This window comes from Candoia aspera, chromosome 1, assembly GCF_035149785.1.
Source record: "Candoia aspera isolate rCanAsp1 chromosome 1, rCanAsp1.hap2, whole genome shotgun sequence".
Lineage (NCBI taxonomy): Eukaryota > Metazoa > Chordata > Lepidosauria > Squamata > Boidae > Candoia > Candoia aspera.
In genome coordinates, this window is record NC_086153.1 from 280,416,945 (window position 1) to 281,530,510 (window position 1,113,566).

The following is a 1,113,566-nucleotide window of genomic DNA, read 5'->3' on the forward strand; positions in this document are numbered from 1 at the left end:
AGAAAGAGGGATGCATTGAGGATCTGTCGCTGTATTCTAGAGTTAAAAGGCGAGATCCAATGTCTCTCTGCTGAGAGAGTAGAAAGGCTTTCAAGTTTGTTGTCAATCAAGGTAGGCAAGGTCAGGAAAAAGGAGTTGCTAGGAGTCTTTAAATGTACTTTAAAGCGATTAGGGTATTGTAACAGAATCCTGAAAGCCTGCCAAAACCCCTCTCTACTTCAATTTATGCTTCCTACTTTCCCAGGACTCATATCTTTTCTGTAATTGCTTGGCATTCCCCTCCCTCTTCTCTGAGTCAAACCCACATTTCATCACAAGTTATTGCATTGGTTACTACTTTGCTTCTAGCTCCAATTAAATATGCTGGTTGCCCCCTTTAAACTTTCACACAAGGGGACCATCTTTGCCACTCAGATTCAGGCCACCCCATCAAGCTTTGAAGGAAGCTGTGCTGAGGGTCCTCATCGCATGAGGGGTGAGTGGCTGGAGGGTCAACAATATACCCTCTCATTGGCTGCACCTGCTCTTTGGACCAAGCTGCCTACTGTGATAAAGAAGCCCCCAACCTCCTGGCCTTCCAAAAGGCCTTGTTATTATATGGGTGCTGAAGGTATAAGAGCTGCCTTGGATTAATTAGATTGGCTCAGTTGCACTATTGTTTGTATTGGCTTGTTATATTTTTTATTATAACCCACCTCAAGTCCTCAGGAAGTGGGTGGACTATAAATAATTCTATAAATAAACAAACAAATAAATAAATTGTCCTGTTTAAGAATTTAAGAAAGAAATGAAACAGATATGTTTTCTTGTAAATAAGCCATTCTTGTATTATTATTTTCAAGTCACTCATCATAACTCCAGGAACTTTAGTCATGCCAATATTATCGCTCCATATACTCACCGAAATCTTTGGTACCTTTTAATTTTTGTTTTTGTACTGTTGTTCTCTGTTGCAGTTGTTGCTGCCTCCACTAAATCAGATGAAAAAGACCCCCCTTTCCCCTATGTACCTCCAGATAGGAACTGGATTCTTTCTTCTGGTCGTTCTTCCCATCCAGGTACTTTACTCTTTCTCCTTTAAAACTTTTCCATCAATCTGAGCAGCTTGCTTTTCTTTTGGCCCCCATGCAGTTCTTTTACTGGTATTGACCTTCTGTTACCATTCGGATTCTTGCCCACTTTTATTCTTATTAGGGGATCTATTATTTTTTAGGATTTCAATAATTTTAAACCACCTCTCATCTGCAGTAAGAATTCTAAGAAGATATACAAGGGCTGTTGTCATAGGCCTGAAGGGCTAAAGGAACAGGGGAATGAACAACTAGTGAACTGAATAAATATTTTGAGCCAGTGCTGACTTTCAGTGCACCTACATCTGGTGGGGATATACTGTAGATTTTGTATGTAGGATTCAAGCAATACATACTAAATCTAGCCTGAGGATGATAAGAGATATAAGCTGTGTTACAGTTAGGTAGTTGATGCATTCCTTCCCACTAAACCAAGCCTTCCGAAAGAATGATATTTATTTCATACATGAATAATTTAAAGTGCAGAGATGTGGAAAAAATGTGTCAAGCTTCAAATAGACATTTTCAAGCACTCTGAGCTTGAAACAAAACATGTGTGTTTCAAGACTTTGTTCAAGATTGGAACAAAACTTGGCTGTTTTGTTGTCCCAGGAAACTCTGGGTTCGTTGAACCTGGTGTGCACGCCAATTAACACACAGGGCAGAAATCTCTTTTAATGGCTCTATTCTGCAGAAAAAAGGGCACTTGGTTTCCAAATCAAGCGCCAGTGCTCCATCTAAGGCATTGGAATTGAAACAGCTACAATCAGAAAATCATTACAGCATAAATGAGTACAATTTCATTGGTAAACTTAGTTAAAACACTCCTAAAAGGTGGGTACTATTGCCTGAAAAAGGTGAGCATTGTTGTTGTTAAGGGAAATATGAGCCCACCAGCTCCTTATCTATCTCAGTTACAAGCACTTCCCGCTGCCCCGAAGGGAGCACATTACTGTTTTCTACAAGTTGCTTTTACTTCTCACCCTGGCTGATAAGGCACAGGGGAATTTGGATTCAGTCTGCAACTTAATTATCTGCTCTGTTCCCAGCAGCTAGTGAAGGTCAGTTCTGGGGCCATACTGCTGCCTTCTTCACGTTAACCCTAAAAGCATCATTCTGTAAGTTCTGAGCAGTCATAGAAAATTATCTTGAAATAGTCCATTCAAACCATGAAACCATTCTGATCTCAAAATGGACCATTTTAAATGCTCCCAAGGTTAAAACAGAATGTTGGTGTTGAAAGGGTTTTGTTCTGAAGTTAGAACAAAACGCCGAGCCATTCTAAGTGTTGTTGCAATGGAACACAGCCAACTTGGTGTTTCAAGGAAGTATTTTTAGCAGACCTGTTTTGTTCCAAGCACAAAACAAAACACCTTTTCTCTTTTACGCACAGCCCTATTAAGCAGTCCTGCTGGATCGGTTCAGTTTGGGGCCCATCTTGTCTGACATCCTCTTTCCAGATGTAGCAAGCCGGATACTTCTGGGAACCCACAAGCATGACAAGAAAGCAGTGTTTTCTCTCTATTTGCTCCACAGCAATTGGGTATTTTCACTGAATCTTAAATAGTCTTTTCCAGACACATATGACAGCATGTTCCATAAATAAATTACAAAGTGTATAAAGAAGTATTTGTAACTAAGTTTGCTAGAACTGTAGAAAAGCATATTTTGTTCTCAACCATCCTTGATCCTAAGCAGTGATGTACCAGTGTTAATCTTTAGATCAAATTGTTCAATAAATATTTTATCCCAATAAAGTCTTATTTATTTTCTGCAGCAACTGTCACTCAGGAAAGGAACTGGACAAGACAAGCAGGTAAATAGTAGCAATAGTAATATTACTAATCTTGCAATAATTTCTCTTTAGTCAGTATATTCTCTGTGCTTTCCCTCTGCTGTTCTTGTATTACTATAAAGAATCTGATGAATTCAACCAGGCAGCTTTAAAAAATCTTTTCTTACCCCATATATTTGTTCCTCCAGATTAGTTCAGCTGAATGGAACACACATCCTATGTAATAGAAAACATTTTTTTAAAAAATCAAGAATTATTAGAAGGTTTGTTTTTGTTTCAAGCCAGGATCCGTATGACATGCATTCTTCATATAGCATGCAATACATACTGATGAGAAGGCCCACAGTTATTTAATGCCCACATGTCATTGAGACATGAAATGCTTCAGAAGAAAGGAGATTTGGGAGGTGGAATGTGAATGATCAATCTGCAAATACAGCTAATTCCTCAAGCTCCCCTCTTCTTCAGGGTATTTCTCCCTCATGTCACAATCTGGATATGGTTGGAATAATTCAGACATAATTGTGAGATGTGTGTTTTAAACTATTGAAAGATATCTAGATATAAAAATAACGGGAATGATACAGATATGCCCTTTTTGCTTAGGGCTAACGATGCTTAGATAAGTTCTTTTCTTCCTCTGGGGTCTATAGTTCTGTCCCGCAAGTGACTGCAATCAAGAAAATAAGCTTATGTCATGTGCCATGTTGCAAAGACTACTTTTGTTAGTATGTCTGAAAATACATTTTTGAAAAGGAAATATGTCCTAGTTGCAAGAAAAATATCCAGCGTCTTTTACTCAAAATGTCTAATTCAGTAGTTCTTAGACTGTGGAGCATTTAGGGGCCATCAATTTTTGCTTTGTTCAGTTTTTGCAGACTCACATATAATGAAAGCATTATCTAAGTGTTGACAGTTATGAAAAGGTCTCCCAACTTGAAAATTCAGTGCAGCTGTTGAGTGGAAGTATAGTGGGTGGATCAATGTGTGGAAGCTAGGGACTGGAAATCGTACTAAGTTCTTGGCAGTTTTGCTGTTTGTGTGACATTGAATGTAGTGGTTTTTAATGAAAGAAATGGTGAAGAGACACACATTTTAATTGATAAATATTTCAGTAGTAGAGGAATGCTCAAACATATTCAGTGGCTGATTATTTGTATGCAGAGGCATAGAATTTCAGACTGGTGCTCATTATCATTTCTGTTGTAAAAGGGCTTTCAGAATTTTGCTTTGTTAACATTTTTAATTACACAAAAAGCCATCACCTCTGAAGGCTGTTAGGTGGAGCAAACTGTTCTGCTAGTTTTACTGGAGTACACAATGTAGCCTGAAGTCAGAATAATATAAGAGTGGACGTACTGCCAGATAAAAAGAGCACTTAAATTGCTCCTGTGTGTCAGGCTAAACCAAATTTATAAGTGAAGTAACAAGTAAATATGCTAGCACATTGAATATTGGCTCAGCCATCATTCTTCTCCCTCTGATAGGTTTCATGCAAATTAGGCAGAAATGTATGTATAAATTAGTGTATGTTATTTTCTTATTAAAGGAGACATTCTGAAAAGCATAGCTGAAGATGAGAAAGTTTTGATATGGTAGCCAATCAGCACCACAGACAGCCCGCTTCTTCAGGCTTGCAAAACTTTATTTCCTGCATTCCTGAAATTGACATTAAAGGGAAACACTGCATCTGGAGAATGCTGAAATGAATGGAGTGCTTTTACAGCAGCCCCATACGACATGTCTGTCTTTTTCTTTAAGTCAGTGGCCGACAACCAAAATGCATCCAGGAAAGTATGAGTTCGTATCCTCTGCAGATATTTCAGGCATGCTTTCATCCAATCATAGAAGTCAGAACTTTGTCAGTAACAGCAATGTAATAGTTAATTTTCCACGACTGCTTTAAAATATAGTGCTAAATAATCTGGGACAAAGATTTTCCTCTATCTTATGTTTGCATATTGCCAGACAATTTGTGGCATGTCTGGTAAAAAAGAAATGTAACTCATTTGTTAAAGTTGGTATCATCAATTATAATAATACCTTGATTGATTGATTGCCTTAATGATTCTTTTGTATTTCTTATAATAGAAACCCCATGTAATTTTGGATGGAACTGTTCCTGGATTATGTCTTCTAATAGCTTTGGAAAACCTGACTGGATACTATCTTCAGTTGTTGCTTTGACTTCTCAAGAAGATCAACACGTTACAGACATAGTCTCATCCAACAGAGATCTGGAAGGTTATAAATTTGTGCTCCAACTTTATATTTATGGTTAATTATCTGTCTGCCTAGAGAACTTCCTTTCCCAGTTGGATTTACTACTGTATGGTATCCAACACTGCTGAAGAAAAAAGTATGGATCTCGTCTCCCCTTCATATACTGTGTATTTGTTTTTAATTGATTTTATTTATTTATTTATTTATTTATTCCATTCATTCGTGTCCGATTCTCAGAGACTGCCTGGACAAGCCCCAGCAATTTCCTTGGCAAGGTTTTTCAGAAGTGGTTTGCCATTGCCTTCTTCCTAGGTCTGAGAGAAAGTGACTGGTCCAAGGTCACCCAGTGGGCTTTGTGCCTAAGGTGGAACTAGAACTCACGGTCTCCCGGTTTCTAGCTTGGTGCCTTAACCACTACACCAAACTGGCTCTCTAATTGATATAATAGTATTAATATATAAAATATTTCTCAAATGAACATTCTCTATTTATTGCACTCCATGCTTAAATGCTGCTTATCTGTAAGAATCATTAAAATGAATACAGACAACACACTTTATATATTATAGGGAACCCTAGTTACAGAAAATTGGCTCTTCTTTTCTTTACTGGAATCCAATATGTTTTCTCTCACAGAAAATAAAAACCAGAAAATGCTAACAGCGAATTCATATGTTAACAACAATAGCATGCCACAGCTATTCTTGCTCGGTTCCATTAATTATGCCATCAGTCAAGGCAAGTTTCCAGTTACTATCCTTTCTTCTGCAACAAACTATACTATAGGTCCCATCCATATTGAAATGTTTGAAACTTAGTATATCAGCCATTATTTCTGCTTGCTCCTAACCCTCCACAGGAGCGCCACAGCTCACTGGCAGAGCATTTGTGTTAAATATTATTGGGCACCAGCCAGGACTGGTACTCTGTTTGAAAGTCTAGAGAGCTGCTGTCAATCAAACTAAACTACTCTTCCCTGACCTGACAACCTTTAGAACTGCTATTCTCCTCCATCTGATGTCCACCAGGCCCCATCATTGCAGACTCAATGACACCTGGTTAGGAGATGACAGATTACATTCGTGTTGAACTAGATGGATGAATGAACTCAGTATAAAGCAATCTCCTTTGTTTCCCTGCATTCCAGAGGACTGGGAAGTGAAAAAAGACACTCTAATGGTGTGTGTCTTCATGCAGCCAGAAGCTATGTGAAGACTAGCTTCTTAGAGAATGGTTACTTATCCCTCTACTGTGTGGAAAAGCAAAGGAGGAAAGGAAAATTAATGTTGCTGTATTGCAGAAATGAGGTTGGGAATGTTTTTACTCCATATTCTCTGAACTTCAGTGTGACAAAACAGATACCCTCCAGGCATTTGAAAAGATCTTATGAAGGATTTACACTAAACCAATAGGGGAGGACATCTGTTGGTCTAGGGTCCAGTATCATCAATATGGGGATGATACCCAGCTTTATATCTTGACCCCTGGCCAGCCAAGGGATGTCGTCAACATCCTGTCCCAGTGTCTGGAAGCTGCGCAGGTCTGAATGGGGAGGAACAGACTCAGTCTCAATCCTGCCAAGACCAAGTGGCTTTGGATATTTGGGCCCCCTAGATCTAGGGACTTTCCATCTTTAGTCTTAGATGGAATTTGACTTCTCCATTTAAATCTTGTGTGCACTCTGGGGTTTGTCTTGGTCTGATAGTTCCTACACATGCCCTAGTCACTTCACAGTTGGATTATTACAATGTGCTCCACATGGGGCTGCCCTTGAAGACTACTTAGAAGCTATAGCTGGTCCAGAAGGCAGCAATGCAGGCAATGCCGGGTATGTTTTGGTGTACCCATGTGAGCCCACTGCTTCATGAGCTATAGTGGGCTTCCAGGTGCAGTTCAAGGTGCTGGTTATCGCCTATAAAGCTTTTCATGGCATATGACCAGGTTACTTGAGGGACCATCTATTTCCCATGGTTCCTGTCCAGCACAGTGTGTGCACTTTGGTTCCCATCAATCAAACAATGCCACCTATTGGGACCTGAAACTGTGCCTTCTCTACCGTATTGTGATAATATCCCTCCAGAGATGCATGTGATGATGTTCTACAAATCTTTAAAAATGTGGTTCTACTTCTAGGCCTTGGGTAGAGAGGTTGTGGATCCCCTGCAGGTTGTAGTTTTGGGTATATGGAATGTGATCTGTCATACATAATCTTTTTTTTTCTTATGCTTTCCATCCTTTTTTTTAAAGTATAAGTTGCTGAGAGTAATTCTGGTCTCAGGCAGCCTCTAAATTCAGTCAATCAATCAATCAATCAATCAATCAAAGTCCTGTGCAGATATAGGTTTGGGGGGGGGCAGTGTATGTATTTATAACTTTTGTCCTTGTTTCATTTGTTACATATGATGATCATGAAGTCTCAATCTAAATTAAGTTAAATTATTTATTTCAACTATCTTCTGTGAAAAGGCAGATAGTTCCTTGTAGGGACAGCCATTCCCTTCTGATTCCACCACATCAATATTTTGTCAAGGCCAGAAAATCCTCCTTCGAACAATCACAAAATCTGTCTTTGTTTTCGAAAACCAATCATCATTATCCAACCGGATAAACTTTTTCGTTCCTGCAGGAATTACTCCCATTTCATGTAGCCTTCTATTTAGTTTAAATGTGTTTGTACCAAGGATTTACAGTACATAGAAATGAGACTTAATAAATAAATATATCTCTTGATTTTTTTGCTTCATTTTAGTCATGGAAGCAGAATCCTTGAACAGTTAGTTTCCCAATTTAAGGAAGTTCACAACAGTTAAGCCTGAAACCCTATGGTCACAAACATGGAGATAAGACCCACTGGACTTAATGGGAGTTATTTTTTAATCAGCATGGATAAAATCACACGGTGTCTTTGAGAACGTCTGCCACAGACCATGGAGATCTTCACAGAAGTTTCCATTTATGATTTAATTCTATTTTTCCTATTTATTTTCAGCTTCTTCATTCTTCTCTTCAGCAACTTAATTCGTATTTTTATTATAGCTATTTTCTCTACTTCTCCTGATTTCTCTATAAATTTCTCTTTTCCGTCTTCTTTACTCCTTGGTTTTCTTTTAATGTCTTTTCTCCCCAACCTTTTCTTTCTCTAGGGGATATTCTCCTTCTGAACCCTAGCAGGATCTTGGATAGATGCAAGTTCAGCCTCCGCAGTCCAGTCCTGCCATGGAGCTCCAGTTCATGTCTGTTGGAGCTTGCAGTATATTCACAGGGCCTCAGTCTTACAGGGCTCTCTGCGGAAGTGCACTATGTGGACACGAATCAGAGTAAAGTGGTTCATCTGCAAGAAGGACACGAGGAGGATGCCTGGTGAGTTTTGCTCTTGATCAGGCACTTGGCATTTTCCCCCAGGGGGGCTAGCACTAACCAAGAAACTACTTGCAGTCTGAGCCACAGATAATTTGGGGAAAACCTATGAATTATAGAGCAGGTTGCTTATCTTGAAAGCCTTTTATTCTAGCAGGCAATGCTAAGAACTGGGGCATTAAGAGGATTATTTTTTTTAAAAGTCTCTGAATGGAGGATCACAACTGAACCAAAATTAAGAAATACTCCCAAATCTAGGACACACACCTGAGTTGGCGACTGTAAACCTAATGACGCTTGCTCTTTTACTAAGCATCCAAATCCTTTGGATCTTTAGAATTATTTTTCTCTGAAATGTTATTGGTATTGAAATAACATTATCTAGCTGCTAAGGCCTTTCTTTAGCATATGCTATGAGTACATGGTTGACACACAAGCCAGAATTCTTGAGGAGCAGCTAACGGTGTAATTTACTGTTTTGCATCCTTGATATGGTTCTAATGATTCTTTTAAACACATGTGTGGGAAACTGTTTCATTAGAAGAAAATTCTCTAATCCTGGGATGGACAACCTTTTTTTATTTTCTACTGAGGGGCGTATTCCCACAAAAGTAAACTGTTAAAGACACTTCCAGGGAAGGAATGGTGAACTGAAGATGGCTCTGCTAAAAGCGGAGCCAACAGCCATGGCAGAATGAAGAGCTGGTGAGTAGACTGGCTCTTCATAATTCATCTCCAGAGAAGGAGAGGTCTTGTGTTGCCCACAAGTGCTCCAGACAGTTTCTCCTCATGAGGAGACCACAAGACAGTGGGTTTAGAACTCTGGGAGACGAGGGAATAGCCATCTTGCTCAAACCATGGTTGGCGCCTTTAAAAGGACACTGGTTTCGCATACTTCCTTTTCTAATCACTTTCAGAAATTGCTTGTTAACTGCTTTTCAACTATTAAGAACTCTTGGATTGACAAGTCTGAAAATGCTGGGTGAATTTCCTTCAATCCTTAGTGAAAGAAGTTTTAAATACAAGTTTAAGGGCATCGTTGTTTTTTTAATAAGCAGCAAAAGGGTGATTAAAACTTTGATTTTGGAAAGTTACAAATGGACTAAGGGTCCAGATGGATTTGAAATAAGATTTTGGAATTAATTATAAGTATCCTTCCTGTGAGAAAATGCTTTTGTTTTTAACTCTTTTTAAAATACATGACAGGATGAGACTTTGAAACACTTAGAAGGAACTAAAGATTACAATCAAAGGAGAACACTTAAGTTCGACTTACTAATACAGAATGGAGCAAGATATTTTAACATTGGACATATTGAAGGATATTTTTGAACAATGCAGCTAGAGGTTAATTTTACAAGTGTCTACTTCAATAGATACTGCGTTTCAAAGATGTTATGGAAGAGGAACAAGTTTTACTGGACAAGACTGAGACTGATCTGAAAATGGATTTAATAATGACAGACTACAAGAATGATATGGAAAAAGATGCTACACTGGATATACAAAAGAAACTGGCTGATTTCTTAATAATTTAAAGGGATATACAAATAACAAACCAAGAGAGTGACCTGGATAATTTTCCTATATTGGATTTACAAAAGAGGCTTGTTAAGGCCTTGAAGAATTTTTTGAGAAGGGACAAAGAAAAAATGAAAAGAAATCAAGTTCTAGGACACTATTTGAAGGGACTAAAGATCAAGATTGTTAAAAGTAAAAGGAAGGAATATTAAGTTGGTTTATTTGATCAAGGTTAAAATAGGTATGTTGTTATCTCTGGTAAGCCTTAATGGACTTTTGCTGATACCAGGGCTGAAACAACGAGGCTTTAAGGATTTGTTTATAGATAAGAGATCAGATATAGGAAAAAGATCATTTGTTTTACTTTAAGAGAAGGTAATAAGTTACTAAAATTGTTTATATTTGTTGTGATGAAGGGGGTAGTCATTTCTTTATATATTTATTTTCTTTTTCTTTACTATATTCTTATTTATTCATTTTCTATTTTTCTTTTTTTTTCTGCACTTTCTATTTCTTTATTCTTTTGTTTTAGTTGTATTAATTTTTATCTTTTTAAATGTAATTTTTAATGAAATTACTATTTAAAAAATGATTATAGTGGATGGGACAAAGCCAACATGGGAACAGAAGTGGCAGCCATTCTCTACCTAAAGCCTTTCTGTCTCATTCTTCCTGATACCTTTCTCTCTCTTTTTCTTCCCAAACAGCAGTAGGGGAAGAGATTTAAACTGTTTACTTGCAAATAGCTTTTGAAATTAGGTTAATGTAAATTAGATCAAAAGATGCAGGCTGCTATTCCTGCTATAACCTGAGCCTTGATTCGTGGAAATCCAGCACTACAGGGAATCACCCATCAACAAGCTGCTTTGGTTATGTATTCTGACAAAGGCAGGACTATACATGTCCTCTCAGTGAAGGATTGTGGGCACTTCTAAAGCTTATTGGGGGGAATGAATAAGCCTCCCTTAAGCCCCTGTGATGGACTGGCTAAGGGCTATTCTCCCTTTGTGCATATACTACCACAAATAACAGTCAGAAGGACAGGTGCATGGTATGTATTTAATGTACCATGTAATTTAGCTCTAAGGCAAATAATTTTTCTTTAGTACTTATTCATTTCAAATTCAGGAGTTGTCTTTGATAGAACAAGGAGGATGTGGATTTATTCAGTTTTGATAAACTGTAGGAGATAAAGAAATTGCTAACACTCCAGATATTAAGTAATCCACAAAGAAAACCTAGATCAGCCCAGTAGAGTCTGGTTCCCAATGGGGCAGAGTTAAGCAGACCAAACAGATGGTGCCAAATACGTGAACTTTTTTATCCACCTGTGAGGATTCTTTGCTTTCCAAGGACTGGACACACCACAGTGTTGCAAATCTGTACACAATGCTTTTTTGCAGCACACCCCTTCCTCAACAGGCTATTGCTCTGGGTCAGTTCCACCCATTTGGGACTTGCAAGTTGCTATTGCCACATAAATACGTATTTAATACTCAGTCCTTTATACTTAGTCTTTTAATACTCAGTTCAAACAAAAGTCTCAGAGGCTATAAAGTAGCACACAACCTTTGCCTTTTCCCAAAAGTTCTTGCACTAGTTGGGATGAGGTGCTGCCTCAATGTGATTGTTCCTTTTCTAGTTACCACTGAGCTCCAGGCCAAGCTCCAAGCTCTGCTCTTAAGCAATGTTGCTTTTGAGCACACCAGCTGAGCTCCCAAGCCAAGCTCCAGGCAGGAATCCCACCAGGATATGCTGTTTACCATAGCTTGTAGTCCTGATAGTTGACTGATAGTCCTCTTGCCTGCCTGTAATAGCTGTCAATCTCCAAACGTCGCCTCCTGCTTTCTCACCTGCTTGCCATTTTCCTATCCCCTTTTCTACACACCCACCTTCCCACTCTGTCTCAGCATTTGTTTTTGTAAGCTAAGAGCCTGGGTAGGGTGAGGCTGCCTCTGGATGCATCCTTGAAAACACTGAGATGTGGCTCAATTATTATAGGCAACTGGAACACTGGCTTGGATGCTTGTGAGTAAAGTTGTGAGTTAATGAATGTTTGAAGGAAATGGGGTGAGAAGTCTTTCTGTCTGGCTGCAGCTACTTTTCCCAACTTCATTCCCTCACACCACTCATCTCCCCCAAACTCCAAAGACACTGAATTCATTACAAATATATTCCATCAAAGTTAAATGAAGAAAAAAAGATGTCTGGATTTTTTTTTAAAAGCTCAATTTATCAATTTTCATCAAAGGTTGAAACTTGGTTGGAAACACATGTTCACACACAAAAACCCAAGGCTTTGGCTACCTTGCGTACAAGCTACCTTTTTTACATGATTGCTTGTTATCTCTTGCAACACACAAACACACACATAAGTAACAGATGCACACTGAAAATGAGTGAGTCTTTTACTCTCTCACTCATTGTAGTTTAAAAAAAAGTGAGATGAATATTCTCTACCATTCACACATCACTGCATTGTTGAAAGAGTCAATGTGTTTTTCCCCCCCACACATAGAAAGAGACTCCATGTAGACATACATTCAGGAATACTTAAAAACAAAATATTGGCTCTAGGCATACCCAATGTGCACGATGACTTCTCGTGGATTGCTTTGTGTAGAAACCTAACTATAACTATATCTGAGAGCCACAGAGAGGAGTTATGGAAGCATCTTGTATGCTGCTGGTTGGGGAATTCTGGGAGCTGAAGTGCACACATCTTCAAGTTGCCAAGATTGAGAAACACTGCTCTAGATTCATGCCTAGCTAAACAAGTTAAAGGAAACAATGCTGCAAAACACTTGGACGAAGGGGAGGAAGTAGGACACACTCACTAATCTTTTTGAAGTTAGAATCATGATAAAAGGGATGGGTATAAGTTCAACCTTTTTGCACCATCTTGCACAATGCACCATGATGCATCAGAAAATGTGCTGATTTTTTTCCTTAAAAAAATGATCTAAATGCAGATTTACCTAAACAGACCTCTCCTCCAGAGCTCAGCAATAAATCTTCTGTCTCAGACCCTTAATCCCTACCTCAGGAGGAGGCTTTCTCAGCAGAAAACTCTCAGACACAACTCAGATGGATAAGACTCTTCATTGCAGACAAGAATGAAGCAAACAGATTATCAGCCCTCTGCACTGTAAAGAAGTCAAAGCTTTCGTATAGGTCTGTGCTCCAGAGTTGAAACTCCAGTCTTCTTCCTCCCAACTGACTAATGGATACATGGCAGTTGACTTGGTGGCCATGGGCAGATCAGACATAATGGTTACATTATGGTTCTCTCTAGCTTGGAAACCACCCATTACTATACCTGATCAGAACAAACTATTCCTTCCCTTCCCTTCCTTTCCCTTCCCTTCCTTCCCATAACCATTGCCCAGAGATGTGTTGACCTCCACTTTGAGTTTATACCTATATTTCAGCATGGAGCACTGTTAGCTAATTTAACAAGATGTGTCCTTTTGACATAAAATCAACAATATTGCCATGCTGAGTTTATCTGAATTACTGCTGCAACAATCCATCTTCTACTGAGTATACCCAAGGCTTCATTCTGAATTCCATTAAATAAATTAAATTGGCTCAAAAAGTCCCTTTCTTGGCTCAAGCAGAAAAGGGTCCTTATTGATACCTCTGGAAAGAAACTGCTTTTTTTCAGACCTTGCAGTTTGGGATCTGCCAGAATCTACTACACAAGTGAATGGCTCCAGAGCATTCTGATAGCTCCCACAAGAATCTTATTGAAATTCAAAGCAACCTTACACATTCATTCTGAAAGCCCTGATTAATTTTTAAAAATGTAGAGAAAAATGCACTTGTGGCTGCTTCTAGTACTAACTAGATATAGCCTTGTTTTTAAATTTTATTTTTTTAATTGATTATTACACTGTTGTACTTTTGATGCTATTTGTATTGTGTGGTTTTTTTTACTGTTTTGCTTGTATTACACTTAAATGTAAAAACAATACTCAGAGTTAGTGGCTTTTGTCCATTGTGACACACTGCAGTGCTAGTGACACAATGATCATTCAGAGTTGAAGGCTGAACATGCAGAAAACAACTATTGGTACTGGTATTTCAGTACTGAAAGATCTAATGTAATTATGTAAATTGTTCAAAGGGCAAAAACTGAGCAACATCAAAAATATATAATGAGTATGTACAGTGTGTATGTGTGCATGTATTTATATTTATATTTTCCGTTCAGTCGTGTCAAATTCTTGGAGACTGCCTGGACAAGTCTCTGCAGTTTTCTTGGCAAGGTTTTTCAGAAGTGGTCTGCCATTGCCATTCTTCCTAGGCTGAGGGACAGTGATTGGCCCAAATCACCCAGCTGGCTTCATGCCTAAGGCGGAACTAGAACTCCCGGTCTCTAGCCTGATGCCTTAACAATTAGACCAAACTGGCTCTCATATTTTGGTACTGTACAGTAAAGTCTCGTTATTTGTGGTAGATATGTTCTGTGAAATAATTTCGAATACTGAATTAGCGAACACTGAACCATTGCTCTTAGGGGAAATACAGTGTTAGGTTCCTGCGAGCCCCTGGTCACATTTTCATCAACTGATCAATACATAACCTTGTTTTTATGTGTGTTTCCATTTAAAGGCACCTCTCAACCTTGGCTTGCCCCATGAAAACCAAGGGAGAGGTTGGTGGAACTTTTTTTTTTTTTTGAGAAGAGGAAGACATCAATGAGGGTGCCATGTTAACATCTGGCAGTTCTACCTCAGGAGTTTGGCTCTCATGACTTATTGATGGCACTGGCAATTTTTCCTCCCAAGCTGGCTTGGAAAACTGTGTCAGCCTTGTCTGCCGGACTTTTCCTCTCAAATCTTTAAGTGTCTCAGCATAAGGGGTGAATGCAGCGATGATTAGACACTTAAATCTGAGGCTACGTTCAAGCATGGGATCACATTCTTCCATGTCATTTAAATGTTTTTCCAAGGCAGAATTCCATTCCAATATTTTGGCCACTGTAAGAGGGACAATTCTTGGAGGCTTAGGCTGACTTTCATTACCATCCCCATCATCGCTGACTCTGATGCCTTGTTTTGCCATCTCGTCCAGGTCTTCATTGGTGGATTCTACTACCTCCTCTGCCAAAATTTCCTCCACATCTTCTTCCTTCATGTCATTGAATCCTTCCCCACTGATTTGTCATGCAATACTCATTATGCTTTTGACACTGTTCTTCGTATTTTCTGTCACACCTTCAAAGCCTTTAAAATTTTTCACACAGTGCAGCCAAACATTTTTCCAACAGATATTGATAGTAGCCTGCATGATGCTATCCCAGGCTGGGCCAGCATAATCAATAACATTGCATATAGCGACTGACTTCCAGTAGTCGATCATGGTGATTTCCTTGTTGGCGTCAAGAGACTCGCAAGCCTTTCTATAAAGCTCCCTTGTATAGTGTGCCTTGAAAGCTTTTATTATGCCCTGATTGAGAGGTTGGATGAGAGACATAGTGTTTGGTGGTATAAAATGACATCTTCTTTGAGGTGGACATTTTCAAGTTCCTCACGGCAATTCCAAAATTAATAAAACCTTGAAGGCAAGGTTTTTGCCCTGAAGATAGCGTTCAGCTTCTGGGCTGAAGCAGTTGTGGAATCAATCAGAGATTATTTCAGATGTCATCCATGCTTTTTTGTTCCACCTCCAGTGGACTGGCATACGGTTCAGATTTTTCCCTTTGCATGCTGATGAGTTTGGGGCTCTGTACACCATTAGGGATTTGCACTTAAAGTCGGCCTTGGCACTGGTGCACAATAGCAAGATTGCACAATCTTTGCATGATTTAAAGCCAGGAGCTTTGGGGGCCATTTGCATTATATAGGTTTGTTTTGCCAACATCCTTGGAAAACAAGCTGGTCTCATCAGCACAGAAAACCTGTTCTTCCGCATAACCCTTTTCCTACATAGCACTTACCACGTATTCTTTAAATTCTCCTGCAGCATCCTGATCAGCAGAACCTGTCTCACGTGCAAGTTTAACATTTTGTATGCTGTATCACCTTTTGAAATGTGCAAGCCAGCCAGCACTTGCTGAGAAGAGTTTAACATTTTCCTGACCCTGGGTAATGTGACCAAAAATTTCTTTGGCTTTCAGCCTCACAGCAATGCTGTCCACTATGCTTTTTTCATTTGTCGTCAGCTCACAAATCCACAAATTTAGCTGCTTTTCCATCTTTTCCATAGATTCATCACACACCATAGATGTTATTTTGGTGTTTTCCAAAGAGGCCTCACATACAGATGGGCGAATTTCGTCTTCCTTTTTCTGGATTCATTAACATTGAACTCATGGCCAGCAGCGCTATAACTCTTGCCTGAACAAACCTTATCTAGCACACGTATTTTCTCTGTAAGGCACATCACAGACTTCTTGTGCTTTGGAACACTAGGCTTGGGGGCCATTTTAACCAGCAGGATCACCAGCATGAGAGAAAACATGCACAGAGCAGGGACTCAAAATTTTCACGTGACTGTGAATAACCACAAATGCGTCGCAAGTATTGGTTTTGGGGTTCCAAATTAATTTTAGCGGGTAGGCAAATTTAGCAACTAAGCAAAACCGCCCAGAGTTGCTTGCCGGGATGGGCAGTGAAGAAATGTGAAAAATAAATAAATAAATAAATAAATTCACAAGTACAGAACCTGCAAATAATGAGGATTGCCTGTATATAGTACCTACGGTTTGCTTTTTAAGCTTCTCCTGTTGAAACTTGAGCAATACAACAAAATGTAATTCGATGTCCTTTCCTTGATGAAAAAATCTGATCTCGCTGTACCTTCGGAGAACGAAAGCCTGGGGCAGCTGCACTTTTTTTGGATTTTCCTTTCACTCCCACGAGTGAAGATGCAGCATTGGATACTACCCTTTGATATTCAGTTGTGCTGCTCAGAGATAAATGAATACTAACCTTTCCAAGAAACTGAGATACAAGCTGGCCATTCCTTCCTACAGGCTGAACTCCTGATTTCTAATACCTCCAGCTACAGGATTTCACCTTCCCATCTATCTTCTGATCCCTAAATCTCTTGGAAATTCATGCTGTGGCTGCCAGAGAGACTGGGCACCTCTCTCGTGCCATTATTTTTTCAGGGGCATGTGTGTTCACTAGGCTTTCCAGTGTTCCAATATTCCAGTTGGTTGGAGCATACAAGGGATGGGAGATGAAGGAGCAGGGAGTGCCTGGAGTGCTCTGCCACATGTTCAAGTAGGCAGTTGGTGGTTGGTTTTCTTACTGGTAAGGAGTGGGGGTGCTGGTAGGAGAAAGACTGGCAGGGAAGCCACCAATCACTACCGTAAAACTACTCTGCATTAGAAGGCAATAACACCACTGGCCTCATTCAGTGACATTAGTATGTGCTGTAATTCTAGTGAAGAAACATCCTAGAATTTCTAGCTCAACTGTCTATGCCAGTTGGGAATTCTGAAAGTTATATCCAACACATTGGAGGGCACTAGATGAGGGAAATTGCTTCAGATGATTGGAGAGCTGTCTGGTTTCTTTTTGTTTTCTCACTTCTCCCTTATAACTTCATTCTTGATCTTAATAAAAATTGCACACCTAAAAAAACCATTACTGTATTCCGCACTGCAGATTACAAGAGGGAAGAAAATATTAATGTGATGTTGAGCTATATTCTTAGAATGTGGAATTTGTCACCTCATGACGAGTTTTGGCTTTATCGAGCCTGGGGCATGACAAAGAAGATAATTTTAATAAATGGAAAGAAACTTACTCTCCTGATTTTAAGGACTGGATCCAGGATAGGAGTATGTTATCTAACTTTGAAAATACTGTGGTCTAAAAATGAGAAGATGAAGCAATATGTTTTAACATGGTCTATATTTAATGATAAGCTTAAGAATTGTATTAATTTTATATCACCATCAATAGTTATTCAGTCTCTCCTTTTTTTCTATACATTTCCTCCCTCCCTCCCTCCCTCCCCATTTAGTTTATTTTAATCACCATAATATATCTAGGTGTTTTTCTTCAGTGTACCGCTATTCATCTTTTTTTTTTCCTGCTGGTCCTGTGGTTTCCTGTTTTCACTACTAAAAATAAGTAGGAACAAATTAAAAACAAAGTAATTAAATCAGTTTTAATTAATGCTTGCTTTATTTGATAGGGTCTCACAATGTGTGCTACTATAATTAGTCAAGCAAAATAAAAGTAGCGAGTCCCATGTACTTGATAAAACCTGACAATATAGTTTGGTGGCATAACAGTTTGTAAGCTGTATGCAAGGGCATCTCACGTTCAGATCACAGTGAGACATCATTACTAACATGTAAACTTTTTCTACATAATTGACCAAAGCTGCACAGTTGTTGTAAAAATATGAAATACTTTGGATACACTTATATTCTTTATAAATATACCCATTTATTAACATGACAACTGTTTTGATTTTCAGGGTGAAATGGAAAGTTCTTATAGGCTCAGTTGGACAAATGGAAAGGCCTTTTGAGATCACTTTGCTGTATTCAAGTTGTGAGGAAAAGAATTCTGGATTTTTGGCATTCGGCTCATTGCAACTTCAAAACTGCCTTCATGGTATGTCTTAATATAGTAATTCAACTTTGAAAAAACTGTTCTTCATGATCATTGGACAAGATAAATCTTAGGCTGACAATGTTTCTAGCATGAGACTCAGCAACAAGCTGTGAAATAAATGACTTTAAAAACAATGATTATAAATTTGAGTTTTATTGTTTTATGTCTTAACCAGAGTAAGCAAACTGTGGCCTTCAAGCCACATATGGCCCCTTAACCCTATTTTGAGGCCTCCAGAAGCACCCCCAGGATTATGCAGCCCACACTGCTGAAAATTAGTAGCACAATTCCCACCAGTTTCCAATGGAAAATTAAACCAAGTGTGCTAAGCCTTCATGGAAGGGACGGAGGGAGGGAGGGATTTTTTCCCCCTAAACCTGAAAATTGGGCCCACTCCCTTTACTACTTACAACTTCAGATGACCTTGGCCTAATGGTTGCATATATCCAATGCAATTCAGTTTGGGTTTCAATCCATTGCACAACTGGTGCAGATCCAGAGGATGACAAAAACATTTTTAAAAAATCTTAATGTTTACTTGTCTTGAATGTGAGTGTGCCTGGTATTATTATGGCTATTACAGAACAATTTGTTAGAGATGAAATTCTGAAACCATGCACAAAAGATACATCTTATCTGTGATTTGTTTTACCAGCTACACAGCTATTTACTCATGAACGTATTAAATGCAATTTCTTCCTGTGGGTGTGCCTAATTCGCAGACTTCCCCCAGACTGATAGTCATCCTAGAAGGCTTGCAACCACAGATTCCAGGACAGCTGTGGTACTTTTTTAAAGTGCATATACTAAATTAGAAAAACCCTGAATAACAAACAAACAAACAAACCAGCTACTAGGATTCAAGTCCTGTATAAAGCAGGCCAAAGTTGCAAATCCTACATCTCTTTCTCCTTCCCTTTTGTTGTAAGGACTGAAAGCTGCTTGTTTTCAGAGTAAGGAGTGATTGGCACATCCACGCTTTGTTATTGTAATGGACCAGTCTGGCTTCAAGCTCTTTGCTTCTGACCTTGCCAGCTCTTGTTCTCATGCTATCCTTACATACCTAGGAATATTGCTTTCAAGGTAGCAGTGCTGAGTATGTCTCATTCCCTTGCTCTTTGGAATCCTCGTTCACTGCCATATGAACATGGAGGAAAGTTGATCATAGCTGTTCTTCATTAGCATGGTGCCAAAATGGTCTTCTACATTTTAACTATTTTCATTCACTTTGATAAGGGAATTCTGATTTTTTTTTAAAGAACATTTTGGAAAAAAATGATTTTTTCAAACTTTCATTGAAATTCCCATAAATGTGGTGTGCTGTTATAGTCCTCTGAAACCAAGCGCCATCAAAAGAGATTCTGATGAAATTCTAAATCATCTTGGGAGAGCCCTTGCTCTGGAAAAGAAAACCTTGGGTGTTTGTAGGATGGATTTTGACATAGTATTAGTTTTGATCAAGGTTAGCTTTCCCCAAACTGGAAATCTCCAGGTGCTGACTGGGAATTCTAAAAATTGGACCGGAAAGTATTTTAATATTTTAAGGCTAATGTGTATATCTTTACTGAACTGTATCTTGTACTGGTCAGTGACCATAATAAAATTGAACTGAACTGAACTGAACCCTCTAACCCATATCAAGTCAGAGAAGGCTGACTTAGGTGTTGAGATTTTTGTTTGTTTGTTTGTTTTCCCTTCAGATAAAGCTCTTTTCAGCTATGATAAGGCATCCCCTACCCCCTGCCCACATGAAGGATGTGTCAGCCACCTTGAGGTCTGCAGTTTCAGTTCTGATTGTCCAGCCAAAGAAGAAGATGAACCCTTTTGTGGTAAATATGAATCTACCTGCCTCTTTCTTTCAGGGAGCTCTTACTTGTAAGAAATAAAATATTATTGTAAGAAATAAATTATTAAGCCCAAACTTTTGTTCTTTATCAATCCTTCAAAAGCTTCAGCAAGAAAGGGACAGAAATTACTGATTGTTCCCTCAGCCTGCCAGGTGTATAAGTTCACAAACAGCTATTCTTTCCAGTGCCAGCAATATTTCCTAGGTCAGAAAATACCCTGCTTCTTGGGTCTTGACGCTTTGACGGATACTGGTTCCTGGGCAGCTGAAATTTTTCAATGTATATATTTAATATTAAAAATAGTAAGAAGAAAAATATTAAATAATCCTCTTGTTAGAAATGTAAACTCTCTGTACTGCTGAGTTTCTGCACAAAATTAACCACAGTACAGTTCACAATGTACTGTACTGATTTTGTTGTTGTTGTTCCTTATTAAAATCACTCTTACTGCTTTTTTCCAAATAGACAGTCTAACAGAGGGGGCACATTGTTCTTTTGAGGAAGGTGCCTGTGGCTGGACAATGGATGGAAATGTAAATTCTTCCTGGTCTATTAGTGGTTTTTCAAGGATGCATGAAAACCTGTTTGGAGGATCTGCCTTACAAGCCACTGGAGGTATATTCCTTATTCTACATCTTCCATTTTAGCTGGAAGGGCATCTCCATTTTGGATTTTTTTGTTTGTTTGTTTAGTGGAACGTTGAGTAACTTGTATGCTTCTGGGCTACATCTGTTGTAGAGGGACATTCATAGTGCTGCCTTGAGAGTATACAGCTGTGAAGGGAGACATACACAGTCTCATTATGTGTGAAATCACAACATGGCCTGAGAGGAAATATGAAGTAGCTTGTGTTTTTCAGGAGAATATTATACTGTAAGACAGTCTATAAAATCTGTTTGGAAACTGAAGTTATAAAATCTGTAAGCAACTGATATTAAAGTTGGATTCTTAGCCATGGATTAGTAGGTGAAGATCCATATGAAAAACTGTTACTTTGAAACACATTAGGAGCCTGCAAGGCTTCCTTAGGAATCATTGTAAAGAACGAAATGGTAGTGATGGAGAGTGGGAATGCTCCCAACCCAAAGGATTTTCCACCCTTATTTCTAAGCCCTTTGGGAGAATTGCTTCACCTTTGTTAAGAGTTGCTGTAGACTTAATGTTAGGTCTCTTTTGAAAGGCAGCCAAGGGAAATGGACCTCTATGGTTTCTTCCCTTGTTCTGATCAGGACTTTTCCCCCAAATGCTTTATCTGGAAGAGAATTTGTGCAGTTCAAGTCCCATCAGGAAGTCCACAGGGATGGGATTGCTCCATTCCCTTTTCCTCAACCTTTTTAACAAGACCATGTTTTTCTACATATCTGCAAGGTTCCCTGAGTATGTAGCAACCCTTCTCTTAGCCTGTTTGGCTTGCCTGACTAGGGAACCAGAGCAGTCCAACAAGGAAAGAGTATAGCAATTAGTTTTTTTTAGCTTAGAGCAAAAGCAGGTAAGGGGAAACTGGAATATATAAAATCATGCATGATATGGAAATATGTATCAAGATAAGTTTTTCTCCTGCTTCCAGATGTTAAATTCTGACCTCATCCATCAGAAATAAATGTGTGAATGCATCTGTTTGGCCATGTACAATATAGAATGTTGGGTTAGATGGGACATAGACCTGAACCTCCAGAACACGCTTCTTGTGCTTTTATGACACTGTTTGTAATAGCCAAGCAAAGAGCCATGGAAAAGATTAAACTAACATTAAAATTTCCAAAATATCATAGCATAATACCCTAGGCTAAGCATTTTATGGTACATGTTTGTTCTAATGTATTGTGAATTCTACTATAGCATAATCCCAAATGCACCACTGAAATCTGGTTCCAACTTTCCCACCCACCCCCAGGTCATTTTCTGTATCTGCATGTCAATAGTGAACACACAGATGGTCTTGCCCGAACATACAGCACTGGCCTCCCAGCCTTTCTTTCCAATGGATCCTATAAGGTACTTTTACCTCTTCCTTAGGCAATTAAACTTCACTTCGTGGAGTTTTTAGTGTGATTCTAGTGATATGCAGGCTATTTGTCTTGTCTTTTTTCATACTTTGTTCATTTAAAATGGTCAAGAGTAAAAAATGATTCTGCACAAAAGATCTGTAATAACAATTTTAAGCCTAACAAGAACCATTGTACATGCCATATAAACAGGGCATATAATCAGCTCCAATCCAATTTGGAATCTGATCCAATTCAGCAGTCCAAGTTGATTTTAAAAAACAAGCATATCATTCTGTCTCACAGTTGGATTCAGTTTTCTGATTTGATAAGAAAAATCAAACTGATTTTGAGATTTGATTGAACTTCTCACAACTTAAAGAGCAAGACTGTCTTGAGGATACTGGAGAATATAGCAGGAAATGTTCCCTTGGTCCCATCCCAACCCAACCATCAGTGCACAAGGAAAGAATGATAACATGCATTGATTCCATCTCAACTAGACCAAAAGTCTGGGTGAAGTGCAAGCTTATTTTAGCAGTCTCAATACATCAGCAAAAATATAGGAAAGGTGACCCTTGCCTGCTAAAGGTAGCATGCTATCAACATTTTACCTAAAAGACTTATATGGCCACCCATCTTTTGTGCATATCCCTGGGCAGCTCACAAAACAACAGTAAAATCTTACAAAACCCATAAAACCATAACAAAAACTCCCAGTGCCCTACTCTTCCAAACATCAACACTCAAATTTGCTGGGTTCCAGATCCACCCTACCCCAATGCTTGCAAGAAGAGGCCTTTCAGAAGGCTAGGAGGCCTTTCAGGAGGCTAGGAGGCTAGGATCTCAGCAGGAAAGGTGCTATAAGAAGGTACACTTCCTGGATCCCACCAGATGACAACATTTAAGGGAAGGGTCCTGAATTGCACCCACCCTATGTAACAGGGTGGAATGGGCAGATATCCTCAGGGTTAGGACAATAGCTTGCCCTGTGCCATTCAGGGCTTTAAAGGTGATAACCAGCACCTTGAAATGTACTCAGAAAGAAATTGGAAGCCACTGCAGCTCACAATGTAGATGTCATGAGTACTGATGGTGAGCAGGAGGGGGCCCCTATCCAGGGGGGAAAACGCATGCGTAGTACTGAGGAGTTAAGCAGCCATTCAAAGAGACACAGATCAGACCCGCCTTAACTTTTGGGGTTCATCTGTCTGGGTTTTCCCACGCTTCTTCAGTTTGTTAGGATTTTCTGTCTGATGTAGCAGTAATAAACACTAGAGACCTATTCCTTGTCTCAGCATGGTTCCTGACTGTTAGGACAGTAGCACTGTAATACGGGCAAGCTGTGGAGCGCCCAGAACTTGTGTGCTGCCACATCCTGGACCAGTTGTAACTTCTGGATGGTCTTCAAGGGCAGCCCAATGTACAGCATGTTACAGTAATCCAACCAAAAGGGACCAGGGTGTGAGTGACTGTGAGCAAGGCCTCTTAGTCCAGGAAGGGACATAATTGGTGCACAAAATGAATCTGTTCAAAGCCCCCTAATAGCTACAGCTGCCACCTACTCCTCGAGCAGGAGCTATGAGTCCAGGGGGACCCCCAAATCATGTACCAACTCTGTCCAAGGGAGTGCTACCCTGGCAAGAGTCATTGGGGGCAACCTGCTAAGAGGTGGTGCTGGAATCCAGCCATCATCCTGAAGGGCTGAACATCCAAAGGTGTCTTCACATCAGATCTGATGCCTTTTTGACATTTGCCTACTGATGACTGCTTCACTTTCTAAATAGGCACTTTACTCTGCTTAAGTGTAGCAGCCTTGCCACACGTTGAGTTTCCCATACCAGCTGAGCAGGTGATTCAGCATTCCGGCATTAAAATATGTTTTATGCCCTTGCCTCTGCTGACTCATTTCTTGCAGTGGATGAAGACCCATGTGTGAATGTTTGTCACCACTTTCCTTCCTGTTAACTGCTTTTAAACCTAAATTAAAGCAAAACAGATGGCACATGGCTCCTAAGATGGGAAAGGGGTGGCCTGAGACAGCCAGCCAGGTTAACCAGTTCCGGGCACAGCAGTCCGGCTCTCGCTCTCGCTTTAGAAGAATCAGATCCAGAATGGCTTTCTCTGTTGAAACGTGTGTTCTTAAATGCCTGCTGCTTAGGCCCCCAGTTCTGCTCTATGCCCCACATTGTTCCATCTAGCCTAAGCCAGCAGGGGCAGGACCATGGAAAAGGTTTGGAAGAAACCAAGCCACAAAATAACAGCCTTACCACAGCCCTCAAAACAGCTGGAACACCTGAAAGGATGCTGTGGGAAAAAACAATGTTTGGTTCTGCAAATTGTGATCCAAGGTTGTGGACATTTGAAACAAAACTCCTGGAATAATTGGAACAGCCTCTTTGAGGCTGAAATGTTTCAAGGTCAAAACATTTTGCATACCTCTACTCTACTCTTTTCTGTGGCCCACAAGAGTATATCATGAATTATATGAAATAAAGAAATAGTTGCAGGTATCACAATCAAACTTCTCTTCATACAAGCTCTGGGCTACCTTTTGTACAGATCAAAGCCGGGGAGATGTTCATGCAGCTGAAATACAGAGGCGGGATGACTGAGTAACAGCAGAATCAGCTCTGATATGAAAAAGACTTTTTTTTCTGAACACTTTATCCCAGAGTGAGCAGACAAAATAGGCTCCTGTTTCACTTGAATTAGGAAGCTCTGATTAAGAAGCATAGAAATAGCAGGATATTAGGTCAGCTTTAAATTAGGGCATAATACTCTGATTTGTTCTAAAGCTGGTTACCATAGTTTCTCAACTCGGATGTAACGGATAACTGCGATAAGAGATGTCTGGGTTTCTTTGCTGTTGCACTGAAGGAAGACACAACCAGAGGGAGGACAAGTACAGACAAAAAGCTTATTCATAGATCGGCTCATTAAGCCATTGCCTACTTCAGCCATACAAAAGCAATATGAGGAATCAGAAGCAGGAGCTTTCTCTCACTCCAGCAATTTAACTGAGCTCCCCCCATGTATCAGCCCAGTCATTCAGCTCTCTCACCTTGTTTATTTCATCCTTCTCTGGAACAGAAAGAGTTACCAAAAAGTTGGACAAGTAAATAAAGTAAAAACATTGATTTGTCACTACTTGATGTGGAAAACTTAATGTCATTTTTAACGCATTTCTCTCCTGAGTGTTTTGGCTATTGTTGTTTATTCGTTTAGTCACCTCCGACTCTTCGTGACTTCATGGACCAGCCCACGCCAGAGCTTCCTGTCGGTCGTCGCCACCCCCAGCTCCCCCAGGGACTAGTCCGTCACCTCTAGAATATCATCCATCCACCTTGCCCTTGGTCGCCCCCTCTTCCTTTTGCCCTCTACTCTCCCTAGCATCAGCATCTTCTCCAGGGTGTCCTGTCTTCTCATGATGTGGCCAAAGTATTTCAGTTTTGCCTTTAATATCATTCCCTCAAGTGAGCAGTCTGGCTTTATTTCCTGGAGGATGGACTGGTTTGATCTTCTTGCAGTCCAAGGCACTCCCAGAATTTTCCTCCAACACCACAGTTCAAAAGCATCGATCTTCCTTCTCTCACCCTTCCTTATGGTCCAGCTCTCGCAGCCATATGTTACTACGGGGAACACCATTGCTTTAACTATGCAGACCTTTGTTGTCAGTGTGATGTCTCTGCTCTTAACTATTTTATCCAGATTTGTCATTGCTCTTCTCCCAAGGATTAAGCGTCTTCTGATTTCCTGACTGCAGTCAGCATCTGCAGTAATCTTCACACCTAGAAATACGAAGTCTTTCACTGCTTCTACATTTTCTCCCTCTATTTGCCAGTTATCAATCAAGCTGGTTGCCATAATCTTGGTTTTTTTGAGGTTTAGCTGCGAACCAGCTTTTGCACTTTCTTCTTTCACCTTCATCATAAGGCTCCTCAGTTCCTCTTCGCTTTCAGCCATCAAACTGGTATCATCTGCATATCTGAGATTGTTAATGTTTCTTCCAGCAATTTTAACTCCAGCCTTGGATTCCTCAAGCCCAGCATGTCGCATGATGTGTTCTGCGTACAAGTTGAATAGGTAGGGTGAGAGTATATAGCCCTGCCATACTCCTTTCCCAATCTTAAACCAGTCCGTTGTTCCATGGTCTGTTCTTACTGTTGCTACTTGGTTGTTATACAGATTCTTCAGGAGGCATACAAGATGACTTGGTATCCCCATACCACTAAGAACTTGCCACAATTTGTTATGGTCCACACAGTCAAAGGCTTTAGAATAGTCAATAAAACAGAAATAGATGTTTTTCTGAAACTCCCTGGCTTTTTCCATTATCCAGCAGATATTGGCAATTTGGTCCCTAGTTCCTCTGCCTTTTCTAAACCCAGCTTGTACATCTGGCAATTCTCGCTCCATGAATTGCTGAAGTCTACCTTGCAGGATCTTGAGCATTACCTTACTGGCATGTGAAATGAGTGCCACTGTGCGATAGTTTGAACATTCTTTAGTGTTTCCCTTTTTTGGTATGGGGATATAAGTTGATTTTTTCCAGTCTGATGGCCATTCTTGTGTTTTCCAAATTTGCTGGCATATAGCATGCATTACCTTGACAGCATCATCTTGCAAGATTTTGAACAGTTCAGCTGGGATGCCGTCGTCTCCTGCTGCCTTGTTATTAGCAATGCTTCTTAAGGCCCATTCAACCTCACTCTTCAGGATGTCTGGCTCTAGCTCACTGACCACACCGTCAAAGCTATCCCCGATATTGTTATCCTTCCTATACAGGTCTTCTGTATATTCTTGCCACCTTTTCTTGATCTCTTCTTCTTCTGTTAGGTCCTTGCCATCTTTGTTTTTGATCATACCCATTTTGGCCTGGAATTTACCTCCAATGTTTCTAATTTTCTTGAAGAGGTCTCTTGTCCTTCCTATTCTATTGTCTTCTTCCACTTCCACGCATTGCTTGTTTAAAAATAATTCCTTATCTCTTCTGGCTAACCTCTGGAAGTTTGCATTTAATTGGGCATATCTCCCCCTATCACTGTTGCCTTTTGCTTTCCTTCTTTCTTGGGCTACTTCTAGTGCCTCAGCAGACAGCCATTTTGCCTTCTTGGTTTTCTCTTTCTTTGGGATGTATTTTGTTGCCGCCTCCTAAACAATGTTGCGAACTTCTGTCCATAGTTCTTCCAGGACCCTATCTACTAAGTCCGGTCCCTTAAATCAATTCTTCACCTCCACTGCATATTCCTTAGAAATATTAGTGAGCTCATATCTAGCTGATCTGTGGGTCATCCCCAATCTCTTTAGTCTGATCCTAAATTGTGCAAGAAGAAGTTCGTGATCTGAACTACAGTCAGCTCCAGGTCTTGTTTTTACTGACTGTATAGATGTCCGCCACCTTTGGCTGCAAAGGATGTAGTCAATCTGATTTCGGTGTTGTCCATCTGGGGAAGTCCATGTATAAAGCCGTCTCTTAGGTTGTTGGAAGAGAGTGTTTGTTATGCACATTGAGTTGTCTTGGCAAAATTCTATCAGCCTATGTCCTGGTTTGTTTTGTTCTCCCAGGCCATGTTTACCAGGTGTCATTTGACTGCCCACCTTAGCATTCCAGTCTCCCGTGATGAATATAACATCTCTTTTAGGCGTGTTGTCCAGTAGGTGCTGCAGATCCTCATAGAACTGCTCTACTTCAGCTTCTTCAGCATCTGTGGTTGGGGCGTATATTTGGATCACTGTGATGTTAGATGGCTTGCCCTGAATTCGAATTGAGATCATACTATCATTTTTTGGATTGTATCCGAGCACTGCTTTAGCCACTTTACGATTAATTATGAAGGCTACTCCATTTCTTCTGTGGTCCTCTTGTCCACAGTAGTAGATCTGGTGGTCATTTGATGTGAAGTGGCCCATTCCAGTCCATTTCAGTTCACTGACGCCCAAAATGTCTATCATTAATCTTGACATCTCACCAATAACCACATCCAGTTTGCCCTGGCTCATGGCTATAGGGTAACTTAAAAATGGAAAGAATAAAGAAATGTGGCATAAATAGCAGACAGGCTGCAGTAGGACTGGCCATTTGGAAAATCCAGAAAGGGAAAGAAAATGGTGATGGGAATTCCATTTCAAACCACTGACATAAGGATGTGATGTTGTTGTGTTATAGGATTTTTTTTGTAAGAATAAGCAACAGTTTATTAATTCATATCCTGATTAGTTCAGCCAGTCTCCCATTTCTCCTGGCCAGAGAAGAGAAAATATATACATGAAGATTTAAAGGCAAACCCTTTTTGTCTCTTGAACCCACGTATAACTATAATGATTACTGCATTGATCAGCTGAGGATAATGCTTCATGCATCTGAGCTGATGAATTAGAATTTAGTCTGTGGAAGTTAAAACCATAATAAAATGTGTTAGCCTTCTTTCAACTTTTGCTGGTACAAATTAACGGAGCAAACTGTGTACGTTATTGATTCAGGTGGCATGCAGGATGCTGTATGATAAGCTTTAATGTGATTGATAATTCTGACTGCCTTTGCTCACTATAACTGATACAGGCATTTGTGGCCTGCAGAAATGCCAATGAAGGAAAAGTTTATGTGTAGAAAGTTTGGCCCACTGACCTTAAGTGGTTCTAGCATAGCTCCAATGTGAAGTTTGATTCAGTTTTGGCTTGTCTTCAGCTTTAGCTGGCTATAATGTTACACACTTCCATTAAGTTCTTCTCTTCGATCCATGATGGTGACAGTGTTGCCTTCACTCTGGATCAAAAATTGCAATTACTGCCTGGTAAATAAATACCATTTTTCCCAGGGCTTTTCATTTTTGCCCCCATTAGCAGAAGCAGAGCATAAACTGAGATCTCACAGCTTCCTGGTACATATATCAGCTCATTCACTGCTTCCTCCACGTGGCTGCAGCAATGGATGTCCTTTCTGGCTAGTTTTAACTTTTGTAAGGCTTCATTCCAAAACCAGAAAATTTGGTTCCAGTGTATGTGTGATAAAAATCATAAAGGCAGAGGTACAAGTGCTTAGGTCAAGATTTTTTTGTATTTCTCATCGTCATGTGATTCATTCCCAGGATGCTGTGTGATATTATTTTTATTAAGCTCTTAATAGGTTCTCTCTGAATATGGAACTTTAATATGTATGATCCAAGGTCATAGTCCTCAGGTATGATACTTAGAAAAGACCTCATACACAGTTTTTCTCCGTCTCACTACTTTACCTTCACTTTAGGTCCAATTCTCAGCATATGTTTTTGGCAATTACAATGGCACCATTTCATTCATTGTACAAGAAGATGAAGGGGCAACCAGCGGCAGTCTGACCCCACCGGTATGGGAAAAATCAGGGAGCTGGAGTGATCACTGGTTTATCGTAACTTTGGAAATGCCAAGCCTTCAGAACAGGTTTGCATAGCACCAGGAATATTCATTATTACTATTATTACCTCTGCATTTCTCATTGTGTGGGCTGTGACCTTCAGGGAAGATTGTGAGACAATGGATGGAGGGTTGCTAGACAGTGCCTTCCTTGCAAGTCCTCCAGGCAAGCTTGCTAGTTTGATGCAAAAGTGTGCTGGTGCACAGCCCTACGTGAAGCTCAAGTGTTCTTTGGCTGTTGTTTTTTAAAGGTACTATATTTGCCTTTCAAAGGACAAATAATCATAAGCATCTGTGCAAAGTTCTGCCCCTCCCTGTCATGAGTAAGGATGGCGAGCAGGGGGCTCCCATCCAGACTGTCAAGCGCATGCGTAGCACTGAGGAATTGGTCAGCCATTCAAAGAGACACAGATCGGGACCGCCTTAACCCTTGGGGGTTATATGTCTGGGTTTTTCCCACGCTTCTTCAGTTTGTTAGGATTCTTGTTAAGTACTAGTAATAAATATTAGAGACCAGTTCATTGTCTCAGTGTGTTTCCTGGTTGTTAGGACACTCCCTCTGCAGAGGGAAGGAGAAGGGAGGAAAGGCTGGGAGGAAGCACAGAGGAGGAAATTGCAAGTGGGGTGGGTGGGTGGGTGGGATTTACAAGGGCCGGGCTGGAAGGGAAAGAGAAGGTGGGCTGTGACCGTAGAGCACCTATGCTAGCAGAGAAAGCACCAGAAGTAACTTGCAGCCTGCCAGCGTTTTGCGACCTGCAGAATGTTAAGAACCATTTAAAAGTGTCTATTTAAGGCAAGGAAACACTTTTTCGTCTTCTGCCTTTCCACCCCCCACCCCCTCTTGATTTTGGTGAAAGAGAGTGGTTGTCTTCAAAATGAAATCCAGATTTCAAGAATTATCCAAAAGTAAGCAAGGGCATCGTTCCCATAAAAAGTATGGTTTCCAATTGTGTTGTTTTTTGCTCATTTCCATTGAAAAGGTTTTATTTTATCAAGGTATAAAGTCCTATTGTAGTTGTATTTGATATATAGATGAAATTTAAATTATTAAAGTTAAGCAGTATGTTTATTCCTGGTCCATCCTTTCCCCTACCGGAATCTTTAATTTTATTCATGGCGAAGGCACATAAATTCATGTTACCATTTTAGCGGGTCAAGTTATTGCAAACTTTGAAAACCTCTGTCCTGTGTTGTGTCATCAATGTGCAAGATACTTTCCCAAAGGAATATACCTTGCTTTAAGAATTTCACCATGTAAAATTTGACATAAAAACAGGATGATGAAGGACATTGTATAAGAATATATCTGTTGTTCAATACACATTCTTAGGCCATTTTCACACAAGGATACCGCCCCAAACTTGAAAGTATTCCTAGACTTCTGTGTCCTACAATGTGAGCAATTTATTTCTCACTTGGCTGTGGTGAGGTTTTAACCTGTTGCTAAGCTGGGGTTTGGGGAGTTCATGGAGGGGTAGTAAAGGTAAAGGTTTCCCTTGACGTAAAGTCCAGTCGTGTCCGACTCTAGGGGGCGGTGCTCATCTCCGTTTCTAAGCCTTGGAGCCGGCGTTGTCATAGACACTTCCGGGTCATGTGGGTCATGACTCACGGAACGCCGTTACCTTCCCGCCGAAGCGGTACCAATTAATCTACTCACATTTGCATGTTTTCGAACTGCTTGGTGTGCAGAAGTCATGGAGGGGGGCTGTGCTAAATTTCCCCACAGGAAGGAATTCTTGCCTCACACCTTCTCCCAGCTGCTGGACTTCAAGTCCTAGGAGGGAAATGCTAACTTGACACATACACACACCAACAGCCCAGACAAAGCAAGCAAGGGTGACCATTATTTCTCTTTAGCACTGGAAGAACCTGGCTGCAAAGTACCTGGCTGCTGGGGAGTTGTTTTCTTTGTCTGTCTTTTGTCTGCAGTGGAGGTGAGGGACCTTTTGCTGCAGAACTTCAGTACAGTGATTTTCATTCCTTAGCAAATCAAGTCAGCAGAAGTGAAGACGACCATGGACCATCTTTAACTGCTTCTGAAAGTTTGGTGAATGACGATAGTAGTAATGTGGAAGTGCTCTTAGACTTAGTGAGGACTGAAGAGATACACACACACAACCCAAAATGAAGTGCAATGGCTTTAGGGTAGTTTCAAGCATAAGGAACAACAAAGAAGAAAGGAGGGGTTGCAGACAAGCTTGACAGAGAGAACTTTACAAACAGGGCCAAGCATTTCTCACTGATCCCACAGTCTTGCAGCATGAGAAGACCCCTTTCTGAAGAGAATACTAGGTGTTTATGGGAGGAGGCAGGGGTTGAAGAAGGGGCAGCAGTTTGTTTTTTTTTACTTGTGTCCATGAAAGATAGGATAGTAACTGAGAGATGCAATCCAGAAAACAGGCAAAGTGGGAGATGCAGCTGTCAACCAATCATCATAGATTAACCACTGAGTAAGATACAGCTTCCTTCAAGTTGTACTTGGCTCTTGGGGATTTCCATGTCCATGTAGTTTTCTAGGCAGCAGCATGGAAGTGCATTGTCATTGCCTTCATTAAATATGCTATGAGTCACAATAGGCACAATCTTGTAGAAAATGGGTGGTGATGGTGACAGATATCTTTGGAAAAATTGGACAATAGAGTTAGAGTAATATAGAAATGTACATAATGTTCTCCTGAGCCAGGCTTGCACGTAAACTTTGAGACTTCTAAAAGTCCTCCTCAAATAGAAAATAACCTTTTAAAGCTCCTGGAATTCTTCTCTATCCCAGTCCAAACTCTGAACCTTTAAAGAAGTCCTGCCTTCTGCTAACTGTTGCTGATGGATCTCTATCTGCAGAAATATATACAGACATCAAGCACTTTTATGTTTGTCTGTGACTGTGTGCAATCATCTGTTCTTTCTGCTTATTCAGTTTCCTTTTAAAAGAATTTGTACCACCATTATTGTAACTAATTGGAGATCATGGGTTGCGTGTGAGAGAGAAGGAATGCCATGACGCTATGTAGCCAACAAAATGTGACTCCACAGTGACAAGCAAGACCCTGTTGTAATAATTATTGTCCTATTCTGACATTGACAGAAGTGGTGAAGGAACATATTGCTATAGCAACAAGACCTACTCTGTGTTTTTCCTGCTGCTACACTCATTGGATATATAGTGATGTTGCTGGAGACAAAATGTTGTCATTGTTCTCTTGTTTAATGAGGGGAGAAAAGAGTAACATGTCCTTTGCAAAGGATGTTATCTCCCCCTATTCACATATCACTATATTTATCTTTTTTGGGAGCCTATACTACAAGGGTTACATAACTTTTTCATGTTCAAAAGCCTCACTCGGGATTCCAGGTGAGGAAAAATGGCAAACAAGACATCTCCAAAAGAGCAAAGATGCCACAGCAATGACTGATGAGCTGTCAGCAAGCTCAGTCCAACGGAACCCCTATGGACAAGGAGAAGATGAGATTGCCCACCTGTGCTCTGGACAGTTGCTCTTCACGAGGAAACCGCAGGATAGCGGTTATCCCGAGGGCCTGAGCACTGGGAGATGTGGGAAGCCATCAAGCTGCCAACCATGGTAGAGCCTTTAAGGACACTGGGTATGACCACCTCACTTTCTAATCAGCTTTGGATTTACAATTATTTTACAGCTAAAAGAGATCTTCCAAACAACAAGTTTGAAAAACTACCTGGTGAGTAAAACTTCATCCCAAAATAGAAGAAAAGCTAACTAGCATTTTAAAGAACTTAAAGAATATAAAATAAATGGGAAAAAGCTAAATAATAATTTAATTTAAGAAAGTTTTAAACAGATTAAGGAATGAGACAAATTTGGAATATTAGGACTTTTGTTAAAATCTTTTAAAAATTGAGTAAACAAAACAGCAGTTCCATGGGAACACAGATTGTTTAATCTATCAAGAAAGAGATTATTGGCTGAAAGTTGAAAACAAAGCAAATGAAACCTGAGACTTCATGAATATAGAAATGGGCCACTCGTGGGGGCTAAAGTTCCAGGCAAGAAAAATGACAGTTTAAATATATGACACTTGAGACATTTCAAAGGATTTTTGAAGAATTGGCAGAGAAACTAACTTGACAGCAATAATTTCTGCACCTGTAAATGTATTTTTTGAAGAAAATTATAAAGAAGTGAATGATGTGACAGATAACAATATGGAAGAATTTATGTATAGACAGGATGAAGAGGAGATACAAATTCTAGCTGATGGAGAAATATTGGAAAATAAAGAAATTGAGAATTATAAGACAGAGATGACAGTCAGGGTGAAAATACAAATGACAAATCAAGAGATGCAAAAGGACCTGGGCAAGGACTTATTTTTGGATTTACAAAAGAGGCTTTCTAAAGCCTTGAAGAAATCTTTGACGTGGGAGAAAGAAGTCTGAATGGAGATTCAATCCTACGTCATCAAAGATTGTGAGAAGCAAAAAAAAAAAGGAATATAAAGTTGACTTGTTTGACCAGGGCTAAAATAAGAAATACTTTTATAAAATTCTGGAAACCCTTTATGGGCTTTCTGCTGACATTTGGATAGAAATGACAATGATTTTTGGATTTATGAATGGAATGGGGGCTGTAATGGGAAGAAGTGAACTACATATGTAATTTCATAGGGGGTAGGGAATTATTAATTTGCCTGTACCTGTTGCAAGGAAGATTAGGAATAGCTTCTTTAAATATTATTTTTTTTTCTATCTCTCATCTCATCTCTTTTCTTTTTTCTTTTCTTTTTTGCACTTTCTATTTCTTTCTATTCTTTTCTTCTCTTTTTCTGATATCAGTTTGTATTATCTTTTAGTATTGTAAAACTCTTTAATAAAAAGGTTTTTTAAAAAAAGCCTCACTTGGCCTTTGAGGGGCAAGCTGGGAATGGTGCTCCAAAAGTATTGTTGAGGGGTCCAGGACAAAAAAGTAATGTAATCTGATTTAAATCTATATAGAATGTAATGCAATTAATATGCTTACTTTCTAGTCGTATTTATTTATTTATTTTCCATCCCGCCTTTATTATTTTTATAAATAACTCAAGGTGGCGAACATACCTAATAAGATACATTTCTGCTTCTATTAAACATTACAGTTTGGAAACAATAATATCACTGCAGGTTTGTGGGAGCTGTGTGCAGTTACTGGGGCTTGAGGTTTGCACTTGTGCTCTACCACATTGTAGCAGCAGGGCTGAGCCCATAGAATAGAAGAGAGGAGATCTCAAAAATACCCTCACAGAAGCTGCCTGGGTGTTCACACCTTGGCCTTGCCCCCTGTCCCCAGGAATTGTCATGCAATGTTGGAAAAGATAGAGTTGTTCCCAACTGGGGATTCTGCAACTGCAAAAGAATGGAATCAAAAAACAAAAAAGGATTGAACAGATTATATAAAAGTAAATATAAATTTTTTCAGAGATCACAAGAGAGAGTTAATCTGCTACGTACCAATGGCTTTGTAAAATGGGTGATGCCCCAATTTAGATTTCAAAAACAAGAATTTTCAAAGCAAATTATTGTCTTCATGCATGGATGAAAGGAGCTAACATTAAATATTCTTTCCAATTTGGTCCAAAGACAAACAGGGTTAGTTAGCAGCACCCAGGCAAAGCAAATTAAAGGATTTTAACACAGTTCTAAGTTAAAAACTATCCCCTATACCTGTAGAGAATAATCTCTGGAAATAGATGCTTCTCCTATTCTAATGGTCACTTAGAAATTCCTTCTTTCTGGAAATCCCACTATAAATAGGGGCTGGAGGAGAGTAGTTTCATCTCTTTCTGCCCTAGCATGCACCTTCTTGTTTCTCTCTGTTCCCCAAGATACGTGCTGCAATCATCCTATCCAGGAGGAGAGGGGTTGGGGGATTTGACCCTGCCTGTATGGGACAAAGTCCAGATCACCTCTGAGTTCATGTTAATTAAAACTCAGATGTTATGTCACTGTCATTTAAGTCGGTCAGCTGGGACACCAGGCTTGGGGCCTGCCTTTCATAGCACAATTCAACTAAAAGGGAGGCTGATTTTTATATGGAAAACTTGGTTTTATAGCCAGAGCAGCTAAATAAATCCAAACCAGGAGACCATGAGTTCTAGTCCCACCTGAGGCATGAAAGCCAGCCGGGTAACCTTGGGCCAGTCACTCTCTCTCAGCCCAACTCACCTCACAGGGTGGTTGTTGTGGGAAAAATAGGAGGAGGAAGGAGTGCTAGGTGTGTTCCCCACCTTGAGTTATTTGTGAAACTAATAAAGGTGGGATAAAAAATAAAATAAAAAAATAAAAATATTTAAGGGAAAGTGCTAGCTGTTAATTCTAATATATGCAACCTGACACAGATTACCATCATCTGCAATAATAATTGTGTTAGTCTTTAAAATGCCACACAACTCTTAATTTGTTGTGCTGTAACAGGTAACTTTGGCAGCCCTCTTGAATAAAGTAGTTTATTTCAAAACCTTGGTATATTTGTTTTCATGGAACCTATGAAATGCAAAAAAGTGAGGAGCACCCTTATATTTTTCCAGGTGGTATTGCTGATTTATAGCTTCCATGTCAGCTATTGTCCTTATGCATTTTTATGAAATTGTTCTTTTCATATTAATTCATTCACTTCTTTTCTGTAGGTTGATTTTAAAAATATTTCTTTTTTTGCCTCTCCCAATATGTTTTGTTAAAAAGCTTTCATCTAGAGTTCCTTGCTAACTGGGGCTGGAATTCACAAGCTGATATTGCTGTGGACAACATTACATTTGGTCTGGACTGCTTCTCTAATGGTGAGTTTTTTCTAATTAAGGAAGTGTTACGTTCTGAGGGTACAAGGACAAGCAATTTAGCCACTTGTATGTAGCACTTTTTCCTGGTAACCCTTTTCTAAATCTAACATATGTGAAATGACTTTTGAGATAATTGCCACAATGAAGCAAATTAAATGGCAACCCACTTTTTTCCTTGAAATCAGAAAGTCTCTTCTATGGGTACAATTTTAGTTATAAAAATAATGTATATTCATAGCCAGCAGCCAGTACATACCACTGAAATTTGGCAGCAAACTTCTGAATGATAATTTGGTGGAAAATCAAAAATTTGCTGTATTACTGTCAGATAGGTTTAAAAATGGAAGCGGGGAGAGGAAATCCCCTATACCATGAAAAATGGGCTCCAAGTCCCTGCCCTCACTGGAGACATCACTTGATTACTGCCTTACTGCTGAAGCACTTGATCCTTCTGCATGCAAGACGTGCCTGAATTTCCATCCTGTTGTGTTTGCACAGCACAGGAAGCTAAATTTTGAGCCAAGGAAATACTGCAAAGATCATTTTGCAGAGTTTCCTCTGGAATTGTAGGGTGGACAGGATCTCCAACTCTTCGCAGCAACTGGAGTTTCTCCCCTCTCCCTGTAGATGAAACAATTCATTACCAGCTGCTTCTCCTTTGCACATGCTCCAAAGAGTGGCTTTGGTGCACCCCACCCCTTTTGATTAGGTTCCTCCCCCCCCCTTTTTTTTTTCACAGTGGAAGAAAAGAAAGAGGAGTGGGATATAAGCAGGCTGTTGCTTTTGACATCCTCCCATTGGCTGGCTCTGTAGAAGGGGGGTGCTAACATGGGGCTCTTCCTCACAGCCACATTAATACGTATTCTTCCAGTTGCTGAGGCAGCAGAAAGCAATGCAGAGATAATTCACACTTCCCAGTTGCCCAAGCTTTAATCTGCCCAATAATGAGGCTTGCTACTAAATTGCAGGACAATTATGAGTATTGATTGATGATTCCTTTAGGTTTGTTTCTCTCTCAGCCAGCATCACCAGTTAGTGGGAAAAATTACCACCAGTCACTGTCCTTATATTGTGGTGAAGCAGCCTGGGGAAGTGTGGGTTCATGATTGGATGGAGGCTTTAGCCACCTTTCAAGGTCCCCAAGCTGGTAACAAACCAGTGTGGAGATGCTCCATATCAGTAACCTGTCAGGCTATTTCCAAATACAGGTCTACTTGTCTGCTTGTCACTTAGATTAAAAGGGGAAACTGGCAGAACTTGATCAATGTTGCCCCAGCTTCCAAACTGCTGGAAGGGAACAGCTCCAGTGAATGGTTGCAGTCGATGGCATCTGAAGTACCTCATAGAGTGCACAAAATGATACTGGAATAGAAAAATGAAGACATTGGAGTAGAAAATGAAGCCACATGAAAGGCAGAAACAGCAGAAAACCTGCAGTGAACTCATCTGGGACAGAATTAGTGGCATATCTTTCTCAGTTGAAGGCAACCAGCAGCCATTTTTATACAGATAGATCTTTTCAAAGATCGCTATACCAAGTGCAGAGAAAGAGCTTAAGTTATTCCTGAATGACACTTTGTGAAATGCAGGTCAAGCATTACATGGGTAAGTTTTCTTGGACTTCCAGTGGGAATATGGCGGTCTGAACAGTTGTGCTCGCGGGCTCCACGGGCAGAACTGACAATGTGGCAGATTTTTTGGGGCTCAGGCAGGTTTTTCCTGAAGCCCAGGAGCATTTTCACAGACAAGAAAACACTCGGAATCATTCCATCTGTCCTCCAGAACAGTGACATGCAGCCAGAGGATTGTAAACAGCATTTGCGCTAATCTGGTAAGAGCTGCCAGGAGGCTGGGATGTCATCATTTCCAAGCCACGCTGTAGCCTTAGTGGGACACTAAGACCAGCCACCTCATTTCTCAACCACCCAATTTATATTTTTTTTAAGTTTATGTACCCTAAGAGAGGCTTTCTACAGCAAGGAGAAGCGAGCTGTCCTGGTGCTTATTGTTATTTTTGGGATTAATTTTTTTTAAAATTCTTTCTAAGTTTTGGATTTTACTTTCTATCCAAATATTAAGGAGAGTTGAGAAAACGTAATCGTCTCCCTGCTATTATTTTTGCATTAAATTTGAAGATTTTGCTATTTTCCTCCATGTTGAATTTGCTGTTCTGAGCTTTTAGTTTTCTCCTGCTACTTTCCCTGGGACTGCCTATTACTGTACTTTCACTGTAAACATCTTTTGGAAATTTTCCATTACCTCCTACTTTCACTAGTTAAGTACCAGGGGATGCCATAATCTACTGCGTGAAATGTGGAGGATTTCAAGCAGAACCTCTTGGATTTCCATTGTGAGCTTAAACAGATTCTTTTTGATTCTTGTCAAGCTATTATGCAAGATATTCAGGACATTGCAGAGAATATCAGTTCCAAAATGTGACATCTGGCTGGGGATGTTTGTTTGTTTTATCTTGCCTTAATTGTTTTTTATAAATAACTCAAGGCAGCAAACATACCTCATACTCCTTCCTCCTCCTATTTTCCCCACAACAACAACAACCCTGTGAGGTGAGTTGGGCTGAGAGAGAGTGACTGGCCCAAAGTCACCCAGCTGGCTTTCATGCCTAAGGCAGGACTAGAACTCAGTCTCCTGGTTTCTAGCCCAGCATGTTAACCACTTGTGGAGGAAACTGAAGAGCTTAACAACAATAGAAATATTTCTACTAACAGCAGACTAAGGCTTTTGCTGAAACGTCAGATGACGATTGGGCAGTTGAGCTGAAGAATTAAAGGGACAGAATGAATTGTAAGCCATGAGTGAGATTGACTTTTGATGGAACATTATGGAAAAGGGATTGTTAATAGTATAAGGGGAAGGAGCAAATATATTTAGTGATTTTTATAATGTGCTAATGGAATGATTTATAGAAATAATGTGATTTTGGTTTAATATAGAGTAAAGGATTGACTATGGAAAATTGTTGTATATTCTTGCTGTTAAAAGTTGGAAGTCACCTCTTTATGTAATCTTTAAAAAACTTTTTCTCTTTTTGTGTTTTCACAGTTTTAGTTTTTCTTTTTTCTTTTTGTAGTTTTTTGCTTTTTTGTAGTTTTTATCTTTGTTCTAAATCTAATAAAAACTCATACAAAAAAAGCATTACATGGATACATACCTCCACAGAAATTAGGTGTCCAGATTCTCCTGTAGTTTCAGAGCAGTTCAAAGGTGTTGAATTTTTAGAAGGGGGTAGTAACTTCACATGAACCTCCACACAGCACTAAAATCAGCATGGCATCTATTGGTTCCCCAGATCATCTGAATTATCTTAACTAATAAACTGCAGTTCTCAAGGCTGCCATTACCAAAATAGTATTGTGGAGTAGAAACAACCAGGTAGCAATTGCTCCACCTATACATTGCCTCAGTGTAACTGGAGACTTTCCCCATTTGTATCTTTCTTCTGCCATGTTTCCATCCCAATCTATACGTAAGGCAGTCTTAAGTCATCCTTAGTTCTTACAGTGACATTTCTGCCCTTAAGCTGAAAGCAACTCTTGTCAATTTCAAAGTCTATTTCAACCCAACTGATATGGGTATCAGCAGTGAAGACAGGTGGACCACTTCAGACTGATTTCAGGCACCTCCGTCCTCCAGGACCATTCTGTTTGGGGAAGTCAGAGAGTCTGGCTGTTCCACACCAACTTCTCTAGCTGTATTTGCCACCTCCCAGAATCTGGTGGGATTTAGCAGGGAGTGCTAGGTTGGGAAGAGTCCCCAAATTAGCTGTCCAGTGGGCTGTGGAAGACAAGGCACTAAACTTTCATTCAAAACAAGCCCACAGGACATCTGGTCTATGGGGTGCGGAGGGCTTTGTATTAAAATAGGAAAACACCAAGCCCACTATCGAATGAGACAGACATCTGATCTACAACTGAGGGAGCTGTTTAATGAAGCACTTTACTACGCTGTTCCAACAATCAGCTAAATTCACACTCATGACAAGCCCACCAAACAGGTGATTTGGGCACTCCCCTCCACCCAGTAAAGGGGGAAAGAATCTTCTGCTTTGTCCATCAGCCCTCCCACTCCCTGGATTAACAGTCCTCAGGCTTGGGGAAGTACCAGGTTTTGACAGATAGCTGAGCCTGTGGATTTAACCATCTGTCAAAACTATCTCCCAAACATGTTTGGGATTCACAGTTGATTTTCCACTGGCTGGTGATGTTCAGAAAGAAGAGGACAACAAACCCAGAAGGTTTACCAAAACTACACTTAACATGCCCTGCTTACCTAAAATCGGAATAAGCACCATCTAGTGGCAAGACAGAACAGAGGCAGTAGAAGAAGGATAGAGATTGGGAGTGGTGACAATAAATGTTATCCTTCCATTCTTTTCTGCCACACCCAAGTCCTGCATTCTTTGTAATACAAAAAGGGACCAGAGTTTAACAGCAAAGCATATGCAAGGCATACAAATAGTCTGAACTACTCTAAGAATATTTTCTGTGAAGTCTGCATTCACTTTCACTGGCAGTTTATAAGTTGGATAGCAAATTACATATGCAAGTTAACCAAAGTTTTAAGAAATCATAAACAATGTTTCCTCTTAAGTTAAAGAGGAAACAAGAACTTTCCAGGACAGATACCATAAAATAGAGAATGTCCTTGGTGATTGCTAAGGTCTGTTCTACATTTCTGGCATACTGTTCAGCCCATTTCTCTAATCTGGTTCTCTCCAAAATTGTTGGGACTACAACTTCTAGAATTCTTAGCCAGAACAGCCAACAGAGGACATCAGATTAGAAAAGGCTGTTGTACAACCAAGGTAGCATGTTTATTTTAAAAATAAGAATACATCAATAAGATGGTATTTTAAAAAAATACTCAGGTTCATTGCTGCTATTTGAATTCCTGTAAGCTGCCATTGTTTTCTTTCTGAGTACAAGCCTTTTCATCCATCCTCTTCTAATTCAATTACATTTTGGAGAAACCCAGCAGCTTTCAGTAATAAAATTACATCCTTCTTTGCCAAGAGGGACTTTGGATATCACTGACAGTTCCAATTAATTGACAGGCAAAGAATTTTAAGTCTGAAGATTTGCAGAAGGGAGGTGGGAGGAAGAGGAAGAAAGGAAGCAGAGCAGGAAGAAAGCTTAATTTTCTTCTTGCTAAGATGGAAATGTACTCATTTCCTTATATGTTCCAGATATTTAATTCATCTCCTTTCATTACAGAATGTAATGTGGAAATGGTTTGTGGTCTTTATGAATCAGAAGGCGTGGCTGAGTAGTTGAATTATATTTCCCTGCTACATCTTATGAAAATCAGTTTTGATTAGCTGGCCCTCTTCTTCATTGATAATGAATGCTTTTTCTACTGCTTACTGTAGTTCCCATTCTCTGATTAACATTCTGGGACCAGAATCTGTTGGCTAGAAAATGCACTGGTTGCTCTTGCCACTTCAACCTTTAATACTACGTTATTACTAACTCTTTATTTTGTAAGCTTGGCCTTGGTAGCCTGCTGCTGAAAATCTCCTCTGTAGGAATTGTGCATGAGGGGCAAGCAGTTGCTACAGTTAGGCATAATTTCTTCTGTTAACAGATGCTATACACCAAGGCAGCCATAATGTGCCATAGATAACCACTGCAGAGGTTACCATCAATGCTTTTTTTTTCTGAGTAGCTACTCATATGATCAGAAACTAGGGAACAGTCTGGAAAGAGATGTCTTTATCTCTTTCCAGCAGCATCCATATTTTGACACAGATAGTCTTCAACTTGGTGGTGGGATTTTATCCTGCTTGAGTATATCAACCCATAGCTTGTATAAAGGTGGGGCAGCAATTTGGCCCATCTCCAGCAACTTCTAAACTTAATCAGGTGAGGTCAAGAGCAGAGCTGGTGACCATCCTTTGAACCAACCAGTAAGATGTTATAGAAACACAGTGAAACACAGCAGCACATTTAGATTTAGATTCTTTAATTTGGGTTAAATATAATTGTTGAACAGTAACAGTAAATTAGAAGTAAAAATGATGGAGAGTAAGTGGGAACTTAGGTATATGGAGGTTAGGGAGATAAAAATACACAAAGAAATGTGGGTAAAGCTCTATCAAATTCTCTGTTACTGTTCAGATTAAAAAAATAAAGAGGCTATGCCTTGCCTTGTGTATGAAAGAATTAGTTGGTAGAAGCAACTCAAATTCAAATTGGCCCTCAAATTCAAAAGACAGACCCTACTAAAATATTGCAGACCAGAGCTCTTATCCTGTGATACAGATTAGGTATAATGGGATGAATTAACATGATATATTGATATATTACTCCAGCCATATGGAGGAAGCAATGAATGAGCTGATATGTGTACCAGGTAGCGGTGTGATCTCAGTTTATGCTCTGCTTCCTCTACTGTGGGCAAAAATGGATCCCAGAAGTACAAGAATACACATGATTAAACAATTACCAGTGAGACTAGGAATATGGTTGTCTGTTTTATGGCTGAGATAGAGATAGTGCCCTTAAAATTTGAATTTTTTTCAGAAGAGGAGGAAAAGTTGTATGAACATGGAGAACTGCATGAGGACAGTTGGTTGGGATGCTTCTCCATTAAAGACTGAATCAGACATACAAATCGAGGCAGTGTTCCAAAGAGTGATTTACATCCTGCGACAGTGACTAAGTTGACTGTCTATCTCTGGATGTCAGCAGTTGAGCTGGGAAATGCTCATGATTTTTAGCTTCCTAAAATATTTAACTGAAGGCCAAGGAGTCCAATATCCCCTTTGTGCTCGGTTGCAAGTACCACTATTTGGTTTTTCTTTAATCTAAATAGTTTATTTTACATTAATTTCAGTTTTGTCACAGCTGGTGGTACGATAGCTATACTTCCTGATACAGTATGAAAATTGTGCAGCACAAGTCAGTTCCACTGTCGCCCCCTGGGCTTTCACAAACTGAGCAACACTGCCCCCAAGTCTGTATCTGTACTGGACATTTTTGGGCATGCAAAAAGGAGCAATTGTAGAGACATCTCCCACAATCCATCCTACTCATTTTTCATTTTGTTTTTAATCTAGAAGAGTGCATGAAAAAAATATCATCTGCTGGCAGTTGTTTCTAGCATCCTTCTTCCAGGATGATACCCAAGAAATCTTCTGGGGCTCACTGAAGGAATTGTTCATAGCTTTCTTGACAAGGAGAAGGGAGGGGAAATTTAATTATTTCTGAGTGTGTTCAGCATCTGTCAAGAACAGAAATACTGTATAAAGTAAAAATTTTCAAATAACTAGTATAAGGTTATGTAGCAGTGGCTAAAACGTTGTACTGTGGTTTCTCTCCTTACAATACTGCCATAGACTGAACCCAATAAATTGGGAAAAACAAAAATGGGAAATATTATGTTGTAAGTATGTCATATCAAGAATTTTCATCCTGAGTAACCACCATAAGTAGAATTTAGTTGACAGTATGATACTCCATCTATCTCTGTAGCTAATTCTCTCCACCCACCCCCAAACATACACCAAGGACTAAAAAACCCTAATGTTTTTAACCAATGATCAAGGCTCCAAAGTGGAACGTTATTAACAGTGGTAAAACTGCACTTAACAATCTCTTTGTGCAATTTGTTTTCATTACTGTTGTCAGTTGTATTCAGTTGGTAATTGTCTAAAACATTCATGCATGACTCTCACCTCTGAAGTTAGGGCTACCACATCATCTTCTTATAATACTGTGTCCTATCTCAGGTTGGCCATCATCCATGCTATTTGTTCTTTTAAGGATTCTGTACTAATTTTCAGCCATTGATGATTTTCCTGGGGAAACATAATGTGGTAGTTTTCCAACGCTTTCTACTATATTGTTGTATGAATTCGTTTTATCCCCATTACTGTAGCTGCCATTACAATTGTTCTAGAATTTGCTCTGCTACTGTTGTTGCTACTGATAGAACACCTGCCTTCTCTGGAGGGGATGGTTATTTACTGGCAAAATTAGTCACCAGGCCACAACACTGTCCTTAGATATAGGTAGCATTTTTTTCAACTCTAACAATTCCTGCTACTAACTACAAACCAGTTTAGAGAATGTAAAATCAGTCAACATTCTGATAAGCCAAATGCAGAAAATTACTGTGGGGTTGCATAAAGTTTTGGAAGAGAGGCAAAACCAGCGTCTCTACATTACAATCTAAACTGGGCCCATAAACCCAGAAGAAAATGCAAAAGGATTTGTGCTCCACACTGATCAGTTTAGTCTCAGAATTTGGAGAGCTGCAGAGATGGGTGGAAAGAGATGAATGGAAAGAGATGGCAAATAATTTTTCTATGCCATTTTTGCAGGTTTCTGGGCTCCACTTGTACAAGAAAGTTAACATGGGCTTTTTTTTAAAGTTTCTTCAGTCCTGAAGTCTTGCAGATAGGATTTCTTGATTTTAAGCAAAAATTTCTCTGAAAAAAATTCCTGATTTTTTAAAAAAAAATCCAAACTCTTTCTTCTTCTGTCTTTTCATTTCACCCATTCTCAAAATCTGGCAGGAAGAAAACAAAGTCAACCTGATGGAAAACAGCACCACTCATTGGAAACTGATAGATTGGACGAGCGTCTTTTTAATCCTTTGGAAGAGCCCCTTCTTTTAGGTGACTATCCACTGTGTATCCATTCACAGCATTCATTTAGAACTCATTTGTTGCTAAGATTTCTTTCCATAGCAAACTTATTTATTTATTTATTTATTTATTTATTTATCACCTCCCATCTCCCAAAAGGGACTCTGGGCAGTTTACAATAAAACATAAATATAAAACTATAGAACACTATACTACATAATACAATACAGATAATAAAAACCTCAATGGCTAAAAAATTATTATTCTCATGATGTTAATCTGACATAATTACTGGCATAATGCTAAATCTAGGCATCTGAAATAAAGCAGCTTTTGAACAACACATTCACAGAAAGTTACAGGAACTATTTCAATCCTTCTGGACAGAAAGAATGGGATAATTCTTAAATTAATAATTTTTAATTTTCAGCCATATTTCCTGTATTTCCTGATTTCCTTAGCATAAACAGTTTGGTGGATAATATGTGGGTAAAACTGGAACGAATATGCCTACTGTAATTCTAATTCACCCCTAGAATCTCCAACTTTTTGCACTGGAGCAATAACGTTATGACTTTTTAATTTTTTTTTTTACAAATGTGAGCAGCAGACAATTTTGCAGAGTCTGAATGTGGTTCCTGAATTGGGACCATAACACAGGGCAAAAAAATTAAGTGCTCTTTGCCTCCTGCTTGAGTTTCAGTCTGGATCAGTGCTCCCACCCCCATCTGTTCTTTCCTTTTCCAAAATCATTCCCTCGAATGCTACTTGCATGAACTGAACCATGTCAGTCTTGAATCTATGCTTATTGCTTACATTTTTATGTAGATGGCTTTATTTTGTTAAAAAGAAGTGGTGTGAACCTAAATCCAGTTCATAGATACATCCTGCCAAGGGGGTGGTTACTGAAATACATATGCTTCTTGAAGTAGCCCCAGTTCAAGGGTTCCAGTCATTTTGATTACCACCACCACCACCACCACACACACACACACAGAGTTTTTACTTGATCTGCTAAACAGAGCTGCCACCACAAAATCGCTTTTGCTGGGGGGTTTTGCATTTGGTTCAAGTTGGAATCAAACTGTGAGGACCTGAAGATCCAAAACAACATTTGCTCTGAAAATTTTGTTTTTTAACCAGTTTGCACATCTGCAAATTCAGAATTTTACATGGTATTCAGCCTTGCTCAATCCAATGCCCTCTCAAGGTGGCCATTCTGGCTAAAATTTCATTGGAAAAGGAGGCAAAAATAAAATAGAGCAAGAAAGGAAGTCATTCTAATCCAAAGTCCACCACAATATTCAGTGCTACTGCATTGCCATAAGTGACAGAGCCATTAAATCAACTGAAGTACTGTATCTTGTGATCTGGAAGTTGCTGAGAACCTTTGGGCAGGAAAAGAGGAGAAATGGGAATTGCACAGTGATGTATGTGGTTCACTGGAAAGGCATTCTTACACTGAAGATTTTCCTGATAGCCTTCAAAAGAGAAGGATTTATAATCTTTCTGTGTCTGTTACAGAAAGGCTACAGTAATGCATAAAAATTTACACAACATGTGTCACTGAGATAGCTGATGCTGGGGGTGCAAAGCTATTAGTAACACATTCCCCATGGGGGAAAGGAATTTGTAGGCAAATGTGGCTGTTGCTATATCCTCTAGAAAAGCTAGTGAGAAATCAGAAGCAGGAGCTGGCCAGACAATGCTGCTTTTCCTTTTTATTATGGACAGGTTGTGTGAATATGGTCTGGGAAAGAAAGTGAAGTTGACATGTTAGTCACAGCTCTGAATCTTTTTCTAATACCAGAGGAAACACCTGTTAATCTCTGGTGGTTTACATCCTGTGGGGCCAGTGGACCTCGAGGACCAACTCAAGCACAGTGCGATAGTGCTTATCACAACACCAATGTATCAGTGACTGTGGAGAAAGAGGGAAAACTACGAGGGGTACAAGTTTGGAAAGTGCCAGCATCAGACCGATATATGTGAGTATCAGTGTGATGAGGAGAGGAAATAAGAATACCTACTGTTTATGTTGTAACTTTTAAGCCAAGAAACCTAATGGCACCTCCCATCAGTCCCATTCAATATGGCCAGTGGTCCAAGATGTGGTGAGAGGTATAGTCCAGAAACATCTGGAATTCCCCCCTCCTTTATTTCGGTACATTAGCAGTGTAATTCTTACATCAGGATAGGTCAGTATTCTTATTCCTACATTAAAGATTTTATATTTTCTGTCCATGTGGTTTTAAAATAAAAAATAAAAACTTTAATGTAGGAATAACAGATTTTAAAGGTTTTATTTAATAAAGAACAGTGGAAGGAAAGAGAAGAAGAGGACAGCCAGCAGCTAGGTGAATAGACTCAGTTGGTGCATGAGTGCACCGCTGGAAGACCCGAAAGCCCAGGTTACGGACAGATCATCATGGAGAAAATCTATCTATGCAGTCGCTAAGAGTTGACAACAACTTAATGGCACATAATCAATCACTTTAAAGATGGGCTTGATATTGAGCTGAACATCACCAGAATCTCTTTGAAGACAGGGTTGTGGCTGTGAAGAGTTCATGGTTGCAGACAGTTTGGAACCTCGTTCTGAGCTGTAGAGTTTCTTCCTAATTGCTTTACTTTTCTCCAGGATTTCAGCCTATGGAGCAGCTGGAGGGAAAGGAGCCAAGAACCACAACAAGCGATCCCATGGTATTTTTATCTCAGCTAACTTCCAGCTGGAAAAAGATGAGCTCCTCTATATGTTGGTGGGGCAACAAGGGGAAGACGCCTGCCTAAGGGTGAGGCGCGCACACTTTCCACATCAAGTACTTGATGCACTTGTAGATTGTGACAAAAGGTTGATTAGGGCATTTCAGGAGGCAGTCTTCTCAATAATGATAGCTCCAAAATGGGACATAGGGCACAAAGGATTGCAAAGGAGGTGTGTTTTTTTTTTTTACTAGCCTGAAGTTTGGCATTCTTTTTGCTGTGTTTCCAAGCAGTGTCTTCTCGGCTGAACCTTTTGGACAAACAACAAATAGCATGTGGTATAGAATGTTTTCCTTTTGGATCTGTAAGTGTCCTGCTTTTACCTGTTTCATCTTGCTCTCCTAAGAGGTCATGATCTACAGTACAAATCCTTGGTTTTTTATCACTCTGTTTAAATTCCTACAGAGGATTGTGAAAGTTTCAATTGGATGAATTTCTGTTGATTATCTTTAGCTATGTAAGCACACAAGGGTTTACCCTCTAGTGCACAGACAGAAAGAGAGAAAACTTCCAGTTCATTTTCAGGAACTGTGGAGAAATAGAAGCTGCATCAAATTATTTGGAAAAGATAGTAAGACATGCTTTAAAAAAAAAAGGGGTGGGGAGGAAGAAAAGAAAAATATTACATAGGCAAGGAATGACAAGGGCAGAAATAATTTATAACACTTTTTCTGCACTGTTAGCACTTTCAAGCTGTAGGTGAAAGACTGTATGTTTAATAGCAGTTCAGAAGGAAGGTGCAGCCAAGCTTTGAGGTTTATCTGTATTCAGGGAGAGCGTTTATCTGGGCAGAAAGAACACTTGCCAGAACGGTATTGTCCAGTACTGTAGAATCTTTATTACTTGACGTTGCTGTGTGTATAAATTGTCAATAAGCTTGTACAAGAATTGCAAAAAAAAAGTGTTGATTTAGTTTCTTCTATTATTTGCTTTACTGAAGCTACCACATGTGGTCTTTCATATGCAAACCATATTGCTCTCCAGATTGGGCTTTATTGTACCTTCTGTCAAGGAAATTACTATTTTTACTATTGCTTACATGGGAATGTTGAAAGGTGGTCATCCAGATCATATCTCCTTGTTGTAAAGTTTTCTCCATTCTCACTTACTTAATGAAACAATTACAACCAGTGATGATTTGTGACTTAAATATTAGTCTTCAGGCAAAACACATTTCTTCCCAGATCGTTGCTGGTCTGGTTGGTTTGTGTATTTTTTATGCAGAAGGTGGCAGGTAGCATCTACAATGAAAAGGATTAAGACAGCAGGGAATGCAAAAGGCATCTGTGTTACTGCTTAGATTGCAGCTGCCCATCAGACTGTCAGAATAGTTGATAGAGGACAAATAGTCTGTTGTGGCATAAGAAAGTGTCCTATGAACAGGAAGCAGTTAAGAGCAAATCTTCCAAGTGATGTTGGTTGTCTGATCTGAGCAACCCTGGAGTTTTACTAATGGAAATTGTTTAGAAAAATTGTTTCCTATCCAACCTAGAGATAAATTGCTATTTATGATTCAGTTTCTATGGCCTTCTTTCCAAACCTGGGAATTCCAAGTTAGAATGCTGACAATGTTCCAAGGGTAAATTGAAATCTAACATTGATCAGCTTGGAATTTATTTTAAACCACTGTTACATTTGGGAGGAAAAAAATCCTAGATTATAGACAAAAGAGAGAAAATGTTAAAAGTGGCCTTTTCTGCTAATGTGGAGAATAAGTGATCCCAGTTTTTGTTCAGGATTTTCAAAAAGGCAGAAGCTCTCTGCAGTAGTAAATATATGCCATCTATGATTCATTGATCATGAATAATGAATAGATTAGTATAATCTTAGAAGAATTCAGTTAGCATGTTGGATTAGTTCTGGTGAAACCTAGGTTCAGGTCCATCTACAGTCACTGAAGCTCATTGGTTGATTTGGGTCAGGTGGTATGCTCAGTCTTCCAGCCAGCCATGCCATTTGCAAGTAATTCCTAGACAAAACCCAGTCTGGGATTTCCCCCACTTTATCCTCACCATCTGCAGATGTCTACCATAGCTTTCAAATCTGAAGGGAGTGTCTTCACTTAATCACTGCTCAGCATGAACTAACCAATAGTCAACAAGCTCTGAGGACACCAGCCAATCAGCCCTCATTCCCCATGCTTCAGATTTGTCAGTCACTGAGTTGATACCCCACTCAGAGCTTCCAGCAATCTCTGAATTAACCAATGCCTGCTTCTTCCTCTTCCTTCACAAAAAAAGAAGCAAAAAGCCTTTGGTTCACCATGGAGCTACTCTAGCAAACCCTGTGAAGCATGATAGTAGTAGTTTTTACTACTAAGCAGGTAGCAAGCCAGCCAAACTGTATTTGAGATCTTTTCCCTAAGATGGGCTGATGAAATAGAATGTGAGGGAGAAGAAAAAGAATCCTTGGTTGTCAAAGGATACCAAGATATCCAGTGTTTGGGGACTTTGTAGTGCAGTAATGCTGTCTTGAGGTCAGTGTTGAATATGGAGCCAGGCATGGTCAGCAGCAGAGTTGGAGAAACCATCTCTGGTGGGTCTGATTATCTATCCCTCTACTTAATCTACCTCACAGGACTGACGTTGGGATACAATTTAAAAAGAGACTTCTGAAACCACTGCAAGGGCAGAATATAAATCTATCAACCAAATACATCTAAGACAAAATATTTTCAGTTGTCTATCTATTTAAATAAAAAAAAATCTTCTCCAGATTTTAATTCTTTTTCTCCCCTCTGCTCTTTCAGATTAATTATCACACTAAACAGATTTGCCTGGGAGAATCATCAGAAATTGAAGAAGAGTACAAGAGATTAAAGGGATCGACCGAATGGGGCGGAGGAGGGGGAGGGGGCGGAGGAGCCACCTATGTGTTTCGAGTAAGTTTTTATGTTCTTCTGCAAGCAATTACTAAGGAGTATCCAGTTAGCAGTATTTAAGGGCCAGTTGCAGCAGCTTCCCATATGGAAAATATTTAAACAGAGATACAAGCATAATTCATGATGGAGCTGTAAGGCAATGGAGAGAGTCATTGCAACAGGGAGATATCAGGATGTTCCTTGCTGATCTGCTTAGCAGCTGATAAACAATACAACCTCCACCATGCAGTCCTAAAACAGCCCAAGACAATTTGAATTATGAATTACCCCTAAGTTAACAGGACGTGCATTCCTGCCCTTTTTCTTTTTGTCCTTCTCCACACTGATGGGTTTGAATTGTTACCCATGTTCTCTGAAAGAATAGAGGCCATTGATAGCATACCAATTTCATTGGCAATGTCTCCTTCAAAAGTTCCTGGGAACTGTGGTTTCTGAAAATGCTGAGAATTGTTCAGTACGGAACTTTAGTGTCTTTAATGCAGATAGAGTTCTTCGGGCAGAGAGAATATTTTAAGCCATTTCAATCAGCCCAGACAATTTTTGGTCCTGCAACCGCTGAATGGCCATTGCTTTTCCTTACCCTTCCTAGACCTTGCTCTAGAAAGCTTAAAATTATGTGACCTGGCATTACTGGTTTTAGAGTCAGGCGTAAGATTGTTCAAGAGTTACTGTGCTACGCTGCTTGCCGCTGAGGCCAAATAATGTCAGCCATTCCAGCCGGAGTTTTTATTTCTGTTTGGGGTTTTGTTTTGTTTGGTGCTTGACTTCGAAACTACTATGTTCCCTTAATGTTTCCTTGTGTTTGTGTGTGTGTGTGTGTGTGATTTCTTGAGCAGCAGAAGGATGGAGCTTTTGAACCTTTGCTTGTTGCGGCAGGGGGTGGAGGAAAGGCTTATCTGAAGGCGCAGGAGAGCTCCCTGGACGATGCGTTCTTGGAACAGTATGTGAACAGTTCGGCAATACCTGGGGTCAGTGGGAGAACTGGAGCAGCAGGTGAGAATCTGCTCTGGATAAGGGGCCAGCAGCTGAGCAAACAACATCTGCTGAGATTATATACACTTAAGGTTCTTCACAGGAAATGGATTTGCGTGACACTTATATACGCTGATTTTATATTTGCAGATGCAAACTTAGACCAGTCAGAGCTTATTTTCACCTTGGGGCCTTTCTTGAAAAACTATTCTTGAAAGAATACGAAGATATCATACTGAATGTTAAGCATTTGAAGTATGCTGTATAAAGGCTAAGATTTATTGTGGTTTACAGTATGTGCAACAATGCATGCGGTATCAATATTTTTAATAACCTAAAAGCGTTTGCAAGAATAGGTATGCTAATTAGTCTTTAAGATTAGCCACAGGACTTGGGAGCAGTTTTAAGTGTCATGGTCCTTTCTCTATCACTCTGAAATTCCCTCTTGGTATTATTTCCAGTTCCCTTTTCCCAGATTGGTTGCCAACTTTGTATTTGTGTGTGCCCGAGAAGGCTTTCCGTAGCTTCCAGTTTACCATTCTTCGTGAAAATCCTGGTATCTTAGCTGTTTTTAGCTGAGAATATATCCTGCCTTTTCTATAGGAACCCAAGGTGGCATCCAAGGGGGTCTCCCCTAATTTTTGCCCCACAGCAAGACCCCACTGAAGTAGATTGGGTCAAGAAAGAATGACTGGCTCAGTTACTCCCTGAGTACCATGGATAAGAGATGATTTTCCAGATAAAGTCCAATGCATTAACTATTCTCTGTGTGTAAAATCCTTTTTCAGAGCATTAATATACTCACCCAAGTTGTCTCCTCTTCACCATTCTCCTGGAAATTTTCCTTCTCACTGGGCAATTAAACTTAGAAAAAAGCTTCCATCAGCACCAAAGAAAGCATTTATTTAGCCTTTGTGTGAGAAAGAAAATATTTAGCGGCCATCACAGCACACAGGGAGCCAAAGATAAGTTCTTCCCTCTCTCTCTGAAAATTCCTCATACCACATTGCAAGGAAACTTAGAAAAATAACTTCTTAAAGTTATGTTTATTTCCCTATGCTTTACAATATTACCCTTGGTAATGTGCAATTTAGCTTGCTGCATTGGAATTTTCTGAGGCTTGTTGCACTGGGGAAAGATGGTTGATCCTGACCTATATAACAGCAGTTGTCCAAAAAGGGGAATTAAGCTTTAAAAAATGTTCTTGGACTCTTGGAAGTAGATCCAAGGAATAGGCCCTTTGGACTCATAGTTAGCAACCTTCATGGTTATTGGTGTTTGGCACTAGGAATTGCAGGAACAACTAGGCCCACAGTCCAGATGATTGTGAAATGATAGCAGACAGATATAGATATAGATATAGATACAGATACAGATATGTAGTTATAAAAATTTAAACTCTTTGTTGCCCCTTAGTGGTCCTTCCGATATTTACAGCCCAGATATGGTAGCCCTAAGGAACAATAGCTTTTGAAAATAGCCCCAAATTTTAGAGGTAATCCATGGAAGTTTTAGGCATGGAAAGGAAAAAGTTGGGTAAGATTTGGAAAACTAAGTTAGAAGTAAACCATAATGAGATTTAACTTTTGTAAGAGGAAGATCTCAACAGGAAAATGCCTAACTGGTGGAATGTAATCCATTCTTCAAAATGTGCTCAAACAGGGTTAGCAATCAGATTTTAAACACATGGCAATACATTTGAATGTATATTCAAAACAGAGGCAGTATTATAGAAATATACACATTATATATATATAGAGAGAGAATAGTTTATATAGAAATATAAACTATATATATTTTTTCATTCCTTTAATGGGTCCAGCTAGGTAACCTTGGGCCTATCACTTTCTCTCAGCCCTAGGAAGGAGGCAATGGCAAACCACTTCTGAAAAACTTTGCCAAGAAAACTGCAGGGACTTGCCCAGGCAGTCTCTGAGAATTAGACATGATTGAACGGTTAAAAAAATGGGTCCCCATAATTTGTGTCATTGGCACAGAAATGTATGATGTTGCCAATATACTGTACAATAGCAAAATATCGGAAATGGGTTGTAGATGTTTAATGTTTATTAGTTTGTTGTTTGAAGTGTGTGTTACCTATTTTTGCCCTCTAACTGATGTGCAATTTCAGCCTGCTATATTTTAAAAAAATGAAATCAAATACCAGCATCTATCTGTGAATGTCATTATCTTCCTCTTCATACTGTACAGGTGGAGGTGGTGGTTGGGAAAGTATCACCCAGTTTCCCAGGGCCGGGAAATCACTTCTGGAGGGTGGAGAAGGTGGTGAAGCCTGCCACCAAGCATTAGAGAAGCTCCAGTGGGCCACATCTGGTGGTTTTGGTGGTGGAGGAGGAGCTTGTACATCTGGTGGAGGAGGAGGAGGCTACAAAGGTATAAAGTTTAAAGCTTAGTATATATCAGGTTGAGTCTTCATTTTGGTCTAAAATTATTGTGCTGCCCCATGTCCAGGACCTCCATAGTAAAAAGCAATGGAGAATGGAATGCTGCATCCACAAAACATGATTTCGTATTATTTTATCAAACCTGCATAACATTATCAATCTCTACAAGTTTAGTTCTCATTATTGCTACTGTCCAAGTAAACAGTGCATACCTGCATTCACAGCAGTATATTTTCCATTTCTGATAAGCAAGCAAGGAAGGTATTCCCAGCAGTGTCTCATCATTTGAGAAAATCAGATCCATAGAAATTTGAGGGTGTAGCCAAGCATTTAAAGACGTGTCTTTAAAGATTTGTCCAGGAACTGAAATAATGCATTTAAAATGAAGCTGTGATGTTGAACTAAATGCTATTCTGAACCACAGAATTAAATCCATTTCCAGCAAATTTCAGGAAAAAAACCCAGCATTGTGACCTCAGTACAAAAATTTTCTGTTAGTTCCAGATTCCTTAAGTTTGGATCAGCTGGCATCTAGATAACCTATGGATCTCTGTAGTCCTGTTAAATATATCCCTCTGTTCTTTTTGTAGGTGGACATGCTTCAGAAACAGATGACATTACTGCTGATGGGCAGCATGGTGTTTCCTTTGTGAATCCAATTGGGGAGATCTTCTTGAGCCCTCTGGCAGGTCAGATATAGTCCCACAGTGGGATGTACCTTATCATTTATCTTGTCCCTCAAGTATATTGATCTACTCACTCGTTCCTTTTGTACCTCAGTCTTAGGACTCACAAGTTCCTTTTTGTACCCCACCTAATCACTCTTAGGAGAATTAGGTGTCAAAAATGGGGATTCAACACAACATAAGAACTATGCCATTCATCTGTGAACTCTGCTACATCAATATAGTGGAATAATTTTTGATGGCATAATCCAAACAGATTTAAAAATGCTTTCAGTACTTCTGACACATTAACTTGTTGCAGCATGTTTGAAGTTCAAAGTCAGTCTCCCCATAAGCTGCTTATGTGACCTGCCCTATGTAATTTCTTTATGTCAGTATGGCAGGTCTGGTGGCAGCAGGTGCTGGCATGCATGAATACTCCAGAATTGGAACAACTTTCCATAGTAAATATGTTTTCACTGGGCTGGCAAAATACACTTTTTGATCCAGCAAAAATAAGGTAGAATTCTATTGTACCTTAAAGACTAACAGGTTTATTTATGGTATAAACTTTTGTGCATTAGAATCCACTGTGCTGTAGAATACATCTTCAGTTAATGAAACTTTTTGCTGTAATTAATATATTTATACTTAAGGGGCCACAAGCTTTTGTTTTTTCCCTGTTGGAATCATGGAAGGGGTCATAGAGGCACCCTCCAAAGTGCAGGATCTACTAAAGCAGTGTATCTCAATCTCAGCAACGTTAAGATGTGTGGACATCAGCTTCCAGAATTCCCCAGCCCCCAGCCAGTGTGCTGGCTTGGCAATTCTGGGTGCTAAAATCCACACATCTTAATATTGCTGAGGTTGAAAAACACTGTGCTAAAGCATCTCTGACAGATGACCACCCACTCCCTGTTTGAAAACCTTTAACAAAGAGAACTCACCCCATCATGTGGCAGCCTTTTCTACTGATTGATAACTTGTATAGATAGTAATCAAAGCAAATGTATCTGCCTACCACATTATGTTCTGCCTTGAAAAGATATTCTTCTGTAGCCTCCAAGATTTCTCCCCAGTGGTTATATTTATCAGATTTTGGGCAAAACAGTACTGTAGCCAATTCAGATACTTATGATTGGAAAATGTATATGGATAAAAGATCTACTGAGGAAATATCAGTTCTTCCTTAGCAGTTTACAACTGTACCCCTTGTTAGAGATGTGCTTTTCATAAACCTTTGAAGTATAATTTCCATCCCTTCCTTCCTTCCTCCTTTAGTTATGGAGATTCACGGTGAAGTGGTCATTGAAGTCTATGTGAATTGCAGCCATTGCCAATCAGGTATCTGCAGACAACAGCCTGGCAGTCACCTACCCATCTGTATTTGTGCAGGTGCAGCCGTCTTGGCTAGCGACAATGTTTCGTGCACAGGTAAAATATGAAAAATGCTTTGCAAATAAAATGACGTTCTATTGTTTGCACTCTCCAAGCTTCACCGGGATCAGATCAAAGAAGCAATGAGCTGGTTTAACAATCATCTCTTTTCCCCAAGGGACACCTCTAAAATTATGCACTAAGTCTGTTCATTTTGTTTTACTTATGTTTTTATTGTACTTATTTATTATTTATTAATTCAGTTTATATGGCTGCTCATTTCAACAAGTGACTCTGTATTGCTGCAGTTCTAGTTATTGTAAGGTACTTATGGCTTTGGAGGGGTAGCATCTAAGTTTTTGAAGTAGCAAGTATTAATAGCAAACAAACACTTAATATATTTCTTTTTAAATGGTGTGGTAAAACTTTGTAGTTTAAAGATCCCTTGGCAACCTCATTAATCTACACTTCCCAGGATTTGGGCGTGAACAGTGAGGTTAACTATGGGCTTTTCGTAGAGTCGGCATTAATGTGCTTTCCTCCAGTCCATGAAGCAACATGAAAGTATACTGCTATACTTCTCACTGTTCTATTGCTAATGTTTTGTCCCAGCAAAAAGGACAGCTATTGGTGCTGTCCTCACAGCTTTAATCTGGAACAGCTTAAGGAAAGCAATTGGTGGACTTCTGTGGTGTCACCTGCCAGCAGGGAAAAGGGCAACCAATCACTGTCTTTAAGGGAGGAGGCAAGTTTTGAAACATGGCTGGACCAACAGCACCTGGAAGCTCACCTGCTTTACTGGGCAGCACTCACCAGGAGATGCCCCTCTGTAATGCTGCCTGCCCTCTTTCCCCCACTTCCCACCCCCTTCTCTTGCCAGCCCTCCTCCCTGACCATTTGCCACAGCTCAAGAGAGGTGGCAGGTGAAGCAAAGGAAACAAGAGAAGCAGATGGTAAGGGATTCTATAGTACTGGGGAACCCTAATTCTCTTCCACCCTACTATTCTTTCCGCCCCTCACTGCTGCCAAGGTTCAGAGGGGTGGAAAGAGACAAAGGGGGAAGAAGCAGTTGTTGAGTTCTCCAGTGCCACAGATCACCTCATGGCTAGCAGGATCAGCCTTGGGATAACAGATTGTTGGGTACAAATGATGTTTCTAAAGGGGTTGTTTAGAAATTGTTTAGAAAAGTTGTGAAGACCTGGCTTTTCACCAGGCCTTTGGCAAGGGAGTGTGAGACCCCTCTCTTCGTCACACTTGTCATCTTTTATCTTTATCTTTTATGTTTTATTGATTTTATTGTAATTTCTTTGTTTGGTTGTTGTGAGCCACCCAGAGTCATTGAGACATACAGAGGGGCATCTCCAGGCAATGTACAAGATGATGATGATGATGATGATGATGATGATGATGATGATGATGATGATGATTTCTCACTTATAAAACCATGCCATCCTATTGTTGGTACTTCATCTCATCTCTTGGTTTCTCCCATATTTTTACTAACAGGCTGAGAAATCTGGGAACTCATCTTGTACATTTCTACAGCCCTTTGTTAATTGCAGTAACACCCATCATTTGAAAGCAAGCCCAATATTTTATAGTCCTGTTAGTTCATCCACAACTCCTCCCTTTCCTCTGCATTATATCTTGTATTTGGGGACACATTTTTGCCCCAGTGCTTCTTCTTTCAGCTTGCTATGAACAAGGAACTGGCCACATTCTGTTTATGAACTTCTTAGAGTCTGGGGTGGAAACAAAATGCTGGACTAGAAGGATTCTTTCTCTACTCCAGTGCTTGGGCTTTTTAAGAAACCCTGCTTAGGGTCCTAAGCTGAAATATAAGTGCTTATATATTATGTCTTGCATAGTCATCCGGGAACCCATTCCAGAAGAGTACTTGCCTCTCCCATTCCTCTTGACAGTGGTAGCTGTGATTGTGGTGCTTGTTATGATTCTCACTTGTGGCAGCCTATCAATTGGTAAGTTGTGCACATCTGAACCTGTGCGTTCACATCTCTGGCCCTTTTCAAGGGTTTGTCAAGGGTCTTGGGAAGGAATGTTTGAAAACTACAGACGGCCTGTAAAACAGAAGTTTGGATCCAGATTTGTGCTTTGTGATGTTTTGTTTATGTTAGAGGATGAGAGCAGGGGGGCAATTTTGCAGATTTCTCCTTCCTCTGCTGACTGCTGTGCTCCCTGAAAAGTTTCTCCAGAGGGCCAGAGGACCATCAAAAACAGAATGGGAGATGGTGTGGGAAACTGCAGAGAAAGCAGTAGAATGGGCATATCTGTCCCCTTGTGTCTCCACTGGGGTGATCCCAGTTCTTTTCATGTTTGAAAGCAAGTCTGGATCCACCCAATATGATTGTGAGAGAATAAGGTGAACACCTCAAATGAGCAAGATCACCTTGCTTTCACACAGAGCTGCAATCTCATTAAACTATTTGATAAAAAAAAGTAATCATGAACAAAGGATTCCTAAAAATACTAGACTGATGAAACAAAGACATACATAGGCTCATATCTGAAACATTTTCTTTAAAACAAGGGAATGGGATAATTGAAAGCATGTGAAGTTTGCTGATTCATGGACAGCTTGTTAATGTGATCAGGACAGCTGTAACGTTGGCCAAGTGAGTTGGCTACCTGAGCCAGCTATGTTAAGTATCATGAAAGAACAGAAAATGGCTAGTTATTTACTTTGTAATTTCCACATTTTTATTACAAGAGATGATTCTACAAGAGATGATTCTAGTAGGATTTCCTGTCTTATATGCCAAAATTGTTTGTTTGGCTTTGGATACTATGCATTTTGATTTGGATAAAGGAGGTGTTGTTCATTGCTTCATGCAGGGGGTGGTAAAGAATTGCATCTCTTTTTTAAAAAAAATTTTACAAAATGTCCAGCGAATCAAGGACATCATTGCTCCCTTTGGGATGAATGTCATTCAGAAACATGTGGGGGAAGAGTCAAAGCATGGCTTGATTTGCCAGCTGGTCCAAAGCAAAGAGACTCAACATTTCAGTGGCCATAGATGTCAGTAAGACAACAGCTGTGGTATATATTTGTTTCTGCATCTGTGTGTGTGTGTGTGTGTGTTTCATACTGATGAGTTTTTCATCTTACATCTTTTTTTTTATGAGTAAAGGAAATAATTCAGTCCATCTGTAGTTAAAAACTCATCTTGGGCTTGGGCCTAGGCAAATGTTTTAAAAGAGCTTTCTGATTAAATAAGCAAACATAGTTTTCTTCTAAAAGGAGCTACTTAATGCCTAAATGCATTTGTAGCCATGTATGTATTTGTGTGTGGTATATTTAATCCACCATCTGCACTGTAGTCCCCTTTCAAGTCACCACTGAGGGTTGTGTTAGCCACAGCAAGTGTGCAATATATTTTGATCTTCCTGAATTCTTTTGTTCATCTGGAGAGGGAAAGGCTTGTATTTTTAAAACTGCCATTGTACCATATTACACCTACACAACTTCTTAAGCAATCATGAATCCACAGCTTGCTGAAGGTTTTGCATGAGAACCTCAGTAAAAAGCACATTATTTCAGAAGTTGTGGTTATTCCTTTCACCAATATGACTGTAACTGCTCTTGACCAGGGCACATTCTGAAAGTGTTTGTATGGGTGCTTGATGAGTTAAAAAGGCTGAATTGCAACACTGTGATTCTGCAAAAATATAACAAAATTTAAAAATACTAAGATGAGTAAGTCCAAAAATGTTGAGATAGAGATTCTGGAATGTTACTATATCCATTATTTACATGGCTTAATTTCTTGTCTGTTCTTCTCAGATTCTTATTTATGCTCTTCCTTTTCAGTTTATCATCGAAAGAAGAAGCAGCTAGAAGGAACCAGAGCCCATCTGCAGAGTCCAGAGTATAACCTAAGCAAAATCCGTACTTCTACCATCATGACAGATTATAACCCCAACTACAGCTTTGCAGGAAAAGTGGCCACACTCAGTGAACTTAAAGAGATTCCACAAAAAAATATTTCTCTACTTCAGTAAGACTTAGCTGCAGTGTGTTCTTGCTAATTTAGAAAGAGGAATTATATCTTGAGTCAGCAGGGCTCGAAAATTGCACTGATTCTGATTCTGACAGTTTTAAATCTCAGTATTTTAATGGGAAGGCGTAGAATTCTGCAAAAATTACTGTAGTTATTTATTATTGATACAAAATAATCTATAATTGGCCTCTGGTATGCCTAAATTGTACTCTCCCATATAGACTACTGCAATGTGCTCTACCTGGGCTACCCTTGAAGAGTGTCCAGAAGCTACAGCTGGTTCAGAATGCGGTCGCACGGGCAGTCTTGGGTGCCCCAAGGACGGCACACATAACGCCTTTGCTGCGAGAGCTGCATAGGCTGCCCGTTTGCTTCCGGATCCAATTCAAGGTGTTGGTTTTCACCTTTAAAGCCCTACATGGCATGGGCCCAGGTTACCTGAGGGACCGCCTCACCCCCATTACATTGACCCATCCCATCTGGTCAGGCAGAGAGGGCATGTTATGGACCTATCCATGAGAGACTGTTGATTGGCGGGGCCCAGGAAGAGAGCCACCTCTGCCATGGCCCCCGCCCTTTGGAACACTCTTCCCCCCGAGGTGAGGCAGGCCCCCTCTCTCCTGGCCTTCTGGAGAAAGTTAAAGACCTGGCTCTGCCATCTCACTTGGGGCAGAAAAGGGTGTAGTCAATCCTGGGGGTGGCTAGTGCCTTAAAGTGGTCCCCATGTATTTATAAATCTGAGTTAGAACTTTTAACTGCCATCTTGTATACTATTTTATGTTTTATATTTATATTTATACGGTATATAATATATCTGGTTTTATTGTATTTTAATCTTTTTAGCTTTATTGTAAACCACACAGAGTTCCTCTTCTGGGGGAGATGGGCAGTGATGAAATTTGATAAATAAATAAAAATAAATTAGGACTCTGTATATCCAATTGCCCAGAGTTGCTAGGATTTGGGCAACATATAAATTTAATAAATTATTATTAGTATTATTAATATTATTATTAGTGTAGTATGTATATGTCTTCTAATTGTACAAATTATTTTGATTTGAATATCCTTTTTCTGAATTTGGGAGACAGTCAATAGGAATTAAAAGTTCTATGCCCAGCACTGAACAGATAGCCAAGTAAATCCAAGACAAGATTTGGAGAGGGTAGACTATGCTTTGTTGAATATCTTCTTGTTGCTAAAAAAGCTAATTCTTGATCAGCAAGATCTGCTGCAAGTACCACATGTGATACTTTCTAGAATGGCTCACAAATCAAACACTGCTTCTTACAATCACCATTCCACCATCCATCCCCATGGATATTCTTCATAGCCATATAGACCTCATCCCAAAGACTTGATTGATTGATTGATTGATTGATTATGTGCCATAAAGTCATTTTTGACTCCTAGAGACCAAATAGATGGATTTTCTCCATGACAATCAATCCCTAACTTTTTCTTGTAAGTCTCCCAATGGTGGATTCATCACTACTGTAACTGAGTCCATCCACCTTGCTGCTGGTTGTCTTCTTCTTCTTTAAGCCCAAGCATAGTTTTAAGAAAATACTGGATTTGGGGCATACAGTCATTTCTCTTGTTGACCAGAACTCTAGTAGTAAAAAACTTCTTTTACATTTATTCAAGAATAAATGTATCACATGTGGTACTTGCAGCAGATCTTGCTGATCAAGAATTAGCTTTTTTCCACAAAAATACCATTACTTATTTGTAATAATATTTCTTTTCCCCATTGCCTCTTCTCATCACAATCTTCTGCCGAACAAATAAAATGACACCATAAGCTTGGGGTTACTGCACCCAACAACCTTTCATATGTCGGGGTGATGCTGGCATGGAAAAGAATCATACCAGCTGCCTTGGTTGTCCTATGTGTTTTTCTGTCAAATGTTTCCAGAGACGCCTGATATTTAGCCCTATGGAAGGATTTCTATACAACAGTATTCCTATTATTCCTATTACTCCTATTTCATTGGCTAATCCACTAATTGGTTCAGAATTGTAGTATACAGAAATAGTTTTTGTCAGCTGGAACATAAGCCCTCCTAAAGAGTGGCTTTCCAAATGTTGAACACTTGGTGGGGTGGGGGGAGCAAGTTGTAAGAAACACACATGCTGTCCAGATTGATGCTCAAGTAAAAAGGAAACTATACTGGAATGGGGGGAGGAGGTTGAATCAGCCTTGACTCCTGTTGACTACATGGTCAAGTCCATACAGTTTTCTTGGCAGCATTTTCAGAAGTGGTTTGCCCTTGCCTTCTTCCCAGGGCTGAGAGGTTCATGCCTATGGCAGAACTAGAACTCATGGTCTTCTGATTACTGGGCCAGTGCCTTTAACCACTACAACAAACTACCTCTAAGCACTCACTAAAATTGTAGCATGTTAGTATTCTGCTGTAATGTCACAAGCACTGGCAAGAATAGCTTGGCTATTTTTGCCTCCTTTGTTTGAGATGTGTTCCTGAACCTACTGTAACAGGAATGCCGTTGAGTTCTGTCAAATGAAGAAATGGTTGCAGTTATAAAATGCTCACTTCTTCACGGATGCTGATATTTCTAAACTTGGCTAAGGGCAAGAAGGGCCACTTTCTAAGAATTTCTGAGCCCACCCCCCCACCAGGTGGAATGCATGCTTAACATTTGGACACATACTCATAATTGTAGTGCAGAGAGAAAGCCTGAATGTAGTTGGAGGGCTCTAAGTGCATGCAATTTGCTTTTGGGGCAAATGTTAATGAAAATCTACTGCTATCTGCATGTTTGTTTCCTGACTTAATTTGTATATAAGCAGCCTCAGATAATGGACATTTCCAACAGTCCCTGGATCTTCCAACTTTTTGGAGTATAGAAGTGTTTGCTTGGTGTCGATACAGGAAATACACAAAGTAATGAATGCATGTGTTTGTTTTCTCCCTCCCTTTAGGGCACTTGGACATGGGGCATTTGGTGAAGTTTACAAAGGAACAGTGGTAGGAATCACAGGGGATCCCAGTCCTCTTCAGGTAGCTATTAAGGTTAGTGTCTTCAGCTAATATTAGCTGAGTTTGATTCTTGATGACTTCATTGACATATCCATGTTGTTGGGTACCCATTGCCTTCTTCTGGGATTTTTCAAAACTTTCCAGTCTAGTCTGCAGTTCTGAGATTTCATGGAGGGCCTCTCATCCAAGAACTAACCATATCTCATGCTGCTTAGCTTTTTCAAGATCAGTCAGGATTGGCTAGGTACTTTTTTTTTTAATCATATGGCATAGCAGTTCAGTGTTCATGCTGCTTTTTCTTGCTGGACCTTGTGAGGTCCAGCGGCCAGATGTGTAGACTATTTAGCCATGACAAGTCACGTTGCCCGGGGTGCACCACGAGGAGGCTAGTCTACATTGCATCGAGTTGGGCTGAGAGAGAGTGACTGGCCCAAGGCCACCCAGCCGGCTTTCATGCCTAAGACAGGACTAGAACTCACAGCCTCCTGGTTTCTAGCCCAGAACCTTAACCACTAGACCAAACTGGCTGTCGGCTAGGTACTACTACCTATCATCACAACTAATGGCCAAACTTAATGGTGTCTTTTACATTCTTTTTGTTTTCTTTTTTTCTGAAATTTTATCTGGTGTTTTCACTATAATAGACATCCAGGCAGCTTACAAATAAATAACCATAGCTATAAATAACAGTGCACCAAAAAACAATAAGCCACTTCCCAGACTGTAAAAGGAACAGAGGCAATTGAAATCGGTGAGTATTTTTGATAAGAAAAAGTACGGGTAAGCAGGGCATCAAAAATGCCCTAGCCTGACATCAAAAAGATAGTGAAAAATAATGCCAATGGATTGTTTACAGATGGCACCACCAAGAAGGCTGTCTCTATTCCTACTCTACTCTGTCTCTCCCCTTTAATTACTCAAACAGCCTCCTGTGTCTATACTACTGTACTCTGAATTGGAGGGTAGATGGTGGCAGATAATGGGCATCTCTGCATGTCATATCTTCTGCATCAGAGGCATTTGGATGACATCAATGCTATAATCATGTTGTTTTCAGGATTTGCTTTAGAATGGTTTGCTATTTTGTTGGGTTTCAATTCTGTTAGCTTTTCAGGCTGAGAAGCAGTATAAAAAGGAAACACAACCAAAGAATCTAATAAACAATTTCCCATTTTCTCCTGCCAGTAATCTTCCTTTGCAATGGATTTAACTTTTTCCTTTTCTTTCAACAGACATTGCCAGAAATCTGTTCAGAACAGGATGAGATGGATTTCCTAATGGAAGCCCTGATAATCAGGTGCATTTTAAGGCTTTCTTCTTAGACAGGATTATAGGTTAACAAGGTCAACAAGACATAACTAGAAATCTGTCTCAAGAGATTTTATTTGAACTTGGATTGATTTCAGCAGCACCAACTTAAAAAGACAGTAATAAGGTATACATTATATAAGCCACATGTTTCCAGTTCTCTTTCCTTCCATTCTCCAGAAACTGCCAGTTGGTAGTAGAGCTTTTAAGAGTGCTGCTACACAAATTCTAACTTTACAGTGTCCGGAAAGAAGCTAGTAAGCAAAAGGTTGCAGGCTGTTGAAATCTGGTCTTACATATTGCCAGGGTTATTCAGGCATCCACTCATTCAAAATATGTACATGCCATCCTTTATCTCCAGGCAGTATATAATGTATATGTACGTGCATACATGCCAGTACTCATATACATGAACAGCAGAACCAGTACATCATGAGATACCAAATATCAAGGTGAATAAAATGTTTTCTGTATTCCTCTTTCTCTCTACCATCCATATTCAGCAGTATCATTGTCTTCAACTATAAAAGGCAAGCTGTGTGCTTGGAGTCATGCCCGCTATTGCTTTCAAGTGAGGATACCAATGAAGACTTAGTATCATTACTGGGAACTGAGGAGCACATTTAGCCAGGCTCCAGCTATCTTTTCCTCTACCTGAAGTTCCGATAGTAAAACTATATCATCGTGGTGATCAGGATCATCGCCATTCTTGATCTTAGCCAAAAAGGCCAAGAAGCAATCATCACCATCATCTAGGCCTTTCTCAGAGTCAGAGGTATCCTCATTTAAAATAACATGACAGCCAGGCTGTTGTGGGAGAACAGTTTGGCTGTGTTTAGAATCAAAGAACAATAGGGCTCTCGATCATGGAGAAAATCCATCTATGTGGTCGCTAGGAGTCAAAAACAACTTGATGGCAGATAAAGTGGACCATTTTGCAAAGAACATTAAGCACTGTAGCTTCCCCTTCCCCAAAGCCAGATGACTCTTGATTCTCTTTCTTCATGAATATGACCGATATGACCATTACCAATATATTTCTTCAGAAAAGTCTAATGACCATCCAGTGGGAACTTCAGCCAGCCTTAGCAGAGGCCCAGCTAAGATGTTTCCTAACCACCTAAGTATCTAGTTGGCCATCTTCTTCCTGTCCTTTTGAAGTCAATTTAATATAAAAGTCTGTTACTTTAATGTATATAATGTATCATCACAAGGGGAAGGAGTACATAGTTGATTTCATTCCTGAGGTTCAGGGCTTCATTGAGCTAATCCTTTTAGTAGCCTATAAAGAGGTGTCTACATAAGAGTTGCAAGGTAAACATTAATGCTCACACAGTACATTGCCAGAATATGAGTTACTCCCACATAGGTGCCACATGGCAGAGAACCATGCTGAACATGCCTATGTAAAAAGGATTGGACTGGGTCAGTACTGAACACCTTCCTCATCTCTATGTGCTATTAGTTACATATTCTAATAGTGTGCTAGTTGCTATTTAATCCTTTTAATTGAGCTCAGTGCTCAGTAACTGTCCATATAGTTTTCTTGGCAATATGAAGTGTTTTGCCACTGCTTTCTTCTACTCCCCAATCTAGCCTACAGCCCTGGTTGTCTTGTATTCAGATACTATCCGTATGTGACTTTGCTTAGCTTTTCAAGATCAGTCCTGGTGAGATACCTGCTTCTCCACCTAGTGAGCATTATTTCTGTGCTGCTTATGACATGAAGGAAGAACCAGAAAATAGGATATAAATGCTACAGTTATCCAGGTCTCCTGATTGCCACACTGATTGGGAATTGTTGGAACTGTAGATCAACACATCTTCAGGATCTGGTTATAGTATTCCCAATTAAAATTGGATAATAGTGAAAAAAGTGGTACTTCAGAATCCCAGGAGAGTCTAAAGGCTGAGATGACTCTTCTTGATAGATAGTTTCAACAACGTGTTGAAACACCTTAGGGCACACCTTAGGAAAAATTCCAGCAGGTTTTTGCACATCAGAAAAGTACTTTGTTTTTGCAGATTGCATGATTAATGGCTAGACCAATAAGCTTTAATTGCTATCTGCCTCTCCCTAAATGCTTGGCATGAAAAACATTCTTGGAGGCATTTGTAGGAGGTTACATCCCCCTTCAGCTCCAACAAGTGGCTGAGGCCCAAGCAGTGATGAGTGCATCCCTCCTAAACTGAAGGACTTCTGAGTGACAACTCTGGGCAAAGGGGCACTTGCGCATGTTTGTATTTTTTGAACATCTGCCCAATGGATATTTTCAAATATGTTCTTGTCGTTAGCTCTTTCCACCTATCAAGAAAATGAGAGCTTACCCAATCAAGCAGTCTAATTATTACATGCCAAGAAGGTATAGGGTATGTTATAAAAAATTAATACTTTTTGAAGTTCCTGAGCTTGAAGTACAAATTTGTAAGCCTGATATATACAGGATGCATTTATTCAAGACAGGCCATGCCAGTTGTAAGGACAAGGGGATGCATCACAAATCACAGGATTAGAAAATGAGTTCCTTCCTTACAATTTTTTGCCATTTTTCTCAGGACTCTTCTCCCAACATGTTTCTCACTGTTTTCTTTTCCCTTCTTCACCATCTCTCCAAATAGTACTGATGTATTACTAGAAGGAATATCTAAGAGCCCATCTAGACAGCTGGTTTCATGTGATGCCCTTCACTCCACAAGGTAGCACAAAGTATCCCAGCATAAATTTGATCTGTCCCCATAGCCTGTCTCAACTCTACTTTGTGAATGAAGGTGTGAGCGCTGCTGTGTTAACAGTTTACTGAAGGGGAGGTGAAGGTGCAATGATTGCTGTTACCCTGTTGGCAAGAAAACCTTCCCCAATACCTCCTCAGTGTGGGCTGGACCTGATGAGGAGTCAAGTTTTGCCAGAGGGCTAGAGCGTTGGGTTTAGCAATCTATTAGAACCTGATCTGGGGGGGGGGGAATATCTGCTTTTGCCTACCTATCCCCGGATTACCTGCAGTCCTGCCTGATCCACAAGAGTGGGGTGATGGAGACTGACACACCAATGCTGGTTGAGAGTATGACTTCAATCATACACTGTCGTCTCAGATCCCCCATGTAACAAGCTAACACACTGCACTGGGGGTGGTACTGGCTAAAGCAGGAGGATATTTTCGTATCAGCAAGCATTGCTCCTCTGTGCAGCCTGCCAACACGTTGTTGTTTATTCGTTTAGTCGCTTCCGACTCTTCGTGACTTCATGGACCAGCCCACGCCAGAGCTTCCTGTCGGTCGTCAGCACCCCCAGCTCCCCCAGGGATGGGTCCGTCACCTCTAGAATATCATCCGTCCACCTTGCCCTTGGTCAGCCCCTCTTCCTTTTGCCCTCCACTCTCCCGAGCATCAGCATCTTCTCCAGGGTGTCCTGTCTTCTCATTATGTGGCCAAAGTATTTCAGTTTTGCCTTTAATACCATTCCCTCAAGTGAGCAGTCTGGCTTTATTTCCCAGAGGATGGACTGGTTTGATCTTCTTGCAGTCCAAGGCACTCTCAGAATTTTCCTCCAGCACCACAGATCCAAAGCTTCTATCTTCCTTCTCTCAGCCTTCCTTATGGTCCAGCTCTCGCAGCCGTATGTAAAGCAATGGGGAACACCATTGCTTTAACTATGCGGACCTTTGTTGTCAGTGTGATGTCTCTGCTCTTAACTATTTTATCCTGATTTGTCATTGCTCTTCTCCCAAGGATTAAGCGTCTTCTGATTTCCTGACTGCAGTCAGCATCTGCAGTAATCTTCACACCTAGAAATACGAAGTCTTTCACTGCTTCTACATTTTCTCCCTCTATTTGCCAGTTATCAATCAAGCTGGTTGCCATAATCGTGGTTTTTTTGAGGTTTAGCTGCAAGCCAGCTTTTGCACTTTCTTCTTTCACCTTCATCATAAGGCTCCTCAGTTCCTCTTCGCTTTCAGCCATCAAAGTGGTATCTTCTGCATATCTGAGATTGTTAATGTTTCTTCCAGCAATTTTAACTCCAGCTTTGGATTCCTCAAGCCCAGCATGTCACATGATGTGTTCTGCATACAAGTTGAATAGGTAGGGTGAGAGTATACAGCCCTGCCGTACTCCTTTCCCAATCTTAAACCAGTCCGTTGTTCCGTGATCTGTTCTTACTGTTGCTACTTGGTCGTTATACAGATTCCTCAGGAGGCAGACAAGATGACTTGGTATCCCCATACCACTAAGAACTTGCCACAATTTGTTATGGTCCACACAGTCAAACGCTTTAGAATAGTCAATAAAACAGAAATAGATGTTTTTCTGAAACTCCCTGGCTTTTTCCATTATCCAGCAGATATTGGCAATTTGGTCCCTAGTTCCTCTGCCTTTTCTAAACCCAGCTTGTACATCTGGCAATTCTCGCTCCATGAATTGCTGAAGTCTACCTTGCAGGATCTTGAGCATTACCTTACTGGCATGTGAAATGAGTGCCACTGTTCGATAGTTTGAACATTCTTTATTGTTTCCCTTTTTTGGTATGGGGATATAAGTTGATTTTTTCCAGTCTGATTGCCATTCTTGTGTTTTCCAAATTTGCTGGCATATAGCATGCATTACCTTGACAGCATCATCTCGCAAGATTTTGAACAGTTCAGCTGGGATGCCGTCGTCTCCTGCTGCCTTGTTATTAGCAATGCTTCTTAAGGCCCATTCAACCTCACTCTTCAGGATGTCTGGCTCTAGCTCACTGACCACACCATCAAAGCTATCCCCGATATTGTTATCCTTCCTATACAGGTCTTCTGTATATTCTTGCCACCTTTTCTTGATCTCTTCTTCTTCTGTTAGGTCCTTGCCATCTTTGTTTTTGATCATACCCATTTTGGCCTGGAATTTACCTTCAATGTTTCTAATTTTCTGGAAGAGGTCTCTTGTCCTTCCTATTCTATTGTCTTCTTCCACTTCTGCGCATTGCTTGTTTAAAAATAATTCCTTATCTCTTCTGGCTAACCTTTGGAATTTTGCATTTAATTGGGCATATCTCCCCCTATCACTGTTGCCTTTTGCTTTCCTTCTTTCTTGGGCTACTTCTAGTGTCTCAGCAGACAGCCATTTTGCCTTCTTGGTTTTCTCTTTCTTTGGGATGTATTTTGTTGCCGCCTCTTGAACAATGTTGCGGACTTCTGTCCATAGTTCTTCCGGGACGCTATCTACTAAGTCCAGTCCCTTAAATCTATTCTTCACCTCCACTGCATATTCCTTAGGAATATTAGTGAGCTCATATCTAGCTGATCTGTGGGTCTTCCCTAATCTCTTTAGTCTGATCCTAAATTGTGCAAGAAGAAGTTCGTGATCTGAACTACAGTCAGCTCCAGGTCTTGTTTTTACTGACTGTATAGATGTCTGCCACCTTTGGCTGCAAAGGATGTAGTCAATCTGATTTCGGTGTTGTCCATCTGGGGAAGTCCATGTATAAAGCCGTCTCTTAGGTTGCTGGAAGAGAGTGTTTGTTATGCACATTGAGTTGTCTTGGCAAAATTCTATCAGCCTACGTCCTGCTTCGTTTTGTTCTCCCAGGCCATGCTTACCTGTAATTCCAGGTGTCATTTGACTGCCCACCTTAGCATTCCAGTCTCCCGTGATGAAAATAACATCTCTTTTAGGCCTGTTGTCCAGTAGGTGCTGCAGATCCTCATAGAACTGCTCTACTTCAGCTTCTTCAGCATCTGTGGTTGGGGCGTATATTTGGATCACTGTGATGTTAGATGGCTTGCCCTGAATTTGAATTGAGATCATTCTGTCGTTTTTTGGATTGTATCCAAGCACTGCTTTAGCCACTTTACTATTAATTATGAAGGCTACTCCATTTCTTCTGTGGTCCTCTTGTCCACAGTAGTAGATCTGGTGGTCATTTGATGTGAAGTGGCCCATTCCAGTCCATTTCAGTTCACTGACGCCCAGAATGTCTATCTTTAATCTTGACATCTCACCAATAACCACATCCAATTTGCCCTGGCTCATAGATCTTACATTCCAGGTTCCAATGGTGTGTTGATCCTTAGAACATCGGATTCGCCGTTCACCACCAGCACCGTCGGCGGCTAGCCGTCCTTTCGGCTTTGAGCTAGCTGCGTCATCACGTCTGGGGCTAGTTGAACTCATCCTCTGTTCCTCCCCAGTAGCATTTTGACCATCTTCCGACCTGGGGGTCTCATCTTCCGATGGTATACCGACATATCTCTGGTTGTACTGATCCATTTAGTTTTCACGGCAAGAATACTGGGGTGGGTTGCCATTACCTTCCCCAGGGATCGCATTTAGTCTGACCTCTCTGTCATGACCTTCCCATCTTGGGTGGCCCTTCACGGTTTAGCTCATGGCATCATTGAGGTGCTCAAGCTCCAGCACCACGACAAGGTAACGATCCTTTGCTGAAGGCCAACACATTGCATGGAGGATATGTGAGGAAAGAATAAATATGACTTCAAAGGGTCATATAACCAGGCATCCTGCTTGTCAGTCACTACCCACTGTGCATGGGGTGTGTCCATAGCAGCTGAAAACAGCTAATAGGACCTGGGCAGATCCCACTTGTTGTTATATTGTCAGCTTAGTTGCAGCTGAAGCACCACATATCATGCAGATAACAAGGCTTCATTTTCAGGAAAACACATTAGCTAAAGGCTAGGGATGAGAAAAGGCTGCATCATATGGAGGTATCTTTCAAGAATGCCAGGCAACGTCAAGCTTAGGTAATGGGGTGGGTGTACAAGCCTTAAGAGGAAACTCAGTCAACCCTAAGGTTTCTCCAACAATTAGTTAAACCATACTCTCCTGAAGTCCTTTTTAGCTAAGTCCTTCAGTTAAAAACACAATTATAGTTGGCAGGTAAGCTGACCTCCTATAACCTTGAAAAGCTCTAAGGGTTGGATACAGTAAAAAGCTGGTATGGTTGAGAGGGCTCCTTCCATCAAGAGGCAACTTCTGTCACTGGGATGCATTTCCATTGCCTGAATTGGGGAGGAGGCAGTAACATTTGCCATTCCTACCTCCTGGAATGCTTCTACCAGCAGTATTCCAAAAAGATCTTTGCCAGAGATGCTCCCAAGAGGAGATGAAAAATCTGGACTCAACCCCAACATGGGTTGCATATTGGGCTGCATGTAACTCTTCAAGTCAGAAAATTCAAATATGAGTAAATAACTAATAAAACAGTTCAGTTGAGTCACAGTTCCAATTATTGATAAATATATAAGATTTTTATATATTCAGGGACATCCTTTTAATTCGGTAACTATTGCCTGTTTGTAGAAGAGAACTTCAGAAAAAGAATGCAATCCTTCTGGGACAAGCCAATGAGAGTGCAGGCAGCAGGGAGAATTAATTGTTTTGTTTAATTATTAATTATATTTTAATTATTTAAATAATTTAATTATAAGTATTTTTCAAGCCTCACTTGAGGGAGACTTTATTTTTCCTTTTTACAACAAAGGAAAAGCAATCAATGCTTTCCTCACCCAGAATTCAGAAGAATCCTGGTCTGAAGGCCAAAACAAACAGAAGATTAAATACATTGATTGTCCTAACAGCAATAATGATTTGGTTGCCCAGGACTGTCTGTTTATGTGTGTCATTTAATGTCATGAAATGACTGTTTTGCCATGGATAAGTTAAATATACTATGGAAGATCTGATGTGGTTCCATCTGCGAATTTATTTATACAAAAGGAAAGGGCTATCTCTACAAACTTGTTTTAAAGTTTGGTTAAATTTCAAAGAGTTCTAAGTCCTGTTCTTTCCCCAGTGATATCATTTCTATATAATGGATTTACTAACAGTTTAACACTGACTTTGGGGACTGTTATGAGAGAACACATAACATCAACAGTTCATGCTTCACATACCCACAACGGCATTACTTCACAGGGAAACCTGAGTGTACGCATGTACAGATGGCATCCATCTTGAGATCATTATTTTTACAAATGTGATGATATAAACTTTTTCCATCTAAGTATGGATAGCATGTCTGCTTTATCAACAGCAGCCCTGGGACCTGGGAAGCTGGGAGTGGGCTAACAAGGTATCAGGATCATGGCAATTGGGAGAAGCTTAAATCTAGTAGTTTTGGCAGAGATCGTTCCATTTCAATTTCAGTGATATTACTTTTTTGTTCCCAGTTAGTTATTGTATTCATAGTAACCTTTTCTTTGAGAGGTCAAAGTGATTTACATATTTATCAATAATTGGAACTGTGATTCAACTGAACTGTTTTATTGGTTATTCACTCATATTTGAGTAAGGTGAGCTGAGAGAATATGATTGGCACAAAGTCAACCAGTGAGGTCCATGTTTGAGGGGGGTTTAACCTGAGTCCCCCTTAGTCCAAGTCCAAAGATATAATTGCTATACCACTCTGCAGGGAGGACAAAGGTTTTTAGCCAAGTTATATCCCTCAAGCACATAGATAAGATCAGTCACCTATTTTTGTGCCTGATACTTACCATATGTTCTCCCATTTGCCATCCTAAGACAGAGAGGGAACTATGAAGAAAGAGTTTTCCATAATAGCTAAGAACACGATAAGGCAATATTTTTACCCCTAGTGGTTGGGTGTTTTTACCTGGTCACTGAACAGCATAGAGGACATGTCAAGGGTGCAGAATGGGCAGGCTACAACTTTAGTCTCCCTTTTTGAAGGCTAGGATTTTATTTTAGTAAATTGGTGTGCTAAGTTTATCACAGCTTTAAAAAACTATTTGACTGATTATGTTTTTGAAAAAAGTCAAAACCTGTACTGCCATAATTAGTTTGTTTATTGTCAGATTTTAAGAATAGAATGTTGGTGGGCTCCATGGATCACAAGAAAAGAGCTGGGACACTTAACATATGCATGAATCAATGTGGGAAGTGGTAACAAGGAGCTACCCTACTCAAAATTAATCCTCCAATAAAATTAATCATTGTTTATAGGCCATTGTTTATAGTCAATAGTGGACATCTCAGATCTAAAATCACTCACTGCACAGAATTGCAATTAACCAGAGATTAAATTGGTAGCTATCTAACACCGACATCATTTTTTTCCTCCTCTGCTTTGCTGATGTGTGGTGGCTAATCCGAAGTAAGTTCAATCACCAGAACATAGTGCAGTGCATTGGGGTAAGCCTCCAAACCTTGCCTCGTTTCATCCTTTTGGAGCTTATGACTGGAGGAGACATGAAGAGCTTCCTACGGCAGAATCGGCCTCGGGAGGTGAGTCAGTTCTTCTTTTTCCCAACCTTCTCTTGCTCTGGCATCTAATAAGTTGTTGAAACTGGATGTTATGAGTACAGATGGTGAGCAGGAGGGGGCCCCTATCCAGGGGGGGAAACGCATGCGTAGTTTAGAGGCTCTGAACTGTCATTCAAAGAAACCCAGAACAGACCCGCCTTGAGTTTGGGGGTTTATCTGTCCAGGTTTTCCCACGCTCCTTCAGTTTGGTAGGATTTTCTGTCTACTATAGCAGTATAATAAACACTAGAGACATTCTCCTCATCTCAGCATGGTCTTTGCTTAAGCCAGGACACTGGATTTATTTTTACACTATTACACAGCTTGAATAAACTAGCTACCATATATACAAGTAGTCTCGTTTAGTGCCTGCCTTGTTTAGCTACCATTTGCAGTTACGATGAAGATGAAAAAATAACTTTACAACCAATCCTCATATTTTTGATGTAAATCAAAACTGTAAATCAAAGGAAAGCTGAAGTAAGATATAAGCACAGCCGCAGTTTCACTTAGCGACCACTTTGCTTAACAACCAATTTGCCAGTCCCAACTGTGGTCGCTAAACGAGGGCTACCTGCACTGTGGAGTCCTTGGTGCTCTCTGAGCTTGGTTGTTTATTTGCAGACATTTGCAGGAACTGCAAAAGAGAAAACCACACCCCCACCAACACTGGCAGGGCAGGCTACTGTATATAAACAGGGAGCAAACCCCACACTCACGCGCACTGATGACGTTACCAAGTTGGGTAACGAAATGTCTGCAAGCAAACAGCCAAGCTCAGAGAGCACCAAGGACTCCACAGTTCAACCCTGAGCTATATACAGTATATTCTCTTCTATTGGAACTACCTGTACTCATGGATAAGCCAAGAAATTTAGGTGCCAGAATACACCCAAAAAACTGGGTTCAGCCTATCCACAGATGGGCTTATCCACATGTATATATGGCATTTAGTCCATATTACTCTACTAAAGACTAGATCACTCTATTCCAACTTCATTGCTGGCTGGACATTCTGGGAGTCGCAGCCTCACACATCTGGAGAGTGCTGGTTGAGGAAAGTTGAACAAACTTAGCCAAGCTCTAAATCTCATTTCTGTCTTTAATCAAACCAGCCTTAGCAGCCAGAAGCTGTCATAATTTAAGCAAATGATTTGCCTCACCTTTGCTACATGTAACCCCTATAATGAATTGGGCAACTGGAATGCACTGCTACTATATAAAGTTCCAGAAATATTTATTAGATATGTTAAGACATAGCTGAATCATATCCAAAAAGTGAAAGGGAATTCCCATATCCTGTTAACCGGCTTCCGTAACAAAAGCCAGACATTGCAGGGCAACATTGTGTTTTGCTTCATCCAGCTTTGTCACCTTATCCTAATCCTTATGGAATCTTGCTGGGTCACAGGGCTTTTTGGATCACAGTCCAAATACCTGCACATTTTGTCAGCAGGCAAGAAGTACAGGATGAAACAGCAATGCTGAGGTTATAGCACTCTATGATGCCCGGTGAACATACTGTTCAGACAATTGTCCAAGTGAAAGAAAACATCTGTAAACTTGGATGAAGTGGTAGATGAAGGCATGGAGAAACAGAAAAGGTTGTGAGGTAGTTAAAGGATGATTTTCTAGAACATCTCTAATGAAGAGGTGCTTCAGTTCTATGCTTGTCTTTTTTTTAGTATTTGCATCCTTCACCCTGTATCTTATCTAGGAAGATTGACATGTTGCTCTCAAACCATCTCATGCCATGGGCTGGCATGCTGCATGAACCCAGCTGGGGTTTCTACATGCATAACACAATTTGTGGGATTGGCATGAGGCATTCTGAGCCAAAAGAGGAAAGGATAACATTTCCCAGTGACTTCTGAAACACGCACCCCAGGATATGGTGCAGTGAGCACTGAATATAATTAGTGCTTCAGAAAAATAACAGAAGTGATGTTTATTTTTGCTGGAAATCACCATCTTTCTTGGCTTGAGCTGGCAGGGCAGAAGGCGTGGGGAGGGAAAGAGAGCTTTTTCACTTTTAATTTGGCTGCTTTCCCTCTATTTTTACTTGTTCCTTCAACTGGGAGAGAAACAAACTATGCTTCCATCTGGAAGGAGCATCAGTTCAGATTTGAAATAGATCAATGTACTTGACATTTGCAAGGAAGGTCAATATTTCCCTGTCTCCGTTCAAGTTGTGTTAATGGCTTTAGTTCTGAAGCAGGATAGGGCAGCCACTTCAAACAGCTCATGGGCACAATTAAACAATCTAAATAGTTTTCTCTCACTCCCACACTGTGGCTATAGAGGTAGTCCTCATTCAGCAACCACAATTGGGACCAGCAATTCAGGGATTAAATGAAGTGGTGGCTAAGTGAAACTGCAACTGGGCTCATGATCTTACTTCAAATTTCCTTTGCTTTACAGACCTGCAAAGGTCATAAATGCAAGGATTGCTCGTAAAGTTACTTTTTCATCACCATTGTAACTGCAAATGGTTGCTAAATGAGGCAGTCACTAGACAAGGACTACCTGCATTTAATTTTCTTTGTTTTCCTCTCTCTCAATGGCATGCCATACAGAATCAGCCATCTGCTTTGATGATGCTGGACTTGCTAAATATTGCCAGGGACATTGCTTGTGGTTGCAAATATCTGGAAGAAAACCATTTCATTCATAGGTAAGAGAAGCCCTTCCATATAATGATTGGTATGTGCTTTTTCTGTGTTGGATAGCTTTTTTTTATCAGTGGTCCTACATAAGGTTACTTTTCCCAAGTTGCGTCACCTGAAAAAAAAACCTTGTGCTTCCAATTTCTTATGACAGAACTATGAAAAACTGTGACTTAGAGCACTCACTGATCATGCTTGTATTGTGCCCCCCTTTCACTGAGAGGGTCCTTCATTTGTAATCATCCAGTGTCTTCCTACTGTTCATTACAAAAATCCAGGAAGGATGATAAGATGGAATAGCTGTATAATGTCTAATGAGGATGAGTACTTTTCAAGGCATCCATAGTGTTCTCGGACAGACCTGCTTTAAAACAGATTAAAACTCGTTCCATGTATATTGGGAAGAATCATGACTTTCTAAAAATCTCAGACAGAATACTCACTGAGACCTATAGCAACTAGTCTCACTTGGTACTATTTCAAGTAATTTATATAATCACAGTGTGATCTATATTTATTTATTTACTTTCCAAGAGGAATATTTAAAAGAATGCACTATTACAACACATCAAATATAAAACAATGACAAATATAGATCACTGTGTGTTTTTTAAGTGGGGTCATAGTCCTGTTTATTCCACGTCAGCACCTGGGGCTCATTTCCCCACAAAATCAAAGGAAACTCTACAAAGCAATTGTACAATTGCATGTTGTCTGAATTAACAACTTCACATTTTCAAAGAGGAATATATGACATGGGCGATGTATTGCTGGATTGTATAGCTGAAAATATTCCTCCTCTTTTGTACTTCCATTTTTTTTTTCAAAGAGGAGCTGTGCATCATCCTCTCCAATAAAAGATTCAGACTTCTGACTTTGGTTAGAGACTCAGGCAAGTACCTGACAGTGCGACAATATACAGGGAAAGCAATTGTCTTCCTCACTGTAAGGCATCATTATACTGTATGTTATATACATGTAAATATCCAATTAGATGCTGCCTTCAATACTCCAATGCCCACTAGATGGCAGTGTTGCATCAGAAGACTAAGATGGCATCTCTCCCTTCCCCCTGGCCTGTTTGCAAACATCTCAGCAATGCAGCTGTAAAAGGGTTGTCTATAAATGTGATCAAGATGCTATTACTGAATAGACAACACTCCTGTATTTGGAGATGCCAGCTTTCTGCAATCTTGTGCCTTACAGAAGATTTTAGTCTCCCAAAATTTACAACTAGCAAGGCGTGTTTAGAAATATTGTTCTATAATTCATATCCTTCTTCAGCATCATGCATGCTGGGTGGGGCTGATATGAGTTGGAATTCCATAGTATCTGGAGAAGTACATGTTGCCCAGCCCTGCTCTAAATTAAAGAATCTGTACTGGCCACATATTGGCTGTTTTATCACAAGGCTGCAAAGGAGAACCGGCCGCTTCTCCCCACTACCTGAGGCATCTCTCATAAGCAGAGGCCGGACTTGTGACGAAGTGAAGCAATTTCATATAATTGTTGTCTAACTTCCTTCCAACTTCCATTTCAATATAGCATTAAAAATGAGCATTTATCAAGCTTTTCCAAAAAAAATGCTTAAGGTGAAACTTGTATTTTCTATTAAATCTGACTTATGAGACCATAATCGATGGGATCAGATGAATAGATAATCCAAGGAGGGAAGGAAGATTCTGAATGATTCAGAACTTCTTTTTTAACTGATCCAAACCTGGGTTGGTGCATTACACCATCTGACTGGCAATTCCAGTTGTACTATCCAAATTCTTTCACGTATAGCAAATTAAATGCTAGCTAAATTAAGTAGTTAAATTAAATTTATTTGTTTTATTTTTTATTCTGCCTTTATTAGTTTTACAAATAACTCAAGGCAGGGAACATATCCAATATTCCTTCCTCCTCCTATTTTCCCCACAACAGGAACCCTGTGAGGTGGGTTGGGCTGAGAGAGAGCGACTGGCCCAAGGCCACCCAGCCGGCTTTCATGCCTAAGGTGGGACTAGAACTCAGTCTCCTGGTTTCTAGCCCGTTGCCTTAACCACTAGACCAAACCGGCCCCAGACATCAAGGAATGTTCCAGGCTCTGTTCTCTGACCTTCTTCTAGCCTTCTCAAGGTGATATGGGAATGTTGCAAATGGTAAGGGACCAGAATATTTCCATGTACTTAAAGCAGTGACTGAGTTAACAATTAAAGTACTAAAAGTGCACATAGGCAACTGGATCACTTGTTTAAAGAGAGGGATGTGCCTCTTGAAAGCTAAAAGTGAGTCTTCAAACCTGTAGGTGCCAAGACCCTCTAAAAACCTTCAGAAACATTTTGCACATTTCTGGTGTTTAATAATTTCCCTCAGATATCACACTAAAAACATTTCCCTTGGGTTGAGCTCAGCAGCATGTAGTTTTCTCAGCAACAATGTGGAAGTGGTTTGCCTTGCATTAAGTCCAATCCTGCTCAGCTTTTTTGGTGCCAAGCAAGGTCGTATAGGTGCTGAGTCTTGTCACATTGCAAACTATATTTCTGTGGCTGGATTTTACCCCATATGAAACAGGTGCTATTCAGGGGAAACAGTATTTGAGTGAGAAAATGTAATAAGGTGTTAGCAGTGCAACAGAGCTGTCCTTGTAGAAGTGAGCAATTTATTTAATACTTAATTGTTTTAAAATTACTAGCTTCCATCTTGTGCACTTGTGATTTTTTTTTTAAAGGGATATAGCTGCAAGGAATTGCCTTTTGACCTGTACTGGGCCTGGGCGAGTAGCCAAAATTGGTGATTTTGGAATGGCCCGAGATATCTACAGGTAAGGAGAAGGGAAGAGAGATCACTAAAAGTTTATTTCAATGTGTGGAAAATGGATGCATGTCTAAAAATATTAAATTGGGAGTGCAATCCTCTGCAGGTTTTCTTTTTTACTCACCTCCTTTCCTGCAATGTATCTTGATTACGCTGCAGTAGAGATAGCAGCACTTTCTAAGAGCAATCCCTGGAGTAAGAAGGAAGGTGGAATGATGGGCAATTTCTGTATTGATGCTAGTGAATGTTTAATTTTAGGAACAGATGTTCAGACTTAGTTGTGTGAAATGCAGCCTTGCAGTGAAAATGCACGGAAGGAGGAAAGGGCAGTTTCTTTTGCTGCCTTACAAAGCATCTTCTTCTCTTTTTACCTGGCCAGGGCAAGCTATTATCGCAAAGGTGGGCGAGCCATGCTTCCGGTCAAGTGGATGCCTCCAGAAGCTTTCCTGGAAGGCATCTTCACTTCCAAGACAGACACCTGGTAAATACTTACCTTTAATTTTGTCCTATGAAAGTGACTTCATAAATGCTCAGAAGTCAGTTCAGGGCATTCAGGAGACTTACTCCCAGCTAACTGCGGATAGGATTACAGCCTAAATCACTTTTTCAAGATGAACAGAAGTGGCAGAGACTGTTGTTGAGGAAACAGTATTTTGCCAGCTCTTTGTCCATAAATAATGGGAGGAAGGTTGGAAAGCAATGGAAGAGACCACAGACTAGGATAGAAAGCATCGATGGTGCTACCCAGAGGATAATAGACTGAATTCATTCATATTAGGTCCTTCGGAGTGCTGCTTTGGGAGATTTTCTCCTTGGGCTATATGCCTTATCCATGCAAAACCAACCAGGAAGTATTAGAGTTTGTTACCAGTGGAGGAAGAATGGACCCTCCCAAGAACTGCCCTGGACCTGTGTGAGTATGACTGCTTTCTTAAATAAAAAGGGAAGAATCCAGGAAACAGTTTCAGATTATTATTTTTTTACATGGCTGACCATAGTTTAAAGTTTAGGATTACCATTGTACTTACTACCTACCCACATTGGCGAATATGCAGCACACATACACACACCAGCTTTATCTTTTCCTTAGAAGTATTAGGATCTTCTAAATGAGCAAGGAGAGAGTATGAGAAGGAAGACTGTTCCTGGTCTCCTACTGAAGTTGTTTGGAAAGCTTTCTGCACCACTTTTTGTTTTAAAATTATGAACATGGCCCCTCTTTTACCAGGTGAACATTTGTTTATTATATGGGTGCATGTGAATCACCTCAGAGAGAGATCTCCTCAGAATCTGGATGTGATCAGAATTACTTCACAGGAACCTTATTTAAAGGCCCTGCTGGTGGTGAAACCTCGGCTCTCTAATAAAGGGGAAACCTTCCTCTCCTCGCTTGTCTGAGGTGGATTATTCTTTTTTCAATTTCTTCCCCAAGTTATCGGATCATGACACAGTGCTGGCAGCACAGTCCTGAATACCGACCAAATTTCTCCACTATCCTGGAAAGAATCAAGTACTGCACACAGGTAAGTGGTGTGGCCTTCTTATGAAAAATTGCTGGCTTATTCCTGCTTTACACTTTATGCAGTGCTTCACTTTTCAGGACCCTCTCTCTCTTGTGAACATACGACCCTGATTATTGGCCAATCAAGTTTGTGATTGTCTTCTGAACTCACTGCTCCTCTTCCTCACTCCCACCCATCCTCAACCCCACAGTTCCTTACATCCTGAAGAGGTTTTCTTAAGAATCAGAGATTTTTTTCATATTAAGAGGCACAAGTGATTATAATCAGAAATTAATGATACTTTCTCCACTTCTGGGAAATGCTAAGAAGGGAAAGAGTTGGGCACACATACACATGATGCCTCACCATCTCCAATCACCATCTCTCTTCCAGAGCATCTTTTCTAAGTTAAGAAAGGCCACACATCTATGGATTTTGTTTAGTTTGGTCTTGTACAACTCTGTGAGAGAGTGTCAGCTAAGTGCTTTAACAAACAGTAGCACAAGAAATCCAACATGTTGGTTTGTCTTTTAGGACCCTGATGTGATCAATACAGAGTTGCCCATTGAATGCAGCCCCACACCAGAGGATGAAGGAAGCACTGTGCTACATCCAAATAGCAACACAGGGATGGTTCCTTTGCTTGGGAACCAGTCCCTTACACTTCAGATAAGCCACAAAACATTTGAAGACCATGATTCAGGGAACAAATATGGACAATGTCCCCAAGAGCTACTAGTGGAGAACCTTAGTAACTGGAGAGCAAGAGGACCAAGCATGCCATGTTTCAATTATTCCAGCAGTGAGGCTTGGGCTCAGCCAGTCTTAAACCAGAAACTGGATTCCACAAGTCACCCAGCACACAAGTTGAAGAATAAAACCAAAAACCTTTGGAACCCAACATATGGATCCTGGGTCATGGAGAATAATTGCCAATCCAGTCCCAGCTCCAAACTCAACACAATGCAAGAGCGAGAAGATTCAGGATTTGATGGGAATTACAGTCCCTCCCCTAGTTCTCAGGCATCACCATCATCTCCAAGTCAGAACCATTCTCCTCACATTGATATTGGTGGGATTGAACTGGTGAAGCTGCAGAATTTCCCTTGTGGCAATGTAAATTATGCTTATGATGACCTCTGCTATGAAATAGGTCGCCCTTCACCTTTGGCTGTAGAGCCAGCCACAGTCTTGAGGAGTGGAAGTCTGCACAGGGATGGCAATCTTGTCTTTAAGCCAGAGAAAACCTCAAGGGAGAGAGACTCTGGTCTCTCCTTGTCTGATGATCTGAATGTTACTCCTATATAACATGAGATGATGAAGAATCAGACCTTCAACTATGAATGGCTGCAAGAGCAATTAAAATGTCCTCCACCCCTCTTCTCAAATTAGGTGGATTAATATCTCATCTGGCCTCCTTTCCTATGAATGCCCAATGACACATTTCAAAATGTAACATTGGTTCCAATCTATTAAGTTCATACCTCTGGTTATAGGAAGAAATGATATCCTTGTTACAATGGTTCAGGGTTTAGTTGGAAGTGGTCATACCCAATCACCTCTAATAAAAATTATCTCTATCATAGAATAGAATATGTAAAAAATGGCAAAACCAATCATTGCTGGTTTAGACCAGTGGCCTGTAAAATACTGTACTTTCCAACTGATTCATCATAATACTGTATAGGAACTTAAATATGCCAAGTTTATTTAAGACACTATGGCCAAAAATGAATAGTAACAACAATGCCAACATTAAAGGAGGACAAAAATTACCTGTGTTCTGCAGAAAAAGCACAGAAAACAAATAAAAGGAGTGTAAAGGAACAAATAGAACTGATACCTTCCTTTTCATGACTGAAAATGGTTTTGTACCAGAGTCCAGCTTAGGTCTCCAGACCCCATCTTAAAACTATTCCTCATTATCTATAGTGCAGTGGACATTTGCTTTTAATGGACCTCACAAGGAACCCCTATTGTACAAGCTTTCTGTGTTCAACAGTAGTAACTCATTCTTCAGTAGAGATTTTTTTTGTAGGAATACACATATAGTAATGTAAACTCTTTTAAGGGGAAATGTAGCCAAGTCAGTTGTTTAACACAGTATCAACAAAAAAGCATTTTAATTTTCAGGACAATCTTGCCTTAATAAGTAAAACTGACATTTGGTCTCCAATTTTATCCTCTAATAGCTGTTGGTGCTATTAAGGAATAAAATTCCAGACCAAGTGCCAGCATTGTCCTTGAAAATTAAGGAGCTATGATCTATGCTCACTACTGGCAAGTTGAATACAGGGTTGGGGGACAAAAAAGGATACTTAGAAACAGCATGGATTTATTAGGCAATGTAACTACTTAAATCATAAATCATAAATTGTTGCAAAAAAAAACATTTTAGCCCAAGTCATTTCATGGATACATTTCTATTTTACACAAGGCAGCTTATATCCTGAGTGTTTTTCACTGCAGGGAATTATTACAGAGTTTAGAGCTGTCAATGGATTCAGAGGACTGTGTACAGTATCTTCATGTATCTCATGTACAAACTATTTTTTGTAAGGATAGATGTTCAAGAGACATATACAAGACTACATACTCTATTTTTTATTTTTTTTTAGAATCAGCTTTGCTGTATCTATTTTATCTTATAGTTCTCCTGGTCAAAGGTAGAGTCTTCAGAAAATGTCCAGTATTGTTCTCAGTTAACAGTTCTTGAGCTTAGCTAAGCTCTTCTCTTACAGGGCAGAGTTGGGCTTCAGGGTTTAGTGATCATGATCTAGACAACAGATTTCCTGATGTTTTGCTGGCAACTGTGGCTGGCATCTTCAGAGGGTATGCAGACCACCTTGCCTCTGAAGATGCCAGCCACAGTTGCAGGTGAAACATCAGGAAATCTGTTGTCTAGACTGTGGTTACTAAAGCTTGAAGCCCAACACTGCTCAACAGATACTGGCTGTAGAAGCCTACACCCATATATTTTTCTCTTACATTTGGTGTAATATGCACATAATAGGTATACATATGTTTGTATGCCATTTTAATCACAATATAATCATCTACCTTATTGACAGTAATGGGCTTCTTTCCATTAACTCTCAGAGCTGTTTAACCCCTTAATACATCAAAATCATCATGTAACATCTAATTTATTGGTTTGGCACAGCAAGAGCAGAAAGCTTTCTTAAAGACCAATGTTAGAACTTTCCTTGAGCCAAGTTCAATGATTAAGAAATGTTCCCCGATGTTCTTTAATACCACTGTGTCATGAGTAAGGATGGCGAGCAGGGGGCTCCCACCCAGACTGTCAAGCGCATGTGTAGCACTGAGGAACTGTTCAGCCATTCAAAGAGACACAGATCGGGACCGCCTTAACCTTTGGGGTTTATATGGCTGGGTTTTTCCCACGCTTCCTCAGTTTGTTAGGATTCTTGTTAAGTACTAGTAATAAATATTAGAGACCAAGTCATTGTCTCAGTGTGTTTCCTGGTAGTCAGGACACACAGTTTTAGAAAAATAAAGCCCTTATTGTTAGCACACTATGCTTTTATTTTGTATCTCTGTAATCTATATGGTTATACAGTTTCTTACTGGATCCCAAGATCCTGGTTGCACTTCTCACCCCCCCCCCCCCACTCCTTGTTATGGTTCGCACTACTGTCTTAATGGTTTATTTTAATTCAGGCATGATTTGATCCACCATCCTGTTCTGTCTTTCCTTTTCTGCAGTAGCCTAGAGAAGAATTGCTTACTATTTCATACTCTTCACTTTTGTACTTAGGATCTGGGATTACCTTTAAGGATGGCGGCACTGTTTGCCATCTTACCCTTTATGGTCACTCTTCTTTGCAATTTCAGATCAGATCGGTCTATACACCTACATTTGCAACAAAAATATAAAGACAGCCTAATACAGCTCTTCAGGCTTTACTATACACAAGTATTTTTCCATGGATGCTAATGGATAAAATACTCCCCCCCCCCCGAAAATTGCACAGCAGATGTAGGGCCAATTCCAATTTCAGGTCTATTGAGGCATCTGTGCAATTCTTCTGTCTCCCTCCAGCTCTGAACAGTTCTTTGGAAGAAAAATGATGGTAAAAGTATGTGAAAAGATCGGAGGATTATAAATGGAGATTGACTCCTCATAAAATTCCATGCCAAGGCAAGACTATTGTGTAATAAAAGCCTCATCTAGAATAACCTCATCATATTTAGAACAGAGCAACTGCGTTAACGGTGGCATTAAGCTTACATTATGTTAATTCAAATGAGACTTCTCTGGAATAAACCTAATCATATAGTAATTTGGAAATACAGATACCAATCCCCCTACAATGCCTGGAATGGTGTTACATGCTTCCTTTGCTTTTTACTGATACAATAAAAGTAACTGTAAAGAGATAAATCCTTCTAGTTGCAACACTAGAATATGAACTTTCAGAGTGCATCTCAGCAATATATTACAACTGAAGAAATGAAGTATCTCTGGTATAAATGGGAATGCTCAATCACAAATATTTACTACTTCATCATTTAAGAAAAATAATGTCCTTCCATTATGAAGGGTTTACACAACACTAACAGATGTTCCCATCCTTAAAAAGAAAAAAGTATTATTGAACTGGTCTTATTAGCCATGCCTACTTTTCAATCAAGACAAGTTAACGAGAACTTAGTTCATCAATGTTTGATAGATCTGTCACCCTTGCAACATAGCAGTTTGCATTTTAGAAAATATGGGTGATGCTGTCAGCCCCGTTAGGTAGACAAGACCACGAAGTCAACTCCACAGGCAGGCTAAAACTACTTTGATTGAGACTGGCTATAATACCAGAATCTTGCAAGAAAATTGTTCTGTACCTCCTCCTCCTCCTCCTCATAGTTCAGTGAATTTGGAAGGCATCTGCCTAAGCTGCTTCTGGACGTCATCTCATTGTGGACTTGAAAAACGCTTCAGGCCCTTTTATCTAGAACAGTCTTTCTTAAACACTCTCAGGTCCCCTTCCCACTTTTAAAAATTGTGGAGGACCCCAAAAGAGCTTATGTTTGTATGGGTTATATTTATTGGTATTTACCATATTAAAAATTAGAGATGATGCATTCGCTGCCACTACTGCTTCTCCCAACTGAGGGGATTTTAATACTGTATTATTTTTCAGCATAGGTTGGCAAATAATTTTGATCTTGTGGACCCCTGAGGTCTTCAGGGACCCTCAGGGGACCTAGGACTTCACTTTAAGGAGCTGTGGCCTAGGCAATGGATCCTGCATATCTCCATCAGGGATATTTTCCTTACTCCCTACCAATGTTTCAGGGTACCATTTTTAACAATGCCAGAAGGGGAGAAAATTCTTTCAGTTCTGATTATTGAGGAGATACACTGATACGCTGAGTCTGCTCCTGCCTTCCCACCTCATTCCAAGAGCGGGAAGTCCCAACCTCAGCCCAAAGGCAGAGAGTGATAGAACATGTGGAGTTTTGGCCCTAACAGCTCCAGCACCCTTCTCAAGACCCCCAACCACCACAATCCTTGGGGCGGGGGCGGGGGGAGAGAAGAGGTTATATCAACTAATAGGCTGGTCTCAATACATGTTTTTCCCCTGTAAGCATAAGGAGTGTTGTTTTCAAGGAAAAAAAGCAAGCAAAACAGAAAGTCTCTCTTCTGCTTCTGGTAGGAGTTTTGGAACTTTTGGAGCATTATGTCATCTCCCATTAGGGTTCCTCTTCCCACTGCTTAAGCCAATGGCTTCCATCTTAGAAAAATCTTGTAAAATAGTATCCACTGCTAATTAATAAGATAATCCCTTCCCTACTCTGGGTCTGAGGGAAATATTATGACTCCCATAGATCCTTTGTCTTCTAAATAATACAATTATGCATGCATTAATCTAATTTGACATTCATCTGTCACCAGTAAAGAAAGAGAATACCAAAGACAGGAGGACATCTCAGATAAAAATGTAATGAATATGTTTTCAGTTATATTTATTTGTTATAGCACATCTTGAACTACTCAGGTTCTTAAACCCATACAATTAGGATATACCCAAACTGGAATACTGTTCACACTGTAGTGTTTGGTGCAACATTCTCTACAAATGAAAAACTTTCTTGTATGCCTGTAGTAATAAAAGTGGAGTTGTAGTTAAAGTTAACCTTGCTATATGAAAGCATAATTTCTCATGATTAACAATTCATAGAATTCAACAGGAGAGGATCACGCTTGAATATACAAGTTGCACCTTTTCTATTTAGATCCAGAATTCTACTTTCTCCAGGGGATTGTAAAACCCTCTTTAGTTACAAAGTTATTTGCAATTCTCTATATTGCACTTTTCAACCCTAAATAAATGCATTAAAGCAACCTATGGAGCCTCACAACTCCTCTGTGAGGTAAGCATGTCTCAGTTACATTTTAAAGAATTGGGAAAAGAAATATTTCCTGGAGGATGTGGGGAGAGAACAAAGTTTGGGGCACTGAATTTGAAGTAATTTTGAGTGTGCCTTTTTCCTCACTGAAACTTATGGCAGCCGTTTCTTTTAAAGGGGGATGGGAAACCAAAACTAGGAATCATCTGTTCCTACTCGATAGTCCCAAAGAGCATATCTGAATCAAACATTGGTGTCAACAAAAAAGGTAAAAGGCACCAGAGAACAATTATGTTCAAATATGGGAGGCCAATCCTACCAAGAGAACTTGGAAAGATTAAGATACAAAAGAGAAATTAGGCAAGACAAAAACTGCCCTTTGTGTGTTATCTTATGTCTGTAGCCTAACCAGTAATAGCTTGTCGTAAACTACAGATTGGATATCAGATCTAAGATGGAGAGGCAGACTAGCATGATGATGAAAAAAGTAGCAGAAGGCAACAGTGAAACTCAGTGAGCCATTGAATAGACAACAGCAAGTAAGGGCTGTGTTTCTCAACCTTGGCAACTTTAAGATGAGTGGACTTCAACTCCCAGAATTCCCCAGCCAGCATGGGTAAAAGATCACCAGATGCAAAATTTGCCTGTATAATATCTTAGGAAGAGATGGAGAGTATCTATTCATACTCCTAAACTGCTCTAAGTCTCTCATTCCCAGGACAAGAGTTGAGCATCAGCTCATGATAGAAGAAACTGGGGAAGATGTTTTGGGGAAAGGATGTGCTTGGAATGCTTTTAAAGTGGAATGGATGGTCAGTGGCAAAGTTCATTATAAAACTTTCTGGTACTCTAGCCTCTTTCTCAACATACGTATAAGCAGCAGCAATGTATAAATGAGTAGTTTTCATTTAAAAAGCCAAAGAACTTTCAGGATGAAATATGTTTTAAAGAGTTCTGTTCCAAATCATAATTTCCAACCCTGTGTCTAATTATTAGACAAAATTCTACATCCAGCTAATCCAGTATCAACTTTGCTAGATCTATTTTTTAAAAAATATATACTTAAAATATATATAATATTTAATAGCCATTTTTAAAAATTCTGGCCAATTACAAGTTTAATCCAAAATTAGTTATTTTAGAATGTTCCCACATTACACTCAGGGGTTGCTATGAAATTTTGAAAATCCTTCAACAAAATGGTAGTGGTGTTGCCTAGATGACTTCAACTTACTGATCAAGAATTTATCTACAACTTAAGTGAGAATTTCTCAAAGCCTTTTAGTGCACATCAGAGCCTTCTAGGTTTTTACACCATGAAATAGCAAAATGTTCACATCACCCCACCCACTCTGCAATCAGAACAAAAGAGACAGTGGAGTTGAAAGAAGTAAAGGGCTGCTGAAACTGATTTCTGACATCTGCTGAAACTGACAACAAGCAATTGGCAGGTCAGTTTTGTTATTAATGCTCATCAGGTCGTCTACAGAAGGAGTGAAAACACTGTGCTCTAGCACTTGATTTGTAGTCCCCAGAACCCCCCAAAGTGTGTGAGGCTGAATTCTTAGCCTGTTTTTAATTTGATTTTACCCCTTAATATCTTGTCCTGCACCAACCAAAAAATCAGGAAAAAAAGACTTGTTCCTGCTCTTGGGACTTTAAGGGGCAAAGTAGATACCATTTCACTCCAAAATCTGAAAAGCGGGCTCTATTTTCAGTCTTGCCTATTTCAGTGAAGTCAAAGTGCCACCTTAAGGATGAGAAAGGTTCTCCACTACTGTTCCATGGACAGAAGGTAAGTAAATACTATGCAAACAAAAATTAGCCTCGGTGTAAATATTTGAAAAGCTGAAAGGTATTTTGGCAGCTCTGGCCATCAAGTTTAATGTACGATGACACTAACATGCTATGGAATTGCAGAGTAGGAACATACTATAGGCCACAGAAAAGGAGCCACAGAGCCATGAAGGTCACTCAACTGGCACATAATGACTACTCTTGTCTTCCCTTATTGAAGAGAGGATATATTCAGTTTTGCTATATGGCCTAGGAAAACTCCAGGCAAGCACACACACACAGCCTTGGATCATAATAGTATAGGGCAAATGTTAGTGTCAGATAATAACTGAATTTATATGGCTGGGCTGTTAAACACAGAAGAATATAATCTACAAAATCAGCCCATCTTAATTTTTGATCAGTGTGACTTCAAGCCTATCTCAAATCACAAGAATCAGGAATTACTATTACAAGGTTTCTTTTTTGTTACCTTCACTTCCTAAGCCTTTACCTAAACAATCAGTTAAAGATACCACATTCAACTGATCTACTGAGTGGATCTTTAATACAAGGCCTAGGCATCAAAGACTTACAAGCCTCCCCCACAGGCAACTCTTTAGATCAAGGTATTTTTTTCCCTTATACCTTGCAAAAACCTGCTAGTAGACGCAAGCAGAAGTACAAAGTGTGGAGGCCACATGTGATTAAACTGTTTTATCACTGGGTAAGAAGGCTGAAGATTTGATCCCTGGATGTGAAACAAGTCTGTGTCAACTAGATAAATTAATAGTTGTTTCATTTTATAAACTGAGTCATTAAAGTATGATCCCACAAACATTCAAATGCATAGTGATTGATTAGGTGTCACTTCTGAATTATCATCAAAGCCACTGAATTTATCCTGAAGCTACCTCAAAATGTATCGGTGTTTTCTTCCTGGACTCTACAATCTCTTGGATTACAAGAATCTTAAATTTAGAAGTCTTAAGATCAGTGTCAGGCTATCTTTAGAAAATATTAACAGTCATAGAGACATTAATGCAAAATTAGATGGGAACCAAAATCTTTACTTTTTAGCCTTTCCGACTGTGAGGTATCTCTAACAGGGAGAGTCAGATGGAGATGGACACTCACTCGAGCCAAATTCTGAAACAAATAAACATGGCAATTCATGCCCTTTGCACAAATTCATTTGATTTCAATCATACCCAGAGCTCTTTATATGTGACCATTTAAAAATCTATCTATACATACTTGTGAGCAAGGCAACAGGTTCATTTGGTATGCAATATTTAGAGGGGGTAGTGATATTGACAAAGTGCATAACATTTTTGAAGGTACTGGAATGAAAAAACCAATACAAAGAAAACATGGCCTGGCAAAGGAAGTTAGACGGAGTATGGATAGGATCAAGAATGAACCCTTGCATTGTCTACTAGATGCCATTTGGTTTCTGAAGCTTCAGCAGCATTCTGTGCATATTTTCATTTTTTTTTCTGTACAAGAATAGAATCTAGAGTATTTATTTTAAAAAAGGAAAACTATGAATCTATATATTCTGCACCAAGTTCCAAGCTGCGCTGCACATATGTGAACACAGGGAATATTTATAGTGTAAACACAGAGAAAGGAAGGAAGCCTGCTTGTTGGGTTTGAAGATGTCTTCTTTGAAGGAGAGCTCTGATATCTTTTTACTCTAAGCCCAAGGTCAGTAAACAGCAATACTGAATGAGTTGGTTCACATGTAAGCAATTGTCCTGATCATCATCCAAATGTTCACAATCATCCTATTTTTTCCATAAATCTTATTTTTGCTTGGTGCATTCAAGATGAGCCTCTGAACTGCTTAGGTTTCATTGGCTGGTTAGGAATTTCCATATTTTTTTGCTGGAGTCTTCCATGTTCTGGACTTCCCAGAGTCTTGGAAGAATTTTAAAAGGCTTCTGAGGGAGCAATTATAGAAAAGTTAGCAACTTCAAGTCAGTATTTCTCATCTCTCTAATATACTTTCTAAGATATCAATTAAATTGTCCAGTCCAAATAAATAGCCATCTTCCCGGTTCCCTTCTTGCCAAGCAATCCTGTGATCCAAAATTTGCCCATCTGGAAGAAAGGTAGTCTTTCCAAAATCAATGAGCCATACATTGGCATGTTCACCTTCATCATGCACAAATAATAGTGAACTTCCAATTACCTGCAAAGAATAGAAAGAGACCGAGATGAAGACCAAAACCTATTTCATAAAACTCCCTGAAACCTGCTTATTACATGTAAATATTGGTGATTTCATTCTCCATATACTTAGAACCAACACACCAACAGTTTATAAAGAAATTGTATGCATTTACAATCCCCTCTGGCTAACAAAACCCACGAATGTTCTGCATGTTTCTGTCCAACAAAGAATTACCTCAACAGATCACTGGACTTTGGGGGATTTATTTGTTTATCCAATTTTCGAGGCTGCCCAACTTGTTAGTGACTCTGGGCAGCTTACAAATGAAAAAAACTGTACATATAAAAAGATATCATAGCCAACTGGAAGAACAATACAACCAACTATAGAACCAAACTTAACTAATGGGGACTCCACAACCATCCTATTTTTGCGATATTAGGTAGGTAGCTTATTCAGGCATGCAATTCAGTTTCTGAAGGTCATCAAAAGAGATTCTTGAATTGGCCCACAAAGTTGGGTTCCTTCCGTATCTATAAGACTTCTTTTGTAACAAGCAGCAGGACTTGGTCACACACAGTTTCAGCAGTGCCATTCCAGCTTTCTTCTGGGCTGCATCATAATTTGGTTTCAGGCTGATTCTCAGAAAGTTTAGGTAAGAGAGATCGTGTATTGGAGAAAGGCACTGGAACTAGATGACCTTCCTGTTACATTTTGGCACACTGTATACTTTATAATTTCTTGTGACTACTGAATAGAAGGCAGATAATGTACAGCACGAGGATGTTCAATTCAGTATACTATTAGATACCACAGCAATCATTCACAACTCACCTCATGTTGCTTAAAGAAGTCAGAAGACTCAAGGATGCCACGAATTTCATACAGACGCTTTAAATATTTTTTCTGTCCAAAAGAGAAGGGAAGCAGTGAATCATTTTAAAATATTACTGTCACAGAGGCAAAAGGAAGATTAACACAATGGTGGAAAAAGCACCAGAAGGTATATTGTCACTGAGCAATCTGAGATACGGTCTATCAGCAATCTCACAGAAACCGTAATTCTTCACCGCTGAGTTGAAGTGTTTGCTACCCATCCATAAGTTGGCAGAAAACTGTAACAGAATGAAATTGGGGTCCACCCTGCCAATCGCTATTCTATCTCTATCACCTCTTTTCTCACCTTTGAGAAAAGGTTTCACTGCTTAACCTGCTATCCTCAGTTAGCAGGCAGGTCCTACACTTGGACAAGTTGAGTGTAATCAATATACGGGTGACACTTCACTTCAAATCTCTATAAACAATCTGATCTAGTAGTCTCCTATATAACAAGAGCCGCCAAGAGTCACTTGTTGAGATGGGCGGCTATAGAAATTGAATAAATAAATACAATAAAATTAAATTAAATAAATAAAAAAGAGGGAATCTGCAGGGCTTTAGTGGCCAACAGCCAAGGTGACAAACAGCAGTTCCACAGCATCATCTTCTTCATCTGCTTTTCACATAATACTAGATCTTGTACAAAGGAGGATCAGGTAGCCAAGAAATATACAATAGTTGATCAAAAGCTGATGAAAATTACCACAGAATTCAAGCAAGCATTTTCGTTCAGCCAGGCCAGAAATCCAAATGTTGCTTTTCAGAAGTGCTGGATTACACTTCTTCACTGTTTTGTCATTGGCTAGCTTGACTGAGAGTGATGAAAACTGAAAACAACAATCGTATTGTCAAAGAAAGCTTGGACTTTCTTTGACTAGGAGCTAACAACTAATTTGAACAATGGCGTACCTAATATATTTGACACCCAGAAGAGATTATTTTTTAACACGCCCTTCCTCCGTCACTGAGAGCCAGTTTGGTGCAGCGGTTAAGGCATCAGGCTACAAACCGGGAGACCCTGAGTTCTAGTCCCACCTTGGGCACAAAGCCAGCTGGGTGACCTTGGGACAGTCACTCTCAGCCCTAGGAAGGAGGCAGTGGCAAGCCAGTTCTGAAAAATGCTGCCAAGAAAAAATGGAAGTAAAAGTGATCAGGAGTTAAAACTGACTTGAAGGCACACATTTTTTTTCTCTGCCACTGCTGCACCACACCATGACCACCAAACAGCATGCTGGCAGCAGTGATCACACTCTACTCCTGCTGCCGGTCTCCTCCTCATCTTTGGCAGCACCCCTCTCATTGCTTGCACCTGAGGCAGACCACCACCTCCCCGCCTGGTACAGCACTGAGAGAGGTTTTTTTTAAATTTTAAGATCTCTTTGGATAGTAGTAATGGCATCCTGGCTTCATGTAAGAAATCATCCACAAACTGAGCAATTCCTCTCTGTCAACAAGCCCTAATCAAGAATGAGAACTGTCATTCCAAACTTTCCAAGCTTAGCTTACCAATATAGCTGTACTTCCTTTAATGAATTCCACAAAAACCTGGAAAACTTGTTCTCGTGTCTTTGTTGTCTTGAAGTTGGTATTACAAGTCCCATCAGCCTTCTGTAAATATTAAAAAGGTGGGGGGAGTCATTCTGCAGGCAGTGGAAAGAAGAAACCAGGAAAAAGACTAAAGAAAGGAGGAAGCCTCAAGCAATGTACTCAAACAGTGTACCCAGTACATACCCAGGCTCTTCTTTCCTGCAACTGAGCAGCTCCACTGGCATGGTAAAACCAGTTTTGTATATTATCCACTAAAATCTACATCTTACAACATAACTGATTAGTAGTCCTCCCTACTAAAAAGAGAGCCAGTCTGGTGTAGTGGTTAAGGCCCCAGGCTAGAAACCAGAGGACTGTGAGTTCTAGTCCCGCCTTAGGCACAAAGCCAGCTGGGCAACCTTGGGCCAGTCACTCTCTCTCAGCCCTAGGAAGGAGGCAATGGCAAACAGCTTCCAAAATCTTGCCAAGAAAAATGCAGGGATTTGTCCAGGCACTTGCCAGGAGCCAAGATTTATTTGAAGGCACGCACACGTGTGCACACACACACACACACACACACAGAGTCCTCCCTAGCCTAGCATCCCCCTAATGCATATGCCGACAGATCCGGTTGCAATTCAGTTCCAGTCTAGAGGAGATGAGGCTAAACTGTTGCACTGGAGACCTCAAGTTCAAATTCATGCTACATGAAACTTCCTGGAAGACCCTGGGCCACTCACAATCTAATCTCTCAGGGCTGTTGCAAAAGTGGGGACAGAGATGGGTGGGGTTAAGACCCTGAGAGGAGAGACAGGAGAGAAATGTAGCAAGATAAATAAGCAAAAACTATCTTTCTGTGATAGAATATATATTCTGGAACATAATTTATACTGAGTCATGGTTAAGAGTTGATTCACTGAAATAATTGGGAATTCTAATAGCCTGAACTTTTTAAAGTCCCATTTATTTCAATCAGTTTCCCTTAAGTGTGAGGTACTCTGCATCCAGCTCATTAGAAACCTGTGTGTGTGTGTGACTGTTAGCATTTGCAGAAAGAATACTGCATTTTAAAACCATGTTTCTGTCTTTTAAATATACAAAGTGGAAAAAAAATCATGCATCTGGATATATTTAGCTTTTTCTGTAGATGAATGCCCAGTGAAATCTGACCTTCTAAGCAAAATCTATGCTACATGGCAGGCTTGCATCTAATACCCTCCCATTTAATAGTTTCTCCTCCTTCAGAATAAACAACTTCTTCTCCAAGACGTTGAGTCTGGCATAGACCCAAATGCATGTGCTGACAAGACACAAGAACATTATGCAATTGCTGGGCACATCGTGGGCAGAGAAATCTAGCAGAACTCCGATAAACTCAGTGAGTACAGTGGAAGAATCCATTCTGCCTATTGCCAGATGGCACACTAGCTGTTACATACCAGCATAAAATTCCTAGTGGAGAAAAGCTGACAGTACCCTCCAAATATTCAGCAAAGGATCATTACCTTGTCATGGTGCTGAAGCGTGAGCACCTCAATGATGCCATGAGCTAAATCATGAAGGGCCACCCAAGACAGGAAGGTCATGACAGAGAGGTCAGACTAAATGCGATCCCTGGGGAAGGTAATGGCAACCCACCCCAGTATTCTTGCCGTGAAAACTAAATGGATCAGTACAACCAGAGATATGTCGGTATACCATCGGAAGATGAGACCCCCAGGTCGGAAGATGGTCAAAATGCTACTGGGGAGGAACAGAGGATGAGTTCAACTAGCCCCAGACGTGATGACTCAGCAAGCTCAAAGCCGAAAGGACGGCTAGCGGCCGACGGTGCTGGTGGTGAACAGCGAATCCAATGTTCTAAGGATCAACACACCATTGGAACCTGGAATGTAAGATCTATGAGCCAGGGCAAATTGGATGTGGTTATTGGTGAGATGTCAAGATTAAAGATAGACATTCTGGGCGTCAGTGAACTGAAATGGACTGGAATGGGCCACTTCACATCAAATGACCACCAGATCTACTACTGTGGACAAGAGGACCACAGAAGAAATGGAGTAGCCTTCATAATTAATAGTAAAGTGGCTAAAGCACTAAAGACCTAACAGAAGAAGAAGAGATCAAGAAAAGGTAGCAAGAATATACAGAAGACCTGTATAGGAAGGATAACAATATCGGGGATAGCTTTGATGGTGTGGTCAGTGAGCTAGAGCCAGACATCCTGAAGAGTGAGGTTGAATGGGCCTTAAGAAGCATTGCTAATAACAAGGCAGCAGGAGACGACGGCATCCCAGCTGAACTGTTCAAAATCCTGCGAGATGATGCTGTCAAGGTAATGCATGCTATATGCCAGCAAATTTGGAAAACACAAGAATGGCCATCAGACTGGAAAAAATCAACTTATATGCCCATACCAAAAAAGGGAAACACTAAAGAATGTTCAAACTATCGAACAGTGGCACTCATTTCACATGCCAGTAAGGTAATGCTCAAGATCCTGCAAGGTAGACTTCAGCAATTCATGGAGCGAGAATTGCCAGATGTACAAGCTGGGTTTAGAAAAGGCAGAGGAACTAGGGACCAAATTGCCAATATCTGCTGGATAATGGAAAAAGCCAGGGAGTTTCAGAAAAACATCTATTTCTGTTTTATTGACTATTCTAAAGCCTTTGACTGTGTGGACCATAACAAATTGTGGCAAGTTCTTAGTGGTATGGGGATACCAAGTCATCTTGTCTGCCTCCTGAGGAATCTGTATAACGACCAAGTAGCAACAGTAAGAACAGATCACGGAACAACGGACTGGTTTAAGATTGGGAAAGGAGTACAGCAGGGCTGTATACTCTCACCCTACCTATTCACCTTGTACGCAGAACACATCATGTGACGTGCTGGGCTTGAGGAATCCAAGGCTGGAGTTAAAATTGCGGGAAGAAACATTAAGAATCTCAGATATGCAGAAGATACCACTTTGATGGCTGAAAGCGAAGAGGAACTGAGGAGCCTTATGATGAAGGTGAAAGAAGAAAGTGCAAAAGCTGGCTTGCAGCTAAACCTCAAAAAAACCATGATTATGGCAACCAGCTTGATTGATAAATGGCAAATAGAGGGAGAAAATGTAGAAGCAGTGAAAGACTTTGTGCTTCTAGGTGTGAAGATTACTGCAGATGCTGACTGCAGTCAGGAAATCAGAAGACGCTTAATCCTTGGGAGAAGAGCAATGACAAATCTGGATAAAATAGTTAAGAGCAGAGACATCACACTGACAACAAAGGTCCGCATAGTTAAAGCAATGGTGTTCCCCGTAGTAACAGATGGCTGCGAGAGCTGGACCATAAGGAAGGCTGAGAGAAGGAAGATCGATGCTTTGGAACTGTGGTGTTGGAGGAAAATTCTGAGAGTGCCTTGGACTGCAAGAAGATCAAACCAGTCCATCCTCCAGGAAATCAAGCCAGACTGCTCACTTGAGGGAACAATATTAAAGGCAAAACTGAAATACTTTGGACACATAATGAGAAGACAGGACACCCTGGAGAAGATGCTGATGCTCGGGAGGGTGGAGGGCAAAAGGAAGAGGGGCCGACCAAGGGCAAGGTGGATGGATGATATTCTAGAGGTGACGGACTAGTCCCTGGGGGAGCTGGGGGTGTTGACGACCGACAGGAAGCTCTGGCGTGGGCTGGTCCATGAAGTCATGAAGAGTCGGAAGTGACTAAACGAATAAACAACAACAACCCGCCAAATGTTTTCACTAACATTAAAGTCTGATATGCTGGGAAAATACACACACACAGAGAACCTTTCAGAATTCTAAACCCACTCAACAGCATGACACCAATGCAGTGAGAGCCAGTGTGATGTAGCAGTCAAGATGCTGGACTGGCCCCAGAGAGACCTGAGTTCAGGTTCTTCCTGCCCACCAGTAGCACAGGAGTATCTACATATAGTGTGATATGGAAATCTATTAACATCAAAGTTCACATTTTTAACCCTACTTTCTAACACAGATGACTATTTCCCAGGCCAGAAACAATTACATCAATTTCCCATTTGCTTCCCTTTTGTTGTTTGTTTCGTTGTTGTTGTTTTCCTTGGTAAACCTAATTCAGCTAGTTAATCTGTTGCTCTACAAACTGTACGGAATACAACTTTCATCAGCTGCAGTTAATATAGCCAATGGCAAGTGACTGTAAAAACTGTAGTCCACACCAGCTGAAGACGCTAGTTGGCTAACCTGCTCTTATGCATTTCTGTGTCTGATGGGGTTTTATGTCTCAAGCAACTTGCCCTGAGAGCACTGATATCAATTACAGATGCCTTCAAGTCAAGTACAAGTCCTGGTGACTACATGAATACAATAGTGCAGCTTTCTTGGTAGCATTATAGAAGTAGCTTGCCATTGCCACCTTTTGTTTTTCCTTTCCAGTCTAATTACATACTTCTATTTTCTGCTGGCTTCCCATCCAATTATAAACCAGGCTCAATCCTGCTTAGCTTCTGAGACCAGACAATGTCACCCGAGGTGTAGCCATGAATTACACATTACAGAAGCTTCTATAAAGCTCACCAGAATGAATGCCTTAAATAGGAAAGGCTAAAGAAGATATCTTACCTTTATCCCTTCAATCCTGAAACCCAGGTTAGCACTGGAACTGATGGTCTCCCTCCACTGCATGTACCGAGGTTTGGTCACTGCATGCTGGGTGTTCTCTTCAGCAGTGGGTGCCAAAGGGTCCACATCTATCATTTTCTTATACATATCTTTACGGAGCTTCGGTTTTTCTCGTGCTTTAGTCAATTCCTCCTCCAAGTATGTCCTACAAAAACAGTCTGACATTGAGCATCTCTCTAACACTAGCAACTACAACAAAAACAAGTATTTATTTCATGTTGTCTGTCCCATATAATGCACCATCTCTGTTACAGGCAAAGAGAACCAACAACCCAAGTAGAATTATTTTTTCAAGATTATTTGGATTAAGATCAGGGCAGCTACAGTATGGGAAAGAGAGAAAGGGTGTAACCAACAGGATTTTAGTTTTTCTTCGAATCCAGTATAAGGCTGCATGAATAAGATACCTTTAAATCAAAAGCACCAGAATGGTTTAAGGTTTTATGTCCCAGATTGGATAATGGTTTTTATTATTGTGGATTTTCTACTGTAGATTGTAAACTGCTTTGAGATATTTCTAGACAAAATTTTGTAAATATATATTGAGTAATCACAATAACATTGCATTGGCTTCTTAGTGTAGCCAACCAATCTCGTTCAGAATGGAAGACCTTCCTTGATATCTTATGACAACCTATCACTTTGTCAGAATAAGTCTTCCTCAAATATGTAGGACTCAGGCCACAACAAACACACTGAAAGGAAGACTGATTCCACACAGATTTTTTCCAAATATATGAGACTACCCAGCTCTAGAAGTATAAAACCAGGAGAAAAGTCAGTTATTTAACTGAGAAATGTGCACAAGGCACTTTTTAAAAGTCTTTTGATTAATGGTTTTTTAAAAACTCTACTTCAAAAGAAAAGAAAAGAAGTCTTCACTATCAACTTTTAGTCCTGCTCTTAAGTTTGAAGACTATTTCTGGGGGAAAACAGTTTGATGAGGAATATTCAAATATATTTCAAAGAATTGTATAACTTTTCCAACATTTTCAGACAACATTCTGCTGAACAGCAGCATAATATTTTGGACAGAGCAACTCTGTAGAAAAAAAAAGATATTATTTAGTATACGGCTGGAATGAACAAGGCAACAATACATTTTCAACAGGACAATGTAAATACTTATTTTAGGTTCAAAACTTGCTTTCATAAAATTTGAGTGACTTTTTTATGGTAGAGACAATGGCAAATAATAATTGCATTTCACAATGCAAGATGGACATATCTCTAAAGGTTTTATGAGATATGCAAATATGGTATTTTACTTAGAGATTTAATTGAATATAATTCTGCTTCAAGTATATTCTAAAGCCACAATCTGTCCATACTGTTGCTTATCCCAATAAGAAACAGTGTGATGTGTCTGTATGTTGAACAAGGAGCCATGGCTCCATCTCCAGAAACACAGAGGGACAAGTTGTGACAATTCAGTTCTGTTCTTAGTATCACTACACACATACACTCAATTCATGAGTGCATAGAATAATAGTTCATACAGGTAGTCCTTGACTTATGACCACAATTGGGAGTGGAACTTTGGTCGCTAAGTGATGCGGTCATTAAGTGAGGCATCACATGACCATGCCCAATTTTACCTTTTTTGCCATGGTCATTAAGCGAATCACACAGTCATTGAGCAAATCAGGCTTCCCCTGTTGATTCGTTTGTCAGAAGCCTGCTGGGAGGGTTGCAAATGGCAATCATGTGACCCGGGGGTGCTGCAACCATCATAAATACATGCCGGTTGCCAAGTGCCAGAATTTTGATCATGTGACTGCAGGGATGCTGCAACAGTCATAAGTGCAAGGACTGGTCATAAGTCACTTTTTTCAATGCTGTTGTAACTTTGAATGGTCACTAAATGAGTAGTCATAAATCGAGGACTACCTGTAATCTGATTGTGAGGCCTGATATCAAGCTCAGAGATAATTCAGCTGCAGCTTGACCAAAAAAAAAACAATGACATCAATTCTTCTATTATTCTTGCTATGGAAGTGTCTAAGCCTAATGAGTCTTGATAGAAGGTGCCACTCACTTCCATGAGTGAGTCCTATATGCGGTCTCAGTTTCTCAAAATGATAAGGGGTTTAGAAAGTGGTGTTCTATGTAAAGAAAATATTGGCCCTTAACAAGTATGTTAAATAGTTTAAACTAGAGTTTTACAGATGAGTGGAACTGATTTTAGAAATACATATTTGGGTATATGCATTTACATTCGTATGTTGGACAGTTTGCCTTATAGCAGGTAGTCCACATTTAGCGACCACAACTGGGACTGGCAACTTAAGTCATTAAGCAAAGCAGACACTAAGTGAAACCACAACTGTGCTTATGATCTTACTTCAACTTTTATTTGATTTACAGACCTGCAAAGAGGACTTACCTGTACTGTTGTTTGATTAGCTAAAGACTACAGAAGTTTTATCAGGTTGACATTTTGTAAGAATGCTTGAAATTTTTAGATTTTTCCAAGGAACACTAAACCAAATTAAAGTCTATCCTAATTACTTTATGATGTATTACATTAAAATGATAAAACTCCCTTTAGCTCCCAAGAACTCTAGGAGGAAATAAACATTACCACTCTTTTCTAGCAGACATTCAGAAATTTGAATTCTCAAGGCTTGGGATCAACAATCGTATGCTAGAAATTATGAAATCAGCCTCTGCTAAGAATACGAGTGACCATACCAGATCTGACCCAGGATTGGATTTAAAAACTTAGCTTTCTGTTAGTTCTTGAACTTCAACAGAGAGCTCTTCAGGGAATATATAAGGGAAAAATCCTGGGCCCATCCTGTGATGTCTGTGAAGTTTAGACAAACTTTCATTCCTGAAACAGAACTTTTCCCTTCTCTGATACTTCCTGCAGTTTTCCATGCACAGGCACACCAATCTGTTCTGACAGGTCTCCTAATTCTCCAAAGCAGTTTTCTCTCAGTGGGACAGTTATAATCCATTCAGATAGATAAACAGAAGCCCTGGATACAAACTTGTTTCAGGATTGTTTTTAGCAATAACAATACAAAACTTAAACATTAAAACTAAATCAATAAACTAAGAGGGACAAGCAAACAGCATACAGGAAGCTTAAATTATAAATGCTGATTCTTAGATAGTTAATTTTCAAAAATGTCCATGACTCAGACAAGATAGTAGCAGGGGATCTGCCATGAAGTTCTGTTGTTGACCTTCCACGAGAGTCCTAAGGACATCTAGCTTCCAAATCCTCTAAATATCACAGATATCAAGCAAATTATCTACAAAAAGATGGGAAGCTGTTGTTTTAAGATCCCCCACCTGATTCCCATTTTGCAATCCATCACGCAAGGCCCTTCAAAATTAGCTAGAAGATCATCCAACTGTAAATAGGACTCGCCATCTCTCTCCACCACACCATGGAAGACAGGGACACAGGAACGCAGTGGATCTTTCATCAGCAGTTCAAAGCACTTCTCCTCATTCTCACAGTGGCGTTTCAGAATCGTCCCACCATCAGCTGCCTTGAAACTTCCTGGAGAAACAGAACTACAATGTTATGAAAGTTTTCAAAGGCAATTCACAATTCAGTTGCAATACCCCCACTGTCTAGTTCTGCTCTAGTTTAGTGGAAACATAAGCATCCTGTAAAAGGAATAACCCAAGAGAAACAAACCCTGGCAATAAATCCTATGAAAAAATATCTACCTGAAATATTAAAATATATTTAAGCCTAGATACACCAGACTGCACAAAAACTTCACAGAACCAACCATGTAATGACTCTGGAGCCAGATTTAGTGATTAAAAATACAGTCCTACTGCTATGATCTGATCTGAGCTCATGCTGTACCTGCTCTCAGTGTCCAAGAGGCAAGCAAACAGTCACTGACCATTAAGCACAAACCTAGTCTAGAGGCTTAGCCATATATTTCTGAGGACACACCCCTGCCCTTTTCTGGGTACAGAAATATACCTGGAACCCTGCAAGTCCCACTCTGATGTTCAGAAGGCATAAGCCACACAAGAAGCAAAATGGAGATTTGAGCCAAGTACAGGCCTAGAGAAACTTACTTTATGACTGTAGAGAATATTGTAATATTAGAGAGGAATCACTTTTCAATTGAAAAAACAAGGCTAAACCCGAATCTTCCATCAAACTTGTCCCCCTCAGCTACAGTCCCCAAATTCTATGCAGGCAGAATCAGGAAATGGAAATGTCTTAACTGAAACAGTGGACAACTGTATTGTTGTATATGAATCCAAGGTAAAGATACAGGAACAAGCTTATGTTAATGGGACATATGCTGAAAACTGATCTTTGGAATACAGCGTATATTTTGAATCAATGCAATGAGAAAAGGTAGCCATCATGTTAGCATGTGTGCCAAATCCCCCAACTCCTACCTGAGAAGCTGGCAAAAACAACTCTGTAATCTTTAAAAATTTTAAATTCAAAGCATGAGTCATCTTTGGATAATCAAAAGATGGACTAGAATAAAATATATTATGTTTTTAAATCACATGCCAATTAAATCATGGTGAATTTGGAGAGTGTTTTTATTGTTGCTTTTGCATTAATAAAGGCAAGAAGACATGGTGTTTGGAGATCTGACATTTCAAGGTTCTCATTGGATTTCAGAGTCACACTGGAACGCCTCCATAATCCCAAATAGCCCATAATCCAACTGCAGCGTTTACTGACATATCTAATCACTTAATAAGGTCCCATCTTTGTTTATATTATTATTTAAATGTGCATGGTTGTTAACTCTCAAAATCCGATACAGATCTTTAAAAATTGGAAATAATGTGAAACACTCTCTTTTCCTGCTCACTGTCCTGTTCAGACTACGCAACCAGGCAGAGTAATATCAAAAATACTCTTTATTAATTAACTATTTACAATAAATAAGTCTTTGATATACGAAGAATTGGGTTCAACAAGCCCAACTGGGCCACAACAAGGCAGCATAACAGGACTTCTAACTGGAACTGAGATGCTGGAGGAGACTGGAGCGCGAAGTGCTTCTACAGCTGAAAATGCAGGTCTCAAACTGGGAGACCTGAAGTCTCAAAGCAAGGCTATGAACTGGAAACAAGGCTGGACTTGACTGGAAACTCTGGACTAGGCTGGAGGCTAGGAGCAAGACTGGAACTTGGAGCAAGGCTAGACTCGGCTGGATACCCGGGACTAGGCTGGGTTCTCTGGACTGAAGACTTGGAGCAAGGCTGGGAACTCTGATCAAGACTGGACTCAGCTGGAAGCCCTGGACTGGGCTGAATTCTCTGAACTAGAGACTTGGAGCAAGGCTGGAAACTTGGAGCATGGCTAGACTTGGCTGGAAGCCCTGGACTGGGCTGGATTCTCTGGACTGGAGACTTGGAACAAGGCTGGAAACTCAGAGCAAGGCTAGACTCAGCTGGAAGCCCTGGATCAGGCTGGTTTCTATGGACTGGAGACTTGAAGCACGGCTGGAAACTTGGAACAAGACTGGACTTGGCTGGAAGCCCTGGACTGGGCTGGATTCTCTGGACTGGAGACCTGGAGCACGACTGGAAACTCGGAGCAAGACTAGACTCAGTTGGAAACCCTGGACTAGACTGGAACGTGGATCCAGAACAAGATAGGTGTGAAGCACCTGAACCCAGCTGAGCACACGAAGCATGGTTGAATGGAACCGAAGACTCACAGCAGCGCTGGAGTTTCAAGGCACAAAGAAGCTGCTTGGAAGGTCACGGAGTTTCAAGCCTGGAAGCTAGACTGAGACTGCTGGGCTTGGTGAGCAAAGGATCCTCGATGGCAGCAGAAGCAGGATGCAAGTCCTCTTCAGAGCGGAGCAAAGGCGCTGATTCCTCTTTGGCAACAGGCGCTGTCTCCGATGCAGGTAGGGACTCTTCTGTGGAAGCTGGAGGCTTGGAGGATCAGTTGTCTCCGGCAGCTCACTCTTCGCGCATCTGCCTTTTATCCTTGGCACGCTTGGACCCTTCTGCAGCCAATCAGGCTGCCTTCTCTTTCGGGCACTTTTCTGCTAGTCATTGGTGCGCGCTGATTGGTAGATTCGAATCCTCCCGAATCCTGGCCAATCAGCGCCTTGGACTCTTCCTGTGCTGCTGACTCATCCTGGAGTTTCATTTTCCTGGTTTCAGCCCGGTAAGTTTCTGTTTCCTCCTCTGACTCAGAAGGGGTTTTCGCTTTCCGAGTCAGAGACAGGCTTGACTCTGACACTCTGTCATGAGTGCCGTTGAGCTGAAGTCATCAGCGCAATGGCACACATGACAATAGCAAGGAAATAGGAGAAGGGGCTCAAGATAAGTAGCCATCAACTCACAACGACTAACGGCCAACAAACAATAACTAAACGGATCACGGAGCACACCCAAGCCATCAGCGCCAATACAACGGAGATCGCCCAGCTGACAGCAATCACCGGATGAATAGAAAACCCGATGATGGGCGATCCCGGAACGCCAGCGGGGCCTCACAACCCCTCACCCACCGGCAGGGCAACGTATTGGACAAAGGGGGGTGACGTGACCGCGAGTGAGGGGGCGCTGACCGGCGCGGGGTATTTAAACCCCGCACCGGCGCGCTCCTGTCACTCTCAGCTTTTTTCTTCCGACGCTGTAACTGCGCTGTGAATAAACCAGAGCCTGATCCATCGAACCAGTGTCTGTGCATTATTCAGAGGCAGGCAGCGCATGACACACTCACTGTCCTAAAATAACCTGAGTATTTAGAGATAAATGACTGCCTCAGATCATGGGCATTTTTTCGAGCATGGGGTTCTATAGGCAGATTCAAAGCTTTGTAATTTATTCATAATTTTAAATTACATTCTACTGTAATAGGCCAATAAAAGAAAGAAGGTTCTCACCGGTGTGACCAGCCAGCTGCACCCAAGAATACCGCTTTTTGAAGGGACCGATGACTGGCAAACTGACAATTGTTTTTATTGTCTGCCATGCCTTTTTCTGAAACACACAAAAAAAAAGTTGAAAGAATAATTGAATATCAAACAGCTGGACACTTGTACAAAGAGGTGTAGTGTTTATGTACTGTTACAAATCTCCATCAACTTCCAAAATAGGCCCCCCATTAGATCAACCAGATCCCCATTAGAGATACTGACAATCCCCGTAAATTTAGAAGGCATGCTAGTTAAAGGCTATCAGAGGCTTAGGACTTACTCATGTAATCTAAGATTCACTGCTATAAAGCTTGTTAACAAAATCCTGTTGTAGTGAAACTCAGACATGCTGCTGTATGTCCATACGTAGTTCTGCCTTGTATTTTTCTGGATCACATTATCCTGACGCCTTGGCTCAGTAATCTTTTTTTTTCCCTCAAAAAGAAGCAAGCCACAAGTCCAGGCACTTCAGGGGCCACATGAAATGAAAAGAATGCCTTGAAGGACTGCAGAGGGATCAAGTCTAGTTTTGAACACGTTCCCTTTCCTGATCAAATTCAGAGTTATGTGCTCTCTCCACTGAGTAAATAAAAGCTAGTTATCCATACAGCATCTAGACTTAAGTCTTTTTTGTCCAAGATCTTTTTTCCCCCCATGGTGAATAAACAAATACACACGCGTGCGCACAGACAAACATATCAGATCTTTCAGCTACATCAAACATAAAATGACTAGGTGAGAAAAAAGTCTTTCTAAGCACAGAAAGTTATCTCTGTTTAGGTTTAAGTCTATTTCATTGCTCAAATCAGGCTGCTGCCCTAAGTTCCTCCAATGGAAAATTCATATAGCTTCTGCATGGATTATCCAGGTAAATGTTCTTCCCTTTCTCCACCCTACTCTTGGCAAAAAATCTGCTGAACTTCCATCATGTGCTGAAATCTATTTCCATGCTGAGATTGCTTCTCATGGCTATGTGCATTCTCACAGAAAAACCCCTGTGTACCATTCAACTCCTTTACCCTGTCTAGAAGATCAGCTAATATATTCTGAAGTATCACTGAATGGAAAAAAAGGTACATTTTTCTATCACTAATTAGATTCACTAATTGCATATTTTATTTAAAATAATTTTTGGTTAGAACGTGTAAGAAAAATGGTATGAGGCTGATGGACAAGCTTTAAATATTGAGGTGTTTTTTAAAAAACAATTAATTACTATTAGGAGGGGAAGAATCCTATTGCTTAGCCATCCTACACTGCTTAATTTTCATGATCCCTGGGATATTTCTTTTTTTTTTTCTCAGAGAAAAATTCAGCTTGTTCTTCTTTTTAAACAAAATCATGCTGGCATTTTTTTCTACCTCCCTGAATTTTCATACTCAACAGTACAAGCCTACACAAGCCCATAAAAAGCTTTTATGATAGTGAGAAACAAAAGAGGTAAGACTAATTACCAGTTATCCTTCTCTCTTTTTTTCACTTTTTCACACCCTTAGGGAGGAGCTGATAATTCTAAGGTTCACTGTGTTTCAGCGAAATATGTGCAGAATATGCCACATGTTGGATCAAGTCGTATTTTATCAGGTATTTCAACAACAGCCCATCAGATGCCCCTGAGAAGCCAAAAGGAAGGTGTGATTGTAGCTGTCCTACTTAGAGCCATAATACTAGCCTTCCACAAACTGGTGCCATTCTGATGTAAAGAACTAAAACTTCGACCATACCCTCCAAGTCATCATGCTGCCTAGGGATAATGCAAATTGTAGAAACATACTAGAAGGTACCAAATTGGGAAAATTGCACTATACTATTCATCAGACATAGAGAGTCCAGTCACACGAGACTTATCTGCTTAAAATGTCTCCGCAGCTCAGCCTTTAGAAGCTGGAGAGAAAATTACAAGAACTGTTCTTGTGCAATCTCAAGATTGATCAGACAAGATACAACATGCAAGCTTGTTTCCTGTGAACCATTCCAATTTCTTTTCTTTATTCTGAGCATATCAAGAGTAGGAAGACATTAGTTTCTCTGACATACTTGACTTTTCAATTCAGATATTTAAACAAGCAGAATTCAGCTAATGTATAAAAATACGGCTACAGTCCCCCCGCCTTCTGTGTCTACCTTCAGAGAAAGTTGGAATGTAGTAAATTATGACTTAACTGTTCTATAATCATTTCAGAGATTAACTATCTTTTTGCCAGCAACAGTACTGAATGTAGGTAAAGGTAAAGGTTTCCCTTGACATTAAGTCCAGTCGTGTCCGACTCCAGGGGGTGGTGCTCATCTCCGTTTCAAAGCCGAAGAGCTGGCGTTTGTCCGTAGACACTTCCGTGGTTATGTGGCCAGCATGACTGCACGGAACACCGTTACCTGCCCACCGAAGCGGTACCTATTAATCTACTCACATTTGCATGTTTTCGAACTGCTAGGTTGGCAGGAGCTGGGACTAGCAACGGGAGCTCACCCCGTCACGCGGATTCGAATCGCCGACCTTCCGATCGGCAAGCTCAGCGGCTCAGCGCTGCTACTAAATTCCCCAAAGAATTAATTAAAAACTCCTGTAAAAACTTAGTTGGCAATCTTGTATGCCTAGCAAAACCTGGGTTGTCTTTCTTATGTCTTCTTTTCTTTCTGCATATTTCACAGAATAGACAAATCCCATGCTGTGAGGTCTTCCTTGCATAGTGGCACTTACATCAATTTCTCTTTGGTGGTCTTGAATCCCTCTGCAACCTGGACCTTTTCAGCACCCTAAGACTGCCTAATTTCAGATCTCCTCCTCCTCCTCCTCTCTCCAGTTTCAACTCTCCTTCAACTTGTCAGCTTCTTAGTCCATTTCAACTCCCCCCTCCCCTTTTCATGTGACCCGTCTCTTTGTGACCCATCTCATCTGGGAGGTAAAGTGGCAGATTGTCTTTACTTCCTCCATTCTGTCACAGTTCTGTTAGCATAGAAAAGAATAGCATTAAGAGAGTCAGGTCACTGACTACACAACTAGGTAATGAGATAAACTGATGACTGAATTAACCCAGCTTCTGTGTTTGCATAATACAGTGAACCATAAACTAATTAAATAGGCTTGATGCACGTATCATGCAAAACTACAAAAAAAATCCTCTAAGCAATCTTAATTCTAATCAAGCTTAAGCATTGTAAAAATGCAGCTGCTAGGAATTCAACTGATTTTGTTAAGCATATTGTTTGTACACAATATCTTACAGAAATATATCAGTGTGATTAGATTTGAGACCCAGTTTTCCATATCTATATACAATTTATTATCGTGTTCTTATATTTCCCTGTATTTACCACTTCATTTTGCAGATTAATTCAAATGCCATACTTTTTGAAAGAATCAGAGAAAGGACTTCAAAGTGCCATTCATTTTGAATATGTTACTATGTTCTGTATATAATCATATTAGAAACAATACCACTGAAATAGTAAGGTTCAGCTTTAATTCAGTTTCATTGGTGCTTCTCCCAACAATATTACCACTTTTAAGGATCCCAGACTTAAGGATCCCAGACTTGCTAAACACAGATAGAGGAATTTCCAGTGGCCTACTTATAAGTAGGAAAACAATACTCTTTTTTCCATGTGTCTATGTATTTGTTTACATACAGGGATTGTACTGTACAGGGATTTTGCAACAGGCAATGAATGCCTGAGATATACAATCTAGACAGGGCTGTGCCATTGTTGAACAAAGCTGGGTGTTGGCACATGCCAAAGGAGGTGGCATGTTAAATGTTGACAGCTAAGTTAAAACAGGGCATTTTCATTACAAAGAAAAAAGCTTTTTTTTCATTTATTGAAATATCTGTTGGAGGAAAAGGTATCTCATAACTTAAGAACAAAAACACCAATTATAAATGCTATATTCAGGTGTTCTCATAAGGCACCTCCTTGCCAGCATCCTTCAAATAGGACATCTCCTTCTGAACATCTACATTCATGTCCACAAAGGCTTTGGGGATGCCATTGTTCATGATCCTCACAAAAGCAAGGACAGTGCAGAGTTCTTCTTTGAATGGAAGCCATACAAGTACAGTGTCCCATACAACTGCATGCAGTGATGCCAAGAGGAAAATAATATAATTTAAGCAACATGGGTGGGGGTAGCTTATTAGTTTGTAAGGAGCCTTCCTCCTTTCTGAATAATTGTACTGGACTTTAACTCTACTGCAGATCCCTCTGAAGAAAAATCAACTTCCAGTTTCACATCTGACAATCAGGTATCCATACTTGTTTAGGTGCCGTATGTATTAACATCTCATTTTAAAGCTCTTAAGCAATTGTGTCTTCAATATCTGGCTGAGGTGTCTAAATTCTAAGTTCAGTTGATAACCATCTCATCAAAGAATGTGCTCATATTTCAGTTTTAGAATTCTATCTTTTTATCAACTGACAAGAACAGGAGAAGTTGGATAAAAAAGTTTCTTCCATTTGTATAATCCATTAACATCATTACTGGCATATTTAGCTCTAGGGACAAAGGTTACAGCAGGTGGCATCATTGCAAGCCAATCCTGTCTGGGCTTAAAAGCTAAATAGGGCCTGTTTAGTACTTGAATGGGAAACCACCAGGAAAACCCAGGTCTGCAGACTAGACTGGGATGTAAAAAAGTCTCAGAAGACAGTAACAGAAAACCACTTCCATATAATTAAGAAAATAACAATAAACTAGGATTACTAGATCTCAATTTTATTTGTTTGTTTCTCAAATTTTTGCTACCACCCATCTCCCCCCAAAGAGGGACTCTGATCTATGCTGTAAACAGCTGGGTAACCTCTAGATGGCAGCAAAGAGTTAAGGTTTCCTGCATCTCTTTGCAGCCATTTAGTGGTCACCTGGGTGTTTACAGCCCAGATCTGGTAGCCCTAATATGGATGTGTCCATGAAGTCATTAGAAACCAAACTTGGTTCCAGGGAGAGTTTACCAGGAACAAGACCTTCAGAGTTTTCAGGCATATTGCAAAATAGCTATTTCAGTTTGTTCTGCTTTAATATATTGATCAATCTGGCTATTCCATTCTTGCATTACCAAAAAGCTAAGGCAGCATCAGGCCCACAACTAGGGTCTGTGTCACCCGGGGCAAACATGGATTCCGTGCCCATTTTGGTGCCCCCCCCAGTGCTCATTTTGGTGCCCCTCCCCAGCCTAACACCCAGGGCACATGCCCCACTTGCCCCCCCTGCCCCAGTTGAGGTCCTGGGCAGCATAATATGTATTAAGACTTAAACGACTTAACCACAATGTACTGAACCACAAATTACCCAACCTTTTTTAGCCTAATTTAGAATGTTGTACAAACAAACACATTTGGTCACTTTCATAGAATGAGGCACCTTTGGTAATGGTGATCCTTTGTTCCAGTGAGGTAGGAAATCTTTAGCTGGCTCCCAACACCAGTGGGTGAAACAGTCATGCAATGATATCATAAGAGGTGGCAGAGAGAAAATATTCAAACCCTTTCTCCCTTTCTGGACTTGTTTTTTTTTTTAATTCATTCCTATCTAGGCTTAAGCCATTACTACTCCAGTTTCTCCCCCAGACTGGCCACTTTCCACCCATGACAGCCCTGTGAAATAAAGTTAGAGTCAAATCTTAAACTTGATTTGAAACCCCAAATCTCTGTGTTTCCCCATTAATTATAACTGAAAAACACTAAGTATAATTGGCTTTTTCCCCCGTGTAATATTTTTAAAATTAATGTTTGGCCTGCTTTTTATTAAAAGGAATCTGAAACTGACCAAAATTTGCAGAAATTATAGCTTATTATGAGGTTCTCATATCCAACTGAAGACAAAATCTGACCTTTTTTCCTTTGAAGAGAACTGCCAGTATCATCTTTATTTCTTGGCAGAACTGGAAATAATTTTCAGTCACAGTTGCTTCTCCTGAGAGGACAAATCCTCCAAATTTCAGAAAATGAGGTTCAAGAGTTTTATGTTGCGATTCCACAACAGCCCCATCAATATTGGCATTCAGGTTAATGAAAAAGACTGCCAAATCAGTGAGCAAACAAAAATGGTTTACATTTACGTTTATGTTTAATAGCATACTGTTATATTCCTCATTTTCTTAATTTCTGACTCACCAGAGACATTTATATGAAAAGGCTTCAGTACTGCAAGCCTTGGGTTAATGAACAAGTCTTCATGCAACCCTTGTGATGACTTGAGTCTAAGATCTCAAGTTTTTCAAGGTTTTTAAGAAAAGATTAGACAACTATTTGACTGAGATGGTATGAGGATTCCTGCCTTGGGCAGGGGGGTGGACTAGAAGACCTCCAAGGTCCCTTCCAACCCTATGATTCTATGATCTCTGATCTTGTCTGGAGGTCAGTAACCTTAAACACATCAATGAAAATCAAATTAAAGAGCCTCATACTTTCATCTTTTAGAAACATATCATCCCACCTGGTGGGCATCTATGCTAGCCCCTCTCTTCACTGCTATAAATAACTCTTTCCAGATTCCAAAAGAGTGGCTGAATTTCATCATTCTTCCCATATACAAAAAAGGGGACATGTCTGATCCCACAGTCTATCACCCTATCAGACTTTTTATCTGTAATTCATAAATTATATGCCAGGCTTTTATATCATAAACTTCTTGACTGGGTGCTTTGCGAGAACATCCTGGCCCCAGAGCAGGCAGGGTTTAGACCTGGTCATTCAACGATGGACCTCTGCACAGTATTACACCATCTAGCCAAAAACATATTATAGCCTTCCCAAAAGTGGCAATAATTCCAGATTATACCACATGAGAGACTCTGGAAAAAACCAGCCACGACACTGATTGATTGTTGCCTTCTTAAATTGGTAATATCCCTTCATTCAGATATCACCATGCAAGTTGAGGTAAGTTGTAAAGGAGATCTAACGGAATCTATCCCTACCCTAAAAGTGTAAAACAAGGCTGCATTCTAGCTCCATTATTAATTTATAGATTAATGATATGCTCTTTGTTAAACCAGAATCTCTTGCCCACCGCCCTGTTCCCATTCTTCTCTATGCCTATGATGTAGTTATTCTCTCTACAAACCACGTGGGCCTGCGTAGATGCCCTCAAGCATTATTGTCATAGGAACACCCTGAGATCGACTTCTGGGGAAGAAATGGCAGACTGAAGATGGCTCTGTGAAAAGCAGAGCCAACGATTGTGGCTATAGAGTTCTCTATACAATAAAAGGAGGCCAGAATTCATAATACCATTTGTTAGAAATCTTAATTGCTCATCTGAGCAGGAAATTATCGTTTTTCTCCTAAAAGATCAAACTTCAGTTGTTTTCAATAAAGTTGCAAAATTTTTAACAATAGCCAGGTCTTGCAGAACTTACCCAGTACCTCCCTTTTACTACTAATTGCTTTGGGTTTTTTTAAGTTTTAGGTTTTATTTTTTATTTCATATTGTTATTCAATATGTTGTAATATTGTCTTCTTTTAAATTTGGTCTTGGACCGTAAATAAATAAATAATGTGTCCCCATTTGAAAGTTGAGTGTTTTGGAATGGGACATCTCTACCCATTCTAACAAAATGAAAGTATAGTTCAAAAAGAGGAAGGAATTTAAATTATGCTCAAATTAGGAATAAACAGCATTCTTTTGATAAAGATTGATGCAAAGTCTACTTTTCTTGAAGCCTTTGTCTTCCCCTTGAGACAGATCACAATTCAAATCTTAATGAAATTAAAATCATATCATAGAGAGTTATTTCCACACAAATCTAGCTTCTTGGGGTAGACAACATATACTTTCAAAAACCTTGGGTATAATCTTCAGAACCAATCCAAAAGTTGCCTCTGAATTGTAATTTTTAATGTGACAAAAAGGAAAAATTATTAAAGTCACATAAAGTAATTATTTGGACTATATTGACCTAGTTTAATTGCAATTCAATATTTACATTTAGATTTTATCATGGTCCTGCTCAGTTCTTTGTCCTGGAGTCACATAATTTTTGGAACGTAGCCTTAAGCAGACTACTTAAAACCCAACTGCAGTCCTCAGCTCCACAAAAGTTGCATTAACTCTGTAGACCAGTGTTTTTCAAACTTGGCAACTTTAAGATGTGTGGACCTCAACTCCCAAAATTCCTCAGTCCACACATCTTGAAGTTGCCAAGTTTGAAAAACACTGCTGTAGACTAATTTCTAGCTGAAAATCAGGATGACTGTGTTGATGGCTATAAAAAGACCTGTGCATGTCTACCTTAGTTGCCCAGAGTCACTGGTTTGAGATGGGTGGCTATATAAATTGAATGAATAAATGAATGAATGAATGAATGAATGAATGAATGAATGAATGAATAAATAAATAAATAAATAAATACGACCACGTAAAAAACTGGAGAGCTGACATGACAGAAGAATAGGCTGTTTGCAAAGAAAGGCTATTCCAGCATATACATAAGGAAGAATAAGTATATAAAAAGAGATGCCAATAACATGATGTTTAACTCAGACTTTCCTACTTGTCTTCATGAGGTGCTGCCTCTTTTCTTAGAATATGCAAGAGCAGGGTTCCTTAAGACTTAAACCACAAACCAGGCACTCATTTGGCCTGAGACAAATACAAACCAGTATCTGTGACTCAAAAACCTGATGGGGCAATTTACGATGGGGAAGGTACCCTGGTGAAAAATGTTCCTTAAACCCCTCCAATGTTATCTTAACCAGGAAGCATATCCTCCAAGGTAAATAGTCTCTCCTACCCAATTTAAATGTGACTCACCTCTTGTCAACAAAATTTTTCTGGGTAGGATGAGATAAGAGCAGAAACAGCCCCAGAACAAACAAGACCTAACATGACGGAACAACTACACTCACATAACTTGAGGTGAAGTGCGTGGGAAGAGGATCTGAATCTAAGAACACTATTCTTCAAGAGATAACCTGGCCCTGCCCTTTTCTCTTCCACATACTTTAGGAACAACACCATCTACTGATGGTAACAAACGCCCTCCTTGCTAGTAAAGACAGCATGTATACAGATCCACTACAAATATCATGAAAAAGTTGAAAAAAAGTGGGGCAGTCACTTTTTACTTGATTAGCCATCAAGTAAGCGGAAAAAATAGACACATCCAAGTTGTTTTCTTGGCCACAATACATAGGTGGTTTATCATTTTCTTCTTTAAAGCTCAGGGATTTCCTGATAGTCTCCAATCCAAGTACTAACCAGGGCCAACATGACTTAGCTTTTTCAAGGTTGGTTAAGACTGGTAAGGTGCTGTGACCTGAATGGAAAAAAAAAGAGACATAAACTGAAAAAGCTCCAAGAATGGAGGATGTATATTGGTTCTACAGAACTGCAGTCACTACAGTTCTATGTCTGCTTGAATTGATTCAATCCAGACAAGACAAAATGGCAGTTCTGTTACTAGATGGTTTGTCTTTCCAACTGAGTAATGTCAAACCTTTCCTGGAGAAGTCTGAAGTATCAAACTTGCACTCTGTGAGTCCACCTGAATCTAGAATCATCACAAGTGACATTAGTAGTCTTTGTAGCAGGGAGCACATTTTATTAATTTCACTTAGGGGTTCTCAAACTGTGGAGCATGACCCCTGGGGTCCATGAGCAAATTTGAGAGGGGTCAGAAATGTTTGGGTGCCTGCATGTTTATAGCAGGGATGCTGCCAGAATTTGCTCTAACTCTACCTAGACTGGCATTTGTCTGGGCAGAATAGAAGCACATTCTGGTAGGTCTCCAACATCAGGCATACATGGTATGCATGCCCAGGGATGAATTGTCCACAGTTAGAGTAAGGGAAGATCCAGAGCATAGTGATGCACCTGTGGAAATTTAAATATAATTATTTGGTTTCTTTGTCTTTAGCAGTCTCTTTTCACATTCATCATTAACAACTTACTTGATTTCATTCCAGTGTTCATCTAGTTCTTTATCAATGAGATTCATGACTTCAAAGTGATTCCTGAGGTTCTCTTTGAAAATGGTGGGTATATGGACAAGATCATATTGTGGAAACTGGTTGGTTTTGTTCTTCCACTTGGAAGACTTTGAACTTGCGCATAAGCAGTTCATGATCTGTTCCACGGTCAGCTCCTACCTAAACTTTTTTCTGTTGTTACTAAGCTTTTCCACCTCCTTATACCAATAATATAGTCAATCTGATTTTTGTGTATTCCATCTGGTGATGTCCATGTACACATATGTCATTTTGGTTGTTTGAATACTGTACCAGCAATGACAAAATAATTGGTTTGGCAGAAACTGATCAGTCATTCTCCTGCTTCCTAGACTATATAGTCCAACTTAAGTTTTCCTCCTCCTACTTCCAACTTCAGCTTTCCAGTCTCCAACCACAAACAATACATTGTGTTTGCATGTTCTGTTCCTTTTAAATTGAATTTGACCATAAGACTCATCAACCTCTTCTTCTGTATCAGACGTTGGAGCATTAACCTGGATAACCATCATATTAAAGGGTTGTCCATGAAATCTAACTGACATTATTCAGTCACTGACGGCATTGTATCCAAGCATTATCTTTGCTATGTCCTTCCTAAGAAAGCAATGTCTTTCCTTCTTTGTTTTTGTGTACCCTGAGTAGTAAACAGTGTGGTCTTCTGACTGAAAGTGTCCAATTCCTGTCTATTTCAATTTGCTGATGCCTAAGATGTCAATTTGTAGTGGTTTCATTTCATGTTTCACTGTGTTGAGCTCTTCCACGTTCATGCTTCTTATGTTCCATGTTCCCACTGTAATTCTGTCCTTGCAGTTTTGGATTTTCCTTTCCTATGTGGCAACATCACAACTAGAAGTCCCAAAGACTTTAATCTAGCTATGCCACAAATATCATTACTATTTCAAAAGATCCTCAGTTTTCCTTAGTAGCATGCTGAGTGACACCCAGCAAGGGCTCATCATTCAGCATTATATTGTCAATCACTTTATCTTGTCTATCCATGTGGTTTTCTTGGAGTGATTTATCATTGCTACACAGTGTGAAATAAGGACTTTGCTGTTGTCACTAAGGTGATCATCCACCTCCAGCATCTTCCTATACCACTGCTGTCCACTAGAGGTACCTGCTTGCTTTAACTGGCCAACTGGGATGACTTTCACACATTGGGTCATCCTGCTGGGAGTATATTCTCTCCTGGTGTAGAGGTAATCCTCGACTTACAACCACAACACGGACCGTAAAATTCATCGTTAAGTGGTGCGGTGGTTAAGTGAAGCATCATGTGACCACACCTGATTTTACAACTAGCTTGTCACGGTCATTAAGTGAATCACCACAGTCATAAAGGGAGACATCACATGACTGTGACTTGCAACCTTCCCTGCTGGTTTCCCCACTGACTTTGCTTGTCGGAAGCCATCTGGGAAGGTTGCAAATGGTGATTGCATGACTACCGGACACTGCAACTATCATAAATGCACGATGGTTGCCAAGCACCCAAATCATGATCACATGGCTGTGGGGACACTATGATGGTCATAAATGTGAGGCCTGATCATACGTCACTTTTTCCAGCACTGTCATAACTTCGAACGGTTGTTAAACGAATGGTTGTAAGTTGAGGACTACCTGCAAAGTCCTGATATTCTTTGCTCATTCCTCCCTGGAACACTACCACCCAGTCACCATGAGGCAGCACAGCAGGACATGAGGGGGTGCCCAGCCTTAGCCTCTATAAAATCATTGGCTTTGCTCATAGGGTAGGTAGATACATGGGTTCATTTGTCATTAAGGAGAAGATTGCAGCAGTGCAAAATAAGAGAAACCCTGGTTTATACCTATTGATATATTAACTGAACAAACTGTCCAAAGATAGTTTTATTATAGTTATCCATTGTCCTCTTACTGACCTGCATTTTTCAATTAATACCTGGAAGAGAGGCTGTTTAGACAACCTAGCTCTTCCTATTTACTTTCGCAAGTTGTGAGATAACAAGCTTCCTGCTCTAACCCCAATTAGATAATTATTTCCCTCTTTTGTGTTAGCAGGCACCCAATAACTGCTAGACACTTAATCCTCATTAATATATAACCCTCCCTTGATGGTGCCTAAACTAAGCAAAATGGGGAGAGAGGTTGTAGGGCTATAATACTTGCCCAACAAAAGCAACCCTTTTTGAGTTGATTCCATGGAATGTCCTCCACTCTGGCTCACTGAGTGAGTTGCAGGAACAATCCCTCCAATGCTGAAGGTACTGGGTTTTCATTAATAAACTCTTATTACTAATTGTAATTCTCCTGTGTCCACTCTCTTTGATATCTGAACTGCAAATTCTAAATTAGTCACCAACACCCATGTTCTGGTAAATCCTTGGTTAAACTACTGCAAATAATTACATGTATGATTGATTTCAAAGTTCAGAAGCTTTAGATTACGATAAAACAAGATAATAGAGATAGGGACTGGAAATTATGAACACATGCTGCATACATACACCGTAGTTACACCGTATAGTAAGCCATCCTGACCATTTCTGTTTGTGGGCTGCACAAAAAGGCAAACCACTTCCAATAATCATAGGGGCTTTTTTGTTTATTCTGTGTTTATAATTAAGCGCAGAATAAAATAATAATTGATACAATAAGGATAATAAATAATAATAATGTTCAGAAACATCATCTAAGTAATAAGATTTAAGGATGGAAATCTATTTACATCTTTTGGATTGAATATCCTTAATATTATTAATGTTTTTAATATTTTTACTTGTTTTCACCTGGAGAACACAGATAGCATCAAATTAAGGATTCAACACAGAACTACATGTTTCTTTCAAAACAACACCTGAAAAACAAAACAGCTAGACTGGTTTCAGGTTTGAGACAATCCTTGGCAAGCATCCTGGTGAGATTTCTTCTCTCTTGAGAAGTCAAAACTATACTCTTACAGGTCATTTTAATTTCCCATGGTATCTCAGGGTAGCATCATCCAGGGGTATTTTACAATACAAAAAAAGCAGGTACATGCCACTGTTCTGTGGTGAAATATTTATTAATGAGAGGTGGCTACAGAAAGCATCAGCACTAAGCACTGCCATACCGTAATGATGGGGCGTTTCGCAGCTGTCCATGGTTGCTACATGTTGACCCCAGGCTCAAACCATAGGCCAACACAATAGATGGACATCCCAAAGGGTGCCACTGCCTCATATCTTTCCACACCTCAGCTCCCACAGAAAACAGTGATGTAATGTCTTTCTGCAATAGACCAAAAATTGTATTTATTTATGGAACTGATATACTATCTGTTTTAATATTACAAAGAAATAATTAAGTAGCGAACTAAATTCACAAATGCATGCTGTTCATTCAGTCCTGAAACAAAGCAGTGATACATTATGGATTTGGAACTCAGTTAGCAACTTAAATTATATAATACTATACCACCACAAATCTAGTGGCAAATGGTTCATTTTCAAGGCTACCATTGCCATTTTAATTGCAAGGTTTACAGCATTACTGTGCTCAGATTTGAGATTTAATTTATTGCCAGCTTAACTGAATCCTCAAAGCATGCAAAGTATTAGACTTCTCAGGTTTCGTGCCAGATGAGCAGCTGCCAACTCTAAACCTGAGTGTGCAAGTTTAGGGAAACACTGCAACATGTTTCCTTAAACAAGTCAAATTGATTGTGCAGGTTACAACTTGTAAGAAAGAAAAAGAACAAAAGAAAGCCAAGGAATGACCAATTACAATATCTGAAAGCAGCCCAAAGTTACCAAGACAGGTCACATAAATTCATAGCTAAGATGACCCCATGAATGATCCTGAGCAAAACAAAAAACAAAAACTCTGCAAAATCTTCTGCAAATAATGTATATAAATGGATCCAAATAAGGAGTTGAGGAGAGCTGGTAGCAACCACAAAAAATAGTTATACTATTAGGCCAAAACAATATTTTGGCATTCCATTCTTTCATTCTGAGTTTATCAAAATCATGTGATGATGGTTTTCCCTGATCCTACTGAGATATGCTTATGAAGACAAGTGGAAACATACCTAAACATATCAGCCACTAAACCTCCAATTATTCTAAAAATGTGAGAGCTTTAGCATGACCAGCCCATTTCTATTCAGCCATTACAGGCCAGTAAGCCACACACTAATACTTTCTCATAGTGGTTTTCAATCTTTTTCACCTCATGGTGCACTGACAAGGCGGTAATTTGCATGGTCAGCCATCTCATAGGCAGGACTTTGGGTTGCAAAACCCGAAGTCCTGTGATGTCACAGGTTGCTGGGACTTGTGAGGAGAAATGGAGGCAGTCCACCCCTGGTCATGTCACGGAGGCAGGTTCTGGTGGTACCTGAAGTGCAGCACTTCTGGTGGTACCTATGCAGCACTTCTCATCGTTTACTTGTGGCTCACTGATGCAGCAGACCTGCTTTATCATCTGCCAGGCTAAGAAGGAAAGAAGAAGCCTTATGACTCATTGGATGTCCCTGACAAGGCCTGGTCTTTTTCTTTTTAACTCTATTCCTTATGAAAGGCTGAAAAAAAGATAACCACTGGACAATCTAGAAGCATGGACAGGCACCAATACCAGCCAATCTTCATCAGCCAAGTGTGGAGAGAAAAATATGCCTAATACACATATGGCAAAGATCAATTATACGTTGCCAGAATAATGGCAAAGAAGTATCTCACTGGTTCATCTAGGAAATACGAACAGCACTGGAGATTTGTGAAAGTCCTCTGTCTATAAGATGGGTGTCAAAACTGTACTAGCTCTCAACTGCTGCCCCACCTGTTCATAGGGCCTTTTTCCAGTTGCAACTAACTATTGTACCATCATGCCCTGGCAATATCCTTTTCTCTGCTGTGCCCCTACAACACTGCCTTCATCTCATCCCCAGACCAGGAGTAAGACTTAGCTGTACTGGGGTTAATAGAGCACTTTCTCTTTTAAATTAGCAGTACTTAATGACAAGCACAATGTAAAAATTGTTATTCTTCACATCCTGTGACACTGATACCAGTTCAAATTAGGTTTATTGGCCGTTTCATGCTGATGTGAGCATGCATCTTCCCCTTTGATCCTGACCAACCTTGTCTGTCCTCATTCTGCTGTTGTCTCCCTAAACAGCTGGACACAGCAGTGTCATACTAGTGGCCTGTCTAGATTGTCCAGCCAACTCTTCTGTAAGAGCTTTAATTCTATGGGCCTTACCAGTTTAGCACAAGGCTGAAACACTCAAACAGTGAAATATAAAATAGTACAATGGGGGCTGAAATTGCATAACAGGCTAAAATTATGAGATGAATCTCCTGTCCCACAACACAGCACAGTGGAATCTAGAACTCAGCATTTGTTGCCTATACAAAGAAAGGAAAGGGGCAAAACAAGCTAAGTTAAACTTGCTTCTTGTGACCGAGCTCACTTTGTAACTCTAATGTCCTTTTGTGTGTGTATTCTAATTTTATTCCTTCTGGGTTATGACTGAATGTGGTATAGGAGAAGGGGCACAGGAAGTAGCTTAGAAATTATGGATTGCGTCCTATAGCCAGGCCTGCCCCATCCCTACTGCAGTGCTGTGATTGGTGGGAGAGATCACAGCTGCTGACATGCTGAAAAGGGGAGAGCAACAAAACTGGAGGATTCAACCGATCACTTTGCTTAATATGTGCTGTTCACACACAATGAAGACAGCAACATTTGGCAATAACAAAGAACAAACGCAATAGAGGAAGTGTGGAAATGCTTATAGTGACTTTGTATATTTTACAAAGCTAGTTATTGTCATGCCACCCTGCCCTGAAATGCATTGCAAGGCATTTCACAAAGGGGAAATCTGGGATGATGAGGTTTGCATCTTGCCACCTTTCCTTTTTTACCAACAAATATCTCTCACCTCTCTGGCAGCTTAACTCAGCCTGTCCTCTGACATAAACAGGAAATGAGTGCCCCACAGAGGATACACCTGCTGAGCTTTCAGAAAACAGCAGCAGTAACCTTTAGCCGTGTCTTTAACGTAGAAACCAGAATCACCCCAAGGTGGTTTTACTCAAAGCACATGACCTATCAACATATTCATCACAGTGAGTAAACACAGACTAAGGATACTACTCAGAGCATACAAAACTGGATCTATTTTGACCTCTCCACACTGAATCTCTTTGTAAATAACAGACTTATTTGAGAACAGAGGTGCTCCTGGGATTGCCTGCTGGAAGAGCAACGGCAGGGGATCACAGCAGGTAACTAAGTAAAACTGGTTAAGGAAGCATAAAAACAGAGGACGTGCCAGGATTCTTCCACACACAGCACCATGCAATGCTGAATTTTGTTTACCATCGACACCTTTAGGAAGAAAATCATATATGAGGTGTAAGATCTATGGCGTTTATCAGCAGGAGGAGGAGGAGGAAGAGGTAGCTGCAGGGAAGGGCAGATATTTGGAACACCAAGATAATAATAGCAATAGTTAACCATCCATCCATATTCCAAATGTAATCTCTCTCAGCTGCTTTCAGCCTTATGCTACTGTACAAAATCCAGTTCAGCTATTTCCTTTCTTCCTTTGTTTAATTTGGAAAATCAAATCGCAGATGTCCTGCGTTATGTCTGATATAGTGGAAGAAGAGAAGGGCTTCAAGAATAAACATTAAAAACAAGGCATGACAAATTAATCATTAGAGAGAAATTATTTTAACATGCACCTGAAATTCATAGGAGTAGAATTCTAGGAAACTGCTGGGTTACCTATTAAGTTTCATTTGGTCCACAGACATATTGGGATAAAGCAAGCACTTTATGATTCATATACATAATACAAAAGACACAACATCAGTCAAATACTACCAGCGTTATGGTTTCTGATCTTTGTAGTAACATAATGGTAGGATAGGGATAATCTGAAGGCTTTCACAGAGAGGCATTTAAAGTTCAGAGATACACTAATGGCCCCCTAGCCAATGCACTAGTTGGCTATACCTTTTATCAAAGGATGTTGGCAAACTACACACCTCATCATAGAACACAAAGATATGCCCAAATCCCTACAAAACTAGTTTCTTAAGGTAGCAGCAAATTGATACTGAAGGGAAAAGGGAGAAATATTGTGTGGAACTTTTTGCACTGGATACTGTCCTAACAGGCAGGAACCACGCTGAGGCGAGGAATAAGTCTCAAGTGTTTTATTACTGCTGCGTAAGATAGAAAATCCTAACAAACTGAAGAAGCGTGGGAAAACCCAGACAGATAAACCCCAAAAGCCAAGGCGGGTCTGTTCTGTGTCTCTTTGAATGGCTGCTCAACTCCTCGCTACTCCGCATGCGTTTTCCCCCCTGGATAGAGGCCCCCTCCTGCTCACCATCAGTGCTCATGACAGATACAGTCCTAAGCTAATTAAATCTATTTATCTATTCCCTAATTTCCACAAAACTACTCCAATCTATTAGCCTCCATATACTGTATGTTGAGAGTATAACTTCTATATAATTTCTAGCCTGTGTGGACTACATTGGTGTAGTCGGCTCCAGTTTCCTATTACATTTGAATTGTTTCCTAATAGACTAACAACTGATTAGGTATCATATCAATACAAGCATCATCTAGTGACAGCCTTCTTAGCCAAAGAACTTGTCTTACGTATCTTCGGAACTAACCAACCCAGAAAACCAACTCTGATTACACATGTTGCCTTATGGGTCAAGTACACAACTGAGCAGACAGATCAGACCAAATGCCGAGTCATCTGCAGATAAGTGGTACAGCTTAGTTACAGCTGCAACAAATCCAAATATATACTTAATCATATAACCAAACAGCTACATATATGCATAATAATGCTTGCCTTAATATTTCTACAGAATGAGTGTTTTTATTGCTTTATTATACAGAAAAAAGAATACTGAAACATAAAAGAAAAAAAAAAAAGATACAAACATTAAGAAGAAAAAATGATATAATGGAATAAAGATCTAAGAAAAAGCACTGCTTTTAAACAATGAATTAAACTTGACCACATATTGGTCAATCTTCCTTCTTTATCAATACAGATCAAGTTCAAGGTAGAAAGTGAACACTTTTGTAAATCCACAATTTTAGATGAAGCATGGCTGAGTTTTTCTGTCAAAGTACAACCATTCTTTTAGTGACTGTCCAAACATGGTAAATTCAGATTTTTCATGAACTGATACATTCCAAATCTTTGGTATATGGTTCTGCATCACATTTACATCTTTAAACCTTTAACCTTCAAGTTAACATAAACATTAAACCAAAATAGGACAAGTGTATTTTATACACAGAGTGAAAAGTGACATTATACTTGACAGGAATAGAAAACTGGGGAAAAAATATGTAAGAGGCCTTTAACACTACTAGCAATGTAGGAACACAGTTATGAGCTAATTATTGGTAAACATTTCTTAAAATACCAACAGAGGTCAAATACATGTGTAGAAATACAAACAACAAGGAAGAAGTACTAATTTTTTCTGTGTGGAAACATGTCAGTGATCTTCAGGAAATCAAATAACTTCAGCCCAGTCCTATCCCCAGCTTTCATTACTTAAACAACAGATAATGCCGTCATAGAGAGGATTACGTGTTCTGATTCATTCATTCTCAGAAAAGACTTAGAGTGTTTGGCAGGCAGAATTAAGTCTTGAAATATCAAAACAGGGACAAGAACGAACAGGCAGCAACAGGAGACTTATTCTACCTGTCTTCCTAATTTTTGGAAAGCCAGACCCCATATCTCACCCTTCACCTTAAATCTCCTTCATTTCAGTAATTCACACCCCCTGAAAGATTTTGAACTTATATGGCATCATACTTCCAATATAGTAAGTAATAAATGGGTGTTTTTACAAATAGGAGCCCACTCTGTAAGTATGTAAGTCAGAGTATATGTTATCTAATAGGGAGTGGTGTTTACCTACAGGAAAAACCACATCCTTCAGCAATTACTTTGCTTAATACCTCAGCACTTTCTCATTGTCATCATACAGTTCTCCCTAAGCTCTGTATCAAAGGGGGATTTAGTCATATCAAAATCATTGGTTTCAATGCAGGTAAGAGCCGAAGCTTCTAGTGATTGCTAGCAGCAAAGTTTGAAGAGCCAGAATGTCCCAGTGGCAGTCTCAAAGAGAGCACTTATAAAACTGGAACTACGTGCTTCATTTGTTTAAGCAGGCAAGCAATTCATGCCTATTTCTAAGCTGTTCACATAAATATTCAGCCATTTTTAATAGAACCTTGCCACAGAATATTCTGGAAAGGTGAAACTACACAGGAGCTATTTATCCTCCAAAGAGCTAACATATTTTTGCTAATTCATCTTTAGCGCATAAAGTGTATAAAGGCAGATTTTTTTTAAAACCTATGAAATGTGTGTTCCTTTTAATCAGATATGGGAATAGTAAGTGGTTTTAGGATGATTTGTACAAAATCAGCATATGTGATAGCCTACAAAATATACACACAAAAGGCACAGCTGGGTCTAGTGTCTACAATCTGATTTTTCTGAATTCATCAGGAGGTCATTTCCCATTATTTCAGGTGATTACCGCACTTAGTTGTATCCATGCTGTGTTTCAGAGATATAGTTCTATTACTATATTGTATCTTTACTTTTACCTACAAGTACCTATTACACTATATTGCACCTCTACTCCTACTCATTAGATTTAGTCCTGCTTTTTTAATTTTTTGCTAGATGCTCAAGGGAATCATCTTTCTTTTAATCTCCACAGCAATAATCTTTTGAGGTATATTGAGAAGCACTATTACCCAAATTCACCCAGTGAGTTTCTGAGTCTCTCCAGATCTAGTCTGGTACAAGTCAGACACATAAAAATTTAATAAATAAAGCACACAACACTGGCTGAATTTCAGCATCCTGATCCATTGAGCTCTTGGTCTTTAAGAGGTTTATAAAGAGTGTCTATAATACTACTAAGGAAATACATGCAGCATACTATACACTTACTTACTTACTAAATTTGTCACCGCCCATCTCCTTCCACTGGAGGAGTATATGTATGCATGTACAATGAGTTAACATTACAACCAAATTTTATCAACAGAAACTAAGCACTTGCAGACACTGGACGATTTCTGTTACGACTCCCTGTCACAAACCACACTTTGTGAACTGATGTAAGAAAGCCTTTAGAAACCACCAGTAACCTCTGAGTGATCCTTGACAGTGCCACCAAAGACACTGCTAATAAAGGCAACCTGACTGAAGCAATGTATCAGTAGAATATCTCACAAGTAAAGTATTATTTCAGGTAGAGGATTCCTAATGCTATCAGAAGCACCCGCTCACTAAGTATTCTGCCATGGCTAAGCGCACATGCATGATCTCTCTCTCTCATATAGTTAAAAGTAGAGCTCTCTGCCCAGTAATAGCCATAGTTCATTTTGTAAATGCAACATTTGTGTTTCTTAAAATTGTGGTCCACACATCTTTCAAGCACTGATCACAGATCCAGTCTCATGGCAGCAATATAAAGTAAGTTGGGCTGAGAAAGGTTAGGTCATTCACACATCACAACCATGGTTTATTGAATACGGTTGGGTTTACACAACACATTAAGCCAAAATCAAGCAAACCATATTGGACCAAAATATTGGGATAAAACCATTACAGTGGACGCCAAAAAAGAACAAACAAAATACCATTAAGAGAGAAAGACTAAATGAAAAAAATATTTCACTCTAACCCCAGGACCAACAGCACAGATTCCCCCTTCTCCTTCATTATAGTATCCTTTTTTCATAGCTTTGCCCAGGTGTAATTTCTTCTCCACACACAAGTATAAAAAGAAAATAGCACATTTTTTTTTGCACTGATAATATTACATTATTTTCTATGATTACTCACTATTCCCCGTAAATGACAATGGCAAAACATTTGCATATAACATTTACAGGAAAAATCCTGTTCCTCCTCTGGTTCAGCTGACAGATTGTAAGATGTAGACTACCCTATGTAGTGTACTTGGTGCCAAAGAGCATTTAGGGAATTCACAGAATGCTAAGCTTTTGCAGGATGGGAAAGACTTTGTTCCAATGAAGCACTGGTTTGTATGTCAGTTACAATGGAGAACAGGCACACACTTTTGCATGAAGCTGCTGATACCTCAATATGGTTTCTTAGATCCATGGAATGTATAATATGTTCCTGCTGCACTTCGAGTTGTGTAGCTGTAACACACAATGGAAATCCTGTAACCTCTCTTTCAAGAAAGAGAACCTTATTTAGCAATGAGATATACTGAGCCATACTATACATTTAGCCCCAGATTAAACCGTTATTAAAATCTAAGGCCATCTCAAGAGTCAAGAAAGTACTGCTTTATCTTTCATTTTCAGAATACTAACAGAAAGAAGCATGGAACTAGCATGAATAGCATGTATAATTGAGATGGGGAAATAAACATGTTAGTCAATGCAATAAAGTAGACCATTAAACTAACCAACTTTATTAGAGCATAAGCTTTCATGAGCTAAGCTTTATTAGCGCATAAGCCAAATTTGGTTAGTTTTGAAGGTGCTACCAGGCTCAAGCAGTACTAACTTTTTCTTTTTTCTTTATTCTGAGAATTTAATATCAGGAGAAACTATAAATGTTCTCACATACAACTACACTTCTTCAGTGCCAAAACACATCATTGAAAAGTTTTGACTACAACAAGCAAAATAATGAAAACAAAATACAAGCAGCACAACAAGCCCTAACACAATGGTCAAAAACACTTCTAGTGCAGCAAGTTGAAAAATTCACACTGCTGTGTTGCCAAGGGGACTGAACTAGAAGATCTCCAAGCTCCAAGCCTTCCATTCTATTGTTTTATTATTCTGTTAGCTAAAGGTAGAAATTACAAGGGCTTGTAGGGCAAAGAGGAGCAGAAACAGGGAATTGGACCCTGTGATTCATATCCATAACTCTTAAAAAAAAAAAGAGGAAATAGTATAATTGCATGCAATCATCCTCTGCATAGCAGAGAACAATTCAGTTGAATAATGAAGACATCCTTTGCAAGAAACCTGAGAACCTTCTTCGTTAAACAAGTTGTTCCCTAAATAAAGGATTTACAACTTTCCATATATGACTCTTTCCTGAGTGTATTTCTGTTGCTCTTTTCAAGGATTGTCATTGTAAAGCAAACTGCAGTACTTATACAATCGTAGTTTACAAATCAAACATGACTTTTCTTCCTAAGTATATATTCATGTTGGAAATCAAGCTAAAGAAAAAAGAAAAGAAAATGTTGAGCTTGGAAGCCATTGCCACAGGCAATTATCCATTGCCAGCTCTTACAACTGAATCTTATTTATTTTCCTGGAATATTTAAGTCCCTCTTAATGCCAAAATAGCCAAGCTGTTCCAGGATGTCAGGCAAGCAGAAAATGCATATTCAGAGGCCCTTCCACATGTGCATAACCATGGCACAAACATGCCTGAGCCACCTCTTTTTTTCTGACACATCTTCATAATGTTGACTTCATCTCATCCCCAACTCCAATTTGAGTCATCCTTAGCTTTTCCAGTGTTAAAGTAGCGTTCTCCCTTTAAGCAGGCAATAAACCAAAGCAGTTTGGTCATGGGTGCAATATGACATGTTTCACCAGTGTCACATATAGATGTCCTCTGGTGTGGGATAACCTTGCCCCTGCTGGTTAGTTTAGTCTGCGGCAGGTATGCCCCCTGCCCTCCAATCCTTGGGCACTGCTTCCCATGGCCATTCTGCTTCGGGGAGCAGGATGATTTGGTTCTTTCTGCTATGGGCTACAGGTAGCAGGAGAACTTGGTTCTTTCAAACTGGGTTCTCCTCCTGTACTTGCCAGGTCTCCCATCCAACTCCCAGCTGAGAAACTTGGATCAGCCCAAAGAGCAGCTGACAAATGGGAGCAGGTAGAAGGGATCCCCGATAAACCAGGAGAGAGCCAGCTTTTCTTATCTGCCACTACAGGATAAAAACCCACCCATGCTTGCCAGTTGCTGTTCATTTTATTTATTTGTTTATTATCCCGCCTTTATTATTTTATAAATTATTTCTACTTCAGAAGACCAGTAAACCCATGTTTAAAAATAGCCTAAAAAACAGCTGATAGGCCCTAGGAGGGTGTGTAGCAAAGCAGGATCTCTCCTTCAGCATGCAAAGCCACCAGGGCCTATCCCCTTTTTCAGGCTACCTAACAAGTACTGGAGAGTCAGCTCCTGGGGATCAGCTGCTGGGGCTGGGAGGATGGCAGGAGAAACAAGAAGACATGGTTACAGTACCTGGCTGGCAGCTCAGTGGAATTGGAGATCTGATGGGTAAAAAGTTGGCTCCTCCTGGCTGCCTAAATTAATAATGGGAGGGAGGACTGCTTAGTGAAGCAGGGTGGCCTCTCCTGTTTTGCCACTCTTTAGACTAGCAGCAAGCCCAGCATTGATCGGCCAGATTGGGGAGGGTGACTCAAAACATCAGGAGAGCCTGTCTTGCTCTGCAAGGCATCCCCCACCCAGAAGGTCAATGCCTTGGTCCCAGCTGAATTGCTAAACCTGTAAGTCCAGTCATCTGTAGAAACTTACCTCCTCTCCATCCTTATGTAAGGCAACTGATTGGTGGATATTTTCCCAATGGCTCCTCTGTGGGAGGAGAAGAAGACAAAGCCAGGAGGTGCCACTTAACTTTCCAATATGTAGCAAATAAAAACAACATTTGGTAATAGTGTTAGTGTGGCAGAATAGTTGCATTTTCTGGGGACCTATTGCAAGCAGACAGCTCAGTATTGCCATCAAAAAAAAAATCTTCCTTTTAACAGCAACCAGTTCCCTGACTAATTATGCAGAAAACTCCTCCTCATCTTTTCAGAAACTCATGGAGATTAATGAGGGCATCTACTGTATTTACCAGAAAGGAAGTTTCCCTTGAATTGAAGATGATCCTTCCCAAAAGGAAGGGATGACTTTATCAATACAGATGTCAATGCCCACCTTCTCAACATAGGATTGCCAACTCCAGATGAAACCGCTCTCAGCAACCACTCACTCCTAACTTTATTACGCTGTGCATGTAACATACCGGTATACGTATGTGCGTACATATACATGTGCATATACAGATGTATATATACAAAAGCACAAGACTTATACTCCACAAAAGGCAGGACAGGGACAAAGTAAAGAATTTATATTAATTGAGTAACAGTTCATTAAAATTAATTGCCAATAAAATTGGACCTTATTCTAATTCCTTTGTCTCTTATTGAATACATGTATTCATTCAGTGCTTTAGAAAATGGAGAAATGCAGCAGGGAAGCTACACATTAAGTGTATACTTGACTTCTGGTGCACTGTTAGTGTAGGGAAGCTAGCCTGAGATTCCTACAAAGAATTCACAGTACTGTATTGGCCATATTAATTACAGATGCAGCATAATTCACCCACAGCAGTTGCTTTGTATAAAGCAGAAAACTGGGTGGTTTCCTGGCTTCTCCCAATAGGACCAGCATTCCCCTGAATAGAATAAGAGCATTGTAACAGCAAGAAGTGTTGCCTTCCAAAATTAGTAAGTGACTTCGAAAGACAGTCAAGATTGTGCTAGATCATGAAGCAATGGCTCACTGTGAACAGAAAACCAAGCAAAGCTATTCACCCCACTCAATACCCAGGGAGGGGATGTCAAACCAAGGACTCCTGTAAGCAAAACAGCTAATTTACATGCCGAGAGGTTGTTTCCTCATACAAATACTGTCCTTTTCAAGCAATCATTAGAAGTGCACTAATAAAAGGGGAAGGTTTCAAATCAGGTTTTATCAGCAACCCAGTATTACAGATCCACTGTTTAGATTGCTCCATTTAACATGCACAAAACTGTTGTGGTTTTGTTCCCAGAAAAATGGAAAATCTGTTTTCTTTCACGAGTGTGGAAAATGGAAAGAGACTGGTTTTAGCCATTATGAATGTTCAAGAACAGAACTGTATAAGGTTTTCTGCAATACAAGGAAGATATCTCTAATTACTTCAGAGCAAGAGAAGATAATGTGGTGCTCAAAAGGACCCCTGCCCTGACTGGAACCTCTTGATGTCACCACAAAGTACCCTACTGAAACTTGTATTTAATAAAATAATTCATCTTAACAAATTCAAATAGCTATCTGGATTCAAAAGCATTCTTGGAACGTTAAGTTAGTGGACATGGATAGGTCTAAGCTATCTTGGGGGCGGGGGGGAAGGAAAGAGGAATGAGTCTTTATTGGTTTCCTCTTTCATCCAAATATGGTAAATATGGGGCTGCCCTTTCAAAAACCGTAATTGTCAGCAAATCAATATTCCAAATCAAGTTTCTAATTTGATAAGGATAGTTTGTACAAAGCATAGTTTCTAGTATTCACATGGAAAAGGAAACATGGTTTGTTAGATCTGATTGCTGCCAGGTGTTAAATCCTGGGTTCATTCTGAAAAATAATTTTACAATTTTCTTTTCAAAAATATTCACTCTTTTGCACTAATTCAAAGATGTCACTTTACATATTTAATCTTTCTTCGGCACTTATTCATCAACTGATCACAGTAAAAGTCAGAATGTAAAATGAGAGAGATCTAAAATCTGAGGAGAGTTATTATAGAAGCAAAGAATGACATACGGCAGAAACCTGTGCATACGTACTCTACAGAAAACCCTACACTTAGACTTACTCCCAGGTCATTGTGGATATTTATTTATTTATCTGTTTATTTATTTTCTATCCCACCTTTATTATTTTTATAAATAACTCAAGGCGGCCAACATAGCTAATATCACAAACGTACCTGCTCTGAATGACAGAGTTCACTCCAAAATAACTGCTCTTTTCAGTTCCTTGTAGAAGTGGCCCAAGTTGTGCATGAGTGTATCTGTGTATGAGTGTGTGTGTGTGTGTGTGTATACATATATACATATGCATACATACACACACACCTAGGTTTATGTTTATATGGATGAGATGGAGTGAGTTAGGAAAAGATCACTGAACCGTACGCACAAGGGCTTCACAAAGGTCCTCTAAAGCTTTGCTCATTCTGTGCCTTTCCCAGGAGCATTGCCAAATGCCACAGAAAGATTCCAGACTGTATCAACTATGCAAAGTATTAACACATTATTCAGAAAGCTGCTTATTTTACACCATTTTTGCTTGGCTTCATGAGGCATTTGTTTTAACCACTGTTTCGTTTCTTGCGGGTTTCAGCTCATTTTTTCCTGTATTTTACAAGGCTGTATTTTTATCACACTGGCTTTGTTTTTTGTCAGGATGATTTTACTATTGGGCTTTTTAATTTGCATTATGCTGTTTATGTAGGGCATATCTAGATTTTTTTATCTACAACTTATAAATACAAACAACAACTTTGGTGGGGGGAACGTTCTGTACTTTATTTCTGCTAGGGTTTGTTTGCTTAAAATATGCAACAATCCATGCCTTTCATTCTGAACGCAAGATTCCCAGTGAACGTGATGACCCCATCAAGCCAGAGTTCTGCCTAGGACTTCTGATGCAACCAAAAATCAGTACGGAATAAAAGAACAACCAATTATATTATACGTTATAAATGTCGATAAAGTACTGTGAAGTTTCTGAACGTTTCAGTTTCAGACAGAGAAGGGACAAGCTCACATGAAAAAAATATCAACCTGTAAGGCATTAGAGAGCTCCTTAGGCAAAGATAATAGTAGGAACTTCACTTTTTGTAGAAGAACAGAACTTGTTCTTTCTATCCTCTCTGAAGTGGAAAATTCCTCGCTGAAAGCCTGAGCTTGGCTACATTACTACTCATTCCATTTCACTGGCAAATAATGTTTAACGAACTTCAAATCCAAACCGCAATCGCCCGACTTCACCCTCACTATCTACAATTCCAAAACACATTGAACGTGAACTGGAGCTCATAGGGACCCCTTTCAGCCAATCACTGGATAGGCCATGCCACTTGGAAGCTACGCTCTGACAACTTCAGCCAGTCGGCACCCTTCTCTCTCCCTTAAACTCGGAGATGGCTGACGTATACTCCCACCCCTTCCCTGAGAAATAACAAGGTACATCTTTGGCAACCGGTTTCCAGGATACGTATTCAGCATGTCCTGGAAACAGTATCCAAATTGCTAAATGTCACAGAGCATTCAGATGATAACCAGTCAGAACTTGGCAGTTTCATTGTGGCCAAGATCTCTGGCCTAAGGACTGTAATACTTAGTCCATAAGAGAACCCCTACAAACTGCTGGCTAAGGAGCTCTGCAACAGTAATAATACCCAGTTCAGCCACACGACAAATAAAAAACCCCAATCTGTCCAAAGGTTCTTCTCACAAGGCAACCATGAGGATGAATAAAACAGGAACGGCTGTCGTGCACTTTGCCCAACTATATAATCAAATCAGAACTTAGGCTTGGATCTGGATTCCTGCCTTTTTTGCAATGGGCTGTGAAGTTCACATCCTGATCAGTAAACAAACCTGAGCTAAAATCTGGGATCCAAGCACACATTGTTGAAAAAAATCTGTGAATGCTGGACTCTGCACCCTGACTCATATCCATCTTGTGCCTTCTCATCTAAAGGAAGGCACTTTTGGCAAAACATCACAACACTCCTTAATTAAACCCAGCAACATCATTCCAAAATAAGTTACAAATGCTGATATTATATGCTTTGCTTTATTATGCAGCTTGCCTCCAAAGGAGTATTGAATAAGCCAGTGTAACAATTATAATCACCTTTTTAATTATTTAGCTGGGGAGGAGGCTCTTTAATAGAAGAGTGGTTTGCCTTTCTTCCTATTTTGTACAATTTACCACTGATCAAAATAATATCCAGTATTTTCTAAAGTATCTAGGTTACATATTTTAAAAAATTAAATCAAGCAGTCTGGGTATTCACAAGAAGTTTCCAAATTACTTCAGTGTATTTAGGCTGAGCTTGATAGTAAGAATAAGTATTTTTCCTTTCCTCTTTTTTTTTAAGACAAGTATTCATGGCTGTCTTTACTCCTTTTCAACTCCCCACATTGTGGGAAATTCTCGGGTAGTCATTTATGTCAGGTCTACATACACTGCAATATATTTAGGGCACTATGGTATTCTTTATTCAATATATTCCAGAGCTGTTCACAAGCCAATTAATAATAAAATGCAACATTAAAAATCCGTAAAACTTTAATGGTTAAAACCATTCAACAGCACAGCACACAGATCAACAGCAGTGTTAACATATTTTTACTGATTCTGGTAAAACACTCTTCACTCAGATCCCAAAATCCTAGACTTTAGTCATGATTGGTGTGGTGATATTTTCCAAAACAGAAAAGTATGGCTATCATGTCTTCTTCTAAAGCCACAGTTTGAGCTACTAATGTAGAACCAAGCCCTAAATTAATATTTGTAGGATTTTAGAAAAAGATCAAAAGTTATGAAAACAGTGAAGAACCTCATTGCACCTCAAACATTGTGTGGATTACAGTCCTCTGCATTAGATGCTTGGAGTAGAACTCCACTGCTGGAAATGGAACTTTATAAAAATTTATAAAATTAGGGTTGCAATAAATACATTCATTATCACGTAGCTAGAAATCGTATTTTTTATCATTTGAATGGATTATCTTTTAAGAAATTCCTATACTTTAATCAGGTCCAGCTCTAAAAGTTTCCAACATACACAAGGGGCAGACAGGTAACAAATGAAGAACATCCTAGCTTATCGCAATATAGCTCCTTTTTCCAACGGTGGACATCTGAGCTGAGAGAAAAGCTCTTGAAAAAAGTGAGGCTGCAGGAATGATAATCATGCTACAGAAAGGATTCACTCAGCATTTTGGCTTTTAAAATAGGAGTGGGATGGGATAGGACAGTTTTGTTCAGCAGATGGCAGACCTGGCAACCTTGGCTGATTCCAAAAAAATGCTAAGCAGGATTAGATCTGGTTAAGACTTGGAAGGAAGACTCCCAGAAACACCTAAGATTGCAGGCTAGACAGAGCTGTTGAAAAAACATGCTGAGAGGGCTACATGGACCAGGAACTAAGTTCATCTTGGGGAATCCTTTACTTTTTTAATGGAAGCCCACAAGAAGGACATGGGTATAATAGTATTATCCTGCTCGCATTCAGAGGCATGCGGATTTCAATTCAGGTAGAGAATTCAGTCTTCACATTTAGCAGCCACTGACACAAATGTGGCTTGCCTTCTTATATTATGCTACTCTGTTACCAGGATCTGGACTTTTTAATGTTTTTTTTATATATATAAATTGTGGCAATATAAATCTTCCCCATTACATCAACCCGCCCCACCCGATCTTGCAAAGAGGGCATGCTGAGGACCCCATCAGTAAGAGAATTCCATCTGGCGGGGTCCAGGAGGCAGGCCTTCTCTGCAGTAGTGCCCGCCCTTTGGAACATCTTGCCCTCGGAGGTGAGGCTAACCCCATCGCTCCTGGCCTTTTGGAGGAATTTGAAGACCTGGCTCTACCACCTGGCCTGGGGTAGGGAGCAGAACAGTCATGCCTGGGGTTGGCTAGTGCCTTGAAGTACCCCTTCCACACAAAGACTGAACGAGATCACAGCCATCTGGACTTTACTCTTATTTATATTATTAATGATACGTAATTTTATAAGGCATTTTATATATTTATTGTTTTAGTGAGTATTTTGTTGTAAACTGCCCAGAGTCCCTCCAGTGGGAGGAGATGGGTAGTGACAAATTTGATAAATAAATAAATAAAAATAAAATAAAAAAATAATGTCCTGAAAGCAAATACAGTCAGATTATCTTTAAATGTCATATTAGTTACTAGCATGAAATCAGACAAATGGTTTCTTTAAAATATTGGGCCTCTGAATAATCAGTGTTCTCTGTTAAATCTACAAACTGAACAGGACTATAATTCTTTTATCAGTTCATGCAAATGATAGGCTTAACTCATAGCTGTCTTAGTCTTTCTAAGCGTTCTTGGAGCATTCTGGAAGAAAGCTCATTTTCTTTTTTCCAAGACTTCTCTGATAAAAGTTCAGAAAAAACCCTAAAGGCATACCTTAAAGGTTACTTCTGTCAACTTATCTACTGCCATTCCACCCCTGCTCCAACTTATCTTATGGGAAGAAGGGAGCAGAAATATTATATAGTAACAACCTCCAAGCAAAAGATGCTTGCTAAAGCATGTTCAGATGTATCCATTAACAGCAGGAATAGAACTGTCAAATTCTCTGGTTCCAGTTTTTGAGCTGTAATGAACTGAAAATCAAAGCTCCTATATTTTCTTGTGCAAAAGTTTTTATAAAATAAATATTTATTTGCCTCACATTGCAAGGGAAGGCTTAGGTGACACCTAGTCAAATCCAGAATGAATCACATGTGATTCTCCCTCTGGGGAAGGGAAACTTTTGAGTTCAGCACTACAAAGTCCTGAATTACATGCCTAAATACCATCTCTGATTATTTGTCTACTCAGCCCTGATTTCAGTTCTTCCTTCTTCATTACAGTACAGAAAGAGTACATTTCTCTTCAAACCTGTTTGGGTTTCTGTGGGATTGAGAAGAGGTGATTCTTTCAGATTTAAAATAGGTACCACTTCACTTCAGGGAATTTAAGTAGTTCACTGTTTAAAGCCCTTAATAGTTGTTTCCTCAATTAGACTATGAAGTCATGGCATTTCCGTATCTAATTGTCATCATAAAATAAACAGGAACAGTACTTTGCATTTATACAGATCTCTTGATCAAGCAAGCTTTGAGGACTTTACAAACATTAACTAATCTGGAGCAGCTTCCCAAAAATAATTTCAAAGGAGAAATCGTTAAGAACGGTTTCAGATGTTATATTAAATAAGCCTCTCTTTTTCAGTATATAGCATGGAGCCTCATCCATGCTGGGGTCGAAGCAAATACAATACGTCTCTGGGGCCGAATCTATGCAAATGAACTGTTAGCATTATGAACTTAGCGCTGTCCTCCTCTGCCTTGTTTCCCAATCTCACTCTTAGCATCTTACAGTCAAACAAGAGATAAACAAGACTGCAATGTCATTTCTTTTACCAAGGCATGTAGAAAAAATGCATACCATGGATATTGTAATCATCAGGCCACGTGACTACTATTAATTGGTCCAAGACATCTATCAAATGTGCCTGCATTTTCTATTAACAAAGTGATCACTAGTTATTCTGTATTTTCTCTGTTTATATGTTTGTTAGACACACATGTCCATATGGTGTGTGGTTACAGAGGGGAAATGTAACTGAAATACTCTTCAGCCATAGATGGATGAGGCCTGATCTTTATTCTCCTTGGCTTTGTGTCCTGAAATAATACCTCCTGTTGATCAACATTTGTGGCTTTTTGTTGTTGTTGTTGTTACTTGCCATAATACAAAGTGAAACACATACTGTACAGAATTGCACAATCACACAGAGTACAACATTTGAAGAGAAAAGGCTGGAGGGGAAATGGGAAGAAACAAACAGAGGTATTAATTTTCTCCTAAAGGCAATTGTCACAGCCGCTCACACAAATGTTTCTCTCAATGAAAATTAAAGGAACACATTTTATTCACTGGCACTATATCTCCCAATAGCAAACACTCAGGACAAATGAACAGAAGAACCACCATAAGCTCAAAAAAGCCCAATTCAACAAACCTTAATCTGATCTCCCAATACAATGGTTGTTTTCACAGGATATATAGTCCAGGTTCATATATCACATTGTGGCATTACTTGTTTCATTATGGTTTGCGTAAACACAAGTCCTAAGTTGTAGTTTAAAAAACACAATGACTGGATTCACAAAACATGCTAAGGCAAACCATATTGTAATGTGGGAACTTACCCATATTGAAATAACAAACAAAATGTGGAACTGAAAAGTGAGCAAAGTACTGCAGTCATTCTTTAATGCAGTCATTCAAACATATAATAAAGACGGGATAGAAAATAAATAAATAAATAGATAGATAGATAAATAACAAAGCCTTCATGTAGACAAATATGCAAATATTGGACAGAAACAGCCCATCTCAGAAACTAAGCACAATATCCTTTTTCAAAGATGAAGATGCCATAATGCAATGAACCAAGTTTATTTTAAAAAAAAATAGATTAACCTGCTCCAATTTGATACCCCCATCCCCAATGTGTTCAGCTAAAATTCCTAGAATTTCCAGCAACTATAGCTAATTCTGGGAGCAGAGGTTTGGGAAGATTGCAATAGATACTACATGCCTTACAAACAGGTTTCACTGCATTATGTTCACCAAAAGGCATAGAATATACCTAATTCCACCTTTCTACAAAACTGCTGAGGAAAACTATACTGGTTCCTCCCAGTTAAATCTGTCTGGCTGCTGCCTCTATGAGGCATCCTTATTCTTTGAAGTATTTCCATCAAAAAAGGTTTCCTTTCACACTTACTTTGAAGGCAGTATAATAAGCTTAATAAGACTGACAAATAAAACATGAACTGGGTTCATTCAAGTTAGCTAGAAATTACAGGACTGAAATCCAACACATCTCAAGGCCACAAGGCTGAGGAATGTTGATAGGGTATACAGCAGTGTTTCTCAACCTTGGCAATTTGAAGACGAGTGGACTTCAACTTCCAGAATTCCCCAGCCAGCCATGCTGGCTAGGGAATTCTGCGAGTTGAAGTCCATACATCTTCAGTTGCCAAGGTTGAAAAACACTGGTATACTGACTTACGCTTTGGCAGTTTGTTTCTGATTACACTAAAAACAAATCACAAATAGAAGGTCACCAGTGATTTGCAGAGTTTGTCATGCTTTATTTCTATCAAAAGATCCCCTCCCCACTCTTATTTTTAAAAATATCTGCTTTTAAATGAAGCAGCCTTGGACTTTCTCTACCAACTTCCACCATTTATCTCTGTCTTTTTCACTCTGTCTCTTATGAGCAGTTGCGCATTCTTCCAAGCAAAACACTGATGCAGCCATCATCCAGTGTTTATGGGATTCAAAGGCATTCCTATAAATGAAATTTATGCTACAGAGGAACACTCTGCATTAGTTTTAAATGGAAAGAATGCAAAATAATAATAAAATGGCAGATGACACATTAACTATTGTGGTTTCTAATTAATCCTTTTTGTTTTTTATGGAATCAGCCTTTTTTGTGAGAAAAAGGCAGTAAGAAAGAACCACAAATAAGGAACTAGAATCTATGTTAACAGAATTCCAATGGAGAAAATATAGAGCACAAATTAGCTCTCAGTAGCAAGTGGCAACCAGAAAGAACCATATGGATCAAAACGATACTGAGTCTAGTGCAACCCCCACATATATATTCTGAAAGTACAAAATGAGAAATATGCATTATACATTATACAAGAGAGAACAACAGAGTTCAGAGGTATTTGTGCCAATCCAGCATGGAAAGTCAGTTCCTCACCCACCACTTAAAATTCCATTAGAAACCTTTCCCTGAAATTTCATTTTAAAATATACCTATTCTACATGGTTAGGTTACGTAACCTGCTTCTGTTTCTGAACTGAAATGACTGCTGCTTTTAGTTCACAGTTATGAAGTGTGGGTGCTGTAGTTTCAGGCAGGATGAGAAAGATGGAGACAGATAAAATGAAAAATCTGAAAAGTATTGCAATATTTTTTTTAATCTGGGCAGCCAAAAGCATAGTACAAATCAGATTAAGGATTTTTTTGGTTAACAGTAGCCAGATTCGTCCTACATACTTTTAGTCAGGGTTCTCTGGGCTTGGGGACATCAATAACGAAGTACAGATCACATTTTTTGAAGTGGTTTTGGCTTCGGTGACCTCTACTTCAGGACTGATCTCCCTAAGCTCAGAGGACCCCAACCAAAAGTATATAAAAACCATCTTGAAGACAAATAAAGATAAGCTTAAGGGAAGCCTCCCTCTCTCCCATTCTTCAAAAGGCCAGATATATCACCACAAATCTTATTGGTTATTTAGAAGATTTTTTTTAAAGTTGTATGGTTAGAGACAACTGTTTTCTGACATAGCATGCCATCCATTTTGAATCTAATTATTTACAGTATATTCAGTAGTCAAAGCAACATGTGCCTGCTGTGTTTTGGAAAACAGTCTGGTCCCTTATAAGATTCCCTTATTGCCAAGACTGATGCTGGCCAGTATCTCAGTAAAGGCCCATTTAGCCCATCTAGGGGTAACCAGCACAGTAACTAGATAGTTACCTGACGAATCTGCAGAGCCAAAAAACGGAAGGGAAAGAGTGAGCAGTGCTTCATTGTACCCAGTGTTGCTCAACCTTGGCAACTCTTAGCCAGCTATGCAACCTTAGCATAGCTGGCTGAGGAATTCTTGAAGTTGAAGTCCACACATCTTGCTAAGGTTGAGAAACACCGATTGTACTGACTGGACAGTTGATTGCCTCAATGAGTAAGAGAAAATAAATAAATAAATCCATCCATCCATCCATTTAATTATCTACCTTTCTTGGTGGGGATTATGGGAACTGAATACAGTACAATATAGTGGTTAGAATTTAGGACTAGAAATGAAGAGACCAAAGTTAAAATACTGACTCAACAAAGCAGCTCACTTGCTGACTCTGAGTCAGTCATTGTCTTTCAACTCAACCTATCTCCCTGAGATGCCATGATGGTAAAAAAAAGCATGGGGAAGAAAGATGTACCGTATGGACTCTGTTTTGGGGTACAAATTTACAAATAAAATAAATTTATGTAGGCAGTGTCATGTTAGGGATTTTATACAGTTGGCAAAATTCAACGATTTGCAAGCCACAATAACGTACTGTAGTTTGAAAGCTGATTTTCCAAACAAAAACAACCCAAAAGATCTCAGCTTGATTTGGACACAACAGGATGGTTTAACATGAGTTGCATGAGTTCAACCCTATTTGTGGACTCTCCCTTCTTTTTCCCAGATGTGATTGCAAGAAAGTGACAGCTTTCACTCTTTTTTTTCCAGCATACTAAGTTTGGCAGTATGTCTAAAACATAATTGGCAATCCAAACTGTGTCTTGAATCAGGGTTTTTCAAACTGGGTTCTGTGGAGCCCTAGGATTCTATACAAACTTGATAAAGGCATAAAAAAGAACCCTCACCCATAGCAATTTTTCCAAAGTACAGTGGAAAGTGTGATACTTGTCAGCTAACATTCTGAAGCCCCAAATCCCAGGGGCCATTTGTGCTCATGACAACTCATCCCTATGGCTTTTGATTAGGGCTTCTGGGAATTTTTTTTCTAACCAACAGGGTTTTGCAATTTTGAAAACCCACCTTAAGCAAGTCAATTCTGAGAAGTTGAAGTGTACATGTCTTAAAAGTTGCCAAGGTTGAGCAACACTGAGTACAATGAAGCACTGCTCACTCTTTCCCTTCTGTTGTGTAGCTCTGCAAATTCATCAAATAACTATCTAGGTACTGTGCTGGTTATCACTTCATATACCCCATAAATCAATAATAGTTCATCCAGTTTCAGACCTAATGCTAAACTTTCCCTGCAGTGAAATTTGCTAAGTATTCTATCAGCACTAGCTTTCAACTAATCTGGGCAGTTGTTGTTGTTGTTAGTTGCCGTCAAGCCATTTACGACTCATGGCGACCCTATGTATAACAGAACGAAATGCTGTTTGGTCTTGCGCCATATGCCTGACTGTTCTGATATTTGTATCCATTGTATTTTTTTAAGGTCATACAAACAAGTTGCAACTAGATCAAATGATTTGGCTTCCTTTCTTTGGGTTAATGAAGAGCTACCACTGAACTTCTCTTATCTATCACTCAGGGATTCTCAAATTGAGGATTACAGCCTCAGGAGGAGGGCATAAGCAATTTAGAGGGACTGTCACTTAATCCACACTTATACAAGGAAAAGAAGAGAATATGCATACCTCAGAGTTGAACTATGGAGTCCTTGGTGCTCCCTGAGCTTGGTTGTTTGCTTGCAGATGTTTCATTACCCAACTAGGTAACATCATCAGTGCTAGTGAGTGTGGGGTTTGCTCCCTGTTTATATACACTGGCTTGCCCTGCCAGTGTTGGTGGGGATGTGGTTTTCTCCTTGGTAGTTCCTTGATTAGGGTATTGTTTTCTGCTTGTTTGTCTGGAGTTAATCCCTGCTTATCAGGGTGTTGGCTGTTGGAGGAGATATGTTCTGGTCTTTTTCTTGACTTTTGAATTGTGTGTAAATATGGTTTATTTCTATGTGGCTATTGATGGCTGATTTGTCTGAAGGCCAAGCTCCAGGAATTTCCTACCTTTTTTGGATTTGGCTTGGTCTAGGATGCTCAGTTTCCCAGTTGAGCATCTGTGAGCATTCTAGACCAATCCTAGACAATCATGAAGAAAACAATACCCTAATCAAGGAACTGCCAAGGAGAAAACCACATCCCCACCAACACTGGCAGGGCAAGCCAGTGTATGTAAACAGGGGGCCAACCCCACACTCACTAGCACTGATGATGTTACCTAGTTGGGAAATGAAACGTCTGCAAGCAAACAACCAAACTCAGAGAGCACCAAGGACTCTGCTATCAAAACTCTCTCTCACTTTGCCTGGGCCCAACTGCCAATCACAGCAGCTTTATTACTGATTTCTATGCTATTCAGTTTAATTCATGAGTAAATTTGCCTATCATTTTAGGGATTGTGGTGTGGCAAAGTTTAATTAATTAATTAGATAATCGATAAATGCTGCACATATTGAGTATAGACTGAAGATTGCATTTTCTCACCAATGCTGAGACGGAAAGAAACACAGGAAACCTGAATGTTGATTTACTCTGGAATTAGTAAATTATTTCAAATGGGATTTATTTCAAGAGTAAATCTCACTTGAATTAATTATTGTTTTTAAGAATGAAAGCTGCTTACACCTGGGCCAAACTTAGTTGATTAACGAACAATATCTGCTATAGTTATTAAAGATTTAGATTAGGGTCCAAAGTCCTAGGGAAGTTTAACTCTTTCTCCTGTTTCACAGCTGCAATGAAAGTGGCTCTTCCTTTCCCTAAAGGTGCTATTTGCCTAAGAGGTACGGATGTGAAAGTCTCAAATACATTACACTATGAATTGGGCTTTCCTATTGCAACCTCTAAAAGAAGTTTTAAGAAAAAAAGAAAAGAAAAAAAAGAAATCCTATGGACAGCTCTCCCAAGTCACATCTCTTCCAGATCTTATATTCACCAGATGATCAGACTTTGCTGGTTTGTATGAAAGCAAACTTTTGCCTTCTGCTGAAAGAAAAAACTGAATGCATTCATCTCAAATTAGATTCATTGGGCGGGGACTAATTCTAATTTTGCCAGTGGCATAGCAAGATTCATTAATTTCACATGCTAGCAAAATTTTGCTGAAAATAATTCTACAACTTTTTCAGCCTTACATCGATAGAGAACTACCAGAAGTCCAGGCTGGATTTAGAAGAGGACACAGTATGAAAGATATCAGATGGATCTTGGCTGAATGTAAAGAATACCAGAAAGATGTTTACCTCTGTTTCATTGATTACGCAAAGGCGTTGACTGTGTGGACCATAACAAGTTATGGCTAATATTACGAAGAATGGGAATTCCAGAGCACTTGATTGTACTCATGTGGAACCTGTACACAGATCAAGAAACAGTCATTAGAACAGAAAATAGTGATACCAAGTGGTTCAAAACTGGAAAAGGTTTGCAGCAAGGCTGTATACTTTCACCCTACTTATTCAATGTGTATGCTGAACAAATAATTCGAGAAGCAGGAATGTACGAAGAAGAACAGGGTATCAGAATTGGTGGAAGACTTATTAACAACCTGCGATATGCAGATGATACGACTTTGCTTGCTGGAAATGAAGAAGACTTGAAGTACTTGCTGATGAAGATCAAAGATTGTAGTCAGCAATATGGACTATACCTGAATGTGAAGATGATGAAGATTGTCACAAACAGACCAATAAACAACGTCATAATAAATGGAGAAGAAATTGAAGTTGTCAATGATTTCATTCTACTCGGATCAATGCCAAGGGAAGTAGCAATCAAGAAATCAAACGATGTATCGCACTGGGAAAATCTGCCATCGAAGACCTATCTAAAGTTTTCAAAAGTAAAGATGTCAGTTTAAAAACAAAGGTGCGTCTGACTCACACCAGAGTCTTCTCAATTGCCACATATGCCTGTGAAAGTTGGACATTAAAAAAGGAAGATAGAAGAAGAATTGATGCATAAGAATTGTGGTGTTGGCAAAGATTACTGAAAATACCATGGACTGCCAGGAGAACAAACAAATCAGTTTTAGAAGAAATACAACCAGAATGTTCCCTAGAGGCAAAGATGACTAGGCTTAGGCTCACATACTTCGGGCACATTGTCAGGAAAGACCGATTGCTTGAAAAGGACATCATGTTTGGTAAAGTCGAGGGCCAGCGGAAAAGAGGAAGACCTTCAATGCGATGGATTGATACAATTACCGCAGCAATGCATGCAAACATTGGAACAGTCAGGCATATGGCGCAAGACTGAACAGCATTTCGTTCTGTTATACAAAGGGTCGCCATGAGTCATAAACAACTCGATGGCAACTAACAGCAACAGCATAGCAAGACACTTGAGATATAATCTCCATTTTTATGTGGTCACAGATAGATAAACAACATGCAAAGTAATTTTTATGATACCTTTGCTTTCTTACATCTATTCCAGTAGGCTTTCAGGCCATATATAAATAAACTGACACTATTATAGCTGATTCTTGTAGTTTTGTATTAGATAGTTATTTTTTTTCCCTGTTCCATTATGAATGTAGTGATTTTACCATTAATCGTATTTTATAATAAAGAACATAGTAAAGGTAAAGGTTTCCCTTGACGTAAAGTCCAGTCGAGTCCGACTCTAGGGGGCGGTGCTCATCTCCGTTTCTAAGCCTTGGAGCCGGCGTTGTCCATAGGACACTTCTGGGTCATGTGGCCAGCATGACGACTCGGAACGCCGTTACCTTCCCGCCGAAGCGGTACCTATTGATCTACTCACATTTGCATGTTTTCGAACTGCTAGGTGAGCAGGAGCTGGGATTAACAACGGGAGCTCACCCCGCCGCGCGGTTTCAAACCGCCGACCTTCCGATCGACAGCTCAGCGGTTTAACCCGCAGCGCCACCGCGTCCCTTAATAAAGAACATAAAGCACAAAAAAAATAAGATTATAATAAAGGAGGCAATTATAGTCCATTTAAAATATGCAGTGTTTAAGAGAATATGATTTTATGGCCTAAAACCAGACCAAAGTTCATAAAATGCCTAATCACTTGACTTCCCTTCCCATGCAGACCCTTCTTTTGCACATATTGGTCTCAATGTGCCAAAATTGAACAATGCTTCCCTTACTGTAAAAGCAAGGAATGATGCATGTGCACAACTATGACTGTGGCTCATAACCTGTCTATATCTTCTCCAAATACTGGGATCTGCTGGAGGCCATCTCGGGGTTGGCAGTGGAGTTCCACTGAGCGATTTTATCCTGCAGATGTCCCAGGAACTTGTCATCTTTAGTGCTGGATGGGGTCGCACTGCCCCAGTCAGATCCGGTCCGTAACTTGGGGGTCCTCTTGGACTCACGACTCCTGTTCGAAGAGCAGGTGGCAGTCGTGGCCAGGAGGGCCTTTGCGCAACTTTGTGTTGTGCACCAGTTACACCCTTTCCTGGACTGAGAGGCCCTCCGAACAGTCACTCATGCCTTGGTCATCTCCCATATAGATTACTGTAATGCGCTCTACATGGGGCTACCCTTGAAAAATATCCAGAAGCTACAGCTGGTCCAGAATGCAGCCGCCCGGACAATCTTGGGTGCTCCAAGATTTGCACACATAACACCTTTGTTGTGTGAGCTGCACTGGGTCCCAGTTTGCTTCTGGGTCCAATTCAAGGTGTTGGTTATCACCTTTAAAGTCCTACATGGCATGGGACCAGGGTACCTGAGGGACCATCTCATCCCTATTACATTGACCCGCCCCATCCGGTCATGCAGGGAGGGCATGTTACGGACCCCATCTATAAAAGAATTCCATCTAGTGGGGTCCAGGAGGTGAGCCTTCTCTGCTGTAGCTCCCGCCCTTTGGAACATCCTTCCCTCAGAGGTGAGACAAGCCCCCTCGCTCCTGGACTTCCGCAAAAGATTAAAGACCTGGTTTTGTAGGCAGACTTGGAATGGGAGGGCAAATAATTACACCTGGGGATGGCTAGCACCATGAAGTGATCCGGAGGGACCAACCACACTGAAGATCTGATTAAGATCTCTTCGCCATGTAGATTTTATTATGTTTATATTTTTATTGTATTTTGTAATTGTAATGGTTTTATATTTTAATCTTGTTTTATTGTAAGCCGCCCAGAGTCCCCCCTTTGGGGAGAGATGGGTGGTGAATAAATTTATAAAATAAATAAATACAATAAATACAATCACATAAATGAAGGCAGAAAATGCATAAAATAGTACTGTAGTATAAGCCCAGAATAGATGATCAGGTTTAAAACAAAGGGAGAAAAACATAACTTCTCCCCAAAACAAAGAAAAACTGAAAATCCCAGCCTAAATGTCCCCATCTACCCCTGGCCCTTTACCCTCCCCCCCCCAATCCAAAAATGTTAATTGCCGGCCCCAGCCATCAGAAGGCGGCCCAATCTTATTCCAATTCAACCTTGAGAATAATACAGCAGCTTGTGGCCTTCTATTAGCATATCTCAGTTCATCTCTCCTTAGCAGAACTATGGCAAACTCCCTAAAAAAAATTGTGTGCCAAATTTCTCAAATGACAGATTTGTCCACACCAGCCACTCTGTAAGCTCTCAATATGGCAGGTAAGAGGATTTGCTAAAGAAAACAGATTTCCATCTGAACTCCCTTGGAAAATTATTACCACATTAAATGGCTTCCACAAAATCTATGAATAACAGCTTGCTCTTCTTTTAAAAATTGACTTTATGCCTAAGAGCACCTGCTTGGCTGCAGAACAGATTTGCTAAGAACAGATTATCGCCAAAATGGGTAAAACACATCGGCTAACCTTTCCAACACCTTCCAAACAAGTCATACTCACAGCATGAAGCATTTTTAAAACTGATATCTTAAGACAAAACTTTATACACTAAAATACCAGCCATTAAATAAATTGTTAAAAATATACTTTAATCTAATAGTAATACTATATCAGATTCCAAATGCAACTCAAAAGATTATAAAGATTCAAGTGATGTCACAATTACAAAGAAATGGCTGGCAGCTGTTGTTGTTATAAAAGATTTATAAACTCCTAACTATTTTTATATCTAGGAACATAACTCAGCTTCTATCCCTAGATATACAAGATTAATTTTCAGAGGAAGCAACCTATTACGTAACAACCAATGCTGAACCTGATGCACTGGGTATGCACCCTAAGGCATCTACTATCTTCAAACTGGAAATGATAATATTAGAATATATGAAAACTGTTTTATTAATGTATTGTGTATTACTAGAAGTTTTGCCAATCATTCAGATGCTACTCTCTTTCAGACCATACAATAGGTTGGATGTACTGCTTTTACTTCTAAAGTTCAAGTCATGCCTGAGAGTAGACATCTGCTCAAGATGTAAGGCGGGTTCTGTATGGAAACATAAGCAATTACCTGGGGCAAGAAGGCTCCGTATTGACTCTACCAACCAGTGTTTTGATATATTGTAAGTAATTCTGCCCACCTATTTTCCAACTGTTGATAAATTATTGCCTTTTCTCAGATTCTGAGGAATAAGCAAGCACAATATGAAACTCTGTGTCTTTGTTTTCCCCCATTCCTGTTGATATTTGTTCTAAACATTTCCATGGAGGAATGGAGCTGCATCAAATTGCCTTGCTTCCATCTATAGATCTGAGCTGTGTAAGCTTCATCAGAAGTGCTCCTTTCTCCCCTTATTCAAAGCAGACCACTACTTACTGTTATGTTCCTGCCCTTCAAATCCAGTTAGGAAACTTGGTTTAATCAACCAAAAGAATCGCTTTTTAAATTAACCGATTCAATCAATTCCTACTACACCTTTTGTAAGAATACAAACATACCTTAAAGAAATGTTATAAGGCTTAGACCCTCAGGATTTGTTTCTGGGTTTGAGCTAAACAGGAAACTAAAGTTAATTAGCTCAGGAAGGATTCAGTCGTGGTATGCCAAAAAGGGAAGGGGAAGGGTCTGTATGAAAAGAACTCACAATGTGAACTGGACAACCATGGCTAAGCATTGGCAGCAGTCCCTGAGACTGTGACATTTGGGAAAAGCATGCAACTGAAAGTGCTGCCAAACTAAGCCAGGATTATCCCATTCACATGCTATGTTTCTCAAACGTGGCACATGAGGATCAGAACTGATTATATGAAAGATAAAACATAAACTAAAATGCCTTTAGGCATCACTAGCCCAGAGGTTTAGATTCAATTCCAAAAGCCAGCTTTGGAGTACACGCGGACGTGACTGTAGCTTAAAGAAGTTGGGCTTTTTTCCCCAAAACCATGCAGCTGCTTGCCTCTTGATCCTGAGATAAAGGATGGCTGCTTTAAGAAGTTGCAGACAGATGTTACATTAAGATGTTACACTCCAAAGCTCCTTTTTTGAAACTGAACCTGAAGCTCTGCTTTAATCCCTACACAGTCTCAAATCTTGCTATTCCTTTTTTTCCTTCTTCTGATAAAACAGAAAAATGCTGCTAAAAGACAAATTTTCTTAATAGCATTATAGCCTTCCTCTTGTTCTGGACTTAAAAACTGAAAGAATACTTAAAAGAATAACAAAAGCTAACCTTCTCAGATTCATAAATGTTATGCTAAATACTTCATATTTTAAGAAAGCAACTGTAGCACATGCCCATTCCTGCCTCAACATCGTAAAATATCCAGTTCCTAAAGTTGTTATGCAAACAATGACAACTGTTCAAGAGTTACTGGGTGAAGCAGGGCCGCAACTTGGGGGAGCAAGCGGGGCATGTACCCCAGGCACCACGCTGGGGGGGGCGCCAAAATGAGCATGGGGGGGTGCCAAAATGGGCGTGGAATCCATGTTTGCCCCGGGTGACACAGACCCTAGTTGCGGCCCTGGGGTGAAGTATCTGTTTCCATTATTAAAATAAATTTTTATTTTTGTTCATTACCTTACATAAGGGGAATGAACACATGTTTAATACCTTGCTGATAAAAAGTCTGAACTGAACCCTGTGGGTTGGCATTAAACCCACCTCTCTGGCTGTGAGGTTCTAAAGCTATTGCCTCTGGACCAATGATGCATTTGAATAGTTCATGGTAAGGCTGGTAAAGTCAAGCCTATCTCCTGCAATCACCTAATGTTCAGGGCTGCATTATTGAACAGGCAACCAAATTCCACCTAAAGCCTGTGACTGTAAAGTGTTGTATAACTGACAATTTTTCCCTTCAGATTTTCCAGTTAGAAACAGCCCTTTTTACAGACCATGATTTTTAGAATAATTTTTTCATGCTGAAGAAAATATGTTATTTTTCTTCACATTAATTTTAAAGCAACATTTCTGTCTGATTTACAATATTGTGTGTGTGTGTCTGTGTGTCTGTGTATTAAATGAAGCATCAAAACATCTAAAGTTTTCAAATGATCTAGAGCAGGGTTTCCCCAACTGAGGTGTACCTCCCTTGGGGAGGTGCAGACAGAGTTCAGGGAAGAAGGTGTGAAGAACCTTTTAGTAGTACATTGTTACAATAAATCCAACTTTCCCAAAATACTAGTTTCAAGTGAATAACATGGTGGTGGAGGAGGCAACAAAGTTTTTTTTTAGTTTCTTTATTAAAAAATAACCTTCCATTGTTCATTTGTGCTCATTTTGGTGTTTGGATTTTTAGGGGAGGTTTGTACATTAAGATTACTCTAAAGGGAGGTGTGATGGCAAAAAGTTTAGGAACCCCTGATCTAGAGAATAAAAAAAAGTTTTGAGACCTCCTATTTTAATAGAGTCAAGTAGCAGAGAAGTTACAGGTGAAACTACTGCAATGTCCATGGTTATCTCTATGATTTCTTATTTAGTTTCTTGAATGCAATTCTAGTTAATGGTATTTCAAGACCACAACTTTTAGAAGATATGACAACGGGTGAGTCTCTGCGGTAACATTATATATATTTCATATATATTTTCATTTTTAAAAAATTCCTAACATTTAAAAAAAATTCCTAACATTTAAAAAAAATTCCTAACATTTACTCGATGACCAGCTTATTTTCTAGCTACTACTGAAGACAGAAACTAGAATGAATCATTAGTCCATTCAGACGGCATGTTGTTTTTTTTAGGAAAGTACATGAAATGGGACAAATGTTGTGTTTCCAACTCAGAAATTCTGGAGGTTCTGCCAGACTGTTTCAGAGCAGCCACTGTTTGGCAGAACAAAAACCTGGACCACTTTCCTTGCTCTGTTTTGGACTAAGCAAAATCTGGATGGGCAAGTAGAGCAAGGATGGTGTCCGTTGCCTCCTCTCTTCCCTCAGGAGCCCCAGGGTTGAAAAGCCAGCACCCATCTTCCCAGCACCTTCCCTCCCTCAAACCACTGCCACCAACATTCCAGCATGATATATCACATCCGCCTGTCAGGCCCTCCTCTCCCAATAGCTTCCCTGTCTCTCTCTCTTCAGCTGCTGATGTTCTTGGTTTTCTTGCTCCCCTTCCAAACCCTTTTTCCCTGAATCAGAACAGCCACATTTTGTTCCAGGCACAGACCAAAAAGCACCTAAAACATCATGCTTTGATTTCTGCACAGAGTCCCTGAAGCCAGGTATTTCAGGCATGGGACAGTTCAAAACTGAAACCCCTGCTCTTTTTTTAGCATTCTCGCTTCTGAGAAATACCAGCAATTTATATTAGTAAGGTAAACCTCTGGGCTCCATCAAGTGCTTCAGGCTAAAATGAGGGGCAGAGAACATTTGCTAAATTTTCTATATAAATTGGATACATAAATAAATAAATAAATTTTAGGTTATAGATACAAAAGAAAAAAGAAAAGCAATAGGGACAGACCATGTGAACTATTTCTAAGAGAACAAATCTTACAGTAAATCAAAGTGATTTTATAGCCACCCCAGAAGTACTGTGTCCACCAGGGTCTCCTGTGAAACCATCCGCTTTGCCTACTGTACTTAACATTTAGGGAAACTGGTTTTCCTTAAGCAGTTGACATATAAAAAGTGAGACATCTGACAACTGCAGATGTGGTATTTCCCCTTGAGTCTACACACATTCCACACCGAGAGGAAAGCTGCATTCAAATTTTTCACCTTCTAGGTAATCTTTCTCCGACTTAGAATCTACCTGGCATTTCTTCCAAAACGCCTATTCGATGATTTCACCTGCAATCATAGGCACAGCTTCTCCAAAAGGGAACCCCTGAAACTGCCCGGGAAAGGCCTTCCTTTGGAGTAAGGGAGCCGCGCGCCCATTTGCAAAGCCAAGGCTCCTTCCTTCCTTCCCCGCCCAGCCAGCCCTTGATTAACCAGATTATTAGTTCAGCATTCCGAATCAGCTCGACTAACTCTTCGAAGGGCTTCCAAGGAGCCGCTGCTGGCAACGAGGCAGAGCCCACACGCGTCCCCCCTTACGGCAGAAGCCCCGCTCCGGCAACGGCCTCCCGGTTCTTCCCCGGTCGTCGGGTACCTGGTGCGTCTCCTCGCCGTGCTCCAAGTGAACGATCCCCTGGCTCCTGCCTTCCGTGTCGCTCAGCAGGTCGTCCTCGGAGTCCTCAAAGAGCGACGACGAGCCCGTGGAGGACAGCGACGACGTCGAGAGGCGCCTGGAGGAATGCAACAGGTGCAGCGAACTGTCCGTCGTCAGCCAGGCACCGTCCGGCGCCGTCGGGGGCAGCCCGGCGGGGCTGCGCTGCGCCTCTCCGCCATCCTCCTCGGAAGTTACTGTCAGCTGCGGGATAACTGATTGCAGCACCCCGTTGCGGGGCTGACAGGTCTTCCGGGCCGGCTCAGGCAGCTGCCCGCTAGCCATTGCGCAGCGAGCCTCGAAGAGCGAGCGCAGCTCCCCCACGCTCAGCTGCCTCCCCCGGCCCAGCTCCGGGCTGCTCCCGCCGCTGCTGTCCGGGGCTTCTCTGTGCTCCATGGGGAAAGCGAAGGCGCTAGGGACGCTGCTACTGTGGGCGCCCCGCGAGGGTCACGGGGCGCCGCGAAGGTTGCAGGCGGCCGGGCCGCCCAGGCGGAGAGTCCGGGGCGGCGGGGAGCGGCGGCGACTGCTCCTGCTGGCACCTCCGCACCGGTAAGTACGCGACCGAGGAGGTTCGGGCTGACGCCGCATGGCCGGCCTGCGCCCCGTCAGGCCGACCCCGCTGTCCTCTGACTCATCCCCGGGAAACTGCCCGAGTTCCCGAACCGCCCCTCAACCTGATCCATATGGGTAGCTCGCGCGGCTGCCCCACACCGCTGTCAGGCGGCGGCATACGCAACTGGGAGAAAGGAGGAGTCTGCAATGTGCGTAAAGGGTCCGCCCGCCCCGCTCGCTCGCTCCCACACGGAGCGTTTCGTCTGTTTACTTTGAATTAGCGTCGCCCCTCCTACCTTGCCTCCCTCCCTCCTCGTCCTCCTCTACTTTTTGGTTTCTCTTTCAATGAAACCTGCAAATTCCTCGCCAAATTCAGCCGCTGAAAAAGGAGAAGCGCCACCCCAGCAAGCCGCAGACCTGTGAAGGAAGCACGCTTCTCTCGGGTGTGCAACTGCTTGGCCCCGCCTTCCCGCGATCTCCTGGAACAGTGCGAAGTATGGCTGGTTCCTCTCGCATCTTGCGGGCGGCCGGTCCTATCTCGCAAACGTACACGCGCCAGGTGTGTTTTACAAATGCCAGGAATGGAAAGAGGCAGTTACTCTGAGCGAGCGAATCGTGAACGCCGTCCTTACCCGGTTCGAGTAGCTTCCCCTTCCGCGGCACTTCAGTTTTTTAAATCTAGAGCTCCGTCTATCGCGTCCTGGTGCCTTGCAGATAGTGCCGGATTAAACTCCCAATATGCCCTGGAAAAGCAGCCTTCGAAGTGGACGCGTGAAAAATGATACCATTATTTCTTCGGTGCAGGTAATTAAAATTACGGCATTTTATTGATAAACACAACATCAAATAAAGCACGAAAGCAATAATAAAAGAATGAAATACATAAGTATGTTTATTCTCACTCCTTTGGGAGCGCTTCGTTTTTTCCTTGGGAACACTGCAGTTTTTAATACTGTATATGCAATTGTACCAGGAGCTCTCACAGCCTTTCAAGTAAGCCAGGCCTTCTCCACCCCCCACCTCTGTTCCTTATGTCTGAATATACTGTCCCCCCCAAATGAAAGAGTTCCCCTTGGGGCAGGCAGTTAAACTGCCACCCTGTGTTCTTGAGTGGGGAGATGCCTCTTCCCCTATTTCTCTGGAATTTGGATGAAGCAAAACAGGAGATTCAGTTGTTCCCAAGACTAGATTTTTAAACAAATGGTTCCAGTTTTTCTCTTTAACCTGAGCACTGGTTTGCATGCATGATGCTAGCACAAACCTAAGATTGGATTAGGGCTACCAGATCTGGGCTGCAAATTCCCCCAGGACCCCTAAATGGCAGAAAAGAAGTACAGAACATGAGCTGCCATTTAGTGGTCTTGGGGAAAATTGAACTATGTGGTCTCTAGATGCTGACACCGACTTGATGGCACACTTAATCATCAATTTTCAATGGTCTTGAGTTTTGCAGTCCAGACGTGGTAGCCCTAAAGCGAGTAGAAATGAATAAAGGAGGGTTTTATTTTAATAAAGACAACATAGTGGGTATATGAGGAATAAGACAGCTGAACAGAATTATAGGAGATCTGGATCTAGATACAATTGCTGATAATCGTGAATCAGCAGACCAAAACATGGAGGAACAGAAAATGTGAGCTGAAGTAATACTACACTGAAAAGGAACTGTGACTCTGAAAAGAGATACTCCCCCACTCGCACACATACACACACACCGTGCTTCTGCCTGTTGTATACTTTCCTTGCCAACTTCACCATAATGGCTCCAGTTCTTTTAGAGCTGTAGAATACTTAATTAAGTACAGCCCCTTCCTTCATACCGTATAGCATCCTGAGGATTAGTATTTAAAAGTTGGTTTGTGATCTACCAAAGCTTAAAGTAAGGTGGTTCACAAGTGGGCAGAATGTTTTCTATTGAGAGCTGCATTCCCTTAAGGGAAATCTGTGGATGGTAGACAGGGAGTAAACAAGGATGTGTTTGGCCAAAACAGATATGGGCAAGGGAACCCTTTAGCCCTATTCCCACAAGTTCCTTAACTGGATCATGGGAGGAGGATAATGGTGTCATCCAAATCCCAAAACTGAGTGACTTGCCTGAGCCAATTAATCCTGATGTGCTAGATTTAGCTTCAAATAGACCATTTGTATTAGGGACTAAAATAATTTATTTCCCCCTGTGACAAAAAGGACAGAAAGGGGGGAGGTAGATATGACTCCCCTGATCCTGTCTGTGGTGCTGCTGCCATTGAACATGTCACTGCAGATCAAAAAGAAAAAAAGTCATTTTTACTTCTCCAGCCTCTACTGTGGCACCTTGGAGGACTAAAAACATGGCTACCGCATAACTGTCTGAGACATCCTGGATATGCGATGCTGGTGCGAGCAATTGGGCAACTGGCTGGGGAGGGAATTCTTGGCCAGCCATTCTCTTTTTGATTACATTTTTTCCCTTAATTCTCCTTCATTCCGTCATGACATCCTAACTCTTTCTCACGCCACCCTCTCCAATAAAGCAGGCTACCAGGGAAGGGTCAAGAGATTCAAACTGTTCACTTGAAATTACAAAAATATAATCTCTTTCCTTGATCTTAGTTTGTGCTCTCCAGCTACGTTGGATTAGTATTCCTATTTTCCTCAGTCACCATGGTATTGAAGCCATTTAGTGGCCTGCTAGAACCACTGAAATAGAGCAGAGCTTATAACACAACTGAGAAGCTGTACACAGAAAAAGAATATTATCTTGGGTAGCTTCAATGAACATGTTAGAGAAACACAGGTTATTGATCTTACACACTCAGCCCTCCCAAGCATAAAGAATCACACACTTAGACAGAGTAGGTTAAGAAGTAAAAAGAATATTTTATTGACTTTATTCTTGGTTCAGTTACATCCATGTTCAGTGGAAAAGATGAAATCTTTGTTCTTCTTTTGTCCCTAAACATAATTCACCCTTAGCCCTACAGCTGCTAAGTGCTGCGTGGAAGAAAGGGGCAGACTTCTCCATCAAGGCCTGAGCACATGGCCCTGATGAAGACAGCAGCATCCATGCTGCCTGTTCAGTCGGTGGAAGAAGGAGAAAGAGAGAGAAAGGAAGTGGGAGTGGCAACAAACAGCTTCCTCAGAGTTGCATTGTGGGACAAACTCAATTTACATGCTAATGCACATGCTAATGAGGCATGCTGGATTTGCCAGGACCTCCAATAGGTATGTGGCTAGTGGAAGTTGTCAGTTTCTTCTAGATGGTGTCAGAGGGCAAAAAGCTGCCTTATACTATTCTCTTGTTCAATGAAAGTAAAGAAACATTAGTCTGATTGGTACAGTGAAGTCAAAAGACCTTTCATCCCTCTTATTGTTGATTATATTTTAATTAAATGTATACTCTGAGTACTAAAAGAATAATGTTTTCATTTGTTGTTGTTCTCCACCCTAGTAGTGATGTTTTGTTTTGTTTTTTAATTTGGCCAAGATTTAGAAAGCCTTGGTAAGAAGAAGTTTATTGATGGAAGAGGAAAGTTTATTTACTGGTGCAGAAACTCTGTATAAAGAGGATTGCAGTCCATAGCTGAAGGTTAAATACAATTATCATAAGCAGCAACTGGAGTCTGTTTATCCATCTTTCTCTCAACCATTCAGAGTATCTGAACACAAAGGCCACAGTCTGTAGATAATATGTACAGGGCTTAATTTAATAAAACGGGGTCATTCAACTTGAAATTAATCTTCAGAAATGCTAAACCTGAGCTGTCAAGGACGGGGCTGCCTCTACACACAGAGTAGCTTTTGCTCATCCCCCACCCTCACCCCAAGCTATCAGAGCAATTTAGCAACTGCTGCCAAATGACTTTTAAAACTTGCAAGTTGGGAATTGGCAACTGCAATCTCCAAGATCAAATCTTTCCCCCACCCAAGGGTTTCCTGTGGCTTTCAACACAGCTGCTGTTCCCAACAACTATCACCACCACCTCCCAATAATCAATGTATTATTTAACTCCTCTGTATGCTGAAGCAGAGGAAAATACTATATATTATTTGTAATATTCATCATACCTAACAGACAGCTACATCTGTTCTTTTCCCTTCCTCAGAAGGATCATAGTTAACATGTCCAAACGCTGTAACCCAAGCAACCTAATCAGTTAACAAACACAAAGGGTATTAAATGCAGCCCCAAATACCCCTACTTTTCTTTGGGATTACAGTAACTCTGTTCCCCAATCAGGCATGTCGTAAAACAGGTTACTGTGGAGACATTGACCCTTTGCATATTGGTGAGACTAGCTCCTAGAGAGACTCTTTGAAAAATAGTACCTCTCTAGGCATTGTTTCTCAGTTGTCTCTGGTGCCCAGGTTGCCAGTGTGTGCAGCTCAGCTTTACAATCACACAGCAACTTAAAGTGCCCCCTGGAAGATTACCAAAAGTGTACTTTCAAAATAACACTTTAACAACTCTATGATTCAAAGAGTCTAATGGCAGTGGGAGGTAATTCCTAATATATGGCAGGGGCGGACAACCAAAAGCCCACAAAATACATATATTACATCCATACTCACCTCTTTATATATTCCTTTTTGTTCCTTAAACATCAGCTCTGTCTTTATGGGGATCTGATCAATCCATCCAAACATAACTTCAAGAAACTCAGGAACTCCTTTCTCTCATTCAATTCACACATCCTTCATTATCTGTCTATTAACTATCTATGTATCTTGCTGGAGACTCACTTTTATATTCCGTTTATCTTCATTCAATACCCATCCATTCATGACTCTTCCATATGACAAAGTGTGCAGAAGCATAGTCTTATACCCAGATATTTTCTATACTTCTGGCATTCAGCCAATACAACAGATCACATCTTTTACCAGCATTTGCACATCTTAAGACATCTCCATCTATTTTCTCATCTTTAATAAACGTTTTGCCAAGGTACGCTAATTCATCTGCTTGCTCTAATTTTTTGCTATTTATCCACTTGCTATTGTTCACTCCATTTTCCATCAAGAAACTTGGTCTTTGATACATTAATTTGCAGAGCCGTGGTCTTCACTGGATCATACAGTCTATTGACATTTGCTGAAAATCATTTCAGTTAACAGCATAGCATCTTCTGAAGACAAAAATACATGCATAGTTTCCTCCCAACTAAAAGACCTCCAAATGTCACTGTTAGCATTGCTTTTATGTTGATCCATAAATACATTAAACAACCAAGGAGAAATCACATATTGTTGTTATACTCTCTGCTTGGTGTCTAACCATTTGCTAAGCATGTCATTTATTCTCACATATGCTTTACTTCCATCACGTACCATTCTCATCAAACTTAAGAAACACCCTTCAACTCAATACTTTTGCAATGTCCAGGGGTGTCCATAGCATATGGTCAAAAAGTTAAGACAGTGGCTGCATATAAAAAACAGGCAGGGCTTCAATCCCACATCCTGGCTGCTATTTGACTTTTCTGACTATACCCTGTGGAACCCCCTGGCAATACCTAAAGCACTCATCTGTTTCCTTAAGCATTACACTGCCTACCTTCCATTACACTGTGCGGACATCTGCTGCATCCCCAGTGATTTAATGATATTTGATGCCCCCCACCCCTGCCCTCTTCTATTTCAGCATGCAGTTAGGTAAGTACAAAAGTTGTTGATTTTATGCATCAAAACTTTTGCAATGACCCAGTTACAATTTCTCAGCCAAATGTAAGACCATGCAAGGATAGGGAATAGAGTTACTAGATCTGATCTATAAAACTTTAGGGAACCAATAAATGGAAGCCAAGATTAAATTTTCTGGATCTCTTTGCTGCTATTTAGTGGTTGTCTTTGCACAATATGCAAAGCAAGCCAGGATCTTCCTGGTAACACATTATCCACTTCAGAAGTGGCTATGTACACGTATTACATGATGGCATCCTTTATAGAAACATGATTTATTAAATAAACTACATTAGTTGTTTTTTTTGTTGTTGTTTATTCGTTTAGTCGCTTCCGACTCTTCGTGACTTCATGGACCAGCCCACGCCAGAGCTTCCTGTCGGTCGTCAACATCCCCAGCTCCCCCAGGGACGAGTCCGTCACCTCTAGAATATCTAGTTGTTTTTTACAAGGCATTAAATCATGTATCATGATATACCAAGCACTATAGCTGGGATCGCACCACGCACTAAGTCAAAACCACACAAACCATGCTATATGTCAAAGCAATTACAGCCTTTAGTCTATGGTGGGCAGTGGGGGAAATATGCTCAGCCCAAATAGTAGCCTAAAGTTGCTAGCCACTTTCTTCATCCGTTTGGATTATGATACATTGGGGGTAGGTAGGAGAGAAATGAAATGGTATCCCTGTTATGGCTTGCATTTAGGGGTAGCATATCTGGGCTGCAAATAGTACTTCTTGGCTATCATTTAATGGTCAGCTGGAATTTGCAGCTGAGACACAGGAGTCCTGCTATGGTAAGATCACTGTTGCCAAGACCTTACTATCTAATTAACAGACTCGAAGTATTATACAATCCATAGCTTTGCTTTCCATCTGATTATAAGATGTCCAACAAAGAGCCTTACATATAATGAAGTGGACCATGATCCACAGAAGCTGATGCTATCACAAGTCTTTAAACTACCACATGATTGTGTTGTTTTCGTTGCAAGACTAACATGGATGCCCTTCTGGAAGCTGTACACATCCTTCGCAAGGTAGTAGTAATCCATAATTCCTTTTGAGTGGGTCCATTAAGCCATAGTTTGCTTAACCATGATTTGTTGAACAAATTGCAATAGTTGGTTTCACATAGTTGGTGAAGCCACAAACAAGCAGCCATATTATGTGAATTGAGCTATTCTTGCAATGATGCTGTGCCAGATAGGCTTTTTTTAAACAACCTTGGAGGATTGCATACCCTTTTCTAATTACTTTCCCCAAATGTTCTTTCTTCAGTAACCCATGTATATAAACAATAATTTATCCTGAAGTATAAAATTCCTGTCAAAATTCTGTATCATACTAATCTACTAATAAAACCTCTTTCAATAACTATTTGGATGTAGTATATACAGTTAATGTTGTTCCACAGGTTTAAGTCCAGTTCTGCTGCTACATTATAAATCTTACAATTTCTATTATGCATTTTTGTTTGTTGTGTTTGTAATGTTTTCTTTTTCATACCTGGTCTAGAACTAAAATAAAAATAAAATATTTATCTATCTGCATCACATCTGGAGGCACACAGAGAGAAATAATTTAATAGATTTTGGAGCAAGCGAAGACAAAATCAGATGCAAAACCCCCAGATCCTTTGCTAATATATTTCTCAGATTATTGCATCCAATTTCTACTCTATTGTTACTATCATAATGTTTCATTGTTAATATTGACATTACTGCTAGAATTTTTCAGATTTAATGAAACAAGAATGCATCATTTAAATTTAAGGAAAAACACATTAATCCTCTGTTTTCACTTCCCCTGAGATGCTAACTTTTGCTGCTTTAGGATGGTTGCTGTATTTTAGCTATTGAATATTTCTCCTACTCTACCCAGAACACGCATGCAAAAGCTCTTTAAAATATCTCATGACTATATTGCTGATTAATTAGCCACACTGCTAACACTGGGATCCAAAGAAGGAAACGTGCAAAAATGGGTATTAAGGAATATTACACTAGACAAAATTGAAAACAAAAATGCATGTTTGGAGAAATATACCCAAAAATACACACAAATGTTAGCACAAAATTATTAAATCTCAAATCCAACCAACCAACCAACATGAATTCTCAAAAATGAAAGACAATGAAAAGCCAAATTTGATAGATTTGCAAAACCGAGAAACTCACGTTGGCACATTCAGCCATCTTTAATCCTTATCTTTCCATAGTGGAGATTTGGCCAACAGAGAATATTTGAAGAGCAAAACACTTCCTGAAGACTGGATTAATACTTGGTTGTACTTAAAATTCTGTAGATTTCCCGGGTGATGATCTTCCTTCCTTTCCCTTCCCCTTTCTTTTATGAGGGAAAAAAAAAGCTGGAATGATAAATGCAAGGAATAACTTAGGTGCTTTGAGCAGCTCAGCTGAGTTCCTGGGACAGAACGATACAGGGGTCTTCTGCACAGCCAGCTAACCACAGCAGGAAGATGCCTTATTACCCATTTCAGGAAGATACAAATAGATTATGTGGTCTTCAGCTCCACCCTGAACACTCTGAAAGTAGCCTGCACTCATCTTTTCTGGTCTAGTTTTAAAGTGCCATTTCCCACTTTCTGCCAACACAAACCTACCAGTGTGGACAGTCTGCAGTGCCTCATATCAATGGGGATTGCCCATTTCCTATTGGCCATCTTAGGCTGCTGTAGACAGGCAACCCCACTCCACCGTGATTCCTGGCCACCATTTTTCCAAAAGCCCTTTTGCCAGCAACAAGGGTCTCCCACCGTGCACAAGAGCCAACCCTCCCACTTCTCTTGCCAACCTGGCTAGATCTGCCAGGCCTTGGAGGAATGGCATGAGAATTGACACTGTTCCACCATGAATCCTCCTGCCCCATGGAGGTGTTCCATGGCATCAGAGAACTATTGGGGGAAGGGCCTCTTCTATGGGGCTGGATGGGTTGACATGTCTTCCAGAAGACTTCTCAACATGTGCCAAAAACACACTTCCAAATATGGATTAGATACTAAGGTGGGGAGGAGAGAAGCTTTACTGGAGGAATGGGTCTGCTATCAGTTCCCTCCCCATGTGGGTTCAAAGAACTGGCACCAAAAGAGCCATCCTTTCCCTTCTGTCTCCTCTGGCAAGAGAAGCAGAGGAGGGAGAAGGAAGAACATGGATGTTTGGGGTGCCTTGACTCTTGGCATCAAAGAGAACCCCCTCTCCCATGACCTATGGCACAGAATTGGTGGTGAAAAGCTGCTTCCCCCCACCCCATGCACACACACACTTCCATTCACATGGGTCAAGGTAGAAGGGGCTCTTTAGCTGACCTCCCCCCCCACTCCACCCCCAGTAAAGCTGCCTCCCCCCATGGACTGGGCCTATTCCACAGGGAAGCGGCGGCTGAAATGTAGTTAAACACGGAGGGAACCCATGCTCGAGGCCAACCTTTCCTCTCCCCCTTTCCCCTTCTCCTGCTGTGGGTGGTGAGAGAAGCTCTTCAGCCACCAGGACCCACACCAAAAGACGTAGTTCTCACCCTCATTCCTTCCCCATGGTTCTGTTGCAGACAGAGTCCTATTCTGCCTCACTGCTGAAGTGCAGGGGTTGGAGGGCAGGCAGCAGCTTTTCAGGATGTTGTATTTTGCTGTCAGCTGGCATGCTGGAGAGCAGCACTTAAATACTGTCATGCAGAAGAGCCCAAGTACTGGTGCCAGGAGCTTTGGCAGGATGTGCAAAGATGGCCCTGGGTCTCCATGGGTCTCCTCAAGGTCACTGCCCATCTCCTTCCATTTTTCAGGAAGAAAATAGTCACGAAAAATTGGAGGAAGCTGTATCAAGTTTTGATTTAGCAAAGAGCACTGGGTAGTCTGTTGATTTAAGGTGGGTTTTTTTTTAATCTTCCAATTACAGAATGGTCTGATTCTGCCCTCTAGTGGCTCCTTACTAGAAAAGCCAGACATACATTCATGTGTTTTCAATATAATGGACTCTTCCTTATGGCATGTAATGAATTCCTCAGTTCCTTGACTCAGCAGAAAAGTATGCCTGCAAAATTTGCCCCTGCAGCCAAGCTCTATTCTGCCTCTGTAATGAGGTTTGTGATTGGTATTATCTTTCCAGAGGAAAGCAGGACAATTTAAGGGCAGTGAGTTCCCTGCATCATCTACCAGGGGCAAAAACAACCACCAATCGCTGTCCTTAACATCTGGTGGGCGGTGTTGGGAGTCAATGGTTGGGTGCCTAGGTTAGAAGTTGTCCAGTTGGCAGCTCACTGGTGCAGAGATTTTCCATGCGGTTGACCTGTCACCTGGGCTATTTCTGAATATCGGTGTTGCAGTTTTCTGGAAGAGCACTAGATGCAGATCCAAAAATAGACAGCTAAGAGGTCACACAGGCAGCAGGAGTACAGATCTAAGGGGAACATCTTCTGGGAGCTCTCGCCTGATTCATCCTGCATCCCTCTGCCATGAGTGCAACATGTTGGTCAATGTGGAGTAAAGTAGGAAGGAACAATCAATACATGCGCAAGAAAATGTCAGTAATATAGCCAGCAGAAAGTTTAGCCCCATAAAACTCCTTATGGACAGAAGCAGCAAAATCCCCATAACACGTTCATTTGGGGCAGAATTGACAACAAATTGTGAACAGAAACCAGCTCCTGTTCCTGGTTTAAACTGTCTCAATCAGTAGTGTCAAATTCAAACAGAAACAGGGCACTAAACTGTACATAAGGATCCCTGTGGGCCGCATATTGACTTAGAAAACTACACATGTTTATATATTTTTTAATTTATACTTCAACGCAACGATCAGGTAGGACTAGATATAACTAATACATAAAAGAATATTATTATTATGAATTTGACAATTGTTTTCAATATTTGTGTGTGTGTGTGTGTGTGTATTGGTTTTCATACAGTATACACACACATGCAAATATTAATACAAGACAAGACAATACAATACAATGTGTGTGTCCACCCCACCCCATTCTGAACTCATTTATTTATTTATTTATTTATTTATTTATTTATTTATTTAACAAATTTATATGGCCGCCCAACTTACACATGGTAACTCCAGGTGGCTTACAGAATTAAAAACCATAAAAACACAATACACACCCCAGGGCGGCAGCAAACACATTCAAATCAACCTCTTGATTGGCTCCGAAGCGACATGGAGTCTTCAGGGCCTTCTGGATTGGCTGTGAAGTGACCACATCTTCAGGGCCTGCTGGAAAAGGAGCGGGGGGGGCAATCTTATCTCTGGGGGGGATGAGATGGGCGGTGAATAAATTTATTAATAAATAAATAAATAAATAAATAAATAAATAAATAAATAAATAAATAAATAAATAAATGATGTTCCAAAGGAAGGGAGCCACCACTTTTAGAAGTGACTTGGCAGTTCTCCCTAGGGGTGAGAAAAATGACTGGCCCAAGGTCACCCTGCTGGCTTTGTGCCCAAGGCAGGCCTAGAACTCACCATCTCCTGGTTTCTAATCTGACACCTTAACCAGAGTACCAAACATACACACTTACAGATTGTAATATAAACTCACTAGTCACTGATAAGTGCAATCAATATTTTGTAAGACTTTAAATTTCTTTCCTTTTTTCTCTTAAAATTTGATATTGTAATGAAAGAAAAATTAAACGAAAAGAAAAGCGTTATACAAAAAGCATTTGAATCGCCCCCTCTCTTTCATTTTTTCCCCCATTCTTCTCTGGATGTATTCTGAACATACAGTATTTAAACTTTACTTATTAATAATATAAAATTTGAATTGTTTATAAAGTTAGCAATGATCATGGACCTCGTGCAGCCTGAAACTCAACAGATACTAATTCAGCCTTTTTTGAAGGGAGGAGAGAAATCAGTTCAACCTGTTTTGGGGAGAGGTGCTCCTTCGTGCACTGGAGGCGCTGAGGCCTGGCGCAGGGGGCTGCCTGTGGTCTGAGGAGAGGCCCAGGCTTGCCGCCTGAGCTTCACTGCAGCAGCCCAGGGCAGGCGAGGCTGCTGCAGCGCAGACTGAGCGGGAACTCCTGTCACGCGGTGCCCCTGCTCAGCCCACGCCGGGGCAGCACCAGGCAGTCTTGGCTGCTGCAATTAAGCTCAGGCAGCAAGTTTGTGCAGGACTCCTCGCGAGTCACAAGCCCAGAGTTTTGGTGGTTGGTGACTAAATGTGTTAGTTTACTTTTAAAATGTAATATATCTGTCAGACTCCACAATCAAATGATTGCTGAATTGTCTGATCGTGTTTGTCTGCCATGATGAGTCAACGTGTGTCAAGAACCTGATGGGAGGGGAAATGGCAGAGAGTGTGAATCTTTGTTGTTTGGGGGAACAGGGGGGGGGGGCTCAAGGTCGTACTACCATAGACATCTGTGCCTGGTATGCCTGTTAGATCTTAGGTGGGAAACTGATAGGAGGGGGGAGCAGGGTGTTGGAAAGTTTAACGAGTTAGTTTAGGCAGGAATTCTTCAATCGCAGCTTTTCTTTTGTTCTGGTCACTAAAGGTAAAGGTTTCCCTTGACGTAAAGTCCAGTCGAATCCGACTCTAGGGGGCGGTGCTCATCTCCGTTTCTAAGCCATGGAGCCGGCGTTGTCATAGACACTTCCGGGTCATGTGGCCAGCATGACGACTCGGAACGCCGTTACCTTCCCGCCGAAGCGGTACCTATTGATCTACTCACATTTGCATGTTTTCGAACTGCTAGGTGAGCAGGAGCTGGGACGAGCAACGGGAGCTCACCCCGCCGCGCGGTTTCGAACCGCCGACCTTCCGATCGACAGCTCAGCGGTTTAATCCGCAGCGCCACCGCGTCCCTTTTGTTCTGGTCACTACACCTCAATAAATCTGAATTCTGCATATTTCAAACGTGCATGAGTCAGACCATTATTGGGACTAACGGTGTCAGTTCTTACAATATCTATGCTTTGTTGCATTTTTATTTTATTTTCTTAAATATTACCTAATTCCATTTCAATCAAGTTTGGGCCATACTTGGGATTGTTGTGGGCTGTATGCAGTGCACAGGTCACATGTTCTTTATGCCTCTGGTCTAGATTACCAGTCAATTTTTTAAAAACGCTCTTTCAAAAGATCGCTAAACATGGGTTTAAAAGCAGGTCTAAACATTCTTCTGGAAGAGTGTTAAACCTATGTGTAGAAGGAGCCTCCATGATGCACTGTCAGGCATTACATGGGAAGATGCATCTGTGAAAGCCAGGTGCCTGGTTTCTCCTGCAGTCCAAGCAAAAAAAAAAGCTAGAGCATCAGGCCCAGTGACTGAGAGGGGACAGTAGGCCAAGGTTGGATACATCATCCCCATCCGCCAGATTGTTTCCTTTATGATGCAGGACAGAGGACAGATCACCTGATGTCCTGCTTTCCTTCTCTGTCCTGCGGCCTTTATGTACATAAAGAAGGGGGACTGAGTAGATTGAGCATAAGGATGTCATGTTCACTGTTTCAATGTGCACTGTACATCATAACCTTTCACATGCCATGGTGCTGACATGCATTTATGGTGGGAGGGAGCTGCTGTGAAACATTGTGCCAAGCTCTGTATCTATGGAATGTGTTTGGGTTATGTGGTCTACTCAAGGACTTTTCCCGCGGACCATCAGGAGCCGTTGGGAGCACCTGGGATTGCGAGCCTGGGAAGATTCTATGGGGGGAGGGATCTCATTTGTACCGAGGGCTTTTTAGTTTGCATTTGGTGCGCTTTTTCCATTCTCAGCTTTCTTTGTGATCCTGGATACTATTCTTTAATAAATCAGATATCTTTATGAACCTGTTCATGAGTCTGATGGTGTTTTAGGATAGGCAATCATTACATAAAGCTGAGAATCACCAAAGTTGTACTGTTAGCTCCTGCCAAGATTAGTTTCTTGTGAGGGAAAACAGTTAATGATGGCCAGAGCCAAAGCCACGACCAGGAGACTCGAGGAGCCGACTAGCTTGATGCCCGAGTCAACGGTCAGGAGCGAAGAACGGAGCCTCACCCCAGAACCTTCAGCTTCACGGCAGCATTTGAGTTCCAGCCCGGAGGGAGAGGGATCTGAAGAGGGGAGAGCACCAAAGCAACCGGCACCCAGCGAATTGGCCACAGAGTTAATCACCTGGGATGAAATGGGAGAACCCCAGCCAGGGACGTCTCAGGTGTCCTGGAAGGAGGTATCTCAAACCCCTGAAAGGCTAAGAGTGGTAGAGGTCAAATTAGAATCGATGGAGTTCATGCTAAAAGCCCTATCTTTGTCATGGGGGGGCAGTCGAGGCGCGAAGGAGATTCCAGCTCCACGCAATTGTCCTCCATCCCCTCACCTGGACCACCGGCGGAACGGGGCCAGAGATGAAGCCGGGATGAATCTCCACCCCGCAGAGCCCGTCCATCAGTGTCCCCACCCCGAGACAGGAGAACTACTGCAACCTGGGGCCCAACCACTCAAACAGCCGCTAATTCAGCTCCAACAGGAGCGGGGGTGAAAGACTTTTCTGTCAAGTTTGATGGGGATCCAACTAAGTTGTCTTTCTTCTTCACTAATGCAAAAAATTATATGAAACAGTTTGGACCCTGTTTCCCTTCCAAAGAGGCTAAAATAGCTACCATTGCCACCAAGCTGAAGGGACGAGTGGCTGATTGGTACGTTCAATTAAGCGAGGCTAGCTCCCCTGAGCTTGAGGATTTCGAGGAATTTATGTGGGCGTTAAAGCTGCACTTTGAAGATCCGCTAGCCAAAGCAAGAGCTAAAAGGGCACTGAAGGATCTTAGCTAGGGCCAATTGTCTGTAGCTGATTATGCCCTGGAGTTGAAGGCTTTAGCTGGGAAAATTACCGACTGGTCCCAGTCTACCTTAATAGAATGGTTTAAAGAGGGACTCAATAGGGACGTCCTGCGGTGGGCGTTGTGCAGAGATGACCCAGAGACATTGTATGAATGGATCTGTCTGGCCAGCAAGGCTGAGCATGCCCAGCATACCTACATGCAAACCAAGCAACCGGAAAGGCAACCAGCCACCATGAGGGGACCCCGAAGTGCCGCAACTGCTGCCCGGCCAGGCTACAGAGCCTGGGAAGAGGAGAGAGATCGGCGCTATGCGAAGGGTCAGTGTCTCTGATGCAGAAAGGAAGGACACTGAGCAGCTGATTGCCCAAAAGTCAAGGCTGGAGACCGAGTGGGCAAACTGCCGGCCAAATCGCCGCCCTCGTCGCGGTGGATGACGGCAGCCAAGGGGGCGGCCGATTCTGAAGAAGTACCCTACTTCTTGGGAGAGGTTGAAGATGACTCTAAGGAACCGGTCGGCAACGCCAGCCACCTGCCTTGAAAAGTGCCTGCAGGCAGGTGGAGGAGGATGGGCGCAAAAATGCTATGGTGAGTGCTGACTGTCCAACTCTAGCAGTAAAAGTGAAATTGGGCTCCTGCACAAAGACTACAGAGGTCTGGGCTTTAGTTGACTCTGGGTGTTCCAGGTCCTGATCTGGTTGCTGCTTTGGACCTGCCTAGCTTTCCCCTCCAGCAGCCTTTGATCTTCACACAGTTGGATGGTTCAATGGCGGGGGGGGGGGGGGCGGCGACCCATTTCACTGGAACTGTCGCAATGCAAATGGGCAGCCACCGTGAGACTTTAACATTTATAGTAGCACCCGTTGGCAACCCCTTAGTAATTCTGGGAATTCCCTGGTTGACTTACCGAAGCCCCCATATAAATTGAGAACACAGAACTCTGACTTTTAAGGATGGGTTTTACCAAGCCCCTACCGCGGAGAGGGCTTCAAGAGCAAGGGTTGGAAGGGCTGCAATTGCCATGCCACGCCCTAGTTTGGCACATTTAGAGGGCTTGCCTGATCAATACCAAGATTTTGCAGACGTTTTTGGAGAAATGGAAGCAGATCAGCTACCCCCTCATCGGAAAACTGATTGTGCCATAGAGTTGGTTCCTAACACTCAATTGCCCAAGCCAAAAATTTATCCAATGACTCAGGAGCTTGGGGCATTACGGGACTTTATTGACAAAAATCTGTCAAGGGGGTTTATTGAACCTGCAAATTCCCCAGTTGGGGCCCCTGTGCTTTTCCGGGAAAAGAAAGATGGCATGCTTCGACTCTGTACGGACTATCGGGGGTTAAATTCCATCTCGATCTGCAACAAATATCCTCTACCACTAATGAAAGACATGTTAGCCCATTTGTCCAAGGGCAGATTTTTTCCAAGCTCGACCTTCGTGAAGCCTATTTTCGCATCCGCATACGAGATGGAGACGAATGGAAAACTGCTTTTAATTGCCCATTGGGTTCATTTCAGTACAAAGTCCTCCCTTTTGGGTTAGCAGGGGCACCCAGGGTCTTCATGCAATTGATTAATGAAGTGTTACATGATCATTTGTTTAAAGGGGTCCTGGTTTATTTAGACGATGTTCTCATTTACACTGAAACTGAGGAGGAACACGAACGCCTCCTCAAACAGGTGTTAAGTAAGCTTAGAGATGCCAAACTCTATGCCAAGCTTTCCAAATGTGAATTTCACAAAACCCAACTTGACTATCTAGGCTATAGGGTATCTGACAAAGGCATTGAGATGGACCCTGAAAAAATTCAGGCGATTTTAAGTTGGGAACATCCCCGCACCTGGAGGCAATTACAAAGTTTTTTAGGGTTCAGTAATTACTATCGACAGTTTATCCAGGGATTTGCTGAGATTGCTTTGCCCCTTACTGACTTACTACGTACCAAGGGTTTGGGAGAGACACGCAAGGTGAAAAATCCTGGGGCAGTGCTGAATTGGACACCTGAATGCCAGGCAACGTTCGAAAAGTTAAAAACCCTTTTCACTGCTGAGCCTATTTTACAGCACCCCGATCCTGACTGCCCCTTTGTGGTCCAGGTTGATGCTTCTGACTTCTCAATTGGGGCTATATTGTTACAGAAAGATTCTGAAAATCGCTTAAAACCCTGTGCTTATCTGTCCAGAAAATTTTCTGAAACAGAACGCCGTTGGCATGTTTGGGAAAAGGAGGCTTTCACTGTAAAAGCCGCTTTGGAAGCCTGGTGTCACCTCCTGGAAGGCGCTAAATGCCCTTTCGAGGTTTGGACCGATCACAGGAATTTGGAAGCCCTCTGCACCCCCCGGCGTCTTAGTCCTAAACAAATTCGCTGGGCTCAATTTTTCAGTCACTTTGACTTCCAGTTAAAATTTATTCCAGGAAAGAAAAACTTTCTGGCCAATGCTTTGTCACGTTTGCCTCAGGACTCTGACCACGTGGCGGATATAGTTGGGACTGTTCTCACTGAACCACAACTGGGCTTGGTTGCCGTCACCCAGAGCCAGACCTGTGCACAGGCAACCCCGCCCCCAGCCCTGTCTGGGAGGCGAAAATGCAAGTTCCTTGTCAGTTACAAAAAAACTTTCTCCAGGCACTGAAATCTGACACTTGGTTGCTAGCTAATAGAGACAATGTTTCCTTTGAAAACGGTCTGGCGTGGGAGGAACACCACCTTTATGTGCCTGAAGCTTTGAGGGCTGATATCTTGCAACGTTCCCATGATGACAAACTTGCTGGACAAGGTTTTGTCAAAACCTTGCATTTGGTTCGCCGTCAATTTTGGTGGCCAACTTTAAGGCATGATGTAAAAGACTATGTTGCTTCCTGTCCTGTTTGTGCCATGTCAAAGCGGAAAGGGGGTAAGCCACAGGGGCTTCTGCAGCCAGTAGCCAGCCCATCCCATCCCTGGGAGGAGATTTCTATGGATTTTATTGTGGACCTGCCTCCCAGTCAGAAGAAAACTGTCATTTGGGTTGTAAATGACTTTTTCTCCAAACAAGCCCATTTCATTCTGTGTGCGTCCATCCTGTCGGCCCCACAATTGGCCCACCTCTTTCTCATCCACATCTACCATCTCCACAGTAGCCCCTCCTGTTTGGTCAGCGACCACGGGACACAGTTCACCTCCCAGTTTTGGAAATCATTTTTAAAATTGATTGGCACCAAACAGGCGTTGCCCACATCGTCGCATCCTGAGACTGACGGATCTACGGAGGTTTTGAACTCTACCCTTGAACAATTCCTAAGGGCATACATAAATTACCATCAGGACAACTGGGTTGACTTGTTACCCTTTGCTGAGGTGGCTTACAACAATGCTGTCCATCAGAACACTGGGCATACCCCTTTTTGTGTGGTTTCTGGTCATGACTTTGTTCCCATCCCTGAGCTGCCACAAACACCTCCCCAGTCCTGTTCTGCCTCTGACTGGGCTGCTCAGCTGGCTGATTCCTGGCCGGTGATTCAGCAGGCTTTGGCTGATGCCCAGTCTGCTTACAAATTCCAAGCTGATAAATTCCATTGCAGACTGCTCAAGCCTGTCCACCAGTCTTCCCAATGGCATCCCCAACCTCCTCCTCCTGCTCCAATCATGATTGACGGGCAGCAACACTTTGAAGTCAAGGAGGTCGTTGATTCTCCAAGCTTCGGGGCTCCCTCCAGTACCTGATTCGCTGGAAACACTTTCCTTATCCTGAATGGGTGCCTGCTCGCCACGTTAATGCTCCTGATTTAGTTAACCGTTTCCACGTAGCTTACCCTTTGAAGCCTGCCGCTTAGACTTTTCTTTCTTTTGGGGAAGCAGTATGTCATGTTCACTGTTTCAATGTGCACTGTACATCGTAACCTTTCACATGCCATGGTGCTGATGCACGTTTATGGTGGGAGGGAGCTGCTGTGAAACATTGTGCCAAGCTCTGTATCTGTGGAATGTGTTTGGGTTACGTGGTCTACTCAAGGACTTTTCCCGCGAACCATCAGGAGCCATTAGGAGCACCTGGGATTGTGAGCCTGGGAAGATTCTACGGGGGGAGGGATCTCGTTTGTACTGAGGGTTTTTTAGTTTGCATTTGGCGCGCTTTTTCCATTCTCAGCTTTCTTTGTGATCCTGGATACTATTCTTTAATAAATCAGATATCTTTATGAACCTGTTCATGAGTCTGATGGTGTTTTAGGATAGGCAATCATTACAAAGGAATAATGAGATGCACAAGCCATTTGCTTCTTCATATTTTGCCACATCAGATCTACTATTTTGATTTCTGATTTCAGCATTTTTTCATGATTATTTGTCTTGGATAAAGACTTGCTTGGTGGCATAAAAAAGCAGACCTTCAGTTAATATAAGCAGAACAAACAGCACTTCCTAGTTTGTGTAAGATGCTCAAGGGCTAGCGACTGAAAAAAATGTCAAATAACAAGGGTATGAAGTGGCCAGCTTGTTTATTCAACTGCTTTCTGAAGTTCCACCACCATCTAAATAGGTTTCTTTCCATTATCCCTAGGTATGCAGGTCCCAAGAGAGAAGAACTAGTTAAATGACATTTGTTCCAAACAAATATTGAGAAGTGCCACTTAAAGAGTAATTTCAATCAGTACTCATCATGATTTCAGGTAATATGGTGTTTGCTGTACCTGTATATTAAAAAAAAACAGTCCTTCAATCTGTTTGCTGTGATTGTGGAACAATTAGGCAGGACCAGTATAATGCCGAAGAAAATCAACACACAATTTCCTAATTTGGATATATTGCATAGTAAAGCTGCTTTGAGATTGATTGATTGATTATGTGTCATCAAGTCAGTGCTGATTCTTAGGAACTCCATGGATAGACCTTCTCTAAGAAGTTCCACCCTCAGCCTCCCCCTCAGGTCTTCTAAGGGTCACCCATCACTGTTATAATCAAGTCCATCTGCTGTGTTGCTGGTCATTCTCATTTTCCCCTTCCTTACACCTTTCCCAGCATTATGGACTTCTCCATGGAGCTAGGTCTTTATATAACAATATATAATAATTTGAGCCTGCTCATTTGGGCCTCAAATGAAAACTCTGGGTTGATTTGCTAGGTGATATATTTGTTTGTTTGCTTAGCTATCCATGGTATTCTTAGGAGGCTTTTCCAACACCAAAGTTCAAATACATCAAAACGTTCTTTCTATCCTACTTCTTCAGAGTCCAACCTCCACTTTCAATGAATGTCACAGGGGAAATCATTGCTGGAGAATTTTGATCTTTGTAAGTATAGACATGTCATGGCATCTGAGTATCTTTTCCATGCCCTTCATTGCTATCCTACCAAGTACTAGTTTATGGCATATTTCTTGACTGCTGGTTCCTTTACTATTGATTGTCAATCCTAAAAGGCAAAAGCTATCTACTACTTCAATACAGTACCTTCATTGTCAGTTCTAAGGCTGGTTGCTGTAGCTGTGGTCATCAATTTGGCCTTCTTTATACTTAATCTTAGTCCACTTTTTTCATTGTGTTCCTTGACTTTCATTACTAGAGCTTGCAGATTGCATTTCAGCTATCAGGGTAGTATCATCAGCATGGCAAAGGTTACTGATGTTTCTTCCTCCAGTTTTAAACTGGTTCTCATATTCTTCCAATCCAGCTTCTCTCAATATAAATAAATCGGATAAATAAGAAGAGACTACACAACCTTGTCTCACTAGTTTGCTGACCAGTCTGTTTTGCAATGTTCTCTCTGGTTGCTACAGGCTACAGAAGGGAAAAAGATACTGTAAGCAAACAGCCTTGCAAAAAGGAATCAGATAGGTTGCTCACATTTCTCTGTCATCAATCCTGCAAAAATCAAATGCTGCCATTTGGTGGTGCTTTTGAAAAAAAGAAAGAAAAGAACTATACAAAAAGCATTTAGATCAGCCTTTCTCAACTTTTTGACCCTGGAGGAACCCTTGAAATATTTTTCAGGCTTCAGGGAACCCCTGCGCATTCAGGCTCAAATTTAGACCAGAAGTTACAAAATTATTATATTTGTTTCATGTGTAGGCTTGTGTGATGGTTGCCTTATTCAAATAAAACACAGACTCACCAGCCAGGGCTAAGGATATCTGGTTTATTAGGAATAGAATGCAGACACGGAGAAAGACGGGAATGAGCACATGGCGTGCGAGGTAGCCGGTAAATACCCGCGGTGCAGACCTGATCCTTCCCCACCCCCATTGTCCCAAAGTCTTGACCGACAGTGAACCCAGAGTCTCGATGGGCGATCAGGGGGCGATTCCGGAGTCTTGATGGGCGATCAGGGGGATTAGCGCTGATTACCGCTGTCCTGTTCCTGTGTCCGGAGCAGGTGTGTCCCCCGTGGTAATGCAGAGATGTCAGGGAGATAGAATGATGGCTTCCCGGGTCAGGGCAAAGGTATGGCTCCTTTGTCCTTTGTCTGTTTTGTCTTTCAGTGCTTATGGGATTAGCACTGATTCTTTCCTTCCCCCTCCCCTTCATCGGAAAGGAATGTTCCCCGTTGTGATGTATGTATACATCGCAACGGGGGACATGACAGCTTGTATATTTGCATTAATAGTGTTCTTAAACTAAAAATAAACAATGAAATTTACCTGTTTAATGTGAAGCTGCCCGAATTTGAAATAATTTTTTAAATAAATCGTGATCTCCCAGGGAACCCCTAGTGACCTCTCATGGAACCCCAGGGTTCCACAGAACCCTGGTGGAGAAAACCTGATTTAGATAGTCCCTTCTCTTTCATTCCACCCCCTTCTTCCCTTCTCTGGGTATATTCTGAATTTATTTAAACTCTAGTTATAATACTCTGAAACACTGATTTTTTTTATACAGTTAACAATGATCATGGACCTTGTGTAGCCCAAACCTCAACAGATATTAAACCTTCTTGGGTAGGAGGAGGGAGGCACTCCTTCATGCTCAGGAGGCTCTGGGGTTGCGCTTGATGGGTGTCTAGCTGGGCCTGATCCAGAGCAGGTTGGTGGCACCTGCAAGCTTGAGAAAGGGCTGCCGGTCTGCTATCCTGGGCCAAAGGTGTCTCCCCCAGGAGCTACCACTCAGGCTGTATCACAGCAGTGCAGAGCAACTCTCACTGCTGCAGTTAAGCTGAGGCAGCAAGCTTGTGCAGGTCTCCTTGTGAGTCCAGAGTTCTATGGCACCCGAAACAATTTTTTATTATCTGGGAATGACTTAATCTGGTATGCAGTCAACTTTTTACTATGTGCCTGGGTTTGATGGGTAATACACATATCTTAGAGGGAACATTGTCTGGGAGGGAAGGAGTATCCAAGTCCAATTTGGAAAGATTCATGGCAAGCTGATTAGATAGATATAGATATTGATATAATTATCAAATGTATGATTCCATTTTCAGTTGATATTACTAGTAGAAAAAATTCCCCTCCCCTTGTAGCCTCAGATGTATCCTCTAAACCACTCCTGAAAGTTGGAGAGTCTGTTGTGGAAGATCAGGGGGACGTGTGGTGGATGAGAAGGGAGAAGAGCAAAGAGAAATATTTAATGGGATATTAAATATAGCTCTAACCATCATACCCTAAATGTGGACTTCTACATCTTCCATGCCAAAGTCCACTCACTATGCCAGGACACATCTTAAGGTGGGTTTATTTTTCAGAAACACAAAATTAATATACCAATAACAAAGATGTGAAAACAAAACATCAAATACATACAAAGATAGAGTCCAGTGAATGCTCATGAAAGCATATAAGCAATATGTTCTTGCATGCTGGTCACATACAATCTTCAAGTCATAAACTGGTAACAAGTTTCAAGTGCTCAATGTCAAGGTTCACACAGCTCATTAAACTGTGATGCAGTTTGCTTGTTTCTTACTTTTTTTTTTAATCGTATGGCATAGCAGTTCGGTATTCATGCTGCTTCTTTTTTTCTTTTCTTTTCTTGCTGGGAAATCCTTGTAAGGTCCAGCAGCCAGATGTGTAGACAATTTAGCTGTGACAAGTCACGTTGCCTGGGGTGCACCACAAGGAGGCTAGTCTACATTGCACCGAGTTGGGCTGAGAGAGAGGGACTGGCCCAAGGTCACCCAGCTGGCTTTCATGCCTCAGGCAGGACTAGAACTCACAGACTCCTGGTTTCTAGCCCAGCACCTTAGCCACTGGACCAAACTGGCTCTCCCTGTTTGTTACTTAGTGCAGTGGATAGACCCAGACACTTTGTTTTTTAGTATAGCATACTGTAGTGTATAGTGTGATCTGTAAAATAAACAGCAAAATATTGTATATTCAACAAACTAGGATTACCAAAATTATTTGTTTGTTTGTTTGTTTGTTTATTACATTTATGCATCACATGACTTCAAAACAACTCTGGGCTGCTCACAATATCAACAGGAAACAAAATAAAAATACAATATGGTGAACCTAGTGGTTGGAAATCTGGAAATCAGATGTAGGAAATCTTAATAATAAATGAAAACAATCATGCCTCTGTCAGCCAAGATTGGTACAGAATGAATATAGAGAGAGAATTGGTTTTTCTAACAAAATAGATTTTAAAAAATCATTTTAAGAAGAAAGGAGATGGTGACAACTGTTATTATAAATATGGTTCAGATTCATGTGAAATCTGAGTGTCATTATAAAGATACACCAAGTTCATTCACAGAAGAAACAGTAATTATCACAAGCTGTTTACAAGATTTCTGCAAAGCTTTTCAATCTTATTATATTGCATAACTGCAGTTTTTAAATCATTTGTGTGGTTTAAAGTAAGTGATTATGTGAAATAAGATTCTGTTGACTGCAGTTTTAAAATCCTCTCTCTCTCCATTTCCACCAATGAAGTTTTCAAGGAAGCTTACATCAAAATTAAAATTTATTTATGAGTACATCCAAAAGAAACTGTGCTGAAATAAAACAAGTTATCAATAAAATCAAATTTACAGAATTTACAGAATAATAAAATGTTTGACATCTAAATGAAATCAGTGAAAGTACCAAGTAAACATCTTTAAAGAGGCAGTTCAGGAACAGATTGCCACCTAAGGAAATGTATTTTTTTCTAGCAAATCCTTGTCTTACTCCCAAATGTAGGAATCCAGAAAACAGAGATATGACTAGCCCCTAAAATGACATTTCCATTCTAACAGTAAAAGAATAATTAAACAAAGAGAAATCCATCTGATAAAGTTTCATGAGTTTCTGTATTTGGTCCCAGTTCAGTTCTTTTAGATACTGGGTAGTGATGTCCTTGTTTGTCCTTTTCGTATAGAGCTTGCTGTCTGGATAACGGATGCTCTCTGGAACTCTGATTCTGCTGAGAACATGACTGACATCCTGATCCAGTGTCTCATACTTTCCCAGAATATCATAGTGAATGTTGCAGGGATCACACAGCTGGGACATTGGCTTCCAGTGTATATCCAAATACTTGGTATTGCGTGTCACAACAAAGTTTACAAACTCTTGGAAAGTCACATTCCCCGTAAGGTTTTTGTTCTTCCTAAACAAGGCTTTGATCTCATTGGCCACTGTGGTGCTATAGTAAGGTGCAAGGTGCAAGAACTTGTCTCTGTAAGCAGAGACCAGTCTTTCTAGAGGATGTCTGGTAAACATCACTTTAGTGAAGGAATTCAAAAGTTCTGCTTGTTGTTTGGATGGATAAGAACTCAACCGCTTTAGAAGTTCTGTTTTATGAACCTGGTCCTCGGTTACTTCAGAGACAGGCCTGCTCAGGTTGAGGGTGAGGAGCAAAACAATTTTCTTCCAGTTAGAACAGCCTACCTTTGGCACCTCACAATAGATAAATTTGTAGTTCTCATCCACAAAAAGCTGTCTAGCTACATCTCCATCTAGCTTTCTTTCTAAACTTGAGAAATTCTTGCTCAGGCAGATGGAATCCAAGCTGTCTCTACGATCCTTTTGCATTTTCAACCAATCTTTTTCGTGATCTGGAAGAAAAATTCAAACCTTGTTGTTGCAGAGTTTATACAGTTCCACTCATCTATCATAGTTACCTTGCTTTTTTTTTTTTTTTGGTATCTACTTCAGTGGAAATTAAATGTGATTCACCCCACATACTGGAATCTAGTTAACTCATGATCCAGTGACTTACCTGTCATTTCCGTGTGCCGATGAATGGAAAAAAGTATTTCAAGCAGTGCACCAAGCAGGAGGAAAATGAACAACTTTTCAAGCCAGTGATTCATTATTTTTTCCTAGCAGGCCAAGTGCTGTAATCTTTTTATGTTGGATTCTAAATAATCAGAAATATAATAGGCATGTTATAAAAAGAACTTCAAAAATGTAACGTCACACAAGACAAACTTTTCACAGTTCGTTGAAGGAAGTTTTCATGATTTCATATACATGTATCCACATAAACAGTATTTGTTATGATAAAATACATCAGGGAGCACAAATTTTGGGTTGCTGAGGGCTGCACTTGACCTCTCAGTGCAGTACCTTAGGCAGCACTCCAAAAAAGTAAGTGGAGTATAAAACAAAACAAAAAAAAGGAACAATCAAGACAAAAACTACATTTGATTTAAGCTAAATTAAATGTAAACTTCATTACAATTACATTGATTCAATGTTTTTAATAATTTTCTCCTTTAGTCATATTACATACTAAATTTTGTAGCAATCTCTGAGGTACTCTGGGACCACCCTAAGGTTTTGAGGGCTATCTACCTGTGTTCTACAGGCACAGGTTGTATATCTCTGCTCTGGATTCTGTTCAGAGCCAGGAGAAACAAGGCAAAATGGAATCTGCATCAGGGCATCACTTCTCAAATAAATATTGCATAATTAAAGTGACTCTCATCAGCCACTTGTTAGTTCCATCAATTGGGGATTATGCCACTTTGATTCAGCACACAATCCATCTGCTAAGTCAGGTCCTTTTCCATAAAGGATCTTCTTCCTCCAACAAGAAAATCAGAAACCTGTAGTCACATCAATTGCACGTGTAGAGCTATCACACTACCTATAGCTAAAAGCTCTAATTTGGTGCAAAAATTACAGGCAGCCCATCTACCTTGCATGGTGGCCCTCTTAAAAAGTGATGGAGGGAACATGATTTTAATACACAAATACTCCTTCAATCCCATCTATCCCCTATATTGCCTCTGGACAAAGCAAACTATGCCATCCCCTTGCTTCATTCATGGAATTTTACAGGGAGTCCAGACAACAATTTGCCCGTCATGCCCTTCTGATGTTTTCTTGCTGCTTCTGCTTTTTTACAGGGGAAATCTGTTAGGGAGAGAAAGAATTGCACATGGCATTCCAAAAAGTTTCAGTGCTTGCAATGGCTTGCCTGGCTGAAGAGATCAGTCAGCTTGCCAGCTTCAACAAGCTTTGTTTGCTCAGGCAATATCTGGTATTTCAAGATAAAATTCCAGGGAAGTAGCAAAGGAGAGTTGGCCTCTCTTCTTTTTTGTGGAGAGCTCCTTGAAAGGCTTCAAGGATGGAGTTATCTGAGTAAAGCAGTCTTTCTCAACCTGCTGACCCTGGAGGAACCCCTGAAATACTTTTCAGGCCTTGGGGAACCCCTGCACATTCAGGCTCACATATAGGCCAGAAGTTACAAAATTATTATATTCGTTTCATGTGTAGGCCTGTATATATACATTAACAGTGTTCTTAAACTGAAAATAAAGAATGAAATGTAGCTCTTCAATGTGAAGCTGCCTGAATGTGAAATAATTTTTTAAATAAATCATGATCTCCCTGGGAACCCCTAATGACCTCTCACAGAATCCTAGGGCTCCACGGAACGCTGGTTGAAAAACCCTGGAGTAAAGTGAAGACCAGTGAAGGAGGAGCTTCTGAATTTCACTTAAGCTCTTCATCATTTGAGTGGGAGTCAGGACCATTTAAATCTTTCCCCTGAGTTCCTCTAGGGTCTGGAGGCTCTTCCAAGTTCCTGATATTTATTTATTTAAAAAATTGTACCTTTTGTCTTCATGTTTCATTTGGGAAAAATAAATCAATTGCTAAAATCGTGTAATTCTACATGCATAAAAAGGGTAGATACGGGTTTATACTATTTTAGTATGGATTTGACCTGTTTAGAATTTTTTGAGGGTCAGAGTCCAACAGGACACATCATCTTCCTTAGAAGAAAAGCAGGGCAATGAATCTGTCAACCTAGAAACCAAGGAAATGAGCCCTCGTATCAGCAGAGAAAACAACAGATGCAGGCTGTAGCACTCCCAAACATGTCAGAGAGACTTTGCCCTGGAAGATCACTACCAGCAGCCCTTGGGAACGTTCACAATATGTGAAGAGCCAGAAGATAGGTGGATTAAGGTGTGGCTGTTTACCAAGAGAAGACATCAACCAGGAGCTGACAATCTGATCTAAATGTGGATTAACACCATTCTCTCCAAAATCTTTTTCATTCTTTTTATTGAACTATGATTAACAAACATTATCAAGTAACTAAATTAATATAAATCCAAGATGCAAAGAGGAAAAAAAAAGATATAGAAAATACAAAAAAATCTACTAAAAGTAAGTAAAGAGACAAGTACTGTACATATACAAATTTATCATATGTATTAAGTATTACCATATAAGGGTCTATTGCTATTGAGGTAAACCATAAAATCCATCCAAATTTGATAGAATTGTGGTTCCTGCCTCTGATGTCTCATTATTTTAACTTTGTGATTTTTTTCTAATGTAGCAATTGAAGAGACCTTGTTAATCCACATCTCAATTGTTATGTCATCTAGAGTTTTCCAATGTTGGGCAATTATTATTTTAGCTGCTAAAACTAAATAGATAATAAGTTTCTTATTTTTAAACTTGAGGTTTGATCCTGTTAATAAATGCAGTAAGCCTAACTCTGGGAGCATTCAATTCTTTGTTTAGTAATGGTACTTATCTCCCAAAAATATGACCACCACAAATGAAATAATGACCCTTTTTTTTGACAACCTCGCCAAGATTTGGAAGAATAATTTTGATATATATGGGTGAATCTGACAGGAGTCAAGTGCCAGCAGTGTATAATCTTCCACTGCAGTTCTTGCATTGAAGCTGAATCTACCCAGTTTCCATAATTCCTACCAATTTGTCTCCTGTATGGACTTACCAAGATCAATATCCCAAGCTTCCTTTAAACTATGGGGTGGATCTCCTATTTCTAATTGCGATTGATTGATTGATTGATTGATTTTGTGCCATCAAGTCATTGACTCCTAGCAACCACATGGATAGATTTTCTCCATTGCAATAACAACCTACAAATTTTTGAGATTTTTCCTTTTGGTTGTTCTAAGTAGTTAAGTATTAAATTTTCAAAACTGGTATAAGGCCATGTTGCTGAAACTCTAACATTTCTATTGCCCAAAAGAGATTTGAATTGATAGCAGAAGAACCATGGTAACTTATTACCTATTTGTTGCTCTATCTGATCTTCATTAAGAGGTTCCCTATTACTTTAAAAATCTTTCAGTCTATAAAGACTGTATTCTCTCAAAAATTTCATTTTAGCCAAACCATAATGATCATCCCGATCTACATATGTTATTAAAGGAGTTAAAGGAGAAGTATCCTTTATCCAAGCTATGTATTTACTCTTCCAAACTTGAAGCATCCCTTGAGTGAAAATATTTTCAATCTTTTTTATTCTGGAAAAATGTTTTGGTTGAAAAAACTATTGATTTATAAAATTATTTGGTTATAGTTTCAGTTTGGATCCATTGTTTAGAAGAGTTTTCCATAATGAATGGAATCATGTGCTCTAACTGTGCCACTTGATAATATATTATCAAATTGGTTATGTCCCAGCCTCCCTGTTTCTGAGGTCTTCATAACATCCTTTTATTTATCACCTCTGCTCTTTATTTTGGTGTTGGAAGTTTTTAACAGAGACATTAGAAGAGATGAACAAATAAAAGACTTAAAGATCAAACAAGAGGTTTTTAAATTGAGGACTTTTGCTGATGACTTGGTTTTGATATTACAGGACCCTTTGGATTCTGCTGAACATCTGATGAAGAAACTGAAGGAATTTGGATCGTTGGTGGGTCTTAAAGTAAATAAACGAAAAACAGAAATGTTAATTAAAAATATGACCCTGCCTAATCAAGAATTGTTGATGGGTAAGACGGGCTTCAAGATTGAAAAAAAGGTTAGATATCTGGGAGTGATTTTTTCAACTAAAAATAGTATGTTGTTTCAGAATAACTATGGTAAAATTTGGAATGCAGTGAAAAAAGATTTGGTAAGATGGGAAAAATTACAATTGTCTCTTGTGGGGAGAATTCCTTTGATTAAGATTAATCAAAGGAATTTTCCTAGGATGTTGTTTCTTTTTTCAGACTATACCGATTTTGTCAACAGATTTACCATTTAAACAATGGCAGAGAGATCTTTTGAAGTTCATTTGGCAAGGCAAAAAACCAAGAATTAAATATAAATTGTTACAAGTTGCCAAGGAACGAGGAGGTCTGGGTCTGCCTGATTTAAAATTGTATTTTGATGCCTGTTGTTTGCTTTGGATGAAGGAATGGATAACTTTGGAGAATAAAAAATTATTACAACTTGAAGGCCATGAATTAAGATTTCAGGTGGCATGCCAACTTGTGGTATGACAAAGTTAAAGTTAATAAGGATTTTAAAAACCATTATATCAGGAATGCCATTTTGCAGATCTGGAATAAATACAAGGTAAGATTCTCTCCTAATGTACCTTTGTAGTTATCACCTCAGGAAGCATTCGTTAGAAGAGAAAATGTGAGAGAAATAAAGTGGTTAAAGTACAAAGATTTGTTAAATTTTGAGGACAGTGAACCAAACTTTAAAACAAGAGAAAAGTTAGAGTTGGAAGGATTTACATGTCATTGGTTTACCTATATGCAATTGTTAGAACGTTTTAAGTTGAATAAAAAGAATTATAGATTTGTCAATGAAACAACTTATTTTGAGATTCAACTTTGTACGAATGATGAACATGTTATTACTAAGATGTATAAGATGTTGTTACAGATGAACTTGGAAGTTGAACAAGTCAAGGAATGTATGATTAAATGGGCTAAAAACTTTGGATACAATATTATGTTGGAGCAATGGAAAAATATGTGGACTAAAGGTTTGAAATTTACATTGAATTATAACTTAAAGGAAATTTTTTATAAAATGATGTATCATTGGTATCTAACTCCTGATAAGTTGTCAAAAATGTTTAATGGTATAACAAATGTTTGTTGGAAATGTTTGCAGGGTGAAAGAACCTTTTATCATCTTTGGTGGACCTGTGAAAGGGCTAAAAAATTTCAGGATCAGATATGTATTACTATTCAAAAGGTTCTTAAAGTGAATATACAAAAAAAACAGAACTGTTCTCATTGGGTTTGATGGAGAAGCAGCTTGAGAAACAACACGGGACTTTGCTTTTATATATGAATACCGCAGCAAGACTCTTATATGCACAATGATGGAAAGATCCACAAATACCTACAGTGGAAGAACGGATTATTAAATTAATGGACTTGGCTCAAATGGCAAAGTTAACAGCTTTAATAAGAGATAATACTGTTTCTAGACTTGTCTCTTTATGGCAACCTCTTTTAGACTACTTGCTTGTGTTGGAAAAAAATGAAGTTTTGATTGTGAGTTTTGATTATTAGATGGCTTGTTTTGATAGAAATAAAGTTAATATGGATTAATTAATGGTAAGAGATTATCTTTTTAATTGTACTTATATCTGTATTGGAAGTAATCGGAAGCCACCTTCTGCTTCTATTTTCTATCTATTTTCACTTTTATAGTTTTTGTTCTTTTTCTTTTAGTTCTACCTTCTATCTTTACTGTACTCTCTGTTTTTGTATTTTAATTATACTTTGAAATATAATATAATAAAATTCTTATTAAAAAATCTACAGAAATTTCCTTTTGAATTTAGGGAGGTGTGTGTAAAAACATCAGATGTAATTTGTGAAAATTAACTGACAGCCCTACTCCAAGTTTGGTTTCTGTCCAGGTGAGTAGGGCTGAGCTCTATTCTCCATTTAATCATGGTTTACTGAATAGAGCCCAACTGAAGATTTGCACAATGACCCAGGGTGGTACAGTGGTTAAGGTATTGCACTCAGACAGGGAGGACCCAGGCTCAAGGCTGCCATCAGCAATGGAATGTCACTTGAGTGACTTTGGTCACTCTCTATTAGCCTAACCCATCTCACAGGATGTCAGAGTCTATAGGAAGGCTGGCAAAATAACAGGAGAAACATAACAACCAAGAGGTGGGAGAGGAGTTTGGTCACTGCTTATCATAAATGGTAGAGCAGTCCAGGTTACAAAGAGCCCAGAAGGAAGAGATGGAGAATGTTTGAAGAGACTCTGCATTAATGAACTCATTAATAAATGAGAGCTGGAAATTCCTATCAGAGTTTTCTAGGTTGAGGTCCAGCTCTCCCAAAAGAGCAAGACCAAGGAAGCAGGAATGAACTAGACAGACCTCAATAAGTTGTTTTAATACAAGGAGTGGGTTAAAGGAGATAATCTTTCTATCTCTTCTTCCCAGGCTTCCTGAAGCCTAGAGTGAAGTTCTGTTTATGAGGTAAGTTACTTATTTCAGTTTATTTCATAAAAATGGCTATGTCTTGGTTGCTTGTGTCTAATATTCCTCCTGTTATTCCCAGCTTCCCCAGTGGGGAAAAATTGAAGGAGGGAGTTCTATGTAGGCCACCTTGAGCTCCTGAAGGAAAGGGAAGATACAGTAATTAATTAATTGATTTTATTACGGTCACTGACCAGTACAAGATACAATTCTATAAAAATATGCACATTAGCCATTAGCCATAAAATATGAGCCATCTAAATTAAAATAATTTTAAATTTGAGTTTACAAGTTCCAATTAAGTGTTAAAATACATTTGGATCACAATGTAAGTGAGCCCCTTAATCAAGTTTAAAAACAATCTTATTAATTTGCATTATCATGACTAATATTCTATCAGGTATAAGTGTCTATAAAAATATATGTAAAATATTAAAAGGAGTGATAAAAAGAGTAAAATATCATATATAAAATGTGTTATATAGACCACAAAGTTATTACAAGGGATACATTACTACATTTTTCCAATCATAATCTGATGTATCTTCATAGCGGCTGCGCAGAATCTGGCTACTTGTGCTGTGACAGTTGGATATTCATCTATAAGTAACATTTGCATACAATCTATATCTTTCCATCTAGGGCATTTACTAATCAAAGGTAATATTAGTTTACTCCTGAGCTCTTTATAAAAAGGACAATGGAGAAGCATGTGGTCTGTAGTTTCTATCTCTCCATTGTTACAAGGGCACTGCCTTGCAGCTATTGGGATTTTTTTGTATCTACCTTCCAAGACTGCAGAAGGGAGTGCTTGGCTTCAAGCTAGGGAGAAAGCTTTCCACTGGCTAGGAATTTCAAGTTGAGAAAGGTAGTTAGCAGTATTGACAATATATTTATTATGCTCTGAAGATAGGAAATGAGGGGCCTTCTGTAAGTCCATTTGTCTCTCTATATCCTTTATCCTTTGCTTCAGGGTCAATTTTGCCTGTTCGTAATCCATCCTAAGAATTGAATCTGTAGAAAATCCTAGCTTTGCGAGGCTAAATTCAATGTCCTTTAACCAAGAGGATTGGAAGTAATCTTGAAAAATGAGTGGTGCTAAACCTTGGGGATAATGCTTGAGTTTTAGCCAAAGGTTCAGGGAGGCTAGACACACTCTTGCCTCGACTTTTATCATGCCGACTTCCAATCGAAGTTGAGCGTTTGTCACACATTTGGGCATTTGGAGTACTGCTCTAATAAATTTGGACTGCACTCTTTCCAGAGGTGTAATGCTTGAAGTCGGAGCACCAATGCAGGACCCATAAAGGAGCTGGGCTAATGACTTCACCTGGAAGAGCTTAAGAGCTGCTGGAATATAGTGCCCGCCTTTGCTTCGGAAAAACTTTAGAATGGCATTGGCTGATTTTTGTCCAGAATCAGCTGCATACTCAAAGTGAGGTTTCCTAGATCCAGTGGCATGCACAACTACCTCTAGGTATTTGAAGCTCGTCAGTTGCTCTATTCTGTGCCGATTTATATGCCAGGAGCGAAGTTTCGGCCTTTTAGCAAAGGTCATTATCTTTGTTTTCTGATAATCTATTTCTAACTGATTATTAATACAATATTGGGCCAAGGATGTCAAAGCTCTCTTGAGACCTATAGGAGTCCTAGAGAGTATGACCGCATCGTCTGCATACAGCAGCAGGGCAGTACTTCGGTTCCCTAATTTAGGAGGATGAAAGTCTGGGTGACTTAGGCATCTTACCATATCATTAATGTAAAAATTAAAAAGTAGGGGAGACAAAATGCAATCCTGTTTCACCCCCTTTTGTACTTTAATCGGCTTGGACAGTGACCCAGATCTATTGCACCTGACCTTCAAGGCCGTATCTGAGTGTAGGGCACGTATTAAGTAGAGAAGCCTGCTATCTATTGAGGCGGCTTCCAGCTTCTCCCACAGCTTAGGCCTAGATATAGAATCAAAAGCTGCCTTTAAGTCTATGTAAGCAGCATACAATGTTATCTTGTTGGAACAATATTCTTCAATCAAGTGTTGAAGAATCAGACATTGTTCAATAGTTCCTCTGCCCTCTCTAAAGCCAGCCTGTTCGTCTGCTATAAGATTTCTCTGGTCCAGCCAGTCTTTGAGTTTTCCTTGCAAATGTCTAACATATAGCTTACTAATTATATTCAGTAGACTAATAGGTCGGTAATTGGCAGGATCATTTGTCTTCCCTGTTTTAAAAATCGGGACTATAATAGCCAGGCCCCAATCCTCTGGGATTCTCCCCGAATTATCAATATAGGTAAAAAGTGATGCTAAAATTGGGGACCACCATTCAACATTATTCTTTAATACTTCCGCTGAAATAAAATCCATTCCCGGAGCCTTCCCTTTTCTAAGTTGTCCAATAAGAAATTTGATTTCAGCCACCGAGACTGGGGGCCACTCAGTTAGACCTTTGTTCATTTGTGTCAACATCGTATTGTTAGGATCCTTATACATTTTCTGGAAATGGTATTCCCACACCTCTGGTGAAATGTGAGAGTCTAGAATAGTAGATGATCTGACAGTCTGATTGGATAATAGTTGCCAAAAAAGAGAGGCGTTCTTCAGTTTGGCAGCTTCAATAAGACATTTCCATGTGGTTTTCATATCCTGCTCCTTCTTATCAGCCACCAGTCTCTTATACTGTTTTTTGCTAGCAAGGAGGTGTTCAAGAGATTTTGTATTTGCGTTGTTAACAGACTCTGTCTTGGATTTATATAAGTGATAAGCTGCAGTGAGGGCTTTCTTAGCTTCAACACATTCTTTGTCAAACCATGTCTTAGAGAAAGTCACAACCTTTTTGCTGTCGGGGTTAGTAATGCGAGTCAATACCGGTTGTAATTTTTGTATTAAATTTTTATACAAAATCAATGGGTCTTGTGAGGTATTGGGAGACATAAACAATGATCAAATTGTTTGTAAATCATCCTCTGCCAATGTCTTCCTCACCCTTTGATCAAGATGTAAGGTCCATCTGGCATGACAACTTACTTGTCCTGCTGGTACAATGACAGGGGTAAAATATGTCTCCAGCTGCAGCTGACTAGTAGGTATCTTCAAATGTAGACATAAAGGAAGATGGTCATTTTCTAGATGCGGAAGCACCTTAAAGGACTCCACTGAATGTAATGAGTTAACAGAGACCAGAGTATAATCAATAGTACTTTTCCTAGTTCCAGCCATAAATGTATATTCTCCTGGGTGATCACTTTTCATGGAGCCATTTAGTATGTATAGATTAAGCTTGTTTGCAAACTTGGCCAGACAAATCCCAGCATAGTTAGATCTTTTATCTTTGAAGAAGCGTACAAGAGTGGCATCAGGTAAATTAGGAGCATGGGTTGGCAGGTACTGCTGAAATTTGGAGAACAGTGTTTGGTCATCAGGACCTAGCCTGGCATTAAAATCCCCCCCCCCCCGAGTAGTACCGAGGCACTAGGATATTCCAAAAGGAGGTTATCCATGTACTGCTCTAGATCTGACCACATTGCCTCTATTTCAGCTCTTCTTTGTATTGGCAGGAAATACACATTAATAATTAATGAAATATTTCCCAGATCTAAGAGTACAGCCATAGTTATTTGATTAAGTGGCTGGATGGATTCATGGCCTACTCTCAGAGCAGTAGAAATAAGAATTCCCAGTCCACCTTTCATCCGCCCTGGCCCTCTGCCAGCCGTTGCCTCCAACTTGTACGAATAATAGCCATTGAATACAAGATCATCGGCTGTCCAAGTTTCCTGGAGCAAAAGGACATCTGTATCTAACAAATGATCTAGATGGTTAAGGCCTTTGTTACAATACCATCCGGCTATATTCCACGAAATAATTTTCAGGGAATTTATCTTACACTGGTCTGCGTACCATCAGGCCATATGCGTTAATATCCTTGATCTAGACAAACCCTCTTTATGACCCAAATGGGTCCCATCCATATCCCCATCTTCTAAAGAGCCAAGGTTGGAAATTTCTAAGGGTTGCTCGTGAACTTGGGCCACTGTAATAATTTTTGCTTTAGTTGTTTCCACTTGCTTCTGTGTGATATTAATACTTGTAGTGAGAGCAAAAGGCTCCTCTATCTCAGATATTACATCTGGATTTTGTAGTTCATGATTCTCATTGACAGCTTTCTGCCTACAGCTAGTTTGCTCTCTCTTTTCAGTGCATTCATATTGTTGTCCCAAGTGAGGATTTTCTTCTTGCATTGTTTGAGGTATTAAATTTAATAGAGGGTTCGCTGTGTGGCAAGTTGCCATTAAAGCTCCTTTTAAGTCATTTAATTTCTTAAGTGTATCAATTTGTCTATTATCTGGTGGAACACTGGATAAGTTAAGTTCCGTTCTAAAGGAACAGGAGGCAACTGAGTTGTTATCGGGTGGAGAGAATGTTTACTATTATTGTTCCTTGGCATAGTCTCCATTAATGCGGTGTCCTTGGATTTATCTGCAGGAGTATTTCTACTATGAGTTAAATTTCTAACACTCCCTTGATTATGCTGAATTATAAGGGGACTAACTTCCTCTGAATGAAGAACTTGAATTGGGAATATTGAGAAAGTATTCAAAAAAGGTTTCATTTTTAGAAGCATACTTGGAATCACAGAAAGACCAAAAGTCAAGAGAATTCGTCTAAAGCTGCCTCTGGTGGTAGCCAGTCTATCTTTTGTAAATCCACAAATCATTTCTCACATCATAGTAACTGACTTAATGATTGCAGTATAGCTCTTTTCGACTCCCATTTGCCTCCATTGATTCTATTAGTTTGTATTTGAAGGGCTATCTTATTGGGTTGGAAGTAACATTTACCTAATACAGTTTTTTTACCCTTTTCATCCATTTCTATACATATGTTTGTCATTTTCTTATCTTCCCTTTTAGCTCCTAATATAGGGTTAACTTCAGAGGCTGAAACTTCCTTTCCTCTGCAGCCTGACTGGGAGGAGCGGTGCAGGTGTAAGCCCTTAGCTTTATCAGAGGCCTCAGTCTGATTTACAAGACTCGTGCCAATTTCAACCAGGGAGTTTCTTAAAGAATCAACTTGAGTTTTGATCATAGTCAGTAAATCAAAGATTGAGAGAACTGCTTGTGCTGTCAATAGACTGTGTCTGGTTATAAATTCCAATGAGTTTTGGACTTCCAAGCTTTTATGATCAAGGAGTCCTTCCTTATTTAATTGTTCAGCAGCTGTGCAGACAGCAACAGCCTCTGGGGAAGAAGCATTTTCTAGCAATGATGAAGAAAACTCCAACTATTCTGACTCTCTATCTCAGCCTGTAAGTCCCACTCCAAAGAATCCTTTCTATTCAATAAGTAAGCTGGGGAATCATAGTTTACTGATGAGGTTTGTTTACTTCTAACGAATCTGTCCACCTTCTGTTGTTTCAGCGGTTTAGAAGAGGGTTGCGTTGCCGAGGGAGTCCTTTGTCTCTTCCTCCTTTTCCCCATATCAAGAGATAAGTGGTATAAGTAAAATATAAATAAGCAAGGGAGGCTCCGTAGTAGGGTAAAAAACTGTCTGAAGTTGAATGGTGAGTTTAAAACGTGATAAAATAGAAATAAAAGGAACTTGTTAGAGGAGCTCATTACAAGATGTTGCAAGTGGGAGGCATTCAGCCGGAAGTCTCCTGGATTATGGGAAGATACAGTATAAATCTAACCAAAAATGAATAAATACAATAAAACAAACAGTAGCTGCATTTATACAAGAAGATAGGCCAAAAAAACAGGAAGAAAAGTGGTGTGTAAATCTAGCCTGCCCAAAAGAAAAAAAATGTATATCTAGCCTGCATAGGGCTCTTGGACTCTGATGATGCAGACATGATATGAATATTGCAAAAAATAAATCTCAAATTTGTGGCTAGTATCTCCAGCCACTTTTGTCAATAATGTGGGGAGCTGTAGTTAGCAATATCTGGCAGGCCACAAGGTCCCCACCTCTGGCCAAGGGGAAGTGTTTCTCGTTGTAAAGACAGCTTTTCTGCAGCTGCAGGAAATTTCATATCCTCAGCAAAATATCAAAAGTCAGGTATGCATAAGTCAGAAAAGCCTCCAAGAGAATATTAGAGAAGAAATCAGAATTGCCCCCCCCAAAAAACAGGGGGGGATATAATGTATAAACAATTACTGTAACTCTTTAATTGTATCTATGTAGTTCAGAAAGAGAGACAGGGCGGGGAAAAGAAGTGCTTAGAGAACGGGGTTGGATTGAGCAGCCGGGCTGTTTTATATTGGTTTCTGAGATGTAAGGGAGAAAGGACAAACATTGGCCAAAAGTGGAAAGAAGCCAAGGAGATTTATTGAAAGATAGTTTAAGAGATTATTACCAATCCTTCTTAACAGGGAGTGTCTAGTTTCCAGGAGGTGGAAAAATAAGCAGTAGCTAGTAGCTTGGTCAAGGAGGAGAGATTCAGGAAAAGAAACACCGAGGGCAGTTACGCCCTCCTAAGTCTCCAAAAATTTGTCCAAAGGAATGCAAAGGCAAATGATACTAAGAGAAAAAATGAGAATGAATGAATGAGGAATGGATTGGCACATTGCATTATTAAAGCAATGTTCAACCATAATTTATTGAATAGGCCATGATTGGTTGGGTTCACATAGCTTGCTGAGCCAAAATCAACAAATCACTATATATCTTAGCATGTTGGGAAAGCCAGTCCAATATGTTTTAATTTGACCTTCAGTCAATCTCCGTGCTTACTTACTGACTTCTTAAAACGGTTAGCTTTCAACCATTTCTGTAATTTTTTTTATTATTTGTTGGGGATTCTAGGCCCAGAAATGCTGGACATAATTTGATTTTAAAAGAAGTGTAGTAATTCCTTTGTCCTGGAGAGGGGAAGGAACTGCTGCTCAGCTACGTGGGAATCATTGTGTAAGGATTGCCTACCTTCATAGACTCAGACTCAAAAGCAGGAACTTAATGATATCTGATTTATTAAAGAATAGCATGCAAATACAGAGAAAGCTGAGAATGAGCAAAAGCGCACCAAATACAAACTAAAAACCCTCGGCTCAAACGTAATCCCTCCCCTCGCCCTGCCATTGCAAACTCCCCCGCCCCCCAGGTGCTGGTAACCGTTTCTGCTGATGTCCTGGGAAAGGAACCTTGAACACAAGAGATAACCCAAACACATTCCAATCCAGCTGCTAACATATAACAATCCCACAAGATGGAATCCTCCTCCCCTCCCAGACGAAACACGCATCAGCCAAATGACATGCAAAACGTTACGATGTAATGGTAACATTGGAACGGTGAACATGACACATTGCTTCTACTGCTATCTCTGCATGCTCAGTCTAATGGAGTAATTTGCACTGTCTGGAAAAAAATATCACTGGAATAATATCTAGATTTTTGCAGATAAACAAATGGAGCATGATCAGAAGCAAACAGCAGACCTGCTGCCTCATAAGCGATCACTAGAATGAGGTTTCCTGCACCTCAGAGTGTTCCTTCCGAGCCACTAATTCTCTCTCCTAAACACAGCTTTACCAACCCCAGATGGGGAAAGAGTAGCACATCTTGTTCCCCAGGGCCCGAGAGATCTTTCCTTCTAAAACAATCATGAAAACCATCTTCCATGCCACCCCCTAAACCATCCTTTGACCTATCTGGATCATTAAGAAATACTAACATTCTTTGATCAAATTCCAGGCAGCAATCAAATTTTACTTTGAGGCAAGCCCACAATAATAATAATGCTACCTTATTTGAACAGCAGCTTCACAAGTACCAAACCGTAGGTATAAAGTTCTCTTTCCTTCTTCTCCTTCTCCTTCTCCTTCTCCTTCTCCTTCTCCTTTCACAGAACCATTCCCTAGTCCAAAGTCTCCCTCTGCTATTAAATATGCTGTTCTCCAACTTCCACTATTTGTATTGGAATTGAAGTCTCTGAGTGTGTACAAATGTACAGTACATTTAAAAGGAGGAGTTACAGCAACTAAAACCTCTGCAAATCAAGACTGTGGCATATGGTTTTCCCCAAAGTTACATGTTCATTGGCAGCTGTTTTGTTAATTTTGTTAATTCAACCACTAATCTTATTCTTCCTCAACGTTCAGTGCATTTCTGTCTACAAACACACCCACGAACACACACATACACACCCCAAACATTTTTGAGGGTAAGCAACATTAGACACAGAGGAGAAAAGAAGTAATAAATAATAAGCCAAAGGAATTTAAGCATGAAAAAAAGAGAATCAATGCCATCCATTTTAAAAGGGATCTTAATTGCTTCCACTTTTGATAAGAGGGATTTGAGGTATTTCCAAAGTGAGGTGTTCATGTAGTTCAAAGCACTACAACTTGTTTTTCCAGATTTTGGCTCTGAAGAATTTTGATACTGAGAGAAAAAAAATATTCCTTGCATTTTGAGAAAAGGATTTGGCAGTAATCTAATGTAATCCTTATATTTGTATTGCAAACAAAAAGGAAGATTCAGCTCGAACCAGGTTCCTTCTCAAGCAGTTCATGTATTTTGGAAAGCCATCTTTGTGTATGGAAATATGTGAGAAAGCAGTTTTTGAAAGGACGGTAAAAGCTGCTCCCTTGCACCAGAACCAAAGCAGTGACCAAATTTGGAACAATAACAGCAGTAGACATGAAATGTATACATTTCAAGAATATACGACATAGTGCCATTTCCTATCTGTTGTAGGTAGGGGTTGGGTAAGCTAATTGTGAGAAGTAGAGGCAGTAGAAAAGCCCCAGAAAGAAGTGAAAAGCGTACACGTGCCTCAAACTCATAGCTAAAGGGGAAGTTAGACACAGATGGGTGAACGGACCCTGAACCCTGAACACCTGAGACTAAGGATATGGATGTCAGATAAAATTAGGCCAAGAATTTATAGCTGATTGTGTGTAGGATGGTTGGCGCCTATATATATATACATATATATGTTTGAATAAAGAAAGACTTTGAAACAAGGATGGGAAAGGGTCTGCGGAAATCATCCCACAGACCCATAAATCTAATAACTAGTTCAAAAATGTATAGGACAATGCAAAATGTCTGGGAAAACAGGAAGATTGTGAGCTGAGCCCTCGGAGGAGGGGGAGGACAGATAGGGTATATAAGCTTAAAGTTTTGGTTGTTCAGGGTTCTCTCTCTCAGGAGGGAACCCGCCTTTGCAAACGCGTACAATAAACCTTTCCTTTCTGAACCAACGAACCGAGTCAAGCTGAAATTCTTAACATGAATCTGACAATTTGGCGAGCAGCCAGGAGCCGTGACAGTGCCAGAATCGAGCAGAGGGATTTGGTAAGTGCGCACCCTCTCCCTTTGTTGAGAGGACCTCTCCCTTTGCGCCGGTCCCGACCCTCACGGCTCCGGCTTAACCCGACGGTTCAGAGGGACAAAGGACCAGGAAGGGCTGTTGCATCTGGGACATTCAACAGGTGAGTTGTTGCAAATCCGGAGGTCAGGAATGGGTGGAACCCGAGCGTTGGACGCTCTGAAGGACTCTCGTCTCTGGGAGGCGGAGAGTGGACGGGAAGTGTAGACTAAGAAAGGACTATGGGGACTGGACAGAGCAAGGTTAATAAGTCGAAGGGGAGTAAGAAAGGGCCAAGGATCCCGCCCGATTCCCCACTGGGCCAGCTGCTGCAGCAGTGGAATATGGTGCACCTGAGGAAATTTGTAGACGGGTTAGAAAAAGCCCAGATGATTTGTTTGTGTATGAAGGAATGGCCAAAGTATCCTCTTGTGGATCCAGGGGATCCCTACCATTGGAATCCGGAAGGGATGACCGATGTGTATTGGATTAATCAGGTAAAAATCTATATTGAGGATCATGGACTGACGAACCAGATCCCGTATATAGAAGTATGGTATCATGTGCAGTGGGAGGGACCCATGCCTCCTGCTGCCCAGTTTATAAGTAAGGGAGGAGAAAGCAGTGATGAGGACTGGTTGGCGAGATCCCCCGCATCAGCTCCTGCGCCCCCACCTCAGGCAGCGGAGGCGCCGGAGGCGGCGGCCGGGGCTCCCCCAGCCTATCCTGGCCTGCGAAGGGAACTGACCCAGCTCCAGAGGGATCTGGACAATTTGCCTTTGGGTGGGAGACCGGGCAATCCCGTCCCAGCCTTCCCAGTCAGAGAAGTCCCTAACGGGCTCACCGCTCAGGGAGCCCCTGTCACTGTTTTTGTGACAGTGCCAATTAAATCGTCAGAATTATGGGACCTGAAGAAAAGTCTTCCAAACCTACATGAGGACGCTCGTGCGGTATCGGAAGCTCTAGAGTTGTTCGTGGGACCCTCAGATTACACTTATGCTGAGTGGCAATATATTTTGGGACATCTGTTTACTCCGGAGGAAAGAGCTTTGATCCGGAGATCAGCTATGGGGGTGTGGGATCGCTGAGCAGGGGGGCAACCTAATCCGGTGGCGGCTGATGTGAAATATCCTGTAAATGATCCTGGATGGGATATAAACAATGAAGTTCATAGAACACATATGAGGGATCTAAAAAGCATCATTTTGGAAGGCATAAAGACAGCCGTGCCTCAGGGGAAGAATTTGACTAAGGCTTTTGAAATAACTCAAGGAAAGGATGAACCCCCAGGCGAGTTTTGTAACCGATTGAGGGAAGGATTGGCAAAATATTCTGGGATAGCACCGGATACTCAAGCCTTTGAAACTTTGTTAAAAATGCAGTTTGTGACTAAGGCCTGGCCCGATATTCAAAAGAAGATTCAGAAGGTGGAGGGGTGGACTGAGACCGGAATTACTGATTTATTAAGATTAGCCCAGCAAGTATATGTTAATAGGGACTCAGTTAAAACCAGACAAAAGACCCAGATGATGATGTCTGCAGTACAAGCTGCTAACAGAAATGAAACAAAAAAGAACTGGAACCATCAAGGGGGAAACTCAAACCGATTCATTCAACCAAAAACGCGGTATCCAGGAGGACCTCAAAGGCGTCCCAGATATTCGCAGCTGCAGCCTCGGGAGGGGCAAGGAATTGGCAGTAGGACATGCTTTAAGTGTGGAAAAGAGGGACACTTCGCTCGGGGATGCCCTGGGGAAAATCAGGAAAGGGAATATGCCCTATATGAATAGGGCGGTTCCGGCTCCCCAAGAGGGACCCACGGGGAGCTACTGGTAAATCTGTTAGTGGGTCCTGACTGCCACGAATGGACGTTTCTGGTAGACACGGGCACCAGTCGCACTTCCATCTGTGATCGAGTCCCAGGAAAAACGGAGCAACAAAGTAAAACAATAAAGGTGATAGGGGTCAGTGGAGAACCCCAGCAGGCTATACTGTTGAAGGGGGTTGAGTTGGAGCAAGAGGATACACAGGTATTAGTGGATCTATTATATTTGCCTCAGTCAGGAGTTAATTTGCTGGGGAGGGATTTGTTGCATGTGTTTGGGTTTGAGTTGTGGAATAGGAAAGGGGAAGTTCAGATGTGACTTTTGACTGAGGTAGAGGAGGACCAAATAGACCCAAATGTTTGGGCAGAACATGGGGGGATGAGTAAACTAGATATTTCCCCAATCCATGTTTCAGTCAAACCTGGAATAACTAAACTATGGACCCCTCAATATCCTCTTAGTAAGAAGGGGCGGGAGGGATTGAAGCCTGTTATAGACGCCCTATTGGATCAGGGGCTGGTGGAGCCAACCATGTCACCATTTAACTCCCCTATCCTGGCAGTACCAAAGAAGGATGGGAAGTACAGGTTGGTGCAGGACTTAAGGAAAATAAATGAAATTGTAGTACCTCGGTTTCCTACTGTCCCCGACCCCTATACCATCCTGGGGCAAATACCGCCTGAAGACAAATGGTTTACAGTGATTGATTTAAAGGATGCATTCTGGTCTTGCCCTTTGAATGAAGAAAGTAGACCCTTGTTTGCATTTGAGTGGCAAGACCCAGAAACGGGAAGAAAGCGACAGCTAAGGTGGACAGTGCTGCCCCAGGGATATACTGGAAGCCTGCTGCTGTTTGGGGCGGCATTGGAGGAAAAGCTCCAAGATTTCACCAAAAACAGTGGGGAGGGGGTTACTTTGATTCAGTATGTTGATGATCTATTGTTATCCAGAAAAAAGAAACATGAAGTATGCGAACAGTCGATTCAGCTATTGAATTGGCTGAATGAACAAGGGCTAAAGGTGTCAAAACAGAAGTTGCAGTTTGTGGAGCAAAAAGTAAAATATCTGGGACACTATATTTCTCAGGGTAAATGGTCCCTCGATCCGGAACGGATTCGGGGAATCATGAGTCTAGAACCCCCGCGTACTAAGACCGAGGTACGGAGGGCCCTAGGGTTGTTAGGGTATTGTAGAATTTGGATGGATCAGTTCTCGGTGTTGGCTCAGTTTTTGTATGAAAAATTGGGAGACAAGGAGACTGAAGAGATCAAATGGAATGAGGAGGACAGACGGCAGTGGGAGGTTTTAAATGCTCCCTGGCTGCTGCCCCAGTATTGGCACTGCCAAATCTGAAGCTTCCTTTCCATCTGTATGTGACTGTAGCCAAGGGAACCGCCATTGGAGTATTAACCCAGAAGAGGGGAGGATGCTACCGACCGGTGGCTTTCCTTAGTAAACAGCTGGATACTGTGGCCCGGGGATGGCCGGCGTGTGTGCAAGCAGTAGCAGCCGCTGCGGTGTTGGTAGTAGAAAGTAAAAAGTTGACTTTTGGGGGGGCACTTATAGTGCACTCTCCTCGTCAGATAACTTCAGTCTTAAGCCAGCTGGCCACCACTTGGATGACCGAAGGTCGGATGCTAAAATATGAAACTATTTTGAGAACAAGTCAGAATGTGATTATTGGGACAGACAAAAATCTGAATCCTGCAGAGTTCCTAATAGGTCAGCGAAAAGAATGGGAACCCGAGGATCATGATTGTTCCCTTTTGATGGATATGGAGACAAAGGTGAGAAGAGACCTAGAGGAAGTGCCCCTAGGAGAGGGAGAAGTTCGGTTTACAGACGGATCAAGTAGGGTGGAGGAAGGGAAAAGAAATTCAGGGTACGCTGTAGTGACAGGGGGAGGAGAGGTAATAGAAAAGGGGGGTCTACCATCACATTGGTCAGCTCAAAGGTGTGAACTATATGCAGTAAAAAGGGCTTTGGAATTGGCAGAGGGATTGCCGGTGACTATTTGGACAGATTCCAAATATGCGTGGGGTGTAGTACATACCTTTGGAAAAATATGGCAGGAAAGGGGGTATATCAAGGCAGATGGGAAACAAGTAGAACAGGTAGAGCTTGTGCAGCAAACGCTGGAAGCCCTTTGCCTGCCCTCGAGGGTGGCTATAGTACATGTAGCAGCTCATCAGAAGGGGAGTGCCCCTGAGGTAGTAGGAAATAAGTGGGCAGATAAATGGGCTAAAGAAGCCACAGGAATGGTAAAACTGCAAATGGTGGCAATTCCAATCTTGGAGCCGGAGGAACATGCCCCATGGGTCCCTGGCGACAAGGAAAAGGAGCTGCTGCTTCAGGAAGGGTGTGTGGAAATGGAGAAAGGGTGGAAAACCAGTCTGGGAGCGGAGGTAGTAGCTCCTGGGGTGATGAGAGGAATTTTGGAAAAGGTGCATGAGGGAGGTCATTGGGGAACTCAAGCTTTGGTGGATGCCATGGCACCAAACTATTGGTGCCCAGGGATGTGGACCATGGCACATGGGGTGTGTTGGAAATGTTTGGTATGTTTAAAAGTAAACAAGAAGGCAGCAAGAAAGAGGGAGATGGGTGGACGACAACCAGCGACATGGCCGTTCCAGAAAGTGCAAATTGATTACACCGAACTGCCAGTTCAGGGAGGCTGGAAGTATCTGCTGGTAATTAAGGACCACCTAACGGGGTGGGTTGAAGCTTTCCCCACTCGAAGGGCTACGGCAGCGGTAGTGGTTAAAGTATTGTTGGAACATATTATTCCTAGATATGGGATGATGGAAAGTGTGGACTCAGACAAAGGTACCCACTTTACTCCTACAGGGAGTAATGGCTGCCTTGCAGGTCAAGTGGGAACTGCATACCCCTTGGCATCCAGCTTCTAGTGGAAAAGTGGAAAGGGCGAATGGGGAATTGAAGAAACATCTGGCAAAGTTGCAGCTGGAAAATGGGCTGCCTTGGCCGAAGAACTTACCCCTAGCTCTTTTGAGACTTCGAACCTGCCCCCGAAAAGATATTGGGGTATCACCTTTTGAAATGTTGATGGGACGCCCATATCTGGCAAAATTGGGAAATCCCATTCCGGAGTATAAAGATTTGTTCCTCCGAAAATATTTGCAGACCCTGTCCCAGTCTTTGTGTTCTCTCCACAAACAGGGGCTGCTAGCTCAGCGACCACCATTGAGCGGAAGTCAGCATCCCTATGAAGTTGGAGGCTGGGTCCTGGTAAAAACTTGGAAAAGTGAGAAGTTGCTGCCTAGCTGGGAGGGACCTTTCCAGGTACTGCTCACCACTGAGTCAGCAATCCGTACCCGGGAAGGTGGTTGGACGCATTACAGCCGAGTGAAAGCGGCCCCGACACCATTGGATGATTCCTGGAAGGCAACCCCAGTGGAAGGACAACCATTGAAAATCACTTTTAAGAGAAATTAAGAGACTGATGCACTAACATGAGAGTGGGGGCATATTTGTTTGTATTATTGTTAACATGTTATTTACGGAGACAGGGTCATGCATATGAGGATTGGGCTGAGAATGGATGGTTACAGAGAATGGAACAGCATGCCCGATTACTGAATAAAAGTAACTGTTGGATCTGTTCACAATTGGCACCCACCACAATGAAAGGGATTCCCTGGGAAGTGTGGCCCTGCAACTCTAGTGAATGGACGCGAACTGTGACAACGAATCCGTCTGGGCTAAGTTATGCGGAAGAAGACAATACAGTAGCCCTGGTGGGGATCAGAGGATATGGGTTGGCACCCCTTTGTTTAAAAGGGATTAAAGGAAGTAATACTAGACCCGGTCTGAACCTGGGCAAATATCCCTGGTGTAACCAAATGTGGGAAGCAAATGTTATAGGAAATGGATTTCTTGATATATCCAAATGTAATAGAGAGTTTGGGAGTACTTACACTAATGTGACCGGCAGTATGCCGTGTCATATTTTAGGGTCCATGTCAGGCATACAGAATACCTCAGTCCAGGGTAACATGACGAATGGGGGGTACTTGTTCTTGCCCCGGGGTTTGTGGTATTTGTGTGGGAGGCAGGCTTATAAAGGCTTACCACCCAGATGGTTTGGAACTTGTACTATAGGAAGAATTACGCCAGCCATGGGAATTGGTTCTCACCCCCAGCTTTCCCAGGTGAGGATCCGAAACAAGAGGAAGGTGAAGAGCCCTCTGTCGGGAGGAGTAGGAGAAGCCATAGGGAGAGCGATTTGGGCTAATCTGGGTGTGGGCCTAAACTACCGAGACATCCTTCTATTAAGTAATTGGACTGAGGGAATGTTCAACTTATCTATCAAAAACTTTAAGCAATTGAACCAAGAATTGGGACAAATGAGAGAGGTTGTGTTGCAAAACCGGGAGGCTTTGGATTTACTTTTAGCCTCCAGTGGAGGGGTTTGCGCTCTAATAGGGGATTCTTGCTGTGTTTATATTTCTGATTTTCAAGCTAATATAACCCACACGATTGTAGCAATGGAGAAATCAGTACAAGAACATCACAAAGCCTGGAGCATGCAGGGTATTTCGGAGGGAGACTGGAACTGGCTGTGGAACTGGCTGCCAGGTTGGGGTTGGCTCAAACAACTTTTATTAATTGGGATTGGTTTTATTGTTTTGTTATTGATTATGTGTTGTTGTATCCAGTGTTTACCTGAATGTACAGCCTGGATAGGGAACCTTTGGAATAAAGGAAAGGAGGCTGAGGCCCGAATGATGTTACTTGAGTTTGAGACAAGGATGAAGAAGAAAAGGGGGGATTGTGAGAAGTAGAGGCAGTAGAAAAGCCCCAGAAAGAAGTGAAAAGCGTACACGTGCCTCAAACTCATAGCTAAAGGGGAAGTTAGACACAGATGGGTGAACGGACCCTGAACCCTGAACACCTGAGACTAAGGATATGGATGTCAGATAAAATTAGGCCAAGAATTTATAGCTGATTGTGTGTAGGATGGTTGGCGCCTATATATATATACATATATATGTTTGAATAAAGAAAGACTTTGAAACAAGGATGGGAAAGGGTCTGCGGAAATCATCCCACAGACCCATAAATCTAATAACTAGTTCAAAAATGTATAGGACAATGCAAAATGTCTGGGAAAACAGGAAGATTGTGAGCTGAGCCCTCGGAGGAGGGGGAGGACAGATAGGGTATATAAGCTTAAAGTTTTGGTTGTTCAGGGTTCTCTCTCTCAGGAGGGAACCCGCCTTTGCAAATGCGTACAATAAACCTTTCCTTTCTGAACCAACTAACCGAATCAAGCTGAAATTCTTAACATGAATCTGACATAATGATTCCGTATATGTGAATTTCTAGTCCCACCTTCAGCGTGAAAGCCAGCTGGGTGACTTTGGGAATCATTTTTATAAATTATTCAAGGTGGGGAACGTACCTGATACTCCTTCCTCCTCCTATTTTCCCCACAACAACAACCCTGTCAGGTGGGTTGGGCTGAGAGAGAGTGACTTGCCCAAGGTCACCCAGCCGGCTTTCATGCCTAAGGCGGGGCTAGAATGCACGGTCTCCTGGTTTCTAGCCCAGCACCTTAACTCCTAGACCAAACTGGCTAAATAATATATAATAAATAAATAATAATAAATAATAAAAGTGGTATAAAAAAATCTAAAAAAAAAGCGATTTAGATTTGTATGAAAAACTTCTTTCACTAAGGATTGAAGGAAACCCACCCAGTGCTATAAAACTTATCACTCCAAATGTTCTTAATAATTGAAAAGCAGTTAAGAAGCAATTTCCAAATGTGATTAAGAAACGAGGCTCAGAGAACCTTATATTCATATAGGCTTCATTTTGGCTGTGAGCTTGACTGAAATCCCTCAACTCCCAGCTGCTCAATTTACAAGTCGACCACAAAAACCTCAGTTCCTGCAGTCTACTCACGAGGAGCAGCTGTCCAGAGTACAAGTGGGTGATCTCACAATCTCTCCTTTTTTCTGGAGAGACTTCGCTGGCCAGAATTTGCCATCTGACTGTCGATCTCTGCTGTAATGCTGTCCCCACTCTTTCAGGGACATTTAGTTTGCCATGAATCCTCACCAGAAGTCCCCAATTTTCAATCTTGTAGCACGATTGGATTTTTGCAAATTAAAACTGCAGTGGATGAGTGAAACAAAATAATTTGGAGATGAAGCAGAGACTTGACTATGTAGATAAGAGGAAGTTAAAAACTTTAGTTATCAGTTCACTTGAAAAATGAATGCTTCAGTTTGAAAATTCTGATAGATAATGTGCTAAGACAGACTGGCAAACTTTTTCTGAAAAGGGCCAGATCCCACCCCTCCTCTTCCTCCATGAATGCACCTGGTAGGTCTGCAGGCCAAGGAGTACATCAGCCATTGAATAATGCTTGCCCACCAGCAAGATAGGCCACTGCCACCACCCAGGATGCCTAGCCTTTAGCCCCTCCCCTTATCTCAGGAGCTTGGCTGAGGTTCAGGTCTGGCAATTAGCCTCCTGCCTGGCTTTCCATTGTTAGCTTGTGGGCCATACAAAAAGAGGCAGCAGGCTAGGTTTGACCCGCAGGCCATAGTTTGCTGACCCATGTGCTAAGAATATTGAACCTAAATAAATAAATACCAGAATAAATAAATATGAAAATAAAGATGTTCAAGATGAAATGACCCTATGTCTGCTTTGTAGAAATAATTTATGATTTTACAATTTTCCTTTCAATGCTGAATTGCTTTAATGGAGAAATTCTTGTGTGAGACTTTTCCACTGCAATTAGAATACAGGTTGAAAATTGAATATTGTGTGAATTTCTGTTTTGATTCAGTACTGAAACCTAGCCCTTTTGTAGTTAGACTGTTAAAATCCACAAGATGGGATACTATTTTGCATTTATCTCAGCAGGTTGGATTTTGGAATCTCTGCTGAGATAATGACTTTTCTAGATTTGCCTCTATAGATAGTTCAGAAAACATGCTATGCAAGACAAAAAGGAATTATTATTTTTTCCTTTTTCCAGCTGTGGAATCAAAATGCAGGACTCAAAGCAAATAATCAAGGCTTACTGCAGTATTCATTAAACAGTACATACTGGAGAAGACCGCACCAAAGGATAATGAGAGACACCCCTGCAAACTAAAGAAATGCACTGATATTTGTACATTACAGAAAGGAAATGATGTAAGCATACATATTCATATGATGATGCAGGCATGCATACATATTCATAAGCAACAGATCTCAAGTTACTTCCTACCCTTCTTGTCTCCTTCAAAGAAAGCCATTGTCTTCGTGAGAAGAAACAGATTAAAGCAGGGTTTCTCAGCTAGGGTTCCGTGGAACCCTAGGGTTCCATGAGAGGTCACTAGGGGTTACCTGGGAGATCACAATTTATTTAAAATATTATTTCAAATTCGGGCAACTTCACATTAAAGAGGTAAATTTCATTCTTTATTTTTAGTTTAAGAACACCGTTAATGCATATATACAGCCCTACACATGAAACAAATGTAATAATTTTGTAACTTCTGGCTTATATTTGAGCTTGAATGTGCAAGGGTTCCCCAAGGCCTGAAAAATATTTCAAGGGTTTCTCCAGGTTCAGAAGGTTGAGAAAGGCTGGATTAAAGGGAGGGGGCAAGCTTCTTGAAGACAGATTCATGGGTTGCTATGAGAATGTTCTGATAAAAGTTACCAGAAGCTAGTGTGAGACAGCTCCATGGTTGTTGCCAAATTCCTTTATGTTTCAATATTATTTAGGCACTCCCATTCAACTGCAGTGGGGGCTCATTCTGTAACTCACTTTGCTAGATCCCTTAAATCTTGCACAGTAGCTTTTACTTGTAGGGAATTGTCAAATTAAAACGGCACATACCCGGGAATTTTTCACACCCATGTGCCATTTTGAGTAACATAAAGTCAATGGCCAGTCTGTTTTGCAAGATTGCTGTTCTTAGCTGTTCTTGCTCCTCATTGAGAAGAGCTATAGCTTTTGAAGTCTTATTTATACTTTTGATAACCAAACAAGCCAATTTTTTAACATCAAGGTAGGCACGGGTTGCTAAAGCTCGGTGTGCCAGTTATAGAGGTAGCAAGCCTATAACCACCTCTGGAATTTAACATCCCTCTGTGGTCATCACAGTCACTATCAAGTGGAGGGCTCTCAATTAAGTATTGGCGCCTACGCACACGCCTGGGTTTGTGATGAGTGTAATTCTGGACAAGTGGTACTGCATGAAAGGAAGTTAAATGCCCAATTGCACAGGTGCCTCCCAAGGAACGTGTTGGAAAGTATGAAAAGGCATAGTTGCCACACCTTTGGTAAGTGTCAGTGAGTTTGTACAGAGCCATGCTCTATTACCCCCATGCAAAGTTCAGGTGCCAGTAGAAAAAGACATGTTTTCTTGTCATACGAGCCAAACACTTGCACACAGTTGCACCCTGGTAAATTGCCCTTGGTTTCCACCCTATATAATACTTGGTTGGTCCACTGGTGCCTGGTGGGCATAGACTGAATATACAGAAGAAGTTGCCCTAAGTAATCGAGGCTGACGGCTTACGTGTTGGGGTCAGTTCAGAAATGGAGTACCTCCAAAAACTGCTCTGGTACTCCTACAAAGCATGTTTTGAACACAGAATCCCAATCTGTTCCTTCAATAAGCACAGAAAAGTTCCCCAGGTGGGATTATAGAATGGACTAAGGTTAAATAAGAGTTATTAGTAGGTAACCAGTTCAGTGACTGTTGATCCTACACCTTGGCAATTGCAAATAGACCACACTGATCAACATAAAGCAATTGTTAGCAGAGCCATTGCTTTGCTGTGAAGCAGGAAGTAAAGAAAGAAAAAAAAACAGTACAGTAAAAATGAGCTAAATATAGATGTTGCAGTAGCCTATTGTATGACTCTACCCTCAAAGTCCATTAGAATTTATCTTCAGAGCTCTTCAGGATTTTGTAATCAAAACTTCACCTTTCTTCTTTTCTCTGCTTGCTTCCTGGGAGCTTGGAATAACAATGTCTTTAGTAGTGCTTGCTTCTGGGGCTGGGGCTGAGGCTGGAGCACGCCTTAGATGACTGAGGTAAACCCACAAAGTCAGGCCTTCAAGCTTTGCACTGCTGTGGGCGACTACTAACACTCGGTACAGGCCTTTCCACAGTCTTTCCTTTGATGCGCTTTGCAATACACCCAATCTCCTGCTTGCAACTGGTCAAATGGTTCAGTTATCAGGCAGCCCATTGTGATTATGATGTTATCTGACTCACTCTTGGATCTGGCGCTGCTCCTGTTGAAAAGATTGCATACCATGTAAGTAACTTGACCATGGATCAGGATGATCCATGGGGTGGATCAGTCTGGGGTGGGGATCAGTCCAGGGCCTAAAGGCATTGGCCTCCCATATACAATTTCATAGGGAGACATCTTTAGTTCCTTTAAAGGTGAGCTTCTGATGGCCAGCAGTGCCATGGGAAGTACATCTCCCCATCCCCAACCAATTACTTCTACTAGTTTGACCAAGTGATTTTTCAATGTTCCCACCATCCTGTCTGCTAGAGAGGATGCCTGTGGCCTGTAAGCACAATGATATCTGAGCTCTATTCCCAGGGCAGTAGCCATTAATCGGATGACCCGATTCGCAAATTGTCTGCCTCTGCCTGAATGGAATTCATATTATCTGAAAAGGGTACCTCCCCTTAGGCAGTCTGGAGGGACGTGGCCTTAGTCCTCTTCCCTTAGAGTGGGCTAAACAGACTGTAGAGTTTCCAACGATCTCCTCTCTCTCTGTATGTATGTTTTTCCATAGCTGACCATACTCTTGAGCCATTCCCCAAGCATATCTTGAATCAGTATATATATTTGCTGATCTTGTCTCTATATAGGCTAGGACTTGATGCAAAGTTACCAGTTCTGCTACTGGGCGGAAATGTGGGGTGAGTGCTGTCAGCTTCTGTGGTGCCTTCCCCCTTACGTGATGAAACTAGTACCATCACAGTAAAGTTCAAAGTCTGCATTAAAACTGGGTTCGTCTTTGAAATTTTCCCTTGGCTTTGTTGCAGCTATTGTGAAAGATAAACAGTCTTTATGCTCTCTCAGGGGGAGCAGAAACATTCAGTAGATTTTCTAAATCCATCAGGGCTGCCCATTCTGCTGCCACATCTGCTCTTTGGTTCCCTCTGGAAATAGGATCGGTACATTTTGATGGGCTTTGCAGTCTATGACTGCCACCTGTATAGGAAAATATACAACTTCCAACACAGTAAATACGTTTGGGCAGATTTGATTTCAGTTCTAGCTACTGTCATCAGCAGAATAAAATGCAATCCAGTCTGGTGTCATCCAGTGGCTGTCTTTTGGTTGTCACTGAGTGCAGCACAAAAATCTGCAAGGGCTGAAACAAAGTTAATATTTGCAGCTTCGTTAACCCCCCCAAAAAAGTTGCTGTAGCAGCCTCTGTCTTCACCCCTCTTCCTCACAAGCTCTTGTTTTAACTGCCAAAAGGTGTCTGAGTCTTTCCCCTGGGTAGCCTCAGATGAGGAGGTGGCAATCACTCCAAACTCTAGAATCCAAAGGCAATAAAACTCAGGCATCTGGCAATCGACATCGGTTTGTGGTTGATGAGGGGTGTTACCCTGCAAAATAGCGTCTTGTTATTCCGGTAGCAACTCTCCTTGTGCTTGAAATGTTTAAAACACAGGTAAGTAACAGTCTCTTGGGTAAGCTGAGCCTTCTTGAGCCAAGAAATTTAACAGTGAAATGATGCACTCTGGGTATTGTCAACACATGACAATAAATCTTGAATCTCTATTCCTTTTGAGCCCTCAAGCCTGCAGCTAATGCATTTCCAAACAGAGAAGGGCTACTTTTGTTAGGGTTCTCCCATTCGAAAGCCAAAAATCTCATGGCTTTTAGGAGCCAAATATAAGTATGTATGCATGCTTGCATGCATGCAAAATGCTCTTTGAGTGAGATGGGCAGTGACTAGATTGAATGAATGAATGAATGAATAAATAAATAAATAAATAAATAAATAAATTCCTTTAAATCAAAGGGTTGTAAGTCAATGGAGCAGAAGGTGGAAGGGAGATGTTCACAACCACTTCATTAACTGCTCTTGAAGTGGTATTTTTCTAGCAGTCCATATTCTTAAAATCTTAATTAATGGCTGCAAGCCTCTTTCTGCTCTTAGTGGGAGAGGGTTCTGCTTCTCCCGTTTCCTGGGGTGGGGTGATTCCATCTTTCAATTCAACTTAACTGGAACTGCATTCTAGGTTAAAAGTGCAGCTTGCAGAGAAACTTAGCCCAACTTTTCACTCTCGTTTATACAGCAATTGTCTCCCAAAACACAATCCATTGATAATTTTTTTTTTAAAAATTCTAATTAGCCCCTTCCCTCGTTGCTCCAACAAGGGGGATGTTTTCAATGCTAAAACTGCCACAGAGAATCAAAAGTCTTTGTCTCGTACTGCCGTTTTAACCAGGGCCTCAGATGGGGTAAAAAGGAATTATTTTGTGGGTTGCCTCCCCCAGCCTCCCTTTCTGAATCACTTGTGTTCATTCCCGTCAATGGAGATTTTTCTCTCTTCCCTTGAAAACTCTTTCACCTTTGTTCCTTACCATTTGGGACTTCCCTTTGCTCCACTTCTGCAGTCCTTTCGTCCTGTCAGTACCTTCACTTTTCTGATTCTCTCTTATTACTGCCCCAAGCAGAGACGCCTGCAACTTAACTTTTTCTCTTCTGGGTACATGCTATTTCCATCAGTTGTGAAATAGGCATAGCACAGCCCATTCAATCCTCTGAGGCTGCTTTCTAACATCGGAGTACTCAGTCCCATAGAGAGCAAGTTAATCTTTTTTTTTTTAATTCTCGGGTGTCACACAAGGCAGATATTTCTACAACATTATAGCAGTAACAAATATTATCTCCACTATTAAGGATGCCCAGGCAAAGAATATAGTGAGTCTCATAGATCAGATTTTTAACGAATATCTTTATACTTGACTTTATAATACTGAATCAATGGTTATTGAGAACGAAATCAATATACAGGTAGTTCTTTCAAAGATTACTTGTGACCAAGCTGCACCTTTATTTCTGTGGAGTCCTTGGTGCTCTCTGAGCTTGATGGTTTGCTTGCAGATGTTTCATTACTCACCTAGGTAATATCATCAGTGCCACTGATGGTAACATCATCAGGAGCACTGGTGATGTTACCTAGTTGGGTAATGAAATGTCTGCAAGCAAACCACCAAGCTCAGAGAGCACCAGGACTCCACAGTTCAACCCAGAGCTACAGATATTCTCTTCTATTGGAATCTTTATTTCTTCAGGAAATAATAAACACTTAAAAAATTATGACAACTGGTAAAATTCCCAGCCCCAATAGATACCTTATGAATACTTCAAGAAAATAGATATCTTGGGGGGGGCTCTATATTTTTGGAGATTTATAATTATCCTTTTTTGAATAATTTTTTTTCAATTTCCTTTAGTTAGACATATATAATGAATCTGAAGATGGGAAAGATTGTACTGATTTTACAAGCTATTGCCCGATTTCCTATACAGATGGATGCCAATTTTTTTTCAATGACTTTTCATGAACATTGCAAATAAAATTACTTTTGATTATCCAGGCAGAGTAATCTGGTTTATAAAAAGGTGAGCAGCATTAGATAACATTAGATTACTAATTGATATTTTATATATACATTCAGAGACTTGTTCCAAAATATTGTGTTTCCTACAGTATTTTAAAAATCCTTCCTCTGGCATCACATAATTCCTTTCAGGGTATAACTGAACAGAAGAGAAGAAAAAATACAGAACAGATGTGGAATGGAGACAAACTGACCATATAACCAGGACTGTAACAAAAATCCCTCCTGAAATACCAATGCTTTCCATTCCCTTATATGTGGCTGATAGAGGTCTCAACCATGTATCACAAATTAACAAAGAAGATATTGTAATCTTGCCTGGATGTTAAATTTGTGCAATAATGTGCCTTATTAAAACATCACAGGTATTATTTATTATATTCTTCCTGACTGCATGGAATCCATGCATGGGTTTTTACAGAGCTACCAACCTTCTGACAATATCAGATTTTAAATTTTATTCTAAATCAAAATAGTTATGGGGAGGTCACTTTTGTATGGCAACAGGTTTTCACTCAAATTTTTATACCTTGGATTGTTATGAGTTCCTCAATTTCCCTAAATCACAGGTGCTTGTTAATGGTGTACCTCCTTAACTACACTTATTGCAGAGTACATAGAAGAGATGCCTTGTTTTCTTTCCCTTTTAAATTTGGCTTTATAGCCTCTTGCTTCTAAAATTAGAAATACTGAAAGCATTAATGGAAATGTATCAAGGGCATAAAAACCTATTACAGGCAGATGATACATTTTATAAGTAAATCAGAAATTGTTATTCTCAATCTCAACTCATTAATACATGCATTTTGCATCCAGTCTGATTACTTGAGTAAATCAGAGTTGACACTGAGTTATAGTAATTTTCTTGGTAAGCATGTGGATTAAGATTTTAGGTTGTATCTGTCTCCTTTGATAGACAGATTGCTAGGAAACTATCTCAAATGATAAATATGAACATCCTTTATTTTGATGCAAATGGTAGAAGATTTAGGCAGATTATCTAGAATTCCTTTGACTATTTGGAGTAAGATAAATGCAGTTCAGATGAACTGAACTCACAGACTGATTTATATTGAAAAAAAATATTTGGATTTTAGTTCTGTAAACTTTTAGAATTACCTATTGGTGAAGACAGATTTAACTTCTTACACTTTCAACCTTATTATTGACAAGTATTAGGATCCCTGTTTGTGCAGGAAATTATTTCAATACCTGCACAATAGCATAGAATATATATGAAAAATATTAGGATGCAGCTGTAAATTTGACCCTTTCACCCATAAAAATCTTACATTATAGGATAATTTTAGAATTTAAAAAATGTAGATCTTTTTGGGTGAAATGGGCCATTCATAATATTGCTATTTTTGATCCTTTATTTCTGAGCAAGTCATTTTAAAAATCTTTGCAGAATTAAAAGCAAACTTACTTGATTTACCCCAGAATACTTTCTGATAGTTTATCTCAGTGCAAGCTTTTGTTATTCGGTCTATTTGGTCCAGAAGCTGGTTTTGTTTCTGAAGTTCCACAGGTTATGATGGAACTAAGTACAGCTTCTAAGCCAGTAATCCTTTTTTATAAGAAATTGAAGGAAATTTCTGAAAATGGTATCAGTTACTTATATAACCTCTGGAATAAGGAGCTTGAGTTCTTGCTCTCATATAATTGTGGTGGTTTGCTTTAAATAATGCAAAATACACTTCCTGCGATCTGAAAACAAGGTTAATACACTGAAATATTCTGCATGTATATGGGCACTTCAGAGATGTTTTATTAAAGGTTGGTTGCCATCATCATGCTTCCTACTGGAGATGCAGTTTAGGAGTTAGAACATAGCTCATATTGTTTCGACTGTTGTTCTCATAGTTTGGACTGGAATCAGTAGGACTGTTAATGTAACCCTGAATTGACTGTGGGATGTTAAAGATGTGCATGTTCTTTTTGGCTATGATCCTGATATTTGGGGTCTATCAAGATATCAAAAACTAAGGATTTGGGGGTCATGGAGGCTGAGGATTGGCTAAAAGAATTATCAGATAATATTGGAAGGAGAGCTCTACATGTTATTTGAACAAAAGATTGTTAATATATGCTGCTTGGCAACATTTGAATTAGAGTTTTTTTCAACCCAGGAGCAAGGAAGTCTTCCAAGCAATATGGACAGATTTTTTTAGAGTTGTTCTGCTTGTAATTTAATTTCCCAGGCCTGTTTTTCTTGCCCTTTTTTATTATGATTATTAATTTGGAAATTACATTATATTGTTACTACTGTTGAGGTATTATTTTCTTAATTGGATATAATTTTCTGAAAAAGTAAAATGCAGAAAGTTTTATTGATACATATTACAATATTCAATTCCACATAGTGAAAATAAAAAATAATTACTTAAGGTTACTTAAAAGAGAGAAAAAACAACTCTCAGAAGTAATGATTTGGTACTACAATGATTCTGGGGGAGATTTGAAGCTCGCCATTAAAGAATCCAGCTAGAGGAATGTGACAGTGGCTTATGTTTGTGACTGCTGTGAAATGGCCAATGATATTATTAGTTTCATCTAAACAGAGGGGTACAAACACATCCCTGATATTGACTACACAACTCCAAAAATAAGATGGAGATGAAGGGAAAGTTGTAATTACATTCTAAAAGGAGGACTATATACTGAAGAAGAAACTTTATGAACATGGAAGATTCAATACCATTTGAAGCTGAGACATTTCCTGAAGTTTCATTCCCTGCAACAACTACTAAGGCAATTATACACTTTGGATTCTGCTGTTTTGTCTGATACTTAAATTAGAATGTATTGTTCTTCAATATCTAACTGAAACCACTAGGGCAGATCATATGTTGGTTTGGGGTGAGGTATACATTGCCATCCCAAGCTGGGCTGGAGAAGCCATATAGGTCCTGAATCAGTGTCTAGAGACTGTGAGGATCTGGATGAGGTGTAATAATGTCAGATCAAATCCTACAAAGGCAGAGCTGCTGCTCATCATCAATGAACAGCTGGATAAGCCAATACATTGGTCCCAGTAGTTACTCTTGATGAGATCATACTGTTCCTGAAAAAGGTCATTGTGACTTAGGGGTCCTCCTGGACTCTTAACTCCCATTAAAGTACAAGGGGGAAGCCATGCCAGGGGGACCTTCACTCAGTTTCAGGTGGTGAGTTAATTACCATATTTGAACTAGGATACACTAGCAATGAAATTTATCACCACTTAGCTGGACTACTGTTACATGTTCTTGTGATGGAATGTTTACCAGACCATGGGAACTTGGAGGAAGGAACAGGACTGTTTCAGAAAAAAATCCTTAGTCCAAAGGAAGGAATATGAGAAAGACACTCAGAGTAACTTTGCCTTAATTGTGCTAGGTATAAGTTGCTCTGGAGAATTGCTTTGGCAGGCTTTGAGCATAGTCTCATTACCCTACCAGCGATAAAGATCTTTCCAGGAATCCAAGTGGTTCTTGTTTCTTGAGTTTGCCTTGACAGTTCTAGATGGGGCTACCTTTGGAGATAACCCAGAAGCTATAGCTGCTGCAGAATATGGTGGCTAGATGTAAGGGTAGCAGTACCCTGACAGCACAGTACAGTATAACACCAATTCTTAACGTGTTGTTTACATGTATGTTTCCTGGCACAATTCAAGCTGCTGATTATTACTTTTAAAGCAGCTTCAGAGGATCCTGGATGAAGTGGATTATCTGGACTCCTTTCAATCAGGTTTCAGGCTTGGGTATAGGACTGAAACTGCATTGGTCACACGTTTTGATGATCTCTGGCGGCAGCGGAATCAGGGTAACGCATCCATCCTTGCTCTACTTGATGTTTCAGCAGCTTTCAACACCATTGACCATGATATCCTTCTGGACTGGTTGCAGGGGTTGGATGTGGGTGACATTGTAGCCATGGGGTGAGATATCATCAGTATGCTGATGATAACCAGCTGTCTATCTCCACCCCGGTGAAGTAAATGATGCTTTTGATGTCCTCAGTGCTTGGAGGCTGTTGGGGTTTTGATGGGGAATGGGCTTTGGCTCAACCCTGGCAAGACTGAGTGACTTTGGGGCCACCAGGATCTGGGAATTTACCATCTTTAGTTCTGGTTGGGGTTGCATTGCATCAGATAAACCAGGTGTGCAATCTGGGGGTTATTCTGGACTAACAACCCCTGCTTGAGGAGCAGGTGGCAGTTGTGGCTAGGAGGATCTTTGTACAACTTTGGGTTGTGCACCAGCTGTGCTTATTCCTGGATTGGGAGGCCCTGCACTCAGTCACTCATGCCCTAGTCACTTTCTGTATGGATTACTGTAATGCACTCTACATGGGGCTGCCCTTGAAGTGCATTCAGAAGCTTCAGCTGTGCAAAATGTGGCAGCACAGTTATGTGAGCGCCTAGATCAGCGCACATTACACCTCTCTCCACAAGCTGCATTGGCTGACAGTTTGCTTCTGGGTTCAATTCAAGGCGCTAATGACCTATAAAGCCCTATATGGCATGAGGCCAGGCTATTTAAGGGACCGCCTCTCCCCAGTCACATCTACCCATCCCATCAGGTATGGCAGAAGGGGCATGCTGTGGATCCCATCCATGAAGTCCACTTGCCATGAACCTCATGAGGAAGGGAGAGTCAACAGGTCTGTTGTAGATATGAGTAGATGGACAGATTCTATTCTAGGTGTTGGGAGCCAGGAGGAGAGCCTTTTCTGCCACATCACCCACCCTTTGGAACATCATTCCCCCTGTGGTCAGATTGGCCCTGACCTTGCTAGCATTCCAGAAGGGCTTGAAGACATGGCTTTGCCATCTGGCCTGGGGATCTGGTAGTGGTGGTGTGGAGCCTACAAAGTGGTTATATTGTTAGTGAATTGACCGCACTCTCCTGCTGATTGTATTTGTATGGTTTTTAATAATTTTTATGGTTTTAATGTTTTTGTGGTTATGCTGGGGAGGGGGCTTTTGGTTATTTTTGTATTGTTTTTGCTTTTAACTTTGTAAGCCACGCATCTCTCATATGAGAGATGGGCAGCTATATAAATTGAATGAATATGATATAGCATTGGAATAAAGCAACACCCAGGATAGAATCTGTCCATCTACTCATATTTACAACAGACTAGTTGACTCCCCTCCTCATGAGGTTCATGGCAAGTGGACTTTGTCTCCAATCATTGAAGATTCACTCTCAGGAGGTATGGATGGCCCCAACCCTGTTTTCATTTCACACACAAGTGAAAACCATCTTGTTCAATTATGTTTTTAGCCCTTATTTCTTGGTGTGTTGCCCTATTTTATTTATTGAGGTTTTGTATTCTGTATTTTATTCTGTTGCTAAGCACCCAGAGTCTGTCAGGACTGGGGGAGGATATAGATACTGGAAAATAAAATAACTTAAAATCCCAAATCTGATGTGGATTGGAGAAGTCACTGCAGAGTGCCACTTCCCATACTTAGTTCAGGAGCAACTAGAAAGGGTAGGCAATTTGGTCCGGCCTCAAATCAGAGTGAGTCTTCCAATTGATTGTGTGAATCACAGATATTTAGACACATGGCAGGTTGGAGGGGGAAGCTGACTGAGAATTATGCATATGGACACTTTAATATTGGTTTGTAAAGTACTGTAGTATAAATTTAAAAAAACCACTTGATTAAATGTCTGTGTAATTTGATGGGCTTTATCCATTCGTAAGGATACACTTATACTACAGATGTGCCATTTCTAAAACAAAAAACAAGAACTTTGCTTTTTCCATGCTAGATAATGAAAGGCAAGAGCTCTATTTTTGCCAAATAACCCTCCAGACTTGGGAATGAATTGGGATGAGCTATCCTTTCCCCCCAGCCAGCATAAGATTGTTTGGATTATCTTCCAAACCAAGATTCTGATACTTACAATATAGTTTTAAAATATGTTTGTGCTTCTTTTCCCAGCCACTTATTAAAATAATTGCAATGGTACTACCTGAGCATTCCAAATAGCTCAATTTCTGCAGCAACATCAGTGCACTTCTGGCCTAATTTCTGCAAATCAGGCAATGATGGTAATTGTTTACTTTGCAATCTAAAGACTGCATGATTTTGAATGTATTTGCTCTAGAATTAATTAAATTTCTAAAGAAGCAGATTCCCAAGTTAATTTTTTTAGTTGATTGTTTTGGTCTCTTAGTTGATTCCTTGATAAAAACCTGCTGGTTTGTTCATGTCTGATTCTGCCTGAAATATTCCTTTTGATATAGTCCTAACTCTAAGGGTGAGCCATTTTATTCCAGAAAAAGGAGAAAGGTAAAAGCCATTTTGAAAAGTCAATTTCCTCCACTGATTAATTCCAAGGAAGTTTTTTTTTCAATTATCAAAGTGTTACTCTCCCATAAAACTGTCAATACACTGTAATATTTACTTTACTACCAAGTCACAATGCAGCTAAATGAGGCAGGTATCTTGACCCATGATCATGAGCCGTAACCACCTCCAATAGACAAGACATGATTGAAATACCACTTGGGCACTTCTTGTATGGTGGAGAAAACCAAGTTCAGAAGTGGGTCTGCCATGGAGGCCATGGAAAAAAAAGATTTTCAGAAAAATTCTCCCACTGCATCCCAATGGGAGCAGCAGTTGGGAAGTTGCTCAGAAAGCTGCTGACCTCTTCATTCTAAGCCCCCTTCCTACTGGTCATGTGACTCATAAAAGTTAAGCAGTTATTAAGGGGTTGGAAAAACTTTAAAAGCCATGCTTTGAATGCTTTCCCTACTTTATTCTTTGTAACTGAATGGAATGTGGAAAAAAAATCCAAAAAAGCTTCCCCAATGCCTCCATATAGGAAAGGTAATGGCAGTAGCTCAGAATCCTTCTAATCCCTCCTTTCTCCCAATCATGTGACCCAGAGAGCATAGATAACCCACCCTCTGGGCACTATAGACAGAAAAACAGATGTAGCATAAAGGAAGCACAGAATCACACACCCACAGATATATTACTTTATATATAGATACAGGTACCTCCTATGGCTACTCTTGGTAAAAGCGTTGGAATGAATTCCAAAAGACATGATCTGCACGGGTTCCCCACCTTTAATCCTGAAATTACTTTTGAATCCAAACATTCCTTGATTTGCTTCCATATATTCTAAATACTTACGGGTTTTTATATCAAAATCTAATCTGCAACTTGCTTAATTTCCATGATGTTTTCAAGACCCATTCCTACCACTATCTCAGTTCTTCTCTGATGTCCCAATCAGATTTATTGAATCACCCCATTGTCTCATTTGTCTTACTACACTTTGAAATCAAACTTTAACCATAGTAATCCAATTTCAGTGTTGCATGGCATCATCAGCTGTACAATTTTTTTTCAGTGCCGTATCCTAAATATGAGCTGTTAGCCCTGAGGACAGTGATTATGGCAGTCATACCAGGAATTGAAATTATTTGGGGAAGCTGCTAACTGCTCTAGCTCAGCTTCCTATCTATTTTTATAATAAACTGTTGTAGATGTAGGATCCTGAAATAATGGTTAAACACCATTCAGCCTTCTGTTATTATGTGTATTTATGATATCCAAACTGATTGTGATATAGGAATTACTTTTGTGTTACTTAATGAGGTAATTATAGAGTCTGTTTTTATCTCCCCCCTCCAAATTTACTCCACAAAACAGCACACTATTTTCACTTGTATTATAATTCTCATGGCATATAGCAGCCAATGCTGCCTGTTATTCTTTAATTACATATTTATTTTGGGCTCTTTAAAACTGTTGTAGTTCATGGCTAAAGGTGGCATGTTAACCAAGTAGCTTTTCTCTTTTATGGGTGCTAATTATGTCCCACTTCAAAAATAACTATTCTTTATCACTGAAATTGCTTAACATTTTTGTGTGCAGCTGATTTTACATTTTGCTGCGCAGGTGTGCAACTAGACAGTATATGTGACTCGAAGAGCCTATCTAAAAATTGACTGAAAGTTATTTTTATGTGATAGAAGCAAAACACTGTTAAATACAAGGAGAGTAATCATATTATCCATATAAAATTAATGCTATTTCAATTAAGATAATTTTATTTATTTTGATCTATCCACTTCTATTTTTTGGAGGACTACCTCCTAGTGTCCCCAGAGTTGAAGAGCATCTCTCAGACTGAGAAAAAGTACATCTTTGCTCTCCCAATTTTAAATGACTGCTATATTTCAAAATGTAACAGAGTTCCCAACATATCTTTCAGCTAATTTTGATCTGTCCAGAACTGCCACAAATAGCATTAGAAACAATAATTTCTAAAATATTAACTGAAAAATAACTTTGAAACTTTGGGGACAACTCAATTTGAACTCAAAAATATGAATTGCATATTTTTGGTGACTGATATCCGAAGGATTGAACGTGAGCAGCTTTATTAAAACCAACCAGAGTTTATTTATAGAAGTCTATACATTGTAACGAATGCTGCTGAGACATCAATGAATTAAAGCAAATAAACCCATCCCTCCAAATGAGGCTGTGGTGTCATCACTCACTGTCACATGCACTTAAGAGGAGAAAACATTACACCTTCATACACAATTAGTTCCATAGCTATCTGGGAAAAAATACTCCCTCAATGTATTATTCTCACTGAAAAAGATGGTGTACAAGGGCTCAACTATTACCTCTGTGAAAAATAGAATCTCCTGTTTCTGAGTTTAGTACATAGGGGATACATGGGGACAGCTACCTCATTCGTTTCTTCAAATTCCCCCCCCCTTTTATTTGAGTAGCTCCTCTAACTCAGTGTTTCTCTCCCTCAGCAACATTAAGATGGGTGGACTTCAATTCCCAGAATTCCCCAGCTAGCATTCAATTCTGGGAATTGGTCCACACATCTTACCGTTGCAGAGGTTGAGAAACACTGCTCTAACACAACTGGAAGGGAGGAAGCCAATGCTTTATCTACAACTTAGAGAAGTCTTCTGCACTTTGATTATGAAGCCAATGTCATGAAGTCCACCTCTGGCTGCAAAGGCCTCCTGTGGACTGCCATGATATAATTAGGTGGAAACATAAGACGCTTAGCTAAATCTTTGCTTGCTCTTTTCTTTCTCCCATGTCACAGCTTTGTAGAAATTGGTGGGCAATCAAAAAACCTGCAAAAGTATTGCAAATCTATTTTTCTACATCAGAAATATTGGTATTGAGGAGACTGGCTACTACAGATGATGTTGCTAGGGGGGGAAAATCAAGTTATAAAATTGCTTATTTACACAGAATATCATGATGACTCCAAAACAGTTATACACTAGCATATTCTAGAAATCCACTTTAAAAAATAACAGCTCCAAGGGCTTAAGAAATGTAGCTTGAAAAAAAGAAAAACAAAACAAACCAGAATGATTACATATTTACACAACAGTCCATAAAGCTATGGACTATCAAGTAAATAAAGCCACATGCTTCACACAATGTGACAAGAATAATCTAAGGAGAAGTCGTGTCCCCCCTTTTATCAGGTTTTACACAGTTATGTGTATCCCTTGCATTAAATAAGCAATTAAAGAAAAAATAAGATTAAAGCATCAAGGATACTCACAGATCACAGCCATGAGATTCAAACCTCTATTTCGATGTAAGCAAAGATATTCCAGGCTTAAAAATGCTTTATGTATGTTAGGATAGGATTTCTCCTTCTGATTCTTGAGTCATGAAAATATTTGTTTAGGTTACTTTCCCAAACTGGCACTAGTGAAACCTGTCATTATTCATGTACTAAATTCAGTATAACCCACTGTAGTTCATTCTGACGAGTTTTTGATAAAATGTCATTTATTTACACTTCGATCTTTACACCTGAGTGATTATCAAGCAGTCATGTTTCCTACTCAAGCACTCCACATGTACAATCCTTGTGTTAGAGTTCTCAGCCACACATGTTGTACCTACCAATTTTACATAGGTCAAATAACTGCATTCTAAAATAGTCTCCCATTTCTACCATATCCTTCCCATTCGGCATTTTTTCCCAAAAGGTATGCAAATGAAAACAAGATACCTAGCCTAGAGAAGATGAGGCAACCATGAGGCTGAGCAAAAAAAGGGACGACCACACAGATTTTTGTTGGCTGAGGCGGTGGGGGGGATGAGAAGAGAAGATCTAAGTAGCAGCCAGAGAGGAAATAGTGCCCTACCTTCCTGTAACAGGTCATTCAAGAGCACATGTATTACTGTGTTACAAAGTCAGATACAGGAGGGAGAGAAGGGAGGAATTTTTATAAAAAAAAACAGAAAGTGTGAACTTACACAGTTATTGTCAGCCAGGCTTTTTGTTTGTTTGTTTTTTTAAAAAATCACATTTACTAAACTGCCCCTGCTGTGTCAGATGCTCAAATGTAGCTGGTAGAAATTCCAGACAGCTTTAAAGAACTGTGACAAATACAAATTTACTGCAGGTTAAAAATGATAAAAAAACATCTGGAAAAAGTTCACACAGCCCAGCCCACCCCACCCCCACAAAAATGTACACGTTCACCCTAAACCTGTTTGTAAATATGTCCCTCTCCAACGCTAGGAGCAAGGGGAAAGAGGAGGAGGAAAAGTGCAGGTGACCTTCACAAGAGGTCTTGTGCCACTCACGGGTTAATTCTCCTTGCCTGTACTGGTGGGAAAGCGAAGTGCTAACACTGCTCGGCCACCAACAGATTCCTGCAGAAATCCAGATTCCGTGTTAACACTGAATACATACAGCCAATTCCAAACAGCTGTACCTTCAAAAGGAAAAAAAAAAGAGAAAAGAAACCCCTCCCCCTCCCTAAAAACAGCATGGATCCATATTTGTGTGTGGCAGGAGGAAAGAGCAATAAGGGAAGTCTATACAGCAAAGAGTCAATGGTTTATATTACAAATGGCTGGCAATTTTAAAGAGTCTCTTCCTAGCTCTGCTGCTGCTCCAACCCAGAAGGGTAAACTGAAGTGGAAGGGAAGAAAATAAAGGGTAGGGGGAGATCGTGTCGCATGCAGGATCAGAAGCAGCAGAGAGTGGGAATGCTCAAATCAGCCCCCGCCTCTTCTTGTAGTCCTCTAGGTTCAGTGATCGCCGAGGGGCACCATCTTTTGCTGGGGGAGCCTTGGAGGTGATGGCCAGTGTTTTGGACTCTGTGGGGAGATAAGGTGCACACACACAAGTAACTCAGCTGGCTGAACAGAGCAGAAAGCTGCTGAGTTACAGGCAGCCAAGCCAAAACAATTCACTTTTCTTCATGTGCTTCAGAGAGCAGCCTTCCCTACCACAGTGCCCCAAATATGTTGGACTATAGTTCCCAGAGTTCCCACCCATCATCCCTTCTTCATTATATTTAATCATTAGTGAACTAAAAAGGATCCTGCCCCAATATATTTAAGCAGAAAGATTAAGTCTGGAAAGTAAACTGCATGGGATCAGGCCACCGGTCCATCTCCTTCAGCATTGTGTCACATAGTGGCCAACTGGCTACAGAACCTCACACATCTGGACTGGAGGGAAATCATGCCCTACCACCACTGCTTCTCATTCCTTAAGGCTTGCTGCCTGTCATTTGGGAAGTGGTAAATAGTCATTAATATTGTTAGCCACTAATCATCAAATTCTCCGTGCTGATAACCTATTCAATCCTCCTTTAAATCCATCCTAATTGCTCTCATTACAACTGCTGCCAGCAAATTCTACAGTTTAACAATATCTACTTCTCAGATGCAGATACAAATAAAGGCAGTTAAACTGCAAGGTTCTACTGCAGAGGTAAGAAAGGTGAAACCAGCATTTTCTTAGGCCATTAATAGTAACTTCTCCAATCTGGAGGCAGCTGCTATTTTCAAGATTAGAAAATACGAACAGATACTAATCAGATTAGCACAAGATGGTTGCTTACCCACAGCTTTGGGGTTCTGCTCAAATACTGCCATTTTGTGAGAGCTGTCAGCAAAACTTCAGGTAGGATAGCCTGCCCCTTTTCTCCCCATTCACTTTTTATCCCTTCAGAAGCAGCAGCACCTACCTGAGCTGGGAACCTGAAGGTCAATTTTCACATCAAAGTCGTGCACTTTGAAAAGATCCTCTGAGAGATCACTGGCTGATTTTGAATTCATATCTTTGTCTTTTCCCTGACTCTGAAAGAAAAGTAAGCTTTTGGTATTGTGGCACAGAACTTAAACCATGTGGAATTTATACTAAAGAGTAGGTAGAGTATCTAAATACTTCTGGAAGAGAATCTTCTTTTCATGCACCAAAAGAGGTCTTGTTCTATTCTTACAGAGAAAATGCAGTTTTCTTGCAGGGGTGGGAGATCCTTTTGAGCCAGGGGCACACTTGGAATGCTGCAAGTGTATCAGGATGCTGTCACAAAACAGTTGCCATGCCAGTCACAGAAAACCAATTCACCAACAGGCAAACCGAGGAACCTGCACCCAGCTATCTCTTTTACCCTTCCAATCAAAGCACTGGCCCATTCATCTAAGAAAGCTTAAGTGTGTAAACTAATGTGATCCTAATGGTGGCACTTCACAGTACTCCAGCTCCTTGTTTAGTATGTTAAATACAAAGAAGTTACAAACAATTAAAAGCAGATGGACCAGGAAGCCTGGCAGTCTCCAGGAAAAGTACTGGTGGACAGACTGGTGTTCATAGATTCACATTTTCCCATCCTTGATCTAAGATTTAAATCGCTGTTACCTTATATGATTAGAATTCTGCAGACTTAAGGTTAGGTGTTTAGAACTACCGGGCAGGATATAATGAACACTTGGAGGACTTACCTTGGTCATGTCCTTTGGAGCATCAGGTAACACACCAGATCCATATTTTGCATTTAGTTGAGCAAGGATAGCAGCCTGTACAGCAGGATCCCTGGACTGTGGAAAAGAAGATTTATTATTGGTTAGACCACTATTTAATATTTATTCAAATTCTTTGTATGTCTAATCACACTTGCCCAATAAAGTATCCTATTCTATTCTCTATCTTTAAAATGCTCTCTTCATTTAGGATGCACTGATCTTCCTGAATTCAATAACTATGTACAATTAGAACTGAATGTACTATCTTTTCAAATGCAATCAACTTTCAGTAATTTTTAAAAGGTTGGCATTGTCTACAAACAGGGATTTGCATGTTAATATACCCTATACCACCTTACTGTCATTTAGAAAGGTGATAAAAACAGTGTTCTTCCTCACTCAGTGACAACAGTGAATGGGATTGAAGGACATTGATTTTGATACTGTGTTTTTATGCTGTTATAATTGTAAGCCATCTAGAGTCTGATGAGTAAGCAACATACAAACAATTCTACATAAATGGAATCAAGTTAATTAAGCTGAAAAAAATGTATGCCTTTTTGCATCTGACTGTAGACCAGAGCACTGTATTAATCTTAGTTGGTATTCGTTAAGGCTTCAGTGTTATATGTGAGATATCTGAGTAGCAACTGATAACCAACTTCTCAGATATGAACAGCCAATCATATTCTCCATTGCTCTCAAACTCTGCCTTTTACTTACATTTGAGACTATTGTAGGTTTACATTGCCGTCTAGTGAAAGGATCCATTTGCTGATTTTTCATGCTGTGGCTTTCAGCCTACAAAAATTTAAAGTACAAAGATACATTTTTATGTTAAGCCTCCCTTTCTCAGCATTGCCTTAACAACACTAAAAGAGTAGTACTAGCTTTAGAATCAGACAGCAGGCTTCATTCCACTTGATAGGAAACCAGAGAGACTGATTAATTGATTGACTGATTGATTGACTGATATTTCAAATTTAGTCACCACCCATCTCACTCAAAGAGTGACTCTGGGAGCTTTACAATAAAAACAAGAATAAATACTAGTTAAAATACAATAAAACAATATTCTTAAATAAATAATAAAGTCCAAGGCATAGATGTTAAAAGGTTCTTAATTTATGGGAGCATCCTCAGGATGCTATTGCTCATGTTTGGCTTCTTAGCTTCCTAGAGGCCTCTGGTAGGTCAATATAGGAAAGAGAAAAGCTAAAGAAGCCTTTGGCCCAATTATCAAAGGTGTACTATGGTTCTTGGTGAGAAAAAAAATAATCGCTACAAGTTAATACTAATCGCTTGTATTTCTGATTCTTAAGTCAAAGAATAGGCTCTATGCATTCTGGATGTTAATTAGCATTTCTTAAATGACTGAAATGAATCCAACAGCAGAATAGATTCAAGAATTTTAAACAGAAGTAAAATAGCCCTACTTGCATTCTGCAAATGTTGTGCAATATGCAGTGCTGTAACAAGTGTGACTGAGAACATTTCTTATGCTTCACACAGGTATTTTGTAAATAGATTTTTGTGCCTGTATATGGTTATCAAGCACAAAAAAAGTAGTTTGCCTCCTACTCCTGCATACTTGAAGGCAAGGCACTTTTTCAAATGCTTGCCCAAATTCTGTAAAAACTCACTACATACAAATATTGGGATGGGCAAAAAAGTATTACCACTGCTAATGCAATCTCTTAGTTGAGATTTAAACAGCTTTCTGTGCAAGATCACTTAAGATCCAACCAACTTACTGGGACTTCAAAGCCATCCCCCATCCTTTACTAAGTGTAATTCTCAGAATCAGTGTTGGAATTAGGTGCAAGGAAAAAAAACCCTCTACTTTCAGGATCTTATTCTCCTCTAAAGCAGTGTTCCTCAACCTCAGCAACTTTAAGCTGTGTGGACTTCAACTCCCAGAATTCCCCAGGCAGCATGCTGGGTTCATTATCCACACAAGCATATTTTGCTTTTTGATCCTGATTTTGTAGATGGACCAGGTAATTTTTTTTTCTTTTGCGGACTGCCCTTTTTAAAATAAAAATAATGTTATCATTTTCACTCATCACAAGTTAGTACTTTTTAATCATTTTTATGGCTTAACACTTAACATTTTGGTATGGCTGTCCAGAAAATAGCATATAACTGAAAAAGCAGTAGCTTCCCCATATGTAGTCGTTAAATTCAGACAGCCACTTTTTTTTTTTTTAATAACAATGTGTTTTGGTTTTCCTTTGCTCCATAAACATTGCTTACCACTAAAGCTTTTTCAGATTCCACAATATTCCATTCTCTATTTCTCTGGTTGATGTAACTGAAAAAAGAAAGATAAACATTTATTTATCCCTGCATAGAAATGATTAACTTTCTCAAACTGCTACCATAAATAGTCTTCTTCTCTCTAGAAGCCACTTCCTAACACATATTCCTTTTTCCAATAATTGAAAGGAAGCATCACTTCTAAAAACGTAAAAAGAAGATTCTGCCTGATTAAAAAGCGTTACCATGATGTCTCTGAAATAATATCACCCTCCCCGCTGCCCCAAGATAATAAAGGGGCTACAGAAAAGGACTGTTGACTTTATTTTCTTTCCAAGCTCTGTTAGGTACCAACCTGATGGCTGAAATGTTTTTTGTTCTCTGACGATCTAAGGCTTCTGCTCTTTCCTCTAACTCATTAAGCTGGTCTTGAATCTGTTTTGCTCTGTCCTGATCTCCCATGTCTTCTGCCATGGCCTTCAACAAAGAATTATTTATTAGTGCTGAACCCTCTCCATTCTATTGGTTGGAATTGATTTAAAGTTATTCAACTTTCCATAGCCATGTTTTATTATATCAAGTAGATCTTGATTTAACATATGTTTCAATCAACATATTCTCTGAATAACTTATGTCTGGGAATCAATCTAAATCAGACTCATAGGAATCTGACTGACACATTTTTGCATGTTATATCCCTTAAAAGGGTAGTAATTTTAGCTGTTCCCTCACAGTGTAAGATGGATCCAACACGCCACCTAATGGCAGTGATGAAATTGTATGAAGGCTTATAGAAAAATGAAGGAAATTGTTTTCTTTCTTCATTTTCTGCAAAAATGAACCCCATAAAGTAGCAAATGTTAATAACTTGCATTATACGTAGGTAGGTAGGCAGACAGGCAGGCAGGCAGGCAGGCAGGCAGGCAAAACGTTAATGTGCAAGAGTTTGAGGGAGAACTCATAGAAGTTATTTGGGATATGCACAAAATAAAAAATACTTCGTTTTGAACAGTTTCTGATTACTCATGGCTTGGCACAAACCAAACTTGCAACGTCTCTACTGCCCCAGGTTTCAGTTGCAATAAAGCCTGGAGGGATCTTAGAATGATTTATGGGGTGAGTAGGGCAAAGCTAATTAACATGCCCCCCAAACAACTTTCAGAAACAAGGGGATATTTATTCTCCAGAGTGCTACCACTACATCCTCTGCATGGACCATGGACCTGTTCCTTACAGCAATAGTCTCAGCAGCTCCCAGCATTGCATATCCCACCAATCCACCCATTTCCCAGTCTTCCCAATACCTTCCCTCCTCTCCCTCCCCACAGCTGCCACTGCTGAGATCCATGTGGCAACTCCAGAAAGGATGGCAAGGCCTCCTCTGAATGCAGAGGTAACAGGAGCGGCCTCCCCACTATCCCAACAGCTAAGGGAAGGACTGTGCCCTCCCTTTTCCATCTGTCACTCCTTCACCCCATCACTATCAGCATCATAGACACATGCTATTGCGAAGGAAACCCCCGGTCTTGGTTTTTTTTCCCCCTTCTTTTCCCCCTACTGCAAACATTTCTGCTTGGAACAACTCTGTTTTGGTCTGAACCAAAACAAAACAAGCCACTTTCATTCTGAATCCAGAGCAAATCATCCAAAACATGCATTTTATGCATGAACCAGCTGAAAACAGCTGTTCCATGCACAGAACTGTTTATGTACAAGGCAACTGTATTTTTTTTCTCCCAGAAGCCCAAGAATTTACTGAAAATCTAGCACTTTAAGCAATACTATTTACCTTTTCTTTTAGTAGTTGAGTTTTCTTCATGGCATAGTTTGGTGGTGCTTTTCGGAATCTCTCCTTCTCCTTTACTATCTAAAAAATGGAAAATGAGAAACTCAATATTATATTTAACACAGATTTCATGATGGTGGGCCAACTGTCTCTGCTGATTATCCTTGTGGCAGTTTTTGTGTTATTAAAGCCTTATAAGACACATTATATCACTAATTTTATGGCCTTCTTAATCTTGTATTCCTAATCTATATTTATGAAGTGGGACAACAATAATAAAAACATTCTAGAACATAATCCAGTATGTTACATACTAGCTACAAGTCTACTGGCACACAAAAAGCTATGAAGAGTAAGTGCAGTTTAGGAATAGTGGAGAAATTTGTTCCTTGATGTTTATACTAATCAGCATAATTTATATGCTGACCTATGCACCATTTCAATTTTTGTGAGGCATTTCACGACTAAAAAAAGTAAAAATGTATGCTTTGGGAAATCTACCTGAACATTTTACAAATTTTCATGATTTAAAAAAAAATCACAAATGAAATGGAACAAACTAAATATCAGAACAGGACAATATTAAGCAATTTAGAATTTGAGAGTTGAAAATCCTGACTGCAGAATATCTTTAATACAGCTTTATTAGAATTGGAAATTAACTGGTGCAGAGATTAAATCTCTGCCTTTTTGTGTGTGTGTTTGGTGCCTTTGAGTCATTCTTGACTCCTGGTGACTTCCTGGACAAGTCCCTGCAGTTTTCCTGGCAAAGTTTTCCAGAAGTGGTTTGCCATTGCCTCCTACTTAGGGCTGAGAGTGACTGGCCCAAGGTCACCCAGCTGGCTTTGTGCCTAAGACAAGACTAGAACTCCCAGTCTCCCAGTTTCTAGCTGATGCCTTAACCACTACACCAAACTGGCTCTCCAAGTACAGAATCTCATTTTATTGTGATGTGCAAATCTGAAAGAAAAACTAACATCCAGAAAGGAACAGCAGAGTGTGGTCTAATCAAAAGTACTGACTATATCTTTTATACCATATAAATAAGGCTTTCAAAACCATCTTATTTTTATAGAACCGAAATATGGCACCCGAGAACATCTCTTTTATGACCTCACCTACCTTTCCATTATGAACCAACTGAATGGTTCCAGCTCAAAAGTACATTTTCTTCATTTACCTCCTCAATGTCCTGGTCATTGAATTTATAGTTGAGGGCTTCTTTGATGGACAGTTCTTTCTTGTTTATTTCATCAAGGGTGGGTAACTGCATCCCAGCAGAAAACATCTAATGTGACAAAAGAAAAAATATTATTAAATTTCATTAACTGCTCAGAACTAATTCTAGATAAAGCAATTGAAAAAGTGGAAATGTTCCAGTAAACTTACGGCTTCCTTCCACTTCATGAACTCACTCTCTGTGAATTCCTGATTGGAGACAAACTCTAAGCGGAACACACGCTGGTCATTACCATGCCTGTGGAAAGAAGCAAGACTAGCTATAGCTTCTATTTATCACCCAAACTTTGGAGAAGGGAACAGTGATGAATAGATATTGAAGCACTCTTAGACAGATTATCTTTCATCCTCAAATCAGACTGTATTAAGTCAGTTCAGTTCAACCTTTTCTACAAGAAGATATTAAAGGTAAACGTAACTAATATAAAAGTTAAATTAATTAACTGTACTATTACTGGTGAAAGTAAAACATTGGTTCCAATAGGACAGACACTCTTCACTCCAATATTCGTTGAATTTTTCATAACCCTAGAAACTTACCTTAAGAGGAAATGTATCAATTTTCTCTTGATTCAGGATAATTACGCACTTATTATGCAAGGATACCACACCCCCAAGACAATACGACTTTCAGATATCTCACCTTAATTGCAACCCTTTGTTTGTCCTGGTACCTCCAAGCTGATAAACTTTTGCTGTCTCTACAACACCAGTTATTTCCGCCACCTACGTATATGGCAATGAAACAAAAAAGATGACCTTTTCTATATACACATTTTCTCTGCAAAGTAGAAAAATCAAAGCAGATCCAGTAAGAAGAGAGTACAGAAGGATCTGAAGTAAAATCTCAAGCATACTAATTAATTTGCAATGATACTCTTAGTCTATCATGCACTTGACACAAGATTAGATAAGGGCTTCATTTAGTTTATTTTCTGATAAGAATTTACAATTTCTTCATAAATGGGATAGAAAGAATTTAAGATTAAAATATGTAAAGCTCAACAAATTTGTATATCCTTAATCTGAAACAATACAACACTCCATGTTAAATACTTAAAGATGGTTTGCATTCAGCGAATGGAATGGCTCCTTCCATCTGTGGAAGACCAATATCCAGCAGAATGACTATGCTGAGCGTCTTTTTTGTTAATTCTTCCCTTCTTTTAAAAAGCTAATGGATGGCTTGGGTTCTCTCTGGAATAGATTTGATATAAATCATTTCAGGGGAAGAAGCTGTAAATGTTTCTTTCCTTGCCTTCCATTTTTGAGAATTTAGTCTGGATCCACCCTGTGTATTTTTTTATTGAGCATGATTGCTCAAAAAATATTTTCATTGTTCAACAAGAAAATATCTATCTATCTATCTATCTATCTATCTATCTATCTATCTATCTCAAATATACCAGTAGGACAAATAAAGGAGGGTTCACAACCAATTCTTTATCCACCCTCTCCTCATTTAGTGACCGCAAACCATTCCCTAAATTGGAAGTGAAATGGTGGCTAAGCTAATATGTGACAGAGAGAGAGACAGACACTGCGAAGATTACTGGTTGCTGCCATCTCATTTACATATAGGTTCTCATGCAGCAACACCAGTGTTACTCTCACTCTGGCATGTGTTGTTGTCAGGCACAGACATTTGGTCATGAGTGTGCACATTGGTTAGAAAATGATTTTTAAAAAATTATTATTACTGTCGTATTTGCAAACAGTCGCTAAACAAGGTAACCGCTAAACAAGCAGTGGCTGTACTATTAATTACCAGCTTTCACTTCATCATATTTTGAAAAGGCTCCAAAATAGCTCATAAACAAACAGAAATAAGGAATACTTGCTGTTCTTATTATTAACAAGAATAAGGGAAAATATTCAAGGGTATACTTACTCTGTAAACTGGTTTGCTGTTGTGGTTTCCTATTCCAATGCGCACAAAGCAACCAGTGACTGTTTTGGCAAAGAAAGGCATGTGACACCATCGCTCCAGTTTGTGTCGAGATAATCGAACCCGATTCAGCTCTTCAGGCAGAGAAACTGGTTGTGATTTAGGAGGAATTTCTTCTTTCCTGGTTTGATGGAAAAGTAAAAACAACTATAAGGAAATAATTCATATCTTAAAACAGTCTGAAAGTACTACATTTGTATACTAGAAAAGCCAATATATTTATACAACAGGGTCAACAACCTTTTCAAGCAGTGGGCATGACTGTGATTCTTGACAACAATCTAAGTGCTTTATTTAAATTATTAAAAAAATAAAAATAACTAAATTCACAAAAGTGCAGGCATTTTAATAAAATAAATATATTTATTTTAAAATTCAGGGGTCATTAAGCAATCTCTAGAATGTTGTATGCACCATGGCTACCACCAAGTTGCTGACCATACTGTTCAACAGCATTAATGTGTTATTTAACTAGATAAGGAGCCATAAGTTCTATTATTTATTACATTTACATATTGCTTTTGTTCCAACCACAATTATCCAAGCTATGAAGACAGCAAATCATTAAGATCGCCAAGTAAATTTCAAGATCTAAAGGAATTATTAAACATGGGTCTCATATTCAGCTTTATCTGCTACATGAAATCAAAGTAGATACTGAATACTTACTCTTCTTCTTCATCAGAAGATGAAGATCTGGATGAATGATCAGTTTTCTCACTAGATTTATCATCTTCTTCCTCTTCTTCATCATCTGAATATACTTCACTTGTTTTTAATGGCTGCTTCTTTGCAAGTAACTCAGCTACAATGGAAAAAAGCACTCATTTTGGTGTATAAAGCTGTATCTGGTTTAAGCCTGTTCCAATACAATCTGCTCACACTCTTAGATCTTCAATGGAGCACTTTTGTGAATTCTGCCAAATGTACATCCAGCACTGACAGGAAATTCAATGAGGGGATGTGAGTGCCTGTGTGAAGTTGGGCTATAGGGACAAACTGAGGATCCTGCTCATATACCACCTGTCCTGCTGTTCTGCAGAATCTTTTCTTGAGTTCTGGTACCTTGTAGCACAAGGTAGGTATGTGTTAGACCTTTTGTTCGTTTCAAAGCATTGAGCATAATATGAAGATGGAAAGCATTACTCCGAGTCCTCTGCTGTGGCCAGATTACTTCCTAGTCCAGATGAGAACTGTCACCACCCAGAACATCCAAAGAGTGAGAGGTCCAATTAAGATGGACCCCAGGCTCTTTCGGATCCTGATGAGCACTTGCAGGTTTTTCACTAAACAAACAGTCTCACTGAGTGTCAAAATGAGCCATGGAGTCTGGAAACAACTAAAGTACTTGATACAATCACCCCCAAGTGGTCTTTCTCTGTCTGCCAACCCAGATTAATTTACTGGGGAACTCTGGAAGATGAAGCAACAGGAGCAATGCTTGGAGCATCAGTGGAGGAACACAGAAAGTAAACTTGACTGAGTAGGAGTTAGAGCTCATGTTCGAGCCTACATGGAGACAACGAAGCTGAAGCATCACCATTATTGTATCAGTGGGTTGTTGTTCAATGGCACAATTTAAAATGCCATGCCTTCTTTTGGGGAAAGATGGGTAAAATGATTTGCCATCAAGCTGCTGTGACCTGTTTGCACAACATTTTGCCAATAGAGTTGCTTAAATTTGAGTTTAGATTGATGGAACATGCCTTGCAATGTGATCTGAGATTTATCTCAACCTATGGACTTTGATGAAGTGGCCATGGAATCTCTGACTTCACTTATGGCTTGGATCCATGCCTTTTTTTGGCTCTTTTGGGTAACTGTGAAGGATGCAATTAGCTGCACTTTGAGAAATGGTCAACATCTTTCCAGGAGAGGAAGTCATACCAGATACCTGTGGGACAGCCTGTTGTGAAGAAGCTTTCCTTGGATCCAGGTATCTTGTACAATTACTGCCATGTTCTTGAGAAGGTGGTAGAGTTTCTGTTGCAGAATGCCCTAAAAGTAGTGTAAGTGGACTCCTTCCACTCTAAGTTTAGGCCTAGGCATGGGACAGAAACTGCATTTGTTGCTTGGGAGATGACAGTCAGGACCTGGATTGGGGAAATATTCTCCCCTTGTTCTACTTGACCAAGTAGGAGTATGTGCACAATATATTTCTTCTACATGTACCTACCTATGCAACAGAGTTTCAGTCTTCTCCAAAACAGAGTTTGGAACTAACAAGACACATCCAAAATAGCACCTGGCTTTTTTTTTAAAATACAACTTAAGGAAAATTAGCTTCACTGCGAGATAATTACATTCATAGAAAGATAATTTCATTCTAGTGTAAATATTATCAATTAGATATGAGAAATCTAAAATATATTTATGAATATTAAGGAAAAAGTGCCAGAAAAGTTATAGTTACTAATTCAGAAACCTGGAAAGGAATTTGACAAATTAATGGGAGATCAAGCTACCAACAATGGCCAGTCATGATGGTTATTGCACTATGTCCAAGATAGTACAATGCCTCTGAATATCACTACTGGGGGAGGAATTGCTAATGGACATCTCAAAAGCATCTGGTCAGTCACCATGAGAAAGAGGATGATGAACCAGATTAAGCTGTGCCTTCCTTCACAACTAGGAATGTTCAAAACAATCAAGGACCTCTTTCCATCTTATAAGTGATATACAAGGAGTTAGTAGTGAGCTCAATGGCATCTATATTGTATGGTTTATGTTTTTCATATCTTTTTTTTCTAACTTACCTGTTCTGTTCTTCCTTTTCTCCCTTTCCGCTTTTAGTTCTTCCATGGCTTGGGATTTCTTATCCAACTTTTCATCCCGCTTTGACCGTCTCTCTTTATTATGTGACATCACCTAAAGAAATATATAATCTCGACTATCTTAAAAGGTATATGGTGAGATTTTACCAGGGAATGAGCCTTTGCAGTGGTATTTTGCCTCACACTTACTCTTATGTTTTGCTATTTCTGATCTAAACAAAACAGTCCATACAATACTTGAATTCCACACAGAGGGAAGCAGCAGCTACCATGATGGCTGCTGGTCCAGGTGGCAGCCACAGGATGCACTCTGGTTCTCCTGCAGCACCACCACCCATTCAAGCTCCTGCAGCCAGCATCCACCCAGGCATCCACTCAGCCAGGACTCCTACTCCCAGGGCCATAGCCACAGTCACCCCAATGCAGAAAGCCAGCCAATTGCCATCCTGTTCCCAGAGTGGGCCACAAAATGGAGGATAGAAAACAGACTGCAGTCCACTGCACCTTCAGGGGCTGGCCAAACACTGCCAGTCAGCTGCAGCAGAAACACCTGATCTGTGACCCCACCAGGCTACACCAGCAGCTTGCCACACCATTCCGTGTTCCTGATGCCGAGATGTCGCCATCTGCAGCCAGCTTGCCAATCCACCACTCAGATGGGTCCAGGCAGGGCTCTGCTGTTCCTCCACTGCTGCTGCTGCTGCTACCACTTCTCATAATTGTTTGATGGGATTTTAATATTGCATTATTTTTCAACATAGGTTGGCAAATAATTTTGATTTCACAGACAACTGAGAGGGTCTTGGGGAACCCCAGGGTCCTTGGACCACACTTTGAGAAACACTGCTCTAGAGAAATTTATGGCATTATAGGGGAATACAAGACATAGAGAGGAGGGGAAAGGGCTTTCATTCATGTGGCACTGGATATAATTCATTACGAGACGTTTGCTTTTGCTGCAACAGCCGAAGCACAAATATATTACTGCAATTTGTTTTATCAAAGATTGCTACATAAATAAGAGGAACTCTATAAAAGGATCAGGCCTGAATATTTTATTTTACCAAAATACTTGGTTAGAGCATTAAGACCAGTTGTTTATCCAGTATAGTTAGGATTTAGGTACAAGATGAACAGTAATTTAAGCAACCTTACAAATATGTTTTTAAATAGTCTCAACTTGTAGTAAAGTGTGCTTTCTATGTTTCTTACCTGGGATTCCTGGATCTGTGTAAGTTTTTTCTTCTCCTGTTCTTCTTCTTGCTTTTTCCTTTTCTTTTTCTCTTTCTTTTCTTTCTTTTTTGCTGTCTTCAATTTTTTCTTTATTTCAAACCTGGGTTCAAACAAAGGAAAAAATAAGTAGGAATCTCCAAGTTATTCAGAAATCAGGAAGGAGCAAAATAGTACACTGAATTCAAACTAAATGTAAGATGTTATTTTCAAAAAGGCATAAATGATTAAACCTTTTGTAACAGTTGCAGTAAATGAAATAGTTTTTCTAGATTTTTGCACAAAACTATGCAAATTACTGGCAATATTAAGTACGAAATTGCTCAGTTCCAAAGCAGAAACCAGTATCAAGAATTATGAGGCATATTTTTTCAAAAGGAAGATTGCTTTAGTTATATTTGTTGTAGATAGCATTCAGACATACTGTATATTTTATTTATTTAAGAAATTTACTTACAGCTCTACAGCAGCTCTGGATAGTGTACAGTAAAAACATTTGAAACAAAGAACTCCCCAAAGAAAAGCAACTATTAAAAGACAAACACACAGAACCTGCCACCCACTCTAATGCAAGGCCTGGGGAAAAAGCCACATTTTCAGAGCTCTTTTGAACAGGGCCAGGGTGGGAGCCATATGTATCTTGAAAGAGTCAGACATTGAGCTAACTACTAAATTAAATTCATGACCTTCTGAACTTGTCCTGCAACTTTTTCCAACCTAGGCCTTCTCCAAATAGGCCGTACAGTTAAGGATTTGTTGCCCCAAACATCTGGAAGGCATCAGGTTGGAAAGGCTGACACACTGTTGACATTAGAAGTCCAAAAAGTCTTATAAGCAAATTTGGCAGGATCAGAACAAAACTATTGTTTTTAAAGATCTCCATTCACTGGGCTACAAATAAAATTATATAGAATTCTATAATTCATTATATTGTAAAAACATCTTCATCCTGCTTAAATTTCACAAAAAACTGCAGTTAAAAAAAAAAGTAACTACCCAATCCACCTACAGTAGGAACTCAAGAGCATGGCAGGGCAGCCTGCAACCTTCAACTGAAAAAGTTATGATCCACAGAGCTGTGAGGAATCTGCCCGCTCTTCCTTACTAGCCAGTTTAATGTCAGGAAGCCAAGCCATTCTATCAGCTGTCTGGTGTAGACTAGATTTCTGGTTTTCTGCTGCTAATGGTAGCGGGACACCAGTAATTTGCTGTGAGTTGTTGCACACACATGTACTTCTTCCTACTACAAAAGAATATAGCATTTCTAAAAGCTTTTAAATTTGGAGGTTTAACCACTTTTATTAAGAGACCGTCGAAGTTACATTTATCAGCACATTTTCTGCATTTATTTTGGCTGCAGAGAGGTACATTGCTATTTGTGCAACAGTTATTAACCTCTTAATTGTTACTAGTGTTGTGCAAAATGACTACAGTACTATTGTACAAAATGTTTTGTGCATGGAGTGGGCCATGGATGGATCAGGCAGGATTAAGAAGTGCTTTGTCTGTGCACAGCCTTGGAAAAGGCATGTTCCAGCACAGGTGCTTCAGGGTGGGAGATTGTGAAGGAGAGGGTGGCAGCACACAGCAGCAAAGAATTCAAATGAGTGTGAGGTAGTGATGGGGAAGAACATATAAGGAACAGCTGGTGGGCCACACAAGTAGATCAGACTGAATTCAGTTGTGAGTGGTAGCTAAGGGAAAGCAAGAGGAAGGTGGACACTGGGAAGATCATTGGGTGGACTAGGACACATATATCGTGTGGAGGAGAAGGGGCAAGGGACTAGATACACCCTCCTTTGTACTCATCCAAGTTTGTCTTGGCTGAAACCTGGATTTATGTAAGTGATCCAATTTTGCTTTGGATGGAGCATGACACACCTGGAATGGTCTGACTGAATTTCAGAGCAATAATAGTTTGGTCCATGCATGGGGCAAAACCACATTTCTCATTTTATGCAACCCCCTAACTGTACCCCATTATTTCTGTCAGGCTCAAGTAACTGTGTTGCCTTTTCTGAGAGCTCAACTATGAATCAATAAAAGTGAAATGAACAAGCAACAGATGCAGGTAACTTCTTACATTTTAATGATAATTATTTATGTATCTGCATTTCTTCGATGGCTATGCTTGTTTTTCACAGACAAAACCAAAGACTAACTAGGACCCAATTTTCTGATGTTTTCTTCAGAAGGCTGAAAAGTGATATGGAGCAAAAGGAAAAAAAAACATGGATCCTAGAAGTCTAAAATGAAAGGAATGTTGCAGACATACAGTAATATGAAAAGGCTGCACAAATTAACCTAACCAAAAGCTCACCTTTTCTTCAAAACTTCTCTCTTCTCTATCCGATTAAACAACTCCTGTTCTCTTTCTTTTTCTGTCATCTGTTCCAGGCGAGCTCTATCTTCTTCATCACCCATAAAATCCTCTCCGTAGCCATCAGTAAACTCATCTTCAGATGAAGTTTCAGAGTCTGAGCTGGTACAAGAACCATTGCTTTCAGAGTCAGATACTTCTCCTGAAAGAAAACAGAAAGAATCATCCGTTGGGGGGCAGCCAAGGAACTCGTAATTATGATAGGCTCACCACCATTTCTTCTTACTCTTGCGTCTCCATTCTGCTTCTGCATACCCAGCTGCATTTGGATTCTAAGCTTTTCAGGCATATGCCTATCTGTCGTTTAAGCTTTTTAGAAAACAACATATAGAATAATAACAGAATGCACACATACCTGTGAGGAAGACAGCAGGTACCACTGACAAACCTTGACTCTGCTAGAAATAAACTTTAATATACCCTTGTTAGCCCTTGCTGAACTGTGATTAATTAAATGGCCCAATTTTGTATAAAATTGAGTTACAAGACCGAAAAGAAATTACTTTAAAGCAAAATCTATAGGAATTCACCAAAGGTGCAAGAAACTCAAGAAGAATTCAAAATTAAGAATATCCCAAAATACATTTTTCAACCTACCTAAATTAGGTTACAGCAATAGCACATTTGAAGAGCATTCTGAAAAGTAAACAAAAGCCTCAAAATTTATTAAAAATAAAAATAGCTAAGAAATCATTTTCCTTATCATTTTCCTCATCCAACCTGTATTCTCTTTTTTCCCAGCTATATTCTTCCTACACTGAACACAAATTCACTATTTTTTGGCTTCTTCCCTCCAGAAATATTTTTCAAGTGCTCCTATTTGAATGTAACTTATAGTTAAGTATACAGCTACTAACAGCTTTTAGAATGCAAGGCACTGACATTCCATACATACTATTATACAGTCTTTGGTATCAGTCCTGAAGCCTGTACTGCTTGACAGAGTTGGACAAGAAAGACTGCAGTGAGCAGAAGTGCATTTTCTATACACTTATTGGTAGCATTTATTTATTCATCATTATTGTTTGCTATTACTAAGTATCAGAACCCAACAGTTCTGAATAGGTATCAGTGCTTCTGAGTGCACAACAGCATGTTGACTTGCAAGGTAGTCTCCAGATTAGAAATCTTAAATTGCATAGAAAAGCAAGAATATATTTGTAGGTAAAAGTGAGCTTTGGTTTTGCTTGTGGCCTACTTGCCAAATGTGCCAAAAGTGGCTGTTATTCTCCTTACCATTAGCAGAGAGTGCTCTATGTGGCATGACTAAATCTAATGACCTAATCTACTTCCCCTCTATATTATTATAAAGCATTATATGAAATCCAGGCCATGATGACTGGTGGAGGTCAATACCTATGAGCCCATTTGGTGACAACTATGGCATATGGAAAACTGCAATTTCAAACATAAGGGTAGTAAATAGCAAAGAGCATGAATTAGCAATTGATATGAAAGAAAGAAAAATTTTGAAAAATTTTGAATGTCTGTAGAAAAAGAAAAATGATGCCATATATCTGAATGAAGGCAGACTTATCCTGTAGAATGGAATTATTGAATACATACATGGAAGTGAAGGTACAGGCTTAATTATAAATGAACGGGTAAAACTGTATATCAGAAATCGGTATGAATTGGTAGCATACATTACTGTGAGTATGTATGAAAATAGGAATCCACAGACCAGTGACAACTGCATGTTACACTTCAATGAACAATGATAATGAAAGAACCAGAGATGGGTTTTGGGAAAAGCTGTGCAAGATTCTGAATGTGATTCTGGGGACTTTCTAACAATATGAATGGATGGGTGGCAACAAGACAAGAGGTAAGAGAAAAGTGACTGGGCCATCTGGAGAACCAGTATGAATGAGAATGATAACTGTATGGTGAGTATCTGCTTAGAAAAAGGTTTGCTTATTCTGATTATGTGATTTAAGGCTAAGCCTATCTATATGTACATATGGCAAAAGAATGAATATAAACAGAAAGCATGACTGAGTGGATTGTTTACAATGAAAGATTAAAAGAACTAGTGAAAGCAAGGGTCATACAAACCAAGAAAATTGGGCTGAGTTACCCATGGGTAAACATGCTATGTAAATTCAGCCCGTGTATAAATTCTTCCCATCACTCATATATGCATCCTTTTTTTGATACCTTCTTCAGGTGCTGAGCTCTCTGCAGAGGTATCTTTATCAGAGCTGCCTGATGAAGCTGCTTTGTTCATCTGTTTCTTCATGGCTCCCTTCTTCTCTACTTTTGCAGCTTTTCCTTTCTTTTTGTTTTTAGAACCTCCTACTGTCCACTATAGCATAAAAGGAAAGATAGGAGTTTTGAGAAAAGGCTGAAGCACCTTCAAAGATTTCATGAAGCTAAATACCCAGAAGAGTTCAGATGTGCATATAAATGCTGAAGCAGCCATGAACAAAATTTAATTTGGTGAGTTAACACAACCACAGCTATAAAATAATACAAATAATATTGTCTTATAATAATAAACAAGAAAAATAGCACAATTGAGAGTTTTATTACTTAGAAAAGGGAATGAAGAACTGAACAGGAAGTATTTTATAAGGTAGAAAACAGCTCCATTAAGATATAGTACTAAACCACTGTTTACCACTACAAGAGCAAAAGTAATTGCCTCCCCACAATTGGAAAACTCTACTTGAATTTCTGAATGTTACCAATTTAGTATGTCATTCAAAACTGTAACTACAGGTAATTTATCTATTAATAGTGAAAACAAGCCAACTTTATTAGTTGTAGTTTGCAACCAACATTACACACTTCTCTTAACCATTTCCCTTCAACCAGAATACAATCTGAATCTGTTTGCCAAAAAGCTGATCCTCTGCTAGACTGGTATCTGCCACAAGAACACCATTAATTACAGTGAGATAAAGTTAGCGTGTTTTCTACCAGCCACAGATAAAATTAACAAATTGTTTGATGGTGAAAATATAAGCTGTGAGTATTCAGAGAAATGAAAGCTGCTTCTTCCACAGCTCTACTCCAAGCATCTGAGTCTCGCATCTTTCTATCACTCTGAAACTTCTCTGGCTGCCCAGGTTTCCAATCTGAAAAATGCCCAATGGGTAAAGTTCCCTCACAATGTCTTTTGCTGGGGTTGCATGGAAACATGGGAAGCCAGGGAGGCTGCAATCTGTTGGAGAGGTGACAGAACAGTGAAAAACATGACATTAATATGCACAGCCTATGGCCACTCATAAGTAAATTAGGCCAAGCAGATTTCACTGATTTTTCTCTTCTCCTTAGAATGAAATTTTCTTCCATCTAAATAAATGAAAAACTAGGGAAACACATGGAGGATTTTTTGCGTAAGACACTAAACAGAAGTAATGTTTCTGAACAACTGTCATTGCTGAGCATGAGAGCACTGTCAAGGTCTGCTGTTAGGCCTCCTACAGGCATCTCTAGGAAGAAACATCATGGACTAGATAAGCCATTATTCCAATCCAACAAGACTTTCTTACAGGTACCAGGACATCATCAGTTTTGTCATCATGTGGCTATTCAGAAATCAGTCCAACTGAATTCAAATATACTTTAGATATACTTTAAATAATACTTTAGATAAGTATATTTAACCTGTAACTAGGGAACAGAAGTGTATATGAAACTGCAACTTTTATTAGGCTCTACTACTCTTGTAAAGTCCTAAACTTAAGGAGCCATCTGCTTCTAGGGAATGAATTCTGTGGATAAATAAGGTTTATAAATAAGAAACAGCTCTTCAAAATAACCGTAACTCCCTACAGCTCTACCAAGTACCACTCTATAAGCAAAGTCTAGAAAACAGTAGTAGTAGTAACAACAACAGAAATTATTTGGAGACCTTCTAAGCTCAGAGTTATTTTCATGGGAAACCACAGGTAATGGGGAACAAGAGATGTCACAACTTGACATCACCATACAAATTACATGAATCAAATCATTTGCATGAAGACGTAATGATGCATACAATGTCATTGCAGCTTGTACTGGATACTTATATTTATGATCTTTTTATTTTTATGCAGAATATTTATACTTCTAATTTATTCCATTTTACTTTGTTTGTATTGTTTATTGCTATTTTTAGCTGCTGATTACAGGATATTTTTGTTATTTAATTCCATGAATCAAAAGACAGCACATCCATTTCTTAATCCATAAATAAAATTCAGATGAAAATTATCTCTACATTGGAGATGATAGGACTGAACTTCCTGACAAGTTATAGAATCAATCATTTCATGCTGGAGTTTCCCTCTAAGACTTCTTTATTTAAGAACCATTTTGAGATAATTTCTCCATAGGAATCAAGGGAACATGAGCTACTTCCCAGTTCATGGCCCACACTATCACAAAGCCAAGCAGTATCACGTATATCTAGCCTTCACAGGTGTGTACTAATGTTTCATATTTGATGATAATCTCAGCACCAGAACGATCTAATTCACATTACTTTGTTTTATTCAATTCACAATTAAACACAGACTAACCTCAATATCACTGTCTGAAGTCTCAGAGTCTGAAGATGCTGTAGGCTTGCTAGCAGGTGTTTCCTTTTCTTCAGAGTCACCACGTTTCCGCTTGGCCAATGACAGGAGCTCCTGGAAGGAACACAAATACAGAGTTTGTTTAAACATGAACTCTCTCCAAAGTTAAAGAGAAAGAATTTCTACTCAAGTGTTCCTTCTCCCATATGAATCCTACCAGAATGTTAAATAGGATCTCAATTAAAATTTCTTTAAAATAATATGTCATGCTGAGGTCTGCCACACAAACTAAAATTTAAAATGTACATAGGAAGTATCCTTCCTTTTAGACTCCTACACCTTTGAACTTCTTTCTGAATAAAGTTCTTGGGAGCCTGATCTTTCTTAGTTAATAACATCGATTCTGCTAATTCTTATTATTTGAAGTATTCTATTTTTACTGTTTTGATTCTTATGAAGTAGGACTGCCCACCAGTTTCATGCAATGAGAGAACAAGGAAACACAGAATTAGAAAAGTACTAACACTATGTCATAACTAGTGTAATTCCACTACCTGGTAGTAAAACCATTTATTTCTCTTTTAAAAATCTGAACTTAAGCTGTTATCAGCAAAGAATTTTCAGATATTCAAAAATGCATTATTTAACTGAGTATTTGGGAAATTGGTATCATGGTCACTAAAGACTGTTTCACATATTTTGTCAAAATAAAGAGCAAAATCCAAGAATACACAAGGAATGGGAATTTCCCTCTTTGCACTCATGCAGTTCCTTAAATCTACTTTGGAAAATCCATTAAGCCTCTGGATAGGAGAGGGAGGCATACACAGAAAGCTACAGTCATGTGAAAAAGTCAGTAAAGGCATACCTTGGAGATACTGTGGGTTCAGTTCCAGACCACCACAATAAAGTGAGTCAAACGAATTTTTTGGTTTGTATATATAAAAGTTATGTTTACACTATATTGTAGTCTATTAAGTGTGCAATAGCATTATGTCTAAAAATGCAACATACAGTTGTGTGAAAAAGAAAGTACACCCTATTTGAGGTCATTTTACGTATCAGGACATGATAAAAATCATGTGGTCCTTAGCTGTTCAGATGCAACTTTGCAAACCTAAGCTGTGCTGCCATGTTTTTTTTTAGAGAGAAGAGGCTTTCTCCTGGCAGCACGTCCAAACAAACCATCCTTGTTCAGTCTTTTTCTAATTGTACTGTCATGAACTTTAACATTTAACATGCTGAGGCCTGTAGAGTCTGAGATGTAACTCTTGGATTTTTTGCAATTTCTCTGAGCATTGCATGGTCTGACCTTGGGGTGAATTTGCTGTGACATCCACTCCTGGGAAGATTGGCAACTGTCTTGAATGTTTCCCGCTTGTGAATAATCTTCCTCACTGTAGAATGATGGACTTTACATTATCTGGAAATGGCCTTATAACCCTTCCCGGACTGATGGGCAGCAACAATTGCTTCTCTAAGATCACTGCTGGTGTCTTTACTCTTTGGCATTGTGTTAACACACACCTGAATGCCCAAGACCAGCAAACTCCTAAAACTTTGGCTTTTATAGAGGTGGTCACACTTGCTGATGATCAATTAATCAAGGGCATTTGCTTAGCAGCACCTGGCTGCTACTTAGCCTCTTAATACCTATGGAGGCAGTAAGGGTGTATTCACTTTTTCGCAGATGGCTTCTCCATTTTGGCTTTATTTTTGTAAAATAAATAATGACATGGTGTAATATGTCATGTGTTGTTGTTCATCTGAGGTTGTATTTACCTAAGTTTAAGACCTGCTACGGACCAGATGATTTTTATTATGTCCTGATACATAAAACCATAGCACTCAAAGGGGGTGTACTTTCTTTTTCACACAGCTGTACATACCTTAATTAAAAACTACTTTATTGCTAAAAAATGCTAATCTGTTGGAAAAATGGCGCCAATACACTTGCTCAAAGCAGGGTTGCCACAAACCTTCAAACTGTAAAAAAAACTGCAATATCTGCGAAGCGCAATAAAGCAAAGCACAATAAAATGAGGTATGCCTGTACAGCTCACTGAAATTTTTGACTTTTTTCAACATATTTCAACATATTTCAACATACAGTATTTTATCTTCATTTCAGCAATATTGATAAATAAATGGGATATAACAAATAGCATGCATCATTTACATTTTGTAGTCTGTGGTGTAATTTAAATAAACATGAATGCAAATTTCACATGCAGAAAAAAGTACACCCCTACATTTATCCCCACCTCAAATACCTAAAATTACAAGGTGCAAATGATAAGAACACCATTAGAGAGGATGTGGAGAAACCTGTCTTATTTAAACCTGATGGAATGTGTTTCTGAAGGGGAGGGTGATGTTATGGAGATCACTGGTGAAGACAGAGGGAGTCCTTTCCAGGGGGGAAAATCCATGCGCAATGTAGAAAGCCTTGGGTTCCCAGCCAAGAAGATCAGAAAGGAACCACCTTAGAGTTCTGGAGTTTTTCCCTTAGAGTTTGCTAGTTCTGTTCAGTTTTGGCAAGATTCTGTCAATAGGGTAGAACAATAAAGACCAGAGCTTCATTCCTGACTCAGCGTTGCTCCTCTGCCTTATTCCTGACAGGTGCCACCAGGCCATCCCAGCAAGTTCAGCCTGAGATCAGAATGCAAGATGCTGAAGGAAGTCTCTAAGAACCCCAGAATTTCATTGTGTGACCTGAAGATAGCTCTCGCCATTAGTGATGTCAAAGTGCATGAGTCTACCATTAGAAAGAAGCTGCACAAATTAGATATACATGGGAAGTGTGCCAAGAGGAAACCTGTGCTGTCCAGAAAGAACATCAGGGCAAGACTAAAGTTTGCTCATGATCACCTAGGCAAAGACCAGCACTTCTGGAACAATGTGCTCTGGACAGACAAGGCAAAGACAGAGCTATCTGGCCACAATACCAGAAGACATGTTTGGTGAAAACAAAAGACAGCATTTCACCAGAAGAACCTGATATCAACTGTGGTGGAAATGTTATGGTTTGGGGCTTTGGGCTACTTGAGGTTGCTTCTCACTTTAAAACATCTTGCTCATAATTTAAAGTCTTTTAGAAGGTCTAAACGTATAAACATTTCAGAATAAGTTGAAATATAGTAATTTGAGATGATGCAGAGGCTGGATTCTCTGATTAAGAATATGGTACAGTGTTACTAAAGTTTTTGTTACTGAAACATGAAGGTGAAAAAGAATCACTCAACTTTAAAATTCTGTTAAACAACAAACCACAGATGCAGAAACAGTGTTGAAAGGAAATAAAGCTGTTCAAGGTGAAATGGCCCATATATGAGTTCTGCTTTGCAGAAATAATATATGATTTTTAAACATTCCTTACAAAACTGAGCAAGAACATTTGATAGCAGCCCATGGAAAAATTCAAACATGAAATTTCTCACTGCAGATGGAATATAAATTGGAGACAGAAACTGCTGATTCTGTGGGTTTCTGCTTTCATTCAGAAATCCGTCGTATTTTTAAGGTTTATAAGATGGCAGTATATTTTGCATTTATCGTAGCAACTGGGATCTTTAGTATGGAATGCTAAGATGTTTAGCACTTTTTCCAGAGTTGTCTCCACAGATAATTGATAAGTGCAAATTATTTAGTGGAGCTCCTCTGGCAGCAGGAGAAAGAGTATTAAACATTTTTTCCTTTCTCCAACAGTCTCCTTCCAGGAGACTTTTTTCAACCTGGAGGCTGCAAATAGACTGGGACCAGATGAAATTTAAAAAGCAGTAGTCTTTTATTATATAAAACATGCTTTTAAGGGAGATGGCTACCTTTGGCTGGGGTGGGTGGCAGCAAGGAGTTTATGCATTCTATAGTACCTACAGTACCTCCCTTCTGGTTTATTTTTCTCAATTTTATTTTAAAAGGTAATTGTATTGCATTTTCCCCCAAGTCTTTTATTATTTTTGTTTTCCTTGAGTATTTTTTTCATGACTTGTGTGTGTGTTTTGGGAAAAAAAGCTAATCTTGAACATTTAGTATTGAACTACAGCAATACTCTGAGTATTTTTATGTCATCTTTAGTAGTTTCATGGAATAATCAAGGCCTTAGTTGTCATTCTAAGAGGAGAATTACAGACTATACAACCTAGGTCCTGAAGGTTCTTTGTACAAGAAACTCATGTTCTTGCATGTGACAAAGATGTTCTATTTAGAATATGGGTTGTGAAAACATTTACTAGGGAAAACTCAAAATCTGCTTGGCGCACAGTGACTTTGATTCATAAGTCTTTGACACATGTACAAGCAGCAAGAAATTATTATCAGAAGGACATTTTTAATAATAATAAGCAGAATAGTTAATAATTACAGTGGAAGTTAAAAGTTTGTGAACCCTTTTGAATTTTCAGTATTTCTGCACAAATATGACCTAAAACATGATCTGTTCTCCAGTCAAGTTCTAAAACAGATAAAGAGAATCCAATTAAACAAATGAGTCAAAAACATTATACTTGTTCATTTATTTAAGAAAATGATCCAAAGCTACTTGAAACACTAAATCATACAAAGCAAAGATGCTGGTGGTAAGAGGAAAGATTACTGGCCTCTCCAATGAAAGAGCAACAAAGAAGGGTTTTTTTAAGAAAAAGATTCCACTTGAGTTTATAATACTGAGTCAAAGGAAGAAATTTTTAAAATAGCATTGTTTGAAAAATAACATCTGATCAAACTGTTTATTTAGCTGCAACTTTCTCTTCTTTCTCTTTTTTAGAGAATAGTAGCCACTATTAAATCTAAACAAGAGTTTGAGATTCCTGTAGGTTATCCTACTGCATGCTATTATGACATACACTGATTGTTTTTCCTCTTGTAGATTTATAATGATGTTTTTTAACAAAGTTTTTCAAATTTCCTTTAATGAGGCCTGTTTGGTTGTGATTGTGGAAGCTGGTAAAGACTACTGATTGTGCAAGTTATTGTCTAATTTTTGGTTAAACGTTGATGACATGTTGACAGTGACTCTGGTATATAGATTACAGATGATATTTATTTTTGGTTGCCCATCCTATGCAATCTGATTTCATAAAAGGATGAAAGCTTCACTGGATGGAAAAAAAGGTACTTGATAATAGTGCAGCTGATATTCTATTTATGGAGCAAGTTTTGGTCAAGTACAAATTCCCTTTTTTTAATAACTAGATTAAAATGTGGCACTCTGATACTTCGATCAAGATTGTGGTAAATTAAATTATCTTGTCAAGAATGTCCTTTATCTCCTTCTACATCTAACGATATTGAAACCACTGCCTTGCTTTAATCAGGCAATCAAATGACATCCTGTGCATAATAGCTGCTGGAGATTAACTATATGTTGATAGTATATAAAGTCTTATAGGTAATTATGTTCTTTACCAAAATGCATTGATACAGTACAGAAGTCTGATAAATTTTCAGGCAATCTGATTAATTAAACTAAGTCTGATATATTTCCTATTGGTTCAAGGGAAATTTTGTGAAAATTTGGGTTTTACTGAAGTCTTTTAAATACCTTACATTAAGATTTTTGTATATATAAATATTTTAAATTATTTACCTCAATGTAATATTGATGCAAACATGTAATATAGATTCAAACATGTTAAATTTTGGGGGAAAGGTGTTATAAAAATGAATATTATTTCAAAATTGAAAAGTATACTGAAGATTCTTAACCTAGTTGTTGTTGTTAGTTAATAGCCTTTAATCATTTTAAATAGATGTATAAGTTGTAAATAAAGTTTTTATAGGAAGGACAACCCTCTAGAGTTTCTTTATCCAAATTACAGCAACCTTATGAAGATGGTGGGGTTGAGAGAGACAAGGTACTTTTCATGATTTTCAGTCACTGGGATGTATTTTGATATTTTTATGGAATTCAAGCAATCAAGTTTCAAAACAACACTGGGAACAATTATACAGTTTTACGGCTGACCTTCCTTAAATCAAGTCAGGAACTTGATTTCTTTTAATCAAGATATGAATGTAATTTTTAACTATGCACCAAAGATTTTGATTGTATCAATACATGAAAAATTATAGGTTTATTGTGCAGGGCAGGGCTGTAAAAATTCTGCAACAACAGAAACATAAATTCATATACTCAATCTGGGACTGATGATATGTATTCATTCTTATTAACTAGCTCTCTATCCACTGATCTGTATTACTCTGTGTGGTCATGGTTTAATGTTGTATTTAAAAACAGAACTGTTTGTTATATGTATAATACTATTTTTTGTTCTATTTTGTTCTATTTCTTTCTTATTTTCCATTTCCCCCCTATATTCTATATATTTAAGCAGTTTTATTCTTTTCTCTAACTTTTTCCACAGCCACCAACTGTCTTTTCTGATGGAAGCATTTCACAGCTGCTTTCTCTTCTACAAATTAATGTAAAGAACCCCCCCACCAAATTTTAAAATTTACCAATTACTCTTAATAATGTGCATGACTGATACAAAACTTGGGATTTTTTTATTTGTACCCTCAAACTGTAAAACCTGACATTAATATTAAAGCAAATTAAAAGTAACTGTCTCATCAAGAATAGGTAAGCAACCATTCCTACTTGTCCAGCTTCCTAAATAACCTATCATGATACTAAAATGAACTATATGGGTCTAAACTGATTGGGGAAAGTCTTGGATTGTATCCATTAGTATCATTCTATGACAGCTCAGTGCAATGTAGACTAGCCTCCTCATGGTGCACCCCAGGCAACATGGCTTGTCATGGCTAAATAGTCTACACATCTGGCTGCTGGACCTCACAGGGATTTCCCAGCAAGAAAAAAGCAGCATGAACACCAAACTGCTAGGCCATACAATTAAAAAAAATATATTCTATGACAGAACACGTTTTTCCTTCACCCTCTATCCCCGGTGTACCAGCTTAGCTCCAAAGGACTGGAAGACTCTCTATAGCGTACCTGAGGCATACCTCAACAGATGGAGAGTGAAAGGAAGCACCAGCACATAGCACTTGATATAGCCTATTCATTTTATGAATAGGAGTTACTTCCACTGAATTCAGTAAAATCAGCTTCAAGTACATGTATTTAAAGAGAATGGCATTAATTCTGTTGATGTATGAATAGAGTATACATTTGGAAATCATCTATTGTTTCTCATAGAATCATATTTAACTTTCAGAGTAAAAGGAACTCATGCTGTAGTTGTGACTAAATAAGAATTAGCAGCAAGGTAAACCATGAAGTGTTCTCGTGGTCAACACATAATAACTTTGTTTTAATTTCTCTTTCATAAAAGATTGGATTAAACATTAGAAAAATGTAATAGTATTTCCCAAAATGACCCCTGCAAACAAGTTGTAGTACTTGAAGCATAGCATTAACCACTAGAAAAGCACTTACAAATAAATATAATCAGAAGAAAATGTAAGAAAAAATATGGGAACAAGAAGAAAACAATTTCAGTTGTGGAAATCTGTGGAAATGCATTCCTAAAGAACTGCTAAATACAGATACAACGGGAATAAGACTATCTGTTACTGACCAGAAACAGAAATATTCTCTATTCTTGATGAAAAGGAGCTGGAGCAGGCAATAAATTTATACCGAAAAGCAATAATTTCAGATATGAACACTTCTAATGCTTTTTGTTGCAGGGGAATATTTGCATCAACTGAATGGAAGTAGTGGTCCCACATACAAAATGGGCTCCAGTATCTGGCAGACAACCGTTAGTTAGGTGAAAGCAACATATGATCTGAAACCACCTGTTAACAGTAATTTGGATGCTACCTTTCCCTGTGCATCTTTTGACAAGCCATACACTATCAGATCATCTGAACTCCTCATAGTATTGCTAAAATATCCTAAGAGACCACACACACCAACCTTATGCCACTGCAGCATAGGCTGTAAAATGATAGCATAATAATCCAAATTCTATAGAACAAAATTTATCTTAAGATGAAACTGTGAATAATCCTATTAGAATGAACATATAGTTCTTTCCTAATTGAAAACATCCTAAGGTGCTTATCCATTTTGCCAAGGAATAGCACCACTAGGAAAATACTTTTCTACAGTAAATGATTCCTTGAGGTATGGTCAGCAGAAGCCAGAAAAATTCCAACAGAAACTAAATATGAGAAGACATAAATAGTGCTCCTATAGATACTGCATTACAGAAAAAAAATAATTGACCTTATCTTCTGGTACACCGTGTAAAGTTGCTATCAGCCTCTTGAAAATAAGGGCATTAGCTTCAATTCCAAACTAAACTGCTGGAAAGTAGCACTTGGACTTACCATAATGTGTCATTCTGGTTACATAAGAAGAGTTAGTTCCTAGGAGGTATCAGACTTGATACAGTGATGCTAACACCTCCTGCAGAACATCGCATATTTGATCCCTTTTTCTTTTCTTTTCTTTTGCCAGTAGAAGAATCATGGGAAATAGATGAACTCCTACACACAACTGTTAAAAATCCAGGAGCTATCAATCCAGGAGTGAAACTGCTATGGGTTCAAAAATATGTTGATGGAGGATTGAACCTTATGAGAGAGATCCAAATGGACCAGAATCCATCAGGATTGGAAAATCTTGAAATCCATGGAATCTGAGAAATATGCTCTATCTATTCTAGAACATGGCCAACAACTTGATCTGCTTGAATCTTGCACAGAGTTTTCATTAACAGTGAAAAAGCATACAAAAAATTCTGGGATTTCCAGACTGACAGGGCAACTGCAGACACTAGCTTGAGTCTTAAAATCTTGAGAAAGGGCTGGCCATTTTGGTACTGAGGTTACTTGTGAACAGATCAATACAAAGGCTTTTTCAGTAATTAGTTAACATTTGAAACTACTCCTGATCGAGGTTGTAGTTTCCTTCACCAATTTTAAATCCCTTATATTCTCCAATAACATAGTAATAGATCTCCATCCAATCTAAAAGGAGGTAGCTGCTGGAACAAGGGGTCCCTCACAGTTGGTGACCACACTGGCTGTCCAAATCAGCACACAAAAAAAACAAAAAAATAGGAACTGTTCATAAATACAATAAACTGAACAGGGTGGGAGGCTTCCACAGATATCCATCAGCTGGCCTCCTGCCACATCATGCCAACAGTATCTCTCCCATTCCAAACAGTTGGCATCTGTGAACATATAGATACAACAGGCATCTTCCTGTTGAAGCAGGCTGGGCTTAGTTATTCCCTGAAAGAAGTGTCATAAATTATGAAGAATGTTGAGCCTCCGTACCATCCACAAAATATGTGACACTGACTCAGTATAAGAAACCATTCTAACTTTGAAGATTGAAGGTAACAATAATGAAAACTTGCAATTGGGTTAAGGAGAGGCAGCCATAAAACCTCAGGAACATATGATCAATACACCTTCAAGAAAGAAATAGATTTGAAACCTTCATATTTTAAAGTAGATTAACATAATTTTTGAGAATTGCCTGGAAATGGAAGACAGGCTATATAGAAAAGCCTTATATGGACATGGCTTAATTCTATAGTAAAAGTACTTATGAACTTCTAAAATTGAGAACGGTTTGAAACGTAAGCATTAAAATCATGGAATACATGTTTTATATAAAAGAATGTAAACATCAATGGCTGTGGTGGGTGTGAGCAGTCACAAAATACCTATTATTGGGCATATGCATAGACTTCTACACACTAGCTAAGATTTTTATTTTCTAAAATTCCCCTTTCTTTTTGTTATTGCAAGAAAACCTCTTAAAATTAAAATAAACAGGCCTGGGAACTTTGTAGGCACAAGAGAAATGTTTGCAGGCAGAATGGTACCCATTATGATCCCTACCCTGTTCCCTATTCCCTGATGAATACCTTCTGCAAGAAACTGTATCTTCAGTTTCTCCACTATAAACTTCCTTTTCTTGATAGAACAACTAATGAGCTCAAGATTCAGAAAAGTTCATCAGTAACTATTTCTCTATTGCAGCCTTCTCCGATTCAGCGTCCATCAGATGTGTCAGACTGCATTGCCATTATCTGAAATCTATATAGCCATGCTGATGCTGACTAGTAGTAATAAGAGTGTGTTAAATTTAGAAGGCCCCAGACTCAGGAAAGCTGTTTTACAATACCACAATGAAGACAGAGAGAATACCAGGGAACTTTTCACATGATACAATCAGGTCTGATTCTATGGTTTCCTTGTTGAATAAATATTTATTACTCTCCACAATTTATACACATAAGGAGCAGCAATCATATCCTGCTTTTCAACCCAAGATCATCGCAAAATATCATTCCTTCACTACTGAGTTATTGTGCTTTCAACCCATCCTTGAAACAGGAGGAAACTCCTACTGGGACAAAATATGCTGTCCCTATTGCCAAACCCATTGTGCCTCTATTCCCAGTCATCTGAGTTCCCTCCTAGGGAAGCTTAACAGATTTTATGAACCTTGAGGCAGTCCTTGGATGGTGTCAGAATAAAAATGAAAATACTTTTACAGCACTGGTACAACCAAGGACAACTTAAGCCTGTCTCTCTCATAGGGTGAAGATGAGATGACAGTAATGTCATGGGGACACAGTACAAAAAACTGTGAGCATGTTTGTACCATGGTTAGATACAAGTGGAGACATGGATGTAGGCCATGATATTCCTCCTGTCCAAAAGGTATATTATCGTTTACTGGTTTTGGCCTAGTTTCTACAATAGTTGCTCACTGTTCTACAATTATATGGTTTTCATACACAAAGAACAACCCAGAAGAACAGGCATATTAATGGATAGGAACCAAACCAATCTTCCACAAAAAATCCATTTAAGATGTACTGACTAGAATTTAGAATCCTTTCATGCTGTCAAAGAAGTATAGTATCTGTATCCCACACTGGTGCCTTATTGAAAAAAGGCTGACCTAGAGACAAAACTAATCTCAGCACATAAAACTCAGCAACAATGAATGCACTGTAAAAAATCTACATGGGGGAATCTTCTTTGGTACAAACAGAGATTTAGTCCCTGATCCCTATGAATGCTGCAAAGACATTGAGAAACTAGCTAAGTTCAAGCAAGGGTTGCAAATTAAGAAATGGGTACAAAACCTAGGAGAATTTTAATATAAATGAAATAGAGTTTAGAAAGAGAAAGGAACGTCAGATAGAGAAAGTTGCTTTGTGCGAGATGGGCGGTGACGAAATTTGAAATATAAATATAAAAAATAAAAAAGTGGTTACAACGGTTTAAAACCCAACTAAGTTGGATATTCCTATTTCCCATCAGGGGAGAACGCACAACCATCAGGGGAGAGCAAGAGACTCAAAGAAGTCTTGTTCAAATAGATCTCAGCTTCACGGCTCTACAGAGTCACAACATACTCCATCCTGCCACCTGCCAAACTGCATCCTTTTCGCCTAACTCCCAGCTCTTATTCGTCTTCACTACATCAACACCACCGCGTTTCAAAAGCCCCTTTACTCCTTCTCCTCAACCACGTTTGTTGCGAATGCCGAGAGCCCTCTCTTCGCGACCCATATACACACACGCTCTCCCCTCCCACAGGAGCTGCAGGGACTCCTCTTCCGCGCTAGCCCGGGGAGAGAGAGACGAAAGGCGTTTGGATCCGAGGGGTACCCTAAGGCACCCACCAAGAGCCATCCAGGCAGAGGCGATGATGGAGCTCTGGGGCCCAGTTCGGCGGCGGTAGTGCCACTACTCACCTGGTCCAGGTTCTCCTCGCTGCCGCTGTCCTCGGTGTCTGAGTCAATGAGGACCCGGCCTTTCCGCTTCTTCACCATGGCGGAGCTCGCGCCGCCGCTCTTGTCCCCTCCTCACAGCGGGCCCAGCGGACGGTGCGGCACTCTGAGCGGCAGGCCTCTTCCAAGCCAGCCAGCCAGCCAGCCGCCCGCCCGCCAGCCAGCCCGGGACACAAAGGGCACCGAGCATGCGCCATGCGACGCCCCGCCTTCCAGGGCGGGGCAAAACCGCGGGCGCCGTATGTAGGCGTGGACGACGTAGAAAGCGCTACTGACCGTTAGGAACTTAGTTGGGGGCGGAGTTGGGTTAAGGTGCGTTCCCGCGTCAGTTGGGACCAGTCTCTAGTCCCAGTGGGGCCGTTTCGGGAGGAGAGGGTCGCTATGGGGTGGTCCCCTTGGAGAGGTGCATGTAGCTCTTTTTTTGTGACCAGTGAGAGCTTAAGACCCATTACAGGCAGTGTAAAAGCATTATTTGGGCAGGCCCATTGTTGAAGGAGAGGGCCTGCTGGGACTTTTGAAAGCCCCTTGTGTCCTGTTGCCATTTACGTGACTTAAGACAGCTTTGTAGAGCTCTTCGACCAGACGAAAACATCAGTAAATGAAACGCCACTCTTGCTCCACCTTTGAAAAAGCATTAAAACCCAAAGACTTTCTGGTTGGAAGAGAAAATGCTTTTGTTCTGCAGCCCTGACTTCCGGGAGGTAAACGGAACGGAACCTTCGTAATAGGCTGTCGTTTCCTTGACGAGGGGCACTTGGTGGACTCACTCTTTGAGGAGTCCGGACGACTTTCAGCATTGGACTCACTGGAGGAAAGGTCCGGCCTGAAGACGGCGGGGAATGCAAGGTGAGTGAAGGGTAACACAGGGGAACATAGTTGCAGAATCTAATGCAAGTATTCCCCGTGGGACTACAGTACCCATCATCTCCAGCCAGCATGGGTAGAATGGGTACACGTTGTCTGGGAAAGACAGTAACCTACTATATCGTGAACGGCAATTAAGTGAAACTATATAGATTGCAAGTCAGGGGTTAACTTACCACTTCTTTATAAGGAAGGGAGCAGAAAGCCAAGACGACGGAGAAAGACGGAAAGAGATAATCAGCGTGCATGTGAAAAATAAAGAAAAATATAGGTGGCTTTTGTGGAAAAGTAGGTAATAGTTCTATAAATAAACATGGAGTTTCCTTAGTGTATTTAGTTGAGGGACCACCTCTCCCCAATCACATCTACCTGTCCCTACCAGGTCTGGCAGAAAAAGCATGTTGCGAGTCCCGTCCACGAAGGAATGCCATCTGACGGAACCCAGGAGGAGAGCCTTTTCTGCTGCAGCACCCATCATTTCCCCAGAGGTCAGATTGGCTCTGACCTAGTTGGCGTTCCAAAAGGGCCTGAAGACATGGTTTTGTCATCTGGGCTGGGGATCTGGTAACCTGGGTGTGGAGCCTACAAAGTGACTGTATTGCTAGAGAAATTTGTTTGTTCGTTTGTTTATGTATATCCTGCCTTTATTATGAGTGCACTGTCCCATAGATTTTGGGGTTTTAAAAATGGTTTTTAATTATTTTTGTTATGTTTTTAGTTATTTTGTTGTATTGTTTTTGTGTTTGTAACTTTGTACACAGTTCAGGGTCATGTATGTGAGATGGACAGCTATATAAATTTACCCAATAAATAAATGTATCTTTAAACAGACTTATATTGTATACTAATTGTTTGTAGAAAGTTACTGTAAAACAAAACTTTAATTATTTGTAATCAAGTCTTCTGAATAAATCCCCCCTCCCATTCCTGAGATATTATGCTACCAGAAGAAGTAAAAAGACAAGAATGAAATGGATATTACTGAACGTCTTAGCATCAAGATTCATGCATCATGCTCTCTTTGCCTAATGGATAATTGCTTGCTGGTTTACTGGTTTGCAGCTATCTGGTCTTTCCTATTTAATGATAGAGTGTTCCTTAAGAGTGAATAAATATTGAAAAAAAATAGTTCAAGCCAGGCAGGAGATTCATCCATGGAAACTATTTTGAATCAGAGGCCCTAATTCTGGAATAGATGAAGATTAATAAACCAAACCCACAGCAAGTTGAAACACCTAGCCAATCTTAGCTGATGTCCCAGAAAGCCAGGCAGAACTGGATCTGGTTAATAGTTGGATAGGGGACCACCAGAAAATCCCAGGGTTGCAGGGTAGGCTGCAAAATCAAACGTATGGAAGAAGGCATTGTCACCAAAACTGAGCTTGACTCAGGAAAGCCTTCACCTAGCAAACAGAAACTTGACAAAAGCTGTCTTGAGAATTCTGAGTTATAATCCAACAATTTCAGATTTAGGAGAGCTGAACTAATTCTGGCTGCTTGAACAATTAACAGTAATCGATTAGAATGAATGAGGAGCAACAAATCTATTGCCTCATCCTAATCCCTTCCAGCTCACCCTGGCTTGGGCAGAAGGTAATGTTGGTGGCTTTTTTTTACAAACCTGTTTAATCCAGTATATCCAGGTATTTACAGTCCATCTGATTGTGCCCAGCAAGGGCTTGGGGTTGCAAGTTATATGTAAGACACATTTCAAGTACCTTATCAATTACCAGTTCTAATATATTAGAAATCCATTTGTTGAGACCTTCACAGATAGCCTGAAACTTTTTGATATGCTGTATGTGAGTTTATCAGTCTCTCATTAAATTCTCCTGGCAGTTTCTTTTTTCCAAGATTGCTAATTTAAGGTCTGTAATGGAGTGTCCTGGAAGGTTGCAATGCTTTGATATTACTTTAACCTTGTTTTGAGCCCTGATGTCATACTTGTGTCTATAAATTCTTTTGTACAAAGTTTGGCTTGTTTATCCTGAATAGAATTCAATGTGGCATACATGACATTGGAGGAAGAGAAAGTGAAGTTGTCCAATATTGTATGTGCAGTTGTCGGAGCTTGTATTGGTGCTGTTGGTATAAATGTGGAGGCAAAATAGACATCTGGATTTGTTGCAGGATCTGATTCCCATGTTAGCATCATTACTGTGTTCCTTGTTTCTTGTGAGAATCTGCTTCAAGTTGGATGGTTGTCTGTATGGGTTGTCTGTATGTCAGTATGGGCCTGCCACTCAGTGCCTGAGAAAGTGTAGTGTCATTGCCAAGTATGGGTTGTAGCTTATTAATAATGAATTTGAATGGCTTGAGCTGTAGGTGACAATTAGTAGAGTTCTGTTCTTCTGTTTGTGTGATCTGTTTTTAATAGAGCCACCTGAAGAATTGATCTGGTGCTATGGATTTCTCTGTTGAACTCATTGGGTGATTAGTTCAGTCTCCTGAATGCCTAGTTTAATTCCATCAGGTTTCCTAACATGGTGTTCTTGTGTCCATTGTGTAGTTTTACTGTGATAACAAGGAAGTAGACTTGTTCTGTTGACTGGCTGAGGCTTAGGTTGTTGATGGGGTAAAAGTGTTTGGGATCATGATGGGATTTGATGAGACATTATTTTCCATGGGTCCAGATTATGAAAATGTTATCAATGAATCTGAAATGAAGGATTTCAGGGGTAAGAGTTCAGAAAGCACTGTTCTTGGTTAGCCATGAAAATATTGGCATATTGTGGGGCTATGCATGTGCCCATGGCTGTGCCACTGATTTGCAGGTATATGTTATTGCCAAAGGTGAAGTATTTACTGTATGAGTGAGTTACAAAGTCTGCTGCAAGGCATGCTGTATTGTCATTAGTGATGATATTTTTGATGGCTTGAAGTCCTTGAAGTCTACAGTGTCTGCCCTCTAGGAGTCCTGTTCCAGGTATCCTATATTTATAGTAGATTTGTCAGTCAGCCATTCACTTTGGAAATGCCCCTCAGATTTACCACATTTAGAAGCTTGACCCATAAATCAGTTCTACCCTCCCAGATGATCTCTGCCAAGATTTCCTGAATCATGTACTCCATACATCAGGCTTGGTCACAGATTTTGAGTAAGCTCTGTGCATGAGGTTTAAGAATCTGATTAGGTTTCAATCTTTTGTTGTTTGTTTACCTAGCGTGATAAGTGATTAAAAATCAAGATCTAGAGTTTGATGAGTATTACTAACTTAAGCATCTAAAGTTTAGCAAGTGATTACAAAGTTCTGCATTCAAATCTAAGGGAAGGAGGACGAGAAAGAGGGAAGCAAGATGGTGGGAAGAAGTCTCAAGATTTTCACAATGTATTCAGGCTGTAGACTGAAGTTAAATTCTCACCATCCATTATAAAGTTGCTTAGAATTTCATCAGTGTCTCAGATATAGGGTCAGGTAGAGGAGAGGTGCCAAGGAAAATAGGAGCTAATAGGATAGGAAGTAAAGTCCATAATCATCATCATCACCACTTCTTCCTCCTCATCCTCTTTTTTTCTTTTTTTGCATCTCCCCTATTAAAAAAATTACATTTCCTCATACTTTGCATTAACCCTCTAATTGGTTCTGTATCCCACTTCTTCATATATGAGATCACCTTGCCCTCTTTTCCTAATTACTCTGCCTGCCTAAATATGTTGTTTGTAGTGAGCTTATATCAGCTTGTTCTTTGTGATTAGCTACTGGTGGTCTACTTCAAGGCCACATAATAATTTAACTGCAAAATCTAAAAAGTTATGAAGGAGTAAGAGAAAGTAGGTTGAAATGATGGGGTCCTTTATGCTGCTTAAAATTTATAATATGGCAAAACAAAGGTTCATGCTTAACCTATCTCTTTTGGCAAGACAAAGCCTCTTGTCATATTACATGCTAATTAACAACAATGGAGGAGAGATAAAAGGGAAATTAGTTACATGAGCTGCTATAAATGATGGGTGTAGATCAGGCACATCTTAGGGAACAGAATGACTTGGGACCTTGTCTTTCCTGGTACATCCATCAGAATTGCAGGCCAGTGACAGCTTTATATCAGCTCAGACGTAATAGAGGTCACTATATCCATTTCCTCCACCTGAACTGTCTTCTGTTGGTGGAGAGGCATCTATGCAACATCCTAATCCTCTCCAGCAATTCACATTAGGTCTTTGGATTGTAAACTGTACTTTACATGTATAAACTAAGGGCTAAAATATATCAAAAAGCTTTAAAATATTTTTAAAGTTGAGTATATCTTTAAGGAAACCTCTCATGTTGATTTTAATGTATAGACAGGTTCATATCAAGATAAGCAACTCCCTGGGTAGTCAGGAGTCAAGTCATTTAGGCTTCTTTTACTGTGTACCTGTTAGTGGACTGGCTGCTACATTTTTCCCCAATTTAAGTTTCTGGACAACCCTCAAGAATAGTCCCATGTAGAATACATTGAAACAATGAAAGTGGGATATAACCAAGCCTTGGCTGAAGCTGGCACATTAGACGTAATTTGTACTCCCTGTTAGTGTTAACTTTAGGGAATGCATAGACAGCTAGGGATCAAGGAGCATTTCAGACTAAAGGGGAAGTACAGTTCCATCTAGAACAGATTCCTACTGACTCACAGAAAATCCATCTTTCCTCAATTGCTTTTACCTTTTTCACCTTCATTCAGCACACAGCCAAATTTAGGCAGTGGTCAAGGGAAGCAACTGCTACTTTGGAACTGGATGGTACGGAATAGGAGATCCAGGTGTTGTCTGCATATTGATGGCATCTTATTCCAAAGCTCTGGATGAGCTTTCCCAGTGATTTGAAAAGTATAGGCATCAAGATGTAGCCCTGCAAAATGCCATTGAGCAATGGTCTGACTTCCCAGCACCACCTTCTGAACAGTTTGGCAGGAAAGACTGAGATTACTCTAAAAAAGAATGCCCAACATCCCACCCTACCAATCCATCACAAAAGATTATTATGGTTTCTGCTGTTGAAAGGCACCAAGAGCTTTGAGAGAACTGAAACAACTGTATTCCCTCCCTCCAATTTTGGGGGAAGGCTATCCAACAAAGTAACCTGGCCCCATATCATGGCCAAAAGAATAGTTAGAATAGGTTTACATAATTGGTATTCTCCAGACTGTGTTCACATTGCTGAGTTTATGTTTATGTGTGCAGTTCTCTTAAAAAACAAACAGGGTATCATCTTCTCATTACATATTTATTTTCTTTTATTTCCATAGCAGTAAAGGTATCACAACTGAACAGGCTTGGTTTATTGCTATTTATTTTTTGTTTTAAGAATATTGTGTATGTCGTATGGTATCTGTTTTGTTTATGCAGCTCTTATATTACTGATAGTGTTATTTATGATAATACATTTAACAAAGTATATACATCTAGGTATATTTGAGAAAGGAAATTAAGCTAAAACCTTTGTCGTAAAAATATTTTTGTATTATAACAGGTAGAAGTAAACAGCATTAATCAGAAATAGACACCAGTACTTTGGTTTGGATAAGGGAAGCTGCTCATCAATATTCATTTATGGCTTCATTTCTCAAGATGCTGGATTCTCTCTTTTTGCTAAACAAACCCCACTGGCAAAATAGCCTGTGTAGGACTTTTGCAGAAAGTTACTATCCAAAGTGGTATAGTAGCTATCAGAGACCAGGAACATCTATTGACAAAACTTCACCATGGAAGAAAATTGACGTCACTTTTAAAAAAGGAGTGGAAGAAATCAAAACACAGTGTGGACTCTTAAAGAAAGAAGTGGTTGATTTTTTTAAAGAGGTGAACCAAAATCAACTAGAAGATTATATGATGAATCAGACAAAAGTGATATGGGAATTTCGTAGTGAACAAGATTTAAATAAATGGGTGCTCAGTTCTGATGCAGAGATTGGAGGGAAAAGTGAAATCCATCTAAAACTAGATAAGAATAAACAGTCTGCTATCCTGTATGGGAACCTCAATACTACTGTACCTCGTGATGGAGTGACAAAATATAGTGGATATTGTGCCATGGTATCAAAACCAGAACTGGTGAGTACAATCATATTCATATTTAAAAGGGTGGTTTATGATTTAAGCCAAGAGTGAAATCGCTTCCAAAAAATATTCCCGTGTTAAAACTGTTTCTCAAAGTGGAGAACAATAGTACTGCTGCATTCTTAAATAAACGGGGCTGTATCCCTCCACAATTAGCTCTTACCCCTGTTGGAGTGGCTTTTAACAGCATAGTAGTCAAGAGATAATGTGTTTCAGATCAACTACATGTACCTCTGGCCTGCAGGGCTGAGAAATTATTAAAATGAGATTTGGGGCATTACAGGGATTGCAGGGGAGAAGAGGGGATGGGTAAGTCCTGCAGGATAAATAAAAGTATGCTTATACACAACAGGGTTTTAATCACTTCCTTGGAATTAAAGTAAACATCTATAGTTTCTGGTATTAAGGACCAGGAATAACTTAACCATACCATAAATGATTACATGCTTGGTTTGCTTAGCTCAGTGGTTCTTAAACTGTCTGACCCAATCACCCCTTTTCCTGGCCTTGAATGATATCATTACCCACCCACCCAAAAAATCCGGACTTTGTTGTTTATTGTAAACTGGATCCTTGACTCACAAAGGAGCAATTACAAATTGCTCTATTATCCCCACGATATGCCCAAATTACTCCCTTCTTTAAGAACAAGAACCATGTTAAGAACCACTGGGTTAGCTGGAGAAAATGTGCCACATTCCCTGATTAAGTATCCTTATGTATGCTAAGAGAGTGACATATCTCTGTAAAATAATGCTTGAAATAAAATTTCACCAGTTATAAATGCTGTACAGACTTTTTATTAGGTCTATATTGTATCAGTCTAAGACTCTCATAATGGTGAAATCATAATCTGATTGTGGAGTCCGTGGTGCTTTCTGAGCTTGGTTATTTGCTTGCAGACCTTTCATTACCTGATTAGGTAACATCATCAGTGCTAGTGAGTATGGGGTTTGCTCCCTGTTTATATATGGTAGCTTGCCCTGCCAGTGTTGGTGGGGCTGTGGTTTTCTTCTTGGTAGTGCCTTGATTAGGGAATTGTTTCCTGCTTGTTTATCTGATGCTAATCCCTCCTTATCTGGATGTTGGCTGCTGGAGAGGATGTGTTCTGGTCTTTTTGTTTCCTTCTTAGCTTTTTCATTGTATTTTTTGAATGGTGTGTAAATGTGGTTTATTTCTATGTGTCTACTGATAGCTGATTTATCTGAATGACAAGCTTCCAGGAATTCCCTAGCATTTTTGGATTTAGCTTGGTCTAGGATGCTCAGAGTTTCTCAGTTGAAAGTATGGTTGTCTGTCCATGTGTGTGAGATTAAGGAGTTTCATTGTGTCCTCTGACTGCTAGTTGGAGTTCATGGATGGGCTCTCTGCTAGTCTTCTGCCCGTCTGTCCTACATAGTGGCTGTTACAGTCCTTACACTGTATGTTATAGATGGCTCCTGTTTTTTCTTCTTGGGCTACTGGGCCTTTTGGGTTACTTAAGATGTTTTGAAGCTTTTTAGTTGGTTTATGCGCTACAGTGATGCCGTGTGGTTGTAATAGTTTGTTGGTTGTTTCTGAGATGTTTCTGATGTATGGCAGTGTTGCTTCTTCATTGATAGTGGTTAATAAGCAAATTGATGAGGCTTGTAAAATTAGACTGTCAGTTACCATCTGTTGTGAAGCAGTGATACAGTGTAACATGTCAAACATGTTGATCTAGATATTGTTTCGGGAACAAATGTCTCTAGAATGTTCTTGTCTGCTGCACTAATATTACCTTTTGTTACCCTCAAGTGTCACCTTCAAGCACAGGCACATTAGTCTAAGTGTGGGTGGAAACTGGCATTGCAACCACTATTTTACTAGCCCAGAAACTTGGATAGTTTCCGGTATCCTGTCCAGGAATAATTGAAAACACTTTTTTCAACCAGAGTGGGGCAGATACAAATTGTTTCAGCGCGGTGTTTTTTTGGTTGTGTTCAGTTGCTGATTAGGTCCTAAAGTTCTGATGAGATAAAGAATATTAATATTTATGAGATAGTCCACTTGTCATGACAATTATGTGAAAAGGATAGAGCAGATTAATAAAACAAGAAAAGCATCTCAGTAGCAAACAGAATACTGTTAATAAAGCCTCATATTAAGTGGGGTGGGGGAGGAATTTGCCAAATGTAATAATTGGTGAAATAATAAGAATAATATTATATATTTTGGTAGATTGCTTTTCATCGTACGAAATTATATGATTGGTCAAATTTTAATAGTCTATACCTGCGTGTCCGTGGTGATGGTAGACCATGGATGATAAACATCAGTCCAAACAAATACAACTCTACTCGGATGAAGGATGTTTACAACTACTTCATATTCCCCCGAGGGGGGCCATATTGGGAGGAAATCCAGGTAACGATGAGTTTTTTGATACCATTATAGAAAGTATGTGATTCTGATATTTGAAAAATAGGCAAACTGAGAATCTTTGGTTTGCCACTTACATTCTGAGAAAACACTAAGAAAAACTGCTAAAATAAATTGAAACTGCTTAAGTGAAATCAATATGTTTTATACAGGAACAGTTTGCTCAGAAGTTAGTTTTTGAAACATTAAAAAAAAAGATTATTTTCTAATGTGATTTTTTTCCCTAGTTTGGATTTTTTAAAGAGTTTGAGAATGGCAAATTGCCACCCACCCATGGTAGGTAACTGTTCCTTCTAGGCAAGTAGCTGGTTGTCATGAGTGCCGTTGAGCTGAAGTCATCAGCGCAATGGCACACATGACAATAGCAAGGAAACAGGGGAAGGGGCTCAAGATAAGTAGCCATCAACTCACAACGACTAACGGCCAACAAACAATAACTAAACGGATCACGGAGCACACCCGAGCCATCAGCGCCAATACAACGGGGATCGCCCAGCTGACAGCAATCACCGGATAAATAGAAAACCCGATGATGGGCGATCCCGGAACGCCAGCGGGGCCTCACAACCCCTCACCCACCGGCAGGGCAACGTATTGGACAAAGGGGGGTGACGTGACCGCGAGTGAGGGGGCGCTGACCGGCGCGGGGTATTTAAACCCCGCACCGCCGCGCTCCTGTCACTCTCAGCTTTTTTCCGATGCTGTACCTGCGCTGTGAATAAACCAGAGCCTGTTCCACCGAACCAGTGTCTGAGCATTATTCAGAGGTAGGCAGCGCATGACATAAAGCTGAGAGTCATAAACTCAGCCTCGCCGAGCCCCACCGGACGACAACGAGCCGTGGGAGGAATAGACGGCGAGAAGACCAGAAAGATGAAGCCGGAGCGACGCGGACAAGGAGGGCGAGCCGCACGGCGAGAAACAGAGGAGGACCGACCGAGGCCAGAGGCACCGCGGACTCCCGGAGCCATGGACGCCCACCCGACCCGACCCGAGCCTCAGCTCCAACCCCAAGGGGAGATGGCGACGGAGGCAACCCGACCGCGGGAGGGAGCAACATACCTTCCGAAACCAGCGGAGGACCCCGCGCCCCACATCGCACCCCAACAACGGGCGTGGAGCGACAGCCCAACGGCGGTCAGCACGGAGGACGATGGAGACACCCAGCAGACGGCGGAGGAAGCGGACCAACGGCAGAGGGAGATTGAACCCCGCCGGCAACCCACCCCCGCCGACACACCGACGGAACCGGCCCCAGCGGAGGCGTGGACCGTGGACGAGGAAGCACGAGCGGAACCCGCGGCCATGCGGGCCCAACTGGAGGAACTCCGGACCATGCTTCAGTCGGTCATGCCCCCCGCGCCGCCCAACGACGTCCCCGCACAGGCCCACACCCCGAGCGAAGCACCGAACCCCCACGGGCCAAATGAAGGTCAGCAGACGGCCCAGGCGGACGACACCACAGGCCGGGAAGCGAGAGGAAGGGCCGCGCAAAACGCCCGGGCCCCAAAGGACTTCCCCATCTTCTTTGATGGGAACCCCACGAAACTGTCGTTCTTTATAACGAACGCCAGGGAGTTCATGGGGAGGCACGGACACTCCTACGACTCCGAAGCGGACAAAATCGCCGCCGTGGCGATCAAATTACAAGACAGGGCGGCGGACTGGTACGTCCAACTGTACGAGTCCAGCTCCCCCGCCCTCGCCAACTTCCCCGCCTTCATCAATGAGATGAAAAACTACTTCGAAGACCCACTAGCCAAAGTGAGGGCGAAAAGCGCACTCCAAAGACTTAAACAGGGCACACGCACGGTCCCAGACTACGCCCTTGAGTTCAAAGCCCTCGCGGGGAAGGTCAGCGACTGGTCCGAGACCACCCTGCTGGAAATGTTCAAAAGGGGGCTCAACCGCGACGTACTCCAATGGGCCCTCTACCGCGACAACCCAGAAACGCTACACGGGTGGATCCACCTCGCGGGGAAAGCCGAACACGCGCACCGCACCTTCCTCATGACAACCATGGAAGACACGAACTATACCTGCAAAAAGGTACCCGCACCACACGTGGGGACGGCCGGCCCCACATACCCAAAGAAGAAATTCAATCGGGAGCCCTGCGGGAGGTGTGGCAAACTAGGGCACAAGACGGCGGATTGCTTCGCCAACCGACTGCCGACCAGTGCGCCTAAACCCACCCCGAAAATCAGCCCCAAACCACCTAACCCGGTGCCGCCCCCTCACCGCCGAATGACCGTAGCCACAGCGACACCAGAGGAAGGCTGGGACGCCTACTGGGTGGAAGAGGACAACGTAGACCCAGACCAGCCGGCGGGAAAAGCTCCCCGCCTGCCCTGAAACGCGTTGCGAGGCAGGCGGTGGGACAGCAGCGCGGACCACCTCGACGGAACGGCGAAAGCTCCGTAATAATGGCGGCAATTAAACTCTCTGCCGGCAACGGAGCCACCACGGCCGCGGCACTAGTGGACTCGGGGTGCTCAAAAAACCTCATCCACCCCGACTTAGTCGCCAAACTCGACCTCCGCTGCTTCCCCCTCCCCACGCCGCTGGCATTCCACCAGCTGGACGGCTCTACAGCGGGAGGGAAACCAGCTACGATGCAAACCGAGCCATTCACCCTGCAAATGGGCACTCACACCGAACGCACATCGTTCGTCGTCACTCACATCGGACGGCCCATTGCAGTCCTGGGAATGCCATGGCTCGCGACAAACAACCCGCGCATCAACTGGGAGACCCGCACCTTCACATTTGGTGACGGCGAGTATCGGGCACCAGTTCCAGCGGGCAGAACCAACCCACTGTGGGACGAGCGGAGGCGACTACACAGGACAACGCCGCTACCATAGCAGACCTACCGGAACAATACGCCGACTTCTCCGAGGTCTTCGGAGAGGCGGAAGCTGACCAACTACCCCCCCACCGCAAGACGGATTGCCGGATCGACCTGCTGCCCGACGTCCCCTTACCTAGACCGAAGATCTACTCGATGACCCCGAAGGAGATGGCAACCCTCCGGGAGTTCATCGATAAAAACCTAGACAGGGGATTCATAGAGCCAGCATGCTCACCGGTCAGAGCCCCCGTCTTATTCCGGGAGAAGAAAGACGGCACCCTACGGCTCTGCACTGACTACCGGGGCCTAAACGCGGCTTCCCTGTCCAACAAATACCCCTTACCCCTGGTGAAGGACATGCTCGCCCACCTGTCCACGGGCAAAGTCTTTTCCAAATTGGACCTTCGCGAGGCGTACTATCGCATCCGAATCAGGGAGGGGGACGAATGGAAGACTGCGTTCAACTGCCCCCTAGGCGCCTTCCAGTACAAAGTGCTGCCGTTCGGACTCGCGGGGGCCCCTGGGGTGTTTATGCAGCTCATCAATGAGGTACTGCATGAACACCTGTTCAAAGGGGTCCTTGTCTACATAGACGACGTCCTTATCTACACTAAAACGCACGAGGAACATGTGACCCTAGTCAGGCAAGTCCTCGACAAGCTCAGAAGGGCGCAGCTCTATGCCAAACCTACAAAGTGCGAATTTCATAAAGCGCGCCTAGACTACCTGGGGTACCGAATCTCCGGGGACGGCATAGAAATGTACCCCGCAAAAGTCGAGGCGGTGCTAAACTGGGAGCGCCCCCGCAACAGACGCCAACTCCAGAGCTTCCTCGGCTTCGCGAATTTTTACAGGTCATTCGCCCGGGGGTTCGCAGAGATAGCCCTCCCCCTAACGGACCTCCTCAAAACCAAAGGGGTGGGGGACACCCGACGCGCCAAGAACCCGGGCACAGTATTGAATTGGACTCCCGCGTGCCAGACCGCATTCAACAAGCTGAAAGCGCTGTTCACCACGGAGCCAATCCTCGCGCACCCGGACCCAGAACGGCCGTTCGTGGTCCAAGCCGACGCCTCAGACTTCTCCCTGGGGGCCATCCTACTCCAAAAGGACCCCACGGGACTCCTGAAACCATGCGCCTACCTGTCGAGGAAGTTTTCCGAGACAGAAAGGCGATGGCACGTCTGGGAGAAAGAAGCCTTCGCGGTAAAATCGGCACTAGAAACATGGCGACACCTACTCGAGGGAGCCACCCAACCATTCGAGGTCTGGACCGACCACCGGAACCTCGAGGCCCTCCGAACGCCCAGACGCCTCAGCCCAAAACAGGTCCGATGGGCCCAATTCTTCAGCCGCTTTAATTTCCAGCTGAAGTTCATGCCGGGCAAAAAGAACTTCCTGGCCGACGCCCTCTCCCGACTGCCCCAAGACGAAGAGCCCGCCCCAGACACCATTGGGACGGTCCTATCCGCCTCACAACTGGGGATGGCCGTGACCACCCGAAGCGGCGCTCGGAGACAACTCGACTCTACGGCGCAACCGACGGCGGGACAACCGGCGACCAGACAAAGCCAACCGCAACTACCAGGGGGAATACGCACGGACATCGCCGCCGCCCTCAAAACTGACCCCTGGTTCCTGGCAAACCCCGACAAGGTAACGATGGCACAGGACCTGGCATGGGGGGAAGGCAGAATCTATGTCCCGGACTCGCAACGCCAAGCGATCTTGCATAGGTCACACGACGCCAAGCAAGCGGGACACTTTGGGTTCCTCAAGACCCTACACCTAACACGGCGTCAATTCTGGTGGCCCGCACTCAGGCGAGACGTGAAAGCATACGTAGCGTCCTGCCCAACGTGCGCTAGGGCCAAACGGGCACCAGGCAAACCCGCGGGGCTATTACAACGGGTGGCAGAACCCTCCCGCCCATGGGAGGAAATCTCTATGGATTTTATAGTGGACCTCCCACCCAGCCAGAAGAAAACGGCCATCTGGGTGGTGAAGGATTACTTCTCAAAACAGGCCCACTTCATCCCCTGCACGTCGGTCCCGTCCGCACAACAACTAGCCAAACTCTTCCTCATCCACGTGTACAGGCTACACGGATGTCCCGCACGTGTGGTGACCGACAGGGGCACACAGTTCACCTCTAAATTCTGGCGGGCCTTCCTAAAGCTGACGGGGACCCAACAGGCCCTATCCACTGCCTGGCACCCCCAGACGGACGGAGCCACAGAGGTCCTCAATGCCACCCTAGAGCAATTCATACGCTCATATACCAACTATCACCAAGACGACTGGGCTGAACTGCTCCCGTTCGCCGAAGTCGCATACAACAACGCCGTCCACACGAGCACGGGGAAAACTCCGTTCGAGGTAGTCTCGGGGCGCGACTTCGTCCCCATACCGGAGCTACCTCAACCCCCGGAACCCCAGGTGGACGCTAGCGACTGGGGACGGAAGATCGCGGAATCATGGCCAATAATCACGGCGGCGCTGAAGGATGCACAGGCAGCCTACAAAGAGCAGGCCGACAAGCACCGGCGCCAACAACCGACGTTCCAGGCGGGGGATATGGTCTACCTATCCACCAAATTCCTAAAGTCACCCCAACCCTCGAAAAAACTGGGGCCTAAGTACATCGGGCCGTTCCGAGTCACGCAAATAGTGAACCCGGTGGCAATACGCTTGGACCTGCCACACAACCTACGGAGACTCCACCCGGTGTTTCACACCAGCCTCCTGAAACCGGCAACCACCTCTCGATGGCACCCAAGCACGCCACAGCCCTCACCGGTGATGATCGACGGCCAACATCACTTTGACGTAAGGGACATACTCGACTCCCGCAAGCAACAAGGAACTCTACACTATTTGGTCAGGTGGAAACACTTCCCCCACCCGGAATGGGTGGCGGCGCACAACGTTAACGCGCCTGACCTGACCCGGGCTTTTCACCGGGCATACCCCGACAAGCCAAAACCAAGGTTAGCAAGCCGTCCCCTGCAAAACCCCTCCCCCGCGGGCCCCCCCGCCTACCGTGCCCCAAGGGAAAGGGCCCCCCCAAGCCCGCGACTTGGGTGGACCTCCCCCCCCCCGGGACTCACTCCCCCCGCCCCGGGCCCACGAGGCAGTAACAAGCGTTCGCCAGCACCCTCCCCCCGCCCCGGGCCCACGGGGGAGTGGCAAGCAAGTCAACAGGGCAACCTGGGGGCAACGCCCAGGAGCACAAATAACAAAGGCGACGCACTTTGAATAAAAAAGAAGGGCCCTACCTGGAGCTGATAAGCACCCGACCAGCCACGCCTCTCTCCTCGCCGAACTGAGCCAAACAGGGTGTGGCCGGAGCATGCGCACGCCAGGGCGTGACCTGGGCATGCGTACTAAGGACACACCCTGGGAAGGCACGTGGTAGAGGGAGGAGCAAAGGGAGGGGCGAGAACTACTCCGGCGGGAAATTAAAAAAAAAAAGTTCCGGTTGACAGCTCCACGAAAAAAAAAAAAAAACCAGAAAACCGGGGGGGAGCACTATTCGGACAGGGGGCAGTATGTCATGAGTGCCGTTGAGCTGAAGTCATCAGCGCAATGGCACACATGACAATAGCAAGGAAACAGGGGAAGGGGCTCAAGATAAGTAGCCAACGACTGAAGGTCAAGAAACAATAGCTAAACGGATCGCGGAGCACACCCAAGCCATTAACGCTAATACAACGGAGATCGCCCAGCTGACAGCAATCACCGGAGGAATAGAGAAACCGATGATGGGCGATCCCGGAACGCCAGCGGGGTCTCGCAACCTCTCACCCACCGGCAAGTCAACGTATTGGACAAAGGGGGGTGACGTGACCGCGAGTGAGGGGGCGCTGACCGGCGCGGGGTATTTAAACCCCGCACCGGCGCGCTCCTGTCACTCTCAGCTTTTTTCCGATGCTGTACCTGCGCTGTGAATAAACCAGAGCCTGTTCCACCGAACCAGTGTCTGAGCATTATTCAGAGGTTGGCAGCGCATGACACTGGTAGTTCTGCTACTCCAGTTGCTTTAATACTTATGGCTTGAAAATGTTTTGCTTTCTTAAGAAAACTATTCTAGCATACAATTGTCTACACAACTCTAGTCAATTGAGACAATTTATTAGTCAAAAAGAAGTGAAAATGGCTATATATAAGAAAGTAAGAATTGGTTATGTCAGGAGAAACAAAAATGGGTTGAATGCTATAGAGGTAGATTACTTAAGAAATGTGTGTAGTAAAACAAGAGAATCAAGAACGAAAGGATGTCAAATGAATGCATATTGAATAGAAATGTGAGTGTTCATAACAAAGGATGTATGTTGAGGTGGTTTGGTCAAAAAACAAAAAAAATGTATGAAGGAAAAAATGTGTTGAAAGAGAGGAAGAAAAGAAAAAGTCTGATTTTTAGAACTGATGAAATCCTGAAAAAGAGCTATGAAGATGAATCTGTGTACAAAGTAAAAGCAAGATGATTTGTAAGGATAAAAATGTCTGGAGAGGTATAATGAATGGTGTAAATTATATTTAGTTAGGTTTCATTTTCTCATTTCTTACCTTGCAAGTAATAATTTCATTAATAACAATAAAAAAAATAAAGTTATTTGGCCTTTTAATCTGAATATGTAAATTAATGTTTGTAAGCTCTACAAACAAGATGAAAATGATGAACAAATATTGGCAAATACCTAAATACATTTGTTTTTAACTAAACTGTAAATCTTAACAACAGGTTCCATTTTCTAAGTTCTTTTTTTCAAGCCAAGGGAGAATCCAGGATGGCCAATATGAAATCTGGCCAGATAGGGTAAGTGTTTTTTAAACCTGCTATTTGAAAATGCAAATCTAAGCTTTATGATCAAAATCCAAAATTATTGTATTCATTAAATTTGATTTATATCCTGCCTTTTTGCTCTGGTAGGTGTCAAGGTAGCTAACAAAACTTTAAAATAAAAACAAGTTTTAAAAATGAATTAAAAATATGAATGATAATACCCACCCTATCAATTCCAGGAGGTTAACCACTTGGGGAAGAAATGTGGCTTTATAGATTTCCTAAATACTTCCAAGAGGGTATATTCCACAGCATAGCAACACAAGAAAAGGCCCTTTTCCACATGCAAGAAAACTGACTCCGACATTGAAAATATACTCAAGAGGGCCTCCCCTATTCTTAATAATGTGACAAGTTCATAATGAGAGACCCAGTCCGTTAGATAGTCTGGCCCTAAGCTGCTTAGAGTTTTAAAGGTCAATATCCACAGGTTAAATTTTGCCTAGTAAGCAATTCACAACCAGTTCGGGCATCAGATAATTCTGCATGAAAGTGAAAATGACTTCACTAAATTGTATACCAGTGATAATCAATTACTGACCACTGCCTTGAGAAGATCTGTCTTATTCTTTGCATGAACTGAATTGTAAACTATGATTTTAAATTTGTAGGGGGTTTACTTTGTAGATCCCAGCATTTAGTTGCTCAAGAAAGCAGATATGAGGTATCTCCAAGCTTCATGCTATTTTTTTCAATACTGTAGTTTGTTAGTAGGAGTAATTTTGGGGATGTTTCCACTTTACAATATTCAACCTTTCATTTTCAACGAGAAATATATTTATTTACTACTTGTGATAAACTTTTGGTGAAACTTCCTTGAAATCCTTTATTATATCTATTGAACATGAATCACTAAGTATGAATAAGCAAGTAGTATTAATGTCCTTTATGAATCTATTGATGTCCAGCAAAAGTAACCCTCTTGTGAAGGAACACTGCTATAGCTTAAGCCTTTTTTTTTAATCAACAGAGAATCTTAATATCCAAGTAATTAGGGTAGGGAACTGAAAACATAGCCTAAAAAGACTGAATAAAGTATACTCCTGTTTTAGAATGATTGAAAGCAATTTGTTTATTCTGATTGGAAGGGGCCATTTAGGTCAAGTCCAATTCTATGCAGGAATTCAAATTAAAGCATCCCAGAGAGATGACTATCTAGCCTCTGCTTGGATGCATACAATGAAGGGAATCCCAACAACTCTCTACTTGATTCCACTGTCAACTGCTTTTACTGTTAGGAAGTGTTTTCTTAACATTCATTCAGAATCTGCCTTCCTGTAACTTAAATCCATTATTTCATGTCCTGTACTCTGGAACAAGAGGAATCAAGTCTTGACCTTCTTTTAGGAATTGAACAGTGCTGTTATATCCCCATGCAGTCACACTTTTTTTAGAGTAATCATACTCAGCTCCTTCAGTCTCTTTACAGAAATTTGTTTCTAGTGCCCTGATCATCCTTGTTGCCCTTGTTGTGATTGTGTAAAGGCAACAGGGCTTAGAAGCATGTATCATATCACTATCCATTTGAGTCAGTTTGGTTTAATGGTTAAGGTGTTGAACTAGGAGTGGAAAACCTGAGTTCTAGTCCTGCTTTAGGTACAAAAGCCAGCTGGGTCACCTTGGGCCAGACATTCTCTCTCAACCCTAGGAAGAAGGCAATAGCAAATTTCCAAAAACACTGCCTACATAGTACAGGGATTTTCCTATGTAATCACCAGGAGTCAAGTTTGACTAAAAAAACAAAAAGTTCTTCCAATCATGTAAAAAACGAAGAACAGCAAAATGTTAATGCATAATCTATGTAGTAGTAAGTCTTCAATGCAGTCAGATTTGTTCTCAGGTGTATATTAGATTGCAGTCCAGATTTGGGTAGGCTTTCTCTCAGAGACTCTGCTCTTACTTTTAAACTGTTATGTATCTTAAATCCATTTCCACATATTTTAAGATTTTTTTTAATAATTAAAGCAATATGCATGTTTAAAATTTGACCCATTTTTATTGAAAGGTTTGTCTGAGATTTCTTTTAGCAGGTAGTATAAAAAGGGAGAAATTTTAAATACCTTCTTTGAGCTTTCATGAAATCGGGTCTTGTTACCTGGGAATTGAACAAAGACTCTAAGGCTTGGATCCAGGGATATATCAAATGAGTAGAAATGCCTTGCTGCTTACAAAAGACAGCCTTGCTGAATTCTTTTGATTCCTGGGCCACCACAGCTCCCTATACTCTACTGCACATTGTTTCAGAGGAGCTTTCAACCTTGAGGGTGCATAAATTCTTTGATGGGGCAAGAATGGCTGTTATAAATCCGTGTATTGAAGGAGGAGGAGGTTTGGAATATTTTTGAGTTCTCCAGAAATTCTGTTCCTGAATTGAGTTTTGCACATTGCTAATCAAGAACTATGTAGCTGAGGCCTCATCTCCTTTATGAATAAAAACATACAGTAGTTGTAAAAACGTATCAATTTAGGCTTAATCAGACTGAAGATAAATAAAAACTGCACCGCTTCAGACAAAACTATTTTTGTGAAAATAATACAAAGTGTTTTTTTTTTTTAACAGATCAGTACATTGGGATTAACCATTGCTGATAAAGTAGATGGTCCATTCCAGCTGGAAATAGACTTCATTGGATTGTTGAGTGACAGAGCACATACAGAATCATTTGCCTACGAGCTCTATGAAAAAAATCTGAAGAAATAGAACATGTGGAGGACTGTTGTTAAGATCAATTTAGAATATTTCTGCAATTATATACCATTCTATAGTAATCTGCAGTTGAGTAGTGAATTTATCAGTGAATATGAGCTATATATGCAATTAGCCATAGGAAAACAACAAAAATCAATACAGTAAAATAATATTGGAGCACTACAGTAGTGCCATCTAGCATGCAGCCATTTATCTACCACCTGCGTTTTAATGGTGGTGGGAAGTGGAACTAATGTGCACAGGCTCCCTTGGCCCCAATTAATAAAGAACATCTGTATCAGAACCAGAACTGAGTTTATCCTACTTTTAACATGTAGTCTTCTGAGTTACATTTTACACTGGCTAAAGCAAAATTACTGTATTCCTTTTAGCTGAAGAACAAATGATTTTGTTATTTTATGAATATCAAATACTGTTTTGTACATAATAGGATTGATTGATTGCCATCAAGTTTTTTTTCGATTCCTAGCAACTATAGTTATTCTCCATGACAATGTATCTGTAACCTGGTGTTTCAGGTCTTCCAGCATTGCACTCATTGGGTGCAAGTACCAATCCTTCAGTGCCACTGTAACTTCAAACAGTCACTGAACAAATGGTTGTTAAGCAAGGACTTCCTGTAGTTTGGTCTTCTTTATATTTAATTTTAGTCCCATTTTTTCACTTTGCTTAACTTTATTACTAGAGCTTGCAGATCCTTTGCATTTTCGGCTATCAGGGTAGCATCACTACTATAGCACAGGTTATTGACTTCTTCCTCCAAGTAATAGTATAGTAGTTCTGAATTACTACTACAGCCAACACTTTGGTTGCCCTTGGAGTTCAAATACTGAAGTGATTTATGCCAGGTAAATTAACATTTAAATAAAATATAAATATTTATATTTTAGTCATAACTGAAAGCATTTGTATGACAGGTAGAGAAAGATGAAGGGGGAAAAGTCTATCTCAAAATATTTCCTCTAGACAATGGTTGAAAAACCTGCTGTAAAAGCAAAAGGCCTTTTCATCAAGTTAGTTGAGATGCAAATTATTTTCTAAAACTAGAGTTTAAGTTAATGTGAGCAGGAACTTTGGTTTAGATGATGCCAGTGGAAAAACTGGGTATGAGCAGCCTATTTAAAAGACTGTCTACTGCTTGATCCAACTCTCCAAAATCTCTCTATTACCTCTGTTGTATAAGTGGCTTGGTCTCCTTTCCTAATTATTTTTCTCAGATGTGTACTAGAATACAAGAGAGTAGAAAAAGCACAATTGATGATTGAACATGCTAATCCATTATCACAGGTGTCAGTAATTAGTGGATAAATTTGTTTGGCTTGGAAACCAGCATTTTATGACTTTGGAACAAGAACTTAACAGTATTTAATCTTCTACGGTGGTGCTTCTTCAATAAATAAATGAACAGGTATAATGTTTTTGACTCATTTGTTTAATTAGGTTCTCTTTATCTAGTTTTCGGACTTGTTTGGAGAACAGATCATGTTTTAGGTTATATTTATGCAGAAACTGAAAATCCAAATGGGCTCACAAACTTTTAAGCACCACTATATAAGGAAAAAAAATGTTTAGGATAACTGTATATTTTGAAATCAGTTTAGAAACCTTTTTAGCAGCCTAGGAGCTGGCTTAATAGCTAAGAAATTGACCCATTTTGAGTAAGAAATACCTATTTTACATTTAAGTCATCTCAATATATGGTATCCCATTTTTCCCCAGTTAGAAATAAAAACCTATCTTGTATACCCTATCAACTTAGTTGTGCTACCTTTTCTTTTTGAAATGCTAATTGTCAATTTTACTTTAAAAAGAAAAATATCATTAGAGTACATATAGATATATATATACCCGCCCCACCCGGTCATGCAGTGAGGGCATGCTACGGACCCTGTCTGTAAGAGAATTCCATCTGGCGGGGTCCAGGAGGTGGGCCTTCTCTGCAGCAGCTCCCGCCCTTTGGAACATCCTCCACACAGAAGTGAGGCCCCCTCCCTCCTGGACTTCAGAAAACAGTTGAAGACCTAGTTTTGCCACCATGCTTGGAATGGGGAGAGGAAGAGCAATTCTTGGGGCTGGTTTGTTCCCTAGTCCTGCCGGGACCGGTCTTATCCCCTTATGGGTTGAATTAGATCTGCCATTACTTGGATTTCATTGTATTTTATATTTATTGATTGTTATTATTTATGATTTTATTGAATTTTAAATTGTTCTTATTGTGAACCACCCAGGGTCCCCCATGTGGGGGAGACGGGCGGTGATAAAAATATGATAGATAAATAAATAATGAAAAAGGGTTGATAGAGAACATTTGACAACACATGGCAAAGCTGTATAGTAGTAAAATAAAAATGAACTTTTATCTGTAAACACAATTATTTTAATTAGGAGTAAATTAAGACATTTTTATAAAAAGCAGTTTCTCATTAAGTGAATTTAAAACTTGCCATATATCCAGAAGATTGTATTGTCTAATACAATAAACTGTTGATCCAGTTATTGAGAAGTTTCCAGACAATCTAGGATGTAATTAAGGTATATACTAAGCAAAGATTTGAGAGAAGAAAAGATAGCTGCCCTTCTGAAAATGTTTCTAAGCCTTCTAAGACTGTAGCATCAGCTACTGAATAACTGAATTTAATAGCACTAATGTTCTATGCTCATTTTAAAATAAGATTACTCAGAATAGATAGCTTAAGTACAGTGCACAGACAAGAATTATTTACAAGAAAGTAAAGATTTTGGATATTAAGATTATCTGCAGAACAATTTGAGAGTTAGCTTTAAACAACTGTCAGCTGCCTCAGTGTGCTAAGCTTCTGGTCTTTTCTTTGTTTTCTTCCTTGTATGTGTTTCTCCCGTCTCTCATCTCTGTTAAGCAACAAATGACAAAATAATGTTAGCACTAATGCATGAATAAGTGAAATTAAGGCAAACTTCATTCAACTGTATGAAGCTGGATGATTGAATCCAGGACATAATGCTCAGACTTCTTAGGTAATCCATGCCATGTTTTTAGCTTAGGGCAGGGATGGGTAGCTCATAGGCCATGTGGAGCCTTCAGAACACCTACCCTAACCCTAGACTGTGTTGCTGAAATTTAACTGCAAACCTATCAGCAGCTTTTTCTTTCAAAATTAAGGAACAAGAATCTTAAAATTCATTTAGATCTCTTAAACACCCCACCAAAAAGCTGAACTTTCATCCGATTCGTTAACAGCACCGTGTTGGCAGCTATATCTCAGAGACCAAAGCAAACATTGGCTTATTCTAATGTGTTAATTCATCCCTTAGCATGTTATGTAACTCAAGGCAATTGTACTTTATTTATTACATCTGTATACCACTGATTCCATACAGACTCTTGGTGATTTTCATATAAAAAATTCAACAAGAAAAACCACATAAAACATAACAAATTAGGTAACTATTATTCATTCATTCATTCATTCATTTATATTTCAGATTTCATCACCCATCTCCCTCAAAAGACTATTAGTAAAACAATACATCTCCTTTGGTGTATAGAATCAGTACCATCAACTACATAACGCTCTAACAATTCCATTTAGACCACCCTTCTAAAAAAAAACGGGGACCAACCAAATTTTGTATTCCATATGGATAGAGAATATGCTATAAAGCATTGTTTTCTTTACCATGCATATTTTGAATATTATGTATATTCATGTTAATTGCAGGGAGTCAAATCTGAATTATGGCAGTATGCAAATGGAGTAAGATAAAGTTGTCTCCAAAAGGAGCACCATATAGAATGCACTGCATCCATCCTAGAGGATAAAGGCATAGGCATCTGTTGCTAAGTCATCTACACTCCAGGTAGCACTGGATTGTGGCATACAAAGCTGAATAAAACATCCCCTGTTTGGCCATGGCCTCCACCTGCCTATCCAGTGGTAGTATGAGTCTAGCATGACGGCCAAGTCACAGAGCTACTCCTTGGGGAAGTGCAACTTTGTCCAGAGTAATAACTGGATCCAAATAAGAATCAGAAGATAGCTGGACAAACAGGCTGGGATTTAATTTTAGTCAGTTTCTTTCCATCCAGTCCCTCAGCTCCCAAATACTGGATCAGGACCTCCACATTATCCCCACCCTGGCATGGCAATATATATCAACATATTGATGATACCTCATCTCAAAGCACCTGAAGATTTTACCCAGCAGTTTGTTATTCCCACAAGGGAATAACTGCCAGGATGACCTCTCCCTGACTGAAACCATCTGCTTAGATAGCGGAAGAAAAAGCAAAATGAATTACTGGTAAGGTAAGAAATTTTCTGGATCAGAACACAGGAGTTAACAGCAAGAACTAAAAAGCTGCAGCAATCTGAACTGGTTGCTGGGTTAGTAAGGAATCATTACAAAAATATGTCATACTCAGCTCATGGACAAGGCAAAAGAAGCAGTCAAAAGTTTTAGCACACACAAGTGCTGACGCAAAAGGGCATAAGAGGCAAAAAGTGATAGGAGTAGGACTGCCATTTGTGAGCAAATTTTATGTGTTCTGTCTCATCATATATCTTTGGGCTTACTACTATTGGCAAGTAAAAGTTTTTTTAAAAAAATAGGTAAAAAATTAGACTCTTTCCCCGTCTGAATTAATTGGGGGGATGTATTTTAAGTTCTTCAACCCCGTGCAGATATATGGGGTACAGAGATTTCAGCTCCAACCTAAAAGAAGACTGAAGGAGTAATTAAACTATTGGAGAGTTATTTCTAATTTAAGCTGTCAATTCCATATCTGGCTGCTTTGTTTATGAAAAATATTTATCTAATCTGTTTAAGATTACATTTTTTTTAAATGCAGGCAATACTTTTCACTACCTGCATTCCATGCTTGGCATAAACTAATTGATAGTCTAAGTATATTCTCCCATAATCCTCAGTGTCTCGTAACAGAATGGAAGTTCAACTGAACTTCCACAGATTTTAGGAGTATGGCAAACATACTGGGCCAGGATCACCCTTTGATAGAGAATTTGATGAGTCTTTCATGCATACCAGTGGCAGATGTCACTGTTTATTTCAAGAACCTTATATGCAGCCCTCAGAGGAAATTTTATCTTCATGCAGTAATTTCCCTAGCTACTTGGCAGAAATCCTTGCCTTTTCTCTATGTGATCTAATTTTTGGCACAGGGCCATCAAACTTCTTTTAAAGAATATATAGAATTTTAAGAAACTCTGCATTTGATCAAAGTTGTAGGATTCTAAAAGACAAAGATACAAGCTTCAGTGTTACCTGAATGTTCATTTAATAGGGCAACAGATGACACAATAATCACAGCTCTTGACGGGGACTTTAAAAACTGACATCATATACTTGCCTGGATTGAAGAAGTGGCTCTTTGTAGCATCTCCTGTGGGAATACAGCCTCTGGTGATTCTCGTTAGGGTTGCCCCATGGTTTCAGTTTTCCTATATTGATGTAAGGCAAATGTGTTAGTTTATTATCTGTCTCTTTCCTGTTCTCATCTGCTGCATCAAATAACAGCAAATATTTTCCATGTTTCTTTTGTGAGGAAAGGGGATTTTGCCTACATGAGGCAAGTTAATATATGGTCAAGAGACAAGATACTTTATTAGTCATAGACCAGCCTATCTATCTATCTATCTATCTATCTATCTATCTATCTATCTATCTATCTATCATTGCAAGTTTTTCCTATATGGTCAATTTCTTCTTTTGTTATGATAGGTAACAATCTGAATACTTTAACTTTCCTTTTATGAAATGGATATGTGCTTAATGAGTGCAGATATGTATGCTTGGTATTTGCGGTATTAGCCAATTTCCTTCCAATATCTCTATAAAATTACTTACCTGTTATGACTAGGCGGACCGTTACAGCAGTTATTTTGCCCTAGTTTCTACATTTATGTGTGTCCACGGACTCAATGTTGGAGACTGTTTTATTCTTGGGTAGGCTAAGAACAAACTCAAAAGGCCATGAAGAACTGACTTCAACTTAGTTTGCATTAAATAATATGCCAAATTACATATGATGGATTTAATTTAGTATTTATTAATGAAGTACATTAATTTAGTATGTGTATTACAAGTTACCTTTGGAAAAATCAAGGCATGTTGCAGGCAGCATGTGACTAAATTCTCAATTTGTTTGCAACTGTTGATATTTTAATGCTCCTTTTACATTGAGTTATTTTTAAAAAACTATGGCTACCTTTGTGTGGCTGATAATTAAGTGGTCTTGACAGACTTGCTTGTAGATCAAATACTGGTTTCTTGGTGCTTGTGGGTTCTACAGTCTGATTTATAAACTTGAAGGAAGTGACAGCTATAAGGAGAAAACCAACGTGTTGATAATCAGTAATCAACAGAGATAAAACTTATTTTACAACTCATTTCAATTTTGAACTTAAAAACGGGAAAAAACACTTGGGTGTTTTCCCAAATTTTAATACAGGGCTTTCCTAAACCAGGAACAGAAGATTAAGCAGAGGATAATCTTAGTGGTCTTACCGAACTGAAGAGGTCCAAGAAATAAATTAGGAAATGTAGTATAGGTAGTCAACGGTTAACAACCTCTCATTCAGTGACCATTCAAAGTTACAATGGCACTGAATGAGTGGTGGTTATGACTGGTCCTCAAAACTCCAGCTGTCCCAGCACCCCTGCAGTTACATGACTGTGATCTGGGCGTTTGGCAAGCAGCTTGCACTTACAACAGTTGCAACACCCTGCCATCACATGATCGCAATGTGCAGCCTTCCCTGCTGGCTTCCCACAAGCAAAGTCAATGGAGAAGCCAGCAGGGAAGGTTGCAAGTTGCTCAGGTAAGTCTCCCCCACCAGTGCAACCTCACTGTGCTCGTGCTGCACCTTCCCAGCCACTCATGCACCCTCCCTGACTTGGCAGCAGCCACCCCAAGCCCCGCCAGGCTTGGGCCACACCTTCCCACTTCCTGCACACCCTCTCCCACCCAGCAGCAGCCACCCCAAGCCCCACCACACTTGCACCACGCCTCCCCCGCCGCTCACAGACACCCTTGCTCCGTCTCCCACCCAGCCACTTACCTGCCTGCCGGCCTCCTTGCAAGCCACCTAGGACTTGCAACTTCCTGTCCTAACAGTCAGAAATCACGCTGAGACGAGGAGTAGGTCTCTAGTGTTTATTACTGCTACATAAAACAATCCTAACAAGCTGAAGAAGCGTGGGAAAAACCCAGACAGATAAACCCCAAAAGTTAAGGCGGGTCTGATCTGTGTCTCTTTGAATGGCTGCTTAATTCCTCAGTACTACGCATGCGTTTTCCCTCCTGGATAGAGGCTCCTTCCAGCTCGCCATCAGTACTCATGACATCACCCTCCCCTCCAGATTCACATTCCATTTCAGCCCCCTCCCTTCCAGAGGTTTGATAAGAGTCTATGTCTCCTAAGATCCCATGGGAACTGGGCAACGATGGAAAGTCTTCAAAGGAAAACTCCTGCTCGCCCCGATCTGCATCGGCTCCTCTGGTCCTGACTAAGGAAGTGCTGTGGAGAGGGCTGTAAATCCTGGAAGCGCCCTGAGGCCCCTGCCTCTCCCCGGCTGCATCTGTCTGAGCTCTTCTAGCCTGGCATCTATGACCACAGACAACTGATATAAGGCTTCTAGGGTAGCTGATGTTCCCTGACGCACTAATTCATTCTTAATTTCTTCATCCAGCCCATTTGAATTGGTCTTTCAAGGCACTCTCATTCCAGTCCAGATCTCCTGCTAACAGCTTGAAATCAGCAATGTAGATTCCCACTCTCTCGTTGCCTTGCTTGAGCTTCCAAATTTCCCGGCTGGCAGTGACCTCTCTGATCAGGTCGTCAAAGTGTGCTCGGAACCCTGCCAGAAAATTCTGGTAGTCGTTGAGAATTGGGTCGTTGTTCTCCACCATGGGAATAGCCCATTTGGCTGCTGGTCCCTTTAGCAGACTTAGAATGAAGGTGACTCTGGTTCTGTCTGTGGGAAACTCTGCTGGTCTGTCGTCGAAAAACATTGTGCACTGTGTGAGAATGGTTCTCAGCTGTCCTGCTTCTCCTTCAAACTTCTCTGGTAGACTGCCCTGGGATCTCAAGACTACTGGTGGAGCTGCTGCTGCTGCTGCTGGCACCAGTTGTGGGTTAATCAGAGCTGGTTGTTGTAACTGCTGTAGCATGGCTGCTTGTAACGTGTTGATCTGGAGATCTACTTGTTGTTGGTGTTGTTGCAGGGCTGCTGCCAATTGTTGGATGGCTTGCCGAATTTCCTGGTTTTCGGAAGACATTTTCCAAATGTCTCTCCTTTATTTTTCTTTGTTCCTCCCTCTTTCGATGGGAGTAGGAGTTTGTTAGGATTGATGTCCTAACAGCCAGGAAACACGCTGAGACAAGGAACTGGTCTCTAATGTTTTATTGCTTGTACATAACAGGAATCCTAACAAACTGAAGAAGCATGGGAAAAACCCAGACATATAAACCCCAAAGGTTAAGGTGGTCCCGATCTGTGTCTCTTTGAATGGCTGCCCAATTCCTCAGTGCTACGCATGCGCTTAACAGTCTGGATGGGAGCCCCCTGCTCGCCATCCTTACTCATGACACTAACAGTCAGAAATCACGCTGAGACGAGGAGTAGGTCTCTAGTGTTTATTACTGCTACATAAGACAGAATCCTAACAAACTGAAGAAGCGTGGGAAAAACCCAGACAGATAAACCCCAAAAGTTAAGGCGGGTCTGATCTGTGTCTCTTTGAATGGCTGCTTAACTCCTCAGTACTACGCATGCATTTTCCCCCCTGGATAGAGGCCCCTTCCAGCTCGCCATCAGTACTCATGACATTCCTGCTGGCTTCCCCACTGACTTTGGTTATTGGAAGCCAGCAGGAAGTTGCAAGGAGGTGCTCATTTAATGACCTAAGACCCTTACTTAACAACAGCAACAGGGACTGCAGGGATTGTCATTGCTAAGCGATGTGGTCATGTGACATTACACTTTACGACCACATCACTTAGGAATGGAAATTCTGGTCCTGATTGCCATCATAATTCAAGGATTACCTGTACTATGTTACATAGTTGTCTCTTTAGTTCTAGGGAACGCTCCCTTGAATAGTGCTTGGTTCCAGGAGACTCTATGTGATATGATCACAAACTAGTCCAACATATCAATAAGCAGTTGATGTTGTTACCGACTTTACTTTAGAGCTCATGTATATAGGTAAAAGGGTAAGAATTCCCTTGAACTGGGCTTGACTCCTGATGACTACAAGATTCTGCAAGGAATTTATGTTTTAGAATTTTCAGTCTATTCCACAGCCTTGGACTGTGGTCTTCCATTCAAGGACTAACCAGATCTGACCTGCTTAGTTTATTCAAAATCAGATAAGGTTGGTGTGGTGCTGCTACCTGTAGAGTATTAACTTTTTAAAATATAGGAATAATAGTACAGATTCGGTGTGAAAGCATCCACAGAGCTCTACTTATAAAGCCACATTGGAAGTACATATTATACCAAATTTATTCAAGTTTCATGCTAGAATACTGCCTTTTTGAACCCTTGGTGCCAGTTAGTATAGTATAAAATTAAACACTGAAAATGAAAGGAACTTCATCTTGACTGTGTATAATAGTCCAAATCTGCATCAATGACCTCCACAGCAATCATATATAAAAGAAGTGCATGTCACTACTCACGTAGTTCTTTGGAAAAGTTACCAGAATTTGTTTGAGCTCCTGTTGACTGACAGTTCATTGCTTTTCCTTTGAAGTCCTTCTCAGTTATACATTCACTGCTTTTCTGATTATCTGGGGTGCAGTTTTTCAGAAATGGAGATTTTCTAGATGGAGTCTTGATAAGGGAACGCTTGTCTTCATTGTCCTTTGTAGATTCAGAGAATCTAATAAAAACACTTATTTATAATATTTAGTGGTTCATCATAATTTTATATCTGCTTCATCCAAATACCTAGAAGCATATGTAAAATACTGAAATATTTGAATATCCTGTCAGAGGGAATAATAGGAATTAACTCAGAATGCTCTGTGCTTAAAACCTTTTGTGGATTCTACATAATCATTCTCTCAAATGCATACATCATTTTTACACTGAGAAAATGCAACAAAAATTTGATGAAGTCAAAACTATTTTAAGTATTTTTTATTAAAACATGTTTATTATACAAACTTGGATACTATAACATTAAATTTGGTAATTAACACATTTCTACATGTAACTATTCTTATTTCATCAGGGCTGATGCCACATATATTCTTACCTGACATTCATTTTAGTTGTAGAAAGACTGGTTGAACTAAAGGATGATTTTTGAGATAAAATGCTTTTGTTTGTAGTGCCAGGAGAATTGCGTGTTGAATGCCGCAGTTTTACTGGAGTGCCTGTGGCAGAAAGCCTATTCCTTTGAGTAGAGGAACTTAATAAAAGCCCTCTGGAACCGGAACGTACCTGCAAAGACGAGAGACATTTCCACATTTTAACGTGTGGTTTAGTTGAAAAAGTTTGAGGTCAAAAAAGATAATTTTTTTAAAGGAAGTTCTTAACTGAGAATTTTTCCTTACCTTGGAATTACTATTTAGATTTTCCTTCTGAGAAGTCTTCAGAGACTTATTCTTCTTAGCCAGCATCTGCAATTAGAGACCTAGGAGTTTTTTTCACTCATAACAGTGTTTCATAATAAAATATCAGAATGCTTTTTAAGACCACTGCTAGACATGGAGACAAACAAATTTCCAAACAGAAACACAATTTGTTAAAAAGTAGTACTGCTTTTCTTTTTCTTTCATCCAGCTTCTGTCACCACAAGGAATAATGGAAATACTTATACAATATTTGCTGTAAGATACAGGTTTCTTGTGATTGTCAGCCTGAGCTCAGTGTAGTCATTAGCTAGGTTCCTGTATTTTTCAGAAACGTTAAGTGGTACGTCAACAGCAACAAAAAAGTAACATGGTCCTAAGCCAGAATTTGAGCCAGTTCTAAATTCCTGCAAACTTAAACCAGTTGAAATTAAGAAAATGTAATTACTTTATGGTCAGTCCATAATGTAGCTTCCAAAGTTAATAGGTCTAACAAAAAAGCCCTATCATATCAATACTCTAACCAAAAAGTTTATATAAAGAGCCATGCTTTCACTTCCAGCTGAAAATCAGACAGGAGTTATGATAGATATCTTTCACCCAGAAGACAACTTTAAGTTTTACAGTAGTGCCTTGATTGAAAATGTCCCTCTCTCATTTCATCTACTCACCTCTGAAGCCAAGAAAATACAGAGCAAGCCCTTCAGTATGGTTAGGATTATTTTTATTTATCACAGACATTTTCATAACAGGATCTCCACAAAAGGGAAGTTATGATAGAGTGATAGATGGTAGCTAGACAAGGGTTAGCTAAACTGAGTGCGATAACCAGGACATAATTCCCACACTGCATTCTCCAGCTAACTCATTTAAAATCTGATCATATGTGGAATCAGTAATTGAAATGTTAAACAATATAGAGATAGTCCTTGACTTACAACCACAACTGGGACCAGAATTCACTAAGGGATGTGGTCATTAAGTGAGTCACAATTGATTTTACAACCTTTTTTGCCACAGTCGTTAAGCGAATCATGTTTGTTTGTTTGTTTATTAAATTTATATCACCGCCCATCTCCCCCAATTCTGGGTGGTTTACAATAAAATGACACTAAAAACATAACCACCTAAATTACCATTAAAATATAAATAAAATAAATGTAAAATCCAAGTGGAGATGGAACACAATCACTAAGAGGTGCTACGGCGCCAGCCATTCCCAGGTGGAGCTATCGCTCTCCTGCTCCCAAGCAAGGTGGCAGAACCAGGTCTTCAGTTTCTTCCGGAAGTCCGAGAGCGAGGAAACCCATCTCAACTCCAGGGGCAAGATATTCCAAAGGGCGGGCGCCACTGCAGAGAAGGCTCGCCTCCTGGACCCTGCTAGATGAAATTCTTTACTGATGGGGTCCGTAGCAAGCCCTCCCTGCCTGGCCGGGTCGATGTTATAGGGATGAGACGGTCCCTCAGGTACCCTGGTCCCATGCCATGTAAGGCTTTAAAGGTGATAACCAACACCTTGAATTGGACCCGGAAGCAGACTGGTACCCAATGCAGCTCATGTAACAGTGGTGTCACATGGGCTGATTTTACAGCACTGGTAACTGTCCGCGCAGCCGCATTCTGGACCAGTTGAAGCTTCCGAATGCTCTTCAAGGATAGCCCCATGTACAGCACATTGCAGTAGTCTATATGGGAGATGACAAGGGCATGAGTGACTGTTTGGAGGGCATCTCGGTCCAGGAATGGGTGTAGCTGACGCACCACCCGGAGATGTGCAAAGGCCCTCCTGGCCATGACTGCCACCTGCTCTTCGAGCAGGAGTCGCGAATCCAGGAGGACCCCCAGGTTCCACACTGGTTCCGAGTGGGGAAGTGCCACCCCATCCAGAACCAAAGACGACAACTTCCTGGAACCCAGGGGGCCACCAATCCACAGCCACTCTGCCTTACCAGGGTTCAGTTGAAGCCTGTTGTTCCCCATCCAGGCCCCCACAGCCCCCAGGCACCTGGAAAGGGTGGAGACCGCATCACTTACTTCACCCGGGATGGAGATATATAACTGGGTATCATCAGCATATTTATGATACCTCATCCCATGGTGACAGATGATCTCACCCAGCGGTTTCATGTAGATGTTGAATAGGAGAGGAGAGAGTACTGAACCCTGCGGCACCCCACAGTGGAGAGGTCGAGGACCGGATCTCTTCTCTCTTATCACCACTGATTGGGAATGGCCCTGGAGGAAGGAGGTGAACCAGCACAAGACTACCACCCACCCCCAACCCCCTGAGCCGCCCCAGAAGGATACCATGGTCGATGGTATTGAAAGCTGCTGAGAGGTCCAAGAGAGCCAGGATGGATGCACTCCCTCCATCCCACTCCCGCCAGAGATCATCCATACGTGCGACCAATGTGGTCTCCGTCCCATATCCTGGCCTGAAACCTGACTGAAAGGGGTCCAGATAATCCGTTTCCTCCAGAATTCTCTGGAGCTGCAACGCAACCACTTCTCAACCTTTCCCAAAAAGGGAAGGTGGGAGACAGGGCGAAAATTGCCCAGTATAGTAGGGTCCAAGGATGGCTTCTTGAAGAGGGGGTATACCAGGGCCTCCTTAAAGGCAACCGGAAATATCCCCTCCCTTAAGTATGCATTAACCATTGCCTGGACCCAACCACAAGTCATTCCCCAGGCTGATTTTATCAGCCAGGAAAGGCATGGGTCAAGCTGACATGTGGTTGCATTCACAGTCCGGAGAATCCTGTCCACTTCCTCAGGCCCAACAGGATCAAACCGTTCCCCGATAACAGGGTAAGTACATTCCCCTGGCATCTCCCCAGACTCCGCTTCACGCTTAGAATCCAACTTAGAATGGATCTGAACAATTTTATCCTGCAAATGCTGTGAAAACTCTTCTGAACGGCCCTGTAGGTGGGTCCCTCGATCTACCTGATCCAGAAGAGATCGAGTGATCTTGAACAGGGCCATCAGGAGGCATTCTGCAGATGCAATAATAGCGGAGAAATACTCCGTTTTGCCGCTCTTACCTCCACAAGGTAAGCCTTAATAGCGGCTCTAGCTTGTGTTTGGTCAGATTGTCTTCGTCTTCCTCCAGCGACGCTCCAGACGTCTCTTAACCCTCTTCAAAACCCTCAACTCCTCCGTAAACCACGGGGAGTGATGGGTCGAATGAGGCAAGAGAGGTTGCACAGACACGATCCTGTCCAAGGCCCCAGCCACGGCCCTATTCCAGGCCGTGGCTAGGACCTCTGCTGGACCATGCAGCAGGCCCTCGGGAATAACCCCCAGCTCCCTCTGAAACCCTGCTGGGTCCATCAGTCGCCGGGGCGGACCAATCGAATGGGTCCAGCCTCCCTGTGGAGCGAGGTGGCACAATAGAATCTCAGGGTCACCAGGGTGTGGTCTGACCATGACAATGGGGACAGATCTAACCCTCCCCTCAGATCACATTGCCACTGCTTCGACAAGAAAACCAAGTCTGGGGTGTGACCACTGTCTCGAATGATCTGGGACAGGCCCATAGCTGCCATGCTAGCTATGAACTCCCAGGCCGTCTCCGAGGCACGTCCCAGGGACGGCAGATTGAAGTCCCCCAGAACCATAAGCCTGGGGAACTCCACTGCCAACCCCGAAACAGCCTCTAGCAGCTCGGGCAGGGAGGTTGCTACACAGCAGGGAGGCTGGTACAGCAGCAACACCCCCAACTGTTCTCGGGATCCCAGCTTGAAAAACAGGGTCTCACAACCGGCCACTTACAGAGCAGGGCCCCTGAAGGCCACTAAAGATTCTCTGATGACAACTGCCACTCCTCCTCCCCTGTCCTGGTGTCTCGGCTGGTGCCACACTTGAAACCCGGCCGGGCACATCTCGGAGAGGGCTACTCCCCCTTCGGAGCCCAGCCAGTTCTGTGATACACACCAGATCTGCCCCCTCCTCTGTGATTAAATCACATGTGAGGGGGGCCTTGTTGTTCACTGACCTGGCATTAAGGAGCAGCAGCCGAAGACCAGGGCTCATGAGGATCTGCCGTCCAGGGCCTGGGTATGACCACGGAGGGCCGGAACACGCTACCTGTAATAAATACCGGGGGCGTCTTCCCCGAAGACGGCCTGCCCTCTGGGTCCCATCATAACATCCCCAGCCCTTAACATATGGTTGTTAAGAGAATCTGGCTTCCCCCATTGACTTTGCTTGCCAGCTGGGAAGGTCACAAATGGCAATCATGTGACCCTGGAACGCTGCAACCATCGTAAATAAATGCTGGTTGCCAAGTGCCCAAAGGGACACTGCAACAGTAGTAAGTGCGAGGACTGGTTGTAAGTCACTTTTTTCAGCACTGTCATAACTTCCAACGGTCATTAAATGAATGGTTGTAAGCCAAGGGCTACCTGTACTTGCCAGTTCTGTACAGTGCTTAATTTCTGGAGTAACTAGAAGTGAAATAGGAATGCTGCTATTCCTTCTTATTTGTCATCATTTTTCCTAACTGCCCAACTGTCTGAGCTGCTATCTTGAAGATAATAATGGCTTTTCCCTAAACCTATGGGGGGGGGTAGATTTTATACTTCCACAGCAAGTCCTCCTATCCAACACAATTCAAGGTTTCAGGGCTTTCACCCTGTTTTTGTTACCATCTAGTCATATACAGGAAGCACCACTTGGCATTTGCTAGTTGGGCAAAAAATATGAATTGTCATTGTTTTGGGGGAAGATGCAGGACTGAAAGAACTGATAAACAAATCTATACCTTAAACAGATCATTGGATTTAACCTTTGCAGGATGATGTCTTATTAAACTGGCCAGGGTTTGAACACTTCCAACATTCAATGGAAAATCTTTTAATTTTTTTGCTGCCCTACTTCAGTGAAATGGGAAGCTAGCCATGACTATAACCATGCCTTGCTTTTTTTGAAAGGCTGATAGAATGAATTGACGGAACTATCTCCCAAAAGAAGAATGGCTAAATTCTTTTTAAGAGGCATCTATACATCTTTTCTTGTAAATAAGACTGAATGAGAGACCTAATTTCATTCAGGATACTTTTCATATAATTGGGGTAGGAAAAAGATCACTTACCTTGATCTCATTAACTGAACTGCTGAAATTAAGCATCATTTTATTTTTCCTTTCAATATAATCATCAATAGATAACATTTTCTTGAACTGAGCCTCATGAAGTTTCCTAAAATCTACAATATTGAAAAGTTTATAGTCACATTTTTCTTGTGTTCATTTAACTTGCCAGTTCATTCAAATATGCAGCTTCTTAACATTAAGACTAAACATTTATCTGATATTAAAGCAAGAAAAGTCATTCAAGAACAAAGAATGTCTTAGAAGACATGCATTGTGGCAAATTAAATATTTTTTAACAAAGGAGTACATTTAATTTGGAATAAAGTTTATTTCAGCTCACTTACTCATTTAAATTTAAATGAAGTTATACAGATATACAAGGTGTACCAAAAGTTGGGCCCCATAGGCCAATCACAATGTTTTATTAAATTTTTTCATAGAAAATGTTGCTAATCGAAGAAAATATCTGTAGCTCAGAGTTTAACTGTGGAGTCCTTGATGCGCTCTGAGCCTTGTTGTTTTCTTGCAGACGTTTCATTGCCAGACTAGGCAGCATCTTCAGGCTCGCATTGAAATGTCTGCAAGAAAACAACAATGCTCACAGAGCACCAAGGACTCCACAAAATGTTACTGTGCTTAGGAATATTCAAAGGTCATGTGTTAAATGAGTAAGAAAGCATTTAGAAGGAAATAGCAACCAATCTGAACATTTAATGTAATTTATATAATAGTCTCTGGGTCCTGACTTTGATACTCCCTGTATATTGTCAAGATTCAATATGTATTTCCTTTCCCTCCATGTTCAGTTATTTCTTTTCTTCCTCTGATGCACATTCAGTGTTCTTTCCTTTTTTGATTCCTTCGCTATGAAGTTTTATTTTTACTGTTTCTTTTTCTTTTTTTTTGTTTCCACTGGAAGGATAGAGGACAGTGTACATGCATATGAACTTATACAGTTGTAATCAAAATTATTCAACCCCCATTGCAAATCAGACTTTCAGCTGTTTGCAATGAACAAATCAAACAAAAGCAATTGAAATAGCTCAACACAACGAATGCGTCAAGTGATGTCCCCAAAGTCAACTGAAAATGCAACTTATAATGACTTCCCCAGTCTCAAAATTATTCAACCCCTTCATGGCAAGCATCTTCAGTACTTAGTAGAGCACCCTTTTGCTGTTATGACCTGCTGCAAACCAGATGCATAGCCAGACACCAGCTTCTGGCAGCATTCCTGAGGAATCTTAGCCCATTCCTCTTGAGCAATGACCTCCAGTTCAGTAATCTTCTTGGGTTTGCGTGCTGCAACCTCCTTCTTCAAATCCCATCAGAGATTTTCTATGGGGTTCAAGTCAGATGACTTTGATAGCCACTGTAGAATCTTCCAGGACTACTTCTGCATCCAAGCCTTAGTGGAATTTGAGGTATGCTTGGGATCATTGTCCTGTTGGAAGGGCCAGCAATGCCCAAGCTTCAGCTTCCTTACAGACGGCATGACATTTTCTCCTGGGATTTCCTGATATTTCAATGAATCCATCTTGCAGTCCACACACTGCAGGTTTCCAGGGCCAGAGGATGCAAAGCAGCCCCAGAGCATCACCGAGCCACCACCATGCTTAACAGTAGGCAGTGTTCTTTTCAGCATAGGCTTCATTCTTCTTCCTCCAGACATACCGCTGATACATTGGGCCGAAAAGTTCCAGTTTTGTTTCATCACTCCACAGAACAGAATCCCAAAACTTCTGTGGCTTAATTATATGATTTTGAGCATCTTGGAGCCGACTCTTCTTGTGCTTTTGGGTCAGTCGTGGTGTACGTCTTGGAGTTCTGGCATGGAAACCTTCTGTGTTTAGTACACGTCTTACTGTGCTCACTGAAACCTCAGTGCCTGTTGCCACCAAGTCTTGCTGCAGGTCTTTTGCTGTCACCCGAGGGTTTCTTTCAACCTGCCTTCTCAGAAATCTGGTTGCAGCCATTGACAGCTTCCTTTTTCTGCCCGGTCCAGGTAGTGTCACCACTGTTCCTTTAACTTTGAACTTGCAAACTATGCTTCCAATGGTGTCTCTAGGAACATTCAGTCCCTTTGCTATCTTTTTGTATCCTGTTCCTTGTTTGTAAAGGGCGATGATCTCTTATCTTACCTTTTTGGACCATTCTTTTGACTTAGCCATACTGTATTTCTAACAGGCAGTCAAACGTGACACTCAATAAACCCCTAGCCACTTCAGGTATTTCATGTGTCCCAGCTCAACCACACCTGGTGCAACTAATGAAGCCCTTGATTAGTTGCATCAGGTGTGCTTGAGACAACACTTGTTTTGCATACTGTATGTGTGCTGTTGTGACGGATTCTATTCAGTGGGCTGAATAATTTTGAGACTGGAGAAGTCATTATAAGTTGCATTTTCAGTTGACTTTGGGGACATCACTTGAAGCATTCAATGTGTTGAGCTATTTCAATTGCTTTTGTTTGCTTTGTTCATTGCAAATAGCTGAAAGTCTGTACATTTTGACAATCAAGCTGATTTACAATGGGGGTTGAATAATTTCAATTAGAACTGTATGTTGATTGTTGCAGATAAGGATACATTTTTAAATAGGACACTGATTAAAAAGCCTGTAGAATAAAGGAACTATTGATTTAATACTTTTTTGGGGGGTGGGGTGTCCTGGCTGTTGCTGAAAAGTTTCCCATGTAGTAATATCTTTTCCCATTTTTTCATTGTATTTCATTTCTATTGATCCTTGCATAGAACAGTCCTTGATATAAACATCACAACTATCAATATAATCAAAGTTATCAAAACATCATATAAGTGTTTTAAGAAACAGTCATCTTTAAAAGCTTTCACAAAGAAATTTATAATCAGTATCCTAATTCCTCTGAACATGCTTCTATTTTTCCACATGCCAATTTCCTTCCCAATTTTCCAATATGCTTAAAATATATTAATCAGTTAAAAAGTGAAGACTTTGTTAAGCTCAGTGCTGGTGACTACACAAACACATTCATGTAGTTTTCTTGGCAACAATAGATGAGTGACTTGCCATTGTCTTCCTCTAGCACTGTCTACTAGAACCCAACAAGAGCTGTGTGAAAAGGTTAGGATGGGAAGCTTTTTCAGGGGTATGTGCCAAAGCTTGCTCCCCTGACTACTTGGTGAACTGCAGATGATTTTAGGGGGAGGAATGGGGCCAACTTTATTCTTGGTGTTTTTCAGATCTAAGAAAGGAAGAAATTCAAGGAGACAAATTGCTCCCATTTCCATATTAAATCTCCTCCAAAAATAACCCAAAATCATGTAAGCAAAACTGGACAAAATTTAGTGTTGTAAAACAGGGCTCTTTTGCCACCCTGAGGTTTCTGCTTTGATGTAATGGAATGTGAGGGTGACCTTGGAGAACAGAGGGAACTGCCTAGGGAACGATCAGTTAAAAGGAAAGGTCGTCCACAAGGGGATAACGGTCTAAAGAAGAAACTTGGGAAAGACCTGCCCTGACCACTCAAGCGATAAATAGGCAGGGCGGGAGATTTGTACTTTCAGGCTTGCAAGATTCTATTAACATAGCCTTACAATAAAGTAGAATTCGTTCATCTAGTCGTCTTTCCTGTCTGGTTTACCTGGAAGGGCTGACATTTCATTTCCAACCTTAATATGGAGGGGAAAAAACTCCATGCCAAAATCAACCGTTCGGCCAAATTTCAGTAGCAGAAGCTCAGGGTGCTGGGGAGCTGCATGGAGTCTACCCAATATCTATTCCTAGATATTATGTATCTTATGTAAGATACATAATTCCTAGATACTACGTATCTTATGTAAGAAAACACAAAGGATGCACACAAATGTCAGATAATTTGATTATCAATTAATGAAAAAGGTTTGAGCATTAAAACAGACTATAAATGTAATTACCAGAAATTGTATCAGAGATATGATTAAAGATTTCCTTTCAAACAGAAAATCTCTTGTATTTGAGTAATTCATGTCAGTATGAAAGAACCATCAGCTGAACATATTAAGGACTCACAAAATATATCTTCAAAAGTTTTGATTTATAAACAAGTAAACATTCTGTACATATTGTTATTACACTTAACCTGTAACTTACCTGGAGTGGTAGAAATTATGCCTATTTTTCCCAATTTAGACTTGCTTCCTGGGTAAGTAGTTCTCTTTCCAGAATGAGAATCTGGAAAAGTTTTAACTGATGTAAACAGATCAGATGCATTTCTATGAAACAGTCATAATTTCAAAAATATTCCTAAAGTTCTTAAGGTTCTAAGTTGGTCACATCTGGTTCTGCAAGTTTCCATCAAGCATAATAGTTCATGAGTTAATTCAGCAATAATTATGTTAAATAGATTATGTAATAGTGATATTCTAATTTCACTCAAATTGCTGAGGAAAAGATATAAAATACAAGACATTAGCTGAGGACCTCAGAGTTCTCCAGCCTCACAAAAGGCTAGCAGCTCCCTCGGCCAGGCATGCCTTGTCAGCAGGAGGAGGAGGAAGGCAATGAAGGTCACCTGGGGACAGCAGGGAGCAGCAGGAGTAGGTGGCGGTGGCAGAGTACAGGATGGCCAAAAGGGCAGAGATGGGGGGAGTTAAAGTGCATGCTGCAATCATAAATTGTCTTCACTATTTTTATTGTAAACCGACCAGAGTCCCTCTGGTGAGAGATGGGTGGTAACAAATTTGATAAATAAATAAATGTGGGCAGGCTGCCAAGTGCCAAAATTTTGATCACATGACCACAGGGCGCTGCAATGGCTGGTCGTAACTACCATTCATTCAGCAGTCATAACTTTGAATGGTCACTAAACAAATGGTTAAGTGAGGACCACCTGTAGTAGGAACTACCCTGCTTGAAATATAGGATATCTGGTCAGAGCAGCTAAGATACATCAGAAAATACTGCACGTTTATAGCATCCAAGCTTCCATCACATTAGGTTTATGGTTGGTTTGTTAGACAGGGCAACACTGAACACTATCGCTCTCAAATACTACTACCTCCAAACTATGTTCAGTTTTTGAGAATCCTATGTGGTTTTACAGACAAAAGGTAGTGACAAACACATCAAACAAGTTGCCCACACCTTTCCTAAGCTTCTAAGCAAAACAAGTATTCCATTTATAAATGCAAATTACTTTTAACTCCTTTTTGCTTAGAAGAATGTTTTTCTTTTTGTTGACCTGGAGTGAGAAAATCTTCTAAGTTTCCTGCTGTTCCAGTGTTTTGTGATTCATCAATTTGGTTTATCTTCAGTATCTTTCCAAATCCTGCATCCGGGCTCCCTTCACAATTTTTTCGCAATATCAGGACCTGCAGTTCAAAAATGTAGGTGAAACTCTCTCCCCCTTCTGTTATATATGCTTAATTTATATACAAGTAAATCTTTTGATGTTCATTAAATCCAAATGGGATTTTATACATGCATAAAATGGTGAATGGGATCTTACACACATGCAGAAGCATACAGTGTACAGGACAGATTTTATTGTTTCCATCTGAAGTTTTTAAAATTGCAGTCTGTTCAATTGAGGGTTTACTTGAATTTTCATATTTTGAGTATTCCTTTAATTGAATATAAATAGAAAACACAGAAAGCAGAAATATTGTCAAATGTAGCTATATACCATTTTTTACATGATAAAATTTACAACTTTTTATTTTTTTAAGCTACAAAGAATAAAAAAGCTATTTTCATACAGTATTCATGACTGCTTCAATTAAACCTAAAAGTTACACCACACTTTTCTCTGCCAGTTTTAATCACAAAATTAAATAACAAGTTTATGTAAGAATATACAAAATATTAATACTGTTCAGCACAACATAGTGTGGGAGATATAAAATACATTTGTAAAGAATAATAGTGCTGTTCTCTGTGTGTGTGTGTGTGTGTATAGATAAATACAGCTACAGTATATATGCAGGATGTATTGATTTCAACGAGTCATATACTGACTCAATATACCAGTAGCCCTCGGCTTACATCCATTTTTTCAACGACCGTTCAAAGTTAGGGCAGCACTGAAAAAATGGACATACAACCAGTCCTTGAAGTTCTGGCCATCGCAGTACACCACGTTCCCATGATTGCGATCCGGGCGCTCAGGTGCCCAGCTCACAATTATGAGGTCTCAGAGAGCCATGGTCCTGTGATCACCATTTGTGACCTTCCTTGCCAGCTTCCTACAAGCAAAGTCAATGGGCAAGCCAGCAGGAAAGGTCAGTTTGCTTCAGTAAGTCGCTCCTGCTTATTTTCCCGCCCACAGCACCCACTTGCACCAGCCCTCCCCTGGCCCATGTGCGGCCTGCAATGGCCCTTCCAAGGTCAGCACTGGCCTGAGCACAACTCGCTCCAAGGCCTCCCCCAACCACCCCCGCACTTCTTACCTGGGACTCTCTCTTCCCACTTAATGACCCGCACGGTCCTGGGGTTACAACTGGGATTGTCATCACTAAGCAATGTAGTCAGGTGACATTGCATTTTACAACCACATTGCTTAGCAACAGCAATCCCAGTCCCAAATGCCGTTGTAACCTGAGGACTACCTGTATACTCATATATACTCAGGAAAGCATATATTGCTTGGGAGGGGGAGAGTGATAGCTCCATCTGGGGATGGCTGGCGCCATAGCAACGCTTAGTGATTGTGTTCCATCTCCACTTGGATTTTACGTTTGTTTTTATGTACATTTTAATGTAATTTTAATGTGGCTATGTTTTTAATACTATTTATTGTAAACCGCCCAGAGTCCCCCATTGGGGGAGATGGGCAGTGATATAAATTTAATAAATAAATATTGGATTACAACATAAAATCTAAGCATGTTTTATTTGTGCTCAAAAATCTATAATATGTAAACAGAGGAATTAATGGAAGTATATAATGGGATTTCACCTCATGTTTCTTACATAGGCAGTGCATCTATATAGGTTTATTCATAAACAATTTCTATCACATTCAGTAAACTTCCTATCCCCATTAGTATAGTAGCTCTATATAATAATGTAGACATAAAAGGGACAGTATTCTCTAGTCAAGGCTAGTGAAAAGTTCCAGAAGCATACATAGGAACTTCCACTTCCTGGTAATTAACAGAATAAATGTTGCAAAATAAATTACATAGCACTGTGTAATTTATACAAACTGCAAAATTTCTGCTTCATTAAACAAGAATACAGCACATATTGAATTCATAAATTATTTATTATGAGATGTGTTATATTTCTGTCAGCTCTTGCTTTTCACAGAAAACCAACCAACCTTATAAACAGGGAACTTGCATATCTTACAAAGATTTCATATAAATAGTATCACCTCTTTCTCTGAATCCAGTTCTGTTTTCTCTTCATTAAGATTTTCTTCTTGTGTATTTCCCTGTGTATTACCATCTTTCTGTTTTTTACACCTTTTGGTGATTGTGGATGGATTTATGGAAATTTGACTGCCATTCTGTTCCTCAGTATCTGGAGATGTCCTTTTGTGACCCTACACAAAAGAAACTAAGCCATATTATCATCACCTTCACATTATTTGTTTCAGTGACAAAAACCATAAGGTACTGTTCCGTAGCAACAGCCAATAAGCTATTTGTTCATACTGGATTATGCCCTGAAAACTCTTATGCTAAAGAAAATCAGATAAACACAGATATGAATTCACTCCTACCAGACACATAGACAGGCAGCTAAATAATGTGTTTGAGGTTCGTCATTACATGGAAGGAAGTTACTTTATTTTAAGATACCATAGCTAGAGGAAAAAGATTTAATGAAATTGTCAAAATGTCGTGCACTTACCATATTTTTATTTTCTTCACGGAAGTGCTGCTTTAACACATTTAACAGCTTGGCTGCCTACAAGAAAATAATTTGAGAGCAAGATTCAAAAAGGACCATTATAAATCAAATTACTGCAGCTCAGGTGTAAAAACCTTTAAGAACCTTAATACACTTGTGATACATTTGCCTCCACTCCAGCTGCCCCAAGGATGGGCACCTTGCCCGTCAGCATATCTTTAGGTGCTTCCAGCCTATCTTCTGAGCACCACTCAAGCAATTCTAGCTCTTGAGTCTTGCTTAGCTGAAGGCACAGTATCTCTAACTCCAGCGGCATCCATGTCCTTCTGAAAAAGGTGGTAGGGATCACAGATGAATCTATCTTTGGGAAATTCTTTGAAAATACCAAACCATACTGGCTAGGGGAGACAGCTACACATTTTAACCGGACAAATGAAATCCCAGGTACCATGTCACCCAGATTTCCATCAACTGTTACGATGACAAGGGCAGGGAAGGAATCAGAGATTATACTAAATCAGTGTTTTTCAAACTTGGCAACGTCAAGACGTGTGAACTTCAACTCCCAGAATTCCCCAGCCATGCTTTAGTGAAGAGACTACCAACGTAATAAAATCCAAGCGGTCATACCGAAATCACAAAATCAGTCCACTAACTGCAATGGCGGGATTCACGACTCACGTTATGCCCACTCCCAAGGTTTAGTTCGAGGCGGGAACTTCGCGATGTCTAGCCTACAACAGAGGTATCGGGATGCCTCTTGCCCAAAAGAGCTGGTCGGGGGCCCACCAGCCCGGCTCGCGGCTTTCTACGCAGCTCCGCCAAACGCTTTGGCTTCCCCGCCCGCCTGGCCAGCCCAGGGCTCACCTTGAGGTTAGCCTTCAGCCCCGCCGACTTGGCCACGCACTGCAACTCGCTATACTTGAGCGCCTCCAATTGCGGCGAAGAGAGCGCCTCCATGACGGGTAGCTGAACGCCCAACAACCAACTGGCTCCTCTAAGAGTCGGTGAGATTCAACCGCCGCGCCTCTTCGGTCCCGCCTCCATTTTCAAACCTCCCACTCGCGGCGCGGCCTCGGCGGAGCCCTTACAGGCGGAGCCAATCAGATCCCAAGATGAAAATGCTTGTCTCCTATAAAAGGGGCGTTTTTGGTTTCCCAGAGACTTATTTGGAAGTTCTTGCGTCTCTTCGCCTGAGTTCTCGCAACTCGATTAGGGAAAAGCGAAGGGAGAACGGGCGTGCTGTCCAATGAACGGGGAGAGCGGGCTGCCCTTACTATCAGCCGCAAGAGCTTGAGGGGGCGCCAATGAGCGCAGCAGGAGGCGGGAACCGAGTTTGAATCTTTGGCGAAAGGCGGGATGGCTGTACGGAAGCAACTGCGGCTCCTGTTTGAGGAGCCCCAGGTGGGCGGTGCAATCACGGTAGAGCAGGCAGGACCCGGGACCGGGCCGGGCTGCCAAGTCCGGCGAAGCGCAGCAAAGCGGGAGCCCCGCGGGAAGCGGGTTCCGGGCGCTCGAGGGCTCAGGCTAGAGGACTGCGTTGTGTATCAGTGCCAGCGCTGCCGGGCCGTCTTAGGAGACTCGCTCCACTTGTGCGCCCAGGAGGAGAAGCTCCGCCTTTTCGTTTGTTTCAGTGAGTTGATGGGGTTTTTGACGCGGAGAAGGAGGGCATTAAGTCGAACTCGCAGTAGGCGTTGCTATCGGCGAGGTTTCGAGGTGCATCGAACATTAGTAGGGTAGTAGGAAAATGCGAATCGTCTCCCACGAAGGATGCTTGTGGGATTGTCCCTGGAGAGGACATACACGTGTTGTGCTGGTAAAGTGTGAAACGGTCCGTAACCAGTTGTTTCCAGAGAGCGGAGGGGGCTTTTTGGTGTCAGAGCAAACATTGTGCCTTATTTAGATATGTTTTACGCTTAATAAATCAGCATGGTGATTTGTTCGTCGCTTTTCACCCCTGTAGAATTTGGATGCGCATCATTAATGGCTGACCCTTGAAAGTATTGTTTCTCAGAAAATACTGTATGATGATGTTCAGGAATATGAACGGGTGTGTTGCATACTCATATCAAGATAAATGGCTCTCCCTGTATACTTTTTTTTTTTGGTACATTATTAAGCCTTATAAACACATATATATTTCTGTTGGTGTGGCCAAATTCTCTGCAAGATTATAAAGATCTAAAACTGGGCATTCCAAAATGCTTGTTCAGCTACTTGACCACTGCACAGTCAATGCAATTGATAGGAATTATTTCTTGTCTCACAATGATCAGACTAGTGATCTTATTCAGATCAGAACAATAGGTCCTTAAAGTGATAATCATGTAGCTCTCCCTAAATTATAACTACTAAATACTAATACTTGAATTAAAAACACTAATACGGATGGGGAACAAAAATTCTTGCTACCCTACTGTGATTGTTTAGACTGATTTAAATATTGGGCATCACTGCGGTTTCTAAGACAAATCCTTCTCTGTTTGGATAGATAGGCATGCGTGTTTTATTACATAAACTTGCCTGTTCTGAAGGAGACCCTTCAATAATTCAGTGTGATTAGTTGGGCAGTGTGTGACTGCACTGGCTCCTACAACTTAGAGATAATTTTAAATACAAATTTTTATCTTAGGTTGATACATGGTCCATTATACATTATGTCTGATGTGCAAGTGGCGTATAAATTACTTCAATAAGAGCAGGCTATTTTGTTTAGAGCTACAATAGAAATTGCAGGTTTATGGTGCTTTTCAAATGACTATCTCTTTTATTATGTGGTTACTCTCACTTTATTTTTTATTGAGAAAAGGGCTTTTCAGTACAACTTGGAAGGGAATGCTTATTCAGGAATGTGGATAATGTATGTGACATCTAAAGTTCATATTGGGACGGTTCTACCAATAGCTGTCTCTCTTCTTGCTCCTGGGAGGCTGGAAAGATTTTTTTTTTTTTGTAAAATCTGAAAGAAAATTGTATAGCTGCCTGAACTACATCAGAAAAATAATAAAAAGTAGTAAATAGTTTGGGGAAAGTATTTTTATTGCTAATATGTTGCTCTTATTTCCTGCAGAGGTCACAAAAGATGTTGTTGTGGAGGACAACTTGATGGTTTGTGTCGAGGGAGACCTCACTGGTTGGTGGGTATCTTTCTGAAAACCTTTCCAATGCTTGTGATTTAATTAACCATTTTGAATGGACGTAAGACAACAACGTAACATTAAAAACACATGCAGAATTTTTTTTAAAAAAAAATACAGGTAAGAGAAGAAGTTTTGCCTTTACACTTAGAAACGTTTCTACCTTTATCCTATTTAAAATAACATGCTTAAATTTAAAATGCTACATCTGATTCTACATGTGGAGCTTTTACCATAGGTCTTATCTAGCAGATTTCTAGGACAGCATGGTTGCTAATATTCTTAAAGATGGGATAGGCCTTGGTTAGTCAGCTATGGGCAGCTCCTTCTGCTCTGGGGCAGAGATCTGCCCTGCATGGCCAGTATGGCTGCAGGAGAGACAGAGGCACCGGCCTGCAGCAGTGCTTTCTGAAGCACTTGTCAGGTCTTACTTAGCTCCTTATAAATACAGGCTTAGTCTTCTATGTTATGTAAGTTTAATATGTGTTTTTAGATCTTAAACTGTTTACTATTTCTGTCGGGTTCCTGAAGGAATTCCACACCCCCAGGACCTGATGGGCAGTTCAATGGAGGTCTCAGTCAGTGCCTGGTATGGGCTCATAAGGGATCCCAATATGTATACATCAACTGTAAAAAACAAATTAATATAAAAATATAAAAGTCCCAAAAGAATAAAGGAACTGCTGATTGGTGTTCTGTGATTGCAAATTCATTATTTATGTTCGCAGAACCAAGAGGTATTGCTCATAAGGCTTGAGGTACACAGAACATTACCGTAAAGGTTTATGGAACAGTATCTGGAATGTTTAACTGATTTCACATGCTGTCGTTTTCTTCCAGCACCTACAACACATTGTATTGTCGGTCCTGTGAACTGCGTATTGGCTTTATCCTCTATAGTTCAAAATCACTGGCTTACCTGCGAGGCTTCTTCTGCCTTTTTAAGGACAGCATCACATGGTTAGTGTTTTCCAGATGCATACTGAACTGTGTTGGAATATAGTAATGTGAAAGGTAATCAACTGACTTATATAAAATATGCTCAAGTTTAGATACAGAATCGAAGTCTTTAATAAAAGGCATATAGAATGCTTAAGATTATTTGAAGCATTTCAGAAAGGCCACAGTCCTGCTTGTTTTGGCTTGTAGTATCTTACATGTGCAGTCTTTTGCCATTGTTACATCAAAATATTTGGTTATTCTATACCAAAATAATTTTTCTGAATGCTCATCTCACCAAGGGTTCATGCTGACCTGGTAACCATTGTTTGATGCCATTGTCTTCATGAAGTTGTCTTTGTCTCATATCCAGCCCCAAACAGATGTATCTAAAAGTTGTCTTTAACTGTTCGTTTTAAAGTCATGTTTTACATCTCCTTCAGACAGATATTGCCATAGGTCTTATCTGGCATACTTATCTAGCATGGTTACTAATACTGTTCGAGATGGGATAGGCCTTGGTTACTTTAGTCAGCTATGGGCAGCTCCCTCTGCTCTGGTGCAGAGATCTGCCCTGCATGGCCAGTATGGCTGCAGGAGAGACAGAGGCACTGGCCTGCAGCAGTGCTTTCTGAAGCACTTGTCAGGTCTTACTTAACTAAGCCTATATTTATAAGGAGCTTTCTTTTGAAAAACTGCTCAACTTCGTTTAGAAATAGGAGTAGCACACTCTTAAGAAAGTGCAATTCCTGTACTGCATAATTTAAATCATCACCTGATATATTGCCTACAGTTTTCTTCTGCTTCTATTAGCACAGGGTTTCACATCCCTGAGCTTCTGTTTTTATTACTTTCTGAATGGGGCAGCGCTGTTTTGGCTTTGTGGCTTCCTAGGCCTTTCACCAGCTACTTCTAAGTGCTGCCGTTCACAACGATAGAATTGGACTTGCTGCCAGCCTTTCCATTCCCTGAGAGTGCTAGAAAGGGATGGAGCTCACTTGTTATCAATTGCTCCTCTCGACTTTGTGTCCCTACTTCATGCCTGCAACCTGTCAGCTAACTATTTTGGATGCAGCATTAGTGCTCTCTCAAAAAAGCACTAGATTTGCATTGAGGATTAGTCTGCCTAACAGGTCACAAGCTCAGAGCACCTCCATGTCTGCAGCTTGTTAATCAGGTAACTTGAATGTGCCATTCCAAGAATTCCCTACAGTCACCTAACCCTGCTCCACATTTTAAGGGCAGCAGCTGCTGGTTTCCTTGCTACCAGTGGCTGCTTGGTAGAAGGAGCAGCAAAACTTGGGGAATTTACTAATCAGTGTCCTTAAAACAGTTAGGACAGCATCAACTGCTGCTTCTTTACTGTGACAGAATCAGCAAATGTTATGCCAATGTACTTTTCTGCTGGCTCTAGGAGTTGCAGGTAGCACTTTAACCATAGCCATCATGCTATGCCTTAATTTTCTAAACTAAATACAAGTTTAAGAAAACTGTTAAATTAATTTTTACCTTATACATGATTGGAACATGCCTTAACATTTTTTGCTTCTTGAAACTAAGCTCATTCTATTTCTATTCCCCACTTTATCCAAGAAACTCACTCTAGGAATCTGGCATGCCACCTTCCCTTAAGTAGTATTAGTAAGGCTGTAATAGTTTCAAGTCCAGAATCATCCTGAGAACTTAACACCTGAGCAGACACTTGAACTGGATCTATGAGATCCAAATCCCAAACTCTACCCATTTAGGGCAAGGATCCTGAAATGTCTGCAACATTATGCAGCAATTTCAAAAGCAGGGCTTTTGTTTCAGTTGGCATCAAAGTAAAGATGTATATAAAATAATTAGGACTTCAAAATATATGGTCATTTAAAGTGAAATCTGTTGCAGTATATTGTGGTAATAACTTCAGTACATTATATGGATAGAATAAACAAAAGTAAGATGTTGGCGAAGTATTACTGTATTGGTGAAGACCTGAATAGTAGTTTCAATAATAATACAGATATATCTTGCTAAATTTGATCAAACTAAGGAAACAAGCATTCAGTGAACAGTGAGGTTCTTGAAGTCTAATATTATGAAAGGTTTGCAACGGATGTTTCTATTCTTTGTCTACCTGCTGATAAACCATTCTGTGGCAGGCTGAGTTAAGCAGATTATCACCCAATGTGAACTGTTTTTCTTTTTGATGAGCCAGTATTACAATAGTGTTTAACATTGGTTTTAGTTACTTGCTGCAAACTAAAACTACAGTAGAAGCTTCAAAAGTAACCTGTCCTCTGGTGAGCCTGAAGGAACATGTACAGAGAGTAAGTGTTTTCTGGGTTTTGTTCTTTATCTATACATGTATAAATTGGAATTTATTTTTATTTATTTGATTTATATTTATACTATGCCCTATCATAAGGAGTAAAAAATTAATAGAAAACATACAAGGTACTCTGTCACCTATTTATTCTCTTTGGGATTTGGCATGGACTCTGACAGCATAATTTGTTCTATGTGTTGATATATTGGCATTACCAAAATAGTATGGGAAAAGATTGTGCTACAGTGGGTTTCAAACTGCATGGATTACGTTGAAAAAGACAAGGCTTGCTGAACAATTTGTGACTTCATGCCAAATTCTAACTATAATAGGTAACTGTTTACTTCTCCATGCTACTTCCTCTATCTAAATTAAAGGTTCTTCTGTAACTATAATATGAATCGTAACTTTCTTTCTCTTTTTCTTTCTTTGATTGATTGATTTCTATAGCCGCCATCTCAGCAAGTGACTTTAGTTCAGGATTGGAAAGCCTATGGGCCCATTTATGTTCTTTCAGCTGAAGTGTTATGGCAAATTTTTCACCAAATTTGGTGGCACAGTGTATTACCACCCCCATCCCCAAATTAAAGGCTGTTTGGGAGGGATTAAGGAAGGACAATAGAATGAATTGCTTCTGGAAGCTTCTCGTTTTCCAACATCAAAGCTTTGGCAGGAAAAACAGGCCCCGTCTAGCAACACTGCATCACTGAGTGATCTGTGTGACCCTTACAAAAGCAGATGGCTTAATTGCATTCCTCTCAGATGTTGCTCATTCCTGCTTTAGTTTAACAAATTAGTCTTTGACACTGATATTTGCATATTATGTTGCAGTTGAATACTGAAGGTGTTAAAAGAATTCAGTTTCTGCAGCACTGTCTATATGTATATTTTTAAGTTTCACCATAACATTGGTTATTTTAACAGTATTTGTAAGAAGTCAAATTACTTGATATTCCACACTACTTCATTCTATTTACTTAGTTTTTTGTTTGTAGTTAAAAGAAAGACTTGTACTAGTTCACATGCGCATGGAATTGCTAATTAAGAAACTAGAAGAATTCAGTCAACAAAGGACTCTGAGAAGCAGAGCTGTAAGGAAAGACCATGTGGATATACAAGGAAAAAGCTGAATTGTTAACTTTTTAGATTTGCCTATCTCAATTGTTTTCACTATTACTTGTGTTTATAATTGAAAATGGCAATTAATATGGCCTTAGACTGGAAAATTGGTGATACAAAATTGTTCCTTTTCCTGGCACACTCACGTGCATATAGTGTTTGAACATGAACAGGTATCCCAAATCATTTTAATTCCTACATACAAGTTTTTCTACCATACTTTCACAAAAACTTTAAACCATTGCATTACTGTTCTAAGATTGCATTGTGAACATATTGGAAACTGAAAGAAATAACCATTTACTTTGTACATTTCTTGCCTGTTTTTTACATTTAAGTTGAGAAAGATCTGTTGCCTCAGGACTCAGCTGTAAACTGTTCAGTAACATTAAAATTGGTCAAAAATTGAAAGTTGAAGTATCAGTGTAACATTTTATCAGAAACATTTTAAATCATTGCCCAAACTAGCAATGTTCGGAGGAAATTAAAAGTTTATAATTATAGGGAACCCTTAAGAAAGCTTCACTAATGTACATTGCAATATGTGTTTTTCCTTTTGTCAGAAGGCTTATGGCCAGAAAACTCAGTTGCCTCATTATGGTACTTTCAGGATTGAGATATAGGCTGCAATGGCTGTAATACAGTGTTTCTCAACCTTGGCAACTTTAAGGTGCGTGGACTTGAACTCCCAGAATTCCCCAGCCAGCATATCTGGGAGTTCAAGTCCACACATCTTAAAGTTGCCTAGGTTGAGAAACACTGCTGTAAGAGTTTTTTTTCAGCAAGTATAGACAGAATTTGTCTTTGAAATAAGTAAAATGTAAACAGTTGTCTCCCTTGAGTCAAACTGATCAATACCAACCAGCTTGGTCAGTAGAAAGGAATGCTTAGAGTTCTTCTGCAGAATCATATCATAATTCATTTCTTGCAGTCTAGTCTGGAAGTGGAGACTGTTACTCCAATGAACAAGAAGCTAGGAGCTCTGATTAATAATGATTACAACACAAGAATTCCAACAAGTACCTTCAAATGTAGCATCTTTATATCACCAATTTTTGGCAGCAAACTTGCCCATTTCCTCCTGCTTTTTCAAAGTGAACATCTAGAAGCTTGTCTCTCCTGTGAGGGTGGGGCAGTCTGTAGCTGTTCATGGTTTTGGTAACTACCAGTCTTTACTTCAGGTGGAGAAATAACTCTCACACACTAGAAGTAACATTTCTGGACCTTTTGTGCAGAGCATACACACAAGAACATCTAAGTTTTAAAATATACAACTTAATGATTCTTTAACTAAACATCTTCCTTTATATGCTGAAGTGAAACTGAAATGGTACAATAGCATTTTGTACATATAACTATTTTTAGAAAAAAATGACACATTTTAGTGCATTCTCAGCTCATGCTGCTTTATTGCTAAAAAATTATATACAGGTGCAGAGTTTCAAAGTTCATTTTTGAGCAATTATTGTTTACAGTGTCAAAAGAATACATTTAACACATTCCTCCCCTTCCCCAAATATGCATAGATATAAAAGCAAGCTGCCATCTGGAAAATATCAGGTATATACATGGGCAAATTGTTCGTATTGATACAAAGTGTATAGTGGAGTAGATGTAGATGTAGCCTATTCCTTGTCTCTACTAATCCAGATGAGTTTTTGTCAGTAACAGGCATACCAGTCTGCCAATTTTTTGTAGGTTATCTTCAAGACTTAACTTGCTACCCATTCTTCCCAATTTTCAAACACTTTAGAACAACATTGTTTTGAAAAAAGAAAATCCATTTAGTAGCAGTCTTAAATCCTACGGTTTAGTTGAAACACCTGCAAACGTAATCTACAAGAGAAGTAAACTTTGGAAGGGAAAATTTAGAAATGAGATACTGTTGCCTATTTCACTTGTTAAAAATGGTTTGCAAGACTTCAATCACAACTCCAATAGTCTAGCTATCTGGAAGTTACTGATTACTGGCAATGGTAGTGCAAAAATACAGTTGGAAATGTGTATGCCTAGGAAAGTTACAAAACACAAAAATGTATAAACATGCCTTAATGAATGTTCATAACCTAGAAAAAGGGTCTATCTTTGAGATACACTAGTATTCAGGTAAGCTAAGACTGCCTTTTTGCAAACTAGTATAGCCATAATCTAAGGATTTTAACTCGGGATTTCTTTTTAGCACATCTTAATAGGAAAAGAATGTGCCAATGCAGACTTTGCTACAACAGCTAGCCTGTTGTTTCTAGTATCCCTACGTTAACATGTTTTGCTGCACCAGTTTTTCAAAATTGAGTATTCACACCAACAATCCTCTAATAGATCAAAAGAGCCACCCCCTACTTAAATAAAGCTTGAATATATAATAAATAGCTCCAATTTTCATATTGTAAGGTATAATTATTGCTGGTCTGAAACCAGTTCATTTTAACCTAGCTGCCAAGGTGGTGGAAAAAAACCTGAAAAGCCACACCTGTCCTAGAAAGAATTAATACCTGAAAAGTATGGACAGCTTACTCATTTTATTTACTCATTGTTTTTTAACTGCAACAGGCTCTGGCTAAAGTTCACAATCTCAACTTAAAAATAACAACAAACCCTACACAGCTTAGATCATTTTTATTGCCCCATTTGGGATTTACCTATTGCCTTCTTGGTACTCTGAAACTCTGCACCTTTTTTGTTTGTACAACTGCAGCAACCCAAGAAACCCAACTTGCCATCAACCATGTTCATATTATATAGGCTCATGAGCTGCTATGAACTTGGTAAGAGGCCAAAAGGGCTCATTCTACTGATTCCTTTTTCTAATACACAGTTTTGGCGTCATGCTTCGTCCCTTCTTTGTACATTCTGCCCCTTTACTAAAGAGGCAGCATGTTGTCTAAAAAACTGAGAATCAAAGCAGTAAATTCAAGCTATTGGTATATTGGTTCCTATTGCTTCATAATGTATAAATGCATATATCAATTTACTGATAATAGCTATAACACTAAACATTTTAATCATGCATAATTAGAATACTATCTCTATAAAAGACGGTTTGTGAGTCTATGTGCTTGTGCCAGTGGTATTTTTCCCACACAAGTTTTCCATTCTGAGGGCTTTGTAACCCCACCTGCCTTCACCTGCATGGAACAGAAAAGAATTGCAACATGCAGTCCTTATGAAATATACTTTATGGAATGTTCGTTGTGCTGTGACTTAGAAAACTTGGAAATTCCATCTAAAACCAGCTAGGAAGTGCTCAGATTCAAAGCCTCTGTCATTCATTTCCCATGTTCCTAAAATGAAGTCAGTTCCTCTCTACACAACACCTTTCTTCTCTAGAAAGCAAGAAATAGGCACCCTAACCCTCCCATAGCCAATATACATTTATTCTTTAATCAATTTGATTCCAGTAACAAGTTTAAGTGCATGCATAGGTGTTCCTTCTCCCACTCTGTTAAGAGATATGCTAAAGTATTTATTCCGGCAATCTTCTTTGTATAAATCTATGCACTCTGCACAGCTACCATTTCTCTACATTCCTGGGAAAGTTAAAGTCATTGCCTCTCTCTCTATAGGCTCCTCTTATAACCCATCCCCAAGCATACAAACTGAATGCAAAAACTCAGTTCAGCTTAGGTTCTCTAAATCCTGATTGAAACATCAAAGAACTATTACTTGCAATCTACATTCCAGAAACCTGCTTGTGAGAGCTATTTTCTGGCATCTATGTGTCAATATTGTGCTTGAATTCTTGATTTACTGTTTTTCAAAGTGCAAAATAAATAAAAATTAAAAAATCTAAAAGGGAGGTCTATATTAAGAGGAATTTCACCATAAAATTTAGAAAGTAGGTGCTGATTAAAATAATAAAAAAATCAAACCACTAAAAATATTGACAGATGAAATGCAAGCTCTATGGAACCTTTCATCAAGAATAGTATTAATGTTTCAATGAAACTGATCTGCAATCAAAAATTAAGAGCTATCAAGAGAATTATTACAATCAAAGGAAGGGGAAAACCACACACAGAATAGGCAGGTTAAGTACCATGAAGAGCCACTTAAGAGTTTTCTCTCATCTGCATTTAGAACTATATTTCAATGTTAAATCTCCAGTAGTTTAAATATTATAGTCTCTTACCATTCAGATCAAGGCAGCATACACTCTAGGATGAGGCTGCAAGTCACATGTTTAAGCAAGCAATGAACAACAATCTAGTTCTTCCAGAGTAGCACCTCATTCAATTCTTGCATGCAGTTCTGAGCCCCTCCCCATTTGTGACCCAGATTATGAGACTAAAATTTTCTACCTTATTTTATAGGAGCAGTGTTATAATGTCAGCCTAGCACCAGTTTAACCAACAGTGAAAAAGGTGCAAATTAGCTGCTCAAACATGTGAGCAGTGAAAATTGTACTGATATAGATATAAGATACCTTTAGAATTCTGCCAACAAGTATTTAAACAATCATGTAGGCAACTACAGTAAGTGCAAATAATTTTCCAGGGTTAGAGAAATTGTTTGCAAGATTAATGAATACTTCCTATATATTTTGTGAGCAAAAGTTACCTAAGTATATCAACTATTTTTCTACATATATAGAACAACCAAATGCTTGATTCAACTCCTGAACATTTTAGAAACTTGTGCTAATTTTCACTGATCAGTATAAATATATACAGAGCAGAAATTTCTATAGAATGTGTATAAACATGCATGCATATGTGTATATGCATTTTATTTTAAAACTTCTGCCTCATCCATGTGGATAAATAATGAATACCATACAATGAAGAACAAAAATAAAAGTAAAGCTACTTCCTTTAAGTATATGTCCCAGCCTTGCAGATGAATCTGGTCAACTGAATCCTGCTTAAGGCAGAGTTCTTCATTAAATTTACAGTCTCCTTGGTCTTCAGTATGCACATGCATACAAGGTTAGTGCAACCGCATTTTAAAGAGGTATAAACTCTACTCTCTAGAGTGATGAGGGTAAGAGTTTGCCAGGCAGAGTGAACTGAAGCTTGCTCTCTACCTTCCAAGTCTCCAAGTAGCTTTATATAATTAAAAAAGAAGTGAAACCAGATTTGCTTGTAAAACAAAATGACCAAAACAATTATATATGCATACACTACTTTCAGAGAAATCCACAACTTGGTTCAGAAATCCGGATCCCCAAATCTCCTAAATTATATGTCTAGATAGAACCCAGCCTCAAGGATTCTTTGTCTCTTCAGAAATGATGAATTATCTACATTCTATGTAAGTTTTCATCAATTTCATAAACATTGTTCCTAATTATATCAATTTTGAAAAATAAAATTCTGGAATTTTTGTCAAGCCTTGCCCTGTAGCATTCAAGCACATAGTTCTGTGGTAGAGAGGAACTTTCTAACCTTTTAATGAGAAATTCAACTTCCTGCAACACAGAGCACCGCAAACCTATTTGGTTAATACCATTTATTCTACTATACAATTCTTGCCAGTGCAAGTTAGGTCCTATTACATGCAAACAGTTATTGCTACTAAAGTTCTATTTATTGTCATCTTATGGCTTTATTTGCATCAGGGATTCTTCCCCCTACATACTGTGCTATTTTGCATTCCAGTTTCAGAGGTATTTTTCCATCAATTCTCCCAATCATCACCATTTTGTTCAATTATACTGTTGTTCACAAGAGAACCATGACAGAGCTCAGGCCCTCACAACTCAACTCTAAATGACACACCTTGCCACTTTCATGAGAAAACCAAGAGAGATCTTTAAAAAGTAATTCTGCAGTTCTCTGGCTTAACAGTTAAATTACATGTTTTGTATTATGTTTTACCAATAAAGAAATACTGTGCAAAGTCAGAGACATCTCTTCCCTCATCAAGGTGGCCATTTATAGATAAGGGTTTTTTTAAAAAAAAGATGCAGTATCCCCTTTAAGCAAAAAGTAGCATTTAAACCATAAACATAAAGATCTACAAAGAACCAGATTCATAACTTAAAACTTGACTTGCTTGAACCAAAAATAAAAAGTTAAGTAGATGAATTACCTAACTGAAGCAGTATTTTCAGAAAAGGAAGGGGGGAAAACCTATTCAGATTACTGTAATGTAAGTATAGATATTTGGATGCAATAATTAAATGGGATCAAATAGATGAATTAGCAGAAAACTCCAACAAATGCTTTACCAAAATGGTAAAGGTAAAATTTTGAGATTTTAATAACAGTGCTAATAATTTAGGTGCATTCATAAATAGCTGTACAGTGATACCATTTCTAGTTCAGTCAATTTTGCAAGATGCTACTCTTGATTAAGAGATGCCATGATATATTGGCAGATATGTGCAAGCCCCAATCTATCATTCAGTTTCTGCAATCAACAGTTATACTGCAAAACGGTATCCATTCCTGTCTTAATGCGAGCACAGAAACAACCAATAAATCTGATTCAAAACATACCAAACCTTTTTTGTGGGAAATGCAATATACGGAAAAAAGCATGAGTGGGAAAGACTAGTCATATGCTTATTCTAGTCCCTAAAATTTAAGAATTTACATTATCAGTTATTTTTCTCAATATAGCAAAATATTTCATGATTCACAAAGGGTTTTGTTAAAGACTGTTACTTCTATTAAGGTTTCACATGCAGTTTCTTTAAGTGCACTCAAAATGTACCTGGCTGTTTAAAGATTATTTTCATGCAATCACTACAAAATCCACATCTCACTGATTCTATGCAGCAGTTTCTTCTACCATTGCCTAGAAAGGACACTGCATCTTTAGACCATGACCATAACCATGTCAGTTTCCTAGAAGTTACATCATCAGCTTCATTAATTTGTCACTCTGAAATTGTAAAAAAAAGTACTACTAGGCTCATGCACTGATCCTAACATGGCACTACAGTTTTGCTACAAAGCACTAATGCTTATGGAACTATACACATTTTAAAATGGAAGACATTGGTGATTTTGTTGTTCTCAAACAACTTGTAACGTTTTGTCCACAAGTATTAAAATATATTTATATGTATATATTATACTATTGCACATGCCCCATATTTGCTTCATCTGTCAGATGTGAAAGATTTCCTGCCAAGGTGGACAACAGATGAGTATGTAAAACCAAAAAATTAAGGCAATATTGCCTCTGGATAGTACTGTTAAGGAGATGCAACAGGATAAGTACGCTGCAAAATGATTTCCTGGGCATAGTTATCAGTTTTGTTGTTTCTCCAATACTAAGTATACTCTTAATGCAGATGTATTCAATAAAAATAGACAATGGGTTCAGTGGGAAAGGGGATAAAGACTGATTTTCTTCTTAAATGATATGGTCATTTTCTGATGATTTGGGGAAACTAAATTATATTCCCACTCTGTCCCAATGTATTTTCTTCCCCACAAAATACCTCTGAGGTATAAATAGCTAAAGCAACATCTAAAAACTGATTGAACAATTATCATGCTTTTTTTCTGATTTTCAGTAACAGAGTTGCAGAGGACAGCTTATACACCATTAGGTTAGACTTTACTTCTGAAGCCCTGATAATCCCAAAGGATATCCAACTTATTTTAAAATTTAGTATTCAAACAAGATTTCAGGGCTTCAGACCAATTTGAATATTAAATATTTCATTTTTGTCCTGTAGCTATAGATTTTAAGTCCTCTGAAAATGTTCTATTGAAACACTTTTTAAAAACAATTGTACAAGCAGTCCTCATTTAGTGACTGCCTTGTTTAGAGACCATTCACAGTTAAAATGGTAATGAAAAAGTAACTTTATGACCAACCCTCGCATTTAAGATCTTCACAGGTCTATAAAGCAAAGGAAAGCTCAAGTAAGATCATAAGCCCAGTCACGGTTTCACTTAGCGACTGCTTTGCTTAACAACTCAGTTGCCGCTTCCAATTGTGGCTGCTAAACGAGGACTACCCATACTTCATTTTTATTCAAAGAAAGCGACGGAATAAATGTTTGCTCTTTTATCATGGATAAGCTAAATACGACATTATGACAACCAAATACAAATGCTTTGCTAGGTATAATTCCCCTTATTAAAACTATTTAAAACATACGCATATCCCAAATGTTCTTCTGTCAGCCACTACTTTTCCTCAGAAAATAACATTTGCCATCAATCAGCCAAAAGCATTCAACATTCTTAGCTATGACTAACCATTATTAATTGTACTCCCTTTAACTCAGATTGAGGATATTGTTAAACTACTAGCAAATCTAAATTAAAATTTTAATAAAACTGAAATAAGGTGCACTACTAAGGGCTCCATGGCTCAGCAAGAAAAGAAGACATAGGCCTTTGCATCCATTCTGGCAAACTGGTTGAAGAGCAGCTTTTATCCCAGCTTGAAAGGAACTGTCCAGTATTAATAAACACAATGCAAAGAATTTTCTGTAAACATGTTTAGAACATAATTCCCACCTTAACTGTAGGTGACATAGTGAGAAATGATGAAGCAGCCCTTCCTGAGCATGTCTACCTTTTGTTCATCTAAGCAGTGGAAAGTTTTACATACAAGGTTATACCAGCATTGTTGTTCCTTTCAGGTAAAAGCCTGGATAGATAAAAGTCATTGTTCCTTTTGTTGTTGAATTCCTTAGGGAAGAATAGGGATACCAAGTAAATTCCACTGCCCCAAGGCTTACTTTCTATACTTTTAAGTCTTCCAACTTGGGACATGCTACTAATATCCCCACTTTCCAGCTTTTATGTAGATGCAAATGTACATAAAGATTTCTTTTATCTGTTTGCTTTAAAAAGTGAGGCTACACTTAAATGCAACAGATAAAATGATTATTAGCTGCTATGCAACAGCAGCTTTACATAGTTGCATCAAGATTGTTATCTACTTAAACTGACTCTTTTAAGAAGGAAAATTCTCAGTGGGAAATCTTTCAAACTATTTCTCTTTTTTCTTTTACAACACATGTACATCCTGGTTCTTCTGCCACAATTTTTCATCAAGGTTTATGAGACAGTATTTCAAGAACATATCAATTTGTTAGGTTCTCCAAATATTTTGTGATGAATTACCTTACTAAAATATATTGAAGGGAACAAAGTGTCAACAAGAATTGGCAACTGCCTATATTTGTATGCACAATCATTTCTAGAGGGCAAAAACCCTAAGCAAAGGCCTGGTTTACATAATTGTATGAAATTCTACATATCCATTTTAGTTCTTTTGCAAGGGCTGTGCTTTCCACCTCTATAATACAGGCTTCCGTGTGACAATTTTTTATGATAAGGAGCTGGAAAAGAATCAGAGCAGCATTTCTTCATTTTCTTTTAGAGAAATAAGGGAAAAGTTTTCTTCACAAGATGGATATTCATGAATAGCAATTCTTTAGAAACAGCCTCTCCTGGATCAAAAGGAAAAGACCTGGAATCAAACACACACAAATTAATATAATCTGAAAACAATGTTTCATTTCATAGTAACTGGGCACGTTAACACTGGAAAATAATCTGCAGATGAATTTTAGGGTAATGTCAACAACTGGAGTACTGTGCCATCCACAGTGTTAATCATGGCCACATTCTGCTCACTCTTGAGACTCATTAATTTCCCATACACAGCAAGACTACTGTATAATCCTAGAAACTGAAGACTGTTTGCCTCAAGACGTATAAATATCACTGGAAATCATTACATGAAAAGCAACTGAGTATGGAAAATAAATCTTACTTCTATTGTATATGAAAATATGAATTGTGCTAAATGTAAAACGTAAAGTAGTATAATGTTCTAAAGGAAACCACTGATAACAACTGAGTTGAGGTCCAAGAAGTTTATCATTTGAGATGCACAAGAAGCTTATTTTAGGAATTAATGCTATTTAATTGAAAGCTTGCCATGGAATAAACAGAAAACAACTTTTAATGAAAATGACAGGAGTCTGTAACCTCACAGCAATATCAAAGAATATTCGGTCATTTCAATAATACCTATACTGTCAGACTGTAGAGCAAAAAATGCATGAGAAGATATATTTTCAAATGAAGTTTAATAGCTATTAAAGTGTAACACTCCTTTCTGTACTTATTATTACTTAAGAATGCTGTAGTGATTTTACTTCCCTTTTCACTGAAACAAGAATATTTTTCTTTATATAAACAAAAAAAAATTAAAAAGTGCTTAAAGTTTATAGTCAACATATTGGGTCAAGCAAGACCATAAAACGCAAATGTTAAAACTTCATGTATGATGACTCTTTGTTGTGAAAGCTTATATCCAGTTAGTGTTTTAGGCCTACATGGTATAGAAATAAACTGATAACAGGAAACAGGGATTCTTAAAATTCACTTCACATATGGAAACAAAGTTAAACAATACCTTAAATGTTATTTTGCCCACTCCCTGCCAATGCTGGGAATCTACTACAATAGCATTCCTGACAAATTACCAACTAAGAGAGTGGACTCATTTAAGTGATTTAAAGAAGAAAAAGGACAGTTTAAATCAATGATATAAATCAAGTTTATTTCTAAATAAAGGTAAAAGCTTTTAAAACAATAAAAATTTAATCACCCAAATAAAGAGAACATTGTGGACAACTGATGGAAATCTTGCCAAAAATAAGGTACAATATATCAAAGGTATAGTCTTATCAATCAGATTAACTATTTTAAAAAAAGTATTAGTCTGGTGTAATTTGTCTTTGATTTAAAGGATGGAAATAGATTTTGCAAAGCGTCCTTTTCTCAATGCTAAGAGATCAAAGACCTGTTTGAGAATCTTTCTAATGATAATACATGCTATGATAATACCAGAGCTATTGATTAGACTGGGAGGTTTAAAAAGTGTCCTGGAAAAAGCTAATGGTGAACAACTTCCACATCATGCCAAGAAAATTACCAGTCCATGAAGTCACCAGTAGTCAAGCTTAGCTTGAAGGAGTTTTTACCTTTAGTGATGGATAATTCCTGCATTTTTCTCCCTGTTGGAAGATAGGGACATTTGCTTGCTTCTAGTCCCATTACAATTCCTCTGTGAACATAGAATTTTCATAAATTACAGAAAGGTTCTGATTAAGATATTCTAGGATTAATTTCTAAAGCCTGAGACATTCATATAGAGGAATGTGTTCACAGTCCACCTTTTAAGCTATCTTACTCTATAATTTCTCTTGTACTTTCTCCATTCTATATCTCTACATTTGGTTTATTTTTCCAGAATACACAACTGCATTTGTGTCTGTTAAATTTCATTGTTATTTTCACTCATTTCTCTAACATATCAAGATTGTTTTTAATTTGGCAGCGGGGAATTAGCTATCCTATCTAATGTTATGTCATTAGGAAATTTGATAGGCATTCTCTCTGCCTTCTTATTCAAGTCACCCCATTCAATACCTCATTCCAACTTGAATTACTAATTACTAATAAGTACTGTTTAAGTATGATTTTCAAGCCGGCTATGTATCCATTTAATTATCATGCCATCCAGCCCAAACCATACTAGTTTGCTAAATCAGAATCACACAGGGTACTTCACCTGACACTTTGCTGAAATCAAGGCATACTACGTTCATAGCGTTTTCCAGTCGATTAAGAAGTCACCCCATGAAAAAATGAGGTAAGATTAGTCTGACAAGATTTATTTTTGACAAATCCATTATGATTTCTGATAATTACTGCAATGTTTTTAACTTTTATGTAGATGTTTACAGTAGATCCCTTTCAGATCTGCTCCAGAATCTCCCCAGTCAACAACAGAAGATTTACCATTCTGTCATTCCCCCTTTCTTTCTTTGAAGATAGGAACAACTTTTATCCAGTTATCCAGCACTTCATAACTTTGCTAGAATTTCTCAAATATAAAACAAAGGTTTGACACACCATCAGCAAATTCCTCTAGCATTCTGGGATACAATACATCTGGTCCTAGAATCTTAGTGAGCTGTCAAATCATGAAGAAGCAGGCCAAACAATTCCATGGACAAAATACACTTACCTTTCATTTCAGGCTGCACTGATCATTTATCACCAAGAACTTTTGCCTGTAGCTTTCAGTTAATAGAAGTTTCTTGTTTTGACTGCCAATCACTATCGTATATGCATGGACCTGGAGGGGCAACACTGAGGGGAGGACAAGACATTAAAAGACATCTTAAGATATTGCGGTTTCCTGTCTCATAACCACTAAAGACCTCTATGGTATTCCTTAATAATGGAGGACATCTCCATAAATATACATTAAAATCTTAATACCAAATTCTGACTTTATACTGAACCTTTGAAATGCAGAGCCAACTAATTTAGCAAACAGTCAATGTTCCTGAAAGCTGATATGAACACCATCACCCAACCAGAAATACACAATGACATATCCTTATCCATGATGAGGATATGCAATTGGTAAATAATGGCTTGTTAAAGCCTCAGCATAGTCTGCACAAATAGATCTGGCCTGTATTTTCCTTTACCTTCTTCATCTCATGCAACAGTATCAGAACTTTCTAATCTCAGTGTTTGCATTTGTCTCTGAGATTGGACAAGTAATTAAGGAACTGTCCTAGGAAGGGGCGGGGGGTTCTAGTTCCCAGTGCACATACATCCTTGGTCTCTGAAGCCCACTGTGTAAGTTTAGGAAAAACTGGAGGAGGAAATGTTATATATGCCATATTGAGCTCCTGAATGAACAGTGGCATATAAATCTAACAAATACTTAAGTCACCACACTAAAATGTAAAGTATTTGGAAAAACAGACACACATCCCTAAGCCTTACATTTAGTAATACACTTACCATGACTATACCTCCCTACGTTAGTACACTTCTACTAAATGTTCGGAGACTTTTTCATTCCATACACAATTTCTTTGTAGCAAATAGGCTACATATAAGCATGAAACAGCTTCATCTTTATGAACATGTATTTTACTCAGGATATAATTAATGAAATTCACAAATGTCCAGCCCTTACTGAGCAGTTTTCAGATAAATGCGAATGTATGCGTACTCTCTGTATGTCTTTGATAGCCAATAATTCAGCCATCTTAAAATAAGATTATAATAGAGATACAGCAGCAACTGACAAAGTATCCAGATTAGTTTCCCCCACAAAAAGACTAATTAAATATCAATTCTTGACAAAATTATAAAATATGTTCAAAATGATACAGTTAGTATATCTGTTTAAGCTTACTGAAGTTAACAGTCATGTTTCAAGAATGCAAAGCTGACAAGTCTGGGAGTCGAATGATGGATCACCCATGAGCAGAACTACTTCATTATAAAGAGTGAACAGAATATCAAACAGAAAGATACCCATGACAAATACAAATAGAAACAGTCTTGTCCTTATTACCTCTTCCTGCAATGCAGAAAATGTAAAGAGGCAAGAAATATCTAGTTCTTCAAAGCAAAGCAGTCTCCTTTACTTATTGCAATTTCTAGTTAGCTTGTTTTAAGATTACAGGTAGTCCTCATTTAATAACCATTCATTTAGTGACAGTTCAAACTTACAACGGTGCTAGAAAAACTGACTTATGACCAGTACTGACACTTACAACCATCACATCCTGTATTAACAGGATGAAAGTAGCATTTCTATCAGGTCACTCTCTGTTCTGTGAGTACTTTGGAAAAGTCAGGCAAGGGAATGTTCCAACAACATTACTCAGAGGAGCTCAAGATGCTTTCAGGCACCCAGGCCCAACTGTGTTCCATGCTTGCCATATATTGGAGGAAAACAGCAAATTTGGAGATAAGTTCCATCTCTTAAAAGCATTCACGTATCTTCAAGAAATGGGCCCTAATCTAGAACACTCACTGATCTCATCTGATCTGATCTGCCAGAATGTGGAGTTTCGGGGAGGGGGGAAGATGGGGACTGGCAACTACAATTTTTAGTTTCATTAGTAAGGCTAGTAAAAAAAAACTTTGTATAAGTCCTCTGTTTCTCCACATCTGTCTCTTTATTCAATGATATTTCAGCAGCTGAATACACAAAACTCAGAAGCATTAAAAATATTTTGGCAATATCTACTTCAATAGATGCAGCTGCTTTCAGAGTACACACTGATGAATACAGTGCATATGAATTAATGCATTCAAAATGCAATTCCCAGCCATCTGCAGAATTCTCTAACAATTCTCTATTACATCCAACAAGACCTTCTCCCTGGATGTCTCAATGCATTTTCTAAAACTAGTCATTACTGACTTCATTACAGATAAGCTCATCATCCCTATCATTACTCTTTTATTCCTATTCTTTAAAGAAAATACTTTATCTGTTACTCTTTTGAGTATGCACATATCACTATATATTGAAAAGAAAACCAGAATTCAAAAAGGGAGAACACTAACATGACATTGAAATATCAATTGAACAGCACATGTCTGCCTGCATCTTGCCCTCCTGCCCATCCCCATCTTAAATTCCAATTCCAAGTCACAAAATACCTGAGGGCTGTAACAAAGTGTAATTCTGAATCTAAAGAAAACAAAAGAACCAACCACTAATCCGTTTCATAAAGATAAGGGGACAGCCCACTTTTAGAAATATTAAACTAGGAGATGGGTCACTATGCAAAATGCCATGAGCCAAAACACATCGGTTTGGCAAGAAAAAACGGGCATAAAAGAAAACTCTGGGACAGAAGAGAAAGTCTAAACTAAAGCCTTCCCGTGAACCTTGGATCCGCAGAGATGACAGCGGAAGCCGGAAAAAGTCTGGAGTTGAATTTATCGATTTGCTTATACCAACAGACCAATTATCAAGCCTGCCCAACCGGTCATGCTCGCGGTCCAACGGAAACTCCCCCCACGAGGACTCTGGCTTTCCATTAGCCATTCTAGTCGGAAAGGCTAGCGGTGCCTTCCTCGCAGTTGCAGAGCTCAGCGGCACCCGCGGAGCGCCGCGCTTAACCAATCTCCTTTTCTCTTTCCAGCTCCAACGGGACGCAGGCAAAAAGCTTCATCCTTCAGGATACTGTCCTGGCGCCCATTATGTTTGGCACCCTAATCCAGGGAGGAAAAGAGCAGGGAGCCCTTTGGAGCCTAGGTCGGAAGAAGAGCTAAAGCTCTGCTCGATAACCCTGGAACTTGTTCTAACCAAAGGGGCGACACCGAAGCGAGCTCACACTGGACACAAATCCCTGTTCATCTCGCGAACGGGCCGCGTCAAACCAACTCCTGCACCGAGTTGGGCTAATGACCAACAAGGCCTAGTGCTCCTAACCCTCTCAGCCGCAGCGCTTGGTTTTCCCCGATCTCTTACCACAGCTGGGGCCCCTGGGCCGCAGCCCGCAGCGGCTCTCGCTCCACTTCTTCCCCTCACTCCGCCATCTTCCCCTCCCTACTTCAAGTCACCCAATCGGCGTCCGCGCGAAACGATCGCGTTCCCGAAGGCTCTCTGCTTCTATTGAGCTAAGCTCCTATCGGTCACCTCCTGCTTTTGATTTTTATTGGACAGCCAGCCGAGCCTTGAGTCGTCTCCGCAACACGGAAAACCTATTGGCCAAGTGGAGGAGTGGGGCACGCCTCCCTTCTCCCGAATTGCAGTGCAACGTCGCTAAGGTGGGGGTCGGCGGTTTGCTGCGTTCGGCCATTCCGAGCGACTACTGGGAGGAAACGAACTGCGAGGCGGTGGCGGCCGAGATATATTGGAAGTGACTCGGAACAGAGCAGAAACGTCGTTCCATCGGGCCTGCTCTGTCCGCGGCTTCTTATGTCCGCACATACGCCTTCCCCCGTTTTGCGCTCAATCAACGGTCACCCGCATGCGTACAGCATATTCACACCAGTGGTCCCAGCTCTGGAATTTCAAAAGCCTGACCGGGATTTGGGGGGCGGCTGGAAATCAGGGGTTGCTTTGCTGTCGTCACACGCTAAATCGAAATGTGATTCATGGTTCAGCGTGTGAGGTGAAGATGCTCGTGGTTTTTAAAACCACAGATTATAGCATAATGTTTTTTACTAAATCAGATGGTTTACTGTGTTGTGAGAACATAGCGAGTATAAGCCAAGGCTTGCTGAATTAACCCAATTGCCTGTGTTTCTACCACCGTAACCTAGTTACACAAACGTAATCACACTAGTCCCTGCACAATATATTGAGCCACAAGGTAAATAAATTTGTGCCATCTCAGACTCAGTATAAAACTTAACTGAGGACATTACTATTGGGGTCGATTGCCTTCATTCCACTGCAAGGCAAATTTGCAGGAAGAACATAATACGTTTTAAAACTATTTATAGAAAAAAAAAAACACGGGTATCTATAGAAAGATAAACCAGCAGAATGGACCGGAAAAAATAAGCTGCTTATTTCTCTGAATGTATCATTTTAATTGTGACACAGTTCTGAATAGGACTGCAAAACATTCTAAGGAAATGCTTTGCAAAGTCTATTAGGGACGGCAAGTCATCATAAGTTTTAAAGCAGTCGTATCATTTGGCTTCTGTGGCTGCTTCCAAAAATTTCCCCAGTTGTTTGTGCACATTTGTGCACAAACGTTTGCACTGGGAGCACCTTCCAAATCTGTTCAGCAGATTCACTGCCCCCTGCCCCAACAGTTATTAATACCCTATTAGTCCATTAGACTTGCACTCCAGGCTCCCCTGTTAAGATTACTGTCAAGATGGTTTCATCTTCTCCAGTATGAGAGCTAAACCTTGGTTTCCTACTGACTGTATAAAAGCAAAACAAGCCATCTACCTTGAAGTAAACGCTTTCTATTGTAACAACACTTCCAGTGCACTTCAACTGCGTCTAAAACAAAAGATTTATAAAACCTAGGAAAAACAAAGAAAAGGTTAGCTAGAAGAAAAGAATAGGGGAACTTAATTGCAGCTGATACAACCTGTCCTTACTGAAATGTACAACTATTTTGGAACATTGGCATGGAAATTACTGGAATAAAACCTTTATTCTTTGATACCATGGAAATTAAGTTTTTGCTTGGGTAATTACCAATGAGATTATTTCCCCTGTAAATAAAATGTGTCCCATAATGTTCAGTTTGATGCTGGAGTCTTTGGCTATGTTTTTACATAGATATTTTAAACAAATAGTTATTATATTCCTATGGAATGGTCAAACACCAAGGACCTCCTTTTAAGAGCTACAGCTTCCATTTGAAAATGCAGGCTTTAATTTTCTTGGCTTTAAATTATATCACTGGATGTATTTGTTATCTTTTGTAATGTACTGGAATGAAAATGAACTTGAATATGTACTGTTATGAGCTGGATTGGAGAGTTTTTATCTGTCACCCTTGAAATCCTGGCAAGTGATTGGTTATAAATATAGTGGGAATATTTCCAATGTTGAAGATGCCTGGACATATTTTGGCAATTTTGGGTAAGAAAACATATTCTAGTTCTCATGTGAAATTGACTCTTTGCAATACTTATTTATAAAAAATAAGAAACCTTTTTTGAAACAAGGATATGAGTAGAACATGGAGCAGTTACGATCAATTAACGGCAATTTAAAATCTTTTAAAAGATTTCAAATGGAATAATATTTTACCAGAAACAACTGCATGGCAATACATTTAGTTAAAGAATTTGTTATTTTCCTTTTTTGGCCCAGATGCCGTGGCAGCCTCTGAAACCCCTTTTGTTTTTTAATATATTAAAGTTTCTTTAAGCCACCAATTCAATGTTACCAATTATTTTAAAAAAATACAAAAAATAAATGTTGATATATACAAAAAATCTGGTATGGAGAATTAGAGTTTCCCATATTATACAATTAATGTTTTCAGGTCTTAAGGAACATTGCCAATGATTGTAAAACAAAGTTAATTCAACAAAAATTATTTTTAGGAACCCCTTATGTTCCTAAAATATTCAAAAATGGCTGATGTTGGAGATGAATACATTTGAAGGTACCCTGTACTTATGCTATGGTCATGTCCATTAGTAGCTGCTTATTGGTGGGGTATTCTTACTATGATGAACAAGGTTCTTGGGAGTGTCAGAAAGATCAGACACCTTCTTTTCCTGCAGTTTGTGCCCAAGCCAGAAATCCAATAAAACACGCCAGATGATCAGCATGTGTTGGAAATGTTAACAAATCAGCATGCCTCAGTTAGCATGTAAATTGAGTTTGTTCCAAGGATGCAACTCTCCATGCTTGTTTGAGAAAGCTGTTTGTTGCCACTCCCACTTCCTCTCTCTCTCTCTCTCTTCCTCCTTCACCACCGGGAGCGAAGCACATGACTTTGTGCTGCTCCATCTTTCTGGGCGCCATGTGATGGCCCTGGAATTCCCCTTTCTACATGCAGCCCTTGGCAGCTATAGGGCTAAGGATGAACTAAGTATAGTTAAAGAACAGAAGAAACGAAGAGCATCATTTTTCCACCGAAGATGGATGTAACTGAACCTACAATAAAGTCAGTAAGAATATTTTTACTTATCTGAAACCTACTATGTCTAAGTGTATAATTCTTTATGCTTGGGAGGGCTAAGTATGTAAGATCAATAACCTGTGTTTCTCTGATGTGCTCATTCTTTTTCTGTGCACAGCTTCTCCACTGTGTTAAGCTCTGCTCCATTCTGTGGTTCTAGCAGGCCACTAATGGCTCTGTCTCCCTTCTTATAGGTTTTTAGTTTAAAGATTTAGCCAATCATTATCAATAGAATGGAATGCATTAGCTTATTTATTTATTTATTTATTTATTTATTTATTTATTTATTTAATCCAATTTGTCCCTGCCCATCTCCTCCCTTCAGGGGTCTCTGGGCAGTTTATAGTAATCAATTAAAACAACAATCATAAAATCCACAATATAAAATTACAATTATAAATCATATAAATAAGAGTTAAAAAGAGTCCAAGTGGCACAAGAATCTAAAGCAGTCCAAGTGTGGGAGGAGTGGTCTACAGCAGCCATCCCCATCTATTCCCCTCTCCGCCCCAAGCGAGGCAGCAGAACCAGGTCTTCAGATTCCTCCGAAAGGCCAGGAGCGATGGGGCCAATCTCACCTCCGGGGGCAGCATGTTCCATAGGGCAGGCACCACTGCAGAGAAGGCCCGCTTCCTGGACCCCACCAAACAAAGTTGTCTTAGAGATGGGGTCCACAGCATGCCCTCTCTGCACAATCGGGTGGGACGGGCTGATGTAATGGAGAAGAGGCGGTCCCTCAGGTAATCTGGCTCCATGCCATGTAGGTCTTTAAAGGTGATAACCAACACCTTGAATTGGACGCAGAAGCAAACTGGTACCCAATGCAGCTCGCACAGCAGTGGTGTTACATGTGCCCTTCTGGGGGCACCAAAAACAGCTTGCGTGGCTGCATTCTGGACCAGCTGAAGCTTCTGGATACTTTTCAAGGGTAGCCCTATGTAGAGTGCATTGCAATAGTCTATATGAGAGATAAGGGTATGAGTGACTGTTCGAAGCGCCTCCTGATCCAGGAAAGGGCATAACTGGTGCACAGCATGTAGCTGCGCAAAGGCTCCCCTGGCCAAGGCTGCCACTTGCTGTTCGAGCAGGAGCTGTGAGTGTCCTAACAGCCAGGAACCACGCTGAGACAAGGAATAGGTCTCTAGTGTTTTATTACTGCTACATAACAGAGAATCCTAACAAACTGAAGAAGCATGGGAAAAACCCAGACAGATAAACCCCAAAGACTAAGGCGGGCCCAATCTGTGTCTCTTTGAATGGCCACCTAATTCCTCAGTACTACGCATGCGCTTTACAGCCTGGATGGGAGCCCCCTGCTCGCCATCCTCACTCATGACAGTGAGTCCAGGAAGACCCCCAGATTACGCACCGGGTCTGTCTGGGGCAGTGCAACCCCAGAACCAGAGATGATAATGTCTCAGATACAGAAGAACCATTAACCCACAACCACTCCGTCTTACTAGGGTTCAGTTGAAGCCTGTTGTTCCCCATCCAGACCCCTACAGCCCCCAGACACCGCGAGAGGGCAGTCACAGCATCACTTACCTCACCCGGGATGGAGACGTACAATTGAGTATCATCAGCAAATTGATGATACCTCACCCTGTGGTGATGGATGATCTCACCCAGCAGTTTCATGTAGATGTTGAAAAGGAGAGGAGAGAGTACTGAACCCTGCAGCACCCCACAAAGGAGGGGCCGTGGGTCAGACCTCTCGCTCCCTATCACCACCGACTGGGACCGGCCCTGAAGGAAGGAGGTGAACCAGCACAAGACCACGCCGCCCACCCCCAACTCCCTGAGCTGCCCCAAAAGGATACCATGGTCAATGGTATCAAAGCCGCTGAGAGATCAAGGAGAGCAAGGATGGATGCACTGCCACCATCCCGCTCCTGCCAGAGATCATCCATAAGTGCGACCAATGCCATTTCTGTCCCATAACCGAGCCTGAAACCTGACTGAAAGTGGTCCAGATAATATTACAATAATTCCTGCTCTATCAGCATGAACATCTTCCTTCTGTGCAATCCTTCCTTCCTTTTATATTCTATTAATACAGATGTCTCCTTATTTATAGTTAACCTCAATGTCTATATAAATGGGTATTTTATCTTTCCTATACATATGCCTTCCTATGCATACATTTTGCTACGTGGAATGCTCATTTATTTATAATGGAAGGAGCCAGCCTTTTCCTTTTATAAAACGGCATTATTACTGCCTATACAATCTTTCATCAATCCTTAATTTAAACTTACTGTAAACATGTAAGGAAAATATTCAAAGAAGAGGAACTTAAGGTATAAAGGCATTCATGTGCTGTTAAATTATATTCCAAAGTCTGGAATTTGCTAATTTGTAAAAGCTGTGGATCTAGCATGCCTGAACAGTGGCCTCAAAAATGGACTCTTATGTACTAGTTATTAAACACTGGCTCAACTAAATCTATGAACCATCAGGCTTTGAATTAGCTCTTTATTGATGAAAAGAAAGGACTGGTCAATATGGTTCTGCATGGTCAAGGTTTAAGTAGCTTAAAAAATGAGTTATAGTAATTTTTATACAGGTGTAATTATATCTATATTGGGGGGGGGTTTCTCGTTATATTCATATGAATTTTATAAAGATTTGTTTATTTTGTTTGAATTGTATCAATATGTTTATTGTACTTGTAAGAAAACTTATATATACATAACAGTGGATGATGCCAAATTCTGGGCCTTTTCCACCCAATTGTCCTGACTATGTGATCATTTCATGCATCATCTTTAGAAGTGAAAAAAGGAAAATGTTTATGTATGTGCATCTGTATATATGAATTATACACATGACCTAATACTTATTTACTTACTTACAGTATGTGTGATTTTAAAAAGAAATACATCCATATTGTTGCTCAGAAAGGCATTTATACACAGAGACAATTTTTTAAAGGAGAAACTTTAATAATTAGAGGCCAGATTTCAATAAATGTATTGTTCATTGTAGTAAATTCTCCTTTGATCATACTCAAGTTGAAGTGACTTCATGGACATGTCCCTGAGGATTTTTTTGGCAATAATACACACTGCCTTGCCACTGCAGTTCTGGGATATTTTTCAACTTCTCAGTGCTGTGCCATGAAAGGCTTTATGGAAGGTAACTAGCACCATGAATTGCACCCAGAAGTCAACTGGGAGCCAGTGTAGCTCACAAAATAGTGGATATATTGTGATGCACACATGATTATCACTGATACTATATTCTGGACCAGTTGTAGTTTCTAGATGGTTTTCAGAGGCAGCCCCTTGTAGAACACATTGCAATACAGTAGTCCAAACTTGAAGTCACCATGGCATGAATGACCAGGTGTTGGACCTCCTGATCCAAGATACCTGTTTTTCAAGTTACTAATAAATGAATTAACACTATTAAAATCATGGGCTTTAAATTAGATATTTTGTAGTGAAAAGGCAATGCAATCAAGACATCTCATGAGTAACTCTTTGCAAGAGAAAAGTACTCTGTTTCTACCAAGTGTTTGCAGAAATCTGTAATAAAATAAAAGTGGTGCTTCCAAGCTACAGTAATGGAACTACAATAACAGTATCAGAACTCAAATGAAGCAGTACTGCTTTTATCATTGTATAATATAGACATTCCTGCAGAATACTAAAACTGGTGCAAGAGGAGAAGTAGAAAAAATTTGGTGGCACTAAATCAAATAAAACAAACAAACAAAGGGTTTATCTCATCAAATATGTAGATAAATTGAGGAAAGGAGCATTCTTCTTCTAAAATACACTTAAAAGCAGCCTTTTGCTTTAGGGAGAATTAAACTACAATCTAAATTATAAACATAAGGTGTAATTAAAACACTTAGTAAAGATTCCAGTCTAGTTTATTTAAAGCAAGTGTCTTTTGTTAATAGGCACTTATAATAATTATATAGAATTAACACAACAAAGTGGCTGCACTATGGAGGGATAACATTTTGGGTTAAGTATATAGTTTGCCCCCCAATTCAGCCTACAACTCAGTAGGTCATATAGTACCTTTAATTTAGTTATTAGGTCCATATGCTTCATTTAATTACCCTGCCTCTCATAGTAATAGGAATGATTAAAGGGACTGAGAGAACCACAGTTGGGATAATAGGGGAAAGGGGAGGGTTACCTCATTGAATAGGTTATCCAATTAAGTCAAACCTACTTTTTATTGCTTATCAATGGAATAAATGTTAAGCTTTGGGTACAGAAGGAAAACTCTATGAAGCCTATTATCTGTTTTGATGGCAGAGATACTTAGTGTAGTATCTTTAAGTGTTTAAAAGGCAATACTGTGAAAAGTGGAAGAATTACAAAATATTTCTGTGAGATCTGTCAGGATGAGCTAGACACTCCATTTTCTCAGAAAAGGACCAAACTGATACCAAGGACATAAGCACTGAAAGCCCAGATATAGGCTCTATTACTCCCCATCCTAATACAGAGGACCTGGAACTGGAAGCAAGGCCCTTGTGGCAACAAAGAAGAGTTGGATTGTTAAGCAAATATGCATGGAAGGCTTTTCAAGAGTTCTTCAACATTTTGATCACTTCCAAATGAAGCTATTGTCCTCTCCCAACCCCTGAATGGAACACACCCATGACTGATTGCATGTGCCAGAGGTATCGCTAACTGAAATAATATTTAAACAATTTATTGAGCACAGGTGGATTGTTCTGGGGCAAGGACTTTAACACTAAATACTGTAGACTTGAATTAGTTGATTTGCCTTTCTCTTGTCATGTACTCATCATTCTCTCTCTCTCTCTATTTGAATTAGTCTTATGATACCAGGGAATAAGAATAATCACTAAGTCTTGCTATGGGAAAACAGTCTTCAGTCTTGTTGAGCTCACAGTATTCTTTTAGGATCATAGTGTATGTGCATGCGTGGTGTGAGAGAGGGAAAGAGAGAAAGAAATTAGAAGATTTTAAACTGATGTTCTCAATGTCCTATCAAATGTGTATGCTCCAGCACATATGCAGTTACTCAAAAGTATGCAGGGTAGACTATACCAATTAAGGCCTTTTATGGAGTGTTTTCTTCAACTTGACAAAAACATTCCTCCCCTCTTCATCTCAAAGTCCACAAAGCATGGTGTTACAATTATCCCTGCAAATATTTCTGAAGCAACCATATTTTAAAGAACTTTGACAAGATAGGGGGAAATTGTTTCACCAGTCTCATTAGGTGTATCCTGAAGTTGTAAGAGTTGGTCTTCAGATCATGATTCCTGCACTCCTAATGCTGGATAAACATGGACATTTTTCATAGCACCACAATAGCTACTGTCTGTAGCCACTCCACAGAAAGTTCTGGAATTTTCTTCAAGTGCCTACAAGACAGTGTTGCATGTGGGACATGCAGAGTTCATAATATCATCTAGTATTTGGATACTAGAACATTTTCAGGTTATCTCAGAATCCAAAAATATTTTTCTCAACAAGACAGAGGCGCTACCATCCATTGAACTATAGTTGTGATACATAACTTTGTGAAATGTTAGTGCACCTTCTGCTTTGCTGCCTGATTTCACACACACACACACACACACACACACACAAAATCAGTTGGTTTTGCAAAATGGCTCCCTTGTCTGTGTTCTGGAGGAACAGAAGATAGCACATCTGTTAGTATAGAAAAATGTCTATGTCGTTCACAGAATTTGATGTATGGATCTCTTCCTGAAGTACAGAACAGAAGCTTGGCAGTTGTCTAAGCTAAAATGGGGTTGGATTCAGAATGTTGGGGGAACCAAGTAATTTTCCTAAGATAGTATGTTATGTGAAAGTGACAGAAGGTTCTGTTAATCTGGATTTAAGGCTAAGCATGTTGTATGAAGCTAGTCACAGTCACACCCAGTAATTCAATGCAAATGAATTTCACATGTAATAATTATAAAGCACAATAATGTGCAGCATTCCCCATGTGAGTATATTTTCTCTCAGTATTTGCTTCCCTTAAAGAAGTTTACAGTAATAAGATAAGACATTGCGTTTTGATCACAAATAGCATACGTTAGACTGATATTCTCACAAGGCATAGAGCCAGTGTGATGTAGTGGTTGTGTGTTGTAATGGCATTGGGGAGTCTCAGGCTCACATTCACTATCAGTCATAGAAGCTCACTGGGTGACTTTGGACCATTCTCTCATCCCAACCTACCTTTCAGGATTGTTATTGCATGGAAAATGGGGAGTACGACATGTGTCACCTTAAGCTCCTGAAGGAAAGGCAGGATACAGTTCTAACAAATAAACAAGTATGAAAACCTGTCTGATACTGATGCCAAAACAGAACCTATAACAAGTGCAATAGTTTGGTGGTCTTTGTTTCTATCCCCCAAATCCAAAATAACTTTTAAAATAAGCACATTTACAGGGTACGTCCAAAAGTTCTGGATAACACATTGAGGACAAAGTAAATGGTAGGTGAGAGACTTTGATTAGCAACCATGGATAGCTGGCAGCGAACCATTTCTGAAAACAGCACAGGCATTGCCAACCTGTCCAATCACGCTCTCATCCCTGTTCTTGTCTCATTCTTATTTACTCTCTCACCAGCCCAGCTCAAGATTCATTAGTGATCAGCAAAAATCCAATAAAAAAAGGAGCTCTTGTGAGAAATCTCTCCCTCCCCTTTTTCCTGCATTGGATGTTGGGAATTGAAGTTGGGAGACGTAGTTTAAGTTGGGGAGCAAGTAAAGCTTTCTGGGTGCCAAGGCAAATCTTTCAGATGCATTGTTCCACTTCAACATTAGTAACATTGTTCAGTCATTCATTTGCTTCTTAATCTTTGTGACATGATGATCATCAGTTTGCAAGTCTGTCTCTCTGACTGCGTCTTTGATTTCTTGTAAGCTCATGCTTGAGTTGTCATTGTCTTTTGTCCACCTACCTTTCAACTGCCTTTGATTTTTTTCCAGCCATCAAGATCTTTTTCAAGGACACTTGCCTTCACAATATTTATCAAACATATTTAAACGTTAGCTTCATTATTAGTGCTTCCAGTGAACACTCCACCAGTTTCACTTCATCTAGTATTGAATGATGTTCTTCTTGTGGTCTAAGAAATTCCCAGTAATTCCCAATGATTTTATCCAGCAAGTCATTGTCAACTCTTAGGGACCACATAGATTTTCTCCATGACAGTCTGTCCCTAATCTGATATTTCAGGTGTTCTAATGGTGTATTCATCACCACTGTAACTGAGCCTATGCGCCTTATTGCTGGTTATCCTCTTCTCTTTCCTTCTACCTTTCCCAGCATTGCAGCCTTCTCCAGAGAGCTAGGTCTTCACATAATGTGTCTAAAGTAGGATAGTTTGAGCTTATTTGTGTTTCAAGTGAGAACTCTGGGTTGATTTGTTCAATGATACATTTGTTTGTTTTCTTGGCTGGTCACAGCATTCTCAGGAGTCTTCTCCAACACCAAAGTTCAAACCTGTCAATATTGTTCCTATCCTGCTTCTTCAAAATCCAACTTTCACTTCCATAGAATATCACAAGAAATATCATTGCTTGCACTATTCTGATCTTTGTAGGTATAGACACGTCATATCTTTTCCAAGGCCTTCATGCCTGCTCTAGCAAGTACTGGTCTGTGGTGCATTTTTTGACTGTTGGTTCCTTTACTGTTGATGGTTGATCCTAAAAGGCAATAGCTATTCACCACTTCAGTGTAATCTTCAGTGTCAGTTCTAAGGCTGGTTGTTCTACCTATTGTCATTACTTCTTCTTTATATTTAATTTTAGTCCCATGTAGTAATTTTGTGAATGGCGAATCCCTCCCATAGCAAACTTTTGGGAAAACACACATGGCATAAACTGAAAATTCTAAATTTGCACACTAGTCCAAAAATATTGAGGAAGCGGGGATGACTTAGGTTGAGAATAAGTCTTCATCAAGATTGAATCTTGAAGCTGATGGATGGACCAAAGAGAGCTGAACCTGAGGAGAAAATACTATGAAAAGCTGTTCTATCAATCCACTCCTTAGAAAGTTGTCCTCTTGAAATGAGAATGTTAGGCTTTTGATCTGATATGATAGATTTTTCAGAATGTAGGTAAGATTTATTTTGAGATTAGGACATGGTGAAAAAAATTATCCCACAATCCTAATAAGAACAGATTGCTCAGAATGCCTGCTTTTGCAGAAGGTGGGGGAGGGAAGAAGTAGAAATTATCCACATTCCTTGTTGCAGATTTTATCTCTCTGAAATATTTTACATATTATTCTTTGCAAACATAACTGAGTATTTCAGTTAATAGTACATCCAATTAGAATATGGACACCTTTATAACACTACTTGAAATCAGTTGTAATACTTATGCACTTTTAGACACTAAATGTTTTCAATTAAAAACATTCTGCTGCAAGTTACTGTAACTCCTATACACAAATTGGACTACAATAATGGTAGTGAAAGATGTATTAGTCAAGAGTCACTCATTTTTCTTTAAAAGGCTTCTTCCATGCCAAGAAATCTGAATTTCTAAGATAACATTTCAGCCTTCCCCCTTCTTTCTGTTCTGAATTTCCTTACACCTTGTGAAATGGAGATAAACCCAAATGTGTTCACTTCCGTAACACTGATTAATAAGGTAATGGTATTGATGTTGGTACATAACAAAAACATACCCTAATCTAGTATAGAACTCAAATTCATATGCACTGCTGAGTGTTCTTTTAAAATGAAGATGATCTTAAGTTGTTAAGAAGGCATTGTATTCTATTGCTGCATCAGACTATCAGAGCCTTCCTCTCTACATTTTTAAAAGATGATTCTTTTAAAGGATAAATATTCAAATTCTCTTGAAATAAGAAAAAGGTGTTTTAAAAATCAAATAACAACATAACATATTCTGTCTTCAAAATCAGCTACTTACATTTGGAATAGGTGGACTCTAGGTTTAAGATTTTTATTTATGGATTGTTGATGAATACAATAGATTTTAAAAGGCACAACCATGGATTACAGGTACACAGACAATGGAAGAAAACTTATTTGAAAATCTGAACATTTCATCCATAAAATTTTATATCTTGGTATTATGTTTTCTTTATAAAATTATTGTGTTATATTAATCAAGATACTGTTCTTTGAAAGAAATTGCTGTTATTCTTGTTCCCTGGAATAACAGCAATAATTACTAAAATTATTGATCTGCAAAAGCATTAATTTCCCTTTGCAACATAAGATGTAAAATATGTGCATTTCTGAAAGATCAGTGAATTGTGCAAGATTAGGTAAATTAGATATAAATGCATTTGATATTACAGGAGACAGGAGCACTTGACCAGTCCTTCTTACTAGAATTTAGCAAACACTGTGCAAAGGTATATAACTAATTTTCTTTAGTCAAGGTATTTGATAATTAGTGCTATTGGTTTACTAATAGCAAAGACAACCTACCTAGAGAGTTCTTCTATGTATTGTGCTCATTGTATTATGTTCATTTTAATTCTCTGAATTTGCATTGAAATTTTGGAAACATGTTATTTAATCTATCTGTACAGGTACATAAAATAAAGTAGGTTTTCTCACAAACAGTAGTGTTGCTGCTGAATTCTCAATTCTGGGCTTTGACATGCATGTTGGAAAGCCATAAATTCAAATGGGCTCATGCAGCATAATCACTATGAAGAAAGACAGTAGTACAAAGATGACTTTCACTACAGTTATGCAGTAGAAGTGTATTGCAAATATTTCCTGAACAACAAATAATAAAAGCACAAGGAAGAAAGTATTTCAGACCGAATACATTCACAAGCAGCAGCTAAGAGAGGGACAACAATAAAGCTTTCTATTCAACAGTCTACACTAGTGAACCATGTTGCAAATTACACTCTTGGCAGATGTCCAACTTTCCTGTGGACAAATTAATAAGATTTGACACACTTGGGAGGCTAGAACCATTCGAGCCATTGGCCTTGTTATTCTTACTTTAAAAAGATTTAAAGAGACTGACAAACATCTACTTAAATGAAATCAAGGAGGGAGGAGAGGCAGTTTCTGCTACTCTGGCAAGACAAACAGAATGACATACAATACTACCAAATCAGATGTTTTTGTCTGAACAGTTCTGATCTCTTCAGTGGAACTTGCTCTCTTCTCTTTTTCATTAGAAGTTTGTAAAATGGTACAGATTACAGTACATGAGAAGAAATCAATTTATGGTCAGGAAATAATTCAAGAACTGAGGAAAAGGCCATGTCATTGCTCCATTTCCAAGCTGCACTGCAGCCACGTTCCTTTGTTCTGATGCAGAAGGAATGTTCTTGTTGATGGACAAACTGGGGAAAATTTGGAGACACACCTCACATGCACCAATAGCAATGCTCAGGAGAAAAGTGAGTAAAATAAACTATATTCTTTAAATATGAGGACAACATAAACTGGCCTCGATTCATCAGTGAAGAAATCGAATGCTCATTTTTTGTTCTACATCCACCTTCTCCAAAACCTGTAGAAGAGAATAGTTAAACACAGTTAGAATATTCCAGTTTCATTTCATTTTGTTTCGTCTTGCTATTATAGAGGGATCCTTGTATTTTTCTCACTGGAAATGTTTCTCATGCTCCAGATTTATGTATTTAGTAGTCTCAGTCAGAGGGAGAGGTAAGCAAAGCCTACAGACAGCTCCCTGGGTGGCTCCTATATCACATAACCCTTTCTAGATTAAAATAAAAGGGAAATTAGTATGTTATTGAGTAAAATGCCAGCCTCTACCATCTAACTGGGGAGGTTTAGAGTGTGCTAGTAGATTCTAGGTTGTGGTTGGAAGCCATTTCAGAAGCTTGTGTTCTGGTAAATGGACGTTGACAAATGGATTGTCATGGTAGAATGGCTAACCATTTTGTGAATATACTCCCTCCATGGCAGCCAATTTCAGTAAGTGTCCACAAGTGTGTCACATGCATATGCTGCTTTCACTCACTCATTGTCATATATATAATCCACTGTCACACACCCACACTCCTTTATGTCACTCTCCCTCTCCCCCCCACACCATTTCTCTTTTTTACTCCTATACCCTTCTCTAAGCAACCAAGTTGCTAGTCCCAATTGTGGTCATTAAACAAGGACTACCTGTAGAATAAAAATGGCTAGAAATGAGGAGAGGGGAAGGAGAAGGGAGCCCAATTGCCCTACAAGCATAAAGGGTGGATGTTTGTAATTAGGAAGTAGAGGAGAAAAAACTGTCCCCTATCACTGCTGTCTCACTGGCTTGAGAAAAATGCTTTGAATCCACAGATAGAAGCTATCCAACCATGGATTTCCATTTTTTTTCTAGAATACTCATTCTCGGTAAGGCAGAAGCTGTGGCTTCTTCCTTTCATGGAAATAGTCTCCCAGATTCACAGAAAAAGGAAGCATCCTTTCCATGAATTCCATACATTTTTCTTCAATCCTTTCTTTCAATGAGGCAGAAGCTAGGCTTCTCCCTTTCAAAAGCCTCTGTCTCTGTTTTGAAAATGTAAAATGGCAGTCCCACTTCAAAGGAAGACCCTTTGGGGTAAGTCTTCTTTCCTTTTGAATAGCTATGAGGAATGACAATAGGCAACACTTCACAGTTTCAGATTAAGCTGCAGGGACTGTGGGCTCAGCCTTTCTCAGTCACTGCTCTGCTACTTTGGAATAGCATTTCCCCAAAGATCAGCCCATTCCTGGCCCTTTTGAGCTTTCAAAAAGCAATTAAGACCTGGCTTAATGTGGCTCGCATACCTACAGAACTGAAACATAAATCAAACAGAACCCATATTTTCAAAACACCCACAAAGGCCAAAGAACAGCCCATCAAATTCATACAACCTCTCTACAGAAGAGTCTATTTCATACACTGGATCCCAAAGACTAGCTGGAAAAAAACAAGTCTTCATTGCTTTTTGAAGGCTCAGGAGGGTCAGGACTGGCCTGAACATTCAGGGAATTCTATTTTGAAGAAGTGGGGTAGTGACTGAGAAGGGCTGAGCCCATGGTCTCTGCCGATAGCACTCTCTATGGGTGGGGACCCAGAGTTCATAGTCAGTATCCCATCTAAGTACTGACCAAATTAAAATCACTTTCAAAAAGACTGCTACATTAAACGTTCTTGGTATAGAGAGATGCCTTAGTTAGCAGCTATGATTTCTTTATATGTTTATATCTTTTCTGTTTGCTGTGTTATTGTCATCCACCTTGAGTTATAGGAAATAGGAAGTGTATAAAAATAAGTAAATAGTAAATAAATGTGGACCTTCAAGAATTAAAAAACATATAAGAAAAAAAAACAATCTGGACAACCTTTAGATGAAAATTTTCTTTCAATGTTATAAAACAGAATGGCATGGTATACCCTAACACTTGAGTATACAAGTTTACTGTTTTGAAAGTTGTCACTAACTTTAACAAACTCTGCAAAGGAGATTGCACTGTCACCATCTTGATCAGCCTCCTGGATTGTTCTATCAGCAATACTACCAAGTTGTTCATCAGAGATATTTACACCAACCATCATCCGCAAGACCTGTAATGGGCAAAAGTTCAAGGAAAATGAGAGATCAGATTTTGTTTTAAATGCAAACTATAAAAAAAGAGTCTATCAAACTCATTGCTTGGAAAGCTGCCTACCACCTTTTTAAATATGTAGATTTAACTAGAATGTGGAATACTCATTCTAGATGAAGGGACATCAGCCCACATCTATTTGATACCATCAAGAGAATCTGGTATTTCAAAGATAAGTAATTTAAAGAGGTATTCTTACCTTGAAATTTCTATCAAAGTAATAAATAATATTTATAAAATATATTTTCCAATGTCTGGACACAATTTTCAAAAGTAGTTACTGTAGGCACAATGGACAAAGTGGACAACTTGCATCCCTCATTACTCACCATGTCAGTTATAGCGGATGGGGGTTAGAGTAACTGGAGGGTGGCACATTATAATATAGAGATATGGATTTCACCCAAAGACTGTTCCTTATCCACAAATAATAATTAGCAGAAGCCTTTCACCTAAGAACAGCTATGTGAAATCTTAGGAACAGTTTCATAAAAATGAAACAAAAGTTCAAAACCCCAGGGAACTACAAAGCCAAAATTATAAACATGACTTTACCAGAGTAGAAATGCGAGAAGGAATACCTGCAGAAACAAGCAGTAGGACAGAACCCAGCTATTATATGTACATGAAATGGTGTCTTTTTCTCCCATTAGCTCTACTATAATATGCAATACCACATTTAAAAACATTTACAGAAATGTACAGCTGGCAAATATTTTCTGTTTAGTTACCATTCAATCTCATTCTTTAAAAATCATCACTTACAAGGCACAAAAACTTTTTTAAAGGATAAAATAAGAAAGTAACTTGAATCAGATTAAAGTTATCTATAGATTATGCAATTGTCCCCTACCTGAAGCAGTTCATCCCGAGAAATTTTATCATCTTTATCCAAGTCATATAATCGAAAAGCAACTAGAAAATGAAATGAAATGAGATTAGCATCTTTCCCACTTCTGCCATATACAAACTATATCACATAAACACTGAGGATTCAGAGCAATATACAGGTCATAAGGTAAAGGCATTCTCTTAATCTTTCAGCATTGCTAATGCATCTTACATATATGTAAACTAGCCCTATTTATTTATTTACTTGATAAATTTATATGGCTGCCCAACTTATACACAGTGACTCTGGGCAGCTTATAAAATTCAAATCCACAGTGTAAAAAACCCATCGACCCCCCCACCCCCACCAATAATGAATATAGATCAATAGTTCACTAATATGAGAATTTATACATAATTTACATTGTTAAATGTCAGCATAAAACCTTTTTGTTACAAACATACATTTACAGAATGGTTATATAAATCTTCAAGTGGGAATCAAAGGAAGACTTCAGCTTTTAGAATAAATTAGGATTCTAAATTAAAAGTTTAATAAATGCACGTTCATTCATCTATTCTGATGAAATAGATAATAGCCATTACCTCTGCAATTTTGACATGGTTTTCAATTTGTTTACTATATAGTTTGATATCCGTCTATTGAAGAATATTACAAAAAGTTTGTTACTGAAACTTTACTGTATAGTAGAAATGACTATTCATAAATATCACATTTTATAGATCCCAAGCTTCTAATTGCTGAGATAATAATAATTAATAATAACAGCAGCATTCAAATTTAGAATTTACAATCTCAAATCGAACCTGGTAAAAAGTTGGAGACTTGGAAAAGCAAAAAAAAAAATTGCATTCATGAATACAGTAAAGCATGGCCTCTTTAACCATAGTCTACTGAATAAGCATAATCAGCTTGGCTCACACATAACTATGCACTATGGCATACAAATCTCAGGGACAGGATTCGCACAATGCACTAAGCCACAATGTGGTTTGTTTTGGATTCAGGGTAATGTCTGATTATGCCTGTTATATACACTTAATTTGCTTAATAACAGATTATATTACAGGAAAACTTAGATCTACAGAAGAATCTGTTGAAATAGTCTTCAGCACCTACAATGCTTCTCTTTCCACTTTCTTCAACAAATCATGTAAATTTCCACTTACCCTATAGGTGCCCAAAGCCAGAAATGTCCAAAAAAAGATTGGACATGATCACTATAACCATCAGTATTTATTATTTATTATTACCACTTATATGTGGCTCCATTTCTGGAAACTCTGAGTGGCTCACAGTATTAATATAACAAGATTAAAAAAAATAAATATAATTACAATCAATTGATCCAACGTATTAGTATTTGGGGGGAGCTTCATCTTACTTGTCCCAAAATGCCTTTCTGAAATGCCATGTTTTTACAGTCATGGAACCAGTTAAAGTTATGGAGCAATACAGAAATTGTTGTATGCTGGAAATTGATTTCAAGAACAGGTTTTCCTTCCTGTTCCTCTGCCCTCCCAGCATGCTTATTCTCCCTCCCTATCTGCTCTAGCACCACCTTTTATTTCCTGGTTTACAGCTCTGGTGGTAGAAGCAGTACTGAGCAGTTCCAGAGGAGAATATCTAAGCGCTAGGAAAAATTGTGAGAGAGATGGGATAGACTGCTTCTTTCCTTTTGGTCTGGGATATGTCATGCTAGAGAAAGGGACAGATGCTAGTGAATGGGATAAAAGAAATGTTACGTTTGATGTCAGAATTATATCAGAATTAAATCTTCCTACATTCAGTGAAATTTATCATGTAAGCATGAGAAGTGTTATGAATTTAGAAAGAAACAGAGGAGGGCAAGAATTGCTATGGGTATGAGAGAAAAGAAGAAATAAAAAGTAATAGATTATCTCTTAGCCTCACTGGAGATAGGGGCTCAGGCCTAACTTTCTGTTTTGCATTTACTTTCTTGGAAAGTTACTTGTTTTCTTTAAGACGCCATGCCCCACGACAACTAATTTGTGCAACACGACAGTTTCTCACATTTCCATGACCGTGAGCCCAAAAAGGGTTTGGATTTCTGCAGTGGAGTATGGGCACTAGGTAACGGTGCCAAAGATATCATGGTAAATAGGGATTTTGAAGATATATTTCCATAAAATAAGAAAAAGCAAAGTGACTTAATAAAAGGCAATAGAGGACAAACAGCAGAATCATATCAGCGAGTACTGTCCAAAACTGCCAGGGCTGAAAAATCAGAATTGTTAAGCAGGAACTGTGGAAGGAGGACAAGGTATTGGCAATCTCTGAAGGTAAGAACAAGCAACTTTTAATGGATCTAGGCACAAAGATGCAGCCAGAATAGAGGGAGGGAGTTCATGTGAGTACAGCAATAAGGTACAGGTAGTCCTTGGTTAACAATCATTTGTTCAGGGACTGTTCAAAGTTATGGCGGTGCTGAACAAATTGTAGTTGCGCTCAGCCCTCAAAGTTACAGCCGATGCAGCGCCCCCAGAGTCACACACAATCAAAATTCAGGTGCTTGGCAGCCCACCCACCCTTATGACTGCAGGGGTGCTTCAAAATCCCTCACCCACCTATCTCCCCGCTACCTCTGCCCTTTTGGCCACCCTGCATTCCGCTGTCTCTGCCGGCCCTGCGCTGTACTTGCCCTGCTGCCCCCAGCTGACCTTTGCTCTCTTTTTCCTCCCACTGCTGATGAGATCTGCCTGCCATGGCCCTTTGCAAGGCAGCTGCTGCTCGCACCAGGCCTTCTTCCCAAGGCCATGTATGCCTTTGTCCAAATCGCATGTGGCTTTGAAACCTTCCAAAGCCTCACGAGAAGGCTGCATGCGATTTAGACAAGGGCGCGCTCAGCCTCGGGAAGGCCTTGCGCAGCCAGCAGCTGCCTCACGAAGGGCCAGGCCAGGCACAGCTCATCAGTAGCAGGAGGAAGGCAGCAGTGAAGGTCAGCTGGGGGTGGCAGGGCTAGCAGAGCACCGGCCAGCAGGGCTGGCAGAGACAGGGGAGTGCAGCGTGGGCGAAAGGGCAGAGGTGGGGGGAGTTGAAGAGGAGGCAGTCCCTGAACTTACTGAGGCTCGGGGATGGGAGGGACCAAGCTGGGAATGGCTTGGATTGGGGTGGGTCCTTGCCTAATGACTGGGTGGGATTCAGTTAACAATGGCAACTGGGACTGCCGGGATTGCTGTCGCTAAGTGATGCAGTCATGTGACATCGTGCTTTATGACCACATTGCTTTGTGATGTAATTCCGGTCCCAATTACTGTTGTTAACCAAGGACCACCTGTTCAGTACTCAAAATAGGAGAAGGTCAAGGTAAGACAACTTAGGAGGGAGAAGTTTGTAGATCTACTGTATTTCTAATAGTAAAAGGTCAGCCCAATAATCAGAATATTTACACAAGAGCCCAGTTCCTTTGTAATCCTCTTTCCATTATGTCTGGACCAGTAAAAGTTCTGATAAAGTTATAGATTTTGGTTAGTATACTTTCCTCTCCTCTTTTACTATATCCCAGGTTAACACAGAGTTTCCTATTTTTTGCCAATTCCTTATAGCTTTGTGTTTGCCTTTTTCAGTTATGAGCCTGTGGTTGGAGACTTTTGCACAGACAGTGCAAATTTGGGATTATTTTTGAAGTAAGAAATGGAGGTAAACACTGGGAGAGAAGGTATAAATAGTGTCAGGAAGGAGGCATACTTACTCTCTTTAGATCCATTAATTTCCAGTATCAAATAAAAATATTACAATAGTAACATGTAAACTCAAATAAACATCAGAACTATAGATATTGTTTTGTCATAATGGAGATAAGAATAAGTTTAACTTTTACTTCTGTAAGACTTGGAGTCAACTTTAAAGAAAGGGGGGCAAATCTTAAAATGAAACACCATGAAGTAGAATACAAACAATGCAGTTAGGGTGAATAGATGTACCATTAAAAATGTCTTACAGTGCAATTTGTTGCTCCGGCTGTTAAGAGGTTCTGGCCCATTCTGGTCTCTGCTTTTTTCATTATCCTCAATGGGTCGGAAGTGGGCCAAAGTCCTCATGAATCCACGGAAATTCACTTGATCTTCTCTACACACATACAATCCTGATTGTTACATTATTTTAACAAATGCTTCAAATAAGTATGAACAATGAATTGCTGCTATTTTTTGTGTAACATTATTCTGTAATATTCTAGTTTCCTTTTCAGTTGCTAGAAATTAAAGGAAAGCTCTTGTTCAACCAAACAATATTGAATTGCCATAGCAAATCTCTTTCTCCCTCTCTCTAAATCAGGAGGATAGTCTCAGTTAGCAAGCAGTCAGGGTTTCATCTTCCAGCTACATGTTTCCTTCTCTGCAGCCTGCCACATGGATCCTCAAAAGCTGTTCCAAAATATCTCCCTAACTCTCTGGAATAGTTTTTTAGGGAACACAGGGAAGTCTTATAGTGCAACAATATATTATCAAACAGTGACAAAATGCTACAAAAATGCTACATTTTACAAATGCTACTGTAATTGTATTCTACAAGTTAGAATCTTAATAGAAACCTCAAGTATCAGAGGTACTTTTTTGCATATGCTTTTTTGAGTATATGCAATTGGTAGCAATTGAAGATTAAAGCCACTATTGATTCTAAGTTTATCCGGATAATCTTAAATCAAGTCTTTAATTTGAAATCTCACAGATTAGAATTTAAGAATATCCATCTAGATTTATTCAGCGAGAATGCTACTAGAATATAACTCAGACAACACATCATAGAACTTACCCTTCTGGAAAAAAGGCATTGATAATCCTATCCCCCAGTGGGTTAATAGCAAGTTCTGGAATGCGTTGAAAGTCTTCACGGCTACAATAACAAATAAATGAATGTCAGCTCTTAACAGAGGTAATTAAAGTATCCATTTAATCTGGTATATGTATAGTGTTTATAGCATTACATGTTAATAATCAGTGCTGTGGAATCATGAAATACTGAGCCAAGTTTGATAAAATACCTATGTATTTGTGCTGTTGTGACTCTGAACTGAGTAACAGGGTATTTTCTTTAATTTGGAATCTTTTAGCTTTCCCATTAGCTCACTATCAAATAAAAAATACATTTTTAACCAAGTAGTAAATCTATATTAAACACGAGCAATTTCTGCTAAAATAAAACTACAAGGAAAGCTTACCAGAAGACTGATCTTCAAAGAAGTGCCAGATGGTCATTTTTAAATTAACTTTCATGTTGCTACACTCTTTGGTACCCAATCACTTATCTACATCTTTGTTTTGAGCCCCATATCCGCTCTTAATCTTTCTTTTTCATTCAAATGCCACAAAAAGTGTAACCTCCCTAACACTTTTCAGTAAGAGCCAAGAGTGCATTAAGCAAAACTCAGCATGCTCAGTTACCTTTGCTTCAACTTTGCTACCATTTTTAAAAGCTTCAGGTCTTTGTTTATAGAGCTTTTTGCACTAGCTACATCTGCCCAAAATTGTTCTATGAAAAAGAAAGCTCTCTTTATCAAAATGTTTTTCAAAGGTGCCAAGACCCTAAAGGTAATCTACAGTATTCTAGTCTCTTATAATGTATAGTTCTGCAATTATATTGTTATATTTTTATTATACAATTTTAAAGATTATACCATTTAGAATCACAGAGAAAATCACCCGTTCAAATCTGAGTGCACTTGAAAGAGAAAAAAAAAATCTGCAGTTTGACCAACAGTATCATTTCCCAGTGTTGTACACTGTTATATGAAGGCTTGCTAATGAAAGATTGCAACCTAATAACTCAATTATTATGTACATTAAAAGTCCAAGTCAAGTGCTACTTTCCCTATCACTAAGGAAAGCGAGAGCATTATTTTAAGAATCCTTTTTTTACTTCTGTCCAATAAGGCCGTGCAGGGCTTTGGATGTGAATGCAGAAAGGCATTTCAAAGGGCACACCTCCCTCCAACTCCTTAAACCAAAAAGGATTTTTTCCTGGGCTGTTGCTGCAGCCGCAAAAAGCAGCATCATGATTTAGGAAAAGACATTATTGCTTTAAGGACTCCCACGTGGAGTCCACATGTCTACATGAGTGCCTTTGTGTGCTCTAAAGCACCTTTTAGTCTAGGAATCCAAAGTACTACATCCTGAATCCTATCCCAAAATAAAAGTCATACATACATACTTACATGAATAAAGTTGATGGATTTGTTTAACAGTGGCCACTAAATACTAGCCAGATAGGTTTTGCGGCTATTCTAGAAAATATTAAGGCTTCCCTTTGATCTGAATGTTCTCCCAGTGGATTTATGAATGGAAATTTAAACTGGAATGTCACTGTATAAGAATTTCCCATAGCACATCTCTAGCAATCTGAATCCCACTCTTTCAACCATATTTACCTGTGCAAAAGTAACTAATTTCATTTTATTTATTTGTTCAATTTATCCAGCCACCCATGTCACCCATGTGACTTTGGGCAGCTTACAAAATTAAAGACACAAAAACATTACAAAAATATTAGAACCTAATGTATTATACAGTATATTATTATATATTATAATATATAATGCAAAATATTAGAACCTAAACTCCTCTACTAATTCTTTATCCCTTTTTGCTCAGATTCAGCTTTTAAGATTTTAACAGAGGACATCTGTCTCTGTATTCTATGTTTTACGGCTGAGCTTTTGGTTGAACATTAACCTCATTTTAACTACACTTCAAAAAAATCTATTTTTGTCATTGTCAGTCACCTTTAAACACACCATTTTACTCATGAGGGGAATATTATTCACCAGGAACGTTAACTGAAAAATCTGCACAAGCCGTAAAAGTAAATGGATATTGGAATGCAAGTCTCATTTCAGTTAAATCTCCTTGCGCTGGTTTAGGCTGGAATTTACAGGAAATGTTTGCTTCCTCTGCTCGTACGGCACAGCAACACTATCAGGTACGGTCTATTCAAGCACAAGTGTCTTTTGAAACACTCTTGCAAATTTAGGTTGGATTGCTATCATTCAGGATAGATCATACACCATACATTTAACAAACCAGCCTGCCAGACTAAATCTGAACATTCCGTTCTTACTTTATTTGCAGAGGTATCAATCAACAGATTGATCTACCCTAATATGCGATTAGAAAAAGATGTGTTTTTATTTCAGGCCAGCATTCATTGTTCTGGTATTATTATCACCATGCTTTGCTTTTTTTTTACATATATGCTGTACTTTCTGAAAAGTGTGGCCACAGAATGAATAAAGCAAAAATACTGAATACTGCTACAACCATGAAGTCACATACAAACTTCCCAATTGCAGTGTGTAAAATAAGCATGTGGGGACTGAAGGAAAAAAAAAGCAGGGATAGAAACATGTCATAGTTGTGCATGGCAACAAGATTTCTATCTAACTTCAGAGACATTCATAGAGAAATCAACTAGATGTCTACAGTGGCTGGATGGGATTGTGCAAATTTTTTCTATATTGCTTTTATAATTAAGTAAATAATACATTCTTCCAAACCAAACAGGGAGAAAAGCAGAAATTAGGGATAATGCCAGGAAACATGAAGAGATGCTTACTGTACCAGTCTATAGCTATTTTCAGTAACATAATGGGCAAAACCAAGCTGGTGCAGACTTGTCCCTAGTCACAAGACAAATAGAAATTTCTTCAGGTAGAAGGAAAAGAGATATATACTATCTATTGTAATCAGAATGGAGAAGCAAAAAAAAGTGTGGTAGTTCATGACACTTGTCCCTAGTCACAAGACAAATAGAAATTTCTTCAGGTAGAAGGAAAAGAGATATATACTATCTATTGTAATCAGAATGGAGAAGCAAAAAAAAGTGTGGTAGTTTAAATTAGATATTTCATGGAAAAGAATGCTGAAGAAATAGATAAATAATAGACAAGTATCTCCTTTAATAAACCATTTCCCAATACATACTACACATAAAATATTTCAAAGCCAGCACCATTTTAAGTATTAAAATAGTAATATAATAAGGATTAGTAATAAATGCAATCTTAAAGATAAACTGGAAGTGCTACTGCACTTAACACATTCAACTCATATGCAAAGTTCCAAATGGAACTTATATAAGCTTTTTATATAAGCTTCTGCAACGTACTGCCTTACCTCACTTAATGGAATGAAAGAAGTATGAGATCAGGGTCATAAGAATTCAGATAATGATTGGTCCATCATTTGGCAAAAGAAAGTAACATTTATTCCAATGAACATCACAAAAATATTTCATCATAAAATTTATCTACAAACAGTAACTTGCATTCATCAGAATGGTGCACCACACAGGACTACATTCTAATAACTGCTACAGAGGATGCCAGATCCAAAATTTTGTTTTCATGTATATTACTTGGCATATACACATCTGAATTAGTAAAAACTAAAATCATGGTCATTATGAACTATTATTTTCAGTCCAAATATTAAATAGTAAGCTTCTTTATAGGTTACATCAAGGATCTCTTCCAGACTTTACATAACCAATAATTTGTAAAAATAGAAAAATTATCAATTATCTCTTGACCTAAAAGACTATGAGATATTGTGATAAAAACACTCAATTGATTAAGCTAGAGTACAGAATAACATTTTCAGCACAACCAGATATAACTATTGTTTTTCATAGGAAAAGTGTACATTATGCCACATCTTTCCATAGCTCTGTATGGAACAACCTGGTTAACTAAATAGCTAACCTTGAGCAATTAGTATGATAGAGACACTGTTATTTACATAATTTAATATAAATACATAAAATTAAATAGAGTTAATAATACATTAAAATAATCAGTGTACAGTAATACATATAAAAAAACCCCACTTAGGTGGCAGCATTGGCTAAGCTAGTCTGAGCAGATTTATACTTGGAAAGAATACTAGGAAATAACGTAATTGTAGGCTAGACTGGAAAAATATTCTAGAACAGTGTTTCTCAACCTCAGCAACTTTCTGATGTGTGGACTTCAACTCCCAGAATTCCCAAGCCAACATAATGGCTAGGGAATTCTGGGAGCTGAAGTCCACGCATTTTAAAAATGCTGAGGTTGAGAAACTCTGTTTTAGAACAAAGCAATGGCAAATAACTTCCGTGCTGATACTACGAAAACTACTTGGATATGTCAGCAGAATTTTTCCTTAAAGTAAATTTTACTTATTTATTTATTCATCAAATTTGTCACTGCCCATCTCCTCTCACTAGAGGGACTCTGGGAGGTTTACAACAAAATACTCAATAAAACAATAAATATATAAAATCCCTTATAAAATTATATATTAATAATATAAATAAAAGTAAAGTCCAGATGGCTGAGTCTTATTCAGTCTTCATGTGGGAGGGGTACTTCAAGGCACTAGCCAACCCCAGGAATAATTCTTCCCTTCCCTGCCCCAGGCCAGGTGGCAGAGCCAGGTCTTCATGTTTCTCCAAAAGGCCAGGAGTGATGGGCTAGCCTCGCCTCCAGGGGCAAGATGTTCCGAAGGGCAGGTGCTACTGCAGAGAAGGCCCGCCTCCTGGACCCCGCCAGATGGAATTCTCTTACTGACGGGGTCTGCAACATGCCCTCTCTGCATGATTGGGTGGGACAGGTTGACGTAACAGGGAAGAGGTGGTCCCTCAGGTAGCCTGGCCCCATGCCATGTAGGGCTTTAAAGGTAATAACCAACACCTTGAATTGGACCCGGAAGCAAACTGGTACCCAATGCAGCTCGAGAAGCAACGGTGTTATATGCGCCCTCATAGGGGCGCCACAAATAGCCCGCACGGCTGCATTCTGGACCAGCTGAAGCTTCCGGATACTCTTCAAGCCCCATGTACAGCGCATTGCAGTAGTCAATCTGGGAGATAACAAGGGCATGAGTGACCATTCGAAGGGCCTCCCGATCCAGGAAGGGGCATAACTGGTACACAACACGAAGCTGCGCTTAAGTAAATTATGTAAAGCCACCATATTTTATTATTTATTTATATTGAAATGGTATTCATTTGTAAACATGATCACCTCACAAACATTTTGAATAAAATAATCACATAGTACAATAGCTGAAATTTTGTACTCGATTGATCTTATCTAAACTGGCATTTAAAAATGTGGCTACATTTATGCTGTAATATGTTTATGGAATAATTATGGAAAATTATTATATTAAAAACTGTTTCCCTTTTGAGTCTTAGCAATGGTAGCAGTTTAAAAAAAATATGGAGATGTAAGGCACAGCCAACAAACCCACATACATCCAAAGTTCAGAGTTTTGAAGAATTTAAATTTATTTCAGAAATTATCTAACCCTCATTCTCTATAACCAATCTGTTGGTTGGACAGTCTATTAAGAGAGATGTGATGGCTTCTTGGGTTGTGATGGAAAGTCCCAAGACTCTTTAAGCACACTGACAAATATCCCTTTCTACTCATCTATAGGGAAACAAATGAGAAGCCAGATGCAGCCCCAAAGACAGTACAAGAGAATATGAAGTGCTGGGCAAGAGGGTGAAGGAGCTGGGACACAGGTACTGTTTCTTTCATTTTTTCTTGTCAGACATGGCCCAGGAAGACAGAGAACTGACTATGCAAATGGTGCCAATGTGGTGGACACAGTGTATCTTGACTTCTGCAAATTCAAAGACTTCCATAAGATTCTAATAGCAAATATGGCAAAATGTGAGCAAGACAATGCTATCATTTGGTGGATAGAGCTTGCTGAATAATCATATCCAAAAAGTGTGTATCAGTTAAGCTGTGGAAAACCCCATACCACAGGGTTCTGTTGTGCTGTTCATATTTTTGTAAGTGACCTGGATAAGGGATTTGAAAATATGATTATCAAAACTGCAGATGACAGAAAGACAGGGAAAAATAACAAATATCTCCGAGGACAGCATCAGATTTGGGATCATTCTGACAAGCTGGAATAATAGGAAGAACCCAGCAAGATCCCCCTTAACATAGATCTTGATGCAGATCTACTGTGCTAACACATTTTAGCACATATTTTTCCATCCGCTCTATCAGGATCTCATGGGATAGTTTTAGAATGCTTACTGAAGTCAAGGTACACTATGGCCATTACTTTTCTGTGGTCAACTAAATGGATCACTTTATCAAAAACAGTTTGCAGAATTTGCTGACTACTCCCAAGGAATTCAGCCTTCTCTAAATGTTCACAAACTGCTTAATAATCCAATCCAGAGTTTTGTCTAGTATCAGTGTCAAGTTAATTAGTCTATAGTTACCCAGGTCCTCTCCCCCGCCCCCTTTTAAAGATAGGAAAAACATTTGCCATTCTTCAGTCCTCTGGCAGTATTCCCATCCTCCATGATTTCTCTAAGATCATGAAAGGGGTTTTAAGATGACACCTGCAAGTTCCTTCAGTTCTCTCAGACATAATTGTTTGGCTCTTGGAGGCTTAATCACATTAAACTGCCCAGAGTCCCCTGATGAGGGGAGATGGGCGGGGACAAATTGGATAAATAAATAAATAAAATAATGGCAGCCATTCTGTATTCATCATTTTCCTTGAGTTGCCTATAAAGCTGCATAGTGAAGCAGGATTTGAACATTAACCACTACATTAGCAATTCTGAACTCCATATATAACACAAATATTAGGATATCTCATGTTTAAACTAGCAGATTTCACTATGATACAGTAGACTTTAGTCCACAAAAAATTAAGCCTAAGATTGGCAATTCAGTGGCATGAGATATCATTGCACCTCTGAGACCCATTGCACCTCCCAGGCCAAATTAAAACATTGTTTTTGCCTTTCCTCTACATAATTTTCAGGAAATGAAGATCTTTCTGTTTGTAAATGTCTATGGAGATTTCCTTACTCCTAGATTTTACCATAAATAAAGTCCCTTGTTGTCTACAGGCTGTGTGTATTAAGAATACAAATACCTTTTAAATATGCAAGCTATTTTAGAATGTTAGTTGTGGGGCAAGGAGGAGGAGGAAATGAGGCATTCAGAGAAGATTTGATGCAGAACATTTCACAAAAAATAGGAATTTTCTTGTTCCAATCAGTAGATTAAGTTTTCTTTTGAAATAGCTGTTTAGTTAATCTGTTTCAGCCTAAATGGTTTTGCTGACAGTAAGGTAAAAGCATCTGAAGTAAATATTAAGTATAGTTCTATGTAAAATGTACCTCATATTTCAAGTAATCAACAGTAAAGGAACAAGCAGTCAAGAAATACACTGCAAAGTAGCACTTGGTAGAGCAACCATGAAGGCCTTGGAAAAGCTATTCAGATGCTGTGATGTGTCTATACCTATAAAGACTAGAATACTGCAAACAATGGTATTCCCTGTGAAACTTTATGGAAGTGAAACGTTGGACTTTGAAGAAGCAGGATAGAAAGAGTACTGATGCTTTTGAACATTGGTGATGGAGAATACCACAGACAGCCAAGAAAACAAACAAATGGATCACTGAACAAATCACTTGAGGCACAAATAACAGGTTCAATTTGGACACATTATACAAAGACCTAGTTCTCTGGAGAAGGCTCTAATACTGGGAAAGGTGGAAGGAAAAAGAGCAGCAGCAAGGAAGATGGATTCTGTTATAGTGGTGATGGGTGTGAGGTTGGAAAACCTGAAGACCAGGTTAGGGATAGATCGTAATGGAGAAAATCTGAACCTGGGAGAAGAATTTGGGGGAAAATGGCAAAGACCATTTGCATAAATGGAAAGTTAAGAGAATAGTTGATTAAGAGTACATACCTTAGAGTGCCATTCTCTCCTTTGTCCAGGCTGGTAAACCGACTGTATAGACGAGTAATCTGACTATGAGAAACTGGGAAAAAAAGAAGTAAGACTTAAATTAAACAGAATACCAACAACAATTAATCCAATAAAGAATTATCTCACAGGAATTCAAAACCTGGATTTTGCAACATTCTTAATTTCAAAGAATCTAAAAATTGCTCTTGCAGAAGATAAACTTTCTGTTATCTATAGCATTGAAAGTTAATAAATGCCAGATGTTACCTTAAAAATATGTATGCAATCACGTTCTGAAGGCATGATTATCTGGACAGTTTGCAAGTTCTATGATTTCCTAGTATTTGCTTCATTCTCCTTTTTCAGAAAAACACATTCAAAATATATTCGTCCTTCCTTGGCTGCTATATTGATCTGACTGAAGGTTTGCTACTTGGGAATGGCTCCTTTGGCTTATTTCTATTCCTTATAAACGGAACTCTATTGAATATCTTGAGGCATACCACATTACTTTCTTTCAGGCAGCTTACACAAAAGGACTGTAGCCTTTCCTTAAATCAATTTCTGCTGCCAGGAAAGGAAATGATGTTCTTTGCTATGCATAAACATTGTTTATAAAGAAAATTATGGTGAAGAAACAATTCTTCAACAAGCTGAATGCTATTCACTTATTTTAGAAATTAAGAAAGTGCTTTAACCTACAAAGAGAAGGGGACCTTAACCATAAAGCCCTGGGTGGGAACTACCTATCAAGCTGATATACCAGAACAACAGGACTTTCTCCTATCTTCTGCAGTCCTTGCACATCTTTAAAATCCTTTCCTCGGGTTGGGTACCTTAGATTTTGATAGTACACTGTGGTAGCATGGAGGAAAAGAAAACTGTCAGGTGTGTGTGTGTATAAAGTTAAAATCAATATACACTTTAGATTTTAAATGTAGAATTGCAGAATATATTTGCTCCTCCTTCTCCTCACTCAGCTTCATTCCATCTTTTTGGTGTCTCTCCAAGGCTACCTTTAGGCAACTGGCATTTAAAGCAATTTGCTCTGCTAGAGATAGAGGAAGTCACTCTGTCTGGGACATGTGGCTTATACTGGTTTTTCACTTCACACGAATCTTTCACTCTTAGTCGAAGGGCCTCTTGATCACACTACTGGGTATTAATATAATCCTCATACCATTTATAGTTAGATTAGTTCTCTTTCCTCTGAACCTCCATCCAAGGTACTATTCTGACAATGATTCTCTAATCTAAATTATCAGAGAAGAGGTAACTGACATCAAAAAAAGCCTCATGTGGCGCAGAGTGGTAGGCAGCAGTATTGCAACCGAAACTCTCCCCATGAACCCAGTTCAATCCCAGCAGAAGCTGGATTCTTGGGTAGCCGGCTCAGGTTGACTCAGCCTTCCATCCTTCTGAGGTCGGTAAAATGAGTACCCAGCTTGCTGGGGAAGGTAGTGACTGGGGAAGGCAATGGCAAGAAAACGTTGCGAAAGTGGCATGTCTGACCCTTTGGGGGGATGCTGCTATAGTCTGCCAAGAAAACGTTGTGAAAGCGGCATCCCCCCAAAGGGTCAGACATGACTCGGTGCTTGCACAGGGGACCTTTCACCTCTCACACACACAACTGACATCAAATTATGTATTATGCATATAACAGTCAACTATTTAATGTTCTATTCTGTGTATCATAAAAACATGTGATAGATTCAAACGATTCTTTTCCTAAAGGAATAATATTATATTCATTCCATGAACACTCCATTCATCTTCTTCTCTATTCTGTCTTAATCAAAACATATTTTTTTAGAATTCAAAATATCTATGCATAACATAAAGCAAGTAGGCAATCATTATGTGCCAATTTGAAAAACCAATGCCATCTACATAGATACATGACAATAAAGAGTTAATGTGCATATCTTTGCAGACTGCCTGTGCTAAATCAACAGGAGCAGCTCTTACATTAACTAAATCATGATTTCCAGGAACTGGCAGCTTAGATACCTGTTAAATGATTATCTGGGTTCTTTATTTTAAATAGCAGAGGTCCTGACAATTCCAGAATGACAGTTTTAAAGATGTAAAAGTGACCAAAAGGGTGCTTATGGGAAATCCACAAGACATAAACACAACACCTTCCACTCATATTCCCAAGTAACTTGTACCAAGATATTGTTTCTGATCCTGGAGGCAATATATTTCCATCATGACATTGTCCTATCCTCTACGGATTTCCTAATCACCTTTTAAAACCAGCGGTATGTTCTGTGCTGACTTCCAAAGTTTGACTAAATACTGCATGAAATACTTCAGTAATTATAATTAACTTAATTTTAGTTTTATATCACACCTTTCTTCTAGGAGGTCAAAGAGATGTACATATGTAGAAGGAATAGAGAACGGCCTTAAAGGACAGGAAGAAGAGCCACTACCAAGGCAACAGCTAGGTAAGAGGGGCCTGAGCCCAGGGCAAGAAATAAGTTTGAGTAAATGTTCCAGGCAGGTCCCTCCCTAATTGACACGAAGATAAAGTGAGGGAAGGGGGAGCCCAATCAGACTTGCAAGTTTCAGTTACTGTAGCTGTTACAATAAAAGTAGTCCTGACCCATATGGCATTTTATTTTATTTTATTTTATTTAGCAAAGTTATATAGCCACCCACCTCACTGAATGTGACTCTGGGTGGCATATAACCAACAACAACAATGAAAACAATATAACAACCATTAAAACAATTAAACATACTGTAGATTAAAAAATAAAAACATAAAATTGTGGAGAATAACAGTCACCTAAACACCTCACAGGCTTCCCAAGGTTGTTGGAAAACCCACATTTTAAGGGCTTTCCATAAGGCTGGCAGGGATAGGGCTAACCTCACCTTGGGAGGAGTGATGTTCCAGAGAGTGGGAGCCACAGCCAAAAAGGCACATCTTCTGGGTCCCATACCATTGGTTTCTTAACCTGATCTAACTTAGTGAGCTGACAACTTAGTACTCCTTCCTCCAATTTTATTACCATAATAATCACCCTATAAGCACTGTGTGATGAACTCCTGTCCTAAACCATAATCTTTAACCTTGGATTCCATAACATAAATAATTCCTTTCCTAATGACTTTAAATATGGAATTAGTTATTTTTTAACGTAATAGTACTGATCAGTCAGCTATCAACCATAATGCCAAGATCCCTAGTCAATCACCTGTATCTCATTACTTATCCAATCCCTAGTTTCAGATTGTTAATGAAAAAACAGTATCTCAGCTCCTATAGTTTCTAGAGGGATCTTACTGATCATTTCCCGTGATTGTGAAAACTGCTAATCTATTATTTCTTCATCTTAATTTTTAAATAACAGTTACTTTGTAAAATCTTTTGAAAATCCAACTTCACAATGTTTCCTTACCTTACTGTTAATTTATCTGTACTGATACATTATCCATATGGTAACTAAAGTAGTTGCTTACATAAAGTAATTCTTGGAAACTATTTAGTATATTTTTAACTTTTTGCTTTAGTTAAGAATTGGAAAAAGGGATCCTAAGCATAGAAGCAGTTAATTGTTCACAGACTTATAACCTGCACCACCAGGAAGTTCAGCTTCTTAACTAAGAAATTTGAATGTCTTCTGTGAACTTTTGTACCCTAATGAGATTGTTTGGAGTACTTTATCCCAACAACGCCTATTGCAATGAGTCTCTGAGAGTTGCTTCAGAAGAGGAGTGAGGAGGAGGAAAAATTGGTTTGTGAGAGCAGGTGAGGCAGAAATGAAGACTAAAAAATGGAATGGTAGAGTCTAAGTAGTTGTTTTCAAACAAGATCAACTGTTGCTATACAAACTGACTCCATACAGAAATCCCTGAAAAAATTAGTCCTAACCTATCCCATTATTAATTAAGCAATAGATCTGTCTGCTTCAACAAACACCAAAGTGTTACATATTGATTCTAATTGTTTTTGATCTCCTAAGTACAGTAACTGAAAATCTTCCCTGTTTATATACCTCACTATCCACACAGAGGCTGGTAACAGTAAAACATCTTCACCGCTTACTTTCAGTCTTTATTATACAAGGACACTATTGACTTAAAAATTCATCACTTTGAGTTCTAATCTTTATAGCAAAGAAACCCTATACTACTCAGTGTCTATAAATTAGCTATCATCATTGATATTTAATAACCAAGGTAGTATTTCACTTAATTGTTGAGAGACTTCAACAGTTGAGGAATACAAGTAGGAAATGGTACAGCACTAATGTCTTGCAAGTGGACTTGTAGGTATCCAGTGAGCCACTGTGGAATAAAAATCTGGATTAAACAGACCTTTGTCTGATTCAGTATGGTGGTTCTTGTGTTACTTAATCAAAGCATTAGCTTGGTTTCTCTAACATAGAACTGTGTCAGACCAAACACACACTCATGCACAAAACACTGAACATCTATAACTAGCTTCAGCCTATCTAACCTGTTTTTCCTCTACTCTAAGATAACATTGCCTAATGGATCCTACTCCTTTTGATAACAGACAATCCACATTAGGATCCAACTCTTCCACAGAACCATTAGGAGGCCCTGGGCAACTTGTTCTTTTTGTTTCAACTCCTTAATTGTAAAAAGAAAATTACAGTGTTATCAGGCTATTCATCTTCATAAGATAAAAGCTTCATGTTTCAGATTGAAGGTATATTAAATTATTGAAACTAAGCTAAAATCTCTCATGGCACTCATACAATTAGGGGAGGGCAAGTAGAGGCAACAATACCAAATTATATTTTTTGCCAATTGTGCTTTAATTACTCCAGCACATGTCAAGGATAAATTATACTATGTATAAATAACATGCCACCAGCATGCATGTGTTTTACACATATAAAAAAATAGAGGTTCCTACACTAAAGTACTTGATAAAATTTATGGAGGAGAAACAGAAGCAGAAAGTAAAGAATATGTAGGATTAATATACTGTTGTGGTATGACTGAAATCCAATTAAATGTTATGGTATTTACTTCTGAGTAGGTACCCACAGAATTACTCTGTTAGACTTGGTTATAAGTTATTACAATATTGCATGCAATCTAATAAAAAACACTTCATATAAATATTGATTTTGCAGAGGCAGCTCTACACTTATTCATCATTTTTAAAAGATCAGGATATGACAATAACAAATAATGCTCTTAACAAAGGTTAAAATATTCACAAAACAGTAAGAAGAAGCAGAATCTATTCTGAATGATTAACTAATGAATCAATGAATAAGAGTACAGTGCATTATTTTCCTCCCAGGATACTCCATTATCACTACCAGCCACTACACGGAAATATTCTAAAAAGGTTTCTCAATGGTTATATCAAGCAGCATAAAAATCCTATACAATAAGTTAAAATAATAACCTTAGAATACTTATCCAAATGTTGCAGGCAAATGGGCACTGACATATGGTTCTTGAACAATTAAAAATCTTCAGGTGACAGTAATTCAGCAAAGGGAAAATGATTTACAGCTATGCTCATAGGTATCTATGTATTTTAAATAGGCTACTATTGTATGGAAAAAAACAAAACAGTAAAATTTTAAAAACCTTCTAGAATTGTTCCCAAGACTGCATTGTATCCCATTATTCTAAAATGATCAGGTCAGTAAACCGACTGCTATACTTGCTCTAATAACATAATAAAGAATTTGAAAATAAAACACCTAATCAAGAAAAACTTTCTTTTGTTGAACAAAAAGCAACATACCCTTTGGCTCCAAGTGAAAACTGTTTTTTCATAGTAGAAAGGGGTGCCCAAATACACATAGCTTGGCTTCTGTACAATGAAGGGCTCATCCTCATGTCCTCCTTACCACAGCACAAACATGTCCTGGTTAAAAAAAATTATCTGCTGTGTCCTCATGATATTGTCTTCCTCTCATCCCCAGTCCACAGCTGAGGCAGCTTAAGGTCATATTTAGCTATTCCAAATTTAAAATTGTGTTTTCTGCCTTTCCCCAAGCCAATTTTTGCTATGGGCACAATCTGGCACACTTCAGAGACAATGTGCTTGATGACATTGTCAAAAGGTAAGATCTGCCCAGTTCTTATTGGTTACCTAGGCCTGCTGCAGGCTTGCCCCCTCTCCTTTAGTCACTGGGTACTGCCCTCTATTGCCATTTTGGCTTGCAAAGAGACTGGACACCTGACTTCTGCAGAGGCATCTGCACATGTGATATCTGACAGATTCTTTCCAAAGCATTTGTGAGACCTCACAGAGGATCCTTATATACACAAGTTTAATCCTCTTTGAAAGGACACAAAACAGAACTTGCATTCTCTTGAGAACACAATGTCTGTGCTGCATAGAAAGTCATTTTAATTACAACTTTTTTGTTGTTGCTGTATCACCACAATCTCTATATGGGGAGGGTGGAAGAGTGGGAAGGTCTGGCATTTTCTCAGCAGCTTCCTATTTTCCAGCCCCTTCTGAGATCTAGGCACATCACATCAAAAGGAAAGAAGAATATGGAAGCACCATGTTACCAACCTGCTGCAGCACTCTTTTATGTTACTATTATTGTATCAGATCTTTCCCTTATTTGCTCTGGGATAAGGAGCCTTTTTTTCCTGTTGCTCTGAGCCAAGCCCAGGAATCCAAAGAATCACAAATGGAGATTGGTGGCTGTTTATGTTCTCATTGGCCACTCTTCTCTTCCCCTTTGCCCACCTTAACTTGTTGGAAATGCCTGATTTACAAAATCACCACAGCACCTTTATGCAGGGCATGTGTGAGATCCTTTTCTTTTCTCACAATATTTCTCTTTTTCTTTTAATATCAATTTGTCTTTGGCTTCCAGGCCATCCTCACACAATTCCCACATATATAACCTTCTCTCCTTCTTATGCTGCCTATAATCTTTTCCTGAGCAATACCAAACTTAATTCTTATGCTGTCTGTTCTGTCTCCAATCTCTTGGCGTGATCTTTCAGTGTCCCATCTTTAGAAATTGTCTGATGATAAGCCAGAGGTGCAGAGGAGAAACTGTTCTGAGCAGGAGCATCAGAAGAATTCCCTCCTGCTTTGCTGAGAGCCTCTCCTCTGCACCTGTGACCTGCCAACCAGGTTATTTTTGGACACAGGTTTAGTGCTCTTTCAAAAGGCTCATGTTTAGGAAGAGTTTGACTGAAACTTTACAGGCTCAAGATACTCCCATGCCTAGGACCCAGTACTTGGGCAACTTAATATGTGGTGAAACTTACTGTTCAAAGCACCCATCTATACTTGCGCAATCCTTCTCCTCTCCCTATTAAGGAAAGTGATTGGTGATTGTTTCTCCCACAGGCAGGTGACACCTGATAGGACAGGAAATGAAGCAAGAAGAATCCACCAATTGGTTTCCTTAACTTGTCCCAGATTAAAATGGTAAGGGCAGCCCCATTTACCAGCCTTATCACTAAAGCAAAATAGGGCTGGACCATCAAAGCCGCTAATTTCCTGTCAGCGTAAGTTTTCTGCCGAATCAAACACTGTGGGATATACTTTAACGTGGCCACCTAGCTGTCTCCTAAGTGTTGCAAAATAGGGTTATTTCCCCAAATGCCAAGCTCTCTCGGTGTCCTGTGACCGGATATAAGGCATACGAAGACATTTCGTTGATACATAGCTCCGAGGAGTCAGGCTTTTGGATGCTTTGGGTCGCGCCGTCACGGACAACCGATACTGACCCTTGTTGAGCAAAGCGCGCAAGCTGGGGAGCGGGAGAGAGATCTGGTGGTCCCGCATTAGCCAAGGTGACCCAGAGTCCCGTGGAAGGGCTTTAAGCGGTGTGACGGTCATGACAGGGATAAATCACAGCGCCTCCTCACTAAATCCAGCCCCCTTCGTCTGAGGAGGCGAAAACACGGAAGAGCTCGTTTGCCTCGCTCGTGTCGGAGCGGTGAAAGATATTCACCCACGACAGAAAGCAAATTCGCCTAGCCAGAGTCCGAAAGGCGAAGGTCAGCACGCCACAGCTGGCGCCGCAGCCACTAATGGCTTTTATCGGTACTCACAGCCCGTCTCCTTCTTGATCTCCTCAATCTCCTCGTCCCTAAGCAGCGTAGAAGCCCGAGAGCCCATCGCAGCCGCTTCACGACCCGTCAGGAAAGCACCAGTCGCTTGGCCTAGAGCCGGCGGTGGAACCAATCAGCTGCACAAACGTCGCACGAGCTCCCGCGATTGCAACTGACAGAACGCGCGACGCCCCCTCCTTATCATCCCAAGCTTCTCCTCCCACTTCCCGCCCCGCCGCCGCGCAGCACAAACCACCCCACCCCCCCAGCATTGCGTCTGCGCAGAGGGAGAGGTTCCCACTTCGGGCCGTCTGTCGTTTTCGCCCGCTAGCTCCATTCCGAGGTCAGCGCAGGCGGCTCTCACCCTTCTCCCCGAAAACTACAGAGTTCCGAGCAGAGTGCTGGTTATAGTTCCCTTATAGTTCCCTTATATGCTGGTCAAGTCGGCTTTCACCCCGTTATTATATTGGGCTTGTTGCTTGGCTCCTAATGTCATGACATACTTTCTCTTACTGTGTCTTTCTCGTTACAGTACAGAGTTAGTATTGTGAGGATTGAAGTCGGGAGCTCTAAAGCATTTTTGTGGTTCCCCGGTTTACTCCGGCTGCGTATTTATTGCCAGCAAATGCAGTGTAACAACCGATGAGATCCTGGGAGCTGTGACTAGCCACATAGGAGTTAGTCTCCACAATGGCTTGAGATCTGGTTGGTTGGAAGATAAGTCTTTCAGGCGTGAAGAAAAGATTTAGCTTTGGTTGTGTAATTTATGTCTAATTTCCTTTCTAAAAGAGCAGGCTAACAGTTTTCCTCTGTTAAGTATTTAAGGGAAATTACTTTCAACTTTAATAAGGAATGGCTATTCTAGTCTTGATAACCCCAAGCCCCATGCCACCCCCAGAATGTATAGAATATTGATCTGGGTGAGGAGCAAATCCTTCAATCCTATTTTCAAAGTATGTTAGGCCTTTCCATAGTAACTCCCATGCAGAGGAAATAGAAGCTGCTACCACTACATATAGATTAAGTAAAAACTTAACACTGAAAGGTGATTGTAATGTTAGCAGTCCTAAACATAATAGAAGATGGGAGTAGGCAATGCGATTTTCGTCCCTGAAATCCCTAAAGATTAATGTGTTCGTTTAAAAAAGCCACACAGAGATGGTGGGGAGCATTTCAAAGTAAAGTATGAATCTTTGGCAATCTGTTACCTTAATTGAGAGCCAGTTTGGTGTAGTGGTTAAGGCATCAGGCTAGAAACTGGGAGACTTTGAGTTCTAGTCCTGCCTGAGGCATGAAGCCAGCTGGGTGACCTTGGGCCAGTCACTCTCAGCCCTAGGAAGGAGGCAATGGCAAACCACTTTTGAAACCTTGCCAAGAAAACTGCAGGGACTCATCCAGGCAGTCTCCAGGAGTCAACACTGACTTGAAGGTACACATACAGTATAAAAAGTCTACACACCCCTGTTAAAATGCCAGGTTTTTGAGATGTAAAAAAATCAGACCAAGATAAATCACTTCAGAATTTTTTCCAACTTTAATAAAACATACAAGCTGTACAATTCAATTGAAAAACAAACTGAAATCTTTTAGAGGGAAGAATAAAAATAAAAAACTAGAATAATGTGGTTGCATAAGTGTGCACACCCTTAAACTAATACTTTGTTGAAGCACCTTATGATTTTATGACAGCATTCATAAAAATTCTGAAGTGATTTATCTTGGTCTGATTTTTTTACATCTCAAAAACCTGGCATTTTAACGGGTGTGTAGACTTTTTATATCTACTGTTGTTGTTTATAATGAATGCCATTTGGCCCCAGCAGTATTCTTAGCAGTGCCATTTGGTGGCTGCTCTTTTTCCCCTTGAAGTGGGACATGGGCAGACCACATTGGTTCATCTAGTAAAGTAGGGAGTTCTGCCCTGGTAGTAGGAAAACTGGTAGAGGTTTGTGTGACTTGATGGAGTGGGAACAGGCAGACAGGCTGGGTATGGACTGAGGACAATCTAGCATGGGTAGGAGACGGAGGAGAAAGAACAAATGAGATCAGGGATGAAACAGTCACCATTCAGGAAAAAAAATTGAGTAAGGCGGCAGAAAATAAAAAAAACCTTTGTTTTACATGGGCTGTGGTTAGACAATATGACTGCATGGCAGGGTTTGTATATTACATTAAGTGTTAAATGATTTGTGCAATACACCACAAGTAACTGAGTTCTGTCAACATGGTAAGCCATAAATCCCGGCTTATAAATTTCTATGCTAAAAGTGTGATGTTTCAATTCAGTGTGTGTGACAGAGTGAAATGGAAAAATAAGTTACAGGATTGAGTTGATCTTACGTGTTGAGGATATGAATCTTTGAAAGGAGAGATTATGAATGAACACTGAACTGTTGGGTTCTTGGTGTTCTCTGAGTTTGGTTGTTTTCCTGCAGATGTTTTGTTACCAGGTTAGGTAACAGCAAGGTATGGGGGAGTGAGGTTTGCTAGTAAGCTACAACTGTATATATAACCAACCAGCAAACTATTCTTCCATGTCCTGATGATGTTACCTAGCCTGGTAATGAAACATCTATAGGAAAACAGCCAAACTCAGAAAACACCAGGAACCTAACAGCTCAACCCTGAGTTATACATATTCTCTACTATTGGAAATGCAGAACTGTAGGTTCAAAGGAATAGGTTTTAGAATTTAGAATTTTTTATTAAGTTCTTAGACAATTTACTTGTCTTTTAGCATAAACATTTTGACTTTCTGCGAAATGTGAAGTAAATTTAATAGCAGCCATGGTACTTTTTAAAAATTCTGTGTCTTTTTTCCAAGAAGTTTTAGGAATGCTTGCATTAAATAGCAACTTCCATTAAGTTAACAGGATTGACTTCTGAGTAAATGTACTTAACAATAGTCCTGTACGTACCATGTTAAGGATCTAGGAATTCTTCTATATAGCTTGCTTTTACATACCTTTGAAAGCTTTGTCTACATGAATCTGTTTTTGTTGATTTTGGACACAAATAAATTAAATGTATCTTTTGTATGGCTTAACTATCACTGATTTGAATATCCTTTTTGCTGAAAATATTATTTAATATGGCTGTGTCTCTTTCTCTTGAGACAAGTAGTGAAAGGAAGATCTGTGGAACTGTCAGAAGTTTGTGATTCTCTAAGAGTATTGGAACTCATTTGCCTTAACTTTGTTTTAAAAATGAAATTGTGTTAAGAGATTGCATATATTAGGAATACAGTAAATTGAGTCCAGATGAAATACAGTTTATTTGTACTCTTTGTAGCTCAGTTTTACTCTGTAAAAACATCCCAGATTCTGTTTTGTTCCAGTGTCTTTAAATTTTCTACTGTTTCATTTTCTGGTTTCAGAGTGGCAGTTGTGTCCAGATAACCTACCATATAGATTGACCAGATTTCAAAGTCAAAAGAAAACACTGGGGGATCAATGACTTCTTGTTTTGAAAGAGGGTTTCTCATTGCTTACAGAACTGGTTTAAATGGAATGGCAAACCTTTCAAAAAAGAGATGATCCATAAAGTTAACTATCTTGCAGGCCTGCCTGAGGGTTCAAGTGACTGGACACACTGGTTGAATCAGATGCTCTGTGTTTATGTGTAAGCTTCTCTCTAGGGGGAGAGATTTAATTATGTATGCAAAAGTCAGAGATAATCATGATGCTGACTCACATGGTAATGGATTAGATGTGATAACATTGCCTAAATGTTTGACCCTATTAAATGGGGAGACTTGGTCTGACTTCCTGTAGATGATTTATCTTGTCATTTTAAGATTATACTGAAATTTTCTGTGTTTTCAATAATTTGATATTTTAGAGATTGTATTAGTGGCTTTAAATGAAGGGAACAAATTCATATTTTATTAACCAACATCAAATTGTAGATTAAGGATTGCCCCAAGAAGGCAATATCTATAATAGCTTTTATTATGTTGTCATCTACTTGGAACCTTAAAGCACCATGAATTTACAAAGAAAACTAGACACTAAAAGCAAAGTCCCTCTGGTGGGAAGAGATGGGTGGTGACAAATTTGATAAATAAACTGATTCTCTTATTTTATCAATTTTAGACTTGGGTCTTAGTGCTGTGGCCTAATTTAAGTCTTGAAAGTTGTGTTGCTATGTTGTTTCATGTCTGTGGTATTTAAATCTATAATAATAGTGGAATTTCTTGAAAATAAACATGTTTAATCCCAGTTTGTAATGTTTTATGTTAAATTTGAAAAGAAAGCTGTGAGAGCAGCTGATTGCCATACAGAAAACCCTTTAATTTTTAGAGGAAGAAACAAGGCTTTTCCTGGAAACAGAGATGGCAGGGGCAGTGTAAATAATAGAATTGGTGCCTTCAGCAACAAACAAGAACAACACTGTATGACAATTTCTTTTCACCTTTTCTTCAGCTGCAGGGATGATGAATGTCTGATCTTCATTTTAGTTTATGTGGACATGAGAACCCCCATATTTTGTTTCTCTGAATAAGCGGTAACAATGTCTATTAAGTAGTTTGCTCCTGCTTCATGGAATGTGAAACTAGACGCAGCAGCAGAATATTGAAAAGTGAAGAAAAGCAAAGCAGTAGAGAAGTGAACAGGGCAATGCTCACAGAGGAGGAGGATTCTGCCTGCTGCCTACTTTTCTCTTTGATGCGGGCCAGCAATAAGGCGGCACTGCCAGAAGCTATTTGGCACTATCAGGGCTTGTTTCTTCCTCAGGATATCAACAGAAAAATGAATATTCATGAGTAAATGAAATTGTGCAGTGGGCTTCACTTTCTCTATGTGCTCTACCCCAGTATGTGACAGTGGATAGATTTACAGGCCACAATGTCTTTACAGACTGAGCTCTCTCTCTGTTATTTCTACCGTATTGCACTTCCTTAAAAGTGTTGGTCTACTACAGTTTCTGCTGTGTAAAGCAGAGATGGATAACAATAGAATTAAATCTACTGGTAGATCTCTGGGTGATTTGCAGATGATGAACACATTTTTCTGACTTCTCATTAATTGCAACAAGTAAAAAAGCTCTTTGTTTATATCCTTTCTTTATATTAGGATGCTATTACTATATCAAAATATCAATAGATTTTTGTTAGAAAGAATTTGTGATTGTACATTACTGTTTGACCAAGCTGGTTTTTATTTCATAGTATACATCTGTCTATACCTTTGCCATTGACTGTGTTCCATATTGGCTATGGTTGGTGGACCTTGGCACTATAGTCACAATAAGTAGACTTTCCTGAAACTTTGAAGTTTGATGAACCATTTCTGTTAAAACTATCAGATGTTTAAAGCTGAATTTTTATGAGAGTTCAGTTCAGATTATTACTAGATACTTAGAGTTCCTCACTTTATCCTGAAAACAACTCAGGAAGTGTATGTTTGTGTATAAAAAGATGGCTATTGGGGGAGGGGGGAGGACTGGAAATTTATATCATGAATAAGACAACTTACAAAAATTGGATTGGATTGGTCAAATTCTCTCATCCCTGTTGAAAAGACTAGTTCAAATGTTAAACAATACATATCAGCAATCTACTTCCTCAAATCAGGTGTAGATAATTGTTTAATAATTATTTTATGCCTGGCCTCTTCTCTCCCTGCAGTGTGTAAAAGGGCTACAATTCTTAATGCTTTGATAATTTCCAGGTACTGGGGATATTGCAAGGAAAAAAAGTAAGAGAGAAAGAGCATTGCTGTATCATGCTAAGAAGCCCATGAATTTCAGCACAAATTATGGCAATAATAGAACAAAACTGTACTGGTTGTTTTCAGCTCAAAGCGCATGTCCATGTGCCCATAATTTTTCTTAAAAATGGAAGACGTTGGCTTTGCTTGAACAATCAAATTCTATTTTGTTTTGTTTTTTTCAGGTTGTCCTGGATTTATAATAATTATCATATGGACCTGGATTTTTGACTTTGACTGTGTCATTCATTGATGACTTATTTGAGTAGCCCTTTCTATCTCTATAATAAACATTACTTTATATGCAGGATAATTCTGCAAGTCACTTATTAATCTGCATTTCTGTGATGGTTTAATTATGTAGGATTGTGAGTAATTGGAAGCCAGACAATTTATAAAGATTTGTATTAGTATAGTTTCTTCATAAGAAATTAATCTTTAGATTTTGTATCACTGTTTGGAGAACAGTTTTCATTTTATCTCCCTAGTGTATTTTTATATACTGCTGTAACTAACAAAAGATTTATCTGTTTAGTTTCTTATTTAGGTTGAATTCCAGATTCTTTGGAGGAAAAAATCTATAATGGATCCTAGCAGTGATTACCACTTCCTTCATCATGTTTTGGGGAAAACTATACAAATCACGTTGAAATGTGGCACATTCCAGGGGATATTGCAACATGTGGATTCTGGTCAATGTATCTTTCTAAACAGAGGTCCTGCTCTTTTTTAATTCAGTGCATTTATACTGAAAATTGCATCTAAAATTGTATTGGGATTTGATGTATTTTCTCTATCAGGATGACTAATTTCTATACAATAAGGCTCCATTCTAGATTGTCTTTTATGGAATAGAAGCATAGTTTTGTCACAGGTTATCAAAAAGCTGAAGTATGTAAATAAATATTATATTTGAAATTACATCTCCCTACCCCACCATCCAATCCACAACATTAGTATAGAGCGTCTCATTTTTCAGAACATTTGATTTAGTATTATTTTCCTTACAGGTCAAGCTCCAAACTTTTTCTCCAGAGCTTGTTTAAAAGTTCAGATCTGGATTGATTGTGAAATTCAAAAATGCTGGACTGGGTTCCAACTTCTAGAGAGAACTGACATTTGAGAAGGAAATGAATAACTACAGAACTTGAAGCTATTGAACTTGAGGTGTGAGTTCTTGGCAGACAGAGTAGCAAAGCAGCATTCCTGTCTTCTCTTTACAATTTGTATGCTGTAATTTTTATGAACATTTGATTGAGGATGATCAGCAAAAGAGTTGGATAAACTGTGATCAAGCTTATCCTTCCTAGCAGAGGAGTTTAACTTATAATATTGGACATTCTTAAGCAGCGCCAAGCTGAAAAATTGTCCTTGTTAATCTTTTATAGTAGAACCCATCCAGAACCAACCAAAATATGTCTCATGAGAATTTGCTAAAACTTCTCGTCCTAGAAGTTCCTGTTATAACAAATAGTCTCCTAGTACTGTAGTCTAAATCATCAATACAAATTTATTTTTGTATATCAGCAATATTCCATCACTACAATTCATCCCCCTTGATGCTAACAGGGTGCTGTTAGCAATAATTACCCTTTGGGTCCATTGAAATTTTCTCCCAGCATCTGAGTGTCATCAGCCTGATTAGATTTGAACAGCTGCTTAATATTCATTCATACTTCATAATAATAGAATTTATTTCATTATTTAAAATATTCATAGCAGTCATCCTCAAGTTATGCTTTTTGAATTCACTATTATAAACTTATTAGTGGCACACTGGAGTGCAAATGGCTTGAGATTTCTTTCTATATTTAACATATAAATCTAACCCTTAGCTGATATTTATCTTGTGCAAGAGTAAGTAAATAAGTCATTAGTATGCTCACAGATTATATCTACACGTAAGACTGAGTTTCAACAGAACCTAAGGAACAAAATACACTCATATTTTAAACAGCAGAAAGAGGCTAATATCCATGCTGTCTAAATTACTCAATAACTGGCATCCATTGATAAATTCCAAAGTACTAACTTCACACATTGATAGGAGTGAATCATCGTGTACAATTATGTATATAAAAGGCTCCTCCTGCTGCACTTTGTGAACCAGCTTAACAGACAGTTCCTTTAACAGTGAAAATGTTAGTCATTTCAAGCAATTTATTTTTTACATGTATATCCTACTTTATAGCTAAACATTCAAAGTAGTTAATAATAGTAAGTATTGTAGGTATTTTTTAAAATGCATTAAAATATACAAAACCTAACAAATCTCAATTCCTCAGATCAAAAGACACAAATCTATAATTACTATATGTTAAATGCACTGTTAAATGCTTTTTAAAACTGAACCTTGATTTAATTTTTGTATCCTTGCTACCTTTTAGGTTTGTTGGCTTTATTTACACTTATTTTATTCTTAACTATTTTGAGGCTCTTAAGGAATTGTAGGAAGAGTAGTATAGAAATAAACAGTAAGTTTGAAACAACAGGATGGGTTTTTCTCACCAAGAACATAATAATTAAATGTGCTTGAAAATAAAATTTAGCAAGAAATGTTATAGTTTTAGGTTCAGGAGAAAAGAAGTTATTTTATCAATCAGTTCTCAGAGGCAAACAGAGAAGATCCCTTCCAAAGAAAATCCTAACAGATGAAGACTATTCATTCTGGAAGAAGGTGATCCTTCAGATAGTTTAATTTCATTCACATAAGCGGGAATACTTTCTGATTTATTTGGTGTGCAGGTTACAGCCTGATCTTCTGAAGCTTCAAGCATATTAGATTGCACTGATTCTGTGACAGCAAGAATAAACGCAAAAGACCAACATTCAAGTCAAGAGTTACACAGTACTGGCTTCCGGTGGGAGTGGCAGACTGAACGGCTGCACCTGCTGGATCAGTGGGCGGAGTGGACAACACCGTGGCTTTTTTTGGGCTCAGGAAGGCTTTCCTGAAGCCCAAAAACATTCTCCGGATTAAGGAGAATACTTGGAATTATCTCATTTGTCCTCATGATGGTTGTTTGTAGCCAGAAGAGCACAACGTTTCACGGTCAATGGTGTCCTGTTCAGACTATGAGGCAGCCAGACAGGGTTATTACCAAAAACCACTCTTTATTAATACAACTATTAATGAGATAGGCCGATTCTGATCAAGACCATCCAGGCAACAATGGGAGAACTGGCAAGGTTGCAGGAGGAGACTGTGGCAGAACAGCTAGGCAGGTTTCACTGACTGGAGCTGTGGAACTGGATGAGTCTAGGGCATGTGGCAAGACTCGATCTGGAAACTAGTGTCTGCGATCTGAAACACCGCCTGAACTGGGCTGACATGTGGAGGCTAGGCGAGACCGAACTGGAAGCACTGGGCAAGGCTTGGCTCTGGAGGCAAGACTGGACTTAACTGGATATTCCAGGCTAGACTGGGTACTGGAAGCCAGACTGCACTGGGCTGGAGACTTAAGACAAGGCTGAGAACTTGAAACAAGACTGGACTGGACTGGAGATTCCGGGCTAGACTGGGAGCTTGGCGCACGACTGGACTGGAGGCTCTAGACTAGGTTGGAAGCTTGGCGCATGACTGGACTGGACTGGAGACTCTGGACTAGACTGAGAGCTGGGAACATGACTGGACTGGACCGCAGGTCCTGGGCAAGGCTGAGAACCCGGAGCACGACAAGACTGGACTGTAGTTCCTAGGCGAAGCTGGGCACTTAAAGCATGACTAGACTGGACTGGAGATCCTGGGCAAGGCTGGAAGCTGGAAGCACGATGAAACTGGACTGGAGATCCTGGGCAAGGCTGGAAGCATGATGAAACTGGGCTGGAGATTCTGGATGAGGCTGGGAGCTTGGAGCATGACGAAACTGGACTGGAGATCCTGGACTAGGCTGAGAGCTAGGAACAAGGCCAGGAATGTGCTTGGAATGCTCTGAATGGTGACGGCGTGGTCCGGAACTGGATGCGAGGCTGAGGTTGCTAGAATCGGCAGGGAGAAGATCCTCTGTGGCAGTGTGTGCAGGATACAGGTTCTCCACAATAGGAAATGCAGGTGCTGATTCCCCTCCAGCTACAGATGAGATTTTTGATGCAGATAAGGACTATTCTGCTGGGGCTGCAAGCTCGGAAGGATCAGTTGCTCTTTGCGTGTCTGCCTTTTATGCCGATCCCTTGTGTGCCTGTTTCCCTCTGCAGCCAATTGGGCTGCCTTCTCCTTTGCACACTTTTCTGCGTGCCTTTCCTGCGCACTGATTGGAGGATTCAAATCCTCCTCCGAAGACTGGCCAATCAGCGTCTGTAACTTCTCCCACGCTGCTGAGTCACTTCTGGGTTTTGCTTGCCCAGTTTCTGCCTGGTAAGTTTCTGTTTCCCTTTCTGACTCAGAAGGAGTTTTGTTTTCTGAGTCAGAAGCCAGCTGAATAGACGGGTAAGAGCAGCCTGAAGGCAGGGATTTCATCACTTTCAAAGCTGTGCTGTAGCCTTAAAGAGACACTAAGACTGGCCACCCCATTTCTAAATCAATTTGCACTTTTTTAAAGTATATGTACCCCAAGAGAGGCTTTTTACAGTGGGGAGGAGCCGGCTGTCTTAGTGCTTAACGTTATTTTTGGGACTAAAATTCTTTTAAGTTTTGGATTTTCATTTTCCTACTCAATTCTAAAGATTGAGAATAAACAATTGTCTTCCTGTTATCATTTTTGTGTTAAATTTGAAGATATTGGCATTTTCCTACAAGTTGAATCGGCTGATTTGAACCTTCAACTTTCTGTTCACTTTCCCTTGAGAACAGTCTGCTATTCACTCTCACTTTAAGGAAATAACTTTCAAATATCTTCAACTTTCGCTGATTAAGCTCTTAAGGGGCACCATAATCTACTGCATGAGACATGGAGGAATTTAAACAGATACTTTCTGACCTTCACCAGGATGTTAAACAGATTTCTTCCGACTTCTATCAAACTTTTATGCAAGACATCCAGGATATTGTGGAAAATATGAGATTTAAAATGTGCCATCAGGTTGAGGATGTGGGGGATGAAATGAGGAATTTGGGAGTGATAGAAAGGCTTTTTCTAAAGACTGAGATTGAGATTTTTATTGAGATGCTGGATGAAGATTGGACAATGGAGTTGGAGAAATCCAAGGGAGAGAGTGATCTGCAAGGTATCAGTATTGATCTCCTGGTGGAATGCCATGAAAAGAACCTGGGATTTTTGAGGGGGGCAGTTGTGCTGTTTTATTTTCTCAGGAGGAAAACTCTGAATACATTGTGGGGGTATGTAACTGCTCTGGTTAATTTGAAGTGAGATAAGGGTTGAAGAATGTTTATTTGGTTTGCTTTAAGGATTTGACTGATGCTATTTGCCTTTAAAGATTTGGATTCACTGCTTTGAATATTGAGATTATTATAATTGTTGTATTATTAAGTATAATAGCAGACAATTTATGTGCTTTTTAAACTAATTCTTATTATAGCAGAAAGAAATGTATAGAATAATAGTAGGAAGGGAATAATTAAATATGTTTTATCTTTTGGAGGGGAGAAAGATGTTCAAGAGATTTGTATGAATTTTCTTTTTTCTTCATTTTAATATAAGGGGGAGGAGTAACTGTACTTAGTGATTTTTATTATATATTAAAGTGGAATGCTCAGCAAAGGATCGTTACCTTGTCGTGGTGCTGGAGCTTGAGCACCTCAATGATGCCATGAGCTAAACCGTGAAGGGCCACCCAAGACGGGAAGGTCATGACAGAGAGGTCAGACTACATGCGATCCCTGGGGAAGGTAATGGCAACCCACCCCAGTATTCTTGCCATGAAAACTAAATGGATCAGTACAACCAGAGATATGTCGGTATACCATCGGAATATGAGACCCCCAGGTCGGAAGATGGTCAAAATGCTACTGGGGAGGAACAGAGGATGAGCTCAACTAGCCCCAGACGTGATGACACAGCTAGCTCAAAGCCGAAAGGACGGCTAGCGGCCGACGGTGCTGGTGGTGAACGGAGAATCCGATGTTCTAAGGATCAACACACCATTGGAACCTGGAATGTCAGATCTATGAGCCAGGGCAAATTGGATGTGGTTATTGGTGAGATGTCAAGATTAAAGATAGACATTCTGGGCATCAGTGAACTGAAATGGACTGGAATGGGCCACTTCACATCAAATGACCACCAGATCTACTACTGTGGACAAGAGGACCACAGAAGAAATGGAGTAGCCTTCATAATTAATAGTAAAGTGGCTAAAGCAGTGCTTGGATACAATCCAAAAAACGACAGAATGATCTCAATTCAAATTCAGGGCAAGCCATCTAACATCACAGTGATCCAAATATACGCCCCAACCACAAATGCTGGAGAAGCTGAAGTAGAGCAGTTCTATGAGGATCTGCAGCACCTACTGGACAACACGCCTAAAAGAGATGTTATTTTCATCACGGGAGACTGGAATGCTAAGGTGGGCACTCAAATGACACCTCGAATTACAGGTAAGTATGGCCTGGGAGAACAAAACGAAGCAGGACATAGGCTGATAGAATTTTGCCAAGACAATTCACTCTGCATAACAAACACTCTCTTCCAACAACCTAAGAGACGGCTTTATACATGGACTTCACCAGATGGACAACACCGAAATCAGATTGATTACATCCTTTGCAGCCAAAGGTGGCGGACATCTGTACAGTCGGTAAAAACAAGGCCTGGAGCTGACTGTAGTTCAGATCACGAACTTCTTCTTGCACGATTTAGGATCAGACTAAAGAGATTAGGGAAGACCCACAGATCAGCTAGATATGAGCTCACTAATATTCCTAAGGAATATGCAGTGGAGGTGAAGAATAGATTTAAGGGACTGGACTTAGTAGATAGGGTCCCGGAAGAACTCTGGACAGAAGTTGGCAACATTGTTCAGGAGGCGGCAACAAAATACATCCCAAAGAAAGAGAAAACCAAGAAGGCAAAATGGCTGTCTGCTGAGACACTAGAAGTAGCCCAAGAAAGAAGGAAAGCAAAAGGCAACAGTGATAGGGGGAGATATGCCCAATTAAATGCAAAATTCCAGAGGTTAGCCAGAAGAGATAAGGAATTATTTTTAAACAAGAATGCACGGAAGTGGAAGAAGACAATAGAATAGGAAGGACAAGAGACCTCTTCCAGAAAATTAGAAACATTGGAGGTAAATTCCAGGCAAAAATGGGCATGATCAAAAACAAAGATGGCAAGGACCTAACAGAAGAAAAAGAGATCAAGAAAAGGTGGCAAGAATATACAGAAGACCTGTATAGGAAGGATAACAATATCGGGGATAGCTTTGACGGTGTGGTCAGTGAGCTAGAGCCAGACATCCTGAAGAGTGAGGTTGAGTGGGCCTTAAGAAGCATTGCTAATAACAAGGCAGCAGGAGACGACGGCATCCCAGCTGAACTGTTCAAAATCTTGCGAGATGATGCTGTCAAGGTAATGCATGCTATATGCCAGCAAATTTGGAAAACACAAGAATGGCCATCAGACTGGAAAAAAATCAACTTATATCCCCATACCAAAAAAGGGAAGCACTAAAGAATGTTCAAACTATCGAACAGTGGCACTCATTTCACACGCCAGTAAGGTAATGCTCAAGATCCTGCAAGGTAGACTTCAGCAGTTCATGGAGCGAGAATTGCCAGATGTACAAGCTGGGTTTAGAAAAGGCAGAGGAACTAGGGACCAAATTGCCAATATCCGCTGGATAATGGAAAAAGCCAGGGAGTTTCAGAAAAACATCTATTTCTGTTTTATTGACTATTCTAAAGCCTTTGACTGTGTGGACCATAAGAAATTGTGGCAAGTTCTTAGTGGTATGGGGATACCAAGTCATCTTGTATGCCTCCTGAAGAATCTGTATAACGACCAAGTAGCAACAGTAAGAACAGACCACGGAACAACGGACTGGTTTAAGATTGGGAAAGGAGTACGGCAGGGCTGTATACTCTCACCCTACCTATTCAACTTGTATGCAGGACACATCATGTGACAAGCTGGGCTTGAGGAATCCAAGGCTGGAGTTAAAATCTCTGGAAGAAACATTAAAAATCTCAGATATGCAGATGATACCACTTTGATGGCTGAAAGCGAAGAGGAACTGAGGAGCCTTATGATGAAGGTGAAAGAAGAAAGTGCAAAAGCTGGTTTGCAGCTAAACCTCAAAAAAACCAAGATTATGGCAACCAGCTTGATTGATAACTGGCAAATAGAGGGAGAAAATGTAGAAGCAGTGAAAGACTTTGTATTCCTAGGTGCAAAGATTACTGCAGATGCTGACTGCAGTCAGGAAATCAGAAGACGCTTAATCCTTGGGAGAAGAGCAATGACAAATCTCGATAAAATAGTTAAGAGCAGAGACATCACATTGACAACAAAGGCCCGCATAGTTAAAGCAATGGTGTTCCCTGCAGTAACATATGGCTGCGAGAGCTGGACCATAAGGAAGGCTGAGAGAAGGAAGATAGATGCTTTGGAACTGTGGTGTTGGAGGAAAATTCTGAGAGTGCCTTGGACTGCAAGAAGATCAAAGCAGTCCATCCTCCAGGAAATAAAGCCAGACTGCTCACTTGAGGGAATGATATTAAAGGCCAAACTGAAATACTTTGGCCACATAATGAGAAGACAGGACACCCTGGAGAAGATGCTGATGCTAGGGAGAGCGGAAGGCAAAAGGAAGAGGGGCCAACCAAGGGCAAGGTGGATGGATGATATTCTAGAGGTGACGGACTCGTCCCTGGGGGAGCTGGGGGTGTTGACGACCGACAGGAAGCTCTGGCGTGGGCTGGTCCATGAAGTCACGAAGAGTCGGAAGCGACTAAACAAATAAACAACAAACAAAGTGGAATGACCTATAGAAATAATGTGGTATTTTGGTTTAATATAGAGTAAGAGATTGATTATGGAAATTTTGTATATCCTTGCTGTTAAAAGTCAGAAGCCACACCTTTCTGTGAATTAAAAAAAAGAATTCTCTTGTGTTTCTGCACCTTTTCTTCTTTTTCTGTAGTTTTTTGTTTTTTGTAGTTTTTAGTCTTTTCTTGAAATTTAATAGAATTTTTTACAAGAGTCACAGTACTTACATGGTTTTTTGCAAGTATTTCTGGATTAATCTATGTTTTAAATTACCAGGAGGTCTGCAAGTGCTGTTTAGAACTTAGAAGTATTAAGGGTGGAGTTCAAATTATTCACTACTTTAACATAAAAGCCCCCCCCCAATATATGTACCCAGCAGGATCAAGCTAAAGTACCTTCTAATATAAAGTAGCAAATCAGGTCACTTTGGGAATATTTCAAGCAAAACAGTAATAGCATTTTACCACTGTTTCTGGTATTTAAGTTATGCTACCTATGATTTAGGAGATAGTATACATTGATGGCCCCTATTCTCCTTGAATTATCTAACCCTTCTTTAAAAGCCATCTAAATGGTGATGATGCAGTGAATTCTGATGCAGTGAATTCCTTAGATTAAGCCTGTTTTGAGTGAGGTCGTGCTACATCTTATTGGTCTAGAATCTCCACATGTTTAATTTCAATGGGTGATCCTGAGTTTCATCATTTAACAGAGGGAGAAAAACTTGTTCTTGACCACATTTTCTTCACCTCTGTCTCACCTTACAAATCTTTGCTCTAAGCTGAAAAGTACATTGTAAGGGAACTGCTCTAGCCTCCTTATAACATTAGTTATCCTTTTCTGCACCTTGATTTCAAAGTTCTACCAATGTATATTTATTATAATTTATTATAATATGTATTAATATTTTAGGATGGCAGCTTTAAGAAAAGATTGCTAACTGAAGAAGACAGCTTTATCAAAAGCAATTTTAGTGTATATTTAATTATATAAAGAGCAGAAGTTCATGTAAGGTGAGGAAAGAATGAACTATTTTTGAGCATTCCCACATCCCAATGCTACACTGTGTTATTCAAAGATATTTTATTCTTTTAGGTTCTAATCTAAATTTTAGTATTAAACCCAACTTTTTGTTTATTTAAAGAGAATGATGCTTATTTTGTTTACTTCAGTTAAGAATTTGGAAAATGGCAGAAATGTACCAGGTGTAAAGAAGTTCTTTGGCCATGAAATTGTTAATGGTGAGAATATTTTACAATTATATTCAGAAGAGATCTTTGCTTTTATTGTAAACTGCCCAGAGTAACTCTTTGAATGAGATGGGCGGTGATTAAATTTGAAAGGAAGGAAGGAAGGAAGGACGGACCTGCAGCAGCTGGGGGTGGGAGAGTGACTTATGCTGCTTGTTCAAGTCAGCAGGTAGGAAGACAGTTATGGATCACCTTCATATTGCACCTGAGGGTTTAGGGAACAAAAATGGTAGTGGTAGGAAGTGCCCTAAGGGTGCCTAAGATTGCAGTTGAGTTTTCACTGAAGAGTACACTGGAAGTCTTTTCCATCGCATTTTTAATCCTACCTGTGCTAATAAAGTAAGACGATTGGGAAAAATTGAATTTAGGACTGTGTTGAATATATAAACTGCATAAAACTGCACTGGAAGCTGTAAATTACCCGTATGTAGTTTCTCTGAACCACATTTGCTTTTCCTCCTCCCTCTCTGCTGTTTCTAATCTATCTCAAAACCTTGAGCACTTTCAAGGTGCCCTTCTCAACTTGCCGTCGTTGGTAGATCTTAAACAGCAAGCTGCTATTGCAAACATATGGATGGTGTAGTCTTAGCTCCTTTGACAACAGAGCCAAAATGGTTTTAAGAAAGTTGAATTAGAATAAACCATTGCAGCCTCTATTCTGTTTGCATAAAGCCTAAATGTAGAATTACGTAACCCTGCTGTGGTATGTAATATGTATATTTCATAGTCTGTTGCTACTTGATTAAGCCTATTTTCTATCATGCTCTAATCCTGGCAGGTTTACTTGTTACTATGTGTGTTTCACTGTTAGCTTATCTCATTTGATTATTAAGTGTAGTTCCTGGTTGAACTTTAAATCTGTAATAGGAGTTGCTGATCTATGTTTCAGTGAAATTCCTTGATGACCTAGAACAACTTGCTGCAGAAAGAAACACAACTCCTACTGGATCCAGGTACACATGAAGTTTTCGTTGTCAGAAATGACTGAGATCCTAGGTATTAGGAAAAGCTATTTCCAGTGGAAAATCTTACTTGTATACTAGTGAACTTCTGTTACCATTATTTCCAACCAACCTTGCAAGGGTAGTATGAACTTGGGAAATGTTATTATATACCATCATGTTATAAGCATGTATTTGTCATGAACCTGCTTTACTTTAATATCAGCAAGAGAGACTGCTCTAAATATCGTTGTGCTTTCAAGGACCTTACCCCAAAATTATGTAAATTACTGGCCAAGAAGTAGGACAATTTCCTAACGTCCCATTCTAGATCTCCTCTCCTTTCTGTCCTTGTCAGAAATAATGAAGTTAGCTGTAGAGATTCAGCCTAAATTCAGACATTGTGCTAAGCCATGTTTTACTTAATCATGACTGAATCCACAAATGTTGGATTCAGACAATATACATGCCTCAGTGCAGTATGTGAGCCTTGCTACACACACCCTTCCATGAAAGGCCAGAATAATCAAAATAGAGATATAAACATCTGTCCTTGAGCAAGTCAACACAGAAGGATAGTGTGGTCAATGGTACTAGTATCAAGAATGGCTGAGATATGTGCTCCTAAATCACCTATTCTTATTCATTGCAAAAATGGTATCACTAATTGAATATGTAAGGGCAAGTTAATATCAGTAGGCCCATTACTGTAAGGGAGCCTTTGAACTACGCGTCCCAGTAAATAAAGCAGTCCCAGGTACCCATGCTTAAACCAATTGATCCTCAATTCCATAATCTCTTAACACCAGGCTGATTGAGATATCATATAACTCAGCTTTAATTATTAATTGCAATTTATTTGCTGTTGTAATCCAAGCAAGGCTCTCAAACATAAGAATAAAAACAATAGTCAAACAAACAGCAAAACAAACGCTAACCCACCAAACCAAAACAGCAATGCCCTGAGGAACAAGTAACAGAAATCCAGCCCATAACAGGAAGGTCTGCAGGATAGGTACTATAAAATCTCACTAATGAAGCTCATCCACCCATGCAGAACTGTGGAGATAAAAGCAGTTCATCATGAACTCTTATATTATAACTTTTATAGGAATATTTGGAATACCTACATTTTAACCCTGCTGGGTCAGTACCCAGAAAGGATAGATAATCTATAAACTACCTCCTTGCAGATGTTAGATTATCTATGACCCCTCTGGTAGCTAAATTTTGTCTTACTGCAGTGAAAATGAGGCAAAACTTGATACAGGTCTGAACATTGTTTACTATTCTTTTTCCTTTTTAGTTATTTTAATATAATTTTCTGATCACTGATTAAAATTGATAGTAGGAGGTTCCCTCTCATTACAAGTCTACTCCCAGGACTTTCTGGAACCAGGGCCCCAACTGGGGGGCGGGGGCAAGTGGGGCATGTGCCCCGGGTCCCATGCTGGGGCAGCGCCAAAATGAGCACTGGGGGTGTGTGTGCCAAAATGGGTGCAGAATCCATGTTTGCCCCGGGTGACACAGACCCTAGTTGCAGGCCTGTCTGGAACAGCAGAACAAATAGCTTTCCAAAAAACCCCAATAGGATGGAAGCCAACCTGATCTTGGGAGGAGTGCTGTTCCAGAGAAGGAGGGGCTATGACTGTGAAGACTTGCTGTTGTTGGCAGCTTTTCAACTGATGTTGATTACCTGCTGTTTAGTTGCTGAATTTTATCTTTTTCAAAATATTGTGAAATATAAATCAGAAAATTATAGGTGGCCATTTATTTTACATTCCTTTGTCTTTGGGACAAAGTCTGTATACTAAGGCTGAATTCCTTAAATCAAATTTTTCTGCTCCATTACCCACTAGCCATGCCTCAGGTGCTGCCTTGATTTCATTATTTGACATATTAAAGTCCCTTCTGTATCATAATCTTTGTGACTGACCTTGCCTTTGGTAATGCATTCAGCTAAAGCTAGAGCGTTTTTGTCTTTTGAATGATTTTTGAATAATTAGCTGATAAAGCAAGATTTGAAGAACAGTTAAGCTCTGTAACCCTGAGAAAAAAACAGATTACTGTATGTAGAACAGTTTTATTGAGTTGGTGAAAATGTAACCAGTATCCTGTCAGCAATTTTGCTTTATTAAACATGCTTCTAATAATAATATCTTTTGCAGGGAATTTCCACCTACTAAGTTGTCTGCAACTGACCAAGGATCACCGCTGAAGCAAAGCACTCATGGAGCTAGTGTTTCCCCAGTGAGACAGCAGCTCTGTTTTGGTAACATTAAGTATAACTTTCCTGGTAATTATCAGATATTCAGTTGAATACTTAATTTGGAGATCATTTATATCCTGCATAATGCATGAGCATCCATGGGGTGAGGAAGCAAATGATAAAATGTGTGTGATTACATTGACATGCAATGCTGTAATTAACATACTTGAATCAGACATAGGGGCACAAATATGTAATGGCAGCATTTGTCTGAGGATATCACCTGCATTTTGTTAATTTGGCTTTATCATGGCTCACTGAGGACATTGCTGATACTAACTTATACCATCATCTTAGGGTAAAGTTGGTAGACCTTTTTTTTTTTTAATCTGTTCAATTATGTCCAATTCTTGGAGACTGCCTGGACTAGTCCCTGCAGTTTTCTTGGCAAGGTTTTTCAGAAGTGGTTTGCCTTCTTCCTAGGGCTGAGGGAAAGTGGCTGGCCCAAGGTCACCCAGCTGGCTTTGTGCCTAAGGCAGGACTAGAACTCACGGTCTCCCAGTTTCTAGCCTGATGCCTTAACCACCAAACTGGCTCTCTCTGTACAGGGTGCCTTTTTAAAACTCTGTTTAGAAACCCCTGGAACCATCCAAGATCACATTTATGAAATTTGGTGGCAAACTTCCATACAACAGAAATGAGATTTTCTACACATTTTCAGGAAAAACAGTTTTAGATGGACTTAAAAGGTCTCAACAGATAGCAGCACCTAGCCAACCCTGGCAAATCTTGAAAAAAAAGTTACTGTCAGACTTTACTCCAACCATTACTTGAAAGCTAGCAGGTGGAGATTCAAGGACACAGCTCTTTGATTAGCTAATTTTATTACAAATATTAGAAAAGTTGGTATTAGTGAAGAAACCCAGCAATGGATAGCTATATGCCTAAAGCCATTGGGCCCTCTTTCTCTTTCCAGTCCATCCCCAGGTAAAAAATCTTTCATCCCTTTTTTTCCTCTCTGTGTGCTGCTATAGGCCAGAATGAGACCTGGTTGTTTTTTCAGTGGAAGGAGTGATTGACATTTGTGCATTATTATTGTAGCGGACCTATGAAGTCTCAGGCTATTTGAGTCTGACTTGGTCCTCACAACTAAGTTGGGTCAGATCTGGTTCCATTTGATGGAAGAGCACCAGGAGATCCCAGGGCTGTAGGGCAGATTGGGAAGTTGAAAAAACATCCCAGAAGAAGACAAGAGTAAACCATTTTTGAATTGCTGCCAAGACACCACATTGATAAGGGTATATAGCCACCAAGTTGTTGATCTCAACTCAAGGGAGCCTTTATCTTTACTTTAGGCTTAATAAACCTAGAAAAAGTTAACACATTCAAGAAACTAGAAAAACCAGAAAAAAGGGAAAGTACAGCATTCCAATTATCATGCACTTGTCCATTTTTGTCTTAGTCATCTCATGAATATATAATCTTTTGGAGTTGGTTTCCTTTTTCTTCAATTGACATACATTGCACTCACATACTGCTCAAAGGGATACTGTGTTTTCCATTTTTTAAAATATCTATCTATACACATACATACATATGCATAAAAACTTCGTGTTGTGCGCCAGCTAGGCCCTTTCCTGGATTGGGAGTGCCTCCAAACGGTCACTCATGCCCTGGTCATCTCCTGCATGCACTGCACTGCGGCACGCTCTACATGGGGCTGCCCTTGAAGAGTATCCGGAAGCTACAGCTGGTGCAAAACGCGGTCATGCGAGCAGTCTTAGGAGCCCCCCATATAACAACGTTGCTGTGTGAGCTGCATTGGGTGCTGGTTTGCTTCTGGGTCCAATTCAAAGTGTTGGTTATTACCTATAAAGCCCTACATGGCATGGGTCCAGGTTACCTGAGGAACCACCTCACCCCCGCTACATCGACCTGTCCCACCTGGTCAGGCAGAGAGGGCATGTTATGGACCCTGTCCATGAGGGATTGCCGATTGGCAGGGTCCAGGAGGAGGGCCTTCTCTGCTGTGGCACCCGCCCTCTGGAACAAGCTACCCCTGGGGGTAAGATAGGCACCCACTCTCCCGGCCTTTCAAAAGGGAATAAAAACTTGGCTATGCTACCTGGCCTGGGATGGGAGGGTCGACAGCTCTTCATGGGGGTGGTTGGCTCCGTGAGGGTGCCAGGATAAGATCTCATTGTCCATTTTGAATTTTATATTTATATGTATTAATATTTTTATTCTTTGTAAGCCGCCCAGAGTCATCGTATACGAGATGGGTGGCAGAGAAATTTAATAATAAAATGAATAAATACTGCAATAATGTGCTTGGATTCCCAGAGTTTACAACAATAAACCAATATTTAAACCAAAACAACAATACCATAATGATACATTTCAGCAATACAGATGGTGCACGTGCATCATTCCCCAAACACTCTCTGGAAAAACTCTTATTTTTACTAGTTTCTGGAAGGCTATTAGGGGCAGGTACTCATCTGACCTCAGGGTGAAAGTTGTCCCTAACATAGGGGCTGCAACAGAAAAGCAGCATGAGGCCCTGCTGCCTTATCCTCTCACTACTGGGGACCATTAACATATTTTGTTGGGGAGTGAATTGATTGCTTGTGGAATGTCCAAATATTATAGTGAACTAGCATATCTAAGGGATGTTTTATAGTAAGATTTATCATGGGGTGGATTTTGGTAGCACAAACAGAAGTGGTTCTTGGACTAATATGGCATGGGGCCAGGTTATTTGAGGGACTGCCTCTTCCCAGTGATATCTACCCATCCCATCTGGTCCACCAGAAGAGTCTTGTTGCAGATTCTGTCCACTAGAGAATGTCACCTGGTGGGACCCAGGAGGAGGGCCTTTTCTCCTGCTGTACCCACCCTATGGAGCATCATTCCTTCTGAGGTCAGGCTGGCCCTGATCTTGCTGGCCTTCTGGAAGGGCTTTGCTATCTGGCCTGGGGATCAGAGAGAGGTGTGGACCCCATAAAATGGATGTACTGTTCTTGAATGGTTGTGCTCTCTCAGTGACTGTACTGTATGGCTTTTAATTGTTAATTGTTTTTTTAATGTTTGTATTGTTTGTATAGCTGTTTTATTTTTTTTATACTGTTTATGTTTTAATTGTAAGCTGCCCAGAGTCACAAATGTGAGATGGGCAGCTATATAAATTGAATAAATAAATAAATATCTCAGATATTGACTTTGTGCTAGCAGAAAATATATCCATTTGAGCAAAAGAGGACATTGATTTTCAACTACCATGCCCGTACAATATACTATTAAGTAAGTGTAGGATTGGAACCTAAAATAGTATTTTAAAAAAAATGAAAAAAGGAAAGATACGTTTTAATGCAGTTTATAAGCACAGGACTCCATTAGTAACAGAAAGAGAGATGGCATGCTCCTAAGCACCTACAATAGTTCAAATAGCAGAATGTAATTTAAAAAAAAAACATTTATAGATGTGTGGATTGAGTAATGGTGCCAAATGGAATCTTTGTGGACAAAAGCTTTTTAATAGTTTGAAAAAAACCATACACTAGTACTCTAAACTGGATGTGTAAAAGGCCTTTAATGATCAACACAAAATTATTAAGCAGTTATTTGATAGGCATAAGCAACAAGGAATTATATATAGGTGCGGCAACAGGAAGGTGGAGTTGGGATGGGGTGCTTCATCCTTCTTTTGAATCCAGATGAGCCGTTAGAAGAAGACAGCCATAGCATAGATATCTGCAAGCTGCTAGGGGAAGGGCCAAACTCTCAGCAGACGTTTTCTCAAGCACGTTTTGGATTTATTTACAAGGCTGAATTGTAAAGAATGTATAAAATCCTAGGAATAACAATAACAAACAATATTTTTATTTATTTTTTATTGCTTTTAAAATAGTAACAGTAAAAAAAAACACTAAGGTCATTATTATGTCAGTACATACATTTTCAAAGAAGAAAAAAAATACACATAAAAAGTGCTTCAAAAAAGTGAAAAAATACAACAGAAAAAAAAAAAAGGATTAACAGTTACAATTATACATACTTATCTAATTATATATATACTTATCTAATGTAAATAATATTCAAGAGAGTATATATTAATTTCTAATACATTTATATAAACCTATCATTTTTTTAACCTCCTGTATTTTGTATAAATGAGTTCCATATTTCATTACACTTGTCTATGCAAAACCTACCTCTATAGTCAATCTGCTCGTAGGTGTAATCAGGTCTTCAATCCATTGAGTGAACAGGGTCAAACATTTACCTTTCCAAAGTTGCAATATCAGTCTTTTAACCATAATAAGGGCACAGAGAATCCATTTATGTTATCCAGTTGTCAAATTCCATGTACTAGGTATGTGGTTTAAGAAAATATCCTCTGAAAATTTTAGCTTTTGTTGCACAGTCATATTTATATAGTCCACTACTTTCTCCCAAAATTTAGTAAGTATAGGACATTGTAAAAATGTTTGTTTTAAAGAAGCATTATCCTTATTACATCTCCAACAAAATGCTGTTTTTCTATACAAACGTAATAGACTCCAATAAATTCTAAATATTATTTTTTGTTGTAAAAATCGTAATTTGAGGTCCAGGGGCACTCTTGCTATAGAAGTTAAGACACTGTCCCATTGTCTAGGCAATATAGGAACCTCTAATTCTTTATTCCACTCACTTCTTAGCATCTGCATATTAAATTGATTTATTGATAACAAGTATCTATAAAAATAGGTTTTATAGTTTTGAAGGATTTAACAAGTTCTATCATCATCTATCAGTTGGTCCAAAGTCAATATCCCCACTTCCATCCAATTTTTCCATATCACAATCTTTTTCTCAATTTTTAAAGTTGGATTTCCCCATAAAGTTAATTTAGCATGGGAAAAAGTGTTGAATCTTTATTATTAGATATTACATTCCATAACGTTCTAACTGACGTAATTGTTTCCAGGGATACTAGGGTTTTAGTGCATTTAGATCCTAATGCTGTCCATCCAACTAAAGATGCTATATACAGTATGTATATTCCAAAGTTACCCAAATCGGAAAATTAACACAAATTGTTGAGTTCCAGTATTTAATACTTGACAATAGGTAAGCATGATGATGTAGCTCCAGATTTGGAAAACCAAATCCTCCCTCATTAATTGGTAATTGCATTTTCTGTAAAGATATTGTCCTGGCTTAAGCAAAGACCACACCGAGATGAGAAAGTCTTTAGTGTTTTATTTAACTGCTATTGTAGACAGAACATCCTACCAAACTGAAGGAGCGTGGGAAAACCCAGACAGATTAACCCCAAAACTCAAGGCAGGTCTGTTCTGGGTTTCTTTGAATGACAGCTCATAGTCTCTAAACTACGCATGCATTTTCCCCCCTGGATAGGGGCCTCCTCCTGCTCACCATCTGTACTCATGACAGATATACTGAGAATCAAACAACCCCATAGGAATTTTCTAAACTAAGAATTGATTTTCTGAAAATATTTTATGATAACATAAACAATCTTAACTTTTATTTAAATATGCAAGTTGAAGGCTATATCATTTTATATTATTCTACAGTACACAAGTCAATATGCAAGCAATTACAAATATTTTTTAGTTTCAGTTCTTTCTAGGCCACTAAGTATATAACATCACAGCAGGCAGCAGCAATTAGCTGACCTCAAAAAAATTAAGCAACCTTATCTCTGGTTAGTACTTGGATAGGAGGCTATCAGGAAATCCCAGGGCTGTAGGTTATACTAGGAAGTCAAAACTACTCAAGGGACCCATATAGGTGTTGGGTATATATTAGAAGTGAAATTCAACTGGAGGGATTCTTTACCTTTTTAGGTGGCTAGCAAAATACTGTCTACCAGAAATGCAATTGAATAATTTGGTCTTAGAGGCATGAGATGTGAGGATAATTTGAAGGAACACCTACTGTCTGAACCAGTTTTATCTTGATGTGTTTTGTTGGATTTGTTAATCATAGTTTATCTACTTTTGTAGAGGAAGAATTATTTGTATTTGTCAAGTACTTTAGGAGATTATACAGTGATTACAGGTAAAGTTAACACTTTCAGAGGCGGTTTTAATTTTATTACAGATGAAGATGGAGGGGAAGACATAGAATATATTGTTATTGATCAGTTCCAGAAGAAATTTGGTTCTGCTGTAAGTACGATGTTGCTGCTTCTTCTCAAGGGTGTTTTTATTATTTTGTTGTTATAGCCCAGTCATAAACTCAAATCATCACAAATGCCTCAAGAGGACTTGCTCTTTACCCTGAGGGCTGCAGTAGTGAAGCCCTTTTGTACAATGGTACAAAAATGTCGAGTAAGTAAAAAACGGAGAAGATAGCATCATAGTATGTTTTTTAAAAAGCAATTGTAACTTAGTGTTTTCCAGTTATAATTAATGAGGAAGCATGGTGGTTTGGGGTTTTGAATCAGGTTTGAGCCTAAGCGTGGTCACCAAATTGTTCCAGTGCTCCCTCTCCTCCAAGCCACCTAATCTCAAGTAATCCACTTTCTCAAAAAATTGTACTGGACTGGAAATTTTGATTTCTTGCTAATAAATTCCTTTGGTCAACTTGCCTTGTTGTAGACAAGAGAAAACCAAAGTGCCTTCAGAGATCTAAAATTAAAATTTAATGGAGACAAGGGAGGAAAAAGGACCTGCCATCTTGCTAGCAGCAGAGGCAATAGGAAATTCCTCACTCAATGCACACACAGCAGGGAAGTGACTGCCAGAAATAGGTCACAGCTTGCCAGTCTCACCAGGCACTATAGATCATTGGCTGAGAAGAAACAGGTCTGCTTCTGGGCAGGGCAGGCTAAGGAGCAGCTCTGTTCCTAGCCTCAGATAGAATATCATCACAGCTAAGGCATGGCCTGCTCCCAGAGCCACCACCCATCTTGGTTAAAGTGAAAAGTGTGGCTCTGCATCCAGGCGGGGCAAACTGAGGGGCGGCTGCAGTCTGAGTCCCACATTGAGACACTAGTGACAGCACCTTGATGTGGAGCTTGGAGTGCAGCTATCCTTTGACCTGTCACATTTGAGTGCAGAGCTGCATTTTCTTTTCAGCCTTAAGGAGGATCCATAGCACATGGTGAAATCAGCAAGCTGATGCTCTGCTTCTGGCCCTGACTCTTCTGCTCTGTGTGTGAGTGAGGCTTACAGTGTGAGATCCAGTTGCAACAACTATTTCAAAGGGTTGTGGAACTTCCCTGAACAGTGGCAAAAGGTGTATTGAGTGTCCCCATATTGCAACTTCTCCATTTCCAGCAGAAGAATCCTCCAGTGGATCAAAGTTTTCTGTGGACCCCCCATGCTCCCCACCCCCAAAAAGCTACCATTTTTATGGAGCTAAATTAAGATTAAGTTGATATAAGATGATCATGGACATAATTTATTTATAGCACACTTTTTCTTAATGGCCTATATTCTGAAGTATGGTAGAATCTGTGAGATTTAAAATAGATTTAAGTAGGTTTAACAAGCATTCCTCAATTCAGCAAACTGTACTTTAAGGAGAGACCAAGGTTCTCTTAATGGAATTCTCAGCACCTCATCAGATCATTATTACTGGGATTCCTTGGAGCTTGTAATATTTACCAGTCTAGCATTTGTGTCAAAAATAATGAAATTATTGAGATGTAATATTAATGGATAAATACATCCAATATCAAGTTGAGAACACTACTACTGGCCCCTACCCTCTAGAAGAGCATCCCCTCACAGATAGGGATGGCACCCACTCTCCTGGGGTTCTGGGAGGCCCTTATGACCTGCCTCTGTTCTCAGCCCTGGGGTTAGTGTGTGTCCTAACAGTCAGAAATCACGCTGAGACGAGGAGTAGGTCTCTAGTGTTTTATTACTGCTACATTAGACAGAAAATCCTAACAAACTGAAGAAGCGTGGGAAAACCCAGATAGATGAACCCCAAAAGTCAAGGCGGGTCTGATCTGTGTCTCTTTGAATGGCTGCTTAATTCCTCAGTACTACGCATGCGTTTCCCCCCCTGGATAGAGGCCCCTTCCTGCTCTCCATCAGTACTCATGACAGTGTGTGTCCTAACAGTCAGGAACCACGCTGAGATGAGGAATAGGTCTCTAGTGTTTTATTACTGCTACATTAGACAGAAAATCCTAACAAACTGAAGAAGCATGGGAAAAACCCAGACAGATGAACCCCAAAAGTCAAGGTGGGTCTGTTCTGTGTCTCTTTGAATGGCTGCTCAACTCACTACTACGCATGCATTTTCCCCCCTGGATAGGGGCCCCCTCCTGCTCACCATCAGTGCTCATGACAGTGTGTCTGTGGAGCCCCTGGGGTGTGGGAGGGTGGGTGAGTGGGTTGAACCAGTATGGCTACTGTTTTGACAGTACTATTACATCAAAAAACAAAAAAAATTGCACACTGGAGCAAAACAATTTCTACTAATATTGTAAATATACAGTATGACCACACTTGAAATACTGGATATAGTTCTGATGAACAGCATTCAAAAAGGACTATTGTAGGGGGTGGAACATTTCTCCTTCAAAGAATATTTGTAATATTAGGGGCTCTTTAAGAAAGTCAGGTTAAGGGCAGGGAATATATGTTATTACGTTTTTTCACTTGATTAATGTTTTTGCAGTTACGCTATAAAATACAATTTAAGTTTATTGAGGTTCTAGATAAAATATTTAAAAATTGAGGACAAGATTTATTATTGGGGTAATCCTAGTATAAATGGAATCAAATTAAAGGGAAAAAAAACTTCACTATTTATTTAGGAGAGGATTCTGTTGGGCTGAGTAGAATGCCTTGTCCTGAATGCAGTTGGCTTAGAAGACTTAAAAATGTTTTGCATAAATACAGGTTAACAATACCCAAGAGGGCATGAAACAATTCATTATTTACACTGTGCTGATCAACTGTATTCTCCTCCTACATTTAATGATGCATTTTAATTTTGTATGACAAAAACTAGTTCCATATTGTTTTACTTGTCTTCCATGTCCTGCTATATCTTTTTGTTTGTTTAGATGATGCATATCAAAAAGCAAAGTGTATGTAGTATTGCAGCAGAGGGTATCAACTTGTGTCGGCATGGAAAACTCTCTTGGTTACAGGTAAAAATTCACAGTATGCTTTGCAATTTGGAGTGTAAATGTAAAAAAATTTACATTTACATTTACAAAAAAAAACTTTTCTTATTAACAATAATGGTCTAAGAATCAAAAAAGGTATGCTGTATCTTTGCCTTTCAGTGTAATTCCTCTTTTTTGTTGTTTTTGTATTTTGCTCTATTCTTAGTTCCTCATACTTAATAGTCATAAATATGGGGCCCTTCATGGAATTCTCAATTTCTGTAGAGGGTTACTAGGTGTTCTGGTTGTAATTTGCTTTAAAAGATCAAGATGTTATGGGCGGTGTTAGAATCTATCCATAAGATTGCATTAATTTCATTAAACAAAAAGATTGAATTGCAGGAAAAGAAATAAAAAAGCTAATTCTTATACTTTACTAAACTAAATAGGTACAATAGTTCATAGTTTTTAAAATTAGTCAGTGATCAGAAATTAGATAATTGTAGTTTATCTTTTATATAATAGGATAACAAATTAATTTCTTAGAATATTCCTATTTGCAGTTAGATATTTGTTTAACTTAGGAAGCTGTGAACTTCACAGTCCAGTCTGAAATATGTCTTAAAAATAAGTGCCATTGACTTTAATGACATGTAATATATTTAGAATTAAGATAACAGTAAAAAAGATTGATTCTCTGAACATATTTTAGTATTAATATTTGAATTACAGATCATCTATAATTTTGCTCTTTTCTCTACATATTTACTATAGGTTGCAACAAAAAGTCACGTTTTCTTATTTGATATTATTCTTCTGGGAGCTCGAGTGTTCAAGAATGGACTACAAATGATACTGGAGGACCAGAATATTTTGAAAGTATGTAGCTATGTAGCACAGGAGATCCAATAACATATGGAGAGGAAACATGAAATTGTGTTTTAAAAAAAGCAAGAAAATGTGTTACTTTTATTATATTTCTTGATCAACATTATTATACTGCTTCTTCCAATTACATTTCTTAGGTTATCCATGATTGTCGTTGGCTTTCAGATTGTCTTTCTCATCAATATGGAATTATGCTCTCCAATGTCTTTGATACACAGGTAGCCTGTCCAATACTTTTGTATGTAACCAGATTTGAGGGGAAATAGCTTAATATGCTACATTATGAAGGAATATCTTAGCTCAAAGGTGTCCGTCCTTAATTAATGTGCATATAACTTTCCATACAATCTGGTACCTATCCTTAATTTATATTTTTTGAAAGTTTGTTTTAGTTTTCAAAGCCTAAGGAATGTTTCTTTCATGGCTATATAAATTGTTATGAAACATGCCAGTTGTGTTGCAGTATGCCCCCAGAGGTGAGACTGGCCCCATCACTCCTGGCCTTCAGGAGGAGTCTGAAGACCTGGTTCTGCCACCTCACTTGGGGTGGAGAGGGGAATAGACCTACACGGGGATGGCTGCTATAGACCACTCCTCCCACACTTGGACTGTTTGAGATTCTCCTGCCATTTGGACTTCTTTACTTTTTTATTTTTATTTATTCATTAGAGTAATTTTATATTTGTATATTTTATTTATTGTATGATTGTTGTTTTAATTAATTATTGTAAACTGCCTAGAGTCCCCTGATCACAAGAGATGGGCGGGGACTAAATAAATAAATAAATAGTGCTTCATGAACCATGACAAAAAAATCCAGATGAAAATCCCTAAGTTTCTCAGTCAAGATTTTTACAGCCAAACTTCTAACAGCCTTTTATTGCTCTTCTATTTCCTTCTAGCATTATATCATTGATTTGCTGAAAAATACTCTTAAATCTGCAAAAAGCTATTTATTGGATTAATACTAAAGTGATAATGACAGAAGAATGATCCTCTGTAGTCAGGTTTCTTTTGTTTGTGAACTGCAGAAGTGACTAATTGATCCCACACACCCACCCCTGCTTTCCCCCACAGATAGCTGATGTGTTGCAGTTCTCAATGGAAACAGGTGGCTACCTTCCACACAGGATCAGCACTTTACAAGAGTGTTTAATGCAGTATCTGGGGCTGCCCTACAAATGCATCTCCTTTTTGGAATACAGGCAGCAAGCAGTTGAGGTAAGATGGTTAGTTCAGATGGCATCATCATGTGAATTAAAGGAAATCAGATTTGCTTGTAGCCCATTATCTACTTTATACATTCTTGAGGTTGTAACAGAAATTGTGCCCCAAATAGCATATACTTAATACTTATCAAGATTTTTCTTTCATTTGGCACAGAGCTAGATATTGCAAATAACAAGGTAGAATTTATGTTGTGCAGTGCAAAATATTCTGTAGCTCATCCAAATGGAATAGTACAGGCATTATTTCTGCTGAACATATTCTACATACTTTTCTGGGAAGGCGACTATAAAGTTCCATTAAGAACTTGAGAGATTAGGAGGGGTTCAGGAATGTCATCAAAGCTTAATTGGGAGAAGTTCAAGAAAAGAAACGGGGAAAACATTACAAGTTCAAGGCATTTGAAAGCCTGAACGGGAAAGCCTATGATAAGAACCAATAGGAAGATATTAAAAGGCAGATAGCAAAGGCAAAGAAGTAATCAGATCTGGGAGCTCAACATAAAGGTAATACAGGTAGTCCTCAGTTAATGACAGTAACTGGGACCAGGAACTCCATCACTAAGCAATGTGGTCATAAAGCGCAACCTCATGTGACTGCGCCAACTTACGACAGCAGTTCTGGCTGTTCCAGTTGCGGTCATTAAGCAAATCCTGCATGGTTGTTAAGCACAATATCATGTGATTGCCATTTGTGACCTCCTGCCAGCTTCCCCATTGACTGCTTTTTTGGAAGCTGGCAGTGAAGGTCACAAATAGCAATCACGTGACCGCAGGAAACTGCAACCATCATAATTGTTAGCCGGTTGCAAAATTGATGTCAGCCTTACCAGGCAGACCAGACAGGAAATGCAACCAGATAATTTAATGCTAATTTATTATAAAGCTACATTAACAGAATCTTGCAAGCCTGAAAGTACAATTCTCCCGCCATCTCCTTTACAGCCTGAGAAACTAAGGAGGGTCCCTTCTGAACTTCTTGCCCCGCCCATTATGCAGCTGCAGGCTATGCTGTCTCTTATCTGACCATTCCCTAGGCGGCATCTCTTCACCCCATCTCCCAAAGTCTTTCCCACATACCATTACACCATTAGAGTGGGAGCCATCCAGATATCAGGGGAGACCTCTTTCCAGAGGGCAGGCACCACTAGTTTTACTGATTTTGATTTATTTATATAAAACGAATAAATAAATCAATAAATATTATTGACATGTAGGATAAAACTGAGAGTGAATGGCTCATCTAAGTAACCAATGAGTTGGGTTTCTGGTGAGGAGAAAATGGCGACGGGCTGCGTTTTAGCAGAGCTCTGCAAGCTAAAACTCTCAGCATGGTGTTAAAAGTCGCTCCAGATAATTAAAAGGGGTGAATAGCAACTTCAGGTGAAGAAGCAGCGAACGAAAGGCTAACGTGTCTTCTGGACAGCTGATTTATGAAGAGAGCGGTTGGCTCACGTTTTTAGTGAAGCAGGCAATCAGCTGGGAAGCGTTAGTTTCAAGCTGTAGGAGCCACGACTGAGCATCTTGATTTACAAGACAATACCATCGACCACCTCACCTCCTTAATGAATCATTTACAGAACTAAAGAGGAGAAGAGGCTAATCATAGCTATAGAGATACAGAGGCTCTTGGTGAGTTTCATTATTTTGAGACTAGAATTACGAAGGGTTTTAAAGGACTACTACAATAAACAGGGATTGGACTTATTTATTAATATAAAGAAGCCATTTTCTAGTGACTTGATTTGACTTTTTCCTTACATCGTGGAGGATATACAAAACATAAAAACTTGACTTAAATATTGTATGAACTTAAGGAAACATGAATACTAGAAAGCAAAATAGAAGAGGTTCGGGGTCAGGAGAAAACGACTGAATAAGTGCTATGTTCAAAGAATTTTCTTTGAAGACTTCCCAGACAATTCTTCAAAATGTGGATCTAATGTTGGAAAAAAGTTTTGAGGACTTTGAAAAGAAATTGGAACAAAAATTAGAAAAGATGAATGAGAAAATGGAGGGAGAAATTTAAAAAGTGACTGAAAGGGTGGAAGAATTAGAAATAGTAAGAAGATGAACTAGATAGAATAGCATTGTTAGAATTAAGAGATAAACAGTATAGCTTAAGATTTAGAGGCACACCAGAGGGGAAGGAGGAAGAAATGGAGGAAACAATAATACAAACATTAGCAAACTTAATAAATTGGGAAGAGGATTGGATGGCAGAAGAGATAGAAAAGATGTTCCGCATAAATTCAAAATATGCCCATATCCATCAAAAACCTAGAGATGTTCTAATTGAATTTTCCAGAAGAAAAATAAAAGATGATCTTGCAGGCACATTTTGAAAACAGGATTAGAATTAAAGGGAAAGATATAATTGTACTTAAGGAGATACCTATAAGGATATTGAGAAAAAGAAGTCTATGCAGGTCTGACAGAGATACTGAAAAAAAAATATTTGATTCCGTTGGGAAAAATTAGAGGGGGTGAGTTTTACCTTTCAAGAAAGAAGGTACAGATTAAATTCAATACATAAAGTAAAAGATTTCCTGGAAAAACATGGAAAGGAACTAGAACAAAATAAGAGAAAAAGATACAGAGAGAGGAGTTAGCTACGAATTCTAAGGAATATGAGGAGCTACTGGCGTGATGGTAATAAAATATACAACTTGGAATATAAATGGAGCTAATGCTCCACAAAAAAGTAAAAAAAATCATTATTTAAAAAAACAAAATCATGATGTTATTTGTTTGCAAGAAATGCATATGAAAAAAAAGGTAAAATATTTAGTGAACAAAAAATTAGGAAAAGAATTTGTAACAGCTAATGAGAAGAAAATAAATGGAATTGTATTATATGTGAAACCTTATTTGAAGCCAAATTTATTATTTTCAGACGAACAAGGAAGATATATAGGGATTGACTTAGAAATACAAGAGATCAAAACGATTGTAGTAGGTATATATGCTCCACATGAAAATAGAAATAATTTCTATGTGAAACTAATGGAGGAACTATCAATGTATACATACACAACCTGGATATTGATGGGGGATTGGAATGGGGTTACAATACCATTGTTAGATAGGAAATCAGAAAAACAAATTAAAAATAAACAAGGGAAAGTCCCAAAATCATTTTTTGAATTAATGGAAAATTTAACATTGGTGGATTCCTGGAGACATAAAAATGGATTAGCGAAGGATTATACATTCTATTCAGAAAGATTTAAATCTTTTTCAAGATTAGACATGATCTGGATTTCAAAGGATTTAGCAAATCAAATCTCTAAAGCTGAAATTTTACCAAAATCTTTTTCAGATCACAACCCAGTAAATATAATAATTAGGGAAAATTCCAGAAATATTAAATGGAGATTGAATTAAAATATCTTAAAAAAAGAGGAAGTAGTGGAAGAGTGTAAAAAGAAATTAAAGGAATTTTTTGAAATAAATTTGCATAATGAAGTGGACATTAGAACAGTTTGGGATGCCAGTAAGGCAGTAATAAGGGGACATTTTATATCTTTAAATCAAATGATTAAAAAACAATATCAACAAAAATTACAAACAATTATGAATCAGATTAAATTAAAGGAAAGAGAATTGCAGAAAAAACCCTCAGATGATAATTTATTATATCAAATAAAATTATTACAGCAACACATTTCACTGCTGACTACAAAGGAAATAGAAATGAAATTAAGATATGCAAAACAAAGACACTTTGAATTTGCTAATAAATGAGGAAAATGGCTGGCTTATAAAATAAAGAAAGATAGGGAGAAGAAAATGATTATTAAAATCAGGGAAAATAATGAAGACTTAGTTGATAATAAAAGAATCAAAAAAACATTTTATAATTTTTTTTCACATTTATATGAAAAACAAGAAATTTCATTAGATAAAATTGAGGAATATTTAAATAAGCAAAATCTTCCCAAACTCTCACAAACGCAACAAGTAATAATTAACAGTCCAATATCAGATCAGGAAATAATAGAAGCTATAAAGAAACTCAAAATAGGAAAAACACCGGGACCTGATGGTATATCGGCAGGATACTACAAACACTTTATAGAACAAATTATAAACCCATTTAGAGACTTATTGAATTTGATTATAGATGGATCAAAAATACCAGAGACATGGACTGAAACTAATATAACACTTATACCAAAAGAAGAACAAGACCCAACTCTAACCAAAAATTATAGACCAATATCAATGTTAAATAATGACTACAAAATTTTTATTTTAATATTAGCAGAAAGATTAAAAACAATCTTACAAGAAATTATTGATCAAGATCAAAGTAGTTTTTTACCAAAAAGACAATTGAAAGATAATATACGAACTGCGATCGATATTTTGGAATATGCACAACATCATAACGAATGCCAAATAGCTTTAATATTTTTAGATGCTGAAAAAGCGTCTGATAATTTGAATTGGTCTTTTATGATTAAAGTTTTAGAGAAAATGGAATTTGGGAAATCATTTGTGAAAGGGATTGAAGCAATATACTCAACACACAGAGCTAAGATTATAGTGAATGATGAATTGACAAGATAATTGCAAAATAGAAAAAGGAACGAGACAGGGATGCCCCCTATCACCTCTCTTATTTATTCTAGTCCTAGAAGTTCTTACTAGAGTTATAAGAGGGGATGGTCAAATAAAAGGAGTAAAAAATAAAAAACAAATTTATAAATTAAAAGCATTTGCAGATGACCTAGTATTTATATTACAAAATCCCCTAGATTCTATAGAACATCTAGAAAATGTTGAGTAAAACAAAAATGTTGAGTAAAAACATGACTCAAAAACAAGAAACTTTAATAACTAAATCAGGTTTTACAATAGAAAAAAAGATTAGACACTTAGGAGTAATATTATCAACAAATAATAATATATTATTTCAAAATAATTATGGGAAAATTTGGAAGGAAATAAAAATTGATATGGAAAGATGGGGAAAATTACAACTATCTTTGCTAGGAAGGATATCCATAATCAAAATGAATGTATTACTGAAGATGCTATTTCTTTTCCAAACATTACCAATTCTAATTAATGAAAAATTATTTAAAGTATGGCAAAAAGATACCTCAAATTTCATTTGGCAAGGAAAAAGACCAAGAATTAAATTTAAATTATTACAAGACGCTAAAGAAAGAGGAGGGTTGGGATTACCAGATCTTAAATTGTATTTTGAAACTTGTTGCTTTCTGTGGATAAGAGAATGGTTAACGTTAGAAAATCCAAAACTTTTACAATTAGAGGGACATGAACTTAGATTTGGGTGGCATGCATATATTTGGTATGAAAAAGTAAAAATGAACAAAGAATTTAGAAATCATACTATTAGAAAAGTATTATTGAGGGTTTGGGATAAATATAAAAGTAGATTATTATCAAATATACCAATGTGGATATCGCCACAAGAAGCTTTTGCAAGGACGGAAAGTTTAGATGATAAGATAAAATGGTTAAGATATAAAGATATAATGAAATATGAACAAGATACACCTATGCTAAAGACAAGAGAAGAAAGAGAAAGAGAAGGACACCGGTGTCATTGGTTCACATATATGCAGTTAAATGAACAATTTAAATTAGATTAAAAAAATTATCAATTTAAAAAAGAAAAAAGATTGAAAAACAGTTATATAAATAATGAGCATATTATTACAAAAATGTATAAAATGTTATTACAATTAAATCAAGATGAACAAGTCAAAGAGTGTATGATTAATTGGGCAAGAAATTTTGGATATAATATTTTATTAGAGAACTGGGAAAAATGTGGACAAAGGGATTAAAATTTACTTTGTGTTATAATTTAAAGGAAAACTTTTATTAAATGATGTACAGATGGTACCTAATCCCACGAAAATTAGCAAAAATGTATAAAAATGTTTCTAATGTACGTTGGAAATGTTCACAAAAGGAAAGAACATTTTACCATTTATGGTGGACCTGTAAAAAAGCAGAAAAATTCTGGGCACAAATACTTGAGATGATTCAGAAAATTCTTAAGATAGAAATTGTAAAAAAAACAATTATTTTTATTAGGTATAATGAAACAGGATTTAGAGAGAAAATATGGTAATTTATTATTATATATGATCACAGCAGCTAGGATTATATATGCGCAACATTGGAAAAAAGAAAACATACCAACAATAGAGGAGTGGGTGATGAAAGTATTGGAGCTAGCACAGATGGCGAAATTAACAATTTTAATAAAAGAAAAAAATATTACGAGATTTAAAGAAATATGGCAACCGATATTAGATTACCTGTATACAATCGAAAAAAGTGAAGAGATAATGGGATTTATATATAAAAGAAGTAAATAAATAGAAATAATAGTAACTTAAGGGAAAATAACAGTAGAGTTACAAAGATAACTACTTGTATATCTATAGCTATGAAAGTCAGAAACCATGTTTTAGTATGTTGTTATTGTTATTATTTTACTTGTTTATATGTGTATACGTGGTGTTAGGTGTATTCTAGAATGTTATGTATGTCGACAGTGTTGTATTTTATTTTATACGAATATGTTGTATTTTAACGAATAAAAAGTTTACTCCCATAAAGTAACCAATGAGTTCATACAGAGTGAAGATTCTACCGAGGATTCCTTTGATTCTTTGCTGTTAAGCTATACCAGCAATTCCATTAACCAACTCGATTTTGAGGAATACCAAAAAAACATGGTTTTGTATTTTTTCATCTAGAAAAATCCTGAGGTCTGGTTTGTGCGGCCCATTCCACCTGTATTGTTGAAGGTATTAGCTCTGGAAACATTGTACCTCCTCCCTCTCCGTCTACTGCTGCTTGATGGAATTATGTCTGATTTAACAACTTTAGTGGATAAATACTTGAATGCATTTCGATTAGGATCTGCAGACCCCCTGGGGAGCATAGAGGTAAGTTCAACCTCAGCTGCACACTATTGGGTAGGATCATCTAATTTATTAATGCTATTAACTACTAACTACTGAAGCACTTTACTGGCACTGAGTCAGTAAAATTAGTGAAGATTTTAAAAAAACCTGCATTCCTTTTGTTTTAACCATGTTGAAGAATTGCAGTTGAGCAACTTCAGTATATGCTCCACATTGTTATTGGGAGAGAGTACACAAAACTCATACTGAGTTGGATATTAATATTCATATTAATTCATTATTTCCATACAGCAGAAAAACATGTCTATTAAAAAAATTATTCTTGATTCATTCTTCTTCCTCTTCCTCTATATATTTAATCTTGAAAAGAATATTTCCCTAACCCTAACTATAACTTACTTTTTAGGACATTAGCAGAAGAGAAAATTCATAAACATTAAATATAAATGTAATAGTACATTAAATCAATAAAAACTCATGCCAGAAAATTTAAATAACCTAAAATATCAAATAAAACTGGAAGTATTCACCTCATATGAAAATAATAGTAGTGTAGGAACAGGTCCAACTCCTGTTTTCAATGTTCCTAATGATCACTGACTTAATATTTTTGGAAACGTATGTGAATTTCATATTGAAAAACATGCAGTAAATACTAAGTGTGTACAAGCATTCAAAAGAGGTAGTTTGCAAAGTGCAACAGCTTTGAACTTTGCTTATACGTGTGTATGCATGCAGACATAACTTTACTGCTGGACTGAAACCAAGTGGCTGTGTGTGCCCAAACACATGCCGATAATCATGTGTGAGGTTTTTCAAAGAACACAGCTGCTTTAATGCTTTGAAAATAGGGCTTCAGTCATGCTAACAAGCTTTGCAAATTATCTTTTTCAAATACCTTGCACAGCCCTAGTAAAACCCTTTCAAACACATATTCTTCAAACATTACAGAAAATAAAGAATTCACCATTAAAGAAAAAAGGGAGCTTGTTGTTTATTATAATTAAATACCATATGCTTACAGAGTTTGAAAAAATATACCTAATACTTCAGTTTTGGTTCAACAGAGAATATGGTATCTCATAGGAATCATGGATTCAGGTGGTTGCTGTTAAAATACCTGAAATCAATGCCAACTGTTGTGTTCTTCATGTTTACTTCATTTCATAGATTCAACAACAGTACTTTAAAGAAACAATAATAATGATAATTAAGTGCTACTCCCATCTGTTTGTGTTTCTGTGTTAATCAGATATCTTCTATGGAGTTACCAGAAGAGCTACGACAACTGGCAGATCTTTATAACATACGAAGGAAGATGGCAGTGCAAAAGTTCCAGCTCAATGAGGAAGGCTTCCTCATCAGAAAACAAGTGGAGCCAGTAAGAAGAAAAATGGCAGAGAAAGAAGCAGATCTTAAAACATTCTGTCCATCTCTGACTTCCTGGTAGTCAGGGCAGTTATAAAAAAGAAGAAATATATCACCATGATAACCAAGAGCCCATAGTTGGTAATGGTGAGATAGAATCTAAAATGGAAACGAAAGGAGACATTTCATGTAAACTGACATTGGAAGAGACTAAAATAAAGGGAAAAAAACTATCTCCAATATTCAAATCACAAACAAAGGTCAGTTTTACTTTAGAAAAATAAAGGTTTTGAAAGATGACAAGCATGAATAAATAGAAACTATTATGCCTGCCTTTTTAGCTAAAAAAATGAATAATACACCTCAGTTCTCATTTCAAGATAGAAGGTTGCCTTTGCCTTCTGTGGGGCTATCTGCCAATCTGTGTCTGACACTGTTGGAATCTCATTTATCTGGCAAGTCAGACTACTGTCCTCAGTTTCCCATAAGGGGAAGGAAAGTGGAGGTCTTCCAAATTTGCCAGCTAAGTGCATTAAGCTCTAGAGGCCAAGAGCAGAAATTATTTTCTTTAGGATTGGGGACTTCCATTGTGGAACAACAACAAACATGGGATTCAATACTCTTTGCTGCAATGCAGAACCATCTCTCATGTAACACACTTGACACCATTCTCTATTTGTTTGCTGGAGATTCAGGGTCCACTCTTTTCAGTTTCCAAATAATCAGAATAAATTGCCCATCTAAGACTAAACAGTTGCATGATAGGAAAAGACTTCCAACCTTGTTTGTTACATTCATTAACTTTATATCATTGGAAACTTATTTACTGACATACTAAGTATTAGCTCAGGGTAACTGTTTATTATTTTGTACAAGGTAGCTATAGATAACTGCAGTTTGGGGGTGAGATCCCCTCATGAAGGAATCAGCAAGCTTCTTTTTCTAGTAACTTATCTACACCCTGATCCATTTTGTTCTGAAGACAGTTACTATTGTTCATGTTATTAATATACCTAGAGTATGGAATATGTGATCAAAGTTTGAAAAAGTACCTTTTTAATTGAGATAGGAAAAGGCCCATAATTAAATAATATAGTACCATTGCAGCAGATTTATGTATTTGAAAATAGGTCAGATATTGCATGGGGTGCACTTGAACAAATGCAGATTTATTAATGTGAACGTATGGTTTCAAAGACAAACATGGCACTGTCTCTTTGAGATTTTTCCCCTTCCAGTTAAACAGTTGGAATATTCTGTTTAAAATAAAACTTTAGATTTCTCTTTATGGCCTTTGTGCAGAATGGATGTGGTAGAATGACACTGTTTACTTCCAGAGGGAATAATGCAATGGGTCTATATGTTATTGTGCGCTCGTGAATATAGGTTCAGGAACTGCAGTTTTAGAGGTGGAAATGCAGGGAGCTAGCACTTGTCTCTTAAATGGACAGAGTTTCCATTATATACACACCTTGAGGACAAAATAAACATATTGCCACTCCCTTTGCTTTCAACCACTGCCTAATGTTCATTGCAGAGACCATTATATTTCAGTTTTGGGAGATCTTTCTCAATCTATCTTTTATACTTTAGGAAAGAAAGTAAGCTAAGTATGCACCATCTTTTCTTTGCCCTTAGTGGTTATCAAATTCTTGATAGCATGGTCTATTTGATCCTATTTGGTACATATGGTAATATTCCATATGGGTAGAAAATATAAAATGATTGATGATATAGTGCCGGATGATGGACCCCCCAGGTCAGGTGGCACACAACATGGTACTGACAATCTTTTGGAGTACTAATGATGTTTATGACATGGCGAGATTAAAGCTTTTGGGATGTCTGATTGCTGATGTTGCTGCACAGGAAAAGAAAATCCCAAACTGCAAAGAGAGAATTACAGCAGGAACATGTAATGTAAGAAGTATGAACACCAGAAGGCTCAACACATTAAATGATGAAATGAATTGACTACAAATTGATATCTTAGGTATCTGCAAATTGAAATGGACTGAAATTGGACACTTTCACTAAAAGATCATACTGTTTACTATTCAGGACATGAGAAACAAAGAAGGAATGTATTGCTTTCACAGCCAGGAAGGAATACAGGTAGTCCTTATTTAGTGACTGCCTTGTTCAGCAACCATTTGCAGTTACAATGATGATGAAAAAATAACTTGGCAACCAATCCTCACATTTACGACCTCTGCAAGTCTGGAAAGCAAAGGAAAGCTGAAGTAAGATCATAAGCACAGTCGTGGTTTCAGTAAGCCACTACTTTGTTTAACAACTGTATTGCCAGTCCCAGTTGTGGTTGCTAAACGAGGACTACTTGTAGCAAGAACAGTTCTTAGCTACAATGTAATCAATGACCAAATAATCAATTAGACTTCACAGACAACCCTTTAATGTGACAATTATCTGTTTATGCTCTAGCCACTGAGGCAAAAGAAAAGAAATTCAATGAGTTTTATGGTCAAGTTCAATTTGAAATTGACAGGAGATGCAAGCAAGATGTGGAAAAAACATCAATAACCTGCTGTATGCTATTGAGTCTTCTCTGATACCTGAAACTGTAAATGATCTGCAGGATCTAGTAATGAAACTCAAAGGGCATGGTGAAAACATGGGACTACTGTAAGATTAAATATAAAGGAGATCAAAGTAATGACAAGAGGTACAGCAACCAGCCTTGACAATTAAGATATTGAAGTGGTGGATAGTTTCTGCCTTTTAGGATCAACTGTCAGCGGTAAAGGAATCAGCAGTCAAGAAATATACCAGACTAGTACTTGGCAAAGTAACAATGGTGGCCTTAGAAAATATATTCGGATGCCGCACTGTGTCTCTACCTACAAAGATCAGAATCATGCAGGCAATGGGTCTTACCTGTGTTGCACTACATAGGTGAAAGTCAGACTTTAAAGAAGCAGGATAGAAAGAGTATTGACACTTTTGAATGTTAAAGTTGGAGAAGACTCTCTAAAATACCATGGATAGCCAAGAAAACAAATGAATCATAGAAAAAATCAATCCAGTATTCTCACTTGAGGAACAAATATAAAATCTTACATTTTATTGTAAGCCACCCAGAGTCGCATATGTGAGATGGGTGGATATATAAACCCACTAAATCAATAAAATGACTAGGCTTCAATTAACTTATTTTGGACACATTATATGAAGACCTATTTCTCTTGAGAAATCCATAATGTTGTGAAAGGTAGAGGAAAAAAATCAAGGCAGATGAACCTGATTATAGAGGCAATGGGTGCATTGTCAGAAGACCTGAAGGGCCCTGTTGGAGACCAATCATCCTGGAGAAGGTCTATCTATTGACATTGCCTTTACGGCACATAATTAATCTGGGATTTATTCAAATCTTTCTTTCAATGATTAGTACCAGAGAGCCAGTTTGATGTAGTGGTTAAAGGCACCAGGCTAGAAACCAGGCGACTTTGAGCTCTAGTCCGACCTGGGTGGGTGAGTGACTTTGGGCCAGTTACTTTCTCTCAGACCAAAGACGACAATGGCAAATCACTTCTGAAAGTGTTGCCCAGAAAACTGCAGGGACTTATCCAAACAGATGCCAGGAATCAAGGCTTACTCGAAGGCATCTCCCCCCTCAAAAAAGCAAAAACTACTTTAGAGAGCTCTCCGCTGAAACCTTTTAAATGAAAATAATGATAGTGTAGCTATCTTTCACCTGTTCTAAAATAATCTTAATACTGAATTGGAACAAATGCAGGCAGAAAAAACAAATTTAAAGCACGCCAGGTATGTTTTCTGACAGAGTTATAGATTAAAGTAGTCATCCGAAGCCATTGGCAAACGGCAACGCGGGGAAAAGGTCCGATTTTAACGTGTCTGCGAGAATCGTGAAGATTTTTGGAGGCGTTCATAAACCTGTGCACATAACTGGAGAGTTAACCGAAAATTACCCTAAATAAACTTGAGGCCTAGTCGGGCCTGCAACCACCCTTTGCGCCAGGCTAAGATTAGTAGAAACAAAACGTCACTTCCAGGGCAATCCCGTTGGAACTTCAGTCTCGCGACTCTGTATTTAAGCCTCGCGCGAGAATTGCTAACTCACGCTAGTTTCTGGGAGCCGAAAGTACTCGGCAATTTCCGTCATTCTCAGACCCAACCAATCGAGCGATAAGCGAATCGTTTCTGGAGGACTTCTTTTGGGTTCTGTATGGGGACCGAGCACGGGCTATGAATTTACGGTCCGCATTAAGGTTGCGGCAAAGCCCATTGGGGAATGTTTGTGTGACTGTGCTCGAAGCACTAGCTGGGGGTGCCGCGTTCGATTGTTCTGGCCTGGCTATGGCGCCTCTCCTCCCCCCCGCCATGGCTCCCCGTGTCCCTGCTCCTCTCCTCTCAGTGAGCGAAAGTGGCCGCCGCCGCCGCCGTCCCAGCGCCCGCAGCCGCCGCCTCCTTCTCAGCAGCAATAGCGCGGCCGCCATCTTGTCGAAGCAGAAGTCGAGGGCGCCGCGGCAGGACACAAGCAGCGCCAACGCAGCACGGGGCGAGAGGCCGGGAAGGGAAAGCGGGGCGGACAACTCAGGAGCTACTCTCGGCCTAAGCCGAGCCACGCACGCAGGTGAGACGCCGTGGCTCGCGGGCCGGGGCAGGTGGCAGCAAAGCAGGGACCCGTTAGACCAGGCCGCGGGATCAGCTCCCAACCAACCACTCCTTCGCGGTCCCCCAGCAGTGGCCCCGGCAGCCGGGCCTTCTCTTAAAGGGACAGGACGTTTCCTTGCGGAGGGAACCCGCTAGTGGGGTGGGGCAGAACTCCAGGGGTCTCCTCTTTCCCTCCAAAGGCTTCAGCGGGGCGAGGGAGATTCCCCAGGCGAGCCTTCAGTACCTTCTGGCCTCGGGCAGCAGGCGGTGGGTGAGCGTGTGTTGGTCACACCCAGTCCATGGTCACACGTGCGCACCTTGCTCAGTGCCTGGCAGTGGAAAACGAGGAAACCGCCCGGCCTGATCAGCGTCCTTCTGAGATACAGGATTCCTAGCCGTGGGAATATTTGGGAGAGACTCATGTTGGTGTGTTGAATGAATCTGAGATCCAAGCATAGCCGTTTATCAAGGATAAAACCAAATAAAGAGCAGTGGCCATGGAGTGTCACTTGCATCCTGCGTTTGTCACCTTAATCAGAAAAATGTGTATGTATTTATGTACATTAAGCAGGTTACATTTAAAAGAACGCTTCATGGAATACATCAGAGGCATAGATGGTACTTTGGTAGCTATTGGCACTCATTGTGCAAAATGTCTGATCTTCAACGTTTGCTAGAAACTAATATACATTAATGGCTGGCAAGTTTACCTCTGGATTATAATTGACATTGTATAATTTATGATTCAATAGACGACTTGACCAAACTGTGCAGTGTAGCATACAGTAGTGTGATCACTTCTTTAACCCCTCTTATTGCATGCATGGTCTGCGTATCAGAGAAATTCTTGTGATAAGTTGATTTGTAGGACTTCAGTGTTTCTGCTCTTTAAACGAGCTTGAGTATATTTCTGATTAAGGTGACAAACGCAGGATGCAAGTGACGCTCCATGGCCACTGCTCTTTATTTGGTTTTATCCTTGATAAACGGCTATGCTTGGATCTCAGATTCATTCAACACACCAACACGAGTCTCTCCCAAATATTCCCACGGCTAGGAATCCTGTATCTCAGAAGGACGCTGATCAGGCCGGGCGGTTTCTTGTTTTCCACTGCCAGGCACTGACTTTGGAGTATAAGGTGGAATTAATAAAGCTGTGTAGCACTTGAGAAATTATTTGAAAAAGGTGATTCAGAAAGCCTGGAGTGCAAACTCAGCACTGTGATCCCAGGAAAAGATATGGCTGCACCACAGAATTACAGAAAGGTATTTAAGTTTTTGTTCCCATGTTCTCCAAAGCACATTTTCTGAATTATTTCCCAACTGTTCCACAGTCCTAATAAAGTATTTATTTGCTATAATGAAACCTTTCATCATTAATATTAAATCAGTTTTATTCTGATTAAGCAGTAAAGCACTTTATTCAGGTGGATTAGAAATGTTGTGTTTTGAGTGTGATGTTTTGTATTATAATCAGAAAATCTATGTGAAAGACATATTTATCACCAGCATGTTATCCCTTGGCTAGGCATTCTTGTACATGACTGAAATTTTATTCACATACCAATGCCTATACCAAGTATCTGTGATTATTTCTGACTACCCAACTACAGTAACAAAATACTCTAGTGTTTTTTCCTAGAAAATTGAATAACTTTTTGAAATACTGAAAAGAAGATGCATTAATTCATTCTTACGCTTTTCCTGTTTCTTTAATTCATACAGAATTATGTAATTCTGTTTTTACAGAATACAGTTATTCATACATAACTTTAATTTCCAGTTATATATAGGATTCTGGTTGAGTTATTCCTTGTTAAAATATGCTGTATTGCTTTTTTCTGAATACCAGAATTAGAGGTATGAAGGCTCAAAGGAAAAAAAGGTGTAAGTCATCCATGTGAGATGGGAGTCCATATAAATCATAAAAATTAATTTTAAAAATTGTTAATATTTTCATTCTGAATTATTCATAAAATGGTTAAATATGAAAGAAATTGAGCTGCATGAAAGGGTAGAGAAGTTGGCATGTTGCAAACAGAACTCCAATTTTCAGAAATTCATGAAAATGAAAGAAATTAAAGATCTGAAATAGTGGAAACCATTGGTAGTGCTAACATTTCATATGCAGAAAATGAAACTGATTATACGACTTTCCTTGCTGCAAAATGTGTTTCCAGAAGCCTTGTCCCTGTATCCTTTCTCAGTGTTCTGAAATTAACATATTTCATGCAGTGGAATAATATTTATTTTATTTTTATCCCGCCTTTATTTTTTTTATAAATAACTCAAGGTGGCGAACGTACCTAATACCCCTTCCTTCTCCTCTTTTCCCCACAACAACAATCCTGTGGGGTGGAGTGGGCTGAGAGAGAGTGACTAGCCCAAGGTCACCCAGCCGGCTTTTGTGTCTAAGGCGGGACTCGAGCTCACAGCTTCCTAGTTTCCAGCCTGTTGCCTCAACCACTAGACCAGACTGGCTCTCCAACATATCCAACATCCAGATTTTTCTTTGTTTTGTTATAACATTTTTATTTGCATTTTAAACTTTTTGCCTGCCTGCTTCTACTTAAAATGCAAAAATAAAAAGATGGCATATTCCTTAGAATTCAGCAACCATGCATATATTTTTATTTTTCCTAAATTTTCAGGTTCACCCCCCAAAATATATATTTTTAGCAGTATTATAATTCCTGGAAGTTTTAAAGATCCATAATTGAACACAACTGAATGCATTTCTGATCATGAATTAGGGTAGGAATTAACTGCTTTGCAACATTCTGTCTCTTGAGGTTTGCAGTTTTGCTTTCCTGAACCTGTGGTAGACTTATATAAAAAGTCACATAATCTTCCAAATAATATTTGTATAGAAATTCCACACATATATTAGAAACTTATCAATATTTTTGTAACCCAAGATGATAACAGTAGCCTACCATGATGTGTGAACATCACCTGAAGTATAGGTGGTTACAGATAGTTTGTGGTTCAGCGTATTGTGCAATCACACTTTAGACTAATATCTTGTACCATCATGAGACTCTTTTATGATTTAGTCTGTCATAAGAAACTAAAAAATTAAGTTCACTGAGTAAACTATGGTTGACATTTCTATGCAAACAGCCACAGTACACTTAAAATGAAAACAAATGGCTATGTGCTGCCATGGGCCATTGACATTAATGTAACTAAAATGCTATATACAGTTAGCAATAAATAGCTAAACATAACTTGTTTATTCGTTTAGTCGCTTCCGACTCTTCGTGACTTCATGGATCAGCCCACGCCAGAGCTTCCTGTCGGTCGTCAACACCCCCAGCTCCCCCAGGGACGAGTCCGTCACCTCTAGAATATCATCCATCCACCTTGCCCTTGGTCAGCCCCTGTTCCTTTTGCCTTCCACTCTCCCTAGCATCAGCATCTTCTCCAGGGTGTCCTGTCTTCTCATTATGTGTCCAAAGTATTTCAGTTTTGCCTTGAATATCATTCCCTCAAGTGAGCAGTCTGGCTTTATTTCCTGGAGGATGGACTGGTTTGATCTTCTTGCAGTCCAAGGCACTCTCAGAATTTTCCTCCAACACCACAGTTCAAAAGCATCGATCTTCCTTCTCTCAGCCTTCCTTATGGTCCAGCTCTCGCAGCCATATTTTACTACAGGGAACACCATTGCTTTAACTATGCAGGCCTTTGTTGTCAGTGTGATGTCTCTGCTCTTAACTATTTTATCGAGATTTGTCATTGCTCTTCTCCCAAGGATTAAGCGTCTTCTGATTTCCTGACTGCAGTCAGCATCTGCAGTAATCTTTGCACCTAGAAATACAAAGTCTTTCACTGCTTCTACATTTTCTCCCTCTATTTGCCAGTTATCAATCAAGCTGGTTGCCATAATCTTGTTTTTTTTGAGGTTTAGCTGCAAGCCAGCTTTTGCACTTTCTTCTTTCACCTTCCTCATAAGGCTCCTCAGTTCCTCTTCGCTTTCAGCCATCAAAGTGGTATCATCTGCATATCTGAGATTGTTAATGTTTTTTCCAGAGATTTTAACCCCAGCCTTGGATTCCTCAAGCCCAGCATGTCGCATGTTGTGTTCTGCGTACAAGTTGAATAGGTAGGGTGAGAGTATACAGCCTTGCCATACTCCTTTCCCAATCTTAAACCAGTCCGTTGTTCCGTGGTCTGTTCTTACTGTTGCTACTTGGTCGTTATACAGATTCTTCAGGAGGCATACAAGATGACTTGGTACCCCCATACCACTAAGAACTTGCCACAATTTGTTATGGTCCACACAGTCAAAGGCTTTAGAATAGTCAATAAAACAGAAATAGATGTTTTTCTGAAACTCCCTGGCTTTTTCCATTATCCAGCGGATATTGGCAATTTGGTCCCTAGTTCCTCTGCCTTTTCTAAACCCAGCTTGTACATCTGGCAATTCTCGCTCCATGAATTGCTGAAGTCTACCTTGCAGGATCTTGAGCATTACCTTACTGGCATGTGAAATGAGTGCCACTGTTCGATAGTTTGAACATTCTTTAGTGTTTCCCTTTTTTGGTATGGGGATATGAGTTGATTTTTTCCAATCTGATGGCCATTCTTGTGTTTTCCAAATTTGCTGGCATATAGCATGCATTACCTTGACAGCATCATCTCACAAGATTTTGAACAGTTCAGCTGGGATGCCGTCCTCTCCTGCTGCCTTGTTATTAGCAATGCTTCTTAAGGCCCATTCAACCTCACTCTTCAGGATGTCTGGCTCTAGCTCACTGACCACACCGTCAAAGCTATCCCCGATATTGTTATCCTTGCTATACAGGTCTTCCGTATATTCTTGCCACCTTTTCTTGATCTCTTCTTCTTCTGTTAGGTCCTTGCCATCTTTGTTTTTGATCATACCCATTTTGGCCTGGAATCTAGCTCCGATGTTTCTAATTTTCTGGAAGAGGTCTCTTGTCCTTCCTATTCTATTGTCTTCTTCCACTTCCGTGCATTGCTTGTTTAAAAATAATTCCTTATCTCTTCTGGCTAACCTCTGGAATTTTGCATTTAATTGGGCATATCTCCCCCTATCACTGTTGCCTTTTGCTTTCCTTCTTTCTTGGGCTACTTCTAGTGTCTCAGCAGACAGCCATTTTGCCTTCTTGGTTTTCTCTTTCTTTGGGATATATTTTGTTGCCGCCTCCTGAACAACGTTGTGAACTTCTGTCCAGAGTTCTTCCGGGACCCTATCTACTAAGTCCAGTCCCTTAAATCTATTCTTCACCTCCGCTGCATATTCCTTAGGAATATTAGTGAGCTCATATCTAGCTGATCTGTGGGTCTTCCCTAATCTCTTGAGTCTGATCCTAAATTGTGCAAGAAGTTTGTGATCGGAACTACAGTCAGCTCCAGGTCTTGTTTTTACCGACTGTATAGATGTCCACCACCTTTGGCTGCAAAGGATGTAGTCAATTTGATCTCGGTGTTGTCCATCTGGTGAAGTCCATGTATAAAGCCGTCTCTTAGGTTGTTGGAAGAGAGTGTTTGTTATGCAGAGTGAGTTGTCTTGGCAAAATTCTATCAGCCTATGTCCTGCTTCGTTTTGTTCTCCCAGGCCATGCTTACCTGTAATTCCAGGTGTCATGTGATGGCCCACCTTAGCATTCCAGTCTCCTGTGATGAAAATAACATCTCTTTTAGGCGTGTTGTCCAGTAGGTGCTGCAGATCCTCATAGAACTGCTCTACTTCAGCTTCTTCAGCATCTGTGGTTGGGGTGTATATTTGGATCACTGTGATGTTAGATGGCTTGCCCTGAATTCGAATTGAGATCATTCTATTGTTTTTTGGATTGTATCCAAGCACTGCTTTAGCCACTTTCCTATTAATTATGAAGGCTACTCCATTTCTTCTGTGGTCCTCTTGTCCACAGTAGAGATCTGGTGGTCATTTGATGTGAAGTGGCCCATTCCAGTCCATTTCAGTTCACTGACGCCCAAAATGTCTATCTTTAATCTTGACATCTCACCAATAACCACATCCAATTTGCCCTGGCTCATAGATCTTACATTCCAGGTTCCAATGGTGTGTTGATCCTTAGAACATCGGATTTGCCGTTCACCACCAGCACTGTCGGCGGCTAGCCGTCCTTTCGGCTTTGAGCTAGCTGCGTCATCACGTCTGGGGCTAGTTGAACTCATCCTCTGTTCCTCCCCAGTAGCATTTTGACCATCTTCCGACCTGGGGGTCTCATCTTCCGATGGTATACCGACATATCTCTGGTTGTACTGATCCATTTAGTTTTCATGGCAAGAATACTGGGGTGGGTTGCCATTACCTTCCCCAGGGATCGCATTTAGTCTGACCTCTCTGTCATGACCTTCCCGTCTTGGGTGGCCCTTCACGGTTTAGCTCATGGCATCATTGAGGTGCTCAAGCTCCAGCACCACAACAAGGTAACGATCCTTTGCTGAAGAAACATAACTACTTTAATTACAATAGCAACATTGACACATTTCCTTGGCAATACCACCAACATTAAACAGTTACTGTAGGTTCGTGGTATATCACCCACAGCAATAAGCTGCAATAAATCAGTCCATGTAGAATAATGATGGACTGCATTTGTCATGTCATCTATCTCTCCCCCTCTTCCCTGCCATAATGTACTCAACAGCAGCTACAGAGATCCAGTAGGGTCGTAAATAGTAATAACACACAAGTGCAGTAATTATGACTAGTGAACATGCATGCGCACCAGCATTCCTTACAGGTGGTTCAAATATTCTTGGATTAAAAACATGAATTGTTTATAAAAATGATTGAAAAGTAGATGCTCAGGGTATAGACATTTCAGTTAAAATAACTAGCCAACTCTGGTGCTCACTTCAGAAAGCATAACAGAAAATGCATTGGAGAAGAGTGGTTTGAGTACATTGTCGGGTATTGCTTATATTGAGATAAGTGCTTTTTGTCAGGGATGGGAAGAGGAATTGCTTAATGGAAGTTATAGCAAGCTCAGACGGAACAACTTTGTTAGTTGATTTCCATGTCAAGGAAAATGAATATTGTTATAATTCCCATAACCATTACCTGTTTGTCTTCTGTGTTTGGAATATATTAATTAACTGCCAGAATACAACAATAAAAATCCTACATTGACTATCAGTTATCTCCAGTGGGAAAAAAGAAGCAAATAATGTGTGTCTTTTAGAACTCAAGCCTTCTACTCCTCCCAGCAATTTATCAAACATCATTAGAAGAAATATATGTGACAAAGTCTGTAGAGGAGGTTTTATATAGGTTTTGCATATATGATTTATTTACCCATGGTTAACTTATGTATCATTTACCCATTTAACTGAGTTTACTTGGTTCTCATGAGCCATAAATTAACTACATGGACTGAGTTAGAACAACGCAGTAAACTAAGTTGTGGCTAAGTTGTAGTTCAGTGTGATGTGGGAACACAGCTGTAAAAGCACTGTCTTCTGACCTGGGATAACTTTGGTGCTCTCAGCATTCCGTAACATAGCTATGCTGGCTGAGAGTTATTCCATACATGTACAAGGGTCCAGATCCTTATATTCTATATAAAATTGATTGGGAACACACGTTTACTAGCTCTGGCAGACCTGGAATAGAGGTCTACAGTGTTTGACTTTTGTAGTAACCTATGCCCATAGTTTTAGCAACTGTGCAGACAAAGCGGTTCTCCCCATACCTGTAATAAAGAGTGAAGAGCACATGGATTTGATAGATGCATTGCTGAAGTGTTTGCCTCTCTTTGAGCTACAGGAAAGGCAATCCCACATAAGCATTTTCTGCTTCAGTGCAGAAAAGACTTTGGCGATTTGCCATATTGGTCCTGCCTAAGCAAGCTGTTCCAAGTCCTTTAAGCTGCTGGACTCTGAATCTTGGATCTGCAGTGGACTTTGGGGGGATTCTGGGAGTTAGACCCATACAACTGAAAGTTGCCAAGGTTCGGAAGTACTGGTTAAGAGAAATTCTGTTGTCTCATTATCCTAACTAAATGAAAGGTGGAAACTTCTAAGCAGTGTAGCTATGTCATAACCAGTCTGAGGTAGTGCTGCATGCTCCAAGAACCCTGTTTAACTAAGTGCCTACCCCATATTTATCTTGGGTTGTTTGCCATTGTGCTTAGTCTTCTTCATCCTATTCAACCATGACTCTTACAGGTTTATCTGGTCTGTTTTTACTGCCTCTTCACTGGTGCCTCAATGCTAATTATGCATCACCCTGACCTCCATTTCAGTGTCATCCTTATACTGTGAGCTGTTTTAAAGCTTCCCTTTTTTACACTTGCTGATATCCATGATGGCAAGGGGTAGATAAAACCCAGATTCGGCTCGCTTGTGTTGTGCAGTAGTGGTAAGCCTCCTAAGTGTACTGCCCACTGGTGGGTCCATTCTGTAAGGCAGCTGAGGTGAATAATCAGTTGGCGGAAGGATCCTGTTCTGCTAACCCTAACAGAGAAATAGTTGCAGCTGTTTTTATTAAACTGTCAAAGTGATTTTTGAAATTAAAGTGAACTGGATTGCCAGATTCTGCACTGAAAAGGCTCTTCTGCCTTTCAAAGTTGAGGGACGAATGGCTTTTAAACAGCTTCAATTTTTTTATATCACTGTATGCTAGGATTGGCTGCATTTATTATGTAACTGAAATTAAGAAATGTACATTCTTAGATAAGAACTGGATTCACTGAAGTTTGGTCCTGGTCAGGCTATATCTATTTGTTTGTTTGTTAAGGGGGATACAGAACACTACTGATGGCCAGTAGCTGCAATAATAGTGGGTTAAGTGTTTACAGTCAGGACCATAAATATTGGAACAAGGATAACTGTTTTGGCATTTGGCCTCTGTACACCACCACATTGAAGTTGAAAGGAAACACACCCAGATGGGAGCGAAGTCAGGACTTTCAGCTGTCATTCAAGGGGCTTGACAAAAGTGGGGCACTAACCATTCAGGAAGTACAGCCAGTGGCATACATACACCCCCATCGTTGTTGGCTCATAAGTAACAGAGCAAACCAACATCATTACAAGCATAAGGATCGCCTTTAATACCTGGATGACAATCCTTTGCGGTCAATGACTGCCTGAAGTCTGGAACCCACGGACATGACCAAATGCCGAGTTTCCTCCCTCGAGATGCTTTGCCGGGCCTTTACTGCAGCTGCCTTCAGCTGCTGCTTGTTTGTGGGTCTTTCTGCCTTCAGGCTTGTCTTGAGTAAGTGAAAAGCATGCTCTATTGGGCTGAGATCACGTGACTGACTTGGCCATTGAAGAACATCCCACTTCTTTGCCTTGAGAAACTCTTGGGTAGCTTTTGCTGTATGTTTTGGGTCATTATCCATCTGCAATACGAAGCGGCGTCCTATCAGTCTGGCAGCATGTGGCTGAATCTGAGCAGAAAGTATAGCCCTATATCCTTCAGAATTCATCCTGCTGCTTTTATCAGCAGTCAGGTCATCAAGAAACACCAGTGACCTGGTTCCATTGGCAGCCATAACACTGCCTCCACCATGTTTGACAGATGATGTGGTATGCTTTGGATCATGAGCTGTTCCTTTCCTTCTCCATACTTTCCTCTTCCCATCATTCTGGAGCAAGTTAATCTTGGTTTCATCAGTCCAAAGAATCTTATTCCAGAACTGGGCAGGCTTTTTTAGGTGTTTGCTGGCAAAGTCTAATCTGGCCTTTCTGTTCTTGAGCATTTCCACCTTGTTGTGAAGCCTCTGCATTTACATTCATAAAGCCGTCTCTAGACTGTAGATGTTGACAACGACACGCCTACCTCCTCAAGAGCGTTCTTGACCTGGCTAGATGATGTGAAAGGGTTCCTCTTCACCATGAGCAGAATTCTGTGGTCATCCACTTTAGTTGTCTTCCGTGGTCTTCCAGGCCTTTTGCTGTTGCTGAGCTTGCCAGTTAATTCCTTCTTTTTCAGGATGTTCCAGACTGTTGTATTGGCCACCCCCAATGTTTTTGCTATCCCTCTGATGGGTTTGTTTTCTCAGCCCAATGATGGCCTCCTTCACTCGCATGGACACCTCTTTGGACCTCATGTTGAGAGTTCCAGTGAACAGCTACCAAATGCAAATGTACCACTCAGAACCACCTCCAGGCCTTTTATCTGCGTGATTGGTCATGGGGTACCCAGGAAACAGGCCATACCTGGCCATGCAGCTGCTTGTCAGCCATTCGTTCCATTCTTATGAGCCACCAACGATGGGGGTGTGTGTATGCCACTGGCTGTACTTCCTGAATGGTTAGTGCCCCACTTTTGTCAAGCCCCTTGAATGACAGCTGAAAGTCCTGACTTCGCTCCCATCTGGGTGTGTTTCCTTTCAACTTCAGTGTGGTGGTGCACAGAGGCCAAATGCCAAAACAGTTATCCTTGTTCCAATATTTATGGTCCTGACTATGTAGGATGAATGAGCACACAATAAGAGAGTGTAATTTACAGTTATTTTTGATTTGGTTATAGATTAATTTGTACTTTGTAACTGAGAGAAAAGGAGTTGCTATCAGCATGACAGTATTGTAAAGTCTTGAGTCTTTTTACCTTAGGACAACATTTTAACTGTAGTGTTCTTTCTTTCTTTCTTTCCAAAGAAGAAATAGAACAGTTCTTTGCTAAATGTTTTTTCTTTAAGAAGGAGGAAATTAATTTTATACTGAAGGACATATAAAATTAAAAGCAGTCCAGTCTTCTCTGGTATTGAAATATTCATTTGGTTTTGTGTATATTTTGCAGTTGGATTACTGTCATTCACCCTGCATGGGCTGGAAGTCGGTACAAAATACAGCTGCCATTCACTGGTTGGTCAATAGTGGTATGACAGAATAACCAGTACTATGGAGGTTGTAGTAGTTGCTGGATCATTTCTGAGTCCAAGGTGCTATTTATAGCTCAGGTCCTTGCCACCTTCTGATCCAGGTAGAATCTGTCTGCGTACTATGCCTGGGTCAAGAGAATAGCCTATAACCTCTTTCCTTGAGATGTTGTGGGTAGGATGTTCAGAAGCAGCTCCTCTCTTCTGGAATAACCCGCTTCCTGAAGTGAGAGTGGTCCCTTCCCTGCTAAAAGTTTGAAAGGCACTAAGGCCTTCAGGATGCAAATTGCCATTTAATCAGAGGCAAATGCAATCAGAGTATGATGCATTAAATATTTGTATAAGAACATAGTGACTTCTCACAGTGGACAACCAACTGGGAAGTCCACTAGAGACCTGGTTTGCATTAGGGTTACCATATCTAGGCTATACAATTCTGAATGACTTATTAGATGGCAGCAAATATCAGAGCTTTCCATTTCTCTTTGCTGTTACCTAGATTTTTACAGCCAAATTTGGTATCTCTAGTTTACATATACTGTACCATAATGTGGTTTCCTTTATTTTGGCTTAGGTTTAGCATGTGGCACTGCGGGTTAAACCGCTTAGCTGCTGAGCTTGCCGATCAGAAGGTTGGCAGTTTGAATCCACGTGACAGGGTGAGCTCCCGTTGCTAGTCCCAGCTCCTGCCAACCTAGCAGTTCGAAAACATGCAAATGTGAGTAGATTAATAGGTACCGCTTTGGTGGGCAGGTAACGGTGTTCCATTTAGTCATGCCAGCCACATGACCACGGAACTGTCTATGGACAAACACCGGCTCTTTGGCTTTGAAACAGAGATGAGCACCGCCCCCTAGAGTTGGACACGACTGGACTTAATGTCAAGGGAAACCTTTACCTTTACTTTTTTAGCATGCTAGTGAATCCATGCATTATGATACGTAAGCATAGTTTCTGGGTTATTACACTTGTCAATTATGGTTTATTCACTGTGAGAACCCAGCTAGAAAGTCAGTATCTGGATTTACTTATTGTGCTAATGACTTGTTGATATACAATTTATGGAATAAATTGCATCTTGCTGTATTCATGAAATACATTAACTGAAAACCAAACAAATTACATTATGACTTAATATAACCAAGCCAGCCCCTAGCAAGGTCTTTCATGGGGAGGATCAGCAAAATCAAATGGCAGTTATGACTGCATGATTGATGCCTGGCCCCTTTTGTACCTGTATCAGGGTCACATGCAGGTAGAAAGGAATGGGGCTTTGATTGTGTGGTTGCAGCCACCATCTTCACTTTTCTGATTATCCATCCTTGTGTGCGCAGTGCTAGTTCCTAATATTTCAAAACTTTTTCCTTGCAGGATCCTTTTTAGCATATATCTTAGTTTGTCATAGAAACAAAGTTATGAAAGTTACGTGTTTTCAGTTCCCACTGAAAACGCACTGGCCAAGTCTGCTCAGTTGTCTGGAAACTGCAGCATTTGGTGCACATCTGTGTTTGGATTCTGCAGGATGAAGGCCTCTTCACTGACTGTTACAGACCATAGTCTACCACACTGGTTCAGTATGGGTTAGTAGATAGATGTTTTTCAATTTCTAGGGGAAACTCAAAATTACCTAGCCACTTCTGTGCCTAAGGAGGACTAGAACCTGGGTGACCTTGCTCCTAGTCCAGCACCTTAACCACTACATTGGCTGTCATATAGGTATGGAAAGTGCATACTGGTTATCTGTACTCTGGGGTATAATCTCTTCTTGTTGGTAGCCCATTTTCTTTTTATTAATGATAGCATTGGGAAACTTCCAAAGAGCCTTTGGTTTCCACAGGACTCTGTTGGAAAAATCATATCCCTTGTTCATAACAGTGATAGTCAGAGGAACAGTTTTATCCAAGTTCTATTATTTGCTCCTAGTGCAGTTACTCCTCGCTTAATGATGCTAATTGGGACTGGAAACTCTATTGTTAAGCGACACAATCATAAGTTGAAAAATCACTGCTCCGCTTAGCGATGGCAGTTCCAGCAGTCCTGATCGCTGTTTTTAAGTGAGGACCTCACATAACTGTGATTTGTAACTTCCTGCTGGCTTCCCACAAGCAAAATCTATGGGGAAAGGTCATAAGGTCAGAAATCGCGATCACGTGGTTGTGGGACGCTGCAACATAATCACAAGCTGGGTGCCTGGATTGCAATTACATGACCATGGGGACCTTGCGACGGCCATAAGTACAAGGACTGGTTATAACTACCACTCGTTCAGCACCGTCGTAAGTTTGAACGGTTGCTGAACGAGTGGTCATTAAATGAGGACCACCCATATGTTATATGTTTGCATTTTTAGACTAGTTTGTAATTCAACTAATATGGACAATAGCATATATTTAAGGAAAGGTTACACAACATATTAAAGCAAGGTATGTATAGAAATGCATTATACTGTAAAGAAATTGTTTGTAAAAATTCACATACAGAAAGTATATATCATGTATGAAGAAAAAAGGAACTGAAGGAACCATTTTGAAAACAAAATAGATTTGCCTTTTCCTTGTGTTGAAGGGAAGTAATCACAGACTGGCCTAGGATTCAGTAAAGAATCATAAAACTTGAAATAAATCTGTCTTATATCAAACTTCATCTCTACTTTTCTTGAAATGTTTACTTAATTTTTTTTTTTCATATCCTGTCTATGCTTTGGCATAAGGAATTGTTCTTAAAAACATTTTTAAAATTCCCTAAAGAAACCAGATTTTTTCAGGGAGGAGTTAGTTTGAACAGGTTTCTTAATTATATCCTATCATACCTTTCACTAGTCAGTCAGTTGTCTGGTTTTGTTTTTATTATATTACATTCAGTTGGTTAGGAAAAAAAACCCATGAAAGTAATATTTTTAGGAATGCACATCAGATCTTTTTGACTCCGAGTAGATGATGAGTTAGCTTATAGTTGGTCATCTTCTGACAGAGTGGAATATTATAGACTAACATTTGTTTTCTGTGCACACTCTCTGTCTGCTTTAGTTGTTCATTTTCATGTAATTATGTCCTTTCTTTTGTCATCAGCCTTAGCCCTAGCAACTGGATTCAGAAATTGGCTTGAGATCCACGTCAAGAGAATGCTGTCAGTGGCATGAGAAAGAGTGGGTATATAGGAGAATTTTTAGGAGTTCATTTGAACCAGAGGCTAGAACACAATCCCACTGAAGCACAAATTGACTTATTATGATACTAGAGGCAAAAGACAAACCTAAAGTAGACAGGATGCAACCCCTGTATATGGAGATATGCAAATTACACTATACATATAATTAATATAGCAAACAATTTTATTGGATTATGATGCATGTGTTGATGACGTCAGGATGGTAAGGTAATGGTGTGAATATAATGACTTTTTAAATTGAATAAAGGGTTCTAAGCATGTGTCTGTTGAGATGTAACGTGTTCCTAGGTGTTATCAAATGCCATCACTTCCCAGTGCTTCTACAATCTGAATCAGCATTCCTGTGTGTTTAAGTGTTTCATAGCTGAGCCAACACTTAATTTTTCTTTGGGAAAATGCAGATGGGGAGGGTGTAATTTACTTGCCTATTCTAGCACCATATCCATATTTTCTCCTTCAGAGAGAATTAACCATATGTAGAATAAGTACACAATTCTGCAACTTCTGATTTTTTAACTATTCTGTTTAGGCCTGCCATGTGTGAGATATGATTTAGTAAAATAATGTTTCTTATCCTATCACTGAAAAAAAAACCAGAAAATCGGTACGATGTGTTAAACTACTACATTCTGTTTTGAAACAGCTGTGCGTTAGGAGACACCTTTGCATGAAGAGAGACTTGTTCTATGGCCTCAGAGCTGGGTTCAGGAGAGGATGGCAACTGCACAGAGCTGGCAACGCCCCTCTATCTGCGGTATTTGGAGAAAGCTCTGCGCTTGGATCATTTTTTACGACAGACTTCTGCTGTCTTCAATAGGACTGCATCCAGGTATCAAAGCCATCTGTTGTTGATGTGGACTCAGTTAAAAAAGCAGTCATTTCATATTACAGCTATCTTAACTCCTAACATTAGTTTCAGTAATGGAGGTGAACGAGCTCATGTGGATGGGAACCTGCAGATAAGTCAGCAAATGTCAGCTTCAGGTTTTAATATTCAAAAGAGAGCAGAGTGTATACCCAAATATCCAGTCGTATATCCTGGTGCTGCTGTCAGTGCTTTTAAAGGCAATGGGAGATGTGGCCAGAGCTTGCGTGTTTTGTTTTTCATGTAGCTCTGAAAGGATAGGGTATTTAAAAAATACAATAAGTTTTGCCAAAGTCATAAGTTGTTTTCTAATGTGAAATGGAAATTTTGAAATCATAGAAGAAGAAAAAATGTTTCTAGAAAAATGGGAGAAAATTAAAAGTATACAAAACTTAAGTTCTTATAAAACATCAAGTTCCTGTACAACACTGAATGTGAAAAAATGCACCATATATCATAGCATTTTAAATTGTGCTCTGTTATATACTTATAAAATATACTTGATTTTACAGTTGTAATTGAAATTATTCAACCCCCATTGCAAATCAGGTTGATTGTCAAAATGTACAGACTTTCAGCTGTTTGCAATGAACAAATCAAACAAAAGCAATTGAAATAGCTCAACACAACAAATGCTTCAAGTGGTGTCCCCAAAGTCAACTGAAAATGCAACTTATAATGACTTCTCCAGTCTCAAAATTATTCAACCCCTTCATGGCAAGCATCTTCAGAACTTAGTAGAGCACCTTTTTGCTGTTATGACCCGCTGCAAATGAGATGCGTAGCCAGACAGCAACTTCTGGCAGCGTTCCTGAGGAGCCTTAACCCATTACTCATGAGCAATGACCTCCAATTCAGTAATCTTCTTGGGTTTGAGTACTGCAACTGCCTTCTTCAAATCCCACTAGAGATTTTCTATGGGGTTCAAGTCAGGCCACTGTAGGACTTCTTCTGCACCCAAGCCTTAGTGGAATTTGAGGTATGCTTGGGATCATTGTCCTGTTGGAAGGTCCAGTGACGCCCAAGCTTCAGCTTCCTTACAGATGGCATGACGTTTTCTCCTGGGATTTCCTGATACTTCAATGAATCCATCTTGGAGTCTACACACTGCAGGTTTCCAGGGCCAGAGGACACAAAGCAGCCCCAGCACATCACCGAGCCACCACCATGCTTAACTGTAGGCAGAGTGTTCTTTTCAGCATAGGCTTCATTCTTCTTCCTCCAGACACACCGCTGATACATTGGGCCAAAAAGTTCCAGTTTTGTTTCATCACTCCACAGAACAGAATCCCAAAACTTCTGTGGCTTATTTATATGATTTTCAGCATATTGGAGCCAACTTTTCTTGTCCTTTTGGGTCAGTCGTGGTGTACGTCTTGGAGTTCTGGCATGGAAACCTTCTGTGTTTAGTACACGTCTTACTGTGCTCACTGAAACCTCAGTGCCTGTTGCCACCAAGTCTTGCTGCAGGTCTTTTGTAGTCACTCGAGGGTTTCTTTCAACCTGCCTTCTCAGAAATCTGGTTGCAGCCATTGACAGCTTCCTTTTTCTGCCCCGTCCAGGTAGTATAACCACTGTTCCTTTAACTTTGAACTTGCAAACTATGCTTCCAATGGTGTCTCTAGGAACATTCAGTGCCCTTGCTATCTTTTTGTATCCTGTTCCTTATTTGTGAAGGGCGATGATCTCTTCTCTTACCTTTTTGGACCATTCTTTTGACTTAGCCATACTGTATTTCTAACAGGCAGTCAAACGTGACACTCAACAAACCCCTAGCCAGTTCAGGTATTTCATGTGTCCCAGCTCAACCACACCTGGTGCACCTAATGAAGCCCTTGATTAGTTGCATCAGGTGTGCTTGAGACAACACCTGTTTTGCATACTGTATGTGTGCTGTTGTGAGAGATTCTAATCGGGGTTGAACAATTTTGAGACTGGAGAAGTCATTATAAGTTGCATTTTCAGTTGACTTTGGGGACACCACTTGAAGCATTTGTTGTGTTGAGCTATTTCAATTGCTTTTGTTTGCTTTGTTCATTGCAAACAGCTGAAAGTCTGTCCATTTTGACAATCAACCTGATTTGCAATGGGGGTTGAATAATTTCGATTACAAGTGTATCTTATTGAGACACCTAATACATGATATCCATCTAGGGTTAGAGTCTCAGTAGCAACACTTGGCTAATCCTGTCTGAGCGTAGAAGGTAAACAAGGTCAGGCATAGTTAATACTTGGGGACCACAGAGAATATCAGGAACTTAGACTACACTGAGAAGTTGAAAAAACATCCAAAAAAGTGGCAGTGGCAAACCACTACATTTTGTTGACAAAAGTCCTACATGGGTGTATCCACAGGATTTGAAGTCAACTTTACATCTTTCTGTATTAGAGATGGGGGAAATGAAAGTTGCTTTGGAGCATAGCTATTTTTTACAGCATTATTCCTCTTATACTATGATAAATATATATTTTAACCTTTCTTGTAGTGATGAAAGTGAGGATGGACTGGATGACAATCCTTTGCTTCCTCAGCCTGGGAGTCCCTTGATGCAAGTGAAAGAAGAGCCTGCAACCTCATTGCTTGGAGAAACTTCTGGAGCAGGAAGTTCAGGAATGTTAAACACACATTCACTCAATGGAGTGTTACAATCTGGTAAGAGTGTTTTAAAAATAATTTTAGTTTGCATTTGATGATAAATATGTGAGCTAGTCTTGCAGATCACTTGGATCCAGGAGCAGTTGTGTTCTGATTAATAATTCGTCAAATATGCAATGTACTTACGGGCTAACAAACATAATCAGAAGATGCATTTTTGTAATTCAGGTTAGAGTAAATGCTTTTTCTGTTGAAAGCATCTTTTTTTTATAAAACTTTATTAATTTTTTCAACATATATATAAAATACATAAAAACTAAAAAGAATGAAATAGCATACTACAAGAAAAAAGAAAACTAAAAAAGTGCAAAAATACAGGGAAGACTTACATGGTGGCTTCCGACTTTCTACAACAAAGATATATATATAACTCATTATCAATTTCTTACTTTAATTTAAACTAAGATAAACATTATTTCTATAAAGCATTTCCATCTCTATATGACATTCTCCTCTAAAACAAACTTTCTCTCCCTCTTAAAAAAATAAATATTTTCTAACATAATTATTCACCTAATAAGCAAATACTCAAATATTATCCTACTTCACTAAAATTTTACTCCTCTCTGCCTACAAAAATAACAAAAAATAAATTATCTACATTTGGTTAATGTCCTTTTACCCAAGGTAAAATCATTATCACCAAAACAAAAACATCAGTCTAAACCTTTAAGAGACCATCCTGATAAACACATTTAAACAATTATCCAACTTCAAAATAGACTAAGGCATTTACATATCTCAGTATTACACACAAAGCTTTCCCCTTACAAGTCTCAAATTCAGCAGCCAGCCTTGATTCTTGATCTCAATTTTCCAGAAACACAGCCAACCGTATCTGTCCCTTTGCGCCCGAAACGCTTCTTTCTTCAGAATCAGAGTTAACTCTCCACAGACCAATTTTTCTCCCTTCACTTTTTGACTTGGAAACGTTAATCCTCATTTTCTTCTTTAAAGAAGGAGCACTACTCTCAAAGTAGTTTTCACTCTTCTCTTCTTTTTCAAGTTGTTGGTAGGCTTTAGACCCCACAGACAGGGCCGCAACTAGTGTCTGTGTCACCTGGGGCAAACATGGATTCCACTCCCATTTTGGCGCCCCCCGGCACTCATTTCGGCGCCCCCCCCCAGCTGCGGCCCTGCCCACAGGTTCTAGGAGACGATCCAGGGCTTGGGTGACGTCAAGACAGAGTTCTTTCAAGATCGCTTTCATTTCTTCCATGTCTCTGCACAGTTTGTTATCAGGAGAAAAAAGGTGTAAACAAAAGCCGTTCTCACAGGAAAGCAGAAGCAGATAGCTCAAAATTCAACTCCACAGATTCAGTGAAGTAGATAAATCTTTTATAATCCTCAAAGCACTAAGAAAATGGCAACAAAATAGCAAAAAACTTTAAACCCCAATATTAGAATTTAAATATTAAAAGGGCCAACATTCCAAATTAGTAAATTCCAAAAATAAGAAAATCACCAAGAGCTTTGCATTTCTTTGTTGCAAAAGGCCTCTCTTTGGTAACAAATCAACAACAACAAAAACCCTTGGTGTTTTAGAAATGGGGTGGCAAGACTTAGTGTCCGTTTTATGGCTTCAGCGCAGCCCTGAACTTGATGACATCTGTGCCACCCAGCGTTCTCAATCATGGATTGATCGCAGGGACTCCGTTCCGCGACACCACCACCCCCGCAAGGAAATGCTGTCCAGAGAACAAAAGGGATGATTTCCTGGATTCTCCTCACCCGGAGAATTCTTCAGGCTGCAGGGACCCATCCTGCGCCCAGAAAATGCTGCACTGTTGGCGCTGCTTAAAAAAACAGTACCGCTCAGTCTGCCATTCCCCACAGGAAGCCCTGCTGAAAGTATCTTTAAGTTGAACTGTTTGCATAATGTAAGTGTTTTCTCTTGATATGTTCTTGAAACAGAGCCAAAAACAGAAAAAGGGAGTCTATATAACTTTTCCAAATTGAAGAAAAGCAGAAAATGGCTAAAGGTGAGTTTTTTGTTAATTTGAAATCCAAATCTGCTCTTAATCATGCCAATGTATAGAAATGTCAACACCTTCTGAAAACACTAAAAATGCTGTCTCTTTTGATATATCCTACATTCTTTTAGCTTTATAGAATTGATGTGTGCGTGAAAAGTTACAGTTTTTTAATCCTCCATTAATTCTTCCCATGTTCTGATGGCTTGGAATGCACAGCATCAAGTTTTGATATCTTAGTTTCCTTCAGAACCACCACCACCCCCAGTTTTCTGTTGCCCATTTCCTTGTTTTGCTTTTCCATCTACCTGTATTCAGGCATGTCAAACCTGAGGTGAAAAATCCCCATCTCTTCCTTCCCCTTTTGCTGATCTAATGGGCTTACCAAGTGGCAGTGAGATGGTCTGTGACAGTGCTACTCCTTCAGCTTCATTGTTCCATATGCAGAAATTAACTGCTTAATTGCTCCCTATTTTCCATTCCTTTTCCATCCCAGCCCAGGTGATGTGCAGCTCATTCCAGCACTACTGCCTATCAAAGAAAGCAGAAGACAGCCAGCTGCTTCTCCACAATGTAGCCATAGCTCCTTGGCTTAAGTAAATGGCGGGGGGTTGAGGATGGGGGACAGCCTCATGATTATAGGGTAGATTGATCAGAGTTTGCCAACACCATACCCTAAACCAAATTTGCAGGAAAAAGTCCTGCACGCCAAAACATTGGGTCTCCCTTCTTCCAATGCGGCCAGAAAAAAAACTATACTTTTGTGATGTGTCATTGGACCAGGCATACGGATTATCACTAACTGTGTTTAATTTCAACAAATCAGCTTCGCAGCCCACTTTCCCTGAGCATATATGTAGAACAGGTCACTGTTAAAATATTGCAGGGAAATTTCCCACTCACTACTGATAACAACAAAAATGTGTAATCTTCCTTGCATTGGTGGAGTTAGGATGGAGGTTATAAGTCCTGGCAGTGGTTTTGGGGAAATGTATATATGAAAGCAATAGAGAAGAAAAGCAGAAATCGTGTCTATACACCATCCACTGGAGAAGCCCCAAAAGATTCCATGATGGTTAGTGTTACGGAGGAAGGTACAGTAGGAAATGCTAAAGAATAAAGGTGTTCTATTAGGGTTTCCCCCCCCTTTTCAGAAGCCTTAGCCCCATTGGCCTGTTTCAGAAATTCCTATTTCCTGCTCTAGTCATTTTGTTCACTGTTACTGAACTGAAATTATCTCATTATTGGCAGAGCATTCTCCTGAGTGATGACTCCAGTGACAGTGAATCAGTAACTGATGAAGATGGGGAAGAAGGAGATGAATTCACTCTTTCAAGAGAAGAACTTCACAATATGCTGCGATTGCACAAGTACAAAAAGCTTCATCAAAGTAAATACAGCAAAGATAAAGAGGTAAACAAGCTAGAAAGAAATTCATCCATTGCGAACTATACTGGAGAGTAGATCAGATTGGCTGAACTTGTTAATGTACATATATTCTTATATCCCACACTTTATTTAAGATACTCATAGCAGTATAGATGGGGTTACTCCTCACTTTTATCCTCATAGTAATCTTGTACAGTAAGTTGGGCTGAGAGGGTGACTGGCCCAATATTACAGTCAGGACCATAAATATTGGAACAAGGATAACTGTTTTGGCATTTGGCCTCTGTACACCACCACACTGAAGTTGAAAGGAAACACACCCAGATGGGAGCGAAGTCAGGACTTTCAGCTGTCATTCAAGGGGCTTGACAAAAGTGGGGCACTAACCATTCAGGAAGTACAGCCAGTGGCATACACACACCCCCATCATTGGTGGCTCATAAGAATGGAACGAATGGCTGACAAGCAGCTGCATGGCCAGGTATGGCCTGTTTCCTGGGTACCCCATGACTAACCACACAGATAAAAGGCCTGGAGGTGGTTCTGAGTGGTACATTTGCATTTGGTAGCTGTTCACTGGAACTCTCAACATGAGGTCCAAAGAGGTGTCCATGCGAGTGAAGGAGGCCATCATTGGGCTGAGAAAACAAACCCATCAGAGGGATAGCAAAAACATTGGGGGTGGCCAATACAACAGTCTGGAACATCCTGAAAAAGAAGGAATTAACTGGCAAGCTCAGCAACAGCAAAAGGCCTGGAAGACCACGGAAGACAACTAAAGTGGATGACCACAGAATTCTGCTCATGGTGAAGAGGAACCCTTTCACATCATCTAGCCAGGTCAAGAACGCTCTTGAGGAGGTAGGCGTGTCATTGTCAACATCTACAGTCTAGAGACGGCTTTATGAATGTAAATGCAGAGGCTTCACAACAAGGTGGAAATGCTCAAGAACAGAAAGGCCAGATTAGACTTTGCCAGCAAACACCTAAAAAAGCCTGCCCAGTTCTGGAATAAGATTCTTTGGACTGATGAAACCAAGATTAACTTGCTCCAGAATGATGGGAAGAGGAAAGTATGGAGAAGGAAAGGAACAGCTCATGATCCAAAGCATACCACATCATCTGTCAAACATGGTGGAGGCAGTGTTATGGCTGCCAATGGAACCAGGTCACTGGTGTTTCTTGATGACCTGACTGCTGATAAAAGCAGCAGGATGAATTCTGAAGGATATAGGGCTATACTTTCTGCTCAGATTCAGCCACATGCTGCCAGACTGATAGGACGCCGCTTCGTATTGCAGATGGATAATGACCCAAAACATACAGCAAAAGCTACCCAAGAGTTTCTCAAGGCAAAGAAGTGGGATGTTCTTCAATGGCCAAGTCAGTCACGTGATCTCAGCCCAATAGAGCATGCTTTTCACTTACTCAAGACAAGCCTGAAGGCAGAAAGACCCACAAACAAGCAGCAGCTGAAGGCAGCTGCAGTAAAGGCCCGGCAAAGCATCTCGAGGGAGGAAACTCGGCATTTGGTCATGTCCGTGGGTTCCAGACTTCAGGCAGTCATTGACTGCAAAGGATTGTCATCCAGGTATTAAAGGCGATCCTTATGCTTGTAATGATGTTGGTTTGCTCTGTTACTTATGAGCCAACAACGATGGGGGTGTATGTATGCCACTGGCTGTACTTCCTGAATGGTTAGTGCCCCACTTTTGTCAAGCCCCTTGAATGACAGCTGAAAGTCCTGACTTCGCTCCCATCTGGGTGTGTTTCCTTTCAACTTCAATGTGGTGGTGTACAGAGGCCAAATGCCAAAACAGTTATCCTTGTTCCAATATTTATGGTCCTGACTGTAAATAGTAACTGGTTTGCTTTGTTACAAAAGCCAGTTCTTTTACTGGAAAGAGGCATTGGTATTTCTTTCTTTCTATTCTTTTCCTCAGATTTTGTATTATATCTTACCATTTTATAGCTAAGGATATCATGCTAATATGCTTAGTCATTGCCAAACATGACAAATGTATATTTAAGTGACATGAATATACCCAGGTATATTTTTTACTTAATTAGGCCTTAATTAAAAAAAATATTATTATTTGTGTCTGCTTCAGTTACAGCAGTATCAGTATTACAGTGCAGGTTTGCTGTCTACATACGATCCTTATTATGAGCAACAGCGTCATCTCATAGGGCCGAAGAAAAAGAAGTTCAAAGAGGAAAAAAAATTAAAAGGTACATGTTTATATTGATTCCCTCTAGAGGTTTTCTGAGCATTAAGGTTTTTACAGCTGTATATATTATCAATAGTAATAAACAACTTCAGCCTCTTTGATGAAGGGAATGTTGCACTACTTCATCTGCACAAGAAGAGACTCAGGTCAAATGGCCTGTGTATCTAGGAAGTTGAATTTAGATATGTCCTTCAAGGAGTCAAAATAATTTATGTTCTTCACTACCCTTGATCTAAGGAGTGTTTTGTAAAAAGTTGGAATAAAGGGTCTTAAATCAGTTTTAAGCTTGGAGCAACTTTATTTAGAATGTTCTTCCCAGAGAGGCAAGCCTTAGTATATACTGCTTAGTCTTTTTAATGCCAGGCAGAGTGTAACTTTTGATTTTAATCTTAGTTTTTCTGTAGGTATCCTGCAACATAGTCTGTTAATCAGACTTATCTCTTCTGATAGTTTCTGCTGTTTTAGGGGGAAAAAATGTTTGTTACAATTGTGGGTTTGATGGTACTTTATTTTTTTAGCTGTTTTTGTTATGCAAGTTTCCCTTGCTTGATGCAAATTTGTGGTTATGCAACTGGTCATTTTTGCCCAAGAATTCGCTTTATGTGGAAAAAAAAATCACGGTTATCTAATTTGTGCCAGCATAGTCAATTGATGCTAAAGGTCTGATAAAAGCCAAGACTTCCAACAAAAATGTTTGAATATATTCCTGCCAAAACCCCTGCTTGCTTTCACTCATGCACTTGCCATCAGGCTGTGCAGTTTTACTAGTTGTACATCTGGTCTCCCGCTTCCATACCTGCTATAGCTCCTACTGTTACTGTGGTTATCAATATCCTGTTGAGACCCTGTACATATAGTGAAAAGGAACTTCCTAATGCTAGAAACAAAGTTGGGCATATTACATTGCACTGAAGGTGGTGAAAGATCCTCAGGCCTAGGATGACTATTTAATTTGGGGAAATGTACTATGCAAAGCATAATGAAGAATTCATAGTGCTGTGATGCAATTTGCCCAGTTGTCTGCCATAATAATAACGCACATTAGGAATCGAGTTGTATAAAAGATAGAGAAAATGCTTTCACTGTACATAGAACATGAGACAAGAAAGAAAACATGTATAAGTAATGTAGTGTTGGAGAATAAGGCTCTAAAACTTCATGAGCACGTTTGTCAGTGCAATTGGTTTACAAAATTTGATCCATACCACACAACCCCCTATTTCCTGGTTCAGCATCTCACATTATGTGAGGTTTTGGGGGTATGTAATCCTAGCATAAAATGATGGAAGCCAGTATTAACCTGGAAGTTGCTGCAGTACAGTGACTAATACATTTTCAAAATAAATTAGTAAATCAAGAAATCATGGAGTGATCTTTGTAGAACTGCTTTTCCAGATCTGACATGCTTTCTGTGAACCTGTTTTATACTTCCTCTTTTGCCATTTTTGTTAATCTATGCACTTCGTTTTGTTTCTATCTCACTCAGTGTGCTCTATATTTAATACTTACTGTCTGACTTTGTCAGTTGTGAGAACTTGAATCCTTATTAGATCTCATCCACATCTGTTACAGCTCAGGTTTATTTTTTATATTAATTATCTTCTCAAATATTTGAGTAGCATTTCATTTACAAGAAAATATAAATGTTGAGGTTTTGACATTTTGACATTTATTACTTACAGTCATTCTTTTTTTAATGATTTATTCTTTATAAACAAGCCCAGATTTTTTTCCTGCAGATTTATAGAGAATTGAGGAATTAGTTGCGACTCCAAATTGATCATAACAGTTCCTTTATTGGATGGGATGCATTCAGAAGCCATGAGTTAAGGATGTGGATTCAAATGATTATGGGAAAAAACTGATCATATTGCATGCTGTCCTCTTCCAGCAAAATTGAAAAAGGTGAAAAAAAAGAAGAGACGGGATGAAGACATTTCGTCTGAGGAGTCTCCACGACGCCATCACCACCAGATCAAAGTTTTTGCCAAGTTTTCTCACGATACCCCTCCACCAGGGTCCAAGAAAAAGCATTTATCCATTGAGCAATTAAATGCTCGCCGGAGGAAAGTATGGCTGAGCATTGCTAAAAAGGAGCTACCCAAGGTAAGCTCTGTAAACTAATATATATTACTAGTGGGAATGCAGAAATCATATAAGGTAAAATTACATTCGTTGGAAAATTATATAAAATTCTTTTTCTGAATCAATGTATTCTGTGTACTTAGGAAGGAGACTAGTAAACTGACAGAAGGAAAAGGAGAGGAAGGGAGAAAACATTTATATTGAGTTGTTAATTGTGATTTGATAAATTTATAAGTAACAAATTCAAATGAATATCGTTAAAGCTTTGAAGCAAGACTATCATATTTGACATTTCCAGTTGGAATTCTTAGATATATGAAAAATTAATTGTTATAGTATGATATAATAATATATCTGTTTTTTTTTTCCTTTTTAGGCATATAAACAAAAAGCTTCTGCCCGAAATTTGTTCTTGAGCAATAGCAGAAAGGTATACCATACAACATTTTCTACCCTAGTGGGACTGAAATGTATTGATTTTTAAATGTTGTTTTAATATTAAGAGAGTTTATATCCTGCCCTTCAGGTAAATTACCTGAGAGTTTTTTGGTACTAATGGTGCAATGATACACACATCTAGATAGAAGTAAAACCTATTGCATTGATAGGGTCTGCTATCAAGTTAGTTGGAATTGGAATGTGGCCTTACTTAAAAATGCAATTAAAACATTTTGAATCATCAGAATTTTAAAGATTAAAAATATTTTTTTTTATCAACAGATCTTAAAAATGTAAAATAAAATAATTCTCAACATAGGTGCTAGGAGAACTTTCTTGTAAGAACATTTCATAGCTGAGTATTACTATAGAGAGGGCTTTTTTCTCCTATAACAACCTGCCTCAGAAAGTCCAGAAATGGATTTTAATAATTACCTTAGTATACAAATAGTCTTATGCAGAGACAAAGAGAAATCATTTCTGGAATCACAGTTCTAGGGACAGTGGTCCTAAAAGGTCAAAAACAGCATTTGGAATTGGACCAGGAAGGAGAACAGGAGACAGGGATGTTGGCAAAGCAGTGATGTACTCTTAAAGCCTGATTTCTCTAAGCACTGATTTCTCTAAGCAGTTTTATAGCTGATGTTTTTAATCTTTCTAACCCAACATAACACTGAAAAAAATTATGTGAAGGGGCTGAGGACTCTGTCTGTCCATCAGCAGGACAACCTGAAAATTGAACAGAACAGGGCCAAATTTGGTTTGGAGGAGAAGCTAGCAAAATAATCAAGAATGAAAATAGGCTACTGTAGATCGGGCTGGAGACTATGGATAAAAACAGTCTAGAAAATAATTCCCATATGCGTTCCTGTGGGAGAGGCATTTGAACAGTGGCTCAGAATGTTGTCAGCTGTCCACTCCAAGCCCCATCCTCTTCCTTCTTGTCAGGTGACCCAGAGCAGAGCTATTGGGGATTGAAAAGAATTTCAGAAGCCACACCCTGCATGCTCCCCCTACTTTGTTTATTTGTTTCAACCCAAACAAATGTTGAAAGAAAATGGGTCATGTAGTGAGAAGTCTAACTGTCTATCAGTATAGCACAGGTAGTCCTTGCTTAAAGACTGTCCTGTTTAGCAACTGTTTGAAGTTAAGATGGCACTGAAAAAGTAACTTTATGATCAGTCCTCACACTTAAAGACCATTGCAGCGTGTGATCGAGATTTGGGTGCTTTGCAACCAGTGGGTGTTTACAATTGTCACAGCGTCCTGCGGTCATGTGATCGCCATTTTCATGCTTCACAGTTGGCTTCCAACAAGCAGAGTCAATGGAGGGGCTGGCAGTGAAATTGCAAGTTGCGATCACGTGATGTCTTGCTTAATGACTGCATCGCTTAGCAATGGAATTGCTGGTCCCAATTGTGGGCATTAAGCAAGGACTACCTCTAATTCTTTGAAAACTGAACAGAATGGGACCAATTCCTTTGGAGCTTAGGCAGTGAAAGATGAATTACACTGTCTTGTCTGGACTGAGTTTGAGGTTTTTTGGCACACATCATGTTTGTTCCCTTACCCAGTCATGAGCTCACTAAGAACCTATATTTGTGGTGATTGTTATTTTTAAATAGGAATAACAATAACAGTATTACTTGTATTCATAATTTTTCCCAATTTAACTTCCATAGTCTATTTCTAGTAAGAAGAAAGCATCATTTCCATCACAGGGACAGACTTCTGTTTTTATCTTATGTTTGATTTCATTTACAAGGAAATTATTTTAATATATAAGTCCACCTTGTTTTTCTCTGTTTGCATAATTCTAGTTTACAGAGACTTTTTTCTCTCTCTTTCCTGTCTTAGCTGGCTCACCAGTGTATGAGAGAGGTGCGTCGAGCAGCTATTCAAGCCCAAAAGAACTGCAAAGAAACTCTACCAAGGGCACGCCGTCTTACAAAGGAGATGCTTCTTTATTGGAAAAAATATGAGAAAGTGGAAAAAGAACATCGCAAAAGGGCAGAGAAAGAGGCATTGGAACAACGCAAATTGGATGAGGAGATGAGAGAAGTAAGAATAGTTCATTTGGGGAATCAAACCTAGATACTGACACCAGACATTGTAGCAGATAGTCCGAAGGAGTCTGGGAAGACCTTTTCCAACTGACAGATTCCATTAAAAGGCATAAGCTCTTTTGAGCTGCAGCTCACTTCATCAGATGCAACGGATGTGCACGCATCTGATGAAGCAAGCTGCAGCTTACAGAGCTTATGCCTTTTAATGGAATCTGTCAGTCGGAAAAGATGCTACAAGACATCTGATTTTTTGCCACTGTTGACTCTTGTCCTACAAAGTCATTGCAATATAGAATATCTGTTGGTTTTTTTGTTTTGGAGAATTATAATCTAATTTTTCTTTAATTCTGAATTTTGAAATTTGTAGTCTGCCTTTCCTTCCTCTAGAATAGTGATAAAACAATCTTCTGGGCTAGTAGACACACTTAGAATTCTGAGAGCTGGTCATGAATGCTGTCACAAACTGATTATTGTAGGGTTTTGTTTTTTATGGAACAGCCATTTACCATTAAGCAAACTGGTGAATTTTCCCCCTTCTAGTTCCCTGGGTTACTCTGAACCATTCTCACTTTTTTTTTTCCTGGACAGATGTAGCCGCCTAGGATTTTTATTCCTAAAGTGGTCTGTGTAAGAACTAGAGACATTTCTGTAAATAAAGATGATGCTAGAGGCCAGGGATTTAGTTTCTGGCATTTAGTTTCTGGCATGCCAGTTTCCCATTATTAGTTTCTTTTTTAATTAAATGAATCTAAAAATACATTAAGTCAGATGCAAGGTATCTGTGAATAGATACACCTGGGAAGGTGCGTGCAAATATATCACTTTGTTGACATCATGTTGACTATTCCAGATCTAGACTATAAACTTCAAGTTAATATTAATCCCAGTTCTTTTTAAAGTTTGCCTAATGAATTATATGCGTTTTTAGCCTGCATGACATAATTTTCCATGCTGAGCCTACGCTTAAAACACTAAGATTCTCCTTTAATTGAGAAACAGGATCTCCCTTTGCTCTCTCCGAGAGTGCAAAAAACAGATGCCTGGTTGTATGTTTTATTATCTATTAAAAATTGTTGTAATTTTTGTATGTGCTCTCCTCACATTTCTTCTTTTGATTTTTGTAAAGTCAGCCTGGTTTTTTTTATAATATTTATTTTAGTAAGTTATTTTCTTTGGATTAGGAATAACACGTTGGTTGGATCTTTCAGCTATTTGGATGTTTTGGGAGATGTATTTTTAACCAACAGCCATCAGTATCATTTTTTTTAAATTCAGGAATTCATTATTTTTATTTTATTATTTTCCTCAGTTGTGAAAGATAAATGCACTATTTTAAGTTCTTTAGATGTGAAATTATTTCTTTTATTTTCTTATAAATTACTTTAGGCTAAAAGACAGCAGAGAAAACTTAACTTCCTGATTACCCAAACTGAGTTGTATGCCCACTTCATGAGCCGCAAACGAGATACAGGACATGATGGAATTCAGGAGGAAATTCTGAGGAAACTTGAAGACAGTTCTATCCAGAGGCAGATTGATATTGGTGGGGGAGTTTTAGTCAACATTACTCAAGAGGATTATGGTAAGAAGTGAAACTAAATTTTGGCAAGATTTAGGGAAATCTAATCATTGCTATATTGCATGCTCATGCAGTCCTATGAACTGGGGCTGATGATTTAATGAGGGGCATTGCTTGCAGATGAAGTGCCTCTCTGAAGCCCTTAATTGAAGGCATGAAATAGTTGCAGCAGCAGCAAGCCTAAACACTTTCTAGGCATCAGTAGTGAAACAAAGAGGCACTTTTCTGAGTAAGTGAAGTACCTTATCAAACAATCTGCACAGGCCTATTTCTATCAGCCATAGCAGGTAGACCAGACAGAAAACACAACCAGCTAAGTTAATTCTACTTATTGTAAAGCTACATTGACAGAATCTTGCAAGTTTGAGAGTACAATTCTCCTGCCATCTCCTTTACAGCCCAAGAAACTAGGGAAGGTCCCTTATGAGTCTCTTGCCCTTCCCACTATCCAGCTGCGGGCTATGCTGTCTCTTATCTGACCATTCTCTAGGCAGCATCTGTTCACCCTGTCTCCCAAGGTCTTTCCCACATACCATTACAATTTCAAACTTTTCACTTTCAGATATTTATGAATAGCCTATATGTAGAGTTTTGTAATTTAATACATGTTTCATTTTTAAATTTTGTTTTATTATCAGATAGTAACTATTACAAGGTTCAGGCTTTGAAAAATGCTGAAGATGCTTTTCGAATTCATCAGGCCCAAGTAAGTGTCGAAAAAGAGTGTAATGTAAATTGGGAAGTATTCTAAATTTTAAAATGCCTGGAATTGGTATAGGAACTTTCAATATTTCTTGTAACTTACTAGTTTTACTCTAAAAAAAAAAAGATGTCCATAGTTAGGTAATATATTTTTTTAGGATTAACCAGAATGGCATAGATTTTGAGTGAATTTTATCCCATGGAATTGTACGAAAAGCAGCTATGATAAGGAAACAGGAACGTTCAGAAATTGAATCAAGAGTTGTAGTAAAACCTGATAGGAAGATTGCAGACTGAATTAGTTTCTGCTAGTTTAGTTCTATCCCTTTCATATTTATGAGACCATGTTAACAAATGAAAGAAAACGTATCTTGTCCTACATGTCTTTGTTCAGATGTAAGTTTGGGATTTGTTCTTAACAGTTTATTTTATATAGGGTTACCTCTCTAACCCATTTTCTCTCACTTTGTTTAGACCAGGTCTTTTGATGAAGATGCCAAGGAGAGCCGGGCAGCAGCACTTCGTGCTGCCAATAAATCTAGCACTGGCTTTGGAGAGAGCTACAGCCTTGCCAACCCTTCCATCCGGGCAGGAGAGGACATTCCACAGCCTACCATTTTCAATGGCAAATTGAAAGGTTACCAGTTGAAAGGCATGAACTGGCTAGCCAACCTTTATGAGCAGGTGTGCTTGTTTTTCTTGAAGCAAGATCTTAAAAACAAATTCCTTCTTGGCATGACTCCAAGAAGAGGGGTGAACTGTGGTTACTCATATTGTGTTCATAATCCTATAACTAAAATGTCATCTGTGGAACTGGATCCACATGTATTTTCAGAGATACCTGCTGGTATGTTTTTATGGGAAGGAGAATATTATGGAACTTTCCACAAATGTAATTTCCTGCTCTTTGAGGAGAAATGATAAGCTTCAATACTATATTGATTTTCAAGCTATTATATATGCTTATTTTTATGCCTCGCCTAGACTAAAGTTTTCAATTCCATTCTTGCAGGGCATCAATGGTATCCTAGCAGATGAAATGGGGCTGGGTAAAACGGTGCAGAGTATTGCCTTATTAGCGCATCTGGCTGAGGTAGGTAGATTCTTTGTGCTTCAAACCTCTGGCTAAAAGCAACCACTTATTACATGATTGAAATGAGGCCCATGTGTAATGCATCTGTGTGTATATACATAGTAACATTTCCTTTCAGTGTGTGCATTATTGAATTTAGGCTGTCTCTTTCTCTTTCATTAAAGTCTTTTCTGGACTTACATCCCTTATGCTTCCTGGTACTAATTGAGCCTCCCCAAACTTCATCTCTACTACAGCCTTACTCAAAAGTATTCTTCTTTTAGCTCTGTTTTGGCTGTCTTAAACTGCAAGCCCAGTTGCCCATGAAGGGATCTGCATCACACCTGTACTACATCAGGTATCCTGAATGAATAGAAATAGTAGTTCAACAGATAAGGAAGTGCACTGAGAGTTACGCAAATATCTGTTTGACCAAAAACAAACAAACAAAAATGGAGGTTGCTAGGGATGCATATTACATTAAAATCAATATAAATTGCATGAGTTACTTTGCTGGTTTGGCTTTACTACACTATGCCTGTCAGTAAACAATGTATATCTTGTGTCCCTAGTATGTGTGGTTCTGGTACAAAGCTGTTTTATAACCTGTATATTTTCTTTACTCATCATATTTGATATTAATTTAAAGATTGTATTAAATATTGTTCTTTAATTAAAGGTTTTTCTTTTCCAGAGAGAGAACATCTGGGGGCCCTTCTTAATTATTTCACCAGCTTCCACATTAAACAACTGGCATCAGGAGTTTGCCAGATTTGTTCCTAGATTTAAGGTAACTGGCAGACTTGATCATTCCATAAATTCAACTTTCTTAAAAGAAATATTGGATTTATATTACTTCCTACTCTCCTATTTCTGTTTCTGCCAAGTTCTGAAGCCTAACATAAAAGACAAGAAATCTGAATCTGTATGAACAAAGATTGGCAAAAATCTGAAAGAATTTCAAGACTTACGTAAAAAAAAGGTACTTATGTGGACTGTTTTCTATATATTGTAGGTGCTACCATATTGGGGAAATCCCAATGACCGAAAAGTGATCAGGAAATTCTGGAGTCAGGTACTATCACTCACATCCCTCTCATTTATTTAATGAATAAATGGATTCTTGTCCTTCTGTAATAGAATTTTGGAATATTTTTAATGATAAATAAGTCCATGCTAATTTTCTCATTTTTATCTTAATGTTTGTCTTCTCTTCAGTATTTGGCCTCTGCCTTTTTTTTCCTTATACTAATACTCCTATTTAAGGTCCTTAAAATTGTAACTCTTACCAGTCCCTATAAGCTCTTACCTTCACATGTACATAAAGTCTTCCCTTAACATGTGAGAATTTCATTGGAAATTTATTACAAGTTTGGCTATATTTAAATGTACTGTACTTTAGGGCTAATTAAGTGATTATCTGAATATAAATAGATTCCTTCCTTAGTGACTCAACCACATCTTGTGATGTAATCAGTATAATACAGAGGCCCCCAGTCAAGAGACATACATTTTTGAAAGAAGTATCTGCTGCTACAGTGGAAGCCTTGTAAATAGAACGACCATGAAGCAGTTGTACTTTTGCCATTGTAACCTTGTACTCTAATCAATATGCATATGAATCTGCCTGATCATGTAGAAATGTTAAATATAAAAGATAACAGAAGAATATGTCCAGATAGAAACAGGCTGCTCACTCAGCTTAGAAAACAGATTTTAAAATTATTGCATATATGGGATGGGATGATTTAGTTTATATAACTTCAGTGTTTTTTTCCTGATTGCAGAAGACTTTGTATACTCAGGATGCTTCTTTCCACGTGGTGATCACCAGTTATCAACTTGTAGTCCAAGACGTCAAATATTTTCAGCGAGTTAAATGGCAATATATGGTGCTGGATGAGGCACAGGCACTCAAGAGTAGCTCCAGGTATCTTAAGTAGTTGAAAGAGTTAAATGATTTGGCCAGTGACAGAAAGGAAGCTAAGATGCAGTAATTAAATGCAGTGTTAAAATGCTATGGGTTTAGTTACTTTTTAAAAAATATTTTTGCAGGTGTGTTTTACTCATTAGTTTTTCAGTCTGTCTTACCAAGATTCCATGATTTGTAATTTGGTTGTAAGCTGTTAGAAGTCAGCATAATCCCCAAGTATACTTAGGTTCCATGGGCCTCACAAGGACCATATCCAGTAACAAAGAAGTTAAAACAACAAGCTATCTGCTGTCTCCCATTGTCTGGGCAGTGGCTTTGGAAAGCTACCAGCTCCCCTTCTCTGGGGAAGCAGAGGTGGCCAAGGAAGTAGCAAGTGCAGGAGAGGATCAAGAGAGAAGAAGCAGCACCATCAGCTGTGCTGCTTAAGACTCTGCAGCTTGACTCTTTAAACAAATAGGATGCTGATTAAGATATCAGGAAAAAGAAAGTGCTATGTGCTGGGGGGGCAGAATAAGAAGAGTGGCACTCCCCCTGTACCCTTCCCCCAAATTCACCAGTGCTCAGTAAGTTATAAGGAGACATTTGGGAACAATGGAAAGCCAGAAGGTGGTGTCCTGATATGGGTTTAAGATACTGATAAGCCTCAAGCAAGTATGGGTAATATTTGGCTTTAAAATATTCATTCCCAGTAGATGAAAGAAAATTTATCCCCATTTTCAGTGGTGGTTATTTGAGAAATGATGAATAGCCTCTCCCCTCAAATTCCAGGTTGGCTTTATATTGAACAGGGAATTATGCTTTAATTGAAGTAAAATGCACTATGTGCACACGTACAACCCCCCCCCACAATTCACATAAACAATATTTGAGCACCTTATAATTTGTTCATGTCACATTGTAGAGGAGTTTAAAGAGAGCAATTAAGTGGCAATAAAATCCATGTATTTTATTTTTCCTAGAAGAAGTCTTATGAATTAATGTTCTGTAAACAAAAATAGCAATGAGTTCCTTTATTGCCACTTGTTAAATCAGTTTGTTCAAAATCTGTTGGTATTTTAGCGTCCGCTGGAAAATTTTACTTCAGTTCCAGTGTCGAAACCGACTATTGCTAACTGGGACACCCATCCAAAACACTATGGCTGAGGTAAGTATGTTTTGTTCTCATTGGTATGGATTGGTTATAAAAAGGAGTGGAAAGCTAATATTTTCACAAGTATTATTTGGGTGTAATCTCTGTATTCTTACAGTCTTGCCTGCTTCTTTCTGTTTACTTTGTGTCCAGAGATGCTCAGAAAAAGGCATTCCTCAGTCCGTTACCAGGTTTTGACATAGTCGTCTCTGTTATTGTTATTGAAAGGTTTTCTGAGTTGTCAGCCCAGTAGACCCATGAGTTTAGGATTCCATGCTGACAGTTTCTGGGAAGGAGATTTCCTTGATCCTGCTCAGTATATGTAAGAAAAGAGTTTTAAGATATATTAGTTAGTGGGATACTTATTACACTATCTTCTTTGCTTTTGCAGCTCTGGGCTTTGCTTCATTTCATTATGCCAACATTGTTTGACTCCCATGAAGAATTCAATGAGTGGTTTTCTAAAGATATTGAAAGCCATGCGGAAAATAAATCTGCCATCGATGAGAGTGAGTATGCAGGTTTCAGTATACTTTGCATTCAGATTCTACAACCTGAGCAGAACTACCCACATTTATTAGAACCAGTGGTTAATGATTGCTTAGAACACGAGAAGAACTGTATTGGATCAAACCAAAGGCTCAGGTAGCTCATCGTTCTGATCCCTCAATAGCCAACTAGATGCCCATGGAAAGACTACAACTGGGCTTTTGTATAATAGTACTCTTCCATTCATGTTCTGCAGCAATTGGTATTGAAAATATACTGCTTCCAATATTTAAGGTAATACTTAGTCATCATGACTCACATGACCCTTCATGACCCAATAGACATTATTTCATCAAGATTGTTATAGCTGCTGCTTTGAATTCTTAAAGTTTATGCTTTTGCCGTCAATGTGAATATCTATCCACTGACTGTCAGCCTCTCTTTCAACTACCTTTGATTTTTTCAAGTATCACAGTCTTCTCCAGTGTCTCTTGCCTTTCCTTTATGTGTCCAAAATACTTGAGCTTTTCCTTCATTGTTAGTGCTTTCTGTGATCAATCTTCCAGTTTTACTTGAGCTAGTATTGAATTATTTACCCTTCCTGTGTGTGGTATTTTCAACAATTTTCTCCAACACCACAATTCAGAGGCATCAGTTTTCCTTTGCTCAGCCTTTTGAATCATCCAGCTTTCACAATCGTATGTTACAGTTGGGAAAACCATGGACTTGATAACACATACCTTTACTGTCAGTGATATCTGCACTTTAATATTTTGACTAGATATGTTTTGACAAGATCTGCCCATTTTTAGCCCAAGCAGTGGATACCTCTTTATTTCATGGCTATGATCACCATCACTGTGAACTTTTGAGCCTAGGAAGATAAAGTTGTTAGTACCTCAGCTTCTTCCCCACAAGCATGCATTAGGTTGCCATTGTCTGTCAATGTAATCTTAGGAACTTTTTTTTTTAAACTACTGAGCAGCAGATGAGCTTTTGTGCCCTCTTCTTTCACCTTCAGTATGAGATTCCTTAAGTCTATCTCATCTTTGATGCTCTTGCAGGCATCAAAGTAGTATCCTCAACATATCTGACATTGTTGATGTTTCTTCCATCAATTTCAATTCCAATTGCTATTTGTTCTGATTTCTATTTTTCATGATATATTCTGTTTATAAGTTAAATTAAGTGCCAGTATACAACCATGGCAGATTCCTTTCCCAGTTTTGAATCATCAGTTATAAGGCTAACTGAAAATAGATATACTAGAGCATTTTTAACATTAGATAAATGATTATGGATTGTTTTTTTCTCCATCTCAGATCAACTGTCACGTTTGCATATGATCCTGAAACCTTTTATGTTGAGGAGAATCAAGAAAGATGTGGAAAATGAATTGTCAGACAAGGTGCCAATCAAAATTATCAATAAGAAACTCTGTTTCCTCTTAGTTTTTTTTTTTAAATTGTACATCACTGTGTAGTTTTTGTTAACTGATGTGAAATCAGCATTCTTAAATATGTTTTTTCAACATCTGTTCGGTTTGATGTAGACATCCCTTGAGCTAAATAACCTGCTCCCTTGAAAGAAGAATGGGAGGCTAATTTCACTGATTTTATATTTCCCCTGTACAAGTAGTCCTCGACTTATGACTGTTCATTCAGCGACCATTTGAAGTTACAGTGGTGCTGAAAATATGGACTTATGACTGGTCACCAAAGTTACAGCTGTTGTAGCACCCCCATGGTCATGTAATCAAAATTCACGTGCTTGGCAGCCTGCCCACACTTACAACCTCAGGGGCACTTCAACTTCCCTTCCACGCCTGTCTCCCCCCATCTCTGCCCATTTGGCTGCCCTGCACTCTGCCTTGCAGGGTGGCAAGCAGTCCCAGAACTGTGCAGCTCTGGGGCTTCTTGGCATTCCATGGCTCAGGGGCTTCTTGGTGCACTGCAGCTCTGGGGCTGCCAGAAGCCCAAGCCTCAGTGTGAAGCCATAGCCGCCCCAGCCCGTGCCAGCAAGCATTTGTTCACCCAGCTGCCTGCTCTCCCAGTTCCCCACACTGACCTTTCGCCTTTTGCTCCCAGCTGCCGAAGCAGAAGCGCCTCACTGCCTGGGGCGGCTGAGGCTTCCAGGGGCAGCTGTGGCTTCGCGCTGTGGCTCAGGCTTCTTGCAGCCCCAGATCCGTGGTGCTCCAAGAAGCCCCAGAGCGGCAGTGTAGTGAGGAGCCCCAGAGCCGCGTGGTTCTGGGGCTGCTTGCTGCCCCGCAAGGCAGGGTGCATGGCAGCCAAAAGGGCAAGGGTAGGGGGAGTTGGAGGCAGTCCCTTACCTTAAGGGGTTATTTTTATATCAGTTACACATCCCTAACGTTAGAATGAAGGTTTCTGGGAAAAAGCTCTTATTCTCCGAGATTATTTATGGATTGTGTTTGTGAACTGGGATTTAATATAATATTTTATTGGCAATAGTTTGATCTGTTTTCCTTTCTCTTAGATCGAGATTCTTATGTATTGCCAGCAGACCAGTCGACAGAAATTATTGTATCAAGCTCTGAAGAATAAGATTTCAATTGATGACCTTTTGCAATCCTCCATGGGCACTACTCAGCAAGCCCAGAACACTACCAGTAGCCTCATGAACCTTGTCATGCAGTTCAGGAAGGTGAGTTTAGGAAAACCTGTCATTCTGAAATGCTTGTCTCAAAAAGGAGTAGCTTTATACCCACATTCCTAAATGCATGATTAACAGGTTGCGTTTATTCCTCACTTATGCCCTTCCTCCTTTGTCTTATAATTTGGAATAGTAAATCTTGCCATTTTGTGTAATACAGTATAGTCTATTGGAAAACTGAGCATTTTGGCAATATACTGTATAAGTACAAAAAAGGCAGGTGTGCCTGTTCTAAAAGAATGTATGTTACAAATTATAGTCTACAAATTATTTACAGCAGTCAGGGTAGAATACTGTAGCGGTTAGATGTTGAATTATAACTGGAAAGACTCAGATTTAGATTTCAACTTGGTTGTGAAATTTTCTGAGTGACTGTGGCCCAATAACTGGACAGATTGCACTCCCTTGTTCTGAACTGGTTCATAATTGGGTATCCTCCTGGACTCACAGTTCTTTAAAGAGCAGGTAGCAGCTGTGGCCAAGAGGACTATTGATGTCCTAACAGTCAGGAACCACGCTGAGATGAGGAATAAGTCTCTAGTGTTTTATAACTGCTACATTAGATAGAAAATCCTAACAAACTGAAGAAGCGTGAGAAAACCCATACAGATAATCCCCAAAAGTCAAGGCGGGTCTGTTCTGTGTCTCTTTGAATGACTGCTCAACTCCTCACTAGTCCGCATGCGTTTTCCCCCCTGGATAGGGGCCCCCTCCTGCTCACCATCTATGCTCATGACAATTGCAAATCTTATTCTGGTGTATCAGTTACGACTGTTCCTGAACCAGGAGGCCCTGGTTACAGTTACTTATGCCTTTGGCACCCCTCAATTGGATTACTGCAATGCGCTCTATGTGAGGCTGCCCTTGAAAATCATTTGGAAGCTACAGTGTTCAGAAGCAGTTACTCAAGTACTTTTAGGAACTACTTGCTTCGAACAGGTAATACCACTACTCTGTGAGTCACACTGGCTGACAGTTAGCTTCCAGGTGCAATTTAAGGCACTGGTTGTCACTCCCAAGCCCTGCAAGGCTTGGGACCCTGATAACTTAGAGATTACCTGCTCACAGCAATATCTGCCCTTCCAGTAGGATCAGGAACAGAGGGCCCTCTTTGGGACCCTACTTTGAGGGAGTGCTTTCTTTAGGGCCACAAAGGTGAGCCGTCTCTGTTGCTGCCTCCTTCTCTGGAACAGCATTCCTCCCAGAATTAGAGCAGCTCCAACCTTACCAGGGTTTTGTAGGTTTTTATTGCTTTCTTTGAATTTACGATAGCCGCCCACCCCGTTATATCAGGTTGCTCCAGGAAGCGTTTGGGACTGGACATAAATGTGGGTCCCCTACAATAAGTGATCATTTATACCTTTGAGTTCCTTTGTGCAATAGGAATATATGATGTTGTTTTGTATATTGCTTTGCATTGTTTTAACCCTTTTTACTGATAAGGAATGTATGTCACTTAGAGTTATTTGTGACTGAAGTGACATATAAGACTGAGTAATGAAAAAATAACTGTTAGTTTAATCTGCTTTGCAGGATTACGATGAGGCTAGATAGGGAAGCAATCATGTGCTAATGTGTCTGGAGGAAAAGCAGGGTAAAATATTAAACCCTGAAAATTGTTCCTGTATTTTTCCAAACACGTAGAATAATTATTATTTTTCCAGTCCTTTCTGAGTTAATACATTTCCTTACAGGTCTGCAATCATCCAGAGCTCTTTGAGCGCCAAGAAACATGGTCTCCATTTCACCTTTCACTAAAGCCATATCAGATTTCAAAGTTTCTCTATCGCCATGGACAGATCAGGGTGTTTAACCATTCACGGGACAGGTAAGCAATATTGTATTCTGTTCAGTTTTCCCAGTGCAACCTATGCAGTCAGGGGGGACCTCTTCAGCTACTGCTCTTAGCAACAGATCAGTAGTTCCTTCAGCTCCTTCTAATGTTATGCTAAAGTGGCTCATGGCTTAGCTGTACAGGAGCACAGCTTGTACTTCTGGGCTTCTCCAGAAAATGAGTCTGACTAACAACCTAAGGGCAGCAATGTCCTACATTCCTTAGAGGAAGGGTTAGGTGACAAGGCAAGTTTGAATTCAATTTAACCACTATTTGCATACTCACATTTTGAATCTTTGTTAATTTTCAGGTGGTTGCAATTTTTACTTTCTCCTTTTGCACCAGACTACATCCAACAGTCTCTGTTCCATAGAAGGGGTAAGTTGAAGTACTGGGAGAACATTAGGATGCAATTAATTCATATCACTTTACATATATTGGTAATGACTTAGCTTTTTTCTCTCTACTTGTATTTAAAATTATAAAGACGATTATGTTATAAACATTTTAATTGGCTTATTTCACAGTTGAAATGACTTCTGTTTTAGCTTTTCTAATATTTAACTTAAATTACTTAAATATTAAAAAGCTGTTTATGTTTTTTTAATCTGTTCAGTTGTGTCCGATTCAAGACTGTTTCCTCATGCTGATTTTCCTTTCAATATTTATTTATTTCATCGATTTATTTTTTTAATTCGTTCAAGATATCAAAATTGTTCTTGAGATTATTTTTTGAGGAACTGAATATGGTAATGAAAAAATACCTAAAGCAATCACATACATCTCTTTTTGGATATGATAATTACTCCTAAACTGCATTCATACTCTTAACAGCATAGCTTCACATTGTTTGACGACTCTTCATTTGGTTATTAATGGTAACCTGTAATCCTTCTTAGCTGTGTTATGGTTTAATCCTCTGGTCCTCAGATTTTGTCGTCTTTAGTCTAATGGCTACACATTTTCCCTTACTTTTTACTGTATCCAAAACTTAATTAGAACATTTAGTTGTATGGAGAAACGGGAATGTTACGCAGTTATTGTCATCCTTGTTTCTTTCTCCTAGTGCTTCTTTGGCTCTGTTGTCTCTGGGATAGAAAAATGGGTGATTCTTCCACACACCTCATCCTTGCTCAGTGGCCCTCCTCTTCCTTCTTTACCCTTTTTCTATGGTTCCTTACCAATGAGCTTTGCCCATTTTATTCTCTGTATTAAATGTTCCTGCTGATCACAGGTCACCAGTATCACTGCTTTTCAGAAAACCTTAATTTTGGTAATAAATTCAGTCTCATGTGATTTTCTGCTTTAGAGAATAGGTGCGATACAGGCAGTCCTCATTTAATAACAATTGGGACCAGCAACTCAGTCTTTAAGCAAAGCAATCACTAAGTGAATCAGCAACTTCAGCATTCCTTTGCTTTACAGACCTGTGAAGGTCAAAAATGTGAGGAGCGGTTGCAAAGTTACTTTTTCATCACTGTCGTAACTGCAAACGGTCGCTGTATGAGTTAGTCACTAAACAAGGACTACCTGTAATTGAATGGGGCAATGTGATTGCTGTTCTTTCTTATGCCTTGTTTGTCTCTCAAGCCAACAAATTGTTTTAATGACCAAAGATAAAGAATGTGGGACAGGGGAGAGATGCACACATTCACACACAAGCCCAAATTGTGTTTTCTGCTTGTCAGTTTTTATACAGTCAACGTGGCACCAGTCCTCTGCAGGAGTTCATTTTAATCTTGTTATTTACATGTTATAGGTACTGAGGAAGAGAGTTGTTTCTCTTTCCTACGGTTTATCGATGTTTCTCCAGCAGAACTGGCAAATCTCATGCATAAAGGACACCTAGCCAGGTGAGAAATCTTGAACTAATAGCATATTTGGTTTAAGGAGCTATAAAAATAAATTTAAAAAACATTATGAATACAGTCTATTGCAAACATATTTGGGGGTGATATCCATTGCATGAACAATATTTGATTATTACAAATAGGTGGTTGCCGCTTGCACCCTCATTTCTTTGTACTTTAAAAAAATCTTATTTGAATGATTGATTCTTGAAGCTCAATAAATGTGTGAACAGTATGAATGCAGGTATTGAGATTATACCAGTGTGTGTGCTAATGTCCCTGTAGTAGAGCCTAGCAAAAAAGTAAGTTTTACGCATGCAAGAAACTGTTCTGCATAGCTTCTGTTTAATTTAATTTAATAAGTTTCAAGGCTTTTGCTTGTGTCATGCTAAACCATTCTGTGTCTATTTGTTTTCAAAGACTTACTGTTGGTTCTCCTCTGTGAAACTATTTTAGCTGAATGTTATTGATCATTCACTATCTGCTAGTCCTAAAAATCACATTTCTGCTTATAACAGATGCATATTACATTTCATATGTGTGGAATTGAACAGTGGAATTAAGAAGATTGAATGGCTAAAAGTTATGCAAAAACAGTTTTCATATTTTTTCAAAAACTAATGGTTCATTAAGTAATTCCCACATTTCTGCGTATTTACATTCCTGTTCAAGAGCTGTGAATGTGTACTCTGGTTTTTTCAGATGGTTAGCTCTTTTCCTGTCTCTGAAAGCCGCCTACAGGCTTCACCACTTTCGATTCTGGAAAGACCCTGAAAAAGATGACCAGCATCAGTCTCGGTGTCTGAAGAACCAAGATTTTGTGCTGGATGTCAACTTTCCACTCTCCCCACCCAACTTGCACAGCTGCACTTTGCTGCAGGTGAGTAACATTTTCATTTCTGTGCAAGGATAAATACCTTTAGTTCAACAAACCCTCAAGAATCCCTGCTAATAAGTGAATATCCTCCAACAGTCTTACTCATAAATTTAAGGCATTCCAACTATCTCAGAATTAAGTAATTTCATGTGCACTGGGAAACTTCAGTATCATAAAGAAAAAAAATCTGTAGCAGATAGTTCAGTTTTGTCATCTTATTTATTACATAAACTGGGTATATCTAAGTAATACTTGTGCTATTCTGTTATTTATTCTGTAAATTATGGTAAAAATCAATCCAATTTAATTAGTTACAGTGTGGAAGCTGGAATACTGTAGGCAAGGTCAGAATCAAAGGGCCTGAGACCAGAATGATCTATTAAAATAACAATACATGAATTAAGACATATGAGCAAGAGAAAAAGCCTTAAGATTTAAACCTTGGGTCATATTTATCTGGCTTATGCTATACAGTTTGCAGTAGCTGTTTTTCTGCATTATTAAGGGCTTTGCTAGCATCTGCAATAAACATATCTTATCAGGACAGTGTCTTTGAATCTCTGGCTGCAAGCCTTTTAATCTGATTATCAGTCAGGTTGAAACCTGACACATGGTATAACAATGGCAGTGAAACCAGATTTCCAGTTTCTGTTCAGTCTTTTTTTCCCTTGACCCTGTCCTGACCAGATTAGGTGGGGACACTTAATTGCAGACAGTTTGTCTTGTAACTCTTTTTTTTTAAGTTAAGGATGGGTATGTACAAAATTGGCATGAGATTTATTATTTGTAATTGTCTGTTCAATAAACTGTGAGTTACTGTCTGCTTTGTTTGCTCCCAAGCTTACTGATTTCTCTTGTGTAAATTGCAGTTGTACCACCAATAGCATAGTCATTAATTCCCAGGGTTTTAAAGCAGGCTATTCCCCCAATATGTAGCTTTACTTTTAAATAAGTAAAATAGGCAGCTATTTTATAAATCCTGGTACAATGGATTCATAAACTAACTACATCTAGATACTTGTTGATTTCCATATCTGGAAAAAAAAGATACTGTATTTTTCAAATAAAAATCAGAAAAATCTAGAAAAATGTTATGTTACTGTTTTTACCTTTACTATTTATATAAAAGTATTTACCTTTTCTTTAGGCTTTTCTTTAGGCTTTAAATAAATGAGTGTGCTATATCAATGTAGAAAGTAACATTTTTACATTGATATAGCACGCTCATTTATTTGGACTTTCTGGCAACTGGAATGTTCTGTTTTATGATCTTGTTTTATGGTCCCCTTTATCTAATCAGCCAATTAGTGCTTTACATGGTTTACCCAGTGTCCTTCTACCCTGTTTACAAGTGGCAAAAATCTGAAAGTACTCAGGAAAGTACTGGTATTAAATTCTTTCGATTTACTCATTAGCTAACTAACTATAGCTTTTTTTTTTTACCTAGACTTAGCATTTTCTAAATAATTAACTCGGTTTCATTTGCTTTCAACATGAGCTTTCAGGAAAAAGAAAATCACTTTTGCAATGTGGTTTGAGAGTAACTTAGAATAATTTCTGTTATTGAAAGGCATGAAAGAACAATATTCTTTTGCAATTTCCCATATTTTCTTTGTGAGTGTATAATGCCACTGGCAAGCTCACAATCCAGTTGAAATCAGATGAGGATGTTGATTAAATGAACCATAATCTTTGCTGTGATGTATAGATATAATCACAGTGGGGGACAATTTGTGGCAACCATATGTCAATTTACAACATCTACTGTTGTTTCTATATTCACCCTCTAGGTGTCATGCTCCCTAGCAGTATGGGACATGGGAGCCAAGGCACATGGAATGGCATAAGAACCACAACTCCCTACTGCCTGTTTTAATGCATATAAACGGAAAATATGTCTCTTAGTATTGCATTTAATTTCTGTGCATTTAATTTCTGTGTTCTATCAAAGAATCTTAATGTCTTTCCTAACTGGTTCTTTTATAGGGGTGTTATATTGTAATGTTGTTCCATTTCATGGAGCTCTTCATCAATTATAAATAAGAACATAAGCACAGGCCAGTGGCCTCAGAATGTCATATCAGGACAAAAGGTTCCTTCTTCAAATGGATATATTTGGTCATTGCTCATTTTTGTTATTTCTTAGAAGAGAATTGCTGTGGTAAAATATTGTCTTAAATCTTGGAAACCTTTTGAATTTTATTATTTTTAGGGCCTTGTATTCACAAGCCACTGTAAAGCAGTAATTGGCCACTCAGATTACATCATTCATCAACAGTCAGCTACCTCATGGAAACAGTATTGTCAAATCACAGAGCTGCCGTCCTTTCTGTCCGTTGTGAGCCCACGGGTAAGTCTTTGTTAATCCTTTCTACCCAGTTTGGAATATTTTAATGTAAGTAATTGTCTCTATATGCTCAGTATTTTTTAATCTCAGAATATAAACTTTATAACTGTTCTTCAAAAGACAGCTGCTTCATTCTTTTGATCATTTTGGTGGCCATTTTATGCTGCTCTTCCTGCTCTAAATATCCGTTTAGAGGGGCCATATACAAGTCACTACGTGCTTTTCTAAGGGCGCTCATAGCACAGATTTGTACTAAGTCATTCTGATACTGATACTCTTTTCTTTCTAGGCATTCTGTAATAGGTTAACTTTTTTCACAACAGTCTTACACACCCTTGATATTTTTGTTGAGCTACTCACCTCCGTTATAATTTGCTCATTTTTCAGCAGCAAATTGTGAAGTTAGCATTTGTAAAGACTATGGCTAGGATCGTGTTTTGTTTATGCAGGATTGCAAATAAGTATGAGAGAGAGAGTTTATTTAAATATCTTATGTTTTTAACTTCTGCAAAGTAGGAAAATAGTACACACAAACTTCCATAAGGTTCAGCATCTCTTTTAAGACTTTTGAAATTAGTTCATTCCATCTGTCCAGTCACCAGATCATGTTGTTTTTAATAATGTTTAAAATCTGAAGAGTATCTATTTGATTTATGTTTAATCTCTCTTTTCTTATCATGACAGTTTTAAAGCAATTTTTAAAATAATTTTAATGACTGAAACACCTGAGATTGTGCCTGGTTAGCTCCTTATGCCAAATACAATTGAAGTCCTTAATCTGCTCTGGAAGGATGGGTCCACTTAGAGGGGAGGCATGGATGGGATGGAATGGAGACTATAGTGAGGGAGGGAGGGAGGGAGGGAGGAAGATTAATTACATGAACAGCCTCTGCCTCCATGATGTTGACTTCTCCCTTTACAATTAAAATTTAGTGAGATTATTTATCATGTCCTCAAACATTTAATGAATATATTTTGAAGCATGATACTGTAGGTTAATTGGATTATAGGTAGTCCTTGTTTAACAATGGTAATTGGGACTGGAATTTTTCTTGTGAAGCTATGCAGTTGTAAAGCACAATGTTACATGACCACACTGCTTAGCAATGGCAATCCCTGTTGCTGTCGTTAAGCGAGGATCTTAAGCGAAGATCACAGGTCCTTAAGTGAATCCCAGGAGGCTTGCAAGCAGGCCAGCAGGCAGATAAGTGGCTGCTGCCAGGTGAGGGTCCGTGGGTAGCCTGTGAGGCAGTGGGCCTGGGAGTGGCTGCTGCCAGGTGTGGGTGGCTGTGTGAGTGGCCCATGAAGTGCAGCAGGCCAGGAATGGCTGCTGCTGGGCTGGGGAGGGTGTGAGCGACTTGCGACCTTCCCTGCCAGCTTCCCCATTGACTTTGATTGTGGGAAGCTGGAAGGGAAGGTCATAAATGGCGGTCATGTGACTGCAGGACACTGTAACCATCATAAGTGGGAGCTGGTTGCCAAGTGCCCAGATTGTGATCACATGACCACAGGGGTGCTGGGACGGCCGGAACTTCAAGGACTGGTCATACGTCCCTTTGTTCAGCGCTGTCGTAATTTCAAACGATCTCTGAATGAGTGGTTGTTAAACGAGGACTACCTGTGTATTGTCCTTTATGTCCTGTCTTTAGCAAACATTTGGGCAGTCCTGTTTCAAATATAATCTCTGTGAATTCAAATATATTGAAAAAACTGTGATGTTGAAGTGTTACTCTGATTCTTTTTTCATAGTGAGTAATTGGGTAGCATTGTGCAATTGGAAAATCATCAACTTAGAGCAATCTGTGAAACTTGCCCTTTGAATTTCTCATTTCTTAGCTGTAGATGGCAGTATTGTATTGCACCTCCAGATACTATGCAGTTCCTTCAGTTCTGAATAGGTTCAGAGTCAGCAATAAATATTTTTTCCAGCATTCTTTTAATTAAACTTCCATTTAAGATATTTCTTCTTTCCATAATATGCATAATTTCTTAGAAATTGCTTTAAAACTATCATAATGAGAAAATTGAGATAAAATGTGAACTATAATATTTATCTGTGCTTCTAAATTCAGAAAACTAAAACAAGCACATCAGTCCCGTAGATGACTTTGACTTCTTAGTATGTAAGATATGCTCACTGTACAGTTTGCCACGCTAAAATGTCTTTTTGTTTTTCCAAAATTAGAACAAATATTTTAAGAAATTATTTTTGGGACTATAAGACATGTAGTATGATAAATATAAAGAGTTGGGCATTTTACAGTAATAATTAACTTTAGTATTAATATCATGGATCCATAGTTGTTTTATTTATTTATTACTTTATTGTGTTGTATTATTTTAAGTTACGTTTTTAAATTTATATTTTTGTTATTCTTAGCTGCTTTGAACATTAGTTGCTGATGAAAAAGTAAAATTCTGCTTCCTAAGAATTTCTCTGTGAGGGGACTAAAGATGCAGGCCTAAAAGGAAGTTCAGTCAGACTCAGTCTATAAGTCAGAGGGATAAAGGGTCATGAACTACATTAAATCTAGGGTCATTATTTGCATCTAAGCTACCTCTGGGTCCCATCACTGTAGGAATACCTGTCCCTGCCTCCCCCGCCCCCGGACATTTTTAAGCATTCCGTAATTGTAGTTACCATATACTGTAAGTTAGATTTGAAGTCTCAGCAATTTACCCTTGTCCCACTTAGATTATTTTTGAGTCTCATGATACAATTATCACTGATTTAACCATTGATCTTATGTATCATTTGATCAAAGTATTAAAAAGGGCTTTCCTCTTAGGAGTAGAAGTATTCACAAAAGAGAAGGTGTTTTGTTTCAACCTCAGAACAAACACTTGAAATCTTGAAAGCTCTACTGAACTATTCTGGGTGGGCTACAGTTCAGCAGAACAAAATCCCAAAACATTTGGGTTGTTCCAGGCTTTGGCCAAGACAAAATCCAGAGAGATCATAATAAGACAAGGGTAGTATGTGTCAGTCTCTGTGCTCTATTCTGCATGGCCCATGTGTCAGCCCACTCACTAATATTCCCAGTTGTCAGCCCTTCAAGGTAGACAAGGTCAGAACACAGAAGTTACTAGGAGCCTTGGAATGTAAGGAATCAACAGAATCTTGAAAGTCTGTCAAAGCTCCTTTCAGCTTCAACTTGTACCTAATACAGTCAAATTATTTTGAGTTCCTTTCTCACACTTTTTACTTCCCAGGACTCAGATAGCTTTTTTGTAATGGCTCAGCATTCCTCTCCCCTTCTCTGAGTGAAACTCACATTTGTTTATACCAGCAACCTTTCCGTACATGCTGGGCATTGGTGGCAGTAACTAAGGGGAAGTAGAGAAAGGAAGTCTCTGGGAAAATCAAGAGTGGTCAGACCAGTTGGATATGCTGTGCTTGAAGACATCAATATAACCTTCCCAGAGCCTGCCTTTCTCTATTTTCCCTTAGATGCTGCTGCCAGTGTTCTTGGCATGACATATCCAACCTTCCTGCCACCTCTTTGGTCTTCCCAGCATTATATTTTCCCTACTTCCCATTAACTGCTATGAATTCCCCCAATGCAAAAACAAAACAAAACACAACTACTTCCGTCGTGAACATACAACATAGCATATATACAGTATTTCAGTCTGGACACATATCACCAGAAACTAGCTCTTCCATGTATGACATGTTTTGAACATCTCTGTTTGGGAGACTACTCTGGTTGAAATCTCTTCTTGTTTTTTTCCCCCACACCCATAATCATCCAGCTCCATTATAGGAAAACTAGTACAGATTTTAATTATAAACTGCCATTGGTATCCAGAGGTGTCAGATGTATCGAAGTGTAGTGATGCAAACTTTGCCCTTACATACTTAGTGTTACAATGCAAATATGAGAGTGCAGCATGATGTCATGACATACATGTTATTTTGGCATCATCATGGCTAGCTGTGACTGCTTATAATAGCTACTGATAGATAGTGATCACTTGGGGCTTATATTTGATTTCAGTGGAAGTATGTTTATATACTCTGCCTCATTGGTAGATACGGTATTATATTCCCTCAGGAAAATAAGGAGCATCTACTCAGTATTGCTCCTTGTACTAGTGTGGGGCTGGCAGTGCGGGTCAAGAGTATTGCCTTATTACTAGACAAGGATAGGGTAGGCACACTCCAGATCCCTTCCCTGAAATCCTGCCACCTAGTGGGACCTTAGAAGCATGCCTTTTCTGTGGCTGCCCATACCCTATGGAACATCCTCCCCCCTCCCCCGCCCTGAGATTCAGCAGGCCCTCACCCTTTTTAGCCTTTCGGAAGGTCCTGAAGACCTGACTTTTTACCGAGGCACGGGATAGGCTAGGCTAGGCAGAATGGAATGAGGGTAATTGGAACTTGCTGCAGGGCATCCTAAGGGGATGAAAAGGCGCAGGTTTTTTTTTTTTACTTGTTTGATCATTTTACTGTTCTATTGTTTTATGCTTAGGTTTTATAGTCACTGGATATATTGCTGTTGTTGAGCTGTCCAGAGTTGTTTAAGATGGGTGGCCATACAAATCTTTTAAATAAAAATAAATAAATTATGCTCTGTCAGTAGAATGAATTTCAGTAGTGGTTATACGTAGTGGACAGGACCACTTTGTCAATTGTTGATTTCATACGTATGCCCCTCTCTTCTGCATTCTGTTTTGATTCTCTTTGTCATACATTCTGTGAAATAGGGGAGAAAAATTTGCTTACCTAATTTTATCTTTCAACAAATGCTTGCCTCTTCTGTCTCCCTTCATAGCAGGTTTCAGTGAACTTAAAAAAGTATGGAAGTTCTGCTTCTTATCCAAAAACTGAATGACATGTGATAACTTTATTTAATTCTGGTTATGATAGCACTTCAGTTTCTTGTATACAAAATTGGAATAATTTATATAATGGCTATGGTGCATTATAAAATAGAACGTTTATATCCCTGTTCTGACATGTAAAGAAGAGAATTCTTTGCTGTTAGGGAACTTTTGATGAATAACAGTTTCATAAGAGAAATGTGCCCTGCATTTGCTTGGCCAATAGATAAATACAGATTATAAGTACTGATTCTAACTTCCGCTGTTCTCTTTATCACTGTCATTGCATCTTACATCCATCTTGTTGTTGTTTTGGCTTTTAGCTATGAAAATATATGTGTTTGGGAACAATTAACATGTTGTACAGGATGATATCACAGACCTGCTATTTAGCCTGTTAAAGAGAGATAAGGGAGTTTTGTGTGTGTGTGTGCTTGTGTGTGTGTGTGTGTGTGTTTTAAATAAAAGCAATCTTGTCTGCTGGAACGTATTCCTTATCTGGAGAGTGTTCAGCCACTTGGAGAGATTGTTGTTTGCTGCTATCTGGATGAAGCAGAATGTTAGCCAAAGATTAAAATGATGGAGATGGTCCAAGATGGCTAGCTTGATATAAAGTAAGATTCCTGTGTTGGCAATACATTTAGTTTGACTAAATAATTTACACTGAAGTTGTCAGTGAAGAAAGCTGTGGGCACAGGAAGATAAACTAGGATTCCAACATATTTATTTATCACAGAGATTTAAAGAACGACGGATTCCAACCAACTCTGGGCGCTTTACATAATAAGTCAGAACAATAAAATAGAGAAATAGATGATATGTGTCTGGAAAAAAAATATGAAATGGCATAAAAATTGTAAAGGGGCTCATCTACCACCCTACCCTGGGGCCTGGGAGGTTTTCAGTGCCTTTGGAAATTCATCAGAGTAGGAGCCATACAGATCGAATGAAACAGTATTGGCACAGTTGCAAGAGATAGATCAGTGCTTCCCAAAGATTCTATATCATGGAATGATCAATAATAATAGTGACAGTGTTACTGTTACAAAATATTTATTTATAAAAGTTTTATATTTATAAGATTGTTGGGCTTTAGAAAGTTCATTGCAGCCAAGATGAAGATTTCTTGCTGTTTATTGGCTGTTTCTAACTCAACTCAGATCACATTATATAAGATGCATTTCTGTAAACTGAATCAGTGATTATCATGCTGAGACTATGGACCCACTGAGAACTGACTAGAACTGACTAAATCCATTAAGTAATCTTTTTTGAATGACAAGATGCCCCTCGGGAAACAATGTGATTGATGTATGTCACTCTTGAAACCTTTTTTCTTCTCAGGCTCTATGCCATTTTACTCTATATTCCTATCACAATCTTCTTTTGTCTCCAAAATAATTTTCTTCTCTTTTTATTACATCTCTTTTTATGCTATAGTTTGCTATTTAACATGGTGCTGCTCCTTTCCATTGTTTTTCTCAAACTCTTTTCTCTGTTCTTTGGCTTTTAGTACAAGTGTTCATTTAATTGGATGCTAAAATCTCATAAGCATCAAATAATAAATAATTTCCATTAAAAAAGAAAATATCCTTATCTAGTGTTAGTCTAACATTTTGTAATGTCTCTTGCTTGAACCTCTCACTTGAATTAATCATCCTGAAAGATCTAGAGGACTTTCAATTACCTCATAACTACTTTGCTTCTGCATTCTATTTCTAAAGAAAGCTAATGTATTATTGGACCAGTCTCAGTTAATTCTTTCATAACATCTAGAATAACGTTAGTCTCTTGATTCACAGGTAACAGCTGTTCCGTTGGATTTCTACTGCAATGATCGCAGTGCAGAGTATGAGCGTAAAGCACTTAAAGAAGGAGGAACTCTTGAAGCAAAGCAGTGTGTATTTTATGGAGCCCCTGAGCTAGCAACTAGCTGGCTAAAACGATGCTCTCAGTTGTTTCCTGAATCTCCAGGAGGACTGTTGAGGCTTAGACCTCCAAACGGCTGGTCTTTCATCAGGATACCAGGTGGTTTGCAGTCTTGTAATTTGGTATACTGTTGTAGCTAAGAAGGAAAGAAACTCTTGCCTATACCATAACTATAAGTGAGTTAGGAAATAATTATGCTTTCTTTTGGGGGGGCTTCTTACAAGGATAGGCAAACTGTCAAACTGTGTGACGGAGCAAGAGACAAAAAAAGCAAGCAGGGTTTCCCTGATTGAGCCAAATTAGATTTGAATGTCCAGCCTCACAGGTTTTTACTCTCTACCAACATTACCATTATGAAACTATACCTTTCATTTTTTCCTTTTCACTCTTATGTGCTCCAGTTTTTCTGGTTTTGCTCTTGATGAATTGCCCCTGCCATTTCTATTTCTGTTCTTAAGTTCTGATTAATAAATACTTTGGTATAAAGTATTTAAAGCATTTATTAAAGTATTGACAAATACTTTGGTATAAAGTATACCAAAATCTTTAGCATATAACTGTAGAACAGACAAAGGTGCACCTTGTTTCTAACATTCACATACAGTATATCAGCATGTGCTCAAGAATCCTAAAGCAGCATGCACTGCGCTTCATGGCTTTTTATTTATTTTGCCATGTATTTTGTCTTTCTGTGCCAAAGCCTACCCAAAGCTGTATATGGAATAAAAAGTGTTTAAAAACAGACATTAGAATATAGTTCTCAAACCAGAAGCAATAAAATAGCACACCAGCAACAGGAGATAAGCTATGTGAGATGCTCTAAACTAAAACTACCTAGCTAAGCAATACAGTCTTTTTGTTCCATATGAAACCAAGTAGAGGACAGATGAACTCTGGGATGGGGGCTGTTTCATACTTAAGGCATCACAGCCTTTTCTCATTGCCATGAACTGCTGGTCAGGAAAATGCTGGATTCATAAACTGAGTAATGATCTGGAGTAGATATACAGTGTACTTGAGAAGAAACATTTCTTGATGTACATTCACACACCAGTGTTACTAAATCAAGGGTTGATATGTTGATAATACATTGTAAGTCAGTTATGTTTTTTGTAGTGTCAAATTACTCTTACAGCTTTTTAATCAGTGCAGACCTATGAATACATAGTTGTCAGCTGATAAAGATGAACTTTTAGCATTGGGTATAAGTGGGTTACAATAATGATTGTTGATGTGAAAACAGGCATGGAATAAATGTGTCCTAAAAAACAAAAAATCAAAAAGAAAACAGTGCATAGTATTATTTCCAGTTTGTTTTATTTCTGGCGCATTTCGGTTGGTAATGTTTTAACTGAGGCAAAAAAACAGCCATCTTTTCTGACTAACAAATTTAATTAAAAGGCATTAACACTTTAAAATATTGTACATTGGGTAGTCTTTATTTTTGTTTCACTGAGTAAAACAGAAACTTTTAATAAAATTTTCCAGTCTTATTTTCTCATAATATGTGAGAAATATTGTTGTAGTAAAACTGCAGTGAGAAAAAGAGCAGGGATACTAAGCTAGAATAAATTGATGGATGTTAAGAGAATTTATAGAAGTTTATTTTATTTATTTATTTATTAAATTTATATCACCACCCATCTCCCCCAATGGGGAAGCATCCCCCAAGTTTATTCAGAATTAGAAAGAATTGTTAAGGAAGAAATAGCACAGAATTAAATTCATATATCAGTTAGAGCATGCTTGGTTTAGAAACTGAATTAAAAAACAGTATAGATTTTTAACTCAAGCTGCAGAGTTGCAGTGATACGGCTATCCAAGTGAGCAGCAAAACAGCTGCTGATGCAGTTAACTCTGCCCTTCTCTCTCAATCACTGTTCCCTATTACGATCACTGTGGGAATCTCTTAAAGCTTTTCCTGTTCTTTGAAAGAAAAATGGTCTTAGATTAAATGGCAGGAAGTGTCTGAGTCCTTTTTGCATCGATAAAAAGCACCAACTTCACTGGCTGTTTACTATGAGAGCTAGCTAGCTCTTCACTGACCCCATTGTGCCCCACAGACCACTGTGAGAGGAAGGCAATTGCTGGAAGCCGGGTTTTAGCATTTTTGACTATCTATTTTTAAGTTATTCTTAGTGGTGTTTTTTGCACAAAGAATAACAGCCAAATTTCCCTCCAATTTCACAACCAAGTTTGATTAAGCCTAACTAAAGTAGTTCTTCCTTTGAATGAAGCCAGATTGAATCATTTCTTAATAATACAAATTTGTGTCAGAAGACGGATGGATTTTCTTTGTTAACTGTTACAAGTATTGTACAGAAAGCAAGAGGTCTTTGAAATATAATGCATATTTTTACATTGTAAAAGAAGTCATTTTTACTGGAGGAGATTAAGTAGAGAAAAAGGGATAAAGCCTTTCCTAGATAGATTTTCTACTCATCGAAGGCTACCTCCAGATTCAACACATTATATTAGTAAACCTAATTGAATTCTATACAACAGGACATAAATCATCTATTTATTTCCTTTCTTCCTTTAGACAAAGAGAGTTTGATCACAGACAGTGGAAAGCTTTATGCCCTTGATGTTCTATTGACAAGGCTGAAATCTCAAGGACACAGAGTCCTTATCTACTCTCAGATGACACGGATGATTGACTTGTTGGAGGTAGGAAATGTATCATCTCTACAGTGGGAATCTTAAACTTCATGACTAAGGAAAAGAAATAGTGATTTATGAGCCTAGATACCTTATTTTTAGGACAGAGTTAGTAGCCACGACAATGGGATTAATAGTCACTGTGTTTCTTATATTCAATCCTGGCTGTTTTCTTTCTACTAAAGAGCCAGTGGATCATGTTCTAAATGAATTGCTTTGATGTTGGTGGGTTGAATATTTAGGTAGTGTACGGATTTTATTTTGAAGCTTTGGCCATTCCCAGTGGATCAGAGGATGACTCAATGTTTTAGCTGCCTCAGTAAACAGTCCCCCCCACCCCACCACTTAGGATGGATTTTATTATTTCCCAGGATCAGTATTTCTGGTGTCACAGTGACCGCTTCAATTAAACAGGCTTAATGAAAAGATATTCAAGTGATTTTAATATAATCATTCCATTAATATTTTATCAGCATCTCGTTTTTCTACTTTTTTTTTAAACAGTACAGCCAAAAAGCTTTCTGACAAAAGTTCTTGAACCAGTGTAATTATTGTTTTCTTGTTAATATCCTGAATAGTTTTTTTAACATTTCAATAGCCTTAATGTCTCTTGTTCCAGATTTCAGTATTGGTATTAGCAGAAGAACTAACTTATTGCATTAAGCCCTAGTTAGCATCATCCCTTCTCTTTAATCCATGCCAGTGTATTCAGCTCACTTAAGACCAATTCTGAGGTATACCTCCTTTCCTCAGGGGAAGCTTAACATGTTTGCTGATACGCTATGAAATCTTTTAGGGCCTATAACATTAAACAGTGTCATGCAGACACTGTTTCTCTGGAGATCCATCTGGCCCCTGCCCTGACTCTGTTTAAAATATCTTTTAAAATCTGGCTTTTCCCCCAGATCTTGGTTTAGGGTGGGTAGTGAGCCGCTTACTTGATTCCACATGTTAATTTGAATGTTTTTTTTTTCTGTTCTAGACACACATCATTCTTTTCTTTGTTATACCGGTTCGTGCTGTTTTTAATGTTGTCTGCTGCCCAGAGACTTTATGTAGTCAGGCAGCCTTATAATTTTTATAAACTTACATTTGCTAAGTGATGTGCAAAGATCTGCAATAATTACCTAACCAGTATTTGGGGTCCTCTAGTAAACCAAGCCTTGTTTAGACATACCTTTCCTGCATTGGTTACAAGAAGTTGGCTACTTTTTATTCCAGTATTAGGATAAGAGCACACCAAGAGTACCTGATGTGGTTCTTGCTGATAGTAGCACTAAAATGCAGTTTGAACTAGCAGGGATTTGGGCCGGGAATGTCAGTGAAATTCTGTGTATTCTCCTATGTACTGTTTTATTCGTAGGCAAAGTTAATGATTAAAATGGATAATTTTAAAGCAAATCAACTTCTAGAAGGGAAGCATTATTTTCAGCCCAATATTGTGTTTTTGACTTTAAATAAGAATTTGTTTTTATTTTGGGTTTCTGGTTCCAATGTAGATAAGTGAAAAGATATTATCAGCATTTCATAATCTTGTCCTTAATAATTTGCTTAAAATGTATTTTATATTTATATAAGTTTTGTCATTGAAGGATTTTTTAATGAATACAACACGTTCACCTTCTATGATCATTCATTTAAAGTACATAAAATACAAAATAAAAAATTACTGTCCTCACCCTGTTCTTGGCAGTCTGGTTGTAATTCCAGAGATTGTTTTATAGGATGGGGGAAACTCCACCATTGCTTGGTACTTTGAATTAAAGGGAAGAATTAAAACATACATAGAAATAATGTCGGCTGGCTCTTCTTGAAATCACACATTTACATAAGATATTTATATGTAACATGCAAATAAAATAAATCTGAATAATTGATGCTCTTGCAAAATAGGGGGAGACTTTGAAATTCTGCTCTCTGTTTTCAGTCCTGCTTAGTTCCTCTCCTTCTTTTCACCTGACATACACATGTTTTTCACATGCTTTCAAGGCTGTTTGTATAAACTGAAACAGTATAGTTTTAATGAAGCAATATAATCTTGATCTGTTTCCAAGTTCTACATTTCTGCCAGACAATTACAGATCTCTGAAGAATACACCGTATTTTTCATTTTAGATATCCAGATGATCTCAAGTTCTAGATGAGCTAGATTAACCATGGTTCTATGCAAAATTTACAGAAATGTTTGTGTGACCATAACTAACAGGTCCTGTAGGTCAGAAATAGCTAAAAACACAGAAATTAATAAAGATTAACATGAAAATACTAATTGAACAATGAGTCACGACAAACTTTCTAAACATTTTGCTGGGCTACCTAACAAGTTTAGAACTAACACATTTTAGTAATACTGTATACATTTCATTTTGCATATTTTAAAAATAAATGTGTCATGAGTACTGATGGTGAGCAGGAGGGGGCCCCTATCCAGGGGGGAAAACGCATGTGTAGTACTGAGGAGTTAAGCAGCCATTCAAAGAGACACAGATCAGACCCACCTTAACTTTTGGGGTTTATCTGTCTGGGTTTTTCCCACGCTTCTTCAGTTTGTTAGGATTTTCTGTCTAATGTAGCAGTAATAAAACACTAGAGACCTATTCCTTGTCTCAGCGTGGTTCCTGACTGTTAGGACATAATGTTACTCTCTGGCACAGATACTCACAATATTTCATGCAACTCTGTTCTCTAGGAGCAAGTATAAGTACAACATGTTTAAGATGAATTTTTGTTGTTGTTTAGGAATATATGGTGTATAGGAAGCATACATACATGCGGCTAGATGGCTCTTCGAAAATCTCAGAAAGAAGAGATATGGTAGCTGACTTTCAGAACAGGTATGTTCCCCCTCCCACTACTTAAGTATAGTGATAATGTGCTGGTAAGTGCTTACCTAAATCCCAAGGAAGAAGCCTCCACCCCCTACATGAAATCTTGTCCTTGTGTTGAGACTTTTCCATTTCGCTGAATAGGCCAGAGCTCATTGTAGTATTTCATTTACATATAAGGGGCTTCTCTGGCTCCCCACTTTTACTACATTCTCAATCCTTCTAAATAGCAAACATGGATATTGTGGCTATTGAGAGCCTCTGAGAAAGGAGAGGAGAATGTAGGCTTGCTTAGGAAAAACTTGATTTACAGAAATAAAACTTCCTTTTCAAAAAAATTTGTGCAGCCAGAGCCCACAAAGCAATCCAATGAGGGTATCTGCATAACCACTATAGTAGTGGCATGTAGAACATTTTGATTTTGAGCTGCTGTGAATTTGAAATGCCCCATTTCAAGATTTGAACTTCTTGTTTTGAACTTGAAACAAGCCCCACAGGAGCATGCCATGAAAACTTGATGAAAATTCTTTTGGGTAGTGCATTCCCCCTCCCCATTCTTTGTTGCTGTTGAAATAATATGAAAATAAATGTGTTTTGCTCTGGCTTAGCATATCTACAGTATTTTGTGTCTTGAGTCTCCCCTCAGAACCACAGATAATGTGGAAAAACAGGAGCTGACATTTCTGGTCATCATCATCATCTCTGCAATATCACCATGCTCCCTGCAACCCTTAAAGGCCCCCCAAAAATTACATTTCACCATGGGAATCCAAATTATAAAGCAATTAATAAAAGAGACTACAGTAGTTGTTATTCCTTGTACTAGGATGTGCTTTCAGTCTGATGTAACAAAAATGTCTGAGCTCTTTTAACAAGGATGAAAAAATATAAGCAGCTCTTTATACATGACAGTCCCAAAATCTTTAAAGTTTTCCATATGATTTTTGTGCACAATGCAAAAAGTACATTTCCTACAATCATTTTCTGTTAAATAATGTCCATCCAATGTCATTCCTTTGTGTATGGTTATATAAAATACAGCGTGAACCTAAAATGTTACATTGATTTTCAGAAATATCTTCTATTGTACAGTTGGCAATAAAAATAAGAGTGAATTGGTGCTGCTGATTCTATATTAAAGTGGACTGTAAAAAAAAATTGGGAAAATTATGTGCAAATACCTCATTTTGATTGGGCTTTGTGTGGAACATCTTTACTTAGCTTGAGTTCCATTTTTCATTATTGTCTTAATCTGTTTGTGGCTCATGAATTAGGAGATTCATCTCTACCAGTGTTATTGCACAACATGGTATATTAGATCTAATGATGAAGAATGTAGGTATTTTCAGAAAGGAATGAAGCAAGCATGAGGACAGTTTGAAGGAAGAAACCTCCAGAAATATATATTTTTAGCAAAGGGAAATTGGGACAACTGTTATAACAGATCCCATGCTGCTTTCTGAGTTCTCTACATGTCTACCTATCCTTGTAGATGGTGGTAAAAGGACAAAAGAGAGAAAGTTCTTTTCAAAACATAAATGGGTTCAAGACCCAGGAGTTATTAGGGACCTCACTGTTAAACTTGAATACAAATCTAATAAAAATTGCAACTTTAACTGAATATTTTATTAATAAAAAATGAAAGCCATGCATTAATATTGAATTGGATCAAGAATATTGTATTCATGATATGTTCCCTAGTAATATAAAATTTGATTTTATATAGCCTGTACAATTTTCTTGGAGCAAGGTGCGGTTAAGTGGGGAAAATCAATTTTTGTTTTAGCTTTGAAACAAGTTGACATGGAGACAATGTAAGCAAAGATCAGAAGTAAGTTGGATGATGTGTGCTTCTGGGAAGAAAAAAAGAAATCTAGAAGTTTTAATAGCTATGTACTTAGAAATATTTATTAAATTCAACTCTGCAAGCCCAGTATTTTATTAAAGTTGTATTATATCTTCTCTTATGGCCTTTCATATTTACCCCTCCCTCAAAGAGCAGTTAATTTACAATGGATAGGGCTAGTCACATTTTAATCTCATTGCAACTAGGCAACAAGTTATTATCCAGGTTTAGCAGTCTCATTTAGGTGATATGAAGCTCTTGCCACAGGCAGTAGATCAGGAGGGATGTAGATCATGCTCACTCCTATCTACCACCCAGAATGCTGCCACATCTACTTTTCCCAACTGATTGTGTTTCCTTTACTATGTGTAGCAATACCTGCTGCCACTATCCTCTACCACAAAATACTCTGAATGCAGGCTACTGTCTTTCTTCCTAGTGAGATACTGCAGATGTGGAAGCTATGGGGACCATCAACCTGTGCTGCCATCACACAGCAGCTCATGTGGTCTCCGTTGGCTGGTTGCCTACCATACAGATCTCTCAGCATGACAGATAACTTGGCGAGATCACATGTTACCTTGTGAAGAGAGAAACAAAGGAAAAAAATGGGAAATAAAAGAGGGGAATCACATTTTCCAGATACAGGCAGCAAATATCATATGGTGGACTAGTATAGTTGTGGTGATTGCAGTGGAACAAAAGCAGATCTCTTCATAAGTTTCCACTGTACAGAGTGAGGAGCCTTTATTTATTTTGATGTCTAAGAACTGTGTGAAGTGTGACAGAATACCACAGGAGGAGTTGGACCTATAATTTTAAGCTGTTACTTGAGATGGAGGGAATGTTTGCTCAAAATAGGTGCATTCACTCTGCTGGATGCTTAACACCCCTGCTTCAGGTCATAATTGGTTTTTCGAAAGTTAAAGAATTACACTGTTGAAAACACTCATTTTGCTGCAGTGCAGTCTTAGAACAGTGGGCCTCTCAGAGCCACAGAAATGGATCTAGGAATCGTGTGTCCTGAGAACTGATAATTGCCTACCTTTGTTTTACATATTTATGCAGAAATGTGATACCGCATTAAGCGGAGCTTACTCCCTTTTTTTATATGTATTTAGAACTTTAGCACTGTGCTGCTTTATTAGAAGAATATATGTGATATTTTAATTCCTGACTATCATAATTAATGCTTGTGTAGCAAGGTGATTATTACAGATATGTTTCTTTTCTGTTTCTGTAGGAATGATATTTTTGTTTTCTTGTTAAGCACGAGAGCTGGTGGTTTAGGCATTAATCTTACAGCTGCTGATACAGTAAGTAAACAGATTGGTTTGATAATGTAACCTTAAAATTGCACTCAGTTGATATTAAAGTAGGAAATACCATTAATTAAGGCTGCAGACCTAGATCTTTCCAGATAAGAGCTGGAATTTGCCTCATACTGTAGCTGTATTGTTACTATTACAGTTTTATGTGAATTAGAGGATCATACTACACAAATACTGAAAATGGGAATTTTAATATGAAAGAACTGGCATGCAGAGAGTATCAGTGCATTCAGTTTACCCAGTTCTCAGTAATACCCTTCTTTCTCCAGCATCTCTGTTATACTATTACAAGCTACATTAAGACAAAGTGAGATTTTTTTGTTTGTGGTGAGAAAAGGAGCAACTTTTCAACTTTTTCTCCCAGAATCTGAAGAGGCCATGTAATGACAAAATGCTTAATATCCAAGACTCAGCTATAATAACTCCCTGTCTTCTGTTTATTCAAACTGTCAGTTCCAACCTGTGAGCCAGGCTGGACAGCAAGTGACCTCCACAGAAGTATTGTGGCCATATACTCTTCTCGCGTTCTTCCTTTCTCCCATCCTCCAAGTTTTTGAAGGGATAGAAGTTCTCTACCGACGATAACTGATCTGCCTTGATTTTGTTCTGAAGTGGCGCATGTGCCACAGTAGAAGAAATAAGAGATGGGTGGCATTTTGCATCTCTCATGTAACAACTTTAAGACAATAAAGTTTCATCCTGGAAACTTACAAAATGGGCCAGGATATAAGATCCTTGTGATTCATTTCAAAAAACTAAATTATAAACATAAACCCTATTTTATTTATTTATTTCTCAAATTTGTACTACTGCCCATCTCCCCCCAAAGTGGGACTCTGAGCAGTTTACAATAAATTAATCAATTAAACATTAAAAACAGCAATCATAATAAAGCTTAAAATACAATACAATATAAATTAAAAAGAAAAATCCAGATGGCTACAAAGATCGTAACTATGAGGGGAGCAATCTAAGGTGCCAGCCATCCCCAAAAATGGCTACCCCCTTCCCCACCCCAAGCACAGCGGTAGAGCCAGGTGTTCAGTGGCTTCCGAAAGGTCAGGAGGGACGGAGCTTGCCTGACCTCCAGTGGCAGAGTGTTCCAGAGGGTGGGTACCTCTTCAGAGAAGGCCCATTTCCTGGACCCCACCAAATGGAATTCTTTCACCGACGGGGTCCGCAACATGCCCCCTCTGCATGATCAGGTGGGACGGGTTGATGTCATGGGGAAGAGGTGGTCCCTCGGGTATCCTGGCTCCATGCCATGAAGGGCTTTAAAGGTGATAGCCAACACCTTGAATTAGACCCGGAAGCAAACTGGTACCCTATGCAGGTCTCGCAGCAAAGGTGTTACATGTGCCGATCTTGGGGCCCCAAGGATTGCCCACATGGCCGCATTCTGGACCAGCTGTAGCTTCTGGATACTCTTCAAGGATAGCCCCATGTAGAGCGCATACCATCAGTGAATGGTAACATTGAGTTATTTTTGTATATGTAACTTGTTCAAAAAAATGTCCTGACAGGTCATTTTCTACGATAGTGACTGGAATCCAACAGTGGATCAACAGGCTATGGATCGAGCTCACAGGCTGGGCCAGACGAAACAAGTCACTGTGTATCGATTGATTTGTAAAGGCACTATTGAAGAGCGTATCTTGCAAAGGGCTAAAGAAAAAAGTGAGGTAAGAGACCAGAAATATGGAATATTAGGTATATAAGAGGTAGCTGGGAAGTGGGATTGTGGCTATTGAAAAGGAAGGCATACGTCTTTGGAGAGAGGAGCCTCTATCTAAGGAAAGGATAATCACATTGGGAAGAAAAGTATAAGAGTTTAATTACATGTTCTGACTTAAGTAAACTCCCCTGCAGAGAGCTGTTGTTTGACACAATCTGCTGGCTTTTATATAGTTCTCATTAGAGTCAGTAGAGGTGGCATTTGCTGTTTGGAGGGTTCTCTCTGTATAAAACAGCAGATCACAAACTGCTGATTACAAGGTGCAGAACCTTGTGGGCATTCTCTTCTTCCCCAAGTCGTTCTTCCCATAATGGTCATCTGCCAGTGTGTGTGTTTGCTCCTCCTCCTTGCTCAGTTGTGGTAGATTTCACTGGGTCACCCAGGCTCTTCATGGGCTTTTCATGGCAGCTTAGCTTTTACAGAGCTGGCGATAGACGGAGCTACCTTCTCAGTTGCCAGCTCATGCTGGCATCTCTGCTATACGTGACTCTTCCACAGTCTTGGCCAAGGAGCCTCTTGTTTATGCTCTGGGAAACTGATGTTGCTTATAGACTCCTTGCAGCAGGTGTGAGATCTGCAGATAGTCTGCAGGCAGTACTATTGTCCAGCAGGGCTCTTCATCAGAGATGGCGGTAAGCAGTTTGTGGGTGGCACTGGTATCCAGTGGTATTACCAAGAGGCTTTTCTATAGAGATTGTGAAAGAATTGTGTGGAGTGCAGAAGGCAGCGGAAGCCACGTGGCAGAAACAGAACAACGCTCTCAATTACAACACGAGTGAGTCACTGAAGAAGGTGGCCAGTTACCGTGAGCTTTGCAACAAGGCTCACCCCACAAGGTCTGCTGTGACTAAGCAAGGAGGAGAAGCACTATGGGTACTTTGCATAGCCTTTTTTTTTTTTTTGGTGCCTTCAAGTCAGTCTTGACTCCTGGCAATTGCCTGGACAAATCCATGTAGTTTTCTTGGCAAGATTTTTGGAAGTGTTTTGCCACTGCCTTCCTACGGCTGAGAGAGAGTGACTCGCCCGAAGTCACCCAGCTGGGTGACTAAAACTCCCGGTCTCCCAGTTTCTAGCTCTGGGCCTTTAACCACTATACCAGCTTGGCTGTCTTGCATAGACTATCTAAGCCTTAAACAGTGTATGTTATACATGTGCAAAAACAGCCCTGTCATTTTGCATATATGTAAAGTAACAAAAAAAGACAAGCCCAGAACTGTAGAAACACAAACCAGGTCTGTTCTCCATCAGTAATAAGGACCAATTTTATCTCTATTATCTATGTTTATTAATATATCTCTACCCTATATATCTGTTAGAAAAGTTGAGTTGATAAACATATATAGCATTCCAAGTCTGAATTCCAATTTTGACACTGACCAGTTTGAAACATGCTTGATTTTAGCACTGTACCCTTCAGACTATTCCAAATTTCCCTCAGTCTGATGCTTTTCAGCTGTTTTGAACTACAGCCTTTGTTGCCTTCAGCCAGCACAACCAATGGGTGTGCTATTGGGAGATGGTGGTGGCTACAATCCAACATGTATAATGACTAGATTGTTCAGAACATCAAAGTCCCGTTGTTTTTGTGTTGTACACCTATTTTGCTTTAAAGTGGGATTCTTCATAAGACTAGAATGAATACAGACTCACATCACTGTTATTATAGGAATGTGGAGGAGATCTTGCCAACTACCAGAAGTTTTTTGTTTCTTACCAGTTTATTGGGTTCGTCACAATGGTTTCACAATTTTTACTGAGTTATCAATGCTCTGTCTCCTTTTATTTTTATTTTTATTTGAACCTGTATTTATCCATGGATGTTTATATGCTTATTGGATTAGGGGTTAATATGGTTTGAATCATATCATCAAGCTGCAGTTGATTTTAGTACGTAAAACATTTTATTTTTTAAAGTTTCAACATATAATCATAATAGTAATAATATTTTTATTTATTCCAAAGGATTTCTTAAATAGAAAAAAATCTATGTTCATAAATACCAGTCCAGTCTACATTTTTTTAAAGGTGCTTTGCTCTGTTCCTGGTCTCTATATCAAATACAGCCTTAAAATTCAAATGCTGTCTCCAGTATTAATATCCTGGGTTCTTTTCTTTAGATTCAGAGGATGGTGATTTCAGGTGGCAATTTCAAACCAGACACCTTAAAACCAAAGGAAGTTGTTAGTCTACTTCTGGATGATGAAGAACTTGAAAAAAAATGTATGTGAATTCCTCTTTCCTACCTAACCCATCACCTGTTGTGAACATTTTCAGCTATTTTTGCTTGGTGTTTTGAACAAGTAACTGGAAGTTGAGGTGGATTGATGTTACTTTAATTGGCTGCAGAATTAAATCTTAATTTGGCTTTTGATCATAATATACTCTGCATTAAAACACTACTATGGAAAATTTCCATGTTTGAAACAGAACATGAGATTTTTTTCCCTGTCTAAACTTCATATATTTCAAATACAGAAGAAGGAAGTTTGCTGCTCCTGCTATCTTGCTAAAACATAACAATGCAATACATCCAGCTTTTGTTGTTTATTCGTTTAGTCACTTCCGACGCTTCGTGACTTCATGGACCAGCCCACGCCAGAGCTTCCTGTCGGTTGTCAACACCCCCAGCTCCCCCAGGGACGAGTCTGTCACCTCTAGAATATCATCTATCCATCTTGCCCTTGGTCGGCCCCTCTTCCTTTTGCCTTCCACTCTCCCCAGCATCAGCATCTTCTCCAGGGTGTCCTGTCTTCTCATTATGTGGCCAAAGTATTTCAGTTTTGCCTTGAATATCATTCCCTCAAGTGAGCAGTCTGGCTTTATTTCCTGGAGGATGGACTGGTTTGATCTTCTTGCAGTCCAAGGCACTCTCAGAATTTTCCTCCAACGCCACAGTGCAAAAGCATCTATCTTCCTTCTCTCAGCCTTCCTTATGGTCCAGCTCTCGCAGCCATCTGTTACTACGGGAAACACCATTGCTTTAACTATGCGGACCTTTGTTGTCAGTGTGATGTCTCTGCTCTTAACTATTTTATCGAGATTTGTCATTGCTCTTCTCCCAAGGATTAAGCGTCTTCTGATTTCCTGACTGCAGTCAGCATCTGCAGTGATCTTCGCACCTAGAAATACAAAGTCTTTCACTGCCTCTGTGTTTTCTCCCTCTATTTGCCAGTTCTCAATCAAGCTGGTTGCCATAATCTTGGTTTTTTTGAGGTTTAGCTGCAAGCCAGCTTTTGCACTTTCTTCTTTCACCTTCATCATAAGGCTCCTCAGTTCCTCTTCGCTTTCAGCCATCAAAGTGGTATCATCTGCATATCTGAGATTGTTAATGTTTCTTCCAGCGATTTTAACCCCAGCCTTGGATTCCTCAAGCCCAGCAGGTTGCACAATGTGTTCTGCGTACAAGTTGAATAGGTAGGGTGAGAGTATACAGCCCTGCCATACTCCTTTCCCAATCTTAAACCAGTCCGTTGTTCCGTGGTCTGTTCTTACTGTTGCTACTTGGTCGTTATACAGATTCTTCAGGAGGCATACAAGATGGTACCCCCATACCACTAAGAACTTGCCACAATTTGTTATGGTCCACACAGTCAAAGGCTTTAGAATAGTCAATAAAACAGAAATAGATGTTTTTCTGAAACTCCATGGCTTTTTCCATTATCCAGCGGATATTGGCAGTTTGGTCCCTAGTTCCTCTGCCTTTTCTAAACCCAGCTTGTACATCTGGCAATTCTCGCTCCATGAATTGCTGAAGTCTACCTTGCAGGATCTTGAGCATTACCTTACTGGCATGTGAAATGAGTGCCCCTGTTCGATAGTTTGAACATTCTTTAGTGTTTCCCTTTTTTGGTATGGGGATATGAGTTGATTTTTTCCAATCTGATGGCCATTCTTGTGTTTTCCAAATTTGCTGGCATATAGCATGCATTACCTTGACAGCATCATCTTGCAAGATTTTGAACAGTTCAGCTGGGATGCCGTTGTCTCCTGCTGCCTTGTTATTAGCAATGCTTCTTAAGGCCCACTCAACCTCACTCTTCAGGATGTCTGGCTCTAGCTCACTGACCACACCGCCAAAGCTATCCCCGATATTGTTATCCTTGCTATACAGGTCTTCCGTATATTCTTGCCACCTTTTCTTGATCTCTTCTTCTTCTGTTAGGTCCTTGCCATCTTTGTTTTTGATCATACCCATTTTGGCCTGGAATTTAGCTCCGATGTTTCTAATTTTCTGGAAGAGGTCTCTTGTCCTTCCTATTCTATTGTCTTCTTCCACTTCCGTGCATTGCTTGTTTAAAAATAATTCCTTATCTCTTCTGGCTAACCTCTGGAATTCTGCATTTAATTGGGCATATCTCCCCCTATCACTGTTGCCTTTTGCTTTCCTTCTTTCTTGGGCTACTTCTAGTGTCTCAGCAGACAGCCATTTTGCCTTCTTGGTTTTCTCTTTCTTTGGGATGTATTTTGTTGCCGCCTCCTGAACAATGTTGCGAACTTCTGTCCATAGTTCTTCTGGGACCCTATCTACTAAGTCCAGTCCCTTAAATCTATTCTTCACCTCCGCTGCATATTCCTTAGGAATATTAGTGAGCTCATATCTAGCTGATCTGTGGGTCTTCCCTAATCTCTTGAGTCTGATCCTAAATTGTGCAAGAAGAAGTTTGTGATCGGAACAGTCAGCTCCAGGTCTTGTTTTTACCGACTGTATAGATGTCTGCCACCTTTGGCTGCAAAGGATGTAGTCAATCTGATCTCGGTGTTGTCCATCTGGTGAAGTCCATGTATAAAGCCGTCTCTTAGGTTGTTGGAAGAGAGTGTTTGTTATGCACATTGAGTTGTCTTGGCAAAATTCTATCAGCCTATGTCCTGTTTCGTTTTGTTCTCCCAGGCCATGCTTACCTGTAATTCCAGGTGTCATTTGAGTGCCCACCTTAGCATTCCAGTCTCCTGTGATGAAAATAACATCTCTTTTAGGCATGTTGTCCAGTAGGTGCTGCAGATCCTCATAGAACTGCTCTACTTCAGCTTCTTCAGCATCTGTGGTTGGGGCGTATATTTGGATCACTGTGATGTTAGATGGCTTGCCCTGAATTCGAATTGAGATCATTCTATCGTTTTTTGGATTGTATCCAAGCACTGCTTTAGCCACTTTCCTATTAATTATGAAGCTACTCCATTTCTTCTGTGGTCCTCTTGTCCACAGTAGAGATCTGGTGGTCATTTGATGTGAAGTGGCCCATTCCAGTCCATTTCAGTTCACTGACGCCCAAAATGTCTATCTTTAATCTTGACATCTCACCAATAACCACATCCAGTTTGCCCTGGCTCATAGATCTTACATTCCAGGTTCCAATGGTGTGTTGATCCTTAGAACATCGGATTTGCCGTTCACCACCAGCACCGTCGGCGGCTAGCCATCCTTTCGGCTTTGAGCTAGCTGCGTCATCACATCTGGGGCTAGTTGAACTCATCCTCTGTTCCTCCCCAGTAGCATTTTGACCATCTTCCGACCTGGGGGTCTCATGTTCCGATGGTATACCGACATATCTCTGGTTGTACTGATCCATTTAGTTTTCACGGCAAGAATACTGGGGTGGGTTGCCGTTACCTTCCCCAGGGATTGCATTTAGTCTGACTTCTCTGTCATGACCTTCCCATCTTGGGTGGCCCTTCACGGTTTAGCTCATGGCATCATTGAGGTGCTCAAGCTCCAGCACCACGACAAGGTAACGATCCTTTGCTGAAGAATACATCCAGCATCACTCCTAAATTAAAAGTTGCCATATTTTTTTCTCCTTTAAAAGATTAAAAAGTAGGGAAAAAATGACCGTTTTTCATTTAGAATGAAACCAAGATTATAGTAGCAAGGAAGAGAATGAGGCTGTGATATTTTCATTCTATCATTTGCCTGTTTGTAAATGTTAAATCAATATGAGAGGCATTTTGCAGCTCATAGGGCTAATTAAAACTTTATTTTCTTGGAGGAAGGGATGACCCATATTTGAAAGGGATGTAGTTAAAGATTGTAGGATAAAGGGATGTAGTTAAAGATTGTAGGATAAAGAATTGCAGTTAAAGATATAACACAGACCTGCTTTGCAAATGTTAAACTGTGTTCTAACATTTTACAACTGTATTTGCATTTGTGCTGTTCATTATCTTTCCCTATATTTCTTAACGCATAGTGCGTCAACGTCAGGAGGAGAAACGGCAACAGGAGGAAACAAATCGTGTCAAAGAGCGTAAACGTAAAAGAGAAAAGTATGCTGAAAAGGTATTTTGAGTATTCCGTTCTCCATCACTTATATTTATAGCTTTAAATGTGACTTTTGTCTTCAGAACCTTCTATCTTCTGTTCCATTCAGGTTCATTTTTGTTTGAGCATAAACTCAGTAGCTCAGCCAGAATATATTTTGATGTCATATCACCAGGGGGTATATGTATGCCCTTTTTTAAACTATTATTTGTCATGTATTGCATTTGCTGTCAAAGCCCAAAATTTATAAAAAGCTAAACTCCTTCACCAAAAGGGACAGGAGTCTGGTCATTGTAATTTCATTAATGCTGCAATCTAAAGACAGCAAGAGAGAATGAGGGAGAGAATTCTCAGTAAGGATCAGTTTTGCAATTTGAATTGAATTTTTCTAAAATAATATTTGCCCAACTTTAGGATTAACCAAGATTTCTACGTTGGCAAATGAAGTATCTAATTATAAAAATGCAGCTATTTTCATGCAAATATTTTTATAAAATTTTGTTTAATAATTTAATTTTAAATCATCATCATTTATATGATGATTAATTATCCTAGTGTAAGATGTGGGACTGGCCACCACAAGTAGTCCTTGCTTAACCATCCTAATCGGGACCAGAATTTCCATCTCTAACCTATGCGGTCATTAGGTGAAACATCATGTTACTGCACCACTTAGTGACGGCAGTTTTGGTAGTCCCAGTTGTGGGCATTAGGCCAGGACTGTGCCATTGTTAGGCCAGGACCTCATGCTTCTCCTGCTCTGCCACGCTGGCCTCTGCTTCAACTCCCTCCACCTGCCTATCTCCCCCCCATCTCTGCCCTTTTGCCCGCCCTGCACTCTGCCACCCCTGCTGCCCAGCAGCTGCCTTGCGGAGGGCCAGGCCAGATGCACCTTGACAACATTGGGAGGAAGAAGATAGTGAAGGTCAGCTGGGGGCAGCAGTGTGCCGGGTGGCAGGGGTGCAGGGTGGAGTGCATGATGGCCAAAAGGACAGAGATGCGGGGGAGACAGGCGGGTGGGGAAGTTGAAGCACATCCTGCAATCATAAATATGGGCAGGCTGCCAAGTGCCCCAATTTTGATCTCGTGACCTTGGGGGCACTGCAAAGGCTATAATGTTGAGGGCCGGGTGTAAATACCATTTGTTCAGTGCTGTCATAACTTTGAACAGTCATTGAATGAATGGTCATTAAGCGAGGATTATCTGTACCTATAAAAGGCGAATAACCATGATAGATGTTATTTCATGCTGAGAGGTTATATCCCTCTGAACGGCAGCTGCTGGGGATAAAGTTTGAGGTCTGTTTTTTTTCTTGCAGTATCAGGAAGATTTCTAGTAGTATCTCATCCCAGCATGGGATGTGGGACTTCATGGATTATTTGGTCTGATCTACCAGGACCTTTACGTTAATATGGAGGTCACATATCAGGCAATATTGGGGGTTTTTTCCGTACTACTTTGTATTGTATTGGTGAACTGGCATATTGTTACCTTAATTTCTAGGGCCTTGGTATATTTCCAAGCCTTATGATAATTTCTTTCTTTTTTTAAAAATTTAATTGCAGAAAAAGAAGGAAGATGAGTTAGATGGAAGAAAAAGGAAAGAAGGCATCAATCTTGTGGTCCCGTTTGTTCCATCTGCAGATAATTCCAACCTTTCAGCTGATGGAGATGATTCTTTTGTTAGTGTAGAGTCTGCAATGCCCAGCCCTTTCAGTGAGGTAAGGATCTCTTAGCAAAGAACTTGGCCATTTCATAAATGAAATAATTGCCATATAGAAGAATATATCTATTTGTGATAGAAAATACCTATATTTGACATATAGTGGAATAAACATTTATGCAACCAGGAAGGAACAAAAAGAAAACAAAAAACAAAAGCAAAGGTAAGCAGGAGTGATAGAACAGGTGAGGGGAAGCAAGCCCACTAGCTTGTCTTCTGGTGAATGGGTATTGTGTGATTTACCTTAAGTCACTGTCACTGGGTCTCCTCCCCCCCAAATCCCATGATAACCATTATAAAAGCACCAACATGGTCTCTTGGAATTCCAGAAGTGAATTTTCAAATTTATATCGCTTCCCATCTCATATATTTGGTCTAGTGGTTAAGGCAACAGGCTAGAAACCAGGAGACGGAGAGTTCTAGTCCTACCTTAGGCATAAAAGCCGGCTGGGTGACCTTGGGCCAGTCACTCTCTCTCAGCCCAACGCACCTCACAGAGTTGTTGTGGGGAATGGAGGAGGAAGGATTATTACTGTAGGTATGTTTCCTGCCTTGAGTTATTTATAAAAATAATAAAGGCGGGATAGAAAACAAGCAAGTAAATAAATAAAGTGAAATTCAGAGACAAAGCATATAAAATTAACTTAAGAAATAGCATATCTCTGTTTTTGAAAGTAGGAGGTAAAGCTCATTGAGGAGAAGATACAAGCAGTGGCTAAGGAAAGCAAAATTAGGCTAAAAACATTGATGCTCAGAGGGGTAGGTTTGGCAAGGAGGCATTACCAGTTGCAGCAAGAAACCTTAAGTCTTGTGTTGTCAGAAAGCACATTTCATTTACTAGTGTAATTTAAGCTAATGTAGAGGATTTTGTTTGTATATGATTTAGATTTCCATCAACAGTGAGTTGCACATGGGTTCCATCCCTCCTGATGAGAGCAGTAGTGACATGCTTGTGATTGTAGACGATCCAGCATCTTCTGCACCTCAGTCAAGAGCTACTAACTCCCCAGCTTCCGTCACTGGCTCTGTCTCTGACAACATGAATGGTTAGTATTTATCTGTAACCTTGGCCTGGGAATACATGCTGTGAATTCTGTACATTGCACAGTACTGAGATTTGCAAAACATTGGACAAGAGGCAATCCAGAATAGAATGTCCTGTTCAGATATGTTAGGTCAGTAAAATCGTATGTCCCGACTAATTCTCTGTATGCTTGAGATGTTTATTTTTTAATTAAATTCAGAAGTTTATATAATATCAGTGTCTACAGTGACTTACAAGTGGGAGTTGTGATCTGAATAATTCCTCAACTTGGCCATGAAAGTAGTTGGTGCCTTTTGTCAAATCACTGTTTTTCCTCATCCTCAGTGTCATATACATTAACGTGCATAATAACAGTGGCCTAGTAGAGTACAGTTGTAATCGAAAGTATTCAACCCCCATTACAAATCAGGTTGATTGTCAAAATGTACAGACTTTCAGCTGTTTGCAATGAATAGATCAAACAAAAGCAATTGAAATAGCTCAACACAACAAATGCTTCAAGTGGTGTCCCCAAAGTCAACTGAAAATGCAACTTATAATGACTTCTCCAGTCTCAAAATTATTCAACCCTTTCATGGCAAGCATCTTCAGTACTTAGTAGAGCATCTTTTTGCTGTTATGATCTGCTGCAAACGAGATGCATAGCCAGACACCAGTTTCTGGCAGCATTCCTGAGGAATCTTAGCCCATTACTCATGAGCAATGGCCTCCAGTTCAGTAATCTTCTTGGGTTTGCGTGCTGCAACCGCCTTCTTCAAATCCCACCAGAGATTTTTCTATGGGGTTCAAGTCAAGTGACTGTGATAGCCACTGTAGAATCTTCCAGAACTACTTCTTCATCCAAGCCTTAGTGGAATTTGAGGTATGCTTGGGATCATTGTCCTGTTGGAAGGTCCAGTGACACCCAAGCTTCAGTTTCCTTACAGATGGCATGACGTTTTCTCCTGGGATTTCCTGATACTTCAATGAATCCATCTTGGAGTCTACACGCTGCAGGTTTCCAGGGCCAGAGGACACAAAGCAGCCCCAGCACATCACCGAGCCACCACCATGCTTAACTGTAGGCAGAGTGTTCTTTTCAGCATAGGCTTCGTTCTTCTTCCTCCAGACATACCGCTGATACATTGGGCCAAAAAGTTCCAGTTTTGTTTCATCACTCCACAGAACAGAATCCCAAAACTTCTGTGGCTTATTTATATGATTTTGAGCATCTTGGAGCCGACTCTTCTTGTGCTTTTGGGTCAGTCGTGGTGTACGTCTTGGAGTTCTGGCATGGAAACCTTCTGTGTTTAGTACACGTCTTACTGTGCTCACTGAAACCTCAGTGCCTGTTGCCACCAAGTCTTGCTGCAGGTCTTTTGCAGTCACTCGAGGGTTCCTCTCAACCTGCCTCCTCAGAAATCTGGTTGCAGCCATTGACAGCTTCCTTTTTCTGCCCGGTCCAGGTAGTGTCACCACTGTTCCTTTAACTTTGAACTTGCAAACTACGCTTCCAAAGGTGTCTCTAGGAACATTCAGTGCCCTTGCTATCTTTTTGTATCCTGTTCCTTATTTGTGAAGGGCGATGATCTCTTCTCTTACCTTTTTGGACCATTCTTTTGACTTAGCCATACTGTATTTCTAACAGGCAGTCAAACGTGACACTCAACAAACCCCTAGCCAGTTCAGGTATTTCATGTGTCCCAGCTCAACCACACCTGGTGCACCTAATGAAGCCCTTGATTAGTTGCATCAGGTGTGCTTGAGACAACACCTGTTTTGCATACTGTATGTGTGCTGTTGTGAGAGATTCTAATCGGGGTTGAACAATTTTGAGACTGGAGAAGTCATAAGTTGCATTTTCAGTTGACTTTGGGGACACCACTTGAAGCATTTGTTGTGTTGAGCTATTTCAATTGCTTTTGTTTGCTTTGTTCATTGCAAACAGCTGAAAGTCTGTCCATTTTGACAATCAACCTGATTTGCAATGGGGGTTAAATAATTTCGATTACAACTGTACATATGAATGAAGATACTGTATTTGAGATACTGTTCGATATATTCCAGAAAATACATTGTGAAATATTACAAGCAGCTCTTCGTTTTCTGTTTTCGATTACAGTACCTTTCCTAACAGTAGGGATTGGGGGCAGGGGTTGGGGCAGGGGGGGAATAGCGATGCAGAAAAGAAAAAGAATCTTGCTCTTACCCTATAATTCCATTACCAATTTGTGGGTTCACACATGTTCGGAATTCAGGCGAAGTGGATTTAATCCCATTTCTGGGACTAATACTGTATTGCTCTACATCAATCTCTAAAATTTTACTTAATTATAGAGGTAATTATCTGTAGAATTTGTACCTCTGATTTCAGTCATCAGGATTCTGGGAAAGTGGATAACGTAATCTGAATTTAAAAGATTTATGATTTGGGGGTCGGGGGGAATGGAACATCCTTTTTGTCATAATCAACGTCAAGTCACACATTTTAAAAAATAATGAGACTGCTATAAAATGAAACTGTTGGTCAGTTTAAGGCCAGTTTTCTCACAGTGGCCAGCCAGATGCCTCAGAGGCTCTGAAGAGAAGACATCCCCCCCCCTTTTTCCCCTGCAGCTGGAATTTGGAGAGATGCTATCCCTAAGCTGGAAGTTGCATTGTATCAAGTCTAACAGCTTTTGATAAACCTGCCCTCCAAGACTCTTTTAAGCCATCCAAGGTAGTGGCCATGATCATGTTCTGTAATAATGAATTTCCCAAATTAATTATGGACTGTATGAGAAGCACTGTCTTCTGTTGGGTTCCTTGGATAATTTCTAGTCCAAATGTTTTGGATCAGGGGGGAGAAAAACTTCCTGTCCAGTTTCTCCATGCTGTGCATGATTTTATATACCTGTTATATGCCCAGCCATCTTTTTTTTTTCCTAGCCCCAACCATGCTAGCCTTTTCTCACCAAGAAGGAGTGTCAATTCCCTGATAATATTGGTTGCCCTCATCTGTCCTCCTGCCAGCAGTATTAGTTCCTTTTTCAAATTCAGCAACCAGAACCATGCATACAAATTTGTATTGTGGATTTGTATAAGGGCATGACATTTGTCTTTTTAGCTCTACAATGGTATTAATCAAGTAGAGTGAGCTAAGCTGCTTATGCACAGAATGAATTCATTCCGAATACAGATCTTAAGTAACTTCAAGGAAAGGTGGGATAGCTCATGAACTGCTGATACAAAAATGTTTATAGAATATTATGGGATATTAGCGTGATAACTTAGCAAAACTTTTTTTTCATTGTCCTATAAATTTAGTCACACAGGAATCAAGTGTGTCATTTAAAAGTATTGAAGCATTCATAATGGAAGCAAAGTGCAGGCATGAAGCACTCTTGTCAAAAGACATTTTCTTATTTAAGAATGTGGTAATATATATCTGTTAATATGTAGCTGGTTTGGAGAATAATAAATTGTACGTTCATCCATTTAAAAAGTCCATTTTTGCTTGTTAGAAACATCATTTCTGATGTACCGCTAGATGCTTCTACATTTTCTTTCTTCATTTGTTTTGTTAAGGAATTTCAGTACAGGATATGCCTGTCACAGGGAGAGGTCATTCAGGTAGAAGTCGAGGTCGCCCCAAAGGTTCAAACGGTGGATCCAAAAGCACAACGAAAGGTCGTAGCCGAAAATCAACTGCAGGAAGTGCAGCTGCCATGGCAGGCGCTAAAGCAGGAGCAGCTGCTGCCTCAGCAGCAGCATATGCAGCATATGGGTACAACGTGTCTAAAGGTAGGCTGTGCACGTGCAGAGTTATCAGGGAAGTCCCAAGTCTTCCTGAAGGAATCCTTAATATAGTATAAAATTCACATTTGATTCTAGAGACATAAGCAGTTGGGCACAACTGCCTAGTCCTCCAATCCAAATCTTTGTTTTTATCAGACTTTTAATTGGAAAGCCACCCACTTTATGGAGTCACCTTGCACTAATGCATTTTCTGTCACAAATTTAGATGATTGAACAGACAACATTTTGTTGTTTTGTAGTATTTTGTTAAAAAATTGCACTAAAACGAATGGGCTCAGATGCCTCGCACTTGCTATTCTTAAATCTGCTTGGGTTTTAAAAAAAAGTTAGATTTTTTTTTTTCATTGAAATCATAGTTAATTATTAACTGCAGTTTTAGTATTGTGTTCACTTAAAAAGTTATGTTTCAGGTCTAATCTCTTGAGGAAGTATTTACTATTACTGTTACTACTACTACTACTACATTGTCGGTGTTTTTTTTTTTGTTTTTTTTTGGCTAGGTATGCGTTCAGGCAGCCCTCTCCAGACTCCACTTATACGACCTGCTGGACTTTCAGATTTTGGATTATCAAGCGCCTCTTCCTCCTTGAGCAAAGGAAACAGTGTTTGTGGATCCTCTAGGACCTTAAGCCTAACCAGCTCCTTGGCACCAGAAACCCCCATTCGAAAACAATATAAAGGAGCCCATATCTCAGGTGGGCGGTAGTAATTTTGAATCCCTGGAACCTGTACGTGTTCATATTGGCTTTCAAAGTAGCCCACGCCTACCAGCAAAAGGGTATATAGATGATGCCTTGTTTTCATCCCATCTGTGGGTATGAAGATTACTGCACTACTTGGCAAGAGGTGTTTTATGTGCACTTTCATGCGTAGTCCAGATTTACTACCCTTTGCAGAATTGTGAGGAAGAGGGTCAGAGACACAGGGATGCTTGGGCTTAACTTTTCCATTGAGGATTTTTTTTTTGGTAGCATCCTACAAATCATGCAGGGAAAGAATCCAACTTCCATGTGAGACTGGCTGTAAGACCTCCCCCTTCATTCCTACTCATACCAGCACCCTCTCCCCTCATCTTTCAGGTTTCATGGAATTCAGCTTGTTTTTAAAATAAGAGATCAGCATCTAAACTTTGGGGGTGCTCTGTAGATTCAGAGGAGACTTCTGCTCTGCGCCTTTTGGAAGAAGCTGTGGAAAAATAATTGGATGGTTCTGATGTGATGAATAGTGAGATACCATAAAGAATAGATTTCAGGGAAAAGAAAAGTTTTGCACTGTGTCCTAAAAAGGATCTTTTTGTCAATATCATGCTTCTGGATTACTAGAATACTGTTTAATTAGTCAGCCCAACAGTAAAACAGGTTAGAGCTCTTTGCAATGGCATTGCTATCTCTGCAATCACAGAGTGGAAAAAACATTAAGATCATAACATCCAGGGGTCAGATGCATCAACATCTTTTAAGCTCCCCCACCCCCAAATTTGCTTATATGGGTTTAAAGGTTTTAAAATAGAATGACACTTTGTGAGTGACTTTCAACAAGAATAAATCAGAGAGAGAGAAAACATCACTATTTCTTCTCTCATTGTGCCATAGAAGAGCTTTTGGATGATGATATAGGTTCCACTGTTCTTTGTATTACACAAGATGAGCAATGCTGTTTTCTTTCCCTTATGGTCCCTAGTTAAGGTAAAACATCTTTCATTCCAATTCATTATCTGTGTATGCGCACATAGCTGGTCTTATTTGTCAGCAGTGTCCACACCCTTCAGTAGGGTTGGATTGTTCCACTGTGATGATCTGGCACTGTATTAAAGCTCTGTAAAGCTAGTGAAGTTGTGAGAGATTAATGGTGCCATTTGTGCAACTCTCTGCTCTGGTACTCCATTCTGAATGCACAAGAACCCTCTGCTTTAGCATGATATGTATACTGTCCTCATTGCACTGAGATGAAGAGGGGAGGCAGTTCTGCCTTCATATTGACAGTAAGTGGTTGTTTTTTCTGGGCATTTTCACCTTTCAAGGGAGAACCAGGTTACGAGGTGAAGATCTTAGCTAAGTCAGCAAAGGATTTTTCAGTCTCATGCACCTTGCCTGGCATCCCTCAGTGTAGAGCAAGTGCTTCCTGTTGACTTTGCTTCTGATTTGCACACCTGAAAATAGCAGAAATGAGTTCAGTTAGATTGATTTAAGAAAAAAAATTGGAGGGATTAATTGGGTGGGGAGGGGATATTTAAGTTAAATCATGAAGATTTTACCCCGCCATCCTCAGATTCACATGTGTATATACAGTGTTTAGAGGGAATCAGAAAAATGCCAAGCCTTTTTTTTCCTCTTTGAATGTGCTGTCTATTTTTATAACTGAACTTGTATATATGTATAAAAAGAGACACATCTTTCTTTTACTAACTGGAGAAAAGAATCTTAAATAAAATGGAGCAAGATAATTTTATGTAAATTCTGCTTCTGTGGTTTATTGTTTCCATGGGGAAAATGATCAGGTGATAGATATAACAGGATGTCTGTTGCTGACTGCTGCTCTCTTAAAATGTACCTAGATTTGTGCAATGTTTCAAACACTTTGCAGATGATAAATGTAGCTATGTTCTCTCTGAATATTTTCCTTTGTTTCTCGTTACTTGCTATCTGCCTTTTATCTATCTAAATAAATGACTGTGCAGAAGAATATTTTGGCCAAGCATAGGAGACCGTAGAATGTTTATTACTGCTGGTGAAATGGAGTGACCTGTGGCTACAGGCCTACTGGTGACTTTCTTTTCTGCTCATCCTTGTGTGGATAATGTTCAGTATGAGGTTTCCCCAGTTATAAAGCTTTAAAAGGGACATATTGGGCAAAGGAGAACTAGAAATATTTGCAATCATTATCAGACCTTTTAATGTGATTGCATACATTCTTGCTGCATGAGTGGCATTGTAAAATGCAATTTAAAGCATCCCTGAAAAATGCCTATCAGATCTCTGCTTAAACACATCCAGCAAAGAGAGGTTTTTTCCCTCCCTCCCTTGGTAATTAGCTTCACTGTTGAACTGCTTTTACTCCTAATAATTTTTATTAATATTCACTGGTGATACTCCATCAGATACTTGAGGAATCCTAACTTTTTCTCAAAGCTATTTATTTTATTATTTCATTGCTTTAAAACACAGAAAGAAATTTTAAAAGAATACAAAAAACCAAAAAGAAAACAAAATCAGTGTATTATAATACGTATTAGAAAAATATCAGACAAATTTTTAGAAAGGATTAAATCTTGGCCACACACAATAACGGTCAATATTTCCATTACATAACAGAGACTCAGTTCCAAAGCAGAAAGCAAATACTTCTATTGAACAGTTTACCATGCTCAGTGTCTATAATTTGTAATATATTTTGTTATACTCTGTTCATATTTATCCATAAGACACAATCAGAATCTAATAACAGTTTAAGGGGTTTTTTTGCTTTTATGACCCACATGACCTTTGATTGCTTCACTCTTGACAAGTTCTGTGACTCATCTTGAGGAGTGAAAAAATAATTCCATTTGTAATAACCCTGGCTGAAGAATACAAGTCAGCTTTTAAATCCAATGGATAAAGAATTCCATATTTGGCAAAAATGTGCTCCAGATGTTTCCACTGTACCATGCCTTTTCCACATCCAATGCCAATTGAAGATACTCTGAATGTATACCCATAATATCATTTAGTGGTCTAATATTGCCCAACGTTTGACGTGCTTTTATAAAGCCAGATTGCACAAAACAAACATCAAAGATGATGATGTCTGTAATCTACATGCCAAGGCAGTTCTCAGAATTTTTGAATCAATATTGAACAAAACAGACAATAACTTGTACATTCAACAGCATCTTTAACAACCTTCAACTTTACTGTTATATGAGCCTTATTTTTAAAAAGTTGGAAACACTGTTAAAAAGCATCATTAGCAACATCAAGAAATACAGGGGCAAAAAACTGAAATGGGTGTAGGATACTCATCAGCACCATGATCTTTCCCTATTTCATAGTTCTAATAGTATTTGTTTCTTTAAAAAATAAAGGTGAACTGAATAAATTGTTCACATGTAATATTTGGAAGATCAATATTATTTTTTAAATGATTAATTTCTTCCTCAATGGCCTTTAACTCAATATTGTACATTTTAAAAAATTATTATTGATTTATAAAATCAGAATCTACATCCTTACGCCCTTTTTCCTTCATGAACAGATCAATAATTTACCTGGCCTTTCTCCTTACTCCAAGTATCTTTGATGTGGCTCAATGAGTATTCCATATCAAGTGCATACAAATAATTAAGTTCCAGTGTAACAGACATGATGGCTTTGTATAATTCCATTAAGTTGTTTCATATAAGTACCTAAACGTTCTTTAATTTTATTTTTCCAAATTTTCTTGTTTAGGTATTTATCACATCAGATTTCCACAAAGCATATGTAATAATACAATTACAAATGTATGCCTTGAATGGATCTGAGATACCACTAATTCACAGAATTACATTTCAGAAAAATGCTTGAAAATATTGTTTTGTCTTATTAAAAAATTATTCCTTCAGTATTAATTTATTTAAATACCATCATTTTAAAAGGACAACTTTTATTTGTATTTGATAAAATTATTGGAGTGTGGTCAAATATTGCAGTAAAACCTTATTACTTTTATATATTCGTTCATCTAAGCACTGCAATTCTAAAAAATAAAATTGGGAACAAATCTAATGTGGAGTAGAAAATAATTTGTACTCTTGTGGTTAAAGATGTAAAAGTGGCTATATAGCCTTCACAGTAAATCGTAACATAGGTTGTAACACTTTCTGTGTGTGAGAATTAAATTACCTTGAACAGCATAATATTTTAACAAAGAATCTAAAGCTTGATTAAAATCTCCAATTATAAATACTTGATTAACTGTTGAGATAAAAACATACTCAAAACACTTATGTAGTAAGTCCATATAATAAATGTAGCACAATTTTTAGAAATTTAAATACCAAATTAAAAATATTCTGCTGGGTCACTTATTTCTTGCTCCACCATGAATTTTGAAGACTTGTTAGTCAATATTACCATACTGTTAATTTCCACTAATACCTGACTAACACATGTTCTAGATAGATTATGTTTTCCATGTAGGAGAATATGAGTTTCTTATAAAAAAACACCTTCAACTTTTTAATCTCCCAAATTAGTAAGTGTCTGTCTCCTCTTAGGAGAACCTCTAAGGCCTTTTACATTCCGTAAGACAAAGGTGTAATTGGTCAAAAAGCAATATATATGCCATTGAGTCAGTGTTGATTTTTAGCAAGCACATAGACCTTCTCCAGGATGATCTGTCCCTCATCCGGTCCCTCATATCTTCCAAGGGTGCACCCATCCCTAGTATAATCAAGTCAATCCATCTTGCTGTTAGTTACTATTTCCTTCTCTTTCTTTCCACCTTTCCCAGTAATACCATCTTTAGAGAGCTAGGTCTTCACTTAGTATGTCCACAACACAATAATTTGAGCCTGGTTATTTGTGCCTTGAGTGAGAATGCTGAGTTGATTTTTCTATGATCCATTGTGTTTTCTGGTTAAATACACTTTATTTTTCTTGTAGGTCAAGGAAAAGCCAAAAGAATTTTTATTCTTTCATTCATTTCAATTTTCAGTCAAGCCAAACTTTCTGAAAGCTAAGAAGAAAAACTTAAAGCTTCAAGCTTCACTTGAAGATATTCCTTTGAGTAGCACTCCTCAGTCCCCAGGTAGATCATCACCTTCCTTCTGGAGTCTGCACTCTGTCTTCAACTTCCACACAAAGTTTCTGTTTCAGCCACAAGAGGTTTATTTTATTAAGTCTAGTTTCCCAGTGGCTCTTCTTTTTAGATTCCTTCGTGTTGGCCAGAAGAATTTCAACAATTATCAGCATTCTCAAAGACCCTGTTAGAATTTCCTGGGAAGATACTTAGTATTCTCTTTTATCTTTCCTTCATCTCTAAAGTTCTTTTTCTCATACAACAGAAAAAATTGTTTTGCATCTGTCTATATTATGTCTTACCATCTGAGGAAGCATGGCATATAATTCCTTGTTTGTCTTTCAACTTCTCTAAGGGAGAAATGTCGTGTATTCCCTGGACCCAGATGACTTAAAACCTGCATTTTGCTGCCATAAGTCAACACTTATCCTAAGTATTCTCAAGTTATATCACATTCATCAGTGCTTCCTTAGGACAGCCATTTCATTACACAGTACAAATTAGATTTTTATGCCTCTCCATAGGCTGAATTTGGGAGGAAAGTGTCATTACAGTTTTTCCTGGCCCCTGATAATGAGCAGATTACTAACTTAAGTAGTGCTTAGTTTGTGCATGTCTTCATAGAGTAAAAAAACAGAACACTGATCAGCTACTATAAAGATTTCTTCCACTTAAGTGTTCTGGAGGCATCCAACACCACAATGCCCTAGAGTTAATACCAGAGTTAATTCCTATTATTTGAGGATTCCACTGTTTAGTTTATTGACATGTTTCACAGAGGGCTGAACAATGTTTTATTTCCTTCTTAATTTCTCTTCCAATATAATTCCAGGATTTTATTCTGCCTTTTGCCTGCCCACAGGATGAACCTGGAAGAGGTAGCCTAAAAGTACTATCATTACAATGAAAAGCACAGTTGTGGCACTTAAGATAAATCTGTTATCACATTAGATCTTAAATCACAATGATTTTCTCAGATCTTTTAAATATATGTTATCAGATCTGTGTAAAGTATCCTGGAGAAAGGAACACTAGAGCAAATTTATTAGACATGGAAGGCTTAACCCATTGCTGGATACCTGCATCCCTACAGGTAAGGAATCTTCACATCAAGGTGTTAGACTTTTCACTCTTCAGCTATTTTAAACATTTAGATTATTGTCTTCCTTTTAAACTGTTCAGATGTTTAAAGTTCATTATCTCTCTACCAAAGACCAAGTAAGACTTAAACATGAATTTTATTTGTAAATCTCTGAAGCTTAACTTCACTTTGACACCTGTTTTGGTACTTAGTACCCTTCAGGTCTCTGTTACTTTCTGATGTGACCTACTTTCAGTGAACTTTCCCCTCTTTGGTTGTCTGCCTAGTGTTTTCAGTAACTATTCCTGCTGGTATTCTATTTCTGTACTCCAGGAACAGGCAACTTTCATAGTAGGAGATTAGGCAACTAATCCGTTGGCTGTCTAAATTCTGTAGAGGGTCTGGCTAGTGATATATTGACATCACTACAGAGGCCAGAGCCAGCTTGTTCAGCTTTTGGAGGGGAGGGGAATTAAGGACCAAAAATAGTCATTTAACTCTCTGAATGGGTTAATATGTTCATTTTACTCATAATTCCCAACCCAATAAATTACAAAAAAGGGCCAACTTCTTTATCTCCACCTGTTCGTGGTGTGCTCTGGGGAACTCAAGTGGAGTGCTAGAGGCCACTTAGTGGCTGCAGGTTGCCTACCTCTGCTGAACCCTGTAAAGAGAAGTCTTTTTGCAAAACGTTTTTTCTGCTTCTGCAGATATTTCTTATAAGTATCTATTCTAATTGTTGCCCCCAGATGCATGTGTTAAAACTGAGAACTGGGATATTTTATAGGCATGAGAATAGATTAAGCACCTTTGTTTGATAGTTGTATCTTTTCAAAAAGAGATGTTTGTGTGAACATTTAAATATATAATATTAATATATATTAAGGCATAAACACAGGCAAAATCCCAGAATTTGCAAAGCCTGTTACTTTTTGGTTTATTGAATAATAGTCATTTACAGAAAGAGAATTTGCTGTATCTGGAAGAACTAGTCATTTTTAGGTTTCTTCTCTCCCTTCCTCTACTCATGCTTAATTCCAAAAGCATTAACAAGCTACATTTGTTAGAAATATGAAGGTATGTATCTGAGTAGCCACTTGTTTTATGCTACAGGATTTCAGGTTTCTACAAAGATAACTTGTTTGTAAATAAACTGAGGATAATAGCTAGTTGTTGTTTATTCATTTAGTCACTTCCAACTCTTCGTGACTTCATGGACCAGCCCACGCCAGAGCTTCCTGTCGGTCATCAACACCCCCAGTTCCCCCAGGGACGAGTCCGTCATCTCTAGAATGTCATCCATCCACCTTGCCCTTGGTCGGCCCCTCTTCCTTTTGCCCTCCACTCTCCCTAGCGTCAGCATCTTCTCCAGGGTGTCCTGTCTTCTCATTATGTGGCCAAAGTATTTCAGTTTTGCCTTTAATATCATTCCCTCAAGTGAGCAGTCTGGCTTTATTTCCTGGAAATGCTTAAATTTTGCCCAAATTCAACAGAAGTGTCTTGATGTGTTTCTGCAAGGGTAACCAAGATAGGAAGGAAAAGGGCAGTTTTTCTCACATGATAGCAATCGCATTTGATTGAACAAAAGAATTTTAAATCCAGTTTCTATCAGTATTATGCAGCTTCTGAGAAAGCAAGCAATTCCATGAAAAAATTTCTTTAGCATATTGGGGACTTCAGGTTTTCCTGAAGCCCAGGAGTGTTCTCTGGATAAAGGAAAACACCTGGAATCACCCCATCTGTCCTCCAGATGGCTGCTTGTAGCCAGGAGATCACAAACAGCATTTTGTGTTTGACTGGTAAGACCTATAGCTGGGAGGCGGGGTCGTCATTTTTCAAGCTGCGCTGTAGCCTTAAAGGGACACTAAGACCGGCCACCCCATTTCTAAATCACCAAATTTTTTTTTTTTTTTTAAGTATGCATACCCCAAGAGAGGCTTTCTACAGCAAGAAGAAGCTGCTCTCTTAGTGCTTATTGTTATTTTGGGGGTTACTTTTTTTTAAAGAAAAATCTTTTTTAAGTTTTGGAATTCGCTTTCCTTCCAAATATAAAGGAGGATTGAGAGTAAACAATTGTCTTCCTGTTACTATTTTTTTATTAAATTTGAAGATATTAGCATTTTGCTACACGTTGAATAGGCTGATTCAAACTTTCAGCTTTCTGTTTCTACTTTCCCTTGGGAACTGTCTGTTTATATCACTTTCACTTGTGTAAATACACTCCGGAACTTTTCCATCTCTTCAACTTTTGCTGGTTAAACTCCTAGGGGGTGCCATAACCTATTGCGTGAGACATGGAAGATTTTAAACAGATTTTTTTCTGACTCCTACCAAGCTTTTGTACAAGACATTCAGGACAACTTGAAAAATATGAGGTCTAAAATGTGTCATCTGGTTGGGGTGTAGTGGATGAAATTGAGGAATTCAACAATGATGGAAATGTTTCTTCTAAGGATGAGATCGGGATTTCTATTGAGATGCTGGATGAAGATTGGATAGTGGAGTTGGAGAAATTTAAGGGAAAGAGGAATCTGCAAGCAATAAGTGAAATTGACTTTCTGGTGAAATGCTATGAAAAAGAAGGGGTCATTATGTATGGGAGGTTCTCTGAAGAGAAGTTGGAATTTTTGAGGGGGCAGTTGGGCTGTTTGATTTTTTCAAGAGAAAAGCTCTGTGCACATTGTGGGGATATGTAACTGCTTTGGTTTATTCTGAAGTGGGATAAGGGTTAAAGAATGTTTACCTGGGCTGCTTTTAGGGCTTGACTAATGTTATTTGTTTTTAAGGATTTGGATTAAGATTATTAGGGTATTAAAAAAATGTTTATTTGGATGGTCTGAAGGGTTTGATTTAAGGTTACTGTTTAGAATTGTTTTTCTTTTGGGAGTTTATTAAGATTAAGTTATTAAAACTGCTGTACAATATAAGGGCAGACAATTTATGTGATTTTTAGTTTGATTTTTATTATAGTAGACAGAAATGTATAGAATAGTAGTAGGGAAGGGAATAATTTAATAAGTGTTACCTTTTGCGAGGGAAGTTATTTAGGAGGTTTTTATGATTTTTTTTCTTTATTTTAATATAAGGGGGAGGAGTAACTGCACTTAGTGATTTTTATAATGTGCTAAAGTGGAATGATTTATAGAAATAATGTGGTTTTGGTTTAATATAGAGTAAGGGATTGATTATGGAATTTGTTGTATATCCTTGCTGTTAAAAGTCAGAAGTCACATCTTCCTGTAATGTTGAAAAAAAAAATTCTCTTGTGTTTTCACACCTTTTTAGTTCTTTTTTCTTTTTTGTAGTTTTTTGTTTTCGTAGCTTTTATCTTTCTCTTGAAACTTAAAAAAATTCTTTAAAAATTACTTTAGCATATTCAACATTAGGGCATATTTACAAAAATTACAAACCACATTTTCTTGGCCATTATGCACCAAACTGCACTGAACAGTTTGTACAAGAGCTAACTCTTATCTTATTCCTTGAGAATACTAAACTCACAGAAATGGGATATTTGGAGTGTGGAAGAAGATTCAAAGAATTTGTTAAGAGTGATACTTCACTTTTTGGAGCTCTGTAAAGGGGTGAGCAAAATGCCTTTGCTTAAAAAAATGTTTCTGCTGAACAAAAATAGTGTATTTGAAGGTTTGTCATGTAGAAGATGGGGCAGAATTGTTCAGAATTTTTCCAGGAGATAGGACAAGAAAAAGTTTAAATTATAAGGAAGTCAATTTTGGTTGATCAGCAGAAAAAATTCCTAATGGTAAGTTCTATTGATGTTCCAATGAAGCTTAAATGCTCTTTTGTTTGGTCCAGTAGTATATACTTCTGGCAAAACTTGAGTTCACCCCTTCCATTTCCTTAAACTATAGAAATGTTTGTTCGGTATCAGTGTTGCCTTTCATGGCTTCTATGTATATAATGCAAAATTTGTATTTGCTGTGGGAATTGAGCTTCTTAAGTTTACTTTCTTATCATTGTAAGATTATAATATATGAGCATGCAGAATTTGCCATTATTTTAATCTTAGATAATCCAAGTTAACTAATGGAAATTAGTATAGATAGGGAAAGATTCATGAAAATAATTAGAAATAATTATAAAACATTTAGCTCTTGTGCAGTACTCTTGAGTTTCACTGCTTTTTTGGGTTCAACATAACTGGTGGTATATGCAGCAAACAAAACTGTACAGTATTTCCAGTCTTAGGACTGTTTTATGACTCTTTTCTGAGTCTGCAGCGGCCTTCCCCAAATGATTACTTTTCAGATGTATTTGATAACAATTCAAATCTGTTTATTTATGTGCAGTAAGACCAAAACTTTCAGGGTAACTAACAAGAATTGTAAACCAGTATCCCCACCAAAATTATCAAACCAGCAGCCCAACATCTCTATTTTAATCTCGGCAGTATACTAGAAAAATTGGATAAATAAAGCATGTCCTCGGTTAGTACCAAAAAGATGCTGTAGCCTCAGGCAGAGTTCTCTGGGTACAATATACTGCAGAAAATTGGTTTACAGCTATAGTAAATATAATTTCCCACGCAAATCAAGTTTGATATGTTGAGTGTCACATCCATGAGCCTGCCCCAAGAAAACGTAGGTGGTGGGCTTGAAAAGAATGCGTATGACCATTATAGCACTTGGATGCTTTAGACATCCCAGTCATTTCAATTGCAATCCTGTACCTACTTACCCTTTTGCACAATTACATCTGCTGTGTCAGTTGTGACCTTACGTAAGCAAGTCAGATTTGGTGACAGCATGTTTGGATTGATTGATTGATTTTCTATCCCGCCTTTATTCTTTTTATAAATAACCCAAGGCGGCGAATATACCTATTACCCCTTCCTCCTCCTATTTTCCCCACAACAACAACCCTGTGAGGTGAGTTTGGCTGAGAGAGAGAGTGAGTGGCCCAAGGTCACCCAGCCGGCTTTCATGCCTAAGGCGGGACTAGAACTCTCCGTCTCCTGGTTTCTAGCCCAGCACTTTAACCACTAGACCAAAATGACCAATCTTGAATATCACAATATACCTGTTTTGTGGGATAACCCTGAAAGCTGTAGTTGATGGAAAATACAAGAGATTGCCTGCTAACTATGCAAGGTTTAAGGGATAGTATTACAGTATGCCTGTCCTGAAAGATCTGCACTGCTAATCAAGCACAGTGTTAAAGTACTGATCTTTAGAGCCCTAAATTGCCTGGGACTTGACTATCTAAGGGTCTGCACTTCCATTGGGAATATTAAGGCCCTTTTGAAGACTCCCTGTCTGTCAGAGGCCCATTTTTCTGACACTTCAGTGTTGCTCCTAAGTTATTCAAGTCTTTGGAGCTATATTTTGTCTCCACCCTAGTATTTAGAAAATTTATAAAGATGCATCTTTTTCACCAGACTTTTAATTGTTAAATTATTTTACTGCCTCTTAATATTGTTTTTAAAATTTTATGTGCTGGGGGGGAGGGGCGGTTGTTAGCTGCCTAATAATTTTAACAATTTCTAATCATTAAAATTAAAATTGAATTGAAAGTTTAATTGTTAAGGTAAAAAGGCAAGATACAAAGTAAAATAAAATAGTTGGAGAATTAAGTTCCATTGAGCTAATGAGACTTATTTTTTAATAGACTTATCTAGGATTGCAGTAAAAAAAAATCCAAGGGAAGCATTAATATATTGGACTGTGTTTAGAAATAGTTGAGTGATGTATGGCTCACAGCCTGGTCATAAGCATGCCTATTTAAAACTTTGCTTCCAAATAAGTGTGCAGAAAGTTTAGGCTGTAGTCTTACACTTAATGGGAAGTAATCTCTATTAAAAAGAAATACCTCTGAGTACATACAGGATAGTACTGTCAGTCATTTCAGAAACAGGAGCAAATTTTTACTACAGCCAAGTAATAAAAGCCACTAGCTCTGATGTCCAATGTATACATTCTTTTAAAAAGATCCCTAGTTTGCTAATATATATGTGTGTGTGTGTGTGTGTGTGTGTGTGTATATATATATAAATAATTTAAACACTACTATGGTTGCCCTGTTCTCCTGTAAAGTTTTTGTTGAAGATGAAAGCACTGATAGGATTTGTGTTCCTTACTATTTATTGCTGGCCAAAATCATGAATGAAATGCCATCTTTGTGCTTCCTTGCTTATTTAATATAAATCAGATGTTCATATCACATGCTCCTCTTTTTATGCATATTATCACATTTCTGCCTAAGAGATCTTCTCTTGGTGTCCAATTACCATTTAAATTAGTAGTTGTCACTTTGGTGAGTCTTGGAATTCCTTTGAATTATTACTTTAAAAGGAACCATTGAGTGCCAGTGTTATGACTGTTCAGATCTCTCTGTTTGTAATTGCTTTAAAATGATACAAAACCTCTCACGTGACTGCAATTATTCCCTCATTAGTTGATGACTGGCATGGATTAATACATTAAATGGAATGCCTGGAGACGCACACCTTCCATTCTCACGCAGGTACCTGTGACATCAAGGCAAGGCTTCTAAGATAAACAGCCCAATGAATTGTCACAGAAAATTGGGCTTCCGAGTGAAAATATTCTAAGCTGAGGAAGAATGGGCAAGGCAACCATTTTGATGTCGAGGGGTCACATTTAACATGTTTTGGAAATGCAAAAATTGGTAATGCCACAAAGCAGGCAAGGATGACTGGAATGTTGTAAGGGATTATTTCAAGTTCTTGGGTTGGTGACTACGGATATTTGTTCGTTCTTTCACTGTTTAGCCTATTTTAAAATTGAAGCTCAACATCTACACATTCATATCTGCTGATTTTCAGCAATCACATCACCAAAATTTGATGGCATATTTGGGAATTTGCAAAAAAAGTGTTTGGGCCTGCACATTGCTCACCCCGAAGAAGCCCCAGTTCCTCTTAATTAACTGGCCCACCTCACTCCACCTTTAGCAGCGATTCCCCACTTTATGCCTTTGAGATGAGTGCAGATTACAACTCTACATTCTCAGACAAAATGGCCAGACTGATAATTCTGGGAAGTGTTGTTCCTGTACACCTGGAGGGTGGCAATTGTGGAGGGCTGATTTACATATAGGATTGTTAGGGCATGAAGCTCACATGTGAAAGGGCTCTGATGTCTAACCCCTGCCATCCCTCTCCTAACCCCCTTCTATTTTCTAGTTAGTCCACCTACCTGCATTTTTGTTTTTACCATTTGCTCAAGGAAGTGATGGGACCAAAAGATCTCCCCAGACATTTTTTTAAAAAGTTGATTGCCCTGCCCTTGCCATACTTCTTTGAATTTTGGCATAGCCTAAACCAAAAAAGGGCAACCAAATGAAACTGGGAAAGGGAGCACTTCTACATAGCTTAGACTATAAGTATTACAATGATAATTTACGATTTGTGTTGTTAGGATGTCATAGATTCTTGGAGAGCCCTTCAAAAGCAGGTTAGAAATAGCCTTTTCTTTGAAAGGATCTTTGTTGTTTCACTGGCTGTATCAGGCTTCACATCAAGACTCAGCAGTAAATCTCAGTTTTTCCACTTACTTAAAATCTTATTCAGAAATTGGATTACTCAGCAGAAGACTTTCAAGCCCTACTTGGCAAGATTAGATTCTTTATTTAATCCAAGAATGAAACCATATACACTCAGATTTACCCTTTGCAATGCAAAGAAATCAAAGTCTTCATATAGGTATGTGCTCCAGAGTTTCAGCTTTTTCCTCTCACCTTTCCAAATTAACAAATACTTAGTAATTCACTCAGTAGCCTTGGGGTGGCACAGATAAATTTTCATAATAGTCCTCTCTAGCCTCTAACCTAGGCAACTGCTTATTGCCACCTTGGCAGATTCAGCCTTTACAAATTCCCATCAACAAACCTGGGCTTCTACTCAACCCAAGTACACAATAAAGGATAAACATGGTGTAGGTATTTTCAAGCTGCTGTTTTGCTTCATTCCTTCCCCTTGGATAGCTGCTCTCTAATTTTAGAAATAGCATTATTAGAACACATGTTTTTCCCTGACCCAGTATATTCTGTGGACTTGTAATACCTTTTCTAGTTCGTGCTTGCAACAGCAACAGCTTTGTCTCTAAACTGTTTTGCACGCAGTTAAGTCAGACTCCCAGCAGGCCATGTAATAGATAATTATAGACAATAATGTATTGACTTCTTCAGTCAGCTTTAAATCCATGTTACTTTTGGTGTTGACAATTTGCAGGTATTTAATGTAGCTATAGTTAGTCATTAGTATTTAGTCAATATATTTTAATTATTTTATTCTCTTAGCTACGTTGTTGTTGTTATTTTCTGTTCCCTTTTGAATCCTTAGTTTGCACTACAGCTTTCTGAGATTGCAAGGTTCAGACGTCTTGAATCATTTTTATCTGGGAATGGTTCTGTGTTTTGTGTTGGATGGACAAACCTTAAACCTTGGGCAACTCTGCCAGGCAAATGCTAATGATCAGAAATACAGATGAATGCAGGAAATGGTATGCCTTTGGGGAATAAGCAATACCCTGAACATGTGTGATGGCCAAACTAAGGACATGGCAATAAGTCCATGTGATTAACCTACATATAAAACAAGAGCTGGGATGGAAAGCAATTTTATGAAGTCCTATCAGTGGCTTCTTTGTTCTCTATCATGCTTTCCTCCTTGGTTGAATTTCAGTGAGTTTAGTTCAGATAAATTGCTTGTGCAGAAAACTAGAGGGAAGAATGGCAAATGGGTTGGAAATGTCAGCTCAAATTGCAGGCTCATTCATTATAAAACTCAAAAGAACCGTCCTAACCTTACAGATGATAGTGGTAGATACGGGTTTAAACAAAGGGTGGGGATCTCTCCAAATCACCTCCATGGGATGATATTATTGTGGGAAGATCAAAGCTTTCTCTCATATGATTCCAGAGCAGAGCCTCATAGAGGCACTAGCATTTCTTTGAAGCAGCTCTTCTTTTGGACTCAGCAACCATAGGCTGCCAGCTTCAGGAAGGTGGTTCCACCTTTCTACATCTTTCGCAAATTGGAAAATGTACAAGGCAGCTAACAGTTCCCAAAAGGAAATATGCCAGGTAAAAATGCACCAGAGAAACATTTCTTTAAGGGATTCTTGGAATCCCTTAAATGCTTGGAAAGATAGTGTATAAAACGAAGTGGATGAATTAGAAAGAAGCATGAGGATAGAGGACAAAGATGTAGAAGAGACAAGCAAGGGAGAGAGATTGTCAGTCTTGAGATGCTACTACCCAAAGGTGAAAGTATAGTGGAGCATCAGGCACTTGACATACCAACCTGCAATTATAAATTGTCAGGCTGGAAAAGAGGAGGCAAGACAGTTGTATAGAAAAGAGCAGGGATGGGCAGCCCAAGGCCCACAACAACTTTTATTCTTGGCACACAAAGCCGTTGAGAGCCTCTCAGAAAGCTGATTGTTAGTTTCCCATTGCTGATAGTGAGTTGCCCTGAGCTTCAAAGATTTTAATTTGCTCCCTGTTTTAATATATGGTTAAGCAATCTTAATGCTGGTTTCAGTGCATGTTTTCCTCTACAGTATGGTTTCTGGACTGGTTTTGATACTGTACATAAGTGAAAGGCAGTCTATAAATATGTGAAGTGTTTATGTGAAATGTATATGTCACTCTTCCAAATAAATGTTTTTACAAAGCAGTTTACAAACACATACCACATTCTAAAAATATACTCAAAATAACAGGTAAAAATACAAATGCATACATGTAGTAATTTCTGAATAGCTAACAGGAAAACAGGAGAAATAAATTAAAAGCCTTCATTACAACTTAACAAAATGTTAAACATAGCATATTAATAACAACAATTTATTATTTAATAAATAATTAAGCTAATTTAATAATTAAATTTGTATTAATATAGCCTATTAACATATAACATGCAGGTGCATGTGTGTATACATGTATGTATGCACAGACACACACATATGTATAAAATTAGCATATTAATGCTTATGCTATGGAAGAATATAAGATAAAGTAGGTATCAGATGTCCCTCCCTGGGGAGGGCATTCCAGAGTGGACTGGAGGCATCACTGAGAAGGCCCACTCCCTTGCTGCTGAATGTCACTATTTTCCATCCCTAGAGTCAAGCCTGTGAAAAATGTAGTACCCTTCTAGGTCTAGGTAGCATTGATGTTTGGACCCTCCTCTCCTAGGCCTAGATGGAGCAACACAGGCCACTTACTGTACCAGCTCTTCCACTGAGCTGTGGTAATGTTGGGAAAGCTGGGGCAGTTGGAAACAGTCTCACCTGACGGGGTTGCTGACCCGGCTGCATCCAGATTGGTCTAGTTTGTTACTGCTCAAGTTACAAGATGCTGTGGGTCCTCTGTCTCTCTCTCTCCCCATTTTAATAAGATAATTTGATGGAGTAGAAAAATAACTCTGATTACTGAATTTATCTGTTAAAATATTGGCTGCAAACATCTAGTTGCTGCAATCCATAATCAGCTCATTAGAGTGGACAACATGTCCCCTCCAGATGTTTTGGGCTATTATTCACTTACTATCTAAGAGAAATGCTGGTTGAGGACATTGGAGATGTAGTCCAAATCATCTGGATGGTGCCTGGTTGTCTACTACTAATATTCAGTTATAGGCAGCAGCTCTCCAAGACTTCAAAAAAGGGTTCTTTCCTAGTCCTATCTGAAGAGGTCAGTTGTTGAAGCTTGAAGTTTCTCTATGGAAAGCACAGGATTCTCTCAACATAATATATCACTTTTTAAACCATAATTTGTTTAATAAGCCACAGTGGCTGTGTTCACATATGAATTCTAAGTCAGAATGACTTGGTTCATGCATTGTGATAGCACATATCTAAGGAAGCCACATAATGGTTTAGTACCAGTTGTGAACCCAGCCAAATAGTTTACCACCAAACAGGTCATAACAGTATTGCTGTATGCCAGTTTCCCTGATTTAATATATCTGTAGTGGCTCCCATCTCTTGTTACCCATCCCATCCGTGGCTCTCCCATTGTTTTGTATTACTATTCCAAAGAATCATGCACACACAAACCCCTTAATAGTGCAATATAAGTTATTTTTTTTTCCTACAGAAATATACACACGCTATTTCTCGTTTATTTAATACTGGCCCCAGTGTATAACTGTGTTTTGTTGAATAAGTGTAATGGCCTAATTCACACAACATTAAGCCGTAAGCCATACTTTACAAACCACGTTAACAGAGTTCACACATTACACTAATCCAAAACCAAACAAACTTCATTATAGTTTAACACAATGGGTGAAACTTATCAAAGTGCACTTTTGAAAGGACAACACTCTAGCTTACAGCATGTCAGAATGATTCCCAATCTGCTCAGTGGAGATTATATTGCAATGTGCAGGTCCTGCATAACCAACCACATTGCTAGGTTTTTAAAACAAGAGATTCCTCAAAGCAAAATGTAAATCATGCCCTCCCTGTCAACATACATAAATAAAATGGTTGGGAATTCAGTGGCAAAACCATGACTATTTTGACTAACTATGCGGGCAAGAAAGGCATGCTATTAAACAAGTAGAGGTTTTGCATCAATCACCCAACTGCTAAATAAATGAAGTCTGTGTCTCAGTGACCTGGAAAAATGTCCATCCTTAATTCCTGGTAAAAATACTCCCTGCCTGAGTGAAACTGCCTTTGGCATGTTCTCATCTTTAATTCCATCATATTTGCAAAGGCTGTGGATAGCATTTAGGAATTCAAAATGCTTAGAATCAACTCAGCCACGGTAATCTAATGGCTAAGGTACTAATTTAGGAAAAGACAGCTCCAAGTTCACATCCACCTTCAGCCACAGAAACTCATTGGGTGACTTAGAACCAGTCACTATTACTCAGCACAGCCTATATCTCAATGTTGTTGTGGGGATCATTTGGGGGAGGAAATACTATGTATGGCATTTTAGTATAAAAACATAGAATAGAGTTTAGCTAGAGATTGGAGTTTTGCAATGGTCTCCAGTAGGAATGGAATTAATTTTTGAAGTTGATCCATAAACATGTTCAAATAAGCTATCACAGATCTCTCATCACTATCAGTACTTTCTTACCTAACTATGTCTGTATTGTAATCCTCCCTGGGAGGATAATCATTTGTAAACAGTTATTTAAAATACACTAAATAAATGAGATTAAATATACCCTATTAAATGAAACTCAGCTGCTAGCTAGATTTCAGTAATCCAGAGACAAAATAAAGTAAAGTAAAGTAAAGTAAAATAAACGGCTGCATCTGTGTGATCCAACCCTTAGTATATTTATTAGGAATTGAGTGATGCTCAACTTTCAGGATGAAAATTATTGGCTTCTCAGATGAACTAATATTAAATTGTAACTGTGATTTTCTAATAATGGTACTTCAAAGATAGCATGATGAGTTTCACACTACAGTATTTATGTATTTCAAAAAACACTCAAGAATCAAAGTCCCCATCCTTCATTTCCAATATGAGTACTTTTTAAGTTAACACCTAACAGAGCAGGTTATCCTAAAGGTGCCTTTACAGAATATTCCACTGTATCTGCATTCTTATCAAGAACAAGAAAGCAGCCCAATATAAGAGAAAGAATAACAATCCCAACTGAAAGGCAGAAATGAACTAACATTCTTATTTAAATTAACTTCCTTGTTAGGGCTCTTTAGAGAGGAAGGAAGATGACCTTGCAAGAAAGCTCTCTTGCTGAAGCGACAAGAGATAAAAGGTTGTCTAGGTCCAGAAAGTCCAGGTATTGTTTGGAATGGGGTCAGACAAGCACTTTACTGAACTATAAGAAAGAGGAGGAGGTACACAATCAGAATTGCAAGATTCTGTTATTATAGTCAATCTCAATAAAAGTAGTTTTAGCCTTCCTGTGAGGTTGATTTCTTGGTCTGGTCTACCTAATGGGGCTGACAGATTCAACCACATGTTATAGAGCATGCATTCTCAATGGGGTGATATTACCCCCAATGGGGTGAGAATTGATTCTTGGGGGATGAAAAAACCTTAGATAATGCAGTGGTTTGTGGGCCTCCAAAGCTCAACCCTACCCAATAAAATCTTATTACTTACAGTGGATATAAAAAGTCTACACACCTGGGTTAAAATGCCAGGTTTTTGAGATATAAAAAAATCAGACCAAGATAAATCACTTCACAATTTTATCCACCTTTAATACAACATACAAGCTGTACAATTCAATTGAAAAACAAACTGAAATCTTTAGGGGGGAAAAATTAAAAACTAGAATAACGTGGTTGCTTAAGTGTGCACACCCTTAAGCTAATACTTCGTTGAAGCACCTTTTGATTTTATGACAGCATTCAGTCTTTTGGGGTAGGAGTCTTATCAGCATGGCACATCTTGCCTTGGGACTCTTTGCCCACTCTTCCTTGCAGAAGCACTCCAAATCTGTCAGATTGCGAGGTCATCTCCTGTGCACAGCCCTCTTCAGGTCACCCCACAGATTTTCAATTGGATTCAGGTCCAGGCTTTGGCTGGGCCATTCCAAAACTTGGATCATCTTTTGGTGAAGCCATTCTTTTGTTGATTTGGAGGTATGCTTTGGGTTGTTGTCATGTTGAAAGGCAAAATTCCTCTTCACCTTCAGCATTTCAGCATAGGCCTGAAGGTTTTGTGCCAAAATTGACTGATATTTGGAAATGTTCATAATTCCCTCCATCTTGACTGAAGCCCCAGTTCCAGCTGACGAAAGCAGCCCCAAAGCATAATGCTGCCACTACCGTGCTTCACTGTGGGTATGGTGTACTTTGGGCGATGCGCAGTGTTGTTTTTGTGTCAAACATACTTTTTGGAATTATGGCCAAAAAGTTCAACGTTGGTCTCATCAGACCATAATACATTTTCCCACATGCTTTTGTCAGACTTGGTGTAGGTTTTTGCAAAATGTAGCCCGGCTTGTTTTTCTTTGTAAGAAAAGGCTTCCATCTTGCCACCCTACCCCACAGCCCAGGCATATGAAGAATACGGGAGATTGTTGTCACATGTAGTACATAACCAGTACTTGCCAGAAATTCCTGCAGCAACTTTAATGTTTCTGTAGGCCTCTTGGCAGCCTCTTGGACCAGTTTTCTTGTTTTTTCATCAATTTTGGGGGGACATCCAGTTCCTGGTAATGTCACTGTTGTGCCATATTTCTTCCACTTGTTGATGACTGTCTTCACTGTGTTCCATGGAATATTTCGCCTTGGAATTTTTTTGTACCTTTCTCCTGACTGATACCTTCCAACAATGAGATCCCTTTGATTCTTTGTAAGCTCTGCAGACCATGGCTTTTGCTGTAAGAGGCAACTGAGCAAATGTCAGAAAAATCCTACTAGAACAGCTGAACTTTATATGGGCTTGATCAGAGTCACTTTAATTGATTGCAGGTGTGTACTGACTACTATTTAACATCAGTTTGAATGTGATTGGTTAATTCTGAACATAGCCACATCCCTACTTATAAGAGGGTATGTACATTTATGCAACCACATTCTAGTTTTGTTTTTATTTTTTTGCCCTAAAAGATTTCAGTTTGTTTTTCAGTTGAACAGTTTATATGTTATTTATTTATTTATTTATTTATCCAATTTGTCCCCGCCCATCTCCTCTTGTCGGGGGACTCTGGGAGGTTATATTAAACAGATTGGAGGATTGTTGCTAGTCCACAATTCCAAGTGTATACTATTGACCGTTCTGGTTGGAGCTGCTAGAAGATGAGTCCAGCAATATCTGCAGGGCCTCAAGTTCTTCCGCCTCTCTTACGGAGAGTGAAGGGAGGGTTCAAGGAAAGGTGCCAGTTTTTGCAGCAACTTTATGTTCTTTAAGCTATAGCTTTAGTCTTGAACACACAGTTTTATGCTCAGAAATTAATTCTTGAAAATTAATTTTTTTTTAACAGAGCAAGGGGTTATTGGGTTGACTCTAATGTGATTCAATTAAATGTAGCCTGCAATCCACAACAGACTTTCTGGAAAGTAAACTTCATTTAATTAGAACATTGAATAGACATGCTTTAAGATTGCACTGTTACTTTTAGCGGCTAGGTAAAATCTCTTAACACCGTACTGGTTCTGCCCAATGCTCACTTCAATAATATTGATGTGAAAAAGATTTCCTGCTTCTCCCAACTGTACTAATATACCTCTGTTGTGGGGTTTCCACCCCAGCTTCTGCAGGGGCTGTCTTTATCAATAGCACTTGTGAAATCTGTTTGTTTTTGTTTTCCTTTGTTATCTTGCAAGCGTAATAGTGAACTACTGATCAACAAACAGATGAATCCACTGTGTTCATGGAAAGTGCTGAATCCCTTTAAACAAGAACAGATGGATAAATCAAAGAACAAGGGGAGAAATGTCTTGTTTTGGTGTCCCCAGGAGAGGGTGAAAGTCTCAGATGCTCAGTAAACATCTCCCTGTCACTGAGTTTGTCTGACCTTTTATTTTAGTTCTCCCGAGTTCAAGGTACTGGCAGTACATTTTAGGAACTGAAGAGCATAAACATACAGCCATTCACTTGGCAGAATAGATGAGCAACTGGAGAAATGACAAGGGAGTGAAAGAAAGTACTCCCCAAACCTCAGTTCCACACTGGGGGACCTCCTGTCTGTATGCAGGAAAATGCCCCTTTAATCCTGACTTCTCATACAGCTCTCATTCTCAGACTCAGCGTTGTCTTGCTGCAGCAAATGAGAATATTTGGCTGTACTTCCTCTTGCAACCCCACGCAGTGCCCTTTTTTATGGCAAAGAGTTAATGGTAACAATTGAAGGAAGGTAGCTATTTTAGATTTAAAGGCTGCTGTAATTCATATTTTGCTTTGATATTAAGTTCTTTTGTAAGGTATTGTGTAAAGTCTTGCCTACCCAGGCTTAAGCTGAAGTACAAGAACAGATCATCTATTTTATGCATTTGTCACTCTTCTAAAATTGTATCTGGGGCTTTCCTCAGAGGGAGAGAGATCCTCCTGAAGGCCAAGGGTTTTTTTTTAGTATAATTTAAGGGCTTGCTGTTTAAAACAGATGTTCGTTTATTTTAACATCTATCACCTGCTTTGAAGAAGAATGCTTAGCTGATGACACTTCTACACAAGTTCTCTGCAACTTGACTGTTGGTTGTCCTTTCTGTTCAGGTCACTGTCTAATCAGGTAAATCAAGGTGACAGTGGAAGTGAGTCATACAGAATGAAAGTTTGGTTTTTCAGGGTCAAACCACTTGCTGGTAAACAAACATCTGTTATCCGGGATTTAATCCTGGATGAAAGTGCTGACTTGGTATGCCTTACAGAGATCTGACTGAGAGAGGGTGTAGATAAGCTTTGATCACAGTAAGCTAGGACTGGAGGGTGGAAAGATGACCTGGCTGTAGTCTTTAGGAACATCATCTCACTAAGCAGAAGTTTCAACTAGTAGTGTGCTGATTTTGAATATTACTGTGGCTGGGATAGTATAGAGATTCTATTAGTGTACAGTCCACCCATTCATTACACAAATATTTGTCTTCCTGAGCTAGTCAGAATGGCAGTAGACTACCCAATACTTCTTGTCCTTTGGGACTTAAGAGTCCATACTGAGCTTGCCAGTCAGGAGTGGCTTAGGATTTCACATTTCTCATGACGACCATGGACCTGTCCTAACTGGTATCTTGTCCCACACACACAGCAGGGCACATATACTAATTGGTATTCTGTTTGGCTGGAGCCAGTGCTCTGAAAGAGGAGGATCTCTCTAATTCTGGTGTCATAAACATCACAGTCTTAGATTGGCAGCTGCTCTAAACCTCTTTAGGGGCAGATGGCAAGTTAAATAGTCAAACCCAGGTTTCCTAATGCATTTGATGAATTTCCCACTTCATCTATTTGCAATGCTATGTAAGGCCTTGCCTTAGTGGATGACCAATGCTGGAAACTAGATGGAGAAAATGCAACTCTGTTAGTTCTCCTAAACCTCTTGGTGACTTTCAGTACCATCAGCCATGGTATCCTTTCATCAGCCATGGTATTCTTCTGGCTGTCTGGCGGGGGGGACCTTAAGGGCACTATTTTTCAGTGGTCCCACTCCTTCCATTTGGGATGTATCCAGAAGGTGATGCCAGAGAGCTACTGTTCAATATCTACTTTGTTCACCTATGGTGTCCCACAGAATTCTACCTTGTCCTCAGTGGTGTTTAAGTCTACCCGAACCTGCTGGGGGAGGCCATTCAGTGATCTGAAATGGAATGCCATCAGTATGCTGATGCTCCATACCATCTAACCTCAAGGAAGCAGTTAATACCTATGAACATTGCTGAATAATGAGCTGGATGATAAAGAACAAGCTGAAAGTAAACCCAAACAGAGGTGCTATGTTGTTGTTGCTGTTCAGTCTTTAAGTTCTTCCAGATCTTTGTGACCCAATGGATATTGTTTCATTAGAATTGTCTGTCATAACTGCTTCTTTGAGTTATTAAAAGCTCATGCTTGTGCCATTAATGCTAATACTTTCAGCATTTTGTCTTCCGTCAGCCGTTTTAAAAATTGCCTTTGTTTTTTCCAGGCATCACAGTCTTCTCCAATGACTCTGCCTTTGCATCATGTGTGCAATATATTTAAGCTTTAGCTTCATTATTAGTGCTTCCAATGAGCACTTCCAATTTTATTTCATTTAATATTGAATTATTTGTTCTTGTGATCCAAGTTATTTTCAACAATTTTCTTCAGCACCATAATTCAAAAGTATCATTTTTTTCTTCATTCGGTCTTTCTTTCAAAGGGTTTCATTCTGGTCCAGCTTTCAGAGCCATGTGTTGTATTTGGGAAATCTATGATATTGACAATACTGTAGACATCTTTGTTGTAAGTGGGATCTCTCTGTATTTTAATAGCTTGTCTACATCTCTCATAGTCTTTTTCCCAAGTAGCATACAACTCTTTATTTCATATCTATTATCACTGTATAAATTTTGGAGTCTAGAAAGACAAAGTCTAATATTATTTCAACTTCTTTAACTATTTGCACTGGGTTGGCATTGCCTGTTGACATAATCTTAGTTTTAGTAGCAGACCAGTTTTTTATATTCTCTCACCAGATTCCTAAAATCTTCTTCCCTTCCAAACATAATAGTAGAATCAACGTATTTGAGGTTCTTGTTTCTCTCAATATTTTAAATTCCAATTTCTAATTCTTGTAGCCCAGCATTTCTCATTATATACTCTGCATATAAATTAAATGAATAAGGGGGCAGTATTAGAATATATTGGTGCTCTCCTTTTGGAGTTTTGAAGCATTTGGTTGTTCCATATGCCTTTCTAATTATTGCTCCTTGGTTTTCATAGAAATTCTTTAATAGGCAGAAGAGGTGGCTCAATACACCCATATTTTTAAGAGTTATCTTCAACTTGTTTTGAGTTACAGAGTCAAGAGCAAGTGTTTTGGAACACCCTTGCCCTTTCCAATATCCATCGGATATTAGTAATGTGGTCTCAGGTGCCTCTGCCTATTTTGAATCCAGCTTTTACATCTGGAAGTTGTCATTCTATATATTTTGGCTGGATTGCAAAGGAGCATTATTCCGCCGGCATGAGAGATAAGGGGAAGTGTTCGGTAGCTTGAGCACTCTTTAGCACTATTGGAATTGGAATATAAATTGCTCCTGAATACTATCTAGAATCCCTGTGATTAGAGGGTTTATAAACCAGGGAGGAAAGGGTAGGGAAGGTAAAGAGGTAGACAGGCAGACAATTTCTATTTCCTTGGCCACTGCTATGTTTTCTGTACATGCTTACAAACTTTAAATAGCACTTTAATTGCATGATCTTGCAAGGTTTTAAACAGTTCAGCTGTATCAACTCCTGCAGCTTTATTGTTAGCAGTATTTCCTAGGGCCCTTTTCACTTCACTTCCCAGAATGCCTGGCTCTAGTTCAGTGATCACAGATGTCATGAGTACTGATGGCGAGCAGGAGGGGGCCTCTATCCAGGGGGGGAAACGCATGCGTAGTACTGAGGAATTAAGCAGCCATTCAAAGAGACACAGATCAGACCCACCTTAACTTTTGGGGTTCATCTGTCTGGGTTTTCCCACGCTTCTTCAGTTTGTTAGGATTTTCTGTCTAGCAGTAATAAACACTAGAGACCTATTCCTCGTCTCAGCGTGATTCTTGACTGTTAGGACAACACCTGTGGGCATGTCACTGATTTGGGGATCTTTTTTGTACATTTCTTCTGTATATTCACACCATTGCTTCATTAACAATGCCCTAGACCTGCTCCACAAAGCACAGCAAGGACCAGGCATATTCTCTTCCTCAACACAGGCATCCTAAAATGGCTATAGAGGACAGCAACCAGTGTGCAGAGGGAAGGGGATGTGGTGGTGATTATACAGTGTCTTGTTCAAATTAAAACACAGCAGTGCACCTTTTGCAAAGGAGCAGGAAGCACAACTACGGGATGCCTTTGTACTGAGATCCAGACAAGCCCAGGGTGTTGCTGTCCATTCACACCCTCTCACTGCTGAAGGGTTGCCTCCATGCAGTTAGCAGGTTGTGCAGAAAAGCCCTTTGTGTTGCAGTGAACTATATCATAATTTTGGCTGGGCAGCTAAGACACTTCACTGTGGCCCAAGAGGAACTGCTGCAAAAAACAGTTTGCTATTAGGAGCACTGAAGATCTGTGGAGCTTGAGGACAGGCCTGTATCCCACTGGTGGGAATTCTTGCCTCAGCCTGCCCCCGCCCCCGAACTCTTCCCCCAATCTGTAGAGGTAAAGCTGTCTTGGTGCCACACTGGTCGCTTGCTGAACAAGGAGCCAACCACTCAGGATTTTCCTGAGGGCATTATCTGGTTCCTGATTTCATGTCTTCCTACTGGTCAGCAAGAGTACTTGGAATTCCAAAATTGGCAGTGGGAAGTTTGAGAATAGTTCTGAGAATTACAAGACTATAAGGTTTTGTTATGCAAGGGGCTCTCTGTTAGAATCCTGCTAATCTTTTTCTTTCCTCAGGAAAAATGAGTGATTTCCTAATTTCCTCTCATAGAAATTTACTGATTTCCTCTCACGGATTGTTCTGATCACCATTCCAAAGAGAGGACACTTCCCGAGAGAAAAATCTAAGTGAGACTTCTCCAATTTGGCATGCAAGGAATTCTGGGAGGAGCAGCTTCAATGCATCTGTAGGGCAGTAGGAATGGAATGCTAATGCAAAACTGGGAAGTGCTCAGCTCCCATCAGTGATGGTGGCCACTGTTTTTTTAAAAAGTAAAGCAAATGTAGTTAGCTTTCTGAATCCACAGACAGGTTCTGGGCTGCCGCTGCAAATATTTGCTTCCCATTCCAAAGACAAGGGAACTTTCTTTGTCCCAGTGTGGTTATAAGTGTGAATAGAATCCTCTAGGCCAGTGTTTCTCATCCTCAGCAGCCTTAAGATTGTGGACTTCAACTCCCAGAATCCCCCCCATTCTGGCTGGGGAATTTTGGGAGTTGAAGTCCACACATCTTAAAGCTGTCAAGGTTGAGAAACACTGCTCTACGCTACAGTGCAGTTACTGGTTTCTTAATATTTTTCCCAACATCTTTGTGTGAATCAAGTTATCATCCTAAGTTGTGACTATGTGGTTCCCATTCTAATGACTTAATGGACATGCCTGTGTTGTTTCTTGGCAACAGTACAGATATAGTCTGGCACTGCCTTCTTCCAGGATGTTTTCTTGTTTGTTTGTTTTTGCAGTCTAGGCTACAGCCCTGGATATCCTGGTAGTCTCCCATCCAAGCATCAAACAGCTCCAATCCAGTTTAGCTTTCAAGACCAGCAAGACTGCTAGATGCTGTCACCTTAGGCATATTTTTATGGCAGTGTGATGGCACCAGTGGCCAGCCTGTAGCCAGAGGGTTCTGGGGTTCAAAGGTAATAGGCTCACACAAGTGTGAATGTCAAATGTTTTATTGAGTATAGATTAAGAGAATTACAGATGAAAAGAGAGAATATCTAGACTGTGTCCCTTCAACTTGTCAGAAAGCCCTGAAATGACACTGGACAGGCCCCTTGGACATTCTGTGTAGCACCTCCCTGGATCTTTAGCTCTATACTAGTGTTTTTCATCCTTGCTGGCTGGAGAATGCTGGGAGTTGAAGTCCACACATCTTAAAGTTGCTAAAGTTGAGAAACACCACTCTATACCAAGGTTCAAAATGTCCGGGGTCTCTATATGCTAACAAAGACATTGTCTTTAGCTTGCCTCTTCAGTTATCCAACTAGGCAGTATGTGTTGTTCTCTTTATCTTAACCATTACAAGCTATGATAAGAGGCTCAAAAGTGAAAGTGATTATGCAATAATCAGATCCAATCTGTAAAGCTTGCTAGTAACTCAAACATGGCTATGGAGAAATTTATGCTACATGTGCCAAAAGGGAAAAAGTGGAGCACATGCCTGCACCTCATGACCTTTTCTTCCTTGGTGACACTGCAGGAGGGAAGGAAAAAAGAGGTCTAGGAAGCGGGAAAGAAGTCTGCCCACTGTGGTCCAGAAACATGCAAGAATTACGATTATATGTTTAATATAATCTGCAATGGGAAAACTATTCCAAAAATATTTGGTTGGCTCATGGGATCTGCATCATTGGACATTCATAGTATTAAATATGGAAGAAGTGCCTGCTGTGGGTGGCAATTGGATGTGTCAATATGATTTTACAAGCTGAGTTAGGGTGGCACAGCAGCAGATAGGATTATTTTAACTTATATTTATTTATAAAAATATTTATAAAAATAATAAAGGTGGGATAAAAATAAATAAACAAACTTCCCTCTCATACTTCATAAACAGTTGTGAGCTGTACAGCCAATTCAAATATCTTTCAGCTGGCAGATTTAAATGAAAATATATTTTTTAGTGGATCATCAATGATAAATCCAGCAGTAGAACAACACCCAGCCAAAGCCAGCACGTGTAGTTAAGTGATGGATGGGAGATATGTTGTGAGAGCATCATGTCTGCAAGGTATTTTTGGTCAGTCATTTTACCGATTATGGCAGGCTCTGGATGTTTCAAGATGTCAACTGAGGGGCAGGGGAGTGGGTAAGAACTCTCCAGTGGCTCGCCTAGCATATGACTTGAAGGCACAACATTTTTCCTCCATTGTTGCTGTGCTACACCACTGATCACTGACCACTAATCAGCTAACCAACATGCCAGCAACAGACTCCATACCTGCTGCTAGCTGCCTCATCTTCAACAGCAGCCCCCCCCCTTATTGCTTCACTTGGGGTGGACAACCCCCCCCAATTTTCAAAAGTATATAGAAAATGTGGACACATAATGGAGATGACAATCTATTGGTAACTGAAAAGTGGTATTTTAAATGGGAGACTAAACCTGGAGTTGTTAATAATAGTGTTGAGAAATATTTAATAGGATTCAAACAAACTTGGAACAGTCTGTCTTCATATCTGCATGTTTCTTTTTCAACTGCACAAGAATGTAGGAAAATTTAAATTTTGTAAAACTCTTGAGTAGACATAGCTCAAGTTCTAGATTCAAAGCATTTCTAGGACATGGATCCCTTTACAATTAGTTCCCGGGGCTACTTATTCATTTAATCAGTTTGTGGGTCTAGAGCATTTCCTGTTATCCCAGATACATCTCCTTCATTGCAGTGTTGGGTTTACTGCTTTAGGGCATTTGTAGTTTTGGTAAATATTTATTTCCATCTTTGTTTATAGCAACAGTCTGTCATTGGGAAATTCTGTAAGAATACGTGGCCTTCCTTCCTACTCTGACACTTGGGACAAATATTGGTGCTGTCTTGACATATCAGCTTTTAGGATTGGTTACTGATCTCTCCCTCTTTTTAGGAATGTGATTTAATATATTTTGTGAAGGCCACTGCAGCACTTCAGTATTGAAGGAGTACTGATTATGGGGTCTTGGAGACATGTGGGCAATACCTCAGAAGGAAGTGGGCCAGGACAGAGGTACACAAGTTCTCACCTCTCATTCTATACTTCTAAAATAAAAGCAAAAGTGTGTCCTTAAAAACACCTGTCAGGCTTCTCTTGACAAACACTAGAACTAAAAGCAAGCAGAAGCATGCATTCAACAATGCAGTTCTCTGATAAGTAGGAAGAAGGAGAAGGAGAAGAAGCCATTAGTAAAGAATTCCAGAGATGCAAGCCCCTTTTATAGCAAATTCAAATTCTTGCACCTTTTTCTCATACTGCACAGTAGAAAAGTCTACTCTCTTTTTTGGGCAGGAGGAACAGTTTCCCTTCCCTCCCCCCCCCCCTTTATAGTAACCAGTTAGTCTGGTTTCAGGCTCTTTACTTCAGGTTTTGTTAGAATTAACTCTGAGTAGCAACTGATCAATCCTACTATTTCATACTTTGTTCCATTTGTGATCTGGTAAGGCTCCTTGCTCTTTTGCAACAATACTAGAGATCAAGCCACCTTGTTTTTCTTTATTGCAAAAAATGATGATACTGCAAAACATAAAAAATAACAACATAAAATACACACATCTAGAAATAAATATGAATGATTGGATTCAGAAAAGGACAGATATGTAAAAAAATGACTGCCCTGCCCATTGTTTGGCCAGTAGGCTGCCCTCGCTGTAGGGTCAGGAATTATATAGATGAATTTAGCACCATCTCTCTTTGCTCAAGTCATCTTCTTTGTATGAAAGATGCATGAGTGGGTCTTTTGCTCATGTTTTCCTTGTTGTCCACCTTCAGAAAGTGTGAATGGCTTTATATTGTTTTAATTCATTCAGTTATGTTATTGCATTTAACATTTTGCAGAATGCTTCAAGACCCGTTGCAGAGGAAATAATGGTATACAATACATTAAATACGTAAATACCATTGCCCCAAGCATAGATCTCCATTCTTTATCGTGCCAGAACTAGAGTCAAGCAAACTTTCATTGGGTTGAACAGGAACACTATAGCACGCCTGGTGTTGTGTTCATTTTCCTTCCCTATTCCCCGTGCTTAAGTTACAATGAAGACAAAGTGCCATGAATATCCCTATGATTCCCACTTTATATTTTCTTCAGTATGGAGTGGGGGAGTCAAGTATTACAATCCAGCAGTAAATTGGGTTGGAAAAAGTTACAAATCAGAGAGAGAGACTGAAGTTTCATGTATTATTTATTAGATTTATATCCCACCTTTTGCATACATAATACTCCCTCCCTACCACAAGAACCCTGTGAGGTAAGCTGGGTTGAGAATGAGTAACTGGACCAAAGTCACCCAGTAGGCTTCTGTGGATGAGGGCGTACTAGAACCTGAATCTCATTAAGGTGTTCACTTCTTAATCCCTACACCACACTGGCTCTCTGTATGGAAGAATACCGTAGCTTTGTCATTTTTCTAGCAACTTCTTACAAGGAGAGGTTTAGGAGCTTTTGCTTTGCTTGTACGGATACAAGTCTGTTTTTACCATTGTGGAAACGAGCCACTTCTTCATGTGCATATCATGAAAGAACAGGTGAAACTGCCTTCTAGTGTATCTCCTGCCAGCACTATTTTATAGATAGCTAAAGATGCAATACTGGTCAAGTTACTGGAAGACAATGGTTATACAAGGGTGGTGGCAAAAAGCATTCTGAGAATGCTTGAACGAATGAATGATTTGTACTTGGAAAGCACTAAAACCAAATGTACTTCAATGTTTCTGTTCCAACACAAAGCAAGTTTTTCTTGGCACTAGTTCTGGCACAAACAAAGAATGGAAAGTGTCTGCTCAGCAGCAGCTCTATTGGTTGAAATCAAAATTTTCAGATGAAAATAAGTTTCATAACCTACCCCAACCTATTATACCAAGAGAGCTGGCATCCAAGGAACCCTCCTCTCTTCCTTCTCTTCCCATGTTTCTTACCATAAATGGGTTGTCAAGAAGACAGGTGGCTTTTTGGCCCACTGGAAGAGCCAGAGTCTCTCCCTACCAAAAAGCGAATGGCCTTGAAAACTAGAGGGCAGGGACCAGAGAGGGGGTGGGGTGCCCACAGTAGCTTCAAGTGGCCAATAGGAGCAGGGTGAGCCTCCAACCTGCTTACCTAACAACCATTCACTATAGATTGACTATTTTGTACAATTTGTGCTGGCAGAAGCTGGAAAACTTTTTGGAGCAAGAAAAGATGGGCAGAAAGTGCCTTCACAGTAGACTGGGATGGGTTGAAGATGAGTTTGTGTGCTCATATCCTCAACAAATGGATAGTGGGACAGCTTTACACCAGAGTAAGCAGGATGTGTGGATGAGCCCTTGAAATGAAATGTTGTTATTGCAGCCAAAGGCCAGCCTGATAGAATGCTTAATGATTCTGAGCAATAATATAAAAACAATAAATTGCTTACTAAAGAATACAGCAGTATAATCAAGCTATATATATAGGCAGACACAAACATATTTATAGGCTAAAACCACTCTAAGACAGATAGGATAAAAATTAAATTGTAGTTAAACAGTCAACAGTCAAATGACCAATTCAAAAAGGTGGCTTAGATATTCTTGAGCTGGACTCTACATGCTATCACACAACATTTTGTGACATTGCATGTAATGAAGTAATTTTGTCTGATAATAGTAGGGAAACCTAAAACTGATTGGCCTGGAAGAAAAAATAGGAAAGGTGCAATGTACTTGATGTATACTTATGATCTCTGCAAAAGGTACGATAGAGTAAACCATGGGCAACATTTTCTGTCATTCTTAATCTATAAGGACATGTATGTTCCTTACATGGAATGACTCAAAATCTGCTCTGCACATAAAATATTATTTTTGCTCTTGAATGTTTAGGAAGTAGAAGAGATGAAAGATAGCTGGCTGGTTTTCCTCAGAGATCTGTAAACTGCTAACTTCCTCTGTTTGTGAGTCCCATTCTTGTTTATGAGCTACATCCTTGATTTGTTGCCTTAGTGGCACTTTGGCTTGGCCATGATCCAAGGGAAATAATAATCCTGGGGAGAAACCAAGGGAGCAGATCTTGAGAGGGATGGCTTGCTTCTCCCTGGAGGATGAGCCCTTAATCTAGTCAGTCACTAACCATGTTATAGCTCCTGACCATTTGCTTGGCAACATACAATCATGCTAACTAGATTAAGGGACACCATTTGAGGAAAGACAGGCCCACTTTTGACTTGTCTCCCATGAGTCAAGTTCCAGGAGACCATTAGCATTACCTCAGTGGCCTCTTCTCCATTAGCCAGGCAGGAAACTGCAGGGGTAAATAGGAGTATGTTAGCCCTTGTCAATGAATCTGTAATGGAACATCTTGCATCTCTTTTTCTTGGAATGGCTATTGGGCAGGGACTTCCAGGGAAGGTATGGCAAACAGAAGAAGGCTCTGTGAAAGTGGAGCCGATGACCGTGGCAAAGATCAAGGAAGTGGTAAGTAGACCAATTCCTTGGAACCTCTCAGGGTAAGGAGAGGACAGGAGATCACCCACATGTGCTCCGGATGGCTGTTCCTTGTGAGGAGACCATGGTTTTCTGTGAGTTTGAGTGCCGGGAGATGACGGGATTAGCCATCTTGCTTGCAACTGCGGCAGAGACATTTAAAGGACACTAAGTTCACAAACCTCACTTTCTAATGACTTTCAGAAATTGCTCATTAACTACTTCTAAGCTATTAGAGACTGAAGAGAATATCTGTAGCTCAGGGTTGAACCGTGGAGTCCTTGGTGGTCTCTGAGCTTGGTTGTTTTCTTGCAGATATTTCCTTGCCCGACTAGGCAACATCTGAAGGACATCTGAAGGACTCTGAAGATGTTGCCTTGTCGTTTCATTCTTGCAATGAAACATCTGCAAGAAAACAACCAGGTTCAGAGAGCACTAAGGACTCCACTATTAGAGACCCTTGGACTGACAAGTCTGAAACATGGGTGAGTCTCCCTTCAATCCTGAATGAAACAAAATTTTAATCATAAGCCTAAAAATTTAAAGAATCTGAAATAACAGCAAAAAGCTAAATAAGATTTTGATCTTAGAAACTTATAAACAGACTAAGAGTCCAGATAAAATTGGAATATTGAAACTTTTACATAAGATTTTGGAATAAATTATAAAGAACAAACAGCTTCTTGTGGGAAATAGTTGGTTTTTACAAGACAAAACAAAGATGTAACTTCATGATTTCAAAAACTGGACACTAGAGGGGACTAAAGTTTTTAGGTAGAGGAAAGATTTATAACTTGCCAAATGTTGCAAAACTTTCTAACAATGAAAATATTGAAGGAGACTTTTGGAGAATGGAATCAGAAAATAGTAGCCACAGTATCACCAATGTCAGTAATGATGTCTGCTTCTGTGGATAGAATACGTCCAAAAGATGTTATTGAAGAAATGGCAGATAAAGAACAAATTTTAGCTGACAAGATAGAGATGGTATCAGAAGTGGATTACAACTGACAGGCCAAAAGAATGACTTAGAAAACGATGTTTCACTGGGTCTACAAAAGAAATTGGCTGAGACTTTAAATTTAAAAGGGACAAACCAAGAGAGTGACCTGGATAATTTTTCCTACTGGATTTACAAAAGAAGCTTGTTAAGTCTTGAAGAACTCTGTGCAATGGGACAAAGAAGAAATGAAGAGAAATCAAATCCTACAATAATATTTGAATGAACTAAAGATTAAGACTGTTAGAAGTAAAAAAGGAATATAAAGTTGATTTATTTGATCAAGGTTAAAACAAGAAATGTTGTTACCTCTGGCAACCCTTTTATGACTTTCTGCTGATACCAGGACTGAGAAGATTATGTTTTATGGATTTGTTTATAGATAAGAGATGGGATATGGGATGAAGAGACAAATGTTTGTAACCTTAGAGGGGGTGAAGAGTCACTAAATGTGCTTATACTTGTGATGAAGTTTGGAAGTCACTTCTTTATATATTTTTCTCTTTCCTTATTATAGTCCTACTTTTCTCTTTTCTTTTTTCCTGTACTTTTTACTCCTTCTTTCTATTCTCTTTTCTTTCTTTAAGTTTACCTTATATTAGATTTTACTATTATAATCAAAATTCGTAATAAAAATTATATATTAAAAAAAGAATAGTTATTTGGCAGAGCTTGGTGGTTGTGTATGTGTGCGTGTGTTCTTTTTTCGTTCATACAACACAGCTGAAGAGAAGGAAGTTTGACTCACAATGATCCTGGTGCAGTTTTGGGTTAACGCTGCTCCAGCATCCACCCAGTTAAGTACGTTGTGTGAACCTGGCATGTACATTACTAGTGAGGATATCCTCTCAGACAGGTTGTTGACCATTTACTTAATTGCCTGCGATGGCTTTGCTGCTTTCAGTCCAGTCTGTCTCAGAAATAAATAGGATGGTGCCATTCAGCTTATTGCAAAGGGTGAATCCAGTTTCTGACTAGTGGTAGCTTTTCAGGGTTTCAGCAATAAACCTTTTCTAGCCCTAAAGCGGGATGCTGCCAATTGAATCTGAAATATTCTGCCTGTGTAGCATCTGTCCTGCAGCTAAGCTATGGCCATTCTGAATGTAAATACTTTGTGACCACAAATAGTTTCCTTAAACTAGCTGTACCCTTTCGCCTTCTCCTCTCACATACAGGGTTGTGCTGCCAACCTAACAACGCAATCCTAGATAGGCTTGTTCAGGACTAAATCCCATTTGGATAAGTCAGGCTTAATGCACTTAGAGTAAATGAGAAGTAGGTGTAGAATTGCAGCCTAAGGCTCAGAAATGTTAGTTAAGCACTTAATGGCAAGAAGCCCCCAGCATCAGAGACAGCAGAACCCCCAACACATTTCTGTTTTTTAAACCTAGGTCTAGGTCTATATCTAATGTCCCTTCCCTAGTTGGGCAGGTATTTTCTGCTCCAGCATCTTCATGGTAAATATTCTTTAATAGACTGACTAGCCGTTCATGTCAATGCTGAAGCTTGTGGATTGCATGCTTTTAATTCTTTTGTAAACCCTTTTAAGGACTCATTTTTTATCTATAACGTACAGTATAAAATAAATACTCTAAGGATTTTATAGGCAGTTTGTCCTAAAGTGATTTCAATTGCTCTTTGTGGGCCTACCACTTAGAGTTTGGGAAAACAGATGTATCACTTTTCACACAAGCAGGAAGATGCACAGCAAGGCACTTCCCTCCCCCAACCCTTGTTTCTGGGAAATTTCTTGTCTCCCTCCTGCAAGCCTTTCTTGGCATCCTTGTCAGGATAAAATTAAGTGATTGAACTTGACCTCTATCCTGAAATGACTGATTCCAGAAGCATTTGTTAGAATCCTGCACCAGAGAGTAGAGGGTGCAACTATGGTTGCATCTGAGATGTTTGGTATGAAAAACTAAAGCAAATAATCTATCAGGGAGTCATATTAAGTTTCTTTAGGCAGAGGCTCACAGAACACAACATTTGTGATGTGATCATTCCATTGAATTATAATTGACACAAATATAGTGGGTGGTGGTGGTGTTTAAATATTTTGAGGGGGAATTTGAGATTGCACACCAGTGACCCCCCCCCTTTTAAATGAATGCCAGCCAGGTTGAAGCAGGTCTGTCATGGGGCACTTAGGGACCAGCGTGAGCTGGTGAGTCAGGCCAGCGTTATTGTGATATGGGTCCCAGAGCATCACTTCTCTAGGCTCTCATTCTAAACTTGCAAAATGCTCAGAAAAAAAGCAGCTCCTCTCCCTGCCCTACCTCCAAAATTCAAAACGCTGTTGAAGACACTGCAAAGAAACCCAGCCCTTTATTCATGCTCCGAAAAAGGGAGGGGGCCCTTTTGATAGAACAAAAAAAGTTGTTACTAATGGTTCCATTTGGTTTACAGGGCTCCATGCCAGTTCTTACCAGTGCCAGCTCCCTTGAGTAAGATGCCCTTAGTGGGCCTGTTTGCTTTCCTTCTGGAAAGCTTCAGGTGAGGTTAGGTGGTGTGCAGCCTCAACTTCCATCATCGCTAGCCAGCATGGCCACTAGTTAACATTAAGAATGCGATGGTAGCTGGAAGTCCAAGTGGCACTTCAGCCACGTGAAGGAGGCAGCTTTGTTTCTTCTGCTTGCGCATTCGGAAAGGGCAGGTGATGGGCCAGCAGCAGCCCAGCCAAGGGCTTCTGAGGATTGGCTACAGTTCCAAGATTGAATGAGATAGAAGTTACTGTTGTATAGCAGCAATGTGGTTGTTTTACCAAAAGGCCATAGTGCATGTACAGGGAGTCTGTTTTCACCACTAGCACTGACCAGTCAGTCTTCCAGGCCTCTGTCTGGAAATTTCAGATGTAGTCTAAAGCATCTTGAGAGCACAAAGCTGGCATAAACAAGGTGTTTATGCTACTGCAGCACTGCCTATTGCAGGCCCGCAACTAGGGTCTGTGTCACCTGGGGCAAACATGGATTCCATGCCCATTTTGGCGCACCCCATGCTCATTTTGGTGCCTGGGGCACATGCCCCGCTTGTCCCCCCCCTAGTTGTGGCCCTGGCCTATTGCAACAAGAGCTGCACAGCCCTGGGGAAAAATGCAGCTGCTTTAAAGTTACAAAAGGGTGCTATTTAGGCTTGCACCTTCCAAACCACCTTTTTCAAATAATCTCCAGAGCACTGCATAGCCCTAATAGGCACATTGGTGAAGATGGAACTGGGAGCATGCTCAACCATGCTGCCTTTCAAAACCATTCAGGGTGATTCACTTACATCCTGTTCACAAAAAACTAAGTATTTCCGTTGCTTTTCATACAAAAATGACAGCATAGGAAGAACTTAGGGATAAATTGCAGAAGTTGCATCTAAGGGATTGGAAAGCTATGGCTTGGGTACTTCTGATGTAAAGTTTTGGCAACAGTTTCATAAGCATTGACAGTTACTCACTACCAAGGTATGGCAACAGCTGTAGTTAAACTAACTGGATTTCCTTTTCATACATTTACATGAAATCCCATGACAAATAATTTTAATACTGTTTAAATGCAAAAACAAAGAAAAATATTCTGTTCAAACAATGTAATTTCAGACTCATTTATTTCTAGGTAAAAGAGATACAATTCTCTTTTTAACAGCTAGTTGTCAAGTAATATTGTTCTAAGATCTGTTAACAACATAATTTCAGGATCAAGTCTCTCCCAAAGGCTGTATCAGGAAACAGTTATTATCTGCATTATTGAATCTTGTCTCTGAGACTACAATATTCAGCACAGATCTTTCTTCCATGAACACACTTAACATTCTCAGAAACTTTAAGCTGTTGTGATTTTTTGAGAAACAGACATTGAGTAAATGCCTGCTTCATTCATTATTTAAAATGCAGGCAGAACTGGAATATGGTATGCCAAGAGACATACAGCCTGCAGTTACATAAGCAGACACAAAATACTGTATATATTGTAGTGTAAAAGCATCTATATTGTGTGGTAGATGGTACAACAGTTCTATTTGCAGAAAACTGTCTCAAGTAAGTAACCCTGTAGCAGCTGCTGTGGTCAGATGCTCCCCTCTAAGGCAGAAAAAAAAAAATTCTAAAACCAGAAGACCCAATTTCCCCTGCCAACTTTAAAGCTAGCAATCTGCCCTGCTCTGCAGGACATTTGGACACTTCTCTCCATGAAATATTCATTATAATAAATACATTTTCAAGTTATAAAAAGAGTAGTACATTAACTGTCTAAGGAAGTTTGGCCCCACCAAAGCCTAAAATCAAGTTCATATCCCACTAAAAGCCCAGCATATGAGCAAAGGTGAGGATATGGTGACCGAGGCTGGAGGAAATGATTGATTCCTTTGACACAAGAACCTTCACAACTTCACACCTGCAGCATCACCAGCTTGTGAGGTAGAGCAAAGCTCATAGCATTACAGTCATGGCTCTGCTTTGGATGGAGAGGGCTTCAGAAACATGCAAAGGAAAACACATTGCATCTTCATCCCTTTTTCCCTTCAACAATTCAAAGAACACTTAATTTGGCTAAAAGTGCAAAGAGCAGCAGACTCATATGCATGAACTCAACAGGAAGCCCTACTGAACTCAGTAGGACTAATCTCTAGAGTGTGCAAATGAGACTAGGAAGTATTTTTCAACCAGCTTTGTATTCCCAGTAGCTGGTGGAACGGCAATGGGTCTCTCCAATCTCGACTCAAGGCAAGAAATTGGCTGGAGCCCAAAGCTATTTAAACTGTAGTTATATTACCATTGCTCCACTACGTTTCTCTCCCAGTTTCTACATCTACAGGTTTTTAAACCTGACTTCCATTGTATTGGATCATGCATTCAATCATGTTCTTGGTTAAAAAGTGTTCATCCAATCCTTTTGGCAAGTACTGTCAAATTCATTATTCTACCAAGGGCTCCTCAGCGTGATATACGCAGGGCAGGATAGAGATCAGGGCTTCCTCAATTGAGAACAAATGTTCATCCTCTACTTGAGGGCAACAGTAGCGCATGAAGTCTGCCAGTCGCAGAAGGTACTCAATGTTGTGGCCAGCACGGCCACTGGAGACTATTATTTGAGCTGCAATGTCCTCTTCAGATGCTGGGCCCAGATAGGAGGGATTCTGGGGTGTTGCAATGTAAACAAGGGCTAGGACAGGTTCATCTGCCTCTTGTTCCTGGGGATGGAACTTCACTAGCTTGGTGTCATAGCCTCCAAGCACTGCTTCCCGTATGTTCAAATACTTAAGAACAGCAGCAATTTGATCCCCATGAAGTTCAAAGCCAACACCCCACGTGCACCCCTGCAACCAGAAATCAAATTACAAGTTACTTACAGATGTCTGCTTCATTAAATAGAATTACTTGCCTCCTAACCTATACAGATAAGCAAATGCAAAACTGCAAAAGTTATCTGCCATGTTTCATCTCATTTAAAAATAGGTCAGTTACGCTAAAAGTCAGGTTTGTAATGAAAACACAGCTCTAAAATAGCTACTCATTCCTTCCAAATGAGTTGTCCACAAAGCAATTAATACAATTAACTTTTGCGAAAGCCCCTGGATGACTACAGTATCTTAGCCATGTGCCAAATTCTTTTTAGCAATGCTACCCTAATCATCTACAAAGTCATCAGGGCCTCAGTTTTCTTTCTCACTTTAAGTTACATTCACAAAAATTGGCTGACTCTTAGATAAGCAGTACTCTACTGACCAAATATTCACTCATCCAAATGATAATTGGATAATTACAGCTGCAGGTCAAGTAACAGATTACAGAAACTCTAGTTGCAATAATATAATCTACCCCACCTTTCCCCTACAGCAAAATAAGGTGGGTAGTTCAAATTACTTTGGTTTAATCCCCCCTGCAAACGAACTCTGATTAAGCCTTATGGTATAGGTGCTAACTGGTTAAGAATGCAGGCACAAAATACTTACATTATAATCTTCCTGAAGGGTGACCACTCTTCCAGGCTAAAGGAAAGGAGAGTAAGTGGCAGTTTTAATATAAAGCACTGTTCTGCAGACCAACATCAGAAGCACCAGTCAAGTCCTACTATCTCAAGGAAGCACCACTGGTGCAGTCCAGAAGTTTCCTACTACCCCAGCATTAAAAACTAATGTGGGAGGCACTAATCACACCTCCAAATTCTGCATGACACTGTCAAGCCAAGGGTAATCAATAGACTCCACATCTGTGGACTCAGAGCTGAAACCACGATTTCCCCCTAATTCCCTTATAACACCTAATTCTTGGTTTGTCTCTTATTTTCGAATCCCATAGCCCACCCAGCCATCCTTTCCACTATATGGCCACCCTCTCATCTCAGGAGAGAAGCACATCGTCCCTACCCCCCCCCTTTTTTTTTAAACTCAGGACCAGCCACTGTCCTTTTCCGCCCACTTAGTCCCACGTGGGAACTGTAACCCTTACCATCTTTTCGTTACCCCGGTGGAAGGTGTCTCCTTGCCAGAAGCGGCGGCTGTAGCCCCGGATATAGCCCACTTTGCGGGAAGTGAACTCAAAATCAGGTCTCCAAACCAGCGAACCGTAACCGAAGACCCAGAGTGGCGACTTTGGCGACCCTTCTTCTGCAACAGGGTGGTCCTCTTCTTCCTCCTCGTCTTTCTGAAGCCTGGACGGATGCTCCGTTCCGCACGAAAGATGCTGAGAATGCGGATCCTGCTTCATGGCTCCGCAGGAGGAGGTGCGCTGGTGGATCTGATGTCCGAGGCTGGACTGGACAGAAGGATAGGCTCGGACTGGTCTGGGATTTGACACAGTGAGGCCGATTAGCCACCCCGACACAAAACAAAAGCAAGAACTGCGCTACTCCGACTTCTCCAGAGTTTAAATATCAGCTCGCCGGCAAACCCCGCCCAGTTGTCACGGCATCCTCTCAGTTCCCGCCGTCTCTTTTCCAATCAGCGCTTTCAGAATCAGGGAAAAGCAAATAGTCCCGCCTGGAGAACGGCATACGAAGACTGGATTGGTCAAAACGGCCTGTCACACATAAAGAGAACGCACCCTCTGATTGGCTTCTTCCCTGTCCACTGCTCAAAATCAGATGATGCAACTTGCCTGGGAGCTTTCGAGCGAGACAGAGGACCGTGGTTGCGTCAGGCTACTCTCGCTTCGGGCGGAGCTTGATGGGAAGAACCGGGAGGGCTCAGGAGAAAGAACCAGGCTTTTGTGGGTAGGTCGTAAGGCATGCAAATACATTTATATTGGCTCTATCGGGCATTTCGAGGTTATAGTTTGCTCCAATTTCATAAAGGTGTGAAATAACGAACATAACATCTCATGAATGTCGGTATAGGTGCGTCTCTATGTGTGATGCGTACTCCGAAGTAGATCCCTTCCTAATCGTGAAAGCAGCACTGGAGAAGGGAACGATCTCATACCAAAAATCTTCATTTCAGACTCTACCAACGAAACCAGCAAGACATGAACGTGAGAAAGATCGTTGATGCTAGTTTTTTCTTCAATGTTTATTTATTTATTTTATTTGTCGTATTTCTCTACTGCCCATCTCACATACGACTCTGGGTGGCTTACAGATGATAAAAATGACAAATTGCTAAAAACAATGTTCTCTCCTAGAGGTGACATGTTTGTTCTGTCAGCTTCTATGCAATTCTATGCCTGCACATCCAAACAGAAAAATAGGTCTCCTGGAGTTAGCGGAAATAATGTGCTTGTGCAGGCAGCAATTACTCCACTACCCCCTTGCCCACACCCTCTTCTCTGGCTTATGCAAAGGATCAGGCCCATTTGACCTTGTCCTTGCCACCCACCTGCCAAGAGATTAAAGACAATGAGGGAGTTCAGCAGTTGCTCCTGAAGAAGTAGATTCTGCCTCCTGCTCTCCCACTTACGCAGTCAGGAAGATTGAACCAGGATTAGTCCATAAGGATAGGGAGAGACATGAAGCATATCCATCAGCAGCTGTTGTTTCTTCCCACATATTCTGTCTCTGGATAGCATAATGGAGCACCTAGGGCCTCTTGAGGAGAGTGAGGTAGAAAATAGAGGGTTTTGAAAAGGCGCATAGTGAACAGACCCTTTAGCCTGGACCCAGCCTACTATCCCTAAAGCATCATCATCTGCCTTCTGCTTTGTACCACCCTTCTTTCTTTTCCATTTCTGCTTTACAATTGATAGGGTGCAATTGGTAGGGTGCCAGTCTGGTATATTGGTTAAGGCATTAGGCTGGAAACCAGGGGACTGTGAGTTCTAGTCCCACCTTAGGCATAAACCCTGTGGGGTGACCTCAGGCCAATCACTCAGCCCTAGGAAGAAGGCAATGGCAAACCACTTCCAGACAAATCTTGCCAAGAATACTGCAGGGACTAATCCAGGCAGTCGCCAGGAATAAAAAACTGACTTGAAGGCATTAACAAAAAATTGCCTTGGTGAAAACATAATGGCAAATTCAGTGTCAAGCTCTGATCCTAGTAATAGTGGAATTTCTTGCATGTTGCTACTGTGGGACGCTTTTATCATTGGGAGGAATGAATTAATAAAACTTGCTTGGTGCACTGAAAAAAGGTGACAAAATGTTTACGGTAAACCAAGCTTACAACTGTTGCGCCATCAAGGAGTTGATAGACCCATTGGTACATATTCAGCATAGGAGTAATTTAAATTATAGAAGGAACTGCTGGGCCCCATGAACCCAAGTTTAGCAAAATTATAGTTCTGGAACAGAGTGAGATTGAATCATGGCAATACAGAGGTCCTGTGTGCAGAAGCCTTCGTGTACCAGGACATTCCATTCATAGCTGTTGACAAAGTTGTGCTTCCCTCAAAGGAGCAGATGTACAATTGGAGGTTCTGCTGGATTCCATCACTCCTGCTAGAGTCTATGGCCAAGAGAGCCTTTGGCTGACTTTGTCCTTTCTTGCACCAGGAGGTGTTGACAACAGCAACTCATGCCTTTGTCATTCCCCCTGGTTAGACTACTGCAATTCAGGTTACATGGAACTGCCCTTGAAGGTCATCTGAAAGCTGCAGCTGCTGCAGAATCCAACTGTCTACCTGTGGAAGGCAGAATAACCCTATGCTGAACTGCCAGTAGGCTTCTGGGTTCAATTTGAGGTGCTGGTTATCACCTATAAAGACCTTTATGGCTCATGTTGCCATTATCTGAATCTGCCTACCAGTACATATTAGCTGAGAGGCAGGGAATGCTGTAAATTGGCTTTCTTTTCACATGTATTTTGGACTACAACTCCCACAATCTCTTGCCATTGGTCATGCTGGCTGGACCTGATGGAAGTTGCAGCCCAAGATATCAAGGGCACCAGTATACCAAACCCTTTGTTAAACTTTCCTAAGCTAATTAGTCAAAATGTTATCCTTAAAAGTTCCATCTCAGGGGCCTGGCTTTGGTCTCCAAAATTGATGTAATGAGGATGTAACGTATGCTTCACATAATTCAGAGTCCATTAAATCAAATGGACTCTGAATCATTTTTGAAATGCGTCATTTTTTAAAAAGAATAATTAAGATATTTACGTAACCATTTAACAGTTATTTAACTGCAATTAAAACCACACAGACAATTTCAGAAGTTATACTGCCATTTCAAATTGGACCAAGAGTTTAATTTGGAAATTGCAGACCTACTTTCAAATCACTGATCTACCCAAAAGCTTCCAGCATGGCCTGAGATAAATCACTCTCTCTCAGGTTAATTACCTCACAGGGATGTTTATGAGAATTAAAGTAGAACTTGAATGTGTAAAGTTCCTGAACCAATTAAGTAAAGAGGGAACCTTTAAGGCACATTAAATCTTTATCCTGTGTAGGTAATTAAGGAAGAAATATGGTTTCATGTGTTCGCTTTCCCAGCTGTGATTGTGGTTTGGACTTCAGCATATTGACTTCATGTATCTCAACATTTTATATCATGCAAGGTAGGCAGAATGGGTATGGTCCAAATATTTGGTGTGCTGAGTGGCACCTTCAGGTTCCTGCCAAGCTCTCCTGCCCAAGTAAAGGACCATAGCCAATTCTGGGAGCTTGCTATTTCTCCTCCATGTTCTGCTGTCCACTGACTTTCTTCAAGTGAGCAGGCAGCCAAAGTAGCTGTGAGATGGAGGAGCAAACTCTGTATTACTTGATTCTAGTTGGGCTCAGAGAAAGAGTAGTAAATGGGCAATAGACAAGATCCCATGAGAAAAGAGCCTTCTCCAAGTCTAGGTCTGGTGGGAATGGCCAAAATGCTCATTAGTGTTGAAGTATTTTACCAGTCAACCTACAGCAGCTGTAGTATAAAACTTACTGGTTTTATACCACTTTAACTTCTGTTGATTCGTTCCTCAGATCCAGAGCACTGTGGGGGCAATCAGGGTGCTAGAAATTCCTTTGTCTCTCACAAAACTACAGTGTGCACATTTCTTGAGAAGAACTAATTATTCAACCAGTTTAAGTCTGTTGTATTGTGTGTGGAATTAGACCTTTTCATCAGTTTCCTTCCATGATGAAACTCTCTGTCCATCCTCAAAATATGTTCTGGAGAGTTGGGTGAATTTCTAGAGCAGATGTGGACAGAGAACTTGTTAAGATGTAAAAAGAGGACCAGAAAATCTTGTTCCGTAAAGCAGAAGTCTTTCTTAAGACAGTCTGATAGATTCAAAATATTAATCTCTCTACCCCTGTCTCTGTCTCTCTGACTCAGGGAACCTTGGAACAAAAGAAATATCATTTTTGCAATTTTTTAATCCCATTTTTCATATCACAGTTGATTTAATTCACTTTTTTCTATTTTTTGGCTCAATTTGACCATTGCCTTGTAAATGCTACCAAATGGTAGCAAAGATGGCAGCCAGAGTGGTGCAATTGAAGCTCCCTCTGTTTTTTATGTGCATTGCACATGCGGTGTACATGAAAAACAGGCAGTGCTTCACAATCGCACTGTCATGTCCAACATCTTGACTTTTTTGCCCACAGCTTGCAAACACCTCTGCTACTGAAGAAAAACAAAAACCTGCAGGTGTAAGCAAGAAAGCTTCAAGCAGGAAGAACAATGACAATTTGAAGAAGTACTAAGAATGAGGTGGGATTTGTTAATCAAAAAAAAAAGTTCTGTTTTTCTCCTTGCTCAGACTGATGCTTGTAAGGACCATCAATAAATGTTTTCCTTGGCTTCTGGATGAGGATCTATGGTGGACTAGATGTCCCTGAAGGAGCAGGGATGGCAATGTGGTGGAGACTGGCGGCCAGACAGCAAAAGGACATAAAATATTTAATTTATAAAAATTTGGGTGAAGAATTTATTTCAGAAGGAACTAAAAAAAAGAAAGAAAGAAATGGATTTGTTTTGTATATAAATCCCCAACTAAAACCAGAACTTGTATTGATTGAAGACCATGGTAAATTTGTTGGGGTATAAGTTAATTTGCATGGGACTAAGACTCTGATATTGGGAATTTATGCCCCAAATGAGGATGAAGTACTGTTCTATAAAGGACTTAAGGGGAGACTAATAGGTTTCTCTTATGAAAATTGTTTGATGGGAGATTGGAATGGAGTGATATCCCACAACTGATAGAACTTCTGAGAAAAATATTAAAAACACTGAAGGCAAATTACCAAAAGTTTTCTTTGATTTGATGGACAATTTAGGGCTTATAGATATTTGGAGACAGAAAAATGGCAATCCAAGAGAGTACGCATACTTTACTGAAAGACATAGATCCTTTTCAAGAATAGTTATGATATGGATTTCGAAGAATTTGGCTACTAAGGTTTCTAAAGTAGAGATATTACCAAAGACTTTTTTGGATCATAATCCTGTGACTTTGGTTTATCAAAGGAAATCCAGTTCTTTTAGATGGAGACTAAATGAAATGTTACAGAAAGAAGCAATAGTGGAGTATTATAAAAAATTAAAAGATTTTTTTGAAAATAATTTAAACAAAGGTACTGATTTAAGAATGCTTTGGGATGCAAGTAAAGTTTTTATTAGAGGCTATTTCATACAACCTAATTGTGAACTCAAAAAGAAGAGGCAAGAGAAAATGCAAGCTATTTTGGATGAGATAAAGAGAGAAGAAGAATTAAAGAAATTTCCAGAGAAGATAAGTATTTCTCAACAAATTAAGCTTTTACAATGACAGTTATCCATGCTAACAGTAAGAGAAATGGAAATAAAAATGAAGTATGTAAAGCAAAAACCTTTGAGTTTGCAAACAAACCAGGGAAATGGTTGGCATATAAATTAAAAGAAGAAAAAGAAAAGAAAATGATATTGAAACTACAAGAGGGAGTTACTGTATTAACAGATAGCGTGGCCATGCAAAAAGCATTTCACCAATATTATTCTAACTGGTATAAAGCAAGTGACATATCTCTGGAGAAAACAGATGAATACCTAAAGAAACAAAATTTACTGAGGATTACAGAGGAACAGAAACAGATTATGAATGGATCTGTAACAATAAGGGAAGTTTCTGAAGCTATAAAAAGATTAAACTCGGAAAGGTGCCTGGACCAGATGGATTATTAGGTGCTTATTATGTTTTGAGAATGAACTTTTACATACTTTACAAAATAGGATGAACACTATCTTACAGGAAGGAAAGATGCCAGAGAGTTGGAAAGAGGCCAGTATAGCACTAATACCTAAAGAGGGACAAGATTTTACTTTAACAAGAAACTACAGACTGATGTCATTATTGAATAATGACTGCAAGTTGTTCACAAGGATTCTGGCTGATAGACTGAAAATAATTTTGCAAGAATTTATTCATGAAGATCAATGTGGGTTTTTATCTAAAAGACAATTAAAGGACAATCTTAGAAATGTGTTGGATATTTTGGAATATTTGGAGCAATACAATGAAAAACAAGCTGCATTAATTTTCTTAGATGCAGAGAAAGCCTTTGACAATTTGAATTGGGTTTTTCTGTTCAAGGTTTTGGAAGATATGAACTTTGGAGAAAACTTTATAAAATGGGTAAGATCAATTTACACTTCACAGAAAGCACAAATAATTATTAATGGAGATTTAACAAAGCCTTGTGATTTACAAAAAAGGAACAAGACAGGGATGCCCATTGTCTCCTCTCTTGTTTATTTTGGTTCTTGAAACCCTGAATAGAGATATAAGACAAGATGAGAGGATTGTGGGAGTACAGATTAAAAAAGAAACTGGTAAATTAAAGGCTTTTGCAGACAACTTGGTGTTGGTTTTGGAAGATCCTTTAAAGAGAATTTATTTATCAAATTTTATCATCGCCCATCTCCCCCCAAAGGAGGGACTCTGGGCGGTTTACAATAACAGGAAAGTTTAAAATTCAATAGCATTATAAATACAAAAAATATGAATATAAATATAAATAAAAATATAAAATGTAATAAAATCCAGATGGCTAAAAATTGTATCTCAGTCCATGAGTATAGAGGACCATTCTAGGGCACTAGCCATCCCCAAGAATGACTGTTCCCCTTCCTGCTCCAGGCATGCTGGCAGAACCAGGTTTTTAGTTTTTTACAGAAGTCCAGGAGCGAGGGGGCTTGTCTCACCTCTGGGGGGAGAATGTTCCAGAGGGCAGGAGCTACTGCAGAGAAGGCCCATTTCCTGGACACCGCCAGATGGAATTCTTTTACAGATGGGGTCTGTAGCACGCCCTCTCTGCATGACCAGGTGGGACGGGTCAATGTAATTGGTTGTAATTGTAATTGGAACATTAATGGGAAAACTAAAAACATTAGCAGGTACATTAGCAGGTTTTAAGATCAACAAACAAGATGAAGATATTAACAAAAAATATGAAAATAGAAGATCAAACAGAATTGAGGAATAAAACGGGTTTTAAGATTGAGAAGAAAGTAAACTATCTGAGTATCACTATGACAAATATGAATTGTATGTTGTTTCAAAATAACTATGTTAAGATGTGGAATGAAGTTAAGGATATGTTAAGATGGGAGAAACTACAACTGTCATTGCTGGGGAGAATTCCTATGATAAAAATGAATGTCTTGCCTGGAATGATGTTTTTGTTCCAGACAATGCCTGTTTTGACAACTGATGCACCATTTAAACAGTGACAAAAGGCTACATCTAAATTTGTGTGGCGGAGGAAAAAAACGTGAGTTAAATATAAAGTGTTACAAGATAACAAAGAAAAGAGGAAGATTACTTGATTTGAAATTGTATTTTGCAGCTTGCTGTTTGGTTTCAATGAATACTAGTTGGCAGATTGTTTTCTGGCTTCCAAGTCCCTCTCTCCAAGTCGTCTATGCCATTTTATTTATTTGTCTATCAAGCATATTTCTGGGCTGCTGCGGTCAAAACAACTCTTGTCAGCTTACATAGAAAAAATGCAATAGAAAACATACCTAGTATAAATATAAAAACACAGCAGCACAAAGTGTGGGATTTGCCAGAGTTTCTCCCTGGGAAATCCAATCGGTTTGGCTGAATCCGACTGGGGAAGGTGGTCCTGTAGGTATCTAGGTGCCAGACCATGAAGGGTTTTAAAGGTGAAAAAACAAAGTGGATCTGCAAACCATTTGTCAACCAATGCAGGATCCGCAAAAGCAGTGGTATGTGCTGCCTGTGTTGGGAACCCAAAAGTATGTGGCCGACTGCATTTTGGGCCAGCTGCAGTGCCGGAATATTTAAGGGCAGCTTCACGTAGTGTGCACTGCAGTAGTCTAGGCGGGTGGTGATAAGGGCATGAGTTACCATTGCCAGTTCTGCCCCAGTAAGGCTGCATGTGGATGGACTTCTAGGGAATGGTTGCTATTGGTTGCTTTCTGGTTTCTTCACTTCGACTAAGAAATGTCTACAGCATTTTTTTCAACCTTGGCATGTATTTAAGACATGTGGACTTCAACTCCCAGAATTCCCCAGCCAGCATGATAACTGGTAATAGGTGATAACTGGCACCTTGAACTGCACCTGGAAGCCAACTGGTAACCAGTGCAGCTTGCAAAGCAGTGGTGTCACATGGGCATAGCATGCCCAACACTACCTGTGCCACTGCATTCTGGACCAGCTATAGCTTCCAAATGATCTTCAAGGACAGCCCCATGTAGAGTGCTTTGCAGTAGTCCATTTGTGAGGTGAGTAGGGCACGAGTGAGGCACCTTGTAAATAAGGGGCCACAGGCTTGATCTCTTCCCCTTGTCACCAACTGGAACCAGCTGAGAAGAAAGGAGAAGAATCCCTACAAGACAGGGCCCCCACTCCCAATCCCCACAGCCGCTCCAGAAGGATACCATGATCAGTGGCATCAAAAGCCACCGAGAGAGCACAGAGCACTAGGATGGATAATCTTATTTTACCTTGCTTAAAAAACAAAGACAAAAGCTAGTGACAGTGACACTACAATACTGTCCTCTGATGCTGATTGTCCCCACTTGTTGGGCTGATACATGCCAATGTGTGCTTTTAAGGCAGCCAACTGAGGCTGTAACTGCGCAACCCTTTCAACTGAAAATATTTTCTGAAGTCTGAGTATGACAGTGATCTGAGACCATAGTAGCAAAATAAGCAAATACTGCCTATTGGAGTATTACGGATTAAGGAGACTAGTTTTCTAGTTTTAAAAATGGCAACTGTACAGCAGCTTTGCAACATACAAACTTCAGTCTCCCCCCACCCCGTCCCCCTCTCTTCAGGACAAATGCAAAATTTGTCAGGAACTTTTCCAAATGTAATATTGTATTATAGGTTTCTGAAATAAGATAGATGATGGATAGGAAGCAAGGGAGGGAGGGCAGAAGGGCAGACAGAGGGAGGGATAGCAAAGAGTTATTCTTCCGGTCAGAAACTGTATGGAAAAATAACACCAGCACACTGGCTTAGTAAACAAGTGATCCCTCCAGGGTGACTATATTGTGTATTAGTCTCAGATGACCAGAGCGTATGGACAGGTATGGATTTGGTTTCTTTCAGGTCATGAGTCACGGTCAAAGCAGGTCATTTGCAAAGCAGAGGTGATACATGGGAACAGGCTGTAATAAAAGCGATGATCTCATTTCAACTTCTGGTGTCTTCTTAGCTATACAAGTGGGAAAATACGTCTTCTGGGTTGGAAGATGCTGCAGTCAAAGGACTAGAGATGAAAAAATAAGTAGAATCCCTGAAACGCGTACACCAAACACTGAATTCTGGGACAGGAGCAATGCCAGCTCAGCTTTCATTCTGATGTTCAATCCGTTTTAAGGAACTCTCCAGGTAAATACTTGGTTTGAAAACTATTTCCTTTGCTAAATTCCATTTTCTAAGTTGGCATTGTTTGGGCAATTGCAAAGAACTTTTTGGAGCCGGTCTGATCTAAATTAAGCCCACAAAGTCCATTATTTGTGTTGTAGTTACAGCAGTGCTAGCAGTGTTCATAAAACTTCACTTGCCATTTCTGAAAAATCCGAGAACTCTGTGTGTGTGTGTGTGTGCGTGTGTGTGTGTGCTGTTTGCAAGCTAGACAGGATTTCAGCAGACTCACCCAGGCCATTTGCAGTCTTCATGGTCTTAAGGGAAGGCTTCCAAAGATGCCAAAAACATACACCAATGATGGATACTCCATGAGATTATTTCAATTTGGGAAATTATCTTATACATTCAGACTTGTTGGGGCTAGCTCTGATTACATACTGTAGCACTGAGGCAAAATGCTTTCTCTCTCCTCAGAGTTACCATCTTCATATATTCCAGGACAGGCCTCTGATATTAAAAACAGAGTTCTTGGGCTGAATCTTGCCTCACATTAGTTTTCGTCTGCCCCTGATAGGTTCCGCCATGAAGAATGATAACTGTTCCCTCAGGAGCAGCACTCAGGTGGTCATCTGCCTGGTACCCACTGAGTAATGCAATAGGACTATCAGAGCCTCACATTTGCTTCAGCTGGAGCTCCTATGTGATTCTCTGGCTGTTGAACTGAATGACGAAAATGTCACTGTTTGTTCACTAATCTGCATATACAGGAATGGAGGAGTGCCACTGCAGATTTTGGACAAAGTGGTATGCAAAGGATTATGGTGAAAAGGCAAAGTTCAACAAGATTCATCTTGGAGAGGTAACATGTATAGGCTGCAAAATCCTGGATGACCACAGTATGGTTTTCTCTGTTTCTTTGCTGCATTCAGGGTTCATCTAGAGTTTTCCAGTTTAGATGTGGTAGACCTAATCTGGCGTATGGCCAAATGTAAACTGTGATGGAAAAGCAAAGGGTCTTCACTCCATATTGCCTCAGGAAACATCATAATTATAGCACAGTAATTAATGCCGACTCTTAACATTTTTATAGAGAGGTGCCTTTGGCATGCAAAGGATTATCATATTTTTCAGTTTTGAAAAAAGCAATACTCTGGAGAGGAGGATTGGTAATATGCTCTAAGTAGCTGTCAGCCCTTCAGGGTAGGCAGGCTCAACAAACAGGCACGGGGGTGGGGTTCTGGGAATGCTCTTTATCATTGTAGGGTGGAATAACAGCATCTTGAAAGCCTGTTGGAGTTTCTCTCTGTCCCATCTTAAACCAGACAAAATCAGAGCAGGGTTATTTTCAGTTTCTTTCCTCTTTTTTAGGACTTTCTCACAGTTTACTCATTCCTTCTCCATTTCCAAGGCCATATCTACATTCCTTCACAATAATATACAAACATCCTCTATCTTCAATTTTTCCCCCTCTCCCACTTTCTTTTATCAGATGGAAACTGCAAATGGCTGACTAAATCAGCTGTGGGACCAGAAACTGTGTTTCAGAATCAAAAGTCTCTGCCGCTTAAATCAGTCTTTGCAGTATCGAATCCCCAAGCACTTTGAAGTCTCTTTTTGTGGTGTGAAGTCACGAACCTCTCACTAAAGCAGTGTGCTTGAGGTTTGAAATTACAACTCTGCCAGCTAAACTATCTCTGCCACTGAAACCAATGTTTATCTCTCGTAAATCACCCTAAATCCCAGATCACGCCTCTGATCTCTCATAGCCAGCAGCACTCTTACTGATTTGCTGACCAGTCATTGGCGCTCTCCTTCGTGCCCACATCAGGAGAGGGCAGCAGCTGACAAGCCCGATTCCCATTTGCTCTGGAAGGTGTGGGAGACCTGTTGCTGCCACTCACTGCTCTGCCATCCTGGAATGGGAGGACTGGGAATGCCAGATCATGTTTTGTTCTGCCTCTCTGGGGTGCAGCCACAGGAGAAAAACAAGTCCCAGGAGGCCTGATAACTGTAAGGTTGCCGAAAAGCATGCATGGCTGGTTCACAAGTCTTGTTTGCTTGGAAAGCCCAGAATCTTACTTGTAATCGGGTCACTTGGATATTGCTGGAGATAAAGCCTCACATGGCTTGACATCTGCCATCCCAGTTTCTCTACACAGCATTTCTGTGCCTGTAAGAAATGGCCGGATTAGACTGTGACCAACACTGTGGATTGTGTTAGGGTGAAAACTTCCTCCCCCCCAGCCCCCCTCCCAGTTTGGCAGCAGCTGATCATATCTTGAATCAGAGGGGTATAACCTGACTCCCCAGGGCTGATGCCCCTGCCTCCAAAGGTTTCCACCAAATTGTTATTTGTAATGTGACTGAAAGAGTAGATAGTTAAATACATGGGAAGCAATCATTTTAATGGTATTTATGTTAACTTAATATAAAGTAAACCTAAATCAAGTTTAGTTTTTGTTTCAGCTCCACCCATTTTCAGAGTGCAGCCCTCAGCTAATTAACCAAAGGCTGAGTACCTGCCTTAAGGGAATTTTGCCCTGAGAGGAGGCTTTTGAGACTCAGAAAAGCTCCACATCACTTTTTTACCAATTGCTTTGGCTTTTGCATATTGTAGGACTAAGTAGGACTAAGGCTTGTTAATCATAATTTATTTATAATTTGTAATTTATTTTGTAATTTAATTATAATTTAACCCTAATGTGTTAAATAAATTATTAAATAAAACATATTTGTCTGGCATTGTATGTTGTGCAAAGACTTCAACAATGGTTTATAGTCGGGTTCAGACATTTCACTAAGCAAAAAAGCAAACAACTATGCTGTAGCTTAGTGTGGTATATTAATACAGTAATTAAACTCATATTCTTTCTCTCTTGCCTTTGGAGACTGCAAATTGTAAATATATTTGACTTCATACCATTTTTACAATAAATAGTGGTATTATTTTCCTTTCAAAGAGCCAGAGTTACAGCTTGTTGTATTTTCTTTTCCTCTGGGTGGTATTTGTGGTATCCTGCTAGTTTGCCAACCATTTTCTGAAATGATGATGATTAGTAAGTGAATCATGTTTTCTAAAGCAGTTCTGTGGTATCCAAACCACAGTACTGGACATAATAGAGCCTGCAGTGAGAAACATCCTACTTCTCTGCAAAGCACTGCAAATACTGGAATGTGTTCAAAATCAGCCTTTCTTTTGAGGTCTAATTGACAGAAAGGATCTATTTTAAAACCAAAGGTTGGGCTACAAAATGGGTCTGATAAATTTCTGAGATGCTCTTGTAATATAAATTTCTAGGCATTTTCTCATTTTTAAAAAAAAAAATTTATCTACCATGCCTGTATTGTCATGCTGTTAAATCAAAACATATAAAAACAATATTGGACTTGTAATTTTATCATTATTTTGTTGCCATCATTATTTCTTGAGCTACTTCTTCAAAACTTAATAATGGAATGCTCTTGCGCAGCTGTGAGAGCATAGGCCATTGCATAATGAGAATGGGAGTTATTGTTCTGGCATGTCACGTTTTCATGGCTCATTTTCATAAGTGGCACTAGTGACATGAATGACTTAAGGGTTGCATCAGTCTGGAAAACATGGGCCCAGCTCCTAGACAGCGAGAAAGATCGGACTAAATTAGAGGCATAAAGTACAGCTGAACAAGTTCTGCTTGTCATGTACTCCCCTCTAAAACAGGAGAACAGCATACCAAGGAAATACTACAGCCACAGTGAGGAAGTACTTTCGAATGTATTGTTAACCGAAGAAGGCCAGAAAATTGGCTGTACTTTCTGTTCAGTTCTGCCTGAACTTAGGCCAGGAAAAGGGCTCCCCAAAGTGGATGTGATATCACAAGATACAGAGATGGCCCACCAATGTTTTGAAAGAGTATCCACCAGCTTTGAAAGAGTATCAAGCAAGTTCATGGAGAAGAAGGCTGGTCACAGTTCTAATCATGATGTCAAGGAAACATGCTGCTACAAAATAAAAGAAGCTGAGTCCTGATCCTGAGTTTCTCATAGAGATCTGGTTGGCTTCTAGGGTAAAAAATGTTGGCCAAGATAGACCTTTGGCTGGATCTGGCAGGGCTACTCTGATGTTCTCATGACAATGGCTTTGCCTATTCTGCTGTTTCTCAGTCTCCTGGAGCCTGTGCCTTGGCTAGGTTTGGGACTCAAGAATTAAGGTGAATAAGGAGAGGGCTTTTGTGCTGTTGCCTACCTTGTAAGGAGGGGGTGCCTGAATTACACTGATTTTGCATTTCTACAACCCATCATTCATTCCTGTGTCACATCATGGCATGCAAAATCATAGTTCTCTGGGTATGTCCAAAGCTGGCATAACTGAGAGAGACCTCATTGACACTGGCATCTTCAGGATTCAGGTGTCCAAGATACCCTGGTGACTGCTTTTTAAAAAAGTTCCCCATGCAGAAGTGAAGTCTGGGATGAAGACTTTGTCAAGTCCTCAGTTGCTGGTCACACTAGCATAATGTGCTAGTGTGAAAAACCGTGCATTTTTTTACACATAATGCATAACAGAAGAATAAAAGGTTGTGCTGTTACCAGAAGGAAAACTCCTGAGCTTTGGACTAAGTTATGGATTGTCAATTAATAGTAGTAAAATCTCCCTGAGTTAAGCTAATTGTCTAGATAATGAAGAACTTTATTAATTTTCCAAATATAATTAAAATACAGAATATAGAACAGATAGAACAGATAGAATACAGAGCTAAAGAAAAAAGAAAAACTATAGAAGTACAGAACACAGAGAACAGAAGCAGAAAGTGACTTCTGACCTTCTCCAATACAGATATGAACACATTTACAAATATAATCTCTTACCATTAGTTAAACCTTAGTAACATTATTTCTATCAAACGAAACCATTTAATCATTAAAACCCAAAATCAAAACTTCATTTTTTTCTGACACAAGCAAGTAGTCTAAAAGTGGTTGCCACATAGAGACAAATTCAGAAACAGTATTTTCTCTTATCAACGCTGTTAACTTGGCCATTTGGGCCAGCTCCATCAGTTTAATAATCCAGTCCCCCACTGTAGGTATTTGTGGATCTTTCCATCTTTGTGTTTATAAAAGTCTTGCTGCTGTAATCATGTATAAAAGCAAAGTCCCGTGTTGTTTCTCAAGCTGCTGCTCCATCAGACCCAAGAGAAACAGGTCTGGGTTTTTTTGCAAGTCCACTTTAAGGACCTTTTGAATATCAGCACATATTTGGTCCCCATATTTTTTGGCCTTTTCACAAGTCAACCAAAGATGATAAAAAGCTCCTTCACCTAGAGAACATTTCCAAGAGTTAAGCTAATTGTCAGTGACAACACGGATATGTCCATGTTGTTTTCTTGACAGACGGAAAGACAGACAGGGAAATGGTTTGCCACTGCTTCCATCTGTGGAATGTCTTAGAGGTCTCCTGTCCAATTACTAATGAGACCCAACCCTGCTTAGCTTTTTTGCAATCAGCCAAGGTTGGCCAGGTGCTGCAATCTGCTGCAACTCATTGCCAATTGTGAAACCATTCCATTGTGCAAATATATTCTCAAATATTGCTGGGTCATAAAGTTTTTACTAAAGTTTTGAGTTTAGAAAATAATAATGTGAAAATTCAATAAAGAACAAACTCCTAATTTGATGACTTCTTGACTAATCACCTGGAGACAAGAGTTATCACCATGTGGTATATAAAGTGGCTATTTACAAATCTGCCTAACAATGCCAGGAGGGCAGTTAGAGCTGGACCTTGAGGTTGCCCAGGGCTCTGCAGTCTAGGGAGTTCCCAAATAACACCCCAAAGAATAATATTGGGCAATAGAAAGAATAAAATACTGTGGAGTCCTTGATTCAACCCAGGTGCTACTGTATATAAACAGGGAGCAAACCCCACACTCACTAGCACTGATGATGTTACCTAGTTGGGTAATGAAATGTCTGCAGGCAAACAACCAAGCTCAGAAAGCACCAAGGGCTCCACAATTCAACTCTGAGCTACATATATTCTTTTCTATTGGAAGAATAAAATAGTCAGCTCTGTGCTAAGGCCCACTAATGTTGGTGCTACTGTCCACAGCATTTTTTTTTCCTTATTTATTCACATTTGTGATGAGCCTGCTTTCAGCCATAGCTTCCTGCTGGCTCTTCAGATATTGATGCATCATGCAGATACCCAAACAAATCAGCTTGCACTTGTTTTGCTGATAAGAAATTGAGAGTAGGTGTTACTCTAGAGATTCTGTTAGGAAATATTTCTTACAGAAGAGGAAATGGAGATATAGAATGGCTGTATGCTGACTGAGAAGGACTTTGGGAAACAGCAGAGTTGAAATGGAGATGGTAACTGGCAGCTAAAATGGTTTACATGTACTTAGACAGCTTTAGTGGTTCTTGTAGGTGGACTACTGGTTTCAATCCAGAGCAAGGATGGCTAGTCATCCTAATATGGACTAGGTAATGTTTGCGCTGCTAAAGGCGCATAAGTGGTCTGAAGTCTAATGTTCAAGGGCCTGATCTGTGGAAAGAGTGCTGAAGAGGAGGAGGGTGGGTGGGGCTATTGTTGTTTGCAGGAGCTTTCTCTTTTGTCCGATTGCATCGCAAACTCTGCCCTCTTTGGGCATGGGTGCTACATTGTGACACACACAGAAATGGGGCAGGACTTGCATTGCAACATTATGATGCTGCTTTCCTCAAGCTGACTTCTTTCCTGAGTTCTTCCTGAGAGAGGTTTTGCTGTCAAAGCATCACCACTAAATTAAGCTGGAAGTTCAGAAAATCTTGCTGTTAATACAAGTAAGCCCTTCCTTAACTCTAGAATTAAGAAGAGTAGGTAGGGCTAGAATTAGGCACAGATATGTTAAGCTTCTGTAATCATTTGTACACGCATACTTTCTTAGAGTTGACTAAAGCTGAAAGTGGGAGTTCAGAAAAAAATGCTCTCACTTTACTTTAGAGACACTCTTATCAGCAGTAGAGGGACTACTGCTTACGCTGGTATGCAGAGCAGTAAGAAGTTGTGAATTGTACTTACAAAGCTTAGCTGGAAATGAAATTACGGCTATGTGTTTTATTAGTAGTTTAAATAAAAAGGGGTGAAAAAACTGACTTTTTGGTGTACTGTCTCTCAATCAAATCCCTTGAACCCTTAAATATACCCTATAATTCAGCTTATAGATAGGAAGTAGCCAGCTGACCAAAACTGTACGTGGGTGTAATACCCATTTTATTATTTTTATCTTAAATATGTAGTTTCGTGTTCAACAACAAATCATGAAATAGCACTTTGGGGGAAATGTTTGCTGTATGATTCACAAGCGACTTAATATAAGCAGGAGGAAAGTGCTAAGATCATTAAGTCCAGAGTCTAAAATTATCTGACTGCATGGCATCAGTGAATTGATTGATTGATTGATTGATTATGTGCCATTAAGTCATTTTTGACTCCTAGCAACCACATATACTGTAGATTTTCTCCATGATGATCTATCTCCAACCTGTTCCTTCCAGTCTTTCAGTGGTGCACATTGCCACTGTGACTGAGTCCATCCACCTTGCTGCTGGTTGTCCTTTTCTTGTTTCATCAGTAAATATTACACCTGAATTCCTGAACCCAGTGCCCCTCATGTATAATGGACTATAGTTTCCATAATCCCCAGCAGAACAGGCAAGGGGATTTGTTTTCCCTGGGAATTATAGGCATCTTGTTTGCTTGAATGAATTGAATAGGGAAAGATTGCCTAAGCTATCACATATAACCTCTCATTTGGGTGTTTAAGTTTTGTTGACTTCTATGAACTTCTCTCCTGTGCTTGTATAATATTGTTCGATTCAAGGCTGAAGATCAGTGGGTAGGAGGTCACTGCTTCTGCTTCTAAAAAGAGAAGAGGAAAAAACACAGATCAATGAGATAAAGAGAACAATATATTTTGCCATTTGAGTTGGTATCCTTAATGCTCTATTTTAACTCCTTTTCATGCTGTGCCCAGGCTGCAATGGGTCCAATCCACGTTCGATGCTGCTTTCATCCTTATGGGAGAGGTTGCTGTAGGCAGCAAAAGAGTACGTGTTTGAATTCTCAGTGTTCCCTTCAAAATAATAGGAGAAACATGTTAGAAATGTGTCTCATCTCTGAATGGGGGTAGGGATGGGGAGTGGGAGATGTAGTCAAGCTAAAGAAGAAGAAAGCCCAAAATTATTACAAACCAAGGAGCTGGAATCTCCATGTTTGATTGTGCTCACCTTTAACAGTCCAGAAATATATGCATTCTGATCATCAATGCACATTCCAGAGTTATAAAAAGTCCCAATTGCTTTAACCTTGCGGAGCCTCCTCTTGGCTAAAAATAAGCCACCTAATTTCTTTGTTTATTTACTAAAAGAGGAAGCTGTCAGGGAGACACTATCTTCATACAGCTTTTTGTATGCCATCTTCCCAACATTTATGTGCACAAACACACACACACACACTGGATTGTTGCATTAGTTAAAGAGCTGGATTTGAAAGGCCAGACTGCAGTCTCTCTCTATCTGTTCAGAGTAACTGTGGAACGGTCCCAGCCTAATAGTCACAGTAATGGGTGAGTTTAACACCTAAACCTAGGCTATACAGTTAAGGATAATGGCTGAAATTAATCAGAGCATTTGAAACCATATGCTACTTTTATGTCATGAAAATTAACCCTCTTTGCTTCTTGTATTGCTCAAGAACAAGGGGAACTGGGGTCTTAGCTTCCCAATTGCCTTTATTTTCCCAATGAATAAAACTGCATTTAAATAAATCAGAATTATGTTTGTTCCTTTTCTTTCCAGAAGATTGAACGGAGCAAATAGAGCAAAAAGAATTCCTCAGATGTTTCATTCTTGGGTGGGTGCCCCTCTGTTTTGTTTCACCATGTGATAAGATTGGGCAGCAGCCCTGAGATGTCTGAAGGCCCAATGTGCCAAGTTCTGTTCTGAGCCTCTTGACCTACTCTCCTCCCTGACAGAAAAAGAAATATTACAAGGGGTGTCCTCTTACTGAAATACAGGCTTCCTTTCTATTTTAACTTCATCCTTAGCTGAACCATTGCCACTGCTTTCTAGGGAGACTAATGCAAAAGTTGATTCAATATTACTGTACAAAATTAGCAAAGGAGGAAAGATCTCTGGAGAAAATAATTCTGTAGACATGATGCCAACTAGCTGTGTACAAAAGCATAGAACGAGTGCATAGAATGCATACAGATTAAGAACATCTTCGCATCTTGTATCATAGACCATCCTTGCCACTCTCTACTCTTCCCCCAGCATTTTGTAACGTGCATGCACCAGAATTGTGAAGTTTAATTGTATACAGTATGGCTTGTTTTGTTGTTTATTCGTTTAGTCGCTTCCGACTCTTTGTGACTTCATGGACCAGCCCACGCCAGAGCTTCCTGTCGGTTGTCAACACCCCCAGCTCCCCCAGGGACGAGTTCGTCACCTCTAGAATATCATCCATCCATCTTGCCCTTGGTCGGCCCTGTGGCGTTGCGGGTCCTCTGCGGGATGTGTTGCCAACAGGTGATGGCGCAACCGGCCTGGTCCGACCGGGCGGGCTCCTCACGGGAAGAATGACACTGGCACAACGGTTCGTTTAGGCGGGAGAGAGCCCAGAACAATTGCGCACCTCCCTTTTATTGAACAGGCAAGGAAGTGACATCATAGGGAGGGATAATGATACAAGGAAGTTATATCTTAGCCAATACTTTGCTTGCTATCTATGTGCATTACTGTTTGCTGCTAACACCCTGGGATTTTCTGCAACACCCTGGGATTTTCTGCAACACCCTGGGATTTTCTGCAACACCCTGGGATTCTCTGCAACTGCCTCAGCCGATACTACAACATCTCCTCTGTTTTTATTTGTTTACAGACCTTTGATTCCTGTGTCTCCGGGGGCTAAACCTCCTCCGAGTCCAGGGCTCGGTGACACATGGGATCTTGAGGTCCTTCGTCTTTGAGCGGGAACTCTTCCCCTGAATCATCCGAATCAGAGGAGAGCGCCAGTAGGGATTGTTTTTCCGAGGAGAGCCTCGCATCAGCCTCGATTTTGAGCAGCAAATTGATCTTTGTAATGTCGGTGTCTATGGCCAGCAGGCGACGTTTCAAAAATGCTATAAGTTTCCCAAATATACAAGGACCAATAGCACAGATAATAATCAAAATCAAAGGGCCAACAATAGCCGAAATAAGTGTGGTGAGCCAAGGGGAGATATTAAACCATCCCTCAAACCAAGATTGCTGTACCTCGCGTTCCCTTTTTCTATCAGTGAGCCTTTTTTTGAGCTCCTTCATAGAATCTAGGACTACCCCAGAATGGTCAGCATAAAAACAACATTCTTCCTGAAGGGCCACACATAACCCTCCATTCTTTAAAAATAACAAGTCCAAGCCGCGACGGTTCTGGAGCACCACTTCCGAGAGGGAGGTGAGGGATGTCTGTAAATGCAGGATGGAGGTCTCGATCTTCTCCAGGTCTTCATCTATGCTGAGACGAAGAGATTGGTAGCTTTGTTGACCAGCCACAATACCGGCGATGCCTGTGGCTGCCCCAGCCACCCCCAAGCCCAACAGGACAGACAGTGTTAATGTTGTGACCACCTCACGTTTAACAGTAGGATTAGGTGAGGCAAAAAAGGAAAGCATGTTAGAGTCAGTATGATATGAAATCTTAGGTAGGAGATAAACCTGTACACAATAATGATTGTCAGTCACGAGTTTTGGTGCAAATACACACGCCGACAAGCCGAATGAACATGCCCACATAGAGTCATTGCCTGGTATAAAGAATTGGTTAGCAAACGCAGAGGAAAAATTGGCAGTTGACTGGGCGGATTGCCAGGGTGAGGCCCAACCACAGACGGGTTTGAAGGTTTCGAAGGGGGGTGTGAAGCATGTATACATATCGCAGCGTGAGGAGTTGGAGCAATATTGAGTGAGGTTGGCAGGTATGAGGCCGAGACAGCACCCGCGGCCCGACAGGCCAGCAATCGTTTGGGAGGTGTTGCCCTAGCGACAGTCAGTGTCCTGAGTACTAGTGGTGATCTCTTCTGAAGATCCGGAGGCCTCATAGAAAGGAGGGGTAGCAGTGAGACAAAGCCAGCATGAATTAGTGAGGCTGGGTCTGGAGGTGTTAAGCATGTGATAAGAGGCATCGAGAAGTTTATAAAGGGTGTTTCGTCGGGGATCAGTCGGAACAATAAGGGGGTTGGAAGGAGAGGCTTTGTTTGAGCCAATGGGTCGCGAAAACCCAGGAGTGATAGAAAGTTGAATTGAAAAGATCTGTCCGGTATCACCATCGCCGCTCCATCTTCTGCCGCCCCATCGCATGCCAGCAAGCCATGTTGCTTGAGGAACCGCTTGACCGATGGACGTGAAGGTAATGTTCATTGGATTTTTTCGTTGACCACAACTGTCATGCGCTGCCTGCCTCTGAATAACACTCAGACACTGGTTCGTGGATCAGGCTCTGATTTATTTGCAGGGCAGGTACAGCGTTGGTAGAAAAAAGCTGAGAGTGACAGGAGCGCGCCGGTGCGGGGTTTAAATACCCCGCGCCGGTCAGCGCCCCCTCGCTCGCGGTCACGTCACCCCCCTTTGTCCAATACGTTGCCCTGCCGGTGGGTGAGGGTTTCCGGGATCGCCCATCATCAGGTTTTCCATTCCTCTGCTGATTGCTTTCAGCTGGGCGATCCCCGTTGTATTGGCGCTGATGGCTTGGGTGTGCTCCGTGATCCGTTTAGTTATTGTTTGTTGGCCGTTAGTCGTTGTGGGTTGATGGCTACTTATCTTGTACCCCTTCACCTATTTCCTTGCCATTGTCATGTGTGCCATTGCGCTGATGACTTTAGCTCAACGGCACTCATGACATACTGCCCCCTTTCCGAATAGTGTTCCCCCCCGGTTATCTGGGTTTTTTTTCCGTGGAGCTGTCAAAACGCCACATTTTTTTTTTTTTTCAAAGTTCCCGCCGGAGTAGTTGTCGCCCCTCCCTTTGCTCCTCCCTCTACCACGTGCCTTCCCAGGGTGTGTCCATGGTGCGCATGCTCGGGTCCTGACCTGGCGTGCGCATGCTCCAGCCACACCCTGTTTGTTTGGCTCAGTTCGGCGAGGAGAGAGGCGTGGCTGGTCGGGTGCTTCTCAGCTCCAGGTAGGGCCCTTCTTTTTTCTTATTTAAAGTGCGTCGCCTTTGTTGTGTCTCCTGGGCGTTGCCCCCAGGTTGCCCTGTTGACTTGCTTGCCACTCCCCCGCGGCCGGGGGGGCGGGGGGAGGGTGCTGGCGAACGTTTGTCACCACCCCGTCGGCCCGGGGCGGGGGGAGTGAGTCCCGGGGGGGGGAGGTCCACCCAAGTCGCGGGCTTGGGGGGGCCCTTTCCCTTGGGGCACGGGAGGTGGGGGCCTGCGGGGGGGGGGGTTTGGTTTGCTGACCTTGGTTGTGGTTTGTCGGGGTATGCCCGGTGAAATGCTCTGGTCAGGTCAGGCGCGTTAACGTTGTGCGCCGCCACCCATTCCGGGTGGGGGAAGTGTTTCCACCTGACCAGATAGTGTAGAGTTCCTCGTTGCTTGCGGGAGTCGAGAATGTCCCTTATCTCGAAGTGGTGTTGCCCGTCGATCATCACCGGTGCGGGCTGTGGCGTGCTTGGGTGCCATCGGGAGGTGGTTGCCGGTTTCAGGAGGCTGGTGTGGAACACCGGGTGGAGTCTCCGGAGGTTGTGTGGCAGGTCCAAGCGTATTGCTACCGGGTTCACTATTTGCGTGACTCGGAACGGCCCGATGTACTTAGGCCCCAGTTTTTTCGAGGGTTGGGTTGACTTTAGGAACTTGGTGGATAGATAGGCCATATCCCCCGCCTGGAACGTCGGTTGTTGGCGCCGGTGCTTGTCGGCCTGCTCTTTGTAGGCTGCCTGTGCATCCTTCAGCGCCGCCGTGATTACTGGCCATGCTTCCGTGATCTTCCGTCCCCAGTCGCTAGCGTCCACCTGGGGTTCCGGGGGTTGAGGTAGCTCCGGTATGGGGACGAAGTCGCGCCCCGAGACTACTTCGAACGGAGTTTTCCCCGTGCTCGTGTGGACGGCGTTGTTGTATGCGACTTCGGCGAACGGGAGCAGTTCAGCCCAGTCGTCTTGGTGGTAGTTAGTATATGATCGTATGAATTGCTCTAAGGTGGCATTAAGAACCTCTGTGGCTCCGTCCGTCTGGGGGTGCCAAGCCGTAGATAGGGCCTGTTGGGTCCCCGTCAGCTTCAGGAAGGCCCGCCAGAATTTGGAGGTGAACTGTGTGCCCCTGTCGGTCACCACACGTGCGGGACATCCGTGTAGCCTGTACACGTGGATGAGGAAGAGTTTGGCTAGCTGTTGTGAGGATGGGACCGACGTGCAGGGGATGAAGTGGGCCTGCTTTGAGAAGTAGTCCTTCACCACCCAAATGGCCGTTTTCTTCTGGCTGGGTGGGAGGTCCACTATAAAATCCATAGAGATTTCCTCCCATGGGCGGGAGGGTTCTGCCACCCGTTGCAATAGCCCCGCGGGTTTGCCTGGTGCCCGTTTGGCCCTAGCGCACGTTGGGCAGGACGCCACGTAGGTTTTTACGTCTCGCCTGAGCGCGGGCCACCAGAATTGACGCCGTGTTAAGTGTAGGGTCTTGAGGAACCCAAAGTGTCCCGCTTGCTTGGCGTTGTGTGACCTATGCAAGATCGCCTGGCGTTGCAAGTCCGGGACGTAGATTCTGCCTTCCCCCCATGCCAGGTCTTGTGCCATCGTTACCTTGTCGGGGTTTGCCAGGAACCAGGGGTCGGTTTTGAGGGCGGCGGCGAGGTCCGTGCGCATTCCCCCTGGTAGTTGCGGTTGGCTTCTTCCAGTCGCCGGTTGTCCCGCCGTCGGCTGCGCCGTAGAGTCGAGCTGCCTCCGTGCGCTGCTTCAGGTGGTCACGGCCATCCCCAGTTGCGAGGCGGATAGGACCGTCCCAATGGTGTCTGGGGCGGGCTCTTCGTCTTGGGGCAGTCGGGAGAGGGCGTCGGCCAGGAAGTTCTTTTTGCCCGGCATGAACTTCAGCTGGAAATTAAAGCGGCTGAAGAATTGGGCCCATCGGACCTGTTTTGGGCTAAGGCGTCTAGGCGTTCGTAGGGCCTCGAGGTTCCGGTGGTCAGTCCAGACCTCGAATGGTTGGGTGGCTCCCTCGAGTAGGTGTCGCCATGTCTCTAGTGCCGATTTCACCGCGAAGGCTTCTTTCTCCCAGACGTGCCATCGCCTCTCTGTCTCGGAGAACTTCCTTGACAGGTAGGCGCATGGTTTCAGGAGTCCCGTGGGGTCTTTCTGTAGCAGGATGGCTCCCAGGGAGAAGTCTGAGGCGTCGGCTTGGACCACGAACGGCCGTTCTGGGTCCGGGTGCGCGAGGATTGGCTCCGTAGTGAACAGCGCTTTCAGCTTGTTGAATGCGGTCTGGCACGCGGGAGTCCAATTCAGCACTGTGCCTGGGTTCTTGGCGCGTCGGGTGTCCCCCACCCCTTTGGTTTTGAGGAGGTCCGTTAAGGGGAGGGCTATCTCAGCGAACCCCCGGGCGAATGACCTGTAAAAATTCGCGAATCCGAGGAAGCTCTGTAGTTGGCGTCTGTTGCGGGGCCGCTCCCAGTTTAGCACCGCTTCGACTTTTGCGGGGTCCATTTCGATGCCGTCCCCGGAGATTCGGTACCCCAGATAGTCTAGGCGCTCTTTGTGAAACTCGCACTTTGTAGGCTTGGCATAGAGCTGCGCCCTTCTGAGCTTGTCGAGGACTTGCCTGACTAGGGTCACATGTTCCTCGTGCGTTTTTGTGTAAATAAGGACGTCGTCGATGTAGACCAGGACCCCTTTGAACAGATGTTCATGCAGTACCTCATTGATGAGCTGCATGAACACCCCAGGGGCCCCCGCGAGTCCGAAGGGCAGTACTTTGTACTGGAAGGCGCCTAGGGGGCAGTTGAACGCCGTCTTCCATTCGTCCCCCTCCCTGATTCGGATGCGATAGTACGCCTCGCGAAGGTCCAGTTTGGAAAAGACTTTGCCCGTGGACAGGTGGGCGAGCATGTCCTTCACCAGGGGTAAGGGGTATTTGTTGGACAGGGAAGCCGCGTTTAGGCCCCGGTAGTCGGTGCAGAGCCGTAGGGTCCCGTCTTTCTTCTCCCGGAATAAGACGGGGGCTCCGACCGGTGAGCATGCTGGCTCTATGAATCCCCTGTCTAGGTTTTTATCAATGAACTCCCGGAGGGTTGCCATCTCCTTCGGGGTCATCGAATAGATCTTTGGTCTAGGTAAGGGGACGTCGGGCAGTAGGTCGATCCGGCAATCCGTCTTGCGGTGGGGGGGTAGTTGGTCAGCTTCTGCCTCTCCGAAGACCTCGGAGAAGTCGGCGTATTGTTCTGGTAGGTCTGCTGTGGTAGCGGCGTTGTCTTGTGTGGTCGCCTCCGCTCGTCCTACCGTGGGGTTGGTTCTGCCCGCTAGAACTGGTGCTCGATACTCGCCGTCGCCGAATGTGAAGGTGCGGGTCTCCCAGTTGATCCGCGGGTTGTTTGTCGCGAGCCATGGCATCCCCAGGACTGCAATGGGCCGTCCGATGTGCGTGACTACGAACGATGTGCGCTCGGTGTGAGTGCCCATTTGCAGGGTGACCGGCTCGGTTTGTAGCGTGGCTGGTTTCCCTCCCGCTGTAGAGCCGTCCAGCTGGTGGAATGCCAGCGGCGTGGGGAGGGGGAAGCAGCGGAGGTCGAGTTTGGCGACTAGGTCGGGGTGGATGAGGTTTTTTGAACACCCAGAGTCCACTAGTGCCGCGGCCGTGGTGGCTCCGTTGCCGGCAGAGAGTTTAATTGCTGCCATTATTACGGGGCTTTCGTCGTTTCGTTGAGGTGGTCCGCGCTGCTGTCCCACCGCCTGCCTCGCCACGCATTTCAGGGCAAGCGGGGAGCATTTCCCGCCGGCTGGTCGGGGTCTGCGTTGTCCTCTTCCCCCCAGTAAGCGTCCCAGCCCTCCTCTGGTGTCGCTGTGGCCACGGTCATTCGGCGGTGAGGGGGCGGCCCCAGGTTGGGTGGTTTGGGGCTAATTTTCGGGGTGGGTTTGGGCGCGCTGGTCGGCGGTCGGTTGGCGAAGCAATCCACCGTCTTGTGCCCTAATTTGCCACACCTCCCGCAGGGCTCCCGGTTGAACTTCTTTTTTGGGTATATGGGGCCGGCCATCCCCCCGTGTGGTGCGGGTACCTTTTTCCCGGCATAGTTTGTGTCTTCCGTGGTTGTCATGAGGAAGGTGCGGTGCGCGTGTTCGGCTTTCCCCGCGAGGTGGATCCACCCGTGTAGCGTTTCTGGGTCGTCGCGGTAGAGGGCCCATTGGAGGACGTCGCGGTTGAGCCCCCTTTTGAACATTTCCAGCAGGGTGGTCTCGGACCAGTCGCTGACCTTCCCCGCGAGGGCTTTGAACTCCAGGGCGTAGTCAGGGACCGTGCGTGTGCCCTGTTTAAGTCTTTGGAGTGCGCTTTTCGCCCTTACTTTGGCTAGGGGGTCTTCGAAGTAGTTTTTCATCTCATTGATGAAGGCGGGGAAGTTGGCGAGGGCGGGGGAGCTGGACTCGTACAGTTGGACGTACCAGTCCGCCGCCCTGTCTTGGAGTTTGATCGCCACGGCGGCGATCTTGTCGGCCTCGGAGTCATAGGAGTGTCCGTGCCTCCCCATGAACTCCCTAGCGTTCGTCACGAAAAACGAGAGTTTTGTGGGGGTCCCATCGAAGAAGATGGGGAAGTCGTTTGGGGCCCGGGCGTTTTGTGCGGCCCCGCCTCTCGCTTCCCGGGGTGTGGTGTCGGCCGCCTGTGCCGTCTGCTGACCCTCCGCTGGCCCGTGTGGGTTCGGTGCTTCGCTCGGGGTGTGGGCCTGTGCGGGGACGTCGTTGGGTGGCGCGGGGGGCATAAGCGACTGGAGCATGGTCCGGAGTTCCGTCAGTTGAGCCCGCATGGCCGCGAGTTCAGCTCGTGCCTCCTCGTCCACTGCCCGCGCCGCCGCTGGGGCCGGTTCCGTTGGCGCGTCCTCGGGGGTGGGTTGCCGGCGGGGTTCATCGTCCCTCTGCCGCGGGTCCGCTTCCTCCGCCGTCTGCTGGGTGTCTCCGTCGTCCTCCTCCGTGTTGACCGCCGTTGGGCTGTCGCTCCACGCCCGTTGCTGGGGTGCGATGTGGGGCGCGGGGTCCTCCGCTGGTTTCGGAAGTCGTGCTGCTCCCTCCCGCGGTCGGGTTGCCTCCTTCGCCATCTCCCCTTGGGGTTGGAGCTGAGGCTCGGGTCGGGTGGGGTGGGCGTCCATGGCTCCGGGGGTCCGCGGTGCCTCTGGCTTTGGTCGGTCCTCCTCTGTCTCTTGCCGCGCGGCTCGCCCTCCTTGCCCGCGCCGCTCCGGCCTCATCTTGCTGGTCTTCTCGCCGTCTACTCCTCCCGCGGCTCGTTGTCGTCCGGTGGGGCTCGGCGAGGCTGAGTTTATGACTCTCAGCTTTATGTCATGCGCTGCCTGCCTCTGAATAACACTCAGACACTGGTTCGTGGATCAGGCTCTGATTTATTTGCAGGGCAGGTACAGCGTTGGTAGAAAAAAGCTGAGAGTGACAGGAGCGCGCCGGTGCGGGGTTTAAATACCCCGCGCCGGTCAGCGCCCCCTCGCTCGCGGTCACGTCACCCCCCTTTGTCCAATACGTTGCCCTGCCGGTGGGTGAGGGTTTCCGGGATCGCCCATCATCAGGTTTTCCATTCCTCTGCTGATTGCTTTCAGCTGGGCGATCCCCGTTGTATTGGCGCTGATGGCTTGGGTGTGCTCCGTGATCCGTTTAGTTATTGTTTGTTGGCCGTTAGTCGTTGTGGGTTGATGGCTACTTATCTTGTACCCCTTCACCTATTTCCTTGCCATTGTCATGTGTGCCATTGCGCTGATGACTTTAGCTCAACGGCACTCATGACAACAACAGTGCCAATCCCTGCAAGACATGGTGGGTCTACCATGGCTTCGCGTTATCGCTATATAGTCCCGTTTTGTTGGGGGGTCCCAATATATGTCACCGGTGGAAACGCAGGACCACTGTCGACAAAAATAATGGCCTGCGCCTCCGCACTGGTTGGACCGGGCTGGCGTTGCAGGCTGCTCAGGGCAAAAATAAAGATGTAAGTGAGACACCTCTTTTGGCGATGGGGTACAGGAGCTTTTATCTATAAAAGCAGTGGAACCAGAGCCCATTTCCGCAAAATCAAAATGAAGAACAGGGAACCACGGCCAAAGAGTTCGATTTGAAATGCTGAATAGGGACACACCCTGGAAGTCTCGCACAGTCCATGTATAGTTGACAGGTTGGTGGGCCTCATGAGCGGGGGGTCGCGCCAAAGCGGACAAAGGAAGGGAAAGAAACACAAGGCCAAACACAAGGCCATCACTCCTCTTGAGCATCTTGAAAGGCGAGGTTACCTGTGTCAACCTCAGAGGCAAGGTCGGGGGTTGGAAGTGGTTGAGGGGCGGACTTCACCAAGTACGGTCGAATGTGACGTCCAGGGACCCAGAGAACACGGTCTGGAAGTTGAACAGCAGCGTAACCTCTGCCCTAAGTGATGAGTTGCACAGGACCTCTCCACGTCAGGTCAGGAAGCTGTCGATAATAGACAGGTGGTCGTTGGCGGTCAGCAGTGGGTTGCGATGCAAAGTGACGAGAAGCGGCAGAGGCCGCTGGCTGTCCGGTTAGGTTGAGAAAGTTGATAGTATAGAGACAGAGATTGAGAATATCTTGCACCGCTGGGAGGCTGGGGGGCCCTTTCCCCTTGTTGTCAATATATCTATCAAGAGCATGTTTCAAGGTCTGATTTGCTCTTTCCACTATGGCTTGGCCTTGACTGTTGTATGGAATGCCAAGTTTATGAGTGATTCCCCATTTTTGACAAAAGGCAGCAAAAGCACCGCCCGTGTAGGCGGGCCCATTGTCTGTTTTTAATTGCTTTGGGCATCCCAGCGTCGCAAAAGTCCGAATAGAGTGATTGATCACATGTTTAGCGGCCTCACCTCTCTGGGGGGTGGCCATGATGAACCCTGAAAATGTGTCGATGGAAACATGCAAATACTTCCAAGGGGAAAAGGAAGTATATTGGGTTATATCCATCTGCCAGAGCTGGCAACATTCAGTTCCACGAGGGTTGACCCCCATGGGAATTGAATGTGCTTGTTTGCTACAGGCTGGACATTGTTGGACAATGGCCGTCGCTTCTCCTGGAGAGATCTGAAATTGTTTAATAAGGGCTTTCTTGTTCTGATGGAAATACGAGTGACTTTCCCATGGTGTAACCGTGGTCAGGGAAAGGCAAAAAAGGGAGGACGCAGCCGCAGCCGCAGCATCAGCAACATCATTGCCCTCCTGGATAGGCCCAGGAAAGGGCTGGTGGCTTCTAATGTGGGAAGCATGAAAAGGGTGGATGCGGGCGGAGATAAAGTGTTGCAATGACAAAAATAAGGACATGAGGGTGGGTTCAATAGAGGGGGACAAATAAGCCTCATAAAGGTGAGAAAGAATTTGAGAGACATAAAGACTGTCCAATATGAGGTTAAAGGGCTGGTCAGAAAATTCTTGGAAAACAAGTAGAGAGGCATAAAGCTCTGCACGTTGGGCAGAGGGTTGAGGGGGTGTGAGTTGGGTGTGCCAACGGCCGTCCTGCCGCCAGGCGCACGCGCCATAGGTCTTGCCGCCATCGGCGAAAACCGTAACAGCATCCAAAAGGGGTGATGAAGAAAAAGGCGAGCGCCACACAAAAGGCGTGGTCTTCAATAGTTGGAGACGTGGGTCAGGGGGGGGATGGCAAGAGACAATGCCAGGCCAGTCAACAAGAGCAAATTGAAGTTGCTCACTGGAGGCGAATAAAAGCTCCCACGTTGCAAGCGAACATGGCACATAAAGCGCGGAGGGTTCCACGCCCGCCAAGGCTTTTGACCTTTGACGGCCTTTATGAATAAGAAAGGCAAACTGAGAGGACTTGGGTGTCAAGGTCGCCCGTGGCGTGTGCGAAAGGTGGATCCATTCAAGGATCAACAGAGACGAGGTCACTTGAACCAAAGCTGCAGTTGGTAATGTGAGGGTGTTAATTAATAATAAAGAAAACGGGACGTTGTCCTCGATGCGGTCTACCCATTTGGTAAGCAGGGCCTGATTGATCAATTTAACAACTTCCAATTGGGTAGATTGCAATGGAACGACATCTGCTGGGCGTTTGCCTCCTGTTAACGCTGCAAAAAGTGGGGAGAGTTGGCTGGTAGAGAGGCCTAAATAGGGTCGTATCCAATTAATGGACCCCAAATATTGTTGCAATTGTAATAAGGTCGGGGTGGCAGGTAATTGAATGTCCGGCAGCCACGGAGTGGCATGTGATGCAAGGACCTTATGCCCCAAATAATTAAAAGGGGGGGCAATTTGAATTTTGTCTGGGGCGATGAATAAGCCCCCTTGGCGTAATATGTGTTGTAGGTGAGGCAAGGTCTTAAAAACAGTGCCCTTTGGTCCCGGTGCGGCGACTAGGATATCATCCATATAATGATAGACTAAAAAAGCGGGATAAGCATCCCTGTAAGGCTGTAATACCTGAGACACAAAGTGTTGACACATGGTGGGGCTGTTTAACATCCCTTGCGGCAAGACTTTCCATTGAAAGCGAGAAGTGGGGCGGGAATAGTTAAGGGCCGGTACAGTAAAGGCAAATATGTGGGTATTCTTAGGGTGCAATGGAATAGAGAAGAAACAGTCTTTCAAATCGATGATCATCATATCATAAGAGTGGGGGATTAAATTCGGGTTAGGGAGGCCGCATTGAAGCGCTCCCATAGGTTTGATGATGGCGTTAATGGCTCGCAAATCGTGCAGCAATCTCCAGCTCCCCGACTTCTTTTTTAATAGAAAGACGGGGGTGTTATAGGGGCTTGTAGAAGGCTCTATGTGGCCTTTATCCAGTTGTTCTTGGACCATTTGTTTAAGGGCCTGCAGTTTGTCGGCAGTCAGGGGCCATTGGTCTACCCAAACGGGCGCCTGAGATAATAGGTCCAAGCGGAGCACAAAGGGGGCAGGCATGACGGGGAGACTATTTTAGAATGAGTCTAGCCTGAAATTGGGACATCAAGTCCCTTCCCCATAAGTTGGTGTGTAGTGGCAACACAATGGGTTTGATGAAGGCAGTGGCAGCGGTAGAAGGAGAAGTGACCGCAATCCAGTTAGTGCTAATAAGGGCAGTCTGGGTGCCGCCTACCCCTCGAACTGCCGGGGCGGGGTCGGTAGGCCAGTCAGCGGGCCATTCAGCCGAGCAAACAACCGAAACATCCGCTCCAGTATCTAAAAGACCAGAAAAAGAGCGGCCGTTGAGCTGAAAGGTCGCCGTAGGTCGGGTGGGTCTCAGATTTTGCTCTAAAGCCAGACAATCTGTGGGGCGATCAAGTACTAGCATAGTGGCTACTGCTTCGCCTTGAGTTATAGTTATCGGGGAATTTATCATAATTGCTAAAGCCAAATCAGAAAAGGAGTCAGGGCTGCGCAAAAACGGCGCGGCAAGTACTCCTTGAGATACAAGGTCCAGGTTGGGGAATATGAGGACTGGTAGGCCCGGAGGCAATGTGAGAGGCGAGCGGGGCGAAATAAAAAGGTGATAGACATGAGCGGGCAACGAATAAGTGACGGTATCGTTAGCAACCATCTCTACGGAGGATGGGACCACAGCGCCCTCTAGTGGGTCAACCTTGGAGGCGGGGCTGGTTGAACGCCCCTTTAATAGTTTTCCGGCTGACTCGGCGAAGGGGGGGCTGCGCGGCATTGGCTCGCCCAATGAAAGCCCTTCCTGCACCGCGGGCAAACTGTTTTCGGCTTGAGAGGCTGTCTAGGGGCTGGTGTGTTGGCTCCCCCTCCTGGCGCTCTGCATTGCGCCTTAAAGTGGCCAGGTTTACCACAGTTGAAACAATTTCCTGAGGGGCGGGCCACCGGATACGTTTCCGCCGCGTTAGCGGCCGGAAATGAAGGCGGGTGCAGGGTGGTGGTAATGGCGGAGGCGAGGGCGGCCATTTTGTGGTCGGTAGTTCCAACGATTCTGCAAGCCTGCAAAAATTCGGCCAGGGTCACGCCCGGTTTGGTAGCGATAGGCTGCAAGACCTTTTGGCAATCGGAGTTGGCATTTTCGTAAGCCAACTTTAAAAGCAACTCATGGTGGGCCTCCACGTTGTCAATTTGCCTCTCGAGAGCTGTTTGTAGACGAGAGACAAAGGAGGAGTAATCTTCCGTCGGGGCCTGGATGATTTTGGAAAAGGTCTGAACGGGCCGTGACTGCACGTCATCCACTTTCCGCAGTGCCGCCATGACACACTCCTTTATGAGCGGGAAAGAGGCCCTGGCAGACATAAGCTGTTGGGCTATCGTGGACCGGTTACCGGTCCCTTTGAGGTCGTCAACGGTAACATAGGGGGGCAGGCCAGCGTTGACGTGAATAATGACCTGTTTGCCATATTCCGATTCCCAAAGAACATACTGGGCAGGGGTCAAAATCATGTTAAAAAGCATCTGCCAATCCCCCAAACAAAGCTCTCGGTTGTGGGAAGACATTGACATGAGGAGGCCGGAAGAATATCTGGACTGAAGACCATAATTCCGGACCGCTTCCTTAAGATCCTTAATCTGCTTCCAATTCAAGGGGGAATGGGCCGGCTGCCCAGCGGGCCCCCAAGTGACAGGAAAAGCGGCACACGTCTCGAACTCATCGGGGTCGAGTTCGCCCTCCAAGTGAGCGGTCTGCAAGGCTTGTAAGATGTGCCCTCCTGGGGGGTGTTCTACACCAGGGGGGGGGTGGCGATCTAGAGGCGGACACGGGGTTGGGGTAGGAGCAGTGGGTGTTGTCACCGGCTCTGGCGGTAGCGACGGATAAAGAGTGGAGGGGCCTGAGGCCGAAGGGTCATAAGGGGGTGGAGGGTTGGGGGTGACTGCCTTTGAGGCTTCAGCCGAAGACAAGGAGTCGGGCGGTGGCAATGAGGTCCCGTGGTCTAATAGGGGCAGGGTGGAAGGGTCGGGGTATATAGTCGTGAGGGCTGCCATAAGGGCACGCCACACACAAAGGAAGTCGGGTGGAGCTCTAGGCGATTTATGAAGCCAAACTCCCATACGTTCCCATGTGGAACGCTTAAAAGTCCCCTCTGCTGGATAAGCTGGACAATGCTTATCGAGATATTGTAAAAAGAGGGTCAGATTTTTCTTTGACACGGGGTATACAGTTGTGCCGTTAACCTTTTGTAAACAATTCGCCTTCTTCACTAATGAGAGAAGTTCATCCCTATGTTTGCGTTGAACTTGAGAGAGTGCGGAGCCCATACTTACGATGCGCGAGCCTATGCCAGGTGCGTAGTATGAGAGTGAAGGCAGCGCACCCCTAGACAGGGGTCACGCCGTGTATTTGGAATTGATCATGTCGGGGTCACCAGTTGTGGCGTTGCGGGTCCTCTGCGGGATGTGTTGCCAACAGGTGATGGCGCAACCGGCCTGGTCCGACCGGGCGGGCTCCTCACGGGAAGAATGACACTGGCACAACGGTTCGTTTAGGCGGGAGAGAGCCCAGAACAATTGCGCACCTCCCTTTTATTGAACAGGCAAGGAAGTGACATCATAGGGAGGGATAATGATACAAGGAAGTTATATCTTAGCCAATACTTTGCTTGCTATCTATGTGCATTACTGTTTGCTGCTAACACCCTGGGATTTTCTGCAACACCCTGGGATTTTCTGCAACACCCTGGGATTCTCTGCAACTGCCTCAGCCGATACTACAACACGGCCCCTCTTCCTTTTGCCTTCCACTCTCCCTAGCATCAACATCTCCAGGCTGTCCTGTCTTCTCATTATGTGGCCAAAGTATTTCAGTTTTGCCTTTAATATCATTCCCTCAAGTGAGCAGTCTGGCTTTATTTCCTGGAGGATGGACTGGTTTGATCTTCTTGCAGTCCAAGGCACACTCAGAATTTTCCTCCAACACCACAGTTCAAAAGCATTTATCTTCCTTCTCTCAGCCTTCCTTATGGTCCAGCTATCGCAGCCATATGTTACTGCAGGGAACACCATTGCTTTAACTATGCGGGCCTTTGTTGTCAGTGTGATGTCTCTGCTCTTAACGATTTTATCGAGATTTGTCATTGCTCTTCTCCCAAGGATTAAGTGTCTTCTGATTTCCTGACTGCAGTCAGCATCTGCAGTAATCTTCGCACCTAGAAATACAAAGTCTTTCACTGCTTCTACATTTTCTCCCTCTATTTGCCAGTTATCAATCAAGCTGGTTGCCATAATCTTGGTTTTTCTGAGGTTTAGCTGCAAGCCAGCTTTTGCACTTTCTTCTTTCACCTTCCTCATAAGGCTCCTCAGTTCCTCTTCGCTTTCAGCCATCAAAGTGGTATCATCTGCATATCTGAGATTGTTAATGTTTCTTCCAGCAATTTTAACTCCAGCCTTGGATTCCTCAAGCCCAACATGTCTCATGATGTGTTCTGCATACAAGTTGAATAGGTAGGGTGAGAGTATACAGCCCTGCTGTACTCCTTTCCCAATCTTAAACCAGTCCGTTGTTCCGTGGTCTGTTCTTACTGTTGCTACTTGGTCGTTATACAGATTCCTCAGGAGGCAGACAAGATGACTTGGTATCCCCATACCACTAAGAACTTTCCACAATTTGTTATGGTTCACACAGTCAAAGGCTTTAGAATAGTCAATAAAACAGAAATAGATGTTTTTCTGAAACTCCCTGGCTTTTTCCATTATCCAGCAGATATTGGCAATTTGGTCCCTAGTTCCTCTGCCTTTTCTAAACCGAGCTTGCACATCTGGCAATTCTCGCTCCATGAACTGCTGAAGTCTACCTTGCAGGATCTTGAGCATTACCTTACTGGCATGTGAAATGAGTGCCACTGTTCGATAGTTTGAACATTCTTTAGTGTTTCCCTTTTTTGGTATGGGGATATAAGTTGATTTTTTCCAATCTGATGGCCATTCTTGTGTTTTCCAAATTTGCTGGCATATAGCATGCATTACCTTGACAGCATCATCTTGCAAGATTTTGAACAGTTCAGCTGGGATGCCGTCGTCTCCTGCTGCCTTGTTATTAGCAATGCTTCTTAAGGCCCACTCAACCTCACTCTTCAGGATGTCTGGCTCTAGCTCACTGACCACACTGTCAAAGCTATCCCCGATATTGTGATCCTTGCTATACAGGTCTTCCGTATATTCTTGCCACCTTTTCTTGATCTCTTCTTCTGTTAGGTCCTTGCCATCTTTGTTTTTGATCATACCCATTTTTGCCTGGAATTTACCTCCAATGTTTCTAATTTTCTGGAAGAGGTCTCTTGTCCTTCCTATTCTATTGTCTTCTTCCACTTCCGCGCATTGCTTGTTTAAAAATAATTCCTTATCTCTTCTGGCTAACCTCTGGAATTTTGCATTTAATTGGGCATATCTCCCCCTATCACTGTTGCCTTTTGCTTTCCTTCTTTCTTGGGCTACTTCTAGTGTCTCAGCAGACAGTCATTTTGCCTTCTTGGTTTTCTCTTTCTTTGGGATGTATTTTGTTGCCGCCTCCTGAACTATGTTGTGAACTTCTGTCCAGAGTTCTTCCAGGACCCTATCTACTAAGTCCAGTCCCTTAAATCTATTCTTCACCTCCACTGCATATTCCTTAGGAATATTAGTGAGCTCATATCTAGCTGATCTGTGGGTCTTCCCTAATCTCTTTAGTCTGATCCTAAATTGTGCAAGAAGAAGTTTGTGATCTGAACTACAGTCAGCTCCAGGTCTTGTTTTTACTGACTGTATAGATGTCCGCCACCTTTGGCTGCAAAGGATGTAGTCAATCTGATTTCGGTGTTGTCTATCTGGTGAAGTCCATGTATAAAGCTGTCTCTTAGGTTGTTGGAAGAGAGTGTTTGTTATGCAGAGTGAGTTGTCTTGGCAAAATTCTATCAGCCTATGTCCTGCTTCGTTTTGTTCTCCCAGGCCATGCTTACCTGTAATTCCAGGTGTCATTTGAGTGCCCACCTTAGCATTCCAGTCTCCCGTGATGAAAATAACATCTCTTTTAGGCGTGTTGTCCAGTAGGTGCTGCAGATTCTCATAGAACTGCTCTACTTCAGCTTCTTCAGCATTTGTGGTTGGGGCGTATATTTGGATCTCTGTGATGTTGGATGGCTTGCCCTGAATTCGAATTGAGATCATTCTGTCGTTTTTGGGATTGTATCCAAGCACTGCTTTAGCCACATTATGATTAATTATGAAGGCTACTCCATTTCTTCTGTGGTCCTCTTGTCCACAGTAGTAGATCTGGTGGTCATTTGATGTGAAGTGGCCCATTCCAGTCCATTTCAGTTCACTGACGCCCAAAATGTCTATCTTTAATCTTGACATCTCACCAATAACCACATCCAGTTTGCCCTGGCTCATAGATCTTATATTCCAGGTTCCAATGGCGTGTTGATCCTTAGAACATCGGATTTGCCGTTCACCACCAGCACTGTCGGCGGCTAGCCGTCCTTTCGGCTTTGAGCTAGCTGCATCATCACGTCTGGGGCTAGTTTAACGCATCCTCTGTTCCTCCCCGGTAGCATTTTGACCATCTTCCGACCTGGGGGTCTCATCTTCCGATGGTATACCAACATATCTCTGGTTGTACTGATCCATTTAGTTTTCATGGCAAGAATACTGGGGTGGGTTGCCATTACCTTCCCCAGGGATCGCATTTAGTCTGACCTCTCTGTCATGACCTTCCTGTCTTGGGTGGCCCTTCACGGTTTAGCTCATGGCATCATTGAGGTGCTCAAGCTCCAGCACCACGACAAGGTAACGATCCTTTGCTGAAGATACAGTATGGCAAATAACATAATATAGGAAGCAAGTATGCAGGTAAGGGTTTGTCAGGAGAAGTCTGTTCGGGACCAGACTTCTAGTGCTTCTAGCGATCCTTGTTCCTTGCAGCTGTTGTTTCACTGGAGAGTGAAGCCTTAGGAAGTGTGCCAAGAATCTAAAGCCATTTCAGTATGAAAATCGAGCCTGAAGTCAGAGTGAAATGGTCCAGGTTAACACATTTAGGTCTTACTGGGAAAGACATTAAAATCTCATAAGAAACTGATGATTTGGAATAATTACCATCTAAAAATCACAGGAAAAGAGATCTTTTAAAAAATCGTGAGTTGGAAAGGAGATAATTCCAGAAGACCTTTGGATTCCTTCCTACAGTGAGGTTATGGTGGCTGCTGCTGCTGCTGCTGCTGTTGTTATTATTATTATTGGATTAAGACCACCCAATTCCAAGAAGTATACAATATATTCTGTAGATTAAAAACACATTAAAAACCACATAATTACCTGGACCAAAGCAACACTCCCCAACATGCAAAACGTCAACAGGGACTCCATGAGCACCCTAACCCCAGGCCTAGGAACAGAGCCGGGTCTTAATAGACTTCCAGAAACCAAGGAGAATGGGAGCTGTGCATATCTCTGGGGGGATGATATTCTAGAGAGCAGGGTCTGTGACAGAGAAGGCACGCTTCCTTGGTCCCATAAGATGATAACATTTAATTGATGGGAGCTGGAACGCACCCACTCTGCCTGAACACATTGTATTTTTATACTTTTTCTGTTCTGGTGTTTTTCCTGTGCCCTCATCCCCATTCCATTTTGATTTGTATTGTTTAGTTGACATTTTTTAGGCATATAGTTTCTTCAACAGTAGTTTAAATGAAATGAATTAGATGTGTTATTAATTGTTATAATTTGTATTACTTGTAATATCATTTGTAAAGGTAAAGGTAAAGGTTTCCCTTGACGTAAAGTCCAGTCGTGTCCGACTCTAGGGGGCGGTGCTCATCTCCGTTTCAAAGCCTTGGAGCCGGCGTTGTCCATAGGACACTTCCGGGTCATGTGGCCAGCATGACTCACGGAACGCCGTTACCTTCCCGCCGAAGCGGTACCAATTAATCTACTCACATTTGCATGTTTTCGAACTGCTTGGTGTGCAGAAGCTGGGACGAGCAACGGGAGCTCACCCCGCCGTGCGGTTTCGAACCGCCGACCTTCCGATCGACAGCTCAGCGGTTTAACCCGCAGCGCCACCGCGTCCCTAATATCATTTGTACTGGTTCAAAAACTCAATAAACTTTTTTTTAATATGTTCAATCATGTCCAATTCTCAGAGACTGCCTCGACAAGTCCCTGCAGTTTTCTTGGCAAGGTTTTTCAGAAATGGTTTGCCATTGCCTCCTTCCTAGGGCTGAGAGAGAGTGACTGGCCCAAGGTCACCCAGCTGGCTTAGTGCCTAAGGCTGAACTAGAACTCACAGTCTTCCGGTTTCTGATGCCTTAACCACTACACCAAACTGGGTCTCCAATAAACATATAAATCTTCCTTAAAAAGTGTCTGGGACTGCCATCACCCTCTCTAAGAACTTGCCAGGAAGGGGAGAGTAGTGAGTGGGCCATAGGATTCATTAAAATTCTTCAGTGCAAAGTGGGAGTAGATCCACATCTGCCTCTTTCAAGACAACTGTTACTATTCCTTCTCTCAAGGAGGCATAGTTTGTCTTGGGACTGACAATATAGCACCTGTCAACACCCTATGATTCACTGCTCAGAACCCCACCTTGTTTGCTCAAACCTTATCTAAGTCCATGAGTCCTATGGAAGCCTTCATCACAAACAATACATCAATTAGCTGGTCCACGGATTGCAGGAGCCTGTTTTGAATTTGAGGGCGGCGGGGGTAAGCAATAGCATTTTCTCTTGCAGCAGCAGGCAAAATGCAAGGATTTAGCTCTCCTATGGTGGGGAAATGGTGGAGAGTAAAGGTAAGCCATGAAGCTTTTCAGTTCCTCCTAGCAAAGAAAGCAAACACTGCCTAGAACAGGGGTCCCAAACTCTTCAGCTCATTGACCCCTTCAATGGAAGTTTCAGATCGCTCATCGATCCCCAAACATTTATTATATGAAAATAATTTAATAAATACTACTTTAATAGTAACATTGACCCCTTGGATTGTCTCATCAACCCTTGGGAGTCGATATTAACCACTTTGGGGAACCCTGGCCTAGAAGGATAAAGATCACCTCCCCTATTCCACAGGCAATGCATGGTGCTTTGGGAGCCCAGCTGGGCTCCTGCCTCTCTGCTACATTCTGAACTGCCCCCTTAAACTTTAGTTCAATGTTGTAAAAAATCACCACTTGTTGGTTTTGCATGTTAATCAACCTCTGAGAAACCAAATGTTGTCTGTCCATCCTTTCTTTCCTTCCTTCCTTGCAGTCTTACCCTTATTCCACCATCATTTCAGTTGGAAGCAGATGATTTAAAGTGGCAGTACAGCTCATAATGGAATATCAGAGTCACAACACAAGCAAACAACAATCAGCATTACATAACAGCAATCCTGGAATGTGTTGCCTGAGTATATGGATGATTGTACTGCTTGCTGGGCCCAGGTGACACAATAGAGTCAGAATTGCATCATGTTATGATCCTTGACAGTCTCCCAAAGGAACCTTAGCTTGGGGCAAGCATTGAATCCAGCTGAGTCAACCTTTTGCTTGATGCACAGTTCTTCCAAGACTCAAACTTCCAGGCAAGCAATAGATGTTCCCCATCTCTCGGTCTGTTTGGGAATCAGTTCCAGCCTTCAGTTATTCCAAATTTATTGTTAAATTACTGAATCTTGTGGCATCTCAATACCTCACTTTTAGTTTGATGAGGAACTATTGATATTGTACTCTTTGAGTACAATTTTGAGCCAGCTATGAGCCAGCCATTGTAGGAGGAGATCCATGTTAGTGTATGGTAGACAGTGCAATCTGATGAAATGAGCCACAGCTTGCAAAATGATGCCTTTAAAAAAAAATGGTTAGAAAAAATGCTACTAGACTCCACTTAATTGTTAAGCCATCCGGATCACAATTAGTTTGCTAATCGACATGTGATGGAGGTAGTTTGTCATTGCTTTGCTGAAATCAAGATATATTACGTCCATGGCATTTCTCAATCTACCAAGGAAGTTATGCATTGAAAGAATGGTATATGGTTAGTCTGCAAACTTGTTCTGCTGATATTTGAAATTTTTTACTTATTTTGAGGTGTTTTTGGATTAATCACTTTATAATCTGCTCTAGAAACTTCAGACAGTATCAGACTGATGGGAAAAAACTGTTTTAGAACAATTCAATGAGGTGTTTAGTATTGTCATTCTGAAATTACAGATAGTGGGCATAGATAGTCTTTATGCTTATCTATCTTCAGTATCACTTAACCCCAATTTTGCCTCATGCCACAATTTAGAAAAAATATTTATTTATTTATGAGATTTATGAGATTTATATTGCTGCCCATCTCACTCACAGTGACCTCTGGATGGCTTACAAAAATAAAATCCCAAATATAACACCCACTGCAACCCACCCCCCTGGCAGCAACAATACATTCAGACAAACCACTTGATGGGCTCCACATCAACCTGGGATCCCCAGGCCCACTGGCAGAACTATGTCTTCAGGGCCTTTCTGAAGAGCATTAAGGTGGGAGCCAATCTTATCTCTGTGGGGATGATGTTCCATAGGGAGGGAGCCACCATGGAGAAGGCCCTTCTTCTTGGTCCCACTAGATGGATCTCCTTAATGGGGGGGGCTGTAACATATCCCACCTCCCCAATCTGCTGGGTCAGGTAAATGTAACTGGGAAAAGGCAGTCCTTCAAATAACCTCGCCCCTGTAGGGCTTCAATAACCTGGCCCCTTTAAAGCCCCTGTAGGGCTTTAAAGATGATAACCAGCACCTTGAATTGGAGCCAGAAGCAAATTGGCAACTAATGGAGCTCCCGCGTGAGAGGTGACACATGTGCAAATCTGGACTTGCACAAAACAATGCAGGTCTCTGCATTTTGAGCCAGCTGAAGCTTCTGGATACTTTTCAAGGGCAGCTCCATGTACAGTGTGTTACAGTAGTCAAGATGGGAGGTGACTAGGGCGTGGGTGACTGTGAGCAGGGCCTGTTGGTTCAGGAAAAGGCTATACTGATGCAGAACCCATAGTTGCGGAAAGGCCCTCCTGCTATGACTGCCACCTGCTCCTCAAGCAGGTGTTGCGAGTCCAAGAGACCCTCCAAATTATGTGCCAGGTCTGTCTTGGGTAGTGTGACCCTATCCAAGACCAAAGATGGCAATTCTCCATGAACCAACAGCCCCAAACCCAGAGCCATTCTGTCTTGCCAGGGTTCAGTTTCAACCTTTTGCTCCCCATCCAGACCTTAACAGCCTCCAGGCACTGTGAAAGCGAGGTCACAGCATCACTTAGCTCACCATGGGCTGAGATATATAGTTGAGTATCATCAGCATACTGATAATATCTCACCCCATGGTGATGGATGATCTCACCCAGTGGCTTCATGTAGATGTTAAACAGAAGTGGAGAAAGTACTGAATCCTGCAAAAGCAGGGGTCAAGGCCCAGACCTCTCACTACACAGAGGAAGGAAGTGAACCAGGACAACACAGTGCCCCCCACTACCAACCCCCTAAGCTGCTCCTAAAGAATACCATGGTTGATGGTATTGAAGGCCACTGAAAGGTCAAGTAGAGCGAGGATGGACGCACTACCCCCATCCCATTCCTGCCAGAGATCATCAAAAAGCATGACCAATGCTGTTTTCACCCCATAGCCAGGCCTGAACCCCAACTGAAAAGGGTCCTGATAATCCATTTCATCCAGAAACCTCTGGAGCTGCAGCACAACCACCTTCTCAACAACCTTCCCCAAAAAGGGAAGATTGGAGACAGGATGGAGGTTATCCAACAGGGTGGAATCTAGTGATGAGAAGAGGGTGGACTACAGCCTCCTTAAAAGCCTCCTTGTCTGCCTCCTGAGGAATCCGTATAACGACCAAGTGGCAACAATAAGAACAGACCACGGAACAACGGACTGGTTTAAGATTGGGAAAGGAGTACGGCAGGGCTGTATACTCTCACCCTACCTATTCAACTTGTATGCAGAACACATCATGCGACATGCTGGGCTTGAGGAATCCAAGGCTGGAGTTAAAATTGCTGGAACATTAACAATCTCAGATATGCAGATGATACCACTTTGATGGCTGAAAGTGAAGAGGAACTGAGGAGCCTTATGAGGAAGGTGAAAGAAGAAAGTGCAAAAGCTGGCTTGCAGCTAAACCTCAGAAAAACCAAGATTATGGCAACCAGCTTGATTGATAACTGGCAAATAGAGGGAGAAAATGTAGAAGCAGTGAAAGACTTTGTATTTCTAGGTGCGAAGATTACTGCAGATGCTGACTGCAGTCAGGAAATCAGAAGACGCTTAATCCTTGGGAGAAGAGCAATGACAAATCTCGATAAAATCGTTAAGAGCAGAGACATCACACTGACAACAAAGGCACGCATAATTAAAGCAATGGTGTTCCTTGTAGTAACATATGGCTGCGAGAGCTGGGCCATAAGGAAGGCTGAGAGAAGGAAGATAGATGCTTTTGCACTGTGGTGTTGGAGGAAAATTCTGAGAGTGCCTTGGACTGCAAGAAGATCAAACCAGTCCATCCTCCAGGAAATAAAGCCAGACTGCTCACTTGAGGGAATGATATTAAAGGCAAAACTGAAGTACTTTGGCCACATAATGAGAAGACAGGACACCCTGGAGAAGATGCTGATGCTAGGGAGAGTGGAGGGCAAAAGAAGAGGGGCTGGCCAAGGGCAAGATGGATGGATGATATTCTAGAGGTGACGGACTCATCCCTGGGGGAGCTGGGGGTGTTGACGACCGACAGGAAGCTCTGGCCTGGGCTGGTCCATGAAGTCACGAAGAGTCAGAAGCGACTGAACAAATAAACAACAACAGTATTCTGGGGGAGTTTTCAGCAGGAATGGAGAACATAGGATTCTTCAGATGTCATTAGTGTAACTTCCATTAGCCCTAACTATTTTTCATGCTGACTACAGCTGATGGAAGTTGAAGTTCAACAATATCTGAAGAGTCTTGGATGCTAAAATATGAAGGATCTCTACTTTTTGCAAGAGAAGCAGTAAAATCACTTTTCAGCTCCTTGCTTCAATCAACCCTCCCCTACCTTTGTCCATGTTAGCTGGGGAGTTGCAGTCTGAACACATCTGTAAGGCACCAGGTTGGGGAAAGCTGGCTCAGTTTCTTCTGACCTTTCAGTTTGGCAGTATTCCAGCAATTTGTAGCAACCTGCAATTAGAGCTAAAGTAATACTGCTGGAAGGATAAGGCCTGAGGGACAGGGGCAAAAGGAAGCTGACAAATTAGGTCAGAGTAATACTGAGTTCTCCGATGCACTAATGCTTCACCCCAATTGCTGAAAACCATACCCACAAACCTCTTTGATTCTGAGGCTTGATTGCCCATTGTTTGTGATGGAATGTCTTGAAGAAGCATGCTGTGGCAGCCAACACAGTTCTGCTTTGAGGCCTAGAAGATCTTCTCCTTCTAAAAATAAGGATACAAATATGAAATGTTCTGCTAGACGCTCAGTTTGCAGGGTAATTTATGGTAATGCAGAAAGAGGGTGGGGCTACTTGGAGGATTTGTCTGGATGTGCTTTCTGTCAAAGGCTCCATTCCTTCAGGCCCAATCAGTTGGAGCACCACATGATGGATGTGCTGAAGCAAAGGAATGGGCAGCACCACAGCCCAAGTGTGAATGGGGACATCTGTTGGTTCTCTGAGCCCGTTTCATTTTCTCTTCCAACACTTCTTCTCAATCCCCCAAGCAGCCAACTGTGGAGAAAGGGATAGCTAACTTTTACCAGGGATCTGAACTGATCACTTGCATAGGAGTTTTGAAATCAGGTGCAGCCCTAGACTTGCTCCTTCAGACTGATAGAGGCTGAGAGAAAGAGAGGCATGGCTCCCACTATGGGGCATAAAACAACAAAGTGCTCTTTTCCCCTTTTTCTATCCTTTTCCTTTCTTTGCCTGTTTCATAGTATGTCAAGGTAACCTAAGTGATTCTGGCCTACAAAAATGAACTGTATTCGAACTGAAAGTGGAGATGTGATTAAAATCCTGGGGACTGCATTGTGGGATAAGACAGAGAATGCTTCCTCTTTCCCAGATTGGAAACTCTGAGAAATTGGCATGATTAGTGCTCCCTCATGAAAGTGCCAGAAGTGGGTTTGGAGTGCCCTCTATTGGTTCAGGGTTGCAGTATAAATGGCTCCTTGGGCACACAGGCCATAAGGTCAGACTTGATGTTGTTTGTGCATCAGAAGTCAAATCATCCTGAAGTCCAACTTGAAGTCCCATATCCTTCTAACCACAGCTCAACTTCCACATTCCTTGATACCTATGAAGACTGGATTGGCATAACTAAATGTATCTGATGATGAATTTAACAACATAAACAAACATTTTCTGTGCTCTGCATGATGTTGCTTGCCCCAAAAGGGAATACTGTAGTATGATGGATGTGTATATAGGACTGTATATAAATATAGAAATGACAGGAAATCAACAGCGGTAATGAAGATTTTTCTTGGAGTCCAACAAGCAAGAGCAAAATGATTTTTCAGCCTTACTTGTTTCAAAGCAGAGCTGGGTACACTTTTCAAACCGGAGGCAGGCCACAACATTCAAGCAGAGAAGTTAACTTTCCCCACTATTGAGGAGAAAAAGATTCAGGTCTCTGGGTGGCCTTATATGCTTCATCCCACAGAAAAATTATAGTCTTAGGATATCAACTTCAGCCAGGAAAATAGCCTGGGGAAGGGGTCCCTCCACAGGACAATGGTCTCATCCCTCTTTTAGGTACTTGTTATCATTCTAGAAAAATGTGGAACATGAACCTTTTTTGAGTTGTGCCACACACGGATCTTGTGCATTCACAGGCCCTGTGTGGACAGGGCATATGGAAAGCAGGTATCATCAAAGCAAAATCTCAGTGTGCCCAGAAGAATTGTTTTTCCTTCAGCCTCATTCATTTTATTGTGCTGATTCTCCTGTCAATCCCACACCACTTTTATGGGAATTATGGCTCCAGCAGCATCAACTCTTCGCACTTTTTATTTTGTTGACCACCAGGGACATTAGGTGTAGGGATAGGAGGCAAGATTCCCTCTTTGGCCCTCACTTGATCCCACCTTTACTTTGTCCTGAATGGAAGACATGGTGGGCACAGCCACACAGCAGCATTAAAGTACTTTCCTCCAGGAGCTGAAACTACAAAAAGTATGCCAGCCTGGCCCTAGTCTGCCTCAATAACAAGGCTGGTGAGTGCTCTGTCCTTACATTTTTAATATAAGAAAAGTTCAGAAAAGCAATTGATGGATTCTCCTGGTTTCATTTCTCTTCTCAACACCTGTTCATAGGAAAAACAACCACCAATAGCTTGACTTGTGAGGGGCAGGATTGGGTGACTGTAGGTAGATACTTAGGCTGAAAGGTTAGCAACCTTTCAGGCTGCCTGAGTGAAAGGCATGGAGGTGCCTTTACATATATCCAGTTAGACCTAAGTTCAGAAATAGCCATCCAATATGTCATATAGTCTCCTTAAAATGTGGTATGGCATAGCTGGTTGAGTGTAGATGGATGCTTTTAACAGTGGGGGTAATCAGTTGCCTAGCTGCCCAACTAACAGGTCACAAGCATGAAGGTGCTTCATATCTGTGACCTGTCAGGCTATTTCTGAACACAGATCTAGCATACATTTCAGAGTGCTAAATCTGTGTTGAAAAAAATAGCCTATTTGTTAGGTTGCAGAAACAGTGGAAGGGAGCTGTGTGAAGCAAAGGAGCATCTTCAACTATGGAATGGCATTGCTGATAGCAAGTAGCCATGGCTGGCAGAATCTGGCTTTTCAATGGTTGAAATTGACCTTCTTTTGAATATAATTTTTATTAAGAATTTTGATTACAATAGTAAAAACTAATACAAACTAAATTTAGAGAAAGATAATAGAAAAAAAGAATAAAAAGGGCAGGAAAAATGAAAAAGAAAGAAGAAAAAGAAAAAAGAATATAATAAAGAAAAAGAAAAATATAATAAAGAAAAAGTACATAAAGAAGTGGCTTCCAACCTTCATCACAAGTATAGACAAATTTAGTAACTCTTCACCCCCTATAAGGTTACAAACAGATACCTCTTCATCCCATATCCTATCTCTTATCTATAAGCAAATCCATAAAACATCAACTTTTCAATCCTGGCGTCAGCATAAAGCCCATAAAGGGTTGCCAGAACTTTGCAAAAACTGTCTTATTTTAACCTTGATCAAACAAACCAACTTTATTTTCCTTCCTTTTAGTTCTAACAGTTTAATCTTTAATTTAATCAAATATTGTCATAGGATTTGATTTCTTTTCAATTCTTCTTTATCCCGTTGCACAGATTTTTTCAAGGCTTTAAAAAGCCTCTTTTGTAGATCCAATAAGAAAACATTTTCCAGCTTATTCTCTTGGTTTATAATTTGTATTTCCCTTTTAATTTTTAAAACTTCAGTCAGTTTCTTTTGTATATCCAGTAAAGCATCCTTTTCCAAATCATTATCTTGGCCTGCTTCAGCAAAGGATCGTTACCTTGTCGTGGTGCTGGAGCTTGAGCACCTCAATGATGCCATGAGCTAAACCGTGAAGGGCCACCCAAGACGGGAAGGTCATGACAGAGAGGTCAGACTAAATGCGATCCCTGGGGAAGGTAATGGCAACCCACCTCAGTATTCTTGCCGTGAAAACTAAATGGATCAGTACAACCAGAGATATGTCGGTATACCATCGGAAGATGAGACCCCCAGGTCGGAAGATGGTCAAAATGCTACTGGGGAGGAACAGAGGATGAGCTCAACTAGCCCCAGACGTGATGACGCAGCTAGCTCAAAGCCGAAAGGACGGCTAGCGGCCGACGGTGCTGGTGGTGAACGGCGAATCCGATGTTCTAAGCATCAACACACCATCGGAACCTGGAATGTAAGATCTATGAGCCAGGGCAAACTGGATGTGGTTATTGGTGAGATGTCAAGATTAAAGATAGACATTCTGGGCGTCAGTGAACTGAAATGGACTGGAATGGGCCACTTCACATCAAATGACCACCAGATCTACTACTGCGGACAAGAGGAACACAGAAGAAATGGAGTAGCCTTCATAATTAATAGTAAAGTGGCTAAAGCAGTGCTTGGATACAACCCAAAAAACGACAGAATGATCTCAATTCGAATTCAGGGCAAGCCATCTAACATCACAGTGATCCAAATATACGCCCCAACCACAAATGCTGAAGAAGCTGAAGTAGAGCAGTTCTATGAGGATCTGCAGCACCTACTGGACAACACGCCTAAAAGAGATGTTATTTTCATCACAGGAGACTGGAATGCTAAGGTGGGCAGTCAAATGACACCTCGAATTACAGGTAAGTATGGCCTGGGAGAACAAAACGAAGCAGGACACAGGCTGATAGAATTTTGCCAAGACAATTCACTCTGCATAACAAACACTCTCTTCCAACAACCTAAGAGACGGCTTTATACATGGACTTCACCAGATGGACAACACCGAAATCAGATTGATTACATCCTTTGCAGCCAAAGGTGGCGGACATCTGTACAGTCGGTAAAAACAAGGCCTGGAGCTGACTGTAGTTCAGATCACGAACTTCTTCTTGCACAATTTAGGATCAGACTAAAGAGATTAGGGAAGACCCACAGATCAGCTAGATATGAGCTCACTAATATTCCTAAGGAATATGCAGTGGAGGTGAAGAATCGATTTAAGGGACTGGACTTAGTAGATAGGGTCCCGGAAGAACTCTGGACAGAAGTTGGCAGCATTGTTCAGGAGGCGGCAACAAAATACATCCCAAAGAAAGAGAAAACCAAGAAGGCAAAATGGCTGTCTGCTGAGACACTAGAAGTAGCCCAAGAAAGAAGGAAAGCAAAAGGCAACAGTGATAGGGGGAGATATGCCCAATTAAATGCAAAATTCCAGAGGTTAGCCAGAAGAGATAAGGAATTATTTTTAAACAAGCAATGCGCGGAAGTGGAAGAAGACAATAGAATAGGAAGGACAAGAGACCTCTTCCAGAAAATTAGAAACATTGGAGGTAAATTCCAGGCAACAAATGGGTATGATCAAAAACAAAGATGGCAAGGACCTAACAGAAGAAGAAGAGATCAAGAAAAGGTGGCAAGAATATACAGAAAACCTGTATAGGAAGGATAACAATATCGGGGATAGCTTTGACGGTGTGGTCGGTGAGCTAGAGCCAGACATCCTGAAGAGTGAGGTTGAGTGGGCCTTAAGAAGCATTGCTAATAACAAGGCAACAGGAGACGACGGCATCCCAGCTGAACTGTTCAAAATCTTGCAAGATGATGCTGTCAAGGTAATGCATGCTATATGCCAGCAAATTTGGAAAACACAAGAATGGCCATCAGACTGGAAAAAATCAACTTATATCCCCATACCAAAAAAGGGGAACACTAAAGAATGTTCAAACTATCGAACAGTGGCACTCATTTCACATGCCAGTAAGGTAATGCTCAAGATCCTGCAAGGTAGACTTCAGCAGTTCATGGAGCGAGAATTGCCAGATATACAAGCTGGGTTTAGAAAAGGCAGAGGAACTAGAGACCAAATTGCCAATATCCGTTGGATAATGGAAAAAGCCAGGGAGTTTCAGAAAAACATCTATTTCTGTTTTATTGACTATTCTAAAGCCTTTGACTGTGTGGACCATAACAAATTGTGGCAAGTTCTTAGTGTTATGGGGATACCAAGTCATCTTGTATGCCTCCTGAAGAATCTGTATAACAACCAAGTAGCAACAGTAAGAACAGACCACGGAACAACAGACTGGTTTAAGATTGGGAAAGGAGTACGGCAGGGCTGTATACTCTCACCCTACCTATTCAACTTGTATGCAGAACACATCATGCGACAAGCTGGCCTTGAGGAAACCAAGGCTGGAGTTAAAATCTCTGGAAGAAACATTAACAATCTCAGATATGCAGATGATACCACTTTGATGGCTGAAAGTGAAGAGGAACTGAGGAGCCTTATGATGAAGGTGAAAGAAGAAAGTGCAAAAGCTGGTTTGCAGCTAAACCTCAAAAAAACCAAGATTATGGCAACCAGCTTGATTGATAACTGGCAAATAGAGGGAGAAAATGTAGAAGCAGTGAAAGACTTTGTATTCCTAGGTGCAAAGATTACTGCAGATGCTGACTGCAGTCAGGAAATCAGAAGACGCTTAATCCTTGGGAGAAGAGCAATGACAAATCTCGATAAAATAGTTAAGAGCAGAGACATCACACTGACAACAAAGGCCCGCATAGTTAAAGCAATGGTGTTCCCTGTAGTAACATATGGCTGCGAGAGCTGGACCATAAGGAAGGCTGAGCGAAGATAGATCGATGCTTTTGAACTGTGGTGTTGGAGGAAAATTCTGAGAGTGCCTTGTACTGCAAGAAGATCCAACCAGTCCATCCTCCAGGAAATAAAGCCAGACTGCTCACTTGAGGGAATTATATTAAAGGCAAAACTGAAATACTTTGGCCACATAATGAGAAGACAGGACACCCTGGAGAAGATGCTGATGCTAGGGAGAGTGGAAGGCAAAAGGAAGAGGGGTCGACCAAGGGCAAGATGGATGGATGATATTCTAGAGGTGACGGACTCGTCCCTGGGGGAGCTGGGGGTGTTGACGACCGACAGGAAGCTCTGGCCTGGGCTGGTCCATGAAGTCACGAAGAGTCGGAAGCGACTAAATGAATAAACAACAACAAATCTTGGCCTGTCATTTGTAGTTCCACTTTTGGTAACTTCTCTGTCTTGTCAGATAAAATCTGTTCCACATGTCATTCCTTTATTAACATCTTTTGAACATAGTCTATCCATAGAAGCAAACATCATTACTAACAGTGTTGATATTGTAGTTACTAATTTCTGGCTCCATTCTTCAAAGATCTCCTTTAATGTTTCCAATGTTATAAAGTTTTGTGTCATTTGTAAATCCCAGTATTACCCGACATCAAGAGCAAGCTTGCATTTTCCCCCTTCTGCTTGGATTCTTTAGTCCCCTCTGGTGTCTACTTTCTAAAATCATAAACTGACTAATCTTTATTATGACTTACAATAGCCAGGATAGCCAAAATAAGTCTTTCCCATGAGAAGCTAGTTATTTTTTAGAGTTAATTTCAAAATCTTATTGTAAAAGTCAATATTCCAAGTTTATCTGGACCCTTAAACCATTTATAACTTTCTTAAATCAAAAATGTACTTAGCTTTTTGCTGTGCATTTGAAATTCTTTAAGTTCTTAAGGTAATAATTTTTCTTTTGTTCAGAGTTGAAGATAAACTCCACCCAATGACTTGTTGTTCTGAAGATTTCTAATAGCTTTAAGATGATTAATAAGTAATTTCCAAAAGTGATTCAAAAGTGAGGCTTGCAAGCTTACTGTCCTTTAAAAGGCTCCACTGTGGTGGTGAGCAAGATGGCCAATCCCTTTGTTTCCCAGTGCTCAAACCTGTGGAAAACTGCTGTCCTGCTGTCTCCTCATGAGGAGCAGTTGTCCAGAGTACATGTGGGTGATATCCCATCCTCTCCATATCTGGAGAGGTTCTGAGGAACCAGTCTACTCACTTTGCCATGGTCGTCAGCTCTGCTTTTGTGGAGACATCTTCAGTTTGTCATATCTCCCCTGGAAGTCAGTTGAAATTGACCTTCTGTGTATCACAGGACCAGTGCCCTTTCAAGAGAGCTAAACCCATCTTTTAAAAAAACAAGTTCTAGTGCTCATTCACAACTGTCCTAAACCCACATATGTACAGAGCTTGTGTAAGGATAAATTAATGCTTCAAAAAGTGGCAGTCATATCTTATGCAGGTAGATGCTGCGGGACAAAGCCGGAGATTTTATCAATCATATCATTGATAAAAGTATCTTAGATCATGTCCACAACAAAACTTGTAGTAGGAGAAGAGAATTTTAAGGACCACTGTGTTTAGTTTTAAAGTCCTTCCTAGGCCTGAGGGCTGCACAGAAATTCTTGGGGTCTGCCTTAAAGGTCATAAGTTGCATGCCGGTGATGTAGAAGATCTTGCTCATAGTATCTTCTCTAGTTGCATCTTCAGCTGGAGAGACACTTAAGAAATATCCTGTTGTACCAATTGAAGCAAATATCCTGTTGGATTTTTTTATATATAATTGTATTCAAGGTTTTTTAAAAAGAAAATAAAAACAAGCTAATATAAAGTAAGAAAAAGAAACAAAAGAGAGAAGTCAAAAAGAAACTAAAAGTGCAAGAAATTAAAAAAAGTAAAGGAAAAATAGAAAAGAAAGAAAAAAGATACAAAGAAGTAGCTTCTGATTTTCTTCACAGCAGTTATAAGTACATTTATATTTTACCACTCTCTCTAAAGTTACATCATGACTCTCTTCTTTCTATAGTCTGTTCTGTCTAATCATCAAAACCATACATCATAAGTTCATTTTTTCTGTTTCACGCAAAAAGTGGTTTCCAGTTAGCAATAAACGTAGGTATTGTCTTTTCTCTAATCAAAGAAGTCAATTAAGCCATCTCAGTAAGTTCCATCATTTTTACTAACCATTCCTCCATGGTGGGTAATGTCAAATCTTTCCATCTTTGTACATACAATGGTCTCGCTGCAGTTATCATGTACAACAACAAGAAATATCCTGTTGTAATAATATATCTGTAAACTAATTTTCCAAATTAAAGCAGCCATAAATTATTGTTGTAACAATATTTCAGCTAAAATACTGTTATACATTTTTTTAAATTTTTAAATTTTATTTTTCTGTTCAGAATTTTAATTGAAATATGTTTTATAGCAAGTTATATTCACTAAAACATGTATTGAATAGGAAATAGTGTAACAATATTGAGTTAATGTCGGCAATTGAGTAGTTAATTGAGGAAGTTGCATTTTTCTTTTGTCAGGACCTTCAGCTACAAAGATATTTATTATAGTATTTTTGTTTAACAAGTAAGGGGGAGGGAGAGTGGGAAGTTGGTTAATGCTTGAGAAAAACAGTTGGCAAGGATTTAATCAGACAGGAAACAGGAAATGATGTCATTAGGTAACAAACAGGAAACAATGATTATAACACAATGAGATCTCTTTGCTTTCAGTTGGAACTTAAAGGAAAAAAAAATATTCCCTACCATAAATACAGAAAGAGGGAGCAATTTTTGTTGCTTTCTGGGAAACAAATTTCAATTTAGTATGGTATACCTGATTAAATTGTACAACAGAGGTGGGTTTAGCCTTGTTTGTTAGATAATATGAAGTAGCATAGCATAGCATAGCATAGCATAGCATAGCATAGCATAAGAATGGTGCAAGCCAATTTGGTCTAGTGGTTAAGATGCTAGATTAAACATTTAGAGACTGGGAGTTCTGGCCCTGATTTAAGCTTGGAAGCCAGATGAGTGACTTTGGACCAGTCAGTTCCTCCAAGCCATGGAACAAGGGACTGCCAAAACCATTTCTGAAATTGTTGCCAAGAAAATTGCAAGGACTTGTTGCTGTAGTCACCAGGACTCAGGGTTGGTGGGGGGTGGGGGAGGAAGGAGAGAAGGAAAGTTTATTTGTAGAGTATAGTTAACGCATAGTGACATATTTTTCAATAATTTATTGCAAACTGCATATTATCATTCTATTGTTGAATGATGATATGATGATGTTGTCTATTGTCCATCATTATGGATCAGAAAATGATGATACTGTAGTGTATTACCAGATATTTTAAAGAGCAGAGTTTGGACAGAATTTTTGTGGTTTTGCTGAAATTCTCAGAAGCTAATTCCCAGATTCCAAAAGCTGTACAGGTTCAGGTACAAAAGCTGTACCTAAAATTGTACAGTTAAATTCCTTAGCCTTATGAAAATTACTCTTGAACAAAGTGACAAAACTTAGAAAAACACCACAGTTTGTTTATTTAATCAATTTATATGGCCGCCCAACTCAGATTTGTGACTCTGGGTAGCTAGATACAATAAGCATCAAATGAACAGTAAAAAAATAGGATAAATATAAATCATACTTTACCCAGGTTCAGCAAGACAAAAAGCACACCCTGACTCCATGCCCAGAGAAACATCCAGGCCAATGCTTTGCGAAGAGGAAGCAGGGTTGGGGCCATACAAACCTTGGGGGGAGGGGAGGGTGCTGTTCCAGAGGGCAGACAGAGAACATACGCTTTCTGGGTCCTGCCAGATGGCATTGCTTAATAAACAGGAGCTGGAGCATGCCCACTCGGTCAGATCTGGTGGGGCAGGGAAAAATAATTGGAGACAGGTGGTCCCACAAATCGCCTGACCCTATGCCACGAAGGCTTTGTAGATGATAACCAGGAACCTGATTGGCACCTGGAAGCCTACTGGGAGCCAATGCAGCTTGTGGAATAGTGGTAGGGGAAGAAACACCTTTCAAGCTGCCTGAGTGACAGATTGGAGGCATGGAGGAAGGCTGCAAGCAGCACTGGGAAAGCTTCCCCCTGCTTCATCCACCCCATGCCCTTGACCCATGAAAGGAAAAGGAGGAGGGATGGAAAAGTTCTGCAGTGAAATGGCAGGACTGGCAGCATCTGGACGTAGCCTGTGGAGGAGGCCCAATGATGGAAGTGCACCAAAATTAGATCCATAGTTGGCTAAAGTCTTGAGGGAGCACCCAAAGTTTAGGGCAGTGGTGAAGCTGCTTGTTTCTGCCAGCCTGAGCCACACCATTCAGCCAGAATTGGGAGAGCACATTTAGAGGGCCAACCTCCTATCTACGGGTCTGGGAAAAATAGCCATGGCAAACTCCTTATTTTTAAAACAGTAATGCACTAATGAGTGGCTGAACCAGTGAAATACATCTAGAGAACCTGTCTCCCTTTCCTGGTTGAAACTGAACTTCTGTGCTTCACAGGATTAGCTGTCTCTCCAGAAAATGCTAGTTCTCTTTAAATGAAAAAAAAGTCTGGCATTCTTAGTGCTAAACCTAAGGGCCTTGGGATGCTTTTGAAACAGTATTAGACCTGATATATAAGGAGCCTGGCTAATGCGGGACCCCTCCTTTCTGAAGCATCAGGCAGGCATTACATGGACAGCCACCCCTGCCGAAGGAAGCTGGGGGTCGGCTGTTTCCTGCAGCCCAAGTCACAACAGTCACCTGGGGCAGAATCCAGCTCCTGGAGGAGACAGAGTGTGTCTGCAGAACACTAAAGCAGGATTTCTTCACCAGGGTTCTGTGGAAGCCTGTGAGTTCCATGTGAGGTCACTAGGGGTTTCCTGGGAGATCCCGATTTAAAACATTATTTCAAATTTGGGCAACTTCACATTAAAGAGGTAAGTTTCATTCTTTATTTTTAGTTTAAGAACACTGCTAGTGCATATATACAGGCCTACCCATGAAACAAATACAATAATTTTGTAACTTCTGGCCTATATTTGAGCCTGAATGTGCAGGGGTTCCCCGAGGCCTGAAAGTTGAGAAAGGCTGCACTAAAGTGACCAATAGAAGCTAGTCCAATCACAGCCCCTGGTGCATCTTCAGAAACATTGTTGATGAAGCCTCCTGCCATGTCGATGGCAAACACTGTATGGGAAGAAAAAGGAAAACATTTATTTAAAACTGGAACAATGCAACTGCAAGCTGCCTCCTCTTGTGCCTTGGGCTGAGACGAAATCAGTGTTGTGAGGACATGTCATATAAAACTGGTTCTGGGGCATGTTTGTTCCATGAGGATGAGCCCATTATCTCAAGAAAGCAAAGAGTGAGTAACATTAAAGATTTGTACTGAAGAAAAGCTATAACGTACAAATTAAATTGTAATTTAGACACAGGAAATGGGATTACTTCTCCCCCCATAAGGACAAGAAAGAGGCTTAATATAGGCCATCTCCTTTTCCTCAATCTGACTGTAAGGAAGGCTTCCCCAAGCTGGATCCTTCCAGATGTGGAAGATGGAGAATTTAGAGAATTGTGGATCCAACATAACTGGCTGGAAATTGTAGGAGTTGCATCCTCAACGTATCTTGACGCTGCCTTTGGGGAAAAAGCTACACGCAAGGTGATCTCGGTGGCACCCACTCCATCCACCATGAGATTAGGGTTCATTTCACAGAGGACGGTCTTCCATTTGGGCACATCCTCTAGAACCCATGCTAGTCCAAGTTCAAGAACCCTAAGAAGGGACAGCATCACTCCTGGAATTGCCTGCCCATTGACAGCAGCTGGATTGCCAGCTGAAGTGTCAGACATGCAGGTCTTCTGATCATAATTTCCACAGTGTTCTATTTCTATTGAAAAATTATTGCACTTAATTTCTAAATTTACATTTATAAGCATTTGCACATTCTGTGCAAATACTGTGCCCTGTGGTTTGGCTATACATTTTGGCTGGTTGGACAGCATTCAGTTTTCTCAGTGAGCCTTTAAGTTTAAGGCTGTTATCATTCTGGAGGTCCATGCAAAGATCCTTTCACCTCTGAACGTGTTGCACAGTTCATTTTCTGGGTTAAAGGAATGCCTCCTCTTTCTGTGGGGGATTGGCATGTGTGTATTGTGACATCTAGCAACCTAGACCTGCCTCTAAACTCTACAATGTGGTATCTCCTACCTCCATTATTATTAAGCAACAAACAAATCTCCATGTTAGTTCAATGTACATTTCCCTGCTATTGCAAGTACAGGTAGTCCTCATTTAGCAACCACAATTGGGACCAGCAACTTGGTCATTAAGCAAAGTGGTTGCTAAGTGAAACTGTGCTTATAGTCTTACTTCAGATTTCCTTTGCTTTACAGACCTGTGAAGGTTGTAAATGGAAGGATTGGTTATAAAGTTACATTTTCATTACTGTCAAGACTGTGAATGGTCCCTAAATGAGGCAGTTGCTAAATGAGGACTACCTGTACAGGAACCATTACTTGCCAGTAATGTTTCAATGTGCATACATGACCTGAGAGACAAAATGGTTCACACCTGGGTTATTTGTATGTCTGTGATTTTATTTCTTAAAATTGCCTGACATTTCAAAACTGGTCTAGCCAGTTTTAACATCAACTGCCATGTGGGAAGAATCACAGAAGTATGTGTATGCTACGTGTGTCATGTATGTGTGTATCTCTTTTTCTGATTGTTGATAAGCTATTATCAGTGGGTAACAATATTGTTATATATTTTATATATATATTATATAGATATATTGCACAGTATATCTCCCATATAGACTACTGCAATGCGCTCTATATAGAGCTACCCCTGAAGCTTCAGCTGGTCCAAAATGCAGCCGCACGGGCTATTTTTGGTGCACCTAGGTGGGCACATATAACACCGTTGCTGCGCAAGCTGCACTGGGTGCCAGTTTGCTTCCGGGTCCAATTCAAGGTGTTGGTTATTACCTTTAAAGCCCTACATGGCACGGGGCCAGGTTACCTGAGAGACCGTCTCATCCCCATTACATCGGCCCGCTCCACCCGATCATCCAGAGAGGGCATGTTATGGACCCCGTCCATAAGAGAATTTCATCTGGCGGGGTCCAGGAAGCGGGCCTTCTCTGTGGTGGCCCCCGCTCTCTGGAATATCTTGCCTCCAGAGGTGAGGCAGGCCCCTTCTCTCTTGACCTTCCGGAAGGCCCTGAACACCTGGTTTTGTCATCTTGCCTGGGGTGGGAAAGGGAATAACCATTCTTGGGGATGGCTCGTACCCCACCAGCCTGGATTCTACATTTCTCTTGGATTTTATTTATTTATTGGGTTTTATTATAATTGTTTTATGTGATTTTAATGTTTATGTTTTTATGGGGAATTTTATTGTAAACCGCCCAGAGTCCCTCTTCTGGGGGAGATGGGCGGTGGCTAAATATGAGTAATAAATAAATAAAATAAAAACAACTCTAGATGGGCTTAGCAGGACAGAGATGGTATCTTTGCGGGTATCTAGAAACTTTTTTTTAGGATGTTGGAAAGGTTCTCAGTTGCTGGACAGGGACTGTCAAATAGTTATATCAGTCTACAATAGTACTGGTCATATGAGCTTAGTAGGAAAATGTTGAACATGTAGAGTTTGCTCACCATTGCTTGGGAGCCAATGTGATAAAATCAAGTTTATCATTGATGAAAATGACTAGTAAATCCAGCTGCAGTACCCACATGGAAAAAGAATTCAGAAATGAAAAATGTAGCCAGGATTTCTAGACAGCAGGGAGCAGGGGCATCCAAGGGGGAGGTCAAAAAAGTCAAGATGACAGCTCCGATTGTACGAAGTCCTGCCCCTTTTTTCATGCATCACCTACACCTTTATGCCCCTTTTTTGCACCCACGACGTGTGCAAAAAAGGGGCATGGCTTTAATGGCATGTTTGCAGGTGTTATTGTGACATTTGGATTCACTACGGGACACCCTTGGCAGGGAATGAAGCTTTGATGAATTGCATAACGAACAAACTGGATTCACAAATTCTACTAAACTATTCTGTGATTTGTTTCGTTAAGGTTTAGCATAATGTATAAACTTTTTGGTTGAAAACCATAGTTTATAGTTTTGCATTCTATGCAAAGCCAATTTATTCAACAACCCTGATTAAAACAAACCATGGCTTAGTGCACTATTTCTTTCACAGCAATTGTTCTCACTCTTCATTCACCTCTTCACCTTTTACTGTACATCTTTAATTATATACCCCTTTTCCCCTATGGTAAATCACCTTTTTCCTTTTGGGAATCCACTGTGAAGCAGATCCCTGCCCCTCAAATCTTTAGCAAAGAAGGCTGCCAATTGATAAGTGAACATTTTATCATTTATATGTTTCTAGATTAAAGCGAAATGTGACCTTTTGGACATACTGTTCACCTAACCTAAGAACTACCCATGAAAGCGTACAGATCAGTTCTGAATTATGTTTTGTGTAGCTATATACAGTTATGGTAGCCTGAAGCAGAAATAAATCAACGTTTTAGAAAACAAACTCTGAACCTCCCCACCCTGTACTTTACACTATATAGCCAAGAACAAAAATAAAAAATACCAGATCAGGAAGTAGTGAAGCAATGGTCCATATTACAAGAAAAGTCAACTTGGAGTAAACCAAGGGATGAAGATATGAAACCTTCATTATGAAAGAGCTATTCCAAAGAGATAGCAAACACAATTGTTTTTACCATCCTTCTTTATAAATGGCTTTGGCTTGATAAACTAACAACTCTTAGGGCAAAAGCAAAACTTTTTTGAGGGAAATACATCGCCCTACTCCTGATTCTCTGGAGAGGCTTGAAAAACTGCAGCTAGGAAAACAATGTGTGACAAGGAGATACAGTGACAAGACATCCTGAGAACTAGGGCTTGAATTAAGAGTGAAACACACAGTCTTATCTCTAGTGCACAAGAAGTCCATCTTGATAAAGGAGGCCTGTGTTAATATGTTATCTACTACAGATTAAGGTTACTATGGTAACTAATCATTTGAAGAGGTTGAATTTAATTGTCCCCTTTTCACGTGTTAATGGTTGCATTGCCTAAGGGAGGAACTTGCCTGAACTTGTTTTAGTTTCAGTTTCCCTTCTGTGTAGGCTTGCAGAGAATATGCAGCTGAGAGAAATCTCTCCTCTCAGCAAACAGCCTTTAAATATGTTTGTTTTCTGTAAATAAAATTATTTTTATAGAAATGCCTGGTGTGTGACTTTTCTGATCTCTCCTGGGCCAAATGCTTTCCTAGCACTCTGCCAACAGCCTGGATATACGAATGATACTGCAGTGACACCATAATTTTTATGAATTTCAGCATACCATTTTTTGTTGGAAAATGCTCAGTATCTGCTATATATCTTGTTTTAAGAAGCAGACCAATTGATGACCAATTAAAAAATACTATTTTAAATATTATTTCTACCAAGCTTATATCTTGGGTCAGATATAGGAAACCTACAGTATATTACTGACAGCAGTTATGTTTAAAAGTTTTGTATGTTCTAGTCAGGAAACCCAAAATGTATTTTATCATACAATACAAAGTATCTCACAGGAAGTACATAGTACAAGCTTCATAATTAAGGGGCTTATCCATGAGCTCAGAAATAACAGGGTCCATGTGTATAAAATCCAGACAGGCTGGGTCTGAGTCTTTCTCTTATACAGTTTTTTAAAAACTGTATTTTCTGTATGAGTATATAACTTACCATTTCTAAAAATTTATGACTATATATCACTCATCTGAATATTGGCACTATACTAAATAATTCAGAAATTACATTTCCCCCCCCTTAAAGAACTACTATAAAATCTCTGAGACAGTGTGTCATTAAGTTTTTACTGCTTCAGCACTTTGGTGCAGAGACTGAATATATTACACAATCAGATTTATACATGCAAGTTCCAATTCTCACATGATCCTGTTGGAAGCATCTGGAGCTTATTTAATTACTTACTTCCCTCTTTTATATACTGTACTACAAAATTATGAAAACTCTAGATGATTCACATATAGAATAAATGAAAACAAAACTCAAATCTCCTAATCCAATGATTTAAAAATAAAGATTAAATTTCAGAATACGACAGGCTTAAATTGCTAATGCAAAGGACAGGATGTCCACTTTCTGAAAGCTGGCTTGAAAAGCCAAGGTGTCACAGTTTTTCTAAGGATGGTAAGTGTAGGGGCATCTAGATCTCAGCGGAAGAGCTTAGTCCTGACGGCCAGGGCAACCCCAGAGAAGCTCTGGTTTGAGGGACCCGCTGCCTCACCTCCTGGGCCAAAGTACCAGCTACATCCCCTCTCAGATTGAGGAAACAAGCCAGTGAAAATCTGTTTAGAGGAAATGGTATATCATGGGCCCAAGTTTAAGTAAAGTCTTCACCTTGGAGTTTGTACAGTATGTAGTTCTTAATATATATGTATACTTTTGTTTTCAAGTACTTTTTTGTAGGACCATGCATGAAAACATGTTTAATAATCACCACCAACAAATAATTTTTGCAGGCTTCGGTGCATGTAGGTTTCAGACTTGCCGTTTGCTATTACTCTTCCCCCTGAAACTCTAAAGCCTTGTTTGAATCCCACCATTGTCTTTCTGAAGCTGTGGGAAGATTTCCCTATTTTCTGTTCGTCTTGTTTTTTTGTTTGAAGAAGGACTCTGCGTTTGTGTGCTTCTATGTGTGTAATCCATGTGTTCAATTAAGAGAAGCATCTGTTGAGTTTATTTTACATTGCCAAGGAAAAGCTGCAAATCAGGAGCATCTGCTCTGCTTTTTGTCAATGGTTTTTCATAATTTGTTCTACAGGACAAATGTTTAGGGACAGGAGGGTTCTCTTTATTTCTGAGTTCCATCTTGATGATTGTTTCCCTCAAATGGTTGTCAAGGAGACTGATTAGGATTTTCAACTGATTTTCCTAAGAAAAGAATTAAACAGGAAAGCACACATGCCTAGTGTTTTAAAAGGTAAACAAAATTGCATATAATTAAAACATGGGCAAACTAAAAGGCTCCCTTGCAATTTTGTTATTACGGCTGCTATTAAAAGATATAGCAAAAAGTTTGCATTTTGCGTTATTGCCTTAAAAATAGATGCACTATAGTTTACATGCCAAAAGAGGACCTGAGTTTCATCTGATTTAGTTACACTAATTTCATGGTCTTAAATCTATATATTCCTGCATAACTAGGCTGCAGTTCAAGCTGAGAGCATTTAGAGCTTGTTTATTTTCTTTCTCCACTCCCATCATTTTAAAATTGAGTATTTTAACAAGCTTAGCAAATCTAAGTTACATTTTTAGACTGAAATTTGAGCTTTTTAGCTTGACAGAACTTTGCCATGGCAAACTGATCAGTTTTTTCTGTTGGTTGCTTTGCTGCTGGTCAAAATGGATGCCACTGTAGCCTGGATACAGTAGAGCAAAGCTAGCAATGGCAACGCTAAACCCTTGGGAAGCCTCTTCTATTATGTTTGCTGGCAACCCCTTAAAAACCAGTAAGTTGCCATAAACTGTTGCGGATTTTATCATTCGTGCTGCAACAGACTAATACAGCTACTCTTCTGGAATTGTAATTTCTGCCAATATGCTGTTTGTGTTGGTGCAAACAGTGGTCTGGAAGCATTCTCAGATAAACAGCAACCAAATATACTGAATCAATGCAGAAAGGAAGGTAAAGAGTAATTATCTTATGTTACGCTTCTTATACTTATTTTGACTCTGTTACTTGGTGCCCCATTTTAAATGTTTCGGAATAGGTGATACCACAGATAAGTCGTGAGCTCTAGGTACAGTAGAGAAAAGCAAGAAAATCAGTTTAAGAACTTGTATTTGTTAACAAAATATAACATTGAGATGTGTATTTATTAATGAGCTGGAGACCTTTCCCTGTTACTATTTCTAGCAAAAACAACATAAATATGGCAAGATTTTATCCATATTGTAAGGGCTTTTTGAATTTTTTAGTCTATTGTGGTTACAGGTTAAACTTTATATCAAATGAGACGTTCAGAAACTCAAAACACATATTGTGTTCATTTACTGAAATACTAATATTAGCAGTAATAAATTTCTGTTACCTCACAAGCTTTGCCATGAGCTCTCCTGTAAACACCCCAAGGTCAGGACATCCAAATTATAGCACAAGAAACCACACTGAAAGTTTGCAGTAGCAAGAAGGTATCTTCATTATTTGAAAAAAAAAATAAAATTCAAACTTTGTCATCACATAAAAACATGACATATGTAATAAACATATTTACACTTCTGTTTCTGATTATAAATATACATTATATACAAAATAATGTTACAAAATGTAGAAAGTTCAGTGCTTCTGATTTTTACTTTAAATTATTGAAATGCTAGGCTTCAAAATAAACTACAGACAGACACTAGTATAAACCATATTATTGATTTCTGAAGCTCCTCTTCACAATGGCCTTGTGTGGTCAGACCAGAATGTCAGTAGTGAACATACCAAGCAAGAACTTGATTGCACAGTTCAAGGCTGGAGATGGATTAATCCAGCCCAGGGATTTTCAAGGTCAGGAACATTGCTCTTCTACCACAGAAAACATGATCCCAACTTCCTTGAATGAAAATTTGCTTCCTCTCTCTGCTTCCGCCATACTCTCTTTCCCACAGTACTTGTTTATCGCTATGAACAGCACTTCCTATCTGAAATGTCTATTATTATTGCTGTAAATGTATGAGTCTATGTCAATTCTGAGTTTCCAGTTCAGAACTGCTCCTTTGGATTCAAAAACTTAAGGTTATTCCTTTCTTTGTAGCAATGTGAAGAAAGGAACAAACAGGGCAAACCAAGGTCCCCCCTCCCCCCCATAATGGATCCCCCCAAAAGTCCCCTTTGTAGCTTAGTCTTTGTCAGGTGTTCAGAAAAAGAAATTCCAACTGTAGTCAGTGTGGGAGGTTCTGCAACAAGGAATAAAAAGGCAGGATCATAAACACTTGCCTGGCTGTAAAAACGTAACGGCAGTCTTCCAGATTACCTGCAGTTGAAAGGGTGGCATCTGACTGAGATCCCTAAGACAAAATCCAAACCTCTCCTTACACATATAACATAGAAGAAACACACTTCTGTTTATGGTGACTAGTAGTGCAAAGGGCATGAAAACAGCTGATTGATTTTAAACGCACTTATAAGGCTTTCAGGGAGCCCTGGGTTTCAATTTCCTCTTACGAAAGAGAAAAGTCAACATTCTCTTTCAGCTCAGATTATGTCTGGGGAGGTCCCTGTGATTCGGAGAAAGAACAAATCCCAGTTACTGCTCAGTTCACCAAATCAGCATCCAAGGAGACAAAATGCCAATTCAGTAGCCATGTTCCTTAAGTTGTCTGTGAATAATAAATGGTAGGGGGGAAAAAGGAGGGGAAAATACAGGAGCAACAGGAGACGCTGATAGCCACTCCTGGACAATACTGCTTGGGTGCTGGAGGGGGGAAAGGCTGATGGGTCTTGATTTGGGCTCTCTAGATTCTCAGACACGCTTTTTAGGCACTTCCAAATCCAGAAAAAAAATGGTGACACTTATTCTGTATCCATTATCTGCATAGAAAAATATGTTTCTTCATTCACTCCGCTCACGGTGTTGTTGATGAACTCTGTGATAACATCCAAGGGCCTTTATACTGACAGGCACCTTTCAAGACTGAAGTTCTGGAAAGTCACACAACTGTCCATGAGCAACTGGCATGTCATTTCAAAGGCTAGTAAGAGACATCTTTGTCTCTCCCCTGCTAGTAGTCAGTTATATTCCTATTAGACTTCAAAATAAGGAAACAGGGGGCAAAAAGGTATATTGCATCTTTTATATTCACAGTCTGTCCAGTTCACTCACTTCCATCCACTCTTCCTCCTGAGAGCAGCAAATTGCATATAATTAAAAAAAAACAAGTCCAATCCAATTTTGAATTGTAAACAATGTAGTAGGAATGTCCACTTCGTGGCATCTCTAGAACTGGGGTGCAAACAGAGCAGCCTTCACTCTTATACCTGTCCATAAACATAAAGAGACAGAAACAGACATTTCAATTAATCCAGTATACATTTAAAATTAAACATAATAGATGTAATTCAATCCTTGACTTAGAATTAATTTGAATGTACTATTTTAGTTGCAGGAGAAGGATCTTTATGATATGTAAGTTCAGCCTTTCGCTATGTATCTCTTTATTTAAGTCTTACATATTCAATATTTTAATTTGCTGAATTCTTGTATCCTTACTTCCTATGCTCAGATGTAGAATCTTAGATTCAAAGATGTTGTTGTGTGATGGAAAGGTATTTCTTCTCACACAAGGAGATTTCCTGGTTTTCCCCAATTTCCTCTTTCTGCTCTGGCCTCCTTAGGTCACATCCCTTGCCATTCTGGAGATCCCCCAACTACCATTCCCAAATTTTCATGGGTTACAGAGTTCCGCAGAAGACAATGGAAAGTTGGAAAGAATTATGCCATGATCACAGACATTTGGATTCAATACTTTGCTGAATACTTTGATACTTTGTTGGGGTGATCGCAAGCAACATTTTAAAAAATCTACATTTTTTAAACTATTTATTTTGTCACATGTATATGTCTGTGCTACATTTGAAAACCCCAAGTTTCACTGTTGTCATTTCATTCTGAATGTCACATTTCTGAACATTACTCAGAGCAAAGATCATATTTCTGCAGGCAAAGCACATACCTCTGTAGCTATAATACATTCATTCCGCTCTTCTGTTATTACAAAAACAGACTGGTACACTGAATCCCTTGGAGAGCATATTGCTGATATTCTACATTCTGGCTTTTCACTGTTGAAAATACAGATAAAATACAAGGTGAAAATTCAGAATGAATGTCAAAGCTTTGTATTATAAGATGTGAAGAAAGGATATTCCAGAAGAGCTGTGGTTGAAAGAAAAGAAACACTGGCATGAAAGACAGTAGATGATAAAAACAACCAGTTCCCAGCACATTCTAGGTTTATTCATATTTCATGTCCATGCAGTGGAATCCAATGGCACTTATGGTTTCCAATGTTGCTTGTCACATTATATTAGACAAAATTAACAGCTGTGAACTTGGACAAACTTGAGAGAGACTTAAACTTGTTTCTCTTCTCAAAACACAAACACCAGTCAACCAGAGTGAGGAGCAACTGTAGATGGTCAATCAGAGAATGTCCCTGAGTTTACTCTTCATACGCAAGACCTGACCGCACATCACACACTGAAAGGAAAGCACTGCATTGTTGAGCAAAATGACTGTCTAAACACACGATACATGGTAGCCTGGCTCAGATTACAGGAATCCCCAGAAGGAGCAAGAGCACAGAATGGAGACTTCAGGAAGTCCTGCAATATGGAAGCCTTCTGTTTAAGCCTTCGCATCATCAAAATGATGAGACCAACACAATAATAAGAAAAATTAGGGATAATGGTCTAGTTTGTTCATATTAACACTCTGGAAGATAGATCAACCTCACTTCAATGTTAACAAGAGGGTGGATTTTCCCAAATTTGTTTTCAGTGCTTGGCTTATTGGAAATTTGAATATTACTAATATGCAACATTAAGGCTAAGCCTGCACTGAAAGACAGGGAGGGAGGTATCTTCGTGAAATGAATATATCATCCTTTATTCTTATTCTAGCCCTGCTGTGATCCAGGGAACTAGTGAATTCCGATTCACAGCTGGATCACACCCCATTTAAGATGGGCAATAGTATAGTAGTGCCACAATGCCAGCTTAAGAAAAGAAAGATGAGAGGGGTTTTCTTGTACAGCAATAATGAAGAATTAGTTTTCTTGTACAGCAATAATGAAGAATTAGTATAACAACTAGTATGCAAAAAAGTAAAAATATCAAAGATAGACATTTTTATCCACTTTTTGAGAGTCATTTGCTCCTTTCTGATTTCTTTACACTAAAACACAACATTTGTTCTTCCCATTTTTGACTGTGCAAACAAATTTGTTTTCTAAAGGAAATTTGCATACCTGCATAGCCAGAAGGGTGATTTCTCTCCTATACACTTTTCACTTTTATGGTATTTATCTTCCTGAGCTCCTCTATTTGTCAGCTCCTTCACCAGGTTATAATCCAATGTATGATTTTTAAGTTTGTAGTTTGATTTCTCCAGTACACAATCTATTTCAAGGTCTTTATCCTTATTGGTGTTTTTCAGCTGAGAAGCTGGGATGAGATTTTCCTTCTGGAAGTCAGACAGGTTGTTCATCGTTCCTGAATTCTGTTCGGGGTGTCTTTGCATCTGTCGGATCACTATGGCTATCATGCAGCACAAGATGAGGAGAGCCACTAGCCCAACTCCCATGGATACAGCCACCCAGGGAACTGGCTTAGGAAGTGGTGGGATGATCTTCGTAATGGGATTCGCCACAAATTCGCAGTGGCTGCCCATGAAGCCAGGGGGACAGTGGCAGGCAAAGCTTTTAGTATAAAGCCCAATGTAGCATGTTCCCCCATTCTGGCATGATCCAGAGGAACAGCCATCTCTAGTTCTAATATCACAATTCCTGCCAGTGAAGCCTGGCAAGCAAGTACATGTGTAATCGTGTGAAGCATCAAGGTCATGACATGATCCTCCATGGGAACAGGGATTTCTTGAACACCTGCTGATGTATATCTCACACGTCTGACCAGAGAAGCCAGGACGGCAGCGACACACATGCTGTTGGCCCATCACAAAACACTGCCCACCTACAGAAGGGGGGGAAAGCCTTTTTAGTGCTCACAATGCATTGCAATGATTACAATAGTGCAAGGGGATTGGAATGTCCAGCTGCAAATTGATGCCAAGTAAGATTACCCCATTTTGGACATAACAGGAGCTCTATTTAAAACAAACCAGAATCCCCTTCCTATTCCATGGTCTTGAACTTCCTCCCCTTTGCATTTTAAACAATCAAAAAGATGAATGCGCATATAATTTGGTCCTACAAGTACACTTCTATGAGGCTTCCGGGCTTCCTGTGTGTAGCCATGGTTTCACTAATGAGTTGCTGAGCATGCTTCTTATCCTACACAATTAAAGTGAACAAGGCTATCACAAGGTGTGACAACATTACCCAGGGACTTTTTGGAGGGTCCAAACTTAGTTTAGGGGGAAACAAGATAAGTGGCAGATCTATGAGAATATACAAAGTTGAGGGAAGTTCTAGACCATCCCGACAGTCTTTGCTTGGCATTCTTCAGTGAGGGAGTACACAGGGATAGGAATGATCATCCTGTTTCATTTGAAATAGATAACCTCAAAGACATGATGCTTATTAAAAAAAATTGCACTCATAAAAATTTAACAAAATTGTACATATGTTTCAGTTCTGTTCCTTGACATAGCTACTATAGCCTAATGAAGTGAGAATATGTATGTATGTATGCATGTATGCAGGTAGTCCTCGACTTACAACCATAATAGGGACCAGAAAATTTGTTGTTAAGCAGTGCAGTTGTTAAGCAAGGCATCGCATGACTGCACCCGATCTTACAACATTTTTGCTGCAGTCGGTAAGTGAATCACTGCAGCCATTAAGTGACTCATGTGGTCATTAATTGAACCACATGGTTTTTAAGTGAATCACATGATTCCACATTGATTTAGTTGTTGGAAGCAGGCTGGGAAGATTGCAAATGGCGATCATGTGACCCCGGGACGCTGCAACTGTTGTAAATGCATGCCAGTTGCCAAGTGCCCAAATTTTGATCACGTGACTACAGGGACGCTGCGACGGTTCTAAGTATGAGGACCAGTCACAAGTCACTTTTTCCAGTGCCATGGTAACTTTGAATGGTCGCTAAACAAATGATCGTAAGTTGAAGACTGACTACCTGTTTTATATGCAAGCAAAATTGCAAGCCACTTCTTTACCCCATCTTTTAATTAAAAGTATATTGAAAAACATCCATGGAAGGAAAGACTTAAAATAGGTGGGGGATAAAAGCATGGATTTCCATGTAACATACAGTTTGAACCTTATGTAAAAAATTCACACTAGACATTAAAATAGGGGAATGAAACTGGCAGACAAGAAACAAAACCAGAATCAAACTGAAGTTTCTTTCATGGCCATCCTCAAAAACTACTACTCTTCTTATGGCTTACCATTGGCACAGGGATTGTTGGTGCACCTGTCTTCTTTTTTTTCACAATTGGATCCAGTAAATCCCATGGGGCAAAGGCAAGTATAGCTAGTTCCTTTTTCTCTTTCCAGGCATGTGCCACCATTAAAACATGGAGAATCAAGACAAGTCAAGGCAGTGTGCTCGCAGTTCATACCATCATATCCTGGGGGACAAGCGCATTTGTACTCGTTTCCTAAATCCTACAGAAGTAAACAAATGATGTATCAAATTTAGCTCCATGAAACAGCAGTTGCTTTTGGACTACAGCAGTCTCATTTTTGCATTGTTTTGTAAGGCATGAATTTTAGAGATTAAGCCAAAGCAAACCCAGATAGATGAAGCTAGATTGGATGGGCATGTATAACAGTTTAGAGTTCAAAATGACTAACATACCAATAGCTGCCTAACCATGGCAGTTATGGAGACCCAGAAATCAGTTTATTAATGACTCCATTCATTCATACATAAGCCTGTAATGACAAATAATTCGTCTTCGTCTTTTATTTAAGATAAGATGTAGTTTTGATCAGATGAAGAGTTCATTATATTGTGGGCAAGCCCTCTGATATGAATGTAAAGGTAAAAATGCTAAGGTCTTGTCAGAAAAATTGATACCTTAAAGTTACATGAAAGTATGTAACACTAAGTTCATATCAATGTGAACTAGAGCGCCAGTTTGGTTTAGTGGTTAAGGTGCTGGGCTAGAAACCAGGAGATGGAGAGTTCTAGTCCCGCCTAACGCATGAAAGCTGGCTGGGTGACCTTGGGCCAGTCTCAACCCAGCTCACCTCACAGGGTTGCTGTTGTGAGGAAAATAGGAAGAGGGAGGAATATTAGATATGTTCGCCACCTTGAGTTATTTATAAGAATAATAAAGGCAGGATAAAAATTAAACAAACAAACAAACTACAGGAAAGAACACTAAAAATGTTCCTGTACTCAGTTTAAGCTTGACCATTGTTGTAGAATATTATATATTTAGCTATTACTAAATATTCTAAATGAACAGGGCTGTAGGAGTAGTAAAGATTAATTGGATACTCAGAATAACCTCTATTGTCTTCTCAAAGACAAATTATTGGACATAACATCCTTCAGATATTGGGATGTCACTGTTCCCTGTTATTACTAAGCTGCACAGCAGAATCACAATATATGCAGGAATTGTTTTTCTGTAACTATACGTTTTCAAACCACCAAAATAAAATTGGTTGGACTAAAAGTACGATTGATGTAGCTCCTGTGTAGACTGAAGGAGGCCCATGAAGTAGTGAGAGAGATATTATAGCATTATTCTGAGTACTGGGAAAATAGTTGTAATAGGAGCTGTGGTTTGGGTGTACAGCTCCCAAGGCTTTCTATACCACAGCAAGGATGACCCCATTTTTGCATCATTTATATTTGCAACACTTTTTGGAGGCCACAGTATCTCCTTGCTTTTTCTCCTTCTCCAGTAATTAGGAAGAAACTCCAAGATGGTACACATCACTAAGTCTTTTGCCTGAAGCTGTGGGGCAAGCAACGTTATTGGAGGGACTCCCGTTTCATCCTATCTCCTGGCTTCTGAGATTTTCCCCTCTCCAGAAGTCATCTTGGAGCCATCTGCACAATGGCCATTTACATTTTTTTCCCTTGTGCAAAACAAATCTGGTGAGGAAATGAAGAAAATGTGGAGGGCATTGGCTGAAGTGCCAACTGTGCTCTGCCACTGCCTAATTCTGCGAGATGGAGAATATACTGTACAACTTTGGAGATCCTTGGCAGCCAGAAGAGGAAGACAGTAATGGGACTCTGAGTGAATTGGGAGGGCTTGAGGGCAAGCATAGTGGCTGTGGAGCTAAGTGGAAGTGCTCTCAGTCTTGACAGTATATGGTTATAAAAATAAATAAATAAATAAATAAATAAGCATAACTTCATGTGCACAATCCTGCATTCCTTGAAAAAAGAACTAGATGATATAATGATAATAACAATGCCACTTTATTTTTCCTTTCATAAATTAAAACTTCTAGCATATAATTTGTCCTTACTGTGCAACTGCCCCCATTCTTGCAAGGGTTGCTATCACATTCACTAATATTCCTTTCGCAGTCCTTGCCAGTGAACCCCTCTTTGCAAGAGCATGTGTAGCTTCCTTGACCGGTGTTCATGCAAGTGGCTCCATTTTTGCAGGGTTTGTGATGGGTGCAATAATTCAGATCTAACAAGAAACAAAGCACAAAAGAAAAATATCAGTCAGTGATACAGACAGAAAACACCCCAAAAGAAGAGGCATTAAAAACAGAGCAATACATAATGACTTGGGCCAAAATGCATTTGCTGGATAGTTAACAAAAACAATTTCACTTAGCTGGGTGTGCCTTCACTACTTGGACTATATAACATGCATAAAATAAACTTGTCTAAGGTTATTACTTTCGTTATTTCTTCGCATCATTACTCTTGACCTTGACATCAAGAGAAATGTAAAGACTTTCCAAGTGTAGGTAATAAGTGAATAAATCAAGAAAGCGAGCAAGCACAAGGAACAGCTTAGTGTGCAGTCTTCATTTTTGCCCTAAATCCAATTCCCAACAGATCAAACAGATAAGGAAAGACAAGGAGCATTTAGTGCAATTAGCATATCCAAGGGGGGATGGCATCTGCATGGTGCCTTTGATAAGGAAAGAAGACAAGCAGCATTCTATCTGCTAGAGCAAATCCTAACAATGGAAGGGGTCAGTCAAAGCCAACCTGCTGATAATAGCTATCTATGTAGCTCCAACTTAGTAGACAGGGTCCCGGAAGAACTCTGGACAGAAGTTCACAACATTGTTCAGGAGGCGGCAACAAAATACATCCCAAAGAAAGAGAAAACCAAGAAGGCAAAATGGCTGTCTGCTGAGACACTAGAAGTAGCCCAAGAAAGAAGGAAAGCAAAAGGCAACAGTGATAGGGGGAGATATGCCCAATTAAATGCAAAATTCCAGAGGTTAGCCAGAAGAGAAAAGGAATTATTTTTAAACAAGCAATGCGCGGAAGTGGAAGAAGACAATAGAATAGGAAGGACAAGAGACCTCTTCCAGAAAATTAGAAACATTGGAGGTAAATTCCAGGCAAAAATGGGCATGATCAAAAACAAAGATGGCAAGGACCTAACAGAAGAAGAAGAGATCAAGAAAAGGTGGCAAGAATATACAGAAGACCTGTATAGGAAGGATAACAATATCGGGGATAGCTTTGACAGTGTGGTCAGTGACCTAGAGCCAGACATCCTGAAGAGTGAGGTTGAATGGGCCTTAAGAAGCATTGCTAATAACAAGGCAGTAGGAGACGACGGCATCCCAGCTGAACTGTTCAAAATCTTGCAAGATGATGCTGTCAAGGTAATGCATGCTATATGCCAGCAAATTTGGAAAACACAAGAATGGCCATCAGATTGGAAAAAATCAACTTATATCCCCATACCAAAAAAGGGAAACACTAAAGAATGTTCAAACTATCGAACAGTGGCACTCATTTCACATGCCAGTAAGGTAATGCTCAAGATCCTGCAAGGTAGACTTCAACAATTCATGGAGCAAGAATTGCCAGATGTACAAGCTGGGTTTAGAAAAGGCAGAGGAACTAGGGACCAAATTGCCAATATCTGCTGGATAATGGAAAAAGCCAGGGAGTTTCAGAAAAACATCTATTTCTGTTTTATTGACTATTCTAAAGCCTTTGACTGTGTGGACCGTAAGAAATTGTGGCAAGTTCTTAGTGGTATGGGGATACCAAGTCATCTTGTCTGCCTCCTGAAGAATCTGTATAACGACCAAGTAGCAACAGTAAGAACAGACCACGGAACGACAGACTGGTTTAAGATTGGGGAAGGAGTGCGGCAGGGTTGTATACTCTCAACCTACCTATTCAACTTGTATGCAGAACACATCATGCGACATGCTGGCCTTGAGGAATCCAAGGCTGGAGTTAAAATTGCTGGAAGAAACATTAACAATCTCAGATATGCAGATGATACCACTTTGATGGCTGAAAGCGAAGAGGAACTGAGGAGCCTTATGAGGAAGGTGAAAGAAGAAAGTGCAAAAGCTGGCTTGCAGCTAAACCTAAAAAAAACCAAGATTATGGCAACCAGCTTGATTGAGAACTGGCAAATAGAGGGAGAAAATGTAGAAGCAGTGAAAGACTTTGTATTTCTAGGTGCAAAGATTCCTGCAGATGCTGACTGCAATGAGGAAATCAGAAGACGCTTAATCCTTGGGAGAAGAGCAATGACCAATCTCAATAAAATAGTTAAGAGCAGAGACGTTACACTGACAACAAAGGTCTGCATAGTTAAAGCAATGGTGTTCCCCATAGTAACATATGGCTGCGAGAGCTGGACCATGAGGAAGGCTGAGAGAAGGAAAATCGATGCTTTGGAACTGTGGTGTTGGAGGAAAATTCTGAGAGTGCCTTGGACTGCAAGAAGATCAAACCAGTCCATCCTCCAGGAAATCAAGCCAGACTGCTCACTTGAGGGAATGATATTAAAGGCAAAACTGAAATACTTTGGCCACATAATGAGAAGACAGGACACCCTGGAGAAGATGCTGATGCTAGGGAGAGTGGAGGGCAAAAGGAAGAGGGGCCGACCAAGGGCAAGGTGGATGGATGATATTCTAGAGGTGACGGACTCGTCCCTGGAGGAGCTGGGGGTGTTGATGACCGACAGGAAACTCTGGCCTGGACTGGTCCATGAAGTCACGAAGAGTCGGAAGTGACTAAACGAACAAACAACAACATGTAGCTCCAAGGGTGATTTCGTTCTGAAGCCTGACCCAAACCAGAAAAACTATATAAACAGGATAGGAACCACTCTTTACTTCTGTATGTGCTTTAATTGATTTGCAATAATAGAATTTAAATGTTCCATTCAAAAGAAATACCACTGTTAATCTTTTCTTCTCAGTTGTCTACTTGGTTGCAGCATTGGTTCATTTTTCACTGTGCTTGCTCAGGTCACATAGGAAAGCTATCAATGCATGAGGCAATCAGGGTTTTTTTTCCCCCAGTCACTTGTCACACAGCCTGATGTTGATTACGGCTGAGGGGGAAGTACTGGTCCAAGGTCACCCCCTTGGCTTCCATGCCTAAAGGAGAGCTAGAATCTGGGTCTCCCCACTTCTGGTCCAGCACCTTAGTCACACCACCACACTGGCTCTCAAATGCCAACAATATCTGTCTCATAAGAATCACCCTATGAGGTCATACATACTTCAACAGAACAAACTCTCCTTGACAAAGTTTCTCCAAGTATATTTCAGGGTGGTTCAAACAGATTGCACTTTAGGACAAGCAAAATACAAATGATGTTCAATCACATGTAGTTCAATCCCTGTAAGTAAGACTGTAAATTACTCCCAAACAAATCTTCGGTACAAATAATAGCTTGGTCAATCCACTTTAACTACATTTTCTCTCAAATTCTGAGTTCAGATAACATACTACTTCTCTAAATTATGTATATCATGTAAACACAACCTTTTTTAGCCATTGGGAGATATCCAAGAAAACTAGCATTAGACCAACTTTAATCACTTACTGCATTTAATGGTCAGGAATAAACTACTTAAACAGCATTGTGCCACCAGCCAACCTGATTCAGAGGGCAAATTGAATTAAAGGGGGCAACAGAGGACATTTCAGACCAGTATGGATTGACCAATGCATAAAAAAAGTTTTGAAGGCAAAGGAACTGATATTGTTCTTGTCAGTATCAGCACACTTGGAAGCATTGTGATCTGAGGTTAAATGAAGTCCACCAGAGAGAGCTCAGCCCAAGTACTTAGAGGAAAAGGCAGAAGAAGTTAATTCTAGCCATGAGAAAGGGAGGAAATCTCAGACCTACAGCATTGTTCTTCTGTGAAGAAAAAGTATGCATCACCAAACTTGCTTTAGAATGTGTTGGAAGGAGTATATTAGCTTGGATGAAGATTAGGGGCATATCTGCCCCATTAAGTTGCCCCATCATGAGTAGAAATGGCCTCCAACCATTTCTGGAGGATGTCATCATTCTCTGCTCATCTCCAGCACACCAGAAATGCAACTTCTTCCTGTGTGTTTTGCTGTTCCACGTTAAAAAGTAAAGTTCTCCTCTTTTGCCAGCTCAAGCATTGCTGGCTGATTTGTCTGCTAGTTTACTTCCTTCTAGGCAATCCTTGGCACTTTGATTGACTATGGCATGTAGTGGCAAGAACACCCCTGCACACCTGGGCTATGGTCACTGCCCTGCAGCTCTCTGATCTCTGCTAAGACTTCTGTTACTAATGGTGGTCCAGTAGTCTAGTGGTTATAACCTTTGCCTGACATGCAGAGGATCACTGTTTCAAAACCTAGCACGCATGCATGCATGCGTGTATACACACACACACACTCATTTTCTTTCCCTGAGCTACCTACTTTTCTGTGGGACTATGTCCACCAGTGCACCACAGAAATTTGGAGCTTGCCTGCTTCCTTCTACACAGTTCCCAAATGATTAATAAGATGGCTTAGAGTCCAGCCAGCTTCAGCATGGAACAGGAGCAGTTTAAGGAGGCAGCGTGGATATGCCTTAGAAGAAGTTCAGCTTTGGAGCAGAATTTGGTGAAAAATTGCAATTGCTAATTAACTCATGACCATGTCCATGGCATGAAAAGAAATTGAAAGTAATTATCCAAGGTAGGAAAATAAATTCAGTTGTAAATGGAAGTGTACATGTATCGTCTTGAAGAATGTATAGTTTTTTAGCTGAGGCTATAACAGATCATAGAACTGTGCCAAAAGTGTCCTTTTAAAAAGAACCTTGATAGTTCATTTAATAAAATATAACCTCGGCATTTGTTGAATAAAGTTATTTCCTCTTGCATAACATAGGGCCAGAGTCTGTTGCTTTTGATGGAAGCCTTTGGCAGCAATGTTGATGACTCAGTTAAGTTCATGGCAGCAAACTGTACACATGACACACTAAATCTGCTTACAGAATTAACCCATGCTCTGGGTTCTCCTAATTTGGACATAAATTGTGAGCTACATTCATACAACACATAAAGCTACATAAACCTAATCAAGATTAACACTAACCAAGATTAACATTGTATGAATGCAGCCATTAGATCTTTTACTCACTTGGCTAAACATGTTATGTAAATACAGCCCATATAGAATTTTTAGTGTGGGAGAAGAGCAAAGGCTGAATGCTCAACATGTCCATTTTAAAGAAAAGGGGTGATATACAGCTCTGCTCAACTGTTCAAATAATGGAACTTTCCCTTCCTCTCCTCCCTCAGGCAGCAGCTACCCATATCTGTTCCATGAGACCCCCAATTCCTGGGGACAGCTGGGAGAGACTGTAGGGCAAGGATGACTCTAGGCTCCCATCTCATCCCATCCCTACTGAGATCCCATCCACAATATTTTGGGAATGCATACTGTTAATAAAGAAAATGAAGGGACACTTGTCATAACTCTTATCCATTCACCTTGATCGCAGAAGAGGCCACCCCAGCCTTCATCGCATAAGCACTTTCCTGGTTTTGTACACGTACCATGGCGACAGCCCACATGAGGAATGCATTCATCACAATAACGGCCCCGCCAACCACTACGACAGCTGGAAAGAAATTAATTGGGAATTTTAAAATACCTGCAACAAGATTTAGCCCCAAGGAAGACAAAGTTCTATGAATAATGACAAGTGGAAGGGGAGGAAAAGGATGTGGGATTTATACCTGAATCTTCGCACTCAGGTTTAATACTTACATGCATTCTCCTGGATTTCTGCAGAAGCCACTTTTCTCTGAACACCCAGCTAAACAGATGGCTGAAAAAAAAAGTTCAGGTTCAAAACTTCAATCAAAGTTGACTTTAATGAATTTCAAAATATATTTAATCTGTATTCTGTTCTTTCCCCTGTGAACTCAACAGAACTGCCCCCCCTTCATTACAACTCTGGGAAGACAGTGGCTGAGGAAGGGTACATCGGTAGTTTTATAACTTGGAGGGGGGGAAGGAGGGGAGGCTGTATTTTGCACTAAAATGGACCTCCCCATTTTGTTCCTGGAATATTACTATGCTATGCTCAAAATTATGGCTGTCACCACAGAGCACACAAACAGATTTCTTCTACATAAAATTGCACATTTATATGCTGACTGTAAATCCTACACTGCATTTGATTTTTCTGTAAAGACATCTTCAAAGAGCACAGCACTGGTATTGCTAGTAAATATAGATTTCCTTTAGGCCAGAGGCGGTACTGTTTTCACAACAAACACTCACTTGATTTCCTAAACCCAACGAAAGCACAACCTGGCTGTAAACCGGAAAACTTCTGCAGCAGCAGCACCGCCTCTAGTTTTAGAGGACTGGTGAGAACGGGCATGTTTTTAGCAATCAAAGCGAAGAACCGCTCGCCTTTTCCTATTGTAAAGCTGCCCTCTTTATATCCCCCCTGGCTGGGATATTTAGAAACGCCCTACATGTGTTTCTGTAGCAAACACTAACAGTGTTAATTGCCACGCAACCCAGAACATCCTACATAGAAGTAGATGTACTGTTTTCGGATTCAGCTATCTCCGCACCGCCAACCACGCCACGAACCTCCCTCGAGCCTCCCCCGCCGCTTTAATGCCAGAATGAAAGTCACCCGCGCACGCGCTTCCCTCGCGACCATTGGCCGGCGGGTCTGGGCGTCTTTCTCGCCCCGCCTCCAGCAAGGCGCGCACCCTCCGCCCTCTGCACGCGCCGACGGTGGAGTTACAGACGCGTGCAAGCACCAGGGGGAGCTCTTACCTTTCCCTGGCCCGGCGCGTCCCACCTCCCACCCGTCCCGGGGAGGTGAAGGTTACTCACCCTCCGTACAGTAGTTTCCAGTCCAGCCCGTCATACAGGTGAAGCTGCCGTCAGGTTGGCAAATGTAGTGTCCGAAGTGATCGTCCCGACTCCTGCAGAGACGGGAGCAGTTGTCTCCGTAGTAGTGCTCATTGCAGACCACCCGGTAGGAGTAGCTGAGCCTGGCGCGCTGGTTGCTCTGCTCGTCTCGGAACCAGTCCTCGCCCACCGCCAGCGAGCGCTGGATCGCCATTTCGCTGATGAGCCATTTCCGAGCTGGGGTTGCGGAGCCTGCGAAGGAGACTTTGGGGTTAGGCCTATATAAACTTTTCCTCTCTACCTAGCCATGGTGACTCCCCCTTCCCGGAGACACCGCTTTCCACCCATTTTTCAGTTTCACTTGTACAATTGTTCCTGGTTACCTCGGCATCATTCCCACACCCATCCCCACAAGGACGTCTGACCAGGAATATCTTTACCAGCTGCATCACAGGCAGCCGTGCAACAGGCAATTATCCCTACATTCTCCATGCTGAGAATTGCTTCCCTCACTTAACTTCTACCTGTCACAGTTAGTTATAGCAGCTCTTCTAGAAACAGGTGACAATTCCACCCACGAGGCACCCAATGGCTCCAGTGCAGCTTCATTAGTACAATAGAGCTGCTCTACCATTAAACAGAGTGCAAAAGTTGCTTCAGGTGCTGGGAAGGGTGTGCAATGTTGAAATGTGCACACCGTCTGGCTTGCCCTGGATCCTTCCTCAGGGGCAGCAGAAGACAGTGAATTGACACTGGCAATGCCAACCCAGTTGGCTACAGTTCTTTTTATCCTTTCCCTTGATGAACAACATGTGGTGGGCCAGCCTTAGTCACATTACAGCATGAGGATGTGCTCTCTGCTAACCACACTCTAATTTATTAAAACCATTTCTCAATTATACTTTGTCTTGCATGACTTCTCCACGGTCATCTGTAACACTCCCCAGTGTCTATCCATGTAAGCTCAGATTTTATGCAACATGTTCCATCAATTGATGTCCTCATTTTTTAAAAAAGTTCTTTCCAAATGGCATGTCTAATATAATTAAAAAACGGAGAAGAGTCTGAAATCACGGTAAGCCAATCCTTGTGATTTCTGAATAAAAAGAATCAACCAGACCACCGCTGGCTATCATTGTGATAAAATTCCAGGGGTGGGGGAATTCTCCATCATTCAGCAAAAAGTCTGTAAAATAACATTTCTTGCTCACACAGAAATATATAAAAGCCCTGAAGTGTATAGCTACTTGGTTGCAGTTATTTGAGAGAAAGGAATGAAGAGTCTCTATATTTTTATAAAACCAGTATTTTAAGTTGCCTTTAGCATCCACTTCTATCCACTGTGGCCCAGAGACACTTTCAAAATAAAAGCTGTGGTGCTGTTGAAATATCCTTTTCCTTTATGTCAGAAAAACATCCCAAAGCCATTATTCCTTTTCCAAAGGGCGGAATTTGAAAAAGGTGTAAAATACAGGAAAAGGCAGTCAGGACTTCTTGGCAGCCTTGTCGTTTTCTCACCAAAGAGCTCCTTTCTTTCCCACGCCAAAAATAAACGGGAGGAAACACAATTGTGTGGAGATTAAGTCGGGGACAAAAATCAAAGCAAAACCGATCAAGATGTAGGGAACACAGCTCTGGCTTGCAAACTAAAGCAAGCACCCAAACGATATCCTAAAGTTCTCTGTACACTCAGATTTATTTATTTAGCTTTGGTGACAGCTGTTTTGGAACGATACCAAAAGAATTAACTATTTTCTGGGAAAACTATTTTAAATATAAGGCAGCACACGGCCTCCCCCTAGCGACCGCCGAGGGACATGCCAGGGTATTCACCTGTTGGATGGTAACCTTCAGGAGCATGCCAGGCTTCAATGATCAGCGAGAAAGTTCCCTGTGGACGAAAAGAAGGAGTGAGAGAAAGCGGCGACGCAAGGGATCGGAAAGGGGCTGGAGGGCTTCGGGAGCCCAACCACCATCGCTAGCTCTTTACAATTACTCTAATGGCAGGTCGTCTTTCTTTCTCTCTCCCTCTCTCCACAGCCCCGGGATGCGTCCTGCTGAATGCCATTTCCCGGTTTACATTTCGCTCGGCTTAAGCAACCCACACATTTCTAAACGCCTTTGCAACGGCCACGCACGACGGCAGCTTTCTCGGGCCGCCGAGCAGCGCCCTCCCCTTTAGCTTCCTACTCCCCGTCCAGGTCTCTTGAAGGCGAGCTCTCACCGGCCAGGTAAAGTTAAACGGCAACTTGATCGGGCTGCCGAAGCCCTCCGTCTCCGTTATGGCGAAAGAGTTGGTGCCCAGCACCGGGGTGGTGAGGCTTCCGAAGGTGCAGGCACCCGGGGAGATGACCGCCTGAAAGTGCTTCAAGCAAACGCGAAAGAAGGTCCTGCAGCCGGCGGCGCAGGGCTCTCCGCTGGCCAGGGAGCCCTGCCCGTTGACGAACTCGCGCAGCTCCAGCTGGAAGACGCCGGAGCCGCAGACCCGCTGCACAAAGGGGAGAGAGACACAAAAGAGGCAGGTCAGAGCTTCCCCCCGCCGGCCGAGCCTTCGGCGCCCCCCGGCCTCGCCGCCGGCTGGGCCATTACCTGCAGCGGGAGCGCCAGCGCCAGCGCGAAGCCCAAGAGGCGCAAGGCGGCCATCCTCCTCCTCGGGTGCTCGCGGGGGCCTGCGGCGTCCACCTCCCCCGGCTGCGCTCGCTCGGCCGGACTCGGCGCCCTCGCCTTGTATTCCTCGGGGGCTGTAGGGATGTGCCTCTGGCCTCAGCCCCAAGTCGTCGCCCGCAGGTCGCCCCGTGCAGCCGCTCTCCCTTCTGAGCGCGCCCCAAACTTCAGAGGCGAGGGCAGTCGTGTATAATCCAGGGCTTGAAACCAGCCGCGGGGAGAGGATCCAGCCGCGCACTCCCACGACGGCCACCCTTTGATACACTCCAGAGGTGAGGCGGTGGGGTGCCCGGGGCCGCGGGGGGTGCTGGTGGCTCCTCTTTCCCGGCCTCGCAGCGCTCGCTCAGCAAGTAGGCAACTCGTTTCCTTTCAGCTGCTTTATATAGCTGTTGCAAGCTCATTATGTAAACTGCCAGTCAGGCTCCGGAGATCCCTCCCCCTTTTCTTCTTTCTGGCAGAGGAGCCAAGTGTGGCCTCGAGCCCGCAGATCCAGAATTAATGCCCGGCGGCGGCTGGTGGACTGACCCCCAAGGAGCCCAGTTGATCGTCGCGAGCCGAGCCTTCGTGGGCTCGCTCCTTTTGAGCACTGGCCACTGAGACGCTCTTTCGCGGAGGGAGGGAGGACAGGCGGGGGGCAGAGATGAAGAAGGAAGCACTGGTTAACCTGGTCCTGCCATTCCCCTTCCATTTCCAGTGGAAATGGAAAGGATACGTTTGGGGCTGTAGTGCAGTTCAACAAGGCATGTGTGTCCCTACGCCCGCGCCCACACCCCTTGCTTGGAGAAACTAAGCTGGTTCTTGAGAAAGCGAAAGGCCAGTTTATCGGCGGATTTCGCTTCCTCGAGAAACCTGCGAGGAAGACGCCCCACCTGCCCCCTCTACCTGGCCGAGCTACTGTACTACGGGTCTTCCCGCTCGGAGCAACCAAACGCCGCTGGGCGCGCGAGAAGGAGCTCTACTGCTGCGCTTTCTCCTCTCCGGCTGGAATTTGGCACACGAAGTGGGGGCTCGTCCTGCAAGCGCCTGACAATCCTTCCGAAGCGTTTGCGGGGGGAGCGGGGCGGGGGGGGGATTCACAGCCGCTTCCAAAGCCACCTTCCTGGGCGGGAGAAGCTCATTTCTCACAGGCCGCGAAAACTGGAAAGAAAAAGAGCAGGTAAAATCCGGTGGCTTGGCTTCCTTGAGAGTGAAGAAGCCGTGGGTGGGTGCCCGCCCTAGGAGGCAGCAGCATCCCCGCCGCCGCTGCTCTCCTCAGTGACAACAACAGAACGAGGCTGAGCCCTGAGCTCGTCCTCTGGCTCGTGCGAAACCGACCTGGGAGGCTCAGCCCGTCTCCTGGCTGCAGGCGGCTGTCTGCCAGTAAAGCCCCTTGGTCTGCCCGCAATGTGTGCTTATTGTTGAATCGCGTGTCCCTCATTAAAGCCAAGCACAGAGAAGGCCTTTCATGTGGCTTTTATTTCAGCTTGTTGTTAAATAGGGAGGGGGTGGGGGGAAGAGAGAGAGCAGAGAAGATAAACCTTCAGCTGTATGATAATGAGGTTTTGCCACCTTTCTGCCAGCCCCCGTCCAGAAGGTTTATCCGGCCCTTCCTAGTTAAAAATAAGTGAAATAACCAGTTGGCGCGTTCATTCTTTAGCTCACGTAGCTGATTGGCAGACAACCTTGAGAGAATACCCTTTTCTATTCTGCGTCAAGCAAACACAAACGGAGAGATTGGACGTCTGCCTTCAGCCAGGAGGCCCCGGTCACCGCGGTCTTAAGAGCTGAGCCTGGCAACTTTGGGGCGGAGTGACCGCACGCCAACTCCTGGGAGAACCAAGGGCAAAATGTTGATTTCGATACGGTGGACCAACCAGGATGGGTAAAATTTGGGCAGGCCAGATGGCTGCTGGTGGGAGGGGGAAGCATTCGCCTGAAATGTTGTCAGTTTCTGCAGATCTTATCTGACTCTGGAAGGTTTTTTTTTTTTAAAGCCTTGTCTGTGGATTGCTGAACGCCTGTCAAATGAACATTGCAATCCAACGCAGGAAGCACCACACCTTGCCAGGATGTGATCCCTTTCTGTGATCTAATGCAGGGACCCCCCCTTCCACCTGTCCACTGAGCCCGTGGCCTCCCTTTATCTTTAAATCCTTAGGAGGACCACCTTATCCAAAAAAAACAACAACCCGCTCCCTTCTTTCCAGTTCTCTTTGAGAACTCCTAGCCGAGTGACCTGGCCTTTGGAACAGGAGAGCAAAGGCGCGGGGCCCGGGAAAAGGTGGGGGATGATGCCGGGCGAAAAATGCCCCACACGCACTTGATCTCGTCGTGGGTTTAAGAAAACATCCGAGAGCTGCCCAGAAGGCCGTTGCCAAGGTCCTGTCCTTGGAGGAAGGCCAGCGCTATTGACTGTTTCGGAGCCTTCTTCCAGGGGGGAAGTTGCTGTGGGTGAGACTTTCCAGGAGTAAAGGCGTGTGGAAAAGGGGGCTGTCCAGCGTAAGACAGGCAGAGGTCTGCTGCTGCTTTGCTAGCCGCCGCCTCCTTCTCCAGCCCCAACTGTCCAAACTAATGCTGCTGCGAAGAGCTTCGGCACTAAAATAACGGGAGGCCAGATAGCATCAGTGCTGATAAATGGTAATGAGTTTCTAGCCTAGGGGAACAGAAGGGCGGTGGGGCTCTTTAATTCATGATTGAAAGGCTAGCTGGGCACGATGGGCTCTAGCAGATGTTAGTATGTGTGTGTTTTGATTTTTGACTTGTCTCGGAGGTTTATTAGGCTAACCAGAGCCACCTCGCACGGCCACTTGGCCCAGGCGCCATCTGGCACAAGCTGGGCGACATGCGGGCGCAGGAGCAGGAACAGGGCACCGCCTCGGTGCTGCAGATCCGCAGGCAGCATCCACCATATGGACTCGCTCTATTCTTTCGGGCTAATGTAGGTTAAAGCCAGAGTTCCTTTCACAACTCGGCCAAACCTCCCAACCTGCCCCCGATCCCGCAGATAGAATTTCATCTTTCGTTTGCACACTTTCGGCGCCCGCTGGATCAAAATATTACGGAGTGGGCAGCCTCCGCCCCGCCCTCCTGAAACCAGACCCTCTCTTTCCGTTCAGCCTTGGGGTCGCAGTGACTTTTTCTTTCGGACCCCTTTTCTCCCTCTCTTTCCCCCCCGCCCCCCCCCCCGCTGTCCCAGAATGACTTTTGTGACACAGCCCGCGCATCCCTCCTCTTCCTGGTACTAGTAAGCAGATGTGAAATCTTCTCGAAAGTCGCGGGCATATATTGTTGTGATTGTAGCTATTAAAGCGGCTGTAGTAAAATAATAAACAAGAAGCAGAATAGACCATCTGTTTTGTGTTTGCGAAGAAAAAGAGAGCGAGAGCCAGAGCCAGAGCGAGAATGCAACATAGGGCAGCTGCCGGATCTGAAACGTTGCAGAAGGAAAGTTTGCAGGACTTCTTTTCGGCATTTCTGTCTCTTTACCTGGATGTTTGTTATCAGCCACATGGGAGCACCGTGTAGCTTCAGCTGTTTGCTCCTTTGTCAGAATCCAAGGTCACTCTTGTAGACTCACCCAGGTCCTTCTGATTCTACAACCACAATCCTTAACAGAAGCTAGAAATAGGTCTGTCACCCAATTAAAGCCACTCAACATAATTGGGTTCCGCTGGATTTGTGTCTAGGCATATGATAGTAGTCTTAATTTTAAAAGATGGTACTAGTTTTTAGCAACAGGACTGACTAGTTTGGGATAGTAAACATCAGTAAAGAGTAAATCCAATACTGAGCATTCCTGTAGATTCCCTTATTTGAGGAATGTTTAGCACGGATTAAGTTAATATTACTAAATGAGGATCAACTACTATTAAAAGATATAGGACTGGCTTGTAAGCTACAGAGTTAGAAATCGCTGGTTGTGTTTTACTTTATTTTACCCGCAATTTAATGGTTGATATAGGCTGCAATCCCACATAAAGTTGAATTTTAATGATTCCATTGTGGAACACACATTTATTTTCCACTGAAATTAATGAACTTATATTAATCAAACTAATTTTTATGTATTAGGACCCTTGATTTCAACTGGATGCAAGATATCGTACTATACATCACTGCAGCCTTCGAGTTCAAAGCTGTATAAATATCAGAAATACCATATACTGAGTATATTATCTGACTAAGCCCTTTGTTATCTGTTCCAGCCTTTCACAGAGAACTGGAACTTGAAGTTGAACCTGGTAATTTGTCTAAATCTTTTATGAGAGCCAAAATATGTACTGTTTTGTGCAAAACAGATCCTCCTTTCAATGGGATGCTCTCCTGTGTAAGCACATATAGAATCAAAGCTAGGTAGTATATCCCTAACTGTGATTTCAGTGGAATAATACATCATACTAAACTTATTGAATCTTATAGGTCAGTTCAACCAGAGTTTATGCAAATTACATGAAAACTGAAGAGATACTGAGGGTAAGGACAGAGAACTTCCTGTAAACCTTCCTGAGCAGATTTAAATTATTGCATGTTGGATTTCCCTATATCTGTGAAATTCGGTACTATTTCCAGTGTTTTATGTAGACCATGAAACTAGGTCTATAGCTATGTTAACGTTTAATTCCAACAAGTCTAAATAAATAAACTCTAGCCATACTTGTGATCTTTGAACATAAGCCTCCCTTAAGAACAGAACAGCAAGCCACATCACAGCAGATTTGGGGGTATTCCTGATTTCTGAGCTGCCATGTGGCAAAGGAAGCTGCTGTACAAGATACACAAGTTCAGCTTCCTGGTGGTCATGGAAGCTCATATGCAGGCCTCTGCTATTGCTATAATAGGTTACAAACATCAGAGAATTAGATCAGAGAATTAGATCAGAAGAACTGAAACGGTAGGGTATGATCTGGAATAAGGCAAAGGAGAACAACATAAATCATATGGATTTTTCACTGAAAATTAATCGTAAGACACTTTTGCTACTGAATTAGGGACTGCGGCTTCAAAAGACTTGGGAGTTTCATTCCATTGCAAGATGGTACAATACGATCTGGCCACAAACTCTAGGACAGAATTCAGGCTAGTGATGGGACAACAATCGCCACTACGCCAGAGGCAGGGGCTCTCGGAAGGGGCCACACCACTTGTCACCCAACAGAGGAAAACACTGCAGTGTCTTGCTTCTCCTGCCCAAGGCAATCATCTCAGCTTAATCACAGAGCTGGCCCCAAAGCACCATCACCCCAGCCCCCAATCTGGACAGGAGGGTAGCACAGCAATAGCATGTAGTTCTCCCAGCAATTTGTGAAGTCTTCCAAAGTGGGGGGAAACTTGTGAATGCCAGGGTCTTAATGCAATGAACAGATGGGTTGGGTGGGGTAAAGATGAGCACTGGGATCAGACAACCCTCAGCCCGAACTGGAGCGTTACTGATATTCTGTAAAACAAGTAAATAGTGTAAAGCATGGTTCCTCTGAAGCAACCAAACCTTAATCACAACGGGAGGATAAAGCCTTATGAGTGAACTGGCACTTTGGACAGCTTCAGAAAGACAAGAGTCAGCCACGTCCCTGCTCACTTTCACTTTACCATACATAGAAAACTGGGTAGGAAGAAGGCAGAGGTCAGGAGTGACTGACCAGTCTATTTTCTAATAGCAGGGAATGATTCATAAGAAGCTGTCTGATCAAAGTACTCTACTGGAGGGATATTGAGTCATACATCATCCCTAGCTGCAAGCTGTTCTGTGTCTCGGTAGCAGCTTCTCAAGTGGGTAGTTGTATTTGAAAGAGTTCAGTGGAGTGCTTGTAGATAATCCCATTTCCCCCTCCCAAATAACACTTGTAATTTGGGAGATTTTTTGAAATGAAGCAATAGTCCTGTAAAGTCTATAGTGTTCGTAGGAATCCAAATAATGTGGGGCTTAATAAACCTTCCACCCAACTTCCACTGTAAACATTCTTAGTCTGTGTTTTTTAAAGATCCTCACTGGCTTTTCCTGAAATTTGGCAGGACTTAACTTCCACAGAACAGTCAAATATGCCTACAAATGTCTTCTGAGCATGACCAAAACCAAAATAAATGACAGGCCATTTCCTTGATTTATTTCTTTAAATAATAATATAAGTGAATACAGCTCTTAAACACTAAAGCAGGCTTGATCCTCTCAGATGGATCTGTTATGTTGGCAAAGTTCACCCCACTGTCTGTTGCCATCATTTGTAGTTTCTCCATTCTAATCAATGGGAAACCAAACATCTCATTCATTCATTCATTCTAGTTGTCACATCAGATGCAGAACCCCAATTAGACAGTTTCTGTTTTGGCGTAAGTTGGCTGTTTTTGAGTTGCTGAATGGTATACATCCCTAATTTTATGATTGAAAGCAATTAGGACCATTGTTGAATCATAAATCATTGACTGTAGTGCCAAACTCCTCTGGTTTCAGCTACTTCCTGATTCATGAACTCATCACTGCTTGGGGCTGCCACCATCTAAAGCTTCCCTGCATTACTCTGTATATTCGCTATACTAGACTAACAAGGCAATCACCTTGTTCTTTACTGCCTGTTGAAGATGGCATAAAAAGAGGCTAAGCTGTCATGGGCTGTTTGTTCAGAGAATACTTTTCTTTCATTCTAATTTTGGTTCTATTTCAAGTGAGCTTTTGTCGGATCTCAGCTTCTTCTTGATTTTATGTCCCGAACTTGGTAGTTTTCCCCACTGAGGGAATGTAGTAAATTGTTTTTTATTCAATGGACTCAAAAAGCTACAAGGAACTCTGCAAGAACTTTTTGGAATTGCTACTTTTTGGAAAGGTGTCTCCACCTGTCCAGCCTCTCTCAAAATAATCTATTTCCTACTGGCAGTTGCAATGCAGTATGGAGAATGAACATATATTGGGGTTTATGGGCAAAAACCAGCAATGTGTAGGTAACCAGATTCTACTTGAGGGAAAATCAAGGGATTATCTGAGGGAATTAATGTTTCTCAGTTCAAAAACAAATTCAAAAAAGGGGAAGGGGAAGCAAGTCCCACCTGAATGGCTGTCTCAGGGAAAGGTGATTTAGGTTTCTTGCCTGTCTTTATTCATCCACCATTCTTTCATATTTTCTTCCTGTCCTTTGAAACATGCATAGACTTCAGCCTTCTCCTCATTTGTGGTTCAAAGCACCACCAGCTTTTGTGATGTTTATTAAAAAAAACCCTGCTGCCATAAATTGGGTTGCCCAGATTCTGGTCTCCAGCCTGTATTTAGAATGTGCTGCTAACCAGATACTTGGTCCTTATGAGCTAGGCACCAAGTTTCAGTCAGGGATTATTCAACGGTATGGTTAGTACATCCTTCTGGCCAGGAACAGCACCTTCCCCCTAAAAGGGATGGTGAAACGGTATGGATTTTTTCACTTGTTGATGCTGTGAGAGGTCCTGATGGCTTAAAGTAAGAAAAATTAATTGATTTCCAGAATAAGTCCTGGGCTGGGGAAAAGATAAGGCCAGCTCTGGAGGAACTGTGGGGTTGCCAGGGTGATCTGGTGGTAAGGTAAACAAGGTGGAAAGAAAGGATCTTTATAACACGATCTTGAAGTTGCTGTCTTTGGAGTAACCCCCCTGCAATCTGGCACCCTGATCAACCAACTCGTCATCCCAAGTGGCAGCCCCTTCTAAGCCCCCTCTGCACTCGGTGCTAATGGGAATTGTAGTCGAACACATCTGGAGGCACCAGGCTGGGAAAAGTGGAAGCACGGCAGTGACAACCTCGTTGCTTTTGAATTATTCCCTGCATGGTACCCTTGGGAGTTGTCTGAGGTTGCGTAAGATTTCCCATTCCGCTGCTTAAAACAGCAGGGCCGACCACAAAAGTAAATCTTTCTGATAAAACCTCCGCCGTTGGTTCAGCAACCTTAACTTCGGCAAAACTGGGGAAAATAAGCCAAGCGCGCTCCCCCGCGTATTTTCCTCCCAGCAGCAACTCCCCCGCTCCGCCCCCCGTCCCCGCCCGCCCGCTCTTGGGAGAGAGGGCGCCGAGGGGTGTTAAATGTGGTCGATTTGGGAGCCAAGTGCTTGGAAATATTTCCTGATCCGCACAGGAGGAGGGGAGATTTGCAAACTGTTGCTGCCACATGGCTCCATTCTCATTGTAATGAGGTTGGCGCGTGCCTCATCTGCTCCAGGGGAGCTGCCACGAGCCAGCCAAGCGCGCCGCCACGTGCCAACTGGGACAGGGAGGCCCAGCCCGGCGGCCTCCAGACACCCGCAGTCGCCGCATCCAGGCCGGGGAGTGCACAAAAGACACCTGCTGCAGCTCCGGCAACCCTGCCTTGGCCCAGGAGCTGAGCCAGCTCGCCCTGCTGGGGCGCAGCACGTGGCGCGGAGTCTCGGTTCGCGTCGAGGGGCGCCTCGTGGCGCTGGCGTTCGAGTGGTGCTGGCTGTTCGGACGGGGAGGGTGGGCAGAGCAAGCGAAAGAGGGAGGCTGGGAAGGCCTCCGTGGCCCGGAGGATCGCGGTGCCGCGCCCGAGGACAAGGAAGTCTCGGTGGAGGACAGTCACGTGACCCAGGTGGTTCTCGGGTCGGAAGCGCAAGGCGGGAAAACGGCGACCTGATGAACCGCAGCGTTTCGGTGTGATTCCGATCCTCTGCAGAATCTTTGCTCGGGTTCAGAAATAAGCCTCCCAGCGGGACTTACTGTCCGCGCTAAGCGGATGCACTCCCGCAGGACTCGCTGAACTTGGCCCCCGAGGAAAAGGTACTCCCGTTTTAAGAGTGTCAGCTAATGCTGGGAGAAAGGACCATTGGCCCAGGGACACAAAGAGGCTCCACGACGTGGAGGGCGCGATGTCTTTCAGAGTAAAAGGCCATTTTTATTTTCAGGATTTTATACAGATGGCAGCGAATGGCGCCTCTGAAAACGTTTCCCACCAATTTCATACAGTACTCTGGCTGCAGGCCCGTTAGGACTTCGTCTGGGTGTAGGGCGCTCTACCTAGGCTCCTGTGGGCAGATGTGGTGGGACGTAGACTCACACCGCCGCTCCGAGATTCACTTTACATCCCCTGGCGGCACCAGCAGCGCCGTTTCTTCCAAGAGCCTGCGGGGGATTCACACCCAATTCACGGGTTCAGAAGGGGAATCCCTGACGTCTCCGGTTGCCCCTCGGAAGCAGGGCGTCCCCTCCACGCCAGACACTGCCTTCCGGGCCTCATTCTTTCCGAACCAAACCTGGGGCGGCAAGAGACAAGTTAACGCGCCAGCTTTCCTTTGGCGGCGGCGGGTGGACGGGGGCTTAGCTGCAGTCCGTAGAGGTCGATCCTTGCTCTTGCTATTCAGCGCGCAACCCACAAAACGAGGCCTTTCCTCTGAAATCGGATAACGACGACGATTAACTCCTCGTCCTATATCGATTGCTTCTTTTCCACACAAATGCCTGTTTATGCCTTGAAGTTCCCTCCATCTGTTTGGCTGCGAACACCTGCCATTCAATAAATCGATTTTCCAATTTAATGTAGCAGCTTCGGAGGGCATTCTTTTTCTCTCCCTCGCTCCCGCTGCCTCCACCCTCCCCTTCTTTCACTGCAGGCCAGATGCCGCTGCAACTCCAGCTCCACGCTAGCTCGGCGCTCGCCCGCCCAATCGCTGCCCGTAAACAGCAAACCACGGTTCAGCCTTCCCATTTGCGCCCAGCGCTGAAAATCAGAAGAGGCGAGACGGCGCGCGACAAACGCGGCTAGCTTTCTTTCCGAACAACTCTCCTGCTGTACTGAATGTTGGAAAAATAGGGATTTCTGATCTACCAGGTCTCCTAATTTTAATGATTATCCAGGACTGAGAAAAAAAAGACTCGGCGTACGTACAGAACACTCTCCTGCTCCTCCAAGTTTCTCAGGTTTTAAAATGGTTCTGGGGCCGAATCCGGACTCAGATTAAAATCTAATCAATTCCCCTTGCTGAGTTAAAAGTGGACGAATCTAGCGGTGCGCGCGAGGCGGGGAGAACCTTTCGGTTTGCAGTACTTAATGACATCCATTCCATTCATCCATGCCTTTGTTTTGACGTGGATTTGAAACACTGAGAAACAAGGTCATTCCCAAGTTAATATGGTCTGTCCGGAGCAGCAGCATTCTGATACAGAAGCTGTCTGTACGAATGGAGGTTAGGCACACAATGGGGTGGGGGTGGGGAGAGAATAGGAAAACCAACAACTCCTCCTAGCATCAGGTGTTAACAGCCCGACTCAGTCCGCATCCAATATAGTCCAGCATTGTGTTCTCGGAAACTCAACTGCAGGCGAGGAGCTGTAAAGACTCAAGATCTTAACAAGTACAGTATACGATTTAAAGAAATGTTAATAGGAGCACTATTCCTAATCTCATTGCCTACTAATATTACTGAAACTGATTTTGAGAAGATCTGAGCTGAGAGACTTGCAGCCCGATCCCACGTAAGGGAGGTTGTTCTTAGGCAAAGATGCGCAGGATTCACCTTAGCTGGTTCACTTTTTCGGAAAGTTGCCCCTGCTGGACCCAAGGTCTGCAAATTGTGAGAACCCTAGATTTCCACGCGGTTGCTCATTTTACAGACGGGACAAAATAAACTGGAGAGGCAGTAAGCTGACCAAGGACATCCGTCTGTCTCAGCAAGAAAGTCGACCTGACCTCCCTCTGAATCTATATAGGGCAGCGCCTACTGTATTCCCATGGGACCCAGATCTGTTTGGGATTGCTGCCAGTGATCCATAGGGAAGGAGGTTCCTATCCTCGCGGAAAAGAGGCATTTTAAAAGGGCGAGGGCGCTTACTGGTAAGCGACTTGAAATCAGGCGGGCTCTTGTTCAGAGGTAGACGGGCGGCATCTCTGCCCCTTTCCTCTCTCTAGCACTGGGGAGCCGAGCCTATTCCGGTGTTGGGTGGGCCGACTTCCACCGGGAGGAAGTGCGCTCCTTGGCCTGCTGGGCTAGTGTCCCTGTCACTTATGCTCAGTGCTCCTCTGGATTGTCCACCTTTCCCTCTCCTGCCCTTGGTCAAGCTTCTCCCCTTCCAGACCTGCTGGCCGAGCGACCCTCCAAGCTGTGGTCGGAGGCTGCTCGGGGGCAGCTGTTAGATGTGCGCGGGGGACTCTCGGGGTTGCGTTTGGTGACATTTCCTGTTCAATAGGAGCAACAATGAAGCCTCTCTTGGCGCCAGGTTATCTCCCCGCCAAGCGCTCCTGTTATCACTCTTCGCGAGCCCTTTTCTGTCTTTTCTTGAGCCTTCCTCGCTCGCCGCTCCGCGGCGTTTTATCTCACAGTTGGCTAAACAGCGGAACAAAAGAGGCGGCGGCGAGAATGATCGTCAGCGGGACTCTCACAGCCTCTCACTGCAGGATCTTGCCAACAGACTAAGAAAGGCGGCAGCAGCGGGAGCCAAGCTAGGCAACAAGATTAAGCCGCGGGAGCCTTCCCTAAAGTCGCGGCTGTCAACATGGAACTCGGAGTTTAACCTCCTGGCGTTTAGTTAACTGGTTTCCCGCCTCCTGTGAAGCCTGGTGCCTGATTGGCCGCAGAACTTAAAGAAAAATCCTGAGACAATTTGATTGGCTTCCTATTCTCTATTAGTGACCCTCGCACTTGTGCCCATAGAATGGAACAGTCCATTTGAGGATAAAATAAGAATAGGGATGTCATTCCAGGCCTTCCTGTTCCACGGGCACCAGTTTGGTCTGTCGTCTGACAGAGAACTGATGGAGATTACCAGCGTTGGCTGGTGAATTCTGGGAGTTGTAGTCCCAACCCACCTGGAAGGCACCAGACTGGGGAAAGGTCCCCTGAGGAAATTATTAGCCATCATTAGATACTTTAATAGTAGTATTTGTTTATTACATTCATTGATCAGCTCAAAAAACATTAAAAAAACAAATTGTGAGACAGCAAGTAAAAACCGTAGTTAAAACCTAATAATTATAAAATCAGTGTGGTCAAAGTATGACATCTTTTACAAATAGTAGAACAAAGCATAGCCACGTTTAGTGGAATAAAATCACATTGATCGGATAATAAAATGGATCCAGGTGACTTGGAAATCTGACTAGATGGGGAGTTATTAGGTGCAACTGAACACCTTTGTAATGAGAGCAGTATGAGAGAATGTGAGTTAGTGTTTCAGGAACTTCTTCACCACAAGAGCAAAATCTTTGTCTCATGGGATACCCTGAAATTTTGCCTCAAGAGCAGTTGTTGGGAGGACATTAAATCTTGCCAGGATTAGGGCTTTTCTGATTTTGGGAACCATCTAAGCCATTCAAGCTGGCTTAGATACCTAGAAGAATGACTGCCCAGGAACACATCTGACTGGGCTTCCAAATCCTTGCCCTGCCGTTTATGGGCTGTCTCTGCACACTGACATCCCATCGTTAGGGTCGCATTAAGCGAGAGACCATAGCATTTCAGTTTCTCACACAATGTCCTGCCCCATTAGATGTCTGTTTCCTGAGATGACATATCCTCATGAGATGCTATTGCCAGTTGGTATACTGTACTTAATCCTCTGGCTCCACTTATGGCTAAATATTGGCTCAGTACTTAGAAAAAACCAGTTGTAATCCTAATGCAAGCACATTTTGGATGGTTAGAATCACAAAACAGAATTAAGTTCTTACTGGGCTGGATTTGCATTTGTGCATTTATAGAATTTTTAAAACACTTCTGCAGATCTTGTGGATTCCCAAACCTGCTGGTAGTTCCACCCAGGTGTATATAATGCCATTTTAGGTCCGCAAAGAACAGTGCTCACAGACTGGACATTGTAAACCAAGGAAAATATTCTTAGCTTTCCCACATAATTACAGTGTGGATCCACTGAGAGACAGAATGATTATTAATCCAGTTTATTATGTCCCTACCTAGCCATCACAATCAAGCCATGAAATACAACTTTGAGAAATATAAACATGATGGGGCACACCCAGAGCAGCTATTTTCCTGTACCGAAATAAACAGTGCTAGGGAATCTGTATGCTGTAAAGATCCGCAGCATGCTGTCCACTTGAACTGGTACATTACAAACTGCAACACTACATGAGATCAAAAGTCCATGTTGTCTAACATGCCTTTATGATATTTCCCAGCAAAGTGCTCCAAGGAAACCCACAATTAGTCAGGCATGGTGCCATTAGACATTTTGTACTGTTTGTCTGCAACATCTGGTAACCAGAGGTGTACAGCCTTTGAACACAGGAATCTTGTTTTTAAGTTGTGTAAAGAGATAATTACATTTACTAGTCTGGGAAACCAACTGCCTGTTGATGTCACTGACTGACCCAAGTTCTAGGGCATGGAGGATCCAGTGAGTAATATTTCTTCTAACCATTATCTTATGTCTTGGTGTGGATTTGTATGACTTTAATTGCACTCTTTATTTTGGCTAGTAATCATGAGCTAATGTTTTATAATAAGCAGAACGACAACCAGGCATCATCCATGTAGATGGGACTACAACTTCCATCATTCCCAGCAACTTGGCTGGAGGTTGGAGGAGGCTGGTTTTCAAGTGTTAGATATGGGGTGCAGATATCTGGAATCAAAGTGCATGAAGCTCTCCAAGTGATCTCAAACCAATTAAAATCTCCCAGATCCACAGGCTTATTGAATAGGGATAAAGGCAGGGATGAGAACAACAATATATGCCACCTTGAATACCTTGAAGGAAAAAGCAGGATATAAGCATCCTAAATTGGTGAAAACATAATCACTTTCAGGGGTGACAGCAGCAGCAGCTGCTACTACAGGTCATATTTAACGTTGAAATATAAAGGTTAAATGTATGGCTGGTATAAACTGATGCCACTCTGTTGTAGTTAATAGAGTCACCCTTGTTTAATGGCACTGAAAAATCCAGAAATTAGGCAACTTTGTACTTGCCAGAAAGTCCTGCACCTGCTGATCTTATTATATTATACATTTGCTGTTGTTGCTGTCATGTGATTTTTACAGTTCCTTGTGGACCAGAAGATACACTGTGAAGTTCTCTTCTGTTTTCATGGAGCACATCTTAAGAACACAGAAGCATAATTTCATTGCACTAATACTTTCTATTATGGAGCTCACATCTGTATGTGCGAGTTGGGATGTATGATAGAAACTTAGGATAACAGCAGCATAGATAGATTTAAAGAGCCATTTTTGACCTTCAAGTTCATTAGAGCAAGAACCTAAATTAAAAGATCATCAATAGGTTGTCATTCAACCTCTGCTTAGACACATTCAGCGAAGGGGAACCCACAATCATGTTGCACTATTGGTGTCGCTGTTGAATTAGTCTGTTAGGAATCATTTTCTCACATTTAATCATAATCTCCCTCCCTCCAACTTAAATCCATTATTCTGTGTCCTGCCTTCTGAGATAATACAGAACAGGTCTTGGCCTTCTTCTGCCTTGTAATTTATGCACCGATGATTTTAAATGGTTAATTTTATTGTAAACTGCCCAGAGTCCCCCTGTTTGGGGGAGATGGGGGGTGATAGAAATTTGAATAATAAATAAAGAAAAATATACTTTCAGGTATTTGCTGAGTGTTATGCACCCACCCTCAGTTGCTAAAATCCTTATACTGCATGTCTTCATAATACTTCGTTTCTAGTCCCCTCATCATCCTCTTCTCTGAACTGTACCTGTTTGTCTTTTGACTCCTTCTTAAAGCAAAGTGCTGGCCAGTTGTGGACATAATACTTCAGATGGGAATCTGACCAACATAGAATACAAAGGAACTATTATTTTTTGTGATTTAGAAATTATACTTCTACTGAAGTTTTGTTCTGCAGTCACACTACAGTGCATATTTTCATTTATCTTGTTACTTTCAGGCCATTTTTCAAACCTATCAAAATAATTTTGAACGTTATTTCTATCTTCTATGATCATATCTAATTAAACTAATGTGTCATCTGCAGAACTGATGGTCATGCCCATACCTTCTCATCCTAAAAACACTGAAGGATTCAGGATCTGGGGCTGAGCTCTGTGTGACTCCCCACTCAAAACCTCTCCACTCCAGTGAGGAGCCACTGATGAGTACTCTGAGTACAATTTTTGACCCAGTTAAGTATTCACAAGGGGGTATTTTTTCAAATATTTTTCTGAAATCAAGATGGACATCTATAATATTTCCACACTGTAGTAGAAGAAGCTACCTTATGAAAAGTTTGTATGACCAGATTTTTCCTTAAAGAATCCATACTGACAATAACCATTCACATTTTTTTGCCAGCTGTTAATTTTGGGGGGCAAAAAATAAAATCCCACTATTTCTGGGATTCCAGGTTATCTCTATATACACTTCCTTGGTGATCAGTCCCTCTTTCCATCTCCTATTTGTCTCTTGTTCGCTTGTTTACACATTTTCATTTGGGGCCCTTCGGCTTCTTTTTTCCCCATATTGGAACTGTTTGCTTTGAAACGTGTGGGAGCATAAATATGGTACCTGTCTGCAAAATTTTAAAGCAGCTGCATTTTCCCCAAGATTGTGCGACTGCCCCCTGCAGATAACACAATCCTGGGAAAAGGTACACAACCTTCTCCCCACCACGTTTGTGTCCGCTGGGATATACCTATCCTTTGTCACTTCTTTATTGGATGATACACCTTGCACTGTTGGGCCACTGTAAGAAACTAGAAAGCCTTCAAGAATCCCATCTTGCCAAGCTCTGTTTTCTCCACTACACAGCTAGGAATCAATGGACTAAACTTCTGTCACCCATTCTACAAATGTATTCCCTACCACCTGTGGGAGGACTTAGATCTTGGAATAGAGAAAATATTAGATTTTTGAAAGTGATGCTAATAAAGACGCAATAAAGATGTAATAAAGATGCAACTGTCGTACAATCATCTTGGTATCATCATTATAAAAAACATAGACACCTCTCCCAGTACATGTTTAACATAACCAGTGCTTCACCGAGAAGGGCTTTACGATCCCTTCGCCTGCAGAGCATGCCCTCCACACATCTGGAAGGGAGGTTTTGTAAGCTCCCTGTCGAACAACGCCTCTGCCCTTGTTGTGTTGGTCAAGTGGAGGATGTTATCCATTATGTCCTCCACTGCCCCATATACAATGAGATCAGGGCCAAATTATTAATGGGCCAAATTGTTAATGGCAGATGAACTCAAAACCTGATAACTGATTTATCTTCTTGCAGATATGTTTCCAATTGTTAGCAACCAAGTTGCTACTTTTGCTCTTCTCTCATTTAAACTTAGGAAGAGATATTTAAGTTCTTAGTTGTAGTTTTGGCTCTATTTTGTTGTAACCTTTTTATATCTAATGCTTCTTCTATTATTTTATTTTATAATTTCACTATTTTATTGTTTTAATGTTATTTTATTGTATTTTATTGCATTTCTGTGTTATGACCTTTGGTTACAACAATGTTCTTCATTGACGTACTCTATTGGATGATCTTGGAGAAGAAATAATCTTTTCTTTTCTTATTGTATTTATGGGGCGTTGTACCCCACTCATCAGTCCAAAGATTTATTGGAAATTCCCACAAAACAAAGGTTATTTGTGAAACAAATAGTCATTAAATAGTAGAGGAGAGAGTATTTCAGTATTAAAGGGGTTAACAATACCTTGAAGAGCTCTAAAAAGAAACCTACGCACCCTCGAAACCTCACTGGGTGGGGTACATGCAGATTCACAACTGCCATTACTATCATAGCTTCTTCTAAAGAATTGTAGTTTTGGGAGGGTGCTCTGCTTAGCGTCTTTTAATTTTAGTAACATTTTAATTTATTTTCTCATCCTGGTTGCTAACCACTTACTAGAACTATGGTACTCAGGTTTACTTGGCAGGGAGCCATGGCGGACACACCAATCTGATCCAGGTAGTCTTGGATTGTTCCCACACAATCTTTCTATGGGAATCTCAGTCTTTCCTCTGAAATCTCATGGGAAGCTATTTCAATTGGATTGGGAAGAGGTGAGGGTATTGGAAATGGGTTACAGTCTTCCTTAATCTGCTCAGATGAACTGAACTGAGCTTCAGAAAAGTTTGTGCAATTACATCCTCATGACTTTAATGGAGCTCCAGGAGAAAGATGGAGAATAAGTGCTACAGTTGCTTGCAAGATTACTTATCCAGGGTAAGGTTCTGTTCACTGGCTCTACTAATTTTTGTTGGAAGTCCTGGGAAATCCAGCATGCCTCATTAGCACGTGAATTAGCATGTAAATTGAGTTCTTCCACAATGCAACTCTGAGGAAGCTGTTTGTTGCCACTCCCACTTCCTCTTTCTCTCCTTCTTCCACCCAGTGAGAAGCAAGCATGCTGCTCTGCTCTCCATTCATCAGGGCCATGTGCTTGGGCCTTGATGAAGAATTCAGCCCCTTTCTTCCATGCAGCTCTTGGCAACTGTAGGGCTGAGAGTTTAGGGCAAACTAAGTATTTAGAAAGAAAAGAAGAACAAAGGAACTTCATCTTTTCCACCAAGATGAATGTAACAGAAGCAACAATAAAGTCAGTAAGAATTCTTTTACTTATCCTAATCTTAATTAACCTAATCTGTCTAGGCGTGTGATTCTTTATGCTTGGGAGGGCTGAGTGTGTAAGATCCATAACCTGTATTTCTCTGGCATGCTCATTAAAGCTATCTAAGATAATATTCTTTTTCTGTGCCAGCTTCTCAGCTGTGGTTTAAGCTCTGCTCCATTTTAGTGATTATAGCAGGCCACTAAATTGGCTTCAATTTTTATCTCCAGTCTAGAATTCATAAGAATTTTTGAATAGGTTTTGATATAACACAGTTATAAGTCTGCTTATAACTGAACAGTGGTGTAGTTTCCTTCCTGAAGTTGTAGCACCTTGTCTTGTTTCTACAGAAGGGACTCAAGTTCAGTTTTGCCATCTCCACATTGGGTTGGAATTCCTGCCTGAACCCTGATGAACTGCTATTCATCAGTGTTAATATTATTGGGTAAGATAGATCTGCTATAAGGCATTTTCCTCTGTTTCTACCAGTCCTGGATGATTTGCTATAATACAGTAAGGGAATATAATTATATCCACAGCTTCCTGTACAGGGTGACATGCTAAATATATAAAATTCCTGTTTTAACACTAGTCTACTTTTATGCTTCAGTGAGAGAAGGGGAAAGCTGGCTTGGATCCCATTTGCAATCACACAGTGCCATCACCTCCCTCTCCCTGCCCCGAAATTAAACAGAATCTGTAGACATTTATAAAGTAAGGTTCAGGAAATAGAATGTATAAATAAAATAAAGTAACTAACACAAAGGTGGTACTGAAAGTCCCATCTTATTTGGCTTTAATTACAGTACATATTTCCTTTGTATACTCTGTCTTTCTATTATTTATCTGTTATCTTCCTGAATCCTCATGCATACCATCCCATGCTTTAATTTAGATTTTCTTGCTTTTTTCAAGTACTATTTATTTATTTATTTATTTATTTCCAAATGGATTTTGGTGCTCCCATATATTTCTCTTTCCTTTTGTTATCCATCTTCATTATGTTCTTCCTCCCAGACATAAATATACACAGACATGTCTTGTGGGATTTTGTTTAAGAAGCACTGTAAATTTGCACAAGTAAAAGGACACAGTGCAGAAGTTGGCTAACTCTCTCATACTCCCCAGATACACAACCACACAGAGACACATATGTATGTGTTTTGGGAAGAAACTTTTGTGGTTGTGCAATATAGACTACTGCAATGCGCTCTACATGGGGCTACTCTTGAAGAGTATCCGGAAGCTTCAGCTGGTCCAGAATGCAGCCACGCGGGCTATTTTTGGCGCTCCTAGAAGGGCGCACATAACACCTCTACTACGCAAGCTGAATTGGGTGCCAGTTTGCTTCTGGGTCCAATTCAAGGTGTTGGTTATCACCTTTTAAGCCCTACATGGCATGGGGCCAGGCTACCTGAGGGACCATCTCATTCCCATAACATCGACCTGCCCCACCCGGTCATGCAGAGAAGGCATTTGCGGACCCTGTTGGTAAGAGAATTCTGTCTGGTGGGGTCCAGGAGGCGGGCCTTCTCTGCAGTAGCTCCTGCCCGCTGGAACATCTTGCCCCCGGAGGTGAGATTAGCCCCATCGCTCCTAGCCTTCCAGAGGGAATTGAAGACCTGGCTCTGCCATCAGGCTTGGGGCAGGGAGGAGAATAATCATACTTGGGGTTGGCTAGTGCCTTGAAGTGCCCCTCCTACATAAGGATTGAATGAGATCATAGCCATCGGGATTTGATTGTATTAGGTAGTTTTAAAAATTGTTTTAGCCTATTTTTATATTGGAATTTTATTGTATAGTTATTGTTTTATGCTGTAAACCGCCCAGAGTCCCTCTGTTCGGAGGAGATGGGCGGTGACAAATTTGATAAATAAATAAATAAATAAATAAAAAATATAATAGATGGCTTCCTCTCCAGATCTTTATAGCTCTATTCTAGATCTGAATAGTTAAATGGAGTTATTTAATGAACATTGTTGACTACAAGATATTTGACTGAATTAACATGAATAGTGGCTACATATAGGTTTTGGATTATAATTAATTTATTTGGATAAGACAAGAGAAAAATTCCATGGCATGTGGAATGTTAACCATATGGTGATAATCAACTTCTGCAGCTAGCTAACAAGAAATGCATGCTGTCTCTTTTTAAAGCAACTATTATTACTTTAAAAACTGTGTTCATACAATATACTGAGCTACAACTAACAAATTATATTTTAGCCTAACATGTTGTTAGAACCTAGCCTCTGTGATTGGTGAATGGTTCTATGAGTCCTATGAATCCAGAAAATTGGATTAAGTAAACTATGATTCAGTAAACTATGTATAAGTGTGTTGTGTACACACAGCCACAAGGTAGCAATGCTTATCTCAGCACTAGTCTACTACCCCCACTTTAATCAACAGATATTAGAAATAAAAATTTGTGGTTGGATGAATTGATGAGATTGTCAGAAAGAGAGTACTGAATGTATGAAGTGCTGTATAGACATGATAGGAGCAAGGATGATTTGCAAGGTTAGAAAAATATGGTGAAGTACAATGAATGATGATCTGCTAAAGGGTGAATCAGTCACAGGAGAGGCACACTGGAAAGAATGTGGCCAAAGATGACTCTTACCTCCACACCAATTAGCCCACTTGAGAAAACTTGAATGGGAGACTTTTTGGATGCATTGGTTAATAATTAAATGATGATTATTAATTAAGTTAATAATTTATCAGGCACTGGCAAGACATGGTATTATTGCCAGAGATCTATAATTAAGTGATAATGGAACCTGAATATTGCCACAAGTCCAATTTTATTTATTTATGTATTTATTGCACTTATATACCGCTGGATTCAAAACTGTCTCTCAGACCGAACAGCATTTCGTTCTGTTATACGTAGGGTCGCCATGAGTCATAAACGACTCCACAGCAACTAATAACAACAAGTTTCTAACATAACTAGTAACAGGTACAATAAGATCAAAAATAAAATGAATAATAGCTGAGGTAATCCTATGGTACCAACCCCAAGTCAATAACTATATTAGGCTTCAAACACCTAACAGAAGTGTTCTGTCTTTGCACCTTCCTGAAGGATGGCAGGGGAAGTGACACTTAAACTTGATGTATTCTATACATACCCTAGCTGAATCAAGTAATAAAACTCAGAACATGCTCTGCCCTACTGTAAGTTGCCTTCACATGGAACATTTTTTCTGTGTGTACATATGTCATCAGCTCTGTTATGTGTACACACCTACATGTATACACACAGACTTGCCAATTTAATTGTAAACATGGAAAGCCATGATTGAGTACATCAGCCTTCCCCAATCAGATGAATTCTAGTTACATTGGTTTACAAAACACACAATCTTCTATCCACACTCTTCTGATTATGATAGCTAGGTCTAATGAAAACTGTAGTGAAACACATCACACCTGAGTGTCCAAGTTATAAATATATCTTGCTTTTATTTTATTTTTTTTAAATCACCTGGAATCTTGGGAGCTAGGCACTACAGAAATTCATATCAATAGAGTAAAATAGATACATTTAAAAGATCTGCTTTACTGCCTTGGGCATAAAGTAAAATCAATTTTTACTTTATTTTATTTGATATGAAAATTATACATTTGATATATATGCAAGGAAGAAAACTACCCTATGATTTGGTGGTATCATCATTCATAAACTTAAAGCCAAACACAAGCTAAGAATGGGGTAAAACCGAGAGCCTTTATGGATGCAACTGTGTCATCTCAAGGTTACTTATTAACCTCTCTGGATGCTTTTGAAGTGGGAAATACAACGTGAAAGATGGAATATTTGGCAGTAATAAAGACCTTTGAAATCAACAACACAGCAAGTAAGTCAAAGAACACAAGGGTGTGAAATATTGGGCACTCAATGAGTCTTTAATCTAAAGGAAAGTGTAAGGGTATTTCCTGAGTGGGAAGAATATTGTGTTTGAAAATGTCCTTCCTTAAAAAAAATGATAAAAACTCCCTAAAAATGGGAGATTTCCCGCTCTGAAATTGTCTTTATTGGCAAAAGCATTAATGCTGCTTACAGTTTACAGAGCACATAAATCAACAGATACTGGGATGCACGGAGTACTCCTGTGCATTACAAACTTATATTACACTAGCAACGATTCTCTCAGTTTCATTGGAATAAGATATACTTGGGATGGGAGTGAGATTTTCAGAATAATTCAGTTGTTACACATTTCTTCATTTCATCTAGAAGAGGTTTTCTCTGGTGACTTTTCTCCTTTTTGTCAGAGGCTACAAGCAGATTTTCCTGATGTTGTGGCGAGTTCTGACCACTGTTGGGCCCATGGGTTCCCCTTTTTCTATAAAGCTGAATGGAAAAACGGTTACAATGACTTGTACGGCTTCATCAACCCTAGGAGTTTACTACCTCTCACATGCTGAAATGAACATCAAATATCTGCTCTCACTTGTGGCCCAGTTTAGCAGAAGTCAAGAGATAAACAGGGTGTTTTAATGGCCCATAGTGTTCAAGGAGCAGCAACAGAAGATGCTGTATCAGAGGCAGCAGGCTTCAGTATCAGTTGCTGGAGGATTTGGAGTGGCTAGGAAATCACTGTTGCCCTTCTGATTAATATTTCCTAACCATCTGGTTAGAAACAAATGTTTATAAACAGAAGTCTGGAGTCTGAACTATTAAAAATGTTTGGTTTGATCCTACAGAGACCTTACGTTTGAATGAGACAGCAGTGATCACATCTGTGGCATCTAATCTTGTCGGAGACATGTCCTCTTGCAACAGACACTAATGCTCATTGCTATGTTAATTAAGTATGTGTTTGACTCCAACTCCTTCTGGCATATATGTATTGAACATTTCATGCCGGGATATCCATCTTTTTTTTTTTCTGTCTCTCATTTTCATTCTCTCTCTCCTTCTTTTTAGAACTCACTATTCTTCCCAAATGCCAAAGTGGTTATTCATGTATGCTAAAATGTGACCCTGTTGGCACAACACAGCTCTGACCCTTTTGTACAGGTGTGCAATATTACAACACACTTACAAAACAAGTGGAAGTTGCACTACACTGGCACAGTGCTCATTTTGTCATTTACTGCCCTTGCACCCTGCATGGATGTGTCTAACTGGAGTTATTGAAACAGTGATTGGATGACTATTTCATTTATTTATTTGATTTATACCCCATTTTTCTATTCTGGCAAGTTCTCAGGGGGGCTGAATACTTAAAAAGAAAGAGGAGGAATTAAAGATGTCAAAACATAGATAAAATTAACACTAAAATAGGCACAAAAATCATTTAACAATTAGATGTCTGATGAAAGAGATGTGTCTTGAAGATTTTCCTAAATGCTGAGAATGTGGAGGCCAAGTGCAACACCTAAGAGAGTGTGTTCCATAACCTGGGAACCATGTAGGAGGTTTTCTCATGTATCCCCAAAAGTTGGGTCTCCTTCAGAACAAACTCCCTTACAGATTTTCCAGCTGGATCTGTTAGTAACCATAAAGGCAGACCCTTGGATAGTTGGGCACAAGCCATTTCCAGCTTTAAAGTTAAGAACTAACATCTTAAGTGGTTTCTGATAAGTTATTGTCAACCAGTGCAGATCTTTCACCCAGGCATCATATGATACTGGCCCCTTGTATTAATTAACAGCCTACAGTAGCTGTTAACACCCTACTCTATTAATTAACAGCCTAGGGTTCTATTTACACTTTCATGTGCACCTACAACAATCTAGATGATTCTCATTCATAATTTCTGACATAAAGTTTAACTCTTTTATCTATAATCACTTCACCTTTATTCATCTCTCTTACATCCTTTCTCTTTCTCTAAGTTTCAGAAACACACTACTATTCATTTATTCATGCATGCATGTATGCATACATGTAGGTAACCATATACTGTTAAATTCCAAATCACAAACTTTCATATGCCATTACCATCACTAGATGGGACCTTGAATATTTACCTCCAGTGCCAATCATGGCTTTGGTCAACTGAGGCTTTCATATAACCCTCTAAGAAAAGGTTGGGTACTTGTAGTGCCCAGCCTTAGTCACACCAATACTACTGTACATGCAGCATTCCTTGCTAATTTTAAGGACACAATACCAGTAGATTTTTGCAAATTTAAATCAGTATGCCATTGTGCAACCAGATTTACCCAAACATGCTCATACTATTCCATGCAAGGTAGGCTAGCATGACTAATCTAAAGACTATCTTGTGTGTCTTCAAAACATTATTAAGTCTTGCAATAAATATTTATTGGTCTCCATTTTACTGTATCACTGCAAAGAAAGCCCAGATCTGTTTACCAAGTAGTAACTATACATAAAATACATGATAAGCCTGGATGGAATGTATTTTCTCAATACAACAAGCTTAAACCTTGCATTGTCTATATTACATCATCAGATTTTCAGCTCATTTAAATTTGTATTGATTTCACAGAGATTCAGATGCCACCAAAACTACTAAAATGGAATAACTTTTCAGTGTTTTGGGATTAATAATACTAGAAGCCTCCATCTGGAGGAATCTCTGGAGTAATTTTTTTGTTGGTTTGAGTCTCAACTTTTTGTGGGGACATGATACAAGAACAAAATGTCCCTACAAATTGCAGCATCGCTACAGGGACCTCCGAAGTATAGTAACTCTATCCCAGTGACAGGAAATTCCCATGATTAGGTTTGCTGAGATCACTTTCTTTGGAAACTGGCAGTTACCCACTGCATCATGGCAATGTATATGATGCCCAAACCAAACCAAACATAAATTAGCCGACACTCATTTTTCTGATGAAGAGCATTGTTCCTCTTTTATTCAATGACTTTTTTGTTCTTTTACATCCTGGACCAATCAAAAGTCTTGGTTGTAGCTGAGCCTTGAGTGTAGACAATAGGTTATTCCGTCTATTCTGTTTACAGGGCTGAAGGAATGGTCAGACACTTTGTCATGTAGAGAGTGGGGGTTGTTTAAAGCAGTTTTTCCCACCATTTAGAAAGAGGCAGAATCCTGAGAGGAAAACCCTGTCATAATAATAATCTCCATCCTATTGAAGTCCTTCCACCTCCAGCTTTATAATTTAGGTGGGGTTGGAATGCAGCATGCTCACAAGCTTTTATACTGTTGAAATCAGGAATTATATGCTGGGGCTTTCAATGGCACACTATAGAAAATAAATTACTTCTCTGAGTCTTCTTCACTAATGACTCACAACAGCACTGGAGTAGCCTCACCACCCTGTTTTATCCCCAGTTACATACCACTACCTTGCCCCCAGCCCATGATTTAAGCATTCTCATCCTTCTCTTTCCTACATCACAAACACAGAGGAGTGTGTTGGGACTGAGGACAACACACAATTAGGTCAGCAGCTCCTTCTTTCTCCACAGCAAGGGTGGGGCTCCATTGAGGTTTGCAAGGGAGGAAAAACTCTAATTGTAAGAGTTTCACTGGAGTGTCTATCAGGATGATTTCCCTGATTTTGTTGTAGATAGTTGGCAACATCAGGCAATGGGTAATTGAACATGTCCCTCTGTGTGTGGTGGTCTGTGAGTGACTTTTATTTTGGGGGCTTGCTATTTTTTATTGTGTCCATACCCCGATACTATGTGGATTGCAGTGCAATGCCTGGACTGTAAATATAAACTTAAATATAGCAGCTATGGTAATTAAACCATCTCCTTGACCTAGGATAACTGGAGAAGGGATGTAAAAAAAAAGCAATTCAGTGAGGACACTTATATTTGCCTTCCAAAGTTTATGCTCTGCACTTTGTTACAGAATAGAATCTGTCTGAATATTAGTGTAGTATGCATTATGTTTTTGTAATTTTCTTTGGATTTATTTTTATTTAATTTGCATTATCTTCAAGACATTAAAGTGACATTTAAAAAAATGCAGAAAATTCATACCAAAATATATAATACCATTGTAGATTATGCATCTACAAATACATGCCAACATCCACTGAAAAGGTCTTCTGAGGCATCGGTGAGAATAGCAATGCCTTGCTGCACACAGACAGCCTTGTTCTGTATTCTCAAGGCTGATGACCATTGAATATCCCTCATCTCCAAAACATATGGAGGGCATCATGTTGGAGAAAGCTGTTCTAAACATTTTAGTGAATATGACCAGGAAGTAAAACAAAGAGGTCCTCTGATTACCGGCTCCATTCCATATACAGATATTGTTTAAACTGGAAGCTGGCTCTTCAGTGCTGGCTACCTCTGCTGTGCTTGAAGGCAACATCTAGGCTGTACAGCTATTGAGTTCTGTCTTCCTGCACAATGTTGCCATTCCTCATTTCCTGAGAAGGGTAGGCAGTTAGCAGTGTGCAGACTGCATGGGGCTCTCCATTTCTTTTCTGAGGTCCCCAGAGCCCGCCCCCCCAAACTTGTGTCACCAGAAGTTGGCAGTATATGTCATGAGTACTGATGGTGAGCAGGAGGGGGCCCCTATCCAGGGGGGAAAACGCATGTGTATTCCCCCCTGGATAGGGGCCGCCTCCTGCTCACCATCAGTACTCATGACAGTATAGCTCCAAATAACAGCAGTCCCTGCCAGACAATCTGCTGCTTGAGTCAGCTGCCTTATTCTATCTCTAATGGTCAGACCCATCTTTTTTAGCACGACTTTTATTGGAAAGCTTCCAAATAGATGAAACATGTAATGATGGAAACAGCTCATAATCCTACTAAATGCACCATATCTTACATGACTTCCAATATTCAGACTCAAATAATTTATTTTGCATTGAGCATATATTAGAAAATAAACAATTAAGCAGACACTTGTTGCCCACTTGACTGGTTCTGGGCAGGGGCTCAACTTAATTCTGCAGTTAGCTTAAATGAACTGTTGGACAGTATTTGAAGGGTCTCACTTGAAACATGTATTTCTATAGCCCACACTTATTAATAGTGGGACTGAGAGAACTCAGTGTACAGCCTCACACCCAACAAGCCTATGGTACTATGTGTAGCATGTTGGAAGCAAACCTCATTAAACTTAGTTCTGAGAAAACATGATTAGAGTTAGACTGCACACTATTCTGCAGAGTTACCATATTTCTTTCTCCACCAATATACTGTGTCTGTAACCAATGGTGTGATAATGATAAATTCAGTGCATAAGTCATTTCCTGATGTGACTTGATGTGTGAGGGGTTTTTTTTTTGGCTTGTCCTTCCATTGCCACCATTGGGAATTAGAGGATGGAAGGTGGAGAATGTGGGTGGAATATTTTCAGAATAGGTCTTTTTTTTTTCCAGCAGAAGTGATGCTGTCAGCACTTGCTCTTCATGGTGTTACTGACAGAAGAAGAACAACTGTGCAGTTACCTGCAGGTCTTGGCTATGTGCTGCACACCAGAGTCCCTCCAAAACTGTACAGGGGTGGAGGAGGCATGTTTAGGTTGCAGATGATTCTTTCTCTTAGCCAAGCCTGGAAAGGTGAGGCAATAAAAGTGCACATTCCTAGTGTCCAGACCAATCTGCTGTACCAGTCCTGTCCTGGTACATGGCAGGGTACCAAAGGCTATACTTTAACGCGCTCATCCCACCTCCCATCTAACCTTTTCCAGAAATGTTGGGATTGCAACTCCCCAATTTCCCAGCCATCGTAACCAACAAAGGTCTGGGAGTTGCAGCTTCATGTCTGAAGGGTGCCAGGATGAGGGAGCCTGCAGCATTTGGTATACCAGGAACACAAAGTAGGAGGTGATGTCAGCATCACAGTATATTGGTAGATGAGGAAGTGAGACAGGATGGTGATTTCAGCAGAGGATGTGAACAAAATGGTCACTTCAGTTCACCATTGTTGGATATTTGCTGAGTTATCCTAGTAAATGGCCCACTGCCAATCCCTGGAGTCTTCTGGCTCTGTCGATCATACTTCTCAGCACCTCCAGCCTATACAATCTTCCAATGAGCCAATAGTGTGAGGAGTAAGGACAAGTATCATGTCCCTTACCTTCTCCTCCATCACTGATGTGGAACAAATCTAGAGGGAGAGACAAGTGAATGGGCAGCACCACAAGGTGAGGGAGAACATCTTGTCCAAGCCCTTCTCCCACCCTACAAAATAAAACCTTGGGATCAATCCTGTTGTTGCTTCTCTTATAGGCTGCAGCAGAATTCTTGGATCAAGTGCATTTTAGTAATTGAACAGAACAGCACTATGAGACATGATGTTTCCCCATTGTCTCTTGGAGAAAAAGATAGTGTCTCAAAGCTATGAACAATGCAGGGAAGCTTTCCCCAACCTGTTGCACCCCAAATATATTGTGAGGGCAATTTCCAGAATTTCCATCCCAAGAATAGTTATGGGGAGGTTGATACCACTGAAAACAATTCAGCTGACCTAGAACAAGGTGTCATGGTGTTTGTTGAATTCTGCTGTCAGATCCATAATGGCAAAATAGCTTTAGTTTCTGGACTGCATTTGGTGTGCCAGCTTCAGCCTTTGGATCTCTAAGGGTCTGAGTCCAGAATGCTCATGGAAATGATAGATGTCTTTTCTTGTTTGATTTCCTGCAACTTATGGGATTTTACAATATTTTCATAGGTTATACTTGTATATACTATACTTGTTGCTAAATGTTTTGGGGACCAGAGATCAAAATGCAGGATGTGTATGGTTAAAGGAATAAAGGAATTTTTAAAAGCATTCTTAGGCTCACTTTGTGTTTTCTACCAGACTTTAACTTTGTTCCATACAAGCTGGGTATTGAAACCTGGCATGCCCTTCTTAACAACAAGTGTTTATCTTACATCTTTTACGACGGATGTAAGAACATTTCCCCTTTTATTTGTACTCCATCTTTTTCTCACAGTCCAGTCATTTATGACATCATCAGCTTTTCCTTCTCTGCCCTAGACACAGGGTTTCTGGAGCTAACCACTTCCTGAAGCAGAATTTCTAACTCAGGACAGGGATGGTGAATGGGGGCCTGGGAGGGGAGGGGAGGGGTACAGGAGAGACATACACAGAGCGTTTGCTTCATGGGGAAGCTTTAAATGAAAAATACAGCCAAGGAAAAAATCTCACATAGCAACCACCAGCACCAAGGTTATGGTGATTAATTTCAAATCTGTTTTGAAAAGGTTCTTTTTATGTCAGGCTGGCACTTTAAGTGGTTCAAGAAGTACCGAAAAACAGGAGATCAGACAGCCTCATTAGTACTTGACTCTGTTCAGTAATTAGTGGCAAGGAAAGAAAACAAGGGAAAGCAGGTGGTGAGTGAGTTGAAGATGGTCATGGAGCCTGGACAAAATTGTTATTAGAGTAATGAAAGGAAAAGAAAAAGAAAAAGAAAAAAGGAAAAGGAAAAGGAAAAGAAAAAGAAAGATAGATTCTTTCATGAACACAAGAGACAGGAGTGAGTGGACTTATTCCATACTCAGCAATAAAATAGCTTAAATACAGTTTTCCAGCGAGGAATTTAATGAACGACAAACCAGCCAACTGGATTATTTTAAAAGGCACCCATGTTCTACAGAGTCTAGGCTTCTCAGAATAAAATTTATTCAGAGTAATTAGTGACTTATGGCCCATTTTGCCAGGAACCCCAGAAGAGATGACCCACTCATATCCATTACATTCAATTAAGCTAAACTGAATTCGGTTGCAAATCCAAGAGGGTGACCAGAAACAAGGGTAGATGAGGTCTGCCTAATATATCTTAGCTGCAAAAATCAATATGACTGCAAGATAGTGCAAGGACATACTGAAAACTCTAACCCTTTATTGCCATCTAGACTTCATCTAGATTTTGCAGGGCTGGTATGATCGCCTGCAGATGAAATTCCGGGGCTGTTAGGAGCTAATGCTACCAGCTAAGGAGATTTCCCTGCCTGAGATAAAGGACATGATGTGTCATCCCATTCCTAATCAAGAAACACTGGATGGTCAACTAAAACTTAATTCAACACCGGTAATTGGTATTTGTCCTCCATTATAGTTACGTCTTGATTGTGTGCCAGGACAGTGCATGCATCTCCTGCAAGGTTGGATGAGACAACAGCAAGACTACCTGCAAAGTAGTCTCTAGATTAGAAATCCTAGCTTGTATAGAACAATGTGAGCATGTCTGGGGAAACTGGGTTTTGGTTGCATTGTGGCATATTGACCAAAATGTGATAAAATCTATTAGGAAATGCTTCATGTGGTCCAGTTTTGATTATGGTGGCTGGCAATCTACTCTATACCCCCTCTATATTACTAGAAACATTATGTGAAAGTCTCAGTTAATCAAGGCCATGATGGCTGAATGAAGTCAAGATCTATGGGCCCACCTAGTGACAACCATGATATATGGCAGATTGCAATTTAAAGTGTAAGAGGAATAAATGGTAAAGATCATGAATTATCAAATGAAATGAATGAACAAAAATAGATTTGTTGTGGTTCTGTGAAAGTTACAGAAAGGGGAAGGATATAATAGAGCTGAAGGTAGTCTCATCTTCTAGATTGGAACTTTTTTTTTTCTCTCCTATGGCATAGCAGTTCGGTGTTCATGCTACTTTTCTTGCTGGGAAATCCTTGTGAGGTCCAGCAGCCAGATGTGTAGACTATTTAGCCGTGACAAGTCACGTTGCCTGGGTGCACCACGAGGAGGCTAGTCTACATTGCACTGAGTTGGGCTGAGAGAGAGTGACTGGCCCAAGGTCACCCAGCCTAAGGCGGGACTAGAACTCACAGACGCCTGGTTTCTAGCCCCTTGCCTTAACCACTAGACCAAACTGGCTCTCATATAGATTGGAACTGATGAATACATGCAGCAAAGGGAAATATATACTTTTTTATAGGGCTAAAATGTATGTCATCCAGGTAGTTCTGAATGAATATAATCCAGGAGAAGAAATTACTTTGTTAGGTGACATGAAGGGAAGGAGATGAGAAAATACAGAAAAAGTTATTGGATTATTTGGAGACCCAAGGTTAAACAAGAATGGTGACTGGTGAGCATTTGCTTAGAAAAATATACCTGGAAAAGGAATGAACTGAAAATAATTATTAATTTGATTGCTTATGAAAGATTGAGAGAATTAGTGAAGGTACAAGGATGGTGAGAGTTTCTAAATGATGAATAATGATTGAAAAAAATCATTATTTGGTTTTGTCAGCAATTAATTATGGTGAAAATGAACATGAAAGAAAAAGAAAGAGGTACTTGCCTGGCCATTATAGTTTAATTAAGCAAATATTGGTTTAAGCAAAGATTGTTGTCTATAAGAGCATCTATGGCATTCACTTCATTCTGTCTAATGGCAGAACTAACTCTGACATTTAGCAAGAACCTGCTTTGGTTGGAACTACCCTGTTGTAAGTGACTTGGATGAGGGGTTAGAAGGGGTGCTCATCAGATCTGCAGATGACACAAAACATCTCAGAAGGTGGGCTCATAGTTCAAAAGGATCTTGATAGATTTGAACATTGGGCTCTATCAAAAAATACTGTTCAATGATGAGAAATGTAAGGTTCTGCATTTAAACAGGAAAATCCAGAAGTACAGATAGAAGACAGGTGGTACCTGGCTCAGTAGTTGTACTTTTGGGAAGGATCTGTGTGTACTGGTAGACCAGAAATTAAACATGAGCCAGCAATGTGCTGCAGCTGCCAAAAAAGCCAATAATGTGGCTTTTGAGAAACAAATCCTGATTCATTAGGATGCAGTGACCTTGCAGGACACAAAAACATAATTTGAAAGAGTTTATATATATATTACTATATATTAGCCTTCCTCAAAATGGTACTCCTTGGACATTTCAGACTACAACTTCTTTACTCCAAACAATGGCATAGCCTCTGGTAGCTTGACAGTTGTAGTGCAATACCTCTGGAATCTGGCAAGTTTGGGAACACTGAAATAGAAGTTCTTATGTAACAGAAAACAGATCATTTGCCAGTATTATACCTGATGATGTCACTGAGATAGTACTGGCATTCTATGTTGTGCTCTAGGCTTGACAGAACCCCTGCTGATCAGTTGCCTCCTAGATCAGTTGATCCTAGGGTTTAACGGTGGTAGCAGCAAACATCTAAACCACTCTAATGTGTGCTTAGTGGGGGTTGGCAACAACTCTAAATTAGCATCCTTGTAAGCATTTAAATTGGCCGCTCTGAGATCCCCACAGGGAACTCTTTGGGGAAAATCTTTGGCCCCAAAGGGTTGTGCAAGGATACTGAATGCTGACACCAAGTTGAGTTGTGGTAATTCATCCCTTGCCTGTCCTAAAGCTGGACATTCATGTTGTTTGTTTGCAGATTTTCAGTTTTTTACAGTTAGCCTTGAAGAATGGTCTCCCCAAAGTTTTCAGCCTATTTCTGCCATAACTTTATTCAGCAGACACAATATTCTAAGTGAAGTCATCTTTGCATTTGTGGAAAAAATGCAGAACATTTATTAATCTGGCAATGGAGCAAAACAAAGAAAAGAAAACCTCCAGGAAGTGCTGCCCTCCCACGAGTACTAACATTTTAAAAACATTTTAGTGTGCTGATCACAGATCTGAATAGGCTGTCTTGGCATCAATGAGCAATTAAAAGCCCATACATAGCAACAAATTGATTACTATAAATCAACTGTCATTAGTAAAGAGCAGATGATAATTTTAAAGTGTTTATGGCACTAATGACCGGCAGGCATCAGTCAGGCCAGGCATAAATTCTAGGAAGAATACCAACATAAGCAGGAGGGTAGTATTATGCCAGAAGTTCTGCTTGCCACTGTGGGAATAAAGCGTTGGACTAGTTGGATCTTTGTTCAGATCTATTAAGGGTTCTTCTTAAATTTCTCTTGCTTTCCTATTTCCACTAGCAAAGAGACAGAGTCCAAAAAGAGGAAGCTCATCCACATTATCATTGTCATTCACCCCTCCCAAAAGGTTTACTTAAAATTTGCATATGCTAATTACTCAGAAGATTTGAAAATATAGTTTCTATTACTGAATACAAACACAGTACATCTTGGCAAAGTGCCAAAGATTTAATGAGATAAGCTGGGAGACTGCTCAGTCTGCAGTCAAAGTGTTAAATGTTGATAGACATGTTCAAGGCACCTGCACTCCATTTTAGGGGTTTTTTTTAACCTTTCAACCAGATTTTAGGTGGTTCCAAATAAATGGTTCTGAATGTTACCACTCAAAAGACATTGTGCAGGTATTCTATCTTTTCTTCCTAAAAGGACTTTTTTCCAGTAAACAAAAACATAAATGTGGAGAGGAAATATTGGAGGCTTACAAGGGGAAGACAACATCATCTTGTTTCCCAGAAGATTTCCATAAGTGATGGAAGGAAGTTGTTCCCTGATAGCTCTTCAAAAACTGCAAGCTAGAACATAGGGCCACCTTAGGACAGTTACTTTGCTCCAGGATAAATAAACTTTTTGTAGTCAAAAGTCACAATTTTTTCCCAAGGGCCAAGGACCCCCATGGATAAGAAGGGTATTAACACCAAGTTTTGTGCATAGAATTTTCTGGGGATTTTTTTTCCTTTTTGGTTTTATGGGGAGGAATTTTCCCCTTTGTTTAAAAAAGATGTGTTAAGTCTGTTCTAGGGCTTTCCACCTAAAATGTCAAAAAACCATTTCTATTGATTTTTGGAACTGAAATTTGGGGGTTCAGTTGGAGCTTTCAGCTCTTACAAAAATACTGTTTAGGACAAAATGCAGCCCCTAAATTTCAGAGTTGCAATTGCCTTATAAAGCAGACTTATGAGCCTAGACTTTCTCTTGGTCATAGTGAAAATCACAGAGAGAACCCTGTTCCTCTACCTAAGGCAGGGTTTCTGAACCTTGGCAGCTCTAAGATGTGTGGACTTCAACTCCCAGAATTCCCCAGCCAGCCAGCCAGCCAGCCATTAACCCTAACCCCAACCCATGCTGGCTGGGGAATTCTGGGAGTTGAAATCCACACATCTTAAAGTTGCCAGGCTTGAGAAACATTGACCAAAGGTAAGGCTTTTCTTGAAACTTGGACAGGATAGTATCAGTTCTACAACTGCACCTCCTGACATTATTAATAGAAAAAATAGGGTCCTCTTCAGAAACACAATCAGCCTCATGTTCTTTTAAGTCTGGGAAAAGGGAGCTATAAGATATTTCAGGATTATTAAGAAAACACCTTGCCTCCCCACCCCATTCCCAAATGTTCCTTCCTCCTCATGTTCCTGAAACCAGTAGCAACCTGGAAAAAACTGGAAGGATCACTGTACTTGCTGGGTTTTTTTTTTCTTCTGTTAAAAAAATATTCTAGCTACATGAAACATTGTTTGTCTTTTTTTTTTCTCCTTTCAATTTCAGGAAGTCTCTTGATGCCCTTTGCTTGATTTTGTTTTGCTTGTTATCGGGACAACTAATATTTTTTCCTGTTAGGGGAGAAAAAGATTTTCCCAAGCAGATTAAAGATGTTTTTTTTACAGTGTATGAATGGTGACATGGTTCACTTTCGTTGCTCTGTTTATTTTAAGAATGAGAAAAAAACCCCATCAAAACAAAACAAAAAATAAAACATTGGTACCTTGATTTATTGTAACTTCATGAGATGTCTATTCTTAAGCAGAGTGAGAGCTGAATTGAACAGTCTCTCCTTTTTTCTAAAATTTGATTGTGGCTCCTTATCTAGTAGAATTCTATGGATTAGAGGAGAAAAAAGAATATGTGATAAATTTGTGCTGCAGCATGTATTAGTGGCTTCTGAAAAAGGAGAAACAATAGAGTTTGCAGGGAGGAAAATCTCCCTGTTAAGTCATGATAATTGGACAATGGCCTCCTCAGAATAAAAGCTGGGCTAAACTGTTACTCAAGGACAAAATGCATTTAAGTCTCCCACTGAGGAAGACTGACAGTGTTTCTTCTTCTGCTTCTTTTATTTTTAAAAATTATAAATAGTAATAAATATGATTTTGTGAATTAAAGTGAGAAAAGGAATCCGTCTGTTCAAACCTTTAACATGAAGAAAAGACTTTGGCTAACGTATTACTGCTTCTGTCTCAGCTGAACTGAGAGCCATGAGGTTAAAACTGCTGGGTGGGGACATCTCAGTTCAAATTATCGCTTGGTTATGAAGGTAACCCAACTGGTAATTTCTACAAAACATAGAACCATAAACTAATGCTGGCTGTGTTTACACGATCTGTTACTGATAGGTTAGCTGCAGTTCATTGCATTGTGTGAAACACAGGCTCCATTGGCCTACTACACTTCCCGTGGTTTTTAGGTGGACAAAAATAGGAGAGGAAGGACCTTGTACTCATGAGAGAAAAAGTAGTATATAAATGGAATCATGGAAGAACACATTTTTTTTCAGTTTAGCTTTGAGTTTAGGCTTAGGGCATTCATTCATTCATTCATTCATTCATTCATTCATTCATTCATTCATTCACTGAATGCCCCCAAATCTAAACAGTCTCGTAGCAGCTTATAGAACAACAATTAAAACAATAAAATGTCCATGGTATATATACAGTAACACATCCAAAGTAGCCAACACAACACAAAAAATCCACAATAATGAAAAACAATAAACATTCACAATAACTTTCTAATACAGTAATGTTGAGGTTTTCCTACTAACGATTAAGACTGCTATTGTACCTAATCATTTAGGCCGGGTGAAGAGGTTGTATTTGATTGTCTCCTCCCACGTGCATTATGCAAATTGCCTGGGGGGAGGAAACCTGCCCGGACTTGTTCTTACTTCCTCTTTTTCTCTCTGCCGATATGTAGCAAGCCAGGTAGCTCTCAATGAGAGTTAAGTCCTTTAAATATGTTTTGCTTTTGTTTTGCTTTCTGTAAATAAATTATTTTTATAGAAATGCTTGGTGTGTGACTTTTCTGATCTCTCCTGGGCTAAAGGCTTTCCCAGCATTCTGCCAACAGGTTATGTGCCCAGTGAGCAACCCAGTAAGCCCAGTAAAACCCAGAGAGAAAAGAGAGATCAGCTCCACACCTCATGCACAATTTAAAGGCAGGTAGCAAAGACCTGTGAAGATTTTCTTTGGAGCCACCTGGAGATTTTCCAGCAACTGCCGGTCTACAGGACAAAGAAGCTAGCTGAGGTGACTTGCAAAAGAAGGAAGAAGCCATGGCTACCTCCCAGCCCTCAGCGATGCCTCTGGAGCGCCTTTCAGAGACCAACTATTTGAATTGGGCCCTGAAGATGGAGATGTATCTTCGCAGAGAGAATCTTTGGCTGCCAATTGGTGAGCAAACCCCCCAAAATCCCAGTGCTGAATGGCTGAGACAGGATGAGCGGGCTAGAGCCACCATTATCTTGGGCGTTGAGAACAATCAGCTAGTCCATGTGCGAGGCATGCAGTCTGCAAAGGAACTTTGGGACGCTTTGAGAGACTTATATGTAAAGGCAACAGCAGGGAGTAAAGTTACTCTGACGAAAAAGCTGTACAGAGCCTACCTTGCAGAAGGAGATAGCCTTCCTGAACACCTGCATTATATTCAGCAGCTGTTTGTTGAGTTGCAGGAGAGAGGAATGGAATTTACACCTCTCACAAAATCATATATCCTCCTGTCCTCACTAAATGCAACGTGGGACACGCTGATTTGTACCCTGGAGGCTGTGCCTGAAGCAGACCTCACCCCATCGTATGTTACACAGCGCTTACTCGCTGAATGGGAGAAGAGAGAGGAAAGATCCTCCCCCATCTCTTCTGGAAAGCTGCAATACCAGAAAATGAGGGAAAAGAAGGGAAAGGAACCTGAGGCCACAGCGCTAGCAAGCCAGCGATGCTTCACTTGTGGTTCAGCTGGACATTTGCAAAGAGACTGTGCCATGAGACCCAAGAGTAGAAAGACAGAGAAGAAAAACACAAGGGCAACACAGAAGAAGGCTCTTCAGACAACCCAGATTGCACAGGTTGCTGAGAAGGGTAATTCTGATGTATGGGTGTTAGATTCTGGGGCCAGTTGTCATTTATATAATTGTAAAAGCTCTTTTGTGTCACTGTCTAAAACTGAAAGACAAAGTGTATCTTTGGCTGATGAGTCTGTGACCAAAATTAAGGGACAAGGTGACTTGTATTTATCCTGCTTAGGAGAAACTGTAAAAGGTGTGTTGTATGTGCCAAATTTACAAACAAACCTTTTATCTGTGGCACAATTGGCTGCAACAGGGTATATCATAACATTTAAGAAAAATGGTTGTGAGATACGAAAAAATGGGAAGTTGTGTGCTATTGGTATGTTAAAAGACTCCTTGTACATTGTGCAAAATGCAAGGAAGCTAAGCTGCAAGGCTGCAGTTGGCAACACACCATATCATGACCAATGTGTACACCTGATGCACAGGAGATTTGGTCATGCTAATTTCAAGTATATAGCACAAATGCCACAGCTGTGTGCTGACCTAAAGATAAAACCCTGTGATAAATACTTAGACTGTGTAGTTTGCAAAGAATGCAAAACACTAAAAGCTCCTGTGAGTAAGCACAGTGACAGAGTTACAACTAGACCTTTGGAAATTGTACACTCTGACATTGGTCCTTTTGCTCCAAGTCTTGGACAAGCAAGGTATGCAATGACCATCATTGATGATTTCTCAAGATACACATTTATCTACATCTTAAAACATAAAGATGAAGCATTTGAGAAATTTAAAAGTTTTGTGACATGGGCAAATGGAAAATTCCCTAGGCCTGTATCTGCACTCCAATGTGATAGAGGAGGAGAATACCTTTCTCACAAATTCAGAAGGTTCCTAGTGGAAAAGGGGATAGAACAAATTCTTTCTAACCCTTACACCCCTCAACGAAATGGTGTTGCTGAAAGAAAGGGCAGAACCTTGCAAAATGCGATGGAATGCATGTTAAAAGATTCACGATTATGTTTTAAGTACTGGGGAGAGGCCATATCTACTGCCACTTATGTACAGAACAGGTTGTATAACTCTGTGATTCAGGACACTCCATTCCATTTGTTTTATGGTGTGAAACCAAAGGTAAGCCATCTTAGAGTGTTTGGTAGCACTGCATGGGTTCACATTCCAAAACAGAGAAGGAAAGGAGGCCCCACAACAAAGAAAGCCATCTTTGTTGGCTATGAACAAAGCCAAAGGAGCTACAGGTTCATAATGGGAGAGAAAATAATTAGCAAAAGCGCTTCTTTTGCTGAACAAAACTGGGGGAGATTAAATTCTAGCTCTCCAGTTGATCTGACCACCACAAGAGAACAGCAAGGACTTGCTGATGGTGATCTTTTGCCTGATGAGGACATTAAACCAGAAAAGCAAACTGAAGATCTGTCTGATGAGATAGATGGTTCTCAGGAAAGTGATAGGAGTCAAAATTTAAGCCCTGTATTACCTCGCAGATCTCAGAGGAGTAATAAAGGCGTTCCTCCATCACGTTTTCAGGCTGAAACAGTAAAGGCTTTTCACATATTCACAGAACCTGAGTCTTTAGAACAAGTGAATGCTTTACCACCAGAGATTGCACAAAATTGGCATTCTGCCATGCAACAGGAATTAGCATCCTTGAAAGAAAATAAAACATGGAAACTGGTAAATCTACCTCCAAATGAACGCTGTCTGGGTTGTAGGTGGGTTTTCAAACTGAAAAGGGATGCTGATAGCAAAATCCAAAAATATAAAGCAAGGTTGGTTGCAAAAGGGTTCACTCAAAGGAAAGATTTAGACTTTGACAAGACTTTTGCACCAGTTACTAAAGGTGAATCAATTAGATTACTGTTAAAAGTTGCTGCACTAAAAGGAATGTCAGTTAACCACTATGACATTCAGACTGCATTTCTCTATGGTGATTTAGACCACAGATTATACATGCAGCAACCCCCTGGCTATGAAAAAGGGGAGAATCTAGTCTGTGAACTGCAGAAGTCAATCTATGGGTTAAAACAAGCTGCTAGATCCTGGAAACAAAAATTAGATGAAAAACTGCAGAATTTTGGTTTTGAAAAAGGAAAAGCAGATCCCTGTGTATATATGAAGAAGGACAAACAAGGCTGTATGTATCTGTGCATTTATGTTGATGATTTGCTGCTGTTCACATCAACAGAAAAACAAAGGCTTGATTTTGAAGCCTGCATGAAAAGCCATTTCACATTAAAAAGCCTTGGAATTATAACAACCTAGGTTTGGAAAAACACAGGAAGAAGAATGGTAGCTTTGTTAAACCAAAGGGGAGATAATGGTAAAGTAATGTGAATGGAAAGACATATAAAGTTGTCAGAGAAGATTGTTTTGCATCTTAATCTATAGTGTAAAAAGGGGAGTGTTGAGGTTTTCCTACTAACGATTAAGACTGCTATTGTACCTAATCATTTAGGCCCGGTGAAGAGGTTGTATTTGATTGTCTCCTCCCACGTGCATTATGCAAATTGCCTGGGGGGAGGAAACCTGCCCGGACTTGTTCTTACTTCCTCTTTTTCTCTCTGCCGATATGTAGCAAGCCAGGTAGCTCTCAATGAGAGTTAAGTCCTTTAAATATGTTTTGCTTTTGTTTTGCTTTCTGTAAATAAATTACTTTTATAGAAATGCTTGGTGTGTGACTTTTCTGATCTCTCCTGGGCTAAAGGCTTTCCCAGCATTCTGCCAACAAGTAATTCCAATTAATAATCTCATTAATTGTAAACAACCCTTTAATAAAATTCTGCACAGCAGCAGTCTCATGGTTATGTACAAGATGACATTCCATCATTAAAGGTCCTGTTGCTAAGCTTGGTTTTTCCCACTTTCCAGAAAACCACCACAGTGCAGACTAGACTAATATCCAAAGACTATCAGCATTGACAATTTGGATAAAAGACCAAATCAGCATTGATGTGATAAAATGGAGTATTTGAAAAATTATTTATAGACTCTGGTTTAGCCAGTTGTCCTTTCTACCTGGCTCAGTTAGAGGCTGTCCTTCAGCCAGATGAAGCTGGATTTTTGCCATGAAGTGGTTTGTTTGTTTGTTTTACCAATTTATATAGCCACCCATCTTACAACAAGCAACTCTGGGCAGTGTACAACAGTTAAAAACAGTCAATAAATACATTAAAATATAAAATAAAAAACCAAACTAAAACAAAAATAAAAGGATGTTAAAAATAACAAAGCCATCTCACTAATTCATTCTTATCACACAATATATTAAACCATGGCTTCCTTAAACATTATTTAGTGTACAAATCAAACTGCTTCGGTTCAGATAACACACTAAACCATACATCGTGGTTTACAAATGAGATTGGCTGAAATTGCATAACACACTGAACTGTAAACAAGAAGCCTCCCCCAGTTGAGATCATGGTGGTTCTGACTGTAATCTAAGAATGCTTGTGCAAACTTCTTTCCTTGCCTGTTAGATGCAAGAATATAGGAAGAGAAAATAAAATGTAGCACTTATTTTTGCAGATTGAGTCCAAACTGCAAGATCCATTTGCTGGGCTCTGGATCTTAAGCCCTGTACCCTGAGGAAGAATGTTGCAACAAGACTTTGCTTGTGGCTGAGAATGCTTGTGCAAATGTCTCTCCTTGCCTATGCCAGCAATGGAATGTCTCAGTCTCATAAGGTTTGCTTGGAACCAATTAGAAAACAAACTGAATGAGTGGCTGGTCTAACTTCTCTCATCTGAGAGACAGGGAGAAAATGCTGAAAACAGGACACGAGGGTCCATAGAGTTTTGAGGGGAAGTTGTATGTTGTGACATGCTTATTCTCTAGTTCTAATTGTGGAGAAATTATAGTGTGGCTGTGACTGAGCAGCCATTATCTGGCCAGACACAAAAGGTAGCAACAATGACTGTATTTCCTGTTCTTTCTAAGGGTCTGTGCATGATATTAAACACGTGTACTGTGTGTGCGCATGTGTGTTTAAGTTTAAGAGTTAGCCAATAGTGAGCAATAGTCCATTTGGAATGTGGACTTCTGCACTTGGGAGAGAGAAATTTAATTATTTCCTTCTTGCTGTAAACTTGAAAAAAAATCTGCCTTGTAATTATTGGTGCCAATGGCCTTTCTCCTTTCTTTTGTTGATCAGAAAAATTGGTCAGGAGGACTTAAAACTTCTCTTCTTGCTTTCTATGATCCCAATATATAATAGATGTCCCCCACCCCTGGGGCATCTGTAACAAACCACAGGTAATTCTGCTGAGTCCTTGATTGCTTAGAGGAATATGCAGGTGGCCAAGCCTTGGACAGAATTGCTCCTGAGTGATCTCTCCTGGCTCACCAATCCAGAGAAGCTCCTTGATTTAACAAGGCAATCTGGGAAATGAAGCAGCAGGGGAGACACTTAGAATGAGGCTGGTGGAAGATAAAGAAATGCCCAAGTACAGGTAAGAATTCAGGTTTGACCTCACTCTGTGGCGGTAAGAGCAGCAAAACATCAGTAGTTCTCTGCAATTATTGGCAGCTCTTTTTCAGTGACCCAGAACCTTTTGGAGAAGGATGGGTGATAGAATATTCATTGGGCAGCTGTGAAAATTTGCAATGCACCTGGAGGATAAAATTGATCAGATCTGTTCAGTTAGACATTACAGGTAAGCATGGCCTGGGTGAACAAAATGAAGCAGGACATAGGCTGATAGAATTTTGCCAAGACAACTCAATGTGCATAACAAACACTCTCTTCCAGCAACCTAAGAGATGGCTTTATACATGGACTTCCCCAGATGGACAACACCAAAACCAGATTGACTACATCCTTTGCAGCCAAAGGTGGCGGACATCTATACAGTCGGTAAAAACAAGACCTGGAGCTGACTGTAGTTCCGATCACGAACTTCTTCTTGCACAATTTAGGATCAGACTCAAGAGATTAGGGAAGACCCACAGATCAGCTAGATATGAGCTCACTAATATTCCTAAGGAATATGCAGTGGAGGTGAAGAATAGATTTAAGGGACTGGACTTAGTAGATAGGGTCCCCGAAGAACTCTGGACAGAAGTTGGCAGCATTGTTCAGGAGGCGGCAACAAAATACATACCAAAGAAAGAGAAAACCAAGAAGGCAAAATGGCTGTCTGCTGAGACACTAGAAGTAGCCCAAGAAAGAAGGAAAGCAAAAGGCAACAGTGATAGGGGGAGATATGCCCAATTAAATGCAAAATTCCAGAGGTTAGCCAGAAGAGATAAGGAATTATTTTTAAACAAGCAATGCGCGGAAGTGGAAGAAGACAATAGAATAGGAAGGACAAGAGACCTCTTCCAGAAAATTAGAAACATCGGAGGTAAATGCCAGGCCAAAATGGGTATGATCAAAAACAAAGATGGCAAGGACCTAACAGAAGAAGAAGAGATCAAGAAAAGGTGGCAAGAATATACGGAAGACCTGTATAGGAAGGATAACGATATCGGGGATAGCTTTGATGGTGTGGTCAGTGAGCTAGAGCCAGACATCCTGAAGAGTGAGGTTGAATGGGCCTTAAAAAGCATTGCTAATAACAAGGCAACAGGAGACGACGGCATCCCAGCTGAACTGTTCAAAATCTTGCAAGATGATGCTGTCAAGGTAATGCATGCTATATGCCAGCAAATTTGGAAAACACAAGAATGGCCATCAGATTGGAAAAAATCAACTTATATCCCCATACCAAAAAAGGGAAACACTAAAGAATGTTCAAACTATCGAACAGTGGCACTCATTTCACATGCCAGTAAGGTAATGCTCAAGATCCTGCAAGGTAGACTTCAGCAATTCATGGAGCGAGAATTGCCAGATGTGCAAGCTGGGTTTAGAAAAGGCAGAGGAACTAGGGACCAAATTGCCAATATCCGCTGGATAATGGAAAAAGCCAGGGAGTTTCAGAAAAACATCTATTTCTGTTTTATCGACTATTCTAAAGCCTTTGACTGTGTGGACCATAACAAATTGTGGCAAGTTCTTAGTGGTATGGGGATACCAAGTCATCTTGTCTGCCTCCTGAAGAATCTGTATAACGACCAAGTAGCAACAGTAAGAACAGACCACGGAACAACGGACTGGTTTAAGATTGGGAAAGGAATGCGGCAGGGTTGTATACTCTCACCCTACCTATTCAACTTGTATGCAGAACACATCATGCAACATGCTGGGCTTGAGGAATCCAAGGCTGGAGTTAAAATCGCTGGAAGAAATATTAACAATCTCAGATATGCAGATGATACCACTTTGATGGCTGAAAGCGAAGAGGAACTGAGGAGCCTTATGATGAAGGTGAAAGAAGAAAGTGCAAAAACTGGCTTGCAGCTAAACCTCAAAAAAACCAAGATTATGGCAACCAGCTTGATTGATAACTGGCAAATAGAGGGAGAAAATGTAGAAGCAGTGAAAGACTTTGTATTTCTAGGTGCGAAGATTACTGCAGATGCTGACTGAAGTCAGGAAATCAGAAGACGCTTAATCCTTGGGAGAAGAGCAATGACAAATCTCGATAAAATAGTTAAGAGCAGAGACATCACACTGACAACAAAGGCCCGCATAGTTAAAGCAATGGTGTTCCCCGTAGTAACATATGGCTGTGAGAGCTGGACCATAAGAAGGCTGAGCGAAGGAAGATAGATGCTTTTGAACTGTGGTGTTGGAGGAAAATTCTGAGAGTGCCTTGGACTGCAAGAAGGTCAAACCAGTCCATCCTCCAGGAAATAAAGCCAGACTGCTCACTTGAGGGAATGGTATTAAAGGCAAAACTGAAATACTTTGGCCACATAATGAGAAGACAGGACACCCTGGAGAAGATGCTGATGCTAGGGAGAGTGGAAGGCAAAAGGAAGAGGGGCTGACCAAGGGCAAGGTGGAAGGATGATATTCTAGAGGTGACGGACTCGTCCCTGGGGGAGCTGGGGGTGTTGACGACTGACAGGAAGCTCTGGCGTGGGCTGGTCCATGAAGTCACGAAGAGTCGGAAGCGACTAAACAAATAAACAACAACAAAAGGCCTCATTTTGCAAAGTTGTCTGGGATGAGTTGAAAGAAATGGGCAGGGTCCTCTTGGATAGCAGCTCTACCTCTTAGGTGTTAGATCCCTGTCCTTCTTAGCTGCTAAAAGCCTTTAGGAAGGTGATAGGAGGCTCAGTTAGAGATGCATCCTTGAGGGACAGAATAGAGCTGTTGGCCCTGAAAAAGGTGGTGGCACACCCCATACTCAAGAAGACATCGCTTGACCCAGCTAGTTAGGAGAACTGTTGATCAATCTCCAACCTTCCCTTGATAGTGATGTGGAAGGTCCTACAGGAAACAGATGACATAGATCCTTTTCAGGGTTTCAGGCAAGAGTGTGATACCAAGACCAAACTGATTGCTCATTGATTACCTGTGATGGGACCAGGATAGGAGAATGAAGCCCTTCTGCTAATCCTTGATCTCTTAGCTGCTTTCATTACCATTGGTCATGGTATCCTTTTGGACTGTCTCTGGAGGCTGGCAGTAAGAGACACTGTTTTATGGTAGTTCTATTCCTTCCTCCAGTTTTAGTTCTAATTAGTGCTGGTGGGACACGGTAAATTCTCCCTAAAGATTTCTGTTATGAGGTTTCACAGAGCTTGGCTCTTTTCCCTCTACTATTTAACATGAAGCTACTGGGGAGGTCATGCTTTAACATGAGTATGGGTACCACCATTATGCTTGATAATACTAAGCTGAACATCTCAGACCTGGTCTGAAAAGGATATGCAGTCAAGATATTCTCTTGGTGTCTAGAGGCTGTTAGGGTTTGAATGGGGAAAAACACTCAGCTCTATCTCAGCAAGATGAAGTACCTGTAGGTTCAAAGACCATTATCCATTATTGGTTCTGATGGGTTCATGTTCCTTCATTTGTAACAAGTTGGTAATCTAGACTCACAGGTCATGCTTGAAGAGCAGATGTCAGCTGTGGGCAAGAAGACCTTTCCACAACTTCATCATGTGTGCTAGTTATGATCAATCCTGGACCAAGAGTTCCTGCACAAGCCTTGGTTGGATTACTGCAGTGTGCTGCACATGTCCTTAAAGAGTATCTGGAAACTACAATTGATCCACAATGCAGCAGCTTGAGTAGTTATGGGCATTCTTTGCTTCACCCCTGTAGCATGACTACATCTGAGCTGTATTAGTTTCCAGTAGGCTTCCAGATACAATTCAAGTTTCTGGTTGTAATCTTTGTAGCCCTATATAGCTCGGGCCTGGGATCACCTGCTGTCAACAGTATCTGGTTGCCCAGTAGGACTGGGAAGGGAGGGCACGTTACTGTTGAGGTACCCCAAAATGGTCCTTCTCTGTTGCCATCCCTTTCTTATGGAAGAGCATTCCCCCTAGGATTAAAACAGATCTAACTCTTGAAATTTAGGAAAGCCACGAAGACCTGCTTGTTCCAGGAAACTATGGATATGCCTCCTTCCCATCACTCCTTGGTTGAGATTGTCAATTTTGGAGAGTGTTTCCTTGGTGCAGTAGGATTAGTGATAATGTATTGTTTTAATCGTTGTTATGGATGGAATGTACGCTGCTTAGAGTCAGTTGCGACTGAAGTGGCCTACATGCTTGGGAAATTAAAAAAAAATACAGTTAAGCAAATTGGAGAGATTGTGTAATGGTGTGACATTTGACGCAGATACGTAAGTTGCATATGTTGATGTCTTCACACATTTCCCATTGTTTGCCCCACTTGCTCCCCCACAAATGCCCATACCCTCTGTTATTTTTCAAACTTCATCCAATATTGCAGATTAAACATCACATGTAGCTGTGCCCTGAGTGTCCTAAATGAGAAAAAGCAATGCAGTGCATTGGGAAATAAGCCAGTGCAGCCCAAGGCAGCAGGTAAGAGTTCTCTGCATTTGGATTATGTCACAATCTAAAGGGTTGACCCTTGATGCCCACCTAAGGGCCATTTTGTGCTACTCCAATTAGCCTGAGCTTCAGAAGACTATTTGCAAGGCTATCATAAGCCACTGTCTCCCAGCCACAACCCCTGAATTTAAAATATGGTGATCATAAGCGGTATTTGCTTTGGCAGGATTATTCTTTTAATTTTTAAAAATCAAAGCAAAGCTCCTGGAGGAAAGGCAGAATATACATTTCATAAACAAATAGAAGTAAAATAACAAACAAAAATAAACCTGGAGTTTAAAAAAGAATCTCCAGCTTTTGCTGCAATTTCGAGTAGAGGATGACATGTACTGTCAAAGGCATGCTGAGCCAACTTTGTGATCTAAACTAGGATTCAACCTTACATGTATGAATATTGAGTTAATCCACTTATGTTCCCCCTTTCTTCCTTTGGAGCACAGGACTCTCACTTCTGCTTTCAGGTAATTACAATTTAATATTCTGTTCAAGCCATAAACTATGGTTAATCTTGGCTGTAGTTTATTGAAAGTATCCAGATTTAAAAACTTTTGTTTGGTAAACTGGAATTTAGAATCACCATGGTTTATCCCATTTTTAACATCATGTTAAATTCCAGTTTATTAGAAATGGAAGCAAATGTTTTTAATCTTCTTGCAGCCATGCAAAAAGGGGAGAGGAGAATACAACAGTCTTAGGATTGTTTATGTAATGCTAAACTATAATTTACTGCAGTGTGGTATCCACAGTGTACAGTTATAGTGCATGGATCTATATAATAGTACACATATGTAATAATTCACATGGAGACACAATAATTGCAGACCATGATTTTGTGTTCTATTCATTGTCTTTATTCCAAAGACAGATTGTAGGCATTTTACAACGAGATATGGCTAGGCTAGATATGTGAAGCTCATTTAATGCTGCTGGGATTTTAAAGCTGCACTCCTATTCAGCAATGTAGCCTATCACAGAAGACAGAATTGCACTTCCATCATGCTTGTTGCACGTCTATTATGCTTTTTTAAAGGCCCATATTACGCACCCAATTCTCAAATTTTCTTCTAATGTTCCATGTTTCTCCTGTCCTCTCCCTTCCCCTCACCAAAACTGTTCTCTGCAAATATTTGTCTCCAGCAAGTGATACATGTCTTGAGTTAAAAAAAACCCAAACATGAGATGGGGTCCTTGTAAAATAAATAATCCCACTTAGCTCCCAACTAGCTGAGATGGAGCTTCTTCTGCCCCACCCAGACTGTGGATAAGGCTACACATGGAGAAGTAAGTTTTTCTTGGCAACAAGCCTCAGATCTAAGAGATGTGCACGTGCCACCTGCTCCCTCTTAACAGCTTCTTCAGTGATTGTACTGCACGCTTCCTCTTCTGAAGCAAAGCCTGAATCAGTGGGTCTTCTGGGACAGCTTGGTTTGTAGTTTCTTGTTTTTTCAGGGAGAAAGACATAGTTATTATGCTAATCTGGATTCTTTCTCCAGCCTATGGCTTTGCTTGGAAACGCATCAGGGAAGAGCAGTGGAAATTCTTTTTTTTCCTGTTTGTGTGTAAACTTGAGGTATTTAACCATAGTGTATGTAGGATATAATCTTCTCTGTACCTTTCAGCCTGAGAATAAAAGAACACCAACTGAACAACAAAGAAATCAACGTATAACTCTTGTTATCTCATGGCCTTTGATTATACGTATTTTATACCACATGGACAAACAGGAGAGACAGATTGGGACCTTTCATGGGGAACTGCAGTGCATCACAACTACATTAATACTCTTGAAGACACAAAAGAACAAAGGGACAGCAAACCAGAGTCTGAGGTACACAATTCAAATACACAGTTACAGAAATACATAAAAGAAATACATGTACAGAACCTAGATTTAATTACTGTTTACATCAGTTGTGTACATTTACATGCAGGTCACCCAGTTTAGTGTCCTGAATGTATCAAGAAACTTCATCTAGCTCCCTGTTGGCTAAAGCAGGAAACAGCATGTAGGCTTGCAAGGCGGTGTCTAGATTAGAGAGCCTAGCTTGCACTGAATAGTGTGAACATTGTTGCAGTAAAAATGGTTGGGCTTGTTGCATATCAACCAAAATGTGCCCAAACTGACTGGCACTGTATGTAGGTATGTATATATTTGATTTCTATTTAACCACACTCAAGCCAACTTTTGGCAGTTTACAAATACAGTAAAAATATCATACAAAAAAAGTACAAAATACAGTCAATAAGCCAAAAAACACTGACAATCCCCTAGATGTCACAACCCAAATGTCCTCCAGAAGAGCTCAGTCTTCAATTTCTTCTGGGTGGCAGCCAAGATAGGAGATGATCTCATCTTAAACCGGAGACCATCCCAGAGGGTCAGTGCTGCCACCCAAAAACTCTGGTTCTGAAGGTCGGCCCCTTGACCTCCTGGAAATGGGGAATGGTCTACTGTTCTCCTGACCTGAATGCAGTGGTTGGGCCATCAAAAGGGAATGCTACATATGCCATGGGTATGAGCAAAGCAGGTAACTAGTTTGTTCCTTCTCAGTTTTTACTAAAAAAGCATTATATGAAAGCCTCAGTTGACCAAAGCTTGATGGATATTGGATTTTAATATCTATTGGCCCATTTGGTGATGACTATGGCATATGGAAGATTACCTATATTTCTTTTTCTTTGCTCTTATCTGATGACTTTAGTTTATTTGGCTTACTATTTTGTGTCTCATTTCTGTACTTCGTGTAATATTGCCTACCTCAAAAGGAATAGCGTGATGAGTATGTACAGTATGTATATCACACAGTTCATAACTCTTATCTCTGAATGTTTATGCCTCTCTTAATTTGTATGTCTTTAAGGTACTGGAAGACACTTTTTAAGGATTAGAATGGCCACCATGGGATCAAAATCCTAGAGGAAGCAACGCCTCAGTAAACAGAAGGAAAGGGAGAGGGACAGGAATTGACAATGGACTGTTAACCTGATGGACTGTGCCCAGTGATTGAAGTGAAGTGATCATTGGGTTGCTGCAGGTTTCTCCTGGCCCAGAATCATTCAATAATTTTTATCAATTACTTGGTTGAAGGGAAATTGTCATAAACTTTGTTGATGATACTAAACTGGCTGAATTAGCTAATATTTTACAGAATGAAAACAGGATTCAGTATGATCTTGACAGGATGAGGAACAGGGCCAAAATAACAAACTGCATTTCAGCAGAGATAAATGTTATGTGCTTTATTAAACAAACAAATAATAGTGCTATCATAAGAACGATGCAACAAAAAAAGCACAAAACTATATAAATTAACAACTAACTTTATAAAATTCCATTTATGCTGTAAGATTAAATTTGGAGAAAAGGAAAAAGAGAGAAAAATGCATTTTGGTTAGGAAGAATCAGTTCTATAAATACAGGATAGCTAACTTCTGGACTGGCTTGACAGCAAGAAATTCTGGTGGGTTTTTTTTTTTTTAGTGGACTACAAGCTAAACATAAATCAGCAGGATAACGCAGCAGCAGTTAAGAAAACAAATGCAATTCTTGGTTGCAGCAATATAAGGGTCCAGAATGTGAAAAAGAATAGTGTCCTCTTCTGTCTGATCTCACTAGCAGTGCATGACCTTTTGAAGAATGTTATTTAAGAAGGATTTACCTTTAAGGAGAAGGTTGACCAATGAGTGTATTTCGAAGTGGAGGATGAAAATGAACAGGAAGCTGGAGGTCAAATTATGTGACAAAAGTTGAAGAATTTGGGTGTGTTTAGTTCAGAAAAGATTTAGAAAATGGTATGATTTTATATATACATACTGTACACACACACACACTCATTCATTCATTCATTTTCACATATTTAAAATAGGTTTTTTTCTTGTTGCTTCAGAGGGAAAGACCAAGGGATTCAAATGACATGAGTATTAAAAGAGACATTTTTAATGCTGGGTGATAGTGGGATAGATTGCCTTGGAAGATGGTGAATTTTCCTTCATCATAAGAAGATGATGGATGGCCATCTACCAAGAATATTTTAATAACAGATTTTCTGCATTAGCAAGAGGTTGAATTAGAATGCCATTGTCAATAAGGTTTTACAGACAAAGTTGATATACCTTTATATGGGAAGCTAGAATTGTTCTCTTTTCAGGCAGGATGGAAACTTTGAGGGACAGATGAGTGAGAAGTACTTTAAATATTCTTTGGCTAGAAATTAAACCCATGGTTAAATTTGTTTTGAAAGCCAGTTTGGTGTAGTGATTAAAGGCACCAGGCTAGCCACCAGGAGACTGTGAATTTTAGCCCTTAGGAACAAAGCCAGCAGGGTGACTTTGGGCCAGTGACTTTCTCTCAGCCCTAGGAAGAAGGCAAGGGCAAACTATTTCCAAAAAAGGTTGCCAAGAAAACTGCAGGGACTTGTCCAGGCAGGCAAGAGTAACTGAATGGCACAAAATAGTAATAATAGTTGCCTTTCTCTCTCTCTATCTCCCTCTCTGGTTATATCTTCTTTGACATCATGAGTACTCAGGTAACTTGGCTGCACAGTTATGGATTATGAAAATGGTAAATGTGAACACTGGGAAAATAGATCCATATAATTCATTGGTGGAGTACTTGCAAGAGTCATGTAGGATTTAATATTCTGAGTAGGTAAAAACTTCCTTTCCATTAAGTAATTGCAAGTAATAGCCCAGCAATGGGGAAGTACAGTAATGGGCTTAAAAAAAAAGTTCTGTGAAAGCCAGATCTCTGAAATCCTCCGCTATCAATGGTATCCTCAAGTGTCTATCTCTGGATGTATCAGAATGCAACTCTCATCACCCCACCCCACACTGGCGGTAATGGAAGCTGTAGTTCAACATATTTAAATAATACCAGCTTGCAAAAGTTTGGACTATAGAAACACCTGGAACATTTGAGTTTCATTCATAAAAAAAAAAAAGATACATGGCAATGGAATTCCTGGACTCATCCTATTTTAAAAAATCAGATCCTTTAATAAAAGACCTAAGAAAATCCTGTCATGCTCTGATTAGAATTGATATGGAATATGTTTTAAAAGCTGCTGCTCCTGCTGCTACTAAAAAGTTAGTATTGAAATTTAAATAGAGACAAAATAGAAAGAGGTTAGCACAAAACTATAAACACGCTCACACCGACTCCTAACACTTTTTATGTGCCAAATACCCCACCCATAAAATAAACAGTCATTTAGCATTTTACATTTGGAATCAGACTGGGCATGTACTTCAACACGTGATTCATTTATTTAAAATCTAGGAAATCCTTTGTAGGTGAGGCAATGGTCTGATCATAATTTAGATACAGTGTACATGAAATCACCAGTTCACTGCTAGAAAATGTGCACATAGCAAACTGCTTCTCAGACATAACATTATTTCTCTGTATAACATGGTAGCTAGAAATCCAGAAGCTCCACTCTTTACTGGTAGAACAAAATCTTCGCTACTGTTGCCTTTCACTGGGTTTCTACCACATTTGTCTGGAAGTTATGAGAACTGTATATCAAGTTGGGGGAGGCTGGCCTACAGGTTTGACTGGAGGAACCTGAATTTGCTAAAATGCAAGGATTTTGTGACCCTTTAAAGAAAACTAAGGCAGATCTGCACTTTCTCTTTGGGCCATCACCAATATGTGCCACCTGCCACTTCCTCAGTGCAGGAACAGATGACATCTTTCTCTTCCTCCTGCTCCCACTCCCAGCCTGTTGTAAATGCATACTGCACCTGTGTTTTCCAGCTTCAAATCAAAGCTGTTGTTTTCTGACATGATTCATGTTAAGCCCTTCAGAGCAGATCATTATTACTGCTAAATTCCAATCTAGGGACAGTTCCAGCTCTGACTGGCTGCAGTGCCTGGTGTGCGCACGCACATGCACACACACACACACACACACACCCTCCAGTGGCTGGTTGCCATTTTGTCTTGGGGTGTGTGGTTACTATGTTCTCTACTGGTCAGCAGTTGCCATTTTTTTAAAATAATCTTGCAGTTGATGCAGTGATGGCCCATTAAATCAATGAACTTTCTTCACCATGTGTTTTTCCCTGGCCTCTAGAAGCTCATCAGTCCATTTAATTCTTATGGCTTCCAGTAGGCTTCCTTTCAATTTATGCCCACACTAGGTGACCTTTCCCCTCCCCTCCCCTCCCCTCCCCTCCCTTCCCTTCCCCTCTTTTTAATCTTTAAGTTGCAACATAGAGACATTGCTACTTGTTTCCATGAAGCTGAACTCTCAGTTCTTCCTTGCTACAAAATTTCCAGGGGCCTTCAGAGGAACCTAAAAGGAAAAGGCAGGAGCTAGTAGATCCTGCTTCATAGGAGCCAGCCAGTGACAGCAAGAAGCAGGAGACCAATCAGTCAGGTCCTGTGATAGCCACAGTCCAGACTGAGCATCACCTCAGCCCCATTGCCAACCCAGTGCAATCTGGTCTGGAATGTCCAAAGTGAATTTAAGGAACCGCCTGGAGCAGCACAGCAGGCAAGCAATTTTGGCTGCAGTGTGGAATTATCCTAGCACATTTATTATGATACCATTTGAAATAGCTAAAGTATCTTGCATTTCTTCCCACTCTACAACTGTCATGAAAAAAACTAGGACTGATGTCAATAAATCATATTGACTCAGTTTGGGAGTAAACCTCCTAGGTCATATCAAATGAATAGGAATATTCCCAACCTGCCCTTTGATTTTTATGAAGCAAGCCTTCTTATTGTGTGAACTTATAATCATGGAACAAAACTCAAAGGTCTTCTTTATATTTATTTAATACATTGATACATGTGCATATTTTTCCTCTTCCCATCATAATTTACTTATAAGGTAAGAAAAGCTTTATATTTCAGTGGAGATTTGAATTTGGGTCTCTACAATCCACACAAATCATATCACCCTACCATTTGGCCAGTGTACTAGAAAAAGATTGGGATTATTTTATTAATAATTTGCTTTTACTGTACCTGTCATAAGATGGATCATATCCCATACATATTGTTATTTAATTTCATAAGTATAAGGAATTATTCTGATGCTAAGTACTCTTTTTTATGTTTTTATACATTATGAAGGTATGTGTGAACAATGCTTCCTTACACTGATGAATCAAGCTTAGCATTCTCTCTGCTGTGATGAACAGCCCATCACCCAGATAGTGCTGACCTACAACTCCCAGCATCCCCACCATTAGGGTTTGGGGAATTGTAGTTTATTAACATCCACAAACTGCAGATATCTGATCCACGCTTACTGGTGGCCAGTTTTAGTCCTCAATATGCAGAATCTTTATCGCCCCTAGTTCCTACCATCCTTTTAATTGGTGGTGTCGAAAACTGAACCCCTAGCCTTTTAACGAAGGATTACAAAGCAATATCCCGTCCTTAAAAGCCCAGCTCAGAAACATTGGTTGCAATTGCAAATGAGAAAAAAAAAGAAAAGGAAAAAAAGTTGTGAAATAAACAATTTAATAAATGATGCAAGGCAGCAAAATACCTTGTACTTGGATGAGTTAAGTAAACTAACAAGATATACTTGAAAACAAAGCACAGTAAAGACCAAAGTGGAAAATCCTTTCTCTTTTCTCCCCTCTCCCCAGTATTTTTTCCAGTATGTGGTCTGGAAAAGAAAGAGACACAAAGAGGAGAACACCTGCATAAACCCCCCGAAGGCCTTGCTGCGTTCCTGTTGCACGTTGTCTAATCCTTGACAGAGACTGGGCAATTGAGCTACAGGAGCAAGGAGGTGAGATAAGCCCTGTGTGTTTTGCCCCTCAGCATGCAAATCTGCCAGATCCCAAGGCCTCTACCCATAGCGCCAGCCCTTTTGTAAAACGCTCTTCATGTTGGCAGGCTGGCTCCTGCAGCTGCAGTGAAAAAGCCAGGCAGCGTGGAGGGAAAAAACAGCCATAATCTTTCAACTGCCACCATCACCAGGCCAGGGGCCATTGGAACAAGGTGGCTTTGTTGCAGCCGTGGGACCGCCATGCTGCGACAGCAAGCAGGGGACCTGGTTGGGGTAGGAGTTCTGCCAGTCTGGCTTGAAATCCTCCTGCTGCTGTTTACAACCAACTATCTAGAGAAGGACACAGGGGGAGGAGGAGGGAGGAGAGGAAAGCAGCCACTGAAATCTCCATGGAGACATTTAACCTGCTGCCATGGATGCCTTTGGGGGATTGGCACTGACCAAACTCTGAGGAAGAAAAGCTGCCACAAAACTTCAAGAGGCCTCATTATTACCCATGCTGGCTCAAACTGAGAAATAAAATGGAGGCAGCCTCTTACTGGAGTCAGGAGACACAGGAACAATAGCAAGGCTGGCTGGGCTACTAGATGAAAAAACAAGCCTCCGTAGCACTGAATGCAGCGTAGCATCAACGAAGGTGACTTCTAGCTCCTGGATTGGAAGCTCAGATGCCTGGATGTGTTGGAAATGAGGCTCTGGAGTCAGAGCTTATTAATTTAACTGGTGCAGAGTTTAATCTAAGAGGCTGAGTTTTCACATCACAGCAAGCTATGCTTTCTTTAGCCATGGTTTGCTGACAAAGCCACAGTGGTAGGTTTGTATAACATGGGAGAAGGTGGTCACATATGGCCTGCTGGGGCCTGGGAGGGTTTGAGGCTTCTTCCTACATATTTCTGGTAACAACATCCAGTACTACCATCTGCCTGTCTCTTCTGCCACTTTCTCTGTGTATAAGGTGTGTGTGTGTGTGTGTGTGTGTGTATATACGTAAGAGAGTGTATATGTATTAGAAAGTGGAAAGGGGTTACTCAGGGGTTACTCATATAATCATTTCTTTATTTTAAACCTGGGAATCAACTGAGAAGTGAAGGAAGAAGTATATATGTGTTAAAATTTAACAAATAATTCATTAATCACCCTCTCCTGTGATAGACAAACCTACCACTGTGGCTTTCTCAGCAAACCATGGTTAAAGAAGTTATCTGGACCCCTTTCAGTTGGGATTCATGCCTGGACATGGGATGGAGATGGCATTGGTCACACTTTTAGATGATCCCTGGTGGGAGCAGGATGGGGTAGTGGATCTGTCCTTGCCCTTCTTGACCTTTTGGCAGCCTTCAGTACCATCAACCATGGTATCTTTCTGGATTGGCTCTGTGGGCTGGTAATGGGTGGCACAGATTTGTGCTGGTTCACTTACTTTCTGCGGGGCCAGTACCAGTCAGTGTTAATTGGGAATGAGAGGTCTTGCCCTCAACATTTACTATGTTTGATTAATTAATTAATTAATTAATTAATCAAGTTTATTTTATTTATAATGACTGGGCAACATTGTCTCCTAAATGACTGGGCAACATCGTCCCCAATTGAAAATTGAGAACATTTTAAAACATTTTTTCCAAGTGTGAAAAACTAATAAATATATAACAACAACAAGAAAATAAAAAGATAACTGGTTCACAAGCATAGTTCCCTTGATGGCTCTATGTATCATAGCTGGTCCTTGTTGGTTAACACTGAAATTTCATTTTGTGCAATATAAGTGGAGAAGGAGATGACATTATCATAAATATTATACTTCGCTATGTTTTATATTTCATGTGATACTACATGTTGGGGTCTGTGGACTCCAGTTAGTCTATAAGCGACACCCTTCATATGACCTGCTCTACCTCATTTTTAAAATGTTTTTCTTTATTAAAAAGAAATGTGAAGGTATTATGTACAGCAAACTGCCAGTTTCCATTATATTTTTTGTTTTCAAGAATGTATTTGAGCACCACATGAATCCCGTAGTAATTATTAGGTTTTTTTAAAAATAGCAGGTAGCTCTAATTTTGTTTGAAGGTTATCCACAGATCCACCTCAAAGACAATAGTTATTTTTTTAATGCCCTCCAGTCCAAGCCTGTGAGCTTCGATGTGCATCCAGTTGGACTACGGAGTATCAAATGTGAGCTCTATTTATAATAATCAATGTTCAGATTTCCTGTGCCCTTTTCTCCAGCTCACTCTATGTGAAGGGCCAAAAGCAGTTCTCCTTTGGGTGGAAAATACAGTTTCCACCTGTTCCTTGTGATGGTAACAGCCTGATCTAGTACCAAGATGTTTATTGTTGACTGTGTGAGAACTAACTTTCACATTCTGGGCCAGCAGGAACTGACATCAATCCCAAATTTAGCTTTCTTTCCTGAATCAAGTACATTATCTCTCTTGTAACTATGAGTACATAGTTTAGTACTTCCCAAAGAACCTTATTTGATTACTGTTTGGTTTTGTTGAACCTGGATGAGGCTTTTTGAGATTGTGATTAACTTTAATATATAGTTGCAAATTCTAGCAGACTACAAACTTAGTTGGAACTAGTGATTGCACTAGTCACTTTGGGTGAGATGGGCAGCCATATAAATTTGACAAATAAATAAATAGAATATTGTATGATTCATGTATGATCAGCTTTATTTGGAGAAAATCCAAAGTGATTTAAAGAAATCCAAGCTGAGGTTTTGAAATCACATTTGTTTTTCTTTAGCATCAGACTCTTATGAGGTTGCTTTAAATAAACTTTTAAGTGGAAATAAATGTCAAGAGTCCCTTTTGGAAGATGGGCGGTGATAAATTTGATTAATAAATAAATAAATAAATAAATAAATAAATAAATAAATAAATAAGATATTATTCTGTATATTGAAAACTCATGCAAACTCATGTAAATTCATGGGTCTCCAACCTTTTTAAACTAATGGATGCATTTTAATTTTGGGAAAATGTTATTTTATTTTATTTTATTTTATTTTATTTTATTTTATTTTATTTTATTTTATTTTATTTTATTTTATTTTATTTTATTTTATTTTATTTTATTTTATTTATTATTTTAGAATCATAATAAAACCAACAATGCTTAAAACAATAAAATAAAACAAGCTTCATTAAAATTTAAAACAAACTTCATGGAAAAGAACAACAATTTAACAAAACTTTGGAGTTAGATTTCTTGGGTCCTAATGCATCTAGGACTTTATACTATGAAATAATAGAGTATAAAATGCTACTAAAGAAATAGATTGCTAGACAAGAATTGGGTTATTCTCCACCCATGTGAGCCTGGGCACCAGTGAGTGGGGCCAACTTGCTCAGGCAAGCAGAATTGTTGCAACCTCTTTGAGGCCCACCAGAAGCTGGTGAACAGAGACCCTACTGTTGGGGAAATACACATACAGAGATAGCATTACTGTAAAGGCATTTAACACATTTGGATTTTTTTTTCAGTAGCAGCCCAGGAAGCAAGAGGTAATTGGACCAGAGAATATGTTTTCCACAAATCACTATTTCAACCTAAATAGTGACCTCTCTCCAAAGCTGATATTTCTGAAGCTAGAACCTTGTTATTAATGGGAGTAACAAGAACAAGCTTTATCTGGCCCACTATCAGAATAGGCCAACAACCAGTTTTGGAGGGCAGAAACAGACACTGTGGCTCAGTATCATTCCCTTCCCATTAAAAATGTGCATTTACCTACTGCTGTTCTAAAGTATTCTTTCACTCTCTACATTGCCTTGAGCTCCAGGCTGGTGCATTTTACTTGGTTAAAGGCTAACTCCAGCACTGGCTACTTTGCAGGGGCAGGAACACTGACTAAACTGAGCCATGGTTTTAACAAGCTACCCCACCCTCTCACTGGGCAATTCCCTGCTGCTGTGCCCTCCCACCTTCCTCTTCCAGGAAAGCAATTTCCAGTTTCCTTTGTTCCTGTGGGTAGGTCTTATTAGACATAAGTTAAACTGAATTTATGTATACAAGGCTAAAACATCAAAATACATTTATTTATTTATTTATTTATTCAAATTTTGCTACCGCCCATCTCCCCCAGAAGGGGGACTCTGGGCGGTTTACAATAAAATCAAGACTATAATAATGACAATTAACATCTATAAAAACAATTACAGATATAAATTGCAATAAATAAGTATAAAATCCAAGAGGTTAAAAATTCTGATCAGGTGGGAGGGGCTCTAAGGCGCAAGCCAACCCGATGGATGGTTGCCCACCTGCCTGCCCCATGCGAGATGGCAGAACCAGGTTTTCAGGGCCCTCCTGAAGGTCGGAAGTGAAGGCGCCTGCCTCACTTCTGAGGGCAAGATGTTCCAAAGGCCAGGGGCAACTGCAGAGAAGGCCCGTTTCCTGGACCCGCCAGATGGAATTCTCTTATCGACGGGGTCTGCAACATGCCCCTTCTGCCTGACCAGGTGGGCCGGGTCGATGCTATGGGGATGAGATGGTCCCTCAGGTAAAAAAATTTAGGCACAACAACCAGTTTTAAAATAAAAATTCCTTTCATACTGCCTTGTTGGTCACTAATATGTACTAGAGCTTTCTTTACATGAATGTTATAATAGCATACTAATTATAATGCTTGCCTCATAAACGTAAGATTGCTGGTTCAAAATGTGGCTTAAAAAACTCATTACTTTTCTTTCCCTGAGCTAGCTATTTTTAAATAAGACCAGTGCACCACTGGTCATATTTTAAAAACAAACAAACAAACAAACAAAGAAAAGTAGAAAGCACAGGGAAAGAAAAAGAGTAGTTTTAAAAAAATTCTCACCAAACATTTGTGCTGGGTTCCAAGATAGCCGTGTTCTTGAGAGCTGGACCATAAGGAAGGCTGAGAGAAGGAAGATCGATGCTTTTGAACTGTGGTGTTGGAGGAAAATTCTGAGAGTGCCTTGGACTGCAAGAAGATCCAACCAGTCCATCCTCCAGGAAATAAAGCCAGACTGCTCACTTGAGGGAATGATATTAAAGGCAAAACTGAAATACTTTGGCCACATAATGAGAAGACAGGACACCCTGGAGAAGATGCTGATGCTCGGGAGAGTGGAGGGCAAAAGGAAGAGGGGCTGACCAAGGGCAAGGTGGATGGATGATATTCTAGAGGTGATGGACTTGTCCCTGGGGGAGCTGTGGGTGTCGACGACTGACAGGAAGCTCTGGCGTGGGCTGGTCCATGAAGTCACGAAGAGTCAGAAGCGACTAAACGAATAAACAACAAAAAAGGCAAGTGCTACAGCTACTCTGCTATTACAGCATTCCTAATAAAAGTCACTGTAGAAAATATTTGAGGCACCTAGGCAGTAAGAGAGGAATTTTTATTTAAAGTTGGTTGTTGTGCCTAAATATAAATGCATTTTGATGTTTCAACTTTGTATATATAAATTTAATTTAACTGCATGTATAATATGTAAATACTCTCATATAAAAGTATCTATGTTCAGTACGATGTGTCCACAGGAAAGAAAGCAATTGGCAGTTATTTTTCTGGAACAAAAGAGTGGAAGAGCACAGCAGCAGGGAAATTGTCCGGTGGGAGGATGCTGTAGCCTGGTATCTGGACTTACACCGTGGTGCCTAAGTATCTCAGTCCAGGCAGGATTTTCTCAAACTGGCTTAGAATCAAGCTGGCATGAGCACAGGACAGGAGCAGCCTAAGGGTGCAAAATACATATGCCCTGAGAGCACTAAAAAATGAACTAATCCCAGACGGGGTATAAAGCCAGGCCCCTGAATTACCAGACTGCAGACACTGTATGGACATTAGTCCTTTATGACAAAATGCATGACAAGTACATGGAAATCACCGAATCCACCTACAGTAAACAAAGGAAAATGAGGAAGTGAATTATTGTAAATGTATGTGAACTTCCATCTGAAAAGAAAATGACTGCTACTAGAATTGAGATATGACAGGCTGAGAAGGAGATATGGTCAAGCAGGAGAACTCTGATTGCTTCTGTTTATGACTAACTTCATTGATGCATCCATTTTATACTGTAAAACCTACTTTGTAGGAATTAACTTCTCAAGGAAATATGAAGCAATTCTTTTTTTTTAAGCTGGCTCTAAACAAGCATTCTTAACTGGATGGCTAATCCGTGAATCTTTTAATATCTGTAGGTTGTTAATAATACATTAGTGTGTTGTCATGTGCTATAATAAGACCTTTGGACATTATTACATTTGCTTATTTTGTAATGGAAGATGATTCAGATCAAAAAGATTTTGGGATGGTTAGTCTGCTGCAGGAATTCTGTGTAGAGGAGAATGGCATATATGTTATGGTCTAAGTAACAGAATATTAATATTTAAGATGAACCCTTGACATGTGAGGAATCCTTTCCAATTGGGCTATTAATACTTTTAAATTTTTTAAAAAATTGGATTAGGAGGAACATAGAGAGCCAGTTTGGTCTAGTGGTTAAGGTGCTGGGCTAGAAACCAGGAGACTGTGAGTTCTAGTCCCATCTTAGGCATGAAAGCTGGCTGGATGACCTTGGGCCAGTCGCTCTGTCTCAGCCCAACTCACCTCACAGGGTTGTTGTTGTGGGGAAAATAGGAGGTGGAAGGAGTATTAGGTATGTTTGCTGCCTTGTGTTATTTATAAAAATAATAAGGATGGGATAATTCATAAATAAATAAACATAGGCAAACAAATAAAAAAGAGAAGAAAAAAAATTCTCTTTTGGTCACATAAAGTTTTGCTGTGTGTTCCTTGACCAAAACTTTTCAGGAAGTAAGGCCTTTGAACTCAAAATGGGGCTGACTTCTGTGAAGATATGAATAGAATTTCATTTGATTGTAGTTCAACAGTATTAACATTTGATGAACATAAGCTCCGCTGAGCACAGAGAAATATGAGTATAAATAGAGACACACAGCAGAAGTTTGCTTTCTTTTTTCAGACAAAGAGCTGCACTATACTTTTGAGTGGCACGTTGGTGACCACATCCCAAAAATGTGCAGAAAAACTGGAGGTGCCAGGACAAAGCAATGAAATTGCATTAAAAATACATTAACTTAATGCAGTTAATATTACCCCTCATGCATTTAAAGTTTTTCTAATTCTGTCTCGTTAAAAACCGTACAGTAATATAGTAACAATTGTGGAAGGGGCTTTCAGGAACGTACTACAGGCTTTGAGATTGTATATTTTTCTGGAGCCTTCTGTTGTACACTCCCCACATAAAGGATTTGCACTGTTAGCATTTGGGCAGCTGAACCTTCCACTACAGAATACAGCATGCAAGACAGGACTCATGTATTGATTGACTAAACAATGTTAAGTGGGTAATTCAATGTTGTGCTTTTGCATTACTGCCTCCTTGAATTAAGCTTGGTTAAGAGCCCATTTGGGTAGCCCCAATCCTTAGCTCCTTTTTTCATGAACAGGAAACGTCTGTCCCTCAATACATCACAGAGCTGAATTTTGTGCCTTAAAAACTTCCTTCTCACTCTGTGACCAAAATTGCACTGCCTAACAGGAATGAATGAGTGAGTGAGTGAGTGAGTGAGTGAATGAATGTTATTTCAGCTGGTGACCAATCAATAAGCTACAACAAAGCCCACAACTGGAGTATCATAGTTAAATAACTATGGTTACATCAACAATAATGAGGCTCTTAATAGCAATATTTTAAAATTGCAATTGTTTTAGTGGTTCACATCTGCAAGACAGTAAATTACATAAAATCAATAATTTCTTCCTGGGATCCTGGAAGGTTTTATAAGTTCCATCCATAGAGGTTACCTGTAGGAGAGCATGTGTCATAGCTTCCAAGGCACCAGAAACACAGGGACAGATACTGGTGCTTTTAAAATCACTTCTCCAGAATGGATGAGGGAAGTACATTTAAACACGCCTTGGTGAAAGATCCTAAACATGGGAAAAGTAAGTGAAGACAGGTAATTTGCCCCTTAGATGTCCAAAGGAAAATATATGGCAAAATTGAGGAGACAATAGATCCTCTGAACCTAAGATAGGTTCTAGTCCTCACTATCAAAAAGACATTGGAAAAGAGATTCTTTTTCTCCTTTCCCCACTAGACTGAATAATTCAAATGGAGAGAGCCATCTTTCTATAATGTTATTATTCATAGTTCACAGCCATTAAATATGGAAAGAGTCTTGCAGAAACAATGACAGGAAAGAGAATTCCTATATTATAGAACCCAGTTTAATACCTCAAGAAAAAAACAAGCCAGGCTTTTCATACTATTGGAAAAGATCCGGTTTCTAAACACAGGACAGGGTACAGTATAGTATGCATTCAGGAACACTTAGAAAAATAAGATATTAGCATTTCTCTACATGTTGAATTGGCTGTTTTGAAATTTCAGTTTTCTGCTTCTACTTTCCCTGGGGAACGATCTGCATATCTCACTTTCACTTATGTAAACACATTTTGGAATTCTTTCATATCTTTGACTTTCACTGATTAAGCTCCTAGGGGGCAGGGCCGCAACTAGTGGGGGCAAGTGGGTCATGTGCCCCAGGTGCCATGCTGGGGGGAGCGCCAAAATGAGCACTGGGGGGGCACCAAAATAGGCATGGAATCCATGTTTGCCCTAGGTGACACAGACCCTAATTGCAGCCCTGCTAGGGGGCACCATAATCTACTGCATGAAACATGGAGGATTTTAAACAGACTTTCTCTGACTTCCAACAAGATTTTAAACAGATTCTTTCTGATTCCTACCAAGTTTTTATGCAAGGCATTCAGGACATTGTGGAGATATGGGGTCTAAAATATGTCATCTGGTTGGGGATGTCATGGATGAAACAGGAATTTAGCAGTGACAGAAATGTCTCTTCTAAGAGTGAGATCTGGACTTCTGTTGAAATGTTGGATGAAGATCGGATAGTTGAGTCGAAGAAATTAAAGGGAGAGATCGAGTTGCAAGCCATAAGTGAAATTGATCTTCTGATGGAACGCCATGGAAAAGAAGGGGTTATTATGTATGGGAGGTCTCCTGAAGAGAAGTTGGAGTTTTTGATGGGGGGCAGTTGGGCTGTTTGATTTTTTAAAGAAAAAAACTCTGTGCACATTGTGGGGATATGTAAATGCTCTGGTTTATTTTGAAGTGGGATAAGGGTTTAAGAATATGTATGTCCTTACTAAGCAAAGATCCCGCTGAGACAAGGAAAATGTCTCTAGTGTTTATTTAACTGCTATAGTAGACAGAAAATCCTACCAAACTGAAGGAGCGTGGGAAAACCCAGGCAGATAAACCCCCAAACTCAAGGTGGATCTGTTCTGGGTTTCTTTGAATGACAATTCAAAGCCTCTAAACTATGCATGCATTTCCCCCCCTGGATAGGGGCCCCTTCCTGCTCACTATCCGTACTCATGACAATTTATCTGGATTGCTTTTAGGGTTTGGCTGATTTCATTTATCTTTAACGATTTGGAGTAAGATTAATAAGGTATAGTAAAAAATAAATGTCCAGTTTTGGGTTTAATATGATTAAGATTATTTAAATTGTTGTATTATCAAGTACAATGGCAGACAATCTATATGTTTTTTAGTTTGATCTTTTTAGTAGACAGGAATGTATAGAATAGCAGTAGGAAGGAAATAATTAAATAAATGTTATCTTTGGGGGGAAGTTGATTAGGAGGTATATATATGTATATTCTTTTCTCTTTTAATGTAAGGGGAGGCAGCAACTGTACTTGGCGATTTTTATATGCCAATGGAATGATTTATAGAAATAATGTGATTTTGGTTTAATATAGAGTAAGGGGTTGATTATGGAAGGTTGAGAAAGGCTGATGTACTATGTTTAATGGCATCAAATTCCACCAAGAAGTCAAGTAAAATCAGGAGAGGTGCACTCATCTGATCCAGTTCCTGACAAAGGTCATCCACCAAAATGACCATACCATTTCAGTCCCATGCCTGGACTTGAACCCTGACAGAAAAGGTCCAGACAATCTGCTTCCTCTAAGGCACTCTGTAGCTGTAGCCCTACACACCTTCTCAGTAACCTTTGCTAAAAATGAAAGGTTGGAGACAGAACAATACTTTTGCTGTAAGCCACTTAGATTAGTACCAAGTGAAGTGCCATAAAGGCACCTGAAATTAATAGTTATACAATTGAGCTGTATATGATTCAGAATGGAGCATAGCAGCCCTCTTTAAAGGCAATTAGAACAATCCTTTCCCCCAAAGACGGGTTAATGATCTCCAAGACCCAGGTACTACTTACACACACCCTGCCACCTGGAGGAGCCAGGAAGGGCACGGATCAAAACTACAGCTGGAGCAGCTCTTGCTGGAGAGCTTCCTATCCATCTCATCAGAACACACAAGCTGGAATGAGTCCTGGATACAGGATGTTGCACTCACTGCTTAAGATGCCAACAATGGATAGTCAGGTTTATGGTAAATTTGTACTACTTCATTAACAAAATGTTCTCTGAATGCATCACTAAAACCACATGGTAGATCTGCCTGCTTGTACCTTTCCAGCAAGTGACCTTAAATAGGGCTGCTGGATAATGACCCACTGGATGAAATCCACTGAAGCAGTAAGGGTGGAGAACTGTAATCACTTTGCTGTACAGTACGTTATGATGTAGGCTTAAAAAATGGACTCTTACAAGTATTTAGTCAAGTTCACTTTTAGTCTTTCTCCTCCAGTCTCCAGTCATTACTTCTGATGCTTCATCTCCCAGTGCTCCTCAGTAAACCAGGAAGCCTGTGGTGGGAGCAACTGCACTGTGCCCTGGTCACCTCCTTACTCAACATTTGATCAGACGGTCAATGGAACGGTCTGCCAGATTGCTGGAAAATCAGTGCCTGCTGAAGACTTCTGGCTCCATAATGTGTTTGGGGTAGACCATCCTAACTGGTCCTGGGTGGTGACAAACCTCATCTGGAGCAGGAATGATCCAATATTACGAAGGACTTAGAACAGTGTCCTTCATTTCCAAATCAGTCAGCTACCACTCTGAAACAAAAATGAAATCTGACATGTGTCCATCTATGTAAGTTGAGTCTAAGATTAATTGGGATAGGGCCATGGAGGCCATGAAATCCTTGGTCTTGCCAGACCTCATCCTAAGTGGGTGGTAGCTGACATTTCCTAGTACAAATAACCAGAGTAACCTCAACACCAACACCGAAATTTTTCACCACTGTTTCAGGCCACTTGCCATTATCTTATTGCTCTTTATTTCTCTGGGTCCCCTGTTTTCATACCCAAACCGCACAGCAGTAAAAAACAGCCCAATGAAACAGAATCAAAACTATAATATTTTGTGTAGAAATTAGATATAACTCATTGTGAAATTTTCCAGTGTCAAATCTGCTAGCAATAATAGGAATTGGAAAAAGGATTTCCATAGGAAGTTCAATCAGTAGAACTTTCAAGTGAAGATTTCCTTTTCTATATTAAGGACACAGAACGCTAAATTAAAAAGTATCTTATATAAGGCAAGCTATTGTACTATCTAGGTTAGTGTTGCCAACATTGATTGATTGGTCTTTCATATCACTACAGGGCAACTCCAGGGACTGTATCTGAGCCATTCTACATATAAAGCATGTGGTCTACTGAGGGCCTTTCCCCACTGCCAAGTTAATAGTGCTATCCATCCATCCTTGAGGTACAAGAAAACTATTATTTGTTGCTCCCATTGCCAATCTCTATCCTGCCTCTATTGTGTAAGTTTTGATCACTTCCAAATAGTGCCATCCTGATTATGTGTGTGCAACATGTGATAGAGAAAGTGTTTAGCTAATTCTTCTGGCTTTCTGGCCCTCCCTCTTCAGCATACCATCAGCCAGCAGGAAAACCAACCACCAGTGACTGATCACAGCACTGCAGCGGGAATGGGGCCATTTCTATGCCACTATAATGCCCAATTTGTGCAAAAGTTGCTGTTTATCCAGATGATGCTGGTATAATCCTGCAGTAGGCTTGCCCACATTTTATTTAAGTATAAGGAAAAACTTCCTGATCGTAAGACTGGATAACAGTGGAAGTATCTACCTACAGAAGTTGTGGTTCTCCATCTCTGGAGGTTTTTAAGAAGAGATTGGGCAGCTCCCTCTCAAGGGTGGTTTAAATCAGGGTTCCAGCTTCGCTGGCTGGGGAATTCTGGGAGTTGAAGTCCTCACAGCTTAGAGTTGCCAAGGTTGAGGAACCCTGGTTTAAATTATTTTCTTGCATATTTCAGAGGATTATAAACACAGGTGTCTGCAGGGGTGGGTAGGTAAAAAAAAATGAGACAACAGTTATGACAGCATGGTCAAATCACCACCTCTTTTGTATATGCACAGACATCACAAACATATACAAAGGGGTTGGGCTTTGATTGCACTGTTGCAACTGCCATCTTATCTTAGTTCCTTCCACCCACACAGTTCTATGGTTCTATAATTTCCTCCATTTCATTCCATACCATATAAAGTCTGTTTTTTTTCTCTCTCCCTCTTTCAGAAAACTGTAACATTAATAATACCATTCAGTTGTCTGCACGTTTTACAATATTCCTCCTTTCTTGAGAATGGTCCTTGGGCATTCTTACACAGGGCTTCTGCAACTCCACAGTAGAAACAACTCAGGAACCTGTGAGCCTCTGACATCAGCTATACTTGAGAGCTGAGCTGATTTATTTCTGACTCAGCTGTGATGTGTTTGAAATGTAAACTAATTTTCTGTTGTTTTTACAGTAATATTGTGCCTCTAGAGCTTGGAGTCAGTTTATTTCCTTATTTTCAGGAATTCTGGTCACACCTAATTTCTTGGCTTCTTTTAAGGGGAACAATGACTTCTCAAGTTTCTCTTGCAGGAACTGATGGGATTCTCTTGTATATGACCAGACAAATATAAGGATGTGGATTGGCATGCATGCAAATACAGTTTATTTCCTTGTGCATGGAGTGGGGATGAGGGGATTTCTGTTACTGAAAGATCTCTGGCAGCTCAAGGTGGGGAAGTAATTTTTGTTCCTAGTTCTCAGTGTTTTGAGGCACTAGGCTTGAAGACTATCATAGATCATCTTTAAACAGCTTCTCTGAGGGTCTCAGGAGTGCAAATGGTGACAGAACCTTTAGTGTGCCGTTCTTCCGGGAAAAGGTTTTCCCGCTCTTCCCCAGCTTGGCAGGTTCTTTCCATTTCCATTTCCATTTTCCACTGAGCTAAATCTCTCAAGCACTTAATGATCTTAGCAGCTGCTACACTCAAGAACCCATCTTGGTTCTGGCATTTAGTTAACAGCTCCCTTAATTATAGGGTTTTGGTCCTGTCTGCCGAATATCCACAGAATCTTGGGATAACTATTTCCAGAGTATGTTCATAATGGAATCATTAGACAATCCAGCTGTGACTTACTCTCAAAACGTTCTTCCTGATTAGCCTCCTATGTCCACATCAGAGGTCAAGGACTTTATTTCCCAATTAAAACCTAGAAAAATCCCAGGAGGAGATTTTATCCCCCCTGGAATTAGTCAGGGAGAAAAAGGATGGGTAGGCTGTCTTCGACATCCATACAGTATTAACAGCATAGCATGTTTTCCTACTGACTGGAGCCATGCCATTGTTATCCCATTTTATAAAAACAGAGGAAATATACTAGACCCTGCTAATTATAGACCTGTCAGTACAATCAGCAAATTATATGCTAAATATCCCTACATAAAACTACTGGACTGGGTTGAAAGTGAAAACATCCTTTCTGAGGAGCAGGCATGGTTCATAGGGGACTGATAAATCTTGACAGACTCTTGTCTGTTTTTCCACCGTTTAGCCAAGAAGCAGTCTTCTCAGTCCAAAGGTTCTCTTTTTAAGCCCTTGCTGCTTTTAAAACAGCTTTCAATTTAATTCCAAGGGAAAGGCTTTAGGAAAATCTAAGGGGATCCTCAATAGATATAAAGTTTCTTTTCTCATTTCTTTTTTCACCACTCCATCCTAATACTACTTTGGAGTCAGATGTTTCCCTGGGGACATTTCTTTGGAAGTGTCCCTACTCAGAGAGGGGTGAAGCAGGGGCACATTCTAGCCCCTCTACTTTTTAATCTGTATATTAACTCAATATTCTAGGCCCTGTTTCCACTCATCACTCCTCTGTATTAGCAGGTTCTAGCTCTTTTATATGCAGATAATGTTGTGATCTTGTCCATTTTTCAGATGGGAATGAGAAAGGCAGTGAGGACTTTGGCATCTTTCTGCTTAAAAGCAAAACTACTAATAAACTATCAGAAAACTAAAATCTTGGTATTTGCATGAAATTATCATAAGATCCATAATCAGCAAATTAATAGGGATGCTATCAAGCAGCTGCACATTTATGACTACCTTGAAGTCATAAGGCCGCAGTGTCCTGAAGAGAACACTTTTTACATCTTGCAAGTGTTGTTCAGCCTAGTTCTTCAGCTATCCTGTGATGTTTTTTTTATTAGAAGGGAGCTCACTTTATCCCTGCACCTTGCAAGGTCTTTGTAGCCAAGGTTATTTCTCAGTTTCTCAATGGTATCCAACTCTGTACTTTTAGAAAGCTTGATATAATTGAAGCCATTCATTCTAAGTTTATTAGAGCTATTCTTTCAGTATTAAGATGTATTATGAACACTGCTCTTACATCTGAAGACAGGCTTGGTCTTCATGGATGCTAGAGCTTGGTGCTATCTTTTAAACTTTTCTTCCCAGTGGTCTGGCCCCGTTAGTTCTTAGATCTCTTTAAGTCACCCTGGCTTAAAAAATGCTATTGGCAAGGACTCTTGTTGGAAAACCTCTGGCCATTAGGCTTTGAAAAAGCTGGAAGTATTCCTAAGTGACATATCTGGAATGTTGACCTTCAACTCTAAGTCTGCTCCCCAGCCTTGTTGCTTGTGTCTTTCCAAATGAGGGTGTGTCAGCTTCCAAGCTCTCCTCCATCACTGTTCTGAATGTATGTGGGCCTTTACCTTGGCCAGGCTGGGTGCATTGCCATGTGCTGTTGTGTTGGACAATACAAAAATACTCCCCTATACTGTACCAGCATATATATTCCAAGGGGATGCTTGGAAGAGTACATGTGCATCATGTTCCTTTATTGCTCTCTGTACAGGTAGTCCTGGGTGACTTTCATCCATTCTATCCTGAAAAAATTCCCTGGCAGAGAGCCTGACTTCTGTTTGTTACTGCTCTTGTCTGACCATTGTTTGGATATATCCTCCTGGGTTGCCCAGTCTTGTGCCTCCATATGCACCATCTGTCTCTCCTTGCAACTGTAGAATGTATTGGTTTCCCGTCTTTTTATCTCCGTGTGTGTGTGTGTGTGTGTGTGCGCGCGTGCATGTGCATGTGTATTGAGTACAGCTGATTTCAGAAATATTATCAGGAAGAAGTTTCCCGTAGTAAGGTCTGTGTAGTGGTGAAACAAGTGACTAGTGAACTTTCAATAGATGTATTCGAGCAAAGGCATCTGTTGCAGATATTTTAAATTGAATTTCTCTACTGAGAAGGAAGTCAAGCTGATATCCTACTCAGGGTGAGGAAATCTTTTGGTGACTTGATACTGCACTTAATGTTTCAAAGAGGATTGATTTAACCAAATCACAATGGCTTGCTTAGTAAATGATTTTTTAAAAATTGCCTTTCTATTAAGTGTGACTGTAAACTACCTGAAGTTATTATATTTTCCCTCTAATATGCATAATTTTACTCTTCATGTTGTATTTCATTTCGTGCTCATTCTTCAAGTCTGTCAGGACCAGTTCCTACTTGCTCAGTGTCCTCATTAGTTTTCACTATTTATATAATTTGGCTTCACATCAATAGATTTGGCCATCTTACTGCTGCTTATTAAATTCAGTTCATTTATGGACATATTATAAAGTATCAGCCCAATAGCAATCTTTTGGGATACCAATATTTACTGTTGTAAAGTCTGTGTTTTTTCAAACTTAAAAGTAAGCACTGGTTATCTGACAAATCAGCTCTGTCTTTTTATGATGTGTATAAAGTACCATCCATACACTTAACTAAACGCCTTCTGTTTTTAAATTCTCCATTACATTTGTAACATATCAGCTGCAAGGCAAGATGTCAAATGTTCCAAGCAACTGTTTACAAAAATCTTTGTTGTTTTTATTCAGTGTGCTTTAATGCCAGCAAGTGATGCATATGGAAACCTTCACCATGGAAATTATTTGACAGCCCAATTGCCAAGGGTTGCCAGATGTGGGCTGCAGAAAAAATCTGGACAAACAATAGAGGGCAACCAAGAGATACAGAAACCACTTTTTGTTGACATCTCATGGCTGTTCATATTTTTGCCATATAAAATGGTGGCCATATAATTGCATGCACAAGAGAACAGAGAGTAAATAAGAGGAGGATACAATCATTACCTAACTCACTCTCTTTTCTGGGAAGGATAAATGCAAGAAAATAAATATTTAGGACTTTTTAACATGCCAAAATGTCCTCATGACTGTAATGGACAAACTATTATTAAACAGATAAAATTAGTTTTATAAATTATTTATAGAATAACATCATGGGTTAACAGTGAAATAGTTTATAATCTGAAGGAAAGTTGGGATCACGAAGTGCCAGATTAATGAAAATGCATGTGAGTTGGATAAAATAAAATTATGAAGAGTAACTTCTTCCTAATGAATATGTTATTGAATCTCATCGTTTGATTTGGATAGAGGTCACAGAGATACTTCGAGAAAGACATATTTATAATAAATGCTTTATTTGAATCATGATACAAACATAAGGAAAAGCTAATATCAAATGTATTATTAGTGGCATAAGTTTAAATGAATTATTTAATCAAAGGAGATACAGTTTTATTCTGTGATGAATTAACTTTTTTCAAAATATGCAGAGATCCAAAAATACAATCTGAATATAATAATATTTTTAACAGTTTTGGAAAACTAGCAATAAGAAAGATAAAAGACTTTATCTAAAATATTGCCTCTTTTTTTAAAATATTGATCAGGTCCAGCACATATAATGAAATGAGAGGAAAACAGAGTGAAGAAAAATCTGATGTTGTCTGTGTGTTTTTTAAACAAAATATTGAAAGATAATCGGAGAATATTGTCCGTGTGCCACTGAAGATGCAAAGGAACTTATCAACATGAAATTATCTACCCAAACAAGTTCAGGGAAGATTTTAAAGATATCATTAGAGAAATATCTTTCATGTGTGATGATGACGGCGAAAAGAAATACTGTAGTTGAAAGTGTTTCTTTTTACTGGTATGTTTCCAATAAGTGTTGCCATCTTACCTTATTCACTGAGCTGTATTGGAAGAAAAGGTCCAGATAATGTCACCTCCTATTAATAATTGTTCTGATTTTTCCTGTACAGCTTTCATAATTTTCCTTTCCCCCAAAAAAACATTAAGCCAGAATAGCTGCACAGTACCAGCACTGCATGTGAGATACTTTCCCTGAAAGCATATAAAAATGGTCAGTACACTTAGATGATCCAGTACGGTGTGCCTTCTTGTCTATAGCATGATTAATATTTGCAAAACACTGGAAAGTACTGCATCGCATACCGTAAGAGCAGAGAAGGAAACTTGTTTATTTGAGTTACGTAAGTTTCAACATACAGTACATGTCAGGAGTTCAGTCATATTATAATTCATGACTCATTTTACTCGGGCAGGTCCCTACAATATGAATTGTATTGATTATTTGAAGATTGAGAAATGCAGGAGATAAAACTCATGTTTTCCCCTCAGAATGCTTATGCATTATTGGATCAGTTAATGCCATTCAGCTGCAGTTTTGTGTTCAGTTTAAGTCTTTGTTTTTAAGTGTGTGATACCAGTGCCCAGCAGTATGAATAGCCTCTATCAGAAAAGAGCATATTGTCGGCTCTAAACTGCCCAGAGTCCCCCACTGGGGGAGATGGGCGGTGATATAAATTTAATAAACAAATAAAAATGAAAGTGAACCCTTTTAGAATTTTATGCAACATAGGTCTGCTTAGAAAACTGAAACTTAACACCAGTATCACTGGAATATTAACCATTTCCTTGTTGGAGCTGAATGGTATTATTCTTTAAAAAAAACCCTTATTTTTCTAGAAATGAAAAAAGATACTGGCAACTAGGGGGAAATAAATTAAAATGGAAGGTGAACTCAGTCAGGCTGCTGTAAGGAATTTTCTAGGCACCTGGAAGACAAATTTGCTCAGCTTTGCTCACAGTTAGACTCTAGCTGGGCAAGTCCTGAGGAAGTGAGTGAGTCTTTGCCTTGCAAGGCTATTTAGGATGAATTTGATTCTATTGGTCCTGAGGAATGGAAAGGGCTCTGCCATTGGACCCCTGCCCTTCCCGGTTGCTGAAAGCTCCAGGGAGGGGAGGGGAGAGGGGATACAGCGGGGTGATATGAATGCATCCTTGAGTAAGGTGGTGCTGCCATCCTCCCTGAAGTATGTGGTGTCACACCCCCTCCTCAAGAAGTTATCGCTCAATCCAAATATTATTGATCAGTCTCTAATGTTCCCTTGATGGTTGTTGAGAAAGTAGTGAGGCTGCAGCTGCAGAGGGCTCTGGAGGAAATGGATTATCTGGACCCGTTTCGGTCAGGTTTCAGCTTTGGCTATGGCATAGAGACAACATTTATCACCCTTGTGGATGATTTCTGGGGAGACTGGAATGGGGGAGTGTGACCCTTACAGTGTTGCATGACCTCTCGTCAGACTTTGATAATATCAACCACAGTATACTTCCAAGCCATCACCAGGTTTGGGAATAGGGGGGAAACTGTTTTGCGGTATTTCCCTTCCAAAAGAGGTGGTTCAGATTGGTAGTGATAGTGGAGGGGGGATTAAGTCCTTGGGTCGTGACTTGTTGGGTGTCACAAGGCTCTACAGTCCTGAGGAATGGATTCTTTCAACATCTACAAGAAGCCACTGGGTGGCTTTTGGGATAAATCTTGCTTTTTAAGTTCTTTCTAAATGTCTACAGTTTTTTTACTGAAGCTGGTCATTTTGACACAGGATTTGAAAACAGAAAAAAAGTGCAGAAGTAGCTTTAAATTAAAAGAAAGCAGATTCTAGCAGAATATTAGGAAAAAACTACTATCAAAGGAGATGTGATGAACTCCTCTTCTCTGGATGTGTTCAAGTGGAGGCTAGAACACCATTTGTTGGGGATGTTTTAACTTCAAAAAGGGAGTAGGCAATTGGGCCCAATGGCCTATATGGCCGGTTTCAGCTGTATGATCCTACAATTCTATTAAAATATGTTATTAATTTTACTTAGTTGAAATATCATAGATACTTTCTTCTCCAAGTGTTCTGTCATAATCATGGTTTTTACAGTAATGTAAAGGTTGCCCCATTTTTTAGAACACGACAGAAGCATGTGACTGCATAGAACAGATACCAGATGTTTCTGAGAGCTCTTACAATTAGATGATCTCAAGGGGATTTCTTGCTTTCACTCATCTGCCACTGAAAGGATTCTCACCATGGAGGAGAATATCCCTAAGGTTTTTTTGGAATTATTAGGATCAGATAATGCAAATGGAGTGCTTTAATGTCTTCAAGCACTCTACAAATAGGTAATATGTTTACAGAATGCCAAAGTTCTACAGATCCTCATAGATTTCCTTCATGGTCATCTTGGTAAATCTTGGACAATACTTAATGCAGAGGGCAGCTGTTCAATCTTTAAAGAAGTAGCAATGAAAATGATAAGCTAAAAATCATGATAGCTTTTACAGGAATAGAATCTTCTAGGAAAAACAACCACAATTTCATAAAATAGTGGAAACACTAATACTACAATATTTTATGAATAAATATTAAACTGCCCCAAAGCAAGCACAATCTAATCCTATCTTTATAAAGTTTACTGAGACATTTACATATGAAAAAGAATTCACAAAGATAATTAGGGAAGTTGAAGGAGGAATGCAATCACATCCTGTATATAATCCTGTCTGGTTATTGATCTGTAATTTGAATTGAAATTGTATAATACTTTGAAATATTAAAATTGTGAAATATATATTATACGCTAGTTTTAAGAACATTAGTTAAAATGTAGATTTGTGAAAAGAAAGAACAATTCTCTTGTGACAAGGAAGTTGTCCTGCAGGGTTGTCCCAAACATTATTAATTGTCTGAGATCCTAGTAAACCAGCCCTAGCATCTTAACCATTTTTCTTAGTCATTTCTAAAGCCATTAGCAAAGTACCCCTCAATTAGCAGACTATGGTAAACTCTGAAATGGCTCTCTCACTGCTTTTTAGAACCATATTAAAACAATCACTCTGACTGTTCCCCCTGCCCCTTTCCTGGGTTTAGTTTTCATATGTAGAGTGAAATGAGAATCTTTCTTTGCCAGATATGCCCAGTTGCATGCCCTTATACCTGTGCCTGCCATGCTGTGTATAAAATTAACCATTCTGCGTGGCTACAGAATGATGAAGACCCGTGAGTTCATTCTGTAAATTAAGTTTTTCTTTTTTCCTATATAGGAACACCACTGCTTCTCCATATGGCCTTGGCAAAGCCATCCCCTGCTTTTCCTCTAAATTAAATTTCCCTAATTGAATCTGCATCCATTTTATCAGCTGCTGCTTTGCAGTATTTTGCGAACCCCCTGAGGGGCCCAAAGCACGCTTGGTCAGTAAAGAACTGCTTCTGCCCGGTCTCTCATTTATCATCGTGACAACACACAGCCACATGGAAGCAAGGGACATGGAGGATGGCAAACGCCTCCCCTCGCAAAGCATCTATCTCCAGGCATCCTACTGACCGACCCCACTAGAAAGCCAGGGCTGTGCCGAGCCAAGCCTTGTGAAAGGATGCATTCTCCTTCTTTGTAAAAATCCCCCAGAGTCCAAAGAAATGGGACGAGCTGATTACAGACGCAGGTTGAAGAGGGAAGCTTCAGAGTCTGCCAGGTTTCACAAGGGGACGCCAGATTCCACCTGCTGGGGGATTAACACCCCTAGGCTGGGGCCCAGGGGATGATGCAATCCTGATGGTCAGTAGGCTGAGGGGAAGCCACGGGAAAGATGGGCTTGCTTGCATCTGGTAGCAGAGCGTGACGCGTGTCCTCTGCTTTTGTCCCCTCAAAGGATTTACAACTGAGACATCTTCAGCTCCTTTCCGACTGACATCCTTGCATTGGGGTCTCCAGCTGCCTGAGCAGCTTCTCTAACAGCATCACAGCAGGCGTTTTTCCACTACAGGGAAATGCAAGCATTTGTATAAGCTCATTGTTATGTTGGAAGCTTGTCACTAATAGTCCCAAATATTCATTCCACTCTAGCGTGATCCTGTTGAGGCTAAACAAAAAAGCAAGCAAGCAAGCAAAAAAAAAAAGTTTGTTTTGTTAGCTTGTCCACTAGATTTAATGCAACAATACTCCTAGATGTAAATGTGTATCATGCTCTTCTACTTTGGTATGCAAAATGGCATAGACCCAATGCAGAAAACAAAAAGAACTGTACTCCCTTAAAAAAACCTTATAACAACAACAGCAACAACAATAATTCAACAGCAGTAACATCAATCAATTCCATTTATAATTAAAATAGGCACATTGAAATACCCTGCTAAAACATGATAATCTTCCATTTCTGAAGGGGGACACTCAAGAAAACAATCCGACCGATGAAAAGCTGTAACATTAACTACCTAAAGGAAGGTCCTATTTCTCATGTTCACCCCTGCATATTTCTGGGTGATTTTTTTTTACTAGTCCTTTTTTCTGCTGCTTTGAGGTAGAACTACAAACTATAGCTGTCATCATTCAAATGCGATAGTCAATCTCTCTGAAATGCTTCCTTCTTATTGATTTCCCACAATAGATTTCAGCAAAAGGTGTGCATGTTCTTGCACAAAGAGGAAAATTAAAGATTAAAAGGAGGATAATGTTGCAAGAGTAGAAAAGCTGTTGTCTCACAATGCACGTGTAAATATCAGCAGACCTCTCAAATCGAAAATAAAACAGTGATGGGACTTGTGCAATTAAAACTTTGCAAAAGACAAGTAGCTGAACAAGCGCTATTTAAAGCTCTGCAGCAAGAATGCTGAACTGATATTTACCAAATTATACTATCCAAAACTGGGGTTAGTAAGGGACAAAGTAGGGAGAAACTTCTAACCAAAGATACTAGAATGGGCAGAAGTCAGGAACTCCTGTATTGTACAACATTAGATTTCTGTCAGTGTTGATTTGAACAAGATGGGAGTTGAGTTGCCATCTGTCTTCCCTCCTAGCTACAGAAAGGCATGGAGGGAAAAACACTTTTCCCTTGGTAATAAGAATGGCTTCAACAAGGCCATCCTCTCCAACAGAGCCTGTTTGCCATAACAAGGAAACAGGGAGCCTCCCTCTGTTGTGAGGAGGGAGAGACCCTGACCTGGCCTGGCCTATAAAAGCAGAAGGTGGAAGAAGGAAGGCCTTGTTACAAGGCTCATCCACACAGCCCCAATGACTATGTTTTCCTCCAGACCTTGAGATGGGAGGAAATTATATTGATGGAAGATTCTGCTCCTGCAGCATTCCTCTTGCTGTGCCTCTGGAAAAAGGCCAGCAAAGTCGGTGTCCTTGCACAAGGGCAGCAGTGTGCAGGAGGAGCTCAGGAGGTTGCAGATGAAACTGCTACTGTTCTTGCCTTTTGTGTGCAGCTCCCACCGTTCTGACTGGATGGGTCCAACATCCAGGGCTTGTCCTTGATTAGATTGTCTGGGTCACAAGGAACCTCGAGGAAGCAGGGCCTGTGGATGCGTGGTTGGGAAAGGAGCAGCCTTGAGAACCTACTGTTAGCCAAGGAGCAGGAAGGTCTTCCTGAGATGTTGACCTGTCTTCCCTGCCCCCCTCCCCCCCGCCCTCTGCCACCACTTCACACCCTGCTCCATTGAGAGCAAGGAATGAATGGGAATGAAAGAGATCAGCTGCTGCTCTATGGTGGCAGGAAACTAGGGGAGTTGATCAGTGTATTTGGAAGCAAGACCTTTGAAACTATCTGGGGTTCTTGGCAGTGGGACAGAGGCAGGCAGAAGAATGAGGCAGGGAAAGCAAGGGAAGTTCAAGGTTGGATGCTTCCAAGGAGGACCAGACCACATAGGGAGGGAAGACAAGGACTAAAGCAGGAGTGTGAAAATTCCCGCTGATGGAGCTATAGGAATATCAACCCCATGAGGTTAATATTCCCTGACCAAAACAAAACAAAACAAAATAAAACAAGGCTGCTGAGTGAGGTTCTGTTCTCTCCAGCAGCCAAAGGAGAAACGACCATGGAGGAACAGAGCCCTGTAGCTGATGGGGAGTCCTGCAGTGGGCCCATTGTGGTTCTGTAGGTCACTGGCCCTCCAAAGATTCCTTCTCCATGTGACATAGCTTGTTCCCACGGGATGTCTTGTTCCATTTTCTGATGGAAAATACCACTTTCTTGTTGGACCATCTTGATCCAGCTTCAGCCTCCTCAGCCCAGGCTGGTCCTGAGATGAAGGCTCTGCTGTGAGGACATGTCCTCAACAAAGAGAAAGCAGGCCAATCTGGAACCAGGAAGCTGTGTGGATGAGCCCACAGTCCCCACCAAGTACTGTAGGAACAATAATGGCAGCAAAAGAAAAGCAAGGAGGGAAGGGCAACAAATTAGGAGTGGGGAGGGAAGAGTCATTGAGCAGTTGCTTTTTTTATATGGAAAAGCAAGTGGAAATGAATTAAAAATCAGAGTTTCTAATTAATTAATTTACTTAATAGATGTATTGATTGGTTAGATTTATATCTCCTCTTTTGTACAGGAGCGTAAGGCAGCATCCTTTGTGCTTCCTTCTCCTTTTTCTCAATAAAAGCCCTGTGAGATAGGTTGGGCTGAAACAAAGGGATGGCCCCACAGTCACTCCGTGAGCTTCTGTGGCTCACAGTGGACTAAAACACAGAGACCCAGGGAGAGTGGGGGATTGGGATATTTGACTAGGACTGGGGAGACCCAGATTCAAATCTACCCTCAGGTAAGAAAATTCTTGGGCTTATTGTGAGTCAGTCACTAGCTCTACTAGTTAGAAATTAGTATACTCTAAATGTGTGTGTGTGTGGTTATGGGATTATTATGCCCTGAGTATGTGTTTTTCAGCCTGTTCCAAGGGCATAGGTGTCCCCACCCAATACTATGAGACAAAGCATGATGAAAAGGGAAGAGGGGGCCTCTGTGGAGAGGTAGAACCCATTCAGTCATAATGGTTCCTACCTCTGTCTCTTCTGTTGATCAAGTTAATTGTAGAAAATAAGGAGGATGAACTTGACAAAGAGAGGTAGGAATTGTTGCCTGGGAAAAAGGGGCTGAAGCATTTTTTAAGTCCAGAACAATGAGATAACATTCAGGAGTATCTCAAGCAGAAACTTCCCCAATTCACTGGGGTATGAGAAAGAGAGGAGGTACAGCACAATCAGATTTGCAAGATTTTGTTATTATAGCCAATCTCAGTGAAAGTAGTGTTTATATATGTGTGTGTGTGTGTGTGTGTGTGTGTGTGTGTATAAACATTACTTTTAGTGTGTGTGTGTGTATATGTAATGTAATGTAATGTAATGTAATATAATATAAAATAAATATAGTGGCTGGATAGTGTAGTGGTTAGAGTGCCGCCTTTGGAGTGGGAGACCAGGATTCAAATCCCGGCTGTACCTACCTTACCAGTAGGGGTCCTCAGGCAAAGACCTCCTAACGCTTCACCTGCCTACCTCAAATATGAGAGTGACATGAACTAAGAGAGTCATGCCAGCTCGGACATTGCCCGGATTAACAAGGTCCGCATCAGGGGAACCAGGACAATCTGATGATAAGTGGGCTACTGGAACAAACCATACATGGATGAGACAAGAGAACCTGGAATTTTTATTTTTTATTTTTATTTCATTTTTTTATTTTTATCCCACCTTTATTATTTTTATAAATAACTCAAGATGGTGAACATACCTAATACTCCTTCCTCCTCCTATTTTCCCCACAGCAACAACCCTGTGAGGTGAGTTGGGTTGAGAGAGGGTGACTGGCCCAAGGTCTCCCAGCCGACTTTCATGCCTAAGGCGGGACTAGAACTCACAGTCTCCTGGTTTCTAGCCCAGCACCTTAACTACTAGACCAAACTGGATTGATGGACTGCTACTACAACAGTAGACCTAATGAGGGGATATATGAAACGTATGAGGGAACTATGGATGGACAGAAGACCTGCATCCACACTAACTGAGAAACAGCTAGTTACCCAACACTTCAACATAGTGAAGAGGCAGCTGGTCTTACAACTTGAGACAGACCAACTACACATTATATCCCAGACTCAGGAAGACGCAGAAGAACAACTGGAGGTGCAGCCAACACCTGAAGCTGGAACATCACAGCCACCCCCTTCATTACAAAGCACAGCAGCTGATATGAGGCAAAAGTTCATGGATAAATTAGCTACTGTCAACTCTCGAGACCGATTACCAAGGCTCAGTGGAGAAGTCCCATCAGATAGTATGCTAGAAGATGCCAACAGAGCCCTCATGACAATCCCTACTACCACTATAACTCAAACCAATGAACTAGTATACACTACAGCCACTGTAATCCTAGAGGTGCTTGGCTACATGATCAAGAAGAACAGCAGTACATACCTGTCCCCCCCCCCCAAATGAGGTTGGAGGCTAAGATCAAAGCAACTCAGAGAGAAGTTAGTCAGCTGGTGGAACTACAGAAGGGTGTGGAGATTAAGGATAAGACTCGGCTACTGAAAAAAATACAAAGGCCTGACTCTATCTGAAGCCCTAGAGACTGCTAAACAAAGGCTCACAGCACTGGCTACCAGGCTAAGGAGATATACTAGAGAAGCAGAGGCCAAGAAGATAAATGCCCTGTTCACCAAAGAACCATCCAAGGTGACCTCCAAACTGCAGTGCAACAACAGTAACAGCAGAGCCACCAACAGCAGAAACTGAACAGTACTGGAAGAACATATGGGAGAAAGAGAAGACACATAACACCAGTGCAAAGTGGCTGCAGGACCTGAGAGCAGACCACAGAAATCTCCCAGAGCAGGAATCAGTCACTATCACAGTAGCTGATATCCAACAGCAGGTCAAGAACATGAAGAGCAGGACAGCACCTGACCTGGACATGATCCACACCTACTGGCTAAAGAAACTAACAGCAGTGCATGAATGCCTGGCAGCACAGATGAACCAACTGCTAGCAGCAGGCTCCCACCCAGACTGGCTAACACAAGGTAGGACAGTGCTGATCATGAAAGACCCCAACAAGGGAACAATATCATCCAACTACTGCCCAATAACCTGCCTCCCCACAACATGGAAAGTCCTATTAGGCATCATAGCCGCCAAGCTGCAGGACCATATAGGCCAGTACATGAGCACAGCTCAGAAGGGCATTGGGAACAACACCAGAGGCTCCAAACACCAGAGCAGTCACCTGAGACTTAAGGTCTAGACAGCCCAATCTGAGCATAGCCTGGATTGACCACAGGAAAGCCTGTGACTCAATGCCACACACATGGATCTGTGAATGGCTGGCACTATATAATGTCAACAAGACACTCAGGACCTTCCTCAAGAACTCAATGGGACTGTGGAAGACAACACTAGAAGTCTACTCAAGGCAGCTAGCACAAGTGGCCATCAAGTGTGACATATACCAAGGTGATGCACTGTCCCCACTGCTGTTTTGCATGGGTTTGAACCCCCTCAGCCAGGTTATCACAAGAACTGGATACAGATGCGAGTTCAAGAGTGGAACTACCAACAACCACCTACTCTACATGGATGACATCAAGCTGTATGCTAAGAGTGAATGAGACATCGATTCACTGATCCACCTGACACAGATCTACAGTGAGGACATTGGGATGTCATTCGGACTGGAGAAGTGTGGCCGGATGGTAGTAAAGAGAGGGAAGGTAGTTAAGACTGATGGGGTGGAACTACCAGCAGGCCACATAGCAGACATACAGACTGGCTACAAGTACCTTGGTATCCCACAGAAACATGGGAACCACAATGAGGAGGCAAGGAAGACAGCAACATCCAAGTACCACCAGGTCCTAAAGAGCCATCTCAATGGGAAGAACAAGATCCATGCCATCCACACGTACGTCCTGCCAGTCATCAGATACCCTGCTGGTCTAGTGAGCTGGCCAAAGGAGGACATGGAGGCTGCTGATGTGAAGACCCAGAAGCTCAGTGTACGGAGGCTTCCACCCCAAGTCCAACACCCAGAGACTGTACACCAGCTGGAAAAAGGGCAGGCAGGGTCTGGTGAGTGTCAAATCCACTATCCTGGATGAGACCCAGAGCATCCAGGAGTACATCAGTAGATGGCACCTAAAGATGAGCTGCTGAGAGAATGCCTGAGGCAGCAGCAGACATGGAAGGAAGATCAAGCAGAGGAAGTGCCATGGCAAGACAAGACCCTGCATGGGATGTACCAATGACAGATAGCTGAGGTGGCTGACCTTGGGAAATCCTATCAGTGGCTGGATGGGGCTGGACTAAAAGACAGCACTTAGGCACTGATCATAGCAGCACAAGAACAGGCACTAAGCACCAGATCCATAGAAGCAGGGGTCTATCACTAGACAGGACACAAGGTGCAGACTGTGCAGAGAGGCCTCAGAGATAGTCCAACACATAGTGGCAGGATGTAAGATGCAGGCAGGAACAGCATACACTGAACGGCACAACCAAGTAGCTGGCATTGTGTACAGGAACATCTGCACAATGTATGGCTAGACCCTCCCAAGTCCAGATGAGAGATTCCACAGAAGGTTGTGGAGAATGACAAGGCTAAGATCCTGTGGGACTTCCAGATCCAGACAGACAGGCAGGTACTGGCCAATCAACCAGACATCATGGTAGTAGACAAGGACCAGAAGACAGCGGTGGTGATAGATGTAGCAGTGCCAAGTGATAGCAACATTAAGAAGAAGGAGTATGAGAAGCTGGAGAAGTACCAGGGCCTCAAGGAGGAACTAGAGAGGATGTGGAAAGTGAAGGCCAAAGTGGTCTCAGTGGTGGTAGGAGCACTTGGGGCTGTGACTCCCAAGGTGGGAGCGTGGCTCCAACAGATCCCAGGAGCAACATCAGCGCTCTCTGTCCAGAAAAGTGCAGTGCTAGGAACAGCTAAGATACTGCACAGAACCCTCAAACTCCAAGGCCTCTGGTAGAGGACCTGAGGTTGAGGAAGACACATACCGCCCATAGGGGTGAGAAAGGAATTCTTTATAAAAGGAAGATAAAAACTAATACAAACTAATATAAAGTAAAAAGAAGAAAAGAAAAAGAAGGAAATTGGAAAGAAAGCTAAAAGTGCAAGAAAGGGAAAAAAGTAAAAGAAAAATAGAAAAGAAAGAAAAATGATAAAAAGAAGTGACTTCTGATCTTCTTTACAGCAGTTATAAGTACAATTATAAATTTGCCTCTTACTCTAAGGTTACAACATGATTCTCTTCTTTCTGTAATCCATCCTGTCTAATCATCAAAACCATAAATCATAAGTTCATTTTCTTCTCTTTTAAAAGTAGTTTTAGTCTTCCTGTGGAGATGATTTCCTGGTCTGGTCCGCCTAGTGTGGTTGACATCAGTTTGCTTCAGCACCTTTTACCTAGGCAATAGTTCCTGCATATCTCTATCCAGATCATCTTCCTTACTCTTTATTTTATTTTATTTTATTTATTCAATTTATAAAGCCGCTCATCTCAAACCAGTGAGTCTTTATAATAATCTGGGGACTCAGACTGATGATACTCCTGTTGAATGATAGGTTAGTTTCCAACGCCCTCCCCCTGGGACTGATATGGTTGTATAATTGAGATCAGAAAGGGATCAAGGGGCCCTTATATGGGCTTACCTGTTGCCAGCTGAATACTCCATGAAATTGGTATTGCAGACCAATTAGTCAAGGGAGAAGTTTTGCTGTAGATCGTTACGGATTTCATCTCAGTTTCCAGCTACTTTTGGGATTTTACTACTTTTGGAAGTATGTACCTTGTTCTGAATGGTTGGGTAGAAACAAAGATTATTTGGGCCACCCTGCTGACAAAAAAGATCCCTGACTAGCTGACACAGGTACTCTTGGACATGATGTTGGAGACCCAAGGCATTTAGCCAAGCAGTAGAGTAAGCAGTGTTGCTGCAGCTGCAGGGTCTTTTAGAGGAAACAATTATCCAGTATGGATTCAGACCTGGATTTGGCAAGGAGATGCCCTTGGTGGCTGTGACTGATGAGCTCTACAAGAGGCGAGATGGAGCATATACCACCTGGATCCTCCTGGATCTCTCAACAGGTTTTAAGACTTTTCTTCCACCTAATGCAGAAATACAGAACAGGAGATGATGGAGCTGCATATAGGCTCCAGAAAGCCTTTGGCACAGCTCCCAGAGCAATTCCAAAGGTTTCCTGCAAATTGTAAATTTTATATGATAGAAGTGAAAAATACCAGAACATGGGGAAAAGCCATGTTTATTGTATTATTCAATTTAGTTTGATTTCAAATTAAGTTTATATTAAACCACATTTAGTTTTAATCCTGGGCCCTACTATTTTTGGAGTGAAGCTTTCAGCCACCCCCCACCCCAAAACAAAATTGGGTATCCCTATCTTTAGGGCTGATTCATTGTATCCCTCTAAGGAAAAGATAGGCAGTGTTTCTGTACCCAAGGCCTACATTCTGCAATGGGCAAAAAGACATGCAGGCTTACATTCATGCAAGACACAAAGATGTATTTGTGCACATAGACACATTTATGCATACTCATACATGGGGATGTAAGAATACATATGTGCAAAGAAAGACAGAAAGCAAACACAATTTTCCCCATAGCTCAAAAGAAAATGGGGAACTACAGCAATGGGGAATGTAACTGTGATGGAAAAGATGACATGCAGGAGTATCCCAAGTCACATAACTATTTCCCAAAACAATATTAGAAATGTTTTAAAGTCTACTAAACAGCTCTTTTATGGGCTGTTGGAGATGTATGGTGGGTTTTTCTTCTCTTTTTTCTTTTCTTTTCTTTCTATATCCTCTTCCTCAGCAGTCATGGCGTGGACCTCTTAACCAACCAGTTATTTAAGTGGTGGCTGGGAACTTGAGTGTGTGGGAGAAGGAGGCGTATGAGGAGAATAATTGCGGTGGATGGGGCACAAGCAGTCGCAGGAACATGGGAACTTCATGGAGGATAGTGGAGGCAAATAGACACCCATACTGGCCACAAAGCTGCCTATGTGTATGCTGAATAATTATGTGGGTCCAAAAGAAGTCTTGTGACCTGCTTTAGAGATCACATGCCTCTATTTGAAGACCTATCAGATGCAGTTCTTTATTTGAAGGCACGCTTTTTGTGGACAGGGACCACACTTAAATCTTTTTTGGGAGCTGGAAGACCTCAGCAGGAAGCACAATGGTGCACAGTACATGATGTGTTTTTTTCTCTTATTTATTTGGAGGAGAAAAACTCCTTGGTTTACGAATTATGTTGAAGACAAAAGTGACAAGCCAATTCTATGGATGTTGAAGGAGTATATGTGCTCTGTTACATCTAGAGAGTTCTAGAGTTCCAATGTTTTGATCTGTGGTTTATGTGCTACTTCTCCACTGCTACCGCTCCAGTGCTCTTATGTATTGGCTTAAAATTTGATCGATCGCAGACTCATTCTGTAATCCTATTCCACAATCTGTAATCCAGGATTAATGGTAAAAACAACTCTCTTTGTTCAGTAAGAATGATCAACAATTGGAAGCAGACTTGCAAATATCAATGGCTTTATTAACTTTTGCATATAGAAGTGAATGTTGTACTAATCTTTGGTTGGGTTATACAGCCAAAAATGCAGTCATGCCTGTTATTAATAATCATGTTCTTCAAGTCCATGGATGGATAGATAAACAGACAGACCTTGTTAGTTAATGTTGGTATTATATGCAGAACCTTCTACAGACAACCTAGAGGTTTCCACATTCTCAGTGTGCATAATACTATGCTTACAGGATATTGTATATTTCATAAGTGTTTGGATAAAAAGGCAGTAGAAATGTATAGGTTTGATCCAATCCAAATTCAATCTAAGGCTGCAGTCCTATGCACACTTAAGCTATAATGCTCTCTACTGCCATTTAATGGACTTTGGGTGCAAAGGATAAAAATGGCATCTAGATGTATCCCCAAAAATACAGTAATGGGAAACACCCATTAAGTCCAGGAGACTTTGCTGAAGTTTCTGGGAATGCACTGAAAGATGAGAGGAGGATTGGGCAGACTGGCAAGAAGATTATTGTGTGTTTTCTTCTATCAGTCTCCTTTGGGAGGAATACCTAATAAAGAAACTTCTGCAACATGAAAAACACAATCCTTTCTGCAAAGTCTGTTTCCCAATCATTTGTGTTTTCACTTCCCTCACTCTACCCTGCAACTGACAGCAGAAACAGAAGTAGTTCTTAGCACATGCCAGCATTTCCTAGTCTGGTCAATTTTCAGAAAAAGAACAGATATAGAGATTATTCTCCAGGCTTCAATATTTGAGCAACATATAGGATTATAGAACAATGACAATAAAACAACTTTGAACAGCTGCATTAAATAGCACCGTTTGGCTTGCAGCATAACACTGCTAGTAACGTTACAAGCAGTTGTCGGATACTGCTCTGCTGTGTAAAGTGCAAAGGGCTATCTTACACTGTTTCAGATAGCTGATCCAACTACAGTTTACAGGTTAATAAAGGCTTTTTAGCATAGATGTGGGGTTTTATTGCCATCTAATGAAGATATGCCTTTGTTTGTATCATTAGATTTGAATAAAGCAAACATAGGAGATATTAAGCAGGAAGAGCAAGGGCAAACAATCTGGTGCCTTCCAGATGCTTTGGTCAGGTTCCTATCAGCCATGGCTACAGCCTGGCCAATAGCAAGAGACTGTGGAAACCTCAAGGCCAAACAGATGTAGGACATCTAGTCATAATGTAGTGCATGGGCGCTGTCACTGAGCTTCCTGGTTTAGCCCAATTCAACTCAAGAATATGGCGGAAGTGATACAGTTTGATAATGCAAAACAAATAAGCATGTGTGAGGCACTGAAGGCCAGAAATGTGCTTCGGGTAGCAACTACTTATGTGCTGACCTAACCAACATACAGCATGACTTGTCATTAAGACTGAGAGAAATGAATGCCTATTGGTGTCATATCATATAGTAGCTTTCCCATACTGGCAATGTTGCCTTTTGCTGTTTTTTACTGTGAAGTCTATTTCAAGAGGACAGAGATAGTTGAAAAGATAGTGATGATTTACTTCTAATACTGTACAGATAATTACTCTGCAGTAACAGCTTTAGAAGGTAAGGATACCAGAGGACAAGATGTCAAGTGTGAGAAACAGCCCTTCATTACACTCTAGGCCTAATGTTGGTGCCTGAGTATTTTGGCAGCACAGCAATTTCTACGTAACACCACATGGACAAAGATGCAAATTCTGATGCAGAGAATTTTAGAATTTAACTTTCTGTTGAAACCAGAGCTTTTTTTTTAAAATCAGGATTTATGGAACTAGAAAAGACTCCTGGATGGTTGGTTTTATATATGGTAACTGCAGCAGGGCTATTATGTGCACAAAGATGGAAAAATACAAAATACCCACAATGGAGGAGTGGGTTGTGACGATGGCAGAATTTGCTGAAATGGCCAAACTGACTTGGCTGATAAGGAAAGGAACAATAACTACTTTTATAAAAGACTGGAACCCCTTTATGGACTTTTTGCTGAAACTGGACAAAAATGAATTAATGATCTCAGGATTTATTGATTAAAAATGGTTGTTTATGGGAAGAAGGGAACCATGATATGTAATTTGGGAGGGTGGAAGTGGTAACAATTATGTTTGTAACTGCTGCAGAGAACATTGGAAGTTGCTTCTTTAGATATTTTTCTTTTTCTCTTTATTCCTCTCTTTTCCTGACTTCTACCCTTTCTCACTTCTTTTATCTTTCACCAGTGCTTATGTTCCCATACACGAAGGGATGACTCACCTCTGCCTGTCATTTGGCAATCTATCATTTGATGCAGTGAAGTGTGAATTCTCTTAGTTGGAAAGTATTGTATGTGAGATGACATCTGCTCACCTAAAACCTCTGTGGTGTCTAGCCCAGTTTTACCCACTGGGTGCTGCAGAGTGAAAAATATGCATGTGTGGTGACTAGACTTTATTTTTTGGGGTGTAACCTTGCTGGAGGAAAAATAAGCTCTCTTTGTACTAAGTGTGCCTGAAATACTGCAGGAATTCCATGTGGCATAATAGTAATAAAGCAGAGATATCAACTTCATTTTTGATGCAATGATGGGAATAACTAAGTTCCCAAATATCTGTCTGTCATGTGCATATTAAAGATGCAGAAACTCTCTACAATCCTAGCTCAGAAGTCTAAAGTTTATAAGAGGAAGAGAACTGACTTTTGGATGACCAATCTGACCTGTTGACCTGAATGATTAATCAGGCCAAGAATGGTGAGACCATGCAGAACACTTTTCCAGAGATATCTGCTGTATATGTAGTTGCAGAGATACCACTTTGTGTTGGCTTTACAAAATGCAACTGGTGCTAGAAACAAATGAGACAACTCCCTGAAATGATTGCTTAAAATTATTCCATTATAAGTCTATCCCTATCCCCAAGATCCAAGGGACCTGGGATAAAATACATGGCTTATTCACTGATTTTCACAGAAATCACTTTGTTTGGAAAAGATCATACAATCGAAGCGAGTATTTGTAGCTCAGGGTTGAACTGTGGAGTCCTTGGTGCTCTCTGAGCCTTGCTGTTTTCTTGCAGACATTTCACTGCCAGACTAGGCAACATCTTCAGTGCGAAGAGGGAGTGGGCCTTGCTCTCAGTTTATATACCTGGTTTGACCTGCTTGTGTGGTTCTCTCCTTGGGAGTTCTTTGATTGGGCTGTTGTTTGCTGCTTGGTTGATTGAGTGAGTTCCTTGATTAGGGTGTATTGTTTGATGGTTCATCTGGAGTTAATCCTAGTGTTGATTTTTGCTTATCTGGGTGTTGATTGCTGGCAAGGGAGTGTACTGGTCTTTTGGCTTTTCTATTTATATGTATTTATTGCATTTTATAATAATTGTTATGTGTTTGGTTTTATGAGATTTTAACGTTTAGGATTATAGTTGGATTTTATTGTCAACTGCCCAGACTCCCTCTTTTGGGGGAGATGGGCGGTAATTAAATTTGAATAATAAATAAATAAATAGTCTCTGTTGAATGGTATGTAAATGTTGTTTACCTCTACGTGTCTGTTGATGGCTGCTTTGTTTGAGTGCCAGGCTTCCAGGAATTCTCTGGTGTTTTGGGATTTGGCTTGATCTAGGATGCTCACCATTTCCCAGTTGAAACTATGGTTGAGTCTGTCCATGTGTTGTGAGATTAAGGAGTTCTCATCGTGTCTTCTGACTGCTAGTTGGTGTTCGTGGATGTGCTCTGCTAGTCTTCTGCCTGTCTGTCCTACATAGTGGCTGTTACAGTCTTTGCATTGTATGTTGTAAATAACTCCTGTTTTTTATTCTTGGGCTATTGGGTCTTTTGGCTTGCTTAATATGTTTTGAAGAGTTTTAGTTGGTTTATGTGCTACAGTGATGCCATGCAGTTGTAACAGTCTGTTGGTGGTTTCTGAGATGTTTCTGATGTATGGCAGTGTTATCCTTTTCATAGCTTCTATTGGTTGGGTTGTAGAATTCCTGGAAGCCTGGCACTCAGACAGAGCAGCCATCAACAGACACATAGAGGTAAACAACATTTACATACCATTCAAAAGAGACAATAGAAAAGCCAAAAGACCAGTACACTCCCTTGCCAGCAATCAACATCCAGATATGCAAAAATCAACACTAGGATTAACACCAGATAAACAATCAAACAGCACAATACACCTTAATCAAGGAACTCAATCAACCAAGCAGCAAACAACAACCCAATCGAAGAACTCCCAAGGACAGAAGAACACCCCCACCAACACAAGCAGGGCAAGCCACGGTATATAAACTGAGAGCAAGGCCCACTCCCTCTTCGCACTGAAGATGTTGCCTAGTCTGGCAATGAAACGACTGCAAGAAAACAAGGCTCAGAGAGCACCAAGGACTCCAAAGATCATACAGTATACCTGTCATGAGTACTGATGGTGAGCAGGAGGGGGCCCCTATCCAGGGGGGAAAACACATGCGTAGTACTGAGGAGTTAAGCAGCCATTCAAACAGACACAGATCAGACCCACCTTAACTTTTGGAGTTCATCTGCCTGGGTTTTTCCCACGCTTCTTCAGTTTGTTAGGATTTTCTGTCTAATGTAGCGGTAATAAAACACTAGAGACCTATTCCTTGTCTCAGCGTGGTTCCTGACTGTTAGGACAATACCTGTTCAAAGCACAAAACTCATATTAGTGAATTTCTTGGGTGGTGAAGGATTTTGAGGGTTGTGACTATTTCCACCAGCCAAATTGATCTATCTCACATTGTGGCAGGGTGACAAGCATGACCCTCCAGAAGCTGTTGGATGGCAACTCCCTTCTTCTCTCAAACTGACCATACTGACTAAGGCTGATGGAAGTTGAAGTTCAATAAAGTATGAAAAGCCAAACATTACTTGAAAGTAATGGAACTTCCTGCTATATCTGTGAAGGAAACAGTCTATTCTCCCTAACTACCATGTCTCCAGTTAGCTCCAGCTGATTTCAGAACCTTTAAACTGGACTAAATTTGTTGTTTATTCGTTTAGTCGCTTCTGACTCTTCGTGACTTCATGGACCAGCCCACGCCAGACCTTCCTGTCGGTCGTCAACACCCCCAGCTCCCCCAGGGACGAGTCCGTCACCTCTAGAATATCATCCATCCATCTTGCCCTTGGTCGGCCCCTCTTCCTTTTCCCTTCCACTCTCCCTAGCATCAGCACCTTCTCCAGGCTGTCCTGTCTTCTCATTATGTGGCCAAAGTATTTCAGTTTTGCCTTTAATATCATTCCCTCAAGTGAGCAGTCTGGCTTTATTTCCTGGAGGATGGACTGCTTTGATCTTCTTGCAGTCCAAGGCACTCTCAGAATTTTCCTCCAACACCACAGTTCAAAAGCATCGATCTTCCTTCGCTCAGCCTTCCTTATGGTCCAGCTCTCGCAGCCATATGTTACTACAGGGAACACCATTGCTTTAACTATGCGGGCCTTTGTTGTCAGTGTGATGTCTCTGCTCTTAACTATTTTATCGAGATTGGTCATTGCTCTTCTCCCAAGGATTAAGCGTCTTCTGATTTCCTGACTGCAGTCAGCATCTGCAGTAATCTTTGCACCTAGGAATACAAAGTCTTTCACTGCTTCTACATTTTCTCCCTCTATTTGCCAGTTATCAATCAAGCTGGTTGCCATAATCTTGGTTTTTCTGAGGTTTAGCTGCAAGCCAGCTTTTGCACTTTCTTCTTTCACCTGCATCATAAGGCTCCTCAGTTCCTCTTCACTTTCAGCCATCAAAGTGGTATCATCTGCATATCTGAGATTGTTAATGTTTCTTCCAGAGATTTTAACTCCAGCCTTGGATTCCTCAAGGCCAGCTTGTCGCATGATGTGTTCTGCATACAAGTTGAATAGGTAGGGTGAGAGTATACAGCCCTGCCGTACTCCTTTCCCAATCTTAAACCAGTCCGTTGTTCCGTGGTCTGTTCTTACTGTTGCTATTTGGTCGTTATACAGATTCTTCAGGAGGCATACAAGATGACTTGGTATCCCCATACCACTAAGAACTTGCCACAATTTGTTATGGTCCACACAGTCAAAGGCTTTAGAATAGTCAATAAAACAGAAATAGATGTTTTTCTGAAACTCCCTGGCTTTTTCCATTATCCAGCGGATATTGGCAATTTGGTCTCTAGTTCCTCTGCCTTTTCTAAAGCCAGCTTGTACATCTGGCAATTCTCGCTCCATGAACTGCTGAAGTCTACCTTGCAGGATCTTGAGCATTACCTTACTGGCATGTGAAATGAGTGCCACTGTTCGATAGTTTGAACATTCTTTAGTGTTTCCCTTTTTTGGTATGGGGATATAAGTTGATTTTTTCCAATCTGATGGCCATTCTTGTGTTTTCCAAATTTGCTGGCATATAGCATGCATTACCTTGACAGCATCATCTTGCAAGATTTTGAACAGTTCAGCTGGGATGCCGTCGTCTCCTGCTGTCTTGTTATTAGCAATGCTTCTTAAGGCCCACTCAACCTCACTCTTCAGGATGTCTGGCTCTAGCTCACTGACCACACCGTGAAAGCTATCCCTGATATTGTTATCCTTCCTATACAGGTCTTCTGTATATTCTTGCCACCTTTTCTTGATCTCTTCTTCTTCTGTTAGGTCCTTGCCATCTTTGTTTTTGATCATGCCCATTTTTGCCTGGAATTTGCCTCCAATGTTTCTAATTTTCTGGAAGAGGTCTCTTGTCCTTCCTATTCTATTGTCTTCTTCCACTTCCGCGCATTGCTTGTTTAAAAATAATTCCTTATCTCTTCTGGCTAACCTCTGGAATTTTGCATTCAATTGGGCATATCTCCCCCTATCACTGTTGCCTTTTGCTTTCCTTCTTTCTTGGGCTACTTCTAGTGTCTCAGCAGACAGCCATTTTGCCTTCTTGGTTTTCTCTTTCTTTGGTATGTATTTTGTTGCCGCCTCCTGAACAATGCTGCCAACTTCTGTCCAGAGTTCTTCGGGGACCCTATCTACTAAGTCCAATCCCTTAAATCTATTCTTCACCTCCACTGCATATTCCTTAGGAATATTAGTGAGCTCATATCTAGCTGATCTGTGGGTCTTCCCTAATCTCTTTAGTCTGATCCTAAATTGTGCAAGAAGAAGTTCGTGATCGGAACTACAGTCAGCTCCAGGTCTTGTTTTTACCGACTGTATAGATGTCCGCCACCTTTGGCTGCAAAGGATGTAATCAATCTGATTTCGGTGTTGTCCATCTGGTGAAGTCCATGCATAAAGCCGTCTCTTAGGTTGCTGGAAGAGAGTGTTTGTTATGCAGAATGAATTGTCTTGGCAAAATTCTATCAGCCTATGTCCTGCTTCATTTTGTTCTCCCAGGCCATACTTACCTGTAATTCGAGGTGTCATCTGACTGCCCACCTTAGCATTCCAGTCTCCTGTGATGAAAATAACATCTCTTTTAGGCGTGTTGTCCAGTAGGTGCTGCAGATCCTCATAGAACTGCTCTACTTCAGCTTCTTCAGCATTTGTGGTTGGGGCGTATATTTGGATCACTGTGATGTTAGATGGCTTGCCCTGAATTCGAATTGAGATCATTCTGTCGTTTTTTGAGTTGTATCCAAGCACTGCTTTAGCCACTTTACGATTAATTATGAAGGCTACTCCATTTCTTCTGTGTTCCTCTTGTCCGCAGTAGTAGATCTGGTGGTCATTTGATGTGAAGTGGCCCATTCCAGTCCATTTCAGTTCACTGACGCCCAGAATGTCTATCTTTAATCTTGACATCTCACCAATAACCACATCCAATTTGCCCTGGCTCATAGATCTTACATTCCAGGTTCCAATGGTGTGTTGATCCTTAGAACATCGGATTTGCCGTTCACCACCAGCACCGTCGGCCGCTAGCCGTCCTTTCGGCTTTGAGCTAGCTGCGTCATCACGTCTGGAGCTAGTTGAGCTCATCCTTTGTTCCTCCCCAGTAGCATTTTGACCATCTTCCGACCTGGGTGTCTCATCTTCCGATGGTATACCGACATGTCTCTGGTTGTACTGATCCATTTAGTTTTCACGGCAAGAATACTGGGGTGGGTTGCCATTACCTTCCCCAGGGATCGCATTTAGTCTGACCTCTGTGTCATGACCTTCCTGTCTTGGGTGGCCCTTCACGGTTTAGCTCATGGCATCATTGAGGTGCTCAAGCTCCAGCACCACGACAAGGTAACGATCCTTTGCTGAAGCTGGACTAAATATGTTGGTTTAAAACTCTGTAGTGGCTTTACATATTGGAGATGTTGCATAATGGATGGGCACAGCTACCACAGTACTTTACTGTATAGAAGCAACTATAGAACTGACCAAACCAATGTAACTATTTTCACCCTTCACTTTTGAAAATTCTTCTCACTGCTGGTCATAGGATGAACACAGGCACACAGCAAAAAAAGAAAAAAGAAAAGCTGTCTGAATAAAGAAGACAAAAGAGGTCACACCATTGCATAAAGTATGCATAGGCTAATGCATACATACTGTACTGTATATATGCAGTATATACTTTAAATGGAGATATGAGGCATCTCACTTTAGGGGGGAAGACTGACCAAGGACCTGCATGCTCACTCAGCTGAGCCTGTTCCTACTTCTTTCTTCCTCTAGAAAGAACCTCACGTTGCATCTCTTGAGTTTAGCTCTTAGACTATTTTTAACTGTGGCTTTTCTTATAGTTGTATGATTTTGTTAGCTCTTTTATTATGGTTTTATTGGGGGAGGTTGTAGTTTTCTTGCTGCTTACTGTGAGGGTGGAGAAGCATAGGCATCAGCATCTAAACACGATGCTGCCAAAATGTGTATTGGAATGTCCCAGCAGGTTCCACCCTTTTGCCCTCACGTTGCATTGTCACACACAAATATGCAAGGGGCAGAGTCTGCACTGCAATGTCGGGCCGCATGCTTTTCACTTGCGCCCTTTCTGCAGATGGCCATGTGGTGAAGCTGAATATAAATCCAGCAAATTAACTATTGGTGGGCAGTTTCAAGGCCCCTGCTCTTCTTCTGTGCAGCTCAAACTGAACATGGATCATGCAGGTCTTCAGAGAGCGGAGGCTTTTATAGAGACAAGTCCTTCAGACTGTCAGTGGACTGTCCTCTGAGAACTACTGCCTGCAGCCTAGGGCACAAAATAACCCATCTCTGAAGCAGCGAAAAGCAATGCCCTTGATCCATTTTAACTTTTGAGAGGGAGAAACTAAGCAAGAAACATTATTTTCCCATTGCCCTGCAAATCTTTTAATAGACCCTTTTCCATTAAGCCTATGAGGCCTTCTGACTCACTGGGACCATACTGATGCTTCTGCTGCTGACACTTTGCCTCTCCAGCTCATTTAGCGCCTGCTGTTAATAATGAAGGCTTTGCCAATGCAGCATCCTCCAAAAGAAAATCGAAGCCCTCTCTGAATACATCTGCAGAGGTCAAGGGCATCTTTTCCTCCACCTGTGCAGCACCCTCCTCAGTAGCTGTTGCCCAGCAACCTCCTCCCAATGTACCAGGAGTACATGGCTCTGAGCTCCAGGTTCTGTGTTGCTTAAAGCAGGTGTATTGTGTGCTCTTGGTTTGCCCTCTGGAAGTTATCAAAGGCTGCTTGGGTCAGGTTTCTTTTATTTGTGTGTTTTGGGGGCCATCAAGGCTGCTGGATTCAACCTGGGGTTAACTTGCACCATGAGCTTGGCTGCAATCAGTGCTGTTTGATTTAAGGAGATTTAGCCAGCAGCTGACCTTATGCATCTAGGCAGACGGTAGTTCACCTGCTAGGTTTCTTTGTCACAAACTGCTGTTAAAAGCATACAAGCAGGGCTGGAATAAAACAATGAAGCTATATTTGCAGATTTTAGGGGGGGGGGGTTGCTTTCAAGTCAGTGTTGATTCCTGGTGACTGCCTGGACAAGTCCTTGCAGTTTTCTTGGCAAGATTTCAGAGGTGGTTTGCCATTGCCTCCTTCCAAGGGCTGAGAGAGAGTGACTGGCCCAAGGTCACCCAGCCGGCTTTGTGCCTAAAGGGGGACTAGAACACAGGGTCTCTAGCCTAGTGCCTTAATCACTACACCAAACTGGCTCTCTTATATTTGCAGGATACCCTCAACCATAAACTAGCCAACCCAGCTACTGTGGTTAGTTTATGGTTCAGTGTGCCATGCAACTCTGGAAAACTGGATTAATTGAATAAACCATAGTTTAGTTAACCATGGGTAAGCCTGTTTGCAGATATAATCAGAGTCAACCCACTTCCAAGAGATGAGGGATTTGAGGTCAGTGGTCCCTTCCAGAAGCTTTGAAAGACTGAACTTTTCCAGAGGGCCTTGGGCAATAAACTCCTTGGATGTCTTATTTTTTGGTATCATTAGGCATTGTTGTTATTATTATTAAGCATTGCTTTTTTAATGCTATACTATTCTCAGGATGTTTTTGCTGTATTTTAGTATGTGGCAAGCCACTATGTTGTGAAAATTTGTTTATTACATAAAGAAAGAAGCTTGATATAAGGGGCACTGGAAATTCTGCCTGTATAATCCAAGGAGAACACCCTCAAAGGTAGACTGATATTCCTAATATTGCTCACCAGAGAAACGGATAGAAATAGATACCCAGAATACGTGTTCTTAGGAAACTGCCTAATACTGAGCTAGGTTATCAGGCCATCTCATCTGGCATTGCCTATGACAGCAGCTCTTCAGTATTTCAGTCATGGGTTTTCCATAGCCCTATCTGAAGATGCTCACAACTGAACCTGGCTGGAACCTTCTACAGGTGCTCTGCTGCTGAACAGCAGCAAATTTTCTGTGATGATACATATCAAACTGGCTTGTACTAATACTTTATTTAGCCTTTTCCCTACTCCTCTTTTCCATTTCTGTTTCCCTGTCTGTTTGCTCTTCCTTCCAAGAGCTACTACAGTGCAGTAGCTAGAAGTAGGAAACTTATTGTTGATAAGAGTATATCCTTACTCTTAATTATATCAAGCTAACTTGATGTTGTAACAGCTGCCAGCTCCAGTCACATGGGAGATGACTTCACTGAAGCCACACTTTAGTATGCAATCATGGTTTCTATTTTTCTTTAAAATATCCACACATGGTAACAGTTATTTTCACAAGGTCAAATCAATAATTATACCAGAATAGGCAGAGATTTTTAAATTTCTTCTGCACTTGAATTCTAGTTTCTCAATGTCTTAATTGCTTCCTCCCTTCAACTAACCAAGATAATTACACACAATAGAAGAGGTTTGGAGGAGAATAGATTAGGGTTTGCTTTTCATGAAGTGAATTCATGAAGAAAGTGAGTTCTTCATGAAGCGGTGAGCTAGAAACTAGTGTTTAAATGTTGATTAAGATAGGCTGATCTTCTCTTGCTTGACTAGTAGTTGGCAATCCTTTGGTTTCTTGGATGATGGATGAAACCAGAATACTTTGCTCTCCAGCTCTCCAGACTCAGGATAACTATCAGTAGAAATGGGTGTTTTATCTGGCAGTGAGGTTCTATAAAGGAAGCTCCCTCAAGCCCCTTCTTTTGCAGCTTATGTAAGGGGCCTAGTTAGTGTCCTCTTTTTCTTGATGCTCTTCCCTGGGGTGATGTAAAGGGTGCCACCTCCCAATGGTTCCTGGTTTTCAGGCTGATGAAAGTCACTTTTTCACAACCTTCATACCTTCCATTTAAAATATGTGGAAAATATTGGCCTAAAGCACAGAGCTGTCACAAAAACTAAAGGCTAGTAATATTTGAAGTACTTTGAATATTTTTTTAAAAATACTTCATACATTTTAATATTCTTATGCTTGCAATTTTCCCTGGCAAGTAGAGTAATCTTATAACACAGTGAGCTCATGTTCTTCTTTGACAGGTAATTCCATATAGAGGAAATTCAGATCAGAACTGTGGGAGAAATAAGTTTAGCCCTTCCCTTATGTTATTTCCCAGTAAAAAAAAAAATCCCCTCCCTATCCCATTACCGAAAGTATATACATTTCTTTTTCTCCCCAGAAGAGGAACATTTTCAATTGAAAAAAAAATCATATGGGGAAAGCAGAAAATTCCAGTGAAGAAATTATTCTGAGCCACAGTAGTTATTTTCAGAATTTGTTCAGCAGTGACAGTAACTTGCTCTAACACAGTGCTTCTCAACCTTGGCAACTTCAAGATGTGTGTACTACAACTCCCAGAATTCCCCAGCCAACGTGCTGGCTGGGGAACTCTGGGAGTTGAAGTCCACACTTCTTGAAGTTGCCAAGGTTGAGAAACACTGCTCTAACAGATGTTCACACGCGCTACAAAATGGCATCATGCATTGTTGAGCTACAGTGAGAACAGTACAGCAAACAATGTGGTAATCTAACTGCATCTTCATGACAAATCCATTTTGGCTAAGTCAACTGTTCCCTAAGTAGCTAAGTCCATAAACAGGGACTAGATGTGATGGTAAGACTTCTGTTCTGATGAAGTCTTTAAAGCTATCTCCCCCAAAAACTAGCCTCAAAGTTCCAGAGTTACAAATGTGGATCTAGAAGTATTATATATATATTTTTTGTTTTTAAAAAAACCCTCTTGAACATTCCAGTGTCCTTTCATATCTTTCTTAGACTTTTCTATTTTGAAATCCTTTAGTTAAATCTGTCCCAGATTTTCCATTTTCTTCTCCTCCATGATGAGTACATCTCTTTTTTCTAGATCATAGAAAAAATGTCATGATAGGCCCAGATGGAAAATCTTGCCTGGTAGACTTCATGGTCTCATACAATAGGACAAATAAGAAAAAAAGCACTACAATGATGAAATAAACTGTAATGATTAAGACCAGAGTAGACCATGTGGGAAAAGTGTGTTTTTATGTCCCCTCTGAAATGCTGCAAGAAATGTTCAACTTTGAACTTCATTTCACAGCCGTGTGATGTGTAGGCACATGGAACAAGGAATACAATGGGAAAGTTAAATGATGTAATTTATACGGACTGGGCTCTGAGATATGTGGATCTCAGGCCACAGAGCAATTAAACAATAAAAGCCAGCATATTCAGTAGGACCTGAATGCTAATTGGAAGCTGTTGAAAATATATTGAGTAAGATACGGTCCCCAAAGGTAAGCAACATCACTGCAGCTTCTAAGTTGTTTGAACTTTATGCATGTCAATATACATGACATTGGATTGTTTGGGAGGAGGGAGTAAACCTGGGGAATAAGTGGATTGCATGACAAGAAGAAGAGGGAGGAATAGGAGCAGTACACTGTATAATAAAAGAAAATAAGACTGCAGTAATGCTTGTTGGCAGAAGAGAATGCTAAGGGTGTATCTATTAATAGATGCAGGGATTTGCTTTATTTTGGTCTGTGGTACCTCAGCAATTGCCCAGTCCAGCTGCTCTTGGAAACAAATGATCACAAATAATAGATGGCACTTTGGACCCTCTCACTGGCATTTTGTGTCTGAGCTATAGCATTAGTAAGCATGGAGATAATGAGGCTAGCTCAGTGAAAGCTGAGGTTAGAGCATGGCCATGTTGGTGGTTTTTCTGCTGTGTACACACACACACACACACACAAGTGAAAGAGAAAGTGGATAGCCTGGGAGAGTTCCGCTACTGTCGTCTTCTGTTATCTTTTTCTCCATGTGCTATATTCATCAACTAAATCTTTATTTGGATTTCTTGATCTTGGAAGCATGGCAGATAGCTACTAGGAATACCGTTTTTTCAGAAGAGGCAGCCCTGTTGTGGAATTTCCTGCCTAACCGAATTGCTTTGTGGGGCTGTAAAAAGATGAGTCTTCCAAATGCTCTCTTTATTTAACGCAATCCTACTTTTCTCTGTTCTCAGAAATTGTTTCTTCTTTTAATTTTCTTTTTACATTTTTTGCAGGTGCAATATATATTTTTAACAAAGTATGCTTTCCCCCCTTATCTATTAATAATCTCAGGTTCGTTTTTGGGAAATTGAAGTGAGAAATCCCTTTTAAAAATACATATAATACTGTGGCAGTGATGCTGACTAAACTTTTCTTTCATTCTTCTTCCAGGGAGCTCAGATTGGCATAAATGATTATGTCATATGCAACCTGATGGGCTGAGAAATGGCCACAGTGAAGATTTGAACCCTGGCCAAATCTATCCAATAGCATCGTTTTAATAGGTTCCAACATAAGAATGTAAGAGTTCAGCTGATGCAGGTGAACTTAACACATAATTATATTGACTTTTTCCAAGGACCTTCACCTGTATATGCAGAGTCAATTTTCTCTTCCTGTCTTCCTCAGTTGACCTAAACTAATTAGGCAACATCCCAATCATTCCCCATTTATTGTGAGGCTGATGACACCATTCTAGATTTCTGTTTGATGTAAGAGCTTTCTCACATAGTTTAGCCAAACTCAGATTAGGTTTTCACAGATCATTGCTAATGGTGCTTTTCAAGCATATGTAAGTCCCACAGCAAAAAAAACCCCAGCAACAAGCCATCTGCGTGGATGTTTAGAACAGATGCAGATCACTGTCTTCCCTAGAAGAGTACACATCTAAAATTCAGTATGGGATGGGTTTGTTGTTACTGTTATTTTATCCCAGATTTTGCCATGTGGTGAAATAACATGATAGAATCAACCAGATAGTGGCTTCCTCTGATTCCTGGTTGGACACTGAAGGAAATGATTTGTGACTCCAGGACATCTCTGCGCTATTTTTATTTGTCAGAAAATCAGACCTTGCAAGTTCAGAGGGGTGAAGACTGAGGCTGCTGGGCAAAATATCCTGAGAGAATATTATCAGCCTCCCAAGAAGAGCCTTTGTGGTGGGTAGCTGTGTGGTTTCTCGGGGTCCTTATAGAAGATTACAGTGTGTGCGCTACTCCCTTGCTCTGAACTGTGTGGGGAAGTTTATCTCTTAGTCTTCCACCAAATATGACGTATCGTTTAAACCAGTGTTTCTCAACCTCAGCAACTTTAAGTTGTATGGACTTCAACTCCCAGGATTCCCCAGCCAGCAAGGGGAAGCAAGGCTGGCTGGGGAATTCTGGGAGTTGAAGTCCACACATCTTAAAATTGCTGAGGTTGAGAAACACTGGTTTAAACTGAAGGCTGTGTAAAAAAGCTTCTCTCCAAAGTGTAGGAGCAAAGCTCAGCCACATTTAAAGGGCGTAAAGTGGTGCCTGCTCTTGTTGACAGATCTCAGTGTGTTAAGCTGGGGGTCATATTCTTGGAGCTCTCAGGTCTGTTTTAGTTTGGCTCATTAATCTCCCTGAAGCTTTGCTTGCCTCAGATAATGCAAGGATTAACTAGACAGCAAAACAAACAGAAGCCTGAATAACTGCCCAGGTTATCACCTTTTCCCTTGCACCAGTAAAATTCAGGGGAAGATTAATAAAAGGGATACTAAATCTTATTCTCTTCGCCTGACTGCTTTATCGCTAGCATTCCTCACAGGATTTTATTGTGAAGAATATTGATCAGACTATCACAAAGTACTCAGAAATAAGCACAAATCATTAGAGCAGGACTGATATCTCCCATGTGTGTGTGTATCTGTCTGTCATATGAGTGAGTACACATAATGAAAAAGCTAAAAGCAATGAAGTTTTTTTTTCCTCCCCAGAAACTCCAATAAGATTCTGGCTATGTGCTTTTCAGGACTATGAATTATAGTGGCAAGGTCCACTTAAGATAAATATGTTATAATTCTCTGCACAGTTATAAAACCCAAGCTTGATACCTGAGATTTCACATAAGGAACAAGATAGTAGATGAATCGGATTATTTACTACAGCATTCCCGTTCTCCTGCAGGTTGCCATCATGGCTAACATAAAGTGACAGTGATGAAGCATCCATCCTGGCACTTCACAAAGATTTACATGAGAAAAGGGCAGATTGTTGCCCTCTCCCCGAAGCTTACAGTCTAAATTTAGATCATGTGAGACGGAATGGAAGAATTAGGACCTGCTCTTCTGTGCAGGAGGGTAAGACTCTTGCTACAGCAGCAGCTTGGGAAGCGTGGTAGATGGTGTCCACTACCAAGAACATGTGTGGGCAAACTTTTGATCCATCAGAGTCTGTTCTTGTCATTTTATGGGATTGAGGACTGCAGAGGACAGCATGGTTATGTAAAATAGGGTCCATATGTCCTGCATATGTACAGGGCCAGGTTTTTAAGTATTTTTCCCCAGGTTTTTAAGATAGTGTGTTTATTTTTTTAAACCTATTTTAGACTTATACCACAATTATCTAGTTCGTATCTCAACATGGCACAAAACAGTATTGCTGCTTTTTAACAGTTGCAGTCAAAAGAGGGCTCCGGGGGTGCCAAAAAGGAAGATGGGCCAGATGCAGCCTTGGAACCCCAAGTTGCCCATCTCTGGCCACAAGGATCATCTAAACTATTGCAATAGGCTGCATTTCTAGGGAGGGCCATACTGCTGCTGAAGCCTTTGTTGAGGCAGGAATCCACTCAGCAAGGCTCTCTAGAGCAGTGTTTCTCAACTTTAGCAACTTTAAGATGTGTGGACTTCAACTCCCAGAATTCCCGAGCCAGCATATTGGCTGGGGAATTCTGGGAGTTGAAATCCACAGATCTTAAAGTTGCCAAGGTTGAGAAACACTGCTCTAGAGTGCCTACTGAGCCTAGGACAGACACATCCAAACAAGATACTATGTTTTCCCACTGAAGTTTGCTTCTAGTTTGCTAGTAACTACATAAAAGAAATTGGAGGATTGGGTCTGTATACTGGACCATGTTAAATGAAGCAGCCTTTCCCAGGCACTGCAAAACTAGTTTCAATGTCCAGAGAAGTTGAGAGTTGGGCAGCATGCAAGTTTAAATAATAATAGTAATATGTTTTATCCATAGTAATAATAATATACCAGTTCAGTTTACATTTACTGAAAAAGCCTTTTCCAGGGGAATGCATACTTTTTGATACAAGTTTCTTTTTACAAGTAGTCTTAATTCAGCACTGTTAAAAAAACAAATCAGTGGGTCTTCTACATTTGTCAAGGAAGGCTATGGGGACATAATTAAACTTAGGACTGATTCCTTTGAAGCCACCCCAAATTCCACCCACATTAGTGTCCAAAATTGCATGGATGGATGCACACACTTTGTGCCCCAAAACAGCTTGTCCTAGTGACTTTCTGGATACATTCCTATAATCAGCGTGGACAAGGCTGAGTTAAATCAATATTCTGCTTCAGAATAAGGAAGATACCATGGGCTTTTTTTTGTTTAGAGATGAGTGAGTGGTTGAACAAAGTTTTAAAAGAAAAGATAAGCCTTAGGAAGATTATGCATTTTACGATAATATATTTTGGCAAACTCTTCTCCAGTTCTTCCTGTGAATATGATTTTTATTTATGATGAAAAACTTTATGCGGTTCATCAGGGTTAGATGAAAGAAGAATGTCAGTATCAAAGATAGGAATTGTCAATATTTTGTGCGGTTGTATTATGCACTCTAATTTGGGGAAATACACTATATTTGCTGGCTCTTACAAGTACTCATGTATTGAATTCTACTGCATTTCACTGTTTTCTTAGAACGTGATTGTCTAACAGTATTCAGAAGACGTAAGCCTCTTTGTTGCTTGAAATCAGCTTTCTGAGATGAAATATTTATTACTAAAATAAAGCAAAACAAAATAACATTCAAAAAGCAAATAAACCATCCAAAACAGTTCCCATCCACAATGGTACAAATTATACCAAAATTCTATGTACTGTGCTGTTCATCCATTGATTTCTTGGTGCTACCAGTCTATTTATTCCTTTTCCACTGATCTCAGAACTATTTTCAAGCCAATGAAGGAGACGGGTGAATTTTGCTTGTATTCACGGCACTATAGAAGAAAGGCTGTGAATGCTAGAAAGATCATAGCAGAAGGCCATGAGTCCGACTCAACAGTGATCCTGCAAAGGCAGGCAGAGTCCAAGCTGCTTGACAGGAGTGGGAAAGAGCTTTCTGGGTACAAGGTACGGACAAGTTGATGCATACTGGGCCATGAGGACATTGTTTATAACTAGCTTGATTTTGCTGAGAATTGCTCTTGGATATGCTGGTTGATTGACACATTTCCTCAAACGGCTCCCAATATATTTTTGAGAATGACCTAAACTATCATCATTGTTGACTCTCCCACCTGGCCAACAAATAATCTAAGAGGAAATGCACAGAGGAAGTCAGTGCTATTTCATTGCTGATGAAGCTGGGAAAGTATAACATATCAGTCTTCTTCCTAGTATCTACTGCATCTTGTCAATAGACAAGGAGCCCATGCCTTCTAGGGCAGGATGAGGCAAAGGTAGATAAGGAACTAGGCAGAGGCTACAGGAAAATTGCCATTCAAGTATAGGTTTCGTTGGCCTAATGTGACAATCCTCTTGCCCCAGCCTGATGATGCCCTGTTTATCTTTGGATGAAGATATGCCCTCACAGTGGAGCCTCCATCTCCTAGCTAGCCTGCTGCTAAGATGGGCTGAAGCCAGATCACAGTGTTCTGGCTTGAAGATAGTATTTTCCTTACTAGTGAAATGAAAGAAAAACTCCCATGCAAATTATCTAAGTTGAATGGAGAAGAAAACTTTGGAGTTCAGTGACCTCCAGATGAGGTCCTTCTGCAGGGCGATCTTTTCTGTACAATCACTGGGCTCTGCACTTCCATAGCCATTTATACTTTGCCAGCCAGAAAGAGCAAAATCTCCCACAGCAACTATTTTCTCTCCCCCCACCCCTGGTTTGGTCAAGAGAATATTAGCTTTGTGGAAGACAAAATGTGGGTCTTTCATGATGTTAATTTTCCTTTGGTGAGTGGCCTCAGCTGTGTTTGAGTTTTAGTCTTGTTTCCTGGTCAGTTTAATCCTTTCCTCTCTGTACCACAAACAGTCCTCCTTTACTAAAAGCATGTGGTAGAGATGAGGTGAGGAGAGGGTGAAATTGACTGGGCGATAGAAACATCCTCCATGCAATCAGAGCAGCGGTGCTGACTGGCCTTACTGGCAAGGCACAGTAATAATAGGCTTTGGGGCAGCACCATATATACTGATTTATTCTCCTCTTGTCTTAAGGGCAGAAAGAGAGCATATTGGTGGATGAAACCTCCCCATCCCCTATGATTATTGGATACCTTCCTCTCTCAGCTTCAGAAGGGCGGGACAGTGTCATTTCCTGGTGGGTTTGAAACATCTACAGCAGTTGCTTGCACAATGCCCTATCGTTCCACCTGTATGGTACTTCATGGATGATTCAGAATGGGAAGGTTTAGAAGAGAGAGTGCATTGCAAAATGTTCCAAAGTCCCATACTATAAATAAAGTCCTTGTGTGCATCAGCACCACTTTTCTGCAGCTGACAATGTGGCTATCTATGCAGCTGCATAGGGTCGACACTGAAAAACTCAGAGTAGTGGGGAGCGGGAGAGGATAGTGGCATCTCTTTCCCCCATACCCAGTGAGTCACAATTCTTTGAGTCTCATGTCTATAGTTCCACAGCATTGGATTTATGCTCCCAAAAGTGTCTGGTTGCCCTGATGAATTAGCCAACTTTGTAATTTATCAGATAGGCCCAATTAATTAATAGCTGAATTAATAGTTCCTCATTCCAGCCTACGTCCTAAGCAGAGAGCTGGAAGTCAGCCATACATGTCTGTAGTCTCCACTTACTTTGTCATAATTGCTGCATCTAACAGCGTTTGCCTTTTTTAGGCAATCACTGAAAGGAGCATCAGTGTGGCCATTAAATCAGAACGTACAGAACAGTTTTCTGCCAGAAAACAAACTGTCCCCTTTGCAGCTCTCCTGGTCAAGGGTCCAATTATAAATCTTACCTGGGAGAAATCTGTGGAAAGCCTTCAGTCTTAAGAAAAGACACAACTCATATCGAGCAATGAAGGCCTAAATTCTCTCAGGAGATCCGTCATATTACCTGGCAAGGAATTTGAAGAGCTAGAAGACCATGCCAGGCTGGTGTTTGATGGACCTTGCCCATCCAGTTTGCCAGTTGGTTGGTTATCTGGTACAAATGGTTAAGCTGGGCAGCCATCTGGGTCTGATGCTGGTCTACATGGTCCTTCTATGAGAACAGGTGTTTGTGACCTTTTCAGTTGTCATTGCTATGGCAAGAGGCTTAGTCGTCATGGTCTTGGTCTGGAAACTCAAAGTATATCTTGCCTTCCATGTAGTGGACGTGAGGAAGTGCTGGAATTATTGTTAACCTTTTCTTGGTTGGCCAGGCAAGGAACTGTAAACAGATTCCCAAGGACACCAAGGCTCTGGAAAGTAGCTTTATTACAATAAAGTTAATGAAGCAATTACAAAAGGATTCCAGTAACTACTGTGTATTAAATGCAGCCCTTTTTGTAATACATCACGGTTTAAAACGTTATATCTCTTTCTTCATCCCATTGCAATGTAATGAGCTAGAAACTGCTCTCTCTGGAGCGTGCAAATTTTCACCTACTCTTATGTTAGTAACGGGCTGACCCGGCATCAGGCTGTTTGCTTGTGACCATGTCAGAATCTGCTCTCACACTTCCATACACTAGTGTATGGTAGGCTAGCTTTGACCCTCGCCGAGACAATTGGCGATGCTTATCCATGCTTTTTTAAAAAAAAATATTCTCAGCCTGGATAATTGCTGCACAAACGTTATTACTCTCTCATGGTATTTTGGTACATCTGGTGCTAGCTGAAGTCAGGGAGTCCTACGGCAGGGGAGAAATGTATAAATTCTGTATTCTTCAAGGTGAGACCTGAAAACTGGGGCAGCTGTCTGATGCTGGTTTGTTTTATGACCCATCAGAGTAGTGTCAGTCTGGCTCTTCCCTGAGCCCTGACCCATGTCTGACTAACTGCACAAGTGATGCTCAGGCACACACAAGGAAGTCAACAAAAGAGACTCACGGGGGCTTTGGCTCCATAAAAAAAACAAAAGGGAAAAATGCAAAGTCTGCCAAATGGAAAAGGACTAGGGAAGGAAACTTTATTGTCAACCATTAAACAGGAATGTCACAAACAAAAGAGGCATGTGAAAAACAACTGAAGAAAAGGCAAAGAAATATACTAAGCAAGGAATCAACATACAGCTAGTAATGGTATTGATCTTTAAGAAATATTTCAACAATGGACTCCTGTGCCGAGGCACCAAACCTCAGTAAAAATATTGGTGTTCCGCCAATATTATTCGAGTATTTAATTTTAAAAAAAGTCTGCAGACAAGTATATAGGCACAGCTTACTTTTCTAGGTCTGATGCCATAGAAGTGCAGCTTGGTACTGAACCCCAACCTGTTTAGGACTGGGCTAAAGATTCTGAAGCCTGAAGCAGAACATCTAAATCTCCCCACAATCCGTGAATTAAAAGCCTGTGATGAGTATCCCAAATCTTCTGTGTGAAATGGCCTAGCGCATATCATCTCTTCATGGCTGAGCTGACTCTGGTCAAGTGCTACACATGGATTCCCACTGCTTAGACATATTGCAGGGGTGTCCACAAGGGGGGGTGTCAAAAAAGTCAGGATAGTGGCCATGATTAAAAGCCCCACCCCTTTTAAACATCTATGGCATGTGCAACACATGTAAAAAGGGGCAGGGCTTCATTTGCACAGGCACAACTGCCTTCTTAACTTTTGTAACCTCCCCCCCTGCAGAAACCCCTGTACATACCTGCTCCCACTTCAAGTTATTTGTTCTGAATTGTGTAGCAGGGGACTTGTAAGAGCAGTAATTGAATGAAAAAATAAAATACCCCAAAACTACACTGAAAACCAGCAATTGTTTCAGATCTTTCTCTTCTATGGAAAATATCCAGTCTAACTCAGAGCATCAGAGTTACATAAAACTAAAAACTAGCATAATTAGCATATCTCATTTCTATATGTCCAGAGGCAGTTGGAGTCGGGCGGTGCCTAAATTGAATTAAATAAATAAATACACGCATAAATAAATATGCATAAATAAAAGTATCAAGAAAACAAATACAGTCCTGCAGCAAAATGCCAGCCCTCTCCATTCCATTTCTGACTTCCCATTTTATTCCCACCACAAAGTCAGTTAATTTTTGATCAGTTGGATTGTTTTTGTTTTTCCTAAAGGTTTTGGTACTGATATTACTACTACTATTACTACTACTGCTACTATTTTATCCTACCTTTTCTCCAGGAATTCAAGCTAGTTTACACAAGGATCTCTGCTTTATCCTCACAATAAAAGTCGTGAAAAGTAAGCTAGGCTGGGGAAAGTGACTGGCCTAAAGTCAGCCAGTGAATTCCCTTGGCCGAGGCTTAACTTGAACCTAGGTGTCCCTAACTGGAATTATGCACCTTAACCAGTACACCACAGCCTCTCTCTCTTGCATTAGAGTGTTTCTGTCTGCATCAACAATAGCCTTTCATCACCTGAATGGTGGCAGAAGAAAACCAGTGCAATACCCTGGCTGTGTTGGCTCAAGATACTTGAACTGAACTATGGCTTCCTTACTCCACCCAATACTTGGCGTTTATACAGCACACTGGTTGAACCATAAATTAAGCACACAGCCTGTTTCCATTCAACATGCTAAGCTGTGATTTGCTAGTTCAGTTGTGATCAGTGTTCAATTGAGGACAGTGCTGCCAAGTCTCATACTGACCAAACATTTCAGAAAGTTACCACAGTTGATGGTGCTGAATGCTGATGAGAAGCCCAAGAGAAGCAGTGGGAATGGGTTCCTATTTTATTCTAACAAGGCAACTACAGTAGTGTTGTTTTTGTTCTCATTCCCAGCCTGAAAGGATGTTATACAAATCAGCTTACTATTCCTTTACCTCCAGCGGACCAGGAAAATAGAACCCTTCTACAAAAAATAATGCACCCTTAGCTGTTGTAAAGATGGGGAACATGGGTTTCATTATACCATGAACCCTAGGGCCACTGATTCTTAAATGGCTATCATCTGAAGGTGTTCGTCCTTCATGATGGTTGCTGGATTTATAATCTCAGGGTGGATATTTCATATCCTTGTTCCCTAAGCACATGAAGCCCTGGAACAATAGGCTGGAGGTGGAGGTGGGGGGTGGGGAGCTGGCATCACAAGATCCAAACTACAAACAGGAAACACTCTCCATGTCTTCAAAGCATTTATAAACACTGGAAGTTGAACAGTGATGAGGGGAGCAATTGGGCCAGACCAAACACACTTGTCCAAAGCTGTGTATGTGTTACTGGACAGATTTTTCAGGCAGTCATCCTCTATCCTGTTTTTGTACAATGGCACGCATACCCCCAAGCGTAAAGCTTTACCTGGCACTCTGTAATCTTAACTTTCAAAACCTTTTTTTTAGATCCAGAAACTAAGGATGGTGAACATGTTGACACGTTAAGTTTGGAAATTTAACCCCCCTGATTTTAGATATTTCTTTTTCTAGCCTTACTATATGGCTGCGAGAGCTGGACCATAAGGAAGGCTGAGAGAAGGAAGATCGATGCTTTGGAACTGTGGTGTTGGAGGAAAATTCTGAGAGTGCCTTGGACTGCAAGAAGATCAAACCAGTCCATCCTCCAGGAAATCAAGCCAGACTGCTCACTTGAGGGAATGATATTAAAGGCAAAACTGAAATACTTTGGCCACATAATGAGAAGACAGGACAGCCTGGAGAAGATGCTGATGCTAGGGAGAGTGGAGGGCAAAAGGAAGAGGGGCTGACCAAGGGCAAGATGGATGGATGATACTCTAGAGGTGACGGACTTGACCTTGGGGGATCTGGGGGTGTTGACGACTGACAGGAAGCTCTGGCGTGGGCTGGTCCATGAAGTCACCAAGAGTCGGAAGCGACTAAACGAATAAACAACAAAGCCTTACTATCCATGGGAGATGTTTTCATTATTATATTCTTTCTTCCCCTGATAGGTATTCATCTCTCACTTTCATGTTCTGGATGCTCTGGAACACAATTTGAACAATGTTCCAGATGGCGGATGCTGTGACAGAAACTGCTCCTGGGTCCCACCAGATGACACTTCATTGTGGACCGGACTTGGAGCATGCCTCTCCTGCAGGATCTTACAGGATGGATAGATGCCACTGGGGAGAGATGGTCCCATAAGTAACCCAGCCCCAAGCCATGAAGAGCTTTAAAGGTAAGCTCCAGCACCTTGAACTGCACCCAGAAGCATACTGGTAGCCAACACAGCTCACACAGCAGAGGTGTCACATGTGCTGAATGACAGGCACCTATAAACTGCCAGCCTTCCTATGGCAACCATTTTGCAAAAGCACCCCCAGTACAACCTCAACATTCTGAATACTGAATGCCCCTTGTCTCAGAAAGGTCACTGATACCTGTTCAATTCCTGTCTGTGATTTGCTAGCATTCTGCTTAAAGAGAGGTTCTGAAGCTTCCCATGAATGCCAGAGAGGCACTTTGGTGGACTCCCTATAGCAGTGTTTCTCAACCTTGGCAAGCTGGCTGGGGAATTCTGGGAGTTGAAGTCCACACCTCTTAAAGTTGCCAAGGTTGAGAAACACTGCCCCATAGTATTGACATTAAGGCACCATCTACAGATTTCAGTTGAAATTACTTCCAAGTGTCATTTAGATTGTGCTAAAGTGCCAATTCATTGATTCAAAGCAATCCACAGATGCATACTAAGGCAATTTAACCTGCTGTAATCATCTGTCCTTTGGATTTCCTCTGCCTCTTTGTTAGCTGCAGATTCATTGAAGATATATTAAAAACAACAAACCCCCACTAATTAGAGAAGGGGGAAGCCTTTGTTATTGTCTCTGAGCTTCTGTAGCATAAAGTTCCAGGATTCCTTTATTTCCAGCTGCTCATTCTGAAAGCTTTTCCTTTTTAAACTTCCTGTTCACACAGGGTGGGGGTGGGAAATGGGAGAGGGAGGTTAGGGATCGAGGAAAAGGAATTAACCATTTCCCTTCTTTGACCTTCGGAAATATCTCTATGTGAAAGTGGCACCATGTGTATCTAAGAATTATAAATGATGCACGCAACTTAGCAGCTAGAGCTGGAGCGGAAACTGAACCAGAGTATGCTTTTTGGACAAAGCTATATAGTAACAGGAAATATAGGGTTAATATCTTTAGGTTGCAAAAATCAGGGTGACCGCTAGGGAGGGATGCTGAAAATTCAAATTCTTTACTGCTCCCAAGTGGTCATCTGAGTTTTCACAGCTCAGATCTTGTAACCTGAAGGAAGTCCTGCAACTGAATTAATAACAGGAAGTAGCAGAGGCTTGAGATAGATATGGCAGTAACTGTATGAGCATATCATACAAAGGGAATCACAGAGTGCCGATGGCATGGCTTTCATCATACAGTTCCTTATTTCCCTTTTTTTAATCAGCAAAGGCTGAGAAAAATGTATTTTGAGAATCACTCCCTCCAGTTACTATCTGATTTCTGCCGGACATACTGCAAATGGAAGACAATCTTGATTCTGCCTTAGAAATATACAATGCCAGAATTGTTTGTTTTCCTCCTCATGCAGAATGCAGCTTTCAAATAGATTAGAAAAGTATCACAAAAATACAAAACAAAAATTGAGAAGAGGGAATGATATTAATTGCACCAAAACAACTGTTACATTTCACTACCCTATCAAATAATTCTAAAACCTGGGTTGTCTGAATTATTCAAGTGAGTCAAAAAAGTTACTCTTTTCTTTTCCAGATTGATGCATCAAAAAGCACTTGCACATGTAAAAATAGGGAGAAGAACCTTCAAAGCAGTTATGATTGTTGCTTTTACAGTGTGCTAGATTTATACCTTTCCTACCAGACAGCTCAGGGCACCTTAGATGAGGATCTCCCTTAATTTTATCCCCACAACAGCAACTCTGTAAGCTAAGTTGGGCTAAGAGAGAGTGACTGGCCCAAAGTCACCCTGGAGTTCCATTGGTGGGTCTCCCCAGTCCTACTCAAAAACCTTACCCACTGTTCCACACAGTGTGAAAAACACTGATCCTAAAATATTCCCTTCCTGCTTTTCTTCTGAGTATGCTCAGGTCCCTCCCATGTGAGCATCAGCTCTGAAGGGCCTCCCGTCACTTACAAACAGTGCCTGCAATCCAGGGAATGCTCATTGCAGGCAGCCAAATATTCAGGTGGCTTTGGAAAACTCACTGGAAAATTGTCTGTTTTCTTCTCATCCAACTTTGCCTTAGAGAATGCCCAATTTGCTTCTGCATTGGACAGACTGATGTCCTGCCCTGTTCCTGCCTCCAGAAAATGACTTGTAAAATTTTTTGATGTGAAAGAGATGGGCCGTGTTAACCCTCTGTAGTCTGTTGGCAATGGCTTGCTAATCCAAAGGACGTGCCATGGGGGGAAATGATACTTTAACTGTGCTTTCCAACCATTTAAAAATGTTACTTTTTATTTATGACCAGAACAGAACATTAAGCGAACTGACTTGTAACTTTCTGGGAGATCTGGTTTTTTTTTTGTAATGATGTTATACTAACCGCTTTTCAGTCCTTTTGCACAGAAGCTGATCTTAGAGACATGTTACAGATTTTTGTGGGAAGATCAGCATTTTCTTAAACTCTCTCAGATGGGCACCATCTGGAGTAAGAGATCTGTGTGTCTTCGGTTTATCGGTAAGATCTAGAGCATCAGCTTTTATCACCAACATTAGCCTCAATCTTTTAAATTCCCTTTCTGGAAACAATTGCGCTGATGCAAGTGTTTGCTCTACCTCTTCGGCACTGTCATCTGTGTGGCCTTTTAAAACTCTGAACACTGGATGCAATGTTTTCTTGACTTGTGTATTCATTTTCTGCAGCCTGGCTTCCAAGCCACTAACATTCTTGGGATCTATTCACATCCAAGCAAATTATATAACTGCTAATTTCTGAAAGGTGTACGTTAATGCAGTCACAATAAATGAATTATCCAGTGCTTGTCTTTATACACTTCATCTGAAAATTGACCTCATCTTCTGATTTACGCATCCAAGGATTTACAGTAGTTTCTTCTCCCCATTAGTGTTATTCCTGATGCTCAATATTTCTTGGGGAAATCATGTTAATCCAGGTTTACCTTGAGAGAAGGCTGAAAATTGGAATATAGAACCATTCTCCCTCATCTTACTCAGTTTTCATGCATGATCTAATTCTCATGCCAGAGACGGGGAAGGCCACTCTAGTACCACTTACCTGCCTTCTGCCACTGTCATTAAGTCAAACAAAACAAATACAGCAGATATAAAACTCTCTGTCTTTCCTCCTCCCTTCCCCTTTTCTCTCCTCCAATGCATAAGGAACTAAATTCTATAGAAACCTGCTAAAAATGATTGGTCTTGTTAAGCTTGAAGGGGCTGCTAACCACCCACTTAGATTTCCAAAACTATAGAATTGGAAGGAGCTATTTCATCCACTGAATCCAGCCTTCTGCCCAATGCAAGTTTCCAAATCCAAGCACCCATGACAAATTGCTCTCTGCTTAAATATACCCTGTGCAGGCAGGGATGTCCACAGGATATGGTAAAAAAACAGTCAAGATGGCAGCTGTTATAGTGTGATTGAAACTCTGCCCGTTTTTTATGTATGACACACATAAAAACCCAGGTGAAGCTTCAATCACACAATCACAGCTGCCATCTTGACTTTTTTGGCTGCAGGGGAGCCCAACTTCTTTCTAGGTAAGTAGTTTCATGATCAGACTGTTCTGTCTTTGTTAACATCAGCTGGAACCTACAGCCCTTTTGTAACTTAAATTCTTTACAGGGAGTTCTCGCTTAATGACTGCAGTTGGGACCAGCAACTCCATCACTAAGTAAAACACGTGACCGCGCCTGACTTACAATGTCAGTTCCACTGCAGTCATTAAGCAAATCACCTGTGGTCATTAAGTGCAATGTCATGTGACCATAACTTGCGACTTTCTCCTTACTTACCCATTGACTTTGCTTGTCAGAAGCCAGCTTTGAAGATTGCAAATGGCAATCACACAACTGCAGGACATTGTGAGCATTGTAAATGCACGCTGGTTTTAGAAGCACCGGAATCACAATCGCATGACCATGGGAACGCTACAATGGCTGTAAGTTCAAGGACTGGTCATAAATCTACTTTTTCAGTGCCGTTGTTAAGTTTGAACAGTTGCTAAAGGAGGCAGTTGTTAACCAAGGACTATCTGTATTCTATGTCCTACGCTCTAGGATGATAGAGAACATGGCCTTCTTCTGTGTGATATTCATTTAAATATTTGGGGCATCTTACCATATACACTCTTCATCTTTTCTTCTAAAGCTAAATGTTACTGGCGCCTTCAATTTCACTTCAGAGCACTTAGTTTTTCCTCCCCCAACAGTCCTCATTGTCTTTCTCTGGAAACGGCTACTGTTTCTTTGAATTTTTCTTGAAATCTGGTACCCCAGGGTGGACTCAATATTCAAGATGGGGTCTCTGCAACACATGCTAGACTTTATGGAACATGTTGAGGATGTGCTTCAAAAGTGTATGTGTGGTAAAGGGGTAGCTCTGAAAGAAGATCTGAGTTTGGGAGGGTTGGGACTATTAAGAGGTGAAATGGGTGCCTGAAGTCACCGAAAACTCGCAATTTTTTGGCCCATCCTTGGCTGTGTGTGCACTTGTGTATCTGATGGCTGTGAAGTGGCTGCTGCAGCATGCAGCCTATGGTTTACACTGACTTTAGCAAGGTGGACTGAACTTAAAGGCAGCATGAAGAATTGAAGTTTAATTAATGTTTACCAGTAAACACAGTCACCGTTCAGTACAAACACAGAAGCCAGTGTCAGGGTTTCAAGTCAGTCGTGGGAGCCACAGAATATAAAACAAGATGTTGGTACAATTTACCAGATTGGTTGAGAGAACTTGAAAGTTCTGAACGGGTAAAATGGAATTAGATTTATATTTATAGCAGATTTTACTGGCGAAGTAGCAACATGTATATTTCTTCCTCCTTATCCCACCCTGACCACCCTGTAATCCCTTTTTTCTATGTTCGGTGAAAAGATTAAACATTTCACCATCATCATTTCTGAGAACAGATGGAAAAGAACTGATGTGTACTTGCTAATCATATATTTCTTTGTAGGATATGATGTACAATAGCGGGGAATACTCAGCTGCTCCTCACAGCTGTGTTAATGTGAGCTCCTCCAGTCAATGAGTATGCCAGCTTCCTTTCCACTGCCTTCTTTGCTGATCCTACCCTGTCTCACCAACAAGGCCAACAAGTGATGCCTCCTCACAGATTTATTGTGTAACAACTTAAGGAAAGCAACTGATGGATCCTCTGGTGTCACCTACCAGCAAGGAAAAAACCCAGCAATTCCTTTCCCTAAGGGAGGAGACAAGTTTTAAAAGAGGGCTAGACTATGTGGTTGTGTGTCCATGTGTGGTGATGGCAGGTTGTTCAGACAAGCAGAACCTCTACAGCAGCATTATTGTGGAGACACTGGTCACTGTTCATACAAGCAATGCTACTTCTAAAATGGAACAGCTAAACTAAAATGCACTTTGCCAGCATGGTGGGCTGTGGATGAGATGAAGGTGACATCATGAGGACATGACCTACAAAAACAGAGACAAGTCTTCATGTCAGCAGAACCTGAAAAAGAACCCTCTTACAAATATAACAGTTAGTGTTACTTTGATTGGAGTACTCTCATATAGTTGCTGTTTGGTTCCTGGATTCACCTTGAGCCAAATGATAATGCAAAATAATCAATGTTACACATTATTCTGATTTTCAGATTTTTAAACCTACTTTATAAGTCTGGGTTTGTTTGTTGTTTTATAAATACAGTAGGAGAACATTGACTTCCATAGAATCTAAAGCCGGGGGGGGGGGAGGGCAAGAAGAATTTACACATTCTCAAAATGGTGTCAGTGGACAAAAGTAAATGTTTCTTGCACATGAAGTCCCTTGCTGCCATTTATGACATTTGTGTAACCAAGTTCCTCCTCGCATTCACTTTTGCAGCTGCAGTGCTAATTGTGGAGCAGAAGAAAACTGCATTTAGCCTTTGCCAAAATACTGAGCCTAAATGCTAAAGAAAGCTGTACCACCCCACTTACGAGGCTCCCTTGCCAGAGAAGTTAACATACTGCCATCTTTATTTTCTTTGTTGTAATTATTATTTGTTGAAATATTTTTACAGTACAAACATTTCCTACCCCTTCTCAGTTAAATAGTCAGAACAAAACAATTAAGGCTCCCTTCCCCATGTTTCTTCCTCCCACCACTTCTTTCATATCATTGGCATGTAAATTATGTGTCATAAAGGTTAAGCCAATTACCACCAATTTTATTTATTTTTCAGTGCTGGTTAGGAAAAGGAAGTTATTTGCTCTGGGACAATATAGTAATTCTGCTGGGTTTGAAAGAAATTTTTAGAAATTAGGTTTTAGCTGCACTTTGTTCTTTCTATGATGACGTGTTTTTCTGTTTTGTTGGCTGCTATTGATTACAGTGCCTCTCTACAAGCTGCTCTCAGAGCCTTGTCGGCTGAGGTGCAGAGTAAAACACCCCACAACAAAGCAAAACACACATGTATTCTTGCAACAGAAGAAATGCTACCTTGAAGACAGATGTCTAGGTTTCCTGCAACAAATTAATAATAGCCATGCAGTTGTTGTTCTTGTCGAAATTCCTCATACCCGCGGATTGCCAATAATAACTCCTGCAACAGCTGATTAGGTCATCTCAGTTCCTTCATCTGAAGAATGGGGGGACTTTGACCCTGCCACTGCTGAAACACCGGCTTCTCCTCCTCCTGCCCATTCTTGCCCAGGTTCAGTGCTTTACCCCGTCCTGTCTTGCTTTCCCTCTCTTCGCCTAACAGTGCGGCTGTTTCTCTTGGGGATGGGTTTTGTTTTTTTTTCATGAAAACCCTGTGAATTTAGGATGAAGAGCATTGCTTTTTTTTTTAATCTACCCAGGAACTTCTTCAGCTTGGCTTTTTTGTCTAGCACAGCTCTCCTCCTGGGGAAAGGCCATATCTTGTTATACCACAAAGCTCAGTTAACACTGAAAATATTGATTAAATCTATAAAATAGTTAAATGTCTGCCCAAAGAGATGTGTTTTCAAAGGCTTTTTAAAAAATGAACAAGCAGGTTTGGTCCCTCAACTCAAGAGGGAGGGCGTTCCAGAAAAGTGGAACGTCTACAGAAGAAGTTCAAACTTAAATTGCCAGAAGATGAGGGGAAGTACCTCAGATCAATGTTGCAGTAGCCGTGGGGAATTGGATAGAGTAAGTTATTCTGTCAAGTAACTTGGACCAAACTGTGTAGGGCATAAAGGTACTTGGAAACTAACTGGCAGCCAGTGTAAAGCCTTCAGCCTAGGTGTGTTTTGGTATGGTCAAAAAACTCAAATGGGAAACATTATGGTACAGTTGAAGCTCAGTCTGTTTTTTATGCATGTTGCATGTGAAAAAAGGGGTGGACCTTCAATCACACTGTCATGGCTGCCATCTTGATTTTTTTAATGATATCCTGTGGACACTGGTCCATGCTTTTTTCCAGAGATCGTCCTGGTGATTGAGATCTGTATTAAGTAAAATATCTGGAGGAAATATTGAAGGACCCATGGTTTCAAGAACTTAGCTAGGCAGCAGGCAATTTGCCAAAAGAAATTGGGAGGCATGGGACATCCTCGCTTTTTCTCCTCTCACCAAATCAGTGGGCAGGATTTTTTTTTAAAGCCTACAACAAATGCAGATGAATTAAAGAAGTATATTTTGATCCTATGTGCATTCACTGGCATAACAGGTCTAAAAGAAAAGAAAAAAACCGACACAGCAGAAACTCAAGCCTGCATCTGCAGTATTATTAGTCACTAAAAAAAGATGGCTTTGCTTGAATTTCCTACATTTCTCAGGGTTATAAGATGATTGTGTTTTTCTTGTGTTTATGTTATAAACTTTATGGATATTGCACTGTCATGTGCTACTGGACAATAGTTGTGTCTTGGAAAACTAGCATTAGTGCACTTCAGACAAAATAAAATTCTGGTGTAGATCCTGTCTTTACCTAAGGAAAGTGGACCTGACCTCAATTTTGCTGATACTAGTTACATTCACTTGATTCAGCTCTCCCAGAATGAGGTTGCTCAAAACCTTAATGGGGTAAGATATTCAGAGTGGGCCTTGGTTGCCAATGTAGTTTTGGACCTAATTCAAAGTGCTTATTCTGAATCTAATGTTAAAATTTTAAGGTTTTAAAGGATCTAGGTTCTTTCAAAGACTGCCTACAAATGTGCCTGTGTTTAAGATCCTTTTCAGTAAGTATGAGAGAGAGGTATGGTCTTCTTCCCTTTCCACAGATACATTCATGACCCTGCTCAGGTTGCTCTTACAAGTTTTAAAACTCATCAGCGCTCTCTCTAGCTTTAAACTTAAATATTATATTAGCTGCTGATACATATTTTGAAATTATATTTTATAGAAAACTTTTTAAATTACAGTATTGTTCATGTTGAATAGAATGATACATACAATTTTATGAAAATGTTTCTTGTATGATTTTTATGTTGTAAATCGATTGGGAATACACTAATAAAGTATGCAACATATTGTTACTAGTAATAACAATATCAGTAGTGGTCATCTGGATTTTTTCAGCCTAGACCTGGTAGCCCTAATATCACTGATTGAATAGTGCAATTTGTGGTGTCTGCTAAATCGCACTTTCACTGATAGGGCATATTTCTGGTTTTTAAGCTCTAAATATTCTTTTTAAAGCTCTTTGGAAGTTTTTGTCCAAATGCTTTGCTTACCTACCTACCTAAGGAGTCAAGTTATAAGATGACTTCATTGTGTGTGCGTGTGTGTGCAAGACTAATCCCAAAGGAGCAGAAGACAAGCATTTGCATTGAATATAACTTATCATTTGCTTTGCTGAGCATTAGGACATTAGGAGGGTCAAAGCCAGTTCAAGCTGATTCTCCCCCCTCTCCTTTTCAGTCACAAAGAACGCTGGTGATATGCAAACAACTGACCAAGCTGCATTGCTCCTTCCCACCCGGCCTCCTATGACATGCCCCACTTTCGCTCTGCAGATATTCTTTCAAGAGCAGCCAGTTGATTTTTATAAGCTGTCTTTGTCCTTCCTTCAAAGCAGGAAGCTGAAACAGTGCAATGTATATTGTATGCTGGGGAGTGTGTGGAACCTCAGAAGGAAAAAAACAGAGTTGGCTTGTTAGCGACTTCTCCCTTAGTACACATTTTTTCCATATTTGTACAGAACTGTTTAACAGAACATGTGTCTATTCCCACAGTTACTCTGGAAAACCTTTCCAGACATTGTCCCGCGTAACATCTTATTTCTCAACCATTAAAAGGCTTTTCTATTCAGATGCAAATAAACTCCTTCCTGACAACAAATGTTGAGTAATTTTGACGTCAATAGCTGTAGCCGGACATTCCAACAATAGATCTGCCATTTGGGAAAGGAACAGAAAGGAAGCACTGCAGATCCTCAATAGGAGCAGTTCTTTGGAAGATGGGAGGCAGAGGAAAGATGAGCTAGAAAGTGATAGCAAGCAGCCAGGCTTCATGATCAGTGCTTGCGCTGAAGCATTTTCTGCGTTTAGAGGCCTGTCCAGATTATTACATGATAGCGGAAATGTCACCTCCTTATATTAGGAAGAAGGCCTGGACAGCTGATTTTGTCTAGAGTTGCAATCCAATTCATTAATGTTTCTCTTAATCATCCAATTTTCAAGCAGTTTATTGATTTGCATATGAGAAAATGGCATTTCCAAAGCATTGTGCCTTTCTTATATAGCTAGCATCTTTTTTAAAAGAGACATCTCTGTGCAAAAAAGGGATGCCACATTTTGGATGATGCTTGCCATCTGCAAAATATACACGTTGTGTGATTAATCAAGGGGATCTTTTAGCTAATTAACTTTTATTTATTTGTCAACTGTTGCAGCCATTGTGGTAGCATGCCATATATGAAAATGTTTTAAATGAATAAAATGAATAAATGAATAAAATGAAGGGTGATTCCATGTACACTGAACTCCTTGATAAAAGGCAGGATATATTATCTAATAAATAAGCAATGGATATGCCATTGTCATAGAGAAGCACCATTGCCTACCAATAATTGCAAATCAAGCTCTCCTGAAAGCTAGAGAAGCAGGGGCTGATAAAATGTAATGCTTGGCTTCTTCAATTATCTCCCATGCTTGTTGGGCATCTAGCAGGCTCAAAAGAAAAGGTTCGATCAGCAGTAGAACAGCAACTGTAAAACATCATTTCTGAAAAGGATTCCCAACCCTACATGCATGCATACAAAGGCACTGGAATGGGAAGAGGGAATCTGGAATCCAGAATAGGGAGGTAAATTGCTCTTCAATTCCACTGGCCTTTGGCTCTGGTGGATCTTTTTTCCTCCCCTTTTTATTGTGTTGTTATAAATCTTGATACATTGGGTTGTTTCACTACAGTAGTGTGTACATAATATGATTAAAGATTATTAACATTCTATTATTTAGGTAGCTTAGAGTATTGAAAATAGAGAAGTGAATAAAAGTATTCTATCAATTTAGGATGTCAATTTTATAAGCAAGCATAAAATTTGGCTTTTTTATCCAAAGTTGAGTATAACATTGAAAAAAGAACCACTACAACTCACATCAAAGTATTTGTTGTATAACAGAAGCCTCAATCTTAGCTGATTATTTAATATTAAAGTCTCTACTGTATTGTAACTATACATACATACCTAGATACATACATACATATATATTACATGTTAAAGGAAAAAAATAAACGGAGCAAATTTAACAAGAATTAAAATACCAAAAAAAGAAAAAAGAAAATAAAAAAAGCTATTGGGTTTCTGACTCCCCCCTTTTTATATATCTACTAATTTGCAAAATTTGTAGACATTTTTAGAAGCCAGACTGTAAGTGATTATATTTGCCATGCTGCGTGATATGTTGTATGTATGGAAACCATTCTTGCTTGAATCTAGTTAAACTTCTATTGTGTGTATATACTGTTAGTTTGACCAATGCTGCTTATTCTCCGAGTTTAATTTCCCAATCAGATATTGTCAGAATTGTGTCTTTCTTCCAGAGATGAGCAACATTTATTCTCTCTGTTGTAAGCATTTAGAGTATCTCATTAAATTATGATGTTTCTTGTTGATTTTTTTCTGTGATTCTACCTAGTAGGACAGCTGGTGGAGCTTAAGGTTCTAGTTAAAACACAAACAAAAAGTTGATCCTGAAAGTATGGAAATCTAGATCCTTTTTGTTTCTGTACGATATGACAGTTATAGGCATACAAGGATGTCCTCTCTTGTTTTTGGACATTCCTACAAGTCACTGCAGAAACAGGGAACCAAACATGCTGTGAGTAGTGAAAAGGTCCAGTATCACTGTTTGGAATGAAATAACCCTCCTGTTTCTAGATAATTTTTTGTCAAGACTGTGGCCTCAGTTGCTTGCTTCCTTGACATTCTGGTACATAAGCAAAAGTGAAAATGCCCGCAAGGCTTATTGCTCCTCTCAGTATTTTCTCATTAAAATACTCCTGCATTTCCATGGATATAGTATTAATTAAGTAGGGATCTCAAAAGGTTTTCTTTCCTTATATTATTTATTGAAGGAATGTCTATCCTTATCTTATCACATTCAAAGGGGAGTCCACCAATAAAAAGTCATAAATGTTATTCTGCTCATAATTAATGTATGGTACTATATTAAAATGGGACACCTGGAGTTTATTTATTCATGTTTATGTGTCTTAATCTCCTCATTGTTTTCCTATTTGAAACAAGCTGCAGAAACTGGCAAAGTTAAAAATTAGCCAACTTGCAGAGAGATGAGAAAGCAAGTTGAGACACCATTAAAAATCATACAGCCGCCCTCTACTTGAGGTTAAACTTCAGATGTTAAATTTCCTCCAGGTCGAATGTTATTCAAACTTCTCCTTTGGCCTAAATCAAGCTGTCATTTTGGTTATAGTTGTGACAGAAAACACATAGGAAACAATGTCGGGCCAATGTCATTTTACATTCCTTTTAAATGCAGACCAAAACAAAAACCTTCTTTTCAGTTTTTTGGGGCAACGTGCGCATATTCCTGCAGACACATAGCTGAGAAGGAGTATCATTTTTAAAGGACTCTGATTCTCCACATCCAATTTTGCTGATAATTTCTCTGTATTCTATCACAGGACACAATTAGCTCTTAACAACAAACTCATTAAAAAAAAGGCTTTTTGATAGATCTAAAAAAGAAATAGTTCCTTTGGGCTTCCTGCTCACATCCCCTGGTGTTTTAAAATAGCTGTGACCTGTGAAGTCCCTTGTGTTGCTGGGAGCATGCAGCAATTTTTGTTCCTCTTATGCCACGTATTGTTTGTGTGTTTAAGTGCAAACTTGTAAAGAAACCAAACCTGTCCATTAATGAAAACACAGAGGTGCAGCTATGGGGATAGGCAGAGAGGACTGCTCGGAAGCAGCTTCCTCCCAGGCCCGTAGGAGAAACTCCAGGCCCACGTAGACCAGACCTCTATCCCTGAGCATTGGTTGGGTTTGTTTTTACTTAAAGATGGAACTTGGAAAGGACTTTGTGCAGGAAACACCTGCTTTTAACGTGATGACTGTCTTATCTGACCCAGTCACATCAGGTGGCTTCCTTGTTTACATTAGCAATAGGTCCCCAGCGACCCGCCTGCTTCAGCCATCACTGGCTGATTTGCCAGCTCCTTTTTCCAGCTTGCTCACTGATCTGAAGAGAAAAAGCAGTGGCAGGTTTTCCCAGCAAATAAGCTGCAGCTCCATTTCCTTTTCTTCTTTCTTTTTTTCTCTTCGTTTCCCAGAAGGATAGCAGTAGGGTCAGAACTCTAGCAGTCCTTGAAGGGAGTGGCAAGACAGTTCCAGCAGAGCCCTGTAAACAGGTGGCAAGGCAGATGAAGGAGGTCACCTTGCTATCATCCACACTAAGAGGATGCCCTGAGTTTATGAAAGAAGGCCAGTTAAATGTTCATTTATTTATTGCACTTTTACAGCTAATAACCGTTGTTCCCTGGGCACCATGTAGTCAGTTAAAAGATACTAAAAAATGAAACCTCATAAAACCCAAGTCGACGACAGCACAACACCCAAGAAAACCAGGAGCAGCAATAACAGTAGCAATAAATACAGCATAAAATCGTAATCATAAAGTAGCAGTACAAAGCAGGGTTTTAAAAACACTGACATATGTGGAAAAATATGTGGAAAAATGAAATTGTCTCTACCTGGCATCACATAGACCAGTGTTTCTCAACCTCAGCAACTTTAAGATGTGTGGACTTCAACTCCCAGAATTTCCCATGCTGGCTGGGGAATTCTGGGAGTCGAAGTCCACACATCTTAAAGTTGCTGAGGTTGAGAAACACTGACATAGGCTATAATGTAGGCTTTGGCAAGCCCCTCCAGCAAGGGCATTCTTCCACTCTAGAGAAATAAGCTTTTCTGGAGGAAGGCATTGCTCTAGAAAAGGACATTTCTCCTGGGCGGCAGCAGCATCTGGAGAAGAACTTCCGGTGAAGATCTTAGAATCCTGGTGGGTAAACAATGGTTACATGTTTTGTCTTGTGAAATGAGGGCTTCAAACTAATCACACTAAGCCAGATTGTCATTTGTTTGGTATTGGCTTAGCGTGATATGTGAACCAAAATAAGTTTATGGTTTAGGAGGAGATATGAATAAGGCCTTTGTGTTGTCACACAAATCACGGTGGCAACAAAATATAGTTTATCATGAGGTGTGAACCCAGGGGGACAGATTCATTAATGGATGGCAAGTTATTGTTTCTCAGGATAAATTCAAATTTAGAAGTCTTTCCACTGGTGACAACCTCATTTCGCTAGAAGTGTTGTAATGCTAATAACTATAACCATGTCATGGAACTCAGCAAGACTATCTTTGATATTTAGGGGAAAAACTTGCTTTTGGAGATAGTTGGGGAAAAGATTGTAGTTCCCAGATACATTTTTTAAGAAGCAAAATAAAAAGTTATGAGATGCAGAGATAGAAAAGCAAGGGGAACTGCATTCTCTCTCTGAAGGTCTGTCTAGACTTAGGCTGAGAAATGTTTTGAATATTGTTTTATTCTGATAGGTCTTTTGGAGAAACAAATGCAAGCCGTAAGGATTTATTTCTTTTTCTTTTCAAGACACCTTCAGAGAATGAAAATGGCACTACAAAGAGCTTTACCTTTGCCTCAGGTCATTGCAAAGTTAAAGTCTGGTGGTATGAAGAACAAGTGGAATAGCATCCATATCAAGGAAGGGGAAGGGAAGAAAATCATTGAATAATTACTGTATGAATATTTGTTTCAAGAGGTCTTAAACTAGGTAATCTGTCACCCTCCTGATGTTTTTGATTATTATCTTCATCACCAGTAAGGCCAGTATGGCCAATGACATGTGACTGTTGGTGTTGTAATCCCAAACATCTGGAAAGCACCAGGTTACCTATCTCTACCTTATAGTGAAATGTCTCATTAATAATGCCATTGAAAATGATAAATATCTGCCATGCCTATGTTGTCTCTATATTGTATGAACCTAAAGAGTAATATGGGCTAGAATGGTCATGCTGGAGTCTTGCCATGATGTATCCTGGGATAGCATGTTCTTGACTGAAGCAGCGCCTAGACGATGGTCACAGCCCTATTATCTCTTGTTGAAATTAGGAAGTTGTCCAACTCACTGGAGGGAAAGAAGAAGGAAAGAAAGAAGTGCAATCATCATCCGATATGATGAACAAAACAATTGTCCTGCTGTGACTGCATTGTCCATAAAGCATGTGAACTGCATTTTAAATGTCAATTGACTTTGCCAAAGTATCATATGTCAATACAGTTGCATGAATTGTCCTCCATTCAGTAGTAGAGTTTCTCAATGAACTGGACCAGGGTATGTTCTCTGACTGAATCAGAATATACCATAGTATGGTGAAAGGTCCCCTGTGCAAGCACCGAGTCATGTCTGACCCTTTGGGGGGATGCCGCTTTCACGACGTTTTCTTGGCAGACTATAGCGGGGTGGTTTGCCATTGCCTTCCCCAGTTGTCTCCTTCCCCAGCAAGCTGGGTGCTCATTTTACCGACCTCGGAAGGATGGAAGGCTGAGTCAACCTGAGCCAGCTACCCGAGAATCCAGCATCCGCTGGGATTGAACTCGGGTCGTGGGGAGAGTTTTGGTTGCAATACTGCTGCCTACCACTCTGCACCACACGAGGCTCTCATACCATAGTATAAGGGGAGATAAAACTTTATCATAGTTTTGATAACTAAAAACCCACAAGAATTATGAACTAGTAGAACATATTCGGTAGACAATAGAGTTGTAAACTGTAAATACCCAAGTTCAAAACTCCCTGCCTCCCATCTGCATGGGGTGCGATAATAATGTTAGCCTTTCTTACACGGTTATAGAATTGCTGATATAATTTATGTGGACAGATCTACATACTCAAGCAATCTAACAGGTAGGTATTATTAAAACTGCCCTGGGACTACTCTAGAAAACTGCACAGATCTTCTTTCTTTCCTCCTTTCCCTCCCGTGAGTTGAACAACTTCCTAATTTCAACGAGAGGTAATGAGTGCTGTGACCATCCTCTAGGCATGGCTGCAGGCAAGAACTGCTTGTCTAACCAATGCATCGCAGAACTATCGGCATCAGCCTTCTGTCGTTCTGAAAGCTGCTGGCTTTTTAGCAGCAGTTCCTCATATCAGTTCAATCTCATGGACACATCAAGAGACAGGAAACAGGTTCATCAATCTCCTCATGGATCAACAGTGAAACATCAATCCCTGGCTTTATTCCAGACAGGTAGCGCCTGACAACTGCCTTGAAACAGTTCTGTAGTATAAAAGCACTTATTAACTGTACTGAAATAGGTCTGTCTGTCTGTCACCTGCTGTCTGCATAAAGCAGTCCGTCTCATGTTTTCATGAAAACCTTAGCTAAGATAGACTGCTTTATGCACACACAGATAGATAGAGAGAGAGAGAGAGAGAGAGAACTGTGAACCCTCGTGGGAAATATATTAATGGCATTTATTTCCTCTAATTTCTTAATCAAATGGTTCCTTTAATCATCTGAATTCTTTTCTTCTGGAGCAAAGTTTAAAAGTGTTTATTGCACCATGTGAATAGGAATAATGAGGGACTAATGTCCCTGAATATTCATTATGCTAATCAAATGTTAATGAATTATAGACACTGCAGAACAATTTGCTGCTCTTTTTTTTTTGTCCTGCTTTATTTTTTTCCTTCTGCATAATGGGAAGGGGGACAGAAGTAGAAGTGCTGTTGGAGTTGATGGACAAAATTTCAAAGAAAGCTACTGTTTATTTAAGATGGTTTGGAAAATAGTAAGTGTTGTTTAAATGGTATGAGACAGATGGGATGTGGACTGGAATTAAAGGACTTCCTTTTCTTTTTCATACTTTGTTAAAGAATATATAGGATTGTTAGAGGAACTGCTGCTCAGAGGTAAAATATATGTGCTATATATGAGAACCAAGATCCAATATTCTATATCTTGGAATATTCCAGCCTCTCAGATATATCTTTGTATGTGAGAGGCTGGAATAAAAAGTCATCCAACAATCATTTTATTTACTCTGCCATGTGGCCCATCCAAAAGCTAGAAGGCAGCTTCAAAGATACATTTTAAGGTATAGTGATACATGAACAACTTGATGTTACAAGGGTATACCAACCTGGACAGGAGGAAGGGGAAGTGGTCATAAAAGATAGGGATGGATGTACAGCTGGAGGTACCACGTTACATGGAAACCACTGCCACATAGCATGATAAAGCAATGGTGAAACCATATGAAGGATTAGCCCATTGCTAAAAAGAATAATTATACTAGGTCATACACACAACTGGTCTGAATTAGATTAGTAACTATTATGGATTGTACAGAGTAGGGATATGATTTTGAATGCAGTCTGGAAATGTACAGAACCATAAAGTTGAAAGGGATCATAAAGACTTACTAGAGAATCTTTGACAGATGACCATGTTGTCTTGACTTGCTTTTGTGATTAGGCAGCTTATAAATACACACACACACGCACACACAAATTTGAGCCAGAATAGCAGAAGATATGTTTTGTATATGCAAAAGAGCCAGAATGACTCCTTAACTAAAAAAGCTGGGGAAGACCTCTGCTGGCAAACTTGCAGAGCTGCTGTCCTTGAGAGCAAACAGCATCAAATAAAACTGATCAATGGTCTGGTTCTGTATTTTCAGTTTCATTAAGTATGAAAAGAATATCTTCATTTTACACCTAAATTCAAAAATAATAACACGTAAGGCCTAACTGTATCTCAATGGGATCAAACACACCTCCATTAATTGCTTTATTTTTAAGGCTGATACAGTTTGAGCAAATGAGGGTAAGCCGTGTTATTATATGCAAGTAGTGCCAAAGCTTCGGGACTGTATTTGAAACTTGAGGTGTCCAGCTTTGCCTGTCTCCAGTTCCAGATAACACCTTGGCGTCAAACACTTTGTATTATAGATGTGCAACAGAGAAAAGTAGAGTAAGATAAAATGCTTTGTGGGTATTGAAATTCTAAGCATTAAGCACATCTTGATTCCTGTCCTTCTTTTTCTTTCTTCATAGCCATAGTATCCTTTTTTCCACAGGCAAAGTATCTCTTCTGAGAAAATTTGAATAAAAGAACCCAGAGCATTGGGGACTTGATTAATTTAGAACAGTTCTCCCTAGCACAAATCTGATTCAAAGACACTCAGAGAATCCAACAATTTAATCAAGATGAAAGAAGCATTCTAAAGTCATGATGCAAGCTCTACTCCTTACGTTTGCGTAACATTATGATGCACATATAAAAGGGGTGGAGCTTTCATCATGATGGCACAACATTCATTTCGACATTTGTCCCCTTATGCCCCCCGATGCCTGTTTTAACATTCGCTTAACTGGCACAAAGATGCCCAGGTACCTGGTTCTAAATGCCAATGACCTCATGCAATTGCCTTTGTCTTATTCCAAGCCCAGAGCAGAGGCATCTTACCTGTTACAGTTTCAAGTAGTATTTTCTCTCTTTTCCCAAAACTATTTCTGTTGGGCACTTTAGGGCACACCACACTTCCTTCTAGTGTCTGGGCACTGTCCTCCAGAAACATTTTGGCTTGGCTGCAGGAGAGACCCCTCCAGGTACTAACCTGTTTAAATTCTGCTTAGCATCTGAGTTGGCCAAGCCTAAAGGTACACTGATGCTATAGAAGTGTATCTATGTCTAATAAAGGTTAATACAATAGAAGCCAAAATTCTGAACTCTTAATGGGGGATTTCTAAGTGGGATCAAAAGAGCTAGTCTTGCTGAATAATTTTTACTCCACTACAACTAAAAGCACAAGGCCCTTGTTTTTATTATATATAATTTGATATCATTTGGTTGTACTGGATTATAACATTTATTGTTCCCAACCAGAATGAGAGTTGCATCCCTACACATCTGGAGAACATAATGTCATGAAACTTGAAATATCCCAGCACTGCAGCAAGACAACACACTAGACAAGCATCCTCCACACTATCAGCCCAAATAAACTGATCCCAAGGCAACAATCAGATGGATTACATGGGTGGTGCTGTTCATGCTCTTATAGGCTGTCCTTGGTCTGTCCATGGAGCAATCCAGCTTCTGTAGACTTGGAAGGTAGATTACAGCTGCATGTTAAGAAACATGTCTTAACCATAAGAACCAATTACTTGAGGAGGGGTGAACTCCTATTTAGAGAGCCAGCTTGGTGTAGTGGTTAAGGCATCAGGCTAGAAACTGGGAGACCAGGAGAAGTCCTGCCTTAGACACAACGCCAGATGGGTGACGTTGGGCCAGTCACTCTCTCAGCCCTAGGAAGCAGGCAATGGCAAACGACTTCTGAAAAACCATGCCAGGAAACTGCAAGGACTTGTCCAGGCAGTCGCCAGGAGTCAAAACTGACTCAAAGGCAAAGAAAAGAAAAGAATTATTTTCTGGAAGTGTTCAGATAGAAATTAGCTTAACTTTTCTCAGGCTTGTGTCTGTGTGAAATCCTGCACTCTGCAGCGGTTTGGATTCAACTGTCTCTACGCCTCTTGCAAGCACTATGATTATACTCTGTTAAATATGCTGCAGAACAGAAAAGCAGATAGTTTGGCTAACTATCTTTCCATCTTCTGCTTAATATCCAGGTCAGATGCAGACACTTTTAGAGGAGGACTATGCTGTGTCAGTGGGCAAAGGAAAACTTCACACATCTCCAAAAATGAAAGCAAAGCTCCGTAAGAACAAGACGATTCTGCCACACAAGGGCAACCCAGCTTCATTTCATAACATGATTCTGAAGAGAAATCAAATCCAGCACAATGTACTAAGGAATTATGCTTCCAAGTGGACAGGTTCCAGATGGAGCATCCTCTCTGTCATGTGCTGATGCTTCTGTCCTCAGGATGCCTTTTGGCACTGACAGCAGTTGGAGAAACAGGCGGGCATGCTGCTACAGCCCAGCTAGCTGCCTCAATAGAAAGCTGAACCGTGCAAACATTTCTGCAACTGACAGTTGGCTTGGAATGCATCGAATCGCCTGATGGATTTCCACCACTCGGCCTGCGCGTTTCCACTTGCCTCTCTGTACTCCTTTGTGCAGCTTAACCTCTTGCTGCTACATTCGGGAGCTCCTTGTGCCTCTGCATGCAGACTCTGCCTTCCCACGTTGGCTTCTGCAAAACTCAGCCTTTGCAACCTTTACAGCAGGAATTCTCTTTCTACAGCGTGTCCTTGAGATTTATTTTGGCTTAGCGAGATGCTGGTGACATCTAGCAAAGTTCAGGGCATCACCAGAAACAAAGGTCAGTGGCTGTTTGTATTAAAATCACAACAGTAATTCCCACTCTGCGTGCCACACAATGCCCTTTGAACCCTCCTCCAAAGGTAAGGAGGAGGGGCAGCTGCTTCCTCTCCCCTTTCACCTCTTGCCTCTGAAGTCATGGCATTCCCAGACTGCCCTCTGATTACAGTAAGCCAGGGCTGTTTGGAGACCTCTTTCAGCTATCAAACAGGAAAGAAAGGAAGGAAGGAAGGAAGGAAGGAAGGAAGGAAGGAAGAGAAAACCACCAAACATCACCAGAACCAAAAGCCCTTCTTTCTTGCCTCTCCCCGTAAATGGTGGAAACAATTCTGAGGTCAGGAATCTTTGAGATTATAAATCATTTCAATACAGAGGAGCTAAACTCAGCCTAAGTAACCTTAATCATAAGTGGTCTTCCAGGCAATGTGTTGTAATTGCATGTAAAGGTTGCTTTGTGTCTAGGGCGACTAAGTCTCTCTTCCCCCAGGTCAGTCATCTGATCTTGGGAAAATGGCATCTCCCCAAGACTCGAACCAGGACATTGTTCAGTCACTGAACGCAGTCTGCCAATCATTTGTTGATTTGCTGGGTGGGTGGAATGTAGTCCTGCCTTTTGGCGTGGCCCTAATGGGGCCACTGTCCCTCTCTTCCACATAGCATGCCTTTTGATGATCTTTTTAGAGAAATTAAAGCGGTGGCGCTGCAGGTTAAACCGCTGAGCTGCCGATTGGAAGGTCGGCGGTTCGAAACCGCGCGGCGGGGTGAGCTCCCGTTGCTAGTCCCAGCTCCTGCTCACCTAGCAGTTCGAAAACATGCAAATGTGAGTAGATCAATAGGTACCGCTTCGGCGGGAAGGTAACGGCGTTCCGTGTCGTCATGCTGGCCACATGACCCGGAAAATGTCTACGGACAACGCCGGCTCTAAGGCTTAGAAACGGAGATGAGCACCGCCCCCTAGAGTCGGACACGACTGGACTTTACGTCAAGGGAAAGCTTTACCTTTACCTTTAAAGAGACCAGAATCTCTGGGATATGTGGAGCTAGTGCTTGTTTACAGGTGGTCCGTGGCTATGTCCATACGTTCAGCGACTGTTCAGAGTTATGATGGCGCTGAAAAAATTGACTTACGACGGGTCCTTAAAGTTGCGGCTGTTGCAGTGTCCCCACAGACATGTGATCAAAATTTGGGTGCTTGGCAGCCGGCCCACACTTAGGACCATTGTTCTCCTGCCCTGCACAAACTGCCCTCATCTCTGCCCTTTTGGCTGCCCAGCACACCATGGCCAAGATGAAGAGGCCGCTGTAATCTACCCTTGTTGTTGTCTTCGGCTCACCTTCCCTCTGCTGGCTCATCTCCGCCTCTGCCTCCCCAGCTGCCGGGCTCTTGGTGGGTCTGCCCCGCTTCAGCAGCCTCAGCCCACCACTGGCTGGGGGTCATGCTGGTGCACCTGCCCCATGGGGAGGGGTTTGCGCTAGTGCACCCTGGATCTGCCCAGCACCCGGGTGCAAAAGTCCTAGCGCAGCCCGCCACCTGCAGCAACTTCCTGCTCCTCCTCCTGGTTCTGCTTCTCCCGGCAAAGAGCTGCTGCCAACGTGGGAGTCCCTCTGCTGGGGCAGGCTCCTGCTTTTGGGGAGACTCTCTGGCCTTTGCACCGTGGTGGCCAGGCAGGAGCGAACGGTAACTGGGCAGCCCTGGGGCACGTGCAGAGACTTTTGGAGCAGCCCCAGCTGCAGCTGTGACTCTGTAACGCAACACTCCCTGCTCTGGTCCCCAGGGCATGTTGTGCACTCTGCTTGGGGAGTTCCTGCCCACAAAGGCCCTGCGTAGTCTGGGTCTGCCCAGGAAAAGCCAGCCCTGCGCCGTTTGCAGTCCCCTGGCAAACTTTGGCCTAGCTGGCAGGACTTGGGTGGGAGTGGCTTTGCAGGGCCTTGGCCATAGGAGAAGCCATGTCTCCCAGACTGGGCTGGGCTGCGCTGGGTGGGGAGGGGAGGGGAGGGGAAGGAGGCAAAGACGATGATGAAGGTCAGCTGGGGGGGTGAGGAGGGCGGCGGCAGTGGAACACAGCGGCCCCTTCACCTTGGCCATGCTGTGCAGGGCGGCCACAAGGGCAGAGATATGGGGAGAGATAGGCGGATGGGGGGGAGTTGAAGCAGAGGCCAGCATGGCATGGGAGGAGATCGTGAAGTCCTCACCTAACAACTGCCCAGTCCTGGCCTAATGACCACAATCTGGACTGCCGGGACTGCCATTGCTAAGCAAAATGTTCACGTAATGGTTTGCTAGACAATCGTTTCATTTAGCAACGGAAATTCCGGTCCCAATTAGGGTTGTAACCCAAGGACTACCTGTACTTCACTGTTTACTGAAATGTGGGTGTGCTGGGCACATATGTGCAAAGGAGGCACTATACCTGTATTTCTATCAGTGATGTCCAAGAAAATAAAAGGAATACACGTTGCCTTCAGAACTAAAATTATTCCTCCCCAGCCCCACCCCAAATCAGGGTTATTATTTACTTATCTGGGAGAAAGAAAGGGAACGTGCTAGGGAAACCCATCAAGATGGAGGTTAAACCTGCAAATTCTTTTAGAATCAGAACCCTTGATTCCCTTCCCGTTCCATGGTGTGTCTTTGGACCCGGGAGAGGGAATTTCCTAGGTAAATTTGGGCCAAACGCATCTTTCAACTAAGCCTTGTAGGTTTATTTTTAATGGACAGAATGGGGAGAGACTCCTCCTGCCATGTGTGCCACCGTAGAAAGGCAGGATTTAAATGTTTTCCCCTTTCCTATGCTTTTCAGCATTTAATTCCACATGCTGTGCTTCCCTCCCTCACATCCCTGGAGCAACAATGTTCTGCTTGAATAAACAAGATAAACGAATAGGCTATGGCCGATAACTTAGCAATTCCTTGTCTAGCAAGGCTTCAGTCCCTTGCAGAGACAATATTTTCCCGTCTGCTGTATATCCAAATTTTCCCTCTCATTGGAAACATCCAGATTTTTAATGCCAGCAGATGTGTGGCTCATGATGGTGAACACATGAAAAATACGAAATTAGTCATTTCAAGGAGGATGTTTGATACTGTTGTTGGAAACATACATAGCCAGACTTAGAAACTGATGAGCAGCGATTAATGGATCAACAGAGATTTATCCTTAGAACAAAAGTTTTTAAAGATATCTAAATGGAAGAAATGGAAACACTAGCTGAGAATGCGAATTGTACGGATAACAACAACACAAATGAAACTGAAGTGTGTTTATTTATTTATTTAGTAAATTTATATACTCCCAACTACTCTGGGTGGTTCATAAGTAAAAAATTAGTAAAACAAGAATACACACACACACACACACACACAAACCATAATAGATAAAAACAAAGGAGTAAAAGTTGGCAAGATAACAGAAAAATGGATTGGAATGCAAAGAGATAGACTAGACAACCCAAGGGAGCTTCAGCCATCCTTGCCAAAGGCCTGGGTGACGAGCCAGGTCTTTAAGGTCTTTTGAAACACCAGCAGGATGTGGGCTTTCTGAATCTTGTTTTTCTTTGTTCCCATCTGGTTTTGTCATTCTCACCATCTTTATACTTCATTTTTGTGTTTTGTTGTTTTTAATGTTTTAAACGATTTGTAAACCACCCAGAGCTGCTAGGAGTAAATAAATAACATAATAGAAAGTTAAGAAGCAGAGTGCACCAGCAAAAGATGAAATACGTGGAGTTTGGCTTAAACATCTGACAACATTCCATTAAAGATTGGCTAGTCAATTTAATGAAATATTACAAATTGGAAAAGCTGAAGAATGGATGTCAAACAGTAGAATGTATTTAATAATAAGAGACAGAGATAAGGTGGAATTGCAAGCAGCAGACCAATAATCCGTTTGCTAACAATGTTCAAACTGCTAACTACAATTCAAAAATTCGTGGAACCTACCTAAACATAAAAATAACTAACTGCTGAAATTCACAAGGAACAGAAGATCAATTTCTGACTGATCAAATGATACTAAAACTCCAAGTGAAGCAAAACTAACTTACAAATGACTTGGGTTAATTATAAAAAATGTTTTTGATTCTCTCCCACATGGTTGGATACAGAAAAATTTGGAAATACTTGGCATCCAGAATTTTGTAAAAGAAGCTATGAAAAAATGGAAAACAACTTTGATGGTACATGGCAAACAAACTGGAACTGTAAACATCCTGAGAGGGATTTTTCAAGAAGATTCATTATCTGCAGTGCTTTTCACTATGCCAGTGATACCCCTCCCTCATATCCTGACTAAAACAAAACTTGGATGTAAATGGTCAAAGCAAAATGGAAAAATATCCCACCTGTATGAATGAATGATTTGAAGCTATATGGAAAAAAAAAAAGAATCTTCATGCCACAAGGCCTGATTATTTGACGGACTGCCAGTCTCCAGTTGTTTCTGCCCATCCAGTGCAATCAGGCAGGGTGGGCATGCTCTGGGTCCCATCACTTAAGCAGTGTCATCTTGTGGGGCCCAGGAAGCATCCCTTCTCTGTTGTGGTGCCTACCTTCTGGATTGATATCCCCCCAGAGATCTGGATGCCCCCCACCCTGATGACATTCAGGAAACTATTACTGTAAAGACCTCACTATTCTCCCAGGCTCTGGTGCAAAGTGAAGGTTGAGCCCACGTTGGATAGATTTTCTTTGGTTATATGTCATTTCTGGGACTGTTCATGATTCTTTTTTGTGTTTTGTTTTCTACATTTGATTGTAAGCCACCCAGAGTTGTTGGGAGTCAAGTATAAACAAACAAACAAACAAACAAACAGCAAATGAAGACTTTGTAAAGAAAACGATGAAACTGTGGATTGCATTTTGCTGCATCCAATTAGCTGATGCAGCAAAATTGCTCAGACTGGCTATAAACATCACGATGGAATGGCTACTATGATCCATTGGCATTTGTGCAAAAAGCATGATTTCTGGGTTTCCTAAATGTGGTATGATCACAAAATTGAGAAAGCTGTTGAAGATGGTGTTAAGTTTTATACTGGATTTACAAAAGAGGCTTATTAAAGCTTTAAAGAATCTTGTGAGAAGGGACAAAGAAGGAATGAAAAGAAATCAAATTCTACAACATTATTTGAATGGACTAAATATTAAGACTGTTAGAAGTAAAAGGAAGGAATAAAGTTGGTTTATTTGATCAAGGTTAAAATAGTTATGTTGTTATTTCTGGTAACCCTTAATGGACTTTCTGCCAGCACTAGAACTGAAAAAATGATGCTTTATAGATTTGTCTAGAGATAAGAGATAGGATATGGGATGAAGAGATCACTGGTTGTAAACTAAGAGGGGGTGAACAGTTACAAACATTCTTTATACTTGTGATGAAGGTTGGAAGTTACTTCTTTATATATTTCTTTCCTTTCTCTTCACTATATTCTTATTTTTCTTTCTTTTTTCTTTCTTTTTTCTTCTCCTTTGTACCTTTCACTTTCTTTCTATTCTTCTTTCTTTCTATTAGTTTGTGTTAGATTTTACTATTGTAATTAAAATCCTTAATAAAAATTATATATAAAAAAGAAAATGATGATGTTAAATGTGAGCAGCTAGTTGATATGCACACACATCATGTCTTTTTTTTTTTAAATGCTCCTAGAGTCACTCTAGAACTTTGAGGCATTTGTAGAAGTTCAAATGGTATGTGAGGCTGGAACTTTGCTTTGACAAATGCCAGCTTCTAATTTAATTTGTTTTCATTAGAAGAATTTTTTAAAATTCAGGAAGATCTGGTAGAGCCTGGTGAGATCCAAGAGAGATGTCCTTGGGAACATGCGTGCTTGTAGGTACCGGCATATAGAGCCAGGGCTATGTGAATATGATATATAAATCTAGTCAAGATGACATCACTGAATATTTACTTTTGGAGGAATTTTGGGGGGAAAGGCAGCAAATAAATAAATAAATATTTAAGCAGCATCACATCACCTTAGCTTAACTAGATCCCTGTATTACAGAGAAATCAGGGAAATGTGTGACTGTCCACTTTTTGCTCTATGACTCATCATGGCTCTATGTGAATGATTATATGTTAATATTTTATATAGTATACGTGTTTGAGATGAGATAGGATAAAGGCATACAGGAACAGTAAACAAATTGATTCAACAAGCCAGATTTACCCTGCAAGCTACTTTTTTACCACCAGAACAAAAGATTCATTAGGAAGGTAGGATTTTTCAGAGAAACCCAGTCTTCCAGCCATCAGGACATGCTGCAACAGAGTGCAAAGCAGAACCAATACCGTGCATGAGCAAGGTGTCAGATTGCCTTTGCAAGCTGGGCTCATTTCCCACTTCCTGCACCATTGTCTTCTGGGGGTGAATTGTTGCTTTGTCCTTGGTCTTAATATGCCCTGGCATGTCCCAGCTGAGGAAAGCAAAAGCCGGAGCAGGGCAGCTCCAAAGGATTCAGCAGTCAGGAGGGGATGATTTTAAGCCACAAAATAGACAGTAGCCAATTCCTGACATTGGCAAGGAACCAAAGAAATCATTTCTGCTGAAGAATAGAGACTATGCTATCCACAGGTTCCCTCTTCCTCCCTCCCTCCCTCTCTTCTCTGTGTCATATGTTGTGGCAGGGATATAATAAACAACAGCCAGAGTAGGCAAAATAAGTAGCAGAAAGTGAAAGAAAGACATTTCCACGTTTTGAGGCTTCTAGTGCATCCATAGAAAGATATTCTTTATAATATGTAAGATGTGATCTATGGAATATAAGTGTAATAATTGTACCAATCAAAGCAAATATTTGTAGCTCAGGGTTGAACTGTGGAGTCCTTGGTGATCTCTGAGCCTTGCTGCTTTCTTGCAGACATTTCATTGCCAGACTAGGCAACATCTTCAGTGCGAAGAGGGAGTGGGCCTTGCTCTCAGTTTATATACCTGGTTTGACCTGCTTGTGTTGGTGGGGGTGTTGTTCTCTCCTTGGGAGTTCTTTGATTGGGCTGTTGTTTGCTGTTTGTTTGATTGGCTGAGTTAATAGTTCCTTCATTAGGGTATATTGTGCTGTTTGATTGTTCATCTGGTGTTAATCCTAACGTTAATCTTTGCATATGTGGGTGTTGCTTGCTGGCGAGGAGTGTTCTGGTCTTTGGGCTTTTCTATTGTCTCTTTTGAATGGTGTACAAATGTGGTTTATCTCTATGTGCCTATTGATGGCTGCTTTGTCTGAATGCCAAGCTTCTAGGAATTCCCTAGCATTTTTAGATTTGGCGTGGTCTAGGATACTCAGTTTCCCAGTTGAAAGTATGGTTGAGTCTGTTCATGTGTTGTGAGATTAAGGAGTTTTCATCGTGTCTTTTGACTGCTAGTTGGTGTTCGTGGATGCGCTCTGCTAGTCTTCTGCCTGTCTGTCCTACACAGTGGCTGCTAAAGTCCTTACACTGTATGTTGTAACTCCTGTTTTTTCTTCTTGGGCTACTGGGTCTTTTGGGTTACTTAAGATGTTTTGAAGAGTTTTAGTTGGTTTATGTGCTGCAGTGATGCGTTTTGGTTGTAACAGTCTGTTGGTGGTTTCTGAGATTTTTCTGATGTATGGCAGTGTTATCTTTTCATAGCTTCTGTTGGTTGGTTTGTAGTGGGTTGAGTGGTCAGGTACTTTTTGATAAAGTTGAGGGGGTATCCATTTTGCTGGAAGATGCTGTACAGATGATCTTTTTCCTTTTTCTGGTGTTCTGGGTTGCTGCAGTGTGTGAGTGCTTGTCTGAATAATGTTCTTACACAGCTCCTCTTGTGGGAGGTTGAGTTGTTGCTTTGGTAATGGAGCTCTTGGTTAGTGTGGGTAGCCTTCCAGTAGACTTGTGTTTCTAGCTTGCCATCATTTCCTCTGCTGATGAGGAAGTCTGAGAAGGGTAGTGTGTCGTTGTTTTCTTCTTCCCTTGTGAACTTTATTCCACTGAAGTTGTTGTTGATGGTTTCATGTGTTTCCTCCAGTTGTTCCTTTTTTATTATGATGAAAGTGTCATCCACGTACCGATCCATACTTTGGGTTGTATGTGTGGGAGTGCTATCCTTTCCAGACGCTGCATTACAGTCTCCCCTATGAGTCCTGAGAGAAGTGATCCCATGGGTGTTCCTCTGATCTGTTGGTATATTTGTCCATCAAACTGAAAGTAGGTTGTGAGGCAGAGGTCAATGAGGTCCATTATTCTGGGCATTTTTATCTTAGTGTATTTGACTAGTCAGGTGTGTTGTGTTGTGTTGTGTAGTACTACTGCCATGGATTCTTTCACTAGTGCCGGGTCTATGGATGTGACATCGAATGACACCATAATTTCATCTTCTTCTATTTTTAGGTCTTTGATTTTCTAGAGGCACTCTGGTGGGGAGTTGATAGAATATTCACTCTCCTCTGTGAGATGCCCAAGTTTCTTTGTGAGCTCTTTAGTTATGTTGTATGTGGGAGTCCCTGGTAATGATACAATTGGCCAAAGTGGTATGCCGGGCTTGTGTATTTTGGGGCGTCCGTAGAAGTGAGCGTGGGAGGACGGGTCCACCACTTTTCATCCACCTCTGTTCTTCTTTTGTAATTTGGCCTTTCTTGGTGAGGTTGTTGAGGGATCTTTTGACCTAGTTGTCCAGTTTCTGTATGGAGTTGGTGTTCACTGGGGTGTAGGTATCTTTGTCCTCAAGTACTTCTTAGTAATAATTGTACAATTTGATAGCTATCGAAACTCTTGGGTAATTTTTTTTCCCTAGGTCTGCTGCCTGGGTTTTTCTAGTTAGAAAGATCAATAGACTAAACTTGTGACTTTATACTTTCCTCCTTTGAATGTTCACTGCATTACAGGTAGTCCTCATTTAGTGACCACAATTGGGATTTGCAACTTGGTCATCAAGCAAAGTGGTTGCTAAGTGAAACATTACAATTTTACAATCTTAGTTCAGCTTTCCTTTGCTTCACAGACCTACAAAGGTTGTAAATGTGAGGTCTGGTCACAAAGTTACTTTTTCATCGCCATTGTAACTGTGAATGGTCGCTAAATGAGACAGTCGCTAAATGAGGACTACTTGTATCACGTGGCTCTTTCTGCTAGTGAATATGAAATAAGTAAAGCAGACTGTGCTTGGTATCAGCATCAATATCTTAGGCTGCAGAAGCCCAAAACTTGGTATCTGAGTTTGTGTAAAAGCTTTTTCATACAACAGAGGCTGCCCAATTGAAAGTCATGCCTGCTAATCTGCAGATCACTGGGCAATCTCCTGCAGTTTTTCCGAGGTTAAGGACATAAGTGGATCCAAGAAATTGACAAAAAGGGCTTCTGCAATAATCTAATGATCTAGTCATTTACGTTAGGCTAATGATGCCGCTAACTGTTTTGCTGGGGGTCGGAAAAGCTGTCTTGGCTAGATTCAAACATTTCTTCCTGTTCCCTTCCCTTAGGCATGGCCTTTCCTTTGCATGTGACATCTTTTAGATCACCTCCTTTGTTCTCCATAATGCATAGAAAAATTACATATTATTGTTGGAAAGTTCCATTTGGAATTCTGTTGCTTTACCGCCTGCTCAGTTTTCTCTGGATAAAAATCGTGCCCAGGTCCCTTTATCAGATAGGCAGCCAACTAAACATAAGACTTCATGCAGGAAAGCATAAGTAAAATTTGAGTCACTCTCTGTCAAAATGCCAATGGTGAAAGATTTCTCGTTTTGATAATTTTTCTGTTTTCCAATCATAAATGGGAACTTGGGTGTATATAATATGTCTGTGAACCAGGAATAGGCAAACTGATGCCCTGGGTTTTTGAGTAAATCCTCCAGCAAGAATAATTCATTCATGTAGGTATTATGATCCAAAGCATCTAGAAGACAGCAGGTTGCCTAACCCTAACTTAAAAGAAGATTTTCTCATTGCTGTATTGTTTTTGAAAGTACATTAAAATTAGGAAATGAATGTCATAGAAAACTTCCTGATCCTTCCCAGTATATTAACACCATTTTCACTCTGCTTGAATTCAAGAAGTCTTTGGATTAGGACTATGAGTCATTAACCTCCCTTGAAGCTTCTTGGTTGTATAGCTTTATTTAATCAATCACTTCTGTCATGCGAGGCTACTCCTGAATGAGTAATAATCAATCACAGTTCTCCGTATTTGTTAATGTGTGTTATTTACTAAGGGCTCATAATGAGATTTCCCTAATTGAGGCATAGACATGTCCTGATGCCCATTTTTTTTAATGCCATGGCCTCATGACATCTCTCTCATCTCATCTCCAGCCCACAACCGAAGCATCTTAACATCTTATTTAGCTGTATCTATGGATACAGTCTAGGATGCTACATTAACCATATGGTTGCTGACACATTATGAATGGGATCTATCTAGCTCCATTCGTCATATTAGTCTAGTCACTGGAAACTGCCTTCCACAATCATTTTGAGTTGCATGACAGATTGGAAGCCTGGCTTCTGCAGATGGATCTGCCCACATAATGGTGACCAGGGCTTTCTGGACTGGCCAGTTCTTGTCAGGCACCTATTAACATGAGTTTAGCCCTCTTCAGAAAAAGTACTGGTTTAAAACTTGAGTTGAGTGCTCTTCAGAGAGTATGCTCTCTTGACCGAGTGGTATTCCTTCTGGTATTCCAGAAGGTCAGTTTAAAGAAGGAAAGAGCCATTTTTTGGCAACTTTGTGTTGCTACTTTTGTCACCACAGGTGCCTTGCAGGTTTCCTGCTGCCTCTGTCAGTTGGATGTCATGTTCACTGTTTCAATGTGCACTGTACATCGTAACCTTTCACATGCCATGGTGCTGATGCGCGTTTATGGTGGGAGGGAGCTGCTGTGAAACATTGTGCCAAGCTCTGTATCTGTGGAATGTGTTTGGGTTATGTAGTCTACTCAAGGACTTTTCCCGCGGACCATCAGGAGCCGTTAGGAGCACCTGGGATTGTGAGCCTGGGAAGATTCTACGGGAGGGGGGGGGATCTTGTTTGTACCGAGGGGTTTTTAGTTTGCATTTGGCGCACTTTTTCCATTCTCAGCTTTCTTTGTGATCCTGCATACTATTCTCTAATAAATCAGATATCTTTATGAACCTATTCATGAGTCTGATGGTGTTTTAGGATAGGCAATCATTACATAAAGCTGAGAATCACCAAAGTTGTACCTTTAGCTCCTGCCAAGATTAGTTTCTTGTGAGGGAAAACAGTTAACAATGACCAAAGCCAAACCCACGACCGGGAGACTCGAGGAGCCGACTAGCTTGATGCCCGAGTCAACGGTCAGGAGCGAAGAATGGAGCCTCACCCCAGAACCTTCAGCTTCACAGCAGCATTCGAGTTCCAGCCTAGAGGGAGAGGGATCTGAAGAGGGGAGAGCACCAAAGCAACCGGCACCTCGCGAATTGGCCGCAGAGTTAATCACCTGGGATGAAATGGGAGAACCCCAGCCAGGGACGTCTCAGGTGTCCTGGAAGGAGGTATCTCAAACCCCTGAAAGGCTAAGAGTAGTAGAGGCCAAATTAGAATCGATGGAGTTCATGCTAAAAGCCCTGTCTTTGTCATGGGGGGGCAGTTGAGGCGTGAAGGAGATTCCAGCTCCACGCAATCGTCCTCCATCCCCTCACCTGGACCACCGGCGGAGCGGGGCCAGAGATGAAGCCGGGATGAATCTCCACCCCACAGAGCCCGTCCATCAGTGTCCCCACCCCGAGACAGGAGAACTACTGTAACCAGGGGCCCAACCACTCAAACAGCCGCTAATTCAGCTCCAACAGGAGCGGGGGTGAAAGACTTTTCTGTCAAGTTTGATGGGGATCCAACTAAGTTGTCTTTCTTCTTCACTAATGCAAAAAATTATATGAAACAGTTTGGACCCTGTTTCCCTTCCAAAGAGGCTAAAATAGCTGCCATTGCCACCAAGCTGAAGGGACAAGCGGCTGATTGGTATGTTCAATTAAGCGAGGCTAGCTCCCCTGAGCTTGAGGATTTCGAGGAATTTATGTGGGCGTTAAAGCTGCACTTTGAAGATCCGCTAGCCAAAGCAAGAGCTAAAAGGGCACTGAAGGATCTTAGCTAGGGCCAATTGTCTGTAGCTGATTATGCCCTGGAGTTGAAGGCTTTAGCTGGGAAAATTACCGATTGGTCCCAGTCTATCTTAATAGAATGGTTTAAAGAGGGACTCAATAGGGACGTCCTGTGGTGGGCGTTGTGCAGAGATGACCCAGAGACATTGTATGAATGGATCTGTCTGGCCGACAAGGCTGAGCATGCCCAGCATACCTACATGCAAACCAAGCAACCGGAAAGGCAACCAGCCACCATGAGGGGACCCCGAAGTGCTGCAACTGCTGCCCGGCCAGGCTACAGAGCCTGGGAAGAGGAGAGAGATCAGCGCTATGTGAAGGGTCAGTGTCTCCGATGCAGAAAGGAAGGACACCGAGCAGCTGATTGCCCAAAAGTCAAGGCTGGAGACCGAGTGGGCAAACTGCCGGCCAAATCGCCACCTTCATCGCGGAGGATGACGGCAGCCAAGGGGGCAGCCGACGCTGAAGAAGTACCCTACTTCTCGGGAGAGGTTGAAGATGACTCCAAGGAACCGGTGGGAAACGCCAGCCACCTGCCTTGAAAAGCCCCTGCGGGCAGGTGGAGGAGGATGGGCGTGAAAATGCTATGGTGAGTGCTGACTGTCCGACTCTAGCAGTAAAAGTGAAATTGGGCTCCCGCACTAAGACTATGGAAGTCCGAGCTTTAGTGGATTCTGGGTGTTCTAGGTGTATGATTCACCCTGATCTGGTTGCTGCTCTGGACCTGCCTAGCTTTCCCCTCCAGCGGCCTTTGATCTTCACACAGTTGGATGGTTCAACGGCGGGGGGGTGGGGGCGGCAACCCATTTCACTGGAACTGTCGCGATGCAAATGGGCAGCCACCGTGAGTCCTTAAAATTTGTAGTGGCCCCTGTTGGCAATCCCTTGGTAATTCTAGGGATTCCCTGGTTCACCTATCGAAACCCATATATAAACTGGGAACACAGAACTCTGACTTTTAAGGATGGGTTTTACCAAGCCCCTACAGCAGACAGAGCTTCACGTGTGGGGGTTGGGAGGGCTGCAATTGCCACGCCGCGCCCTAGCTTGACACATTTAGAAGGCTTGCCAGATCGATACCAAGGCTTTGCAGATGTCTTTGGGGAAATGGAAGCAGATCAGCTACCTGCCCCCCCCCCCCATCGAAAAACTGACTGTGCAATAGAGTTGGTTCCCAACGCTCAATTGCCCAAGCCAAAAATTTATCCAATGACCCAGAAAGAGCTTGAGGCATTGCGGGACTTTATTGACAAAAACCTGTCAAGGGGGTTTATTGAGCCTGCAAATTCCCCAGTTGGGGCCCCTGTGCTTTTCCGGGAAAAGAAGGATGGCACGCTTAGACTTTGTACGGACTATCACGGGTTAAATTCCGTCTCGGTATGCAACAAATATCCTCTGCCTCTAATGAAAGACATGTTAGCCCATTTGTCCAAGGGCAAGATTTTTTCCAAGCTTGACCTTCGTGAAGCCTATTTTCGCATCCGCATACGAGATGGAGACGAGTGGAAAACTGCTTTTAATTGCCCGTTGGGTTCATTTCAGTACAAAGTCCTCCCTTTTGGGTTAGCAGAGGCGCCTGGAGTCTTCATGCAATTGATTAACGAAGTGTTACATGATCATTTGTTTAAAGGGGTCCTGGTCTATTTAGACGATGTTCTCATTTACACTGAAACCGAGGAGGAACACGAACGCCTCCTCAAACAGGTGTTAAGCAAGCTTAGAGATGCCAAACTTTATGCCAAGCTTTCCAAATGTGAATTTCACAAAACCCAACTTGACTATCTAGGCTATAGGGTATCTGACAAAGGCATTGAGATGGACCCTGAAAAAATTCAGGCGATTTTAAGTTGGGAACGTCCCCGCACCCAGAGGCAACTACAAAGTTTCCTCAGGTTCAGTAATTATTATCAGCAGTTTATCCAGGGATTTGCTGAGATTGCTTTGCCCCTTACTGACTTACTACGTACCAAGGGTTTGGGAGAGACACGCAAGGTGAAAAATCCTGGGGCAGTACTGAATTGGACACCTGAATGCCAGGCAGCATTCGAAAAGTTAAAAACCCTTTTCACTGCTTTCCCTTTTCATTACACTGGAGGTTTCACATAGCAGTACATGTTTTATTACATGGGGACAGAGTGGCACCATTTTACTTATTTCATTCTGGCTCCATGGACATCCATAGCTTATTTCTAGGTGATGCTGGGCATGAGGCCAAAATTGGACTCTCTGCTAGTGCAACAATTGCACTGCACACCAGTCAAGAATGGGGCATGCTGATTATGGAGTGCTCCTTCTTGCTGCACCCCATGCCCCTGCTTCTCCTCCCTGCCTGCAACCTGCTGGCTGGGCTGGTTTTCAATGTGGGTTCAGTGATCTTTTGGAAGAGCATTAGGTTGCTATTCGGAAAAAGCCCGACTGAGGTGACAGATGCGAAGCACTGCATGTGTGACGCATTAATCAGGCAATCTGACAGGTGGCTAAATATGCCATTCCAAGCCTAATTTGCCCAACACCATCCCACATCACATTAGAGAGAGTGATTGGTTGTTTGTTTGCCTGACAGCAGAGGATGCTTGTTCCAATGAGAATTTAAGCTGGTGGAATCCACCAATAGCGTTCATTAACTTGTCTGGCAATTCAAGGACTGAAGGATAGCATTTTAGCACTGTTATCTCCTTGTGCTTTAAGAATGTCCTATATTGCTTAATTTTAGTTTGCATACCCCCATGGGAATTTTGCAAAAAAATTTCACAGCTTCATCTCTGTCTAAAACAAACAAAAGTTTACATGATCCAGGTTAATGAACATGGCTACTTTTTGCACATTCTAGTCAAGAAATAAAGCTCATCCAAAAGAGAGTCAGTATGATGTAGTGGTTGAAGTATTGGACTGGCACCAGAGAGTCAGCCATGGCTCAGCAATGGAAACTTGCTGGCCAGGTAATCCTGAAATTCTGAAAGGGATCATCAATGTTGGGGTGGGCTGACAATCATGTACATGGGTAGAACATCAACCATCTCAAAGAAAATATTTAAAAGTTATGTATGATTATGACTTGTTACTTGATCCTGATAAGGAAGCCTCAATTCATTAAGAAGCCTGTGAGAGAAATATAGTTTGAGGATAATGTTGGAAGTTCTGGCAAATCCAGCATGCCTCATTAGCATGTGAATTAGCATGTAAATTGAGTTGTCCCACAATGCAACTCTGAAGAAGCTGTTTGTTGCCACTCCCACTTCCTGTCTCTCTCTCTCCACTTCTTCCACCGGTCAAGCAGGCAGCATGAATGCTGCTCTCTTCATCAGGGCCATGTACTCAGGCCTTGATGAAGAATTCAGCCCCTTTCTTCCATGCAGCTCTCGGCAGCTGTAGGGCTGAGAGTTTAGGACAAACTATGTATTTAGAAAACATGCAAATGTGAGTAGATCAATAGGTACCGCTTCGGCGGGAAGGTAACGGCGTTCCGAGTCGTCATGCTGGCCACATGACCCGGAAGTGTCTATGACAACGCCAGCTCTAAGGCTTAGAAACGGAGATGAGCACCGCCCCCTAGAGTCGGACACGACTGGACTTTACGTCAAGGGAAACCTTTACCTTTACCTATGTATTTAGAAAGAAAAGAAGAACAAGGGAACTTCATCTTTTCCACCAAGATGGATGTAACAGAACAACAAAGAATAAAGTCAGTAAGATTCTTTTTACTTCTTAACCCGCTCTGTCTAAGTGTGTGATTCTTTATGCTTGGGAGGGCTAAGTATGTAAGATCAACAACCTATATTTCTCTGGCATGCTCATTAAAGCTATCTAAGATAATTTTCTTTTTCTGTGCCAGCTTCTCAGCTGTGTTATAAGCTCTGCTCCATTTCAGTGGTTCTAGCAGGCCACTAAATTGGCTTCAGATAAAACCTAGCAGGATAAAATCCATAGCATCCTTTTCCACCCTCCAGATATGTAAAACTTCAGTCCATAATTCCCTGGCAGCATGGCTAAAGGAACTGACATTTGACATCAACTGTGTTTGGAAGACAATAGCTACAGATGGCCTGGTCAGTTCAGATCTTGCTATCCTATAACCAAGAGGATTACTTGCCTAAATGATCACTGATGCTGGGTTAGAAGAAGCCAGAATATGGGGGGGAAGGGGGGAATCTAATTTGCTTTGAGATGGTCTTACCCAACACTTCCATGTTTAAATACAGTAAATTTCTATGATAATAATGTGATCTGATAGCCAGATATAGTGTATCTTCTTGTTGTGAGAATGTGGAATATAGGCCTTCCACTTTTTCCCCATCTGAATTTTACACATTAGACCTATGACACAAAATCTTTTCTATACAGTAGAGCTGAAGGAACATCCAAACTAAGGAATGGGTCTAAGAGATTATTTCAAATAACAACAAAATACCTCCTGAACAGAAAATGGAAAACCTTACTCAATTTGGTCTGGAATTTGGATCACAACTGAAATATTTTCCTTAAAGTAGATCAAGTTATTTTAAACCGATGGTGTCATGGGATGCGCAAAGGTTCCAATCCTCCATAATCCCCCAGTGAATCTCAAAAATATTATTTTCCCTGCTATAATTTACTTACTTACCTGCCCACATCTCTCCTTGGATGCAGCTTCAGCAGTGGTGTAGCTGAAGAAAGAAAGAAGGTCTTGTGTTCTCTTGAGCACCTGGCATGCAGCTATGGCTGCAGGATGGCATGCTGGCATATGCCAGGAGACTTCCATTTCTCACGACTACACTGCTTTGGCCAGTCACTGTGATGCAGTGGTTAAGACGCTGGTTTAGGACTGAGAAAATTCCACTTGAAGTCCCCCATCATGGAAACTCACTGGGTGTACAGGACTTAGGGAATGGCCTTGAAGAACAGGAGGAAGAGCCACTACCAAAGTAATGATCAGATAAACACAGCTTGAACCCAGGGCAAGAAACTAATTTGAGAAAATGTCTCATACAAGTCCCTCCCTAGTTTACACAAAGATAAAGTGAGGGAGGGGGCAAGCACATTCAGACTTGCAATATTCTGTTACAATAACCGAAGTCCTGACGTATATGGCATTGGTTTCTTAGTCTGGCTTACCTTGTAAGGCTGACCCTGAGCGACTTGGGGGCAACACTCTCTCTCTTGTAGCCCACCTACCTCAGAAGGTTGCAATTGTGGGGAAAAATGGGAAGAGGATTCCTTTTCTTCCTGAACAAAAGGCAAGATATATATCTATTGAACAAAGATACAAACGAATAAGTTCCTACCAAGTCTTTGCCTACACTTTCTCCATTTATGTGTTTTGATGCTGCAATTGCACTTCCCTCTTCTATCTCCAAAATGTATGGAAGTCCCAATATGGGGATATTCAGTCCTACTTAAGATGTTATTCCCCTTATCCCAGATCTGAAGAATGGAGAGTCTTATAGTTGCCCAGCTACAGGCAACACTCAAGTTTCATTTTTTTCTCTAGCTTCATTTTAGAAGGCCCACGGTACAGTATGTCAGTAGCCTTTAAGTGGCTTTTGTCTGTTGCATTCTTCTGATATAAAATACACTTGCTACAGTGACCTGGTATCTACTAGGATAGACCATGACAGCACACAGTAAATGAAGTAGTTTAACAGACTATCTGGAAACAAGAGTTTAGAAGATGGTTGCTTGATTTCTACCTAAGGCCAGGAACTGGAAGCACATCTCACTAGCTCATAAGCAGCTGCATCTGACTCTTTGACCCTTTGCAGGAAACCATTCAAAGCATTGGGGCTGCCTATAAGAAATAGTTATGAAGAACCAATCTTGGCCTGCCTTTTCATTCATGTTTCAAAAGAATTGGCATGTGGCAGATGACAGCCAGGGAAAGGAACAGTATTCTTTATATGCAGTCATGGTATTCCTTTCATGTGATCTTCCTCAATCTCATGTCCTCCAGATGTTTGATCTTCACCTCAATAACGGGAGATTATGAGACCTGAAACCCAACATATTTGGAGGGCATCAGGTTAGGAAAGATCATTTCTGTGGAATGTGAAAGGTGAAAGGTCCCCTGTGCAAGCACCGAGTCATGTCTGACCCTTTGGGGGGATGCTGCTTTTGCAACATTTTCTTGGCAGACTATAGAGTGGGGTGGCTTGCCATTGCCTTCCCCAGTCGTCTCCTTCCCCAGCAAGCTCGGTACTCATTTTACCAACCTCAGAAGGATGGAAGGCTGAGTTGACCTGAGCCGGCTATCCAAGAATCCAGCTTCCGCTGGGATTCTGTGGATACATTGTTCATATTTGGTAGATTTGTCTGCTGTTCCCATTGATTTCCTTTCAGCTTTAGGAAAACATTGCTTCCATTTTATTTATTTATTTATTTAAATTTATATCACCGCCCATCTCCCTCAACGGGAGACTCTGAGTTTAAATTTTAATTTAAACTCAGAATAGAATGTTTCAATGCCACTTTGATCTGTTGCTTTTAATTCTATTGTTACATTATTCATTTTTTTTCTTTAATTTTGCTGGTTTTCTTCATGCTGTACTTCTAAGCTAACTAAATCTTTTTTTAAAAATCCAGAATGCTCTGTGATGCCACAAATACCCAAATATCCAAAGTTGTTGGCAGTAACTTGATTTATGCTATCCCAGAATCTGGCCCAAAATGGAGAGTTCTAAAACACTTTATAAAAAACCTGGACACTGATGTTGGTAGTATGACTGCATGGTCATAGCCACATCCATAAAGCAGACTTTGTATTTAGTTCTGTATTTTAATCCCTATGTTTCCAGTAAACATTCTTTTCCAAGAAACCTACAGAAGTATCTGTGAAATTTCCCCTCTGTCAAGAAATGTGTTGCAGATAAACAAGCAAGATATATAAATGAAAATGAAACTTGCTTATTGAATAAAGCTGCATGGTATAGTAATATAGATAATTGCGCTTGCCACATCATCTCAAGGGATATGATAGACAAGTAGAACAATATATAAAGATGAGGGAGGAGAAAATCTCTGGAACAGCAAAAATCGCTTTGGCAACTCATACACCCACAACATTCTTTTCCAACTTGGGATTCCCCAGATTGTTAGCCATCAACTCTCATCATCCCCTGACACACATACAAAAAAATTAAGTGATTTCTAAAAACTTCTGGATCTGACTGATTCAGTTTCACTAGAAAAGCAAGTTTCAGAGAAAGAACAGTCATCAACAGATTGGTTTCTTCTGGACAGAATATTTATAGTACATTTCTGATATAATCAGGGCAGTCGTGACGTGTGAGCATGCACAAGAATGTGTGTATGGTCCAACAAATAAATAGGGCATTTATAGTGTTGGTCATTTGTTAATATTAAATATAAGCTTCAATCAAGACAAAATAATTAGCTATAAACACAGGATTAGTCTCTTTCCTGAAACAAAGTCAGAGAGGTTAAAGGAGACTCAAATAAAAAACTAGTAAATCAGCCAGTTGGGTGGAAAAATTATGTCTTCACAGTGAAAGTAGCTTTTTCTTCTTTTATTGTAATTAAATTCTAAGCAATCAGAATGCACCGATGTCCCAATTCACCCCAAGATTGCATTGATGACTACAGCTGAATTTTTGCAAAGGATTGTTAAGGAGCAATACAGTTCAGAACTCATTTCCAAACAAACGTAACATTGTGCTGAATTCACAGCAAATCTAAAGCGATAACCTGGAAATAAGCCATGTTAAACCCAGAGGGATTTCTGACTAAATATATGTAGTATTGTGGTAGGTTTCCCTTTACTCAAGAATTAGACAGATTATGAATATACACAGATAATAAGCCTATCTCAGCAATTACATAGCTAGTATATAAATACATCTAAGTCCCCTAAGAATCAGTACAGGCCCTTAAACTTCTACAGGTAGTCCTTGACCAATGACCATTTGGTAAGTGACAGTTCCAACTTAAGACGGTGCTGAACAAATGGTGATTACAACTGGTCCTTGGAGTTCCGGCTGTCCCAGCACCCCTATGGTCACGTAATTGTGATCTGGGTGCTCAGCAACCCGTTTGCACTTACAAACAGTTGCCAAATGCCCTGTGATCACATCATCACAATCTGCAACCTTCCCTGCTGGCTTCCCCAGAAAGTCAATGGGGAAGCTGGCAGGGAAGATTGTAAGTTGCTGGCAAGATCGCAAGTCTCCCTCAGCTGTGCACCCTCTCCTAGCCCCTCTTGCACCACACCAGCCCCTCACGCAACCCCACACAGCTTCCCTGGCCTGTGTGGCACCACTCGCATACCCTCGCACACCCTCACCAACCCCTGCAGTGCCTTTCACACACCCTCCCCAATCCATGTTGTGCCTCTCGCGCACCCTCATGTACCCTTGCTGAGTCGCACAGTGTCTCTCACTCACCCCCTCGTGCAGCCCCGTGCACCTTCCCTGACCTGCACGGCATCTCTTGCACACACCCTTGCATCCTCCTCATGCCACACCTCTTGTGCACCCTCCCCAACCCTCCCCCACACCTCTGCTCACCCTCTCACTCCCTCTCCCACCTGGCAGCAGCCATTTACCTGCCTGCGGCCTGGGACTTGCTTCTCCACTGACTTTGGTTGTGGGAAGCTGGCAGGAAATTGCTTCACCTAATGACTGTGGGATTCAGTTAACAACGGCAACTGGTACTGCATCGCTTAGCAACAGAAACTCTGGTCCCAGTTGCTGTTGTAAGCCAAGGACTACCTGTATTCAGTTTTTAGGATTTTTCATCTATGGGACTAAACTAATCTATAGCAACTTCTCTTTTTGCTAAGTAAAAACATAATATAATAGTGCTTTCCTGAAAAAAAACAAAACATGGGTCTTCTTAGAAGCATTCTAAAGACTAATATTCATTAGAAGCATTCTAATGATTGTAATACTGTATTCACTTACTAAAGCAGTATGACGAATTATAAAATATCTGCTACTAGAAGAGAATTTCAAATAATAAAGGGCAGGAATTCAGGATTTACTGTGTTTCTAACTGGAGAATTCAGTAAGATAGCAAGGCAGTTCATTTATTATGATGTACAAAACTATCTACCCTGATAATGTCATGTTTGTAAGTCTGCATTGCAAGCTATTTTCTGACACCTTCACAAATAGTATCCAGCAACAGTTAAAACGCCAAATCCAATGTAAGTGATTCTCATTTGGATTCCATGTTCTTTCAATCTATCATCTTCCCTAGTTTCTGTTTCACATCTTTTTTGTGAAACTGAAAGAGCCATAAAAACTGCTTTCCCTCTCTACAGCTATTAAGTTAGCAGAGCAAAAACTAGGACAGTCGTCTTATCACCATGATGTATGAAGTTGTGAGTGGTGTATACTAACCCTTTACATAAAAGCTAAGCATAGATATTATTATCTACTGAGCCCCTTGCTCTTTGTAACTTTTTTGGCCCTTTTTTTAAACTGATCTTTTTTCTATGCACTGAAGACCGCAATAAACCTGTTACACGATTATCTCCATTGAGCTTACTCATAGGTAAACTGCATAGGATTGAATCCTTGTATTTCAAAGTATTGCCAGATCTGTGGTTGTATATACAAACAGAAAGAGAAGTGCCAGCTTTCCACATGAGATGAATGCCTTTCTCCATTTATCCTTTTATTGGATCCTAACCCAATAAAAACCTAACCCCCATATTCACATCAAAGTTCTCAACTGCTCTCAGTCAGGTGTTTTGGAAATCTTTCCAGCCAGTTGGTTTCTTCTATCTCTCTGCTGTTTTGAGTTCTCCTCTCTTGAAAGAGTCTTCACTATAACCTCCTTTGGGTCTGAAGCATCACTGGGCCAATATTTATTTTAAATACATCTGGACAAACATTAATGATCCTCAAGCAGTGATGAACTTTTGGGTTGAATGTGGAAAAAATATGGACACCAGGAAACTAGCCCATGGCATTCACCCCAAAAGCTCATCTCTGCTTGACTGATGTCAGCCATGAGGCCTACACCAGTATATTAGTGATACTGTATTATGGTTAATTGTACTACTACCTTTTGCTCTATTCCATACTACACAACAATATATATAATACCGCAAGAATAGAAATGGGAGGGTATTGCAACTGGGCCTTTTCTTTTAAGTCAAGATAATTGTCTGCACTGATTTTGGGGTGTGGCCAGTATCATTAATCTCTCTTCACTGCCTTGTGGATAGATACCAGAACATTTCCTTGGTTGCTTTCCTTTCCAGATTCTTGTTTCCAGATCTTCTCCATCTTCTCCTTTTCTCTGATCTCTTCCCATCCTCAATCTCGTTGGTCTTAATGGGCATCTGTTGTGCTTTTTCAAGCAGCAGAAGCTTCCCTTAGCTTTTAAGCCTAGCATTGGTTTTTGCTTTTCCCTTTCCCCAAATTCTACTGTGTCTTCCCCTTTGCTTCCCCACCAAAAAGCAGCTTTCATGCCTTTTCTGCTATGATATCCCAGTTGTCATTCCTGTAAAGATACCTCTTTCCCTTCCACTCCTTGGTGCCCTGCATAACTACATGTTATGAATGGATGTGATTGAATTGCCAGCTTCCTACCAGATTTCTGAAGGTGGGAAATGAAAGGGAGAAGGGAGTAAATGCAAGAGTTTTCTGTGAACACTCCAAACTATATTTCTTTAGAACAGGGTTTGTCAACCTTGGCGGCTTTAAGATGGGTGGACTTCCACACTGAAGTCCACTCATCTTAAAGCCCCCAAGTTTGAGAAAGACTGCTTTAGAGGAATGAAAGATAGGTAAATAAAAATTAATATGTCATTCCAAGCTGATTTCACAATTACACACAGCTATGCAGCTAAGCAGGAATATTCAAAAGAGCAAATTGAACATTCTGTAGTCATTCATAATTGTCTGGATGTTTAAATGTGTGGTTAACTAACAGCCTGGTCAACTATCCGAAAACAAACCATATTTCCTGCTTAGCATGTCTTTCTAGGGAATAAAGTTACCAAATCTCTTCTTTAATTGAAACCTGCACGTCCAATAATAACATCACACTACAATCACTATGCAATAAACAAAAGACATTATTAATGGTTCTGTAAAATATTGGAATTTAAAAAAAAAACCAAACCAGAGGATGACAACAAGTTGATGAAATTATCACGTGGTATGCAAGTGAGCTAGATATAGCAGTCATGAATTAAAATCTAATATAAATCTGCCTCTGTTTTCTTCTTGTATGGCCTTCCTCTTCTTAGGCCCAGCAAGACTGTAAACAACTATTCTCTCCCACCTCCAGTTGGGAAGTGGCTTCTGTACTCCAGTGACTATGTGGCCTGCTCTCTATTCACCCCCTTATTTTATTAGCTAGGAAGTCACCAGGCCCAAGGCCAGGCTTCTTTCAGACAAAGAAGCTGGTTTAACCTATTTATATAATTTTTGAAAAAGAAAGCTGTGGATCCTTCTTAGTTAGCTCTGTGGCTTGGCATGCTGGCATTTATGGGTAGAGGTTTACTTCTTAGCAAATAAATGCAGTAAAGTGGAAAGTCCCCTTTAATTTATAGCCATTTCCTAATGTTACTAAGAGCCAGTTTGGTGTAGTGGTTAAGGCACCAGGCTAGAAACCAGGAAACTGTGAATTCTAGTCCCGCCTTAGGCACGAAGCCAGCTGGGTGACCCTGGGCCAGTCAAACTCAACCCTAGGAAGAAGGAACAGCAAACCACTTCTGAAAAACCTTGCCAAGAAAACTGCAGAGACTTGTCCAGGCAGTCTCCAATAATCGGAGATGATTGAACAGATTAAAAAAAAATATTACTAAACCAGGGATGGCAATGTTTGGTCCTTCAGTTGCTACTGAGCTGCAACACTCATAAGTCATAGCCAAGTGGGAAAAGTAATGAGAGTTAAAATGGAGTCGTAATTGGAAGGCCACACATCATTCATATTGATGGAAGTAAAAGGACCTTGGGTTTATTTTCTAAATCTTAATTCGAGAACAGCAAATTTCCTTGAGGACAGGCTGCTTGCTGCTCCCTCTCAGACCTGGAAAGCCACCTTCTGATAGGTATTGCATACTGGGGCTAAGGTGATGCATTAAATTCTATGACTTACTTTATAAAGGAAGCTACAAGTCAATTGGACCAAACAGTTTTTATTCTCATTTTACTTACCAATCAGAATGAAACATCACTGAAGGTTTGTAATCTTAATCCTGAATTCTTTTAATGCTCCAGTGTCAAAGTACAGCAGAAGAAGCCACCCTGAGGGGTAGTGCCACTCCAAGAATAAAGCTAACACACATGAATACTATGAATTTTCCATGGTGTGTTTATTTGCAGCGCTGTATCAAGAATTAATTGGTAATTATCATCTTCTTAATCACGTATTTCCACTTAAAAACTAGACCAGATGCCAAATTAAATCTGGTAGGAAAGTATACTTCCTGTTTATAAAAATAGCCTTCCTGAGTGAAAGAGTCCTCTTCCTGTACACCAGTATTTCTCAACCTTTGCAACCTTAAGATGTGAGGACTTCAACTCCCAAAACTCCCCAGCCAGCATTAGAATTCTGGGAGTTGAAGTCCACACATCTTAAGCTGCTAAGGTTGGGAAACATTGCTGTACACACTTGTCCCTTTGTATCATTTGCAATTCCCAACCAGTTCCATGAGAGAGGATTATTATTATTTTTTTAAAAACTAATGGGCAAAATCCTGTGAAATCACCAAATCTTATATGATAATGTCAGTCAAGAACATCAAAATATCAAGAGTTATCAAGTGAGAACACTAATATCTTACACAATTTGGCGATCTCATGAGATTTGGCCATTTAACTTTTTTTTCCCACCATTATTTTGGTGGAGAATACTTGCAGTAGCTTCACAGATCAGCAAACTGCAGAACAGGAACTGGTCTAGAAAAACGTGCACTTGAAAACCGTGAGCACGTTATGCAATAAAATAATCTTGTTTTCATCTCTGTTATTATATCTCACACATTTAGAGGCCTATGCAACCCAGCTGGTTGCAGCAGATTTGGAAAATAAGTAAATATGGTGCAAATTGGCAGAGTTTGCCGGGAGAAGGAAATTAAGTTGGATGCCAAGGTTCAAATAATACAGGTCTGTAACCGGAAGAAGGCAGAATCAGAGGAAATAGGATCCTCACAGAAGGATCCTAAGCTATACACAGGTAGAGATAATGGGAAGTTGATAAGAAGCTTCTTAGAGGACAGCTTGGAGTGGGTGCACGCCTAATATCCTTTGCTTATTCTCTTATTTTGTTACTGCATGATTCTTTGTCTTTCCCTTTTATATATTCCATATATACACACACACACACACATACTGTATATATATATTCCAAGTCTTCATACATTGTCATTAGAATAAACAAAATAAGTTAATCCAATTAATATAACTATATCCATTTCTACATGAATGATGAACAGCCATAGACACCTGCATGCACATGAGATCTCTTGATGGCAGCTGTAAATTGAATCAAGTTGATTTTATTTAAAATTTAAAATGGCCCAAATCTTATGAGATCTTCAAATGTTACACAAAGCTTTGTAAGATTTCAGCTTTCTTGGAATACCAACATGACATTTTGGTATTCTAAGATGAGATTTTGGGGCTGAGATGGGAAATCTTGAAAGATTGAGGGTGTCTTTGCACTCTCATAAAAAAAAAAGTTGTATCTATGATGCTGCATGAGATTGGCATCTAGGTAAAAAGGTAGATTCACTTGTGTTTTCATTTCCACCAAAAAAGGAATGAAGCCACATTATGGTTAGGACTATCTGTATGAACCAGACAATTATGTCTTCAGTGATCTCACCTTCCCTAGAAAGACCAACCTGGATAATACTTCTCTGGAAATTTTCCCTCCAACAGTTAGATTTATCAGATTTAGCCTGCAAAAAATCTGGATGACCATTACAGCAAAGTGTCAGAAGTATCTGCATTTCTACTGCCATCTAATGCCATCTAGATTTTTGCAGCTTAGATCTGGTAGCCCTACAAATAATGTACTTATAAACTCTATTTCGAGTCAGAGATCCAAGCCGGTGAGTAAAAACCCAGTTTTATCTGTGGTTGAGGTTGTGGGCAGATAGAGAACTTCTGTGCTCTTGTAATGGTATGTGGGAAAGACCTTGGGAGACTGGGCCCAGAGACACTGCCCAGGGAACAGTCAGATAAGAGACAGCATTGTCTGCAGCTGAATAGTGGGTGGGGCAAGAGGCTCAGAGAAGACCCTCCCCAGTTTCTTGGGCTGTAAAGGAGATGAGGGGGAGGGTCTTGTGCTTTCAGACTTGCAAGATTCTGTCAGTGTAGCTTTGCAATAAAGTAGAATTAGCTCGTATGGTTGTGATTCCTGTCTGGTCTACCTGGTAAGGCTGACAGCTCTTGCTCACATGCAGTAGCACTCTGCTGGGAATGCCTGGATTATTTCAACCCAAGTGATCTTCTTCCTTGGGCACACCAACATGGTAACTGCTGAAGCTATCCCAAGCCTTTTTGGATCCCTGGCTGTTACCCTGGTGAACTGGTTCCAGCAGTCACATTTGCTGCCTGGTCAGAAAGAAAGAAGCACTCCAGTTGCCTAGTGAGTAGCAGCCTGGATTGGATATAGCAGCCAGATGCCTTCCGTAAGAATTATTACAGCATTGGATAATCTTATGCAAAATCAACCTAAAAGAGCTGCCTAATCAGCTCACTCAAATGCAGTGGTTTTCTCAGCTTGGGAACAGAAAAGGAGGTTTCTGTTTCCTCCTTCCTCTGGTTCACAATTTCCGTCTCCTTTCCTGCAACAAAATAGAAAGCCAGGGGTAGCGGGCCTTCTGTGGTGAGGTCACCTTCCCACTTGAGTGTCTGCTGGAATGAATTGCTGATTAATCTGCTATCTTTCCTTTAATCACAATAATTGTTCTTTTCTGTGATTTCTTGCTTTTGCATGGGGAACTTGTGACCTCATCATGCTGCCATTTATCATTTTTATTGCCATATAGCGTCAGGACATTATTAGCTTGCGGAAAGCTAATATTCTGCCGATTGATTGGATAACATAGACTGGCTCTCTAGATATTTGTAGCAGACTTATTGGCAACTATTATGATCAACATAAAAGTATTTTGTCCTACAATTTAAATTATTACCCTGTATATATACCCTTTTTTTAAACTGCAAGCTGCTTTCAGGGTCTTTTTTTGCTAGGAAGCAGGGCTTGTGTTTAAGAAAATAAATTTTAATCGCCAGTGGAAGTATTATTTTATTTCCATTCTTTCCATGTTGGCTGAAACAACCTAACATTGTTTCAAAAAATTAGGACAGAATTCATTCAGCATGAAGCGTATTTAGATCCTATAATCTTCATGAAAATAATTACACGGGCACTCAGTTCCCAAACTGAAAAATGGGACCCTGAAGTGCTTTGGGATTTTGAAAGTACTTAACACTGTATAAAAAGAAACAATACAGGTTTAGTTTTCAGACGTGACTAAACTGTTGTGAATAAATTAGCAAACGAATGCAATATTCCAATCAATTGTAGCTGAATGCAGTGGGTTTAGATATATTATAGCATTGGAGAAGGATAGATGTAACACTCTTTTCTTTCTGTGTTGCATGATTATTTTTCTGCCTGGTTTTTATTACTTAAGTGATTCCCTGTTTCTGCTGGCAGGACTGATTCTACCAATTGGCAAGTGAGGCAGAAGACGTTGGATGGCATGAAAAGACTGCCATCTTTTCATCTCAATGAAGAATGGTTCTTCATTGTTCTGCCTGTTTGCTGCTTGAGAGGGAGAAGAGAAGATGATGGGATTTCCCATTCCAGGTGCTAGAATAATTTGGCTACACATGGCATGCACCTTGACGAGGTAGGCTACTTCTAGACAAAGAGGCTTCCAACTGCTTGGCTAGGAGCATTTCCCCCTTAATGCCAGTGTTTCTCCTTCAGCTCTGCTACTGAACCACCAGGGCGAGTCCAAAACAAAAGCGAATCTACAGCCCATACAACTGGGAGGTGTCCAAATGTTTAATAACTCCTGCCGCTTACACTATTCTTTCTTTCCTCCTCCTCTCCTGAGCTTAACAACAACAATAGTTCTGGGACGCCTTATCAGGCAATTCATGTGTTCAGATTGACTAGCGGCATTTAAGAAACGGACAAGCAGCAGATGTCATGTTCGCCGTTCCAATGTCTCTGAGACATCGTAACGTTTCTCATGTCATTAATTGGATACGTGTTTCATCTTTCATGGGAGGATGGGTGTACTTATCTCTTGGCTTGGCTTTGGAATGTTTTCCTCTTATCTGTTATGTTCAAGGTTAGTTTCCCAGGCTAGCAGGTCTGACGTTTGCTAGCACCTGGACCGGGCGGGGCCGTGGCAACGGGGGGCAGGACACGCACGCACTGGAGGAGTCTTAAGTTTGTATTTGGCGCGCTTTTGCTCATTCTCAGCTTTCTCTGTATTTGTCCTAAGTTCCCTAATAAATCAGATTTCATTTAAGTACTTCTTGTGAGTCTGAGTATTTGGGCTGGGCAATCATTACATAAAGCTGAGAATCTAAGATCCCAACTCCGCTGGCCCCTTTCCAGGATTAGGCAAGTGTCTAACACTGTGAGGGAGAGTGCCGGCAATGACCGAACCCGACATCGTGATGATGGAAGAAGGGGAGCCAGACTCAACCGTGAGGCGACCTGACTGACCGTCCCAAGTGGGAGAGCTATCAGCCATCCTGGAAGAGGCGAGCTCTGAGTCGGAGGGGGAAGCTGGAGGCATGAAAACTGCCCCGGAGACCACCGTAACCTCCCCGGGTGAGCTGGTCACCTGGGATGAGACCCAAGGGGATGTCTCGGTGGCAGGAGGTCCGTCCTGGAGGCAGAGGTACCCACTATCCCCCACAGTGGTCCAGGTGCAGCCTAAAGAGGGCTCCCCCACCCCGGATCGCATCCGGGTGCTGGACTCGAAAATGGACTCGTTGGAAACTATTCTAAAGCAGCTGAGTCTCGACGTGACTTCGTTGAGGGAAACGCGGGAGGGGTCAAGCCAACGGCATTCGACACCTTAGTCCCACGGGCAGTCCCCGGAGCAGAGACGGATGGCGCGGGTGCGAGAGGGAGACCAGACGGTCCAGATGGAAATTGCCACCTCACCCGTGCGGCCAACCCCCGCCCCGGCGCCGCCGGCGCCCTGGGGAGCGCCACCCGCCACCGCCCCGGGGTTGGGGCGCAGCCCGGCGGGAGGCGGGATGAGAGACTTCCCTGTCAAGTTTGATGGGGATCCGACGAAACTCTCCTTTTTCCTGACAAATGCAAAAGCCTACATGGAAGAATGGGGGTCGCTTTTTCAATCGGAAAAGGCAAAGATCCTCACCATTGCCACCAAACTGAAAGGGAGGGCGGCAGACTAGTATGTCCAGATGTGCCAGTCGGAAGCGCCTGAATTGGAGAAATTCAGTGAGTTCCTCTGGGCGTTGAGGCAACACTTTGAGGATCCCCTGGCGAAAGAGAGGGCAAAGCGGGCTCTGAAAGAACTCAAGCAGGGGTCAAGATCCGTGGCTGATTACGCGCTAGAGTTCAAAGCGTTGGCCGGGAAGGTGGAGGACTGGTCCCAAGCCACTATCATTGAGTTATTCAAAGACGGCCTGAACACCGAGGTGCTGCGCTGGTCCCTGGGGAGGGACGACCCCTATACCTTATACGAGTGGATCCAGCTCGCGGGAAGAGCTGAGCATGCCCATGAGATTTTCGCGCATCGAAGAGCTGCCAAATCGGGGCGGGAGACGAAGCCCAGTCGCCCACCGAGCACTGGGGGGTGACCCGGACAGCGAGCCTGGGACGAGGAGCGCGAGAAGCGGTATGCGAAAGGCCAGTGTCTGCGATGTGGTAAGGAGGGGCATCGAGTAGCGGCGTGCCCGAAGACAAAGGGGGAAGACCGGCCAGGGAAGCCACCGATGAAATCCCCTTCCCTACCCAGCAAGCAGAAAGCCGCGGTGGCGGAAACCGAGGGAGACGAGGTGATGTTCTTCGAGAACGAGGGGGAGCCCGAACTGCTGCAGCCGGCGGGAAATGGCAGCCACCTGCTTTAAAGGGCGCCGCGGGGCAGGTGGTGGAAGACGGGCGCGAGCCTTCATCGGTGAGTGGCAGTTACCGCATTCTCACAGTGAAGTTGAAATTGGGTTCCGATCCAAGACGGTGGAAGTGTGGGCCATGATTGATTCGGGGTGTTCCAGGTGTTTGATGCACCCCGATGTGGTAGCGGCTCTGGAACTACCCACATTCCTCTTGCAGCGACCCATCGCCTTTACGCAGCTGGATGGGTCCATGGCAGGGGGCAAACCGGTCACCCACTTCACAGGACGTGTGACTTTGCAGCTGGGCAGCCACCGGGAAAGCTTGTCATTTGTCGTGGCTCTGGTGGGGGGGCCCTTGGTGGTTTTGGGAGTACCCTGGTTGGTTCAGCAGAATCCCCAAATAAACTGGGTTTACCGAACTATCACTTTCAGGGATGGCTTCTACCAGGCGCCAGAAGGGAGGGGTACTCCAGAGGAGATGGTGGGGGTAGCGGCAGCTGCGACTCCGCATTGCCCGGCCCCTCCTTTGGAAGGCTTGCCGCTTGAGTACCAGAGGTTTGCTGATGTGTTTGGAGAAAAGGAAGCGGACCAATTGCCCCCTCATCGAAAAACGGATTGTGCCATTGAGCTGGTGCCCAACACCCAATTGCCCAAACCAAAGATTTATTCCATGACCCAAAAGGAACTAACTCTGTTAAGGGATTTTGTGGACAAAAACTTAGCGCGGGGATTCATCGAGCCAGCGAATTCGCCAGTGGGGGCACCGGTCCTTTTCCGCCCAAAAAAGGATGGGACATTAAGACTCTGTACGGATTTCCGTGGGTTAAATGCAGTCTCAATTTCCAATAAATATCCCTTGCCCTTGATCAAAGACATGTTGTCACACCTGGCAAAGGGCAAAATATTCTCTAAACTCGATTTAAGAGAAGCCTATTACCGTGTACGCATCAAGGAGGGGGATGAGTGGAAAACGGCATTCAATTGCCCGCTGGGAGCGTTCCAGTATAAGGTATTACCTTTTGGGTTGGCTGGGGCCCCTGGGGTATTTATGCAACTGATCAATGAAGTACTTCATGAGCATCTGTTTAAGGGGGTATTGGTGTATTTGGATGATGTATTGATTTATACCGAAACCATGGAAGAGCATGTGTCTCTGGTAAAAAGGGTGTTAAGTAAACTCAGGTCAGCAGAATTGTATGCCAAACTCTCTAAATGTGCATTTCACCAGACACAAATTGACTATTTGGGGTATAGAATTTCAGATAAAGGCATTGAAATGGACCCTACCAAGGTCCAGGCTATCATGGACTGGGAAAGTCCCCGCACCCGCAGGCAACTTCAAAGTTTCCTGGGGTTCAGTAACTATTACAGATTATTCATAAAGGGGTTCGCCGAAATTGCCTTACCCCTAACCGATTTGCTCCGAACCAAGGGTTTGGGAGACACTCGGAGAGTAAAGAACCCAGGGGCGCTGTTGCGCTGGACGCCCGCTTGTCAAACGGCGTTTGAGCAGCTCAAGGCAGCTTTTGTCAAAGAGCCCATTTTGCAACATCCTGATCCCTCAAAACCTTTTGTGGTTCAGGCTGATGCCTCCGACTACTCCATTGGGGCATTGTTGATGCAACAGGATGGGACAGGATGCCTCAAGCCATGTGCCTACTTGTCCCGCAAGTTCTCCGAGACTGAGCGACGTTGGCATGTATGGGAGAAAGAGGCATTCGCAGTAAAAGCCGCGTTGGAAGCTTGGCGACATCTGTTAGAGGGGGCGAATCATCCCTTTGAGGTGTGGACTGACCATAAAAATTTGGAAGCTCTTAGCACCCCTCGAAAACTAAGCCCGAAACAAGTTCGTTGGGCTCAATTTTTTAATCGGTTCAATTTTCAATTGAAATTCATTCCGGGGAAAAAGAATTTCCTGGCTGATGCGTTGTCAAGGCAACCTCAGGACTCTGGGGCAGCGCCAGAGGTGGTTAGCACCCTGTGGATGGTGCCCCAATTGGGTATGCAGGCTGTGACGCGTAGCCAAACGCGCGCGCAGCAACCACCCGCTGCAGACGCCGCCCAGCCAAGCGCTTTGTCAATTCCTTCCCCATTGCAACAAAAGTTTCTAAAGGAATTAAAAACTGACACTTGGTTGCTGGCAAACAAGAACAATGTTACTTTTGACCGGGGACTTGCTTGGAAATCCGACCGCCTCTACGTGCCTGAAAGCTTAAGAAAAGAGGTGTTGCTCCGTTCACACGATGACAAAGTCGCCGGACATTTTGGGTTTGTGAAAACCTTGCATCTGGTTCGGCGGCAGTTCTGGTGGCCTACCTTGCACAAAGATGTTAAGGAATACATAGCCTCCTGCACTACCTGCGCGATGTCCAAACGCAAAGTGGGTAAACCACAGGGGCTGTTGCAGCCCGTAGCCACCCCGGCTTGCCCTTGGGATGAAATCTCCATGGACTTTATTGTTGAACTACCCCCCAGCCAACGAAAAACGGTCATCTGGGTGGGCAAGGATTTTTTCTCAAAACAAGCCCACTTCATCCCCTGCGTGGTCATTCCTTCGGCACGGCAATTGGCCCGCCTCTTTCTTGTACACGTGTACAGGTTACACGGATGTCCCTCTCGCTTAATTTCGGACAGGGGCACGCAATTTACCTCGCAATTTTGGCGGGCATTCCTCAAACTACTAGGCACGAAACAAGCCCTGTCCACGGCGTGGCATCCCCAGACGGACGGAGCCACGGAGGCTTTAAATTCTACTCTGGAGCAATACCTCCGAGCTTTTGTGAATTATCAGCAGGATAACTGGGTGGACCTCCTTCCCTTCGCTGAGGTTGCTTACAACAATGCCGTCCACCAAAGCACTGGCCAAACCCCATTTCGTGTGGCGCAGGGCAGAGACTTTGTACCCATCCCGGATTTGCCCCAACCCACTGCCGTATCTACCTCACCGGGAGATTGGGCCACGCAACTGTCAGACTCCTGGCCAGTGATTCAAAGAGCATTGGCTGATGCCCAATTGGATTACAAACATTTTGCTGACAGGAAACGTGCCCCTCAGCCTGGCTTTCAAGTTGGTGATTTGGTTTACCTCTCCACTAAGTTTATCAAGTCATCACAACCTTCTAAAAAATTGGCACCTAAATTTGTGGGTCCTTTCCCTATCGTTGCTCAAATTAACCCTGTGACTTTTAAACTTGACTTGCCCCATAATCTCAAACGCTTACACCCTGTTTTTCATTGCAGTTTGCTCAAACCGACTATTCGTTCTGACTGCTGGCATGATCAACCTCCGCCTCCAACCCCCATCATGATCGATGGGCAACAACACTTTGAAGTTAAAGACATTTTAGATTCTAGACGCCTTCGCAATACTTTGCAGTATTTAGTTCGTTGGAAGCATTTTCCCCATCCCGAATGGGTGGCAGCACCGGATGTGGCTTCTCCTATCCTCGTTGCCCGTTTCCACTCTGCTTATCCAACAAAACCGGGTCCCTGACTTTGCTTTGGGGAGGCGGTATGTCATGTTCGCCGTTCCAATGTCTCTGAGACATCGGAACGTTTCTCATGTCATTAATTGGATACGTGTTTCATCTTTCATGGGAGGATGGGTGTACTTATCTCTTGGCTTGGCTTTGGAATGTTTTCCTCTTATCTGTTATGTTCAAGGTTAGTTTCCCAGGCTAGCAGGTCTGACGTTTGCTAGCACCTGGACCGGGCGGGGCTGCGGCAACGGGGGGCGGGACACGCACGCACTGGAGGAGTCTTAAGTTTGTATTTGGCGCGCTTTTGCTCATTCTCAGCTTTCTCTGTATTTGTCCTAAGTTCCCTAATAAATCAGATTTCATTTAAGCACTTCTTGTGAGTCTGAGTATTTGGGCTGGGCAATCATTACAGCAGAAAACTTGTGTTTTTGTCCCAACACATTCAAGGCCTGCTGCCATCTCATGATCCTAAAACAGGAGCTCTTTAAGAGATTTTAGCACATTTTGGCCAGATTTTGGCAGGGAAGCAGGAGCAAGTGAGGCGCAGCCTGACCATCCCCATTCAAAAGCCCTTTCATTTTTCCCAGGAAGCAAAATGTCTTTGTCAGGGAGAATGTGGAATGTGGAGAGAGCATTGATGAAGGTAAGAGCAGTTAAGGGAAAATAAAATACAACTCAGTCATGGGAAAAGGGAAGGCATGAAAAAGAAACTCTGAACAACCTTGCCTTGATTCTGCTTGGTATAAGAGGGAGCACAGGGCTTGGCAGGCTTTCAAGAGTCTGTTATATCCTACAACAATCAAGTACTGTTCCAGTAGTTTTTGCAATGTCTGTTGCCTGACCTGGCCTACCTAACAGCCACCAGAGTTTGAAGATAGAAAGACTTCTATACTATAGGCTTATCCACATGATCTTGTTGCTTCATTGCCAGAATGAGCCAGCAGCCATTATCTGAGGGCATATCTTCAGAGCTATTTGGGCAACCACGGTCGACCCCAGAAAGGCATTCAGGATCACATACAGGTAGCAAATTACAAGTTGCGCCTCCAACTCCATATTAATTTTCCACAATGAACCAATGCTAATATCAAATTGTCCAGTTCAAACATCTTATATTGAGTTCTATATTGCAGTTCAGAGACTATTGCGTTGAATGGAAGCCTGGACACTCTTGCTGTTTATTCCTCCAGCTTTTGCCTGCCCTGGGATGAAATAGTGCCTGTGTTGCACTGCCAGAAGTGTAGGGGATGGATCAGGAAAGTTGTAGGAAAGCATAAAACCACATTTTTGCAAGTCAATTGGGATTTCTTTGGAAAACCTTTCCTATCCATTTTGTTTTCATTTATCTATTAAAAACCTCCTACCCTCTCATCCTCAAGAATCAATTTGTTGATGACTGATAGGAAGGAAGAAGTTTTCGTTCTAGTCTCCAGCTGTATTCTTGGTTAATGAAATTAAACAACAATATATTATTGTTTTCAGCTAATGTCAGCAATCCAGCAAGTATATAAACATAGAAGAAACCCAGACTTTGGAAGTATCCAGTTCAGAACTTTCCTTTTTTGTTCATAATGCCTTGCTTCAGTGATATAACGGCTTCATTAAGCAACATAAGCCTTTTAAAAAAAAATCCTTTGTTTCTGTTCAAAAGTTCTAAAGTCCATAGGTTTCTGTTCCAGCCTTTATCTCTCAACTCAGCTGACAGTTTCATACAGATGGAGTTTGCCCCAAAGTGGAACCAGCAGACTAGTACAGCCATAGTGGTTAAGCTGTTGAAGCAGGGAGACACTCAAATTTAAGTCCATCCTTAACTCTCAGAGCTAACTAGATGACTTTGAACCATCCACTCATGCTCAGCCCAACCTGAGTTACAGGATTGTGGTTGGGGAGAGAATTAAGGGGAATACTATACAATATATGCATACTGTCTTACACCCCTGAAGGAAAGGTGGGATATAACAATACATGTATAATAAATTAAACATTCCTGGGGAGATACAGTGCTTCTGACCTTTGTATTTTTGGCAGTAAAACAGTTCTGCTGTAGAGCTGAAATTTCATTTTACTAGAAAACTTCTTGGTAGCAACATTAACTTTGTACCAGTGAACTTTGCTTCTATTATGGCATCAGGACTTTCTCAAGGCAAGATCGAAAACAAATGCTTCCTATTGAAACTGCATTGTCATAGAAAGTTGTTGGACATAAAGATCAGACTTCTAGCTGGCCAATGAAATTACCTAAAATCCCACAGTTTGTAAATCTCACAAGCTTGTTTTCGGTGGGGGACAGTGGGGAGAGAGAGTTTACTTCCAACAGCTTTACACTTAACTAGGATGGTAACTAAATTACAAATAGCCATCGAGTTATCCAAAATACGTATTCGGTTGTGAGCTCTAAAAAAATTAGTAGGGTTTTCAAGACACTATTCTGTTCCTCTGTTAGAGAAAATACAGTAACTATTGCTCACACTACTTTATTGTTACAGAGCCAATTTGTTGTACTGGTTAACAGCACCAGGCTAGAAACCGGGAGCCGGGCGTTCTAGTCCCAACTTAGGCACAAAGCCAGCTGGGTGACCTTGAGCCAGTCAGTCTCTCTCAGCCCTAGGAAGAAAGCAATGGCAAACCACTTGGCATGAAAAACCACGCCAAGAAAACTGCAGGGACTTGTCTAGGCAGTTGCCAGGAGTCAACACTGACTTGAAGGCACCAACCCCCTCCCTCCCCAACCTATATTGTTATGCAGTCTATAAACACATGCACATTGATTTGCCACTCCTATTCTTCAGGATGTTTTCTTTACTTCGGGTACATCCACATGTCCCCCTAACTATGGTTTGAAGGTGTCTCACGTTCTACTCTTTAAGGATACTTCTGCTTGATGCATCTTCCCTCCTATCCCCATCCCGTGCTTGGGACTGATGAGGTTGAAGGACAATGAACAGAGGCTGGATAGCCATCTTTCAGGGATGGTGTAGGGAGTCCTGTATCATGCAGGGGGTTGGACGTGATGACCTCTTTGGCCACTTTCCAACTCTATGATTCTACAAAAGACCTCAATAAATTGATAACGGAGGTAAAGAATGAACTCCAAAACACAAACCCAGACTTTCAAAGCTGTAACTGTCCATCTTATTGAGATCAGTCCCCAGTACATACCATCTTCCTCAATATATTTATAAAAACATACTGTTTGTCTGTAAACGCTCCTAGGATACATGGGAGCGGTTGCTATATGATGGTATGAAGCACTAGAACTAGAATCTTTCCAAGGCTGTACTATTTCCAGAAGTTTAAAAGCTACACTAAGGTTTTTTTCAAAATTATGTCGTAATCATTTTCACAGTTACAATTAAAGTAAGTTGAAGCATTTATGGCAAACTTGTTGTTTTCCAGAAACATCTGTGCTTGGATTCCCAGATTTTCTGCCGCTTCCAGAAAATTTGCTTCCAAAAGCAGCCAGCCAAATGTTTCTCTGCCAGCCTTCCCCAATCTGGCATCTTCAGATACGTTGATGCTCATTGGCGAAGAATGCTTTATAAAATCGATGTTCTCTAGAGAGGAAAAGATTGCCGTGATACTTCTAAGTCTAAACTCTGAAATGACTCATGAAGGTTTCTAGAAAACTGTAGTTACTTTCTGTTCTGCAGGTGAGCCATTGTGATATATAAAATGTGCCTGCAGTCATGTCCTTCTATGCTTGGAGCTGCCTTCCTATCCTAACATCTCCTCGACTGTCCTTTGAATGAGTGTTTATTATTAATGTGGAGCAGAGGGACTGCTGTCTGGCAAAACGGCTCTTGAACGTTTGCGGAGATTCTGTATTGGCTTTAGGACTGATGGGCCTTTGGAACTAACACGATCTGCTCATCAGCCTTTTTGCCTACTGTTTGCCCACTGTGTGCAGCCAGTGTGTGGCCAATGGGGCAACAGTTCTCCAGCTCATGCTCTTCAAAGAAAACTCCCTATGTTAGGCTGCCTTGGATATTTCTGTCTCCTCACAAGGTGTGTAGACAGTGAGCACTAAACATAGAAAAGAGGCCTAAGAGATCTTTTAATGCTGCTTCATGAAACCATCATATTTTGCAAACACAAGACATATTTTTAAAATAATATTAATTGCCAAGTACCTAACCCAACTTCTATGGGAGAATGAAATCCTTCATTCTCTGAACTCATCTACCTAAAGAACAACACAATCAACTACCAAGTGATTTGCTCAACTGCATTCTAGAATAGCGTTCCCTAGGGAAATGGCAGGGAATCCCAAACAGTATTTCCGATGGAAGGGCTTAAATCTGAAAAGGAATTTGACAACTAGCTGCTCCCAAGTTTCTACCATTTCCTCAGGAAATGAAGACTAATGGTATCACAAAGTCCGCTCTGTCCCTCACTTCCTCACCACCAGAAGCTTCCCCCCCTTTTTTTGCTTTGTCTGAAGCAAAAGCAAATGTGAAATGTAAGTACGAATCATGCTGGTGCCCCATAAATGTCTTCATCTTGGTCGATACACGCCTTTCAACTGAACTTGATAGAAGTTTGAATCTCTTATCAAATGTATAAGACACATGTCCACTGAAACTATCCAAGTCTGAACCTTTTGTCTTTTCACAAAAATGTTGAACCAAGCAATTTAGTTGCATGTAGGGGACTGACTTCTATTTTTGAGTTAAAAGCTGTAAAAAAAAATGTTGGGTTATGCTGCAGTTCCATTTCCGAATCCCAGTTAAAACAATGAGGGTTCAAAGGTGGGCATAAAACACTGCAAAATAGCTGTGAAGTTAGTTTGCATTTCCAGGCTGTAAGGTCAGAAAGTTTGCAAGTGTGTGCATGTGCATGAAATACACTTCCTTTGTGTTTTGATACTTTAGGGTTAGTATTAGGGTTAGTAGGACAGGAAAAGCTCTAATGTATACTAATATAAATATAAATACGCATTCAAAATACATAGCAGACGCAGTTGTAAAGATGCTTTTATGAAGCTCTGGAAGCAGAGAGAGATGAGAAGGAAGCACATTTCCCCCTTAAGGATCCCTACTTTCAGATACTTGATGCTTTTAACAGTGGAAGAAAGTTGTAGGTGGAAGCTCAACAGGCAGATATTGTAACATTGCCTGTTCAACCTGTACACCTGCCGTGCATCTATTAAATCTTATAACTACTGCAGGAGAGTACAATTCAGCAACCCGAGCAGGCTTTCTTCTGACATCTCCTGTGCTTATAGTACCTACATGTTTACATGATTAGTGACATTCCTTATAGCTGTGGAAAGGCAATTAGCCATAGATCTGCTTGTTGGGCAGCTGCTGAACAGGGAGAAGCTCAGTTAGAAGCAAACACTGGAACATCTTGCGACAGCTTTTGGTATCACGATTACTTCTTTATAGAGAGATAGATATTTTCATCACTTTTATGATATGCTCCACCAGATGGGATGCTTAAAGATTTTTGGTCCGTGTTTCCAGTTGTGGAATTCTGCCAGCCAGATCCCATTAACCTTTCTCCCACCTGGCTGGAAACTTTCCACTGTGCCTCCCCATGATGTGATATTGCTTGTCCCATTTGAAGCATGAGGGCGAGTGGTGATCTGAATGGTTGCAACATTCCAGCCTGGTTATGAAATTCAGCCAAGCATACCCTGAAGGTTGCAACTTGTACAGGTGTAAGAACTCCAGTTTCAGTAAACTTTGGAGAGAACATTGTAGGAGGGAAGCCGTGTTAGTCTATGATGGCAAAAAAATCAGGAGTCTGCGAGCTCCTACCAACTAACAAATTTTATTAAAAGGCATAAGAATTTGTGAGCTGCAGCTCCCTTCATCAGATGCATAGAGTGGTTAGACCAGTGCTTCCCAGACCTGGGTAAATTACCCAAAATTGGGTAAAAGTGGTTTTTCTTTGGGTAACGACTTACCAACCCATTAAATTGACCTACATTGGGTAAGAAGGACTTTCTGATAAGCAGTTTTGGGTAATGAAGGAAAACGTTGGGGAAGCACTGGGTAGACTGGTGGAAGATTTAAATGGCGTGAGGTGCAGGAGAAAGGGGGGATTGCCTGAAACCTGTTCATCTACGGGAGTTCATCAGTTTGTTTCTCAGTGTTGCTGTTACAGCTTTTCTAAAACAGTCATTTTGAGCTCAGAAGGTCTCAACGAACACAATGGGTTTTTAAGGTATTACAATTGCTTGTTGATAAGGGATTTGTAATCTGTCTCACATGTAACCTCCATTTGCATAATCTTCCTCTCCCTTTTCCCCCCCCATCTCCCCCCCCCACACCTCACCCCAGTTTAAATCGTACATCAGTCCAGCCACTCCATGCATTGGATGAAGTCAGCTGCAGCTCACAAAACTTAGGCCTTTTAATAGAAGTGGGGAGAACATGCAGAACATTTTCCCACGTGGCTCTTACTGTACATGGACTTTTAGGCTCTCTTGCATTACAAGTAGACTTTTATTTAAGCTATATTTGCAGCACAGGAACTGACTCTCCCTTTACTGCGCAGGTTGGCAGCCTGGATTTGGCCCTACCCTCCAAAACTTCCAGAATACAAGAAAAGGTAACAGATGTAATCCTGGCCACTCCTGTGACATCATAATGCTACTGTCCCTGGCCAGGCACAAATCAAGCGTGGCGTCCAGGATGGAAAAGGCTGCCCACCCCTGCTCAACCACCACATTTGGCTCCCTGGATCTGAGCAACACATTGTGCCTCTTCTGTCCACCCAAGTCAGCTTGCAACAATCAGCCAAATGTCTTGCGCACGTCAGCCGAAAATGCCACAAGTACCTTTCCTCCTTCTCAAAAGTCAAAATACATGACACATTAAGGAATTAACTGTTTGCTGTTCTTTTAAAATAGCCCCAAATTCATTCCTGAGGTGGCCACTGTAGGGCCAGCCCAACTGAACTGCTTGAGTAATGTGAAGAAAACACCTTGCTGTTGTCCCAGTTCCTAAGAATCTGGGCAGAGGATGAACCACATTTTAGGTTCTCCCCTGTGGCCAGTTACCCAAACAGTATGGGATGAAACTGCCTAATTGTAGCTCCCCTGCCAGTTATAACAGGAAAAGTGGGCCTGTCCTCCCATTTGTTCATTGTTAATATGAGAGGAGACAGATTTGCAATGTAAATACTAGTTTCAGTCATTACAGCCTGCCTGCAGCAAGAGATTCTGGTTTAAGGCTGCATCGTGCTCAGCTACCAGGGAATAAGGGTCATCGAAGAAAGCGTCTTCTGTGTGGCACACATACATTCCATCCAAAAACCGCACATGTGCTTTTTGGTTAGAGGCAGCAAAAACAGTTGCACAGAAGGTGGTAGCAAATTTATTTGAACATTTAAAGTTGCCCTTCTAGGACTCATCATTTCCAATCAGTCATCCCCTGAGCCAGTGAAGAACATCTCTTGGCAAATTAATAGGAATCACATTCCACTTGCCAGTGATGAAGGTGGTTTGCATGGCAGCCTAGAGAATGTCTGCATGCTAAGCTAACAAAATGAATATTCCTGGAGCTCTCAGAGCAAAGGGTGCAGGTCAGTGCCATTCTTGTCACCCCTATGAAATCCCAAAGCAGAGGTAAAGAATTACATGGTTATAAACTTAATGGAACTTCATTCAAACAGTTGTGATCTTTTATTGAGATTGACTTCAAGCTTTGGACAAAAGGGGTACGCAGGGGCAGAGCTTTAACCATTTAATCATGCTCCACTTTTAAGAAACCAGGAGTTGGGTCACTAGAACCATCTAGTGGTTAAAGATTTGTCACTGCAGTTGTTGGTTTGGCAACAGGGCAGGCAACAGGCAACAGGGTTTGGCATGAAAGGAATTCTGTTTTTGCTTCTTTTGCACAAGAGAAAATCCATTTTTTTTCAAATCCTTTTTTCTCTCCTATACCTTCACCCTGCACCATTTTCTACTACTTCCATGGCTTTCTTTGCTGAATCTCTATGGAATTCAGAATTTGAAGAAACTGTTATAACTGGTCTGGGGTCATAACATGGTTCAAAAAGAGGAGCACTTCATTCTGCCTGTGTGGTGAAATGCGTTTTTCAACTCCCAATGAGATTTTTATTCCAGTATGTTAACACTGAGATTCAGTTTGGTGCAGCGGTTAAGGCATCAGGCTAGAATCTGGGAGACCATGAGTTCTAGTCCTGCCTTAGGCACAAAGCCAGCTGGGTAACCTTTGGCCAGTCACTTTCTCTCAGCCCTAGGAAGAAGGCAATGGCAAGCCACTTCTGAAAAACCTTGCCAAGAAAACTGCAGGGACTTGTCCAGCCGTCTCCAAAATCGGACATGATTGAATGGGGAAAAAAATGTTAACATTAGCTAGGACAAAAGAATATTGCAATGTTTAAAAAAGAAAAAAGTTTTAGGGATGTTTATAACTTGGCCTGCTAAGGAGCATGGGAGTGAAGTCCAACGTATGTGGAGGGCACCAGATTGGGGAAGGCATATTGTGACAATATCAAACATGAAGAAAAATGTATTTGGCTCAGTGCAGGAATGTGGCTGATCCTTTTCCTTCTTCTGAAAGGACTGTAATGTAAACACAGTTCTCAATAGTACACATGTGATACTTGCCAAATGAGGGTTTATTGTGGCAGGTATAGTCCCTGGAACATTCTGAATCAAGTTCACCTCAAGGATTGCCAGATATCTAGCACTGATCAGAATATGTTTTAAATTATCCCATTTTTCAAGGTTAAGTAAGTTTCAGGTTTACTCAAAGTTGTCCCATTGAAATCAAGAGGACTTAGTCATTCTTAACTTAAATCCCATTGATTTCTCTGGGCTGATCTCAATGGGACTCTGATTGGTCCATTGGCCTAATCAAGATATCGCTCTACTATGGACCCAGAACATTCCTTATGAACAATCTGGCTACCTTTGTTTTTCATGAGACTTCTCTGTTCCAGGTAACAAACCTCCTTCCAAGAGAGCACCAGTGCTCAAAATGGCTGGTGAAAAGGAAAGCATGATGAAGCTAGTTTAAATTTGTAATACAGAAATGTTCTTCTTTGATTACCAGGCCCCAGCCCAGACCATCCACAACCAATCAGGATGTGGTTTGAGTGTGTTGGCCTCAGGAAAAGGGAGAAGGGGAGACTGCAGTGGGTGGAATGAGAAATCCTCTTCCAGCCTGCCTCCAAAGTCAGAGAGTCAGCTCTGTTTCCTGAAGCTTTCCTGGGGCCATGGCCAAGGGAAGGGGTTGCCCCTCCACCTCCCCAGCCAGTGTGCATTGTTAGGAATTGCTTTGAGGATTGCAGTGGAGAGGGGGGAATAGCCAAAGAAATAACTCCTAATGAAAACTATTTACGTTTTTAAAGTGTACTCATTACATGCAATGGGCATTAGCATTTTGTCTAGATTTGCACCCAGATTTCCTAGCTTGCAGACTTTTTTATTTTTGGACCAGGTAGGTAGCAACAGCCAACCTTGGCTGATTTCAGGGCCTGAGCTGGATAATACTTGGGTGTGAGCACACTAGGAAACACCAAATACCAGTAAGGCACATGAAAACACACATACACACATATGTGTGTTATACAGTATATCTCTATGTAAAGCTGGCTGGGTGACTTTGGGCTAGTCACACTCTTCCAGCCCTAGACTGGGATGCTGAAAAATATCTACCTACTAACCTGGACGAGCCTGATATAGTCCACAACTTCAACAAGGAGGCCTTCATCCTGAAATGGACTGACTCAGGCTAATTATATATTTGGAAGAAGGCAATGGCACAACACTTTCATACTGTTCTCAGCAAAACTACATGGCAGTCAAAGAAGCTAACTCAACTTGAAGGAGGTTACATTTTATATTATGCATCTGAAAATCATTCTGCCAGCTGAGTCAGAAAAGAATTGTTTATTTGTTTATGTGTGTCTTTTCCTGGATATTTCAAACTTGAAACAGTTCCTGTTCTGGAGACAAGGTTCTCATTAGCATGAATGCCATGCATGCGCTTGCCCAATATCCATACAGTCTGCAGCAATGATTCACCCTTATTAAAATAAATAGGGTTTTGAATAATGAGTCAATAGAAACAACATCCAAGACAAATCCCGTATGCTAAGGAAACAGTTGTGCTTGTTGATAATTGAAAATGTAAGCTTCCCACATCTGTTTTAAAAAAAATGTTCTGTTACAAAGGGGCACAGAATGGGGTTGTTGAAGTCTCCAGCAAAATTTTCAGGGGCATGGAACAAAGATGATGCTATAAAATCCAAAGACTTGTTATATCTCATTTGCCCTTTTTTGTGAAAAGAAAAATGATGGAAGAAGCAATGTGTAAATGAATGCAGAAAAGTTACAAATAGAAGATGTCAACTTCTGGACTTCTTTCCCCCCAGATTACATTAGATAGAACAATGGCACAATAAAATACTTGTCTGGTAGAACCCCAAGCCATCCAATGTGCCTTAACTGCCATTTTAATTTTGATTTGCTTGTTGTCCTCTAAATCATGGTAAACCGACAGTAGGGAAATAATTATTTTTGATTCATTCAGATGGGTAAAGAATTCCCATCCAGAGGTGACTGTGCAGCAAGAAGTGGCACAATGTAATTGCTAATATAATTATCTATTGCCATAGATCAATTATCATAGGTCAACTAATGGAAAAGCCAGATATACTGTATGCCTTTGCATACATTATTTTAAATTTTCTTTGCTTACCAGAACTTAGGTAAAAATAATTCTCAACAACCATTCATATACAAACTTGATTTATTTATTTGACTGAATCCTTTAGCACCCTACCCTTTATGGAGTCTATCCTCACAGGAGAGCTAAGAGGAGAGCTTGTTTGGTTTTAACACTAATTAAAACTAAAACAGTCCTAGAAGTTATTTAACTAGGTCATGTCCCCATTAGCATGTTCCAGAATGTTTATAGCATCATCCGGACATCACTGAAGTGATATAAAGCCTGACTGTTATTTTGGCACAAGGACTGGATTACTCTACAAGACACTCTAAATCATTAGTAGGGAAATGACTAAAACGAAAAGCAATGCTGACAAGATTCAACGCAAGTGATGAGGGTTCTCTTAAAACCAATGAAGAACAGTTTTCCTGGAAACACAGTTCCAAAATGATGGAGCCTCCACAGAAAAGGAGGAAGTTGAAATTTACCAATAGTTGAGCCTACACATGTTATGGGGAATCATGGTCTGTTACAATGTATTAAGTATCTGTTTATTCCAGGTCAGAGCTGAGTCCATTAAATGTGGTCAGTCCATCTCTTGTGTCGTTGCCTCTCCTTAAATGGACAACACAACTAGCTTATGTACTTTTGTCTATAGCTACTAAATCTGTGCTGCACAAATCCAGACAATAACTACAGTAGATATCAGCAAAGAGGAACTCTGCCTCTTTGCTGATGTCTAGCAATTGCTTGGATTGTTGCAGCCCAGATTTCTTAGCTTTGCTCTTGCTGGAAAAAAAAAAAGTAAAACTTTGGCAGGTTAATAAGAGGAACGCAGGGAAGCCTTCAGATATGGTGGTCCCAAGGCTAGTGTGATAGCAAGTTCTGTCTCTCAGCATGGGCTACTTGGTGTCTAATTTACCACTTGCTTCCCCAACTAATGAAATAATTCCAAACTTTGATTTAGAGGAATAAACACTGTTTATGGTTCTGTGCAAACTTGTCAAACTCCAGACTAAGATTACAAACTAGGATTAAAACAAAGACCTTGCTTTGGAGTGTTCTTCCAACTGTAACCTGCATGTAACTGCACATTGTGTTTTTATGTAACCAAGAAAAATCCTATTAAGATGGATTTTGTGTTAATAACTGGGACAAAAAGAGGGGCAAAATATATGTGGTACAAAGCGCATCTATACTAAAAAAACATGGGGCTCTCAGGGCTGGAACAGGAAAGGTCAAAATGAAAGGGAATGTGTAAACCCATCATTTCTCAGATGCATTTTTTGTCGGCATTTCTAACTATCTGTACTAAATTTGGGAATCCCACTGCTCCTCAAATCCTGTTGCATCATTAGTCTGTGTAATCAGTACACATAAACAAAGGAAAAATGGGTTGGATCTAATTCTGCTTTTCAAAATCTGCATTCTTCTTGAGAAGAGTCTTAAAGAGCTTCCTGCTCTTTCTGGCCAGTTATGGTATTGTTTCCACACCAGCAATTTTTTTTTTCCAGAATTGCTATCGTTTGGTCACCAGATTATTACTGGCCAATCCATATTGTAGACTTTCATAGTGACCTATTTTTCCAGGCCCTTGTCATTTCATGATTCTGTAATTAGGGGAGAAGCATTCTGACATTTTTGTGCCCCATTTCCACTCACCCCTCTACACCCCAAAATCATTTTATACACTTATTTGCCAGCATTGCCACAATTATTCTGATGTCAGGGCATTTCATAACGCTTCTCCTTGCTTTCTGGGATGCTTTTCTAGGGACACCCTCCTCCCCACTCCCTCCCCCCAATCTCCTTTTGCTCTCCTCAGCCAGATAACTCTGAAGAAAGCAGGTGAGATCATCAGTTGAAAGAAAAGAACCACTGGTTCTTGTTTGGTCCATGCATTCTTGAGCTCACACCGTATCATTTCTCATGACTTTCACTGAATTGCTTAGCAAGTTTCCAGTGGCTTTGTAGTCTGTTCACAGTAGACAAATACATAGCCTGTGGGAGGAAGCAAGTTTTCTTTTTGTCGTGTGGAGAGGGTGAGGAGATGCTTGTCAGATCAGGACACATGAACGTCGAGACACTATGAAGAGGCAGGACCTGCAAACAAGTGCAACACAAAGGCAGCCATGACAAGCACAGCAAACATGTATTCAGCAGACATCCCAATATTCCTCTTCCACACATACATGCTGGCAGACAAACACTGGACTTTGCGTATCAGCACAGAAGCTCAGTAGTACAGACATTCCCAGGGGACTCTGCATGCATTTGATCCTGATTGTGATCTTGGTATTTCAATCAAACTACTGCAATCCAGTTTTTTTTCCCCCTCATAGCTCAGTGAATATGCTTCATTATATCCAATGATGGATAGCAGAGTAATATTTATTTATCAATATTTATTTATAAAAATTTAAATTATTACAAATGACAAGGCATGCTTTCTTTCCTGCCTTGTTTAGATAGCATCCGGTGCCTGTCTGCACAAAATATGCAGCTCTGAGTCTTATTATGACTGAGGATAAATATAACTTCAAGTAGTCTCATATGGGTTACATTGGTGACTTCATGGTCAAACTCATTCATTTTTTTCTGTAATGGCAGAGAAGTGGTTTCCCATTGCTGTCTTTTCCCCCACTTCCCAGTCTAGCCCATATCCTGGCATTTTCAGGATCAGCTAAGATCGGTAGGATTGAGGCGCAGTCTCATAAAAATACCTTGCGGCCTAAGAGTACAAGATCCCATGACCTCCTACACGAGTCCTTTTTCATAGGAAATGCTGTGGACTGAGCAGGAGACTTAATTTCCAGTCTCTTGATATCCAATTATTCCATCTCCTTTCAGACCCAATTTTTTAAAAAAGTGGTGGGGGTGGGAGTGGAAGAAGAATGAAATAAACCCCCCACATTATGATATTGAAGCACTCCAGCTGCCAGCATACTGGTTCCAGTTTCATTTTGGGGATTCCCGGAATGTCAAATGTTCTTAAGAACTGACCACACTCTCATTCATTTATCTTCCTCTCTGGTAAATTGTTTGTAGTTTTGGGATTTCAGCAAACAATTCTGCATCAATATTTATACTGGTTTGGCATTCGTTTGCCTTTGCATTGGGCCTTGCACTTATAGGGCTTTCCAAGTGCATTTGAGAGAATTAGTATTTGGGGGATCCAGCAGGCTTCATAAGAGGCACAGCCTCCCACCATCTCATGTTTGGGAGCATCAACCCTGATTGGACAGCCACAGTTCCCCCCCACCAAAATAGAAGGTGAAGTAATAATGTTAGAAACATTACTGTGCATAAGAGTGACAGCAAATTGCAGTTGGGCTCCCATTTCCATTTTGTCTTGTGCTCCAACTGTAAGTAAATACTTAACCCACATGCTCTGCCCCATATCTGGATTCCAGTGTCCAGAAGATACACTCAAATATTTGTTTTTCAGGATTGCAGCCTTGTTGCTCTTTGCATTGATTCTCATGTCTGTGAGGGTTTGGCTCGTGGCTCCAAGACTCTGTTCCCTTCCAACAGAGAAGAGAATAGAGCCACAGTCATCTGTCTTCTGCATTATCTCTTGATAATGTAAACTGCAAGCACTCAGCCCTCTCCCAGTATGAATCTGGGGACATAATGCAAAGACAAATCAGATTGCCAGCATTTACCTTTATTTTATTTTTTAAGGCTAACTATTACCTATGGTATGTATTTAAATGAATACAAAATTGAGCCTTATGACAAAGGCAGGATTTCCTTCCTTCCTTCCTTCCTTCCTTCCTTCCTTCCTTCCTTCCTTCCTTCCTTCCTTCCTTCCTTCCTTCCTTCCTTCCATCTGAGAGCCATAGTAGGTAGCAGAATGCTGCAGCTGGGGGATTATCAATCCAATTTGAGTGGGTTCAATAGAAAAATAAAAAGGTTACCTAAACCCTCAAAAATACGAACATGCTTTTTTAAAAAAAACCCCCAATGAACACTAAAATTAGTACTGTAACATTTGCATTCTCAGTAGAAAATTGCACCACTGCAGTTTTGTAGCAAAGTGTGGACAATCTCTAAGAAGCACAATAGTTATCAAGGGGGCCACATGTACCCCACGGAGTATGGATCTCCCACCCCAATTTAGAACATGTGATGACCCCATTTTAAAAAGCAGCCCATTCTTGTAATAGATGCAAGGCTATGGAATATTCTCTACGAAGTAGTCTGCGTGTATGTTTTCCATTATGGCAGGATTAAGCAACCTTGGATCTTGGATGAAGGCAAGCATCCTTGGGACTAATTTTAGAATCCCACTACAAAGCAACAGTTCATACTTCTGGTAAGAGTTATCTGCCCTTTCCTTGCAGCTGGCGGCTGGGGAGAGATGAAGAATAGGATGTCAGATAGAGAAAGGAGGATCAGAAAGAGAATGTTAAGTTCTTCCCTTACACTGTTGGCTGGGACCGCAGCCGCTACTTGTTTCAGCTCTTCAGCTCCCTACCTCCATCCCACCAGATCACCCCTCCATTGTGGTACACTTTCCCTTCAAGATGGCATTAATTAAGTTCATTTTGTCATCCTGATAGGGTTTGGTTTTTTGCATGTGGTCTTGTGGAGGAAAGTTCAGTGTTTTTCCTTTTGCTGATAGGTTGTTCTGTGTTAATTGGCTCCTCTTGTTTTACTGATTGCAGTTCTCCTGGGATCTTAATTACAGGGCAAATAAAAAGATATAAGATACAAAATACACACACACACACATGCATGCGTGCTCGTGCATATATATATACACATACATTTTTTTTTCATGGAGAAAATCTATGTGGTCACTAGGAGTCAAAAATGACTTGATGGCACATCTATCTATCTATAGATAGATGATGATAGATAGATAGATAGATAGATAGATAGATAGATAGATAGATAGATAGATGATAGACAGAAGTTAGTGCTTTCTGAAAAGGATTCAAAACCTATTTATACTTTTTAAAAAGAATTTAATTAAATTTTAGAAAAAGATAAAAGACAGAAAAACAAAAAACAAAAAAACCTTAAAAAGTGTGAAAACACAAGAGAAAATTTTTAAATAGATTACAAAGAGAAGTGACTTCTGACTTTAAACAAGGATATGCAGCAATTTCCCATAATCAATCCCTTACTCTATATTAAACCAAAATCACATTATTTCTACAAATCAACCCCCTTAGCACATTACAAAAATCATTAAATAACATTGCTCCCTCCCCTTATATTAAAAGAAAAGAAAAAATATAAATCACCTAATCAACTTCCCCCCCAAATAACAATTACTTAATTATTCCCTTCCTACTACTATTCCATACATTCTTGTCTATTATAATAAAGATCAAAGATAAAAAGCACGTAAATTGTCTGCCATTATAATTAATAATACAACAAACATGAATTAATATTAATTTTTTTTAAAAAACCTTAATAATCAAAATCCCAATCATTAACAATAAATAAAATCACCCAAAGCCAAAAGACCATCCAGCTAAATATTTTTGGTCCCTTAACCCACTTCAAAATAGACCAAAACATTTACACATCCCCATAATAAACACAGACCTATTTTCTTAAAGAAATCAAACAGCCCAAATGCTCCCCTCACAAACAGACTTCTCTTCAAAAAACCTCCCATCCATAATAACCCCTTCTTTTCCATAACATTCCATCAGAAAGTCAAATTCACTCATTTCTTGCAGCTCAATTTCTCCATTTAAGTTCTTCAATTCAGCATTGTCAATTTCACCCAGGATTTCAACAGAAGCCAGAATCTCACTCTTAGGAGAGACTTTTCCATCGCTGTTAGGTTCTTCAGGTTCATCCACACCATCCCCAACCAGATGGCACATTTTAGACCACATATTTTCCAGAATGCTCTGAATGTCTTGCATAATAACTTGGCAGGAATCAGAAAAAATCTGCTTTAATATCTCAATGGAAGTCAGAGAGAGCCTGGTTAAGATCCTCCATGTCTGAGGCGTCCCCTTGATACTTAACTGGCTGAAGTGAAAGGTAATGGAAAATTTCCAAACTGAGTTAAGGTAAGATAACAGACAGTTCCCCGGAGAAAGTAGCGGCAGGAAAGTAAAAGTTCAGAACGGCAGATTCAGCGTGTAGGAAAAAAGCTAAAATCTTCAAAATTAGCACAAAAATAACAACAGGGAGATGATAACATACTCTCAACCCTCCTTAGTATTGGATGGAAAGCAAAATCCAAAGCTAAAAACCTATTTATACTGACTGCTTTTGCTGTACTATCCCTTTTTATTTGAGTTTTTTCAAATTTTTGTGTAAGCTGCAAATTCTTTTTAATAATCCTACAGATAAGTATAAGGTAAAGGTAAAGGTTTCCCTTGACATTAAGTCCAGCCGTGTCTGACTCTAGGGGGCGGTGCTCATCTCCGTTTCAAAGCTGAAGAGCCTGTGTTTGTCCGTAGACAGTTCCGTGTTCATGTGGCTGGCATGACTACACGGAACGCCGTTACCTGCCCGCCGAAGCGGTACCTATTCATCTACTCGCATTTGCATGTTTTCGAACTGCTAGGTTGGCAGGAGCTGGGACTAGCAACGGGAGCTCACCCCGTCACGCGGATTCAAACCACCGACCTTCCGATCAGCAAGCTCAGCAGCTCAGCGGTTTAACCCGCAGCGCCACAGCGTCCCTTCATTATACAGATAAGTATAAGCTTGCATAATATATAAAATCTGCAACAAAGCTGTGGGTACTTTTTCATTTCAAACATACAAAGAGGATTGAAGGGATTTTTTTTTTAAAAAAATCCAGCATATCATTTATGTTTTAATCTATTATTTATTTATTTATTTATTAAATTTCTCTACCCCCATCTCATGCACAACAACTCTGTGCTGCCCATCTCATGCACAACGACTCAATATATGAATATATACAAAAAATAATAAAGACATAGTAAGTATAGCAAAGGACATTAGGTCTAGAACTAGATATTAGAGGAGACATGGAGATGCTACCTTTCGTGTCTACTTGTTCTCTGGAAATGTCTAGACCAGCCTTCCTCCATCTGGCACCCTCCAGATATACTTGGTTGAAGAATGGCCAAAACAAGTATCATGCTGGCTGAGAACTGAATCCTAGAATTCTCTGGAGGGTACCAGGTGAGAGAAAGCTGGTCAGCAACAACACAATGTTTAATGTTGACTGGAAGCCCCTTCTGGACTTTTTGTATGAAACAGGAAAAAATGAAATCATGATATATAGATTTGATGATTAGAAATAATAGTAGATAATAGAAAAAATGTAAGTTATGCTGTAAACTTAGAGTAAGAGTTTAATGTAAATTTATACTTATATCTGTTGTAAAAGTCGGAAGTCATTCTTTTTTGTATTTCTTTTTCTTTCTGCACTTTTGACTTCATTTTCTTTTTCATTCATTATTTTCTCTCCTCTCTTCTCTATCTTAATTACTAGTTCTTGTTAGTTTTTATCTCTTTATTTTAAAACATCTAATAAAGTTATTTTTTAAAAAAGTATTACACACAACGTGTTATTCTAACATGCCATGTGTTTTCTTCTTTTCACCTCATATCACTGGATACTATAGATAGTGATGAACAAACCCACTGAACAATCATGACAGAAAATACATTATGATATAATAAATCAAGAAAGCAGGAGATAGGCTGAGATTTACTGTTAGATCTCAAGTGATGTGCAATAGATTATATCTATCATCTATCTCTGTCTATCATCTATCTATCTATCTCCCCTCCCCTTCATATGCAATTGTACTTTCAAGACCTGTCAACCACTAAAAAAATGTACAACCATCAGCCACCCCAGTTCCAGAAACAGTTCTTATAACTTAAATTAAAAGTTAAAAACTCTATGAAACGGGTGTGTTCTCACTGCCTTTCTAAAATCATCAGAGATCTTCCAAAGGGATAGAAGAATGTGGTCTTCTCCTCCCCAAAACCTCACATCTGATAGGAATTTTCAACATCCTTATTCAGGATAAGCAGGTTGTAGGAGACAGACCTGGAGATTTCCAGTGTATGCCACTAACAACAAGACTTTCCATCTCTGCCTCTAGATCTGGCTGTTGAAATCAAGTATATTTCATTAGTAGAATTGTGTATGACTGGATTGCTCCAATTCTGATTTGGAAAACAAATATCTGGGGAAACTTAAGCCATAATTGCTGCCTGCCTCCAGAGTCACTATTTTGTACTTTCATTTATCTGATGGGTCCTGGGGTTCTGGTGAAAAACAAGGTAGATCCTGTGAGCCTAACAATACGCACACCTCTGCTTAATGGTACCATGAGGAAGAGAGAAAGAGCTATGGAAAATGGTCAACTAGGTGCTTTCTATAGTCTAGATCTTCAGCAAAGGATCGTTACCTTGCCATGGTGCTGGAGCTTGAGCACCTCAATAATGCCATAAGCTAAACCGTGAAGGGCCACCCAAGATGGGAAGGTCATGACAGAGAGGTCAGACTAAATGCGATCCCTGAGGAAGGTAACGGCAACCCACCCCAGTATTCTTGCCGTGGAAACTAAATGGATCAGTACAACCAGAGATATGTCGGTATACCATCGGAAGATGAGACCCCCAGGTCGGAAGATGGTCAAAATGCTACTGGGGAGGAACAGAGGATGAGTTCAACTAGCCCCAGACATGATGACGCAGCTAGCTCAAAGCCAAAAGGACGGCTAGCAGCCGACGGTGCTGGTGGTGAACGGCAAATCCGATGTTCTAAGGATCAACACACCTTTGGAACCTGGAATGTAAGATCTATGAGCCAGGGCAAATTGGATGTGGTTATTGGTGAGATGTCAAGATTAAAGCTAGACATTTTGGGCGTCAGTGAACTGAAATGGACTGGAATGGGCCACTTCACATCAAATGACCACCAGATCTACTACTGTGGACAAGAGGACCACAGAAGAAATGGAGTAGCCTTCATAATTAATAGTAAAGTGGCTAAAGCAGTGCTCGGATACAATCCAAAAAACGATAGAATGATCTCAATTCGAATTCAGGGCAAGCCATCTAGCATCACAGTGATCCAAATATACGCCCCAACCACAGATGCTGAAGAAGCTGAAGTAGAGCAGTTCTATGAGGATCTGCAGCACCTACTGGACAACACGCCTAAAAGAGATGTTATTTTCATCACAGGAGACTGGAATGCTAAGGTGGGCAGTCAGATGACACCTGGAATTACAGGTAAGCATGGCCTGGGAGAACAAAATGAAGCAGGACATAGGCTGATAGAATTTTGCCAAGACAACTCACTCTGCATAACAAACACTCTCTTCCAACAACCTAAGAGACGGCTTTATACATGGACTTCACCAGATGGACAACACCGTAATCAGATTGACTACATCCTTTGCAGCCAAAGGTGGCGGACATCTATACAGTCGGTAAAAACAAGACCTGGAGCTGACTGTAGTTCCGATCACGAACTTCTTCTTGCACAATTTAGGATCAGACTAAAGAGATTAGGGAAGACCCACAGATCAGCTAGATATGAGCTCACTAATATTCCTGAGGAATATGCAGTGGAGGTGAAGAATAGATTTAAGGGACTGGACTTAGTAGATAGGGTCCCGGAAGAACTATGGACAGAAGTTTGCAACATTGTTCAGGAGGCGGCAACAAAATACATCGCAAAGAAAGAGAAAACCAAGAAGGCAAAGTAGCTGTCTGCTGAGACACTAGAAGTAGCCCAAGAAAGAAGGAAAGCAAAAGGCAACAGTGATAGGGGGAGATATGCCCAATTAAATGCAGAATTCCAGAGGTTAGCCAGAAGAGATAAGGAATTATTTTTAAACAAGCAATGCGTGGAAGTGGAAGAAGACAATAGAATAGGAAGGACAAGAGACCTCTTCCAGAAAATTAGAACCATTGGAGGTAAATTCCAGGCCAAAATGGGTATGATCAAAAACAAAGATGGCAAGGACCTAACAGAAGAAGAAGAGATCAAGAAAAGGTGGCAAGAATATATGGAAGACCTGTATAGGAAGGATAACAATATCAGGGATAGCTTTGACAGTGCGGTCAGTGAGCTAGAGCCAGACATCCTGAACAGTGAGGTTGAATGGGCCTTAAGAAACATTGCTAATAACAAGGCAGCAGGAGATGACGGCATCCCAGCTGAACTGTTCAAAATCTTGCAAGATGATGCTGTCAAGGTAATGCATGCTAGATGCCAGCAAATTTGGAAAACACAGGAATGGCCATCAGATTGGAAAAAATCAACTTATATCCCCATACCAAAAAAGGGAAACACTAAAGAATGTTCAAACTATCGAACAGTGGCACTCATTTCACATGCCAGTAAGGTAATGCTCAACATCCTGCAAGGTAGACATCAGCAATTCATGGAGCGAGAATTGCCAGATGTGCAAGCTGGGTTTAGAAAAGGCAGAGGAACTAGGGACCAAATTGCCAATATCCGCTGGATAATGGAAAAAGCCAGGAAGTTTCAGAAAAACATCTATTTCTGTTTTATTGACTATTCTAAAGCCTTTGACTGTGTGGACCATAACAAATTGTGGCAAGTTCTTAGTGGTATGGGGATACCAAGTCATCTTGTCTGCCTCCTGAGGAATCTGTATAACGACCAAGTAGCAACAGTAAGAACAGACCACGGAACAACGGACTGGTTTAAGATTGGGAAAGGAGTACGGCAGGGCTGTATACTCTCACCCTACCTATTCAACTTGTACGCAGAACACATCATGCGACGTGCTGGGCTGGATGAATCCAAGGCTGGGGTTAAGATCGCTGGAAGAAACATTAACAATCTCAGATATGCAGATGACACCACTTTGATGGCTGAAAGCGAAGATGAACGGAGGAGCCTTATGATGAAGGTGAAAGAAGAAAGTGCAAAAGCTGGTTTGCAGCTAAACCTCAAAAAAACCAAGATTATGGCAACCAGCTTGATTGATAACTGGCAAATAGAGGGAGAAAATGTAGAAGCAGTGAAAGACTTTGTATTCCTAGGTGCAAAGATTACTGCAGATGCTGACTGCAGTCAGGAAATCAGAAGACGTTTAATCCTTGGAAGAAGAGCAATGACAAATCTCGATAAAATAGTTAAGAGCAGAGACATCACGCTGACAACAAATGTCCGCATAGTTAAAGCAATGGTGTTCCCTGTAGTAACATATGGCTGCGAGAGCTGGACCATAAGGAAGGCTGAGAGAAGGAAGGTAGATGCTTTTGAACTGTGGTGTTGGAGGAAAATTCTGAGAGTGCCTTGGACTGCAAGAAGATCAAACCAGTCCATCCTCCAGGAAATAAAGCCAGACTGCTCACTTGAGGGAATGATATTAAAGGCAAAACTGAAATACTTTGGCCACATAATGAGAAGACAGGACACCCTGGAGAAGATGCTGATGCTAGGGAGAGTGGAGGGCAAAAGGAAGAGGGGCTGACCAAGGGCAAGGTGGATGGATGATATTCTAGAGGTGACGGACTCGTCCCTGGGGGAGCTGGGGGTGTTGACGACTGACAGGAAGCTCTGGCGTGGGCTGGTCCATGAAATCACGAAGAGTCAGAAGCGACTGAACGACTAAACAACAACATAGCCTAGTTAAGTTCTCCTCTAGCTAAGGGTAAGTAAATTCAACTATTATTGTTCTTCTTTGTAATCTGGCCCAATTGTTCTCAAGAAATAAAACACATCTGGAGAGCAATAATTGTCCTAAAGATATCTGTAGAGTTCCTCTGATAATCCACAGGTTGAAACATATGCACACATTCTGTATCATTTGATAAAACTTTATAAAATCAGTTGTTCTATGCTCCCTTTGTTTCCAATCTATTTAGGGAAGGCAGTGGAAGACAGGCTGGCTGGCTGGCTGGCTGGCTAACTGTGGTCATCTGTCCTCCAAAGCCAATTTCACAGGCACTTAACTAGGCTGTCAGCTTCACCACATCTCCTAATTGGCCCAGCCATGCTACCGTGTTAAATTGGGAAAAAAGCAGGCAGCAAGGAGAAAACTGTTTTGAAAAGAACAGGAGCTGCATTCTTGGAGCCTCACAAAGTTTACCCATTTGAGGTGCCAAACAAATGCCAGCCATGATCATTTACTGCCGTGAATATTCAAGCCCAGCTGCCAGCAAGAAAGAGCAGCTGCTCTGGCAAGGAGTGGGATGGCCCTTCAGGGCGCCCCTCTATACTGACCCCAGCACCTGGGTCAGCTTAAGAAGAAAAGCCCTGTGCTGTGTCCCAAGCTTTCTGAACTGATAAAATGGAGGCCTCGGGCCAAGGCTATTTAACAAACAAAAAAGAGTTTGGGGTGAGTTCTTTGAATCAGTCAAGCAAAGCAACCCACCATTGTATAGCTCTGCCATCTACTGTTGAAGGAGGCCTGTCTAAAACCCAGGTATGTCCCACTCTTGAAACAATGCATAAGCAGGGGTGAAAGTGGCATTTCAGTTACAATAATAATAGAAATTTAAAGCTAGGATCTAAATCATGCTGATTTCAGGGCGGGCATTTCAGTTTTGGCAAAGGCCATTCAAGACTTCCAAAGAGATATACTTGTAGATCTCGAGAGCCTGGCAACGACTCGTTACTGGCCATTCGAAACACATACTAGAGGGTTTTAGCAGCTGCAGTGGTGTCATTGGAGTGAGTAGGTAATTGCTCTCCTAAGAAAAGGACCATATGTCTGAGGCTTTGCACTAACAAAAAGCATCTGGGGGGAACTGCACCACATACTGCTCCAGATGGCTTAGAGGCCTGCAGAGATCAACTGGTAAAAGTGAGTAGCCACAAAAAGATGATGAGTGTCACATTTCACTCGTGTCCACCAGTTGAAAGTATGATGTGGTTTGTTATGTTTTCATGTTCAGCAGTTGATGAATAAAGTGAGTAAGTCAGCCCAAGTCATGATTCCAGTGATGGAACCATTATGTCACTTCAAGCAGAATGCCCTTTAATGGAGTCAATTTACACATTCATTTCTCAGTTATTTGGGCTATAAATTGGCTATAAAGAAGACACTATTTTGTAAAATGTTAAGAAAAACACATGATTCACGTTCAATGCTGTTAGCAGTGAAGCTTCATAAATGAAGACACTGTGTCTGTCTTCTTGGCCAGCCAGATATTTGAATTTGGCTTCCAGCAAGCCTCAAGAATGACTCTTCATTTCTGAACTTCGTTCCTATCCTAAGAGAGCTCAGCTCTTTGGACTAAATGGGTCCCTTAGGGCAGGTACTGTCCTAACAGCCAGGAACCACGCTGAGACAAGGAATAAGTCTCTAGTGTTTTATTACTGCTACATTAGACAGAAAATCCTAACAAACTGAAAAAGCGTGGGAAAAACCCAGGCAGATGAACCCCAAAAGTTAAGGCGGGTCTGATCTGTGTCTCTTTGAATGGCTGCTTAACTCCTCAGTACTATGCATGTATTTTCCCCCCTGGATAGGGGCCCCCTCCTGCTCACCATCAGTACTCATGACAGGCACAATTTTTTTCAGATTATCATTTGTAAAATGGGAATGTATTGCCAATCACCATAAATTTATTCTGATGATAAATTTATGGTGCCCAAAAAGTTAAATATGCATAAATACATTTATAAAAGAAGGAGTAGCAAGGGATATGTGAGCTGAAAATATTTTGGAAATATCCTAACTAACATCATTACATGAACATATTAACCTAGCTATAAAGAAAAACAAAAGTGAGTTTAAGAAAAACAAAAATGAAAAAAAAATGATGATTAAGTTCTGAAGGACATAACAGAAGTTTACAAAATTATGAACAGAGAGGCAGGTGCTCTTTCCCCAAACAGTATTCTTGTTAGTTAAGGAAAATTACTGGTAAGAGATTTAGAACTATTAAAAAAACAAACAGTACACAATTAATATTGAAATACATTGAAGGATTTAGACGAGACCTATTACCAAAATTGAGGAGAGCTACTACTTTTGATAACCTAAAAAAAAGTCAAAAATTCATGAAGGATAAGTATGTCCCCGAAATACTGTACTTAAAGGAGATTTCCAAAGGCCACATATTAAACCTTAGGTACTTAAGACAAGGAAAGAAAGTAACTGTCTGCTTATGACAACCTGAGATCTGCTGACCTTTGCAGAAAATGTAACACTGACCAACATGGCAATTTTAACATTTCTTTGGGGATAAATCCTTTTGATTCTAATGGGATTTCCACATGAGGATGTTTGGATTGGACTGTAAGTGGCCTGTGGTGTACCCAATATGGTAGCGGGGGTACAACTTCCATAAACTAGAAGGCCACCCTATGATGAGGGCTGTTCTCTGAAACCTCATGTTTTTCAGGATTCCTAAAGGGTGAAATGATACCACAAGTTTTTGCAAGGCTTAAAATACCCGATTTTTCTATCCCCTCATTTTTTTCTCATCCGTTTTGATGGACTCTGGTGGGCCACGTATGGTCCAGAAGCTGCACTTGTTCTATGCCTGCACTGAGAGAATTCATACCTTCTTCCACTTTTCTCCATTACTTGAAGATTGCCAGAGACAATAGTTTACATATAAATGGTTTAAAGCAGACATTTATTTTGTGTTTGGACCTGTGAGGAATATTGGCTTTCAATCCAAAAATAAATTAAAAACATGTATTACTTGGTTTTGTTGTTTACAAGGAGGGTGTTAAAATGATGGTTTCAGTATTAATAATGTTGTTGTTGTTTATTTGTTTAGTCGCTTCCGACTCTTCGTGACTTCATGGACCAGCCCACGCCAGAGCTTCCTGTCGGTCGTCAACACCCCCAGCTCCCCCAGGGACGAGTCCGTCACCTCTAGAATATCATCCATCCACCTTGCCCTTGGTTGGCCCCTCTTCCTTTTGCCCTCCACTCTCCCTAGCATCAGCATCTTCTCCAGGGTGTCCTGTCTTCTCATTATGTGGCCAAAGTACTTCAGTTTTGCCTTTAATATCGTTCCCTCAAGTGAGCAGTCTGGCTTTATTTCCTGGAGGATAGACTGGTTTGATCTTCTTGCAGTACAAGGCACTCTCAGAATTTTCTTCCAACACCACAGTTCAAAAGCATCAATCTTCCTTCTCTCAGCCTTCCTTATGGTCCAGCTCTCGCAGCCATATGTTACTACGGGGAACACCATTGCTTTAACGATGCGGACCTTTGTTGTCAGTGTGATGTCTCTGCTCTTAACTATTTTATCGAGATTTGTCATTGCTCTTCTCCCAAGGATTAAGCGTCTTCTGATTTCCTGACTGCAGTCAGCATCTGCAGTAATCTTCGCATCTAGGAATACAAAGTCTTTCACTGCTTCTACATTTTCTCCCTCTATTTGCCAGTTATCAATCAAGCTGGTTGCCATAATCTTGGTTTTTTTGAGGTTTAGCTGCGAACCAGCTTTTGCACTTTCTTCTTTCACCTTGATCATAAGGCTCCTCAGTTCCTCTTCGCTTTCAGCCATCAAAGTGGTATCATCTGCATATCTGAGATTGTTAATGTTTCTTCCAGCAATTTTAACTCCAGCCTTGGATTCCTCAAGCCCAGCTTGTCGCATGATGTGTTCTGCGTACAAGTTGAATAGGTAGGGTGAGAGTATACAGCCCTGCCGTACTCCTTTCCCAATCTTAAACCAGTCCGTTGTTCCGTGGTCTGTTCTTACCGTTGCTAAAGTAAAGGTAAAGGTTTCCCTTGACGTAAAGTCCAGTCGTGTCTGACTCTAGGGGGCGGTGCTCATCTCCGTTTCTAAGCCTTGGAGCCGGCGTTGTCCCTAAGGACCCGTCTGTGGTCATGTGGCCGGCATGACTCACGGAACGCCGTTACCTTCCCGCCGAAGCGGTACCAATTAATCTACTCACATTTGCATGTTTTCGAACTGCTTGGTGTGCAGGAGCTGGGACGAGCAACGGGAGCTCACCCCGCCACGCGGTTTCGAACCGCCGACCTTCCGATCGGCAGCTCAGCGGTTTAACCCGCAGCGCCACCGCGTCCCGTTACCGTTGCTACTTGGTTGTTATACGGATTCCTCAGGAGGCAGACAAGATGACTTGGTATCCCCATACCACTAAGAATTTGCCACAATTTGTTATGGCCCACACAGTCAAAGGCTTTAGAATAGTCAATAAGTATTAATAATAGTTTATACTATTATCATTTATAAGTAGAAGAACATTAAATTCCTTATGTTAGATAGAATATAATGGAAAAATAACTTTGGAAGATCTAGGAGTGGAAGACAACTAGAAAATAAGTTTATTAAAACTGGTGCCTATTTATTCCACTGGAATAACTTGTCGTAATATCAAGCCATGCATTCTTTTCCACATTAAATTTTAATTTTTCAAGATATGTGGAGATGTGTATTGTGTTTATGTGTATTCATATGATCTTTATAAACATAGAAGCCATATTTGCAACTATACAACTACTTATTTATATCTGTAGCAAATTTTAATTATTGTTAATATTATTAACTACAGTAAAAATAAATCAGTTATGCTAAGATTCAAATGTTATTCTTCCCACTCCCAGCTACAGAAAGATGATGTATAACGCATCACTGAAAATTCCCATTTGAAAAGCTGATGCTCTATTTAGGAAAGCCCATATTTTTAGTAACTCTGTGGAGCACAAAATACTTTATCATCTTCCTGTAAAAAACAAGGCCACTTGCATGTGTGAAATTAGCATGAAAATACTGCAGTATTTTAACTGCCACCGATGGAATTCACTGAGCATATAAATTCCTTTTGCTGGAAGAAACAACCCTTTATTCAAATGCAGTTCTACACAAGAAGTCATTAAACAGTGCAACGTACTCTTGGTAGAAGTGACACCAAACATAGGAGCATTACCTTTTATGAATTTGTGACACAATAGTTAGCCAGTGGCTGATGTGGGCAGGCTTTTTTTTTTTTAAGGCAGAAGAGAATATTTATAAAAAAGGAAACATTTTGTTTGCTTATTCTTTCTTTCTTTGGTCATGCCCTCTAAGTACTGTACTCTCCATTTTTCTGGCTGTTTTGTATACCCTTCCCAGCTGATTTCCACATTCCCAGGAGATTCCGCTACACTAATTAAGGCAATTTTGTGCAGTCAGTCTGAGTCTGTCCGTGTCCAAATCTGGACTTGATTATTAGTTCTATTTCAGAAGAGTGGAAGCGCAGAATAACACTGCTGTGTTTACCAAAAGCCCAGTGGGCCTTTACATACTTTTCCAGTGTCCCACAGCTGCTATGAAACAACAAGACAAGCCTGCAGCAGTGGCAAAGTTCAGTATCCGAGACCTGGATTCCCCCTGTACTTAGGCACTCAACATGTCATTTCCCATGTCATTTGGAAAAACGTGTGGCCTCCGCTGACAAAGCCACCTGAGACTGAATGTACCCGCTGACTGCTTACATCCCCAGCATCACATCTCGTTCTCTCTCCCTTCTCCTGTCAAGACCAGACAGCACCTGCTTCTAATCTTTGTAGGATCCGTTTGCAACTGTTCATCTGACGGCCCAACCTTGGTGGGTAAGAAAGAGAAGTTTTGTGAAACAGGGCACTTTTTAGTTTTTTAAACCTTGTTAGGTAACAAAAACATGGGCAGAGGAGCCAGTGGATCCTGTAAACATGGATATACCAGGGATTTCGTTTCTCATGGACTCACATTTATGTGGCAAGATCACAAACCACACTGGAAACCATGCTATCAATACTGCAAAAAGCCCACGCCTGTTTTGGAGGCATTCATATGTATGAGTGGTTATTAGAATCTGCATGGCTCCACTAGTTGACACGGCATAAGAAGGACGAAAGTAGTATAATGTTTCCCTGATCTTCCAGCTGCATTACACTTTTGAAAGTGGATCCCTTCTTAGGCTTTTGTGGCTTGTGATTTGGCTGGAAGCAAATGGTTTGTCCTTGACATTATTGAGCAACTTGCACTTGGGACAATGCCACAGACTCATTAATCTGAGAAACCAACATGCTTCTGTTCCTCTGAACCCAGCTCTCAGCCTGGGAGACCAGAACAGCGCTTCTGTCCTGGTCCTTGCAAATGAAATTAGGAAAATGGGCTGCCTCGGTTGCATCTGCTTTTGCACTGCACAAGACGGCATTACACAGAGGTTTCACTGGCTGGGGAAAATCATAAATGTAATTTCCTCCTTAAATTAGCTATTCCAATCTGGTGAGATGATAGATGGAGATAGAGATAGAGGTAATGAAGAAGACTATAATTATAACCCATTTAAAAAGTTGAAAAAATGAACCTTATTGTCTACTGGATCTAAAGAAGTAGGGCTGACCCAAAATGACAGAACTTTTATAATTCAAGTAAGAACCAGCAAGAAATTAGTATAGGTTAAATATTTTGTAAAATTTAACTGACGCTTCTGAACTCTACTACTTTCCAGAGTTCAAGCAATTTCTCATCTATTTGAACATACAAATTGATTTTTCAATAAAGTATTATAGCTCAAGTGTAACAGAAATGATTCCATCATGTAGTAAACAGCAATGGGGAAGACATTGATTTACTGTGCATTTGAATGTAAACTTTACTCTTCCATTTGCGATCTTCAAAATGTAGGCATCTCTGAATTTTGCCAGTTTGCCAGTTTCTTTCAAAAAATAGAAAACCATTTATAAAAATGCAAAAATGCATTATAAAAACCATACATGAAACAAATGCAAATATTTGGATAAATGTTAAAGTATATCTACATACAAATATTAGTTACCCTTGAAAAATAACAGCTGCAACTGGTCTCGGATGAACCAAAGAGTAAAATAAGAAAAAAGAGAGAGAGAAAGAACAGGAGAGAAAGATTGAAATTTGCAGAGAAAACAAACAGAGAAATCCAAACCAACATGTTCATATATGATTATAAGCAACTGCAGCAGCTACTCAGCTAATCTATCCAGAAGCACACATCTGAACTTGAATCCCACCTGATCAAGCCAAACAAGTTCTCCCATTAGATTGCACTGGATCTCTTCAACATATATTAGAGGGAAAAGCAGAACAAGGCTAGTCTTTCAACAATCTTCCCCCCCCCCATCCCATTCTTCTTCCTTTCCCACTAAAATGGGGTATGACTGAAGGCCCTTCTTTTAAATTACAGAGGATTGTTACTTGTTTTCTCTTATATTGCTTTAAACATCACCCCAATAATTAGGAATGGGCTGAGCACATCCATCAAGAATTGCTATCAATGTCTGCCATCCTTGCATTAAGAACATTCCTCAATTTCTTTACACCAGCACACAGGCAAGATGATAAAATTAAGTCATCCACCAGGCTGGATACAGCAGAAAACCCACCTTTTAAATTTGGAGATGGACAATTGATCAGACGGGAAGCACAGGAAAAAGAGAGGGTGATGTGATTTAGGCATAAATCCTTAAGGAAGGAACTTTTTTTCCTCTTAGAAGCATAGTTTAAAACAAAGAAATGCACACCAGGGGTTCACCAACTTAGACATTTCCCAAATTATATATTAGCTTCAGTCTTACCTGACTCTAATACAACAGTCAAACTGAGCCAGAACAACAGAAATTTCAATCATGGAACAAAAATTAACTCTGCTAATTTAGATTGCCCTGCCTTGCTTTTCCACAGATACACATTTACAATCATGGAAAGCTCATCTCTTTGCCAAAGCTGACTGCCAGAAAGAGCAAATTAATGTTGTCCTGACAGATCTTATGTAAATAAATGAATGGTGCGTCTTGTGGGACTTCTCCAACAAAGTATGATGATAAAACCTGTCTAAAATGGATTAGTAGTGGCTAGACTTTCCTTTGAAGTGATATACTCTGCTATTAATACATTCCTCACTTCCAAGAAAGACAATTAAAATGAGGAGCCTGTCTGGGATTCTTTCCACCTGTATTATTCATGCAATGCTTTCAGTGTTTACTGCATTGGTAGTTCTTGGCACTAGGTACTTAAGAGTCAATTCATAATTAAGATGCAATTAAAAGGAAACCATTAACTAGGAAAGATTTAAAAACAGGAAGAAATATACTCTGTGTTGTCTTGAGTTGATGTCTTTCTCGTGACCGTTAACAGGGTATGATATAAACTGAAATCCTCCATCTCCAAGACTGATACTATAAACCAGGGTTTCTCAACCTTGGCAACTTTAAGATACGTGGACTTCAACTCCCAGAATTCCCCAGCCAGCATGCCCACGTATCTTAAAGTTGCCAAGGTTCAGAAACACTGCTATAAACAGAGGCTCCTATTTGGGAGAACATCAAGATTTGCTCAAAGCTCACAGTGAAGGACAACTTTAATGCCCTGTGGTTACCAAGTTTGCAACTAATTTAGAGCTTAACTGTCTACATCTGACTAGATGGAAGTACAATTACTGAGAAGTAAAAATTGGCATATTTCTTAGTTGTATGGTAGTACTAGCAGGAAGTGCCAAGCAGTTGCTTCTAAATTTAGTGCCTTTCTAACAACTGGCAAGGCTTTGGGCTAAGCTTAAATGAACGTAACATCCACTAAAGCAAAGATTGTTAGCTCGAGTTCCTCTTTCACCTTCCCTAGTTTGTAAGCTACTTCTTGCCAAACTTAGGATTGAGTTAAGGTGATAATTCCTAGGCTATCTTTTAGTATACAACATACAGAGTGGAATACAGTTGGTTATTTTTTGGAATAAAATTTCATAAAAACAAAAGCAAAACTAAGAAGCAGTAGCTTAAAAAAAACCTAATAGAAATCAGCTACACCATAAACCTAATAATAAAACTAGTATATGGACATCTAAAATCTCAGCCTGGCACTAAAATCATAACAAGTTTGGCATTAGATAAGTTTTTCAAGACATTGCATTCTGTAAAAGAAAGGTTTATATCCCCCGTCTTTTTGTTTAACACCTGAGACACAACTAAAGTCAGATGAAAGAAAAAGTGTCTCATCTGAGATTAAGCGGGTGGGGGTTCAGAATGACTCATGCAGGAAACAGTGGTCTTCAGAAAGTTAGCAGTTTAGGATTTCATAATCTCCTTCACATGATTATGCCTAAGAGTTGGTGATAAGTAATGTACTAGGTCTATGCAAAGTTTCTAGTAAGTATGTCACTCCCTCTTGAAACTGCTTCATGAAGCAACAGTGGTCCCCTGACTTCTAAGACTTAAGTAATATATGGCCAGCCTGGAGCCTCCTCAATTGGTGGAGAGCTGCTTCCAGACTGACTGGCTCTGGCATATGCTGCAGACAATCCTGCAGTGCTTGGACACTTGGATAGCCCATCTGGATGCACCAAAGAGAGTCCCAGCTTTAGCAAGTACTACAGGATTGCCTACAATACTACAGGATTGCCTAACCAAGCTGCCCACCCTGGAGCCCCTTCCCATGCTGAAAGTTTTCCAGGGCTGAAGGGAACTAAGAAGTCGCCCAGTCTGGAAGTATTTCTACCTACCTTTTCCTGGGGCACTGGCCCAAAGCAGTTCAGGCCAATCAACTGCTTAGTCACAAACTGGGTTGTCTCATCACTTCAGCACATATCACTTCCATGATCAAGTCACTTCAGATAAGGGGCTCTTTATCACTTCACACAGGCCTAAATGTACCCATATAAGCACTGGTGGGATGTGCTCTGCAAGACCAGCTGTCTTTTTGTAGCCAGGAGCTACTTTTTCTTTACTTTTTTTTACATAGCTTTTGAGGTCTGCAGATGATGTAACAACATCACTGGAGGGAGCAGAATCAAATTTTCATCCTCAGGGGTGGGGTATTCAAAACGAATGCTTGGTGCATTATTAACCAGGCCTTTAACATCCCTATTTTAGGGCTTATTTTATCTTTAAAATACCAAAGAACACATGTCTCCAAGTAGGAATTGGCTGTCAAATTTTAGCAGTGATACGTTAGGAGGTTGAAGTTATGGAAACTGCACAAACTGAGCTGTGGGCAGTGTGGGGGGGGGGGCGAAATACACACAGGTCCCAGGATGCAGGTAGCGCTTGAATCATCCTGAAACCATTCCCCCCAACCTCTGGCCCGTGGAAAAATTGTCTTCCATGAAACCAGTCCCTGGTGCCAAAAAGGTTGGGAACCGCTGCCTTATAAGTCTTACAAATCAAACAAACCTTTAAAAAAACCAATAAATCTTAGTTCAATTCATTAAAAAGAAATGAAATTATAATAGCCTCATTATCAATCCATACACATTCTTAATTTTACCCCACTTCAAAGTATACCAAAGCATTTACATACCTCCCTATTACACCCAAGGCATTTTTCTTGCAAAAATCAAACAGCCCCACTGCCCCCCTTAAAACCTCAAACTTCTCAACAAAAAAACTCCCACAAAGCAGATTCTGTTCTTTCCCATAACAATTTCCCAGAAAGCCATAACAATCCCTCAGAAAAACTCTCCTTGTAATCTGTAGCTCAGACCTTTGCTTTAACCCCTTCACTTCAGTCTTGCTGTCAGTAGGAAAATCTGCATCCTTATCAAAATCTTCATCTTCCTCCATAACATCTTCAGCCAGATGACACTGCTTAGAAATAATTTCTTTCCCAGAGTCCTGAATAGTCTGCAGAATAGGTTGGCAGCACTTCAAAAAGAGTCTGCTCAGGCTCATAACAGGACTCTGAAAAGTCCTCTTTAAAATCTTCCATGTTTCAGGCGGTAGATTATGGCACCCCCTAGACACTTGACTCCCGCAGCTAAGAGTTAATGAGTTAATAAAACACTTCCAAATGAAATTGGCAAGAGAAAGTGTGCTAACAAACAGGTCCTGAAGAAATTGAACAGAAATCTGAAGATTCAAAACAAATCCAAGGTGCAGAGAAATATTGAATCCTTCAAATTCAATACAAAATGATAACAGGAAGGCAATTGTTTATTTTTAGTTCTCCTTAAAGTGGGAAAACAAGCCAAAACTTAAAAATTTAAAAATTAAATCCAGAAATAACGGTAAGCACCTTGACTGATCTCTGCTTTGGTGAAATATGCCTAACAAGAAAGTGTCAGATTCTCTTATAAGGTAAGGCCTAGAAAAGTGAAAAAAAACTTAAACCTGTGTGCAGGTTAATGCAAATAAGCTCACGTTACTGATTTCCTCATTATCCTGAATGCTTTCTGCCATTCATTTGTAACAACCTTGCACCTGACAGATACGCTGATAAGTCAGGATAGCGTAGTACTGGATTTGCACCAGGGAGACCCAGGTTTAAACACCTACTTGACCACAAAACTTAGTTTAGACCAGTGTTTTTCAAACTTGGCAATTTTAAGGTATGTGGACTTCAACTCCCAGAATTCTCTAGCCTGCATGCTCGCTGGGGAATTCTGGGAGTTGAAGTCCACATATCTTAAAATTGCCAAGTTTGAAAAACACTGCTTTAGACTGTGGACTCTCACCAACATCTGCCTTACAGAACCATTAAAAAAGTGAAATATAAATAAAATTAGTAATAAATAATTAGGGCTCCTCAGAAGTTTGTGGAGACTATCCAAGCAATGTATTCAAGCAGACTATACTGGTACAAAAGAGATGCACCCTATAATGTCAAAACTTTGCATCCATATTTCTATTGAGCATAGTCTTGTCTTTAAAGGTTTAGAAATCAATCAGCTACCACAGAATCATAGTGTAGGAAGAGGCCATTTGGGCCAACGAGTCCAACAACCTGCTTGTTGTAGGAATCCAGGGTAAAGCATCACCAAGAGATCTGTTTGAAAACATCCAGTAAAGGAGACCCTCACCTCTCTGAGCAATTGGTTTCATTATTGAACTGATCTTACTGTTAGGGTCAACCAACCAGCATTTGCTTTCCTGTAACTAAAATCCATTAATCCATGTCCTGCACTCTTAACTGATAGTTAACTGGACAAAAGTTATGACATCCTTCCTTCCAGATATTTAAAGAGTGCTATTATGTTCCCCTTTGGTGGTCTCCTAGATTAAACGTTCCCAGCTCCCTAAATCTCTCTTCATGGGTTTCTAATCCTGTGATAATCCCCATTGTCCTCCTCTGACCATGTACCAGTTTCTTTGAATCAAGTAGGCTGCCCAGAACTTGGCAGAATACTTGAGGTGGGGTCTGACCAATGCAGAGTAAAGCAGAATGATTACTTCTTGGGATTCAGAAACTATTGTTTTCATTGATGCAGCCTAAAAGTTTTTGTTTTTTTTTTTGCAGTTATATCACACTACTGGCTCATAGATTCAGTTTTTAATCAGTTACTGTATTATTCCAACATCAGTTATCTTAAATGTAATGTTTGCTTGCTGCAACTCAAGATTCTAGTAACTCGTTTTTCGTGATGTGATACATATGCTAGTAAGAGTCTGAAAGCTGATCTAGATATTCAGAAATTGGCAAAAAGCATTTTATATGTATGTATACCTGGAGAAGAATCAACATCGCTTCACAAAGGCAAGGTGCCTTATTCAAACTGAGAAAAGCAAAGGTATTAGGATAACCAAAATCATGCGCACGAGTTAGGAAAATTACCTATATGAGTGATGGTCAGTCTGGAAGTTTTCATCTTAATCTCATGAAACACAATTTGGTGCTTGCTGTTTCCATGACAAGTGGTTCTGTGCTTTTTGGAAGAGGAGAGAAGTGAGCTACACTAGAAGTTAAGAACCAAGGTTTATTTTTCCCATTTTTATAACTTCCCATTTCAAAGAGATCATTCAGCAAATAAACAGAGAGTCCATAGCAACCTTACAAAATGATTGCCAGATGAGAACCAAAGGTATCTGGGAGCCAGTTTAGGAGGGGATAAAACTGTCTTCCTGCTCAGCTCTAATTTTCACCACAATCAATAAAGGGCACCTGCAGGCCGAAACATACAATTCTTGTTGCGTCAGTGCATAAAGCCCTTGATTCACCTCTGTATTACTGGAAAACAATACAGCCACAAGGAAGCCAGCAGGCCTCCGCTATCAGGCACACCTCATTTGGAATTATTTCCTTCTTTTCTTCGTTGCTTCCTAAGTTCAGTGTGAGAGTTTCACTCATTACCCCCACCTGCTCTTCCCATATTAAAAATTGATGCCCTAGTGGAACTCAATAGGGATAGCATTTCTTTACCAAGGCAGCAAGTGGATCAGGAGGGAAGCATCAGAGCTGCGGGTGGGAAGGGGGAAGAAAGAGGTGGAAATGGTCAGCTGGTTCGCCTGCTCCCAACAAAGCAACAGAGAGGAAGCGGGGAGAACATCTGGCAGGCAGAAACACAGCTGAAAGCAAGGTCAGAAACAGGGCTGGTGTTCAAACAGGTCATTTTATATGCACTTTGGGACTGAACAGTGGAATGAGGAGGGTGTAACGTTACCCTCTTTCTTTTTAAGCCTACTAAGGTAATAAAGTCTGCTAGATATTCATACTATGTTCAGCGGCAAGCATATTATGACGACAGGTGGCACAAATATCTTCAGAGGGCACTATCTTCAGACTTAGAAGTCCAAGGTTGCCAGTCTAGGTCAGTGTTTTTAGAGAAGGTAACTAAAGATGGACAGAGATCCTACATAAGCTGATAAGCTACACCAACACCTTTGCTCAGGTATCACAGTATCTGTGGAGTGTTTGAAATCAGAAACGGCAGCAGGCTGAATGAACAGGAAAAGTATGAACAAAGCACTGAGTATTAAGTTACTTGTAATTAACGTTATCAGCAAATTTCAGAAAACATAAACAATCCATGGAGTTGTTTGGCTTTAACGTATCACTTCTTCCCATTATGACCTTAAATCAGCAGCCAGCATAGCACTCAAAGGTATAGACAGTTGCAGTCACTTGGTATTTTATTATGTCAGCCAAGAAAACATGGACATGTCCACCGAGTCACCAGGACCTGAGCCTGACAGAAGGTTCGTTATTCTACTCAAGCGTCACACAGAAATGTCAGTCTGTAATAAGCTGTAGGGTAGGTTAATTTAGGTAGAGATTGCTGTTTTATCAAGGGTCATCATTGTTCTTCCCTACTATTGAAAACATTACTGAAACCTAAGTTCCTATGACCCCACATGTGAATGCATTGGTGAAACAAATATTTTGCACGCAACTGAACATATAAAATAGGCTGTGTTATGTATACAGAAGAATAACTGGTCTTAAAGAAAACAGTGACCCCTAATGGCTGAGGCTGATCTTATTCTCTTTACTCCTTGTTCAATCTGGTACAGGTAGTCTTCGTTTGGCGACCACAACTGGGACTGGCAACTTGGTCATTAAGCAAAGCAGTTGCTAAGTGAAACCGCAACTGGGCTTATGATCTTACTTCAACTTTCCTTTGCTTTACAGACCTGAGAAGGTCATAAATGTGAGGATCGGTTGTAAAGTTACTTTTCATCACTGTCAAAACTGCAGTCACTAAATGAGGCAGTTGCTAAGCAAGGACTACCTGCATTTTCAATACAAATAATACTTCAGGATAAACGCATCCATATGCAGTGGCCACATAAACATTATTTTTGCTCAGGAACAGTTTTAATTATTGTATTATGTATGAAATAATTAAAACCTCTGTTATATATTTCCGGTTATTGCTTAATAATGTTTAATAAGATATTGCCAATTTGTCCTTTAAAATTGTATTAAATAGTTTATGTTGGCTTTAAGTAGTAGATATGGTGGATTAGTTTGTTCTCTCACTGACTCACACACTACAGGGAAAGAGAACAACTTTTAGTTGTCCGAAAACATCAGAAGTACAATTCATAAAGGTTTCTGCCATGCAGCCTTCCTAAATATCCCACTTGTTCCTAATTTGGCCCTGTGAGTGTTAGGCTGCTATTAAACAGAGGTTTCACACTTGGGTATCAATGGCATTCTGCTTTAATGCACCACAAATTTGTGTAATAAATGGGTTTAATATGTACTATCTGTATGAATAACACAAGAAAATAAACAATAAAAACACAAAATAAAACATTGGGCAGAAATCCTCTTTATCATCAGAAGAGATCACATAGAGCTGATAAGAGGCTTGCTTATATTCTAGTATTATACACTAACATGGCAGCAATATCTAACTGATTTCTCAGGAATTCATCAGCAAATAGTACAACTACTCATCTTTTATCCTTTGACACGGCAATTTTTTTAAAAAAACAGAGAGGGAAGATCATCTTACAAACGACTATCTCCACCCCTGAGCTCTACATTCAAGGTATAGCTGGGCTAAAATGGTCTGGCAGAAGCCAGGGGTGATATAGAAGCACAAACTTTCAGTTTATGCCTTGGCAGAAAACAACTTCTCTGAGGAAACCAGATATTGAGGCAAAAAGAGGGTGGGATGATCTTTGCTTGACTACCTGTGAGCTACATAAAGACATGCAAGTTCATACATCATACTATGTGATAGTATCATGGGTTGTTGAAGTCCACCACTTGGTTGACATATTAACACTGAGCTATACACCATAACGTACAAGCTATGACAATACTAAATTCTGTTAGCAGTTTCACAACAGAAATGGACAAAAAGCAAGGGCGAAGTACACAGCAGAAAGTCATTAAACAATAATTTCAGGACTCTTTAATAGGCAACTAAGCACAAAAGGCATAATTAACAACAAATTCATAGCCATGAAAGGTGTTTTAGCAGACAAACTTCTGGTACAAATATAATGTAACTTGTTCTTAATGGCAATTCAAAACCAGAGCCCACAGAAAATGTGATTCCAAATACAAAGTCCCTCCTACAATTCTTTAGCTTGCATTTCCTGTTACCGAAGTCGCTTTTGTACATTGTACATAAAACACAATTATGCTCCTTAAAGGGGAGAGGAATCAACATTCAGCTCCAAACCTACAGTCAACCACTCTTCTTTTCCACTCTTCTTTTCCACTTTAATCATAAATTATCTGAACCATTTGCAAAATTTATAGCTTATGGCATGCAAGTTCCTAATTTTTCTCTAAATGCCACTAATTCATATAAATATGCAGATGGTGGTGAGCTGACGCTGTGCCAAGGGCTACAGCAGTAGAAAAGATCAAGTGGAAACATGGAATGCTTTCAGTCATGGTGCCATAAGTTGCTATGATCACATGGCTTTTAATAACAGCTTGCAGCTATCCAACTAAGGCTTCAAGGAAACCCAGAAAGAGTACAAGGTAATTTCAGTTGACAATAATAAAAATATAGCATTTATATGTGAGTGCGTTGCCTGAGAATTACATATTCAGAAGCTTCCTTGCTATATCAATATACAATTGGTGTGTGTTCAGAAATGGGACCACACACATAATTTCTATTGTTTATGAGTTCCATCCAGTGTCATACGAGTAGACTTCCTTCTGCACATTGAAGCATTATCTTCCTCTTCTTTCCGTTATTCCCCAATTCGCCTATTTACCAGTAGGGTCCATTCCCCTGGTAGATGAATACATTTGGATGCAACCTTGTGTCTCTATTAACAAGAACCAATACTTATGCAACTGGGCATCCTCGCCACTGTCTCATTATTCATAGAAAGATGGGTATAGTGGAGATATAATATATGCTACTATTTTAGTTTGGTTTCTCAACACAAAAATCCATTCAGTATTTAAGGTAAGAATGTCTCTAAATTTTAGAAGCCAAATAGCTTAATTAAACCATCACTGTCACTGGCAATCTATTCTGCAGAACCAGCTTACAAACAGCGAGACGCAGTGATTTTCCAAGCCTCCTTAGAATACCCGAAGGATATCTGCCAAGTCTCATGCTTTACAGGCAACTTCATGCTCATATCCTACAACCAGCTCTGCATCTCTTCTTTATACCTCTCTGGATCAATGAAAGGCTTATCAATGGATCGGATCATTATGTCTCCACAATATACACATTCGGCTGCCACAATATCATCTATGTCGGCTTTTGTCTGCTCTCGACTTGGCTGGCCTTTTCCTTGACCAATGGTATCGGTGTCCTTATGGCGGTGATGGGATTTGGAAGGTTGGCTTGCAGCCAGAAGCTTCTTTTGAAGGTCTTCCAGTTTAGCTTGCTTATAGGCAGGCAAGTTTGGGTAAACTGCCTGTAGAAGGCAATCATAGTGAAACATGTGGCCACAAAGAAAAAGGTAAAAGGGACGGTTTAGAAGTGGAAAATCACAAGCCGCACATTTTTCTTGTGGTTCAACAGAGCCATATTTGTTTCTCATCTCCTGAATGTCCTCCCTAATCCTTTCAGCACTTTGGGTTGCTTCCTCCATCTCCGTCTTCAGCTCCTCTATGTGCTTGTTATAAGCCTCTAGAGAGTTGCAGATAGCTTCCTTGAAGTGATCAATAGTGACAAAGTCTGGGAAAAAGGGCAACACATCTTCAATCTTCAGCAGGTTGCAACTAGAAAGGCAAGCCATTGCCTTCTTAACATCCTTCTCTTCTTGTACAACATGACGAGCAATCTTCAGCCACAGCTTCTTTCTCAATTCCTCATCCTCTTCAGGGAGATCTGCACAGGATTTTGCCATATCTACATCCACCTGAAAAACAAACAAACAAAAAGAACAGGAAAAAAGAGAAAAGCAAACAGTTATCCTTTTCTTCTATTTCCTGTCACAAAAACACAGCTGAAAAAGGTGAGGGAGGTAATGTTTAAAGCAACAATACAAGGATGCAAGAATCAGATATCTGTGAGATATATGTCATTATCTCCAGCCAATTCTGGATACTGTTTTTAGTGGTGCCAGATCGTTTTAGAGAGTCAGACATCCTAAGATGCAACAAGATGCTGAAATGACTCCAATATAGTGGGAGAATAACATTTTATTTCCTTAACCCATCCCGTAATCTGGAGTAGGGAGACAAAATTAAGAATGTGGAAGATCAGCAGTGCATTTTGTTTGAAAGAAAAAGGAGGAAGAAAAGAAAGTCAACACGGCTGTTTATTATAGGATAATGTCCCTTTGTGCTTGGGAATCCCTAACCTGAACTGTGGCTTCACTCTGTTTTTGAGCTTCCCACAAGCAATGCTAGCTACTATTGAGAGAACGTGGACTAAACAGGCCTTCATTTAATATAGCAAAGTAATTTTCATATTAGAAAACCTGTTCTAATAACTGTTCGCTTTCTAACCAATAAATGTAACAGCAATTTCCCAGTTCATTCTAAGTCTTCAGTCAACATTTGATCCTGCCTACCCTTTCAACTTTTTAAATAATTATTTAAGAGATCCTGAAATTTCAAGAAGCAAAATTAAGGCGACCTGTTATTTATAAGGAAACATGTTTACCTGTAAAGCTAGATCAACAGCTTCTTCATACATCTCCATAACTTTATAAACATGAACACAAGCTCGGTGGTGGCCATGTTCTGCACAAAGCCTAAGTGCATACTTCAGGTCATAATGGATGCTGTCAGAGTAGGTTCCTGCATGTTCCAAGTATGACAGTAATGAGTCAGGCCGACACAAAGCATAGAGTGACAACAAGTAATTGTGAATAGCCTCCTGAGTTTCCTCTAGCTCATTCACACAGAATTCCATGTATCGAATGGCTTCATTGATCTGCTGGGTACTCCCACTCTGACTATAGTTGACAAGAGCAGGAATTAGCTTCTTTGCATCCAATTCCTTGCCCATTTCAATCCAAGCATCTACCACTTTCTTGGGGATATGCTGGATCAAAATTGGAGAAAACTTGTAAAAGAGCTCCTCGTTCTTGATTCTGGATAGGACTTTTAATGCTTCATTATAATTTTCATGTTGGCAGTAATGGGCTATCACTCGCTCATAATCATTCATTATGACAGCAAAGTACACCATGTGGTCTGTGTCCCCATGACTTGCCAACAGCTCATGAATAGTTGTTCTGTTATTGCTGAGGGAGTCTTTGATTTGGGGGCTATTCAAGAAAGTGCGGAACTTGTCCTTGGTCTTCTCATAGAGGTCTTGTTTTGACACATCCCCTTCCAGCACCCCCAAGCGATTTAAATATAGTTCAGTTAACCAAGTGGTCAGCAGAGTTATTTGTGTTGTTTCAAAATATTTCAAGTTAGCCAGTTTCTTTATCAAAAATTCCATCAGTGCCTCTTCCTGCTTAGCTTCAATAAACTTAAGAGCAATCTCCTCAAAGTAATTTTGGGTCAGCGCATAACATTTTGCACTGTCCAGGTATCTCCCATTTTGAAAACAGTATTCTGCTTCTTTTGCCAGCACAGTATCTAGGCACTCGGGGCGATCCTTACAGTACTCTTTAGCCAGATCAAACTTGTTGATATTCATGTACATCTTCCATACATCACGAGACTCTCGCAGAACATTGTACCGAAACACAACTTTCTCTGTGTGAATCCAGATTTGTCCAAACGCAGGGTCTTTGATCATACGCTTTAGCGAGCCAAACTTTTCTAGGAATACATCCTGGAAAACAACCTGCCCATTCAAAGTACATACAGCCTTCACTCTATCAGGAAAAAGCAGCAGAAAATGAAACTGTGTGAGCACTATGGAGACGGGTCTATTGGCTAGCGTATCTACATCAGAAGGATATTCCCACACCTGCTCATTACTCAGAACAGAATCAGGACGTCCATAATCCAGAGAGCCATACAAGACACCATTTCCCATCATCCAAGCAAAAGCACTGGGAGAAGAACGAAGCTTGGGAGTGTAGAACGCAATTTCACTGTAACCAAGACTAGCCGGAAACTCTCGAAATCCAGGCAAATGATCTTCAGGCATGTTAAATATGGTGCCAAAGGCTTGTGGCTCTGACCCTTCCGGAATCTTGCCTACGAACTGGAAAAGCCTCTTCTGAGTGGTGGCGATGATAAACCATTTCCCATCAACTCCTCGTTCTATTTCAAGGCAACAGACTGGGGCAGGACCAGCCTCCTCCTCCAAGGTATAAATAGGACGGAAATATTGGTCAGGGTTAGTACTAAAGAGACTGCCTTCACTGACAGAAATCTCAGCCTCATGTATTTGGCCTTGTGATGTTCCAACCAAAATGGGGCCTGTGTTCATCTCTGAACCAAAAAATTTATTCCAACCCACGCTTTCAATCAAATGACCTTTCCAACGGGGAAGGAGCCGTATCTTTTGAGTACTTCGGTTCAAGTAGAGACACTCACTGGTATTCAAGGCAATGATAAGATGAGAACCTGTAAGGAAAGAGGATGAAAAGGAATTAACTGAGAATTATAGGAAGGACCAAATATGGAGCAGGATGTTTGAAGAAGGCTTCAGAAAATTTTGAATTTAGATTTCACAGCCCCAAAATATTCAAAATACTCAAGATTATATTTGTCAAAAAACAGTCCTGTTGAATAGTTTTAAAAGCTCATCTATACTAGTCCAGCATCCAGTTTCCAGTAAGTCTGATACCTATAAAAAGCAGCAAGCAGAACAAAAGAGCAGATCTGCTCTCTAACAACTGGTATCAGAGGCATCCTGAATATAACATATAGATATTAGGGTTGTGTAGTGCTTTTGATTCAGTCTCCAAAAGGTGCTCTGGAGAATGAATGCAGCACTCTCCTTAAAGCAGCTGCACCTTTTCCCAGGACCATATAAAGCCCAAAAACAGGAGTTTTATCTGCAAATAACTAGTATCACCTCAAATATTTATCACCCGCTTATTTCAATAGAACCAAAGCTATAAAACAGGAGTTGATCTGCAGGCATCCCTTACTTCATTTTAAGCAATGCATATGAAAGGTATATTAATTTTCATGTAAATTAATATATTCAGAACTACAGATATTTATATAAAAATGCTATTTAGAATTAAACTTCTTTTGTACCAGCAGATGTCACAATTGTGATGAAAGGAAATCTGCATAGCCAATCTTTAACAATGATTTAACCTGCTCATAAATTATTCTGTTATTTCTTATAAATTCAGTAAAACCAATACATTAGCACCCTCATTAAACCAACTTACTTTAAGACAGGAAGCAGACTATCACTATTACTTAATCAGCAAAAGCTTACTAAAGGAACAGCTTTGTGTCTATACAGAATGATTTGATGGAAAATATAGGTAATCCTCATTTAGTAACCACAATTGGGACCGGCAACTCCAAACCAGTTGCTAAGTGGGAAATCATGTGACTGGAACTGTGCCTACCTTTTCCCCATTCCCCCACCCTTTGGAATGCTCACCCCAGTGCTGGGATAATTAGCAAGAAGGGAATTAATGTTTGTATTTACGTTCATTGGAGAGGAAGGGATTACAAGAGAGTAAGCAGGCAGACAATGGGGAATACACATTGAAAGCAATGCGCTGGCGCTGGCAGCCCCAAGCTTGCTACGCAAACAGCCAGGTACATTCCCTGTTGTGTGCCTGCTTTCTCTCTTGTAATCTCTTCCTCTCCAATCTCTCTGCTTTTGATGTGTATTCCCCACTGTCTTCCTACTTACTCTCTTACAATCCCTTCCTCTCCAATCTCCCTGCTCTGCAAGGGAGGGGGAAAGAAAAACAATAGGTCAGGTACATAACAACACATACTGACTGTAATGGCAATCACATGACTGAGGGATGCTGCGAAGGTTATGAATGCGGGCACTGGTTGTAAAGTTATTTTTTCAACACTGTGGTTACTTCAAACAATTGCTGGATGAGGCAGTTGGTAAATGAGGACTACCTGTATTGGCAAAAGAAGAAAAGCCTGGCCAAACTAATTAAGGAGACCCTGAGGAACTGAAACTGTTACACTAGCAAATAATAACTAAATACATATTTCACCTCATCCTTTCCTCTGGGGCAGATTTTAAGAATGAATGGCGGGCTACAAAGGGAAAGGAGGATCAGTCCACCCCACTTTCTACAAGAAAAATAGCTTCCATCATGGAAATACACCATTATATACTGCTCAGTATACTGAGAGAAAATGCAAATAGTCAGAACACAGTGTTTACGCTATTTATTGAAAATATCAAATAGCATTTTGTAATCCCTATTATCCCCTTACCTGTGTGGTCCAAAAAAAGCTTGTGAACACTGGCTTCATCCTTTCGTCCAAGTTCAACCTGATTAGGCTCATCAGCCTTGGCTACATCAAGTCTACATAAAAGGGGAGAAAAGCAAACTCTTTAAAGATTGGAAGAAACCAGATACAAACACTGCCATTAGACAGATTATGAACTCAAAGTTTCATGCAATTTTTTTTCAGAATAGATTTTCCTTTTTGTAAATCTACACTGCATCTTAAGCATTTCAACAAAGTAGTGACAGAGCTAATGAGACTGAGAACTACCACATTCAGTTCAAGAGTCTATGATTTTATTGAGGCACTAATGCTATTAATAACAATAATAAACAGCATAGGACCTGACTGAGGGGCATGTCTTGCTATGAATCTTCTTAGTTACCTGAATGAGGAGATGCTCTTTTGAAGGTGCCCCCACTACCAGAAGCATGACCATCTGGTACTCAGGTGCTCCCTGGCTATGGAATGCTTTCCCCAGGGAGGAGTGATTGGCTCCACTTTCCCAGGATGATTTTTGTAATTTTGGTGATTATTAAAGTATAGTCTGAGGGCAAGGATTTTTAAAAAATAATATGCATTTTATTTTTGCATATGCAGTTAATAGGCCAAAACTATTATTTTGACTATGGGTAAATGTGGTTGATTTTTCTTTTCTTTCCGGCAATATGCAAAAATATTTCATATTGCAATAAGCTTAACCTTAAACACAGATTAACACAACATAACTGCTGTTCTTGCATAACATGAAGCAATGTTACAGAAAATAAGCAGTGTTATGGTCAAATGTAATGGCCTGGTTTGCACAATCTTCAAAAGAAAATACTGAATTTCCCATATGCAGTGAATGACAATCTACCCATCTTCTTTTTAGCCTAATTTAGCATGTTGTATAAACCCAGATGTAAAACAATAAATAAAATACAAAATAAAAAAGCAAATTTATTCAAAAGATCAAGAATTCAGAAATCGGCCTTGAAAGCTGACAATATCAAAATTTCAATAAAACAGGAAACAATTTCCTTTGCTTTCACAGACATCTCTCTGGCTGCCATTAGGAACATTTGAAATTACTTTATACTAGGTCAACTTCTTTTATCTAGTCCAGTATAATCTACTCTGACTGGCAGAGGCTCTTCAGGCAGAGAGGATACATCCAGGCCCGCAACTAGGGTCTCTGTCACCCGGGGCAAACATGGATTCCGCGCCCATTTTGGCGCCCCCCCCAGTGCTCATTTTGGTGCCCCCCAGCGCTCATTTTGGCACCTCCCCAGAACGGCACCCGGGGCACATGCCCCACTTGCCCCACCCCAGTTGCGGCCCTGGATATATCCATCATTGGGTACAAGTTGATTTGCTTATTTTTTGCTGAATATACCAGGGACGGACTCTAAGATTTTAATTCCCACAACATAGCCAGTATTTTTCCCAAGTTTGTGTGGGATACAAGCTACATTGTTCAACAGCAAGGAGCAAGAAATGAACAAAAATATCTTCCATCTTAGTGTATACATAATCCAAAGGACAGGGCAGAGATGCAGGAAGCACAGCCCTGGTCAACATATATTTTTAATTAAGTGTGAAACTTGGACATATACCTGGATGTACTATTGTCACTAGTGCCCCAGAGTGACTTTTGATAATCTTCCAGATGTGCTATTATAAAGTACTGTATTATGACAGACTATGCACAAAACTGCAGGGACATCTCCAGGCAGTCACCAAGAGTCAACATTGACTTGAAGGCACAAAAAACAAAACAAAACAAAAGCCCCAAATGGATCTGCTAGAATGTCAATGTGGAATGACATTGCAGCAAAATGGAATGATATCAAGTCTGATGGTACTGCACTAGTCTCCTACTTTTTTCCAGACCCATTCAAAGTGTCCATGGCTATTTCTAGAGTCCTAAGTGACTTTAGATCCAAAACCTGAAGGAATGCTTCTCTATCTATGCCAGCCTGCCCCATCTTAAGATCTGCAACGAAGGTTCTCCTCACACTATATCGTATTCATGATGTGATAATCAGGGAAAGGATATTCTTGGTTACAAAAAACATTCTTTTCTACAAAGATGCAACTGGCTCTAATCTTGCAATTATCACAGTGCCAGTTCAAAACGTTTGTTTCCCCACACTTTTAATGCTGTTTTATTTTTTTTATATTTAATAAAGCAGAGATTATTTTGTTCTGATCTCTTTTGATAGATGGCCTATAAATATGTAAAGAAAGTCTCAGTTCAAGTTACCTAAATATTATGTCTTTTCCAAGACTCATACACAGTTGGTTAGATGAGACAACCATACTATTAATCTTCTTGGGAGGTGTGAAGTCAATTCTCTGTTTGTTAAAAATTGGTGTCTCTTTTTCCAGACGCGCATTCACATACCCTTAAAAACAGGAAAGAAACCACCAGTTCTTAAAAATCAAATCAAACAGCAATGCAATCCAAGTTTTTACAAACATTCCCTCCTTCATCCCAAAGAAAATGAAACCTCCATTCATGCTAATTAGTTGCTAATACCATTTTTACCTGCTTGTTTTTGCAGACAGCAGAGCTGCAGGTCCAATTATTTTCCTTCAGTTCTGGAATACAGGGAGTGGACTGAGGGGCAAAATACACACCTTAAGCCTTAAGGTATAACATTAAGGCATCTGCCTTATAATAACCCCAGACGGCCCCAAAAGTTGATCCTGGCCCCACCCACTTTTGCAGTCACTTTTGACATGTCATGGAAATCCTGGCACAGCCCATAAGCTGATGAGTGTTGCACTTTCCTAGCACAGGGTATCACCGGGGTGATTTTACCAAGCAGAAGGAACATGTATTCTAAAGCTTGAGAAATTTAAGTATGTCCAATTCTAGTCTTTCCCAAAGTTTTGCCAAAGCAAATATATCTCTTCTCAAGATCAGAGAAAAACTCATAGCATGCAACTGAACTGGAAAATTACATCATGATTCTGAATATCATTCTGAACAAAACAGAATGTGTGGTCAAGTATAAACAGATAGCATCAGAGCTTTGAGACCACAGATGGCTTCGTATATGCCCATTTTTCTAGATCTGCATTCCTTACAAATATACAAAGTACCAGGCAACCCTTTAAATAATGTCTGCTGAAAGGATATACCCAATTCACCACAGGATAAGTAATAAGAAAGGGATGACCACTTGTGGGTTCCTTCCTAAAATAATAGCAGTTTCACTGGGATGTGAAAGGAACTTCTAAGCAGCACTGTGAGCCTGGGAAAACTTCACTGGTAATATTTACTCAGAAGAACAAGAAAAACCACAACAGTCTTTTTTTTTTTAACAATTAAAGTTCTGTACCATAAATTTCTTTAAGAAATGCCTGCTTCAACATTTGCAAAACTGTCCTATACTGTTCCATTTGTCCAAGCAATTCCTCCATGGGTCTCATGCGTCTTCTTGTTTGAGAAGTTCCTAAGAATGGTCCTGGCACGCCATACAGCCACCTGGTGGCTGCCCTCAATAACTCTTCCTTACTTTAAGGAAGCACACTCTGTCTTGAACAGCAGTCTTGTTTTAACCTCTCATCATATTTGTTTGTTTGTTTAAAGGGGGTGACACAAACATCAAACAATTGGAAGGAACTGTGTACCTGCTGAAGTATCACAGGCCTCAGGCTGTTGGCCCCATTTCTTCTTTTTCCAACTATCGTATCTACTCTCCTTTAAAACTACCTAGTAGCTTCAAAAGGACTATTATCCCCACATACTACAGGCAGCAAGAAAGGCCTCTGCTACAGGAGTGACAGGAGCAGGGCTGAGAAACAGAATGAACCTTTTCCAGACAGGACCCAGACTATGGAATTCACTGGCCTTGTACATCCGCATACGGATCTCTTTGAGTGCTTTCAGCAACATTTTAGTGCTGTGGCTGTTATTCCCCAGATGGTGTACTGCAAACCACTGTGAGAAAATGGTAAAGGGCAGGGATATAATTTTTTTCTTAAAATAAGCAAACAACTACTGTTCTAAGCTGAAGGAAGAGAAAGGGTGCGAAACTGATATGAGAGTGGGAAATGGAAAAGGGAACAGGAAGGAGTTGTACCAACCTTGCATGGGATATTTAAAGATCAAGCTGAGATCCACCGCTGCCCCCACACTGCCTACACTGCTTGCTCAGGAGAAAGTAACACTACACTCAAGGGACACTGAAGTAATGTGCACTAGAATCTAGTCCATTCACAACCAGAAAACCCTCTGAAAGAACAAGCTTTAAGACAACATTCTGCCACTTCATTCACTGACCAAAAAAAATAAAGTGTAGTTCTGATATGAATTTAAACTACACTATACCTTAAATTATACAAAACAAAACAAAACACCCTAAAGATCTGAAATGCAGATTATAGCAAAATTTTACCATACCAAATATCCAAAAATACAGTTAATTTCAGCCTGGAGAAATAACTTAATTTTGTACAGCAATGCAAACAAAATGTGCATGTTTTTTTCCCTCTCTCTCTGAAGTTTTTAATTAAGGAGGCAATATGCCATCCAGCAAAGTCTTTATCCTTTATCCTTCATTGCTTTTGAGAGACAAGCTTTTTCAAAAGTGAAGAGTAAACAGAATGGATTCAGCAAAGGCCCTCCCCATTCAAAGCAAGCACTCAAGAAATGAGTTATTTTATACATTATGTCACCGTGCAAAGCAATAACAAGCAGCCAAAAATATGCAAAGGTTCACAATCCAAACATCTGTGAGCATTTTTTTTATTACTGTTTAGCTATAACATTTAGAGAAAGACACAAATTAATTCCAATTAATTCTTAACTGATTCTAAACTACAGGAGGCATAATTGACAAGAGAATTATACACCCCACGGAAGACAAAAATAATCTTTTCTACCCAGATGAATCGTATTAACAAAACAGATTATTGAGCAACTCTACTTATGGTTTTATTAACCTTTTCCTCCCTGTCACATTTCTGCATTAACTTGGCACTGTTTTTCACTGGCCACTGATTTAGAATATGCAACACCATTAAGTTCAAACAGCAAAGATGCTGACTTCTTGGTCCCATGAAACTTTCAAGTCATATGCTGCACTCCTTTTTCTTTGGTACAGGTAGGTTTTTCATAAAAGCTACCTAACAGAATTGGAAGCTTAACGGCCATAATAAAAGTTCGTTGTTGTTGGGAAAACAAATGCATAAGTGATTTCTACTAATTAAATACTAATTAAAATCCCCTTCAACCATAACCACTCTATTTGTATTAAACTCTCTATATCAGGAAACTGCAAGTGTTGGATAGAATCCATTAAAGCCAGAGCAGATAAATTAATGAGTCTCTGCATTCTAAGTACAGTAACCACTATAATGGACTAGAGTTTATATTCTTTCTTTTAAATCCAGATGGTATCTTCCAAATTTTTAATCTAAGTGACTGGATAAATATTTTGGATGTACTTAAGCCTATTTGCAGTCAGCTTTTATCAGGTTGAGCTGATTTAGCCAGCATCTCTGAAAACCTTTTATTAAGCAATGCATAGTTTCCAGAAGACTACAGAGCAATTCTAAGCAGCTCAACAGAGCTTATTCCGAGCATAAAAGTGCCACCCGAGGCTTTTATGAGGCCTTAAAAATATATCTTTTTTTAAAATTTTAAATAGCAGAAGGAATTAAGATTTACCTTAAAAACACGTCTAAATGAACTTCGTTCACCTTTTCAGTGAAATGCGTTCCTTTCTGAAATGCTGGGAGTGGGTGTGTCATGAAAGGCCTGACATGTACACAACTCAACTGAGACAACCACTGCTGCACACCAAATTTACACGGAGCCCAGCCCGCGAAGAAGAAACCGCATAGGCCCGCTAGCAAAAGGGACACTGTAACCACCGCAAGCCCGCCCCTTTCTCCTCTCCTACCGGTGTGCGGGATGCCCAGGTTCACACGACTCTGCTGCGAGGAGGTAGAGTGGGAAAGCGAGGCCACGTACTCGTCCAGAATGGTAGCCATGGCGTCGGCGGCTGCTACTGCAGCGGCTTTGGCAGGCACCGCACTCCGTCCCCGACGGCCGACACGGCCTTCCTAGCGATCCTCTCGAAACCACTCGCTGTCCTCCTTCAGCAGGCTGGGCCGGCCTCAGCACCTCACCCAATCCACACCAAGGCGGAGCCTCGAGAGGAGCCCGCGGAGCTTCCTGTTTCCGGTGGGCATCTGACCATAGAGATGTTAGCGTAGGAGCCTCATTGGACGCAGAGCGAGGGGTCAGCGAGACGTTGTGTCCCCCCCTAGGTGGAGAGGATGGATAGAACGGCAGAGGAGCATTTTTCCTCTTCTAGCCCAGGAAGGTCCTCCCGTCCTAGAGTAGAGACGCGTGTGCATCAGTAGCGCGCGTGGGTGGGTGTTTTGTGCCTATCTCGCCTTGATTGTGGTGGGGAGCTGGGGAGGAGAGCAAATTGTGTCGGATCGCAGAAGTACAAAAGGAAAAGGCTGGCATTGCTTGGCCTTATCTGTTCAGCGTCCAGGTGTAATTTGAAATTAGTCTGAAAGTGTGTGTGTGGGTATATGTCTATGTCTGTACACACAAACGCACACAAGCTGGGGTATGCCAGAACATGCTCTGTGGTTTATCTAGTGTGCTGCATGAACCCTGTGTGATACATAAGCTGTGCTTTAGGGCTATGCCTTATCACCATTGTGGGCTTCTTTAACATCTGGCTTGTGGATGTTTAGATGGAATTTGTGAGAGGGAACGAAAGTAAAACTGGGTTATGTATTACATACTGCTGATGTGTTATTGGCATGTGGACCCTAAAGAAGCTAGTCCTGAATCAATTCCTGGTCTGAGGAAGATGAGCTGCTATCCATCACCTTCATAGGCTATTAGTACGGCCCACACCAGACAAGTTATGGACATCTTATAAATGCAACAGATTTCGGCAGGAACTTGGGGAATTTCCTGACAATCTAGTGGGCAGCTCCATCAAGTGCCTACTTAATCCTGGGTGCTTAGGACAGTTGCTCCCTAGATGCCTCTCTGTTTGCTGATCAGAGTTGGCTTCTTGGTTTACTGACAACCTCTGGGAGATGAAGTGGCAGAAGCAATGCCTGGAGCACCAGTGGATGAAGGGAAGAGATGAACCTGACTGAGCATGGGTGTGAACTCAGGTTTGAGCATTAAGGAAGCAATGGTTGTAAGGGAGGTGAAGTGTCTCTACTTTTCTTCCTTTGTTGTATGGATGGGTTGTCAGCCAGATGCCTCCTTTAGGATGGCAAATTCCCTTTTAGGTAAGGAGACACCACTAGATCTCTGGCATGGTACCTGTGATTGATTTACACAGCATTTTGCTGATAAAGTCATGCAGATTTGCCAAAGTCTCTACAGGGTCTGTGGTGGAGATCGGAGCAATGTCTGGCCAAGTAGATTCCAATGAATAGGGAGCAGGGTGCTCACCAGTAGATTCCCTGTCACTTGTGAACTAGTCCCATATTCCACTTGGCTTCTGCGGAAAACAGGGCATGGTCAGCTGGATCAGGGAGGTAGTCAGAGGACTACTTCCTGCAAGTTTGAAAGAAGCTTTGCCCTTTCTCTTGATCCAGCTGTATTAGACAACCAGCCTCCAGCATTCCCTAAAACGGAAAGGTTGCTGAGATTGGTGTGGAGGCAACTTTAGAGCACCCTAAACAAACAGCATTATTTGAACGCTGTTCAGTTGGGATCAGGCCTGGACATAGGATGGAAACGGTATAGATCATGTTGGTTGATAACCTTTACCAGAACCTAGCTGGAGGAGTGCACCCTGTCTGGTCCTATTAAACCCCTCAGCATCCTTTGATATCATTGACCATGGCATCCTTCTGGACTGTGTGCAGGAGCTGAGGATTGGGGAAACTGTGCTCCAGTGTTTCCAGTCCTTCCTCAGTGAATTGTTTCCCCTACTTTTTAAAATGTACATGAAGTTACTGAGAGAGGATATTTGTTGTTTTTGATAGTAACGTATCAGTAGGCTGATGATACCTAGTTGTACTTCACTTCCCAAGGCCACTCAAATGATGCAGTCAAAGTTTTGTGCTAGTACCTGGAAGCTGATGGGATAATTATATCAAAAGAGGAGGACTAATAATAAATTCCTTAGATAAAGGCTACCCCCCCCTCTTTTTTTTCTGTTGTAGGATAATTTTTCTAAAATTTGGGGGCTTTTTTTAGTTTATGTCATGATAATTGTATTTGTTGAATGAAAAAAGCAACATTTCCTTTTTAAAAAGAAAAAGCTTATTTGTGCCTATTTCTTTTCCCATGGACTGAAAATAGCCCCGGGGGAAGTCAATAGTTGAAAATCTATCTGTGTCCAGCTTTTCCAAGGGAGGTGTGAGGACAAGAAAACAAACAAGCTGGTACTAAGTGCCAGAGGGAAGAAAACAATGGCCTTCCTTTCCTGAGATAAATTCAAATGCTTGCTTTTTTCACCAGTATAAAAAAATCAATGTCACTCTGGGCATAAATTTCTATAATTAAAGATTCACAATGTGTTTCAATCATTAAATCCATAAATCATTTCACTTTTTTCTTCTTTTAGCAAAAAGTCCATAAAAGGTTTCCAGTCTTTTAAAAAAGCATTTGTTGTTTTCTCCCCTGACCAGACAGGTCAGTTTTGTCATTTCCACTAGTTCTGACATTTTAACAATTCATTCCTCCATTGTGGGAATTTCAATACTCTTCCATTCAGTATCTAATTCAGTATCCATAAATCCCAATAAAAAAGGTCTTCTTTTTGCAATATTAATATTTAAATTTCTTTGTATCGTTGTGTGTATCTATATCCAAAATTACTTGGCTTTTTCACAAGTCCACCATGCATGGTAAAATGTCCAATCCATGTGTTGATTGTTTCAGACCGAAGATTGAACACCAAGGAGGCCATCAGAGTCTCTCATTTGAACTGAGTGGGTTTGAACTGCCTTGTCTGTAGCCTTGCAGCCTTGTATATGAGTGTTTTGATTAGATTTACTGCAATGCTGTAGCTTGATTGGACCATTTATAACATTTTCATTTCTGTTTTGAAAAGGAAAATGGAGAGATTTTCTCATGTTACTTTTGATGGTTTTTGCAGGCCCACAACTAGGGTCTGTGTCACCCAGGGCAAACATGGATTCCGTGCCCATTTTGGCGCCCCCAGCGCGGCACCCATGGCACGTGCCCCGCTTGCCCCCCCCCCCCAGTTGCGGCCCTGGGTCTTTGGGAAGACGTTTACTCTTTTTCAGTTCAGAGGAAGGGGATAAGAGTAGGAAAAGGAATAGCCTGATTTCTCATAGGAGTAAAATCTGGAGCTGATGTTGCTGAAGTAAGAACAGTATTCGCTGTGATTATTTGCAGGTTTTAAATGTCACAAAATGCATAGTGTATATTATTTGATCATCATCCTTTGCAAAAATCAGTACTATGAGCAAATTAAAATGTTGTTTTAAAAATAGAAGCAAGTAAAACATATATGCACATTCATGTAATTGATGACTTCCTGGTACACAGTTTCCAGTTTTTTTAAAAGACTTTCTGACTTTCTGAAGCAGCTGGAAACATTACCTGCATTCCAGGATTTTGTTGCTTGATTTTGTCATTTTTAAAAAAAAAAACAGGTATAACCTATATATATCAAACATACATTTTGTTCAGTAGAACTACTTTCAAAGGAATAGCCCTCTTGGTAGCCAAAACAAAAGTCCAGGGGCAAGTTTCTGCAGCATCAGCTTGTATATGAAAAAGCTTGCATCACATGCTAGTAATTTTACTCCTCAGATGATCTGAGCCTGTACTACAATAATGTATATTGCCTTATTAATTAAGCTACATTTAACCAGATTTAGTTTCCCCATATAGTTGGTGTCATGTTAACGATTCTATTCAATTCTTCATTGCTGTTTTTCTCCACTAGGTGGCAACCCTTACCAACAAAGATTATAACAAAAGCCAATGACCAAATACGGTATCAAAAGGAGGGTGCTGGATCTTTTAGCCACAAGATGTGGCAGTGCTATTCCATTGTTGTCTCCCAAATGACTTTTGTGGTAGGAGAAAAAAAGAGAAAAGTTGCTTAACTTCTTTTGAGTGAAGCCTGATGATTATACAGTAAAGCACCCAAAGTCCTGAAGATTTCTTTTTGCTTCAGCAGTAAAATCCTGCCTACGCTTGAAGCAAGATAGTAAAATGAATATGTGTATTGGTTGTCCTTTAAATAGTTTTAAAACCTGAAGTTATTTTAAAATATTGACCATATGCTGTAAAATCTGAAATATCCAACATAAAGATCCAAAGTCAACATTAAGTTAATATTTTACTAAGTTAACTGATGATTAAAAAATAGTTACAAACTTCAGAGAGCTATTCAGACAGAATGGGTTTAAACCCAAGAGTTCTTGGAAACTTAAAAGTGCACAATAATTTTGTAGATCTTTAATTGGACAAATAAATATACCGTATTGCCTCAGTGAGGGCTTAACTCCTGCCCCTGCTTCTCAGCATAGTTTCTTTTTAAGAAAATTTGCTCTATACTGTAGGCTTCTTTAGTTTAAACTGATAACTAAATCCACTGCATCCTATATTCTGTTGCTTTTTACCATGTACAGTATACAGCACAGATCCATTCTATCATTGTATTTCAGGACCCCATGACTTGTAATTAGAAATGTTTGGATTTCTAGTATTGTTCTTGGAAAACTTGTGACAGATGTTTGATATCACAAAAAATGAAGTTTTTCATTCAACAATCTAGTATGTAAGCATTCCCGATTTAGAAAATAATGGATAGTTGATCTAACCGGCTGCTTTTCACATTTGTGTATAGCTGTGCAAATGTTTCTTTGTCTATCCAAATGCTTGCCATTGCTTTTTGTTGCGAGGACTGAGAGAATCATGTCCCTGCTGGTTATTCTTCAGCCATCATGTGAATTGTTGCTGCTCAGTTGTTCAGTCACTTCCAACTCTTTGTGACACAAAAGTCATTATTTCACCAAAACTTTCTGAGTAACTGCTTCTCTGAGTTCTTGTAGGATTGTGCTTGTCTCATCAATGATGGTTATCTAGCCATCTTGTCTTCTGTCAGCCTTTTCCCCCTATTTTCTTCTATTTTTTCAAGCATTGGGGTCTTTGTGTGTCCAAAATATTTAAGATTTATTTATTTATTTGACATATATAGCCACTCATATTGTAATCACAACCCTTGGTGTTTCACAAGACCATAAAAACAGCAACACCCCCCCCCCCAACAATCACAATAGAAACTCATGGTGCCGGAACAATCTCCCACACATCAACATACATCTTCCTGGGCTCCAACCTCATCCTACCCCAACAATTTAGCTCCATTATTAGTCCCTCCAGCGATCAGTCTTGTTTTATTTCACCCATTAATGAATTGCTTGTTCTTCCTGCAGTTCTGGATGTTCTCCACAATTGTTTCCAGCACAACAATTCAAGGGCATCAAATTTTCTTCACTCAGCTTTTCTGATGGCCATGCTTTCACAGTCATGTGTTAAAATCGGAAGACGGTGGCCTTGACAAAACATATATTTATTGTTGATCGATGTGTCTGCACTTTAACATTTTAGATAAGGGAAAACATCCAGAGGCTAAGTTCACACATCATACTAAGATGTAATTTGGTCTGCTGCTGTAGTTTGCTTTTTGGCTTAGGATGTGTGAGCCCAGCCATTATGTTTTAGTATTATGCATGAATCTGGCCACTATGGTTCATTCAACAAACTGAGGTTAAAAATTACAGCTTAGAACGAAATCTGAACCCAGTTTTTGTCTTTTAATTGATAACTAATCTTGAAAATATAGAGGCTGTGTTCACACAAGATGCTTCACCCTAGAGCTTAGGGCTTAGTTAATGAAAGATGGGAGTTAACATAATATGATTGAGGTATTTACATCATATGCTGTGCTTATATAAACCATAGTATGACTTAACACAATGGCCTCTTTTGCGCACTTGCTAAGACAGTGATGGAGTTTCCACCCCATTTTTACCTAATCTGGCATATGGAAAGCCAGCTAGTATATTCTAAACACTTAACTGTTTTGCTAAAATTGGGCAGCAAAATCAGCAGAAAACAGTTTCCAGGGTCTCTGACAAATGAAACATAGTGGACATGCTCAGTTGTTCAATGCCAACACCTATTCAATATTCATATTTTCTAGTTTGACATCTGCCACAGAGATAAGTTATTTGATCTGTTCTGTTTAACTTCTGCAACAGAAGAAGGGGATAAGATGCTTATTCCTCAGGGACAATGGGCTTTGGAAATGGTAAATATTCTGGACTTCCGGTGGGGACATGGTGGACTGAACAGCTGTGCCTGCGAGGGGCAGAACTGGCATTGTGGCAGTTTTTTCGGGGTCAGGCTGGTTTCTCCTGCAGTCCAGGAGCATTTTACTGGATTAAGGAAAAAGCTCAGAATTGGCCCATTTGTCCTCTGGACGGCGAATTGCAGCCAGGAGATCGTAAACAGCATTCGCAATCAACGGGTAAGAGTTCACTGGGAGGCTGGGACATCACCATTTCCAAGCTGTGCTGCAGCCTTAAAGGGTTATTAAGTCCAGCCACCCCCTTTCTAAAGCACCCTTTTTTTTTTTTAAGTATTTGTACCCTAAGAGAGACTTTTTACATTAAGGAGAAATGATCTCTCTCGGTGCTCATCATTATTTTTGTGACTAATTTTTTTTTAAAAAAATCATTTTTAAGCTTTGAATTTTGCTTTCCATCCAATACTAAGGAAGGTTGAGCGTATATTATCGCCTCCCTGTCATTTTTTTTTTTGTGCTAATTTTGAAGATTTTAGCATTTTCCTACATGTTGAATCTGCCGTTCTGAACTTTTACTTTCCTGCCGCTACTTTCTCTGGGAATTGTCTGTTATCTTGCCTTCAGTTTGTAAACTTTCCATTACCTTTTACTTTTGCTGGCACTATAATTTACTGTGTGAGACATGGAGGATCTCAGTCAGGCTCTCCAACTTCCATTGAGATATTAAGCAGATTTTTTCTGTTTCCTGCCAAGTTATTATGCAAGACATTCAGAGCATTGTGGAAAATATGTGGTCTAAAATGTGCCATCTGGTTGGGGATGTTGAGGATGAAATTGAAGAATTTTACAGTGATGGAAATCTTTCTTCTAAGAGTGAGATTGGGGCTTCTGTTGAAATGCCCGATGAAATTGACAATGCTGAATTGAAGAACTTAAATGGAGAAATTGAGCTGCAAGACATGAGCGAATTTGATCATCTGATGGAATATTATGGAAAAGAAGGGGTTATTAAGTATGGGAGATTTTTTGAGAAGAAGTTTTGTGAGGGGAGCAGTTGGGCTGTTTGATTCCTTTAAGAAAATAGCTCTGTGTTTATTATGGGGATATGTAAATACTTTGGTCTATTTTGAAGTGGGTTAAGGGACCGAGAATATCTATCTGGATGGTCTTTTGGCTTTGGAGGATTTTATTTATCATTAGTGATTGGGATTATTAAGGGTCTTTAAAAAATAGTATTAATTCATGTTTGTTGTATTATTAATTATAATGGCAGACAATTTATATGTTTTTTTTATTTTTGATCTTTATTATAGTAGACAGGAATGTATAGAATAGTAGTAGGAAGGGAATAATTAAGTAATTGTTATTTTTAGGGGGGAAGTTGATTAGGTGATTTATACTTTATACAAGTATAAGTACACAGACTTATACGTTATACTTAGAAATAATGGGATTTTGGTTTAATACAGAGTAAGGGATTGATTATGGAAAATTGTTGTATATCCTTTCAATAGGAAGTCACTTTTTGTAATCTATTTTAAAAAAATTGTCTTGAGTTTTCACACTTTTTGTTGTTTTTTGTTTTTCTGTATCTTTTATCTTTTTCTGAAACTTAATAAAATTCTTTTTTTTTAAAAGGAAATGGTAAATAATTATGAATCAGTCATCTTACTGGCAATGCAGCAATATCTATTTTGTTACAGTTAGAATTCAGTGTCACACTAAGCTTACAAAGTTTCACATCTCTGGTTACCACAATACTTCTTTGCAGCATGAACTGAGTTCTCTCAGAATGACCATGACTGGAAGAAGAGGGGATCTACTGTTTTTCATTTTTCTTTTGAAATGAGCGAGTTGGCTTTTCTTTCCCACAGTGGACCAAGCTCAGCTGTCAGAGGTGCACAATGAATCAGCATCCGTTGACACGGTCAATTAATAATTATACATGTGCTTGGCAAGGGAGATACATGTTTCGTCTCCAGAAATTAACTGCCTTGGCTTTACCAGGTCCTATTCTGACTGCCTTCCCTGGGCTGCCTCTCCAGTTACATCTGCAGAGATCCTGATCCCCCCTCCCCACCAGGGAAGTTCTTAATCCTTGAGCAGTTGCAAGGATTAATGCTCCTATCTGGGTATACTTCCTTGATTTTATCTAAGCAGACTTCCTTCCAAGAATAACTGCACTGGATTGAAGGGGATGAGCATTCAGTCATAAAGAGCTATGAGAAAGAGAAACCACCCTGCAGATATGTTAAACTAAAATACTACTTAATGAATTATGGAAGCTTTGGAAGGCACCAGATTGTGAAAAAGCGGTGTATAGATTTCTGGTGTTGAATCAAAGCATTTTGAGACAAAGCCACACTTCCATACCTTGAGACAAAGCCTTACTTAGGTGTGGGTTATGCAATTCCATGGCAGCGCTGCATTGTTTGATTCCCGTGAAATAACCCATTTTTAGCTCTTTTTGTATTCTTTGAGGAAATAATAAGCAATCCAGGTATATAATATAGTTTGATTGCTGCATTTAATTTTGTATGGGATGTTATTTTTTACTGCTGTTGCATTGTAAACTGCCTAGAGCCACACAATGAGGCATGTTCACCAGCAGTGGATTTCTGAAGTGACAAACAAAGCCACAGTCTGCTGACCCTCTTCCAATAAATTCTGTTCAGCTCCAGAAGGATGCAGGGATTTTACAACTCTCTGTGAGAGTGAAGGCTGTCAGACAATCAGTAGAGCCTTTCTGGGAGTTCTAGCAAGGTTAGAGGCAAATAGCGTGAAGCCAATCTAACCCATTACCATGACAAGGGATGCAGGAAGAGGAAGGCTTAAGCCCCTGGCAGTAGGCCAGCAAGAGAAAGACCCAGAGATTAAAGCCCAAATTCACTATAAATTGGGTTTGGATTTTATATTGGACAGTCCCTGGAATTCTTAACATCTTCTGTTGTTCTTGCAATAACCTTAGCTATCAGAGACCTGTGTCCTTGACTCTTTGTCTACAGTTTCCCATGCTAGTATCAGCAGTCAGAAAAGCCAACACATTGGTCAGTTCACTGGTTTAATCTGTCACCATTCTTTACTCAAAGATGCTGTTTAAAAAGCAGAGTGACATTGTCATTCTGCTCAACTGGTCAATAAATCCAGTCACATAAAGGTAAATGTTGACCTGTTGAGCAACTTCTCTGTTGTTTAAGAATAACAACTTTTGCTCCTCTGGTTTTTCTTGTTGGCAAATCATATAGTTCAGCACAACACAGTGACCCTCTCTGCCTTATTCTGAACTCTATGCCTGTAGGAATAAGAATCATCTAGTTGAATTCCTATACGTTGCACTTCATGACTTTTTGAGTCTGATTGTTTTACAGAAAGCAAATCTCTCTCAGTGCCCACATATGGCTGTTATTCTGTATACATGGTCTGCCAGTGAAGCATCATCCTGTTTGTTTGCTTGTTTGTAAAATTTATAAGGCAGCTCAGCACACAATGACTCTGGATGGCATACAGGTTAACCCAGTACAATAACACTGATTTTAGAATGGCAATAACCAGGGAACCAACATACTCTAGCACATTAATATGTCATTCAAGTGGACACATCCCCCACTAACCTACAGACTGGGGAAAAAGCCAGGTCTTCATGGCCTGTTTGAAGGACAGCATAGTTAAGGCAATTTGACCCTCTGGGGAGATATTGTTCCAGAGAACAAGCACCACAACAGAGAAGACATGCCTCCTGGCTCCCATTAGACGGCAGTGCTTTAAAGATGGGGTGCCCCAGATCTTATTGGACAGGCAGGAACAATGGGAGAGACACAGCCCCTAAGGAAACCAGGTGCTATGCCATGAATAGCTTTGTAAGTAATATCCAGCAGCTTGAATTGCACCCAGAAGCTTACTGATAACCAGTTCAGTTTGCCCAGCAGAGGTGTTACATAGGCATAGTGAGGCATGCCCAACTCCTACATTGCTGCATTCTGGACCAGCTGCAGCTTTTGAGTGGTCTTCAAGGGGCAGCCCCTTATAAAGTTCATTGCAATAGTCCACACGCAAGGTGACTAAAGCACAAGTGACTAGATTCATACATCAGGGGAAGTCCAAAAAAGCTTAAGCTGCAACCTTCCTTTATTCAGTCATTCCAGATGAGTAGAACTGCATCTCTTATTAGCAACATGGGTTGGGAATTGTGAGAGTTTTGGTTTGTATCTGGAGGTCTGAGAAGGGTCTGTTGGTTTTCCTTAGAATAATGGAGTTGGAAGGGGCCTTTTAGGCCATTGGGTCCAACCCCCTGTCCCTGCAAGAATCCAGATTAAAGCATCCCAGGCAGACAGCTGCCTGACCTACACCTGAATATATCCAGTGAAAGGGAACTCACCATTTCTCTGTGTAATCTGTTCCACTGTAAAACTGCTCTGTTAGGACTTTTTTTCCCAACATTTAATCAGAATCTGACTTCCAGTAACTTAAATTCATTATTCCATATCCAGCGCTTTGAGTGAGATAGAGGAAAAAGTCCTGATTTTCTTTGTGATACCTTTTGAAATATTTGATGAGTGCTATCATGACTCCCATCGGATTTATCCAATCTGAATATGCCCAGCTCCTCCAATTACTCTTCGTAGGATTTGGTTTCTGATCTCCGGACCACCCCTATGATGGCTTTGTTATGTGCTTGGTTGCCATTTTATATTTGGTGGGCTGGTCCATGAAGCCACGAAGAGTTGGAAGCGACTGAACGAATAAACAACAAAAATTTAAATGTTGTATTATTTATTGTTATGCAGCTTTTTTTCTTTGATTTTTTCTTTTATGCTATGCGCCACCCAGAGTCACACTGGTTGAGTTGGGCAGTCTTATAAATCAGTCAAACAATCAAACAAATTCCCCTCCCCTGTTCCAGTTTCCCTGTTAGCAGAGCGGGACAGAGTAGTTTTTGTATCTGACCAAGACAAAGTAAACTTCAGTGATTAATTCCTGTGATTTGGAAACTAAGCTTCTGTGATCACACCCTAAAATAGCATTTTGTCTTTTCTGCAGCCACATCACATGGCCGAGTCATATTTAGTTTATAATCATCTGCTATTCCAAGGGTTTTTTTTAAACAAGTGCTGTTGTCGATTTGGGTAGTCCTCATTCTACCCTTGTATATTTAATTTTTGTTTTTTTAGTGAAGAACTTTGCATTTCTCTAAATTAAATTTCATTTTTATTATTTTCCCTAATTTATCAAATTCATGCCAACTGGGTGACCTTGGGCCAGTTACTCCTCTCAGCCCTAGAAAGAAGGCAGTGGCAAACCACTTCCAAAAATCTTGCCAAGAAAACTGCAGGGATTTGTCCAGGCAGTCTCTGAGAATCTGACACGATTGAACTGATTAAAATAAAAAAATCAAATTCATTTTGGATTTCATTTTTGTTTTCTAGGTTGTTAGAAAAAAACTCTAGGAAATCTTTCAGTGACTCCTTACCAAACTGGGATGGCACAAGAGGAGCACTCCTCAGTGTAGTTTTCAAGACAGATACCTATCTACTTAACTATAGTTTGTCAGTCCAAACTTACTTAGCTTGCTAATCAGAATGTCATGGGGTACTTCGTTAAACACTTTCTGGAAATCAAGCTAAAAGCTCTCAATAGCTTTCCCACAAGCTACTAAACCAGTTACCTGATCAAAAAATGAGATAAAGGTTAGATTGGCATGATGTGTTCTTGACAAATTCATGCTGACTTCTGATAACCACATCATTTTCAAAGTGCTTATAGACTAATCTCTTCATGATCTGCTGTGAGATCTTCTTAAGGTTTTGATGTCAGGCTACCTGGGCTATAGTTTCCTAGATCCTCCTTTTATCCTTTTTTTAACCTTTGCCCTCTTCCAGTCAGGTGGCACTTCATGAGTTCAGCCATACCATCTGCAAGTACCTGTTTGTTAATTGTTTATTTCTTTGCTAATTGTTTTGTTAATTATTTCTAGCCAATTGCTAAAATGAAATCTATGTATTTCTTTAAAAATATGGGAGAATTCTCACAGAAATGAAGAAGTAATTCAAGTACTTGTCTGCCTAGAAAGTTAGCAAATATCTGTAAAAAGATGACAGATATTCTGGGGTAAAGGCAAATGAAAAATGAAATCCCACTTTGCAGACAAGATTTATACTTATGAAAAGTACAGGTAATCCTCACTTAACGACCATAACCTCTATCCATGGTCGTTAAGTGAAACATAGCACCTGACATACAACATCACTTCCATTGTGGTTGTTAAGTAAACCACCTGTGGTTGTTAAGTGCAACATCATAGACCATGACTTGTGATTTCCTGCTGGCTTTCCCATTGACTTTGCCTGTCAGAAGCTGGCTGTGAAGCTTGCAAATGGCAATCACATGACTGTGGGACACTGCAACCATTGTAAGTGTGAGGACCAGTCATAAAACTACTTTTTCAGCACTGTCATAAGTTTGACAGGTTGCTAAACAGGGCAGTAATTGACTACCTCAGATGTCAGAATATTGGATAGACAGTTTCCATGCAGAGTTAGTGACAGCATTTTATCCTTGGACTGTTTCCGAGGCCCCACTACTTATTTTTGGCTCGGGTACATAGACATGTGAAGAAGGGGATAAGTGATGTGCAGCCATGATGGAAACTCTACCCATTATGTATTTTGAGTGACATTGCAATTCAAGTACCAAAGGGGAGAACTTGCAGCATGATGTCACAATGCATGTTTTGTAATTTCGGCATTATCATGGATAGGAATGGATTTCTGTTCTTGGATGTACATTAATTGTCAGCCAGCACAGCCAAAGTATAGCCAGGGGGTGTTGAAGTCTGACACACTTGGAGGACACGAGGTGGGAGAAAGCTGCTTTAGGCACAGTAGAAAATATAATCGCTAGATTCAAGAGCTCCTTCTCAGTCTTCATACCAGGCATGGCAATCAACAGTGATTCTCCAAGAGCTCAGCTCTGCATTTGGTAACAGGAGAAGCTTCACAGACTTGACACAGATAGGTAGGCTGCTTTATTCCAGACAAGAAGGAAGTCATATATATGCAGAAGATCTGCCGACTGCAGATCATAAGAAAGTGTGTGAGAGAGACAGAGAAAGAGCACACCCCAGGGATTAAATCCTAGGTCTTTCCCTCCTGTTCTTTCAAATCAACAGACTTGTTGTGTGTTTTTTCTAACCCTGAGAACTCAGTTTTAATATTTTTCTGGCCATACCCCCTTGGTCTTACCCCTTACCCCAGCATGCCCCTTAAAGGAAAGTGAGGCTTTCAGCCTGACAAAGACTGAGTTGGGGATCCAAACCAATGTTTCTCATTCCTGGCAACTTTCAGATGCATGGGCTTCAACTCCCAGAATTCCCCAGCCAGCATGCTGGTTGGGGAATTCTGGGAATTGAAGTCCACGCATCTTAAAGTTGCCAAGGTTGAGAAACACGGATCCAGCTCGTCTAGTTTGGGAGTACAGCGTTGCGAAAGAGAGAGTTCTATCAAACAACTTGTTTGTTTGCTTGGGACTTGGAGCAAACAAGACTTGCCCCTGTATGTTTGTCTTCTTATACCGGGAACCCTTCTGTTGCTCATCCCAGCGGCTTTCCTTACCTAGCCAGCACTCCGTTCCCAGAAGGAGGAGAAGACCTTGCTGAAGCGCTGATGCCGCAGACTCAAGTTTCGGGGAAAGGAGGTGGCCCTATGCAAATGAAAGAGGCCGTTTGAAAAACAAAAGCACCTGACAGGCCTGGGAAGTTAAATGTAAAGTCGAGAGGATGGGATTCCCGCCCAGGATACAAACCTACCTGTCCTCGCCGCTCTTTCACTGCTCCGGGACGCCCGAGGGATGCAGCCCAGGGAAAGAGAAGCTACCGCTGGGCGTGGGAAAGCTGGTGCTCGACCCGCGCCTAGCTCTTAGGTCTTCCTGATACTCGGGTGCCACGGTCGCCTGAAAGTTGCTGGGTTGGGTTTTTTTGTCTAGCTGTTTAAAAACAGAAACCAAGATCCAGCTGCAACATTTTCTGCTTCAATCCATACCCCTTTTCCAAAAGAGGAAGCCGAAGGGTGCCCCTTCCGGTTCCTCAAGCCATGCCGCCCCAGGAGCTGTGGGATTACTCACCCACCTTGCGGAGAAGCAGCAGCTGCCCCAGCAGAGGCAGCGGCTCAGAGCTGGGCATCAAGTGCGTCCTCATCGGGGACGGAGCCGTGGGCAAAACCAGCCTGATCGTCAGCTACACAACAAACGGATACCCAGACCAGTACCAGCCAACGGCACTGGACACCTTCTCAGGTAGGCAAAGGCAAAGCAGGCCCCGGAGCCCGCCCAGGCAGGGTAGAGGGCTTTGGCTCTGGGGGGCTCCTTCTCGATGCAGCCCCGTGTTTTTCGAAAAGATACAGCAATTAAAATAAGGGGATGAAACGCCCATTTTTGCTCTCAGTGGTGCTTATTTGCCAAAAAGTGTGCTTATAGGATTGTCAGGGGTTCTCCTTTGTTTCCTTGGCACAACCCCTGTGGAGAAAAAGGAACAGCAATTTAGCAGGTGACTTTTTCTCAAGAGGCAGGAAATAATTCGACGAAAAATGTCTGTATATTCCCCTTTATATGGGATCCTGGCAAAAAGAAAAAGGAAGAAAGGCAAATCCACCTGTAATCTTCCCGTCAAACAAAAGTTTTTGATCCTTTCTAATTTTCTGTTGAGCTGGAACAGGAGGAATGACAGAGGACTAACATCAACAAGTTTTCTCATGCTCTTTGAAAACCAAATGTCTAACCAAATGGGAAGTAACTGATCTTTATTCTTGTAAGTTTCATTGCCGGGAGGATTTTATGCACATCTGCTCTGAAGTCAATCTTGCTGAGGTCAGTGTGACATTCCTAGGTAAACATGCATAGAATTGCAATCTACCATCTTGAAATATAATGGTATTACTGTATGTATCTTACAGAGTCCCATCTTTAATTCCAATAGTACTGAAATGTTACATAACCCTGAGAAGTTCTCAAGAAGGAAACACATCTTGAACTCAGAAAGAGGTTGCAAAGGAAAACGCTTTAGTCTGTTCACCTGAAATACGGGTGGTAACACTCCCACTCAGCTAGCAGCACAAGATATTTAGTGCTTGATTTGTTTGAGGTGTCTTTAATTGCTAGAGTAAAGCCGAGAGAGCATTACCTTTACTGAATTTGTTTTTCCAGCTGAACTATAGGAAAGAGCAGATAATTGTATGCCATTTGAAAGTATGTCAGTAATTCATTTATAAGGATGAAACTCCAAGAGCACATGGGGGTTGATTATCCCAAGTATCAGCTTCCTACACTCCAGATCCTGTAGCCCAAGACTAAGCTGGAAGTGCAGGAAGAATGACTGGGGATTACCCCTCCCCCCAAAAAGGTACACAGTCAGTTGACTAGCTAAGCTTAGCAATTGACAAACAGCATTGCAATTCTGTGCATGCCTACTCAGAAGTAAATGCCATTAAGATCAATGAGATTTCCTCTCTAGAAAGTTTGTATAAGGCGGTTGTCTAAACAAACTTTTGTAGCAGTTATAGAATAAGGTTGAGCTAGCTTTGTGTGTGCTGGGGTAGATAATCCAATGATTCATTCTCTTATTATTTCCAGTTTATCTAGTGTCTGTGACTGATTATGTGCCATTGACACAGTGTCAACTTAGCAACTGTGTAAATAGTTCTTCTCCAAAATGATCTAATGATTATTATAGCCACCTATAATCTATACCAATATCTATTCAATATCTATTCATCTTGTACAAATACTGTAGTAGGGTTTTTTTTTAATGGCTTTTGAGGATAAAGATTTCTCAACTGATTTTACTTACCTTTATGTTTTTAATCTTGAAAATTACGTTGAATCAATGATTCTAGATACCGGGTCCACATTTAAAAATAGATAAAACATGTAACATTAAAAACAATAGAACATCTGCTTGCATTAGAAGAGCCATTCCCGGGAATGGCAAAGTTCTCATTTCCTGGTCTTATCAGGTGAGGGTGACTGGCTGTCAGCAATCTCTTAATGCTCCTTGAAGCCTTTTAGTTAAAACATCCCACCTTCTGAAGAGCTTCTGTCAGTCTGAATATAACCTTGTAAGGAGGAAAATAGGAAGTGCAGTTGGGACCAGGTGAAACAGTTTCTTGATATTTTTTGTGAGTTGCTATTGTGCACTTTCTCTAAGCTGGTGCCCTCTGCATCAGTTTGCTAATCTTTCAGAATTCCCAGCTAGCACAGTCATTAGAGAAGTGTTAAGAGCATTTAACTCTTGGGAGTAAGGAACATGGAATTGTTTGTTGTATGGTACAGAATAAAGCTACAGAGGGGATTAGGTGAAAATTAGCAGATTGGAATTTATTTTCTACTTTTAAGTAACTATCACTCAAAAGCCAAGAAGGATTTGAAATATACATGGCTCCCAGAATGTGACAGAAATTTCTGAGGAAGATATAGGCCAGCCATCTCCAACCTGGTGCTTTCCAGATGCACTGAACTTCAAGTACGTCATTGGTTGTTCATACTGTCTCCCATGCTGGCTGGGAATCATGGAGGTTGAAGGCATGAAGTGGGAGAAGGGTAAAGTAGGTGTTTGTCCTCAACAGTTTTGAGTAGCTGCAAGATGCTGTGCCTCTACAGCAGTGACTGATTAATCCAACTACGCTAATTCGAGTATGGGCTCCTTCTGAACCTGGTTCACTGCATCCATGTGTGTGTGTGTGCACGCGCGTGTAAGGATTAGAACGGAATTATGTGTGTGCTCTCATGAGAGTCATTTTGAGACTTCTTTCTAACCAATAACTGCTAGATGATAATATCAAACAGTATCTCTGAATGTTTTCAAAAAAGGCTGCCTCTTTATCTTTTGAAAATCCTGCTGTGTTATCCTCAATATGAAGATCAAACCATTTTGATTGACATATCTGGAGCAGTAGGCATTTGTAGAAGCAGGAACGTCTACAGTATGTGGTTTCATTGATTATTTTATAGCATAGCAAAAGGAACTGCTGTACTAAAATGGCAGTGAACTGGAGCTCCATGTAACCCCAATTTGAATTTCCTTTTGGCCATGAGCTCACTAGATGGCATCCTTATGCTCAGTCCATCTTCCCATCTGCAGCATAGGATCCTAAAGCTATATTGACCATCTTGCAGCATTTGTTGTAAGGATTATTCATAAAACGTATTCATAGAATCATACGATGAAACAGTTGCAAGAGGTGTTAATCCAACATCCTGCCCAGTGTAAAAATCCATATTGCAACTGAATCCTCTGAAGTGCCAGAACTCCTTTTACAGCCCCAAGGGCCCTCAAATTTGGTCTTTTGCCATTTGGGGGATGGGGGTTGAGAAGCAAAAGGGATCCTTAACTCTTCCAGAAGCTTAAAGCAGGCTCAGTTTGGGTTCTGGCCCCACCCATTTTTGGAGTGTCTTGCTTAACTTTAATTTGTTAAACAACAATAGTGACCTGGATCAGACTAAGCCATAAACTAGTTTATAAGTAACAGTGACTGGATTAGCACACAGTGTATGAACACAGTTGCTGCCTCCCATAGGACAGTCAGCAGCATAGTACAGACAGGCTTAAGCCAGCCTGCTCCAACCTGATAACTTCAATTCTCAAAGTTATAGTCCCAATATATGTGAAGAGGACCAGGTTGGGGTAGGCTGAAAGTGATCTATCTGCTGTTTTAATTTTGAACATCTAATATTTAGGTTAAGGGATGCGGTGGCGCTGCGGGTTAAACCGCTGAGCTTGCTGATCGGAAGGTTGGCGGTTCAAATCCGTGTGACGGGGTGAGCTCCCGTTGCTAGTCCCAGCTCCTGCCAACCTAGCAGTTCGAAAACATGCCAATGTGGGTAGATGAATAGGTACCGCTTCAGCGGGCAGGTAACGGCGTTCCGCTTAGTCATGCCAGCCACATGACCATGGAAGTGTCTACGGACAAACGCCGGCTCTTCGGCTTTGAAACGGAGATGAGCACCGCCCTCTAGAGTCGGACACGACTGGACTTAATGTCAATATTTAGGTTATCACTTGATTTGGCCTGTATTACCAAGCAAACTAACTATGTGCAAACCAAGAGACAGTGATTCAGTGAACTATGGCTTGAATTTTATATTATGGTACAGTATATCCTTTAAGTTTATATTACAGGGATCATTGCAGTAGTATATATTTAATATATTTAGCTTATTGCATGGTGCACACTCGTCTAAAATCTAATATGATAGAAGGAATACATTATAAGAAGCACTTTCCCTTAGATCAGTCTTTCCTAAATAAGTGTTCTCGTTGTGTTCTCCTTTCCTAAACAATTCTACAGTAGTAATATTGGGTCTACTCTTTTGAAAATTCCTAAAAAATGTACCCAAGTAGAATGGGAGTCTGAGCCCTCCAAATACAACTCCCAACAACCTCAGTGAGAAGGCCAATAGAGTTGCTGGAAGTTGTACTTCAACATCTGGGACTGGAAGGCTAGATGTTCCCGCTTTGATTAAGGCCAGGTATTGAATGCCAAAAAGACCATGCTATCTGTGCCTTTTCTTCTCTTTCCTGCACAGCAGACCTCTAGCTCTTGGGGGACCAGGCAAGGTCTAATCCTGATGAGGGACTGCTGTTAGTTGCAGTTTTCCTATCTGCATCTTGGTTTACATGATATGGCTTCCCCAGAACAATTTCTAAAGATGCTTGTTTGTTTTCAGCACTTCTCCAAGGAGTCCAAGCACCAGGATACAATGAAGTCTTATCTTTATCTTTTTTCATCTTCTTACAGCAGCAACCCTGAAAGATTGACCTCTCTAGGGCTGCCCAATGAGCTTTCATAGATTTGATCCTTGGATGCTACATCCACATCTAGCCCAGTTAGTGGCCTTCAGTAGACTGGAGTACTTCAAACAGAATCCATACAGTTGCTCTCATTAGTTTTCCTTGCCATTTTAGTTCAACGAAATGAGGGAATGTTAATTGTTTTCCAGTTTATAAACAGGTTGAGATCTAAGCCACACATTCAAATCTCAGCAGCTATAATTATTATACTAATCTGTTTTAGAATAATCTCACACTGGGTTTTCCACCCAATAAAATTGCACTAAACATTTGTTTTTATTTCTTTTGTCTTGGCGAGGGCATCCTCTTAAGGCTGAGCTTCTGCGGTGGAAATCATTTCAGCATCATTTACTAAATAGCACATTATCTAACATATTGTTTACAAGTCTGGGGTAAAACAGGGCTAACATTTGCTAGAAAGTTTTTCTCTTCAAACATGCAAGGGATGGAATTTTGCTTCACTGTGGCTAGGTTCACGTATTACACTAAGCTACGTTTTAAGTAATCAGCTGGGTTCACATAATAAATTGAACTAACATTCAACTAACCATATTAGAACTGTGACTGTGTTGGGTGAACCAAGCTTATACAAGAGTTAAAGGCAATAATCTATGCATGGTTCCAGGCCTGAGCTGTGAATGCACAATGCAGGTTGTTAAAACAAAGGCATATATAAATGAATTAATTAAAGAAGTAAAGGCTGAGTAGCCTGGCGGAACTGGTTTAAATTGTCACAGGGGAAGCTGTTAGTTCAAGGTTTCTCAGAAGCATGGAATAATCTATCATGATTCACAAGCAAGAATAAAGAACGGCATACCCCAACTTGCTCCCCTCCAGATACTTGAACTACAACTACAATGTGGTGTACCAGTGGATCTGATTTATTTGGCCATCAGTTTGGGGATCATAGACTTTACACCAACACAACATGCAATTTTTATTATCATTTGTACTCAGTTACTAGCTGGGAACGTCAAATTGTTGTCCTGTGCATGCAGAGGTCACTAGGTTGGGCTGATATGGAAGAACAGTAACCTTACAGTATTTCAAATAATATTGGAGTGTAATATTTTCCCATGCGTATATGCTGAGATCAGAACTATTGATATTTCACATTGCAAGACAGTTCTGCTCTTGGGGTCAGTAAATATGAATAAATATTGACGGTCACCCACCAAACTATCCTGCTTAACTTGTTTTTTTATTATACTGAAACTTCCCTGCATCGTTTACAGGGGAGGCCAAAGCAAGGTTAAAACAAGACGGACAAATTTGTATGAGAGAGGTGGAGATAAACTTCCTCATACCAGTCTGCTGTGCTTATTTGATGGATCCCTGAAAAGGGGCACAGTTGTGTACCCTAAGTTGACAAGAATACTGCTGGATTAGGCCATGGTCTCAATTAGTCCAATTTTCTCTGTCATGTGGTGGTGTACATTCAAGAGGGTTATAGCCCTCTTCCACTGAAGTTTGCCAAAAGCTGTTATCGGAGGTGCTGTCTGTGATTCAGGACATGGTCATCCAGTCTAGTAGCCTGTTGATAGCTTGATCCTTCATGAATTCTTCTTGTTATCTTTTAAAACCCTTGAAACTAGTAGTGTCACTACATCTGATGGTGAATTCTATTCTATTCTATTCTATTTATAAATTTATTTATAAATTTATTCACCACCCATCTCCCCCTCACGGGGAGACTCTGGGTGGTTTACAATAAAACAAGGTTAAAATTTAAAACCATTCCAATACAACAATACAATAAAATAGGAATACAATAAAATCTAAGTGGCAAAAGATTTTAATCAGTCTGTGAGTGTAATAGGCCCCTCAAAATCACTTAGAGCACTAGCCATCCCCAGGTATAACTATTCCCCCTCCCATTCCAAGCCTGCTGACAAAACCAGGTCTTTAGTCGTTTTCGGAAGTCCAGGAGCGAGGGGGCCTGTCTCACCTCTGGGGGAAGGATGTTCCAAAGGGCAGGAGCTACTGCAGAGAAGGCCCGCTTCCGAGAATTCTATAGTTTAACTGTGCCTTGCGTTAGCAGTTACTTTTATTAATCTTGAATCTCCCCCTACCCGACGTTTGATTTAGGTGGATTGTCCCAAGTTTTAATATTGTGTAAGAGAAAAATAACTTCTCTCACTCTACTTTTTCCATGCCATGCACGATTTGGATATCTCTGTCATGTCTCCCCATTCTCACTTCTACTCTAAATGAAAAAGTCAAGGCGTTGCCATTTTTCTTTGGAAGGGTGCTGCTACAGTCCTGCCATTTTTGTTCTCCTTCTTGCCTTTTCTCTTCCTCTACTGACTTAATCATTTTATCTGTTTATTTGATCTGTACCCCACCTTCCTTTTCCAATGAACGCTCAAACTGGATAAGTGTAATTAAGAGATAGAATACAAAAAGTTGAACATTCAACCTAACATGTATTAATATTAAATAATTAAAAGTTTAAAAAATGATTAACTAGATGCATCTTTATAGATTTTCTAATTACATAGAAAGTAGGAGCAGAGAGTACATTCTGTGACCTGGTGGAGGAGAAGGTCCTCATTTATGCCAGATAAACAAGCCTCCCAAGACCTGGAAAGTCTTCAGAAGAGCCTCTCAACAGGTCTGTGGCCAGATGGGTTCATCGTAGATAAAGTCCTAAGCCATTAGAGTGTGCAAGTTTGAAACTGACTACTTAAATAATACCTGGTAAATAATTGGTAAAAAGAGCAGACTTTTTAGTACAAATATTATGTGCTTCTTGTTCCTTGTACTAGTTATTTGCTGCAACGTCCAGGCCATTTTCAAAGGTAACTCCACAAAGAGCACATTGCAGTAGTCAAGAGTCTATTTGGAGGTGCAGTGACCAGAACTGTGCAAAGTGGAGTCATACCATATGGCATTATTACAGCGTTACACATTATCAGTATTATGGCATATATTTCACACCGAATATGGTATCAGATTTTTTGCACACGAACGCTCTGTGCAGAGCAACAATTTTATATTCACAATGTGGGTTTGGCAACTATTTAGAAATGAGACAACCAGAGGGAAATGCCCGCTATCTCGAAGATCAAGTAAGAATCTGAGCAACTCTTTGACCAGGAACAGGTTTGTCTTCTTTCTTTACGGCTAAGCTTTAGCAACAGAAGTAATTGTCTCCTGGACTTAAACTCAACGAAGGTAGGACTTCTTTCATGTCTGCTATTTGATGGTTGAGTAGGCACTGTATTGCCTCAATCTATCATTCGGTGGAGACTAGACTATATGTACTCATATAGATCAGTGCAGTAATAATTAAATCAGCAAAATGTTCATATTTTGCAAGATATTGTAACAAAAGCACGGGGAACCTAAGGCTGGCTACCCTGAATTCTAAAAAGTCAGAGGTGACTTTATCTGGTCTTCCACACCCACACTGTGTGATCAGAAAGCTGTACTGTGCTGGCCAAAGGCACTTTATTGTCTAAAGTAAAACCAAGCTGGTTCCTCTTCCATGTCTGCCTGCAACCATCTACTTCCATTTTGACTTGCTTTCAGTATTGCCCGAAGAAGGTTGCTTCACCTTCAGGGCTATGTTTGGCTCCATTCCATTGTCCAAAGACCACTCCTGAATGTCCAACTCTTCACCACCGTGGTTGGTAAAGCAAGATGCCTTTGTATTTGACTTGTTCAATAAAGTAGAGGAGGGGAAGGGGCTACCATATCATGGCCTTTTGTCAGTGTTTTCATGTGTGTATTACAAAGTTTATTGGATTGCTTCTCTGTTTTTTGTTCTGATTCCAAAATATCTTGGGCCTTTCCTTATGTGAGTTTCCATGTATGTGCACATGGCATAATTAGGAAAAGTTTGCTTTGTTTGATTTTTTGTCTTTTAATTCACAACTTGGAGGCCTTTGTTCTCCAAGAGGCTGTCTGGACATTAAAATAATTGCAGAGAAATCTGATGGCTGCCTTTTAATTGTTGACTGTCTAACACCTGTCTGCCCTGCTCTTTTTAAAAAAAAAAAAAAGATTCCTGAGCAATGTATTTATGCTACTGTAGTAATTTTACTACAGATAGCCAGCCTAGTAACCTCTATATATGGTGGATTATAGTTTCCCTCAGTCTTTGGGTTTTTTGGTTGGAAGATTGATATGGATAACAATTCAACACATATAAGATAATGCAGATTTGGGAATTCTGTTTTCTGAGATAAAAATGAATATTACTGCAGCCAGAAATATACACATTTTTTCCTGTTTTTAAAGTACAGTGTTCAAGTAGTCAATTCTATGTCATTTTCAAGGTTTCTTCCTTTTTACTACAGTGCCAAAATGCGTCTGATTCCCTTTGTACATGATCATAAACAGTACAATGTTCATATTACCCCTCATGTTTTCTAATAGAAAAAGTACTCTACAGTATTTTGTATTAGGGAAAAGGGGGTCTTCCTCCAGTTGGTGCATTTGTTGCTACTTGTATTGTGCTATGGAGGGTCTTTATTGGGTTGTGCTATCACAATGTTTTTCAAACTTGGCAACTTTAAGATATGTGGACTTCAGCTCCCAGGATTCCCCAGCCAGCATGCCAGGTGTGCATGCTGGCTAGGGAATTCTGAGAGTTGAAGTCCACACATCTTAAAGTTGCCAAGTTTGAAAAACACTGAGCTAAACTCACTTCCTGATATGCCTGAAAAACTAAATTGTGTGTGCTTTGAAAAGGATCTTGAGGTCTCCAGCAGATGGCTTCATGGACAGGTTGATGTTGTCTTCTTGGCAACAATATGGAAGTGGTTTGCTGTTGCCTTCTGATTTTTTTTTCTTCCCACTCGAACCTCTACCCCAGGCATTTCCTGTTAGTGTTTACGTATACATGTGTGTGTACATACACACACACTCATATACATATCATCCCATTCTTGAGAGTCTTATGCAAAGTGCTTATACTCAATGCACGGTTATTGAACATTTCTATACATTTTGTAGCTCTAAATCTTAACGTTAGGGCCATCTCTCACCCTGGGATTTGTTTTCTTTATTATTTGTACTTTGTTCCTTTTACCGACTCTTTCTCCATCCAGCCTCTGGACAAGGTACTGAGCAAGCAGATGAGAGAGTCTGCCTGCAAAAATGCAGCTCCTATGGTAGAAACTTAAAAGCAGAAGTTTTGGGAATAGCGAATGGGGCATTCTCACAGGGAGGCAAAGGCTGGTGGATATGGCCATAGCCACATTATGGCTTAGCACAATGTATAAATCAGTCACACTATTCAGAAGAGGGGTCTGATCTGCAGCTCCCTGCTTCTGATTGGCTCCAGCCAGCCTCCAAATATCTAGACAAGAGGTAGTCTGTCACAAGTTTACTATCAACAACCTCAAACATGATCTACAAATTGGATTCATTTTTTCCTAATCTGAATGGCTGAGCCATGGCTATCTAACTATGTCAGTTCTACCCTTAGCACATCCATTTGCCACAAAATACAAAGAGATCAGCCAAGGCAGTGAAACAGCTCCAGAGAAGTCCCCCATGTGCAGGGATGACTGTGTTTCAAGGTGACACAAGTACAGCAGACAGGGAACATAGACAATGTCTGTGTCAGTAGGACTGATGTCACTGGGTGCAACCCCACTCTTCCTCCTCAACTTACGGGAATGATGTTTGATGACCCTTTAAAAAAAAAATCTGGATGTTGTTTACTTGTCATTAACTAAAGATTTTGAGGTGACTCACATAAAGCCTTTGCCTGATTGTACCCAAAGACCCTGAGGCAACAAGAGTTATTTCATCCAGAACAGGGCTGCAAATGTTACAGCCTTCACCTGCTAATGACAAGATGCCTGAGAAAAGATCAACACAACCCTCGTTCTACAAAATAAAGAACTTCTCTGTACTCCAGCTGAGGAAGGGACACCCTGGCAATATCTCTAGTTGGTGTTAAGTAGTTTCTGTTGTCTCCTTTAAGACAGGATGTCTCCTTTTCCTCCATTACACACTCCTGCTAATTGTGCATTTTGCCTTGATTTATTTTTATCGCCCATCTCCTTTCCTTCCTGCGTTTTCAGTTAGCTCTCCACAGTTTCCACAAATGGTTTCAGGAGAGTGAATTGTTCTCAGCTCCTCTCCACAAACATAGACTTACTCAAAGAAGGTTGTTTGTTTTGGGCAGAGAGTCGTGGGGGAGAGTTCTTGAAGATTTATTTTTAATTTTCATCCTGTACCCCCGAACCTGTCAATTGTCTATCCTGAAAGAACACACATGAAGACTCTGTTGTGAAATCCTTTGCAGCTGCAGCGGTCAGAGGACCTAGACAGATTCGGCTTGGAGGTGAGAAGACAAAATGGAAGCATTTCAGTATCCCCAAGCACCAGAAAGCCATCACAAAAGAGAAGACTAAGATTTGATCTTGGCTGTCCCACACAACAGGATTGGATTTAAGTGTAAATTTAGGTTGAACGGTAGGAGAAACATCTTGATAAGAGGTGATGGGCTCTCCCTGACTAGATATCCTCAAGCAGTGCCCATTAGGCAGTTGGAGTTACTCTGGTTCTGAATTTTGTAAATTGAATAAGGTCAGCTCTACCTGAAAGCCTGGACCTGACCAATTGCATTATTAACTCAGGATACCAAAATTTAAATTTTTCCTTGATTAGATTAACAAGGAACTATGGAAATATTTGGAAAATTAGCTATTAAAGCTTTTTTTAAAAGTTTTATTTTATACTCAGCATTTAGTGGATTGCATTTTTTAAAAGTATGCTTTTTAGACTGACAAATGGCTAATGGCCTGCAAGACCACTGGTATGTTTTTTGGTTAAATGTGTGAATGAATGGTTCAGCTGTTATTCAGTCATGTCTATGAAGAATTGGCATACAAGAAATTCATTTATGAGGAAAGCTATTCTTTCTCAGTCAGAAGTCCATTCCTAGATTAGCTCTATGATTCTAGAGCTGGTTTGTGAGGATATACTTAGGCACAACAGACCAATAGCCAGGCCTTTCTGGGCCTCACCACTGTATGGAGTATGTAGCTTCATCTTCTACAAAGGAAAATTTAGAGAAATAAGTAAGTTGTCTTTGAAACAAATCTTGCCTGCCACCATTGACACTCATATTGAACAACCTTTGATAACCCTTCAAGGAATTCTTATTTTTTACTGGAACATACAATGAAACCCAGTGCGCTAGTCCTCTCTTTACACCCTTAAAAACAATTAGAAACCGGAAAACAAAAAAACACCAGCCAAATATTTGCCAGTTATACATGTCTCTGTTTTGCTTTTCCCACTCAATTTGTCCTTCTGGGTTTTATCAGTCCAGACCCAACAGCTTTGGTACACAAATGCAAGGATTAAAGAGTTGCTAGAAGCAATTAATAAGAGAAAAAAGGAAGGCCATACCAGTTTCAGCCCTAAGGGACTGCAGGCTTAATGACAGGTTGCTGGTTATGTAGGCTGTTAGTGGCTACTGGACCCCCACTGCTTCAGCAATCTTAAGAGTGGGTGACCCTGGCAATGGAGAAGCTAGAGGAAGTTGGGAATTTTTGCTCCCAAATGCCCACATAAGAGTAATGCCCACTTTCAAACATCTTAAGTCGCAGGGCTTGGCACCACTAGTGGAATAACACTGGCTTGTTATATCTAAAATATAAAATAGTCCCTCTTTTGGGGGAGATGGGCGGTGGCTAAATTTGATTAATAAATAAATAAATAAACAAATAATACAATAAAATGGACAAAACATGAAGGTAGGTAAAAGAACTACATCTGTGCCTGCTGGGTGGAGCTGTTTTTAAAACTTTGTCAGAGTTCATTACAATTGTGCAATGTTGTTTGTGGCAAACTCTAATAAGATTTCGCAGTTAACAGTAAACAACTCTGGATATGTAGAATAGATATCAGCTCCCAGAACATCTCTGAGGTGGCAACAAGGAGAAAGGGTTGCTTTCAAATGTCTGCTTTTTGAGAAGTCACTTTCATATACTGTAAGTAGTAGTGAAAGAAGGACATCATGTTTAACTGTGTATGCATTTATTTTTGTTGGATATACATAGCATACAGATACTAAAGAGCCATTCACCAACTGGAGTGAATGCAGCTAGGACTTGGTTCTGTGTTTTGGTCCTTAAAGAGTGCCTAACCAACCTGAGGCACCTTATCAACAACAATAGCTAGGAAGCAGCTGAAGTAATCCTGTACTTTGGTATTCTCTATCTTACTATTTGGTGAGGTTAATATGCTCCATTGTTTGACTACCACCCTTCTATCTGACTGGGTGTTTAAGACACTGTCCCATATGCAGAAGAGCAGCCAAATTTGAAGTTGCATGACTTTCAGGTGCCTTCTCAGGGGCCATGCTGGCTGGGGTTAATAGAAACTGTAGTCTAAAACATCAGATTATGAAATCTGATGTTTTAGACTACTTAATCTCTATAATCTCTATAATCCAGAGTTTCATAATACCTCTGTAGCCTACTTAGATCATATGCACAATGGCATTCTCTCTCTCTTACTGGTTCAGCACATCAGCATAGCTGGAAGTGTGGAACATAGATACAGCAAGACCTGGAAAAACTTGCTCATATTTTCCTTGTGATGGAATCTATACTTTTCCTGCAATTGTTTGTTAAGGTGTAGGTGGCCAGGCAGAGTCAATACATCAATGCAGGTTAAAATTATTAGCATGTAGAGTTGGGCATGCTTTGGTAATAAATCTTCTTACAGCATTGCTCAGTATTCCCAAATATTCCCACTCCAGCATTTGGGACAATACTGTGCAGCTTCCCACCTTCAGAGACATCTCTCGGAAGTAAAACAAGACTGATCCTAATGAAGCTGATTGAAATACATCAATTGCTTAGTCATCTTCTCTCTCTCTTTACAGTTCAAGTCTTGGTTGATGGTGCACCAGTTCGTATCCAGTTGTGGGACACTGCAGGACAGGTGGGGCCTATAAAAGTAAAGAATATTTGCAGCTCTGGTTCAAATGCTGTGCCAAGGATGATATCAGGGAAAAAATAATGAAAATAATTCAGTAAGAATGAAATTATTCTGACATTCAGTAACAATATACAGCATAGTTCTAGAATACTTACCTTACACTAAAATAATATTATTTCTGTATTGGAGAGGAGACATACAGTGTTTCCTTCTGGTGAGTTCTTGTTTGAAATAACACTTGAACTGGAAACTCTTGGACTTGCAGAATATAGCCCAACCTGCTTATGGCCTGCTAACTGAAATGTACTGATTTTTTTTTTTTGCAGCAAGAATTCTTTTTTTTTTTAAAGGCATATTATATCTGAAGGCACAGGACTTTTTAAGGAATGCATGAGCTCTGAAATATTAATTGGAACATGAGTTTTTGATTTGATTGTTTACATGACTGAGAAGCCATTTTAGTGGGCATTAAAAGTTCATCCCTTCTTCAATGGTCTGATTGGTGAATTAATTTATTCTTAAAACATCATTTGTTGACTAAGCCACAGTGGCTGAATTTCCACATAACACTAGCCATGAACTGAGGGACTTTAATATTTCTGGGGCAATGGGCACATCTGGAATTTGAGAGTTTGTTCTGGAAACGATCAGAGAATGGCTGCCATAGTGGATGTGTCCGATTCACAAACATCCATTTTACAGAAATCAAAATGGTGAAGCTGCCTTCCACTCATCACCTGCTCTAGCTCCCCAGGATGCCTCCTAACACCTCAATTTTATCCTGCTTTTTGCTGGGCACATTCCAAAAAGAGCACTTGGCTGTAGCTACCTACGAGTTTTATTTTCTAAGAATACCTCTGGAGTTTATATGTGGCCCAGCCTAGAAGCATTCTTGGAAATAAAAAAATAGATGCATTCTTGGAAACTAAAAAATATGTATGAGGTTGAAGACTGTTGGCTTCCCAAATATTTATTTATTTCAGTGATCAATGTTTCAAAAAATAAAATCTGAACACCAAAAGAAGCACCCACAAGCACACTGATGTCCTGTGCCAATTAGGGACTCAGGCCATAAACTGTAATGGCAGGGTTTACCCAGCATGCTAAGCCAAAATATATTTTGTTTGGTTTTAGCTTAGTGTGATGTGTGAACTGAACCATTAACTTTATATTTAGGAGCTATTAATTGATTTACTTTTGCTCTTAAATGCACTTGGGAAGACTCAAAAGAAGTCTTCCTTTGGAGGATTTGCTGGGTGAAAGTTGGATAAGTCCTGCTTTGGAGCTTTGTGGGAAAGACAAGATTGAACACTGCTAAGTGTAATTACTACTGTAGATGTTGGACACCAATTGATCTCCATGTTTCTTTTCCCTGTATAGGAAGACTTTGATTGCCTCCGCTCTCTCTGTTACCCTGACACAGATGTCTTCCTGGTCTGCTTCAGTGTCGTAAATCCCACCTCCTTCCAAAATATTACAGAAAAATGGATTCCAGAAATAAGAACTCACAATCCCCAAACACCAGTGGTGCTGGTGGGAACACAGGCTGACCTGCGAGATGACGTCAAAGTGCTCATCAGCTTGGACCGCTACCATGTAAAACCAGTGCCGAGAACACAAGCTGAAGGCCTGGCTGAAAAAATCCGGGCTCAGACTTATGTAGAGTGCTCTGCTTTGACTCAAAAGAATCTGAAGGAGGTTTTCGACACAGCCATTGTTAGTGCAGTTGAATACAAGGCCCAGCAGGAAAAGAAAATGACAGCCAAAGGAATCAAAACCCTCTCTAAATGCCGATGGAAGAAATTCTTCTGCTTTGTCTGAAACTGACTCCAGTAAGGAACATCTGTAAGCCAAAGTGGCCTGGAGCCCAAGCTCTTGTTGGATTATGGCGAAACTTGCCTGGGCAACAGGAAGTAGAAGTGTACCATGCTACCTTCAAGCATCTGGGATGGTCTGGTGCTTTATCTACTGAGTCCAGTGTTTAAAGAACCGCCGAGTTAATTTATATATACATTCCAGGCAAGATGACCAGTTTTTACAACTTTTGAAGTCTTTACAGCATATTAATTAAACAAATCAATTAAATCTGGGAGTAGTAGCCCCAACTGGCCTACAGGGCACTACAGCAGGGAAGGTTAAATGAAACTTGATTTAAAGCTTGAGTTATACATTTGAGAGTTATATCTCATTTTCAAGTCATAATAATGAATAGAGGGATTTCTCGGTGGAGAACTAAAACTTCCATTTCAATCCTACTTAAAAAGGAAGTGAAATAAGCCGTCAAGATATAACTGAGGACTGTTCCATGTTTGGGGTGAAGAGTGTTTGGCTGTATCACACCTTTAAAACAACAAAATATTTCCTAATGAAATTACGTGGGAAAATGCCTACGGCTCCGAAAAGCCAGTGTGGTATAGTGCTATTCTAAGGACATTTGGATTCTATGGCAGGGTTCCTCAACCTTGGCGACTCTAAGCTGGCAGGGGAATTCTGGGAGTTGAAGTCCACACAGCTTAGAGTCGCCAAGGTTGAGGAACCCTGTTCTATGGGATGACTGTGAAAAGCATATCGTGAACTGACATAATGTAGAAAATATGTTGTTATATGTGTATGTGTGTGTGAGCGTAGAAGAAGTATGAACATTTTCAACAGGAATGTAGCCTGGGCATCCACTGAAAAGATTGGTGCATGATTTGCTCTGATGTAAACTTTCTGTGTGAACAGACTTTCTGGTTCATTTTCGAAGTCATCCTTTGACAGCATGAATTTGGCGTGCTCCAAGTTTAACATGTTCAGACTGAATTCTGGATTAACAGTTCAGCAACTCTGAATGTGCACTCTGTTTCCCCTCACTAAACTATGCCCTTTTCACATATTCTTAGATTTTCCATGCAAGGCAAACTGATACTGCCTATTTTGGTAAGATGCCATCCAGTACTATGCCAGTAGTGCTATTTAGGTGGAAGGAAATTAACAACTCCTGTCCCACATTTATATCAGATATTGGGCCCTAAATCATATTCCTTTGTATTTCACTGCTAATACTGAAGGCTTAATGTTCCCTCCCTGAAACTTGTAGCAGAATAATCAGGTTTACCAGGTTAGCAATTAAGATTTACGTTATGTAACTATTACAGCTAGATGAAGTTAACTCTTTGTATCTGAGATGGAAAGATAATTACACATAAAAAGACTGGATTAAAAGCATGCCAGCTAAATCTCAAAGGGAACGTAGGACACAGCATCTTCCAAAATTCTAAAGCAGCTTCTCCAACCTGATGTTTTCTACTCTGGGTACATTGGAATACAACACCCATAAACCCATAGCCCAACCATGCTGAATGTGTATGATGGGGGAATAGTCCAGCACACTTGAAGAGCGTTCATTGAGAAAAACTGTTCCCCAGGCATTGATATTCTTGAGCCCTGTCTCTAAAAATCCACTAGTAGCATTTTGAATTGAGGAGGGATTTCCCCCCTCCCTCCAAAGTGCTAGAGAGGGATAAAAACATTTGCACAGAATATTTGGTTCAACCTTGAAGCCAAATGGTTATCCTGGGAAAATGCCTCTCAGCCTCTTCATCCCCTGGGTTCTTGAAAGGAGAGGAAAACACACAACCCTACTGTAATCCACTCATGTCTTCAGACAGAAATAGTGAAAAATAAAGTAAGCCCTCAGGAATTTTAAGGTAAAAGAATTTTGTCAAGGAACTTCTTTCTTTAAAAAAATTATTTGTGCGTGTAAAGTTATGAGTTGACAGACAGATTCATGTCCCATTTTTGGCACATGTGCAGAGCAGTCATTGAAGAGGAGAGGAACATGCACGTCAACAGTCAGAGAAGGAAAGAGGAGATTGCCATCTTCTGTGGGATCCTGGTGCTAAAAAGTGCAATTGCCATTTAGAAGTGATACAAAACATATTCTGCTTTGTGTCAGATAAACGCTGAAAGGTCTGAGGAAGATAGAGATAAAACACGAGAGGAGTAGCAGAAGATGAAAAAGGAAAGAAGCACGTGGTAGAAAAGGGGGAAACAAGGGGGAGCAGAGAGAGAGAGAGAGAAGGTGAAAGACAGGCAAAGAGGGGAAAGGAAAGCTATATAGGTAACACTGACAAGGTTAGTGCATGATGGATATTGGGGCTGAAACTGGCTTGTTGAGCCTACGTGTTCTTTACAAGTTATTGCCATGATTTGGAATAATATCTGAATTTGCTTATACTTTGGATACTTCCATAGGTATCCTATAAATGCACATAGATAGTTGAATCATGTTTTAGATCCATTCCAGATATGATGACAAATATTAGGATTGTCATATTGGGAATAGCATTCAAACCAGATATGGATCATCACACGTGATCATCATCTCTATATCCTTTTTGCCACGTGTATATAAACTGGGAAGCTGAGCCATGACTTCTTACCTTTGTGGTCTGCACAGAAATGTATCAATATCCTGGAAATGTGTCATTGCTGAAACAGCCATTGAGCATTGCTCATTCCATGTGGCCTAGTCCAGTTTTGCTGTATAAGAAAATGTTTGCAAGTGGGTCTTTATGCATTTCCAATGGGCATCACAAAAGAGTCCTGGAACAGCCTTAGTTGAGGATCAGACCTCAAAAGTACTGCAGTGTAGCAGGAATTCATTGGCACCACCTTGCTTCCCTTTTCTTCAGAATTAATGAGGGATATTTGGTTGTTGTTGATTCATATTGATGGTACCCAAAATCTTCCTTTATGGGAAACAAAGAGTGCTCAATCCGTCCTCTTAGTGACCTAGAGATTGCATATCATTCTTTTTTTCTTTATCAAATAAAGGTACTCTTTTTGAACATAAATATTGTTCGTACGTTATTTTCTCTGTTGTGCTATATAATACAAAATGAATAAATAAATAAAAACTCAGTGAAGACAACTGCAAGTCACACTATTATACTCAGCCATTCATTTAGATATCTGGTGTTATAGATTATATATTTAAAAATTGCTTTTGATCACCATAAATGTCTCAATTTTTAAAAAAAGTCATTACAACATGTCTCATGAATTCTAATTATTAAAGTTGTAAATGATATATAAATTAAATTAAATATTATTTTAGTGTATGCACAGATATAAATTGTTGATGGTAATATAGTAATATATAAATGTTGCTCAGTAATCAGCATGTTCAAAAATGGACACAAAATCTTAGAAACAGCAAAACAAGAGATTAGGACCCCCAAAATAGGTCACCCACTTGCCAAATTCTCAGGATAAGCACTTCTTGCGATCTATGATGTTCCTAGCTTGTAAACCTACCATGGAATAGGCACATGCATAGTTGTGATGAACTAAAATAATAGAAAATAAAAATGTAAAGCAGAAACTCAAAAAATAAGATCACACTCAAGTACAGAATTAGATGTGTTAATGTCTATAGATTCACTGTATAGAATTTATGTGGCTGATTGGAATGCAGAATCCTTATGATCCTGGCCTTGAACCATTGCTACAATCACTTGTATGTATTGTAGTTACTTGGGGAAAAAAGCCAAAACAGATCAGCCCTTAACTTTTGGAAAGCTATCTACATGTTTCAGCATCCACGCATCCTTTAGTAATCATGGAAAGACAACGTCTGTCTGCCAACGTGTGATGAAATCTGGATATTGTGAGGAGCTCACCATTGCGTGAAGTGAAAGTCAGTGTGTACAAGTTTCCTGAGTAACAAAACAGCAACTGAATAGTTATGTGATTTGGATTGCAAAGATATGACAACAGCAAGAACCACAAAAATACATTTCACAAGCTTTTATGGGGGTAGGAAAGGAGCAGACTACCTACAGATACTATTTTTACTTTTTTCCCTCAAAAGGGAGTAAGAATTAATCATCTCCAACTTTGTACCTTCCAAATGTATGGGCATTACAGCATCCAAGCTTTCTGGTTAGTGTGGCCTATACCCAATTTGACTGAAAATTCTGGGAATTGTAGTCCCATTTATCTAAAAGTCACCAACTAATCTGGAGCCCAATCCAGCTAGGTAATCAATAGATCATTAATTTACATTTTACATGGTAGGGCTTCATTCATCTGATGATGAGGCAAAACCTCAGATGTGTTATATCCTAAACCTTCCACTGTCATCACTGAAAGTAAATGCAAGGTTTGTTTTGCAAAACCAGTATTTTTCTAGACCCTGGTTTTGGATTGACAAGGATTAGCCTCCACCCACATGTCTACTCAACAACACAAATGCAACATATGTCTCCTACAGGAGAGGAGAACGTGTGGGCTTGTTCCTTTCAATGAGTGTGGATAAATTTCGGTGCAGCTGGAGACAGTCCTTTAATGTTTTGGTTTTGGTTAGGTTTGGTTTTTTTGGTTACTTTCCAGGGGCCATTGAAGAAGTGGCCAGGTATGTCAGGAGATCACAGAATGAGCAGAGGCAAAATATTTGCCCTCTTTTGGACTGGAGGGTTTTTAAAGAGCAATTGTTGTATTGGGGTAGGTTTGCCCTTTAAAATGGGGAGGAAAGCTACATTGTTTTAAGGAAAAAATGGATGATGCTTCTGAAACATCTCCAAACTCCCACAAAAATGTATTTGGCTCTGCCTGCTCTACTAGTGCCATTAGGGCCCCCAAAGGGGTGTTGGGGGACACCTGGAGCCCATTAGCTCTGGTTTATCCAACTCTGCTCTATAGGATGTTCCAGGAGGCCTGAAGCTTGCAAAACTCATCACGAGAAGGTTGTGCTTGCTGTTGCTTCTCAGCACCAGTGGTACCCAACGTGTGAAGGACATTTCCTCCAACACCTGTTTCATTCAGAACCAACGAACCATCGTAATAGTCAGCACTTGAAGGATTAGCGTGTCTAAGCAATATTATCTGAATCTGCATCAAAGCAGTTTTTGAGACATTCAGTCAGTAGCTATAAGGAAGTCCTGGTTCAAAAGGATCAGTCTTGCTGGAAAGCCTGGTTATACATTCCTACAGCTGGAGCAGATTTGTCAGACCATCATGCTATTTCTTTTAGGAGTAAGCAATATTATGCAGGGCATTGAAAAAGATTAAGAGGTCGTAAGCAATTTTTTTCTTGTTTATCTTTTAATTATGTAAAAACTTGCAATAAAAACCATATGAAAAAAAAAAGTTGTAAGCAAAAAAATGAAAGGCAGGAGATAAGAGAAGGGATATTAAATCTAATTTAAACTTAGCATAATTCGCTGCACCTCTGCCTGCCTTTCTATGTTTACAAGCAATCCTTGCTTCCAGATGTCAGAACACAGATTCACACATTGCCTTTTGGTTTTAAATTTCTCTCATCTCTTGGAAAATAAACTCCATCCAGCCACAACTCCCTTCATCTTCCTCCTTCTCTCAACCCATGTACTCTTTCTTAATATATTTGTTTTGCGATTCAGATCTTTTCCATTCCCTCTAGATGACTATGTAGGATTTTTGAGTTCAGTTCGCATTCGTTCTTCACTCATTCATTCTTAACCCATTCTCTCCTTGCTTTACCACCCGTCTGTCCCCACCTCATTCAACTTATTTTTATGTTTCTTCTGATATACCCAACTCTCACTTTGATATAACAAAGTGGGCAGAAGCCTGTTGTTATACACAACCATTTCCTCTTCTTTCAATGAATATTCATTTCTGGCAACAGATCACATAATATCAACTGCCTTTCTACCAGCACATGGACATCTTAACATGTTCGGTCCTTTTCCTCCTCATTAATAAACATTATATTAAGGGACACATAGTTATCTACTTGTTTTAATTTTTTGCCATTTATGTATAACTTCCAACTGTTGACTCCATTTCCCCTAACAGGCACAATTGCCCAGTTCTGCAGTGCATTAATATTCATATCCCTCTTGCATAATAAAATCCATCTTCCAATAGAAGAGACTATAGCTCAGGCTGAACTGTGTTTCCACACTGATGATCTTACCTAGTTGGGTAATGAAATGTCTGCAACCAGACAACCAAGCTCAGAGAGCACCAAGAACTCCACAAAATCTTACATTCACCGCAGATCTCATCCCAACCAACATATCTCTAATGTCACTGTAATCATTCCTTCTATATTTATCCATAAATATATTAACCAGCCAAGTGGTCATCAACATCTTCATCTTACTCTGTTCAGTATAGAATTATCTGCTAAGCATTCAATATATTCTCACACATCTTTACTTACAACTTTCTAGCTGATTATTTTTATCTTATTAACCTATTGAATTGGGTGCAATTCAAGTTGCTGGTTGTTACCTATAAAGCCCTACAAGGCATAGGGCCTGGTTACCTGAGGGACTGCCTGTCTCCTATAGCATCTGCCCAGTTGATTCAATTCTGCAGGGTTCTGGCATGCTCCAGGTTCTTTTGATTAAACAATGTCATCTATTGGGACCCCGGAAGCAGATCTCCTCTGTAGCAGCGCCTGCCCTCTGGAACAAGGCTCCCCCCGAGATCTGGATGGCCCCCACTCTGCTATTGTTTAGAAGAGCCGTGAAGATCTGGCTGCTCACCCAGGCCTTTGGCAAGGGAAGTAGGGCAGAAGGAATCTATCTATCTATCTATCTATCTATCTATCTATCTATCTATCTATCTATCTATCACATTTCTTCACCGCCCATCTCAGCAAGTGACTCTGGGCCCACTAACTTTTGTCTAATCATCATTTGCTTCAGCCTCACCCATTATTGTAATGTGGGGACCAACAACTTACCCCTGAGTAAATATTGCTATTAAGAGAGGCAAAAAGACTGCCAATCTGTGTTACAGTTGGTAGTGAAAGCGTGAGTGAGTTTGAGAGAATATGCCTTGCTAGAAGCAATTTGCCAAGGTGGTCCTTGAAACTGGATGTTGTTATTTTAGCTTTGGGATAAGACCACCCCAACAAGATGCTCCCAGGTGTGCTAGTCTGCGTTTCTCAAAACTTCCAGCCACCGGGCTGGCTGAATGTATTGGTGTTGGCATTCAAACGTATCACTGGAAAACTTCTGAGTTTGACGAAGACTTTTTTGATAACTTTATGTCCAGAGGGATTAACTTGCAATTCCCTCTTTCTGTTGTAACTGTCTTTGCCTGCAGCCCAAACTTCAATTATTTCTCACATCACCTTAAGCCAAACGATGTATTTGCACCACAGAGCAGATGTCATACAGTGAGAAATCAGGTCAGCTATTTCCAGTTGACCCTCCAAACCTTTTCACAGTTAACAAGACAGACGTTGCTGTGGTGACATTATCAGTAACAAAGACAAGCTTTAGGTTGCTACAGTAATAACTGTACACTGAATAACAGTCCCACAGCCTTGTAGGCTGTGAACTTTGCTACAAAATTCTCTGTCCTCACACGTCCAGTTTGAGACTTGGTAAAGATGGGCAGGCAGAACTTCTTTCAGGAACCTCCCTCACCTGCTTCAGCCTTCTTTTATCTGGGGTGATCATTTATGCCCTATCTGTACTGATGCTTGCTAAGTACAGCATTAGCAGTGATGGAAAAGCACCCACAACCTCTTGCCAAAGACAAGGGCTCCCCTCTCTCTCAATGCATCGCTTTAACGCAGGGTTTTTCCAACTTGGCAACTTTAAGATGTGTGGACTTCAACTCCCAGAATTACCCAGCCTACACGCTGGTTGGGGAATTCTGGGAGTTGAAGTCCACACATCTTAAAGTTGCCAAGTTGGAAAGACACTGCTTTAAAAGCTTAGTTTCTCCTCCTCGTTTCCCTCTTTCACTTCTCGTCTCAAGGTGGAATGCTAGCAACTATCCATTTCAGTGGGACTCTTCTTTCTAACCAAGGTGGGACCGAGCTTTGAAAATTCTCCCCTCACCTTCCAAAAATAATCACACTTCCTATTGTCTTTGTTCAAATCCGATTTACAATGCATGATAAATTGTAAATGATGATGTTGACCTGTGTCCTCCAGCCAAAATACTTCACTCAGTAATGCTGATGAGACCACAGGAGTATTCACACAACTGTGCTAATTACTGTGGCTTTGAGATAAAATGCAACTGATTTTTAACAGCAATTGCCTTCCCTGATCAACAGTGAAGGACTTTATTATTCTCTTATGAATAGACCCATTCAGGTAAAAAGCAGCATTGCTATGGGGTATTAGCAATATTATTATTAATCTGGTCACCATGCTACGCTGTTTATGTCAAGACCACTAGGCTTTTATACCTCAGCTAATCGTGTGTTTTCATCCCTGGTCTCTTTTTTCTATTTTTTGCTTCTGGTTCTGTTATTTGCTTAAGTTTCATCTCAAGAGCTTTCGATGGAATTAAGCTTCTAATTTTTTTATTTCCTTCTATCTCAGCTTTCCCAAATGTGGTGTCCTATATGTGGTGGGAGTGGTAGTCCAATACAGTACATCTTGAAAATACCATATTACTGAATAATGTAGTTCCTTTCCACAGGTATTGCTACTCCCTTTGTGTCTGTCTTGTGATGCCTGGACTGTTGTTCTATTGCTGCATTTATTTTTGTAAACTCTGTCCTTTTCTGCTCCTTTGTATACCACCCTAGGAATGTTGATTGGCCACTGAAAGCAGGATCTACAGAAGCAAACACAATACTTATTTTTCATCATAGAGATCTATTGTAACTATCAGAAGTAAACACTTTAGGTAATTTCTAGGGTTTATTTTATTTTAATGAAATTTCAACATATACATGTGACTTTTACTTTCCACTCCATTTGCCATGATGCACTTTAATATATTCATCATGGCAGAGATCTTTCAGCATCACATCACACATGGCAGAAGAGAATAAACAATGAAGTGGATCTCCTACTGTGCACATATATGAACAGATGAATAAAAGTTGCCCAAGGAAGAGAATGCATCTAATCCACTCACTGCACAGTGGCAGAGACACACGTAATCTAGTAATTTAGTGCCCTCTCCCTCCTGTTTCACCTGCTTCTTCAGTAGCAATGAAAGCGATCCATTTCCAGGTCCAGAAGAAGTTGAGGCAAATCAGGGAGATAGAGTTCACTGAGTTTGGGGCTGGAACTGAAGGTGGGTAGGTCAGAGATGCAGCCATTGGCCTAGAAGATGAAGACCAGAAGGGAGGGCAGGCACCAAAAACCAAGGACCAAAAAGTAGGGGTGGAGGAATGGTGTCCCAAGTCCCACTGAAAAAAACTTCATTAATCAGGCTTGACTATTTTTGGATGCACACTTCCTTCAAAGGCCTAATTAATGAAATTTTCTTCACTGGGATTTGGGACCTCTTTCCTCCCCTCTTTTTATTTTGCTTCCAGGAAGGGGAAGAGACAACCAACAAGAGTTGTGTAGTCTGCTGTAAAGGAGACATCAACCATTGCCCACACAGAGGTCAAGAATAGGTCAGGTAGTAGAGTCAGCCTGCAGGCTGTGTCTTCCAAAGCCCCCTCCCCTGCCATGGTCTATGACAGTGTTTCTCAACCATAGCAACTTTAAGATGGGTGGACTTCAATTCCCAGAATTCCCCAGCCAGCTGGCTGGCTGGGGAATTCTGGGAGTTGAAGTTCACACATCTTGAAATTGCCAAGGTTGAGAAACCCTTGTCTTTGATATTGGAGAAGCAGCTCAAATAAAATTCAGGCATTAAGGCTAAGCACATCCAAATGATTGAAAAAGAACCAAAGTTTTCCAGCTTTACCCCCTCCATAGTGAAGTCATTTGTACCCCTTTGCCATATTCTCTGTAACCTTCAGCTTCTAAAGCATTGTTTTAAAAAAGATGAATGGTGCCTATCCCTGAGTAGCGGAAAGTGGCCAAAGACAGGGTTGAAATGGGGAGTGGGAAGGAACTAAGAAGGTCCGTGCAAAGCCCTGCTTGATCCGAGACTCTAGCCAAGCAGTAATCAGCAGTTTGCCAGATCACAATCTGTACGAAGTACAGAGTAATTGGTCAAGTGTTGCAAGCTTGTTCTGTACAAAGTGTAGCACAGCTCTGGTTCTGAGAAGACATGTTTGTTTTTTAAAAGGCCATGATCTCTGAAATAAAACCTGCTTACTCATGAAACTTGCAAGTCCCTTCTTCACTAGACAGAACTTCCCAAACACTGATAAATGCTTTATTGTTCTTTTGTCATTGTGAACCTCAATTGTGCAAGCAGGGGAAGAAAGGGAGGGCAAGGAAAGGGGGGAGAAGTATAATTCAACTCAGCCCTGAGAGAAGAATCATCAGCTACATCATGTGATATCAGTTCCCAGGCTGACATCATGCCCTTTCCATTTGTGAGAAGCTGTGATTCCCCAGGTCTAAACTGGTCTAGCCAGTCTGGGAAGAGAAAGATCAGCTGTGGGGCCCTGTTTCCCTTGCTTCCACCAACAGTGCCATTCCTCCTCCTCCTGAGACTGTGTTGTGCACCTGAAGCATCACATGTGGTTTTGCCTCCGATGGAGGTGCATCGGGTGTGTGAAATTTGGCTCCTAAACAAGTTTCGCCGCATGTCGACAAGCTAGGCTTCTGGTTCCCATGAGATAATCCTGGGCGGGGCAGGCAATCACTCAAAATCGAAATATAATGAAAATGAACAGCTTCCCAAGGGTTACTGTAAAGCTCCCTCACCTGATTTTCTCAAGGAGAGAGCCAGACTGAATGAAACTGCTAGAAGCATCCCAGCAAACAGAAGAAGGCTGTTATATCAACAGTGCCTCTCCATTTCATAGAAGCTGACCCAAATGATAGTTGTATCTTAGTTCAATGCTGTTGGCAGGATCATGGCTTCAGGGGAGGGGGGTCAACCTGAGGTCCAGAGCCTTAAGTGCAGCCCCCCAACAGCCTTCAAAATTGCCAACAAGTTATAATTTTTAGGGGAGAAATTATTACCATGGTAGGGGAGTAATCATATTAGCCATATTTAATCAATGTATTTGTAATCAAATGTAGTGAAGTCAAATCAGAAGTAGTCTATGTCCTAGTCCTCCCCATGCTTTTATGGAGTGTGACCACCCCCCATCAATCATTCCTCAAAGACCATGTGTGGGCCTTGGCTTGGAAACATTGCATCACTCTGGCTTAAAGAATGCAGGGCAAGATGTGAAGGAGTTTTACAGTCTATTTCTTTCAACAACTCATTACTGTTCCCCCAAATCCAGTATTTCATTGGATAAAACTACTGTAATAGGGCTAGGCCTGCCCCAAATCCATGGTCTTATGTTAAAAGGCCATTCTTCATTTTAGAAGACCACAGGGCCCATGTCTTTGAATCGTGCAACTGCAATCCTGTATCAGTGGCCTTGGCTGCCTCTTCATTTTAGGCTCATTTGAAAGTTGAGCCTAACTTAACTTAAGCCCTACATGCTTTTGGATTCCTAGAATTGCCTTCTGTACCTCACAGAGGAACCTGTCTGGCCTCTGTTTTGCTTTCACCCTGCTGTTAATTACCATCAGATTGAAAGGTACAAAGGACAGGGTCTTTTCCATAGTAGCCTTCCATCTTTCTAACACCACCCTTAAGGAAGTGCACATGACATCTTCATGTATGGCTTTTAAGCAGTTTTTGATATGTGACTTTCCTAATGTTTATTTTTATTGTTTATTCATCTAGCCACTTCTGACTCTTTGTGACTTCATGGACCAGCCCACGCCAGAGCTTCCTGTCGGTCGTCAACACCCCCAGCTCCCCCAGGGACGAGTCCATCACCTCTAGAATATCATCCATCCATCTTGCCCTTGGTCGGCCCCTCTTCCTTTTGCCTTCCACTCTCCCTAGCATCAACATCTTCTCCAAGGTGTCCTGTCTTCTCATTATGTGGCCAAAGTATTTCAGTTTTGCCTTTAATATCGTTCCCTCAAGTGAGCAGTCTGGCTTTATTTCCTGGAGGATGGACTGGTTTGATCTTCTTGCAGTCCAAGGCACTCTCAGAATTTTCCTCCAACACCACAGTTCAAAAGCATTTATCTTCCTTCGCTCAGCCTTCCTTATGATGTACATTTTGCAATTTTAATAGTTTTAACTGGTTAAATGGTTGTTGTGTATGATATATTTCAGTGGCTTTTGTTAGCCATACTTGGGGGAGAACTGGAAAAACTGGATACACTTTTGTGAAAAAGAGTTGTATTATGCTGAAAAGTCCAGACTAATAAGCAGTCCTGCAATAATTTATGATGATCATCATCATCATTATCACCACACACTTCCAGCAGCATCCACAGCAAATGTACACAATCATATCAGAATACCACCCTTAGGTACTTGTATCCCTATTCTGACACAAATTTGCAAGCTGTGGTGTTTCCATGATGACATTGTCATGCACATTTTGTCACTTACCACCCTCCCCAGAGGGCTCAGATGGATCCTACTAAAACGTAGGGGTTTCTGGTTTTTAGTTGACTGGCAAGGTCTAAAACTTAATTCCTGGTGATAATTTGCCTCAGTTCTTCAGATTCTTTTTCTAAAACTATTGAAGACTGGGTGTCTTACATATTCTGCTGTGAAGTGTAATTTACTAGGCTTCTCTGCAGTTATCCTGCTTCTGATTCCTTCTCATGCTTCCAAGCAGGGATGTTTGATTGAAGCCCTACCTGATTTTTATGTGCATCACAGGCAGAAATTCAATCACACCACTGAGGCAGTTATCTGGACGTGTTTTTACCATACCCTGTGGGCACCTGTGCTTCCAACTGTTTGAAGGTTCACACCTCCTCTCTGCATGTTGTATATATGTGTGTTATAATGTACACTGGTGGCAAATACAACTATGCATATTCTGTACCTGCTCCACAGCACACAGTAAGCCAGTGTTTCTCAACCTCAGCAACTTTAAGATGTGTGGACTTCAACTCCCAGAATTCTCCAGCCAGCATATCTGGTTGAGGAATTCTGGGAGTTGAAGTCAACACATCTTAAAGTTGCTGAGGTTGAGAAACACTGCACTAAGCAATAATGTGGTTTGCTAAGTGTGGGGTTAGCATGTCTGTATGACTGCAGATTGGCTCTTCAACCTATCTCAGCCAGAAAACCAAGAGCTCATCTTTTATAAATGAGAAAGCATGGGGGAGGGGGTTAGGAACAACTGGCCATTCACAACAATTAAAAGATTAGTTGCAGATTAGTTGCCTAACTTCCTTTAAATGCTAGGTTACTTAGTGTAGGTTAACCTTATCTGGCACTTAGAGAATTATATCCCTCAGATCTGAGGACAAGAGAAGAAGGAACCTCAAGACAGTAAGAATGTCTGTGCCAAGTGAATATACATTCGCACTTCTAGATCAATCACCATCTGGGTGATCATATCAATGGCATAATCATGCCAGGGACATAATAATATATTAAAGCAAAAAAAAAACTTACAATTTTTTTTCTTCTTTCTTTCTCTTTTCTCTCTCTTTCCTTTCTTCTCTCTATAAGTACTAGTACTGTAATGTGTAATTGTGTTTAAATGTAAGTTTTTGTTAAAAAAAATTTATCCAATAAAATTAATTTTAAACCAAATATATATATATATATATATATATTAAATCAGCCTCTACTCCCTCCCCACCTGGCTATTTAATTATATTGTGATTTTGTTGCAACTCACCACTTAACCATAGCAAATGTGTAAGAGAAATAAGAGATGGGGCAATATCTGAGGACACCTCTCCATAGCTCTGGGACAGGTTCAAACTGAAAGGCACTCCCTGTGTTCCTTCATACTCACTGAAAGCCCATCTGGGTGAAGAATTGTTTATGAGTCTGGGTCCCACACTTCAGGAGGCTGCAAAGACATGTTGCAAGTGGCGCCTGTAGAAATACAAGCCTAAGTATGGTCAGGATGGGCTTCTGGAACTGTGCTTTCCACTTTCCTTCCAGTGAGTCAATACGGTGCCTCAGGCAGTTCACTGACGCGCCGCACACCTTCTGAGATCATCCCTTTCATGGGAATAAACTCATGAGAGAGGTGGAGAGAAAGAGTTGGTGAGACTCTCCCAGGACTTCAGTCACTGTCAGCACTCACAGTGCAGATTTTCGTCAGATAATCCCAAAGCCTTTAATAACCACAAGGGATCTACACATAAAAACCTTCCCGAGCTATGCCAGGAAATGCAGTCAACTAAGGGACAAAAATCTCAGTGTTGTGCAAGTTTATTTACTGCTTTCAGAGAGAGAGAAAGAGAGAGGGAGTTCTAATGACATCTACCACACTATTTGAAATACTCATTGAAATTTAATTATATTTTGATTATTTGTTTCTTGCTCTGCAATAGAGGAATCCATTGTACTCCATACAGATGAATTAATCATTATGCTAAGAAGATCAGGATTTGTGAACTTAACCTTAGGATGCATTCACACATTCACAGTGCAATTTTAGAAAAAAATAATCACCAGCATAAGGCATTTCTTGCAGTTCTTGCAAGTACAAAACTTCATCCCATACTGCTTCTCCCCCAAAGAGCTATACTGCAAATTTGGATATTTGCCAAATCTAGGCAGTTTGGCACACCAGACATCATGGGAGTAATGTATTAAGAGTCTGCAAAAAAAGGTATTTGATTTTTCATTATACCCCTTTTATCCAATCCAAAATTTGCGCCCTAATGAACATGTAAAAGGAGCCCATTATACACCCCACATACCTCCATTTCTCACATTCCTTTTTGGTGTGTTTTTTAAATAGTAAATTCCTCTCATGACAAAACCTACCCCAACAATAACAACACAAATGGCCAAGCCATGGATTTCATGAAATGTTTAGAGGCCTCTCCAAATACTCTAATGCTGTTTGTGGTTTGCAAAATTGGCATATAGATGAATATTCTCTAGGGGAAAGGAAAAATTCCCCAATAGTTTGGGTGCATAAAAAAAATGTGAGAAAATTCCTGAGAAAATGTGTTTTGAGTCTGTTAATGCGAGATGTTCATTCTTACTGACACAGAAAAGAAGCAATGGGCTAAGGAAACAGGTCCAATTACCTCCTAATCAATAAAGCCAAACCTTGGTTAGACCTGAGCACTCAGAATGTCTTACTGCTGCAAGAAATGTGGTGAACAGAATAGTGTGCTTGTTATATCAAAATGAAGAGGATTATAAACATTGACCTTAAGTCAAGAAAACCTCCTAAATCAGAGTAATCTGATGATTGAAGGCATTACCAGACAACTACCATTTCCACTCCTTTCAGCCCCACTTGATAGACCAGATCAAGAAATCAACTCTGTGAGAATACTAAAACTACTTTTATTGAGATTGGCTATACAGTAATAACAGAGCCTTGCAAGTCCGATTGTGTTGTCCCTCCTCCTCCTACTTATAGTTCAGTAAATTAGAGAGGTGCCTGTCTGATCCACTTCCAAATGTTATCTGGATGTTCTGGACTTAGCATGTTTTACCGTTGTCACCTTGGCAATGGGATTGGCATATCCCCATCAAGGTTATCTTCCTTACTCTCTGCAACCCCTGAATTTTTTCAAAAACAGGTTGAAGCTGGTTCACAATCATGCTCACTTCTGCTGACCTTGAAACACTGAGAACAAAGCTAAGGCAGAGGAATTCTCTTTTGAGGAAGAGAAAGGAGCCAAGGGGTTGGGTGAGGCAGAAGTTCCAGCATTCGGAGGAGGAACGACTCATACCTTCTGCAGAGCAGCAGCTTTTCAAGGGAAAAGAGCAGCTTTGCTGTGGTTCCAGATACATTGCAGTTAAATCAGCAATAGTCTCAGTTCCTGGACATGGCCAACATCATGAGATTAGACTAGCCCTGACCTGATTCTGAACTGGCAGTGCTCCAACAGCATAAACTTCAGAGGAGCGATTTCCTAGTTCAAAGCCACTCCATTTGTTGGCATAGGTCAATTGATGTAGATGGTGGTTTGGCTATTTCCAGAGGTCATAGCTACAGTATATATGATGAAGCTTCCACTTCCAACCATCTGATGAATAGGAATTGTAGTAAGTTACACCATAAAGATAGGGTGAGTCCCCCTCCCCACTTGTAATTAACTATGGCACAATCATACCCTGACAACTCTCCTTGGCCTCATAATATTGCCCTCATCTTGTCCTCAAGCCATGAAGGAGACAGCTTTAAGTTGTACCAATATAAAGCAGTTTTATCCCCTTATCCCCACACCATCCCATGGACAGCCTCCAAGTTTATCAACTCTGTAGTGCTTCACTCCCCATTAGTTTAGAGGCAAAGATGGGTGACCAATACTGGGTATGATCGCAGATGTTTTGTGAGTATGGGAAGGCAAGGGTATATTCCCACCTCAGCCATTTTTCTTCCAGCATGTGCCTTCTCCATTATCACTTTGTTTCTTGAGTTCCTTTCATACTCCACACATTTTTACACTACAGTAATTTCTCTCCAGACTTCCAACAAAGTAGGGAGAGCAGAGCAGAATGCCATTATTTTACTGAGTAAAAAAGAAGAGGCACATACATATATGCTAATGTGCTACAATACAATTCTGAAATGTATCTTTACCTTAAAATGCAGCACCCCTGTTTTCCCTTAGTGTTCAAAAAATAATAAGGAATGCTGAACTCGGCCTTTATTGCTTACTTGCTAGTTTCCTTATATTTGTTAATTTCAGTCACTTCCAATCACCACTGTCCTCCTTTGACTAAGAGAACTGGTTGAGCAGAGCTAGTCAATTTCAGTTGTCCTGCACTACAGGACTTAGCTAATTGTACAATAGTGGCCTGGTCTGACTCCCTCCTCCCCAATGCTAGTTTAATTTAATTTAATTTAATTTAATTTAATTTAATTTAATTTAATTTAATTTAATTTAATTTAATTTAATTTAATTTAATTTAATTTAATTTAATTTAATTTAATTTAATTTTCCTGTCACGTTCACTGTTTCAATGTGCCTGGTACATTGTAACACTTCACATGTCATTTACTGATTGCGTGTTTGATTTACAGGGAAAGGAGGTTTCCATTGCCCAGACTGTTATCTCTGGGTTGAGGGAATGGAATGTGTTTGGGTTTTCTCAAATGTTCAAGGTTGCTTTCCCAGGATGGGTGAAGACGGTTACTGGCACCTGGGAGGGGGTGGTTGGTACAGCTGGGTGGGGGGAGGTGTTACCTTTTGAGCCGAGGGTTCTTAATTTGTATTTGGCGCGCTTTTGCTCATTCTCAGCTTTCTCTGTAGTTGCATACTAATCCTTCAATAAACCAGATTTCCTAAAGTTATACTTGTGAGTCTGGTTCAATTAGGTTAGACAACCATTACATTTCCAATTTAAAGGCCACCCAACTTTGTGATGACAATGAAGCAAAATAGAAAAAAACATATATCAAAGAAAAGAAGAGATGGCTGACCGGAAGACCAACCCATAACAGGAAAACCAAAAAACCACAAGGGCTCAACCATCCATCCTACCCCAAGGCCTGGGAGAACAGCCAGGTTTTCAGCAATTTCCAAAAGATCAATTGGGTAGGACCAGAATGAATCTCCAGGGAACTTGGGAACCAGCTTGCAATTATGACAGTTGCAGCATCCCACAGACATGTGATCACCATTTGCAACCTTCACTGCCAGCTTCCAACAAGCAAAGTCAATGGGGAAGCCAGCAGGAGGTCACAAATGATGATCATGTGACATCGCACTTAATGACCACACAGAATTTGCTTAATGATCGCAGCTGGAACTGCCGCAAATGCCATTGTAAGTCGGTATGGTCACATGACATCATGCTTACGACCATATTGCTTAGCAATGGAGTTGCTGATCTCAATTACCATAATTAAGCGAGGACTACCTGTACTGAACTCACCCAGCAGTTTCGGATAGTTGTTCAACAAAAGGCGTGAGAGAGTCATGCCCTGCAGCACCCAATAAATCCTGTCAACATGGACTGAGACTGGCCACAGAGAAAGGAGGAGAACCAGCATAAACAGTACTTCCCATTCCCAGTTCTTGAAGCCAACTCAAAAGAATACCGTGGTCAATGGTACTGAATGCTGCTGAGAGATCAAGGGGCACCAGGATGGATGCACCACCCCTATCCTGGCTCCACCACAGGTCATTGACACAGGCAACCAATGCTGTCTCCATACTGAACCTCGGCCTGAAGCCTGACTAGAATAGGTCTAGATCATTTCTGCTTTTTCCCATTTTTCTTGATTTTACATTATGTTAATTTGGGAGATGCCCATATAGGGTAGGGAAGGAGAGGCAGGCAAACCAGCCTAGAAAAGTCACGGCAGAGTTCCAAAGTCAGACCCTTGTCTTTCCTCTTCAGGGCCATGATTAGTTCCCCTTCTGGCTTATGATGTGCTAAAAAAAAGGGATGGCAACAAAACTAGAGCAGAAAACCAATCACCTTGCTTGTAATGATCGACCCACTTGCAAATCAGAACGTTACCAGAAGAGTGACTCAGAAGAGATACTAGAGAGGCAGGATGGATACTGGCAGTGGACATAAAGACCGCAATGGTGATGCATGTGTCATGACAGCATTGTGCAAACTGTCATGGACACACATTAACAACAGGACAACAAAGTTTATTCTAACTTAGCTTTCTGCCAACTGAAGAGTGAATAGCACTGTAACTCACTTATGGAAAAATGCCCTGGGAATGAATAAGGGAAAGGTGCTTTTTTTTTTTAATTGTTTGATCAGATCAAGGGAGGTGAGGACTTTGAACAAAGGTATTGCAAAATCTTCTGATTTACTTTTCAGCTTGAATAGTTAGTGGGCTTTAAGCACTTGCTGCTGTCTTTGTTTAGCCTTAACACTGAGGCTGTCCCTGAATGAATCATCTGTTCTTGGAAGCTACAGTGTGTCTACATTTGTTTCTAATGGAGCAGAGCTAAAACCATTTGTCCCTGAGAAAAAAATGCATTAGGGGGGAAAATTTCCTCTCACAAAAGCAGAATGGCTTCATTCCATTGAAAAGAAGTCCAATAGGGTAGGATTCTCCTTCCTTCCTTCCTTCCTTCCTTCCTTCCTTCCTTCCTTCCTTCCTTCCTTCCTTCCTTCCTTCCTTCCTTCCTTCCTTTTTCTTTCTAGCAAAACCCAACACATGTATTGGGAAGAAGGTATGGGAAGGATTGTACTATGGAGGTCAACCATATACTTTGCAGGAAGAAGGCCCCAAGTGCTGAGATCCCTGACATCTCCAGTTTGAAAAGCATCAGGAAGCAAGTGATATGGGATGCTCTTATTACTGCATCCTTTGAATAGAAGAGACACGTGTTTCTTCCCATTTTGGTCCAACTGGCCAATTGCTACCCAGGAAGTCTATGAGTATTGAAGAACAAAGTGCACCCATGGGTACCCTACAGATCCAGATCAATGCCCAATCGAGTCTAGCATCTTATTTCTTACAATGGCTAAATAGATGAATATGGGAAACCTGGATGGGGGCACAATACTACCCTCCCACTCATCTCTGATACTGGAAGTTTTCATGGCCTCCCAAACACCTAAAACTGAGGACTTTTCTGCCACTGTTGCATTTGCCCAGTACCAGCTAGCAGCCCAGTGCTGGAGGAGTGGGGAGTGTTAGCTGCCTATCCCAGGTCCTTGGGAAGGACTTGATAGGTGGACAAAAATGCCAAATCCAGTCTAAACATCTGGCTGACTGTGTGACCAATAACACTAACAATAGTGTTAGTGTTAGTAATTCCTCCCTTGGAGAGGGAGGAATACTTGAAAATCTGTTACATGGCACTTTGTGGATAAAATCATTTGTGTCCATTCTCATTTGGTCTCAGTTGATTGAAGGCTGGGCTATAGTCCTCAAGAGAAAAAGATAATGCCCACTAAAATGTATTGTTAGTGTTATTGGTCACACAGTCAGCCAGATGTTTAGACTGGATTTGGCATTTTTGTCCACCTATCAAGTCCTTCTCAAGGACCTGGGATAGGCAGATGTTGTTTAATAATATTAAAGGTATCATTGCGGGATATAAGCTGTATTATTAATTATTATTACTAGTAGTAGTAGTAGTCTTCGCAAAGAATCGTTACCTTGTCATGGTGCTGGAGCTTGAGCACCTCAGTGATGCCATGAGCTAAACCGTGAAGGGCCACCCAAGACGGGAAGGTCATGACAGAGAGGTCAGACTAAATGTGATCCCTGGGGAAGGTAATGGCAACCCACCCCAGTATTCTTGCCATGAAAACTAAATGGATCAGAACAACCAGAGATATGTCGGTATACCATCGGAAGATGAGACACCCAGGTTGGAAGATGGTCAAAATGCTACTGGGGAGGAACAGAGGATGAGTTCAACTAGCCCCAGACGTGATGATGCAGCTAGCTCAAAGCCGAAAGGACGGCTAGCGGCCGACAGTGCTGGTGGTGAACGGCGAATCCGATGTTCTAAGGATCAACACACCATTGGAACCTGGAATGTAAGATCTATGAGACAGGGCAAATTGGATGTGGTTATTGGTGAGATGTCAAGATTAAAGATAGACATTTTGGGCGTCAGTGAACTGAAATGGACTGGAATGGGCCACTTCACATCAAATGACCACCAGATCTACTACTGTGGACAAGAGGACCACAGAAGAAATGGAGTAGCCTTCATAATTAATAGTAAAGTGGCTAAAGCAGTACTCGGATACAATTCAAAAAACAATAGAATGATCTCAATTCGAATTCAGGGCAAGCCATCTAGCATCACAGTGATCCAAATATACGCCCCAACCACAGATGCTGAAGAAGCTGAAGTAGAGCAGTTCTATGAGGATCTGCAGCACCTACTGGACAACAGGCCTAAAAGAGATGTTATTTTCATCACAGGAGACTGGAATGCTAAGGTGGGCAGTCAAATGACACCTGGAATTACAGGTAAGCATGGCCTGGGAGAACAAAACGAAGCAGGACATAGGCTGATAGAATTTTGCCAAGACAACTCACTCTGCATAACAAACACTCTCTTCCAACAACCTAAGAGACGGCTTTATACATGGACTTCACCAGATGGACAACACCGAAATCAGATTGACTACATCCTTTGCAGCCAAAGGTGGTGGACATCTATACAGTCAGTAAAAACAAGACCTGGAGCTGACTGTAGTTCAGATCACAAACTTCTTCTTGCACAATTTAGGATCAGACTAAAGAGATTAGGGAAGACCCACAGATCAGCTAGATATGAGCTCACTAATATTCCTAAGGAATATGCAGTGGAGGTGAAGAATAGATTTAAGGGACTGGACTTAGTAGATAGGGTCCCGGAAGAACTTTGGACAGAAGTTCGCAACATTGTTCAGGAGGCGGCAACAAAATACATCCCAAAGAAAGAGAAAACCAAGAAGGCAAAATGGCTGTCTGCTGAGACACTAGAAGTAGCCCAAGAAAGAAGGAAAGCAAAAGGCAACAGTGATAGGGGGAGATATGCCCAATTAAATGCAAAATTCCAGAGGTTAGCCAGAAGAGATAAGGAATTATTTTTAAACAAGCAATGCGCGGAAGTGGAAGAAGACAATAGAATAGGAAGGACAAGAGACCTCTTCCAGAAAATTAGAAACATTGGAGGTAAATTCCAGGCCAAAGTGGGTATGATCAAAAACAAAGATGGCAAGGACCTAACAGAAGAAGAAGAGATCAAGAAAAGGTGGCAAGAATATATGGAAGACCTGTATAGGAAGGATAACAATATCGGGGATAGCTTTGACGGTGTGGTCAGTGAGCTAGAGCCAGACATCCTGAAGAGTGAGGTTGAATGGGCCTTAAGAAGCATTGCTAATAACAAGGCAGCAGGAGATGACGGCATCCCAGCTGAACTGTTCAAAATCTTGCAAGATGATGCTGTCAAGGTAATGCATGCTATATGCCAGCAAATTTGGAAAACACAAGAATGGCCATCCAATTGGAAAAAATCAACTTATATCCCCATACCAAAAAAGGGAAACACTAAAGAATGTCCAAACTATCGAACAGTGGCACTCATTTCACATGCCAGTAAGGTAATGCTCAAGATCCTGCAAGGTAGACTTCAGCAATTCATGGAGCGAGCATTGTCAGATGCACAAGCTGGGTTTAGCCAAGGCAGAGGAACTCGGGACCAAATTGCCAATATCCGCTGGATAATGGAAAAAGCCAGGGAGTTTCAGAAAACATCTATTTCTGTTTTATTGACTATTCTAAAGCCTTTGACTATGTGGACCATAACAAATTGTGGCAAGTTCTTAGCGGCATGGAGATACCAAGTCATCTTGTCTGCCTCCTGAAGAATCTGTATAACGACCAAGTAGCAACAGTAAGAACAGACCACGGAACAACGGACTGATTTAAGATTGGGAAAGGAGTACGGCAGGGCTGTATACTCTCACCCTACCTATTCAACTTGTACGCAGAACACATCATGTGACGTGCTGGGCTTGAGGAATCCAAGGCTGGAGTTAAAATCGCTGGAAGAAACATTAACAATCTCAGATATGCAGATGATACCACTTTGATGGCTGAAAGCGAAGAGGAACTGAGGAGCCTTATGATGGTGAAAGAAGAAAGTGCAAAAGCTGGCTTGCAGTTAAACCTCAAAAAAACCAAGATTATGGCAACCAGCTTGATTGAGAACTGGCAAATAGAGGGAGAAAACGTAGAGGCAGTGAAAGACTTTGTATTTCTAGGTGCAAAGATTCCTGCAGATGCTGACTGCAGTCAGGAAATCAGAAGATGCTTAATCCTTGGGAGAAGAGCAATGACAAATCTCGATAAAATAGTTAAGAGCAGAGACATCACACTGACAACAAAGGTCCACATAGTTAAAGCAATGGTGTTCCCCGTAGTAACAGATGGCTGCGAGAGCTGGACCATAAGGAAGGCTGAGAGAAGGAAGATCGATGCTTTTGCACTGTGGTGTTGGAGGAAAATTCTGAGAGTGCCTTGGACTGCAAGAAGATCAAACCAGTCCATCCTCCAGGAAATCAAGCCAGACTGCTCACTTGAGGGAATGATATTAAAGGCAAAACTGAAATACTTCGGCCACATAATGAGAAGACAGGACACCCTGGAGAAGGTGCTGATGCTAGGGAGAGTGGAGGGCAAAAGGAAGAGGGGCCGACCAAGGGCAAGGTGGATGGATGATATTCTAGAGATGACGGACTCGTCCCTGGGGGAGCTGGGGGTGTTGACGACCGACAGGAAGCTCTGGCGTGGGCTGGTCCATGAAGTCACAAAGAGTCGGAAGCGGCTAAACGAATAAACAACAACAAAGTAGTAGTAGTAGTAGTAACATTGTATGGCACTCCTAAATGAACTGTGCAGCTTAAAAACCAAACAAACAAACTGAAAACCTCACGAACAAAAGCATAACAAGATTCCAGAAGGATTGAGTAAAGTATGTATTCTGAGCCCACTCCTTGACTGTAACAAGGAGGGAGCGAGCCTCAATCCTATGAGCAGTTTGTTCTACAATATGGGCTCTGCCTTGGAAGAAGCAGAACTGGCTGCTGACATTAAAGGTATCCCTGAGACCTGCAAAAGGTGTCCCTGATGAAGACCTGAAACAGGCAGTGATTGAATTCTCTGAGTGGCTTGGACTTCATAAAACATTTTGCAAACCTTTCTTTCTCTCCCCCCCCCTTTTTTAATATAGTTAAAATCTGTCCAAGCAGAAGAGATAACATGCTATTGCTGCAAGGTGGAGATAGCACAGATAGTAGGAAGTAGCCTGGTTGTCCTACTTATGAACTTGGCTGGGACATTGGAGTAGACGGGTGTTTGGTATCATCCACCAGGGTGTCCTTAAGTAATAAGTATTGGTTGGCTTTTGTGGTGGGGGTGAGGAGGAGCACCACAAAAGCCAACCAGTACTTATTACTTAAGGAAACCCTGCTGTGTTGTGTTGCTGTGTTGTTAACCTTTTCTCAGCCAATCTAATTTTTGCAGCAGTCCTTGGAAGTCTTGTGGTGACTCGTTCTTGCCGTTCCTAGTCCTGTAGGAGTGAATGCGATAACAATGGTACATTAACATGTATATTTCAGTTTTGGCACGCCCAATGTATATCTCTGTTGTGAAGAGAGCATCTCATGACAAAGTTCATGGCAAGAAACATTATGTTTGTCTTCTTGAATTCCCAGAACATTTCTTTTTAGGGAAAAAAAACTGACCTACTGTGTAAGCCCACAATTAAATCAATACTATCCATTTAGGCTAGTTCACTTCACTTGCCAATACATTTAGTTTAGCAAAAAGAATTTGTGCTCAATGTTCTGCTGAGTCCTTTTTTCCATTCCCTCCTACTGTATATTTTAAGCCTTCCCCAACCTGGTTTCCTCCAGCTAAATTTAACAGCAAATTATCTTTGGAAGAACTACATATATTTTAATGTAAGAGCTCTAGGGTGTGCCCCATGGCTTCAGTGTTGATCTTCTGCTGATCCTGCTGCACTAAGGGACAAATCTGAAGGGGGTGGGGAATCTGGTTCTCATTTCTTTAAACATAATTAGAATTTATTTTTGTTCACAAACCCAAATCAAGCTGACCCAGTAATTGCAATGAATTCTATCCCTGCTCAACTCTGGGGAACAAGGAGATGGGACTGGGCACAAGGCCAGAATTCCTTGCATGTTTAAATACCTACCCAGGCTTAGCCTCCAAATGTGAAGTGTAACTTAATGGTTAAACTGTTGGATGAGAAATGGAGAGACCGAGCTTCAAGTCCACTCTCAGTGGTGGGAGCTCACTAGGACACTTTAGGGTCGTCTCAGTCTCCAACCCAATCTACCTCACAAGGCTACTCTTGTGAGGAAAGGTTGAGGAGAGAGAGTGCTATGCACAGCACTGCTTTGAGCACATGGAAGAACATTTAAGGCATTAACATCAAGCAAGCAAGCAAGCAAAAGTATCCTCTCAAGGAGAGGAGGCAGAGTGAGGAAGGAATGTATCAGTCTGTGGGTCCCTGTACAACTGTTTTATATTGTCAGCTGAGGATCTGTCATGACTTCTGAGAGGCTAAGCATTTTGAGAACAGCTGGCTTCCTTTCCCAAGGAAGCCTCCTTTGCTCAGGCAGGACGGTGTCATTCTCTTGTGCCTCGGCACACACAGCAACCTGCTGTTTGTTTGTTTAATGAAGTTATATGACTGCCTGTCTTGCAAGAGCAACTCTGGGTGGCTAACATAAAATGTTAAAAACTCATAACACAAAGCAAACAATGGAACAGAAAACACATAATGGCTACCAAGAACAACATGTTGTTGTATATAAGTCCAGTTGTGGGGTGGAGTTTCAAGAAAAGCAGCCTATCTCATGCTACCTCTCCTTCTTTCTACCCATGTCTACCATTCAGACCAAATAGACTGACCTATTTATTGCCTCTGAATCTAAAATTCGATGGGCCGCCTTTTGATCTGGTGCCATTAGAGATTCATGCATTCTATTCAAAATGACCTTGAATCTCTTCCTCTCTGTTAGCATGTATGTGTGAAAGGCACAAAAGTAGTTTTCAAACACTTAGGAATGTGTTTTAACTAGTCATGAAGAAAGACCTTATAATGTCACTGCATTTTTTTTCTGCCTTTTGGTGTCACATAAGTGACATTTAATCCTCCATCCATCAATGTTCCTTAGAAAATATACGTTTGGGAGTGATCTGTTTGCATGTTAACCTCCCTTCCTGCATGGAATGCCTCTTTATTAAAAGATACTGCTCTGTTACTTAATCACTATACTGCTGTAGTGTCATTTCTTCCAGGTCAATTTCATCAGTACTGGTTTCCTTCAGCTCTTGCTCTCCACCCAACGAAACTGACAAGCTTAGGGAAATCTTTATCAATTTCATGAGGGTGGTTCACCTTCCAGAAAGTGTGTGTGTGTGTGTGTGTGTGTGTGTTGCTCCAGTGTGGGCCCAAATAATGCTCATTTTAAAAAATGATGAAGTATTGATAGAACTGACAAGTCAGATCTATCAGAGGGATAACAGAATCCAATGAAAGTTGGATCAGACAGAGAGGGGACTTTACAGGATGTCAGCATGCCAGATTATCACAGCTACATAATTATGAAATTGCATCACAGTCTAGTAATGAACCAATATCACCCTAACTTGAGGCGAGAGGCATTGCCAGCAAGTAAAATACAGTGTGTGAACAATAATTGGAAAAGAGGGATTTGAGTCTTTCTGGAACAGAGATTGCAGACTACCAAAGCTGTCTATTCATTTTACGTGCTTATTCCTCTGCCATACAGTTTGTTGGAAGGTAAAACCAGGTAACACAATTTATAATAGAAAGGTGCAGACATTTAGTTTACATTCAGTTTTCTTGTCCTCTGACATAATGAACTGAGCTACAGCCAGTTGTGCTAAAGCAAACTTTTGCACCTCTCCTATAAATCATTCAGATGTACTTCTTTCTTGAAGTTTCTTCACATTTTATTTTTCTCTCAGACTGCTCTAGCACTGCCCCCAATTAAAAGTTATCCTCTGTTTTTTCATGCAAGTGTACCTATACAATTATACATCCATACTGTTTTCCAAAATAAATAGCAGCAGAATACCAATTGTGGGATATAGTTTGTTTTTAAGCCACATTTAATCAGACAGAATGGAATTGTTGCAAAAATAAAAATTTCAAATGAATTAACATTAAGCATTAGTAAGGTTTTTTAAAGAACAAACTATTCACCATGACTAAAAATATGAATTGCCTAATAACAAGGGAGGCACACCTCTCAAAACATGCAAATGTGAATCTGGGTTTGGTTTGGTTTGGCCTATCCAAATACAAAGCATTCATACTACTACAGATTATTTTCAGCTTCATTTGCAGACTCATTAGATGTCATTAAATCCATGTGATGTCTTTGGACCTCTCCATGTACAACGTTACAGGTTGCTGGGTTGATAAACAGAATGAAAAAGTATTCTTCATCTTCTGCTTTAACATCTGAATAAAAGATTTGATAGAGGACTGGAGTGATATAAACATTATACCATGTTTTACAAAAATAAAGTTGATTTCAAATTCTGACATGTCTGAATGTTCAAACCTTGATCAGAATTTTGTAAAGTTATTACTATAGCTCAGTTACTGTTCCTATAAACGTATTTTGTGGTTCTTTTGATTTAGCAGCTTCTGTTCCAAGCAGAGAAAACCATGTTTTCCAATGGGCCACCTTCTGATCTGCTACTATTAAGAGTTTCCTATTGGCAACACAGAAGTTGATGGAGACAATTCAGTTTGTATTTGGTGACAGTGGTCCTCCCTCCCTCCCTCCCTCCCTCCCTCCCTCCCTTTCTTTCTTTTTCTTTCTCATCTTCCCATGACCAGGCATTCTAAGTTCTCACATGCTGTGACATAGAGGTGAAGCGTAAACCCTTCTTTTCTTAATTGCCTCTGTTGTCAGGGCAGGACTTCTTGGCTGGGGCGGCTAACTGAATAATGTTCTCATCACACTGTTGTCTTAGCCAACACAGCAAATCCGTCTTGTTCTTCTAAGCATGGGTCACTCCAGTTCATATTGCAGTATCTAGGGAGATTGAGCAGTGGCCACACCTGGAGCAAAAGACAAGCCTGAACTTGCTAGTGGCATAACACTTTCTGAGGCTTATTTTATGACTTCCTTCAGGTCATTCTCACTCCCTTTCATCTCTCCTTCCTTCTATGAATCCTTGCCAATACGGAAATCACTGGGATATATCGTATAGCCAGGTGAAACCACTGATGATATCAGCAGCAACAGAAATCCTGCCTTATTGTCTTTCATGACTACACCACAGGTTGCTCTATCATGACCACGTCTTCCTGCTTGGTCAAGTACAGTATAACCCCCAAACCTGCTTGGTTCTGCATAGACTATTCAATTTGATTCTGGCTTTTGATTCTGAACTGAGGTTGTGTCCCTTAAAATCATTATGTTTATGTCATAAACGACTTATATAGTACAATATTTGCACTAGCTTACTATACCTGGCTAGGTATCTTTTAGCTGGATCATAATATTACTCTTTTTGGTTAGTCTTTAGACTTCTTCAGGCCACATCTTGAATCCAGTCCATTTTCTCTACCCACTTATGCAGCTACCATATTCAAAATCTTTGTGACATCACTTGAATGTTTTCTTGTAACTAAAATGCCTAGACTACAGAGGCAGCATGTTTCCTTTGAACCAGGTGGTTGGGAGACTGTGACTAAGGCAATAAATGCTCTGCACAGGTAACACAACAGACCATCATTGCAGAAGAGTCTCCATTTATGTGACTGCTTCAGAATCCTGTTACTTTTAGTAAGAGAGCAAGGAAGAAATCAGGGCAGAATGGAGAAGAATATCATCCTAAAGAATGAGGACTGTGAACTTCGATGCAAAACAGTTACTATGAAAAATATTGTGTTAGGTTGGAATCAACATAAGCAATCTCATTAAAAACTAAGTAAAGGAGAATACATGCTTGCCAAGATGAAAAAACAACACAATGACTTTCTTGGAACTCCATAATCAAATCTTTTGTGTCTAATTTACCTTAAATGCAAGTGTGGGAACCTGCTTGGTTGATGTTGACTCATGCCAGCTGATGTAATACAGCGGTTAACAAAAATCCTTATTCAAATCACACCTTGGCCTTGAACATGTTCTCAGCCTTCTCCAACCTGGTGCTCTCCAGAAGTATTTGACTACAATTCCCGGAATTGCCAGCTATATTGGTTAAGAATTGTGGCCCAACATATCTGGAGGAAGCTGGGTTTCAGAAAGCTGCATTAGGCAAGGTACTTTTTCTCATCCTTAGCTCTCTATCTGCAGCCTGGAAAAAAAAACACATTGATCCATTTTACAGATTTAAAGATTGCAACAAACTTGAAAAAACTGTTCACGATTGTAGCTGATCATGGTAACTCAAATCTGTACAATACCAGTTCCTAAATGTTATTTATTGTATCCCTGCTTAGGTGTGTCCCTAACAAAAGTCATGTGTGAGGTAGTTTAAATCAGGAGCAAGAAAACATTTTGCAGTTGTGGGCTGCATTTAAAATAGTTTAAATATTTTACCCATCAAAATCCTCCAAAAGTGAGGTTTTGTTGCTATGGCATCACCTGAGTGGGAGGGAATATATCTTTGCCCCTAGTTTATTCTTCATTCAGGGTTTGGAGAATTGCATTTGATAGATACATCAAGCAAATGGAGGTTTAATAAACTTATTTTATTGTATATTTCATTAGGGAAAGAGTTGCATTGTAAAGCTTAGGAACAACATGAGTCCAATAAAGCTGAATCTTAGGAAGGAGGAGGCTTTGCAAAGAGGAGTATTTATGCCTGTCTGCCCCAAAGAGAAGTGATGGGAAACTCCCTGCTAAGAAGGACCAAAGTAGCTTCCAGCACGTATAAAAGTACTTCAGATTCATGTTGGAGATGTGGACAACATGAAGGGTCATTTTATCATGCCTGGTGGACTTGTAAAAAAGCTAGAAATTTCTGGGTTCAAATCCATATAACGATACAAAGAATTTTAAAGATCAACATTCAGCTGAAACAGAATTTTTCATGCTGGAATTAATGGACAGTCAGTTAGAAAACAGCCATGAAAAATTATTTTTATATTCGATTACTGCTGCGAGACTATTACATTGCCAAAAATGGAAAGATTCTGAAATACCCACAACAGAGGAATGTTTGGTGAAGATGACAGAACTAGCAGAGATGGCAAAATTGACTTGTTTGATTAGAGAAAAATCAACAAGTACATTTATCAGTGACTGGAAACCCCTTAAAGCCTTTTTGCTGAAAAAAGAGAAAAATGAACTTATGATTTAAGAGTTTGAAGATTAGAAATGGCAGCTTACGGAACGGAGGAAATTATGATACAACCGTAGAGAGAGAGGGTAAAATATAAATGCATTTATAACTGCTGTCAAAAAGATCAGATGCTGCTTCTTTATAATCTTTTTTTCTTCCTTTTTTCTTTTCTTTTCTTTTCTTTTTCTTTTTCTATTTTCTTACTTATTCACTATTCTTTATTTTCTTTGTTTCTTTTCTAATACTTGTATTGTTTTTATCTTGTTAAAGATTTCTTCAATTAAAATTTTATTAAAAAAAAAAAGAAGGACCAACGTAGCTGTCTGTCAGATTCATTCTGAGAAGAGAAATGTGCTGCCTTCCTGGGGCTTACATTCTGAATGTGATGGAAGAGTTCCCAAGACTTTAAGCCCAAGACTGACATTTATCCCTCCTCCTGATTCAGTAGGAAGAAAGGACACAGCCAGACAGAGTTGTGATGCCACTGCCAATTACAGGGACAGGGGGTGTTTTTTTAACTCCTTCCTGATGAAGGATTTATTTATTTTATTTATTTATCATATTTCATCACCGCCCATCTCCCCCAAAAGAGGGACTCTGGGAGGTTTACAATAAAGCTAAAAAGATTAAAATACGATAAAAACGTATAAATATAAAATATAAAAGAATGTGGCCCAGGAAGAGATAGATGAATCCTGGAAGCAAACAACTGGCTGCATAGATTGGGATGGTTTTAGTACTTCAAGCTTGGGGTGTATTCCTGTGGTGAAGGGACTCCTGGCAAGAAATGTGCTGCCCCTCGGAAGAGGTGGCAAGAATTTGTCACCTTGCAGACCTGATCCAGAGGGTTTTTAACTCACTCCTGTGGGGAAGGGAGAAGACACACACATACACACACCAAAGAGTGTGATGCCACATACCAGGAACAGGACTGGGACTGATACACAGGTTATGGAGGCACCCAGTAATGAGCACATAATTACAAGAAGGAAGGAGTGAAGTTGAATGCCCAAGATTTCCATTGTCCTTATGCATATGCACAAAGTGCAGGGAACAAATAGGAAGAATTAGAAGTTTCAGTGCAATACAATTTAGTAGGCATTACTAAAATCTGGGAGGATTAAATTCATGAGCTGTATGCAAGGACTGAAAGGTATTGCACATTCAAAGTGGAAACAACAATGATGTTTATTCATTTATTTATTTACTTAAATTTGTTATGACTGCCCACTTCAGCAGACTCTGAGTGGCTTAAAAAATCCAAATACACATTAAAAACAAAACAAACAAAAAGAGCGTAACACAGAATGTGACAGCATGAGCTAAAAACAGCCATAACAATAAAAACATGACAGGGACCCCACAAATACATTAACTCCAGGCCTGAGAGCAAAGCCAAATTGTAAGGGCTTTCTGGAACCCCAGGAAAGTGGGTGCCATTGGCATCTCTAGGGGGATGCTGTTCCAGAGGGTGGGGGCTACAACAAAGAATGCACGCTTCCTTGGTCCCACAAGTTGAAGTTAATTGAGGGGAACTGGAGCACACCCACCCCACCCAAATAAACCAGGCAGGCAGAAACAACTGAAAATAGGTGGTCCTAAACTGTTCGGAATAGTTATAAATGACTCAGATAAGGGTTAGAAAATATCTTCCAATTTGCATCGAGAGTCAAGCGTCAAGGACTATCTTGACAAGCTGGAACAATAGGCAGAAACTGGCAAGATGAATTTCAACTCTGATGAACGCAAAGGATAGGGGAGACCATACTGGGCAGCAGTACACCTAAAAAGGATCTGGGTGTCTGGTGAATCAAAGCTGAACATGAACCAACAGTGTGATGCAACTGGAAAAAAAAAAGCAAATTCAGTCCTAGGCTACATCAACAGAAGTATGGTATACTTCTGTTGTAGTATGGTCTGTTCTGCATTGGTCAAATCACACCTAGAATACTGTGTCCAGGAAGGACATTGAAAGACCGGAGCATGGCCAAAGGAGAGCAACCAAGATGGTAAGGGGCCTGGAAGGAAAATCTAATAGTAATAACTTTTCAACAGTGGAATGGGCTGCCTTGGTTGGTGATGGGCTCTCTTTTGCTGGAAATACTTCAACAGGGGATGGAAGGTGATTTGACAGATAGGCTGTAGTACTATTCCTGTACAGGTAGTCCTTACTTAGCGACCATTTGCAGTTACGATGGTGATGGTGATAAAAAAAATAACTTTATGACCAATCCTTGCATTTGTGGCCTTCGCAGGTCTGTAAAGCAAAGGAAAGCTGAAATAGGATTATAAGCACAGTCGTGGTTTTAGTTAGCAACTGCTTCACTTAACGATTGAGTTGCTGGTTCCAGTTGTGGTCACTAAATGAGGACTACCTGTATTGACATAGAGTTGGACTCTATGATCTCTGGGGTACATTCCAACCTTACCTTCTAAGATTTTCTTCTATTATTGGCTTTTTTTTGCCTAACATTAAACTATAGTTTGTTTTAAGCAAGAGCCACAATTGGTTAGGTTGGCAGAGCACACTAACTCACAAACCACAGTTAATAAAACACAATGGCTGGGTTCATATAAAGCAGATTTTCCCAAGCTAGAGCCCTCCAGCTATTTTGGACTCCAGTGTCCATAATATTCATCCAGCACGGCCTGTAGGATATGGTCTGCTTGGGAAAGAAGACTGGCCTAAGAGTAGTAAGTGGCGAGAGCATGTTTAATGCCTTTTCAATCCCTAGCTGTATAATACTGCCCCTGTCTTCAAGTCACCTGTATCACCACCAAACCACCACTTTCCCCATGTGTTTTGCAACTTCATTAGCACTTTTGAAAATAAAATATCCATTTATTGAATAATTCATAAGCATCATTTTCATCATTTTAAAAGCAAATTGTTCAACACATGAAGGCAGTGTGGGAATGGGCAGACAATTAAGTGAATTAGAGGAATTGCTGATACATGGTGCTGATACAGGGTTGGACCAATTCATAGACATCATGGGGATCAATGACTATTAGCCCTGATGCCAGTGGGACCACCTCTGAAGGCCATCTACTGGGAGACTAAGGGGCTTCTTTGTGCAGCAGGTTGGCCACTGTGAAAACAGACTGCTGGACTAGATGGGCCAGGGGTCTGATCCAGCAGGGCACAGCTTATGTTCTTATTTGTCCATTTTTAAGAGAAACAAGGCCTGAGTAGGCAACATAACAGAATAACAGAACAACTTTTACCAGGGAAGCTGGATTAATCTTGTTTTGCAAAGGGACGTGGAATCTTGCAAAGGGAGGAAGAATCTTGTAGTATGACATGCAAATGCATGAAGTGTTTTGGCTGCTATGGCGTTTATGTTTTTATATGTTTTATCATTTTAATATTGTAAGCCACCCAGAGTCAGCTATTTGAGATGGGCTGCCATATAAATCTATTGAATGAATGAATGAATGAATGAATGAATGAATGAATGAATGAATGAAAAAAGTGATAGTTATCTTGGGGCCAATGAAAGTGGATTCAGTCCACAATTGTTTGTGCCATAATAATTTGGTTTAGTCTTCAAGATGCTGCCAGTCTCTTTAGTAACTTTTCAGATAGGAAGCTACAGCCCACTAGTGACACTCTGTGGTCGGTTTGAACATTTCCTCTTCTCCATATAGGCTGACTAACATTGCATCATCCCTATGGTACTTGGAGAACTTGATCTATTCAGGGCAACAAAGCTCTTGCCAACCTGAGACAGGTCTTTGGGTCAAACAGAACTTTTTTTGGCCTTGATTTCTGAACTTTTCCAAGTAGAATTCACACAGCCCTAAAACAAAATAAAATAAAATATTGCAGTATTGATCATGATCTTGCTACAACCACATTCCTCCTTTCTCTCTCATCACTTGTTGAATAGGAAAGGAATAGGAAAATAGGGTTGGCCTTAAACTTTCACAGTAAGCCATAGTTTGTTGACTAAACCACAACTAACTGCACAAAACACTAAGCTATAAACTAGAGTTATCAAATCCCAATGACTGCATTCACAGAAGACCCTAAATTGAAACCCAGTGAAGCCACATTATGGCTTAGTCCAACTCAGCAATTCATTCTTCTATGACCTAAGGACACCTCCCCTCTCAAACCCCATTGTTTAAAAAAATTGTACTGGAAATTTTTAAAAAGCCCTATAATCTGCCATCATGTTTAAGACATTTATGTTTTGATGCTTAGAACCAAAAGCACACTAGGAGATAGTCCTCTGGGACTGTTTAAAACAAACTGAGATGGTGTATAAAGAACTGAAGATAGTTTGAATCTTGCAAAAAGGTGTTTCACCTTTTTTACTTAGTTGCTCTTTATATTTGCCATTCCCTTATTTTCTGTGCATCTTTTAACAGACTAACAGACTGCATATTAAAAATGTGTATTGCATAATTGACAAAAATGATAAAGTAGCATTTGTCCCATCATCAGATAGGATGCTTGCGGACTGTAATCTTTCTCAAGCTTCATAATCTAGTATAAATGAAATTTAGAGATAATGACAATGCATTTGTTACTGGCTTACCATTCTCTTTTTAATGTATTACATGACAAAAAGTTTCTATGGAATTCTAGAACTAGATTTAGTATTCTATAGATCCACAGTGGAATGAAGGAACAAAGGTACAATGTGTTCCTTTCATCATTATAGCACCAATACAAGATAGTTCTAGATAAACTAGTGAGGGAACAAACTCTAAAAATAAGGGAAGCAGTGGTAGACCCATCCATACAAGGGCCAGCCAGCAAAACTTACCTTCCCTGCACAGATGGGAAGGGCAAGAAATGGGAGAGTGACTAATCAGGGCCTGTGGTGGCCATAGTGGACTAACCACCAGCCCAGCTCTGTTGCCAAACCACTGTACCTGGATTGAATTATTTTTTTTAATTGGCTTCAGGAACAGCAGGGAACAGCATGGAAGACAGGTGGCTTAGGCTTATTATGGAATAGTCCTATGTCTCTGCATTTTTTAACATCCACTTTTGCAGAATGTGTGTCTTGGCTTTGGATAGATTTTTGCTGAAGCTTCAAATATGGCATCAACATACTGAAAATAATCAGGGCCACTACTGATGCATATATTTTGCATTTGTTCAATAATTTCTGAAGGTCAGTAAACAGGACCTGTGCTATGCTAAGATAGTTTGGTTGTATGGTTTGAATCTTGCGAAAATGTATTTTACCTTTTTTAAAAAATGACTTAGTTGCTAAGATAGGGCAGCAGGGAGATATTCTGCTGGTACATTGTTTTTCACTGATATCAGAGTAGTGACTCCAGGGTCAGATGCACATACCTGATTATCCACCAATCCATCCATCCAGGGTATTTTTTGTGGTTGGGGGTGGGCAGGTGGGTGGGCAGGTGGCAACTCTGCCTTCCTTTTGACTGCTTTGCTTGCACACTTTTGTGAAGACATTTTCTTTTACCTGCCATCTTGTGGTTATCTGAATCTGATGGTCAAATACAGTCAGTGTATAAGTGCTGTTTAAAAAGCTGGAATTTGAGCAAGCTGTGGAGATCAGTGTGAGAGCTGTAAACTATCCTAAGAACGTAACATTGCAAATCAAGAACTATAGATAAGCTAATATTTATTACTGGTAGAGGAGGGAAACATAATTCAGTAGTTACAGCCTCTAACCATGAGAAGTTAGAAAACAATGACTCAATGGGATACGATGATTAAATCTGCAAATCAAAAAACAAAATCACAGGAAAACTTGAAAATACTGAATGCCCCCTTGATCCTGGGGCTATATTTTATCTGGTTAATGATTTTCAATAAAAAGAATCCAAAAATTTCAAGTACTGAATTAAATTTTGGATAAACCCCTTCTTTGCGTAGGGCCCACGGCAATTGCCTCCTTTGCTCCCCTCTCCCCAAGATCCTGGATAAGGTTTAGATCCCTTACACCCAGTTACAATTACTGGACAAGAAAAGAGGCTTTAGCTTGCCTACCCTATTGATCCTGGCAGCTTCCATGCTGCTAACAGCAAATTGGGAACTAACTTGCAAGCCTCCCCCTACATAAATAAGCCCTCAGGTTATCATTTCTAGATATATTATTTTATGCCCGAGCATTTATTTATTTATTTTATTTATTTATATTTCAAATTTCCATCACCGCCCATCTCCCCCAAAAAGGGAGCATACTACAGGGCAGTGAAGACCATAATCTATTGATACTACCCATCAAAATTGTAACCTTTCTCATTTTTGTTCAGTTCCATTTTCCTGTCTAGTCACATTGACAAGCAATTGAGGATCAAGTGTCCCTGCATTAACATTTTATGGGCAAAAATGCATATTACCTACACCTCTCAGTGAACATATAGACTGAAAGTTCAGTGACCAGGAAACAGAAAAACATATACCAGGATGGCAGGAAGAAAGGCAAAAATATGCACAACAGTTCTGGTATGGTACTCTTTGATTGCAACTACACATCACAGTAAACTGTAGTGCAATTTGTTTGATTTCAGCTTATCGATATATGAAGCCACCCAGTGTGCTTTGCAAACAGTATTTATGGTAATTATGGGTAAACCCAGACTTAAACTGATCCAGCAAATTATTGCTACTAGTATACTGAAACTGAAAGCATGTATCACTCTAAGCATATTTTATTAGCTATGGTTTACTGAATAAGCCACAATTAATTTTCACAATCTAAGCCAAAATCAGAACCAGTTTGGTATAATGGTTAAGGCATCAGACTAGAAACTGGGAGACTGTGAGTTCCAGCTGGGTGACCTTGGGCCAGTCACTGTCTCTTAGCCCTAGGAAGGAGGCAATGGCAAACCACTTCCAAAAAACCTCTGAAAAACCTTGCCAAGAAAACTGCAGGGACTTGTTCAGGCAGTCACCAGGAGTCAAGACTGACTTGAAGGAACACCACCCCCTGGAAAAAAAAAAGCCAAAATCAAGTCAAACATTATGGCTTCCCATGTTGTAAGAATCAGGAAAGTCTGAATTCTTCAGTTTTTTGGGCACTTCCACTAGCTGTTCAACACAATCTCTGAAGTCCTTTGTTTTCTTTTATTAATTTAGCACCTCTGTAGCTATATATTTTTAGACTGCAATCCTATACAAACTCAACTTTATACCTCTTGAATAATTGTGGTTCTACAGTCTTGTTTTTTAGTTTCTTATAAATAGCTGGCTGGCCACTGCAACAACAGAAGGGTAGACCAAATATGACTTTTGTTCTAATCAACAAGGCTCTTATTATCCCAATCAGCCACATTAAACAATGGTGCTTACTTCTAAGCAGACACAAGTAAGATTGCACTGTAACTTATACATTTACAATACAACCTCAAGCCCCCAAGCCATGTTTAATCCCTCAAAAAGAACTATGATACTGGAAAAATAAAACTGAAGGATGTTTTTAGTGGAGGTAAAATGAGTCAGTTTTTACCCACCAGTCATTGATTAATATAACTTGTATTATAATTATCCATAACAGCCATTATGTTAGTAATGAATGCTTTCTGCTTCTCATGCTCCTAATTCCAAACTAGTCCAACCAGCTGAAATCATGTGCCCTTCCCTTGTTCAGTATTTTGTTCCAATGCACAGGAAATGCTCTCCAACCCATAGTCTCTCTAGCCTAATTTCCACCTATTGATGTTGATCTGCCATTGTACTATAGAGTCACTAAAGACTTGTTGCCTGAATTATGAAAAATTTGGACTTCTTCCTTTTCCTGAAGCATACGTATAACAGCAAGATCCTAGCCTTTTTCAAGGTGGCAAGAAATATTCTGGGATTGAAAAAAAATGATCAGGCAAGCAAATTACAAATAAAATATTTTATTAAAAATTTCACGGGCAGAGAGGAAATCCAGAATTTAAGGGCTCAGAAAGCAGTGAAGATTTACAGAAAAAGAAAGAGGGAGGAAGGGTGGAGTCAACAGCTGTGTCAGTGTGGAATAACCAGGCCAACTGCGAAGGACAATCTCTTGTCTCCTCCCTTTAAGGTGCAATGACCAGGTCTGTCATTTTCTTCCCCATCCCATTCTGCCATTTCCAACAGATGCTCAGCCAGTTCCATACTTGAGGAGGTCTGGCCCTTGGGGGAATAAAAAGCTGTCTTCCCTTCAGGTAATTCCCTAACCAATCATTTCTCCTGTTCATTTTGCTGATGTCTCTTCAGCTTCACCAGCATAGGTTTACATCCAAGCAAAGAATCCTTATATATGTCAGTAAAACAAAATCTCTTAACATCTACCAAAAAGGGAATAAACAAAATAATTACCTCCTCTTTACCTAAACTTCATATCATAGAGTATTTCCAAAGTTATATACAATTTCATACAGAGTGGATATGAGTACATTCACTGACTTCACAGGCTAAACTTCTGTGCCACAGAGACAGAGAGGAACACGATTCGATTTCAAGAGCAAGATTCGGATTTAAAAGCAATATTCAGTTTTGCTACTGGATTCTCAAGAGGGTCAAGCAAGAGCTGGGCAATTAACTATAATACAAGCCAACTATGGGTCAATCCACTCATATATTCCACCATTACGAAATACCTCCTCCCACTGTGGAACACCCTTAGCTCTTGGGAAGATTCAGTGCCCTCAGAAATGTCTGACAGTCACGTGAAAACTCTCCAGATGATGGGAGTGATCCACACAGTGACCCTGAAGCAACCTGCGACAGCCTAAGCCCGTTTCAAAACTGCCTTCCTTCCACACATAGGCAAATGCAGACTTACAAGCCACTGTTCAGAGGAGCTATCTTCAAGACACCCATCCTCAAATCAGCAGAAATCAGGAGGTATAGCCTGCTCACCTATTTGTTGAGGACATTTTTGAAAGAGGATGGAGAATTTGTTCCAAGCATCTCTATCCACAAAATGAACCAGTGCTCAGGCATAACTGTAAGTTATCAGATACAAAAAAAATGTAAAACATCAAATTCCAAACTGGGGTGTAGGTCAAAGTGGGAAGAGGAAAAGGATAAAAATATCTTACACCAAACAAACAAGAAGGGAAATGAAAGCATCACAGGCATCAATGTATGTATTCCATATAGCATATTTATGGTGAAACTGGGACAAACCTGTATTCTCTCTCTATAAATTCTGGGGTCAACACCTGCTATTTTCTCTATATTTAACCATGGCTGTCGAACAAGCAGAGTCTGCCAGCTTTCATGACTCTCCTTTTGTCCAAAGTTCTTGTGAAAATTAGCTCTGAAGAAGAGCTATTTTGAAACTCCCCCTATATGAGGACATTATTTAACTACTTAACAAGGATGCATAGTTGGAGACAAATTAGAAAATGAGGAGCATCCTCCTTTCTGCCTTATTTTGATTCTAAAAATAAATACATATGGATGAAGCACTCAAAACAGTAATGTAACATTAAACTAGAAATGACAACCTTGAAGGAAGAATAGAAGGCAAAGCTAGATGTTCAGTCATGACCTAACTTCTATTTCTTCTTATATGCATTCAGATCAAATCACATTCTTATCTGTTTTCCATTTAGCATATCTAGGTAATCTAGGCATTTAGCATGCGTTGATGAGCTCATGCCTCAACAAAGACATCAACAGATTTGTGAAAAGGACACCAGTTTTACTTAAGTAGTCTATCAAATTCCATGTGCTATCAGTTTAAAAACTACATGTTGTGCGACCCTGAGCTTGCATCACTTTCCATATCAGTTAAAACACAGGGAGGATGGCTTTAAGGCAGCATAGGTTTTAAACAGAAAGAAATAGGAAGGAATAAGAAATGTTCTCTCTCTCTCACACACACAGAGAGAGAAATGTAGTCTTCCATGCGTTTGTGGGAAGAATTCCATTCGCCAGATTAAGCCATGGTTCCTTCAATAGGTATAGCAAGTCCTTAAACTTAAAACAACCTTCATTACAGAACTCAGGGAAACATGAACCCCAAAAGCTGTCAATGTATTGTCAAAAAAGGAAAGGGAGAGGGGGCTCATCTTCTGGTCACTCCTTGTCCTTAGAAACTATCACAGGTTCAGGACAGGTAGACCTTGTAAGCAGCTGGATAGTCTAAGGGAACATGGAAAGTAGGAGAGAAAAATCCTTCAGTAGATCCCCCCACCGCCCACCGCCCACCCCAAACAAGCATCACAAACAGTTAATAAGACTGTCCTTCCCGGAAAGGGAGGATAACTCTACAGAATCAGATGGGCTTTGTGGTGCTGTTGTACACCAGATGTTCTGTGTCTTCAGCAGTAGACAAGACTGAGGAGAGAGTGGAATTAGTTGCAGTAGCTGGCTGGCGACGTCGTCGGTACGTTTTTCTATTCTTCAGGAAGAAGTAGCCAAGGATTGCCAACATTATCATGATGCAGACCCCAAGGAGCACAGCAATGGCTATTTCAAAAGCACCTATGAGAGAGGGAGAGGGGGGATGGGAGGGGGGGAGAGAAATCATGATTTACCCAAGAGCGACTATGAAAAGAATGGCTTTACACTGAAGTTGTCAGAATCTTTTGTTATGCAAAAATTTCAAGACACATTTTCGCTTTATGCAGGATGCCTAATCCATTCAGAAAAAAAGTAAAAGCTATGTTTGTAAGACTTCCTAAAAAAATGACACTACAAGATCCAGCCCTAGGCCACCTTAGGAAACTATAATTATAATGCAACATTCTCAGGGGTGCATACTTGCTGACGTAATATTGACAAAGGAACTGTTGGGAGTGGAGAATGAAATTATTTTTGGAAATGCTCATCTTAACTCAGGATTCTAAAAGTTGCTGTGCTTTGATATCAAAAGTATATCACACCCAACAACAAAAATGTTCATGTGGGGGGAGAAGGCTAGAAAGAATTCTTGAACCAGTAATTTTTTGTGGGAGCAAAACGATTTCCCAGTGTGTAGAGATTTTAATTAGTGTTACATCTAAATGTGCTTAATTCCCATTCCAATTAGTTTTTGTAACAAGAACTTTCTAGTAATAAATTACAGCCTATGTAATACAATAATCAAGGTAGTTCCTTGATTAGGGTGTTGTTTTATGCTTGGTTGTTTGTCTGCTTGATTGTCTCCTTGATGGTTCCTTGGTTAGAGTATTGTTTTCCACTTGACTGTTTGCCTGGTCTTAATCCAGGCTTATCTGGGTGTTGGTACTGGAGAGGATGTGTTCTGGTCTTTTTGTTTCCTTCTTAGCTTTATTATTGTCTCTTTTGAATAGTGTGTAAATGAACGGTGTGTAAATGCTGAACCTTCATTGTGCATTACATTTGCTTCAGGCATTGACACATTTGGGTGTCTATTCAGATTTCACTGATACGCTATATTTTAATTTAACTGAATTATTAGATCACTAAAAACTAATCATGAACAAAAACATGTTAAGTATTTTCTTATTATTGGTACTTTCAAGTTTACACATTTGTTCATTCATTTGAGAAATATCATACATACTAGGTTCTTGAATCTTTGTTATTATAAAAAGTGCTTTATGGATTTATAAAGTGCAAGTTGTGTAACATCTTATTTTCCCATTTTCTATTGTTTTAATTCTTGGTATCAAACTCCTTTTGTGGGTATATATCTTGTTATCACTAGAATATATCACTTCATTTAGGCAGATGTGTCACACTTCTTTCCACCCCCTGAAAATGCAAGGCAAGTTGCTGTAAAAAACAAACATCGTAACAGGCAGAAAATAGGGACTCAGAGTTATTTGGAATGCAGTTACATACTTAAACTAGCTTGCTGATATTCGTATCCTCTCCATCTCTCACCAATCATATCTTCCCCTACATTAAAAGAAAATGCAGGATTATATAACGATGCTCACAATAATGGAGACAACAGAATGCACTTATAATACTAAACTACTACAGTAATCATCCCCAAGTAGGGAACATGGGACCCAAGGATGCCACCGTGCCCACAGACATTCCCTTGATGTCTATCAGGTTCCTGGCCCACTTGATTTTTAAAAAAATCAACGCAATTAAATAAGAACTAGTATATTGCAAAGCAAAGCATCAGCCTCTAACCACCATACTACTGAGCCCTTCAGAAGTCCACTACAATGATAAAAAACCTCCTAAGATTTTCTTCTTACTTGTGACACCTTCACATGATTTCATACATGTTTCCTCCTTCTCAAAATTATTTTTGTTGCCTTCACAGCCTCCATAGGTGAAACGGCCACATTTCTCAGTCAAAGGGTTGTAGTACCAGCGAGGTATACTTTCTTCACATGGTCCAGTATCTGGCATATCCACACAATAACCTACCAGAAAGGAACAAGGAGTATTGTTAGAATTGGGAATTCAGTTAATTAATATCTACTGACCTGTTATTTAAGCATGCTCAAATATTTGATAAAGCCACTGAGACTTGGAGAATTGGCCTATTGCCTATTTAGCATAGCTAGTTTTTTTAAAAACTACCAAATGTAATACAGGTAGTCCTCAACCTATGACCATTTGTTCAGCAACCGTTCAAAGTTACAACGGCGCTGAACAAATGGTGGTTACAACCAGTCCTTAGAGTTCTGGACATCCCAGCACCCCCGTGGTCACATGATCGCGACTGGGCACTTGGCAACCAGTTTGCACTTACAACCAGTTGCAGTGCCCCGCAATCACATGATTGCCATTTGCAACCTTCCCTGCCAGCTTCCTCAGAAGGTCGATGGGGAAGCCATCAAGGAAAGTCACAAGTTGCTGGGGTAAATCTCCCCCACCCCCACCCCCTCTCCCAGGCCCTCTACTCTACATTTATAGTATATTTGGCAACGTTTACAGTTCCACAATTTTTTTGTTTTTGTTTTTAACTATTTTAACTATCAAACTATGCTACATACAGTATGTTGTTGATATAATGTTTTTAAAATACTTGATTATTGGTCAATAGTCAACTGAGCAAATCTGTTGATGGGGCAATTTCCTAAGGTTATTCAAAGTTATACTCAGATATGCCCACAACAGTTAATTTCTTAATTCAATCCTGTTCAAATTCTGCCTGAATGCAGTCACCTTCTTCAATTATATTTGGAAAGATGCAAGTATAGATTTTTAAAATGTGTCTGTTAAAAGTATTTGTCTCCAGTGTATGTATTTTATAATATACATGTATATTATATATTTCATAATATGTATTTCATGTATTTTATAATATACTTACTTTTGGCAGTAATATTGATTTTCTGTAATTTATTGAATCCTTGGATATCTGAAAGAGACGAAGAGCAGACTGCAGAATGTTCATAGACATGCATTTTGTTTGAAAATTGAAATAACTGTTATGAAGTATGTTATAATCTATGTGACATAATATTTTAAAAACATTTGTTTGTTCATTTTGTTAGTTCTGCCTCTATTTCTTTAACTCCTTTACTAATCTGCTTCTGTTCTTAGTTTTAGAAATATTAGACTGAAATAGGCATAGCTAACACTATATTTTAAAACAGTATTTGAGGCCTGTCAATCCAAGGGCTATAGTCCTAACAGCCAGGAACCACGCTGAGACAAGGAATAGGTCTCTAGTGTTTTATTACTGCTACATAACAGAAAATCCTAACAAACTGAAGAAGCGTGGGAAAAACCCAGACATATAAACCCCAAAGGCTAAGGCGGGCCCGATCTGTGTCTCTTTGAATGGATACCTAATTCCTCAGTACTACGCATGCGCTTTACAGCCTGGATGGGAGCCCCCTGCTCGCCATCCTTACTCATGACAGGCTACGTGAGAAAAGAGAAGTTTTGCAATAAAAATAAATGATGCAAATTTAAATATTCTATTTTATTTTGGAGAACATTAATTTACATTTTACTTTTTTGCATAATAAATATATTTCAGTTTTCTTAATTAGAAGGTATGCAAGATATGGAGTGCAACAAAATTCACATTAAAAATAGCTGTTTTAAATTCAAAATAAGCTATTCTGACCTCCCAGGAAGCACTCAACCTTACCAGAAGTGCTTTGAGCTAAAAACAACCCTATTTCAATCTCAAACCAAACTTAGGGTACTTCTGGTAAGGTCAGAACAGCTTGTCTTCAACGCAAAACATTTCAAATTAAAAAAATATTTTGTGCACCTCTAATGCAGGCTACAGAAACTCATTACTGAAATTTCCTTCTTGAATTTCCCAAGAGCATTCTCTATTATCTTCTCACAGGACAATTAAGAGAGCCATGCTAGATCAGACCAAAGGCCTATCCATCAGCCCAACATTGTGTTCTCACAATAGCTATTAGATGCCCATTAGAAATTCAACAGAAAGATGTAAGCTCAGCTGCACCCTTTTGCTCATATTCTCTAGCAACTGGCACGTGGAAACATACACTTGCTAGTATGAAATATGGGTGGTCCTCGTTTCCTCGATCAGTGATCGTTTGAACTTAAAACAGTGCTGAATGAGTGGTAGTTACGACCGGTCCTTGTACGTACGGCTGTCACAGTGTCCCTGCAGTCACGTGATCCTAATTTACAACCTTCCCTGACAGCTTCTGATATGCAAAGTCAATGGGGAAGCTGGAAGGAAGTCACAAGTCCTGTCACATCAGATCCTCACTTAATGACCTGCACAGTCCACACTTAACAACAGCAACCAGGACTGCTGGAACTGCCATCACTAGACAGCAGGGTCACAGTTTTTTTTTACTTATGACTGCATCACTTAACAATGGAGTTTCTGGTCCCAATTAGCGTCATTAAGCGAGGACTACTTATAGCACATAACCTGATCCTGCATTCATTTATTTACTCTCCTTTTAAACTCATGCCAGTTCATGGCCATCATAACATCTTTTTAGCAAATATAGTTAGCCACAGGTTAACTGTACACTATGTGAAAAAGCATTCCTTTCATATGTCCTGAATCTTCTGCATTATTCAGCTTCATTGGATTATCCCAAGTTCTAAGATTACAGGATGCTCCTAAAGTATTCTCTTTTAATACCCTTTTTCCCAAGGGAAAATGTCCCCCATACTCCTCATAGTCCTTGTTCATTTTGGAACCATTTCCTGAACCATTTCCAGCTCTATATAGTGCCTCTTTTTTAGAAACAAACAAACCTCAGACATTTTCCCAACACTTGCTACTCAAGATGCATTTTACTAGAGGTGTTGGCAGACTGAACCTGAGACTTACTGTCCTTGAGGCCTAAGTTGTACCAATGAGGTTTGGGCCCTGATCAAACTGAGGCAGAAAATTATATTGCTGTGCTATGAAGCTAATGGAAAAAGATTTGTTTTTAAGGCTAGCACATTTTAAGAAGACTTTAGAGAAGCTGGAACTGGTTCAGAAAAGAGCAAAAATGATGAAGCAAGACTGAAGGAACTGGAAGTGTTTAGCCTTGAGAAAAGAATACTTGGATTTTTCAAATACCTCAATGGTATTCTGTCACACAGAAGATTGTCAGGGCCTTATTCTCTTATTATTCCAGAGTTCAGGGCTCAGAATAATGGTTTTAACTTACCAGAATGCAGAGTCCAATTTAAAATTAGGAAACACTTTTAATTTTAAAGCACGTCAACAGTGGAACCAATTACTCAGAGAAATGGTGAGCTCCCCTTTCCCAGTGTGTTCAAGCAAAGGCTAGACAGCCATACATTTGGGATGCTTAAATTTGGATTCTTGTACTGAGCAGAGAGTTGCACTCAGTAGTCTTCAATTCCATCTCTATTGTTCAGTTAGAGGTTCACCTACTTACATGAATCACAAAGTTTCTCATCTGACCCATCTAGGCAATCTGGAGTTTCATCACATTCTAGAACACTATCAATGCAGCAGCCATCTTCACATTTGAAATAGAAGGGTAGGCAATTTCCATTGCACACTGTATGAGAAATATGGGTTAGTTCTCATGGTTCTCAGCAAAGATGAATTATCTTTGTGGAAGATGTTTCTCTTCCTCTGGCACAGCAGAACTGGAGAGCAGAAAAGTACTGGCAAGTGCTTCATTGCAATGCTACAAAAGCACAGAATAAGAAACCAACCAAAGATGTACTACTAAGCCTCATGTCACTCGGGAAGTTAGTAAGGAGTTATAATGGTATCATGGAAATATACAGAAGAACTTACCTGGTTCTTGGCGTTTTTCAACAGCACCTGAAAAGAAGGAAATTGTGGTGAGACTACTGTCCTTTTAAGAATCAATTTTTCAGCTAGCTCTCATCAAGACATTCAATCCAACCAGTTTACCAATTCTTTTTTTTTTTTTAATCAGGGATTGGAGAGCTGCCAGCCCAGAAACAACAACCCATACTTTGAGTAAGCCAGCAACATACTCTTCTGGCATGCACTTAGCATGCACAGAAGCTACTTCCAGTTATTTCTGCAATACAAACATAGAGAGGCAATGGAGACAACAGTTTTCACTCAGACAAATGCCATTCGTATACTCCCCTGCATTGGTAAAAAGCCAACAGTTCTCCTGATTTTATAGCCTTTTCTTCAGCCTGATAATGTCCTCCAGATGCTAACTGATGTTAACAGATGTTCTCCAGCCTTGCTAACTGGGAATTTATGTGGGTTCTAGCCCAGCACACCCTAAAGGTTCCAGTTTGGAAAAGTCCAACGTGAAGCCTCTCATTTTCTGTCTGTGACTCAGACATATGCAAGCTGAGTTCACAAACTGAACCTAGTAACTGTGCATTGTAAAGCATGTTTTTGTTATGTGTGATCTGGGCCACTATGGCTTACTCAATAAATCATGGTTAAAATATTAGCATGGTTTGAAACCAGCCTAACAGAGTGGCTTAATTAACTGAAATTTATAAGATTCAGTTGCATCAAAATAATTCTGAATTGATTAGGTTTCCTCACTTAAATCTCTAAAATAAAGCAAGAATCTTCTCTAATATACGAACCTTGAACATCCTTGCAGGCAAGGTCGCATTCCTCTTTTCCTACATAATTATTCTTGTTGGCGTTGCAGCCACCAAAAATGAACTGTTGACACTGCTGGACTGCTGGATTGTAGTACCAGCGATGGAAGGAACCTCGGCACCGTCCCACTTTAAAAGGAGCCAAGCAATGCTCTAGGAAGAACAAGGAAAGTTAATTCTCACAGTGAGTGTCAGAGAAGGCACAAATTGGACCTAGTCTGTTTTCCCAGGTTTTACAGTGTTGCCAGTCGGAACAGAGAGGGGAGGAGCCAGCTGTCAAGGAGTATTCTTCCAAAAGAATCCCTCAATATATTTTAATGGCAAGTACAAGATGTCAGTGCCCAGTGATCTAGTTAAGGTTACCTTACAGCAGAATGTTAAAAAGTCTATAGTTGACTAATGAAATGGCCAGCTATTCCCAAACAAAAGGTTAGGGTCTTTCTTGCCATTAGGTGAGGGAAGGCTATCACTGGTTTTACACCATAACACACAATACAAGGATTATTTGGTTTAAGTATTCATACTCCATTTTTCCTTATTTGGTTTAGGCCCCTTATAACACTAAAATAAACAGAGAAGTGATGACTTTCATGGGGAAAACATGGAAGAGCTTTTTGTTGTTTTTAAAACAATTGTGGGAGGAACTTTAATGACTCTAAGAAGTAAATGCATTTGTCTTTGCGTTATTAGGGCTCTTGCATTAAGATACCAATCCACTCTGCATTACCTCAAGAACAGACTATCTGTCTATCTGCTTGCCACCTCAATTACTAAATAATAATAAGAATTCTGAGAAAATCAAGGTTCACAAAGAATTGCAGAGTTTCCCACTGGGGACATTTACACATTTTATTATTTTTATCTAAGCAATTCTGAGGGTTGCTTATCACATTATACAGCATCAGTAAATACAAGGAATCATTAAATTCAGAATTCTTTGTAGCACATTTCCAGAATTATGTAGATGGCAGGAAAGAATCGCATACATCAAAATCACTATCATCATGGCTGAATATTTTTCTGAAAGTCAAGCTCGCATGCTGCAAGTGTTTATGTCTTTGGCAGTCATTAATGGGTTATCACATAGATTGCTGCCTGTACATCATTCACATCTACCAATCCTGGCAAATTCCATGTCTTAAGGAAACAGAATGTTCTATGTTTTTTAAAAATAGTATTAAGCATATTTTAGGGATTACTGTACAGTCTATGCATTTTCTACCTCAAAGTGGCAGTAATCTATGGCACCAATTTTTAGTAAAATGTTATTGCTACCAAAAAATCAGCAATAACATTGTTAAAGGCTGTGAATAGCTTTGGGGCCACCTGTGGACTATTCTTGCATTACTAAAACACTGAAAAGGCAAGAAGAGCTTTAACTTAAAAAGGAAAAGTGTACTATGCTCCATCAATGTTGTTTTATCTTTTTTATTGTCTTCCCATTTCTATCCTTTATTATTCCTGAGTGTGTCTTGACAATCCATAATTGACATGTCTTGATTCCAGGCTAAAAGGTACTATACATCTACGAATGACTTACCCACAGTCTGATCAGAATTAAGTACAGTGACAGTGATGTCGATTGAGTCCTGCTGATCCACAGTATCCGTTACAGTGAATTGGAAGATGTAAATCCCTTCATTCAGATTTGAAAGCTTCATAATATCTTTCTCTTTCTGAAAGTACAAGAAAAAGATCGAAAATAAAGATGACCTAAGCAAAACAGCTTTCCTTAGTTTCCTGCACTTTAGTCTAAGAAATATTGGAGTTTGTTCAGAGTTGCTATTTCAGAGTTGAAGTTTTAAGATACATTTCAAGACTCTTGCTATGGCGAATCATAATAAGAATTCTGAGAAAGAAAAATCAAGGTTCATGAAGAACTGCAAAGTTTCCCATTGGGGACATTTACACATTTTATGACTTTTATCTAAACAATGCTGAGGGTTGCTTATCACATTATACAGCATCAGTAAATGTTTATTGCCCCATCATGCATAAATACAAGGAATCATTAAATTCAGAATTCTTTGTAGCACATTTCCAGAATTAGTAGATGCTTTAGAATCTTTTAGGTTGTGCATTGGATCATGAATCTCATGTTATTTCTCTTTATACCAAGCAATGTTACAAACTCTCAGTAAATAATTTACAATCTAACAGAAGTTAAATAAAATGGCATGTCTCCTCTATCTAACTGACTGACTGTAGACATTTAGGAAATGGGATATTTCATAGCTTATCACATAGCTGTGATCCATTTTTGTTCCTTCAAAATTGTATTAGACATATACAAGCTTCACTACCATACAGAATAAGGCACTTTACAAAACAACGGAAGAGCAGTCTTTGTAGCGAGACATTTACAATATCCAGTTGAGAAGAATAATGATATAATAAATTAAAAACATATTATTATTTTATGGCCTTTTAAGTTGATGATCTTCTCAAAACCATTTACAAAAGAATATAACAAAACTGTAAAATTCAAAATAAATATACTAAATCAGCTTAATAAACCTCAACACATCTACAGTGATTAAACATGTTAGTTCATAAGATGCAGCAACTAGGTATAAAAGATGTCCAAGTTGTATAGTTAGATTTAGAAATGACTTTTTTTAAAATTGCTGTAATGTTTTTGTATATACAGGTCTGATGTCCTTTGACTTGCACAGTTTAGGTGAGTAGTTCTCCTGTAAAAACTGAAATTGTGCAGACCATGAATAAGCTATTTGCCACAACACAAAATATATAATGAATGAAACAAAGGAGCATCTTATTCCTGGTCCCATCTTTGTACTTTGTACCTCTCTCAGTTATGTAAATGTACTTATACAGTATACCTGGGAGAGAGACAATAGCATTGCTTTGATGGGGGACACTTGCCTGGGGATGGAGATGCCCAATGCCATTATAATTATTCAGACATCAGGCTTCATGTGCTTCGGTGATGTGAGAACTCTTCCTATGTTACATACATTATATTGTCGTACTCAAAAGCATGGTCTCCCAGAAATAAGAATCTGTATTTAGATTAGATTTGATAGTTACATTAAATCATGTTTACAACTTTTTTTAAGCTGATCTTTTCAAAACTGTCCTAGTTCTACCACCCCAATTGAAGTCCTTGGCTGAGCTAATCTGTGATCCATGCACAGGCCTGAATTGAGGAATGGCTCTGCTAAATGCATTGTGTTCTTGTTGGGTGAATATGCATGACAAGAATGGGACTTCATTTTGTGCATGTCCAAATCACATGCACAGACATAAAGTGTATGTGTAGATACTTGATGCTGAACTCTAGGTTCCCGTCTCTTAAACCTTCTCAAACTTTGGCATAGCATAAAACTTTTACATATTTTAAGTCATTGAACATGCTAATCTATAAGATATTCTACAAACCTAACTCTAAAGCTGGATAATATTTCATATTAAGCATTCAAAATGATATTGAAGGATTATTTTTAAAATAAAAGGATACTAAAATATAGTTTTTGCAGTGATTTAACACAAAAAATATAAACTTTTTAAACAAAGGACACAGCTGAAAGAGCTGTTAGCAGTATATATGCAAGAAAATGTAACATACGGTGCAATCCTACAGTACATATCCATTCATTAGTAAGCCCTTCTGAGTTCAGTGGTGTACTTCCAGATATGTGTGTATAGTTCTGTAGACATGGGTACTAGGAAAAGAGCTACCTTACTTCCCAAAATTTCTTAGAAAGAAAACAGAATCAGGAAACTTTCAATTCTAGCAATGTATCTAGCAATACATTTTCTAATTTCCTAGTTTCAGCAACAACAAAAAGTAGCCTGGATATTTTTCTAAAGTACCAAAATCTCTTCAGGGTTATATAAGGCCTTGTTCTAATTAAGAGGTGCTTTACAGGAATCAGACTATTAGTTCTGACTGCTTAGCAGAGACTCATTCTCATGTCTTTGGGGTTGGAAAAGATAGCAAATCTGTCTCCGCTATCATAATGTTGAAACATCTACTTCTTTCTGAACTCACTGAAGTTTGTAGAAAAGCTGAACAATGGAGCTGTTTCTTTGCAGTGGTTTGTAACCAATCCTCGAATCTATTTTAACTGGCTCTACCTCCTTTGTCTCAAACAATGTAAGAAACATGGAGAATCTCAAATTCACATCTCTAGAATATGTAAATAAAAACAGGTTCAACTCTGAACAGAGAAGTCTTAGATAGTAAGTTAACTTTTGTCAAGCAGCTTAATATGAAGTTGCCAGGTAGCCCCCACCTAGATGCTGAGACCTACATACCTTTAATGACGAAACACAGGAACCCTATTCTGGCAGAGTTCCTTGTATTTCATTGCTTTGTAGATCTCAACATCTGAGGAGCCGTGAGCAGCTCCTTCCCTCTCTAAGGCACACTAGCAACATCACCAAAGAGCCACTTGTCCACAAGTACAGTGCAGTTATCTGCAGTTGGAGCTTTTGCATACCTGCAAAGGCTTCCAAGTGCATTTGAAATGCAGAATTCTACATCAAGTGGAAGTGTTTTCATAGAGCTAGGTTAACTACTACAGTCAAACCATGTATCCATGGTTTTAGCAAAGAGGAAAGAGCTTAAGGAGAAAATATGCATGACAGGATTGTGCTCTGTAAGCTGAATTACAAAACAAAGCAACAAGTAAAATAAGACTATGAAAAGCATCAGAGACAGTAATTTGTGAAAGCAGCAGAGGCAAGAAGCAGCATTTTAGACCTGTTAGATGGATGGAATGTACTACCAGAGAATTAAGTCCTTATCTCATGTGTATCACTTTCTCTACTAAAAGGTCTTGCTGATTCCAGAGAATTAAAAAAAAATCATCAACTATTTTATAATCTTTATGTTAGCCTAATAACAACCTGAAGGTTATTTTTTTTTTATAGCCCATATGGCTACATCAGCTTAAGTGGGGATTTTAAAAGTGCTATATAAGGGAATCCTAGGGACTTCTGGTAGGGACATGGAGGATTGAGCAGCTGTGCCGGTGGGTGGAACTGACGTGGCAATTTTTTTCGGGCTCAGGCCAGTTTTCCTGAAACCCAGGAGTGTTCTCCAGATGAAGGAAAACACCCTCTGGACAGCTGCTTGCAGCCAGATCGCAAACAGCATTTCGCGTTTGACTGGTAAGAGCTAGCTGGGAGGCTGGGAAGTCACCATTTTCCAAGCCAGGCTGTAGCCTTAAAGGGACAGTAAGACCGGCCACCCCATTTCTAAATCAGCAAATTTATATATTTTTTAAAGTATGCGTACCCTAAGAGAAGCTTTCTACAGCAAGGAGAAGCAGGCTCTTTTGGTGCTTATCATTATTTTTGGGATTACTTTTTTTAAACAAATAGTTTTAAAGTTTTGGAATTCATTTCCTTTCCAAATATAAAGGAGGACTGAGAGTAAATAATTGTCTTCCTGTTATTATTTTGGTATTAAATTTGAAGATATTAGCATTTTCCTACATGTTGAATTGGCTGATTTCAACCTTCAGCTTTCTGTTTCTACTTTCCCTTGGGAACTGTCATGAGCACTGATGGTGAGCAGGAAGGAGCCCCTATCCAGGCGGGAAAATGCATGCGTAGTAGCGAGAATTTGAGCAGTCATTCAAAGAGACACAGAACAGACCCGCCTTGACATTTGGGGCTCCCATGCTGAGACAAGGAATAAGTCTCTAGTGTTTTATTACTGCTACATTAGACAGAAAATCCTAACAAACTGAAGAAGCGTGAGAAAAACCATACAGATAAACCCCAAAAGTCAAGGCGGGTCTGTTCTGTGTCTCTTTGAATGACTGCTCAAATTCTCACTACTACACATGCATTTTCCCCCCTGGATAGGGGCCCCTTCCTGCTCACCATCAGTGCTCATGACAGGAACTGTCTATTTATCTTAGTTTCACTTTGTGTAAACCTATTTTGGAACTTTTTCATATCTGACTTCCACTGGTTAAGCTCCTAGGGGGCACCATAATCTATTGAGTGAGACGTGGAGGATTTTAAACAGATTTTTCTTTATTTTAATATAAGGGGAGAGAGTAACTGTACTTAGTGATTTTTATAATGTGCTAAAGGGGAATGATTTATAGAAATAATGTGATTTTGGTTTAATATAGAGTAAGAGATTGATTATGGAAAAAAATTGTATATCCTTGCTGTTAAATGTCGGAAGTCACATCTTTCCGTAATGTAAAAATTTTTTATTTTGTGTTTTCACACCTTTTTAGTTTTTCTTCTATTCTTTTGGTAGTTTTTTGTTTTTCATAGCCTTTATCTTTCTCTTTAAACTTAATAAAATTCATGCAATGTATAAGGGAATCATAGTAGACAGTTGATGTGCCTTACCTCCATTACCACTGAGGAATCACCAGAAAGAAAAGTCCATTCATAATTCACAATTCCGTTGTCATCAAAACTTGCTGAGCCATTCAATATTACTGGTTCATTGGGCTGTACTTTCACATCCATCCGAGCTCTAGCTGTAGGTGGCTCATCATCTAGTTTAAAAACAACAACAATCAGAATATATTATTTTTTTTAAAATCTCATAGGACATCAGCATCCTTTGTCCAAATTGGCTCAGAACAATGCTACTGTAGTCCAATACATTTTGGTGGAACCAAATTGAAAATCAGGCTCATTCTTGAGTTTTTTATGTGTTGTAGAAATACAGAAGAACTCAGGGTGGGGGGAAAGCTTTCAGTTGAAAATAAATTTTAAAAAATAGTCAAAACTGTTCCGTAGTCAGTAACTCCAGACAGAAAGATGCTTGCTGTCACTTTGTAAAATAAAAATTTGAAATGTTCAGGAAACATATAGAAGGACTCATTAAATTACAAACTTGGCCTCATGCTACACCCTTTTTCTTTTTATAAATACAAAGAGTACCTGACATCATAATGTGTGAATTTTGTTGGGAAAAAATGGTCAACTTGACAATTTTGCAATGCAGCTAATATTTTCATTCCATAAGGTGCACCTAGTTTACTTTCAGCAGAATCAAATAGCATCCTTGAGCTGCATCATTTCAAAATGCAAGTGTGAGGATTCAAAATATGCTCATAAAAAAAAGTTTGCTAGGTGAATGAGCTAGGTGATGAAGGAGTTTTTGTTGAAGCAATCTCCCATTTGTAGCAACAATGGGAAAATAGGGAAAATGTAGCTTTTATTGATTGAATAAATAGATCCTTAAGACAGTTGATGAGAAACTTAACTATTTTTAAAGTTCATTCTTGCACCAAAGCCATGGATGGTCGAGCTATGGGTCACTCAATAAAATAAGCCAAAATTAAACAAACCATACTATAGATTAAAGCAATGCATGAATCCAGTTTTGATCATACAGAGGACACAAGGACAGAACCTTGCCATGTATCAGTGAAATGAAAACAACTCTCCCAATCCATTTTTTAAGCAACAAAGTAGGTTACAATATAAAACACTTGCAGAAATTCAGACATGGCAAATTATATTTAGAAGTCAAATGGAAATGTATCAGGAAGTTTCCAATAAAATAAATGAGAATGTTTTGCTTCATTCATTCCACCTAATTAAGTCCCCCAGCTTCAGTACTAAAACAGGTCAAACAAAGAAAATGTATATCAAAAGCAGGCAACATTATTTATGTTCTTGTGACATATCCAAGACACACCAAATGTTTAGAGCATACACATAGATACACGTTAACTGGTAAGAGCTCTCTGGAAGATTCTATCACCCTGGAAATGCCAATATTTTAATCTAGTGTCATATGACTGAATCATGATTTCTCCTACTTATCACTGTAGTCAAACCAAAGCAAACAAATTAAAACGAAGATGTAGGGGCTACTTCTCTATGGGAACTACATGGATAAAGAAACAACACAAGTAGTTCAGCAGAATTACTAAGTCCAGTCTTTCAGAACTTGGCAAAACAGGTTCACTGGGTTCAAAGTTGTTGCTGTTGTTAGTCAGCATCGAGTCGTTTATGACTCATGGCGACCCTTTGTATAACAGAACGAAATGCTGTTCAGTCTTGCGCCATATGCCTGACTGTTCCAATGTTTGCATGCATTGCTGCGGTAATTCTATCAATCCATCGCATTGAAGGTCTTCCTCTTTTCTGCTGGCCCTCGACTTTACTAAACATGATGTCCTTTTCAAGCAATCGGTCTTTCCTGACGATGTGCCCGAAGTATGAGAGTCTAAGCCTAGTTATCTTTGCCTCTAGGGAACATTCTGGTTGTATTTCTTCTAAAACCGATGTCATGAGCACCGTTGCGCTGATTGTGTCAGCGCAACGGCACACATAACAATACAAGGGAACAGGGCCGAGGGATTAAAAAGATATGCAACTAACTCACAAAGAAAGGCAACAGACACCGGCAACAAGGTAACGACTCAAGCTGGAAAAAACCAATCAAGAAGATACATTGTTGCAAAGGGTGAAACTGACAACGCCTGAGCACGAGGCACACCCGGAGCTGTCAAAGAAACATGGAAGATTATCGCCCAGCTTAAAGTCATCACCGGCTGGAGGAAGAAGATTTAGCAGACGCCCGGGGCACCAGCAAGGGCCCCGCAACCCCTCACCCACCGGCAACGGAACATTCGGGGCTCGGGGCTTACACAATCCCAGGAGGGGGGAGCGCTGACTGGCGCGGGCTATTTAAATCCCGTACCAGCGCGCTCCCTCCACTCTCAGCTTTTCACTAGGCACGCATACTCTGCTTAAATAAACCAGAACCTGATTTCGCCAGAATTAGTGTCTGTGTATTATTGGGCAGCAGGCAGAGCCTGACAGAAAGCTGAGAGTCACAAAAACCAACCTCGCCAAGCCCCACCGGACAGAAACGCTCCGCGGGAGGAACCAGACGGCAAGAAGCAGAATCGGGAACAGTGATGGAGACGCACCCGAGAGGGACGAGACGGACAGCCAGCGGCAGAGGTGACCCGACGACGGCCGGGGGCAACGTACCCCACAGGAGCCACGGACACCCTCCCCGCCCGCACCGCTCCCCAGCCCCAGACCCCGCAAGAGACGGAGGCGACCCCGGAATGGCTGGAGACAATGCACTCCACAGGAGCCACGGGCACCCTCCCGGCCCACACCGCACCCCAGTTCTGGTCCTGGAGCTTCAGTCCAGCCGCAGGAATCACGGCGGAGGATGAGGTCACGGATCAACCGCTCCGTGACTGGGCAGACGGGGTAGGATACCGGATGGAGTCACCCTACCCCAATTGGGAGCTCACCTACCCTGAGACGCTGACCGGCCCGTTCCCAACGGCAACACGGCCATCTGACAGGGACACGCAAGCCAGGCTCACAGCCATGGAAGCCCAACTACGGGACCTAGGAGCCATGTTACAGTCCCTAATAACCAACGGACCCTACAAGACGATACCAACGCAGGTACCCACCCCAAACCAGACCCCGAGTGGGAGAGGGCAAGCCCGTATGCAAGTCGCAGCGGCGAGTGCACCCATGCCGGCGGAGCCCATGCGCCAAAGCACATGGAGGGGTGACCCACAGCACGCGAGGTTCCCAAGGGACTTTTCAGTTACCTTCGACGGGAACCCCACGAAGTTGCCCTTCTTTGTCACCAACGCCAGAGAATACATGGCCCGCCATGAACACTACTTTGATTCGGAAGCTGAAAAAATCTCGGCAGTAGCCATCAAATTGCAAGACAGGGCGGTGGACTGGTATGTCCAGCTATACGAGTCCAAGTTCCCAGCCCTATCAAACTTCCATACTTTCCTCGCCAACTTGAAACACTATTTCGAAGACCCATTAGCGAAGGAGAGGGCGAAGTGCGCACTGCAAGCACTGAGACAGGGCAAAAGAACTGTAGCCGATTACGCCCTGGAATTCAAAGCCCTCGCGGGCAAAATCACCGAGTGGTCAGAGGCCACCCTCACCGATATGTTCAAAAGGGGACTCAACCGAGAAGTGCTTCAATGGGCACTTTACCAGGACGACCCAACCTCACTTCATGGATGGATTTGCCTCGCCGGCAAAGCAGAACACGCACACCGCACGTTCCTGCTGTCAATCGGAAACAACAAATCCCCGCCCTACCCGAGAGGACAACCCACACAACCGGGACCAAACGGGCACGCGGACCATCAGCAGAGGTTCGCCCGCGGACCGTGCGCAAAGTGCGGAAAAATGGGGCACAGAGCAGCAGATTGCTACACAAACAGAGCACCGGACCGCGCACCCAGACCCGCACCGAAAACGACGCAGAAACAGGCACCCCCACCCCCCCAGCGATTGACAGGAGCACTAGCTGCCCCAGATGAGGACATGGACGCCTACCTCGCCGGGGACGACAGCGATGCCCTGGAGCAGCCGGCGGGAAACGCTCCCCGCCTGCTCTAAGCCACGCCGCGAGGCAGGTGGTGCAGAAGGGGTGCAACAACCGTAGGCAGAGCGACGACAGCTCCATCCTAACAGGGAAAATCAGACTCACCTACGGCCCCAGAGCCACTGTGGCCGAGGCGTTAGTGGACTCTGGGTGCTCCGGAAACCTGATTCATCCCAACATCGTCGCGAAGTTCAATCTGCCTTGCCTCCCCCTCCCCAAACCGCTGGCGTTCCACCAATTGGACGGCTCAACAGCGGGGGGGAAACCAGCCACGCAACAGACCGAGACAGTCACCATAACAATGGGCACCCACAAAGAACAAATAACCTTTGTGGTGACCCAAATAGGGAGACCCATCATAGTGCTGGGCATACCGTGGCTAGCAAGCAACAACCCGCGCATCGACTGGAGGAAACATACCATCCAATTCAACGATGGCACATACCAAGCTCCAGCACTGGACAAGATACCTACTCCGACAGTGGGGAGGGCTGAGGCGGTTGCCCAAGACAACAACCCAAACCCAGAAGGACTACCAGACCAATATGCAGACTTTGCAGACATCTTCAGAGAAGAGGAGGCGGATCAACTACCCCCCCACCGCAAGACGGACTGCTCTATTGAACTACTCCCAGACGTCCCCTTACCCAAACCAAAGATCTACCCCATGACCAGAAGGAGCTAGCAACCCTCCGGGAGTTCCTTGACAAAAACCTGGCCAGAGGTTTCATAGAGCCAGCGAACTCGCCCGTCGGAGCGCCCGTCCTTTTCCAAGAGAAAAAGGATGGCACCTTACGGCTCTGTACCGACTATCGGGGACTCAACACCACATCCCTCTCCAATAAACACCCCCTGCCCCTCGTAAAGGACATGCTCGCCCACCTGTCAACGGGGCGAGTGTTCTCCAAACTCGACCTCTGCGAGGCATACTATAGAATCCGAATCAAGGAGGGGGACGAGTGGAAAACAGCATTCAACTGTCCTCTGGGCTCCTTTCAATATAAGGTACTGCCATTTGGGTTAGCGGGGGCCCCAGGGGTGTTAATGCAACTCATTAACGAGGTGCTGCGTGAACACCTGTTTAAGGGGGTACTAGTGTACATCGACAATGTCCTCATCTACACGAGGACACAGGAGGAACATGAGCGGCTGGTCAGACAAGTCCTAAACAAATTAAGGAGGGCTAAGCTCTACGCCAAATTGTCCAAGTCCGAGTTCCACAAATCGCGCTTGGACTATCTAGGGTACCGAATCTCCAACCAAGGCGTAGAAATGGACCCCGCGAAAGTCCAGGCAGTTTTGAATTGGGAACGCCCACGCAACAGGCGCCAACTTCAAAGCTTCCTCGGCTCCGCGAACTTCTACAGGTCCTTCGCCAGGGGGTTCGCGGAGATAGCCCTCCCCCTCACAGATTTATTCAAAACCAAAGGGGTCGGAGAAACGCGCAGAGTCAAGAACCCGGGGGCCGTACTGAACTGGACTCCCACTTGTCAAGCAGCGTTTGACAGGCTGAAAGCGCTGTTCACAACGGAACCAACCCTCGCACACCCGGACCCAGAACGGCCGTTCGTAGTACAAGCCGACGCGTCTCACTTCTCCCTGGGTGCCATACTGCTTCAAAAGGACCCTGCAGGAATCCTTAAGCCATGCGCCTACCTGTCAAAAAAATTCTCGGAGACGGAGAGGCGCTGGCACGTATGGGAGGAGGCGTTTGCGGTAAAAACGGCACTGGAGATGTGGCGGCACCTGCTAGAAGGGACCACTCACCCGTTTGAGGTGTGGACAGACCACCGCAACCTCGAGGCACTCCGGATGCCCAGACGCCTCAGCCCTAAACAGGTCAGATGGGCTCAGTTCTTCAGCCGGTTTAACTTCCAGTTGAAGTTCATACCAGGCAAGAAGAACTTCCTGGCTGACGCGCTCTCCCGACTGCCCCAAGACGAAGAGCCCACCCCCGATGTAGTAGGGACGGTACTGTCCGCCTCCCAGCTGGGGATGGCAGCGACCACCCGGAGCAGCGCACGGAGACAGCCCACCCCCACGGCACAAACGACCGCAAGCCAACCCGGCCCCAGATGCCGCAGACCACAACTACCAGGGGGTATACGGGCAGACCTCATCGCCGCTTTGAAATCCGACCCTTGGCTACTAGCCAACCCTGGCAAGGTTACAATGGATCAAGACCTAGCATGGGGGGAAGGCAGACTATACGTCCCTGACTCACAGCGACAGGCAATCCTCAGCAGATTGCATGACAGCAAGCAGGCTGGACACTTCGGATTCCTAAAGACCCTGCACCGACTCGGAGGCAGTTCTGGTGGCCCTCGCTGCGAAAGGACGTTAAGGCATACGTAGCATCTTGCCCAGTGTGCGCGATGGCCAAACGACTGACGGGAAAACCCCAGGGACTGCTGCAAGCAGTGGCGGAGCCCTCCCAGCCATGGGAGGAGATCTCCATGGATTTTATCGTCGATTTACCACCCAGCCAAAAGAAAACAACCATTTGGGTGGTAAAAGACTACTTTTCTAAACAGGCGCATTTCATCCCCTGTGCATCGATCCCGTCCGCCCAGCAGCTGGCAAAACTCTTCCTCGTACACGTGTACAGGTTACATGGATGTCCCGTGCACTTGGTGACTGACAGGGGCACACAATTCACTTCAAAGTTTTGGCGGGCTTTTTTAAAACTGATCAGGACCCGACAAGTGCTATCCACAGCCTGGTATCCCCAGACGGACGACGCCACGGAGATCCTCAATGCCACGCTAGAACAATTCCTCCGCTCTTACATCAATTACCACCAGGACGACTGGGTGGACCTACTCCCATTTGCGGAGGTTGCCTACAATAACGCCATTCACACGAGCACGGGGAAAACTCCATTCGAGGTGGTGTCGGGTCATGAGTTCGTCCCCATCCCGGAGCTGCCGCAACCCCCGGCCCCCCCAATGGGCGCAGGTGACTGGGGATAGAAGATAGCAGACTCGTGGCCAGTAATCACAGAAGCGCTGAAAGAAGCGCAGACTGCCTACAAAGAACAGGCAGACAAGCACCGACGCCAACAACTGACATTCCAGGTAGGAGATATGGTCTATCTCTCTACCAAATTCATAAAATCACCCCAACCCTCTAAGAAACTGGGCCCCAAGTACATTGGGCCGTTCCAGGTAACACAAATAGTTAACCCGGTCACAGTACGCCTGGACCTGCCACACAATTTAAAGAGACTTCACCCGGTATTTCACTGTAGCCTTCTAAAGCCAGCAACTCCATCCCGGTGGCATCCAAGCACGCCCCCCTCCCCCCCCCGGTGATGACTGACGGCCAGCAACATTTCGAAGTGAAAGAAGTACTTGACTCACGCAGGAGCAGGGCACCTTGCACTACCTAGTGAAGTGGAAACACTTCCCCCACCCAGAATGGGTGGCCGCCCGTCACGTCAAGGCACCGGACCTAATTCGCACATTCCACACTGCTTACCCCGACAAACCCACAGGCTAACTATTCGGAAGGGGGGCAGTATGTCATGAGCACCGTTGCGCTGATTGTGTCAGCGCAACGGCACACATAACAATACAAGGGAACAGGGCCGAGGGATTAAAAAGATATGCAACTAACTCACAAAGAAAGGCAACAGACACCGGCAACAAGGTAACGACTCAAGCTGGAAAAAAACCAATCAAGAAGATACATTGTTGCAAAGGGTGAAACTGACAACGCCTGAGCATGAGGCATGCCCGGAGCTGTCAAAGAAACACGGAAGATTATCGCCCAGCTTAAAGTCATCACCGGCCGGAGGAAGAAGATTTAGCAGACGCCCGGGGCACCAGCAGGGGCCCCGCGACCCCTCACCCACCAGCAACGGAACATTCGGGGCTCGGGGCTTACACAATCCCAGGACAGGGGAGCGCTGACCGGCACGGGCTATTTAAATCCCGTACCGGCGTGCTCCCTCCACTCTCAGCTTTTCACTAGGCACGCATACTCTGCTTAAATAAACCAGAACCTGATTTCACCAGAATTAGCGTCTGTGTATTATTGGGCAGCAGGCAGAGCCTGACAACCGATTTGTTTGTTCTTCTGGCAGTCCATGGTATTTTCAGTAATCTTCGCCAACACCACAATTCAAATGCATCAATTCTGTCATGAGTACTGATCACTAGACTCAAGCTACCGTCTCAGCGTGGTTCTTCACTCTAAGATAGGACAAATTCTTCTTCTATCTTCCTTTTTTTAATGTCCAACTTTCACAGGTATATGTGGCAATTGAGAAGACCATGGCGTGAGTCAGAGGCACCTTTGTTTTTAAACTGATGTCTTTAATTCTGAAAACTTTAGATAGGTCTTCGAAGGCAGATTTTCCCAGTGCAATACATCATTTGATTTCTTGGTTACTACTTCCCTTGGCATTGATCATTGATCCGAGTAGAATGAAATTGTTGACAACTTCAATTTCTTCTCCATTTATTGTGACATTGTTTATTGGTCCATTTGTGAGTGTAATGATTGCCTATTCAAAATCAGAGAATCTTCATCTTCACATTCAGGTGTAGCCGTATTGCTGACTACAATCTTTGATCTTCATCAGCAAGTACTTCAAGTCTTCTTCATTTCCAGCAAGCAAAGTCATATCATCTGCATATTGCAGGTTGTTAATGAGTCTTCCACCAATTCTGATACCCCATTCTTCTTCATACATTCCTGCTTCTCAAATTATTTGTTCAGCATACAAACTGAATAAGTAGGGTGGAAGTATACAACCTTGCCACACACCTTTTCCAATTTTGAACCACTCGATATCACCATTTTCTGTTCCAACGACTGTCTCTTGATCCGTGTACAGGTTCTGCATGAGTACAATTAAGTGCTCTGGAATTCCCATTCTTTGTAATATTAACCATAACTTGTTATGGTCCACACAGTCAAATGCCTTTGCATAATCAATGAAACAGAGGTAAACATCTTTCTGGTATTCTTTACATTCAGCCAAGATCCATCTGACATCAGCAATGATATGTCTCATACCGTGTCCTCTTCTAAATCGAAGCCTGGACTTCTGGTAGTTCTCTGTCAATGTAAGCTGCAAATGTTGTCGCATTATTTTCAGCAAAATTTTGCTAGCATGTGAAATTAATGAAACTGTTCGATAATTTCCACATTCTGTTTGATCTCCTTTCTTTGGAATGGGTATGAATACGGATCTCTTCCAGTCAGTTGACCAGGTTGTTGTCTTCCAAACCTCTTGATAGAGAAGAGTAAGTGCTTCCACTGCTGCATCTGATTGTTGAAATATCTCAATTGGTAATCCATCAATTCCTGGAACCTTGTTTTTCACCAATGCCTTCAGTGCAGCTTGAACTTCTTCCTTCAGTACTGATGGTTCTTGAACATATTCTACCTCCCGAAATAGCTGAACATTGACTAATTCTTTTTTATACAGTGATTCTGTATATTCCTTCCATCTTTTCTTAATACTACCCACATCATTTAATGTATTGCCCATAGAATATTTAAGGATAGTAACTCAGGGCTTGAATTTTTTCTTCAGCTCTTTCAACTTGAGAAATGCTGACTGAGTTCTTCCTCTTTGATTTTCTAATTCTAGGTCTTTGCATATTTCATCATAATATTTTTCCTTACCTTTTCGAGCTGCCCTTTGAAATTTCCCGTTTAGCTCTCTTACTTCATTCTTTCTTCCATTAGCTTTAGCTACTTGGTGTTTAAGAGCAAGTTCCACAGTCTCATCTGACATCCATTTGAATCTTTTGTTTCTTTCCTGCCTTTTTAATGGTCTTTCACTTTCTTCGCATATTATGTTCTTAATGTCTTCCCACAACTCTTCTGGTCTTCGGTCATCAGTGTTTAGCGCATCGAATCTATTTTTGAGGTGATCTCTAAATTCAGATGGGATGTTTTCTAGATCATACTTTGGCACTCTTAGACTTGCTTTAATTTTCTTCAAATTCAAAGTAAAAAGTTCAAAAAAAATCAAAAGGTTCAAAGTAGGGATGTGCAAAACATTCTATGCCTGGAATAACTTTTTAGGATGATCCATGCCTAGACCAACATGTGTCATCCAGGCAAGGACTCAAAACACATTTGTTCTGAGCAGAGGTGTTCTAGGACAGGAGACAGTGAGGAAGGGATAATGCTATCAGCAGTGGTCAAGCAAGGTAAGGGGAAGAAAGGTACCAGAAAGATTGGGCAGGGGTGGCTCTGCTGGTTGGGTATGCAACCAACAGGAAGAAAGAAGAAGAAAAGGCAGAAGAGGCAAGGTGCATCAGCCTTGCCCCATTAAACTTGCCTTGTAAGACCCCTGTGGGCTGCACCTTAAGCAAAATCTGAAACCAAAATGTTCTGGGCTTTGGCTCAGCCAAACAGTGATCTGCCCAGAATAGTTCAGCTGAACTTCTGGACAATAATGTGCTTGTTTTGTGCACAAAGACATTTTTCAGCTTTTGCAAACCCCTAATTCAAAGCAAAGTAAACACCATTCACTCAACCAAAAAACATGTTTGGCTAGCAGTAGCAACATGCATGACACTGAACAAAGGATACAAATTATAACATAGATATGATAGAACAAGTGGATGTCAACAGCTGTTTTCAAGTTGTCTCTAGGAAACCCTTAGAGCAAACATGACTCTGGAAATAGTACTCTGGATCTATTTGTTCCACCTCTTTTCCCATGAAACCCATCAGATCAATTTCTCTGTGGCAACCAGTTGTTCTTAGTGTTCAATAGGTACATTTGAGCAAATTAAGCTCCCTTATGGAGGTGCTCAAAGCAGTAAAAATCTGGAAGAGCTGTGACCAGAACAATGCCTGTCAGATAATACTTACTGAAAGCTTTTAGGCATATACTATACACTCGCATCATTTAGCTATATATCTTGTGACAAGAAATAAGATGAAAGAAGAACATTAGTATGGGAAGACAAGATCTTCTGAATGCCCCATAAATGAGCATGAGTGATATGGGACAAGTGCAAGATCAGGTTTAATCTGGAAATTCATTTTAATCATTTCACCTCCATCCCAGCTTCCTGGAAATGTCTATATTTCCTTGTCTCTATTAAAAACAACTGGAGGTAGTCAGGGACATTAATTTTAAAAATAGTCTGCAAGGAGAGGCTAGATTCCTCAGCAGTGCTATTATATCAAATTTGTGTCTTTTCTTCTTTCATTCCAGTTGAGGGTAGGTAAAAAGAAATGAAATGCTGAAACATCAGTCATAGATCCTATGAGGTCATGTGCAACTACCTATTTAAAGCTGTTTAACCCATCTTTCTCCATTGAAAGGCATCATTCACGGAGATCTCAAGCTAAAACCTCTTATATCCAAACACCTCACCAAGGAACTTCTGTCTGAAAAGCTTAGGCCACTGTTTAATGGTCAATCTCTCTCAGCCACGTAAATGCCAACAGCCCAACTGGCTACATCTGTAGCTGCTTTACCTCTTTCTAATCAGACTGTTAGACACATGGCAATACTGTACTCATTTTCTCCTCTGCCATTGGTTTCTGCCACACCCATCCTCATTTTTTGCCTCCCACCTTGTTGACCCGCACCAGCTGCAGAGATTAATCAGTAGTTCAACCCACAGAATTCAAGCACTAAGGCAGTCTTGTCACCTCTAAACGTACAGCTGAAGCATCTTCCCCACTTCCTCTTCCCAGGGCTATTGAATGTTGGTCTGTTCCAATCTTTAGGAATCCTGACGGGGGTCTAGTAATAGAACCATAAGCAATACTGTACAGTGAACTTTAAAGATCGGCATTTTTCTAAATGTCTGAAGATGTTCTCATTAGGCTGATGCCTTAAAATGTACTGTAAACTAAAATATAGCAGAGAGACTTTTTAAAGCAATCTTGTTACAGAGAACTGGGTATTAGTTATACATTGGCTGTGTAACTAATATGGTATGCATATCATCTTTCCCCAAACAGATGCCCTCCATAAGTTCTAGACTATAATGATAAGAATGCTGAATGAGAGCGAAGGGTGTAGTAGTCTAACTGGCAGGCACTAAGTTATGGCACTAAGTTATGGAAGGTTGTGCATGCGCTGGCATCCCAATCAACTCTGCAGCTAAATGTATATAAGCAACTCACTGTTCCCATTTTCCTCTGACTGGCCAGGTTCACACAGTGCACTAAACTATGGTTTGTGTGCATGCTAAACAAAACAACCTACATTATAGTTTTGTGTGTGTGTGTTTTCTATTGTTCTTTGTTTTTAAATGTTTTAACTACTGTAAGACACCCAGAGCCATTGGGAGTCAGGCGGCACATAAATTTAATAAATAATAATAATTATTATTATTACATGATGCAGAACTGTCTATATGACGTGTTGTGGCTACACTGAGTTGTAAACAGCAAGCATTCTGGCTAAAAATAAATAATAAAACAACCTTCTGTAACCTGGTATTATAACTCCCATCTTCCCTTGCCACTGACCATGATGGTTGGGGCTGATGTTGAGATCATTTAAAACAATGTTTCCCAACCTTGGCAACTTCTAAATGTATGGACTCTGGTTCCCATAATTCTTAGCAATAAGATATGCTGACTGGAGAATTCTGCAGTTGGTATCCAGATTTGAAAGGTGTTAAAATTGGTAAACACTGATCTAGAGGGCACCAGGTTGGGAAGCTGTTGATATGGAATTCAGTAGGTAATTATTGGGGTGCCAGCAATCTAGGTAAGTGCCAAAAAACCCAGCCAATCAGGAAAGGTACTCTTATCCAGACTTCAGTATATCTGACATCAACCACAAGTTTCCCTGATGACTGCTTGGAAACTTTAGCTGGGAAATTTTCTACTGTATTCCAATTTTCCTACAAGGAATGTAAAATAGCCTATGACTCTTCCACCATAAGGAGCAAAAGGATGTTGGCCATAACAAGCAACCTTAAAATCCCTTACTACCACTGCTTATTGGAACAGCTTTGTTCTTATGCTAACTCTACCAATAATTAAACGGCTTATCTGGCCATATAACTGCAGTGGGGAACAGTCTACCTGTCCTAACAACCAGGAAACACACTGAGACAAGGAACTGGTCTCTAATATTTATTGCTAGTACTTAACAGGAATTCTAACAAACTGAAGAAGCGTGGGAAAACCCAGACATATAACCCCCAAGGGTTAAGGCGGTCCCGATCTGTGTCTCTTTGAATGGCTGAACAGTTCCTCAGTGCTACGCATGCGCTTGACAGTCTGGATGGGAGCCCCCTGCTCGCCATCCTTACTCATGACACTACCTTTTCAAATATTTCAGAGATTCTTGTAAAACGTCATACCTGTATCAGGCCTAACTTTCATTATTCTAGTTCAGTTCCCTATGCAGCCAAAACAGCCGTTCTGAGCACAAGACTGTAGAACATTCAAGGTGGCTAACCACAACATTAAAAAACAAATTAAATTGTGAATTTAAAATGTAACCTTTTAAAATGTTCAGGAGATGGGAAACTATGTCAACTACTCTTTAAGATTTTAGTCATTTCTGGACTATTCTTATTCCAAACAGATTTCATTACATGAATCAAGCTATGCTCATACCTATAAAGCTTTGTTCGGTAAACAGAAAACAGATTAAACTTTAGAGTTACAGTAGATCAGGTCTTACATAAATAGTGACCAGTCTACAATAACTTACTGAGCTCCATAATCAATCTGACATGTTCTTCCCACACCTTTCTCTATACCTGCATAAAATGTTCCTTCCACCAAAGCACGGGCAGTACAAATTTTCTCCATGATAAATCAGAGAATGGTATCTCCTCTGTCAATTGTGCACTTCAGCTCAAGTATGTGAATATCACAGATGCAGATTGAAGTTTAGCTTTATGAAACCATCCAGTTACTTCCTGCTTTGGCTCCTTGCAACAGTAAGTAATCCACAGTAGGTTTTAACCTTCACTGTGTGCCCTCAAGGTTAGCTTTCTTTGTTTGATTGCTTTTAGGTGAAAACTGATAAAAAAAGAAAATAAAACTGCTGACTGACTAGTTGCATTAGGAGACTTATTGTTTATTATAAATAGTGTAAAATTTCTTCAGTAAATCCACTAATGCCGTATCTCATTAAAGTGTTGTAAAACAGACATTAGGTGCTCTGAACCAGTGGCCTTTCCAAAACTTTTGCAGAAGTCGTTAAGTTGACTTAACGACTGAACAACAACAAAAGTAGCCTGCGTGAAGACTAAAGTGCAAAGGACTGTAAGCACTGAAACAAAAGTGACCAAAATCTGCAACCCTGATGTGTATCTACCAAAAGGTCATCTGAGCTTTTCCAAGTGGTCAAAGGGCAGGTAGAATCTTCATAGATCAGCCCTTTGACAGTTTCACAAGGTATTTCAAAGGCACGATTAGTTTCATTTGATCTGAATGTGACACCATGGCTCCGTGAGTCTGACTGGATCGCAACAACTGAAAATGTTCACAGTGAAGCTGACAAGACAATAAGTGTTCGCCTACCTCACACAGAAGAAGGTGAACATTCTCACCCAAATGCAAATAACTCTTTTCTGGGGTAAAACACTCTAGAGAACAGTGTCTGGCTAGCAGTGCACCTGGAAAAAGTCAATTATCTAGTGAATTTCAGTCTCAATTCAAGCCTGGTTTTGGCACTGAACTGATTTTGGTTGCACTGACAAATGACCATCTGAGAGAGGAACAGGGCAAGTGTTACCTTTTTTATTGTCTTTGATATGCCATTGATATTTGATATAATAACTCATCAGATCATTCGAAACAGCTCTGTGGATTGGGATCTGATGATTTACAATGATTCCCCTCCTATCTCCAGAGACTGTTCCAGACAGTGGTGATGGAGCAGCATTGCTCAGCCAGAAAGTAGCCATAGAGGAATTCTACCTGGCAGCTGTGCGATATGATCCCACAGGAATCTATCTTGCTCCTCCAAGTTTCTGAAAGTGATCAGATGATTTGATGGCAACTGATCAGATGATTTGTGTATGTGCACGCGTGTGCCTTCAAGTCAGTGTTGGCTCCCGGTGATCGCCTGGACAAGTCCCTGCAGTTTTCTTGGCAAATTTTTAGAAGTGGTTGCCACTGCTTTCTTTCAAGGGCTGAGAGAGAGTGACTGGCCCAAGGTCTCCCAGTTTCTAGCCCAGTTCCTTAACCACTACACCAAATTGGCTCCAGATGATTAGAGAGCAGTTATCATTGGTATGTAATAATATGCAGGTCTTCCTTTTTTAATCCAATTCTAGTGAAACTATACAAATGCTTGAACAATGCTTGGAGATAGTGATGGGAACCCCCTTCCTCAATCTAAGCACACCCCAACTGTGTGAACTTCCTCTCACAGAATTTTCAACAGTAGCTATATTGATTGAAGAATTCTGGGAACTGAATCTCCTGCACCTTAATGAGCGACTCTGAATTAATCATTTGATATCACATTTCCCTTTCTGTAAAAAGAGGAAGTTAGCAACTTCCCAGGAAGTTGTTTATGAAAATGAGTAGAGATAAAAACCACAAACTTGAGCACTTCCATACATCAGAGCCAAAATCCTCCTGAAAATGAATTCCTTTTATTTCAAACTGCTGGTCTTTAGGACAAAGGTCAAAAGTTATAAAACTTGCTTGCAGGATGGTGTAAGTTTGAAGCACATTTTCCCATTCAGCCCCCCAAAATAAAAACTGGTTAGGTTTCCAAGAATTTCACCATGTTAAAAGAAGTGCAAGTCTAAAAACAGGCAAAAGTTCAGGGAAGTTATTGCTGTAGTCACCCTGACCTGGTTAGATTAGACCCAGAATAAAACAATGAAGTTATAGTTAAAACTCATATACAATGTTGTTGTTTATTCGTTTAGTCGCTTCCGACTCTTCGTGACTTCATGGACCAGCCCACGCCAGAGCTTCCTGTCGGTCGTCGACACCCCCAGCTCCCCCAGGGGCGAATCCGTCACCTCTAGAATATCATCCATCCACCTTGCCCTTGGTCGCCCCCTCTTCCTTTTGCCCTCCACTCTCCCGAGCATCAGCATCTTCTCCAGGGTGTCCTGTCTTCTCATTATGTGGCCAAAGTATTTCAGTTTTGCCTTTAATATCATTCCCTCAAGTGAGCAGTCTGGCTTGATTTCCTGGAGGATGGACTGGTTTGATCTTCTTGCAGTCCAAGGCACTCTCAGAATTTTCCTCCAACACCACAGTTCAAAAGCATCGATCTTCCTTCTCTCAGCCTTCCTTATGGTCCAGCTCTCGCAGCCATATGTTACTACATATACAATATGTATATGAGTATACAATAGTACTTCCCATAAAGTTTTTGTAATCTCTCCATCTCCCCTCCTTCCCACACTCCAAGAAAAAAAAATCAATATTCATATTTTATGGAGAAAAGGTTAGAAGAAACATAATGGCCTATAATTTATAAAGAATATAACTGATAATTCAGACCAAATTCACATATCACACTGAATAATTCAGTTTGCTGAATAAGCTATCACAGGCTAGATACACTCACAATAAACCACAGTTTACAAACTGCAATGGCTGGATTCATGCAATATGCTAAGCCAAGACCAAACACATGATGGCTTAACATGTTATGTAAACCAAGCCTTTGAATCTATGAATCAAATGAAGTACTACTCTCTTGGTGGGCTACCATTGGCAGCTATTTCAGGGGCCCTAGTCATCCACAGAAAATTTCATGTACTGTACCATGTCCCTGCTCATTTTAAGGTCCTTAAACAGAGGATGCTGTGAGTATGTTGGTGATAGGACCAGATCACCTCACTCACTCAACAGCTCATAGATAGGTATTAATCCATGCCAGCTCTACAACCACAGTAGAGGTACAGTAGTACATTGTCCTCATGGAGTGGTTAATAGGAGGTAGAAGTGACAATGGATCATTTGGCATGAAAAGAAAAAAAAGACCAATCCTGTTTCACTTAGAGCAGAAACTCTGTTCAGCTTCGCTTTCCTCTTTGCTTACATAGGATTGATCTGTTAATTTCTGTTTTTTCTTTGCTTCAGCACATCCTCTTCTGACAGAAAAAAAAATGTAGAAATCCCTAAACTCAAGCTTCTTTTTGGAGAAGGAAGGAGAGCACTCTCTCTTTGACTCTACATACAAAGATCCTTTCAGTCTTCTCTCCCATCCCCACTCGAGGCGTATCCACTTTATTTTGATGCAACTGGACATATATTCCACTTTTATCCAGATATATAAATAACTCATGAGCAATGATTTAGAAGTCATGGATGCTTCACCTTTACATTTGACAACAGGTATACAAAAATAATTTGGATGGGGAAATGTTACCAATGCTTTGTGATCCATTTACAATTAGGACATACAAAGTGAGTGAGGGTTATTACCTCCAAAACTGGGCAGGGCTCAGAAATCACACTAAACATACCAGTTGGAACACTTGGCTTACAGGATGACTAAAGGGGAAGTAAAATGCTATCTCAGCCTATAATGATATATCCTTTCCCAATATCGCTTACTCACAATCTAACCAGTTTAAGTTTTACTAGCCCACATGTAGAAAATTTGCCTATTTTCCCCCTGCTTTTCTCCTACATTATTTTCAGGACCTGTGAAATGAGAAGGAACGTACTGTTTAGAAAAAGAAAGAGCGGCAGTTAAGAAATTAGAGATCTGACTGTTCACATAGATTTAACACAAAAAAGCCAAGGGAGGGGCCAGTGCATATGTACCCTCTGCTATATCGACACTATGGGGTAAGCTGCTGGTGTTCCCTTTTGTAGATAAGGAACAGAGGAAGAAAAATCACACTATGTCAATAGCTAGTTCATTTCTGAAACCATAGGATTTCACAATTATCCACCAGAAGCACAGTACCGTCTTGGGAACTTATCATTTCTCCACAAAGACAAACTTGATTTAGAATATCACCTGCTTTCCCATTGCTGGGTATCCATTTAACCTCCCATTACTCAGAGCCTTGTTGCTTTCAGGGCCCTTAAGGGATTAGGGATTAGTTATCTATATGCTTGGGTTAGGCAGCAAAGAGATATGAAAACTCTTGCATTTACATCATGTGTGAACTTAAGCTCAGCAATGCACAGAAATGTATACACCTTTGATATGATCTTCAGTATTCCACCTGCTTCTCTTTTGAAGACCACCCCTACTAACCCATCCAGGTGAAATCCAGCTTCCCTACAGGAATGTGTAGCTTACCATCCAGGTAATCAGACAATGGTATGATATACAGGGAAGCAATGTCCTCCTCTTCTTCTATCTAGCCTGTGTGGTCTGTGCCTGGATCCCAGGAAGAGCTAAGCAGACATCTCGTAATTCTTATCCTGTTCTCACTCTACCTTGACTAAACTAATATATCTGCTTACAGCAGTCCCAAGACTTCCTCCATGCATTGGCAATACAGGGAAGGAATTATCTGCTTCCTGAAGGGGATGCAAAAGAGGATCTGATACTCAGAGATAACTAGATGGACAAGGCACCAAAATTTGGCATCTGCCAGAATGCTGAATGGCTGGTCATCCAAAGTCATCATCTGCATGACAGGGCACATGATGCTTTTGGACCACTCTGTCACCTGCCACTTGACAGCTGCTTCAATCACTACTCAGGCATCTTGTTCTGCTTCACAGCAGGAGCTCAGCAGTTAGGCAGCAGCACAGGGTTTGTAGTACTGTCAGAGTTGGGAAGGATATCTTAATGATGCCTGAACAGGGGTTCAAGCATCCTTGAGGTTGAAAGACAACCTCGTTTCCTTCCACCTGCTGAGCCATGGCTTGCAGTAGTTGCAGACAACATAGCATAGTTCCCCTCCACCATGCTGCCTTTGTATCTGCAGCATGCTCACTTTGCTGGTTGTGGGTGGTCCGGTGATGTGCCTGGGTCACCACCACACGGACACAGACTCAGGAAGGGGCAAGGAAAAAACTCTTCCCTGAGCACTGGGGTCTTCCTCAGTTTCATCCCACCATGATGCAAGCTGGTGACACCACTCCTGCCTCAGTAAAAGCAGGCAGGGTGTTAAAATCAAGCCTCTTTACCCATCATCCTTCCCGTCCCTTGACCAACCAAGCTGCTCCTCCATTCATCGCTTGTTCCATACAGCAGGACATATAGAGACAGAGGCATTGGGGGTTGGGCAAATGTTCTTTAACTGCAAAAGGGGCTGTTTGAAAAGCAGCGATGAGAGTGGGGAGAGGGAAATCCCTCTGTTTACCTCAGACCACTACACTGAATCAAAGCTGAAACTAACAAAAAATATCTTGCAAATTCTGATGTAATTCACATATTTTCCGTATCCTTTTTTGCCTTTGCCTTTTTTTATTTCCATTTCCTTTCCTTTTCTTTCTTACAATCAAAACTTGCAAGTAACTTTTGTACTTTTGTGATTGTTTTTATGACCTTTTATTTGTAAGCTGCCCAGAGTCACTTCCATAGTGAAATGGGCGGTGTAAAAATTTGGATGAAATAAATTTAGGTAGCTGGGGGCAGTGCTTGAAGGCCAGAGGTGTTGGCATTGTCAGATGTCCTGTTGCCCCCTGCAAAAAATTCATCCAAATGCCAGTTGAACTTTATTTCCATGCGAGGAATGAATAGCATTCCCTGTTGCAGCTAAAGGCAGCAACTAGTTAAGGGTGCTCTGGGCAGCCCCCCATAATTCACAGTTCTGTCCCTCCAACTCCTTACCACTGCTTCCTGGTTTTGCTCCACGTGAGCACAATGAGTACAAAAGGAAGTGAGAATATATCTAAAATAGACATATGAAACATATGACTCAATCCCCTAGAAACCAGAGAAGTCGCTGGATTGGGGTGAGGGCAGAGTGGGGCATGGAACCAAGGGCATGTTTAACTCTCTTTTCTTGTCATGGTATCGACAGAAACAGCATTCTTCTGAGAGGCAATTGTTTTCAGGACCATGTCGAGAAAATTAAATACCTCCAATACAACATGTTATTCTGGCTTCTAAAACATAGGTGTTAATTACATTCACACAGCTGATACCAAATTGCATTCAATTAATTGCCTTGGGGTTGTTTGTTGTTGTTTGTATTCTAGGTAAGCTGGGGACAAATTTGTGTGCTTTGAATTACAGCTTTCCCTAACAATCATATCTACGGCATTTGTGAATACAAATAGTCCTCATTTAGCTACCATAATTGGGACAAGCAATGCAGTTGTTAAGCAAAGCAGTTGCTAAGTGAAACCGTGACTGTGCTTATGATCTTACTTCAGCTTTCCTTTGCTTTACGGACCTGCAAAGGTCACAAATGCAAGGACTGGTCATAAAGTTACCTTTCCATCACTGTCATAACTGTGAACAGTCACTAAACAATGCAGTCTCTAAACGAGGACTACTGGTACACGCACACAATATTCAAATGTTGCCTTTTTCCTATCAACACAGTTGCAAATGAAAACGCAGGGTGTGATAGTGGTCAAGCCTGGGACCAAGGCTAGGGAGACCCAGGTTCAAACTCAACCAAGGAAACTTACTGAGTGATTTGGGCCAGTCATTCTCTCAGCTCAACCTACTTTCCTGGGTTGCTGTTGGGGGAAAAATTGGAGAATGAAGTGTTACACAGGCTGCATATATTTATTTATATTTTTATATATCTTTATTTAACAATAAATTAATATAAAAGAAGGGTACACTATTACTCTACAGGGAGGAATGTAACATTGCCCAAGACCATCACAAAGTCTGGCGACATAGATTTTAATGATTTGCAGACAGGAGGAAAAGAATCCAACAATTTCACCTCCTGCAGAACCTGTACCAGATCAGATGAAAAATGTCTCTAAAGGTTCCATGAAGATCAGAAAAAAAAATTTAACTTCAATGCCAAAATCTCCACCAGATAGCTTTTTTCTTTTTAATCGTATGGCATAGCAGTTTGGTGTTCATGCTGCTTTTCTTGCTGGGAAATCCTTGTGAGGTCCAGCAGCCAGATGTGTAGACTATTTAGCCATGACAAGTCACATTGCCCCGGGTGCACCACAAGGAGGCTAGTCTACACTGCACCGAGTTGGGCTGAGAGAGAGTGACTGGCCCAAGCTCACCAGATAGTTGAAATCACCTTACTGCTCAGAGGCTTTGTTAATCCTGTCTCTAACAAATGAACTCTACAGAAATGATGCTCTCATTTATCCTGTTCAAACAAACCTCCTACTCTCTACATTATTCCCCACCTCCTGACCCAGTTCACCATATGTCAGAGCTAAAGAATTCATATATTCTCTCACTACAATCCAATTGCAATGCCTTGCCTTCTCAAGTATGATTGATTTCATCTTTCATTCTTCTGCCATTTCACCTCCAAGGCAGCTAACATAACTATAAAATTAAAACTAAATACAGAACAAGAAAGATCAGCAAACTGAAAAGTGATGCAGAAATAAATCCATGGGTGTTTTAGCTGTCTGCCTGGAAACTGATCAAAAATGGAAAGGAGGCATCAAGCAGATCTCTCTAGGAATGGCATTATTTAATCAATTGGGGACTGTCCTTACATTATGTTTGATCTCTGTATATGTAGACAGATTCATGTGAAACAAGACAATTAGCTTAAAACAAGGGGGAAGTCATATATATCTTATTTCTTTACCCAAACACCTTTCTTACCTAATTGGACAGGACTTCCCTACTAATAAATTAGGTATTAAATTGATTAGGTTACCTCTGATGAATTCTACAGTAACTAAATGTTCCAGAGAAATGTGTAAAGACAGTTATCTATAAGCATGCCATTCTTGGCCTAAAGTACAGAAAACCAAAAATGGGAAATTATTGACTAATTATAATGTGATAATAAAACTAGAGCAGTTTACTTAGCAGTAGTAATAATGCAATTATTTACAATAGGAGAAAGTATATTTGAATGTTAATTTTAAGGTTGACTAAACAGCAATAGAGATTTATTTTATGGAAATATTGTTGACTGAACACAACAAATACCCTTAGCACCACTGTCATGACATTAGGTGGTTAAGTTTATATACTGCATCAAATGAAGATTTTAAACCATGATTTGTTGAACAAACCATAGCAGGATGCTTCATACATAAGGCTAAGAGATAATGGGTTTACACATCTGCTAAACCAGAGATAAATAAACCACATTATCATTTAGAGTGATGTGTGCATTTCTAGACTTCAAGGCTTATTGGGTAGTCAACAAATTAAAAAAAATACCTCCAACAAAGTCTTGGTTTAGAAATAGAGGAAGCTCAAAATACATCCTATGGTATTTCTTGCACTACATTTAGGACTTACTTTAAATTTCTGGAAGAATTCTACTGGATTGTAAAAAAGAATTGTAAATATTTCACAGAAGACACATCACTCCAATTAAAGGAATGTTTAAAGCTGTTTTTGCAATTTAGAAGTTACAGGGATTTGTTAGCCAACTCAAGAATTTTAAATGAGACTTAAGGCTATTTAGGAATCAAGCATAATTCCTTCAAAGAAAAGTTAATAAAACATTGTTTGGATAGTTATATTACATGCATGCAATGGCATTATCATCATTATGTTCTTAAAGCCAAACATCTGATGCAAATATATATGTCATGGCATATGCATGATTATGTCATCACACACTATCATTTGCTTACGGTCCAAGCATGGATTTCAACCCAAATTCTTTGGTCCAAATCCAACACGTTGGGGTTTGGTATTTTTCTGAAACAATGAAAATAAGGAGCACTCTAGTGCAATTTAAAAATAAGCACTGATATCTTGTATTCTAATATATTATAGCTACCTTAACAATATTTTTACTTACTGTTTTAATACAAGCTTATGTTCTATTTCGTTTATAAGAAATATGTAAATATATTGGTAGTTAAGGAATGGTTCACATAGTTTTAATTAAAATTAAAAGAACAACATAAATTTGTTGCATCAGATAAAAAATCTGTTAGTTGTAGTTTTATAATAAAAAGCTTTAACAATTTCTAAACCTCTATAGAATCTCTGTTCATCATATTTGTGTTTGTGTGTAGAATTTGCATTTGTATTTCAGTTTCTTTAATTCTGCTAGAAATTTTCAAATAGCTAATGTTATGGTACTGAAAGGTGAAACCTTACATAAGAATCCACACATTTAGATCTGAAGAAAACAGAAGCTTGATGGATATTCTTCAAGGTGTTATCATTTTCAGAAAGACTGACATAATTCAAGGATTTAATATTCAAAAGATAAATATAATTTCAAGATTATGAAAGGCATATATACACTGCATATTGGACCTAGTGCTTAGCACATAGTTGTTGAAGAACCACAATTTATAGCAACCCTCAGCTAATCTGGGCTATGATGAAGGAGGCTGGTAGTTGTAATTCAGCAATTTCTGGAGGATTACCCAATCCCCAGTTCTGATCTAGGTCAAATAATTATGTCTTTTGTAGCGAAAACATTCTCATTCAGCAATTAGTTGCTGGGCTGCTCACTTTTAAAAAAAAAAAATGGAATAATACAAAGCTATCACAAGCATAGGGGTTTAGATCAAAATTAACAGAAGTATACTATTGTCTATTTCTATAACATGGCTACAATCAGATGCATTATTTGTGATGCGCACAGATATTTTCCTATGTCAGATCACCCACGGCAGTCTCCGAGAACACTGGCCTCAAAACAGGAAGTTCAACTTGATTTTTAATGCTGACAACTTTGTACTGAGTGACCAACATTGCATTAGCATTGTGACAGTTTTTAAGAACATTTACAAGATCAGCAGTTTTTCAAAAATATGTATGAGAACAAATGTAATCTGATGCAGGTATGCACATTTATTACTTTATGTGATAGGGATCAATTATGCACACAAACTGTATACTACTTATGAAATGGACTAAAAAGCAACCAAAGGACCCCAAAACGTTCAAAATCTGAACAAAAAGAAAGGAGGCCCAACATCCGTTGCTTGGGCCACCACCTGGGTTCCAGTAGGTTCCACTCACAGTACAGTATGTAGCATTTTGGGGAAAAAAAGAGAACATTCTTAAAACTGAAGCATAACCCTGCAGAACAATACTGCAACAATACAAAAAGTATAGAATGGCTGAGATAAAGACCAAGATGTGCAGAGAAGCCTTTATTATTATATATTCTTATATATAACTCAAGCCAGCGAATATACCTAATACTCCTACTTCCTATTTTCCCCACAACAACAACCCTATAAGATCAGGTTTCTCAGCCAGGGTTCCGTGGAACCCTAGGGTTCCGTGAGAGGTCACTAGGGGTTCCCTGGGAGATCACGATTTCTTTAAAAAATAATTTCAAATTTGGGCAACTTCACTTTAAAGAGGTAAGTTTCATTCTTTATTCTTAGTTTAAGAACACTGTTAATGCCCATATACAGGCCTACCCACAAAACAAAGATAATAATTTTGTAACTTCTGGCCTAAATTTGAGCCTGAATGTGCAGGGGTTCCCCAAGGCCTGAGAAATATTTCAAGGGTTCCTCCAGGGTCAGAAGGTTGAGAAAGGCTGCGGTAAGGTGAGTTGGGCTTAGAGAGCGGCTGGCCCAAAGTTACCCAGCCGCCCAGTCTCCTTGGTTCCAGGCCAGCACCTTAACCAGTACACCAAATGGCTCTCTTTAGAACCATTTGCCAACATAATAGTTCCATTCAATAGTATATTCATTCCTTGCACGTCTTCAAGTCAAACAGGGTGACAGGGGTATTGGGGGTGGTAAACAGCATTAAAATGGCAGGTGCAACCAGGAGGTCAAAGACCCACCTCGCTTTAACATGTGTTGCATGCATTGCACACAGAAAAAGGGACAAGGCTTCAATTGCCCAGATCATAACCACAATTTTGATATTGCTCACCCTTCTCTGCAGACACCCCTAAATGGGGATCCGGGAAGGATTTTTACCAGTCTTCTACAACTTGGTATGTTCTACAACTTCTAGAACCCGTTTTTATCCTGCAAATAACAGCTACAAATAGAAATGAGCAGTTTGTGCCATGAGTGAAACAAATTGGGACATTCTTGAAGTATTGCCCTTTTCGAGGAAGAAGAAATTCAGTGCTAGCCTACAAATGATGTTATACATACCTGCCCACCCAAATCAATATCTGACAAATTTTCCTTTCTTCATTAGACCAAAGTCCATCAGGCTCACCATTCTGCTCCCAACAGGATCAAAGAGTAGCCTTTGGTGCTCATGATCAAAATCTGAAAGGATTTAATATTCCCTAAAATGTGTCCCTAGTATCTGTTACACAAGGATATACCACTCCTTGGAACAGAGGTTTAGCTTTTAGAACTCACAGTGGTATATCAACCTATTTCTCCATTAATTTTCTGGCTCTTTCGAAAGAGCCAGAAAGCACCTAACTACAACTGTTGAAGCCTCTCTCTTTATACTAACCCTTAGAAGACCATCTGTTTCCCATAACAGTCAATGATAGTCAACCCACATGCCAAACTGGAGCATGGCATTTTCCTGTTCACGTCACCCAACAACTGGTATTCAGAAGCACCTTGCCTTGTGCTCTGGAGATAGAAAGGAACTCTCATTACTTAGATCCATTGATAATCTTATCATCTAATTGGGTCCAACTCCATTTTAGTCACTGTGTTCACAAAATATCCTTACCCATACTTAACTGTACCATAGTTTACTCAATTAACCCTATTTTCTGGATTTGCATGACACTCTATCAATAATGTCCTCACTTCCTTACCACTGTTGCCTTGGCTCCACATAGTCAAGGAATCATGCCAGGCTTAATTGGTTGGTTATCTTGTTCTCCAGTGTACTAGGCCAATGGCTGGGGTAGAAGTTCCCAAACTTTCTTAGTTCATGGCACCCCTTGAAGTTCCCAAACCATGCCACAGTATCCAGGACACTTCAGTGAACTCACTAACAGTTCCATTTATTATGGAGTAAAATATCCTGTGGCACCCCTGTGAGTTCGCTGTGGCATCCTGCTGCACAGTTTGGGGACTGTGGGGCTGGGGTTACACTATACCAAGGTTTGTTTTAATTATTTCTTCAGTAAGTCAAGCGTTAGCTGATGTCCAGCACACTACGCGAACTTGTTAATAGCCAAGAGATACATATAGTTTTGGGAACCTAAGGGCCACAAACAGAGTTCAGCCATATCATACATGTGAACGGAGCTTGATTTGAGGGGAGAACTGTGGCCATGGGCATCCGTAGGATGGCCCATAATGACCTATAAATCTTGCCACAAATGATTCAACTTACTTACTGACATACTTGCATAGATGTTCAGATGCAAGTATTAAGTCGCATCCTTTTCTCAAGGACACCATGACCCACATGCCATCATTTTGACATCACTTGTTACAGATATTGCTGATTAGGACATGTATTTATTAAGTGCAATATGCTTATGGTCTTAGACTTTTGTTTTCACATTTCCCAAATGAAAACTGTGAAACCACCATAGCATTTTTCAGCAATCATGGTCAGTGGTGGCTCCCAGAGCCACGAACACTAACAGGCGACTTGGGGCATTACCGTCTTGAGGCGGCAGGCTGCCATATGCCCTAAAGCACAGCAGGCAGGTTCACACGTGAGACCAACTCAAACCAAACCAATCAGATCGGACTGGTCATAATAGGAGAGGGTCTCCCGCAACTGCAGGATCCAGAAGGAAGGCAGCAGCTCCTCTTGGTCCCAACCGCGGATGGACACCTTGGCTGAGAAGCGAGCTCTCGTTTCCTTACCGCTGTTGCTTTGGTTTCGCATGGTCACGTAAGCGTTGTAAACCTCCCGTCTGACATAGTTCAGGAAGCCGTCCTTCTTGGCAAATCTGCAGACGAAGGCCTGGTCGTAGAGGCAGTTAAGGAGAAAGCAGCTCTGAATGCCGTCGGACTCGTCTCCCGGCCTCTGCTCCACCAGAGCCAAGTTGCAGCCAGGATTCTTGCAACAGGCGCGCACGCACTCTCGACCGCTTTCCAGCGGCGGCGAACCCAGGAAAGTAGCGCCCTTCTGCACCGAGGCGTCCGTGTCCAGCACGAACTCCGGAACCCCGGCCGTAAATTGGGCGAGACAAGTTTCTCCAAACGAGGCTCCTTCCTGTTCCTGGCCAAGCACCAGGCCGGCAAGAACCAAGGTCACCAAGAGTCCGGCCTGAAGCCGGCTCCTACTTCGGCCCATCTCAGCCCAAACAAGCCAAATGGCGCAGTTCCCCAGGCCAAGTGCTTTTCAAAGGCGGAAACAATGGAGATAGGCAGACCCACCGACGACCACAAAGCAGAGGCGCGAGAAAGGGCTCCTGACGAGCAGGAGCGTAACCGCCGTCTCCCCCAAGGGTCCTTTCCCCAGTCGGGTCCCTGGAACTGGAGCACTGCTGCGGGAAGTAACTCTCCCAAGTTCCCTTCCTCTTCCTCAGCAGGGGATCGCCCTCCCTAAGGCTCTCGCGGTGGCGCCCGCGTCCGGCACGCGCCCTTGGAAGGCGATCGGAGGTTGGGAATCCCGCCGCCTCTACCCGAAGCTCTCGGGGCAGCCCCCGCGATGTTGAGGGGCGCCTCTCTCGCTCTCAGCCTTGCGCCCTCTTCTTTCCGGATCTTGCCTGCAGTTCCCTTTCCTTTTTTTCTTCGTTTTGCTTCCTTTACTTACCTGTAGAGTTTCAGGTGAAACTGACTCATAGGCTACCCTACCTTCAAAGAGGGCGTCGCCTTTCCCGGGCAGTAAATCTGCCTCTGCAGTTAACTCCTTCCTCGCTGCCCGACCGTCGGCGACATCCTGCCCTTAAATAGCATTCAGGAACAGACAAAGGACTCCAGGTGACAGGAAGTGAAATTCGACGCCCTCGCCGCATCTTTCTTAGTTTTGACTGCAGGAGAGAACCAGGGACGGGGCGTCGTAAAATCCAGGTTTCTCTCAAAAAAAGCAGGAGGGCTTTTTTTTTAGTTCATTTTTTAGTTCACTCGGGAAAGAAAATGAGGGGCTCCATTTCTTTCTGTTGTTGTGATGGCTTATGAAGGAAGTATGGAACTTGTTTCTGAGTAAGAAGAAATAAAAGAAGCCATGTTAGTACCTAAAAAGCATAATTTATAATTGAGCAATCTTTATTAGAAGCAATGGGCTGGGCCTAATAACAAATGTAGTATAAAGGTATTACCTTTATAAAGGTAATAAAGGTATTACCTACCTATGGAAAAAAATTGCGCTTTTTATTGGAGTTTAAGCTGAGAACTGAAACATTAAAAAAAAATCTGTGTTTCCATGAATTTGTTCATGGAAAGGCAGGATACAAATGCCAAACGTGCACCTGTGAATCTTCAAATAACTTCTAGGCAATGACATTTTGTATTATGTTGGAATAAAGATAAAATGTTAGCTAAAGGTTAAAAAAATGTATAATTTTTTTAATAAAAGAATTTTAAAAGGTGATCGCTAAGAGTTGATACTGACTTGATAGCATATCATCATCATCACGGATTAAAGGAAAGAACGTATGTAACCTTTGAACAAGATCACCAAAGAAATATAGAAGCCCACCAATTTAATCCTAAATCTTTACACAACATGGATATGCTTGCTTGCCAACTAGCTACAATCACAATTCTATTTACAGAACATTATTTCTATTTATGTATTTATTTAAATTCGTTATAGCCATATTTTCCATATGATATAGGAAAAGTTCCCACTAAGTACACTAAGGATTCATTTTGAGTAGGTCACTATGTAATGGAAGAATGGAGCTATCTAAGGTGTGGTATAAACCTGAAAAGAAAAAGCTAGAGTCCCAGGATGTAAGAAGTTATTTTATGAAATTGATAACAAGCTCTCCATGCTTACTGAAACTACCAAGCGTTTCCAGAAATTTCCCAGACAAAACTATGAGCAGCAGGTAGGAACTCTTGCAAAAAATTCCAGTCACTCTGAGGCTTCCAACAGTAGCTACTTAAGTAATTTATTTATTTGCAGAAGTTGCATAACACTCACTCAGCCAGAGAGCCACCAAGGTTTAATGGTTAAGATGCTGGAGTAGAAGTGAAAAAAACCCAGGTACTAGTCCTCTCTTAGACATGGAAGCCAGGTGGGTAACATTGGTCAGTCAGTCTCTCTCAGCCAACAGCAGCGTCAGACTCTGCAACCAGATGGCTGAAGAACAATCTCTTTATTCCATCAGGCATTGCTGACTTCACTGTATGAACTAGGCAAGCACAACGTGGACAAGTAGATGCTCCAACCAACTGGGATAAACACTAAAAAGGAGAAAAATGTATAGCTCTTATTCCACCAAGTCTTTAGAGTGGTTCCCAAACTTTAAAATCATAAAACCATAACAATGATAATCACAACCAATGACCCAATTGTTTGCAGTATAAGTGCATGTGGGAAAGGCCTTTAAAGGATGCACAAAAAAATTGCAATTAATTGTCCAACCTGCCCTTGTCATTAACTGATAGAAGGTGCATCCATAGAAATGGGCAAATCTTAAAAAAAAAAAATCTGGGTCCACCGCATATAGGTAATCTACCTTCAGTTTAACAGATCTGAAAGTGTGATGCACTTCCTGAATCTGTTTTGTGAAATATTGTTTCAATATTCCTTTTACTTCTAATTCAAGCTTTCTGTATTGTGATTCATGCATTTTATTATCTTACCACAAATGAATTCTTTAAATGTGCCCCAAACTGTCCTCAAGGTAGATGAACTTTTATTTATTCACAAAAACGTATTTATATCTTTCTTTTATTATTTTACAAACTCTAAATCTTCCAACAAAGAAGTATTAAAATACCATCTCCCACAAATATGGATTTCTAGGTGCGAAGATTACTGCAGATGCTGACTGCAGTCAGGAAATCAGAAGACGCTTAATCCTTGGGAGAAGAGCAATGACAAATCTCGATAAAATAGTTAACACTGACAACAAAGGTCCGCATAGTTAAAGCAATGGTGTTCCCCGTAGTAACATATGGCTGCGAGAGCTGGACCATAAGGAAGGCTGAGAGAAGGAAGATCGATGCTTTTGAACTGTGGTGTTGGAGGAAAATTCTGAGAGTGCCTTGGACTGCAAGAAGACCAAACCAGTCCATCCTCCAGGAAATCAAGCCAGACTGCTCACTGGAGGGAATGATATTAAAGGCAAAACTGAAATACTTTGGCCACATAATGAGAAGACAGGACACCCTGGAGAAGATGCTGATGCTAGGGAGAGTGGAGGGCAAAAGGAAGAGGGGCCGACCAAGGGCAAGGTGGATGGATGATATTCTAGAGGTGACGGACTCGTCCCTGGGGGAGCTGGGGGTGTTGATGACTGACAGGAAGCTCTGGCGTGGGCTGGTCCATGAAGTCACGAAGAGTCGGAAGCGACTAAACAAATAAACAACAAAACTAATATGGATTTTTTTTCCAAATTCAATTACGTTAGTAAAGGTCATGATGAGAAATTAAAATTGGACTGATACTATGTTTCTCTTTTTTAAAGAACTTTATTAATTTTCAGAGTATAGTTAAAATACAAGATGTAGAATATAGAAAAGCTAGAGTACAGAACTAAAGAAAAAAGAAAAACTGTAGAAGTGCAGAGTTAGGGAGAAAACAGAAACAGAAAGTGACTTCCAACCTTCTCCAATACAGATATGCACACATTTACAAATATAATCTCTTACCATTAGTTAAACCTTAGTAACATTATCTCTATCAAATCAGACCATTTAATCATCAAAACCCAAAATCAAAACTTCATTTTTTTCTGACACAAGCAAATAGTCTAACAGTGGTTGCCACATAGAGACAAATCCAGACATGGTATTTTATCAACGCTGTTAACTTGGCCATTTGGGCCAGCTCCATCAGTTTAATCATCCAAATTCTCCTGTAGGTATTTGTGGATCTATGTCATGTTCCCGTTCCGATGTTTATGGTTCCTCGTAACGTTTCACATGTCATATCTGCAGTTGCGTGCCTGCCTGGCCACGCTGGTAAGTTTCCTTTGTGCTGACTTGTGATCTTCTGGAATGTATGTTTGGGTTATCTCTGCTGTTCAAGGTTACTTTCTCAGGCCGATTCTAACGGTTGCTAGCATCTGGGGGGGTGGTTGCTATGCTAGCCTGAGGGGAGGGTTCGCAACGAGAGCAAGGCTTTTTAAGTTTGCATTTGGCGCGCTTTTGCTCATTCTCAGCTTTCTTCGTACTTTGCATACTATTCATTCAATAAATTAGTTTTCTCTAGTAACTACTGATGAGACTCCTTTTATTGGAATAGGCAATCATTACAATCTCTCCATCTCTGTGCATATAAAAGTCTTGCTGCTGTAATCATGTATAAAAGCAAAGTCCCGTGTTGTTTCTCAAGCTGCTTCTCCATCAGACCCAAGAGAAACAGGTCTGGGGTTTTTTTTGTAAGCCCACTTTAAGGATCTTTTGAATATTAACACATATTTGATCCCAGACATTTTTGGCCTTCTCACAAGTCCACCAAAGATGATAAAAAGTTCCTTCAACAAGAGAACATTTCCAACAAACATCTGTTACTCCATTATACATTTTTGACGACTTACAGGAGTTAAATACCAACGATACATCATTTTATAAATTTTCTCTTTTAAATTATAATTCCAAGTAAATTTCAAACCTTTGTTCCACATGTTCTCCCAGTGCTCTAACATAATATTATATCCAAAATTCTTAGCCCATTTAATCATACATTATTCATCTTCTAAATTCATCTGTAACAACATTTTATACATCTTTGTAATATAACATGTTCTTCATTTACACAGAATCCCATTTCAAATTGAGTTGTTTCATTAGCAAATTTAACATTCTTTTTATCCACTTTAAAACAGTCTGACAATTGCACATATGTAAACCAATGACACCTTCCAACTCTAACTGTTCCCTTGTTTTAAGCTTAGGTTCACCTGCTTCAAAGTTTAACAAATCTTTATAAGCTAACCAGCTTGTTTTCCCCACGTTTTCTTTTCTAACAAATGCTTCTTGAGGTGACGAGCACAATGGTACATTAGGAGACAATCTTGCTGTATATTTATTCCTAACCCTCAATATGGAACTCCTAACAAAATGATTTTTAAAATCTTTATCAGCTTTATCATACCACAAATAGGTGTGCCACCCAAATCTCAGTTCATGTCCTTCAAGTTGCAATAACTTCCTGTTCTTCAAAGTTATCCAGACGGATACTACGTTTCTCAAGTTAGATATTAAACAAGAATCCAGTCTTGAATAACTGCCATGTGGGGTAAATTTAAAAAAAAATGTCTGGGATTAAACAACGTCCTCTAAATTACAGTATATTGCTGAATGTATTATAGACAGCATTGCAACTTCATAGACACATTTTCTTTTTAGAAATCTTATTCCATCTAATAATGGCAGTTATTTAATCAACTCAAATTCAGTTGAGTTGATGTGAGAGAACAATACTTTATTTAGCTCTCCCTCTCAGCCCTTTAATCTTCAATGACACAAAAATTGGCTATCATTTAAAAAAATCCAAGTGTAATATTATTTTGGAGTGGCAGCCAGGCTAGATTCCATGCCCCAATTACAAATAACCAACATTTTTAAAAACAATATTCTGACATTTTATAAGATTCATTATTACTAAAAACAGTAACGACAAAATCTTCTTGGCAATGAATAACTTCTAGAAGACCTATAATAAGAATCCAGAATGGAAAAAAGGAATTCAAAATATGTCTAATCCTCCATGCCAAGAATCATTTCTGAGTGGGCTAGTGTGGAACTTCTACAATGCAGCCATCTGTTGTTTATAATAATTAACAGCCATTCTGGTTGGTTAAATTTCCTCTTTCCAGTTTGTAATGATAAGCCAGATACTGCTGGAAATAAAAAGGAAGTCTTTATCCCTTGTTGTCTGGCCATGTGATGAACTTGGTGGAAGTCTCTCCACTTCTGTATCCTTGTGAAAGGTGAATCTGGAAACAGCATAAGTTTCTTTGTCTCATAGTCCAAATATGTTTCCATTCTTGTAATATTGTTTGTAATATTAATATTAATATTAACAATATTGTTATTAGTATTATTAATAATATGTAATATGTAATACTGCTTGTAATACATTGTCTCAATCAGCTCTGTGAAAAAAATTAAAACAGCAACATCAATAGATTGTGAAGAGCTGTGTCTGGGTTACACTCAATAAGCTGCCTCTATGGATTCAGCAACATCTTTCTGAAACAAGTCCAAAAAATATTTTTGAAAGCTTCCATTAAAGGTTTGTTATGTTGTAAATAAGGGAATCTGAGTAAATCATTTTCTCTTTGTTTTCTTGATCTTGGGTATGTTCTTAGCTTCCTGATAAGACCTCAGCACTTCAAGCTACTGGTGCATTTCAAGTAGTTAAAGGCAGAATTAATTTCTTGTTTGCTTCACTCCTTTAGGTTTTTGTTTTTTTAACTGCTTCTGGATCTCACTCTATCTCCTCTTGATCATTTCAGTTTTATCACCAAAACTGAGAAATGTTGATTCAGCCAATTTAACATAACAACAATCTCAAATTCATGAAGAATAACATCAGATGGAATTTCTGGAGTAAACAGAGCTCTTCGTGTTATCTCCCATTTGAGCTGGGGTACCAGTCAAAGTTTCCACCTTGCCAGGGGAGCAGGTAATTCCTCACCTGAAGCTTCACTCCCCAGCTTTGTTAAAGCCTCTTCAGAAGCCAAGGCTGGAAAGGGCTGAGCAATAGGTTCTGGGCTGTGGAAGAAGAGAGAGGAGAAGCTGCTCCTTCTAGCCTTAAAAGGCATTATTATCTTCCCAATATACTAAAAGCAGCAGAAGCCAATTGATTAAATTTCAGCTTACCAGCCTCTCCAAACACAAACTTTATTTTTGCAGCTGCCAAGGGGAGAGAAATAATCGGTGTCTTAGCTCATTACCGTATTACTGGGAGTCCAAATGAAACAAAGGCAGTGGAAACGGGGAGAAAAAATATGGGAAATTTGTGGTCTCTTGTTTGAAACATTTGTGACAAAATGAAAGAGGATATTAAGAGGTGTGGGAAGAATTAATGTTGTAAAAATGAATTTTGCACCAAAACCAATACATATTTGAAAGCTATGCTTATGTTGGTTTTATTTAAATATCTTAAATGGATTGATAAATGCCTCTGTTATGGTTGTTTTAATTTTCTGATTTTAAACAATCTTTGGGTTTATTTGCTAACCTTGATCATGCACTAGAATAGAAATATTATGGAATATGTGTGCCTTGTGGGCTTAGCTTGAGACTTATTATCTAATACCTTTGCAGACTTCTCAAGTTCTAGGTACTAACCATAGAAGAAAATTGGTTACTTTTCCAGCACTGAAAGCTGTTAGATGTATCTGGCCAGGAGATACAAGTTTGTTTTTTCTTTCATGAAGAATTGACACTTTGGAGGAATTCTTATTTTAAAATTGCTGGTAATATTTTTTAAAAAAAAACATGGACTCACAATGGAATTATGTTCCTCAATCATCTATTAAGTAATGATCTTATTAAAAATTGGGATTCTAGAAAACAAATATAATTTACCTCCAGTTAAAATATTTGTTATCTAGGCTGTTTGGACTTGATTCCCTTGTGGCCTCTGAAACATCAGAAGTATTAGATTTGTTGAAGAAGGCCTTTATTGAAACTAAACTGACAATTTATTTTTTTTATTTTAAATTTGGATAGTATATAAGAAATTTGGAATAGAGAATTGAAGTATCCTATATTAATATCTAATGAGAGGCTTCAGGCTTTAAGAAATATTAGATATGTTTCTTATGTCTTAAAAACTTAATTAGTTCAGCAAAAATTTCTCTTAGGGGTCTATTGGACTCCTCAGAAAATGTTTTGATTCTCATCATATCTATGTTGGAGATGTAATAACTTTGAAGGAACTTTGATACATATGTTGTAGGCATGTTCACTTTAAGTCCTTACTGGTTAGACATTATTGCTCTGGTGATCCAGCTTCTTCAGAGGCAATGAAGGGTGAAAAGTGGTATTGTTTTGCTAAATTATATTCCAAAACTTTGGAATCTTTCAGTGTGTGAAGATATCTGGATATCTTGCACTTGAATTATGACAAAAAAAAATTGATCATGTACTCAGTTAAAGAATGCTTGTATCCCAGACTCTAAATGACGGCTTAGTGAAATTTATCAGCTCTCAGCCTTTGAATCAGGTTTGTACCAATAGAGAGGCAAAACTGGGAAATATGGTCTAGGTTAAATTCAGTTAACACTGAAAAAAATTAAGTGATATAATTTAAATAGTCATCTGTCTGTCTGTCTGTCTGACTGTCTGTCTGTCTGTCTATCTATCTATCTATCTGCTTGAAGAGAGAGAGGAAGAACTAGATATAATTTAGGCATTCAGGTGTTTTACTTTTTATTGTCTAGTTAAGTTTATAGTGTCCCCCCATTTCTCAGGGTTATTTTCTTCTTTTTTCTTTTTTTTTCTCTAGATAATTTAGTATAGGATTTTTTTTTCTCTTCACCATATAGGGTTTTTAAATAACTAGTTAGGTTTCTTTTTCAAACTTTATACAGGTAATTCTCACTTAAAGAGCACAATTGAGACTGGAACTTTGGTTGCTAAGTGAAGTGGTCATTAAGCAAATGCAACACAATTTTACAACCTTTTTTGCAGTGGTCATTAAGTGAATCACCATGCTTGTTAAATGAAACATGTGGTTGTTAAGCAAATCACGCAGTTCCTCATTAATTTTGCTCACCAGAAGCCGGCTGGGAAGGCTGAAAATGGTGATCACATGACCACAGGATGCTGCGACAGTCATAAATGCGAACCAGTTGCCAAGTGCCCAAATCGTGATCATGTGACCGTGCGGACACTGTGACGATCATGAATCTGAGTACCAGTTGTCAGTTTTTTCAGCACCATCATAAGTCTGAACCGTGACTAAATGAATGGTCATTAAGTGACGACTACCTGTAGTTTTTTATTTAACAGTAATATAATGATAGTGTTACATTGCTATGTACCTTAACTTCACATTCAGTCTTGTTGCAAATCCTTCCAGAAAAATACTGCCATGTATCTGTGGATATCTGTAGAATATGCACATGAATTATTTTACAGTATTTTTAAAAATATTAATGCTGAAGAGAAGTATGGGAGTGTAAAAGCAGGGATTTATGCTGGTGTATGACCATAATAATAGATTTGATTTGATAAAAGTAGGGACTGTGATGAGCAGACACTGGGTCTTGGTCTTCCACTATGCTGTTTTTCCCACCAAAATCTCTCTCCATAAGTTACCATTTTTTCCCCTAAAGCTGCACTGAAGTAGATGATATCTTTGAAGACCAATAAAAGCTTGCAAGGGATTTTCTATGGAAAAGGGCTCAGGAGATAGTCCAACTTCTGTTTCATTCCTGATTCTCCCCCCACCACTACCAATAACTGTTATTTCTGCTTTTTAAAAGTGATGGAGCTCAGTAGTTAAAGACATGGAAAACATGTTGGCTATTCCATTCTTTTAAGGGACAGTGTTGGATGTATATTTTTAATAGAGATCTCAAAAGAGGCAGATGGTGAAATGAAATTGGCAGGTGTTCACTGAAATTTGAAAGAGGCCCTTGATTCCTGGGTGACCTAAGCGACTAGTGGCTGGCTCATTTGTGCATTGTTCAAACATAGCTGTTGTTTTTCTAGTGTTTGTTTCATGGTCTCTATTGTTTGGTAGCAAGTGAATCAGGGCTATTTTAAATGCATGCTTGTCTTAGAGATTTCAGCAGCGAGGACTGGTTTCTCATATTGCACTGAGCCATGACCCATTTAATCATGGCTTATTATATATACAAAACTATAAACCACAGTTTAAAAACAACAATGCTTGAGGTTGCACAACATACCAAGCCAAAAAATCAAACAAACACATTCATTGTGGTGTTCATGATTAATGAAGCCAACCAAGACAGTTAAATAAAATTTTATGATAAATGCTTCTGAGGCTCTTAATGAGCATGGAGTGTCTATTTTCCATTATAAATTTCCTGACTTATAGGAAATACCAGATTGTCTTATAACACTCACGTTGATCCATTTCTCATGCTGTGTCCCTCCAGATAGGCTGCTATACTTGTTCCCCTATCTCGTCAGCATGACCAGTAAGGAAGGATGGAAAGAATTATAGGTCCTCAACTCTTCTCAACACAGGTTTCCTGTGTTGGATGTAGTACTGTGCTTGACGGTGTCTCTCCACAAAGCATGAAGCTTTTTCAGTTATCTGTGTTATTTAACAGGTGATGCCAGAGGTGCAGAGCACATGCCTTGGCCTTGATTAGTGGTGGCACTGACACTTTCATAAATGCTAATGCTATGTTTTTATCTAATTCATTTCAGTACAACATTTACTATATAAGAAAGGGGCAAGCAGCTGGAATTAGGAAAGTGGATCCAACAGATTTCCTCCTACTGCGAACAGGAAGAAATGTTACAATAAAAGAGGTAATAGCTCATTTATTTTCTATTAGATGTACTGTATTCTGCCTCCCTCCAAGGAGCTGAGGAGACACCTGAGCAAACTTTTCTAAACCTGGCTTCACACAGAACAGAGTGGAAGACACTCAGGCAGGCCATGTGAGTCAAAGAAACCCAGGAGCCACTTTGAGGAAGAAGATACAGTACATGGGGGGGCAGGGGGGAATCTGCTGCTGAGAGGAACCAAAACCACGGTGTATAGACCAGAGAAGAAGTATCCAAGGCAAGACAGTCTGCTGAGACTCTTCAGGTCCACTGAAAATTGGGAAGCCCTGGGCAGGGAGGTGAAAGAAGTGAGAGCACAAGTTGTGTTTCCTCAATCATTTCACTGAGGGTCATGGCGTAAGAAAAGAGAACCAGATCCTGGAAATGTAGATGGGGCTGCTGCCAGGAAGAATTTCAGTTCCTTGACTATGGTCTGCACTGCCTACATGAAGAACTACTGGCAAAGGATGGTCTACATTTCATGAAGACTGAAATCAGTATGTTTGGCAGATGAGAGAGAGAAAGGCGTGGGGGGGGGGGGGGCTAGAGGTTGGCTGAAAACTTAACAGCAAAGCTAGTATGGGGTACCACTCACTGTTTTGGGTTTTTTTACGCCAATAAATAGAATAACGGAAATATATAGGAAGAACTGGCAATCCTAAGACTGAAGGATGTGATATGATATGATATGATATATGATATGATATATGATAGGCCTCACTGAAACTTGCCAAAGGACAAACATGATTAGAACATTGCCCTGGAATGCTACTATTTATTCAGAAGGACAGACTTAACCAAAAGGGAGGAGTTTTTGTAGTGTACAGAAAGAAATTGTGTGTACATAGCAATTTATAAATCATAGCATAGCAATCCTATTGAGAGTGTTGGGTGGGTAGCTAGGAAGGAAGGAAGGAAGGAAGGAAGGAAGGAAGGAAGGAAGGAAGGAAGGAAGGAAGGAAGGAAGGAAGGAAGAAGGAAGGAAGGAAGGAAGGAAGGAAGGAAGGAAGGAAGAAGGAAGGAAGGAAGGAAGGAAGGAAGAAGGAAGGAAGGAAGGAAGGAAGGAAGGAAGGAAGGAAGGAAGAAGGAAGGAAGGAAGGAAGGAAGGAAGGAAGGAAGGAAGATATCATGGTGGAAGCTTATTAGAGTTCACCTGGACAGGCAGTAGATATGGATGAGTAGGCTGACCATACGTCCCGTTTTGAATGGGACAGTCCTGTTTTTTTAACATTTCCCGACTGTCCTGTCATTTTAATATAATTGTCAATTTTGTCCCTTTTTTAAAAAAACATTGGAGCCATTATTGGGAAAAGCGGGAAAAAATTGAAATTGAAATTGAAAAGGAGGCTGACTTGGCAGTAGTTCTCAATCCAGTGGGAAACCTAGTGCGGGAACCGCAGGAACAGCTGATCGGCAGTGAGCAAGAGGAAGAGTCACTGCTGCCAGTCAGTGCAGTGGAAGACGGTCGGAAAAACGCGCCCAGCAGAAAAGAAGCCAATTGGCTCTCAGGCCAAAATGGTGGGAAGAAAATAAAATAAAAGGGCACGCCAGAGAAAAACAGGTTGTCAGGGACAACCGTTGACTAGACTCCTCCATTACTGTCCTCCCGTCCCAGTTCACCACCACCCTCAGCCCTCCTGCACTTCTCCAGCCTCCTGCCGCCTCGTTCCTGTCCTCCCATCCCAGCTCGCTGCCACCCTCAGCCCTCCTGCAACCTCTCTGCCCAACGCCACCCCTGCACCAGCCTCTCCAGACCCAACCACTGCCGTACCTCCCCCTCCTGCACCTTCCCAGCTTACTGTCGTTAACATTTTTTATCGTCTTTTTCGTGAATACGGAATATTACATAAGTTTAACCCCGTCCCATTTTGCCATCCCAATGCCCCATTTTTGTCTCAAGGAAATATGGTCAGCCTCAGAGGCCCTTCTGAACTAGAAGAACAATTTTTAAAGAAGCTCACAGTAGTAGTATTGGGAGATTTCAATTATCTTGACAACTGCTGAAAGTTTAATTCTGTCAAGACCTAGAGGTCCAACCAATTCCCATCCTCTGTTGGTGACATCTTGTCAGAAAGTGAAAGAAATAACAAGGGATCTGCTGCTCTGGAACTAATCCTTACCAACAAGCAAAGTGAGGAAGTGAAGACAACTGAAACCTTGAGAGAAAGTGGCTGTTACCTTTGTGTTTATGATATCGAGAGGAGGAAAAATAAAGAGTCAGATTTGTTTACTGGATTTCAGAAGAGTAGATTTTGATAAACTTCCAGAAGGGAAAATGGGAGACTCGAAAGGTCCAGTGTGGATATAGACAGAGCTTTATAAAATGATAGAAGGAAAAAAAGGGACATGAATGGGAAAAGGAAGGAGGATTGTATAAGCCAAGAAGGGTACAAGGCAGTTGCCAGAAACTGTAGGCATTGGCTCAGAAAGGCTAAATCTCAGAATAAGTTCAGCTTATGCCAAAGCCACAACAAAAGCTGTTTTATATACCTCAAAAATGAAAGGCTGCAGTTTAGTAGCAAGCAGAAAGGAGTGAAAGTGCATCAAGTGATGGTGAGAAGGCCAAATGCTTCAACTTGCATTTTACATCTGATATGTCTCAAAAGAGGGGAAAAAATCATAGTTGGCCATCCTTGTGCATGAGTGGAAGGAGATAGCTGCAGCTCAGGAGAGAACCTGAGAGGACACATACCTAATTTAAATGAATTCACGTCTTCAGGGTCAGACAAATTATATGCTTGGGTATTGAAAAGGCTAATGAATGTGATCACAAAACTGCTAACTGTAGTTTTTCAGAACTCTTGAAGAACTGGCAAGGTTCCAAAAGAGTGAAGGGGAACAATATTCCCCATTTTTAAAAAAAGGAAGGAAGGAGGAGGACCTCAGAAATTACAAACTTGCCAGTCTGGCATCTTCACTGGGCAAGATCCTCAAGCAGATTATTAAACAGCGTGTTTGTGAGCACTTAGATAGGAATGCGACAATTAACAAGAGCCAAAAGGGGTTGGTCACAAACAAGTCATGCCAGACTAGCTTTATCTCCTCCTTTGACAGATTTACTAGTTTAATAGATCAGGGAAATGCCACAGACAAAGGGTACCTTACTTCAACAAAGCCTGATGTGATATCCTTATTAATCATATGGTAAAATACAGACTAGCTGAGACAACTGTTAGATGTATATTAAACCTGGAGAAAACTCATAAATTGCTCCCTGTCATCCTAAAGAGTAGTATTAAGTAGAGTGCCACAGGGCTCTGTCCTGGGCTCTGTGCTGGTCAATGTTTTTATTAATGGCTGAAAGAGTTAAGCATCCTTAAAACAAGGTTACCTCTTATTTTGTGCAGCATCTGCATAAATAATTGCCCGTGGCATCTACAGGAAGGTAAAAAATTCAAGATAGCAGTCAGGCAGCATGATCAAAACCCTGCTCCTTTTATATGTGTGTTGATGTCACACAGACCTTCTTGCACCCACAACTGCCATTTTAACTTTTGATGATTGTAATGGACAATGTTAACTGGCCTAATGCAACTACCTAAATTCTTGGGTATTAGCTCCTTTAACAAGCTGATCAGAATGATGCCAAAACAATGATATCATGACATCACTATGCAAATGCTGTAGTTCTGTACAGTACTTGTGTCATGAAATTAAACACAAACATGCAAGCTGCAGCATTTGCATCATGCTATCATGATGCCACCCCCACCTCCACCCCCCCCCCCCCCGGACAGCCTAGTTCATGGCCCTATGTTCTCTACCTTTAATTCTTTTATCACTTGATACTTTAATGCTGTAACTGTCCTAACTGCCAGGAAACACGCTGAGACAAGGAACTGGTCTCTAATGTTTTATTGCTTGTACATAACAGGAATCCTAACAAACTGAAGAAGCGTGGGAAAACCCCAGCCATATAAACCCCAAAGGTTAAGGCAGTTCCAATCTGTGTCTCTTTGAATAGCTACCTAATTCCTCAGTGCTACGCATGCGCTTAACAGTCTGGATGGGAGCCCCCTGCTCGCCATCCTTACTCATGATAGTAACCTTGTGTGCCAAAAATTCAGCACAGGAGTTATTGGAAGGTTAATATGATGGGAAATTGCAAGGCAGATTGATGTCTTTTCTAAAGCATCTTCTTACAGTAAGAGCGGTTATTCATAATTCAGGAATTAGAACTCTCCAGACAGGTCTTTACCATAATGAGAGGCATTCCATTCTGTTCATAGACTGTGAAGAAAAAAAAAGTAGGTGGTTTTCAAAGGTAAGACCACACATGAACTTGTCACTATAAACTGACTAACTGGCTTATGTGTCATGTTCCTCTTTGAAAGAAATGTCTGCTTTCAGTATTATTATTTATTTATTTATTTATTTATTTATTTATGTCTCAAACTTGTACTACCACCCATCTCCACCCAAGGAGGGACTCTGAGCAGTTTACAATAAATTAATCAATTAAAACATTAGGACAATAATCATAATAAAACATAAAATATAATACAATACAATATAAAATTAAAAAATAGAATAGAAATCCAGATGGCTATCAGAGATCATAAATATGAGGGGAGCACTTTAAGGTGCCAGCCATCCCCAAGAATGACTCCTCCCCTCCCCATCCCAAGTCTTCAGGGACTTCCTGAAGGTCAAAAGGGGTGGAGCCTGTCGGACCTCCACTGGCAGGACGTTCCAGAGGGTGGGTGCCACTGCAGAGAAGGCCTGTTTCCTGGATACCCGCCAGATGGAATTCTCTTACAGATGGGATCTGCAACATGCCCTCTCTGCATGAGCAGGTGGGACGGGTTGATACAAAGGGGATGAGACGGTCCCTCAGGTAACCTGGCCCCATGCCATGTAGGGCTTTAAAGGTAATAACCAACACCTTAAATTGGACCTGGAAGCAAACTGGCACCCAATGTAGCTTGCATAGTAAAGGTTTTATATGCACCCTACTAGGGGTGCCAAAAATAACCTGTGCAGCTGCATTCTGAACCAGCTGAAGCTTCTGGATACCCTTCAAGGGTAGCCCCATGTAGAGTGCATTGCAGTAGTCTATATGGGAGATAACAAGGGCATGAGTGACTGTTCGAAGGGCTTCCCGATCCAGGAAGGGGCATAACTGGTGCACAACATGAAGTTGCGCAAAGGCCCTCCTGGCCACAACTGCCACCTGCTCCTCGAGCGGGAGTTGTGAGTCCAGGAGGACCCCCAGATTACGCACCAGGTCTATCTTGGGCAGTGCAACCCCATCCAGAACCAAAGATGTTAAATTTCTGGATATGAAGGAGCCCTCACCCACAGCCACTCCGTCTTACCAGGGTTCAGCTGAAGTCTGTTGTTCCCCATCCAGACCCCCACAGCCCCCAGGTACCAAGAGAAGGCGGTCACAGCATCACTTACCTCACCTGGGACAGAGATATATAATTGGATATCATCAGTGTACTGATGCTACGTCATCCCATGGTGACAGATGATCTCACCCAGCGGTTTCATGTAGATGTTGAAAAGGAGCGGAGAGAGAACTGAACATTGCGGCACCCCACAAAGGAAGGGCCAAGGGTCGGACCTCTCGCTCCCTACCACCACCAATTGGGCCCTGGAGGAAGGAGGTGAACCAGTGCAAAACCACGCCACCCACCCCCAACTCCCTGAGCCGCCCCAAAAGGATATTGTGGTCGATGGTATTGAAAGCCACTGAGAAGTCAAGAAGAGCAAGGATGGATGCACTGCCATCATCCTGCTCCCACCAGAGATCATCCATAAGTGCGACCAATGCTGTTTCTGTCCCATATCCAGGCCTGAAACCTGACTGAAAGTGGTCTAGATAATCCGTTTCATCCAGGATCCTCTGGACCTGCAATGCCACCACTTTCTCAACCACCTTCCCCAAAAAGGGAAGGTGGGAGACTGGACAAAAATTGTCCAACACAGTAGGGTCCAGGGATGGTTTCCTGAGGAGGGGGTGCACCAGCGCCTCCTTAAAGAACACTGGGAACACTCCCTCTTCCAAGGATGTCTTAACCATCACCTGGGCCCAACCATATGTCACCTCCCAGGCTGCCTTCACCAGCCAGGAGGGACATGGATCGTCTAGGCATTCCTGGCTGAATTCTTACATTGTGTGATGAACATGCAGGTCTTCTACTGCTATTTTGTGGCTTTCAAGGACTCCTATCTTCATATTAGCAAATCTCAAGTAACAGTGGTCCCATTTTCCAGCAGTCTTTGGCAAAACCGACAGGTAAAATAGATGGGCTAGGTCTCCAAGTTGGTTAGCATTTTTTTAAAAGCTGCTCCTAAAATTAGTAAAAATCCACCCATGCTACTACTCCAGTGAGATTACCATATCACTGCCTTGCCCCACTTAGCCATCCAAAAATAAATTAACAAAAATCTGTGAAAGACTTACCCACTTTTGTGCCAAAATCCCCGAAAGTTGGGTTTTTGGATTTGGCTTAGCTTTACATGCCTTGCTTAATGTTATGAACAAACTGAACACACTGTGGTTAAAACAAACAATGGGTGCCAAGCCATTGTTTGCTTTAACCACAGTGTGTTCAGTTTGTTCATAACATTAAGCAAGGCACGTAAAACTAAGCCAAATCCAAAAAATCTCATTATGGCAAACTGTAATGTCCAAATTCCAGATTGTGAAAAGAAACTGAGTCATACAGAAAAGGAGAAAGGCACAGGTACATGAACCTAAGTATAGGCTCGGCACAAAAAAGTAAAACATGGTGGGATGCTGGCTGTTTCTCCTGATATGGATGCTAAAGTGTTCCAAAAGGGTCTCCACTCAATGTCTAACCACCACAGTCAAAAAGAAATTCAAGTTTTTCAGGATACCAATTAGTCTCCAGTGATCACCAGCACCTCTGGACCTTCTCACAGTTCCAGAAGTCACATCGTAACACTGTTTTGAAATCCTTTTGTTTAACTTGCTTTGACATCAGTTTCTATTATTGCAGTTCTGTTGAAAGAAGGCAGAGTTGCCCCAACAATGGAATGGAATGCAGCAGAGCACAGTTGCCACCAAGGAGGCGCTGACCCTTCTCAAAAAAAGTTTATAGGTCAAAGAGCGCCTTTTTGATCATTTGCTAGAACTCAGACATCTCTAATGTTTTGATTCTGGCAACAATCTAGCAGCATCATGGAAGCATAAAGTTTAAAGTCAGCTTCCAGAGCCACTTTTAATCGTTTGTAGCAAGTGCAACCAGCAGTCTTGTGACATACTGAACGCACCAATCCACAAAAACTTTTGTGGATCCTATTTTATTATTATGGATGTGCATCCCACTAGCTGATCTGAAAGGCACTCTCTGACTAGTGATTTTTCATGGAGTACATTCATACCTTACTTCACATATTACCTTCTGCTCTCTGATGGTTCCTTCCAACTTAGATATCATTCCACCCTTGGAAGATTGGTTTCCTATATGGTAACTGCAGCGAGATTGTTATATACACAAAGATGGAAAGATTCGGAAATACCTACAATGGAGGAACGGTTGGTGAAGATGACAGAATTTGCAGAAATGGCAAAATTGACTTGTTTGATTAGGGAAAAGACAACAAGTACAATTATTAGTAACTGGAAACCTCTTATGGACTTTTTGTTGAAAATGGAAAAAATGAACTGATGATTTATGGATTTGATAATTAGAAAGAGTAAAACATGGGAAGAAGGGAATCATGATAACCTTAAAGAGGGAAGACAAATGATAAATTTATTTGTAACTGCTGTAAAGAAGATTAGAAGCTGCTTCTTTATACTTTTTTTCTTTTTCTTTTCTTTATCTTTCCTTTCCTTTTTTCTTTTTTCTTAAATTTGTATCATTTTTACTATTGTATAAAATTCTTCAATAAAAATTATTTTTTAAAAAAAGTATCATTCCACCCTGTTGTGATTTTTTCTGCCCAGACTTTATATGTCTTCAGCTTTGCTTTTAAAGGACAGTGAAAAATACATTGGCTTTCTTGTTTTGCAGCTCTAATGTCTCCACCCACCAGATTAATTACCTTGATGTGTGGTAGCTCTCAAATCACTAGGGCAAAAGGAAGAGGTGTGGAGGGCATAAATGAAGACACAGAGGTGGCACAGGAAAGGGGCTGGGAGAGGAACTCCAGAGTTCAACGGGTAATCATGAGTAACACTCAAGTGAGCAGTAATGTACAGTGAAGCAAAGGAATGGATGACAGACATCTGAGTCCACAAGGAAGTATTTTACCATGGAATTTTGCAATACATTTCTGTGGTGTGCCCTTAAGATTTGTTTTCTAGTAAGCAGACAACTTGAAAGATCTCCCAAAGGTGTTATAACAGCCGTAACCCCATATATTCAGTCATCTTAATTTTAGTAATTCCCAAAGAGTGAGTCAGGACTAAGGATGGATGGATCTGCCTATTTCAGGGGCCCTCTAGTTTTACATATGCTTATCCCATCTTGTTTCTATAACAATCTAACTTAAAAGTAAATAAACATTTACTTCATAATGTTTTCCCCCAAACAATGAATATTAATATCCACCTTATTTTCATGTTACATTCACTGAAACCTAATTTCATTTCCATTTTAGTTTAATTTTTGAGCTGAGAACGTTATTGCAATATACAGAAAAAGATGAAAATAGAAAGATAACTGTGTTTCAATTTGTATATCAGTCTAGGACAGTGTTTCTCAACCTTGACAACTTTAAGATGTGTGGGCTTCAAGTCCCAGAGTTCCCTAGTCCACACATCTTAAAGTTGCCAAGGTTGAGAAACACTGGTCTGGGAGGTGCAGATTGGCTCATTTAAAATGTGGAACAAAGGAAATCCTCAAAGATTATTCAGGACATGGCAGGTGTCCATGGAATCTGTGTGCCAGAGATTCTTGGGTTGTAGGAATGCACAACTAATACTTCTTCAGGGTTCTTATTTCATTAATACATTCAACCCCAATCCTTATGCACATCTGCAGGAAAATAAAGCCTATTTGTTCCTGGGAGGCTTACTTATGACTAAACATACTTAGGGTTGTACTATTACTGTATCAATAAAAGAACTCCAAGCAGCTAACAGCAATCTTGCAGAGTAGAAGCATGAACCAAAAAAGGAACTTGCATATTAAGCTTAATTACATTCAGAAATAAATTCAGTTTTCACACAGTAGTTAGATGAAGAAAAATAGAGATAGCTTACTTTTATTCAGTAGATCTGGATACAGGTAGGTTCATAGTAGAAAGCACTTAATCATCACTGGTTCTTTGTAGACACTTTCTAAAGTGCAAGAGCTGCATTTCTGCAGCAGCTCCTGCTTGCATGCTTGCCCACGAGGTAATGGAGATTGTTAATCCCCAAACCAAGGAGGAGGAGGAAATCAGGTGACCCATGTGACATCCCACAAGCACAATAGAGATGTGTTTGCTAGAGAGACCCCCTTTGTAAGGATTGCCTATTCTAAAACACTCTCAGACTCACAAGCAAGAGCTTAAATAAAATCTGGTTTATTTAAGAATAGTATGCAAGTACAAAGAAAGCTGAGAATGGGAAAAGCACGCCAAATGCAAACTAAAAAGCCCTCAGTACAAACGAGATCCCTCCCCCCATAGAATCTTCCCAGGCTCGCAATCCCAGGTGCTCCCAACGGCTTCTGATGGTGCAGTGGAAAAGTCCTTGAGCAGCACACATAACCCAAACACATTCCATTGAAATAAACATAGATACAAAGCTTGGCATAAGGTTCCCCAGCAGCTCCCTCCCAACAGCAACGTGCATCAGCATCATGGCATGTGAAACGTTATGATGTACAGTGCACATTGAAACAGTGAACATGACATACCACCCCCCCAAAAGAAAGAAAACTCTAAGCAGAAGGCTTCAAAGGGTAAGCTAAGTGGAAATGGTGTACTAAATCAGGAGCATTAACGTGGCGAGCAAGCACCCACTCAGGGTGAGGAAAGTGTTTCCAGTGGATCAGGTACTGGAGGGAGCCTCGAAGCTTGCGAGAATCAACGACCTCCTTGACTTTAAAGTGTTGTTGCCCGTCAATCATGATCGGAGCAGGAGGGGGAGGTTGGGGATGCCAGTGGGAAGATTGATGGCCAGGCTTGAGCAAGCTGCAATGAAAAACAGGGTGCAAGCATTTCAAATTGTGAGGCAGATCCAACTTAACAGTAACTGGATTAATAAGACCAACAATAGGGAAAGGACCAATGAATTTGGGAGCAAGTTTTTTCGAGGGTTGCGGGAACTTTATGAATTTGGTAGAAAGGTAAACCTGATCCCCAATTTTGAAATCATGCTGCACAGAACGGTGTTTATTGGCTTGGAACTTGTAAGCAGCCTGGGCATCAGCCAAAGCCTGCTTAATCACCGGCCATGAGTCAGCCAGCTGAACAGCCCAGTCAGAGGCAGAACAAGATTGGGGAGGGGTTTGTGGTAGCTCAGGGATGGGAACAAAGTCGTGCCCAGAAACCACACGAAAAGGGATCTGCCCAGTGCTCTGATGGACAGCATTGTTGTAAGCCACTTCAGCAAAGGGCAACAAGTCAACCCAATTGTCCTGATGGTAATTTATGTATGCTCTAAGGAATTGTTCAAGGGTAGAGTTCAAAACCTCCGTAGATCCGTTGCTCTCAGGATGCGACGATGTGGACAGCGCCTGTTTGGTGCCAATCAATTTCAAAAATGATTTCCAGAACTGGAAAGTGAACTGTGTTCCGCGGTCGGTCACCAAACGGGAGGGGCAACCATGGAGACGGTAGATGTGGAAGAGAAACAGGCGGGCCAATTGTGGGGCTGACGGGATGGAAGCACACGGAATGAAATGGGCTTGTTTGGAGAAAAAATCCTTTACAACCCAAATGACAGTTTTCTTCTGACTGGGAGGTAGGTCCACAATAAAATCCATAGAAATCTCATCCCAGGGATGGGATGGGCTGTCCACTGACTGTGGAAGCCCCTGTGGTTTCCCTCCTTTTCGTTTTGACATGGCACAAACAGGACAGGAAGCAACATAGTCTTTTACATCACGACTTAAGGTTGGCCACCAAAATTGATGGTGAACCAAATGCAAGGTTTTGAAAAAACCAAAGTGTCCAGCAAGTTTGTCATCATGGGAACGCTGCAAAACAGCAGCCCACAGAGTTTCAGGCACATAAAGGTGGTGTTCCACTCATGCCAGACCGTTTTCAAAAGCAACATTGTCTCTATTAGCTAGCAACCAAGTGTCAGATTTCAACGCCTGGAGAAAGTCCTTCTGTAACTGACAAGGAACTTGCATTTTCCGCTTCCCAGACTGTGCTGGGGGCGGGGTTGCCTGCGCACGGGTCTGGCTCCGGGTAACGGCAACCAAGCCCAGTTGTGGTTCAGTGAGAACAGTCCCAACTATATCTGACACGTGGTTAGAGTCTTGAGGCAGCCGTGACAAAGCATCGGCCAGAAAGTTTTTATTTCCCGGAATAAATTTTAATTGGAAGTTAAAGCGACTGAAAAATTGAGCCCAGCGAATCTGTTTAGGACTGAGATGCCGGGGGGTATGGAGGGCTTCCAAATTCCTGTGATCTGTCCACACTTCAAAAGGGGATTTAGCGCCTTCTAGAAGGTGACGCCAAGCTTCCAAAGCGGCTTTTACAGCAAAAGCCTCCTTTTCCCAAACATGCCACTGGCATTCAGTTTCAGAAAATTTTCTGGACAGATAAGCGCAGGGTTTTAGGTGATTTTCTGGATCTCTTTGTAATAATATAGCCCCAACTGAGAAGTCAGAAGCATCAGCTTGGACCACAAAGGGGCATTCAGGATCAGGGTGCTGTAAGATGGGCTCAGCAGTGAAGAGTGTTTTTAACCTCTCAAATGCTGTCTGGCATTCAGGTGTCCAATTCAGCACAGCCCCAGGATTTTTTACCTTGCGTGTCTCTCCCAAACCCTTGGTGCGAAGTAAGTCAGTAAGGGGCAGAGCAATCTCAGCAAACCCCTGGATAAAGTGGCGATAATAATTACTGAACCCTAGAAAACTTTGTAATTGCCGTCGTGTGTGAGGGCGTTCCCAACTTAAAATCACCTGAATTTTTTCAGGGTCCATCTCAATGCCTTTGTCAGATACCCTGTAGCCTAGATAGTCAAGCTGGGTTTTGTGAAAGTCACATTTAGAAAGCTTTGCATAGAGTTTTGCATCTCTAAGCTTGCTTAACACCTGTTTGAGGAGGCGTTCGTGTTCCTCCTCATTTTCAGTGTAAATGAGAACGTCTAAATAAACTAGGACCCCTTTAAACAAATGATCATGTAACACTTCATTAATCAATTGCATGAAGACTCCAGGCACCCCTGCTAACCCAAACGGGAGGACTTTGTACTGAAATGAACCCAATGGGCAATTAAAAGCTGTTTTCCACTCGTCTCCAGCTCGTATGCATATGCGAAAATAGGCTTCATGAAGGTCGAGCTTGGAGAAGATTTTACCCGTTGACAAATGGGCTAACATGTCTTTCATTAGAGGTAGAGGATATTTGTTAAAGATCGAGATGGAATTTAACCCCTGATAGTCCGTACAAAGTCTAAGCGTGCCATCCTTTTTTTCCTGGAGAAGCACAGGGGCCCCAACTGGGGAATTTGCAGGTTCAATAAACCCCCTTGACAGATTCTTGTCAATAAAGTCACGCAATGCCTCCAGCTCTTTCTGAGTCATTGGATAAATTTTCGGCTTGGGCAATTGAGCGTTGGGAACCAGCTCTATTGCACAGTCATTCTTTTGATGGGGGGGCAACTGGTCCGCTTCCACTTCCCCAAAGACATCTGCAAAGTCTCGGTATCGCTCGGGCAAGCCTTCTAAGTGTGGCAAGCTGGGGCACGGCGTGGCAATCACAGCTCTCCCCACCCCCACACGTGAAGATCCCTCTGCTGTGGGAGCTTGGTAAAACCCATCCTTAAAAGTAACAGTCCAGTGCTCCCAATTTATATATGGGCTGCGCCAAGTCAACCATGGAATCCCCAGAATTACCATGGGATTGCCAACAGGCGCCACTATGAATTTTAAAGTCTCCCTGTGGCTGCCCATTTGCATCGCTACATTTCCAGTGAAATGAGTTGCCGGACCCCCACCTGCCGTTGACCTGTCTGACTGGGTGAAGATCAAAGGCTGCTGGAGGGGAAAACTAGGCAAGTCCAAGGCAGCAACCAGATCAGGGTGGATGAGACACCTCGAACACCCAGAGTCAACTAGAGCCCAGACCTCCGTAGTCTTAGTGCGGGAGCCCAACTTCACTTTCACTGCTAGAGTGGGGCAATCAGCACTCACCATAGCGTCTTCACACCCATCCTCCTCCACCTGCCTGCAGGTGCTTTTCAGGGCAGGTGGCTGGCGTTTCCCACCGGCTCCTTAGAGGCAACATCAGCCTCTCCAGAGAAGTAAATCTCTTCTTCCATGTCAGTAGCCCCCTTGGCCGCTATCATCCGTCACGATGGGGGGGGGGTGATTTGGCCGGCACTTTTGTCACTCGATCTCCAGCCCTGGTTTTTGGGCAGTCTGTGGCTCAATGCCCGACCTTTCCACATCAGACACACTGGCCCCACGTGTAGCACCACTGCCTCTCCTTGTCCCACGTTCTGTGGCCTGTTGGGGCAGCAGTTGACCTGGTTCGGGGTCCCCGCATCACGGTTGGTGGTCTCTCGGGCTGTCTGGCTTGCATACAAGTGCGCTGGGCATGCTCAGCCTTCCTGGCCAGACAGATCCAGTCGTGCAATGACTCTGGGTCATCTCTGCCTAGCGCCCATTTTAGGATGTCCTGATTGAGCCCATCTTTAAATCTGTCCACCAAGGTTGACTGAGACCAATCAGGGACCTTGCCTGCCAAAGCTTTAAATTCCAGGGCATAGTCGGCTACCGACCTGGGGCCCTGGATAAGATCCTTTAGCGCCTCCTTAGCCCTTGCCTTGGCCAGAGGATCCTCAAAATTCAGCTTTAATGCTAACATAAAGTCCTCAAAGGACTCGAGCTCAGGGGCGTCAGCCTCTGTTAATTGGACATACCAGTCTGCCGCTCTGCCTTTTAGCTTAGTGGCCACTGCCGTTATCTTAGCCTCCTCGGAAGGGAAGCATGGCCCGAATTGCCTCATGTAGCTCTTCACATTAGTTAGGAAAAAGGATAGCTTGGTGGGATCCCCATCAAACTTGACAGAAAAGTCCTTCACCCCTCCTGCTGGAGCAGAACCGGTGGCAGGCTGAGTGGTGGGGCCCCAGGTCACAGTAGTGGTCCCTCTTCGGGGCGGAGATCCATCCCGGAGCCGTCCACGACCCCACTCTGCCAGCGGTTCGGGGGGGAGGATGGGGGATGGTTGCGTGAAGCTGGGACTTCCATCGTACCTCGCCTGGCCACCCACCGCTAAAGACAAGTTTTTTAACAGATACTCCATTGATTCCATTTTCGCCTCCAGTACTCTCAGCCTCTCAGGGGTTTGAGATTCCTCCCCCTGTTGCATGCTAGGCTGTCTCCCCGTTGCTACCGTGGTAGATTCCACCTCTGGGGTCAGCGGGAACCGGTGCTTCCAGGATGCCTGGGGCATCCCTGGCTGGAGCTCTCCCATCGTATCCCAGGTGATCAGCTCCACAGGCAGTCCGCTTGGCGCCGGTCGCTCTGGCTCTCCCCCATCGCTAGATCCCCCCAGCTCAGGGCTGGTACTCGAATCCTTCGGGTAATATGAAAGTTCGGGTGGGGGGGCTCGGCTCTCTACTCCGGATAGTCGACTCGGGAAATGGGTTAGTCGGCTCCTCAAGCTCCCCGGATGCTAGTTTTGACTCTGCCATCACTAACTGCTTCCCTCACAAGAATTGGTCTTGGTAGAAGCTAGCGGTGTACTTTGGTGATTCTCAGCTTTATGTAAGGATTGCCTATTCTAAAACACTCTCAGACTCACAAGCAAGAGCTTAAATAAAATCTGGTTTATTTAAGAATAGTATGCAAGTACAAAGAAAGCTGAGAATGGGAAAAGCACGCCAAATGCAAACTAAAAAGCCCTCGGTACAAACGAGATCCCTCCCCCCGTAGAATCTTCCCAGGCTCGCAATCCCAGGTGCTCCCAACGGCTTCTGATGGTGCGGTGGAAAAGTCCTTGAGCAGCACACATAACCCAAACACATTCCATTGAAATAAACATAGATACAAAGCTTGGCATAAGGTTCCCCAGCAGCTCCCTCCCAACAGCAATGCGCGTCAGCATCATGGCATGTGAAATGTTACGATGTACAGTGCACATCGAAACAGTGAACATGACACCCTTATCCTTATGAGACAATGCTGAGTTGACCCCTGGGAGTCTTACTTATGACTAAACATACTTAGGATTGTACTATTACTGTATCAACAAAATGCTTTATGTGTTTTTGTTTTATTCATGTGTTTTTACTCTTTTCATGGTGTTGAGGCAAGTATATCCTGCCCCAAATGATACTTATGGAATCTGTTAGTTTCTCAATTGTTTCAAAATGAGTGATCAAAAGAGTTATTACAAGGACAGCAGTAAGCAACCTATGGCCCGGGGATTTAAATGTGGTCCTAAAGTCCCCACTTAGCAGCCCCAGAACATGAACAAATATTACATTCATCTATCAAATGTCTGTCATGATCTGCAAATAAGAGACTAGGAAGTTATCATTTCAGGGACAAATTTCAGCGTGGAGACACTGTCATCTAAATTTGCCACTAAAAGAGGGATGCTGTGTTTATTTTTCATTTGCATAATGTTAAACTACACTGTGTATAACAGAGAAGAAAAAAATTTAATGGCTTCTTATTTTTCTTCCTGCCATGCCTAGTATGAATTCTATCATCAGCCACCTTGTTTTTGATGTTTTTGGAAGAAGTGGCAACCTGTCTAAAGTATGGAGGAATCTTTAAGAAATTAGTCCACATTTGCAGTATGGCTTTCTACTCATCAATGGAGTTTGAGGCAATTTCAATGACTTGGTTCTTTCTTTTTAGAAAGGTTCTCTCTCTCTCTCTCTCTCTCTCTCTCCCCCTCCCTCTCCCTCTCCCTCTCCCTCTCTTTCTCTCTCTCTCTCTCACAGCAGTCATTCATTTTGACTGATTTTGACTATAGAGGATATATAGGAAAGAATGTGATAACCCAGCCCATTTCTCCAAATTACATGAAGGGTTCCACTTTTCATTTACCTGGACTGTATGTCCTGGCATTTAATTTAATAGAATTTAATAGACTCAGGAAAGCTATGTGCCTAGTGTGTGTGCCTGCTGTTCAGAATTAACATTCTTACTAAGTAGAGGTTGGAGAATGGGGGGGGGGGCGGTGGTTCTGTTCTGCTAGTGAGGAAAAGCATAGCAGTATATTTCTCTACCGCCACCTAAGTATGTTAATTCAGAAAAGAGAGCAAAGTCAGATCTTACATTTGTATGCACCTTTGGCCTTATCCACATTTCCATATTTGCATCTCATATAGAAAGGCAGTAAGATAAAAGCAACAGCCATACCTGGGGGGAAAGTGAAACTAATCTGCTGTATGAAATTGTGTGAGTACAAAGCAAACTAATTAAAAGAAGATATCCCACCTCAGAGGAGAGCAAATAAAGCTGAGTCGAGCCAAGCAGACCCATCCTGGGAAACTGTATCATAAACAGAGCAATTCCAAAACATTTGAACAAACTGCTTCTTTATAACTCAAATATTAACAATGCATATTAATAATCCATTGTTCCAGATTAAGTGTAGGAAAAAAACTAATTTGCCCTACAAAGTATTATTCTCTGTCTTTTGATGTTCAATATTTTCCAGATACTTAGATTTTCATCAAATGTTGATATTCATTGCAGATGTCCGATCAGATTTTAGTCTGATGTTGGATATATTTGACAGATAGACAGCATCTTTAGTATTTAGTGGAATTTGAACATGGCCAACTTTCTTTATTGATGATTTCCAGACCTCTGTCCTGCCTGGTAGTCTTTCCTAGTTTATCAGTGCCTTAACTAGTGACGTGAAGAACTGAGTATAGAACACCTCTGATCTGGATATGGTCTGACCTGGCCTGCGAATGATTGCTTAATAATCTAGATACTTTGTTTCTTTTAATATGGAAGATTTTATTAGTGTTGTTTGCAACTATATAGTCACAAACCAAATATGAGCCAGTTGTACTAACAGAACAAGCCTCATGAGGAGGGTGGTCAGAATGGGTGATCACCCGTGTCCCAAGGCTTTGCTAATTTTTGTCAGTCATGGTGGGAGATGGAGGTGTTTTTTTAAAGGAGCAAGATCTTTTCATTGGTTTGATTCTATTTATTATTGAATGTGTACTCCACTTTTCTGTTTATGCAAACATTCTGGGTGGATTACAACAATTAAAATGAGCAGAAATCAGCATCATCCACGGTGAGATCAAAATCTGCATGATGGTGGGTGCAGCACTGTAACTGAAACCCCACTTCTTTTGAATATGCGCCTTTGACCATAATGCCATGCCTGCCACCTTGCAGTTTTTGACCCCTTCCCTGAGGACAGAAATGGTACTTTCCATCAACCCTAATTTTTGGCCAGGGATTATGGGATACCAAGGAACTCCATTGGCAGTCTTTGTTTTCATTGGCAAGGGAACTTTGGGCAACATCCTAATTCCTGCCAGAGAAGCTTCGATGGATTTGGATAACTCTGCCCACATCCTTCTCATATGTACCACTGCTATATAATGAGCATAGAAGGGTACTTTAACCAAATGGTTCTCATATTGAACTAAGCCATAATTTGTTTAACCATTATTTACTGAATAAGACACAGTAGATCACACCATATGCTAGGCCAAAAGCCATAAGTTATAAATAATACGGTAAATAAGGTTAGCACAACATGCTGATCCCAAAATCAAACAAACCCACTATGCCTTAGCATGTATAAACTCATAAGCACACCTTATTTGTGAATTCAGCCACTATTCTCACCACTCACTCTAAGTGGCTCTATGGATTTCAGGCAATATTTTTGATTGATGTTCAGGCAAAGCAGATACTAATCTTGAATGCCAGTCCTTGTAGATGCTATCTCTATTTATGACCTGCTTTTTCTCCATCAGCATGTGCTCAGAGCAGCCATATACAGTAAATAGAAGAGAAAGAAAGAAAGAAAGAAAGAAAGAAAGAAAGAAAGAAAGAAAGAAAGAATCCTTCGTACTCTTTCAGAAATAGGAGTCCTTAATGGAATTAAGTGGATTAAAAGGAAACAGTACATTTCAAAACCTAAAACACAGAGGTCTGAAATGCAGGAAATGTGCTACTGAATTCTGCTAATTTTCCACTTCTTCTCCATTGTTTCCTACTGCTTAGTCCATTTTTCTCTTTTTTTAAATAGTAATTTTATTAAAAATTACAATTAAAAATATAGAAACTAATACAAACTAAAAAAAGAAAAGAAAAAGAAATAAAAGTGCAGAAAAGAAAAAAATAGAAAAAGAAAAAGAAAGAATATAATAAATAAAAAAAAAGAATTATATAAATAAATGACTTCCTCCTTCATCACAAGTATAGACAATTTTATTAGCTTATCCTCTTCTCTTAAAATACAACAAATGATCTCTTCTTCCCATGCCCCATCTCTTATCTATAAACAAATCCATAAAGCCTCATCATTTCAGTCGTGGTGTCAGCAAAAGTCCATTAAGGGTTACCAGAGATAACAACGTATCTATTCTAACCTTGATCAAATAACCCAACTTTATATTCCTTCCTTTTACTTTTAACAATCTTGATCTTTAATCCATTCAAATAATGTCCTAGAACTTGATTTCTTTTCATTTTTTCTTTGTCCCTTCTCACAAAATTCTTCAAAGCTTTAACAGATCTCTTTTGTAAATCCAATATAGGAAAGTTATCCAGATTACTCTTTTGGTTGTTATTTGTATATCCCTTTTAATTATTAAGACATCAGCCAGTTTCATTCGTATATTGAGTGTAGCATCTTTTTCCATATCATCCTTGTAATCTGTCATTTTTAAATTCACTTTCAGTTCAGTCTCAGTCTTGTCCAGTAAAACTTGTTCCTCTTCCATAACATCCTTTAAACATAGTCTGTCTATAAGTGCAGACACTCTTAAAGTTAACTTCTGGGTCCATGGTCCAAAAATATCCTTCAATATGTCCGATGTTAAGGTGTTTTGCTCCATTCTGTATTAGTTAAGTCAAACTTAAGTATTCTTCTCTTTTAATTGTAATCTTTAGTTCCTTCTGGTTCCCTCTAGTATCCAACCTTCAAAGTCCCATCCTATCTTTTTTTTTTAAGAATTCAAAACAAAAGCATTTTCGCACAGGAAGGATTCTTATAATTAATTCCAAAATCTTATTTCAAATCCATCTGGACTCTTAATCTGTTTGTAACTTTCCAAAATCAAAGTTTTAATCACCCTTTTGCTGTTTATTTCAAAATAATTTTAAAAATTAAGTCCTTAAACTTGTATTTAAACTTCTTTCACTAAGGAGTGAAGGAAACTCACCTGGTGCTGTAAAACTTGTTGATCCAAAGATTCCTAATAGCTGAAAAGCAGTTAACAAGCAATTTCCAAAAATGATTAGAAAAGGAAGTATGTGAACCCAGTGTCCTTTTGAAGGTGCTGACTGCGGTTTGAGCAAAATGGCTATTCCCTCATCTCCCAGAGTACTAAACCCACTTGAGATGGCTGTCTTGTAGTCTCCTAGAGAGGAGCAACTGTCTGGAGCACTTGTGGGTGATCTCAAGTCCTCTCCTTATTCGGAGGGGAATTACGAAGACCCAGTCTACTCACTGGCTCTTCATTCCGCTGCATTCGTTGGCTCCACTTTTAGCAGCACCATCTTCCGTTCACCATTTCTTCCCTAGAAGTTCTCCTTAGTCTGTTTTTCTCAGGCAAGAGATTTCAAGAAACATTCATGAACTTTGTCCACCAGTTCTATGATGCACTCAGCCTCTTCTAACAACATAGGTTATTACAATCACTCTCCCTCCCACATGGTTTTAGTTACTATCATTTACAGGAAAACTGCCAGTTTTTTTCCCTAGAGTTGCTGATATTGTAGACTACATCTCCAATTCTCCTTTCCTGTCCTTCTTTTCTTCCTTCCTTCTTTCTGCTTCAGTCATCTAGGTCTAAGAGAGCTCAGCCAGTTGGTCTGCTCTTTCAAATAATTACTGGAGATTTTATGAAGGAGAAGAAATAAGAGAAAGAAAAGAAGAAAGCAGCAGAGGGAAAAAGACGTTGGATGAGAGAACAGTGTTCCCAAGTGCTACAGAGGAAGTGGGAAGGTTTGGGAGCTAATCTCAAGGATCACAGGCATTCAGGGCTCCAAAGAAAGCCAAAGTAGTTCCCTGACACAGAAAACTGACCAAATTAACCATCAAATAAACTGTAATTGGAATCAATTTCAGAAGGTGGCCAGAGCTGGAGGAATGGATAGACAACAGTTGCAGAAACTGTCAGCACCAGGTGGGTCAACAGACTAAATAATGGTTTCTTGCAAGATCCAAAGGACCTGACCAATCTTATGCTCACAAACGCCTTTGGGGGAATAAACAGGGTCTCTTTTGGTGGCAAGGCAGCTTTCCACATCCTGTTTCCAAATGTGTTAGTAAGAATTCTCAGAACGTTGCAGCAGCTGTAGTCCAAGACATCGGAAGGCTGCCATCTGGGGAAAACGGGGGAAGAGAATGTGCTCATTAATGTGCTTGAATTGTTTCACTCCTATTCAGAAGGTTTAGGGTTTGTAATTAGTCCAAGAAGCAGCCCTTTGCCCTAAGGCAAAGGCCTCCTAAATCTAAAGCATTCCTGGAAGACACCTGTCTTCTTGTGCCTTGGAAATTTCCAGCCAGGAGTTTACCACTTCTTAAGTAGCTTATTAGCCTGTGGCATTGCTCTCACAACCAGAAACTGTTTCCTAATCTTCAGTTTAAATCTACCTCCTAGTAACCCAAAGCCTTCACTTGTTTTCCCCTTTCTTTCTGCCATCTAGAGAAATATTAACAGAGTGTCTATGTATTACTAGAATTTCTGGTTCTTTCAGGTATGGTTCATGCAGTTTATTTTATTTCTTTCAAATTACAAACTCAGAAGCCCTTCCAGGGGTTTCCCAGCCACTATGGCATAGTAGTTAAGGCACTGGAGTAGGAGTGGAGATACTCAGGTTCAAATCTACCCTCAGCTGTGGAAACTCACTGGGTATTTCTGGGATTGTCACTACAGTAACTCTCAGCCCAGCCTACATTTGTTGTTGCGGGGAAGATTAGGAGGAAGCACTATGTATACCTCCTGAAGCTCCTGAATGAAAGTGGGGGGAGAAATCTAATTAATTAATTAACTAATTAAAGGTAGTTACAATAGTGAGGATAACCTCATGACATACCCTAGTTTATCCCATGGGGGAGTGATAGCACTTCTACCCTTCTGCTTCCATGTTACCATGCATCTTCCAAGAGTTTCAGTAGCTTTTGGGTAAGGCAAGGGTTGGAGCAGGCTGCAGAAGAGGTAGAAGAAGGTGGGTGCTTCACTTGGCTCTGAGGTGAGGAAGTTGGGTTGCTTTGTGACCTTCACAAAGGTCTACAGTATATAAAACAAAAGAACCTTTATTAGCTACTGCAGCTACTTGGAATGTCATAAATCAGGTCCATCATAATAACTCATGAAAAACAGAGAAACTTGGGGCATAAGAAATTTTGCTTTGGATCAGGGCTCTGCACCTGCCTTTTAGAACAAAGGTATAGCCAATTGTGGGAAGTCTATTATTATCACTCTTGTTACTATAAACATGCTTATTACTGCCTTGATGCTTCTTCTTAGGCTGCTGAGATCCTTGGAATGTGGCAGAGGAATGTTAATTGATCACAGATTAATGGCTTAGGGATGGGGGGAATAGACCAAGGGTTTTAAAGAGGTTCCTGCCTGAGGACATTGCATGTTTTCCATCTGCGTGAAAAAGTAAAGCACGGAACCGCTGGCGATCAGATTAGATAGGAATCTAGTCACAAAGAAAGAGCTGTAGGAAACCCAAGATGGAAGCAGTAGACCTTGAACAGAGGCATGGAAACAAAGCATGCCTCACTGAGCTCTAAAAACAATAGCTTAAGCAGCATGGAGAATGTTAGAAGGTGAACATGAATGATTGCAGGAGACTGCAGAAACCATTGTTGCCTCAGAGCCAGAGATTGAAAATGAAGATCTTCTTGAAACGTCCAGGGAAGAACCGAACCCAACCCTGCAGATTGGACAGAGGAGGCAGGATGTCTGGTGGACTATTGAAATGATTTGTGGAAGCAAGGGCCGTTTCTGGACAACACTAGTCAGCACAGAATACCAGGTCACCTGTTTCATGCGCTAATAACATTGAGTATGAACTGTTCCGTGTGATTGTAATCACTTGTCTGAAAGAGACAAAAATGGAGTATTTTTTCTGAGAGATGGCTGGGGCAGAATGTTCATTTGACCTCCCCTTCATATACCTCCTATCTTCTCACTCTCTCCATGGTCAATGTGATTTTTTTTCTCTCGCTCACTCTTTTTCCTTTGAATTCAATAGCAAGCTAAGTAACTGAAAGCATGCGGGGAAATCCCAAATACTGAAATAACTTTTGGGATTATATTTTACTATCTTGAATTAAAAGTATTGTACCAGGTGATCATTTCAACCAATAATGAATACTTTGGACGTGTGGGCCAGGGCATTTGCTCCCTTTTCCAAGCTCTTAACAAACCATTGTCTTTCTAAATGTTTAATTGAAAGTGAGATCCACCACAGCTAAATGAATGGCACTACTCTAAATCAGGTAGAGGGACATGAGAATGATGTGTGTAGTTTTGGCTCGGCAGTATTTTTAAGGAAATACCCTTAAATTCTATTGCTGTTTTGAAACACGTGGAGATGTCTAACATAGGGTCAGATCACTTGCAAATTATGTGGATGACAGGAAGAGATGAAGGCAAGCATGGGAAGAACCATTTGTTTTCTCTCCCACCAACTTCCCTCTGTTCCTCCTCACTCAGCCCTGGGAGTAAAAGATCACTGTTGCCAGAGGTGTGCATTGACTACTTACCGAAGGATTTGGAAATTAGGTTAAGGGCTGTATGTAACTCTAGGGCCATAGGTTGCCCACAACTTCTCTAATCAATGCTTTTTACTCCAGTTAGTAGCCAAGCCAGCTGAAAGCTGCTTCCTCCTTTGCCAAGACCCACATTCAGTCAGTCCAACTCCTGTCTTCCAATGGAAGTTTTCCTGCACCTTACCACTTGCTATATTTCTCCCATCTCATGAGGCCACTGACTTAAGCAGGACATTGCAACTGGTGTCATAGCAGAGATGCTGCTGCCTGGCATTCAGCTGTATCTTTCCTTACATCCACACCCTATCTCAGTCACTTATAGAGAAATAGATAATCTGCAACAACAATTCAAGTATATACTGTATATATCATGGCAGTTTTAACATACTTCCCTTAAGAGTTGTAGTTTGGTTAAAATTGAAAAACACAATTTTTAAAATTCTTTAAAATGAGATGCAAGAACCCCATACAGGGAAAGAAGAACAGACTGAGATTGTAAAGCATATGAGACTGAAATGGGAGAGACAAGAAAAAGAAAAGAAATGTATCCCTTGAAACTCTAACAATATGTCAACTTTCTGTTTCTGAAAACAATATATTCCTATGTCATAAATATTTACCCTTCACCCCATCCTTTCATTCATCACGTAATTTTGTGAATGACTTTGGGTCTGGCTTTGGCAGTTGTCTTCTTGCAATCCTGTGGATGATCTGTATCTTGATTCCACTCCTGTCATGTAGTTAAGAGCGGGACAACATGAGAAAACAGGCAACTATCATGTAATTTAAGAGCTCTGTGGAAAGATCAGTAGTGGTGGGAGTCTTCCTCCTCCTTCTAAGATAATGAAAGAAATGCAAGGTCATTCATGTGTCCATCAACAAATGTTCCAAACTCACAAAGAGAGGAATGCTTACCAATAATTCTGCACAACTGCCACCATCCTGGCATCATCTAAATGTGTTGGGACTACAGCTCCTAGAATTCTAAATCAGCAAGACTATTTACATGTTGGAGAGAAAACCCATGAGGACCACAGCTCCCTTGCACTTCTCAGCTGTTTTTACAGCAAGGTTCATCCTGGTTCATTTCCCTACTCAGTCAAGACCACAAACCCAATACCCAGTCTCCAAAATAATTTATCTGTCTGCAGGGCCTGGTCAGTTACAGAAAGGACATGTTAGGAATGCTCCCATGGTGAAAGACCTGCCAAATACAAAACTATTAAGTGAATTATATCTACTTTTCAGGAACAAAGAGACTCAAATTACTAATTATTGATTGCAAGGTAAGTGTCAAGCACTCCATACTCAAGGATACAGATGAAGTCATGGTAAGATAAGCATACATATTAGAAATACCACTAGAAAAAAAATGCTAATCAGTTTCTTGTCTCTACTGTGCTATGTGCCAGGTTGTACCAAGTGCACAGAGGTCTCTATTTTCCTACACATGCTAAATACAGATTTTAGGATTTATAGACCCAACACAATGGAAAGACACAAGAATAGGAAGGACCACAGAGTTACATTAGTACACTAACCAAGAGTAACCAACCTTAATATATAAGGAAGGGGTTTTGTGTGTTAATTAGGCTTAAACTTTAACATTATAATCTACTAATTAAAATTTATTTCAATAACAATCATATAAGTACTTAGCAGACATTGAGCTTCTTTGAATTCTATGGAACTTGCTTACAAGTAGACATATATGGATTTGGTGCCAGAAATTGCTTATCAAATGATACAATCGTATTTAGAAATTAATCCTCCTGAATTTAATGAGGATGAAGGCTTTAGATTTATATCGTAAGGCTGTAGATCTTAATACATTGAGCATAATAGCACTCATTACTTGAGGAAACAGGCACAGATTGCTTTGTGAAGGCCCCTGGTGTTAAACAGTATGTAACAGCAGTAAGCTAGGTAGATGCTAATTCTGGGCAATTACAATAAGTGGTGGTTCAAACTATACTGCAGCTGCACGGATAGTAAATGGTGTCAGGTACTCGACACATGTAACACCACTACTACATGAGCTGCATTGGTTGCCGGTGTGCTTCCAGGTGCAATTCAAGGTGCTGGTTGTCACCTTTAAAGCCCTTCATGGCTTGGGGCCGGGTTACCTAAGGGACCACCTTCTCCCAGTTCTTTCTGCCTGTCCAATTCGATCTAGTAAGTTGGGTATGCTGTGGGTCCCATCAGCCAGGGAGTGTCAGCTGGCAGGAACTAGAAGGAGTGCTCTGCAGAACATCCTCCCTCCAGAAATTAGGATGTCCCTGACCCTGTTGGCCTTTCATAAGGCCGTGAAGACCTGGCTTTGTGCCCGGGCCTGGGGCCTCGAGCGTATGGATGGTCCCATCTCTTGGCTGTATTAATATCCATGCATTGCTCACTTGGCAGCCATGTATATTTATTTTGTATTTATTTTATATTTTAACTGTTTTAATTGTAACTGTTTTAATTGTTTTATAGTTTTATTGTTGTAAGCTGCCCAGAGTCACTCGCTGAGATGGGCGGCTATAGAAATCAAATAAATACATAAATTGAATTCATTTCATAGGAAATGCTATACTGTTCTGCACTGCAAATTTATTGCGTGTAGCAGTGTGCCTCAACCTTCCTCAATGCTGGCTGGGGAATTCTGGAAGTTGATGTAAACACATCTTAAAGTGGCCAAGGTTGAGGAACACTGGTGTATAGTATGTGACAGCTGAGTAGCAGGAGATATCTGAAAAGGGAAAATGTAGCATTATCCCCATATGTATTGTTTTCTCTTGCAGGAAATTCTTCATGAGTGCTCCAGACCAACAAAGGTGAGTAGGTGTCCTAACAACCAGGAAACACACTGAGACAATGAACTGGTCTCTAATATTTATTGCTAGTACTTAACAGGAATCCTAACAAACTGAAGAAGCGTGGGAAAAACCCAGACATATAACCCCCAAGGGTTAAGACGGTCCCGATCTGTGTCTCTTTGAATGGCTGAACAGTTCCTCAGTGCTACGCATGCGCTTGACAGTCTGGATGGGAGCCCCCTGCTCGCCATCCTTACTCATGACAGTAGGTTTTGACAAACGATTGTTCAGCTTCGCACTAGTCATAATTCTCCATGTGTAGGGCAAGAGCTGAATGTTAGTTTTCTACTGCAAATATTTCAAAGTGTACAGCATCACATCTGCTCTAGGAATGATACTTACTTTCTCCAAGTTGCACAGTGCTACCCAGGGGACTGACAATGAAATTAAAAACACTTCTGTTTTTAAAATGTATTTATATTTTGAATGCAGATGAATGGCTGTCAATACAATGCTGTACATCCCTTTAATTTCAGTGGTTCTTACTTCCAGATAGACGTAGGATTACAAATCTAGTATTTTCTTTCTCTACCTCTTGCTACCACCAATCACCAACTTTCTCTTTCCCATCGATTTTCCCTTTCCTTTTTATGGATAGCTGTACATGAAATGTGTGAGTGCAATACTATACAGTATATAGGGAATTAACTGGATTCTGATTATTTTGCTACAGAAATTATAAACTCTTAGAAATAAAAGAAATACCTGGAGTTATTGTTATATTTAGAACAGCCTATCTCCACCTTTTGACCCTGGAGGAAATCTTGAAATATTTTTCAGGCCTCAGGGAACCCCTGCACATTCAGGCTCAAATATAGGCCAGAAGTTACAAAATTATTGTATTTGTTTCATGCGTAGGCCTGTATACATGCATTAACAGTGTTCTTAAACTGAAAATAATGGAACTTACCTCTTTAATGTGAAGTTGCCCGAATTTGAAATAATTTTTTAAATAAATCATGATCTCCCAGGGAACCCCTAGTGACCTCTCAAGGAACCCTAGGGTTCCACAGAACCCTGGCTGAGAACCCCTGATTTAGAAGGTAAACCAATCATGTTAGCTATTTCTAATTGCATTATGGACTATACCTGGGGTAGACTAGTCTCCCTCTCTTAACAACTACACGTTTTTCTCTAGTTGTTTACATGGCAACCAAAATTCTTAACACAGCATCATTTATCTCCATGGTGATATAGCCAACTCTTGTAAAATATGTGCAAAGGTTATTACACAGCAAAGAGCTGATTAATGATTGACATATGAATAATAACAGGCAACTAGCATATACGTTTGCATAGAAAGCCACCTATAATAACTGTGCTCCAAAAATATTAACAAGTGATAGCACAAGAAGTCTATCAAATCATGTAGAGACTATATTCACATGGAAACAGGCAAGCTAACCCCAGTTTGTGTGACAATATATGATACAGACCCCAAGCCATTCCTAAACCATAATTAAAGCTTCTCGTGTTTCTTCCTGCACCTAAAACCAGTAGATTTCCACCCCCTAATGGTGTGCTAGCAGGATCCTTCAGAAGTCCAGACTTCCCTGAAAGCTTTGAGGAGGATGGTCCTTCTGTTGGGTGAGGTCCAGTGAATCCTTGCATTCTTCAACTTTCTCCACAGCTTCACAATGGCTTGGCTCCGTTTTTAATCTCCAAGAAGATTCTTTATATTTGGGCAAAGCATTTACCCTTCATTTTACTTTTCTCATTTATACTTCTCTTATTTACAAAGATCAGCTCTAAAAACCAAAGGCTCTGCAGTCTCCTCCCCCACCTATCCAGCCCGGTTGCTCTGCTTGCAAAAGATTTATGTTGTGGAGTCCTTGGTGCTCTCTGACCTTGGTTGTTTGCTTGCAGACATTTGCAGACATCAGTGCCACTTATGATGCTAACTAGTTGGGTAATGAGATGTCTGCAAGCAAACAACCAAGCTCAGAGAGCACCAAGGACTCCACAGTTCAACCCTGAGCTACAGATATTCTCTTTTATTGGAAGATTTATGTTGCATTTAAAACTGACAAACAAATGGGGGACAGGAGTTCTACGCTGTCTCTCCTCACTCAGTCCCAAGCTATTTCAAAGGACTTTGCAAAAAGCTAGTTACGAAGGTACACATTGTTAGTATGGGATAAGTATATAAAAATTCAGTATATCTAATGAACTGCTTGAATTGATATCTTGCCTGCTAAATTTTGGAGAGCTCAAAAGCTTGCCAATTCTTGAGTGACAATCTGGCTGGTTCTAATGAGGGTATTACTGAGCTATGGATTTTCTCTGAATTACTTTTTAAATACATGACTTTGTTACAGAACGGCTTGATTGGCTGAGAGGTTTCAGGAGAATTGTTGGCCCTCCAAAGAATTGAGTCATGAAGGCAATTACACAAATTGAGTGCTCCTGCAGCATGGAATTGTCAGGAGAAGTAGAGATGGAATTCTAGCTGTGGCAGCTTCTGACAAACCTCAAACCATCAACCCTCATTCTTTTAATGGGATTTCTGCCTATAGACAACAAGTGTGTGAAAGGAGAGTCCAAACATATGGTTGGTCAATGCTTGACTTGTCAAGAGTTCTAGGTTCCTGTCTTGACATCTCTACACAAAGGAGTTCATGAAGAAAATTGGAACAATGTCTTCCTGAGAGAGCTGGAGAAAGGAAAAATTGAGACTTCCTTGAGTTAAACAAACCAATCTGATCTGGTGTGAAATCAAACTGATCAGTAGAGGGCCCCAGGTTCTACAACAGCCTTCCCAGTTTGGTGTTCTGGGATCAGATGAGCCAAAATTTTGAGTCAGTGTAGGTGGACCATATCCAACAAGGTAGCTCTTCTCAGGTTGAAAAAAGACATAGAGAACAGGTTTTTTGAACACACTTTATTCATGCCACCAACTCCTCTTGAATAACTTACCCTACTTACCTTCTCACAAAGGAAATGGCTGATGGTTATTAAGTAATAAAAGGAGGAAGTTGAGAACATAATTGGAGGAAGGGTTCATCACCTTCTTCTTGGTTCTGGGTTTCAAATTATTGCCCTACTTCATGCCTGCTAGGCACCACCCTCCTATGAATAAAGGTGTTATGTGATATCTAGGTTACAGAAGCCTTGTATTCTACTACTCCTGGCTGAAGCTGTCATGGAAGATTCCAGGACTGAAACGAGAGTAGCATTTCAAGCTGCAGGTGATCTGCTAACCTCAGTGAAAGCTAGATTGAGTCTTAATGGATTGGACTCTTTACTGATTTTAGACACCCATTCAGAGATTCTGCTGTCTCACTGGCATTCTGAAAACCAAGGGAGACTATTCTCTTTGAAGGATAGGTTAAGACTAAATTAACTCATTGTGCTTTGTTACAAATAGCAAGCCAAACAAGCCACATTATGGTTTATTGAATGTATGAGTCCAGCTCATATATAAGCTCTATTTGCATGGCTTGCTTATCCATTAACTCAATTTTCTGGCTTCACACAGCACAATAAAGCATGGACTAAGCATGTAGATTGGGCTAAAACATAGTTGTGGCTTTGTATGTTACACAAACACAACCTTGTTATGACAGGTTCCCAGAATACACTTCACTGCATCTCAAAGTAAAGATAGGTAGATTTGATTGTGTATTTATTTATGGCTATAGTCCTATTTTACAAATTTCTTGTCCCATTTAAGTGAACTGAAATTTTCACCAGTGACATATGAAATCAGTTTGGTCTTTCAATGTGTTTTTCCTTCCACAAATGATTCGCAGCTTCCCTCTGTCACCAAAATATCAGGGACATACATGTAGTTAGGAAGATACAATGTAGGAAATGGCCTGTTGTATTGTGAAAATACAATGTCTGTGTAATGGTGACAGGGATGCCATGCTATTTAAAATACAGACCTCCATGTTAGAGTATTTCAAGAAGATTGGCAATTGATAGCTAAAAACAGAAATACAGAGATCAGTTTTCAATAGCTCTAGAAAAATATTCTCAAGTTTTTGCATTTGATACCATAAATGGAGAAACTGGAGTTTAGAATTCAAAAGCACTATGCTGTAGCAATTCCTAGTAGCTAAAAATGAAAAACAAAGGGTGACAAAAGCAAGCTGCAGAATTGTGAATTTCCTTTAGCTATGCATGTCTCTTCAAGTAATTAGAGGGTGAGGCTTCCGGTCCCTTTTTCTATTATAGGGAGCAGGTCATGATTTCTTTTGAGCAATAGGAATGACTTCATCTGAAAAACAGTGTTTCATCTCACTTCAGTTCTGGGTCTTCCAACAATTGCTCTTTCAATCCCCACTAAGGAGGCATCTGATGATTCAGCCCTTCAAATTCGATCTCTGGTATTTCACTTGAATAATTCTGCATAATCACAAATTTAATCCTTTCCACCAGATATTATTCAAACGTTATAGAATTCAGATGTCACCACCAGATTAATGGTTACCTTCAAAAAATTACCATTGACTTTTGCTCTGTCCCCAAACCAGCATAAGCACTGGCTATTTGAACAGGGATGATTCCGTATTTTTTGTGACGTGGTTGACAAGAGCAAGAGGACCTCTGCACCTACTTATAAGAACATAAGCAGTGGCCTGCTGGATTAGACCCCGGCCCATTCTAGTCCAGCAGTCTGTCTTCACAGTGGCCAACCAGCTGCACAAGGAAGCCAATTACTCTCCCAGACGGCCATCAGAGGCAGTCCCACTGCCATCCAGGTTAATAGGATTGATCCCCATGACTTCTGTGAATCGGTCCAACCCTTTTTTGAAGCCAGCCAAGTTGGTAGCCAGCACCCCTTCTTGTGGTAATGAATTCCAAAGTTGAATTACGCATTGTGTTAAAACATAATTTCTTTTTGTCTGTCCCGATTCTTCCAGGATTCAATTTCATTGGGTGACCTCTGATTCTAGTATTTTGGAAAGGGGACAATAGATTCTCATTGCCTTCTTTATCCACACCATACATAATTTTATTCACCACAATCATGTCCCCTCTCATTTGCCTGCCTTCTGGACTATAAATGCCCAAGTGTCACAAACCTTTCCTCATAGGGAAGCAGCTCCAGTCCCTTGATCATCTTAGTTGCTCTCCTCTAGCTCTACTACATCCTTTTTGAGGTGCAGCAACCAGAATTTCAAACTATATTCCAGTTGCAATTGCACAATTGATTTATAAAAGGGCATTACGACATTGACATCTCTATTTTCAATACTGTTTATTATCCCTAACACGCATTTGGCCTTTTTTACAGTGGACGCACACCGTGTGGACACCTTCACTGATCTGCTTACCATTATTCCAAGAATGATCCGCAGGTCTGATGGTCTCCCCGGCTACCGTTTCCTCCTGGCTCTGTACAGCAAGAGCAAAACCCTGTCCAAACCAGAAGAGATCCATCCATCCTCCCTCCCTCCCTCCCTCCCTCCCTGGACTGCTGCTTTCTGATGTATCGAAGTGACAGGTGACACAACTGCAATGAAGACTGCCTACAGGAAATGGCTACTTGGGAGTCCCCAGGCTACTCTTCATCATAGCTTTCCAACTCGTTCTCCCAGTGAAATATGCTTGATTCTGATGTTATAGTCTTTTGGGGACCAGGGAAAAATATTTTTATTGTCTTAGGTCTTTTAATATAGTGATTAAACATGCATATGCTTTGTCCTAGCTTTACTTTGATGACAGATCAGATTACAGTATGCCGAAAAGTCAAACTGGCAAAGAAAAAAAGTTAAAACAAAGGGAAGATAATCCAACATCAGTCAACAGTAACGTACAGGCTCAACTTGCTCAAATAATTCTGGCTATGCAATCGTGATAGAAATTTTGTGATTCTCCTTATGATCTTAAGGTGCCCATCGCAAACAAAAGGCTGGTAATATAGTCTTCCTCTGATCTACTAGGTGAATTACATCCAAAGGGAGGTATAAGATCAACAGAGAATGTGATGCAATGAACTTTATGTGGACATATTTTTACTGTAATACCGTTGAGGACAGAACATTAAAGCAAGCTAGAAAAAAAGTTCTGTGGTAGGTAGATACTTCGGTGGACAGCTTATGCTAATCCCCAGTCCACAGAATCAAACAGAAGCTCCCTGACCTTTTTGGAGGTTTCTATCTAGAGCACTTTTAGAAGGAAAAAAAAATCTGTTTTGGCCCTGTAGAGTCCCAGCATTAATAGAAACTGCCACAAATAGCCACACTGGCATACATTATCTTGCTCCAGAGGGATATATGCTGCACTGAAACTTCTAAAGGATTTTGGCTGCTGTTTTGGCTTATTTTTTTGCGCATTTTCATTACTCTGGCTGTTTACTTTTGCATTTTAATTATTATGGAAATTGTGGTTTAAATGTATTGTAAGCCCTCCTTGGGAAACTGGGTTTTAAAGCTGAGTGTAGGGACATATTTATTTAAAAATAAATGCATACAAGATCTGAAACTTAAACTGATCTCTCTTCACTAGACTATGGCATCTCGTATTCTGTTATGAGCCTGTTCTCTGTCAGACAGCCACCAAATTACTCAAGTGACTCTGCCTCAGAGTTCCAGCAGTTTAGGAAGACAGGGAATTTTTAGGAAGATCGCCATCTTGTGGCAGCACCCGGGTTGTGACTTCAAGATACAGTATTTGCAAGGTCAGCCTTCTTGTTCCTGTACCTTCTTTATAGCTTCAAATAAGGATAGTTTCTTTTTCATTTCCATACAAACCTTTCAAACAATTTGTTCTTCCTGCTCTGTCAGGCTAGTCTTATTTTTGCAAAACTGAAAACTTGACATTTTGACAGTTATATTTTACTGTCTTTGTTATCTTTTAATTATTATTTTTTAATGTTGTGGCCAGCCATTTGGAAAATGTGCATTTCTGTATGTATATAACTATGGGAAGTGACTGCTTGGTTGCTGCTGAAATAAATGAAAACATATTTGCTGTTGAAATCCATTATGGAACATGTGTTGCTATTCACAAGCTGGCTTTAAGTGTACAAGCGCTAGTCGGTTTCTTAACTGTTTTCTGCCAGCGTTTTCTATCATACTTGTTTGACCAGTTCTTCAAGGCTGTAAAACACACTGCAGGCAAGCAACACAAAGGGTCAAAAAGAGGTTGAAGGAGACATTACAGCTGAAGATGACCCTGGAAATGTTTCTCTCTCGAGCCTGTCACACATCTACATTTTTCTGGCTATGCCTTGTAAACTAAACTCATAACTGAATTCTGAGTCTGAAAGGAGCAAAATCTCTATTAATCCTGACCTTTTTCCTATGTCGTCAGCATCAGTATTCTCAAAATAGGGCCTCACAAGCAGACTGATATGAATAGCAAAAACATCAAAGCTAGGGCAGGACCTACGATGTCAAAACAACAAGAAAAGCTGCTAGGAAAACAGTTCAAGAATCAGTATGATATTGGATCTTTTGTTACTCTTTAGAAGGAAGGCATGAAAACTCAGGAACTGTCAGCCTTTGGTGATGCAGCCCACAATTACCAACTTAAGTCTGTCTGCAAAAATGAAGCCCACTATCTACACTAACTAGCCAGTGCTTTTCATACTTGACAACTTCAAGATGTCTGGACTTGAACCCCAGAATTGGAGTTGGCTGGGGAATTCTGGGAGTCGACATCCACACATCTTAAAGTCACCAAGTTTGAAAAACACCGATCTAAGCTGTCACAGAAACTGACTGTCCAATCTGGAAAAACTAAGCAGGGCTAGATTTGATTAGTGCCTGCAGGGGAGATCACCAAAAATCCAGTCTGTAGGCTACACTAACAAACCAAAAAGCAACCTGGGAAAAGGCAATGGCACACCATTCCTACGTTGTTGCTAAGAAAATACCATGAATGTGCAATCACAAGCTGAGCTTGACTAGAGGGAGACTTTGTTTAATCTGCATTGACAATGTAGGAATTTTTATTATTACGTTGAAATGGATCATAGAAATAATGGTTACTGTAGTTAAAACTGGAGTAAGAGATTGATGCATTTCTTATGTATACCTTTGTTGTAAAGAGCCAGAAGTCATTCTTTTTGTATCTTTTTCTATTTGCTTCTGCACTTTTTAGTTTCTCTCTTTTTTCTTTAGTGTTCTTTCAATCTTTTTCTACCTTTTCATGTTTTATCTTTATTCTGAAAATAGAATTTTCTTTTTAAAAAAAGGATTACATGGTGATTCTCCTCAGAGTAACCCTTTAAAATGCTTAATTAGTTCGTAGGGTTATGCAGCTGGAGGATCCTCTTCAACATGAAGGTGATCTATTATGGAAGGCCAGTGCACAGTTGCAGGAGAAACTGGTCCTGCCCCTCAGTGCTGAATGTCACCTGCCAGCCTGAAGGGGTGCTTGCCCTCGTTTCCTAACCATATGGAAAAAATCCTCCAAAAAGGACAATACAAACTGGCTCATTCACATAGTGAACTTATAGTTTCTTAATAGTGCACCAAATAAAATGCAACTGAATGGCTTCACACAATGCACTAAGCCAGAAGTAAACCATGTTGCATTATGCTTTAGCACACTATAGCAACCCAGTTATGAGGCTTCAGAGCCATTTACAGAGCATACTTATTAAGAAGTCATCCCTGCTAAATTCAATCAAATTCCTTCTCAGCTAAGTGAGTCCAGAATTTCAGCCTTGCCAACCTACATGCATTTTTTTTCTGGTCCAAATCCAACATGCTTTATCTGCAACATTTATACCCTTATTCTCTAGGCAAATCTTCCTCTGACACCAGCACAAGCTATCCAGTAGCTCCTAGGGCAGACCTGTGCTATCTCAGGAAGATAATTGTAGGCTAGAAAACACTGGTTGGAAAAGGCTGGTATTGTCTCAAGAACTGCGCTGTCATTCGCTAATGCCAGGGAACTACTCAGTACAGTCTCTGTGGTTCTCAGGCCCAGCCCAAGAACAACGAAGAGTCAGTCCATTCAAACTCCAGTTCTTTATTTGCTCACACCGTATCGTTCGGAATCTTGCCAGACTAAAGCTACTCTACTTAACCTAAGGGGAAATAACCTGGAAGAGCTCTAGGGCAGGGCTATCCTGAACCTCTTCGTTTTCCCACCATTGCCGCTCAGACTGTGCCTCCGCTTATCTCCTCCACCTCCTTGGAATGTGCTCCCTCCTTCCTGAGAACCAGCGGCACCGCCGAAATCCACATCAGTTTCAAGAGATTTGAAATAATCATTTTATGAGGCAGATGATGATGCATCCCTGCCCATTTTGCCTAAGAAGCATTGTTATATTTTTGTATCATTCCATAACGGAGTGCTCTTTCCAAAACTCAGTGTAATTATTGCTGATCCCTCTGATGTTGATTCATGGGTTTTCTGGGGGATTTCAATGATTTACTCATTGATTTAATCTTTGTGATGTATTTTTTGGTGTTGTAATATGCTTAAATATGTAAGTAAATGATTAACTTTCAAAATCGTTTCCACAAGCATTATAAAAAGTTTCCATTATTTCCCAATGCAGTTAGAATCTTTGCCATTTTTGTGCTGAAGTCTTGCTGTCTGCTAAAATATTGTATTTATTTTACCTTTGGAAGGTATCCAGATCTGGTCATATGCACACTGCTACAATGTTGGAAATTTTGCAGGTATTACTGGATCTATTTACCCTGCTATTACCATAAAACCTGAGACGATTTGAATGGACCTCTTTGTCTGCTCATACCTGATTGCATTGAGGTTCTTGCCAAATTCTTGACTTCCCATAGAAGACTGTCCTTCAATTCACCTAAGACACAATTACGTGCAAAGGGCAAGAGTTTCAGTGAGAAAGTTATTATGATTGCAAGTCAGCTGTTAATAGACATAAATTGATGCCAGTTTTTTTGCAGCCCTTTAAATTGCTTAACACAATCTTAACTTTTTTACACAGGTAAGAAATTCAGTTTCTGCAGAGCTGTCAGTTTGAGAAGAAAAGCCATTTTATTATCCTCTGTTCAGATATGTAGAATAGTTTGGCCCCATTGGTTCAAGACTAAGTTAATTTGGAGAAACGCAATGCAATAAAAGAGGGAAATTGTAGGCGGATGAGTAACATTTACTATTTTGTGTGGCTGCCATCTGAATTGTCCATTTCAAATGCCCAAGTGCCTAGGGAAGGAGTGTGTAGCTTCTGTCGGGTCAAGGGCTGCCCTAGCCTTTGAGGAATATATCAAAGGCCTTACCACAAGAGGGGGAGGGGGTAAAGAGATTTTAAAAATAGGTGAAACAGAATGAAATTTAAATAAAATGAAAAAGAATATGACTGTTAATTATTTAACATACAATGAAAGACACACAGTTATGGAGATCATCTCCATTGATTCCCAGGTTGAAAACAAGAAACAAATCACCAGCAAAAAATATACCCCAAACATAAACACATACCCACAGAGATAGCCTCTCATACAGAAGAGATGACAAGGCAAGGCAAAGAAGGGCAGCAGTGTGAGGGTTTATTGCTGATCGGTAAGAGAATTTGGAGGGACATCGAGAGCCATTCTGGCCTCCCCCTGGGAAGGACGAAGCTGTCCCATACGCTGTGCACTTACGATGTAAGGCCAACCTTGAATGTCAGTGACAGCGCAATGCTAGTTGCCCATTCCTCCTGATACCTGAAGCTTGGAGGAGAAGGCAAGTGGACACAATTCTCTCCACCAGGTCGTGCTCCAGGAGGAACAGTTCTAGTGAAATCTGACACTGAGAAGAGGAATGACATGCACCTGAAATGGGAAAGTGGAGTCACAGGGATGAAGCATCTGAGAAGCCTCAATCTCATGGCTTCTTAAGCACCCACATTTCAAACAATCCCCTGCCCCTATGTGCATTTCAGCAGATGACTGGTATAACTGAAAAAAGAACTAGTGGAATGTGCATAGTTGGATTATAAGATCAGCCTAAGGAAACAGAAGTGCCTCTGCAGATATCAACCTGGAAGGGCAGCCTCACGGACCACTTGGCTTGGTCTCTGCAAGGACTTTCCGTACCCAGTAAAACCCCAAACGCTTCACGTTCATTGGCAAGGAGAGACAATGGGCAGCATCTGGAATGCGGATGGTGCAGATATGAACCTCTGCCCAGCCAGGCACCCCCAGGAATGTCCATGGACTGCCTACACCAGTGGGCTTTTCTGCGGAATGAACAACAGTACATAACTTTTAAGGTGCTTTAGAATCTGTTGATAAGCTGCTAAAAATCAGAAATATGAAGCCCTGATCTTTTTTTTTTGTAGCAGAGAAACAGCACAAGTTCATTGCATTATTTTCTTCATATCATTTATTATCTTTGCAAATATTCACACTGTATTTCTCCACTAATCATGGCCCTCTGATGCACAGTAAGCTTCCTGTTTGACCATACCACTCTCCTTGGCTTATCCACAAAACAAACCAGCTTCAGTGCCTCCTTTAACTTCATTGCAGCTGCCTTCTTCTTGCCAAGGATAGCTTTGCCCTTCCTTAATATTCCAGAGTTGCTCTTTGTGGCCCGGCTTGTACACAGTAGAAAACCCTTCTGGCCACCATCTTTTTTGGACCCTTCCCCTCATGCTGTTTGGGCTCATTTTTGCTGGCAGGGAGGACGATAGCCAGATGTTCTGTGCTCCTTCCAATCATACTCATCATGGCTTTCCCTAAAAGCCGAAACAGGAAGTTTAGCCAATGTTGAGCAAAAGTTGGCTATGCCAATCAGGATATTTAGGAATTGTTAGCAAAGTAAACAAGTTTAGACATACAAGACAGACATGGTGAAAGTATTTTCCAGCTACTTCCCTTTTCAACTGCACCCCTCCTTTTCCTCACAGTGCTAATCTGGGAGATTCCCCATCCCTTGTGAGAATTGTTTTAGGGGTAGAGGAGGCTGCTACACTCTAGGTAATTCTTCATAGGATCCAATACATAGTGTCTGTAGCTTTAATGCTACGTATTCTTCCAACTATGTTGATTCATTAGTGGTCTCTTCAGTTCAAGAGCTTTGTTTCAGTCTTTCTGTTTCCTAAGGGAATAGCAAGGGAAGTTGTGTTTTACCCAACAACACTTTGGCTGTTACCTGAAGCATCGCGGACAATAGAGGTCATCATCACAGCTGTGGCAGCGCACAGTGGCATCTTCATTGCAGATACAGCACCAGGGTAATTCTTCCTCATCACTGTCTGCTGCTTTTGTAGGCAAAATTAGATGTTTAGCAGCAACTGGAGCTTGTGCCTAACGGGGAAGCACAAAAATGCATAGTTTATTATTATGAAAAATCCATAGTAAGAGGTCCACCTGGTTTTAAAGGACAGGTGTGGGAATAAGCATCACTGTCTTAATCCATACATTTCCTCTAAATCTATTCATCAATGAAACTCAAAACGTATCACTGAAGTAGCTATTTGTGTAACATTGATGGATATTTTATACAAGATGTTCTCATTTCACATTTTTATTCCGTTTAAAAAATAAAAGCATTATGTACCTGGGGACAAGAAATCAAACTGTAGGAAGGAGAAAGATGGGCTGGGCACTTAAGAGTATACACTGAAGTTGAGAACCAGAAGTCAGAGGCAAGAACATAGAACAACACAGAGTTCAAGAATTCTGCTTCCTAATGCCATGTTTACCTACTCAGAAGTAATCTAGCTGAACGCTGTGTAAGATTGCAGCCTAAAGTATTCTGAATGCACGCTGCACAAATACCCAGGTTTGACAACAGACAGGAAAAGCAGTGAGCACTCTGAGCCAGGAATGCCCTGGTTCAGAGCTTGCTTCTCTCTACATGGCCTCCATCCAGTGCTGTTGTAGGATTACTAAAATACCCATGATAATGCTTTGGATACCTGAAATGTGCCTGTTCTTAATGCCTGAAAATTCAAGAATGTATTCCTATTCATTTTCCCTTGCTTATGTAGACATCAACCCTACGGTCCAAACTGGGCAGGCTGCTGCCAATTCTGTATACAGAACTGACCAGCCCTGTGCAAAATGACGGGTACCTATAAAGCTTGGGATGAGCTGGCCCTAGAGAAACCATTTGCCTTTCAGCTTCACGATACGTTCCAGAGGTGTTTGCTGTTTGTTTTGACTTCTGGTGGCAGTTGATAATCCTAAGCGGACACAGTCTGAAGGATCTGACTTACTTTTTGGTGGCACTTGGTTGCAGTACTGAGGACACAAGTCACAAGGTGTTGTGTATTTATGTATCCAGGGGAGTCGCTCACCTTGGTTTTCTCAGTGGGATTCCACGGCACAGTCGCAGACTGATTTGGGGAAATATTGAAGCCACTTGCTTCATCCAGAGCTGCCTCCTCAGTAAGCTGGGGGCAAACAGCAGCATATAAAACAAATACTTTCCTTCACACAAAAGCACCTCTCAGAGGCTGCTTTCTTCTACTCTCTTAAACTTCAGTTTAGCAAACAACCAGATAAATAAACACTGAATTTCAAGTCCTTACTCAGCTACAAAGCTTGCAAAGCCATTTTTATCTTCTGAACGTGCTCAGAAGATAAAAAAGTATACACAGTAAAACCAGGCTGGGGCATGAGGTAAAAGATACCGGATTAACTCTGCAAAAGTTAACATCAGCTACAACAGACCTGTTTCAAAACTCTCTGAATGGCTTCTTCCTCTTCTTCATCACTATTGGGGAGTTTGTAATCATCCAAAGTAACTGTTGAAGGAAGAAGAAGAAAACTGAGGATGTAATAAGGATTCCATAAAGGTAGCTTTCCATCGTTTCATGTCACTGCAAACATCCACAAGTCATGCTGTACAACACACTGCCTTGCTTTCCACAAATTCTCCCACAGAGTTGGTTTGATTTGACCCTTAATCCTTCTAGTCCCTACAGAGCAGAAGAGAGGATACATGGCAGCCCAACCTCTATTCGTTCTGATTTAGAACATCCTGGAAGATCCCCAGGTAATCTCCATTTCATCCTCTGATACACGTGCAATAATCTTTGGAAGTGCTATAAACTCATCTGGTTCTAACAGCAACAGCAGTGAACCAATCAGTTGTGCCACAATAATCTCCATGCCACAGGCTGATACTACGTCAGGGTCACTGCAGAAATCGTAACCCGGATCTCGAAAAGCAAAAACAAAAGAAGGCAAAGTGATGAGGCTCATTGGCTGCTCAGCAGTGCCAGGTCTGGAGAAGCCCCATGAATGTACTGTTTGTCTAGCCCGTTTGAGCAGAGAGAGCTCTGGCTTTCATAGCTTTGCTTGTGAAAGAAACAAAGAGTTCCTGTTCTCAGCAATTCACCCTCCTTATCTGCTTTTAAAAGAATCACAATCCTAGCACCAGGAAGTAGACGTTCTTTTGAGAATTATGACTTGGACGTTTTCTTATCACTCAACCAAAATTTGTCTTCCAATACACTAAAGTCTTCCTCAGCTGACCTGAATGTTTCTTGTTACATACCTGTCTCAGGATCTTTGCCTTTTAAGACTGCCAGTCGCTTGGCCACTTCCAAAATCTTTTCCTCCCTGGTGTTCTCCTCCCTGAGTTCAGCAGCAGCCTGTGCCAATAGTTTACTTTTCTCCTCCTCCAACTGCCTGAAAGGCAGATCTGAGACGCCTGCAGTACCATCTGTTTGATTTAAATCATTCAAATTCTGTGTCCTCACTTCTAAAAAGCAGAAACTGAGGGTGAATTCACATCTGCACCACAGTCACTCAGCTATTACAACTTCTTACAATAGTTTGCTAAAAATAAAATGCAGCACAGTCCAAACACTCTTAATTATGCCATAGCGTAATCATACTGGAGTCTGTTTATTCATTCAATTGCTAATTGTCTCATAATAATAATAAAAAGGTTTAAATTTAAGATTTAAAAAGACAGGGGATAACTCAAATCTGAGGGCTAGATATAGCCCACAGAAAGTTTGTAGCTGGTCCACCAGCCTCTTCTGTACTTCCCCATGCAAACTGGAGTAGGGCTTTTCTAATCTCAGTCAGCCACTGATCTAAGAGTTTTCATCCTCTCAGCACTCAAAAAGGCAACTTTGTGCCTGTGTCAAAGAAGGCAGGGACCAAGAGTCCCTTTAGCCTACAGAAAGATTTTGCCTTGACTGGGGATAAGAGTGAGTAGGAATATGATAGCACTTTTCGAGTACCTGACAGGGTGTCACACCCTGAAGAGGTGCACGATCTATTCTTTAACTGAGTACAAGCACCAAATAACGGCCACGTTACGAAAAAGCAAATTTCAGATGAATGTTAGGAAAAGATTTTTGACAGTGAAGTGTGGTTTGATAATGGGGCACAAGGTGGCAGATTTTTTTTCTTTCTTTTTTTGCTGGACGTCTTAAAGAAGAGGCTGGATAGACAATTATTTGATTCCTCCATTGATTAACACTGACCTTTTCTCAATGAAATCTGAAGACAAACAGAAACCACAGGATTTTAGTGGCAATGCTTGGCCCAAACTGAACAGGATGATAAGGGAGGGGTTTTGGTAGCAATGCAAGGACTCTGGAGGGACCATCTCTGCATCCCTTGATCAAGATCAGTGGTGGAGGGGCACTTTGTGGCATGAGATTTCAGGACCTACTTGCTTTCATTTCTACATTAAAAATAAGAATCCATATTAAAGCTAAAGAGGAACCTTGAGATGTAATTCTGAAGCCCCCACTCTCATCAATGGTGACTTCCTCAGCCATCTGGTTCAGCAAGCCATCTGACTGTTCAACCTGTGTCTTGCTGCTGGAGACCTGGTATACCTGACCAAAGCAAGAGAGGTACAGAAAATTAAATTTGCTTTAATTAAATGTATATCTAAATCTAATTAAAAGTAAGTTAGATTAAATAGAGTTAAAGCAATGACTGCCCATTGAATGATTTTCCTTTCTGTCTCATTTAAGCATTGCAATCTGGGGGCAACTTCAGAGAAACTTGGGATGCTAAAGCCAAGGCTTTCAGAGAGCTGCAACTGGTCATAGAGCTTCAGACTGTACATCCAAAAACTAGGTCACTCCAACTGTGAAAAGATAGGAGAGGGGAAGGGTTTTTTTTCTTCTGAATTCTCTTTCTTTCTACAGCCTTCCTCCATCTCATATCAGCTCTGGAAAATTATAGGACTTTGGGAGATAGGAGAGGTAGTATAAGGAGCTGCAAGAAACAAAGGATAATTGTTAATATCCTCTCCCTTCCTCTTCCATTCACAAAGAGCTCCTTTGGAGCACAGCTGGATACAATGCTGGAACACAAAATCAAACCAGCCAGCTAATTTTCAATCATTTTCCCAGCTAGAAAAGCTCTGGGAAAGGTCTGTTTTTAAGCAATGGTAGCTTACAGGCCTGAGAGCTGTAGATGGAAGTGTTCTGCCCTGCAAGGCTGCCAGACGGTCCTCCATCTCCTGGGCTGACGGAGCGGGTCTTCCAGAGTCAGCTTTCAGTGCTGCCAGCCTAGATTCTATCTCCGCCTGGGATGGAATAGACTCTGCCCAATTAAAAGTAGATTTATTCGCTGACATTGATCAAAAAAAGCATGGAATTTTATTTCTTTACATATGAACCAGTGGCAAAATGGCACATTTTAAAATGCAGAAGCTGGCAGTGTTGTTTCAGGGATATGGAGCTGTCAGTTGTTGGCCTCCCCATGCACCCAACAAAGCTCATCTCCATTAAGTAGCAAGTTACTCAGAAAAGGGCACCTCATCTTCTCCCTGCGAATAGAAAATCTACTGCATTGCTCTCTCCACTCCCCCCTGTATTGCTGATGTTACCTAGCCCGGTAATGAAACATCTGCAGGATGAAAAACAAGATCAGAGAACAGCAAGAACCCAACATTAAGCAATCCTGGCTGGGGAATTCTGGGAGTTGGCAACATCTTAAAGTTGCCAAGGTTGAGAAACACTGATCTAATCTAACAAGCACAATGCTAATCTACTATGGAAACTAAAATTGAGGTATATCACTCACATTGCCTACTTTTAGAAACTGTTTCAAGAGCACAAGTCGGACAGCTTCTCTGCTTGCATGATAAACGGAACATTAAGAATTCTATTCTTGAACTCTGATTTATGCTCTATCTGCAGCAGACCCCAATATGGAAATATGAGCAACTCACTGGGCCTTGTTGCCTTCCTGAGCCTCTCCAGTCTGTCTGTTAGGAACCGATCCTCTTTTGATAGCCCTCGATATCTGGGGTCTGTCTGGCTCTGAGCCTGAGGCCTCTGGGGCTGGTTCTGCTTGGCTTCAAGAGCTGCAATCCGCCTGCAAAAAGAGGTCCTTGCATGAACTAAGAGGATCATCAGAAATGCTTCTCTAAGACTTGGTTCACACACACAATCTGATCACTGGGGCATCAAGCGACAGATCACACGTGAGCCTTGCAAGTCGTAGAAACAGAGAGATGGTTGCCAAATCCATTCACATGTTCTCTGAAATAAAGCAGCGCTGATTCATCAAGTAACCTACAAGCATGAGGGCCTGGATCAATCCTTACAGATAGGAGGTTCAGAAGAGGATTATATCAGGACTGGCAATCGCTTCTGATACACCCTTATTTTGCTGGATGTATAGACTGGCCAGAGTTCAAGATTGTACATTTATGTTGAAATCTCTAAGATAGTTGCTAAACTTTGCTCCGCTGCCATCAGAAGCCAATGGGTTTAACTTTATTCAGGCCTGAAGCACTTGCTTGTTGATAAAAATGCTATTTCCTGTTTTATTATTATTGTTTGAGAGGGAGGGAGAAAAAGATATCTTATTCTATCTTACTCAAAAACTTATTTTACCTGTTATTTTATCCTAATTGTTCCTTCTTTAATCTAGCTATCACCAATATGTATTTTTTTTCTTTTTAATTTGATCTTTGACAGCTGGTTTAGAAATCAAACAATCAGTCAATAGGTGAGGATTAAACAGTTCTATTCTAATGAATGGAAGTTAAATTCTGCATTCCAGTAAGTTCATATGTATGCACATATATGCACAAGAAGCCCACCTACTCCAGTAAACAGAAAAAAGAAGATACATATTTCAATAACAAACATACTCTAGATTGCAATTTTTCAAAGTGGGTTCTGCAGGGTTCCATGGGAGTCTAAGGGTGGGGGGGAAACAGAATGCCCTGGTCTTAAACGTACCTTCAACCACCCCATCGCACCCCTGCTTGACACTGCCTCTTCCCCTCTCACTGCCTGGATTTGTCATCATTAGTGTTTGTGAACAGAACAGGAAGGAGCCATTACTCAAGTCTTCTCTCTTCCCACACATGCAGACACAAACTCTGACATCCCACTTGCCCCCAAATTCTGGCAAACATTTTTCCCGGCAGCCCATGTTTTCTAAAAGGGAGCTGAGGGAGTTGAAAGCAGAGAAAGCTAGAAATCTGGCAAGGATTTCTAACTTGCTTAGCAGCACAACAGCAATTGCAATGAGTCCTTCCCTCTTCATTCTCCATACTGCAAACTGCATGTGTGTGTATGCATGGGCATGTTCCCAAGAGGTCTACTCAGTCATCAAGGAGACATTCCTATTAGGAGTAAGTCCCCTTGAGCTTTGCAGGAATTAATAAACCTAGGATTACATTGCTTGGCTACAACGCATGTGTGCCTCAAATCCATTTGGAGTGGAATTTGAGAAGGCAAGCAGGTGGGCAGAGGATGGGTGCTTAAGTGACTTCAGCCAGGTATTCATATTCATAAGAGATTCATTCTAGGTGACATCACAAATGGTGATTTCCCTGCATAATTTTTCAGCATCACAATATTAAACACACACATCCTAGATATATACCCCTCAGTGTATGCATATTATTTTTGAATTTACTTTTCACTTCATTGCCAATTTTCTATCATTAGTGCTTTGCTTCTTGATCAGGGGTTCTGGGATTTAAAAAAAAACAACAACCAACAAGTTCCAAAGCCAGAAAATCTTTGAAAACTCCTGCTCTAGTTATGTTGAGAAAGGCATTATTATTATTATTATTATTATTATTATTATTATTATTATTATTTGCTTGTCAACATAAGGAATTCAAACCCTGCAACAAGTAAAGGCAGATAGCTTTTTAATAGCTAAGGCCACTGGTGATTTATATATATACACATATATACACTTTGCTTTACAAGACATATAAAGATCATGGAGCAAAACCAGTTCTGTGATTATTAGGACTCACTTCTTATAGTTCTCTGGGGGAGACCATCTACCTGAATTTGACTGAGATGATCCACTGAAAAGAAAAAGAAAAATGTCAAAAAATAGAGGATGAAAGAAAAACTGCTACACATAGAGAAAGGCTCTACACAGAAAGGCTCTGAATAAACAGAGCCTTTCTCATGAGTTTTTGCATGTCAACATATACAGTATGTTTTTACGTCTGAAAGTCCATCAGTATTACAATTCAAACACCATGTAAGTACTCAGGCAACAGCCTTGCTTATTCCAAATAGCAGTTTATTTTTAAACATTGTTTCAAAGCTGAAATTAAGTTATTTTCTTGCCCCAAACAATATTTCACTTTCTAAAATTGTTCAAGTGCTCCAGTCCATCATTGCCAGTTAATTTTTACTGATATATTTAGATATATTTCTTGATTTGGGCCTAGTTACTGATGTCTTATTTGGCTGGATCTATCCCCCTAGTACTTGGGAGTCAGAATACATGCAAAATAAATACATTAATAAATATTTGCACAGTGCATTAGCATTGTGTATTGCACAACCCCATCCACATTCCTTATCTGACATTTTGTCAGGCACCTTAAGGATCATGAGAGCTGACAGATCTTATACAAGGCCCCTCAAAATGAGAGAGTAAGTTTGGGCCGAATAGCATCTGAACTTAGGAACCAGAATTCATCGGCCAAAAAGAACCTTTTAGCATTGTAGACTAAGGAATACTGGTGGCACATTTCCTAAATCATTGTGTGGATTCCAGCTAATACACAGAGGTGCTAAAGTGGCAGTCCACTGTTGACTAAGCTCTGTAATTTTGTCAACCCATCACTTTGATCAGAATTCAGTTCTTACCTTGTTAACTCCCTGTGACATTGCTTGCAAACCTTCTGCTGAGTGTCCCCACAATGGGGAACAATGGCACTGAATCCAAGGCAGCTTGAGCAAAATCCTCGACCACAACCCTTGCAACCACACTGAGAGAGGAAAAGAAAACTAAATGGAGGAAAGCACTCTTAGCAAACAGCTGTAGGAAGACTCGGAGGTTCCCATGTCCCTTCTTGTATAAGATTAATAAGGGAAATATTTCCATACCGTAAGGTATAAAACAAAAACACAAAAATCCCTCTTTTTATTTACACACACACAGACACACACACACACAGACACTTGCTAAGATCCATAGAGCTCATATCATTAGATCTTTCATCTTTGTTCTTGAAACCTGAAAAGAAATATCTTCATTTCAGACATTCCATATATAATATACCATGGTAACAAGTCTCAGTTTGCTATCAAACTTGGCAAGGACTGGCCATCAGTATCAATTCTCCATAAAAAAACATCTGTATTATGTGCACATGATTTCAAATGCATATTTGCCTAATTCACATATTTTAGACATGCACTATGCAGATCAATTCTCTGCATACTTTTCTCAGAAAGAAATCTACTGTGATCACTCAGTGAGATTTATGCCCAAATACAAGGATTGCAGCCTTAAAGAGAGGACAGTATAAGTTGATTGGATCCCCTCTTAAGTTGGAGTCTGGCCTTGATGAGGTCCTGTGGAGGTTACCAGGGCTGGGTCTAGCTTGGTTATCTGGGGAGAGTTTGATCCTGTTGGGTCTGAGGAAGTGGACAGGGTCCTCTGGGCTGTTAGGTGCAGCCACCTCAGTGTAAGATCCATGTCCCTCCTGGCTGGTTAAGGCCTCCCGGGAGAGAACATGTGAGTCTTTGTGCCCAGGCTGGGAGCACTGGGCATGGGTAAGAGCCCGTCTCCTGGTTGTGTGGATGATTGGTTAGATTATGCCCAGCTGCTATGTTTTATTTTTGTTTTTTTATATTGTGTATTTTATGCATTTTATTTGTTTTATTGTAATCTGCCTGGAGTCACATAAAACTGAGATCGGCAGCTATATTAATTAATTAAGAATCAGCCTGAGACTGAGGTCTCTTGCTATAGAAGATCAATATGAAAAAAAGGGTTTTCCTCCAGGTTCCTTCAAAGCACACGTCTGACATGGAAGAGCATGGAATATAACAGATATAGAACAGCACTTTCTATACACTATATCATTTATTTTATTCTGTTTATATCCTACCGTTTTTTTAAACAAGTCATGGCAAGAAATATTAAAACAGCTGGCAAAACATGCAAACAGCAATACAAACAGTAAACAAACAGAAAACAAGAGTTCAGGTGCCACAGCATACACTATAGTGATCATTAACTACTCAAAGCTTCCCAAACACTTATACATTTTTGGGGAGAAGTCTTTTTGTATTTTCACTTTGAAGAACCTGGTGTCATATGCTATTATTTAAATTACACCCCCCCATTGGTGAGTCTCTCCCACCCAGTTTTAAGATTGATAATACATCATCAGTGACACACTGACAGATAAAACATCAAAATTGACTGGGGAACTTCTTAGAAGCAATAACATGCTTCCAAACACTTCTCAAAATCTAAGTTATTTTCATCTACATAATGTAAACAGATGACATGGAATCATGTGTCTGCATCACACATTTTCCTTGAAAAGTCCTGAATATTTCAGCATTAATGTATATGCTTATCACTGTATTTCACACATTCTATTTCATTTTTTTTAAGGAGTGTACACGAATTCTCCACCCACTGTGCATCAAAATAGACAGATACAAAGTGAAAGCAGAAACATCTTCTGGGACCTTTAAGTTTTAAGGAAAGATCCCTTATCACTTATTTAATTATAGAAGAACAAAATAGTCAAACAATAACTAAGACTGAAAGGCAGAGATTTGCTTAGCATCCATCATTTATTTATTCATTTATTCATTCAAATTTGTTACAGCCACCCAACTCCAACAGACTCTGGGTGGCATACAGAACTAAAAAATCCATAAAAACAAATAAAATGCAAAATATTAAAATAACTGAAAATATTGAAATAACTAAAATTGACTACATGAACCAAAAGAAGCATGAATCTGAAGCATGAAATCTGGGTGAACTCTACTGGAATAGAATTCCACATTTTACTGTATGAGACTGCATTTCTCTCAACACAGATTTATCAAGTTCAGTGCCTGCAGTGCTGGCAGGGAGTTTAGTGAAGAAAAACTTGCCTGTTTCTTGAAGATAGTAAACTTGGATGCACAGCCATAACACCGGTTATCCATGATGCCAGCTGAGTTGGTACTCACAGTTTTCACAAAAAATACCATGTAGACAGGTGATTCTATTTTGTCTGCAAGCAGCTATCCCATTGTTCTTCTTTTCAGAGATAGGACAAAAAATAAGAACGAAGTGTAGTTAAAAAATGCTGGTAATGATTCAATGAAAACACAATCTGCTATAGAGGTTATAGTGATAATCGGTTTTGTTTCCATAATAAAAACTTTACTATATATTTGGTTTTCTAATAACAGTTAATATCACAGAGAAAACACAATAATTCAGAGATTAGCCTTTCCCAACCCAATATCTTCCAAATCTGTTAATCCTCAGGTCCCATAATTCCTAGCCAGAACAGTTGCTGTAGATCATTTTATCTTTATAACATTCAGAAGCAGACCCACTGCAGATCAACATACAATAGTCTCTTCCAAAGCGTATGTTCTATTCACAACAGAATAAAACAGCACAAAACATTACTGAAAGGAAAAAAGAGGACACTAGCCATCACTTATGATCATTACATTAAGTACTTTTTAAAAGATACCTATTTACTTTTAGAATTTTTTCTCTCCTTCCCTTTCTTCCACCTCTTCAGCATTGACTTACCCTTTCAGAGTAGCTGGAAGTCAGGTGGCATATAAATTTAATAATTATTATTATTATTCTCTCTCTTTCTCTCTTAAAAGAAGTGGGCCAGTCATGAAACTGATGGTGATGAAGAAGAAGAGGCAGAAGAGAATGCCACCTTCAGCTGAATGTTAGTGACATTCAGGAGTGGAAGAGCAAGGAATATGCCAGATCTCAAATCAACTAAAAGCAAAGCAGCGCCTGTCAAATGTTTGGGAATTTATCATCTGGAAATGAAATACCAAACTGCACTCAGGTACCTGCACACTGCCATGGTGAATTAGGGAAACAAATCAACACACTCCCCTATAATAAACTTCTCAAACCTGTCACCCCTAAAGATGCATCAGACTAAAATTCCCATCATGTCTAACTAGGTATGTAAAACTACAAGTCATATTGGGAAATACCGGAGTTTATTTATTTTTCAAATTTCTATCACCGCCCACCTCCCCCAAAAAGGGGGACTCAGTTGTAGTGCAACACATTAGGAGGGCGTTAGATTGGGGAAAGCTACCCCAAGATGCCTATGAGAATGGAAATGATTAAGGCAACTTTATGAAAGGAAGGGCAACAGAATAATCTAATCTAATCCAGCAGGCTTTTTCTGCCTTTTTCAAAGTCTTGCTACTGCTCCTTCTATCGCAGGCGACGACTGGTATATACTTACATCCCTTCTACGAGCCCGGGGTCTAAGAGGGTGACATGCAATACAGCGACTACATTTCCCAACGAGACTCTTCCCCACCTACTCTCCGTGACGCAGTGCCTTCTGGGGTTTCGGCGATTTCTCCAACCATTGCTCCGGAAAGTTCTAATTGAGTGACGATGACGAGTATCGACCTGGCATGCTGGGGATTGTAGTTCATGTGACTACCACCTTCCGTCTGGAGAAGAGACATTCTAAAGAGAAAAGTCTACGTTTCCCAGAAGCCAAATCGCTATCGGGGCGAAGGGGTGGGGGAGGGAGAAACCTCGAGCAAATAATCCCGGCCCGGAACAGTTTGAAGAAGAAAGTGTGAGGGAAATGGCGGTTGATAAAGAACTGCTGGAGTTGGACCTGTACGCGCTTTTGGGAGTGGGCGAGAAAGCGACGGATAAAGAGGTCAGGAAGGCTCGAGCTGGGGGAAGGGAGACCGTACCTCGCAACACCGTTTGATAGACATTAGAGGCGGTCCGGGAAGCAGCGTACGCTTTGAAATTGCCGGCGTTTTACAAGCCATACATAAACCAGGCGTAATAACGTCTTCCTAGACGTCCCGCCGATGAGTGAGCTCTGGGGCCTCCAGGTGCACTTGATTCCAACTTCCATCATTCCTGGTCGTTGCTGGCGAGGGCAAATGGGGGTCGCGGTCCGGTGCAGATGGAAATGGCCCACGGAACGAAAAACGGTCCTAAGTAGGCTTACCGTGGTGTAATTGCTACTGGAGTAAATGGGGCTATTGAGCAAACTTGTTTGAAATGCGCCGGGACTCGTATCTACATCAAGGCCCGGTCACTGACCAGTATGGGGATTCTTCATTGGTTATTAGCTTCGCCATACGCTAATAGTTTTCCTGTCTTGCTGTGCCAATATTCGGTCGTGCTTTAGACGGCTTGAGAAACAAGGCCCAGGACAAGCTTTGTGGAGAAGAGTGTTAGCCGTTGGGGAGCTTTAACAGGGCTAGCCCCCAATATTTACTTTATCAGAACTGCACAGTAACTGCCTCGTGTTCCTGAGGATTGTGATGCCCTGCACTTTCGATCAGTATTCTTGTGAAGCCACGGTTGATCCAGATCTCATTGGAAAATACTTATTTATTAATTTATTTAGCAAATTTATATAACCGCCCATCTCACTGAACGTGACTCTGGGGGGCATACAATCACCACCAACAATTAAAACAATAGAACAGTGATTCAAACAATTAAACAGAAATAAAATTAAAACCAAGATTGCAGGAGAATAACAATCACCTAAACACCAGACAGCCACCTCATGGGCTGCCCCGTGGGATCCTTAAGGTTGTAGAAAAAATTTTTAAAGAGTTGTATGGGATCAGATCAAAAGTCTATGTGGTCCAGCATCCTGTTTCCACAATGACTGATGATGCCCATAGAAAGACTGTAGGAGACATAATCTTAATTGTGTTCCCTAGAAATTGTGTCCCCTAGTATGTTTCTAGGCATACTTATAAAACTGCTAAATAATGTAAATTAGAATATATAACAAGTATTACCTGCAGAGGTTCTACGGTGTTGGTAGTTTAATGAAATCAATAAATAAAAAGATCTGCAAAAATAAAAATATGCTTGGGTGAGTTTAGATTTGCTTTAGGTTAGGGTGTGGAAATCAGTTTTCATTGAAAGAATCATTGACGTACAGAAAAAGCTGCCTGTTTTTCTCTTACCTCCTTTTTCACTGACCAAGTTCCATGGATGTGTCATTAAAAAAATAAGCCTTGCTGAACATTAAGGCCTGTATAAAGATGCTTAAGATTATTTTAATAAATCCATCTTTTAAGGATCAAAACAAGTGCAGGGCAGATGGGTAAATGGGTAAAGCTTTTAATTTCCCCATATCAGTTTTTTAAATCAAAATTTCTCCTTCTGCCCCCAGCAGCCCTGAAGATCTTGTATTTGCCCCCCCAAAAAAACTAAGATATCAATTTGTTTTGTCTTCTAGAAAATGTGATTCTATTATTTTAACTCATCAGTTCATTGAGCCCTGACCAAATATGTCTCAGAGCTTAGCTGCCTCCTTTTTGGATTTCCTGTCAGCAGATCACTTAAGTTTCATTCTCTACCAAGTTTTGTCACCCCCACTTGGAGGTTTTTGTACTTGCAAGAGCCTCTGTTTGAATGGTCTGGGCCTGAAATGGGATATGCTGTCTTCTCTATTCCTTCTACAGAGCTAGGAATCCCCAGTGTTCTCAGGTAGCCCTGATGGACTTCTCCTTCTGTCCTATGGCAAGTTAATACGGTGATGGAGATTGTGCAAAGATTTTGGTGTGTGGGTGGCTTTCTCCTCAACTGTTTTCCAGCATTTTTTTCCTCTAAACACATTCCCTCCCTCACTCATGTATGAGAAGAAGAAAGAATAATAGGGAGACTGATGGAGTTTGAAAGAGAGGATGTATATGACAACACAAAAGAGACAAGCAGACAAGGGAAAGCACCATTTGCTCCAGTATTAAATGCTTGCTTTGAGTTGGTATAACATATCATGATCATATACTTTTGCCATACATATTTATGATATGCTGTTAATTCTTCCTCTCATACCAGGCTGTAGAAGAAATGGGAAAGATAGACTCTCCCCTCCCAAGAAAATGAGCCAGTTTTTGTAAAAGTTCTGGCTGTTGCAGCTTCCCCATGGTCACATGATTGCAATGGCTCATGAAACAACATCACAGCGTCCCACAGTCACATGGTTACCATTTGCGATCTTTGCCAACTTCCTACAAGCAAAGTCAACAGGGAAGTTGGCAGGAGGTCACAAATGGCAGCCACATGATGTCCTTGCTTAATGACTGTGTGATTCACTTAACGATGGCAACCTGGAACTGCTGTCGCTAGGCAACCCAGTAATGTGATGGTGCACTTCGTTAATCGAGGACTACCTATGCATGGAGTGCAGTGTTACTTTTTGTAAGACAGTACTCTTTGTGTTCCATTGGAGGGTGCTAAAGTATCATAAACATTTGGATAGTATCTTGGTAGCTGGGTATTAACTATCTCAGAATAAGTTTTGATTCCTTTTCCTTTCCTGATAGAGAATATTACAGTTAATAACATGAATGGAAGTGATTTTTTAATTTATATGTGTATAAAGAAATTCATAGTTTTAATGTCACAGAAGTATAATGCTGGAATTGAGGTGAAACAAATAATCTGATCCAACAACCTAAACAGACACAATTCTAGACATAGGAAATATAAGGTCTTCAATATATTTCCTTTATAATTCTTATAAGATGCAGTCAGCATGGCTTTTGCTTGAGGATTAGGAAACTCAGGAGTATCTCCCTGATAAAGTCAATAAAATAAATGTATTTCAAATCCAGATTTTCAACTGTTCCTGATCTGCCCACAGATCTGCAGCTACAGTTTTGAATTTATTCACAACAATTAGGTTCATAGATCCTTTATTTGCCGAATATATAGCCCAGAATATTTCCTAAATTTCTTTTCAGGCAGATAATTCTAAAAAGATTTGTTGAAAGCAGAACAGATTGAAATTCATTCATACAAATACACCCAGCCCTCATTATTCACAAAAGTTCTGTTCCAGCCAAATAACTATTGATACTGAGACTAAAAAAAATACTTTATGCATGCACAAAATCCTGCCTGCCATTTAGTGTGTTTAAAATATTTTAAAAACATCAAGCACCATGAAAGTGTGAAACCTTTAACCACAGATTTGTCTGTATTTGCCTATGTTGGATATACAAAAATGATAATGAGGGCTACTTACCTGTGATTAGAACTAACACTGATTGTCAATATACAGGTTTAATCAGGAGTTGCAGAACTCTATGGGTTAAAGGTAATAAAATTTGATAAATAAAGATAATTTTGTTATCTTAAACATGATGAAGCAAGTTAGAAGTGTATGAGTTCCATACTTGGAATAGGTGTAATTTTATCTCCTACTCATAACAGTGACACAGAGAATACATACAAACATGTTTCTGTTCTTGAACGCTATATGAAATAAAGCTTAATCATTGCATCTAATAGTTTTGTGTCAAATGTCATTGCCTTTTCCAGTTTGTCAGTATCAGAAATAGTAGCAGCCAAAAAAGTTACCTTGCCAAATATTTATTTTGTTTTCCTGAGGAACTACAGTCCAGATGTTTACAGCTGAGTTATATCCCTCTGATTTCTCTGCAAGAAACACTTATATAGGATAGATAAGTTGCATCTTCCCAAATATTCAGGGATATTTATCAAAGAGACTTGATTGGTTCCAAGTCCCAAGGACATATTCACTGAAGTATGGATTAGTAGTACAGATTTGCCTTCTATCCTTCTCAGTTTTACTGTTTGAAACAATAAAGGAAAAGTGTTAAGTAACCCTCATGGATATTGACATGTCTGTCTGTGATTTGTCCACCTTGATTCATCCAGTTGTCTCTCTCTAGCATAACGTAAGTCTCTGTTTAGAAGTAAAGATTTTCTATATTAAATATTTCAATTTATTCTAAATATTGTAATCTAAATACTAATCCATTTCAGCCTGAAAAAAATGGGCCTTCCATTGCAATTAAATTGTATATTTGGAAAATATCAGTACTTTTTTTTTTATTATACTGTAATCTATCAAAGACTGACATGTTTGGGCAGATATGCTTGGGCAACAAAAATAAGTGTTTGCCAATTTTTAAAAAAAATTCTATCACTTTTTAGTGAGTTGATGTTTGCTATTGACCATCACTTTGAAAGTTGCTGTAGTCAGCTGATCTGATCACACTGTTCATTCCATCTTTTTCCTGCTACAGATTAAGAAAGCCTACAGACAGAAGGCCCTGACCTGTCATCCAGATAAACATCCAGATAATCCCAAAGCAGGTACGGATACTCTCCATGTGGTCCATCAGGAGTGAATAGTTTTTTTCCGAATAGATTTTTGTTATCCAAATAACATACATAGGTTTATGGATGTACTGCAGGTAGATGAAGTATTTTGTGTAGCGGTTTCTTTGTGGCTCTTCATAAAGAGAAGAATTTTCAAAACCAAAGGTATTTATTGGTCTTTCTCTTTTGGGCTTATGATGCAACTAGTTAACAGGTTGTCTTCTATTTTATTTTCCTGCCAGTGATTGGATCATGTAACACCTCTTCAGTGCACATTGCTGATTTATTTTCAGTTTGAAGAACTATCCTCGACCCCCAACCAACTATTGCACTCTCTACTTCTCAATCACAGTGCCCTCTACTCCTCCCCATTCTCAGACTGGATGTTAAATGCCCAGACAGTGACTATAAGTTAAGGTGATTAGGAAAAACTGGAGAGCCACTATCAGCTGCCCACCTTTGGTTGGGGGGAAGAGCAAACAGTTATGTCCCCACTATACTAATCATCCAACACAGATAGCAAAGATTTACAGTTTACACTGTTCAGAAAGTCCACTATATGGTACCAGCTGAAGCAATGGGTGTAGCATCTGCTGAGGGAGGCCCCAAATTGCTTGTATGCAGGTTCAAGATTTGAAGGTTGAGACAATGCCACTTCAACAAATCAGTGTATTCCCAGGAAACAGCCAGACACAGCAGTCAGATCACATAAAATACCTACATGCAAGCCACTGATACAGTCAGAGCTATGGTACTATATAAAAATAAAGTTGACTTATTATGGCAGCTGTATAATAGGCCTTTGCTAAACCAGCCCCACTTAAAGACATACCACCATATGCCATGATGGGAAGATAGAAATAATTCATGTAACAGGTCTTCTGAAATCAGTAGCAGTGACTGTGAAGAAAGATGGCAGTTTTCTGTGAGATAGGTTGCAAGACAGTCACTGGATGTAGACTGGTTTTCCCACAGCACTACCTGTCTGATCCTGCTCTCACTGTTGCTCTAGACTATCATCCAGGTGCTCACACTCTCCACTATGTAGACAGTAGGCAGCCCAGGGCTGCTGTCACTTTTGCTGCAAGGTTGCTCTGACAGGAGAAGCTCCCACTGATGCTTCAGAGAAGAGCAGAGCCAGCACCACTAGTGCTGCCGTGAAACTGCTGAGCAGCGGCAGTTATGACAGTTGATCTCCGGTGCTGAACAGTTGCCAATAGTTTAGTCGGTGCACCTCCATAGCTTGCTCTCAGGCCGGTCCAGTGGCTCTAACAGTTTGCTGATGAGAAAGGTCCAGTGAGATCCTTAGAGTAGGTTCTCTTAATAGGTCACCTCAAAGGCCTACCTTCCCAATAATCTTTTCCACTGAATTGCCATCATCATTGCAAAGGAGCCTGTCAGATTAGTCTTCAATCTAGCAAGGATCAAAACCTGGACCCATACCTGGATCATCACTAACATACCCATCCCATCAGTGTAAATGTCTTATCAAATGGTCTGTCATTGAGACAAGCCTGGCCCCAGGGCCATGTTGGGAAAAAAAAGGGTTATGGGAAAGAGGGTCTCCTGAATTCCAGTGGTGGGAGGGGGTTTATTCTTCCTCCCACTCTCTGCCTTCTACCTGGAGAGCAGCCTTCTCACTCCATTTCTTTTCCACTTCGGAGGCCAGCCAAGGCAGTCTTGAATTGTTCTTACCTGTGAGGATGAGTTGGTCCCTTTAAGTGTATGGGGGGCGGGGATTGAAATATCACATTTATTTGTGAAAAAACTGAAATACTAAAGCATGTGGGATTTTGGAATGTTTGTCTTCAATTAGCTATAAACTTAGAAATTAGTAACTCAACAATCAACAATACCAAATTGAGTTTTAAGAGATGGGGTGATTCTAAATTCTAAAATAAGCCTTACTGTATAGATTTAATTTCAAACGTTGTATGATACTTGGTCCAGTTGTGTTAAATGTTTTATCCAAATAAAGTGAATAAAATGACACATACCCAAAATGATATGAATTTCCCTACACTATTATGGGTTTTTTTACACTATTATGTTCTGCCCTGTAGCTGAGCTCTTCCATCAGTTGTCTCAGGCATTAACAGTTCTAACAGACGCAGCAGCAAGGGTAAGTAGTTTGATTCTGCGTTACCAATGCAAATACTCTTAGTTTTGCCATTGCAAGTGAGTGATTGGACAAGCAAGAAACCTCAAGCACTTCTTTCAGCTACTGCTCAGTGGGCCTTACAGATGCCCAGATTGCTTATCTGCTTCATTGTCAGCAACTACTTGCTTGTCTGTGAAACATCCCTTCTTAGTTCACCAGAAGCATCTTATCTTAAATTGTGAGGGGCAGAATTATACCCAGGAGTAAGAGGTGTACTGTCAACCATCTGTCTCTCACGTGTGTTTTTAACAAACTATGGATCCTTTAAGGAAAGAATGCATCCATAATACGGATTTGTTTCTCATGATGAAGAACAGAATATTTGCTTTCTGTTGCTATTATACAGGAGTAGCCATCTTCCTGCATGCTTTTCAGGAAGGAACATTAATAGAGAGAGAAAGGCTCAGGAAAACACAACATAAAACAGGCAGATAAGGCAACATTTCCTCTGCATTTCCCCCCCCCCCCAACTTTTCATATTTAATGTCTTCATATGTCTAACATTGGACATTCAGATCTGTGCCAACTTCCATAGATGTCTAAAACTAAATTTTTTAGTGAATCAAATGCGTACTTAGACATCCTATAAAAATAACATTGTTATTTCACTTGTCTGTATATAGAATCCTTTTACAGTTCTTCCCTCACTAATATATCCTGGATTACTTCCCCTTTCTTCTTTTTTATTCTTTGGTAATGAAAGGTACTGGAATATATGGAACTATCAACAATTCAAGTAGATAACTTTAATATTTGTAAAGAGGTGATTGTAATTCTTACTTTCTTTCAGTGTGTTTTGTCCTGTTACTTTTTCTCCAGGCAGCCTATGATAGAGTGAGGAAAGCTAAGAAACAAGCAGCAGAAAGGACCCAGAAACTTGATGAAAGAAGGAAGAAAGTCAAGCTAGGTATGTAGACTTAGTTGTTTTTTTTTAGTTAAGAAAATAAATTCCAAGATTTTCACATCCTTACAATAATGTTATATATACAGTTCATTTCTTTTCTTTAAAATTACGTATTTATGTACCAATAAAACCGTAGGTACAGCGAAGTACCCTTGCAATTGAAATAGTATTTTTTTTTAAATGCTAAGTTTATGGTCTTACTTTGCTGTAGATCTTTTTATATACATATGTTTTCTTATTATTGAAATTTTTTTCATAATTAAGAGATAAACAAGAATGAGTATATAAAGAGAAAGTGGAAGAAGATAAAAGTGCTAGAAACAGTACAGATAAAGAGGAAAAAAGAGAAAAGAAAGATAAAGACATGGCTTCTGGTTTTCTATACAGCAGATGCAAACTTTTATCATTTCTCCCCCCTTTAGAATTACATTATAGTTCCCTTCTTCCCATAGTCAACACTTTTTAATCAGCAAATCCAGAAAATCACCAGCTCATTTTTGTCCATTTTCAGTAAAAAGGTTTCCCATCTTTTATAAAAGTACTCATTGTTTTGTCCCTAATCAAATGGGTCAGTTTTGCAGATTCTGCCATCTTCACAGTCCACTCCTCCATTGTGGGTACTTCTGTATTTTTCCATCTTTGTGCATATAATAACCTTGCTGCAGTTACCATATACAAAAGCAATCATCCATGAGTTCTTTCTAATCCCGTATCCATAATTCCTAGTATAAAAAAGTTCTGGTTTCATCTGAATATTGATTTTTAAAATTTGTTGCATCATTGTATGTATTTGTGTCCAGTACTTTTTCACTTTTTCACATGCCTACCATGCATGATAAAATGTCCCTTCATGATTTTCACATTTCCAACAGTAATTAGAAATATATTTATACATCCTAGATAGTGACATATACCAACGGTACATCATTTTATAAAAATTCTCTTTTAAATTACAAGACAACGTGAATATCAAACCTTTTGACTACATTCTCTCCCATTGATCCATTTGAATATTGTAACCAAAGTTCTTGGCCCATTTTATCATACACTCTTTAACTTTTTCTTCTTCAGTTCCAAATCTCAACAGAAGTTTATGCATTTTAGCAATCACATATTCATCATTTGTACATAATTCATTTTCAAATTCTGTTTCACAATGTTCTGTACCTGGTACTTTTTTATCTATATTGAATTTTTCTCTTAATTGTACATATGAAAACCATTGAAAACTAAACAACTCTGCAGTCAGTTGTTCTGCTTTGCTGTAGATCTTGAAGCTCGGGAAAGGGAAGCTCACTCCCGAGTTAGCAAGGAGGAAGAGATTGAGATAACTAGGACTTTGGAGCAAGAGGTAAGGTAATTGTGGCAAACAGATAATATTTTATACAAACTACATTGGCCGATATATTTCTGTTCAATAACAGCGATGGAGAACTTTACTGAATTATACGAAATAAACGATGATGGGATCCCAGTTAAAATACCTTTACATTTCAGGCTTCAAAGCACAGCACAAAGATATGTATTATTTAATTCAGTGGAGAGTACATGCTTTGTATGGATAAGGTTCCAGATTTCAGTCCTTTGCATCTATTTATTTATTTACCAATCATGTTTTTATCACTATCCATCTCCCCCACACAGGGGACCCTGGGCGGTTCTATCTTCTAATAGAACTCCTGATTGCAAACCTAGGAAATCTCCCCCAGTAAATATAGAGATTACTAAGCAAGATGATCAGATTATCTGACAATATAGACAGCTTTATATGTTCATACTTCACACTTAAAAGAAAAGCTCTTTAGCTTGTTTAATTGTGATCAGTAAATAGAATGTGGAGCTAGACAGATGATTAGTCAACTTCTTGTGACAGTTACCCCCCCAAAACTGTGAAAGGCTAGATTCTTTTATTAGAGTCAGTCTTTTAAGCAATATTGCTAGGATTTCTCTCTTCTGCTGCTCATCCCAGATCCAGCGGTTACGTGAAGAGGGATCTCGCCAATTGGAGGAACAACAAAAACTCATCCAAGAACAAATCCGGCTTGAGAAGGAGCGAATACGAAGTAAGGCCAGGCAAGGGCAAAGCTTTTGCCTGCATGTTAGAGATAGAATATTTTGCCTTAATCCTGACATGAAGTTTTAAAAAAACAGAGTTAAACGGGGAAATCCATCATAGAACCTTAGTTTCCATTCAGAAGTAAGTTTCCCTGATTTCACTAGAACTTTTTCCAAAGTAAATGTGTACAGGATTGCAGGTCTTACCCTGTAACATTTATTTCATGTATGACTTTAGACAATGAGGAAATGAGAATTAGTTTAATGAATGTTAATCAAAAGCTTTGTGACGTTTGTTGCAGTTTCTTCAGTGTTGGTTGACATGAAGGATTAGTTTTTCAATCATCATTAGTCCTTCTGCCATTCCCATTTCCCTAAGGTGCTTTTTTTCCATTCTTACTGACAATGATGCTCCGTCTCTGGGAATACTGAATAAATTAAAACATGTTTTGACTTGTATATCAGGATAGTGTAAACTTTGTCTGTAATGGAATACTTTACATTAGAGATAAAACAGTGTAAGGTGAACTAGAACACTGAATTGCTTTAAGATTTTGTTTAGCAAAAAAGGATATTCTTTTTTTATCTTCAAAACTATTGTAATCATAATTTTCATTTTATTTGATTTTCTTCTTTGAGGTAAACAAGATGGGTATGGAGGGAATGGCACAGGAACACCCAAGCTCAAAGTAAGACATCCCCAAAAATTTGAGCTATGAAGAAAGATGAACAGCTAATTTATCATTCCATCAATAGAAGCCACATGGATCGCCTGCAGCCTCCTAGAAAGCTGGACTGCCCTTGGCATCCCCGCTCCTTATTGGAATTGTCACTTACTTCACCTTAATGTGTTCCTTGCACTTTAATCTAGAATCTAGGCACTAGGATGAAGGTAATTAGAAGTTAAGTCTCTGTGACTTGGAATATTGACAGATTTCCAGATGCTACTTGGTGTATGTAATAATTTTTTGTTATTCTAAAATGTGAATTCTTCCATATGCCTCTTCTTATGCAAAGTGAAAATTCATTCAGTATCTGTACAGATTCTAATTCATTGTATTTATAGTATCATAGAAATAAAACTAAATGGCAGGTGTTGATATACAGTAGACCTTGGACCCTGAACTATATGAAATTAATTTGTGACTTTTCTCCATCAGCTACGATGGAAGTGCAAGAAAGAAGATGAAACTAAAGGAGGTTACTCAAAGGAAATTCTTCTGCAAATTCTACAAAAGGTCCTGTTCTAAAATGTCTTCTTAGCTTAGTTGGCTTTGCCTAATTTAATCACTTTCGTATGGAACAGTAAACTAGGCTTTTGGTGTATTCTGGCTTGGCTTGAATGAACTAATATGCTGGTGCATTCAATTTGACCTATCATTTGAACTAAGAATCCTGGCTTATTTTCTTTCTGAACTAGGACTGAAGTCCAAGATCTGTTCTTGGCTTTTGAATTCTATCTTGTTTGGCATCTTGGATAGGAGAGCATTTAAGCAATGCATTTGGGGATTGTTTAGCTGTATGCAGTAGTGCGAATAGCTAAGCAAAGGCAGACACGCTAAATGCACTAGCATATGTCTGTTCATTATAGCAGAAGGTCCCCCAGAATGCAAGCTGCTTATTCTGTATAATTATGGTCCTTCTGTAAGAATAAGCAACGACGTTTAATGTAAATTTCTTCATAAACCAATGAGATCATGCCATGATAATTATGAATCTTTTCCAGATGAGTTACCAAAGGAAGGCATTGTATAATATGTATTAACTTCTAATGTCTCTTGGCTAATACAAATGCGCTATAGGCCTGCTCCATAGGGTCTTTTGCATAATCTAGCAATCGCTCTTTAACCAAATTTTCTAGCTGTTGATGCAGAAGATCTTTTTTTCTCTTAAAAAAGCACCAGCAATAACATGACCTCGCATACAGGCCTTATAAGTGTCCCATACAGTATGTAGAGTGGGTGAATCATGATTAATTTCAAAAAATTGTAAGGTGAATTGTCTAATGCACTTCAAAAAGCTCTCCACTTATAACAAAGAAGGAAATACCACCTTCCATGAACTGGCTTCAGCTGTTTAAATTGAAGGGTTAATAGGAGCATGATCAGATATAAGAAGAGGATGAATAGAAGAATCTAAAACATATTTCAGTAATGAAGAGGAGATAAAAAATAATCTAGCCTAGGACAAATCTTGTGAGCATAAGAAATAAATGTATAGTTCCTATCCCGAGGGTGAAGTAAAACATATAAACTATACAATATGATAGGAACTGTTAGTAAAGCAGAACTATCAAATGTTAAGGTGAATAATGTTTTGTTCATATAATCTCTTGCTCTGTTACTGTTAATACTTCTGGAGCAACTGCTGAGGCCAGGTGTGGGCAACATAGGGTCTTCCTGATGATGTTCAGCTCTCCATCAGCCCTAGCTAGAATGATCAGTAGGAGTTGCTGTCCATTAACTTTTGAAGGGCCACACACTGCCCATTCTTGCACTAGGATAACTTGGCTGCCACAGACTTTGTTTTACCTTAGAAAACTACATTATTTTTGCTGGTGGAAAAAAAATGAACTAGGCTGAATACTGCTCTGTTATTTGCATCTTATGAGCTGTTGTTCTGCAAGGCTTGAAACTGCCTTTTTTCTTTTTTTAATTTGTTCTCATCTGGTTTGTCATTTCTGCTATCTTTATTCTTTTTGTTTTTTGTTGTTTCCTTGTTTTAAAATGTTTTTAACAGTTTGTAAACTGCCCAGAATCGCTAGGAGTCTGGCAGCATATATATTGCTTTTGTTGTGGTGGTGGTTGCTGTCGTCTTTGAACTTTCTTAGAGTCTGTATCATATCTGAACCATAACATGGCCTGTGCAAATCAGGGGCTCCTATAGTAAAATCTCTGAAAACTCAGCATAGTACTCTTAAATGGATTCTGTATAATACATTGCAACACAAATAAGATTAGCTATCATTTATTCTCATCTCACTACAGTGCTTTTCCTATCTATATTATAGAAAGTCTTTGAACAGAGCTTTCATCTAATTATGAGTTACAAATGGCCATTGTCCAACCCTCTGTTCAATACAGAAGTGCAAATGAAAGCATCTCGTAAGAGATGGCTGTTTTGTCTCTTACTTGAACACATCCAGTGGGAGCCTAGCTCTCCTCAGTCAAATGGCTTTTACCGTTTGGAAATTTTTCTTAATATTCAAAATATCTGCCTTTTGTAATTTAAATCCATTATTTTGTGTCCTGCATTCATCTGGGACAGTAAAGAAGAAATCTTGACCTTTTTCTTTATCACCCCTCAGATACTTGAAAATCGTAATATTCCCTCACAGACATTTCTTCTCAAGGCTAAACATCCTCTGTTCATACGTTCTCTATAAATCCAGTTGTCACAGGAGTTAGCTTCTAGTCCTCAGATCAAGTTTTTGAATATATTGTTTTTTTAGGCCTACATCTTATTTTACATTTCTTCTTGATTCCGATAGTATGGTGAAGTTCTTAATTTGCTAATCTCAAACAAGAAGGCTGGAAGTGCAGTTGTGGAATTTGCTACAGTGAAAGCTGCTGTAAGTTATTTTTGTTTGTATTTTCACTTAGAAATATCAAGATGTACCACAATAGCCTAATGCAAGAGGTTCTGCAGGCAATTATTGAAGAAGATAGCGTTATAATGTACAGGTAGACCTTTCTAGGGACGCGGTGGCGCTGCGGGTTAAACCGCTGAGCTGCCGATCGGAAGGTCAGCGGTTCGAAACCGCGCGGCGGGGTGAGCTCCCGTTGCTCGTCCCAGCTCCTGCTCACCTAGCAGTTCGAAAACATGCAAATGTGAGTAGATCAATAGGTACCGCTTCGGCGGGAAGGTAACGGCGTTCCGTGTCGTCATGCTGGCCACATGACTCGGAAGTGTCTATGACAACGCCGGCTCCAAGGCTTAGAAACAGAGATGAGCACCGCCCCCTAGAGTCGGACACGACTGGACTTTACGTCAAGGGAAACCTTTACCTTTTTAGACCTTGTTTAACAATCTCTCATTCAGCGACCATTTGAAGTTACAACAGTGCTGAACGAGGAGACTTACGACTTGTTCTCATAGTTGCAGCCATCACAGCATACCCACAATTATGTGATTGCGATTTGGGTGCTTGGAAACCAGTTTCACAATTACATGGGCCACAACATACCGCAGTCATGTGATTCCTATTTGCAACCTTCACAAGCAAAGTCAATGGGGAACCCAGCAGGAGGTCACAAAAGGAGATCAGATGACATCACGCCTAACAACTGTGTGGGATTTGCTTAACAATGGCAACTGGAACTGCCATCGTAAGTCAGCGCAGTCACGTGATATCACACTTTACTATCACGTCGCTTAGTGACAGAGTTGCCAGTCCCAGTTACTGTGGTTAAGTGAGGACTACCTATAGATTGAAATCCTGTTGTTGTTATGATAATAGATTTTTATGAGTATCATATTTGTGTGGTATCATGCCACCATGGAGAGCAGATGCTGGTGGCAGTCAACTTGCTTCTTCCCTGGCTGAGTCTGCATGTTGGAGAGGGTGATGCTACTGCTACATTGCCAGTTATATTAGAAAAAGAAGCCCCTTCCATGACCATAATGCACCAAGTGGGAGCTTTTCTTCAGGACTGGCCCAGAAACCGGACATGTTACTAGGCCAGTTGAACAGCACAACATACAGATAGTCCTCATTTAGCCACCTCAATTGGTTCCAATGACTTGGTCATTAAGCGAAGCAGTTGCTAAGTGAAAATCACGTGACCACGATGGGGCTTACGATTTTACTTCAGCTTTCCTTTGCTTTACAGCGTCAGAAGGATATGACCCCAATGGCCAGGTGAGCCCAAACAGTGGGGAAGGTTTCGGGAACTCAACTCATGAGGAAGCTGGGTGAAAGGGCAAATCTTATAGCACTTTTCCCCCACTCCCCCAGCTTTTGGAATGCTCACCAGAGTGCTGGGATAATTAGCAATAAGAGAATTAATGTTTGTATTTACATTCATTGGAGAGGAAGGGATTATAAGAGAGTGGGAAATACACATTGTATGTGCTAGCATTGGCTGCTTGCCTAGTGTGCTGGTGGCTGCAAGGCAGCTGCTTAGGAGGCAAACAAAAGACTTTGTGTGAAACTGATTAGGGTCTTGTCAGTGTCATGCAGCAGTGCAAGCCAGTGGGAAGGTTCTGATCAACTAATTAAGGTCACAAAGCTTTGCTTCTTAACTTGCCCCTAGTGCTTTTTTGGAATGCAGTACACTGCAGAGAAAAGCAGCTCTGGAAGAGATAGCTTGTTTAGGCAATCTCTCTGCTCTGGGAGTGGGGAGGGAAGAAAAAAAATGGGTGAGGCACAGGACGAAAACTGACTGACTGTAATGGTGAACACATGACTAAGAGAAAGACACTGCGAAGGCCATAAATGCAGGCATTGGTTGCAAAGTTACTTTTTCATCACCATTGTAACTCCAAACAGTCTCTGTCTGAGGCAGTCACAAAATGAGAACTACCTGTATAGGACTGGTCTTTAGTGAAGTTACTGCAAGTAAAATGCAAAGTGCTTACAATAGTTGAGAAACCATCTTCAAGTACCTCTGTATGTAAATGTCATTAATATTATTATACCTTTTTATCTGCTTGTAAAAATGCTCTCCTATTTGATATAGGTATCTATTAATAACTATTGGTAGTCTGTTGAAAGAATTACCAATATATTGTAAAATGATATAGCCTACTGGATTCTTGTCCTCCTACTGTCAGTTGATGTCCTGTGTCAAAATGGTATGAACTAATTTGGGAGCTTAGGAGGGAACTCTGAGCAAGCCTGGACTGAGGTTCTCAGTTCTTTTTCAAACAGCTGTTCAATTACTTTGCCTGCAGCTGTTCTTCTGTTTGCTCGGGTTGATTACAGGAGCAAGGATCGATGAAATACAGATGATCCCACAATGTTGGCTGTTTTTATTTGTTAGGAGATGGCAGTGAAGAATGAAATTGGCCTAACAGACAATCCTTTAAAAATCACCTGGCTAGAGGGCCAACCACAGAATAGCACTGTGTTTGCTGATGGCACTATTCACCCACAGATATCCCAGGTAACAACCATACATGCTGCTTTTGTTCTGTTTTAAAGTATAATCTGATTTTACATGTAGTCAGTAAGAGTGTTAGCAACATATTCTCATTCTTTATATTTCTGATTTGGAAGGCATTCTTTAAGCCTCTTACAATTTTTTCTTTTAAGATTTATTCTAACTGAAACAATATAAACTTGTCTTCAGTTTAGGATTCATGTAAACCCGCAATGCTAAAATTAATAGAATTACTGCTAATTAAAAATGTAGAGTGAAATATCAACAGCATTTACTCTGTTGGGGTTGGTTATTGAAAAAATACAGGTGCAGCTGAAGAAATGTGAGACTTGGAAACAGATGTACATGATAGATTTTTCAGGTAAGGGAGTTGAGATTAACAAGTCCTCCTCAGAGGTTCCTTATACTGAGAATTCATGCTTTAGAAGAGAGGTTGGGCAATCTACTTGATGTTAAAGAGGGTTATCAGTTTCAGGCCTCGTGTGTGTACATGTGGACTGCAGATGTACGCCCCCCTCCCTTTCCACTATCTGAAGCAGATTTGCTACAAGGGGAACAACACGGCTTCTCTGTCTTCTGTGGACCACACCTTTTCCAACTATGGGCCATAGTTACCTTGCCCCTATACTCAGAATAAAATTTATGCCTCTATTGAAAACTCTCAATATTTTTAGGGAACGGATTAATTGAATGCACTTTTTAAAATATGCAGTATGAAACTGATCTCAGGTACAATCTCCCTGAAATGTAATTCCTCTTAAATATCTTAACTATATTTTCATATCTCCAAATAGAGTATATAGGCTTATAGACCCTTTAAAATAACATAAAGACAGATTTGTTCTATGGTTTCTAACATGATAGCTCTTTCTCTTCTGTTGATGGCAAAGAAATGTGTTTTTTGTGAAATGTAAATATGTCTGCAAATATGTTTCATTTTTAAATGTTCATTTATTTTGACTTTATATCTGCCATGTATTTGACACTATTAGGAAATCTGTTAAAGAACTCACAGACAGAAAGCCAGACAGGTGGAACTAGGTGATGATAGGAAAACTAAGGAGTAGGTAAACATGCATTTTATATGTGATCTGTGTTATATTTCTACAGTAGCCTTCCCCCCAAATTCGCCGTCCCTTGACTACAACTCCCATTACTTCCAACAAGAATTGTACTTAAGTGAGATGGGGAACATGTCCCTATCCCCATCCCCCAACTAACAATCTGGTGTGTTGTGGCCTCTGATCAAACGTAAATAAACAAAATTAAGAGATGCTTTAGCCATAGTTTGGCCTCCTTTTCCCTTTAGACATGACCCGAATACCCTTTTCCGGCAATATGTGGGTGAAAGAAATAGCTCTTACATACTTAATGGGCAGGTATACTGCCAGCTTTTCTGGAGGAGCATTTATTTGTGTGTGCTTTGTTTTGCTAACAAGTAATTTGGGCTTAATTCACAGTGGCTAGTCCTGAGAAACTACTTCTCAGTGGCCCTGAGGTTTATTGGGGCCTATGTAGCTCCACCTGGGATATCTTTAGAGCTCTTTGCAATGATTGGCTTTCTAGTCCAATTCCACAGGGCTTATCTTGTCCAGAATGCATTAGAAAAGAATGCTGTGACTGGTAATACTCAACAAGATAGAATCCAGCAGAAACCACAAGTTGTTTGGGGCCAAGGTGTTTTTTCTGTTTACAATATTGACAGAGCTATCACAAGCAGTCCCCATATATATTACTGGTGTTGAGTCCTGTTCTTAAGGGGGAGAGAGGAATAACTGACTTCAATTAAAAATTCTTGCTCATATTTTGGTAGTAGAGCTCTGGTATTGAGTATTGCTTATTATGTCATATAAGACGGCAGCATCTAGCTCAAGTGGCCTGACCTCAAAAAAGCGAAGCAGTTCAAATCTGGTTAGGATTTGGATGAGATTTCACCAGGACTACAGGTTAGAATGAGAAGTTCAGAAAACATCCCGGAAGAACACCGTGGCAAATCTCTTCCGTAAGTTGCCAAGAAAACATGGGTGTATCCATGGAGTCACCAGGAGTCAAGGTTGATTCAAGGGAGACTTTAGCTATTGCTTCTTATGAAATCTTTTGCTTATTACTAATTTTGTCTTGGTTTCTTTTTATTAACAATGCATCTTGCCAAGAGGCCATATGACATGTCTAAGCTGAAGGGTAAAGAAAACTAGGAGCTCTAATTAAGTATGTAGCCTATAGGGGTGAGGTAGTTGTGCTGAATAAATCAAAGCCTTATTAGATTGCAGGGGTTGGGCTGTCCTGTTCTGCTATTATTACATGATCCATTACTGAGTTTTGTTTCTGACTACACAGCAATTTAATGGAACATATTGCAATTTAAATCAGGTCATATACACAGTGTTCATATATCAGTAGATTTCCTGCTGAAAAGAAATTAAATAAGTGTATTTTATATCAGTATATTTTTAGGCTAAAACAAGATAAAAGACTGTTCTTTTTTCCTGAAGGAGTAGCTTGCACCTGAACCAGCTGGCAATAAGAGGAGATAAGCATTTGTTCAGTGCTGAGTTGGTTTGAAGAAGAACGTGGGTCACTTAAAACTGTAGAATGACCCAACATTCAATTAGAACATCCTTTGATTTCACAATATGCATTGTATGCGCTAGCAGTTTCTGAAACCCCTAAATTATTTGGATGACTGGAAAATGTCTTGGAAGATTCTAAACCTGCTGTTTGTTTTTCCAGACAATTGAAGAGTATTAACTAGATAGAGATTAGTTATTTGCAAGAATTTTGGAACAGTTAACATATTCTGTTTTAACTAACTAGTGGTCTCATGTTTTGAGGAACATTATATAATGTTTCCTAGGATCTTAAAATGAGATTAATTTATCAAAAGATTCTTTTTCAAATGTATTGGACACCTCAGTTGATATGTAAGAAAGATTTGTATTCACTTCTTTAAACTGAAAAATATAACGTTTTTGAAGAGGCTTTTGTATATATCATTTGGGCCTCTTCTGTGGTTGTCTCTTTTTTTAAATTCTCACACTGTTGTTAATTTGATTTTGGAAAGAGAAATAATGATTAAATATATTAATATGATGTTAATATGATGTACTGAAATCTTGGAATTTATTTATGAAGAATATTGGCCTTATTGACCATGGAGTGTAACTTTACTGAAAAGATAAGGTTACTTGGGGTTTGAATTGCAAATTGAAGATATCACTGCCATCAAATTGGCTGTTTATAAATATAATGGAAAGACCAGTCAATATTATTCCTTGTGATCAAAGCTCAATTAAAAATTGAGTTGCTCTTAGATAGGTAGTCCTTGGTTAAGAAAGGTAGTTGGGACCAGACCTTCTGTTGCTAAGCGATGCAGTCATAAAGCACAACGTCATATGACCACATCGCTTAGCAATGGCAATCCCTGCAGTCCCTGTTGCCATCATTAAGCAAGGACCGCGGGTCATTAAGTGAGGACATCCTTGCAACTCCCTGCTGGCTTCCAACAACCAAAGTCAGTGGGGAAGATGGCAGGGAGTTGCAAGTCCCAGGTGGTTCACAAGCAGGCAGGCAGGCAGGCAAGTGGCTACTGCCAGGTGGAGGAGGATGTGCAAGGGTGTGCACCCGCAAGGTGGCCAGCAAGGCGTGATGGGGTTGGGGGTGGCTGCTGCCAGGTGGGGGAGGGTGCGCAGGTGGCCGGCGAGGCACAGCGGGAGCGCAGAGGGGCTGAGGGAGGGTGGGCGGGTAGCCAGCAAGGTGCAGTGCAAGTGTAGAGGAGCTGGGGGAGGGTGCATGGGTGGCCGGCAAGGCACGGGTCAAGCACAGTGAGACTGGGAAGGATGTGTGAGGGTATGTGGGTAGCCGGCAAGTGGGGCTTGGGGTGGTGTATGCTGGGTTGGGGAGGGTGCATGAGGGTGCAAGAAGCCTCAAAGCTGCAGCCCCTCCCCATGTGTGGCTGGGATGGTGAGCCCAGCAGAGGGGAGGCAGGCGAAGCTGAAAGTCAGAGGAAGGGGGTGGTCGTAAATGCAGGCTGGCTCAAATTTTTATCACATGACCGCGGGGGCACTGAAATGGCTGTAAGTTCAAGGACCGATCGCAAGCCCATTTTTTCAGCACTGTCATAACTTTGGTCACTGAATGAATGGACATTAAATGAGGACTACCTGTATATGTATTTCTACATTAATTATTTATGAAACTTGTATGCTGCCTGACTCTCAGCAACTCTGAGCAGCTCGCAACAATCAATTACAATAATCAATAAAACATTAAAGATAAAAGATGGCAATCGTGACAGACCAGATAGAATGAAGGGAGGGGTCTCACTCTCACTTGCCAAAGGCCTGGGTGAACAGCCAGGTCTTCACAGCTCTTCTAAATAATAGCAGAGTGGGGGCCATCCGGATCTTGGAGGGAACCTCGTTCCAGAGGGCAGGTGCTGCTACAGAGAAGGCACGCTTCTGGGGTCCTGAACGATGTCTTTGTTTAATCAAAGGAACTCAGAGCAAGCCTACTTGCAGGATCAAGTTGGCTGGGAGGATGCTGTGGGAGACAGGTGGTCCCTAGAGTAAACCAGGCAGGTAGGGTTTTATAGGTAACAACCAGCATGTTGAATCACACCTGAAAGTAGACTGGCAACCAATGCAGCTTGCAAAACAGGTATTACATGGTTATACTGAGGCATTACTGCTTGCACTACCAGATTCTGGACCAGTTGAAGCTTCTGGGTGGTCTTTAAGGGCAGCCCCATGTAGAGCATGTTGTAGTAGTCAAGCATGTTGTATGTTATAGTAGCTTGTCCTTTAATCTGTTCTCTATATTATGGCAATAAAGAATGTAATGGTTGCCTATTCTAAAACGCTATCAGACTCATGAGCAGGAATTCAAAGATATCTGATTTATTAAAGAATAGTATGCAGGATCACAGAGAAAGCTGAGAATGATAAAAGCGTGCCAAATGCAAACTAAAAACCCTCGGTGTAAATGAGATCCCTCCCCCCGTAGAATCTTCCCAAGTTCACAATCCCAGGTGCTCCTAACGGTTTCTGATGGTCTGCGGGAAAAGTCCTTGAGCAGAGAACATAGCCCAAACTCATTCCATCATAATGAACACAGATACAGAGCTTGGTACAAGGTCTCACAGCAGATCCCTCCCAAACAGAAACGCGCGTCAGCGCCATGGCATGTGAAACGTTACGATGTATACTATACATTGAAACAGTGAACATGACAGTGAGCAGGTTAGAGCATGAGTGAATATCTGAAGGACCCCCGGTATATAAATATATGTATTTTTTTCTTTTGTCCTTTTTTGTTTCTTGTTTATTTTTGCTTTTTATATTTATGCTGCCTTGTATGTTATGGTAGCTTTTCCTTCAATCTTTTCTCCATATTATGGCAATAAAGAATAAAAACTAAAATAAATAGAAGGGATAATAGTTCTCACCAATTTGCTTTGTAATAAACAGAGTTTAGTCACATTTACTATGACAACCATTTTGTGATATAGGTGAGCATCCCATATGAACCTATTGTGAGGACACACATGCCATGCAAAATGTCGAAGAGCCCACTAGCTGAACAAATACCTGTCCTGTCATTCCCCTGCTGGGCCTGCAAGCTATACCAGACTTGGAGCTGAAACAGTTAATTCTATCCCATTGATTTTAATGGGAGGAAAAAAGTTTTACAATTACACTGGGCAAAGAAACCAATGGGAAAATACCTTCTCACAACTTCCTGTTCTAGGTGTTGTGAGCTAACAGTTTCACTACAGATCCCTCCCATGCACCCCCCCACCCACCATCCATAGGGTTGATCTGTCCATTTGCTGGCAATTACATGTCTATTATGTAAATGTTGTCATTCTGATGCATCCAGGAGGAAACATCTTGTGATTTTTACCTGTTTGTTGGTAATCCCCTTAAGGTATAGTGTGTGTGTGTGTGTGTTAGAAGACTGAGGAAATGGCAACGGCTGACTATACTTAACATCAGCCTGAGGAAATATATGTGAGTTCACTTCTGACACCGACTTATTCATATCAGCCTGAAGTTGAAGCAACAATGGAAGCCCTTTGTATATTAGGAATTGTCACAATTCTGCTTTATCTTGATGGTGTACTCATATCTTTAAGTATGCAGCAGTAGGTGGAGTTCAGAATTCAGTAGAAGTATTCTGTGAGATATATATGGCATTAGTCATGTTTATGTCTGCCTAATGCAGCTGCTTTTATTTTGGTCTGATCCAGTTTGGATGAGGTCACTCGCTGCTTTCTTCTGAAACTATGGCTTCCTTGTGCCAGCTTTTTGCTTCTTTAAGTGATGCTTACTGTAAACCACTCTAATGCCTGCAAATGATTGTTGGCAGCAGATATAGTAGTTGATGTAGTAGGGCAGCCTTTCTTCCCAATCTAACACCTTTCAGATGTACTTCATCACAGCAATGATCAAATTGGGTGGGACTGTTAGAAGCTGCAGCCCAACACTTTTGAAGGTGCCAGCCTGGAAAGGTAATACTAAGATTTTCCCCATTTATGCTGTTGGATGAATACTTGTCACTGGAAGTTAAAGAAGATACAAAGGAAATAATATAAATTGGTTTAATGAAGATTGGTATATACTTTCTCTTTCACATTTTATATTCATAGTATGATGCAGATGCAGTTATTAAAATAATTCCATCCCCCCATATTGAAGGAAGAAATTAGAAAAACTCTGTATTGGCACAAAGGAAGATAAACCTATTCAGAGTTTCCATTTCACTTATTGATAGATCAGGACTCTTGCCGTCTATGTCTCAAGTAGCCTTATGTACAACAGCTGGCCTCTGAGATATTTACGATTATTTTATCCAAACAAATCCATACATTCCATAAGATACAGAGCCTCCTGCCAAAACCACCCATTCTCTTGCACATGCATATATGCTGTAGGATTTCTGATTGGTCCAAATATAGCAAGTATATTGCCTGCTCATCAAAATGAAATAGAAAAGGAAGATTAATTAATAAGTTCTAAGAGATGACACAGTTTTCTTATGGGAAAGGGCCCATTTTAAAAAGAACCAAAAGTAACTTAGTCCATGAATCAGAAGAGCCAGTATGATGAATTCTCACTAAAACCAAGGGATTACAGTTAACTTAATAGTAAATTCTGTTTTCTGAGTGTTTGTAAAACATCGTCCAGGAGTGAGGGCCCCAAGTCTAGTGTGAAGGAAAAGAGAGGGTCTGATGGATCAAGGGGAGGCTTACTGTGCTTGGAGAGAATTTCAGAGTTCACTGTTTGGTCCTTGTCAAATAGGTCTGGCGGTGTTTGAGTAGCCTTATGAAAATAGCAGGAAGTGCTTAAAAAGGAGATTTCCATAGAGGAAGATGCTCTGTCGTTTATTATGTTGGGGCAGCTGGCACTGTCTAGATACAAGCGAGGTGGTTTGGGGGGCGGCTGTGTTTTAGTGGCAAGGTTTTGTTCACTTTGACATGAAAAATAGTCTGACTTTTTTTTAAAATTTCTTAGGAACTTCTTTTTGTCATACTGTTCATTGGAGTCTAATGTTTGGCTGTTCTGGTTCAAAATAGCCTGATCACCCAGTTTCTTATGCCTCCTGAGTGAGAGCCGCTTGAAGAAACCCGAGGACCTGATAGATCCTCTCCGCCATGTGTCCATGTTGAGAGAAGCAGTAAAAAATGATGTTTGCTAACTGATCTATAGTCTTCAGGTAAACTGAGGCTCCTGGAGTCAGTGAACTCCTTTCTTCTATTCACTAGCAGAAGAAAAAAAGAGACATTAACAAGCAGCTTTGTGTATTCAAAATTAAGATTTGCTTACATCTTTGAAAGAAGGAATGAGTGGAACGCACCAGAAGTGATTTTCATGATAATTCTCATTGCCCAGGAAATCAGGCTAGAATTCGGCAACCCTCCAAGCAATTAAGATTTTGGGAAGAATACTGAATAAATGTGGTTTCTGTTATCAAAGCCCAAATGCAAGAAAATACTGTGCATCTTAAAACTAACAGCCAGTAGAAAATGCATTTCAGAATTAAACGCTTTATTACTAGTATGTTATTTGGTCTGCATTTATATCTAAGCACGATACAAGACTACAAGGTATTTGCAATTAATAAACCCCAGGTTCTTTTATTCTCTTATTCCCCTGAATTCAAAATCCAAATTCACAGAATTAAAATAGAAGCTCTTTCAAGTCAAGCTCAATTCCTTGTGACTTCTTGGACATGTCTATGTAGTTTTCCCAGCAACAATACAAAAGTGATGTGCTATTGCTTTCTTCTAGGATATTTTTCTCCTTGTCTGTTCAACTTTAGTATTTCCTGGTGGTCTCCCATCCAATATTAACCAGGCTCAACTCTGCTTAGTTGGTTAAATGCTGCCACCTAGCTAGACATTTACAGTTAGTCCAGTCCTTATAAACTTTTGTAAGCTTAAATGCTACCTGCAGTGACAAAAAGTTTGGCATTCTTTGGGAGTGAGCTTATTCCCCAACCTATACCATATTGGTAAAGTTACTTTTGCCTTGGTTCAGGTCATCTTTCTATTTCATTAGATTATATCTCCTGTATTCTACATGGAGCCGCCTCCTCTGTTATCCCAGTTTCCACAGTCTCTTCCACAGCTTTTTATAAATGTGTGTGTGTCTCTCTCCACTTCCTCACACTCACTTCAGTTTCTATTTTCCCTGTTCTTGTTCTGTAAACTTGCAACAGCTTTACTTGTTCTGCTCATCAGGCCTTTCACTTTTATTTTGTGTTTGTGTGTGTGTAAATTTTAAAGATAAAACTTTAAAAAGATAAAAACTAACAAAAACTAATATAAAGAAAGAAAGGGAAAAGAAAAAAAAGACAAAGACAAAGACGCAGGAAAAAAAAGATAAAAATAGAAGCAGCTTCCTATTTTCTTTCCAGCAAATACAGTTATGATTACAAAGTTATCTTATTTTGTGGTTACAAAAAGAAAAGCTCTTTTTTCCCATTATCTAGGGTTTTTTTTTTTCTAATCATCAAAACCACAAATCTTAAGTGCATTTTTTTCTGTTTCATGCAAAAAGTCTATAAGGGGTTTCCAGTAGGCCTTTTACTTTTAGTTTTTATTTCTTCATGCCTCTTCTTAAGGTCAAAAACTAATGTCTAACTTGGGCTTGCTCCAGCTGACCAGCATATCAGTAAGTTATCTTCCCCATCTTCTACTTGTCAGCCTGTGATGTCTCCCACCATTTGCATCGACCAGCTGATGCCCATTGTATTCAGTGGCTAGGTAGTTAAAGAGCATATGAAAATCTCCACTGTTTCTTATTTGTGGCCTGCCATCCCTACATTAGCCCGTCTTTACTATGGAAAGGTATTCTGTGTCTTGGCTTCCAAAATGTGCTGATGAATCAAAGTTGAATGAAAGAAGAAGTACTTGTACAACACTTCACCTGGATCCTAGAGTGAACTACCACAACAACAAAAAGTACTGAATTTCCTGTGAAAAGTTCAGTATTGGTTCCTGAGAGACAGGCATCTATTCACAAAAATACCTGAAGGATTTATAAATTAAATAATTGTGGCTTTGAGCTTTAAACAAAATGAAATTTAGAATTAATACTTACGGTGAGATGGACCAATAGCAAAGCAGCCAAGTGGGGAACACAGAAGGAAGCACATCCAGTTCAATGCACATTGCGGTTTCGTTCCTTGGCAGTAGTTGAAAGATCATAGCATATTTTCAGATTTCTTTGTTTCAAGCACCTTTCCTTCAGTGTTACTTTTCACTTCTTGCCCAGCCACTTGTATGTTTTGTGGGTGGTAATTCCTGTGTGTGCATTCTGTGCCGAGCCCTTGCTGACTCAGTCACATCAGAAACTGGGATTTATACTGTTAGCTAATTGCCTAGGTTGCAGGAAATAGGTGTGTATGACTGAAGCATCAGCCCACGTATTTGCCTCAAGAGAAATCAGCTTCTATGGAACATTGGAACCACTTTGATTTTTTTCTTCAGGAGTGCTACTGGAAGAAGGTACAGATACTGAAATGAAAGAGCACCTAGCAAATTTAGTTCTGTTGGCCAAGCTCCAAATATGAGAGATTTATGTAATTCCACATAATGGCTGCAAATAGAATGTCTCTTCCTCCCTTCTCTTCCTCCCCTATTGAAACAAGTATGGGGCAATAAGACATAGAATTTTAGTGGTGGTGACTTACATCCAATAACATGGCAAATGACTAGGAAAAAATAAGTTGTCTTTGCCCATGTTTTTGTCTAATTCTTTTGCTTCTCCATTGAACTTGATCTTATCTTCTCTCTGTGGTATTAAAAAGCTGAATTTTCCTGGATTCAGTAACAATTTTTCAGCTATTTCTTCAAGTATTTTGTTTACTCTGGGCATACGGCTGTTTTTAACATCACCTTTTTGTAAGAACCTTATAGTAGTTTACTTTCTTAAAAGGTTATTCTTCTTTCATCCTTCTTTCCTATTGTCGACATCAATCAAAATGAGATTTGAATCAACATTGTTGGCCTATCAACATGATAAATTCTAATTTATTTTTCTGACCCGGTAATCAGTTAATCTTGCCTTCATTAACTTATGTAAAGAAATATTTTTCCAGACACCTTAATGAGAATCAGTATGATATAGTAGCTGATATTTAGGTTTCAATTCTTGCTCATCTATGAAACTGGCTGTGTTACATTCTCATCCTAAAATCAGGAACGTCTGCAGTGTGGCATTGTGTATAAATGTCTAATTTCCTTGGAGCCAGGATAAATTTCCTGTTATTGTAGTATAATAGGAAATACTAATGCGGTTTCTTAATAGCTCTAGGAGCAAAGGATTCAGTACCTTAACTTTAACAAAGGAATATCTTATCATTCTCATTTATCACAGGTCAAATGCCGATTGTAAATATTCATATAAAGAGAACTCCAGTATCAAAATTAATAAGCTGCTTCCTTAGACAGCAAGAAAAGGACGAGACAAATTGTATCAATATCTTTCTATATTGGAAATAATGTTCCTGCATTAAGATTTCCTAAATTGTATTTAATATCCAACAAAACAAGTAGAATCAACATTCTGTAATTCCACTACTTAGACTTCTGCATTATATAGATTCTATAGCAACACTTTCTTACAAGGCCATGTGAGTAAATTTGGAACTGATGTAATCCAGTTTCTTCTCTTCTCCATATGGAGCTCTTCAACTAAGCTGATTAGTCAGATAATTAACAAAAATACATACATACATACATACATACATGATGTATGCTTTTGCTCATGTAGCATGTGTAGATGATGAGAGAACACGGAATAAAGAACTTCACCTATCCTAAAAGATCTAGGTCAGCTTCTGTCTGCAAGAGAGGTCAGGTAGATGCCTCTGGACAATGTGGTGATAGCCATTTACTGCTTCTTTTTGCATAGCATCCTGATATTGAGAAAATCACCGCTTGCAAGGTATCATTTAAATCATTTAATTTTAATGTTTTAAATTTTTTATCCCGCCTTTATTATTTTTACAAATAGCTCAAGGCGGGGAACATACCTGATACTCCTTCCTCCTCCTATTTTCCCCACAACAACCACCCTGTGAGGTGAGTTGGGCTGAGAGAGACTGGCCGGCCCAAGGTCACCCAGCTGGCTTTCGTGCCTAAGGTGGGACTAGAACTTTCCGTCTCCTGGTTTCTAGCCTGGAGCCTTAACTACTAGCCCATTCCTAATATCTATTATGTTAGGCCTGCTGCCGTAATCTTCTTAATCCTAACATAAGATTTAATCTCTCGGTCTTGTATCCTGTGGTAATGAGTTCCATCATAGGAGAAAACTTACCCAAATGTAAGATGTTTATGCCAACATGAATGCTAGCAGAGTTAAAGCAAAACCAACATACAATCTCATAGCACTTTCTATATATGTATATATGAACTTTATAGCAAATGGTTTTGGATGGCCATGTTAGACCTATCTTGGCATTCTGTTTCCTTCTTTCAGCCATTTCATTTGTACCAGACCCAGTCCAAAAGGAAAACCAAAGTCCTTTTTGTGGAATTGGAGCACTAGTTGATTATTGAGAGTTTTCTTCATTTTTGTTTGGTTTTTAATAGTCTTAATGAGGGTGGGCCTGGTACCCTAATTTTGTGAGTGAAATGCAGTGGTGTATGTTTGCCAGGAAACAGAGAAGATTTTGGAGACATCCCCTTGTGTAACTACAGGGTGTCTCCAAAATCTTCTCTGGAAAGAAACAGAATATAGCCTTGGCTCTCCCATCCCACCTTTTCCAAATGCACCGAAGTTTCTATGGGTAATTTGTCCTCTAGGCCAGTGTTTCTCAACCTTGGTGGCTTTTTAAGATATATGGACTTCAACTCCCAGAATTCCCAGCCAGCATGCTGGCTAGGGAATTCTGGGAGTTGGTCCACAGATCTTAAAAAGCCGCCAAGGTTGAAAAACACTGTTCTATAGTTCCACACACCGTATTGGCCTGTCTCTTAGCTAGGTTTGTCTGTTTCTTTTCTACAGCTCCCTCAGAAATCCTCCAAAGACTTTTCAGGCTTGAAGGCATACATACAGGTAGTCCTCGACTTACGACGGCAATTGGGACTGGATTTTCCATCACTAAGCGATGCGGTCATAAAGTGCAATCACATCATTTAGTGACAGCAATCCCTGCAGTCCCTCGTTAACTGAATTTTAATCATTGCCGTCATCAACTGAATCTCACGATTGTTAGGCGAGGCAACTTCCTGCCAGCTTCCCACAACCAAAGTCAGTATGGGGGTGCACAAGAGGCACCGTGTGGGTCAGGGAGGGTGCAAGAGAGGCGCCACTTGGGTTGGGGAGGTTGCGCAGGGGTGCACTGTGGGTCAGGGAAGTTCTTTCTGGGGACGCTGGCAGGGAAGGTTGCAAATGGCAATCACGTGATTTCGGGGCACTTGGCAACTGGTTGTAAGTGGGAACAGGTTGCCAAGTGCCCAGATCACGATCACATGACTGCAGGGGTGCTGGGATGGCCAGAACTCCAAGGACCGGTCGTAATAATCACCATTCATTCAGCTCCGAATGGTTACTGAACGAATGGTTATAGGTCAAGGACTACCTGTATATCCACCAGGAAAGGTCATCTGGCTTGTATACTGTAGGTTCCAGAAGTAATACAGCTAATGCTTTTAACAACTCCGTTTTTTGGAACAGCAATAAGCTTTTCTAAAAAGTAGTACACTTTATAAATCAAATCTTTAGAACATAACGAACTAGAGTAATTTGTTCTTAATATCAACCCTGTTTAGAATGTGGGATCTTAAGCTGCTTAATTTTGAATATGTACAACTATTAAACGTATTGGCACCTACAGTAGGAGATATATTTCCTTTTTATCACTTTTCTGCCTGATGAATAATGCTATGTTTTGTGCAAGGTTTGGTTTGTTTGTTAAGAGTAGTTTTAATATCTATCAAGTCTAAGCTTAGCTGAAAATGCCAAGAAACGTATTTGCCAGTATATAGCAATTCGTAATATTACAGCTGCCCTAACTGTAGATTTTGCATTTCTATAGACTTCTGAAAGGCACTCTTGTGTTGTGGTGGTGATACTTTCAATATTTCACCCAGAATAACAGAATTACTAATGAAAGAGCTAATGGAGCTTCTGAGACTAATTGCAGTCACTTTTTTCCACAGGGTTCAGTAGTTTCTGAGAGGGATTATGAAAGTCTTGTGATGATGCGGATGCGCCAAGCTGCAGAGAGACAGAAGCTAATTGAACAGATGAAACAGGAAGATGAAGAAGAGTCTTGTACATAGTAGAAGAGGAAGTGGCAATATCATGCATTTTTGCTTATAATCCGTAAATCAATAAAAACTACTGAAGCAAAATCTTAAAAACTGCTGTAGATTTCTCGGAAGAATAACTGATCACCCTGATTAAAGGGATATACAAAGTGAAAACCTATTTCAAGAATCTCAAAGTATTGCTTAAATTACTCTGACAATTGGAATTTAGAGGCAAATCTGCCTTCTTGAAAAATCATATCCTTACTTGTTGATAGCCAAGTTTCTCTACTCATTGAAACAATAGCAGCTCTACAGCACATTTCCTATGATAGAAAATGCTTTCTACTCATGGTAACTCTACAGATGGATATAACTTTAAAGGCATACCATGCTCTTCTCTCCAACATATTGTTTGTAAATCTACTTATTTGTTAGATTTAACATGCTCTTGTGTTTAAAAGAGTTCTACAGTTACCTAATTTTTTAATAAATCTGTGAGATACATTTGGCTGAAAGCTGCTGGCCAGCCCAGCTTCAAGGCTGAGTTGTGATCTGACCCATTTCTCCAATTCTTATCTAGGACTCTAACCACTACTGGTGGTCATTTATAGCCACCCATATCACAAGGAAACTGAACCATCTATCAGTATTGGCAATTCAATCGAAACAGCAATAATTTCAGGTACAAAGGGGATTCATTATTTGACACTTCCAGTTCAGCAATCAAACAATGTGAAACTAACATAATTCTTTGAATGAGCGAGAAAAGCTGCATTAGATGAGTGTATTCGTTCCATTACCTGCCAATATATAAGCTGTATATTTTATAGTAGTGTAACCCTTTTGGATACCCATTACTTCAGATTTTTGCTCAAGATTTAATATGGTTGTCAACTGGTATTTTACAGAATTTAGTGGTGTTTTAAAATTGCCTGGTAACAAACAGTTTGAGAGACAATGTTAGGTTGGTTTTATTAAATTGTTTTATTAGTTTCCCAGCTACTTTAGGAATGGTTTTCAGCAGACATAGTGTAAATAATCCCAACAATGAAAGGGCAACGATTTCCCAACAATGAAAGGGCAAATTCAAAACTGATATGGGAATATTTATAGAATCTTTTCTCTACTATTTCAGGACATACATATAGAGATAATGGAAAAACCACATATCACAATCTAAAGATTCTAATCACACTCTTGAATGGGAACACAAGTATTTAAGCATATTGTGTAATCAATAGAGATAAATCTGTGATAATATTCCTATCAATATAACAGCTATTTTATGCATGATCATACTTCACTACTGTGTCACACCTGATCTAGCCTGAGACTGTTATTAGTAATAGTGGATTTAATGCCCAATTGTAATAGCTCAGTAATTAAAGTGGAGATAACTACTGTAACACAGCCAGTTTCAGATTGGCACCTGAAATAATGCTTAATAAAGATTCATCTCTTTAGGAAAATTCCAGCCCCCGAAGCTGTGAAGCTAATGGGGCCACCCACATTTCCTAGAACAATCTTGTAGCAGTGCCTGTGTTTTTAAAGCCAGGTTCTGATAAAGTCCTGCTTCAAAATGGCTGAAAATGAGCGATGCAATCTCAGGCTTATGCTGGATGGTTTACAGCAATATTTTGGCGAGGGAGAAAATCAGAGTTCTCTGTCATTTCTTTGTGAAGACACCATACCAATGTCTGCCCCACTCCTGTCATGCTGATAACCCGATAACCACACTTCTCCAGTTTGTCCAAGACGATCCGTGGAGCATCATGCACGTAATATTCCCAGCTGTTGTAAACAAGATACATAAAAAATGAAAAGAGGTTCAGTTTTCCAAACTATTTCAAATGATTTGTGTCAATACAGTATTGATGAGGAAGTCAACTGAATGTTGAGGCTCTAAGAACAAAGATGTAAAACTGGAAAGTTAATTGAAAGGAGAGGCTAAACAGAAATTTAATATGTGGCTCAAAGTTTAACATTAGCCTTCTGGGTCTTTCCTGCCCTACATTTCTGAAAATCTGGGGGAATACAAGATCCACACCCAAGTTTTGGAAAGTAGTGATGAAGGAGCCTAGGGGAAGCTTATTGAAAAAAAGACCTTATGAAGAGTTCTGGAGAGTTAAAAGTTTGCCCATTTCTATATACTTGGTCCTAATAACTACGGATTATTCATAATATTTATAACAATTTAAATGTTATGGGCTTGTTACAAATACAGCTCTACTCTGATCTGCTTTGATATTTTTCAGGCCTCTCTTTATTGGATTTGTACTTCTGTTTTTGTCTGTAAACTGATCCTTCCGGGCTAGTATTTTTAAATACAACATTATGTCCCCCCGAAGACTTTGTTCATTTTCCCTCCTCTTCTGGTTATTTACAGTATGTGAAAAAAGGAGGAGGTGCAAAACAAGAAAGGAAAGGAGAAAAGTGTAGCAGAGGCATTAACAGGGAGAGGTGGGGAATGACAAAAGCATTGCGCCATTGAGGCATAAGCCCTGCACTTTGTATGTGCATTATGATGTTGCACCCACATATGAAAGGGACAAAGCTTACAGCATGACACTATTTTTGTCATGTTGACAAAAGCACCCAAGCCTGCATCTTATGGTACTGAATGTAATAAGAAATAGAACTGGTGTACAGTATTTAAAGACTCATGACCCAAAGATCAGTGCAAAAACTGATGAGGAAATGGTATTTCTACAAGATTTTGAAGAAGCTCTCAGGTGGGGCTCCTTATATAATCCAAGAAAAAAAGCATAGTTTTACTTAAAACAGGCTTAGGCTAATTTTCCTCCTATATGCATAATTACTGTAACTTATATTAAAACGCAACGTATCTCACCATAGTAGCAGGAAAAGAATCCATGGGTCTATTCAGGCTGCTATCCAGGGGGTATATTCCTTGCCCTTCCACTGGCCTGCACAGCCCTTCAAAGAGCAGACACCTTCAGAGACAGACTTCTTCTGACAATCTTCCAAACAGAAGAGTCATCCTCAAAGCAGAACCTATGATTATTATACTCCTGAGCTTTTAAGCTTGCTTACATGTAAAAGCTATGAAATCACTAACAATGGCAAGGCAAAGAGCAGAAACATCAACATGATGAAAAGCTTGGCATGACTTATAAAATGGCATGCTTTTGAACTACACAAGTAAACATGAATGTGATCTCTCTTCTTCACCATATTTCAGTTCTAAGTACCTGTGAAGAAAAGTTAACAGGAAAAGAGAACATTCCTTCCTTCTCATCTTCAAATCTAAAACACTGACTTCAGCTGATTTTACATTTTTTCTAAATCTTCAGAAATAAATAGTGCCCTGGGGGCTTCCAGGGAAGACATGGCGGACTGAACACGGCCAAGGTGGAAAGAGGAGCCAGGAACTGATCGGCTCCTTGGACCCCTCTCTGGATCAAGGAGAGGACTAGGCTTACCCACAAGTTTGCTCCATACAGAAGCTCCTTGCCTTGTGAAGAGATCACAAAAGTGCAGTCTCCAGGGGGTTTTAGAGCTCTCTGAGAGTCAAGGGAAAACCATGCTGTGGTTTGGCATCTTTGAAAGAGATGCGTGGTTCATCTACTTCCTTTTTTAATTACTTTAGGAAATTGCTTATTACCAATCTTTTGAACTTCAAGAACATCCAGAAGGGCAAGCTTCATTACACCAGGAAAATTTCCTTCTATCTGTGATGAAATAATATTTATGTAAGTTTTAAGATTAAAAAGAAAAAAAAACTTTTGGAAAACAGCAAAAGGACTGGAATGTTGCCTCTGGAAAGCTAAGGGGCCAGATGGATATGAAAGAATATTTTCTGCAGCTTGTTTAACATTTTATAAAATATGTGAAGATTTTGAAATTAACTGTAAGAAATCCTCCCGTGGATGTTTTGTTGATTGGAAAATAAACATACGATAGGAAGAGACTTTGAAGATTGGCTAGAGGGAACTAGAGAGAACTAAAAATTGCAATTAAAGGAGAAGTGACTTATTAAAATGGAGCAATATTGACTATAGAAGAAATCAAAGCTGTCTGGGAACAACGTACACAGAAATTACTTTTAAGATTGTCTGACACTATAAAAATGGATGTAACAGAAGTTATAGAAGAAGAAGAATTTTTACTCAATATAACAGAGATTGAGGCTGATTTGAATGTGGATCTGAAGATGAACTTAAAAACACCAGGCTACAACTGTGATATGGGAAAGAATGCTAATTTGGATTTGCACACTGAGGCTGGTTTGAATTTGGATTTAAAAGGGGGGACATACAAATAATAAATAAGAGTGACTTGGAAATCCTTTTTATCTTGGATTTACAAAAGGAATATCTTAAACCAACAAAGCTATTTCTGAAAGGAGACAAAGGGAAATTACTGGAGTTGTTCCTGAAAGACAAAGAGAAATTGGTAAGAAATCAACTTGTGGGACATTACTTCACAGGATTAAAGAGCAAGCCTTTTAAAAGTAAACAGAAGGTTTGCAAAGTTAACTTAATCAATCAGGGTTAAAATATATGTTGTGGTTTCTGGTAGCTATTAATGGGATTTCTTTTTTGACCAGGATTGAATAAGGTTTTAAGGATTTGTTTATTGGACAGAGATTTCTTTTGTTTTACTTTTTAGAGGAAGTTATACACTGGATTATAAAATGGATCTTTTTGATGAAGGTTGAAATATATACTGTACATTACTATTTCTGGTAGCTTTTAATAGACTTTTGCTGATTAGGATTGAAAGATGAGTTTTTATAATTTGATTATTGATAACAGATGAAATATGGGAAGAAGAGATTTTTTTTCTTTTTTATTGAAATACCAGAGAAGGTGTTACTGAAATTATTTATACTTGTCTGGAAGGGGTGTGTGTGTGTGTCATCTTTTATATATTTGCCTTTCCCCCCTCTTTTTTACTTTGCTTTTTCTATCTCTTTTCACTTCATTTTTTCTTTACTTTCTATATTTCTTTTAGTTTGTATTAGTTTTTTATCTTTGCATTTTAAAAAATTTAATAAAATTATTATATATATATAATATATATATATATATATATATAAAAAAAGAAATAAATAGCACCCTGAAAACTGACCCAGATCACATATTGCACCATGCCAGTGTTTGTTTGTTCAATAAGGAACTGGCTGAGTTGAACTAAGATATAAATAATGGTTTAGAAACCACAATGTCTGGGTTAAACATAAAGTCTTAAGCCAAAACAACTGTATTATGACTTAACAAGATGTATATTTATGTTCACATTTATTTACAGTATTTCTGTCCTAACAGCCAGGAAACACGCTGAGACAAGGAACTGGTCTCTAATATTTATTGCTAGTACTTAACAGGAATCCTAACAAACTGAAGAAGCGTGGGAAAACCCAGCCATATAAACCCCAAAGGTTAAGGCGGTCCCGATCTGTGTCTCTTTGAATGGCTGACCAATTCCTCAGTGCTACGCATGCGCTTGACAGTCTGGATGGGAGCCCCCTGCTCGCCATCCTTACTCATGACAATTTCAAACCAAATATTGTAGATGACATTTTGCATTTCAAACTCTAAAGACACATAAACGTCACTCTCTCTTGGCTCAGCTCACCACACAGGGTGGTTGTTGTGGGGAAAATAGGAGAAGGAAGGAATATTCGGTATGTTCGCCACCTTGAGTTGTTTATAAAAAAGCTCATGCCCTTGTTATCTCCCATATTGACTACTGCAATGCGCTCTACATGGGGCTACCCTTGAAGAGTATCCAGAAGCTACAGCTGGTCCAGAATGCAGCCGCGCAGGCTATCTTTGGCGCCCCTAGAAGGGCGCACATAACACCTCTACTACGCAAGCTGCACTGGGTGCCAGTTTGTTTCAAGGTGTTGGTTTTCCCCTTTAAAGCTCTACATGGCATGGGGCCAGGCTACGTGAGGGACCACCTCTTCCCCGTTACATCAACCCATCCCGCTTGATCATGCAGAAGGGGTATGCTGTGGACCCCATCTATAAGAGAATTCAGTCTGGCAGGGTCCAGGAGGCGGGCCTTCTCTGCAGTAGCTCCCGCCTTTTGGAACATCCTATCCCTGGAGGTGAGGTTAACCCTTTGCTCCTGGCCTTCCGGAAGAATCTGAAGACCTGGCTCTGCCACCTGGCTTGGGGTAGGGAGGGAAATGGTCATGCCTTGGGATGGCTAGTGCCCTAAAGTGCTCATCCCACGCAAGGGCTGAATTAGATCATTGCTATCTGGACTTCATTTTTATCTATATTTATTAGTTACTTATATTTTATATAGTATATTTTTATATATTGTAATTATATTATATATCTAATGTTTTATTGATTATTTTGCTGTAAACCGCCCAGGGTCACCCTGGTGGGAGGAGATGGGCAGTAACAAATTTGAAAAGAAAGGAAGAGAGAGAGAAAGAAAGAGCAGATGGCTCAAAACTGGCAGGAGGCCAATGCATTAAACTGGAAGACAGGCCTAAGCTGGAGTAATGATGCGGGTTGAAGCAAGAAAAGGACTGAGGGAAAATGACTCGGTCACTGCACCTGGATGAAATTTTCTCTGTCATATCATTAGAGTAAATAGGATTCTAGTATAGTTATTGTTGTCAATCAGGCTTTAATTTAAATTAATGAAAAGTTCAGGAAATGTCTTAGGTACAACAGAATTATCCAGTCATCCTGAAGAATGCACACAATTTTCCTGAGCAGAGGAATGATGACAAAGATGTTGTGGCTAGGAATATATAATTTGTTAATGAAAGGTTTCCACACAACTGGGCACCAGCTCTGGGAAAGCATTCTTGTGTTGTCAAAATTACTGATTAACAAACAGTGATGTAAGCAAGAAGTAAGAAGCAAAAAGAGGAATGAAATTCCCACCTAAATACTTACAAATGATTCCCCAGCATGTTTCTTTTAGTGGCCCCTAGATAGTGCATCAAGTCTGGATCTGAATGTTCATCACCAATCATCGTGGGTCCAACTTCCTGCAGAGAGAAATGACCACTTCTGTTATGAAAACCACATTAGCATCATCCCATTATTTCATTCTGCCAGTTATCCCTTCGCAAAATTTGAACACCAGATAATAAAGATACTTAGCAGAAACAGCAGTTCAGGATGGTTTACAAAAGTCTCCAAAACTGTACTTTTGTCTTCAGGTTGAGACTGGCATATTACCATTGAGCTTTGCACCAATATTAGTATTAACCCATATTAGTACATCCAAATTTACTACAATGCAATTTATTTTTTCCTTTTTATTGTGTTGTTATAAGTCTTGATACATTCTATTATTTCAGTACAGTGACGTTTATATAACATAATTAAAATTACTGACATTCTATTATTTAAAGTATTGAAAATAGAGAAGAGAAAGAAGTAAGATATTCTATCAAAGCTAGTTAGAATTTATGATATCAATATTACAAGCGTTAAAATTATTTAGCTTTTTCATTCAAAGTTGAGTATAACATTAAAAAAGAAAATTGATGTGACTCAGATCAAGGTATTTGTTATATAATAAAGGATTTGGTCTTAAGCTATTTAATATTAAAATCTCCATTGTATTGTTTACACACACACACACACACACGTTGATAAAAGGAAAAAATAGATTAACGGAGATTTAATGCTACAATGCATTTTAAGTAGGAATAGCACCAACATTATTGAGAACATGACAGCTATTTCCAATGTATTTGCCAAAGATCTCTCCTGACATCCAGTTTGTTTATATTACTGATTTTTATGTATTAAGTGCACCCTTTATGGTTTGAAATCAAGATGTCTGATCAGTTGCCTTCACCCATAGGAATTTTATATTCATTAAAATCAGACCCAGGGTTCCTTCTGGTAGATGGCAGCTATGTAAGTTCAATTAATAAATAAATAAAACCATAGCACTGCATCTACAGCTTACTGACACTTTACGATCACACCACCATTCAGCAGCAAAGTGGTCAATTTTGGGTAGCAATTTTTTTTCTCTCACTCTAAATGAGGATAAAAGTGGAAGTCTGCTGGGAGGCAAAACTTTCCCATTCCATCCTTAACACCTGCATATACCACAAATGCCCTAAAATCATGCCCCTAAAAATCAACTAGCTTGCTGCCAAATTTTCATGATATAATTTCAAGCCACATTTTCACAGAATCATAGGGCTGTAAAAAATTGTTTAGGCTATCAAGACCATCCCCCTGCATTGTGCAGAATCTAACTTAATTTATCCTTGACGAATGGAAGTCCAACATTTGCCTAAACGTAAGAACATAAGCAATGGACCCCTGGCCCATCTCGACCAGCAGTCTGTTTTCACAGAAGCCTAACAACCTCAACCACGACTACTGGAACCGTTGTCACTAAGCGGTGCAGTCACTTGATGTTTCACCTAATGGCCGCTTGGCTTAGCAATGGAAATGCTAGTCCCAGTTAGGGTCGTTAAGCAACGGATACCTGTACTGCTTATTATCCTTAACATGCTGTTGGCCTTTATTTATTTATTTTTCAAATTTCTACCACCACCCATCTTTCCCAAAAAGGGGACTTTTACAGTGGATGCATACTGTGTCAACACCTTCATTGAACTATTTACCATTACTCCAAGATCTCATTCCTCATCAGTCACTGCTAGCTCTATTTGTATGGGTAATTAGGATTTTTGGCATCAATGTGCATCACTTTACACTTGCTTATGTTGAATGACATCTGCCATTTTGACACCCACTATCTAATGTGCAGAGATCCCTTTGGAGAGCTCTTTGCAGTCCGTTATTGTTTTTAGCACTCTGAACAATTTAGTGTCATCAGCAAACTTGTCTATTCCTCTCGCCACACCCAATTCCAGATCATTTATAAATATGCCAGAAAGCACCAGTCCTAGAACAAAATCCCGGGGACCTCACTAGTTACATCCCTCCTTTGTGTAATGCCCATTTACTCCTTGTTTGTTTTGTATTCTTTAGCCAGTTATTTATCCACAAGAGGACCTGCACATCCAGCAGAAGAAAGCCCAGCCCCTCAGGGGAACTGATTCCACAGTTAAATTACTCTCATTTTTAGGAAGCTTTTTTAAAAACATTCAGTTGGAATTTTCCTTCCTGAAACTTAAATCCATTATATGCTGCCCAGCACTTGGGCTGAGAGACTTTCTTTGAGAGGCCTTACAGATGGTAGTGGGAATAATCTATCTCCCAGAGGCCTTCTGCTCCCATTCCCATTCTAAAAAACCTGAAAAAAAGCACCCCTTCTCCCCTCACCCCAACACTATCTGTATCGTCTTTACTGGTTGATTGACTAGTTATTGCTTTTCGTTGTTTATTCGTTCAGTCGCTTCCGACTCTTCATGACTTCATGGACCAGCCCACGCCAGAGCTTCCTGTCGGTCGTCGCCACCCCCAGCTCCCCCAAGGTCGAGTCCGTCACCTCTAGAATATCATCCATCCATCTTGGCCTTGGTCGACCCTTCTTCCTTTTGCCCTCCACTCTCCCTAGCATCAGCATCTTCTCCAGGGTGTCCTGTCTTCTCATGATGTGGCCAAAGTATTTCAGTTTTGCCTTTAATATCATTCCCTCAAGTGAGCAGTCTGGCTTGATTTCCTGGAGGATGGACTGGTTTGATCTTCTTGCAGTCCAAGGCACTCTCAGAATTTTCCTCCAACACCACAGTTCCAAAGCATCTACCTTCCTTCTCTCAGCCTTCCTTATGGTCCAGCTCTCGCAGCCATATGTTACTACGGGGAACACCATTGCTTTAACTATGCGGACCTTTGTTGTCAGTGTGATGTCTCTGCTCTTAACTATTTTATCGAGATTTGTCATTGCTCTTCTCCCAAGTTATATTAGTTCCCTTGCAGATTTTTTTTTGTTTGATACTTAATTTTTTTAGAGTGGTTTTAATTTCTTAGCCACAAGAGTTCACTCTTAGGACACAAGGAATGTTTTGTCCTTTACATAAAATTAAATTAAAACCATTGGTAAAAAGTAGGCAACAATTCTGTATTCACTTTTGCCTCCTTAGAGCAATGCTGCCATTTGTGTGCAAGATTCTACATAAGCCCGTATCATTAAACATTGTTACAGCTCCCCCAACAGGCTGCATGTGAGACACCAATTGATCTTTTTGAACTAATTTTTGGTTTCTTTCTGGCTTTTGTTCTTTTCTAATCACACATTTCACCCCAGTATTCCGGGTTGGCTGGCACAGATCCCTCTATAGCAGGGGAAGGACTTTTTGCAATTGGGAGCAGCATTTTCTTTTAAAAGTAATTATTTTCAGTAGCTGAGAGCTGCAGTGGATGTAAATATAATTGCTCATCGTTCAGCCTTTTTCCAGGAGAGGGGGATGATATCACATGGGGAGGAACTGGAAGGTTAATGCATCTATTTCACTTTCGCCCTTCACCCCTTTGCTTGTTTGCTGAAAATCCACAGAAAATCAGTTTGCTGCTCAATTTCTGTGCATAGTTTTGGAACGCTTTGCAGGATCCGTGAAGGCTGTCTGCACATCATCAATACCAGTGGATGCTGGCTGTGGAATTCTGGGAATTGAAGTCCACACATCTTAAGGTTGCCAAGTTTGAAAAACACTGACCTATACCATACATCCACTGGAGATAAGGGACTTTGCTTATTTAGTTTAGGACTTTACTCTTAATAGAAGAATGATGAATCTGTGGTCCCTGTATCCCTTTTCCCAAAGTAACATCTAAGTAGCCAGAAGAAGTAACTAAGGACCATCAGTTTTCTGCACATCTGTAAGCTTAAAATTTATGCACATGTAGATTTCTCCATGTATCACTGTACTGATCAAATGTGCTGTTTTCGATAATCATAGCCAGTCACATCTGAAATTTACTTAGAAGTAAATCCCACTATGATCAGAGGTTCTTGGTTTCTAGAAAATGGATAGGTTCACATGACAATGGCAAATCTAACACATGTTATCATCCTATCATTGTGCACAATCCATTGTCAGATCCATGATCCCATGAAGTGGACTGTGAGCCACAAAAGGTTTTCCAAAAACACATATGCACTGTTTAAGGTGCCCCAAGATCATTTTTCCTTTAAGAGATTAATCAAACTAGAAATGGCAACTCTGACACCTTTGAGGGCAGTCTTCGCCAAATATGTGCCCTCCAGATGTGTTAGGATTACCACTTCCAAAACTCCCAGCTAACTCCATTTCTGGAAGTTGAAGTCTCTACATGTCTAGAAGGCACCACATTGGGAAAGGCACTGCGCTAGAAGTACTCACAGGTGGACCCTGCCAACATAGAAGGAGCATCATCAGGAATCTATTGTTACAAGTGGCATTAATGTATCTGCACAACCAAACAAAAAGCAACTGTGAAAAGAAAGCAAGATCCAGCTACCAAAGTGCATGCAAATTATACAAAGTGACTTGAGAGATTTCATCATCCCCCAAGTCACTAGCCCTAAACTGGGCATGAAGGGGGCTAGACGAAAGTGTGTCAAAACGTATCTGCATACATTCAAGCCATAGAAAGAAACGTGTCCATATATTTCAGCCAGGCGAATATTTCCAGATATCAGTTAGTTCTTTCATTCTTTCTTTTAGCAAAGTAAAGACATCAGCTCCCACCCTCTCCGGATATCTTCTCCCGCACACACTGGCTTTCTTCGCATCGGGGCCAACCGGCTGCAGTTCAACATTCCAATCATAACTGCATGCTTGATCCCTCTCTCTCTCTCTCTTTTCCATGTTGCAGCCCCAGCCCCGAATCGCTCACCATGCGGATCTGAGTGCTGATGAGAAGGTACGGCATGATCCCCTTTGCGCCCACCAGGGTGTTCAAGGTGGCCGCCGCCGCTCCAGCTTCGTCTGTTTCCCCAGTTCAGTCCCACACGTGACATCTTGCCAAGCCAGGTTAACGCCCTCCCCCGGAGCAGCCTATCGAGGAGGGAACTGCGTAAGGGCGGAGCTGGCATGGAAGTGCTGGCCGTGAGGTAAGCTTTTCGGCCGGGTCGGCGGCGGTCGCGTTAGTCTGTGGGAAGGCTGGACCGTGGCCGGAAAAAAACGAGACGACACCTACTCGCTTTGGCGGGTTTCCCGCTGTTTGTAGAGCTGACCTATCAAAACAAGTAACATTTCGGTATTCGATCAGCAAATAAAAATTATATTTACTGTCTGCATTTCTGCAGGTTATTCATCTTTGTGTGAACCACAGAATGTGTTAAGGGATGGGCAGGTGTTAATTATATTGTCTTATAGCACCTTTTTATCATTTCCTGCCCTTCAGATTTGTTTATAAATCCATTCATCATTGTGCACTTCAGCACCTAATAGATTATGTTCCTGAATGCTTACTGCACCTATTTCCACCTATCTTAATTAAAAATATTTATGCATCTCATTCATATAAAATCCTAGTTAGGATGTGAATGAGATAGATGGGTCACCAGCTGGGTGACTTTGAGCCAGTCACTCTCTCTCAGCCACAGGGTTGTTGTTATGGGGAAAATAGGAAGTGGGAGCATGAGTTATGTATGCTACTTTGAGTTGACAAAAAATAAAAGCGGGATAAATCAAATAAATAAATAAGCCCATAATGCTGGGAAATATGGAAGGAAGGAGAAGAGAATGACCAGCAGCAAGGTAGATGGACTTGGTTACAACAGCAATGAATACACCATTGAGAGACCTAAAAGGCCTGATTGAGGACAGATCATCCTGAAGAAAGTCTAAGAGTCAACACCTTGACAGCACTAAATCAACAATCAATGAATGGGTTTTTCCAGATGGGGGTCAACTGCAACATTAAATACTCTGAGCCTTCCATTCATCAAGAGCCAGTTTGGTCTAGTGGTTAAGGCGTCAGACTAGAAACCAGGAAGCAGTGAGTTCTAGTGCTGCCTTAGGCACAAAGCCAGTTGGATGACTTTGGGCCAGTCACTTCCTCTCAGCCCTAGGAAAGAGGCAATGGCAAACCATTTCTGAAACCTTGCCAAGAAAACTTCAGGGATTAGTCCAGGCAGCTGCCAGGAGTCAAGAATGACTCAAAGGCATGCGCGTGCGCGCGCGCGCACACACACACACACACTGATCAGTGAGGGCTGTCACTGGGTGCTTACTATCATCTTTTAATTTGGCTTCTTCCTGATACAGTCATGAGATTGTTGCAGACAGGGACTTTCATTGTTTAGTGAATATCATTGCTGAAGGGACAGCGTTACATCATATTGTGTTGATGAAGTAGTCTTGGAGACATGCTTAGCTCACTCTGCCTTCCTGCTCATGGTTCGCTGGCTTTGTGATAGGATATGATAACTGGGTAAAGGGACCACAATGGATAGGATTAGTGGCTTGCTACCCTGAAAAGTCTCAACATGGCTGTTCTTATTTTTATTTCATATTTTTTACAGTGGGTAAAGCAGCACAGAATGTTAGCTCGAGAAAGAGGAGTAGATCATCTGAAGTTTTTAAGAAAAATAATGGCCTTAGAGAGTCATCCTGATGTTTGTGCAGAAGTCTACAGAAGTTTGCAAAGAAACTTATGGTGATTGTTTGCTGTGAGGTCATGATTTATCTACCAGAAAGGAAAAATAAAATACAAATAAAACTATTATTCACTTGGAAAAAAGCTACAAAATGCAAATCATCTAAGAAAAACAGTTATCTTTCAGTGTCTATTTGTATTATAAATGCCTTTAAATGAAAATGCAATATGTAAATCCTCAAAGTTAAGTTTGTTTTGTTTTCAGAGGCTCCTCATAATGTGAAGCCCTAAGCTGTAGCTTACTTACCTTTGTCTAAAACTGACACTGCAGGCAAGTAAGGAAATGCTAAGCCTAGCATTATGGAAAGCCTGGTAGCTAAGTCTTTGGAGAAAGGAGGGTGTGGCCTCCAGATCTAACAATGCTTAAAGCAGGTTTAATGTTGTATATAATTCCTCTTAAATTGCTTGCAGATAACTTTTTAAAAAGTAGAAATACCTCACTTTGCAAGTGTGGTCATTTAAAAACATCTCCCTGTAAAAGTAGAGGGACGTTTTAGGAGGTGGAGAGGAATTAGTATGGGTAGGCCCAGTGGTGTGCTGGTAAATATTTAACAGCCTAGCTGTGCTGTTGGCCCCAAACAGCTGACCAGCATGCCCTTGCCATGGCTGAGCTCTGCTCTCAACTGGTGTGCAAAATTCCAAAAAATTTAACCATCGTCTCTCATGGTAAAAGCCAGCTCCAGCACAGCATTGGGTAGGCCCCACCTATCCCCCATCCCCTCGTCTAGGAGCCTAGGTTGTGTGAAGCCCCATGTAGCTGGCAAGGCCAAGGAAGTAAGAATGACACAAATTTTAGTAAATTATCTTTACATACTAGACAGGGATAAATATAGAATATGGGAGTCTATAAGAGGAATTTCCCAGCTTCAGAGTGAGTTAATTAAGGAGAGTCTCTTTGAGGTTGTGTTGCCATATCTGACATCATATTTTAACTGACTCACCCTCAGCTCTCCCGCAGTCTCTCACAGGAGGAGAGATCTGTGCTTTGATACGAAATTAGGAGATGATGAACTTCTGAGGAAGAACTCCCAACTGGCTCTCCAGTTACCTTGTTGACAGGTAAAGTAGTAAACATGTTCATTCTAGTAGCATCCTGCAAGCCTTGAAAACGTGTTCTGCTGTACTTCAGAAATAATTTGAAAAAGGTGCTTCAGGGTATGCAAGAATGCAAATGTAGTACCTGTATGCATGCCTTTAAAGCAGCTACATCTTTTCTTAGGACTGCACTGCTGGTCTCTGTGGCTGTCATGTGAAAAAGGCTGCTGTTTGGCAAGGTGAAAAATTTGGGGACAAGTAGCTGACCAGCCCATCCATGCATGTGCAGAACAGGAGGATATATAATCCCAGCCAACCAATAAACTTCTTTTCTCCAAAACTCCTGCACGAATGATGTTAACAGTACTTGGTATTGTAATGAAACATTTGCAACCCAAAAACTAAGCTTGGAAAACTCCAACAGGGCAAGATGTCAACCCTAAGATATACATTATTGTGATTAATTAAGATATTGCTATGTCCCCTTTGACCCTTTCAATAGGTATGGAATATAATACCATTTAGTAAGCACACAAACCAATTATGTACTTGCATTTAAACCGAACAGTGAAAACTTAACCTTTAGCACCTCCCCAATTTCCTTCCTTTGGTCCTTGTAAACTGTCACTTGGAGGGCAAGGGACACATATGTGCATGCATAGCTGACCAGGAACTTGTCTTTACAAAAAGCTAAATGGAGAGCAAGGGTAACAGAACACATCCCCTCCAGCAGCCAACACCCAGGTAAGCAAGGATTAACACCAGGCAAACAACCAAGCAGAAAACAATATCCCATTCAAGGAACTAGCAAGGAAAAAACCACAGCCCCACCAACACTGGCAGGGCAAGCTACTGTATACAAACAGGGAGCAAACCCCACGTTCACTAGCACTGATGAGGTTACCTAGTTGGGTAATGAAATGTCTGCAAGCAAACAACCAAGCTCAGAGAGCACTAAGGACTTCACAGTTCAACCCTGAGCTACATATATTCTACTGAAATAAAGAATTTACAGTTACTTGGCATTTGCATAATGGCAACTGGAAATAAAATGTTCCAGAGGAAGAATTGCTGTTACTGTAGCATCACAACAGGTAACAGGTTTGGGAGGCAAGATTTGCTGCCTTGCAAGCTGGAAGCAATGACAGTGTCCCAACTCAACCAGTCCTGTCACACTATTGCTACTGAACAGCTAGTGTTCAGAGACATATGGCTTCTGAACTAGAGACATTGTGACAAGAAAGAATTAAAAGACCTCTCATCTTGACTGTATCCCATGTCATTGCAGATTTCTTGCTTTGGTAACATTTGCACATGAAACAAATAACAAAAGGCTGAAACATGCTTTAAGGTACAGCTCTGAAAATGGCATAGTGAAGTGCTTGCTGGAAATTAGAGGTAGGTAAACAGCTCTAGCATGCCCAATTGCACTACCATTTTTAGGGTCAAATGAATCCAGACACAGGAAGTGTAGGAACTATCTTCCATTTGTTTATTGAAATACAACCATTTGTGGATCGGACTGAAGCAACAGCAGGGAGACTGTTGTTTAACATATTCTACACGGTCCATACTTTCAAGGTATATCACATGTTATCCAGTGGAGATGCCACACAGCTGGAGAAGGTACAAGATCAAAAATTGTGACCAGAAAAAAAGCCTATGAGGAAGAGCTAAGGACTAATCACCCTGAATGCTACAACTACATTTTAATGACTTGTCTCATTTCTAGGGTTTCAGGATTAAAAAATAGCAAAGTAGTGAGTGTGTGGAACACCCATAAATGTTAGCTCAAGGTTAATATTGGTATGCATGTCTTGTCTCATTCAGCTTTGAGGTTATAATGCCAGCCCCCTAAATTCTAGATCCAGAATAGTTTAAAGCTAACCTTATGCATACTTATCTGTAAGACCCATTTAATTTACTAGGAATTCTGCATTCTAATGGCAAGAACTTTATAAGAAATCCACAAGGATGTTATGGGGATCATGGAAACAGGGATGTGGCTTAATTTATTTATGCTCTAATATTACTTTCACAAAAGAAGATGTGCTGGCAACTCTACCCAAGTTTTAGCAATACAATCCAAGCTATGATTTATTGTCCAGATACAATCTTTAATATCCTTTAAGACCTAACTTTAAACTCCCACTGCCTTGATCCTCTATTATTCCTTCACTGATACCAAAAGGACAACAAATAATAATCTGAAGCCTTGCTGCAGAATCATTTCCTTTCCCATTCAGCTCTACAGATCTATCTAATTAAATCTATCCTGTTTGCTTTCACCAACTGATCCTGCGTCATCAGTAAGACCTGACAGACCAAAAGGAGATTTCTAATAGCACTAAATGGAATGCTCACAGTCTTAAACTATGGTTTTACATCATGCTGTTTTATTAGTTGAGCATGAAACAAAGCCATTTTTAAAACAACAATCATTTGGTAACCAGAAAGTATTTCAGAAGTTTAAACAAATAGCAAAAATAGAAGAGCTGAAAAATCTTACTTCATGACATGTAATTTATTTGTCTCAATCATATGCTAAATACTATACTGAACATTAACAAAGAAACTTTTCCTACTCAGAGTTATTACAATAAAAATGTAAGAAAAGCTTTTGTTGGCTTCCAGCAAATGTTTGGACAAATATGCAGGTTGGTGTAAACCCAGTCAGGACCTGTGAAGCAATTACACTGCTTAGCATAAACAATAAAACTGGATTGTGGTGTCATGCACAGCTTTGCTTACAATTCTATGGCCCAAAAGAATGGTGGGAAAAGATACCAATATTGCCTCTGTAGAAAACACATTTTTTAGCTTTGTTTTGAATAAATACGCATGTTATGTGTGTGCTAGTGTGTGTGTGTGTGCACGTGCATGTATGTGTATGTATATGTATATGTATAAACAGTTGCTCTGAGGCAGATCACTTTTCACAAATTAGTATTACTTAAGGTTTCCCAAAGTTTGGAGATACCTTATTATTTAATTAAACTTGAAGTGGATATCTGATGTGATCAAATGAGTCTTATATTATTTAAAAATTCTTCCTCCTTCAAATATAGCAATCTGGTAGCACCTTTTCTGACTAACAAGTTTTATTAAAAGCTGCAGCTCACTTGATCAAATGCAACATACGCTTTCATAAATCTACCGGTATTAAACTAGCTCTAAATACAAGTATGCAGATGTGTAAGCTATAACACCTAAAAAGTGAATGCAAAGGCTCGCGCGTATATATTTAGCACACTCACTTCTCCCATCCTTCCCACTTTCTCCTCTCTTCCTCATTGGCTCCTTAAACACATGCTTTGAAACAAACGGATTTACGAAATAGAGGCGTGGCCGTGCGTCAATTCTCCGCGCCACTTTTTTTTTTTTAAAGTAGGGAAAGAAATTGGTTTGCAAAGGGACGGGCAAAGTTGAAAGGCGAAGCCCAGCGGCGGAGCAGGGCGATGATATCATTCTAATGCGACTACAGGGGAGGGAGTGGTGCGGCTTCAGAGCAGGAAGGTGAATGGGGAAAGATGCGGTGGACGGTGGCCGCATGAGAACGTACCACGCAGGAAGCGAAGCGGTGTTGGGGATACTTAAATTGCGCGGTGAGAGTTCCGCTTCTTTTCCCTGGTAGCTCCCTTTGTTTGGCTTGACTCAGCTCGCTTTATTTCTCCACAAGGCCCTTCTGTGTGTGTCTGCCTTCAGACGTAAACTTCACTGAGTTCACTGAGATTGCTCTTCGATAACCGTTCCTACGATTGTAGGGCAGAAAGGCATGTGGTCAGAGGGCATACGCGATCCGTCTCGATGGCGACACTAGACGCCTTGCTTTTTCGCGTGTGAACAGGCTAACACGGCTCCTCCCTCTCCTTCGGAAATGCAGAACCAATTGCATTGGGGAGGCGATGGGAGCCAACGATTCCCCCGACACGTGTGCTCCCGTGGGGTTCGCCACGGTGCGCTGTTTCCCGTTGTCTCTGAGGAGATCATACGGGTGGCGTGGGTGATGTGATGGTCAAGTCCCTTTATGTTTAAGAAGGGAAATGTCATTGCTTGCTAGCGGCTTGACATAGGTTTCAGTTCTCCTAAGCTCCGCGGGCAACATCTGAATTTCTGTCTCAAACATACCCGGTGACTGGGCTGTTCACATTTCGTTCTCCACCACGCCGGACGCAGGGATCCACCTGTCGAGGTCCTTTATTTCACAGGATTGTATTGATCATGATTGATTGATTATGTACCATCAAGTCGTTTTCGATTCCTAGCGACCACATAGATAGATTTTCTCCATGAGTATTGACCATAAATAAGGGAAACATACACGTGCATGTAAGTGACAGTTGTACTGTTGGTTTCATTGGTGTGCACATTGACTTGGAAAATTTGGCCTGCAAAGAAAAATGTGGATACAGTTCTTTGAAATGTTGCAAACTCTGAGGATACAGTAGGTCCTGCAACTTGCTTTGAAGTGGAAACGTTAGAGTAGTTGCTTAGCTTGTCATTTTGTAGTGTAGGAAGACACATGAAGCTTTTTAATTGGAAACTCCATTCTTGTACAGATGCTCCCCAGGTTGTATAAGACCCGACTTACATAAATTGAACTGCATGCAACTGTTTTTATAAGACACACATAATTTTAAAGATGTGTAAAAAAATGTGTAATGCATACATCCAAAGCAATAGGGGGTATAGATGAATACAGCAGAGTGAAACCTTCCTTAAGATAGGCAGCAACTCCTACAAGAGACTAAAAGGTGGAGGCTTTCATTTATCCATTTGTCAGTCATCCCTTGAGAAATCTGTGAGTTTGGTTTGGGGAGAAGAAGCTTGGTCAGGTTCCAATTTATGCAAAAATCAGGTTATACAAAGCTTTCCAGAACTGGTATGTAAGTTGGGGAGTGCCAAGTCACATGATTTTCAATATCCAGTATCTTCAAACTGTATCCTGTCTTCAAGCAATTATTTATTTATTTGTAAGTCTAAACTTTAAAGAAATGTTCTGATATTTTCTCAGAGTAAAACCTAACTCTAGTGCAATTAAGCAAGAAATTGCCATTGAGGTTACAAAGCATCACTATGTTTATTTTTAAAACAATCTACTGTCAAGTGTACATGGTTGAGACAGTGAAAGTTATGCTGCCATGTGCTGTCCTTAAAAAATACTTAAGAGAAAATTTGAAGTATTTTAGGTTCACATGGGTTACTTTTAATATGATACGATGTAGGTCTTTCTCCTGCATGGGCTAAACCTGTTCTATTTAATTTACTTCAGATGAATCATGCCCAAAGCAGGGGTCTTTCGTGTAGGACTTGGTGCAGTTCTGGGAGCAGCTGCAGGAATAGGTCTCATCTTTTACTTCTACAAACAGAAGAGAAAGAAGTCCAGTCAGAAAAGCAACTCAAGATATCCAAATGTACATTGTCAGCAAAATGCTATGTACCTTCAGGATCATACTGAAACCCTTCAGCCTTATAATCAGGGTAAGTTGGTGATTAATGTATTTTGCGTTTCTATTTATTCAAGACTGCACTTATTCAAAATAGTAAGAGGTTGTCTTAGATCATTATTCCTCATTGAATTTGAAATTCAGTGCCAATATTCCCTGCTCCTTTGCTTAATTCCTTTTTTTTATAAGAATTTTATTAGATTTCAGACAAAGATAAAAACTACAGAAAAACAAAAAAGCTACAAAGAAAATTTTTTAAAAAAGTGTGAAAACACAAGATACTTTTTTTTAAAAAGTTACAAAAAGAGGTGACTTCTGACTTTTAACAGCAAGGATATACAGCATTCTTCCACAATCAATCCCTTACCCTATATTAAACCAAAATCACATTATTTCTATAAATCATTCCATTGGTACAATATAAAAATCACTAAATACAATTGCTCCCTCCCCTTATGTTAAAAGAAGGCCCGCCTCCTGGCGGGGTCCAGGAGGTGGGCCTTCTCTGCAGTAGCTCCCGCCCTTTGGAACATTCTTCCCCCAGAAGTGAGATTGGCCTCCTCTCTTCTGGACTTCAGGAAACGATTGAAGACCTGGCCTTGTCACCATGCCTGGAGTGGGGAGAGGAAGAGCCACTCTTGGGGTTGGTTGGCTCCCTAGTCCTGCAGAGGCCGGTCTTGTTCCCCTTTGGGTGGTATTAGATCTGCCATTACTTGGATCTCATTACATGTTATATTTATTGATATTGATATTTATGGATTAATGATATTATTTATGATTTTATTGAATTTTAAACTGTTTTATTGTAAACCGCCCAGAGTCCCCTGTATGAGGGAGATGGGCGGTGATAAAAATATGATAGATAGGTAGGTAAGTAGGTAGGTAGATAGATAGATAGATAGATAGATAGATAGATAGATAGATAGATAAGCCTCCTAATCAACCTCCCACTGCAAGGATAACATTTATTTAATTATTTCCTTCCTACTACTAATCTATACATTCCTGTCTACTATAATAAAGATCAAACTAAAAAAATATATAAATTGCCTGCCATTGTAATTAATAATACAACAATTATAATAATCTTAATCATATTAAACACAAAACCAAACATTTATTGTTTCTTTTTTTATACCTTAATCATCTTAATCCAAATCGTTAAAGATAAATGAAATCAACCAGACTGTAAAAGCAATCCAGTTAAATATTCTTCAAACCTTACCCCACTTCAAAATAAACCAGAGCATTTACATATCCCCACAATGCACACAGAGCATTTTTCATGAAGAAATCAAACAGCCCAACTGCCCCCCTCAAAAACTCTGACTTCTTTTCAGGAGACCTCCCATACATAATGACCCCTTCTTTTCCATAGCATTCCATCAAAAAGACAATTTCATTTGTGGCTTGCAACTTGATCTCTCCCTTAAATTTCTTCAACTTGACTGTCCAATCTTCATCCAGCATTTCAACAGAAGCCCCAATCTCACTGTTAGAAGAAACATTTATATCGCTGTTAAATTCTTCAATTTCATCCACAGCATCCCCAACCAGATGACACATTTTAAACCTCATGTTTTTCACAATGTCCTGAATGCCTTGCATAATACATTTATCTTTAAAGCTCTACATGGCATGGGTCCAGGTTACCTGAGGGACCATCTCATCCCCATTACATCAACCCGTCCCACCTGATCATGCAGAGAGGGCATGTTGCAGACCCCGACGGTAAAGGAGTTTTGTTTGGCAGGGTCCAGGAAGCAGTCCTTCTCTGCAGTGGCCCCTGCCCTGTGGAACATCCTACCACCAGAGGTGAGGCTAGCGCCATCGCTCCTGACCTTCCGGAAGACCCTGAAGACCTGGCTCTGCCACCGTGCTTGGGGCAGGGAGGGGAGTAGTTATTCTGGGGGATGACTGGCATCTTAGAGTACTCCTCACATACATACAAACTGAATTCAATCTTTTATTGCCATTTGATTTTTATTTTTTATTTTATATTTATATGTTGTATTTGTATCTAGATTTTGTATACTATTTATGACTATTGCTTTTAACTTGTTAGCTTTATTGTAAACCGCCCAGAGTCCCTCTTCTGGGGGGAGATGGGCAGTGGCAAAATTAGATAGATAGATAGATAGATAGATAGATAGATAGATAAGATAAGAAAGAAGAGCTTGGCAGGAATTAGAAAGCATCTATTTAAAGCTTCGATGGAAGTCAGAAAAAGTCTGATCGAAATCCTCCATGTATCACGGAGCAGATTATGGCGCCCCCTAGGAGTGAAAGTGGAAGATAATAGAAAAATTTCAGAATGTGTTTACACAAGTGAGAGTAAGATAACAGACACTTCCCCAGGGAAAGTAGCAGCAGAAAACTGGAAGTTCAAAACAGCAGATTCAACATGTAGGGAAATGCTAATATCTTTAAATTTGTCCTGACAAGCAGGAACCACTCCAAGACAAGGAATAAGCCTCTAGTGTTTTATTACTGCCACAGTAGACAGAAGATCCTACCAAACTGAAGAAGCGTGAGAAAACCCATACAGATAAACCCCAAAAGTCAAGGCGGGTCTGTTCTGTGTCTCTTTGAATGACAGCTCAAATTCTCGCTACTACGCATGCGTTTTCCCCCCTGGATAGGGGCCCCTCCTGTTCACCATCAGTGCTCATGACAAAATTTAGTAGAAAAATAATAACAGGGAGACAATTATGTACTCTCAACCCTCTTTAGTATTTGAATGGAAAGCAAAGTCCAAAACTTAAAAAAAAAAATTAAGAAATTAATCACAAAAATAATGATAACCACCAAGAGAACTGGTTTCTCCTTGCTGTAAAAAGCCTCTCTTAGGGCATGCATACTTAAAAGAAAAATAAATTGGGTGATTTAGAAATGGGGTGGCTGGTCTTAATGTCCCTTTAAGGCTGCAGTGCGGCTTGGAAATGGTGACATCCCAGCCTCCCAGCTGCTCTTACCAGTTGAACGTGAACACTGTTTGCAATCTTCTGGCTCCAAGCAGCTGTCCAGAGGACAGATGGCTGATTCTGAGTGTTTTCCTTTCTCTGGAAAAACACTCCTGGGCTTCAGGAAAGACCTGCCTGAGCCTGAAAAAATTGCCGCGTTGTCAGTTCTGCCCGTGGAGCCCGTGGGCACAGCTGTTCAAACCGCCACGTCCCCATGAGAAGTCTACTTTGCTTAATTCCATTGTAAATATGATTTGAGACCATGATCCCTTTGTTCTCCTAAAAAAATCATGAATTCTATTCTGATTATTTTAAAATCATTTCAACAGTACACACAGGGCTTTTTTGTATGATTAGGAACATAACAAAGTATTTCTGTTATATGTTAGGTTTAATGCATGAAGATTCTTCTTCCATGCCACTTACCAGAAAAATAAAGGCTGTTTACTGAGATGCCAACTTCCTGTTTTTCAGTGTTATCAGAATTATTATGAGATACATTGTTCTTAGACTTGGGTTTTGATTTCTCAGTTCAGACACATTTCCCTGGGTCTGTGTGTGAAATGTCTGTATCTATGTGTGAAATTGGTCTCTCTCTTGCTGCTTGAGTGAATCCCAAGAGTTCTGGCAAGTAACATCCATAATAAAAAATTGTAAAAATAAACAAAATAGATAGAGGCATTAGTTTTACATCAGATAGCATCAACCCACACCTCAGTGTTCAAAGGCCCTTCAGAATAAAGTCCTTTGAAAGCTTGATTGACTTCTGAAATGAAACCAGTTGTTGCCAATCTGATCTTCAGGGGGAGGCTTCTCCATAGGGCAGGGACCACCAGCTATAAAATACTGTCCCCAGGCTCCTCAGCTCCCATGGAACAGCAACCCACAGCATTCCTACTTGGGCAAACATATAAGACAGGTCAGTTCTACCTGGAGAATGTGGCTGTTCAAGAACCTAGAAGCCAAGCCATCTAGGGATTTAATAGTCTCTACTGGCAACCAGGGTAGTACCAGCAGTAACAGTGTAATTCAGTAATGACTCTCAACAGTCAGCACTACTGTGCCTAAACAAAGACAAGAGTCAACAGCCTTCAGCTATGTGCATGGGGCCCAAGATTACGTAGGACAAGCCCATGGTCACTGTGGAACTCCTGATCCCTGTCAGATGTCCTGCCTAGGGCATGAAAATTGAGGTCCCTCAGCACTAATATCCATAGAAACTCCCCTGCCAGCCCTGCAACAAGATCCATCAGCTCATGAAGGGATCCTGCCTTAGGGCAGGCAGTACACGAGCAGGATCCCTATCCTGTCCTTACATACCAGCCGAACACAGAGGTATTCACACCCCATCAGCCCCAGAAGTATGTTACACAGAAATTAAATTGATATTTGTTTATAGTAGATTGATTAAGAAATAACTGGACATAAAACTAGGCTCCAGGGCCAGTCAATCAAAGGCATGTATGCAGCTCTGGGTTTTGTCCACATTATCTAGAATTTCAAGCGTTAACCACTAGCAGCAGTATTGTGCAGTACAGGTGAAGTAACTTTTTTGTAATTGCTTCATTTTTCTCACACTAGTTCCATGGATGAGACCAGAACCAGTGGAGGGTGGTGATAGTGTTCCATATACATCTCTTCTAACACATGAAGAGCAGGCTGAAGTCCTGAACCGCCTTGATTTGGTGCTCCGAAGCCTTATAGAGCTACGGCGTGAAGTGGAAGAATTACGGAATAGCCTACAGACTTTAGCTGGAGGAATTATTGGAGAAGTCAGGTTTGTATCAGCTTTTCTCAGATTCCAGGCTGCAGAAGATTCCAGGTTGAACCTTTTCTGCTTAGGTTAGGGGAATACATTGATGACTCTTAGACATTATGCTTATTCTGTCAGTCAGTCTAATCATACCCAGTTGGGTTTGATAGCCCTTGCTGAATTCAGCTTTTAGCTCTTCTTATCCTTTCTTTCATTGTAAAGTCATTACTTCGGTGGTCTGCAAGCTTCTTTGCTTCCTTTGCTTCATTTAAATCTTAAGAGTCAAAATCGTAAAGGGATGCTTCCCATTGGGCTTTTATTCTATGTTTATTATTAAATTTATATACCTCCCATCTCATTATAAAAGTGACTCCCCTGTTGCAGCTCTCCTGTCATTACTATGCCAGAGTTCTGCCCTTGAGAAGTTATTGGAGAATGTTTTGTTTCCCTGAAGAAATTTGGAGAAGTTGCCCCCTCATTTTTTTTTCTGCTCAAACAACTATTGAATTGCAAATGACTTACTTTACTTAAATTAACTAACTTTAGCTGGCCAGCAGGTGATGAACATTTCTGAAAGCCAGAGCAGGATCTTCAGGGAGTTTCCCACTCGTTATTTGTGTTGGATGCAAGCATAGCATTTCACAGAGTCTGATCATTTTCTGGGTTTATCTGATGTTGAAGACTCAGAGAACAGATGATATGCTTGTAATCCTAAATCATGATGAGCACTTTTGGGAAGCAATTGTTTCCATAGTATAATGAGAATACAGTCATAAAGGCAAGTTATTATTTAAAAAATCTTCTGGGAATATTTCCCTAGAATATTGGAAGGGTTTTTCTCAGTGGTGGCAACCTGTCCCAGTGGTCTAGGTCACATTCCTGTTCTTGTGTTCTGCTGCCAATTGAAGAATTTTCTTTTCATATAAGCACATGCCCTTCCTGTTTAATTTTATTTGCTGACCATGGCCATTTTGTAGGTATCTTAACTATTATATATGTGTTTTAATAGTTGTGTTTATATTTTGTAAGCTACATTCCCATTTGTGAAGGGGAAAAGCAGAGCATACATTTCTTAAATTAAACATGTCTGTTTTGGAGTTGGACTCATTTGAATTGCACTGAACAGTCAACAAAAAATCATTTGGATAGTTAGGCAAAAGGAGGGGAAAATGGACCGTGGAATATCATAAGGTTCCGCTGTCATGCCAATCTCTAACCTTGCAGGTCCCATCTAGAAGAAAGCCAAAAGGTTATTCGGCGGCGGCGTTTTATATATCCCAGAGAAAGAAGCGATTCTACAGGATCCAGCTCAATATATTTCACAGCCAGCTCAGGAGCAGTCAACACAGATGATGGAGAAAGTGAGGGGGGGTAAGGAACATTTAGTTTTAGAGCAAGGAATAGTTAAATGTAATATAGGCTGATCAAGAGAACAAGGCAGTAGTAAAACATTTAATTTGCATTTGCTGTCAAAACATCAAGGGTAAGGCTGAAAATGAGAATTATGAGCCTTTTTTTGGTCCCTTTGGGTCAGTCTTCATTTCTGGAAATTGCTTGGACAACCTGGCAGCATTTTGGAAGTGATTTGCCCTTGCCTCCTTCCTAGGACTGAGAGAGAGTGATCGGTCCAAAGTAACCCAGCTGGCTTTGTGCCTAAGGCAGGACTAGAACTCTCAGTATCCCAGTTTCTAGCTCAGTGCCTTTAACCTACATCAAACTGGCTTTTAAGATTAATTAATGTTAATATTAACATTTTAATATTAAGGAATCCTAATATTTTAGGTGTATTTTTCTGATACATCTTGGTCGTATATTCAGTGGGTATCAGAGTGATAATCATGTATGCATGTTGTGGCTCAGAAATAGTAGTTCCAAGTAACGCTTTGAGGCAATTAGTACTTAATATCTTTATGTCTCCTTTTGACATATTAGCTACATTCCCATGCAGGGTAAGCTACGAGTTTCCAGAAGACTTACAACTGAATCAATTACATGTTTGTATATACCACACATTTGTGCCCACTAGGCTCATTCTGCTTGGGCCAACATCTGGATTTTCAAACTAGGACTACTCACATGCTCTTTAACAGCCCAGGATTTATAACTCAGGAGCAAGTGTTGGTTTGTCATCTTCATTTAAGGAACAAAAAAAGCCAAGAACCCAGATTCAAATCATATTACCTTTCAGTTTTTCATTAGTTTAGTGGTATGTGTAATGTGGTAGGAGCCAGTTAGAATGAGTGGGATACACTGCTTGCTCATGGTGAGCTCCAATTCCCCAAGTCCTGCTTTATTGTTGAATATGAATTTAGACATCGGTTGTTTGATTTTTAAATTCTGCATGTGCTTGACACCATGGTAGTGTAAATACTGTGTTTTCTTTAAAGCTATACTACAGCCAATGCTGAATCAGATTATGATAGGGAATCTGATAAAGAGAGTGATGAAGGAGAAGATGAAATCAGCTGTGAAACTGTTAGAACTGCAAGGAGAGATTCCCTGGACCTTGTCAATGAAGATGAAGCAGTGTTGAGTTTGGATACCGCTTCAGAAGAAGAACTTGCTCAGTTGCTACACCAAGCAGATCACTTACACAGAGGAACTGACCAGGAGAAGAGAGAAGGATTCCAACTACTGCTTAACAATAAACTTGTGGTAAACTTCACTCTTAACTGCTTTTTCTGAAATAAGTGTGTATTGAGTTAACATGCAGAGAAGGATAGAGGAGTTGCGCAAAGTCTTGCCTAAATCATACTGATAAATGAGCCCAAATATCTAAATGCAAACTAACCTATGTTAGTTTGCTTCCTTGTAAGCAATTAGAATCCTCAAAACTCCTGAGACTTGGCCTAATTTAAGAGTATCAAATTACATTTGCTTCCTGTAAATTAAATAATTTAGTAGTAAATATTCCAAGGTTGATAAAGTAAAATTTGAGCATCTCTATGTCAATAGCAAAGCTGTCATCAGACTTATTTTCCCACTAAAGACAATTGTTCTTCAGAGTTATATATCCAAGCCTGTGTTACATCTCCAAAAAGGATATTTGTTAATCTTTAAGATGCACCAGATTTTTAGTGTATTTACTGTATTAACATAAGCAGGAAAAATAGTTAACTACTTAGGGTAATAGTTCCCAAGTTTTTTTTACAGAGAAGGAAACTTACCTTCAAAATTTTGCTTTTGTTCCCATACTCTGATTTTTAAAAATGTGCCAATCTTATTCCTCTGAGATACTGTATTAAACAACCTCTCACTTCCATTCTAAGGTTGTCCTTGCTAAATGCTGAAAACTAGATGCTGGGTTTAAAATTGGACCTGCGGTCATGGTCATCAGCCTGCCATAATTTTCTTCCCAGATAGACAAATATTCAGAATTCAAAATTAGTTTTTGCTCAGGTTGTCCACTGTTAACAAGCAAAGCATTTATAATATAGTCAGTATCAGTAGTTTGATCTTCAGTTGCCAGTTTGGTCTTTGGCCTATGTTAATAACTTGATGATAAGTAAAGCTGATTCACAAGACTATAATCTGTTTAAGGCATTCTTCCCCAATTTGCTACTTTCAGTTGAACTGGACTTCAGTTTCCAGATTTCCCAGTTCAGAATTCTAGAAGTTAAAATCCCATGTATCTGGAGGGTGCCAAGTTAGGGAAGAGAGATTTAAGGCTTGTCCTAGGAAAGATACTACTTTTTTCTTATATCTGACATAAAAGAAGCCTAAAATTTCTTTGCACTTCAGACAAATGGAAGAGTTTTAAAAGAATTATTGATTTTACAAATCTAGTTAGTCCACCTTTCAACCCAGACCACAGCATTATAATTTAGCCCTGAAACAAAATGCTATATGGTATACTTGCCACTTGCATTAATCTAGAAGAAATGAAATGCAAGCATGTAAACTAGTATTCATTCTATCTACAGTATGGGGACAAGCAGGATTTCCTTTGGCATCTGGCCCGAGCTTATAGTGATTTGTATGAAATCACAGAGGACCCAGATGAGAAGAAATCCTATGCCTGTGATGGTAAGAAGACACTTTTAGTGGATTTTTTTACCAATTAAATTCAACCAGACACTTATTTGCCTAACCTGGAAAATATTTTCTGGAAACAACATTTTGCTGAAGCTTATTCATGTTGCTATAAAAACAATGCATACATTAAAAACAGGTAGATGGAAAACAGTTCCGATAAACAGAAAACAGTATTGTTTCACAAGTGCTGCAGTTATCTTTGTGTGCTAGCTCACAGTTCTGATTCTTGTCCCAGCTGTAGGCTGCTTTTCAGATTTCTGAACATATGATTATCTCATAGTCATCCAACTCCCTTTGCTTCTTATGTTGTCTCCTCTTTTTTATTTCCATTGCCATTTGCTTCTCACAGTAGAAATTGTGTCTGTTTGGTATTGAAATCCAAATCCCAGCTCTTCTGCAAGCTGAATTTTGCCTACACTGAATATTCTCTCTTGAATGTGATTGTATGTATTGTGTATCTTTAGTTATAAATCTAGTTATAGGCTGAAAGCCATCTAACGTTGCCCTAATAAGAAATAGTTTTATATATGTTGAAAGTGAGGTTTGGAACCAGAGTCTGACTTTAATAGAAAGCAGCAGGAATCTTACAGCTTTGCTTTGTGCTCTGGAAGAATGACAGCTAAATCCTTATGGGTAGTATTTGCTGAAGTAGCAAGCTGCAAAGCATACAGATTTTTTAGGCATTTTATGTGACAGTTCAGCATTAGGTAGTTGTTTTTTGAGTTAATGAATGTGTAAGATTTTATACGATGTTAAATTTCCATTTGACAAAGATTAAAAAGTTGGGTTATATTACAGGCAAAGAAGAGGCTGAAGTGGCTTTGCAGTTAGGAGATCAAAGTGCTGAGTGTCACCAATGGTATGTAGTTATTTACTTTATATAGATAAGGGAAAAGAGAAAAACTATTTTGCGTCTTATATGTCTATATTATACCACATTTAGGAAAAAAAAACACTTTGTCAGGAATGCAGCCCAGATCAAGAGTTACTGAATTCTAAATTACGCAAGATTAAATTATTCTCCTCCTGTGAATATTTGTTCATTTGGCAGAAGAGTCTTTGAGTTCACTGACAGTACTGGTTATTATTACAGGTAGTCCTCTACCTACAACCATTCATTCAGCAACCATTTGAAATTATGACACCGCTGAATGAATGGTGGTTATGACCGGTCCTCAGAGTTCTGGCCAGCACCCCCATAGTCACGTGATCGCACTCTGGGCACTTGGCAATTGGTTTGCACTTAGACCAGTTGCAGTGCCCCGTGATCGCCATTTACAACCTTCCCTTCCAACTTCCCCAGAAAGTCAGTGGAGAAGCCAGCAGAGAAAGTCACAAATCCCTGGGGTAAGTTTCCCCACCCGTGCACCCTCCCCCAACCCCTCTGTGCTCGTGCCGCACCAGCCACTTGCACACCCTCCCCAATTTGCACCTCTCGCCAACCCTCGCCAACCTATGCTGCGCCTCTCACATGCACCCCTGCGCACCCTCCCTAACCCACACTGTACCTCTCACACACATCCTCACACCCTTGCACACCCTCTCTGACCTTCCCTGTGCCTCCCCCGCACCCGCTTGCTCCCTCCCCCACCCGTCAGCAGCTGCTGACCTGCCTGCTGGTCTGGGACTTGCAACTTCCTGCTGGCTTCCCCCTGACTTTGGCTATAGGAAGCCAGCAGGAAGTTGCCTCTGGTCCCAATTGCTGTCATAAGACAAGGGCTACCTGTAATCAACACATCAGTGTTTTCCTCCCCCACCCTTAGCTCTCGATCGCTATCAACAAACAGTCTCCGAAAATTTATCCAGGAGGATTATTCTATCTGTCTATATGAATGTCTATCCATCCACCCATCGCTGTTAGTGAGTGATGGCTGTCCTTTGATTCTGAAACGCAGTTGGCATCAATCTCTCTTGAATTCTCCTCAGTTCATTTACTGCTCTATCCTAATAAATATAAAAGAATTTTAGTATGTATGTCTAAATTATTTTACATCTCTTAGCATAGAAAAACAATTCTATTGCTCTGATTGGCTATAAAAACTATTATGGAAGTGGTAATAATTAACTCTTTTCCAGCAAAAATAAAATTCTGTTGCAGTCCAGCTGATTTTTACATTCTACTAAGGTTACATAATTGGGGTAAGATGCTTTGAGTTCTAAACGATATTAAAGTTACTGGGTTAGAAGTGCTCAGATGGATGAAAGGAGGTGAACTCTATTAGCAGAAGTATATATTGGACTACTTGGCTGCCAGAGTTTCAGAAAGTAGTTATTTTTTGTAAAATGCAAGATATAAAACGCATTATAGATGAATTCTGCAGCAATTAGCATGGCATAGCAAACAGTGCTAATGCACAGCTCTTAACTCCTGTATTCTGGCCATCAAAATGTGTGAGGTAAGAAGCTGCCATAGGGTCTGTCCCATATGGACATCCATTCTGCCTTTTCTGCTGGGCAGGAATTATAGGGAAAGAATTGGACTCTTTCTAGATCTCACCAATCAACTCTCAGGTGTAGTCAAACTTATTTTTAAAAGTTAAAGATTGGCAACACTGTGATCTGAAGACATCTTCTCCGTACTGTGCAGGACAGTTTTTATTGTACTATCATTTCTATTCAGAGGGCTCCGTACACTTCTAAAGGAAAGGAAAGTCTGGAGCAGAAGTGTACAAGAATTTTCTCCAGAGGATCACATTTGTCTTTTGAAAGACATGCTGGGGGCTGCACTGAAAATTAGGTGAAGGCAGGACAGAAGCTAAACTAATTTTAATTAAATGAAATCAAAATTGAATTATTTTAATATTGCAAATATAACTATTCCACACTTGTATTAAATATTTATTTATTTATTAGATTTATATTACCACCCCTCTCCTCCAAATATATACTTTGGCAGAAAATTTTAGAGGCTTTAGGGTTGCACACTAGGCTTTTGGGGGTCCAATGGTCCTGGGGTCTTAGGCTATATGCTTCAGGAATAGAACAGCAGCAGGAGAGGCAGAACTTCATAGATCATGAAGTACTGGTAGACCTCGCTTAGTGACTGCTTCAGGCAGTGACCGTTTGAAGTTAGCGATGGTGATGAAAAAGTAACTTTGCGAACAATGCTCACATTTATGACCTTTGCAGCATCTCTCTCTCAGTCATGTGTTTGCCATTACAGTCAGTCAGTACATGTTGTCCTGTGCCTGACCCTTTTCTCCCCCCACCCCCCAGAGCAGGGAGATTGCTTAAACAAACAATCTCTTCCTGAGCTGCTGTTCTCTGCAGTGCAGCGCTTCCCCCAAAAGGCGCTAATTGCAAATTAACAAGCTCAGCTCTGTGACCTTTATTAGTTGGTGCCCAGCTGCTGCCTGTAACTGGCATGACTTTAATCACTTTCAGACCTTCTGCTTTTGTTTACCTCCTAAGTGGCTTGAGGCTCAGTACCGCACATTCCTTTCAATGTGTATTCCCCATTGTATGCCTGCTTACTCTCTTGTAATCCCTTCCTCTCCAATCAATGTAAATTCAAACATTAATTGCCTTCTTGCTAATTATCCCAGCGCTGGAGTGAGCATTCCAAAGGGTGGAGGAGTGGGGAAAAGAAAAGCTGAAGTAAAATAGTAGGCACAGTTGCAGCCATGTGGTTTTCCACTTAGTGACTGGATCACTTAGCAGCTGAATTGCCGGTCCCAATTGTGGTCACTGAACGAGGACTATCTGTATTAAATATTATTTCTATACTCTTTTTTGTGCAACAGAGCACATGAGCAATGTATCTTCAAACAAGTTCGGTGGCTGATTTTTATGTAAGATACTGAATTAGTTCTAATGTTTAATCATGTACTGTAGTTCAGAAAGAGAAACCTGCAAGAAGGGTCAAAAACTGGGACAATTCTGAAATGCACTGGAATTGCCTAATTTGCTGAATTGCCAATATGCAAATTCTCAAAGCTAGCAAAAGAAAAAAAAACATTGAATTCCCTTTCTATATTAGGATGTCTGTAGCCTCTGCATTCTTTAAAATCTTACTGTCTGAATTAAAAACCAAGATGGGAGATTGCATATTTGTTTTGGCTTCAGAATTTGATGTTTTAAGAAAAGCTGGAAGTACAGCTAGAACATTAGGGGATTTTAGTAATCTCTTGAGGGAAGAGGGTACAGATGTAGCAACAGCAGTTTATTCATATCATTTTAAAAATATTTACTGAAATCTTACAAAACTGTCTGCATTACAAAAAGAGTGAGCTGGCCTTCAAACTAAATGGAGTTCTGTCATAGGGGACGTATTACTTTAGAAGGACAGAGATGTTTAATTAGAAACTCTGCAGCACTTTAAGCCTTCTAGAGCTGAATTGCTTCTAAATAGTGTCTTTATTTTTTTGTGAACTGAATTTAAAATGTATTTTTTGGCTTACAGTTAACATTATTTTAGAATAACTTGACCATCACAAAAACTTGATCTGAAACAGTGTTTTCATATTCGGAACTGCATAGCAAATTAAATTTATCTTCTTCATGAGATGATGATGATGGAAGGGGCCATTTAATCCAACTTACTTCAGAATCCAAATAAAAAATCCACACACAATAGTTGTCCATCATGTTCTTGAACACATGGTGCAAGGAAGCCCACACCTCTCTGGGTAATTGGATATACAGGTAGTCCTTGCTTAACAACCATAGTAGGGACTGGAATTTTGGTCGCTAAGTGACACAGTTGTTAAACAAATCAATCCAATTTTATAACTATTTCTGTAATGGCCATTAAGTGAATCACATGGTTGTTAAGCAGACCATGCGTTCGTTAAACAAATCATGCAGTTCCCCATTCATTATGTTTGCTGGAAGGCAGCTGCAAAGGTCAAAAATAGCGATCATGTGATTGCGGGAAGCTGCGATGGTTATAAATGCAAACTGGTTGACAAGCGCCTGAATCACAATCACATGATCACAGGGACACTGCAACAGTCATAAGTGCAAGGGCTAGTCGTAAGTCGGGTTTTAGCTTTTTGTAAGTCCGAACCATTGCTAAATGAATGGTCGTTAAGCAAGGACTATCTGTACTAACAAACTGCTCTTACTATTGGAAATATTTTTTGCAACATCCAGTATACTGTCCCCTGCTTTCTAGGAAGATAGAGAACAGGTCTTGGCCTTCCTACGTAGGACATTCTTTCACATACTTCAAGAAAGCTATCTTATTCCCTTTAAGCTTTTCTTTTCAGGGCTAAATATTCCTAATTCTTCTTCATTGTGCCTGTCTGTTTCTCTTCCTGTTTGTCCATGTCCTTAAAATATGGTATCCAGAATTGGGCACAGTACTCAAGGTGGGATGTAATGATTTTATTTATTTATTTGGTTGATTGATTGATTGATTGATTTATAAGACAGCTGAACACAACATAGTCCTTGGGTGGCATATAATTAAAAACCAATATGATAAGCAGACAAGAGAGACACTAAACTTAAAAATTAAGCTATACATAAGAAAGGAAACAACATACCATAGCCCAGATAAACACTACATACCAAATGGTTATACCACCAGTTTATCTGAGAGCTTGGTGGAAAAACAGGTTTTTAAAGATTGTCTAAAGCAATTCTGGCTGGGGAATTCTGGGAGTTGAAGTCCACACATCTTAAAGTTGCCAAGGTTGAGAAACACTGGTCTAAAGATTTTCAGCATTGGGGTGGTCTGAACTTCCAGGGGGATGCTTTACGGCTCTGAAATTAGAACTTCCGAGATTTTTTGAGCCTGAGTGTGTTCCTCTTCTGGATATTTTGTGAAGTTTTTTCAGTGCTTCTTCTGCTATTTTTATATAGTGGGTTGATCTGCTGAGATTTTCAGACTTTGTCTCATAGTTGATCTTCAACTATCAAAAGCCTACTGTGATGTATTTGCAAAGAATTTAAAAGAAATAGGTCTTCTCTAACAAATGTTAGAATTTCATCAGTTTAGTCATTCTGTGGTCTGCTGTGGGTGTAGAGTTATGAGCTTCTGAAGCCAGAAGCAAGTGATAAGTCATCATGCTCCACCCTCTCCCTCAGCACTGGCTTTCCTATGAAAATCCTAGCTTATTTTAAACCAGAATGTTCTTTATGTTCCAAGAAGGGAACTCTTGCAGAAACCCAGTTTATAACTATCTTTCTATCCACGGGGCTCTCAAGATGGTTAACAGTCTGAAATAAAATATTAACCAATTTTGAAAATCAATGAAAACAACTCAACTATTATCATTCCAACTCTAGAAATCTGGCTGAATCACAAATGGAAAGAGTGGGGACTAAACTTCTGAGGGTGCACCTTCCATAGCTTTCAGTTGACAATTCTTCAAGCACCACATTTTCTGGGAAAAATAAAAAAAATAAGATAATAAATATAGGAACAAAAAGGGAGGAGACCTCAAAATCGTATAAAGTATGACTTGTAGTCCAAAAGTGACATAACATCTGATTTGGTTTCTCTGTGTACTGACCCAGTTACTCCAGAGAATGATTTATAGTACTCAAAGCACATTGGACAAGTATTATCTTTTGGTGCATTTTTGAGAGTTCTTCAGATGGGTAATGAATAAAAATAGAAACTAAAAACTGGTCACTTGGGTTCAGAATACCCTCATAATTAATATATTTCTGGCTCTTAGAAGCGGCCAGATAAGATCAGATATGTTTGTTCATGACCTTTTATGTTGTATTGTTTTAATTGTCTTATGTTTTATTGGTTTAGGGTTGCTGATTCTACATTTAAATAGTCTGGCTATAATAAGAACTTCTACAGTTTTAACTTGTTTTATAATTTAACATTTTGTTTTATTTTAAATATTTTTACATGGTTAGCTACCTGTTGGCTAAAATAATGGGATGTAAATATTCTGGGTTTTTTTTAAAGCAAGCAAGATATATAGTTCACCATGAGGTCTGATGTAGACAAATCTATGTATCTCCTTACAGTCCTAGGTGACTGATTCTGTTTTTTCAGCTGGCCAAAGTTCATGAGAATCTGTTCACTTTGGAGACACACGGCATTGCTCCAAGATCTGAACCATCAGTCTTATGTTGTGGGATAGCAGCAGGGGAGAAGAGAGAGGCAAGACAAATGAAACTCTAAATATCTTTCCAGTTTATTTCTCAAGAAGTGAAATTTTATCTGAACCAGTGGGAGAATGTGTGGTATTGAATTTGTCAGCCCATGAGGCTGATTCAGTTTGTTGTCTGAGACATTCCTTACTGTTGCTATGCAGAGTGTGAGTTTTACTTTGTTTGACACTTCCTGATTTCCTGGCTTGGCCTGGTATCTTAAACAGGAAGGAAGGAAGGAAGGAAGGAAGGAAGGAAGGAAGGAAGGCAGGCAGGCAGGCAGGCAGGCAGGCAGGCAGGCAGGCAGGCAGGCAGGCAGGCAGGCAGGCAGGCAGGCAGGCAGGCAGGCAGGCAGGCAGGCAGGCAGGCAGGCAGGCAGGCAGGCAGGCAGGCAGGCAGGCAGGCAGGCAGGCAGGCAGGCAGGCAGGCAGGCAGGCAGGCAGGCAGGCAGGCAGGCAGGCAGGCAGGCAGGCAGGCAGGCAGGCAGGCAGGCAGGCAGGCAGGCAGGCAGGCAGGCAGGCAGGCAGGCAGGCAGGCAGGCAGGCAGGCAGGCAGGCAGGCAGGCAGGCAGGCAGGCAGGCAGGCAGGCAGGCAGGCAGGCAGGCAGGCAGGCAGGCAGGCAGGCAGGCAGGCAGGCAGGCAGGCAGGCAGGCAGGCAGGCAGGCAGGCAGGCAGGCAGGCAGGCAGGCAGGCAGGCAGGCAGGCAGGCAGGCAGGCAGGCAGGCAGGCAGGCAGGCAGGCAGGCAGGCAGGCAGGCAGGCAGGCAGGCAGGCAGGCAGGCAGGCAGGCAGGCAGGCAGGCAGGCAGGCAGGCAGGCAGGCAGGCAGGCAGGCAGGCAGGCAGGCAGGCAGGCAGGCAGGCAGGCAGGCAGGCAGGCAGGCAGGCAGGCAGGCAGGCAGGCAGGCAGGCAGGCAGGCAGGCAGGCAGGCAGGCAGGCAGGCAGGCAGGCAGGCAGGCAGGCAGGCAGGCAGGCAGGCAGGCAGGCAGGCAGGCAGGCAGGCAGGCAGGCAGGCAGGCAGGCAGGCAGGCAGGCAGGCAGGCAGGCAGGCAGGCAGGCAGGCAGGCAGGCAGGCAGGCAGGCAGGCAGGCAGGCAGGCAGGCAGGCAGGCAGGCAGGCAGGCAGGCAGGCAGGCAGGCAGGCAGGCAGGCAGGCAGGCAGGCAGGCAGGCAGGCAGGCAGGCAGGCAGGCAGGCAGGCAGGCAGGCAGGCAGGCAGGCAGGCAGGCAGGCAGGCAGGCAGGCAGGCAGGCAGGCAGGCAGGCAGGCAGGCAGGCAGGCAGGCAGGCAGGCAGGCAGGCAGGCAGGCAGGCAGGCAGGCAGGCAGGCAGGCAGGCAGGCAGGCAGGCAGGCAGGCAGGCAGGCAGGCAGGCAGGCAGGCAGGCAGGCAGGCAGGCAGGCAGGCAGGCAGGCAGGCAGGCAGGCAGGCAGGCAGGCAGGCAGGCAGGCAGGCAGGCAGGCAGGCAGGCAGGCAGGCAGGCAGGCAGGCAGGCAGGCAGGCAGGCAGGCAGGCAGGCAGGCAGGCAGGCAGGCAGGCAGGCAGGCAGGCAGGCAGGCAGGCAGGCAGGCAGGCAGGCAGGCAGGCAGGCAGGCAGGCAGGCAGGCAGGCAGGCAGGCAGGCAGGCAGGCAGGCAGGCAGGCAGGCAGGCAGGCAGGCAGGCAGGCAGGCAGGCAGGCAGGCAGGCAGGCAGGCAGGCAGGCAGGCAGGCAGGCAGGCAGGCAGGCAGGCAGGCAGGCAGGCAGGCAGGCAGGCAGGCAGGCAGGCAGGCAGGCAGGCAGGCAGGCAGGCAGGCAGGCAGGCAGGCAGGCAGGCAGGCAGGCAGGCAGGCAGGCAGGCAGGCAGGCAGGCAGGCAGGCAGGCAGGCAGGCAGGCAGGCAGGCAGGCAGGCAGGCAGGCAGGCAGGCAGGCAGGCAGGCAGGCAGGCAGGCAGGCAGGCAGGCAGGCAGGCAGGCAGGCAGGCAGGCAGGCAGGCAGGCAGGCAGGCAGGCAGGCAGGCAGGCAGGCAGGCAGGCAGGCAGGCAGGCAGGCAGGCAGGCAGGCAGGCAGGCAGGCAGGCAGGCAGGCAGGCAGGCAGGCAGGCAGGCAGGCAGGCAGGCGCCACAGCCTCATCCTATGCATGAACCTGACTGAGTTTCATGGGGCTTACTCCTAAATACATCCAAAATTGTAGCCTTGAGGCAGTAACTATTTCTCAAAACTGCCAGTACTGAACCACTGTTGACACCCCCAGTAGGTAGACCAGACCAGAAAATAGCTCCATAGGAAGACCAGAACTACACTTGGAGATTGGCTATAATAACAGAACCTTGCAAGTCTGATTGTGCTCTATTTCCCCTCCTTCTTATACTCCTCTGAATCAGTTGTTTGCCTGAGCCACTTCTGAATATTATCTTGTTTCCCAGGATTTAGCAAATGTTTCAGCCCCCTTTGCCTAGGTAATAATACTTGTATATTTATTAATTTTTATTTTTATTTATTTATCAAATTTTTATCACCGCCCATCTCCCCCCAAAGGGTTTTTTCAAGGTTACTGTTATGATGGTGAGCAGGAGGGGGCCCCTATCCAGGGGGGAAAACGCATGCGTAGTTTAGAGGCTTTGAACTGTCCTTCAAAGAAACTCAGAGCAGACCCACCTTGAGTTTTGGGGTTTATCTGTCTGGGTTTTCCCACGCTCCTTCAGTTTGGTAGGATTTTCTGTCTACTGTAGCAGTTAATAAACACTAGAGACAATCTCCTCATCTCAGCATGGTCTTTGTTTAAGCCTGGACACCATCTAGTTCCAAAATACAGGACTGAATTTTGTACAGTCTTTAAGAACACTAAGAATTCTAGATAGCTAATGTGATAAGAGCACACACGTAACACCAATACTCATTGATTTGAAAGTTTTTACAGTGGGTAATCCAATCATGATGGAGATGTCAGTTGTGAGTCTTCTGAGAAGATTCAGCCCTACAGCAGAGTGAAATGCAAGCTGCATACACGACAAAGCCAGCTTTTCAGATGACGACTGTGGGAGTTAACTGAGAACAGACAAATACTGAAAAGTTCTCACTAAAGTTTTATGAACTCGATCCTGAAATAGAAGTTGCCATAATGCCTGACATCCACTAGTCACTGTATGTATTGAGCCAGCTGGGGAAGGCTCTTAGCATTTTTCCAGAGGAGGAATGTCTTTGGTCAGTGTGAATCTGGAATTGCTCCTATGAAGGGAAAAGATAGGGTAGAATGCAAATGAGACATCTCAGGTTGATCCAAAGCCTAAGAGATGGAACAGATGAAGGTTCTTTGGATCTGTTGTGAAAGATGGATTAGAAAGAGCAACAATTGTCTATGACAGGTATATTTAATGAGAAGTCAGAGATAAGTAATCAAAGTGCCTCTTGAGAAAAATGTTAGCATAACAGAGAAGCTAAAGAAAAGTACTTCTACTGAAAGGTAGATATTTCCTGTGTTGTAACTTTTCTAATGTGAGAACAGGCATCCTGTAAGTCAATTGGTGCAAACCAATTTTCAGATGTAGTAAAGGCAGGAGGTTTTGAAGAATCATCTCTGGATTTTTCTATCACAAATTGAAGTGTTTCAGTTCCTTAAATCCTAGATAGGATGCATGTTACCATCTCTTTTCCCTGATGAAGAAACTGTTGAAGTAAAACCCTTGAAGACTGGAACATACATGGCTGACTTTATTAGACTGTTATTACTGAGAATAGACTTTTCCTTGTCTCTGGGTTCATAGCAAGTGTGATGGTAATGTTTTGGAGGTGATAAGAATTCATGTAGGGTTTACCTGGCATTCCCTTTTCTAAACAGCCTAGTAAAAAGCTGCATTTTAGTGGTCATACTAAGTTTCAATATTGTTCTATTGTTCATTATATCAGCTTAATAATAATATTAGAGTTCCTGCAGAGGGCCTAAAATCTAACATGATTTCTTGAACTTTCAGACCTTTTGTTCTCAGTTTTAGTTTTCTGCACCATTTAGTAAGGGGTTAGTTAGGTTAGTATTAAGAGCGAAGATTTTTTTCATCTGATCCAGCTACCAAAGGAATTATGGTTAATGCTGAGACTGATTGCTGAATGAGATTCAGAGTATCTGTTCTGGTACTCCCCCTGCACAATTTTTCTTTCCCACTGCGCTCATTATTCCATTTAGCAATATGCAGCTTGTCTTTGGCCTTCCAGGAATAACTCATCGCATTTGTGAACTTTATCTTTAAGAGCCTTAAAACTTTGAACCGAGTGTTATTGACCTACCTTGTTGAACCAATTGTCCCCCTATCTTATTTATGTTTCCTCAGTCACATTGACCAAATTTATCTGTGTTTGTAGAGGATCTAGAGTTTTTTTTCTTCATATAAAAGAAATTATGATGACAAAATAAAACATTGAAGATTGTCTTTAATATAACTACTTCTGTCCGCTTTCTGCTATATTATTTTTACTAAACAAAGAAATTGTAGTAACACTATATTTCAGTGGCTGGTATCCATCCATCAGAATGATAGGATGCATCTGTTTCTGTGGAAAGGATATTAGGTTTAGATTAAGTACTTGACCTCTATACCAGAAAAATAAATGGAAAACCATAACTGTGTATGTTGTATTAACAATGAGGTTTGTTATAACTTCTAGGTATGCTATTCTGTGTGGTCAGTATTCAGAACATGACAGCATACAAAAGCGCATTCAGGCAGGGCATGTCTTTAAGGTAAGTAGGACTGCCTTTAATATGATTCAAAGGACTTTTTATTGCAGGGGAGAAAGTCAAGATACATCTTGACCAAAGCTGGGGGGCCTTGTAGGAAAGACACCAGTGGTGGAATAAGAATGAGTTGCAAATATTGCTGATTAATTATAACCATGTTTTACTTGAGAAATTAATGTATGTGGTGATTTTGATTGACATGTTTAGTCAATATTTTACACCAGAAAACTCTGACATCCCTTCTTCCTGTCTTTGCCCCATATATACACATTTGTGACAGTTGTATATATGTGAATCAGACAACTGTAGGCAAGACAATAGAATGGGCCTCTTTCATTGAGTTGTCCGTACAGTTGTTTCCTTGCATGTCATTTGTTTCATAAAACTCTTTAGTGTTGTGAAATCATGGAAGAAGAAGTAGCTTCCATCTGTTCTCTCTATATATTGGACTAGGAGGAATTTTAAAAGCTTAACTGGCCATGCAAGAGAAAATACCTTCCTTTTTTATAGTAATTTTATTAAAGATTATAATTAAAACAGTAAAAACTAATACAAACTGAAAAAATAGAAGAATAAAAAGAAAGTGTAGAAGGTGCAGAAAAGAAAGAAAAAAATGAAAAAATAGAGAAATAGAAAAGAAAGAAAAAATAAGATAGTAAAGAAAATGGAAAGAAATTTATAAAGAAATGTCTTCCCACCTTCATCACAACAAGTATAGACAATTTTAGTAACTTACCACCTTCTCTTAATATTCTTCTAATAGCTGAAAAGCAGTTAACAAGCAAGTTCCAAAAGTGATTGGAAAAGGAAGTATGTGAACTTGGTGTCCTTTCAAAGGTGCCGACCGCAGTTTGAGCAAGATGGCTGATCCCTCATCTCTCAGAGCTCTGAACTGCCGGAGACCAGTATCTTGTGGTCTCCCCGCAAGGGGCAGCCATTTGGAGCACTCCTTGTCTGGAGAGGAATGATCAGAGAACCATTCTACTTGCTGGCTCTTCATTCTGCTGCAGCTGTCAGCTCCGCTTTTCCCAGAGCCGTCTTCAGTCTGTCATTTCTTCCCCGGAAGTCTGAAAATGCCTTCCTTTCTCTAAGGGATTATAAGACACACGTTAAGGCAATCGAGAAGAGTGTTTGTATTCCATATATCTTTCAGTGTAGACTAGGGTATTAGCAAGTGCTGTATTACTATGTTTGCTAGATCAATTGCTTTAATTTAAATAATTACTCCTGCATGAAATTCTTGAGCGCCTGTATTGAATTGCAGCCTTTTGAAAGTTATTTGCTAGTTAAATGCAAATGAAACAACTCTTTTGCCTGTGCGGGTGTTTTTTTTTAGAAACATATAGATGAAGCCATCGCTCTGAAACCAGATGATCCCAAATCTTACTATCTCCTAGGTCGGTGGTGTTACCAGGTAGATGATTTTCATCATTTTTTTTTAAATCCACAGCCATCTTAATAAATAATTTTGCCTATATGCAGGGAAATAAAATAGATCTGTTGAATGCCTTGGGGAATTTTTGTTTTTAATTTTCTGGAATTGGTAATGCGATTGTTAACTACTGATTGAATTGTCACAAAAATACTCAGCTTTGTTGAGTGATTCAGTTACATGAATTTGCCATGCTGTGGATGGGTAGATTTGCATTGATAGTATGTTTGATGTCACAAAATATGCAACATAGTTTTGGCATATAAAGGAAAATCTGTCACGAAGTGCCTTTATTTTTATCCTGTATTTTGTAATTGGCCATGTGGTGCAAGACTGACGTGATGCAACATAACCAACAGTTTAAGAAAAGTTAAACTGCAGTCTTTGCAATGTAGTGCAGTATAAAGGTTCAGTGCTTCATGATGCTAATATGTTAATACACACTTATCTCATAATCTGTGAACATTCAGGGGTTCCAAAAACATCTAAGCTACTAAAACATTTTAAGTAGAATCTGATTGTTGACAAAACATGTTTCCCTCAGTAATGATGGATGAGAAGTTTAAAAACTGCTGACTTACAAAGTTTAAGAACAAAATTGTAAAATGCATATTCTGGAACAAAGCACAAATCTACATAAAAATAAATAAAATATACTTATATGCTAATAAACATATTACCCAAAGTGTCTAATACAGTATCAATTTTGCAAATAGTTAGATGAAAGTCAGATATATCAGATGACTGTTGAGATATATAATGAAATGGCCCACTCCTCCCCTGTTTTAAACCAATATTTATATGAATTGTAAGTATGGTATAGTAAAATATTTGTATTGTGAGTCAGTGTTGAAACTGATGTAGGCCATAAGCAGTTACCTCAAATATACATTTTAGTAACTGTTATTTGCAACGTTTAAGAGATCTTTTTGAAAGTTTAAGAACATGTTTGTGAAATTTGAAATAGAATTGTTTTTTTGCTTCTGTGGATGGTTTTGTATTACTTTTTATTCCTATGTATTATGTTTAATTCTGAATCAGCAATGTTTCTTCATGATTGATTACTTGTTTTTCTCTTTCTTTCTTGCTAATTAAATGCAAAAAGAGCAAAACAATATTTGTTGACAGCAAATTTTGCAAGCTATGAGAAATCTGAAGTCCTAGACAGTTTCAAACTTAAGTGTTTTGCGGGACGGGGACATAAATCAAGAAAAAAATACTGTTTGTGGCCTTACACTTTCACTTTTCTCATGCTCCATAAAAACAACCGTCTCCTGTCTTTTGAGGACATATGGATGTGATTATGGATCTTACGGAGCACTCCAGGGCTCTTGCATGCAGTGTATTTGTAAAATCCTTTACATATGTTTTACTTTACTATGGCAGCTATTACATAAATGCATATCATCTGCTTTCTATTGTTCAAAGGAATAAAAAATGGAAGTCACTACTGTCATTCTCAGTTCTGAACATGCTTATAAAAAGCAAACATTTCAGTATGATTTTAACATTGATTGAAAGGAAGTATTCTCCGTATGGCTTGTTGTGGGAGGATTATGTTGTTGTTTGCTCCAATGCATTGGGCAACAATCCTCCCCTCTCCCTTTTTGGCCGTGTCAAACTTGGTTACAGTTTGGTTTGGCAGTGTTGGATTACAAAACAGATATCAGGTAGTGTATAATAAGCATATATTCCCTACACTGTTGCTATATGAATAGTAGAGGGGGAAGAGGGGTCTTGACCTCACTGATATTTAGCCTCTTGAACCAAGGACCATTAGGGGGAGGAGGTACTGGCCTAATCCATCCCTACACAAGTGGCAGTTCTCATTGATTGTTGAGCCCTAGATATCTACTTCTGTGCACTTGGGGAAATACATGACGTGGATATTCAAACAGAAGCTTGTTAAGTGTGCAGGCGCACCTCCAAACAAACTTGCAACCACCTTTAGGATTTTTTAGGGTGAAAAAACGTGGACATCTTGTTCTTTGCTCTCCATGTGGAACCTCTTCATTTACATATTTGGTTACAATAATGCATGTGCCTGTACCATGCACAGAGGACGCTGGCTAAATAGAAGTGAGCCAGGTTGCTTGCCAAGTTATATGAAGTTTGCTTAATTGTTTTTCTGCAGGTTGCTCATTTGGGATGGCTGGAAAGGAAAACTGCTTCTGCTTTATATGAAGAACCTCCCGTAGCCACTGTCCAAGATGCACTGCAAAACTTCTTAAAGGTATTTAGACTGAGTAAAACAGTAAACTTATTAGTTACAATAGTTGTGCAGAAGCCCTGAGTAGAAGTTACTAAAGTTGGACATTCTCATTATATGCCTATGACAGCATCAAGCATGTGTGAACTAAGGTAAGGTAAGGTACAATATTGTGCTCTGTGCATAAATAACTTGGTTCAGATGTACCTTCACAAAACTTCAGCTCCAGGTACTTCACGTTGTGACCTACTGATCAGTTGAAATATTTTGTTCTAGTATTGTTAATGAAAGATTTTTAAAAGTCCACTCTTGTAATGTTCATTCTGTACTTTTATTATTTTAAAGGAACACCGTAATTCAGTCAAAGCTCTTAAATTGTAAGTGTTGTAGGTAATTTAGAAGATGTTGTGGATTAGTTATAATTCTGTAGAAATGAGTGGATTCATTTCTATATTTTATCTAGATCTTAATTCTTTCTTTTTTAATGACATTGCCAAAAATTTAACTGACTCTGTATCACTCCCTGTTTACTTTAAAACATCTCTGGAGTCTTATATATGCTATATATTTTTTCTACGTAGATCTGTGTCTTTTACTTACAAGGGCCTCTCTTAAGGTTATTGCTTTTGTTCTTATCTGTGTTTCTTTTTCTTTTCTGTTCTCTATTGATTGAAATGTTTTTCTGGCTGATCTTTTTATATTCCTTTGCTTTCCTATGCTCATTTCTAAAAGTCCATTATTTATCCTAGACCTCCTTGCATCTTTTTCTTTTCTTTTCTCTCTAATGTTTTGTCTGAGTATTTAAGTGATACTTTATAGAGAGGGCCCAGGGGACCTTAATTTTTGTACAGTGTTTGGCAGGGTTAGCCTGTTGATGTTTGTACACATTTAAATTAATTTAATTTACAAACACTATTGCTTTTTTAAAAATAATTTTTATTGAAAATTTTGATTACAATAGTAAAAACAAATACAAACTAAACTCAGAGAGACAAAGAGAGAGAGAAAGATTAACTGTGCAAGGAAAGAAAAAGGAAAAAGTAAGAAAGTAAGAAAATATATACATGCAAATATATTTGATGAAGATTGGAAGTCACCTCTTTAAATATATATATGACTTCCAATCTTTAACACAAGTATAAACAAATTACTCTTCACCTCCTATAAGGTTACAAATATTTCTTCCTCCCATAACCCATCCCTTATCCATATGCAAATCCATAAATCATCAATTTTTCAGTCCTGATCTCAGTAAAAAAATCTGTATAAAGTATTACCAAAGCTTTATAGAAATATGTCTTATTTTAACCTTGGTCAGACAAACCAACTTTATATTCCTTCCTTTTACTTCTAACAATCTTGATCTTTAATTCATTCAGATGTTGTCATAGGATTTGATCTCTTCAATTTTTCTTTTTCCCATCTCAAAAGCTTCTTCAAGACTTTAGCAAACCTCTTTTGTAAATCCAATAAAAAGTCCTTATCCAGGTCATTCTCTTGGCTTGTCATTTGTGTTTCCATTTTAGTTGTCTTCCCTGTCTTATAATCCACATTTTTTTTTAATTTTCTGGTATTTCTGGTTCTAATATTTCTACATCAGGCAAAATTTATTGGTTTATTGCTGGGAAAGCCTTTGGCCCAGGAGAGATCAGAAAAGTCACACACACCAGGCATTTCTATAAAAATAATTTATTTACAGAAAGCAAAACGAAAGCAAAACATATTTAAAAGTCTTGGGCTCTCAGTGAGAGCAGCTTGACTCTCTACATGCCTGCACAGAAAAGAAACAGGAACTGGAACTAAAACAAGTCCAGGCAAGTTTTCCCCCAGGGGCAAAAATCAACACCTGAAAAGGGGACAGTAGAATTCAGCCTTTGCACTTGGCCAAAATGATTAGTTACCATAGTAACCCCAATCTGTAGTAGAAAACAATATATTAACACTCCCCTTTTTATACTACAGAAACAAGATGCAAACCAATTTGCTTTGTTAACTCTTTGTGTCTTAGTACAGCAAGAGGTTTGGTTAAAATATCAGCAATCATGTCTTTTGATTCACAATATTTTAACATTATTTCTCCTTTGCTTATCATATCTTTGATATATTGATATCTAATATCTATATGTTTTGTTCTATTTTTGCAGGCTTCAGATTTTGCGATAGCAATGCAAGCTTGATTATCCTCATAAACAGTTATAAGCTGGTTCACTTCCATGCCTATGTCTTTTAACAAATGTTTAAACCATATAACCTCATTACAGGTTTGTGTTAGAGAATAAAACTCTGCTTCTGCAGTGGAAAGAGCAACAAGTTTTTGTTTTCTAGAATGCCAACCTAAGCTAGATCCAGCAAATTGAATTAAAATCCCAGAAGTGAATTTTCTGTCGCTGACATCTGCTCCCCAGTCAGAATCGGCAAAAGCCTGCAATTTCTCTGTTCCAGAGGCATTTAGCTTCAGGCAATAATTCTTTGTTCCTTGCAAATACCTCATTAACCTCTTCAATGCTGCTTTTCCAGTAGATGTAGCCTTCTCTACCTGTCTACTTAAAATGGCCACAGAATTTGAGATATCTGGGTGAGAATGATTTGCAATGTACAGTAAACTTCCAATTGCAGATCTATATTTTTCTGCCTCAGTTAATTGAGTTTCTCCTATATCTTTCTGAAAATCTGTTATCATCAGAGTAGAGACTGGTTTACAGTCTTGCATATTAAAATCCTCTAAGAGCTTTTGAATTTTACTACGTTGGTTTAACAGAAAACTACCATCCTTCTCCCTGTGTATTTCCAAACCTAGGTAATTTGTCACAATTCCAAGGCTTTTTAATATGAAACGGCTTTTCATGCAGGCTTCAAAATCAAGCCTTTGTTTTTCTGTTGGTGTGAACAGCAGCAAATCATCAACATAAATGCACAGATACATACAGCCTTGTTTGTCTTTCTTCATATATACACATGGATCTGCTTTTCCTTTTTCAAAACCAAAATTCTGCAGTTTTTCATCTAATTTTTCATTCCAGGATCTAGCAGCTTGTTTTAACCCATAGATTGACTTCTGCAGTTCACAGACTAGATTCTCCCCTTTATCATAGCCAGGGGGTTGCTACATGTATAATTTGTGGTCTAAATCACCATAGAGAAATGCAGTTTGAATGTCATAGTGGTGAACTGACATTCCTTTCAGTGCAGCAACTTTTAACAGTAATCTAATTGATTCACCTTTAGTAACTGGTGCAAAAGTCTTGTCAAAGTCTAAATCTTTCCTTTGAGTGAACCCTTTTGCAACTAACCTTGCTTTATATTTTTGGATTTTGCCATCAGCATCCCTTTTCAGTTTGAAAACCCACCTACAACCCAGACAGCGTTCATTGGGAGGTAGATTTACCAGTTTCCATGTTTTATTTTCTTTCAAGGATGCTAATTCCTGTTGCATGGCAGAATGCCAATTTTGTGCAATCTCAGGTGGTAAAGCATTCACTTGTTCTAAAGACTCAGGTTCTGTGAATATGTGAAAAGCCTTTACTGTTTCAGCCTGAAAACGTGATGGAGGAACGCCTTTATTACTCCTCTGAGATCTGCGAGGTAATACAGGGCTTAAATTTTGACTCCTATCACTTTCCTGAGAAGCATCTGTCTCATCAGACAGATCTTCAGTTTGCTTTTCTGGTTTAATGTCCTCATCAGGCAAAAGATCACCATCAGCAAGTCCTTGCTGTTCTCTTGTGGTGGTCAGATCAACTGGAGAGCTAGAATTTAATCTCCCCCAGTTTTGTTCAGCAAAAGAAGCGCTTTTGCTAATTATCAATTTATCTCCCATTATGAACCTGTAGCTCCTTTGGCTTTGTTCATAGCCAACAAAGATGGTTTTCTTTGTTGTGGGGCCTCCTTTCCTTCTCTGATGTTTTGGAATGTGAACCCATGCAGTGCTACCAAACACTCTAAGATGGCTTACCTTTGGTTTCACACCATAAAACAAATGGAATGGAGTGTCCTGAATCACAGAGTTATACAATCTGTTTTGTACATAACAGGCAGTAGATATGGCCTCTCCCCAATACTTAAAAGATAAATGTGAATCTTTCAGCATTCATTCCATCGCATTTTGCAAGGTTCTGCCCTTTCTTTCAGCAACACCATTTTGCTGAGGGGTGTACGGGTTAGAAAGAATTTGTTCTATCCCCTTTTCTACTAGGAACCTTTTGAATTTGTGAGAAAGGTACTCTTCTCCTCTATCACATTGGAGTGCAGATACAGGCCTAGGGAATTTTCCATTTGCCCATGTCACAAAACTTTTAAATTTCTCAAATGCCTCATCTTTATGTTTTAAGATGTAGATAAATGTGTATCTTGAGAAATCATCAATGATGGTCATTGCATACCTTGCTTGTCCAAGACTTGGAGCAAAGGGACCAATAATGTCAGAGTGTACAATTTCCAAAGGTCTAGTTGTAACTCTGTCACTGTGCTTACTCACAGGAGCTTTTAGTGTTTTGCATTCTTTGCAAACTACACAATCTAAGTATTTGTCACAGGGTTTTATCTTTAGGTCAGCACACAGCTGTGGCATTTGTGCTATATACTTGAAATTAGCATGACCAAATCTCCTGTGCATCAGGTGTACACATTGGTCATGATATGGAGTGTTGCCAACTGCAGCCTTGCAGCTTGGCTTCCTTGCATTTTGCACAATATACAAGGAGTCTTTTAATATACCAGTAGCACACAATTTTCCATGTTTACGTATCTCACAACCATTTTTCTTAAATGTTATGATATGCCCTGTTTCAGCCAATTGTGCCACAGATAAAAGGTTTGATTGTAAATTTGGCACATACAACACACCTTTTACAGTTCCTCCTAAGCAGGATAAATACAAGTCACCTTGTCCCATAATTTTGGTCACAGACCCATCAGCCAAAGATACGCTTTGTCTTTCAGTTTTAGACAGTGACACAAAAGAGCTTTTACAATTACATAAATGACAATTGGCCCCAGAATCTAACACCCATACATCAAAATTACCCTTCTCAGCAACCTGTGCAATTTGGGTTGTCTGAAGAGCCTTCTTCTGTGTTGCCCTTGTGTTCTTCTTCTCTGTCTTTCTACTCTTGGGTCTCAAGGCACAGTCTTTCTGCAAATGTCCAGCTGAACCACAGGTGAAGCATCGCTGGCTGGCTAGCGCTGTGGCCTCAGCTTCCTTTCCCTTCTTTTCCCTTGTTTTCTGGTATTGTAGCTTTCCAGAAGAGATGGGGTGGGATCTTTCCTCTCTCTTCTCCCATTCAGCAAGTAAGCGCTGTGTAACATACGATGGGGTGAGGTCTGCTTCAGGCATAGCCTCCAGGGTACAAATCAGCATGTCCCACGTTTCATTTAGTGAGGACAGGAGGATATAGGATTTTGTGAGAGGTATAAATTCCATTCCTCTCTCCTGCAACTCAACAAACAGCTGCTGAATATAATGCAGGTGCTCTGGAAGGCTATCTTTTTCTGCAAGGTAGGCTTTGTACAGCTTTTTCATCAGGACAACTTTACTCCCTGCTGTTGCCTTTACATACAAGTCTCTCAAAGCGTCCCAAAGTTGCTTTGCAGACTGCATGCCTCGCACGTGGACTAGCTGATTGTCCTCAACTCCCAGGATAATGGTGGCTCTAGCCCGCTCATCCTGTCTCAGCCATTCAGCACTGGGATTTTGGGGGGTTTGCTCACCAATTGGCAGCCAAAGATTCTCTCTGCGAAGATACATCTCCATCTTCAGGGCCCAATTCAAATATTTGGTCTCTGATAGGCGCTCCAGAGGCATCGCTGAGGGCTGGGAGGTAGCCATGGCTTCTTCCTTCTTTTGCAAGTCACCTCAGCTGGCTTCTTTGTCCTGTAGACTGGCAGTTGCTGGAAAATCTCCAGGTGGCTCCAAAGAAAATCTTCACAGGTCTTTGCTACCTGCCTTTAAATTGTGCATGAGGTGTGGAGCTGATCTCTCTTTTCTCTCTGGGTTTTATTGGGCTTACTGGCCTGTTTACTGGGCACATAACCTGTTGGTTTATTGCTGGGAAAGCCTTTGGCCCAGGAGAGATCAGAAAAGTCACACACACCAGGCATTTCTATAAAAATAATTTATTTACAGAAAGCAAAACGAAAGCAAAACATATTTAAAAGTCTTGGGCTCTCAGTGAGAGCAGCTTGACTCTCTACATGCCTGCACAGAAAAGAAACAGGAACTGGAACTAAAACAAGTCCGGGCAAGTTTTCCCCCAGGGGCAAAAATCAACACCTGAAAAGGGGACAGTAGAATTCAGCCTTTGCACTTGGCCAAAATGATTAGTTACCATAGTAACCCCAATCTGTAGTAGAAAACAATATATTAACAAAATTTGTTTCACCTCATTATCCTGTAAATCTCTCAGAATATTCTCTTTCACGTCTGTCATTCCTTCGGCAACATCTTTTGGTCATAGTCTAGCCATAGAAGCAGACAACATTGTTGACATTGTAGCTGCTCATAGTTCTGATCCCATTCTTCAAAAATCTCCTGGAGTATTTCAAATGTCATAACATTTTGTGTCATTTTTTAAATTCCAGTACTAACAAAAAACAAATAGCAAGCTTTCACTTTTTTTTCCTTTTCTGCCTGGAATCTTTAGTCCCCTCTAGTGTCCAATTTCTGAAATCATAAAGTCTCAAATTTCTGTTATGACTTAGGATAGACAAAACAATTTAGTTCCCACAAAAGTCTGTTTATATAATTATTTCCAAAATCTTATAATAAAAGTCCTAATACTTTGTCTGGTCCCTTAATTCGTTTATAACTTTCTTGGATCAAAATATTATTTAGCTTTTTGCCATTTATTTCCAACTGTTTAAATTCTTAAGCTTACAGTAAATTTTTCTTTTATTCAAGAATGAAGGTAAACTCACCAGGTAGCTTTTCAAAGTTGTTGTTCTGAAGATCTCTATTAGCCTTAAGATAGATTAAATAGGTAATTTCTGAAAGTGTTTAAAAAGACAGGTTAGTGAATCCAGTGTCCTTTAAAAGGCTCCACTCAGCACAATGGCTAATACTTACATCTCCTGGCACTCAACCCCTGAGGTCTCCTCACAAGGAGCAGCCATCTGGCTCACATGTGGGTAATCTCCCATCCTTTCCTTATCTGCAGAGGTTCCATAGGCCTGGTCTACTCACCGGTTCTTCAGTCTTCGCTGTGGTCATAATCTCTGCTCATTTGGATATGTGCTAGTTTGCCATTCCTCCCCTGGAAGTCCATAGCAAACACTATTTCTATGTACATCGGCTGGTATGTTGCTAATTGATGTTTCTTTCATTATATGGTTTTGCCAGATAGAGTTTGGTAGCACTTCAAAGTTTGTATGACACAAATGCAAAACTTACAAGATCTTTCTTTTCTGCTACAACAGACCTACATGACTTCCACTTCTGAAATGTGTGCTGTACTACTCAAGTTAGGTGCTTTATATTGGGAAAGAGAATTAAGTCATAAGAGTTGTATATTAAAAGTATTGAAAGCCTAGTATCTTTTAAGGATGACTTTGCCTCCCTTTATATTCTTTTTGCCTGTCTTGTAGGCTGAAGACCTATGCTCCGGTTTTTCAAAAGTGGGAAGAATATATATTGCCAAGGTAGGTTTGCTTGGCTATTGTTGCTCTAGTAATGTGTGTTGATGTACTTCCACTTTACATGCATCAAACAGCCTTACACTCAAGAAACTTGCATCACTCAGGATTATCAGTAAGCCATTGGTTCATTATTCACACTATTTCTGGCTGTGTAACATTGTAGATAGGGTATTTTCAAATCGTACTACTGAATATCTGTTTAAGCAGACCTGTTAAAAATTAAACTTGAAACTTATTTCATGCAAACTTTGTCCCAGTGGTGTTCAGCTGTTATTCCCATGGCATGAAAGGTAACAATCAAATGCAAATTGCTTAAATACTTAATACAGGTAGTCCTTGCTTAACAACTGCCCTGTTAAGCGACCATTCAAAGTTACGACTGGGCATTGAAAAAGTAACTTTATGGCCGGTCCTTCCACTTATGACTGTCGCAGTGTCCCTACAGTCACATGATTGAAATTTGGGAGTTTTGCGACTGGTGGGTGTTTACGGCTGTCACAGCATCCCGCAGTCATGTGATCGCCATCTGTGTGCTTCATAGCCAACTTCTGACAAGCAGAGTCAATGATAGTAAAATCTCAGGTTGCATCCATGTGATGTCTTGCTTAATGACTGCAGGTGATTCACTTAATGACTGTGGCGGAAGTGAGGTCATAAGTCCATCACGGTGACATGATGAGTTACTTAATGACTGTGTCACTTAGTGATGGAGTTGCCGGTCCCAATTGTGGTCGTTAAGTGAGGACTACCTGTACAAGTAGCAAAATATTCAGGGGAATAACCCCTAAAATATTCAAAGGGAAAAGATGGCTATGGTTGATATAAGGAAGATTAATTTAAAACCTGAGAAGATATTAGTGTCAAGACATATTAAAATGAATGCAGTAGCTATGGAAATCCAATAAACATGTTTGCTTTTTAAAATTATTCCATAAGGGGAGTGATTTTTTTTTCTCAAACTCTCCTTTTTTAAAAAAATTTTTTTCCATATTTACTGAAGTTCATAGAATTAAATGTATTTGAGAGGACACTTGTATTTTTTGTTATAAATAGTTGATGTGCACAGAAGATTTGAGAAATATTCTTGATTGCACAAATGGAACAATAATTTTTCAAGTGTTAAAATTCTTGCATTGTAAGATTCCCTAGACATCCAGTTTGAGTTTTCACAAATGAAAGCCAAATAACTTATGCTAAACCAAGCAGAAAAGAATCCAGGAGAGTATGAGAGAATAAATTCCATACCGTGGAAATAACAGCTCCCTGTAAAATCATTGTGCTCTCAAATCCTAATCAATTCAATTTTCAACATTTTCTGCAATAATTGAATACAATTTTTTTTATTTTTTTCATTTTAAAAATACAGTCTATCTGTTAGATATTGAAAAGAAATCAACATATATGATTTGCACTTTAACTCAACATATAAATGAACATATATGATTAAATCAACACACATGATTTGTAATGTCACATTATGAGTTGCTGATGTTCCAAGCTTGAATTAGCATTATTTTTAATTTGAATCAGCAGGATTACCATTTTTCTGTTTGTTACAATGTTTTCCTTTTTTTTTTTTTTCAAAAGCTTCCATCTATGTACATTGCAGTTCTCATGTCCACCTTTCATTTCAAAGAGAAAATTGGTTTTTAACTGACTTCAAGAAAATGAGGAACAACTAATTGCATGTTTCATCCAATTAGCTGTACTGTATATGTTATATCGGATAACTAAAGTGGGATTTAATTAACATTATTCTTTTGTACAGTTAATTGGAGATAAGACCCATTGAGCACCATGGGACTGTTGTTATTGTTACATCCTGCCTTTATTGGACACAGCTCAAGGCAGTGTGCAGAGTGTTCCCACCACCTGCGTTTCCCACAGTAATAAATCTGTGAGGTGGGTTGGGCTGAGGGGAGTGAATGTGCATACAGTTGTATTCCAGGTCCGACAGTAGAATGTATATGTTTAGGAATGTATGTATCTAGTTTGTATTTTATAGCTTTTGGATGAATTATCACAAATACAATATTTTTAGCAATTTATTATTAATCAAATTCTTCTGTAGCCATTGATGGTATAGTACAAGCAAGTAGTAAATATGGTCCCAAGAGGTTTTGTCAGATTGAATTCTCTCTTATTTGTATTTACTCAATGGGGCATGTAAATGAGGACATCAGACTGTAATATCCATGGCTATTGATATGTTAACTGCAGAGATACATTCTGGGTTGTGATTAGTGCATGAGAATTGCAGCTTGAGGCAGTTTATAAATAGTCAAATATTTAGAAAAGTGCAGAGAGACCTTACTTATTCCGAATATGGACCCGTTTTCTTGAACAGGATTCTGACCAGTGTAGAAAAGCTTCTTGATAGAACAGAGATTATGCATTTCTGAAATTCTCAGATATAAGCCTCTTGAGAACAAAACCAAATATTAACATTTGAAGGCATAATGCTGGTCTTGTAATTCAAGTCTGACCCATATATAAATCTGGAAGTTGCTTTTGATATTTTATCCTACATGTAACTCGTGGGCTACAATTCAAACAAGTCACTGCTGAAGCACCATACCAATATTTTCTGGTTTAAATTTCTGTTTCTTCAGCTGAAATTCAAAATGTCTCCGTTCTATAAAAATGTATGAAAAGTGTGTTTATCCATTCTCAGTTCAATGCAATGGGGGGTTCTCAATCATTATAGTCCTGGGACCCCCTAAAGCAATAATTGGTTTGAATTCATTTACTGTTGCTGTTGATGGTTTTACCTCATGAATAAAGCAGACTGTGCTCTAACATGCTCCCGCTCTGTCTGGGCAAGCCAGCTGTTGACTTACCCAGGCAGAGTGGGAGCATGGCGTGGCAGTGACCCAACCGGGTATGTACATGACAGGCTTGCACACCCCAAGTTGGATGTGCTGGACTCACCGCTTTGCCCATGCCTGCTGCAAGATGTAAGCAGGGTCAAGCCATTTTTGTCTGCTCTTCCTTTCCTCCTCTTTCAAGGGCTCTTCCTGGACTTCTTCCTGGAAAGCACTATGTTGGGCTCCGTGCAGAGGCAGCACACCCACTCTAAACAGCCCGAGCACTGGAGCTGTTCCACTTCTTGCACGAGGAGAATGCCTCCTGATGGGAGGCCAGCATGCTTAGGCAGCCTGAAATGGGCCTGCAGACTAAAGGCCAGCACCTAGCATGATGTTTCTCCCCAAGGAAGAGGTGTCCTTAAAAGAGGGCAAAGTTCAGACTAGGCAAAAGTACCTCAGTCCCAACTGTATCACCTTGGGCAACATGCAGGAGGAACTTAGGGCTGCAAATGCTATCAAAGGAGAGCTTCAGTAGCTGCATCTTAATGTCTGGCTCATTCTGGTGCAGCTGATACAGCAAAAACTGCCAGTCACCCCCACCCTGCCACCCTGGTTTGTTTGCATCCTCCCAGGGACCTGTGATCCACCATGTGAGATCTCTGCAATAAAGTATATGGATCGAGAAGTGACATGTTTCATAAAGAAAAGCTGCCCTAAAAAGGATTGAAAATAAATTTCTTTGTGGCAGATTTGGACTTGCAGTGAAAGTCAATACACTCCCCTGTGCATGCTTTATTCTATTCAGTGGACTATATCTGGGGTAAATGTGCGTAAGAGAAAGGCCTTGGCTAGCTGCTCTGTACTTCAATATAAGCAAAAGCTCAGGAAAGGTTATGACTCTTTCACTTGCACAGTGTTAATGTTTGAAACAAGGAAACGTGCTTCTTATTAGTTGCAAAAAAAGAAAATGTCCCATTGTTTTAATTTCCTCCTTTCCTCCTTTTACAGTGCTACAAGGAGCTGGGGGATAATTCTGCAGTGGCACATTGGTTGACTCTGGCTTCAGAGTTGCCAGTTATCACAAAAGAGGTAGTGTTTTTCATTCATATTTGAAAACAGCTAAGGGTTTACAGATCAAGCCACTGTGGTGAGGGGTGGTGAGGAAAAGAAAGAAAAGGAAATGGCAGATAAAGTGCAGTGCACTTTGGCCTGATTGTCTCATGTCAATGGAGGCCTCTTCCCCCATTTGCCACTTGGCTGAATTTTTGTTTTTAATTGTAGTTTTCTCTTCCCATTGCTCCCTTTGGGAGAAAAACAAAGCATGCCAGCTCCAGGCCTAGCAACGTTTTATGGGATGCTGTACATTGAAACCTTTCCCAGGAATATCTATAGAGGGGTTCTTATTTGTCCTGAATAGCTGCAGTAGACCTTCACACTTTCATCTAAAAGGCACTGTTGGCAAAATTTGTCTGCTTATGGACAGTCTTTCTTCATAGATGGGGAGAGAGGGAGCCCTACAAAATCTTAGCATTCCTGAGATGGTCTTCCATGAATCATAGACTGCCTTTGCAGTTCTAGCCCCACCCCCACCCCCACCCCCACTACTTTGGACTGCTTGTGACATTTAGTCTTTCTTCTCGTATAACCAAGCCTGTCACTTCTGCAGTATCTCCAAAATCTCAGAGTACTCTATGTTAATACTACTCTACGTATCCCTGTCTTTCCCATCTAGATCAGCCTTTTCCAACTTGTCATGTTGGCTGGGGATTCTAGGAATTGCGCTTGCTAAGCCATGCGATTGTAAAGGGTGATGTCATGTGACTGAATCGCTTAGCAATGGCAATTAACACATGGACAGCTTTCCCTCTCCTCTGAGCATGATATGGGTTTGGCATTTCTGCCACTTTCCGAAGAACTTCCATGATCTGCTTCTGTACGCCATCAAGTTTTGGGAAAATTTAAAAATTCTAGTCTCCAAACAGGACATTTGCAATGAAATCAATCCAAGATCTGATTCATGAAAAACTTGCTGGATTCAGCCAGGGGAAAGCATTATTTTATTAGTTTAATTTAGTGCAGTTAATTGAAGCTTGTTATACCAATAATTACCAGGCTATCATTACCAAGGCACTTCAGGGAAAGCTGTTACATATGTATTAAAATAAAGATAGCAACTGAACACCTAATAAGAAAGCTGCTGTGTATTTCTGAAATATTTATCATGAAAACATAAAAACTGAATTTGGTAGATAACGAATAAAATTTGTTATTGGAATCAGTAATTGCTAGTATCTAATGTGATAAATTCTTAAAGATTTGCTATAATTAATTAGTATGCAAGATCTAAAGTTTAGATTAGGTATGTGCTCAGTCAAAGGCAGAAAGAGTTCTTCTCTCCTGAATAGTGTAAAAGATAAGGAAAGAAGTAGATCAGCCATTCAGGATTCTTCTACATTAGGAGTTCCTAAACCTTTTGCCATCACACCTCCCTTCAGTGTAATCTTAATGTACACACCTCTCCTAAAAATCCAGACACCAAAATGAACACAAATGAACAATGAAACTTTGGAAAAAGTGGATTTATTGTAACAATATAACTAAAAAGTTCCTCACACCTCCCCTGGACTCTGTCTGCACCTCCCCAAGGGAGGAACACTGCACAGCTTGGGAAATCCTCTTCAACATGGTGTGTAACTAGGAAGCCAGAGAAAGGAGTCAAATCCTCAGAATCCCATGGCTCATAAAATTACTTCAAAGCATTGATTCATAAATGTTTCTCTTCCATTCTTCAGGATGCAGAAGGCAGCAGAGAAATGGAAGAGATGCAAGCAATGTCCAATGACTAAGGAAGCTTCAATCCTCCATTCGTATAATGAGCAGTGAAGAAACTTCCAGTATAGAAGATCTGTGAACCTCAGTGGGCTTCACGAACAAACCACACAATGAAAACAATAAAGCTGCTATTGCAGCACTTCTTTCTTAAATATTGTAGTTGGCAATACCAAATGTTTAAAGAAATGTAATTCAGCTCTCTCCCTTATCACAAAATAAGATGATCCTAATTAACTCCTGTGTTTACCTGTTTGCAGAATAGATGCTGGCAAATTCATTAGTATTTTTTCATACTATCTTTTGAATATTTCCCATCCAGAAATCTCCAGTACATAAAAATTTAAAATAATTTCTGGGGAAATCGAGATGGCACTATAAAATAAGAAGAGTTGTTTATAGCATCCCTATCATTTATTTTTATTTTTGATCGAATTAGTCCTTGCAAGGGCTCCTAAGTGCTTTGTCCATGTCGTTTAAAACATCTGCTGAGTTTTAATACCTATATTTTGCTCATAGAGAGCAAAGAGCAGTTTGGAATGCCGTTGACTTAAGAAAAAATGGTGAGGAAATTCTTTTATTTTTCCCTTCTTCCCAGTACCATAGCTCTGAATTTCCCTGGTGACTGCTTCAGTCTAAAGAAATATCATGAAAAATAGTTGATAAATTGTCTGAATTTTATCTAGTGCGGAACGAGCCTATCGATCATGGCCTTTTGAGCAAATTGATTGCCTTTGCTGCATAGTATATAGATTCTGATGTCTTCTGTTTAAGATGTTCGTTGGTTTTGTGTGTAAAAATATATGTGGCACATGACTCAAATATTTGAAAAGTCTAGAGAGCGAAATGGTAAAATCTCCTGCAGATGCTGTTCACTTTATTTCATTTTCTTCAAAATGGTCAGGTATTGTCACTATGAATTATGCCAAAATTCATATTTAGGTGTGATTTAATAATATAAGGGTAAGAGTGCAAATTAAACTAGGTTACTATTCAGGAAATTAGAGTTATCTTTCCCCATAACAAATAATTGAAAATTTTCTGTTGAAATGCAAACCTATTGGTTTTTTCATGTCCAAATAGTTATTTTTACTAGTTGACAGCGTAAAGGTATTTGGAAGGTACATGGTATGCTGTCCTTTCTTGGAATAGCACACAGCACCCATCTGCAGCATTTTCAGAGTCTGAGATGTCAGAGCACCTGCTTCCAGTTCCTAAATATGTTTTTGAAAGAAAGAACATCACTGCCAGAAAGAACACTGTTAAGAACAAAAAAAAAAAAAGGATTTTCTTCAATTGCTGGGTTTAAAAAATACATACCAATGCATTTCCCCCTAGTTGTCTTTAAAGTACATTCTCTGCAATCCTGACTATCTTATGTCTATTCTAGAGTACAGCGTGGAAAGAAAATTGTGTTGAAAAAATATATTAGAAAGAGAAGAACCACACATATTTGCAGAGACTCTATAAATTAATAAACTGAGTTGTGTCAGAGATGTACGTAACACAGATAACATCAGTGAATATGAGATGGAATTAGATTACTAGTGGGTTTCTACTTGTTGTAGACCAAACTGTTTTCCAGAATGCAGTATAGCTGTTTTCTATGTGTGCTCTGATTTTTGGCAGATACTTTTGAAACTATCATTTCGTAATAGCTAGAGCTATATTATTACAGTGAGGTTTAATACAATGTGCCATGTTGGACATTTTTATACAGTGAGATCAGAGAAAACTTACAAGAATTTTATCCCTTTTCATAAAGCTGGATATTCCATTACTCTTAGATTGCTTTTTTTTTTTAATTTTACAAAATAATGTGGAAGAGAAAGCAATATTTCAGTCCAGAAGTATTGTATTTTCCCTGTTTTTCCACATTTGTACCCCGAAACATCTAGATCCTATCTTAATCTTAAGTATGCTTCCAAACTAACATATTAAATCCCAAATTTCGCTTAGATCACAGAGAAATGTGATGCTGCTAAGATTGTAAAATCAAATTTTTTGCATAGGGATTACTATAATGTTACATGATCAGGTGGTGAGAATATGCTGAAACACTGATCTAAAGAGTTCGTTTTAAAATCTGTGGCCTTGTTTGCAGAGAAGCAGCCCATTCCAGGGTTGATAGCTTTGTTAATGTTTGCTCTCAGAACCCTAGCTGCATCTATTTAGGAAATATTTTAGAATTGAGTTTTGAGATGTAATTTTGTCACTTCCATCATTTCCAAAACATCTTTTTCTGCTGTGACTTAGGGGACTTTCATCTTTGTGTGTAACTTTTATATAACTGACTGTTTTGTGATTAAACTTAATTAACTTTTCCTTTCTCTGCTTTAAAGATTGTAGCCAAAGTGAACATGCAGATACTTGATATTTGACTTTCATAAGAAGTTGACCAGTCTGCTGGTGCATGTTTGTGCACTGAAAATTGCTGGAGTGGCAAATTGTGTAAATGTTTTAGGTCTACTAATTAAAGCATCAGCTACCTATTTTAATAACCTTTTAGCACCAGCCTCATTGTCAAAATCAACGTGCAATTCTATGTCATACTACCCAGGTGTAGACCTCATTCAGACTTGCCACTGAGTAAATATGTACAGGATTGCACTGCATTGTAATACTTTGCTGGATTTGCCACCTTTTCACATTCCATATTAATTTTTCTGAATTAGGACCTTGAATGATTCCATATTTGTTGACAAATGTGTGAAAGCATTTTTGCTGTAGGATATTCTTGGATTGCATTACAAATACTTTAAAATTGCATACAACCATACTGTAGTGTAACATGGTTGCTAAAGTAGTTGTTGCAACAATAAATAAACCTGATTAAAAAGGCACTGAGGTTAGGAAGTTAGAATATATCAGTCCTTGATGCTGGTACGAACTGTCTTCCTTATAGTATCCTAGTGTCAGCTTCTAGATCTAGACAACAATGAATGGATGATATTTTTGATTAAAAGAAGAGATTTGGTATGACTAAATTCAAGAGGAGTAGTAGGTGGAATATTGCCCACTGATTGCATTCTTTTCCCCCAAGAATAACTGCCTTGAAGAAGATACTGGCAGATGGAATCAGTTTAGGGGTTTTGAAGGCTGGAAGAAAAAGCCTTGATACATTGCTCAAGCTACCTACGTTGTTTGTCCCTAATGCAAGGAAACCTTCTCTTACAGTTCTTTCCGCTTCTTTGCTTTGAGAGTAGTGTTTTGAATAGTATTCCACACCTCCAAAGATGCCTGTGAAATTGCTTTAAGTAATTAAGAGTAATTTTGAATGGGATAACTTAAATTGTGGAGGAGAGAAACCTTTGTTCAAAGTATGCATGTGTAACTATACTTATTTTGCTGATTAACTATGAAATTAAGGGTGGATATACTTATTTTGCTGATTAACTATGAAATTAAGGGTGGAAATACTTTACAAATGCACTGCCACCCTTCTGTGGGCACTGAAGAGTCATGGGGGAAATGGTAACGGAAAAGGACATGTTGATTTACTGACATTGAGATACTTACTTTGAGTCTCTTAAAGAGGGCAAAAGAATTCTCCATAAAAAATTCCTGATTGTATTTTTGTTCTTTAAAAAAGCTAATATATGAATTGACTGTACAATAATTTTAACTTTGACTCAACTTTATTTGAAATAAAAGTAAAAACACTGCCTGATTTTCAGTAAGATCTATGACATTAAAGTATGTGCATTCTTTATATGCGATTATGGCTTGGATCCCAAGGTCCAATGTATGGGTTAGGGTATCACAGGATATTTGTATTGGAAGAAGGAAAGATAATATTTTCATTGATTTCCCTTTGGACTTCTTAAAAAATCTCTTTTGAGCAACACAAGAATGTATAACTTGATTAAGGTATATAAACAACCAAATATGATTTCAAAACTAATCTCATTATTTGTATCCATAATTAACAATACTGTTATATGCAGTATGGCTGCTTTAAAGGCAAAGAATGTCTATTGTAGCCCCTCCATTTGGCTTGATTTCGGTATACAGGTAGTCCTCAACTTACAACCACAGTTGGGACCAGAATTTCTGTCGCTAAGTGATGTGGTCATAAAGCATGATGTCACGTGACCACATCACTTAGCGACAGCAATCCTGGTTGCCATCGTAACCCCAAGATGCATGGGTCGATAAACAGGAAGAGGCGGGAGTCCCAAGTAAGGAGCATGGGGAGTGTTGTGGGGGGGTGGAGGAGGCTTGGGAGGGCTGGCGCAGGCTGCACATGAGTTGGAGGAGGGGGGTGCTGCAGCATGGCGCGAGTTTAGGAAGGCTGGGGAAAGTACACTGCAGCTCAGGGGCTTCTTGGTGCACCATGGCTCGGGCTGCAAGCTTTTTGCACAACTCATAGACCACAAGCTATTTGGTTGTTGATTATGCCAAACATTTTCCTTATAATTCAAGATACAAAAAAGTTAAGGTATTTTGGAAGTTTACAGTATAATAGCTTAACATTAAAAATTCAGATTTCATTGTAAACCATGCTTTTTTTCATCTTGGAAATACGGCTTGAGTTAGCGAGCCAGTCATGAGATCGACATTGCTTCTATCCTAGTTACAGTGATCCCCCTGCCAACTTTTCTGATTTGCTTTTGGTGCTGGTACTTTTAACACATGGAAGCATTTTTAAGAAGTCCACCTGCAGTCTGAAACGATACATTTCATTGCTGTCACAGACCAATAGCACTATTTTCTTTGCATAGACTAGACCTGCAAGAGCTTTTTGGAGTGGAGGCTTTTAGGAGACCCTAAGGTATAATTTCCACCAGATCACTCCTACCGCTGTACTTTTATTCATTTATTATCTCATTTGGATGACATACGTTCTGCTTTTGCAGAAGTGAGCACTGCTTTATTTGCCAGATATGATAACAGAACACATGGTTTATGAGCTAAATTGGCATTTATAATTTCTATACTGATAGCCTGATAACAAGATTGCAGTTACAAGCTTTTTAAGACTTGTCAGGGGTTTTTTTCTGGAACCTTAGTGCTGAAATTTCCTTTCTTTAGCTTTTATTCTTGCTTTGAAACCATCAGAATTTTCTCTGTTCAGAAATTAGGAATCCAAGCAAAAGCAGGCTCTTTCTTCCCATTTCAGCCTGGCAGGCATATGTGTTGTTAAAGTCATGATGATTTCAGCATTTGCCTGCATACATTAATTGCAAGATCATTTTGCTTAAAAGCATTTTAACCACTTCCCTGCAAGGCATACTCTCCTAAAGAGCAATGTTTGCAAAATATATGAAAGATCCATTTGAAGAGAAAAGGGCAGAGTAAAATATTGTTCAAGAAAGAATCACACTTTTGTATTTTTGAAGGCTATGCTTATTTAGACACCTGCAATGTTATATCTGAAGTAAAAACTATTCCGTTTGAGCTTTTAAAAGGAAATGTCTTTCCACTTTATGGACTGAGGTCATCAGCTGCCAGACTCCAACATTCCTTTATCATATTATGGTTTGCACACCAAAAAGGTCTCTGACATGTTAAATTCAAATTGCTCATTTCTCAACTGTGAAAAAGGCACAGGTGTTCTCTCCAGTGGTAGCTCCAGAGAGTTGGCTCAGGACACACCAGCATAGCAGAGGAACCCCCATGGGAAGCATCAATGTCTCTGCCACGGCCTGAAAAGGGAACACTGGCAGACAGATTCCAGGGTTAAGCAGATATGCTTGCTCAGAGAATTGTTGTTGGACTGGCTCCCGAGAACAACAGAAGCCTGCTGCAGTTTTCTGTTAGCATCTTCAAGTAGTCGCAACAGCGATGGGGCCTTTCTAATTCAATCCAGTCTTTGCTCACCGCTTCCCAAAAGCTACACCATGTTACTTTCTCTCTTCCCACCAGTAATCTCTGAATAATAGAACTGGAATGGTAAATCAACCTCAGTGAGGTTTGTTTTTTTTTAATTCTGTTAAGCATTTTATTGACTTCTATTACTGGAAATCTATACAGTTTTATCTGTTGTTATTTTTATTACAGTTTTATATTATTCAATGCTTTATTGTAAGCTGTCTTAGGAAGGCTTGTTCTAAAACAGAGAGAGGAATTAATACAATATTTGTGTTCGGATGCTAAATAAAATTAGTAAATTGGTAATTTACAAATTGCACATTTCCATTTGAATAAGTTTCACTTGAACCATTAGGGCTTATTCCAGAATCTAGGTCCTCTAATCGACAAATGCTTTTAGTTTTCCTCACTTACCTGTGAATGAATGTAATTAAGAGATCAGTAAAGACAGTAGAACCTCCTTAGAGTTGTTCAGTGGGTTGCTTAAGTTTGAACTTGGAGCATCTCAAATCTGAATTACCACTATATACATTATGAGTGCAAGCAGAACAGTAGATACACGTCCATGTCATGGTTCCTGTTCCAATGTTCCTGGACAACATCGTAACCTGTTCCCATGCCATGCTGGTGCTGACACGGGTTGCTGTATGGGAGGGGGCCGCTCCTGTTCCCTTGTACCAGGCTGTGACAGTCTGTATGTGTGTGTATGTGTTAGCTTTCAGGCTAGAACAATTCTCCAAGTCCCAGTAAGATAGACAATAAATAATGGCCTAACTACTCTAAAGTGATTCCTATTTCATTTGCATCTCAACTTGGTAATTGGGTTTGCTCATTATATTATGCCATGGTTTAACCATAGTTTGAGTGAACTATGATTAGCTGGTTCTCACAACATGCTAAATCAAAATAAAACAAACCAATGTATGGATGAGCATGATGTATGAACTAAGGCAATGTCTACCCACAGTCCTTTCCCCCAGTCTGTATAAGAATATAAATATTTGTGGAAAAGAAAAAACTTTATTCAGGGACATTAATCACATGTTTTTAAAGTGTGAAGTAACTGAGACTTGAATATTATTATACGAAGAATGCCAGAAACTGCCATCTAGGAAAACAATACTTCATGCAGAGTAAGGAAATGCTGTAAGATTCGGGGGTTTTTTTAAATGCTACTTTGTATTCAAGTTTAAAAGATGCTGCTATACGGAAAACTTAAACATTTGGCTAGCAAATAAGTAGATGTAGTTTTTACTCGTGCTTCAACCAATCAGTCTGCATGGCAGCTTGGTTAACATCCCTCTGCTGTAGACTTTAGTTTTAATGTCTGACTCTCTTCCCTGCATTTTTACAAGGAATAATTTATTTATTTATTTAGATGTATTGGCCACCCAACTCCAGTGGACCTAATTAACACACATTCTTTCCTCAGTTCCCATGCTCACATGCAGTAAGGTGAAAAGTAAATCAAATTGATTCTCTTCCTACTGTGAGGCCTCTCTACACATGATCTTCTTAAAAAGAAATGAAGACATGGCTGGATTGCATGCAAGAAAAACTCTACTGTGTGTGATATTTTGGGCAGGAGGAGTAATACATAAATTTAATTTCCTATCTTATTCCCTATCCAAGCTTGCAGGATGGGTCAGGGGAGAAAGGGTAAGAGAGAATTGTCTACAACTTTATTTATTTATTAATCAAATTTACAAGTCCCTCAATTCGTAGTGATTCTGGGTAGTGTACAAGATAGAAACAAACAATACAATACAAAAAAAGGCAGTAATTCAGAGATTAATAAACCAACTCATTAATATAATTCCCATAGAGGATATACTTTCGAGTATAGTACTTGGAAGGGGAAAAAACAGGTCTTCAAGGCCTGTTTAAATGATGTCAGGACAGGAACCACAACAGAGAAGACATGCCTGTCATGTCCCGTCAGATGACATTGTTAACAGTGGAACTTGGAGCATGCCCACTCTGTCACATCTTACTGGATGGGCTGAAATGACGGATTGTTTATTTGTTTATTAGTTTGACTTATATGCCACCCAGGTCAAATCAACACTGTGCATCTCACACATAAAACCAGAACAGCAGATAAAAACACAGCATAGGATTGTTGTAGTGTAAAAAGCCAAACGGCCTCTACTTAATACTGATCTGACACCTCAAAATTGTCTTTTGATTCCTTCCCCCTGCGTACTGTTGTGCTCTATTATGGCAGCTAACTTTGAATTCTGAAACTTTTCTTTTGCCAGATAGTCACAAATGCATAGTAACTTATTTTTCAGAGCGAGAAACACATAAGGAATAGAAGTAATGAAAATATGTGTCATGAGACTATTTTCATGTTGAAATAGCTTGGATGTCTAATTTCCAATAAAAGTTTGTTTATTAAATATCGGGTAATACTGGGCTGCATTTCAAGGTACAAGCGGTTAACAGAAAACAGGTCTTGCTCTGCAGCCTTCCGGTGCATGAAGGTAAAGTGCTCTGCAGAGATGCTTCTGATTTCTTTGGGTGGAGTCTGTTGCTTTTTCTTCATCATCGTAATTTAAAACTGTTCCAGATCTAACAATTACTCACCATGAAGGCATAAAAGTGTGCAAATTGTGACAAGAAGACCTGCACCTTCTCTAGGCAAAGTCTGTAAAGAAATACAGATTTGAAGGGGAAAAGGTGATTCCAAGTGGATGTGGGCATGTAAGTAGCACCACCTGTGGACCCCTTAAGTAAAGCGGTTTTTTTTTCTTCTATTGCTATGTGAGCCCAAGAACAACACAGCTTCTTCAAGAAGTTATCAGCTGAATCATTTCTTCTTCAAATCTGGATCACTGCACAATCATAGTATGTAAAAAAGAGAAAGAAAGAAAGAAAGAAAGAAAGAAAGAAAGAAAGAAAGAAAGAAAGAAAGAAAGAAAGAAAGAAAGAAGGGGGGAGGGAGGGAGGGAGGGAGGAAGGAAGGAAGGTAGGTTGAGCAATCCCTGCCAATTGTGGCTTCTTGCCCATGTATATAACTAAATACATTTATTGTCAATGTGGTCAACCACAAACTCCCTGCATGTTACTTCCACCATAAGTGCTTCCCATTGAAGTAGTTCATCACATCACAGGACCCTTCACAGACACACACACACCAGACTCTTAGGTGACAACCAACCTGACAGAAATAATATGGTGGGAAAAAAAGCACTACAACAGCCCTGCTGCAGAAAGTAATAAAATAGGCACTTCCGACATCTCTTAAAACGGGGTAACAATGCTCATATATATGGTATTGAATTTGCGAAGCCAAAATACTGAATTTGCGAAGCCAAAATACCGGATACATTCCGATGGAGATGCAGATCAACACTTTCTCCGATCTACTATATTTTAGCAACTGGTCACCTTGGCTGAGCATAAGGCAGTTGCAGTTGAGCACAGCAACTGGGCACCAGATTGAGAAGGCTTTTTTAGGGTACAGAGAATGGGACACCGGTTCAGCTGCTTTGATCGCCCTGCAAGTTAATTGAGAGGAGGGGGAAACGAGACTAGTTTGGTGCTGCACCTTCAAGAGCAACTGAAACTTCCTGCGCTACAGGACTTCCTATGTATGTCTGAGTTCCCGCTGCTGGTAAAGGCACAGAAATAGGGAAAGACGCTGACTTCAGAAGTGGAAGTCAAGGAGAGGGAGCTCTTCGCCTGTCCCACCTGCCGCGGCGCTTGCTCCACAGTTAAAGATGGATCTGCAAGGCAGGTCGCGCTGGCGCTAAGAAGGGCGGGCGACGTCGGTGTCCTACCGGCTCCTGTCCTCGGCCCGGGAAGTGCCTCGCCTGACCACCGACAAGGTGTAGGGCAGGGGCCTGAGAACCAGCCCGTGCTCGCAGTCCATGCTGATCTTTTCGGCTGGGTTGGCCGTCAGGTCGCACTGGTGCAAAAGGATGGCAGTGAAGAGGAAGAGCTGCAGCTTCGCGAGCTGATCCCCGATGCAGCGCCTCTTGCCCAGCGAGAATATCAGGACGCGGCAAGCGAGGTCCCGGTCGAGAGTCTCCTGCCGGACGTCCAGGAACCGCGTCGGGTCAAAAACGTGCGGGTCTTTCCAGCGGACCCGATCGTGGTTGACAGACCATTGGTTGACGAAGACCACGGTGCCCTCGGGGATGCGGAAGCCGTCCAGGAGCACGTCGGCGGTGGTGGCGTGCGGGATGGTGACCGGAACGAAGCTGCTGTAGCGCAGCGTCTCATAGAGGAAGGCTTCCAGGCGGGGCAGGGAGGCGCGATCGTCGGTCGTCGGAAGCCGCTCGCGACCCACCACGCGGTCCAGGTCCGCCTGCAACTGCTCTCGCAGCCGCGGATGTTTGAGAAGCAGCAGTAGCACCCAGGCTAGAGCAGTGGAGGTGGTATCCTGACCGGCGCCGAAGAGATCGGTCAGCGTACTTTCCACATAGTCTCCGAGGGGCCCTTCTTTCCCGCCTGGGCCGTGCTCCATGCGGCCCAGGATGGCGTCGCTAATGTGACGGGGAGGGGCCCCGGGCTGGAAAGTAAGCCGATGCTGCGCCACCTTGGCGCGCACGAACTCGAACATCTCCCGGTTGATAGCCTGGAAGTCGCGGAAGACGCTGCGCACCGGGTTGGGAAAGGACAGCAGCCAGGGCAGCACGTCCACCAGGCTGCCAGCCGCCACCGTCTGCCCGAAGCGGTCGTTCCTGCCCAGCAGCGCGCGGAACTCGCCATCGGCGTGGCCGTAGCGCTGCCCGAAGCAAAGGGCGCACATCACGTTGGCGTTGGCCACGGTGAGCAGCGGCAGAGGGTTGGCGTAAGCGCCGCCCTCACTCAGCTTCACAAGCTCGTCGATGAGCTCCTGCGCCTCGGCCGCCACGTGCTGCTCGAAGAGCCGCTTGCTGGGCGCGTTGGCCGTCGAGAAGGCGCGCAGCGTGGCGTGCGCAACCTGCCGCTGCGCTCGCCAGCGCTCCGTGTAGCGCCCGAAAGCCAAGCTCTTCCCCTCGGAGACCATATGGAAAGAGGGGAAATCGGGTCTGCCCGCGAAGGGCCCGCCCTGCTGCACCAGCGCCTGCCGGATGGTTGCCTCGCCGTTGAGCACTACGACGGAGCGCAAGCCCAGGCGGAGCTGGAAGACGTCGCCGTAGCGCCTCGCCAGCTCGCAAAAGGTGAGGTGCGGCAGGCGACCCAGCTGCAGGACGTTGCCGAGCAGCGGCCATCCGACAGGGCCGGGGAGATGCTTGCCCGGAGCCGCGGAGCCCTTGCGCACCCAGAAGTACAGCAGGAGGGCACAAGAAAGTAGCAGCGCAGGCTGGACGGCGCTCTGGAGGAGCGCTGCGACCTCCCCACCCCGTTTGCCCTCGCCTTGTCCCATAGTTGTGGCCCTTTCAGCTTCTGAGAGGGAGGAGTGGCCGGCTCCCCAGACGACGCTCCTGCCTTTCCTTCCTTGCGCCCCTGAGGTGCCCGTGTAGAGGAATGACTCTCAGCCCGAGGGCGCGGGCCCTCCTTTTGCCCCTCCCGGTTTTGCTCTGAGGACTTCGGAGATGGTCCGTTGCGATTTTATAAGACATCTGGGGGGGCGGGGGGGTTGTGCAGGGGCGAGCTTCTCTCCCTCCTCCTCCTCCCCCCTCCCCCTCTTTGTGGTGGTCCCAGAGTCCCCTCGTGCTCAGCCATGCTGTGCTTCCCTTCCAGAGAGAATAGCTAGAGCAGGAAGAACCCTCACGTCAGGAATGCGTGCAGCTTTCCAAAGCCCGCTTCCTGCCAAAGACAGGCCTGATCCGCACGGCAGGAGCGAAGGGCGGGCGGGAGAGTGGCTGGACGCTGCCAGGCACCTTTGGCTGCCTTGGAAGGCTGCTGCTTTCGTGGCTGGAGAGAAAGAGAGCGGTGACCAAAGGCAGGGAAGGAAGAAGCAGCCCTGAAAGTCGGTTTGCCTCCAGGCCCAGAGACTCCTGCAGGGTTTTTTTGACTCACTTTTCCTCTCTATGAATGGGACACAACTACAGTACCCAAACTTGTGTATAGTGATGGGATGGGTGGGTGGAAGTAGATCTTCTCTACCTTTTTTGTGATGGGCAGCTATGGCTTGTTAATTTTATTAAGGACCCACCTATATTTCCCTATAAGTCAAAATTGTATGTGTCTTAGTATGTCCATCAGGCTTCCCAAACTGGTGCTGTAATTCCAATAATTCCTACCCATGAAGGCAGTAGGTTAGGGGACGTTGTCCAAGCACCTGGTTTGCATTAAAGTGCCCTGCCTGGGGGTTTTCTTCAGAATTATTAGAGGCAAATGATACTGTAGTGTACCATAAATAAACTAATTACATATGACATACAGAAAGGAATAGCAGTTGAGAGGGGGCATTTTTAAATAGTGAAGTGTGAGTAACAATGTTTTGCCCTCTGCCGTCTACTATTTTTATGTCTTCAATAGCCCAGCAAATTTTAAAATGAAAAAAAAAATGTTAGAAGTAAAAGATCTTCTGGGTTGTTTTGTTCTCATAACGCTCCCTCCTTAAACTATTTTTGGAGAGCATCAGATTTCTTTCATTATGTAGAATTAGTGGATCAGAGATGAAGCTGAAGTATAGAGCTGTACAAAAATTATTTATTTATTTATTTTTCAGATTTCTATTACCACCCATCTACCGCAAAAAGGGGGCAGGTGTAAAGCAAAAAATCACTTGTTTTACACCTGCCAAGCAAATACTCATAGAGAGATAACATTCATACTGTGGGTACCATCAAGATATTTAAAAATTTATTTAATTTATTCAAAATTGTTATAGCCACCCAGCTCTGATGGACTGTAGGCAGCATTGGGCTCAACCCCTGATGATTTCATGTGCTCACCATCTTGACCTGCCTTCAGTAAGTTGTAGCTTTGTGATCACATCTATCCACCTTCACTTATCCTTGCCAAACACAGTTTTTCAAATCCATATCTCCTTGTATGTGAATTTCTGCTTGCTGATCAACAACTCGGAAGCAAGTCTTTATTTGGACCCAGACTGGTTCTTCTTGCAGTCCATGGTACTCTTAGAAACAGTCCCAGATTTCTAATTCAAAGGTGTATATCTTTTATCTCTTGATCTTTCTCTGTGTCCTCTTTACCTTACCACTGGAAGAACCATTTCCATGCATCTGATGAAATGATATGCATGTGCCTTTTAATAACATTTGTAGTCAGAAAAGGTGCTTCCAGACTTATTTTTTGTTCCCCCAAGAGGAGGCTGTATGATTTCAGAAAACCTCAGCCAAACCATCCACAGTTGGATTCTGCTCTAACTATACAGCATTAGTCTTCCCCAAGCTCTCTCTTGGAAAGGAAACGGTTTGAGCAAAACACAGTGAATGCACTTTCACAGAAGGCTAAAGCATATGTCTTTGGATGCCCCCAGTTTTAAGACTGATGTTGTGCTGCTTACATATTCCATTGTTGTGTCACATACTTGCAGGAACATTTTACAATAATTCTTCAACACTGCTTTATTCCTTCTGCAACCTGAACAAAGGTGTAGCAACCCAGTTGGATTGTAGGACCAAACTCTTGTTTCATGGATCTCAGAAACCATTTTTCAAATTTTGCACAAACGGAACTGAGGCTGAGAGTCAGAGACCACATCAGCAAGCCTACAGGTCAGCTGGCGTTTATCCTCCAGTCATTTGGATGCATGTCTGTCATCTTAGCCAGCTACTGAGCCACATTTGGTGCTTACCAATATTTGCAGAACATTTAGTACCATTCTTTGCCAAAAGACACATTCATTGAATTAAAGATGTGTGAGATGTACATTTGTGTCAAAGCAATGCAAAAGAGAGAGACTGTCTGGTGTAGTGGTTAAGGCATTAGGCTAGAAACCTGCGAGCTCTAGTCCTGCCTTAGGCACAAAGCCAGCTGGGTGACCTTGGGCCAGTCACTCTCTCCCAGCCTTAGGAGGTAGGCAGTGGCAAACCACTTTTGAAAACGCTGTGAAGATAACTGCAGGGACTTGTCCAGGTAGTCGCCAGGAATCAACACTGACTCGAAGGCACACCTCCCCCCCACCAAAAAAGCAAAGAAGCTGACAGGCATCAGGGAGCACATAATGTCAAAAAGGTATATATATGGAAGGGCAATTAACAGTTGTTGGGCATATAGTTATTAGGGGTTATTAGTGGCATGTGACCCACGTCATATACAGTAGGTGAATCTAATTCCTGTAAATCATCTCTATGTTGGAAGGTGCATAATGGGGGTGGCTGTAATTAATCAGAACTCTTATGATTGTCAGTCAATGAAGGAGTTGTTGGGAGTCAGGCAGCATACGAGTTTAATATATATATAGATAAATCAAACAAGCAAGTATCTGCAGGTCAGGTGGAAGACAAATGCTTCACTCTAGACTGATGAACTAACACCAAAATTTTCTGCAAATCTATAAGATTAAACTTTACTGTTGACTTCTAAGATGGGGTGATACAGTTTAATATTTTGCAGCTTCATACGTTTTCCCATCATTTTCCTCTCCTAACGTTCCTCACAAAAAAGGAAATAGTGTTATTAATTGCCAGGCAGTGTTAACAACATGTTGATCACAGCTGGCTTGCTGAATGGAGACTATTGCTTAAATGTTCTGATATGGTTGTTCTGGCAGAATAATTACAGCCAAGCAGTGTTTTGTGTAGATTTCTAAGAATTTGGTGATTTTTCTTGCATTTAAGGCAAGACTTGCAGCTAAAAGTAGATTCATTTCACTATACTTGTAGTGTAATTTTTTAAAAAGATAAACTATGTTTTATTACTTGACATATGTATAATTTAAGGATGTTCCTGCTAACGCCCTGAATTTTTTTAAGGACTTGCTATGCTGGTCTTCGTTAGACCCTTTCCTCACTGTTGTCCTCCTTGCCATCCTGCCTCTTTTGCTTCTGTTTCAAGTCACTGCCAGTCGCCTGACTTCCTTCCAAGGTCATGGGCATCAATAGATTTTGTATACTTGGAGGCTGCCTTTTGAGGGTGTTGGAATAAAAAGGGAAATACTATTACAAGTAGTCCTCATTTAGTGACCTCAATTGGGACCGGCAACTCAGTCATTAAGCGAAGCAGTTGCTAAGTGAAACTGCAACTGTGCTTATGATCTTACTTCAGCTTTCCTTTGTTTTACAGACCTACAGAGGTCATAAATGAGAGCATTGGTCATAAAGTTATTTTTTCATCACCATCATAACTGCTAGATGAGACAGTTGCTAAACAAGAACTGCCTGTGTAATATTGGTCCTGCTCAGGATGACTTCATTCTCTCTCGCTAATGGGGGAAGGATAAGATATAGGCAACTTTATGGGGACATAGTATTAGAATATGTTGCTAGGTTATGGACTGAGGTTCAATACAATTGGAAACCCCCTTACTCTGCAATTAATAAAGAGTATTGTGGTACTCTTTATCTCCCAAACAGATCTGCCTTACAAAGTTCTGAACTCCCATAATCCCAGCCAACATGGCACCAATTTGGGGAAGATTACTTTAAAAACTAGCACAGATTAACTATGGCATAACTTTTAATAATATAAACGTGACCATTAAACAGGAGCACTGGGGGGTGGGGGGAGCCAAGATGCTGAATGTGGGTTGTGACCGTGAGATTAAAATTGGAGGCAAGAGTGCTGTGTAGGCCACTATGAGTCCCTGAAAAAAGGTGGGATATAAATCTAACAAATACATATGCCCTGAGGAGATATCTTTCAAGCAGAGGTGGGGAGACTTTAAACTTATAGAATCTGTTCAGAATCGCAAGATCACCAGGCAGAGCTAAATGAAAAACAGTAGATGAGGGTGAGTCAGATGCAAAATGTTAATTTTTGAAATACTTTTAAAAATCTACTGCATCTCATAGGCCATAAATTAAATGGGGGGACCTGCATACACAGATCTATGACAGATCAGGGGTTCAACCATAACGTTGACAAGTAGGGATGCAGAAACACTTGGTCAAAAGCAACTACCAAATATGTGAGAAACACCAAGGCTAGGAAATAGTGTTGCATATAAGAGCGGTCATTGGAGGGAGAACTTTTTAGTGTTTCCTTGTGTTTCTACTTGCTACTATTATAATACTACTGGGAGGTGAATTTCCTTGTAGCTCTATTGCAAATTATGTAGAAATCTATCAGTAGATTCTGATTTGCCTTCTATTTGCTCTTGGATGGAAGTGTAGGGATAATATAACTGGAAAATAGCCCACATAATATTGAAGTAGTTTTTAATGAAAATATCTTTGGTTATTAATATATGACATTCCATGAAAAGCAGAAAATGAGTGGCAAATATTTTACTGAGCATAAAAAGTTAAGGTGTGGATGGTTGAAGATAAACTTGAAATCCTGAAAAATGTATTTCCCCACCAGCAAAGCAACAGAAACAAATATAGACCTCTGTGAACAGGACTCATGGTTGTACAGTAATAGAAACAGTACTGTGTACACAGTGCCCTCTCGGTGTGTTGGGTTACAACTCTCAATAAAGGTTGGCAGTCTTGGAGTTGTAGTTCATCATATCTGCAGAGCATCAGGTAAGTGAAGTTGAGTCCCTCTGGTGGGAGGATATGGGCGGTGACAAATTTGATAAATAAATTAATAAAATAAGTTTTCAGTAATTACTATTGTGGGAGAAAGATGAAGACGAAACTATGTACTTCTGAAGTACAGGTAGTCTTCAACTGATGACCATTCGTTTAGTGACTATTCCAAATTACTACAGCACTGGAAAAAGTTTCTTACAACTGGTCCTCACACTTACGACCGTTGCAGCATCCCTGCAGTCACATGATCAAGATTCAGGCGCTTGGCAACCAGCATGTATTTATGACAGTTGCAGTGTCCTGGGGTCACGTGATTGCCACTTGTGACCTTCCCAGCTGGCTTCTGACAAGCAATGTCAAAGGGGGAAGCCAGATTTGCTTAACAACCACGTGATTTGCTTAACGGCTGCAGCAAAAGTTGTAAATTTGAACTCACTTAATTACCATCTCACTTAGCGATGGAAGTTCCAGTCCTAATTGTGGTCATAAGTCAAGGACTACCTATAGAAGGAAGGAACTCACAGCCTCAGGGTTCCTGGAGCCCCATTCTCCCATCTTACCCCATGACTGTTTTTGCTTTTTGTGGAAAAGAGAAACTGCTCCCATTCCGAACTTAACCTCAGCCCTCAGAAGGCCAAAACTGCCCAATCACTGAAAGGCCTCCTAAGCCCTCCAGCAGGCTAGAATTCAGTGTTGCAGCTCTCAGCCTTCTACCAGGGTTGTGTACAATTCAAACACAATCAAGGGTTAAGTTGCTATAGAGATCTCCTGATCACAGAATTAAGACTAATCTATATATGTAGCACAGTAATACTACCATTTCATATTTTGTTCTGAGATGCAACAGATAAATAAGTACTGCCTATTTAAATTACATTGCTGGTATTTGTTTAGTTTTAGTGCTTGTTTGGTTTTATGGAAGTTTTATTTTTTGCTGGGTTTATCAAATTGTTTTTACTAAATATTATTTGTAATGCTGTTGTATACCACGTGGGCTCCTGTAGGAGTCATAATAGCCCTTTCCATTCTGCTTGCCTTTTTTAACTTCCTACTGTGGACTTTTTACATCTAAGCCCCTGCAGGCACTAACCTGTCTTTGGATTTATGCCATTTAGGAATATGATTTGTGTACTGGCATGTAGTGAGCCAGTCTGGTGTAGTGGTTAAGGCATCAGGCTGGAAACTAGGAGACCATGAGTTCTGGTCCTGCCTGAGGCACAAAGCCAGCTGGGTGACCTTGGGCCAGTCACTCTTTCTCAACCCTAGGGAGGCAATGGCAAACCACTTCCAAAAAACCTTGCCAAGAAAACTGCAGGGACTTTTCCAGGCAGTTGCCAGAAGTCAAGCCTGTCTTGAAGGCACCAAAAAAAAAAATTGGCACGAAATAAAAATATTTCATGCTAATAAAAAATAAAAATACAGGATGTAATTGTGCTGAACTTTCCAACAAATGGCTCACCTTTGTGAACAGAAGTTATTCTTTCTGCCTGTAAGATTATACAGCCTGGTAAAACAGTAGGCATATTTGTCATTGGAGTGATGCCCATCATCTGGAAATGGTAAAGGAAAGATATCACGGCATATTGGCCAGAGATAATGATTCTTGCTGTAAGTGTAATGTTGTTATCAGAATGTACATGGCTTTCTCTTTAAAAAACACAGAAAAAGTTTGTGTTCAATTATTTTACAATTATTTAAAAGAACCAGATTTAAAAATATCTGATTATTTTAAAAAAACTTAGAAGAAACATGTGAAAATAAATTAATATATTTCATGCCTTGGATATATATATTTTGCAAATCTCTGTTTGTCTGCTTAGAAGTAAACTCTCCGCTGAATTCATTAAGACTTATTTCCAAGTAAATGTGAATGCAGTTGAGCCAGTGAAATGTAGTGGTTTGAGTCGACCCTCAGCCATAGAGCCTCACTGTGTGACTTAGCCATTCTCTCTCAGCCCAACTTACCTCACAGAGTTGTTGTGTGAAGGAAAAGGAGGAAGGAGTGCAATGTCCACCATCTTGAGGTCCTGGAATAAAGGTGGGATGTAAATATAATAAACAACTGCAGACTAAACAGTCTTTGAAAGATGGAATCTCCCAAGGGTTTATTTTAAAGTAGAACTGCCAGATCTGGGTTGCAAAAATCTGAATACCCATCAAGCAGCATCAAAAGAATAGTTTTTTTCTGTATCTCTTTGCCACCATCTAGTGGTCATCTGGATTCCTGCAGCCTAGCTCTAAGAGCCTTATTTAACATAAAATAAATAGATAAATAGATAACAATTGAGCTGTAATATGTTGTATCTTTTGGAGTGGTAGCTGTTCTGGTTGTATGGCTCATTAGGAACTTAATATTAACATGTTAATACATACTAGACACATGTGATACTGACTTTGTCTGAGAGTAAGCCTTTTTATTATTATTAGATATCCCCTAAACTTTGCCATTTAGGGATTCTTAAGCTAATATTCCTTATTTTCAGTGGCTAAAAACACATATACAAATGTATGTATTCATACATATATTTGCACATGTACACACATCTACAAAAGATCCCTGTGAGAGCTGGTACCACGGAATGGAAGCTACTGGTTGCATCCCTAACAGCCTCTATACTGCAGAACAGCCTTGGACCTGTTTATTACACAGTTCTCTGTACATGCCCAGAACCTCAGGGCAAATATGCAGAGTTATCTAAAGCAGGTGTAGCGCCCATCTCACCTGCTTGCCTCTGGGTTCTGTTTTGTTTTTGTTTTGTTTTGTTTTTTGGCCTTCTTCAGATTAAACCCACAGCACTTTCAGGGAGACAGCCAAAGAAACAGATGGGTAGTGTTTTCTAGAAACAAATAATCTGGAGCCCTCCAAGTGTTTTGAACCCTCACCTCTATCAGCCCCAGCAAGCATGGCTGGTATCATGGGATTGTGACAGCTCAAAGAAGAGCTCCTGATTATTGGGGAACTAGCAAAGTATGAGTAAGGTAAAGGTAAAGGTCTCCCTTGACGTAAAGTCCAGTCGTGTCCGACTCTAGGGGGCGGTGCTCATCTCCGTTTCTAAGCCTTGGAGCCGGCGTTGTCCGTAAGGACCCGTCCGTGGTCATGTGGCCGGCATGACGACACGGAACGCCGTTACCTGCCCGCCGAAGCGGTACCTATTGATCTACTCACATTTGCATGTTTTCGAACTGCTAGGTGAGCAGGAGCTGGGACGAGCAACGGGAGCTCACCCCGCCACGCGGTTTCGAACTGCCGACCTTCCGATCGGCAGCTCAGCGGTTTAACCCACAGCGCCACCACGTCCCTTCCAAAGTATGAGTAGCTGTGTTCATTTATGAGAGATTCTCAGCAGTGCCATCCAGCTTAGAGCCATGACACAATGACAGTTTTACTATCCAGAAGTGAAGGAAATCCTGTGCTCTGTCTGTGCACATTGTTCATATTTGCACTGCTTATTCATGAGTTTTGCTTAGGACTGGCACCGTGTACTGGATATTTTAAGAGGGCTGTGTTATTCTGTAGTGGCAGAAAATCAGGAGGAGTCTGGTAGCACCTTTTGTGACTAACAAAGTTTATTAGAAGGCATAAGCTTACCAAAGCAAATATATGTACAAAATGCTACAAGCCTACACATTTATGAGATCTGTCCTTTACTACAATAGAAATTCAGTAAACATTCCTCTGTTTTGCATTCTATAAGGTGCCAGCAAAACCAAATCTGGAATGCTTTACATAAAACCATAGAGAGGGTAAATCCTGTGTTTTCATCATCCGTGACTGATGTCTAAAGTTGCACAAAAAGGTACTGTGTTCAATATTTTATACTGTTCCAAAAATAAAAATCTATCTACATGTACTAATTTTCCTGTTTGTGCCTTTTTACTTCTTTAATACTTTATGCCTTTTAATAAAAATTGTTAAACAGAAAAGATGCTACCAGACTCCTCCTGATTTTTCATACTGGGCAAATTTCTCAACAAAATATCCTTCCTGTGCTGAAGGTGAAGTTTCAGATACACAGGCAACAGTTGCTGTTGAATGAATCCAGACTAGTCTTGTTGGCTGGTGTGGGTGGGCTGCCCCAAGTTGCAGGAATTCAGTATCATCCAGTATCAATGTCCTTTCTCCAGTGTGTGTGTGTGTGTGTAAATGTTTCAAGGCCACGTTGGAATAATTTCAAAGGCTCCATGTCATTCATGAATTAAGGAAAATTCTGAGACAAGTGCCGTTTAACTAACCGGCAGTACTATTTGTGTACAAAGTGGTGGAAGGATTCAAGCAAACCCCTTTCAAACTGCCATTTTCAAATCGCATCTTCTCCCCACAGACACTTCCTGCCAAAAATACTTCCCCAAAATTAGGTAAGAAGCTGGAAACCTCAGGGCAAAGGACGAAGGTTAAAAACAGAAGGGAAACACCTTAAACATAAAGGATCACAATAAGAGAATAAGAGAATACCAACATGTGCCCTTCAAGGAACTTCCTGATAACTTAATCAGATTCCCCGGGCAAGCTGATCAGGTCAGGAAACTGATAGGACAAAAGGCAGAGTGGCAACATCTTAGCATATGTAAAGGGAAAAGGGTTTCCCCTTGGAATAACAATAATCTAAACCCAGCGGATTGATCTAAGAACAATAAAACTGCAAAACAATAGGGGGACCGACCACAGGAATGCCTCTGTTCTTTGATCAAGTAATACTCTCAGTGTCCTAACAGCCAGGAACCACGCTGAGACAAGGAACAAGTCTCTAGTGTTTTATTGCTGCTACATAACAGGAAAATCCTAACAAACTGAAGAAGCGTGGGAAAAACCCAGACATATAAACCCCAAAGGTTAAGGCGGGCCCGATCTGTGTCTCTTGGAATGGCTACCTAATTCCTCAGTGCTATGCATGCGCTTTACAGCCTGGATGGGAGCCCCCTGCTCGCCATCCTTACTCATGACACTCAGAATTCTTAGAAAAACCCTTCCAGGAACCAATTAAGCATGTTCTAGCCAAGACAACATTGTCCCTTGCGCTCCTTTTCGAACACAAACCCGTGTCTCTATATAAGGGGTGGTGGTGGTGGGAATACAAGTATGGCCACCCCTGACACAGCATGTCCGAGAGCATGTATTTTCATGCTCTCGGACAATAAAGCAATTACCTCTGTTCAAGCAACTGCCTGCCTTTCTTCATTCCCAGCTTGGAACGGACTCTCGGTAAGATTTCCCTCCAACAGAAGTTTATTCATTTAGTGGGACTGATGCAGGAAAATTCAGCTTAGCCCTATTTATACGAATTTGAAATAGTAGATGCATGTTTTGTTTTTTTCAAAGGAATTTTTTCCTTTTTTTCCTACAGAGTTGCAAGCTTTTGTTCAGCAATGCCATTGGTATTGATTTTAATTAAAATCTTTTAAGCTGACATTTGGAAGCTGCCTGTTGCACATCTGTTGGAACTTGCACTGAAAATAATTTAAGTAGCCCTGTTTACATTACCTACATGTAATTTTTATGGATGGTGTTGCCCAGTGCATCTCCCTTTAAACTCAGAGAGATGGGTTCAGTTAACATATTGTGCTAAACCACGGTATGTTAGATAAGTCACAATGGCTAAGTCATAAACTATGGTTTATAGACCAAAATGGCTAGATTCATACCACGTTGTTCCAAAATCAAACAAAGTTATGACTATTGTGTTGTGGAATCAGGCCTAAAACTAGTTTTCCTACAGTCCAACTGTATCATGTTAGTCAAGGGGAGACCATATACTTTGCATGGAAAAAGTCTCACATTCAGTTTTTGATATCCATAGGTATGGTTGAAAAAATACCTGTTTCAAAAGCTGGAAGTCCCACAGCCATCACTTTAGGCTGAAACAGTAGAACTTCCTCTAGTGCTTGCAAAGGGCCCTGCTAATGCCTACAATCTTTCTTCCTTCCTTCCTTCCTTCCTTCCTTCCTTCCTTCCTTCCTTCCTTCCTTCCTTCCTTCCTTCCTTCCTTCCTTCCTTCCTTCCTTCAAATTTGTTAGAGCTGCCCAATTCCAGTGGATCCTTGGGGGCATACAGAACCAAAAAAATCTATAAAAACAGATAAATCATTTATGTTATTTTTTTTTTTAGATGATGACCAGAAATATTTTAACATGACCAGCCATCTGCCATCTTTATTCCCCAGAACATTATTCCCCAGAACACTGTGTTCTCTGCAGAAGGAGGTGAATCTGGCAGGCCATTGGAAGTCACCCCCTTTGCTTTGCAGGCCTGCCTGCTTTCTGGCAAAAAAAGCAAGGGAAGGACAGGCCTCATTGCCATGTAAAGAGGGTTGAGCTACCATTTTGACCAAAGTGTGCCTCTTGTGTTCACAGAACGGGCAGCCTCTTTTATTATCTGACAGTGTTGAATGCTTAGGATCTTTAATTGCTTTTTTAAAGCCAATACTATCTTGTCTAGCATTATCCAAGTTGGAAGCGTTATCTTCACTAACTAGAGACATTAATAGAAAGTTTGTAGATGCAGTGACTTACTGAAAACAAGCTGATGATTGAGGGATCTTATTAATGAATGCAGACTTGGCAACAGAGGCATTCTTTCAGAATCAAAATGTGCTATTCAGTTATAAAAATTTCCCCCTCCATTATTCATCTTTGTGGCCAAGTGCTGTCTTTGTGTCTGACAGGATGCCGTAAGTGATCCAAGTGCAATGCTTTCCTTCCAGTCGTGCATTATTCAGTTATTGCTTTACCTCATCCTTTTGCTGAAGGTAAGGGGTACTCTTAAACCAACAGTTTCCATTTAAGCAACCGAGAAGCAGAAGCAAACTCTGCAAGTGTTCTCCAATTTTGTCTGCGAGGCCCAAACATGCCATGTAGGGAAACTGCACATACCCCACCAGAGTTCCCATGTTTTTGTAGAACATGGTTTATTTCTTAATGTCACAAAAATGTCACAGGGAAGGGGAGTGAATTGCAGTCCCCTGGCTTCATATGAAGAGCACTTCCAGAGAAGGACTTTCCCTTGCCTCTTGAATGCCCTGTGCCCCCTAGGTGGCCTGCTGTTGTCTTTGAACAAGCACCAATGCAACATGCATTTCCAGTAGCTCCAGTTCCTTGACAACCTCTGAAAACCTGTTTGCATTTTCCCCACTTCACTTCAGAAATGGGTGAAATCCACAAGGTAGAAATTTTCACCCCTAGTTCTTACGGGCATCTCCCTTCTCTTTGGAGGAACTGCCTGCTGTTCTACCCGCCTCCCAGCTCCTAGTTAGCACCGAATTCAGCCAAGCAAGCAACTGGGACCTTTGTGATTGGGAAGTCCTTTGTGTTTGAGCCTTACTGCATGAGGGTCCTTTTCCTTTTTTAATCTTTTGTTCTTCCAATCAAAGGCATAAGCCCATTGCCCCCAGCTACCAAGGGATCTTTCGGTTTTGCTGCAACTACTGAACCCTTTCCTGATTTGAAATTGTTTTGTTTTCCTCCTCTGTTTCTTTATACAATAACATGACTGAGCAGAACATGGGGAAGATACAGAATAGAGCAGTTACTTTTTAAAACATGTTTTTAAAAACGGAAATAACTTTTAGTATATAACTTGAAATGAGTTGCAAACAGGTTCTCTTAAGCATGGACTAACTTCTCTAGAGTATTCACTTAGCTCTCACAGCAATATGACTTCTAGTAAGTAAATATTTTGCTGCCAGCCCTTGCTTTTCTTGGCATTAAATACAGTATATATTTATAAATCTGCCACACGTTGAAGGTTTTCCAAGGGCTAAGCCTCTTAAGCTTTCCTCAGACCCATCCACACCTACAAAAATTGTTCCTCCTGGGTTCCTCCAGTCCTTTGGAATGTAACCTGGGCGGACATGCTCTGCTTGGTGTGATGGGTCAGCTCCCCGGACATCACAGCGCTCAAGGGCAGTTTTGCTGGCTTGCCACCCCCACAGGAATCCCACAGTTTACAGTGCTGCTTTGAATCCCTCTTCATAGGATTTGCTATGTGTAGTAGTTGTCATGCGCTGCCTACTACTGAGTAAAACACAGACACTAATTTAGGGAAGATCAGGTTCTGGTTTATTTCAGCATAGTGCATAGCTAGAAAAAGCTGAGAGTGAAGGGAGCGCACTGGTACGGGGTTTAAATAGCCCGCGCCGGTCAGCGCCCCCCCCACCTTGGGTTGTGTCATCCCCCCAAGTCCTGTATGCTTCGTTGCCGGTAGGTGAGGGGTCGCGGGGCCCCTGCTGGTGCCCCGTGCTTCTCTCGTAATCGTCTTCTTCCTCCAGCCGGTGATTGCTTTCAGCTGGGCGATATCCTTTGCGTTCCTGCTGACAGCTCCAGGCGTGCCTCGTGATCCGCCCTGTCTTTGTCGCTCTTTCTTCCCCCTTTGTGTTCTTTTGACTGGATTTTCCGGCCGGGGTCGTTCCCTTCTCCTCGGGGTCTGTGTCTGTTGTTGTGCGTCGCTTTGCTTATCTTTTAATCCCTTGCTCTTGTTTCCGTGGTATTGTTATGTGTGCCGTTGTGCTGATGCATTCAGCTCAACGGTGCTCATGACAGTAGTGAACAGAAAGTTGCTGAGGTTTCTCAGTTCACTGTTAATCATTTTTTTAATCATTTTTTTAAAAATCCTGTAATCACCACCAGACAAATTTACATAAACACATCTGTGTGTGTGTGTGTGTGTGTGTGTGTCTGTCTGTCTGTAGACACTTCTCTTTTTGTGAAAGAGAACAAAGGGATGCTTTTTTATTCATGGAGCACTGGGGATTAGCCATCTTGAAGCAGGAAGAGTGAGTGTGGATTGGCTGAGTCTCCCAACCATGGGAGGGAGCAACATACCTCCCGAGATCCGCGGAGACCTCCCCGCCCCACATCGCTAACATTGCTCCATCTTAACTGAAGGTCTTCTCAGTGAGTTCTATACACTCAAGAATATAAAGTAACACCTTATTTTTTTAAAAAATGATAGCTGAAGATTGTGAGGATGACATGGAGAAATGTGAAGTTGGGTTTAAACTTTACTTCAAATGTTTGGCTACTGAAAAGTCTCGTGGTATGGCATATCTCATTGTGCCACATATATTGATATTTATCTAAAAGCCAACCATATATGGCAGCTTACAAGGGATGCAATAAACCTTTTGCTACCTGCTTGGAGCTGCAAAAGCAGCAATATGGGAAGAGGTCATACTTGTGAGGTTCTAGTTACAATGCTGGAAAGCTGCATTTAGTTCAGTGAGTCAGAAGTTGTGCACAACGGTCTTAGCTGAGCTTCATTTAGCTGAAGAAGTGAAGCTTGTAAATGCTTTTGGACTTGCTCCTTCTCCCCCAGAAAAGGAGTGTTTCAGACTTTGGATTTGGAGAGAAGTAAAGAATCTGATATAGGAATTCAGCCAGGGCGACCCCAGTCCATATGACTAGGGTACTTGGTATCTTCATGAAGAGGAAAATTGAAGAGATGGTTGAGGAAATGATATTATTCTCCTTGTATGGAAGGAAAAAAGCTCTGGCCAGCTTATAAAATGGATTGTGTAGAAAATGCCTGGTGTTCTGCATTTACCACTAAGTCCTGGTTCATGTACTGTTTGTTTGCTTGTTTGCTAAGTTATAATTGATTGGGTTTGCACATTGCACTAAGCCAAGAATGCAGTACTACCATTGGCTGAGGACTATGCTGAGTTGTGTGTGGAATTGTCAAAGGCTATGCTCCAAAAGTGGATGAGGGATGTATGAAGGACTGCCACTTAAACTTCTGCTCCAAAAATACCTGTTTGGGCCCCATCTGCCCAGAAGTTGAGTTATTCTGTGAACCTCAAACAAGATGCTGGTTGGCTACCATAAACCATGGCTTGGTTATACATACAACACCGTGAGCTAAAAGTAAAATCCCATAATGTAGCACAATAACCCAGCCTAAAAACCTATTGGTCTTCACATTGGTAACCAGGAACTTTGATTATTAGGCAAAACAGTGGATCAGCTATGATGTATAGAAGACACCTTCTCTCATGTCCAAAAGCACAAGTCACATTTACAGAATCTCAGCACTGGCGACATATGCAGTTAAATCTACAATGTGACTACAGCTGCAGACATATAATAAGGTAAGAGACCAATTGATTTGATGTAGCCAAGACTAGGCACAGAGGTCTAGCAGTTCATTTTTCTGCTTTAATGAGCAAAGAGATCAGGCTTTTGTTTATGGAGAGAACTCCAAGCAACACAGAGAAATTAATTTTCAATTTTATATTAGTAAAAAATTAAAAGAAATTAAAAGAAAAATGTTTTGGTCAGGGAGCAGTTTTTTATTGACTGATGTTGTTACTCTGTAGGAATAAATATAAGACATCGGTGGCCCTTATCCCTAAGATCTTTCCCTAATATGGTCTCTTCAGAAAAGAAATTGGTTTGTTTCTAGTTCAGGTAGCTCTTTAAGATGAAAAATATAACAAAAATCTCTGCATGGTGTGGAATTCTCCACGAATATTAAGATTCCTGCCTGGAGACCTTACACAGGTATTGCTCTCATGACTTCTGAATTGTTTACTCTTCACTTGTATACAGTCCTTTCAGTACTTTAGAGACCTTGCTCTTAGTCTTTATAATTGCAGCCTTTCATGTGGTAGCAACTTGAATGCATAGTTATTAACTTGGAATAACCCATTAGAAATGGTCCCCGGAGAACCTTTTCATGACAACTGTTTAATTTAAACTGGAGTGTTTCAGTATGCGCTTTCATCCTGCTGCCTCTCTATAAAAATAAAATCAGACAGAATGAAACTGATGGAAACCAACCGTCTTGTGATTTATCAGTCATTTGCATCGTTTGGTGATGACAACAGTAAAATTAATAGCTATATATATTTAAATGCAAGATAACAGTTCTTCAAGTACATGAATCTGATTTATTGGCCTAAAAATCCCCTTTTCTAGAGTAGTAAAACATTGTTGAAATAACAAACACAGCAATTCTAAGCATTTGGGTCTTTCCCTTCTTCTTTTCAAGTTTTTGGAATGAAGGAAACAGGGTTATTTTGTGCTAATATTGCTTGTAAGAGAAGGATAGACCAGCTTAAATGGCTTTATAGAGCAAAGGTTTTTCAACAGCATTTACGCAGAAAGCTAAATGAAGCCCTCATATCTAGGGGTACTGTACCTTTGAATAAATGAGAATTGATAACAGGAAGTGACATTCATCACTGTTCATTGCCTCTGAGCTTTATACAGTGTCAACCTATTTTAAGAAAAATCGAAGGATGTGTTCAGAGTCCTTTCTGCATCTATATAGCCATTCTAACATTTTTAAAGAGATGCTTGGATATATCTTTGAGAGAAGATATAGGACACTCTCTTTAAAACTTTTCTGTTCTGGAAATCAACAATGTAAATTTTAACACATAATCAAACAAAAATGTAACCTAAAATAAATGCTTGTATAATAAGCTACATTAGTCACCTTCATTTCCATCCAACAAAGCTAAAGTTTGCTTGTTTTCTTAAAAAAGTTCCTAGTTTTCACAATGGCAGTAACATATGAAAATCTGCAAGCAGTGAATGAAAGAACCCATTAATTGTTACAGGCAGGACATACAGGTAGCCCTCACTTAACAACCACAATTGGGACCGGAATTTCAGTTACTAAGCAAAGCGGTCATTAAAGCGAATCTGACCTGATTTTACTACCTTTTTTGCGGCAGTCGTTAACCAAATTACCACAGGCATTAAACGAACCATGTGGTCATTAAGCAAATCATGAGGTTCCCCATTGATTTTGCTTGCCAGAAGCTGGCTGGGAAGGTCAAAAATGGCAACTAAGTGACCATGGGATGCTACAACGTCATAAATGCAAACTGGTTGCCAAGCGCCCAAATTGTGACAATGTGACCTTGGGGACTGTCCTATCTTAGAGGGAAGAGCCACGCTGAGATAGTATCTTGGTCTCTAGTGTTTATTGAACTACTCTAGTAGACAGAAAATCCTGCCAAACTGAAAGACCATGGGAAACCCACACAGATAAACCCAAAACTCAAGGCAGGTCTGCTCTGAGTTTCTTTGAAGGAAAGTTCGAAGCCTCTAAACTACACATGAGCTTTGACCCCTGGATAGAGGCCCCCTCCTGCTCACCATCAGTACTCATGACAGGGACGCTGTGATGGTCATAAGCGTGAGGACAGATTGTGAGTCATTTTTTTCCATACCGTAGTAAATCCAACTTCAGCAAAGGATTGTTACCTTGTTGTGGTGCTGGAGCTTGAGCACCTCAATGATGCCATGAGCTAAACCGCGAAGGGCCACCCAAGATGGGAAGGTCATGACAGAGAGGTCAGACTAAATGCGATCCCTGGGGAAGGTAATGGCAACCCACCCCAGTATTCTTGCCGTGAAAACGAAATGGATCAGTACAACCAGAGATATGTCGGTATACCATTGGAAGATGAGACCCCCAGGTCGGAAGATGGTCAAAATGCTACTGGGGAGGAACAGAGGATGAGCCCCAGATGGGATGACGCAGCTAGCTCAAAGCCGAAAGGACGGCTAGCGGCCGACGGTGCTGGTGGTGAATGGCGAATCCGATGTCCTAAGGATCAACACACCATTGGAACCTGGAATGTAAGATCTATGAGCCAGGGCAAATTGGATGTGGTAATTGGTGAGATGTCAAGATTAATGATAGACATTTTGGGCGTCAGTGAACTGAAATGGACTGGAATGGGCCACTTCACATCAAATGACCACCAGATCTACTACTGTGGACAAGAGGACCACAGAAGAAATGGAGTAGCCTTCATAATTAATAGTAAAGTGGCTAAAGCAGTGCTCGGATACAATCCAAAAAACGACAGAATGATCTCAATTCGAATTCAGGGCAAGCCATCTAACATCACAGTGATCCAAATATACGCCCCAACCACAGATGCTGAAGAAGCTGAAGTAGAGCAGTCCTATGAGGATCTGCAGCACCTACTGGACAACAAGCCTAAAAGAGATGTTATTTTCATCACAGGAGACTGGAATGCTAAGGTGGGCAGTCAAATGACACCTGGAATTACAGGTAAGCATGGCCTGGGAGAACAAAACAAAGCAGGACATAGGCTGATAGAATTTTGCCAAGACAACTCACTCTGCATAACAAACACTCTCTTCCAACAACCTAAGAGACGGCTTTATACATGGACTTCACCAGCTGGACAACACTGAAATCAGATTGACTACATCCTTTACAGCCAAAGGTGGCGGACATCTATACAGTCGGTAAAAACAAGACCTGGAGCTGACTGTAGTTCCGATCACGAACTTCTTATTGCACAATTTAGGATCAGACTCAAGAGATTAGGGAAGACCCACAGATCAGCTAGATATGAGCTCACTAATATTCCTAAGGAATATGCAGTGGAGGTGAAGAATAGATTTAAGGGACTGGACTTAGTAGATAGGGTCCTGGAAGAACTCTGGACAGAAGTTTGCAACATTGTTCAGGAGGTGGCAACAAAATACATCCCAAAGAAAGAGAAAACCAAGAAGGCAAAATGGCTGTCTGCTGAGACACTAGAAGTAGCCCAAGAAAGAAGGAAAGCAAAAGGCAACAGCGATAGGGGGAGGTATGCCCAATTAAATGCAAAATTCCAGAGGTTAGCCAGAAGAGATAAGGAATTATTTTTAAACAAACAATGCGTGGAAGTGGAAGAAGACAATAGAATAGGAAGGACAAGAGACCTCTTCCAGAAAATTAGAAACATCGGAGGTAAATTCCAGGCAAAAATGGGTATGATCAAAAACAAAGATGGCAAGGACCTAACAGAAGAAGAAGAGGTCGAGAAAAGGTGGCAAGAATATACGGAAGACCTGTATAGGAAGGATAACAATATCGGGGATAGCTTTGACGGTGTGGTCGGTGAGCTAGAGCCAGACATCCTGAAGAGTGAGGTTGAATGGGCCTTAAGAAGCATTGCTAATAACAAGGCAGCAGGAGATGACGGCATCCCAGCTGAACTGTTCAAAATCTTGCAAGATGATGCTGTCAAGGTAATGCATGCTATATGCCAGCAAATTTGGAAAACACAAGAATGGCCATCAGACTGGAAAAAATCAACTTATATCGCCATACCAAAAAAAGGAAACACTCAAGAATGTTCAAACTATTGAACAGTGGCACTCATTTCACATGCCAGTAAGGTAATGCTCAAGATCCTGCAAGGTAGACTTCAGCAATTCATGGAGCGAGAATTGCCAGATGTACAAGCTGGGTTTAGAAAAGGCAGAGGAACTCGGGACCAAATTGCCAATATCCGCTGGATAATGGAAAACGCCAGGAAGTTTCAGAAAAACATCTATTTCTGTTTTATTGACTATTCTAAAGCCTTTGACTGTGTGGACCATAACAAATTGTGGCAAGTTCTTAGCGGCATGGGGATACCAAGTCATCTTGTATGCCTCCTGAAGAATCTGTATAATGACCAAGTAGCAACAGTAAGAACAGACCACGGAACAACGGACTGGTTTAAGATTGGGAAAGGAGTACGGCAGGGCTGTATACTCTCACCCTACCTATTCAACTTGTACGCTGAACACATCATGTGACGTGCTGGGCTTGAGGAATCCAAGGCTGGAGTTAAAATCTCTGGAAGAAACATTAACAATCTCAGATATGCAGATGATACCGCTTTGATGGCTGAAAGCGAAGAGGAACTGAGGAGCCTTATGATGAAGGTGAAAGAAGAAAGTGCAAAAGCTGGCTTGCAGCTAAACCTCAAAAAAACCAAGATTATGGCAACCAGCTTGATTGAGAACTGGCAAATAGAGGGAGAAAATGTAGAAGCAGTGAAAGACTTTGTATTTCTAGGTGCGAAGATTACTGCAGATGCTGACTGCGGTCAGGAAATCAGAAGACGCTTAATCCTTGGGAGAAGAGCAATGACCAATCTCGATAAAATAGTTAAGAGCAGAGACATCACACTGACAACAAAGGTCCGCATAGTTAAAGCAATGGTGTTCCCCGTAGTAACATATGGCTGTGAGAGCTGGACCATAAGGAAGGCTGAGAGAAGGAAGATCGATGCTTTTGAACTGTGGTGTTGGAGGAAAATTCTGAGAGTGCCTTGGACTGCAAGAAGATCAAACCAGTCCATCCTCCAGGAAATAAAGCCAGACTGCTCACTTGAGGGAATGATATTAAAGGCAAAACTGAAATACTTTGGCCACATAATGAGAAGACAGGACACCCTGGAGAAGATGCTGATGCTCGGGAGAGTGGAGGGCAAAAGGAAGAGGGGCCGACCAAGGGCAAGGTGAATGGATGATATTCTAGAGGTGACAGACTCGTCCCTGGGGGAGCTGGGGGTGTTGACGACCGACAGGAAGCTCTGGCGTGGGCTGGTCCATGAAGTCACGAAGAGTCGGAAGCGACTAAACGAATAAACAACAACAACAAAGTAAATCCAAACCATCACTAAATGAATGGTTATTAAATGAGGACTACCTGTATTACAGATTGATTATTTGCACTCTTCCACAAGTCTGTCTCTTCCATACCGTATAATATGCTTTTGAGGATTTTTTTTTTTAGTTTTAGAACTTTGGGATCTACCTCTTTTCTTTTCTTTTCCTCCCCCTCATTAATTGTTTTATTATAGAATACAAAAATACATTATAGAATACAAATAATAGCTAGGTACAATTTATACAATCAAAACTGGATGGTATTAACACTGTGATGATTAAAGTAAATTCAGTCTTTCAAAATAGAAAATTTATATCAATGTTAAATATGATTTCCAAAATATAAATGAACATAGAGCTGCTTAAATCATACAGTTAATGCTACAGAAAACAATGATACAAGAGGTGATCAGCTTGGATTCATTTCGGATCTGGGACAAAAAGAGAATTAATTAATTCTCCATTAGATCCATGTCCCTCCTGGCTAGTGAAAGCAGCCAGGGAGGTGACTTGTGGTTGGGTCCAAGCAATGGTTAATGCATCCTTGAGAGAGGGGGTGTTCCTGGCAGCCTTTAAGGAGGTGCTGTGCACCCCCTCCTCAAAAAGCCATCGTTGGACCCTACTGTTCTGGACAATTTTTGTCCAGTCTCCCACCTTCCCTTTTTGGGGAAGGTGGTTGAGAAGGTGGTGGCGCTGCAGCTCCAGAGGCCCCTGGATGAAACGGATTATCTAGATCCCTTTCAGTCAGGTTTCAGGCCTGGATATGGGGCAGAAACAGCATTGGTCGCACTTATGGATGATCTCTGGCAGGAGTGGGATGGTGGCAGTGCATCCATCCTTGCTCTTCTTGACCTCTCAGCGGCTTTTGATACCATCAACCATGGTATCCTTTTGGGGCGGTTCAGGGAGTTGTGGGTGGGCAGCGTAGTTCTGCGCTGGTTCACCTCCTTCCTCCAGGGCCGGTCCCAATTGGTGTTGATAGGGAGTGAGAAGTCCAGCCCGTGGCCCCTATTCTATGGGGTTCCGCAGGGTTCGGCTCTCTGCTCCTTTTTAACATCTACATGAAACTGCTGGGTGAGATCATCCATCACCACGGGATGAGGTAACATCAATATGCTGATGATACTCAATTATATATCTCTGTCCCAGGTAAAGTAAGTGATGCTGTGACCATCCTCTCCAGGTGCCTGGGGGCTGTGAGGTTCTGGATGGGGAACAACAGGCTTCAGCTGAACCCTAGTAAGATGGAGTGGCTGTGGGTGGGGGCTCCTCGGTATCCGGAAATTTAACATATTTGGTTCTGGATGGGGTTGCACTGCCCCAGACAGACCCAGTACGGAACTTGGGGTTCCTACTGGACTCACGACTCCTGCTTGAAGAGCAGGTGGCAATCGTGGTCAGGAGGGCCTTTGCTCAACTTCATGTTACTCACCAGTTACGCCCCATCCTGGATAGGGAGGCCCTCCAGTCAGTCACTCACTCATGCCCTAGTCATCTCCCATATAGACTATTGCGATGCACTCTGCATGGGGCTACCCCTGAAGAGTATCAGGAAGCTACAGCTGGTCCAAAATGCAGCCGCCCAAGCAATTTTTGGTTCCCCTGGATTGGCACACATTACACCATTGCTTTGCGAGCTGCATTGGGTACCGGTCTGCTTCCGGGTGTAATTCAAGATGTTAGTTATTACCTTTAAAGCCCTTCATGGCATGGGGCCAGGGTACCTGGGGGACTGTCTTGTCCCCATTACATCGACCCATCCCACCTGATCATGCAGAGAGGGCATGTTATAGACTCTGTCTGCAAGAGAATTCCATCTGGCGGGGTCCAGGAAGCGGGCCTTCTCTGCAGTGGCTCCTGCCCTTTGGAACATCCTTCCCCCAGAGAAAAGACAGATTCCATTTCTTCTGGCCTTCCGAAAACAACTAAAAAACTGGTTCTGCCACCGTACTTGGGGCAGGAGGGTGAGTAATCACCCCTGGAGATGGTTAGCGCCCTAAAATGACCTTTTAGATACACATGAATGATATTCCAACTAGCATCATCATCTGGATTTTATATTGTATTTATCTTCAATATTATATTTGTATTGATATTTATTTATGGCATTTTAATGTTTTTATCCTTGTTGTAAACCACCCAGAGTCCCCACTTGTGGGGAGATGGGTGATGGCAAAATTTAATAAAGAAATAAATCCAAGAAATATTATGATTAGTCCCCATAACATTAGTAGGTTTGCGGTATTTGGTAAATATCAACTTCTTCTCCACATATTGATGATTCCCTAGCTTTTTGGCCTCTGTTGGATTTCTAACTTCAGTCCCTATGATTTTTCCCTTTATTTATTTATTTATTTATTTATTTAATTAATTTTATTTATATTCAAATTTCCATCACTGCCCATCTCCCCGGGAAAGGGGACTTCAGCTTTGCTTTTTTTTTTTTTTTCCTTTTTGCCAGTCCTGAGGGAGACAGCGAGGGAGAGACTGACAGTCAGACAGAAAGGGAGACTAACTCACCTAACTCACTTCCATTGTATACTCAGAACATTGTTTTTCAAGTACAGAGTATTGATAAGGACAGATCAATAAGTAGCAGGACAGAAAAGTAGTGCTATGAAAGAATAGCACTATTTTTTCCCAGAAGAAAGAAGGGGAAAAAAGCTTTTTAGATTAAACAAAGGGCAGCAATCTGGTTGTTTCCTCTGAAGCTAAGGGGAAAAAATGGTTTAGACACTCAATTGTAATTAAACATAGAGTTTCCAGAAGGATAGCCATGTGAAATTTTTCTGGCCAAAATAACAATTCTGTGGCACTTCAAAGATTAACAAATGTATTATGCCCGAGGCTTTATGGGAAACAATCTACTTAAAAACAAAAGGAGCAAACTAATTGCCCATTATTTAACTTTTTTATTGCAAGGGAAGCACAGTGTCTGGGCTATAATCTTGAGGGAAATCCTGGGCCTCTTCCAACGAGAGGGAGCTGTCTCTTGGGACAGGCATCTGATCCTGATAAGTGTGCAAGTAGAGTTCAGGCGGTGTGCTTTGCTTGCAGCTTTTCTCTGGCACGGAGTTATTCCCACATCAGTTGCTCTCAGCTGCCTATAGCTATGTTGCTACGATTCTTTGAGACATCTTGGATGAAACAGAGTGGAGTCTCTGTCCAAGCCTTCGTGTGACTTCCTCTTGAAAACCTGTCCTGATGTATTTATCCTCCAAGAGGGCTTATTTTATTTAGGTATTCATTAAAAATATCTTCCTGGAGAGAAAGGTTTGCTGTCAGCTTAAAAGAGGCAAAGGCAATTTTCCTAGCATAAGCAAAAGATTCTCAGAGTTAATTTCTACATTGTGGAGTACGCTCCATTTGTGCCATTCGTGTGACTGAGCCTTTAATGAACAGGCCAGGTCAGAACGCCAGGGCTCTGGGGCCAGAAGGTACAGCAGCCACTGGACGGTGCTCAGTTGAATTGGATATAGGTCTACCCTGCTATTCCAGAAGGACGTTTGCCAGCCGTCTGACAAAGCCACCTCAAGTGTCTGAATAGCTTGACAGCATCCAAGGTTTAATTGAGACACTTCTCAAACTTATCAAAATTTTGGAGCTCTTGTCTTTTTTTATTCTCTCCAGTGCAACAGAATGTGGGGAAAGAGGCACCTGACTCTGTCTGTCTGCCTGCCTGCCTGCCTGCCTGCCTGTCTGTCAGCAGGATACATCTCCCCAGACCAGACAGAACAGGACCAAATGTGGTAAAGTAGAAAAAACATTAAATGACTCTTGGAAACAGAAAGGCAAAAGAAAGACGGAGTTTGAAAATGGCTGGATTTGACTGGGGCTGTGCAGAAAAAGAGAATCCAGACTAAAATTTCCCCAGTGGAGTCTTATAAGAGGGGCAACTGGGCAGTGACTGCTCTATTTTTAATTCCCCTCCCTTCTGGTCATACACCAAGAGCAGAGCACATGGAGTCAGCTGCATATTTATGCACACCTAAAAACACCTACAGGTGCAACATAGCACATACACACGGAGAGGTACAACACATTAACTTTGTTACACAGAAGATCATACAGACACAGAGCCCCCCGCCCCCAACACAAACACACTGCTAGTAAATGGAGTGGAAAGGATTCCAAAAGCCATAATGGTCTGCATGCTTTCCCCATCTTGTTTGCAAGCCTGCTTTTTCAGGAGATAATAGTTCTGTTGAAAATAGGCTGAACTTTAATCCCTGAGTTTAATCTCTTATTGGACTTCAGCACTTCTGTCTTTATTGGTTTTAGTTTTAGCACAGATGTTCCTCATTCTGCCCATTTGCTAACATACCAGAGTATCAGCAGCTTTCCTGCTATGATACATAAGGAACAATAGAGGTGTGTATCATCAGCCTCTTCCTCGTAACTAAAAAACATGGGCAAGCCTCAGCATTTTTTAAAGGCATGTGAAAGGAGATTGGATTCTTGTACAAAGGTTACACATGCAGATCAGTATCCCAGCTCTGCAAGAAGTGTTCCACTTGCTAACTGTCAGCCTGCTAGAGTGTAATCCAATCCATTCCAGGCTGCAAAGCATTGCTATTCTTAATTCCTGCCAGCTTTGCCTGGGAGCAAGAGAAGGGGGGACAGTTTTGGAGAAATGCCCCCAAGCATTTCTCTTCCAAGGGTGTGCGTGCGTTGGGGAGCTCTCCTGTCTCCAAACATTGCATGCAGAACTGGCTGTGAAAAAGGACCCTGACCCAGGAGGACTCTAGCTGAAATTGGCCAGGAGGGGCGGTCAGGGAGGCGGTTGAGAAACCAGTGGCAGTTCATCATGGTCTGGTTTTGCCAGGAACTAGTCCAAAACATTTTTCTGCTTGAGACAAACAAGCTCCGCTCACATCTCAGGGACAAAACCAACAGGGCTAGGAATGGAATCTCAGTCAATTGCACTGAGGGCATCAGGCTGGTCTGCAGAGCGCGGGTGAGGCGGACATTGCACCGGCCTCAGACAACCTGCCTATGTGAGTTGGCGCCTCCTGGGCCAGTTCCTGCAATTTTGTGTCGGTGGCTCTGTGAGGTCAAATGAACAGACTCTTCTTTCCTTGAAATAAGCAATAGGAATTAAAATCAGAACGGGAGGGGAGGAGGAGGAGGAAGTGGGTGGAAGCACAGAAGTGGAGCAAGGTAACTGGGGATAAAGTAATGAAAGACACTGTTTATTATTAGAAAAGGTTGAAGTGGGGAAGTGGCTGAAGGAAAGCTAAAGAAATGTAGATGGGAAAGAGCAGAGTGTAATTGTTCCTGTACTGTACTGCTGGAAAAATTGATGGCCATTAAATGACTCTTGCAAACAGTTTGAGTCTTGACTGCTCACCTTGGCCTAAAGCAAAACCAAAGGCATCACCCCCAAACCCAAAAGGTCAAGATGAGGAAGAGGAAATCCTGGCTCTGCCAACCACTTTGCCCCATTGCCTTGCACATTGCCACATGGTCCTTAGTCATTCCCCACAAAGGCTTAAGAGCCTCCCTTCACCAGTCCATGATTCAGCTGATCCCCTACAAGGTCTTGGGGCCTAGACATCACTGGGCAAGTCTCCCAAGCTGTTCACCATAACACTTCCCTTAACTTCTCCCAGATATGGGCAACAGTGAGACTCTTCTTTTTTAGGTATATGGCTGCGTCTCTTAAAGCCAGCACGTGGCATTCTCATGATAAGTCTGTAAGGTAGTCAGTCTGGCGGCTTCTCATGCTGATCTTTATCATCCCGTTGTAAAACCAATAGTAATGATTGTTGACATTGGCAATATATTTCCAACTGCTACGTGGTGTCCAGGACTAGGAAGGAGCCTTTCAAAATCAACTTCTTTCCAGAACATATGACTTTAATTTACCATTTTCTTTCCTGGGTAAAGCCTGCTATGCTTCCCATTAATCATCCAATAATCTCAAAGCTACTATATCTGGGCAGCAAAAAGTCACTTAGATTTTTTTCAGCCAGATGTTAGCACTAAATAAATCCAAGCTAGTCTGTAACAGTTAATAAGTTTGATCACACACTGAAATTATGACTTGGATCTACTTCCTTCATTTCCCTCAAGAAACTCTTGCTGTTGATGTTAGATTTAATGGCGGGGGTGGGGGGCAAGTGAGGTGCTGTCAGTTCATTCTTCATAGAAGAGCTAAATCTACAACTATCTAGAGGCTTTTCAAGGAAAGTAAGTGTGAATAATTTTTGCTCTTGAGACTTTAATTTATCAGCTCAAGTTGGCAGAGGTAATTCTAATTTTCTTTTAAACAAATGAGTTTTTTCCTCTTCAAAAAAGAAATCCATGCAAATTTAAAACACTAGGTTTAAGGTATTCTCCTGAGCCCATAGATAGAGGGGGTCCCATCCAAAATAGTTTTGAATATTTGAAATTATGAGATCAGTGTTTCATTCAAGACAGTAAAACAAATATAAACTCAAAAGTAACTTCTGTATTTTGGGTTTCTCCATACACTAGGTTAACAGCTTTCATGGAGGTCAGCGGTTCGAAACCGCGCGGCGGGGTGAGCTCCCGTTGCTCGTCCCAGCTCCTGCTCACCTAGCAGTTCGAAAACATGCAAATGTGAGTAGATCAATAGGTACCGCTTCGGCGGGAAGGTAACGGCGTTCTGAGTCATGCTGGCCACATGACCCGGAAGTGTCTATGACAACGCCGGCTCCAAGGCTTAGAAACGGAGATGAGCACCGCCCCCTAGAGTCGGACACGACTGGACTTTACGTCGAGGGAAACCTTTACCTTTACCTTTACCATAGTATTCAGTGAGAAAAAATAGTTGCATTTGGGCTCCAGATTTCTCATTATTTTTCCCAAATCACCAATATCTCTGCAAAGAAGCCTGCTCAGTATTCTATTGGCATAGAATTAGGGCTGCATTTTGATCTCTTAAAATCATATGGAAGAGATGTAATTATGAAAAGCTTAAGTATGACCCTTCCAGAAAAGAATTGGCATGTCATATTTCCCTGGTTTTAGTCAGTTCTTAGCAGCCACCTGTAGTATCATTCATTCATTGCCTGCTGCAAGCCTATTCATCTTGTACAATAGATTCAGAGAATGCATTCGTGCAAGAGGTTTTAACAGCAAACATGCCTCTGCTAATGACCCAGGGTGTGACCCCTTTCGTAGTTAAGGATGTGGTCCCAGTGAAGGATGCACGCTGCTGCTTGCCACCACACACCAAAGTGATTTTTCAGTAGGTTAGTTTATGAGTTAAACTTGGGCCCTTTCAGCTGCGACTGTTCAGTGTTGAGTTCTGATGACAGAGAAGCAAGAAATGAACCATTGATGGCTGTTTCTTGGCCATGTCTTCTGGGAGAGGAAAAAAAAACAGGCGCAGGTGGGAATATTTTGGTCTAAGACATTAGCATGTTACCCAAGTACACCCCCTGCATCTTATTTCTGAGTGAACAGGCTGAGGGATGATGCTATCAAGCCATAAAAACAAGTATTGAAGAATAAAACATCAATACCACTTGCCTTTTTTTTCATTTTTTCCATTTTTCAAAGTAAGAAAAATTGTGTGTGTGTGTGTTTAAGAAATTGCTTTACACACATTTTTGCATTTACGTATTTGTTTGATCAGGGACATATGGTAAGAGTATCAATGTCTGAATAGAAGTCCTGCTTGCGGAAGGCAAACGTAACGTTCTAAAAGACTTGCTTCTCTGGAAACCTATCTGTGGCCTGGTTCATACAACTAAGTAAGCCCAAATATGGTTTGTTGTTGGCATATTACTGTGTTGTGAACCAGAGTTCATGGTGTAATGCATTAAATGTGAACCCAGTCAACTGTGGTTTATTTAGTTAACTATGGTAAGGAATCCAAAGCTTGGTATTTTGTGAGAACGTATGCCAGTTTGGTCTAGCGGTTAAGGCAACGGGCTAGGAACCAGGAGACGGAGAGTTCTAGTCCCGCCTTAGGCATGAAAGCCAGCTGGGTGACCTTGGGCCAGGCACTCTCTCTCAGCCCTACCCACCACACAGGGTTGTTGTTGTGGGGAAAAGAGGAGGAGGAAGGAGTATTTAGTATGTTCCCCACCTTGAGTTATTTATAAAAATAATAAAGGTGGGAAAATAAATAAGTTACATTTCTTGCTGTTGTTCAGCTGTTCAGTCATTTTGTAACCCAGGGGGCAGCTTTTGGCCAGAACTGTCTGTCAGTAACTTCTTCTTTGTGTTCTTATACGTTAATGCTTTTGTCAACAATATTAGTATCTATCTATACATGTCAACAATAATAGGATCTATCCTCTTGTCTTATTTTTGCTTTTTTTTTTAGCTGTTTTCAATTTTTCCAAGTATCAGGGTATTTTTCAGTGATTTCCATTAAGTGTCCAAAATATATAAACTTTAGCTCCATTATTAGTCCCTCCACCAAGCAATCTGGTTTTACTTAAACAGAATAGAACGGTGTCTTCTTTTTGTAGTTCAAGATATTCCCACCAATTTTAACCAACACTACCATTCAGAGACATTGCTAGGTTTTTCCCCTGCATGCCTGTGCTCTCTCTCTCTCTCTCTCTCTCTCTCTCTCTCTCACACACACACACACACACACAGGGTCAGTAAAGTAAGGTGTACCATGGGTGGCTTGCAAAAATCCAGCTGACCACTAGATAGCAGGAAAGGATGCATAACGCTCAAACTCTTTCCTGCCACATAGTGATCATCTGGTTTTTTGCTACCCTGATATGGTATGTCAAATATTTATTATAGGAGGAGGTAGGGTATCAGTCAGGAAGTCTTTGCAAGGGTTGGTTGATTGAAACACAGCTCCTTTGGGTCAGATAAACATGGGGCACTGGAAAATACAGTGTCAGAACAAGCTCCTCTTTGCTTATGAAACACTGAACGGGCCCAAGGGCTCAATTTACATTAAAAATGATTCAACCCAGATAGCATGACAAATAGAGAAGAAATACAGAATTGGCATAAGCATAATGATCTATAAATATACACATTCTTCAGGAGAAAACCATACTTTTAGACAAAAACTCATGACTGAAAAGAATAAAGCAATGCGGCTCTAACTGGCTACAGGCCTACACGTTAAATCAGCCAGGAAACCAGAATCCGGTGAGTAAACTAAAATGATGCCAGTCTTTCACCGTTTTAAACATATGCCTACTATAATGCTACATGATGATAATTTTTTGGCAACAGCTCATGGAGTGACAAGTGGGGGCTGCTGTCGTACTATCCACCCTGCTGCACAGGGGTGTCCCTGTCTGAGCTGCTGGACTTTGCCCTGGGATTTGCAGTGGAGTATCCCAAGCTAATAATGCTGGGGGACTTATATCTACCTTCCCTGGGGCAGGGGGCAGAATCAGCTCACAAGTTCATGGCCACATGACTACTGTGAGCTTGTCCAAGGTCATCAGGGGCTTGAATCATGAATAGGGCCACATATTAGACTTGGTTTTTACTCAGAGTAGATGGAATCTAAAAGTGGAGGGCACTAGCTTCTGTCCTTTGCTGGGGCAAGATCATTTGCTTGATCAGTGCAACCAGTCTCCACAGGTAGCATGGACCTTTTTGGTTGGTCTACTCTGGGCACATGACAGGCCCTTCTGATTTTCAGAGGGTGCTTGAGGTTTTTCCTTGAGGCTATAGTCAGCAGTCCTACTGAGGTTTTAATTGTATCCTAGAATACAGGAGTGGCTACAGACTTGGACAGGATTATACCTGAGCAGCCTCTCTGTCCAAAAAAACCAAAACATGCTTTGCCAGCAACTTACTGTAAGCTCACTAAGCATGCTGGCTGCCATTATTTGTTACCACCCAGAGTCCCCCTGGTGGGAGGAGATGGGCAGTGACATATTTGATACATACATACATACATACATACATACATACATACATACATACATACATAATCTTTCTCTCTTTAATACTTAACATTAAATCAGATTTTTTACTTTTTGTTTTTACACTCATAACGCACTCTTCTTTATTTTCAGCTAACAACATGGTATTGTCAGCGGGAAAACCTCCCAGAAGAAATCCAATCCACAAGGTTCGATGATTCAGAGAAAATAGTTTATTTGTAACGCATTTGCAAAGGCAGGTTCCCTCCTGGGCGAAGGAACCCCGAATAATACTTGGCTACTTTCTTTTATACCCTAACTGTCCTCCTCCTCCTCCGAGGGCTTGGCTCACAATCTTCCTCTTATTATTTGACACATCAGCGTTTTAGCATCAGCAGATGAAAGCCAGTTATGGCCAGCTCCTACCACTTCCCTATTTCTATGAGTTTGAGACACGTGTACACTTTTGAACTTTTTACCTTTCCCTTTTTGAACTTTCTAACTTCCCCTTCTGAAACTTTTCACTGACTCTACTTCTCACAGTATCATCTGCATATCTAAAACTCTTAATGTTTTGAAGTCCTCATCTGATTATGGATGTCTTCTTTTCCAGTTGTGCCATTGTTACACATTTGCTTGCATTACCATCGTACTCCCTCTTGTTCTGAACCACTCTGTTTCTCTAAATTCAGCCCTTACAATAACTTCTTGTTCCTTATAAAGAACTCAGAAAAAGAATCCTGGTTTATCTCTTAGCCTTAATGTATATCCATGTTCTAGCATGACCATAGCTACCACAGCAACCAACAAACTGATGCAGGTTATTGACGGTCCAAGTGACAGTGGGGGGTCACACTTTAGTTCTAGTTTTTGTCTTAGTCAGTGGTGATGTGATCTGGAGTTGGGGAATGTTACCATCAGTTCCCTGTCATGGGCAGATCACTCTGGTAACCGCAGAGTTCTCTGTGGCTACTCTCACCTCAAGGAGGAAAGGCTCATTTGATCAGTCTACTCCAGATGCCTGATGGCTTTCAGAATTAGCTTGGAGTTGTTCCCAAGCTCTGCTAGTCACCACTTGGAATAAGCAACTGACAATAACCTTGGATAGGATCATGCCGGTGTGGATCTTGGTGCGCATGGACACCAGAGGACCTCTTGGTTTTCAGAGGAACTCTGGGAGGTGAAACCGGCCCAAGGCAAGAAGAGAGTGCTGCTGGAGAAAAATGAGGAATGAATGCAACCAAGCACAGGTAAGCACTTTAATCAGGGAGTACTTTGTGGCAAGGAGAGCAACAAAATATATTTATGTTTCTGCTCTTATTGCATTAGCATATAGCCAGCCAGCAACCCTGGTTAGGGTGATTCAGTCCCTGTTGGGTAAAGGTGTTTTGAGACTATTCAGGGATGTCTGCAGTGTGTGGTCAAAACAGTCAAGATGGCAGCCACAATGCAATTGAAGCTCCACCTGTTTCTGTGTCCAGGCCCAGGATGTTAGTTGAGCCTAGTATGCATGTTTTACTATGTGTTATGAGTGAGTTTTGCTTAGGGCCTCAGCTGTACTGCATTGTATTTTATAATGTTTATTTTATTTTGCTCTATTTTATATTTTTATGTGTTGCTAGCACCCAGAGTTACTAGGTTGGGATGGATAGCCTTCTGAATTCTTTAAAGAAATTTTAAAAATCTAAATAGTCAATGGCCTTACTGTTAATTACATATACATTAATTCTAATAAATATATTAGAATTTGTTTTTTGTGTTGTAGCTTACTTAGTTGTGTCATTTTTGAGTATCACTGCCACAAAGTTTCTTTGCTTGGATTCTTGCTCTGGATAATATATCAAATCTATGATAAAGTACCATTTCCATTTACCCAAGTTCCATTATTCTTAAAATAACAAATTTGGTATGCTTCATTTCTCTCTGACCCTTTCCATCTTTCAATTATATCTCTCTTTATAAGTGAGAAATTTACAATACAGGTAGTCCTTGCTTAACAATGGTAATTGGGATTGGAATTTCCATCACTAAGCAATGCAGTCATAAAGTGTGATGTCACATGACCACACTGCTTAGTGACAGTTCTGGCAGTCCCTAGTTACTGTCATTAAGTGAGGACTTCACCTGACTTTCAACTTCCTGCCTGCTTCCCCACTGACTTTGGTTGTGGGAAGTTGGCAGGGAAGGTGGCAAATCGCGATCACATGACCGTGGGACACTGCAATGATCAGAAGTCTGGGCCAGTTGCTGAGCACTTGGATCGCAATCACATGACCATGGGGGCACTGCAACAGACGGAACTTCAAGGACCAGTTGTAACTACCACTTATTCAGCACCATCACAAGTTTGGTCACTGAACTAGTGGCCGTTAAATGAGGACCACCTGTATTCTTTCAATATTTTCACAGCTCTGTATCCTCTCCTCTAAAGCTGGTATTAATATGAGTTGAGGTAGGCATGGATCATAGAGATACAAAACAAAAATCTATATTCATCCCAACAAAGCAAATAGCACTCTCAGGTTCCAAAAACTGTCCCTCCACTACCACTACTCTATGCAAAAGAAAATTCTATAGCTTTTTTAAAATTAAGAAAAAAGTTGGGCAATTCATTTATGGAATCCTATGGTCACATCTATTAATAACTGTGAACAGATAACTATAATTACTCTAGAATACTGTCTGGAGGGTTGGGGCCTCCACCCTGTGCACTTTAGAAAAAATGCAAAGGGATACTTAATTGGTACAGTGCTACTTGGAAATCTGGACAGAGGAAACAATAATTTCAACAAGGCTAGGAGGAAAAACAAAGTAAGCTAACTTAGTACATGACAAATTTAGGAGCAATAGCTGCTGCTTCCAACACAAGGGCAAATGGAAGTTCTATTTCACGCTTCATATTTTCTTTAGACATTGCTCAAAAGGCAACTAAGAATCCATTAAAATGTTTGTGAAATTAATGTCATATGAGTGCTCAAAAACAAATGGAAGCAAGAAGATGTGTGATCAGGCGCCAATTTAGCAGTGAAACAGAACCACTAAAAACATTGGTCTCTATAGCAACACTGAAAAAATACAAGGATTGAATGAAAAGTAATGCCTCCAATGTTAAAGGTTTCCAACAGATGGCAATACTGGTGTGCTATAAATTCTGACTTTTTTTAAAGCATCTGTTCTTTAATTTCAGTTGGCAGGAAGTTGGTGTGAGAAAAGGTTATATTGCTGTTGTTTGTGAAATGGAAGTCTTCAGGGAGTACACATCAGTGCACTTTAGACAACATGCCATGGTTGAATTCTTGACTGCTGAAGGATTCCCTCCAATTGTTGCTGTGCCAAAAAGTATAAAGATGGTGAACCAAGAAGAGTTGATTGTGTAATCAAGAACAAAGTGGATGACCTGTGACAGCAACCAATGACTTTCACATGAGGGAGGTTGATAAACTGATTAAGAACTATTAGTGGATTGTTCAAAGGGAAATTGCTGTCAGACTTGGCATTTCACAGAAATGTGGGTTGAGTTATTGATGCTGTTTAATATTGGAAAGTTCGTGCAAGATGGGTTCTTTGCCTGCTGATGGCAGAAATGAAAGCTTCAAGAGTTGAAATTTGCCAGCAATTATTGTCATGCTACATTGTGACAGCCAATGAAACATACGCTCATCTTTGGGACCCAAAAACCAGTCTGGCTTCAATTGTGAGGGGAAAAAAATAAAAACTCAGGATTTGGCAGGAAAATTCAGTGATACAGGCTTTTGGGGATACAGGTAGTGTTGTTCACATGGATTTCCTTGAACCACTATTACCTCAGAGCACTGCATTGCAACACTGAAGACTTTGAAATGTTGTTGTTTATTCATTTAGTCGCTTCTGACTCGTGACTTCATGGACCAGCCCACACCAGAGCTTCCTGTCGGTCGTCAACACCCCCAGCTCCCCCAGGGACGAGTCCGTCACCTCTAGAATATCATCTATCCATCTTGCCCTTGGTCGGCCCCTCTTCCTTTTGCCTTCCACTCTCCCCAGCATCAGCATCTTCTCCAGGGTGTCCTGTCTTCTCATTATGTGGCCAAAGTATTTCAGTTTGGCCTTTAATATCATTCCCTCAAGTGAGCAGTCTGGCTTTATTTCCTGGAGGATGGACTGGTTTGATCTTCTTGCAGTCCAAGGCACTCTCAGAATTTTCCTCCAACACCACAGTTCAAAAGCATCTACCTTCCTTCTCTCAGCCTTCCTTATGGTCCAGCTCTCACAGCCATATGTTACTACGGGGAACACCATTGCTTTAACTATGCGGACCTTTGTTGTCAGTGTGATGTCTCTGCTCTTAACTATTTTATCGAGATTTGTCATTGCTCTTCTCCCAAGGATTAAGCGTCTTCTGATTTCCTGACCACAGTCAGCATCTGCAGTAATCTTCGCACCTAGAAATACAAAGTCTTTCACTGCCTCTATGTTTTCTCCCTCTATTTGCCAGTTATCAGTCAAGCTGGTTGCCATAATCTTGGTTTTTTTGAGGTTTAGCTGCAAGCCAGCTTTTGCACTTTCTTCTTTCACCTTCATCATAAGGCTCCTCAGTTCCTCTTCGCTTTCAGCCATCAAAGTGGTATCATCTGCATATCTGAGACTGTTAATGTTTCTTCCAGTGATTTTAACTCCAGCCTTGGATTCCTCAAGCCCAGCTTGTCGTATGATGTGTTCTGCGTACAAGTTGAATAGGTAGGGTGAGAGTATACAGCCCTGCCGTACTCCTTTTCCAATCTTAAACCAGTCCGTTGTTCCGTGGTCTGTTCTGACTGCTCCTACTTGGTCGTTATACAGATTCTTCAGGAGTCAGACAAGATGACTTGGTATCCCCATACTGCTAAGAACTTACCAGAGTTTGTTATGGTCCACAAAGTCAAAGGCTTTAGAATAGTCAATAAAACAGAAATAGATGTTTTTCTGAAACTCCCTGGCTTTTTCCATTATCCAGTGGATATTGGCAATATGGTCCCAAGTTCCTCTGCCTTTTCTAAACCCAGCTTGTGCATCTGGCAATTCTCCTTCCATGAATTGCTGAAGTCTACCTTGCAGGATCTTGAGCATTACCTTACTGGCATGTGAAATGAGTGTCACTGTTCGATAGTTTGAACATTCTTGAGTGTTTCCCTTTTTTGGTATGGGGATATAAGTTGATTTTTTCCAATCTGATGGCCATTCCTGTGTTTTCCAAATTTGCTGGCATATAGCATGCATTACCTTGACAGCATCATCTTGCAAGATTTTGAACAGTTCAGCTGGGATGCCGTCATCTCCTGCTGCCTTGTTATTAGCAATGCTTCTTAAGGCCCATTCAACCTCACTCTTCAGGATGTCTGGCTCTAGCTCACTGACCACACCATCAAAGCTATCCCCGATATTGTTATCCTTCCTATACAGGTCTTCTGTATATTCTTGCCACCTTTTCTTGATCTCTTCTTCTTCTCTTAGGTGCTTGCCATCTTTGTTTTTGATCATACCCATTTTTGCCTGGAATTTACCTCAGATGTTTCTAATTTTCTGGAAGAGGTCTCTTGTCCTTCCTATTCTATTGTCTTCTTCCACTTCCGCGCATTGCTTGTTTAAAAATAATTCCTTATCTCTTCTGGCTAACCTCTGGAATTTTGCATTTAATTGGGCATACCTCCCCCTATCACTGTTGCCTTTTGCTTTCCTTCTTTCTTGGGCTACTTCTAGTGTCTCAGCAGACAGCCACCTTGCCTTCTTGGTTTTCTCTTTCTTTGGGATGTATTTTGTTGCCGCCTCCTGAACAATGTTGTGAACTTCTGTCCATAGTTCTTCCAGGACCCTATCTACTAAGTCCAGTCCCTTAAATCTATTCTTCACCTCCACTGCATATTCCTTAGGAATATTAGTGAGCTCATACCTAGCTGATCTGTGGGTCTTCCCTAATCTCTTGAGTCTGATCCTAAATTGTGCAATAAGAAGTTCGTGATCTGAACTACAGTCAGCTCCAGGTCTTGTTTTTACCGACTGTATAGATGTCTGCCACCTTTGGCTGCAAAGGATGTAGTCAATCTGATTTCGGTGTTGTCCATCTGGTGAAGTCCATGTATAAAGCTGTCTCTTAGGTTGTTGGAAGAGAGTGTTTGTTCTGCAGAGTGAGTTGTCTTGGCAAAATTCTATCAGCCTATGTCCTGCTTCATTTTGTTCTCCCAGGCCATGCTTACCTGTAATTCCAGGTGTCTTTTGACTGCCCACCTTAGCATTCCAGTCTCCCGTGATGAAAATAACATCTCTTTTAGGCGTGTTGCCCAGTAAGTGCTGCAGATCCTCATAGGACTGCTCTACTTCAGCTTCTTCAGCATCTGTGGTTGGGGCGTATATTTGGATCACTGTGATGTTAGATGGCTTGCCCTGAATTTGAATTGAGATCATTCTATCGTTTTTTGGATTGTATCCGAGCACTGCTTTAGCCACTTTACTATTAATTATGAAGGCTACTCCATTTCTTCTGTGGTCCTCTTGTCCACAGTAGTAGATCTGGTGGTCATTTGATGTGAAGTGGCCCATTCCAGTCCATTTCAGTTCACTGACGCCCAAAATGTCTATCATTAATCTTGACATCTCACCAATAACCACATCCAATTTGCCCTGGCTCATAGATCTTACATTCCAGGTTCCAATGGTGTGTTGATCCTTAGGAGATCGGATTCGCCGTTCACCACCAGCACCGTCGGCCGCTAGCCGTCCTTTCGGCTTTGAGCTAGCTGCGTCACCACGTCTGGGGCTAGTTGAACTCATCCTCTGTTCCTCCCCAGTAGCATTTTGACCATCTTCCGACCTGGGGGTCATCTTCCAATGGTATACCAACATAGCTCTGGTTGTACTGATCCATTTCGTTTTCACGGCAAGAATACTGGGGTGGGTTGCCATTACCTTCCCCAGGGATCGCATTTAGTCTGACCTCTCTGTCATGACCTTCCCATCTTGGGTGGCCCTTCACGGTTTAGCTCATGGCATCATTGAGATGCTCAAGCTCCAGCACCACGACAAGGTAACGATCCTTTGCTGAAGTCAATAAACTTTATTTAGTTACAAAAAGTTTTGTTTCGCAAATCAATGTCACACAGGAATGATTTTTTCAGTACTGGCTAGGGTTACCAGACATCCAACAAAAGGACATGTCTCCTTTTTGTCCTCTGGCAAGCATAGACTTAAAATCAAATATTGTCCAGCTTTTTGAATGTTTGTTTTTGATTTTGGACTGTTTTCACAACAGTAGCCATTCCAATTTTATTGTATTGTGACCTTTTAAACTGTGAAATTTGAAAAGTGTGTCATCATTGATTCTATATTATCGCCAACATATGTTCTTGAAAAATAAAGATTTGTTGGAAAAATATTGAGGTTGAAAAACCAGTCTTTCTGATGCTGGAAAAAATAGTTTCATATACATGTAGGTTAAGATCATTTTTTTGCAGTTTTTCACTGTAATTTTTGTTGTGGATGCCAAGAAAGTTAAACAGTGTATCCTCCTTTTCCCTCCATTTGTCCTCCTTTCCAATTGTCTGTGTCCTCCTTTGCCTGTTCAGATACTGTATCTGGTAACCCTAATACTGTCACAAATGTCAAAAACTCCATGGTATTGTGAAAATCACTTGCCCAAGTTTAAGAAAAGGTCTTCTAAACAGTATTTTGTTTTAGAGAAATTGCAGAAGTGCAGCTTGTGGTCAAAATCACAGGCTCGTAGTCCGAACTTAATGAATCTATTCAAAAACTGAACCTGGTTAATATGGCTTTAAGTTGTATTATCAGAAAGAAACAATCATGGCCTGGCCCTACTACAGATTTTTCAGTTGTTCTACAACTTTCCAGAATTAAGCACATTTGTCAGCAGTGTCTTTTTTTAAAAAAAATATTTGATTGCTTTAATATAAAAAAGAGGGAGGGGAAGGAAAAGGAAAAAGAAAAGAACTAAAAAAAGAATAAAAATCCAAAAGCAGACAACAGAAGGAAAAGGAAACAAGAACATAAAATTAAATGCAGTACAGAGGAAATCATTTGGCCCAGTTTTTAAACATATCATTAAACACTGATGGCATGGAATAATATTGATAGTCTTCATTTCATCAGTAGAGAGCTTGTTCATAGGAAACAAACACATATCAGCAATCCAAGATTGTAAATCTGGGGTCACATTGTCTTTCCAGCATTAAAGTGTAATATGTTTTGTTGCACAACATGCTTGATATATCTTCATATAGTGATAAATTTAATTTGCTACATAATTCATAAAAGTACATTAACATCTTTAAAACAAACTGATCTTTTAACACCATATTAACCAACTTATGGATATTAAAATTAATATGGGCAATAATAAGACAAGCCCATGTGAGCTCACCATGCAGCCTCTTTTTTATAGTTGCTAGTCCTGAATTGAAGAAGCTGTTTCCCTGGGAAATATCCCTATAGGATCCCATCAGCTTCTATCCACTTTTTTTTTAATTTAAAAGGTTTATATGACTACCTATCTTCTATAATATAATCTTGGGTAGCTAACAGCAAAACTCAGCAACATTAAAACCATGATGTACACTCAACCAAGGTGCCATAACATTCCCATCCTAAATATGCATGTTGCACTCAAGTCCTGTCCTGTCCCAGCCCCTGGTGGAGTTCACTATGACCAGGCTTGCTGCCAACTTCCCAACTAGCAGGGGGGGTCCAAGAGGGGATTTTCCTCCCACCTCTTCTACAGATCTAATAAGGAAATAGAAACCTCTAGCTATGAACAGACAAGAACAGGTCTCCTTTACCCCTTGATTCCCTGTCTGTAACTACACAGGGACAAGCAGTCGTATACTGATACACAGGCGCAACGCTAATATTCAACACTAAGCTACTGAACTCTGTGGCAATGGACCCTTCCAAGTCTTGCTCAGTGAAGGCAGTCTCCAAGATTAAAGTTGGTGATGAATTCTGGTCTTGCTCAGAGGACACATAGCCTCTTTCCCCCAAGAGCTGGAAAAGGCAGCACATTTCACGTTTTCACAAACCATCTCTCCTTGCCCCTTTGATAAAGAGGCTGACAGTCACAACTGCCTTCACAAGAGTCTCATATAGCCTTTTTCCTCTTCTTTTCCCACCATCTTGGCTGCTTCCTTCTCACAGTTTTCCTCTTGGCACAGTCTTCCTCCAGCTGGCACACTTGATGGTGAAACATGTCAGCCTGTTACCCCCATTGGCCAAGTGCGTCAACCGATCCCAGTTTCTCACACCCCTCCAAACTGCTCCTTCCTCTGACCAGGGCACAGGATCAGGAACTCCACATCTTTTCTTCCTTTTACCTCTTACAAATAATTGTTTTGTCTCTTATCTCCCATTATCTCCTTAAGCCTCTTAGAGATAATATTTCTATCTCTCTTATGTGAAAGTTTGACTCATATTCCCTTTATCTTAGGCTGCCTCTTAACTCTAGGTCCTTTTCCTTTCCTTTCCTTTCTCTTCTGCTTCTCTCCTTTGTGTGTCTGGATCAAGCCTGTCTCAGCCCAGTGGAGACTCTGTGCCAAGTGCTTTGCACTCACAGTTTTTATACCTTTTCTCATACTCTTCATTTTATTTCTCCCCTCTAGTCTTCGTGAAAACCTCCCTCTCGCTTCTGGGGAGTCTCCACTTCTTGCAGGCTCCACCCTGTTCTCTAAGCATCCCTTTTTTTCTTCTCCATAAACCTGCATTTCCCATACCTGCATTTATCTTAGCAGTCAGAGGATCCTGCTTCCTGTGCTTCTGACTCTTCCAGATTCTTAGCACCCCAATTAGTGTCCTTGCTTCTCATGGCAATTCCCTTCCAATTTACACCAAATTATCCATTTCCCACCTCTACTACAGCTTTCTGGGTTACTCTGTCTCCCAGCTGAAACCAATCAGCTTCTCTCAAATTCTCTTCTTGGCCCTTCAACCCATGATTCACCCCAGCTGAATCTACTGGGTAATGTCCTCACAGGAGAAAATTCCAGCTTCTCTGGCTCCAGATTGCCTGAGCTACTAAAGTGATGACCGAGAATTCTTTACCTTTTGCCCTTTCTGCTGTATCTCTTGCGCACAAGTAGTTTTTGCTGCCAGCAAAAGGGGAGGATCATCCCAGCCTGCTGGTTCCAAAGACCCCTCCTTTCTTATTTCCCTCTTCTGCCTCCACACCTGAAGTTGTGGTCTTACATGTGTTTCTGAGCCAGCTTTCTGCTTCCATCATAAAGCTGGTTTCTTTTCCCTCCATTCAATCCCCCCTCCCACTACATGACCTTTCGGGGCTAGTTTAATGATAACCTGGAGCCAGCAAGTCTAGGAAGAGCTTCCTATCTCTTCCCAAAATCTGTGCCTCTATTTACCTACCAACTCTGGGGATCCCATTTCCTGCATTCTGCAGATTTTAGCTTAACATTACAACGTTTTCTGCCTTCCAGCAACTTCCTGAAACCACTGGGTTGCACCCATATCACATAAGTGTCCGCTCACCATCATTTTTACACTACTAGCATAACAAAACGGACAGCCAATCATTTCTAAACATTCCAGGCTACTCTCATAAATGGCTGGATTCCATTCTTTTAAATCTGCCTACTCTCAGATGAGCGTCCCTCCATCCTTCATGCTGCTTCCTGCCCTCCCATTAAAAAAAAGGAAAAGAAAAGGATATATATCTATACAACTGATAATATCAAAGTCCTGATTCCTGTGATTGATTGGTTGATTGATTGATTATATGTCATCAAGTCATTTTTGACTCCTAGCAACCACATAGATTCCTGTAATGGTCGCTCTTGAATCTCACAGAGATGCACCTTTCTGCCGTGTTCACAGGTCATAATGTGCAATAAAGATGGAACAGGGTCATTGTCTCAAGAAGGTAAAGAAGAGCTTTTTAAAAGATGCAGCAATATCTTGTCCAACATCTCTAGCAGCAATCTTCATCAAAGGACTGATGACCAACTGGAACAACAATTACACTAGAGTTTCCATGGATAATTGTAAGTTAATTTTCCTTAGCAAGGAATCTTTGTATCAGCTAAACTCAGAAGAGTTAATTTCAGATGTAACCCTTCTTTCCATATGCAAGGCAGAGATGAGTGTTATCAGTCCAACCATACTGTGAGATTTCCTCCCTTTTTTTTTATTAGAAGGAGGGGAGCTATAAGTGACTAAAAGAGCTAGGACGCCATTGAATATGGTTGTTTTCATTTATTCCTGTGGGATTCTTTGTTATTTACTACTGTACTGAATGACAACAGTCATCCAGAAATAACAGCAAACTATGGAAGGTCTAATGAAAAGCCAAACCAATACATGGTCAGGGTTTTTTTAAAAAAGGGAGCTTTTAATGCTTTTGTCTTCTTTTTTAAAACCATGTTGGTCTTTCTCTTTACATTCTGGATATTAAAAGGTATAAAATAAAAGAGAACAGTCTGATGTAAATGAATAAAGTCAGAATTTATATTAGATCAAACAACCGGTGAATACTAAGAAATGTACAACTAGGGTTAGTATATCTGGGCTGCCAAAGCCTGGACAATCACTAGATGGCAGCAGAGAGTTAGATTTTTCCCCCCTCTATCTGTTTTGTGCCATCTTGAGATTCTCTGTATTTGCAGGCTAATACAGCAGATTACATTCTCAAAGAAAGAAGCCTTATGTTTCTCAAATATGTAAGATGAAAAAATTCAAGTCCAAATTTGATCATTAATTCTATACCTATATGGCTATTCCAGTAGTTGCCTTTCCTAGGGATGGGACAGGAGTGCATTCACTTAACTTCAGCATTAGATAACTCCCGGGCATAAAGCAAAATGAAAAGTCCATCTGATCTGACCAAAATATTGTCTTTTGGCAAATCCTAGAGGAAGAGATTGGTCTCAGGCTTCTGAAAATTATTCTGTATATTCTTTTTCAGTCCTAACTTGGCACACATACTCAAGCCTTATCTCTAAAACAGGGATTGGCACCCTGTTGTCTTAAGGTCTCCGTGCGGCCCCAACTTTTTTTGTCTGTGTGTGTCCCTGGAGTACTCCCTGATAAAGTGCAATTGCCAAAAATCAGCTGCAGTTTCCCACCATTCCCAGATGAAACCCTAGTCCTTTCTCATTGGTCATGCTTGGTAAGGAATGCTGGGATTTGTAGTCCAACATATCCAGAAGGCACCAAATATGCATACCCAAGCAAAGAATTATTCAGGCACTTTGCTTAAAAGCCAGGGCCCTCCTATCATTCCAAAGAGTTACAGAGAACAAGAATTTCACCAGATTATTGAACACCTGCTGGTAAGTTTCAGCGAGAAAAGGTATGGCTGCCTGGTATAAAAGGGCCTTCCACTCCTCTAATGAATTTCCCTCAATGTATTTGTGTATTAGCACAGAGACGTTTGGATGTCTTGCCAAAGAAAAAGAGGACTTGCCAAGGGAAGGAGAAATTAAAATGAAAGAAAAAAACTTTCTGGCATGCAAAATCCAGGCATCATTTCTAACTGTTATTTCAGGAGGATTCTGAGCCAGAGGAGGAAAGAGACTTCTTGGCTGAAAAACAGACTCTGTTCCTTCTTCTACCCACCCCCTCTCCCACTTTCCTGTTTCACCCTTGGGAGGTGCGTGTGTGAGAGGGAAGATTAATCCACTGTCGGTACAGATTAATGCTGACATGAGGGCCTGGACCGTGACAAGATGGATGGCAGGGTTACGCAGCAATGCCGTGAGAACCCGGCCCCCTTGAGTGACTGCCACTCTCCTTGCGTGACTGCCTGCCTTCTCGCTTCCAGCCGCTTTCACCTTGGGACAGGCTGCCCTTAACTCTTTGCTGGCCATTGGCAAGGGAACGGAAGAGCAGAGCCGGCCTGGAGGCCCAAGCAGAGACGCATCCCTCTGAAAGGGGTGGGTGCCAGGAGCTTGGCTGTGCCACTGCTGGTAGCTTACAGATCTCCTTTGTTTGATGTCAGCTGACCATGTTGTCCAGAACCAAACTTACCACCAACTTTCCAAATGAAGAAGCTGAGCTGCATAAAATCATTTGGCCTGAAAGCAATTTAAGGGTATATGCATGTTTATGTTTACACATACCTTCCATTATTAGATCCACACACATGCAGACCCTGTGTGTGTGTGTGTGTGTGTGTGTGCGTGCAATGTGACTGGTACCAGCATTGGGAGGGGTTAGTCCAACAGCCATTCAACTATGATGTTCGTTACACATCTCTGCATCTCTGTTTAAGGCTGCTTCATAACTGTCAGCAAAAAAGAGAGTTTACCAACAGAGCAAAGAAATAGTGATAATGATGTTCATAGCCCTTCTGAGCTTGTGTGAAAGTTTGCTATGCTTTTGTATTCATAGAACATGTTCGTGAAGTCACCAGGAATTAATCTGGACTTGAAACCTTTCTTTTATGCAGGGAAACACAATGTTTTATTTATTTATTTTTCAAATTTCGTCACTGCCCATCTCCCTCAAAAGAGGGACTCTGGGTGGCTTACAATAAAACTAAAACTAAATACAGATTAAGGTAAAGGTAAAGGTTTCCCTTGACGTAAAGTCCAGTCGAATCCGACTCTAGGGGGCGGTGCTCATCTCCGTTTCTAAGCCATGGAGCCGGCGTTGTCATAGACACTTCCGGGTCATGTGGCCAGCATGACGACACGGAACGCCGTTACCTTCCCGCCGAAGCGGTACCTATTGATCTACTCACATTTGCATGTTTTCGAACTGCTAGGTGAGCAGGAGCTGGGACGAGCAACGGGAGCTCACCCCGCCGTGCGGTTTCGAACCGCCGACCTTCTGATCGACAGCTCAGCGGTTTAACCCGCAGCGCCACCGCGTCCCTATCAATACAGATTAAAATACAATAAAATAAAATACAAATACAGATTAAAATACAATAAAAACGGTACCTCTTCAATATAAATATAAAATATAAAATCCAGGATGGTGATATTAAAAGTTCTTAATTTAATTTAATTTAATTTAAATTTATAAATACAGAGGGGCCTCTTTAGGGCACTAACCACCCCCAGGGTTGATTACCCCCCTCCTGCCCCAAGCGAGATGTCAGAGCCAGGTCTTTACACCTTTCCAGAAGGCCAGGAGAGAGGGGGCCTGCCTTACCTCTGGGGGAAGAGTGTTCCAAAGGGTGGGGGCCACAGGAGAGA

The 1,113,566-nt window shown here is 40.6% G+C and overlaps 20 protein-coding genes and 2 long non-coding RNA genes across 31 annotated transcripts; 9 read left to right on the forward strand and 13 right to left on the reverse strand.

The window, feature by feature from the left end:
- The first annotated feature begins 360 nt into the window (after positions 1-360).
- On the forward strand, positions 361-82,100 carry LTK (leukocyte receptor tyrosine kinase). Its single transcript, XM_063288714.1, has 29 exons — positions 361-475; positions 957-1,058; positions 4,957-5,109; positions 8,232-8,448; positions 18,412-18,551; positions 20,252-20,380; positions 20,864-21,013; positions 22,293-22,393; positions 29,630-29,802; positions 36,464-36,558; positions 45,098-45,199; positions 46,980-47,157; positions 47,811-47,961; positions 50,682-50,813; positions 51,650-51,806; positions 53,997-54,179; positions 54,781-54,879; positions 56,137-56,289; positions 58,101-58,211; positions 60,062-60,248; positions 63,196-63,286; positions 64,486-64,550; positions 73,669-73,798; positions 76,393-76,490; positions 79,199-79,291; positions 79,664-79,765; positions 80,063-80,197; positions 80,717-80,807; positions 81,321-82,100. Exons 1-29 carry the CDS (start codon positions 361-363, stop codon positions 82,092-82,094), a joined length of 4,407 nt encoding a protein of 1,468 aa, XP_063144784.1. The 3' UTR covers positions 82,095-82,100.
- Positions 82,101-87,045: 4,945 nt separating this feature from the next.
- Positions 87,046-151,493, reverse strand: ITPKA (inositol-trisphosphate 3-kinase A). Of its 2 annotated transcripts, XM_063289937.1 has the most exons (8): positions 150,711-151,493; positions 128,627-128,683; positions 105,052-105,148; positions 101,495-101,708; positions 98,132-98,336; positions 93,496-93,597; positions 91,945-92,016; positions 87,046-91,128 (listed from the first exon to the last, which is right to left on the reverse strand). In XM_063289937.1, the coding sequence occupies exons 1-8, from the start codon at positions 151,161-151,163 to the stop codon at positions 90,925-90,927; spliced, it is 1,404 nt and encodes a 467-aa protein (XP_063146007.1). In that variant the 5' UTR covers positions 151,164-151,493; the 3' UTR covers positions 87,046-90,924. The 2 variants fall into 2 exon arrangements, with proteins under 2 accessions (XP_063146007.1, XP_063146008.1); XM_063289938.1 differs by lacking the exon at positions 128,627-128,683 and having other exon boundaries at positions 150,711-151,489.
- Positions 151,494-174,682: 23,189 nt separating this feature from the next.
- On the reverse strand, positions 174,683-176,284 carry LOC134490396 (carbohydrate sulfotransferase 9-like). Its single transcript, XM_063293415.1, has 2 exons — positions 175,893-176,284; positions 174,683-175,728 (listed from the first exon to the last, which is right to left on the reverse strand). The coding sequence occupies exons 1-2, from the start codon at positions 175,984-175,986 to the stop codon at positions 174,902-174,904; spliced, it is 921 nt and encodes a 306-aa protein (XP_063149485.1). The 5' UTR covers positions 175,987-176,284; the 3' UTR covers positions 174,683-174,901.
- A 38,265-nt stretch (positions 176,285-214,549) lies between these two features.
- On the reverse strand, positions 214,550-249,002 carry RTF1 (RTF1 homolog, Paf1/RNA polymerase II complex component). The gene is given in 19 exon segments (XM_063289919.1): positions 214,550-217,282; positions 218,161-218,272; positions 218,918-219,013; positions 219,662-219,739; positions 221,195-221,252; positions 221,553-221,674; positions 222,987-223,064; positions 224,164-224,271; positions 224,373-224,460; positions 224,866-224,948; positions 226,114-226,291; positions 226,840-226,975; positions 228,930-229,041; positions 230,160-230,280; positions 232,498-232,699; positions 234,718-234,865; positions 237,069-237,179; positions 248,777-248,873; positions 248,875-249,002. Coding segments are annotated over 19 exon segments (2,163 nt in total). The 3' UTR covers positions 214,550-217,175.
- A 208-nt stretch (positions 249,003-249,210) lies between these two features.
- Positions 249,211-268,809, forward strand: NDUFAF1 (NADH:ubiquinone oxidoreductase complex assembly factor 1). Its single transcript, XM_063289920.1, has 5 exons — positions 249,211-249,658; positions 255,130-255,710; positions 257,916-258,101; positions 265,715-265,789; positions 268,377-268,809. The coding sequence occupies exons 2-5, from the start codon at positions 255,210-255,212 to the stop codon at positions 268,515-268,517; spliced, it is 903 nt and encodes a 300-aa protein (XP_063145990.1). The 5' UTR covers positions 249,211-249,658; positions 255,130-255,209; the 3' UTR covers positions 268,518-268,809.
- A 2,163-nt stretch (positions 268,810-270,972) lies between these two features.
- On the reverse strand, positions 270,973-293,071 carry NUSAP1 (nucleolar and spindle associated protein 1). The gene is made up of 12 exons (XM_063289921.1): positions 292,890-293,071; positions 292,023-292,079; positions 291,541-291,711; positions 289,360-289,534; positions 288,315-288,410; positions 284,205-284,317; positions 279,092-279,157; positions 278,791-278,978; positions 278,231-278,412; positions 274,732-274,845; positions 273,874-273,964; positions 270,973-271,394 (listed from the first exon to the last, which is right to left on the reverse strand). Exons 1-12 carry the CDS (start codon positions 292,980-292,982, stop codon positions 271,307-271,309), a joined length of 1,434 nt encoding a protein of 477 aa, XP_063145991.1. The 5' UTR covers positions 292,983-293,071; the 3' UTR covers positions 270,973-271,306.
- A 309-nt stretch (positions 293,072-293,380) lies between these two features.
- OIP5 (Opa interacting protein 5) lies at positions 293,381-299,844 on the forward strand. Its single transcript, XM_063293427.1, has 5 exons — positions 293,381-293,655; positions 295,093-295,159; positions 296,000-296,119; positions 298,329-298,410; positions 299,405-299,844. Exons 1-5 carry the CDS (start codon positions 293,382-293,384, stop codon positions 299,537-299,539), a joined length of 678 nt encoding a protein of 225 aa, XP_063149497.1. The 5' UTR covers position 293,381; the 3' UTR covers positions 299,540-299,844.
- A 1,063-nt stretch (positions 299,845-300,907) lies between these two features.
- LOC134487836 (uncharacterized) lies at positions 300,908-314,849 on the reverse strand. Its single transcript, XR_010066895.1, has 4 exons — positions 314,763-314,849; positions 311,490-311,614; positions 310,441-310,523; positions 300,908-308,915 (listed from the first exon to the last, which is right to left on the reverse strand). It is a non-coding gene; the product is annotated as an uncharacterized LOC134487836 (long non-coding RNA).
- Positions 314,850-326,831: 11,982 nt separating this feature from the next.
- Positions 326,832-352,300, reverse strand: CHP1 (calcineurin like EF-hand protein 1). The gene is made up of 7 exons (XM_063289922.1): positions 352,110-352,300; positions 344,070-344,142; positions 336,103-336,183; positions 335,291-335,418; positions 331,330-331,391; positions 330,313-330,435; positions 326,832-328,392 (listed from the first exon to the last, which is right to left on the reverse strand). The coding sequence occupies exons 1-7, from the start codon at positions 352,174-352,176 to the stop codon at positions 328,339-328,341; spliced, it is 588 nt and encodes a 195-aa protein (XP_063145992.1). The 5' UTR covers positions 352,177-352,300; the 3' UTR covers positions 326,832-328,338.
- A 5,520-nt stretch (positions 352,301-357,820) lies between these two features.
- On the forward strand, positions 357,821-391,883 carry EXD1 (exonuclease 3'-5' domain containing 1). The gene is made up of 11 exons (XM_063289923.1): positions 357,821-358,536; positions 367,878-367,946; positions 368,845-368,908; positions 371,065-371,192; positions 377,220-377,287; positions 380,149-380,235; positions 380,968-381,072; positions 381,219-381,299; positions 382,159-382,302; positions 389,057-389,248; positions 390,480-391,883. Exons 1-11 carry the CDS (start codon positions 358,404-358,406, stop codon positions 390,675-390,677), a joined length of 1,269 nt encoding a protein of 422 aa, XP_063145993.1. The 5' UTR covers positions 357,821-358,403; the 3' UTR covers positions 390,678-391,883.
- Positions 391,884-394,771: 2,888 nt separating this feature from the next.
- On the forward strand, positions 394,772-471,819 carry INO80 (INO80 complex ATPase subunit). 2 transcript variants are annotated; one of them, XM_063289930.1, is made up of 36 exons: positions 394,772-395,207; positions 409,868-410,053; positions 412,576-412,742; positions 414,660-414,727; positions 415,970-416,131; positions 418,219-418,339; positions 420,230-420,444; positions 420,800-420,853; positions 422,719-422,922; positions 424,314-424,509; positions 425,145-425,212; positions 425,683-425,892; positions 426,221-426,301; positions 426,975-427,070; positions 427,296-427,355; positions 428,068-428,210; positions 429,273-429,357; positions 429,734-429,851; positions 431,154-431,239; positions 432,325-432,492; positions 434,196-434,329; positions 434,646-434,713; positions 436,095-436,188; positions 436,888-437,065; positions 439,275-439,412; positions 446,039-446,264; positions 448,708-448,835; positions 451,566-451,660; positions 454,741-454,813; positions 456,352-456,510; positions 458,681-458,783; positions 462,749-462,837; positions 464,386-464,541; positions 465,430-465,589; positions 469,135-469,350; positions 469,866-471,819. In XM_063289930.1, exons 2-36 carry the CDS (start codon positions 409,911-409,913, stop codon positions 470,069-470,071), a joined length of 4,668 nt encoding a protein of 1,555 aa, XP_063146000.1. In that variant the 5' UTR covers positions 394,772-395,207; positions 409,868-409,910; the 3' UTR covers positions 470,072-471,819. The 2 variants fall into 2 exon arrangements, with proteins under 2 accessions (XP_063146000.1, XP_063146001.1); XM_063289931.1 differs by lacking the exon at positions 394,772-395,207 and having other exon boundaries at positions 408,912-410,053.
- On the reverse strand, positions 438,493-911,294 carry SPINT1 (serine peptidase inhibitor, Kunitz type 1). 2 transcript variants are annotated; one of them, XR_010066897.1, is made up of 11 exons: positions 910,305-911,294; positions 883,589-883,740; positions 878,784-878,919; positions 877,226-877,396; positions 876,438-876,464; positions 876,067-876,192; positions 873,534-873,581; positions 872,467-872,637; positions 872,096-872,152; positions 868,198-870,772; positions 438,493-438,505 (listed from the first exon to the last, which is right to left on the reverse strand). XR_010066897.1 is itself a non-coding variant. In XM_063289936.1 (10 exons), the coding sequence occupies exons 1-10, from the start codon at positions 910,735-910,737 to the stop codon at positions 870,564-870,566; spliced, it is 1,530 nt and encodes a 509-aa protein (XP_063146006.1). In that variant the 5' UTR covers positions 910,738-911,294; the 3' UTR covers positions 868,194-870,563. The 2 variants fall into 2 exon arrangements, 1 of the variants encoding a protein (XP_063146006.1); XM_063289936.1 differs by lacking the exon at positions 438,493-438,505 and having other exon boundaries at positions 868,194-870,772.
- On the reverse strand, positions 507,169-510,378 carry CHAC1 (ChaC glutathione specific gamma-glutamylcyclotransferase 1). The gene is made up of 3 exons (XM_063289924.1): positions 510,027-510,378; positions 509,531-509,566; positions 507,169-508,894 (listed from the first exon to the last, which is right to left on the reverse strand). Exons 1-3 carry the CDS (start codon positions 510,282-510,284, stop codon positions 508,493-508,495), a joined length of 696 nt encoding a protein of 231 aa, XP_063145994.1. The 5' UTR covers positions 510,285-510,378; the 3' UTR covers positions 507,169-508,492.
- On the reverse strand, positions 571,445-589,306 carry DLL4 (delta like canonical Notch ligand 4). The gene is made up of 11 exons (XM_063289926.1): positions 588,893-589,306; positions 588,528-588,791; positions 588,137-588,194; positions 586,286-586,555; positions 585,194-585,254; positions 584,914-585,044; positions 579,460-579,629; positions 577,410-577,629; positions 575,287-576,007; positions 573,991-574,099; positions 571,445-573,295 (listed from the first exon to the last, which is right to left on the reverse strand). Exons 1-11 carry the CDS (start codon positions 588,944-588,946, stop codon positions 573,290-573,292), a joined length of 2,064 nt encoding a protein of 687 aa, XP_063145996.1. The 5' UTR covers positions 588,947-589,306; the 3' UTR covers positions 571,445-573,289.
- LOC134487842 (uncharacterized) lies at positions 588,762-592,025 on the forward strand. The gene is made up of 3 exons (XR_010066896.1): positions 588,762-588,825; positions 590,604-590,828; positions 590,941-592,025. It is a non-coding gene; the product is annotated as an uncharacterized LOC134487842 (long non-coding RNA).
- On the reverse strand, positions 788,312-800,803 carry VPS18 (VPS18 core subunit of CORVET and HOPS complexes). The gene is made up of 5 exons (XM_063289927.1): positions 800,612-800,803; positions 796,960-797,101; positions 794,697-794,788; positions 791,014-792,884; positions 788,312-790,264 (listed from the first exon to the last, which is right to left on the reverse strand). Exons 1-5 carry the CDS (start codon positions 800,700-800,702, stop codon positions 789,536-789,538), a joined length of 2,925 nt encoding a protein of 974 aa, XP_063145997.1. The 5' UTR covers positions 800,703-800,803; the 3' UTR covers positions 788,312-789,535.
- Positions 814,504-831,109, forward strand: RHOV (ras homolog family member V). The gene is made up of 3 exons (XM_063289928.1): positions 814,504-815,278; positions 828,688-828,746; positions 830,124-831,109. Exons 1-3 carry the CDS (start codon positions 815,077-815,079, stop codon positions 830,562-830,564), a joined length of 702 nt encoding a protein of 233 aa, XP_063145998.1. The 5' UTR covers positions 814,504-815,076; the 3' UTR covers positions 830,565-831,109.
- Positions 911,295-958,180: 46,886 nt separating the features above from the next.
- ZFYVE19 (zinc finger FYVE-type containing 19) lies at positions 958,181-970,647 on the reverse strand. Its single transcript, XM_063289939.1, has 12 exons — positions 970,496-970,647; positions 969,147-969,294; positions 966,888-967,009; positions 966,035-966,088; positions 963,977-964,122; positions 963,200-963,345; positions 962,513-962,627; positions 961,325-961,531; positions 960,496-960,569; positions 960,120-960,215; positions 958,970-959,124; positions 958,181-958,553 (listed from the first exon to the last, which is right to left on the reverse strand). The coding sequence occupies exons 2-12, from the start codon at positions 969,243-969,245 to the stop codon at positions 958,481-958,483; spliced, it is 1,287 nt and encodes a 428-aa protein (XP_063146009.1). The 5' UTR covers positions 969,246-969,294; positions 970,496-970,647; the 3' UTR covers positions 958,181-958,480.
- Positions 970,648-970,767: 120 nt separating this feature from the next.
- Positions 970,768-1,000,475, forward strand: DNAJC17 (DnaJ heat shock protein family (Hsp40) member C17). Of its 4 annotated transcripts, XM_063289943.1 has the most exons (13): positions 970,768-970,930; positions 975,312-975,381; positions 977,451-977,509; positions 978,368-978,455; positions 979,721-979,803; positions 980,422-980,515; positions 981,147-981,196; positions 981,668-981,745; positions 983,998-984,078; positions 986,492-986,614; positions 986,918-986,972; positions 999,124-999,174; positions 1,000,281-1,000,475. In XM_063289943.1, the coding sequence occupies exons 1-13, from the start codon at positions 970,853-970,855 to the stop codon at positions 1,000,295-1,000,297; spliced, it is 927 nt and encodes a 308-aa protein (XP_063146013.1). In that variant the 5' UTR covers positions 970,768-970,852; the 3' UTR covers positions 1,000,298-1,000,475. The 4 variants fall into 4 exon arrangements, with proteins under 4 accessions (XP_063146013.1, XP_063146010.1, XP_063146014.1 ...); XM_063289940.1 differs by lacking the exon at positions 986,918-986,972 and having other exon boundaries at positions 970,772-970,930; XM_063289944.1 differs by lacking the exon at positions 999,124-999,174 and having other exon boundaries at positions 970,773-970,930.
- Positions 993,196-1,012,267, reverse strand: LOC134487852 (GTP cyclohydrolase 1 feedback regulatory protein-like). Of its 2 annotated transcripts, none has more exons than XM_063289945.1 (3): positions 1,007,264-1,007,358; positions 996,214-997,122; positions 993,196-994,369 (listed from the first exon to the last, which is right to left on the reverse strand). In XM_063289945.1, the coding sequence occupies exon 3, from the start codon at positions 994,270-994,272 to the stop codon at positions 993,745-993,747; it is 528 nt and encodes a 175-aa protein (XP_063146015.1). In that variant the 5' UTR covers positions 994,273-994,369; positions 996,214-997,122; positions 1,007,264-1,007,358; the 3' UTR covers positions 993,196-993,744. The 2 variants fall into 2 exon arrangements, with proteins under 2 accessions (XP_063146015.1, XP_063146016.1); XM_063289946.1 differs by lacking the exons at positions 993,196-994,369; positions 996,214-997,122 and adding exons at positions 1,001,339-1,002,164; positions 1,012,127-1,012,267.
- Positions 1,012,268-1,018,361: 6,094 nt separating this feature from the next.
- On the forward strand, positions 1,018,362-1,061,464 carry RMDN3 (regulator of microtubule dynamics 3). 3 transcript variants are annotated; one of them, XM_063289949.1, is made up of 13 exons: positions 1,018,362-1,018,444; positions 1,020,201-1,020,409; positions 1,024,920-1,025,115; positions 1,026,316-1,026,462; positions 1,027,479-1,027,746; positions 1,029,015-1,029,117; positions 1,029,925-1,029,985; positions 1,040,821-1,040,896; positions 1,042,230-1,042,307; positions 1,044,460-1,044,558; positions 1,052,113-1,052,166; positions 1,055,979-1,056,059; positions 1,057,763-1,061,464. In XM_063289949.1, the coding sequence occupies exons 2-13, from the start codon at positions 1,020,208-1,020,210 to the stop codon at positions 1,057,814-1,057,816; spliced, it is 1,419 nt and encodes a 472-aa protein (XP_063146019.1). In that variant the 5' UTR covers positions 1,018,362-1,018,444; positions 1,020,201-1,020,207; the 3' UTR covers positions 1,057,817-1,061,464. The 3 variants fall into 3 exon arrangements, with proteins under 3 accessions (XP_063146019.1, XP_063146017.1, XP_063146018.1); XM_063289947.1 differs by having other exon boundaries at positions 1,018,408-1,018,558; XM_063289948.1 differs by having other exon boundaries at positions 1,018,408-1,018,533.
- Positions 1,061,465-1,065,281: 3,817 nt separating this feature from the next.
- On the reverse strand, positions 1,065,282-1,069,467 carry LOC134487854 (cytochrome P450 1B1-like). Its single transcript, XM_063289950.1, has one exon. The coding sequence runs from the start codon at positions 1,068,970-1,068,972 to the stop codon at positions 1,067,395-1,067,397; it is 1,578 nt and encodes a 525-aa protein (XP_063146020.1). The 5' UTR covers positions 1,068,973-1,069,467; the 3' UTR covers positions 1,065,282-1,067,394.
- Between the last annotated feature and the right edge of the window lie 44,099 nt (positions 1,069,468-1,113,566).

What these genes read in the sequence shown, in the direction of transcription:
- LTK (XM_063288714.1), top strand. Translation starts at nt 361, where the DNA reads ATGCTGGTTGCCCCCTTTAAACTTTCACACAAGGGGACCATCTTTGCC. An exon ending in TGGGAGAACTGGAGCAGCAG is followed by an intron (nt 51,807 to 53,996) that starts GTGAGAATCTGC and finishes CATACTGTACAG; the next exon opens with GTGGAGGTGGTGGTTGGGAA. An exon ending in ACTTCCAAGACAGACACCTG is followed by an intron (nt 79,766 to 80,062) that starts GTAAATACTTAC and finishes CATTCATATTAG; the next exon opens with GTCCTTCGGAGTGCTGCTTT.
- ITPKA (XM_063289937.1), bottom strand. Translation starts at nt 151,163, where the DNA reads ATGGAGCACAGAGAAGCCCCGGACAGCAGCGGCGGGAGCAGCCCGGAG. An exon ending in AAGGAAGTACAGCTATATTG is followed by an intron (nt 92,017 to 93,495) that starts GTAAGCTAAGCT and finishes TCTTTTGGACAG; the next exon opens with AAAAAATATTTAAAGCGTCT. An exon ending in ACTTCTTTAAGCAACATGAG is followed by an intron (nt 91,129 to 91,944) that starts GTGAGTTGTGAA and finishes TATTCTTTGCAG; the next exon opens with GTAATTGGAAGTTCACTATT.
- LOC134490396 (XM_063293415.1), bottom strand. Translation starts at nt 175,986, where the DNA reads ATGAATCACTGGCTTGAAAAGTTGTTCATTTTCCTCCTGCTTGGTGCA. An exon ending in TCGGCACACGGAAATGACAG is followed by an intron (nt 175,729 to 175,892) that starts GTAAGTCACTGG and finishes TTTTTCTTCCAG; the next exon opens with ATCACGAAAAAGATTGGTTG.
- NDUFAF1 (XM_063289920.1), top strand. Translation starts at nt 255,210, where the DNA reads ATGGCTTCATTTCTCAAGATGCTGGATTCTCTCTTTTTGCTAAACAAA. An exon ending in TGGTATCAAAACCAGAACTG is followed by an intron (nt 255,711 to 257,915) that starts GTGAGTACAATC and finishes ATATTTTGGTAG; the next exon opens with ATTGCTTTTCATCGTACGAA. An exon ending in CATATTGGGAGGAAATCCAG is followed by an intron (nt 258,102 to 265,714) that starts GTAACGATGAGT and finishes TCTTAACAACAG; the next exon opens with GTTCCATTTTCTAAGTTCTT.
- NUSAP1 (XM_063289921.1), bottom strand. Translation starts at nt 292,982, where the DNA reads ATGGAGGCGCTCTCTTCGCCGCAATTGGAGGCGCTCAAGTATAGCGAG. An exon ending in TAAGCAAAAAGGAGTTAAAA is followed by an intron (nt 288,411 to 289,359) that starts GTAATTTGCATT and finishes TGTTTACATCAG; the next exon opens with TTAAAACTTTTCCAGATTCT. An exon ending in AGGAGCTCAAACAAATTCTG is followed by an intron (nt 274,846 to 278,230) that starts GTAACTTTTCCA and finishes TTCTCCTTATAG; the next exon opens with CTGTCACTTCCTTCAAGTTT.
- OIP5 (XM_063293427.1), top strand. Translation starts at nt 293,382, where the DNA reads ATGGCTGTACGGAAGCAACTGCGGCTCCTGTTTGAGGAGCCCCAGGTG. An exon ending in GAGGGAGACCTCACTGGTTG is followed by an intron (nt 295,160 to 295,999) that starts GTGGGTATCTTT and finishes GTTTTCTTCCAG; the next exon opens with CACCTACAACACATTGTATT. An exon ending in TGAAGGAACATGTACAGAGA is followed by an intron (nt 298,411 to 299,404) that starts GTAAGTGTTTTC and finishes TTTTGTTTGTAG; the next exon opens with TTAAAAGAAAGACTTGTACT.
- CHP1 (XM_063289922.1), bottom strand. Translation starts at nt 352,176, where the DNA reads ATGGGCTCTCGGGCTTCTACGCTGCTTAGGGACGAGGAGATTGAGGAG. An exon ending in AATGCCTTTTTTCCAGAAGG is followed by an intron (nt 335,419 to 336,102) that starts GTAAGTTCTATG and finishes GTATGTGTGTAG; the next exon opens with AGAAGATCAAGTGAATTTCC. An exon ending in CTCGGGATGAACTGCTTCAG is followed by an intron (nt 330,436 to 331,329) that starts GTAGGGGACAAT and finishes TGCCCATTACAG; the next exon opens with GTCTTGCGGATGATGGTTGG.
- EXD1 (XM_063289923.1), top strand. Translation starts at nt 358,404, where the DNA reads ATGGATCCTAGCAGTGATTACCACTTCCTTCATCATGTTTTGGGGAAA. An exon ending in ATGTATCTTTCTAAACAGAG is followed by an intron (nt 358,537 to 367,877) that starts GTCCTGCTCTTT and finishes TGTTTACTTCAG; the next exon opens with TTAAGAATTTGGAAAATGGC. An exon ending in TGGCCATGAAATTGTTAATG is followed by an intron (nt 367,947 to 368,844) that starts GTGAGAATATTT and finishes TCTATGTTTCAG; the next exon opens with TGAAATTCCTTGATGACCTA.
- INO80 (XM_063289930.1), top strand. Translation starts at nt 409,911, where the DNA reads ATGGCCTCAGAGCTGGGTTCAGGAGAGGATGGCAACTGCACAGAGCTG. An exon ending in TGGATGAGGAGATGAGAGAA is followed by an intron (nt 422,923 to 424,313) that starts GTAAGAATAGTT and finishes AAATTACTTTAG; the next exon opens with GCTAAAAGACAGCAGAGAAA. An exon ending in TATTAGCGCATCTGGCTGAG is followed by an intron (nt 426,302 to 426,974) that starts GTAGGTAGATTC and finishes TTTCTTTTCCAG; the next exon opens with AGAGAGAACATCTGGGGGCC.
- CHAC1 (XM_063289924.1), bottom strand. Translation starts at nt 510,284, where the DNA reads ATGAAGCAGGATCCGCATTCTCAGCATCTTTCGTGCGGAACGGAGCAT. An exon ending in ACCGGGGTAACGAAAAGATG is followed by an intron (nt 509,567 to 510,026) that starts GTAAGGGTTACA and finishes CCTTTCCTTTAG; the next exon opens with CCTGGAAGAGTGGTCACCCT. An exon ending in CCCTTCAGGAAGATTATAAT is followed by an intron (nt 508,895 to 509,530) that starts GTAAGTATTTTG and finishes TTCTGGTTGCAG; the next exon opens with GGGTGCACGTGGGGTGTTGG.
- DLL4 (XM_063289926.1), bottom strand. Translation starts at nt 588,946, where the DNA reads ATGGCCGCCTTGCGCCTCTTGGGCTTCGCGCTGGCGCTGGCGCTCCCG. An exon ending in CGTTTAACTTTACCTGGCCG is followed by an intron (nt 588,195 to 588,527) that starts GTGAGAGCTCGC and finishes TTTCGTCCACAG; the next exon opens with GGAACTTTCTCGCTGATCAT. An exon ending in CAACAATCCCTGTGCCAATG is followed by an intron (nt 576,008 to 577,409) that starts GTAAGCCATAAG and finishes CCCCTTCTGTAG; the next exon opens with GTGGGCAGTGTTTTGTGATG.
- VPS18 (XM_063289927.1), bottom strand. Translation starts at nt 800,702, where the DNA reads ATGGCTACCATTCTGGACGAGTACGTGGCCTCGCTTTCCCACTCTACC. An exon ending in GGAAAAGACATAATATTTAG is followed by an intron (nt 794,789 to 796,959) that starts GTAACTTGAACT and finishes CCTTTTATGTAG; the next exon opens with ACTTGATGTAGCCAAGGCTG. An exon ending in GCTTTTTTTGGACCACACAG is followed by an intron (nt 792,885 to 794,696) that starts GTAAGGGGATAA and finishes CTTTCCTTACAG; the next exon opens with GTTCTCATCTTATCATTGCC.
- RHOV (XM_063289928.1), top strand. Translation starts at nt 815,077, where the DNA reads ATGCCGCCCCAGGAGCTGTGGGATTACTCACCCACCTTGCGGAGAAGC. An exon ending in GGCACTGGACACCTTCTCAG is followed by an intron (nt 815,279 to 828,687) that starts GTAGGCAAAGGC and finishes CTCTCTTTACAG; the next exon opens with TTCAAGTCTTGGTTGATGGT. An exon ending in TGTGGGACACTGCAGGACAG is followed by an intron (nt 828,747 to 830,123) that starts GTGGGGCCTATA and finishes TTCCCTGTATAG; the next exon opens with GAAGACTTTGATTGCCTCCG.
- SPINT1 (XM_063289936.1), bottom strand. Translation starts at nt 910,737, where the DNA reads ATGGGCCGAAGTAGGAGCCGGCTTCAGGCCGGACTCTTGGTGACCTTG. An exon ending in ATTCCTCAGTGGTAATGGAG is followed by an intron (nt 878,920 to 883,588) that starts GTAAGGCACATC and finishes TTGTACTTTCAG; the next exon opens with AAAGAGAAAGATATTATGAA. An exon ending in TGAAAAACGCCAAGAACCAG is followed by an intron (nt 876,193 to 876,437) that starts GTAAGTTCTTCT and finishes TTTCTCATACAG; the next exon opens with TGTGCAATGGAAATTGCCTA.
- ZFYVE19 (XM_063289939.1), bottom strand. Translation starts at nt 969,245, where the DNA reads ATGGTATTTTTTGTGAAAACTGTGAGTACCAACTCAGCTGGCATCATG. An exon ending in TGTCACAGGGAGTTAACAAG is followed by an intron (nt 966,089 to 966,887) that starts GTAAGAACTGAA and finishes TTTTCTTTTCAG; the next exon opens with TGGATCATCTCAGTCAAATT. An exon ending in CTTCAGAATTACATCTCAAG is followed by an intron (nt 961,532 to 962,512) that starts GTTCCTCTTTAG and finishes TCTGCTTTTTAG; the next exon opens with AAGTGAGGACACAGAATTTG.
- DNAJC17 (XM_063289940.1), top strand. Translation starts at nt 970,853, where the DNA reads ATGGCGGTTGATAAAGAACTGCTGGAGTTGGACCTGTACGCGCTTTTG. An exon ending in TAACAGACGCAGCAGCAAGG is followed by an intron (nt 977,510 to 978,367) that starts GTAAGTAGTTTG and finishes CTTTTTCTCCAG; the next exon opens with GCAGCCTATGATAGAGTGAG. An exon ending in AAGGAAGAAAGTCAAGCTAG is followed by an intron (nt 978,456 to 979,720) that starts GTATGTAGACTT and finishes GCTTTGCTGTAG; the next exon opens with ATCTTGAAGCTCGGGAAAGG.
- LOC134487852 (XM_063289945.1), bottom strand. Translation starts at nt 994,272, where the DNA reads ATGGACACATGGCGGAGAGGATCTATCAGGTCCTCGGGTTTCTTCAAG.
- RMDN3 (XM_063289949.1), top strand. Translation starts at nt 1,020,208, where the DNA reads ATGCCCAAAGCAGGGGTCTTTCGTGTAGGACTTGGTGCAGTTCTGGGA. An exon ending in TGCTTAACAATAAACTTGTG is followed by an intron (nt 1,027,747 to 1,029,014) that starts GTAAACTTCACT and finishes TTCTATCTACAG; the next exon opens with TATGGGGACAAGCAGGATTT. An exon ending in AGTGCTGAGTGTCACCAATG is followed by an intron (nt 1,029,986 to 1,040,820) that starts GTATGTAGTTAT and finishes TATAACTTCTAG; the next exon opens with GTATGCTATTCTGTGTGGTC.
- LOC134487854 (XM_063289950.1), bottom strand. Translation starts at nt 1,068,972, where the DNA reads ATGGGACAAGGCGAGGGCAAACGGGGTGGGGAGGTCGCAGCGCTCCTC.